The sequence below is a fragment of the Ambystoma mexicanum genome, chromosome 1q (assembly GCF_040938575.1).
Source record: "Ambystoma mexicanum isolate Mex_15411 chromosome 1q, UKY_AmexF1_1, whole genome shotgun sequence".
NCBI classification, from domain to species: Eukaryota; Metazoa; Chordata; class Amphibia; order Caudata; family Ambystomatidae; genus Ambystoma; species Ambystoma mexicanum.
In genome coordinates, this window is record NC_090922.1 from 73,946,490 (window position 1) to 75,099,922 (window position 1,153,433).

The window sequence follows — 1,153,433 nt, forward strand, 5'->3', positions numbered from 1 at the left end:
AAGTAACTTTGTACGTTGTAAGTGAAGCCACAAGATATGCATATGGAATTATTCACCGTATTCGCTGATATTTGAAAGGGCATTTGGCTTGTTATTCGGCAGCATCATCGTTGCTTAATTAACAGACAGCTCATGGAGCCTGAAAGACGGTTTTAACAGATGTTCCTCAATCGTGTGTTTTATGCTGAGGAATGATGAGACTAGTGTGACACTGCTCTTCGTCAAGAGGCGTGGTCAATGTTCACACATTCAAAAAGTCATGCAATGTAAGTGTTGATGATACAATCCAAACCTAGGCTGATATAAGCTGATTAGAAAAATCAGTGAATCTTGAAAAACGATAGTCCACCCAAACATTATCATTACACGTTTCTCTGACATTTTCATAAAATTCATGCGAGCAGATTTCCACTCACTTGTCATCGTGCATTTTGAGGGGCCAGCAGTCGAGAATCACAGTGGCTGGCAAGTGGCAACTGTGATTCATGATGGACTGCAATTAGTGGCCTGCTTCAGCATGCCTAATTGTGTACTTGGAATCCTAACAAAGCAAGTCGGGAGAAACCACGTCCCGCACAGCCAGTCTATAAACTGCGGGACAGAGTCCCCGATTATGGGACAATCCCGCAAATACGGGACAGTTGGCCACCCTATGTAGAGACGTATATGGTGGGGGCGGGGGAGTTCTGGAGAAGGAAACTTTAGGGGCTAGTGAAATGTGTTTTTGTATGAGTGGTTGTTAGGCCGGATGGCCTAATAAAATAAGGACGCGACACCGGAGTAAACTGGAACATCTGCTTTATTCAATGGCTAACTACGTACTAACTTTTCCCCTCATCGCTCCTCCCCCTCATCCACGTCATCCCTCACGTGGTCTCCCTCTCTGCCTCTTAAGGGGACATAGTCTGGTAACATCACCCCCAGACAAATTTCCTGATATCCGCCTCAGCACTCTTCAACTAGGTATGGTGGTCTTCTGGTGGTGCAATGGGGCCTTTCACACCTCTCACTGCCCCTCGGTGGTCCTGTTGTTTCCACTGGCTCTGCCACCCGTTGGTGGGTCTACTGGGGGAACCCACAAGTCATCTCTTGGCTCTTGCGGGTCAGGATCGGGTGGTGGAGACCTTTCATCTATTCTCTTAATGAAGTGCTTACATTGGGAACTATTCCTTGTGACTTCCCTGTCTGCATTCTCGGTCCTCATCATGGTGCCTTTGATAGCTACAATATTGAGCGGCCTCTGTGCAAACTGGGCGTCAGTCTTCGTGGTGGTTGCCTGCTGTACCAGAACTTAATCGCCCACTTGGAAGTCCTTGGGCATTGTCCTTCTCAAGTCTGTGTCCGCCCGCGCCTTCTCTTTCCTCTCGGTGTCCCTTCTTATGACGTCGGGATCTCCCTCCTGCTGAGTCGTTGGATGTCTTACGATGCAGGTGTGGACCAAGTATCGATCATTAGCTCTGCAGACGCCTTGTTGGTGGCTTCGTGGGGGGTGTTCCGGTAATCTCGGAGTAGCCGGCATAACGCTTGATGAGGGTCAGTGCACTCAATGCAAGCTCTCTTCTTAATGGAGGCCATAAACTGCTCGGCCATTCCATTGGCTTGTGGTCACCTAGGGGTAATCTTCTGGTGGGTGAACCCCATGTGTTTCGTGAAGGATGCAAACTCGTGACCACTGAATGGGGGTCCATTGTCATATTTGATCATTTTAGGGATACCCTATTCGCTCAGTACTTCGTCGAATGTCGCAGCTGCATGGGCAAATGCAGTGGTCACCACTTTGACGATAGGGAACCTTGAGTACTCCTAAATGAACAGTAGGGGGTACCCTCCAGATTCCATGGGCCCATAAAAGTCTACTGATACTCTATCCCATACCTTCTCTGGGATGTGCATTGACTGGAGTGGGACTGGGGCTTCTGCCTTTGCCGTGCATTGACATGCTAAGCAGTTTTTGCCCATCTATCAACCATCGAGTCTAAGAAAGGAATCCACACGTGACACAGCAGCTGTCGTTTCATGTTGTCGGAACCTCTGTGTCCCTCATGTGCCGTATTGATCACCTCTGCCCTGAGCGTCGCGGGAATGACTAGCTGACATCCTCTCAGTAGAACTGCATGGTCCTAAACAGCTAGTTCGGTGTGTATCCTTGCAAGCCTGTCCATCTCTTCTCTGCACACCCCCGGGTGGTTTAAAACAGCACGTTGATAATCTTTCCACTTGTTGTTTCCTGTTAGACTGATCGCTAACGTCATGGATTGGTCTGCGGCGGATATTGCTGCAACCATCTCAAGTGAAATTGCTGGTGGGAGTGCATTGGAGGCCAAGTAGTTAATATGTTCTGTATCACCTTCACTGGAGCTAGGCGTGCCCGTCGGGTGGCGTGACAGGTAATCCGCTGGGTTGTTGTCAACCCCAGGCCTGTGGATAATATCAAAGTTGTATTCTTGAAGTCTGATGCCCCAGCGCTCAATCCTGGGGAGCATCTTGGCACGTGAGTTCCCGAATAGGGACAGCAGAGCCTGATGGTCTGTTATTAGTGTGAATTTCTTCCCTATGACAAAGTTATGAAAGTGTTCACAGACTCATACTGCCGCCAGGCTCTCTTTATCTGCTTGTGAATATGCAGATTCGGGTGGGGCCAGGGCTCTGCTCGCGTAGGTGACAATGTGCCTGGGGTGCTCATCAGGACTGCTTGTTTGAGCCAGTATTGCTCCTAGCCCTACGGAGCTGGCATCCACGATAATTCCTTTGTGCCAGTCAGGATGGAAGTAGGCCAAACACTGTCTTCCGCCAGGGATGTGTTTATGGTGTTGAATGCCTCTTGACATTCTGTCGACCAGGTGAACACAGTGGGCCTCATTACAAGTCAGCCAGTCCGGAAACAACGGTGGCAGTAAATCCGCCACCACCGTTGTTTCCGGACCGGCTGATTCCAAGTCCTGCAGGCGGGAGGTGTCACTCAAACACCACCCGCCTGCAGGCGGACATAGAAACACTGACTCTGTCAGACGGAACCAGTGTTTCCATGGTCCCCATCAAGTCCTATGGGACTCCATGGGAATGGGGCTTAACAGAATTCCGCCTACAGAATTACCGGGTCACCGGGGTTGTAATGCCCCAGTCATTCTGGCAATCACAGAGGCGAATGGAATTACCGGTCTGGCGGCAGCCTGCTGGTTTTTCCGGCACGGCTACCACCGGACTCGTAATGAGGCCCAGTGTCTTTCTGCAACGAGCATCGTCATGGTTCCATAATGGATGCATAGTGTGAAATGTATCGAGCGCATTAGCCTGCCATCCCCAGAAACGACTGAATGTCTGCTACTTGCATTGGTTCGCAGATGTTTGAAATGGTGCTGACCTTGTCTGGGTCTGGCGTCATTCCTTCTGCGGAGAAGATGTGTCAGAAGAATTTTAACTTTTTTTCCTGCTGAAACGGCACTTGTCGATTTTAAGTGTCAGCCCTGCTTCTTGGACAGCAGTGCATGTCAGCAGTAGTGCGGCGTCATGATCCTCTCAGGACTTGCCGAAGACAAGGATGTCATTGCTATAGTTCAGTGCTCCCCTTACCAGCCTGATAAATTGTCTTGATAGCCTCCCGAAAAATTTCGCCAGCCGACGAAATACCAAAGTTAAGGCATCTGTATCAAAATAGGCCATCGTGTGTGGCAAAGTTGGTAATGCCCCTTGACTCAGGATGTAGTTCCATCTGGTGGTACCCCTGATTGAGGTCCAGTTTGGAGACCATCACAGCCTTAATGAGCTGGACAATCATGTCTTTGATTCGGGGTCCCGGGAGTCGTTCTCTCTGGATGGCGGTGTTAGCCATCCTCGTGTCTACGCACTGTTGCCGGTTCAATTATGCTGTTGTTGAGCAGCTGGTTGAGCTCTTTCGAGACTGCCTCTTGCAAGTGAAACCCCACTCTCCTGGGAAGTTGGGTAACGGGCCGGATGATGTTGTCGATATGCAGTTTAATGGGAGGTCCTCAGTCTTCCCATCCCTTTGCAGAGAAGTGGGAATTTCATCAGGATTGTCTCTTTTGTGATGAGTCTTCGATGTAGGGTTGAAGTTTATCATGCGTATGTCCTCCTTCTTGTCGCCTGATAGTGCGACTGACTGAATTACATTGCCTTCATGGAAATGAATATTAATGTGTCCTAGGCATGATGCGGTAAGGTAACTCAGCAGGCATCACACTTTTGTTGGGCTCTGGATTACGTGAATGACCGTGGCTACAGTAAGTCCATTTTGTATGAGTTGGCGCTTGAAATGTCCCATGGAGTGAAGGGGGAGGTTTGCGCCCCACTGCAAAATCTTTGAATTGGTTTTGGCAAGCATTGATCTTTCGGAAATTTGTAGGAATTCTTGTTCACTCATAATGTTGACGTGGCGCCAGAGTCGACCAGGAAACAAAATTGTCTATTGCCATTGTTGACGGCTATCCTGGGCGGCTCTCCTGCTTCCCTGTCGTCCAAAATGAGATTAATGTACTCATCTTGGAAGTATTGATCGTAGTCGTCTCCTCCGTATGGTGGTCCAAATTGTTGTTGTGCATTGTGACTACGATATGATTGCAGGGGTTGTTTGTATTCGTCCTCGAGGTGTGGTCCTTGGTCGTAGGATTCATAGTCTTGGGAGTAGTCTTCCAGGTGGTGCTCTTCTACGGCTCTTACGCTGCGCCTTGGTCCCAGTTGCTAGGATCTCGTCTGGTATGATGGGCTTTGAGGAGTTCGACTGTACATTCTGCTTTGTGGTTGTGGAGACATTCGCTAAGTGGGAAATGGCCTGCCTTCCCTGCAGACGGACTGGAAGTGTCCCTCTCTAGCACAGTTGCCGCATCTTTGTGAGATGGTGGACATGTCACTGAGTGCGGGAATGCCATCCCGCAGCGGTAGCACTGTCTTTGTGGTCTGGGACCACTTTGGTTGCCCCCTCTGTATGGTGTGCCTCCCCTGTCACCAGGTCACTAGTTTACAGGTCTGACCGCTGCAATGAGCTTGCTCTTGTCTTGCTTGCTGCTGGCGTTTCCTGTCATCGATGCCCCTTGTGTGTCCACTCTTTAAAAAATTCTGGCAAACTTGCTTACTTGATCTATTGAGAGTGGCCTTTTCAGTAGTTGCTTCTTCAGGGTATGGGATAGGCATCCCTCTATCCCCCGCAGCCTTATTGCTTTGTCCAATGAGAAAGCGTGGAACTGACAGTGTGCGCCTTTGACTCTCGGACAGGTGATGAATTCATTGACTGATTCTTCCCCCCTCTGTGTGCACTGATTGAACATGTAGCGTTCATAGTCACGCTTGGGTTCAATCAAGTCTCTTGTTTAGGGCAGTTATCAGCAACGTGAAATCTGGCTGTACTTCTTGGGAATTGTCTTGACGATTATCTTGATCTCGCTACCGACAATCTCCATCAGATTCAGTGACCTTTCTTCGCCGTCTGCTTTTATAAAGTGGTTAAAATCGTCCATCCATTCAACCCACCTCGGGCCTGTGTCTGCCTGTGGGGTCATGGCGAACGGGAGCGGCATGCGCCACAGGGTTGATGTGGACCTGGGAGGGGGGGTGGTGATACTCGATCACTCATGGTGACAGTTGAGGTATGTGTGGGCCTTTTGTTGTGAGCCTCTTAGCAATGGTCAACTGGCTGGCGTATGTGTGACGTATGCGTGAGGTTCCGTGTGGATTTTGCCATTGGTGAGCTGTGGGCACCGTGTGAGGCACTCGGCCCGTTGAAGTTTGCCACCTTTCTCCCTTTATTTTTTTCTTTTTACAGCGTCTTGGCTAGGTGGAGTGTGCTTGCAGGGTGACGCACAAACTTCCTTGGGCGTAGTTTCACAGTGGTATGGCTACAGTGCAAGGCGGACCGCTTTTCTGGCAGCAGGACGGCATGTGGCGGGTGGAGGAGGAATCACTTCTTGTATCGTGGGCTCAAGTGGCCTGTATGAGGAGGAGGCAATGCATGCGTAGCGTGGTGCTTCCAGGCCCTTTTGTTTTTTTGTGAAGGCCGATGCGCCATGATTGAGGAGTAAATGCTGCGTAGTATTGGTAGGAGCGCCAGTAATGGAGGGAGGAGGAGGAGGTACCCACATGCGGGCTCCGCGTGTGTTATCGTGCTCCTGTATGGGTGGAGAAGGACTACTGCTGCTGCACTGCCGTGCGATGAGGCGCTGGAGTCTGTGTGCTTCATACACAGCAGGGAGCATCTGGAACGTATCTCTTGACACAACGCAGGATCGGGTGTTGTGGTGCGCCGCAGGAACGCCAGCAAACGGGATGGAATATGCGCAGACAGCGCACTGGAGCAGGACGCTGGATGTGCGGTTGGCGCAGTGGGATCACCCACCAGCTTGGAGGAGAGACTCTTGTTCACAGGAGATTGCCTCGTCACTAGTTGTGAGGCCGAATGGCCTAATAAAATAAGGACAGGACACCGGAGTAAACCGGAACGTTTGCTTTATTCAGTGGCTAATTACATACTTCTATGGGCTCTCACCCGCTGAAAAGAAAATCGGGTGTTTTCACCCGCCTTGGTGACACAAAAGGTTGGTGGCTATGAAGAAGTGCAGCTACTCAGGACCACATAACTCTCAACCTTTTTAATCCCCTTGTTGGGTGAAAACAGACAATTTCATTTTGGGCTGGTGAGAGTCCATTAAAGTGAATTGAATTTTCCTATTGAATGTCATAGGGGTTAATGATGTTTTAAGAGGGAGAACATAAAAAGGAGCCACATTTTTGGCGGAAAAATAGAGCGTCTCCAGCCTAAATCAGGAGGGTCGGCATGTTGCCAGATGCCAGTCACAATTCTTGAGGGAGATGCTGACCCCCGCAGACCCTTCGTGAGCGTCACACCTGCAACAAATTTGACTAAATATGACACCCCGAAAACAGAAATGGATAAAATAATTAAGTCCATGTTGCTTTTCAGCTTCATTTATGCTGAAACCTAGAAATGCACATACATACAAAGGAGATTGATTACTCTCACCCTTTCCTACTTACAAACATCTCTCCATATTATTTACCCAGTCTTGCTTACTTTACCTGGTAACTTCTAGAGGCCGTTGACTGTTGAAATGTATTCCAAGATTAAAGATTCTGAACTGCGTGGCTTATGAAATGCAGATTCTTGTCTTTTGTATTTCTATGTAGTGTAAAATAGATCCTTGTTATTTTCAGATCCTTTCAATCTTTTTACTCAAAACATCTCACACTAAACTAACTACACTTTCCTCTAAAGGTTGTTACTAGCTCACTCAGATTCAAGAAGAGGAACAATTTTGAGTCTTGTCTACCCTTCGTTACAATAGTCCTCCCAAAAATGTATTTCAGGGTCGAAATTAAGATTCAATGAGCACGAGTGTCGGACATCACCCAGTAGGCAGCATCTACGCTGGGGAACTAGAAGTAAGTACAGCAAATCTACCTTCTACAGGAGAAGCAAACTTTAAAATGTTGCTCAATATGTATGATCCTTTGGGTTTAAATGTGTACTAGATGTGTCCTAATTCTTCTTTATTAACATTCTCAAATAGTTAAATGTAATGTTTGTAAGGCACCTGGGGAGCCAAAAGTAGCTCCTGGTAGCTGTTGGCTTCAAGCTAACCAGGGTCTCCTAGGCTAGAATCAGGAGCTGAATAGCTCCCAGCAATTTCAAACCCTGTATTTACAGCAGGACTGCCCTCTTCTTATTGACAAGGCTTTTGTTGCTCTATTAAATTTCATATTCATCTTTTATTGGTCGTGTTTTAAACTGTATTTGCACAACCTTGCTGTGTACTTCCTCTCCGAGATCCCCCCTGCATGCTCCTCTCTGCAATGTCTACTTTTCAAGGTTGAAAGCGAATAAGCACAAAGGTGATTCTCTGAGTTTCACTGTACTTAATTACACCACACACTCTAGTTGTCAAGATGCTGCCCACACCGTATGGGCCTTTATTCTAACTCCCACATGCATCGCTTTCCGACGATCCGCCTGAGGCTCGTGCTAGGCTCACACACACCCACAGTGTTATGACACTTTACCAAGTCTTTTCTGCAATCAATTTTTAGTATGACCTTTTTACAGTTAGTCTGAAGAGCAGCTTGCCAAAAGTTCAGTTTTTAAAGTATCAAATATAGTCTCTGTTCTTGCTACTAACTGTGAGAAACCTGAAGGTGTCTCCCCGACTAGTCCCCAGAGATCTGTCATCCTGGTGGCCAGGAAACGGCCATCGCTATTGGTTCCAGTTCCTAGGGGTGGACCAGTGAGGGAGGATCACCTGTAAGGGGGCTCCTCAGTGAGTGGAAGTGGGACACCAACGGGTTAGATGCGGTATCCCCTTTCTTATACCTATTCCCCATCCTACCCTGTAGGATACTCAAACATGCTACCCCCCTTTTCCGTCACAAACACTCACCCATCGTGAAAGACGCAGGACAAACACCAAAGCTATTTACCTGACATGTCCCAACGCCAGGGTCAGGCAATTGACCAGAATCACACACACCTGACGGCCCTTTCCCTTCCCCAGAGGGATAAAAGGTGGAGCACAATACGAGCAAGGCAGACCGCACAATGAGAGAGAACTCAACACAGCAGTTCAAGAGGAGGAGAAGGACAGCACAAACCGAGAGGATGACTGTCGGAATCTGTGGCAGTTTTGCTCACCTCTGTCTTGCGGCGTGTGCTGGAGTCCAGAGCTGGTACACTCCGAGGTATTCTTCAAGTCCTAGTGTCTCGAAGATGAGGGGCGAGCCTCTCCGGTAGCCAGAATGTCCGCTGATTAGGACACTGAACAAAATGACCCCAGGAACGACTGCCAGGTAGCAGGAAAAAACCCTTCCACAGAAAGTAAATACCTGCAGTTCCAATAGAGATCCAGACTTGAAGGAGATTAATTTTTCAAGGGTTGAACAAGATGAAGCAAGTCCAGGGAAAACAAGTCTAAGGAGAGTAGCAGAAGATCAATATCCAGGCAGACAGGCAACAAGCAAGGCAGTGGAGCGAGCAAAAGGAAGGCGGAGAGAGGAAGAGGGGGGCCAAGAGCGGAATTCAAGGAGGAGGAGGGCAAGGAAGGCAGAACAACGGGGAAACAATCTAGCGCTGAACTAGGCTCTGAGAATTCCTAGCGTTGAGACGCGAGGTCAGCAGTGTGAGCAGGTGTCACGCCTACCCTTCCCCCGTCCCTCAGCACCCACACGCCTCCTTTCAGTTCCCAGTCCCGCTCCCGCCCCGCCTAGCTCCTCGTTCCCTCCCAATACCTGTGTCCCTTCCCAACAGCAGCGGGATGTCACGGGAGGCAGAGGAAGGCAGTACCCATGGCGTCTGTGGTCACGGCCGATGCAGACCGCCACGCTCACTGGTTGGGACTTCCCGGTCACGTGATCACAAGCAATGTCGCTCGTCTGGGCTCGTGACGTTGCAGATGTGATCACGTGACCAATTAAGGAAGTAGCCAGTCTAAATAGCTGCCAACACCGCAGGACCACGCTTCTCAGCTGTAGCTTTCGGCATTGAGTGGCGTTACGTTCTTCGGTGTATTCCTGGATTTTTTTAACTTTGCTTACGGACTTTGGATTGTTTTTGGATTACCCTCCTGGAGTTGGCGCATTGGAAACTTTTGGTTACTTGGTTCATGAACTACTGCCTTGTCCCACGGATTGTTTTGGATTAACCCTTGAACTTTGGAACTCTGTACTCCTCACTTGGGAAGTTAAACACCTCTTCCCTGAAGGTGCAAGTAACATCACAGGTCCCTACAGGTACTGGATAATATCAGTCATCTTGCTGCTGTTGGGCTCCCCGTTCCCTGACACCCATTTTAGGGAGAGAGCACGAGGTGGGCTTTCCTTACTACATCTTTACAGGCTACTCTGGTAGGTGTCATTTAGTTCCTTATACTAGAGAGTTGTTTACCGTCATAGTTGTGCAATAGCCTTACTTGATTGCCTGATCCTTTGCAGCTGCCTATTTACCTGAGCCACCTGAGTTCCGGCTTCTGCACGTGTGGCCTCAATAACTGGCCAGGGATCGTCTTTGTTTACTCTCTCTGGCCGGTGCTTGGGGACGGAGGTATACATAGTCATCGCGGTAACTCATCTGAAGATTTTGACAGACTGAGAAGCCTCTATACTGCTTTGGCTATGGATGCCGCAGCTGGGGATCCGGTTGCTGCTCTGGTACAGGTTATCACAGTGTTGAGAGCTGATATGTCGGCCGCAACGGCTGCTACCCATCAGCGGCTAGATACGATACAGAGTGAGCGCCATGCCCTACCTGCTGATCCCAAGTTTGGAGATGCCCCTCCCCAGGCAAACCCTCCCAATCCTGCCCCGACACCGGCACCCGTGTTTGTTCCCACTCCGTTCCCTTTGGCATCTCCCGAAAAGTTCCAGGGTGACCCCCCCCCCCCCAAGTTCTGCACATTCCTGAATCAGTGCAAGCTCCATTTATTGTGTCGCCCACAGGCCTTTCCTGACTCCCCAGCAAAGGCTGCATTTACACTATCACCCTTGGGGGGGGTATAGCAGCGGCTTGGGCGAACCCTTTACTTGAGAATGACGATCCCATTTTGTATGACTTCGATTTACTCTTAACAGAAATGACCAGGGTGTTCGACACTAGGCACAAGGCCCAAGCACGGGACTTGAGTTATTGGAATTAAGTCAGGGGACGACAACGCTGGTTGAGTACATCACCCAAATCAATCAGCTGTCGGTAGAAACATCCTGGCCAGAGAACAAAAAGGCTGTGGTATTTTACTGAGGGCTTAACGATGCCATGAAAGACGCATTGGCGGTGGTGCCCTCTCTACCGGCTCAATATCCTGAACTCGTTGATCTGGCCTTGCAACTAGATGCCCGAAGGGCGGAGAGGAGACAGGAACTTTGAAAATCAGTGCCTTTCTCTTCCATCCCCTCTTCCAGTGAGTCCGTAGGGGAACCCATGCAAATAGGGGGGGTTTGCAGCCCCATCACAGCCACGGAAAGGGAACAACGCCACTCCTCGAATGCCTGCTTTTATTGTGGGCTCAATGGACATTATGTGAGGGAATACCCCAGGCGCCCGAGGCCCAAGCCAACGGTTTTTCATAAAGCCCGTCCCTAGACGAGGAGGGTCCAGGTTTCATGGTACCCATGCACATTGAAGCCATTCTAGTTTCCGTAGACAACACCAGTCACAAAGTAAAACTAGCCATCGATTCAGGGGCAACGGGGAACTATGTGGAGCATCACTCAATCTACCCCTCCAGAACAAGCGTCGACCAGAACCAGTCCAGGCCATCGATGGTTCGGATCTTGTATCTGGTCCAATCAAACAGCAACCAGCACCTCTCACACTTATTATTCAGGAGGTACATAGCGAGACCCTGTCCTTTGATCTGAGCTCCACTCCACAGTTTGGGCTTATTCTGGGTCTCCCCTGGTTACGCACCCATAATCTTGTTATCGATTGGTACCATGGAGGTTTGTTCTTCGAATCTGTCCACTGCCAGAACCATTGTCTCACGCTCTATGGCAAGGTCACATCTCCTTCACAAGTCCTGGGCGCTTTATCCCAGTTACAGATCAGTGATGAGCAGACTATGGACTGCGATCCACCAGGTCATGTCGTGGGGGTTACGGTTTCGACTATCCCGGCAGAATACAGTGACTTCTCTCACGTCTTTGACAAGAAGTGTGCTGAACATCTACCACCACACCGGTCTTACGACTGTCCCATTGACCTGATCCCTGGAACTTCTATACCATGTGGATGGATTTATTCCTTGTCACCCACGGATAGGTCACATCCGTCCTTCCCAGTCTCCAGCTGCTAGCCTGATCTTTTTTGTACCCAAAAGAGAAGGTGACTTGCGTCCCTGTGTGGATTACCGTCGTCTTAACCCGATAACATTCAAGACCAGGTACCCCATTCCTCATAACACCACTCCTTGACAATCTTACTCATGCCACTATCGTCACTAAACTGGATCTTAGAGGGGCATACAATCTGGTTCGTATAAAACAAGGTGACGAGTGGAAGACCACTTTCTGTACTAGGCATGGTCTATACGAGTACACCGTGATGCCCTTTGGCCTATGTAATGCCCCCGCAACATTCCAGAGGTTTATGAATGATGTATTTCATGACATCATAGAAACATATGTCATTGTGTATCTAGATGACATCTTGATATTTTCTCCAACACTTCGTCTCATATAGGCCATGTCCGAGAAGTAATTCAAAGACTCCAAACCCACGTGCTGTTTGCAAAACCTGAAAAGTGTCTTTTCCACACCACAGAAGTGGATTCTCTGGGTTATCACATAACTCTAAAGGTCTCTCTATGAACTCAGTCAAGGTTGGCACTGTTTTGAATTGGCCTGTTCCCACCACCGTTAAGGCTTTGCAGTCCTTCCTCGGATTTGCGAACTTTTACAGAAGTTTTATCGCAGGGTTCTCTTCCATAGCAGCCCCCTTAACCCGTCTGACCAGTCCGCAGGTACCCTATGTTTGGGCCCCAGAACAAGATGAGGCGTTTAATACATTAAAAACGGCCTCTACATCGGCTCCTATACTGCAACATCCTAACCCTAAACTGCCTTTCGTGGTAGAGGCCGATGCTTCTTCGTTCGCTTTAGGTGCAGTTCTTTCCCAGGCTCCACCCCGTCGATTTCCATTCCCACAAGTTTACACCAATAGAAGCACTAAACTGTCACAGAGAAGGAACTTGTGGCTGTTAAGGATGCATTTCAGACTTGAAGACACCCGGCCTCATTACACGGTAGGCGGTAGGGGATTACCGGCACTGGTAAGGGCACTGGTGCCGGCAATCCCCTACTACGAGTTCCCTTTGCGGGTCCTCCCTTAACGCCTGGTTTTTCCAGGCGTTAATGACAGGACCCGCAAAGGGACTCTAGAGCTAATAACGGTACCGCAAATTGCGGTACCGTTATTAGCGCCTTCCCCATTCCCATTGAGCCCTATGGGGGCTCAAATGGGAATGGGGAAGGGCCCTGGGGAATTACCGGCCCCGCCAACCTTGGAATGGGGCGATAATAGCTCCATTCACCAGGGCGGAGTCAGTAAGGTTTTGGAGCATGGTTACCTCCTAGGTGTAATGAGGCCCACCATCTGTTAGGGGACCGACACCAGATAACTGTCTACTCAGATCATCATAATTTACAGCATCTGGCCAACCTGAAGTGCCTTAACAGCCGTCAAGTACGTTGGCACCTGTTCTTTTCCACCTACGATTTCATCATAAGTCACCGTCCAGGTATAGGTCACGGCAAAGCAGATGCCCTGTCACGGCTGTCAGGGGGGTGGGGAGTCCCTTCCCGTATTCCCAGAGACTCTATTGGACAAAAAGAATGTTATCTGCTTATGTACCCCGCCCGTAGATCTGCTTGACTCTATACGTCACCCCTTCTCTGCACATCCCAACGATGCTGAAGAGTGGGCTTCAGTATTCCATGATGGTTTACCATTCATACAGAGCCGATTATACCTTCCCACACACTCGTATTCGAGCATTGGAATGGTCTCATGACACACCAATAAATGGCCATCCAGGGCAGGGACGGACCCTTAAGTTATTACAAAGATGGAGTTGGTGGCCTACCATACGCAAAGATGTGAACAATTATGTGTCTACCTGCTCAATATGTGCCCAATGTAAAAACAGGAAAGGTCGGCCTTTTAGGCCTGCTTCAACCCCTACCCATTCCACCACGCCCCTGGCACACAGTTACCATGGACTTTATTACTGACTTACCAAAGATTCAGGGCCACGACACTGTATGGGTTGTTATAGATGCATCCACCAAGATGGCTCACTTTGTCCCTTGTGTTGGCATTCCTTCAGCTCCGACTTTAACCAAGCTGTTCTTTCGTTCTGTCTTCTGTCTCTTTGGGTTACCTTCTGTCATGATTTCCGATTGGGGTTCCCAGTTCACTTCCCGATTTTGGTGCTCTCTCGCGAAGCTACTAGGAATTGATGCTCGGTTTTCCTCCTCATACCACCCTGAAACTGATGGCCAGACTGAGCGCGTCAACCAGTCCCTCGAGCAGTATCTTGTCTGCCTGTCCTTACAACATCAACAGACATGGTATCAAGTTCTACACATAGCAGAATTTGCCTACAATAATGCCCCACACTTGGCCACTGGGTTTTCCCCGTTCTATTCGCTCTATGGTAAACACCCCCGAATCCTGCCATTACCCGATTTTCAAAATGCCCTAAATCCCGCTGCTGCTGCCTGTAAGAGACGTTCTTCTGCCCCATGGTACAACATCAGTGACAAGGTATGGCTATCCACTCGACACCTACATATACATGGTTGTCGTAAAGTGCTCCCTCGTTTTGTGGGTCCCTACCGTGTTACGAGAGTCATTAATCCTGTTGCCTACCAACTGTCCTTGCCTCCTGTATGGCGCATACATCCCGTGTTCCATGCGTCCTTGTTAAAACCTTTTTTGCCCGTCACAAGGGCAATTCTGCCCCCCGTTCCCGCTGGTTCATGACTCTGCGATAGAATATGAGGTCAATGATGTCTTTGGGTCACTCATCAGTAGGGGAGTGCTTACTATCTCATAGACTGGGTTGGCTTCGGTCCGTAGGAGAGATCATGGGAACCCGCTGCCAATGTCCATGCTCCACTCTTGGTTTCTAGGTTCCATAGGCTGAACTCTGCCTGCCCACGTGGGTGTGCGTCCTTGGGCAGGGACTCTGTCACACCTATCCTTTCAGTTCCCAGTCCCGCTCCCGCCTAGCTCCTTGTTCCCTCCCAATACCTGTCCCTTCCCAACAGCAGCGGGATGTCACGGGAGGCAGAGGAAGGCAGTACCCATGGCGTCTGTGGTCCCGTTGGCACTGGGCAACGCCGGCTTACAACATTCACGGCCGATGCAGACCGCCGCGTTCACTGGTTGGGACTTCCCGGTCACATGAACGCAAGCAACGTCGCTCGTCTGGGCTCACGACGTTGCAGATGCGATCACGTGACCAATCAGGTGACCAATTAAGGAAATAGCCAGTATAAAGAGCTGCCGCCACCACAGGACCACGCTTCCCAGCTGTAGCTTTCGGCATTGAGTGGCGTTACGTTCTTCGGTGTGTAGTCCTGGATTTTTTTTACTTTACTTACGGACTTTGGATTGTTTTTGGATTACCCTCCTGGATTTGGCGCATTGGAAACCTTTGGTTACTTGGTTCATGAACTACTGCCTTGTCCCACGGATTGTTTTGGATTAACCCTTGAACTTTGGAACTCTGTACTCCTCACTTGGGAAGTTAAACACCTCTTCCCTGAAGGTGCAAGTAATATCACAGGTCCCTACAGGTACTGGATAATATCAGTCATCCTGCTGCTTTTGGGCTCCCTGTTCCCTGACACCCATCATAGGGAGAGAGCACGAGGTGGGCTTTCCTTACTACATCTTTACAGGCTCCTCTGGTAGGTGTCATTTAGTTCCTTATACTAGAGAGTTGTTTACCGTCATAGTTGTGCAATATCCTTACTTGACTGCCTGTTCCTTTGCAGCTGCCTCGTTACCTGAGCCACCTGAGTTCCTGCTTCTGCACCTGTGGCCTCAATAACTGGCCAGAAATCGTCTTTGTTTACTCTCTCTGGCCGGTGCTTGGTGACGGAGGTATACATAGTCATCGCGGTACCTCATCTGAAGATTTTGACAGCAGGGCTTACATTTTGGACGTCTCTGGATGGAAAGGAAAGCAAAGATGGCCGCAGTGGAATAATAAACCGAAAGATGGAACGTGCAGCAGCCATGTTTGAAAGGTTCACCTTCTGTATTCCACGGGAAGCAAGGCGCCAAGAAGAGAACAACGACCAAGGACAGGGAAACCTGACAGTTAACCCCCTCCAAAAATCAGCCCCTCACAGTTAACCAGGGTGCAAAAAATGAAATCGACGGAGAAGAGCAGGGGCATGGATGTTTGCCAATGGTTCCCAAGTCCTTTCACTAGGCGGATAGCCTTTCCACTCCACCAGATACAACAATCGGCCTCTGAGATATCTAGAATCACATATCCGGGAGACGTCAAGTTCTTGTTTTATATATATATATTTATTTAGCATTTATATAGCGCTACGAACCCTCCGGTATCTGAGCGCTGCTTATTACTACCCATGGTGTGTGGTGCTCATTTATCGACCTTGTAAGGATGAAAGGCTGAGTTTGGCCCTGCGGGCTTCAAACCTGCGTTAGCAGGCTCTGCACAGATGTCAAAACGAGCACTCTACTCGCTGTGCTATCGGATTTCAACAGTTCCTGATCCACAGTGACGACTCGTGAAGGAACTGGCAGAGAGGGGTCCCGTCACCTAAATAGGGTTTGAGAAGAGAGGTATGAAACACTGGATGTATCCTCTGCCAAGTAGATGGAAGTTGCAGGCGATAAGCGACAGGGTTAATCAGTCGTAGTATGAGAAAGGGACCAAAAAAGTGAGTAGATAATTTGGTAGGAGACAAATGTTTTGTCCGATATTTTGATGACAGCCACACTGAAGCATAATGTTTAGAATCCTGCAAGTTCCTTTCCAGGTGGAGTTTGGAATTCGTTTGAAGTGTGACAAGGTCCGTGATCCACTGGTCAGCCAAGGGTACTGAAGAAGACACTGGATTAACAGAAGGGAATACGCTTGGATGAAAACTATACAAATAGTGGAAAGGTGATGTTTTTAACAAAGAATGGATGGAATTATTATAGGCAAATTCTGCCACTGATAGAAGCATTGCCCAGTTGTCATGTACTTGAGAGGAAAAACATTGTAGGTACTGCTCTAAAGTTTGATTAACTCTCTCAGTGATGCCGTTTGTTTAGGGATGGTAACCAGTAGAAAGAGCCCTTTGAATACCAAAAGTATTGCAAACTTGAGTCCAGAATTTAGAAATGTACTTCCACCTTCTAGCGAAGCTGCTTCTAAAGGAAAACGAACACTCCTACCTGCTGCCACTGTTTATGAATTAGCACTGGGAGTTTCCCGAACTCGCGCTTCACGAACGCCCACTTCCAGGAGGGGGCGGAGCATTGTGCCACTCACATGACTGCTCACGTGACACTTCCTGACCTCAAAAACAGGGCCAGTGCAGTCGAGCGGCGCGGACTTCCACCTTCTAGCGAACCTGCTTCTAAAGGAAAACAAACACTCCTACCTGCTGCCACTGTTCGTGTATTAGCGCTGGGAGTTTCCCGAACTCGCGCTTCACGAACGCCCACTTCCAAGAGGGGGCGAAGCATTGTGCCACTCACGTGACTGCTCACGTGACACTTCCTGACCTCAAAAACAGGGCCAGTGCAGTCGAGCGGCGCGGACTTCCACCTTCTAGCGAAGCTGCTTCTAAAGGAAAACAAACACTCCTACCTGCTGCCACTGTTCGTGAATTAGCGCTGGGAGTTTCCCGAACTCGTGCTTCACGAACGCCCACTTCCAGGAGGGGGCGGAGCATTGTGCCACTCACGTGACACTTCCTGACCTCAAAAATAGGGCCAGTGCACCCTTGCTGCGTTACGCCCGTAAGGAGTAAAGCCCAGTGACTGTTAAGCGACTGTTAGGCACTGGTGGCTCCATCTTACTTGTGGCACGGCAAATTCACAGGTGATCCTGATAAGTGCTACATTAAACTGCAGTGTGAAGCTGAGTGATACTTGCAACTCCAGTGTGCCTGTGTGTGCATACGACTCACTCTCTTACAACAAGGAGCTTGTTGAGTTAAGGAGCAGAGTCCCAGTCTGCCCCAGTCCGCTTCTACCCTGCTCTCCCTGTCTGATCGCGCACCCTCTGGCTGAGCCACCGTGAACAATGACTCTATCGGCAGACGGCCCACAGACCCGGAAAAAAACTTCACAGCAACGGCGCTCGACAAATCCTTGGTCCATGATGAAAGCTGCAGTTGGGCCTAAGGTAAGCAAAGCGACTGGACGCGCGCTCATGGCTGCGAATGGGTTATTAACAGGGGCTACCAGCTCTCCAACGCCCCTAGCATTGTCGTCTCTTGAAGAGCGATGCGCCCTATCTGATGCCTTAACTCCACCCGTCCTGCTCACTGTTCCATCAAGCGCCTCAGCAGTCCAGTTGGACAATCCCTGCTCATCGAGTACCCCCGCCACCAATCTCAAATGTAATCCAGCTTCTAATGGCGAACACCCACTAAGCATGCTCGTTGGTGAAACGGACTTGTTAGCAAATAGAGCGGCTAAGGTGGATTCTCCGGTGCTTCGGTCTGATGTCAAAACATCTGCTACACCACGAACGATGCAACCGGTTGTAATGGCGCATGCGCCCTCTCAGAACAACAACTTTACGAATGCTGTTGGCCTTTCTATAGATAAAGGTCTCTTGTCACATTTAGTGACTGATGAAGAACTGTTAAAAATCTCGAATCTTGAAGTGGAAAATCGTTCGATGAACAATTTGATTTCTAAACAAGTTCAGAACAATAAACGACTATCTACGCCTACTGTGGGGTTGACTTGTCCCCTTACTGCCAAAGACATTCTGCTACAAGAGAAAAGCTCTTGTTATCTTCCGGTTCAGTCACGTGGCCCACAGATTGGCTTGGTCGATGCCGAAAATAAATTGAGGCCCCCTGCTAATATTCCATGCTCTTTGCCCACAATCAATCCAATTTGTTCCTAAATTGATTTCACCATACTAAAAACAGTAGGTCGAGCTGCTCTAGGAGCAGCACTTGAATGTACTGAACCTAACAACGATAGTGCTTTGGCATGTCAAGCACCAGATGTTGGTCGTTCTTCCATGTCGAGTGCAAATGAACAGTTCATTGATGCCAATCCATCCAGCACCCCTCAGCCGTCGGCACTAGAATCCAATCCACTCCCTATTCAATTCGATCGGAGTGCGATTGCCCGCGCTAGTCGCCTGCAAAGAGTCGCCGAGCTTAAGGCAAAACGCACTTCCATTATACCTCCTCTGTGCGAAAATTCCATACTGAATGCAAGTACTCCGCATCCTATGCTACCTCATTTTGGTGAAGAAGTTCATCCCACGAATTTTGCAAAAAAATGTTCCACCTTTAACCCGCATTACAATTTGGACAATTCAGCTGGCTCCTTGTCACTCCACGATTTTGTACCTCAACCGCTTGGCATCTCATCTGAAGCGCTCTCTCAGATACATAACAATGTCTTAGCTGCTTCTGCTGTTGCTTTAGCACCATTCACTAAAATCTTTGAATCATTGATAGGAACTATAAGTGATCAAGGTGCTGCTATCTCTAACTTAATTACAAAAATTGATAAACTTGAACACTTCTCGAGTTTCCTTCAAGTTCAAATGGCATCGAATGCTGAAAATGCGGTGAGATGGCAAGACCGGCTGAGCGATTTAGCTGCTCGTCATCATTGTCAAAACGACTCCCTAATGGAAGGTCTGTTGGACTCTGTGAAATGGATGTGAAAAAATACAATTATCCCCTCCCGGGGCGCCCGCAAGACATGAGCTAATTCACCAGGATCCTCTAATCCACAAGCTTTAGCTGTACCTGCGACAGCTGCAAATGAACCTTCACAGTCTGATCCAACAACGAGCCTTCCGGCTCCCTCTCATGACGCTCTGGATCCAAACTCGAACATGCAGGGTTTAGTCCCTCAAACAAGCAGTCTCGCAATAAATGCGATCCCGTCTCAAGGAAACGTACCGGTGCAAACTTCCACGTCAGTGGATTCATTCAACATATTTAAAGGTCCAGCAAAAACAATCACTACAAGTTTTAAAATCAAATTGAAAAAGTCTTCCGGAAAAACAAGCACAGCAACTTAATAAAAAAGTATTTCACCAAAACTAAAACAACAGAAGATGCAAAAATGTTTTATAAGAAACTTAACAACCCCAAAGAAGACAAGCTTGTTCACTCGACCAGTTCATATAACTACTGCGATAAGAACTACCAGCAATATACCATCAAGATCAATAGGTGCTATACTGAGTCCTTCAAGGATCTCGGCAAAACGCCAGCGTATAGCATCTAATGATTCCTCCATTGGAAATGGCACTCGTGATTCCTCTGTTGACTTATGTAATTTATCGACTTACTCAGCTGATCCTGAGAATTCCACCAATGCTTCTATTGAAGCCCAAGCCGTTAAATCAACTGGGTCATCAACGATGAGGAACCTAGCGGCAAACAAAACTTCGAGGATTTCGCAATCAAGACCCAATGTTCGACAATTTTCTCCTCTGACAAAGAGGGCTCCTCAGCAACCACTAAGTTCTAGGTTAAATCCTAAACACACGTCGAATCAGCTAAAATCGCGCTTGCCTCTAGTTCAGCAAGCTTCTGGACCTGTTAAACTTGAGTCTCAAACATGCAAGTGGAAACTTCGTCTCCAAAACATTCATTCAGATGGCAACGAAGTTAATCTAAATAGAGGAAATATTCTAAAACTGCTTGCATGTATACCACCATTGCGAGCCATTTCATCAGATGACATTAAAATCGTGGAATATATAACTGAAATGTCTTCCGACCAGGTTTTTCTCCATATTTCATCGGCGGCGGTAAAAAAACATGCTACTTCATGCAAACGAAGATCTCCTGCTTTATGGTTTCGATCTCACCCTCGAGCCACCTGCCACGAGATCTGTTCCATCTTCTAAGGTAAATCTTGACCATGAAGTAAGTCATGGAGCCGCCAAGCGATCGGCCCTGCTTCAGTCTCTAGTCTCATCTCCCGACATTTTAGATGTTGCCACGCATTGGTCATTTGAAAGAAGAGCCAATAATGCGAAAAGATTCCCAAATGGACCACGCAAATAGCAATGAGCCAACGTCAAACAACAAGAACTAATTCTACTGTCATGGAATACGAGAGAGATTCATGCATCTGTTTAACACATTCCACGAACCTCTGGAGAATGTGTTTGCTATATGCTTACAAGAAACGTGGCTACGGGATCCCCCTACTCGCGATGGATTCATTACACTGATAAACTCAGCTGGCAAGAACCCCAAAGGTCGACCTTTTGCAGGTCTGATAACACTTTTGAAAATCCAGAACTGTTGGTCGTTAGTAGTCTCCACGAATCCAAATCCTTTTGTGCAAAGCACTTTGATCAAACTTTCGTTGAGAGTCAGTTTCTAATCTTTTAATAAAAAAATGGATATTGGAATCCTGCTATGATTTCATCAACATCGTTCATCCAGTCAGTATTGAATGAAATCGACCACACCTTTTTAGAATATGACAATGTTTCTGTACTCATCTGTGGCGACCTCAATTGCAGTTGGTTTAAATACGATCCACTTACCAAGTCAAATGTTCGGCTTCCTGATCTCGAAGTCATTCTGAGAGGCCAAACTTGGGCAAAGGATCTCTTGGAACGCAATTGTCAGATGTTAAATGGAACAATAAAAGGTGACTCTCCCGCTAATCCGACGTGGCATAGTATGTCTCAAATAAATACTCTTGACTACATTTGGGCCTCAGCGGATTTTTTCGATAAAGCCTCTTCTCTTAAAGTGCGGCCGATGTCATCTAGCGATCATGATATGCTGCGGCTTGTTTCGTGTGAAGAGCATTGTAATACGCCGCTATTGCCCATCCAAGCCATAGTTTAAACGCACTCCAGATAGTAGAATATACGCCTATGCTGATGGACTACACTCAAATAATTTCCAATTCAAGAACTTTCGGGTCATTGCCGAAACACCTATATAGTTCTGAAATAGCATTGGCAAAAAAATTATTAAGGAAAGATCTTGGGCAAATCAAAAGAGAGCTGAGTGACCCGCGTTGTAAGGCAAGGAAGTTTAAGAACCAGCGGCAATTATATCGAAATTGGCTAAGATCACATTCAACCATCATCGATCAAGGGCGAGCAGAAACTATGCTAAAACTCCTAGCACAGAAAAACACCTGTGAAATCTGGGCCATCCTGAATAAGGGCCGCTCAAAATCTACCCCAGCAATCTCTAATGAAATTACAAGCGACAAATGGCGTGAATACTTTACCTTAATGTATGAAAAAGCTGCGTCTGAAGATCCCTCGCCGTCTAACGCGACAATTTCTACTTGGGATATTACACCTTCCTGTAAAGAGATTGAAATTGCAATCTCTAAGCTGAAAAATTCAAGAGCTGCTGGCCCAGACCAAATATCAAATCTCATGCTTAAAAAGCATAGTGTACATTGGGCCAAATTTATCCACAAGTTGTTTTTTCAGATTACAAATAGTAGGAAGCTTCCCTCCTCTTGGTCCAAGGCAATTGTAGTTCCTATATACAAGAAGGGCTGTCGGGCCGATCCCGCTAATTATCGCCCTATCGCCCTCCTTGATACTATTGGGAAAATGTTTGGATCTTTTTTGCGCCAACAGTTGGTGAATTGGGCACTTTCAGCTGGAAAACTTGACTGTCGCCAAACAGGCTTTACGAAAAATGTGGGGACTGATGTGAATCTGACAATTTTGTCACTCTTAAAGTTGTCAGCAATGGAGGCGAAAAAAAAAATCTTCTTTGCATTTGTCGATCTTCGACAAGCTTTTGACGCCATTAACAGGACCATACTATGGGCAAAATTACGCGTGTGGCACTGTCCAGATCATCTGTTAGAGCCCATCATCGCCCTGCACTCTAACACTTCCATTCAAATCAGAGTCAACTCACAAGGCGACCTCACAGATCCAATAAGAACATTTAAAGGCGTCAAACAAGGTTGTCCCCTTGCAGCAGATCTTTTTAAACTCTTTATAGCTGATTTACCAGAGTGGCTAAAGTCTGTCCACTGTTTTCCCGCCTAGCTTAACGGATCCTTTGTAAATCACCTGGTTTATGCTGACGACATAGTGTTGGTTGACCAAACACAAATTGGCCTCCAACATCTCCTTTCTCGCCTGCATGAGTTTCTAACTATTAACGAGCTGTGTTTAAAAGCAGAGAAAACAAAAATCATGTGCATCGGACGAACTATGTCAAGGAAAGACCGGTCTTTCCGATGGCACATAGAAAAAAAGTGCTAAATGTTGTCAAGTCAATCCGCTACCTAGGTGTAATGGTCAACGACTCGGTCTGCGAAGCTGCTTGGACTAGCGATTGGATGGCCAAAATAAAGATTTTGAGTCTCCAAGCTGCCAAAATTAACATTGACTACGGGAAATTTTCTATCACTCCCGTAGTAATGTTTTATCTTCAAAAAGTAATTCCAACAATCACCTTTGGCGCCAAAGCAGCCTTGAATGTCAATCATAACCTATGGTGCCAATGGTGAAATCTATCTACCTTGCGTAAAATACAACTTGGTTCTATCATCCCGGCATACAACATCTTCAAGCCGGGGAAAGAATCCGTCGATAATATCCTTATTCATGCATGGAAGTTCAAACTAAATTCAATTATGGTTGAAGCAGGTATATCGGAAGAAGAGCTAATCCAGCGCCCACAACACGCTAAGAAGAAGTTAGCAATATGGGACTGGATCACAACTTATAACAGCCGTCTAGCTCTCAAATCTACCTTGCCTACTTTCAGAAGTCTGGTTAAACTACACTGTCAACCAAAATATCTCACGAACTGTCCATCTCGTCATCATAGGGCACAATTTTTAAGGCTCCGACTGAACGCTTTAAATACTAACGAGATGCTTTGGATGCGTAAGAACAAAGAAACAGTTAATAATAACGGCCGATTTTGCAAAACAACAGAAGTCGAGTCTTTAAAGCACCTAGCAACCTTATGCCCAATGTTGACAGATCTCGTGAAGTGCATTTAAACGAATTCAAACCGCAATCCCATGTGTCTGATGATTGGTGGGATTATGCCGTAACAGGTCATAACATCAAGCTTTCCTGCAATCTAATTAATTTCTTTGATGAAGTCCTAAAGTTAGTCCCCAACGGAACGTCACGAGTAACTGAAAGACATGCCATCATAGTTTTGCCTTCCCCCGTGACTGTGTCACTTTACAGTATAACTTTCTCTGTTAAATCTGACTAAGGCTATTCTAGGGGGAGATGAAAATGTAAATGTATTTAATTTTTCTTTCTGAAATGTAACAAAAACATGATATGATATATATCAAGTTGAAGTTTTACAATAAAAAAGAAAAAAAAAAGAAATGTACTGACTTCCTCTGTCAAGAATGATGGTAGATGGAAGACCATGTAGACAAAATATGTAGTTAAGAAACACTTGAGCCATTTGTGTAGCCATGGGAAGTTTTGTTAGAGGAGAGAAATGAGCCATTCTGGTGAACAAGTCTATGGTAAACATGATGGTAGTGAATCCTCTTGAAGAGGGTAACTCTACTATAAAATCAGTGGCGTTGATTTGCCAGGGTTTGTCTGGAAGTAAAGGTTGATGTAGCAGTCCCAGCTTTTTCCCTGTACAGGATTTATTTTGGGCACAGATATTGCATGTTTTCACATATTCATTCACAGCTTTTCACATAGAAGGCCACCCAAATTGGCGTTGAAGATTTTCCACCGTAGTTCGAATACCTCTGTGTCCCGCAGGGAGGAAATCATGACCAAGTTGATTGGTTAGTCTTTGGGTATCCTTGGAAGGTAAGTACAATAGGGAACCCTTAAAAAGTTATCTATTTTGAGACAATTGACGCCATGTAGGTTGGGTTATGGTGTCATGCTCCACTGATTCCATAAACTGGTCTAGGTGGTCAATGAAAACCTTTCCATTAAACATTTTAGAAAATGGTTTGTCCACAGACATAAAGGGGGGGAGGCCTGGAAAGAGAATCTGCGACAATATTCTGTTCTTCCTTGTATATAGGTCAGATGGAATTGATACTGTGCAAAGAAATAGGCCCACCTAGCCTGTCTGTGGTTGCGACATTCCATGGACTGAAGAACCTGGAGGTTACGATGGTCAGTCCTAATCAATACCGGAAAGACAGAACCCAAAAGAAGATGTCATTCGAACGAGAAGGACCCTCATCCTCGTAGCGACAAGATTTTGTGCTAAAATCACCATGTTGATAATATTGACCACCATAGTACCAATCTACCCAACAATCCTCCTGAAGAAACGCCACGTTTCTGCGGTGGGGAAACACGAGTTGAGGAATTGTATTGTCTTGTTCTGCTTTACACTGCCAAGCCGAGTCCATGACGGGACCTCTCTTTCAAAGAAACATTTCAATTAAAGAGTCAATTGTACTCATAACGAAAATCAGAATCGAACAACCATTCAGGCCACAGCCAAATTTGTAATTTTCTTTTCGCAACCTTGACTTAGTGACAGCAATTAAGCATTTTTCAAGTTTCAGCCAACTTGCAACTTTCTCTGAAACCTAGCGAAAGCAACCAAGGATACTTCGAGCCTCAACTAATTTGCAACCTTTTCTTTTTGAAACCTGGATTATAATTTCAACACTTGGTGCAAACAACTAAGGACACTACAATATTGCAACTGACTGGATCTCATCACAGTATCATTGAAAATAAGCCAACCAGGATTCCATCATTGACCTAGTGAAATTTAACTAACGACAACACATTTTTGTATGGACAATTATTTAATTTCGACAAGACTTCATTTTGAATAAGATTCTTTCTTCTCATATGTGCTCTAACTATCGTTATTTGCAAACAATGTAAGGCTTGTTTGTCATATGTGTTCATACCTAAAGACTTGAAATTAAAAATAATATACCTTTTTTGAAACTTACTACTTGCGTCAATATTTAATTTTGAGAAGCGCGACAGGACGGCCTCTTTCCCTTTTAGGCCTGCAAAGAGAACCTGCGACAATATTCTGTTCTTCCTTGTATATAGGTCAGATGGAATTGATATTGTGCAAAGAAATAGGCCCACCTAGCCTGTCTGCGGTTGCGACATTCCATGGACTGAAGAACCTGGAGGTTACGATGGTCCGTCCTAATCAATACCGGAAAGACAGAACCCAAAAGAAGATGTCACCATTCCAAGAAGGCGTGGCGGATGGCAAGGAGCTCCTTCTCAAGGACTGAATCATTCTGTTCAAAATCCGTTAGGGTTCTGGAAAGCTAAGCAAGTGAGTGTTCCAGTCCATCAGAGTATAGTTGTTTGAGTACTGCTCCCAGGGTGGCTTCAGAGGCATCAGTCTCCAGAATAAACTGTTTACTGGTATCGGGTTGAATCAAAATCGTGCTTCAGTGAAAATACTTTTTAACTGGTGGAAGGCTGAGTCTTGATCTGCACACCAATGAAAAATAACCCTTTTATTTTTAGCAAGAGTGTAATTGGCAGGACAATGTTGGAAAATGTGGGTATACATTTCCTGTAGAAGTTTGCTAATCCCAAAAAGGATTGAATTTGTTTTACTGAAGTAGGCTATGGCCAGTCCATAATCCAGTATTGCTAATAACAAAACCCAAATAATGGATGACAGGAGAGCTAAACTGGCACTTTTCTGGTTTGGCTAATAGATGATGGGCACAGAGACTAGTAAGCACCTGTTTGACATGCTGCATTATTTCTTGTTTTCTTCTGGAGTAGTTCAGAATATCATCTAAATAGACAATTGCAAAGTGAAAAAGTATGCCGGCAAATACCCAATAAATAAAACGCTGAAAAACTGCAGTGGCATTCATGAGACCCAAGGGCATAACTAGATATTCATAGTACCCAAACGGTGTTCTGAAAGATATTCTCCACTCGTCCCCGGCTCGGATGCGCAGTAGGCCCATCTTAAATCTAATTTGGAGAAGATAACTGCGCCCTGAAGTACTTCCATTATGTCAGAAATCGGGGGTAGGGGATATTTATCCTTCACGGTAACTTGATTCAATCCCCTATAATCCAAACAAGGTCGGAGCTTGGGTGTTTGTTTTTTTTGGCACAAAAAATAACAGTGCACCGGCGGGTGATTTTAAAGGCCTGATCAATGGTGTTCTTTAAATTTACATCTAAGTACTCTCTTAAGGCATTTTTTCTGATGTTGATAGAATAAATATTCTTCCGAAGAGAATGATCGCACTGGGTATAGTCTCTATGGCACAATCCTCTGGACGATGAGGTGGAAGCTCCTTTTCCTGAGTAGAAGAAAAAAACATCCAGAAACTCATGATATTCCAAAGATATTTGCTGGATATGAGCACGGTTTTCAGGTGTGGGGACTCATCGAGAAGAGTAGATTTCACCAAAACATTGGCTTGCTCATGTAAACAGTGCATTACTCAAAACTCTGAACCCAGGAACAAAGAACAAGCAGCCCAATTTACATAAGGATTATGACTCCAGGGAAAAGAAAAGCCGAGCGGTTCATCACAGCCGGTGAGTCGAGGGGAGAACCGATATGAAACTGAATTGTGTTTGAACAAAAGTACTAAAACAGCTAATTGAAGAAAGTTAAAAAAACTGTTATCCTGACACAAGAGGGAAAAGTCAGCTATAGGGGAGTCGGGCACCATGCGGGTGCTTACTCTGGGCAAATACCCTATGGTTGAAACTACCGTTACCAGAAGGCCTTGGGAACGGCGCAATAGACTTAGGTCGAAGTGGTCATACTGTGGTCTAGTAAAATCCTCTGTACAGTCTAAAGTCTTTGACCGCCAAGTGAAGGTGAAGCTAAGGGAAGCGAATCCCGCATTATAAAGTTGGCAAGATTGAGCCTGATGGAGGGATGCCGATAAAGAAGGGATGAAGCAAAAAGTCCCAATTAACAGTGTGTTGACAGGAGTGAACTCGGCAGGCGATGACCACAGTGAACTGTACAAAAAGACATTAAGATTTGTGAGAGAAATGGCACAGAAGAGATTTTTATTTTTTTATTTTTTATTAGTTCCACAACAAACAAATAACATTGCACCGCAACATGGTTCATGGAAAAACACAGAAAAAAAAACATAAACCTAAACTATCCACACAATTACTGGCCTACCCCTCTTCTCCCGCCCCCCCCTCCCAGAATCTCGCAATCCACAACTGTCTGTTCCTTCTTCACTACCTAAGGAGCTGTCTGTTTCTAGTTCTTCTGGACTCAGGCTCGTTGGTGATGCCTGTTAGGAAAGATTTCATATTTGAATGTAATTTTCCCTCCATGTGGCAACCCCCAAACTTTTTGCTGCTGTTTTACACCCTGATGTAAACTTTGCCAGAGAAGCGCAGCCCTCCGCTGCACTCCTCTGGGCTTTCGCTCAATTCTTATGGGGAAACTGACATGCCCTTAAGACAGTCAGTACTGAGAGACTTTGTTTCCCTTAGTCCTTTCCTCATGTTGCAGCTTTTGTGCAACATGTAACAAGAGTGCAATGTAACTTACTTTACCGCACTCTTGGGTCTCTAGTCATTCCAGAGGCCCTAGAAACTCTCACTGGACTTATCATGAACTGTGCAGTTGTGTCACGGACAGGACTGCTGGCAGCTATCGTTTATCTTATGTTTTGAACCTTTTTTTGCCATGTTATCCGTGCTTACCGCGGTTTGGCACAAATAGGTGGCCTGGCTCCAAAATGGCCATGCCACGAGGTTCTTTGTCTTGTCCTTTGGCCATCTTGCCCCTTCACCTTCCCCAGGTCGAGCCGACCCGGGTCAGTCCTTATTTGGTCATGCACTTTCCCGCGAAACCCAACGCTTTTGCGGGCTTCTGCATGCCTTGTGCGTGTGCCTCCAGGATGTGGGCCTGGATGTCTGTTCCCAATACACATCCTGGGTGCCAGAGAGTCTGGAGTGTCCTGAATGCCTGGTACCACTGTGGTCCATGATTGGTCCACATATGGAGTGAGTGTTTGTGAGCAGATCTCCCATTGGGTCCTCTCTGTTTTGGCGCGAAGGGAACTTTGGATAAGAGGAGGCCGAGAACACCACTACCAGGTCGATCTCCTGAGTTCACACCGAACAAGGGATAAGGAGCCAAGTATCCTACAACAAGAAGCCAAGTCGAGGAACCGCTGGTGACCCGCTGGAAGGTTTGGCACTCTGAGCCCGCTGTCGTCCTGTGAGACCCCTCTGCATTTGATCGTCCTAGAAGGTCTGCGAAGGCGCTTCGACCCATTGGAATAGTGGGACCAACTATTCTCGGCACCTTCATCAAACCCTGCAAGTAAGCCTCTTCGGAAGTGTCCCTGGGAAAACCAGTGGGCTGACCAGCTTACACAGGACATTTGCTCTGTCACCGCCACTGTTTCGGGGAAGCCCTCGAAACTTGGCCTATTGCTAGCTCTGTGTCCACGGCACCCTCACACCAAATTTTGTACACTTGCCATTCCCAGGTCTGAAGTGAGACGAGTGCGCCCGGACCAGAGTAAACGCGGTTGCCCTGCTGTGGTAACGACCTGTGCACGTTCGCTGCATTTGTGACCCCCTCGACCCTGAATCCTGCTACCGCTGAATCTACACGGTGTCGAGACGTCCTGCTTGTCGCATCCGAACCTGCCAGCATTGTGAACCTAACTGGCGAAGTCTGGGTCTGCCTGCGTCGGGGACCGGTGAGTAGTCCATACCCCAACCAGTGGCCCCTAGCGCAGGAGCCCATTTCTTTTCTACCGCAGTTGCGAAATAGCGGATCCATCCCGCACTCTCACCCTGCCTCTGCCCGCAAGTGGAGGTTTTGCTTGAGTAGTGGGGACTTGTTCTTCATTGCTTCATCCACCTTTCTGAACTGTCCGAGACCCTTGAAGAGACCCTATTTTGTCCATTGGCACAAGCGCGTGCATGTACTATTGAGCACAAGGCTCCTCTCTTATTAGGGCTTGGACTGCCTCCTAGTTAGGTGTATTTCTGATGTCGAACTGGGTCTAACAATTACTTGCACTGCCTGTTTTCCTCCCCCTCTAGGTGGTCTACATATTTTGTGCTCCTAACTCCTTAGACCCCTCAGTCTTGTATATATATTGTACTGATTGTGATGTGTTGGTTTGCTATGGTCGATGTTACAAAGGCCTTGTAATAAATGTGTCTATATTTTTAATATAACACCTGTCTGGAGTAATTTGTAAGTGTCCTTGCTTTGTGTGCTCATTGAGGTCTTTCAGTCACCCTAACCCCTCTTGAGAGTTAGTCTTGACCGCCGCCATCGCTACCCTGATTGGTCTGGCTTGTCCAGAGGTTACCCTATTCCAAGAAACTAGGCTGGCCTTCTGAACCTCTGCCCCTCCAGGTCAGAGTTCAGAAATCCATCTTAACAATGCCACCAAGTGCAACCAGTCTGTCAGCGACACCGCTTCCTCCTCTCCGCCCCTATACACTGCTTCTCTCCAGGCCACTGTTTCTGCATCTGCCCATTTCAAAAGATCCTGCCACCAGGTTTCCACCCTTGGTCTCTCCCTTGCTTTCCATCCTATCGCTATTCTGTGCTTCGCCAGAATATAAGCCAAATCTTTGAGTTTGCTCACGTGCTTAAGTTCACGTGGTCTTGGAAATCCCCCCACCATGCACGCCCATAGAGAATCCACTTCTAATCTGATCCATTTGTCAGCCAGCCGGTTTGCCACCTTCCCACAGTATCTCGCTATTTCTGGGCACGCCCAGAACATGTGTACCATCCCGGCATCCTCCTCTCCGCATTTCCGGCATTTCTGCTCGGCTGCATTCGTAAACTTGGCAATTTTCTTGGGGGTCATGTATGCCCTGTGGATAATATATAGCTGGATCTGCTGTAGTCTAACATTCCTTGATACTTTCTTGTGATACCTCTGCATTCTTGCCCATAGTCCATCATTTATAGTCTCTCCCCTTCCTCTTCCCAGTCTCTCCTTATCTGGACCACCTCTTTGCCCACCTTAGACATCAATATTTCATAAATCCGGGAGATTTCATGGCCACCTTCTGACACTGCCTGAAATGTTTCTACGGCTGCGTCTGGCTGCTGAGCCAGCTCTATCTCAGACCATGCATTCTTCACTAGCCTCATCAGCCTAACATATGTGATATATTGCCCATTGTGTAAGCCTGTGTCCCTATAGTTGTTACTCCTGCTGGCTCCCAGTGTTCTCTGATGGTCCTCCTCAACTGCTCATCAACCCCTTTCAGTGTCACCAGGGGGGCCTGCGGGGAGCACGGCAGCGGGCACCTCATCATTCTGCAGGCTCTCTGCCATATCTTCCTTCCCAAGACCAACAGTGCCGCCCTCTTCCCCTTAGGGGGGTCAGTTACCCATATCCACTCGTTCAGGAAATAAGGTGTGCAGTCCGACTTTAGCAGTCTGGTCTCCGGTGTGGTGTCCTCCGAAAGCCATCTTGTCACGTATTGTAGCTGGCTAGCCAAGTAATATACCTCTTAATTGGGCAGTCTAATCCCTGCTTGGTCATATGGGTTTTGCAATTTCCATAGGGCTATTCTATTCCTGGAGTTGTGCCAGATAAACCCCCTACATATGCTTTGTACTTTGGCGAAAAAGCGTTTGGGGATCATATATGGGACATTTGCGAAATTATGCAACAGCCTGGGTAGCACTACCATCTTGAGCAGTGTACCCTTCCCATCATGGTCAGGGGCAGCCACGCCCACAATTCTACACTTCGTTCTATCCCATTTACTGCTTTCATAGTGTTATTTTTGTGTTCGTTCTCTGTTATGATGCACATCCACCCCCAAATATCAAAAGGTGTCTGGCCCACCCAATCTGTAGCACTGCTAGGTCCTGTTGGGGCAATCCCACATATTTACCTAGGGGGAACACGACAGACTTCCTCAGGTTAACCGTTAAGCCCGATTGCATCGCATAACATTCCAGCACCTCCAGGATATATTGTACATTTTCCTCTGGGAAAGCAGCATGTCGTCCGCGTATAGCAAAATCCGATGTCGGTCCCCTCCACTTTTTGATACCCACCTCACCGTAGTAGTGCCTCAGATATGCCGCCAAAGGTTCCAGCGCTAAGATAAACAGCATTGGAGACCAGGGGCAACCTTGCCTTGTGCCTCTGCCTAGTGTCCACTTTTCGGAGAAAATTGACCCGGTCCGGACCCAAGCAACCGGTTCGCTGTACAATAGTTTGACCCACCTGAGGTATGCTGGTCACATCCCACATTTCTCCAGGACTGCCATAAACCATGGCCATTTGACGCAATCAAAGGCCTTAACTGCGTCTAGTGAGACTATTGCTATCTCTTGCGAACTCCTCGGACTGGTCTATAACATGATGCAGCCGCCGTAGTTTATTGGGGATGCCCCTTTGGGGGACGTGCCCTGTCTGGTCATGATGTATTAAGGTGTTTATCATTGGTTTCAGTCTATTTGCCATTACCGCAGTGAGGATCTTGCTATCTTAGTTTAGCATCGACAGCGGTCTATAAGATCCGCAGTCGGTGTTTGGTTTGCCTGGTTTAAGAAGCGGGATGATAATCGCCCCCCTAAGGGTTCCTGGTAGCTTACCAGTGTCAAACGCTTCGTTTAACATGGCTAACATAGGCGGGAGTATGTCGGACACGTACATTTTATAAAATTCACTTGGGAGGCCATCTGCACCCGGGGCTTTACCAGTAGGCAGGGTCCGGATCACATGTTCCAGCTCTTCCAGAGTGAGTGGCGCATCTAATCTCTCTCTGTCTGCCTCTTCAAGTCTGGGCAGATTGATGTCTTCTAGTACATCCCATATATCTATTTCTTCTTCCTCAACCTTTTCTGCATATAGTTCCTGATAGTATCTAGCGAAGCATTCGTTCACCCCCTCTTGCGTATCCTCTATTGTGCCATCCCCTCTGTATCTCCCGGATCACCTGTGTCGGGGTCTTACTCTTACACAGCCAAGCTAGCTAGCAGTCTTCTGGGCTTATCCCCCTCTGCATGCTGTCTTTCTATGTATCTTCTGTAATTTAGGTTGTACAGCCTTTCCCAATGGGCTTTACATTTTTCTTGTAATTGTCGTATAACCTCTGTCCTCTCTGTGGAGTTCACCTCCTCCCGCCTTTTGTCCTCAATCTCCCTTTCCGTACATTGTAGCTCCTCCAGTATCCCGCCTTGTAGTCCTTTCGACTTCGAGATCGCTTCCCCTCTCACCACCACCTTAAATGCCTCCCATAATGTGTCGGGCAACTGCACGCTACCTGTATTTAACTCAGAGTACTCCTTTATGGACTGCCTCAAGTCTTCTCTAAACATGGTATCTTTCAGCGCTTGAGCCCTTAGCTTCCACGTTGATATCCTCGGTCTTGGTGGGGAAATCTGCCACGTCGCCACCAACGGCGCGTGGTCTGATAGAACTGCTGCCTTGCATTCCAGTGGCACAGAAGCGATTGTGTTGAAAATCGCAGTGAACCCGATGGAGGGAGACTAAAATTCGAGAGGGGTCTCAGCCTGGAAGAGGGGGATCCAGAGGTGGAAAAGACATCACCCATCGTGCAAGCAGAAAGTACATTTTGTTTATTCTTTATTTGGAACACATCAGATCCTCAGAGACAAGAGACTTTTTGTAGAAAAGAGGCTTAACCACCGAGGGCCCTGATAGTTGAAAGCAGAACTGTTAGCTCGTGCTGGGAAAGCTCGAGCGTGTGCTGTGCTCCAGAGTCCTACTGTCACTGCCGCCGGCGACTGGCGTTTGTGGCGAAGGTGGAAACAAGGACGCCATTAAAATGTTCCATTACGTTCCTCCTCACCTACCAGTCTCGGTCTAGTTGTTTTCAAGATGGCCGCCGCCGTTTGTATATCTCACTCGGCTGCCGGCGGCTCGGCGCGTTGCAACTGTGTTCTTTCCTCACCCTGTTGCTTGCGCTAGTATTCCTTCAGATAGTCTGCCTTGCTATCACGCCTTCCCTACTCTTCCTGTTTTTTCTCCTCCTCCCGGTCCCTATGGGCCCCCCCCCCTTCTTTGGATCCTGTGTGCCTTCTCCTGTGTTTTGTTCCCGTGCTGATTTTCTGCTGAGATTTCTTCGCTCTAGGATTCTCTGTCTCCCGGAGATTCCGTTCACTCTTGTCTTCCACCCCGAGGGGTACCCTCCTGTAATCCGCCCTATTCATTTCCCTTGATTTACGGAATCACGCCGACCTTACTATTTCCTGGATTTTCGGCGAAGGACCATTCAACCTACTACAGTGCCGACGACTTCCACAACCTTACGACTACATATGATCTAGGGTTTTTTGCCGTTCCAGTGGCTTTTTCCCCTCTGGCTGTCGCGGAGGGGAGTCACCGCGGGTTTTCTCTGTCTGGGAGTCACGGTGGCTTCTTTCCGAGGTAGACCATATCTTCTAAAAAAGAAGAAGCCGTACATTGGACTTACCCGCCGGAAGAAACTGGACTATTCAGGTGAGGAGGAAGAGGTTGGGGAGGGTTATCAATCGAGTGAAGACGAAGATATAGCTGATCACCTAGCAAGTCCCGTAGCCCATAGAGCCAGTCCTGATAGTTTGCAACGCCTGAAAGAAGTCATGGCTACGCCACAACAACTGCAAGAGCTGGTGACAGCTGTCCAAACCCTCAACGTAGAAGTCCAAACACTGAAAGCTGACAACGTGGCGCTCCAACAAAGAGTAGCTGCAAGAGAACAACAGACAACTGATTTACCCCCACTACCCCTGGTGTCAGGTAAATTCGACGGCTCGGAAAGAAAGGTTAAGGAATTCCTGGAAGCCTGTAATATTCATTTCACCTTCCGCAGAAATGCCTTTTCCACAGATCATTCCAAGGTGGGTTTCATGATCACGCACATGGCGGGAAACGCCTTGGCATGGGCTACTCCATTGGTATCCCTATCAGACCCAGTGTTGCAGGACTATGCGGCCTTTAAGGAACTACTGCGACACACCTTTTTGCGAACCGAATGCTCTCACGTGGCTAGCGAAGACTTGCTGGATGTACGTCAAGGGAGTACCGACTTACTATCCTATATCTCCACTTTCAAGAAACTCGCTGCAGAGGCAGGTTGGCAAGAGCAGGCCCAGTATGCCATATTCCGCCGGGGCTTGCGAGAAGATCTCAAGGATGAGCTTGCCCGGATCCCGCGCCCAGAAACCTTTTTAGATCTTCAAACTGCAGTTCTAAGAATAGATTTCCGCCTGATGGAACGAAGAAACGAAAGGAAAAAGGTTCGAGGTCCACATTCTTTCTTGGATATACCCCCCGCCTCCTCCTCACATGCATCGCGTCCCGCCAGAGATGAACCCATGCAGGTCGGAAGCACCAGATCTCCATTGACTGCCGAAGAAAAGAAGAGGAGACGTGAAGGGAACCTTTGTTTATATTGTGGAGCCGCCAACCATCTGTTGAGAGACTGTCCCGATGTGCCCCCAAGGAGATCGGGAAACGACCGCCCTCGATAATCAGTGGAACAGACTATCGAGGGGCTACACCTTGTTCCTACACTACACTTTCTGTGGCCTCATCTCAGATGAGTGAAGATGTGCGTCTCATGGTGATTGCCATAAAGCTCCGCTTCCGGAAGAGAGAGGTAGAGACGCAGGCTCTACTGGATTGTGGGGCGGCTGGAAACTTCCTTGACACCTTTTGGGCTGATAAGGTGGGTCTGCTAAGGATTGAAAAAAAGGAGGACCAAAAGGTTGAAGGAGTGGACGGTACACCCCTATGTTCAGGACTCATTACTCACACCACCGAGGAGATTCAGGTGTCCATTCACCAGCATTCTGAATTCATAAAGTTCGACATTATACGGGCGGCCCACTTCCCTGTCATCTTAGGAATTGGGTGGCTTAGGAAACACAACCCAACGGTGGATTGGTCTAAGAATCTACTAAGTTTCCATTCCGCTTTTTGCCTACGAGAATGTCTTCCAGAACCAACACTCGCAACTGTTAAGACCATGTCTGCTGTTGAAAGCAGTTCCATCCATTGCATACCGGAATGTCTTTCAGAATACAATGAAGTCTTTCAGGAGCAGACCCCCATCAAACTTCCTCCACATCGCCCAGAGGATTGTGGTATCAACCTAGTGCCACAAGCATTGGTCCCCTTTGGGAAGATGTATTCCCTCTCTGTATCGGAGAAGGCCGTACTCCGATGTTACCTTAATGATAATTTAGCAAATGGACTCATAAGACCTTCCAAATCCCCCGCTGGGGCCTCTCTGTTTTTCATACCCAAACGGGACACCAAGGAGCTGCGGCCCTGTATCGACTATCGGGGGTTAAACAGAGTGACCATAAAAGATCGATACCCTATGCCTATCATATCAGAGATTCTAGAGGCTGTCCAAGGTTCTGTTGTGTTTACTAAACTTGATCTACGGAATGCGTATCATCTACTCCGCATAAGAACAGGAGATGAGTGGAAGACGGCGTTTCGTACTCCCTATGGGTTGTTTGAGTACCAAGTCATGCCGTTTGGCCTAGTCAATGCACCATCCATTTTCCAGAGATTCATGGACCGATTGTTTTCCGACCTTCTGAACCTTAACACAGTGGTTTACCTGGATGACATTTTAGTCTTTTCACGGAGCCAGGAGGAACATACTCGACATGTAAAGGAAGTTCTGCACAGACTACAACATCACAGTCTTCTGGTAAAACCTGAGAAATGTGCATTTGCTCAATCCTCATTGTCTTACTTGGGATTCATCCTATCCGACAAAGGGGTTACTATGGACCCAAGGAAGGTAGATGTCATCTTGTCATGGCCGTCGCCTTCTTCAGTTAAGGATATTCAACGTTTTCTGGGGCTGGCGAATTTCTATAGGAAGTTCATTCCGAGTTTTTCCTTACTCACTCTTCCTATTACATCCCTTCTCAAGAAATCCACAGGTCCGTTCATCTGGTCAAATGAGGCTGAAGAAAGCTTCCTCAGCTTAAAACACAAGTTCTGTTCAGCTCCTATCTTGAAACAACCAGATCAATCACTACCCTTTATTCTGGAAACTGACGCTTCTGCAGCAGCCGTAGGTGCTGTTCTTCTTCAGAGAGTCAAGGACTTAGAACATCCGGTGGCTTACTTCTCAAAGACTTTAAATCCTAGCCAACGCAACTACTCAGTCATAGAGAAGGAATTACTTGCTATGAAGTTGGCTTGTGTGGAATGGAGGCATTTGCTCCAAGGGAGCCTACACCCGTTCCAGATACGAACAGACCATAAAAATCTGCAAATACTCAAGCAGCAAGAGTGTTATAACACCCGTCAGGCCAGATGGGCTCATTTTTTCGCCCAGTTTGATTTTGTCATCACATTCATCCCTGGCTCTCAAAATCTAGTTGCCGATGCTCTCTCCCGCAGAGACGATGTTAGCTTCCCGTACAGAAAGGAGTTTATGTTTCCTCGTACCCGGATCGTATCTACTGTGTCTAACTTCTTGGAAGAAGTACGAGGAGCCTGCCTCCAAGAACCTACTCTCAATATGGGAAATCAACCAGTCACCACTAAGGACGGGTTGCACTTTATCCGTGGAAGACTGTTTATTCCCTCCAATAATCTCAGAAGACGAGTCACTCAGTGGTGCCACGATTCCAAGACTGCAGGTCATCGAGGAGTACGAGGAACTCTGGAACTTCTCCGAAGAGCTTTCATCTGGCCCAACATGAAGGCCGACACTCAAGCCCATGTCCAATCCTGTTTGGTGTGTCTACAAAGCAAATATTCCACCTCGAAACCTATGGGGCTGCTACAACAGGAACCGGTTCCACCTGGTCCCTGGAAATGCATTTCTACGGATTTTATTGTGGAGTTACCGGTTTCCCGAGGCTGTTCCTGCATTATGGTAACCATGGACGCCTTCTCGAAACTTGCACATTTCTCTCCATTGACAAAGATCCCGTCCGCCTCGATCATGGCTGACGTATTCCTCAAGGACATATTTAGGTTACATGGGCTTCCTCAAAAGATAATTTCAGACAGGGGGTGCCAGTATACCTCCAGATTCTGGTCAGCATTGTGCAATTCATTGGGCGTTGAGAGAGCTCTTTCGTCGGGTTTTCACCCCCAAACAAATGGACAAACCGAGAGGTTAAACGGTACCTTAGAGCAATACTTAAGGTGTTTCATCAATAAACAGCAGGACAATTGGTTGGACCTGCTTCCCACAGCAGAGTTTGCATATAATAACGCTGTCCACACGGCTACAGGAATTAGCCCATTCTTTTGTACCTACGGATACAACCCGCAGTCCATAGTTCCGAGTTTCTGGGAGGAAACTAACATTCCTTCTTTGGAGAACACCCTTGTGCAGATCAAGGAGGCCCATGACACAGCCCGTCAGAGCCTTTCTAAGGCTAGCAGTCATTACAAAGAGCAAACCAACAAACACCGGAGTCAAGTTCCTGCCTGGGACAAGGGTTCAAAGGTCATGCTGTCCACCAAGTTCCTTCCTCGATGGGTTCGGCCTTCTAAGCTGTCACCCCGCTACATCGGACCTTTCGAGATAACTTCGAAGATAAATCCTGTGGCCTTCCGCCTAAAGTTGCCAGAGGGACTCAGACGGATTCATCCCGTGTTTCACTCATCTCTCTTACGCCCCTTTGTGCCAGATACTCGGAAACAAGCATCCCACAAGCTGTGGACTTTGCCAGTTCCAGCTTCTGATGAATATGAAGTATCTCAGATACGGGACTCCCGTTATCATCGGGGACGTCTTGAGTATCTCGTTCATTGGAAAGGGTATCCCTCCTCAGAAGACACCTGGGAACCGCAGTTCAATATTCACTCACCTCAACTGTTACACAAGTTCCACCGACTACATCCAGAAAGGCCGGGAGGGAGAAGCCTTCGGAGGAGGCATACTGTCACTGCCGCCGGCGACTGGCGTTTGTGGCGAAGGTGGAAACAAGGACGCCATTAAAATGTTCCATTACGTTCCTCCTCACCTACCAGACTCGGTCTAGTTGTTTTCAAGATGGCCGCCGCCGTTTGTATATCTCACTCGGCTGCCGGCGGCTCGGCGCGTTGCAACTGTGTTCTTTCCTCACCCTGTTGCTTGCGCTAGTATTCCATCAGATAGTCTGCCTTGCTATCACGCCTTCCCTACTCTTCCTGTTTTTTCTCCTCCTCCCGGTCCCTATGGGCCCCCCCCCTTCTTTGGATCCTGTGTGCCTTCTCCTGTGTTTTGTTCCCGTGCTGATTTTTTGCTGCGATTTCTTCGCTCTAGGATTCTCTGTCTCCCGGAGATTCCGTTCACTCTTGTCTTCCACCCCGAGGGGTACCCTCCTGTAATCCGCCCTATTCATTTCCCTTGATTTACGGAATCACGCCGACCTTACTATTTCCTGGATTTTCGGCGAAGGACCATTCAACCTACTACAGTGCCGACGACTTCCACAACCTTACGACTACATATGATCTAGGGTTTTTTTGCCGTTCCAGTGGCTTTTTCCCCTCTGGCTGTCGCGGAGGGGAGTCACCGCGGGTTTTCTCTGTCTGGGAGTCACGGTGGCTTCTTTCCGAGGTAGACCATATCTTCTAAAAAAGAAGAAGCCGTACATTGGACTTACCCGCCGGAAGAAACTGGACTATTCAGGTGAGGAGGAAGAGGTTGGGGAGGGTTATCAATCGAGTGAAGACGAAGATATAGCTGATCACCTAGCAAGTCCCGTAGCCCATAGAGCCAGTCCTGATACCTACCTTGTCACATGCTCAAAACCTGGGGAAGGGAGACAATGACTACTGCATCCAAACGTATTTGTGAACACTTCTTTCTTTCCTGTGAACCTTATCGTCATTGTTTATATTTAGCATGAGGATTGGCAATAGGTTTTTCTTAGTATAGGCCCTTTTATTTGACAAGACGCCACTGGGACTGCCTTATTAGATTTACATTTAGATTAGGCAATTTTCCAACCTGCATATACAGTTTAATAAACACCCTTGAACTGTGATCACTTGTGTCTGTCCTTACTGTTGCCACCATGAGTTCTTTACATATAGTGTCAGGAGTGGGATGTGACTCATTTGAAACTAATTGGGGAACCCTACAATTTCAGAAACTTGGAGAGCCTCTAACCCTTCCATCGTCACCAAGGAATCAGTAGGGCTTGATATATGCAGTAGTAGGGAAGCTATTATCCCTCTTGGGAAAAGAGGAATGATTCCTAAGGATTTGGTCCTGATACCCCCTTCCAGGGCGTTACACCCGATTGGCTCCTAAATCTGCCCTGGTGTGGAAATTCGGGATTAACGTCTTAGCAGCCATTATTGATCATGTCTTCTGGGGAGATGTGAAGGTTGTCTTACAAAACCACAGTGAGGTCCCTTTTGAAGTACGTGGGGGGGATCAAATTGCCCAGGGAATTTGAAAAAGAATGTTATTACCTCAGTTTAAAGAAAGTGAACCAGATAATACAGACAGAGGCAATTTAGGCTTTGTGGAAGCTGATAAATCTCCTAACATCGAAGAAAGAATGGGAGAAGAGCCCACCATCTTTCCCGACTTGGCCTTCGCCCAGAGAAATGAACCAGCTCTCGCTGAAGCTTTTCCACAAACAATCCCAGAGGGAGAAGGCTTAGAGAAGGGGAGTCCCTTTTTCTTTTAAAACAAGGATTACTTTACAGAAGAGAGACAACTACGGAATGTCAATTGGTAATACCCAAGAGCCACCGAAAGGTGGTACTGGAGATTGCGCATTCAAGTTTTACTGGCCAAGTATCTATGCTGATATCAAAACCTTCATCCAGACATGAAAAATCTTAAAAAAGACCAGCACACACATACCATTTATCTGCCCCTCTGACCCCGTTGCCAATCATAGAAATCCCCTTTTCAAGAATCGGTATGGACATAATTGGTCATTTAGAGACATCCTGATTAGGTAATAAATATGTCCTTGTGATTGTGGATTATGCAACCAGATATACAGAGGCCTTCCCAATGCAAAATAATACCACGCAACAGATCCTCAAACATCTTCTGTATTTATTTCTCAAAGAAATACTAACAGACCAGGGTTCAAACTTTATGAGTAAGCGTATGCCCAAAGTCAAAGAGCTACTCCACATTACCATCCTATGAACTTCTGTGTACCATCCTCAAACCGATGGCTTGTAGAAAGATTCAACAAGATCATGAAACTGATTTTACAAATTGGTAGACAAGGACAGGAAAGACTGGGATCGAATGATCCTGTGGGTACTATTTGCAGTGAGGAAAACCCCCAAGCTTCCACAGGTTTCTCTCCCTTCGAACTGCTCTATGGTAGAGAGCTCTGAGATGTACAGGACATGCTCCGGGAAACCTGGGAAGAACGAGAGGAGGCCCCATTCCCATCTTGCAAACAGTCACCAAAATGTGAGAACACTTGAAATTGGTTTGATCCTTGGTTTGCACACATATGAAAAAGACCCAGAGCCAACAAAAATCCACACATGACAAAAAAGGGACTTTAAGATCATTCTCCATAGGACAGAAAGTAATGGTCCTCTTACCCACCTCAGAAAACAACCTTTTCTCCAGGTGGTATGGACCTTATGAAATTGTAGAGGGAACAGGAACCTGTACTTATAAAGTAGCCCAGCCGACAGGAAATATAAAATCCAGTTGTATCACATAAACTTCTTGAAAGAGTGGAAAGAGAACCCGGCAGCCACCCATGCCAAAGTACTAGCCTGTCTGGTTCCCAAAGAGATAGATAGCTATGAATTAATCCCTCCCGAGCTATCTATCCAACAACAAGAAGATTTAAAAGACATAGTAGTCTCCTTTCCCGATGTATTCTAAGAAAAAAAAAACAGGAAGCGTGAAAGGCACATACCACTACATTAGAACACCTAAAGATAAAGTGGTTCGTTTAAAACTGTATCGACTCCCAGAAGGCCGTAAACAGATAGTGATTGAGGAAGTCAACAAAATGTTGAAAGCCAATATTGTTGAACCATCTTCAATCTTCAAACCCATGGTCCTCTCCTATCGGGTTGGTCACTAAACCTGACCGTTTCTGGAGATTATGCATAGACCTCCGTCAAGTTAATGCCATCTCAGACTTCGATGCATATCCCATGCCTTGCATCGATGCCCTTATTGATAAACTCAGAGCAGTCACCTTTCTATCGACCCTAGATTTAACCAAATGATACTGGCAAGCCCCTGTATACGTGCCAGATAAAGACAAAAAACACGTTTTCCACACCTCTAGACTATTTAAATTTAAAGTCCTGCCTTTTGGCTTACACACTGCGCCAGACACTTTTCAACACCTCATGAATAACATTTTACAACCCTACTCTGGTTTCTATGGACCTTACGTTGACGATATTTCATCATCGATAGTAAAACATGGGAGGATCATCTCTTCCATCTTTATATCATCATAAAAGTCCCCAGATACGCTGGCCTAACTGCAAATCCAGCTAAGTGCAGTTTTGCTCAGTCAGCCATAAAATACCTAGGCTTCTTCATAGGGAGTGGGAATGTTCAACCCCAACATGAGAAGGTAAAAGATGTCCTGTATACACCAAACCCTAAGACTAAAAGAGATCTTAGGGCTTTTCTCGGGTTAATAGGATATTACCGTATATTTATACCCAACATTTTCAGATAAAACAGCCAGGCTGACAAATAAGCTAAAGAATGCTGAACCCCAGAAACTTCATTGGAATGACAAGGATGAGATATGCTACAACACCTTGAAACAGACTCTGTGCCAGAACCCGATCATAAAGGTAGTCAACTTTTCTAAAGAGTTCATCTAACAAACAGATGCCTCCCTCACAGGATTAGGAGCAGTCCTATCCCAGGTTTATGATGGATTAGAACACCCCATGTTATTCACCAGCCGCAAACTGTTCCCACGCAAAAAAAATCCTCCATTTTGGAACTCGAGGCCTGGCCATCAAATGGGACATAACCCATCTTAGATACTACCTCTTAGGACGAAAAATGTAAACTCATCACAAATCACTCACCCCTAGTTTGCATTAGCCAACGCAAAGACTCCAACCCTAGGGTTATGCAATGGATTCTAGACCTACAACCCTATCTGTCTGCTATCCAGGAGTGGTGTGCCTCCAATGACATCTGCCTTAATGTCAGTAAGACAGAGATTCTCCTCATCGGCACACCTGCACCCTCCTTTCCTATCACTCTCTGGCCGACTTCCCTTGGCCCCCTTCCTGCTCCCACCTGTGAGGCCAAGAACCTCGGGGTCATCTTTGACTCCGCACTCTCCTTTTCTCCTCACATCTCTGACGTGTCTAAGAAGTCAAACTACCAACTGCACCTCCTCAGAGGTATTCTTCCTTTCTTCTCCTTCCCCCAGAAGCTTACTGTCTCTAGAGCTCTGTTTCTCTCCAGGTGGGACAACTGCAACATCTTTTTTCTAAATCTTCCTGCTTCTACTCTCCGTCCTCTGCAACTCCTCCAGAACAGGACTGCAAGACTTGTCCTTTGCCTCAAGCCCTGGGATCATATGGCTGCACTTCCTGTTGTTGTGGTTATCCCTTACTCAACACTTCCCATTTCTCCCCTCTCCCTTCCACTTTCCCCCTTCCCTCTCCCCTGCACTTGCGCATTCTCAATGTCACTGTGCCTAGTAAGATCATTGTTTTGTCTTCCCATGTATTCCCTTCCTTGCCTCGTCGCACTCTGAAACACTTGTGTATGAGCGCAATTCAAATAAAATATCATATTATATTGTTTCACGGTGGACACCCAAAAGGAAAAGATCAGGGAAATGTAGATTTTCTTTCCCGGTTCCCCTGTGAAACAAATGTGGCTAAATCGCATGGAGGAAGGGTATGTGAGAAACCTGAAGGTCTCTCCCTGACTAGTCCCCAGGGATCTGTCATCCAGTTGGCCAGGACACAACCAACGCTATTGGATCCAGTTCCTGGGGGTGGACCCGTGAGGGAGGATCCCCTGGATGGGAGGTCCTTGGGGAGTGGAAGTGGGACACTGACGGGTGAGACATGGTGTTTTGCTTTAAGTATACTGGAAAAGGCCTACAAGACACAAACATGACAGAATATATAGAAAGTTCTTATGTTGCATTTGATTCCTGCACAGGGGCCAGTCCAGTTTTAGAGCTACACCTTTTATATAAATGTAAACAGTAGCAAGTGTTTACCCATTACTATTGATTAACAAGTGTCAATTAGAATACCTCTTTAGCAGCACTCATTGATCTATCATCCTACTGAAACATTATTGGAGTAACTTTTTTTCCGTGGCATTGTACTACAGCTTTGAGCGCAAGGCATACATTAGTTTTCAAAACTTGATTAGCAGAGTTTTCCATTAAAAAATATTTTGATTAGCAAACAGACCCATTTGATTAGCAATTTTGTACTAATTGTTAATGTTACCAAAAGATATTTGTACCTATGGCATGAAATGAGCAACAATACAGCAGTTTTGCGCACCGCTGAAATAAGACATTAGTGAGAGGAGTCCGACCTTGCAAATTCTTTAAACTTCAGCTAGACCTGTAGGTCGGGTAACTTAGTTTATCTATTCAATCTAAGAGAAATGCACTCGACCCATAGCAACGGAGGACAACAAATTTAAAATGTGATTTCTGTAAAATGGTGCATGTCACTACAAACACACTATGTTTGACAGACTGCTGCCACTCAGAGGCCAGCCATGCACAGTGAAACTTGTATTTGATATTTACTGCAAAGTAAATGTTAAATAAAAGTTTCAAACATCACTTGTAAATGCTACTCGCCCTTCATAAAATCTACTCGACTGTGCGTGTGGATGAAAAGACTTTGCGAGCCGTAGATGTGTCTGTAAAATGTAAAAGGTTAGCTGCATGAATGGACACAATACATAGATATCATAAAAAGACGCTGAAAACAGTTTGGCCAGTTGTCTCCTGCAGGTGGTGATATATAATACAATCATAAAGCAAAGCGAGCTCTAGAGGCCAACTACAGTGTTTGGTATTGCAGTAGATCTCTAGATGTACAGACTGGATGCAACTATTGATCACTACTTTGCGTAAGGATTTAGTTTGCTTTGTGTGTTCATTGTGTAAGAGGAAAGAAAGAGACGAAGAGTGGATTGCGAAGCAGACAGAGAACTGGCCAAACTAGGTGGAATATTGTAGTTTGTGGTCATCTCACTTTCATGGTAACTGGTATATAGCAACAGGGTGATGCCAAGGAGTATGGGTTCGGGCATGGGTTGAGCACCCGTTGCAAGATGAATGCAACCTGCAAGTTAGAGAACTAGGTATACCATCAAAAGCATTTGATCATGTACATTTTCAAAAGTTCACTAGTCAACATGATGCATCTTACCCAACACAATGAAATACAGTTGACACTATGAAATTCAGATATGCTAACCTAAACTTCACTGTAAAGCATGGAGATGATGCAGTGTTTTACAGTATCAATACTGTAATTATGCATTATGTAACAACTTACATTTTAGGAATGGAATTGCATGACTGTCTTTTTAAAAGATATAAAGTTGACACATACTGGTCTTTGCTAAACAGGATATAGAACGCTTAATACAAGTATCATCCCGATTACTTCTGGTTTGCAATTATTTGAAAAAGAAATTCTTGCCTAGCACTCCCACACATACCTTTGGCACTTAAGAGTGGCTTAAGAGTGGAGGAGATGATTACTGCTGCACTTTCTCTCCATAAGCACTTGGCAGTGGAGTAACTTTGCTGAAAATGTTGGGCGGGACATGACATCTGAAAAAAAAGTGCCCCAGCCAAATGAATGGGGACAAAATCGTGTGCCATGAAAGTTTGGGGGGACAAACACCCCCCGCGCCCCCTAAAATTACGCCCATGGCACTTGGAGTGAACAGAGAAAACAGGGCGAAGAGTGCACTGAGGGCAAGAGAAGCATGCATGGCGAGCTGTGCTTTCATTGAAGAGGGTAATTTAAATAGCTAACTTTGCTATACAAGTTTTATTTGATTAGAAAACCAACAGAATTGCATAGCAAATTGCTATGCGACACTACTTATTTTATACCTTGGAGCGCTATAAGTATAGGATGTTCATATTAACCAATTAAAGAGTGACTTTGGGCATCATCACGAGTTGGGTGGTATCCCGGCAGTAAATGCGCCGGGATACTGCCCAACTCTATTAGTGTGACCGCAACTCAGTCTGGCATAATTTGCGCCGGATCTTGAGTTGTCGTGTGGCCGTAATTCCCCATTCCAATGGGGCTTTCTCAGCGCTATTAGCACTGGTGCAATTAGTTTCATGCTAATAGCGCCGAAAATGGGCCCGAAAGGGGAGGTTTTTACCTCCAGCAAAAAGCTGGAGGTAAACCTCTCACGTACCGCCCAAAATCGGGATTGGGAGGAGTGGTAATGTGGTGGTAATAGCATTACTGCCGCATGTTTACCGCTCTGCCCAACTCCTGATCGCCCCTTTCATCTGGGGGCACAGTATAGAAAGGTAAGGGATCACACCAGTGACATTCCTTGGACACAATTTTTTTCATTGGCATTAACTCTGGAGGGCATTTGGGATCTCAGCCTTGCAACATCAGGTGGCATCTTAACGAAAGCACCACAAGTCTGCACCTCAGCGACTCCATCAACCTACCAGTGCTGCTTGCCTTCTTTCTCGTGCACATAAAAGTTCAGAATATATTGTGCGTCCAAGATCACAAGGTGCAAATTGCTGCAGTTAAGGACAATGCAACCTCCCATCTTGTCACTATCATATCAATTGTATGTAGAATGCAACACCAAGTATAACATTTTGTCATACTTTTGCTGTAAAAAAGTTGGGGCCTGAGAGGTATTGCACTCCAGCCTAGAATTCATGTTTTTGGAGGATTCTTAAATTAAAGGTGCATTGGTACACTGTGCATTGCATGTTTACTTAGCCACTGTCATGTTCCATGACCAACTTGTTTAAGGCAATATAATAATTATAAAATCAAAAAGGACATATGTTTTAAAGTTTTATAAATGTTTATAATTATTGCTAATTTAACCCCTGAACTGCTGAGGGGTTTCCCTCACAGTGCTGGGGCCTTTTTTGGAAATTTTGGTATGTCAGCATTCAATCCTTTGTACATTTTTTGTTACAAGTGATGTGATATCCTGGCCAAATGTTCGCCAAATTTGCATTCTTTTCTTCCCGCATATAGGCGATCATAACGCGACCAAGGATTCCTAGTTTGCTGTAGAGGATAGTGGGTGGAGGGGTGGTGTTACAAAATAACAAATAAAGTGACCACATTTTGTGTTGTTTCAGAAAATGCCAATAAAATGATGTACAAAGAAGCCTGTGTTTAGAGCTAGGAACAAAATGTTTGCAGTTCTAAATTCACTGTTTTCCAAGCTTTCAAGAACAGGTACAGTGGAAAGATTCATTTTTTTGCTGTTCCTTTGTGTGCTTTGCCTCGCTCAGAGTGTGCTCTCATGCTCTGCCTTTTATCTGTGTGGGGAAGTTTAATGGAAGTTAGGTGTGAGTGATTGTCAGTAATTGCCTGACTAAGTCTGGCCTTAGTAGCGGGACATGTCAAGTACACTGCTCGGGTTTGAGTCTGTTTTCTCCCAGAATGGACTGTCTGTGTGAAAGTGTTTGAGAAGGGAATGGGGGTAAAGGTGCCACATATCCTACCTGGTAGGATGGGGTAAAGGTTTTAAGGGGGAGGGATACTGCATCTCACCATCTGTTGTTCCACCCCCCCGAAAACCCCTCACCCAGATGATCTTCTGACACTGGTCCACTCATAGGGTCTGGAAAACCTTCTGGTTTCTCACATACCCTTGCCCTATGCAATGTAGCCGCATCTGTATCACAGGGAAACTGGAAAAGAAAAAGAAAAAAAAGGAAAAGCAACGTTTTCCTAGTCTTTGCCTTTTCGGTGTTCCACAGTAAAACAGTAGGGTTGCAGGTCTAAGAACCATCGCATGACTCGAGGGTTAGAATCTTTTCGTTGGCTTATCCATACTAAAGGTGAGTGGTCTGTAGCAAGGGTGAACTTCCTCCCTAAAAGATAGTATTTTAGGTGGGCGATTGCCCATTTGATGGCAAGGGCCTCTAACTCCAATACGGAGTAGTTCTTTTCACGTGGGAAGAGTTTTCGACTAGTGAGTAGGATAGGGTGTTCTAATCCATCACAAATTTGCGATAAGACTGTTCCTGACCCTGTCAGAGAGGCATCAGTTTGTAACACAAACTCCTTTGAAAAGTCTACCACCTTTAGGATTGGGCTCTAGCACAAGGTTTGTTTTAAGTTGTTGTAACATATATCATTCTCATCAGGCCAATGAATCTTCTGGGGTTCAACATTCTTTAATTTGTTGGTTAAGCTAGCTCTTTTATCATAGAAATTAGGGATAAACCTATGGTAATAACCAATCAATCCCAGGAACGCCCTGAGGTCTCTCTTAGTCTTAGGTGTGGGGGTATCTAGGACGGCTTTGACTTTTTCTCATTGGGGCTGGAGACACTCACATTCCTTAAAAAGAAGCCACAGTATTTCACGGCTGATTGGGCCAGCGTACATTTGGATGGATTGGCAGTTAAACCGGCTTTTCTAAGGGTTCTCATAATAGTAAAGAGATGAAAAAAATGGTCTTCCCAAGTCTTACAGTAAATGACTGTCGTCAATATAAGCCCCACAGAAATTAGAGTAGGGCTGTAATATCCTGTCCATAAACTGTTGGAAAAGTGGCTGGGCCCCATGCAGGCTAAAAGGGAGGACTTTAAACTGGAACAGTCCCAGGGGCATCAGGAAAGCTGTTTTTTCCTTATCAGGTCCAGGTACGGGACCTTCCAATATCTTTTGGTTAAGTCTAGTGTCGATAGAAAGGTGGCACTTCTGGGTTTATCTATTAACTCATCCTTGCGCGGCATAGGATAGGCATCGAAGGTGGAGATGGCATTAACCTGCCTCAAGTATATGCAAAACGTCCAAGAATGATCATGTTTAGTTACCAATACAATAGGGGAGAACCATGGGCTGGAAGAAGGCTCGATAATATTTGCCTTCAGCATTACTTTCACTTCCTGTACCACTATTTGTTTTCAGGCTTCTGGGAGTCTGTAGGGTTTTAAATGGACCACCTTTCCCTTTGGTGTTCTGATATAATGGTAAGTACCATGTACTCTCCCTGTTTTTTTGCAGAATACATCAGGGAATGCTATGCCAGGTTATTTAAACCTTCTTGCTTCTGTCTGGATAGTTCTTGGGGAATAAGTTCATAATTGTCTATCTCCTCTGGTACTAAGCAAGACAATATCGAGGTTGAGGCAGCGGAAGGATTTTCTTTCCACTCCTTTAAGAGGTTTACATGGTAAAGGGTGGGTCTTTCACTTTTTATCAGGTTGAGCTATTTTATAGGTAGAGGTCCCTGTTTACTCTAGTACCTCATATGGACCATGCCACTTTGAGACAAGTTTATTTTCAGAGGTAGGTAAGAGGACTAATACCTTTTGTCCTACTGAAAAGGTTCTTAAATGTACTTTCTTGTCATAGGTGGACTTCTGTTGGGCTTGAGCTTTTTCCATGTGAGTGGAGACTAGATTTTGAACAAGGTTCATATGCTCTCGTAATTGGGTAGCCGTTTGTGAAAGGGGAATAGGTACCTCTTTGCTTTCTTCCCAGGTCTCCCGCAGCATGTTTAAGACCTCTCTTGGTTCTCTACCATGAAGTAGTTCAAAAGGAGAGAAACCGGTGGATGCCTAAGGGGTCTTTCTTACTGCAAATACGGCCCAAGGGATGATGCTATCTCAGTTCTTTCCATCCAGATCTACCAATTTTTGCAAAATCACCTTAATGGTTTTATTAAATCTCTCGACCAATCCGTCCGTTTGAGGGTGGTAAACTGAGGTTCTTAAGGTGGAGATATGTAGTCATTCCTTGACTTCACTCATCCATTTGCTCATAAAATTGGATTCCTGATCCGTTAGAATTTCTCTGGGGAAACCAACCCTAGAAAAGAATAGTAGAAGATGTTTTAAGAAATTTTGGGTTGTATTGTTCTGCATGGGGAACACCTCCGGGTATCTGATAGAGTAATCAACAATTACGAGGACATATTTATTACTCAGTCTAGAGGTTTCCAATGCCCAAATGATATCCATCCCAATTCGGGAGAAAGGGACTTCTTTGATTGTTAAGGAGTTTAGAGAGGCAGGTAAGGGAATATGTGCACTGGTCTTCTGGCATATTTCACATGTCTGGATGAAGTCCTTTATGTCCCCATGGATACCAGGCCAGTAGGATTTCCCACTGATGTGAACTTAGGTCTTAGATTGTCCTATATGTCCCCCTGTCAAATGAGAATGTGCAATCTCTAACACGATGTTACGATGGGTTTTGGGGATTACTAATTGAACTTTACTTAGGCCTCCTCTGGAGGTTTCCTTTCTAAACAGTAATCCCTGTTTCAGGAAGAAAAAAGGGCTCCCCTTTTCTTGTCCTTCTCGCTCAGGAATCATGTGCACGAAAGCCTCTGCGAGTGCTGGATCATTTCGCTGGCGAATGCTAAATCATGAAGGATGGTAGGTTCTTCTTCCCTCCTTGCCTCAGTGATGGGTGGTTTACCTCAGCCTCTCCAAAGTCTAAGTTACCTCTCTGTTTCCTCTGGTTCACTCTCTTCCTCCAAATATAGAAATAGAGCCTTCTCAAGAATTCCCTGTGCAATGTTGTCCCCACAACATATTTCAAATGGAGTTTTGCCATTATTCTGTAGGAGAACCTTTACGTCTCCCTGGAAGTTGGGATCAATGATGCCTGCTAGGACATTCAGACCAAACGTCCAGGTTAGGCCAGATTTTGGGGTCAGTCTTATATAACAACCCTCAGGGGGTATTAGGACTAAGTCTGTGGGAACCATCCCTCTTTTCCCTGGAGGAATACTAGTGTCTGCTATTAAAATGTCAAAGCCTATGGATTCTTTCGTGGTGGTAGAGGGATCTGAGGCTCAGTGACTACGTTTCTGGAATGTTAGGGTCCCCCACATCCCACTCCTTACACCACATGTAAGGAAGGCATGGTAACAAACAGTGAAGACAGACAGAAGTGATCCCAGTTCAAGGGTGTTCATTGAACTTCAGTGGGTTGGTTGAATGCCTATCTAACTTAAATCTAAGGATGGGAGCAACACCCTACTGATGAGGTTCAACCAGACCGAAACACGTGTCTGGGGTTACTGTTGGTACTCTTGTTCAGAGGAGAATTGTCTATCATTTCGGTGCTGGACTGCCGCAGGGAAGGACAAAGACTGATATGTTTGGGATATTTCTTCTCTGTGAAAGACAGTGAGCTAAAGACTCTGGGTAAGGCTCTTGTAACCGGGCCTCATGTCTGGCAGAAAGTCTCCCAGGACCCCCTTGTTTGCATTCTTCTGATGAAGGTAAGGGTGAGCTCCCTCAGAAGCCACCGTGGCCTCACAAGTCACAGCACTAGGGGGACCCTGAGGAGCAAGCCCCCAGAAGTCATGGAAAAAGCCTCCCTGGCACAAAAACCCCTGAAGACGAAGATGTCTGATTCTCAATGTAGATAAAGCTTGGAAAGAACTGCCTTCTCTGGTGGCTGAAGATAATGTCTTGATAGGTTGGGGGTTCCGTGGCTCTTGTGTATTCCTTAAACCCCAGTTGTATTAAGTGTTCCTTCTTATTCCGAAAAAGGATCTTGAACATCCAGGAAGTGGCATGGCAAGAAAACCAGCTTAGGGAGACTCCAGTAAATAACAATCTTCACGAGGCTAACTGGAGGACAGCCTGTGACAAGTTCAAACAGGCTGCAGGCACTGACTGTTACACGCGGATGCACGGGTAAACCGGCAGAAGGTACAGCAAGATTCTTGTAAAGGAATAGAAGACCGGTTGAGAGAAGCCAAAGAAAGACCGTTAGGGAACGGTGAACAGAGGTAGCAGATTACAGGAAAACTGTGAGGGCGGAGAGAACCGGGCTGCAAGCAGCCTGACGGAGCCGCAGGGGAGCGGTTGTCAGCTGAAAAGGAATGGAGAGGGCTAAACGCAGCTAGAAGAAAACCACCAAGAGGCGGACTGACAGGCAGAAGCTGTCGAAGAGGAAAAGAGAGAGAGTTATAGTTTGTTGACGGCGGCCGAAATAGAACTACAAGGGCAGAATATAATGCGCCGAGAGTGGGCAATCAAAGCCGTAAAGAGGCAATGAAAGAAATCCCCAATGGACAAACAAACTTGTGGGAGAAAAGTAGACAATGGGTGGAGCGGTACTTACCCAACACCAGTAAGACGGGAAACACGCCATAACAGAAAGAAACTCCACGTGTGAAAAAGTAAGAAAAAGCAGGACCGCCAGAGTACCGGAAAACAGAGTACATGGTAGCAACAATAGAACGCTAGAACTGCTGTGAACAGAGGTCCGGCAGCGTAATACCAGGAGACGGATACAATGCAGGGAAGCCAAGTCTCCGCCCACAGATAAAATGGCAGCAGCCATCTTGGTAGAACACTAGGCTATCAAAATGGCAACAAAAGACACCATGTTACGTGTACTTCCACCTCTGCCAACACTTCCAAGGGCGCAGCATGACAGTATGCCCCCTCCTATTCGGACTTCCTCCCGGCTTACCCAGATACAACTGGTGAAACCGTTGACCCAATCTGGGAGCATGTATATGCGATCTTGGTTTCCATGTTCTCTCAGCACTGGGGAAGCCTTTCCAATGGACCAGATATTGCAGAACTCCCCTTCTATATCTGAAGTCCACCAAAAGTGCCACCTCATTCTTTTGGTTCTTCGGTTTCTGAGGTGATGTGTCTTTGGAAAGTCTGTTTGAAGGGGTCTTCAACATGTGCCTTGAAAAGAGATGAATGGAAGACAGGGTGCACTCTTCTGAGACTGCGTGGCAGTTGTAGTTTAAAGGCCACCGAATTGATCCTGGATAGGATCTTGAATGGGCCTATGTAACAGGGGAAAACTTTCCTAGATGTGTCCAGCGTGGCAGGAACATGGTGGATAACCAGACCTGTGTTCCTAACTTCTACTCCGGGTTAGGTCCCCTTCGAAGATCTGCGTACTTCTTATATCCTTTGCGGCTTTCTTCCAGAGACTTGAGGGCATCCTTGTTTACCTGACTGAGATTAGTCAGATAGCTATCCACCGCGGGTGATCTGGACAGGGAGAATCCAGCCATGGTAGATGTTGATGATGGTACCATAAGTACATTTGAATGGACTCATGTTGATGGCTGTGTGATGAGCGTTGTTATAGGCAAATTCTCCCAAGGAGATTAAGTCAACCCAGTTATCCTGTTCCCTGTTGCAGAAGCAGTGTAGATATTGCTCGAGGGTGGTGTTCAAGCATTCAGTCTGGCCATTCGACTGCGGGTGATAACCCGAAGACAGAGCCCGTTGGACCCCCAGCTGTTCACATAAGAAGACCCAAAACTTTTAAGTAAATTGGGTACTGCGATCCGTCACTATGGTCTGCGGGATTCCATGTAACCACACAAAGTCTTTGAGGAATATGGTTGCGGTCTCAGAAGCAGAGGAAGTACCAGCTAGAGCCGGAAAGTGAGCCAACTTACTATAAGTATCTATGGTAACGAGTATGGCAGACTTCTCTTTAGAGAGGGGTACATCTACAATGAAGTTCAATGAGACATGTTCCCAAGGTCTAGAAGGTAAGTTTTCTTGTTGTAGAAGACCAAGGAGTTTGAGTCTTGATGTCTTATTAGCCGCACAAGTGGGACAGGAAGCGACATAGGTTCTGACATCTTGACACATCGAAGGCCAGCACAAATTTCTTGAGATGAGTTCCAAAGTACCCTTCTGGCCCTTATGACTTTCTAAGGGAAGGTCGTGACATCACTTTAATGCCTGTGCTTGTAGGGACTCTGTCGGAAGAAAGAGTGCTTGCCTATGGAACAGCAAACCTTCCTTCTCGTTGAGGTTGAAATGTTGGAGGTCTACTTCTCTGTTGTTTCTGGTACTGGCCTGAACCTCCTGCAAGGAGGTATTGATCGTGGATAAAAACTTCTTTCCTGGAAGCAGTCTTTCACCTCCTTGATATGTTCCTGTATCCTCACCCCAACTGCGAGACAAGGCATCAGCAACTAGATTTTGTGATCCAGGTATGTAGGTAATAACAAAATCAAAGTGGGAGAAGTAATATGCCCATCAGGCTTGCCTCGAGTTCTTGCACTCCATCTGCTGGAGTACTTTTAAGTTGCGGTGGTCGGTATGCACGATGAATGGATTAACCCCTCCTTGTAGCAGATGCCTCCACTCTTCGCAGGCTTGTCGTATCTCTAACAACTTCTTCTCCAGGACAGAATAGTTCCTCTCACTAGAGGTGAGAGTCCTAAAGAAGTATGCCACAGGATGTTCAAGGTGATCTGGGTTCATCTGTAAGAGGACAGCTCCCAAGGCTCCACCTGAGGCATCTGCTTCGAGTATGAACGGTTGAGTCTGGTCTGGTTGGATTTGGATGGGTGCAGAGGCAAACAATGTCTTGCGTTTATAGAATGCGTCCTGTGCTTCTGCCTTCCATTCAAATGTCACACCCTTCTTCAAAAGAGAGGTAATCGGTAATACTACCTCAGAAAAATTGTAGATAAAGCGACAATAAAAATGTGCTAGTCCTAGAAACCTTTGGATATCTTTAACTGTGGTAGGTTCTGGCCAGCGTAAAATAGCCTTGACCTTTTCTGGATCCATTCTCACCCCTTCATTGGACAGTATGAATCCCAGATAGGACACCTCTGTAGATTCAAACACACATTTCTCTGGTTTGGCATACAGTTGATTGTCCTACAGACGGAGTACTTCCATTACGTGTCTGCGATGTACTTCCAAGGTGGGGGAAAACACGTGGATATCGTCTAAATAGACTACAACTGAGGCATAGAGTAAATCTGCAAAGATCTTGTCCACGGACCTATGGAACACCGCTGGGGCATTGACCAGACCAAAGGGCATGACCTGGTATTCTGATTAAGACCCCTGTAATCTATACAGGGACGTAGCTCTGAGGACCCCTTTTTGGAAATAAAAAAAGAGATGCTCCCCCTGAGGATTTGGACTCCTTAATCCATTCTTCATATTAGCGTCAAGATACTCTTTCAGCACTTTCTAGCGAAAGGGGATACATTCTGCCAAAAGGTATATGGGCGTCACTCTTAAGATCGATACTGCAGTCCTCTGGTCGATGTGGGGGAAGCAGTCATGGGATCCTGTCCTTGAAAACCTCTGCAAAGGCTTGGTAGAACACTGGCACTGAAGATACAGTAGGCTGGGGTAAGGACACCAGACTACCCAACTTGGCCTCGGTATTCTGTTCCCTGATGTTATGTTCACTGCAATAGGTGGCATCAAATCTCAATTTGTTGGCCCCCCAGTCAATCAGAGGGTTATTTAGACGCAACCACGGTCTACCTAGTATAACCGGAAAATGGGCTGCTCTGATGACATCAAAGGTGAGGGTTTCAATGTGATTCCCCATCAGCACTTGGACAAGGTTGGACTCCATTACTATGGGCCCAAAAGACAAAGGTTTGCTGTCTACTCCTTGTACCGGAATAGGTCTTCTCTTTTCTTGCAGCGGGATGTGGTTCTCTTCTGCCCAGGTCACATCTATGAAGTTCTATACTGCTCCACAATCTAGCATGGTGAGGACTTCTAAAGTGGGACCGTAGGGATCGTGAAGGTAATCGGAAAACCCATCAGTCGGTTGTCTTCCTCATTTATTGGCTCGGTACTGTTGCAGGAGCTTGAATCGCCTTCCTCGTTAACTCCCCTGCATAGGACCAGGGCAACGAGTTTCCTTGACGTCTTGGAGCACCTCTGGGCAATTTCTCAGGATATGTTTTGAAGACCCGCAATACATACATAAGTTCATCTCATGGCATCTCTTCCACTCTTTAGGTGTCAATGGCCCTCTTGTAGCTCCGATCTGCATTGGTTCGTCTGTCGTGCCCTTCTCCTTGGGAGCAGGAGGTAAGTTCAGTAAGGGAGGGAGACTACAACCTCTCCTTCTCTCATAGCGTCTCTCGGACAGTCTGTACTCTATCAGCAGGGCTAATGTAACGAGCTCTTGGAACGTGTTTGGTCTCGCTATCTGCGCTAGCTCATCCTTTATCTCTTTGTGGAGCCCTCTACGAAATATAGTCTGTTGGGCAGAATCCGGCCAACCTACGTCTAGAGAAAGGTGTTGGAAGCAAGTTAAATATGATTGCACATCTTGAGTACCTTGTCGTATGTCCAGCATTGCTTCATAAAATGAATACTGACGTTCAAAATACGTCTTGAAATTCTGTACAAACAGATCAAAGTAATTCACGGAGGGTTCAGAGTTTGTGACTAAGGGTGTAGCCCAAGCCAGAGTGCTTCTGATTAGATTAGAAACCAAAAAACCTACTCTGGCTCTGCCTGTTTCATAGGTCTTGTGTTGAAAGGCGAAATATATCGAGCAGGCATCAAGGAACTCTCTCAACTGCTTTGGATTGCCTTCAAACTTGCCATATGGAAATGTCATGGGCAGTAGATCCCCCTCTGCTTTCATCTCTGGTCACAGCCTGATGACGGAGTGCTACGTTCTCTGCACGCAGGCTCTGTACCTCTACAGTCAGCCCCTAAATGACATTGCATAGTTCTTGGTATTGTTCTAGGGAGGCCATTGAATTTGTTTGCCGTTGTATGCTGTCAAGCCCAGGTGAACCCTCCCGGTCCTCCTCCTCACCTGTGTCTTCAACAGAGCTCTCTTTGACTTCAGATTCTCTCTTTCTGCGTGGTTTCCTCGGTTCCTTGACCTTCTTTTCCTTCTTCTGATTAAGGTAAGGGCGAGTGCCCTCGGAGGCCACCATGGCCTGACAAGTCACCCAGGTTTAGGGGAACCCTGAGGAGCAAGCCCCAGAAGTCAGAGAAAAAGCCTCCATGGCATAAAAAACCCTGAAGACGAAGATGTCTGATTCTCAATGTAGATAAAGCTTGGAAAGAACTGCCTTCTCTGGTAGCTGAAGATAATTTCTTGATAGGTTGAGGGTTCCATGGCTCTTGTGTATTCCTTAAACCCCAGTTGTAGGAAGTGTCCCTTCTTATTCCCAAAGAGGATCTTGAACATCCAGGAAGTGGCGTTGCAAGAAATCCACCTTAGGGAAACTCAAGTAAATAACAATTTTCACGAGGCTAACTGGAGTACAGCCTGTGACAAGTTCAAACAGGCTAAGGGTGCCGACTGTTACCCGCGGATGCAGCGGTACACTGGCAGAAGATACAGCAAGATTCTCGTAAAGGAATAGAAGACTGGTTGAGAGCAGCCAAACAAAGTCTGTTAGGGAACGGTAAATAGAGGTAGCAGATTAAAGGAAAACTGCGAGGGTAGAGAGAAACAGCTGCAAGCAGCCTGAAAGGAACCGCAAGGGAGCGGTTGTCACCTGAAAAGGAATCAAGACGGCTGAAAGCAGCTAGAAGAAAACCGCCAAGAGGCCGACTGACGGGCAGGAAAAAAGAGAGAGAGATGTAGAGTCGGTTGCGGGCAGCCGAAATGGAACTACAATGGCAGAATGCGCCGAGAGTGGCCAATCAAAGCCGCAAAGAGGTAACGAAAGAAAACCCCAAGGGACCAACAAACGTGTGGGAGAAACATAGACAATAGGTGGAACGGTACTTACCCAACACCAGTAAGAGGCAAAACAAGCTGTAACAGAAAGAAACTCCACTAGTGAAAAAGTAAGAAAAAAGCAGGACAGGCAGAGAACCGGCAAAACGGAGTACAATGTAGCAACAATAGAACGCTAGAACTGCTGCAAACAGAGGTGCAGCAGCGTAATACGAGAAGACGGATGCAACGCAGGGAAGCCAAGTCTCCGCCCACAGATAAACTTGCAGCAGCCATCTTGGTAGAATACTAGACCATCAAAATACAACACAAGACACCATGTTACGTGTACTTCCACCTCTACCAACACTTCCAAGGGCGCAGCATGACAGATACCTTACAAAGACCTTTGATTGAGCACATTCCCGTTGCCAAAACACTCTGTTAATGGTATTGTATATTTCCTTCTCAAGTTCAAACATTCATCAGCGGTTTAGCTTTACTCGCGTCTTTCATCCCATGTGTTTAACAATGTTCGTTTCAGCGCTCGTTATACAATGTTGCCACTTGCAACCTTGACTTCAACACAGACCGGTCTTGCATCAGTCTCCCATCAGTCTCCCCAACTCACCGGCTTTGTTGATCTCTTTGGCGCTTCTGTGACCTTGGAGCCAAGGACAATACCACCGCGGTTGCTGCTCCTCCCCGTCTTGCTCGGTTACGCGGGAGAGTCTCTGGTATCTCTGACAAACAATGCAAGATTCTTCAGTCTGGTTTCCTGGCCTTATGCTTTCTCAAAGGTTTCTTGGAAGTAACCGTTTCATGCCCAAAAGGTCAAGGGTATTTCCCTCCTTTGCGAACCCTTCTTGGTTTGCCGTATTTCTACCCTTGTTCAGCTGCAGACTCGAAACTGCTGTTCCTTTGTGTACTTTGTCTCGCTCAGAGTGTGCTCTCATGCTCTGCCTTTTATCCGCGTGGGGACGTTTAATGGCAGCCAGGTGTGAGTGATTGTCAGTAATTGCCTGACTTCGCCTGACCATAGTAGCGGGACATGTCAGGTATTCTGCTCGGGTATGAGTCTGTTTTCTTCTAGAACAGGCTGTCCATGTGAAAGTGTCTGAGAAAGGAACCGGGGGGTTACAGTTCCCACGTATCCTACCTGGTAGGATGGAGTAAAGGTGTTACAGGGGGAGGGCTGCCGCGTCTCGCCATCTGGTGTTCCACTGCCCGAAGACCCCTCACCCAGGTGATCCTCTCACAGCAGGGAAGATGTAATTGCCGTTTTATCTATATCTTCATATCTTAAAGCCTCCACCTTTATAGATGACAATAAATAGGGGTTGTAATTCTTGGGATAATCTTTAAGGGAAGAACATACCCTGACAAGGATGTCCCTATTCTGAATCTCTCCAGGGCTGTTGTCTAAAGAAGGAAACAGATTAACTCGGGAGTGGTATTCACAGTTTTTCTGCAAGGGAGCCAATTCCTGTTTTGTAGGAGAGGAAGCCCTAGAGGATTACTTTTCTCCCATATCTTTACTAGGGGTTAGGGTGTTATCCTCAAGGGAGGGTAGGATGACCGGGTTCTCTTCAGTTCACTGCATGAATAGCAGGAAATCCCGTCATGTTAGGATGTTAGAGAGGAAGAACGATTATCATCCCCTTTTCTTATAGTGGCTACATCAGACTCACTAACTTCAGGGTGTTCTTTTCCTTGGGAACCATTGAGGGGTGGTTTTGGGGGAAGATAGTAATTGTTTTCTGTACACAGAAGGGTAGTATCTGGCAGAAACGTCCACCCCTTCCCATTAGGGACTTAGCCTAGCTCCTGTGGAACTTGATGGTGAGGGGGCTAGTAGGTCCTCACAAATGAAGCTATCTCACAGATGTAATAGTGATATTATCCAAAGTGGAAATGAAAACATTTTGGGTTTGAGGCATTTCACATTCCATTTTCCTCAAGGGAAAAGAAATCTGTGGTCTTGGAGGAACCGGCTACCCTTACTTTCCCCCAGTGTACTGGACCTGCTCTCCTCACACAAATGAAAGCCAACACCTAAAGACATACTCTGAGCAAGGCGGAACACGAGTATGATCATAACATCTGAGACAAAGGCACAGCTACTGGAGCAGAGCAACAGACCAAGAGCTGAGAGCAGTGGGCCAAAAACCCCCAGGGGTTCCCTACTGGAGGTCTTTGCCACTGACATGCCGCCAAAGACATGTGGAGAAGGCCAGATCCCACAAGTGAAGATTGCATTGTGTTTCAAGGAAGCCATCGACCCTCCCGGGTGAACGGCAGAGTTAGGGAAGCGAGGCCAAACCTGTGATACTAAGCTTGACTCGTGAATTGGAAATGGCAAAACAAGAAAGAAGCGCACACAGCCGGTGAGTTTGCAAGCGACCTGAGAGATTGGTGTGTGTTAAACAGGTGAAGTAGCAAGTGAAGGCTGCACGCGTGTGGATGGGTTGCAAAGAAAGGCAGACCTGTGAATGAGCTTTGAAATAAAAGGCAGCTGTGTGATCAGCAATACTAAGTAACGGAGTGGTCCGGTGAAAGGAAGTAGCCCATTCAAAAGTCTCTGTGAAAGGTATATTGTGTGATGCTATGAAGCAAACAAACAGCAAAAGTGAATTAAGCAATAGTAAACCTTGAACTTTGAGTCAAAGTGGTCCTACGGTGGTCTGTAAAGAGAGCCACGCACATTCGAAAGTCTTCGACATCCTCAAGGGGTCCGAGCCTGATTGAGGGAGACCCGAAGTACAATAAGCTTGGGGAAGGGAACCCCCGGCAAACATGTGTTGAACTGTGATGTGAGAGGTCTGAGCCCGACAGAGGGGGACCTACGTGAACTGAGTGCTGTAAGGTTTGAGCCCGACAGAGGGGGACCTTTGTGAACTTTACATTGGAATTCAATTTTGAAAGTCAAGAAAGAGAGCTTAACGTGGAAGACCAGACGGGTCTCAATCCATGGTTTGGAACTGCTTAGAGTTGTTAGAAACCGAGCCAGAGAGTGTCATCCTGCCCACAAGGACAGCCTTACTCTGTGAGGTTTAACGTGAGGAGAGCTGGTTCAACTACCTTTATTGTTTTGACCACTGATTTTTCCTTTGCAGACATTTCTCCTTTTTACATTTTTTGTACGAGAGACAGGGCAAGTATTAGGTTTTTGTTATCATAGGCCATTTTGATTTGAAAGACTCCACTAGGACTGTTCTGTTTATCATTAGATGGTTGAGAGTACTCCCAACTTAGTTATAGGGCAACATAGGAGTTTCTCATACCCCAACATTTTCAATAAAGGTTTTACAAATGTTATCCATTGTGTCAGTGTCATACTTGTGATACCATGCCTTCCCTACACCTCACTCTTAAGCCAAATGTGATAGGGGATTTTCTTAAAGGATAAATGGTGACTCAAAAAATAGGAAATGTAAACCACAGCTGGTTTCAAGTAGTCTTACCAATAGGTGTAGTTCTGCCAGTTCCAAATAGTTCAACTCAAAAGGTTTGCCCTTGGAACCTTCTATACAGGGCTCTTGACGTAAGTTAATACAGTTCACAATGTCTCAGGGTCTCTAGGGATTCGCTTCCGCAAGCTTTGATCCTTCCAGTTCCAAACAAAAAGACACAGTTATGGTTAGGCCTCTCAGGCTTGCCTTCCCCAAGCCTAGGCCCCTCTTTATGAAGTTCAACAAACAAACAAAAAGTTCTTCTTGTCTGGATGTACCGTTCAATGTACAGTTCTATCATCGGGTAAGTATCAGAGACTTTTGAGAACGCCAGGCTCTTTGCTCCTCCCATGCATGACCTCTCTGATCTCTCAACCCGCTCCTTCTTTTCTGTGCTTGTGTGCTTGTCTTCCTCTTAGCTTATCAGGATGTACCTTTTACTGTACAGTTCAGTACCAGAGACTTTGGAGAACGCTGGGTACTTTGCTCCTCCCAGGCACGACCACTCTGACCTCTAACTCCTCTCCTTATTCTATGCCACCTTTTCCCCTTCTGTGCCTCTTTCACTCTGTCATTTTCCACTTCACTGTGCTTCCTGCACACCGCCTTTTTCTGTTGTGCACACGTGCACTTTCTTTCCACCTTTCGGTGCCTCTTTCCCACTTCCCTTTACTTTTTACTGTGCTCTCTTGCACCTTCAGTTTCTCACTGTGCTCTCTTGCACCTTCATTTGCCCTTTAACATGCCTCTTGCACTCTGTATTTCTTTTGGGTTGCTTGCACCCTCTTTTTCACTTTCGGGTTGCTTGCAGCCTCTCATGACTGTGTTTTCCTTCTCACTGTCTCTTTGTTGTCTCTCTTGGCTTCAGTTTCTCACTGTGCTCTCTTGCACCCTCATTTGCCCTTTAACGTGCCTCTTGCACTCTCTGCATTTCTTTCGGGTCGCTTGCACCCTCTCTTGACTGTCTGTTTTCCTTCTCACTGTCTCTCTTGGTTTCGGGTCGCTTGCACCCCTCCACTTACTTGTGGGTCACTCTCGCATTCACTCTTGGCTGTTTCCATGCCGCCAACCCACTTTGTTATCTTTCATTACTTCCGCGCCTCTAGCCCACCTTTTCTGTCATTCCGCTTTGCTTTCTTTCACCGCTTTCCAGCTTTCGCTTGCTTCTCTTTGCTTTTACCTTTCTCTTGCTTTGCTTTGCTTTCTTTCACCACACTCGCTTGCTTCCGTTCCACTTTCGTTCACCCCAGCTCTTTTTTCGACAACGCTCCTGCTGCCGCTCCAGCCACCAGCACATTACTGAGTTTTTTTCTGTCTCATTAAACTCAGCAACAGTAGCGCGGCACCGGCGAGCAGTTGAAATGGGTTTGTGTTGAGGTCAGGGGTCACCACCTGTCCCTCAGATACCCTTAGGACTGACACACGTCCCAAGGGAACAAACATTTCCCTGAACATCGCCAGCAGGATACAGGCGGATTCACTCCGGCTCCCTGGAGACACGGATCCCTAGCCACGCTGCAGCCCCTTACAAACACCGGGCCAGTGTCTCGGCACGCCATCCTTCTCTGGATCCTCCAGGCTTCTCTTCCTGCAGCTCCCTGCTCCTTGGCTCCTCTGGTCCAGTCAGCATCCTCAGCTCGCTCTCCAATTCTGGCAGAATACCCCTTTTATATTGCAGGAGACAGTCAATTGGAGTCAGGTGTGCACAGTTGGGGGAAAGTGCCTGACCTTGCCTGACTATTAGTGGGACAGTTCAAAGGTGTTAGATAGCAGGCCTCACTTCGTAGCCCAATGCTGTTTGTTCGTGTAATGATTATTTCTCCCAATTGCCTCTTCGTCGTCCCAGTACTTAGTGGAAATGCCCCATCCAGGCTGAGGCAGAGTGGGTTGGTGTACAATTAGGAAAGAAGGAATACCATGTTTTACCCTGGGGTATTCTCCCAATCCCCTGTGACCCTCCACTCAGGTGATACTCCCTCGCTTGTCCACCCCCAGGGTCAGGATCCAAAAGCGATGGCCCTTCCCTAGCCACCTGAATGGAAGATCCCAGGGAAGTAGATGGGGAGAATACCATCAGGTTTCTCACACACCATAGAACCTCACGTTGAACAGTATCGAAAGCAGTGCTAAAGTCTATGAATACCACACAGACAGTTTGGCTTAAAACCCACCAAGAATATTTAATAGTGGCTACCAGTGTTTATAGATTTACAAAGGTCCCAGAACCTTTATGAAAGCCAGTTTGAGTCATAGGTACGATGTTGATGATCATAGCTAGTTGTGGCTGTCTACCTTTCTCCCTGCAGATCGTCAGCTATACCAGTAGCTAGCTTATCGAAGCCCATGCAGGAAAAGGGTGCTTTGGTTAGAACGCTGTTCCCCCTGCTTTTCCTTTCTGGAAGCTAGCCCCACCCCTCCAGGTGGAAAGGAAGAGGAGGGCGGTGCATACATTATCCAGAAGGCTTGCCTTGGAGCAAAACCTATTGCGGGAAAAGGGCACTGCTGTTAGAATGCTGTTTGAAGCGCTGGTCAACATCGGCTAAATCTGTAACTCAGGATGGCATCAGAAGTGGCTTGAGCAGTGTGTCATGATGTGTAGCTGAATCATCCAGCGGCCAGGGAGGGTGTGGGTGAGTGAGCTATCGAGCACCACCTGATAAAACCTGCAGCTGTTGCTGCCAGAACTAGCAGCTACTCGCTTGTAGCTTGGGTTAGCATGTGCCACAGATGTGCTGCTATCTTGGGAATGGCTTCTTTTTGTGTGTATTATAAGTTTATATTCCTGATGCCTGGGGTGTGTATTAGCAGCATGGAAGGACGTTGAATCAATATTGGAAAGAGCACCCAGGCTTGGATGCACTATCAATGCCCTAGAGGTTGATTCGAGCAGACTTGTAGACCTTCTCGGACTCTGCTGGTTTGTAAGGACAAGGAAGTTACTAGCAGTCCGGGTGGGACCCAGCAGTGTCCTTGTGTCTGATCTCGCCTTGATCAATTAATTAATTGTGAGAGTCGAAGAAGAAGGCGCCACAAGGAAATCACTGGGTCTTTTACAAGAGGGTAAATAGGGGAGGAGTTGGACTCTGGCAGCCACCTGAATCAGTTGGGCATGCTCTGTCCTCCGCACTGATTAGTGACTCTTATAGTAATTTTTATACTTTTCAAAAGATGTTTTGACCTTTTGGTATTGAGCGGTTTTCTTTTTTTTTTTTACACGAGGATTTTTAAAGGACTACCACAGACTATGATGGACTAATGAGGATTTTTAGGACTAATATCCCTCTTTACGGAAGGAGGGCCCCAGTATATGTTTATAATTTGCATATTTTGCACTTCACCTCATATCTTATCTATTGTTCAACCGCACCAGTTTCACACTCATTTCCCCAGCTTGCATAGCAACTGTTCCTAGTGTAAGCAACCCATTGTACTGAATGGTATTGTTTCTCAGTGCTATATTGCCTTAATCCCTTGTTTCTATGTCGAAGAGGAAAGCCATGTCATCTTTATCACTGGAGACTCGGCAGAGGAAGATCTACAAAATGTTCAGCCCTATCAAGGATGTTAATGTCCTGATTACCGAAATTAGGGATTTGATTCAGGATATTGACCACCTAGATTCTAGCAGCAGGTCTGGAGAATGATTTGTCAAAACCTGTCCCTAGTTGTACCTATAATTGTTTTATAGAGGGTGACAACTGTAAAATTAGTGTACGTCCTGTGGGGGGGAAGGCAACTGTTGAGGTGGGTTTTCCCAATAGGGAGTCACATAGTAAAGGAGTAGTTGGTAACATTGATGATCCACTCAAGGCATTTGAAGTTGGCAAAAGGGATGGGCAAGAAGGGGGGAGACATTTTGTTTTGCCGGCTATAGTAGCCGGGGGAATGGAGGGCCAGGCGGGGGCAACATTGTGTAGCATTATTGAAGTATATCCCCCAGCAGGATACTCATTATCTGAAGGAGAAACCTGGATGTATTAACCTAGTTGATTTGACCTCCAGAATAATAAAATTCAAGTTGATGTTAATGTATCAATATCAGGTATGGAGGGTAGCCCCATAGATGAGCAAGTTGTTATTCTTGATCCTGCTATCCCATTGCATAATAGATATGCCCCGTGAGTCTGCAGGGCTTCTCTAAAGTTGAAGGAAGGAATAAACCGAAAAAACGAAGAAAAGATTGTGACCCCATTTTAGATGCACCTGGGAAAAAGAGTAGGGTAAAAGGTGCTGTGCCTGGGAAGTGCTCAAAATCAAAATGTGTTGGTAAAGAGGGGATTCCTGGAAAAGGAAGACTATCTATCCTTGACTTGGGGAATTTGCAGCTGTTTAGTGAATCCCCAGGCTTTACTCTGCAACAGGATGGTTTACAGGACCCTAAGGGTGACAAATTGGTACACATTTTAGTCCTACTACGAGAGCTGTGAGAAACCTGAAGGTGGCGCCTGACTAGTCCCTGGGGAGCTGTCATCCAGGTGGCCAGGACACGGCCATCGCTATTGCTATTGGATTCAGTTCTTGGGGGTGGACCAGCGAGCGAGGATCACCTGGATGAAGGGTCCTCGAGGAGTGGGAGTGGGACACCAACGGGTAAGACACGGTATCCCCTTTTTTTCTACACCTTTTCCCTGTCCTACCACGTAGGACGTTCAAAAACACTGCCCCCCCCCTTCCGATATAAACCCTTTTGCACGACACACCAGAGAACGGACTAACACCAGAGCTGTTTGCCTGACATGTCCCAATACAAGGGTCAGGCAAAGTCAGGCAATTGATCAGAATCACACACGCCTGACGGCCCTTTCCCTTCCCCACGTGGATAAAAGGCGGAGCAAGAGACCATAGTACGAGCAAGGCAGACCGCATGACATGTCAGCTAACCAGACCCGGCAGTTCAAGAGGAGGAGAAAGGCAGCGAATATCGAGAGGATGACAAGGAGAGACAAGACCTTGCCCCTTCCGATGAAGACCTGCGAAACCTCTGCAGAGGAGATTGTAAGACCGCAGACAATAGCCCAAGTGTGCTGCAGCAGATGTCAACGGTACACAGAGCATGTCGACGCTGATAAGCGGGAGCGAGGGAAACTCCAGTTACCTTGGTACCGGCCTTGACTCCAGTTACGAGGAAAGCCAAGCGGTTCATCACAGCTGGTGAGTCGAGGGGAGAGCCGATAAGAGTCAGGCTGTGGTGAATGAAAGTCGCAAAGTGGCAAATTGAACTAAGTTCAAAGAACTGTAAAAGTGTCAAGGGGAGTCCATCTGCAAAATGGACCGACACCACGTGGGTGTTGGTCTGAGAAACTCTGGTCAAGCCCCATCTGAGCGAAACTACAGATAGCAGAAGGCCGTAGGAGAGCCACCAAGTTAGGTCAAAGTGGTCATAAAGGAGGTCAAGCAAAATCCCAGTACAATCGAAAACCTTTGACCTAAAGGACTTTAAAGAAAACAAGGGAAGTGAATCCCGCCACATGTGAAAGTAAGGGAAGTAAATCCTGCAATCATTGAAACCAAAGTGACTGTAAAGTTGGCAAGAGTGAACCCGGAAGAGGGATGCTGATGAGAAGGGGGCAAAGTCTAAAGTCCCAGGAAACAGTGCGTTCAAAAAGGTGAACCCGGCAGAGGGATTTCCACTGGTAAACCTATCAGGCCCTCCGGACCAGGAACCCTCAAACCCCAAAGGCCTTGATATCGATAGGAACTGTTTGAAGGGTCGGCGACCAGAAGAGGAGGACCCAGGGTGAAGGCATCACCCAACGTGAACTGGGGAAACAAACTTTGATTTTGTTAAAGGAAGTTTTGTTTTGTTATTAAATACATCAGGGCCACGAAGGCAAGAGACTTTTAAGGGAAACAAGACTTGGCCATCGGCGATCCTGACAGCTGCAAGTGGAACTGTTGACTTGTGCTGGGAAAGTTTGAGTGTGTGCTGTGCTCCAAGCTCCCATTTTACCCTGTGCTCAAAACGTGCGGAAGGAAGTCCCAGGCTACCGCATCCCGACATATTATTTGCAAACACTTCTTTCTTTTCTTGAAAATCATCCCATGACCATTTTGTATTAGTTGTAAGGTTTGGCAATAGGTTTCTTAGTATAGGCCCTTTTTATTTTGACACAACACCACTATGACTGCCTTATTTTCATTTGATGGTCGACGCTTGCTCCCATCTTGGATTTTGGTTGGGATTAGGCATTTTTCCAACCTGCATACAGTTTAATAAACACCCTTGAACTGTGACCACTTGTGTCTGTCTTTATTGTTGTCACCATGAGTCCCTCACATAGCTGACATCCGAGATCAGGGCTTTGAATGATAGTATTAGTAATTTGGGAAAGAAGATGGACTATAGATCTAAAATCCATCACAAAAACCCTTTGGTGGGAGGTAAAAGTGTGAAAAATTCAAGTACCGAAGTTTGCTCTTGCCCAGCGCTTCATCCTGTCTCTCGGGCTGCGGTTGAAAATATGTCTACAATCCCTAATCAGGTAAATAATGTAAACAACCACAGTGCAATGATGACTCCTGTATCTCTGGAGGAAAAGCAATCTACCATTACTCTTAGGCCGATACTAGAAGTGATAGGCTCCCTCATACAACGGAATGCAAATTGTTATCGCCTACAAAATTCACTTAAGCCAATAAGGCCACCACAGGGCCAGTTGGGATCTGTGAGATCTGATGGAGAGGGGAAAGAATGGCCTTTTGTTTTGATGTATAATGTACCTAGACTCATTGTAGGCTCCTTTTGAAAACCAAGACTCCCTGAAAAACAAATGTATTTTTTGGATTTGGAATGTTAAAGTATACACCTTAATAATTCACAATGATATTGTAAAATGTATCAGGATGAGAGGGGCGGATGATCAAACTGATTGCATCCAATTGATTATAGAACGTATCCACCACAAGGAACATCAATATCATTGAGGTGTTATCTTCCGTAGAGGGATAGGGTGGATGGCAATAAGGAGAGGTTGGGACAGGAAGAAGGGGTTTTAAAGAGGTTCAAAAGCCTGTAAGCAGGTTGAACAGGGACAATGATTTGATAACGAGAACTTGTGTTGTGTCTGAAGAGGAAGGCGTGGACTGACCATTATGGGTTGGTGCAGAGGATGACATGACTGGCAAATTTACTTTGCCCTCATGGAACATAGTAGGCTTGTGTAGGCACCTGTCTATGGGGGTCATTCCGAGTTTGGAGGTAGCCATGGTGCTATTAGGTCCGGTGTCTCTGAATGGGGACTTACCGGGTCATTCCAACCTTGGAGGACCCGTAAGTCCCCATTCAGAAAATCATTCCCCATTCCCATTTGAGCCCCCATAGGGCTCAATGGGAATGGGGAAGGAACTAATAACGGGCCCACAAATTGCGGGCCCGTTACTAGCTCCCTGGTCCCTTAACGGGTCCCGCTAAGGACGGCTGGTCAGACCAGCCGTTCCTGGTGGGACCCGCTAAGGGACCTCAGAATGTGGCGGTAGGGGGTTAACGGCACCGGCATCCTTACCGGTGCCGTTAACCCCCCCCCCTACCGCCAGGGTCGGAATGACCCACTATGCCTAGTTGGGTTATGTCCATTAGGCATTTTCAGATTATTTCATTTCAAGAAACATGGGCAATGGGCTGTCATGATTCCTGCCCCTCATGTCCCCAGCCCTCCAAGATGTCCGGCTGGAGCCAGGCTACGATCACCTACATGGCCCTCCAGGGTCTCTCCATCCCTCCAAAGATCCACTTGGAGTCAGACTTGGCGCTTGTGGCACCAGACTCACTCACTCCCATAGGATAACATTGGGGATTAGACTTGTATTGCATTGTTGGGGACAAGATGGATGCCCCCACATATTTCGGTTCCCAGAACTGCATGTGCGGTCTAGTCTTTTGGGTGTGGTTCAGCCCAGAGACACTTGGGATATCCAGAGACAATTTAAGCCACACCTAGGCTGAGAAACATGGTTTGTGTTTTCTGCACCTGCAGCGTGACACTCACCGTGTTCGGATCAGTCTCCAATAGGCCTGCATCTTTCTTCTGCGCTCAGCTCCTGCAAGAACAAGAACACAGTTAGGAACAGCCTTACCTTGCGGCGCTTCTGCCCATCATTCATCACTCCTCCTGTTCTGCGGGCATCTTCGGCGTTGTCATTCCCATCCCGGCACGCCTATTCCTAAGGAAAAGGGAAAAGAACAGAAAAAAGGCATTAGTAAGCATTCTGCAAATCTTCGCTTATTTTTAAATACTGTACGAGCTTCAAACGCTTACCTGAATCCCAGCCGCTCTGGGGGAACTTTGTCTCCGGAACTTCTCATCCATCTGCAAGGGGAAAAGACACTCCAGGTTAGCGTGGAAACATCTAGAGGTGCTGCATACCACGCTTACCCACCGCATTTGTTCTTCATAACCGGCATCCACGCTGAAAACGTTGCAGCACCTAAAAGACACAGAAAAAGAACTCAGTTCAATGCAAATACGAAAGGGGTGCATCGCGCATCGCGCTCTCACTCACCTTAAGCGCTACTCATCTCAGCAGCACTCCGCCATCCCCGGACGCCGGCCATCATCTAAGGAAGGAAAGGAACGAAGTTAGAGAACTGTTCAAAAGACTCATTATACTTACCTGTCGGACTCTTGCCAGTGAAGTAACTAGGCAGCAACGAGCCTGCATCAGTCAACGCGCCCTGCGCTGAAAGCAGGACGGAGAGCACACTATCCAAGAAAACAAGGTGAGCTGTGGATCAAAGGGAAGGGTTGGATCCCGGGGAAGAAGAGGATCAAGCACCCAGAGACAATAGGGAGTTAAACTCTACCAATCCTGTGTTTCAGGCCCAGTCTCCAGTCGAATAGCCTACAGGGAAGGGTTCCAGGTCGTAAGAGGTCAGAACAGGCTGAGTGACGTCCCCGTGGATAGCAGGTAAGTGTTACAGAACGCAAAGCCTCTCATCAAAATCCACCTGGGCGTCATGGAAACATCAGAAACCGACCAGTTAGCCCACATGTTGGGGCAGCTATGTTCCGAAGTACATGCAGCCAGGCAGGAGACCAACACCTGAGGAGAGAGCTGATAGCCAAAGAATGCACTGATGATTTAAGCCGGCAACTTCTACAGTCACAAGCAGGGCATGCACCATTGCCGGGAAGCGTGCCCTCGATGCCAGCGCCATCAGCCAATCATGTTCAGATAACCCTTTCTGGGGCAGTTCCATTGGCCCCGCCCGAACGATTTACGGGGGATCCCAAGAGGTTTGCAACGTTCATGAACCAGTGCCGCCTGCACTTCCTTTGTAGGCCAGGGGCCTTTCCGAGTGACCAATCACAGGTCGCTTTTGTGCTATCCTACCTGAGTGGTAGAGTCGCGGACTGGTCTGTACCCGTTGTGGCCCAAGACGATCCTTTGCTGCATGACTTCAGGGGCTTTTAGCGGGAGATGGAAAAGCTGTTCGCCCGTCGTACTCATGGGCAGGCATTAGTCAACGAGCTTCTGTCCCTACGCCAAGGGAATCAAGACCTATTAACATACTTAGCCACGTTCAATAGACTCGTAATTGAAGCAGAATGGCCAGTGGAGAAGAGAACCACGTTATTTCATCAGGTGTTGCAGGGGGGAGCTCAAGGATGTTCTCCCACAGGTAGTGAACCCCCCCGAAAGACTGCTCAGAATTCATTGACCTTGTTGTTCAACTGGATCATAAGTTGCAGGACCGAAGAGCAGATCGAACCAGACCAGACCCTCGCCCTATGTATGTGCGTTCAAAGGACAATACTGCCCGAACAACGGAAGGTTCAGGAGGACCAATGCAAATCGGGGGGGTCAGATCCCCCTTGACTAAAGCGGAAAGGGATAAAAGGAGACCGCAGCAGTTATGTCTGTACTGTGGAAGGTCAGGTCATTTCCTTAAAGAGTGCCCTGTGAAGCCACCGTGGAGGACGGTAGGGGCCACGGACAAGGAAGATACCATCAAGGAATCAGAAAACTCCCTAGCCCGGCAAGTGTTGCGGGGGCCACTTGTCGAGCGAAGAAAGTGAACTACAGACCTCCCATTTTGCACTATCTGTGGTCTTGATCAATCACCAACAACCATCTCGGATGCACGCAATAAGAGCGTACATTGACAGTGGAGCCGTTGGGAATTACATCGACCAGGATCTTGCGGCAAAGATGGGGCTTCCGTTACACCTTAAATCAACCACTGACACTGTTACCACTGTCGATCGCACGGAAATAGCTTCTGGTCCAGTATTCCAATGAACTGCAGCTTTAACCCTTCTGTGCCAGTATGGACACCAAGAATCTATCGTTTTCGACCTCATTGAGGCACCGCAGTTCCGGTTGATTTTGGGAATGCCATGCAGGGCTGGACTGCCCCACCAGGACACAGCGACATCCCCCGGTAGGCCTCTGGGCATAGGGCCTCTTTGGCGGAAGGATACAAAATGAGTGATCGCGTGCGTCGCATGAATCTGCATGGGTGTATTGCATTGAATTGGCTGCCCAAACCCCTCACTGACCGAGGCGCGCTGGCTGCGCATTCCGTTTCTTCCTAGCAGGGCTGGGCATCTGAGCTGACATCTGAGCTGACTTGACTGACGACGCTGGCTTTTCAGCATGGGTGCAGAGTGGTACGGTTCGAGTGTTTTTTTTTTAAATAGGCATCTTCGAGTTCAGCTTTGTGAGGATTGCTACGATTAATGGTGTTCAAGTGAGGCAGAGCAGACGCTGTGATGGCGCGTGGGGCTCACTGTGTAAGCATGGTGGTTTTAACCTCACAGCCGCTTTGCATTCGGTGGGCAGAATAAAGCCCAAATACTGCAACATGTTCACCTGTGCAATGAGTCATGTGAAATATTGATCTGATTTTGTGGATACAGCTGCAAATTACGTTGGTGCACGATGGCTGCAGAGTAGTGAACTTTTCTAGGTCCCATGCTGCCCCCAATCTGGAAGCCGTATGGTAAATGAAATGAAATGGCATACATGCCAACATTCTGTGACCAAAAATCTGTAGGAATCTTAAAGTCTCAAAAATAGTCAGGCGAGGAGGTAATGATAGGAATAGGGCACGTCAGCAGCCCATTGTCATTGAATGAGCCCGCCGCGGGTGCATTCAATGACAATGAGGCGCCTGCCACGCCTTCTGCCATCACGCCAGCTCGGGCGAGCCCTTGAAAGACTCGCCGGAGTTGACGTGGTGGGGGTCTAATGGCGCCTTTTGTAAAAGGCACTCGCGGCGGAGGGGCGCCCTTCGCCCACCTCCGTGGGCGCCTTTTACATCAAAGGCCTGCATGCTGCGCCTTCTCCCGCTACGCCAGCTCGGGCAAGTCCTTGAAAGACTCCCCCGAGCTGGCGTGGTGGGGGGCTAATGGCGCCTTTGGCCAAAGGCACCCGCGGTGGAGGGGCGCTTTTAGCCCACCGCCGTGGGTACCTTTGATATTAAAAGCCTGCATGCTGCGCCTTCTCCCGCTATGCCAGCTCGGGGAAGTCCTTGAAAGACTCCCCCGAGTTGGTGTGGTGGGGGGCTAATGGTGCCTTTTGCCAAAGGCACCCGCGGCAGAGGGGTGATTTTAGCCCACCGCCGTGGGTGCCTTTGACATTAACAGCCTGCATGCCGCGCCTTCTCCCGCTACGCCAGCTCGGGGAAGTCCTTGAAAGACTCCCCCGAGTTGGCGTGGTGGGGGGCTAATGGCGCCTTTTGCCAAAGGCACCCGCGGCAGAGGGGCGCTTTTAGCCCACCGCCGTAGGTGCCTTTGACATTAACAGCCTGCATGCCATGCCTTCTCCCGCTACGCCAGCTCGGGGAAGTCCTTGAAAGACTCCCCCGAGCTGGCGTGGTGGGGGGGCTAATGGCGCCTTTTGCCAAAGGCACCCGCGGCAGAGGGGCGCTTTAGCCCACCGCCGTGGGTGCCTTTGACATTAAAAGCCTGCATGCCGCACATTCTCCCGGTACGCCAGCTCGGGGGAGCCCTTGAAAGACTCCCCCGAGCTGGTGTGGGCAAAACAAAAAAAAATGTAAAAAAGAAATTGGTATTTGGTGTCAAAAAATCAGTAGGCGGTAGGACTGCTTAAAACGCGGTATCCTACCGGCTAAATCGGTAGGGTTGGCAAGTATGAAATGGTTACATGGAGGGAAGCGGCTGGCCTGGACAGTGCACCGGGGAACCGCACGTGCCCTGCCAGCACAGCACCTACAGCCAGGACGGAAGTACCAGACTGGAGGGCGTCCTACGGAAAGCTGCAGAAAATGTCCCGCAAACCACCGGAACAGAACTGAGATGTGAAGTCCGACAGTTACTGTACAAACTTGAGAGCGTCCTTACCATTTTTATATGAGGCGACAGCTGGGTAAAAGAAGGCGTGTGCGACCGCACATTTGTTTCGTGAAGTGGAACTATTTCCTGTATTTTTACAGCAAGTTATTTTCTGATCATTTCGGCACCTTGCAATCAACATTGCACATGCAATTCTGCTCAGTGAGCGGTTGAAAGCACAGCACAAAGTTAACCTAATCTGCTGCAGTCTAAAGCTGTCTCGTTCTGCTTAGGTCTCGATCGGGCCTCTCTTAAAACAGAGGACGGGAGCTTGAAGGGAACCGAGGGTCCCCAGAAACAGCCACAGGCCCCTAAGCCAGGGGTCTGGGGCGTTGCTAGGGGGGGTAAGGTGGCTATAGCCCCTGATCTTTTGGTTGTAGCCCCGGATAGAATCTCAGGAGCTACAGCCAAAAGACTAGCTAGCCCCCAGTCCCAACAGTTCCGACATCAGCGTAGCCCCGGGTCTTTTCCAGACCTAGCAACTCCCCTGGGGGCATGGAGGCTGGACCCCTCCTACTCCTCCTCCTCGAGCATTGGCACGGCCTCCCCCGTGCGTTGCGTGATCTATTTGGTGTCCCCTTCACAACGTGTACCCCTTGCCAAATTGAACAGCTTTCAGAGGCCGGCATTTCACCCCCTTTGAAGCAGAAACAAGTGGAAAGCGTCACAAAGCAGAGAGAGCAATGGCCCTCCCTAGACGAACACTAGAGCGTGTAAAGCGGGAATGTACACACTACACGTAAACACTGAGCCACGTGCACTAATATTCCAGGACCAGTACACACATACAGTAATATCCACACTACACGCGCACACTGAGCAACGTGCATTCGCATAGCACAATAAACAAAGCGCACACACACCACTCACAGTGCAGTAAAGAAAGTCCAGCACACAGAGCACAACACACACACACAACACTCACTGAGCACAACACACGAATGTACAGTAAAGCACACGTACAGCACTTCCAGTACAGTAACAACAGCCATGCTCCGATACTGTGTAGCACACACCATACAACACTGTGATTCGAATCAGTGATATTTTCTCTCTCTGAAGTGCGATACTGGGATGTCGTTTGGCTTTCAACTTTGAAGTTACTCATTACTTTAAGATGAAGCTTGCCTGTCATCTACAGTAGTCAGGCTATGTTCTATGTTTAAAAACACATTTTAAGCCCTACATGTAAAATCCTATCCTTCGGTGGTGGGTAGCTCACGAGATACATGTCCGCCTTAACCATGAGACCAGTTTGCATTTAGCAAACCGAATCCTGCTTCAAGAACAATTTAGTCATTGCACTTCCTAGGTGGAAAAGGCTAGTACATTAAAGTGGGTTACTATCTGTTATTACAGCGCTTAGAAGAGGGAAGATGAAGCACTATATAAACGAGCATTAATATTTCTCTTACTCTTGGATATAACTATTTACAATTATTCAGCTTCACATAAAAGGCAGCAAAAAAAGTCATACATGTTTTCCATACGTTTGTAGTGAACAAACTGTTTGAAATTCGGAAGAAATAGTTCTTCATACCTCAATATAGTTGAAAACATGTAAAAACACAGTATGATTGGTCTAAGAAAATGAAAATATGCTGTTCATAATTAGAATCACAAATACAGAGTCCCTAGAGACACTGGTTTAAAAAATGGGTCTTTCATCTGACACAAATTTACTTCAGTAACCCAAGTTGAACAACGTTGTGATATCAATATTGCAATAAGTAGTTTATTGCTAAAAACCTGAGTAGCAAATCATATTTTATGGGCTGTTAATCAAGCAAGGGATTTCATTTAAAACACTGGATATATTTTGTATTTATTTATTGTAAACTAGCAAAAAGTAGCAGTATTCTGCACGGGTTCTGTAGACAGACATGATAACACTCATCAATTGTTGAAAATCAATGATCCTGTAGGTCGCTGTTCTGAGTTGATTATCGCTTAATGTGCTTTGCACTCTGAAGTAAACTGCACTGAGAATGGGAGCGTGTGGCTGGCTGACATGGAAGGGAGGCGAGAGTTGGTGTGCTGCAGCATACCGGAACCTTCTGTGTGCTCTCCCCACCTGTAGCATCACTCTGGTGTGTTGCAGTGCAGTGCAAATATCTCAGAAATTGTGCATCCTAGGGCCCTGAAACGTGGTTTTCGAGGCTTCTCATATTTGTTTCACGAGCCGAGACACTTAAAATGAGCTTTGCCTGGCTCTTCTACGTCCACATTGATGTGTTTTGCCGATTTCTGGCAACCATCTCTCACGTGAAGGGGTTGAAAGCCAGGGAAATGAGTGGGGTGTCCAAATGTCATGTAGCCAGTAATGTCTGGAGGGTCCTAACACGTAACTATGCAAAATTTTGTGCAGATTGGTGGAACGGTGTGGAATTGTATAAGGAACAAACAACCAGATTTTCTTCTTTATATATAGACAGAGTAAGCCATTTGAGCAAAGCCACACACAGTACAGCGCCACCCAGTAGCCATTGCTGGAAGTTCCCCTCCAGTTCAAAGCTTAATGGGCAAGTGACCATTGCTTCACTGTGAAGCATTTTATAAAGGATGTATTGATGTCTGACTCAGACCCATTGCTGGGTGCTTTGCTAACATTTACAAAGCCATGATGTAGTAGTAAATATAAATACAGGGGGCGTGGCTTGGGTCCATGGACTACGGACGTGTCCTTCCCGTGCTCCTGCCTAGATCCCGTCATCGATCCTCATAATGATGTCCAACCCGACTCTACAGCATAAATAATTATATGCCCGCCCGAAACAACCGATCCTGCACCCCCGACTGCGACGTGGGTAGAGAACCGGAGCTGGCTGCTCGAGAATGCGACCTCTGAAATCCGGCCCCTCCGAGACCAAGATGGCAGCCATGATTCGGAACTGAGCATCGGAAGGAGGAGGGGCTGCAAAGGGAGCACGGCAGCGCCCCGTGTCCCGGAGCGGGAGGCCCCAGTGGGGTCCGTGTCCCAGCTCCGGAATCTCCGAACCGGCACCCCTAGCCTCTCGGGTCCCTGCACCCACCCGGAGTTTGCTGCCGGCACCCAGCGCGCTTGAGGGAGGAGGGGCCGAAGGCCAGGATAGGCGTAGACTCTCGGCATGGGCCGTGTGAGCAGAGCGGGGTTGCGCACCGGCACCCCTGGAAGACCCGTGCACACTGTGGGGGCCGGCTCCTCACCTATCCGGAGCGCCCCAGCAGCAACACCAGCTGCCTCCCCTCCTAGCGTGCCCTGGATTTCCTCATCGGACAGCCCAACAAAGTGGCCCCTCACCTCTGGGACCACGGCTAACACACAGTAACCTATACGCAATTTGATCAGGCTCGAAGCCTTGCTCACCTTATTTGGCCCAAGCGCCTCTGCAGCAGCTGCTCGTTCGCCGCCCCAGAGCCACAGAACGGTCACAGGCTCGACACTGCTGCCTGCTCACATTAACACTCCCCACATCAACAAAGGGAGTCACAGCAACAAAGAAGTCCGCGCACATAAGCGCGCCTTGCACACCATGAGGTGAACACCCTGTTAACCTCATATACAACAGCAGGTTTTGGCAAACTCCTTTACATACGGACCATTCCTTTATTTTAACAGCTGCTAAGGAACTCTGCATTGTCGTGTGGCGCCAACTGGTCCTAGAGGTCGGCTACCCTTACCATCAGAGGCACACCTAATCCGAAGTCCCTTATTCTTAAGCTGCACATACCCGAGACACGGTGGTCCTCAAGCAGCCTGGATCCCTGCTACTAAGCCTCTACAGTAACCGGCAGGCCCCAGCGACCACACAAAGGCCACAGCCTGGACCTACAGAACGACACACGGCTCAGTGCAATACACCGGCTGGGGAGCTCGGCCCCCGCCTACGATCCCCCGTTGCACCAAGCGAGGACATATTATATACCCTGAAGGCTACATCCCTTCCCTTGGGGAACACACTGTATTGGGAAGCGCAGAAACGCTGTAACAAGCTCCCTGTACAAGGGTCGAAGCACCATGCCATATTGAAGAAGCAAAGCTAACCTGCAGACACCCCCCGTCCACTAACTGCCCCCCGCCTCAGCTTGCAGGAGAACCCAGTGCCAATACGCCAATGCACGCAAGAACCTTCTCTACAGCAACCACCTGTGCCACAGATAACACGGTGGAATAGAGGGGTGGGCTTGCTGTGCCACGGACGAAGCGATAAGGGACACTTGCCCTGGGCCACAAGACTGGGAGAGCGATCAAAGGCAAGAGCAAGCAATCCACGATGGAGGCGTTTGCCAAGACGCAGCAATCCTCAGCTGCATCGGCGCTGGTGGGTGCAAGTGGGCCCACGGGAAGCCCAACTGGAACTGAAAACCATCAGATCTTGCCAGCCATAACAGAACTAAAGGACTCCTGGGGGATGGCAATGGCGGACTTAAGGACCTTCTTGGAGGCTAAGATCGACGCAGTGGGGATAGATGTTAATTTGCTGCGACAAGATGTCAGGGCGCTGGCAGACGGAACAAGCAGCCTGGAGAGTGCTGTTAACACTAACACGACCACCAGCACAGATAATGCAAAGGAAGTCCACATATTAAAACAACAAGTAGCCAACCTGGAGAACCGTGCGGAGGAGGCGGAAGGGAGAGCGAGAAGGAACAACATTCGAGTGGTCGGTCTGCCGGAAGGAGAAGAAGGCCAAGACCCCACAGACTATGTGGAGAACATGATCCTGCAGGAAATAGGAGCTGACAAACTCTCACAAGGATTCACAGTGGAGCGTGCACATAGAGCCCTTACGAGAAAACCGAAACCCGGAGCACCTCCCTGTGCAATAATTGCCAAGATTCTGAATTATAAAGATCGTGAAAAGATATTGGAGTATTTCAGGAAAGGAGGAACGATAGACAGAGCTTCGGCTACCATCACAGCTTACCCGGATTATACAATGCTGGTCCAAAGGCAGAGATACAGCTATGTAGCGGTGAAGAGGCGGCTGCGCGCGGCCGGCATCAAATATATGCTCCTGTACCCTGTGAGACTGAAAGTGCTACACAAGAGTTGAATGTTCTTCTTTGACACCCCAGAGGAGGCTGGTGCATGGCTGGACCTACAGGGCTGCCCGGAACAGGAGGCTACACAAGTCCAAGGAGAAAAGATAAGTGACTGCGGCAACTCATGTGGACTAGCATGTCACGCTGTGGGGTATCCCGGCAGAGTCTTGGTAGGAACTTTAAAAGATGAGAAGGGATGGGTGATGCGGAAGCTAGATTTGGATATCCTAGATTTTATTGAGTGACATTGGACTGGAATATGGAGCTTTGATTATATAGACAAATTGGATAATAGCAAGTGATTGAATTGTGGCAAACAGGAGTGGCAGAACACAGTTACCTTACCCCCCAGATAGTAGTAGAAGTAGTAGGATAGCCATTAGGGCTACCTCACCCTGCTGAGCTTCGAGTACAGGCTATTGTCAGAAAGTGCTAGATGCAGGGGGCCTGAGATCCAGGGATGGAGCTGGGCAACTGTTAAGGGGGGTGAAGTTGGGGAAGGGAAGGGTGGCGGGAGGGAGGGAGGGAGGGAGGGGTGTTTGTAGTTAAGGGAAGTTTGAATTGGGGCACAAGCCTATATAGACAGAAATGTGAAGGGGAACTGGTCTGCACTGATGGCGGGGGGGATGGGAACTATAACAAGCCATGGGGGACCTTAAAATAATTACATGGAATGTCAGGGGCCTCAATAGTTATCTAAAAAGGAACAAGGTTATGTTGTACCTGCACAGACAAAAGATAGATATTGCACTGCTACAGGAGACTCACCTGACACGGGAAAAGCTGGGAATGGTGGGGAAGAAATGGAAAGGGGTCGTGGCCGGCTCGACATACTCTGCCTACGCTAGAGGAGTGCTCATCTGGGTGGCACCGCATGTCCTATTTCACTTGTTACAGGAAACTGCGGAAGCAGATGGGAGAATGGTCATGTTGAGGGGACCGGTGGAAAACAGGGAGATATGTATTGTGAACACCTATGCCCCCAATCAGAATACGGCAGCATACTTCAGAACCCTGAGTACTAATCTTGGCATGTGTATGGGGAATGCGGTGATCTGGGGTGGGGATTTTAACTGTGTACTGAACCCTAGGGTGGACAGATCAGATCGGAAATTTGATAGACCTGCCCCAGCGGCAAAAGCACTACAGACATTGCTAGACGACTTTGGTCTGGCAGATGTGTGGAGAATGAAACACCCCCAAGAAAAGCAGTATTCGCACTATCCTGCCCCGCAACAGTTACATACGTGGCTGGACTATGTCTTTGCTACGTCCGAAATAGTGGTGGAGATGGTACAGGCAGAATATAAGGCGAGGGTCCAGTCGGACCACTCGCCCCTAGTTATTGGCTGGCAATACTGCCCCCCAAGAGCGAGGATCCTGACATGGCGTCTCCGGGCAGAGGCACTTAAAGAACCCCATTTTAGGCAAGAAATAAGGGAGGAGATCATCAACTATTTTGAGGTGAATACGGGTAGCGTGGACTCAACGAGCACGCTATGGGAAGCCTTTAAGGTGGTGATGCGGGGCGTAGCCATTGCAAAATCTAAAAGCCTGCAAGGAGGAATCCTGGCCGATTTAGAGGACACTGAAAGGGGATTGGAAGAGGCGCAGAAGGGGAGAGATGATACTGTAAGAGACATGGAGGTGATACTTAAATTGCAACAGTCATGTGCAGAGTAATGGGATGGAGTGTGAAATCTTAACTATAAGAAATACATAGAGAGACAGCATGCGGGAGGAGATAAAACAGGAAGGCTTTTGGCATGGTTATACAAAAGCGAGATCCCCAGACCCACCATTAGGACGATAACAAGAGAAGATGGCAGTGTAGTCGACACCCAAGAGGGAGTGAATCAAGAGTTTGCAAATTACTACAGGGGAATATATGGGGATGGGGAGGGAAGCGGTCATGAAGAAATAATAGATACACTAGAAGACATAGGTTTGCCTAAAATAAGTGCTGAAGAACGAGAGGAGCTGGATGCACCGATTACCTTGGAGGAGTTAGAAGAAGTGGTGAGACAGCTACCTACTAGTAAGACCCCAGGGGCAGACGGGTTTCCAAGTGAGTTTTACAAAGTGTACAAAGCGGAAGTGCTCCCCCCGATGTTGGAGATGCTAAATGAAGCGTTTGAGATGGGACGGCTGCCAGAGTCGCTAAGAGAAGCGATAATAATACTGCTTCCCAAACCTAATAAGCCCGGACATAGCTGTGGTTCTTATAGACCATTGTCAATGCTGAACCAGGACAGCAAGATATTGACGGCTGTCTTGGCAAGCAGACTACGTAGAGTCATTGGCAAACTAATACACCCCGACCAGACGGGCTATGTCCCGAATAGGAATATAACTCATAACCACAGACGACTCCATCGGGTTGTTGAATGGGGGAGTAAGAATGAAGGTGAAATGGCAATAGTGTCCCTGGACGCTGTGAAGGCCTTTGATTCTGTCAAGCGGCCATGGCTGCTGGCAGCCCTGGCGGGCTATGGTATGGGCCTGGATACATAAGATGGGCAAAAATGCTATACAGTGAACCGCTGGCCAGAGTTAAAACAGGAGCAGTGATTTCTGAGAGATGGCAGCTAGGCAGAGGTACCAGACAAGGGTACCCATGGTCGCCTATGCTGTATATATTAGCTTTAGAGCCTCTGGCGACATACCTCAGACAACAGTATGATACCATGGGCATCGAGGTGGGAGCGGAGCGACATTTGATCTCCTTGTATGCGGATGATTTGCTGCTGTACCTGAGGCGCCCGGAGGAGAATCTCCAGTACATCCTAGAGGTTATGGAAAGGTATGCGGGGCTGTCTGGCATAGCGGTGAACCCTCAGAAATCTGTCATTTTCCCGCTAGGTAGTTATAAGGGGATCCCTGTCGAGCGGTTGCCGGTGCTGCAAGCTCCTTGGGCTGTTGGAACTTTTCGGTACCTCGGGATAGATGTGTACCATACGGTGGAAGATGAACATAGGCACAATACTGAGGTAGCCATAGTGAAAATAGAAAAGAGTATGACATTTTGGGTGAAGTTGCCTCTAGCAAAGTTCTTCACCAGACTGAACGGCATGTGCAGGGATTTTCTGTGGCAGGGTACCAGGCATAGGGTGGCACTATGGAAGTTGCAGAACTTTTATGAAAAAGGGGGAATAAAATTGCCCAACTATGAGGTCTATTACGTAGCGAGCCAACTGCAATATATCGCTAAATGGCTCTCGGATGAAGCAACCCCTGAATCCAGGTTGTTTAGAGCAGACTGTGCCCCATTTTATTTAAAAGAGATGATCTGGCTGCCCAAGACAGAAATGAAAGTGCGTCCTAAGATGATGATGCTTGGGTGGAGGATCTGGCGCCGAGCATGCTGGATGAGGGGGAACCCAGTCCCATGCTCTCCGCAGATACCGCTGGTTACGTTGGCTGGCGGAGATAAGCAGCTACGAAGCACAATTAGGAACCACTGGGAATCGGTGGGGTTGGTAACTATGGGAGATGTCTGGTAGGAGGGGGCTATCATAAATTTTGAAGAGCTAGGAGAAGAAGCGGGATTACATGTGGGTCAATATATTACATATCACAGAATGCTGCAGAAAATTAAGACAACTTGGCCTGAGACAGTATTGGAAGAAGAGCCAGATGTTACCGTAGATATGATATATGATATAACGGAAGGAGGGCATGAGATTTCTAGATTGTACGAAATGATGATGACCAAAGTTGGGAAAGACCCAACGCAACTGAGACTAGACTGGGAGGCGGAGGTTGGAGCCCCGATAGAGGACGGGATGTGGGAACGGGCCCTGGGGTACCATAAAAAGGTGTCAAGAAACGCTAGACTAAAAAAGATACAATTATATATTATGCACAGAGCATACATGACACCCCTGAGGATATCGAGGTTTGAAAATGCCGGCAGACAAACATGTCCCAAATGCAACGAAGAACGGGCTGATATGATACATATGTTCTGGTCCTGCCCGGTGATTGAGCGCTTCTGGAGCGAAGTAGCTGGGAAACTGGCGGAAAAGGGAGTCACTATGATCATAGATTCAGCTTGGGCCTGCTTACTGGGGGGGGGTTCCCCAGATCGCAGAAACTCAAGCACGTCAATAAACTGAAGGATTTAGCATATGTGCTCGCAAAAAAGAGGATCGCTATGGGATGGAAAAATTGTCATAGGCCACGAGTGGAGATGTGGTGGAAGGATCTGCAAAAGTGGGCGGAGGCGGAGATCATGGTATAGCAGGAGGCGGGGAACATAAGGGGTGAGGAGGAGGTCGGAGCCCTGATGGCATGGAAATCGTTGGTAGCGGAACTGTTTGGAAGGATACAAGTTTTGTCAGACTCCACTGAAAATGGGACCCCACCACGCGGTGCGGATAAGAAATGAATAAAATAAATAGGCTCGTAAAGGGGGGTGGGATAAGGAGAGCCGTGACTAAAATTGTGTAATGAACAATGTGAAACAGTACTATGGAGATTTGCACTGCAGTTTGGTTTGTATTGTTTGTTTGTTTGAATATGTAATAAAAATTGTTTAAAAAAAATATATATAAATGCATAAAACCGACTGGTGGTGGGAAAGGAGCTGGAAATGAAACAGTAAAGGGGAGAGTAGAGGACAGACTTCAAATACATTTTCAGTAATAGCAATACTCTTGGGGTAGAGGCCGTAGTTGATCGCGTTCGACCCTTAGTATCTCTCGTGGGAGGCAAGGTGGCTCCTAAGGGCAATCTTGAAGATAGTCATTGCCGGAACGTCCTAGAGTTCAGGGATATAGAGTTCCAGTGAGGTGTAGCCGGGAGGCGAATAGAATAAGCAGGTGACAGAACAGAGTGCAGGGTTATACGGTTAGGTTGAGGAGAGCTTGAGAATGTACAGTCCAGGGGGAGGGGGGAGTATAGAGTCAGCCAGGTTGGGCAAGTGCCAGCCCATGGATGGATTTAAACACAAGAATGATATTTCATTTATTGGTGTATTGCATACATTTGACTAGGAAGCGATTTAGCTTGGATAGCCACCCCACATCATGATGCTGCTCAGGGGTGAGTGGTGATGGGGGAGTTTTAGAGTTTGTTTTGTAAGGTTCAGTGACTTGATGGAGCAAAGCGAGTGAGGAGCGTCCTAGGTGCAGACTAGTGAAGCAATCCTGCCTGCTCAGGACCGGAGTGGCGGTGAGTGTTCTGGTGGAGTAAAAGGTTAGAGGTTTACCGATTTTTACAGATGTTTAGGAGGTTAAGACTGGCAGCAATTCCAGTGCAGGTGATGAAGAGCTCAGGCTTCAGTTTGTGGTGAAAGAGCCCCAGTTTCATGCTTTAGGGTATGGGCTAAGGGGGAAAGTATCACGGAGAACGGGGCATGGGACTGAGGACTGTCAGCAGAGGTGGACTGGCCTATAGGGAACTCTGGAGATTACCCAGTAGGCCTCTGCACGCTGTGCCTTTTTTGTGTTGTAGTTCCAAATTTTCCCCATAGGAAAAGGATTGGGCTTGGTAAAAATGTGTAATATGGGGCCACTTTGAACATTATTTCCAGGGCCTCTTTTTGTTCCCAGTCCAGCCCTGATGCCATGGTTGGTAGCTCACAATCCTCGAATCGATTGGCGAGCAAAAGAATTGGCCTTTCCCGAGACTTGCGCCCACACATTATCGCCAAGAGAAACAACCAATAGACACCAGAACCTCCACGCTTGCGACTGTGGCAATCGGCACCCTACCAAGTGAATCCCAGGACTTTCAAGATGTCTTTCAGAAAGAACAGGCTAATACCCTGCCACCGCATAGATCATACGATTGCCAAATCGACCTGATACCCGGCGCACAAATCCCTTGTGGGGGAATTTACGCACTCACGGAACCAGAAAACCAGCACCTGAAGGCCTATCTTGACCAATACCTGGCCAACGGGTTCATCCGTCCCTCGAAGTCTCCAGCAGCCAGTCCTCTATTCTTCGTACCAAAAAAGGAGGGGGACTTGAGAACGTGCATCGACTATCACGCACTGAACCAGATTACCGTAAAAAATTGCTACCCCCTGCCACTGATCCCTGAATTGCTTGATCAAGTCAAAGATGCCCAAATCTACACAAAACTAGACCTGAGAGGGGCATATCACCTTGTTCGCGTAAAACAGGGGGATGAATGGGAAACCGCTTTTCACACCAAATACGGCTTGTACGAATATCAAGTAATGCCCTTTGGCCTTTGCAACGCGCCTGCTGCATTTCAATACTTCATGAACGATGTCCTACGGGAATTGATTGATGTCTGTGCTCTAGTGTACATCGACAATATCCTAGTATATTCCACATCAAAGCAGGACCACGGTTAACGCGTCCGATCCATATTGGAGAAACTCTGTCAACACCAGCTCTACGCCAAGCTCGAAAAGTGCTCATTCCACGTCTCCGAGGTGGAATTCCTGGGCTTTATTCTCAGCCCGAATGGAATCCGAATGGATGTACACAAGGTAGATGCTATCCTGAACTGGCCATCCCCAAATTCATTCAAGGGCGTTCAAAGTATTCTGGGTTTTGCAAACTTCTACCGCCAGTTCATCCCAGGATTTTCGCAAATCGTACATCCCATCACGTCATTACTAAGGAAAAGCAACAAAAAGTTCCAGTGGACAACAGAAGCCGAGGAGGCTTTCCAGGAACTCAAAGCAAGATTCACATCTGCCCCAATCTTACGCCACCCTCGCCCTGATCTCCCATACCTGGTGGAAACGGACGCCTCAAGCATGGCTATGGGAGCCGTCCTCTCACAAAAGGACCCCGAAATGGGCCAGTTAGACCCTGTAGCCTTCTGGTTGCGTAAATTCACACCCCCTGAACTCAATTACGCTATCACAGACAAAGTGGCAAGCCGGTCAAGTGGCACAGCGAGTAGAGCGCTCGCTTTGACATCTGTGCAGAGCCTGTTAACGCAGGTTCGAATCCCGGCGGGGCCAAACTCAGCCTTTCATCCTTCCGAGGTCGATAAATGAGCACCACACACCGTGGGTAATAATAAGCAGCGCTCAGATACCTGAGGGTTCGTAGCGCTATATAAATGCCTAATTATTATTATTATTAAAGAACTCCTGGCCATTTAGTCAGCCTTTAAGGCATGGCGGCACTACCTCTTCGGCGCCAGACACACAATCACCGTAATAACTGACCACCGGAACCTCCAGTACCTAAAAACGGCAAAGGCCCAATCCTCACGACAACTATGTTGGGCTCTTTTTTTTGCTGAATATGACTACGTGATTACATTTCGACCGGGGGTGAAAAACAGAAAGGCTGATGCCCTTTCCCGTATGGGGGTGGAAGAGCAAGTGTATCAGACCCCTGACCCAATAGCAATCATCCCGAGTGACAAGCTCCTAGGAATCACAGCAACCATAACTCAGAAAGAATTACATGAAGAAATCCAAAACCTGATGAGTCCGGAGCAATTACAAGCGTGGAGTGCACAAGGAGAACATTACATGATAAAAGATCAGTTGCCCTACTTCAGGAATCGTTTATTCTTACCAAACCAAGAACTACGAGAACAAGTCATGTCCGGTTATCATGATTCCTTGATCGAGGGCCATCCCGGAATCGCTAAAACCCTAGCCAAGGTAAAACGAAATTAATGGTGGCCCACGTGGCATAAAGACATTATCCAATTCATCCTATCTGGTGGAGTGTGTGCTCAAAACAAGTCATCCAAGCAGAAACCGGCTGGGCTATTACAACCATTGGAAATCCCACCAGCACCCTGGCACACGTTGTCCCTCGATTTTATTACTGACTTACCACCCAGTTAAGGGTTTAACACTATTCTTGTGGTCGTGGACCTATTTTCAAAAATGGCACATTTCATTCCTCTTAAGGGGCTCCCAAATGCTTCCACTCTGGCTAAGGTATTTCTTGAAGGCATCGTACGGCTCCATGGGTTTCCTTCAGTTTTGGTCTCAGACCGGGGTACTCAATTCGTATCTAACTTCTGGAGAAAATGCTGCTCTATTGCCCAAATCGACATCCGGCTATCCACCAGTCACCATCCCCAAACGGATGGTCAAACTGAGAGGACAAATCAGGCGCTCGAGCAGTATCTGCGTGGCATGTTACACCAAGCTGAAGGAAGCTGGTTCGACCTATTATGGATAGCTGAATATGCTTATAATAATTCCCTACACACCAGCACTGGGCAGACACCCTTTTATACCATGTATGGCAGGCACCCACGTACTTCTGAGTTGGACGTTCCTACAACCCTGGAAATGCCAGCAGTCAAAACCTTGCACACAACCATTTCTCAAACCTTTAAAAGGGCAGTTGAACACCTACTTCAAGATAAGAATCGCCAAAAGAAGTTTTCTGATCAACACCGAGCAAAGGCCGGCAACTACCAAGTGGGAGACAAAGTCTGGCTGGCGTCTAAACACGTGTCCATTAAAGGAGGCCGAACTTTCCGTCCAAGATACCTGGGTCCATTCACCGTCACCTCCGTGATAAATCCTGTGGCGGTCAGACTAGCTTTGCCGTCAAACATGCAGATTCATCCTGTGTTCCACGTGTCTCTCCTTAAACCTGTTCAACCTGGGGCCCGGCTAGCAACGCCACCGCAGCCAGTAGTAGTCGCCGGGGAGCCAGAATTCGAAGTCAAGGACATCCTAGATTCAAAGTACGTCAGATCCAAATTATACTACTTAGTAGACTGGAAGGGGTATGGTCCACAAGACAGGACATGGGAGCCTTGTGAGAACATCCATGCACCTCGCTTGCTTAGACGATTTCATCAAAACCATCCAACCAAACCAGGACCAGACAGAAGAGCCACCTTGAGAGGGGCCTTGGGGGTGGGGGAGTGCTGTCATGATTCCTGCCCCTCATGTCCGCAGCCCTCCAAGATGTCAGGCTGGAGCCAGGCCACCATCACCTACATGGCCCTCAAGGGCCTCTCCATCCTTCCAAAGACCCACTTGGAGTCAGACTTGGCGCTTGTGGCACCAGACTCACTCACTCCCATAGGATAACATTGAGGATTGGACTTACAGTGCATTGATGGGGACAAGATGGATGCCCCCACATATTTCGGTTCCCAGAACTGCATGTGCGGTCTAGTCTTTTGGGTGACTATTTCAGCCACACCCAGGCTGAGAAACATGCTTTTTCTGCACCTGCAGCGTGACACTCACCGTGTTCGGATCGGTCTCCAGTAGGCCTGCATTTTTCTTCTGCGCTCAGCTCCTGCAAGAACAAGAACACCGTTAGGAACAGCCTTACCTTGCAGTGCTTCTGCCCATCATTCACCGCTCCTTCTGTTCTGCGGGCATCATCGGCGGTGTCATTCCCATCCCGGCCCGCCGCTTCCTAAGGAAAAGGGAAAAGAACAGAAAAAAGGCATTAGTAAGCATTCTGCAAATATTCGCTTATTTTTAAATACTGTACGAGCTTCAAACGCTTACCTGAATCCCAGCCGCTCTGGGGGCACTCTGTCTCTGGAACTTCTCATCCATCTGCAAGAGGGAAAAGACACTCCAGGTTAGCGTGGAAACATCTAGCGTGCCGCATACCGCGCTTACCCACCGCATTTGTTCTTCATAACCGGCATCCACGCTGAAAGCGTCACGGCACCTAAAAGACACAGAAAAAGAACTCAGTTCAATGCAAATACAAAAAGGGGGTGCATCGCGCGCTCACTCACCTTCAGCGCTACTCATCTCAGCAGCACGCCGCCATCCCCGGATGCCGGCCATCATCTAAGGAAGGAAAGGAACGAAGTTAGAGAACTGTTCAAAAGACTCATTATACTTACCTGTCGGACTCTTGCCAGTGAAGTAACTAGGAAGCAACGAGCCTGAATCAATCAACGCACCCCTGCGCTGAAAGCAGGACAGAGAGCACACTTTCCAAGAAAACAAGGTAAGCTGTGGATCAAAGGGAAGGGTTGGACCCCCGGGAAGAAGGGGTTCAAGCAAGGATAAAAAAGATATCTTGTATCAAAGACCCTGCAGCATTAATTGCTTGAAACTAACAATTGCAAAAAGGGACTATCATTGAACAATACCTAGAAATTGGGCCATGATACTCGTTTATTTACTGAACCAGTATCACATGTATGTCCTATTTGCACTCTTCTTTATGATTTAATCATTATAATGTAAAGAAATGAATATTAATCCAATGTTCTTTGTGTTTTTTGTTTTTTATTGTGTCAAAACACTTATGCACATTGTAATCTCTTTCTACAAAAAAAACGTTGCTTCCTAAATGTATTATGTGGATGTATTTGTATTTTGTTCTATTTTTTGGTTGAGATTATAACTTTGTTGACTTCCGATTATGTGTTCTGGTTTTCTTTAAATATATGTTTTTGATGTCCTCGGAGGTAGAAAGTGAATGTCTTGCACTTTTTCCTTAATTATATGAGTTACCTTTTATTTTATTTCTCAAACACTGGAAGCACCACCGTAATGTTTGTCCTTTGAAACACACAGCTACTTTATTATTTGGGTGGTTACATAAGAACAGCGGTAGATTCATACTTTAGGATTTCCACAATTTGGAAACCTCTCAGAGATATTAATTCATTATTTGAAACAAAAAGAAAAAAAGAAATAATATGAAAATAATTATTAGCAAGGGTACATTTTTCTGTTTAGATGTTCAAGCACACAGAGACAATAGGGAGTTAAACTCTACCAATCCTGTGTTTCAGGCCCAGTCTCCAGTCAAATAGCCTCCAGGGAAGGGTTCGAGGTTGTAAGAGGTCAGAACATGCTGAGTGACGTCTCCGTGGATACCAGGTGAGCGTTACATGGGCCCAGTGGACCTCTAGGGTTACCAGACCTATAGTGTGTCTGCCAGTAAAGGCTTAAGAGGAGAACCTAGTGGCGGACTGTTCGTCTGGATAGACTCAGGTGTGAACTGGAGGGTAGTAAGTTGTTTAGTGACATCCCAGATTTGCAACATTTGGTGACAATTGAGGAGGAGCAATGTATGTTGTGAGAAACCTGAGGGTATTCTCCCAAGCAGATCCAGGGAATCCCTTATGAGGTGGCCAGAGACAAGTTGGCCCTCTCTTATCCCAACCCTAGGGGTAGACGAGTGGGGAAGGATTACCTGGGTAGAGGAACCCGAGGTTATGCTCGGGGGAATACTCCAGGTGAGGCGCAGTATTTTACCCGGAGAAAGGGACAAGGAAGACAAGCTCCTTGAGAATTTGATAGGCTATGACAACTTGATCTCCCTTCCTCCCAAATAATTTTTCCTTTGTGAATCCCTTTCAAACTCAAACCCTGTAAAATTTCGAAAATCACAAACCCCAGAATCCCTGTTTCCTGGTGGTTTTCTACCAAAATACTCCCAGCCATTCTCCTTCCCGTTCCTATGATTATTATTTTACGCAACCCCCTTCTTCCAAATTTACCAAAACCCCTAGGACAAACAATATCATTCCTCATGACACCCCCACCTCTTTTCTGACAAAAATACTTTCACCCATTGCGAAAGACGACGGACAAACCCCAAAGCCATTTACCTGACATGTCCCAACGTAAGGGTCAGGCAAAGTCAGGCAATTGTCCAGAATCACACACACCTGATGCCCCTTTCCCTTCTCTATAGGAATAAAAGGTGGAGCACGAGAGCACAATACGAGCAAGGCAGACTGCACGACGAGAGAACTAACGCAGCACGGCAGTTCAAGAGGAGGAGAAAGACGGCATAAACCGATAGGGTGACAAGGGGAGAATCGACCTTGCCCTTTCCAAGCCAGGCGCATGAAACCTCCACAGAAGGAAACGTAAGACCGCAAACAGTAGCCAGCGTGTGTTGCAGCAGAGGTGAACGGTACACAAGGCCCTCCTCCACTGATAACCAAGCTGAGGGCAGAAACTTGCCATCGTGGTACCGGCCTTGACTCCAGGGAAAAGAAAAGCCGAGCGTTTCATCACAGCCGGGGAGTCGAGAGGAGAACTGATAAGAAACCGAACTGTGTTTGAACAAAAGTAGCAAAACGGCTAAATTTTTTTTTTTATTATTTATTTATTTTTTTTTTATTTTGTAATTTTATAGTTTGATTTACAAACTTTTTAAAACAAAAGAAAAACACTCTTCTCACAGATTTTACCACAGGATACAAAGCGCAATCACTTGTCGCAGACTCTATCATTGTCTTTTGTTTCCAACATCTCCTTCGACATCATCTTTCAAGATTTCATCCAAATAGTCAATTATTCGACATGTCAGCGGTACATTTTTCCCACTAAGGATATAAAACCACCAATCTTCCATGTTTGAGTTCTTCGGGGCGTATTTCCCTAGGTGTACTGTTCGTTGGCTTTTAAGGTCTGCACATTCGATTATTAAATGTTTGGTAGTTTCAACTTCGTCTTTACATACTCTACATAGGTTGTCACCTATATCCTTGGCGTGTATTCTGAATAATTGATCTTTTGTTCTGCAGGCGTTTAGACGCAATTTCATAAAGCTGTCGCGATGGTATCTTGATGGGAATTGTTTTATGTACGCCGGTATTAAGTCTAGCCCATTTGCAGCTGGACCTAGGTATAATGCAGATGTTAAGTTATTGTATCTTTCTGTGTTTAAAATCCATTGCCATTGTTTTATTTTTTTTTTTGCAGTTTCAGGGCGATTTATCAACGTGTCTAGGGTGATATCTGCACTAACTAGTATTTTTTTGACGCTTTCTTTCCAATCATTTATCAGAGAACGCGTGTGCTCACTATGGCAGTTTTTAAAGATTTCGTACGCTGGTTCTGGAGGGTTTAGATTAATTTTCCTTAGGAGTGAGATTGATTTCCATAGGACTGCTCCTTGCAGGGAGTCTAGTGCTAGCTCGTTTCGAATTTTGATTACCGAGATGTAAGTTGGTAGCCTCAAGACCTTTCTCCAAAATTTGCCTTCTAGGTACGGCCATATTCTGTGATGTAGATTCCAAGCGGATTCTGCGCCATACGTTAGTGCCGGTGTTACCTTTAGTTGGTAGAATTCCCGTACGGGTAGCATCGTAAATTTCCCGTATAGTCTATGCAATTTTGTGGCTTGTTGTGCAAATGTCAGGGTCCGCTGTATTAGGTCTTTTGACCATGCCCATTCTCTTATTGATGTGTTAAATAAGATGCCCAGATATCGTATTTCTTTTGTTTTTTCTATATTTTCCGCTGCAATTGACCATTTGAACTTGTTATTCCTTTTTCTTGCCGTCGAACCAATTGACATAATCTTGGTCTTTGCTGTATTGATTTGCAGTTTATTTTTGCGCATGTAATTGTCAAGCGCTGTTAGCAGCCTTTGCAGGCCAATCTGCGTTTGGTCGGCTAAGACTATATCGTCAGCGTATGTGACACTTCTTATTTGATGGCCATTTATTTTCGGAGGAAAGCAATTTACTTGGCTTAAAGCAGTTGGAATATCAGCGATAAAGAGCTTGAAGAGCAGCGCTGCTAGGGGGCACCCTTGTTTCACACCCGTGTTTGTCATAATGGGGGATGTCAGGTCTCCTTGTTGGTTCAGTCGTACCCTGATTGAGGTGTTTGTGTTCAGGGCAATTATAGGCTGTAAGATCTCTTCGGGGCAGCCCCAGCTCCTCAATTTCTTCCACAGTAACTCACGATTTATCAAGTCGAACGCTTGACGCATATCGACAAAAGCTAGGTGTATGTTTCTTTTTTGTTTTAGCGCTTCTAGTTTTAGTAAATTCAATATTACTAGGTTCACTTCAGTCCCCACTCCTTTGGTGAACCCAGTTTGCCGAAGGTCCAAGCGGTTCGATTTCGAGGCCCAATTTGCTAACTTCTGCTGCAGAAAGGATGCCATTATTTTACCAATCGTGTCTAGCAGCGCGATTGGTCGGTAGTTGGAGGGGTCTTCGCGTAAGCCTTTTTTATAGATTGGCACTATTATTGCCGTGGTCCAAGACTGAGGGACTTTTTTTGCCGTTGTGATGTGATTAAGTACAATCTCAATGAAGCGGGACCATTCTGTTTTATTCTTTTTTAGCATTATGTTACTAATTCCATCTGGTCCAGCCGCTCTAGAGTTTTTGAGTTTTGAGATTTTCATGTTTATGTCTTCAAGTTGCTCAGACGTATCCCACTTTACTTGAGTGATATAATTGTCACTGTTCGTGCATTCACTGTTGGTGAAGAATAGTTTTGAGAAGTGATCTACCCAAGTCGCCTCGGCTACCCCATTAGCCAGCTTTAAGTTCTGAAACGGGGCTTCGTTATTCAAAATCGCCCAGGTTTCACTTGCATTTTTTGTTACTATTAGTTTTAACATCAGAGCTCCTCTTTCCTGATCTCTCATTGAAGCAAGGGATTTTTTCCAATTATGATATTGTTGTTTCCTTTTTTTAATCAGCAGTATAGTTTGTGGGCCAAAGTTTTTCTTTAGTTTTCTTATATCTTTCCGTACCTCTTTTTTTTTATCGTTGGTCAGTGTACTCCACTTATGTTTGTGTTGTACGTTGTTACCTGTTTTCCTTCCTTTGGGTAAATGAAATTGCATCAGCAGAGGCATATAGTTTATCAGAGGTACTGCCTTGTCATTCTCCGATTGAAGTTTCGCAGTCATAGTTGAGATTTGTTTTTTATTTAATCTCAAGCGATTGCCAGCTTGATTTGTTTCAAGGGCACCAGTATGTATCCTGTCAGCGATGTACTGGTCTGTTTGCCAAAGCAGCACTAACGCGTCGTGATCACTTCTTGTCGTTATGTGCATGGAGAGATCAAGAACTTGGTCCCAGAGATTTGCAGAAACGGCTTATTGAAGAAAGTGCAAAGAACTGTTATATTGATTTGATAGGGGAAAACTAGCTACAGCGGAGGCAGGCACCACGCAGGTACTTTCTTGAGAAACTCTGGGCGAATATCCTATGGTTGAAACTACAGTTACCAGAAGGCCTTGGGAACGGTGCAAGAAACTTGGGTTAAAGTAGTCATACGGGGGTCTAGCAAAATCCTACATACAGTCGAAAGTCTTCGACCGGCAAGTGAAGGTGTAGCTAAGGGAAGCGAATCCCCCATTATAAAGTTGGAAAGAGTGAACCCGATGGAGGGATGCCGATAAAGAAGGGGCGAAACCAAACGTCCCGATTAACAGTGTGTTGACAGGAGTGATCCCAGCAGAGGGATGTCCAAAGTGAACTGTATGAAAAGACATTAAGATTCGTGAAATAGATGGCACAGATGAAATTGGGTTGGAAGCCATGGTGAACCCGGCGGAGGGAGGCTAACAATAAAAAAGGGTCTGAGACCGTAAGAGGGGGACCCAGGGGTGAAGAATTATCACCCAAACACAAGCAGGGAAGAACTTTGTACTTTCTGTTAACCTTACTTTTTTGGAGCCCATCAGACCCTCGGAAGCGAGAAGCTTGAATACCAAAGGGCCTGATATTGCTAGGAACCTTCTAGGGATCTGAGCCCGGGAGAGGGGGGTCCAGGGTTAAAAAAGGCAACACCCTACGTGCAAGCAGAAAGGAACTTTTATTTATTATTTTTGGAACAGATCAGATCCTCTGAGGCAAGAGACTTTTTGTAGAAAAGAGACTTCACTACCGAAGGCCCTGATAGTTGAAAGCGGATCTGTTAGCTTGTGCTGGGAAAGCTCTAGCGTGTGCTGTGCTCCAGAGTCCTACCTTGTCCCATGATCAAAACGTGGAGAAGGGTGACCCTGACGAGCGCATCCTCACTTGTTATTTGTGAACACTTTTTTCTTCCCTGTGAACCTTATTCCACACTCATTGTTTGTATTTAGCGTAAGGATTGGCAATAGGTTTTTCTTAGTACAGCACCCTTTTATTTGACAAGACGTCACTAGGACTGCCTTATTATTATTTAATGGTCGTAGCATGCTCCCATCTTAGATTTAGGTTAGGCTTTTTTCCAGCCAGCGCATACAGTTTAATAAACACCCTTGAACTGCGATCACTTGTGTTTGTCTTTACTGTTGCCACCATAAGTTAATTACAATGTCCATCTTTAATGCTTACAACAGGCCAAATTCCCTGTCTGGTATTCTAGAAATTCATGATTGGGTTCTGTTAGGATGGGGAATGGGCTCTGAATCTAGATTTATTGTTGTTGCTGGGGATTTTAATATGCAACTGGAACCACTCCAGGAACTTGAAGGTCTTTGGGACGAACAAGATGAGGCATGGGATATTCCATCAGTGTTGACCTTGTAGCCTAAGAAATCACATGGGGCATTGTGAGAAAGCTGACAGTATTCGTCCACCTACTCACCCAGGATCTTACATTTAGGTGGCCAGGGAAGGGCTATCGCTTTTGGATCCCGACTCTGCGGGTGGACAAGCGAGGGAGGATCACCCGAGTGGAGGGTCACGGGGGATTGGGAGGAGAATACCCAAGGGTGAAACATGGTATTCCCCCTTTCCCATTATACACCAATCCACTCCCCCTAGTCTTAATGGGGTATTTCCAATTGCACCCCATCTCCCCTTCCCCATTTCCAATAAGTACTGGGACGAAGAAGAGGTGATCAGGAGTGATGATGATTACCCATAGAAACAACATAGGGATACAAAGTGTGGCCTACCATGTAGCACCTTTGAATTGTCCCACTAATAGAGCCAGGCACTTTACTCCAACTCTGCGCACCTGGCTCCAGTTGACTCTACACTGGTATAAAAGGTGTGGTTCTGCCAGAAGCATTGAGGGAGCTGGGCATGCTGACTGGACCGAAGGAGCCAAGGTGCGGTAAGCGGCAGGAAGAGAAGCCTGGAGAGACTGTAGGGGAGTGGCGTGCCGAGACGCTGACACGCTGCGTTTGAGGGGCTGCAGGGTGGCTAAGGAGCTGTGTCTCCAGAAAGCCAGAGTGAGACAGACTGCGACCTGCGGGCCGAGTCCAGAAAGAAGCTCGTCCCCTTGGGACGTGTGCCAGTCACAAGGGTGTCTGAGGGGCAAGTGGTGAGACCCTGACCTTGACCCAGTGTATTCAGAGGAGACCGCTGCCAGCGCTACGCCACCCGTTGAGTTTTGTGAAAGTGAAGAGAGAAACTCGGGAGCGTGCGGGTGGCTGGAGCGGGAGTGGAAACAGACCAGATTTACAAGCAGCATGAAGGTAAAGAATGCACAAAGCAAGAGAGAAAGTAAAGAGAGCAGAAAGCGAAGTGTTTGCGGAAGTGTTCTGCTGTACCTGCTCCAGTTACCAGTGCCACGTACATCTATTATGGTGTGCCTCTCTGCTGTCTCTTGCTTGGAGCTTGGTGTATGCCCCTTTAAGAGGCTGGACATATAACCATTTCTGCTCCGCGAAGCGTATCCTGAAGTGTTTGCGGAAGTGTTCTGCTGTGTTCAGCAGTGGAAGCAAGTTTCTGCTCTTGGAAACATTTCTTATCCTGGTCCAATTTAAAATAACAGCTATGTGACCAAACTCTTTGAGGTGAGGAGTGTTTGCCTTTTTTATGCAATTGCCTTGCGTGGCAACTGTGGGTACATTCTACCTTTGAACCCAGCCCGACAAAGTCTCTTTCTTCAGTTTCATGCCAAACGCAGGGGGTGACTGCCGGCCGATATTTCCTTTGAGCCCTCATGCTTCATTGCTTGAAATTGAAACAGCCTGGAAACTTCTCTGAGTGTCATTAACTTCCGAGTTTTGTTTGGGGTGACTGCAGACGTATTCTGCCTTTGAGCCCGACTACGTTGCTGCTTAAGATATTGGCCCTCATTACGACCCTGGCGGAAAGTGACTGACCGGACCGCCACAGCGTAAATAGCGTTTCCGCCATTGCACGAAGGAGCAAAGTGCGGCCCATTCCGACCCATCGGGCACGAGCACCACGCCATGGCGGAAGTGCAAAGTCCGCGATGGCGGAAATGACCCCAAAACGGCCCACACCGCCGCCGTACGGCGCCCTAGGTGCAATACCGCCACCCATCTTAGCGGACACTGCAGTGAGCGCCAACCGGAAAGTACGGTGACCGTAAATATACGGAAACGGAAGTAAAAACATGGGCCCGGAACGGGAAACATCCCGCCGTACACCTATAAAACCACAAAATCCACACAACCACTAAAAACACTACCCTGAAACACACCCCAACCCGTCATCCACCCTAGGGAAACCAAGAAAAATGGGAAAAGTAGCGAAGAAAGCGTGCGACCGCAAGCGGCAGGTCCACTTCTCCCGTGAGGAACTCCCCGTGCTAACAGAGACCCTCCAGGAGAATGCTGCCGTCGTCTTCTCCACGCAAATGACCAGGACGGCACTTGCGAACAAGAAGGCCATATGGGCTCTGGTGGCACAGCGGGTAAGTGCGGTGGGGACCGCACCCCGCAACCCACAGCAATGCAGAAAGCGATGGGACGACCTGCGGATACGCGTCCGTAGCATACTTTCTGCCAACCGCAACATTGCCACAGCCACCGGGGGAGGTCCTGAATCACCCATCAAGTTGACCCCCTGGGAAGAAATCTGCGCCTCCACCATTGGAATGGAGACCATAGAGGGAGTCGGAGGGATGGAGAAAGGAGTGCAGACATCCGAAGATTCAGGTAGGTGGGCCAAATAAAACAAGCTAAATCCACAATGTCCAATCATGTGAAGTACCATGTGTCCACATAGTGCAACATAAACACATGTCCAGGAGAACGTCCACACACATCGGCCTGATAGCGCACTTTAAAACTCACAATAAATACATAAATAATTAAAAACCCCTAAAACACCCACTACACGTGCAGCAGGCACACCCTAACTGCAGGCTGCCAAACAACTGCACCCTCACTCCACACACAAATGAAAGCACCTCCAAGGCCCCGACCCAAATCACCCTCAGGTACCACCCCAATGCATGTGATACAATGCCATTCCAATTCCCACAGACCCATTAATAACCCTCGCCCTCCTTTACTCCACCACAGGGTCAGATCCAAACGACGAGCATCAGGACACCCCTACCAGCACACCTGCAAAGAGGGCCAAGACCAACGGCCAAAGACCCTCCACCTCAGCTGCACGCATCAAGACACGGCAGCAGCACAAATCAGGTGGCAGCACAGAGGAGGGAACATCAACAGGCACCCCAGCAGCCAGCATGCCCACAACACCACCACCACAGGTCCCCCCAACGGATGCCACAGAAGGCACTGCCTCTGGTGGCAGCAGCACCATAGGTGACACCCCATTGATGGCAGCATGCTCCGACACAGAAGACGGGGATGTCGAAGTCAGATCCATCCATGACCTGTCCCAATCCCCCTGTCTGTCCCATCCCGTACAACATGAGGATACCACGCAGGGGCACCCACAAGACGACGACTGGCCATCCCCCACAAGCCCTGTGGCAAGGCAACATGAGGTCACCAGCCCCTCTGTGACACCCCCGCAAATGGCCATGGCCCAGCAGAGGCAACAGTCCCTCGACCAGTTAATCGTGCAACAGCAGCAACTGGCCACGCTCCTCAAGGACCATGCCGATGAATGTGGGGGCACTAAGGCAGACATAGAAACATCAACTGAGACACTTAGGGCAGAAATGGAGAGGAGTACAGAGACACTAAGGGCACAAATGGAGAGTAGCACCGAGAGCCTGAGAGTCCAAATGGAGAGAAGCACCGAGAGCCTGAGGGGGGAACTGCATGCGACGTCCAAAGACGTATGTGCCGAACTTGCCGCAGTGCGCCGTGTGCTCACTGAGCTCTCACAAACCCTTAGGGACATGCATGGACGTGAGCAGGCAGAGACATCATCCGTTGCAAGTTCCGTCCAGGGCAGCCCCCAACGTAGATCCGGGAGGAACCTGCGCTCCACAGGCAGGGGTGCCCCTGATACCCGCAGAGGGGGCTTGCAATAGCGACTGCCCACTGACAATGAGCATCTTTGGACACTGGTGTTCGGGGGGGAGGTAGGAGGGTGGAGGGGGTGTCTTGGGCTCACTTGGGTGGCGGGTCGATAGGGTGTTCAACATGATATCACATATGCCATAAACAGTGCACGATCAACCAATGAGATGTGTGGACAATGATCTTTGTGTACTAGGCCATCATAGGCGTACAGTCCATATTGTGCATGTACCAGACACACACAGTGCCACGAGTACCGTGTCCATGTATCAGCCACCAGGCGTGAGTGCTAGAAGCATGCATCAATGAGATGCTGACGAATGTCACGGCCCTCCGGTGCCTCGCAGACTCCTTGAGGTGCTGCCACATCCCCACCCTCATCATGACCATCTTCAGGTGCTTGCAGTTCTGCGTCAGGGGGCATGGGCACATTTCTACGTACGCACATGTTGTGGAGCATGACACATGCCATGACCATCTTTGCAACCTTCTCATGGCGGTACAGGAGTGCCCCGCCAGACCTGCTGAGGCAGCGGAAACGAGTCTTCAGTAGGCCGAATGCCTGTTCAATGACTACACGGGTACGTGAGTGGGCATGGTTGTAGTCCTCCTCATGCTGGTCCCGTGGGTTCCGGACTGGTGTGAGGAGCCATCTCTTCAGTGGATATCCAGCATCACCTGTATGTGGACGATAAACGTATGATGTGGAATGCCATTGCTACGTACGCACCCCCCCCCCTTCCTGCCAGGTCATTGCCGAATCACATACCCCACATAATCATGCATGTAATGAGACTCACCGAGTAGCCAGGATCTGCTCCCTGCGTGTCGCTCCATGTAGCGTGGTATTGTAGAGTTCCTCAAGACCATAGAATCATGGGTTGATCCAGGGAATCGGGCACAACAATGTGTAATGATCCTGTTGGAGTCACACACCATTTGTACATTCAGGGAATGAAATTGTTTTCGGTTGCGGTACTGGGCCTCCATGGCATGTGGGACGACCAATTCCACATGGGTGCAGTCGATGGCACCAATGCAACCCGGTATGCCGGCAAGTGCATGGAATCCCACTTTTGTGTTGGTAATTTCCTGCTCCGAGCGTGGTAGAGAGATGTAGTCGTCTGCGTGCTGCAGGAGGGCATCGAGCACTTGCAATAGTGTCCGTGAGAACAGTGGCTGAGAAATGCCATGCAACTGTCCGACTGTGTGCTGGTAGGTGCCTGTGGCCAGGAAGTGTAGTACAGACACCACCTTCAGTAGGGGTGGGATGGGTGTACAGACACCACCTTGAGTAGGGGTGGGATGGCGGTTGGGCTATCTATCATGCTGACAAGGTCAGCCTGTGTCATGTCCACAATGGCGGTTGGGCTATCTATCATGCTGACAAGGTCAGCCTGTGTCATGTCCACAATGGCGGTTATGGTGTCCCGGTCCAAACGGTAGAGGGTGTGGATCTGCTCAGCAGTGAGGTTGAACGGATGTGCTCGGAGGCGTGGGATTGCGGGCTGCCTGCGTGGTGGTAGTGGCTGTGCTGGCGGCCCTTGCTGGCCCTGCCTTGGCCTCCTCCTCCTCCTGCGTCCCCTCCGTGCGGCCGGTTGTAGTTGGTGTTCGTCTTCTTCTTGGAGTTGGAGTACTTGCAGTGCTATCAGGTCCCCCAGGGCCAACATCGCGAGTCCTGCCGGTAGCATTTCGGAGTGGGTGTGGTTGTGGGAGGAGACTGGGTGTGCAATTTATGTGTCTTCAGGCTGTATGGCCTCCACCTGTGGTGATTCATTCCACCTGTGCAAGCTGCTCTCCCCTTTGGCCGAGCACGTCCCGCACACAACGCTGCAATTCGAGTAATGGCATCTTGCTATAGCAATCATGTATTTGTACCCGATGGCCGTGTAACATTTGTTGATATGTACATTCGGCTATGGTCCCATTGTTTCACATACAATCTTTGCAGTCGCGAACAGACTTGTGAAGGGTCAGTGGAACGTAGTACTCGAGTAACGGTGGCCCCTCATGCATCACTGTACCGAGTTGCACCGACGGGCGGGGCGTCCCATTTGTGGGTGAAGGCAGTTGCCATTTTCACACACAGCCGCACTGGATGGATTAATTTGTGATTTCAAACGCCCACAGATGCCTTTTCGACGTGATGTTGCAAATGAGGAATTCGAAGGGCGGCGCTTTCGGTTTTCAGCTAGCGGCGAGGAGATGCCCACAGGTCTGACTGCAAATATAACGTTCTATTGTTCAATGTCCTTGAGACAGGGGCCATGGCGAGGATGCAATGATTGATATGAATAGTTTGGGATGCGCAATAGCGACGTGGGCGATGAGGCCGGACGTTCCCAAATACATGTTACTTCACAACACTGGAATTATGGGCTGGGGCACTGTGGATTTTGCAGGCTGCATAACGCACAGACTCAATGGATATTTCTAATGTTATGTGAGTAAATATTCAGGCGTTTTTATACCGGGATGAGGGAATGATGAATGGATGCATGGGCAGATGATTTGATACAGAGTTTGCCATGTACAGGGCTTCTTGGAATCTATCCGCCTCCCCTGCGCTATGTGATGCAGGGCTGCCATAGTGGGACCATTGTCTATCTGGCCTTGTTGAGCCCTCCCTGTCTCGACGCGCCTTCAGACACTTGTGTCCATGCACGTTAACATTCCCATCTGATGGATTCTGTTATGACAGACGCATGCACAGGTACACTCGTTTGTGATGGTGTTTACACCTCGATATAGATGGTTATGAGTCGCAAGTGGTTTTGGGGTGGTGATGATCCTTTGGAGTGGGCTAGGATGCATATGGCTGTGGATTTAGTGTGATCATTGCAGTGAGTTGTTCGAATGTAGTTCTGATGGCCATTCTGTTCTTTTTCTTTTCTTTTGGTTGACAGGTATCTCCTCCCCTTTTGCCACTGCCATCTGTATGCCACTCCTGCAGATGGCTTTTACTCCCGACACCTGCTGCTTCGTGTTAATCAGTGGAGCAGCATTACGATCTTATGGGACGATCGCCAATGGGCCACATGCCCTTACGCAGTACTAGTGGCTCGGAGCAACATTTCGGCCTTTCAGCTGGACTAGTGCCTCCCCATTGGGACGGCCCTGCGGTTCTGTGCGCTTCCATGTTGCCTTTACGTACGTGAATGTGGCTCTGTGTACCATGATGGAACAGGGCGTCACACAAGTAGTAGCTGGTCATTTCTTGCGGATGCAGCCCACAATGGTGAAATGTGTTTTGGAGTTCATGGCCTAATGGCTGTATGGGCTTGGTGATTTTGTTGTGCATTAAATTTCTATTCTGATATGGGCCGTGTAGCGTTCTTCTTTGCGAGTGATGTGGCATATTCCTATTTGGGGAGCGATGTATTGTGAGGAGACCTGCATTGGGTTCCAGCTTCGGAGTTTAGTTGCGTGGTACTGTGCTGGGCGCGTTTGCCTACGAAGCCCAGTGAGGTCAGGGATGGGGGCTGCCAATATGACTGTTTGAATGTTGTCATGCTCAGGGGCGGGGGATTGGGTTTTGTGTGACAGATGCCGGTCAGCCAGGTGGACTGGTGGAATGATGTGATTTTCGGAATATTGCTGGTCACAGGTGCCTGTGTTTGCGTGCGTTTCTTGGGGGGGGGACTGTGGTCATGTCCATTGGAATGGCTTCTGTATTCGTGCCATCTGTGCCCTGCAGCTCCCATTGGCCCCTCTTGTGTATCTTTTGTTCGTTGGCATGCATGGGTGACTTGTACATTTCACTGGTTGCATTGTGACTTCATTGCACCTACGGGGAGTTGTACTTTGTGGGCAGGGAGCGGTGTACAGGCACTCAGTGGGGCCGTTTACGGTTGATTCGCGATGCCGTACTTCTCACCATGGCGGAATGGTACTTTCCGCCGTGCTTGATGGCGTTGGGTACATGTCCGCTAGGGTCGGAATTCGCGTACCCTTGCGCCATGGTGGTATTTACGGTTTGGCATGGCGCGCGCGCGCGTACTTGGTGCAGTTAGCGTTGGCGTTCACTACGGTGTCGCTAATGGCTTCGTACTTTGCGGTGACGGGTCATAGTCACACCGAGCGCTATTCGATGGCGGTATTGCATTTCCGCCATCGTTTTTCGATTTCCGCCAGGGTCGTAATGAGGGCCATTGTGTCTTCTCCGCTTATATAATTAGCCCGGGTGATTGTTGGCATATTCCGCCTTTGAGCCATTGCACCTTGCGGTTCATTCCGGCGTTGACTTCTGATTAGTGTCAACAGATTGTTGCCGGATTGTCAGATGCCAAATTTTACTCCGGGATTCGAGTTTGAATGTGCAGCTGCCTAACTCTGCTCCACTGCATTCTCCACTGGAACTCTTTGTATACTATTGTCACTTGTCTCTACTTGATTTTGTTGATAATCTTGTGCTCACTGTGTGTGGATTGATGCGATAGACCTGTGGAAAAGGAACGGTGCATTGACCATTTGGTAAAACAAAAAAGGAAAACGTGTGTAGTTCAACTTTCAAAAATGACTTAAAAGCTCCTGAAATGGACCATTACTCTTCAATTATATCTAGCTGTGACATAACACCACCTAACGCTTTAGGTTTACAAAGTCTTGAATCCAATCTTCATATCAACACACATATGACTGCTAAAAATCTAGCACTATGCTTTCCTTTGCCTTCCTTACTGCTGCCAATCGAACATCAAACAAGTGTGCCTGTGATTCCCTCCCATTTGGTGAAAAATACGTTAAATTCTAATGTGGAATACACCATTTTATCCTCAACCATGAAATGTCACATAGGCCACCTAGCTCAAAACCGAAAACCGAGATCTTGGAGGCTAAATGTCTCCGAAAACTTTGCGTGGGCAGCTAGCCCGATCCAATTGAATCAAAACAGTAACTTGGAAACAAATAAGCTCCAATCAAGTGATCTCATGCCTAATGAAATACGAGGAAACTTACTTCAAACACTTGATTTAATTGAAGGAAACTGTCAGGTACCTGGTTTGGCCTTGTGGTGTGGACGAGAGATCTTGCCCCCATAGTGTAGGCAAAGAAATCGCCCCACCATTGTCACTCTTTGAATGAGACACACATGCAGAGATCTATTAGTTGAGAGAGATGGACACCAGCTGGACCCAGGAAATGTTGGTTGAGAGATGAGGACACCAGCCGCACCGGAATACTGTAAAAAAGACAAGGATAATCAATAAAGGATACAGGGAAAATGTCTGACTATGCCAAGACTGTAGAAGATTGGCTAACCTGTATATGAGTGTCAAGGACCCCCAGTGGAGTAGCGGCAGGTAACCCCCCTCTAAGTGCAGGTCGGTTGTCTCTGAATAGACAGGAGGAATTCCTAAGAAATAACAAGAAACTATGATACAACCATCCAGGGGTAATGAGCTGTTATAGGCAAAGACAAAGAGACACTTACCACCTGCGCAGGTTTGGAGGATCAGTCCAGATACAGGACCCAGTGTGTGTTGCCCCAAGTAATCCTGCCCCGACAGCACGAGGACACCAAATACAGCAGTGGTCAGTAGTCTCTAGTCCCAAGGGACCACCTGTCGCGACGGAACAAGGACGCCTAAGGTCAATCAAGCGCCAGGGGTGGAAGTCCTTAGCGTTCCTGTGCTGAAATTAGGGCAACACACGTGGGGCGCACATCAGGTTCAGATAGAGGAGTGGCTCCAGGTGCTTGAGAGTAGCAACCAATGTCACTGGTAAACTGGTAGATCTTGTGGTCCAAGTCTGCTTGTAGAATGAAGCGCAATGATAACAAGTTGGGAAGGAATAGCGTGTCGTAGTAGGAGTCTCGGTCTGTTTACCACCCAAGGCTGAACAAGGACAAATTCGGCACGAAGTAGCTGGTCGTAATAGCAGTCCGGGTCTGTTTACCATGCAAGGTTGAACAAGGACAATTTCGGCACGAAGTAGCTGGTTGTAATAGCAGTCCGGGTCCGTTTACCATGCGAGGCTGAACAAGGACAAATTTGGCACAAAGTAACTGGTCATAATAGCAGTCTGGGTCTATTTACAGTGCAAGGCTGAACAAGGATAATGCCGGTATGAGTAGCGGGTCGTTCTTCGTCAGGTAGTCGTTGAGGGAAAGAAGGCAGTACAAAGGCACAAGGACAAGGGAAACCAGGAAACATGGTGGGGGTCAAAAACAGGAGCAAGGAAAAGGCAAGAACAGAGACTTCGTAGGGTCTTGAGAAATTCAAAATCAGAATCGACGTTCCCTGGGACGCTTAAGTATTCGTTCCGTGGGAACCAGTGAACCCGCCTCCAAAGCGTCATACATTGCATAGCAACCGCAATGGATGCCACAGTCGCCACAGCAATCTCCAAGCTGCTCGCTCACGGACTCGAGAGCGGTAGACTGCTTTCCTTCGGTAATGTGGGAAGACGACTGCTCTTGCAGCACGGGTGTTGGAGCCTCTGATATGTATGGTATTGCTTGGACTCCTGAATGTTCTATTGATAGCAGGAATCCTGACAGTACCCACCCCTAAAGATCACTTCACACCCCTGGAGGACCAGAATTTAGCCAACAAGGCCGGGGCATGAATGTTGTGTGTGGGTTCCCAGGTCCTGTCCTCCGGGCCATAACCTTTCCAATCAACCAAATATATCCACACACCTCTGCGAACCCGGTATACAAAATAACATTAACCTCATATTCGTCTGAACCCTGCGGGACGAGCAGAGGGGAGCAAACAGTCAACCGGGTGGAGGGGTGGAAAGGTTTCAGAAGGGAGACATGAAACACAGGGTGGATCTTCCATGATGGGGGTAGGTCCAGGCGCACAGCCACAGGATTGATGACGTCCGTGACCGGGTAGGGACCAACAAAACGGGGGAGCAAGGATGGATGACCTGGGATCCATAAGTTACGAGTGGATAGCCAGACCTTGGAACCCACAGTGTAGGAAGGTGCAGGACTTCTGTGGGCATCCGCGAAGGCCTTGTCATGGGTCTTAGCCTTATGCAGATGAGAAGCTGGGGGGCCGTGGTTTATGAGCATTTGAGGAAGACGTTTTGTCGCATAGCTCTCCTGCCTGATCCTTTAAATGACCCTAAATCCGGTACGCAGAAGGTGAAATACCGGCATAAAACACTGCAACAGGTGCCCTGGGTAAAGCAGCGACAGGCATCTGCCAGAAATTTGAGCCGCAACAAGTTTAAACGGCGGACAGCAGAGTGGAGGAGGAGCGATCCAAGATGGCGTGGACCACTGCGGAGAAGTGGAGGAGGAGATCCGGGGAAAATGCTCTATGCAGTCGTGAAGAGACAGGGCAACATGAAATCGGCCGCTGCAACATTCTACATCTGGTCCGCATCCGGTCGGGAGGCGAACAGTGAGAGCGCGGCTGCAGAGCTGTGAGCGGAGGTTGGAGTCGGGCCCCGGAGTATAAGGCGGGTCAGGTCCGGCACAGGCAGCGGTCCATGTAGTGGGACCGACAAGGCAGCTGGGAACCTGGGCTCCTGGTGGAGGAAAACAGAGGCTCGGACCTCTGCTGCGGCGGGCGGTCGACTTGTAACAGAGAACTGGGTGCTGTACTCCCACCCCCCCCCCCAGTTCCCCACGGAACCATAGCGTGGGGACAGTAAATAAAACTGTCGGAAACTCTGCCCAAGAACTCCCTAGCACGTAACGACCCCAGTGCGAGGAGGCAGCGGGCGGCAGACACGGCTCCCCCAGTGAGCTGCATTCGCACAGAAAGGGACCACCAGGAATGCTGAACGTCGGCTGAGGGCCCTAGTATCGAGACAACACCAACGCGCACTGGGCACACCGAAGGGCAAGCCAAGCCACGGCAACGAAGCGCTGACGACAATCCACGACGGGGGAAGCGCTAGGTTTGTTTGTTTGTTTGTTTATTTATTTATATAGCGCTCTTGACCCGGGGGTATATATGCGCTTTGAACATCAGGTTACAGGTAAAAGACAATAGTACAGTATTGATAGGGCATAGATAATAGTATTCAAACAATATACATAAAATTGGACATTCGGAGTGCATACATATGTGGTAGGACAGTTATTTGTTGGTTAACCAGGAAATGACCTTGGTTCTGAAAGGTTGGAAAGTAGGTGTGGATTTAATATCCAGTGGGATGGAATTCCAGAGTTGTGATGCCAAGGTTGGGAAGCTGGATCCTCCAGCTCTTTTGAGGGAGTATTTGGGAACTGTTAGTTGTAATGAGTTGGACGATCTGGTGGTTCTAGTGTTCTGTCTTAGTGTAAATTTGTTCGAGAGGTAGGGTGGGGCAAGATGATTGAGGGCTTTGTAAGTAAGGCATATGGTTTTCAAATCAATTTTCTGTTGGATGGACAACCATTTGCAGGCAGTTCTGGTGGCGGAAATGTGTTCCCTTCTAGGAATATTGAGGGCGGCACGGAGTGCGTTATTTTGTAAAATTTGCAATTTATTGATTACTGTTTTGTTGGCACCTACATAGAGGCTATTACAGTAATCCAGTTTAGATTGAATGAGTGCTCTGGCTAGGATGAGACAGTTGCTAGGGGAAATCAGTGGTCTGCAGGCCCTGATAAGTTTACCGGTGTAGGCAGTGGCTGAGGCGGTCATGTTGATTTGTTTAGCTAGGTTGATGTTCGTGTCTAGGTAGAAGCCGAGGGTTTTTACGCTCTTGGCAATGGGTATGGTGTTACCGTCAATAGTGAAGCTAGTGTAGCCGGGACAGAGTTTACTGATAGTGTTCGGTGAGCCGACAAGAAGCAATTCAGTCTTGTCATCATTCAGGCATAGGCCATGTGTGGCCATCCATGCCTGAATGATGGAAAAGACTTCATTGATCCATTTGGCGTCCTTGTTGTAGTTGCCTGATAAGGTGAGGAGTATCTGGGTGTCATCTGCGTAGTTAGTATAGGTGACACCCAGATTGTCCAGCTTGTCGAATAAGGGCTTGGTAAAAATATTGTAAAGGGTAGGTGAGACACAGGATCCTTGTGGGACACCGCAGGTGATGGGGATGGGGTCAGCCGCTGCTAGGGGGGAGAAGACCCGCATGGTTCTGTTGTCCAGGAAAGATTGGATCCATGTGACTGCAGAGTGGGAGAAGTGTGCTGCCAGAGATAAATGGTTGCACAGGATTTTATGGTCGACCAGGTCAAAGGCAGCGGAGAGGTCAAGGAGTAGAAGGATGGCAGCCTTGTTTTTGTCTTTGAGTTCGTCTATCTGGCATTTGAGATCAACAAGGGCCGTTTCTGTCCCGTGTTGTGGTCTAAAGCCAGATTGGCGAGTTCCTAGTAGGTGATTGGCCTCAAGGTAGTCCTGGATTTGTAAATAAGCCACTCTATCCAAGATTTTTAGTAGGAATGGGACGGTGGTAATGGGTCTGTAATTCGTGGGGATGTCAGGGTTGAGAGTAGTTTTTTTTAGTAGCGGTAGGACCCAGGACTGTTTCAGATTGCTGGGGACCATGTTGTTGGCGAAGGACAGGTTTATTAATTTGGTGATAAATGGGGAGAGATCCCTAGCTGCATCTTTTATGATCTGTGCGGGGCAGCTGTCCCCCTTGCAATTCGATGGTTTAAGAGATGCTATAATTTTCTGAACCTCCAATATGGATACCTTTTTGAAGGTGAAGCCTGAATTAGTGGCAGTAGGTGGAGGGGGCGTGGGGAAGGAGGTGGGATCGAGAGTGAGTTGTTGTCGTTTGTTGTTGATTTTAGTTTGGAGCCCTGAGATTTTGTTAGCTAGGGCATTCTGGATCCCTGTGCACCAGGGTTTATCCTTAGTGCAAGAGTCAGTGGGGGTAATGGGGTTTTCTAATTCCTTTAGTATGTTAAAGAGCTCCTTAGTACTGGAGCTTGCCTGGGAGATCCTAGTATTGAGAGATTCTTTCTTGGCCCGTATAATCTCATTTTTGTAGAGGGTGGAGATGTTGGTGAGATTGGTTCTGTTATTTATAGAAGGCACTGATTTCCAGAGTGCTTCAAGTTTGTTTTTTTGTTGACGCAGGGTTTTGAGCTCCGGGGTGAACCATGTGTTCAGGTGCGCTTTGGGTATTCCTTTGCGCAGTTTCAGTGGGGCAATGATGTCAATGGCTTTGGCCATGGACTCATTGTAGGCGTTGACCAGTTGGTTCAAGTCCATTGTGGCGGGTAGTGCGTTTAAAGTAGGGATCACCAGAGGTATTAGGGCTTCCGCTGTGATATTGCTCTTTTTCCTAGTAGGGCAGGCAGGTGCCATGATAGGCCTTTTATGTGCTGAGTTGCTGGTAAGAATGTCAAACGGGAGGAGGTGGTGGTCAGTCCAGATAAGTTGTGTGGGATCTTTCGTAGTAATGTTGCAGTTAAGGGTAGTTATCCAGTCAAGGATTCTGCCTTTCGAGTGGGTAGGTTTGGAGCAAAGTTGTTGGAGGCCATGCTCCTCTAATGCCATGGCCAGGGCAGTGGCTGGGGTGTCTAGGGGGTCGTTAAACCCAAGGTTAAAGTCTCCGAGTATAATCAATTGTGCTGATGGTTTGGAACTTTCAGCAACTAGTGAAGTGATGTCTTCCTCAAATGAGCCAGGAGGGCCCGGGGGTCGGTAAATTAAGTGCAGCGTAATAGTACTTTTAGGGGAGGTTTGAAATTTGACTGTAATGTGTTCACAGGATTTGAGTGGGGGAGCAGAGGATAGTCTGATGTCAAGCGTGGACTTAAAGATGATAGCTACGCCGCCACCTCGAGCGTTCGGTCTATCTGCTCTAAGGATGGTGTAGTTATCAGGTATGGCTAGGGTAAGAGATGGACCTGCAGCATCGTGCAGCCATGTTTCGGTTACCGCAAGGAAGTCCAGGTTGTTTGTTAGAATGATGTCAGCGACTTCTGAGGCATGGGCGACTAATGATCTGACATTTAGGAGAGCTCCTTTAAGACTGGGATGGATAGTGTTGATGGGTGTTACAGTGTGAGGGTTGATCTTATTGAGTGATTTGGTAGGGCCTTTGCTAGGTCTGTAGTGGGTTCTAGCGCCAAGTCTAGAATTCCGATCGGAGGGGATGAGGGTAGTGTTACGGGAGTTGGTTGGGTTAGCTAATGTAGAGGTGTTGTAGTCAATGGTAGGGCAAGATGCTCTCGTGTTGATGGGGTTCTGCTTATAGACAGCTAGGTGTGTGTTAGCTGCGACATGCGGAACGTGTGCATGTCTATGGGTGGGAAGGGCGGACTTGGTATCCGGGGGGAAGGCTGGTGTGGTGGGCAGGAATGGTGTAGGGCAGGTGATCGGGTGGTGTCTTGGGCAGGCGGGTCTGACTAAACCATTATTATAGGCTAGGTAACTGTTGCCAGTGCAGGGTATGTTACTTTGCATGACACAGAAAGGGAACATGATCGCAGTCAGGCAGAGTAGCATGCTGGGGCTAAGGTAAAGTACAGGGGAGTGGCGTGAAGGGGGCATAGGCGTTATAGGTAGGGCACAACACAATGCGAATGAGGTCTAGGCGACCATAGGGCACAACACAATGCAGGTGGGGTCTAGGCGACCATAGGGCACAACACAATGCAAGTGGGGTCTAGGCGACCATAGGGCACAACCCAATGCAGGTGGGGTCTAGGCGACCATAGGGCACAACACAATGCGAATGAGGTCTAGGCGACCATAGGGCACAACACAATGCAGGTGGGGTCTAGGCGACCATAGGGCACAACACAATGCAAGTGGGGTCTAGGCGACCATGGGGCACAACACAATGCAGGTGGGGTCTAGGCGACCATGGGGCACAACACAATGCAAGTGGGGTCTAGGCGACCATAGGGCACAACACAATGCAAGTATGGTCTAGGCGACCATAGGGCACAACACAATGCAAGTGGGGTCTGGGCGACCATAGGGCACAACACAATGCAAGTATGGTCTAAGCGACCATAGGGCACAACACAATGCAAGTGGGGTCTGGGTGACCATAGGGCACAACACAATGCAAGTGGGGTCTGGGCGACCATAGGGCACAACACAATGCAAGTGGGGTCTGGGCGACCATAGGGCACAACACAATGCAAGTGGGGTCTGGGCGACCATAGGGCACAACACAATGCAAGTGGGGTCTAGGCGACCATAGGGCACAACACAGTTGCGGTGGTACGTTAGCGACCATAGGGCACGGCCAAATAGCAGTCATGAGGCATGGAGCACTAAGGGCTAAGGATGCCTGTACTATTAAAGAGGTGGCAGCAGTAATGCATAGAGGCGGCGGCGTTGGAAGCATGAGCATATGTAGCAAACAGTTAAATAAACCGAGTTCAAATGTTTATGGGTGCGGAGTAGCAGAGGGCATACCAGAAAGCACAATAGTATAGACTGAGGGTATTCCCACTACTCACAAAAGATTAATGGTCCGTGGCCCCTGGCTCCTGATGCTCCAAACAGGCTCTCAACAGGCCTTAGAGTGGCCTTGGAGCTGGCCGCCGGCGTGATCCGCCTGCCGGCGGTTGCCGCTGATGTAAATGAGGCTCAGCCTCGGTTTCAGCCCGCGCTGCGCCCGGCATGGGCGAGTCAGGCGCCGTGTGGGGACAGGGTCAGGCAGGCCCTGTCCTGTTCCCCGCTTGTCGCGTGGTTCCTCTGCTGGGCTGGGGGTGCTGGGGGGGCTCCTGCCCTCGCCCCACGATGAGGAAGAGTGGAGTGAGGGGGTAAGCAGGCTCTCAACAGGCCTTAGAGTGGCCTTGGAGCTGGCCGCCGGCGTGATCCGCCTGCCGGCGGTTGCCGCTGATGTAAATGAGGCTCAGCCTCGGTTTCAGCCCGCGCTGCGCCCGGCATGGGCGAGTCAGGCGCCGTGTGGGGACAGGGTCAGGCAGGCCCTTTCCTGTTCCCCGCTTGTCGCGTGGTTCCTCTGCTGGGCTGGGGGTGCTGGGGGGGCTCCTGCCCTCGCCCCACGATGAGGAAGGTACTTGGAGAAGAGCCGCACGGTATGACTCGGATCCCCTGGAAGCACCGCCAATTAAGGAAGGAATCAGCACGCGCAATGCACCAACAGACAAGAAACTCTGCGACCCTAGCCATCTACCCGGATTATACGATACAAGTTCAGAGGAAGAGGGCACAATACAGACCCACGAAAGAGAGATTGCGACAACAGAACCTGAAATACATGCTCCTCTACCCGGTCAAAATGAAGATACTCTATAATGGTAAGTCCTGGTTCTTTGATACTCCTGAAGAAGTACATTCCTGGATGGATGATCATAACCTAGGCCGCCTACCAGATAAAAATATGAACAGACCAGGGAGGAATAACACGCAAAACTGAGGCACCTCCCTTACCAACTCACCTGATCGCCGGCGACACCAACTGAAAACATGGCAGGACCCGACTCCTTGACTCATCCAAGTTGGATAGATCAAGAATTGGCTAACCACGAGTAAACAAGAAGGCAAGCGCGCAGTAGATGCATGTGCCTACAGACACTCCCTGTCAACCCTGCGAGAGACAGACATCTCACCAAGTTGAAATGAAGGGCACATCAGTGTCCACCCACCGATACCCTCAACTTACGGGCAATGGTGGGGACGCCACGACGGAACCACATCGATGGGCAAAGAGTTTTTTGTTATTGTTTACAGTTGAAGCTACACTCACAGAACAAAAGAAACCGCTCAAGAATCACGACTTCCCATAAAAGGGGACCACACGCCAAGACCTCTCAACTGAGGAACAGGGAGGGGAGCATCCAGAGAATAACGCAAAATGGACTATATGAGAATTATGAATTCCACATCACCAGACAGGTGGCCAGGCACACAGCAAGAGGAAGCAAACAGAACCTCTCCAACCAGCCCACTTTGACGGCCCAATGGCAGGGAGAACTCAGAGAAGCTCAGAAAGACCACTCCAGATGGCCGGAACCCTGAGAATAGCCAGGTGGAATGTGCAAGGCTTGAATAATTATGTCAAGAGGATGTGAATCCTGTCTTACCTATGCAGGAAATCCATTCAGATTGCCCTACTACAGGAGACCCACCTTACACCGAACAAACAGAAGATCGTCCTCAGCAAATAGAAAGTGAAAAGGTTTGGCTCAGCGTACTCAAATTAAGGCAGAGGTGTGCTCATATGGGTGGCACCAGGGACGGCATTCCGATTACTCCACAGCTGCGCAGACAAGGAAGGGCGGGTCATTCTTGTACACAGGTTCATAGATAAAGTTTTGTATCATACACATATGCACCCAATCACAACGCAGCTGCTTTTTATCGCACACTATACCCTGTCTTTGCCCCATACAGGGATGCACATTGGATCTGGGGTGGAGATTTCAATTGTGTCCTAGACCCCACAATGGACAGATGAAATCACATGAAGGTGTCCCACTCACCCCCGACTCAGGCCTTATTATCATTAACCAGGAACCTGAACCTACAGGAGACGTGGAAATGGGGCTGAATCGCACCAGTCGTGAATACTCATTCTACTCTGGAGTACACAACTCCTACACAAGAACAGATTATATCTTCACGATAAGGTAACATCTTGGGAACGTGGTAGGGGCAACCTACGAAGGAAGAGCACTATCAGATCACTCCCCCATGATACTGCAATGGGTCCTTACAGATTGCCCAAAGCCCATCCCGACCTGGAAGCTCAGAGCGGAGGCACTGCGAGACACGGCCCTTAGGGAGGAGCTGAGATCCCAATCAGAACAGTACTTTGAATTAAATTCAGGCAGTGCAACAGACGCCAGGGTTTAGTGGGAAGCATACAAAGTGGTCATAAGGGGCGGGGCGATCGCCACGATGGGGGGCACCCAGAAAACCCTAGAAAACCAGATCTCTGCAACAGAGACAAAGATCAGAGACCTAGAACGGAGTACAAACCTAGGAGCAGACACTGAAAAGGCCCTCATGCAACTCCGACTACAATGCATGGAACAGTGGGAGAAACTGGGAGACTTTAGCTTTTGGAGATCCACTGAAAAGATACATGGTCAAGGAGATAAACCCTGCAGACTACTGGCCTGGCTGGTCAAAGATCTGGATGTAAAAGAAGAGATTGGAGAAATCATAGATGACATAGGACAACTGAAGAGGTCACAGAGTGAAATTAACCAAATTTTTGAGAACTTCTATGCCAAATTGAAATCCTCGTGACCCTCGAGGACATTGGGCTACCAACTCTCACTGCAGAGCAGCGAGACATGCTTGACAGCCCAATCACACTAGAGGAAATACAAGAGGTCATAACCTCATTGCCCACGGGCAAGTTGTCCGGCTGTGATGGACTACCCCCTGGATTCTACAAGGAATATGCAGACATACTGGTGCCACGGCTACTGAAAGTCCTGCAAGAGGCATATGAAAAGGGCACCTTGCCGAAGTCAATGGAGCAGGCACTCATAATACCCCTTTTGAAACCCCGCTGAGACCACACATTATGCAAATTCTCTCGACCCATAGAATTGATCAATCAAGACACGAAGATACTTACTGCAATCCTTGCAGATCGCCTAAAGAGAGTGGTCACCACATTAGTCCACCCGGACCAGACAGGCTATGTACCGGGGAGGGCCACAACCAACAACTTAAGACGCCTACAAGCGATCATTGCAGAAACAGACGCCAGAAACAGACAACTGTGCGGTAGCGGCCCTTGATGCTATAAATGCCTTCGACTCTGTAAAATGGGAGTGGTTATTTGCTACACTAGAACACTACGGGATAGGCCAGGGATTCATGAGATGGATCTGCATACTGTATACGACACCAACAGCCCGAGTGCGAACTGGGAACTGCGAACTGGGAAATACATTTCAGGCCCATTTCGATTGTCCCTCGATACCACTGGCAGCACTCAATGATACCACAATAGAACACCTCCAACAAAGTAGGAATCATTGGGAATGCAAGGGTATTATCACCATTGAAGAACTAGCTCCAGGAGGCGAGATACTAGGGTTTCAGGAACTGACAGAGTCTCACGAACTACATTGAGGCCAATACATAAACTATGCACGGCTAGTCAAACAGCTGAACATCAGATGGCCGACTGCGACGTGACGGAGGGAAGACACATGGTCTCTAGATTTACCAGACAATAGTGGAAGAACTCCCTAGAGATGAAAATAAGGGAAGGCAAAATTGGGAACGAATACTGGGAAAAGAATTAACGGATAAAGACTGGGAAAAAGCAAAGCTCTACCCAAAAAATGTATCAAGAAATGCCAGGTTAAAGCAGCTACAAGCAGCTATACTCCAACGGGTATATCTCACCACAGAGAAAATAGCTGGTTTCCCAGGTACTACCGTGCAAACGTGTCCGAAATGTGGGGCGGAAAACGCCAACATGGGACACATGTTTTGGCACTGCCCGAAAGTTCGATCCTACTGAGAGAAGATTCAGAAATGGTTAAGAGACAAAGGAGTAAAAGGGAAACCATGGACAATAGAAGCCTGTCTACTAGGCATTTATAACTTCCCAAGCAAAAACAAAGCAATGTCGAAAATGCTAAACCTAGCGTGGGCACTTGCCAAGAGATGAACAGCAATGGGCTGGAAGGCGACGGTAGAACCAAGCATGGTGGAAAGACCTGAAGAGGTGGACCATTGCAGAAACGGCAGTCTGGTAGGAGGCGCTGCGCACTGGAAGAAGCGAAAGCTCCCTTGACATAACAATGTGGAATTCAATACTGCAAGATATGTTTGTCTCCCCGATGATAAAGCTCCATGAATCAAACTCCCCTAAATATATTTGAGTGGCGAAAGAAGCATACAGCGCTAGAACAAAATCGCCACCAGACAAGTGCTGGTCTGAAAATCACCCAGAGCGTGAAAAGCTGGACGATGAATAACCTGTGACAATTGAAGTAGCATGTCAAAGTTAGGACTGGTTTCACTAACGTTGGGTTCGGGGGGAGGCGGGTGGGAAAGTTGAGGGACGCTAAGACATACTACAATGTTATGTTATTGTGATTCATTAAACTTGAAAACTAAAACATGTATAAAAAAAAATAAAGATGAGATGCTATGTCATCTCGTACTTTGGACAGGTCCCTAACACAGGCGTCAGCCGCTGGACTGGTTGGAGATGAGAGAGGATGCAATGGTATGGCACGTGGATGCTTGCCATACATAGCAAAAAAAGGGGAAGAACAAGTATCAACCCGAGTTATTGTACGCAAATTCGGCCATAGACCAGAGCGAGAGCCAGGTATCCTGATACTGTAGAATAAGACAGCGTAAGAACTGCTCAAGGGTAGTGTTGAGACGCCCAGTCTGACCGTCTGTCTGGGGGTGGTACGCGGACGAGAACCGATCTTCAATCCCCAGAGAACGTGTGAGAGCCCTCCAAAAACGTGACGTAAACTGGGAACCACAATCGGATACGATGATGTCTGGAAGGCCAAAGAACCGGAACACATTATGAAGAAAAAGGTCAGCTAAAACAGGAGCCGTAGGGAGCCCTTTACAAGGTACAAACAGGGCCAACTTAGTAAATGAGTCTACCACCACCCAGATAGAATAAAAACCTTCGTTCCTTGGTAGTTCCACGATGAAGTCCATAGTCAACATGACCCAGGGTTGACTCGGGATGGGTAAGGGATGCAAGAGGCCCACGGGTTTGGCCAGAATGTTCTTGCACTGGGCGCATACAGAACAGGACACAATGTATTCCGAAACATCCTTGCCCATGGACGGCCACCAGCACCAACGGTGTAAGAGTTCCACTGTCTTTCTGACCCCTGGGTGAGCCACACATTTAGAATCATGAACCCACTTAAGGGCTGTGACACGAGGGGAGCCCGCAGGCAGGTAAACGGAACTATGTTAGTAAGGGAGACCGTGATACACTTGAAGGTTGTAGTCCCGAATCTCTTGTGTATGTGTAAGAACCCAATCAGACAACACAGGGTGTAAACGGGTTTGCAAGTTACAGGCACAGACCACATGCTGGGGCAACAGTACGGGACCACCTGTCTTGGGACAGGCTGGGGTACCATGGAGACGCGACAATGCATCAGCTTTCGAATGCCTTGAACCCGGTCGGTATGTGATCACGAAGTGGTACATAGAGAAGAACTCATGCCACCGAGCATGGCGAGCTGTAGTACATTTTACTGACTGCAAGGCCAGGAGGTTCCGGTGATCTGTATACACCTGCACTGGCAATGCGGTTCCCAATAGATGATGTCTCCATATAAAAAACACACCCCGTACAGCCAAGAGATCCTTCTCGGTGATGGTGTAATTGGCTTCAAACAAGGTCAGTTTTCATGAATGAAAAGCCACCGGGTGTAGGACATCCATATCCTTGCATTTCTGCGACAAGATCGCCCCTACAACCGTGTCTGATGTATCTGCTTCAACTAAGTATGGTAAATCAGGATTTGGGTGGAGGAGGACCAGGCTCACATAAAAGCGGATTTCAATGTGTCAAAGTCATGCTGGGCGGCTTGTCCCCACACAAACAGCGTTATGGGACTCGTAAGAGACATCAGTGGGACAGCGATTCTAGAAAAAAGACTTGATGAAACGCCTGTAATAGTTGGCAAAGCCAAGAAAGGACTGCAAGGCCTTGATAGTGCCGGCCAATCCAGGATTGCTTGGACTTTCGAGGTGCTTATTTGTATTCCCTTGTCGGTGATGTCGTGGCCTAGAAACTCGACCTGGGTCACATGGAACACACATTTTTGCAACTTTGCATACAAATGGTTGTCCCTGAGACGCTGGAGAACATGGAATACATGCTCAACGTGGGATTCGTATAAGGGGTAATATATCAATATATCGTTAAGGTAGACAACAAAGAAACGGTCCAGCATGTCACGGAACACATCATTTATGAAATGCTGAAAGGTGGCTGCGGCGTTGCAGAGGCCAAATGGCATCAAACAGTAATCATAAAGACCATACTTTGTCTTAAAGGCTATTTTCCGTTCATCACCTCATGATGAACCAGGTTTTATGCACCTCTTAGGTCTAGCTTGGTAAATAGTCTAGCAGACCCCAACTGATCTAACAGGACTGAAATGAGAGGACTAGGGTATTGGTACCGAATTGTCACTGAGTTGAGGGCACGATAATCAATTCAGGGACGGAGATCCCCCTCCTTCTTAGGAACAAAGAACATGGGAGAAGCCCCCGGTGAACGTGAAGGACTTATAAAGCCGTTAGCCAGGGCCTTATCGATATACTCCTTCAAAACTGCGTCTTCTTTGACCGTTAAGGAGTAAATACGGCCGGAGGGAATCTTAGCCCTAGGGACGAGATCTATAGGGCAGTCATAAGCCCTATGTGGGGGCAGAATGTCGGCACCTTTGGCACTGAAAACGTCCGGGAAGGCATGGTACTCCTTGGGCAACACAACAGTGGTAAGTGCTCCTATAACGAGAGCAGTGTCCAACAATGAACGGCAAGGACTCTTGACTGAATCAGGAGTATCCATGCAGTGTTACTCACAATATTTAGATGAAAAGAAGACCTCCTCAGCCACCCAATCTATAACCGGGTTGTGCAGTTTCAACCAGGATTACCTTATTTTGTGGGGCGGCGAAGACCTCGAAACGTATGGATTCCCCATGACCCGTAACAGTTGTCATGTCCATGAATACCGTATGTTCGGTAACTAGACCAGAGACCAAAGTGGAACCATCCACAGCGTTCACAAGTCCAGGACATTCCTTTGTGAGCATAGGGATGTCTTTGTCATGAGCATATACCTGGTCAATGTAGTTCCCAGTGGCCCTGAGTCTAACACCACCTCCCCGAGCCACGAGGAGCCCGAAGGGAGACAAAAAGTGACCATGATCATGAGAGGACTGGAGCCCAAGGGCATGGAACTCGGTGATTGGGCTCCATCTATCAACGATCTTTCCCGTTTCCCGACATCTTGGGTTTTTCGGTACAGGCTTTCAGGAGATGTTCTGAGGAACTGCAATAGAAACAGAGATTGGTGGTCCGCCGCCTTTCTCTCTCGGCAGCGGTCAAAGGCCCCCGTATAGCACCGATTTGCATAGGCTCTGCGTTCCCCTGAGTGTTGGGGTGAGGTACTGTAACGACCAGAACCGGACCCCTCTTTTCTTCCTTTCTTTCAGCCCTGGTAGCATCGATCTGTAGCACAAGGTCTAACAGTTCATGAAAGGCTGTCGTATCCACTGGTACCGTGGCTAAAGTGTCCTTCAGATTGTCTGCTAGGCCCTTGTTGAACAAGGAGGCCTTCTTGTCCTCCGCCCAGCCGGTATCGGCTACGAGTTGATTGAACTTGGCAACGTAAGAAATAAGAGAAGCACCCCCTTGTTGTAAGCCAAGGAGTTTCAGTTACGTAGCTTGTGTCCTTTCTTTCAGTCCTGGTAGCATCGATCTGTAGTACAAGGTCTAACAGTTCATGAAAGGCTGTCGGATCCACTGGTACCGTGGCTAAGGTGTCCTTCAGGTTGTCTGCTAGGACCTTGTAGAACAAGGCCTTCTTGTCCTCCGGCCAGCCGGTTTCGGCTACGAGTTGATTAAACTTGGCAACGTAAGAAATAAGAGAAGCACCCCCTTGTTGTAAGCCAAGGAGTTTCAGTTACGTAGCTTGTGTCCTTTCTTTCAGTCCTGGTAGCATCGATCTGTAGTACAAGGTCTAACAGTTCATGAAAGGCTGTCAGATCCACTGGTACCGTGGCTAAGGTGTCCTTCAGGTTGTCTGCTAGGACCTTGTAGAACAAGGCCTTCTTGTCCTCCGGCCAGCCGGTTTCGGCTACGAGTTGATTGAACTTGGCAACGTAAGAAATAAGAGAAGCACCCCCTTGTTGTAAGCCAAGGAGTTTCAGTTACGTAGCTTGTGTCCTTTCTTTCAGTCCTGGTAGCATCGATCTGTAGTACAAGGTCTAACAGTTCATGAAAGGCTGTCATATCCACCGGTACCGTGGCTAAGGTGTCCTTCAGATTGTCTGCTAGGCCCTTGTAGAACAAGGAGGCCTTCTTGTCCTCCGTTCAGCCGGTTTCGGCTACGAGTTGATTGAACTTGGCAACGTAAGCAATAAGAGAAGCACCCCCTTGTTGTAAGCCAAGGAGTTCCAGTTATGTAGCTTGTGTCCTATAACGTGTGTCAAAGACACGACTCATAGCATCCAGAAAGGCATCACAGTCAAATAGCAGTGGGCTACCAGCCTTGAGTAAAGGGTTGGCCCAGGCTGCAGCGGTTCCCCCTAAATGGGACAACACAAAGTCCGCCTTCGTGGAGGCGTCAGGAAAGGCATTAGGGCGACACAGAAAGTGTAACCTACACTGGTTCAGGAAGGTGTGATACACCTTAGGGTCACCATGAAAGCGTTCTGGAGGTGCTAGAGGGAACTGGGAGGTCAGATAGACCAGGGGCGTAGGCGGGGATGGAACCGGGTCAGGTGCACCAGAAGCTGGCGCCTGTAATGGCACTGCTGCCCCCAACTGGGCACCTGCCTGTAAACCCTCAATCTGACCCTGCGTGGAAGCATGGGCTGAAGCCATTTCTGCACGGAGTTCGGCCATCATCTGCGTATGTGTCTGAGAAGCAGCATGGGCTGCGGCAATTTCCGTGCAGAGTTCTGCTACCATGTGCATCAAAGTAGCCAGGGTTTTGTTGGCGTCCATTCTCTATGGTAGGCTTCTGATTATGTCAGGTACCTGGTTTGGCCTTGTGGTGTGGACGAGAGATCTTGCCCCCATAGTGTAGGCCAAGAAATCTCCCAACAAATGTAACTCTCTGAATGAGACACACATGCAGAGAGATCTATTAGTTGAGAGAGATGGACATCAGCTGGACCCAGAAAACGTTGGTTGAGAGATGAGGACACCAGCTGCACCGGGATACTGTAACGAAGACAAGGATAATCAATAAAGGAAACAGGGAAAATGTCTGACTATGACAAGACTGTAGAAGATTGGCTAACCTGTGTATGAGTGTCAAGGACCCCCAGTGGAGTAGCGGCAGGAAACCCCCCCTCTAAGTGCAGGTCGGTTGTCTCTGAATGGACAGGAGGAATTCCTAAGAAATAACAAGAAACTATGATACAACCACCCAGGGCTAACACGCTGTTATAGGCAAAGACAAAGAGACACTTACCATCTGTGCAGGTTTGGAGGGGCAGTCCAGATACAGCACCCAGTGTGTTTTGCACCAAGTAATCCTGCCCTGACGGCATGAGTTTGCCTAGTACGGCAGTGGTCAGCAGTCTCTAGTCCCAAGGGACCACCTGTTAGGACGGAATGAGGACACCTAACGTCAATCAAGCGCCAGGGGTGGAAGTCCTTGAGTTCCTGCGCTGAAATTAGGGCAACACACATAGGGCGCGCATCGGGTTCAGATAGAGGAGTGGCTCCAGGTGCTTGAGAGGAGCGACCAATGTCACTGGTAAGCTGGTAGATCTCGTGGTCCAAGTCTGCTTCTAGAATGAAGCGCAATGATAACAAGTTGGCAAGGAATATCATGTCGTAGTAGGAGTCCGGGTCTGTTTACCATCTGAGGCTGAGCAAGGACAAATTCGGCACAAAGTAGCTGGTCGTAATAGCAGTCCGGGTCTGTTTACCATGTGAGGTTGATCAAGGACAATTTCGTCACGAAGTAGCTGGTCATAATAGCAGTCTGGGTCTGTTTACCATGCGAGACTGAACAAGTACAAATTCGGCACGAAGTAACTGGTCGTAATAGCAGTCTGGGTCTGTTTACCGTGCAAGGCTGAACAAGGATAATGCCGGTATGAGTAGCGGGTCGTTCTTCGTTCGGTAGTCGTTGAGGGCAAGAAGGCAGTGCAAAGGCACAAGGACAAGGGAAACCAGGAAACAAGGTGGGGGTCAAAAATGAGAGCAAGGAAAAGGCAAGAACAGAGACTTTGTAGGGTCTTGAGAAATTCAAAATCAGAATCGACGTTCCCTGGGACGCTTAAGTATCAGTTCCGTGGAACCAGTGAACCCGCCTCCAAAGTGTCATACATTGCATAGCAACCGCAATGGATGCCACAGTTGCCATGGCAATCTACAAGCTGCTCGCTCACGGACTCGAGAGCGGTAGACTTTGCTTTCCTTCGGTAATATGGGAAGACTACTGCTCTTGCAGCCTGGGTGTTAGAGCCTCTGATATGTCTGGTATTGCTTGGACTCCTGAATGTTCTCTTGATAGCAGGAATCCTGATAGTAACAGACCATATAGCCATACAAATTGTGTAGCTTCCCCCTGTGCGTTAACTTCACCTACCAGCTCTCAATTTATCAAAGTTCCAAGACCTGATCCGAAAAGGGGATGTGACAACACTTATATCTGCGATAAATCTATTTTGAAAACTATAAAGGCACACATCGAACAAGGACAAGATTCGACTCTTTCAGCTTTGAGTTTCGTCCTCAACTCATTGGTAAATGTGTTTGAATCTCTGAAGGATGAGGTTCATACATATTCTGGCACTGTCATGAAGCTGACCAAAGAAGTCAGCAGCTGCGAGTCTACTCTTGTTAGGCTGAATAGTGCCATAAATACCTAATTTAAAGAAATTGCGATGCAAATCTCTCAGAATGACAAAAATCAGATGGAAACCTTCACAAGCCTCGCTAACGATTTTTCTCAGTTTAAAAACCATAATGAGACAGTGTGGTCTGAAATTAAAATGATGATATCAGCTTTAAAAATACACGCAGCACAAGAAAGTGAACAGTTGCAAGTTCAAAGTCCTGAGACACATGGTCAAGATGATACTCCATTATCTGCATCGACCCTAGAAGAATACTTAAGGCTAGCCAAAATTTCTGATGACCAAGAGCTAAATTGCCCATCATTGCACAGTCATCCTGACCCGTGTAATTCCACCCAGCTCCCAAAGAATTGCCCACTTCACATTGTCCAGACAATGCTGATATTAAAATCATAAATAAAGGCGTGGATGCTCAGAATTCTCAAAACAAAGTTCCTATAAACTCAAAAAAAAATAATGCTCATACAAAGATCCTTGAAGCTAATCAAGTGGCTCAACCAACAATAGGTTTGCAAAGCAGAAAGCAAAAAAAGCGGGTAAAAGGAACTTTTTAAAGCCATTAGACAATGGGCCTCATTACAAGGTGGGCAGTAAGGGATTACCGGTACCGGTAAGGGCACCGGTACCGGTAATCCCTTACCGCCCTATTACGAGTTCCCTTTGCGGGTCCTCCCTTAACGCCTGGTTTTACCAGGCGTTAAGTACGGGACCCGCAAAGCGACTTTGGTGCTAATAACGGTACCGCAATTTGCGGTACCGTTATTAGCGCCTTCCCCATTCCCATTGAGCCCTGTGGGGGCTCAATGAGAATGGGGAAGAGCCCTGGTGAATGGGGAATTACCGCCCCCGCCAACCGTGGAATGGGGCGGTAATAGCTCCATTCACCAGGGCGGAGTTTCATAGAATTTATATGGGATCTGAATGCTCCGCAATGTAAAAAAGATGTGCCAAGAAAGTCTCATGCACATACCTTTTGATTAAACAACACATATGCACAACAAGCATCTAAATAAACAACTTCGAGAACTAAAAGCAGCTATGCAACTTGACCCACTTATTTGCATTGTTGAGAAATCTAAACTACATAACTCATATAAATATTGGTCCCGTGGGCATCGACATCTCCGTCACATTAAAGAAGGGCAAAACATCTTAAACTCCTACACACACAAGCAAACATTTTCTGGGCCCTAATAAATAATCAACAGGCCTCCTAAACTGTCCGTCAAACAAGCATTCTTTCTTCGACTATATGGGAAACCTATTTTAAAGACCAATTGGTCACATCTAGTACTCTTCAATCATACATAGATAATACTGTGACATGGACTCTTCATGTAGAGGAAGGTGAGGTCTTGAGTTTGATTGTACTATCCCCCAAATCCCAAGCTGCTGGTCCCAATGGTCTAACCAACAAGATGTTTAGATCTGACCATCACACTTGGGCCGGGATCCTCACCAACCTGTATAAGAAGATCATGCAGACCAAAGAAATACCCATTTCCTGGAAAAAGGCTATAATAATTCCAATCTATAAAAAGGGAGATAAATTAGATCCAGCAAATTATCGTCCGATTGCCTTAATGGACTGCGATAGTAAGATCTTCACACGACTGCTCCTTCAAGACTTAGTATGTGTTGACTGACGGCCCATTTTCCTATCTAAATTCCAGATAGGTTTCCGAAAAGGTTTGTCGATGATTCTGAATGGGTTGATTGTTAATACTCTGCACGCTCACAGTCTAAAAAAGCATTCTCTTCCAACATACATTGCTTTGATTGACTTATCCAAGGCTTTTGATCTGGGCAACAGATCTAAGCCATGGAACAAACTGAAATCATGGAACATTCCATCCAGACTCTTGCAGATAATTATTGCTCTCCAGTATCATACATCTATACAAGTAAGACTAAGGGCCTCATCACGAGTTGGGCGGTATCCGGATACCGCCCGTGCTAATAGGGTTACCACCACCCGGTTCGGCGCTATTAGTGCCGGATCAAGGGTTGGGCGGGAATGGATATTCCCCAAGTGGGTCCATAGGACTCAAATGGGGCATTTTTCGGCGCAATTAGCGCGCGCTAATTGCGCCCGAAAATTGGCATTTTTCCGGCGCATTTACCCGCAGCTTGGAGTTGGGGGTAAATGCTGCCAGACTCATGTTTGGGCAGACCCTTAAATGCAGCGGTAATATGTTTGTTTGTTTATGTTTATTATTTGTAATGCGTGCCTCACCCAAGGGTAGCAGGGCGCAGAAGAAACAAGAGGATTGTATAGCTTGGTTACAGGATCGCAATGAATGGAATCCAGCTGAGGTTACATTGCTGGACGACATCAAGAACAGTGAAGGTCAACGCAAAAAATTATAGTTACAAGAGATATACAATATATACAAGTTAAATGATATGTCTAAACATAGAGGATCAGTAAATGTACAGAGTTATACACAATTTACAGTAATTAGGTAGAGTGCGGCTGGAGGAGCGTTAAATATCATGTTCCTTAAGCCAAAGGATAGTGTTGGATCTGAATTGAGGGTATGGAAGGTCTTCCCTAATGGATGGTGGTAGGGAGTTTCAGAATTGTGCTGCTTTAACAGGGAAGCTGTTACCTCCGGACATAGTACGTTTGAATCTTAGCACCAGAAGGACGTTAGAATTGACCTTTCTGGAAGGGCGGCAAGATACTGGTCTGGTGAATCTCAATATCAGGTATTGAGGGGCAGCTTGGTGAAGGCATTTGTGAGTAAGGGAAACAGATTTAAGGAATATTTTATCTTTCATTGAGAGCCAATTGACAGATCTTCTGGTCTCTGAAATGTGGGCTTTCTTCGGGAGGCTTAGGGCAGCTCTTAAAGCATTAATTTGTAAAATCTGAATTTTATTTGTGATATATTTGTTGCTACCTACATAAAGTGCATTACAGTAGTCCAACTTGGACAGGATCAGAGCTCTTGCTAGGGTGATGCAGTTAGAAGGTGAAAGGAATGGTTTGGCTGCTCTAATGAGTTTGCATGTATAGGATGTGGCAGATGCCATAGCATTAACTTGTTTTTTGAAGGTAAGTGTAGAGTCTAAATAGAAGCCAAGGGTTTTGACCTCCTTAGCTACGATATTGTTGTCAATTACAAAGGAGGAGTAGTTATGGCCTAGTTTATTGAGGTTGGATGTGGTGCCTAAAATCCTTGTCATAATGCCCCGTCAACGGGATGAGGATCTGGGTGTCATCAGCATAGTTTGTATACTTGATACCCAGGCCATCTAGATTATCGAAAAGGGGCTTTGTAAAAATGTTGTACAAGGTAGGAGAGACACAGGAGCCCTGAGGCCGCAAGTGATGGGCATTGGGTCCGCAGCTGCTAGTGGGGAAAAGACTCACATAGTGCGGTTATTAAGAAAGAATTGGATCCATTCGGTAGCCTCTTGGGAAAAGTGAGCTGCCGATTGTAAGTGGTTACAAAGGATCTCATGCTCGACAAGGTCGAAATGCAGCTGAGAGATCAAGAAGCAGCAGTAGTGCTGTCTTACCTTCAGCTCTCAGCTCATCTATCTACGCCTTAAGATCTATGAGTATAGTCTCAGTTCCGTGCTGGGGTCTGAAGCCAGACTGACGGACTTCTAGAAGGTGGTGATCTGGTGAGGCTAGGTTTGGAGGTAGAAAGGAGTGAGTCCTTTTTGATACTAATCTTGGTTTGCAAGGAGGTGATTTTATTTGCTAGGGCATTCTGTATACCTGTGCACCAGTTTTTATCCTTGATGTATGAATCGGGTGTCTGTACAGGGGATTCTACCTCTTTCAGAATTACAAAAAGCTCTTTTGTGTTTGATTTGGCTTGAGATATTCTCAGGTTATAGGAGGTTTGTTTAGCCAGAATAATTTCTTTTTTGTACTGAGAGGCTAGTTTACTCAAATTTTTCTTATTGTTTTCTGAAGGGTCTGATCTCCAGATTTGTTCACAGCATCGTTTCTCCTGTCTGAGAGCCTTAAGATGGGCAGAAAACCAAGTATTCATGTGTTTACGAGGTTTACTCTCTCTCAGCTTCATAGGTGCTATGTCGTCGAGGGAAGAGAGCATTACTTTATCATACAAGTCTACCATAGTGGAGGGATCAGTGTGGTCCGGGATGGCATTAAGGGTGGGTAGGATCAAAGGTATAAGGTTTTCAGGAGTAATGTTTCTTTTGTTTCTGGTCGGGACGGCTGGAGCTATACTGTCAGGTTGCGGTGGTGGTGCCTCTAGTGAGAACAAGATCAAGTAATGGTCAGACCAGGGCTGTGGCATTATGGATGAGACCTGGATTGGGCAGTTATGCACAGCAATAGCGTTACCGCCGCATTAAGGGCTACCGCCCAACTCGTGATGAGGCTCTAAATCTATTGGGTGAATTGTCTTCAACTATTCAAACCGACAATGATGTTAGGCAAGGGTGTATACCTGCAACACTTCTCTTCAATTTATATCTCGCTGATTTGGCTCCCTTTTTATTAAATCATACCTTTGCTTCACCCTCGATTGGAAAAACTAAAATTCACATATTAGCTTATGCAGATGATATTACCCTTATTGACAACACTCCTTTAGGGCTTAATCATCTAATGTCAGCTTTGGGGGTATATGCAAGGATGAATGACTTGATAATTAACCCTACAAAATAGAACATCATCATTTTTGGAAAACCATCAAATACAAATCTAAAACCACGTTGGAGAGTGGATAAGCATGAGATTCTGACCGTGAAAAAGTTAAATATTTGGGTTTTTCTCTTAGAGCCAATCCTTCGTTACAGGCCTTAATATCTGAACTAGAGTGCAAAACCCATCAATATATATGTCAATTAAAAAAACATTTAGGCTCATACTGTCGATTTTCTTTGTTGCCCTTAATAAAGCTATACAAAGGCAAAATCATCCCTGCACTCTTATATGGGATAAAATGTACTCCATGTGCCTGCAATGTCAATTGGTATCGCCTCGAGGGACGGCTATGGAAACAAAAATTAACCCTACCTCAATCGCTACCCACCTCAAGGCTGAGATACGAACTGGGCCTACATTCTCTTTACTCTCAATTCTGATGGAACGTCCTGGTGCTTTATAGATTGATTCTTATGCCTCTCGACCAGTCCCTGTATTTAGATATGCTCAACCTCATCAATTCACGTAAGAATTCTTATCTATCTAATCTACAAGTTGATGTAGAAAAGATACTTGAACAATGTGAGTGCATGAGTCAGATTCTCATAGACAATCCTGACAAAGCCAAGCATGCTTTAATGCGGTCTGATTGGATTAAAACAAGAGCTACGTTTACTAATTTGAAAAACAACAAAACGTTTACTTTGTCTGAAAAATCTAGATTTGATAAATTTGATAAAAACAAATGAGACAAATATCTGGCACGAATTAGATCTTTCTGTCGGTGCCTGCAGTCTATGTGGAGAGGGATTTCTCCATGACATGAAACATATATTAGTAGCTTGTTCCTTCACGCTGGTCCTAAGACAAAACATTTTTTCAAACTTTGTGCATGATATTGCACAGATCTCAACTCAAGATTTCTGGCATAGGTTATCTGCAGGAAAGGAAATTTGCGCTGTCAATTGCACTACTAAAACTTCTGAATGAATTAAATTTGATCAGAATAACTTTGTAAATGAATTTGAAATAACGGTTTACATTTCTAGGTCTTTTAGATTTAGTTTTTGCTAATAGTTATGCTGTTTATATCTTAAACTGTTTGATTATATTTGTTTTATTGATTTATATAGTTCAATATTCTTCACGCTTGCATCTTGTATTGATTGCTATTTTATTTATTTCTTGTTTACTAGAGAGTTGTTAATTTTATATATTCAAAATGATGTAATGTGTAACAAGTAATTTTTTTGTGACTAAATGCACAATAAAAAACAAAACATTTAAAAAAGAGCAGAAAGCAGGAGAGAAAGCATGAAGAAAGATGTGCTAGTGGTGTGGAAGTAAAGAGAGATAAGAGGAAAATGAAATTTAGAGAATATAAGCAAAGAGAGTGTACAAGCAACCCGAAACAGGAAAGAGCGTGCGAGTGACCCGACAGACTGAAAAAATGAAAGTAAAAGCAAGAGAAAGCGAATAGAGGGTGCAAGCGACCCGAAAGCAGGAATAAAGGGTACGAGCAACCCAAATGTTGAAAAGGAAAAGTGCAAGCGGCACGACAAAGAGAAAGGAAGGTGCACGGGTGCACAACCAAAGGAACAGAGTGTGCAAGGGGCACAATAAAGATAAGAGGAGTGTGCAAGAAGCACAGCAAGATGAAAAGAGGGTGCAAGTGTGCACAATTGAAAAGGAGACTTGCATGAGGCACAGTGAAGTGGAAAAGAACAGAGTGAAAGAGGCACAGAAGGGAAAAGGAACCTGAAGAAAGGTACAGAGAATAAGGAGAGGGGTTAGAGGTCAGATTGGTCTTGCCTGGGAGGAGCAAAGAACCTGACGTTTTCGAAAGTCTCTGATACTACCACATGTAGGAACTGTACAGTGAAAGGAACATACTGACAGAAAGAACTTTGTTTGAAGACAATAGGGGCCTACACTTGGGGAAGGGAACCCTGAGCGGCCTGATAAGAACTGTGTATTTTTTTTTAAATTTATTTAAAACATTGTATTAGTTGATAAATCAACTTTTTCAATATTATCTTACATTAACAAAACAATTACAGCATCAAAACACATTTCATGGACAACTTAATCAGATTTGTAAAACTCAATAATTATTAACAATTTAAGAAAGACACTTAAGTTCATGATTATAGTCAATACAGTGACAGAGAGTCCGTATAAAATAAAATATAGGTAAAAGAATTTAAGGAATATAAAAACACACTTATATTTGTAGTGTTAAAACATCAAACACAGTAGATTTATACAATGTTTATCCATTTCCAACTACTCATATCGCCTAGGTAAATCCAAATAGTGCATAAGAGAGAGAAGTATTAAACATCAGGTAAAATATAATTCAAGAACACTCGCCAGAATACCAACAGTTACTGACCGATCACAGATTCAGTTTTAGAATAAAATTAACTGTCACATTTACCAGTGAGACAGAGGAAGCATTAAAGATCTCATGCCACAGTTGGTCTTTCATTAACAGAGGCCTTTCTTTAAAATATTTTAAAAAATAATCTTTTCTCAGGTCAGCCAAACCAATGCATTCTGAAATTAAATGGGCAGTCGTCTCGGGTTTGTTATCTAATTTACAGAATCTACATTCAGTTGACAAAACCTGATCATTAGCATATATTGCCTTTTGCGATTTTGTTGCTAAAAGATTAAAACAAAGAAGTAAGAAAGTATCAGCATAAGATCTGTCAGGAAATTGTTGAATATACATGTCATGACCACAGGTTAAGTTCTCATTTTAGTTCTAGGAGATACAGGTTCATATGGGAATTCATGTTGCCTTAGCTGGTTAATTGATTCTAATTCCCTCATGTTAATGGTTGGTTGGGGTTTCCTTAATGGCCGCTAGGTGGTGCCTCTGAGTCAGTTAGCTAGCGGGTCTAATTGTTTTCATTGCCGGCTATTTAAGCCCCGCCCATCAGGAGACTCGCGCTTCGCGTCGTTCGTCTGAGTACAGATGGAACGCTCGCCGCGTACCTCCGATTTCTGTCACAGTTAAAATATTCCTTGTCCACAGACATTTACCGTAGTTCCGTTGGTAACTAATTACTAGTTCTCAGTTCCTTTCCTGTATTCCCTGTGCAGCCGCCTCCGCTTCCGTCACAGTCCGTAGTTTGGAGTCCTGTCATAGCGGTCTCCTCACCTCACAGCCTGTTTGCTCCGCTTCAGTCACAGTCCGTAGTTTGGAGTCCTGTCAAAGCGGTCTCCTCACCTCACAGCCTGTTTGCTCCGCTTCAGTCACAGTCTGTAGTTTGGAGTCCTGTCATTGCGGTCTCCTCACCTCACAGCCTGTCAGTTTGCTGCTTCTCTCACGCAAGTACTCCTAGTGATATACAAATGTATTTACTTCGTTTTGTTGCCTTATCAAATACTTCAAATTGTGTATAATTGTTATTAGGCTACCTTACGCATTCTATGGTATTACGCTGTCATTAGCGGGTTCTTGCCAGATTGTGGAGTTTGCCTTGAAGGTGTGTTCTAGTCAGAGATAATAGTTTGTCACTGCTCTCCAGTCTGCATTGTCACACACGCCTCACACCACAGCAAAACTTTCCCTTTTTAGGTTATATTAGGATAGGGTTAACCTTCATTTTGAACATTCCTATTCCCAGTGAATATTGCCTGCCAATATTGAGCCTAGTAGCCTCTTCCCCTTTTCCAAATAATAAAATAAAAAGAAACATTCTCCTGTGTCCCATCTTCAGGACTTGCGCCCCTGTATGAACAGGATGGAGAGCTCAACATATTAAATACCAAGGTGAGCCTTTGCTGGTCCTATAGTTACAAGTTTGTTCTTCCTATTTAAGAAGAAAACTAAGGAAGGGAATATTGTTATTTTCTCCACAGAAATTCCGTGTTAGCTCCCAGGAAGGTAGAAGTCAGTTGGAGGTCCAGAAGGTCCCCGCAGAGTTCAGGTGAGCGTTACATTACAGAGGAATCACATTCAGCGCTTTACATAGAAAAGAACTGGCCTTGAACGCCTTATAATTTGAGCATCTATTTCCAGTATTAATCCAATCAGTCATATAGATCTTTAGTTTTGCTTTATTTGGGAATTGAATTAATAGATCTGGTTTAATGTCCGCCGCTGTTATGAGTGCTTCACAATGCAGTTCCCACTTTGTCACAGGCGTATTAACTCAATTTCTTAGCAAATTTTTTAAGACCGGGAACAGGTTTTTAGAAAGGTCCGAGGATAACTGAATTTTCCTATAAAGGGCTAACCTTGCCCACTGCACCACTGCCTCTAAAGATATCAGGCCCATTTCATAATGGATACATGCAATTGGCGTACTTACAAGAATAGGTAAAATCATTTTCCAATAGATTCCTTCTAATACATCCCACTGAATTGCTTTATCCATTATTTTAGTCTGGGCACCATACGTAATCATTGCGACTGCTTTTTGTAAGTAGTATGTTCGCGCAGGCAACAAGGAGAATGTTCCATACTTTCTCTGGAGAGCCTTAGCTTGGATTGCCACCATTCTCATTCTGAATAACAGTTCCTCTTTATATGGTTTCTCCAAAGTATGAGAGTTGACATTCACTCCCAGATATTTGTACAAACTTACATATACAAGGAGCTGATTAGCAAGAATCCAAGTAAATTTATTTTTGGATCTTTTGTTCATATGGTTAAATATTAAAACATTTGACTTTTTTTGCATTTATTTCTAGATTGTTTTGTTCATCAAATACAGACAGGGCTGTTACCTTTCTTTGCAGCCCAATAGGGGTCAAATCGAAAAGAATTAAATCATCTGCATAAAGTAGGTACTGAATATGGTAGGAGCCCAGTTTAGGAGAGAAGGTCCGGATATTCTTGAGCGCATTATAAAAATCACTAATATACAAGTTAAATAAAATAGCAGCAAAGGGACACCCTTGTTTCAGTCCTACATTTGTCTCAATAGAATCTGTTAAAAGACCTTTAGCTGAGAGTTTAATTCTTATCAATGTATTAGAGTAAAATTGATTAATTAAAAATATAATATACGAAGGACAGTTGGCAGCTAAAAGCTTATTCCATAAAATGTTTCTCTGTACTGAATCAAAAGCTTGTTTAAAATCCACAAATGTGACATATACCGGTTGTCTGTCTTTTATGGCTTGTGCTTTAATAGCTGAAATTATTAATAAATTTAAAGCTGTACCAATGCCCGCAACAAACCCCGATTGGTGTGGGCTTATTAGGTCTTCCTTAATAAGCCATTTAATAAAATCAATTATTAAAAGTCTTGCTAAGATTTTGCCAGGAGCATCTAAAAGCGCAATTGGGCGGTAGTTACAAGGATTGGTTCTATCACCCCGTTTAAAAATAGGGATTACTATGGCAGTCTGCCAGGAGGGCGGGATTATCTTGGTTTTAATTATAATCAGAAAAATTTGATTTAGAACCTCCGCCCATGCCTCTGGATGAGCTTTAAGGATGAAATTTGTGAGCATGTCTGGCCCTTGGACCCTTGACGAGCTGAGCTTTTTAATTATTACTAAAATATTGATGGAATCGAACTTGAATTGAGCCAGTTCAGCAAGCTCACAGTCAATCGTTAAGGGATTTGGATCTTGTATAAACCAGAGTTTTTGATAATGATCTTTCCAAGCCCTTTCATCGATACCATTTAATTGTGTAGATTTATAGACATTCCCAGACACAGAGTTAATCGTCCTCCAGATCTCAGAAGCAGATTTTGAATGTAAGGCTTTGAGCATTGTTTCAGCATCTCTCTGTTTCAAAATATGAACAATCTGTTTAATTTTATTCTGATAACCTGTTTTCAAAGAGATTTCTTGTGTGATGCTTGCATTTCTGGGTAGCTTTCGGAGGGCTCTCCGAAGTTCTTTTTTAAGATCATAGATGGTTGAATTCCATTTATATTTATGACTGAAAATTATATTGTTGCCTTTAGATGATTGGGCAATAATCTGAATACAATCATTATAAAATGTCAGAGAATTCCTTAGTTTATCTCCAGCCAAATGTACAACTTTTTGTTGTAAGCAAGAGATTTTGTTCATATTCCATCTAATTCGATTATGAGCATTATTTATTTCAAAATCACCACTAAAATTTGAAACCGGAGAGACCAAATGGGGAAACCGTAACACTTCAAGCAAATTGTGGTCACTAACTTGGGTAGTGATAACTTCAAAGGCAGACACACGGTTATTAGCATGATTTGAAATATACACATAGTCTAGCACTGAATGGGAGTTGGCTCTAGACCAAGTTGGATGGGGTGGAATATCTTTTATGTGTGAGCCATTCAAATATGCAAATTGTCTCATTTTCATTAAAAGAGACCACTTGTCAGCTCTAGGGCTTGATCTAAGAGAGGTATTTAACAAATTCATAATGAAATTCCCAGCAATAATGGTAAATGCATTGTTAGGGTCTAGCAAATTTTGGTCCAAAAGAGTCTCAATTTTAGTTATAAACAAAGATTCCTTAGGTGACAGAGGATTCCAATAAATATTCAAAACCATCACCATTGGGAAAAAAGGATGATTTCTATTTGAGGTGCAAATGATTACTGGTTGAATCCCTTGATCAGGAGACGCCAATTGGTCAATAGATAGCTGAGAATCTATACGAACTGCAATTAAGAGGCCCGCCGCCGGTCTGCCCTTGGCCGCCTTTGAGGCCGGAACAAGGGTAACCAAGTGGTCAGGCCAAACTGGGTTCTGTAGCATCCAAGTTTCTTGCAGCAGAACTATATCATATTTGTTAAGAAGCTTTGATTTGGATGATAGTAAATGGGAAAACCCCCGAGTATTCCAAGACACCATAGAACATTCGCGAGGTAAAGCTGAGGCAATGAGCTAGTGATTGGTAGCACCTCCCACCACACTCTTAGCTAGCCATGCCCATTTTGAGGGAACCAATTGATTAGGTATGGGCGGAACAGAGTTACAATTGCAGCACTTTTGTGAGTCACCCCAACCACTATCGGGGGATTATTACAGTCTGACGACAACAGCTGAGAATTCGCAATTACAGGTGTCGGTTGAGGGGCGAGAATTTCCAAAACTAAGCCTTTCTACAAAAGCAGATGTCTCTGCTGCCATACATAGTTCTTAATTATTACCGAAGGAATTATGATGTCGACAATGTCTTGATAAGCAGGCTTAGGGTATCTTAGGGTGTCTCTATCTTTAGAGTTGATGGGCCTCATTACGAGTTCGGTGGTAACCGAGGCGGTAAAACCGTCTGGTTACCGCCGGACTCGTATTACCATTCCGCCTCCGTGATTCCCAGAATTACCGGGGCATTAAAACCCCGGTTTTCCGGGAATCACGGAGGCAGAATGGTGTTAATCCCCATTCCCATTGGGTCCTATGGGACTCAATGGGAATGGGGATCATGGAAACACTGGCAGCCTCTCGTAATGCTGCCCGTGTTTCCTCGTCCGCCTGCAGGCAGGCGGTGTTAAACCCGCCAGGTCAAACCTGGCGGGAACATCACCCTCCCGCCTGCAGGAGTCGGGATCAGGCGGTCCGGAAACAACGGTGGCGGCGGGTTTACAGCCACTGTTATTTCCGGACCGCCTGTTTTGTAATGAGGCCCAATGTGTCTTAGGGTTGGAATAAGATGGAAAACTGCCAAAAGAGTGGATCTGCTTGGGAAAGGGTTCGAGAAGACTCTGTCTACCATAGTAATTCTTATTAATTCATCCTGCAAGTTTTCGGACAGATGGAATCACCCTTAGCTGGACGAGGGGTCAGTTCGGACCTAGACACACTCAAAGCAGACGTGGCAGCAATATGTTGAGAAGGCTCAATCGGACTGCTTCCAACAGAATTAGAGGCAGGAGATTTTATAAATGGTAATCTAGTGATTAAGTCATTTCGTTTTTGCTCAAGCGTTCTAAAGGCCAAGCCCAAGCCATCATAATCTAAGTTGACACAGAACTTAGGACTCGACGGAAGCGGGTTACAATTATTTTCCTGTAAACTTTGATGAATAGCTTCCTGCAAGTTTTAATTGTTGTGAGAATAAACTGATAGGTTCATCAACTCATCTTTAGAGACAGCATCATCTACTGGGTCGAGCACAGCGATTGGGCAATTTACATTTGCCGGTAAACGGTTCTCCCCTTTCAGTAACCTCTCTTTCGGAAGAGTTGATTTAGGTGACAAGGAGATCTCCTCTTGGTTAGGAGAAGGCTAATTCTTATCAGATACCAAATTTTGGCTCGAATCGAGCAGGGAGTTTGGATCAGATAGATTTGCTACAAAGGCTTTTGTTTTTTATTTTTTATTTTTTGGGGAATCTGAAGGTTTTTTGTTTTTTTTCTTTTTAAGGTGCTCAGGGGAAGGATTAGAATCCAATCCTCTATCAGAAATTCTTTTTCTATTTCTTTTTCTTCTCCGATTATTTTGTGAAGGGCGGCAGAAAACATCATATAATTGAATCTCAGGGCCAGATAGATCAGAGGAGGCGTCTTCAGTAGAGAGATTATTAGAAGGCACCTCGACATGTTCAGGGCCATTAACCACAACTACATCCAATTCTTTAGCCGTAGTAGATGGGGTAGTCACCATAATTTGCTCAGCTTCAGGAGAGGGCACTGGAGACATATTTTATACGACAGCATGACATGAGCATCGCTTTACATTATCTAACATATGCGGAAGATTGAGAGCCAGCCAATCCAATTTATTTGTCAGTAAAGTAATTGCATTTTCCTGAGCAGAGGCTCTGGCTTCAATTGTTTCAAATAATTTTGTGATTGTGAATATGGAAGTATTAATTGCAGTTAGCGCTGACTCCACTGCAAGGTTGTTAACTGCAGAAAAGCCAAAGGAAGGACGAGCAAGTGGTTTGGCAAATGAGAATATAGAGGAGCCATTTGAGGCGGTAGGAGATATTATATCGTCAGGGCAATCAGTTGGGAAAAGCTCCGGAGAGGTTGAAAGTCGAGTCCTTAAGAGGCAGACAGGATTCCTCAACCATAGGAACACGGGAGGGGCCCGTCTTTTCAGTCGAGTGAGCTAACGGAACATTAGAATTTAGAGGATTACTCTGTTGTTGAGATAAGGGAACCGCAGACAAAAATACGTGCTTGCTCACCGGCCTCTGACCAGACAAAACAGGAGAATATAGAGGCTCAGGAGTTGTTGGGTTTGATCTTTGCAGTAGCCGGTCATAAACCATCCCACCAAAAGAAGGACACCTCATTCCTGCTGATCTTCTCCTTATTCCACCTCTCGGAACCTACATCAGGTTGGCACCCAAATCAGGACTTGCTTGGAAGTTTGTCATTGATGTCCTGGCAGGGGGTGAACTACCCTGATATTAGAGGGTGTGTGAAGGTATTACTCCACAATCACGGGGAAGAGGCCTTTCAGATCCAGGCAGGGGATCGGATAGCCCAGGGGATACATGAAAGGATGATGTTACCTGTCCTCAAAGAAGAGGCTGAGAAAGATACCACTGAGAGAGGTGCTTTAGGCTTTGGGGAAGCTGATGCCCAACCTAGTTCTATCCAACCTCAACCCATCAGTGATGAAGGTTCTGACATACTTCCCAATTTGGCCTTTGCCCAGCAAAACAATTCCTTACTCACTAAAGCCCTCCTACAAGTTGTACCTGAGTCTGAGAGTCGAAAGGTAGGGCGGCCACTTGTGAAATATGTCTCACCACCACCAGCCCCTTTGAATCCATTACACATCATCGAAGTACCATTCTCGAGGATTGGAATGGATATTATTGGGCCCCTTGGAATATCCAAGTTAGGGAACAAACACGTGCTAGTAACACTTAACTATGTCACCCGTTACCCAGAGGCATTTCCCCTGTGCAATAATACCACCCTGCAGATACTAAAATATTTACTTTCCTTCTTCTCTCGAGTGGGCTTCCTAAAGAAATTCTAATGGACCAGGGTACCACCTTAATGAGTATGCTCATGGGGGGAGGTAAAAGAGCTACTTCATATAACCACCTTGAGGACGTTTGTTTACCATCCCCAAATGGATGGATTAGTTGAACGGTTTAACAAGACCCCTAAGACCATTCTTGGGAAGTTAGTGGACAAGCACAGAACCAACTGGGATCAGATGATTCAGTGGGTGTTGTTTGCCATAAGAAAAACACCTCAAGCCTGCACTGGTTTCTCACCCTTCGAATTACTGTATGGGCGAGAAGCCAGAGAGGTTTTAGACATTCTTCGAGAAACATGGGAGGAAAGGGAAGATGCTCCAATACCACTCTCCCAGACATACTCTCGGTTAAAAGAACATATGACAGCTGTTCGATGCCTGGTACAAAATCACCTTGGTGGAGTCCAAAACCAACAAAAGGTGTCTTATGACAAGAACGTCTCCCTTAGGTCCTTCTCCATTGAGTAAAAGGTCCCTTCCTCAAACAACATGCTTATTTCTAAATGGCATGAGCCATATGAGGTATTGGACAAGACAGGACCGTGTAATTGTAAGATCGCCCGTCCAGACCATCGCCAGAAGACGCAGAGCTACCATGTAAACTTGTTGAAAGAGTGGAAAGAGAGTCTAATGCCATGGTGGTATCTTGTTTGATACCAGAAGAGGTGAATAATAACACTAATTCCCTCTGATATTACTAAGACTCAACAACAAGTTCTCCTTGAGATGCTAGAACAATTCCCAGATGTTTTCGGTGAACAGCCTCGCAGGGTGAAAGGAATATAATATCATATCTGCACCCCTGCAGGCAAGGTATTACATCTTAAACCATATCGACTACGTGGGGCCCCTAGAAATATTGTCATGAAAGAGGTAGAGCAAATGCTCCAAGCCAACATAATTGAACCATCTACCAGTCTCTTGTCCTCTCCCATTGTAATATTGGAAAAACCAGACAAAAGTTGGAGGTTCTGTATAGACTTCCGAAAGGTGAACATCTCAGCCTTCGACGCCTACCCAATGCCTCGCATTGATGATCTTGTCGATAAATTGCCGTCTATTTGTCCATCTAGACTTAAACAAGGGTCATTGGCAAGTCCCACTAGACGGACCAGATAATGAAAAGACTGCTTTTGCCACCCTGATAGGTCTATATCAGTTTAAAGTCTTACCCTTCGGGTTGTCTGGTACTCCAGCAAATTTCCAAAGGTTGATGGATACAATTCTCCAGCCTTATTCGGAATTTTGCGGAGAATACATCGACAACATTGCAATCTACAGTCCAACCTGGGAAGACCATTTGTATCACATATACACTGTAGTAAGAGCCTTAAGAAAAGCGGGATTAACAGCCAACCCAAGAAAGTGCAAGTTGGCTCAACCTGCCATTAAATACCTAGAGTTTTTTGTCGGAAATGGCAGTGTTCAACCTCAAGAGGAAAAGAAGGTTAGAGCTGTCTTGGAATACCCTACGCCCAAACCTTCCCTAGGGCTAATTGGGTTTTATTGGAGATCCATGCCTAACTTTTCCAGTAAAACTGCCAGATTGACAGGCAAATTACGAAACGGTCAAGGTGAGCCCGCGTGATTCCCGAATACCTGAGCGTCGAAGTTGCTGGCGGTCCAGGATAGAGTTGGTAGCTGGTGTCCGTCCGGTCCTGTAGTGAGTGTGATATGGAAAACCACCTCCTAACCCCAAACCAGAAGAAAGCACCAGTGAGGGATAGGAAGCAGGTCCCCAGTACCATGTAAGAGGACTTCCCACAATTTGCGTGATATCAGACAGTAGTGCAAGGCACTGTAAGTGGGAAGTCAGAAATGTAGAGAGAAATATGATACTGAAGCGCTAGTATCAGAGCGAGTAAGAGGTGAGAAAAATAGCTGGCCAGCTAGCACAATCAAGGCAGAATTCCAAGGAGCAAGAGCAGGGCAGGAGCTCAGGAAGGAAGCACTGAGCAGAACTCAGCAGCGCGTCCACCTATGAGAAAGGTTGACACACGCTGGCTATAGTGTTTGTTGTAGCTATATACTGTGGCAATACCATGGCCACAGACCAAGCCGTCTCCACCGTGCATGTGCGGAAAGCAGCCGCTGGTCCTCTGAGCATGCGCGGGGCCTGCAACATGGCAGCCCCCACAGGACGAGGGGGCCGGAGCTGATTGCGCCTGCAGGTGCGATTGCGGAGCCACCACCTAGCCCACCACGGTAAGGAGACGTGGCGGGCGTACCAGGTGAGTCGGGTGACAGAAACGCAGAAACCCAGAAACTTAAATGGGATGAAGAACACAAAGTATGCTATCAGGCCCTACAACAAACACTATGTCAAAGCCCTATTATCAACGTAGCAGACTTTTCTAAAAACTTCATATTACAGACTGACGCTTCTTTGACTGGTTTAGGTGCAGTATTATATCAGAACCATGACAGGCTATAACATTGCATTTTATATGCTAGTCGAAAACTGTTTCCCAGGGAAAATAACTTAAGTGATCGAATGAGAAGCTTTAGCGATCAAGTGGGCTACTATACATCTCAATTATTACTTATTAGGCAGAAAGTTTAGATTGATCACCGACCACTCCCCCTTACTATGGATCAGTCAAAGGAAAGCGGATAAACCCAAGGGTTATGCAGTGTTTCTTGGACTTGCAACTCTATTGCTTCTCAGTGGAATATCGAAAGGGCCGAGAATAAGAAAATGTAGATTTCCTTTCAAGTGTCCCCTGTGAAGAAATTCAGTCCAAACCGCATATGGGAGAGGTCTGTGAGAAAACCGACGGTATTCACCCACCTACTCTCCCAGGATCTTCCATTCAGGTGGCCAGGGAAGGGCCATCGCTTTTGGGTCCCGACAAGTAAGGCAGGATCAACTGAGTGGAGGGTCAGGGGTGATTGGGAGGAGAATATCCAAGGGTGAGACTGGTATTTCCCATTTCCCAATTACACACCAATCCACTCTCCCTCAGTCTTAATGGGGTATTTCCAATCACACCCCATCTTCCCTCCCCATTTCCAATAAGTACTGGGACGAAAAAGAGGCAATCGGGAGCAATGAGGATTACCCATAGAAACAACATAGGAATACAAAGTGAGGCCTACCATGTAACACCTTTGAATTGTCCCATTAATAGAGTCAGGCAAGATCAGGCACTTCACTCCACCTGTGCACACCAGACTCCAATTGACACTTTACACCACTATAAAAGGTGTGGCTCCGCCAGAAGCATTGAGCGAGCTGGGGATGCTGACTGGACTAGAGGAGCCAAGGTGCAGGCAGCGGCAGGAAGTGAAGCCTGTAGAGTCCGGAGGAGAGCGGCGTGCCGAGATGCTGGCCCGATGTGTTTGAGGGGCTGCAGCGTGGATAAGGTGCTGTGTCTCCAGAGAGCCGGAGTGAGGCAGACTGCAACCTACTGGCCGAGTCCAGAGAGATGCTCGCTCCCTTGGGACGTGTGCCGGTCCCAAAGGTATCTGAGGGGCAGGTAGTGAGAACCTGACCTCGACCCAGTGTATCCTGAGGAGACAGCTAGCTAACACTGTGCTCCCAGTTGAATTTCGAGAAAGTGAAGAGAGAAATTCAGGAGCGTGCGGGTGGCTGGAGCGGGAGTGGAAACAGACAAGATTTACAAGCAGCACAAAGAGAAAGAAATCAGAAAGCAAGAGAGAAAGCATGAAGAAAGATGCGCTAGCGGCGTGGAAGTACAGAGAGAGACGCGAAAAGTGAACTATAAAGAATATAAGCAAAGAGAGGGTGCTAGTGACCAAAAGCCGGAAATGAGGGTACGAGCGACCCAAAGGTTGAAAGGGAAAAGTGCAAATGGCACGACAAAGAGAAAGGAAGGTGCACGGGCGTACAACCAAAGGAACAGAGTGTGCCATGGGCAATTAGCAACACAGTGTACTCACTGTTTTGCGGTCACAGCAGTAGGGATCAAAGCAGAAGGGCAATGAAGACTGCAAGAGAGTCCCGCAGGGCATTCAGCGGGCAGAAGTTTCTGGGCTCTGTGCACCCTGCCGACAGCACCCTCTGGAAATACTCAAGGGGAAAAAAACAGAAATGGCAAGACGAGTTGGTCTTGTCTGCAGATGGAAGCAGATTTGGTAGGTTAGAATGACAGTCTCTTGGATAGATACGTTTCTAGGTAAAAAATCCAAAGAATGTCCAATGGATAAAGGTAGCTCAAATCCAGGATGAAAGGTCAGGGTAGTATAAAATCGGACTAAGAAGGCTTGCAGAATAATAAGAAAAGAGAGGAACGAGATACAGAAGTAGAGAGGAGAATACAGAGCAGGGAAGAGGGAGTATGTAGAGAAAATAGCCAACAAAAGGTAAATAGAAGAAAGGAATTCAGGAAACTACAACTGAAGGAGAGAGTGCGATGAGACCGCACACAGATGGAAACAGGAAGGTATTTAATGCAGGAAAGGAACGGAAATGCAAGTTGCAAGGGCGAGAGTGTGCGAATGTAAATGGGCACAAATAGAAAAAGGAAGGGAAGAATAAATGTAACAAAATAGCAAGGAGCAAGCAGGAGGAGGAATGCGGAAGAGTGCACTGATAAACAAGGCTAGAAGAGAAACGGAAGGTGCACGTAGAACAGCGCACAAGTCGAACTAGGAAAACTGCTAGGAAAGAACAGAAGTTACATTTAGAGAGGCTGCTAGTAAGTAAGAAGCGTGGAAGGGAGCAAGGAATATAAGAAGGCAATAGCAATTTCACTAAGGAGCGAAGTAGCCACGCAACTTACCCTTCAATTTTTCTGCATTTGATGCAAAGGAACAGTGTGATTGCTTCTGTCTGCCATCTTGGAAAAGACTAGATGGAGAACCTGCTCTTCTGTAAATGGTATCAAGAAGGCGCCATCTTGGTATCCATTTAGTATAATGTGGATGATACTTTCTCCAGTTTGCCCACAGAGATCGGAACAAATTCCTAACAGGGGCATGATAAAGACGAGGAATGTGCAAGAGGCACAGCAAGATGAAAAGAGGGTGCAAGTGTGCACAATAGAAAAGGAGGCGTGTACGAGGCACAATGAAGTGGAAAAGAACAGAGTCAAAGAGGCACAGAAGGGAAAAGGTGCCAGAAGAAAGGTACAGAGAATAAGGAGTGGGGTTAGAGGTCAGAGTGGTTGCGCCTGGGAGGAGAAAAGAACACTGCGTTTTCGAAAGTCTGTGATACTACCCCATGTAAGAACTGTACAGTGAAAGGTATATCCTGACGAAAAGTTTGTTTGAAGACAATAGGGGCCTACACTTGGGGAAGGGAACCCTGAGAAGCCTAACAAGAACTGTGTAAGAGACATTGTTGAACTTTGTAAAGAAAGGCCCAGACTTGGGGAAGGGAACCCTGAGAGGCCTGACAAGAACCGTTTATTTTTGTTTGGAATCAGAGGATTCGGAGCTTGGGGAAGGGAACCCCAAGAGACCGTCAGATATTGTGAACTCTATTGATCTACTGAAAGAGCCCTACATGGAAGGTTCCAAAGGCAACCATTTTTAGTTGAACTATTTTGCACCGGCAGAACTAAACCTATTGGTAAGACTACCTGACTTCCATTCACATTTTGTCAAAGAGTGACGGCAAGCATAAGTTTAGACAAAGACAGATTTTGATTTTGGACTTTCAGACATCGACGGCCGTTAAACAACATCAATTGAGGGAACAATCCCTTTAGAGGTAAGGCCAATTAGGTATTAAACCAACCCCGGAACTTTATTAAATAAAGGTTTTTGAAACGGTTACCTGTCAGTCTGTGTCTCTCTTGATACCATGCCTATCTCACAGCATCCATTAATGTAATTGGAATGTTCCATGAGATGGAGTTAAGAGCCTATAATGGATGTTTCCTTAGCGATCAACCGGCAGCCAAAACTTATGAGGCGCCTACAGGTTCTTCATTGATTGATTATATTTTTATATCAGTAGGAGTATGGTCTAAGAGAGTCGAGTTTAATGTTCTGAATGAGTTTGATAGTGACCATAGACCAGTGACAGTAATGTTTAGGTCCGAGTGTCAGCCTGCTAGTGGCAATATGGGGATGGCATTAAATCTACCTGTGACAATACAGGGCCATGGTTGTAAGTGTATTAAATGTGCCAAATTAAATTGGAGCGACTTTAGACCACATTTATATGGGGCAATCCTCCCACATCTTCAGAAGGTGTGTTCAAGTGATACAAATGGAATGTAGGTTTATGAAGGAGCGGAGAAGTGGAGTGGATAAGTGGTCAGAGGTGGTCTTTCCTTGCTGTCTACTGCAGTGGAGGTGTGGCCAAGAGCGCAGTGCTTGTCATACCTTTTCACCCCTGGTCCTTGTTGGCAGCCTGGAGACACTGATCACGAGTTGCGGTTGCCATTTTTCCTTCCAAGATGGCGCCCGATGTTCCACCTGGAAGGTCACGCGACAATCTAGTCTCTGATTCATTCTTGGATAATGCGGATTCATGGGCAGACGCTGCCGGCGCTTGGTGTGTCTCAATGCTGGTATCCTGGTACCTAGCTCATCAATTACCTTCCTTCCTTGTTGTCCCTTGCCTCATTCCTCCTTCTTTCCTTCCTCCTGGCTCTCGTGTGCTTCCTCCTTGATCTCCTTTGTTCTGCCTTATACAGCCGTGCTCTATCGCTGTTGCTGCTGCTGGGTGACAGTGCAGGTTTTTTCCCTCTTGAGTGTTTTTCCAGTTTTTTGGCAGTCTTCCAAGAGTCCCCTTCCCAGAGTGTTCATCCCTCAGGCAGGGTGGCATCTGGGGACACTCGCCCCTTTCTACATGAGACCTGCACCAAACAGAAACCATGTAATGAGAAAAAGCTAAGTAAATCTACACGCAAGAAAACACAGGTGAGCCACTCTTCTGAAAGTTCAGACTCTGATAGTACTGCTGCAAGAGTTTAAAAACTCATTTGGACTGTGGAATGCAGAGCGGAGAAGTGGAGTGGCTAAGTGGTCCAAGGTGGTCTTTCCTTGCTGTCTACTGCTGTGGAGGTGTGGCCAAGAGCGGAGTACTGCTGCAAGAGTTTAAAAACTCATTTGGACTGCGGAACGCGGAGCAGAGAAGTGGAGTGGCGAAGTGGTCAGAAGTGGTCTGAGGGAGTCTGACGGAGTACGAGGGAGCAGGATGCATCTACGGGTATGTGCTCAACTTGACTGCGGCAGTGAGTGAGGGTAATGTTTTGTGGCAGGCGAGACGAAGGCTACTGTACTTCTCTATATGTGGATTGTGAACTGATCCTTTGCAATTATTTCCAGAGGCGATTGTGGGGCTGGTCCCTTTGAGCCTTCGACGCCACCTTTATTTACTTTTGGGTCTTTAAAGCTTGCTTGGTCCAATAGCTGGTAAACAGGGAGGTTCGGTCAAGATACAGCCGTGATTTCTGAAGATATGTAGTGTTGCAACGGGCACCTAGTAACTGTGGGACAGAAGTTATTTGAGCAGGGTACGCCACGGTCTTCAGCTTGGACAAAGGGTCAATAAAACTTGAGGAAACGGGGGGGGGGAGGTGTCTTGTGAATTGTTGGCATCATGACCTGGTGTACCGGTTTTAGGAGCCAGTCAATGGAATCACTGGTCAGTCCTACCACTCCATATGGCGGTATGTCAGATGTGGCCCCGGACTCAGTCAGAGGGGCTGGTCAGGAAGCTCCGGGGGTAGGGAATTGCTGCCTTCCTGGGATGTGAGGCACTGCACTTTGGGTACCGAGTGCGACAGTGAGCAGGGAGGAAGAGTCTCCCGACATAGCAACTAAAGAGTCGCAGGTAAAGGCAAAGGTGAAATCGAGAAAATGGTGTGCTTGGGTGCACGTCCTAAGCACGAAAAAGCTTCAATAAAAGCATCAAGTAGGTTTTTAGGTCATAGTTCATCTCCACATCCGTCCATGTGCTCCGTGGCGGGCAAAACAACAAATACGTTTTTTAAAGTTTCAGACGCCGTAAATAAAGTGGTTGGGGCAAAGACAACAGTGAGACTGGACAAATCTCATATGCATGAACTGCATGATCTGAGTTTAATTGAACAAATGGATTCAATGACGTGTGAAGTAGCAAGGTGCATTGGGAGCACAATAGTTAACCACACATGCAACCCCTCAGTGCAAGGTTCGCCTACGGACCTTATCACATTTTTGGAAAACAAAAAGAAAGAGGGGAGGGAGGTTAATGACTCTGGTGCGCATCAAACCTTCATTTTGGATGGGAATAGCAACATAGAGAAGTGGACGAGCATATTCTTCTTACATCCCCCACCCTGTCGGCTTTAAATATGTTCCTGAGCTCCTTCATCACGTTGTATGATATTATCTGGCATGAGGTGTGGGTACATTCCATTGTGCTGGCAAACATTAGTGCAACGGTGGAGGAGATGGCTGCATTGCAGTATCCGCTGCCACAAAATCCTCTTAATTCACTGGGAGAGATCATGTATAGGGCCGTTGAATGAGAAGGAAGCGGCACACACATCACCTCTGGGTGAAGTCTTGGAGTGTAACAAACAGTCTGCTACATCAAAAATGAAGAACTGGGGGCCAAAGGAAGGGTGTTGAATACGAAAAACCAAAAAAACTAAAATGTACTGATGAGGGAACGTTCACACACATACTTTTTTCGTAAATTGTTTTTTGGGGGCCTGACGGGTGGAAAGGGGGGGAATCAAGTTCAAAGAAACGTGGATTGTCGGTTGCCTTTGTTGGAAGATGTGTCAAGTTCCAAATGACCTTTGGTCCAGGGGCTGGCTCAGGAAAAGCCAATCAATGGAATAAATCAGGTTAGGGTGTGAAGAAAGGGAGGCTGAATGATGGGGTACAATTGACTATTATACCACAAACCGAGATTGTTGTGGATGAGTGCGTTTCAGGGAAAGAGAGGTTTACACGTTTAAAACCCCACAGGCATCTGCAGCTTCTCAAACAAGTTTAGAACTCTGGAGCCTTAATAGCTCAACTAGTAGCCCACACAACCCTCTACTAATTGAGAAAACGACCTCAGACAGGAGTGTGAGGACGGGGATCTCAGGGTACAGTGGTTCCACTGTTATGGTCGATTCCTTGATAGAAATAGGTGGGGGATCTATGGAAGAGTTAAAAACATCAGGGGGCTTTGGGGAAACAACCATAAAGGCAAGGATGGGTGCCAGTGAAAGTGGACGGTGGGTCGAAAAAGTGTTGGCCTCGTAGGTAGGAACCAACATGGTAGTTCAAGGGAAGGGAGAGAGTGTGAAGGGGTGGGTTTCAGGCTATAAAAAGTAGGGGACTACCCAGGCCATGGACGAAGCCTCTCAATGGAGGAGTTGAAAAGGGCGTACGTGTCAGCAGTACATCCTTTAAAGGAGTGGGGAAAGGCTGCACCAAGGGGGGCAGGGGTCTGGGAAAGAAAGGAGTCAACGAAACCAGCAGTTGAGAGAGGGGCATGTAGATTGGAAAAGCACAAACTTGAGTGACCCGTTGAATCCTATGTATAAACCAGTGTATGAAGGTGTCCACCAACCGGATCTCAGAGGGGTTGGGCTGGGGAGGTGAGGGGAAAGGGCAGAAAGTGGGTACTGTGAGAAAGCAAAGGGTGTCTAACCCGCAAGTCCCCAGGGATCTCTCTCTCAGGTGGCTAGGGCACGGCCATCGCCTTTGGGTCCAGACCCTGGAGGTGGACCAGTGCGTGAGGATCACCTTGGTCAGGGGTCTTTGGGGACTGTTGGTGAGGTAGCCGATGGCGAGACGAGGTATTCCTCCCTTTCCCTTACCCATGATCCCTCCTATTTCATAGGATTCTCTGATGTCCCAACACCCCCCTTTCTGCACAAACACTGGGCCGAGGAAGATGGCAACTGAGAGTAACAATACTAACTCTTACACATCCCATTGGACATGTCCCGCTAATTGGGTCAGGCAAAGTCAGGCACCTTACTCTAAGTACATACACCTGATGCCAATTTGCTCTCCTCACACGGATAAAAGGCAGAACATAGACACACACTCTGAGCAAGGTGGAACACGAGTAAGAGCAGAACTTCTGGGGTGAAGGCGAACCTACTGGAGCAGAGCAACCATGAAAGACACATGGAGAAGGCTGAATCCCAAACCAGAAGGCTGCATTGTGTTTTAAGGACGCCAGCGACCCTCCCAGGTGAACGGCAGAGTTGGGGAGGTGAGGTCAAGCCTGTGGTACTAACCTTGACACGTAAACTTGAAGACAATAAAGACAAGAAAGAAATGCACAGTTGGCGAGTTGGCAAGCGACCTGAGAGACCGTTATGTGCTAAAGAAAGATTGAAGTGGCAACATTATATTGCATAATTGAAGGCTGCACACGTGTGGATTAGACGCAAAGAAAGGCAGACTTGCGAATGAACCATGAAGTGATGATAGCTGTAAAGTCAGGGATACTGAGTAACAGAGTGGTCTGGTGAAAGGAAGGAGCCCACTCGAAGGTCTCAGTGAAAGATGAAAAGTTTGTAGCGATAAAGTGAATGAACTGTTAAAGCGAGGTGACTAAAAATGACCCTGAGAGAAGGGGAGAGTAAAAAGGTGAATGTTGAACTTTGATGCATAATACAGTGAACTACTCAGACCAGGAAGCACTGGGGCAAATAACAAAGGATTGTGAGTTGAAAGCTGAAAAGGCAAAGTGGTCCTGCAGAGGTCTGTAGAAAAGAGCCGCGTACATCAGGAAACGGTCCGAGCCCGACTGAGGGAGACTGTCAGTCTAGAAAAATGGACACCTCTCATATGTGACGGCAAATGTATTTTGATGGCCGTGGGCCAACCGTCTCATGCACGATATGACAGACATATAGGTTTCCGAGTTTGCCAAATGGACGGCCATTTTGATGTAACAAGGATCACCATTTTGTTTTCTAACCATTGCTCATTGCTTTCTGTTCTTATTGCTTCGCAGTACATTCTCTGCTTATACTGCTCGACTGTAAAACATTGTTGTCTGCATGTGAAAGGACAAGGCCGCAGGGACGCGAGGATAACAAGAGTTTGTTGAAACACAACGTAGGCAGCGCCAGGAAAGAATGCCCGGCTCCCTCCCGAATGTAGCCTTGAAGCAGAGCTGCAGGGCATTTAATCATTTCGCAGCTGCCACCCAGTCTCGTTATATGGTAGAATATGTTTAGAATAAAGCAGCTAAAGGCTTGAATTATGCTCTTTTTACAGCCCCCCTTTGCTGAGTCCTGTTAGAGCGTGTCGGCTCCCAGGACACGAATAGCACCTCATAGATAGCAAGGTCTGGAATGCGACTCTTCCCCCGTATGTAGCTCGCTTCCAAGAACAGAAGCACTGTGTTCTGTTCAACAACTGAAAGATGCCTCTGCACTTACAAATTGCATATTGTTACTAGAATAGATATTTGATGGTGTCATAATTGTCGAAAGTGTCCATCATCACACCGAGTTCAAAGAAACCCAATAAAGGAGGATGTTAAACATGTCATAGCTGATTGTATGATATGCATTTTGTATATATGTAACTGATGCACGTAATTCACTCTCTTGCGTCCCTCGAGGTCTAGAGATACACGTCGCAGGGCGTGAGACCGAGTCGGCCAACTGAGACTTTTTGCTTTGCAATAAACCCTAGCTTTGGGAATACAACCTCGTATCTGGCGTATCTATCGTGTGTGGTGACTCGCCTTGTTTCCATAGACGTAAGGGACCCCTAGGGGCCCCTTTCAAGACCGAAGGTGTAATAAGTTAGGGGAAGGGAACCCCTAACGGAGGTAAATTAAGCTTAGGGAAGGCAACCCCTACAAGTGTCTTGTTTGGCTGTGAAAGGTCTGAGCCCGGCTGGAACATATCGGTCCCCGCGGTGTGGGCGCGCTGCCCGTTCATACTCAGTCAGGCGGTGTGCGTCTCCCTTCCTCCAACGCTGGCGGTTGCCTTGGAGACGCGGGGCTTGCGTCTCTCGGCTCCGCACCAAGTCAGATGTCAGATCAGCTGATCACAGCACGTCGTTGTCCCGCCCCCCGGCAAGGCATTTATAAACGCTGCTTCTAATTAACGTTTCTCACTACTGTCATTGCATTCTTGATATTGTGTACCATGTCTACGGATTCCGACTCGACTACTCTACTTGCGTGCTCCTTTGTATTTGTTGAACTGGTCCTGGTTTCCGTACCGGTGATCCTAGGCTTCTTGCCCTTGAGACTTCCTCTCTCACCACAGCGTCCTGGGGACTACTTTCATCCGCTGCAGCTCCTTTATTTTGTACTGTTCAGAGGCATCAGCACGCTTCATCATTTCCTATCGTGCTTGACGTTCAAACGGGCCATCTATCTCCACAACGCCTTTTTCTTGAAATGGATACCTAGTCCTGTTTCTTCTTCAGGTGAGCCTTTAGTACTTTTGCCTACTCTATTTTCATGCACCATTTCACTGCTACTACCTGAGGGACATTTAGTTTGTTTCTACAATCCATTTTGGAACTTTCTTCTACTTTGCGAACCAAGTGGACCCATTGCTCTTCCCTTTCTAAATAGAGACTCCTCCTGCCTGGAACTGTATTTTTTGGAATCGTTGTGCACTTTGGACGCTATCCTGTTTAGTGCACTAGCCCGGCTCCATTTGCGTTCCGCTTGCCACCCGGGGTACTTCCCTGTACTAACCTACCCTCTTTGTTATTTTCTCCTGTCGTTGTGTTCTCAATGACTTTGCTCCCTTCCTGCCTTCACATAGGGTAATAGTACACTAGTGTGTTACATTCCTGCACCATCTTACTACTTAGGGGATAACTGGTTCTTTCCTTTTTTCCCTGTTTTCTCCTAGCTGTTGGCTAAATTGCTGAGATCCATTCCATACAATCCTTTTCCTGTCCAGGGTTATACAGGTAGAATATACCAAGGAAAGAATTGTACTTAATCTAGCTCTTTCAGTTGACTAACCTGTTTATTATTTTCCTTACAGTCTTGGCATAGCGGTGTGGGTATCCCCGCTCTTTTGAGTAATCGATCTCTCTGTCTGTCTCACTACACAGCAGAGGGGTATATTGCATAAAAAAGTTCCTCAAGTTGAGGAGGCCTGGTTCTGGGTGTATCCCTTTCGGGAAAACACCACAGCTTGGGCTGAACTATTGTCTGGAGCAGCTTCCCTCTTATATGCGGATTCGAGATCGAGCAACGCCCCGGCCAGTTCAGCTATCGGTGAGTTACACCGACTGAGGGAGACCAACGTGCACATTTTGGTGAACTTTTGCTGTAAGAGGTCTGAGCCCAACAGAGGGGAACCAAAGTGAACTTTTGTTTAAAAAGGTCTAAGCCTGACAGAGGGGGACCGGTGTGAACTTTTTGTCAAACTGTGTTTTAGAACTAGGAAATAGTGACTTTAACGTGGAACGCCAGGCGGGCCTCGATCCACGTTTTGAAATGCCTATTGTGTTAAGAGCCAGAGTGTGCCATCTTGCCTACAGGGTCCGCCTTACTCTGTGCTGTCCAACGTGGGGAGGAGCGCTGACTCAGCCACATTTATTCTTTATATTTAAACACTGACTTTCCTTTGCATACATATTCTCCTTTTCACATTTTTGCCCAAGGTATAGGGCAGGCATTAGGTATTTGTTAGTATAGGCCATTTTGATTTGACAGACACAACTATGACTGTTTTATTTATTATTTGATTTTCAAGACTACTCCCATCCTAGCTGTAGGGCAAAGTAGAAGTTTCTCCAACCCCACTGAAACTTTAATAAAGGTTTTACAAATTGTACCTTTTGTGTCAGTGTCATACTTATGATACCATGCCCCCCTTACAGTAACGAGAAACTCATGGAGCGTCCCAGGATGTCTAATACTTGGGAACCAGAAGAGGGAAGAGCTTGACTTCTTTCCAATAGAATGCAGTACATGGGGGAAGGGGGAGGGATGTCCACAGAGAAAATGGTCTACAACTTATGCTTAAACATGCATTTGGGAGGGAAAGAACTTATTCTTCAACAGAGACAATGTTCTTCTGATTTTAGCCCAGATATGGAACTTGGGAGCTATCTTTTCTACGGACATCACTAGGGTGGAATTCTCTGACAAAGCAAACTTTAACTGTTCAATTGTGCATTTTCACTCGAAACTGGTTTTGGATCTGGTACTCCCTAAAAGTGATAGACTGAAGCATCAGGGATTTGTGGTAACTTTTGTGAATGTGGGGAATGTAAAAAAATCGGATACATTGGAAAGACAGCGAAGGGGAAGTTGTGGATCAGGGAGGGTGTTTTTGGGGCCTCAGGGAATATTGATTGGCTATCCGTGATTACTGCCTTAAACCAGGGGCACTGACATAAGGGTCCAGGGAAATACCAGAGAGCGTAGCATTGTTGACCGTAGTGACACACACACCTCAAGGTGTCTCTCAATTGTAGTATGGAACATCAGTGGCCATGGTAAATTAGTGAATGATGAGAAAAAACGGAACTCCTGGATAAATACACAATAGTGTGCGTACAAGAAACGTGTGCCATGGAAGATTTGGCCTGGAAGGGGCATGTTTGCTACCAACAAGCGGCTATAAGATCGAATGCCGGTAGACCATTGGGAGGTTTGTGTACCTGTATTAAACAGGAGGTGGGGATAAAAAGCAGCCCTTTCTCGGTTAACCAAAGAGGGATCCCTAGGGGTGTTATTGGAGCTGGACTGGATTCTAGTATGTAACTACATCCTCTTGATTAAATTAACGTGAATTGGCTTCCTGTTTATGGAGACATTATGGATGTATTGGCAACCGTGAACGAACGGATAGAAAAGTTTAAAATGGAACTAAGTGATTCTAAGGTCTTAATGGTGGGTGACTTTAAGACCCATTGTCTGCTCCTTATGCATACCTACAAATGGAACAAGGCAATTATTGGAGGGACTTTTGGGAAGGCTGGGGATTAACAATATTAAATGGCCAAATGTCATGGGACATTTGGCCGGAACCTACATGGCATAGAAATGACCTTAGATCGTGGTTGGATTATGCGGTGGCCTCTGATACTCTAAGCTGTGAGGCTACCAGTTTGAAGATAATTAAGAGCCCAGTGAGTGACCACGATAAACTAAGTTTATATTTTAATTTAAAGATAACATTAATGACAAATTTTAAGAACATAATAGTAAATACCCAAAGGAATAGGTTGGGGTGGAGTCAAAAGGGCCTTGAGTATATGAATTGGCTTATGAGGAAATTCTGGGGTACTTCTACCCTTGGGACAAAAATTAAGGATCTGGGAGTGGAGAATTTTGCCCTATTTATTATGGGAAAAGTCGATGCTTGTAACAAGAGGACGGATAGTGATGGGTGCTCTCAACTGCATATGTATGTGGAGGAAATGTGGAGGAAATCCAAGTTAGAAGAAGGGAGCTATGTTTAAAGATCAGGAGAGAGAAAGATAGTAGGCTAAATAAGACAGACAAATTCGCCCTAATAAGAAAGGAAAAACAGGCATATAAAAATTGGCATTAATGCCATAGGTACCTGCTTCTTCAAAGGGATGGGGAAGTTATGCTGGAGGCGGTGCTTTAGAAACAATACAAAAATGTCTGGACCCTTGTCAATAAGGGGAAGGGGACGCCTGAGCAAATACCTTTAAACCCAATCGCGGAAGAGGATTGGGTGAGTCATTTTGCGAAATTATATAGTGGGACACCTGTGGGAAAAGAAAATGTACATAACACGGCCTGGGATCTTGATATCTCAGTGGAGAATGTGGAGGCCATTATAAAATCTGCATCTAATTCCCGTGACTCAGGCCCACATGGCCTGTGTAATGTGATGCTGAAACAGGATCCGTTATTGTGGGCCGAGGTATTCCATATATTCTTCCAAAATGGTATTACTACAAAATCCATACCAGCATCTTGGGCAGTATCTTTAATTGTCCCAATATATAAAAAGGGAAATCGTATGGAGCCAAGTAGCTAACAAACCCATAGCCCTGATATACATTGAAAGTAATAACTTTGCAAAATGTTTTCTATCCGAAATCGAGGCTTGGTGCAGAGAGAGTGGGATACTTTCACTGTTCCAAACGGACTTTAGGCGGGGAACGTGGACAGATACAAGTGGCCTTCTTATCCAATCGCTATTAAATAGTGCATGTAGACCAGATAGGGACCCTCTATATGTGGTCAGTATAGATTTAACTATACTGAAAAATTGTCCAGAGGTTGTTTTATGTCGGTACGCGTTCACTCAGCGATTTGTAGCATGTTTGGCTGCTTTCAGCTGACAGCTACAAATTTGAAATACGAGTGTTTCGAGTTGAATTTATATCAACATTGGTAGTACATAAGGCATTAGTTGTTTGAGCATTGGAATAATTCCGGCTCCTTGCTCGAGATTTAGAATTCTTTTGAATTCACTTTGTTTTCTGGTTGTGGGTCTGCCCGTCAAGAGCATATGACACTGGAAGTCAGTTGTAACATTTTTTAATTGGTTCTCCTGATGAAGACGTTGTTCCATTCATGTTCAAACGTCGAAACCGGTAGAGAAGAACATCCAGGGATGGGACTTGTTATTTTTTTGTTCAATATACCCACCCCGTGGAATAGAGCACATCTTGGACAATTATTGTGTCGATACACATTCAATGTGGATGAAATGAAATGATAAAGACTATTTGGGGCTAACTAATGAAGTGCTACTACATATATATTGCACCAATATTTTGGTTCAACTTTTACTGTGATTGAATGAGGTTGAGTGATATGAGTTGCGAATGATGGTGTGATTGTTGAGGAATGATGGTTGTGTCAGGTGTACTATGCTTGACTGCAATATTTGTGTAATTTAATGTGTACATTAATTGATGATGAATTCATTGTGGTAAATAATGTATCTTAATAAATACATTTTTGATACCTTTATAAATTATAAAACAACCTCTGGACAATTTTTCAGTATAGTTTGTTACCTAATACCCTGTTCCAGGGTGTGGGGTGTTCCTGCGTCTTTCAGCACGCAGTATAGATTTAAGCCTTGTGTTCGACAAGGTGAATAGAGCAAGGCTCTGGGCTAAACTGTTGAGTTGAGGAATACCAGTCTACATTTTAGATATCTTAATGCAAATGCACAGGGACTTGGTTATAAAGGTAAGATTACATTCAAAGGGAGCCATCTCAAAAGCTATACACACATACCGTGGATTGAGGCATGGGTGTGTTTTTGCTCCCTGTCTCTTCAATTTATATCTAGCGGATCTGTGGGACTTTTTGAAGACGGCGGCTTTTGTTGCCCCCAAATAAAATTAAGAGATATGCTTTTGAATTACGTGCGCAGATGATATTCTATTGTTGAATAGAATCCAGGTTGGATTGCAGAGGCTATAACCGCTATTTGAGGAATATGCAACTCAAAATTGTTTAACGGTTAACCCTAAAAAATCCAACATTATGTGCTACAAAGGAAGTAAATATAAAATGAGTAAGTTTCAATGGTCAATGGGCAGTTTGGGAATGCCAGTGGTAGCTTCCGTAAAATACTTGGGGTTTGGGCTGACAAGGCCAAGGGAACTCAAGATCCACAACAATGACATGTGGATCAAGGGGTGCCAACTTGCGGCACGGATATAGTTTATTGCAAAGAAATACTGCCAATTCACTTTGCAACCTCTTGTCCAAGTTTATAGATCAAAGGCGATTCCGGTGTTATCATACGGCTTGGCAATAATTGTTAAAACGGATACGCTAGAATTGAACAAACTTGAAGGTTTCATCTTGAGAAAGGCTTTAAGGTTACCGAAGTGTGTGCCCTTGATGATAGTTAATTTTGCATTGGGGCTGAATTCCCTGTTGGCAATAGTACATCTGAGGACAATCTTTTTGTATAGGAAATTACTGCTGGGGGGGAAAAACATTCTCTGTATGCTCTAATGGGAAGCCAAACGCCATAGAATGGGGAGGGGGGTGTCCTTCTTGAGTTCAAAGGGAAGTACAGGTCGATTATGGACTACTATGAGGTACCCCTAGTTCTATTGTTAGAGAATCCCGGCTTGGTAAAGAGAAAAGTTATGGAAAAAGATTGCATAATTGTAGGTGAAACAAGTGCCAAATTTCGATTGTACAGGGAAATAAGTATGGAATGTAAGAAGCGGGGAGTACTCCAAAAATACTTTGTTCAGTGCCCAGATAGCAGATACAGAAATGCCTTTACAAGGTTTAGATTTAATCTGCTCTTGAAGGAAGAGGTGTTTGCAATATGAGGTTTGAAGGAAACAGCCTTGTGTCGTTTCTGTCAATGCCTAGGGGAATCCCTAAAACATATAATGTTTTAGCGTTTAGCCCTACAGGAGGTTAGGATAAATCTGTTTGTCAAATTTGTATATGTTATTAATCCTCTAAATACTGAAAAGTTTTTGGGAAATACATCCTGCAAGGGTTGCCCTCAACGATCTTGATTATCGTAGTAAAGTACATGGAATTTACAAAGATCACATGAGTGAACTAGAGAAAGCTCGGTGCGACTGCGGGGTGGGGGTTATTCTCAAGGAAATAATAGTGAGAATTAAATGGTGAAGTTTTGGTGGTCAACTGATTATTTTACGGGTTTGTAATTGATTTGTCTATATATTTTATGAATGTATTGTGTTGTATAAGGTTTGTAACAGACCAGTTACAATAAATAAAAAGTATTTGAGGTCATTGGGCCTCATCATGACCCTGGCGGTAGCCGTGCCGGTAAATACCAGCACGGCTGCCGCTGGCATCATGAATTTAGAGGCAATGGGCAATTACCAGGGCATTCCAGCCGTGGCGGACCCGGTAATTGCCCATTGTCGGGTGCCGGTAATTATTACTCCCCTTTCCCATTGGACTCAATGGGAATGGGGAGGTTAGATGCACCGGCACCATTCATGAATGGTGCCGGTGGCATCCGTCGAGTTCTGCGAGCTGAAAGGCACCCGCTCGCCGAACTCCTAGTTTGCCGGTCCGGTAACAACGGTACCGGCAAGCTTACCGGTATTGTTGTTACCAGACTGGCAACCTCGTAATGAGGCCCATTGATTCTTTTGAAAGGTTGGTTGAGGGAATACTACCTTTTGTTACTCAAACCACAAGGCAAATAAGATGCAAGGCCCTGCAAAAAGTTGAATGGTACAATGGGGAGTGTGAATCAGCCAAGCGAGAAATAACAGATGTATTGGCACAGGGTGTGTTTGTAGATAGATCTATGCTACGACTGAAATGGTGTAAGTAAGAGTGGATTATTAAACGGAAGAAGGTAATGTTTCTCAAGTCTAATTGGGAGTCCTTCGCTGCTACCCATGATACTAAAGACCTATGTGGCTTTTTAGAAATTGGTCTTGGGTGTAGAAGTAAGAGGAGGCAGAGATATTCAGTGTTTTATAATGGCGGGGGAATGGTTAGAGCACTTCCCTGCCCTATAGGGCAGAAGAGGGGGAGGCAATTTTAGGCGGTACTGGTGCTTCCTCGGGTGAAAATGAGGAAGGGCGTTTGTTTAGCATTATAGATGTGGAAAATGCAATTGTTTCACAGAAGCCAGGGAAGGCAGCTGGTCCTGATATAGTGCTGATAGACATTTTTAAGGAAGAGCCATCTATTTAGGCACCGATCCACTGGAATCTATAAAGAGCCTGCCTTATTACTAACACTGTATCAGAATATTTGCAGTTGACAGAAATTGTGCCAATTTATAAAAAGGGAGGGAAGGAGAACCAGGGAAATTACCGCTCAATATCATGGTTAGATTGTTCTGGCAGATATTTCCAAAGGTGTTTTAGAGCATATTCACACCTGGGTAACAGAAAATGGGATTATTAGCACAATACTGGCAGGCTTCCGGAGTGGAAAGGGTACAGTTGACCAGAGTTTTCGCCCTTTCAACATCATTCAAAAATATATCGTCCTGAGGAAGATGAAACTGTATGCTATTTTTGTGGACCTCAGGATGGCATTTGACAGTATCCCAAGGGACCTCCTCTGGCATGTTCTGGAGAAAAAAAGATGCCCTGCGGATTAATATCGATCATACAAATACTGTACAGGGAGAATAAGGCTAATGTTAGAGTCCACCTAGGTGGAGAGGTAACCGAACAGTTTAATGTAATAAAGGAGTGAGACAAGGATATACGTTTTGACGCCACTTTTGTTTTGTATTTTCATAGAGGAGGTTATTGATGCTTTGCTTGTTGAGGGTAAAGACACCCCCCGCCCCCGAAATTGGCCCAGAGGAGGTACCCTGGACTCTTTTTTGCTGAGGATGCAGTCATTTTGTCTAGCACCCCACAGGCCTTGAGGTCAACGTTAGTGTCTTTTACGAATAAATGTGAACAGCTGGTTTGTTCTTGAATACATACAAAACGAAAACATTGGTCTTTAAACCCCGGTTTCAGAAAGTGTAACTTGAATGCTAATTTTGAGGGCACACCCTTGATCCAAGTACAGCTGTATGATTATCTTGGTATACGTTTTTTCGAGAGTGGGTCTTGGAGAAGCCAACTTGTCAAGTCTGCGACCACCTTAGAAAATCACGTTGGTGGGATATGTACCTTCTTAAACAGGCATGGGAGAGGTGCGATCTCGCCAGCTTTCGATATATATTAAAAAAAAACAGGCTGCACCTGCTGCCCTATATGCGGCAGAGATCTGGGGGTATGCAGATTCAAATCCACTGACTATTGCAGGAGTATTTTATGGCTCCCACAGAGAATGCCTAATGCTCTTTTACATCTTGAGTTTGATGCATGCCCAATTAATCTGCTGGCAGCATCAAAGCCCATAAGGTACTGAATTTGATTATGGCAGACTCTGGATCTGGGCATCTTTAGAGATGACCTGTCATATTTGTTAAAGCTTGAGGGGACTTCGAGCTTGCCGTGGGTGGCACATGTCAGGAAAGGGCTTTGTGATCTGAATGAGCAGGATGGACAAACCCTACAATGCTCAATAAGGTAAAGCCTAATAGTATTAAAATGAAATTACAAGATTCATTTTATGAAGAGAAAATGGTGGTTGCCTGTAGAATGTAAAAGTTGGCACCAGAATATGTGAGAATAAAGCCCAACTTTGGCTTTGAAAAATATTTGGATTTAATTGCTTCCCCGTATGATTAAACTTAGTATATAAACTTTACGGTTGGTACACTGAAGTTGGAGAAGTTTGCTATGTTATGGGCTCAGGGAACTCCGGCTGTTGCCAATTATGCAATAACTCTGAAGAATCTGCGACCCATTATTTTGGTTTTTTGTTCTCTAACTCGGGGCCTTAGACTCTAATACCTGAAGCCCTTTTTAGGATCCTCAGGTATTCAAACTATTAAACAGGTCTTGGAGTTATGTAAACATTCTGATGATTTAGGAAGAGTTTATAGAATGGCAAAATATATACATTGTGCTTAGCTCCTCAGACCAAAAACATAAGTATGGGTATTTAGACAAGTTTCTATGTTCTTAGGTTGAAACCGTCCTTGTTAATTTTGATACACTTGAAAAAGGGGGCTGCAAGTAAATAGTTATCCAATAGGACTCCACGGGAATCGGGACTCAGAAGCACTGGCACCATTGCTAACGGTGCCGGCGCTTCCATGACAACTCTGCCTTCCGGGGCAGCTGCGCCTGGCAGGCAGACTTGTAGTGTGGCGGCCCGGAAACGAGGGTGCCGGTAAGGTTTCTGGAGCGCCACACCCGTAATGAGGCCCTTTGTGTATTTTTGCCCTCCGAGAAACTTGACTTACCGATTGCCTTCAGATTGGTTGGTAGGCGCACCATACAACGGCTCGCAAAAAAAGGTTCAAAAGGGCTGCCTGTGGGAGGTTTATTGATTAGTGTTAAGAACTGCTTCAATTTGACTGATCTCAATGCACCCACCCACTGAACACCCTCTTGGCGGGCATCATCACATGGCTATCAGCAGATGGCCTGTGGCATTCTCTGCTCTATGTTAACATTTATGATCTCCTTAATCGTAATCCTAACTACCGACTCATGAATAAGGTTAAGTCACTCCTAGAGTCGCAACTGGGTTGGGACAAATCCATTATTCTGGGTGATTTTAATTCCAAGCTTCCTGCAACCACTGACTCTCATGGGGTTCTCCCCACTTCCACCCTTGTCACCTGGAGCAAGAGGCCTCTTGCTCGATAGTCTTGTGCATTATCTCAACAGAAGTAGGAGCACTTAACGTCATGATGGTATAAAGTCGTGACTCATGTCTCCAGCAAAAAGGGGTTCCACTGATTATAGCACCATTCAGAAACCAAAGTAACAGTACTCTCATTTAAGGAATTCAACCAACAAGGATCATTGCTCAATCTATGTTTGCTACCCGATTTAGTAGCAGGCACTGTAAAGTCTAATATCGTTATTTTTCAGATGAGAGAATGCATTATCCTTACTTGAGCACACGTGAATAGTGGACTTGCGACCAAACCACGCCTTCTTTTTATTCCTTTTGGATTTAGACATGTCCGACTGAGCCATTATAACTGTATCATAGATTAAATAAAATCGCTCTGTCTCCAGAGTTCCAACACTGTTGTCCCGAAAACTTCTGTTAGGAACAGGACCAGTGAGTTCCACCAATGGGATAGGCAGAGAGGTGGCAGCCTTGAAAGATCGGGCCAGTTCGATTTTTTCTTATGTTTGGTTTTGTTTAATAGCCTAGTTTGTTGTGAGCCTGTCCTTCGTGTACAGAATTGAAGGAGATATATCTTTCATGTTGTACTCAGCTGCGTTTACCTTTCAACCAACAAGGTCAGAGATAGTCAAACTGGCAACAGATGAAATACGTTCAGCAGACTGTGAAAAGTTGGAACTGTTGGCTTCCTGAACGATAGTCTGATTTGCTTGTTCCAAAGGGTTACATATAGACAGATGTGGAGCCAACAGCCCCTAAGACACAATTTCCTAGTAATGGTGTAACTGTACCAGGAATAAGTCGAACAGCATTTGTCAAAAGGTGATGGGGAGTTAATGGCTTGATTATTTAGCAAGATGGTGTGATCAGCAGAGAGTTTATACAAGTCCTGGAAAAGCTTAGTCAAAGGTAGTATCAAATATTCAAGGGTTTCCAATTGAATGCAGGAGGTGCTAACTAGATTCATGATTCGTGCTTAGATTAGCCCATTCCTCTAAACCATGTAGCCCTGCTTGAGTAGAGCCAGTTGAATTGTGTACTGGCATTAGAGGGGATTCCGGTTAAGGAGACTCAGTCCAGGTCCTTCACTAGAACCGAACGGGATAATGAAGGGGGCTGTACCACATCATTTAGCATCTGATTTGCAACATACACTGTCTTGTTGTGCTATGATTTATTGCCGCCAGGGCACTTGAACTTAGGGCGCTAACACATCAGATAACATTACCACAAGGTGGCGGTTGGTGATCCTTGCAGTTTGCAGATATTAATTTCACCAAATGTAGGCCAAGATCAATCGAAAGAAAAAAATAGATATGTTTTGATGCAGATTTTTTTGCGATTGGTCGATTTTAACATGTGTGTCCATCCCTCCTTTAACATCAATCCCCTTCAATCGTTTAGATAAATGGGTTTCTTTTAAGCATATGATATTGTATTCATGTCTCTTCGCATATGCTATTACTTGCCAGATGTTCCTGTTGTCATTAAGACCTCAAACATTCCAGGTCATCACTACCAGCTTAACACTTATCGCCTTACTGCAAATAACTTCTTTCCACTTTCCATTTTTACATCCGTCCATCCAGTTTGCGCACGCAAAGAATCTCTCCATATATTGCCAGCTTCTATGTCTACTGTAGTCATGCCCCGCCCTCATAGTAACACACAACCCTCTATCCACCTTACCCACACTGATTAACCCAAACTGTCAGTGATTTATCCCCATTAAATTCCCAATCAGCACCATCAGCACATCACTGCTCTCTTGCACTTTTCCAGCTTATTCCCACCCCCCCTCCCTCTTTCAGAGCCACCAGAGCGCCAGGGGACCACTCCGGTGGTGATAGTGTGCGGTACAAATATCCTTTAACATTAACATGAATTTAACACCATTTTGAAACTTTCAATTTCACAATGATGCGCAAATGAGGTGGCTCATGTCCTGGGCATCTCTCTACAGCTATGGGAAATCAGCTCATAAGTATTCTAACACAGTTGTCATCTGTTACGGGGGTTGGGGGAGAGCTGGTCATACACATTGCACCAGCCCCCCCCCCCCCCCCACCCGGGACACTATGGGACACCAGTGTCATGGAGGTCTTGTACCTCTGAGGATTGAGGGGTGGGGGCTGGTCATGGACATCGCACCAGCCCCCCCCCCCGCACCCCTGGAGGTCTGGCCCTGCCAGCTCATGCAGACCCTAACTGTCTTCCTGGCATAGGGCCCCATGGCAACCTGGCCTGGAGGCCCTGCTTACTCAGGGTGGGCCTGCAGGCCTCAATGAGAAACACACTCAGATCATTCCGTTGTGGAGTCTGCAGCCTTCTGTCGCACGTGCCTGCGGGTCTCCCTTTTCTTAAAAGGGCAATGCCTATGGAAGGAACACATCCCCTTAATAGGGAAACACAAAGGGGATGGTTCACTACACAACATCATCTAGCCGTATGTAAACCCAAAGGCAAGTCTCATGGATTGAATTCCTTAAGTATTCATATGTTGGGTTCTACAGGACTTAGCTTAGTTTTGCAGTGGCTATAGTAACTGTCCCATCTTGCCTGTTGGCGATCGGCCTTGAGTGTTGCTAGTTTTCAATGTGTCATCTGGCAAAGACTCTGCATACTGCACCGCTGTCTCAGGGCGAGTGTAGAGTAGCACCTTTCCATCCACTACAATACACAGTGTTGATGGAAATAGCAAAGCATATTCAATCATCTCATCTCTGAGCACTCGTTTCACAGAATCAAAGCGCTCATGAGCCTTCTGGACACCCAGGCTGTGATTGGGGAACAACCTGATAATCGTGTCTTCAAATTGCACCTCTCTCATTTCCCTGCTGCTCTTAAGATTGCATTGCGATCCTGGGTTTAATAGCTGCACTATGATAGGCCTCAGAGGAACACCTAGCTTAGGCTGTAGACTCATTGATCTATGTTCTCGCTCAATTATGATGTAATGATAATGATGTGTTATTTATATAGCGCCTTAATCCAAAGCACTTTACAGAGCACATATTTACATACAATATCACCCAACCGAAATTGGTACTATTTATCGACCTCGGAAGGATGAAAGGCTGAGTTGGCCTTGCCGGGATTCGAACCTGCGACCTGCAGATCATGCTCAGATCACAGCAGCGTGCGCTCGACCCGCTGAGCTATCTTACCGGCATCGGTAAGCCAGAAACTTTGAGAGGTGGGAGCAGCTGAGTAAACAGAGACTCCATGTATATACACTGACGATTTCCATGCCCTCTCCCAGGCCTACTATGCCTACGTTCTTCTTAGGCGATCTGCCTACAAAGTATTCAAGTTTCATCTGAAGTGCCTCCATTTCTACCTCCATGGTTTTGGCTTCCATATCTATCTATCTATCTATCTATCTATCTATCTATCTATCTATCTATCTATCTATTTATCTAAATTCTTGTATTGCGCCACTAACCAAAGGCCTCAGGGCGCACACAGGAGGAGAAAACAGATAACATGAAAAATTCAAGAGAAGGGGGAGAGAAAAAAAGCATAAAACACAAGAGAACCATGTACATCTAGTACTCACAATAAAACCGATGTAAGGGTACATACAGTGAGTTACGGGATTCAGTACACCAGCACTATGAAAGGAGGATAATTAACCTTAACCTTTGTCAAACAGGGAGGTTTTTAGTTGTTTCTTAAAAACATACAAGGAACCACTGTTAGCAAGGGGTTTAGGCATAGAATGCCATAAGGCCGGGGCCCAGGAATCAAAGTTTGTTCCTCCAGTTTTTTTTAAGATAAACAGGAGTTGAACCAAGATAGTATCGCTGCTTGAACGCAGAGAGCGACCAACCGATTTCTTTTTTATCCTAGCGGTAAGATATGGTAGAGCTTTACCATACAAGCATTTATACACAATGGTCAAGCCTTTATGTTGTAACCGCTGTTGGACTGGCAACCAATGTAAACTGCGCCTTGCATCAGAAACATGCATATTGCGCTTGAGTCCCATTACAGCTTGCACTGTACTGTTCTGTATTACCTGCAAAGTCTTAAGATTGGCCTGCGAGGCACCGATCAGAAGACTATTGCAGTAATCCAACTTGCAGTTCACAATCGCAGCTGCGATCAAAGCAAGATTTTCTTTGGACAAGTATGGACATATCTGCCATAAAAGCTGAATATAATAGTGACAGGAGCATTTGAGATAATTAGTCTGTCGAGTAAAAGACAATTGAGGGTCAAAAAAGACCCCTAAGGTTTCTACAGATTTTGATATAGGAAAAACATGTTGACCAATTAAGAAGTTGTCATATTTTGTATCCAGTTTCTTTAACCTGTGCTGGGTACCTAGAATCAACAGCTCAGTTTTGGCATTGTTAAGAGCCAGAGAGTTTAACGCCATCCATTTCTGAATTTCAGCAAAGATGTAGTTAATGTGCTCTAAATCTTTTAAATACTCACCGGTAAGTTTAATAACAAACTGCATATCGTCAGCATAGTTGGCGAAATAAATGCCCTTGGCTGACAGAAGGGCACAGAGAAGAGATGAATACATATTAAAAAGTAAGAGCGAAAGACATGAGCCCTGCAGGACACCACATTGTAATAAAGATGCCATAGACTGAGCATTGTCCTTAGTTACCTTCATATTTCGTGGACCCAAAAATGATTTAAACCCGGCTGATGCTTCAGACGAGCATTTACCACTTGTAATCAGTCTATCCGCCAAAAGTTGGTGATCGACTAAATCGAACGCGGCGGATAGGTCTAATAACAACAGCAAACCTGTATTACCTTCATCAATAAGACCAGCGATATAAGATTTTAAATCCAACAACGCAGTCTCAGTCCCATGGTTCGGTCGAAAACCGGACTGTTGGGTGGCTAATATATCGTATCCCTCGACGAAGGTTTGATATTGACAATTCACAATTGTGTCCAAAATTTTCAATATGAAGGGAACATTTGTGATAGGATGATAGTTCCCCGCCTCAGCAGGATCTAGGTTTTCCTTCTTGAGCAAGGGTGTAACTCAGGCCTCCTTTATGTTCTCGGGAACATATGACTCCTGGAAAGATCGATTAACAAAAGTAGTGATCCATGGAGCAAGAGTAAGGATATGTTCTTTAAATAAATAGGGTAGCTGGGAAAACAATTCCTTTGCAAGAGGTAGGTTTAAGTTTAGAAACAATATCAATAACTTCTTCTCTGGAGACTGTTTTAAAGGAAAATGTGGGGAAATCTCCAGCAGCATCCATATTCTCTTTAGTAAATGACATATGGTCAGAAATAAGTTTAACGTGAGTGCTAATATTGTTTTGATGGGTTAAAGTTTTATTTACAAAACTATTATGGATGTTTTGACACCATACACTGTCGGCCGGTGGCAACGATGTTGTGGTGCAACCCTTTAATTCCTGAAGAATACCAAAAAGCCCCTTGGAGCTAGATTTTGCTTTAGAAATCTGAGAGTTAAGGTGTGATTCTTTAGTCGAAAGAATAAGAGATTTGTAATGTCGGTGTAACGCTCACCTGATTCCCGTAGAGGCGCCGGACTTGACTGGGCGTATACCGTATCTTCAAAGGTGATGTGTAACACACGGCTGGCTCTTTGGGCTGGACCTCTGTGCACTGTATGTCTGACTCGAAGGGTAAGATGTTTGCAGATAGAAAATATGGGATTAATGAACTGGGTTATTGAATGTCTCTCTCTTCTTCCCTTTCTCTTCTCCTGTAGAACCCCAAAGGTTAACGCTCTCACCTTAGGTAAGTGAACGCTGTGCTCTCCATCTGCCTCGGGGCAGGGTGCTGTAACCAGTTTCTTCACTGGATAAGGGGAGCAGGCCTCTTGACTTCAGAGGACTGCTGTCCGTCGTTTACTGCACGAACGGTAAGTTTCGAGTAATTCTAATGTCTTTAGTAATGATGTCTCTTGTTTTGCAGGGTTCCGGCGATGGCGGATGACGGGCTGAAGTGAGTTGAAGATGGAGCCCGTGTGATGAATAGAAGCGCCTGGAAGCACGTAAGTAAGCGCTTGTTGCCTGCTTCACGATGCGCTCTAACTGTCTTTTTATTTAGCAGGTACAAGTTCGGAGCGGCTGCAGGGTGCCGGAATACCCACTGGGTTAGATGTGGAAAGGAGTAATGGCACGTGAGTATTAAAGTTCCCCAATGTCTTTAAACGCACCTTGTTTTATCTTTCAGATGGGGGATGCAGCGCCGAAGGCCTCCGGAGCGTGCGAAGAGTTGGTAAGCTTTTGTCTTTCAGAAGCCGGAATGCAGTGCGAAGACCTCCGGAGCGCACGAAGAGTAGGTAAGCCTTTGTCTTTCAGATGCCGGAATGCAGCGCGAGGCGTTGGTGACAGCCGATGGACCAGGTAAGTGAAGCGCTGTCACTGAAGACCGTAATGCTAACCTGTTCTTTCTTGTCTTTATAGGTGTTGCTGAAGACTGGATTCAGGATGGTAAGCCTTTTTCCTTAGGCCCAGGATCAGATGCAGAAGACACGATGAGCGTTCTGCTGCAGAGGATGCAGAATAACGCAAAGCAAGATTCATCCATCGGGTGTGGTTTAAATAGCCTCCTGTAGTGCTTAGGTGTCTCCTTCCACAGCCACGCCTAGGTAAGAAAAGAGTTCCTGCTTTCCAGAAGAGTTCCAGTGTTCTGAACCTAGGGAGTGGCTCCTGCCCCACCCAACAGGAAAAGTAGTTCCAAACAGAAGAGAATCAGAGGCTCAACTGGCAGGCAAGTAAGCAGCATGGTCTGCTGCAGGTAAGTCCACCCAAGCATTATGAGCCCGGCGCTTCCAGCGCTGGGACTGGGCATATTTATGAGCCTGGTGCCACTGGCGCCAGGACTGGGTCCAAAAGGTCCCAATTGGGACTGGTTGGCACTCGGAACCTGGGTTATGGATCTGCTTCCAAGGGAGTTGGGAAAACCCTGACCTTTTGGAAGCAGAGATCATGACAGTACCCCCCCTCAAGGCCCCTCCCAAACCGGGCTTCTCCGGGGGTTTTGGCTTGTCAGGAAATGTTCGGTGAAATCTTTTGATTAGGCGAGGAGCGTGGACATATTCAGCAGGTTCCCAGGATCTCTCTTGGGGGCCATAGCCTTTCCAGTCAATTAGGTAAAATAGTTTAGATTTGGAGATCTTGGAGTCCAGAATGCTTTTGACTTCAAACTCGAGTTCTCCATCAACTAGGATGGGTTTTGGAGATTTAGTTAGTCTGGTTTGAGGTTGCACGGGTTTTAAAAGAGAGACGTGGAAGACCGGATGTATCTTCATGTGCGGGGGCAAGTCCAACTTGACCGCTACTGGGTTTACTATGGTAGTGATGGAATAGGGACCAAGGTATCTTGGGTTGAATGTGCGTGGCCCTTTTAGAGGTAGATTTTTGGTGGATAACCAGACTTGATCCCCTACTTGATATTGAGGGGCTTCCTTCCGATGTTGATCTGCTCCTTTCTTGTATTGTTCTTTAGCCCTTTGAAGGTGAGAAACAGCTTCCTTAAAGGCTTGGGTGATTGTAGAATGCAGGTAGTCTACTGCTGGTGTTTCAAGATCTTGGAGGGGATCCAACTCCGAGGTTCGAGGGTGACTGCCGTATAAAAGAAAAAACAGGGTTTTCCCAGTTCCCGAATGGACAGAGTTATTGTAGGCATATTCGGCTATCCAAAGGATGTCTTTCCAAGTTTTTTCAGTTTGTTGCAGCATGCAGCGAAAATACTGTTCCAGAGTTTGATTGGTCCTCTCGGTTTGTCCGTCGGTCTGAGTGTGGTGACTGGTCGATAGTCTCACATCAATTTGAGCCGACCGACAGCAACTTCGCCAAAAATGAGAAATAAATTGACTACCTCGATCCGAAATTAGAACCGAAGGAAAACCGTGCAGTCGGACGATGTTTTCGAGAAATTCTCGGGCCAGAGTTGCTGCTGTTGGCAAGCCTTTGAGCGGAATGAAATGCGCCATCTTGGAGAATAAGTCCACGATTACTAGAATCGTATTGTATCCGGAGCATGGAGGTAGATCGGTGATGAAGTCCATAGAAAGCGTATGCCAAGGGCGAGGTGGGATGTCAATAGGGCGTAAGAGGCCTGCTGGTCTTTCCTTTTGACTCTTGTTTTGGGCGCATACTCCACAGGACATTATAAAGTCTCTGATATCTTTTTTCCAAGACGGCCACCAGAAGTAGCGCTTGATCTTTTCTGAGGTCTTGGCCATACCGGGATGTCCTTCCATTAAAGAATCGTGATAACAAGAGATTACTTTTTTCTGTAAATCTGTGCTGGGCAGGTATAATCGTTCTTGGAAATACAATAAGTTGTCCTTTACTGCAAAGTCCTTTCCCTGCAGATGCCAATTCTGTATGTCTGCTGGAGTTACAAGTTGCCTGGCTTTATCCTTAACTTCCTCTATGGATTGTGTGGCGATTACACCCAGAATTCTTTGTTCGGGAATGATTGGTACAGGTTTAGGGTTGATCAAGTGTTCTTCCACTCCCATCCGAGAAAGGGCATCAGCTTTACCGTTTTTTGTACCAGGTCGATAGGTAATTATGAAGTCAAACTCGGCAAAGAATAATGCCCAACGGAGTTGTCTAGAGGATTGGGCTTTTGCGGTTTTCAAATATTGCAGGTTTCGGTGATCCGTAATCACAGTAACGGTGTGTCGGGCCCCCAGCAGATAATGCCGCCAAGCCTTAAAGGCAGACTTGATAGCCAGAAGTTCCTTGTCAGTAATCGTGTAATTGATTTCAGGAGGCGAGAATTTGCGGGACCAAAATGCCACGGGATGCAACTGATTGGTTACCGGGTCCTTTTGTGATAGAACTGCCCCCATGGCAAGGCTTGAAGCATCAGTTTCCACGATGTAGGGGAGTTCGGGGCGAGGGTGTTTTAAGATTGGTGCAGAGATAAATTTAGTCTTCAAATCCTGGAAAGCTTGTTCCGCCTCGGTAGACCATTCAAAACGTTTGTTTTTCTTTAACAAGGCAGTGATGGGCTGGACTATTCGAGAAAATTCAGGGATAAACCTGCGGTAAAAGTTAGCGAAGCCTAACATGCTTTGCACACCTTTTACGGAGGATGGTGATGGCCATTTGAGAACCGCATCGACCTTCTTTGAATCCATACGCACTCCGCTAGGTGATAATATGAATCCCAAGAATTCAACTTCAGTCACGTTGAAAACACATTTTTCCAACTTAGCGAAAAGTTTGTGTTGACGCAATCTTTCAAGGACCATTTTCACGTGTTTCTGATGTTCAGATTCCGATGAAGAATAAACGAGGATGTCGTCAATGTAAACAACAACACTCACATCTATGAGCTCTCTGAGGACATCGTTCATAAAATATTGAAAGGCGGCCGGGGCATTGCAAAGTCCGAAGGGCATGACCTGATATTCAAATAGCCCATATTTGGTGCGGAAGGCCGTCTTCCATTCATCGCCCTCTTTTACTCGTACCAAGTGGTAGGCTCCTCTAAGATCCAGCTTTGTATATATGCATGCTTTTCTGACTTGGTCCAGGAGTTCAGGGATCAAAGGTAACGGATATCTATTCTTGACGGTGATCTGGTTCAGGGAGCGATAATCTATACAAGTTCTAAGGTCTCCTTCCTTTTTTGGAACGAAGAACAAAGCTGAAGAAGCAGGGGACTTGGAAGGACGAATAAACCCATTTGCCAGGTATTGATCCAGGTATTGTCGAAGGTGAAGGTTCTCAGGCTCGGTGAGGGCATAAATTCTACTACAAGGAGGAGTAGATCCAGGTATCAGGTCTATCTGGCAGTCATAAGACCTATGAGGAGGTAGAGAGTTAGCCTGATCCTTCCGGAAAACATCTTGGTATTCTAGGTATTCGGGAGGTAACTGGGGAGTCTCTGAAGAAATTGCTGCCAGTGCAACACCAGGTGGAGGGTGACAAGTAGAGACACATTCTGGAAACTGGACCGTTCTTGCTCGCCAATCGATCAGAGGATTGTGTTTCTCTAACCAAGGTATTCCTAGAATAATCTGAAACTGAGGAGCCTTGATCACATCGAACACGATCTTCTCATGGTGTCCATCTTGACTTACTAGCGTCACTTCTTGAGTGGTATGCGTTACTGGTCCGGAGGCTATCTCCGTTCCATCCACCGTAGTAATGACGTCCTTTACAGCCTTGGGACAAAGAGTTAGATTCATCCTCAAAACCATTTCATGATCCACATAATTGCCGATGGCACCGCTTTCGACGTAAGCTTCAATTGCATGTAATCGATCCGGATTATCAGGGCTAATGAGGACCATAGGTATCACGAAATGCGAGGTCACGGAACTGGTTTTCACGCTCGGCAAGAGGACCTCTATTCTTGTCGGGCGAGGTCGTTTCCCTGCTCAGAGTTTGTAACTTTGGTAACTGCAGCTCCTACTGCCTTCTTGGCAGGTTTCACCGGACAGTCTCGAAGAAAGTGCCCTGAGTTTCCGCAATAGAGGCATAATTGCAACTGTTTTCTCCTTTCCCGCTCCTTTTGTGTTAGAGGACCTTTCAGACCCCCTATTTGCATGGGTTCCCCGGAGTCTACTCCTTTGGAAGGAGTTGGCGGTTTGGAAAATACTCGAGCATCAAACTTGGAACGATCGGCCTTCCTGTTCTGCAGTCTGTGATCTATTTGAACGACTAAGTCTATATAGTCCGAACAATCTTGTGGGGGATTCACTACTTGGGCTAACACATCTTTGAGCTCTCCACGTAGACCTCTATAAAACAGCGTAATCCTTTTGTCCTCAGGCCATTGAGTTTCCACTATCAGTCTGTTGAAAGACGCAATATAAGCCAAAAGGTCTTGATTACCTTGTCGCAACGAAAGAAGCTCATTGTCCAAGGCCTGCCCCTGCGAATGTCTTGCGAACAGTTTTTCCATACTGAGCTGAAAAGCTTGAAAATCATGGAGGACCGGATCATCTTGATTTACTAGAGGGATCGACCAGTCTGCCGCATTGCCACTAAGGTACGAAAGCACGAAAGCTACTTTAGCTTGATCAGTTGGAAAGGCTGCTGGCCGGCATAAGAAATGCAACCGGCACTGATTGATAAATACTGCAAACCTCTTTGGGTCACCAGAAAATCGTTCGGGCGGAGCCAGAGGTACATTCCCAGGTAGGTTGATCTGCACTGGATTCATAGAGGATGTAGAAGGAAGATTTCCCCCAGATGCGGGTAACGGGGTCTGTCCGGCTTGTGACTGTAGCAATTGTCTAGCGAGATCATCCGTTCGCTCCTTGGAAATAATCAGTTCCCTTCTTAGAGCGTTCGTTTCCTGACGGGCTGCATGCACTTCTGCCCTTAGTTCCCCAAGTAACTGGGCTAGCTGGTCGGTATCCGAGGTTTCCATAGCGCCTGGACGGGAGTTTTGCGGTAGGCTTTGCGTTCTGTAACGCTCACCTGATTCCCGTAGAGGCGCCGGTCTTGACTGGGCGTATACCGTATCTTCAAAGGTGATGTGTAACACACGGCTGGCTCTTTGGGCTGGACCTCTGTGCACTGTATGTCTGACTCGAAGGGTAAGATGTCTGCAGATAGAAAATATGGGATTAATGAACTGGGTTATTGAATGTCTCTCTCTTCTTCCCTTTCTCTTCTCCTGTAGAACCCCAAAGGTTAACGCTCTCACCTTAGGTAAGTGAACGCCGTGCTCTCCATCTGCCTCGGGGCAGGGTGCTGTAACCAGTTTCTTCACTGGATAAGGGGAGCAGGCCTCTTGACTTCAGAGGACTGCTGTCCGTCGTTTACTGCACGAACGGTAAGTTTCGAGTAATTCTAATGTCTTTAAAAGTCTTTAGTAATGATGTCTCTTGTTTTGCAGGGTTCCGGCGATGGCGGATGACGGGCTGAAGTGAGTTGAAGATGGAGCCCGTGTGATGAATAGAAGCGCCTGGAAGCACGTAAGTAAGCGCTTGTTGCCTGCTTCACGATGCGCTCTAACTGTCTTTTTATTTAGCAGGTACAAGTTCGGAGCGGCTGCAGGGTGCCGGAATACCCGCTGGGTTAGATGTGGAAAGGAGTAATGGCACGTGAGTATTAAAGTTCCCCAATGTCTTTAAACGCACCTTGTTTTATCTTTCAGAGGCGGGATGCAGCGCCGAAGGCCTCCGGAGCGTGCGAAGAGTTGGTAAGCTTTTGTCTTTCAGAAGCCGGAATGCAGTGCGAAGACCTCCGGAGCGCACGAAGAGTAGGTAAGCCTTTGTCTTTCAGATGCCGGAATGCAGCGCGAGGCGTTGGTGACAGCCGATGGACCAGGTAAGTGAAGCGCTGTCACTGAAGACCATAATGCTAACCTGTTCTTTCTTGTCTTTATAGGTGTTGCTGAAGACTGGATTCAGGATGGTAAGCCTTTTTCCTTAGGCCCAGGATCAGATGCAGAAGACACGATGAGCGTTCTGCTGCAGAGGATGCAGAATAACGCAAAGCAAGATTCATCCATCGGGTGTGGTTTAAATAGCCTCCTGTAGTGCTTAGGTGTCTCCTTCCACAGCCACGCCTAGGTAAGAAAAGAGTTCCTGCTTTCCAGAAGAGTTCCAGTGTTCTGAACCTAGGGAGTGGCTCCTGCCCCACCCAACAGGAAAAGTAGTTCCAAACAGAAGAGAATCAGAGGCTCAACTGGCAGGCAAGTAAGCAGCATGGTCTGCTGCAGGTAAGTCCACCCAAGCATTATGAGCCCGGCGCTTCCAGCGCTGGGACTGGGCACATTTATGAGCCTGGTGCCACTGGCGCCAGGACTGGGTCCAAAAGGTCCCAATTGGGACTGGTTGGCACTCGGAACCTGGGTTATGGATCTGCTTCCAAGGGAGTTGGGAAAACCCTGACCTTTTGGAAGCAGAGATCATGACAGTCGGACAGCATGTTTATATGAGGTGAGGCTGATCTCAGATGGATGTTTATGCCACAATCGTTCCAGTTGGCGTTCTTTTGAGCGAACTTCAGTTATTTCTTCTGAAAACGCAGTATAAGATAAATGTTTTCCCTTTTTTATGGAAGATTTAAGAGGAACAAGTATTTCAAAAGCTTCATCAAGCGCAGATTTTATATTTGCATTTCGTTTCTCTGCATCTGTAGCTCTACCCGCTAGTTCAGTCATTCTGACTTGGCAGCTGTCCTTGAAAATACGCAGTCTATTTGAGAGGTTAGTCCATGTTTTCAGCACAATCATTTATTACTGAAACGTAGGCTGATAGACCTCGCAGTCTGTAGCTAGCGTATTGTCCTTCATCAATTTATCTAATGATAATTCACATGTGTATTGATAGGCAAAGTGTGGCATGTTAATACTTTTTTTTACTCAAGACTTGTTTGGCTAAGTTATTTCCACTATTGTGTAGTGTTCACCACCTGCCGATCTGCACACTTCCATATAACAGTGGCTCATAGACTTTAATCAATAACTGCTAGTGCCTCAGGTAATCGTTTTTCTTCTTAGGGCATTGTTAAACACTAGCTTATATAATAATTATAAATGTTCTTTTATAACGCGATTAATACCGAAGACCAGTTTCTAAGCACAATACCCGGATTCATACCTGTGTTGCTATGCGTTGTCTTCCTTCTAAGACAAACATCTTGCCCCTGAGCTCTGTACTTATTCACAGTAAAAGGCAAAACTAAAGTCAGCTCCTTCAACACCGACTGTGCCTTCCTTTGTATTCTCCGCTGGTCACCGGATCAATGTTACCTGAGAGAACTATTGGAATGAATCTTCACTAAACTTTCAATTTGTGTGGTAGGCCAGAATTAGGAGATGGACAAGCTGGCATAATTTTCAAAAAGGTTTATTTCCTCTGCAGATTCAAAAGACCTAATCTTTCCCAACTCTGAAATACTAAACCCTACTCTATACAAATGAAGGTAAAAAAGGGTGATTGTCAGTGTGTCAAGATGGTCAAACATAAATGAAGTCCTCGGTCTAGAAATCCTACTTTCTCTCCCTACTGCAAAAAAAAATATATAAAACAACCAAGACATACTTTTGGTCTTGCCCAAGGGAAAGGGGTGGGCACTGGCTTCTGACCCCACCACTCTTGTGTCTTTTTACCATAATCTCTTGCCTATGGTCACAGTCCAAATCATACAGTTCATGGATGACTGGAGTGTTGTCCAGGGGTTCCAGCCAGGTCTCTGGTTCTCCAATACTGTGATTTGGCTCTGCAGGTTGATGTCCGAACGAAAGGGAGGGATACAAAAAGCCCCAAACATCTTTGCCACTGGAGGTCATGGCCCCGTACCTCATGGTTCCTCAGACTCTTCCACACAACACATGTAAAACAAAGGTATTTGTGGGCATCTTGGCGGCTGCTGAAAAAAGGACAAAGGCGAGTTACCAATGCCTGGCTATACTGTGGACAAGCAGGGCACTACATCATGCTTGCCCAAAAAGACCAAAGAGAACAGTGACTTTATGAAAGGCTCATACTTAAAACGAGTGTTGTGGATGAGCCTAGTGCATGAGAAACCCCTCAACGGGAACCCTACTTATCCAATGACCTACCTGTCTCTAAAGGCCTGCCTGTCTATACCAGGTCAGGAAGTCCCAACAGTAACAGTCTTAATTGATTTTCAGTGCCACCAGTAATTATATAGACATCGTATAAGCCACTTCTTGGCCCTGACTTACAGAAAAAGAGCAAACCTTGACCCTTTCAAGCTGTTGATGGTACTGCCCTTGTCTCAGGACCAATCACACAACAAACAAAAGGCCTAACCCAAACTATACAAGCGGATCACCACAAAACCTTAACATGTGATCTTATAGCTGCACCCAAATTCTGTGTGATATTGGGAATACCTTAGTTACAATTGCATAAGCCCCTTATGGACTGGGCCCGGTGGACTCTTGACTTTAATTCTCCCTTTGCCTGGAGCACTGCCCTTCTGACTCCTCTTGACCCCATGTCAGGTCCTGTATTAGTTGGACATTTGGTAGGGGCAGTTGCTTCAGCAATACCTGAGAATTATCAGGGCTTCCTGGACGTCTTTGACAAATGTCAGGTACAACACCTTCCCACACGACTGTCCCATTGATTTTATTAGTGCAGCAGATATCCTGTGTGGGCCAGTTTATTCCTTGAGACCAAAAGAAGATGAAATGCTGAAGGAGTACATTGACAGAGCCCTATGTAACGGACACATTAGGCCGTCCCGCTCACCTACATCTAGCCCCCTCTCATTTCTGTCCAAAAAGGAGAGGGACTAAAGACTCTGCATTGATTACTGAAAGATCAACCAGATTAGCATAAACAAACAGGGACCCTACTCTCCTGATCTGTGTGCTACTTGAACAGCTGAAGCAGGTAGTCCTATTTATCAAATTGGACCTGGGAGGGAGGGCTTATAATTTGATCAGAGTATGGCCGGGGAATGAATGGAAAACTGCCGTTTGCACCAGAAACGGATTGCATGAATATACAGTGATGCCAATCGGCTTATGTAACGCCCTAGCGACTTTTTAAAAATGGATGAATCATATCTTCCACTATATCCTTGATTTGTATGTCATCGTATATCTCAATGATGTAGCTATTCCTCCTCATACTATACTCACATTTTGCAGGTCTCAGGGTTGCTCTGCAGACTCCAGCGACATTCCTGTTTTGCCAAGGTTGAAAAGTGCTCTTGTTTCATGCACAAGAAGTTGAGTTACTTAGGTTCATGTTATCCAACAAAGGGATGTCCAAAATGAAAGCGATCTTTGATTGGCCCGTTCACACAACTATTAAAGCCCTACAAATCTTTTGAGGTTTTTCTAATTTTTATTGTTGTTTTATTTAGGGTTTTTCTGCAATAGCCGCTCCTTTGACTAGACACCAGTTTGGCTGTACCATTCCACTGGTCTACCAAAGATAAAGAAGCCTTTGACACAAGAAAAAGCCTTTACCAATGCTCCGATGCTGCAACACCCCACCCAGAACTACCTTAGATCGTCGAAGCCAAAGTATCGTCTTTTGCTCTTGGGTCCAGGCTATCCAAGGAATGCCCTTCTTGGATTTTGCACCCTGTCTCATTCCATTCTCTTAAGTTCTCTGCTACAAGCTGAATTATACAGTGACGGAAAAAGAACTATTGGTGATAAACAATGCCTTTCAAGTCTGATAACACCACCTCTAATTTGCAAAGCAGCCCACAGCTGTTTATACAGATCACTGTCACATCCAAGACTTGGCTTCTTTGAAATATATGAACAGCCACAAACTCCTTTGGCATTTGTTCTTTACAGCCTTCGACTTCATTGTCAAACATCACCCTGGTTTACGACTCTGCAAAGCGGATTTCCTCTCCCGCTGTTCGGGCAGAGAAGTACTGCCTGCTCATCCCGACACGATATGCGTTTGCACTCCTCCATCAGACTTTATTGCCACTATTAAGGAATGGGTATCTTATCATTCTAATGAACTAACAGAATGCAATGTGGAATATTACGAAGGGCTGCCCTATCTTTAAGGGCACATATTCCTTTCAACCGCTTCCAGAAGACAAAAGGCTCTAGAATGGTCTCATGACAATAAAATAAAATGGTCACCCAGGTCAGAACAAGACGTCGGCCATCCTCCAACGTTGGTGCTGGTGGCCAAAAATGAAATGGGAATCTATGGACTACGTCATTTCATGTGCTGTATGTGCCAAGAGAAACAACTCCTGAGGTAAACCCCTGAGACTGCTTCAACCGATGCTGATCCCATGTAAACTGTGGTTTATGGTTACCATGGATTTCATCACGGATCACCCAAGGCTAAACTAAAAAGATACTACTAAGATTGACAGTTTTACCAAAATTGCTAGGTCTGTTCCGTGCTCTGGTCCTGCCTTCTGCTCATGTATTGGCCGACTTGCATTTCCGACACATGTTTTGCCTTTTTGGTCTTACCTCTGTTATCATATCTGGCTGAGGTTCTCACCTATGCACTTTTGTACCATCACTTTTCTAGGTTTGGTCTCATCCTTGGAACATTCTATTTCACCTTAATAGGACGGTATCTTTGAAGCAAACAACAGCTGTGGTTGTTAAACTAAGTTACACACGGAAGAGGTTTCAACTCGGGTGATTTCCTTTTTCACCCTATCCAGATAGGTATGTTATAATCTTCATTTCTTGACTTTTCTTGCCCTGCCTAGAATCTCTAAAATCAACTCCAAATGTATTTATCTTCTCTACATTTTCCATCCATCTTTGATCGAATATACAGTGCCAGCGCAAGGGATTCCTCTAGTAATATCAGTCAGCCAGAGCCCAATATGTATATACTGAGGGATAACCATACAGAAATGCAACTTTAATATACCTTGAGGATCATGTATGATAGAAACCAAGAGTGATTATTAGGAAGAATATCTGTAAACACTAAAGTACTATTTTACTTGACCAATATAGTTTGACAAGATAGCCTTTTAAGTTCATGTCTCAGTTGATGCACTTTCTATGTATTCTGTAATGATTTGACTGTAATACTTTAAATTGTCTTTCTCAATAGTCCCTTTTGGCCATTGTAGAAGGGGACATATCCTCGAAACGCGTCGCCTAAGAAAAAAAGATTTGTTTTCGCATTACTTCTGTACACATTTATTAACATTGGATTGTTTGCTTGTTTGCAAATGTATTTCCCTTTAAATGAATTATATATATGCTTTTCAAAAAGAAATGTGTGTGTGATTTAATCATTACTTTATGTACAGGTTGTACAATAATATACTGAATTACTAAAAGATGACTCAGTAATTGGCTTTTGTCCAACAATTGATAGTGTGCAGGGGACAGGAGGATTCCTATGTTGAATCTTCACTTCTTTCTTTGAGGTTCTCAGTTTACCTCCAAATTCTGGAGAGCTCTAACATCGTTTCTTGCATAGATGCATGCTTCTCATCGGCATACCACCCTGAAACATATGGGCAGACAGAAAGTGTCAACCAAATACTTGAGCAATTCATACATTGTTTATGTTCATACATTGTTTATGTTTACAACACCAGGATACTTGGCTAAACATGTGTACGGCAATGTTTGCGTACAACAATGCTCAACAACTAGCGACAGATTATTTCCTTTTCTTCGTGCTCTATGACGTATACCGACGATGCCGCCAAGCCCCAGATTATCAGCGTGGTGACTTTGTCTGGCTGTCAACTCACTATTTGAATATACCCAGCTTTCGCAAATTGCTACTTCACTTTGTGGGCCCCTATAAAGTGCCGAAGGTCATCAATCCAGTGACCCATCAGTGTGTCCTGCCACAACTTTTTCGTGTCCACCCAGTCTGCCACTCACCTTCCGGTTCATCTCCCTCGCACTCCAGTTGAGCTCCACAGATGAGGATGAAGTCCAGGCCATCCTGGATCCCTGTATTAGTAGAGGCTCTGTGCACTACTTTTTCGCCTGGAAGGGTGGTTAGGGGCCTGAGGGGAGAACTTGGGAGTCCTCAGAGTACATCCATGCCACATGTTTGTTTGCCCAATTCCATCAGGCTGAGGTGTGTTCCGTTTTCTGTGCCACTGTGGCTGCGCACCAAGACAGGTCTGCCATGGCAGGTCACAGACAGACTGCGTCAGTGATCATGTGACACATAGCACATACCAGTAAGTCCTCCTACGCTGGGATGCTTAAACACTGATGGTACCTTGCTCCAGCTCTCCTCAGTTGTTTCACAATTAGCACGGTTACCTGTCTTTTAGATTTGTGGACTGCATGAAAACCCGGGCTTCGTTTACATGGTTTTGCCTTTTGATTGCCCTTGGATTTAGTGACATTGGACTCTTGGGTCTTTGACTTTGGTTAATTGGAACTACTTCTTGATTTGTGCCCTGGACTTTGATGTTTTGGATTAAAGACTCCACTTCTGACTAGCTGTGCCCTCGTGCTGCATGGGATTTGATGCCTACTTTTCCCCACCTTTCTATCTGTGCCCTCGTGCCACCGGAGATTAGGTACCTACTTTTCCCCACCGATCACTAGATGCACTCCTCAAGCCGCCCGGGATTAAGAACCTCCTCTCTCCTCTTCCACACACCACAGGTAAATACTGTCTTGGGGAAAGGGCTGTTGCTTTTGTGGTCTTGTGCTAGTTCTGATTGTTTTCTTTTCCCTTCCAGCTATGCAGAGATCCTGGTGGTGCTTTTTCTTCTCTTGCTTTTTGCTCTATTGGTTGGCAAGAGAGTCTTGTACACTTCTTTCTTTGGCTGATCCATAGAAAGGAAGGCTGTTTCGTTCACCTAAGACCCCTGTCACAACATTTCCCTGAAGAGGATGAAATGAAGTTTGTGTTGGAAGCTGAGCCAGACATTGCTAAAGGGTTCTCACACATCTTAGTTCCTGCATACTCCATAAAGGTGTTAGACTCTCAGGGAAGGGATTGTGACTTAAAGTCTCTCTATGCGTTTTCCCTGTCCTCTATGGGGGAAGTCACCTCCAGAGAGATCCCACTTACCCTGTTCCCTCAGGGGTGTTGAGTGTAGAAGGCTCGCCTCCCTAGTCCCAAAAGGGGTGGCTCCCCCCTGGGGAGAGGTGACAAACTCCCTGGATTCGTCACACTTGCCAACCCCCTGCAGTTTGTGTCCTTCGGTGATCCTAATGCAGTGCATACCTTCCTTGGCGGCATTGCATACTCCGCCATCTGTCGGCTCTGGTAATCATTCACTGTAATGCAGCCATTTCGGAGACTAATTACGGTCATGGTTCCTCTGCTGATTTCAGCATTGTTTGGGGTTATTTCGCAAATCTCAATGGTCACAGCAAAGTACTATTTTCTCGCTCAGTGTACTCCAAGGCTCGGCCATATGTAGTGTACTCTGCATTGTCTATATATCTCCCCTCGCTGCAACCTGTTGCAGCAGATTTTCCAGGTTCAATAGTGCCATGCTCTCTTCTTGCAGTGCGATATGGGGATCAGAGCCTGTCATGTTCAGGAGCAACGCCAATGTCAAAGATCTTCCAGAGCAGAGGAATGTGTTGCATTGATTCACAGTATACCTTCAACGCTCTCTTCCCAAATACCTTCCTGAAACTTGAGGAGAACCATCTCCGGTTCCGGAAACACCTCAAAACCTTCCTCTTTGCTTCTGCTTTCTCTGCCTCTCTCCCCTGCTGAAATTCCTGGCTGAAACTGCACCGGTTACCTGGCCACCCTTTCTGATCTTGGGGCCAGGCCCAGCCTTTTGTACCCCTGGCCTGCCTACATGGCAACTCCCGCACCTGGGGACTGTTTTCTGTATCCCTACAGTCCCCGTATCAGCACTTATGTCTGCTCTTACCTTGCACTTGCCACCATCTGGCAGCTTTTATTTATCTTAATTATTCTTTGATCCCATGTACTGCACTTTCCCCTCTCCCTTCCCCCAGGCACTTTTCCCTTTCTCTCCCTACCCATGCACTTGCGCGATCTGAATGACACCTGGCCTAGTAGGATTGCTGTCTGTCTTCCCACTGTTTCCCCTCCCTTGCCTCGTCGCGCCTTGAAACACTTGTGTATAGGCGCGTTATAAATGCCTTATCATATCATATATCACTCAGCAGAGGATACAGTCACCCAATGAATTTGGTTAGATTCCAACTAAAAGGACCACTTAATCAGCTGAAAATGCTGCTGCCCGGAAGGGATCTTGCAGCTAAGGGTCCACCCTAGGCTCCCCTCCCCCACATTAAGTGGTCCTACTGGAAGTACACTTATAGTGAGATTTATGATAGCAATTCCCAATCCTTCTTGCTTGAGAGGCATTGTGACGTTTGTAAAACTGTCAAGTAAATCCTTGTGTCTCTCGATATAGGAATAAAGGTCTGGGGTTGGCAGTATGTTATCTCTAGGAGCAAACATTTAACATTTGTTTGGCATGTCATGATTGTGTTTGCAGTTATCCAATATGTATACATTTTCCACACAAGCATATGACTGCAGTCATGAAAACATTGGGAAAACAGGACCAGATAAGTGAGTAACATTGTGAAATAGGGTATTTATTTGGATTTCACATTCAGGGTGTCTTAAGGCATGTGTCTCATGCTTTGTAAACAATAAACAAAAGAGTAATTGCCCTATGATGCATATCGCAGACAACCCTCTTCCATAAGGCTTAGTCCAGTCTCTAGTAAGGAGGCCTTTAATGAAAAGAACATTTCACCCAGGTTCCCTTTCTTGTGAGACACTGAGTCTGGGCAATAAGTGCTTACAGGTTTTCGCAGGACCTACTGCAGGCTTCCCTTCCGGTGACAGGGTCGACATGTGGCTTTTCATGTCTGTCTGCCCAGATTTGGCAGAGATGGAGTTCCAACAGGTATAGGTCAATTTGCAAATCTGCTTATCTCACTCTGCAAAGAAAAGTCTTTAATACTGTGTGACAAGGTCAGGTTCTGGACACTGTCAAAAGGGGATGGGGACCCACCCAACCTGGGATGGGAGGATAACCAGGGTCTTTACCAACACCAGTCCTGTCCCTTAGGCATAGTGTGGGAGTTGGGAGAGCCCCAGTCTATGTCCCTTCTACCTGTGCCTGCATGTCTAAAATGAGGACAACCTTTTCTTGTCCCATGGCTGTACTGCACAATGCTGGCCAGTCTCTCTCTTGTCCTGTAGAACTTCAACAACTAGCATGCCGAGCAGTGAACGTGTGAGCAAACTACCGCACAAGGAGAGAGACAGCGAAGAGCTTCCGTGCCACCGAGAAACCCGCTCGATAGCCCTGCAGAGGAAATCTGCTACGTGACATGGACCAGCAAGAGAAAAATGCATCCAGAGTCAGTGAATATGCAGAGCACTCCACTCAGCTTGCAAGCAGTAGCAATGCACTTACCCACAAAGACAATACTCTTACCTGTGATGGGCCGCAGAGAGGATTCGGTTTCGCCGACCACAACCTGCCCACACCTGCTGCAACTGAGGGAGTTGATAACCCCACAGTACCAGATTTAGCCTTTGCACAATGTAATGACGCAATATTGATAGAGGCCTTCGCAAAGGACTATTCGGGAGGAACAGGGTCGTGACCATAACTGGCCTTTCTTCTTTAAGAAGGGGTTATTATACTGAGGGTGCAATGAGAAGGATGGTTATACCCAGGAGTCATTGACAGGTAGTTATGGAATTGGCCCACTCCCACCAGACGGCTGGCTACCAAGGTAGGCAAGACCCACAACCAGGTACTCCATACATTTTGTTTTTTGTAAATTGGATTTTATTAATTTCAAAAGAACATTGAAAAATAGAAATCAACATAAGGGCACAAGCCCTCTCTATGTGCTTGCAGCTCTGAAACCTTCATATGTGCGTGTCTCCCCTGCCCCTTCCCACCCACCAATCCTTTGAACCACATAGGAACTTGTGTATAAACCTTCGGGCCTAAAACAGAAAATCAAAACTTGTGGTGGTCGGGCACCTTTCCCCGCAGAGTCAACTTAAATCCTATAATTGCATGTGTCTTTGCTTGTGCCGAGCCGAAGTGTCTTTGTTATCTGGGTATTACTTCACCCCATCCCAAAATGGTTGCAAAATTGCTGCCATTCCACTTCCACATCTGCGCTAACACCGTGGATTGCCGCTGTATACTTTTCCAAGAGATAAATGTCCTTTGCTGCGTCCGCCCATTCCTATAGGCTGGGGAGTTCCTCTGCCTTCCAATGTCTGGCAAAGCATGCCCTGGCCGCCAATAGGAGAAAGTGAACGTTAGAGGGCAGGGGTGCCATTGCTCCTGCTGCTTATTATTTATTTTTTATTATTTATTTTATTGTGTTCTACAGTACCACAGTACTTTTAACACATATACACAATCCAATGTACATATATCCAACATTTATAAAATTACTGCAGCTTTCCTTAAAAATTCTAAAACATGTATGGTCAAGCTTAATTCATTACAGTTCAATATCCTCCTCCATAATTCATTCTCGGAGGAGAAAACCAAGCCTGTTGAAAAACAAGACCACAAGTCCTCCAGCTTAGGGCAAGTCACACACAAGTGTTTTAGCGTCTCAATGTTTTTGTTACAATGCCGACATAATCTCTGTTCTTGTGGAATTTCCACGCGGCGGCCCAATACTTCTTTTGTTTGTAACAGATTCAACCTTAGTCTTAGCACTTGTGCCCTAAAGGATCTCGACGGATGTTTTTCAAGGTAAGGAGCTGGAGTATTAAAACTTTTACATGACCAAAGAAAGTGACCCCCAAAGCATTTATACTCCATTATGTCGGTTCTCAAGTTAGACCATACATATCTACACCATCTTAACTTGGCGACCTTCGGTGTAAGCTCCAATTCCTCCATTGGAATATTTGCCTGTTGAAGCATCAATTGACAATTCAGAACCCAGTCCCCAAGAACCCTACAGCCACCCTGAACTCTTACCAGGTTTAACTGTTCATATATTGACGCCCCTGGAGGGTTCAGTATTTTTACCAACAACTGAAGCTTACCCCAATCCACCATAGTCTTTATAGGTAACAGACCTAATTCAAACAAAATCCCTGCTAAAGGAACTGACTGCGGGAGTTGAAGTAGGCCTTTCCATAATGCCCCCTCTAATTGTGACCAGTTAATCAGCTGACTCCGAGTTTGGGCCCCATAAATTAATTTTGGGATTAACTGTTGTTTGTATAACTTTAGGGCTGGTAAAAGAGAGTATCTACCGAATTTCCCATCGAAAATTCGGAGTTGTACACCTGCCCCTGCAAATTTTACCCTTAAGTCTTCCTGTAATTCAGGACCTGAGAGCTTGTCATAAATTACCAGCCCTAAGTATACGAATTTATTTACAACTTCTAACTTACCATTTTTCAAGTACCAGGGCATTATTTTACAACTTTTCCTGCCGCCCTTAAACACCAGAACCTTTGATTTTGCAGTGTTTAACCCTTTAAGTGCCAAGGACGAGGTATCTCGTCCTTGGAAGTGCACACGCAGTGCCAAGGACGAGATAGCTCGTCCTTTTCGGCACCTTGTTTTGAGCGATCCCTGCAAAGCAGAAAACGGAAAGCAATTCCACCGCAGCAGCCATTTTCGGCTGCTGCGTTGGAGAGAGAAGGTGAGTGCCCTTCTTGTTCCGCCTCGATCTCCGGCTGTATTTCAAGCCGGAGATGGTGGTTTTTTTTTGAACCACCATGGATCTGTTTGTGAGTTGGGGGGGAGGGGGGCTGCTTCAGGTAAGCAGCCCTCCCCCCCCCCGGCCCCCAAAGCATGGGGACACATGAAAATGAACCCTGGGGGCAGATGGCTGACCATCTGCCCCCAGGGAAATAATAAAAGAAAAAAAAATAATAATCCGAGGGATGGGGGGAGGTGGGAGGGGGTTTGGGGTCCTGGGGCCCACTAGGCCACCAGGGATTGAGCAGAAAGTGGTGTCCCTGGAAAGGGGACTTTCTCCCCTTTCCAAGGACACCACATATGAGGCATTGCTGGTCACGGATCGGCGCAGAGCGCTCGATCCGTGACCAGCAACCCACGAGACCACCATGGATCTCTTTGTGAGGTGGGGGGGAGGGGGCAGCTTCAAGTAAGCAGCCCTCTCCCCCCTCCCGACCCCAAAGCATGGGGGCACGTGCATGTGAACCCTGGGGCAGATGGCTGACCATCTGCCCCAAGGGAATGTAAAATAAAAAATAAAAATGAAATGATGGGAAACAGGGTTGGGGGTAGGGGTGGGGGCCACTAGCCACCATGGATTTTTTACTGAATGAAAGGGGGGGGTGTCCCTCCATGGGGGGGGTGCCCCCCCCAACCGAAGTAGAAAGGGGGCACCCCTTGTAACCCTCCCTGGGGGCAGATATCTGTTCCTAGGAAGGGGCATCTGACCCCAGGGAGGGATGCATGAGGTGGCCCCCCCCCTATCTGCCCCCAGGGAGGGTTGCATGAGGTGGGGCCCTCTATTTGGGGTGGGGGGGGGGTTGAGGGCCACCCCCCGTTGCGGTACATCATGCGCTGCCAATTTAGGGTGGCCCTCAGCCCCCCCTAAAAAGCAGCCTGTGATTTTGTATATTTTATTTTGTTTACCCAACTTGGCTTGGTGCAGATGGGCCCATTAGTGTGGCTATCTGCCCCCAGGGTGCCCAAACCCTACTGCCCCATCTATTGGGGGTCCAGCCCCACCTTTTGGGGTGGCCCTCTCCCCCCTCACCCCAAATGGAGGTGGGGTGTACCTCACGCAGCCGTTTGGAGGAGGCCCAGGGAGGCCTGCATGAGGTGTGTCCCCCAGCCATTGGGGGTGGGGTGGGGGGGGGCACCCCAAAAGCTGGGGCAGGACCCCCAATAGATGGGGCAGTAGGGTTTGGGCACCCTGGGGGCAGATAGCCACACTAATGGGCCCATCTGCACCAAGCAAAGTTGGGTAAACAAAAAAAAATATACAAAACCACAGGCTGCTTTTTAGGGGGGGCTGAGGGCCACCCTAAATTGGCAGCGCATGATGTACCGCAACAGGGGGTGGCCCTCAACCCCCCCCCACCCCAAATGGAGGGCCCCACCTCATGCAACCCTCCCTGGGGGCAGATATCTGCTCCTAGGAAGGGGCATCTGACCCCAGGGAGGGATGCATGAGGTGAGGCCCCCCCTATCTGCGCCCAGGGAGGGTTGCAAGAGGTGGGGCCCTCCATTTGGGGTGGGGGGGGGGTTGAGGGCCACCCCCCGTTGCGGTACATCATGCGCTGCCAATTTAGGGTGGCCCTCAGCCCCCCCTAAAAAGCAGCCTGTGGTTTTGTAATTTTTTTTTGTTTACCCAACTTTGCTTGGTGCAGATGGCCACATTAGTGTGGCTATCTGCCCCCAGGGTGCCCAAACCCTACTGCCCCATCTATTGGGGGTCTAGCCCCACCTTTTGGGGTGGCCCTCTCCCCCCTCACCCCAAATGGAGGTGGGGTGTACCTCACGCAGCCGTTTGGAGGAGGCCCAGGGAGGCCTGCATGAGGTGTGTCCCCCAGCCATTGGGGGTGGGGTGGGGGGGGCACCCCAAAAGCTGGGGCAGGACCCCCAATAGATGGGGCAGTAGGGTTTGGGCACCCTGGGGGCAGATAGCCACACTAATGGGCCCATCTGCACCAAGCAAAGTTGGGTAAACAAAATAAAATATACAAAACCACAGGCTGCTTTTTAGGGGGGGCTGAGGGCCACCCTAAATTGGCAGCGCATGATGTACCGCAACGGGGGGTGGCCCTCAACCCCCCCCCCACCCCAAATGGAGGGCCCCACCTCATGCAACCCTCCCTGGGCGCAGATAGGGGGGGCCTCACCTCATGCATCCCTCCCTGGGGTCAGATGTCCCTTCCTAGGAGCAGATATCTGCCCCCAGGGAGGGTTGCATGAGGTGGGGCCCTCCATTTGGGGTGGGGGGGGGTTGAGGGCCACCCCCCGTTGCGGTACATCATGCGCTGCCAATTTAGGGTGGCCCTCAGCCCCCCCTAAAAAGCAGCCTGTGATTTTGTATATTTTTTTTTGTTTACCCAACTTGGCTTGGTGCAGATGGGCCCATTAGTGTGGCTATCTGCCCCCAGGGTGCCCAAACCCTACTGCCCCATCTATTGGGGGTCCTGCCCCACCTTTTGGGGTGGCCCTCTCCCCCCTCACCCCAAATGGAGGTGGGGTGTACCTCACGCAGCCGTTTGGAGGAGGCCCAGGGAGGCCTGCATGAGGTGTGTCCCCCAGCCATTGGGGGTGGGGTGGGGGGGGCACCCCAAAAGCTGGGGCAGGACCCCCAATAGATGGGGCAGTAGGGTTTGGGCACCCTGGGGGCAGATAGCCACACTAATGGGCCCATCTGCACCAAGCCAAGTTGGGTAAACAAAAAAAAATATACAAAATCACAGGCTGCTTTTTAGGGGGGGCTGAGAGCCACCCTAAATTGGCAGCGCATGATATACCGCAGGGGGGGTGGCCCTCAACCCCCCCCCCACCCCAAATGGAGGGCCCCACCTCATGCAACCCTCCCTGGGGGCAGATATCTGCTCCTAGGAACGGACGCCTGAGCCCAGGGAGGAGTGCAGGACAACCCCCCCCCCCTATCTGCCCCCGGGGAGGGCTACATTTTGCTGGTGTGACCGTAGGTAACACATGTTCTTTGTTTTGTTTACAGCTTTTTCTACCCGAGCAGCTGCAACGTTATGTGAGTACTGTTTTTTATTATTCTATGGTTAGGGCCCACTGTCAGTGGGGTGGGTGAGACTGGGGCTGGATTGTTGGAGGTGTGGGTGGGAATGGCCCGTCTGGGCAGATCACCTCCAACTGTCCTGGAGTTGCGGCTGGGCTGCATTACAGCTTTTCCCTTCGGGGAGGTATTGGCACACTGCCGAGACTCCTTGGTGGGGAGAAGCTGTAACGCAGGGCAGCCAGGGCTCCAGCAAAGTCGGCGGTAATATCCCTGGCCTTGGGCACCCTTCTCCCATGTGGGTCTTTGCTGGTGGTTCTGGGTATTACATTCTGGGCCGATTTGCGTAAGTCAGACCTCTGTGGATTCCCACGGGTGTCCTCTTTTGGGAAATGCATGGGGTTCCCTGTTTCCCTTGCTGGCTGCGACACCCTAGGCCCAAATCTGTAGGTTGCCCACATGAACAAAATGGGCAGTGGCGAATGGCTTGGGGTTCCCAGTCGGTTACCCTTTTCCTTTTGCGCCCCCGGTAGGTGCACCCACACATGTGAGGTACCGTTTTCATCGGGACACGTGTGGGGACACGGGAAGGTAGGCCACGTGTTGTTGGCGGTGTGTTTCGGTGGGTGGCCAGAGCGAAATGTCTGAGAATTGTCTTCATTTCCGGCCAATTTCAGAGACATTTCCCTGTGTCCACTCACCGAAACACGTCGCCAACAGCAGATGTCATACCTTCTTGTGTTCCCACAGGTGTCCCGACGAAAAAGGTACCTCGCATGTGTGGGTGCACCTACCGGGGGCGCAAAAGGAAAAGGGTAACCCGCTGGTAACCCCAAGCCTTTCGCCACAGCACAATTTGTTCATGTGGGCAACCTACAGATTTGGGCCTAGGGTGTCCAAGCCAGCAAGGAAAACGGGGAACCCCATGCATTTCCCAAAAGAGGACACCCGTGGGAAAGCACAGAGGCCTGATTTGCGCGAAGCGGGCCAGAATTTATTACCCAGAACCCCTGACAAAGTGAACATTGTGTTTTTTCCCCACCAAATATCACACTTTGTCGGGGATTGTGGCTAATAAAAACTGGGGCAATTTGCGCAAGGCAGACCTCTGTGGATTCCCACGGGTGTCCTCTTTTGGGAAATGCATGGGGTTCCCTGTTTCCCTTGCTGGCTGCGACACCCTAGGCCCAAATCTGTAGGTTGCCCACATGAACAAAATGGGCAGTGGCGAATGGCTTGGGGTTCCCAGTCGGTTACCCTTTTCCTTTTGCGCCCCCGGTAGGTGCACCCACACATGTGAGGTACCGTTTTCATCGGGACACGTGTGGGGACACGGGAAGGTAGGCCACGTGTTGTTGGCGGTGTGTTTCGGTGGGTGGCCAGAGCGAAATGTCTGAGAATTGTCTTCATTTCCGGCCAATTTCAGAGACATTTCCCTGTGTCCACTCACCGAAACACGTCGCCAACAGCAGATGTCATACCTTCTTGTGTTCCCACAGGTGTCCCGACGAAAAAGGTACCTCGCATGTGTGGGTGCACCTACCGGGGGCGCAAAAGGAAAAGGGTAACGCGCTGGTAACCCCAAGCCTTTCGCCACAGCACAATTTGTTCATGTGGGCAACCTACAGATTTGGGCCTAGGGTGTCCAAGCCAGCAAGGAAAACGGGGAACCCCATGCATTTCCCAAAAGAGGACACCCGTGGGAAAGCACAGAGGTCTGATTTGCGCGAAGCGGGCCAGAATTTATTACCCAGAACCCCAGACAAAGTGAACATTGTGTTTTTTCCCCACCAAATATCACACTTTGTCGGGGATTGTGGCTAATAAAAACTGGGGCAATTTGCGCAAGGCAGACCTCTGCGGATTCCCACGGGTGTCCTCTTTTCGGAAATGCATGGGGCTCCCTGTTTTCCTCGGTGGCTTGGACACCCGAGGCCCATATCTGTATGTTGTGCCGGTCGGCAGAATGGCTGAGATTCCCCTCTGCAAACAGACTGGGGGTTGCTTGCGTTTTCGGCTTGCCCCTTGCCGGCCAGGTAGGTGCACCCACGCATGTGAGGTACCGTTTTCATCGGGACACCTGTGGGAACGCGGGACGGTAGGCCATGTGTTGTTGGGGGCGTGTTTCGATGGGTGCGTCGAGCGAAATGTGCGGAAAAAGCGTTTTTTCCCCCACATTTTGGACTTTGCAGGGGTGTCTGGGTAAAAAAACCTGGGGCGATGTGCGCAAATCACACCTCTGCGGATTCCCACGGGTGTCCTCTTTTCGGAAATGCATGGGGCTCCCTGTTTTCCTCGGTGGCTTGGACACCCGAGGCCCATATCTGTATGTTGTGCCGGTCGGCAGAATGGCTGAGATTCCCCTCTGCAAACAGACTGGGGGTTGCTTGCGTTTTCGGCTTGCCCCTTGCCGGCCAGGTAGGTGCACCCACGCATGTGAGGTACCGTTTTCATCGGGACACCTGTGGGAACGCGGGACGGTAGGCCATGTGTTGTTGGGGGCGTGTTTCGACGGGTGCGTCGAGCGAAATGTGCGGAAAAAGCGTTTTTTCCCCCACATTTCGGACTTTGCAGGGGTGTCTGGGTAAAAAAACCTGGGGCGATGTGCGCAAATCACACCTCTGCGGATTCCCACGGGTGTCCTCTTTTCGGAAATGCATGGGGCTCCCTATTTTCCTCGGTGGCTTGGACACCCGAGGCCCATATCTGTATGTTGTGCCGGTCGGCAGAATGGCTGAGATTCCCCTCTGCAAACAGACTGGGGGTTGCTTGCGTTTTCGGCTTGCCCCTTGCCGGCCAGGTAGGTGCACCCACGCATGTGAGGTACCGTTTTCATCGGGACACCTGTGGGAACGCGGGACGGTAGGCCATGTGTTGTTGGGGGCGTGTTTCGATGGGTGCGTCGAGCGAAATGTGCGGAAAAAGCGTTTTTTCCCCCACATTTCGGACTTTGCAGGGGTGTCTGGGTAAAAAAACCTGGGGCGATGTGCGCAAATCACACCTCTGCGGATTCCCACGGGTGTCTTCTTTTCGGAAATGCATGGGGCTCCCTGTTTTCCTCGGTGGCTTGGACACCCGAGGCCCATATCTGTATGTTGTGCCGGTCGGCAGAATGGCTGAGATTCCCCTCTGCAAACAGACTGGGGGTTGCTTGCGTTTTCGGCTTGCCCCTTGCCGGCCAGGTAGGTGCACCCACGCATGTGAGGTACCGTTTTCATCGGGACACCTGTGGGAACGCGGGACGGTAGGCCATGTGTTGTTGGGGGCGTGTTTCGATGGGTGTGTCGAGCGAAATGTGCGGAAAAAGCGTTTTTCCCCCCACATTTCGGACTTTGCAGGGGTGTCTGGGTAAATAAACCTGGGGCGATGTGCGCAAATCACACCTCTGCGGATTCCCACAGGTGTCCTCTTTTCGGAAATGCATGGGGCTCCCTGTTTTCCTCGGTGGCTTGGACACCCGAGGCCCATATCTGTATGTTGTGCCGGTCGGCAGAATGGCTGAGATTCCCCTCTGCAAACAGACTGGGGGTTGCTTGCGTTTTCGGCTTGCCCCTTGCCGGCCAGGTAGGTGCACCCACGCATGTGAGGTACCGTTTTCATCGGGACACCTGTGGGAACGCGGGACGGTAGGCCATGTGTTGTTGGGGGCGTGTTTCGATGGGTGCGTCGAGCGAAATGTGCGGAAAAAGCGTTTTTTCCCCCACATTTCGGACTTTGCAGGGGTGTCTGGGTAAATAAACCTGGGGCGATGTGCGCAAATCACACCTCTGCGGATTCCCACGGGTGTCCTCTTTTCGGAAATGCATGGGGCTCCCTGTTTTCCTCGGTGGCTTGGACACCCGAGGCCCATATCTGTATGTTGTGCCGGTCGGCAGAATGGCTGAGATTCCCCTCTGCAAACAGACTGGGGGTTGCTTGCGTTTTCGGCTTGCCCCTTGCCGGCCAGGTAGGTGCACCCACGCATGTGAGGTACCGTTTTCATCGGGACACCTGTGGGAACGCGGGACGGTAGGCCATGTGTTGTTGGGGGCGTGTTTCGATGGGTGAGTCGAGCGAAATGTGAGGAAAATGCGTATTTTTTCCCACATTTCGGACTTTGCGGGGGTGTCTGGGTAATAAATTCTGGGGCGATTTGGGCATATCATACCTCTGCGGATTCCCACGGGTGTCCTCTTTCCGGAAATGCATGGGGTTCCCTGTTTTCCTCGGTGGCTTGGACACCCGAGGCCCATATCTGTACATTGTGCCGGTCGGCAGAATGGCTGAGATTTCCCTCTGAAAAGAGACTTGGGGTTACTTGTGTTTTCGGCTTTCCCCTTGGCAGCCAGGTAGGTGCACCCACACATGTGAGGTACCATTTTCATCGGGACACCTGTGGGAACGCGGGACAGTAGGCCATGTGTTGTTGGGGGCGTGTTTCGATGGGTGAGTCGAGCGAAATGTGAGGAAAATGCATATTTTTTCCCACATTTCGGACTTTGCGTGGGTGTCTGGGTAATAAATTCTGGGGCGATTTGGGCATATCATACCTCTGCGGATTCCCACGGGTGTCCTCTTTTCGGAAATGCATGGGGTTCCCTGTTTTCCTCAGTGGCTTGGACACCCGAGGCCCATATCTGTATGATGTGAGAGTGTGACATTTCCGGTGTGAAAACAGACTTGGGGTTACTTGTGTTTTAGGCTTTCCCCTTGGCGGCCAGGTAGGTGCACCCACACATGTGAGTGAGGTACCGTTTTCATCGGGACACCTGTGGGAACGCGTGACGGTAGGCCATGTGTTGTTGGGGGCGTGTTTCGATGGGTGCGTCGAGCGAAATGTGCGGAAAAAGCGTTTTTTCCCCCACATTTTGGACTTTGCAGGGGTGTCTGGGTAAAAAAACCTGGGGCGATGTGCGCAAATCACACCTCTGCGGATTCCCACGGGTGTCCTCTTTTCGGAAATGCATGGGGCTCCCTGTTTTCCTCGGTGGCTTGGACACCCGAGGCCCATATCTGTATGTTGTGCCGGTCGGCAGAATGGCTGAGATTCCCCTCTGCAAACAGACTGGGGGTTGCTTGCGTTTTCGGCTTGCCCCTTGCCGGCCAGGTAGGTGCACCCACGCATGTGAGGTACCGTTTTCATCGGGACACCTGTGGGAACGCGGGACGGTAGGCCATGTGTTGTTGGGGGCGTGTTTCGATGGGTGAGTCGAGCGAAATGTGAGGAAAATGCATATTTTTTCCCACATTTCGGACTTTGCGGGGGTGTCTGGGTAATAAATTCTGGGGCGATTTGGGCATATCATACCTCTGCGGATTCCCACGGGTGTCCTCTTTTCGGAAACGCATGGGGTTCCCCTGTTTTCCTCGGTGGCTTGGACACCCTAGGCCCATATCTGTATGATGTGAGAGTGTGACATTTCCGGTGTGAAAACAGACTTGGGGTTACTTGTGTTTTAGGCTTTCCCCTTGGCGGCCAGGTAGGTGCACCCACACATGTGAGGTACCGTTTTCATCGGGACACCTGTGGGAACGCGTGACGGTAGGCCATGTGTTGTTGGGGGCGTGTTTCGATGGGTGCGTCGAGCGAAATGTGCGGAAAAAGTGTTTTTTTCCCCACATTTCGGACTTTGCAGGGGTGTCTGGGTAATAAATTCTGGGGCGATTTGGGCATATCATACCTCTGCGGATTCCCACGGGTGTCCTCTTTTCGGAAATGCATGGGGTTCCCTGTTTTCCTCGGTGGCTTGGACACCCGAGGCCCATATCTGTACATTGTGCCGGTCGGCAGAATGTCTGAGATTTCGCTCTGAAAACAGACTTGGGGTTACTTGTGTTTTAGGCTTTCCCCTTGGCGGCCAGGTAGGTGCACCCACACATGTGAGGTACTGTTTTCATCGGGACACCTGTGGGAACGCGGGACGGTAGGCCATGTGTTGTTGGGGGCGTGTTTCGATGGGTGAGTCGAGCGAAATGTGAGGAAAATGCGTATTTTTTCCCACATTTCGGACTTTGCGGGGGTGTCTGGGTAATAAATTCTGGGGCGATTTGGGCATATCATACCTCTGCGGATTCCCACGGGTGTCCTCTTTCCGGAAATGCATGGGGTTCCCTGTTTTCCTCGGTGGCTTGGACACCCGAGGCCCATATCTGTACATTGTGCCGGTCGGCAGAATGTCTGAGATTTCCCTCTGAAAACAGACTTGGGGTTACTTGTGTTTTAGGCTTTCCCCTTGGCGGCCAGGTAGGTGCACCCACACATGTGAGGTACCGTTTTCATCGGGACACCTGTGGGAACGCGGGACAGTAGGCCATGTGTTGTTGGGGGCGTGTTTCGATGGGTGAGTCGAGCGAAATGTGAGGAAAATGCGTATTTTTTCCCACATTTCGGACTTTGCGGGGGTGTCTGGGTAATAAATTCTGGGGCGATTTGGCCATATCATACCTCTGCGGATTCCCACGGTTGTCCTCTTTTCGGAAATGCATGGGGTTCCCTGTTTTCCTTGGTGGCTTGGACACCCGAGGCCCATATCTGTATGATGTGAGAGTGTGACATTTCCGGTGTGAAAACAGACTTGGGGTTACTTGTGTTTTAGGCTTTCACCTTGGCGGCCAGGTAGGTGCACCCACACATGTGAGGTACCATTTTCATCGGGACACCTGTGGGAACGCGTGACGGTAGGCCATGTGTTGTTGGGGGCGTGTTTCGATGGGTGCGTCGAGCGAAATGTGCGGAAAAAGCTTTTTTTCCCCACATTTCGGACTTTGCAGGGGTGTCTGGGTAATAAATTCTGGGGCGATTTGGGCATATCATACCTCTGCGGATTCCCACGGGTGTCCTCTTTTCGGAAATGCATGGGGTTCCCTGTTTTCCTCGGTGGCTTGGACACCCGAGGCCCATATCTGTACATTGTGCCGGTCGGCAGAATGTCTGAGATTTCCCTCTGAAAACAGACTTGGGGTTACTTGTGTTTTAGGCTTTCCCCTTGGCAGCCAGGTAGGTGCACCCACACATGTGAGGTACCGTTTTCATCGGGACACCTGTGGGAACGCGGGACGGTAGGCCATGTGTTGTTGGGGGCGTGTTTCGATGGGTGAGTCGAGCGAAATGTGAGGAAAATGCGTATTTTTTCCCACATTTCGGACTTTGCGGGGGTGTCTGGGTAATAAATTCTGGGGCGATTTGGGCATATCATACCTCTGCGGATTCCCACGGGTGTCCTCTTTCCGGAAATGCATGGGGTTCCCTGTTTTCCTTGGTGGCTTGGACACCCGAAGCCCATATCTGTATGATGTGAGAGTGTGACATTTCCGGTGTGAAAACAGACTTGGGGTTACTTGTGTTTTAGGCTTTCCCCTTGGCGGCCAGGTAGGTGCACCCACACATGTGAGGTACCGTTTTCATCGGGACACCTGTGGGAACGCGGGACGGTAGGCCATGTGTTGTTGGGGGCGTGTTTCGATGGGTGAGTCGAGCGAAATGTGAGGAAAATGCGTATTTTTTCCCACATTTCAGACTTTGCGGGGGTGTCTGGGTAATAAATTCTGGGGCGATTTGGGCATATCATACCTCTGCGGATTCCCACGGGTGTCCTCTTTCCGGAAATGCATGGGGTTCCCTGTTTTCCTCGGTGGCTTGGACACCCGAGGCCCATATCTGTACATTGTGCCGGTCGGCAGAATGTCTGAGATTTCCCTCTGAAAACAGACTTGGGGTTACTTGTGTTTTAGGCTTTCCCCTTGGCGGCCAGGTAGGTGCACCCACACATGTGAGGTACCGTTTTCATCGGGACACCTGTGGGAACGCGGGACAGTAGGCCATGTGTTGTTGGGGGCGTGTTTCGATGGGTGAGTCGAGCGAAATGTGAGGAAAATGCATATTTTTTCCCACATTTCGGACTTTGCGGGGGTGTCTGGGTAATAAATTCTGGGGCGATTTGGCCATATCATACCTCTGCGGATTCCCACGGTTGTCCTCTTTTCGGAAATGCATGGGGTTCCCTGTTTTCCTTGGTGGCTTGGACACCCGAGGCCCATATCTGTATGATGTGAGAGTGTGACATTTCCGGTGTGAAAACAGACTTGGGGTTACTTGTGTTTTAGGCTTTCCCCTTGGCGGCCAGGTAGGTGCACCCACGCATGTGAGGTACCGTTTTCATCGGGACACCTGTGGGAACGCGTGACGGTAGGCCATGTGTTGTTGGGGGCGTGTTTCGATGGGTGCGTCGAGCGAAATGTGCGGAAAAAGCGTTTTTTTCCCCACATTTCGGACTTTGCAGGGGTGTCTGGGTAATAAATTCTGGGGCGATTTGGGCATATCATACCTCTGCGGATTCCCACGGGTGTCCTCTTTTCGGAAATGCATGGGGTTCCCTGTTTTCCTCGGTGGCTTGGACACCCGAGGCCCATATCTGTACATTGTGCCGGTCGGCAGAATGTCTGAGATTTCGCTCTGAAAACAGACTTGGGGTTACTTGTGTTTTAGGCTTTCCCCTTGGCGGCCAGGTAGGTGCACCCACACATGTGAGGTACCGTTTTCATCGGGACACCTGTGGGAACGCGGGACGGTAGGCCATGTGTTGTTGGGGGCGTGTTTCGATGGGTGAGTCGAGCGAAATGTGAGGAAAATGCGTATTTTTTCCCACATTTCGGACTTTGCGGGGGTGTCTGGGTAATAAATTCTGGGGCGATTTGGGCATATCATACCTCTGCGGATTCCCACGGGTGTCCTCTTTCCGGAAATGCATGGGGTTCCCTGTTTTCCTCGGTGGCTTGGACACCCGAGGCCCATATCTGTACATTGTGCCGGTCGGCAGAATGTCTGAGATTTCCCTCTGAAAACAGACTTGGGGTTACTTGTGTTTTAGGCTTTCCCCTTGGCGGCCAGGTAGGTGCACCCACACATGTGAGGTACCGTTTTCATCGGGACACCTGTGGGAACGCGGCACAGTAGGCCATGTGTTGTTGGGGGCGTGTTTCGATGGGTGAGTCGAGCGAAATGTGAGGAAAATGCGTATTTTTTCCCACATTTCGGACTTTGCGGGGGTGTCTGGGTAATAAATTCTGGGGCGATTTGGCCATATCATACCTCTGCGGATTCCCACGATTGTCCTCTTTTCGGAAATGCATGGGGTTCCCTGTTTTCCTTGGTGGCTTGGACACCCGAGGCCCATATCTGTATGATGTGAGAGTGTGACATTTCCGGTGTGAAAACAGACTTGGGGTTACTTGTGTTTTAGGCTTTCCCCTTGGCGGCCAGGTAGGTGCACCCACACATGTGAGGTACCGTTTTCATCGGGACACCTGTGGGAACGCGTGACGGTAGGCCATGTGTTGTTGGGGGCGTGTTTCGATGGGTGCGTCGAGCGAAATGTGCGGAAAAAGCGTTTTTTTCCCCACATTTCGGACTTTGCAGGGGTGTCTGGGTAATAAATTCTGGGGCGATTTGGGCATATCATACCTCTGCGGATTCCCACGGGTGTCCTCTTTTCGGAAATGCATGGGGTTCCCTGTTTTCCTCGGTGGCTTGGACACCCGAGGCCCATATCTGTACATTGTGCCGGTCGGCAGAATGTCTGAGATTTCGCTCTGAAAACAGACTTGGGGTTACTTGTGTTTTAGGCTTTCCCCTTGGCAGCCAGGTAGGTGCACCCACACATGTGAGGTACCGTTTTCATCGGGACACCTGTGGGAACGCGGGGCGGTAGGCCATGTGTTGTTGGGGGCGTGTTTCGATGGGTGAGTCGAGCGAAATGTGAGGAAAATGCGTATTTTTTCCCACATTTCGGACTTTGCGGGGGTGTCCGGGTAATAAATTCTGGGGCGATTTGGGCATATCATACCTCTGCGGATTCCCACGGGTGTCCTCTTTCCGGAAATGCATGGGGTTCCCTGTTTTCCTTGGTGGCTTGGACACCCGAGGCCCATATCTGTATGATGTGAGAGTGTGACATTTCCGGTGTGAAAACAGACTTGGGGTTACTTGTGTTTTAGGCTTTCCCCTTGGCGGCCAGGTAGGTGCACCCACACATGTGAGGTACCGTTTTCATCGGGACACCTGTGGGAACGCGTGACGGTAGGCCATGTGTTGTTGGGGGCGTGTTTCGATGGGTGAGTCGAGCGAAATGTGAGGAAAATGCATATTTTTTCCCACATTTCGGACTTTGCGGGGGTGTCTGGGTAATAAATTCTGGGGCGATTTGGCCATATCATACCTCTGCGGATTCCCACGGGTGTCCTCTTTTCGGAAATGCATGGGGTTCCCTGTTTTCCTCGGTGGCTTGGACACCCGAGGCCCATATCTGTACATTGTGCCGGTCGGCAGAATGTCTGAGATTTCGCTCTGAAAACAGACTTGGGGTTACTTGTGTTTTAGGCTTTCCCCTTGGCAGCCAGGTAGGTGCACCCACACATGTGAGGTACCGTTTTCATCGGGACACCTGTGGGAACGCGGGGCGGTAGGCCATGTGTTGTTGGGGGCGTGTTTCGATGGGTGAGTCGAGCGAAATGTGAGGAAAATGCGTATTTTTTCCCACATTTCGGACTTTGCGGGGGTGTCCGGGTAATAAATTCTGGGGCGATTTGGGCATATCATACCTCTGCGGATTCCCACGGGTGTCCTCTTTCCGGAAATGCATGGGGTTCCCTGTTTTCCTTGGTGGCTTGGACACCCGAGGCCCATATCTGTATGATGTGAGAGTGTGACATTTCCGGTGTGAAAACAGACTTGGGGTTACTTGTGTTTTAGGCTTTCCCCTTGGCGGCCAGGTAGGTGCACCCACACATGTGAGGTACCGTTTTCATCGGGACACCTGTGGGAACGCGTGACGGTAGGCCATGTGTTGTTGGGGGCGTGTTTCGATGGGTGAGCCGAGCGAAATGTGTGGAAATTGCGTATTTTTTCCCACATTTCGGACTTTGCGGGGGTGTCTGGGTAATAAAATCTGGGGCAATTTGGGCATATCATACCTTTGCGGATTCCCACGGGTGTCCTCTTTTCGGAAATGCATGGAGTTCCCAGTTTTCCCCGGTGGCTTGGACACCCGAGGCCCATATCTGTATGATGTGAGAGTGTGACATTTCCGGTGTGAAAACAGACTTGGGGTTACTTGTGTTTTAGGTTTTCCCCTTGGCGGCCAGGTAGGTGCACCCACACATGTGAGGTACCGTTTTCATCGGGACACCTGTGGGAACGCGGGACGGTAGGCCATGTGTTGTGTTTGTGTGGTTTTCATAACGTTTTGACCCATTTGCTGGAGCCCTTTGTCTCACAACCCTTTCTTTTCCCAAATGTGACCTACATTTAGTCGCTGCTTTAGCCACCATACACTTTTGTAACCTGCACAAGTCACCTACCCTTGAAAAGGTCTGCCTGTGCTCTTTCAAAAAATGTATGGCTGCCATTCCTCACCACATTGGTTTTCCCAATTTACACATGCTAAGTGCGTCTGGTCAGGCCGTGAGCGTAAAACTCCTGTGTACCATGGCTCAGTGTTTGGCTTGTGGTATTGCTTGTTTTGTACAAACACTACAAAAATGGTATGCTCTCCTAACTGCAAGAGTCGGGGGAATGTAGCGGAGCATTGCTTTTCTCAAAATTCATAGAAGCCATTGCCGTACCAAGCCAACCATGTCCAACACATACCTTTTTTTTCAGTCATTTTCCCGCTTTTCCCCCATTCGATGGCAGTTTCCCCTACCTAGTTGTTGCCTGACCTATACAAATCACCCCTTCCTAAACTTGGAATTTTGTCTACTTTTCAGAAATATATGCCTTTCTGTCCTCCAATTTGGCTTTCCTGCCCTTTTCTCCCATTCCGTCCATGCATGTCCAATTGGCAAAAATGGCAAAAATCGCCTACCTCTCACAAAACGGTTGATATCCCCATCAAAAATTTTTTTTTTCCATTTCCACTCAACCTGTTCCTGAAAGCCAACACATTGGGGAACTCAGCACAGCAAACCATTTGTTCCTAGCTCTTACAAGGAAAAAACCACAGGCTTCTTTGTACATCATTTTATTGGCATTTTTTGAAAAAACCCAAAATTTTCGCACATTTTCCTTATTTTCTCTTACCCCCCTACAGCAACCTGGGATTCCTGGGTGGCGTTACGACCGCCTACATGTGGGAAAAAAAGGAGCCAAATTTGGCTGAGATATCTCATGTAACGAAAAAGTTACAAGCCATTGAATGGCCACATACCAAAATCACCAAAAAAGGCTCTGGCACTGGGGAGAAATACCCATGGCACTTAAAGGGTTAATGTTAAGTCTAGTTTCTCTAGAAACCCCTCCACGGCTACTAATGCTCTTTGGAGCCCAATAGCTGTGAGGTCACATATAACAATGTTGTCTGCATAAAGCAAGTATATGACAACCATAGCACCCAATCTTGGAGGGAAAGTTTTTACAAGTTCCATACAACCTCCTATTCCCAGTAAATACAGGCAAAAGAGAAAGGGTGCCAAAACACACCCCTGTCTTAAACCCCTATTTGTCTGTATCCAGGGGGAATAATTCCCTAATTCATCCAGCCTAACTCTAATCCTTGTATTTGTATGGAGAGCCACCAAAATACTCAACAGAGCTACCGGACACCCCCTATCATATAGTTTTTTCCACAAAAAAGCCCTATTAACCATGTCAAACGCTTTACTGATATCAAAAAAAGCGAAAAATACTGGCCGTGCTTGGACCTTTGCTTGGGGTGCTAATAAATCTAACACCATACAATTAGTGGATGTACTCAGCTCTTGCCGAAAACCTGACTGAAAAGCATCTAGGGAATCAGATTCCACCGCCCATTTTTGCAAAGCTTTTAGCAGCATTTTCGCGAATATTTTGTTTGAAGCATCCAACAAGGATATAGGTCTATAATAAAGTGGAGAAGACCTATCCCCGCCTTTAAAAATCAGGATTAAGGTTGCTGCTGACCAGGTAGAGGGGAACGAATTGTTAGCCAGAATATCCGAAAATAAGGCAGACAGTACCTGTGACCATACTACTAAGTTACCTTTATAGGTCAGATTAGAAAGACCGTCTGGTCCCGGTGCATTCGAGGACTTGCTTTTCTTTATCAAGTTCTTTATATCCTCCAAGTCCCATTCTAGGGCACCCTTCCAATCCGCCTCTACCCAGGTGACTGCTTGGTCCAAACCTTCCACCCTGTACAAATCAGTGAAATGTTTCACCCAACCAATGTCACTGACCGCATGTGCCTGAAGATAATCTTGTGTACCTTTTGGTTTAATTAGGTCCCAAAATATTCCTGGCCTATTCCCTAGCATACAAGCCAGCATTCTCTCGGCATCCTTAATGTATAGCAAAAACTTTCTACCTTTTACCCAGTTCCTGTGTGATTGTTTTAGAATCCGCACCTTTTCCATATAGCCTGGAGGTGCAGATTTCTTGACATACCTCACCTCTCGGTGTAGTTCCTTTTTATGTGCCTGGACTTCTACATCAAAAGAGTGGGAACCCTTCCTCCTTGCCACCATCTGGGTTAAGCCTCTATCTGTTGTTAACCTACCTAACAGCTCCCTCACAATCGTAGGGAATCCCTCCGCTGTACATAGACGGGCCATCTTATTTACTGGTAAGTTTGCAATTTCAGACAAGAATGCTGATGCAATCCTAGGAATCCACTTGACCTTGTTCTTTCCTGAATTTATTTCCACTCCCACAATGTCAGTTTCAACATGTTTTATCGGACTGAACAATTTAAATTCCAAAAGGGAATGATCACTCCATATCAGAGATTTTACTTCCAGGGATACTCCTCTTATGGCTAGATCATGGGAAGTGGAAATATAGTCTATTGTTGATTTCCACAACCCATTCTGCCATGTAAAAGCTGGCGGAATATCCATCTGTGTATTACCATTAATAATACTAAGGTTCCACACCTCAAATTCCTGGATAATCCTCATTCCTCTCTCCCGGGATTCCTTACAGACAAACTTTCTATTATTCTCTAAATACCAATTCTCTTCTAAGCATTTTGCATTAAAGTCTCCAACGATTATCACTGAAGCCCCATCATCCGGGAATTCACCCATTAATGTAAAAGAAATTGCTGTCAAGGCTTCTTCCAGTTTGTCTTTTAGGGGACTAAAATAAACATTTACCAAAAAACATTTGCTTACGAGACTCTCACCATCTTCCTGCCATTCTAAGAGTACAATCAGGATATCCGACCTGTCTACATCAATTACCTGCATGGAAAGTCCCAAAGAACGTTTAACTGCTGTTAATAGTCCACCAAATGGCCTACCATTTACTCCCTGTTGGGCCTTAACGTAGACTGTATTAAATCCATCTATCATAGGTGTGTGTAGCAAAAAGGTTTCCTGCAAACAGATTATATCAAAATTCGAGAAAAGTTCATGATTATTCATGATGTTCTTGAACCCTCTCGAATTCCATGTAATTAATGACCAATTAGACCATCATGTATGTTGAAAACACCCTTCCTCCCTTCCTTGATTTACCCCTCTACCAATAGGAGCTTGTGTATACCCTCTGGAACTATAGATCTCCTTGTTGTATCGTTCTCTTTCATTTTGTATCATACCCTTCTTTGCCTGATAAATGGGAGCCAGAGTTGACAATATTGAAGGCCCTGTGTCTGTAACTTCAAGGCCTAGCGCTAGGAAACGCTCCCTTTCCCCCATTATTATTTCCCTTGTTAGTTGTGACCTTAAATGAAGTCTTACAGTATCTAGACAATCATCGTAAACAAATTCTACTGTCTTAATGTCCCCTGACGATATCAATTTCAGATTTGGTATTTCCTGCATCAAGTCCAGGATATAGTGTCTATTTAAGGGATATCTATTTGAACTTTCGAACAGCCGATTCAAGAAAATACATAGCTCACCGTTATCTGGCATCTTTTTTTGCAAATTGGACGCTTGCCTCGAATTCCATTTTTTGGGCGATTTTATTCGCCCCGTACTTTCCCCCACCCCCTTCAATGAATCCAAAAACTTACTCTTTGGAATCCCCAAACCTACTTCCTCCATTAATCTTGGGGTCGGTAATGGCACTGTTAAGGAAACCCTAGGTGGAGGCAACTTCCCCAAGTCCGCCTTCACCACCACAGGTTTCGAAAAAATTGCATATAATTTAGGTGCCGTTGGTATTCCTGTTTCCGGGACTTCCACCAGAGGATTCACCAATCCCCTTCCTGCTATTATATGCGGTGGAACCAACAGTCTTTCCTCCAAATTACAACACTTGCCAGCTCCTCTACCTGCTCCAAATTCAATAATTTTTGGGGCTTCTAGATCCTTAATCTTCTCAATCTCTTCCTCTTCCATATCTACTGGATAAACAGATATATTACTTAGATCGAAAGAAGGACTATCCCCCTCCCGTACATTTTCCAACACAGATGAAACCCTATCGACTTCCTTGAACCTTATTAGTTCCTTAACTTTGCCCCCTTTCCTGTTTATAAAAAAGTCTTTCTTTCTCTGATCTAGTATGTCTCTATCAATCTGCATATGTTTGTCCACTGCCAACCTTAGATTACGGAGGAATTTCCGTGACCCTTTATTCTGTTGTGAGGGTGGAAGCTTACAGTTTTTGGATTTTTTTTCCTGTGAGTTCAGCTTGTTAGGACAACTTTTTTTTTTTACCTTTGGGCTACTACTCAACGTCTTCTTATCCTGAGCCTGTTCCTTCCCCAACATTGATACCGATGGGAGGACTATTCCGGATACCTCAGGTACCACCAAAAGGCTTTCTCCCTTTGACTCAGCATTCTCCCCCTGTGTTTTCGTATGTTTAACTTCCATTCTCTCGCCTTGTACAAACACAGCCCCTTCACTAACCATCTTTTTCGGGCTTGGGGTATTGAAGACTGAGGTTGCCATTATAAAGCCTTCCAATAGATGCACTTTGCTCAATACTTCCTTCATTGATTTCCTAAGCTCCCGGATTTCGTAGTTCAATGTGTCGTAGCCTCTGTCCATGGAGTCCATAATTCTAGAAAGGACTGGGAATGATAACTCATCTACTGGGGGTAGCTGGTCCTGTTGAGAGACTTCTTCTATCTCCTCAGCCTCTATTGCTTCATCCTCGAACACTGGGTCCCCCACTATAGAGTCATCATCCCCTAGTTTGACACCTTCACTAACCTGAATTTTTTGCGAGGTGGCCTCATCCCCACGGCCAGTTTCCCTCTCTTGCTTTTGGCTAAACTGGTACTGTGACAATTTCTCCTTATAACCCCATTCTTTAGGTTTAGGGACTGATGTTGTTGAAACCTTTCTTTTAGGGTCTCTTGGGCCTTGAACTTTCCTGGAAAATTCATGAGTCAACAGTGGGGCTAATATAGAAATATCTGATACTAAGTCTCGCTCCACCACCAGTGGTTCATCTACCAAAGAGTTCACCTTAGATTCAATGTTTAAAAAAGCCCGATTTATAACTCCCACCACCTCTGCCATTGAATCCACTTGATTGGTTTGCTCCGGCCCAATATCCCCAGGGCCCTCTATACCCAGAGGAGTGGAAATTCCCTGAGGGACTACCAAAGTGTCTACTACCATAGAGGAAACTGAGCCCTTGTTAACTACTTGAGTTACTTGAGAAGGATGTGGAAGAGAAATTACCACCTGTGGTGGAACTCTACCCCCCTGAACTATATATTCCTCTGGGATACTTCCCATACTTCTGAGTGTAACTCCCATTATGGGAACCCAGAAGAGTTACCAAACTTTGTGATTACTGGCCTACTCAGTCACTTGTATGACCATATGATAATCTCAATACTAAAAGAGGAATAACTTAACACGCTGCAGAACTAAAATGACAAATGCTGATAAAAGAATAAAAGCAATCCCATACAGGTATATAAAACGATCTGTTTAAAATTAATGATAAAATACTATATGGATTGTCTGCTTAATAGGTACCCCCAAAGAATAGTTACAGACACTATACCCTTATTTGACCTCTGCGCAATGTTTCACAACTTCAGCCCCGCCAGCTCCCAACAGCCGCACAACAGCCAGCGCCCTTTACCCCTCACGGGCTTAACGCTGCAAGGGTGGCTCGAGCGCAGCTTTGAATGGGCTGCCGGTCACGTGATCACCCACGTGGTCTGTGCAAACTCCGCCTCCACCAGGAAGCGGAACAGAGCAGGCAAGAGCCAAGCTCGCAGTGCCTGTAAGTAGTTGCGTTCAAAGGAGCACGAGAAGGAAGTCCGCTCCACACACAAACACACCCTGTTTGAGCAGCAAAGAATCCGCCGCTCGGGCGGCTCGAGCGCAGCTTTGAATGGGCTGCCGGTCACGTGATCACCCACGTGGTCTGTGCAAACTCCGCCTCCACCAGGAAGCGGAACAGAGCAGGCAAGAGCCAAGCTCGCAGTGCCTGTAAGTAGTTGAGTTCAAAAGGAGCATGAGAAGGAAGTCCGCTCCACACACAAACACACCCTGTTTGAGCAGCAAAGAATCCGCCGCTCGGGCGGATCGAGCGCAGCTTTGAATGGGCTGCCGGTCACGTGATCACCCACGTGGTCTGTGCAAACTCCGCCTCCACCAGGAAGCGGAACAGAGCAGGCAAGAGCCAAGCTCGCAGTGCCTGTAAGTAGTTGAGTTCAAAGGAGCACGAGAAGGAAGTCCGCTCCACACACAAACACACCCTGTTTGAGCAGCAAAGAATCCGCCGCTCGGGCGGCTCGAGCACAGCTTTGAATGGGCTGCCGGTCACATGATCACCCACGTGGTCTATGCAAACTCCGCCTCCACCAGGAAGCGGAACAGAGCAGGCAAGAGCCAAGCTTGCAGTGCCTGTAAGTAGTTGAGTTCAAAGGAGCACGAGAAGGAAGTCCGCTCCACACACAAACACACCCTGTTTGAGCAGCAAAGAATCCGCCGCTCGGGCGGCTCGAGCGCAGCTTTGAATGGGCTGCCGGTCACGTGATCACCCACGTGGTCTGTGCAAACTCCGCCTCCACCAGGAAGCGGAACAGAGCAGGCAAGAGCCAAGCTCGCAGTGCCTGTAAGTAGTTGAGTTCAAAGGAGCACGAGAAGGAAGTCCGCTCCACACACAAACACACCCTGTTTGAGCTGCTTATCCAGACCAAACAACACAAGCATAGGGTCCAACATCTTTGATCCACCCCAGAACCTCCTCCCAATACATTTGGACCTTCAGACAACCCCACCACATGTTTCCGCAGCCATGCCAGCATATGGGATTCCCAGTGGGACACATTTTAGATAACCGCACCGGGTCATATTGCCGCCATTGTAGTAGTTTCATGGAATTTATGTTGGCAGGATATAGATGTTTTATAAACCCTCATACACATGCGTTGCCATAGATGTCTATCCAATTCCCAGCCTATATCCCGCTCCCACTTCTGTCGGAGGCCCTCCACTACATTTCCCGTAGTTTCCAGCAAGGCGCTATAAAGTAGTGAGATGAGACCCCTCATCTCTGTGTGTCCGTCAAGAACCTTTTTGACTGGGGTGAGGTCTCTTTGTATCTTTGCCTTCCATTTCTCTGCTGTGAAAACTCCTTTCAGTCAGAGGTATAGAAGCGCAGGCAGCCTTCCTATCCCCAGACTAGTTTCCAGCTCCTGGAGGCCTATACTTTTCCCCTGCTACCACAGTTGACCAACTCTGGAGAGTCCTGCCTCAAACCATTTTTGGTATTTATCCAGCTCGGGTATCTCTTCCCGTACCGGGGGGGCAGATGTGACTCATTGGAGAGGGGCATGAGGTGATTTGCTGTGTCCTGGCTCCCTTGTTTAACACCTCCCAGTAAACCCCAAGAAACGGGTGTTCCCTAATTCTCCTCAGACCAGACCTCTAGGGATCCAGAGCCATTCCCCTACCATCGCCGGGCTCAGGTGTTGGTATTCCAGGGGAACCCATTGTTTCTCACAGTCCTCCCACAGGTGTGGGACAGCTGCTCTGAGCTGAGCCACCATATAGTAGAATGTTAGGTCTGGGAGCCCAACTGCCCCCTGGTCTTTTGGGAGTATCAGTGTGTTGTAACCCAATCTGGGTTTCTGGTTCTGCCAAAGGAACCGCATCATTTGAGATTCAGCTTTTCTCAAGAGTGTCTCCGGAGACCTGACGGGTAACATTTGAAACATGTGCAGGACCCTCGGTAGCAGGTTCCGTTTTAGGGCATTGAGCCTCCCCATCCATTAGATCTGTCCCTTTGCCCATTCTGCCATTTCATTGAACAGGGTGTCAAATAGAGGGGGGGTAATTGGCTGTGCCTAGGTCTTCTCCTGGCCCAACTATGGTAACCCCCAAATATCGTATGCTTTCTCGCTGGATTTCTAACCCCAAGGGCTTGAGTACTCTAACCTTTCTTTAGTATTCCCCTGCAAAGGGAAACACAACTGATTTGTCCTTGTTCACCTTGAATCCTGAGGAATATCCATATTCGTTCATTATTGCTAGGGGTGGTGGGGTTGAGTTCGGGGTTCACCAGGTGCAATAGGATGTCATCTGCATATAGCCCCACCTTGAATTCCCTGTCACTGACCCTTATCCATTACACCTGTGGGCCCCTTCTGAGCCATTTTGCCAACACCTCCATTGTAAGTGCAAACCAAAGTGGCGAGAAAGGGCAGCACTGCCTCGTGCCCCTCATCAGATTGATGGGCCGCAATAGTCTCCCATTGACCATCACCTGAGCCACCAGGGAATCGTACAATGCCAGTATCCCTTGAGGAACCGGTCAGCCATCCCGTACTTCTGCAAAACCCGATAAAGGAATTCCCAGTCAACCCGGTAAAAAGCTTTCTCAGCATCCAGGGAGATCAGCACTGGGATACCCTCTTTTTTCGCTGCAGCCTCCATCAGATATAGTGTTTTATAGCCCCCTGTTGTCCCTGGATAAACCTCACCTGTTCACAATGGACCAGTTTCGGCATGAGCCCCTCCATTCTCATGTCTAGAATCCTGGTGAAGATCTAAGCATCGACATTTAAAAGGGAGATCAGACGGTATGATTTACAATTGTTTGGGTCCCTTCCCGCCTTAGGTATAAGTTATTAGTGATCTCCCAAATGAGGGGGGTGCCTTCATCAAGGTCAGGGTGCTATTGAACAGTTTAGCCATGTGCTGGGACAAGCCTCCCGCAAATGCCTTGCAGAATCCTGCTGTGTAATCATTTTTGCCAGGGGCCTTCCCTACCTTAAAACCGCTAATAGCCCTCAGTGCTTCCTCCTGTGTGATCGGTTTCTCCAGGACCGTGACCTCACTTTCCTGGAGGGTTAGGAGGGAGACCTCCCTCAAATATCTGTCAAGTTACCCCTCCTCTACCTCCTTCTCTTTTCTGTACAATTGCTCATAGAATGTGGTAAATTCCTGGGTAACTTCACCTGTCGTAGAGTGTAATTGTCCCCCAGAGTCCACAACCTCGGAGACCCACCCGTCCGCTCTCAGACCCTTAAGCTGAGATGCCAACAGGGCATCCGCCTTGTCCCCCTTCTCATAGTAGCTTTGCTTAAAAACCTTTAGGCCTGAGACCACCTTCCCCACTTCAAGTTCCCTCATCTCACTTTGTTTCTCTCTTGCCATTCTCAGTTTGCTATCGTTCTTCTTCCCTCCCTTGGGTACCTCAGCTTCCAGCCTGCGTATCTCCCGCTCAGTTTCTCTGTTCGGTGGATCCTAACCCTCTTCTTCGAGGCACCCTGCCTTATCAGAAGGCTTATGGCTTTAGCTGCCTCCCAGACTGTACATAGGTCTACCTCTCCAGTGTAATTTATTTTGAAGTACTCCTCTATGGCCTCTCTCATTTCTTTGGCAAAGGCCAGGTCCTTTAGTAGGATATCATTTATAGCATCATAGTGATTCTCTAGGTCTAAGGCCCGTCAACAGTACACCCATGTTGACCATGTCATGGTCCGACTAGCTAATGGGACTGATTTCACTGGTCGTACTCTCTGGGCATGTTGTTGGTATTCCATCCTTGTTCGGGAACCATTGACCAGGGAAAGAAAGTAAAGCCTCTTATGGCTGGGTGGCATTCCCTCCAAACACCAATTAAACCCTGATCGGTCATGTATCTGAGGAGGCCCCCTTACCCTTGTGCGCCACCACCTCCCGGTGTACCCTGACCCCCACTGTGATCCATGAGCCGATCTGCCCATACGTTAAAAACCCCTCCCCCAACCAGAGGAGTCCCACCATTCGGGTATCTCTCCCATGACTCCCGGCAAGAACTGGGACTGGCCCATGTTCGGGCAGTACACTGTGGCGATGGTCATCATAAAGGAGGATACCCACTCCTCCCTTCTTGGTAGGCCCCGATGCCCAGAACATCTGCCCAACTTGCGCCCCTGGGATGCGCCTTTCCTCCCCCGAATCCGCCTCGTCTCTTGGACCAACAACACATCCAGATACTGTTTCAAAAAACTCCGTGCCCATCAATGGGCGCTTTGTGGGGGAATTCAGGCCCTTGACATTTAAGGTCCCCATCTTAAGTGCATCGGCTCGGACCCCTACGTCAAGTTGCCCCATTCTGAAAGTTACTCAAGTGTCCTGATCACACTATTCTCCTTGAGCTCCTGATATCTATCTGTTTCTGAACTGTCACCCTCCCCAAACCCACCCCCCACCCTTTGCCCCCTCCCCTACCTTCCTTTTCTGCTTCACGCCCCTTTCCCCTCTGCCCTTCCCCCGCCCAGTCCCCCCATCCTAGGACCCCTTGTTCCCTGAGAGACGCCCATCGTATGATGGGCCATCAGGGGTGACCAATGCTTCGCCCACCGTCTCCTTATATTCTCCCTTCCCCCCGTCTGCCTGTTCAAATTCAGTCACATTTCTCTGCCAGGGCCTCAGTCTTATTTCGCCATAGGCGGAGTGTTCAGCTTCTTATATTTCCTGACCCTTGGCATCGTTCTTTTTACACTGCGATTCCCTTCCTGACTTTGCTCAATCGATTGATCAATCCTTGGACTTTCTGTCCTACATCGGCAGCCGTTTCTCCCTTCTGGTCTCTTATCCCGAGAATGCTTAAGTTGTTGCAACACTTCCTGTCCTCGAGGTCGTCCAGTTTCAGCAACGTTATTTCTTCCCTAGACTCAAGGTCTGTCAGCCGTGCATCATACTTCATGTCTAGAAGGTCTACCTGCAGGTGGTTGTTTTCCATTTTATCTTCCAGTTTATCGACCCTACCCTTGAGGTCACATAGAGGCTTGGATGTCAGTCCGGATGGCCTTGATTTCCTGAAAGATATCTTTCAGATCGTCCCTGGTTAGAGCCGGAGCGCTTCTGCCCTCAGCCATGATGTCCTTTTTGTTTGGGGTGCCGCCTGGGCCCAATTGTCTCCTGAAACGCTGTAGGATCGCTATCCTGAAGTCAGGGCCCTTCTGATGTGAAGTATGACCTTGAGGTCTCTCCAGTGTGGCTAGGTGTTTTGGAGATACCCTGGGGTGGGTTTTGAGCCTGGTCCAGCTCTATCCATCCGTGCCGGATCCTGTGTTGAATCCTCTGCGTTCGCTGTATGTTCTGGCGCAGAGGGATTAAGTGATGCCTGTAAGGGGCTCTCACGCCACTCCCACCATGGTTGTTAGAGGGTATCCCCCCTTTTCCCCTGCACCAGCGTTCTTAGGTGGGCGTTGGCCCTCTGGACTGGTGTCAATGGGGAGTCCCCCAGTCTTCTGTGCCCTGGGGCTTGGCCTGCACTCCAGCTGCTCCCCAGATGTGTAACCCTAATTGGTCCTTTTCTGTGATGTGGCGCTGTTGGCCCTGTGGGTGGGGGGAGTCGGTTTTTGGTTGTTGGCGTGACCGTTGCACTCCTCGGGACACTCCCCGCCCTTGGGGCAATTTATGTCTGGTCCTCACCCAGGTGATGCGGGGTCTGCCTCGCTCCTTTGTTCACTGAAAAGTAGGGCCAGTCCCCCACCCCTTTTTACCACTTGGGCCGGGGGAGCTCCTCACCTCAGGTGCCATGCAAGTCTGGAGTTTCTGGCTGGCTCTGTGGTCCGGGTCCCTCAGCGATAGGATCTCGACTTATCTCTGCTGCTGGGCCCCCTCAACCCGCCCGATGCTCCTGCCTCGATGCTACTTGGGCCTGTCCAGGCCTGCCTGTCACCACCGCGTGATTGTCTTGATATGCTGACCTGTGATCGGGGTCATACCTTCCCTGTCACGCCGTGCTAGCGGGGTCCACTGAAAGGGCTTACGTTTCATGTAGCTCAGCAGGAAGTCCTCATGAGCAGAGCAGTGTTCCCAGCTAGCTCTGCCACCCACTCGATGTATACTGTGGGCTTTCTCCCCACCTACACCAGGCAATCATCCCAAATATTTACGTTGAGTGCCACACCCAGTTATGTGCCTTTAGTCCTCAGCTGACTCTGTGCTCGCTGCCACCCCGGTGCGCCAGAGGCGATTGGGGCCTTGATTCTATGCAGCCTCGTCCAGCCCTATCTCCCTCACGACTGCTTCCCCTCCCGGCTTCAGATGCTGCGAGGCGCAGCCACTTACTTATAGGATCACTGCTGGAGCCCTCCATTTCCCTGTCTGCCAAGGCTGGCTTTCAGGCTGCTCCAGGGGCTCGGCACAGGGATTCCAGCTCTTCAATTTCAGGGACAAGACTCCTGGTGCAGGCAGCTTGCAATCCGGCAGGCAGGCTCTTGGCAGCATACTTCTCTAATATGGTGGCGCCATCTTGGGATTGCTCCGCAGGGCAACACGGATCCTGGGTTATTGCATGGCTTCTAGATGAAACCGGATGTCGCTGTGTCGGCCACGCTTTCCTCATCGGTTTTGGCCCATAATCCTTCCTTCCCCGATGTTGGATGAAGGGATGGAAGCATTAAATCATGATTTGAGCCCAAGCTTCATGCGGAGGCCATCAGCAATGCATCCACATAGCTGGCGCTGCTAGCCACGCCCCCCGTACTCCATACATTTTATTGGCCCAGCATATACACCCATGTGATAAACTACGTGGCCACCTAAGAGATATGCCAGAAGACCTCAGCAGCCCCTGTACCCGGGCTCCTTTACAATCATTCCCCATAATTGAAGTGCCCTTTTCGTGCATAGCGATGGAAATCATGAGTCCTCTTGAACCCTCCAAATTGGGTAACAAATATATCTTTCTTATTTTTGACTATGTTACTTGATATCCTGAGGCCTTTCCACTAAGGAACAATAATAGTCAACAAATATTGAAACACATTATTCCTTTCCTCTTCCCTGAGGAGATCCTTACTCATCAAGACACTACTTTTGTGTCCCGACTCCTGTAAGAGGTCAAATAAATATTTAACATTAAGACCCTAAGCACCTCAGTCTACCGCCCCCAGGCCAACGGTCTACTATAATGCTTTAATCAGACCCTAAATCAAAAATGATGTAAGTTGATAGAAGCAGATGGGCGTAATTGGGACCTGATGAAACCCTGGGCCATTTCTATTGTCAGGAAAACCCCCTCATCTTCGCTGGGGATATTCTCCCTTCGAGCTCCTATACAGAAGGGAGCCCCGGGATACATTAGATATGGTCAGAGAGACATGGGAGGAAAAGGAAAAGAGGCTGCCCTACCAATATCCAAAACTGCCCACAAGCTTAAATCTCACATGCATGCAGTAGGAGAAATTGTTAACCAATGCCTTTCAAGAGTGCAAGAACATCAGAAAAAAAACTTGCATGACCGACAGGCAGTGGCAAGATCTTTTTCGGTAGGGGATTCAGTCTTGGTTCTCTTATCAACATCTGAGAACAAAATTATATCAAAATGGTATGGCCTATATAAAATCTCAGAGAAGACAGGATCCTTAAATGATCTAGTTTCCTAATCGGAGAGGCACCAGAAGATCCATGTTTATCATGTTAACCTCCTGAAAGCATGGAAGGTTGACCAATTGGAACAAAGTACTGTCACTATGGCAACTTTGTTGATAGGAGAACATGACCTTGGTTTAATTCCCAAGAACTTGAGTACCACCCATGATCTGTTAAATCAATTCCCTGAGGTCTTTTATGAAACACCTAGGAGGGTAAAAAATATCTTCCCTTGTATACGGACACCCCAGGGACAAAGCATACATCTAAAACCCTATCATATTCTGGAGGCATGTAGAAAGACCATTGAAGAAGAGATTACTAATATGTTAAAATTGGGTGTAATAGAGCCCTCCGATAGCCCTTGGTCCTCCCTAACAGTACTTGTCATCAAACCCGATGGGTTCTGGCAGTTCTGTATCGACTTCAGAAAGCTCAACTCATTCTCAGTCTTTTACAACTACCCCATGGCAAGGATTGACAAGCTGATTGAAAGGTTGGGGAGTGCCCAATAATATATATATATATATATTTTTAAAGCAATTTTATTGATTTATTCGAACAAAAACAATACAAACCAAACACTCAGTGCATGTACCATCAGTACAATTGTTCATCGATTTATTTCGGTCACTGCTCCCCTTATCCCTTCCTCCCTTACGAGCCTATTTGTTCCACGTACTCTGTATCTGCCTCGCGTGGTGGGGTCTCACGTTCCGTGGATCCTGTCAGGTCTTGTACCATTCCAAACAATTCTGCTATTAAAGATCTACATGCCATCAGGGTTCCTGCCTCCTCCTCTCCCCCTACATTGCTCGATGCCATCAGGGTTCCCGCCTCCTCCTCTCCCCCTACATTGCTCGCCTCTTGCCATACCATGGTTTCTGCCTCCGCCCATTTCTGTAACTCCTTCCACCACACCTCCACCCGTGGCTTGTGACATGTCTCCCACCCTATGGCAACACTCCTTTTTGTGAGCACATATGGTAGATCTTTCAATTTGATAACATGCTTAAGTTTCAGCGATCTGGGGTATCCCCCAAGCAAGCAGGCCCAAGCTGTATTTATAACCATCGTGACCCCCTTTTCCTCTAGTTTCTGTGCTACTTCACCCCAGAAACGCTCAATTACTGGGCATGACCAGAACATGTGTACCATGTCAGCCTTTTCTTCGTCGCATTTGGGACATGCTTGTCTCCCAGCATTTTCGAACCTAGATATCCTTTCGGGTGTCATATATGCCCTATGCGTGATATATAGCTGTATCTGTTTTAGTCTCGCATTCCTTGACACCTTCTTGTAGGATCCCAAAGCACGTCCCCACATCCCGTCCTCTAGCGGGGCACCCACTTCCGCTTCCCAGTCTAGTCTCAATTGTGTTAACTCCTTCCCGACCTTAGACATCATCATCTCGTACAGTATGGAGATCTCATGCCCCCCCTCTGTTATATCATATATCGTGTCTATAGTAGCATCTGGCTCTTCCTCCAGTACCGTCTCGGGCCATGTTCTCCTAATTCTCTTGCACCATTCTGTGATATGTAATATACTGGCCCGTGTGTAACCCCATTTCCTCCCCCAGCACTTCAAAATCTATGATAGTCCCCTCCCGCCAGATATCTCCCATTGTCACTACCCCCACCGACTCCCAGTGGTTCCTGATTATCATCCTCAGCTGCTTATCTCCCCCTGCCAGTGCAACTAGTGGCACCTGCAGGGAACATGGGAATGGGTTCTCCATCATCCGGCATGCTCGGCGCCACATCTCCCACCCAAGCTTCATTATTTTAGGGCGCCCTTCCATTTCTGTCTTGGGCAGCCAGATCATCTCTTTTAAAATAAAATGGGCACAATCATGTCCAAACAACCTGGATTCGGGGGTCAGTTCATCTGAGAGCCATTTGGCTATATATTGCAGTTGGCTCGCTACATAATAGACCTCATAGTTAGGCAGTTTTATTCCCCCTTTTTCATAAAAGTTCTGCAGCTTCCATAATGCCACTCTATTCCGGGTACCAATGCCCTAGGAAATCCCTACACATGCTATTTAGTTTGGTGAAAAATTTCTTGGGTATCTGATATGGAATATTCCCGAAATAATGCAGGAGCCTAGGTAGGACCACCATCTTAAGCATTCCCCCTCGTCCCATCATTGCTAGGGGCAACTTCACCCAGAATTTCATACACTTCTCGATTTTCTCAATGGCTGCCTCAGTATTATGCCTGTGCTCCTCCTCCACCGTGTGGTACACATCTAGTCCAAGATACCTGAATGTGCTGATCGCCCATGGTATTTGTAACACCGGTAACCATCCCACAGGGATTCCCTTATAACTGCCTAGCGGGAAAATACTAGATTTTTGAGGATTCACCCCTACACCAGACAGCCCCGCATATCTATCCATCACTTCCAGTATGTACTGGAGATTTTCCTCCGGGTGCCTCAAATACAGCAGCAAGTCATCGGCATATAAGGAGATCAGGTGTCGTTCTCCTCCCACCTCGATACCTATAGTGTCATATTGTTGTCTAAGGTATATTGCTAAGGGCTCCAGGGCTAGTATATAGAGCATTGGGGACCATGGGCACCCCTGTCTGGTGCCTCGACTAAGTTGCCATCTTTCAGATATCACTGATCCTGTTCTGACCCTGGCCAACGGTTCACTATATAGCATCTTCGCCCACCTTATGTATCCAGGCCCCATTCCATAGCCCGCCAGGGCAGCCAGCAGCCATGGCCACTTGACTGAATCAAAGGCCTTAACCGCGTCCAAGGACACAATTGCCATTTCGCCCTCGTTCTTGCTCCCCCACTCAACAACCCGTTGGAGTCGTCTATGATTAGGAGTTATATTTCTATTCGGGACATAGCCCGTCTGTTCAAGGTGTATTAGTTTACCAATAACTCTCCGCAGTCTGTCCGCCAGGACAGCCGTCAATATCTTGCTGTCCTGGTTCAACATCGACAAAGGTCTATAAGAGCCACAGCTATGCCCAGGCTTGTTGGGTTTAGGAAGCGGTATTATGATCGCTTCTCTGAGTGACTCCGGCAGCCGTCCCACCTCAAACGCTTCATTTAACATTTCTAACATTGAGGGGAGCACTTCCTCCTCATATACTTTATAAAATTCACTTGAGAACCCGTCTGCCCCAGGGTTCTTACTAGTAGGCAGCTGCCTCACCACTTCCTCTAACTCCTCCAAGGTAATCTGTGCATCCAGCTCCTCTCTTTCCTCCACACTTATCATAGGCAGTCCTATGTCCTCAAGTGTTTCTGTTATCTTCCCAAGACTACTTCCCTCCTCATCCCCATATAGTAACCTATAATAGTCTGCAAATTCCTGATTAACTCCTTCTTGGGTGTCAGCTACACTACCATCTTCTCTCGCTATCGTTCTAATCGTGGGTCTGGGAGTTTTCGCTCTTGTATAACCATGCCAAAAGCCTTCCTGTTTTATCCCCTCCCGCGTGCTGTCTCTCTATATATTTTTTATAGTTGAGGTTGCACAGTCTTTCCCATTGCACCGCACATTTCTGCTGCAGTTTCAGTATCAGCTCCATGTCTGCACCTCCTCCCTTCAATGCCTTTTCCAGTTCCCTTTCTGTTTCTTGTAGGTCAGCCAAGATCCCACCTTGTAGGCCTTTTGATTTTGCTATCGCTACCCCTCGCATCACCACCTTGAAGGCTTCCCATAATGTGCTCGCCGAGTCAACGCTACCCGCATTTGTCTCAAAGTAGTTTATAATCTCCTCCCTTATATCTTCCCTGAAAACGGGATCCTTAAGTGCCTCTGCCCGAAGGCGCCATGCCGATATCCTTGCCCTCGGGGAACAGTATTGACACCCGATGTCCAGGGGCGAGTGGTCCGAGAGGACCCTCGCTTTATATTCTGCCTGACTACTCTCTGTTACTACCTCCGACGTAGCAAAGACATAGTCCAGCCTCGTATGTAATTGCTGCGGGGCAGAGTAGTGTGAGTATTGCCTGTCTTGGGGGTGTCTCGTTCTCCACACATCTGCCAGACCGAAGTCGTCTAATAGTGCCTGCAATGCTTTAGCCGCTGGGGCAGGTCTATCAATCTTTTCATCTGATCTTTCCATCCTGGGGTTTAATACACAGTTAAAATCCCCACCCAAGATCACCGCACCACCCACGCATATGCTAAGGTTAGTGCACAGAGTTCTGAAATATGCTGCTGTATTTTGATTGGGGGCGTATGTATTTACAATGCTTATCTCCCTATTCTCCACCAATCCCCTCAATTTGACCAACCTCCCACCCGTTTCCGCCACGTCCTGCAACAGTTGAAACGGGACATGCGGCGCCACCCAGATGAGTACTCCTCTAGCATAAGCGGAGTACGTCAAGCCCACCACAACCCCTTTCCATTTCTTCACAACCATCTCTCCATCTTTTCCCGTGTCAGGTGTGTCTCCTGCAACAGTGCGATGTCTATCTTTTGTTCCTTTTCAGATAACTATTAAGTCCCCTGACATTCCACGTAATTATTTTAAGGTGCCCCATGGCCCATTAGAATCCCCTTCCCCCGGTGCAGTCCAGATCCCACTTCCGTCTCAGTCTATATAGGCTTGCTTCCCAATGCAAACTTCCCTTAACTACAAACACCCCAAACACCCCTTCCCCTCTCCCTCCCGCCTCCCTTCCCTTCCCTTCCCCAACTTCACCCTCCCCAACTGTTGCCCAGCTCCATCCCTGGATCTCAGGCACCCCCGCATCTAGCCCTTTCTGGTAAAACCCGTACTCGCGGCTTAGCAGAGTGAGGCCGCCCTATTGGCTGCCTTACTACTAAGTCTCGGGGGTAGGTAATTGCGATCCTGCTGCTCCTATTTGTTTAAAGTTGCTACGCCTAACACTCCCATTTTCATGTGCGTTTTTATACACTATATTCCAGTCCAACAGAGTCATAGAGTTCAAGGGCTATGCCATATCTATCAAGTAATTAAAGGCGCTATACTAGAATTCCCCACCCTCTTATCCTCGCAGGGTACATGACATAGTATATTCACTTATCGTGCTCCTGGGAATCTTGCTCCTCATTCCGTGCCGGGCAGTCCTGTAGATCCAACCACAACGCTGCTTCCTCTGGGGTATCAAAGAACAGCGCTCTGCCTTTGTGCAAAACTTTCAACTTCGCTGGGTACATCAGCATGTACCTGATATCCGCTGCACGCAGTCGTCTCTTAACCGCAACATAACTATATCACTGCCTTTGCACCAACATAGTATAGTCGGGGTATGCTGTAATTTTGGAGGAGGCTCTTTCTATCGTTCCGCCCTTACGAAAATACTCTAGAATCTTTTCCCTGTCTTTGTAATTCAAAATGTTCGCAATTATCAGCCGCGGTGGAGCTCCAGGCCATGGTTTTCTCATGAGGGCTCAATGTGCCCGCTCTACCGTGAACCCCTGGGAGAGTTTGTCCGCTCCTACTTCTTGCAGGATCATGTTCTCCACGTAGTCCGTGGGGTCCTGGCCTTCTTCTCCTACTGGCAGGCCAACCACCCGGATATTGTTCCGTCTCACCCGTCCTTCTGCTTCCTCCACTCTGTTTCAAGGTTAGCGACCTGTTTGAGCACATGGACCTCCTTCGCATTGTTCGTGCTTACATCAGTGTTGGTCTTTACTGTGTTTTCCAGACCGCTAGTTCATTCTGCCAGCGCTCTGACGTCCTGTCGCAGCAAGGTGGCTTCAATTCCTACGGCATCTATTTTGTTTTTCTAGGGCTGTCCTCAGTTCCGCCATCGCCGTGCCCCACTTAGCACTCAAGTCCGTTATGACCGCTAGGACTTGTTGGTTTTCTCCTTCAGGGGCGTCATCCCCTGATGCCTCCCCGTCTTTTGTGCTGGGGTTGAAGGGGTCCGCTGCGCCTTTGCGAAAGTGTCCATAGTGGGTTGCTTGCTCCTGGACTTCAGCCCTTTCACCGACATCCTGCAATCTCACTATGTCCTATATCAACTCTCCTGTATCACTGTAGCTTCCCCAATTCAGTTCAGTGTTTGGGTGTCCTCAGTGGGCTATACTGCAAGGCGGCATGCAAGGTCAATCTTGGAGTGGACTGTGTCCTCCCACGTCTCTCTTTTAAGCAGTGTTTTAGTAGCGTGTTTCCGGGGACCGTGCTCACGGTCCACTTATTCCACCTTCCTGGCAACGTTTCAACTTGGGGTCCCTGTCCTTTGTGCAGGTCCCAACCCCCGCCAAAGCTCACTATGCTGCATTCGTTTGTAAGTGGCTGATCATCAGCGCTCCTCGTGTGTTCATTTCGCACCATATTCCTCGTGGCACTACTTCTCAGTAGCGGTGCCCCTGTACAGTCCAGGGGTCTGCATCTACCGAGAACCTCAACAGTGGAAGGGGGTCCGCTCTTCGGCCTTTGTTATGGCAAGACAAGCTTCACAGTACTCCCCGATCCATTGTTAAATCCGTTCTGAGTGGCACCAATTTCCGACTGCATTCCAAATTAAACAGCGCACCGCGCCATGCTCCCTCAGTACCTTCCATTTTCATGCGTGGGCTCCTTTCCCATACTTCTCCAGCGTTGCATTTGCTGATACTGCAGGGACATCTATCAACTTATCTGGCTTTTGTTTGGACCAGGGAGTGTTTGTGTGTTGTTTATTTAGCATTGCACTTTTCGCTCTATCCCGTGTTGCAGTACCCAACGCTGCCACTGCGTCCTGGACCCGATGGTGTCTGCTGAGCCACTCAACTATCTGCGCTTCGCTCCCAGGGCATTCCTTCGACGTCTCACCTCATCCCTTCAATGTTGCACTTGGAACAGTGCTTGGGCACCAATGTACCTTCGAGCCCCAGGCCGTTCAACTCGTGCCACACGGTCAATATGTGGCTCTTCATGTCCTTCTGCAGGGGTCTGTCACAATGCACCTCTGTGTGCATCTCACAGGTCGCAGCTTGCCAGTTGACCTGCCAGGTCTATCTATCCCACAATGCGCATATCGCACCGTGCAGTGTCTGCTCCCGAGCGACTGCTTCTCGGTGACACTCCATCAGCATAGGGGCGGTCCGGCCAGCATTTGGATCAACGGCTCACTCCCGTGAACGATTGCCAGTCAGTTAACAAATGTCATATGGGGTCGCAATCCGTCCGAGGTCAGATGATCCTCGGAGACCCTGTCACAGCGTCTGCATCATGCTACTCCGCTCCCCGAGTTCCGCCGATTATTTGTTGCGGAGGCAGCCCTTTGTCCTGCGGGTCCCAGCCGCCGCTTTTATATCTGAGGCCGCACCTAATAAAAACAATCCTTCGCTTCCAGCGCTGTGTGCACTCGACGTAGGGCACGGCTGTATTAAGGCGTTGGGGCACTTCTTGCCGCATTCACTAGTTGCAACAGGCACTCGCGATCGATGTGCCTCCTCCGCTCACCAAGGTCCTCGGCTATGTTGGCCGGGGACCCCCGCTCTCTGCAGCCGGCCGGCCCGAGCAATATGGTGCCTGTTCTACTGCGCCAGCGATCTGCCACTACAGCCATCCACCGCAGATAGCTCTGCCATTACAAGGGTGTGCCCCTCGGGGTCCCTTTGTTCTCGGCCGCCTCCATTTTGATGTCCTTTTCGCGGCTGGCTCCGAGATACAAAGTATCAATGTGACTGTTCCACAGCTGTGAACATGCAGCCAGCCCGCTCGTGCTCACCTCCGTGCCTTCCCACGCCTTTTCATGCGTTTTAAAGCTGCAGTTGGTCGAAAAAACATGCGTTTTTTGTCGGATCAAGTCGCCGGATCTCGGAGCTCACAGGAATCACAGCCTATTCCATGGCTGCCAAGCCACGCCCCCCCCCCGGGGAGTGCCCAATATATTTCTATATTCCCTCCGATAAGGACAAGACTGCTTTTGCTACCTCTTAGGGGTTGTTTTAATTTACTGGGCCTCATCACAAGGTTGGCGCTCCGGTAAGAACGGCACCGGTAAGGCAATACCGGCATCCATTACCGGGCCGGTGTATCATGACCCTAGATGCTGTTGCTACCGGCATCGCCAAGAACCCGCTGTGGCCGTGCACCACCGTACCGGCACGCGCGCATATTGGGAGGCCTTAATACCGGCATGCCGCAAAGAAGGGGAGACCGTGAGTCACACGTACAAGTACATACCGGCATCGAGATGCCTGTAAGAAGGGACACCATGATGCCGGCAATACCGGCATCGCGGACCACCCGTAAACAGCAAACTGCTGTGTAACCAAGTGCCACAGGTGGACTCAATCAGCACAGGTGGAGGCAATGGAGTCAGGGTCAGCACAAAAGGAGCACACCCACACACCACACCCCCCTCCAAGGCAAAATGCTACCACTTGTACTTGCCATACTGGGCCTGGAGGACATGCCTGCACTGCTACTCCTTGAGCAGGCAGTACAACAGGAAACACAGAGGAGACGCCGGAGGAGAAGGAGGGTGAGACATGCCCAGCAAACCAGCAGTGCAGGCAGTCGCTCCCCGCAGACAGCCAACAATCCAACGTATAAGGTCCAATCCATTTGACTTAACCCCAGCACAGATCCACACCCTGTACCGCCTGGACAGAGACACCATCACCAACATAGTGGAATTAATACAGGACGACTTGGTCAGCCTGATCAACATCCGCACAGCCATCCCCCCTTTGCTGAAGGTGGCATCTGTGCTTCACTTCCTGGCCACAGGCACTTATCAACACACAGTGGGCCAAATGCATGGCATGTCCCAATCATGCTTCTCTGTTGTGTTAAACCAAGTGCTGGATGCACTACTGAAGCACACAAATGCCTACATATCCTAACTAAGGACACCACAGGAGGCAAATGCCACCAAAATAGCATTCCATGCACTGGCAGGCATGCCCAATGTAATTGGTGCCCTCGGCTGTACCTATGTAGAGCTGGTAGTCCCACTCCTCACTATCCCGCTACATGGAAGGAGACGTTGTACGAAGTGGCTGGCTGTTGGGTGAGTCTGCCCTCTGGGCCATGGGGGCAGATGGATTGGGGGGGAGGTACATGCATATTCTAGGGGAATGCCCTCTGGGCCATGGGGGCAGATGGCTTGGGAGGGAGGTACATGCATATGCTAGGGGAATGCCCTCTGTGCCATGGGGGCAGATGGATTGGGGGGAATGGTAGTTTCTTAAGTCATCCGCAGACACACAGCCCTCACATATGCATGCAAAATGCCCCTAGCCAAGACATACATTCCCTGGTGCTTTAAAATCCTAGGACCCTAGGTCGTTTATGTCACACAAGGCTCCCTCGATGGATTGGCATGCACTGTACAGGGCTGACAGTCATGTGGGTGTGGCTGCCAATGACGAGATAGTGCATATGACCTTGAATGATGTACAGGCTGAGCACACCTGTCAACTGAGCCTCATCCACACACATACCTCCTTCTGCTCCCATGTAGGTGATGCTGGATATCCCCTGAAGCCGTGGCTACTCACCCCTGTCACGAACCCGCAGAACGGGCACGAGGAGGACTTCAATCGTGCACATACACGTACACGTGTGGTCATTGAGCAGACGTTTGGCCTTTTGAAGGCACGGTTTCGCTGCATCAGCAGGTCGGGAGGGGCACTCATATACGGGCCTGAGAAGGTGGGCAAGATCATCACGGCATGTGTAATGCTACATAACATGTGCATCCGGCGGAACATACCCCTGCCACCTGACGTGGAGCTGCCACCACCTGGTGAAGTAGAAGGAGAGGAAGGAGTAGAAGTAGGACATAGGCCAGGACGTGAAACTCGTGAGGGTCGCGCAGTGCGCCAAATGGTCATAGACCAATCATTCTGATGTACTTTGATGCAGAGGGTGCCATGTGTTGTGAACTGTGGGCACTGGGTGTGTGGGCACATGTGCGCGAATCACCATGAAGCAATAAATTGACATGCAATAAATCAGCAATGTCCACTCATGTGATGTTTGTTACACAACTGGTGTATTTGTGAGGAATTAAGTACAACATGATACAACAATCCACGCCCCCACCACCCCTCCACCCACCCCCAACCTACTCCCATTCCCCCAAACACCCCAGTACTACACCCACCACCACCCCTCCACCCACCCCCAACCTACTCCCATTCCCCCAAACACCCCAGTACTACACACTACACCCACCACCAACCCTTCACCCACCCCCTAACACCCAAAGTCAACTATGGCATGACATGTGTCTGCCTGTATGCCCAAAGGGATTATGCAGGGTGGCCCTGCTACTGTTGAGCCCCCTTGGGAGTTGGGGGTTGGATCTCTGTGCGGCGCGAACTCCGCAGGGACATGCGCACAGGGCTTGTCTGCCTCGAGCCCGATGGCGTGGATGATGCGGATGACCCGGATGGTTGTGATCCAAGGGGCTGGGTTTGCCGTTGGTCCATGCGGTCAGCAATCCTGGTGAGGATCTGAGCCAAGGCATTGAAGCCATCACACACTTGCAGTGCATTTGAGTTAATGGCCTGGATAACGGACACGGTGCTGTCCTGGATAATACGGCCTGTTGTCTCCCCTTCAGCAAGGTACTGCTGCACATAGCCTTGCATCACCTCCTGCCGGGCCTCCATCCTGGAGAGACGTCCCTCAAGGTCCCGTATGGCAGTGTGGGTTATGGTTGGTGGGTGATGTGGTGGCACAGCATGGATCATGGGGCTGTGCATGGCTGGAGACCACTGTCCATGGCTGCCCTGGCCGGATGTGTCCCGCTGAGGTGTGTCCTGTGGGGTGGCCTGCGGGCTTGGTGTGTGCACTACAGGCTCTGAGTGGACAAGTCCTGCATCGCCCTCATTGTCCGGCACAGCTACCTCTTCAACACTATGATCAGCCGATGCAGCCATCTCCCCAATTGTGCTGGCAGCAGCAGAATGTGTGCCATCCTCCATGCCTGCTGTGTCCTCAGCCAGTGTGGATGGTGTGACCACGGATGCAGGTGCAGGTGTCAGCTCTTCCTGTGTACTTGTCTGTGGTGCTTTTTTTGCACCGGTTCTTGGCCCGCTTCCCGCATGGCCCATCCTTGGTCCACTTGAGGTTGATGGACCTGTGCCATCAGATTGCCTCCTAGGCATTTTGGCTGGTGTTGTGCATTGTGCACTCCCTTGCGCTTCATCACTGTCAGCATCCGTACCTGTGGGGGACAGAGAGTGGCAGGATATCAGTGATTGTTCCGCTTGCATTGTGCATGCATTAGTCATTGGACATGTGGCGCCATCTGATCAGTTGCATTTGTAGGGGACTGTGTACATGCAATGTTGAAGAGTGGATTCTGATAGCGTAGTCGTGTCCACATGTACACATTGTTGGGTGCAGTTGCACATTGATGTGTTTTGGGAGGGTCGTCCTGGGTGGCATATGCCCATGATATGTGTCTTGTGGGTGTATTCGTGTATGACCGCAACATGCACTGGGATGGGATGGTGGTAGACCCAGAATGCGTACCTGGATATGTGTAGGTGTGCATGATGGCCCATTTGTTGGCTGGTGTAGCAGCCACAATTGGGGGAGGGTGATTATGATGATTTTTACTGTTTCAGTAGGGACACTCACCTTCATCTGCCGATGTTGGCACGCCAAACTCTGCTTCACGACTCCTTCGATGGACTCCACATCTATGATGGAGCTGCAGGTCTCCTCCCATCTGGCCAATTTCAGTGGGGAGTGTGGTCCTCCTCCTGTTGCCAGCCCCTGACTCCGATTAGCTGACAATATGTGCCGGACTCTCAGCCTGAGGTCGTCCCAACGTTTTTTGCAATCACGCACTGTGCGTGCGGTGGTACCGACTGCACTTACTTTCTGGGCAACTTCTTCCCAGATGGCCTTTTTCCTGAGCTGGGCTGGACGCCTGAGGTCGTTGCAGAACACCACTTCTGCATTTGCCACAAGGGTGTCGGCCAACATGTTCAGCTCATCGTCTGTAAAACGTGGTTTGCGCAGCCTCTCCGGGTGGTCTTCGACATGTTCTCAGTGGTGGCCTGGGAGTTGGGGTGTAGAGGGTCCTGTAGGTGGAGGATGGCAATGGATTGTGTTTTTAAAGATGGCCACCATGGCATTTCCCGTTCCGGCGCGATGACGTTACTTCCGGGTCCGGTATTGACGTACTCATTATTTGCACTATGTTAATAACGGTAACGGTATTTAGGGGTTGCCGAGGGCGGAGCCGTTCTGTGCGTATTGGTCGATGCCGCTGTGTGGGGGTTTAGGGGTTGTTACCGGCATGCCGGTACAGCCGTAACCGGCATGCAGGGATGCGCGCGCCCGCGCACTCTTGATCGTCCGCTATGTGCGGGTTGGTGCCAAGCCGGACATGTTATTACCGCCATGCCGGTTCGGCAAGATTTTTAGCGCCAACCTTCTGATGAGGCCCACTGTCCTTCCTTTTATCTTCACGGTGCTCCAGCCACATTTTAGAGGCTTATCGATAAAGTACTGCAACCTTACTCTGCTTTTGAAGGCACCTATCTTGAGCACACTCATTCATAGTAATAGCAAGGAAGAACATGTATTACACCTACATGAAGTCACTAGGGCTTTCAGGAGAACTGGTCTCCGAGCCATTTTAAAAAGTGCCATCTCACTCAAAATACTGTAAAATAACTGGGCTATTTTGTGGCCAACGGTCTTGTTCAACCTCAGACTGAAAAACTAAAGGCAGTGACATTGATATCCCCCCCTATGACCACAAGGTAGCGTCAAGCTTTTCTGGGGTTGAACAGATATTATAGGAGATTAATCCTCAACTGCTCCAACCTTGCAGCCAACCTCACGGATAAGCTCAAAAATTCCTAACCAAATAAGCTTAGCTGGACCCGCCGGGACCAGAGGAGTTTTGATGTGCTAAAAGGCATACTTTGTAATTAACCGGTTTTGAAGAGGCCCGACTTCTACTACTAGGAAACTCTTTCCCAAAGAGCAGGCATATGCTACAGTAGATTTGAAGCCCTTGCGATCAAATGGGTCATCACCAGTCTTCCGGGTTCACACAGTGGTGCAGACCACTTTCCACACTGCAGCTCGATCCTTCTGTGTGTCCTTGTGCATAGACGTGTTGCTGCCGTACTCTCCTTCTCTTCTTTAACCCCTCTCAGTCTTCAGTTGGCTCCCTTCATTCTCCTGCTGTCCTGATTCTTAGGTCCTTCCTGGAAACATTCTTCCCTGTTCGGTGACTCCCGTCAGTTCCCCACCTCAGTTACTCATCTGTCAGCCTGGAAGTAATTGACTCCAGTCTGCATTCTGTTGCTTTCGAACATCGGATTCTAGCTTGTATTTTGCACCCAGTGTTCGGCCTCCTGTAGTTTGCCTGACAATACACCATTCTCAAGTCACACCTTAGAGGTTCATTACCTTAACTGAGTTTTTCGTCTCACCTGGTAAGACCTACCCTTGACAATACCCAGATCATAATTGTACCTATTGTGGCCACCACCCACTCATGATGACATGGAGCTCAGTACCATTTTGGCATTATTAAGAGGAGCCATTCTCCCTCAAAATTAATAATGTCTTGGTAAGCATGTGTGCCAATGTTTGCCTCTCAAATTTCCCATAGTTTATTGAACCACTCATCCTTTATGGGAAGGTGTGCCCTCTTCCACACAGACACCACAACCAAAAAAGATGTAGACTTCAATAGTAAGTTGTGCAAGTGAGATGGCTTGGGATATCTCCCCTCTGGTAGTATTCAGAATTTAAAAATAAAAAGTCCAACATTAAGGGTATATCTTCTAAGTGCCTGATGCTGGACAAAAAATAATTCCATTATATTACTGCATATCGGCTTCCCCATCATATGTGCCAATGTGTACCAATCTCATCACACCCACTCCAACAATGCAAACATGTTAAACAGTTTTTGCAGAAAATACTGCCATCCGTTAAATAATTGCATACCATGATGTTCAAAATGTGAGGGCACTGAAGTCTTAAATGCTTCTCTGCACAAAACTGACCAGAGTTCATCTGGTAAACATCTCTTCAGGTCATTTTCCCATTGTGCCGACACATGTAATGGGTGCTTCAAGCTTCCCTTTGCAAATTCTCTGTACATACAAGATAACAAACTGCTCATGTCCTATATGCATCCAGGATTTTCATTTTCCCTATTGAGAAAATCACCCCACCTCGAAGACAACGGAACACCTCCTCGAAGACAACAGAACACCTTAAAGCTGTAATTAAGGTCCACAAAAGGGAAATGCCCAGATCTTTTTCCAATTTTGGGAGGTCTCTGAAATCACCCTTCTCCCACATCTGCCCCGCCCAGACAAACCTCTACCTCATGCCACAGTTGAAATACAAGAGGCTCATGTAATATAATCTTGTACTGGGGCAAGCAGATGCAAAAGAGTTGAGAAGGCCAATTTGAGAGAAGGCACTTCTTTTGCCTTGTTCTCGATATATTCCATAAACTCTTCAACATTTTATTTAGCAGATCCCACAACCATTCAGCCAAAGTAACTGTCATGATTCCTGCCCCTCATGTCCCCAGCCCTCCAGGATGTCAGGCTGGAACCAGGCCACGATCACCTACATGGCCCCCAAGGGCCTCTCCATCCCTCCAAAGACCCACTTGGAGTCAGACTTGGCGCTCGTGGCACCAGACTCACTCCCATAGGATAACATTGGGGAATTGGACTTGTAGTGCATTGATGGGGACAAGAAGGATGCCCCCACATATTTTGGTTCCCAGAACTGCATGTGCAGTCTAGTCTTTTGGGTGTGGTTCAGCCCAGAGACACCTGGGATACCCAGAGACTATTTAAGCCGTGCACAGGCTGAGAACCATACTTTGTGTTTTCTGCACCTGCAGCGTAACACTCACCGTGTTTGGATCGGTCTCCAGTAGGCCTGCATCTTTCTTCTGCGCTCAACTCCTGCAAGAACAAGAACACCATTGGGAACAGCCTTACCTTGCGGCGCTTCTGCCCATCATTCATCGCTCCTTCTGTTCTGCGGGCATCTTCGGCGGTGTCATTCCCATCCCGGCACGCCGCTTCCTAAGAAAAAGGGAAAAGAACAGAAAAAAGGCATTATTAAGTATTTAGCAAATCTTCGCTTATTTTTAAAGACTGTACGAGCTTCAAACGCTTACCTGAATCCAAGGGCTCTGGGGGAACTCTGTCTCCAGAACTTCTCATCCATCTCCAGGTTAGCATGAAAACATCTAAAGGCGCCGCATACCGCGCTTACCCACCGCATTTGTTCTTCATAACCGGCATCCACGCTAAAAGCGTTGCAACACCTAAAAGACACAGAAAAAGAACTCGGTTCAATGCAAATACGAAAGGGGTGCATCGCGCTCTCACTCACCTTCAACGCTACTCAACGCAGCAGCACGCCCCCATCCCCGGACACCGGGCATCATCTAAGGAAGGAAAGGAACAAAGTTAGAGAACTGTTCAAAAGACTCCTTATACTTACTTGTCGGACTCTTGCCAGTGAAGTAACTAGGCAGCAACGAGTCTGCATCAATCAACGCGCCCCTGCGCTGAAAGCAGGACGGAGAGCACACTTTCCAAGAAAACAAGGTGAGCTGTGGATCAAAGGGAAGGGTTGGACCCCGGGGAAGAAGGAGTTCAAGCACACAGAGACAACAGGGAGTTAAACTCCATCAATCCTGTGTTTCAGGCCCAGTCTGCAGTCGAGTAGACTCCAGGGAAGGGTTTGAGGTCGTAAGAGGTCAGAACAGGCTGAGTGACGTCCCCGTGGATACCAGGTGAGCGTTACAGAACACAAAGCCTCACATCAAAATCCACCTGGGCGTCATGGAAATGTCAGAAACCAACTAGTTAGCTCACATGTTGGGGCAGCTACGTTCCGAAGTACATGCAGCAAGGCAGGAGACCAACACCCTGAGGAGAGAGCTGATAGAAGCCAAAGAACACACTGATGATTTAAGCCGGCAACTTCTCCAGTCCCAAGAGGGCATGCATCATTGCCGAGAAAGGTGCCCTCGATGCCAGCACGATCAGCCAATCCCGTATCCCGTTCAGATAACCCTTCCTGGGGCAGTTCCCATGGCCACGCCCGAAACGATTTACGGGGGATCCCAAGAGATTTGCAACATTCATGAACCAGTGCCGCCTGCACTTCCTTTGTAGACCAGGGGCCTTTCCGAATGACCAATCACGGGTCGCTTTTGTGCTATCCTACCCGAGTGGTAGCGCCGCGGACTGGTCTGTACCCTTTGTGGCCCAAGATGATCCTTTGCTGCATGACTTTAGGGGCTTTCAGCAGGAGATGGAAAAGCTGTTCGCCCGTCGTACTCATGGGCAGGCATTAGACAACGAGCTTCTGTCCCTACGCCAAGGGAATCAAGACCTATTAACATACATAGCCACGTTCAATAGACTCGTAGTTGAAGCAGAATGGCCAGTGGAGTCGAGAACCACGTTATTTCATCGGGGATTGCGGGGGGAGCTCAAGGATGTTCTCGCACAAGTAGTGAACCCCCCGAAAGACTGCTCAGAATTCATTGACCTTGTTGTTCAACTGGATCATAGGTTGCAGGACCGAAGAGCAGATCGAACCAGACCAGACCCTCGCCCTATGTATGTGCGTTCAAAGGACAATATTGCCCACACAACGGAAGGTTCAGAAGAACCAATGCAGGTCGGGGGGGTCAGATCCCCCTGTACTAAAGCAGAAAGGGATAAAAGGAGACAGCAGCAGTTATGTCTGTACTGTGGAAGGTCAGGTCATTTCCTTAATGAGTGCCCTGTGAAGCTACCGAAGAGGACGGTAGGGGCCACGGACAAGGAAGATACCATCAAGGAATCGGAAAACTCCCCAGCCCGGCAAGTGTAGGGGTCCACTTGTCGAGCGAAGAAAGTGAACTACAGACCTCCCATTTTGCACTATCTGTGGTCTTGATCAATCACCAACAACCATCTCGGATGCACGCAGTAACAGCGTACATTGACAGTGGAGCCGTTGGGAATTACATCGACCAGGATCTTGCGGCAAAGATGGGTCTTCCTTTACGCCCTAAATCAACCACCGACACTGTTACCACTGTCGACGGCACGGAAATAGCTTCTGGTCCAGTATCCCAATGCACTGCAGTTTTAACCCTTCTGTGCCTGGATGGGCACCAAGAATTTACGTTTTCGACCTCATTAAGGCACCAGAGTTCCGGTTGATTTTGGGAATGCCATGGTTGGTAGCTCACAATCCTCGAATCGATTGGCGAGCAAAAGAATTGGCCTTTCCCGAGACTTGCGCCCACACATGTTATCGCCAAGAGAAACAACCAATAGACACCAGAACCTCCACGCTTGCGACTGTGGCAATCGGCACCCTACCAAGTGAATACCAGGACTTTCAAGATGTCTTTCAGAAAGAACAGGCTAATACCCTGCCACCGCATAGACCATACGATTGCCAAATCGACCCGATACCCGACGCACAAATCCCTTGTGGGTGAATTTACGCACTCACGGAACCAGAAAACCAGCACCTGAAGGCCTATCTTGACCAATACCTGGCCAACGGGTTCATCCGTCCCTCGAAGTCTCCAGGAGCCAGTCCTCTATTCTTCGTACCGAAAAAGGAGGGGGACTTGAGAACGTCCATCGACTATCGCGCACTGAACCAGATTACCGTAAAAAAACGCTACCCCCTGCCACTGATCCCTGAATTGCTTGATCAAATCAAAGATGCCCAAATCTACACAAAACTAGACCTGAGGGGGGCATATCACCTTGTTCGCGTAAAACAGGGGGACGAATGGAAAACCGCTTTTCGCACCAAATACGGCTTGTACGAATATCAAGTAATGCCTTTTGGCCTTTGCAACGCGCCTGCAGCATTTCGATACTTCATGAATGATGTCCTACGGGAATTGATTGATGTCTGTGGTGTCTGTGCTCTAGTGTACATCGACGATATTCTAGTATATTCCATATCAAAGCAGGACCACGTTAAACACGTCCGATCCATATTAGAGAAACTCTGTCAACACCAGCTCTACGCCAAGCTCGAAAAGTGCTCATTCCACGTCTCCAAGGTGGAATTCCTGGACTTTATTCTCAGCCCGAATGGAATCCGAATGGATGTACACAAGGTAGATGCTATCCTGAACTGGCCATCCCCAAATTCATTCAAGGGGGTTCAAAGTATGCTGGGTTTTGCAAACTTCTACCGCCGGTTCATCCCAGGATTTTCGCATATCGTGCATCCCATCACGTCATTGCTAAAAAAAAGCAACAAAAAGTTCCAGTGGACAACAGAAGGCGAGGAAGCTTTCCAGAAACTCAAAGCAAGATTCACATCTGCCCCAATCTTACGCCACCCTCGCCCTGATCTCCCACACCTGGTGGAAACGGACGCCTCAAGCATGGCTATGGGAGCCGTCCTCTCACAAAAGGACCCCGAAACGGCCAGTTACACCCTGTTGCCTTCTGGTCGCATAAATTCATACCACCTGAACTCAATTACGCTATTACAGACAAAGAACTCCTGGCCATTAAGTCAGCCTTAAATAACTGACCACCGGAACCTCCAGTACCTAAAAACGGCAAAGGCCCAATCCTCACAACAACTACGTTGGGCTCTTTTTTTGCTGAATATGACTACGTGATTACATTTTGACCAGGGGTAAAAAACGGGAAGGCCGATGCCCTTTGCCGTATGGGGGTGGAAGAGCAAAGGTATCAGACCCCTGACCCAATAGCAATCATCCCGAGAGACAAGCTCCTAGGAATCACAGAAACCATAACTCTGAAAGAATTACATGAAGAAATCCAAAACCTGATGAGCCCGTAGCAATTACAAGCGTGGAGTGCACAAGGAGAACATTACATGATAAAAGATCAGTTGCCCTACTTCAGGAATCGTTTATTCTTACCAAACCAAGAACTACGAGAACAAGTCATGTCCGGTTATCATGATTCCTTGATCGAGGGCCACCCTGGAATTGCTAAAACCCTAGCCAAGGTAAAATGAAATTAATGGTGGCCCATGTGGCGTAAAGACATTATCCAATTCATCCTATCTTGTGGAGTGTGTGCTCAAAACAAGTAATCCAAGCAGAAACCGGCTGGGCTATTACAACCATTGGAAATCTCACCAGCACCCTGGCACACGTTGTCCCTTGATTTTATTACTGACTTACCACCCAGTCAAGGGTTTAACACTATTTTTTTGGTCGTGGACCTATTTTCAAAAATGGCACATTTCATTCCTCTTAAGGGGCTCCCAAATGCTTCCACTCTCGCAAAGGTATTTCTTGAAGGCATCGTACGGCTCCATGGGTTTCCTTCAGTTTTGGTCTCAGACCGAGGTACTCAATTTGTATTTAACTTCTGGAGAAAATGCTGCTCTATGGCCCAGATCGACATCCGGCTATCCACCAGTCACCATTCCCAAACGGATGGTCAAACTGAGAGGACAAATCAGACGCTCGAGCAGTATCTGCGTTGCATGTTACACCAAGCTGAAGGAAGCTGGTTCGACCTATTATGGATAGCTGAATATGCTTATAATAATTCCCTACACACAAGCACTGGGCAGCCACCCTTTTATACCATGTATGGCAGGCCCCCACATACTTCTGAGTTGGACGTTCCTACAACACTGGAAATGCCAAGAGTTAAAACCTTGCTCACAACCATTTCTCAAACCTTTAAAAGGGCAGCTGAACACCTACTTCAAGCTAAGAATCGCCAAAAGAAGTTTGCTGATCAACACCGAGCAAAGGCCCCCAACTACCAAGTGGGAGACAAAGTCTGGCTGGCGTCTAAACACGTGTCCATTAAAGGAACCCAAACTTTCCGTCCAAGATACCTGGGTCCATTCACCGTCACCTCCGTGATTAATCCTTTGGCGGTCAGACTAGCTTTGCCGTCAAACATGCAGATTCACCCTGTGTTCCACGTGTCTCTCCTTAAACCTGTTCAACCTGGGACCCGGGTAGCAACGCCACCGCAGCCAGTAGTAGTCGCCGGGGAGCCAGAATTCAAAGTCAAGGACATCCTGGATTCAAAGTATGTCAGATCCAAATTATACTACTTAGTAGACTGGAAGGGGTATGGTCCACAAGACAGGACATGGGAGCCTTGTGAGTACATCCATGCACCTCGCTTGCTTAGACGATTTCATCAAAATCATCCAAACAAACCAGGACCAGACAGAAGAGCCCCCTTGAGAGGGGCCTTGGTGGAGAGTGCTGTCATGATTCCTGCTCCTCATGTCCCCAGCCCTCCAAGATGTCAGGTTGGAGCCAGGCCACGATCACCTACATGGCCCGCAAGGGCCTATCCATCCCTCCAAAGACCCACTTGGAGTCAGACTTGGCGCTTGTGGCACCAGACTCACTCACTCACTCCCATAGGATAACATTGGGGAATTGGACTTGTAGTGCATTGATGGTGACAAGATGGAGGCCCCCACATATTTCGGTTCCCAGAACTGCATGTGCAGTCTAGTCGTTTGGGTGTGGTTCAGCCCAGAGACACCTGGGATACCCAGAGACTATTTGAGCCACGCCCAGGCTGAGAAACATGCTTTGTGTTTTCTGCACCTGCAGCGTGACACTCACTGTGTTCGGATCGGTCTCCAGTAGGCCTGCATCTTTCTTCTCCGCTCAACTCCTGCAAGAACAAGAACACTGTTGGGAACAGCCTTACCTTGCGGCGCTTCTGCCCATCATTCATCGCTCCTTCTGTTCTGCGGGCATCTTCGGCGGTGTCATTCCCATCCCGAACGCCGCTTCCTAAGAAAAAGGGAAAAGAACAGAAAAAAGGCATTAGTAAGCATTCAGCAAATCTTCGCTTATTTTTAAAGACTGTACGAGCTTCAAACGCTTACCTGAATCCACGCGCTCTGAGGGAACTATGTCTCCGGAACTTCTCATCCATCTGCAAGAAGGAAAAGACACTCCAGGTTAGGGTGAAAACATCTAGAGGCGCCGCATACCGCTCTTACTCACCGCATTTCTTCTTCATAACCGGCATCCACGCTGAAAACTTTGCGGCACCTAAAAGACACAGAAAAAGAACTCAGTTCAATACAAATACGAAAGGGTCGCATTGCGCATCGCGCTCTCACTCATCTTCAGCGCTACTCATCTCAGCAGCACGTCGCCATCCCCGGACGCCGGCTATCATCTAAGGAAGGAAAGGAACGAAGTTAGAGAACTGTTCAAAAGACTCATTATACTTACTTGGCGGACTCTTGCCAGTGAAGTAACTGGGCAGCAACGAGCCCGCATCAATCAACGCGCCCCTGCGCTGAAAGCAGGACGGAGAGCACACTTTCCAAGAAAACAAGGTGAGCTGTGGATCAAAGGGAAGGGTTGGACCCCGGGGAAGAAGGGGTTCAAGCACAAAGAGACAATAGGGAGTTAAACTCTACCAATCCTGTGTTTCACGCCCAGTTTCCAGTCGAGTAGACTCCAGGGAAGAGTTTGAGGTCGTAAGAGGTCAGAACAGGCTGAGTGATGTCCCCGTGGATACCAAATGAGCGTTACAGTAACCGAGGAGAAATGCCCCATTTTCTAAGGAAATCCATTGATTTTCTTGATTATGTAGGTCATCAACCAGAGAGACACAGCAAAAACAAAGAGGTATGGCTGGAAGGTTTAGAATGAATCTTAACCACTGGCATTGGTCCCAGGAGGATAGCTCAGTGGCAACGTGCTCGCCTTGGAAGCAAGACAACACGGAGCAACACAGGTTCGATCCCCAGGTCTGCGTTTAGAAACCTCTGGGTATTTAAGCACGTTGTAAATATGCAACTAAGACAACAACAAAACAACAAAATTCTGTAACAGCGCCTCGATGCCTCCAGGCTGTGTGAGCGCTTTAAAAATGCAAATAAATAAAATAATTACAGAAGGGGAAGACCATATGCAAATCAGGCTTGGTCCCACCCCAAAAGGGGCAGTCCAGCCCGAACTGCTAGGTCACATCCCATCTGCCCGATTCGTATGGAAGTGTTTTGATGCAGGGCTTTTATGGGCTGTAATAGTTCTTCAGGGCACTTCCAGTTCTCTAGTTTCAGCCATAATCTGAGCCTATTCACTCCATCAAAAGCCTGCATAAAGGCTAAGTGTAACTTCCCTTTGGCTTTGACGGCATTCAATTTCAGTAGTGATAAAATGAATAGGTTTAATTCTGTGCCAGTCCCTTTCATAAAACCCTGCCTGTCGGGGATCTATGTTGTCATTGTTGTCCGCCCATTCTGCTAAGCTTCTCTGCAGATCTAATGCAAACAACTTCCCTATTGTGTCGAGCAAGGCTATAGGCCGGTAATTTGTCGGCTCATCTCGCTTGCTTTTCTTGAATATTGGGACCGTGATGCTTTTTGCCCATGATTCCGGTATTTGTTTTTGTTTTACGATGTTTTGGAATATCATGTTAATCAACATGGTCCATTTTTCTGGATCTTTTTTGAGATGTAGATTTGTTAGCTCATCTGGGCCTGCCACTGATGAGTCTTTCAGCTTTTTTATCATCTGCTCGATTTGTTCTTCGTCCATTGGTTTCCAGGGATGTATCCTGTGTACTGATGAGTCTTTTGTTGTAGTGTCTAAACTACTAAACACTCTGGAGTAGTGATTCATCCACTCTATTTCTGAAACTCCACTTAGGAGACGACTCTGCTGGTTAAGAGTTTGGTTGTTAATTATAGCCCACATGTCTCTTGTTGTGGCTTGTGCTTGTGCTTGTGCACGCAGTATCCTTTCCCCTTGGTCTTGGTCTCTCGATTGTCTAAACCCAATGTGCCAGTTCTTGTAATATTGCAGCTTTCTTTTGATTTGAATGGTTTGAGTTTCACCACTGGCTGTTTTCTTTATTTTTCTGCATTCTTGTCTTAGTTGTTTCCTCTTGGCTACCACTTTTGTGCTTTGTTGATGTTTTGGTTCCAGTAGAGGCAGTTTCAATCCTGTGCTTTTAGTTTCATAGATCTTCAGAAGGAAGTCATACGAAAAGTCACAATTGTCGTGAGTTGTTTGGTTTTTGTGTCTGACAGTTCTGAGATATCCCTTTTTCTTAACCTCAGACGGTTGCCTCCATGATTTACTTCAAGAGCACAAGATTTGTCATTAGTCTTTGCTTTCCCCGATCAAGTGAGTCTCAAGATATTATTGTCATTAGCTTCTTGTGATAGTACCTCAAAACGTTCAACCTTATACAAGTAGTTCTTCAAGATACATATATAATCTATTGTTGATTTAAAAACTCCATTTGTCCAGGTTGCTTTGCCTGGGATATCGCCCTTCACTTGGCCGTTTAACATAAAAAGGTTGTTCTCGTTTGCCATCTGCACCCACTTTTCTGCATCAGACTCCGAGTCTCAGTAAATCGACAATTGGGAGTACCCGTTGGTTAGTACATTTGATGTTCAGGTCTCCACATAGGACTACATTCAAGTTAGTTTTTTTTTCTGTTTCATCTTTTATTTTATTGGAGATTTTATGCAGCAGCTTAGAGGTCCTAATTCTCACTGGATTCCAGTAAATGTTTATTATCAATGTTCTTCAATCTGGCATGGAATCCTGGTCTTTTGTTTCAGTTATTGCCCATTGCATGAAGCTGTTTGGGTTCCCTTTTTTATTATTGAGGTTCCATGTTTTTGTTTTACAAGCTATGTTTCATAATCTCACTACAACCACTCATCTACTTCTTCATTTGGGTGCTTATCCCGCACTACCACCAAAGGCAGCTTACCTGCAGCATTAGTACTTGTAAAATGCACCCACTCTTCCCTCAAGAATTCCTGGAAGGGACCGCCCATGATCAAAGTGTCATAGCACTGCCAGTGGCCTCTGTCCCTCTGAATACTGTGCAGATCCAGTGACATGAAAAGTAATTTAAGATCCAACCAATCTACCACCTTAATGTTACAGCCCAGAACTAAGTATTCTTTCCCAAATTCCAACAAAAGACAGTGTATCCTTGTATGAGTTTGATGAGGCGCAAAAACTAAAAATAAACATGTCTAAAGGATGTAGCTGCCTCCAAACATACATCCCAAAATAATTTTTCAAATGCTGCCCAATCATTTCAGCTGACCTGTCGCTAAGCTTATTTACCACTTCACTGCGGGAGAAAGATTCCAACTCAGGATCTAATATAACATTGCAATCACCCACAGCACTGTTCGGCCCTCTGCAAAACTCTCCACCAATACAAAGACACTGCTCAGGGAGGTGTGGCCTGGGTGGAAGCTGATGGAGTTGTGAGCCCCATGGGCTCCACAGCCCTGTAATAAAGCAAGCGACTTCCATGGAACTAGAATATTATTTTGCCATACTAACAACAGACTTCGATATCGGGGAGCCTCTGGACACAGTGGGCAAACTCTAGGAGAAATTGACCCGGGAGAAGTCTAGAAACGGCCCGTGAGCTCTTCAGGAATCCTTGAGGAGACTCAAAATGGCTGCGCTACATGAACTGACATAGTGAGGCTGGCTTCGAGACTTTGAAGAGGAGCCTGGTGTCGGACAGGATGGGGTCAGGGAAGAGGACGGCACTCACCTGGGGGTGGGGGGGCTGAGGTGGCCAAGCGGTCTAAGTGGAGACAGTTATGGGGGGGGATCGAGTTGGCACTCTGGTCCTCCATACCTGCATTGGGGTGGCTAAGAGTTGGAGGGTCAGTCCCTTCCCCCCTACATCTTAGAGTGGAAAGACAGAACCGCGGCTCTGTGTAGGGGATACAGCGGGTGACTGGGCTAGATGGCCGACAGCGGAGGAGGACAGATCGAGGGACTGTCAGCCTAAGGATAAGCTTCCTGGGTACCTGCAGAGTGTCGGGCGGGTAATGTGTACCAGGAGCGGGCCACATGCCTTGCTCCGGGATCTGTCCCGGAGCACTGGGAACATCGGAGCAGATCGAGGATCACCCAAGAAGGTGAGCAGGGAGAACAGAAAGGAAGACCCGCTCCTGCAGAGGACATACCGGTTGGGTTCTCCTGGGTGGTATATTTGCTTGGGAACTAAAGAGATCATCCAAAGCTCTCTCCCCCACCCACAGAGGCTTGTATGACACCGGCTCAGAAGGAGATGGCCCAGGGAGTGCAGGAATAACAGAGGTTGCAGCAGCCTTATGGGGAAGGACACCGGTCCTCTGAAACTTTTTGAGGCACTACATAACACCCACAGCTCATCAGCATTTGAGCTTCACCTGTTAAGAAGTGTGAGTGGGTTGAGTCGTTACCCCAGACCTGTGTATTATGGATAGATTAAAGATAAATTCTGAAGGGCAACAAACAAAAGGACAAATCTGTGACATCTATTAAAGATCTGCTTCAGCCAGCGAAGTCTATCCTGCCCAGGCCATTGCACCCAAACCAGGCATCAGGAGCCGAACTCAACTCGCAGCCAGCTACAAAAGGTGATATTGCTCACCTGCTCTACTCCATTCAGAGGGAAATAGTGGCCATTCTTCAAGATTTAAAGGGATCCTTCAAGGAACTTGCCAATAACATCCAACAGGCTGAACATAGGTTGGGCACCTCGAAAACGCCTTCGGTGATCATGCTAATAATCAAGATCAGCTGCAACAAAGAGTTGCACCGTTGGCGATGCATGAGGCCTTTTTGGAGGAGAAGATGGAGGACAGTCAGAATAGATCATAGAGGAACAGAGGCGTTGTTGGGGGGGAGGGGTTTATAGCCCCAGGTCTTTTGGTTGTAGTCCCAGATAGAATCTGAGGGGCTACAACCAAGGCTAGCTAGCCCCGAGTCCTGACATTAGCGTAGCCCTGGAACTTTTCCAGACCTCTCAACACCCCTGCGGAGTAACAATTTACAGGTACAAGGAATTTCACAGGAGGTTGTGGATCAGGAATTGGAGCCGTATGTCTGAGACCTTTTTATGGAGATACTAGGAGACGCCACAGAATCAAAAGGGCCTATACTAAAAAACCTATTGGTAATCCTTACAGCTAATTTTAAAAAAGAGTGTGGGATAATGTTCACAAGAAAATAAGTGTTAACAAATGTTAGGTCAGGATGTTATAGCAAGGTGTCTCTCTTCCCCACGTTTTTAGCATGGGACAAGGCAGTAACTTTGAGCACAGCACACTCCTGGGCCTCACCAGCACCAGTTTACAGTTTCTTTCAAAGTTGCCAGGACCTCCTGGGGCCAAGTCTCTTTCCTGCAAAGCCTTGCCTTAGAAGGCCTGTTGAACAATAAACAAAACAAAAGTTCCTTTCAGTAATCTTCACGTCGGGTGATTTCCCTTCACCCTTGAATCCCCCTCAGCAGGGCTCCAACCCGCCTTGCAACGTGGGCCTCCCTCGGGTTCACTACGGCCCTTCATTCAAAATATCAGCAACTTGTACCACTCAAGAGTCTCAATGTCTTTTTAAACAACCATTCACTGTGGACATCCCTCAGCCAGGTTTACATTTGTCGTCACAATGTTCACGGGTGTATCACTGTTCATCCCAATTAGCAGGCATCCCTCAGCCGGGTTCACATTTTCCAGTTTCCCAGTTCAATCAGTTTTCTCCATTGTATCAAAGACTTTCAGGTGTATGAGGGGTTTCGCTCGACCCTCTTAGGACCACTTTGACACTTCACACTAGCCTCTCCTAAGGCCTCTTGGTTTTTGTAGTTCCAACAAAATAACACAACCCCAAAAAGGCTTCAGAGTCCTTTGAATGAGCGTCCCCGTGACGCCTGACCACTATGCTTCTGAACCCTTTACAAGAGTTTCTTTAAAGTTCAATTACACATGTTCTTTGTTCTACAAGGTTGCCGCCTGCAACCTTGGGCCCAGCAAAGTGCAGTTTACCATCAGTCTTCTTCGACTCACTGTGCTGAACTGTTGGAGCTTCTTAACTCAGGAGTCACAGGTGGCACCAAAGCATTCACCTCCACGACTCTTGTTCTAGTGCGGGCGGATGGCGGGCATCTTGAACGCCCCACACAGGTTTCATCAGCTTCGCTCTGCCTCTCAGGGTCTCGCTCAGCCAGGTTCAGACCCCTCTACACTTTACACAGATCTTCCTCCGTCTGGCTCAGACCCCCACTTCAAGATTTGTCAAACGTGAAGTTCAATTAGAAGACTTCCCTCTGCCAGACTCGAGTCTCCTTTCAAAACTTCTGATTTTTCACAGATACATTTTTGGACTTCCTGTCCCAGAAGGCACTCTGAAGATTTTGCTACCACTTCACGGCTCCCCAAAATAGCAGTCCATGATTTTGGGAGCTGTGGGAGTCAAATGGGTGCTGTTCAAGTGAGGTCAGGGTCTCACCTCCTGCCCCTCATAGCCCTGGGCTTGCCTGTCTGGCCCCAGAGAAGGATTTCTGCTGTGGGTACCGCCAGGCAATCCTCAGATTTCCCTGGTCTTGCCTGCTTGAGGTTCAGCTCTCTCTCCACACTGCAGTCTCCTCTCAGGTAACACGGACAGTGTGTGGGCGGTTTTCTTCTCCTCCAGGTCTCCCAGGGTCTCTGCAGCTCACTAGGTTGTTCTCCTGCTCTCTGGCACTTTTCAGCATCCCCGACTCACTCACAATGCTGTTTCTGGCAGCTGCTTTTATACTACCAGCTGGAGTTGATTGGAGTCAGGTGTGTGGTTGTCCCTCACTGCCTGACTCTGCCTGACCTCATTATTGGGACAACATGGAGACTGCCCATAGGAATACATTGCTCATTGATTCCTTTGGGTAATCCTCATGAATCCCATCTACCTCTTCCCAGTCCTTGTGTATTTCAATAGGGGAATGGGATTATGGGAATTGTGGTGTTCTACAAGAAAAGGATAAAAAGGTTTGTGGATTTTTTACCAGATAAAGGGGTTTGAATGTAGGGTTGTTGAAAAGTGGGTTTTAAGAAAGTGGGGTAAAACTCATGTCGGATTTTAGGGGTGGTCTTTCTTTTCCCTGATGGTTTCACCTTTTCTTTACAGAAAGGTACTGTGTTATTATGGGATACTGTTTACAATATCCCATGACAACTGAGGGGATGTCGGTACGGTATTGGAACGGGAGGAATACCATGTCTCACCCGAGGACATGTCTCCCCTAGTCCCCAAGCACCCTTTGCCCAGGTCATCCTCCCTCACTTGTGCGCCCCCAGGGTTGGGATTCAAGAGCAATGGCCCTCCCCTGGCCACCTGAACAAAGGATCCCTGGGAATAACCGGGGAGAAACTCCTCAGGTTTCTCACAATGGGTACATTTTTTCCAAGACCAAAGAACAGATAGTGCAAAAGGCCAGATCGTAGCAGGGTATATCATTCTGTGGCAGTGCCCTTCCGCTGTTACAAGACTTGGCCCAGGGAACCATTCAGAGACGTCACCAGATGAAGCCATTGACAACATTGCTGTCAAGTAAAGTGGCCCAGTACCAATGGGGCTACCCATTTAGAATCATCTTCAAATATGATGGAGTACAACACCAGTTTACATCTTTTCAGGTAGCGATCAGCAGTAGGGGTAAAGGGGTAGACACTACAAAATGGAAATGGGGGACCTTCAGATTGTATCGCTGAACATCCAGGGGCTCAACTCCCAGAGAAAACGAAAGAGTATGTTAGCTAAATTGATAGATTTAAAAGCAGATATAGGGTTCCTTCAGGACACTCCTTTCTTACGAGAGGACTGGCTATGACTATGCTCTAAATGGTTCCCGCATCAATACTTTGCATCACCCCCAAATAAGAGGGCTGGAGTCACAATATTGCTCAATAAATCCTTGAATTTCCAGAATTTAGAGGAGGTTAAGGATAACTAGCTGAGGTTTTTGGGCATTCACATTTGGGTAGGGGAGAACGACTTCACTCTATTTTGAATATATGGCCAAATGAAAATGTAGAGGAATTTTATGCCTGGGTGTGCATAGCCCAATTCCAGAAAGGGGATTTAATTATTGGATGGGGTGGGGGGGATTTCAACATTGTACTTAATGGAGGGATGGATAGATCTGGGCTCAATAGGAGTCAGATTTTACCGGATCGTTTTCACTTAAGCAGGCGATGGTAGATTTAAAGCTTACAGACATCTTGAAATATTCACACCTGCACAAGAGGGATTACATGCATTTTTCACATGTTCATTGCAGTTTTTCAAGGATAGACTATTTCCTGGTTTCTCGTTCACTGCTACCGGCAATCGCGGCATCCAATATAGAACTTGTGGTGGTCTCGGACCATGCCCCGATAACAATTCAGATAGACACAGACTTTACACACCAGGAAAACCACTATATGGAAGGCAAATGACGCCCTACTAACCGAGACAGCTTAAAGCACCTTCATTTCAGAAAGGATCACCTTATAATTGCAGGAGAATGGTGTAGGGGACATCCCGATCATGATAATTTGGAATGACTTTAAGCCAACATTGAGGGGTACACTAATTAGTTTAGCTTCTGCGAGGAAGCGCTTACTAATGGCCCAAAGATTGGAAGTAGAAAAGAGAGTGGAAGGGTTAGATATGCAATACAAAAGGGATGGTTCAAGTAGGACATACAAACAACTACAGATAGCAAGAGCTGACCTGAGGCTCTATGGGAAACTGATATTTCCAACAAAATGCTTCAGACTAAACAATTTTACTTTAGCGCTTCTAACAAAGCATTGCACACTTTGGCATGCAAGCTGAAGGCACAACAAGCTAGTAACACCATATTAAGGCTTAGAGATGATGGGATGCATTTGCATGAAAGTGAACCCAGCTAAAATGACATTCCGACACAATATTATAAGATTTGTTTGGGGCGGATGATTTAGACAGCACGCAGAGAGACTTTATTCGGGCAGCGCATCTCCCTTTGATCCCTGAGATATACAGAAGTTGGAAGGTCCGATAACGCAAAAGAAGTGTCTCAGGTTATTTGCTCTCTTCCTAATAGCAAAGCCCTAGGTCCTGACAGTTTCTCGGGTCTCTGTTTTATAAGATGTTTTCTGAGAAGTCAACCCTACATTTGGTCACTGTTTTTAACAGCTTTATAGAAACCAGAGCATTTACTCCTACAATGAGCGAGTCTCTACTGACCCTCTTGCATAAACCGGGCAAGGATGCCACATAAAGCACGTCATATAGGTCCATCGCAGTACTTAAATACGACGCCCACATTTATTCCACGATTCTGGTTTACAACCTAGCAGGCATTCTCCCTGGAATTATTCAGAAAGCTCAAATAGGGGTCATCCCGGGTCAAAAGGCCCATGACAACACTCCAAGAGCCATAGATGTAATCGAATGGGCGAGATTAAGAAATCAGAAATTAGCAGTACTGTCTGTCGACGCAGAGAAAGCTTTCAACAGAATAGATTGGGTTTATTTTTGTGAAGTATTCCAAGGGTTTGGATTTGGACCCATCTTTATTAAAAAAGGGTGTTGGCCAACTTTGTTTGCCAGACTGCATGGATTAAATGTAATCTTATGATCTATGACACACTAGTGTTTACAATTGGTACTCATCAACAGTGCCCACTGTCCCCTCTCTTATTCGCATTATCTATGCTACCATTAGCTTGTAGAGTACGTTCATGGGCAGACATTAAAGGAATAGAAATTGATGGTTATCAAGACAAGATTGTACTTAATGCAGAGGATCTCCTCTGCTTTATGCATGATTCCCAGGCCACATTGTCCATTAATGTCTCATTGTTAAATTCATTCCACCGGGCATAAGTATTTGAGATTAATTTTACTAAAACAATTATAGTTAACATCTCAGAGCTTCAGGTAACAGTAAGTAGCTTGAAGACTGCTTTTTCATTTCAATGGACCTCCAAAAGCCTGAACTATTTAGGGCTTCACACACAAATATAGTTAGTTATATTCCAACACTATCCCTGGACTCATATCTACGTTGAAAAAAGACCAGATAAGGTGGGGGAAATCCAATATTTGATGGCAGGGAAGGGTAGCAGCTGTAAAAATTGCCTTGTTACCAAAGCTACTGTATATTTTTCAGGGTCTCCCCCATTTTAATCCTAGAAAAGATGAGGGATTTACAGAACCAGATTTTTATGTTCATTTGGGCTAAAAAAGGGTCAGAGGGTTTCTAGACATACACTAATGGCACCAAAGGCAAGTGGAGGCATTTCAGGTCCCATGACCCAAAGGTTATCTGTACACTGCACAACTGGACGCTCTCCTTGATAGTAAAGGGTCAGGGCAGGCCCCCAAAACACTGGATTGATATAGAATACTCAGTAACAGGCACACCATTACATGACTGGGGCTGCAGGTCACCAACAATACGAAAGAGGGCCTGAATTGTTCCCACCTACTAAGGTGACGTTAGAATACTGGGACAGGGCAGCACATTTAACGACCACTTTTCCATCCCATCTTACACGCATATGGAATACATTGGAATTCCTTCCAGGTCGGCAGACGGGGAGATTTGTATGGCGGAAGGAAAGTGGACTTGAAAGCCTGGCCCAGCTATTTTAAGGGGTAAATCCCTGACCTTTGACAAATGTAAGCAGATGTTTATGGTTGGTGATGCAGATAGCACGGCTACATTCAGCTTCTGCACTGGTTAGCCAATAGTAAAGTTGCAGGGCAAGCTAAAAGGGAAACCACAGGTTGAGGATTTGTTCGTGGGTATTTCCCCTGCACGTTAGGGTCAGCGCTATACAAAGCCCTTAATGCTAGCTGATTGAAACCTTATTTGGTCAAATGGGAGGAAAGCCTGGGATCCCAGATAGAAGACTTACTGTGGTATAACATATGGACGAGGGCCAGGAAGTCATCCAGATGTGTGCAGCTCAAAGAGAATGGATTTAAATTAATGTATAGACAGTGCCTCACCCCGGAGCGCCTCCATAAAATAAATCAGAGGACTTCCCCCAGCTGTTGGAGATGCAGATGTGAACCGGACGCACTATTTCATATCTGGTGGCTGTGTGTCCTTATTCAGTCTTAGTGGAAAGAGTTGAATAACCGGCCGACCAATTGGTGATATTATTGGGGAAGGAGGATTTTGATGGAAAATACAAATTAAGGGCAGAATCCTCAAAATTAACGACTCATTTGTTGGTGTCAGCGTGGGTGGTTGTAGCCCACAACTGGAAAACCCCCAATGTAACAGATATTCGGGAATGGTGGGCGAAAATCTGGTTCGTGGCTGCAATGAGCACAATTGAGGTGGCTCTGAGGGATGACATACCCAATTACCCCGTAGAATGGGGCCCATTCATTAATTTTGTAAGCAAGAATGATTACTCAGGGGTGCATCATAAACTACAAGATTTGTTTGTTTTTTTACAGTAAAATAAAACTGGAACCGTGTGAATTGTTAACACTGTAAACAGGAACGGGACTGGTATAATTTTACAGCAACATTGGTTTTGGAATTAGAATTGTTACTGCAATGGTTTGTTGTTTTGTCATTACTTAGGATATGAAGGTGCAATGGGTAACTGTATTCACATGATCTGAGATATTTATGTATATGTACCTGTACCATTACTTTCAATATAAAGTGAATGTCAAAAAGCAAAGACAATGCTCGTAAAGCCTGCCTGCAAACCACCTCGGATGCCCCCAAGTACCCTATAAATGTGAATAATGCAACCCGCATGACCTCAAAGCACTACATATGCAGTTTGCGTGTCCCACGAGGTTTGTCACATTAATCAGATCCGGTGGGTGAGTGCAAAGTGAAGGTGTGGATGGTTGGTTGAGAAGAAGCAGGTGTATGTTCGAAGTTGGGATAGAATTGGGCTATAGGTAACAAAAAGACAGTTAACCGGACCAAAATAGCAATGTTCATTGGTTCTGCAAGGTAACAGAAGCTACACAGTGAGTGCATAGTCCGTTGGTGGAATGCTCCCTATGCATGGAGCAGGGGTTTGGTAAAGGGCGGGCTCAGTGAAGTCCTGAGTTGAGCAAGGGTTCTGTTCCAAGGCCCTTTCCAGCACTTACAGGCTCAAACTGGGAGCTGCCCTTTTCTGCTTTTCAACCTTGGCTGCAGATACTCAGGCTGGATTCCGGGGGAGACTGAATAAGGAAGACAGTGTGTCACATGTTCTTCTGGGAGCCATTCACAATGCTCCAGGTGTCATCCACACTTGCAGGTACAGCCCAGGGTGTTGAAGGACCAGGGAGCTTCATTTTGCAGATAGCACTCTCAGATGGTGCAGCGTTCTCTGGCAAACCAGGACTTGTCCAATACAATGTCGAATGTGATCCTAAAGCTTTGTAGATATTGGCTAGTGTTGAAGTTGTTCTTTCTGCATCTAGTAAGGTTACACATTCCCTGGTATTATAAGTTTATTAGTGGGTGATATTTCTAATAATTTCTTTTTAGTTTAATTCCAAAACAGTGGTCTTGTGTGGGAAGGGAGATGTTCATAACAGATGTTTAAAGGTTTCCCTCCCTCGACCTCAGAGTTCCGACTTCTGGCTTTTTTTTCGCGCATTGTTTTGATCGTTTTGTTTTGGTTGTTTGTCTTTATTTATTGTTTGCATGCCCTGAGGTCGGTGGGCATGTGGCGCGATGGTACAAAAATTCGTAATAAATAAATGTGTTTTCTGAACCCCACGTGAGGAGGGCTAAAATCCACATTTGGAGTGGGAGACCCAAGACTGAATTTATATAGTCCATTTTTTGGGAGGTAAGGACACTATTGCACTTTTCAGCTAGGTTGGAGTACAGTATTTCCCCAACCTAACCAGTGCACAACTTAAAGGCTTGTCTTTCGCCTTGTTTTCTTGAAGTCTCCCCTGAGGCTGTAAAAATATTCAAGATTATCTCTTTACATTTGATAGGATGATTCATCCCTTTAACATTAAGGTATAAGATTTTTATCTCCAAAATCATTCAGGATGGCCTGAAGAACGCTGGGCTGAGATTGGCAACTTTGTGCTAAGACCCTGATGATAAATTCTGTGTGTAGGGTAGTCCAGGGTTGACCAATATTCCCAAACTGTCATTCTTTCTAGCTAAGCCAAAGTATCCAGCAGAGTATGTGTATTGCCTTATTTTGACCAATGAAAGATACATCGTGTTGTTTAAATGAAGAGTAGAGAAAGGAGAAAAGTAAGAAAAAACAGGAAGTGAAAAAAGGAATGCAAAATCCCACAAACTGCCCCCCATGAGACCCTGCTGGTAAGAGGCGGATGCATGGGGATGTCCAGCTGCCTCAGTCATCATTAGTACGTCCCATATGTCTGCACATCAGAATGCAAATTATAAAGAAACAGGGCTTCAATGAGTTTACCTCGTTTGGTTTCATGTTGGTGGGAAAAGTCAAGAATATTGACTGAAGCTTATCAGACATGCATAACTTGATTGTAGCAATGTGGTGTGTGAATCCTAAAGATCAGACTCGACAAAAACTGAAGTATGTAGTCTGCTAATCATTGGATATGGTTGAGAATTATCTTGCAATAATGTCAAGACACAAACTATAACAATGGTGTGGGAGGTAAGAACAAGAGACAGTTTAGTCATGCCTACCATTAATGAGATGTTTGTAGGGCTGGTGTTGATGTGCAAATTGTTCATGGTTACTCGCCTGGCAGATATGCCATGTTATACTCAGTTAATGTAGTCAGACTCCAAAATAAGGCATAACATAAGGTGATAAGAATGTGCATCAACAACAATACATCCTATGTAGTAATTCTTTTTTTAAAAATTCTTTTAATTTAGTTTGCACAGGTTACAATATTATACATCTAAGTTTACGTTGTGATATGTTCATTTTATGCACATAACCCAATATCCATGACGTATGTTCCCACTTGACCGGCTGGTCCACCATCTCATCCAGTGCTTTACACACTTCACCCCAGTATAAGGAGTGCCAGCAGTACCAAGGGCACACTCATAACTGTCTTATATACCAGCAGGGTCAGAACACTGCACACACGATACCTCCGCTGGTATCTAGCACAACTTCCTTACAATCATTCCTAGTCTTCGGGCGGGTGCCTATCTGGCAGGGGAATGTTAGCTTCCACAAACGACGTTGCTTCCCCCCGGAAATGTGAAGAAGTACGTTTTGTTTTTGAACTGCATGAGCAGCTTGGCTGGGTATAGCATAGCATAGGGTATTTTGCGCTCTCTCAGTAACTTCTTAACCCTGACAAAAGTTTGCCTCTCCTGCTGTACCGCCAGTGTGTAGTCCGGGAAGATGCGAATTACACTGCATCCCATCCTCAAATCTGGCTTTTCCCTTGCTGCTTTCAAGACCATGTCCCCGTCTCTGTAATTCATTAGCCGTGCTATTATCATCCGGGGGGAACGCTCCAGGCCTAGGTTTTGCCACTAGAGCTCTGTGCAGCCGTTGCACAACAAACATTTAAGACCAGCCCAGGTCCCCCAACAGGTCCTTCAATAGGCCTTCTACAGCCAGTTGCATGGGGCCCTTGAGGGCATCTTTAGGCACCTCTATGATGCAGATATTATTATGACGCAACCTCACTTCAAGGTCTTCGCATTTCATCTTGATGGCGCCTAGGTCTTTTGCCATGGTTGTCACTGTGCTCTGCAATGTCTCTATCACATCCTCCGCCGTGCTAATCCGTGTTTCCGTTTCTGTGATGCGTTGCATGGCTTTTTCCAACTGGGCACGGATCGTGGTTACACCGATGGTAATACCATCCAGTTTGTCGTTGATAGAAGCAAATCCTTGCTGCATAATGGTTACCACTCCTTGTAGGTCTGTAGGTGGTGACAGTGGGGTTACAGCTAGAAGTTCCTGCCCACTCGTCCCTCTCCGACATCTATCAGTTTAGCAGTTGGATTAGTAAATTTGTCCATTGTTCTGCTCTTTTTAGATGGTGCTCCTTTAGGCATTATACTGCACCTTCTGGTAACTTGATGTTGGTGGGTTCAGGGTGTTTTCCTCGTCCGGTAGTAGTTCCTCACCTTGTCAGCCCACTTATGCACAGAGGTTGTGTCCAGATTGCAGGCACAATTGCGTAATGATCCATGGGCCACTATCGGAGTCCTGGCACCCAGACCCCCCCACCCCAGTGATGACATTACGTTAAGTATTGTGTCTGACAGTTCGAGGCAGTAGATCAGAGTGTATCCCCCTCTCAGACTGTGGGTGCAAGGGGACCAAGCGGGGCTGCCATTCTTACTGGGTTTTCATGTCAATTCTGCGCAGGAGCCAAGTCCACCTCCAGAAATAGATGACTGCTGACTCGATTAGAGAGGATGAGCAGGAGTCGGCCTAGCATGGGAGCCCTGCCCTGTTCATGGTACTTCTGACAGCCAAATGTATCCGTGCCACCGGGTTTCATCTCCTGATTTTCCCAAAGGATGTAACTGAAATCGCTGTGGTGCATGTAACACGGCCCGCCTCCTTCTCTGAGGCCTAGAGTTAATCCACAGGACGTTCCCCCTCTCCTCGGTGCGTGGTCATTGCCCATGCCTTGGGCCACGGAGTTAGATATCCAGTTATCTCACATCAGCCCTGGGGCGAGAGCACAGAAAGGAATTCTATGGGGTGCCCACAGGTTGTGGCACGCCTTCCCTTCCCAGGCCTTGCGCGGGCTCACAGCACGTTCCTCCTCTCCACAGCCTGTGTTCACGGTTTATACCATGGGCCACTGATATAGCTGTTTATCTGACCCGTATCAATACAGGGGGGGGGGGGGGAGGTCCTCGAGGTATTCGCTTGTGAGATCTATGTGGATCCACCCCTTTCAGGGAAGTTCGTAACGTGTAAGCACTCAGGCGCCTACCTGCATTTGGGTGCCACATAATCCAGGCCGCCGTTGTCACCTTTCGTAGTTTCAGCCACTCCGGGGTGCCTGGGGGCACGCAATTATCACACCCGGCTTGTGATCAGTGGTCGAAGTGTACGAAAAGAGGTCGTGGAACTATGTTCCCTGTTGGCCTGCACCCACTCCCCACAAACCACATCACCATGCCCCTCCGACACACAATACAAACCCTCAAACATATGCACCTGCTGTTTAAGGGAATGTTCAGTGTAGTGCACTGAAAGTGCAAGTTTCAACTTCTTCCTACACTTTTATTAGAACACAAAACCATCCCGGAATGGTTTCATTTTAAAATAAAAGTATAGGAGCAGTAAAACAATTTAAACAAGTAGAAGAGCACCGCTCCCGCTCACTTCGACCACTTCTTGTGATATGCCTTGGTCCCTCAGGCTGGTACTGCAGTGTCGGTGGGCCAATATTGGTAGTACAGAGGTGTATATCACAGTGCCCAATAGTTCGAGCGCAGAGTATTCTATAGTTCCAGAGAGTCTGTTTGCTTACCGGCCGCCTGCCAAACGCCCCCCCCCCCCTGGTGTGGGGCCTATTGTGCCTTTGCAGTGAGTGACGGCTGCACTCTTCAAGTACAGCCCCGTGGTTCTGCACGCTCGCAGGGATCAGAGCCTCAACCGCTGGTTTCACGTGTGGCGCAGCAGCCAGCTCGGTTTCGGAGTGAATACCGAGTTCAGTTCCAAGTTGGCCCGCCGGGCAGGGAGGGTCCTGGGGGTTACACAGTGCTTGTCATGCATCATATATTGCACTGGGCCACAACAGTGTACCCCCCGCCCCCCAGTCCACTCAACTCCTTCGTAGTTGCTGGCTTGTCCCCTGACTCGATATGAGGTGGGGGACGCAGACACTGCACGCTCCAGCAATTGCTTGTGAGGCGGTGCACCGCTTAGGAGCCCCTCTCTCTTGTGCTTGGATTCTGCACCGGGCCTCCTCTGTCGCTTCTCAAGCGCCTGAGATCAGTCGTTAAGCCCGCCCACACAGGAGGCCTCCTCTGCCGTTGTAGCTGCCCTCTGTCCGCTTCAGGGTGTGCCAGCCCCCCTCATTTCTCTCGTGGGTCGATTTCGTGGCAAGCCTTGCCCATTAAGTGCCAAATTTTGCCAGTGGACTCTGTACGCCAACATAGCTCACACAGAGGCGACCATCCAGTCTCGCATGCAACAGCCCCCTTCCTATGTATTAATTGTAAACAAATATACTGTACACTAATGTATACAAGGCATAAATTAGTTTTTAAAAATTGATTAGAAGAGTTTGCTACTTAAATTATTTTTGATTAGCAAACAGGCTCATTTGATTAACAATTTTCTATTAATATTGTTAATGTCACCTGACGTTATTTGTACCCAAGACGCAAAATGAGCAACAATACAGCAGTTTTGCATACCACTGAAATAAGACATTAGTGGGAGGAGTCGGGCCTTGCAAATTCTTTAAACTTCAACTAGACCTGCAGGTCGCGTAACTTAGTTTACCTATTCAACCTAAGAGAAATGCATTCGACCCATAGCAACAGAGGACAACAAATGTAAAATTTTATTTCTTTAAAATGGTGCATGTCCCTACAAACTCACTTTATGTTTGGCACACTGCTGCCACCCAGAGGTCGGCCATGCACAGTGACACTTTTATTTGACATTTTTCTGCAAAGTAGATGTTAAATAAAAGTTTCAAACATCTCTTGCAATTTCTACTCGCCCTTTATAAAATCTACTTGACTATGTGAGTGGGCATTATAAAAGGTTAGCTGCATGAATGGACACAAATAAATAGATATGATAAAAAAGGCTCTGAAAACAGTTTGGCCAGCTTTGTCCTGCAGGTGGTAATATTGAATACAACCATAAAGCAAAGCATACTCTGGAGGCCAACTACAGTGATTGGTATTGCAGTAGATCTGTAGATGTACAGACTGGATGGAACTATTGATCATTACTTTGCGTAACCATCTAGTTTGCTTTGTGTATTCATTATGTAAGAGGTAAGAAAGGGACTAAGCAGAGTGGATTGTCTAGCAGCCATAGGAATATTGTAGTTTGTGGTCATCTCATTTTCAGGGTACCCGGTATAAAGCAACAGAGTGATAATACAGAATTTCAAGCGATATGGGTTTGCTCATGGGTTGAGCACCAGTTGCAAGATGTATGCAACCTGCAGGTTACAGAGCTAGGTTTGCCATCAAAAGCATTTCATAATGTACATTTTCAAACATGTTCACTTGTCAATATGATGCATCCTTCCCAACAAAATGAAATATAGTGGACACTATGAAATTTAGATTCACTAACCTAAACTTTACTGTAACGCATGGAGATGATGCAGTGCGTTACAGTATCAATACTGTAATTATGCATTATGTAACAACTTACATTTTAGGCAATGGAATTTTGTATGACTATTTCCATAAATATAAAGTTGACACATTATCATGATGCCTACCCCCGGGCATCCGGATCAAGCCCATCAGCCCCGGGAGCAGGCATCCAGATATTTAATAAAACTCCAGCAGCCCCGGCTGGGGGCTGTCTGGGTTCAGTCCTGGCACCTTAGGCGCCAGGCTCATAATAGAAATCAGTCCTGGCGCCAGGCTCATAGACTTGCAGACCATGCTTCACATGAATCCAAGCCAACATGAGGCTTGGATGGGACTATTTTACTACAGGGACTAATTTTTACTCGGGTGTGGTTCTAGGGACTTCTTACCTGGAACTACTTTGGAGGCTATTTAAACCACGCCCGAACAGCAGCACATGCTTCGCGTTATTCTGCATCCAGCAGCGTAACGCTCACCATGCCTGCAGTCAGCATCCAGTCTTCAGCCACGCCCGTCTCGAATCCAGAGCTCCTAGCAATAGAAGAAAGAAGAAGGAAAGGTTAGAAAACAGAACATTATTCTACACGCGTCGCATCGCGCGCCATACTCACCAGTCCTCACAGCATTTTTCGATCCGGCGCAGCCTCCATCATTTCTCTGCCGAATTCCACCATCTAGGGGACAAAAGAAACATAAGGTGAGCCGAGAGAGCCAACAAATACAACCTCTCCACCATAGACTTACCTGATTAACAACTGGAGGCATTATTCTCTAACAAACCGCAACTTCTTACGCCGCACCTGTAAGGAGAGAGAAACCAGCAATTTAAACACACCCATCTTTTGCCGGACAGTGTTGGGTAATACAGACTCTTACCTGAACACCATCAGCTGCCACAAGACAATCTTCCCTTGGACCCAGCTGCAACACAAGAAAGGAATGTACAAGAGTGAACATCGGACATATTGAACTCTTTTGAACTTTATACTTACGGGTTCTCGCCTGGAACCTCGGAGTCAATATTCATCTGGAACTCTTCCAACGCCTTCAAACCAGTGAAGTAACTGGTATCTATGCGCCCCTGCATTTCACGCAGGATGGAGAGCTCATCATTTACAAACATAAGGTGAGCCTATTGAAAGTGAATATCGGTGGTGATTAGTGGGGAGAACAGTGGGGCGCCATTACTAAAATCCACGAGTGGCTAAATCCCTTTCTCCACTTGCAGGAGAATACTTCTACGGGTCAAGCAGACAAGATTAGGCGGTCCAGTCCAGTCTGTCATCTCTGCACTACGCTTCACGTTGGAGGAGGTCGCAGCTGTCCGGGTCCAATCGACGCCCCTGTGGGAGCCAGGTGAGCGTAACACACATACGGGTCTTTGCCGGACAGGATACAGAAAGGTTAATAAATGTATCATCCCGATTACTTCTGGTTTGCAATTATTTGAGGAAAAAAAAAGAAATTCTTGCCTAGCACTCCCACACATGCCTTTCGCACTTGAGTGGAGGAGATGATTACTGCTGCACTTTCTCTCCATTAGCACTTGAAGTGAACAGAGAAAATAGGGTGAAGAGAGCACCATGGTCAAGAGAGGAATGCAGAGTGAGCTGTGCATTCATTGAAGAGGTCAACTTAAATAGCTAACTTTGCTGCACAAGTGTCCATTTGATTAGCAAACCTACAGAATTGCATAGCAAATTTCCATGCAACACTGCTTATTTTATGCCTTGGTATATAATAATCTAAGTTGATGCATGACTGTGTATTGTAATGTGTGCAAGAGTGGGTTATCAGTTTGTGTGTTAACATTTGGAAATCTCTGTCTTGCTAATATGCTCAACAGAACCAAGTCAAGTTAGATAAGACGATGCTGGACAAAAATACAAATGTGAAGCAGATGTCACAGAAATACATACTCTTTAACCTCTCATTGACTGGAGAGATGAATGATGGTCTTTATACCAATTTGTGAATTCAGATCAAGTAAGAACTGTAACTAAATCTATTGCAATGTAATACTTAGTGCGATTAACAGTTTATATTATGTTGAAGGAGTGTACTGAATATTTGGGGTATATCAGCAAGATTAGGACTGAATCCTACCAGATAGTAGTAGTACCTGTCATTTGTATAGCAGCTTTCATCATTGGTATGGTCCTAATGCATTGTAGTTTTGAACGCCCTCTGGGAACTGAAATTTAGGTATGGGAAATTTGTCAGAGGTGTTTAGAAAGAGTGTGTGCATTTTAGCCAAACAGAAGTTGGGTAGGGGTGGCCAGGTCCCTACGAGCTACCCATATCAAGCTGGCAAGTGTATGGGTGCTTTGAAGTTGACGAGAGAGTGCACGAGTAGTACATTTCTTGTCTTGGGGGATAGCTGGAATCTAATGACAAAGGTGTTGTGCAATATACTGTTTGAAATGGAGTGTTGCAGATGTGTGCGGTGAGTGGCCTTGCTTTTGGCTATCTCCCATAAGCATGGAGTGCAATACGTACCTACCTGCTGTTGCTTGTTTCTTGGATTCGAAGATGCATCAATGACTCTCTCCTTTCTTCTGCTGGAGATGGTTAGATTATTCTTACTGTCATTCGGTGAATGCATGGAAGTTCACTGCTGCCCCGGCCTGCCGAGGGTGTTGACTAGCTCAAGAGGGCAAGGTTTGTCAGGGTGCAACGTGGAATAGCCATGTCTTGAGAGCCCTTCTGACTGCCAAGTGGTCCTCTATGCGTCGGAAGTTAAGTGGCATTGAATTCCAGATGGTGGGGGCTTAAAGGCGGATCCTCCTATTCTGGATGATTTAAAGGAGACGATCACCAAGAGGATCGCTGTGCTTGAATGCAGGTTTCTGTTGGGTTTGTAGAGGGTGATTTTCTGTTGAAGGCATTCTGGGCCTGTCTTGTGGAGGGCAGCGTGAGTGATGCGCATGGCATTGAAGGCAGCACGTCGACCGACTGGGAGCTAGTGGAGGACACGGAGGGCGCAGATGATGTGCTCCCTGGGGCTGAGGGCATGAAGGAGCCTAGCTGCAGAGTTCTGGACCCTTTGGAGCTTTCTGAATTGATAAGCAGGAGTACCCAGGTAGAAGGAGTTGGCATAGTCTAAGCAGGAGAGGACAATGGACAAGATTGCAGTGACTCTGTGGGGGGTAGGAGAGGTAAGGGAAGACGCGGAAGTGTAGGTACCAGGATTAAGACAGTATTAATCTGGTGTGAGTGTGTCAGGTCAGTGTCCATGGTACAACCCAGGTTTTTAACTGCGGTGGATGCAGCAAGGGAGGAGGGGGGGTAGTGAGGAAGGCCAGGGGATGGGTTGGGGGAAGAGAGCTGTCTTTCCACAGAGCCCAATTTCTGTTTTTCCGGGTTTGGGGAGCAGGTGGTTGACTGTCAGCCAAATATCAATGTCAGTGAGGCAGGATACAAGGTCAGGGTGGGGGGTGGAGATGGACTTGGGGATCTTAAAGATGATTTGTGTGCTGTCTGCGTAGTTGTAGCAGGTGAGGTTGTGTGAGTGGAAAAGTGCGGGAAGTGGGCTTATGTAGAGGTTGAAGAGAAGTGATGGGCAAGCGCCTTGAGGACTCTGTTATTGACAGGGCGGGCGGACAAGGTGAAGGGAGGGAGGTGGGTGATTTGGTGTCTGTTGGTGAGGAATGAAGAGATCCGACCTATTGCTATGTCACTTATGCCAAGGGAGTGGAGCCTGTCAATAAGGCTGCTATGGTCGATAGCGTCAAAGGCTGCAGAGAGGCCGAGAAGTAGGAGTGCAGCGCAGCCCTCTGTGTCTGGAGTGTTTCTTTAGGTCATCCCATACGGACATTAGGGATGATTCAGTTCCATGAAGGGATCGAGGAGGAGATTGGCTTCTGTGAAAGTGCAAAGCTGGGAGTAGGTCGAACGGGTGTTAGGAATTGGTCTCTAGTTGGCCGGAAGGAACAAAAGGCGATTAGTAACTGAAATTGAGCTTAGAATGTTTCCAAGACTCTTCACACCTTGAATCAAGCCATCATCTTTTTGTTTTAAGTCGTGTAGACATTTCTTCAGGTCATCTTCCATTTTGAAGGGCCTATGAAGCCGTACCAAATGTTCATGGATACTATTCACAGCGAGAGAAAGGAATGTTTTCCTAATGTTGACAGTTTCTTGTGTGAAGTACTGAGTATTACAACTTTTATGCTTACCGAAGGTCATCAAGGGGGACATTTTCATAGCTGGTAGGCTTGCTTGTGTTTATTGGTAAGAAATAGGTCTACAAATAACAGCCCTAGGAAATTATGCATTCTGTGGCCATCGTAGCAGGAATTCTGTATGCTCTTTTTCTATTCCAAGATCTTCAAGGCTTAAATTTAGGGTAATCTTTGGCAGCCAGCCTTCCAAAAATTCCTCTTTGGTTCCCTCTTCTGTTTTCCAAGCCAGTGATAAGTGTTCTGTGGCTTTTTCAGTGTTGTCACAGGTATCGCTGAATATCTTTGAGATCCAGATCAATTAGGTCAGTGTTTTTGGTCAATTACATTTGTTCATTTATAGAGTTCCACTCTTTCATCACGTATTTGATGCTTAGAGCATTGTTAGTATCAGATTTGTCTTTTATTGGGGCAAAGGTATAGCATGTTTGACCCCAAATGGTTTCAAATTTGTGGTCTGTGCATCTGATCTTTTCACCATTTCTGCCATGTATGCTTCCAGTAAGTATCTTGAAGGGCAGAAAGTCAGACCCAAGAAGATTATAAACAGTTGCGGATAGTTGTCAAGGTATGCGCCTCTCCTATGCTGAACACCTGTATTCCTCAGTCTTGCTGCTTCGAGACCTCAGATCTGGCTGTGTTTCTCTATGGTGTCTATGTATTACTGAGGGTCAACCCTGACAGGCCCCAAGAGGTGAAGCTTCTTGGGTTCTATCTGGGAAGACTGTCCATACCACGGATCCACCTCCTCAGATTATCGTGGTGCAGGGACAATGGACGGTACTGAAAGAGAAGGAGATTTTAGGCCGCTGGATGCAGAATGACAGACAAACACGTTACTTCCCCCTGGTAATTTTCTTTTGACTGGGTGTTCCTCCCACATATTCCTCATCTTACGATATCTCGAAAATCTGTCTCCAGCTGCTTCGGAATTTTCTTTTCAGCAGAGGGCGCTGTGCATCGATGTCCCTTGAGGGCCTCTGTCTCGAGGATGATAGCATCCAAAGGTATATATGGAACGCGCAGCACACGTTGGGTTCAGTTCTGTTTTCTTGTGTCTTTCTTACAGTAGAACTACCTGCATTAATGTGGTTTAGACTATAGCAAACTCTGAAGGAGCGTACACTGCAATAATATCAAATTTATACTGTGAGGTAGGCTGCGAGGGGCGATGAGGAATACGTGGGAGGGCCATCCAGTCAAAAGAAAGTTACCAGGGGTAAGTAACGTGTTCTTCAAATGGATTGTGTCCTCCCACGTATTCTCATCTATGATAGACTCCCAAAGCAGTATTCGTAAGTAAGAATTTTGTTATTATCAAGGGTTGTTATGAATCGAATAAAGGACTGCTTTCCCAAAGCTTCCATCCTGATTTAAGGTGGAATCAAGTCAGTAATGCTTTGTAAAAGTGGGAATGGTAGACGAAGTGGCTGTCTCACAAATATTTTTTATTAGAACACCTCTTTGCAGAGCGGAAGTAGCTGCCATAACACTAGTGGAATGGGCTCTCAAGCCTTCTGGGGATATTTCTGAGGCCATTCTATAGCATTCAGTAGTAGCTAAAATAATCCATCTGGACAAGGTTTGTTTAGTTACAGCCTGTCCCAGTCTATGACCAGTGTATCCTATTAACAGTTGGTCATCTAGACGAAACCGACAACCTTGAAATGTAGAAATTCAGTGCCCTTCTTGGGTCAAGTCTGTGTAACCTTTCCTCTTCCTTGCCAGGATGAGGTGAGGGGTAAAAAGGTGTGTAATACTAACTTGTGTCCCAGATGAAAATCTGATATAATCTTAGGTAGGAATGAAGGTTTGACTTTAAGGACGACTTTTTCATTCCAAAAGGTGGTTTAGAAGATAGTGCCTGCAACTCACTCACCCTACGGGCTGATGTTAATGCTACTAACAAGATGGTTTTGAATGATAGTCTGAAGGGTCAAGAATGGAGTGGTTCAAATGGCACACATGAGAAACTTCAAAACAAGATTAAGGTCCCAAACAACCTGAACAGGGACTGGAGGGAAACACGTTAGTGAGCCCCTTTAGAAATTCTATCACCAAAGTTATTTTAAAATATGTTTCCTCAGACGAGCGCTTGAAGATGGTAAGCACAGCTAAATAAGCTTGAATGGTTCCAACTGGAGCCCCCGATTGGCCAAATGCAGCAGAAAAGACAACACCTTCAGTGTTTTGCATAGAAAAGGATCCACATTCTTATCCCTGCACCAGCTGCAGAATGTGTTCCAACGACAGCGGTACAAAGACTTAGCTTCTGGCCGAAAGCAAAATCACCATTACATCATCCGGGAGGTCCCAATCCTTGTACCTCAGCCTCTCAGAAACCATGCATGAAGGCCGAGTGTCTTGACCTCTGGATAGAGAACCCGACCCTCCTCTCGCGAGAGAAGGTCCTCTTTGTGGAAGACATATTGGAGAGCATATGTCCAGAAGATCCGGGTACCACATCCTCCTTGCCCAATCCGGGGCAATTAAGATCATGGATTTCCTCAACCTCCTGATCACGTGAGGAATGACGGGGACAGGAGGAGATGCGTACAAAGATGTTAACTCCCAGCCCACTATGAACACGTCCCCTAGAGCTCTTCTTGGAGGAAATTCCCTGGAGCAGTACAGTTCATATTTCCGGTTTACACTGGTCACAAACAGATCCACTTGAGGGGTTCCCCAAAAGGTGAAGATCTCTTGAAGGACTTCCTGAGCTAGTTCCCACTCGTGGGAGACTGCTCTGTCTGCTCACAGCGCCTGCCGGCATGTTCTCCTCTCTGGCTAGGTGAACTGTCGATAGAGAGATTCCTTCTTGTATTGCCCAGAACCAGAGCTGCATTGTCTCTCTACACAGTGGAAGTGACCTTACACCTCCTCTCTTGGTGATTTAGTACATGGCCACTGTATTGTCTGTCATTATCAGGACATTCCTTCCCTGTACTGAGGGCAAAAAAGCCTTCAGCGCAAGTCTGATTGCTTTCAGCTCCAAAAGATTGATGTGTAGTTTGGACTTCGATGGAGACCAACGACTGCAAATTGTCAGATTGTTGGCTCCCCAAACTGTGAGGGAGGCATCCGTCACTACCATTATCTCCGGCCATGGTTGCCAAAAAGTTTCTCCCTTCAGAACGTTGTCCTCGCTGGCCCACCACAGGAGATCCTGTGATACCCTGTTTGGAACCTTAAGTAAGACATGTTGCTGCGAATTGAGACCACTGTGTCCTGAGAGCCCCTTGAGGGGGATCTCATTCTCTGGCACCAGGAAAATACAGGATGCATGTGGCCGAGCAAAAGGGCGGCAGACATTGGGCATTCTGAAATTTGGTGACCATCTGCATAATGTCTTGATCCCTCACCTCAGGTGGTGAGGTCTTTCCCAAGGATGTAACCAGTACAGCCCCAATGAATGGGAGCTTTTGAGATGGCATCATATGGGACTTCTTGTAATTGAGCGAGAAGCCCAGTCTGTGGAGAGAGTGGCAGGTCACGCTGAGATGAACCAGGACTTGTTTGGGAGAATGCGCCCTGATCAGCCAATCATCCAGGTAGACGTGAATCCCCCCTCTACTGAGACTCGCTGCCACCACCGCCATCAGTTTGGTGAAAACATTTGAGCGGAGGTCAGTCCGAATGGCAGAACTCGAAGCGGATAGAGAACCACCAACGGTGAACCTCAGGTACTTTCTGTGCTTGAGATGGATTGGGTCATGAAAATAAGCAACCTGAAGGTCCAATGACACCATCCAATCCTGGAGTTGGAGGGCCTGAAGGATCTGAGAAAGTGTGACCATCCTGAACGTGTCTTTCCTAAGGAGCTTGTTCAAGTATCTCAAGTACAAGATGGGTCTCAGTCCTCCGTCCTTCTTGGGGATTAGGAAATATGGAGAAAACCATCCTTTGTCCCTCTCTGTTACAGGTACTGGCTCTATAGCACCTTTCTCTAGCAGGCTAAAAATTTCCTGCAAAAGAAACAGCTCTGGAACCTTTAACCAATGGCTTCCCAGTGGAAGATTCTGAGGTCCCCGAATGAAGGGGAGGCAATACCCTTGGGCTCAAGCATCTGAAGTAATACCCCGCCATTCTTTCAGATGCTGAGACAGTCTGCCTCCCACAGGGGTGTTTTGAGTCAAGACCTCAGAGAGGTTTTGAGGTGGCTGAAGCAGCGGCTGATGGTAAAGCTGCTGCTGCTTCGGCGTGCTTTGCACCTCTCCCTTGTCCACCACAAGCAAATCTTCTTTGGCCTCTTTGACAAGCCATTCCTCTTGATCTTCCATACAAGTAGTAGCAAAAGGATCTACCCCTCCAAAAAGTTCCACTGGGGTGAAAGGGCTGAGGCTGCCTAATAGCGGCACTCAGAGACTTGGCAGCTGCCTTTGAGGTCTGCAGCTTCTCAAGGCTTTCGGCAGCTTTGCTGCCAAAAAAGATGAGACCTGTTAAAAGGCATATTAAGGAGTCTAGACTGCACGTCCGGTGCAAATCCAGACTTCCTTAACCATGCAAACCTGCCTATCGCGGTGCTTGCCGCCATGTCTCTGCTGATACTGTCAGCAGAATCCAAAACCGACTGTAGGGATTCACACATGGCCTCTTTGCCATCTTTTACAATGGCCAAGAAGCTGTCTCTTCCTTCCCCTTCGGGGTGCACCACCAGGCTTTCTGGGGTAGGATGGATACTTAGACAAGTAGCTGGGGTCACTACTTGACGGCCTATATTTGTCACATTTTTATTGACTGCTGGGCTTGATTCAGGGGCCTCCCAGTTTGTACTTACTCTCTTTTGTAGTGCAACATGAAAAGGTAGGATTGGATCCCTTTGGGGAATGTTTGGTATAGGATATCTATGAAGTCATCCTAAATCAGTTACTCTGGTCATTAAATGCCACATGAGAGATAAAAAAAAATCCTTTCTAGGCAATGGTGTTGTCATAAATCACCAAGGTATCCTCTGAAAAGGATACAGTAACCAAAAAGGATACAATTGGTAGGGCTCTTCCGGATCCTTATTCACACGACTTGATAGTAGTGAAGTCAAATTAGACCTTCCAAATTATACCACTCTCTGACCGATGAAGCAGGCAGAGAGAGGGATTGCTGGAAAGGGCGTGGGAGCTTTATAGGAAGTCAGCCTAGGATAAATAAGGTATCATGAGAAACTGTCCCAATTCAACTAACTATAGAACAGCAATAACACTAATTAACAACACTGACCTGTAGGCTTAGAATTGAAGTCTCCACCAAAGTCTCTGAAGAAATCCAGGAGTTGAAACAACGAAAAGGAAGGGAAGGTTAGTAAGGGAGACTTATCCCAAACGGCACGAGGCTCACGCTAGATACCGGGTTGGTGCACCACAGGATAGCGTCCAAAGTACTGTGCACAATCACCTTCAAAAGAAATACTTCCTTTCCCACGTAGAAACAGAAATATGATAAAATGAGTCCACCTGTTATCTCACCACAGGTGCCAGGGTTTCACTCCAAAGCAAAGAATAGTATGCGTGTGGAATTACACGTTTCAACAGAGTTCAAAAGTCCGCGTGCAGGTTTACACGCGACAGAGTTCACGCAGCCGGGACAGCTACTCTTGCAAGCGGGAGGATTCACACGCAACACAAGAACACGCAACTAGGACCGCAGCGTGTAAAGAGTAGACCGCGTGCAATACGCAAACAGAAGTGCACGCAGTCAGGGCAGCCGTACCTGAAGAGTTCCAGAGTCCACGTGTGTATTACCCGCGAACAAAGTACACGCAGCCCAGGACAGGCACGCTTGGAAACAGCGTCCGCGTGGGATTTACACGCGACCAACTTCACATAGTCAGGAAAGCAGCATGCGAATAAATCAGGAACCCACGTATCAGAATACACGCAACTGAAGAGTATGCAGACAGTGCGGCCAACCTTTGACTTCCAGACAGCAGCTCCAGGAATTCGCGTGTGGAAGAAAACACGCCTAAGAAGCCAAGGAAGTAACCGAAGAAAATGCGAGGACGCAGATCAAGGGTTTCAGCTACCAAACGCCATATTGGTTCAATCAGAAGCAGCGAGCGACGTATCCACGCTGCTTATGAACGTACTGCCATAACACACATGACTAACCTGAATCACGTGAATTTAACGACGTGAATAATGCAGACGTCGTTTTCCCGGCAGTGCATCAAACAATCTCCATTTAGAATAGAACGGTCTAGCAGTTCTATGAGCATAACTCGTTCTGCGTGAATATGTCGTTCCAGGTCCAGAGGTAATATGTCCAGCATGCATGACCGGTGTAAACGATTTTTGAATTACTGGTAAAGGTGTTGGTGGCTTCGAGCCAGATGCCAATGGAGTTGTCACCAAATTTGATTTTTGAGTCAATGTCTTCGACAAAGACATCTTGGGCGTTGATGGCCCTGATGCGTCAACAGCGCCAATGACTTTGACTTGTTCCGTGGACTTTGTCCATCACGGATTATGATGGCTCAACGGATTTTTCAATTACTTTTCATTGTGTCGGGACCTCGACGGCATTCGTTGAGCTTCTGGCCTTCGCCTGGCTCGAGGGCGCGCAGGACTTGGCTCGAGCCCTTTCCTTACTGGCTTCAGAAGGCGCGGTAGGAGCATGGCCTACTTTCTTCGAGGGATTCCAACTCTCGAAAATGTTTAGCATTTTCTGCCTGAAATATTCCCATTCATCCTGGTTAGAGGCCTTAGTAGGGCAAGATATACTGCTCTCTGGAGAAGAGTCGGAGACGAGGAAGACAAAGTAGGCAATTTATGATACCTTTTCTCGATCAGGAGTGGTGAGAGCCACTCCGTGACCTGGACCTTTTAGTCTTCTTCCGTTGAGGAGAGTCTTCTCTCGCTTTGTCGGAGGAATGTTTTTTCGATGGGGTAGTTGAAGGGGATTTCTTGGGGAGTCTACCTACTTCCATATTCCCTTTATGCTCCTTCAGAGCTTTTCGGGTGATCTATTGACACTTCTGACAGGTCGAGGTCTTGTGCTCCACACCAAGATACCACAAGCATACCCAAAATGGGTCTGTCAGCAACATTTTAGCGTTGCAGTCTTATTTCTTAAACCCGGGCTTCGGGGTTGTCGGAGCCGAAGACATTATTCACAATCTCGGAGTAATAAATGAAGTGTGCCATAGTTCACGAAGCAAAAGCTTACTCAGAAAAACAGAACTGAAACCAACGGGCGCAGTGCATTCCATATATATCTTCAATGACATCATCCTCGAGACTGAGGCACTCGAGGGACATAAAGTCGACCACATCGACGCACAGTGCCCTCTGCCGAAACTTTTTGCTGAAGCTGGATATTGGAAAGATCATACATGAGTAATACGTGGGAGGACACAATCCATTCGAAGGAGTCCAGCTGAGATTACAGACTGGTGGTAGTCAGCAGCAGTAGAAGAAGGCAGGTTGAGGCTGGATACAGTAGGAGACCACAAGAAGAGGAGGGAGACAGGAGAAAGGCAGAAGCAATCCTCTCAACCAAGAGGACGGATGGACTGGGAAGGTAAGGCGAGCCAGGGGGAGAGGAACAGGACAGGAAGGAGCCCTGGTAGCTGGAAGCAGAAGGAAGGCAGGAAGAGGAACCAGGAGAAAAGGAACCAGCAGGAGACTGGCCAAAAACATAGCTGTAAAACCAGGATGTAAAAGCGCTTTATACATCTATCAATCATCAGTTATCAATTAGCAGTATTGATTTTATTTTCCGTGGCTATTCTGCTTCATTTTTTGAACATATCGAAATGATTAAGGACCTATTATCTGTTGCCCTTACTAATAATGTATTTCTTTTTAACAACACGTATTACAGACAGTTGATTGGAGTTGCTATGGGGGCAGGTTATGCCCCTGCATTAGCTAACATTTTCATGCACAATTTTGAGCAACAATTTGTTTTTTCTAACCATCACTTTACGCCACATATTCATATGTGGAAACGTTATATTGATGATGTACTTTTGGTTTGGAATGGTTCGATTGAGCACCTCAATAATTTTGTTGGCTATCTAAACTCTAACAACTGGGGCATCCAGTTTACACAAACATACAGCCCCACAAGCATAAATTTCTTAGATCTTACTATCAGTATCTCTGATAATCAGTTTGTAACCAAAACTTTTAGAAAAACTACGTCTGTAAATGCAATTCTGCATGCTACCAGTTGCCACAGGAAAACTGTAATCTCTAACATACCCAAAGGCGAATTCATTCGGGCAAGACGCAATTGTCTGTTACGGAAAGACTTCGACCAGGAGTGTTCATTGATACGCAACAGGTTTATAGCCAGAGGTTATGACGTACGCTCTGTAATAAAAGCAGAATCTGATGCACGGGCTATGAAGAGATGCGATCTACTTACTCCAAAAATAAGGCATGAGACTACCCATTCTCAGAAACTTAAATTTATTACGAGAATCAACTCAGATAGTTCGCTGCTTTACAATGTAATTAAACGGCATTGGCACATTTTACAACTTGATCGCGACATAACTCCTTGGGTGGACAACTCACCTAGTTTTATTTATACTAAGGCACACAACCTCAAAAATATTCTCTCTCCTTCTTTTATGTCAACTCCACCCAAGCAACATACCTGGCTACGTCAGCCCCCACGTTCTGGTTTTTACAAGTGTGGGGGTTGCTCTATGTGTACATATGCACTGGAAACTACCACCATTGAGTTTGGCATGTTAGGCACACATAAGATTCAGTCTTTTATTAACTGTAATTCAAAATTTTGTATTTATTGCATTAAGTGTGTCTGTGGACTCTTCTATATTGGTAGTACCATTCGCCCGCTGAAAATTCGTATCAGAGAACACCTGCATTCAATCACCCAACCTGATTCCAAATATCCGTTGGCTCTGCACTGGCATAGATCCCACCAAATGGATAATAAAACAAACATCCGTTTTGCCGGGATGATGAAGGTGACCCTTCCACAACGTGGAGGCAATCAGATTCTCAAACTGAGACAATTAGAAGCGCGCTTAATTTGCCAATACCGCACTGTAGAGTTTGGCCTGAACACAGACCATGAACTATCTGTATTCTTATGATGTTAAGCTACTAAATATAGCTATGTCATATGTGGTTTATTATGTTCTTTGTACATTATGTCAATAGACAGTGACCAGGTCTAGGGATGCTAATGGTAAACAGCCATCATTTACATGTTAATATTAAATTACTGTGTTATCTATCTGGATGGAGTGGGCTCCCTCCTCTTCATCTTCTAAATGCATATACTTGCGAGCATGGACGTGGGCGTGGTGTCCCATCTCACACTACTGACAACCACGGACAGTCCAAATAATTTTATTGATTACACGGTCCTTTCTTAGTTCTTCAATCCAGTCAATTTTATACCGCTTGTATAACCGGTATGCATGATTTATTGGAACCCACTTGGGCGCATTGATTCACATTATCTTTTACTCACACCAGTCCAACATGGCGCCTTCCATTTCCACTTACTTCTATGTAGATTGGCCCGAGCACGGGCGTCTTCGCTGTCGTTTCCCGGACAGCTCCGAGTTATACTCGGCTATGGAGGGTCTCCGGCTGGCTCCCTCTCCTCACTTAGCAGTGAACACACTGGTGAGTAAATTTGTACACGGCCCCTTCTTGTGCGCTTCTCTCGCTATCTCGGATGGACACAGAGATAGTTGCCTAATTGGCCATTTGACCTTTTTGCTAATTTCTTTTTCTTGACTTTTGCCGGTTCTGCATTTCCCGCCTCCTCCCGTGCTGCAGCAAGTTAAAAATTTACTGACAATTCATCCGTGCACTTGCAAATTAATGGTAGGTCCGCATCATTATTACTTTTCATTCCTTAAATTATTGTTAGGTGTGTTTTTTATTTCATCCAGACTTGGATATCAATTTTTAATTTTTATTTTTGTCTTTAGGGAGCCCCTGACCTATGTTAATAATTTTTTGTTAAAACGCTTATACTTCAAATTTAGGTAAGTGAGGGAATTACGACACATATACATTTAAAGGCTCACCTACAGATGCCATAACATCTCTAATTGTCATTGTAATAATTCCTTCAATCCTTTTCAGTAATTACAACTTGCCTAAGCCAAGACCAAGGTAAAATTCCATTGATCAGTGGCTTAACACATGTACTTTGGGCTGTCTACTACGAGCATCCATCCCCATTGAATAACTCTGTTGTCTTGTGTTTTTTTTCTCTCCACCGCCCCCCCCCTTCTTTTCTTTTGATCATGTTTATTATGTGATGTGGTTTTTCTTATCAAATTATGCACCTGCTGTGATTTTTGCTTTCTTCCAAAATTTGTTGCTATATGCAATCGGTGCATCTGCTTGTTACTTTCAATTATATACCCTAATTGTTGGTTTGGCAATTCCCAACTGCCTCTCTGCCCTGGGTTTTGGTTTATTTTTCTACTGACCTTTGGTCAACAAATGTTTGTATACTTATTGGTTATAACTCTGTACAAACAGCCTCAGTAGAAGAGCGTCCAGCTCGAAACACGTGTCAGGCTGCATTAAAACTATTCATATATAATTGCAACTGCTTATTTACTTTTTGTGAGTGCGCAGCTGGAGAGCAAAACCCCCCTTTTCTTCCACTTCCCTAAACCAGTGGGAACTTGGCAGGCTCCCACCCAAGCTCTCAGCCGCAGCCCTTTCACAGCCACATAATTTGCTGACTTATGCGCTGTACCCTGTTGGCTTTCTGCCACCCTTTTTCTCTGTAAAACCAGGATAGTAACATGTCCTGCGGGAGCATAAAGACGCACCAGAGTGGAAGTGTTGTGCGCTTTCATGCTAAAATTGGCATGCTACTCCTGGGACGCAGTTTCCATGGGGGCAGGGCACCCATGCGCAGATGTTGGAGGCAGGTCCTCCGCGCAGCCAAGAGGAAGCAGCAATGATAGCCCCAGTGGTGCACACGATGCCTGACTGGAACCCATGTCACGTGACAGACAACCTCCCTTTCCGAGGGCATGCAAGAGGTCAGGAGATGAGCCAGCGAGAGCGGAGGTGCCAGGCACGATGCAGGCGACTCAGCAAGTAAACTGGCTTGTGGCACTAATAAGCACATACATTTAATCAGCAGAGTATGTTCTCAGAAATGTGATGACTATAACTGAGCAGATCATCAAAAACTGTTCCACTATGGTGCTTAATCTCATGATAGTGGTTAGGTGTGGGGGGGGGGGTGGGGGCAGGAATAGGCACTGTTCCCGACTGCCAAATCATAGCTCAGAGGATTTTGGACCATAATGAACCAGCCAGCACGATAAATGAAATGTCTTCTCATTTTTAGAAAATCCATCTCTCGATTTCTTTCTTTGATTAGGTTTATTCATGTTCTTATACATCTACTTTTGGCTGCACTCTGATACTTGGAGCACAAGAAAAAAATAGGACAATTGCAAGTGAATAGGCTAGTAGCCCACAGTGATGAAACAATAGAGACAACCAGATATATCCAGATTTATTTGTGGTGCAGATATTCTATGACGAAGGCAAGCTCTGTCAGCTTGGATTTCTCACGGTTTTATGTGACCAGATGCAAAAGGCGATTGCCATCTGAAAGTGCCACACGCCAGCTGTTACACTGCTCTACATTTCTCCCCGATAGGTCGATTGGGCTCCTTGACCGCAAGTAATAAGTATGCTCTGTGAGAAATCTGAGGTCATCACTACTTTCCCAGGGGGAGCCTCTACTCATGTGGCCAGGGGACAGCAGCCGCTACCTGATCCTGACCCTTGGGGCGGCTACACGAGGGAGGATCACATAGGGAGGTGACCTTCAAGGGGATGATGCATCATCGAATGGAAAATGGTATCCCACTTTCCCTTTTACGGATACCCTTTTTGATCCCCATGCGAATGGTTATTGAAGGAGTGCAGCAGCCGTGATGGATGCACTGACTGACTCTTTTTTGAGTTCTAATATCAGTACATGGACTAGGTGGCTGTAATTTTTTTTTTTCAGCAGGAACAGAAACTGAAGGAGCACTGCAGCGCGTGTATCAATTTATGTTGCGTTTTAATATCAGCACTCACACAAGGTGATTTAACTTTCATTACTGTAGCAACTGAGAGCGCTCATGTGCCGAGCTAAACTTTAAGAGTGCCAACCACAAAACAATAACAGTGAGAGTGTCTCAATATTGAACGTGATCATCATGTTCACACCAGAATATGGCCAGAGGTAATAACCTGCCCCAACGAAGGACCTTCGAGTCCGTAATGCATTAGCATATATATCTAACTAATTGAATGTGGTTTATTTTGTTTCCAGGTACATCCACAGGGCATAGCTGAGGAGGAAAAATTATTGTATAGTACTGCCCTGATGTGCACTGGTTGGAATTGGTCAAGTGTTTTGTGATGGTCTTGGCTTGGAATTTTAAATAACATATATTGTAATATATGTGTTTTATCTTTTATATACCCATTTATATTGTATTTGTATGATGTACCTAAAAGGCTTTCTGCCGAATAAAGGTTGTTTTTGATGATAATGGTCTCAAATGACAATGCATTACTTACCGTGAAAGCATTTCTGATGGTTGTATCTGCTTAGATTCACATGCTGTGCATAGGTCCGACATCCAGTGGTCACTGCGGAGTATTGCATTTTGTTTTTCGTAGTCGAAAAGGGTACGTCGACAAGGCGTGTCTGTAACACTATCCCTATAGTGACGTGCGTTGTACCCACAATCCCTCACGCGTCGAGGTCCCTCTGTTTGTATTTTTCTGCCCTGAGGGAGCCTTCTATACGTGAGTGAGTACAGAAAAGAGAGAAATATAGGAAAGGATGTCTATGTTCCTTCCATCCGAGCGGGGAGGAAGGGTGGGCGCATGTGAATCTAAGCAGATACAACCATCAGAAATGCTTTTACGGTAAGTAATGCATTGTCTTCTGATGTTTGTTAATCTGCTTAGAATCACATGCTGTGCATAGACTAGCGAGCAGTACCCGGAGTTGGCGGTGGGTTATGAGAAGGAACAGTAGAGAAAAGATGTCTTAATACTGCCTGTCCCACCTGGGAGTCAGATCTAGAGTGTGCATCTAGACAGTAGTGTTTTGTAAAGGTGTGCACAGAACTCCAGGTAGCCGCTTTGCAGATGGAATCAAGGGGAACATTTGCAATGAATGCTATGGAAGCCCCAGTGCCTCGAGTGGAATGTGCTCTTGGCTTGAAGGGTAGTTCTCTCTTAGCAAGAGTGTAACAGAGAGTGATGCATTGTACAATCCATCTAGATATAGTGGACTTAGAGACTGCATCTCCTTCTCTTCCTGCTGCCACCGAGACAAAGAACTGATTAGTCTTTCTCAGTGTTCTGGTTCTTTCCATGTAAAACATGACAGCTCTGCGTACATCTAGTGTATGCAGACTTTTTTCTCCCAAGCTGGAAGGGTTTTGAAAGAACGTTGGTAGTTCTATAGATTGGTTTACATGAAATTTCGAGATGAATTTTGGTGCAAACCTTGGGTGTGTGCGAAGAACCACCTTATCCTTGTGAACTGTTACGAAGGGGTCTAGTACAGAAAGAGCCTGTAGTTCACTAAATCTCCTAATGGAGGTGAAAGCTATTAGGAAAGCAGTCTTAAGAGTGAGGTTTTTAAGAGTTGCCTTGTGCATGGGTTCGAAAGGAGTGCCCATGAGTCTGGAAAGTACCACGTTTAAGTCCCATCCGGGAGCTGGGTTAGCTATCGGGGGGTGTATTCTCTTTACTCCTTCCATGAAGGCCTTGATAACTGGTATCTTCCACCACGACACTTTAAGTTGGGAAGTGGTGTATGCAGAAAGTGCCGCTAGGTGGACTTTAATGCAATTAAACACTAGACCTGAATCCAGTAAAGTACAGAATAATGTTAGTGGCAGAGCAGTCAACCGGGTTGATGTTCTTACTTCTACACCAGATGACAAATCTTTTCCACTTGCTAGAATAGCAGTGGCGAGTATTAGGTTTTCTGGCTTCCCTGAGGATGTCCATACATCTTTGAGGGGGATGTAAATGTCCAAATTCTATGATCTCAGGAGCCAGGCTGCTAAGTTCATGGTCTGAGGGCATGGATGCAGTGTCCTGCCCTTGTCTTGTGACAGCATGTTGTACGGGCAGGGAAGTTTCATTGGGGGAGATAGGGACATCTCCATCAAGTGAGCGAACCATGGCTGCCGGGCCCACATTGGGGCCACTAGTATCATGGTAACCTGCTCTTGGTGCATCTTGTGCACCACTTTGTTGAGGAGGGGAGTCGGGGGAAAGGCGTAAACAAATTTCCCTGACCATTGCATCGACAGACCGTTCCCCTTGGACTGGTTTTGGGGGTACCTGGAGGCGTAACTTTGGCATTGTGAGTTCTCCAGGGTTGCGAATAGGTCTATTTCCAGGAAACCCCATTGCGTGAAGACGTCTAAGACAATGTCTTCGTGCAATTGCCATTCGTACTCTTTGGGCAGGGGGAAGTCTCTGCTGAGTTTGTCTGCTAGCAGATTGAGTTCCCCTGGTACATGTTGTGATAGTAGGAACATGTTGTGTTTGAGAGCCCACTTCCATATATTCTGGGACAGCTTGGACAGTCCTGGAGAGTGAGTGCCCCCTTGCTTGTTGAGGTAGTACATGGCTGTGGTGCTGTCTGTGAGCACCATCACTGTCTTTCCTTGTAAGTGTTCCTGAAAGGCTTTCAGTGCTTTGAACACCGCTAGTAGTTCCAGCAGGTTTATGTGCTTGGATGCTAAACTCGGAGTCCACACTCCGTGAGCAGTCTGATGGGATAGGTGAGCCCCCCATCCTGTAAGGGATGCGTCTGTGGTTAGAGTGGCTTCCACTGCGGGTGTGGCAAAAGTCTTCCCTAATAACAGGTTTTCCTTTGTCCACCACCGTAGCGAGAGAACCAAGGCCTGCGAGACCACCACTAGATCGTCCCATTGTCCGCTGGCCTGACACCACTGGCTGTAAAGCCACTCTTGCATTGGGCGCATGCGCAAGCGCGCGTGAGGTACCAAATAAATACATGACGCCATCATCCCTAGCAAGCGCATTGCTTTGCGTACCGTCACCTCTCGACCTGCCACGTAACAGGGGATCTGAAACAGCATGTTTTGGACCCTCTCGTTGGAGGGGAAGACGAGGCCGTCCCTTGTTCGAATTAGAGCCCCTAGGAATTGTTTGATTTGGCTGGGGTCTAAGCTGGACTTCTTTTCGTTGATGGAGAAGCCCAGTTGGGACAAAAGGTCTACGGTCTTTTGGGTATTGGAGAAGCATGTTTCGTAAGAATCCCCTGTTATTAGCCAGTCGTCGAGGTAAGGGTATACCGGGATGGATAACCTGCGCAGGTGGGCCGCTGCCACTGCCAGTACTTTCGTAAATACCCTTGGTGCAGATGCTATCCCGAAGGGTAGTACTCTGAACTGGTAGTGTTTGTTCTCTATTTTGAACCTGAGGTATTTTCTGTGCGCTGGCAACATTAAAATATGAAAGTATGCATCTTTCATGTCTAGTGTTGTCATGTAATCCCCCTGTGATAACAGTGGGATTACTTCCTGCAAGGTCACCATACGAAACCTTTGGGGTTTGACAAACTTGTTCGCTGGACGCAGATCTAATACAGGGCGCATGGTTAAATCCTTTTTGGGTACAAGGAAGTACACTGAATAAATACCTTCTGTTACCTGAGATAGGGGGACAGCCTCTATAGCTTCTTTTTTCAGTAGCTCCTCTACTTCTTGAAGAAGAATAGTGAGGTGTTCCGGTGTCATGCGTCGGTTCCGTGGGGGTCTGTATTTCGGGGAACCGTTGAATTCGATGCAGTATCCGTGGGCTATGGTGGATAATACCCAGCGGTCTGACGTTATTCCCTCCCATGCTGAAAGGAACGATGTTAGCCGGCCCCCGACCGGTGATGCATGGGAGGGGACCCGAATCTTCGGGTCATTTGTTGGTATTGGGCGTGGGGCCTTTGGGACTGGAGCCGCGCCCTCTTCCTTTGCCACGACGTTGGCCTCTTTGACTGAACTGGGTGCTTTGGTTCGAGGGCCAGTTGGTAGCAGAGTAAAATTGCTGTTGGCTTTGTTGCTGGCGTTGGCCACGAAAGGAGCGTCTATTGCCATAGCTGCGTCTGTTAGGTGGCCTAGAAATTTGGTCAAGAGTCTTGATGGTATCAAACTCCTTCTTCGCATGTTCTAGGGCCTCATCAACTGCTTTTCCAAACAGATGTGTTTGTTCTATGGGTTTATTTATCAGGGAAGCCTGTGTTTCCGGCTTAAAACCCGAATTGCGCAACCAGACATGGCGTTTGAGAAGTATTCCCTGAACCAGGGAACGGCCAGCTGTCTCTGCGGCATCTAAGGAGTTCTTTACGATGCCCTGGTTTACAAGAGTTCCCTCTGATATTATAGCTAGCAGGCGTGAACGCAGGGGTTCTGGTGCGTCCTCTGCTTCGCTGCGCAGCTTGCTCCACTGTGCATCTGCGTAGCTAGCTAGTAGGGAATTGTTATTTGCAATCCTGGTTGAGAAGGCGGCGGAGGTCGTGATTCTCTTCCCAAGTGCATAGAGCTTCTTGCCCTCTTTGTCAGGTGGTGCCTCACTAGTAGATAGTGGTACCCCCGCTCTTTTTCTTGTATTAGTCACTACAAGGGAGTCCGGAATAGAATGTCCCCTGATGTACAAAGGGTCAGAGGACGAAGGGCTGAAGAGCTTTTCTATCCGAGTGTTGACCCCTCTGACTAAGGCCGGATTGGAAAGGGAAGGAGTCATTCTTCTCCTTATAGAAGCCAGGAGCGGAATAGACTGACTGACCGGGGCTTTTTCTTTAGTAACTCTTTCTACAAAGTCTATGTCCGGAAGAGTCTCCCCTGTGTCTATTTCAAAATGCGCTGCTGCCTTGCGCAACAGTGCATTAAGTGAAGGTTGGTCATCTATGGGGGAGGTGTTTCCAATAGGTGAGTCCTTGGGAGGAGAGGGCTGAAAGACATCAGGGTCTGAGTGCACTGATGGGGATTGCCAAGGCTGCACTGATGGGGAGTGCCAGGGCTGTGAAGTAGCTGTATCCTCTTCAAAAGCTCCTGCACTAGTGTAAGGGTCTTCTTCAAACCTCTCTTCCTCATGTTCTTCCTCACCACCCAAACACTCCTCATCTTCCTGGAGGTATTGCTCCTCTTCAGTGAGGTCATATGCGTCTGTAGAAGGGGGAAACAGCCTAGGAATCTTGACCCTAGGGTCATCCTGGGTCCATTCTCTTGGTCTTTTGGGTGTGGGTGGGTTTTGGCTACCCAAAAACCTTTCCATTTTTTCCATACAAGAATGGAGTCTTTCAAGGGTCTCATGGGGAACCCCTGAATAGTCTAGAGGGGGGGAAATCAGTGTTTTCACCTTCAAAACGCTTAGAACGCTCCCACAACGTTGACGAAAGGTTTCCGTCGCCCTCAGAAAAGCCCTCCGGTAGTTCAGAAGTGCCCTTAGATGAAGGGGGCAGTTCCTGGCTACTTTTGTGCTTTTTCGGCGTTTCTATATCTTTCGGTGCGGTATTTGACGTCTGTTTCGTCGTCCGCTTACGTTTGTCCTCGGAAACAATTCTCGCCAGGCTCTCGACAACGAGTTCGTCAGTAGAGGGTTCTGGAGTCGACGTTGCCTGTGTTACGCGTTGTTTCTCGACAGCCGCTCTATGGAGCGTTACGTCGGATGTTTTTGAGGTAGCGCCCGTGTTAGATGAAAGCCCAATCGCTGGTCGCGGCTGCGTTTGCGGGTGGGGCTTGAGACCCTTACGGTCTGAGGTAGACGCCGGAGTGCCCTGCGTCCCCTTCGGCGCTGATGGATCCTTCGTCCTCGACGAAGAGCCGTGGGTTGTGTGCTTAGGCCTATGGGGTCTGTGTGCGTCCTTGTCGCCGGGGTGTTCATCCCCATAAGCAGGGCGTGAGCGGAGCCCGTCGGGGCCAGGGACGGACGTCGAGGAGCGCGAGCCCTCCTTCTGGGGGTTAATGACTTCCGTAACGGACGTCGAGTTATCACCCTCCTCGTCACTTTCTGTAACAGCGGCGGCGGGTGAGGAAACTGACTTCGACATAGCGTAGTCCGCCCACCTCTTAACTTTCCGTTCTTTAAGAGTTCTTGGTTTCAAGAGCTTACAGGCCGCGCAGCTGTCCTCTTTATGATCGAGGGGCAAGCAACGATTACAGAGCTTGTGTTTGTCCTTCCAAGTGTATTTGCCCCTACAGCGTGGGCAAAACTTAAAAGGTGTCCTCTCCATAGATGAGGCAATAAAAACTGGTGATAACAACCCCAAGGGAAAGAAAGGGGAGAAAGAAAGACATTCTCGACGAGAAGATAAAAGTTCGAACCCCCACTCTCCCTACTGTATGTTGGCCGGCGAGGCCTGGCCACGTGTTCGGCAGCGCCGAAGGATCTCCTCCGTCTCTTCCCCTCCGTCGAAAACTTGCTCGGCGGAGAAACAGCTTCACAGCTAACGTCGAGGGGAGGGATCTTTAACAATAAGTCTATATAAAGGACCGAGGTCCGTAGTAAGTGTTTAGCAATGTCTCTCTAGGAGCTCCGCGTAAGGCGACCATATAGCTGGGCGGAAAAAAACAATCTGAGGGACCTCGACGCGTGAGGGATTGTGGGTACAACGCACGTCACTATAGGGATAGTGTTACAGACACGCCTTGTCGACGTCCCCTTTTCGATTACGAAAAACAAAATGCAATACTCCGCAGTGACCACTGGATGTCGGACCTATGCACAGCATGTGATTCTAAGCAGATTAACAAACATCAGAAACTGGTTTATTTAAAAATACACTTTGGTTTTCAAACCACTAATGAATTATGTTCGATGCAGTGATTCCTGTGACTAATATTATCCAACTACTGCGTAAGCATGTGATGAATGTTTTCTAGCTTCTCAGGCTAGACAAAGGGAGTGCAGTCCTCGCTGTTGGCTTTCTAGCTGTTGTGTATATGTCAGGGCCCGGTGCAGAGCCTTTGATAGGATATGCACCCCATTCTAAATTAACCTTTAATAATAATCTGATGAGTGAAATTAGTAAGGATTCGTTAATTAGAGTGGTGCCCGCTCACCTTGGTTCTTTTTTTTTTTTTTTTTTTTAAACCTTTCTTTATTAAAGCACTTGGTTATGAAAACACAATCATTACACATTAGTTGGAAAAGCATCGGCATTGTTCATATAACATGTATAAACAGGTGATTGAGAATGTATATAAGGAGCAAGATAAAAAGTTAAACGACAAAGAGCACTACACACTGAACAATGCTACACGTCATTGTGGGAGAAACTCCCACCCTACGGGAGTCAGATACATTGAAGGGTCCCATGCACATAGTCTATCCTTAGTCTATGTGGTGTCATCCAGTTGCGTGCAAGATAGTCCCTAAAGGGCTGTCATATGTCTCTAGGGCAGTTCACCACCAGCTGCATAGCTGCCCAGTGTTCTTCCGTATCATTGGCCCATGTCACGGCTCGCAATCACTGGTCAGTAGTAGGCAAAGAAGGGCGTGACCAATGTAATCACAGACATCGCACTGCGAGTACCAAACCTAAACTCTCTAGTTTACGCACCCGTTCATTCTGACCAACTACGTGAAAAAGGCATTGCATGAAGTAGCATCCAACTGATAACCAGTCACGTCTGTAAGCATGGTACATACACCCCTCCAATGCTCATTCAGTTTGTGGCCATCCCACACCTTATGGTAATATCCCCCATCATCACCTGGATCATGTATGTGTGGAAACCTCACCTGTCTGAACAAAATTCCCCTCACAAAACATGCTCCCCAGTGTGTCAAATCCGAATCTATGATCACTGCGCCGCCCATAATGTCGACAATTAAATTGCCGTCCACCATTATGGCATGGCGATCACATAGATCACTGTGCCCTGCATCCCCCGCAACCACCTCCCACTTACCTTTTCGGCGGCACACCGTGAAGGGTGCCTCCATCTCTACCCGACACTGCGGTGTTGCAGGGTTGGTTTCGTTTTTTTTATTATTGTCCCTCGTTCCCATCTAATGGAAGCGGGAGACACCCCCGCAACCACTGAATCCCACTTACACCCCCACTCCCATTAGTCAGTGTAGCGTGGGGTCAGCATTTTATTACACCACAAAGGCACAGTAATGAAATGGGTGAAATTTTAGTATTGTTCCTCAAATCCCTCAAGCACCCAACGTTGCTTCCTATAGCATATCCACAATGGGAAAAATCAGAGAACAATTCCACAATGGGTAATTCTCATAAGGATGTGAACCACCATCCAACTTCCACACCATACACCAGGCCAAACGGGCAAGGATCATCAAAGTGGGGGCCACCACCAGGGACCTAACTTCCCACTTACCAGCAGGGTGTCTTTCCAGCCGGTATATCCTGAAGTCAGGGGCTGCGAACCCTCAGTGGGTATAAGGCAGCGTAAGGGTAGCCAATTTAAGGCACACCATCCATGAATGCCGCAGGAAAGAATTGATGGCAGCTTATAAGTCTGCAAAAAAAATGTGTCCCCGGCCATAGCGGTATATTCTGAAAGAAGTAAGGGAGCTAGGTAAAACTGTCTTTTCAATCAATCAGTGCTTTTTTCCCAGCTAAAGTTAGCGGCAGCTTTCCCCACGACATGCTGTGTAGTTGCTCCCTAGTAGTGCTGTGAGGTGCCTAGCTATCGTGATCCCCAGATACCATACTTCGGATGAGCTCAAGAGAACCCGAGCAAGTCAGGTGGTCTGTCCATAGCATCCGTTAGAGGGAACAGCTCAGACTTATTACAATCCATCCAGAGACCAGACATATCCCCAAAAATGGAGACATCTTGCATGATACCCTTAGGGTACACGACCTGTATGTGCAGGTTGTGTACATATAGTATAGTGTAATAAGCATACAGAGAAATTATCACCAGCTCACCGGAGAGCCGAATGCCTCTGTGCTTTATTCATTTTCTGCTAGTGTATGTACCATCAAGCCTGCCTTAATCTCAATTAGTGGTATGCAGCAGCTCCCAGCCGCTTGGCAAGCCGCTTGAGCAAGAAGCTGCCTGGTCTTTACCCCTCCCCTGATCTCCTTGTTGCCACTGGAGTATCCAAGAAACTGAGTTCCCTATCTCTGGGTCCTTTTCCTTTTTTTTTTTTTTTAACGGGGGCTGCAGGGGTTTCCCTCGCAACCCCCGCTCACTATACCACACAGTATAGTGAGCGGGGTGTTGCGGGGGACACCCACGCAGTCTTTTTTTTATACTTACCTATGATGCTACAACCAAAGGTTCGAACTTCTGGTGGTTCGAACCTTTGGTGGTAGCATTTTCCGGACTTTTAGTCCATGCAAACATTTGGATGCGGTCCGTTCGACCGCATCTGAGTAACGTTGCTCCAGACAACAGAGGTTTTCCTCACTAATTCGGATGTCCCGCCTTATGGTTCAGAGAACCCCAAACTCTGTGGCCATAGCAATCCCCAGAATATAAGCTTTGAATGCCTCCCAGAGGGTGCCCACTGAGGAAACCAACCCCTAATACTTTTCAAAATAAAGAAAAACATGCTCAGTAAGATTAGCTGCAAAAGCAACACCCGAGGCTTGAACTGTCAGTTAGCATAGACCTTTAGGAGCTCATCCAAATGTAAATAAATCAAAACAGGAGAGTGGTCTGAGTAGGTCTGGGGCAATATGGCTGCAGCAGAGATCCCCCCTCCAGAAGGGTATTAGAGACCAGTCAGAGGTCTATCCGAGAGAAAGAGTTGTGTACAGAAGAGTCAAATGCCCTGTCTTCTGTAAGGAACTCATGGTGACAACAGTAAAGACAGACACAAGTGATCACAGTTCAAGGGTGTTATTTTTTTTTAAAAAAAGAAAATTTAAATGTTATAGTTTAATTTTAAACTTTTCATTTGTTTCCGGTTTTGCAGAGTTTTCTTTTTAGTTCGTTGCATGTTTGTCCAGATTTAGTACTTCTTGCAAAAATTGGCATATTGTCAGAATGAGTTTGTTTGATCTGCCATTGAGCATCTCCGTCCATCTTTCATCTGTCTCCATCGTCTGTTCTCTAATCTTGTAGTAAGAACCAAATCTGGATCTTTGTTCAGAAAGATCGTGGCATTCCATTAGTAGGTCGAAGAGTGTTTCTGATTTCTGTGTGTCTAAGCAGAAACGGCAAAAATGTTCTGTTGGAGGGATTTGTCTCGTTTTTGCTAAATAGAAGCGTGTTGGTATTGTGTTCATCCGGATTTTCAGATATATTGCTCGCATTTTGGTGTCAGGAAAGATGGTCAGGTAGGCTGGGAGTTCATTGATTGATCTGATGTCTGTTTTACATTATATATTCAGACTGTATTTTGTTTTTTCTTCAGTGGTTTTTATCCAATCGTTTCTCATCAATTTTATCTTTGCGTGTTGAGGGCGCAGCGTAAGCATTTCGTGGGAGATTTCTTCCGTTGTCATAAATCGTTCGAGTCTTTCTTTCCACTTGTCAAGAATTGCGTTGTTCATTGTTCCATGGTGAGATCTTAGGATTTGGATTGCCGGTGTTTTCTCGTCCGTGAGCAGCTTACGGTATAGATCAAGATGTTTCCACAGGAGAATTGAGCTGATGGATTGTACTGCTACTTCGTGTCTGATTCTGGTCATAGGGAAGAAAGGTGGCAGTTGGAGGATTTTGCGCCAGAAGGAGGCTTCTAGTTTTGTCCAGTCGTAATCCGTGGCATTCATCATTGCTTCTGTTCCATAGACTATTGTTGGTATCACACAGTTTCGCTGTCCATTCTTTTTCGGATTTGGGTTGATTTATATGTATTCCCAGGTATTTAAATGTAGTTACTTCTTCTAGTTGGTTACCATTTAGATAGATTTTTAGTTGTTTTTCGGTTTTATTTGATATTCTGCTCAATTGCATGATTTTCGTCTTCTTTGTATTGATTGTATGTTTGTTGAGGTTCATGTATTGGTTTAGTTGTGAGAGACTGTTTTGGAGGCCTGATGGAGTCTTATCCAGCAGGATAATGTCGTCCACGTATGTCATGATTTTGACTGGTATTGAGTTGAACTTTGGGGGGTTGAGGGCATCGGGTTGGAGATGAATCTCAATGTCTGCGGTGAAGAGGTTGTATAATGTAGCTGCTAGAGGACATCCTTGTTTTAGTCCGTTTTCAGCAGAAATTTTCGGTGTTGTATGACCTTCTTTTGTGAGTCTTATTGTAATTGAGGTGTTTGAGTAGAGTTGTCTGATTGGTCCCAAGATGTCATTTGGACATTTCCATTTTTCAAGTTTGTTCCATAGTTTTTGTCGAGATATTCCATCGAAGGCCATGTGAAGGTCTATGAAGGCCGCGTAGATTCTTGTCTTGTTGTGAATTGCTTTGTGTTTTATCAGATTTAGTAGAAGTAGATTGATGTTTGTACCCATTGTACCCACGTTTGGGGTGAAGCCAGTTTGTCTTACTGAGAATCGTTGTGTGTCAGTCAGATGCCCATTGATTGAGTTTTTTAAGAAGGATGGATGCAAACAGCTTCCCCAGGGGGTCAAGTAGTGCAATTGGGTGGAAGTTTGTTGGATCATCTCTAGGTCCTTGTTTGTGAATAGGTGCCATGATGCCTACCCGAGCGGGCATCTAGACATTTAATAAAACCTCAGTAGCCCCAGCTAGGGGCTATCTGGGTTCAGTCCTGGCGCCTTAGGCGCCAGGCTCATAGTAGGAATCAGTCCTGGCGCCTTAGGCGCCAGGCTCATAGTAGGAATCAGTCCTGGCGCCTAAGGCGCCAGGCTCATAGTCATTACTTACCTCAGGCAGACCATGCTGCAAATGACTCCAATCCAACATGAAGCCTGAAAGGGACTATTTTTCTACAGGACTATTTTTTACTCGGGTGTGGTTCTAGGGACTTCTTACCTGGGACTACTTTTGAGGCTATTTAAACCACACCCGACCAGCAACACACGCTTAGCATTATTCTGCATCCAGCAGCGTAACACTCACCGTGCCTGCAGCCTGCATCCAGTCTTCTGCCACACCCGCCTCGAATCCGGAGCTCCTAAAACAAAGAGGAAAGAAAGGGACAAGGTTAGAAAACAAACTTATTTCTATTCCACACCTGATTCTGGATCCATCTTGTCTCCGGACCTGTAAAGAACATCATTTCTGCACGCGCCGCACCTCCAGCTGCAGCGCCGCGCCATACTCACCAGATTTCACAGCATCCTTCGGGTCGGCACTGCCTCCATCATTTCTTCGCCGAACTTCGGCACCTAGGAGACAAAAGAAAACCACAAGGTGAGCAGAGGGAACGAACAAATATAATTCTTACCACCATAGACTTACCTGATTTACCACCGGAGGCATCCTTTTGTAACTCTCCATATTTTCACGTGCCGTAACTGTAAAGAGACACAAAACAACACGTTTTCCTTGTGCAACATTTACCGGACAGCGCCGGGTAATACAGACTCTTACCTGAGCGCCACCAGCTGCCACAAGAGCATCTTTTCACGAGCCAGCTGCAAGACAAGAAAGGAAGGGGGGAACAAGAGTGAACATCGGACATATTGAACTCTATGAACTTAATACTTACTGGTCCTCACCAGGAACCTCAGAGTCAATACTCTCCGGAACTTTCCCGAGCCTTCAAACCAGTGAAGTAACTGGAATCGACGCGCCCCTGCAAATCCACGCAGGATGGAGAGCTCATCTTTCAAGAATATAAGGTGAGATTGCTGTGAGGGCATTTCGGAGGTGATTAGGACTGTGGGGGTGCCATCACTTGAATCCACAAGTGGCCAAATCCATCTCTCTACTTGCAGGAGAATATTTCTACGGCTTAAGCAGACAAGATTAGGAGGGCAGATCCAGTCAGTCATCGCTGCACTACGCATCATGTGGGTGGAGACCGCAGCTGTCCGGGTCCGACCGACGCCCCTGTGGGAGCCAGGTGAGCGTAACAATAGGCACAATGGTTGCAGTTTTCCACGATGAATGGTATCCGGTTGAGCTTGTTTATGAGTGTCATGATGTTACTCATAAGGTTGGCCCATGAGTGTGGATCTTTCTTAATCATCGCGTTTGAGGTCCCGTCAGGGCCTGGAGCACGGGATATATTGAGTTTTTGTATCATGTCTAAAATGTCTTGATGGCCGCAGATTACTGTCCACTTTGACTTCTGTGTCTGTGATTCTTTTTTGATTTCTGAGGGTCGGGCTTTGTATATATTTGTGTAGTGTTGGATCCATCGTTGTTCTGTCACATTTCCTGTCAGTTTTTGTTGATAGGCTGAGTTGTTGTTCAACAGGTTTCATAGGTCTCTGAGGTTGTGCGTTTTATACGTTTCTAGGATTGCTTCTGCTCTGCTGGTAGTAATGTCATGAAATGCGTTTTAATCCAGTTGTATTTTTGTTTAGCCGCTTTTATTTTGGTGAACAAGTCTTTGTCTTTCTTTTTCTTTAATTGTCGCACGGTGGTTCTCAGCGTTCTTTTCCTTTCAGTCAGCTCCTTGTTGTAAGAGTGTATGTGGATCTTATGGTTTGTTGGTTAATTTGCTTATAGTAGGGTTGAAGTAACCACTGATAGTATTTCTGTTCGTCAGGGAGAGTGGTTTGCACGAAATGGGTTGTGAGTGAATTTGTTGCTTGTTGAGTTATACGTAGTTTTCTGCCAGCTGTGCAGACTTCTAGTGGAGTAGGTCGGTTGGACTGAGGTTGTCGTAGAATATTTTGTCCGTGTATGACGAGCTGGTTGTGATCGCTCTTTGATGTTGTGATTATACTGGCTGTTTCTACTGTGCCTCTCAGTTCTTTTGAGAGGTAAATGTAGTCGATTATGGCGAACGATTTGCCTCGAGACCAGGTGGGTAGGAGCTTGTTTGTCGCATCCGTGGGGTAGTCGATGAGTGAGAGATTACGGATGTTGGTTTCTTTTGTCCATCTTTCAGCGCGGATTGTTAATTTTCCATTTGGAATGGGTTGTCCGTCTTTGTGCCATAGGTGGAAGTTTAGATCGCCGCATAGTATGAATTCAATTCTTGGATGCTTGATGATGAGGTTGTCCATTGTTAGGAAGACACCATCTAGGAAGGCTTCGTTATTGATTGCAGCGCGGTTCCAATAGAGGTTCATAATCAAGATTTTTCTTTCGTGTTGGGGGTTTGAGGAGTCAGGGTTTGGACCTCCTTTTATTTTTATGACAGTGTTTTGTATCCACGGGTTGATATTTGTGGTTTGAAGTATGGACCATGCGGGGTCGATCTTGATTAGCGTTAACAGACCTGATGATGGTCTTCCCTTTGGTCTTGTTGGTGGTGGATTGAGGAAAGCTAGGAAGCCATCGCAGCATGGCGTATCGGAGAGCCAGGTTTCTTGGAAACAGATGATCTGGTACGAATCGAATTCAGGTGATGGGTCGTTGAACAGATGGGAGCTTCCCCGTGTGTTCCACGAGCACAGGGTCCAGATGTTGGTTGGATCGGTTAATGGTTATGAGATGTTGCTCAACCTTGTTTCATCTGGGTAGTTTAGACTGTCTTCCGAAGCGTACTGTCGTCTGATCGGGCGATCGTTATTGTACCTCACCCTTGTTTCATCTTCATAGTTTATATTGTCTTCTGAAGCATACTGTCTTCTGAATTGGCGATAGTCATTGTGTCAGGGTCCGGCTTACTGAATTCCACAGGAGCTGATGCTGGCCCCAAAGACCCTCACCAGGAGTTCACCTCTCGACCCTTAAGTATAAGCTGAGCACCCCAAGAAAGAGAAAGGGGAATTTGGAGAAAATAACAACAGAGACACTGCAGCCCTGCAACCTTCTGGTAGGCTCTGGTATCTGTAGTAAACAAATACACTTGGTTACTTATATGTTAATATAAACTTCTTTTCTAATATTATTCTAAAACAAACTCTAGCTTCTTTACCTCTTAAATCTCAGTAAAAGACTTAGAGGCTAATTATCTGTGTGGAATATCTTGTAAATTATTATCTTGCTGGTGCATATAGTTTCAAGCCATTCAAGTCTCTTTAGAATCCTAAAGTAATGACGCTTGCAAGCACCTTACAGACTTAGATATTCTTCTTGCTTTTTTAAGTTCATTTAACTCTATAAAGTTTGAGTTTTAAATTCTTTTGTAAAATGCAGTCTTTCTCTGAAGTATTGAATTCCATTTGCATAAAGTTACATTAAAAAGAAACTCATTAACTTTCTTGAATGCTGCTTTCCTTCTGCCTGTGAATCGTTTTCTTTTTTACACATACAAACGTATAGATTCTTTCTTGACAAGCGTGTGCGATAAACACGTGAAATCACCAGACGTGAAGAATTGTCCTCGCGTTTAAAATACACACGCGCAAATTAACCAAACATGCGCGCGTGAAAATACGTGCATGCGCTAAAAAACAACTTGCGCTCTATCGCTACCGAACACACGCGGTTATACGAAAAGTAAATCACGTAAAAATAGTACACGCATTCAAAACTCGTGCTTAGTTAAAAATGGACTTGCGCACTATCGCAACCCAACACGCACTTTATCACGCAACGTCTCTCACGTTAAAGTTGTGCATGCGCTAAAATCCACTCGCGCATTATCGCTCTGAATACCCGCACGCTCCCATATAAACGCCAACAACGTCACGCGAACTCGCGCACGCGTTAAACAGTCTTTCTCAGTCTTTCTCAGTAAACTTTAAAACTTGTTAACTCTAAGTTTTCTTATGAAAAATGAAAGTTCACTGTGAAAATCTTAAAGCCTTTAAAAAAGAACGATCCCACCTGATGTCTTCTTGTTCACTCTGGCTCAGCCAACAATTTTCTTACTTCTTTGGTAAATCTTCTGAACTCTGACAAGGCCCTATTTAAGGAGCTTAACTAATGTACAACCAGCCACTGAATGTCTATGGATGAAAGGCAGTTTAGAATCTTGCTCACCTCACAAGAATCAAACCCATTGTCCTATCCACCAATCAGTCTTATTGGTTGGAGGAACAATGGTATGTTTGGTTTGCCTAAGTTTCTTTCTCTCCATCTTGACTTGGGCAAGCACAATGTCAATTCTATGTACAAACTCTTTCTGACTACTACTCAGCCATTTCTATGCACATACTCTTTCTGATTACTAAATCCAGCCAGCCCTGACACATTGTTATAGATGGTGTCAATATGTTCGGCTTCAGAATTATTATTAAGATGCTTCTTGGAATGACTAACGGACGCGGGTGTAAGGTCGTGGTGTGCGCCGTTATGTTCCTCCTTTCGTTGCTTCTTAGGGTGTTCATGTCTTTGGGTTGATGTAAAGGCGTTAGTTTCCTTTGTGATGGTTTCTTCCTTTTTCGGTTTTGTACCGGGCCTGCAGCTGAAGCCGAGTTTTTGTAATGTGTCTCTCGCTGTTAGAATTTGGTCCATGGTTGTTTTATTATATAGTTTGTGATATTTTGTTGTTAGATTTTTCATCTTCGAAGATGACTAGTTCAATATCTCTGGAGCGTAGTGGTTCAGGTTTGGGATTGCTTGAAAGAGTATTAAGATGTTCGCCCTATTCAGAACCGTTGGGATGGTCTATTGATGATGTTTTTTATCTGCAACGTGTAGCTTTCCGTTGACCGGAATGGGTTCAAGAATATTGGATGGGATGGATCTGTGGGTTCTCTTGGGTTTTTCGTATGGGATCTTTCTTGCACTGATCGGGTTATGACGTAGTTTGTTTCGATGTTACACCTTGTTTCATTGGCTAGTGAGGTTGAAGAGATTTCATCATATGTTGCCTGGTTGTTTGTGTCGTCTATTGAGTCGATCATTGATCTATCTGAGATTTCTTCACACGAGAATGTGTAGCTGACGGAGTGACTTGGTCGGTATTCGTCAATGATTATTAGACTTGAATCGTTCATTTATATTTTCCCTTTCGTTGGTTTTTGTGTTGGTGGGTCCTCGTGCGTTGTTAGGTCAAGTAGGTCGTCTGTTTCCAGGGTTTGTTCTTTGTGTATTATCGCGGTTGCGGCTGTCGGTTTTTTGCTTGTGTTTGTGACTTGCTCCGATGGTGTGATTTGGTTTGGTTGATTTTTAGGTGGTTTTTTTTTATATGGTGGGCTTTGGTGTTGACAGGTTTCGTAAAAATGCTCGGGAGTCTTTGTTTTTGCGTTTGTCTGGTTGGTTTTTTTGCAGATTCTTTGAGGGTTTTCTTTGCTGGGCCAAAAATCTGGAAGATGTCATTCGCGGTCGTGATTTCTAAGTCGTCTGTTGGCTTTGTTTTTTCTTTGCGGGCGCTCAGTGGGTTTGTAGTTTCGGTCAGTGAGGAAGCCGATGCTATGGGTGGTGTGGGTTTTTGTTGGTCAAGGTTCTATTTTTCTGGTATCATGCAGAGGGGTGTGTTTTCTTTTGAGATATTCTGTGGTGTAATCGTTTTTTGTTGTTGGCTTTTGAGCCATGCCATGAGTTCTTTGGTTAGTTGGGTTTTCTCTTCTCTGTCTCCTCGTGCTATCTCGAATAGTCTTTGTTGCCAGATGCGGGACTGTTCAGCTTCGGAATCTAAGCGTTTTTCTATCGTGTTTATGAAGTCTTCTGTGTGTACTTGTTTGGTATGTATCATTGCCAGTAGTGTTGCTTGGTCTCGTATGTTATCTTTTGTTGCTTCGTGTAGTTTGAGGAAGGGCATCATGTATTGAGAGACACTGCCAGAAGCAGGTTTTGCAATTCCAGCATTGCTGTTGGTAATCTCTGGTTTTGGTTGTCGTCATTCAGGGAACTTTGCTTTCCGGTGTTGGGTAGTTTGTACCGTTTCCCTGTGCTGGTGTGTGAAAGGATTCTTCAGCGTCGTACTCCAATTGCATTGTTTTTTGTTCCTTTTTTATTTTAAGGTGTGGTGGCTCTCTGTGTGGTCTTTGGTCCTTGCGATTCTCGCAGTTCTGTGAATTGGTGTTTTTAGGCAAAGGCGTAGAGGTGCAGGCTGGTGTTGTCAGATGTGTTGGTTCGCCGAAGATTTCTTGCCTTCTATACGCACTGTTCATGATGGATTCTATTTCGGTAATGTCCAAGGATAGGCGAGCTGCCTTGCCTGTTGCTGGGTTTGTGGGGAAGTTCAAGGGTTTTTTCAGTAGTTTTTGCGCTGTATGGGCTTGTCCCATAGTAATTTTGCTTGTTTCGCTTTCTCTTTTTTAGTCATCCCAGCTGTTAACGCTCCTGGAGTTTGTGTTGGGCTCGATTGTTTCAGTGATTCCTCATTTTTGGAGGTCACGATTTGATTCTGGGTGTTTGCTGTTTCTGCATTTGGAGATTCTGTTTTAGTATTGCCTCTGGAGGCTTCATTTGCGGCAGGCGCTGGTTGGTTCGTGTGGATTTTGGTAAGATTTGATTCTATAGGTATCTCGCTTTGTTTAGTTAGTTCTTTCGTCTCGTGTTGGGTTTTAATTTGTTTTGTTTCCTCGATAGTTCTGTTTTTTCTCCGCGTGAGCTTTAGGGGTTAATTGATGAGCTTGGTCATTATTTTCTGTTATTGACGGGTTTTCAGTTCAGTCCCAACTGGTTGTGATCTGTGGTTCTTGAGTGCTTGGCTTTTCTGGTCGAGGGAATGCATTACTTTGATTTGTTCGATCTGGGTGTTTGGTTTGATCCTGTTCCGGTTGTGATGGAGCTTCGCATGGGTTTTGTGAAGTAGTCTGTGCCAGTTCTGTAGGTTGATTATCTGATTCGTGCTCAGAGATGTGTATTTTTGAATTGTTTTGGAGAGATCGATTTTCAGTGACGTGTTTGCTTGTCTTTTTTTTTTTAAATGCTTGTTCCATCGTTGATTGAGAGGCGTCTATATAGAGCTTTCCTCTTAGTCTTGTGTTTGGGCCTGTTGTCTGTTTTTTTTGTTGCATTGGAGCAGATGGGAAGGCTCCTGCAGTCTCTTAGGCTTTCCCCAGTTCTTGTGGTGTGGCTGCTCCGATTTGTCTTTGGAGTAGGATATGTCTCTTGGTACAGCACTAGAATGGTTGGTGCTGAACAGGATCAAAGTCTCCTGTGGGGTGTTGGTTTCTCGCTGTTGCACTGAGCCTCTCCTGGATGCTCAGAGTGGTCTTGCCGAGAGATTTCTCTCTTGGTGCAGCACTAAGGTGTCAGTGCTGAGCAGAGTCAAAGGGGAGCGAGCCCCTGCAGTCTCCTGTGTTGTGTTCGCCTCTCAAGTGCACTGGGTGCAGCACCTGGAGGATAGTGATGAGCAGGATCAAAGGGGAGAGAGCCCCTGCAGTCTCCTGTGTAGTGGTTACTTCAGGTGTTCTTGCTTGCGTTGGAAGTATTTCTGTTGGTGCGGCACTAGGTGCTGGGCAGGATCAAAGGGGAGGAATCCCCTGCAGTCACCTGTGTTGTGGGAGCTTCTAATATTCTTGTGGCAGAAATGGTTTTCTTAGGGCGGCACCTTGAAGAAAGTGATGAGCAGGATCAAAGGGGAGAGAGCCCCAGCAGTCTCCTGTCTTATGTTAGCTTCGAATTTTCTTGTGGCGAGAGTGGTTATATTGGTGCAGCACCAGGAAGATGGTGATAAGCAGGATCAAAGGGGAGAGAGCCCCAGCAGCCTCCTGTCTTATATGAGGTTCGAATTATCTTGTGTTGAGGATAGTTTTCTTGATGCAGGACCCGAAGAATAGTGGTGAGCAGGATCAGAAGGGAGAGGGCCCCTGTATTCTCCTGTACAGTGGCTGCTTCAGATGTTGTTGCAGGGGAAGTATTTTTCTATGTGCGGCACTGTTAGGAAAGATTTCATAATTGTATGTAATTTTCCCTCCATGTGGCAACCCCCAAACTTTTTGCTGTTGTTTTACACCCTGATCTAGACTTTGCCAGAGAAGCGCAGTCTTCCGCCGCACTCCTCTGGGCTTTCACTCAATTCTTATGGGCAAACTGACATGCCCTTAAGACAGTCAGTACTGGGAGACTTCGTTTCCCTTAGACCTTTCCTCATGTTGCAGCTTTTGTGCAACATGAAACAAGAGTACACTGTAACTTACTTTACCACGCTCTTGGGTCTGTAGTCATTCCAAAAGGCCTTAGAAACTCTCGCTGGACTTATTATGAACTGTGCAAGTGTGTCAGCTATCATTTCTTTTGTGTTTTGAACCCTTTCTTGCCATGTTATCTGCGCTTACCGCGTTTGGCACGAGTAAGTGGCCTGGCTCCAAGATGGCCATGCCATGAGGTTCTTTGTCCTGTCTGCTGACCGTCTTGCCCCTTCACCTTCCCCCAGGTCGCACTGACCCGGGGCCGTCCTTATTTGGTCATGCACTTTCCCGCGAAACCCAACGCTTTCGCAGGCTTCTGCATGTCTTGTGTGTGCCTCCAGGATGTGGGCTGGAATGTTTGTTCCCAATACACATCCTGGGTGCCAGAGAGTCTAGAGTGTCCTGAATGCCTGGGACCACCGTGGTCCATGATAGGTCCACGTATGGTGTGAGTGTTTGTGAGCAGATCTCCCATTGGGTCCTCTCCGTTTTGGCACGAAGGGAACATTGGATAAGAGGAGGCTTAAAACACCACTACCATGTCGATCTCCTGAGTTCACACCGAACAAGGGATAAGGAACCAAGTATCCTGCAACAAGAAGCTGAGTCGAGGAACCGCTGGTGACCCGCTGAAGGTTTGGCACCCTGAACTGCTGTCGTCCTGCAAGACCCCTCTGCATCTGATCGTCCCAGAAGGTCTGCGAAGGTGCTTCGACCCATTGGAATAGTGGGATCAACTATTCCAGGCACCTTCATCAAACCCTGCAAGTAAGCCTCTTCGGAAGTGTCCCTGGGCCAACCAGCGGGCTGACCAGCTTACGCAGGACGCTTTGCTCTGTCACCGCCGCAGTTTCGGGGAAGCCCTCGAAACTTGGTCTACTGCTTGCTCTGTGTCCACGGCACCCTCACACCGAATTTCGTACATTTGGCATTCCCAGGTCTGAAGTGAGACGAGTGCACCCGGACCAGAGTGAACGCGGTTGCCGTGTTGCCCTGCTGTGGTAACAACCTGTGCACGTCCGCTGCATTTTAGACACCCTCGTCCCTGCATCCTGCTACGCAGAATCTACACGGTGTTGAGACGTCCTGAACATCGCAGCTGAACCTGCCAGCAACGTGAACTGAAGAAGTCTGGGTCTGCCTGCGTCGGGGACCGGTGAGAAGTCCATAGCCCAACCAGTGGCCCCTCGCACAGGAGCCCGTTTCTTTTCTACCGCTGTTGCGAAATAGCGACTCTATCCCGCACTCTCGCCCTGCCTCTGCCCACAAGTGGAGGCCTTGCTTGAGTAGTGCGGACTTGTTCTGCATCGCTTCATTCACCTTCCTGACCTGCCTGATATCCTTGTCCATTGGCACCAGCACATGCAGGTACTTTTGAGCATAAGGCTCCTCTCTTCGTAGGGCTCGGACTTCCTCCTAGTTAGGTGTATTTCAGATGTCGAACTGGGTCTAATGATTACTTGCACTGCCTGTTTTCCTCCCCATCTAGGTGGTTTACATATTACGTGCTCCTAACTCTTTATATCCCTCGGTCTTGTATATATATTGTATTGATTGTGATGTGTTGGTTTACTTTAGTATTATTGTGATTCTTTGCTATGGTCAATGTTACAAAGGCCTTGTAATAAATGTGTCTATATTTTTAATATAACATCTGTCTGGAGTAATTTGTAAGTGTCCTTGCTTTGTGTGCTCATTGCGGGCTTTCAGTCACCCTCACCGCTTTTGAGACTTATTCTTGACATCCGCCATCGCTACCCTGATTGGTCTGGCTTGTCCAGAGGTTACCCTGTTCCAAGAAACTAGGCTGGCCTTCTGAACCTCTGCCCCTCCAGGTCCGAGTTCAGAAATCCATCTTAACGGGCGCTAGGTGGTAAGTGCTGAATAGGATCAATAGGGGGAGAGGCCCCTACAATCTCCTGTTCTGTTGCCTTTGGGGTTCTTTGTTCAGCTCTCTGATTGTAACACTAGAGAGTTGATGCTGGGCAGTCTCTATTGTGGCACTGTTTGGGTAGGCACAGAACAGGTTTGAAAATAAGTTCTCTCTAGTAGCGATTGTTGACAGGTTGCTACTTGACAGTCTCTGTTGCAGCACTGTTGGAGTATTGATGTGGTGAATCTAAGGTAGGTGGGTCGGAGTTTCTTATGAGCAGTTTATGTTCTTAATGTAGCACTAATGCGATAGTGCTTGCGGTCTCCGTTTGATTTAGGCGTGCTTTAAGGATTGCAGCGGGGGCTTGCTGTTTGTTCACTGTGCTGTGTTGACAATGCAGTCCAGGGGGGCGCAGGTGTGCCGTGCAAGTTTGTTGATGTTGCACGGTCGATAGCAGGCTTGGATGCAGACTCGTAACTCGTATGTTTCAGTGGGTTCGTAGGAGCCGGGAAGTGGTTTTGAAGGCAGACAGCAGGGAGCGCGTTTACTGTGATGAGCAGTGGGAGGCGGGTGTTTTCTTGTAGGGGGGAGAGGGGGCAGTGAGAGACTTGCGAGTGTGTCGGGTTTTGGAGGCAGACAGCAAGGAACGTGTATGCTGCGGTAAGCAGTGGGAGGCAGGTGATTTCTTGTAGCGGGTAGAGGGGTCCGTGAGAGACTCGCAGGTAGGGATTAAGGGGCCTTGAAGCAGGCGAGGGGGTGGGTGCAGTATGTAGTGAGGGGGTGTTGATGTTTTGTAGAGGGCCTACTGAGGGGGGCGGAGGGGGGAGGGGAGTCTCGTTACTCAACCGCGGTGTCCATGAATGAGGGGCAGAGGTGCGCTGGGAGGGAGACAGTGGCACAGCAGGTGAAGCTGAGCACGCAGAGGAAGGAGTTGGTGTCTGAAGGAGAAAGGTAGACTGGGCAGCGTAGGGGGGGTTGGGACAGAGGGAGGATGGAAAAGGGGTGATGGCATTGTCACTCACCGCTGGGACAGAGGTTAGGTGGTGTACTAAGCAAGTCCAGCTGACAGATTTTTGTTGGTCCTTGGGAGCGGAGCGGCGCTGCGGAGCCTGCAGAGCCTAAAGACCAAAAGACTCTGCAGCAGACTCCGCGGCCGCTCCGCGGCTTCCTGGGTATTTTAAAGTTGAAAAGTAGTAGCAGTAGAAAGCGGACAAAGAGGTCTTCAGTACCTCTTGCAAACTGGAGCAAAAGCTGTAGAGTCTTTCACTGACAATGACCAAAAGACTCTGCTGCAAGGGTGTTATTGAACAATGAATCCTGGGTGGAAAAATGCCTAATCTATACCTAAATCTAAGATGGGAACACGCGTTGACCATCAAATGAAAAATAAGGCACTCCTAGTAGTGTTGTGTCAACTAAAAAGGGCCTATACTAAGGACCTATTGCCAAGCCTTACAACTAATACAAAAAAGGCTTTGGGATAATTTTCAAGGAAAGAAAGGAGTGTTTGCAATCATAAAAGTCAGCATGCGATTGTCAGTGGTTTCCCTTCCCAGCGTTTTCAGCACGGGACAAGGTGAGTCTCCTGGGCACAGCACACACTCTAGCTTTCCCCAGCACAAGCATACAGTTCGGCTCCAGCTATCAGGGTCTCCTGATGGGCAAAAGGTCTCTTTCCAATAAAAAGTCTCTCACCCCTCAAGGCCTGATAGTTCCAACAAACAAACACACAGTTCTGTTCTACGAAGACTTTGGGGGATGGTTTCACCCCAGAGTCCCCCTCTTCTGAGCGCTGACCCCTCACAGTCTTTCAACTACACTTCTACATATGCTTTTGGGTGACTGCTTGACCCCTGGATCCCCCTCTTCTTGACGCTGACCACCAAATAGCAATCAGGATTCTCTCCCCTTTGCTTTCTAACAGTGCAGGATTCACTTCCATTGCAGGCCCCCCTCTTCTGGGCACTGACCCTTTAAACAGTTCCTATCAATATCAAGGCCTTTGCGTCTGCAGGTTCCTGACCCGGAGGACCTGATAGGTTCACTGAGAAAAATAATAAACAAACAAGTTCTGCTTCGCGTATTTTGAGGGTGTTCGCTTTCCACCCCTGAATCTCCCTTGTTCGGGCTTGGACCCTATATGAGAAGCGGGACAGTGTACCCCTGTTTTACAGTGTCTCTTGGTTTCTCCCTCAGTCGGGCTTGGGTTCCAAACGACAAGCAGGGTTCACTCCCCTTGGCTTCTCAATGTCTTTTCAAACAGTTCATAGTGGACCCCCCCCTTGCCTTTGTCAACACACTTTCTCCAGACTTTAGACTTTGTCCCTTCTTATTAGCTCCCATCTTCTGGGTTCACTCTTTCAGACTTCACTTTCACTTTTAATGTTCATATGATTCACTTCTCTTTTACTTTCACCATGCAGGATTCACTTCCCTTACCTTTTCATGTTTGCAGATCAAAGTCTTGATTGTACAGGGATTTTGCTAGACCTCCTGAATGACCACTTTAACCTCTTTCGAAGGCTTCATACAGCCTCCTAGATTTGGTTTTATTCAAACGGGGATTGACCAGTTTTTCTTTGGAGTGACACCCACGTGGTGTTGGTTTCCTCTGCAGCTGGTCTCCCCTCAACACTTTTACAGTTCCTTGATTCCTTCATTCACCACAGCCCGGCTCTTATCAGCTCTCCCCTCGACTCACCGGCTGTGATGAACCGCTTGGCTTTCTTCGTAACTGGAGTCAAGGCCGGTACCACGGTAGCGGGAGTTTCCCTCGCTCCCGCTTATCAGCGTCAACACGCTCCGTGTACCGTTGACATCCGTTGCACGAAACTTGTGCTATTGTCGGTGGTCTTATGTCCTTTTCCACAAAGGTTCCGTGGGACTGGGACGAAAAGGGCAAGCTTACTTCTCTCCTCGCCACCTTCTCACTTCCTGACACCTTTCTCCGTCTCTTGAACTGCTGTGCCTTGTTAGCTGTGCCGTCATGCTGTCTGCTGTGCTCGTAGTGTGCTCTCACTCGACCTTTTATCCCTGTGGGGAAAAGGATGGCCCGTCAGGTGTGTGAGATTTAAGTCAATTGCCTGACCCTTTTATTATAAGTCTGTTGTGCAAATGTGTTTGTGTCGAAAAGGAGGGCTGGGGGGTTTTGGGTGGGGTTGGAGTGTCAAGTATCTTACGGGACGGGATAGGGAAGGTTTGTGAAATGGAGAATGACCGGGATGGAGAACAGAACATAGGGGATTGTGGGAATAGTAGTGTTCTGTCAGTAGATTGAGTGTTCGGGACAAAATAACTAGAGGAATGTGAAAATGAATGTCCAGGGTTATTTGGATGAGATGCAAGTGGATTAGAGATCTTAAGAGGATGGGTTTTGTACTGAGGGTTTATCGAATCTGGGTAGGAGAGATTTAATAGGAGGGGGAGGCAGATGTAATGTAACCCACGAAGGGCTCAGGGATCTCATCCTCTTCTTTCTCCTTGGGATAGTACCGTTCCTCACCTTGGATATTCTCACAAGCATAACCCCGGTCTCCCTCACCCAGGTGATCCTCCCCCACTGGGGGAACTGGATCCAACCGCGATGTCCGTGTTCTGGCCACCTGGATAAGGGATTCCTGGGCTCTACCTGGGAGAATACCTTCAGGTTTCTCATACTACCAGATGCAGAGCTCTCCAAGCATCTATTAAACTCAGGTCAGCCATACCCTCACTTATCCGGTGCGCTGCCCTGGAAAGCAATCTACGAGACCGTCCAGATCTAGCGAGACTCACATCTAAGATGGTGTTAAAGTCCCCCACCCCATAATATGGGCACCAATGGATAGAGGGCCAAAATATACAGTAGGTCAGTGTAGAACAAATGATCATCCACACTAGGACCATACACATTGAGCTAAATTACTTCCCTACAATCTAGCACACTGTACACCAGCACATACTGCCCCTGCAAGTCAGAGTGAACCCTCTTATGCTGAAAGGGCACAGAGCTATGAAGCAGAATCATTACCCCCACCACCCTTAGATTGTGTAGAATACATGGTGGAAAACCTATTACGGCCCCAATTCCTCACCAGCCCCTCACACCCAGTGGCCAAACGCTCATCTTGGTTCTTTATTGCCATTACTCCCTTCTACCACCCAGAGAAACAAATATGGAGCTCTTCCCTTGTGTTGTGCATATGTTTCCTAAAACTCACTACCATTCATACAAAAATGAAAGTACTGTGATGAGAAAGCTGCTTAGAGCAATGAAGATCACGGACAGCGAGAAGCACAGAACTGCTGATGGGTGCCCGGACATTCAAAAGGCACATCCAGCATGGGTGCGAGAGAGACTCCTCCCTGAAGGAGTCCCGAAGAGCCAAGACTGCTGAAGAGGAAGGAGAACGGGAGCGAGAGGACAAGACCGGGAGGACGACGCCCTTGTCACGCTGCCTGAGGCAACCTTCCATCAGAGCTTTGGCCTGTCTGTGGCTGGGGTGCAGTATCCCCAGATGTGAAGCCAGCTGCGGAAGTGGCTATACCCGAGAGGCCCGAAGTCGGGGGAAAGCCAAGCAGGAGGCGAGAGGCAAACAAAACCACCTCAGAGAAGTGAGATCCTGGTGGAGAAGCGACCGGGAACAAAGCAGCGAGGAAGCCACCAACCACTGAAGAAGCCCAAACGCCACAAACCGGATGGAGAGAAGCACGCCTCCCTGAACGCCGCACACCGAAGAAACAGGTACGCTGAGGGAGAGACTGGTGCTAGATGTACAGGAGGCTACAGGGAAGAGTGAACAAATAGGAATAATGGGGCAAAGGTCCCCAAAGGAGAAAGTGAGGCAAAGAATATGTAGAAAAGAGGGAAACCAAGACAATATAATGAAAATAGGCAGACATTTAATGTGAAGGCCACACCAAATATTATTGTGAATCAAGTTCTCAAGTGCGTCAAGGGAGACGTATGTAAAAGTCCTGGCAAGAGAACATACCATCCAGAGTGAAGATCACAAAGGAAAAGCCCTGGCAAGAGAGTATACCAGGCACAGTGAAATGTACAAATGTGTTGAATAAATGTCATGAAAGAAAGGGCTGGCAAGAGAGTATACTGGGCAAAACTATGTTTCCAAGAGTATCAAGTAAAGCACAAGAGAAAAGTCCTACCAGGGGAGTATACCACACAAAGCGAAGTTTGCAAGCACTGTTAAATTAAGTAGAAGACAAAAGACCTGGCAGAAGAGTATACCATGTGAAGTCAAGTTTCCCAACATACAAGTCACTTTTGTTGTCGTTATACAGAGACATTTAAGGAAAAATCATACCCTGAAGAACTGTTTTGTTGGTGAAGAGAAAACCTGGGGAAGGGAACACTCCCCTACACCTATGGATTGTATCCATTGAAACATTTGTGTTAAAGTTACGCCTTTCATTTTGAACTTTAAGACTTTGTGCACTACAGAAGCTAAAGACAGTGCCCTTTTCACCTTAGAGTTATGTTTTAAGTGTGAGGGCAAGAATAGGATTTCGGACACATGCCATTTTCATTTGGATATCTTTACAACGGACATACTCTTATTTTTTGTTGAGGTAGGGAAAACACCTCCTAGCATAGGGACAGCAATGCATTCCCCAAACCCTTATTTGTTAAATAAAAAAGAAACGTTTATAGCCAAAACTATGAGCTCTGTGTCCGCGTCTCATTCCTGGCTCTTGAGAGCTGGCTGAATCACAGAAGTATCAACTAGCAAAAGGGCCACTCATGCTTTGCAGGTTCTGGCACACCCACTTTCAGCCATTGAGGGTGCAGCATCACGTCGGGACAGCCCCACAGATTTGTAAACCATGCCAGCCAACAACTTTGGAATCCCCACACACCAACGAGTCTGCTGAATCTAGCAGAAAGCCCATTACCTTGCAGTCGCCTCAAAAGGACTGTGGCTGGGCGTTGCAAGTAGGAATCAAGTCAGATCAGACTAGATTGAGCAAGCTTAGACCGAGGCCAAGAACACTATTGCTCCCACTCTCCCAATCTGTCAATGTCCCTCCTACACCCTTGAGAGCGAAAATAAGGATTTCTCTGGTGTGGATGCACACAGAGCTGCAAATCACATCATTTGAGGTGCTGAAGCTTCTAAATCATAGTCTGAACTGCGCAGCTAAGGTCACATTGCTTAGGGCAGAAAAGAAAAAGGATATAGAACGGAAAAACAGAGGTCAAGGAATGGCCATCTTAGACCCTGGTAGGCTACTCCTCCATTTCCTTGCATTTTTGGTTTTGTTGATTCTTTGTGGTGCTTGCTCCACACAATTGCCAAAACCATTGTTACAGAAGAGAGGGAATATGGAATATCTGGTTGGCATAGCAATGGGCAATGCCATGGTATGAAACTGTCAAATCACTAAAATCTTTTTTCCAAACACTTCCTACCCAATAAGAAGTTATCTTACAATATTTGCTCCAATCAGCAGCTTTGTAAGACGCAAGTAGAGTGCTAACCTTTACATTTCTCAGCTGATCAGTGATTTCATATTGTGCTATTTTATTTAGCTATTTCAAGGGACATTTGGGCTATTATTTTGGGCTATTTTTGCCGACTCACTCTACCCCCACCCACCACACTCTCTCTACCCCCGTCCACCCCCCACTATGTGTGCTGGTTTCGTTTGGGCTACATTTGACTAGTCCTCAAAAGGCAGCTTTGTTCTTCATGTTTGCTTTATTCATGTTATTTGCATCTAACCAACTAGTAACACCCACCCAGCATCCTACCTCTCTCTTCCCCACCATGTCTACCCCCACCCACTCTACCCCCAGCCTACCTCCACTCCTTACCCCCACCCACACAACCCTTGCTACAACCCACACAGCTCACTGCCACTCTCTACCCCTTTTCATTCATCCTCTCACTTTATTTCTTACCCACTCACACTCCATCTGTCTTGCTCCTATTTCCTCTTGCTCATCGATGGCACCCTCTCTCAATCGTTTCCTCCCTTGCTCTATCTGCCTTCCTTCTCATCTCTTGCACACCCACACCACTTATCGCATCTCCTTAGAAACATTGCAAACCTCCTCGCACCCTGTTGACTATAAATGCAAAATGCAAAGAACAGCAGTAAACGACAAAACTATTGGCTTTCCCAATGCGTGTTTGCAGTGTTGCAGGTGTACATTTTATTGAGTAATAAATCTGACTAGTTGGCATCCTTTTTTAACAAACCCTAATAAACAAGTTTATTTTAACCCTCAGGATATGTGACGTTTCCAGAACACAACTCGGTCCACCCCTATACAATATCAGGAAATTTACCATTTGCCTTATATAGTACTTACCTTTTCATTGCTCTCCTTTTAGATCCGTCATCTGCAACATTATCTACATATGTTCTCTTGGATCAGCCAAAGGCTGTCTCCCTCTCCTAGGGGAAGATCATTCCCCCATCCCTAGTGCGTTTCTGGGGTTCGCAGGTGCCCATCCACTGTCATGCAATCAGACTAATGGGTTATATGTAAGAAACCGACAAATGGTGGATTCCTTCAGCTTTGATCATTGTAATAGGGGCTTTAATTATGCAATTTTAAAACTGAATTTATTTCCCGTAAAAGGATGAAGGACTAAGTTGGATCTGCTGGAATTTGTGCCTACAGGTTGGACACAAATCTCTGAAGCACTTACCTATGTGAGCTCTCTCAAATAGATAACTGTAGGTTGCTAGCTTTTAATTTACTTTTCCAGTGGATTGTATGCGTTTCGTTAGCCCCTTGATTTTACAAAGATGACATTTTATTCCATTGATATTTTACATGGACAACCTGGTGACTTTTTTTAAATAAATTAACTTTTTTTAAATCAAATTCACTGTTAAAACCTAAAATAAAGCTTAGAAAGCAAAGACAAGCCAGTTTCCTTTGGACTATAAACACATCTATTGGCTTTAATATAAATCATCCAAATATTTCAAAACAAATATTGCACATACATAGGTAAAATGCTAAAATGCTGAACTCATGATGCGGTCAACAACTTTTGTACATATACAACTTTCATGTATATACCCAGATTCAGGGTAGCTGTAATTAAACAGTTATTTGGCTGTAATTATACAGTTATTTACATAATTAAGGACGTGGACACAAAAATAGGTAATGGCTCATGAGAAAATTATAATTGGTTTGAAAAATGTGTTCCCTTGTGTTGTTGATAGAATTGCAGCGTGTGCTATAAGGGAGAGACCATTATACAACCAGGGTAACAGAAAGAAGGTTCCTCAGAGCATCCATTGCACATACATGTGCATTTGTTAATAATTCAATTAGTCCCACAGATGGTAAACAGAAATAAATGTACACAGTTGGGATGTTTGATAACCTGGGCAGGTTTCCAGGTTTGAAGGGCTAAACAAGGACGGCAGAGCCATCTCTTAATCTTATTAGTCTGTATATCCACTTTATCTAAAGCTTGCAGAGAACTGCAACTAGAACAAAGGTAACAGCACAACTAGGACAAAATAGGTTGAATGATTATGGGGAACAGAAAGGACCAAGCACTAGCATCATTAGATGATACACCTCATAGATGCAGAGCCACCCGCAACCATTGATCATTCAGGATTTGATACTGCTACTAGAAGATGGGACAAGATGTTCGATCATTCAGGAATATTAAGCAAATGTGAAAGGGTGCGAGCCCCCTCACAGTAACGATGAACGGCTGCGACGAGATGCAACATTTCACAGGTACCATCAGATGTGACATTACAGAACCTTCATCTAATGTGACAGGATAGCACACTACAAAACAAACAATTGTGAACGGACATGACAGATTGCAACATCTCACAGGCACCATCAGCATCTGGAACTGGATAGGACCTTCCACTGAACACAACACTCCGCAGAAACCAGATCTGACATTCCACATGGATCAGCTGTGCTAGGATCAGATATCCCATATGCAGCATCACTACTGGCAACATAACATCTCACAGGAACAATCGGCATGTGTGACAGGATCTGAATCAGTGGAAATCAGTATTGCCAATTAAATCTTTAACAGAAAACCCCTCATGTGCGCTTCATTGTTCTAAGCTGGAACCTTCCTCCTTGCAGACACTGTACACGCATATTTCCAATGCTTTAGCAACCATGAAACCTACAGCACAGCTCATAAGGTTGCAGCTAAGGGATCCGGAGCTGGGTGCAACGCAATACATTATATACTTTTCCACTTCTAAAGATCAGCTATAGTCCGATGTAACATGGGAGTTCTATTTAGTTACCTGCCCTGGAGTGGTCATTTTAAATGTTTAATATGCTGGAGTGGCTATTTTAAATGTTTAATATAATTGCAGAGAACCATATGTGAACCTTGGCATTCACAAAGGGTGGTATTTACGCCTCATGGAAGCACTTTTTTAAGAGTGTGAGCTCAGGCAAGGGGCTCTAATAAACTTTTCATATCAATTCACTGTGTAGCCCACTCGGTTACAGGTGGTCGCAGTAGGGGGGAATCACATTACTGGGAACACCAGTAAGCCTAGCCAAGATTTCATTTTATGTATTAAAAGAACATGTCTAGCAGTACTACTGTGATTTCTCCAAAGCATGACCATGGAGCGCTGTGCAGTCCCAAGGGCTTGTGGGAGTACATTGGCATAACGGCAGCGCTGGATCCGCTGGCCCCAGTATCCAATGCACGAGTACAAAGTTTGGAACAGCAATGAGGATACAACTTATTGAGTCGCTGTGTGAGACAACTCTTGGAAGATAAGTTTCCCTTCGCACAAGGGCTTTGTGCGAGACCTGGGAAGGAATACTTTGGCAGTGTTGAAAAGGCAGAAAGAGAGATGGCTGTATAGGGGCACCTGAGGGAATAATTTAGCCCAGGATCAAGCACAGGATAGAGTCACCAAGTGAATGTCAAGAACAGCACTAACACAGAGTCCGCTCCAGTGTCTTCCCACTTGCTGAACGTTGGGTTATCTGCAGCACGGCATCACAAAGGGGAATGCTCTAAGATATCAGACATGTATTACATATTTGGTCCAATAACACAAAGCAACCAGTAAGAGCTTAGCTATTATAGTCAGCCTTTTTTTTTTTACAAAACCATTATTTTCCTGACTGCCCTCAAAACTTCAATCACCATCCCCCAATTGGCATCCAGTACAGATCACCACACAAAATGCAGTCCAAGTGGAGGGGGGCTATGGTCATTTGGCATACAGGTGGAAATCTCGAACTGGGAAATTGGGAAATTGTTCTTACATGTTTCATGTCCAGTGCAGGCACACTATCCAACACAAAGGCTGGAGTAGGTGTCCGACATTAAAAGTGTGATGCAGCATAGGCGAGTAACAAGATGTAAAGTCAGTTTGTTTCCTCTTGGCTCCTTTCTACAGGTCCACACTGCAAACAGAACTGGGCTTCAGAAATACTTGCATTTTAGGGAGCACATGGGAGATACCAAGGCCGACATCCTGGATGGAAAAAAGACGCTGTGCATCTTGGCAAATACCTAGATGTACTAGTAATACATCATTTAATGATGCTCCGTTTTTTTTTTTTTAACCCTATATCCAACTACTGTTTGTAGCAATGAATACTCTTTCAGCACTACATGCTCCACACATTAAAGTTTCTCAAAGAAGCATGTGTACAGTACAGGACACCAGCTAACTAAGCAGATGAAACTGAAGTCATTGCAGGTTTTCGTTTCAACACTAGAAGGAAAAAACAATGACACAAGATTAACCTGGAGCTCGGAGGAAGCAAAAGGCACTTTTGCTGAAACTGCCTGATCCAGGAATGGAAGACAAACTGAAGTATCAGGTGTGCTAAATATCTCCTTTTCCACGGAAGCTTGTAGACGCGAGATGTCCTTCAATTACCGGAGTTCAACATCTTGGTAGCAGGAGTGTCCCATCTCAAATCAACTATCAAGCCAGTCATTCTTTACTTGCAGTCCATAAAGGTCCAGGTCATGTAAAATCACCCCCCAAGTTGTTTTGGTTACAGATTTTTGTCCTGCACCTTCAGCGATTAAATGGAATACCATTTGGGAAGCAACAATGCTGTGGATCCTCTATGGTTGGCGATGATCACCTGTTATCTGGCAAGACGCTCAATGTACTACGATCCTGAGATGGATTCTGCTGGACAAGAACGGCATTACGTACGTGCCTATTCTAACGCCGCTAAACCTGGCTCGTCAATTTGCTTCCTTAAGTTGATTCGGGCACACTTTGGACATGCAGTGGAGTTGTCATAAAAGCAGTCTCTGAAAGATCAAAAGACAACGACAGACTAGAAGTCACTTGTTTACATTTGGACAATCTGATTAAAGAAAACACATTCAGAATACTGAAGCAATATATCTATGGGGGTTATTTTGGTTAGAATATATGTAGAACAGAAAATAGCTCTTGAAGTACAAAGTACATTACCATACATCAAAATAATATTTTGGAAAAAGAAAAAAGAAAAATACATTCATATCACACACACAGAAGCCCACATATCTCAACTGGAATATACAAAGAACGTGCATTTAGACCGTTCAGAGTTGAGGATCAAAAATAGGAGCAACCTTTAAAGCCAAGAAGAGAGATTCAAGTTCTTTAGAGTGGCAGAAAAGACATTTTCCAAATGTGCATTACTTAAGTTTAAAAAGAAAGAAGAAAAAAAGACAAACTTGGCCTACAATTCCTGAATTTGTTCGACTCACAATTGTAACATTTGTAAATTTGCCGAAATAATGTATATGCCAACATTTAAGATTTAAAGAAACTATGGATCTTGAAATATGGCCAATCTGTAGGGAGATTGCAGTACTGGGTGATAGCTCACAGCTAAAGGGCTAGTTTTCACACGAGGCAGTCTGCACTTTGCCAGTTCAAACCTCGGAGCAGGCCCAACTTAACCTTTCATCCCATCAGGGTTATCAATCGTGGGCTCCGGTTATAAAGATAATTACATCAGGAGCAAAGGGGGCAAAGAAGAACATTAATGCCACTTATCATTCAAATGGGCTATTGATAACACTGGCCATTACAGGCTGGAGGTATCGGGCATACAGTGCGTTGTAAGAAAAAATAAAGTTTTTATTAGGTGAAGGGGACATTTTCAATAACATCACACTGAAAGAAATTAGAAGTATACAACAGAAACAATCCAGTAAAGGTTTCTTTTATTTAGATACTTACTGTCGATTTTTCGACACTGAGAAAGATAATGGATCTCTTTTCTCAAAATAAAAACATCCTGAGAATTGCTACGTATAGAGGATTTAGTGTACGCTGAAAGGCATTTTTAGCAAGTGAGCTGTAGAACGGACCACTCCAGATCAGTCAACTTTGAAAACCACTTAATGGCATTGGATCTCCATAAACAGGATTGCATCAGGAGTAAAGAGGCAATGATGAACATGTTTATTTTTGGTTCGCCATTTACAAGTCAAAACTATTGTATTAGAGTACAGATGAGGAGAAAAGGCCTATGAGGAGGGACACGGCTTGTTTGGTGATAAACCCACCCATTGAATGCCCATCGTCCTACTTTATTATTTTATTTGTGCATTTATAGCAGTGCACTGAGCCCCTAGGCATCTGGGCCCTAGTTACATGGGAAGGTATAGTCCAAGCAGGTGGTACATGACAAAAGTAGGTAAACAGATGAGTCTTTAGGGTTTTCCTGAAGAGTTGGTCTCAGAACGCAGGTGAAGCAGAAGGTTGTTCCAGAGATTGGCCACGACAGCAGGGAAGCTTGGGCCACCTGCTCGTTTCTGTCTAAATCTGACAGTAAGTAGTCGTTGGCTGTTCTAATCCTTATTGCCATTCCCACATAGTTCCTGCCCTAACCCGCCCAAAGCTGCCTGAGAGTTAATGACCGAGTTGTAAACGCGTTAGTGGTGTAATAAAAATGTCTTAACTAGGTCTGCTTTAAGTCACTCAATTTATAAGCACTATGCTTGTTCTTAACTGAAGTCCTGTTAAAAACAAGCATTAGCAAAGCCATCAGTTTTGGCCTGTGTATACAGATTAGGCATTTGCCAGGCACTGCCATAAGATAACCAGGTACTCGCACCATTTTCACCTCCTACCATCTTTCCATACCTTCACAAAAGCAAAATGTTTTGTTATTGCCTATTGCTTGTTGCACATGTGGGAAGGTTTCTAATATGTTGGTATTATGAGATCAAATCTGCTCCAAAATGTGATTTCATGAACAAAATACTATTTCTCTGTGCCTCCTAGCTATGGATATATGATATGATATGGCATTTATAATGCGCCTGTACACAAGTGTTTCTAGGCGTGACAAGACAAGGAGGGGGAAGCAGAGGGAGGAAAAAACAACAATCTTACTAGGCCTTGTGTGATTCAGATCGCGCAAGTGCAGGGAAGGGGATGGGGAGAAGTGACAAAGGGTGGGGGGGGTGTTGGAGAAGTACAGGTAATCAAAAAGTGCAGCCAGTGGTGGTAATCAGAAAGTGCAGCCAACACGGTGGCTCATAAGTGCAGAGAGAAGGGACTGTAGAGTTACAGATACAGACCACAATTGCTGGGGGAGCCAAGAGGCAGCGCAAGGTGCAGATGGACAGACAGGACCTGGGCCCAAGTTCAGATGGTGGCTAGGGGACCAGTGCGTGGAGCAGATGTGTCATCAGCAGGCGAGAGGAAGAGAGAAAGCGAAAGCGAAGAGGAAGGTCTTCAGTTGCTTCCTAAACCAGAGGTGGTTCTGCTCAAGTTTGAGAGAGGCAGGGAGGCTGTTCCAGAGGGAGGCCCGTAACCGAAGAAAGATCTGCCCCCAACTCTGTGCTTGGAAAAGCGACTGACCCTCAGTTAGATGTAGTGTGGTCCCAGGCTCCAGAAAGCCTTGTGGACAATGCAGAGGTCTTGAACTTGATCATTGCTGCCACTAGTAGCCAATGAAGAGATGTCAGGGCTGGAAAGATATGATTCCTGGGCTTAAAGCCAAGGATAAGTCTTGCAGTCCTGTTCTGGATAAGTTGTAGAGGACAGAGAGTAGAGGCAGGAAGATTTAGAAAGAGGCTGTTGCAGTAGTCCAGCCTAGAGAGGACCAGAGTTCTGGAGACAGTGAGCCTCTGGGGGAAAGTGAGGAAAGGAAGAATACCTGAGGAGGTGCAGCTGATAGTTAGACTTCTTAGAGACATCAGAGATGTGAGGATAGGAGAGGTCGGAGTCAAAGATGACTCCAAGGTTGTTAGCCTCACAGGTAAGAGTAGGAAGAGGGCCCCGAGAGAGGGGAAAGGAGGAAGCTGGTGTTCCAATGAGGAGGATCTCGTTCTTACTGGCATTAAGGCAAAAATCATTGACGCGCATCACTCCTGGACTGTGGACAGACAGGAATGAGAGAAGGAGTAGAGGCGGCCAAGGGGAGCCTGAAAGAGAGCTGGGTGTCATCCACATAACACTGAAAGGTGGAGCAGAGAGCAGTGATGCCGTGGGCAAGAGGTGCCAGGTATTGGTTGAACAGCCAGGGAGAAAGGTTAGACCCCTGGAGAACACCACAGGTAGAGAGAGATAGAAGAGAGGAAGGACCCCAGTTGGACCTCAGAGGGTTGATCAGTGAGAAAGGAGGTCAGCCAGGCCAGGGACGGATCAGTCATACCCAGGTTATCACAGAGGCGATAGACCAGGATGGCATGGTTGACTGTATCAAAAGCAGAAGAAAGATTGAGGAGAATGAGGACAGAAGGAAGGTCAGAATCAAGGTTAGAGAGCAGGTCTTCAAGGATGTTCAGGAGAGCAGTTTCAGTGCTTCTGGCCGCTCTGAAGCCAGACTGATGGTCATGGAGAAAACCAACAGATTCAGTGTGAAGGTTAAGCTGGGAGATTGCCAGCTTTTCCAGGTGTTTGTCCAGGAAAGGGGTGATGGAGATCAGACGATAATTAGCAGGAGAGGAGGGATCGGCAGAGGGCTACTTAAGGAGGGGGTACACAAGGGAGTGCTTCAGGGGCGAGGGGAAGGTTCCAGTGGCAAAAGAGTGATTGTAGAAATCGGCCAAGGCTGGAGCAAGGGTGTCATTGTAGTCCTTGATGGTTCTGGACGAACAGGGAAGAACCTGTTTTGACAAGACTTTTTAAAGACCGGCTCGTCTAGAAAGGTTGGCTGGGGTGAACAAGGGAAAGGAAGAGAAGGGAGGAGAGGTGGCCACAGGAAGGCCAGGAGCGGAGGAGGAGGGAGAGGGTGGACAGGATGTCTTAGTGATGAAATGAGAGGCCAAGGCCGTACAGAGGGCCTGGAAGGGAACAGGAGAGGTAGAGACTGCAGAAGGATTGGCCAGCTCCTTGTAGATTTTGAAGAGTTCGCCCAAGTTGTTGGATGTCATAGACACACAGGATTGGATGTGTGCTCTCTTCTTGGCTAGGACAGAGAGCCTGTACTGTCTTTGGAGCAGGCGGCAGGCCAGTTTGTTAGAGGGTGCATCTGTTGCTCTCTACTTCCTCTCTGCCGCCCTGCACTTGCGTTTAAGGGGGATGAGGTCTGAGTCGTACCAAGAGTTGCACTTAGATTTGGGCTTCAAGTGAATCCTCATGACAGGGGCAAGTACATCAAGAGTGTCCGAGATAGAAAGATGAAGGTTGAAAAGGGCTGTGTCAGGGTGTGAGTCAGCCAAAGGTGCAGAAGAAGGCGAGAAAGTGGCAGTGAAAGCATCCACTGACACACGGTTTATGGGTCGGATGACCGAGAAGGTAGGTGTCAGTGCTGGAGTCAGCTCGGCCTGAGGGGTAGAGAGAGAGAGAGAGATGGGAGGAAAGGAGAAAGTGATCACTCCAGGAGAGAGGAGTGGTCAGAGGGTTGGATAGGGGGAGTTCTGAGGAGATCAGAATATCCAGGGTGTGCCCTGAAGAGTGAGTCGGGCCAGAGGGAAGAATAGAGAGAGAGTTGCAAAGGTTGTGAAAGAGTCCTGAAGAAGGACAAGAAGCCTCCAAGTGGATGTAAAGGTCTCCAAGGAGGAAGAGGTAGAGGTGAGGAGGAGAGGTCTGCCCACTCAGAGTAAGGCGGCTACCTGGGCAGGCAGCGGTAGATAGTGGCCACAGTGAGAGAAAGGCCAGGAGAGAGAGAGTACCTGCAGACCAGGCATGCGCCTGCAGACCAGGAATTAAAAGGAGTAATCCTGCATAGGAATGATAGAAGCAGGGATCCACTCCGGGAATATCAAGGCTACACCCCGACCGGGACGGTTGGTTCTGAGCACAGAGAATATCTTGTAGCCATCAGGAAGGAGTGTTTCAAAGCTTGTGACAGAACTGGCCGTGAACCACATCTCGGTCAGACCAAGACCATCCACATTGAGTTCTTTCAGGAGACGGCAGATGTCAGAGGAGTGTTTGACAGCTGAGTGAGAGTTGAGAGTAGCAATGTGCAGCAGGTTGCCCCCTTTGAAGGACTTCAGTGGAGAGGTATAGGTCAGAGATACGCCCTGTAGAAGTGTTGAAAGTGCCCTAGAATGGGCAGAGGAGGAAGGAGGAGAGGGCAAGGTAGCCAAGGCAGAGGAGGACGGAGGGGAGGGCAAGGTAGCCAAAGAGGAGGAGATGGGTGCCAGAGAGGTGGCAGATGAAGAAGACAACAGGGTGGCCGGAGAAGCAGCTGTGGCAGCCGTAGAGGAGGCAGAGAAGCCAGAGAGGGGAAAGAAGGAACAGCAGGAGAAGAAAGGAAGTTGATAAGGCGTGGGAAGAGTCTATCAAAAAGGAGGAGGTTGGCCTGAAGGCCTTGGACCAAGACAGCACCATTTAGGTAAACATTAATGATGGCCTTGGAGGAGTGGAAGGGGGTGAAGAGGAAAAAGGAGAGAGAACAGAGACTATATGGGGGTCTATAGGCCTGGTGAGGAAACGACAAAGCGGATGTCGGTAAGGATCTGTCTGGAGGAAGCCCTGGTGTAGGTATCAGCGATACAAAGGCCTGTGTTGGAGACCAGGATTTCCCTTTTGAACTTCTTCCTGCCAGACTTCGTGAGAAGGATAGGATAGTCGATAGAATAGCAGTTAGAGAAGATAGGAAACATAGCACCATAGAGGGTGCAGAAGGGAGTGGGGTGGGAGGAGAGAGAGTGAGTGGGGTGGGAGGAGAGTGGAAGTGGGGGGGACACTAGGGAGGAGGTGGGGACACTGAAGGAGGGGGGTACATAATAGACAGAACAGTGTCGGAAACAGATGCAGTATATAGACAAGTCCGTTGCCAATGAAATATAGTAAAATGGACAAATCAGGGATGCAGGCAATACAATGTAAGCAAGCTACCAAAGAGAAAATAACGAAGGAATGAACGATCACTTAGGAAACCTAGAATAAGGAAGAAACAGCAGGGATGAAGGGACTAGAATCTGAGAAGAGAAACAACCATGGATAACAAGAAAGCCAAGGAACAGAAACAACTGAGTAGGAAACCTAGAGGAAAAGAATGAACACAGCAAATATGCAGGAAGTAATACCATGGAAAACAAAAACCCTAAAAAAACAGCAATAACCCGGGAGCCTACAGGAAAAAACAAAGAGCACAACAGGGATACAGGCAATAAAGTAACCAACAACCACGTAGAACAAACCTCAGAACAGTAAACAATAGGTCAGAGGAAGTGGCTAGGAAAGGAGAAGGGGGCTAGGAAGGGGAAGGTGAGGGCCTGCAAGGGGCGTGGGCGCACGCAGCCTGCAAGGGGCGTGGGCGCACGCAGCCAGGTGCGAGGGAGCACCCGCAAACGAGGGTTGCGAGTGGAAAACGCACAGGCCAGGGTGCGAGTGAACGCACATGGCCTAGAGCGCGAGGACCGCATTCGATCGAGGATTTCGATGGAATGTGCGCAGCTCCGGATGCGAGGTAAGGCATGCAGCCTAGGCTGCGAGGGAGCACACGCAATCTAGGATTGTGATGAAATACGCGCAGCTTTGGATGTGAGGGAACACACATGGCCTAGGATGCAACAGCGTGCAAGGAGCATGGGGAGTTAAGGGGGGGAAGGAGGTCTGGTCGCAGGGGGAACAGCAAGCGTGAAGGAAGAGAAATGGCACCAGGTCGTTGGTGTTGCGAGGAGTGCAGCAAGCTAACTATCCTCGCAACCTCTTACCTGGCGGCCACTGACAGGAGGTGAGGTCGTCGACACTCACTGTCTACGCTGGAACCCCATCGCTGCCAAATACCTGGATCGCTCAACAACGCATCCTTAACATTACTTTCTTTTTATTGTACACAGTTTAATAACAAACCTTCACAATTGCATCACATAATTACACACAAAAACAAAATACATTTCCAAATTAATCTCAAATATCAGTCTTTAAAAGTATTAAAAAACCCTTTGCACCCAGATACAATTTATTTTGCCCAGTTTCCTTTCAAAGGAAAATGCGTGTTACAAATTTCCAAATACAAATATTATAAGCGTAATAAACAGTTCATCCTGATTTCAACAATTCCAATTTGGGTAAGAATTTTAGCACAGCAAGGATGATTGAAACTGAATGTCCACACAAAATCCATAACCACAAATTTCCTGAAATTTCCTGAAAAGGCTAAAAACATTTCCCAAAATGTACAATCTGAAGGGCTATCAAAGCTGGCCAATCTAAAACCAGGTGTTGCACATTTTCAGTTTTCTTTACATTTTTACCGAATTTGTAAAATGCTTGTTCCCTAGGCAACTTACTCCTCCTGCACACAATTTCTCTCATTTGCGAAACATTAAAACAGAATCTCATAAAATTAGCCCTGTGGTTGTCATCAGGAAATCTCAACAAATAAGGTTCCACAGTACCAACTCTTAGACCTCATCCCCAATTGCAAATAAAGTGTATGCCTGCCCAATGCCTCCTCCATTTGTATCCAATCCTTCAAATTCACCACTGTTTTAACCTTAGAAAGATTAGATATTAGGGTTTAATTCGTCAGATCTAGCTCCGGAAGCCAACAACAGTCCTTGTATCAGAAATCCAGAGAACTTATTGGCAGCGGAATACAACTTCGGAAATCCAGAGAACTTGTTAGAAGCAGAATACAACTCTGCAAATAGGGTGTTTGGTAGGGGACCTAAAATGTTCCTATAAAAAGGGACAGCTGATTCCAAATCACCCTACTTTTAAAAGATTGCAGCCCCAGTTCGTGGTATATAGCAACACGTGGGACACATTTCGGAATATAGTATAATACTTTGCACCATACAAGAGCCTCATAATAATCAATCTCATCTAAAACCCAATACTTCGAATCCATAGATACATTTCAGTATGGCCTTACCAATATAGAACTTTAGTACAGGCATCAGGGAGAATGTAACAGATTTCTTGTTAATCATAATAATTTGGCCTGCTAACATAACCACTTTCCTTTTGATGTTCTCCCTATAATAATTCTTATTCAGACAAGCAGCAATAGGAAATCTCAAATAGATGAGATTATCCATGATATCTGGTCTTACCCTTTCAATTGACTATGTGAACTTACAGGGTTTTTTACTTTGAGAAAATCTTATCACTTTCGTTTTAGATGGAATTTTAATCAGCATGTACCCATAAACTGAACAAAGGCATTAATCAGGTGTTGAAGAGCACATGATTTTAATAGCTCCTATTTTAGGGGCAACAAAAGCTACTTGGCCAAAAAATAAAATCACCAATGTCAGAGGCATAAAGATTAAAAAGGCAGGGTGCAAATACACACGATTGCCTCAAACCAGATAGTGTATGTACTTTAACACACTCAAATGATTCAATTCCACCTGGACAGAAGAGCCGGAGTGTAGAAAGATCAATATATTAGGAGATCAAATGCTGAAGAGATCCAGGGAAACCATATAGATGTGGGTTGCTTTTTTTCTACGCTTATGCCTGCAAACAATTGACCAAAAACCCATTACACTCCATCCAAACTATACAGCGAAAAACCGGTTTGCTTTTTGTTTGGACGTGCACAAACCATCACCCATGACTCAATTTCTTTTAGGATTAATGACGCGAAAACCTTGCTAATAGCGTCTAGAAGCGTGATGGGGCGATGATTCTTAGGCTGGAATCTATTATCCTTTTTATAGATCGGAATCACAGTGGCAGACATCAGAGTCTTCGGCTTACCGATTATATGCATAAAAAATATAGATATTATCGAAGCTCAGTTTGCAGGGGCCTGTTTAAATATTTTGTTGGATAACCAATTCAGCCCCTGTAGAGTTACTTGCCCTATTAGTAAGAATGTAAATATCCTCAACCATAAAGGCAAGACTCCATGTTGAGTCTATGTAATACTACCTACATCCATAATTCCCCACTCACTTTCCTAAACAGGCCAGCAAACAATTCCACCCATACATCCTCCAAGATGGGATTCGTCTGACAAACCGAATGTTGATTTACTAGGGAATTGATAACAAACAAGATATTTGTTTCAGATTTTCCTGGCAATTATAGACAGCATAGCCTCCCCATCCCTTTGGAGAAGTACAATAGTGGTAGGATTTACATCAGTCATGTAACTATGTTTTTCTTGTCTTTTCAATCATTCAATACTATGTATATCCGCACCACTACGTCTATTTTCCCTGATGACTTTCCTACTTCATTTATTTTGATCCTGCACATCCTCAAAGCGTTGGTGAGCAGATGCAAGTGAATCTAGGGCACGTGACCTAAGCCCCACCTACCTTCTTAGCCCTGCATCTTCCTTTCTGCACTTAACTCTTAGATCAAGGGTGTCTCTCAACTGGGCATCCAAAGAAAAGGGCAATTCCTGTTTAGACCCGTTCAGGATGTGAGGAAACCAGGCCCGAACCCTTGCTCAGACAACAGGTAAGTACGCACCAACATGTGTTTTCTCCCTACTTCCCCACAGGCCATCCTATTACCAGGCAACGCGAAAAACATCGCCCCTCCTCTAAGGCATTGACTCCTCAATGCAGCAACCTCAGCCACATCTGCCTCAACCCCATCAGCAGCACCCCCCCACTGTCCACAACACAGAAGTTCATGCTCACCAACGTCCGTTCAGCTATCAGCCATGCAGCAGATATCGCCGACCACATCACTACACACAACCTTGATGCCATCTACATCATCGAGACCTGGCTGACACCCACCCCCACCCACATCCTAGACGTCCTTGTCCCGACGGCTACAGCATCCATTACAGAGACCAGCTGAACCAGACAGGCAGAGGCCTTGCAGTCATCCACAAGACCTTGTGGCCCTGCACCAGACGACGCTGACAACATTGGCTCCTTCAAAGTCCTCTCCTGCCACTTCCTGCTCTCCCCGATGGACAGTCACCTTCCACCTCATCTACAGACCACCCAAAACCTGCACTGCCTTCATGAGACACTTAAGCAACCTGGTCACCACCATGCCCCTCACATACACCAACATCTTCCTAGGCGACTTCAACCTCCCAGGCAACAAGGCCACCAAACTGATGAAGAAAGCTCTCCTCAACCTTCGACGCCCTCAGCCTCACTGCACTGCCTTCCCTCCACTACAACTCTCCTCTCCCGCCTGACTGGTCTGACCACCTGCTTGTGCCTTTCACACATCCTGCACACCACCCCAGTCAAGCCATCCCAGCAGAAACCCATCCGACAAACCTTCAGGTCTTTCAAGAACTTCCCGGTGGAAGGTCTCACGGAAGACATCGCCAACCTCCACCTCATATGGACTGAACACCCCCAACCATACTGCAACTCTACTGGAAGCACTCAACGCCACCCTCTCAGCCTTTATCGACCGACACGCGCATCTCAAACAATGCACTTGCAACCCACAACTGTCAGCACATTGATGCACACAAGACCTCAACCTCACCAAGAGAGTTATCAGGAAACGAGAAAACCTGGCACCGCTCTAGGACCACATCCTACCTGACACTCCTCAAGGAACTTCCGAGCGACCTGCCGACAACACAGCCAAGACCTATAAGAATACATAGCAGAAGCAGAAAAAAAGCAGAGCCCTCTTCAAAGCGGTCAAGCACCGCGTCAACCCGCTATCCGACCCTGGCATCACAGTCCATCAAAAGATCCATTGCCATCAACACCTTAATTGACAAAATCAGCAGGATTCGCCAGCACAGATACCAGCTCTGAATCCACAGACCCACCTGATGTCCCTCCTCGCAAAATCTCCACACCCTGGACAACATTCAAGACGATCTATAGAGGACCTGGTAGAAACCATGGCGACCCTCAAAGTCACTTCCTATACAGACATCCTGCAAGCATCCATTCTCACAACCCTCCCCTCTGAAACTCTCCTTCCTTACCTGAAGATCATCAACAGCTCCCTAACTCAAGGCCCCTTCCCATCCACCCTGAAGACAGGACAATCCTCCCTCTACTAAATAAACCCACTCTGGATCCCGACAACCTAGGCAACTATCGCCCCATCGCCCATATTCCCTTTCTAGGTAAGATCAACGAGAAAGCAGTGGCTGCACAACTGCAGCATCACATCGACATCAACAATCTCTTCCAAACCTACCAATCCTGGTTCAGACCCAGCTGCAGCACTAAGACGGCAACCATACAGGTAGTAGTCAATGCCCTCAACATCCTGGATGACGGCCACCCCTACCTCCTGGTTCTACTCAACCTCTTGCCCACTTTCAAAACAGTAGACCACCAGGCGCTCACGGACACCCTACATCGGTGCATTTGGATCAGTGACCTTGTCCTACACTGGTTCAAGTCATACCTCGCCAACTAATAGCAGTTTGCTCTGATGGATTCCTCTAGATCGTCAATGCTACCCATCACCTGTGGAGTCCCGCAAGGTTTCATCCTCTCCCCAGTGATCTTCAATCTATACATGAGTCGCTGGGAGCCCTCCTAGCCACACACAACATCCACCAATACGCCAAAGACACAGGTATACATCAAGATCAACTTAATCAATGACATCCACAGACTCAAAATCGGTCTCTCGCTGATCCAGTTTTGGATGCCCAGTGCATACTTGATATGATATGATGACATTTATAGCTCGCCTATACACAAGTGTTTCAAGGCGCGACAAGGCTAGGGAGGGTAACAAAGGGCTGACAAGACAACGATCTTACTAGGCCAAGTGACATTGAGATTGCGCAAGTGCAGGGGAGAGGGAAGGGAAAATGTGCCAGGGGAAGGGGAGGAGGAGCAAGTGCAAGACGTAGGATCAAAACATTGAAAAGCAGGTGGCAGTGCAGGGGTTAAGTGCAGACAAGTGTTAGATAAGTGAAGGTAGGGGGACTGTAGTGTTGCAGATACAGCCCCAAGTGCAGGGTTGCGAGGAGGCAGTGCAGGTGTGCAACTGGGAGGGCAGGGATCTGGACCCGTGGTTTAGAGGGTAGCCAGGTAACCAGTGCAGTATCAGACAGATCAGCAGGGAAGAGGAAGAGAGAAGGCAGAAGCAAAGAGGAAAGTCTTTAGCTGCTTCTGGAACCGTAGATGGTTCTGCTCAAGTTTCAGAGAGGCACGGAGGCTGTTCCAAAGGGAGGCGCCAGCCGAAGAGAGAGATCTGCCCCCAACTCGTTGCTTAAAAAAGCGACTGACCCTCAAGGAGTTGGAGGTGGAGGTGGAGGAGCAAAGAGCTTGAGTAGGAAGATATTTCCGAAGAGAAAGCTGGAGATATTTTGGTCCCAGGCCGCAGAAGGCCTTGTGGACAATGCAAAGGGTCTTGAGCTTGATCCTTGCAGCCAATGGGAGCCAATAAAGATAATTCAGTGCTGGAGAGATATGATCCCTGGGCTTGAAGCCAAAGACAAGTCTTGCAGTCCTGTTCTGGATGAGTTGCAGAGGACGGAGAGTAGAGGCGGGCATATTTAAAAAGAGGCTGTTACAGTAGTATAGCCTAGAGCATGGGTGCACAACATACGGCCCGCGGGCCAGTTGCGGCCCGCCATGCTGTTTTGTCCGGCCCGCGAGGCAAAAACACTTTCCTAATGGAGGGCGGCCCGCAAGCAGCATCGGCTGCCCTCCATTAGGAAAGTCTTTGTTGTCTTCCGGGCCGGACAAAACACTTTCCCTCATTGGCTCAGCACACACGCACCACGTCACTCCTACAAGCCACTTAGTGCGTGTGTGCTGCACCAATGGAGTGCCAGCACTACGGCTGGCGTGGCCAGTAAGGCTTGATGCCGGAAGGCATTTCAGCCTTGCTGGCCACGCCAGCCTTAGTACCACTCACCTCGCCAGCCTTCCAGCTTACCTGCCTTCCAGCACGTCCGGTAAGTGGTTTGTGTGTCGGGTCTGTTCTGCTGTATGTTTGTGTTGTGTATGTTGAGATGGGGGGACGGGGGACGTGTCGGATGTGTATGAATGTTTGTTTTTGAGTGTTTGTGTTGTGTATATTGAGATGGGGGTGGGGGGGCGTGTCGGATGTGTATGAGTGTTTGTTTTTGAGTGTTTGTGTTGTGTATATTGAGATGGGGGCGTGTCGGATGTGTATGAATGTTTGTTTTTGAGTGTGTGTTGTGTATATTGAGATGGGGTAGAGGGGCGTGTTGGATGTGTATGAATGTTTGTTTTTGAGTGTTAGTGTTGTGTATGTTGAGATGCATGTATGGGTGCATGCTTCAGAGTTTGAGTGCTGAGTTGGGGGTTTGGGTCTGTATGAGTGCATGCTTGAGAGTGTGTGCTGAGTTGAGGGGTGGGGGGTTTGGGTCTGTATGGGTGCATGTTTGAGAGTGTGCTGATTTGGGGGGTGGGGTGTTTGGGTCTGTATGGGTGCATGTTTGAGAGTGTGTGTGCGCTGAGTTGGGGTGGGGGGTTCGGGTCTGTATGGGTGCAAGGTATATGCTTGAGAGTGTGTGCTGAGTTGGGGGCGTGGGGGGTTCGTGTCTGTATGGGTGCATGTTTGAGAGTGTGTGTGCTGAGTTGGGGGGTGGGTGGTTTGGGTCTGTATGGGTGCATGCTTGAGAGTGTGTGCTGAGTTGGGGGTTCGGGTCTGTATGGGGGTAAGGTGTATGCTTGAGAGTGTGCGGAGTTGGGGGAGTGGGGGGTTCGGGTCTGTATGGGTGCATGTTTGAGAGTGTGTGTGCTGAGTTGGGGGGTGGGGGGTTCGGGTCTGTATGGGTGCAAGGTGTATGCTTGAGAGTGTGTGCTGAGGTGGGGGGGTTCGTGTCTGTATGGGTGTATGTTTGAGAGTGTGTGTGCTGAGTTGGGGGGTGGGGGTTTTGGGTCTGTATGGGTGCATGTTTGAGAGTGTGCTGATTTAGAGAGTGGGGGGTTTGGGTCTTTATGGGTGCATGCTTGAGAGTGTGTGTGCTGAGTTGGGGGGTGGGGGGGTTCGAGTCTGTATGGGTGCATGTTTGAGAGTGTGCTGATTTAGAGAGTGGGGGGTTCGGGTCTGTATAAGTGCATGCTTGAGAGTGAGTGTGCTGAGTTGGGGGGTGGGGGGGTTCGGGTGCATGCGTGAGAGAGTGTTTTGGGCATAGTGTTTGGTTGCGGGTGAGGGACAGAGGGCATAGTGTTTGTTTGGGGGGTGAGGGACAGGGGGCATAGTGTTTGCTTGGGGGGTGAGGGACAGGGGGCATAGTGTTTGGTTGGCTGTGGGAGCCATGGGGCATAGTGTTTGCTTGGGGGTGAGGTGGCCATGGGGCATAGTGTTTGGTTGGGGGTGAGGGACAGGGGGCATAGTGTTTCCTTGAGGCGTGGGGGCCATGGGGCATAGTGTTTGGTTGGGGGTGGGAGCCATGGGGCATAGTGTTTGGTTGGGAGTGAGGGGGCCATGGGGAATAGTGTTTGGTTGGGGGTGAGGGACAGGGGGCATAGTGTTTCCTTGAGGCGTGGGGGCCATGGGGCATAGTGTTTGGTTGGGGGTGGGAGCCATGGGGCATAGTGTTTGGTTGGGGGTGAGGGGGCCATGGGGCATAGTGTTTGGTTGGGGGTGGGAGCCATGGGTCATAGTGTTGCACTCAAAGAGTGAACTCAATAATAAAGCTAAAACAGGCACAGTTAGGAGATGTACATCCTTTGCTTTTTTGAGAAAACCTGACTCAACGAAGGCCATACTCCTCTTGGGCAACCCAAACAGCAAACTATAGCAGTCCAAAATAACTGAATGTCCAATCAAGGGTCAATAAAATATATATAATTTAATTAAACAGACGATATACAATAACTAAATCGAAATAAATGATAACAATGGAAAATGTATAGTACAAAATGTAAGTTTGAAATGCAATAAAAATCATTACCCCTCAAAAACATTCTTTTTCCATGTGTTTAATACAAATTGGGGGTTGAAAAAGCCTCCTGACATGTCCCGCCTACCGCCCCGCCCACTTTTACTTTTCGGCCCACTTTAGCCCTCATGTAAGGTACTTTCGGCCCTCTGTCAAAATCAGTTGTGCACCCCTGGCCTAGAGAGAACCAGAGCTCTGGAGACAGTGAGCTTCTGGGGGAAGGAGAGAAAAGGACGAATACCTCCGAGGAGGTACAGATGGTAGTTTGAATACTTAGAGACGTCAGAAATGTGAGAAGAGAAGGAGAGTGTGGAGCCCTGAGGTTCTTAGCCACACAGGTGGGAGCAGGAATAGGGCCAAGGGAGGCCGGCCAGAGAGTGGTGGGAAAGAGGGGTGCAGGTGTACCGATGAGGAGGATCTCAGTTTTACCGGCATTCAGGCAGAGATAATTGGCAGCGCACCACTCCTGGATTCCAAACAGACAATCCAGGATGAGAGAAGTTGAAGAGGCGGCAGAGTGGAGCCTGAAAGCGAGCTGGGTGTCATCCGCATAGCAATGGAAATTGGGGCAGAGAGCAGCAATGCGGTGGGCGAGAGGTGCCAGGTATTGGTTGAACAACCAGGGAGAAAGGTTAGACCCCTGGGAAACATCACAGGTGGCGTTAGAGGATCTGTGAGGGTCGGTCAGAGAGGAAAGAAGTCAGCCAGGCCAGAGCATGATCAGTAATACCCAGGTTATCACGGAGCCGGTTGAGCAGGATGGCATGATTGACCGTGTCAAAGGTAGAAGAGAGATCAAGTAGGATGAGGACAGAGGGGAGATTAGAATCAAGGTTAGAGAGCAGATCTTCAAGGATGGGGGGGGGGCTGCACTGACTATAGCAACCTATCGAGGCAATGTGATAAGGAGCAGCCACACCAAGGAGCGCACAAGCAGCAGGGAGGGCAGGAACTACCCTGACATGCAAAAACTGCAGAGTACGTTGCGCAGAGTGGCCAAAGCCATATAGAGGGAAGAGCACACTGGCACAGCTGTCACCGATAGCAGGGGGGAAGGAGAGTGGGAGCGAGGAGAGGAGCACATGCCCCCAACGTAGCGTTTTAAGGGGAGCAGCAAGAGGGGCAGATAGAGCGTTACCCACCGGGTGGGGGCGCTGCAATGGCAAAAGAGAATGGGAAGAAAATGCCAGTACAGGAAAGAATAAACACTTTTACTGTAACCCCCCAAAGGCCCCCTGACTAGTGACGCAGGTGTGAAGGACACTGGATTCAGTACACCACAGGCCTCTCCCACACAGTGAACTTTTGGCTGCTATCCAGGACTAAAGATTCTCGCTTGAGGGCAAAGTGGATGCAGTAGGGGAAGAGTTGAGCTTTCTGCGACACAACCTGTAGAAGATGTCCACTAGAGTGGGGGAAGCGGAGGAAAGTATTTCAGAGATATGGGACATAATGCAGCCAATGTAGAAGGATATTCAAGACTTGAAGAGCAGAACAAAGCTTTTAGAAGATAGGGTGGAGGACGCAGAGGGGAGGGCCTGTAGCAATTATATAAGGATACTGGGCCTCCCAGAAAAGATTGAAGGCCCTTCCATGGAGCTGTATCTTGAAGGATGGTTGACAGAGTGGATGGGGCCATCACAGTTCTCAGTGGCACGAGGCCACTGCATCCCGAGCAGAGGGGGAATCCCTATGGCCCATCCCAGACCAGTAATAGCCAAGTTGCTAAACTATTGAGATACAATACTACAGATATCACGGAAGAAAGGTCCTGTCATGGTAAATGGCTCTAGAGTAACAATGTACCCGGATTTCACGAGGGCAATGCAGAAGGCTAGACAGTCCTTTGAGGAAGTCAAGAAACAGCTAAGGGAGGTGGAAGTCAAATACGCCATGCTGTTCCCAGCAACTCTCAGAGTGGGGATATACATTAAAATTTCGAAATGTAAAATTACACATCTTTTTTTTCAAATGAGGGGGGGGGGGGGAGACCAATTAGCCCCCGTCCCCTCCCCCACCACACCTCTATATTTCTTAAAAATGTCCCCAAATTTGGAGAAATAACCGCAAAAAAGATGGTCACATTTCTCCTTACAAAATGTTTGGGAGGACTTTTTCTGCAGATACCCAGAGTGGTGGGTCCCAACGGTGTGCAGTTCATCCACGCCTTGCAGGCGGCCTGGTATTGGGCAGCCCAGGAAGTAATGGGCAGAAGGAAACAAGCATGAGAGGGGGTTAGGAAGCTGCCGGGATATGAGAGTGACCAGCTGGGGATCAAAACTGGCAACCAAGGAACTATGTGATCAGAAGAGGATGGAGCTTATTATTGAGGCCTGCAGATGGCCTGGGTATAAGTGACATAGTCGGAGCGGAGCTGGAGAACTGTGACGAGCACGCACCCCCTAATCGGCCACCTGTGGGTGAGGACGTTTATTATTTTGGCTTTTGTTATAGGGCGACAGATGCTTCAGGCTGGGGGGGAAGCGTAGCGAGGGATGCGGGATGTTCTACATTTGGTTACAGGTTTTCTCCGTGCACTCATCCGGGAAGGGCATACATTGTCAGGGCCGGGATGGAGGGGTCAGAGATGCTGTGCGCGAGATAGGAAAGGCGGAGGGGGATAGGTTGCAGAATAAGTCCTTCAATTGCATGTCATGAAATGTCAATGTGCTCTTAGATTAGTACAGCAGTGGGGGGTGTTTTGGAATATCAACCATCAGTGTCCTGCGCTAGATAAGCAAAGGTGGCAGCTGAGCAGTGGAGTAACGAAGTGATAGACCCCCTACTCCGGTAAGTATAAGTAAGTATATAGGGCTCAGAAAGAACCCTGCTCCACTTCAGGTCAAGCGCCACAAAATAAAGATAGTACAAGAGGTTGTTGGATTTTCATGAAGTATATTTAAACAGACAGTTGCCCTATAGAGACACGTGTTTCGGCGAATCACTCGCCTTTTTCAATCAGGGCTAATTGGTGAGAGATATAGTTCACTTGTTCAAATAGGGTGGTGAATTTCATGGGGTCAATCCCGCCTCACAAGAGGTGGTCTCCTTCACAAGCGTCGGCGTCTGACGCCATGAAATTCACCACCCTATTTGAACAAGTGAACTATATCTCTCACCAATTAGCCCCGATTGAAAAAGGCGAGTGATTCGCCGAAACACGTGTCTCTATAGGGCAACAGTCTGTTTAAATATACTTCATGAAAATCCAACAACCTCTTGTACTATCTTTATTTTGTGGCGCTTGACCTGAAGTGGAGCAGGGTTCTTTCTGAGCCCTATATACTTACTTTTGCTCTTAGATTAGATCAAACGGGGGCATAATGCAAGAGACTCAAATGCTGGGAATAGTGTGTAACATTTTGGGAAGAGCAAGATATTCAGAGGTGGAGCATGCAGGGTTTACACCAGGGGATCCAGGGGTGGCAATTCTAATCAGGAAATCGCTGCCCTTGGTGGTGCAGAAGGTGGAGAGGGGCCAGTACGATCCTTGTGAAAGGCGCACTATGGTGGGAAATGCTGTGTATTATGAATGTTTATGCCCCGAATCTGCAAGCGGAGACATTGAAGAGGGTGCAAGCCCTGTTGCCCAAGCATGGGGGGATGTCACGCTGGTGGGGGGGGGACTTAAATGACACAGTGTGTCCTACGATCGATAGGAAACCATATAGGGCGCTCGGGGGGGAGAAGGGGGAGTCACATCCTCCGTCAAAGCTTAATTCCTTTACAGAGACAACATGGTTGTGGGATGTATGGAGGGATATGCACCCTGGGGAGCAGGGCTTCTCCTTTTTCTCCAACCCACACTCGTCCTTCATAAGATATGATATGGCATTTATAACACACCTATACACAAGTGTTTCAAGGCGCGATGAGGCAAGGGAGGGGAAACAGCGGGAAGACAGAGACAGTGATCCTATTAGTGAAGGGGAGGGTGGAAGGGGAAGTGTGGGGGGAAGGGGAGGCGGCAGTGCAGTACATGGGATACCAGAAAAACAAAGACATATAATATATCAGATTGATAATATTTTTCTCCCGAGCACTATGGTGGGCAGGGTAACCAAGGCCAGGCTCCTCCCATGGGTTATCTCAGATCATGCCCCCTTATGTGTAACGTTACAGGGAGCTGAGATGCGTCAGAGGGGGAATGGTGGTTGAATGCATACCATCGGAAAGACGTGCGATTAGTGGAGGCTCTGAGGGAGAAATCCATAGCCTACTTTCAGAACAATCAGTACAAAAAAGAAGGTGGGTGAGGGCGCACTCCCGGTCCTGGTCAATTAAACCTGTTGCAAAAAATAGGTAGCTGGGTCACATCCCAAAATGGACAAATATTCACAGGGTTAGATCCCTTCTGCTGAAAATCAGGTACTCAGTATTAACAGGGTTAGATCCCTTGCTGCAAATCAGGTAGTCAGTATTAACAGGGTTAGATCCCTTGCTGCAAATCAGGTAGTCAGTAATAACAGGGTTAGATCCCTCAGCTGCAGTTCTGTGGTCTGTGGTTGTTCTCCTCCTAGCGCTTTCTTATCTCAAATAATCATCAGGGAGGCTGTTAAGCAGGTGTGTCTAATTAGACTCAAAGGATTCTGGTAGCTGTAGTGAAAAAAGTTTTTTTCTGTTCAGGTTGCCAGCAACCGACACCCCTCCAAAGCACAAGTCCTTCCCAAATTTGGGGGAGGGGAGAGAACCATCTTTATGATTCTCCAAAGTGGGGCACAGTCACCCCGTGGCGCTGCCTCTGGAGCCCGGGACTCCCATAGCATTCAGTACAAAAAAGAAGGTGGGTGAGGCGCGCACTCCCGGTCCTGGTCAATTAAACCTGTTGCAAAAAATAGGTAGCTGGGTCACATCCCAAAATGGACAAATATTCACAGGGTTAGATCCCTTCTGCTGAAAATCAGGTACTCAGTATTAACAGGGTTAGATCCCTTGCTGCAAATCAGGTAGTCAGTATTAACAGGGTTAGATCCCTTGCTGCAAATCAGGTAGTCAGTAATAACAGGGTTAGATCCCTCAGCTGCAGTTCTGTGGTCTGTGGTTGTTCTCCTCCTAGCGCTTTCTTATCTCAAATAATCATCAGGGAGGCTGTTAAGCAGGGGGATTTAATTTGGGGGAGGGGAGAGAACCATCTTTATGATTCTCCAAAGTGGATCTAACCCTGTTAATACTGAGTATCTGATTTTCAGCAGAAGGGATCTAACCCTGTGAATATTTGTCCATTTTGGGATGTGACCCAGCTACCTATTTTTTGCAACAGGTTTAATTGACCAGGACCGGGAGTGCGCGCCTCACCCAGCTTCTTTTTTGTACTGAATACTTTCAGAACAACATTGGGACGGTCGAGAGCCACTCCACACTCTGGGAGGCGTACAAAGCAGTGGTACGAGGAAGGGCAATGCAGGTGGTTAAACAACATTTTAGGGAGCACAGAGTAAAGCTCGATGTGCTGGAGCGGGAAGTAGAAGCTGCAGAGGCAAAGATGGTGCAGCATGGAACGGACGCGAACAGGAGGGCCCTCACCAAGGTGCAGCAGCAGTACAGATCAGTGGCCTGGGACGAGGCGAGGGCAGCTCAATGGGATAGGCAGGTAAGGTTTTTGACGTGGGTGACAAGTGCGACAGACTGCTGGCGTGGTTGGAAAGAAGGGATTAAGGGACGAGGTGGCTGAGGGGGATTAGAAGGGCAGATGGGTGCTCGATTCCAAGAGTGGAGATATAGCGGAGGCATTTGCGGCATATTACGCAGTTATATTGGGGCCAGTAATTGGGGACGTGCCCAGGATTGTGGGATATGTAAGAGACGGGGCTGCTGCAGGTGACCCCCGAGCAAAGGGAGACGCTGGACCCAGACCCCAACGGGGAGGAGATCCAATTAGCAATTAATCAACTCCAATCTGGGAAATCCATGGGTCCAAATGGATTCCCTGCGGAATTCTGGAAGATGGTAGGGCAGGAGCCGGTGTAGATAATGAAGGCCATGTTTGTGGAGAGAAGGGAGAGGGGGCATAATACCCAAGGACCTAAGGCAGGCGATGATGGCAGTATTTCACAACGAAGGCAAGCCGCCAGACCAATGTAGTGCATATCGCCCGATCTCCCCTATTAACAGGGAGGCGAAAATACTGCCGAAGGTCATAGCCAACAAACTATTAACAGTCATCAGGGCATTGATACACCCAGATCAATGCGGGTTTGTGCCAGGTAGGGCCACCAGGATGAATGTCAGATGCTTACACAATGCACTGAGTGTGGCTTCCTCCCTCAGTGGACCACATGCAGTGATGGCGATAGACTCGAAGAAGGTTTTCAACTCCGTGGGGAGGGAGTATTTGTGGGCAGTAATGAAGGGGTTCAGCCTTAGACCGAGGTTCATAAGCTGGGTTAAACTTTTATGTATCCATGCGGTGGCCATCGGTAGCATGAATTTAGTAAACCAGGACCCATGAAGGGAAAACTGTGACGCAGCAAGAATAAGCAGAATCTTGGCGCTGAAAGACCTGTAACGCTCACCTGGTTGCCACGGGGGCGCTGGTCTAGTCTGGATTGCTGTGGCCTCTTCTAGCGTGATGCGCAGGACCCGGAACACCGATTGGACAGGACCTCCAAATCATGCTTGCCTGGCCCGTAGGAATATCCTTCTGCAGATGAGAAAGGGGATTAACAGTCTGCAGAATAGTGTGCTAGCTCCCCCCTTTCCCCCTTCGTTCCTCTCTAACTTCCTCCAAACCCCGGTTTAAGCTCACCTTATGGTTTGGAAGGATGAACTCTCCATCCTGCTTCTGGTGCAGGGGCGCGCGTTCGTCCAGTTACTTCACTGGTTTTCAGAATGGCGCTGGCAAAATCCACTTGACTTTCCTGAGCGATGCGCCGTAAGTATGAAAGTTCAAGTGAGGCCCCCTTTATGTTGTCTTTCTAACCTGTGATCTGTCCTTTATTTCAGGTGCAGAATGAAGGCGATGCGTCGAGGGGTTAAACAGCCAAGGTGAGTAGTGATGAGGGTGATCCCTCTAAATGTCCTTATTCCCCAGAAATGTCTTGTCCTTTTCCCATAGGGGCCGGGGTACGGTACCTGCCAACGGGGCGGCGCCGACCCGAAATGTGGAAGAAAAGCCAGTAAGTATTATGGCTGTTAATCAGGCTTTCCTTCTGTGTTCCTTCTGCTCACCTTTTGTTTCTTCCTCTCTCCCCTAGGTGCAGAGATGTGGCGTCCGATGCTGACAGCCGCGATGGAGCCGGGAGATGTCTCGAGGACAGGTGAGTGAAGCGTGGCGCTGCAGCGAGCAACGCAAGGCTTTTAAATGGAAGTCTTTCTTCAGGGATGCTGGCGAGAAGATTCCGGATGCAGGTAAGAAGTTTGAAATAGTCCTTGGTTTTCACCTTTCTCTTCTCTTCCTTCCTTGCAGGTCTTCCAGGTTCGAGGCGGGCGTGGCTGGAGTCCAGGAGCAGACACGGTGAGCGTTAAGCTGCAGGAAGCAGAACAACGCGAAGCATGAGCTGCTGTCTGGGCGTGGCTTAAATAGCCTTCAAAGAAGTCCCAGGTATGTATCCTTCCCCAACTAGGTATGTATCCTTCCCTGGCCACGCCCGAGTGAAAAAATAGTCCCTATGAAAAAATAGTCCCTTTCAGGTCTCAGGGAGGCCTGAAGCGTGCAGCATGGGCTGCATCAGGTAAGTGCACAAAACACCTCCCTTTATGAGCCTGGCACCAAAGGCGCCAGGACTGAGTCCAAAGAGCCCCTATAAGGGGCCGCTGGGCTTTTACCCGAGGGCATGATGCCTGCTTCCGGGGGTGCTGGGCCTGGCCTGGTGCTCCGGGGGTAGGCATCATGACAGCACTCCCCCCCCAAGGCCCCTCCCAAGGTCGTTCCTTCTGGAGGTTTCGGTTTGTTTGGGAAATTCCAATGGAACCTTTTTACCAGCTGAGGTGCATGTACGTGATCACTGGGTTCCCAAGACCTTTCCTGAAGCCTGTACCCTTTCCAATCAATTAGATAGAAAAGTTTTGATTTTGAGATCTTAGAATCCAAAATGTTCTTCACCTCGAATTCAGGCTCCCCATCTATCTGAATCTGTTCTGGTGGCTTTGTTAATCTGGTTCCTGGGTGCACTGGTTTCAAAAGTGACACATGAAAAACGGGGTGAATCCGCATGTTAGCTGGTAGATCGAGCTTGACTGCCACTGGGTTGATTATAGCTTTGATCGAGTAAGGGCCTAAATACCTTGGATTAAAAGTTCGAGGCCCCTTGAGTGATAGGTGTTTGGTAGCCAACCATACTTGATCCCCTATTTGGTATGGAGGCGCCTCTCTTCGATGCAGATCTGCATTCTTTTTGTATTTCCCTTTCGCATGTTGCAAATGTGCAGTTGCATCCTTGAAGGCTTGAGTATTCGTAGAATGCAAATGGTCCACTGCGGGCATTTCAAGGCTCAGAGGTGAGTCCAAGTCTGAAGTACGAGGGTGATGTCCATATAGGGTATAAAAGGGGCTCTGACCAGTTCCAGAGTGTATCGAGTTATTGTATGCATATTCAGCCACCCATAAAATGTCCTTCAATTACCCTCCGATTGGTGCAACATACATCGTAGATATTGTTCAAGGGTCTGGTTCGTTCTCTCCGTCTGACCATCGGTCTGTGGGTGGTGGCTGGTCGAGAGTCTTACGTCGATTTGTGCCAGTTGACAACACTTTTTCCAAAAATGAGAAATAAACTGGCTTCCCCGATCGGAGACTAGTATGGATGGGAATCCATGCAAACGGATGATATTTTCGAGGAATTCCTTGGCAAGAACAAAGGCTGAAGGTAATCCTTCCAACGGAATAAAGTGGGTCATTTTGGAAAATAAATCCACCACGACCAGAATAGTATTGTAACCATTACAAGAGGGCAGGTCCGTGATAAAATCTAGTGACAGGGTGTGCCAAGGTGCTGGTGGAATGTCTAAGGGCTGAAGAAGACCGGCGGGTCTTGTCTTTTGACCTTTGTTTTGGGCACAAACTCCACAGGACATCACGAAAGATTTAATATCCTTTCGTCAGGAAGGCCACCAGAATTGTCGTTTAACCTTTTCCTCTGTTTTGGCAATGTCAGGATGTCCTTCCATCAGGGTATCATGATGACGGGAAATAACCAGTTCTTGCAATTCCTTTTCTGGCAAAAATAAGCGTCCTTGGAAGTAAGGTAAGCCATCCTTGACTGAAAAGTTAGACCCCCTTTTGATCCAATCCTGCAAGGCTGAAGAGTCCAGGAATTGTTTCACTCGTGCTTGAATGTCTTCAAGGGTTTGTAAAGTGGTTATCCCCAAAATTCTTTGTTCGGGAATTATCGGCACAGGTTCTGAGTTTGTGTCTATTTCTTCCATTCCAATTCGGGATAGAGCATCCGCCTTACCATTCTTATAGCCGGGGCGGTAGGTGATTACAAAATCGAACTCAGCAAAGAACAAAGCCCATCGGAGCTGTCGAGACGATTGAGCCTTGGCAGTTTTTAAATATTGTAAATTTCGGTGATCAGTGATCACGGTGATGGTATGCCTGGCGCCGAGGAGATAATGCCGCCAAGCCTTAAAGGCGGACTTAATGGCTAATAGTTCCTTATCGGTGATCGCATAATTTATCTCCGGCGGCGAGAACTTTCTGGACCAAAATGCTACGGGGTGCAGTTGGTTGGTTTCAGGGTCTCTCTGAGACAGGACAGCTCCCATGGCTAAGCTGGACGCGTCGGTTTCGACTATATATGGGAGATCGGGACGCGGGTGCTTCAAAATAGGTGCAGACGTGAACTTAGCTTTCAACTCCTGAAAGGCCTGTTCGGCTTCCTCGGTCCATTCAAAACGTTTATTTTTTCGCAAGAGTGCAGTGATGGGTTGCACCACACGTGAAAACTCCGGGATAAACCTGCGATAAAAGTTGGCAAAACCAAGCATGCTTTGGACACCTTTCACCGAACTAGGTGATGGCCATTTGAGGATGGCATCCACTTTCCGTGAATCCATTCGGATCCCTTTAGGTGTCAGGATGAATCCGAGAAACTTAACCTCGGTGGTATGGAAAACACATTTTTCCAGCTTGGCAAACAGTTTGTGCTGGCGCAGTTTCTCTAGGACGGCCCTGACATGCTTTCTGTGATCAGATTCCGAAGAGGAGTACACAAGAATGTCATCAATATACACGACAACACAGACATCGATGAGTTCCCAAAGGACATCTTTCATGAAAAATTGGAAGGCTGCAGGCGCGTTGCACAACCCGAAAGGCATCACCTGGTATTCGAATAGTCCATATTTTGTACAGAAGGCCGTTTTCCATTCGTCGCCTTCTTTTACTCGTACCAGATGATAAGCCCCCCGGAGATCTAACTTGGTGTATACGCAAGCGTCCTTCACCTGGTCAAGGAGTTCAGGGATCAGAGGCAGAGTGTAACGATTTTTAACAGTTATCTGGTTCAATGCGCGGTAATCGATACAAGTTCTAAGGTCGCCTTCTTTTTTAGGCACGAAGAACAAAGCTGAGGATGCCGGGGACTTTGACGGGCAAATGAAACCATTGGCGAGGTATTGATCTAAATATTGTCTCAAATGCAGATTCTCTGGTTCAGTAAGGGCGTAAATCCTGCTACAAGGGGGTTGTGCACCGGGCACCAGATCGATTTGGCAATCGTACGATCTGTGGGGAGGTAACGTGTTGGCCTGTTCCTTTTGGAAGACGTCCTGAAAGTCTTGGTACTCTGGAGGTAGTTGCACGGGGACAGAGGTTACTGATGCTAGATTAATCTTTGGATTTTCTGGGTAGCAGGTTTGTGTACAATCCGGGAAGATTATTCTCTTCGCTCGCCAATCAATTTGAGGATTATGTGTCTCTAACCAAGGGATTCCGAGAATAAGCTGAAACTGTGGAGCCTTGATTACATCAAACACAACTGCCTCCCGATGGCCATCCGGACCTACAAGTGTCACCTCAGCTGTGGAATGTGTTACCGGTCCAGAGGCAATTTCGGTTCCATCTACTGTGGTGATGACATCTTTGTTGGTTTTAGGACGCAGAGGGAGGTTTATCCTAGAGACCAATTCTCGATCCACATAGTTTCCTATAGCCCCGCTATCGATGTATGCCTTTATAGCATGCAACCGTTTAGGCTGTTCCGGATCTACGAGGACCATTGGCACAATGAAATGCGAGGTCTGAGAGTTAGTTTTCAAGCTCGGCAAGCGGACCCCTACGCTTGCCGGGCGTGGTCGTTTCCCGATACAGAGTTTCCATGGATTTTATCAGCGGCTCCTACCACCTTCTTGGGCGGCTTAACCGGGCAATCTCGTAGAAAGTGTCCAGAGGACCCACAATAAAGGCATAATTGCATCTGTCGTCTTCTTTCCCGTTCTTTTTGAGTTAGGGGTCCTTTAACCCCTCCGATTTGCATAGGCTTGTTAGGGAGAATTCTCTGTTTAGGCTGAATTTCCCTACCTAGTGAGTCCCCCAGCAGCTTTGCTGGATTTCTGGGGTTTAATTTTTTTCTCCTGCCAAGAGTGAGACTCTTTTACCCTCACTCTTGGACATGTTGAAGTGTGTTTTCTTGGTTAAACCTTGTGTTGAATGGGCTATGGGGTCTTTTACTCCATAGGGCCTCATGTATTTTTGTGATGTGGGTCACACAGCACCCTCTGTGCCGTGACCCAGGGGTGTCCTAGGGACTCCCCAACATAGACTCCATACCCTGGGACTGACTACTGTCTCCCAGGGCATGTAAAGTCACCAAAGACTTTGCTAGTCTTGAATCCTGAACAGAACCAGTACAAACCATCATATTGTGGACGTACTGGCTGGGGCAATTCGATTGCCCCAGGGTCTGTTAGTCGAGGGGGCACGTCTCCGTCCCCCCTGATCGAGTTTTGGCTGGTGGCAGTGGAAACTACTTTTTATATTCGACCGCGAATATTTCCCTATGGGATTTCCCATTGTTTTAGGCTAACACATTTAATTATTTATTTACGGTAGCCTTAAACATACCGCCGGTTTATATATTTATTTTTATAACTCCGGTTGGGACTTTTTGCCAAAACTTGATTCTAAAATGGCGTTGGTGTTCGCCTCTGTAACTCTGACCCAAAGTGGAGCCCTTTGTTCCACTTTTGGCGGGCTTCTCCACAGAAGCCCTCCAAAGTGGTGCCACTCTGTCTGGGGTACTTAGGAGGGGTGGAGGGGGATTTAGGCACCCTGGACTGAGTTACCTTGGTAACTCAAGTCGCACTCCGTCCTGATTGGCCCAAGTGGTGAGCCGCCCGGCTCACCACTTAGCATGTTTGAGTGACAGCTAGGCTGGGTGAATGGGGGTTTGCTGCATAAAAGCAGGGCTTTGGGGACTGGGACTTCAGAAGTCGCCACAGGACCAAGAATCCGACGAGGGAAGAGCTGAGCCGACCTGCTTCGACGACACCACCCGGTGGAGCCCTGCTGAACCGTCTCACCACTTTTTCCCGACGACCGAGGAGAACTCTTAACGGAGTGGCTCCTTCCCTTGACTGGTGGGGACAACCAGTTTTCGCCTTCTTTCCGTCCTTTTGAGGTATCTCGTGGCCGCCTTGCCTGTGCCAAGCACCCCGGCATCCGGAATACCACACTTTACCCCCATACCGCGAAAGTCGGTACCAACCCTTTAACCGGAGGACTCCGCGGCTGGTTTCTTCCCGGGCAGTGCTACGACCTTTCTCTTCTGCTCTTCAGCGAGATATTCTTCTCCCCTGACCGACGTCGAGCCTTGCTGTCGCTGCCTGGAACAACTGCCCCCGCTGGAGGATCCTTTCCGCTTAAGGTACTGTGTTCCGCCTGGCTTCCCTTGCTACCGACTGTACGGGGTAGATTTAGTCCCCGGCTTTCGAACCTGGGAGTGCCTGGGACACTTTGGCTAAACTTTCTGAGCCACTCTAAACTCTTTTTGACTCTTTGCAAGACTTTGAATCTCTAACTAACAGTGTGATCTTGGGCACATTTTCGCTCCGGCTACTCTAAGAGTGGGCCCTGCCTAGTGACTTTTGCTCACCTGTGACTTTATTCTTCTTTAAGCCTATTGCAAGTGTTCTGGACCTTAGAGTGGTGTGTCTAACCTATTTCTGCTTTTTCTCTCCCTTTCTTGGAAACTACTAGAGTGTCATCTAACGTTAAGCACTCACCTCTGTTTTAATTAAGTGGTGTTAACCTAGAGTTGTCTAGATAGGAGAAAGGATTGAATTTACTTTCAGTATAACTGTGTTGAAGTGCTTTTACTATATTTTTGCTAGAGTGTTTTTAACTTATGTGTATTTTAAATAAATAACTATATACTTTTGAAACCAAGCTCTGGTCAGTGTTTGCTTGTGCTATTGTGTTTTGGTACATATTGTGTATACTTTACATACTGCCTAACTCTTCTTGAGAGAAGTCTGACTGCTCAGCCACAGCTACCAGGTAAATCTGGGTGGTACAGACTGCTACCAAAGGGGTTTACTGCTCTACCTGTAGTCTTAAATCTTCTGCAGTGTTCCCCAAGGGAACTGCACAGGTTTCTGCCTAACACTGGTGTACAGCGGTGGGATTTGTATTGAGTATACATTTTATTGTGCTTTAGATACCTTAGTGCAACTAACCACAAAGCTTAGCACTGAAAAAGTAAAACCTCTAACATGTCAGTTATAGAAAGCTATAGTCAAGAGTCCCTTGCAGCCAAAACTGCTGATTGTTTAAGAATGCTCTGTAAACATAAGGATCTCCTGACTAAGGGCAAGAAAATGGAGCTGATTGAAAGATTGTTAGCTAACCAAAGTCTGGGTGATGGTTCAGAGGAGCCTACCACTCCAGCAACTGTAGATGACAGTATTGAAGTTAACATGGAGCAAAATGTTGATGTTTCTGAGGAAGAGTCAGAAGAGGAGGGTGAGGCTGTTGTAACTGTCCCCCCTAGGCCTCTGCCTGCTCTACCTGCTGTGCCTACTGGACCTTTACCAGGTCCCACATTTAGTCCTCAGTACTTTGAACTGGAGAAAATGAAGCTAGAATTGGAGTATAAGAAACTTAATGCTCAAACTGACAAAGAACTAAGGCTAAGGGAAATGGAGCTCAAGTATGACTTAGAAATGAAGAAATTATCTGTTGAGAATGTTTCTCTCTCTGGCTCCTCTAGAAGTTCCAGTCCTAAAAGACCCCGGATGCCTAAAGAATTGGTTGGTATGTATGAGCCTAAGTTGGATGTGTTGGATTGGTTGTCTCTGTTTGAATATAATCATGGGCTCCAGAACATCACAGGAAATGACTTACTCACCTGGTTGTTCTCTAGGCTTCCCCCTGTTGCAACTGATGTGGTAATGGAGATGGGGGAGGAGGATAGGAAGGACTATGAATGTGTGAAACTAGCTTTGATAGCTAGGTTTGGGAAGACCCCTTCCCAGTATCTTAAGAGGTTTAGGAGCCTCAAAAAGCATGATGGTACCCCTTGGGCTACCTGGGTGAATGAATGTTTGAAAAACTTAGAGGGATGGATTAAGGGTTACAAGGTGAACACTTATGAAGGTATGAAGAATTTGTTTATGTTGGAGACTATTTATGATGCCTGCTCTCCTGAGCTCAGACAACACTTGGCTGATTCCAGGGAATTAGATTCCCGGAAACTAGCTAAGGCTGCTGACTTGTGGGTTGCCAACAGGGCCACTCACAAGGATTCTGGGGTAACTCAGAAGAAGGATGGGGAGAAACAGCCTAAAAAAGACTCCAAAGAGAATTCTAATAATTCCTATCCCAAAGAGGGCCCCAAACCACAAAATAACCAGGGTAAGCCCCATGGGAAACCTAGTCAGGCTACTGTACCTTCTGGCCACAAGCCAGAAGGAGGTCAGAACAAGCCACCCTTCCAGAGAGCATTTGGACAATGCTATGTCTGTCAGGGTACTGACCATATCAAAGGAGATCCCAAGTGCAAGGGTAAACCTGCAGGGATCAGCACAGTCTCCTTAGCCTTCACTCCTGAGGATGAAGTACAGATGGCTAGTGCCCACTTTGAACTCTTTGCTGAAGAACCCTTGGGTCTTCAAGCAACTGTAAACTTAGAGCCTATGGGTCTGGTTAGTCCCCAGAATAGGGTTGTGTATAACTCCCTACCTGTTAACTCTAAGGTGTATTATGTGGACAGTGTTCTTGTCAATGGCCAGGATACTCCTGCCAGGAGAGACACTGGGGCCAGCAGAACAGTAGTGGATGAAAGCTTCTTTCAACCTGAGGATGTGGCCAAAGCACCCAAAGGTCCCACTAAAATGTCTGGAGGCCCTGTCCAAATGGTTCCTATTCTACCAGCCCTCATTCAGTGTAACAACATGACAGTGAGGATCCCTGTCAGTGTTCAGACTGAGGTACCTGGGAAGGTCCTGTTGGGGAATGACCTAAGAACTCTAGGAGTAGTGTCACATACCCCCAGGCCTCCCAGTATGGAGAAGCAGAACTTAACCAAATTGGCTAGACAGGCTACCTTGAAGGACCCTTCTAAGCCTGTGGGACCCTCTACTGAGAACCCCACTACAAGCCCTGGTGTTAGTAAGTTGACCTCTAACCCAGGCACATTTCAGGATAGTATGCTAGGAACATGGGCGCCCCAACCAAGCTCCATCATTGTTCCCCTAGTCTCAGAGTCTCTGACTCCCCCTGCTTCTGAGGAAGAGGTGGATAGACCAACTAGGCCCCTATCTGGACCTGAGAGAACTGGTAATTCTCAGTGCTGGTGGAAAACCAGAAAAGAAAAGTCTAAGGCCAAAAACCTTCGGACTGTTGGACCTTCTACTGAAGACCCCAACTCAAATCCTAATATTAGGGGGGGAACTCCTAAAATAGGTAAGGGTAGATCTAAGAGGAAGGGGAAGCAGGTACATTGCCTAACCCCAACCCCTCCAACCAAGAGGCCTAAGACCCAACCTGCTCCCACAAGAGAGGTGGTGAGGAACCTTGGAGGCCCCTCTAGATCTAAGGGAATCCTTTATAAGGACCCCTTCAAAAAGCCTAACATAGGTTCAGAAGTTGTACCAACTTCTGAGGGACTGGTCAACCAGATCCCCTATAACAAAAAGACTGATGTTCCTCAAAGGGTCTGTAGGTCCGTTAGCTTGCAAAAGAAAACCTTTGAGTTCTCCATTGAACATAGGTCAAGGTGTCACCATCAAAATGCTGATGGACTCTCTAGGATGTATATCATCGACTAGAGGTATGAGGTTCATCCAGGAGTGGATTAAATCCTCCTGTCCCTTAGTCTGGGGGGGGCGAGTGTTAGGGAGAATTCTCTGTTTAGGCTGAATTTCCCTACCTAGTGAGTCCCCCAGCAGCTTTGCTGGATTTCTGGGGTTTAATTTTTTTCTCCTGCCAAGAGTGAGACTCTTTTACCCTCACTCTTGGACATGTTGAAGTGTGTTTTCTTGGTTAAACCTTGTGTTGAATGGGCTATGGGGTCTTTTACTCCATAGGGCCTCATGTATTTTTGTGATGTGGGTCACACAGCACCCTCTGTGCCGTGACCCAGGGGTGTCCTAGGGACTCCCCAACATAGACTCCATACCCTGGGACTGACTACTGTCTCCCAGGGCATGTAAAGTCACCAAAGACTTTGCTAGTCTTGAATCCTGAACAGAACCAGTACAAACCATCATATTGTGGACGTACTGGCTGGGGCAATTCGATTGCCCCAGGGTCTGTTAGTCGAGGGGGCACGTCTCCGTCCCCCCTGATCGAGTTTTGGCTGGTGGCAGTGGAAACTACTTTTTATATTCGACCGCGAATATTTCCCTATGGGATTTCCCATTGTTTTAGGCTAACACATTTAATTATTTATTTACGGTAGCCTTAAACATACCGCCGGTTTATATATTTATTTTTATAACTCCGGTTGGGACTTTTTGCCAAAACTTGATTCTAAAATGGCGTTGGTGTTCGCCTCTGTAACTCTGACCCAAAGTGGAGCCCTTTGTTCCACTTTTGGCGGGCTTCTCCACAGAAGCCCTCCAAAGTGGTGCCACTCTGTCTGGGGTACTTAGGAGGGGTGGAGGGGGATTTAGGCACCCTGGACTGAGTTACCTTGGTAACTCAAGTCGCACTCCGTCCTGATTGGCCCAAGTGGTGAGCCGCCCGGCTCACCACTTAGCATGTTTGAGTGACAGCTAGGCTGGGTGAATGGGGGTTTGCTGCATAAAAGCAGGGCTTTGGGGACTGGGACTTCAGAAGTCGCCACAGGACCAAGAATCCGACGAGGGAAGAGCTGAGCCGACCTGCTTCGACGACACCACCCGGTGGAGCCCTGCTGAACCGTCTCACCACTTTTTCCCGACGACCGAGGAGAACTCTTAACGGAGTGGCTCCTTCCCTTGACTGGTGGGGACAACCAGTTTTCGCCTTCTTTCCGTCCTTTTGAGGTATCTCGTGGCCGCCTTGCCTGTGCCAAGCACCCCGGCATCCGGAATACCACACTTTACCCCCATACCGCGAAAGTCGGTACCAACCCTTTAACCGGAGGACTCCGCGGCTGGTTTCTTCCCGGGCAGTGCTACGACCTTTCTCTTCTGCTCTTCAGCGAGATATTCTTCTCCCCTGACCGACGTCGAGCCTTGCTGTCGCTGCCTGGAACAACTGCCCCCGCTGGAGGATCCTTTCCGCTTAAGGTACTGTGTTCCGCCTGGCTTCCCTTGCTACCGACTGTACGGGGTAGATTTAGTCCCCGGCTTTCGAACCTGGGAGTGCCTGGGACACTTTGGCTAAACTTTCTGAGCCACTCTAAACTCTTTTTGACTCTTTGCAAGACTTTGAATCTCTAACTAACAGTGTGATCTTGGGCACATTTTCGCTCCGGCTACTCTAAGAGTGGGCCCTGCCTAGTGACTTTTGCTCACCTGTGACTTTATTCTTCTTTAAGCCTATTGCAAGTGTTCTGGACCTTAGAGTGGTGTGTCTAACCTATTTCTGCTTTTTCTCTCCCTTTCTTGGAAACTACTAGAGTGTCATCTAACGTTAAGCACTCACCTCTGTTTTAATTAAGTGGTGTTAACCTAGAGTTGTCTAGATAGGAGAAAGGATTGAATTTACTTTCAGTATAACTGTGTTGAAGTGCTTTTACTATATTTTTGCTAGAGTGTTTTTAACTTATGTGTATTTTAAATAAATAACTATATACTTTTGAAACCAAGCTCTGGTCAGTGTTTGCTTGTGCTATTGTGTTTTGGTACATATTGTGTATACTTTACATACTGCCTAACTCTTCTTGAGAGAAGTCTGACTGCTCAGCCACAGCTACCAGGTAAATCTGGGTGGTACAGACTGCTACCAAAGGGGTTTACTGCTCTACCTGTAGTCTTAAATCTTCTGCAGTGTTCCCCAAGGGAACTGCACAGGTTTCTGCCTAACAAGGCTCCGAGCCATCAGCCCCCTTGGGGTTAGCGTGGGTCTTGGCCAACACCCGGGTTTCAAACTTGGACCGATCTGCTTTTCTGTTTTGCAGCCTGTGATCCAATTGGACCACTAAGTCTATATATTCAGTGCATTCTTGGGGCGGATTTACAACTTGTGCCAGGACATCTTGAAGTTCTCCGCGTAGACCTCGATAGAATAACGTGATTCTTTTATCCTCTGGCCAACCAGTTTCCACAATTAGTCTATTGAAGGTTGCAATGTAGGATAGAAGGTCTTGATTGCCCTGTCGCAGAGATAGAAGTTCGTCATCCAGAGCCTGTCCCTGGGAGTGTCGAGCAAATAACCTTTCCATGCTTGTTTGAAATCCTTCAAAATCATGAAGAATCGGGTCATCTTGAGTTACCAGTGGGACTGACCAATCGGCAGCACAGCCGCTGAGATATGACAACACAAAGGCTACCTTGGTCTGATCATTAGGGAAGGCCCCAGGTCTGCATAGGAAGTGCAAACGACACTGATTCATGAATACAGCGAATCGTTTGGGGTCCCCAGCAAAGCGTTCAGGTGGGGCCAGCGGCATGTTTCCAGGTAGATTAATCTGCACCGGGTTACTGGAAACCACAGGAGCGGGGTTCCCCCCGGAACCGGGTAAAGGAGTTTGTCCAGCTTGACCTTGCAAAAGCTGTCTAGCCAGGTCATCAGCTCTACCCTTTATTACAATCACTTCCCGCCTGAGGGCACTAGTCTCTTGACGAGCGGCGTGTACTTCGGCCCGTAATTCCCCCAGTAATTGGCCCAACTGGTCAGTTACGGAAGTTTCCATAGCGCCTGGGTGGGAATTTGTAGGAAGGCTTCGCGTTCTGTAACGCTCACCTGGTTCCCACGGGGGCGCTGGTCTAGTCTGGATTGCTGTGGCCTCTTCTAGCGTGATGCGCAGGACCCGGAACACCGATTGGACAGGACCTCCAAATCATGCTTGCCTGGCCCGTAGGAATATCCTTCTGCAGATGAGAAAGGGGATTAACAGTCTGCAGAATAGTGTGCTAGCTCCCCCCTTTCCCCCTTCGTTCCTCTCTAACTTCCTCCAAACCCCGGTTTAAGCTCACCTTACGGTTTGGAAGGATGAACTCTCCATCCTGCTTCTGGTGCAGGGGCGCGCGTTCATCCAGTTACTTCACTGGTTTTCAGAATGGCGCTGGCAAAATCCACTTGACTTTCCTGAGCGATGCGCCGTAAGTATGAAAGTTCAAGTGAGGCCCCCTTTATGTTGTCTTTCTAACCTGTGATCTGTCCTTTATTTCAGGTGCAGAATGAAGGCGATGCGTCGAGGGGTTAAACTGCCGAGGTGAGTAGTGATGAGGGCGATCCCTCTAAATGTCCTTATCATTCCCCAGAAATGTCTCTTGTCCTTTCCCCATAGGGGCCGGGGTACGGTACCTGCCAACAGGGCGGCGCCGACCCGAAATGTGGAAGAAAAGCTGGTAAGTATTATGGCTGTTAATCAGGCTTTCCTTCTGTGTTCCTTCTGCTCACCTTTTGTTTCTTCCTCTCTCCCCTAGGTGCAGAGATGTGGCGTCCGATGCTGACAGCCGCGATGGAGCCGGGAGATGTCTCGAGGACAGGTGAGTGAAGCGTGGCGCTGCAGCGAGCAAAGCAATGCTTTTAAATGGAAGTCTTTCTTCAGGGATGCTGGCGAGAAGATTCCGGATGCAGGTAAGAAGTTTGAAATAGTCCTTGGTTTTCACCTTTCTCTTCTCTTCCTTCCTTGCAGGTCTTCCAGGTTTGAGGCGGGCGTGGCTGGAGTCCAGGAGCAGGAGCAGACACGGTGAGCGTTAAGCTGCAGGAAGCAGAACAACGCGAAACATGAGCTGCTGTCTGGGCGTGGCTTAAATAGCCTTCAAAGAAGTCCCAGGTATGTATCCTTCCCCAACTAGGTATGTATCCTTCCCTGGCCACGCCCGAGTGAAAAAATAGTCCCTATGAAAAAATAGTCCCTTTCAGGTCTCAGGGAGGCCTGAAGCGTGCAGCATGGTCTGCATCAGGTAAGTGCACAAAACACCTCCCTTTATGAGCCTGGCGCCTATGGCGCCAGGACTGATGTCCAACATGAGCCTGGCACCAAAGGCGCCAGGACTGAGTCCAAAGAGCCCCTATAAGGGGCCGCTGGGCTTTTACCCGAGGGCATGATGCCTGCTTCCGGGGGTGCTGGGCCTGGCCTGGTGCTCCGGGGGTAGGCATCATGACAGACCAGGCTGTCTGGCCTGGAGTCAAGACTGAAGCAGCCAAGGTCAGCTATCTATTCTGGAAATGAGCGAATGTGTGGATGATGAAACATTCCTTGTTAAGTTGCAAAGAAAGAACACTAAGAGTGCCAAGTTTAATTCATTTAGAGCATTTAAAACTTGCAAAATGGACCAAATCGTGGTCCCCCGTCACATGAGCCAAGGATGAAAATAGAGTTCGTACTTGGAGTTCCAGAACACGATAGTCAGTGCTCTCCCTCTTGTGTATTCTAAATACAAGGATACTTTGCAATGCCAAGTTCAAAGACAATCTTCATGGCAGAAGGCATGGGCGATGCAATGTAATGCAATGCTGGGCTAATTGGGTGGGGTGGTAGTGTCATGCCCCATCTCCTTGCACGTGTTTCTTGGCTTATGTGCTGCTAAGTGAACGGAATGTTCCAGAGCTGGCACAAGCGTGCCAACCAATTTACAGTAGTTCATATAACGAAGGACCTTATAGTTTGAAGTCCAATGGGAAACTGTATCTAATGTTTCTGAAGATGACATGTGTTAGAGGTAGGCATACGTCATCCACCTGATAGTGGGCAGCCAATCACAATCCCAGTTCCTATATAAAGTATACCTAGATGTTCCCCTTAAGCCAACCTTAACCCTCAATAGGTTTTTCATTATTGCCACGTAGTACGACGTCACCTTTGACGTATTTTTGATATAAAAGCTATGATTTGTGTAAAGATCGCTGAGAGACTGAGAGTACGTCCATTGCTGTTCCCTGTAAAACTCCCTGTTTTAGATCATTGTTAATAAAACAGAACTTTGCCATCTTCCCGAGTTGGTTCGCTTATTTGGACTCATAGTTATTCTGTATGATCCCATCCATTACATATGCACATTCCTAAAGGGCCCAAAGCTCACAATTGTTGTGTGATTGGCTTAGCTGATATGTCTTTTTGAGCATAGAGTTTGATATGGTAGTGCAATGAGATTAGTGGAGGGCACAGTCAGCAACTCTGAGCATCAATGACAACGTTTCCGTAGGGGTGTCGTTCGGGTGGGTGGCTTGTGAGGATATGTACCGATGCACCGTTCAACAGGCCCTTAAATGGGCTCATGTCTCTGGAACACTACAGTGGACAGCAGATGGTCCTTAGTGGGAGTGGAGGAACACATCTAAGTGTAAGCTATAGGAAGCAAGCAGTCGTGGGTACCAAGTAGACAGTGGGGGAGAATAGTTCCCTAGTGAAATTCAGAGTAGGTATTCCAGAGAGGGCAGTCTCCAAGTGGACTGCCTAGGAACAGCATGCTACGAGGCCAAGGTGTGATATCTCGGAGCAGTCGTGGGAATTACATTGGACATCAGAGCGAAACCATGGTGGGCATCAATTGCATTGGGTACTAGGGGACCAAATCAGTAGGACAACAGGGGGTACAGCTTCACATGAGCCAAAATTACAGTGGAACACAATAGCAAAATCTGTACCTTCTTATTTCCAATTTTGTGTTCTGTACGGGAGAGGCAGTCTAACTTGCCTTCATGGACCCAAGCACGGCCTTCGACAAAGTTGATCGAACAAAGCTGTGCGCCGTGCTGGGGTCGCGGGGGTGCCCAGAAGAAATACTGACAGTGCTGCAAGTGATTCACACGGAAAATAAAGCCTGTGTCCGAACTGGTCTGGGGCGGGGAGAGGGGGGGGGGCAGCCTACACAGTGCTTTAATGTTGGGTTGGGGGTCCGACAAGGGTGTGTCCTAGCACCTATACCGTTTATACTTTACATAAATGGGCTCCTGAAGGCACACCAGCGCAGACTATCTGAGACTGGGCGGTAGGACCTTTCCGATTCTGGCCTATGCAGACGAAACGGTCCTTATGGCCAGAACCCCAAGGCTCTACAGTCGTTGATTGACATACTATGCTATTTTCATGAACGACCTGGGGTTAAAAATGTATGCCACCAAGCCAGCAGTGATGGGGTGTGCAGGGAGGAAGTGAACTGCGAAGATGCACCCGATGGTTTGCAATGGGGAACTCATCCCAAGAGTTAAAGAATTTGATTACTTAGGGGTCAGATTTTGAGAGGCGGTTACGGGTAATGCTCACCTTAAAAAACAGTCTTTGAAAATGAGCCAGCACATGGCAGGAATTTCTCGTTTTCTAATAAGGTGCAAGGGCCAGCCCCTCAAACCAGTCCTGAAGTTTTATGTGGTCCAAACAAAGGTGGTTACCTTATATGGAGCTCCTTTGTGGGGCCACACAAAGGCTGCAGGACTTCAGGGGAAAGTAAATAAGTTCCTCAAACAGCTTCTTGGCATTCCGGGCTCAACCCCTTGTGCATCAGTTCATCGGGAACTGGGGTTCGAGTTTTGGAAAGACCAATGGGCTGCGGCTCCAAGTATTTTTTTGGCTGTGCCTATGAGCACACGAGTATGCTTCTTTATGCCACTTTATTATTAGGAGTACTATGGTTAAAGAAAATGTGTCCAAAATCCAACGGTTGGCATATGTGCAGGAGTGTCTGTGCTCCAGCAACATCCTGGCCCGGTTCTCCTTGCCCCCCCCATGCAGTGTTGTCACCGATGCCATTGAGAACACACAAACAGGCACTGTATCGGTGGTTACGTGAAAAACAGGACAGCATGGCACGAGTAACCCCCTCTGCAAGTCATCATGTGCTGATAAGCAGGGTGTCCGAGATTCAGCCCTACCTTTTGTGGGGCTCGAAAAAGAAGGATAGATGGCTTATAACATGGTCAAGATATGATTGCCTATTGCTAAGGGCAACCCAGTTTGTGCAGCGGCTTGGGAAGACAGTAAGCATTTTATACCATTCTTTCCGGCTAATGGGGACATTAGAAGGTCCACTATTCTGCAAGTTGTCAAGTTTACTAACATTCAACACTATAGGGCGGCTTTACGCTTCCTTCTAACAGCATACTCTGAGCTGACCGCTTGGGCTCTTGTGTCCTACTTGAAAAAAGCTATGCATCTGAGAAAGGGGATTTTAAGGGAATTCTCAATGTTGTAATTTTTCTGAAAAATATGGTTTTAACATGTATGTGAAAAGTATTGTCAATGATTGTGCTGTTCACTTTTGTTTTTTGTGTGAAATGTACCGACTATAGTTAATTATTTTATCAGTACTGTAATGTTTGTGTTTGATGATGTTTAATCCAAATAAACTTTGAATTGATTGACAATGGGATACATGGGATCAGATCCCAGTGGGGCACCAAGGAGCCGTATAGTAGAATGACACTGACTCTGACATGCTCCATCTCTCGCTCTGAGGCCCACTCATTCTCTCACTCCGACCCTCAGTTTCTCAAGCTGATACATGGTGGAGTGGACTGTGTGCAACAATGATCTGGAAGTTGGCAGATGAATCAGATTGGGGAGAGGGGGGACAAATGGAGCACCCATCTTGCCTGCCTGCTGTTCCTGCTGATCCGGGATCAACAAAACGGAAGGTTTCGGTGATCGGTTCTGACTTCAACAGAAAACCAGCTCCCAAATGGATACATGCCCTTCCACAAAGGCTTCTCTTATAGCTAGCAGTTCCTTATTGACAACCGCTTAATTGATTTCATGGGCTTAAATGTATGGGAAAGGTAAGGCATGGATGATCCATCTGGGTCTGTTTGCTTGTTGTAGAACAGCCCCTGATAGCTTGATCAGAGACTTCTGCCTCCACATTATAAGGTTTTGAGTCAATGTGCTGTAGCACTGACAGTAAAGAAGCCTGCTTTAGTTGTTGAAAGGCCTGCTCAGCTTTCGTGCCCCATCCGAACTTAACATCCTTCTGCAGGAGTTGAGAAATGTCGGTGGTGAGAGGAGCATAGCACACTATAAAGGATAATAGTTAAAAAGAAAAAGCCAGGAATCATTCAATTGCCTTTATGTCATGGGGTGTCTACCAGACAGTGATGGCTTGTATCCTATGTGGGTCCCTATGGCTGCCTTGCATGCTGATAACTTATCCCAAGAAATGCATTCTGCTCTAACGAAAACCACTTTTTGGATTGTACATTGTTAGAAACCTGAAAGTTTCATTACTCCCTGGATTCACTTCTCAGGTGGCCAGGAAAAGGCCATCGCTCTTGGATCCTGACCCTGGGGATGGAGAAACCAGGGAGAATCACCTGGGTGGAGAGTCCTTGGGGATTGTGAGCGGCATACACAGAGGCGGGACATGGTATCTCCCTTTTCCTATTAACGAACAACCAAACCTTTTCCCATCCTTTATGGGTTATTGTAAATCAGCTCCCATCATTTCTGCCCTTTCACCACTTTAGTACTGGGATGAAGAAACTGCCTGCAATGAGTTGTGAAGGCCAGGCATGTCCCCTTAATCATGGGCAGATAAGGCCAATTGAGAAAGCACACCTGCAACCTGTTAAGAGGGCTGTAGGTGTATTAAATGGGAAGGAGAAAGCAACCCAGGGAGAAGCAGCAGGGAGCCCTGTGTGAGCAGCAGGGAACCTTGTGGAAGGAGAGGCGAGCCGCAGGAGGGAACTGCTGTGGGAAAGTCTGTTGTGTGCAGTATGCCGAGCTGCTGGGGACTGCAAGGAGAAGTGGTTTTAGGAAGCGTGGTGTGGGAGCTGGGGCTCCGTGGAGTGGACTGACGGCAAAGAAGGGAGCCATGTGGTGAGGCTGCCCCTTTCCCTTTCATCCAAAGTGCTCGCCCCCATGTGTCAAGAAGCCAACACAGGAGTGTCTAAGGAGCTTACTGCACACAACAGACTTTCCCACAGCAGTTCCCTCCTGCAGCTCGCCTCTCCTTCCACAAGGTTCCCTGCTGCTGACACATCAATGTTAGACATGAACTTACGTTTAAACGTGCATTGTTGAAGCACGGTCAGGAAGCGACAGAGCAGTTTTTTGTGTGTCCTTTGCCTCCAAATTAGTACACTCCTGATTTCAATTGTACTCTCTAGTAATTACAGAGAGACAGCATTAGACACCTTATCTCCATCGTGAAGAATATGATGTCGCGGTTACCATTACCACCCTTATGTGTCCTGATGAAAGCCCTATATGGTCCTATTGTGATATAAGGGACAACAGTCATCTATAAAAAAACTCCTAAGAACTGTCCCATATAAGGCTAGAAACAGAGCCATCCTGTCGACGACATACACATTTAAGATGGGCTGATGCCCTTAGTTTTGATGTACATACTGGCAATGAATACCAATATGTTTTTGTTTACAATGTAAAGTCACTGCTGCTATTACTAACATCACTTTGTTCATTTGATGTCATTTCTATGAACTACATGGTTTTTCCAACAGTATTGTGATTTCTCTCTAGGCTTAGTCCTGTGTTTTTTTTTTTTAGCAATTGAACATATCTAGTTCAATTTTTTATGTATGTGTTGAATAAAACTTTATATATAATCTAATTATGAGTTGACGCACATATCTTGTTATATTTGTTCCTAATACAAGATTGTAATTCACTTGTGCTTTATCTCAAGACATCACTAGCCCAAATAGTGTGACACTAATAGGTAGCTTGTCTCCCCTTGATGGCCTATATTTCTTAGTCCGGTCTGAATTAACTGGAGGAGTGGAACAGGGTCATTGCCATAAGGAGGTGACTGGGCCAGCGATAGCCAGGTTGAAAGGCATAGCCTTTTCTGTGATGGGACCCTAGTCAAGATTGTTCGTGAAATCATAGCCTTGGGCAGGTACAGCAGGGTTATTTGGCCCAAAGATATCAGCTACCCTGTCAACTAGAGCCCTATACTTTGCATGAGCATGGGCATAAGGGTGGGCTTGCTGCATCTCGATGTCTGGAGAAGTGTCCAACCCACTGGCATCGTGCAGTCCCTCTGCCATGGGAATCAGGTACGCCTGGTCGGTAAAATAATCTGTACCTCCAGCTCCCGAATAAATGGGGTCTATATCGCCCTGGTGTTGGTCATCGGCGCCGAAGATGTCCGCCATGCACCTGAAGAAGTAGGATTGAGATAACGGTACGAAAGACCGTTCAACGGCAGTCAGCGTTGATGGTTTAGCCATTGATGTCGAGAGTATGGTGATCAGCGCCAACAAGGTTCTGGGCTCCAGTGGCTCGCCAAGAATTATTGGAATCAGTGGTGGGCAGGCGGTCCCAGCATCAAAGGCCAACCAGATTTGCTCTGAGCCAAGCCTCAAGGCTTCCCGGACGCTGATAGTGTTGAGATTGGAGCTACACTGGGGCTGGAATCACTGGGCGCCCATGGAGCTACTGAGGCCTGCTGTCTCAGGGGCTCCCCTGCACCTACAGCAGCCTTTTTAAACATGGCTAACATGTGGGACTTGAAAGTCCTTCCATTCTTGCCTGGACGCCGGCCCTGCCGATGACTTGTCACGTTCCAAAGAGGAGTCGGAGTCACGTCAGCTAAACCTTTTCTTTTTTTATGTGAGGACGACGAGTGGCTTTGAGAGTGGGATCTCCTCTTGGCCTTGCGCCGATGTCTATCCTCCTCCTCAAGCACAGGGCCTTCCGTTTCGGCCTCGGTTGACCGCGCCAGTGACTTGGATGACAGTCGGCCCACCGTGAGCTTGCCTGCCCCCTCCCGTAGGGACTTCATGTTCATCTTGTTGCAAAATAGGCAATCCTCAGTGTCGTGACCAGTGCCAAGGCACGACACGCATATGTCATGCGGGTCGGTCACCAACATCTTGGAGCCGCAATCGGAGCAGTGCTTCAAGCATGGTCACTCGTAATAAAAGAATATGTGTCAAAAACGTTGCGTGAAATCAAGAGATCGAAGATCGAGAGCGTGCCTCAAGTCGAGCATCGAGTCAAGGCGGAACGACGATTGAGTCGAGGTCCACTATGTCCCCTGTCAAAGATTTTTCCGTCCAGCTTGAGCTGGAAGGGGATATATATCTGATGAGGATATCTAATCTGCAGGAGAAAAGCAGTCCATTGAATAAATATAACTAACTGTATAGATAAACCAAGTGGGTTGCTACTTATCCGGAATTGCCCTGATCATATTTTGTGTTTTATGTACATTGATACCTTGGTGGATCAGGGAATAACCAGGTGACCCTTTTTGAGTACAGTATTCCTGAAGGCGATCACATTCCTCGTCAGTGAGGGAACTGATCGGCCTGTGAGGAGGATTTAATCTCAATTAACTTTATTTCACAATCATAGTAATGATGTGGTGGCAATGATCTGGCTACAGGTTCAACAAATACTCAGCAAAACAGTGGCAAACAGGTGGTACTGACAGGCAATAGTTAACAGATTGCTTGTTTTTTAACTCCATGCACTGTGAATGCTCGACAGGTTGTAGGTGGCAACATTAGCAGGTAGACAACAGGTCTGGGTGTACTTTTTAGACCAGAATAGCACTATGTGGTTGGCCCAGTTTACAGCGGTTGTGTGAGGTGAGCCAGAGGAGACCCAATACTACTGGACAGGAAGGAGCTTCTGTGACTATAAATGTAATAGTCTCCTTGTTCTAATCGTTCAACTCTAGGGGATTTGATGTGGTATGTTGTGTTATTGGTCCTGAAGCAAGCAATGTTCCATCAATTACCTCAACAGTGGTGGCCACTCCCTAGCACATACAGGGATTGAATGATGCTGGAGGATTCCTGAATCAAAGTAATACCAGTGTCTCTTGAATCAAGAAAGGCTGCTGTAACCACTGTCTCATTGGGTTTGGTTCCCCAGCACACTTTGACCTTTAATGCAACTATTAAATGCACCACTGGCGCGACAAGGGCTATAATGGAGGGTTTTGCCATCCAAAAGCAAGCCTTTTGCTGCCTTTGCCTCATTCAGAATTATCAGTTTCCTGACGTCTTGGGTGGGCATATAGGGCAGTTTCCAATATTGTGTCCAGCTCTGGTACAATTCATACATAGGAGGTTGGTACGTCTTTTACGCTCCAGTTCAAATAAGAATCGCTCCCAACTACATACGTTCTACAAAACTTTCCATTGGGGTGGTGAGCAGTGTTCACCTTGGAGCATGAACAGGTTTCTTGGCCTCTTCATGTCATTTTTTTACCTCACTGCTCGGTCATACCTATTCCTGAAAAGATTATATTATTAGGATATCAGCAGTTCATTCTTAATTGCGTCATGTAATCAATGCCTTAACAGGGTTCGAGTTCATTCTGGCTGCAATGCATCAGGTACTATCTGGTGAAATAAAATGCTCCAATGAGGTCTTGGTTTCCCTGGCATATGTACACCAACTGATTCTGGGCTGCAGAGACCTGGTTTGGAGCCTGGAAAACCTCTAGGAAGGCCTTTTTAAATTTACAAAAGTTAGCCAACATCGGAATTGCTGATGTGTAGGGGGCAGCTTACAACTATTAATTTCCTGCAAGGAGTTCAAAATATAGGCAATTGTGGTTAGTCACTCATAACGTGAGAAGGTTGAAAAAGGAACTTTATCTTTCAGTGATTTCAAAACTCAGGTTGAGAATCTCCATTAAAAAACGTAACTATCAGGAGCCAGGCATGACTTCTAAAGAGGCTACGCTGCACAACTGAGGGTATCCTTCAAGATCTTGTTTTCCTTGTTTTACTCTTCTACTTCATGGTATAGTGCCTGGATTTCATCTTGTAGCCCCTTCCAGTGAACTTTCAGTTTTTGAAGTGAAGATCCCAACCTGTCAAAGTGTTTGCCCCACTGGTGCCGGGTGTCCCCAAGCCTCCGGACACAAAGCCGGAATTCAGAAATTGATTGGAAACTAGATCGCCATGACTGTGTAGGCTGATGCGCTGAACAAACCCAGAGCCAACACTAGGGCTGGATAGTGATCTGCCCCTCTCAACATAACGAGGCAACCCACTATTAAAGACGTGCAAGGAAAGTGCAAGTATTGAAGCAGCGGGCTCAGAGGTTCATTGGTTTTAAAATAGTGGAGGTTTGCAGAGCAGTTCGGGACCCCAGCATGGAGAATCCAAGAGAACCATTGATGGATAGGAAGAAACAGGGCACTTGGCAGGGTGTACAGGAAGACCAGATTAATAAAAGGAAGGCTGGCTAAGTAGTAGTACTAAAGGTGGTAGCCCTTAAAGGGAAACAAGGAGAGCATAAAGGAAAGGTCTGGCAGGATGCAAGCAACTAACGAGGATCCAGAAGAGGACCAAAGCAAGGTATAGGTGGGAAAGAAAACCGGATAAGGAAAAGGAAAACATGGCAAGAGCATACAACTCACAAAGATTCGACATACTTGCCGGTGCATCAGTGACTCCTTTAATAACGTGTTGCATGGAACTGAGGCAAAGCCTCATTTCCAGCATTGCCCTGGAGACACTTAAGAGTGCATCCTAATGTACATACTCCGTATTGTGCTTCTGGTCTATGGTGCATGTGTTGACAAGAAAATATAGGGGGTGCCCATTCCGCAGGGTTTCTAGGAACCTGAGCAGCTACTGCTAATGTGTTGGCCATGTGCATAGCCGTGCACCACCGGGTATAGCCACCAATATCCAGGTAACTGGGGCATATGGGGATGCGGACACAAAAGCGGCCATGGTGTCGACTGGTATGGAGAGAAAATTCTTTGTGAAGATCAGAGTGAGGAGGATTAGAGCAAGGAGGTTGGAGATTGAAACTCAAAGGAAGAGAAGCAAACAGAGGATGAAGAACTGTGATGTTGATGAGTGCTGGGGAAGGAAAGATCAAAAGGGACCAAGAGTTCCTCCAGGACATAACCCCAATAGGTGGAAGACTTTCGAAAGAACAGCAAGACTGGAAAAGTTACAGGGGACCAGGTCAGGCCCTTAGTAGGCCCAGAAAGCAGGGGGTTGTTCCAGTAGGGGTCAGGGAGTCTAGAGTTAGCCCAGAGGGGAGCTGGGGAGGAGCTACTGAAGAAAGAAGACAACTAGGGAATTGATACTACTACCTTTCTTCAGGCTGACCCCTATGCAGTCTTCGAGGGAACCCATAGAAGACTACAGGGCCTCAGAGACTGGGTTAGTACTAAACTACGGGCCGCAGTAAGCCCACAAAAAGGGCTGGTGAAGCAGCGCTTGGGTAAGCCTTAAGCCCACAAAGTGAGAGGGCTTGAGCCAATTTATCTGGAACTCTTGGATTAAAATGTGACTTTACAGGGACGTGTGCCGAGCTACCTGCAACCTGCAAATAACGCTTTGACAAACAAGGGGGGGGGGGGCAATAGACCTGCAAAAAAGAAAACCTGGAGACATGCTTTCTTGGTCCAAACCCCAAGACTAAAACCTCTCACTCATCAGAATTAGACCCCCCCCCCCACTCATTCAATTGAGGAAAACAAAAATCAAGAGGTTCACTAAGGAGCACCATAACACAACGTGGGCGACACCATGAGACCTCCCCAGCACAGTATCCCTCCAGATGACCTTCCTTCTCACATCCCAGTTCTATGCACACACCGCCATTCAGCACTGTTACATGTTCTGCATTAACTGCAAATGTTACTATTTCCTGCTACCTTACTTGGTATGCTAGTAATACAGGTATTGTAAGGGATGGTCCCCCTGTCACCAACAAATATATGGCTGTATCCTCTAGTGTTTTGCAGCTCTCCATTTCCTGAAGCTAGGCACACACTCAATAACCAATCTCTGAGAGAACAGTCTGTTTACCAGTTAAATATGTCCCTGACAGCAAGAGGTTGCCAATGGCAAAGGCCATGGCTAGGACCACGTTCCATTTCCTCAGAGGATAAAATCCAAAGAAAGCTGTAAAAAAAAAAAAAAAAAAAGGACATCACGGCCCAGGGTCAATGTATTCATAAGAATGCTTTTCAGAACAAATCCTAGTTGTTTGCGATGACTTGGGCCCACCTATGTTCTTGCATATAGGTCATACCTGGCTTGAGAGCAGCATAGTCCTTTAAAACTGGAGCCTGCAATCATTATTATGTTAGTCTTGGCTTAAGACTAACATTTTCATAGTTTTGCTAGATGAGGCTTGAGATCCTCCAAAGGCGAGGTGTTTAGCTGCCACGTACGTTGGCTTTCATTTCAAGATTGCTTTGTAGCAGGTGCATGCAGTTTTGAATATGATCTTTGAGGCAAGGAAAAGCCAGTGAAGCTTGCACAGGGTAGGAGAGATTCGAGTGATTTTGCGGGGTGCCTTTAAATAGGTGAGCTGCTGCATAATGGGCTGCCTTGAGTGGGGCCAGCCATGCAGCTAGAAGCCCGGTAAGGAGGGTGTATTTATTTATTTTAATTTGCTGCCTCAGAGAGCAGCAAGAAAGAGTAACAGTAAGGCGACAAAGACAGACTGATCAGACCTAGTTGAAAGAGGCCGTTAGTCAGCTGAGTTGAAGAGTAAAGTTTTTATACTTATCTAAAATGTTGTCAAGGATTGAGATGCTTTAATAGCAAGGGGTAACACATGCCATTCTCGCAGAGCATGGAAGTCAAAGCTAGACTCACCAAATCATTTTAGGCCAAAGTGGGGCTGGTTCATCTGAGGATTAACAGAGGAGTGCAGCTCTCGATAAGGTTGTTTCAATGACAGTCTTTTGGAGAGATAAAGGGGAGCACATATTCTGGCTTTTGAAAGTGAGAGACATTATTTTATGTCTTGTTCTCCGCTTAACTGGAAGCCATTGCAGTTCCTTCCTGAAAGCTGTGACATGATCACGTTTAGATAATCCAAACACTGCTCTCACCGCCCCATTTTGAGTAGTCTGTGTATGTATGAGATCACAAGGGCTTGGACCACCATGGAGAGGTCAAGCAGGAGGATGATGGGTTTGATTTTGCAGAGTGTGGAGATCTGCAACCGCACAGTTTGGACATTTTTGGGTATGTGCTTTTGGAAGGAAAGGCTACTGCCAAAAATGAAGCGATGGGATTGGGCAGAGCTGACAGCTATGGGGTGAATCCTTCCAGGTGCATGTTCTCCAACCATTAGTAAAAGAGTTGGTTGGTGGGAGGGCAGATAAGGACAGATTTAGTCTTCATGGGCTTCTGTTTGTAGTAGGCATCGGGATGGTAGTCAGGCATTTGAGGTGGCAAGTGATTTCTTGGGGGCCACTGACCTTAAAAAAGGTACAGTGGGGTGTCATCTGCGTACTGATGGCTGGCTATGTTGGGGTCATTTAGGCGAGTCCCCAAGTGTACCATGTGCAGATTGAAGATTAGGGGACGAGCATGGAATCTTGTGGGGACAGATACTGGGAGTTGGTTGGATCTGAATGAGCCCATCTATACGTCCTGGCGTCTGCTGAATAGGTAGGATTCAAACCAGTTTATGACAATTCTAGAGACACCCATCCTGTTTGCAAGGAGGGAGAAGTGTGTTAGGGAGTCTACTGGGTTGAAGGAAGCCGAGAGATCAAAGAGGCTGTGTCGGTTATTCCCAGTGCATCAAACAGCACTTAGATGGTTGCAGTCTCCGTGCTTTATTTGCAGCTGGTTGATTTTGGCAACTAGTTCAGTTGATACTTTCACGCTAAACTTCCAGATGAGAGGGATACTTGTGATTTATCTGTAGTTGGCTAGGCCTCTTAGTCAAACAAGGTATTTGAGACAGAGAAGTTGAATGAGGCCAATCTTCATAGCGTCTGAGCACAGAACTTTGCAGAGGGAGGTGTTCACAATACCAAGGGTGTCAGCGAATTGTTTAATGAGGGAGAATGAGAGAAATTGGTCCGTGTAAGCAGTAGGTTTAAGGGAAGCAAGTAATTGTAATAGTTAATTTTTACAGCGCTTATACACACGCTAAGTGCTTCAAAGAGCTTTAAGGTGTGAAGGGAGCAAGAAAATACAGTAGTCATTCTTAGGCCTTGAAATTTCCGAACGATCTGACAGAAAAATAACTAGCAACTAGGCCTGATGGCATTTCTACTAGTGCAAGTGCATGAGGTGTTTCAGGCACAACCAAGCTAGTGAGGGGATACAAAGGTGGGACAGATAAACTTACTAGGCCTAGTACATATAGGTCATGCAAGTGTGCAGACAGGTAGGAGAGGGAGGGGGGGTGACAGGTGTGCCCAGTCAGCAGGGCCCTGTGTTAAGTGCAGAGGGTTACCCCTCAGGGTTAAGTGCAGAGAGGTACCTCACTCCGGAACGTGTATTGAAAGCGCAGTCGTGCTGAGCATAGTGCAGAGACCCAGAGGCAAGTGCAAAGACTGGCGGGGGTGCCTGGGACCTGTGTGGCTCTGGGGGTGCACCAGGCGACCAGTCAGCAAAAACTAAACAGAGTTAGGGAGAGAGGAGGAGGGAAGCAGGAAAGAAAGGAAAGGAGGTTAGCAGGGGATATGGAGAGAGAAAGAAAGAGGAAGAGATGAGGAAGGTCTTGAGGAGTTTCCGAAACTTAAGGAGCTCCGGCTCAATGCGGAGAGAGGCAGGGAGGCTGTTCCAGAGGGTGGTGCCTGCAGAGGATAAAGATAAAGATCTACCCCCAAATCTCGGTTTTGAAAAACGGCTCACCCGCAAAGAGTGGGACGACAAGCAGAGGGCTCTGGAGGGTGAGTATTTAGAAAGGGAGCGTTGTAGATAGTGCAGGCCCTGGCCCCAGAAAGCCTTGTGGACTATGCAGAGGGTTTTGAAATTAATCCTTGCAGCCACGGGTAGCCAGTGGAGGGATTTCTGCACCGGAGAGATGGTGCCCCTGGGCTTCAGGCCAAGGATAAGTCCCTTGGTTCCGGTCTGGATGAGTTGTAGCAGAGAGAGAGTACAAGTAGGAAGATTGAGAAAGAGCTTGTCGCAATAGTCCAGCTTAGAGAGAACCAGGGCTCTGGAGACAGTGAGCCTGTGGGGGAAAGTGAGAAAGGGTAGAATACCTCTGAGGAGGTTCAACTGGTAATGGGTCTTTTTGGCGATGTCCGATGTGAGAAGAGGACAGAGTGGAGTTGAAGATGACCCTCACATGTTTTGCCTCACTGGCAGGTGGGTGTGCAGGGCAAGGGACGCCGGCCAGAGTGAAAGTAGGAAAGCAGGATCAGGGGTCCCAATGAAACTGATCTCTGTCTTACTGGCATTGAGGCAGAGATCGTTAACAGCACACCAAGACTGAATTGCGGACAGTCAGGAATGAGCAAGGAGGGGGAAGAGGCCGAGGGACACTGAAAGTTAGTGAATAAATAGATCCTGTGGGCCAGAGAGGCCATGTGGGGGTTGAAGAACCTGGGGGATATGTTAGATTCATGGGGGACACCACAAGTAGAGAGAGTGATAGGTGAGAGAAAGGACCCAAGTTCCTCCTGGGACGGACGGTCAAAGAGAAAAGAGGCAAGCCACGCCAGGGCCCGATCTGTGATGCCCGATCTGTGATGTTGGGGAGAATGAGGACAGAAGGAGAGTTAGAGTCAAGATTTGAGAGCAGGTCTTCACGGGTTTTCAGAAGAGCAGTTTCCGTGCCTCTGGATGCTCTAAAGCCAGGCTGATGGTAATGGAGACAACCAACAGATTGTGTGTGGAGGGTAAGCTGAGAGTTAGCCAACCTCTCCAGGAGTTTGCCCAAGAGAGGAGTGATCGAGATCAGGCGATAGTTTGCCGGAATAGAGGGGTCAGCAGAGGTTGTTTTGAGCAGAGGGTGCACAAGAGAATGCTTGAGAGAAGTGGGGAAAACTACAGTGGCAAAAGAGGTTACAGAGGTCGGCCAAGGCTGGAGCAAAAGAATCAATGTTGTCCTTGATGGTTTAGGGAGGTCATGGGTCACCCTGTTTGGAAGAGGCTTCTCAGGTGTGACAGGGCAGAGGGAGGAGAGAAAAAGGGGGGTGGGCCAAGGGGGGCCCAAGAGATGTGGGTGCAGGCGAAGGTGCGGGGGACAGAGAGGACGGGATACAAGATGTCCTGTGTTTTGGCAGTGAAATGAGCAGCCAGGGCCAAGCAAAGGGCCTGGGTGGGTGCAGTAGAGGAGGAAGCTGAAGTAGGATTAGCCAGTTCCTTGCAGACTTTGAAGAGTTCAGCCGTGTTGTTAGATGCATCGAAAATGCAGGCTTGAATATAGACTTTTTCTTGGAGCGGATGCAGAGTATATATTTTCTTTGAAGAAGGCCACAGGCCAGTTTGTCAGATGGTGAAGATCCCCATTTCCGTTCTGCTGCTCTGCACCTTCGTTTAAGGGCAGCCAGCTCGGCGTTGTACCAGGAATTGCACTTTTTGGGGGCAAGAATGTCAAGAGTGTTGGAAATGGAAAGGTGAAAGTTAGAGAGGGCTGTGTCAGGGTGGGCGTCAGCCGCAGGAGTCAAAGGAGGAGAGTAGGTGGAGGCGAAGGCAGCTACCATCACTCTTTTCATGGGTCGGATGACCTGGAAGGCGGGAGGAAATGAAGGGTGTGCCAGTGCTAAAGGAGAAGAGATCTTCAAGTGAGAAGAGAGAAGAGAAGGATCAGTCCAGGAGAGTGAGTTAGTACGAGGGATAGAGAGGTATGTCTGTGGAGATAAGAGCATCCAAGGTGTGGCCAGCGGTGTGCGTCTGGCGAGAAGGTAGGAGACAGAGAGTTGGATAGGTTGCAGAAAGGACCTGAAGAGTCAGAAGAATCAAGATGGATGTTAAGATCCCCAAGCAGGAGGAGGAGGAACAAAGGAGAGAGGAGGCCAAGTCAGTCCATTCAGAGAGGAAGAGGGTGAGCTGGCCTGGCGGCCAATAGAAGGTGGCCAGAGTAAGTGAGGAGAGAGAGCGAGCCTGCAAACCAGGCATTCAAAGCAAGAGTAGACCCGAGTGGGAATGATGGAAACAGGGATCCAGTCAGAAAACATCAGGACTACTCCACCTCCTAGCCTGTTGGGCCTGGGCTCAGAGAGGATCTTGTAGCCTTCAGGGATAAGTGTGTCAAAGCTTGTGACAGAGCTCTCTTTAAACCATATCTCGGTAAGGGCTAGGACATCAAGATCCAACAGTTCAAGGAGGTGGCAGTTATCCGAGTATTTGACAGCAGAGCAAGAGTTAAGCGTGGCAACATGGAGCAGATAGCTGTTTTTGAAAGATGTACGAGGGGGGGGTCCAAGGAATAGAGGTCACCCTAGTAAGCAGCGGGAGTGCCTGAGAGATAGAGTATGGTGGAGTCAGAGGAGCAAGGATGACCAGGCTGTCAGTGATGGGAGTGCAGGCAGATGAGCCAGGCCAGTAGTAAATGAAGAGTGCCAGAGTAGGAGGGGCCACAGGGGGCAAGGGAGCCTCATATGCAGCAGCAGTAGGTGGCAAGGGAACCAGAGTGGTGTAGGCAGACAAGGTTGTGAGTCCATTGTGCGTAGGCAAGGGGGCCTGGACAGTTGAAAGCGACAAGGGAGCAGTTGTGAGAGAGGTGGTGTGGTTAGTGGAAGGCAAGGAAGCCAAGGTGGGCAAACCTGGCAAGGGAGCCTGGCTGGCTGTAGAAACAGTTGTCCAGGGAAGCCGCAAAGAGGAAAGTGGAAAGTTGATAAGGTGAGGAAGAAGCCCATCAAAAAGTAGGAGATTGGGTTGAGGCCCTCGTACCAGGATGGTACCATTATGATAGATATTTATAATGACCCTGGAGGTGGAAAAGAGGGCAAGAAGGACCTCCCAGCGGGTGCCTCCATTAATGTGTGAGGAATGGTACGGAGAGAGCAGAGCGACCATATGAAGAGTCCCTAAGTCGGGAGAAGGAACGACAAAGAGGATGTTTGTGAGAGTCTCTCTGGCAGAAGCACTGACTTCGGTGTCAGCAATAGGCAGGCCTGGGTTGGAGCCTAGCGTGTCCTTCTTGAGTTCTTTCTGCAAGACATAGTGAGAGGTGAAGGCTAGGAAATAGAAAAGTTAGAAAAGATGGGAGAGATAGAAAGCGCCATAGTGAGGGGCACAGAGTGAGGTACACTTAACCAGGCAGAGCAGCTGAGGTACATGGGAGGACGTAGGCACACAAGGAGACAAAACAGGACTGGGAAGAACAATGGGAACTGAAGAAACTAAGGGAACAGAAAACAGACCAAGTGTGTCTGAGAAATCCTTTTGAGAGTATTAGGGCGGTCCTTGAGGTCAGGGCCTATGGAGAGGGATGGACAGGAGGGTGCCATCTGTTTTTGAGATATCAATGAGACCTCAGACCTTATCAGTTTTATTAATGAAGAAGGTATGGATTCTGTGCATTTCTCTTTTGGAGCCCTCACCTCAAGGACAATTCCCAGTCTCCCCCGACCGGGTGCACTTGGACCTCACCCTCCCTGTGACCATCTGTGCACTTGCGTGACCCATATGCACCGTGCCTGAAGATCGTCTGCCTGTTCTCCCTTGTCTTCACCCCTCAATTGCGCTGGTAAAACTGCAGAATCGCTGTCAGGCCTATTTGCTATATCTCAAACAGTTAAATGTATTTTACGCACTTACTCTCCCTGTGCAGACTATTATCGTCTCCGAATTTCAAGGGCTCTGAGCGACTGTTGTTTTTACCCCATGTTCCCCACCCACGTCGAACGCTTTGAAACACTTGCCTGTGTATAGGAGCTTTATAAATAAACAATACCATACCAATTGTGGGAGTGGCTCTATTACTCCAAATTAGGCATTACACCTTTTGGTGGAGGTGTAATAAGCAGACATAGCCTTGAAGATCATGCATCTGCATTGGGAGCAGAGGGATTTGAGGCATAATGGATCCTCTGGGCTGCAGGGTTTGCAATACCACTTTTCAAGGGCTCTGATAGCACATTTGTTGGCAGTAATCTTGGATGTGCATCGGGTGAGGATGGTCGGACCTCACTCTACTGGGTGTTCTGGTGGTACATTGGGGATGACCAGGCAGGGTTTGCAAATGATAGCCAATGTGGAATCATAGTTCAAGAACTGTCCTCTATGGATTCTTTTTTCATTGCAGAACTCAAAGAATGGCAGAATTATGTCATCATATGTAGTATTTTCTTATAATGGGACACCCTGCAGACCGCCCCATCTGATCATTAATATGCAACCAAACTTTACTATTAAAATGATGCAGGTGAAACCACTGCAAACCCTTTCAGGGATAGTGCAAGTACTATGAGGAGTACATTTCTAAGGCAATCGCGCTTCACAGAGGCAGAGGAAAGTAGCAAGGCAGAGAGGCCTGTGGATCCCTGGTCCAGAAAACATTTTCAATCTTCCAGCAAGCTGCTGCGTCTACACTGCTGATGAACAATTCTAGCAAGGAACTGGTGTTTGGCTTTATTTCTAGCTTTTCAATGTTCAGGTTGCTACAGTTGCAGATCAGTGTGCTCTAGATATAGCAGAGCAGCGGTGCTCTAAAGAACCTGTCACTTCCCCCCCCCCCTCCATCAGGTATTTTGTTTATCTCTGGCCTTAAAGAGACATAGAAAAGTGGACCTCTCTGGGACAGATTTTAGTACAGATGAGCACCATCACTTCAGTGCCCATTTATGACCGGGTTTCCATTTGACTTTCCTGTCTCTGTGGCCAGCCAGAAGAGTGATTCAGGGGGCAGGGTCCTCCACAAGGCAGGGGACGATGGACCCAGCAGAGGAATGGGGGAGAATTCCCAACACTCTCCCAAGGTCAACATCACTTAGAAGTCGCTAGTCAACCCACAGCTGCATACACACATCACCCATCAGGGATCTCAAAACCCTCCCCTATTTAATCAAAATTCACTAAGGACTGGTCCGTGAGATCTGTCAGGACCAGTAAATAAAGACTTGGGACCCGCAAATGGAATTTACAAGCCAACAAACTCACCAAACAACGCAGACACCATGAGAGATAGGAACTTGGGTTTAGCAAAACACCTACATTAATAAAACTGGAAATACTTGGCACAGCAACCGCATGCAGGGTTGTTTCTTCCACAGGCTGCTCTCCCAGGCCACCCAGAGAGCTACATGAAATACAAAATAGGTTGCCAAACTTGATTTAGTTTTAGGCCGGCCTCATCTGGACCAAGGCGAGGCAGAAAGCAACAGCTACTCCCCAGACCCCCTACAAATGGGAATCACATGTGCAGACCCCCCTGTTGGAGGTGAGAGGGAGGAGAAGGAGCCAGGTGATGGTGGTGAAAGTCTGGAGGAGGGATTAACATTAGGAGCAGGTGGTGAAGCGTTGGAGGATGTGGCTGTAGCAGAAGAAGGCAGAGCGTTTGAAGGTGTCTGCTACATCAGGAGACGACGATATTAGAAGATGGGGAGAGTCTGCAGGAGGTAGTTATATCATGAGAAGGTGGCAAGAGAAAGGAAACTAATGGCAGAAGGTGGTGCAGACACCAGTGAGGAGGTGGTAACAGCTGAAGGAGTCAGTGGTCAAATAACAGCAATAATGGGAATTAAGTAGGACGGGTTGGCCCAAGGCAGGTGACCGTAGTGGGATGACGTATGATACACAGGCACGAAGCTCTGAGTAGCAAGGAACTTCAGGAGACAGGACATGGGGTGCAACGCTGAAGGTGGAGAAGGGCCTGGGAAGTAGAGAGTGCTAGCAGACTTAACCGGCTCCAACTTCAACCCATTGAGAAGTCAGAGTTGGAACTTGAGCTGGTGGAGGCGACACACGTACATCATCCAGGAAATTAAAGGAGCAGATTTGGATTCAGACTTGGGGGTCGGGGGGGATTGAGGTCTTGTTGCTAGGTAGCCATTGGTACAAAACCTAGGAAAGCCTGCATGTAGCTACTTAGCAAGGAGCAGCAACCACCTTGGGAGGAGAGGTGGTGAGACGGTTTGTTTACCTTAAAGACTTCTGTTCACTACTTCGACGTTTGTGCTGACCAAACATCATACCTTAATTATGCTTTACCCACAGGACCATGGCTGTGATATCACCAAAGCCAACGAGACTGGTCTACAGAAAAGCTTCAACCTGGGACATCGGGAGTACCTCAAGGGAAAACTACAAGGACTACAAATGAAGCAGCCAGACTCGGGATGAAAAGATATGACCACATCCCCGCAGCACTATGTACAGTTTACTTTCTCCCCTTCAAGAAAAGAATATATTTCTAAAACCTCTGCCTCGCTCAATCGCATGAACCATGAAAAGGGCCCAGCTCCCTTCACAGGAAAATTCCAGCGTTACAAACCAGTCAGGACCCATGGAGTCCATGTTTCCTTATTATCCCTACTGGTTACAAAATTCGAACTCCCTAATGAAGCATTTCTGCAAGGAAGAAAACCACCTCACGTCAAGGAAACATCTCAAGACATGGCTTTTGAACTAGCTGAATTGTACAACAAGCAACAAAACTAAATTAAAAACACTCAATTACTCAACCCCTGTGCAGGAGCAATCAAGAGTACCCCTCTGGTTGCCAATTTCCCCACCAACGAGGCTGCAAACTCCAACGTAATCCTTGAAACCAAGGAATGACTTCACTACCACACCTGAACAAGTCTTTGAACCCTGAAACCACCCCCCTTCACCCCTCCTTGCAGTGTTAACATCACACTCACTCCCCATAAAACAGCCCACAAGGTCAAAAATAATAAACAGACGCCTACCCTATCAACTTGCTACCGACTCTCCAATTGCATCCATCTCGCCTCTCTTAACCCTGGTGATGCCCTTACAACTAACCTGCTGCATTTTATTTTAAATAAAGCCTGCAAACCACACTTCCTGAGTCGAGTCATTTCTGTCCAACGCCTGGCCTCCGTGAGAGTAGCAAGGAAAACATTTAATGTTCGAGAACGACTAACATTGTGCTTCGGAAAGTGCCCAGGCAGGCATCAACATAAGCCCGATTGGTCATCCCTTGTATCATTGTTAAACACGTTACATGGTGGGAACAACAGAACACATGATACCCAAGATACACAAGGACTGTAGTTCAACATTTAACTCACAAGAAGAGTTGCAAAAATACCCGAGTAACAGTTGGCTTTATAACAAAACAAAAAAAACACACAAAAAAAAGGGCAGCCAAGCTAGCTGAAAAGTGTATATCGGATTTAACTATAAAACATCAGTGAGTGGAAGTATTTGCAGAGTGTATCGGACCTCTGGATTTTAGGATGGCAAGGGTTGAAATGTGGGCTGAACGACTTCCTATTAAAAATCTACGGGTTTTGAATTTAAGGGAACTGTTGCCAATTTCAGATGGTTCTGCATGGTCAGTCTTCTTCCTGACAAGCACTGCTGTAGGTTAATGGGCCTTGCTGTTAGGTATTCCCTGGCCAGATGATCAAGACTAAGGAGCCCTCAGGCATGGATCACCCAGAAGGAGCTGGAATGGTTCCAGGGCACACAACCAGCCCATTGGGAACATTTCCATTGACATTATGTGCCCTCAGCTGAAGTGCTGATGGGAAGAGCGTTGACTGAGCCACAGGGAGGCCCCAGATTAACAGTGGTGAGCTGCAAGAAAACCTTGAGGGCTCATCCCAAGACTAGTGGTTACTAGGAAAAGCAACACCAGCGCTAGGTGCTGAGAAAAAGAAATAGACGCAGCACTTACCTTTGCAGCCTTCTCTTTCAGGAACTAGTGGAATTCAGGAAGAAAGTAAAAAATGTCCCAGAGAATGATGTGCTCATTGCAAGCGGAGCACAGGTTCCAGTTTCGGTCAGAATTGAGAGCCTCCAAGTCAACAGCACGTGTATCTACAACAGAGAACCTCCTCTAACACGACCTACAAATGGAAGATGTTATACTTGACATAGACCATGGAAAGGAACTGTCGAAGGCAAGCAGCATAGCCAATGAATTTGAGAAAAAAGGAAAAATGGTGAAAAAAGGCCAGCGTGCAAAAGACATCCAGCCCAGATGGTGCGGATGGAAGAACTAGTGACCAGAGGTTTTTGGGATGCTCCGATGGATTTGCACTAGCTCAATGGTTTCCTAAAAACTGTAGATCGTTTTTTTTGTGTAAAAGACTCATCCCATTCACAACGGAATGACATCTCAGGTAGGTAGGAAAGGTGACGGCAAGTAAGAGTATAGTTTTCCCCTACTCCTCCACCGTTACATTGATTCAGTTTTCTGCCCCTTAAAGAGAATAGTATGTTTTTGGATCATTGTTAGAGGATGACATAGGGTACTCCCCTTTTCCCTTGAAATACCAATTATTTAATGCTCCCGTGCGCATTGTTCCTCATCAGTGAGTGTTCCTCTGGATCACATGAAATACTCCAGATTGTAATCAAGAAGCTATATTGCAGGAGTCGCAAGATTTAGAAGCAATCTAGGAAACTTAAAAGAGCTTTGAATAGGGTCTGGCAAGAAGTATTTTAGGTGATTCCTTTTCTTACAACATCTATAGGGGTTTACTCTAGCTTTTTGGAATGTCATTATTCCAGCTGTGTCTGACCTGCTGTGCCATGGGGGCTCATTTAGAGCTTGACATTTCCCTTTCTCGGTGCCCTGAGGTTGTGATTGAAGAATTTGAAGTTGAAATGTCTGGCCCTGACTTCTAGTGTCAAAACACCTGTGCCTGACTTCATCAGCATTGAAATCCAGAATGTGTTCTTCACTGCCAAATCTCCTGCAATATGGTTTTTCACATTTAGATGTTCAAGCATCTGAAGTACCATTTGGCACAGATTCATGACATTTTTAAGCCCAAAAGTACACAATGTTTTTTCTGAGGGCATGTTGCGCTAATGAATGTGATCTTTTAAGAGGTCAGGTGGAAAAAACTTTAGATGAGACGGACGTTCTTTTAGTGGTTACTTACAAACCAGCTGGCCACCTGTGCCACTATCCATTGATTTTCTTAACTTAAATACTCAAAAAAGATGTTACTCCTTATTTCACAATGTTTATTTGACACCCATTGCAAACAGTGGACACATGTTTCGACCATTCAAGAAGGTATTCTTCAAGGCTGTAATACATTAACCATTAATAACAATTGCCATGAATCCATCACTGTTTTGATTGCAAACCGATATGACACCATCATTATGACATGATCCAAACATTATCCATGTTATTGCCATCAATTGAACGATAGCAGTTTTTTTTATATAAAAGAACACACAAGAAACATAACAGAAAAGAAAACAAGGGAGAATCGAGGGAAAACGGGAGAAGGGGGGGAACAGAAAAAATGTAAAAGTTAATACTTAATAAGTGAGAAACTTGTACTATTGGCTTCTTCACTTTGTGGTGGTGGTCACATAGATTGACGTCTAGCCATTGCATTATTGTTTAAAGTAACAAGCGAAAGGATAATGAATAACTAAGAATAGAATTTTCAATTTTTTCTGTTTCCCTGCTCCTTCTTTTCTGTTTTCTTGATGTGTTCCGGCTGCTCTGTTTTGGGCAGGGCTGGTCGGTGGGCTGTCTGCGTGAGTCTGTTACAGGCATCTCAGCACACCAGTTGTTTGGTGGTTTCAGCTTTCTCTTGGCTAGACCTTCGTAGCTTCTAGTTAAGCAGGGCTCTCCACACATGCTCTGTGTCTCCACACACTACCCGGGGGAGGATCCTGCTTCTCTCCAGCTCCACAGTAGTCTGCTCCCTCCTTTTCAATCCCGATTGGCGTTTTATCCTTCCCTCTGCACTTCCCACTGCCCAATAAATACTGTGTATACGGAGGGTCAGAAACCATGCCAGTCATTCCCACAGGCATTTTCAGGTAATCACACAATTTAGCCCCCATGTAGCCAACAAAGGTATTAGAAGCTTGGGACTAGTGAAAACCATGCATATCCCTTTCCAGTGATTCCCTATTCTGAAAAGGTGGTGTCACCCCAGTGGGATCCCACCTGCCCTGACCCCCAAGGGGGTGTCAAGCTTAGTGGACTCACTTCCCTAGTCCCAATGGGGGTGGCTCCCCCCTGGGGAGAGGGGACACATTCCTCGGATTCGTCACATGATCCTCATCTGAATCACTGTTTCACATACAGAAAGTCCAATCATGCCTGACCAGAATTACGCCCCCGAAATCAGCAGATCCCAATAGCAAGAAAGTGCCTCCTTCAGGCTCTCGTCCTAAGTGATTGCAGAGCAGGTCGCAACATCATATGCGAGTAATGAGTTCCCATCTGTGTTTCTAGCTTCTGCCGTAGAAACCCCCCCCACCCTCAGTGCCTCAAGTCACCCTCTCAAGTCTCCTTCTCTCTTCACACTGGTTATCAGCCCCCCACCCCCAAACCATTCTCCTTACCTTTTCTCCACCGGCATCCCTTGCTCTGGCTGACTGCCATGCCTGCATGGAAATAGTAAAGGGACACCGTCCCTTTACTATTTTCCATCAACGCAATCTTTGTGGTTCCTTTTTAAAGGGAGTAGGCTTACCCCTATCATGCAAAATCCACTTCCTTCAAAAGTGTACACTTCATAAAAGCCTAACCAGCCATTAGCATTCTGGTTGGAGACCCTGGGGTGCCAATAGCCATCTGCACCACGCTCCCAGTGGTTTTTTGTCCCAACTCAAATGTTATTTAAAAAAAAAAAAAAAGGTCATATACAACTCCAGTACCAGAATGGTTGCCTTTACCTACCTGTGGAAAACTGCCAAACACTCCTGGCATACACATGTATGGCTATCGAAAGGGAAGAGGACATCACCTTCTTTACAAAGCTCACACACAAAGCCTTTGGCCTGGCATCGCTGCAAAAGAAAAACACAAAACTAATTTCAAGAACGAGTCATTTGGATATTTCAGCCACTACACCATTTAATAGCCAGAATTTCATATTTGGCAACTGATGTTTTAACCTAGCTAAAGGGTGGCACAGGGGAAGCCTTGAGGGGGGGAATTGGACCTGGATCTATTATGGGAAGTTGGCCCAAGAAGCTTTCCCAGGCAATCACTAGCATGTTGTGCTTCAGCCCTTCATCAAACACAGGAACTCCTCCAGCGAGTTCCTGTCGGGAACCCCAGTGATAAGAAGGACACTAAAGCTCATGGCAGGAAAGATTTGTATTTATTTTTTTTACAATAAAAGAGCAGATTTACAGAAGAATCTAATGGAATATGTCAACACATGTTACAACATAAATAGGTTGAACAACCGTCAAAAGGAAAAAACACTTGGAGTCGATGTTAGCGGTAAGCATCCGCTAGTGGGACCTCTAGGTTAGGTCTCCACAAGCAAAGAATACGACTCTAAAATTCTGATTTACACAGACACGGTTAGTTCCAGGCTTGGCTGCTTGCCAATTTACCTCTCTGGATTACACAAAGAGTAGCTTGATGCAAGGAAGTGGGAAGGTGTCAAGGGCTGCAGAGACTCTTTTCAACCTGTTTTTGTAGTCTTACAGCAAAGTAAACAACCAGGAAGCAGCCTTAAAACGAAACACCAGCTGAACGAAAAATGCAGTTATCTTGTCAGCAGGCAGGTCTGCTGGACAGTAAAAAGGGGCAGGCTTTTTGGGCAAGTGTGGGAATTAGGAGGTGGATCTCTAGGAGAGCATGTCAGTGCATCAATGAGCTAAAGATAGCAGGAGGTGGTGGTGGTGATGCAAAGGAGCAGACAAGAGATGGAGAAGGGGAGTGGAAAGGAGGTGGTGAACAGGGGAAGAGGAGGAGGTTAAGAGCTGCCATAAGAGGAAGGAGGAAGAGCAAACTAAGGAGGAGGAAGTGGATAAGAGGAAATATGGAGGGTATTTATGTGTTGGGTATTTATAATGCGCCTATAGACAATGTGTTACAAGGCGCAACAAGACAGGTGGGGGAACAAGGATGACAGAAACAAAAACGGTCCTACTAGGCCGTGTGACATTCAGATCGTGGAAGTGCAGTAACAAGAGCTGCCGAGGGTAGGTGGGTGAAGTGCCGTTCAGGGCGAAAGGGCTTGTGAGAAGTGAGCGCAAGGGGAGGCCAAGTGGACAGAGCTAGGGGAATGCAGAGAGTGAAGGTGAAGGAAGGTCCACAAGCTAAGTGCGATGAATGGGCTGGAAGGGCTCACAGGATCAGGCCCAGCAGGCAAGTGCAGGCGGAAGGGGCACATAAGGGCAAGTGCAGGATGATGGGCAAGGGGAGGGTCACTGGAGAACAAGTGCAGGGGTAGACTGGATGAGGGGGGCCTGATGCCCTGTAAGAATCTTAAGGCACCAGTCAGCCAGTCAAGAGGAAGACAGGGACATTCGCAGAGGAGGGGTGAGAAGGAAGGAGGAAGAGAAAAGGAAGCTCTTGAGAAGCTTCTGGAACTTAAGGAGTTCCAGCTCATGTCTGAGGCTCAGGGAGGCCATTCCAGAGGGAGGCACCTGCGGAGGAGATAGCCCTTCCACTCTCTGCTTGGAATTTAGGAAGGGAGAGTTGGATGGCCCAGAAAGCCTTGTGGATGATGCAGAGGGTCTTGAACTTGATCCTTGCAGCAACCGGGAGCCAGTGGAGAGATTTAAGTGCTGGAGAGATGCGGTCCCGGGGCTTGAGGCCAATGATCAGTCTTGCAGCCCTATTCTGGATAAGTTGAAGGGGGTGAAGGGAGGAGCTAGGCAGATTGAGGAAGAGGCTGTTGCAGTAGTCCAGCCTGAAGAGGACCAGAGCTCTGGAGACATTGCTTTTCTGGGGGAAGATGAGGAAAGGGAGAATACGTCTGAGGAGATGAAGCTGAAAGTGGGCCTTCTTGGCAAGATCTGTGATGTAAGGAGAAAGAGGAGTCGAAGAAGACACAAAGGTATTTTGCCTCACAGGAGGGTGAGGGGAGGGGACCAAGGAGGAAAGCCTGAGAGTAGGAGGGGAAAGAGGGAGCAGCGGTCCCAATGAGAAGGATCTCAATCTTACTGGAACTAAGGCAGAGATTGTTAGCAGTGCACCATGCATGAGTAGCAGACAGGCAGTCAGGAAAGAGAGGAAGAGGGGGAGGCAGCGGAGGGAAGCTTGAAGGAGAGCTGCGTGTCATCAGCATAGCACTGGTAGTTAGGAGAGGAGGTGGAGATCAAATGGGCTAGAGGGGCCATTTAGATGTTGTAAAGCCAAGGCGAGAGGATAGAGCCCTGATGGACACCGCAAGTGGACAGGGAGATGGAGGAGACAAAAGGGCCCAGTTGAACCTGGGAAGGTTGGTCAGATAGGAAAGAGGTCAACCAGTTGAGAGCCAGGTCTGTGATGCCAAGGGTATCATGGAGCCGATTTATGAGGGTGGCATGATTGACTGTATCAAAGGCAAAGGAAAGGTCAAGAAGGATGAGAACAGAAGGCAAGTTGGAATCAAGATTACAGAGCAAGTCTTCACAGGTGCTCAGGAGTGCAGTTTCAGTGCCTTTGCAGCTCTGAAGTGTGAGAAACCAGAAGGTGTCTCACCCACTAGTCCCCGGGGATCTGTCATCCAGGTGGCCAGTACACAGCTATCGCTTTTGGATCTAGTTCCTGGGGGTGGACCAGTGTGGGAGGATCACCTGGGTGAGGGGTCTTCGGGGAGTGGGAAACCGGATGGTGAGACACGGTATCCCCTTCCTTTTAACACCTTTAATCCATCCTACTGGCAGGATACTCAGAAACTCCACTTTTACAACACAAACACTTCACACGGATATCCTGCAATGAGGGAAAACAGACGAACACCGGAGCCGTATACCGGACGTGTCCCAATACAATGGTCAGGCGACGTCAGGCAATTGCCTGACCATCACACACACCTGACTTCCATTACACTTCCCCACACGGACAAAAAGGCAGAGTGCGAGAGCACACTCTGAGCGAGGCAAGGCACACTAGCAAACAGCAGTTCCAGGATTGCAGTTTAACGAGACACAAAAGATGGCAAAACAGAGGATCGCAAGGAGAAAAGTTCCCTTGACCTTTTCGACAAACCATTCTTTTCGTGAAACCTCAAGAATAGAAAGCGTAAGACCAGAAAACCAGGCTGAGGAATCCTGCATTGTGTGTCAGAGGTACCCAGGGCCTCCCGCATCAGTAATCAAGACAGGGAGAATCACCAGCTACCATGATTCCGACCTTGGCTCCAAGAACAAAGCAGCACCAGTGAAATCAACACAGCCAGTGAGTTGGGGAGACCGATACAAGATTGCATGCAGCAACATTGTATGGCAAACGCTGAAACAAACATTGTTAAAAACGCATGTGATAAGAGGCGCAAGTGAAGTTGAACTGCTGATGAGTGATTGAACTTTAAAGCAAGCTACAATACCTTTGACAGAGTGGTACGGCAGCGAGTGGATGCTCAATCGAAGGACTCTGTAACGTACTCAGCTGAGAAGTGATAAAAGTAGATAAAGTTGATCCGAGCCCAGCAGAGGGAGAACAATTGAAAGAGAACGAATATATGTGAATCGAAGTGGTCCTGCAACGGGTCAAGGAAAATCCTGCGCACAGTCAAAAGTCTTCGATTTCGATGAAGTCGAGAAAGTTTAGAAAAGCACATGGATTTGGTCCGAGCCAGACAGCGGGAGAATTGAAAATCACCCAAGAAGTTGTACATGAGAATCCTATGGAGAAAATAACTTTTGAATGTTTGTCGCATCAGGCCCTCTGAAGTAAGAGACTTTGAATGGCAAAGAGACTTTGACACAGGAGGCACTGATACTGAGATTTGAACTGCATCCTCGTGCTAGAGAAGCCAGAGGCGGTGCTAAGCTTGAGTGTGCCGCCTTGTCCCGTCCTGAAAACGTGGGGAAGGGAAGCCAACGGCTTGAATAAGCGGACATGTCATTTCTTGAACACTTTTGTTTTGCATAACATTGTTTCCCACACTATTTTGTATTTAAAAGGATTGGCAATAGGTTTATTAGTAGGCGCCCTTTTATTTTGACAGACTGCACTAGGACAGCATTATTTTTTGATGGTCATAGCTTGCTCCCATCTTTAGATTTAGGATTAGATAGACCTTTTTCAAACACAATTGAAGTTCAATAAACACCCTTGAATTGTGATCTCTTGTGTCTGTCTTACTGTTTGATACCATGCCTTCCTTACAGAAGCCAGACTGATGGTCGTGGATACAACCAACTGATTCAGTGTGGTGGATAAGCTGGGAGATGGCCAGCTTCTCCAAGAGTTTGCCCGGGAAGGGGTAATAGAGATAGGGCGCTAGTTAGCCAGACAGGAAGGGTCGGCAGAAGGCTTGAGGCAAGGGTGCACAAGGGAGTGAGGGGAAGGATCCAGTTGCAAAGGAGTGATTGCAGAAATCGGCCATGGCTGGAGCAAGAGAGACTGTGTTGTCCTTGATAGTTCTAGAGGAGCAGGGGAGCGCCTGTTTGGATGAGACTTTCATAGAGCGGACTTGTCTAGTAACCTCATCATGTGATATGGGAGAGAAACAGGAGAGTAGGCGGGAAGGGTGCCAAGGGAGGCCTGAAAGCGCATGAGGGAGAAGGGAGTGAAGTAGATCAGAGTGAGGACAGGATGTCATGAGTTTTAGTGATGAAGTGAGAGGCCAGTGCGGTGCAGAGAGCCAGGGAAGGCAGAGGAGAAGTGGAGACTACAGTGGGATTGGCGAGTTGCTTGCAGATTTTGAAACGTTCAGCCATGTTGTTAGTGGCCCCAAAGATGCAGGCTTGGATATAGGCCCCCTTCTTTAAGCAGCTTGAGTCTGTAATGCCTTTGGAGCAGGTGGCAGGCCAGTTAGTCAGATGGTGCTCAAAACCTGCCACTTCCGCTCAGCAGCTCTGCACTTGCGTTTCAGAGAGGCCAGGTCGGAGTCATACCAGGGGTTGCGCTTGGAGACAGACTTCCTGCAGATCCTCCAGACAGGGGCAAGGATGTCAAGAGTGTTGGAGATGGAGAGTTGAAGGTTAGTAAGGGCTGTGTCAGAGTGCTCGTCGGAGGAAGGGGTTGCGGGCGGGGGGAATGAAAGTGGTGGCAAAAGCAGCAACTGACTCGCGTCGAAGGACTGAGATTGAGACTGGCAGTGCAGGCGGGGGCTTAGCCGGGGGACCCAGAAGGTCCTGGTCAGAGGACAGGAGAGTATGATCAGATCAGGAGAGGAGTAGTAAGAGTTGGAAAGATTAGCAGAGATGAGAGCATCCAAGCTGTGTCTGGCAGAGTGCATTAGAACGGAGAGAACAATGGAGAGGGAAAGAGTGTCACAGAGGTTGTGGAAGAGTCCAGAGGCTGCATCAGGGGAGTCAAGGTGAATATTGAGGTCTCAGAGGAGCAGAAGCTTCGAGGTGGAGGCCAGGAGAGAAGAGGTGAGACCACTCTGAGGAAGAGGGAGAGGGAGATTGGGTACAAGGAGCTACCAGTTGAAGGAGGTGGTGGAAGGTTACCAAAAAAAGAGAACCAATTGTGGTTCAAAAGAGAACGGTGGAGAAGAGAAGGATAGAATTAGAGGATCAGTGTGGTGAACCATTGAGGACGAAAAGAGCAATATTTGAGGAGGGTAGGTAAAAGCAGACCAGGTCAAAAGGAGAGACCAGAGAGGAAGGAGGTGCCAAAGCTGAGGGGCAAACCACTGGCACAGGGGTTGAGACCTGTGCTTTAGGAGACCCAGTGGCAAGGTCTGCGACAAGGAACATCAGGGTTGAGCCGGATAACTGCATGGCCCACTAATCTTTAGTAAGCTTGGACTCCTTTCCAGTGTATAGATGGTCCCAACCACCAAGGCTGATGGGGGCAGCTAAAAGCTCATGAGGACACTCCGACGAAAGCCAAGCAACTAACTTCAAGTGACAAGAAAGACGTGCAGGGGCACTCTACTCAAAAGACAAGTGACGTATCACCAGCTGACAGGCGGAGGGAGAGAGTGAAGGACCCACATACTACAGACCTATAGAAACCTTCAGTCACTTGTGACATTTTTGCTCCCCCACCATTTATTCTTCTTTTCCATCTAATACCTCAGTTTTTTTGTTGCTCAAATAAAACCCTTGAACCATGAAACCTTGACTGAGTAGTCTGAACGCCCCTGCCCGTCCTTAACATAACCTTTACACAATTAGTGCACTATCCTGCAAGCGGACTGGGATCCCCAGAGCCAGTGCACATTTTTCTGGGCATCAGAGTGCATAGTTATGCACTTCAAAGGGCCATGTGCCACTTCACTCAAGAGGTGCCTCTGGTCCACTCACAGTCATCAGGGGTCACCATGGATGCCATAGGGTGCTGCACCATTGCATAGGGATTGTCTGCATGCAGCGGTTGCAACCCAGTCTCAGGAATGGTGCTAACATCAAGCATCAAGACACTCATGTTTTGAAATGTCAGCCATTTAACTCTCCAGTTGAAGAATATTGGTACTACTCTATACTGCTCAACATGATTGTAGTGTGGGCTGCCTCCCACCTGTTATTGTCTGGCACTTATTATATAAGCAACCAGTGACTGAGTGCAACTCTTCCTCTTTTATTGGTTCTAAGCTGGCCATTTCTGAAACCCTGATCTTTGACTTTTACCTGGCCAATGATCTTCACATTTTTTGGTTTTCTACAATCCGACTTTTAAGCCCAGTGGTGCATTTTTCAACGTGTATTTTCCAGCCGATACAGTTTTCTTCATTGATTCACAGAAGGCAAAAAACTGGGGCGTCTGTGTGCTTGCAAATTGGAAAAGGCTGCGTGCATACCACCACTTGATAGACCGAGTATGACAAACTAATCTGGTAACAACAGAGCATGTTTAAACAATACTCTTCAAGCCAGTCTAAGAATTATTTTGCACATAATCCCATTCATTGACAACTGTGCTGTTTTAAGGTCCAAATGGACTCTTGGCAGATGGACAACTACTAAGATTACATTGTATTGTTTCATTTGTTCCCAGAATGGAGAAGGCACTGACCGTAAGAAACTAAAGCTTCCATGCACCTTGACCCACATTGAAAAGCTCTAATTATAGGGACCCAGCAAACCTAGGTAGTGTGATTGAATGGTCACTACAAAGGCTATGGAGACATGATGTTGTTCAAAATCAAAGATTTATTGGGGTGTTTCACTAATAATTTGGCTAGGGGATAACTCCGGAAATAGTTCAGAATGGCAATCTCTCCTGTTGTTCCGAGTGCTTTAGTTAAAGATTGATAGTCTTTTCAAAATCTCTCTGGGTCTCTCCAAGGCATCACTTAGTCTCTTGGTCAAGTGAACGTTCCCAGTCAATGGACAGATAGTGCACAGCTTGGTCCTCTCCTATTGCTGCATCGGTTGTTAGTCACATGGCTTAAAGTACTCCTTATTGGTGGACCAGGAAGTATGGGCCACCCACAATTCCAACCAAAAGTGAGGTTGTGGTGTAGGTGCCACGGATTATTTTATGATATGGCATTTATAAAGCGCCTGTACACAAGTGTTTCCAGGCGTGACAAGACAAGGAGGGGGAAACATAGGGAGGACAAAACAATTATCTTACTAGGCCCTGTGGTGTCACATTAAGATTGTGCAAGAACAGGGAAAAGGAAAGGGAGAAGTGCTGAGAGAGGTTGGGGGGGTGGGGGCGGTTGGAGGGAGAAGTGCAGGCAACTCAAAAGTGCAGCCAGCGTGTTGCTCAGTGCAGGTAAATCGAGAAGTGCAGCCTACGTGTGGTTCATAAGTGCAGAGAGAAGGGACTGTAGAGTTGCAGATACAGACCACAAGTGCTATTGACTGGGATCCTAGTTTAATAGCCCACCAACCCACTATCACTGGCCCCCTCCCTGTACCACACATGCGCTTATTCCTATGGGACATCTTTCTGGCTGCTGTCCTTACTCTATCCCAGGGGTCTGCAACCTGCGGCTCTCCACATATTTTATACTACAAATTCCAAGATCTGTCACCATTGACTTTGCTGGTCAGCGCTGATAGAAGTTGTAGTCTAAAACATTTGCTGATCCCTGTGTCTAGTCTCTGTTGGTCTTTTATAGAAGTCTTCTTCTCTCTAGCTCCTCCTTTTATCACTGCCCACACTGACCAGAGTATTCCCACCTCTGCTTTATCTCCTCTTCACGAGCAACCCCTCAGCAATTCTCACCTCACTTCCTCCTCTATATTCCCTTTCACCACCACTTGCTCAGCTTCTACTCCATCCACACCCTCCTTTGCGCCTTCTGTCACCACCTAATCCTTAGTTCTTACTCTCTCTACAACCTCCTATGCAGCTGCCATCACCTCCTCCACAGCTCATACTCTGGCCACCACCTCCTTTGCGCCTACTATCATCTTTAACCTCCCCTTTGGCTCCAAATTCGACAAGTGGAGCTGGCACTGCTGTGGAGCTGGCATTGCTTTAGCGCCAGCCGCCTTGCTGATCGTTTCCCTGCTTTGACGATGCTAATTGATGTTACCGTTTTGGTTGCATTGTAATTTCTACAAGTCTAGCAGGAAGGGCTTTCCAACCGCAGGCCAGGGCCAGGGCCAGGGCCAGGTCCAGTCTTAAAGGACCCAAATGTTTTATAACTTCACTAAACACAATCTGTAGTGTTCTGTAATGTTCTTAAAGGGCCAGGGCAGCTGTTACTGTGGCTAATCCCTGCCTCGGGTGTTGTGGGCATCCTCAGGTCTGCATTATAAAGCTAGTTGCAACTTCCAGCCACAATGATCACGAACACGGGGGACATTGCCAGAGTAATCTAGAGCCTACAAACCTGCACAAAAGTGTAGACCATAAAAAGCTACACACAATATCCTTGCTACCATGGCCATCCAATATGACATGATCAGGTGACCAGCAGTATCAGATGATGCAGTGAGATCCAGCATTAACAGGAGCAAACTTCCTTCCACGTGCAACATAGGGCATGATTGAAAAGTTAGTCGCATTTATCAAACAACGTTTGTACTACTACTTGCTCCATTAATATGACTATTTAAGGTAATGGGATTGAAATTTTCTAGTAAAAATAAATCTCTTGAAGGGAGTTAATGAGAGCCAATCTTGAAGTATGAGGGTACTATGACTCTTATGCTCAGAGTAAAGGCTTCAGAGGGTGGGGCGAAGGTGCTGTGTCAACAATCCAGCCAGTGTATAGTAAGGTTTTTAAGGACGTTGACCAAGTGACATTCTTCAATTGTAGTCGATAAAAAGGGAACAGAACTTTACAGCCCATTTAGCCCAGAGCCTATATTGATGATTTTCTGAAAGAAAATCTCATTTAGATCCTCGCAAAGCTGGGACAGGCGAGAGTTGGAGGAGTACACTCCAAAGCAGTGCTTGGGTTTGCCTAAAGTGGAGGGCATTATTTTGGTCATTTGCTGAATCAATCAAGGTTGCCAAAAATGACTTCTGTATTAGTAATAGCTTTTTGTTACCTATTTCAGATGACTTGTACCATACCATATGAATGGTATTTTTTAAAATAACGCCATCCCCACAACAATGGGAAGATTTGCACTGAGCATTTCATAGCCAGTGGGTACAATATCAGTAATTCCAAGGTTGGAGGGATTTGTTAAAGCTTTTATTAGCAAAAAGTAGTTGGCTAGCTAAACATAAATACCACGCTTTATACGTGGCCTAGTGTTATGCCTTTCAGTTCTAGCACTATAAAAGCAGATGTGAAAAACCAGAGGATGTTTCACAGCCTAGTCTGCGGGGATCCCGTACTCAGGTGGCCAGGAAAAGGCCATTGCTTTTGGAACCCGAGACCCTGGGGGTGAACAAGCGAGGGAGGATCACGTGGGTATGGGGTCCTTGGGTAGTGGAGGAGAAACACCTGATGGCAAGACATGGTATCTGCCTTGTTCCTTAACCCATCTAACCCCTATCCCTGCCTATTTTATAGGAAACTACAACTCCCAACATTCCTCCCCACTTCACATTTACAACACTACTGAGCTGAGGAAGATGAGGAATGAGGCCAGGCAGATTAACTCTACTGACTTGCAATGGCTCTGTCCCTTTAATGAGACCAGGCAGAGTCAGGCACATAATCCTAACTATACAAACCTGTCACCTGTTAACACTCCCTGTCAGGATAAAAGGTGGCACGCACAGGCACACTCTGAGCGAGACTGGGTACGAGAAAGAGCAGCTCATTCGGGGGTGATGTGAAGCAGGCTATGGAAGTTGGTAGGTCAAGGGAGTGATCGGCGGCGGCGAAGGCCGAGAGAGAGCCAGGAGAGAATTCCACACTTTCGGGGAGCCGTAAGCGTTCCGAGGCTGAGACTGAGTGAGTGGAAAGGAGAAACATTCAAGATGCTTCAGAGAGGCCTACTACCCTCCCGGGTGAACAAGAGAGTTGGGGAGGAGCAGAGGAGGCATTGGAAATGGCATTGACTGCTACATGAAAGATGCTGAAGAGTGAAGCCCAATTAACACGACTGGTGAGTTATCGGAGGCAAGAAAAGGCTGGTTTGTGTTAAAAGCAAAAAGTAACTGATCAAAAGTGGTTGTAGCGTGCCGATAAAACACGTAAATGGGAAGGACAATTGCTAAATGATGGAGAAAGTTTACAAGTAACAGAGTGGTCCTGCGTGGCGGAATCGCACATTCAACGTTTCTGTGAAATGTTCTGAGTTGAAGTGTATTAAACGGGAACCGAAGGCAAGAAAGTATCTGCGATCCAGAGCAAAAGTTGAATAAGTGAAAAGCAAAGTATGTGAACTTTGAAAGAGAATAAGAAACTACAAGTACCAAGAAGCATTGCGAGATGAGGAAGATTGTTGAATTGTGTAAGCAGAGGTCGAAGTGGTCATGCAGAGATTTAAAGCCTTGCAGTTTTCGAAAGTCTTCAACAGTGCAAAGATATAAAGACAAAACATGGGAAGGGAATCACCCCACAAAGAGAAAGACAGGCTCGACCCCGGTAGAGGGAAGCCTGTGTTGAACTGTAGCAGCGTGGACGTTAATGTGAAGGAAAGTGGGGAAGGGATTCCACCACAAAGAGAAAGACGGGCTTGAGCCCGGCGGAGGAAAACCTGTCTCGAACTGTGGCAGAGTGGATGTTAATGTGAAGGAAAGTGGGGAAGGGAATCCCACACAAAGAGAAAGACAGATTTGAGCCCGGAAGAGGGAAGTCTGTGCTGAACTGTGATAAAGTAAAAAGGTGAATGTGAAAAGTGAGGCAGCCTGGAGCCCAGCGGGTGGAGGCCTGTATTGGACTGTGGCAAAGTAAAAGTCACGAATAGAACTGTGTTTATGAGAAGACGGACGAAGCCTAAGACTGACAAAAGCTTGAAGACGAAGCCTGAACTGTTGAATTGTACCAGTATGCCAGAGTGTGCAAGACCGATATAACTGCACCATCCACCTTTCCTTTTTTAAGAAACTCTTGAGAACCTGTGCAGTTTAACATGGGGAAGGGAGTAGTTACCTAAGCCATTCTGACATTTCTTTTAAGACACTATTTCTTCCTTTTGTATTCTCTTAACACATTTGTCAATTGAGAAGGAGGGCAAGGTTTTTTTTTTTTAGAATAGGCCTTTTTATTTTGACTAGACTGACTTGGACTTGTTATATTTTGTTTAATGGTCGAGACTACTCTCATTCTAGAGTTAGGGCCAGTTAGGAATTCAAAAAACTCCAACCAAAACACCAAAATAAAGGTTTTCAAAACGTGTATCCATTGTTTGTGTCTACTATGGATACCATGCCTTCCTTAAACAGACGAGAACAATTGGATCTTCAAATAAATCATAATGGTTTTATCTTTTTGTGTGTTTGACTGTATGGCTGAAGCTGGATAATGGACTCTTAGGAAAACCAGTTCGGTAGGTTGGTTTCAACATGTAATATATAATATTACCCATTGTACTCCGGGAGGCTTGAAAACAACAAGCTATAAAGACTATCAGAACTAATAATGAATAATGCAATCCTTTATGCTTTCGGCAACTTGTGCTTTTCACAATCAGAAAGGTAATGGAAATACAAAACATGAAAAAGAACACCAGGAAAAGTATTTAGGGACATGCCCATTAAATGTGTCACAACTGAGCTAGGTGATCCTGCCCTGGGAATCACAGACAACAGAAATGTAACAATGCAGTTATTTGTGAAGGGTGCATTCCAATGAGGCTGAACAATGAGGCAGTCCATAGGACACAAGTGTCAGTAAAACATGCACTTGTGAAACTGGTGATGAGTTTAGGACACTGTTCTGGGAATGAGTCCAATCCACAGGCTCTGTGAGGAACAGTGCACAGGTTCAGGAAAAGGGGGTTGGGAGGTAACATGCCCGGCTCAACAAGGGGATGCAAATGCAATTTACAGGAGGCAGGATAAAAAGGTGCAGTTTCAGGAAAGGTACAAAACAGTACCACTTCTGAGCAAAAGGGTGGAGCTCCGGTGGAGGACAACAATCCAGTCTCCATGATTGTACAGGAGCACCCAAGATCAGTAAACTCGGTAAGGCTCAGAAGGCACAACAGGGGAACACAGGCTCCATAGGTGGAAAAGATGGCATAGGTTTAGAAAAGTAACAAAGGTGCAAAGGCCCAGGAATATGTCAAACCCACAGGGGTCTAGGAAGAGGATATAGGATATGGCTCAATAACACCAACAGTTCCAGGATGGGGGAGGAGTGACAGTTCCAAGGGGGTGGGGGAGGGGCAACATTTTCATCATGGGGTGGGAGAAGGGCAACAGTTCTAAGGGCATGTCGACAGTTCAAATGGTGGGGTGGACCCACAGTTCCAAAGGAGGCATGAAAACACATTTCAAAAGGGAAGGAACGTGCCAAACAGGGTTGAAGTAAACCACAGTTCCAGTTGGGGGACATTATTTCAAGAGGAGGAGAGGGGGGCACAGTTTCAAGTCAGGGAACACCAATTACAAAGGGGGTGGGAGAAATGACAGTTCCAAAAAGGGGGTTGAGTTACAATTCGAAGGGCAGTTCCTTAGACCTCCAAAGATAGAGTGGGGGGAGGGGAGCCTTATAATTTCATGGGGGCGAGGGGGGGAGTTGAAAGAGACCAACATGAAGGGTGGAGTGAGGTGGGAGAGACCCAACAGGTCCACTGAGAGGCAGCCTTCGGTGGCCGAGGGAGGGACGACTCCTGAAGGGGCAACAGGATTCTAAATGAGAAGAGTCATGGCTAGGGAATTATTTTGTGGAGCTGCCAAAATATTCCCACAAATAAGTAACAGAGCCTAGCGAGGGAGCCCAAAATAATTAAAGAATTGTTTTGGGAGGGGGGGATTTGCCCCACTGAGAAAACAGAAAAGTTACAGTAGTGTGTTGCAAAGCAGCCTTAGAATCTTTAGCATTGGTGTGCCCTGCCAAGCTCTGTACCGTACCTCCTCCTTGTGTCCCGCCCAACCGTCAATCCCCTTATCAAGTCACTCCGGAGAACTTATTACTGGGGATGGTTGGGGAAAAGGGGGAGGGGCATCTGGAGGAAAGGGCCTATGAACTAAGAGGACCAGTGTCACTACAGGGAGTAACGTTTCCGTACTCTTACATCCTGTCCACTTTCCTCCAGACTTATGGGAGATTCCAAAGCACCCTAGTCATAGAAATTGGTGGCTGTAAGCCTTAATGCAAAAAAAGGTTCCCGAGTACTGCCTGCCCAAAAACCCCATATTCCTAGAGCTCTGATCTAACAAGTAGTGCTTGCAGAATGAATGGGGTGTAGCCTATGTAGCTGCCTTACAAATTTCTACGATTCGCACATGTTTTTGTAAGGCCACGGAGGCTGCTTTTCCTCTCACCAAATGAGTGTGAAGTCCGTTCGGCATTAGTTCCTTTTGTAGGCTGTAATATTCCAAGATAGCGGAAACTATCCAGCAGGCTATCGAAGCCTTCAATGCCGGGGTTATTCCGCTCTGCAGTAGCATTTTAAGACTTGGACCACATCAAGCTTATGAAGAGCTTTTTTACGCCTCTCTAGAAGGCTCTGGAGAGAATACAGGCAGAAGTATTTGCTCATTAATGTGGAAGGCACGGACTAGGTTTGGTACATAGAACCACTTTGTCCTTATGGAAAATTAGGCTGGGATCCTGAATGCCGAGTGCCTGTAACTCTGGAGATCCTACGGGAAGATGTTATGGCCACAAAAAAGACAGTTTTCAGAATAACCCACTTCAGGTCTGCTGAGGCCATTGGCTCAAAAGGTTTAAACATGGGCGCTTAGTACAATATTCAGATCCCACAAAGTGTGCACTCATCTCTTTGGAGGGTACACTCTTGTGAGCCCGGAAAGTGCTGCTTTACCAATCCATCCACCATGAAGACCACCCTGTCTCCAATGTTCAAATAGGCCCCAATAGTGCAGACAGGCAAGTCTTGCATGAATCAACCAACATCCCAGATTCAGCCAGTTTAGTTATGAATGAGAGCATGTCATTCCGACATGCCTACACAGGGTCTAACCCGTTCTTCAGGCACCAGTGGCAGGAATACGTCCATTTACTGCAATATTGAGATAGTATGCTTCCTTTCCTGGACGCTTTAATAATGGTCATGTTTTTTTCTGACAGCCCTAGGTGACCATAGGTTAACTCCTCAGGGATCACACTGCAAAGGATGGAGAATGACGGTCGGGATGGTGAATCAACCAGACGCTGTGATAAAATGTCCACCCACTCCAGCAGGAGCCAGGGTGGCTGACTCATATTAAACAGATCTGAGATGCCGAACCTTTTGTTTTTATTAAACTTTATTGAGATTTTCAGTAACATAACAAAAACAGGGCTAAAAAGCCACAGTGCAAAACTCTTGATTAAGACAGTACATCTCAGAATTAACACTTTGGCAATCTAACTAAGTGTGTTCTACCTACAAACACCCCCCCACCTATCCTTCCTTCCCCCTCGCCCCTACCCCCCCCTACCAGATCTCCACTGTTTAGTCACATATCTGATCTCTTTCGATTTTCCGGTTGCAAATAATAACATTGCAGTTCCAGCTCGAGTATAGATTCTCCCACTGTCATTGCTCGGGGTGTCGTCCTCCACCAAGACCCATACCCCATCAGTGTTCCTTCAACCCTACTGAATATATTCCGTACAGACGTCTGACCATTCCGTTTCAATCGATCCGGGGACCCCATGAAGGGCCGCTGTTATGCGTTCCATCACATTTATATTACGGGCTACATTAATCCACTCCTTCTTCCCTGGCAGTTGAACTCCCTTCCAATTTGTAGCCAGGCACGCCCTTCCCGCCAGAAGGCGGCTGTGAACCATTCTCGGGAGCCTGATCCAACTCAAGACTTCGTCCCAGTAGGACTGGAACTCTTAGCATCCCCACCACAGATACCAGTAATCGGCTCTCGACACGCATTCATGCCAACACAACAGGCTCACATTTGGATACATTCTTGAGAGTTTAACCAGGTCATATTGCCATCTGTGCAATCGTTTGACGGCGTGCAGCTTATATTTGCAGGAAACTGAGGTCTTGAAGACCCCACAACACATCGTCAACCATGTTTGCGGGTCCAAATACAACCCCATGTCCATTTCCCATTTCATCCTCAACTTATCCACCGTCCCTCTCCTTGTGTCCACCAATACCCTGTACAGTGCCCCAATTGCTCCCCTTGACTCCGTTAGTGTATCCAGGAGTTTCTCGAAGGGCGCGAGTTCCCCCTGTATCTTACTCTGCCATGCTTCAGTTCCAAAATCGTGTTAAATCTCCCACCTTTCCACATTTGTACGATCCTTTCCAGGCCTGCCTCATACCATGCCTGGAACCTAGCAGGATCTGGGATTAGATCCCAAACTCCGGTACCCAGAGATGCCCCAAGGGTAAGGGCCAAGAGGTTACACCGCATATCCCCTTCCCCGGTCTCCAGATACTCCAAATAGTGCCCAGGATTGGGTGCTCACGTATCCTACGTAGTAACTTTGCCCTGGGCACCCAGAGCCACTCTCCCACCGTTGCAGGTCGTTGGTAATGATTATCCAGTCCCACCCATTGCAGGTCCCCCTGCCCTCTAAGATATGGAATCATGACCCTTACCCGAGTGGCCTTGTAGTATAGGTGTATATCTGGGAGCCCAACACCCCCGCTTTCCTTAGGAAGGCTCAGGACATTGCTAGAAACTCTGGATTTCTTCCCCTGCCACAGGAACCGTAAAAGGGTTCCCTTGGTCAACTTGAAATAGAGGTCGGGAATCTGAATTGGTAGCATCTGGAACAGATACAAGATCTTGGGAAGAACCACCATTTTAAGCGCATTCAGCCGTCCCATCCAGAATATGGTCGACTCCTTCCATTTTCTCAAATTATTCTCCAAGGCACTCATCAGGGGTGGAACGTTAGCATCATACAGACCCTCAAGACCTCTTGTTACATTGATACCAAGATACCACAAAGATCCCACGTTGACCTCCATGCCCAGTGGGGAAAAGCGCCGCAAATCATTGTCTTTTCTTCTATCTAGAGGAAACAGTACCGACTTGCCTTTATTCAAAGACTGCCATACACCCATAATTCCTCCATTTGCCTCTTCGCTGCGGGCACCGATGTCCAAGGGTTCACCAGGTGGTGGAACATATCATCTGCGTACAACCCCACTTTATATAACTGCTCACCAACCCCAATCCCTTCAATTCTATGGTCCTCTCTCAACATTTGGGCCAATGGTTCCAATGAGAGCACAAAAAGAGTCGGGGAGAGCGGGCACCCCGATCTTGTCCCTCTTTCCAGGTTGAACCAACACACGTATTCCCCGTTCACAGCCGCACATGCCCTTGATGAGGAGTAGAGTGCCATAATATGCATTATCATCCCTTACTTACACCGAACTTGATTAATGTTGCCTCTAAGAAGTCCCACTCCACTCGGTCAAAGGCCTTCTCTGCATCCATGGCCCTCCCAGCCCTGTGCCTCATTAATCAGATGTAGCGTCTTCTGCATGGTCTCCGCCCCTTGTCGCCCCCAATGGACCCCACCTGATCCGAATGGATCAGTCTCGGCAAGTGCCCTTCCAGCCTTGCGGCTATTACTCTGGCATACATTTTTGCATCTATATTTAGGAGAGAAATTGGACAGTAGGAGCCAAATGCCCAGGAGTCCCTGCCCTCCTTCGGTATCACTGCGATAAGAGCCCATGTAAGATTGTCCAGTGCTTTCCCTGATCAGGATATCATGAAATAATGTTGCCAGGAAGGGGAGCAGCACCAGGAGGAAGGACTTATAAAATCATGATGTAAACCCGTCATCTCCCGGGGCCATGCCTGACTTCAACCGCCCAATGGACATCCTAATTTCATTCCCTGCGATTGGAGTTTGAGTTTCTGACTCTGTTTTCGTGAGCAGGGGGAGTCGAGAGTCTTCCAGATATTTCCCGATCTCATTGCCCGCCATCCCTTCACTCCTATACAAACCCTCATAGTATGCGGCAAATGCCTCCAGTATCCCCTCTGCTGAATTCTCCAAGACCTTCCCCCACTCCCTCCACCGTTGCAACCTAACTTTCTGCTTGCTGTCCCCATAATCTAGCTGCCAGGAGGGCGTCCGCCTTGTCCTCTTTCTCATAGAACTTCTGTTTAAAGAATTGTAAGTGGCAGACTATCTTTCCTTCTTCAAGGAGTCTCAATTCCTCCCTCACACCTCTCGCCTCCTGAATGAGGTTCCCCCCTGCTGTCAGTGAACGAGTGTGCCCGCCTCCCCAGTGACCTTCTCCCCCCCTCCCCCGAGTCCCCTTTCAATGAGGGTTTGTTCCCTCTTCTTGCTAGCTCCTTCTTGGATCAATATCCCTCTCCAAGTAGCCTTCGCCGCATCCCAGACGATGCCCAGTCGGACATCCCCAGTATCATTGATCTCAAAATATTCTGTGATGCCCTTCTCCATCTCTTCCCTGAAGCATGGGTCCTCCCACAGAGACTCATTGCACCTCCACTTTGAGTCCCTAGGACTAAGGCCACTCCGTCCAATATCAACCAACACCATGTCATGGTCCGACCAACTAACAGGGTGGATTTCCCACCCCACTGCCGATTCCCACTGGTCCCTTGAGATGTATAGGTAGTCCATTCTTGTTAGAGTCCCGTGTGGTGTGGAATAGAAGGCGAATCCCCTGTCACGTGGATATAGGGGCCGCCATATATACTGCATCCCGTAGAGCTACATTGTCGTTCCCAGCTCCCTTCCGACCCGATTCTGGGGCTCATGTTCCCCGGGGTGCCCGGACTGTGTGTCCATGATGACATCGCTCCAGACATTAAAGTCTCTTCCCAGTATAAGGTGTCCCCCAGCCTCAGACATTTTTTCCAGGGTTCTCGGCAGGAACCTCCATTGACCCTGATTAGGGGCGTACACTGTGGCAGATGTGAACCTGATTTTTTTTTTTTTTTTTTTTAAATCAGACCAGAGATCAAAGCCACCCTCCCTCTCCATCAGACCATACCTTAGTAACCTCCATACAAAGTCGCCTGCGGGCCAGGATCCCAACCCCAGCCTTTCTGGTTATCCCCGATCCCCAGCATTCACCCCCAACCAGACCTCAGGGGATACTACGTTCGTCGCAACTCTGGAATTTTTTCTCCTAGAGAAATAGGACGTCCACCCAGATCTTCTAAATTCCCTCACAACCAGGGACCGCTTGGCTGGGGAGTCAAGTCCCTTCACATTCAGCATACACATCCTTAAGCTGTCCCCCCCTAATCCCCATTGAGTCAGCTATATAAGAGTCTTGTTTCCCAGCACGTTGTCCGCCAAGGAGTAGACCCTTCCCGTTGCGACATGTCAGAATATAAGTATGTGTGTATCATTGTCGGATCAAGAAGTTCCAAAACCCCTGTGCCCCCTTGGAGCCCCTTTCCTCCTTTCCTCCCTCCCTCCCTCCCCCCCTCCGGAGCACATCCCCTTCCAGTTAGTTTCACTAGAAGGGTGCCGAACAACCAAACAGGCCCGCAACCTGGGCCCCTGCTCATGACACCTCGATCCTAAGTGCCCCCACCCGTGCCCACTACTTCAATCAACGTTGAAATCTTACAACTGCTTACGGACCATGCGGTCCCTTCCATCCTGTAGTAGTAGAATGCAAAAATCTGGTCCCCCACTAAGACAACTCGCTCCCCCCATCTTAAGACAGGCCAACAGACCAGTCAGCCCCCTCAGTCAGTGACTGTGTGATGTCTGGCCTCAGCCAGCACTATGTTCAGGGCGTGCCCGCTGGGGAGTGCAATGTTCAGTCCTCAATCCGGCGACCCGCTTCCTTCTGGGGCCCTGGTTCCACCATTGTCGGTCAGCTCCACCTTCGCCTTGTGAGCCAGAGACCCCATTATCCCCCCCCCCAAGCAGCTCCCCTATTGCTCTGTTTATTTCCACCCCCGTGGCAAGTCTATACTTCAGGCCCTGCAACTCAAACGAAATAGATAACGGAAATACCCATCTATATCGAACCCCTTTTTCGTTGAGCCATTTTGTCAGGGGAAGACACATTCTTTTCTTTGTGAGGGTCAAGGAGGACAGGTCTTGGAAGATAGTCATTCTCGCCTCACCCAACATTACAGGACCTTTGGCCCTCGCCCTTTCCAGAATTTTAAGTTTGTCTGGATAATTGTGAAAGCGGGCCAGGACTGACCTCGAGCCCCTCCCTGAGCCCCCAGCTCTATGGATCCTCTTGATGTTCGTCTCATCAACAGAGTTATCTTCAAAGAGGAGCTTAGTAATGTTGTGTCTGCTCCTCCTAAGGGACCTTTCCGATTCATCTTCCGTCCCCGGTATCCCAAGCAAAAAAAGTGTAGGTTATTCCTCCATTCACGATTCTTGAAGTCATCCATCTTCACTATCATCTCCGCTTCTCTCCTCTCGATTTCTCCCATCCTTGCATCCATTTCAGTCTCCAGAGTGTCCACGGAGGATTGGTTATGTTCAACCGCCTGTAGTTTCTCCTCCATCTTGTCGATTCTCATATTGATCTTGTTGACCGCCCTCGTGCTCCTAATCTCGGTGAGAAGGAAGGCAACATCTCTTTTAGTCGCTGCAGAGTCCTCCCCCTCAGTCTCCATCTTCTGTGATTCCTTGCAATCTGTGGGACCGTACGCAAATTCGGCCAGCTTTGTTCCCATCTCCATGTAACATACTTTACCCCCTGCATCCTTTTCACCTGGGGGGACGATTTGTATGAACCCACACCCGTCGACAGGATCCCCCTCAAAAGGAGACCATCAGACTATATATCATCCAGGAAGCATGTCTCTCTGCCACTTGGGGGTAGGGGGCTTAAGGGTCACCGTCCCGCGTGTCAGGCCGGCACACGCCACATTCTTGGGGGCCCTCACCTTTCTAACATGCCTCTAGTTACAGGTCCAAAGCTGGGGACACACTCATGACCCGCTGGTTCTGTGCTGTTCCTCAGTTTTGGAGATCAGCGCCAAAGCCACTCCTGTGCCGGGCTCAGCTCACTGACACCACCAGTCCACCACACTGTTGTTCCACAACAGCGAGACCCTGCCAGGCCCCACCCTCTGGGGGGAGGCACACATCCCAAGACTGGGAGCCCACACCTCCCGTAGTACTCCTCCTAATATGTGCCCAGTAAGGGATCACCTGCAGGGCACCGGGGTTCTATGCGGCACCCCCTTCATCAAAGTCTGTTTCCAATCTCAGCCTGCTAGCCCGGGGCCTTCCACTGTGCCAAGAGGACAGCCCACCGGCCACAAGAGAGGCCCAGCTCACCGCCCCAACCTTCCAGCTCCTGCCGTTCAATCCGCAGCACAACCTCTTCACTTTAACCTCAGGAAGGCAGGCACGCACCCCTGCATTGAGGGCCACACCTCATGTGTGTTGCCTTGTAAGGCTGGAGCACAGTCCCGTTTCCAGGCCGTGGTGGTCATCCAAATGGGAGCACTCACAGAGCATGTCTGCCCCCTCCAGGCTACACCTATAATAAAAGGTACCTGCTTCGTATTTCCTCGGTCCGGCACCCTGCCCAGAGGGATTAGCTCCTCCTTGGGACGTTGCGCAACTCACGGTGCTATGTCACTACATCTGCAATCACGCAGGGCGAGGGCACCGATATCTGCCCCGGTATCCCGGCTCGCTTTGAGGTGCCCAAGTGTCCTCTCCACTCTGCTATTTTCCCTCACGCCAGACCACTCCACTTGCGGTAATGCAGGGGCGCTGGCATTAGCCCCGGCGTCCCGGGCCGCGGTGAAGCTCTGAGGTCTCCTCTCCGCCTCTCTATCTTCTATCATGCCAGACCTCTGCAAGCATTTCCACACAGGGGGGGGGGGGCTTAAGTGGGGGGCACACTAGCATTCCCGGGGCCCGGACAACAGAGGATCACGCTCAGGTGACCTCCATCCATGCCCCCTGGTGGCCAGTCCAATCAGAACCTTTAAAGCAAGAAAGGAACGACTAGGATCATATGGCAACCTTCTGACCTCTTGAGCTTTTGGAGTACCTTTGCCATTAGTGGAACGGGGCAGAAAGGCATACAGTTTGACCATCCCACAGAAGCAGAAAAGCGTCCGCCAGGGAATTCGCCCCTCCACGGCACAGACAGAAGACATTTCTTGTTCGTGGCCATCGCAAAGAGATCCACCAGTGGTATGCGCCACTTGCGGAATATTGGGACCAAGACCTTCATGCTCAACTCACATTTGTGTGGGGGTGTGTGTGTGATTTGACTCAATAAGTCTGCCCTGATGTTGTCTTCCCCCAGAAGATGACGGCCATCAGTGAAATGGTGTCACCCAGGCACCAATGCCATATCTCCAAATCCAGAGAGCAATGAGTGCAGAACCTTGTCCCCCTTGCTTGTTCAGGAAACATTGCAGTAGTAATGTCTGTATAAATTAAGATACGCTGTCCAGTCAGCCGGCAGGAATGCCTTTATGGCCAAAAAGATTGCTTTTAGCTCTAGAAGGTTTAATATGATTGTCTTGATCTTCAGATCCCCACAAACCCTGTACCTCCAGCTGTTCCAGAGCCAGCCCCACCCACATCCTGCTAGGGATGTGTCCCTCGCCATTGACTTGGATGGAGCTGGAGGTCAAAAACGAAATGGCAAGAATGAGGTCCTTTTCCTCCATCCACCATTCCAGGTCACTATGTAGTCTAACGGTCATGAGATGTGATTGCAGTTGAGTTTCCTGGCACCTTTGCAAGGCCAGATGTAGCAGAATCATTCGCGTGTGTAGTCTGGAGTTGCCAATTACCAGTATGCACGATGCCATGAGCCCCAGGAGTCTCTAGAACTGGACCGGTTATTGCAGGGAGCTTCTCAAGAACTCCTGGCAAAGTGACGTTATGTTGTGCAGTCTGTCTCTGGGTGGGAAAACCCGTCCTAATGCACAGTTCCATTTAATTCCAATGAACTGGAGAAATTGATTCTGTCCATGTTTACATTCAGGCCCAGCACAAAAGCCTGTTGAACACGAGGAGAAGGTGTGTGACCCTGTATCAGCCAGTCATCAACGAAGAGGTAGATATGCACTTCCTGCATACAAAAAAGATACATAAAGCATGCATCACCTTTGTAAAGACCGTTGGGGCAGAATCTATAACTAAGGGAAGTACTTTGTACTGAAAATGCTGATTCAGAATGGAGAACCGGAGATCGGTATGTGCATATATGCATCTTGCAGATGTAGAGCACACATTCAAACACCTTCTACCAGGGCAGAGAAGGTATGACTTGTGTGACTGTTAAGTAGTGAGTCGGAGACACCAGAGTATTTTGACAAATGATATTTATTTCTTAACAGTACTTCAAGTTGCAAAAAGGGAGGTTATGCAAAAATCTCAATTCGAAATTAACAGTGCCAACCAGGCTTCTCAGAATCCTTTTTTTAAAACGTGACCGTAATCATAGGTTCAGGTTTATCGCTAAGAAAACTTTGTTCGGGCCGTGCTGAGCGGTTTCCTACACACACTCGACTGAGCACCCCGTTAGAGAGAGTTCCGTCATATAAAGTTCCTCCTGTCTTCTGCCGTCCTTGAAGTGAAAGGAAAAACTCAAACTCCAGTATTTTTATCACCTTGTGAGCAGTCCATCTCGTTTTGACTGTGCTCTGCTCTGTGCATAGTGTTGCCTGCCGTCTCGATAAGGGTTCGTCCTGCGGAGTGCCCTTCTTCCTCTAATAAGCCCACCGGTGTTGTGAGCTGGTCTCTTCCCACTCGGAATCCACGCCGGCCGTCGCCTTCCACTCCTGCAAAATGAGACACACGTTGAGGTGTTTAGTGCAGCTTTAAACCCTTGGGCCACTCCTCCTCATCCCCAGCAATTAATCACAGGTGCTGCCTCTGGGCGCAGTACAGCCGATGCGAATTCCCCTCCTTCCTGCTTCACACACTCTGAATCAGATTTAGTTTTCACCCTTAACTGGGAGAGTCTATTCATATAAGGAAATGTGGATTCCCTCCTTCTTTCCCTGTTTTCTTTTCCCCGTTGTTGGCTTTTATTTAAAAATTGCATCTGTTGAGGCCTTCTGGGAGTTGTAGTCCGTGTCGTTACTGTAGCAATCAATTCGCCTGCTGTGATATGTGAGGTCTGCCCCTTTGTACCGTTTTGTTCTTTATCATTTCTCGATAACCTGTCCGCTGCTACAGGTTCTCTATCACATACTCCCCCCGAAGACCCATGCCGTTCGGGCATGTCCATTGCTCTGTATAAATAGTCCGCCACACATTGATACCTTCCAGGTTTGTGAACTGTTATGAAGTGATATGGTTGTAGAGTCAAGAACCACCGTAGTACTCTATGATTGGAGTCTTTTTGTGTTGCCAACCATTTCAGTGGTGCGTGATCTGTGAAGATGGTAAACCTCCTCCCCAACAGGTAGTATCTGAGGGACTCTACTGCCCATTTAATGGCCAGGCATTCTTTTTCAAGGGTTGAATACGGAAGCTTGTGTGGAAGGAGCTTCCTACTGATGAATGCAATGGGACACAGGTTTTGTTCGGTACCCTGTGAGAGTACCGCTCCCAAACCACATCCCGAGGCATCAGTTTGTAAGTAAAACTCTTGGCCGAAATCCGGACAATGGATAACTGGTTTGGAGGAAACCATTTGTATTAATGTCTGGAATGCCTGTTTTGCTTCATGAGGTATATGTAGGGGTCTATTTGTTTTTAATAAGTCTGTAAGTGGGGCTGCTATTGTAGAAAAATGAGGCAGGAATCTCCGGTAGTACCCTACAAATCCTAGGAAGGCTCTAATTTCTTTTCGGGTTTCAGGCATTTTTAGCTTTTGCAAGGATTGGATTTTATCTAACAGTGGGGTTACCATTCCGCCTCCTACTTCATACCCCAGATATTTTGTGGTATTGGCTGCCAATTTCGATTTTTTCGGGTTAATGTGTAACCCGGCTTCTTTCAATGCCATTATTACTTGGGTTAAATGTGCCAAATGTTCTTTCCATGTTTTGCTGAATATTACAATATCGTCTAAGTATGCAGCTGCATACTGATCATGAGGCCTCAGTATTTTGTCCATTAGGGTTTGGAAGGTTGCTGGGGCCCCATGTAGCCCAAAAGGCAAAACCGTAAATTGGAACAGACCCTGTGGTGTGGCAAATGCGGTTTTCTCTTGGTCGACTGGGTTGAGTGGAATCTGCCAATATCCTTTTGTTAAATCCAGTGTGCTTAGGTATGTGGCTGAACCTAGTTTTTCTATGAGCTCATCAATTCGGGGCATCGGATACGCCTCATACCGGGAAATAGCATTTAGTTGCCTAAAGTCCATGCAGAACCGGGTGGTGCCATCCGGTTTAGGAACTAATACTATAGGGGAACACCAGACGCTTTTTGAAGGCACAATGGTTCCTAATTCTAACATGTTCTCTATTTCCTTGGCAATCTCTCCCCTTTTTGCTTCCGGAATCCGGTATGGTCTGAGGCGTACTGTTTTTCCCTCCTCTGTAGGTATTGAATGCATAGCCAAATGGGTACGCCCTGGTATGCTAGAAAAGGTCTCGGATATCGGGTTTAGAGTAGAGAACAGCTCTGCTTTTTGGGACTCACTTAGTTGATCCCCCAACTGCACTTCTCGTATACCACAAGGATGTTTTGGAATTAATTGTTCTGGGACAGACGTGTCTGATAAGGTTGAACACAGCACACTTTGGGTTCCTTCCTTCCACAACTTGAGTAAATTGATGTGATAATTCTGATACTTGTTTTTACGTTCTGGTTGTTCCACCTCATGATTCACGGGTCCTAAGATTTTTGTTATCTGATACGGCCCGTGCCATTGAGCTAACATTTTGTTTGTGTGGGTCCGTAGTAGCACCAGGATCTTGTCCCCTATCTTCAGGGATCTAGGTCTGCTTCCCTGATCATAGTACTTCTCTTGTTTTTCTTGTGCTCTACCCAAGTTTTCATGAGCAAATTCCCTCAGTTTTCCCAGCTGTTCTCTTAGGTCCTGAACATATTTGGTGAGGGATGTTTCTTCTTGTTGCTCCCACTTATCTTTTAGGATCTGTAACACCGATTTAGGTTGTCTTCCGAATAACAGTTCGAAAGGGGAGTAACCTGTAGAGGACTGAGGGGTATCCCCGAGTATCATTAAAACCCATGGCAATACCCGATCCCATCCCAAACCGGTAGGGCTGGTGGCTCTTTTTATCATCTGTTTGATAGTCTTGTTGTACCTCTCCACTAACCCATCTGTCTGGGGGTGATACACTGAGGTTCTCAAGTGGTGTATACCCAGGGTTTTGCACACCTCTTTCATTACTACCGACATGAAATTACTCCCTTGGTCTGTCACTATCTCAAGGGGTATTCCCACTCTAGCAAAGAATGGTAATAGTACATCACACACTTGTCTGGCAGAGATACCTCTTAGAGGAAAAGCCTCGGGATATCTGGTGGCGTAGTCCACTATGACCAGGAGGAACCGAAATCCTCTACTGGAGGGTTCTAACGGACCGACTATGTCTATACCTATCCTTTGAAAGGGCTCCTTGATCAAAGGCATTCTTTGCAGGGGTACCCGAGCCGGGATATGATTGCTCGTTTTCTGACATATGACACATTCTTGGCAATATTTAGCTATTTCAGCATAAATCCCAGGCCCGTAGAAATTCTGTAACACCCTCTTTCCTGTCATATTTTCAGCTAAGTGACCCCCTGTAGTATGATCGTGTGCCAGTTGGATCAAGGTTTTCCGATATGACTGAGGAACCAACAGTTGCTCCTTCTCTTGGTTGTCTGTTCCTCGGGTTACTCTGTAATAAAGCCCTTGTTTTTCTTTGAAATAGGGAGTGGTAACTGGTGAGTCTTTTACGGTTAAAGCTTGTTCGCGAGCTCGCTTTAGAGTCTCGTCAAGACCAACTTCGGTCCTGAAGGATGGCAGATGGTCATCAACCCTCCAATCCATAACGGCAATATCTCTTCCCAGATGCCCATCCTGGTTATTTTCTTTTTTCTGTTTCTTGGTGAGTTTTCCCCTTGGATTCCTCCCTCTTATCTCGGTTTGTGAAAAGGGAGCTTCTTTTAACCATTTATCAAATTCGGGAATGTCTGTCCCTATTGGTACCGGTGCGGGTAGAGAGGGTATAATAGCCACTTTAACAGGTATTTCTTCTCCCTGTAGCCCTAACACAACGTCTTTTGTGGGATACCCTTTAACGTCCCCATGTACACATTTAATGTCAATAGTTCTCACCTGTCCGGGATCTTGTTCACTCACATGGCGTTGTATGGCTGTCTGCCGGCTTCCACTATCCATCATGGCTTGTTGAGGATGACCATCCACAGTAACTTCTATCACATAGGGAAGTCTTCTTCTGTTCCCCTGCGGTTGTAAGGTGCCTATTTCCATGGGTTCGGTTTTGTTTCTCTTTGCACAGAACCGGGCGATGTGACCCCATTCCCCGCATTCAAAGCATTGAGGCGCCCGACCTTTTGTTGGGTTGGTTCCGTTGGTTGCCTTAGGTTCCTGTTGGACTCGTGGCTCAGGTGCACTTCCCCGGTGGTTACTGCGTAAGGCGGGAAGATCATAGTAATGCTTTGCTGTTGGTGCTGCCACACTGCGAGGAATTCCAGCTTTTTGGTAGGCTGTGGCCACGTCTATGGCTTCGGACAATTTCAAACGGTGATGTTGCCTAACCCACCGTTGGATAGGACCTGGCAGTGCTTCAATAAGTTGCTCGAGCATTATCTTCTCCTTGATTTGCCCGATTTTGGCGGTATTGGTTTGCAACCATTTCTCCGTTAGATCTTGTATTCGGTAAAACAACTGTCTTGGGGTCTCGCCAGGTTTTAGTCTGGTTTCCCTAAACTGGAGCCTATAGGATTCCTCATCCATCCCTAGCCTCTCCAGTATTGACTTCTTGATGTCCATATACGGGGTATCCCCGTTCGGATTGGCCGCCTGATATGCCCCTTGCATTACTCCCGTGAGCAGGGGCGCCAAAAAGAAAGACCATCGGTCCTGGGGCCATTGTGCCGCTCGGGCTATGCGTTCAAAATTCACAAAGAAGAAACTGGGATCGTCTCCTGCTTGGTATTTTTGAAGCACTGTGGGTGGAATGGCTGGATGTGTCCTGTGCGCCGCTACTGATTCTCCCAGAATTCGCAGAGCTTCCCTGCCCTGCTCTTGGGCTGCTGTTTGTACCTGTAAAGCCTGTTGCAGGGCTTGTCGATCTGCTTGGGCTTGATGTCCTTGAACCTGTACCAGTTGTTGTAATTGCTGTTGTCCTTCCGCCAATGCTTTGATGACTGCTTCCATTATGTCAAAGTAGACGTGTCTCTACAGCATCCCACCGCTGCCACCACTGTTAAGTAGTGAGCCGGAGACACCAGAGTATTTTGACAAATGATATTTATTTCTTAACAGTACTTCAAGTTGCAAAAAGGGAGGTTATGCAAAAATCTCAATTCGAAATTAACAGTGCCAACCAGGCTTCTCAAAATCCTTTTTTTAAAACGTGACCGTAATCATAGGTTCAGGTTTACCTCTAAGAAAACTTCGTTCGGGCCGTGCTGAGCGGTTTCCTACACACACTCGACTGAGCACCCCGTTAGAGAGAGTTCCGTCATATAAAGTTCCTCCAGTCTTCTTGCCGTCCTTGAAGTGAAAGGAAAAACTCAAACTCCAGTATTTTTATCACCTTGTGAGCAGTCCATCTCGTTTTGACTGTGCTCTGCTCTGTGCATAGTGTTGCCTGCCGTCTCGATAAGGGTTCGTCCTGCAGAGTGCCCTTCTTCCTCTAATAAGCCCACCGGTGTTGTGAGCTGGTCTCTTCCCACTCGGAATCCACGCCGGCCGTCGCCTTCCACTCCTGCAAAATGAGACACACGTTGAGGTGTTTAGTGCAGCTTTAAACCCTTGGGCCACTCCTCCTCCTCCCCAGCAATTAATCACAGGTGCTGCCTCTGGGCGCAGTACAGCCGATGCTAATTCCCCTCCTTCCTGCTTCACACACTCTGAATCAGCGTTAGTTTTCACCCTTAATTGGGAGAGTCTATTCATATAAGGAAATGTGGATTCCCTCCTTCTTTCCCTGTTTTCTTTTCCCCGTTGTTGGCTTTTATTTAAAAATTGCATCTGTTGAGGCCTTCTGGGAGTTGTAGTCCGTGTCGTTACTGTAGCAATCATTTCGCCTGCTGTGATATGTGAGGTCTGCCCCTTTGTACCGTTTTGTTCTTTATCATTTCTCGATAACCTGTCCGCTGCTACAGGTTCTCTATCACAGTGACCATCTTGAATCTTTTGTTTGGGTGATGAAGGTTGAAGATCGACAGGTCGAGAATGGTCCTCCAACCCGCCTTCTCCTTCGCAAGCGTGAAGAAATGAGAAGAACAAGTTACTTTCTTACCTGGTAACGTTCTTTCGATGGGATGGTCCGACGACGTATTCCATATCTATGACATGTAATCACCACAGCTGTGCTGCTTCGGAAACTTTTTTCGGCGTCTGCGTCCTGCGTCGATGACGTCGATGCGCCGTCGGCGAGGGCCTCCTCCGACGTCCGACGTCATCCGATGTGATAAGTAGGACGCACGACGCCCGTAGCCTTAGTTGTAGTTTTTTCCCCCAGAACATGTGACACTAGTCAACTGCCAGTCAGACACAAAGCCTTGCGGAACGTAAGCTGCAATCGCAAAAGAAATTCTGCAGCGGGGAAGGCAGGGCGGGAGCGATATGGAATACGTCGTCGGACCATCCCATCGAAAGAACGTTACCAGGTAAGAAAGTAACTTGTTCTTCGAGGGGATTGGGTCCTCCGACGTATTCCATATCTATGACAGACTCCCAAAACAGTACCAGAGCAAGGAGGAGGGAAAGAATTTAGAATCAAAATTTAGAATAGCCAATCAAATAGCAGAGCAAAGGACCGCCTTGCCAAAGGCCAGATCCTGTGCACGGATGGAATCGAGGGAATAGTGACGTACAAATGTATGTACTGAAGCCCAGGTGGCTGCATCACAGATGTTGCGAATAGGAACACCCCTCTGCAGGGCAGTAGACGCAGCCATACCCCTGGTAGAATGGGCCCTCAAGCCAGCCGGTGGGTCCTTACCCGCCAAGCGGTAGCACTCCGAGATGGCCAAAATAATCCAGCGAGACAAAGTCTGTTTCGTCACAGCTTGCCCCAAACGCTTTCCAGCGTAACCAATAAAGAGTTGATCGTCCACTCTGACCCGGGACATGCGTGAAACATAAAAGCTTAAAGCTCTCCTAGGATCAAGCCTATGGAGCCTCTCCTCTTCCTTACCAGGATGCGGAGGAGGATAGAATGCCGGAAGAACAACCTTCTGGGCCAAATGAAATTCCGTCACTACCTTCGGTAGAAAAGAAGGACAAACTCTAAGGACAACCCTGTCCTTGTGAAATACAGTAAAGGGTGGCTTAACTGAAAGTGCCTGTAACTCACTCACTCTGCGAGCAGAAGTAACCGCAACTAAAAACACAGTTTTCAGAGTTAACAGCCTCAAAGGGCAAGAATGTAAAGGCTCAAACGGAGCACCCATAAGAAACTTAAGAACAAGGTTTAAATCCCAACCGGGCACCAGGAAAGGTGACGGAGGGAACACATTAGTGAGCCCTTTCAGAAACTGTGAAATTAAAGGGATTTTAAAGTAAGAACACTCTTCAGACGAGCGCTTAAAGATGGACAGCGCCGCCAGGTAACCTTTAATGGTACCCACTTGCAAGCCCCTGTGGGCCAAAGAAAGTAAAAAGGACAGAACCATGGGGATGTCACATGCAAAAGGATCCACATTCTGAACTCTGCACCAGTCGCAGAACTTACGCCAACGGCAACGGTACAGAGACTTCGTTGCTGGCCTTCGGGCCGAAAGCAACACCTCCATCACGTCTTCAGGGAGGTCCCAATCCCTATACCTCAACCTTTCAGAAGCCAAGCGTGAAGGTTGAGGGATCTGACCTCTGGATGGAGAACCTGACCCCCCTCCCGTGAGAGCAGATCGTCTCGGTAGGGAAGACGACGCGGAGGGCAGATGGACAAGTCGAGAAGGTCCGGGTACCACGTCCTCCGAGCCCACGCCGGAGCAATGAGGATCATCCGGGAACCGAACTTCCGTAACCTCCGCAGCACTTGCGGGATGACAGGGACTGGAGGAAACGCGTACAGCAGCGGGAACGACCACTCTACCACGAACGCGTCTCCTAAGGCTCCTTTTGGAGGAAATCCCCGCGAGCAAAACCTTTCGCACTTCCGGTTGACACTGGAGGCGAAGAGATCCACTCGAGGGGTCCCCCAAAGGGCGAAGATCTCCAGGAGAATCTCCTGAGCCAACTCCCACTTCTGAGAGATCGTGCTCTGCCTGCTCAGAGCGTCCGCGTCACGTTTTCGTCTCCGGCCAGATGAACTGCCGAGATCGAAACTTCCTGCTGGGTGGGCCAGAACTCGAGCTGCATCGCCTCCCTGCACAGAGGAAGTGACCCTGCCCCCCCCCTTTTTGTTGAGGTAGTGCATGGCCACTGTGTTGTACGTCAGGATCAGGACACTCTTTCCTCGCACAGTCGGCAGAAAAGCCTTCAGGGCTAGCCTGACGGCCCTCAGCTCCAACAGATTGATATGGAGTCTGGACTCCGACGGAGACCAACGACCGCTGACTGTCAGCCCGTTGGCATGAGCTCCCCATCCCGTGAGGGATGCGTCTGTCACGATCGTCACCTCCGGCCAGGGTAGCCAAAATGGAGCCCCCCCCCATCAGATTGCCTTCGTCGGCCCACCACCGAAGGTCCTGGGCGACAGAGGACGGCACCAGAACAGGGTCCGACATCCTGCCGGAGGACTGAGACTACTGGAGCTTGAGTGCCAATTGCAAAGATCTCATCCGCAACCTGGCCTCTGGCACCAGAAGAATGCAGGATGCCATGAGGCCGAGCAATCTCAAGAACTCGAACGCTGGGAGACTCTGGGCAAGCTGAAACTTGTGCACCATCTACTGAATGTGATGAGCCCTGACCTGGGGAGGAAAACACTGCCCCAGGGACGTGTCGAGCAGTGCTCCAATGTACTGGAGCCTCTGAGTTTGTGTCAAATGGGACTTCTTTAAGTTGAGGGAGAAGCCCAGCTTGTGGAGGGAGTGGCAGGTGACGGACAGATGATTCAGGTCTTGCTCGGGAGAGTGCGCCCTGATCAACCAATCGTCCAGGTAGGGGTAGACGTGAATCCCCCCTTGCCTGAGATGCGCTGCCACCACCACCATGAGCTTGGTGAAAAACCTCCGGGCGGAGGTCAATCCGAACGGCAGGACCCGAAACTGAAAGTGCGAGTCGCCAACCGCGAACCTCAGGTACTGCTTGTGCTTTGGAAGTATCGGCACATGAAAATAAGCGTCCTTGAAGTCGAGAGACACCAACAAGTCCTGAAGTTGAAGGGCCTGGAGGACTTGAGTAACCATCAAACTTTTAATCAAACAAAAGTTTGTTCAAACCGCGCAAGTCCATGATGGGTCTCAATCCCCCGTCTTTCTTGGAAAACAAAAAATAAGGGGAATACCATCCCTTATTCCTCTCCGCTACAGGCACCAGTTCTATGGTGCCTTTCTCCAGCAGGGATTGAATTTCCTGCGCAAGGAGCGGATCCGGACTCTTCAAAGAGATTCCCCGGCAGGATTGTCTTGAGGTCTCTTCCGGAAAGGAAGACAGTAGCCGTGGGTTATGATCTCCAGAACCCACACATCTGAAGTAATGGCGCGCCACCCTGCAAGATGCTGCGCCAGCCTTCCCCCAACTGGCGAACCATGGGACATGGCCTCATGACTGAGCTGAAGCGGCTGCGGCGTTGCCTGAGGGCAAAGAGGCAACTGCCCGAGCGGGCTTGACACCTCGAGTACCTTGTTTTCCACCTCTGGCACTCCTACGGTGGCCCCTTTGACTGGCAGCTCCTCTCGCTTTACCAAAGGATGAGTAATAACGAAAGGAACCTTCCCTCCATTGCTGTCCCCTAGGACAAAAAGGGGGAGGTTGTCGAACTGCAGCGCCCAACGACTTTGCTGCAGCTTTTGAGGTCTGCAACCTCTCAAAGCTCCCGTCAGCCTTGCTGCCAAAAAGATGTTCCCCGTCAAAGGGCATGTTGAGGAGCCGGGCCTGCACATCAGGAGCAAACCCCGACTACCGCAACCACGCAAACCTGCGTATTACGGTGCTCGCTGCCATGGACCGGCTGACGCAATCTGTCATGTCCAAACCCGAACGGCCTCACACATGGCATCCTTACCATCCTGAACGATGGCAAGGAAACCATCCCGTTCGTCCCCTTTGGGACTATGTTCAGCCGCTAAGGAAAGACAGTTCCACAGAGTGTGCGTGAAACGTGACAAGGCACATACGGAGTTGGCCGCCTGAAGCGCCATACCCCCTGAAGAAAACACTTTCTTCGCCCAGCCATCAAAACGCTTGTCGTCCCTTTCAGGAGGGATGGTAGGATACGACGCCTGCTTAGCCAGGGCCGTAGCCGCCTGCACCACCAAACTGGGGTGCTTGGACAAGTAGCAGGGGTCGCTACTGGCTGGGCGGTATTTTCGCGGCAAAGACTTGCCCACTGCCGGGAGACTCTCCAGAGCAGTCCAAGCCGCCACCACCCTCCTCTGTAGAGCCATATTAAACGGCAGTACCAGGTCAGTTGGTGCACCTAGGTCGAGGATATCCGTAAGGTCATCCTGAAGAAACTCCCCTGGTGGAGCAGACCATCCCAAGTACTCGGTGACCCTAGACACAAGTCGCCGGTACGAGGAGTCGGCATGAGTGCCAGGCTTAAGCCTACAAAACTCCACCTCCGGAGAGGTGTCCAGCCCACTGGCATCGTGCAGGGACTGCCTCAGGTCCTCAAATTGGCTATGGCCTGAGAGAATCTCGCCTGGCACCGTATCAGGAACCATGCCATCATCAGAGACCTCATCCAGCTCTGAAATAAACTCAAGATGGCGGGAAGAAGACACAGATTGTGAACCAGAGCCATGCTTGACCTTGGCCAGAGCCTTTCTAGGGGGTTCCACCGAGCCCCGGGGTACCCCCGTCGACACAGCCTCGAAAGGCGTTGAGTGAATCGGCATCGACGCCAAACGCGGCGCCGACAGCATCGATGGCGTCGACACAGGCCTTGAGGCCGGAGCCCCGAGCGTGTCCTTCGACAGCCTGGGCGCCAATGGCGGCGACGACTTCTTCAGAGGCAGGGCCTTGAAAGTGTCCGTCGACGACCTCGGCACCGCCGGCGTCGACGTCTTCCTCGAAGACATCACAGGTTCACACGGTCTCGAGCGCGTCGAGGACCGGGACCTGGACCGGGCATGAGGAGAACGATTCCCCTTGTCCGAGCGGGAACTCTCCCGCTAATCGTGCCAACCACCCGAGCCCGAAGGCGTGCGAGCGGTGTCTCTCGAACGATCAAGACTGACCCCACTCGGAGGCGCGGACGGACCGGTGCCCTGCGATTCGAGAATTGCTAACATTTTCTTCCCGAAGGAAGCCCATTCCTCCGGCGTCGCCTGCTTGGTAGGGTAAGCGACCCGCCGGCGGGCGGAGTCCTCAGAAGAGGACGGGGAAGGCGACCGATGACAGCGCTTCCGGGAGTGCCTCGAAGAGGCAGAGGAGTGGCGGGACCGACTCCGGGACCGAGACCCACTGGACTTCTGACGACGACGCGGAGAGTCGCCTCTTGAATCGTCCGTTGAAAGCCCCGCAGACCTCGACTTCCGTGGCTTAGACACCTTACCTACCGATAACAACTTCTTGCGCTCCCGCAAGGCTTTAGACGTGAGCGGCTGGCAGTCAACACAGTCAGTCATCCGTGTCATGGGCCTCTCCGAGGCACCAGAGGCAGGCGTCGTGCAAGTCCGTAACCGACATCTTGGACCCACAGTCCCTGCACTTCTTAAATCCCGGATGCGGGGTGGAAGACGAGGTAGACATCCTTCACGAAGAAGAAACTTCACCAAACGAACAGGTTCGAAGAACCGAGAGACAACAGAAACTCCAAAGAGTCGAGGCGTGCCGAGATCTCTGAAGCAAACATGTTCGTGGAAAAAACAGAACTGAGGCTACGGGCGTTGTGCATCCTACTTATAACATCCAGTGATGTCGGCCGTCGGAGGAGGTCCTCGAGGGTGGCGTATCGACGTCATCGACGCAGAAAGATTTTCTTAAGCAGCACAGCTGTGGTGATTACTGTCATAGATATGGAATACATCGGAGGACCCAATCCCCTCGAAAGGTTATTTCGCCACTGCGCCGAAATACCTTCATTTCTGCAATTGATAGAAAGAAGGAGAAAGTCTATGGCCACCCCTTATTCATTTGGCACTATACAATAAGTTCATACTGGTCTGTGCTGTTCTATTCATTGAGGCGCACACCGCTCTACGAGTATGTTGGAGGCGGGAGAAAAGGCAGGCAATCGAACTTACCATTCAGGCTCCAAAATACCGCTCACCACACTGCAAAGTCGGCGTCTCATCTCTTGCTATTCTGTCTGCCATTTTGTGATTGTTTTTATCAATGCGCGACTCATGTGCGACATGATTACGTAATGTTACAGAGTGATGTCACAAATAGGCTCTCATGTCGGGACTTTACTCGTGTCGGAAGCGGCCTCTCTCTCTACGTACGCATGAGAGTACGAACGTGAGGTGCGGCTTGACACGCCTCTACAGGTTCTTTCCTCTAATCTCGGCGGAGCAAGGTGGCAGCCGAGCTGAGTGAGTGAGGAGCGGAGGAGTGAGTGAGGAGCGGAATTCGGCCAGGTGGCCGATACGGCTTGGCTACGGGTCTTGGGTAGATCCACTGAGGTGCTGCCCTGGTCGCCCGGCGAGCACCGCGGTGGTGTGGAGCTGCAGTAGCGCAGCAGCGGAGCGGAGCTACAGAGCTGCGGGGTCACAGTCGAGCGGTGGGTGAGTTCCCTGAACATACTGGGGAACAGTGTGGGGGCCGGCCACACCAGGTAGTAGACCAGACAGGGGCGCAGAGTGTTTACGAGCTCGGGTCGACTTTGGGGGTGGGACCTCGAGGCCGTATTTTGGCTGGTCTGGTTGCAGACCACCCCGGTCGAGACTACAACTTACTGCCCCCCACGACTTTCTCAACGCCAGTTGTCTGGCACAGTTGTCTAGAGCCTGGTTGGCTGAGTGATTGCGGGTGGCCTTGAGCAACTTCCCACTGGCGAAATCTGGTTGTACTGGGCCTGTCTGCCCATAACTTTGGAGATGAATAGGGGTAGGTAGAATCACTGAACTTAGCCCATTGAGCCCATTGAGGCTAATTAGCCCAGTATAGCAATAATCAGTGTAACACTCTAACAGTGCTAAGTTAGGTGGACTTACCAGAATAGCTAGCCCTCTGCTATCAATCTAAGCGGATAATACCTGGAGACTGCGGTCTGAAGCCTTTGATCCAGAGCTAGCACAATAACAGTCTGCTAGTGGGAAAATAAAGTGGGTGATACCCTGCAAACTGTGAGTTGTCGTAGCGTGTGGTCCTGGTACTCGTAGATAGTCCACTCGAGACGTCACTAATGCAATCAGACAAGAATCTTAATTATCCTGTGTACAACCTAAGGAAGACCAAGTCAAGAGCAGTGGCTTGGGGTCCTGCCAACAAGAAGGCTGAGATGGATAACCTGATGCCTAAAATAAAAGCAAAAAAAAGCTCTCCGATCAAACAAGGTGTGATTACTTCCTTCTTCCCCCCTCGTGAAATAAACTCAACTACAATTGAAGAAGTTGCATTCGACCAACGGGACAATCCTACATCGAGTATATCTAATTTTGAAGACATTGACAATAACTCACTATTAGATCTATGCTTAAATATCCAGAGAAACATGACACCACAACCTGAAGTAAGATTCAATAATAGCAGTTGTCTATCGACAGGTAAACCTATGGACATAATTTCAGGGTCTTCCATGGTCAGAGATCGACCAGAGAGACTCTCCGCATATCCTAATTTGGCGTTAGCCTCAATGGAAGATGACCCTGATGAAGTATTAGACTGCATTGATAAATCTAGTACAGGGCTAGCCGAAATAGCGGAGATTCAGGCATCGGTAGCCTCGCTGCAGTTCGCACTTAAGATCTTGCTGAAAATGTCGGGGCGGATCCTAGCCAATATGGATATCCTCATCAGGGGAAATAAGGAGAGAACGATTTCGGTTGAAGATGTGGAGGCAAATCTATCTGAGGCAATCCATGCTACTAGTGAGATGGATAAGCAACAAAATTTGGAGATCAACGAGGAGTCAGACAGACCTGATCCATTCTTTTCCAAAAAACAGAAGCGTTTAGCAAGAAAAATAAACAAGGGCAAAAAAATCAATGTTACACAACTAACATCGACAGAGATGAATGAGAGGGGAATGACTACTAAGAAGAGTAGGAAAAGAGCCGCAAGAGCCAAGAAAAGAAAGGTAACTCGCGATGGATATTTGACCAGCTGGCTTCTCCCCGAACAGGGACCGACAGTGGACCATGAAGAAAGTGCAGAGATCGTGGAAGGGACGGAGGCGAGCCATGGCAGTGCAGTAGATACAGCCATGGTAATCAGTCAACCGACGGTACAGGAATATCTACCCCTTGAAGTAACAGGCACTTTGGTCAATAAGAACGAGAAGAAAGGCAGTCGAATTTGCCTTATTAAAAATCTATATCAGAGTAAAGTTAATAAATGGCTACCGCGATCAGAGTTTTTGACAAGATTATATTCTGTCCCTCAACTGCGGGTATTAATTTCAGATGACTTCCAATTCATTGAACCACTGAAAGGTCCGAATCCCAATGTCTCAGCCATCCATTGTAAATTTGCAGCCACGGCGGATCTATTAAGAAAGTATGAAGAGGAATTAAAATCTGTAGACGTGGAAGTGGATGTTGATTTAAATGAAATAGACCCCAGCTGCCGGGAGGAAGAGGTTGCCGTTGCTGTGGATACAGTACCCTGCCCCAAAATACAGTTGGATAAGAAAATAGAAGCGTCTGATGTCCAACAGGTCTTGAAATGGCTGGCCGACGCCCTTCCTGAGATCTTAAAGCAATCATGAGATCTAACTGTTGTATCTTGGAACTGTCGGGGTTTTATGCATTTACTCACACCAGAGGGCTCTACGAAACTGTTTGACAAATCTAGCTGTTTCTGCCTGCAAGAGACTTTGACATTGGACCCTTTGGTATTAGATGGGTACACGCTGTTTCATGCTGCTGCTAAAAGAGGTGACAAAGGCCGGCCTTTTGGTGGTCTGGTGACAGGAGTGGCCAATACCTTGGGCTCCAGGCAGATTGGTTCTAACTGAGGAAACAACTTACTCGCAGTTGAAGTGATACTTGAGGACATAGATTCTTTATTTTCTTTTTTGTTGGTAAATCTTTACAATCCACCTGGAGCTATACTAAGTGAACATTTACAAGACTCATTGCAGGATGTGCTGGCAAATTGGTCACCTATAGCTACTAATTTGGGAGTAATGGTTGTGGGCGATTTCAAATGCCATATGAGAGGACGGGTGTGTAAAATGCAAAATCCTAAATTGAAAGAGAAGAGCATTATGCTGCATAACAAAAAAGATATTGAGGGCAGTACCTGGGAATCCCTGTTTGAATTATGGGACATGATAATGCTTAATGGCAGAACAGCTAGTGATCACCCTGGACAATATACTTGGTCCAACGGTGCTGCTAACAGCACATTGGACTATATATATATATATATATATATATATATATATATATACGAAAACCCACAAAACACATATATATATATTAAAAAAAAAAAATTCGACCATTTGGCATTCGACCAAATGGTGTCGACCAAATTGCAGTCGACCAGTTGACTGGACACCAGTTATGCCCAACGTGTGGAGCGATCATGCCGCACTAAAATGTACAATGAGTATTCCACGAAAGCAACCCTCAATTAGCAATACGGGTATTGTAAAAGTCAATAAGACAGGAACCAGGATTTCCTGGTCAGATAAGAATATAGCACTTGCGGCAGAAACTCTGGGAATAGTAGTGCTTAAAGAGCTACATAAATTCAATGATATGTCCATCAATTCCATAGAAAACTGGATTAGTGCTTTTTCAGGTAAACATGCTGCGGCCCCTATGGGGTGTATGATAAGTAGTGTGGGGAATAAACTACCATTCGACAAAACAATCAGAGACATGAAGCGTAATCTTAGAGCCGAGCTTCGCAGAGTTAAGAAATTAATGGCCCCAGGGGAAGCCTACTATCGGACAATCAGAGTGATTAAAAATAGATATAGATCGGCCATTAAGGAGAAAAAAAGGGCGGACAAGGTTCAAACCTGGCAAAAATTAGTGAAGACTGTATGCGAAAAGAAGACCCGTAATATCTGGTCTCTCTTAAGCGAGGCTCAGGGTACACAGAGGGGGACATTGGTCAATCCTATTGAAGCGAGAGTGTGGGTCACATATCTAGAAAACAGAAACATGGTGGGTGAGGAAACAACAATATTGGGTAGGCCGCCTTGTGAGGCCCCATTTTCTGTAACGTACGAGCTCATTTTGAATAAAATCAAATAGTTAAAATCATCAAGAGCACCGGGACCCAACGGTCTGGCTAATGTTGTCATGAAAGTATACCCAGAGTTCTGGGCAAGTTTGCTAAACATCCTGTTTCAGAAAATATTAAAGACAGGTAAAATTCCCTGCTCATGGCAGACGGCAATATTAATCCCAGTTTTTAAAAAGGGCGATAGACTCGACCCAAGCAACTATAGGTTGCTTTCCATGCTTGATGCCACTGGAAAGATATTTGCCTCACTTTTGCTTAAGGAGTTACAATCCTGGGCAGAGGAGTACTGTCCAGATTCCAAAGTGGGTTTAGACAAGGTTACTCCACTGCCCACAACATCATGATTATGGACATTTTGCGAACCAGAGCCTTACGAACTGGAGCGGTCCCGCTCTACGCATTATATATAGACTTCACAGCGGCGTTTGATTCCATACCCCGCAGTCGGTTATGGAACAAACTGTATACAATGGGTTGTCCTGATGGCCTAATATACCATTTAAAACTCTTGCATTCAAATAATTCAGTTAAACTGAAATTAGATCAAGATGGCCATACAACTCAAAATGTTATACAAAACAGGGGTGTCAAGCAAGGATGCGTAACGGCTCCTTTAATTTACAATCTATATACCTACGACATCCCTGAAGCATTAAATAAGGTGAGAAATTGCCCGCCGAAAATTGGGAAAGCTAGCTGCCCAGTACTAGCATACGCCGATGACTTGGTGATATTTGATCACACCATCAGTGGGATGCGAAGATCTGCGGTCGCATTATGGGAATACGCTGAAGAGAATGGCCTAAGCATTAATCTAGGAAAAACAAAGATTATGAGATACACAAGAACAAAGGTCTCCCGCGTGCAACTCACAGTAGGGGCAGTGAATATTTCATATGTCCCTCGATATTGTTATTTAGGCATTGACTTTGAAAATACTGGGGATTATTTGGCATGCAAACAAACACGCTGTATTAAAGCTGCACAGTTGACTGCCTTATTTTATAGATTTACGATCAGCCATAGCGGCTTTACTCTATGGGGTATAAGGCAACTCTATATACAGGTGTTCGCCCCGGCGATAATATATGGCCTGGAAGCACTATTAGAGTCTGATCTTAGATGGCTACAGATATTAGAGGGTAAATTCTGGCGACGTGTGCTTGGTCTACCTCCCTCTATTCCGATGGCCATCCTCAGATTATAATTGGGTCTAATCTCCCTAAAGGCATTGGTGTTAAAGAAGCGAGCCGCGTTATATCTCAGAATAGCTCGAGACACAAGTAACGACATATTACTAGCGATACACCAAGAAATAATAAAGGAAGGAACAACCTCTTCAATTGTTGATCAGATGAATAATCTGTTCTCCGAAATAGGCTGGCAATCCAGAGATGGTAAATACTCAGATAAAGTAAACAGAGCATTGAGTAAACGTATTGATCTCTGGGATTGGCTGGAGAATTTTGGACATCTTAAGAGTTTGAGCAGCTACCAGTTTGTGCAATATAGACTATTTGAATTTAGGAAACCCCAGAGATACCTGAATATCTGTCCATCTACTAGGCTTAGACGATTCATATTACTGCTCCGCCTAGAACAACTACCTACCCTTAGCAATACGGGGAGAAAAGACAGCATGGCTGCCGAGGAACGCATCTGCCGATTATGTAAAGTGCATAAGCATTTGGAGACTGCAAAACATTTGCTGACTGAGTGTTCGGAGATGGTTGGCACTTTTACTCCCCTTCTTGGCAGTTATGTGCATGAAACTACATATATTGGGGAAGCTCTGTTTTGGCATTATTGCCTCAACTCCAACAGTCTACGTCTCCTAATAGCTCTGTATACTATTTGGTTGCAAATTGAAATAAGATTGGGTATAACTCTGTAGAGGAATAGGTTGTATGAAATAATTCTTATACAGATGGCATGAAATTTATATATATCTGTGAATAATGTGAATTATTTGTTTAATATAGTATTTTGTATTGCAATTCATGTATATTTAAAAAGAAAATTGTATTTGAAGTATGTTAGTATTTTTAACATGTTAGTTATGTTAAATGTGTGTAAAGTTTATAGTTTAAACTATAGCACAATAAAAAAAAAAAAATTAAATATTAAATGTGTCCTAGACGCGTCTGGAAAACGTCAATGATGGGCCCGCGTATCATGGCCTCGTTTTGACATATATGGAACTGGTACTAGCTATTCATTCATGCAATCATTTATATTTACAGTTTTAAGGGGCACAGATGAAACATAGACTTTGAATGTTCTGCCTTAAACACACTAATATGGCATAAAGGTACTGGTATTGGATATGACCTGTTGAGGCAATTATCTTGTGGCAGGGACATGCACCAACATTTCCTCATTTAGTCCAGTTTTGTTGGTATTTAGTCTGAAAATCCATCTTAGTTCTCTCAGTAAAAACATTGAAGCTAGATCACCTCCCCTTGTGGGTATTTTATCCAGTTCTTGAACTGTCCACCTGAGGGACTTTGCCCCGTGGTTCTTTCAGATGAAATGTTCGACAAAGGGTGCTGTCATTTTTTTTGTTCCCATACAGGATTTATGTTCTGTAATCTTTTTTTTTTTTAATCAGTCCGTTTGTCATGCCGATATACCTTAAATTACAAGGGCAGATGGACATATGCAACTTTTTGGAGTTGCAATTAGTAAAATCGCTCAGAACCCAATGTCGGTCCTTTGGCAGTCTCAACGTCTCATACCCCACCCTGGGTTTCTGATTCTGCCAAAGGAACAGTGTGATGCATAGTTTAGCATCTCTCAGGTGCGCCTCCGGGGCCCAGACTGGGAGCATTATGAAAGAGGTACAGTATTCCCGGGAGAAGGTTCATTTTTATTGCATTAAGCCTCACCCCATCCATGACAGCTGTCCTTTACTCCAGGTTGTCATTTCTGTGAACAATTCGTCAAAGAGGGGAGGGGTAGTTAGCTCCACCAAGTCCTCTCCTGGTCTAACTATGTTGACTCCCAGATATCCAATACTATCCAGCTGTAACTGTATTCCCAGGGGCCCGAGTGCCTCAGTCTGCCTGGAGTCCCTCCCGGCAATTGGAAAAATCACAGATTTGTCTTTATTGACTTTGAACCCCCGCAAACTGCCCATATTCCTCTATTACTTAGAGTGCCGCTGGGACAGAGCTGGTGGGATTCACCAAGTGTAATAGCACGTCATCCGCGTAGAGCCACAATTTGAACTCCCTTGCACCCATCTTGATGCCCTCTAACTGTGGGGCTCTCCTTAGCCATTCCGCCAACACTTCCACTGTTAGTGCAAATAGGAGGGGCAAAAGGGGGCAACCCTGCCTAGTCCCCCTCTGCAGTCTGAATGCCCTTGATAATCGCCCATTCACCGTCACCTTTGCCACTGATGCTACATAGAGCGCCTGTATACCTCTCACGATTTGATTCCCCCGGTCCGAATTTCTGCATGACTCCCTTCGAAAACCTCCAGTCTACCCAATCAAAAGCATTATCGGCGTTGAGGGCAACCAGGACCGGATTCCCCTCCCTCTCTGCTGCGGCCTCCATCAATTGGAAGGTCTTACGTAATGTGTCGGCACCCTGCCTCCCCTGAATGAATCCCACATGGTCTGAGAGGACCAGTTTGGGCATGAGATCCTCCAATCGCGTGGCTAGTATTCTGGTGAAAATCTTCGCATTGATGTTGAATAGTGAAATAGGGTGGTAGGATTTACAGCACTCCGTGTTTCTGCCCTCTTTTGGTATTATCGTTATTGGGGCCTTCCACAATGATGGGGGGGCACTCCCTGTGTCAAGAAAATGGTCAAATAGTTTTGATAGGTGTTGTGCGAGTGACCCTGCAAAACCTTTGTAAAACCCCACTGTATACCCATCTTCTCCCGGAGCCTTGCCCAGCTTCAAGCCCGGAGCCTTGCCCAGCTTCAAGCCCGCTATCGCCCTCAGCACTTCCTCCTGGGTGATCTGCCTCTCCATTCCCACCTTATCACTACCCTGAAGACACAGCAAGGGCACTTCCCCCGGTATCTATCTAATTCCTTGTCTGCTGCCTCCCCCCCCCTCTCACCCGTAGAGGCGTTCGTAGAAGGCTGCAAATTCCTGGGCCACATCTCCAGCGTGTGAACGCAGCTGCCCATCTGACCCCCGGATCCCAGCTACCCAGCTCTCCGCCCGTTGGACCCTCATTCTGGCTGCCAGCAAAGCATCAGACTTGTCCCCCTTCTCGTAATACTTTATCTTCAAAAATCGTAAACCAGCAATCACCTTTCCTTTGCCATCTCCCGGTCCGCCCCTATCTCCTCCTCCCCTTTACCGTCCATTCTCTCTAGCTTTTGGATCTCGCCCCAGAGTGTCTCCGCTCGTAGGGTTCCAATTTCTTTTTTGGCCGCTTCGTCCCATATGATGAGGCACTTCATGTCGCCTTTGCCGCATCCCAGATCATGCCCTGTACCACCTCCCCTGTATCATTTAGAGTCAAGAATTCTTCTATTGCCTCCCGCATCTCCTTCTCAAAAACCGGATCCTTCAATAGGTTGTCATTACAACGCCATAGGGATTCCCAGGGATTCAACCCTGCAAGTGCAAGTTCCATGACCGCCATGTCGTGATCCGACCAGCTCACTGGTGAATGGCCACTAGTGATGACCCTACTCACATGCCTCTTTCAAAAACCAGTAATCGATCCACGCTCGAGATCCATGGGCTGGCGAGAAAAAGGTATAGCTCCTCTCTGCGGGAAGGCCCTCCCTCCACACGCCCACGAGCCCCTGATCCCCCATATACTCCCCCCCTCGCCCCACATCCGACCCCACCACTTCCTGCCCTCCACTGTGATCCTTCGCCCGGTCTGCCCACATGTTGAAATCACCTCCTAATATCAACAGGCCCTCTGCCCAATTAAGTATCTCTCCCATGGCTTTCTGTAGGAACTGCATCTGTCCCGTGTTAGGGCTATACACCATTGCAATAGTTAGCTGCACCCTGTTCAGGGACCAAGTAACCACCTAGGCTCTCCTGTTCCCCCCTCTTCCAGACCAAAGGGTCAACCAACCGTACCCTCTGATTAAATAGGATGCCTACACCTCCCTTCTTGGTGGGTTTGGATGCCCAGAAGGCCTGTCCAACCTGTACCCCAGGGATACGCCTCACCTCCCCCTGGAGCAACCGTGTCTCCTGTACCAGCAGCACATCCAGATCTTTATTCTGAAACTCCCTCCCCAGCAGCGATCGCTTAGTGGGAGAGTTGAGGCCCTTAACGTTCAAAGTCCCCACCTTAAGCGCCTCCACCCGGCCCTCTGGTTCAACTCGTGCCATTGGGGTGGGCACAACCCTGGCCCCACTGATACCTTGGTTGCAATATGATGTTCCCCAACATTGTATTAACCTTAACCTCCCCCTCCCAGAGCCCCCCCTTCGCTCCCCCTCACCCCCTTGAAAAACTGGTCTACCCTCTGAGACGCTCACCATGCGATGGGCCACCATGGATGAGTGCTCTCCCAGCCCGTCATCTCAGTTACCCCCACACCTCCCCTCCTCACACATCGATCAAGTAACTTAACTGCCTAGTCTATCTTAGTTATATGGTCCCCCCCCCCCCCTCAAGAGTCTCCGGGCTTCTTCTGGGGAGGGGTATTGAGATTTTTGAACTTTCTGCTACCCAGCATTTTCTTCTTTACACTCTGCTGGCCCTCCGGTCTACGATGTTCCAATGGTGCAGTCGCTGACCCCTCCTGGTCTTCCGCAGGTTCCGCTCCCTTGACGACCTGAAGTGCCCCATGTCTGCTGGTCACTCAGTAATCTGCCCCGCCTTTCTCAAATGACAGCGCAAATGAGAAGGACCAACGGTATCTTATACCCTTTTCAGTCAACCATTGCTTGACGGGGCGGCAGTCTCTGCAGACCACTATCGATCTTGGGCCCTTCGCTCCCCTGCCACCCCCTTTGTGTGCCCTTTCCAGCTGTACCCCTTTCAGAGCGAAAAGCGGATTTATCAGTCCTTGCACCTTCCTTCCAACCTCCACCGCTGACTCTCCCTTCTGTTCACTGACCCCCAAAATGCATAGGTTGTTCCAATGCTCTCCATTTTCCAGAACATCCAGTTTCAAAATGGTCTCTCCCTCTCGCATTTCCAGGTCCGTTATACGCGCATCATATTTCATGTCCATGAGGTCAACCTGCAGGTGGTGGTTTTCCATCCCTTCCATCTCGTCTTCCAGCTTTTCCACAAGGCACTTTAGATTGCAGGTCTAAGCTTGGATGTCCGTCCGTATTGCCTTAATTTCTTGCAGTAGGTCTTTGAGAGTCTCTCTGGTTAGGACCAGTGCCAGTATGCTTCCCCCCCACACCATCGCAGCAGGGTCTGGGTGGTGCTTTTCCTCACCGTCTGTGGGGCCTCTCCGAAAGCGCTGAAGCGAATGCACTCCAATCCGCACCTCCACTCTGTATCTCAGTGGTCCCAGTTCCTCCTCCAGCGTGGCCCCAGGCGGTGTACCTCCAACTTCGGTGCCTCAGTTGGTTACCACCGGCTCCCCCTTGACTTTGCCCTACATCCCGGTCTGGTCCGTCTTTTCTCCAGGACTCCACGTCGCCTTCAAGCACCCACTTCACTGACTGTGATCTCACTTTTCTAGGCGACACCCGGCGGGTCTATGGTCCTGCTCGTCTCACTTTCCTTGGACAGTTACTCCTGGCCCCTGGACCCTCCACCTCTGAGCTCCCTGCGAGATCTCCAGATACCCAGCTTTGGGGCGTCACCTCTGGTCTCCACTACACTGTCCAGTCGTGCCAGTGTCTCCCCGTGCTTCCCAGTCCCTTTCTGTGTGAGCTGTTCCTCACTTCCCGGTGTAGTCCATGTGGGACCCTGGTGGGGCCAAGGGTCCAGCGACCTTCCCAGATGCGCTGCTCTCTCTCTCAGTTAATGCACCCCTGTATCTGCGTTGCTGTGGGCCGCCTTGTTTACCCTCGTCTCTCCTGCGGTTACTCCACGTATTGCTGCCAATAGGAGCCGAGGGATATTTTCACCGCTCTGGGCCCGGGCCTTTATGAGCAGGGGCCGTGGGCCTCCTTGTTTACCCTCCTCTCTCCTGCTGTTACTCTTATTGCTGTCAAAAGAAGTTGAGGGATATTTTCACCACTCTGGGCCCGGTACCTTAGGAGCCGGGGCCTATGGGTCCACTTTGCAACTCTTCCATGTCTCTCAGGGCACTGGAACATCGTGCTACCAGGCGGGGGAGGGCAGCCCTCTGTGCTTCCACTTCCCTTTCACCCCACATGCAGCTAAGAGTGAGACTATGCTCCCCGCATGTGAGATTTTCTCCCGATTCCTCCTCTGCCCTACGGCTCACCTGTTGCCTGGGGTCTGGTCCGCTCTCCACCGGATCTCCTCCTCTCACATTGCTCCACTCGTCTCCGACGCAGGCCTCACTGCCGCCCCTTCTCTCTTCCTCTGTGTCTCCTCTCGTTCCTACTGGTGATGATGCAGCCCCCGCTGTGTGGGCGCAGCGGGGAAAGCAGCCCCCACCAGCCCCAGGCGTTGGACCTCTGGGGCTTGCTCCTGGTCTCCTTGCGCTTCGGGGGAGGCACTGGGTCCCGACTCAGGATGTATGCCGGGTCCAGCACACCTCGCATGCCGGGTCCGCCACCGCCTGCCTGCGGCCCCCCTGCTCTTGGCCCCTCCGGTATAAGGCATCATAGGTCTCTGCCTCTTTCACGACTCTGGGGGGGGATCAGAAACAGCTTGTTGCAGCGATTTCCGCCATGGGCGGGGCGGGGGGTCATACAAGCGCCAGTATGACTGAGCTGAGACAGAGCGACAACTTCACACAGCCATTCCAGTCCGTGCCCCATGGCGGTCTCCAAAGGGGTTTGTTTTAACACCCTTACTTACTAAAGTTCCTGGGTTGGGGTAATGCCTGACTGGCCCCAGCCTTAAAGAGAATATTCCCTTAACTTATATTTCTAATGGCCGTCATTGTCGAATAGTTCAAAATAAAAGTGTCTAAACCTATGCTTGTACTTACTCTTTACACACAAATGTGCAAGTCTTTTCAAAAGGAAAATAGTGGTTCAACAAAAAGTGGGAACCCAAAGAAGGTTTCGAGTGGTCTTCTCAGCAGGTGAAGTTTGTTCCATGTCAAAAAATTGAGTTCAATCAAAGGGCTGTTTGTAAGACCTTCTCCACAGGGCCCTTGCAGTGATTTCAAATACCTTCAGTGTCTTAGGTCATTGGGGTTCCCTTCCCCAAGCTTCGACTTATTCAAGTTTCAAACACCACAAAAGAAATCTAACAGTTCCTTTTTAAGCTTCTCAGGGTTCCCTTCCCCACGCTTCAATCCTTTTAACACCATAAAGAAAACGAATAAGTCCAACTAGGTTGTGCCTCGTAGGGTTCCCTTCCCCAAGCTCAGGCCCCTTGAAGCTTTCAAAGCAAACTAAATAGATCACAATTCCTTTTAGGAATCTCAGGGTGCCCTTCCGCCAGATGTATGCCTCTTTATTTCTAAAATTAGTATCCAGCTTTTGGTAGGCCTCTCAGGGATCCCTCGCCCGGGCTTAGGCTCCTCAAGTTTCAGATACAAGTTCAACTGGTCAGGATGTACCTTTTCCCTTATATACTGCTTTTCTTACATACCATCCTCTCATGGGGTAGAATCAGGGGTTTTCGAATATATGCCAAACTTTTTGCTTTTCCTGAGCGTGTCCACTCTGATCCTCTGCCCCCTCATGAATTCTTACTATTGCTTTCCTTTATACTTTTTATCTTCAGGTACTTCCTGAACCCCTTTCATGTATTCCTTTCTCTTTGTCGTGAGCACTTGCACCGTCTTTTATTCCTTTCGTGCCTCTTGCACACTTTTTTCACTCTTCCGTGCACACATTCACTTGTTTACTTCTTTCCGGGTGGTCGCACCCTTCTCTTTTTCTCGGGTCTTTACTTATACTTCTACGGCGCTAATGTACCTTTTTTCCTTCCTTCTGAACCACTAGCGAGCTTTCTCCTTTTTTCTTACTTGGTTTCTTAAAACTGTCTTTGCTTTACGTTCCATGCCGATTTATAAATCTTGTTTTTTCTAACTTTCCCGCGTCAGCCACCCACACACTCCTGGGTTTCTCTCTCTCATGCAAAAAACAGGTAGCTTAGCGCTGGCGAGCGGTTTCTCCGATATGCTTTGGGTTGAGGTCAGGGTCTCACCACCTGCCTCTCAGACACTCTTGGGCCCGAAGGAACGAGCAATTGCACTGACACTGCCAGCAGGGTCCCAGCTGCCTCTCAAGAGACAAGGCTCCCCAGCCACGCTGCAGCCCTTAACACCGGGCAAGCGTCTCAGCACACTGCTCTCCTCCGGATACTTTTGCAGCTTGCAGCTTCATGGCTTCTCTGGTACAGTATTCTTTCCCAGCTTGCTCATTCATCTGTGCAAGACCACACCTTTTATAGTGAACAATCGAGTCAAGTGGAGTCAGGTGTACAGTGGTCACTTAAATGTCTGGACCTGCCTGACTATTAGTAGGATAGCCCGAGTTCTTTCTAGGGTAAGATTCCCTTATTCTCTCCCCCCCCCCCCCCATGTTATTCATATGGGTAAACTTTTTCTGATCTTAGTTTCCTCCTCCTCGTCTCAGTATTTGTTGGAAATGGGGAGGGGCAGATAGGGTGAGATGGTTACTGACATTTAAAGGCTAGATTATTACAGGGTGATTGGTAGAGGATGGGGGCGGGAGGACCTGGCCCTGTTTGGTAGAATTAAATCACTTTCTATGTTACACACCCGCAAGCAAGGGCCTGTATAACATTTCCTATGATCTGAACTGGGTAAAGACAAATAAGTGTTGGGATTGAGATTATGTCTTTGTTTTACCTTGCTTTCCCCTTTGCCTGGGGTTGCTCTGGGATTATCGGTTTGTCTCTCTTGGGTTAGGGATAATGGCACCTGCATAACCCATAAAGGCATCTGGGATCTCTTCACCTATCGTCCCGTTGGAATACAGCATCTCTTCTAGGGTATGCGCCCGAGGGCAACCCCAGCCTCCCCTACCCAGGTGATGCTCCCTCGCTTGTCCACCACAAGGTTTGGGATCCAAAAGCGATGGCCCTGCCCAGGTCACCTGAATAGAGGATTCTCAGGGTCACCATGGGAGAATACCCCTAGGTTTCTCACAATTTCTTTTGGAAAGAGAACTTCGGTCCTACACATGTCTTCATGGACATTCTCATTGTCGAGAGCGCTCAGTATGTGCACAAACCAAATGCAATAAGTCCATTGACATTGGGCTACGATCTCCCTGGGTTTGTCTTTCTTTTCAGTGTCCTCACGAGACACCAGGTTCGTATGCGTCACACTTTCCCCAGTCCGTGCTTGGGATGGTGGTGATGTAGACTGCTACTCAGCACCACTTGTGTGCTGTGAGGGAGTTGAGAGAAGATGTCAAGTGGCATTACACCCCCTGTTGAAAACGTTTCCAAGCAGACGACACTGGATGACTATCAAATGAGGAATCTGTCAGAGAATGGAATCCATTGAATAGCCACGCATGTCAGGGCCCTTCAGGAACTGTTTTAAAGGTTGCCATTACTGGCCCCTCTGAGTGGCCTGGGAGGGACCTTTGCCCAATGGCAGTCAAGCAAAAAGGATGTTGCAGCATTGTTTGAGTGTAAAACCTCCATGAAGCTGTTGTCGGGGGTGCCGGCCCGCAGTATGGTGAGCCCATGTAGACCTCACCCATTGGGGCCGTCCAAATCACCCATGGCTCAAAGGATGGGGTCTGTGGAAGGTGTGCCACAGTGCTCTCCGCCCGAGTGCAGATCACACATGTTTGTACAGGTAGTTGCAGCACAGTAGCAGCATGCAAAGTATGCATCCTCTTTGAGGGTTCACCCCACAGGGCTTTGCCTAGTGAGGAAGACGCATGACATCCCCCACACCCCACCCCTCACCAAATCTTTTTTATTCTGATATGGAAGTCTGTGTCGCCCTGAGGTTGTGGTCAATTGGTCTTACCCAAAGCAGTCGAGCGGACACAGGCGAAGGCCCCCTCATGCTCTGTGACAAGGTCACAGGGTACCCGTGCCTCCTTAGGTGTTGCCTTGCTTGTAGGAACTCTGTCCCTCCCATGGCCAGTGTTTTCACTGGTACAGGGGTCTCTTACTGCACCTGGAGTTAGGCTCCTTGTCCCGCCCATGCTCCGTCTGTGCAGGCTCAGGGTAACCTCACTGTGCTTTTCCAGATAGGAGATAACTCCCTCCCATGTCTGGTGCTCTCAACATGGTCAGAAGGTGCCATTTGCGACATCTTGCCTACAGGGAAACCCCCTTCCTGGACATGGTTCGGGCTAAGGCGATAGCCCCTTGTGGGTTCTCGGGCGTGGTGGGAGTCTGTCGGGAGAGGGTCTGTATGAGCCCTCCCATGCAGGCGGCGCCCTTAAAGAGTATCCCCTGCACAGGATGCCCTCTGAAACACTGTTTCACTTATCTTGACAAAGTCCTCCTCTTCACTGTCCAGCTGCTTGTCGAAGAGCTTCTCCCACTGTGCGCACCTGCTATGAAGAGCCCAACGCGAGAAGGATCGACACACGCCAGATGTGAACAAACCCTAAAAAAAAATGTGTGTGTGTCCGCAGAGCAAAAACTCTGGAGATACCTGCGACACCAGCAGAACCCGTTGGGCATTTACAGTGGAGGCATAAAAAGTGCTTAGAAAGGCAATCGGCGCAGCTGCTTAGTCGACGCTCTGTCCCCGTCCGACGCAGAGGAAGGGACTGACGGTTGGGCGAGGCATGCCGCAGTGGTACAGGGCGTGGCAGGTGTGAAAACCCTGAAGGTGTTTCCCTAGCTCGTCCCCGGGGATCTGTCATCAAGGTGGCCAGGACACGGCCATCGCTATTGGATCCAGTTCCTGGGGGTGGACCAGTGAGGGAGGATCACCTGGATGGGGTGGGAGGGTCCTTGAGGTGTGGGAGCTGGACACTGACGGGTAAGATGTGGTATCCCCTTTCTTTCAACACCTTTTCCCCATCCTACCACGTAGGACATTCAAACACACTGCCTCCCTCCTTTTCCGACACAAACACATTCGCACAACACACCAGAGAACGGCTTATCACCAGTGCCGTTTACCCAACATGTCCCAGTACAAGGGTCAGGCAAAGTCAGGCAATTGATCAGAACCGCACACACCGGATGGCCCTTCCGCTTCCCCTTCCCCACAGAGATAAAAGGAGGAGCGAAAGAGCTCAGTACGAGCACGGCAGATGGAACAACGGCACAGCTAACCAGTGACGGCAGTTCAAGAGAAGGAGAAAGGCGGTGGGAATTAAGAGTTTGGCGAGGAGAGAAGCGACCTTGCCCTTTTAGTCCCAAACCCACAAACCTTTGTGGTAGAGGACATAAGACTGCAAACAATAGCACAAGTGTCGGGACAAGTCTACGCCGATAAGCAGGAGCGAGGGAGATTCCTGCATCAGTGGTACCGGCCTTGACTCCGAAAGAAGGAAACCCAAGCGGTTCATCACAGCCAGTGAGTCGAAGGGGAAACCGATCAGAACCGGGCTGTGGTGAATGAGAGTCCCAAAGTGGAAAGTTTGAACTTCGTTCAAAGAACTGTAAAAAGTGGTAAGAGGGTGAGACCAGCTACAGTGGGAACCGGCACCACGTGGGTGCTAACTTGAGAGACTGTGGTCAATACCCATATGAGTGAAACTACAGCCGCCAAGATAGGTCAAAGTGGTTATACAGGAGGTCAAGCAAAATCCCTGTACAATCAAAAGTAGTTGATCTACAAATTGTTGAAAAGCAAGGGAAGCTAATCCCATAAGTATTGAACTGTGTATAAGAAAATTGTGAAGGTAAAGAGGGGTGAGCGCCCAGAAGAGGGGGGGGGGCCCAGGGGTGAGCCATTATCACCCTACTCGAGAGCCAGAAGTGAAAGCAAAAGTAAATAGTGAGACAGCAAGAGTGAACCCGAAGCAGGGATGCCAGTAAAGAGGGGTGAATTCTAAGGTCCCAAGAAACAGTGTTGACAAATGTGAACCCGGAAGAGGGATGTCCACGAGAACTGTTTAAAAAGACATTAAGATTTGTGAACATTGCAGGACAAGGGGAAGGGAAACGCCCCTTGTCATCTGAGATCTGAGCCCGGCAGAGGGAGATTCAGGGGTGGAAGGCCAACACCGGAAATATATGTAAAGCAGAACTTTATGTCTGTGTGTTGTTTTCTTTGGTAAACCTATCAGGCCCTCAGGACCAGGCACCCATAAATTCCAAAGGCCTTGATAGCGATAGGAACTGTTTGAAAGGCCAGCGCCCAGAAGAGGGGGATCCAGGGGTGAAACCATCACTCGGAAACATAAGTGAGGGGTTGACACCCAGAAGAAGCCATCACCCAACGTGAACTGAGGAAACTAACTTTGATTTTTGTTAAAGGAACTTTTGTTTTGTTATTAAATACGTCAGACCCACTAAGGCAAGAGACTTTCAAGGCAAACGAGACTTGGCCATAGCCGGTCCTGACAGCCGCAAGTGGAAATTGACTCGTGCTGGGAAAGCTTGAGTTTTGCTGTGCTCCAAGCTCCCATTTTACCCCATGATCAAAACGTGGGGAAGGGAGTCGCAGGCTACCGCATCCTGACATATTATTTGTGAGCACTTCTTTTCTTGAAAACCATCCCACACTCTTTTTTTGTATTAGTTGTATGGCTTGGCAATCGGTTTCTTAGTACAGGCCATTTTTATTTGACACAACACCACTAGGACTGCCTTATTTTTCATTTGATGGGTCGAAGCTTGCTCCCATCTCAGATTTAGGTTTAGATTAGGTGTTTTTCCACCCTGCTCTCATTGTTCATTGCCGGGTTATTCGCTGGTATGCTTCTCAGCTTTGCCCTGATGTGGTCTGCGGGGAAGGTTCTGCCTGAAAATACAGGAGGACTGTGTTCAAGACTGACCAACTGGGGTAAGTATCCTCCCTCCACCCCGTTTGATTTCAGACCCTCTGGCGCCCTCTCCTCACCTTGCGGTAGAATTAGGCGTGCTCTCCGTCCTGCCTTCTTTGCAGGGGCGCGTTGTCTTTCTTGGGCGAGTGCCGTCCAGTTACTTCACTGACGCCGGCCGGTTTGATATTGTTCAGGTAGGTCTTATTGCTGTTCTTTAGTTTTGTTGCTATCCTGCATGCCTTTCTTTGTTTAAAATGTCTCTTTTTCTCCCTTAGGTATGCGGCGCTCCAGCGCGGCGAACTGGCTTGGTTGAGCCCCGCTGGTAAATGATGGGGCATTAAGAACGCTATGATGCGGTAAGTAAGCGCTATGCGCAGCGCTGCAAAGTCTTGCCTTTGCTAACCTGTGTTTTCCTTCCTAGTAGGTCGCAGTGTTCTTCAGCGCGAGTGGAATGTCCGGAGTGGTGCCAGTCGAGAGGCGACCAGCCAGGTAAGACTTTTGAGCAGTTCGTAATTTGTAAATGCCTATACTGCTTTCTTTAATGTTGCCTCCATCTTCCTCTTTCAGGTCGTTCTGTCCGGGAGGCGTGCAGATTCGAGGAAGCTGTTCTCAGTAGCTGCACGTGTTTAAAGATGAAGACTGCAGATAAGATGCTGCTGCTAATGATGTTCCTTTCGTCTCCTTGCAGGTTCTGCTTCTCCGAGGTTCGAGGGAATAGCTGGACATGGTGAGCGTCACGTTGCAAGCTGCAAAGTAATGCGAAGCGTGTTGTCTTGCTCGGCTGTGGTTTAAATAGCCCTAACAAAATAGTCCAGATAAAGTAGTCCCTAGGCTACCACATCCAAAACACTAGACAGCATAGCTTGGTTCTTAGGTACCAAGCTTTGTGGATGCCTCCATGTTGGCTGACAATACAAAGTAGTTCCCAAGCACATTGTTTTTCATGGTGTATGAGCCTGGCGCCATAGGCGCAAGGACTGGCCCCTTGAGGGCTTTTGAAGAGGATGCCAGGCTCTAGAGGCCCGAGTCCTGACTCCACCTGGCCAATGGGTTTGCCAGAGGGGGTTTTGGGCGAGGGTCGTGACAGCACTCCCCCCTAAGGCCCCTCCCATGGTGTTCATTCTGTCTGTCCCAGGTTTGGTTGGGAAGTTCCGATGGAATTTCCGGATTAGACGTGGTGCATGGATATTCTCACTGGGCTCCCAGGATCTATATTGTGGTCCTAATCCTTCCCAATCGACGAGATAATATAGCTTGGTGCTAGAGTATTTAGAGTCCAAGATATCTTTGACTTCAAATTCTGGTTCTCCGTCAACAAGTATGGGCTTAGGTGGTGTCCCAATCCGTGTGCCGGGTTGCATTAGTTTCAGGAGGGACACATGGAATACTGGGTGGATGTGTAGATTAGGTAGTAAATCCAGTTTCACGGCTGCTGGGTTGATAATTGCCTTAATGGTATAGGGTCCTAAGAATCTGGGATGAAAGGTCCGGGTTCCCTTGATGGGTACGAATTTAGCGGCTAACCAAACTTTGTCTCCTACTTGATAATCAGGGGCCTTTTTCCAGTGTTGGTCGGCGAATCTCTTTTGTTTTTCTTTGGCATGAATAAGGTGTCCCTTTGCCCTTTTGAAAGCCTGAGTAATGGTTGTGTGTAGAGTCTTTACCGCTGGCATTTCCAAGCTGGCTGGAAGGTCTAGTTCAGAGGTACGTGGATGTCTGCCATAAAGGGTATAGAAGGGCGTTTGTCCCGTGCTTGAATGCAAAGAATTGTTATATGCATATTCGGCTATCCCTAGTAGGTCTTTCCAATTCCTTTGTTCGTGGTGCAGCATGCACGTAAATATTGCTCGAGTGTCTGATTGGTTCTCTCGGTTTGGCCGTCCGATTGGGGATGGTGACTGGTAGATAGCCGAACGTCGATCTGCGCCATTGCACAACATTTTTCCCAGAAGTTTGAAACAAACTGTCTGCCTCGATCAGAGACCAGAACCGAAGGGAAGCTATGTAGCTTAACCACGCCCTCCAGGAACACTTGCTAAAGTGGCTGCGTCTGGGAGGCCTTTGAGAGGAATAAAATGGGCCATCTTCGAGAATAAGTCCACAACTACAAGGATGGTGTTGAACCCTTGGCTTGGAGGTAGATCAGTGATGAAGTCAAGGGAAAGAGTGTGCCATGGAACTGGAGGAATGTCCAATGGTTGTAGGAGAACAGATGGTTTTTGTTTCTGTGATTTATTTGTGCGCAGACACTGCAGGACTGAAAATACTGAATGATGTCCTTACGCCAGGTAGGCCACCAAAAGTTCTTTCACCTTAGCTAGGGTTTTGGCGATCCCATGATGCCCTTTGATCAGTGAATCGTGATAGTTTGAAAAAATATGCTGTTGTAATTCCTTCTTGGGTACATATAGGCGATCCCTAAAAAAGGCTAGATGGTCCTTGATGGTATATTGTTCTCCTTGAGTTTGCCATGCGAGGTAGGCATCAGGATTAATTGACCGGTGGATTTCTTTTCGTAGTTCTGCTTGTTTTAAGGCTGTCATGATACCCAAGAGTTTGTCTTCAGGTATAATAAGTACTGGGTCTGGAGTTGTATATACTATTTCATCTCTGCCAATGCGAGATAAGGCATCCGCCTTTCCGTTTCTGACTCCTGGTCGAAATGTGATTACATAATCATATTCGGCGAAGAAAAGGGCCCACCGTAATTGGCGCGAGGACTGGGCCTTGGCTGTTTTGAGATATTGCAGGTTTCGGTGGTCTGATGACTGTAATGGTGTGTCTGGCCCCCAGAAGGTAGTGCCTCCAGGCTTTAAAGGCGGATTTGATAGCCAGGAGTTCCTTGTCCGTGATGGCATAATTAATCTCTGGAGGTGAGGACTTTTTCGACCAGAAGGCCACAGGATGTAGCTGGCCGGTTTCCGGGTCTCTCTGTGAAAGGACAGCCCCATTGCGAGACTGGACGCATCAGTTTCAACGACATAAAGGGAGGTCTGAACGAGGATGTCGCAGGATTGGAGCGGAGGTAAACCTTTGTTTAAGTTCCTGAAAGGCTTCTTCGGTCCAAGCAAACCTTTTATTGTTTTTTCATAATAGTACTGTGATTGAGTGCACAACCTGAGAGAAGTCTGGGATGAACCGGCGGTAGAAGTTCGCAAAGCCCAGTATGCTTTGTACCCCTTTCAGAGATGTCGGTGAAGGCCATTTCAGAATGACATCTACCTTGTGCACGTCCATTCTGATGCCTCCTGGAGTAAGGATAAAACCAAGAAATTCTACTTCAGTGACATGAAAAAAGCATTTTTCAAGCTTTGCAAACAAGCGATGTTGACGGAGCTTGGTGAGGACTGAACGAACGTGCCTGACATGATCTTGTTCCGAGGCGGAGTATACTAAGATGTCGTCTATGTACACTAAGGCGCACACATCAATTAACTCCCTTAAGACGTCATTCATGAAATACTGGAATGCCGCAGGAGCGTTGCATAACCCGAAGGGCATGACTTGATATTCAAACAAGCCGTACTTAATGCGGAAGGCGGTTTTCCATTCAGCTCCTTTTCTGACTCGGACCAGGTGGTACGCTCCTCGAAGGTCCAATTTGGTATAAATCTGGGCATCTTTAACTTGGTCTAGCATCTCAGGGATAAGTGGCACGGGGTAGCGGTTCTTCACGGTGATCTGGTTCAATGCGCGGTAGTCAATACAGGTTCTCAAGTCTCCTTCCTTTTTCGGTACGAAGAACAAAGGACTGGATCTGGGGGACTTCGAAGGAGGGATAAATCCGTTTGCAAGGTACTGGTCTAAATAGGATTTCAAATGAAGGTTTTCTGGTTCTGTGAGAGCGTAGATCCTGCCGCAAGGGATTTATGCACCAGGAACAAGGTCGATCTGACAGTCATAGGCCCGGTGCAGCAGCAATGTATTGGCTTGGTCCTTTCGGAAAACATCCTGGAAATCATGGTATGCACTTGGCAAGGTATTAGTTGCTCCCAGGTTTGATACGGTCGCTCCGGGAGTCATGGGGATACAGACGTCGGGTTTCTCCTCTTGGTAATAGCAGGCAGGGGAGCAGTCACCGGGGAAGGTTAATTTTCGTGCCCGCCAGTCTATCAAAGGGTTGTGAGCAACCAACCATGGCATCCCTAGTATTAGCCTGAACTGAGGTGCCTTGATGAGATCGAATGAAATAGACTCCCGATGTCCGTCCTGGCACAGCAAGGTTACCCTGGCTGTGCACTGGGTTACTGGTCCGGAAGCGATTTCTGTCCCATCCACGGTGGTTACCTTGTCCATAGTTGGCTTAGAACACAAAGGAAGCCCCATCTCTGCTGCCAGTTCTTGATCAATATAATTTCCAACTGCTCCGCTATCGATGTATGCTTCAACAGCATGCATTCTTGACTGTTGGTGGCTAATTAAGATCACTGGCATTGCAAAGTGCGAGGTCAGCAACTCTTTCTTCTCACTCAAAAAACTGACCTCTACGTTTGTCGAGCTTGGTAGTTTTCTGATTCCTTAGCTTCATCCTTCTCAGTGGCCTGACCCCGACTGTTCTTTTTGGGGGTTTTACTGGACAGTCCTTCAGAAAATGTCCTGGTTTCCCACAATACAAACAAAGCTGTTGTCTTTTTTTGTCCCGCTCTTGTTTTGTTAATAGAGGCCGTATCCCTCCAATCTGCATGGGTTCTACAGCATTTTCAGGTACACGGGGTGTGTTTTCCCTTGGTCGAACATACACAGTCCGAGGGTCCGTCTTAGACCTGTCTGCCTTTCGGTCCTGCAACCGGTGGTCTAGCTGAATGACCAGATTTATGAATTCTTCACAGTCTCTGGGTGGATCAACCACCTGGGCTAAGACGTCCTTTAATTCGCCTCGTAAGCCTCAATGGAATAACGTGGTTCTTTTGTTTCCTGGCCACCTAGCTTCAGCAACCAGTCTGTTGAAGGTGGAAATGTACGTTAACAAGTCCTGATTACCCTGTCGGAGGGACAAGAGTTCATTGTCTACTGCTTGTTTCTGGGTATGGCGAGCAAAAAGTGTTTCCATTTCTCTCTGGAACCCCCCAAAGTCATGCAATAGAGGATCGTCATGGGTTACCAACGGCACCGACCAATCTGCTGCACTACCACTCAGGTATAAGACAGAAGCTAACCGAGCTTGGTCATTTGGAAATGCTCCAGGCCTACAAAGAAAATTAAGGCGGCACTGATTGATGAATGCCACATACTTCCGTGGGTCGCCTGAGAACCTTTCTGGTGGTGCCAGGGGCACTGTTCCAGGTAACATGATCTGTACCGGAGTGGGTGGTATGGCGGGGTTTTGCATCGTTGGATTGCTTTCAGGTAGAGGCGTCTGTCCTGCCTGTGATTGCAAGTATTGCCTGCTAATCTCTTCAGTGCGTTCTCCGGAGAGACCTAATAGTGACCAAAGGGCATTAGTCTCTTGTCGGGCAGAATGAACCTCAGCACGAAGCTCTCCTAGTAATTGGGCCAATTGGTCCATTTCTGATGTCTCCATGGCGCCCAGGTGGATTTGTTGTGGTAGGCTTCGCGTTCTGTTACGCTCACCTGGTATCCACAGGGACGCCACCCAGCCGGGTTACTCGCTGGTATGCTTCTCAGCTTTGCCCTGATGTGGTCTGCAGGGAAGGTTCTGCCTGAAAATACAGGAGGACTGTGTTCAAGACTGACCGACTGGGGTAAGTATCCTCCCTCCACCCCTGTTTGATTTCAGTCCCTCTGGCGCCCTCTCCTCACCTTGTGGTAGAATTAGGCAGGCTCTCCTGTCCTGCCTTCTTTGCAGGGGCGCGTTGTCTTTCTTGGGCGAGTGCGGTCCAGTTACTTCACTGACGCCGGCCTGTTTGATATTGTTCAGGTAGGTCTTATTGCTGTTTTAAAATGTCTCTTTTCTCCCTTAGGTATGCGCAGCTTCAGCGCGGCGAACTAGCTTGGTTGAGCCCCGCTGGTAAATGATGTTGCATTAAGAGCGCTATGATGCGGTAAGTAAGCGCTATGCGCAGGGCTGCGAAGTCTTGCCTTTGCTAACCTGTGTTTTCTTTCCTTGTAGGTCGCGGTGTTCTTCAGCGCGAGTGGAATGTCCAGAGTGGTGCCAGCCGAGAGGCGACCAGCCAGGTAAGCCTTTTGAGCAGTTCGTAATTTGTAAATGTCTCTACTGCTTTCTTTAATGTTGCCCCTATTTTCCTCTTCCAGGTCGTTCTGTCCGGGAGACGTGCAGATTCGAGGAAGCTGTTCTCAGTAGCTGCGAGTGTTTGAAGATGAAGACTGCAGGTAAGATGCTGCTGCTAATGATGTTCCTTTTGTCTCCTTGCAGGTTCTGCTTCTCCGAGGTTCGAGGGAATAGCTGGACACGGTGAGCGTCACGTTGCAAGCTGCAAAATAATGCGAAGCATATTGTCTTGCTCGGGTGTGGTTTAAATAGCCCCAACAAAATAGTCCAGGTAAAGTAGTCCCTAGGCTACCACACCCAAAACGCTAGACTGCATAGCTTGGTTCCTAAGAACCAAGCTATGTGGATGCCTCCATGTTGGCTGACAATACAATAAAGTAGTTCCCAAGCACATTGTTTTTCATGGTGTATGAGCCTGGCCCCATGATGGCTTTTGAAGAGGATGCCATGCTCTAGAGGCCCGAGTCCAATGGGTTTGCCAGAGGGGGTTTGGGCGAGGGTCGTGACCGCTGCAATCACAATCTGTAAATCAATTGCATGAAGCTGAGCTCACAATCTGTGCCAATAATGGCCACTGTAAATCAATTGCATGAAGCTGAGCTCACAATCCATCTATCCCAGTAATGTTCATTGCAGATTGCTTGCAGTAAGCTGAACGCGAAAACCTATCGATGCAATTTTGGTCACAATACATCACTTTCATTAAAATGAGTGCACAACATATTTATGTCATTATGGTCACAATACATAACTTCCATGAAGCTGAGCCCAAAAATTGGATCCTTGCTAGTGGCTAGCTCCTATGCCCCAAAACATACATGTTATGCATTCACACTCACAGCCACATACTCCGACACTTTGCTTGAGTCCAAAAAAAGGGGGTGGGGGATTGATGTACACAATGGAAAGTGGAGTTATACGAGGTGAATAGATCTAAAGTAAAATGTATCTTTCCCATTTGAAAATGTACAGGATAAATAAGCATTTATGTGTAATAAGCCAGAGAACAGATTATGATACGTTGCAGGGTAGGTATAAAACGTGGACACCTTTTATACCCAACAATCTGCCTTAATAGATGTCTTGTAAGGCAAAATGCCAATATGAGATATTTTGCAGCTTGCGGATAGACATTCCTGTGGTTAAGTGTCTGCCTCAAAACTTTGCATCCTGGGTTCCAATTGCAGCGATGGAACAGTTATTTTTAGTGCAGCATACAAATTCAGGAAGAGCCAGCCCACACCAGAAGGAATAGAATACATGGGGCACGCCGGGTGCTACTTGGCCTGGTTGATAAGCAACCTGAGGAAGCACAGCTAATGGTCAAGTGTCGGCCCTGTGGGAGCAACTGTTTGGGAGGGGTGCACCAGGCACAGAAAAGCAGCAGGCGGGCGTGCAACCAACCCCTTTTGTCCCCTCCATCCCTGGCTCTGCCACTGCTGGGAGGCACAGGGAAGACCAACAGGCCCTTTGAGGCATTGTGGAAGAAGCCAATAGTTTCAAGCTGGTGGGTGTGGGGGGACTTGGCAAACAGTTTCAAGAACTGGAGGGTAAGACCCACAGGCCACTGTTTACGGCCAGGGGGAATGGGGATGGGTGAAGCGGACCACAAAAACACTTCCGGAGTGAAAACCGTTATGGGTGATGGGTGGGTATTAGAGACCAAGAGTGGAAATCAACAGCTCCACCCCGTTGTTAAGGGGCGGGGGACTGCACCAAATGGGGGAGAACAGACGACGCCAAAAGGGAAAGGACGAAAATCGGCAACTGAAAATGGGATGACGAGGCAGTCAGTTCCAAAGGGGGGGTGAGGGGAACCGGCAAGCAGCTCCAAAGGGTGGGCGAGGGGAACCGGCAAGCAGCTCCAAAGGGTGGGCGAGGGGAACCGGCAAGCAGCTCCAAAGGGTGAGCGAGGGGAACCTGCAGGCAGCAAGTGCCCAAAATAGGAAGGTGGGAAGGGAGAAAGAGGGAGAGAAAGAGGGTGGATAGAGGGAGGGAGAGAGAGGGAAGGAGAGAATGAGAGAAGGAGAGAGGGGGAAATAGAAATAATAATGTGGAGCTACAATAAGCAGTTGTTGGAGAAAGAAAAGAGGAGTTAGGAGAACATCCAGAAGGGATTAAGGAGGACCAAGAGGAAGAACAAAGACCTAGTCAGGCTAGGAAGATTCCCGGCACGCCTTGTTATCTGTAGGAAGATGCCAGAGGTGGGAAGAGGAACAGGCATATGGCAGGGAGTGTACCTCCGGTTCAAAGGAGAAGACAAAGATCCTGGGGGATGTAGTAAGCAGATCAAAGAGACTTGGTGCCTAGGTATTAAAGATGAATCTCCCCTGTGGCGCTCTGAAAATCAGGGGACCAGCTTACCCAGGAAGAATGGATGCAAGAGGAGGAGGTGGACACTCTTCATGAGCACATCTGGCTCGAAGCTCCCCCCCACACAAGGAGAGCCACTACAACCTACAGGCTAGGGATGAACCCGTCAGGTGACCTTACGTAGAGCACTGGTAACCCTAGAACCAGAGACTGAGAATGCAAGACTAGTTCTGGAAAGCTGCAATGACAGGGTTCAGGAATCCCTAGAAACATGCACTGGATACTAAGGGGAAACCCATTCCCAAACAACAAGAATGTTTGTTGGATCACTTCACTTCCCTAAGGGACACTTCTTTCCGTTAAGCTGCTAAAACAATACCCAAACCCAGGAGAGAATATCCATTCTGAATATTTTCTTAAATGGAGACCAATTTTATTTGTTTTGACCCTCCTTTGTACATGTACCCCCAATAACGTCTTGTTGATATGAGAAGTATCGTCTATCTGGTCATTTCATCCAGGGCTTCAGGGGCATTTTAAAGCCTTGAACCTGTATGGCACGACCCAGGGGAACAAGAGGATACAGATTGGCCCAGGGAACCAGGTGGGCCCCAAGAGAAACGGGAGGCTGAGCATAAAAGAGAACACTGGAAACAGGGCAGTGTGGGTTGTGCGGACAAAGTCAAAGGAGGTAGTGGTTGATGGAGACAAAAGAAGGTAGGTCAGCGCCGTACAGCATGGATTACTGTAAAGAGCATGTACAAAGGGAGGTATTCATTGGCGAGTGAAAATTATAGTTGGGTGTGGGTGCATGTTTGTTGAGTGAAGTGAGAACAGATTAAGGGTAAGAGTAGGGGGGGGGGTGTATGTGAGCGAGAGTCAGCCAGGTGAATGAGACTTAAATAAGGGTGACTGTGGGAAGACAAGTGGAGTGTAGAATGAGAGTGGAGGGCAGCTGAGGAGTGGAGGGGAGAGAAGTAGATTAGTGTGGAGAGTAGTAAAGAGCAAAGGCAAAGTATCAGGAGACAGAAGAATATTGGAGGTAGAGCAACAAGGAGGAGAGTGGGTGAAAGAAGAGTAGAATGAAGGGAAATTAAGGAAAGAACATCAAGGAGAGGATTACATAGTCGTGATCGTGCAAGGATAACTGAGATCTGTTACGCTCACCTGGCTCCCACAGGGGCGTCGGTCGAACCCGGACTGCTGCGGCCTCCACCCACGTGATGCGTAGTGCAGCGATGACTGACTGGATCTGCCCTCCTAATCTTGTCTGCTTGGCCCGTAGAAATATTCTCCTACAAGTGGAGAGATGGATTTAGCCACTTGTGGATTCAAGTGATAGCACCCCCACTGTCCTCCCCACTAATCACCTCTGAAGCGCCCTCTCAGCAATCTCATCTTATATTCTTGAAGGATGAGCCCTCCATCCTGCGAAGCACGCAGGGACGCGTTGATGACCAGTTACTTCACTGGCCTGAAGATATTGGAAGAGTTGTAGACGAATTCGGACTCCAAAAGGTCCTGGCGAAGAGCCGTAAGTATATAGTTCGTAAGAGTTCAGAATGTCTGGAATTCACTCCTGTCCAATTCCTCTTTTCTCTTGCAGCTTTGACCCAATAAGATTGACAGCTGAAAGCGCTCCGGTAAAAGTCTGTGTTACCCAACAATGTCCATTAAATAATGTGAAGGGTTAAGCTTGCTGCCTTCTCCTTTTCTTACAGGTGCGGCATAAGAAGATGTGGTGTGCTAATGAATTATACCACCGGCGGTAAAACAGGTAAGCATTTGGCGGCTAAAGAGATTGTCTGTCTGTTCTCTCTGCTCACCTTGTTGTTTCGTGTCCCCCTTAGGTGCCGGGATTCGGCGATGTAAAGATGGAGACAGCGCTGGATCGACGAGATGCTGCGTGGAACGGTGAGTATGGCGCGGCGTTGCTGCTGGCGTTTAAAACAAAGTCTTTCCTCTGGTTTGATGATGCAATGAATCCCGAATCAGGTAAGAAATCAGGTAATACTCTTGTTCTAACCTTTGCTTCTTTCCTTCTTTCTAGGTGCTCCAGGTTCGAGGCGGGCGTGGCAGAAGGCTGGATGCTGCTGCTGGCACGGTGAGCATTACGCTGCTGGATGCAGAATAACGCAAAGCGTGTGCTGCTCTTCGGGCGTGGTTCAAATAGCCTCCCCGACCACACCCGAGTAAGAAAATAGTCCCTAAGGTAAAGTAGTCCCTCCCAGGCCTCACATGGACTTGGATCTTCTTGCAGCATGGTCTGCATCAGGTAAGTGTGCACCTATGAGCCTGGCGCTCATAGGCCTATGGCGCCAGGACTGATGTCCCATATGAGCCTGGCGCCATAGGCGCCAGGACTGATCCCAGACAGCCCCTACCAGGGGTTGCTGGGTTTTCTCAAGGCGACATGATGCCTGCTCCCGGGGCTGATGGACGTTGTCTGGATGCCCGGGGGTATGCATCATGACAGATCTGGGTGAACGAAGGACACCTCTTATTAAGATATTTGTTTGTATAGGACACAGGTAAGCCTATATCTAGGAATTCCCAGAGGGAGCCAGATAGAGAAGGCGTTTGCCTTTAGGCCCTACCATTAGCCAGCCAGATCACAGTTGTTGGGAGTTATCAATCTCCAGTGACCACCTTGGGATTTGGGATGCCTGGTCTAGGGATAAAAAAGCCAACAGGAGCCGAGACAGAGAGACAGCCCTTAGTGAGAGCAGATTCAATTATTCAAATAAAACCTTTAAAACGCATTGAACCTTCTTCAAGAGTGGCGAGTTCTTGATGCCATCTGTGACGCACTACAGCAATAGAATGTGTCCTTATGAAATACAATACATTTTATCCTGTCCCTTCATTTTCCCATCAAACAAGAGACATGTTAAACATGCTGTCAATTTATTCTAAAAGAACACAGCGAAAAGAAAAACATCTTTTTAAATGTACTTTATGTATATACAGGAATGATATGCTCTTTTGATCACAAAAGAATATACAATAGATAAGAAATCAGAGTTGACGGGTAGCAGTGAGCTTCTTACAATGAGGTCAGTTCGAGTGCCATAATGACCAGGTTGTGGAGGGGAGTAAATTGAACAGTCACCAGGGACAGATTAAGGGCAATCAACATTACACATTTTAAGTGCTGTCAGCCGGTAGGGACAGCTTTGTTAGGGATGGGACCACGATGGATAAAGTGCTAGAGTGGAGGCAGAGAAAGTGAGGGATGGAGGTAAGTTAGAGGCAGGGGGGAAACTATTAGTAGAAAATTAGAGGTAGGTTAAGAGGGTAAGTCCGAGGCGAGGAGGTAGGCTTTTAGTATGATTTTTACCAAATTAATGTGGACTGTTTCTTGGATGTCCGGGGGAAGAGAATTCCATGCAAGTGGAGCGAGAAAGAGCGGAAGTGAGAGGAAGCACAGGGAGGGCAAAGTGCCACAAAGGTATTCAAGGAGCCAGAGCTGAGATTACGAGAAGGCTTGTATAGTTGGATAGAAGAGGATAGATACAGTGGGGTTTTAACATGTATAGATTTGGAACTCAAAGAGTCCTGGAAGCGAAGTTAATGATCTTATCGAGAGGACAGAAAGCATAGTTGGGGAGACCGAAGAGGATGCTGGCACAGTAGTCCAGTTTAGAGAAGACAAAAGTGGTTAAGAGATAATTGGCGGTGTTGAAAGGAAAGAGGAGCCTGATTTTCCTAATATTTAAGAGGTTGAGGCAAGTCACTGTTGCAGTTTTGGAGATGAAAGAGGAGGTGTGAGAAGGGTCATAGAGTACACGGAGGTTTCTAGATGAAGAAGAGTAGAGGAGAGTGTCGGTGGGAACTGGATCTGACCAACCCATCTCTCAAATAAGACAGACAGTTGTACGTAAACATTCTTTTCATCAGAGTCACTATTACTTAGTCTGTTCACAGTAATCAACCATTCCGGGCATATGAAATCCTCTACTCACACAAAAGTCTTGGCTTTTCCCTCTGTGTCCTTCCAGAAAAGGAGACTTTTGTCCTTTTATACTTTCCTCCCATTAATAAAACAAAGGCTGTCTGCTTCTCCGTTTCAAAATTCTCCCAGACATTCAACACCTATGCTCTACTGTGTCTCCCACCGGGAACTCAAATAAAAGCAGCAGCGGATTTTGTTCTTAAACCCAATCTTGCCCCTTAAACCAGCCCAACACTTTTTTCCAAAATACTTGTACTGTACCACCATTCCTCACATATTCCAGTAGGTTCCTCTCCCACCACACTCCATCCAGCACTGTGGATATACTCCTGAAACATCTGTGAAAGAGTGGCTGCCACCTATGTAGTAGCTTAAATTTACACAAATTCTACTGGCAGGATATAGATGCCTTAAAGGCCCTGGAACATAACCTTCAAAATGGATCAGTGTAGGGTCTCCCCATGTCCATTTCACAGAGTTCTCTCACCCTATGAACCCAGTAATATTCAAAGAACAAGGACACCTTAAAGGCAAGATATTAATATGCTTGTGCCCTCGAGTTCATCCAGTACTTTTTCAAAAGGAGTGAGATTCTGCCTAATATCTTACATCAATGTAGACGCTGTAAGGCTTGATCTGCACACCCCTCCTAGCTCCTCTTCCAACTGTGACAAAGATATGAACTTACCCTCTCCCCATAACTGACCCACTCTCTCCACCCACGCCTTCATAGCATGATAAACCACACAGTTCAGCTATGTCAACCTTGATCGATGGTACCCATAAAAAGGGATTTGGGGGGCGCAAGACTAGCACCCTGGTGCTTTTCTGCACCCTCCCAAGATACCATGTTATGTTATAGAGAGCTGGATGCGGACACCCCATTTATTGGCAGTCTTCTTGCTGAAACCCCCAACCAATCCCCAATTCCAGTAAGACCCACTGCTTCTTTTCTCAAGTCTAATAGGATCCCCCGTTTTGAAACTTTGTAATATTGTTCAAAGTAGGGGGGGAACACCCCTCCCCCAACCCCTCTCCTCCTTAGGTGGAACCTGAATATGCCATGCAACTCTAGCCTTCTAATGTTTCCATATAAATCTCAACAAGCCTCTTCTAATTTCTTCAAAAAAGCAATCTGGAATCTTAACCAGTAACATTTGAATGAGGAAGAGCACTCTCAAGAGTATATTCATTTTCATAGTGATCAGCATCCTCATCCAGGATCATTTAAGCTTTTAAAAGATTTTACATGCATTGGTCAAATGCCTTGGCCAAAAATAGGGCTAGCATATAGACAAATTCAGCCCACCCTGTGATTAAAATCAGAAACCTCTTCACAGAACCTCCATTGACCTTTGTTCGGCCATATGCAGACCCCCTCTCCCTCCAAGGTCATCCTCACATTGCTTATAGTCGCCACCACCAACAAGATTCTCCTCCGGAGGGCTCTTGGACTGCCACCATAAACTGCAAACTACTGATTTAACATGCCCACTCCTGGTGTGTGCATGCTTGAAGCCCAACAGGCATGAACCATGCTTTGTTCTTCACCTTCTCTATATGTGGTCTCCTGCACAAAGAGAACAAGCCTTACTCATTCTACAGAGAGCAACAATCTGAAGGAAAGTTTCAGCCCCTTAACATTCAACATGCCCACTCTTACCCCTCCAGCTAAACCTTTCACACTGAGGGTATTAGAAATCCTTTAAATTCCAAGTCCAAATGCTGACACCCTTCTGTTATAGAGCTAGGTTTGTACTATAAGCAATAAACAAACAATCTGATTCTATTTCAGATAGGCCTGTTCGTCCATGCGAAGATGTCCTAACAAACGATGGCCGTCAGACCCCATAACCACATTAAAGAATAGAAAATCCATTTGAAAATACATGGCAAATATCAACTCACTTTTCATCCTAAAAAAACCCTTGGAATCGAAACTTTCCCAGAAATTCCCCAGATCCTCCGGGGCCACCAGTCCATGCACAAAGTGAACCCTCCCCTCAGCCCCTTCCAATGCATCTTTACAAATGCCCAATCTTTACATATGCCCAATGCCTCCGGTTTCTCCACTTCCAGACCAAATTATTCTCTTCTCAACTGTTAAATTTTGATACTGCTCAAGAGCCCCAGGAGTATGATAGAAGCCAAAGATGTTCCCTTAATCTCTTTATTGGTGGTGGCATATTTAATTCCTCTTTTCTCCTTTCCATGCTCCACAATGGTTTTCAACTTTCCCCTTCTCCTCCACTCCTCCATTGAAAAAGTTACTGCGTTACCTAGGTGTTAGAGGGTGTCACAAATGTCCTCAAGAACACATCAACTCTCAAAGATAGTACCAGGGTTTTTTGTGAAATCTTGTAGAAAGGCTCCACTGAGGGCAGTCTTTCTCTCTCCCTCGCCTCCAGTGGGCTTTTCCCTATGTAGTTCAGGCATCCCTAAACCCCAAGATGGTTACTAGAGATCTGCAATCCCTACTATCTAACAGCAGACTGTTGGAATTGCTGTGATGAATCCAATGATGTCATCACTCCTTTCCCCGAGTTAGCCTCTCCCCATGTGGCCAGGGGACGGCAGCCCCTACTTGATCCTGACACTGGGGGCGGCTATATGAGGGTGGACCAACTGGGGGACAGGGGAAGGTAAGCTTCAGGCAGATAAGGTGGTCTCATTGGGGAAACCACACACATCCCTCTCCCTTCTAAAGATGTTCCATGAATCCCCCTGACCTTAATGGCATATTGTCATGTCCCGTCCAACCTCCTAGTAAAACTACTTTAGCTTCCCCCCCAAAATCCTAGTCTAGACCAGGTACTAAAACACTGACAAGGAAAAACGGCAGAGCAGTGATGATTACTGGGATCAAGTGCAACAGTCTATTTGTTGGAAAAGAAACAGCCGAGCCGGGAAGTTTAAATACAATCCAAACTCAGCTGAAGGATGTCATGGCAGTCACGGGAAGGAGAGGGCGCACAGAGAGCTGCAGACAAGGGTCTGCCTGCTGGGCGGGAGTACTGCTGAATACCACGCAGAGGAAGGGCGTGCTGTGGCAAACAGCAGACAAGCCGGCGCGACCATGCCGGCAAGATTGCGCTTGTCCAAGTGCACACCAAGCCAATTCAGCAGAGCCAACGAAGAAAAAAACGCAGAAGGCTACCGGTAAGCCCAGGGAAAGTGAGGGTTACTGAATTGCCAGTGTACCAATGACAGAGGTGAAATGAAAGGAAAGCAACGAGAACCAAGGGAAGCCCATAGCTATTCAAGAATGCGATATAAATAAATGGGAAGGTGGATGTGTCAAAAATGATACCGCTTCATGAAAACAAAGCAAGAAATAATGGTGGATGTATTAAACCGATGAAAGTATTTGTCAAGCAAATTGTTAATGGAGCAATAAAGTCATACCTGAAGGAATAGATAGTTGTGTAATAAAGTCCTTGCAGGGGAGTTAACCAGGTGAAGATAGGTTAAAGTGTTTCATATATAAAAATCCTAGCAGGAGAGTATACCAGGTGAAGTGTATAAACTGTTCAAAGGAAAAGCAATACATGAAATGTCAAGTGACGAGAGAAGAAGTTAAAGAAATGCAATAAGGTTTTGAAGTGTGAATTGTGAACTGTGAAGAAAGTGCTCGAAGGAAAGGAAAACCCCTGGAAGAAAATTGTCTTTGAAACTGGCAGTAAAGAGAAACCTTGGGGAAGGGAGCAAGTCCTGCAAGCTACGTGAACGCTCTGAGGGGAGAGAAAAGTCTTCTTGGAAACATGATGGTTCCTTTTGAAATTGGATGTTGAATGCAAAGAACCCAGGAAAGGAGGTTCTTTCAAGAACTGTGAACTTTGTAAGAAAACATTTTGTTGGATTTTGAACTAGTGTTGAACTTTGACTACTTCAGAATACTTTAAGAAGACCGGGAATATTAACCCTTTGCACCTTTAGTGGTTTAGAGTGTGAGAGCCAGAATAGGATTACGAACACAGGACTTACTTTATTTGGACATCTTGACATTGACAGACTCATTAGCTGTTGGTTGAGGTAGGGAAATTCCTCCTAGATTAGGGATAGTGAGGCATTTAATTTAAATAAAGGTTTGTAGCCATAAACATGTTTCCTCAGTGTCCATGTCTATTACCGGATTCTCACATTTCCTAAAGGCAAATGCCTTTACTAGCTGTCTTTCTCTGGGAAATCCTACGTAAATCATATCCAGGGGTCTCACACGAACAACAATGGTCTTCAGAATTGGAAATAAGTGACCTCCAATTTCCTAGGCTCCCCTTCTGCTTCCCTTTCATACCCTCTTACCCTTATCTTCTCCCCAGCTTATTCCCTTCCTCATACTCTCCTCCCTGTTCCTCGTCCCACTGTCGCTTTGCCATCTCTTTCCTCTGCCCCTGATACTCTTATCTATACTCCTTAATTCTACCCTGTTCTACTTCCCACTGCACTCCCCTTCTCCCGCATAACCCACCTTCCACCCTCCCAGTCTCCATCCCACTCACTAGCACTCACACCGCTAAACTCTTCCCTTGGTGTCACTCACCTTGCACACAATCACACCAAAGTATCACTCTCACCAAACAATACCCCACCTTGTACACTCTAATATTTTTATTTTATTGTGCATTTGTAAGGCGCTTATACATCAAGTGAATTGTGTTTCAAACTGCCCACAAGGCAACAGGGAGGGAACATGTGAATGAAAGGCAAATATAACAATGAAAGAGGCGGTCCTAGTAGGCCTTGTGAGCATTCAGAACGTGCAAATGCAGGGAAAGAGAAGGTATAAGGGAGGGGGAGGTAAGTGCTAGGAGTACCAACGAGGGAAGTGCTATGGAGTACGTTGCAAGTAGCTGTTAAGCGCCTGTCGGAGATCACTCAGTAAGACTGGTCAGCTGCCAATAAATAAGTGCAGGTCTGTGGAGCACAGGCCAATTGGCACCCAAGGCAAGTGCTCCTCTAGGGAAGCATTTTCCTCTACACTCCTCTGCCTCGTCCTTCCTGTGCCCGATACCCTGGTCCACCTTCTCCCTTGATCTCACCAGAACAACCCACACTGCCCCGAACCTTTTACAGTGTTTCTTACTCCTCCCTTCTCCTTCCATTGTTTCTGCCCTCAAATGGTTCCTCTTGCCAACCACTCGTTTCCCTTTCCCCAGAGGCGAGTTAGAGCCATCCAAAAGCATACAGCAGGGTTTAATCACACCTTCTTTTCATATGCGTATCTGCTGACATTTGGCAATGGCGACACGCTACAGTTATAGTCCATTTTACAGGTAAAGTTAATCCGGTGGATTTTCTGTTTGATGCAGTGTTCCTCTCTCCTGTGAGCCACTGTTTTGGATTTCCTCAGCTAAGAATCCTGGTATTTGTGGTCCTATGTAAAGAGAGAAAGCACTGGAAGACCTTTATGACTTCAGCCAGGGGTGTAAACTGTTACAGAGCACAGGTCAGATCTGTTGGTCTTCTATAAACCTATCTATAATTTTGTATATAATCATCTTTGTTCCTTTTTCATTTCAACTCCTTATAGACTTCCTAGTTTAGCTCTCGGTGTGGCTCTTCAAGCAATTTGTCTGTGAGTGAGTGGAAGAATACCATAAGAGACAACTGCTCAGAGCTCCTCTTTGGACTGATTATGTTGTTTTTGTCACCACTTGTAATTCTCCTTTGGGCTCTGTCTTGAATACATAATTCTCTTTTCAGACAAGTGCACGTACTCTCCTGCACAGTTCCATTTTACTACTCAATTAGAGGGCCCAGCAGGAGCAACAGGGATGGCCCCAGTTGACAGTGTGCCCCAGTACAATCACCACCTTCTCAAATCCAGCACCACCTTTCATGTACTCTGGGCCATTCCCACCCCAGGTCCTCCAGAGCTTCCCTGCAAGGGGCAGCTTTGCAGTGGACACTCACAAGGACCTTCTCCCAAAGCACCTCCAGAATCCAGAATTCAGCAGGTCCACAAGCCATTGGAACGGACAAGCACCTGCGGGATGCAAGGCTAAATTAAACAGCAGGACGGGGCACAGTTTCCCGCATTCCCTGGTGCAGTCTCCATCCACATCCACACCAGAGAGAACCCCGTGCCTTCCTCTCTTGCTCTGCACCACTAAGTGCAACAGCCCTCGGTCCCCTCCGGAGCTCTACCTAGCTGGTCCTCTGTATGGGAAAGCATACCTCTTGCGAAGCACCATCTGGCTCTATTCCCAGCGCTCCAAGGCTCAATGGCTTGTTAGTGCTCTCAGGAGTCTACTGCTGCTCGATTATGCACACCACACCAGGACTCTGTCCGGCCCCACTCATCTCAAAGCTCTGAAGCAGCAGAAAGACATAGAACCTTGGACGCTTATGCATAGGCCTTCAGAGGTTAACCATTTATGTCATTGAGGGTCTCTTTCTGCTGCCATGTCAGAGGACGACGGGGTTCACCACTATCTTGCCCACACCCCATGGTGGTTTCAACTGCTCAAAAAGGGGCTATGTAGTTAAACATTTGCCCATATTACATCCTTGTTCTCTTCTTTGCTAACCAGGGTAATAACTCATGTTGAGGAGGATGGACTACTGAGCTGATGAGTTGGTGGATAGACTTATTTTCTCCTGTAAGGCTGTTTGAAATTTAGCACCCAGCTGCTTATCCACACTAGTCACTGGTCAGGTCTCCAAATCTTCTTTACTTCAAACAAATGATTTACATTGGCATCAGCTGACCCGATCCAGGCTACATGTGGCATTCTGCAAAGTTCTTGCGTCTCGCCAACCATGTATAACATATTTACCAAGCCCCTATTTGACAAGTTGGACAGACTGGGTGTCACCTACACGAATTATGCGGATGACACCCAGATACTCATTCCCTTTTCAGGCAACTTTGATTCTGATACGGCCTTGGTAAATGAGATATACCTCCTCATTCAGGCATGTATGGCATCCCATGGCCTGTGCCTGAATTACGATAAAACAGATCTTGATTCTTGGATTTGTGGCCAACCTAAAAAACTCATCTCCAACTACTCGGCATTTAACATAGATGGCAACATAAAGTAGTCAAAGAGGTGAAAACATTAGGATTTTACCTTGATTCCACTTTAAACCTAAGGAAACAGGTAAGCTCCATGGCTTAATCTACCGCTTATACCTGTAAGCTCATCAGGGCATGCAGACCATTCCTAACAAATGTTAGCTGCATCATCCTCGCCAATGCCTTAATTCTGTCAAAGTTGGATTACTGCAACGCACTTTACCTAGGAGGCAACAAATATATAACTGACAGAATTCAAACGCTTCAGAATAATGCCCTCAGAACCGTCCTGAAAATACCCCACAAAGAACACATATCTAATATGAGAAGAGAACACCACTGGCTAAAGAGAAGTGACAGGATCTTACTAAAAACAGTCTCACTGACATAGAAATCTCTCAATAATGCAGCTCCTCCTTATCTAACCGAGAATGAGGAGAACCTCAACCCGTCCATCCAGAGTGGCTAACTCCAATTGCCTAGAGATACCCAGATTCAAGCGTGAAAAATCCAGTGGAAGCAGTTTCCCAGTAAAAGCAGCCCAAGCTTGGAATGCACTACCACCCAATCTCAGAGCTGACCAGTCCTACCTAAGCTTTAGGCGCAACACTCAACTGGCTGCGGTCTAGCGATGTATGATTTACCCAACTCAATTAACCCTAGTATCAACCTATGTAACCCTGCACTTCTACTCTGTACTTACTTGTATCTTCGCTATACACCTTTGTATTCCCTTGTATTCTCTGTACAGGGCCCCCTGCCCCACTGTATCTTTCTCACTATGTAACTAAGCTTTAAGTATACTTATTCCTTGCTGCGCCCAGTTACCTAAGGGTTTGGTGCACCATACAAAATCAATAAACAAACATCTGGCTCTAAGGGGATTGCTGCCTTCACTGCTTTGGATAGAGAGTACCAGGACCAGGATACCAGTCTTGATTGGAGGGGCTTAGGTATTAGCAAGGTATGGGTTCTATTATCCCTATGAAAGGCAGATGACTGACAATGTTGCATTGGCTTGTCTTATGTAGGTTGAGGCTCAATACATTTTGAAGCCAGGACTGAGGTCTAGGGGGAGTAGATCAAATTGTAATAATGGTTGCTTCGGCACCCTTTTCGGGTGGTTGCGGCACAGGTGCAGGAGACGAGGGTGGGTTTTGGGGTAAGTAGCCTAGTGCCAGTATATATAGCACATGAAACCGGTCTGGTACACTGAACTGCATTGAATACAGAGTTCAAGGGATTGTCAGTCATGACTGGGATGTCACTGACCATCTGACCGAAGGTTCCACCTTAGGGGAGGGACACTGTTCTATGATTTTGTCTCCAAATCTGTTGAGCTAGGTTTTTAGGGGTATGCACCAGCCCGATACCTCAAAAAAAGCTCTACAGCTTTTTTTCTGAACCTAGGGTCCAAAGAGTTTTCCCTATTTTTACTATCCTTATCTTGATATTAATGAGTGAGGAGTGCAGCCACCCTTACATGATGGGAGGGGGCACAGTGTACCTTGATCCCTGAGGGCAGGTGCACAGAGGCAACTAGTAGGGGGCACAATGTGGCTTAATCCCCTAGGGCTGGTGCACAGAGGCAACTCAATATTGGGCTTGTATGACCCTGCGGGTCTAAGAAAGATGAACAAGTTACTTGCCTGTGGTAACATTCTTTCGATTTGATGTTCCTCCCACGTATTCCTCATCTTGGGATATCTTCGTTTCCAGCTTCAGCTGCTTCGGAAAAAGAATTCTCTCGGCAGAGGGCACTGTGCGTCGATACGGTCGACCAGATGTCCCTCGCAGGCTTTAATCTCGGTTGATGTCATCTTCGAGAATATATACCACGGGCAGCGCCCGTTGGCTTCAGTTCTGTTTTTTACGCCACCCATATGCAGAATTACCGACATTAAGTGCCTTTAATTTATCAGACTCTAAAAGAGCATAAAGTTTAATGCCTGGAAATTCTACAGCAGGGTAGGTTGGGAGGGTCGATGAGGAATACGCGAGAGGAACATCCAAATCGAAAGAACCTTACCACACGTAAGTAACTTGTTCTTCGAATGGATTGTGTCCTCCCACATGTTCCTCATCTTATGATGGACTCCCAAAGCAGTATTACATTTTTGGAGGAGGGTGTATGAATTTTGAACGTTATTATTTGTCAAGAAAAGAGCATAGAACTGCCTTTTCCAAATCTGCCCTCATTGTTAGAAGTATCTAGACAATAATGTCTTGTTGAAGTGTGGATGGTTAATCAGGTAGCTGCCTTGCAGATATGCTTTATCGGAGCTCCCCTCTGAAGGGCTAAGGAAGTTACCATGCTCCTAGTGGAATGAGCCCTTAAGCCTTCTGGGGGATCTTTTAGAGCTAGCCTGTAACACTCAGAAATAGCCAGTATTATCCATCTGGATAAGGTTTGTTTGGTAAATGACAGATCTAGTTTATGTCCTGTGTACCCAATAAAGAGTTGGTCATGCTGAGGTAATTTTGCCATTCTTGAAATATAAAAGCTTGGAGCGCTCCTTGGGTCGAGTCTATGAAATCTTTCCTCTTCCTTGCCAGGATGAGGTGGTGGGTAGAAGGTTGGAAGCACAATTTTCTGTGCTAAACGGTAATCCTATACAATTTTAGGTAGGAATGAGGGTTCGACTTTAAGGACACCCTTATTCTTGTAAAAGGCGGTAAACCGAGGTTTACAGGATACGGCCTGCAACTCACTCACCCTGCGGGCAGATGTTAACGCATCTAACAAAATGGTTTTGAAAGTTAGCAACCTAATGGGCAGGAATGTAGTGGCTCAAAAGGAGCACACATGAAAAAATTAAAAACCAAATTAAGGTCCAAAGTTGGAACTTGGAAAGGTGTAGAAGGAAACACATGTGTGAGCCCCTTAAGAACTAGAGTTATTAAAAGGTATTTTGAAGTATGATGCCTCCTCTAAGGTGCACTTGAATATGGAAAGCGCTGCCAGATAACCCTTAATTGTTGCAATCTAGACCCCCAGATTTGCTCAATTTAACAAAAAGGATAATACCGTAGTTTATCACATTAAAAAAGGGTCCACATCCTTTTCCTTACACCAGCTGCAGAACTTGCTCCAACGGCGGCAGTATAAGGATTTTGTTGGTGGCCTTCTGGCCGAAAGCAAAATCTCCATTACATCATCCAGGAGGTCCCACTCCTTAGATCTCAACCTCTCAAAAACCATGTGTGGAGGGTGAGTGTCTTGACCTCTGGATGGAGAACCTGGCCCTTCTCTCGCGAGAGAAGGTCCTCTCTTTGGAAGACGCATTGGAGGACATACATGTCCAGAAGGTCCAGGTACCACGTCCTCATGGCCCAATCCGGGGCAATTAGGATCAGGGATTTCCCAAACTTTTGTCAACCTCCTGATTACGTGATTAATGACAGGCACTGGAGGAAACACATAAAGAAGTGGAAACTCCCAGTTCACCACAAACGCATCTCCTAGAGCTCCTCTTGGAGGACATTCCCTGGAGCAAAACAATTTGCCCATCCGGTTGACACTGGTGGTAAATAGATCCACTTGAGGGGTTCCTCAAAGGGTGAACATCTGTTGAAGGATGTCCTGAGCTAGTGTCCCACTCGTGGGAGACTGTGCTCTGCCTGCTCAGAGTGTCTGCCGCTATGTTCTCCTCACTGGCTAGGTGAACTGCTGACAGGGATATTCCTTCTTGAATTGCCTAGAACCAGAGCTGCATTGCCTTTCTGCACAGTGGTAGTAACTGTATACCTCCTTTCTTGTTGAGGTAATACATGGTCACTGTATTGTCTGTCATTATGAGGACATTCTTTCCCCGTACAGAGGGCAGAAAGGCCTTACGCGCTAGTCTGATTGCCCTCGGCTCCAAAAGGTTGATGTGTAGTTTGGACTCCTATGGAGACCAATGACCACCAACTGCCAGATCTTTGGCGTGGGCTCCCCACCCCGTGAGTGAGGCATACGTAACTACCGTTATCTCTGGCCATGGTTGCAAAAAAGGATCTCCCTTCAGAATGTTGTCGTTGCAGGCCCACCACAGGAGATCCTGTGTGACCTTGCTCGGAACCTGAAGTAGGTCTGACATTCTGCCTGAAAATTGAGACCATTGTGTCCTGAGAGCCCATTGAAGGGATATCATTCTCAGGTGAGCCTTTGGCACCAGGGAAATGCAGGATGCCATAAGGCCGAGCAACCTCAAAAAAGTCGAAGGCCGGAAGATGCTGGGAACTCTGGAATTTGGTGACCATCTGCAGAATGTGTTGAGCTCTCACCTCGGGTGGTGAGGCTTTTCCCAACGATGCATCCAGGACCGCGTCAATTAATTTGAGCTTTTGAGATGGTATCATGTGGGACTTCTTGTAATTGGGGGAGAAGCTAGGTCTGTGGAGAGAGTGGCAGGTTACGCAGAGATGTTCCAGGGCTTGTTCGGGTGAACGTGCCCTGATCAACCAATTGTCTAGGTAGGCGTGGACGTGAATCCCCCCTCCTCCCCCGAGACTCGCTGCCACCACCTCCATTAACTTGGTAAAAACCTTCAGGGTGGAGGTCAGCCCGAATGGCAGAACTCGAAACTGATAATGAGAACCGCCAACGGAGAACCTCAGGTACTTTCTGTGCTTGTGATGGATTGGCACATGAAAGTAAGCATCCTGAAGGTCCAATAACACCATCCAATCCTGAAGCTGCAGGGCCTGAATGATTTGAAAAAGTGTGACCCATCTTGTACTTGTCCTTCCCAAGGAACTTGTTTAAGTATCTCAAGTCCAAAGTGAGTCTCAGTCCTCTGTCCTTTTGGGGATCAGGAAATAGGGAGAGTACATTCCTTAGTTTCTCTCTACTACAGGTACTGGCTCTATAGCACCTTTCTGTAGCAGGCTCAACATTTCCTGCAACAGGAATGGATCTGGAACATTTAGAGAATGGCTTCCCGGTGGATGATCCGGAGGTCTCTGCATAAAGGGGAGGCAGTAACCTTGGGCTACTGTTTGCAGCGCCCATGCATCCGAAGTAATACCACGCCATTCTTTCAGAAGCTACGACAGGCTGCCTCCCACCGGAGTGTCATGAGTCAAGACTTCAGAGAGGTTTTGAGGTGGCTGAAGCAGCGGATGATGGTAAAGATGCTGCTGCTTGGGCGGGCTTTGCAATTCTCCCTCGTCCACCATGAGGGAATTTTCTTTGTCATCTTTGACCAGCTTGTCCTCTCGCTCTTCCAACTGAGCAATAGAAACTAAAGGACTTACCCCTCCAAGATGATCCGCTGGGGTGAAATGGCTGTGGCTGCCTGATGGCGTCACCTAGGGACTTGGCTGCTGCTTTTGAGGTCTGCAGCTTTTCAAGGCTTTTGTCAGCCTTAATTCCAAATAAATGGTAAGGAGTCTATTTTGTACGCCAGGTGCAAATCCTGTGATCAGCCGACATTGCTAAACAGTGCCAAAGGTTGAATGTACATTTTTCCAGTGCACATGTAGAATTAGCAGACTTTAATGCTATGCTTCCAGCAGAATAAAATTGTTTTGCCCAGGTATCAATACGTTTATCATCCCTATCTGGAGGGATAGTAGGGTACGCAGCTTGCTTAGAGGTGGACATAGCTGCATGGACCACTAAACATTCCGGTGTCGGATGTTTTGACAGATAGCTTGGATCGCTACTGGATGGCCTAGATTTCCTGATGAGGTTTCGATTAACTGCAGGACTAGATTCCGGAACCTCCCAGTTTGCCATTAATCTTTTTTGGAGTGCCAGAAGAAAGGGTAGTATCGGATCATTTTGTGGACCTTTGTTCAATTAGGTCAGTGAGATCATCCTGCTCAAATGGTGGAGCAGGTCTACTACATCCTAATAAATCTATAACACTAGACTTAAGACTTCTGTATCAGCTGGGTCTGGCTTCCCAAAGTCTAATTCTGGAGAAGTGTTATGATATGATATATAATATGATATGGCATTTATAACGTGCCTATACACAAGTATTTCAAGGCGCGACGAGGTAAGGGAGGGGGAACAGAGGGAAGACAGACGATCCTACAAGGTCAGGTGTCATTCAGATCGTGCAAGTGCATGGGAGGGGGAAGTGGGAAAGTGGGGTGGAGGGGGGGGAGGGTAGGGGACAGTGAAGTACATAATAGAATAAATAACAGTAAGTAAAAGTACTTTGCAAGGGCAGGGGTAAGTGCAGAAAAAAGGTGTCAGGTGCTGGTAGTGGGACTGTAGGTATACAAAAACAGTCCAAGTGCAAGGGTTGCCGGGAAGGCAGTGCAGATGTGCGACTGACGGGGGAGGGGACCTAGGCCAGAGATCAGAAGATGGCCAGGTAACCAACGCAGTTTCAGTTTCGGTCAGAAAGTCAGCAGGGGAGACTAGGAGAAAAAGCAGACGCAGAGAGAAAGGTTTTGATGTGCTTGCGGAAATGAGATGATTCTCCTTAAGTTTCAGGGAGGCTGTTCCAGAGGGAGGCCCCAGCCAAAGAAAGATCTACCGCCAACTCGTTGCTTGGAGAAGCGACTGACCCTGAGGGAGTTGGAGGCGGAAGAGCGAAGAGCTCGAGAAGGAAGATATTTAGGAAGAGAGAGTTGGAGGTATTGAAGCCCCAGGCCCCAGAAGGCCTTATGGACAATGCAGAGGGTTTTGAACTTAATCCTTGCAGCCACTGGGAGCCAGTGGAGAGATTTCAGTCCTGGAGAGATCCGATCCCTGGGCTTGAGGCCAAGGACAAGTCTCGCAGTCCTGTTCTGGATGAGTTGCAGAGGGTAGAAGCAGGCACATTTAAAAAGAGGCTGTTGCAGTAGTTCAGCCTGCAGAGAACCAGAGCTCCTGGGACAGTGAGCTTCTGGGGGAAGGAGAGGAAAGGAAGAATACCTCTGAGGAGGTGCAGCTGGTAGTGTGACTTCTTAGAGACGTCAGAGATGTGAGGAGAGAAGGAGAGTGTGTAGTTGAAGATGACCCCGAGGTTCTTAGCCTCGCAGGTGGGAGCAGTAAGAGGGCCGAGAGAGGCTGGCCAGAGAGTGTAAGGAAAGGCGGGAGCAGGTGTGCCAATGACGAGAATCTCAGTCTTGCTGGCATTAAGGCAGAGACAGTTGGTGGCGCACCACTCCTGGATGGCGGACAGACAGTCGGAGATGAGAGAGGGATAAGAGGTGGCTGAGTGTAGCCTGAAAATGAGATGAGTGTCATCCGCATAGCACTGGAGGTTGGGGCAGAGCTCAGCAATGCGGTAGGCAAGAAGTGCCAGGTATTGGTTGAACAGCCAGGGAGAGAGGTTAGACCCCTGGGGAACACCACAGGTAGAGAGAGAGAGATGTAGGAGAGGACGGACCCAAGTTGAACCTGGGAGGGTCGATCAGAGAGGAAAGAAGTCAGCCACGCCAGGACCTGACCTGTGATGCCCAGGTTTTCGCAGAGACGGTTGAGCAGGATGGCATGGGTGACCATGTCGAAGGCAGAGGAGAGATCAAGTAAGATGAGGACACAGGGGGTGTTGGAATCAAGGTTGGAGAGCAGTTCTTCACGGATGTTCAGGAGAGCAGTTTCCGTTCTTCTAGCAGCTCTGAAGCCATACTGATGATCATGGAGACAGCTAACAGATTCAGTGTGAAGATTGAGCTGGGAGATGGCCAACTTTTCCAAGAGTTTGCCCAGGAAAGAAGTGATGGAGATTGGCCGATAGTTAGCCGGGCAGGACGGGTCAGCAGAGGGTTTCTTAAGAAGATGATGCACAGGGGAGTGCTTCAGGGGGAAGGGAAGACTCCAGTGGCAAAGGAGTGGTTGCAGAAGTCCGCCAGAGCAGGAGCCAGGGAGTCAATGTGATCCTTGATGGTTTTGGACGAACAGGGATGGACCTGTTTTGATGAGACTTTCATAGATCTGACTTGTCTAGAAACCTCCTCAGGGGAGAACAGGGGAAAGGAAGAGAAGGAGGGAGGAGAGGTGGCTGAAGAAGGGCCAGAGGAAGAGCAGGGAGTAGGGGGAAGAAGGGGAGAGGAGGAGAGAGAGGACAGGATGTCCTGAGTTTTAGAGATGAAGTGAGAAGCCAGTGCTGTGCAGGGGGCCTGTGAAGGGGCAGGAGAGGTATAGTCTGCAGCAGGATTGGCCAGTTCCTTGCAGATTCTAAAGAGTTCAGCCGAGTTGCTAGATGCCGCAGAGAGGCGGGCTTGGATGTGAGCTCTCTTCTTGTTGAGGACAGAGAGCCGGTATTGCCTTTGGAGTAGGCGGCAGGCCAGTTTGTCAGAGGATGCACATGAAGCCCGCCATTTCCTCTCAGCCACCCTGCACTTGTATTTAAGGGCAACGAGGTCAGAGTCGTACCAGGAGTTGCATTTGGCTTTGGGTTTCAAGCGGATTCTCATGACAGAGGCAATAACATCAACAGTATCAGATATAGCAGAGTGGAGAATGAAAGGGCTGTGTCAGGGTGTGAGTCAGCCAAAGGGGGAGAGGTGAGAAAGCGGCGGTGAAAGCCTCAACTGCCACGCGTTTCATGGGTCGGATGACCGAGAAGATGGGTGGTAGTGATGGAGTTGGCTTGGCCTGAGGGGTAGAAAGGGTGAGCTGGGAGGTGAGGAGAAAGTGATCGCTCCAGGAGAGAGGAGTAGTGAGAGGGGTAGAAAGGGGAAGGTCTGAGGAGATCAGAGCATCCAGAGTGTGCCCTGCAGACTGAGTCGGGCCAGAGGGGAGAATAGAGAGTGAAAGAGAGTCGCAAAGGTCGCGAAAGAGTCCAGACAAAGGACAGGAAGCGTCCAGGTGGATGTTGAAGTCTCCAAGAAGGAGGAGTTGAGTGGTCAGGACCAGGAGGGAAGAGGAGATGTCTGCCCACTCAGAGGAAGGAGGAGAGCTGACCAAGTGGCCGATAGATAGTAGCCACAGTAAGGGAATGGCTAGGAGAGAGAGAGAGAGAGAGAGCCTGCAGACGAGGCATTCAAAAGAGGAGTAGGCCTGCGTAGGAATAACAGAAGCAGCAATCCACCTGGGGAAGATCAGGGCTACACTCCCTCCGGAACGGTTAGACCTGGGTGCGGAGAGGATCTTGTAGCCCTCAGGGAGGAGAGTATCAAAGCTCGTGACAGAGCTGGCCGTGAACCAAGTCTCGGTGAGACTGAGGACATCAAGGTCAAGTTCCTCCAGAAGGTGGCAGATGTCGGAGGAGTGTTTGACAGCTGAGCGAGAGTTAAGAGTGGCAATATGGAGATGATTGCCATCCTTGAAAGACTTCCAGGGAGGGGTACAAATCAGAGGTACGCCCTGCAGAGGTGTAGAAGAAGCCCAAGGGGGGGGAGGAAAGGGAAGGAGGAGAGGGCAAGGTAGTCAAGGAGGCGGCAGCAGGGGGAGACAAGGAAGCCATGGAGGGGGAGAGGGAACAGCAGGAGAAGAAATGAAATTGAGTTGCGGGAAGCGTCTATCGAAGCGGAGAAGGTTGGCCTGAGGGCATTGGACCAAGACGGTACCATTCAAATAAACATTAATGATGACCTTGGAAGAGAGGAAGGAGGCCAGGAGGGCCTCGCACCAGGTGCCACCATTAACGGGAGAGAAGGAGAAGGCAGAGAGCACATAGACCATATGTAGGGTCCTTCTCAGGGGTGGGCTGTTTAGTGGCCTTCCCTTCTTTAGGAGATTGACTCAGAGGGAGGCATTCATGATTTCAACGGGGGATGGCTGAGAGCCAACTTTGCGGCCCATTCCCGCAGCACCTTTAGGTGCATATCGCTTAGCAGAAACTACAGTACGCCATGCCATGGTCAACCCACAAATACCAGAGAGTCATTATGGGGGTCAACGATAGATATTTTGGATGTGCAGTTTCTGCAGTGTTTAAAATCAAAGACCTTTGTGGTACTGGGCATGATAATACATCAATAATCTGTCCTTTGGGACAAAGAAGTCCCTCTGATGCAGTGGGTGGAGCCCGCAGGAACAAGGAACTGATGTCACGAGACGTGATGTAACCTATATGTAGGCAATGGGAGCAGCATTTCCAAAGCCACAGAGAAGATTGGAGATGGTAGACGCTGAGGCACACTATGCCTGCTGCTGTGAAAAGTTTTTACGTTAACAGGAATCATTGCCTATTGAATAGCTAACATGAGGACTCTGTGGAAAGATGTAATCCATTATAAATAAACTATAGGAAGTTACAAACATACAGATGTGGTAGTAGGACATAGTAGCATGATGGCTTATGAAGACAAGAAATATGACAATAGGTAGAGACCAAATACATAAGCAGAGAAACAATAAAAATAAAATCTGTGATTGACCGTCTATAAAATATTAAGCATACAGACAGATAAGACCATATAACTTTATAGGATGGAGAAGGTTGTTTAAGGATGCACACGACTGACAGAGGAAGCCCTGCTTAAAAAGAAGACGGGCCTACCTCACAGTCAAGTTTAATGTGTTTGGCAAAGGTTGTGTGGATTTCAGTCAGTGAACAGCTGAGACGACCACTGTTTATGTCGATCAGGTCCTGCAATGAATACATCTCGTCGTTCTCCACAAAATGTTGGCGATCCTGCAACTTGAAAATTACAAAATCTACCATGAATATGGTATACGAAGATTACACATTGAAATAGTTACTTAAGCAGTTCCCTTAGCCACTTACCCTCAGCTAATTGGCGTAAAAGGCTCTCGTAGGGCATTTATTTATGAGAATGCATTAACTTTTGAAAAACTTTATGGGTTTAATTCTCAGAAGGAATTTGGTCTAACAAATGTGGGCTTTGGTTTCTTTTCATTTGTGACCAAAGATCGAGGTTTTCCTCCTGCAACAGGGACTAGAACTGGGCTTAATTCTTTAGAAGCAGTTTCCTCACTGCAGATGGTCTGGGGGAGTTTTCTAAGTAATAGACAAATGCTCAATCATTTCCTCCAAGTATTGCAGAGGAAATGTTGGAAGTTCAAAATAAGTAATTTGTAGCGGATTACTACTTAGACTCGGTTTATCAGCAATTTTTAGTAAGTGAAGAGGACGAATGTCCATGAATTTCTAGAATTAAGCTCCACCTAAGGGAGAAATATACTTTACAGAAGTGATTTCTTTTATTACCAGGCACAGTAACAAAGTTGCCAAAGAATTAGCACATTAGAAAAACACAGTTTGCCATTGATGCAACATCTTGTTTTTAGTTTATAAACGTCCTCGTCTCAGAGTAGCTCTGCTTTGATCTGTACAGTAGACCAAAGGATCAGCATGAGTGTGGAATAATACAATACGATCATCAGTAAGTTTATTTCAGGAATACATATGCCATTACACCATTTTAATACACAATCATCATAAAAAACCTCAAAACAAAATGTTTTTTTTTTAATAAAAAGAAAAGAGCCGGTGGAGCCCGGGAAACGTAGAAAGAAAACTGCAGCATTTACAAATACATCAATGTTGTATGTCTAACTGCGGCAGCTTTCGCAGTGAGTCTCCTGGGCTCTCCCGGGTCAGGGGAGACCAGGAGACACAAAGCGAAAGCCGCCGCAGTCAGAAATACAACACTGTTGTATTTATAATTTCCATGGTTTTATGACCACAGCAATCACAAATACAATGTTTTTGTATTTATAATTGCAGCGCCTTTGCTTTTTGCCTTTCATTTTACATTTTCTGTGCTTCCCTGGGCTTGGGGAGCACCGAAAACGTAAAATGAAAGTGAAGGCAGCCTCCTCCATGTACAGCTCGGCTCTGGCTGCAGTAAGCAGAAGCTCCCAGCAGGGGGGCTTTTGCTGCTTGTTTAGTGCCGAGAGGGCAGAACTTAACATGAGCAGGGGAGGCTGCCTGATGGGTGCTCCCATGTAAACGCTTTGAGCCTCGTTTGCGCCAAAGTTTACATAGGAACTTTCTTTAAAAAGATGTTTAATGTAGGTTTTTGATTATTGCCCATCTTTTGTGACAATAACATTTCAGAGTTAACTATTCCTTTAAAACTCAACACTTCTCAATTTTTATGGCAGCAAAGTGGGGCCAGCTGCACCACATAGCTGAAGTTTAGTGCATCTATATAGTCTGGAAACAAGCCCCAACCCACACCCTTCTGGCCCTATGCAAAAATATATTTTTCTTTTAATTATTTGAACTAGGACTAAAACAGGCCACTTCTGTTGGGCATCACAGCCATGCCACCATTCTCACTTTGGGCCACATCACTTCCCTCCCCTCTCTCAAACATATGACACTGAGTTGCATTAGAAAATAGTCTAACTCTCCTGCTGCCAAGCCAAATGGAGCTTGAAACAGGTTTTTACAAAGGCCCAAGGGATACTTTGTTGCCACCCACACACATATTTTGCTTTGTTTGCTCAGCTTCCCATCATTCTACAACCCTTGCTCCATTTGGCCTTTGGTTGCACATTTTCCAGTTCATACCTGCAGCAGCAATCGGGCTTCCATGGCCTCTTTGCAGGTGATAAAATACGGCTTCATCAGCAGAATATCCTGCCGTAATTTCTGAAATGAAAAAAGAAACACAAGATTAAAGTAGGGGGCAGAGCAGAACCAATGTTTTCAATAGTCATTTTCCAGGAAATGGGTGGGGGTCGGGAGGAATATGATGTGCATTCCATTTCTGCAAACACATAGTTTTTTTTTAAAGTAATGTGACAAAGGAGGTGAGCCATGACACTTAGATGGAACATATGTGGTATTGCAGATCTCTTTGGACCCTACCACAGCACAAAGCCAGTGTTTGGTGCAGTTCCTTGCATATGCCCAGGCCTTGGATAGAGGAAACTAGGAAATGTCACTTGTACCTCTTCATACCTTTACTTGTGCATTTTTCTAACATTCACTTTGCCATTACAGGGATGACCCCGAATATAGGCCTCAACACCCTCCCACCCCGCAACCCTTCTTTGTTAACACATATTCTTCCCCCTTCCTCCTCCGACTCCAACCCTAACCATACAGCTAACCATCATATACATTGCCACCTTGACAATGTGAAGAGACCGAATAAGTGAGACCAAGAAGTAAATGTCTGACGAAGTGAATGTAGATTAGGGAAGTGTAGAAGAACTTTTCTGGGCCAAGTAAAGGAGGCATACCGCTGAAGCCCTGCATTCAAAAATTGGTTTTGAAATATCAACAATTTGTTCTGTGCAAACTTTCTGGTGAGCAAACGCAACGGAGTAAACTGATCACACAAAATTGGGATGCAGAATGGTTGCACAGTTAAATGACATTGCGCAAGTACCACAGAGGTGGGAGTTAAGTCACATCTGGTGCCAGTTAGTTAGGACAAAAAACAGTAATGAAAAGAAAGTAAAATAGATGTGACAACGTTGGAACACTGAAACATAATGACACTATTGTGCCAACAAATGAAATACATGTTGCCCTTCCTCACTGGAAGAACAGGTACTTCAGATCTGGCACCCGAGAAAGGGGCAGCTGAAGTAGCTCCATATATAACTACTGGAGGGAGTGCCCCAACTGGCGTTGGCTAGGGCAGAAACACATTGATAACTAACATTGTGGTGCCGACGACAGAGTACACAATTCAATTATTTAGATATCATTTCTAAATGCCTTAGAGAGTGCAATGTTTGTGAAAGCTCAGGCCTCTCTGGGGTGGAAACCACCAGAAAAACAAATGTTTTTTTTTAAAGCATATTTTGGATTGCTCAATTATTTGAAATACAGTCTTGAGTTCTATATTACTTAGACGACAATAAAACACTATCAAGTATGCAAAAACAAAGGTGTTATATTTAAAAATCCCTACAAAGTTACTTTACACTGGTCTTGTATAATGGGACTGAAACGTTGTACATACCCTAAGTGAAAATGTGAAAATACAGTATATAAGGATAAAGGTATTAGTTAAAGACAGGGTACAGTAACTGTTTTCCCCATGTGACTTCTAATTCAGAAAAAGAAAACAAACAGAAAACCTGCAATCTTTTGCATAGTTCTAATTTTCAGTAGTCCCTGCGTAGTAAGGTGACATTTTAACAACTTTTGACACTCATGGTACAGCAACAGAGCAAGAATGATGCACAATTCTGATGCTCAATTATCCTTACGCAGTGTGATCAGGTACTACCTACTTGTACCACTCATAATGCAACAAGAGCAAGAAAAACAGTTCAAAAAGGGACACTAAGGAGTCTGTGATTCTAATACTCAGTGATCTAACTAAATAAACGGCAACATTCAACGGTCAACGCCTCAATTGGGCAGTCCTGAGGTAAGCCCACCCACTGCTAAGTTAAGTGTGGAGACGTTTCGGTGAGCTAGCGTTCCTTCCTTGCATTCATCAGGACAATGGTCTGCCAATGGACCCTGTGAAAACATGTATTGTCAGTTTTTTAAAAAAAATAGTAATGGATTACTACCAAGGGGCTTGAGCTTCGTGGAGCATTCCTGAATGTTCACTAACTTTGGGCTGTGTGTTGCATGTAGTCGGCGCTCAGTATCAGATATCGTTTTCAAAGTGCAATGGCTTCAAGGGGGGGCGGGGGGACCAAGCTCCCTTTGTAACTGGCAGACCTGCCACACACAAGTGTATGTCTAGTCGATGCTCGCGTTAACCTCTGCTACAGTCATAACACATGTATGTATATGTTCGTACCAACCCTGAGGTCAAATCCAGGGTCCTAATTTTAGGGGGAGCTGGGTCAGGACATTCTTGTTGGGAGAATTCCCATACAACAAATGTGGTGAAAACTCAGTCTTTCCCCAGCGTGGAATGTGACCTAGTTTATAAAACAGTATGATTGTAGTGATCGTTTTTAAATAAACTTCAAAAGTTCAGAAGTTCAAAACATTCAAAGGTTCAAAAAGTTCCTTATGGGGTCACCAGGAGGAGACACCTTACCCAGAAAATGGGGGGTGGGGGGGGAGCACTTTTCAGCACTGTTGAGATGAAGGTTTCTCTAATATAGCGTTCGTACGTTGCTTTGAATTTTAAAAAAAAAGATGTTTTACTTAGATTAGGGTGTGCATGGATACGTGTGAACTGGTTCTAAAAAGGTGAATAGATTTGAGACCAACCATGTATGCGCTGAATACTCGAGGAATAGTCTCTTGTATTATTGTGATTGAATTCTCTTTTAGTCATGCTTCAAAAAACATATCTGGTTCAAGAGTTTTTTATTGTGATTTTCCGACACACGTTTCGATCTTCCAGGTCATTTTCAAGGCTAATCAGTTTAGACAATTTATAATCATAAATTACCCATAGGTGTGATGTGTCAATAGTGGATCATGCCAAGAAGGTTACAAAGTTAACATGGCATAATATGGAAATAGTGTGTGTGTTGTAGGGTTGCAAGGAGGGGCACACAACACAACCAAACAGAGAGAGAGAGGAAGAGGGGAGAAGGGGAAAAGGTTTGGCAATCATACATTTTGTGCTTAGGTAGCAACTTGGAAAGTCGGAAATGGAGATCTTCTGCAAGGGCTTACCCATGAGATCAGGCAAGCTCCTGCAGCTTGTTCTGCGGTGAATGGGGGAGGCCTCAATGTACAATTATGGTGGGCAATCCACAACCAGGCTGGAGTGAGCCTGTAACCAATAAACATGAAAGGTGGTTGAGAATATGGCGCCAATGTAACATGGCAGGCTATATTATGGCATGGGTTCGACAGTAGTAAGTACAACATTGGAAGGAGGTAAGTAAAGTGCCAGTGCGGTCCCACTAGAGTCTGTGGGGCGTGAAGGTTGTGTAGGAGGGATTTGGAGGACTAATCCCTATTAGACTTGTGAAAACATGGGCGCGGTGGCCAATTTGGGCCAACACTGTGGTTTGAGAACAAGACAAGCCCAGATTAATGACCCTAGTTCCTTGTGCAACCATATGATTAGAGCCACGTAAGCCAATGTGTGGTATTGTGACCCTTCTTAAAGGCATCCACAAAGAAAACTGACTGCATCACCCTCTTGACAGCGAGGGTCAGAACTAAGAGGCTTGATGCAGACGCAACTAGATTTGTTACCAAATACAGTCAAGACAACCACAGACTACAAGAAATAATCAAGGGGCACAAACTCTGAATAAACCCAGACGTACAAGCATGGGTTCCGGAGGCCCCTTTGTTTTCGTTCCAAAAAATCACCAACACCCAAGAATATGCTAAGCTCTTCTTTCATGGCACTCGTATCCATAGCACGAGTCAACTGGCTGCAGTCTACCAGACTTAAAGGATTCCACAAATGCGGGACATGTACCATGTGTCCCTATGCTCACACAACTTTTGGCAACGACCGACACACAATTAGACAGCTGATCAATTGCAGGTCCAAATTTGTAGTTTATGTCATTGTATGTGGCTTGAGGTACATAGGCAGCACCATCAAAGAGCTTTGTAGCAGGATCAGAGCATCACAACCTACTGGGCTCACAAGAAACAAATGTATCTCTTTGACCAGCGTTGGTAGAATAAGCATCAGATGGAAGACAAAAGGGACATTTGTTTCTCTGGGATTGACATTGTAATGCCTAGTGAAAGAGGCGGTGACAGAGTTGCAACTCCACCAGCTAGAAGTGAGACCGATATGCAGATACAGATTGGTGACCACTGGCCTTAACAAGAAGCATTAATTCAATGTGTTTCTTTAAGTTATCTGTGATTTTTTATTTATTATTTATTTGTAATTAAACTTTTACAAAATTTCAAATACAATGTATTAAAAACACAAATGATAAAAACACACATAATTTCATATCAGTACAATTAAAACAGTTAAACAGTTAAAACAGTTGCACAGCATATGCCAAGTGCCACATCGGATGATAAAATCTAAACAAATTAGGAACATGGATACTAAAATACTGAACCAACTCCCACTACAATCCAAGACCTAGTACTAACCATAGGTCTACACCCCTCTAATTCACACCAGAATCCCAAATCAGTACACCATAAGCAATTCGGCCACCATCAGCATAAGTAAAAATGTCAACCCAGATTAAACTTCAACAACATCATAAATGTAATATTAAAACTAGTAATAATGCAGAACAGATCTGCATATTAAAAACCAAACCATCTGCCTATTAACTGAGGAGCCGATAACCATGTTGCCCTATCTGCCCTACTTCTTACATAGGTTAGTGTTACTGATTGTAAACAATCTTATTAATACCATAATTTTCTGGTAACAATTTGCAATTTCCATAACCTAAACAGAGCTAGGTGAACCCTTCCGTTCTTAGTGTTGAGACAATACGTTCAAAAAGAGTCCGTTTTAATAGACTCATAGCTATGTACTAGCCATCCAAGTGTGCTCATGATCGCTGATCCCAAGCCCAGGCATTCCGTAAATACATGTTTTGCAGTCTCCAGCACAACATCTCTCTTACAAATACGACATGTACGCTCCCGACGGGAAATTATAGGTTTAATCTGTGATATATTTGAAACTGTAACCATTCTTGCTGGATCTCTCTTACCTAACAAGTGTGTGCTTGAATGTTAAGATTATTACCCCCCCCAACCCACGCTATGCACAATATGTATATATGTCGTAAATGAGGTGCAACTATTTGCATCCACCTTACAAGGATTTCACGCCTCACATGCTCACCCACCATAACCCCACTTCTCAGCTCCAAGGCACATAATGTAACTGGCACGGGACTAGTCTGGATCACCGTTTATGCCGGCTTGCCACACCCAGCACGAGCAACTGTCTAATGCAGGGTAGCACTCTGCCAGCCAGGGGAGCATCCACTTCCCTTGAGATGATTCATGCCTATTTGCATTCATTTATATCCTCACTTGCCAACTACAGGGGTTCTCCTCCCTCGAGCTGTCCTTTGCATCAACTCATGCAATTGTATCTTGAGCTTCAATTACTCTGGTCCGACCTAAATAGGCTGTACATTGCCACAGCAGCCATCATTTTGCAAAACAGGCTTCTTCTTCTTCTCAATTATCGGAGGCGTGGGCGGACCCACGCAGGCGCTTCCCCATCCTAAAGGATGATGTGCACCAGACCCACCAATCAATACCTAGCACACAAACTCACAACTCCTCCCACCGCCCCTTCTGCCGCACAATATCCAACATCACACTGCTCCTCCTCCTGCCTCTCACCCAGTCACCTACCAGCAAAGCCCTCCCACTCAGCTCAGCCACACCCAGCGCAGTCAACCGAACCCTCATCAATTCTCTCTCTTCAACATGTCTCTCACACCTAAGCAAAAAATGTCCCACAGTCTCAGGCACCCCACACACCGCAGTCCCTCGACTCATGCTTCCCCACTCGAAACAGACAGTCATTCAGCCCCACATGCCCTATCCTCAACCGATTCAGCATCACCTCCTCCCCCTCCTCCATTCCAGACTCCCCGCATCCACCTTCACCGACACTTTCCCACGAACACCAAACATCCACCTGCCCTTCACCCCACTCACCCACCTCTCCTGCCACTCATCCATGACCCGTCTCACCATCACAGCCTTCACCTCATCCACACTCAAAGGCAACCTCACATCAACCGCTCCCCTCTTCATACCCTAACCCGCCGCCAGATCCACCAACTCATTACCCAAAATGCCACTTTGACTGGGGACCCACGCCAACTCCAAATCCATTCCTCCACGCACACACCGATCAATCTTCCTCCTGATATCCAAAATCACATCCTTCCTATCACCATCCCCTGCCACAATCGCCTGCAACCCACTCAATGAAACCGAGAACACCACCACCTTCTCATACCCCAACTCGCACACCCTATCAATCGCCAATGCAATCGCCACCAACTCAGCCGTACAATTAGACACATCATTCGTCAGTCGCCCAACTTTATACTCCCCAGTGCTTTCCAAATAATACGCCATACCCACTCTCCCAGATACAGGATCTTTCAAACCATCCGTGAACACCTTGCATCCTTCCTTCCCTGCCACATACGCCTGACCCAAAGCCTTGATCTCACCCCGCAAACCCCGCTTCTTCGACACCACACTTGCCAACTCTAAACACACCTTTGGAGACCCCATCATCCACAACGGCCATCTCACCAAATCCATACCCGTCACAGCCAACAACTCGCCTACACCTCACTTCACCCCTTTCTCCCACATATGAAACCCCAAAGTGCCCCCCTTCGTCCTCCACCGGTCCCTAAGGTAGTCAAACCTCCAATTATACTTCAAACATTCACGCACCGGATGAGCCACACTCTTCGCACTGCACTTCACCCACCACCTCATATTCAATGCATCCCTCCTCAACCCCAACGGCATCTCCCCCACAAGCACCTGCACCGCATTCACTGGAGAGGATCTCATCACACCCGAACACACCCTCAATGCCCTCGCCTGCACCCTATCCAACCGCAACTTCTGACTCGCTGTGAAACCCACTGCCACCTGACATCCAAAATCCATCACACGCAAAATCAACCCTTTATGCAACATTCGAAAACACTTCTGCTGCGCATCCCACTCTTTCCCAGACACCGCCCGCAACAAATTCAACCTACGTTTACACTTATCCACCACACCATCCACCTGCAAATTCCAGTTCAACTTCCTATCCAAAATCACCCCCAAGTACCGAAACTCTTCTACGCTCTTTACCCTCACACCTTTCAAAACCAAGTCCAACTCCTGCTGCACCCTTCTCCTCGAGAAAACCATACTCACACTTTTATCCACAGACACCGAAAAGCCCCATTTCCCACACCACTCCTCCATACGCACTATTGCAGCTTGTAGCCGGCTCTGTACCAACAACAAACTCCGCCCTCTTACCCATACCACACCATCATCTGCGAAGAAATCCACCTGACACCCGAATCAACCCATCCACCATCACATTAAACAGCATTGCACTAATCACACTCCCCTGCAGCGCCCCATTCTCCATCTTCCAAACCTCAGACATCACCCCCCTCACTCTCACCTGAAAGGTCCTATCAGCCAAAACGCCCTAATCCACCGAAACATCCTCCCCCCCTTCACACCCATCTCCAACAGTCTTATCAACAACCCGCTCTTCCATACCATATCATTCGCTTTCTCCAAATCCAAAAAGAATGCCCCCACCAACTCCCCATCACACAACGCCTCCTCCACACCAGTCACCAACCTTACTAACGGATCAGCTACCGACCGATTCCTCCTAAACCCACTCTGGAAATCACACAAACGCCCATTCGACTCCAAATAAAACCCCAATCGCTCAACCACCATCCGTTCCATAACCTTACACATCACAACAGTCAGCGCAATCGGCCTATACGACTTACACTCCGTAGGAACCTTGCCACCCTTCAAAATCGCCACCACAATCGCTCTCTTCCACAACTTCGGCAAAACTCCACTCTTCCAGATCTCATTGAACAGCGCCAATACCTCCAACTTACATTCCACTGGCAACTTCTCCAAAAATACATACATGACCCCATCCACCCCTGGGCTAGACCACTTCCCCTTCCGAATCGCCCCATCCAACTCCACCATAGAAAACGGAACCTCGTACTGCTCCTCCCAAGGCCCAACATCCGCCAACAACTCCCGCATCTCCTCCTCAACCACACCCATACCTAGTCTCACCGCTTCTGGAAAATTCCCTGAACTGTGCACCTCCGCAAAATACTCCCCCAACAAATTCGCCTTTTCCCCTTCCTCACTGACCACCTCTTCCCCTTTCAACAACAAAGACATACCACCCTGCGGCCTCATCAATCCGGACATCCGCTTGAACCGTTTCCAAACCTCACCCACACCTGAATCACTCCCCAGGGACCCACAATAGCCCCTCCAATATCCATGCTTTCTTTCCCTAATCACCCTCTGCACCACCGCCTTAGCCTTCTTATATGCCACCAGATCCACCAACATTCCCGATCTCACCGCCTTAGCCTTAGCTTTCTTCCGCGTCGCCACTGCTCTTGAACATTCCACCGACCACCAAGGAACCTCGACCTTCCCACCCTTCCCCTTCTCAATCTCCGGAATTGCTGCCACAGACGCTGCTCTCATTCCCTGCACCAGATGTTCATTCCCTTCATCCACCCCCCATCCCTTCCCAGAGGAACAATCAATTCCCGACACACTCCCTTATACACCTCCCAATCAGTCTTCCTAAAATTCAACCGACTCCCAGACATACGTGGCCTGATCCCTACCTCACCCCTCACAGTCACCAAAATAGCAGAATGGTCGCTCCCCATGTCCCCATCCTCACGCACCTCCCAATCACATTCTCCCGCAATCGCAGTAGACACCCAGGTCACATCCAAACACGACAACTTCCCAGTCCTCACATCCAACCGCATACCCGAACCATCGTTCAGCAATACCAGACTCAATTCATCCGCCATGTCCTCCAACAGTTCCCCATTCGCATCTGTCCGATCACTACCCCATAACGTGTTGGCACTGTTAAAACCGCCACACAAAACACAAGGTCCCACATGTTCCCTTATCACTCCAGACAGCACACCCACTTCCACCACCTCACACGGATTATAATAATTCAACACCAATACTTCCGATCCCCCTATCCGAATCCCCGCCCCAATCGCCTCCACTGCTCCATCCACCACAATCTCCCTTGCAACCAACCCCTTCCGAACTGCTAGAGCCACACCCCCCCCTCTCTCCTCCAACCTATCCTTACGAAACAACTCAAAACCCGGAATCACAAACCTCAGATCACCCCTTAACCACGTCTCCTGAATACAAACCACGTCAACATTCAATTCCCCACACAACACCGCTTTCAACTCCTGTCCATTCCTCAACAAACTCCTCGCATTCCACTGGAAAATCCTCATGCCGACACCCCACTCTGCTTCCGCACTTTAGCAACCATCCTAAACACATCCTGTTCCACCACATCCACAACACTCAAAAACCTCCTCCCCTCTTCCACCACTCCTTTCGTAAGATCCGACACACTGACAGACAAATTCCCCTGAACCAGCTCCAGCACACTCACTATGAAGCACATAAACTCAGTTTTCGGGACAACCACCATTTCTACGCCTTTCACCTCACCCACCACTTTCTTCCTTCCCACAGCCTCATCCACCACCGGCTCTTTCGCACTCACCTCACTCACTACCTGTACCGGTTTCACCTTTGCTACAGCCTCCGCATAAGACAAACCTTCCGCCGTCCTCACCTGCACTACCTCTCTCGCCACCCTGCGACTCTCACACCCCCTAAACACGGTAGAATGCCCCCCCCACAATTCACACACTTCTCCGGGGTCTCCACCTTGCATTCCTTAATATCGTGATCTCCACCACACCTCCCACAGTGTCCCTCATTCCTGCATACTCTCGCCAAATGTCCAAACTGCTGACACTTATAACATCTCAAAGGCAACGCTACATAAACTTTCACACGGAACCTCCGGTATCCCAACTCCACCACCTCTGGACACTTTGTCCTGGCAAACCTCACTGCCACAGTCGTAGACACCACATCCCCATGTGCATCTCTCCTCCCCAACCTCCGGGCCTCCACCACCCCCACATCCACCAGCTGCTCCTCCACCTCAGACATATTCACAGACACCGGCACTCCACACAGCACCCCCTTACACGACACACCACTTTGATCAAACACTCGCACCACATGCCTACCCAGACAACGCACCTCCAGAATCTTAGCCTTGCTACCAGAATCCGTCCCCTCCGCCAACAACCGTCCCCCAGCCATCACTAGCACCCGAGTAACATCCCCCACAGCCGCCTTCACCCATCTAGCAATTTCCAAAGGATTCACCCCCAGAAACGTCTTCTCTCGACTCTCAGGCTTCAACACCACCTTCCACACACTGTCACCCTGCATCTTCTCCTCCCCAGACCCACCGCTCTCTGAGGCTTCCAGCCCTTTCAAAACGCGCTTTTCCTGAGTCACCGTTCCAGAGTGGCCCTGGTCCAGCCCCCCTCCATCATCTCTCCGTGGAGACCTGCTACGATGGCGCTCTTCCCTTTCCCCTTTCCCCCCCTCCACAGGTGTAGACTTCACAGTCGGCGTTCTCTCCCTCTTCGCCTCCTCCTCCACCCCTCCCTTCTTTCCAACCTTCCCTTTCCCCTTACCCATTCTTACCGCCTCCTCCAAGCACACTCACTCCTTGTATCTGCCTCGAGAGCCCGCTCCACCTCCTCGAGCCCAGCACCCTCCTCCCAGTCACCGCTCCGCCCTGCCTGGGTCCGCCTCCTCTGCGTGTCTGTAAGCGCATGCGAGTTCAACTCCTCGCGTCTCCCGTCCATGGTAGAGTACTCTGATGACTAATCCACAAGCAGGATCTTGTAGAGCATGGGGTCTAGTTCCCATCTGAGAAATGGACCATAGCAACGCCCCGCCTACGCAAAACAGGCTACCTACACGCAGTGATTTTATGGGGATTTGACAACCAATCCCATGACCCCCTCGTGCTGACCTATAAACAGCCAGCAGCGTTACACATGGAGATACGTCAGGCTATTTAAAGAAGTTTCAAAATGGCCACCGACACTGTATCCAATGCAAGTGACCAGGACAGACATTGCAAACAGGTAAGGGCGTCTGCCCTGTAATTGTTATTAGCTCTACATGTAAACGTAGCAACTTACTTTGGACGGCGTGTCCTTCATTTATTTTCACTTATGCCACAAAGCTCACGTGGCTCAGGGGTAATGAGAAACAAGCACAACCATAGTTCTTATGAACGGGTGCTCTCGCTTACCCCCTTTTAAAAATGAACATGTTGTCTGTGCAGAACGTGGTTCCCATGCACTTGCGGAAGCCTTCCTTCACAGTCTCCAGGCCAGTGGAGTAACTTTCCTGAACATGCTGGGGGTGGGGGGTGGGGGGGGGGGATATGACATCTAAAGAAAAGGTGCCCCAGCCAAATGAATGGGGACAAAATGGTGTGCCATGAAGTTGGGTGAGACAAACACCCCTGTCCCCCCCGCACCCCCCTAAAATTACGCCCATGCTCCAGGCACTCATCCGTCACGGCTGCTGCGTTCTTATTTTCACATTGTTGCTGGCTAGGGCTGCCTCTTGCGCACGATCCAGAGTTTATTTAAACCTTCACTGGCATTACACAGACTACACACCCTTGCATGTCTAGCAGACGCTTATTTCAGTTTCACTTAATATTGTTTATGCACGCTGCTTGGCCACAATTTGCTCAATTGGAATATATATAATTCTCTTTCCTCCACGTCCAGGATGCCTTTAAGCAGGGTCACAATAGCACACATTGGCTTACGTAGCTCTAATCATATGGTTGCATAAGGGACTAGGGTCATTAATCCGGGCCTGGCTTGTGCTCAAACTAGTTTTGGCCAAGATTGGCAGCCACACCCATGTTATCACATAAGTCTAATAAGGACTAGTCCCTCCCAATCCCTTCTACACAACCTTCACGTCACACAGACTCTCGTGAGACCCCACTGGCACTTTACTTCACTCCTTCCAATGTTGAACTTACTACTGTCAAACCCAGGTCATAATAAAAACTGCCACGTTACATTGGCATCCTATTCCAACCACCGTTCATGGTTATTGGTTACAGGCTCACTCCGTGGATTACCCACCATAACTGTATATTGGGGCCTCCCCCATCCACCGCATAACAAGCTACAGGAGCATACCAGATCTCATGGGTAATATCTCCATGTCCAACTTTCCAAGTTGCTACCCAAGCACAAAATGAATTGCCAAATATTTTCCCCTTCTCCCCTCTTCCTCTCTCCCGGTTGGGTTGTTTGGTGTGTCCCTCCTTGCAACCCTGCAACACACACACTATTTCCATGTTATGCCATGTTAACTTTGTAACCATCTTGGCATGATGCACTACTGACACATCACACCTATGGGTGATTCATAATTGTAAATTGTCTAAACTGATTAGCCTTGAAAATGGCCTGGAAGGTCGAAACCCATGTCAGCAAATCACAATAAAATTTGGAAACCGAATATATGTTTTCTAGAGCATGACTAACAGAGGATTCAATCACAATGATACAAGAGACCATTTCTCGAGTATTCAGCACAAACCTGGTTGGTCTCAAATCCATTTGCCTATTAAACAAGGACATTGGGGCACTTCCGTAGGAGACCGTTTCCAGACGCAGCAGAATGTACAACATTCTAACTAACAAGCGCAGTGGTCCTGCATTTCTATTGCGCCCAATTCCCAGTTCATCGTCCTATGGCACTGGAGATCTGAGGGGATCATGAAAAAGACCAGCAGACATTGGACTCAGTCTACCAGGTGGTTAAGAGGTGGATGTCGGCAAATTGGCTATGCCTTAACGCTACCAAGACAGACCTAATGCTATATGGCCCTAGACAAGCCAGAGAAGCTGAGTCTTTTCTAAATCAGCTTTTTGGTTGGCGGCTGTCAGATCCCAGTAGTACACAAGGTGAATACCTTGGGCACTTACTTGGAAGCTAGTCTGGATAGTGGTGCACATATGGATGCAATTGTGAAAGGTATAAATTATCATCTGAAAGTGCTACGGCAAGTGGCTCCCCTGGTCTCTGAAGAAAACCACACAATGTTGGTCAGAGCCGTGAGTAGATTATTGTAACTCTTCTAGTGGGGGAGGGGTGGGAGGCAGGGAGGCAGATGTTCAAAAATTGCAGAAGATTCAGAATGCTGCTGTGATAAAAACATGAGCAGTGGTCTGCATCGCATTACTGACCCCTCACACCAGGCGTTGAAATCGCCCATTACAAAGAGATCACCAGACAGAGCCAACACCACATCAAGGGCCTTCGTAGTAAACTGGGTCTGGCCCTAGTTAGGAGGATATAGTGTCCCCAACACCACCTGCATCCCATCCAAGGAGCCCTGTACAACATGCAGGCACCCCTCGAACAACTTAATCAATGACACACCCTGTCAACCTTGTTGCTTATGCATCCATACCTCCCCCAACTCCCAGAAGCCAAGCAAACCTGCCCCATCCCTGCACCTTGAAGCTGTCTGGTCACCAGCTACCAATCGGGTATCCTGGACAAAAAGCACATCAAGCGCTGAATTAAGGAACTTGTGCACCAGTAGGGACCTCTTAGTGGTGGAATTTAGCCCCTGCACATGGTCGGTGCCTACCCTTAGGCACACCCCCCCTTCTTAGGCCCATCATCCTGCCCCCCCTTGTATTCGTAAAGTCATAACTCTGTGATCCGCAAGCCTCGCTCGCACATCAAGCAGTGCCATATCACAACACACATCCCCACCCTTTTGGGCAACGTGTGCTTCCCCATAACTGTTCAACTGGCACAAAAACAGCATCTTCAACTGCCACTCGCAACGCAAGAGAGAAACCGACGTAGAGACACCCTCCTTTCCACTGGGGGCCACCAGGTTCACGCAGGAGCTGTCCCTCCACAAGCCTCAAAATGGGAGCCCCTTGACCCCTCCCCCATACCCAAGAGTCAACCTCAGCACACGCCGAGCTAAACGACACTCAGTGCTAGGACAGAGGCTGTCCTAGGTTCTTCTGTGGGATGGCCAATTCAGCAGCATATATTTCCGCCCAGTCCGCCCTCTCCTCCTTCAGGTGGGGTGAGGGGCTGCAAACAGAGCTGGCTGCTCCATGGCACAAGTCAGACTCACCTGTCGCTCTTCACCCACAGCCGGGTATGACATCAAGTGATACATGGCTTGTCCGCTTCCTCTGCTGATGTTATCCGATAATCTATTGCATCCACCTCAATTTGCAGAGCAAAGGGGTCAGCCCATCGGTACCCGATGCCTTTTTCTGTAAGTCACTTTGTGAGCAGCCGACAGTCTCTCCTACTGGACACTGCCAGGTTGGACAGATCTTGGAAGACCTGCATGCATGAGCCTTGTTCTCCAGGCCCTGTCTCAGCTATGCTCGTGACAAGTCCTCTGCTTTGCCCTTGTATCTTGAGAATCTGCCAACAATAGATCTCTGCCACTGCCATATGGTTTGCCCCCTTTCCAGCTGCTCAACTCCCCCCCCCACCCACCTTCCGCCGAAAACAGGAGTTTAACTTCTCCAAGGAGCTGTTCACCACTTTGTAGTCAGAACCTGTTGGGTGTCCTGACCCACGTTTAAGCTATCATGCCACAACATTTGGTGCTGTGGGCTTAGAAAATTCAAGATGGCGGAAAACCCACATGTGCGCCGAAATCCAGGAAAGCTGCGCAGTTGTGCGCACACCAAAATGGTTGCCTCACTTGCCACCCACCAGTGCGAGAATGAAAGGCCGGGTTGCCATGAGGGAAATGGGTTGCCAAAGGAAAAACAGTAGCGCCGGTTAGCTTCAAAGCGCTTTAAAACCACCATTGGACTACCCGCACAGTAGTCTGAAACCATGGGGAATGGCAATGCTGATTGCCAAATGCAACCTAGAATTGTTGGGAATTCATTTTCTTAAATCCCAAAAATGGGTGCAGTACCAGTACTCACCACTATCCAAAAGCCGGCAGTTTAAAACCACCCTGTGTTTCTCTGAAGGCAAGCCAAAGTGCCTATTTCAAACATTGCAATATGTGCAAAATATTCACTGAACACCAGCAGACATTTGGTAGAATGGAGTTTTGTGTGCCTACAAAATCTGGGAAATGAAGAGCCCAGAACAATGCTTATAACAAAACTGGCTGAGCTATGGAGTCAGCAGTTTAAGTTGCACTGGATTTAAAGACACTAAAATCGAAAATGTTTAGATTAAATGAGTGACCTATGTTTGGTGTCACATGCCTTTGTAACTGTTGAAATGTCATAGTTTTGCACTTAGAATCAGCATTCTAGCTGCATATGTAAAAATGTTTAGTTTTATTTGAATGCAGGAACTGGGGAACAAAAACTGACATTTTATCTGAAACCTGGCTTAAGGAACTGAATTCTGCCTGGCAACTACCCCCATCAGGAGTGAAACTTGAGTCACAGCTGTGTTCCCAGGCCTAGCTGCCCTTTTGCTGCTCACACTAAGGATATGCCATCTATCTGATAATTGAATTACCTGTGCTCTGCAGGAAAGTGAACAAAGCCCTGTCCTGGCTCAGGCAAAGGTTTTATTGGCAGGAGTCGTAAATGGTCGTAAAAAGTGGCTTCCTCCTGAGGAAAGGGGAGGGGCACTGCCTGTGAGAGCAAGCTGGCTTGGCAGAACTGGAAAAACCAGAAATTCAACCTTGTGCTGAGGGTAAACCACACCCCTTTGGAGCCAGAACATAACTTTAAAAAGATGAATAACTCATAGAGCGGACATGTGAAAATTTTATAAATGATACCATAATTCTTGTGATTTTTCTGCCCACAGTTTAAGAGGTTTTTAGAACCGGTGGTATGTTCAGGGGGGTGTCAGCGGAAAAGTGGGGATAACTCTAAATGTATGCATGTTAAAAATCTGAAACTTCATCAGTTAATGTCCGTACTCCCTGCGCACATGTATGTAAAGTTGGGTCAATGTCAGAAATTGCAAAATCAGTTAAAAAGTGAAATATGTGCCAGTTCTGGATGCAAGCTCCCAGGAAGAGCAGAGTTTGAACAGGGTATACCTCCTGTAATGCATGATGGGTGCATATGATTTTAAAACAATATGTACCTCTGCAAACATGTATTTGTTTCAAATCTAGATTTGTGTGTAAGTTGACAGGAGGAGTGGACTTTCTGCAGGCTGTAAAATGACATCACTCTGACCCAACCTAGCTCCCCCAATCAAATGATAAATGGAAGTTTGACCAATTAGAAGCTGAGAGAGAGGTAGGGTCAGTGATGCTAGAACACACCCACATTCTAAACACATAAAAGCAGACAGACAGGACAGATAGGGACTTTTCAATTCCATCTGCAGCGGGACGCTCTGCCGGAAAAATCCATACTTACCTCCATCAAACCTCCAGAGAGCCAAACTAGAGACTTCAATCTATCCAGAACTAGAGACCCAGACCAGAGAACCAGAGAGAGCTGACCCAGATCACTGTGAAGTGCAGAGACCAGAGGCGAATTTAAAACCCTGACCAGATCCGTGATGAGGCCCATTTCACTCAAGAATATAGTGTGAGTACCTAGAAAACTGTGCAGAACCAATCTCCTAGTTAAAATAATATAATTCAATCCATTTTTAACCTAAGTAGAACTGCAGCTTAGCAATTGTGTTATCCTGCCATCATTTTTAAAGCTGAAAAAGTGTGCGTTTAAAATTTCAAATCTGAAAAACGACCTTTATTCAATCGCTCATATCTCCGCAACCGTTTGTGCTAGAGACTTGCAGTAACTTTTATTCGGAAGCTGAGATCCTAGGCTTTCCTAGGACCCCAAAACGATAGAGATAGTCCTTGTGGTTCCTCTGTAATAGCGCTCGGCGCATCCGCGAATTTTACCGCGATTTGCAAATTTCTTCACATGTAAAAACTGCTGCTGCTTGCCTTCCATTTGCCAGAAATTCGTTTAACCTGCTAACTATCCCTGCATCATTGCTAGTGTGAGCCTGGACTAATATTAACTAGATACCAATCACCCTGAACCTCTGAAAGGGAATTAAAAGTATTTTAGCATACTTTTCAATTCATTGCCAGCACATATCAAAGCAATTTGGGCCTGTGTTTTCAAACTTCTGTAGTCTAAGCTTGCTGGGGTGAACTGAATCACATTTGATTGCATTTCTGAGAACTGTGTGTTTTCCTTCCATTTCCTTGCATTGCATAAAAGGGGGGAGGGGATTGCCAGAGAAAAGTGATTACATTGTTTTGCTGAAATCATATCAAGTTGTTTTCTATACTGCATTTCATTCATTCAACCTTGCATTTCCTTGAACCTTATAAAGCATTCTCTACCACGTTATACTTCTGTACCTATTTACCAGTGTGCTACCTTATCCATTTCATGTCAACTCCTTATTGATTATAGAGAAGCGTGTTAGTGCCAGATTCTCCGTTGTTGATCTTTATCATATCAGATTAAGTGTGATATTCAATTATTAATTTACTATAAAGGGTGATATATATCTATTGTTTAAATTATCAAATAAACCTTTTAAACTTGCAAAACAGAACTACTTCTTGGCTCAGGGGGGTCAGGGGGATTCCAAGAGAGGGGTGTTATATAGGGGTAGTCATCCAGAACGCATGAACTGGACCTAAAGATATATCAATAAGGGTTTTCATTCAGTATTATAGATTAGGCGTTGACTTAGCTGTAGTGTTGAATTGAATCCCCTTACAAACCAATCACCAAAACCTTCGTATACTCCAACAGATGGAGTATATGAACGCATGACATGCTTACTGGGCTTATTATGTTTCCCAATTCGATTTCATACTTACTTACATACCTGTGAAAGAGAACACCCTAGCAGACGCCCTATCCCACAGTATCGATGAGACGTCCGAAGTCCAACACAGAGGCGAACTTCTGCGGGCAGGCAAAGCGATCATAGCAGCAGTCAACCTGTTCCTACAAGACATCCATGCAGGAGTACGTCCTACCCACCGCACACAAGGATTCTCTACTCGAGATAGGTCTCTATTTTAAGGTGCATGCTATATCTACCCACGAAGAATCTGCAGGACCAGGCCATTGCCTGGTGTCACGACCTTGGGTAAACATGTCCTCCAAACCAATCGGGTTATTACAGCAAGAAGGTATCCCTTCTAGACCGTGGACTCACGTCTCCACTGACTTTATTGTGGATCTTCCAAAGTCTGCCGGATTCACAGCCATAATGGTTACAGTCGACTCCCTCTCCAAGTTAGCCCATTTATCCCCGTTTCCCGGGCTGCCCTCTGCACCATATACAGCTTCAGTGTTTTTGAAATACATCGTTCGTTTGCATGGTCTTCCCATCACTATTGTGTCTGATCGGAGATCCCAGTTCAACTCTCCCTTTTGGGCCTCTTTATGCCAACACATGGGTATCCAGCGGGCTCTCTCTTCAGGGTACCACCCCAAAGCAATGGGCAGACGGAGAAGCTGAATGCTACTGTAGAACAATACTTGATGCATTTTTGTTGCCACAAACAAGACGAGTGGAGCAGGTTTCTTCATATGGCTGAGTTTACTTATAATAATACTTTCCATTCTGCTACAGGAATGAGTCCCTTTTTATGCACGTATGGATACCATCCTCGTCACCTTCCCCTTAATGTGCACACTGCATCCAAGTTACCTTCTATAGAACACTTAGTAGAGAACCTCAAAGAAACCCACAAACAAGCTATGGAGACCCTTGAAGAAAGCCAGAAAGAATACAAGAAGAGAGCAGATGCAGGAAGACTGCCAAACCCTTTGTGGACAAAAGGAACTCTGGTGTGGCTGTCCACAAGGTTTCTACCCAGATGGATCAGGAAGGGGAAATTCTCTCCCAGGTACATTGGTCCTTACCCGATTCAAGCTCAAGTTAATCCTGTGGCCTTTCGTCTCTGACTTCCGTTCAGTATGAAGAGAATGCACCCCGTGTTTCATACGTCTTTGTTGAAGACGTACAAGCCCGATCCCTTTCATCGGAAGGTTCCGAAGCCAGAAATCTCAGTTCCAACAGAGGAAGAAGAATACGAAGTGTCCCATCTTGTGGAGTCCAGATACTGGAAAGGAGTGCTGCAATACTTGGTGCATTGGAAAGGATTTTCAGAAGCCGAAAGCAGTTGGGAGCCAAGAAAAAACATTCACCCTCCTCTACTCATCGAACAAATTCCATAGACTCCACTGGGGAAATCCAGGGGGTTCTCCGAGAAAGAGGGGGTATACTGTCATGCCCTCCTGGAAAATATGGGATCGGGGGAGGCGCCATTAAAGTGTTCCAGCACGTTGTTGCCGTTTTCTCATTGAACGGTCTAGTTGTCTTCCGACATGGCCGCCTTCCACCTTATCTAGCCACAGAAACAGTATCTCAGTGCATTGCACCTTGGATTCTCCGTGCACTAACGCTTGTTGCTCGCATCTGTTTCCTGAAACTCTGCCCTCTCTCAGTGTGTTGACTGATGCTTTCTAACCTTCCTCGCAGAGTCTCTCTGCCGCAATCTCTCTTCTGCTCAGAGTTACTCCTTTTCGCTGAGTTTGGGCTGCCGTGATTTCCTCTCCCTTTTCTCTGCGGTGCTTTCACATAGCAGCTTTCCCCTTTCATCCTTATTATTCTACTACTTTTGTGTGCGCTCTGCACCACCTCTTATCCCGGCTCTCAGGAGGTTTCTTTTCACCACATGTTATCTTTACCCGGGTTCTCTCTGGTGTTCTTCCTGTCTTTTTTCCTTTATGCCCAATTTAGTTTCACTTGTACTGCTTAGTGGATCCTTCAGCTCTGTCTAGCCTTCCTATTAAGCTTCACTGCCATCTTTACTGACTGCAATTGTATTACCACCTGCAGTATATGCGGTTGATCTTCCATAAGGACTCTAACTCAAACCTACCTAGCTCCACTCGACATCACCACTACCAGTCCGGATCTTCTTCGCCATCTTTTACTGGACTCACAGGGTTTTTCATCCAGGAGGCTTTTCCCTGTTTCTGGGGCTAGCTCCCGGGGAGACCACGTTGCTGGGGATCTTCCTACCGACAATGTGGCATCCAGAGAAGAGAGACCTTACTTATGCCAAAAGAAGAACAAGAAGGGAAGGGACACGCATAAGACCCCCTGGAGAAAGAAGAATCTAGAAGAAAGTTCCACTGAAGGCACAGGTGAGGAGGAAGGGATGGAGGTTTCTTCAGATTCTGCCAACTGGCCTCTATGGCCATCTTTGGGTCGTGAAGACCACCAGCACTCCGCTCACCTCAGGTGCCAGTGGCCACTCCCTGGGGTGGGGGATTCTCTTTACGGGCTCACGGCGCACTCGGGTGCAGAGCGTCAGCTCTGAGTGTGACCTGCTGGGTATGCGCTCCTAGCCCACCACCTTGCAAAAATTAGCCACTCCCGGATGTGGATCGGTGTCCTCTTTTCTTCTATTACTGGCCTCCTACTCCTGCAGCACTGGCTCCCCACCCGGCCTGCCAACCTCTTAGTTTCTGCCTTGGCCTCCAGTCAGCAATCTGGAGAAATCACAGAGCTGCCGGCATGCCCCCTGCTTGAATGCGCTCCCTGCTTCGGTCAGGTCACATACGCCGGCAGGACAGGGGCGCCTGCTATGGCTCCAAGCACACCTGGGTACGTGGGGCACATCGCTGCACCTCCACCACTACTCTCGTTATGGGCGACTAGACACGCAGGCTCTCTTCTGCCGCAGCTCTAAGCGGCTGCTCCAGCTCGTATGCATCATCCACTATAGCACTGATATGGCACGCGGCAAGGTCATCTTTCCGTAGGGGCTGGGCAGACTGGTAGCGCACAGCCCAGTTTCAGACTGGGGCTCACACCACCCCGGCCTCCGCTTCGCGCCTCCTCGGGTTGGTGGGGCTCTGGCAGGCGCTGAAATCAGTCGATATAACTAGTGGGTTGTCCTACCCTCTATGAGTCAAAAAGAATGCAAAATAATTAAAATGCAAACTGGTTTTAGACCCTTTTGGATGCCCATACAGTTGGGGCAAACATTGTAGACAACAACATACTCGCTGTTGTTGAACACCAAACTCTTACTCATGTGAAAAGTGTCAGCTTTTTATTATTCATAGGCAAAATGTTAAGTATTTATGTATACACATGACAGTACATGATGACAATTTATAATGTGCAAACACATAGCTGTGTTGAAAATTCAATGTTGCATGTTCACAGATAACCTGAGGTGTAAAACAATCCACTTATATATTTAGCAGACAACTTGTTAGTAGGTGAGATGTGCCATATGGTTAGGTACAGAAAACACAGGGTGAAAATGCAATTAGGGGAGACGTTGATTGTAGGTCTCCTATGCCCGGCTAGAGTCTGACCTCATATCAGTCGATGCTGGCAAGCGAGAAGTATGGTTTGATGCCTGGGGGCTCCTCACTTCATCCAGATCACCCACACATGATTGCGGCGCCGGCTCGGGTATGGTCTTCCTCCTCACTTATGCTCCGGTGGGGTCAGGAGCATTCAAATCAGGTGGCCATATTGCTGCATGCCCTCTGGTGGTCGCGTTGACAATGGTAGTAATACAAAGTTATCAGAACCATGATCTGCCTTTAGAAGAAGAGCTGGTCCATGTGGAGCCAGGATGTCGCCATAAGTAAGAGTATGTCAAAATAGCTTACATCCATGCAGGGGTCACCAGAAGTCAAGAGCCGTCATCCCTGCATTAATTGAAGAGTGTGTGCACTTAAGCCACAGAGCAGTGATCAATATTGGGTTGAATACCAGTGGAAACATTTACTAATTGCCACACAAAGTATTGTACGTGATTAAATGCCCTGGTGATCAGATTACAATAAAACACAAACTTGCAGCAGAAACAAAGTAGTGTCAGCTCCCATAGAGCAAAATTTCATCAGGTAAAAAAATAAACAGAGGGATATTAGGTGGCCCATATTACTTATTGCGAGTCATAAGAATCAGCACACGTTTGGCAAAAGGCTGTTTAAATGCGCAACCAAAGCCTAGGTGTGCAAAATATGACCTAAATTGGGAACTTGTTTTTTGTGGGAAATTTAACACATTGGTGAAATGTTTAACTCATTGTGGGAAATACTTCATGATTAGGAGCTTGGGGAAAAAAAAAGCATTTGGCCGATAAGTGAACTGAAGAAACCAGGCAGACCATGATATGCCCAGAGATAAAGGTTACATGTGATTATGTGAAATCACAAAATAACAAATCCAATTGCAACTAATACCAAAATAACCAATTCCTTTTTCATTGTTTTGGGGGGGTCCCCCTAAAGCCCCCACCCCGTTTTTTCGTGTTCCTAATACTTTTCCCCACCCCCAAAATCATACCCGTTTCCACTCCCAACCCATTTTTTGTTTTTTTATCCCAAATTCGTCCTTTTGGAATTCGTTATTTTGGATTTGTTGTAATTGGATTAGTTATTTTGTGATTCCACATAATCACTGAATACCCAGATAAGCAACCTTTTCAAGTTGGCAAGCCTATAGTGGGGTCAAGATATTCTTTTTCTAAAAACAGCCTTGTGGCTCTTCACTACATCTCCATTTACTTTCACGCCTTTCTTCTTTATTTAATAAAGCATGATCAAACCGGTGTCACCTTCATTTCTAAAAACTCCCATATTCATTGGATTCGAGGGCTAATCCAGATGGGGAAAGAAAATTACAAAGGTTCACACAATTGTGAACTGGTAGTTATACCGAGATCGGAATTACATTGCAAGTCTTTTGGAGGTTATGGAATTGTTTTGTAAGACCCCCACGGGAGATGTCATATGCATATGCTTTGAGGAGTAAAGCGACTATGGCGGTTTCGAGCCCGGTTAAACCAGTGTTTTCGCAGTGGCAACCACCGAACTTCACCGTCCCAAACTGTATCCCAGCGTTGACGTCTCCTTTGTTGGGGATTCTCCCCACTAAACTCACTCTGACCCCTGGGCTCAAAAACTGTGTTGTGTCCGATCTTCGTCTGCAGTTGATCTCTCCGGCCAGTTAAAAGGCAGAACAATTGTAGCTTCAACCGCAAAAATCATGGACTTATTTTCAAAGCAGACATTTCCCACTTTAACCAATGTGATGAATCCTGAGATGTCATCACTTCTCCCCAGCAGGTAGCCCATTCCCATGAGGCCAGGGTGGTGCGGTTGCTACCCGATCGTCCCCCTACGGTTGGAACTCTGCGGGAAGATAAATCCCAATTCAAAAATACCCTATGAATCTATGCCTTGACCGAACAGAAAAACCAGAAACTCAAGGAATATATTGATGACAACCTTCAGAAGGGGCTCATGAGGAATTCCACATCCCCAGCTGGGATCCCTTTTTATCCCCAAAAAGGAAGACAACGAACTTGGATCATGTGTAGACCTCCGCCAACTCAATGCCATCACAATAAAGATTTGTTACCCACTTCACCTTATTCAGGTCTTACTGGATCAAGTCAAAGGTAGCCCTCTTCATACTAAGTTGGATTTAAAGGGTGCTTACAATTTGGTGCGGGTGGAAAAGGGTGAAGAATGGAAAAACCGCCTTCTGCATGAAGTTTGGACATTTTGAATATGTTATCATGCTCTTTGAGCTCGAAACCCACGAAGCAGTTTTTCAGTTCTTCCTTAACAATGTTTTCCAGGACCTTTTGGACGTGTCGGTTTTTGTCTATTTGGAGGATAACCTCATTTTTTCACCTCTGGTTCTTCATGTCAAAGAAGTACTACACAAAGGCTACAATACCATTGCTTGTATGCCAAACTGTCTAAATGTTTCCATCAGACCCAAGTTACCTATTTGGGGTACATCCTCACCCCAGATGGCAGAGAAATGGATAAAAAAAAAAAAACAGAGCCCAGCACTTCTAGATTGGCCTTCTCCACCTCCTCCTCCTCCTCCTCCTCCTTCCATTAAAGACCTACAGAGATTCCTAGGCTTTGCAAATTTTACTGAAGTTTCATACCCAACTATTCTGAGATCCTCTCAGCCCTCACTAAACTACTAAATTATGAATGGACTATGGAGACGGACCAAGCCTTTCAATCTCTAAACAATAGATTCACGATGGCTCCAGTACTCAAACTGCCCAATGCTTCTGTGCCTTATACACTGGAGACTGACGCTTCCAATTATTCTTTGGGTGCTGTGCTTTCTCAAACAAATCCCCCAACTAAAGAACATCACCCTCTTTCATATTTTTCACGTACATTCACCCCCGCTGAAGAAAAAAATTTAGTATCTTTGAAAAAACTATTACTGATCAAGGAATCATTCTTGAACTGGAGACATCTGCTGAGGGCGCACAACATACTATCACTGTATTTACTGACCATCGGAACCTAGGTTTCCCCAAAACAGCTAGATCCCCTTTTTTGCATCTGCCACATCCGCCTGCACTGATCACAACCAAGGGAAACGTTCCTCCTTCACTGTGCAGGTAAGCACTTTGGGCTGTGTGGTTCACCTTGGGCAGCAAGACCATTCGGAAATGGCTGCCGCCATTGTAGGCACTCATGTGCTTGCCTGTCTGAACTGAACCCGCCTCACGGATTGCTGATTGGCCTGTCCCTGCTTGCTTTGGGCCAACCGGGGACCATCGGGTGAACGCCAGGCCCCAGCTCCAAGGCCCACAACCAAGGCCCCTGTCTGACCTGTCCAGCCGTGGACACCGGGCCGCTTCGCTTTTACAGAGTGCTCTGCCACTTTTGATTTCTTCAATGGACTGAAAGGTAAGAGCAACTCCATGCTCTGTATTCCTAAATCCTTTTCTGGACAGCACACTTAGTTTGGTATCCGTGGCCGAGTCTGGCCCATACCTCATCTTGCAGCACTCGCTCACATCACACCACCCTTCTTCCACTATCTTGCTGTATGATTCACAGTGTGTGAGTAGTCCCTTTGCTTGACCACGCTCATCCTTTGTTGAGCACACTATCTGGCCCCTACCTTTGAACTGCACCAGAAATCTTCTCTCCCCGCAACAGTCTAAGCAGCTACTGGACTTACTCAGTCTCCGATCTGTGTGGATCCGCCTTCATCGCCTTGTGTGACTTGCCTGAACTATGACGGATTAGAGTTTCGTCCCCACAAGGTTTCACAGCTTTTGATCTGGAGGCCGCTCTCACCATTTACCTCCCTTTGATGTCCCACACCTACTTTGGACTGCTGAGTAGCGTTATGTTCTACTCAATTGCTCTATTTCTCTAACTGCTGGAATATCGAATCTAAATGTGTCCCATTCTGCCTTTATGCTGCATTTAAATTCTGTTGAATAACTGAATCTGGTGGTGCTTAAAACCTGCTTGCTCTACTTACATGTTGTATCATTATTTCTAATCCCTTCTCCTTTTCATCGGGCTTCTCAATATGCAGGGCCTAATTATTAAGTGTGTAACACAATTCTAGTTCCAGCTGTATGCATTGGTTGGCGGGCCCTTTAAATTAGCCACCCAAAGCAACCCTTGCCGTGGCAGCCCCCTCAGCCAAGGACCAGCTCCAGTGGTTTCTGGTGGCGTCCGCCGTAGTAGCACCTAGCCTGCTAGCCTGCCGCCGTCGACCTGCTGCGACTGATCAGGTAAGTCGAATCTGGGTGAGTTGTATTGTGCTGTACTCAAATACTTAGCCCACAACTTGGCGCGCACAACTTGGCCGCGTTCGCTCCCTTGCTTCTCTAGCCGTGTGCGCTGCCTCGCATCGTAGGTCCCTGCATTCTTTTCCATCCACTCCCCTTCTGCGTTTCCCTTCCTTCCTCTGACATCTCAGCCCTTCCCTCTTCGATCTATTGTGTACTATTCCGACACCGTCTCGTGCTCCACTGTTTTTCTGGCATTACTTTGCATTGCTTGCATTCTTCTTCTAGGTTCCTGTTGTGTTCTGTGCCTTGTTGACTGTACTGATTTTGTGTTTGCTCGCTATGGTTCTTGATACTATGTTGCTATCCACGGTTTGTGGCACCACATTGCAATTGCCTGCTTCTTCACTTCTAGGTTCCCTGCCGACATCTGTGTTTTGCTTTTGGTCCTGTATTGCATCTGCTTTCTTACTTCCAGGTTCCCTGTTGTGCTTTGCCTTGGTTCTGAACTGCATCTGCATTTTCTACTTCTAGTTTTCCTTTTGTGCTCTTTTCTTTATGATGGTTCTGTACTGTATCTGATTTGTAGGTCCGTTATTGTTCTTTGATGTGCCCCCCTCCCTTTTGTGTCCCCCCTGTGCCTCCCCCTCCTGTCTGCCCCCCCCCCCCCTGCACGACTTCCCCTCCCGCCTCCCCAGCCTGGACTCCCCTCTACCTACCCCCAGGCCCCCTCTTTCCTCCCCGCTCCCCCTATGGTGCTCTCTGTCTCATCTACCTTTTCTAACTGCTTTTCTATCGGCTATCCTATCCCTCTCAATAAGTCTGGCAAGAAGAAGCTCAAAAGGGACATCCTGGTCTCCAAATCAGACCTCCCCATCGCTGATAACTATACCAGTGCTTCCTCCAGACAGACCCTTACCGACATACTCTTTGTTGTTCACTATTCAGGCCTATTGAACCCCCATATGGTCTCTGTTCTCTCTCCTTTTACCTCTTCTCCCATTAATGGTGGCACCCGGTGGGAGGCCCTCCTAGCCCCTTCCACTCCTCTAACACCATCATTAATGTCTACTTAAATGGCACCGTTTTGGTCCAGGGCCCTAAGGCCAATCTCCTCCTCTTTGATAGATGCTTCCCACGCCTCATCAACTTCCTTTCCTCTCCCGCTATCCCTCCTTACCCCGCTCGGTCTCCTCTGCCGCCTCCTTCCTCTGCCACTTCTTCGGCACCCCTGCTGCTTCTCTGGCCACCCTGTTGCCTCTCTCCTCCACCACCCCTCTGGCACTCTCTTCTCCCTCTCTGACTAGCCTTCCTTCTCTTCCTTCCTCCTCTGCCCATCCTCGGGCACCTCCAACACTTCTCCAGGGTGTACCTCTGGCCTGTACCCCACCCCGGAAGTCCATCAAATGTGGCAACCTGCTCCACATCGCTACTCTCAACTCTCGTTCAGCTGTCAAACACTCTGACATCTGTCGTCTCCTGAAGGAGCTGGATTTGGATGTACTCCGTCTCGCCGAGACTTGGTTCACGGCCTGCTTTACGAGTTTCGACACTCTCCTTCCCGATGGCTACAAGATCCTCTCAGAACCCAGAATCAACCATCCCGGTGGAGGTGGAGCCTTGATTTTCCAAGAGTGGATCTCTGCTTCTATCATTCTAATGCAGTACTACTCCTCCTTTGAATGCCTGGTCTGCAGGCTCTCTATCTCTCCTGGCCTCTCACACACTGTGGCCACCATCTAAAGACCGCCTGGCCAGGTTGCCCTCTTCCTCTCCGTGTGGGCTGAACTCTCCTCCTCACTCGTTGCCTCTACCTCTCAACTTCTCCTCCGCAGACTTGAACATCCACCTGCATGCTACCAGCCCTTCTTCAGGACTCTTTCACAACCTGTGATTCTCTCTCCCCCTCTCTCCATTCTTCCCTCTGCAGGGCACACCCTGGATGTTCTAATCTCAGACCTCCCTTCTATAACCCTCTCACCACTCCTTTCTCTTGGAGTGATCACTTTCTCCCCACCTCTCTTTCCCGCAGGTCAGCTGACTCCAGCACTGCCACCTACCTTCTCTGTCATCCGACCCATGAAGCGTGTGTCAGTTGAGGCTTTTGCTGCTACTTTCTCCTCTCCTCCTGCACCTTTCGCTAACTCGCACCCTGACACAGCCCTCTCTAACCTTCATCTCTCTATCTCTTACACTCTGGATGTCCTTGCCCCGTCATAAGGATCCGCTTGAAGCCCAAATCCAAGTGCAACTCTTGATACGATTCTGACCTCGCCGCCCTTAAACGCAAGTGTAGGGCGGCAGAGAGGAAGGGGAGGGCATTGGGTGCACCCCCTGACAAACTGGCCTGCCATCTGCTCCAAAGGCAGTATAGACTCTGTCCCCTCTAAGGAGAGAGCCTACATCTAAGCCCACCTCTCTGCGGCATCTAACAACTCAGCTGAACTTTTCAAAATCTGCATGAGAAGGCCAATCCTGCTGCAGTCTCTACCTCTCCTGTTCCCTCAAAGGCCCTCTGCATGGCCTTGGCCTCATTTCACTACTAAAATTCAGGATATCCTGTACACCCCCTCATCCTCTACCTCCTCTACCAGTCCTGGCCTGTCCGATGCCGTCTCTCCTCCTCTTTTCCCCTGTTCACCCATGACGATGTTTCTAGACAAGTCTGATGTATGAAAGTCTCGTCAAAGCAGGCTCTCGCCTGCTCATTCAGAACAATCCAGGACCGCATCGACACCCTTGCTCCAGCCTTGGCCGACTTCTGCATTCACTCCTTTGCCACGGGAACTTTTCCCTCCCCCTTAAGCACTTTCTTGTGCATCCCCCTTCTAAAGAAGCCCTCAGCCGATCCTTCCTCTCCGGCTAACTATCGCCTGTTATCCATCACTCCTTTCCTGGGCAAACTCTTGGAAAAGCTGGCCATCTCCCAGCTTAATCTACATACTGAATCTGTTGGTTGCCTCCATGACCACCAGTCTGGCTTCAGAGCTGCCAGAAGCACGGAAACTGCTCTCCTGAACACCTGTGAAGACTTGCTCTCCAATCTTGACTATAATCTCCCTTCTGTCCTCATTCTCCTCGATCTATCCTCTGCTTTTGACACGGTCAATCATGTCATCCTGCTCAATCATCTCTGTGACAATCTTGGTATTACTGATCAGGCCCTGGACAGGTTAACCTCCTTTCTCATCGACCGACCCTCTCAGGTCCAACTGGGGTCTTTCCTCTCTTCTATCTCTACTTGTGTTGTTCCTCAGAGATCCAACCTCTCTCCCTGGTTCTTCAAGCACTACCTGGCACCTCTTGCCCACTGCATCGCTACTTTCTGCTTCAATTTTCAATGTTATGCAGAGGAAACTCTGCTCTCTTTCAGGCTCCCCTAAGCCACCTCCGCTTCTTTTCTTATACTAGACTGTCTGGCCGCAATTCAGAAATGGTGTGCTGCCCATTTTCTCTGCATTAATGCCAGCAAGACTGAGCTCCTCCTCATTGGGACACCCGCTCCCTCCTTTCCTCACTCTCTCTTGCCGGCCACTTCGAGCCCTCTTCCTGCTCCTTCCTGTGAGGCAAAGAACCTTGGTGTCATCTTCGACTCCACCATCTCCTTCTCTCCTCACATCTCTGACGTCTCTAAGAAGTCAGTCTGTCAGCTGCACCTCCTCAGAGGTATTCTTCCCTTTCTCACTTTCCCCCAGAAGCTCACCGTCTCCAGAGCTCTGGTCTGCCTTAGGTGCAACACTTCTCTCTGGTGCCCTGCAGGAGTGCCTGGTCGGGAATGTTCCGAAGCGTTGCCCCCACTGGATAATCTGGCTATGGTGGATACCCAGGCCACTCCCCCCTCCACCCCCCACTGGTCTGCTGAAGAGCTAAAGCCCCAGTGAGCAAACAGTGAGGTTGGGAGGGACCCGGTAGAACTCAGAGCCTCTGGTAAGATGTGCTAGGGGGTCTGGATGAAGACCTATGGGTAAGTAAGTCCAGGAATCAATATGTGTGTCCCATCTTTCCCCCCCACCTCCACCTTATATCTCCCTTAGGTATGCTGGCTGAGGCGCAAGCGGTTGTGCTCACCGTGTTTAGGTGAAGAAGGTGGGCTGAGGGTGTCAGGTAAGCATCCGACTCCAGTTGCTTCACTGCGAGTAGTAGTCCAGGCCAGCTGCGACACACTGGATGCTGAAGGTATGGAGGCAAGTCTGTGTACAGCACGGCCATGTCTTCCTGGAGTTTTTAGCAGCTTGAGGCGCGGAGCGCAACTTGTTTCGTATTGTTTGTTCTTGTCTGGTGGTGCGGTGAGCTTTAACAAGTCTCTTGCCCTCTTCCTTTCCACAGGTGCGGGTCTCGCGAAATGCTGTTCTAGATTGGCCGCAGCGCAAATAAGTGAAGCGGCTGATCGCTTCTTCAGGTAAGTTTGTTCTAAATAGAAAACTCGGGTGGGAATTGTCAGTAAATTTGAGACTGACTGTAGTTTTCTGTTTCCAGAGCTGCGATTGCTGCGGACCTCGATCGGCAACGGTTCCAAGTGAGTATCAAGATGGAGGCTGATGCAGAGCTCAGACAATGAAGTCTTCAGGTAAGTATGGCTGCAGGTACGTTTGGGCATGCACCAGTAAGCTACAGTCTCCGTGCACGTGAAAACAGGCGCGGTAAGCATTACACTGCTCTGGCAGGTAGCAGAAGCAATGCTAAGCATAGGGTGTGGTCCGGGGTGTGGTTTTATAGCCTCGGGCTGCACCCTGTCAACACTAGACCACCAGAGATGTCAGGTCGTCGGGTCTGCCAGGGGCCATCTTGAGTTCCACAACAGGTTCTGTCTTGGCGGCCATGTTGGTGTGGGTCAAAGCAGCTCCTAATAAACGCCTGCGCCAGCCAACCACACTGCATGTCCAGCCTCTTCCTACACTGCCTTGTGTCCTAATGCATATGCTTTGTGTTCTCACTGGGATCGTGACACTAGGTTGGACTATTGCAACAGCCGCTTTCTAAATCTTCCTGCCTCTACGCTTCGACCTTTACAACTCATCCAGAACAGAACTGCAAGACTTATCCTCGGCCTCAAGCCCAGGGATCATATCTCTTCAGCTCTGAAATCTCTTCACTGGCGCCCTGTGGCTGCAAGGATCAACTTCAAGACCTCGTTCTGGGGCCTTTGACCGCTCTACCTCCAACTTTCTCTTCCAAAACATCTTCCTTCTCGAGCTCTCAGGTCATCCACCTTCAACTCTCTGAGGCTCAACCGTATCTCCAAGCAGAGAGTTGGGGGCAGATCAATGTCCTTGGCTGGGGCCTTCCTCTGGAACAGTCTCCTTGCCCCTCTCAAACTTGAGCAAAACCACCTCCAGTTCCGGAAGCAACTCAATAGCTTCCTTTTCGCTTCCGCTTTCTCTCTTCCTCTCCCCTGCTGATGCACCTGGCTGCTCAGCACACTGGTCACCTGGTCACCCTCTGAAATCTTGCCAGGCTCCTGCATGTCCAGGTGCACTGCTTCCAGGCTCCCGAGCACTTAAGGGACTGTATCTGCAACCCTACAGTCCCTTCTCTCTGCACCTATGAGCCACCCATTGGCTGCACTTGTGAGTTAACTGCACTTCCCCCTTCCCCGCCCCCCTGGCACTTCTCCCCTTCCCCTTTCCCCCACTTGCGCGATCTGAATGACAAAAGGCCTAGTAAGATCGTTATTTTGTCTTTCCTTTGTTTCCCTCTCCTTGTATTGTCCCACCTATTAACACTTGTGTACAAGCGCGTTATAAATGCCACATCCCATCATATATCTGAAATTGCCATTCAATTGTTAGGCCTTTTGTACTTTTTCTTGTATTTTATCTCGATTATCTGGTCTGGTGCTCTCGTTACTGGCAGCTTGCCCCCACTTGTGTGTTCCCGTCTTGCTCCCTTGTAATGAGGCCCTCGTTTTTCCTCATTCCCCTTGTGGTACTGTTCCTCTAGTTGCCTGTGACTCTCTGTCACCGGACGGCTGCTAGGCTACCTGGTGAGTCCCACTTGCACTGTGCAATCTCCACCCCCACGCCTTGTAACCATGGTGCTCTCCATCTCCCCCATTTATTCCAATTGCTACTCTATTGCCTTTCCTACCCCTCCATCTAAGTTTGGAAGGAAAAAGTTTAAGAAGGCACTCCTGATCTCCAACCCAGAACCGCCCATCGCTGACATCTACGTCAATGCTTCCTCCAGGCAAACCATTACTGACACCCTCTTTACTGTCCGCTCTCCGGATATATGGATTCCTCATATGATTGGTATCCTCTCCCCTTTCTCTTCCTCTCCATAGTGGAACCACATGGGAAGTTCTCTTAGCATATTTCCCATCATCTAGGTGCATAATGAATTTCTACCAAAAATGTCACTATCATGGCCCAAGGCTCCCAATCCAATCTCCTTCTTGACAGGCGTCTTCCCTCCCTCCTTACCTCCCTCCTCCTGTCACTCTTCTTTCCACCATCCCCCGGGCCGCTTGCCCCCCCCCCACCGATGGTTGTACCCAGTCCCTGTACCCCACCACGGAAGACTTTTAATGGTGGCAATCTGCTTCACCACGCTACCCTCAACTCTCGCTCTGCCGTCAAACACTTTTCTGACATTGGTCACCTCCTTGAAGACCTTGACATACATCGCCTCGCTGTCACTGAGACGTAGTTCAATGCCAGCCCCATCACTGCTTTTGACACTCTCCTCCCTGAGGGTTACAATATTCTCTCCAATTCCAAGCCCATTCGGTCTGGAGAAGGTGTGGCTCTCGTCTTCCCTGAATGGGTCTCTGCTTAATATGATATATGGCATTTATAACACGCCTATACACAAGTGTTTCAAGGCACGACGAGGCATGGGAGGGGGAACAGAGGGGAGACAGACAACGATCCTACTAGGCCAGGTGTCATTCAGATCGTGCAAGTGCATGGGTAGGGGGAGGGGAAAAGTGCAGTACATGAGAAATGAATAACAATAAGTAAAAAAATGGCACGTTGGTGGCAAGTGCAAGGATAAGTGCAGACATCAGGTGGTGGTGGTGGGACTGTTAGGGATACAGAAAACAGTCCCAAGTGCAGGGGTTGCCAGGAAGGCAGTTTAGGGGTGCGACTGGCAGGGGGAGGGGACCTGGGCTCGAGATCAGATGGTGGCCTGGTAACCAGTGCAGAATCAGCTTCAGCCAGTAAAACAGCAGGGGAGAGGAGGAGAAAAAGCAGAAGCAAAAAGGTTTTGCGGTGCTTCCGGAACCAGAGATGGTTCTCCTCAAGTTTCAGGGAGGCAGGGAGGCTGTTCCAGAGGGAGGCCCCTGCCGAAAAAAGATTTACCACCAACTCGTTGCTTGGAGAAGGGACTGACCCTGAGGGAGTTGGAGGCGGATGAGCAAAGAGCTCGAGAAGGGAGATATTTAGGAAGTGAGAGTTGAAGGTATTGAGGCCCCAGGCCTCAGAAGGCCTTGTGGATAATGCAGAGGGTTTTGAATTTATCCTTGGCATCAAGCCCAGGGACCATCTCTCTCCCGCCCTTAATCTCTGCATTGGCTCCACGTGGCTGCAAAGATCAAGTTCCAGACCCTCTGCATTATCCACAAAGCCTTCTGGGGGCTGGGACCTCACTACGTCCAACTCTCACCTCCTAAATACCTCCCTGCTAGAGTCCTTCGGTCCTCTGGCTCCAACTCTCTGCAAGTCAAAAGCTTCTCTAAAGCGAGTGGGGGGGTGGATCTCTCTTCGACAGGAGCCTCCCTCTGGAATGGCTTTCCTGCCCCTCTCAGTCTTGAGCGGGATCTCCTTAAATTCCGGAAACTTCTCAAGACCTTCCCCTTTCCTCCTTCTCCCTCCCCTGCTCGTTCCTCCTGCCCCTATGTCTGGTTGCCTGCCTCCCTCATAAGCCTTACTGCGTCCGGGCCCTCTTTTGACCAGTCTCCCCCCTGCAAACCCACCAGCACTTGCCATTGGGTACCCTTCCGTGACCGATTGACTGACTTAATCTGGTTCACCCTACCTTGCATTATCTTACCCCTTCCCTTTTTGATATTTTATTTATATCGTGGTCGTACACAAGTGTTTCAGAGCGCAACAAGGCAAGGGAGGAGAGGGGAACAAGGGAGAACAAAAATAACTATCTTACTAGGCCCAGTGACATTGAGAACGCGCAAGTGCATTGGAGAGGGAAAGGGGAACAGTGCATGGAAACGGGGGAGAACTGGAAAGTGCGGAGCAAAGGAAAAACAGATAAAGAATAAAAAATATAAAAGGCAACAAACAGTGGTAGCTCAGCTAGCAAGTGGCAGGTGCTGGGTTTAAGGCAGCAGGCAGGGTATGTCTGATAAGTGCAGGAAGAAGAAAAGGGGGGCAGACTGTATGGGTACAGATTCAGACCCCAGTGCAAGGGGTGGGCCGGAGGCAGTGCAGGTGGGTGGCAGGGTAAGCAGGTACCTGGGCCCGGAAGACAGAGGTTAGGCCAGGTGCATGGTGGAGAGAGAGAGAGAGCAGATCAGCAGGGGAGAGGAGGGGCGAAGGCAGAAGCAAAGAGGAAGGCCCTAAATTGCTTCCGGAACCGGAGATGGTTCTCCTCAAGTTAAGATGGTTTTCCATGAGCATGTGCCCTCCTGGGCCTCCCTTGCACTTGCCCTTCCCCTGCCCCTGCCCCACCCTCCTGCACTTCTCCCTCCTCCATTCTCCCTGCACTTCCTGATATTGCACTTGCACGCTCCGAATGTCACCAGGCCTAGTAGGACCGTTACTGTTATCTTTCTCCATCTGTCCCCACCCCACCCTCCTTTTTTGTCTTTTGGCACCTGGAAACACTTTCTGATGTATAGGCGCCATACAAATGTTCAATAAATAAAACAAACAATAAATCAGCGACAAAACCACTGAATTCACTTCTTCGCTAGATTCGACTTCGTAGTGACCTTCAAACCGGGTCAATCGAACACTGAGGCAGATGCTCTCTCCAGAGCCTATCGATCTCCAGAGCCTACGGATCAGATTATGGAGCAACAGAAGGAGTTCCTTTCATCGACACTGTCAGGGGCAGACAGGTAAAAGGACAGACAAAACCGACAAAACCAGCAAAACCCAGGGGAACTGCAGGAGCTTTAACCCACCTAACTGACCTTAAACCTGCAAAAGCCTCTAAATCCATGTTGAAGGGCATACAGCCTTATAGAAGACTGATTTGCCCTCTGTGTAGGAAGAAAGCGCACTAGAACTACATTGCCCAGCATGCCTTGGGCATCCAGGACCCAAAGAGAGGCCGAACTGGGTAGGGCACGCCAACGTATGCGCAAGCCCCAATCGGATCACCATTAAGAAACAGTATCTGCTCCCACTTATCCCAGTCCTTCTAGATCAAGTCAGAGATGCGGTTATCTATGCTAAATTGGATCTTCGAGGCGCGTACCATCTGGTGCAGGTGCATGAAGGAGACAAATGGAAAAACGCCTTCCAAACCAAGTTCGGATTGTAGGAATATCAGGTTATGCCATTCGGTCTCTGTAACGCACCCGCTGCCTTCCAACATTTCTTGGATGAGGTCCTTCGAGAGTATTTAGACGTTTGCGCTGTCGTTTACATCGACAACATCCTAATCTACTCCCACAGCCTTCAGGAGCATGTCCAACATGTACGCGCGGTCCTGCAAAAACTAAGAGCATCGCCTCTATGCAAAGTTAGAAAAATGGGAATTCCACTATACCACCGTGAAGTTCCTTGGATATTATCTGACACCAACAAGCGTACAAATGGATTACAAGAAGGTGCAAGCCATTTTAGATTGGGCGCCCCTGGCTAATGTAAAAGACGTACAGTCCTTTCTGGCATTGCAATTTCTATAGACGCTTCGTTAAGAACTTCTATGAATTGGTTACACCAATCACAACGCTTCTCCGTAAAGGGTGTCAGTTTGTTTAGGATACCCTAGCTGAACAGGGGTTTCCACAGCTCAAGAAGATCTTCACTGATGCACCGGTACTGAAACACCTCGACTTGTCTCAACCTTTTGTGGTTGAAACAGATGCCTCTAGTTACGCTTTAGGAGCCATTCTGTCCCAGAGAGATATACAGACCGGGTTACTTCATCCAGTGGCATACTACTCAAGGAAATTACTCCCAGCCGAGGCAAATTACACAAAAGCATACCGAGAACTGGTGGTAATAAAGGCTGCCTTCGGCGAATGGTGGCATTACTTGATGGGGTCACGTCGCACTGTGACGGTAACAGATCATCGTAATCTCCAATTCATCAGTACTGCTAAGACATTAAGTTCACGCCAATTATGTTGGGCTTTGTTTTTTGCCGAGGTCGATTTCATTATTACATACAGAGTAATCGAAAGGCTGATATTTTTTCACGTTACCTTGAACCAACAGAAAAGGACCCTGAGACAAAACACCAGTCTGTTCTTCCCTTAGCACGTATTGTGGGCGCAATTATCGATTTATTCGAAGCCGTTCAGAAGGGATTAACTGCATAGATGTGCAATCAAGATCCACAACATAAAAACATCGCTGGGCTCCCCTATCATGCTCAGGCCTTGTACTTACCCACAAAACAGCTCCAGGAAAAGGCCATGTCATGGTGTCAATACTCGCCTCTAGTGGGTCATCTGGGTAGGTCGAAGACACAAGGACTAGTAGCCAGGCACTTTTGGTGGCCAACATGGCGACGCGATGTCCAGCAATATATAACTGCATGTGAAAAATGTGCCTGAAATAAAGCGGGCCATCAAAAGACTGCGGGGCTCCTCCGGCCTTTGCCGACACCTTCCACACCATGGCATACCGTCACCATGGATCTCATTGTAGATCTCCCAGTGGTGCAAGATTACACTTCAATATTGGCGATTGTGGATGCCTTTTCGAAAATGGCCCATTTTATTCCCTGTAAGGGAGTCCTGGCAGCCAGTAACATAGCTTAGCTGTTTCTACAACATGTGATCCATATTCATGGACTCCCATATCGTATCATTACCTACAGAGGTCCGCAGTTCACTTCCAGGTTCTGGCGAGAGTTTTGCAGGGTCATAGGGATGGATATACACCTATCGTCGGGTTATCATCCCGAAACAGACGGCCAAATCGAATGAGCGAAACAAGGACTCGAACAATATCTGCGCCGTTTTGCCACCAGCAGGGAATCAACATGGGTTCAACATACTTGGCTAGCCAAATTGACATATACCAATGCTATGCATATGTCCACAAAGCAATCGCCATTCTATTGCATGTATGGTCGGCATCCTCGGATACTTCCCATTGCCGTCTCATCCTCGGAGACAGTATTGCCCATGTTGGTAGGGCAACATATTTGTATTGAGCAGATATGGAAGGAGGCTCAGGGTAATCTCGCCCGTGCCAAGGCCTCATAAATAATACTCCAACAGACACTGTCGAGCTAGTCCATTATACCACGTTGGCGATTGTTAGGCAGAATCCTGGGCAATGCCCTTAGGGACCACTACGCACGATTAAGACTACAGGTGGTAGTACAATTTCACCTTGAGTACAAGCCTGTACTACACAGAGTGGTAGAAGTAGCGGAGCAGCCAGACTTATCTCAAGAGCAAATGAGCAGTAGTAGAGATTACACGAAGGACTACAATTACTGTGACTCAAGCAAACACTGACTCATGGTTTCTGGTTAAAAAAAGTAAAAGTACATTTAATTTTTGACCATCTGTTCACAAAACACTCCACTTCTATTACATTAAAACCACATTTCAAATACACTACACACAACCAATTCCCCTTGTGCAGAACAATTCAAGGTAAGTACCTTTGGATTTGACAGACCGGTGTTGTGAAACAAAGACGTTACCGGGGGTTGTTACGCGATCACTTTTTGACAGTAATGACAGTTCGGTCTTACGAAAGAGAAGCGTACCCACGAGAAGAAATGTTACCGTAGTCAAACACACTTAGCACATGAATTAACACAAGAGAGTTGGGGAAAAAAATCATAGGCAATACTTTTGTCAAGGCAGATAGAATCAGGAGACACTTTCTAGAACGTAGATAAAAGTCAATAGGCCTGCGCCAGGGTCAATGGGACAGGGGTCCTGCTGTCGAGGATCACAAGGTTAGAACAGTTCACGATTCGAGATTGCCAGGAGTACTTAGATATTGTCAAAAGGGAAGCAAAAGTTATAAGAGGGAAGGAAGATAAGGACAAGCCTTTGGTGAGGAGAAAAGGGGTTCACCAAAGTTCCTCGAAGTCGAACACAGTACATTATTCGTATGAAGAGCTGGTGCCACGGCAGTTGTTCCTGGTAGTTCCCGCAGACTCACGGTTCCTGAAGCTTCAGTCGTGGGGACAAGGAGGACGTCTGGAGCGATCTGCACTACCCAGGGATGAAGCCAGCAGCAGCAAAGCAACAGTGAATAAAAGGTGCGCTCCTTTAAAACAGGAGAGGCTCTTCAGATGGCTATCCAGACCACTACAGCTGTGTGCAGCGATTTCGACCAAGAAGAGGGTTCTCTGCCTGTGGAAGGTGAGCTGGTTGATCCCTTCAGGCTCAAGGGAAGAAGACTCCGGACTGGATCTTCTCTTGTCGTTGAAGGGTAGATAGCTCAGGACTGCAGCAGGGCTTCACTGGGACTCGGGAGTTGCAGCAGCTGTCTTCTTCTCCGCTTTTCTTCGGTTCTTTGCAGTTCCAGTGGCGACTGACTTCCAGCTCAAGAGTCCTGCCTTCTATGCCAAAATCCCCCATTCACACAGCCTGGCTGTCAATCACTCAGCAGGGGGATTGTCCGGCCCGGACAACCACCTCAGCCAATCAATACAAAGTGCGACTTGGGTCTCCAAGGAGACCCTGTGCAGCGGGTGACTAAACCCCTCCCTCACATTCAGCCCATCTAGACACCCAGACGCCAAAGGAGGTTGGCGAACAAAGGAGGCAAACCTGGTTTGCCGCACAAAGTAAAACACAAGAAGGACTTTAACAAAAAGAAATGGCGATAAAACCCAACCGGAGCCGAAATAAAAAGTATTTGGTCAAGCAGGTTTAAGTTTGAGGCTAATATAATAGCCTAAAACAGTACCACGTTTATATAATATAATCGCGGTGGAAATGTTAGGGTAGATACCACTGCCACAAGCCCAGTGTTAAGTGTTAAGAGAGCAAAATAAAGCTCAGAGAGGCACAGACAAAAAGGGGTAGGAATTAACCCTTTCCAGTACTCCATGTAAGATGGGGTGTACTGGGTCTGCAATTTAAAGTGACTATATAAAGTTAATGGCAACTTTAACTGTTTCTGGGGGACAGTAGTCAGCCCCAGAAAAATTGAGTCAGGGGGAAGTCTCAAAGACGACCCTGTGTCACTGCACTGAAGGTGCTATGTAACGCACACAAAAAGTGGGGCTCATGGAGTGGTGTAGCTCCAGAGCCCAAGATCACACAAACAGACATACACATGGCAAAACACATGTAAGAGTGGGAAAAATAAACCCCAGAAATCCAGCAAAGATGCTGAAGGACTCACTAGGTGAGGGAAATTGGCCATAAAGGAGAATTCTCCATAACAGCTATCGGGTATGGTTATCCACCCGGAACATACAGCTACATGGACCAAGGAAACTACAGCCACGTTACTTGGGCCCGTTCACCATTGAAAAGGTCATTAACCCTATCGCAGTCCGATTGGCATTGCCTCCCCACATGAAAACTCACCCTACCTTTCATACATCCTTACTGAAACCTGCCCCACATGCTGTCCATGCTAAGAAACCACCTCCTGTTCTAATGCAAGGAGAGCCAGAGTACGAAATTCGTGCTATTCTGAACGCCAAGAAACACAGGAATGGTCAAGTATACTACTTGGTTGATTGGGTGGTGTATGGACCCGAGGATCGCTCCTGGGAGCTTCTCATCATGTGCATGCCCCAAGATTGTTGCACACTTTTTATAGCAATTATTCTGATAGACCCATGCCACCTGCCTTCTGTGGGGGTGGCGGTGGGGGATGGGATGGGAATGCTGTAAGGGGCAGACAGGTAAAAGGACAGACAAAACCAGCAAAACCCAGGGGAACTGAACCCACCTAACGGACTTTAAACCTGCAAAAGCCTCCAAATCCATGTTGAAGGGCATACAGCCTTATAGAAGACTGCTTTGCCCTCTATCTAGGAAGAAAGCACACCGGTACTACATTGCCCAGCATGCCTTGGGCATCCAGGACCCAAAGAGGCCAACGCGCACGCCCCAAGGCACCGGGCTTTTGCTTGAGACTCTGAGCGACGAAGATGCACGCAGAGCAGCTCCAGCAAAATCACACACGAGGGGCCCAGCCCCACCTGAGCAGCAGCCCGGCCCCTCGCATTACTCAGATAAGCGCTGCAGGGTTCTGGGCTGCAAAGGGGATCCCGGGGAAAGTGCGGCTAAGACACTGCGTTCTGATACTTAACACTTACCTCCCTGGCGGCGTACTTACCCGGAACACGCTTAGCGTTTCGCCAACAGCTGAATTCACTCCATATTGCCTCCGAGTACTTGGGCGTTTCCCGTCTCGTGGAACCAAAACAAACCAGGCGCATGAGACGAAAATAAACGTCCTCAGTTGTGCCCCAGCCACGTGCAGCAGCGCACATGCTTATAGCATATTTATATTCGCATGGGCCTTGAGACAGAAAGCTACGTGCGGCGTGTTAATGCAACCTGGTACAATAAGCCACGTGCGGCAGTGCATATTTGTAGAACAAGAACAAGTGTATGTGTGTTACTGGGTTTGTGTTGAGTGTGGTATGAGGAACGAATGACCACAAACTCTGTGGAGATCAGCACACGCTAATGCTGTATTCTTTCTTTTAGCCTGAATATGCTCCATAAGCAACGGACGTGGCAAAGGACTTGACGGACGCTGCAGGAAACAACAAGGGACCATATCACAGGACCAGACTCAACTCCCAAAAAAGCTAAGTGTGCATACTTGCTCATGTAATCACACTAGTGGTATTGACTGGTCCTCGTGTATCCAAAAACGTATTTGTTACTGTGGTGTGCATGTATAGAGCTTGTAACGTGCATATGTAGAAAAGCTGTACAATGCCCAGCAGGGGCTGGACCTGAAGTGCGCAAGAATCTAACCCTTTCCTAAATTTCCACAGTCCTACCCATAACCTCTACCTAATCCGCTACCCGGTTACCCCAAAAAACCCATACCCATCCAACCATCGATACCCTAACCCTCCTTCCCTGCTTTGGTCAAGGAAGCTTGTGTAAGCTACGACTTGCAGCTCCCAAGACCATAGTCGTGGTGGTGGTTGGTTCGTGCGGTTTATGGTCATAATATCGAAACAAGAATGCATAAATACAAAAATGGTGAAAAAAAATGTCAAAAACAAATAAATCAAAAATATATACATATAACAGAAAAAGTCAATTATTCAGAAAAAAAAGGCAAAAAAAAAGTCGACCAACAATGCTGATATACCAATGTAAAGTGTCATCAATATTACCGTTTAAATGGGGAGGTTCCCCCCCTACAACCCCTCCTCAACCGACACCCCGCAGTCACCCCCCCCCCTCGCCCGCAACATATACCCAATGAAGGGTAGAAAGGGTTAAGCAAATAGGTGACAACCACGAGTAAAGAACCGTGCCTAAATACAGAGGAACAGATGCCGGTTGTGAGAAACCGTCATTACCCGACAGAACCAAACGTCAGAGCGGACTACAGTGAATTGAATACAGTTACTTCAGGCTAAAACAGGTTATATTAACATAACAAACATGTAACTAGATATCGAAATATCCTACTATAAATAAATGTGTGACAGGAATAGTAAACCAGTTTTTTTTCTTTCCGTTGTTTTAGACTAAAAAAATGACAGACAAGGTGGAGTATATAGCTTCACAAAAGGGAGGAAAACAGATGGTTTACAATGGATATATTTACTATAAAGAAGCAGAAAAAAAGGAACGCACATATTGGAAGTGCGCTGAATATGGCAAAACAAAATGTAGCACACGAGCAAAAATTGAGGCTTCTAATATAAAAATAAAAGGCAAGCACAACCATCTCCCGGATAAAACAACTATTATAATTAAAAAAACACTTCACGAGAACAAAAGGTAGTAGAAAACCAAGGTCAAGCAAGTGGTTCAATAATATCAACAGTATGTGACACGTTACAGTTGCACATATCGGCACAAATGCCTGGTGAAAAACTAATGCAGCGTACGGTAAACCGAAAAAAAACAAGAAAAAGAAAATCTCCCACCAGCACCGATGATATACAATGATGTAACAATACCAGAAGTGTTTAAATTAACCACAAAAGGAGGCAATTTTCCACCATGCAACCATAGAAATAAACAACGAAAAAATACTAATATTTTCAACTGCTACAAACTTCCAGCATCTGAGTCAAAGTCAACAATGGCAAAGTGACGCCACATTCAAAGTATGCCCCCAACCATTTCAGCAATTGTTTACTGTTCATGGAACAATAAATAACAGACTTATACCGCTTGATTATGTTTTGATGCCAAAGAAAAAGCGAAGAAACTTATAAAATCGTGTTTAACAAAATTAAAGACACTGTACCAGATTCACAACCCACAAATATAATCATGGATTTCGAAATAGCACAAATTAGAGCATTTTCTGCAATATATAAAGATACAAGGGTGTTTTTTTTCATTTTACTCAAAGCATTTGGAGGGAACTACAGAAACTGGGACTAAGCACAAAATATACAGAAGACAGTACTTATCAATATAACAATTTTTGTTCGGTTTGGCATTTGTTAGAAAGGATCAAGTTATAAATGTTTACGAACATTTAATTGACAGTGAATATTATAAAAATCATGAGGAGGAAAATTCGGACTTGTTAGATTACATGGAGAACACTTGGCTAGGACAATTAAAAAGGAGTGGAACAAGACACAGGCCCAAATTTAATGTAAAATTGGGGAATTGCTCCCAAGCAACATTAGAGGGGAAACCAAGAACAAACAATGCATTGGAAGGATGGCATAGCAGAATAAATAAAAATTTAAATACAAAAAACCCAAATTTATGGCATTTTTTAAAGGAGTTACAAAATGAACAAACACATCAAGAATTTCGACTCTCGCAAACAATTTCACTAGCAAACGCGGAAACAAAAAGGAAGAAATACAGAGACTACGAGCATAAACTTGAACAAATAGTACACGATTTTAACGAAGACAAAGAAAACTACCTAGATTCTGTAGCATTTCATTGAAAGTGTTAAAAGTACTTACGTTTTCGTAGAATCAGCGATCCAATATGGCAAAACACAAGCGTATTCACATACACCAACCAGACAAATCCATGAATCCCAAAGTCCAAAAAGCAATCCATAGGAAAATCACAAAAAAAATCCAAGAAAAATCCAAATCTGCAGTCCAAAACAGTTAAATCCAGCACAGAAGAAAAGGTGCAAATCCAAAAAGTCCCGAAAAAAAAACCCACAATCCAACATGAAAAGTGCATAGAAACGAAAAAAACCATAATATCCATGGAATCCGGAAGAAAAAAAAACCAGAGTCCAAAAAAAGTCCACTAAAAAAAAAAACAACAAATCCACTAAATCCTTGAACGGAGACACGGAGACCCGAACGCAATGGAAACGCTTTCAGAATGAACTTTAAAAATGGCAACCTACGCATACGTACACTCACGCTAATGTACGTACAAAATAATAACAAATAACAGCAAAATGTACATTTCCATTACAATAACGCCATCTAATGGAGAATAGTTATAATGAATGTTCAACGTAGAGAAAGCCTGCTACCAATTTAATATTTATTAGTAGTTATACTTAAAATAAAAAGTTTTTTTAACTACATAATTATTAAAATACTATATAATACTTTTTATTGATAATATGTTTCAATGTTAAGTCAAATATGCTTAATAAAATATATACAAATGCTTATATTCTTTATACCTTGCCTCCATTGTCACTAATGGTTTATTGTCATAATAATATCTGCATGTAATATTTTTCGAAAAAAAGATTTTTTGTATTTGTCTTTTTTTTCGAATAAATATTTTCGACATTATGACTTTCGAAAATATTACATTCGAAAAAATGACTGCACACCGGTTCGTGCCACTCCTGCGCCTTGGACCTGTGTACCGTGACAGACACAGGGAAAATCATTGGTGCTCTTCATTCTTTATTGATGCCTTATAAAGAAACTATTAGGAAGATCTACAAGCCCAAAAAGATCCAAACATTCCTCCAAGAAGAAGTCCACAACAAGGAAGAACAAGGATTGTTCTGGCACGATAACAAGATCTGGCTACCCACAAGGGAGAGCCAAAGAAAATTGTTATGATGGTGTCATGATTTGCCTCTAGTGGGTAATTTTGCCATCAGGAAAACTTTGGACAAAGTACAATGCTTTTCATGGTGGAAAACCATGAAAGAAGATACCACCGATTACAAAAATGGTTGCAGAGTTTGCACCAGGGCCAAAACTTTCAGACCACCACCCATAGGATTCCTAAGATCCCTCCCGATTCCTAAAGGTCCCCAGCAGTCCTGTTCTCTAGATTTCATCACAGACTTCTCTGCTGACAACGGAAACTCTACTATATTAACCATCATGGATTTGTTCACTAAATTAGCGCCTTTTGTGGCAATGAAGACAATGTCCTCTGCTCCTAGATTTTCTTGTTTTTTAAAAAATATAACTGATTTTCATTTTTAAACAATACATTTACACATTACTTGACGGACCCCCCCGCGCCCCGGTCCGAAATTGGTCCTTGGCACTGCTCTCTACTCCTAGGAGCATCTCCTCCTTAATCATGGAGAGTGTATGTGACATGTACGTGTCAAGAACCCTCAATGGCCCCTTCCCCTCTGGTTTTCAGGGGTCTGAGGTGGTGTGATGGGGAAACGATAGCGGCCAATACGGAACAAAATAGGAGGGAGGGGGATGAGTCTATTATCACACCAGACCATATAATGACAAGTTTAAGAGAGACGCGGGAACAAGTAAAAACCCAGACTACATGTCCCAGAATGCCCCACCAATCAACTATCACACCGGACAATACAAATTTAAGAGACACGAGAGAAAAGACAAACTACATATCCCAGAATGCCCCAACGGATACATAATCAAAACAAAAGCCAGAAAATGGGAATAGAAATCAGACGAGGAAGACGAAAAACCATGTTTCCATATAATGGGGGTTCCGGGCAGGCGGGGGTTAAATACAAGGCTAACTCCGTGAAGTTGAAGCTGGGAGGAGGTGAATTAGCCTCAGGTGTAAGGAGCCCAGGGCTGGGAACGCCCAATGCCAATTGCTGGGGAGGAGACTCACCGGGGTTAAAAGCATCAGAAAACAGCTCAACTTGTCTCTCGTTTTGCAGGAGTGGAAGGAGGCTGACAGAGTGGACTCGGAATGGTACAAGGACAGTACCCCATATCGGTTGGTGTATTAGAGGGAAAAGGAAATCTCACCGGAGTGTACCATACCGGACCTGTAGTCAAATCCGACTGCACAGCAGGTGAAGACGCCCGAGTCCCAATGGCGTAAAGAGGAAAGTTTGTTTATTTACTGAATTCCAGCCAGTGTGGAACGGCTGGCTCCGAGAACCTGCAGCAGAGCTTGAACAAGAAGGCTCTGAACCATTCAGGAGTTTTGAGTAAAAACGCTCGAGTCCTGAATATATAATACTTTAAGAAGAGGAGTCTTCATCCAGGGGTTTTCAAGGTACAAATGGCTGTTTCGAACAAAGAAGAGCTGCCATTCCTGTGTTCTCCAGGTTTTGAACTGCATTCATTTGTGGACAAGCAATATTGAAATCCTTGAGATTGTCTTTTTGAGCAACCTGGAAGACCCTTTATTTTGGTTTTTTCGCTATGAACTTTCAGTGAAGTTAATTGGCTAAGGAGAAGACCGGTTGCACCCAACCATTTAACCCTTGGTGAGCTGTAAGAATAAAATACTATTGGTTAACTTACCTTCTTGTCTCTGGCTCACTACTTTACAGGTGGTCACACCAGTCTTAAGAGGCGTATTCTCCTTGGGCACCATGACCCCCTGCGCCCACATTGTAAGAACTTCAGCACCCTCGACCAGTCTGTTAGGTAGCTTTGATGGTCGCCTTGCAGGGAGTAGGTTAACCATTCGAGAGCTGAAAAATTCCATATTTTTCCAACCCATTAATGTTCCATCAGGGGTTCCTTTGACTTTCACTTTTGTGCTAGTGCCAGCGCCCCGACCATCATCAGGATGACATATACTTTGCGCTCTGCTTTTGAGGTTAATTCTTCTAGTGCGCCATCTAAGCCTATCAGTGCCAAGCCTCTATTGCCTCATCCCTTTAACCCCAAGATACGTTCTATTGCCACCTGTATCACCCCCCCAGTACTCTTGTATACGGGGGCAATCCCACCATATGTGGCTCCATATGCCCTCCATCCCGCATTCCCTCCAGCAGTGCTTGGCTTCTCAGGGACACATTTTGTGGAGTTTTACTGGGGTTAAGTGCCACTGTAGGATCTATTTTACCCATATTTCCTGGATCTGGAGGGACTTCGTAAGCTTGGGTATGTTCGCCCATAGTTTTGCCCAGTCTGTTTCCTCTATTGGGTGTCTTAAAATCGCTTTCCACTGTTTCATTTATCTTCTTTGGCCCGGATCCTCCCACTTTTAATGTGTGCATATATTGTCGCTACTACCCGCCTGTCCCTGTGATCTGTGGTCAGATATTTCTCAAAGGAAGTTAAATTGCGCAACGCTGCTTCTTTCATAAAGGGGTGCTGGAGCCAGAGCCTTATTTGGGTATATCTAAATCACTTCCCTTCTCCCACCCCGAAGTCTGCCTTACATTGGTTGAAAGACTTTACCTCTGATCCCTCGAACAGGTCTCACATCTTTTGGCACCCTCCCTCCTGCCATTTACTAAAAGCCTTGCCTCTCCAACCCGGGGTAAACCGTGCGTTGCCAAAAATCGGTGTTAATGGGGACAGCTAGCTAGTAATGCGGGGGCGTTTATTTGTCGCAGGAATCTCCGACTAATGAGAGTATCTTGCTACTATACGTTTTGGACAATCTCTCTACCTTTGGCTTCCATAATACCTCCTCCAAATTCTCACCTACCACTGCCCGGTCCATTGGTGTCCAAATCTTGTCCCAATCACCCGTCTGCCAGTCTCTAATCACTCTTATTTGAGCAGCTAGTTAATACGCTTTAAAGTCTGGTTCCCCCAGGCCGCATCTATTTCTAGGCAACGTTATTACCCTTTTTGCTATCCTCGGTCTCCTGTTCCAAACAAATCTACTTGTGTGTTTTTGGATAGCTCTAAACAGGGAGGCAGGTACTTGCGTTGGGAGAGCCGAGAAATAGTATACCACCTGGGGAAGTATGACCATCTTTAGCACGTTTATTCTGCCTAGCCATGTTATGGACAAAGGACCCCAGTCTATCAGTTTGCTTTTAATGGATTCTAGCAGGGGTGGATAATTTGCCATGTCCAGGGGTGGATAATTTGCCATGTAAAGCTCTTCTGTTTTTTGCTAGTTTGATTCCTAGGTACGTTATAGCATTCGCGACCCATCTGTACGGGGAAACCCTCTTGAGTTCAAACTCTACTTCCTTTGGAACTGTCAAACTGTCAAAATGACTTGTGTGCATTTATTTTGAGTCCTGCAATGGCCCGAATTGTCGCATCTCATTCTCTATTGCCCTTAGGGAGGTCTCCAGGTGTGTTATTGATAGCAACATGTCCGCAGAGGCAACTATTTTATGTTCTCTTCCCCCAAATGGCACCCCTGCTATTTCCTTGTTGGCTCTTACCGATGCCAAGGGGGCTCCAAGTGTATTGTATAAATCAGGGGCAACCTTGTTTTGTGCCACACTGGACTTTAACTGGTTCCGTTAATAGGCAATTTATGGCTAATCGCAGCAGAGGGTGTTGGTAATTAGCTTTAACCTTAGCCAAAGTGTACCCGAAGCCCATATTTTTCATTGTTGTAAACAAGAACCACCACTCAACCCTATCAAAAGCTTTCTCAGCGTCCAGGGCTATGAGGAGAGCCGGAATTTCTTTCGTACTGGCCTTTTCTATGAGGTGCGCAATCCTACTGATGTTGTCGCTGGTTTGTGGGGCCCTGATGAAACCGGACTGGTCTGTGTGAACAATTTGTGGTAGGATTTGGTCAAATCTAATTGCTAGTGTCTTCGTGTACATTTTGGCAACAACATTAATTAAAGCGATTGGCCTGTATGCGCCGCACGCTGTTGTACCTTTTCCCTTTTTTCCGGTTCTGGGGACTTATTGGAGGGCAATGCTTTTATGGCCGCACAGATTTCCTCAATGGTTATGTCTTGTTCTAGGGATTCCCTCTCTTGCTTTGTTATACCGAGGAGACTAATATATTCTATGTATCCTTGTGCTTGTGGCAACGGGTTGTCAGAGCTGTAGTGCTTGGTGTAGTATCTGAAAAACTATTTTAATGTCATCCGCGTTAGTGCTCGTGTTATCCCCTCAACTTTTACTTTTAATATAGTTTTAGCCTTCTCCTCAACATCCTGGCTAGTAACCTATTTGGATTTGTTTGCTTTTGTGTAATACTTCTGTTTGAGGGATAATGGGGTGCTACGCCGCCCTAGTCTGCATTAGGTCTAGTTGGCCCCTCATTGTCCTATATTCCCTCCTTGTCTCCCCACTCGCCCCAGCTCCCATCCGAGTCATTATCTTCAAGCTTCCCCTCCAAGTTTGATTCTTCTAACCCCATTTCCCAGTCTCTACGTGTCCTGATGGTTATCATTTTCCCCCTTATTGTCGCATTAAGCGCGTCCCACCTTGTCTGCAGCGATGTATCCGCAGCTTTATTATCTTCAAAGCAGCCCACTATCCCTTCCGTGAACTCGTGTGTCAGCTTGTCATCCTTAAACAGGAACATGGGTATAACCATTTTCATAGGCCTGCAGGACCTTGGTTCCTTTTTAATGTTAGTCCTATGGGGGCATGGTCTGACAGTATTATTGTCCCCACACTTATCCCTTTCATCCGACCCAGATGTCCACACATAGTCTATCCTGCAGTGTGAGTGGTGGACGTGTGAATAGAAAGTGTACCCATCCTTATTGCAAATTTCTTTTTGGATAAATGCGTCCTGTCCTGTATTGGGAGTGTATAACTTGGCTACCGCCTACCCCTCCCGCTTCCTCTTCCTCTTTAGGGTTATCGCTAGGTATATCCCTTGGTCATCCCCGTCAGTTTCCGTGACTGTGATCAAGGTCATTCCTCAGGGCAAGCAGTACCCCCTGCCCCCATTTCTTGCTGGCGTGTGTTGATTGGTAGATTCGGCTGAAACCCCAAATCCTTATCCTGTCTGTCACGGGTGTGAAGGTGGGTTTACTGGAAAGCCATTACGTCAGGACGTTCCCTTTTCAGGAATCTTTCGATTTTTTTCCTTTTGACTGGAGAGTTTAACCCATTGACATTAAGGTATATGAGTGTGAGCTTGTTGTCAACTAGCCATTGTCATGTGGGTGTTCCTGTATTAGTTACCTCTTGGTGAACCATTGTCCAGACCCTCCTGCCTCTCCCTCCCTCCCTGAATGCTTCACCCCCAACTCCTCCTGTACCCCCCCACCGCCCGATTTACCTCTCTCCCCGTCTCCCATCTGGGTGGATTCAACCAGCTTCTAGCCCCCCTTGATTCGGTGTCCCGAGGATTGAACCCTTCACTTCTCTCAGATCAATCCTCAGCAGGTTCTCCCAAACCCATTCCAAGATCCACCCCCCCTCTTTCCTCCCCATGGGACCATCTATATAGACCCCGTTGTTTGCCCTCCCCAGGCTTCCCTCCCTCTCCCGGGACCATCTATATGGACTCTGTTGTTGTTTTCCCTCCCCAGGCTTAGGCTGTTAGTGTGTCCCTGTATCCCTTATTGCTGCTTGATCATTCTGAGTTATTTGCAGGATAAATTCCCCTCTTCTGTTGGTTTTCAGCAGTGGGGCCTTTTAGATGTGGCTGCTATCCCCCTTTCTTAGATAGTTGGGTCTCACGATCAACCATTCCCAAGATTTAAGACTGCCTTGATGCCTGCCTGAGGCATGCCCTGGAGTTTGGTCCTCATCTTCAATCCCCAGAAGTCTTACTCCCTCTACATAGGAAGTGATTCTGTGCTGCTTCCCCTGCCAGTCGAAGAGTAGGCCAAATGGGAATGTCCATCTGTAACGGATGTCTTGGACTCTTAGGACTGACAGGTAGGTTATCTGTTTTATCTTTCTTGCTTTTGGAGTATCCTTTCCTTAATTGTATATTCATTACGGGCTGCCAAGACATGCCTTGGCCTCGCCCCTGGGTCTTGCCTGCGGGGTCCCACCCTATGAATCCTGTCAATTTTTATTTCTGGGGTGTCTTCTGCTTCCAAGAGGTCTGCGAAAATGCTTCTGACCACTGCATCGAGATCCTTGTCCAGGACCTCCTTGGGGAGACATTTGAGTCAGATGTTCGATCTCCCGGATCTATTGTCCAGGTGTTCGGCATGGAGCTCGAGGTTGAGGGTCACCGTTCCAAGGCTCTCCAGCAGGGTGTCGGATCTCCTTGCCTCTTCCGTCAGCTCTTGAATCGCTCTTTAAGTATCCACCCTTTCTTCCATTATGTTTATATCTCGATTTATTACTTGCAAGCCCTCTGCTAAATCAGCTTGCAGTATGTCCATCTGTTTTTGTACTGTATCAGCTATTTTATCCCTGAAGTCTGTGAAGTACTGCCTTAGAAGCGTTTGTGTCGCTGGCTGGTCTTGATTGTTCTGCAGGAGGCTTTCTCCTTGTTCCGATTGGTCCTGTGTCATTTGTAACTCCCTGAGGAAGTTAGCTTCTCTGGCCCAGTTCTTTGGCAGTGCTCCTTCCTGGTTTTTCCTAACTCCCTTTAATGGGGTCGGTGGTTCTTTCCCCCTGGACTTCGACATGTTCAAGCAGAGGTATGTGGGCCTGCTTCGCTGGCCCCTTCCCTTAACCTTATCAGATGTATGCAGCTTCGGTCTTGGGGGTTCTCCCTCTTGTTCTTCCTTGACCTTGCTTAGGCCCTCCCCAGCTCCCCCTCCGTGCAGGGTCCAGATCCTTTGATCTATCGCAGCTTCTATTTATTTAGATTGTGTGCCCCATCGTCTGGGCTCCCGGAGGTGCTTCACTGGCATGGGATGCCAGTCAGGGATGTGGTGGTAAAGCCGGAGGGTTCTGCCCTCTGCGGTCTGGCGTTACAGCTTTCCCTTTTATTCCTACCGCCTTCAGTTTGCCGGTATTTCTGGGTGGCCCATCCCCCCTTCTGCTGGGGTGCTTGCGCGCCTTACTCCTGCTCTGCGATCCCGGATGAATGATTGTTTGGGGTGTACCTCCCTCTTCTGCGTTTAGCAGTTAGTGACTGGGCCAACTCCATGGCCTCTGAGCCCGTTCTACAGCCCCAGGCTGGTGCTGTGTGTCCTGCTAGGTTCGCGGGTCAACTCTTCAGCAAGATGCCTCCCTGCGGAGCGATCACAGTAATGGTGCGAGTGGGGAAGGAGAGGGAGGGATGCAGCTGTGCTCTCCTGCTCGGCGACAAAGCAGCATGGTGTCCTCCCCAGTTCGTCGTAGTTGTATCCCGGGGAGGTTTGTCCTGTGCCGGGCCTCTCCGGGTGCGTGTATGGACCTGTGCCGGGAGCCCCTCTCCCTCTCTGCCTGTCCCCTCACCTTGCTGTGCCTGGGGCGGGCTGCGTTACCTCCGGCCCTCCATCCTTCACACAGGCTGACTATGTCAGGGCTGCCGGTTGCTTCACTGTTGCTCTTCCTTGCCGCGCAGGGGGCTCTCTTGGATGGGCCCCTCTCCTCCCGTTTCTCTCGGTCCTCCTCCTTGTTGAGGTCCCGATGGCTCCTTCAGTGTGCTGGGAGTGTTCTGGTTTCCTCTTTTGTCCGGCACTGAATTGGTGAAGCTCCTCTTCAGGTCCCTGGCGTCGGGTACTGTCTCTGCAGTCCTAAGGTCCTTATTAGTCCACACCCCGCGAGAGGAACGTGGATGCAGCTCTGCTAAAGGCTTCCTCCACTCGCTACAATGCCTGGGGAGGGCATTGGTGGCTACTAATTAAGACTATGTTGGTCCCGAGGTTCGGGAGAGCATCGATTACGGTGCTCTCCACCCAGCAGCCATCTTGGAATCCAATTTTCTTGTTTTTTTATCCAACATGTTTACCAATATGGACTACCACGAACCTTGGTCACAGACCGCAGAACCCAATTTGTTTCATCCTTTTGTAAAGAAAAATGTAATTGACTCAACATTCAACATAGGTACTCTTCAGTTTACTACCCCAAAATCGATGGGTAAAGTGAACAAGCAAACCAAACCCTTGGCTACTACTTCAGATGTTATATCAAGGAAAAAGAAGGGAGGTGGGTGGATCTTCTACTTTTGGAATAATTTGCTTATAATGACTCCTATCATACCACTGTAGGTGATGAGCCTTTTCATGCTTCCTATGGTTACCACCCTCTGTCTTTTCCCATGCTTGCACCCTTTGCTTAGAAGGTGCCTTCTGGAAAATAACATTCATTCCATCACAGTAGGTTTACAGACAGGAAAGAGGTATTTGAAAAGCACTCAAGAAAACCCTTGTCACCAGGCAAATAAGAAGAGATTGCATTCTCCTCTGTATTAAGTGCATGACTTGGTTTGACTTTCTATTGATCATATCAAGCTTCCTGCTTGTACTATGAAATTCAGACCCAGATACATATTTTCTTTCCCTGCGTCACATTTCACTAATCCGGTTCTGGAATTGGAATTACCACTGCATTACAGAATACACCCAGTGTTACATGTCGCTCTCCTTAAGCCGGATCGTACCTTGCAGGTAAACACCATTACTCTGTCTTCCGCCCTCCCAGCTGTGGGTCCCCAAGAGGAGTATGGTGTTCAATATATAGTAGATTCCTGCCTTCGGGATGTTCACTTCAATACCTGGTCCATTGGAAAAGTTATGAGTGGAAGAACGTTCATGGGTACCTCATAGGCGGGTCATGGGTGCCCAGCTCGTTCGGCATTTTCATCAATTGCTCCCTGGGAAACCCATACAGAGGGCCCCTTAGCCCCATTGGGGTGGGCTTGGGCTGGGGGCCTGCTGTTATGGTCCGGGACGGGAGTCCACTTACCCGCTTCCCGAAACAGGGTTCACCTTTAAACAGGAGCATGTACCAGGATCTGCATTGCCGCAGTACTGTCTGCCGTGGCAACTCCGGGACTCCCGGGGGCCCCAATGACACGTGTCCCTTCTTCCTCGCACTACTGACTTGCAAATGTTCAGGGGTCCTTTCCTCTAATTCCACTGTTTGTGAGCGAAGTAGAGTACAAAGCCTCGAGAAGCCAGCTCCTCAGTGTTCTCACAACTGTTGCAGTAAATGGTGGCCAGAACTTGTGCATCTAGTATTTTTCCTAGCATCAGGTATTTATTTTAGGTGTTTAATTAAGGCCTGCATCACTCACAGGTGTTCTTGAGGCTAGGAGCCCTTCCTTCTTGGGGTAAGCAATTCACAACATTAAGGTGTGTGTTGGTTAGCTTCATTGTATTTTCTGTGCCTTTACTATCCCCTTGTATCTCCTCTGCAGCTCCCCGAAATGTATCATAGCAGATCCGCAGGGGGCATGTCAAGTACCACTCCTGCCCCAGTCAATGGGTTACGCAGAATGTTTCTCATTTTGTTGGAGATCGATTGGGAAAGGCGTCATAGCACCTGAACTTTTGAGGAAATCCACAGCCTTCGCACAAGTCTGGCAGATTTGACAGCTCACATATTTAATGTGATAATCATTTATTTGATGTACTTGTTTGGCTCTAAGCCCAAATAAAGTTTTGAATGACTGAAAAGTGGTTTCATACCATTCGCCTGTGTGTCCTATTCCATCTCTACCTTTCCTGTCACAGTCATGAAAACCAATCTGGGTGTTAATGCGACAGATCTTTTTACCCGGCCCCGCCCTCACTGTACCCACAGCCATGTCCTTTGGTGATTTCCACTCCCCTGCACATTTTGGATTTCACTTTTCCTCCAAGCACTGCTCGAACCACAGACATCAACTTGTAACGTGTGGTAGGTCAGAGGAAGGAGACACTTGTTTTTGTCATACTCAAGAAGTGGTTTATTAAAGTAAGAAATGTGCCTGTATATCCGTATTCTGTGGGTTTCCCTACCTAACAAAATTAACTAGTGTGCTGGTCACCAGTGGAGAAGTGAAAAATACAGACAGTCTGTCCTCCATCTCAAAGCTAATCTATTCTGGCTCTACCACCAAGCAAAAAGAAAAGTTCAGGAGGATTACTCCCTTCTCTTGGATAGGATGTTCAGCCCCAATAGGCGACTTTCAAATATTGTTTATACATTTGCAGTCTCAAATACAATTGATAGCGAATTGGTCTTTGGTTGACAGTGTTTTTATTTTGATAAAGGTAATTTGGGTGCTGCTTGGTGGTGACTTGTAACACTCAGACTGCCGAGTGTGTCACAATTTATGAAGAACAGAATTTTCAAGTCACCTTCTAGCGCACCTAAAGTTAACGCTAACTATAGGTTAAATGATGTTCCAAAAATCATGTTTGTTGTATCATGAGGCTTTTTTATTCCAAAAATGATCCTCCAAAAATTGTTCTTAAATAGTAGTGCCCTCTACACGTGTTTCACCAAATCTTTTGGCTCATCAGGAGGGATTTATAACAGAAAATTCAATTCAAATTCATTGATTAGATATAAACATGCCTTTAAAGTCTTTCGATTGAGACTTTCAAATAGTTCTTGGCCATTTCTTTGATTAACTCATTGTATTTTTGGTGCTCGCCCCTTTGGATTAGGTCTTCTTGAAGTGTCTCTGTAAGGTTCCCCCCCGCCCCCCAATACTTTTGAGGAACCCAAATGTCACTTCTCTGGGTCTCAACTTTTGGTATGCCATTGGTTCCATATCTCCTCAAACATGTTTTACACAAATCTTTTCTTGGTCTGCTAAGCTGACTTTCGCCTTGGACTGAATCAGGTATTACCAACCACGGAGGGGTTTGTTCCTCAATTTCTGTCTTGCAATCCTTAGGGAGACATGTTCCAGTAAAACTGTTAGGGTTATTCTGTTTCTTAATGATACTTATCCCCTCACTGGGACAAGTAGAATAAGCCCCGTGGTTATTCTCATGCTGAAAAATAAATAAATCTCTCTCATACCAGGCACATCGTCTTCAGTAGTAATCCCACAATAACCGATGTAGGAGGAGTATGTTCTTATTCAGCTTGTATGATCTCAGTGGGCTTCTTAATGCGATGGAAAAGGAGTTCCTCCCCTTAGAGGGTGGGGGGCGTATAACCCTGTGAGGTCCCGCTTGCCGCCACCTCGTGTAGCGGGCTCAACTCCCTAGCCTTGCAAGAACAGGCTCTTCCATGGGGAGAAGTGACTGAATCCACAGATTTGTCATAAAAAAGCATGTGGCTCCAAAGTTTGTGGTGTTCCATGGCATGGTGCAAAAGCCAAGCTGTAAAAGCCCTGCTTTTTCATGTGGCCTTCGCCTTCTAATGTTCTACGTTACTGCTGATCCCAATGCTCTGCTTGATCCAGTATACTTAGCCCGTCAATCACTGAAGCCTTGTCCTGGCACTACTACTCATTAATCCTGTCACGCTACACCCAAGGCCCGGCCCCCTACTATAAATCAATGACCCTACCAACTTCTCTGCACTCCAGTCATTGACTACCTCATTCAAGTTCTGTCACCAGACCATCCACCTTGGAAAACTTGGCACTGTGGGGTATCGGAGAACTAAGGAGGTAGCAACTGTGAAACCTCAGTTACTAATTGATCCCCTTGTCTCTTACCCAAGTCCCAGACATTCCACCATGTAGTTGCTTGCACCATGCTACACTGCCACACCTCATCAGGTGTTCATCTGAGGGAAAGAGCTTGCATCAGCAGCGTTCCGGGTTTCTGACCCTTCTGATGCACCACCTAATGATTCCAGAGAAAGCAGGCGAGGTGAGAGGGTCAATCATCAGTTCCTGTGCGAGATCAGTGAGTGGAGTCTGACAGTCAGTAAAGCTCCTGTAATCTGGTGCAAGAGGGAACCACTGTACAGAATCTGTAGATCCTTTCCCTCCCTATACTGTCAAATTACAAGTGCATGGAGCAGTGTTTGAGTTTGTACTAAGTCATTTATCACCTTAAGTATCGATGCCCAACAATAGTTGTTGGATTTACGGCAGACGCAAGCAGATGTCTCAGACTGGTCTATATAGTGTTAAGTGTGTGATTCTGGGAGTTGAAGTTACTCTCTTACCTGGTAACGTTCTTTCGATGGGATGGTCCGACAACGTATTCCATATCTATGACATGTAATCACCACAGCTGTGCTGCTTCAGAAAATCTTCGGCGTCTGCGTCGATGACGTCGATACGCCGCCCTCGAGGCCCTCCTCCGACGGCCGACGTCACTGGATGTTATAAGTAGGACGCACGACGCCCGCAGCCTCAGTTGTAGTTTTTTCCCAGAACGTGTGGCACCATTTTTCTGCCAGTCTGACACACAAAGCCTTGCAGAAACGTAAGCTGCAATCGCATAAGAAATTCTGTAGCGGGGAAGGCAGGGAGGGATCCATATGGAATACGTTGTCGGACCATCCCATCGAAAGAACGTTACCAGGTAAGAGAGTAACTTGTCCTTCAAGGGGATTGGGTCCTCCGACGTATTCCATATCTATGACAGACTCCCAAAGCAGTACCAATGCAAGGAGGTGGGAAAAGAATTTAGAAAACAGAAATTTAGAATGCTCAATCAAATTGCGGAGTAAAGGACCGCCTTGCCAAAGGCCAGATACTGCCCACGGATGGAATCGAGGGAGTAGTGACGTACAAAGGTATGTACCGAAGCCCAGGTGGCTGCATCACAGATGTCACGAATAGGAACACCCCTCTGTAGGGCGGTAGAGGCAGCCATACCCCTGGTAGAATGGGCCCGCAAGCCGACCGGTGGGTCCTTACCCGCCAAGCAGTAACACTCAGAGATAGCCAAAACAATCCAGCGAGACAAAGTCTGTTTCGTCACAGCTTGTCCCAAACGCTTTCCAGCGTAACCAATGAAGAGTTGATCGTCCACTTTGACCCGGGACATGCGTGAAATATAAAAGCTTAACGCTCTCCTAGGATCAAGCCTATGGAGTCTCTCCTCTTCCTTACCAGGATGTGGAGCAGGATAAAACGCCGTAAGAACAACCTTCTGGCCTAAATGAAATTCCGATACCACCTTCGGAAGAAAGGAAGGACAAACTCGAAGTACAACCCTGTCCTTATGAAACACAGTGAAGGGTGGCTTAACTGAAAGTGCCTGTAACTCACTCACTCTGCGAGCAGAAGTGACCGCAACCAAAAATACAGTTTTAAGAGTTAACAGTCTCAAAGGGCATGAATGCAAAGGCTCAAACGGAGCACCCATCAGAAACTTGAGAACAAGGTTCAAATGCCAACCGGGCACCTGGAAAGGTGACGGAGGGAACACATTAGTGAGCCCTTTCAGAAACTGAGAAATGAAAGGAATTTTAAAATAGCAACACTTTTCAGACAAGCACTTAAATATGGACAGCGCCGCCAGGTAACCTTTAACGGTACCCACTTGCAAGCCCCTGTGGGCCAAAGAAAGCAAAAAAGACAGAACCATGGGACTGTCACATGCAAAGGATCCACATTCTTAACCCTGCACCAGTCGCAGAATTTACGCCAATGGCAACGGTACAGGGACTTTGTTGCGGGCTGTCTGGCCGAGAGCAACACCTCCATCACGTCTTCAGGGAGGTCCCAATCCTTCTACCTCAACCTTTCAGAAACCAAGCATGAAGTTTGAGGGATCTGACCTCTGGATGGAGAACCTGACCCCCCCTCCCGTGAGACCAGATCGTCTCGGTAGGGAAAACTACGTGGAGGGCAGATGGACAAGTCGAGAAGGTCTGGGTACCACGTCCTCCGGGCCCACGCCGGAGCAATGAGGATCATCCGGGAACCGAACCTCCGTAACCTCTGCAGTACTTGCGGGATGACAGGGACTGGAGGAAACGCGTACAGCAGTGGGAATGACCACTCCACCACAAACGCGTCTCATAAGGCTCCTTTTGGAGGAAATTCCCGCGAGCAGAACCTCTCGCACTTCCGGTTGACACTGGAGGCGAAGAGATCCACTTGAGGGGTCCCCCAAAGGGCAAAGATCTCCAGGAGAATCTCCTGAGCCAACTCCCACTCGTGAGAGATCGCGCTCTGCCTGCTCAGAGCGTCCGCCGTCTCGTTGTCGTCTCCGGCCAGATGAACTGCCGAGATCGAAACTTCCTGCTGGATTGCCCAGAACCAGAGCTGAATTGCCTCCCTGCACAGAGGAAGTGACCCTGCCCCCCCTTTTTGTTGAAGTAGTGCATGACCACCATGTTGTCCATCAGGATCAGGACATCCTTCCCTCGCACAGTCGGCAGAAAAGCCTTCAGGGCTAACCCAACAGTCCTCAGCTCCAACAGATTGATATGGAGTCTTGACTCCGACAGAGACCAACGACCGCTGACTGTCAACTCGTTGGCATGAGCTCCCCATCCTGTGAGGGATGCGTCCGTCACGATCGTCACTTCCGGGCAGGGAAGCCAAAATGGAGCCCCCTTCATCAGATTGTCTTCGACGGCGCACCACAGAAGGTCTTCGGTGACCGAGGATGGCACCTGAACAGGGTCCGACAACCTGCCGGAGGACAGACCACTGGAGCTTGAGTGCCAATTGCAAAGATCTCATCCGCAACCTGGCCTATGGCACCAGAAGAATGCAGGATGCCATGAGGCCGAGCAATCTCAAGAAGTCTAACGCTGGGAGACTCTGGGCAAGCTGAAACTTGTGCACCATCTGCTGAATGTGATGAGCCCTCACCTGAGGAGGAAAACACTGCCCCAGGGACGTGTCGAGCACAGCTCCGATGTACTGGAGCCTGTGAGTTGGGGTCAAATGGGACTTCTTTAAGTTGAGGCAGAAGCCCAGCTTGTGGAGGGAGTGGCAGGTGACGGACAGATGATCCAGGACTTGCTCGGGAGAGCGCGCCATGATCAACCAATCGTCCAGGTAGGGGTAGACGTGAATCCCCCCTTTCCCGAGGTGCGCTGCCACCACTACCATGAGCTTGGTGAAGACCCTCGGGCGGAGGTCAATCCGAACGGCAGGACCTGAAAGTGCGAGTCGGCAACCGCGAACCTCAGGCACTTCTTGTGCTTTGGATGTATCGGCACATGAAAATAAGCGTCCTTGAGGTCGAGAGACACCAACCAGTCCTGAAGTTGAAGGGCATGGAGAACTTGAGAGTAACCATCTTGAACTTGTCCTTCCTGAGGAGTTTGTTCAAACAGTGCAAGTCCATGATGGGTCTCAAACCCTGTCTTTCTTGGAAATCAAAAAATAAGGGGAATACCATCCCTTGTTCCTCTCTGCTACAGCACCAGCTCTATGGCGCCGTTCTCCAGCAGGGATTGAATTTCCTGCGCAAGGAGCGGATCCCGACTCTTCAAAGAAAGATTCCCCGGTGGATCGTCTTGAGGCCTCTGCCGGAAAGGAAGACAGTAGCCGTGGGTTATGATCTCCAGAACCCATACATCTGAAGTAATGGCGCGCCACTCTGCAAGATGCTGCGCCAGCCTTCCCCCAACCGGCGAACCATAGGACATGGCCTCATGACTGAGCTGAAGCGCCTGCGGCGTTGCCTGAGGGCAAAGAGGCAACAGCCCGAGCGGCCTTGGCACCGCGAGTACCTTTTTTTTCCACCTCTGGCACTCCTACGGTGGCCCCTTTGACTACCAGCTCCTCTCGCTTTACTAAAGAATGAGTAATAACGAAAGGAACCTCCCCTCCATTGCTGTCCCCCAGGTCGAAAAGGCAGAGGTTGGCGAACTGCAGCGCCCAACGACTTCGCTGCAGCTTTGGAGGTCTGCAACCTCTCAAGGCTCTCGTCAGCCTTGCTGCCAAAAAGATGTTCCCCGTCAAAGGGCATGTTGAGGAGCCGGGCCTGCACATCAGGAGCAAACCCTGACTTCCGCAACCACGCAAACCTGCGTATCACGGTGCTCGCCGCCATGGACCGGGTGACGCAATCTGCCATGTCCAAACCCGACTGAACGGCCTCACACATGGTATCCTTGCCATCCTGAACCATGGCAAGGAAACCATCCCGTTCGTCCCCTTCGGGAATATGTTCTGCCGCCAAGGAAACAGTTCCACAGAGTGTGCGTGAAACGCGACAAGGCACATACGGAGTTGGCCGCCTGAAGCGCCATACCCCCTGAAGAAAATACTTTCTTCGCCCAGCCGTCAAAACGCTTGTCGTCCCCATCAGGAGAGGATATGACGCCTGCTTTGCCGGGGCCGTAGGCACCACCAAACTCTCCGGAGTGGGGTGCTTGGTCAAGTAGCAGGGGTCACTACTGGATGGGCGGTATTTTCACGGCAAAGACTTACCCATTGCCGGGAGACTCTCCGGAGCAGTCCAAGCCGCCGCCACCCTCCTCTGTAGAGCCATATGGAATGGCAGTACCGGGTCAATTGGTGGACCTTGGTCGAGGATATCCGTAAGGTCATCCTGAAGAAAGGCCCCTGGGGGAGCAGACCACCTCAAGTACTCGGTGACCCTGGACATAATTCGCCGGTACGAGGAGTCGGCATGAGTGACAGGCTCAGGCCTACAAAACTCCACCTCCGGAGAGGTGTCCAGCCCACTGGCATTGTGCAGGGACTGCCGCAGGTCCTCAATTTGACTATGGCCCGAGAGAATTTCGTCTGGCACTGTATCAGGAACCATGCCATCATCAGAGCCCTCATCCACCTCTGAAATAAACTCAAGATGGCGGTAAGAAGGCACATAATGTGGAACAAAGCCATGCTTGACCTTGGCCAGAGCCTTTCTAGGGGGTTCCCCCGTGCTCCGGGGTACCTCCCGACACCACAGCCTCGAAAGGCATCGAGGGCGTCGAGTGAAACGGCGTCGATGTTGAGCACGGCGCCGACCGCATCGACGGCTTCGACAATGGCCTCGAGGGCGGAGCCCATGACCGTGTCCTTCGACAGCCTGGGCGGCGATGGCGTGGACGACTTCCTCGGAGGCGGAGCCTCGAGAGAGTTTGTCGACGACCTTGGCACCAACGGCGTCAACATGTTCCTCGAAGACACCACAGGCGCACACGGTCTCGAGCGCGTAGAGGACCGGGACCTGGAACGGGCATGACGAGAACGATTCCCCTTGTCCAAGCGGGACCTCTCCCGCGAATCATGCCGACCACCCGAGCCCGAAGGCGGGCAAGCGGTGTCTCTCGACCGATCACAACCGACCCCACTCGGAGGCGCGGACAGACCAGTGCCCTGTGATCCGAGAATCGCTAACATTTTCTTCCCAAAGGAAGCCCATTCCTCCGGCATCACATGCTTGGTGGGATAAGCAACCCGCCAACGGCCGGGGTCCTCGGATGAGGATGTGGAAGGCGACCGATGACGGCACTTTCGGGAGTGCCTCGAAGAGGCAGTGGAGTGGCTGGACCGACTCCGGGACCGAGACCCACTGGACTTCCGACGATGATGCGGAGAGTCGCCCCTCAAATCGTCCGTCGAAAGCCCCGCAGACCTCGACTTCCGTGGCTTGGACACCTTACCTACCGACAACAACTTCTTGCGCTCCCGCAAGGCTTTGGATGTGAGCGACTGGCAGTCGACACAGTCATCCATGTCATGGGCCTCCCCGAGGCACCAGAGGCAGGCGTTGTGCGAGTCCTCACCGACATCTTGGACCCACAGTCCCCGCACTACTTAAAGCCCAGACGCGGGGTGGAAGACGAGGTAGACATCTTCACGAAGAATGTCTTCACAATACGAACAGGTTCGAAGAACCGAGAAAGAACAGAAACTCCAAAGAGTCGAGGCGCGCCGAGATCTCCGAAGCAAACACGTTTGTGGATAAAACGGAACTGAGGCTACGGGCGTCGTGCGTCCTACTTATAACATCCAGTGACGTCGGCCGTCGGAGGAGGTCCTCGAGGGCAGCGTATCGATGTCATCGACACAGGCGCAGAAGATTTTCCCAAGCAGCACAGCTGTGGTGATTACATGTCATAGATATGGAATATGTTGGAGGACCCAATCCCCTCGAAGTGTTGAATCACAGACTGCATTAGTTCTGCTTTGAGGTTGTGTAAACACATTGTTATTGGTTAAGGAATGTTCTGCATGGCGTATAGCAGCTTTGGAGGGGATTCCTTTAGTAAACTGCTAACAAGCAGCATGGTGTAGTGCTCAACTCTGCTCATGCAAAGTAAAAAAGATTCTAGGTTTAGTTGGAGTAATCCGCCCAGACCCTTATATCATGTACACACCTAGACACTTGAAGTGATCCTTCTGCATTCATGGGGGCAGGGTTAAATGATTTGCTCCTGCGCTCTGGATAGTGAACACTAGTGACTGGAACATGTTTATTCATGGGCAAGAGCTCCTCTTGTACACTTAAATAATGTCCATGACCTGGAGCAGTGAAAGCTGGAAGGTGATCTGATAATTTAGGAACTTGTCAACACTTAGCAATACCCTAGACTATTATTCCCAACATGGACAAAAGACATCTCCATAACAAATCCCCTCAGCCATTCTGCTAGGTTCTCTGTGACTAGGTCAAAAAGGTTTGGGTAAACAGCCATGTCTAGTGCAGCACCAAAGCAGAAACAGTCAGGACCTCTGGTTGTTTACTTTATATGGACCTTGAGGCACAAGTGAGTAATCAAATCCACAAACTCTGGGCCCTGACCGATTTTAGGAAACCCTTTCAGCATTATCTTTACACAATTGCAAACATTGCCTTTTTATTTTGAACAACAATATTGCCAGGGGGTCACAAATTGTATTGTTCATATCTAGGGCATTGGGGAGGTAGCTAGGGATTACACGGATCACTGTGTGGCATCATTCTGATGGTCTGGAATAAATCACTCTAATCTACGGGCTATAGCTTTAGCTAGTAATTTAGATAAGATTCAAGAGTGATTGGTCTGTATGAGGCCAGTAACTCTGGTACTAGGCCTTGCTTACAGATTGACGTGCATCTTGGGGCACACTTTTTGTAACAGTTACAACACAAGATGGAACCAATTCTGTAATGTTTCCAAAATTCCAGCATGAACCGGATTGGCCCTTGTGACTTTCCTGCCTGCAACTGTTGCATTGTTTTCTTCAGCCCTGTGATCCCCTTTGTTAGGAGCCATCGCTAGCGCTTCCCGACATCTGTTTCACAGGAATGCCCTTGACAAACTCTTCATTTGAGTCCACTTAAACTCCTATGGGACTTGTAAAGGTCCTTGCAATAGTAAGCAAAAACCCAAACAATCCTGTGATGTTTAACCCAGTACCTGCCTTATTGAACATTGTACCTGCCTTATTGATTTTAGATTTGTATCCTGGGATTATTGGTCATGGCTGGAGTACTTCACTGATCAAACAACAAGACTTGAGCCACAAACATTCTTACAGCCGTGGGGGGGGGGTGTGGGGGGTGTTAAACTGCTTCTGACCTAGTCATCCGAACTTGCTACTAAGGTCAGCCTTTCAACAAATAGAAGAACAGTCATGTGGGTCTCATCCAAATGGATCTACATTTCCCCCTTAATTTTGGCACAGTTGGACCATTAGATTGCTAACCTGAAACGTACTGACGCCATACATATCAATCCTCTGGAGAAATAAAAAAAAACATGATAATGTTTAACCAAGCCAGAACTACAGAACTACTGGGGTTACCTGGTTCGACAAATATCGAAGAGTTTTTTTTCTAGAGCACTGAGAGCCTTGGTGATGTCATCAAACATGAGGCAGTATTTTTCTCTAAAGATGGCTATGTATTACCACCATCATGTTTGTATCTAGCATATAATATTTGTACTGCAATAACCTGATGGTACAAGAGGACATGCACTAAATGCATCTTCAACATATCCAACAATTGTGCATGTAAATGCATGTGACTGCATGTTAGTCAGCGTGCATGTGTGTTAGGCAGAAACCTGTGCAGTTCCCTCTGGGACCACTGCAAAAGATTTAGGACTACAGGTGTTTGGCAGTAAACCCACTTGGTAGCAGTCTGTACCACACAGATTCACTTGGTAGCTGTGGCTGAGCAGTCAGACTTCCCTCAAGAAGAGGTAGGCAGTATACAGAGTATTCACAATAGGTCAAAAGAACACAATAGAACAAGTAAACAGTGACCAGGGCCTGGTGTAAAAGAGATAATTATTTATTTAAAACCACATCTAGAAAAACACACAGGCACTAATAGTAAGCAATTCAAAACACGGTCACTAAAAGATATACACTCCCTTAGAAGAATATTAGACAAGTCTTAAGTAAAGCCCCACTTATTTTCAGACAGCGGTGAGCGCTTAACGTAGATGGCACTCTAAAAATGTGTTTTTAAAAGGGAGAGAAAAACAGAATAAATTGAAACAGGTCCCAACATTTTTACAAGAACACAACAAGAGAGGAAGGCAAAGTAAAACCGTGAAGTTAGAGTTCAATAGGCTGGATCCACTTTAAGAGAATCAAAAAGAAATGTGTCCAAGGTCACACGGTTGCAGTGCACAAAAGTCTTGTAACGATTCAAAAAGGAGTTGGACCAAAGAAAGGGACCAGTTAGAGGATCAAGGCGGCCAGCCCAGTCCAGAAGGTAAAGGGGTTATTACCTTGTAGCAATCTTTAGAAAGGGAGGCCTGGCGGACACGGTACCTTAAAGTGGTGAGATTACTCCAGCGGGGGCAGTTGTTCCCGGCAGCGGATGCAAGGCGGTGCTTCGTCCGGGGGAAGAGAAGATCTCGTCGGGGAGGAAGACAGGAGTCCGTTGCACTGCCACGGAAGAAACCAGCCGCGGAGTTTCTCAGGTAAAAGGAGCGGTCCTGCAATTCGCGGTCCAGTGGTAAGCGGCTATCCGGTTGCCGGGGTGCTTGGCACGGGCAATTCGACCACAAGCCGGTCTGGGGTGTGAAGAGAAGAAGGTAAACTGGTTGTGCCCACCAGTCAGGGGAAGAAGCCTCTCCAGCCGGGAGATCTTCTCTGTTGTCGGGAAGTGGTGAGTTGGTTCCGCAGGGCTCCACCGGTGGTGTCGTCGTGGTAGGTCGGCTCAGCTTCTCCCTCGTCGGATTCTCAGGTCCTGTGGCGACTTCTGAAGTTCCAGTCCCCAAAGCCCTGCTTTTATGCAGCATACCCCCATTTACTCAGCCTAGCTGTCAATCAAACATGCTATCACCACTTGGGCCAATCACACAAGAGTGCGACTTGAGTTACCAAGGTAACTCAGTCCAGGGTGCCTAAACCCCCCCCCCCCCACACCCCCTGTGGTACCCAGACAGAGTGGCACCACTTTTGGAGGCTTCTGTGGAGAAGCCTGCCAAAAAGTGGAACAAAGGGCTCGACTTGGGTTGAGTCACAGAAGAGAACACAAACGCCATTTTAGAATCGAGTCCTGGGAAAAAATACCAACCGGCGAATTAATATTAAATAAATAAACCGACGGTATGTTCCAGGCTATGAGAATTAAATAATTAAAGTTGGTAGCCTCGAACAATGGGGAAATCCCATAGGGATATATTCGCGGTCGAATATAAAAAGTAGTATCCACTGCCACCAGCCAAAACTCGATCAGGGGGGACGGAGACGTGCCCCCTCGACTAACAGACCCCGGGGCAATCGAATTGCCTCGACCAGTACGTCCACAATATGATGGTTTGTACTGGTTTCTGTTAATAATTTGGGACTAGTAAAGCCAATGGTGACTTCACATACCCTGGGAGTCAGTAGTCAGTCCCAGGGTATGGAGTCTATGGTGGGGTGTCACTATGACACCTCTGTGTCACTGCACGGAGGGCGCTGTGTAACACACAGTAAAAACACATGAGACCCTATGGAGTAAAGGACCCCATAGCCCATAAAACACATTAACAGTCAAAGAAACACCATAAATCATGTCCAAGAGTGGGAGAAAAAGAGTCTCACTCTTAGCAGGAGAAAAAAACTTACTGCAGAAATCCAGCAAAGCTGCTGGGGGACTCACTAGGTTAGGAAATTCAGCCTAAAGATAGAATTCTCCCTAACACTGTGTTCTGCATATACAATGTAGCAGAACCCTCCACTGTAGATAGTTATGCTATCTACAATACCCAGTCCCCCTCTTGCACTGCAACCCATAGAATACAGCGGAGTTCCACAAAAAAATAAATCGGTCCTGCTGTCACTGCAGTCATCTCTGCATCTAAACACAACACACTACACGATATAATGTTTTAAACTAGTCAGCTCTGCTAGCAATTGAAGTCGAATGCAATGTAATGCTTTTTTTATTTTCACTAGTCTTCTGAAGGGCATTCATCCACCAGAGCTTCGAAGGCATAACAATGGCAGTAGGCTCTATACAAGTATCAAATAACAAAACAGATATCAAAGCATTTGACAACTATTGCAATTATGTGCCATGTACTGTCATGATATTCCAATCTCGCGCCATTTGGCAGCTATTTCTACAAGGTACCCATGCACAGCCGCTGGTATATACTACCATCATATGTCCAGGTATGCACATCACTTTCCAGGTATTTGTACCATCTGCCCAAATATTCGAATCACATGCCAGGCATTACCATCATTTGCCATGTATTGGCATGAAATGCGCACATGTTCCTCATAACATAGGCTAGGAATTTCCTTTGTTTGAACAGACTCAGATTTGCCATTTAGTGTGAGTGAATTATTGTCTTATGCTGGCAGGGAGGAGCAGTACAGTCCTGAGGAAAAGGCTGCAGGGCTGAGGAGCTATGGGGTGGGGTTTGGCAGAGCAGGAACCATACACTGATTTCCACAAAAAAGGCAAGCACAAGACAAGACTTCACTAGTCCTACTGGCCTTGCAAAGGTACCACTTTACTTCTGGCTCACCACTAGGCAAATCTATTGATCCCCCTACTCTCCAGTTTCCCTTCACCGTCAAACCTGAAAACACTTAAAAAATGGTTGAGTAGGAAGTATGCAGTGTTACGAATAACAAAAGGACTATAAATAAACCAGTTATAAATCAAATTGAAAACAGTGCTGCCATTTGTGCTCCAAAGAGGAAAACAATTGTTGCAAAAATAGTCCCCATTACGCATGTTTTATACATGTGAAAGTGGGTTAGATGTCATGATACCGAATATTGAAGACCTCACTGAAAAAAGAACGTTTTAAGAATTTTGTGCGACCTTCAATTGCTGGGTCAGGCTGGCCACACCAGTCAACCCCTACGCACGCTCATGTACGGGGCAAGGGGTATGGCCTGGTGGCAGAATTTGCAAGCAAAGGTATCCAGTATTTTTCCCGCTGTCAATACATCGCGGGCTAAAGACTGAATACCAAAAAGTGGGGTGCTCCCCAATGGCATTAAACATTCAGCAAGCTTCCAAGAGTTCCAATGGTCATTAGCTATTGGCTTGTGTACTTTTAGTCTGAGCTTGACTGCACCATATGAAAGGGAAGATCAGGCACACACCACCAGGAAGATGACTCCGTTAGTTAATTTCCCGCCTCATATGTGGGCTGCCAGCAGTTAGCAAAACTGAGTGACCCTTCATCCTTTGACAAATTGAATAACGTTACATTGGGTAAAACACCTATTCTTACAACACAAAGGAAGCGGAGGAGGAATCTGGCATGAGGCACTAGAAACAAACCATGAGATTATTAGTTTGACACATGCGTGTGATGTTTATATTGTTATGCTTATTACACTGTTGGGAAATATACTGTTTCCTATAGAGATCAGTAGGCCTCCACATCCTGGCAGGAGATCTGGCCTAGAGACTAGTTTAGCAACTATGGGCTTGAGTGATCTGGATATAAATTCAGACTGGAAGAGTCTGTGGTAATCAATATAAATCTTTATTGAAACAAAAACTTAATTGGCTGAATAATCTCTACAATTTTGTTTGATCATTCATTAGTGGGTATACCCTTTGTCCCAACCAACACACTACAGCAATTCAATATTCTTGTGGTGTGCACAAAGCGCATCTACAAGGTAGTGTATCATTACTGGGGAAGCCCCAACTCAAAGGTTAAAAAAACAATTTAATAAGGATCGTTTATAGCTTTCAAAGAAGCATTATCTTGAGGTGGGGTGGGGTGGGAGGGCCTGACTGACGGATTAGATTTTATAAATACTTAGGACTTTTATGAATACAACAACCTCATACATTTTATACAGACAAACAAAAGTAGGTTAAGTTCAGGAACCTTTAGATCTAATTACATACTTCTGTAACCTTACATGCGGCCAGAGGCAAGAAGAGTGCACACACAATCTCTCTCACCCCTTTAGCATCAATTTCATCAGCACTTAAGTACAGTTACTTACCCGGATCTCCACCAGCTCTTCCACGTGATTAAAAAGAAGGGGATTTGTTTCTCTGAGCTTTAAAACAGGTCTTGGCACCATGAGGGTGAGATAGCGCATACTGCAACGAGATACCTAGATCGGCAGAGAATAAGGACAAAACATTGTAAACACATGCTGCAAAAAAATAAATAAATAAACAAAACGAAAGCTTGCGAGGGTTGAAAGAAAAACTATTGCACGAGGTGCCGATATACCCAATTTAGAGCAGAAATAAAAAAACTATAAAGCCACCAATATGTTCTGACAATTCCAAAGTAAAAATATATAAACTTTGCCATTCTCAATAGGGACAAGTGACTATGTAGATTCATCGAAAGCTAGAAATAGGAGCACATTTTCTTTTTTAAAAGTGTTGCAAGCTGTTAGCCAGGGATATAAACGCACTTGCCTCTTCAATTCTCCACACATCCAGCACCTTATTTCTTACTCGCAACAATCAATTATGACTTGCAAATGGATAGTGACAACTACTAAATGTGAGGGCAGGGTTACAATATCCTCCATTGAGAAGTTGGACATCTGAAAAGAAGATTATTCTCATCTGTAATGCCAGTAGAACGTTGGCATCTTTGGTCCATCCAAAGTAGATTTTCACAGACCTGAAAAAGTGATTGAGCACTCAAGTATTATTTTGAAAACTACCATTGACCATGAAACCAATAGGAGGATACTAGATTAATATATGACCAACGTTCCCAGGCTGGAAAGGGGGATTTTTGAGGGTAAGGGTAGTCTAGTGAATAAATGGAATCATTGGATACAGCACAACAAAACCTGTGGCTTTCAGTAGGAAGGGAAGACGTTTTTAATGTATGCTGTGTCCATGCAGTCGGAGCACGGGACCCAGATCATGTAGATTCTCCTTGCCACAGACCCTCTAAAATCGGGACTGCCGTCGATTGAGTTCCAAAAAACTCCCAACCCAAGCATACAGATTGAACTAAGGGGTAGATCTCCCCATCAATCCCCATGTGGTATCAATGGCAGGGACGCACACTGTAGTCATGTTTCAAGTGTACATTTTGCTGCAAAATGCATAGAGGGACCCTTGCCATCTATACCAATCGTTTGACATTTGCCACCCAACTTACCAGTTTCTGTGGGAGTGGAAAATATCCCCCAACATTCTGTAACCAAAAGAAGTGATCTTAAATTAGCATCATGAAACATTGCAGGTCTAGCTAAATATCTAGATGAACATGATTTGGTGAATTTGATCAGATCATTCGACATAATCTCTTTCCAAGAAACGTGGGCCTATAATTCACATACACTGGAGGGGTATTGCAATTATATGGTATCTTCTACATGGTGAAAGCGTAAGATGGGACGACTTAGTGGGGGTTTACGTACATGGATAAAGGTAAACCTTATTGCTCAGATTAAATCATTGGTCACTAATTCCTTCGACCTTCAAGGGTTCCTCATGGACATACCGCACAGCATTACCCACTTAGTTTGCAACATCTATAACAGACCATATGGTCCAGGTGGCATGGATACCCTCCATAAATTGGAATGGTTGGTTGGGGAATGGGCACATGCAAGTAACATCAAACCGATCATGCTAATTTTCGGGGATATGAATTTACAATTCAAACCCTAATGTGAAATGAATGAACTCGTGGATGAAGATAATATATGGGATAATCCACACTTAACGGAGCCACCACAGAAAGAAATACTACAAACATGCCCTACCATGAGCACAGCTCTTTTTTAGAATGGGCGTCTATGCGTGCAATGGTCACCTATAACCTGAAATTACCCCATCTTCAACTTTCGATAGCAGGGATACAACTAGTGGTATTGATTATATATTAACTGATCTTGAAAGCTGGAAAAGTGCAAAATACTTGGAAGCCATCACGAGATGTGAAAGCTACCATAAACTATAGTATGTCTGACACTTGCCGTCCAGTCTTCAGGCAATATCACATAAGACCACTTCGGTATTGCGCGCCCCATAGAATAGGAGGCGGCTAAATTGAACGATTCTTTGCCATGGGCATAATCAGGAAAACCTTCCAGTCTAGTAAACAGTGTTGATCTCAACCAATGTTAACAATTGGACTACACTAGCTTCCGCCACCACACTTTCTACTGTTTCAGCTCCTTATTTCACCAAACCAGAGAAATTATCATGAGGCCTGCAGGTGGCTAGAGAAACCTGGTATGACGGGTACTGTAGGTATTCAAATGACAACTTATTGGGGGCCCTTAATTTTAATAACAGGGCTTGGGGGGGAATGAGGTGAACAGATCTAGAAACAAGCATAACACCTTGCTTAATGAGAAAAAACTAATATTTAAAAACACGTGAAACTTGGCAAGCCCTTAACAAGGCAGCAAACAAGAAAAATGCCAAGGAATTCTGGAGAATTGTCAGCGATGGAAAACGAACAAACAAAAATCCTATTCAAGCTGCGATCACTGAAGGTATCTGGTCAGGTCACTTTTCGGATCTTTACCTAGAAAATAGACCTGACTTTTCAGTATATAGAACCATCTAGCCTTGTTGGCATTAGCTCAGATTCAGTCCTGTTAGAACTCACAACAATTGGTGAGGTCTTCGGAGCAATAGGTAAACAGTGCTGAGGAAGAGCTCTGGGTCCTGACTCTATACTGGTAGACCTCTAAGAGTAAACCTGGAATATGGACACCCTATACCCATTATTGTTTAAGGTCATACTTAAGACAGGCCAAAGATGTTCCAATCTTTAAAAAGATTACCTGGTAATTATAGGCTGATTTCGTAACTGATGCCAACAGCAAAATATTTGGTAAAATCCTTCATATCAAATTGGAATTGTAGATAATTGAAACAGAATTGTGGGTAATTGAAACCAATGAGACATTTGCAGGCCTGTTTCACAAAAAGGACGAGTACTAAAGACCAGGTGTTCAGACTTGTTCCGGTTTGAAATAAAGAGTACAAGACTCACCTACTTTTTATAGACTTAAAGACTGCCTTTGATAGTGTACCAAGACCTGAACTCTGGCGAGCCCCCTCCAGTAAAAAGTCCCCTTACCACTGTTTAAAGCAATAATCGATTTATATGAAGACAAAGTGTCAATAGTCAGGTGGGGATTCGGTGGGGAAAGCACCACAACTTTACATATTAACAAGGGTGGAAGCAAGGCCTGTATTTTGGCACCCCCCGTTTAATTTGTTCTTTGATAGGGTCTTGACTGAATTTCCAACAAACACATCAGATGCCCCCTGTCTTGGTGGTGAGAAGATTGGTATTTTTTGCCGATGACGTGGCAATCATGTCTCAACAGTGGTCGAAGTTTATGAAAAGAAGTAGTGGAACTATGTTTCCTGCTGGCCTTCCCCCGCTATCCACAAACCCCTTCACCACATCCCCTTCCACACACCATACACCCCCCCAACACTTGCACCTGATGTTTAAGGGAACGTTCAGTGCAGTGCACTAAAGGAGCAAGCTTCAATTTCTTCCTACACTTTTATTTAAAACAAAACCATTCCGGAACGGTTTCTTTATAAAATAAAAGTATAGGAGCTGTAGAAGGTAATTTAAAAAAGTAGAGGAGCACCGCTCCCGACCGCTCCCGCTCACTTCGACCACTGTGTCTCGAACCCCATAATGCCTTCTAAAATTGATAGATGTTAAATTTCAAGAAGTCAATCCTAATAAAACAAATGTGATGAGTTGTGGCAGAAAATATGGGCCACGCTCACAAATGGATTTCGACATTGATGGTGTGAGAATAAAAGAGGTCCCCCGTTTTGATTGTCTGGGAGTTAGGATTTCACAGGACGGGACATGATTTGAACATACTAATAAGGCAAACCTGATGCTAGGGAGAAAGTGTAATCGTATGAGTTTTCTCAAAATCTTTTGTAAAAAAATCTATTACCAGCCTTCGAAATGTACAGAGCACAGGCATTGGCAGCTGCCCTTTATGGAACAGAGATACCAGCTTTATCGGTGACTGAACATTTTCTAAAAAGCCTACTGTGGCTTCCAAAAACACACCTAACATTCCATTACACATGGAACTTGGTCAGTGACCAGATTGCACCAAAACCTGTGCTCTTTTGGGAGCGCATCTGGTCCTCTGACTCCCATGCAAAATATGGGTCGGCCTTAAAAATAAATAAAAAGAACAGCCTTAAAATAGGTTGAATGTCCTCTCTCTTAAATAGCTCAGGCAAATCATTGCGTATTTATACTTCCTTAATTTAGAAGATCTTTGGAGTAACCTAGAGGTCATCAATAGCAGAAGACAAACGCGCTTAGTACCAAAGACCAGTGTAAGTGCATTACTGGAATTCAAACCAGTGTTGCCCCTGAGCTATCCTCCCGGCCCGATCATTGATGCTTACTCAGACTTTTTGATGGGTAAATATATATCTAAATGCTGCCACTCATCTATGAGCTATAATTACTTGTTCATTAAACAAAGTTACACTTTCAAAGACTCACCAAAAGTCTGTCCCAGAGAGATTTATACTTAAAATGCAATTGGGCACTCGGTCAAGGGTCGGTGGAACGGAATAACAACAATGTAGATAGATGCCCCTTTTGTACTGGCAAAGCCGAGTATTTGCAGCATTTTCTTTTTCTATGCCCATAATATGTCGACATCACACAGAAATTTAAACATTGGTTTACCAAACAGAGGCATTTAATCTTTTATCGGGTCAGATGATCTTTGTAAATGAGCAGGTTACATGGACATAACTTACGCGGTTTCGAATGACCTATATAAGGCATGGAGAAGAGAGGATTTCAACAATTCTTTCCTAATAGGTGTTACATAATAGTAGCCAAAATGCTTCAAATGTTTGCATCAAATCCAACTTATGTTCTATTTCTGTGAACAGTGAAGGAATTATACATCGGTACTTAAGAGTTTTTGTACCAGTATTAATGGAGTTGTAAATGTTTGTATTTAAAGTAATGAGTTTTTATATTTGTCCTATTATGAATATACTGTAATCAGTAATAAGGATTTGGCCATTGTTTTTATGTTCATGTTTTTACATATTGTTCCATACTTTTATCGTTATATAGGGAAATAAAACAAACTGAAAAAGAAACTATTTTTTAGCATGGTCCCTTCTTTCCGATGCGTTACATGACAAAGCCTACCCAAAAAGATAACGCACCAGAGATCAGTATATGGTGGTTTTTCTGAGCGCAACAAAAAGGCATTGTCTGGTTTAATTCCCAGTTAAATAAATAAAAAGATTTCAGGAAAAGTAGCCACTGTGTATCACAATTTTGGCCACTTCAAGTATTTGAAACCCGTGGGATTGAGCAGGCCAGGGAGAAAATATTGGCTGGGTGACAACAGAAGACAAGTGACTTGTTTATATTTTGAAGTAATGTAGCAGCCACTTCCTTTGACCAAGAAGCACCGCTGGAATAACTGAAGCAATGTGGTGCAGTACAGGGATTTTCATTTTAACCAACAATTGACAACACAGACTGTCTACACGTTTCAATAAGCAGGTTCATTGTGTAATGTAAAAAAAATGAAAAAATAGTCCAAGTGTGGCTGCGGACTCTCAAGTGGGTACCTTCCCAAAGAACAGGTCAATGGGCCGTGTTTCGTTCTCGTAGAGGGGTGCCTATGGACTATTTTTTCACTGTGTAATGTGCCACATCTACTTTGGGTCATGAACCCCGGATCCCTTCCTTCATCAGGTTAGGTAGTCTTATTTGTTCTGTGCTTCCACTTTGTAAACGAAAATAGCTATATTAGCAACTATAATGTGGTCCAAAATTATAAAAAAACGCATTGTTGCAAGAAGATCCATCGTTAAAAGAAAAGCTGAAAAAAAGCTGAAATGTGTTCACAATTAAGCAACCAGTGCAAAATGATTCTACATGCTTATGAATTTGGTCTGCCAGATTGTATTCCCCAACGGAGAACCATAACCTCAAACCCATATGGAACTTGGACCCATTACACTAGCAGCGAATATCACGCTCCACTGCGTGCCCAAATTTGACAATTCTAAATACATGCTTTACTTACTAGTCAATGGTCCTGCAATTATTCAAACAGTGTTTTTTGGATAGAATGCAGAAAGAATAAATATCAATTCATGGGTACATTTATTGTTTCCACAAACTGATATTGCGTCGACACAACTAGAAAGTATTTAATTAGTAAGCTACCTTGCAGCTTAACTAATCTTTGCACGGCTGTGAGAAACTTACCAGATATTACAATCTTAGCATTTATGTTGATCTCTCCAGCCAATTATTTGGCTTGTATCTGAACAAGAGGTCAAAAAGTTCAATATACATACTAGGGAACTACCCACAAGAGTAGTATTGGCGGTCAGATTTAAGGGTAAAGAGAAAGGGGAATTTGATGTCTAAGGTAGCATAGACCGGTTGTAAAATTTGGTCTAAAAATGGGAATTGGGTGGCAAGTCTGTATGGATACCAAGGAAACAAATGACTCCATTATGTTCAGGATGAGGTATTCTTTTGTGACCCAGTCACCAGTTCAAGATGCCCCCCAGATCAGACTTGTAGGAACTAACATAAATAAAGTACTAGCATGAACAATGCCAATTACTTGACTAAATAACCAGGATAAGGGTCAGAGAGTGGCTTGGCAACGTCCTTCAGTGAATCTTTCATGGTTCCCAATTTCAACCCTTAGAAGTTCCCTCGTTCTTTGCTTTGGGGACTTGTAGCGGTTATCTATTCCACCCGCTCTGTCCTGATATCTCGTCATAGTTTTGCTTGATTTTCTCACTTGGTTTCCTTCCATCACCACATTTTATGTCCTGTCCCTGCTCCACTCTCACTGTCCATTCTACTGTTTGTCCCTCTCAGATCTACTTTCAGTCCCACAATGCCTGGGCTTCTCCTTCCAGACAGCTCTTTATCCCAAACACGCTCAATAACCACCACTGTAGTTCTTTGTGGGCTTCATGGATTTCACTGCTCTATGGTACCTGTCAAGCGCTCTCCTGCATACACGTCCATACTGGAGGTTTGATATCCCCCCCCCACCCCACTCCCACTGTTGGACCTCTCCCTTCTTGAGATCTGTGTTGGTCACTCAGAGGGATTATTCTGATCACATTAGGTTTTCCCTGGACTTGGAGAGGCTTTCTCTGGCTTCCTTTATGATAGGGGGGGGCAATGCATGGGCATGTGTGTGTTGGTGGGGCACCAAGTCCTTGAGCCCTCTACGGGGTAAGTCCTCTGACAGAGTCACGTTGTTTTGGGTCCTCATTGGTACAAGTCGATAGCCAATCTGTGTCATTTTGTAGCGCATAGGGATCTTGTGAAGAACCTGCTCCTTTCCTTTCTTTGTTTCCCCTTCCATTGGGAAGTGCAATTCTATGTTGTCCAACTGTCGATTGTAGGTACTAAGGGGAAGTGAAGGGGGGGGGGGGGCGGGGAGGGGGTTGGCAATACAATCTGGAGAAACAGTCATGTGCCTGAAATACAGAATTGGTATCTTTCAGATTGTCCTACACCTCATCCCAACATTACATACATTTCCAAGAGATATTCCATATTGTATAGAATGAGCGCAATATTATGTATTTGAAACCTTGAGAAACCTGCACATTCTATACAAACAAAGGGCAAAACCTAGTTGGAGAATGCAAAGAATAACTAAATGCAATCTTTAAGGTGTGACAAGGCCAGTACACCTTTGTCTCATGCCATACATAGTTGTTAGAGCTTGGCAGTGTTTCTTTTTCATTTGCAGAGATTGCCAAGATAGAAGACAGTGGAGAAGCGAAACTCCAAACACCAAAGTCAGCTGATTATCCAGCAGAGTGGGAGAGCAAAGGCAGCGCAGCACTGAAGAGACCCAAGCACTACATAGTCGATGCCAAGCCATCCCATCATGGGTGAGATCATGCTGCAACCCTACGTGACTTTCAGAGAAACAGAGTGGGACCGCACAGAAGCATCAGACAGCCTCATACATAAGCTGACCACAAATGAATGTTGGGACAGACCTAGGTCAGCCCTGGAGAATTCACCTTACCGGGTGAACCCCAAAAACCAAACATTGATCGCACCGGCATTACCTTTGTTACACGGCACGCCCGCACGAAGAAAGTGGGCGGGTTTTAGCATCCTATTTAATGCCTTTTTCAGACGGAACACCTTCAAGGGCACGTCTGAACCTCCTTTTAAAGACGTTGCCTTGCACATACATCTCCCAGGAGGGGAAGCTAGAATAGGATTGTCAAAGCTGGCCAATCGGGACTGAGGGAGGAAAATGTAAGCAGGGGTCACGAAACAGGAAGTGTGGGTTATCAGGTTGAGGTCAGCAGTGAAGGTGGAACAAAAGACCAGCAAGAGGGAGGAGCGGCAGAGTGTGGAGGCATTTATTAGAGAAAGGCAAGCTTAGTGAGCGTGTATGTGGTAGCTGGATAGAAGTTGGAGAAAGGAGTGAATGTGAATTGAATGATGCTGGGTGAAAGATGGGAGTTTCTTCTATAATGGTGTGAGCGGAGGGGAGTAGCGTTACTAGTGGGGTAGAGTAGTAGTAGCCGGAGGAGAATAGTTAACATTAACATCAATAGGTGGAGGCAGGTGTAAGATCGAAGGAACGACGTTAGTGAGGAGAAGAGGTGGCAAGTAGAATAGAAGGGCACGGTGAGAGTGGGCATGACTGGTTTAAGGCGGTTCCAAAGGAGTAAGTGCAGGCGCTATCCCAACTCCCTGTAAAACACTAAGTGGGGCTAGAGTAGGGACAGCTAGGAAGTCCTAGAGGAAGTCAGCCTGCATTTAGGGAAACTACTACAGCGTAAAACCAGAGATTAGACAGTAGGGGTTACCGATCAGTCATACTAGCCAAGGCTTACCAACCCTTGGCTAGTGTGGGCATCCCAGGGAGGTTATTGGGGGTGGGTGGGTGAGGGCGGGGAAGAAAGAAAGATATGATTTAATACTGTAAACTGTCATAAAAAGAATAAAATACCCTTGAAACTTTCCTCAAGTGTTTCTGAACAATGGTCAGAGATCGATAGCCAGAGGAAAAGTACCAATTCTACCCTAATGGCATACAACTACACAAGACATTTGCGATATGCTGAAATCCTTGATCAAAAATAATGTTATGAAGTATTTCATGAAGCTGAAAAACGTACACTAGAAATATACAAGCCAAATTAACAGCAGGCATACAAAGGCCACTGCAAAAAAGATCCCACAGTTACTAATGTAATATTACAAACTACCGACAGAGGGAAGCTCAACTAAACAATTACGTGCCACAGATTCAGAGCCAATTCACATTGTCTTAACATCCCTCACATCTTCTGGTGTGAGGATTTACAGAACATATACAGAAGACCACCTAAAGCATCTTTGTACCTTCTCCAAAGTAATGTTTATTTCTTAATGACTTGGACTCGATGAATGCCATCGCAACACTGACTTCCTGCAGCTTCCAATATGAGAAACAAGACATGCCCAAAATTGCAAGCCCTCCTTCCTAACTAGCTTGTTCGAAGGAGGAAGAGAATAGCAAGCATCCTTATTCTAATCAAAATCTTTAAAATGATCCATTTGTTTGTAGGCCAAAATCGCCCAAGGCTGGTAACGGCTATAATCCATTTACAGGTAGCAACAGCAGGCTAGGAATCCACCATTTCATTGCTACTTCCAATAATATAAGGAATCAAACAATCTTTCTGGGTGAACAAATTAGCAAATTTCGTTTGACGACTAGCCCAACACTGATATGGTGGTTATCGAATCGGAAATGGGAAATGTGCCCCTAGCAATAGATGTCTCTGCTCAGACCATACGTCCATCCTTCCTTCCCCAAAGCGTGTTCATTAGCTCTTTGATCCCTTTCACATGGCGTTAACATGCATAAGATGTTAAAACACATTTATTGTTTTGGCTTTTGCAATTGATTGTGTTTAACATTTACAGGCATGGATTTGGGATGGCCGTATAAAGAACAGGGCCAGATCAAGGACATTACAAGCTGCCATTAACGCAAGCTGAGCGTGGGCAGCTGAGACAGACACCCGCAGCTTATGCAGCCTAAAAAATGCTTTTAATATCTCAGATCTAGGATGGTATAATCTGTGTAAAAACGGCTTGATGCCCACCCCTTCCCCCCCATACTTTCAAGCCCCACTATATGATGTTCAACAGAACAGTATAACCCCTAACAATCTGTTCACTACAGAGCCAAAGAACAAGCGTATTCCATTCCAAAATAGAATGCAGACGTACACATAAGAGACCATGCGTAGGAGGGCATCAAGTTCTTGATAGCTCATTTGCAGCACAAAGAGAATACTGAGCTGTGCCAAGACCCAGCAATAGTGTATCAGCCATGACCATGCAAAGAGGGCATCAACATTCTCATAAACATGTCAGTTATAAATGATGTAAGGAAGAGGCGATAACTTGAAGGCTATTCGCCCATTTCTCACTGTGAAGCATTTGAGCAACCAGCATGCTTTCCATTTACCTTCAGGGCGAATTAAGCAAACTGTACACCATGCTCATTGTTAGGCAGAAACCTGTGCAGTTCCCTTGGGGACCACTGCAAAAGATTTAGGACTACAGGTGTTGGCAGTAAACCCACTTGGTAGCAGTCTGCACCACCCAGGTTTACCTGGTAGCTGTGGATGAGCAGTCAGACTTCCCTCAAGAAGAGTTAGGCAGTATGCAAAGTATTCACAATAGGCACTCAGACACAATAGCACAAGCAAACACTGACCAGAGCTTTGGTATCAAGGTATACAATTATTTAAAAACACACTCATTGAAACACTCCAGCACTATTATTGTAATTCACTCTAAACACAGTTACTATTATTATATATACACTCCTTATTCCTTATCAGACAAGTCTTAGTTAACACAACTTATTTCCAGACAGATGTAAGCGCTTAACTATAGATGGCACTCCAATAAGTTAACGAACAAGAGAGGGAAAAAGGCAGAATGTAGGAAAATACACCACGCTAATACTTAGGAACTCTTAAGCAAGGCAGGGAAGTCAAAAGTTACTTGTGAGCCAAAGTCCATAGGCGGGGCCCACTCTTGGAGAGAGCGGGGCACAAATGCACCCAAGATCACACAATGACAACAGGCTTAACAAGTCTTGCAGGGAGTTCAGGAAGGTTTTAGTTCGGCTCAGAAAAGTTTAGCCAGGGTGTCCCAGGCTAACCCAGGGTCGAAAGCCGGGGGCTAAGTCTACTCCGTACAGTCGGTTGCAAGGGAAGTCAGGCGGAACACGGTACCTTATGTGGAAAGGATCCTCCAGCGGGAGCAGTTGTTCCTGGCAGCGGGTGCAAGTCGCGGCGTCGTCCAGAGGAAGAGAAGATCTCGACGTCGAGGAAAGATGAAGGTCGTGGCACTCCCAGGGAAGAAACCAGCCGCAGAGTTTTCCGGTTAAAGGTACTACCCTTTGATTTGCGGTAGTGGTAAAACGTGGTATCCCGGTTGCCGGGGTGCTTGGCACAGGCAAGGCGGCCACGAGATGCTCCAGGAAGCGAAAAAGGAAGCAGACTGGTTATCCCCACCAGTCGAAGGAAGAAGACTCTCTGGGCGGGAGATCTCCTCTGTTGTTGGGAAAAGCGGTGAGACGGTTCAGCAGGGCTCCACCGGTGGTGTCGTCGTAGCAGGTTGGCTCAGCTTCTCCCTCGTCGGATTCTTAGGTCCTGTGACGACTTCTAAAGTTCCATTCCCCAAAGCCCTGCTTTTATGCAGAAAACCCCCATTCACTCAGCCTAGCTGTCACTCAAACATGCTAAGTGGTGAGCCGGCCGGCTCACCACTTGGGCCAATCAGGACGGAGTGCGACTTGAGTTGCCTAGGCAACTCAGTCCAGGGTGCCTAAATCTCCCTCCACCCCTCCTAAGTACCCCAGACAGAGTGGCACCACTTTGGAGGGCTTCTGTGGAGAAGCCCGCCAAAATAGTGGAACAAAGGGCTCAACTAGGGTTGGAGTCACAGAAGCGAACACAAACACCATTTTAGAACAGAGTTCTGGCAAAAAATACCAACCGGAGAATTAATATTAAATAAATAAACCGGCGGTATGTTCGAGGCTATAGGAATGAAATAATTAAAGTTGGTAGCCTCGAATAATGGGAAATCCCATAGGGATATATTTGCGGTCGAATATAAAAAGTAGTATCCACTGCCACCAGCCAAAACTCGATCAGGGGGGACGGAGACGTGCCCCCTCGACTAACAGACCCCAGGGCAATCGAATTGCCCCGGCCAGTACATCCACAATATGATGGTTTGTACTGGTTCTGTTCAGAATTTGAGACTAGTAAAGTCAATGGTGACATTACCTGCCCTGGGGGACAGTGGTCGGTCCCAGGGTATGGAGCCAATACTGGGGGGGGTCACTACGACACCCCTGTGTTACTGCACTGAGGGTGCTGTGTAACACACATCACAAAAACACATGAAGCCCTATGGAGTAAAAGACCCCATAGCCCATTAAACACATCTAGAATCCAAGAGACACACTCAAATCATGTCCAAGAGTGAGGGTAAAAGAGACTCACTCTTGGCAGGAGAAAAAAACAAACTCCAGAAATTCAGCAAAGCTGCTGGGGGACTCACTAGGTTAGGAAATTCAGCCTAAACAGAGAATTCTCCCTAACACTCATCTTCAAGTTTCACACTTCATAACAGAGCTCAAGCTCTATGTACTCTTGAATGGCCATTCGAGCAAGGTCCCCTGTTGCAAAATGTAAACGTATCACAGATCCATATGCAGGCATAGTAAGTGGTTGTCTTTGCACAAGAAAAATTCTCATAGATCTCGCATTTTATGCTTTCAACGTTCAGCCCCTTTACAAACTCTTCACACAGACTTAATTCTTTCCACACCTCCTCTTGTCTTATTTGCAGTACTCTTTCTCCAGTCAGAGGAACGGAAAGTGAAAAAGCAACCAGACAGATGAAGAGGGCCATATGGAGGGTGAAAAGATAAGCGATACATAAGGGGAGGATCAAAGCAGGAGAAAGACTGCCCATTTAATAGAAACTATCTAGAACAATGGAAGACTAGAATGACCCGAGATCACAAAGATTAAAGACTAGGGTGAGGGCAAAGATGAGACCAAGTACATGGACCGGGTATGTAGCATGGTTGTCAAGGCCCACCCTCATTGCAACAGGACCAAACCTGCCATCCTGGCCAGAGCTATGCTGAATTTAGACCTTCCTGAAATTGAACTGCAAATACAGGTTATGCATAGCAACAAGATGGATTACTATGTCAAAAGTGACTACAAGAATGACAGTCACACAGGCTCTTATGGTGTGTGTCCAAAGCTTGAAAGTACAACCCACTGGTCAGACCATCGCTGTCCCATGCCAGGTGTGAAATAATAAACCAGTCGTCGTTTCTACGCTCACATCAAATTACATTCTGCCACTTTCAGTGCTGCATTTATAAACTGCACAGGAATATAAAAGGACATGTGCTAACCATGACAACATATAAAAACATGATTAGAGTGTTCAGATGGAGTATAGTTTCATGAAACAAGAGCGAGAAGGAAATAGTTTGGTAAGAAAAGCGGCAGTAGTTTGTGTGCATTACTTCACAGCCATTGCACCCAGCTAGAAAGCAACAGAGCTATGTACGAAAATGGATGAGAATAAAGCAATAGAATAACTGGGCGAGACAGGAGGCAAATGATATCTCCTCTCGTGGGGCCATGGTCACGTACATGTTGATTGTGTATAAAAGGTTGCTATGTGGAACGCTTTGGCAAAAGAGATAAATGAATACCAACAGACTATTTTTATTATCGTAAGAGAGCTTTGTTTGTTTCTGGCATGCTCCTTTCCGCCTATTAACCTTACACAGTCGATGAAATTAGTATGGTTTAGATGGGAAATAGCAGAATCTGCTATTTACAGTGCCATGGGGATACCCTATAAAAAGGGCAAACTTTGACATGGTCGCTGAAGTATACACAGAAATATCCCAAAAATGACAAAATATTTCACTCTGTTTTTGGGGACCCATGCCCTAGGTCCACATCTACATCTAGTGCAGTCAACCCGGCAGAGAACTTCTGACTACACCACTGGACGAGTGACTAGGAGGAGCAGGAGGATGAGGGATAAGAGAAGTGGTCAAGAACAAAGCAGTAGGAGGAGTGACAAAGGGGCAAGGGGTTAGCACTAGAATGAGAGGCTAGAATGGCAGACTACGACAAGACACTATAGTCAGACTAAGACCAGGGCAAGGAGGTGGGACTCTGATGAAGGACTAAGGTGATGGATCAAGAAGACAATGAAAGACTGACTGATTCAGACGCCATAAATTATAGGGCTCTGGCATTTTCTTTTGTTTACTTGTTCCTGTTCTGAGACATGCTGGCAGAAAGGCACACACAAAAATGGTGTGATGAAGCCAAATCCTGCCTATTGCATTGCTACTTTAACCAAATAGTCTGCTGGTCAATACCCTTTCCCTTCGCCCTTCTTTCTGTACCATTGTTTTGGCTGCAATGTGGTGCTGAAATGCCACCATATGTACCAATACAAAAAAGACAACCTGGATTATGCACCAGATTGTCATCCTGCTCTTCAAAACCAATAAAGTAGATCAAAAAGAGTCAATTTCCACTATGATTACTTTAGAAGTACGATGATTTCTCAAGACCAAAAAGGATTGCACGTTTAAGATTCCAAAATGATTTCTCAATCTGACCACCCCAATAAAAACCCTTATTCAAATTCACCTTCTTGCAATAGATGGCAGATTTCTAAAGCATAGCTCGAATGGTTTTAAATTAACCACCTATAAAAATGTGGCAATGTCAGAGAGGTGGGGTTTCTTTCTGATAAGAGCGTGTTGGCCACATGAGCATATCTTGCAAGTCCAGCTAGAGAAAAGAAAATTCACATATTTCACACTGTTTGTAAAACTGCACTATCCTTGTTTGACAAATTATTACCAAGGAGCATACTCAAAAATACGTATTTGAGTTCTAAGATACTACAACACAGAAGAATAACCCAGACCAAAAACCACAAAATAATTTAAAACATTAGTAAAGATGGAATCCATATTGATGGTGCATTAGAGATTCCATTGGGCACTACACAATACTCATAAGGCCTGCAGGCAGGTCTAAAAGCATTCGTATACTCATTGTAGGCTTTTATAAACTAGAAGTTGTAAGATCTATGCAAATCCAGTGACTGCCCCTACAAATACTAACCTATTACTTATCAAAGTAAAACATAACTATCTTAATTGGTCAGGCTATTCAATGCACGATTTGGACACAAATTAAAACTAGTACACCAGCAGGAGGTTTAAACATCAAACTGCTCTGGAAGGTAATCTTTGTATGTTTTTTCTTCAGTCAATGAAACTGTAAATAAAACCAAAATGAATCCCGGAACAGGTTCCATCTCAATCATTCAAATGTAGAGTTGTAGTTTGCAGTTAAGTCTCAGATTATCAGGGTTCTAAAGCACATCCAAAAACATATGGCATCTCAAGTGTCCATGTTGATATCTTAAGAATAAGTACCATAGTTTAAGAATCTCTTCAGAGGCAACTAGCTCTACCTCAGGGAGAAGTCAATTACAGATCACATACTCAATTTAACATACATATTTCATGTCAGTGAGAAAGGAATCCTAAACAATTAATGGGAAACTCATGGGGGCACTTTAATCAACACTGGATCCCTCAATCGATTGACTAAAACTAACTGTGCCACCCATAGTGTAGATATTCCCCTATTCACATATAGTCACCATGCCAGAACCCAACGGTCCCTTCAACAATGGATAAAAACCTCAGATAAGGGATCTGATTCACACTGCTCTCCAGATGTGAATGACGAAGACTCCCATAACCCCTGACAATGCTGTCTAGGGCTGACAGGAGTCATAATCGAAAATATCTGGATTACCAAAAGGGAAGGCCCTTTCCTTAGGGGGTTCACAGAGATGGCAACTTCCCCTTATCCCAGGTTCCATTCAACTCTACCCATAACACAACGTAAACAAAGGGGGAGCCTTCAACGTCTTGACAAAAGAAGCATTATACAACATAACATTAGCAAAGAACCTATACCAGTAGATTGACAAACCTCAACTGGTTAGCCACCTGAATATCAACACCTAACCATGCCCAACCCACACCTTCCTGCCTTCCTTTCTTTCTTTCTTGAAACAACTTAGCCCAAAATTAACTTTTAGAAGACCGTAATAAAGCGTAAGCGCAAGCTCAAGACTGTAGCAACATGAAGAAATACAAATAAATTATATTTTACTATTAGGACCTTCACTTTCAGTAATATTTAAAAATAACGTTTTGGTCTTAAAACACTTATTTAACCACAGTGCCTAAACAAAATGAAATTTTGTTCAGTGGAGTAACCTTTTAAACCCCTCTTACCAGTCCTAAGTCAAAATCAACAAAGCAGTGTGCTTAGATTAATACTCGGGCGACCTTCTGTACCTCTTCTCCCAGCTCCCGCTGTCGTCGGCATCCTGCTTCGGCTAGTCGGGCTGAGTAGCGTCTCTCCATGAGGCGTTGCAAGTTTCTTGCACACTTCGATGTTCTCTGGTTTCTCGTGGCCCGACGTTTCTTGGCAGTACTTCAAAAGTCGACTGCTCCAATTCACTGTCATGCCTGTCTGCAGTTCTCCCAGTGTCTCTCGGTCTTCAGCATTCAAACTTCATTCTCCTTTCCTCAAGGGAAGGCTTGACAAACGGTTTAGTCCTTCCTCTAACTTGTACTTCGGGTAACCAATAGGCAGTCTCCAACCACTAGATTGCATGTTTTGGTTCCCATAAGTATTCGTTATTACTCCAGCCTTCCTCCTTGTCTCAGAACTGAATTGATGATCACCATATAGAGTTCAGCATTACTCATCTTCTCAGTATTTTTAAGGTGGTTTGGTTTCCTCAACTCTACATAGATAGATGGAGGTGTGGGGGACCACAAGGCACTGAGCGGGGTGGATAGAAAGAGGGGAGTGAAAGGAAGGAGGGGAAAACTGTGCGATCCCAAGTTGATCATCCCCGGTCCCATGGAGGGGATCCCTCCCCATGAGATCCAGCCGCTGCCTACCACGTAATCGTCCAAAATGACAGTTCAAAATCCTGAATGCGTGCTTTGGCCAAATTTCGGCCATTCGAAAATTTGGAACGGCTGAAAGGTTTGACCAAATCACGCATTCAGTACTGGGGTCTGTATGGGTGTCCCCCGCACCCTTGCTCACTATATTGTGAGCGGGGGTGGCAGGGGGTGTCCACTGCAAACGGTCCTGAAAAAAAAAGAAAAGAAAAAAGGACCCTGCAGCGCTGGTTCCAAATCACAGAAGTGAAAGGGTATAGGCATTGCAGGGGCACAGCGAGTCAGCAGCAAAGTAAGTAGGGGCCTGGGGGTATGGGTGAATGTGTGGTGAGGGTGTGGGTAGGGGCGGGCCAAGTCAGAAAGGTCCAGGGGAGAAAAGACCGAAGGTTATTTCGGAAAATAATCTTGGGTCTTTTCTTCCTCGAACATTTCTAGCTCTGGCTTTCAACCCCGATCCGACTACCACCCCCAGGGGCACTATTGGGTAGTAGCTTCATAACAGGAAGGAGGAGATGGCGGGAGAGGGAGGCGGAAACCCAAACAGGTTACTGACAAGACCCAAGGATCCATTTGTTATGGTCTGCCATGCCTCCAGATGCAGAGAAATGGTTTCCCTTACTGGAATCACGTGGGACCATTCCAAACCATTATTTGGTGTTTTTATCCTAAGAGGATGTATTGGGCCCCTGAGGAGGCTGTTGAATGGGGAAAGAAAAACCAGACCGCTCGTTCTATGCTGTTTGCGTTGGGGGCTGCTAGGGGAGCAGTCCGGTTGCTGCGATTTATGATCCTGAAATCCGAGCAAACCTGCAAAGGATCTGGAACGAAAGTCTGACTTTTGTGGGTAAGAAGATTGCTGCTGGTACTTTTTGTGAGGACGGCCAGCGATTTTGCTGTCAAAGTACTCGCCCCGTTCTTGGCGAGTTCATCACCAGAGCTGTGGAAAAGCTCTTTACCCTCAAAGGGAAGGTCCAGAACCTTCTCTTGGACTTCCTTTATGAACTTGGTCGCATGGAGCCAAGCTTGATGGGGGACATTAACGCCAGTCATAAAACCACGTGCCAAGGTATCCATATGATGGGCTGCAGCTTCCAATAAATCTTGAGCTAGAACCCTGGCATTTGCTAGACCAGTCTTGAAATGGTCAAGTTTGTCATGGGGAATGAACGGTTGGAACTCAAGAGAGCTCATTCCACAGTTTTAGGTTGGCCACTACCAGGACCGCTTCTGTATTTGCCCGACCGAGTTGGAGGACTACGTTTGCAAACACTTTCTTTCCAACACCCTCTAAAATCTTGTCTTCCTTTTTATAAATGTATTTGTATTATTAGCATGTTACAATGTTTAACACATAGAACAGTCACATCCTTATTGGTACCTATAACTCCACATGACATCACCAAACCCATTTCCCAATACATCCCCCTTCTATCTACCTCTGCCTCCATTTCAGGTCGCTTTATCCATCTTCCCAGATACACCCATTCCCAGCCTCACTTCCGAGCCATTTATGGAACATCCCAAATCGTACTCCACTCCCCCTCTTGTCTGCCCTGTACTTTCACCATCTCCCCCTCCACTGCTAATCGCCCTAGGGTGGTCTTAAATATTGTGATGTCAGCTCAATTAGCATCTACCCCCAATCCATACTTGCATCCCCTTACTCAGTGCCTCACTGCTTATGCAGAATTTCCATCTCCATAAAGCCCCACTGCTAAGCGTCCCTTACCCACATCTGTATAGCCAGGCCAGGCCTGTGAGGTTTTTCCATGAGATTGAAATCCTTTTGGCCAAAATAAAAAAAAATGGTGCCATCTTTGTTAGAGTTTTATTCCTTTTCTTCCATGATATCAATCCTGCAAACCAACCGGCGAGCACTAGCTAACTGACCCTGGCTGTCACTGCTTCCCAGAAGGTGGTCATCTCTGGGCAATCCCACACCATATGCCAGAAACCTGCTGAGCTTTCCCCGCAGTGCGGACGACAACGATATATCTGTTGGCTAATAGCATGAAGTCTTGACAGGGTCATATATACCCTGTGTAGATAATTAAATTGCATCAACTGAAACCGTGCATTCCTCAACACTTCAACCTGTTCCCATATACGGGTCCTCGTTTTCTGATATTTCGTGCCCCACCTCCCTTTCCCATTTGGTCTCGTTTCCCAGGTTTCGCTGCAGTACTCCTGAAACCCCTTGTATAGTCCTGAGATGAATCCAGTCTCCTTAGCAGCGTCAACATCAATTGTAATGTTAAGTCTACCTCCGGGATATCTCCTCACATTGCAGCCATCCTCGTTACTCCTTTGATAAGACTTGAGACGCTGAAGAGGAAGATGCCAAAGATGTAGAGAGTAGGGTAGCCGCTGCTACCACAGTAGAAAGAAGGGGGCATGTGATTAGAAAACTGTCCTTCAAGCGTCAATCTTTTAGTTTAGGTGTTCGCCAGGGTGTGCTTTTTCTCACACCTTTCTTGCCTCAGCCAAGATATCCTTCTGAAGGAAAAGGCATGACGATCCAGTGCTTTTAAATTAAGGGCCCCCAACAAAACTCCCACCTGTGAGGTAGGAGGTGCTGGTGCTGGTTTGTCCAAATAAGACAAAAGATCAATCACACGGTCACGAAACACATAGATTGAGGAAGGCAGCTCCTCTCCCTCATGTGCATCCACCACACGCTTATTGGTGGGACTTTCAGCAGGAGGGGGCAAAATGCAGAGCATGTGGCACAAGCTCTGCTCCTTTGACTCAGGAGGTCGCTCTACCGGTGGTGTGGACGTGGTACTTTGAAGTAGGTCTTCATTGGGTCATCCTTTTTGTGGCACTTGGCCAAAGGCTCTGGATGAACCCAAGCATTCTCCCTTCCTCAGAGTTGGTAAGAGACTGGGATACTGCTCTGCTTCACAGTCTGAACCTTTTCCTTTGAGAAAAGAATTGCGCAGCTAAGCCCAAGCCTTGTGGCTTGTTGTTTTCCCCACAAGAGGGAACATATTAACCTGGAGTGCCTTACTACCAAGTGTGCCTTGTAAGGCCACTGAAGAGTAGAACTTCTCTCAGGTACAGATATTTTTTAACTTGGGAGATGCAATGTCCTTTATTCGCAATGAAGTCCAAGGTAGCCTTCAGTACAGGACTCTTAGCATGGGCACGCTAGTTCAGTAACCTTGGCTGAATTCCAGCACAAAACTAAATGGAACTCTCTGGGCAAACGTTTCCTCGGCAAGAAACGTAGCCTTATTCAGTGCCATTGGCCAAAATGCATTTGTTGCATCCAATGCATTGTATGAACCTCTTAGTTGTTGGCAACCCCGCAGTGGGGGGGTAATGTTTTCATAGAAATCAATTAGAATTGAAAACACTGCATTTTCAAGGAAGGGGAGACATCAAAGACAGTCACACCACTTTCCCCATCCTGCCGATAGCCTGAAAAGAAGCACTATTGTGACTGTTGGTGATGCACGACTGGAGAAGCACATCTGTAAAACATTTGTGCTGCATTTCTGGTATCACAAATTGTACTTGATAGCATGGAGAACATTCTGGTCTTGCCAGCGGTGCTAGTGTTTCCAACAAATTGGAATGGTGGGAGAGCAAGACAAACACAAACCTAATCAACCATGCAGAGTTAGAAATAAGTGGTCATGAAAAGAATAGTATACAACCCACTGATACACCACAGATGCTGTGTGTCTAGAACAGAAAGCCCCACCCACATATATTGCAGTAGGACAAATCTGCAGAACAGAGAACCACACAATTGACTTACCTTGCGTGGCTCAAAGTCCCAGTTATGGATGGCCCGGGCAGGGATTACAGCAAGGTCATTCCAGTGACAGTTGCTACAGTAATACTGGCCAGTATAATCACATTGCCTCGCTTCACTAGGGATCGCTCCTACAGTGGGGAAGTGAGAATAGGAGAACAAACAGGTACAGATTGGTAAATGGCAGAAGCAGGTGCAGTAAGAGACACCCGCATGCAATATAGAGCAGAAAAACAAAATCTCAAATGCTACCGTGCAAGTCTTCGAATCTAATGTTATCCTCCTTCACTCACAAATGATATGCTTCCTACTGATAACCTACTCAGTCGCTGTAGGGATTTATTTTATTTATTGTTCGCTTGTTAGGCGCTTATAGAGTAAGCACATTCTATTTCAAAGCGCCCACAGGCCAACAGGGAGGGGACAAGGGGATGAGGAACATTGAAATACATAATTAAAAAATATATAAAATACAGTAGGGGTGGGGAAGAGACAAACCTGATATGTCCTGTAAGTGTTCAGAATGTGCAAGTGCAGAAGGGAGGGGGAATACGGTAGGTACTGGGGTGCACATGGGTGAGGGACAGGTGAAGTGCAATGTATGTAAGTGCGAGCCTCCATGGTGGAGGGTGTGCCGAGGCAAGTGCTGAGGATAGACAGAAGCTGGGGAGATTTGGTAAGTCAGGGCACCGAGGATGCATAAGGGCCCTGGACAACAATCAAGCAACTGTGAGATTAGCAGAGGAGAGAGGGGTGGGGGGGGGGGGGGGAGAGAGGAGGTAAAGAGGAAAGTCTTGAGGAGCTTCCGGAATTTAAGAAAGTCCTGCTAAAGACTAAGAGGGAGGGGGAGGGTGTTCTAAAGAAGGGAGCCAGCTGAGGAAAGCAATCAACCTCCTGCCCTCTGTTAAGCTAAACGCTTTACACACAAAGATTTGGTGCCAGAGGAGCACAGAGATCTAGAGGGGGAATATTTGGTAAGAGAGTTGCAGATAGTGTGGTCCCCGGTGCCAGACAGCCTTGTGGATGGTACAGAGGGATTTGAATTTAATCAGTGAAGCAACCGGGAGCCAGTGATGACATTTTAGGGCAGGAGAGATGCAGTCTCTGGGCTTGAGAACAAGGTTAATTCTTGCTGCCCTATTCTGAATTAGCTGGAGGGGTTGCAGAGTAGAAGAAGGTGGATTCAGGAGGTGGCTAATGCAATAGTCAAGCCTAGCAAGAACCAGGGCTCCGGTAACATTGAGCAACTGGGGAAAGGCAAGAAAAGGTAGAACTCCTTTGAGAAGGAAGAGGTGAAAGTGGGACTTCTTGGCTATGTCCTGATTGTGAGGGGGGGGGAGGAGAGACAGGAGTCGAAGAGGACTTCAAGTTTTCTAGCTTCAGAAAAAGGAGCAGGGGGAGAGCCCACAGAGGAAAGCCAGAGTGAAGGGAAGAAGTCGGGAGCAGGGGTCCCAATGGGAAGGATCTTCGTTTTGCTGGCATTGAGGCAGAGATCATTGAAAATGCACCAGGCCTGGGTGGCAGATAGGCAATCAAGGATGATGAAAGGTGCAAGAGGGTCAGCAGGAAGTTTGAAGAAGAGTTGTGTGTCGTCTGCCTAACACTGGAATTTGGGGGAGAAGGAGAGATGAGGAGTGCCAGCTGAGTAAGGTAGATGTTAAAGAGCCAATGCGAGAGGATAGAGCCGTGGGGCACACTGCAGGCCGAGAAGGAGACAAGAAGGTGCCCAGGATGACTTGGGAGGAATGGTCAGTTAGAAAGGTAGTCAGCCAGTCCAGTGCCTGCTCTGCGATACCAAGGATGTCATGGAGCCTTTGTACGAGGATGGAGTGGTTGACTCTGTCAAAGGCAGAAGAGAGATCAAGGAGGAGGAGGACTGCTGGGGAGTTAGAATCCTGGGATGCTAGCAGTTCTTCACAGGTATTCAGAAGAGCAGTTTCCGTGCCTCTGGATGCTCAGAATCCAGATTGATGGTCATGGAGACCACCAACAAGTTAAGTGTGAGAGTTGAGTTGGGGGCAGGGCCAACTTCTCCAGCAGTTTCCCTAGGTGATGGAGATAGGGCGGTAGTTGGCTGGGCAGGTAGGGTCTGCTGACATTTTTTTAAGGAGGCGGCACACAGGGGAGTGCTCAAGGGAGGAAGGGAAAGAACCAGTGGCAAAGGAGTGGCTGCAGGGATCAGTGAGTGCAGGGTTAAGAGAGCCAATGTTGTCCTGAAAGGTTCTGGATGAGCAAGGGGAAACCGCTTTGGAAGAGACCTTTGGTGGGATAAGGGCGAAGGAGGAGAAAAAGGTAGGAGGAGGAGGGTGAGTGGCCAAGGAAGGAGAGGGGGTGAGGGATGGGTTGGGAGGGTGAGTAACAAGGCTGTTCAGGATGTCCAGAGCTTTGGTGGTGAAGTGAGTGGCCAGGGTGTAGCAGAGGGTCTGAGAAGAAATAGGGGAGGAGGAGACTGCAGAAGGGTTGGCTAGTTCCCTGCAGATTTTGAAAAGTTCTGCTGTGTTGTTGGAATGCGCCAGATACATGTGCCTGAATGTGGGCCCTTTTCTTGGTGGGAATAGAGAGTCTAATGCTTTTGGAGCAGGCGGCAGGCCAGTTTATCAGAGTTTGAGCCTGAAGTTTGCCGTTCTGCAGCTCTGCACTTTCGTTTCAGGGGTGCAAGTTCAGAGTCGTACCAGGTGACACTCGTTTCATCGGGTGGATGTTCGAGAACGAGGTTGGCAGCGCTTTTGGAGGTGCTGTCATTGGGCCACTGGGACCCAGGTGGGAGAAGAGAGTGGTCTGACGAGGAGAGAGGTGTGACCAGAGGAGATGAAAGAGGGAGGTCTGAGTGGATGAGGGCGCCAGAGTGTGCCCAGCAGAGTGGGTTGGACCAGAAGGGAGAATGGAGAGGTGCAGAGGTCAATGAAAAGAATGGATGCTGTGCCAAGGGAGTCCAATTGGATGTTAAAGTCAACCAAGAGGAGCAGGTTAGAAGAGGTTGAAAGTAAGGAGGAACAGAAATCGGCCCATTCAGAGAGCAAGAGGGAGGCAGCACCAGGAGGCCGGTAAATGGTAGCAATGGTCAGAGTGGAAGAGGGAGAGATTACCAACTTGCATACCAGGCTCTCAAAGGAAGGATAGAGCTGGATGGAAAAGGTGGAAGAAGGAACCCACTCAGGGAAGATTAAGGCAACCCCACCGCTAGCACAGTAAGGTTGTGACTTGCAAATTATCTTAAAGCAGTCAGGTAGGAGGGAGTCAAAAGCAGTGACCGAGCTTGCATTGAATCATGTCTCAGTAAGAGCAAGAATGTCAAGGCCAGTGTCTTCAAGAATGAGGCAGATGTCAGGCGGGCGTTAAGTGTCGCCAGGTGGAGACGGTCACTGCCTTTGAAGGTTTTCTGAGGTGGAATACAGGGGCGTGGTAGGGGGAGGCAGACGGAGTAGTAGGGGGAAAGGCAGGAGAAGGAAGAAAGTTAATGAGGGATGGCAGGATCCGGTCAAAGAGGAGGAGGTCGGCTTGAGGACCCTGAACAAGGATAGTGCCAGTATGGTAGACAATGATGCAGTGTGATGAGAAGAAACCCACCAAGTGGACTTCCCACTTGGTCCCACCATTAATGGGAGAGGAAGTGAAAGGGGACAGAGTAGAGATGAGAAGTCCATAGGTCTGGAGAGGGGACAGAAGATCACTTTGAACACATGCTGGATAGCTCATTAGTCCCTTTCTTAGACGCACTCTGCTAGCAGAGCAACAACAAACACAGTTGACTAATTATTGAACTACAGCAAAGACTGAATCATCTTAGGAACATGGCTTGCATGCTTCTTTTCATTTTAAATGCAAGTCCAAGGTCAAATGAAGGATGATAAATCCAAACCGCCACCGTCAATCAGCAGTAAGAGAGAAAACCGATAGACGCTCAACTCAAATGATGAAGATTGTGACAGTTGCCAATGTTGCAAGCACTTCACTGGAAAGAACAGACATCAGAACGGGTGGGCTGCCTAGGCTTCCAGAAAAGGCAACGCGGTTGAAGATAGTTTTGCTGCATAAGCAATAAAAACGAAATGCTAGAAGTGACGTACTACAGAAAGCAGTATGATCAATGGTGATGGTTTGTGAGTGATGTGGATTTGATGGCAAAAGAAGGTATATTGGGAAGAAATTAAATGAGTATATATTTAAAATGTGAATACACAACAAAATAATTCTGTTGGATTTAAACATTTTGTAAGGCAACATTTCAGCTACTTTATTCCTCTGAGTATTTTTGTTGAAATTATATATGTTCTTTAAAGTGGTGCTTTTGTTTGCATAGTTTATCGCTTTTGTTGCACTTCAAATGGGGACGATGTGCATCACTATCTTGTGTGTACATAGTTAGAATGCGTAGAAGTAATTCAGAAATGGGATATGGGACAAAGTTGGGAAGTGGAATATATGGGGAAAGTACTAAGCAGACAGGTTGTTGACTGGACATAGAGCAGGATAACTGTAAGGCGACAACTCAGGATTATTGTGGAAGGCCAATTACAATGTCACATGCAGTATAACCACATACAAGCAACATTCAACTAATATGAATGAATTACACAAAAAACAATTACACCCCCATACCTCCGGCCAAACCCCCGGTGTCCAGTCATAGTTTCGAAAAAATAGTTTCTACATGCAAAAGTTTCAACACAAAAGCATCGAAAAAAAAAGATTTGAATGCTTTTTTTTTCATTTTATAGGTTTGATTTTTTTTCGTATAGAAAATAAAGTTTGCTTTATAAAAAAAAAAAAAAACAGGGGGGTTGGTGAAGGAACCCCCATTGGAAAAAAAATGCATTAGAAACTTTTGTTTTCGATGCTTTTGTGTCGAAACTTTTCTATGTAGACACTTTGACTATCGAAACAGTCACTATAAACCCAAACCCCGCTCCCCACGGACGCACGCACACCGATCTGGTCTCACCTTATCAACTTTCCTCCATGAAATGGGAAGACTATCATTACCACCCTGTGCTGCCTTGACCTAGTAAGGCCAATGAATTCAAGTCTTTATTTAAGACTATATAGCCCTTTGGAAAGGTGTTGAAAAGGGGCTGGCGTGTGGAAAAATATGAATGTTTACTTCAGTGCTTACCATTATTTGGTTTACGATTACTGGGAAATTCAGGTGCATTTGGACTAGATTGTGCATGCAATTGGGTCTTGGAGAGAATGCTTCCTCAGTTTGTTCTGGGAATTAGGAATCTGTACCCCAGCCTGCAACGTGATTGCAGTGAATAGTTCATCTGGGGATACATCATTTGGTTTCCCAGTATGCAGTATTGTGACACAGTGAATGTGTTTGTGGACCGCTCTGGGAATTGTGAGGACTGCTCTGGGAATTGTGACGATGTCACAAGCGAGCGCAAGGGAATTAAGTGAAGTGGGGTGACAACGGGACCCCCAAGCACTTCATGATGCATTCCCTGAAGATTTACAATTAAGGGAGAAATCCCCCCCGGATCCTCATCCCTTCCCTAGCCATGTATGCGCACAAAATCCCCCTAGCACCCAAGGAGCATACAAGTGTGTTATGGAACCCATGAGGTGCCAGCAGTTGGACTCTCAAAGTCTGCGAGACGTGCAGAAGTTATTTTGATATTGGACACCTTCAAAGCCATGAATGCATGTGACCCATTTACCCCCAACTTCAGGGGGATGTGGGTTTCAGGAGATAGTAAAAAGTGGAACTGCAGTAAGTATACGTGATGGCCTCATCAGTGAACTAGCCAACGAAATTCAAAAAGGTGGACTGCCAGTTTATTCAACCCACCCCTGCGAGCGGTGAGGTGGGCTGTTCAATTCTCTAAGCTGGGTGGGCAGTTGGTTTGAGAATTTTAGTTCGCTTGTCCAATCAAAATGCCCACTCAAAACAAACACATTAACCCCAAACTCACAAGCCCCAATCCTGTGCATGAATATATGAAAGTGCCAGAGCCCCAATCCTGTGCAATGAATATATGAAAGTGCCAGAGCAATGAAGAGGTGAAGTGGGGATTGAGCTGGATGGGAAATGGGGAGAGAATGGGGGCAGAAGCAGTGGTGAGAGGGGAAGTGTGGCAGAGCAGCCTGGTGGGGGCAAAGAGAAGAAATGGACAGAAGGGGGAAAGTGGAGGTGAGGGTGACAAGGAGTTTGAGGAGAGAACCAAGGAAAGGATAGAGTAGAGGATGGGAGAGAAGGGAGGGACAGACAAGACTGGGGGAAGAAATAAAGGACTGGGAGTGACATTTTAGAACCTCTACCCCCAAGGACAATTCTGAAGTGGTTGATTGGAGGCCTAATATTGTAACAAAAGATCTTTGAGGCTGAAAGGCGAATGTACTTTGTGTCAAGTGTAAGAGGAGAGCAAATTACTCTGTGGGATCAAACCAGCTGCACAAATCTGCCAAATGCTAATCCTGTCATGAAGACCCAAGCTAACCAGGTTTGAGAGTCCAGATGGACCAACAGTAAGAGCAGAGGACTTCAGCTTTGGCCAAGAAATAAGTGTGGGAAAATAGAAATCTGAGAGACCGAATTTGCCCACCGAGGGTGCTGCTCTGAAGTAGGGAGAGGGAAGGACCGAGGACCACAACCCTTGAGAGACAGATTGGCAATTGAGACAACCCCAGCCAATAGGCTCTATGAAAACCCAATTGCTGTTTTAATTCCATAGAATAAAAAAAAAAATTGTAAATCCATTTATGTTTTTCGGTCATGTATTAATCCCTTGGCTGTACCAGAGTCAAGGCACTGTATGAACAGTCCAGCACCAAAATGCTAGTTATCTGCTCTCACTCATCTTCTCCCATGGCTTTCCGGCGGTTTGAGCAAGTCTTTGTTTCTTAGCCCAGCTATAGCGATTCACTCTACTCGCTCTGGTTCTGCTCTCGCTAACCAGTCTGTTTTTCTTCGGTCTCTTATACTCAACAAGGGTGTTCGCCTGGTCCTACTCCTTGCTGACAGGTTCAATCACACACATCCAGCAAGCACTCGTGTGGACTTCACTCCCTGGATCTTCTGGTTAAGGTTAGACAGCATTAATCAGATTCCGCCTCTCCTCGCTGCTATTGCATCTTGTGCCTTCACCACACAGTAGACAGCTTCTCCACAACAGGTTGACAAGGCTGCCCTTTTTTCTATGCAGGGCTACTCAAGTGGCCACAGCGCTGTTGACATGAACTTACCCCAGTCAGGGACAACAGATTACCGAAAGAGGTTCCCTGTCATTTTGGCATGGGGATTCATCACAATGCCCTTTGTGTAAATATACATTCTGAGGACACGCATCCATGATGTGCCTCTCAAACAAAAGCACTACCCAACGGAGGCCTGAAAACCTCTCAGCCCTAGTTCATGATATTCAGACTATCCTGCTTCTTGCTGGGAAGCAACTCAGGCAAACGTACTACGTGCTACCAATTCCTATCGGGTGGCATGCAGTTTTATTGTAGATTAGGTACAGTAGCAGATTTTCCTACTGGTTCCAGGCACCTACCCCTTCCTTGTAGGAGTGGTTAATGCAACCTTAAGAACGGCTCTCGATATCTAGGGATCTAGGGATCATGAAGACCCCAAAGAACAATTTTAATTGTTTTGACCGATTGCTGAACGTGTCAGAACGGGACATAGCAGCATCCTTTGGTTTGGTCTACTGTGACTACTTTTATAAGGAGGACTCTGGATCTTCGTACACATAAACTAAAGGTCTTATGTACTACTGACAATGGTGACTGATCCCAGTGATTCTTATCACTTTATGCTACAGTTTACACAATTATCTTTCGTATTTCCTTTTGTATACTTCAATTAATTGTATTGTACTATTTGAATAAAGTGTATACATACAAATATTTAAATTTAGCACCAAGGTATTTTGGTAAAGGAAATATTGATGAATAGCCCATGATGAGGAATAGACAGATCCACTTTCTAGCCCATTTGGAAGCTCGAAAACGGCTCCTCAAACTATGTGGCACAGACCAACAAGGTCAGGCAAATCTTTGGTCTAAATAAGATGGCAAAGTGTCCCTGTAAAACACACGGCCTGCTTCAGCCAACACTCAAATCTCACTCCTACAGGTTTCTTAGCATTGCAAGCAGTCCATATGAGAGCATTGTGGCATGTTTTAAAGTGGGAGCTAAACGAAGAATGGCAGCATCTGTACTTACTCAGCGAAACTGGTGCACGGCACTCAGCACAGCGATAATCTTGGCTGTCCAATCCAATTTCTGGGCAGATATTCAGCTCATATTCAGACTGGTGGCTGACCTTTGATCTCACACATGATTTAGTAATCAGGTTTAGGCACTTGCTATGGCAACGGTAGTAACACCCTGTGTAAGGAGAGGACAAAAGAGAAGAGGGGGAAGGTCAGGAGCAGTAAACACAGTATTCGTAGAGTTCTGCCATTCTACAGAGACATTATACTGTCACACCTTTCTTCACCACCCCCTCTACTTCTTGGAATACCTCTTCCACTGCTCATCTCAACCTTTGCTATCCACCCCCCTTTTCCTGGAAAGCTCATTCCACCCATCCTTTAATGGCCAACCACGCATTTGACAATCGGCAAGACCGTCTGTAAATTATGTTTTAGAAGAACACTCTTTGCCAACTTCTGCTTGGGAATGTACAATGACGACTGAGGGTTATTTGTTGCCACCCTCCACCTCAGCCCATGTCATCTAGTGTACTCAGAGAGAAGTTTCCTATTTTACTGGACACAGAATAGGTAAACAAAGCTGCCTGTGACTGATGGGGTGAAGCTCTCAGCTCAGTGTTCCTGGTATAATGTTAGCTAGCCTTTTATTGGTTAGGTGGCTCTGAACTGCGTCGAGGGGTGCAGGTCAGTAGGTGATAGTAGTGTCTGCCGAGAAACTGCAAGGGAGTAGCTATTTACTAGTGACTGTATGACTAAAAGATGACTGCACAAATGACTGATGACGGTTGACAAGACCAGGAAGCTGGAGCTTTCTGTGAGGAGAATGTGAAAGGACTGAGTAGTGAGCAGATGTATTTCAGGTTAGTGTTGATGTAAACAGAGTTCCTGACAGTGAAGTCCCATTTATAATTTCTCAGATTTCCCACCTTTGAAGAGTGGCAAATCCAAACACAATGATAGGAAAACTGACATTGTGTGTCATGACATAGTGAACTATGTCCCTGGAGAGGGGCTAACTAATGGGCGAGGCACTGAGGAAAGATTAAGACATGTATTGATAAGTGCCTGGTAGGTGTCAGATCACTCAGGCATCTAACAGGGTGGGAGCTGTATCTCTCGGTGTAGGTCAAGGCCTTGAACCTTTTCTTTGAAATCAGGTTGGAGGGTCTGGTTGGAAATTAATATTATGGGGGCAGGGGAGGGGGTCTGGTCTGGATTGATAGATGTTCCTTGGACATGGATCCTTTCTCAAACCGATACAGGAAGTTGGTCTAAATTTGAACTTACAGGTAGCATAGAAATCAGCAGAAGGTTCTAAAACTGTCTTTCATACCTTTGCAGTCTGAGAGCAGCAGGTCCATAGTCCTGGGGCTCCTTTAGATGGGGGACCTAACTTTTGAACAGAAGGTTAAATGAAAAACGTATCCAAAATCCTTCAGCGTAGGACATCATCTGGAGAAGAGCAGCTGGTGGAAGTGACTTTGTGAAGTGACTGTCATTAGTTATTAAATTGTTATACTCAGAAGTAGTGTGATTCAGTATGAAGTATTTTGAATAAGACAGGGAAGTAAAGGTGAACGACAGAAATTCCACTGTCAAGTGGCTGACTAGAGTGTTGGGACCCAAAAAAAGAAGAGCCAGGTGGAGTGGCACCCTTCCACACTGAAGCAATCCACATCAGAACACCACTTCTAGCACCTTAGGTTTAAGCTCCAGATTCAGAGCTACTCTCTGCAAACTTCCGATTGTGTTCTGAGGGCATGTGCATCTGTGCGGCACAGGCAGAATAGGCCCAGGAATTAGATTCTCCGACCAGGCTCCAGCACATGCACCTAAAGGATTGGTGTCTCCACAAAGGTAACAGAGAGTGATCGAGACGTTAGCACTCCAGCGGGTCACCTTTTATCACGCAGGTGCACAGGAGCAATGCTAAAGAAGTCCATCCTCTCAACCTCTGCCTTTCATCCAGCAAGAAATGTCTGCAAATTCGAAGAGAGAAGTCACAATCTAGTTCCACTGGGCAGGAGTGGGTCGAACCATAGGGTTGCACCACTTGGATTAACTGAAAAAATAATAATAGTCTACTACATTGCTAGGCAGGAGAAGTTCACAGGGAGTTTGTAGAGTTGCCATCTCTTAGGGAAGGTGTCCCTGTAAATAAGGGCAAAGTTAAATTTGTATAGGACCCAACATGTCCACCTTCTTTCTATTGGGGTTGGCAATAGTAAACTGTTAAGAGGCTTGGCTACCAGACTTCCAAATTGTCACAGCCCACAGAGTTCATAACCTTCTCCCCAAGGGATCTACATGCTACTGAGTTCAAGCAGGGACTCTGTGGCAGTTCATTAGCAGCCCATTTCTGGGAAAGGCAGGGCAGCTGTTTATCTCCTCTCAGCATAGTGCTCAGGAGCTGCAGGTAATTTGAAGTTGGAGGTATATTTTTGGGGACAACCCAATAGGAGACAGAGTGAGGGTAATTTCACTAAATGCTTGTTCTTTTTCTCCCATTATGTAGATGTTTGTCCGGAAAAAGAAACGGATGCGTTTATTTTATCCACTTCACCTTCCAACAAGGGGTTCCTTGTGCCTAAGAGTTATTCATATAAGGACAGGGGCGCCAGGGGGCCGGTGAATAGTGGGGTTCAAACAGCTCCTCCAGATGTTAGACTTGTGTAACCCAACAGTAAGAGTTTAATACAAAAGTCCCAACATTTGGCGTCAGGAGGAGGGCATAAACCATATAACAAAGGGGATTCTAGCACCCCCTCTCTGCTCAGGTTCTAACTGAAGAGTTACGTGGAGGTGAAATATATGGATGTATTGGCATTGTGCTGCTGGAGTCTGTACACCTCCACAAGTATCCGTCAAGTAACTGAGAAGAACATTGCCCAACAGGCATCAACACGGTCATAGGTCTATATTAGCGCCTTGTTATGAATGGCAAGGGTTCTTCCTTGTGAATGTTTTGATCACCGAACAGGGTTGCCTCTCGTAGCCCACAGAAAAGTACTTGCTAAGATTAAAAAAATGAACCTTGCTTGCCGCATTGGGACAGTTGGAAGCCAGGAGAAAGGAAGTGGATAGGATGGATTGCCATAGGATTATTACACTGGAGAGTCCAATTTATTTTCCTTTCTCATTGATTATGCACTGGTGAAGGCATGCCCATGGTTGGATGCTGCTCAGCAATCTGTTAAAAAGGCATATGAACTGAATTTGTACATATGTTCCAAGTATTTAAATTCATAAACTTGTGTCATTATTATTATCGTACCAAGAAAGTAAATACACCATTCACACACTCTGGAATCATATTTTTGATGCTTATGGTTGGTAACTAATATTTGTTGTTTGAGTTCTTCTGCCCGAAATTCAACAGGTGGAGTCACCGTTCCTGAACCTTCGGCAGGTCGCGCACAATCTCTGTATTTATCGTGTGACCAGGGTGGATAGAGATTGTGACTCAGCCCCAACTCCAATCACTTGTATCCATCAGGTGGTGCCATGGCTTGGTGTGGTATCTGGTGCAAAGAAACCCAAGGAGAGGTTGCACATTTAAATCATATTTCTCATCCCCAGACAGGCATCCAGATGATGTTTTTCAGTTGATGTAAACCAAACCAGTTCAGCAATCGGAATGGAATACAGCTTCAGTGGGCTTGCTTTAACACTTAAAAGAATAAAACACTGCCACAGTTGAGTCCAAGACTACACCAAAATCAAGTACAACACCTAGAAAAAAATAGTTTCAGGTGCCTCAAATAAGATGGTAAAGATTTTGGTAACTCAACATCAAGGAACTGTAACCAGTTTGTCACTTTCTGGAACAAGATGGCAAACAATGCTCCCTCTAGAACTACAAGGGTTCAAAATGCTAACCTGCCTATCTCTATTGGAAGTATCGAGCACAAAGCATTTCTCAAGTGGTGGAACTGTTCACAAAAGTGGAGAACGGAATTGGGGTTGGAGAGGAGGGGGGAGGAGGTACAATACCAAGTAGATTGCTCCCACCTGCTAGAGTTTAATTGACAGCAGGACTCATTAAGCTTATAAATATTTGTTTTATGTATGTCTCCAAGACTACCAATTGTGCTGAATTGGAGTACGGCCTGCACCATTCCAAGGCAAGCCAACCTCCAAGAGACTAAAGTGGTCCAGCCGCTACCCATAGTAAACGCCAAAGAGTTGGGCCAATGTCTCCTTTGGGCCCCTTGTTAAGGATTTCAATCGGGCGACACACACCTTGGTCTCAGCCTAGCATGTAGCGCACGGCTGTGATGCCTTTTTCTATATTTTATGCGGATTCAATTTGAGATGGTACACAACTCGTATCACACCCCCTTTTACGAATACCCCGGGTCACAATGGACCATGAACCAGGCTGGTTGGTGAAAATATTTGTTTATTTTTAAATTCAAAGTAAATCATACCATTTTTAATATGGGGCAGCAATCACCAATGGAGTGATAATGACAATGAAAATGGAAGCAATACACTTGATTAACCTTCTAGAAAAACATATACAAAGCACAAATGAATAGGAGCACTTTTTGAATTAGGATAGATAGCACCCAAGTTAAGGTTTCCCCCTGCAATGTTCCCTCAACCCACAATTAATCAGATTCTGAGTGGATAGAAAGAGGAAGCAGGTAGTCAGAAATAAGGGGGAGAAAACAATCAAAATCTGACCTACCCTCACAAAATGAAGGCCTAAAATAACACTTGAATTCTAACAAATAATTAATGTATGTTTAAATTATAATATACAGATGTTTTATCACAATAGCATGTATGTTATATCACTGGCAATCACAATGCAACGGATCAGCAAAAGGCATATCATTTGAAAATAAGTGGAACGTTTAGAGCATGGTGCAGCCAAATGACCCATTGGAAAAGTTGCAATTTACCCAATTCCCGTTTAAAATGTCAAAAACGATTTATTTAAAAAACAGGTGAAATACTCTGATTTGGAATGTGGTTTTTGGGCCAGGGGATAGATGTATATCACAGGGATATTACTGAAGTGAAAGGATGGTAGTAGTTTAAGATTTGGATGAGATTTTCAGGGTGGAATGGGGTTCAGTTTTAGCAAAATAGAGCAGTTAAAATGAAAACTTTGGTTTTAAAAGAAAGGCAAAGGTTACTTAAAATGAAATTATCTAGACTATATTGTTAAAAGAGGAACACAGTAAGCTCCAAGGTTTATTTGTGAGGTCAACCTTGTCCCCCAAGTCATCAACCCCAACAGTAAAATATATGGAAATTAGTTTGATTACTCCAAATATAACTAAGGGCTTATAATTTACACCAGACTACATTGAAACAAGATGGCACTAGCACTTAAACATTAAGGACAGGATACAAGGATAATTCTAACAGTTTCAACAAGTTACCAGGGTATAAATATGCCTACTTAGAGTGGAAAAAGGACAAAGGCAAGACAAGGTAGGCTATGTGTTTCTATGGGGTGGGGATTATACTCACAGTCCACTTTTTAGTTTTGGGATTTTTGGACAGTCAACAGGGTCTGGTCCCCACACGGCGGCGCGCCTGGCAAAAGTCAGCTGGGCATGGTCTGGTCACCGGGTAGCGAACAGCTGGACAATTCGGGTCACTGGAGGGCACAGGTACCGCTGGATGCAGTTAGCGGGCAAGCAGTTAGTGCGCCGCAAGCCGGTCTGATTTCAGGATGCAAAAGGTACCACCGCTTTCCCCTTTTTGTTAATGGGATATTAGTGGGTCCTTTCTGGATATTAGTGGGTCTTTCTTGGGTCAATGGCCTTGCTGGAGTAGGAATCAGCTATGCTTGGGTTTTGCAGTGGGATCTGGAGTAGGGTCAGCAATGCTTTGGCCTTGTAAGGTAAATCTGTAATTAGCAAGATGAATGGAGATCAGGAACGCCCGCGCAGGAAATTCAGGAGAGAGTGTGTCTAGAGGCCGGTCATGGACTCTTATTTATAATGCATAGTGACATCATAGAAGTATATGGCTGGGCAGGCTCAGCTAAACACACCTCTAACCCACTGGATTGGTCGGGGGTGCTAGTCCCCACCTCGCTCTCAGCTGGTAGGAACTAAAGGCCAGGATGACAGATTTATGTAAGTTTTACAATGTTCAAAAACCTCACACAGTTACTTTAGCTAAAATCCGATTTTGCCACAAATGGTACATTCTGTAACGCTCACCTGGTTCCCCCGGAGGCGCAGGTCTTGGTCTGGCGAGGATACTGTCTTCAGTGTTAGGCGCAGGGTTCGTTTTGCTCCCGGACTGGGCCCCCTTCCCACCGACAGTTTAAGCTGGAGAGTGAGATGTCTGCAAGGGTAAACCAAGGTATTAGTGTTTGGAAGGTTTGGAAAGTTCCTTGCCCCTCTCGCCCTTTCTTTCCCCGTGGAACTGGGTTGATATTGCGCTTACCTTATATAGGTAATTGCCGGGCTCTCCATCCTGCGTCCTGTGCAGGGGCGCTGGGTCCAGTTGCTTCACTGGATGCGAGCTCTGCCTCTTGATAGCAGAGGATTTGCTGAGAGCGAAGACGCTGTTAATGCACGAGCGTGCCTTGTAAGTAATAAAGTTCCTTTTAGATTGTTCTCTTCTCTTTCAAAAGTCTTAAGGTTTAAAGTCTATGTCTTTTCCCTTTTCAGATGCTGTGGCGATGAAGATTATCCTTCTAATGGCACGTAAGTAGAAAGACTGTTCTAGTGCTGTAGAATGCACCGTAATTTCTCTTTTGTCTTTGCAGGTGCCGAGGAGCCGCGCGAACAGATTGGAAGCAAACGTAACACAGGTGAGCAGTCTTGTAACTAAGCGTTACTAACCGAAGTATCTTGCCTTGCAGGTGCCGGAATGCAGCGCGAGCTGAGTTGGTATGAGCGTAACACAGGTAAGCAGGCTCTGTAGTTAAATATTACTGACCGATGTTCTTTCTCTTTGCAGATGTCGGATGCCGGAAGAGAAAGGCAGAAAAAGGCGCTTCGGATGCTGCCGTTGGATTAGGTAAGTAGATTCGCTGCCTTTGCTTTAGCCGAACCTGTGCCCTTATCTTGCAGGAGCTGCAGAAGACTGAAGAAGACTGAAGGTTGGATCCCAGCAGGTTATTTCGTGTTCACAGGATCTGGAGCTGGAGGTTTCCTGGAGCTGACACGGTGAGCGTCCTGCTGCAGATGCAGAATAACGCGAAGCACGTGAAACCAATCGGGTGTGATTTAAATAGCCTTCCGTAGTGCTTAGGCGTCTTCTTCCATGGCCCCAACCAGGTAAGAAAAGAGTTCCAGATTTCTAGAAGAGTTCCTGTGTTCTGCTTCCAGGGAGTGGCTCCTGCTCCACCCAGACAGAAAAGTAGTCCCAGGCAGAAAAGGATCAGGAGACCAGTTAGCTGGTAAGTAAGCAGCATGGTCTGCTACAGGTAGGTCCACCAAGCACTCTTACCTAATATGAGATATGAGCCCGGCGCTTCCAGTGCCGGGACCGGTCACCATCATGAGCCTGGCGCCACTGACGCCAGGACAAGGTCCAAAAGGTCCCAATCGGGACTGGCTGGTTCCTGGGATCAGAGTTATGGGCCTGCTTCCAAGGTCGTGGGGCAAGTCCTGACCCCTTGGAAGCAGGGATCATGACACATTCATACAGTTGAAGTCTCTTAGCAAATTACATAAACAGGTTACATATTGTATGCAGACCACTGGAGTACAACTCTGCAATCTGTGAGACATTGTTTTGTACGTTTAATAATCTTTGGTCATTTTCAGTGTGAAACGTTCGGCCTTAAATTCTGTAACTTTACACATGCGTACATACCATCATAGGACCTATTTCTGTTCAAACGTTCCATCATGTCCTTTCCCCATGATTCACATTCTGGCGTTCGTGTCCCATACATGCTATTGACAGCCAAGACCTCCTATTTGAAAGCCACAAAAATCACATTTAAACTGGTAAATTTTCATATTTTTGCAAAGTCCTGCTGCAAAGCTAAAAGTCTTTAAACTTTATCTATAAAATAGTCTCTGGAAACAAATGGGCGGTCCTTTGTCCTGCACTGGACCATTTTTTTCTTCTTCAGCTACCACCAACTGTCATTTCCTCTAGAGTAAGGTGGGGGTTTCCCAGCTTAATTGAAGGTTTATTGCCCCTTCTCCACTTCACACTTCCGTGTCCTGGAAATTCCATTGTAGAGGGCTCAGCCCAGACCAGATTCTGTCCAACCTGGTAATTATCATTTGAGTGTTAATATCTACTGAGAGGGCCCCTTTTGTTTCCGTCATCCTCTCAGCAGAATCTCGTTTTTGGCCGACATACCCCCCTGTAGCCAGTGAAGTTTGATTTAATTGTATTTATTTTTTTATCTGAATTGGAAGAAAACCTGTTGCATAGAACCATTTCATACATTGTATTTTCACAGTAAAATCCCCCCATCACATTGCTAGGCAGAAAGAAGTTTCTGTTCAACATAGTACTCTCAAACAAGCATTATTCTTCTTTAGTTTGCCAAGCCCATTTTTAAACATGTGGTGCAAGCTGCTAGCATTTTGCTTTCAAATTCGGGTTTTGACTTTCCATCTTGATTCCCACACAGTTTTTTAGCCATAGTTATTTTCTTGAAGGCAGTAGCTTATTTGATCCACCTATGCACCGAAATTGACATAGCCCAGAGCTGGAGTTTCTTTGAATTACTGATCATTGACACTTTGTAACTTAAAAAGTGAAGCTTTTCCTGTGCGGCGGAAAATGAAGTTTCTTTTTTGATTTTTCTCAGATTTGGTTTGACAGAGCCCGTCATTCAGGGGTCATACCTGGTTTTGCTGAAGCACAATGGAGATCTGAATGGGCATGGCAGGGCCTTATTAATAACAGTAGTTTGAGGAAGAACAGTTAAAAATAGCGTCAGAGCAGCATAATTTTAAGGTAAAATACCCCTTTTCAATGGGGACTTTGGGGCTGGCAGCAAAGCAGTGCTGCTTTTTCACTCCATTTCTTTTGTATATGTAAGAACACACTGGCAAGCTCCCTCAGTGTGCCCCCTTGTTCCATCCTGCCCAATATATGCTTGGCAAGATGGTGCAGCCATCTTTTTGTCGCTGCAAAACGCAGCTTTGAGGCCACGGTGCTCACAGGAGCCAGCACAGCCATTTTGCTGGTGACTGCAGATGTGCAGCTTGGTGATGTGGGGGGTGGGGGGGAGGGGGGAAGTACTGCTGAGTGGGTAAATATATCGCACACCCGCCTCGAAAAAAACCTCTCTGAAACATTTAACTGCATGGCATGAACAGGATCTATGACATCTGGTCCTGCTTTGAATTCTAAAGCCATCTCTGGCTGGAAACTTATTGAGTTGGAAAATAACCTAATTATTTGATAACAGACAGCACTTATAATTAACCAAAATGGACACCATGGTGCAGTTATCAAATCCAGATGTCCGATTCTCTAAATGCAACACATCCTGCGGAACCAACGTAGCACTTCTATGAAGCCCCTACAAGTGTCTCCCAGAGATTAAGACGCCCAGTGGAGTGCGCTGCTGTGAGAAGAACATGTTACTTACCCATAGTAACGTTCTTTCGACTGGATGTTCCTCCCACGTATTATCTTTTTTTTTTTTATAAAACATTTTATTTTCATTTAGTCATAACATAGACATGATAGGCCAAAACCTAAAGAGAGGCGCAAAAGAAAGAAAAGAGAGAGGAGAAAAAAGAGGCAGCTACATCAGATGAGGCCCACATGACCCACTCAGCAGTAGTAGTATATCATTACCGGTCACAGGGGACACACCTGCAATTCACAGTGTAAATATTCAAAAGGGCATCTCTCAAGGCCACACGCCTCAAGGCCCTCCCTCCTCCCATGCCGCCCATATTTTAGAGGCTTTGTTGGGGCAGCCTCTTGCATTATAGACCCGTCTTTCAAACATAGCACATGTGTCCATGTCTATCGCCCATTGCTCCATCGTCGGAGATTCGGGGACTCCCCATTTTTGTGCAATGTTCCGCTTCATCAGGGCCGTCGCCGTATGCAATAAGAGTTCTCCCCATTTATTCAGTTCATACTCCCCTGGCGCTCCCAGGATTAGGACCTTCGGGTCAAGTTCTATTGAAGTGGAGAGTATCCGGGTCAGTTCCCGACAACAGGCCCCCCAGAAAGTTCGGATGCGGGGACAGGACCACAGAATGTGAAAGAAGGTCCCCTCCTCGTTCCCACATCTAAGACAATTCGGGTTTGTTGCCCTCTTCCATCCAAACAGTGCAGTTCTAGGATAATACACTCTATGTAATATTTTAAGTTGCACTAGTCTGAGTCTCGAGGAGATGGCAGTTTCCCTGGGGTGCATTAGTACCCGTACCCAGTCCTCAGGGTCAATGTTCCCTACATCTGTTTCCCACTTGGCCTTTAAGCTGATCAATTCAGGAGTCGCAAAGGATGTAATGGCATTGTAAAGAATGGATGTGCATTTGGAGGGGATGTATTCAGGTAGAATGTTACGTTCTATAGGTGAGTACTCCGGTATGCTGTCGTCCAGCGCTATGTGGACTCTTAGGGCATGGGACATTTGCATATGGTGGTATCTTTCGGTGTCAGGGAGCCGAAACCTGTCTTGCAGGACCGCAAACGGGGCAAGATTCTCACCGCTAAGAACATCTCCCACTTTCTGTATCCCAGCTCTCACCCAGCACGGCCAAGGTTCGAACCTCGCCATTTCCCTCAGGTTGGCATTTCTCCATAGGGGTTGCGCCGCTGATATCTTGTTCCCCCATCCCACAAAGTTGTGAACTTGCCTCCAAGTGGTAGTGATCTGTGCCCTCATCATTAGTGGGGAGGATCTAGGGGGGGTGTCGTACAGTAGCTGTAGTGGATCGGTGTCATGCATGGTTGCCACCTCGGCCTTAATGTGGGGTAGTTCCCGGTCCCCATGCAGTAGGTCATTGACCACCACTAATTGTGAGGCCCAATAGTAGGTCTGGAGGCGGGGCACTCCGATCCCACCCTCCCAGATCGACCTCTGAAGTGTAGCCAGGGCTATGCGCGCTTGTCCACCACCCCACAAGAGCTCCCTAAGGAGAGTTTCCACCCGGCCAAATTCGGCCCCCGAGATCTGCACAGGGGCGTTCTGAAGGACGTAAAGGAATCGCGGAAGAGCCAACATTTTAAAAAGAGCGGCTCTACCCATGAGGGTCAGGGGAAGAAGCTTCCAGTGCTGTACATCATTAGAGAATCGATCCAGGATTGGTCTGAGGTTGTGCCTGCTATAATCAGTTAGGTTCGATGTGATCCAAATCCCAAGGTATCGGAAACCAAGTTGTTCTATTTGATAAGGGCATTCCTGTGGGTCGGGCTGTTCTCCTCCCTTCACTGGGAAGAAAACAGATTTCTTCCAGTTGATCCTCAGACCGCTAAATCTCCCATATCGGACAAGAATCTGGGTCACTATGGGGCAAGCTCGGGCAGGGTCTCCCAGGTATAACAGGAGGTCGTCCGCATATAAAGATATCCGGTCCTCATGTCCCTCTGGCCATCTGAATCCCATCCAGGATGTGCTCTGGCGAAGCCATATAGCCAATGGTTCTATCGCCAGGGCGAAGAGAAGGGGGGAGAGGGGGCACCCCTGCCGCGTGCCACGTCCCAGTCGAAAGGGGCGAGAGGTCCACCCATTCACCTTGACCTCCGCCCATATATTTGTATACAACAATTTCACCCACCCCATGAACTCCTCCCCAAAGCCCATACGTGCCATGATTTCCCAGAGGCCATCCCATCGGACCGAGTCGAAAGCCTTCTCAAAGTCAACTGCCAGAAGGGCAAGCGGAATGTCAATGGCGGGAGCCCTCTCTAGCGCTAAGTGGAGTCGACGCAGATTCATTCGGGTCGATTTGTGTGGCATGAAGCCACATTGGTCCGGGTGTATTAGGGTATCGGCCACTGATTGTAACCTATTGGCCAGGAGCTTGGCGAGGACCTTAGCCTCACCATTGATTAACGAGATCGGCCTATAGGAGGCACAGTGTTCCTGGGGCTTGTTCGGTTTGGGGATGACCACAATGGTGGCCTTGCACAGATCCTGCGGGAGAGCACCCTGTTCCCGGGCTGACAATAACATTTTATGGAGAGATGACGCTATGCTGACCCCTCCCAGTTTCTGCCACGTCTCCACCGGAAACCCGTTCGGGCCTGGCGTTTTCCCGGTCTGCAGCTGGGCTAGTGCGTCAGCCACCTCGGTCACTGAGAGATCAGAGTCCAGCCTCACCCTTTGTTGTACTGAGAGAGTCGGGAATGGGATGTCATTTAGAGGGGACGGGTCCAGCCGCGAGGTCGGAGCCCGATAAAGTGTTTCATAAAATTGGGCGAAAACCTCAGCTATCTCTGCATCCGACTGACACCTTTCACCCCCTGAGTTGACGATCTCACGAACACATCGTTGTCCCTCATCTCTCCTCTCCAACCAGGCTAGCATTCGGCCAGCTTTGTCTCCGTGCTCATAAATTCTGGCTCTGGAGTCCCAATGGGCTTGTTTAGCATTATCTAATAGGAGGTTTCGGAGCCGCTCGGTGGCTCGTTTAAGGGAGAGCTGGGTCTGCGGGGATGGGTCAAGGGTGTGCTTATTCTCGCATTGGGCCAGTTCACCCTCCACTTCTGTTACCTCCCGGAGCCTCTCTTGCCTATTATTTGCCACCCAGGAGATCAAGGCACCCCGCAAAACGGTCTTATAGGCCTCCCAAACCACCACTGGATCCTGTTCTCCGTTGTCATTAATTTCAAAATACTCGGTAGAGACTTCAGTGAGGTGATCAACAAGTTCGGGGAAACCCAGATAGTAAGTATTCAGTCTCCATGTCCTAGGGGGGGAAGCACCCCGCGTGCGGATCTCCACCAGCAGAGGCGAGTGGTCTGAGATGCCCCGGGGAAGGAATTCCGCCGCCGTTGCCTTATAGAGATCTGTATGTGGGACAAAGAGATAATCAATTCTGGAGAGGGAACCGTGGGCACCAGAGTGGAAGGAGTATCCCCTGACGTCCGGGTGCAGTTCCCGCCATACATCACCCAGGCCCAAGGCAGAGGCAAAGGTAGAGAGCTTTGTGGGAGTGTCCGGGTTGCGATGTCTGAGATGTGTACGATCAGTGGAATTGCACATGACATCATTAAAGTCTCCACCCAGAAACAGCTCGTCAGGTTGGTGTTTACCTATGAGGGCAGTCAATTCGTCCAGTAGCTCCCGCCCCAGTCCGGGCGGGGAGTACACCGAGACGAAGGCGACCCTTACGTTCCCGAGCGTACCCAGGATCAGCACATAGCGGCCCTGTGGGTCTTGCTCTAAGCACTGGAGGGTGAAAGGGACACGTTTATGTATAAGGATGAGAGTGCCCCTGGATCCCATTGTATATCCCGCATGGAAGGCAGCCCTGTAGTTTGTGCGTTGGAAATGCAAACATTTCGAACCCGCCAAGTGGGTTTCGGATAGCAGGGCCACATCGGGGGAGTGTCTACTAAGAATATGTTTAATCAAGCGCCTCTTGATCGCCGAGCCCATCCCATTTACGTTCCAGGTGAGCACCTTGAGAGACTTGGGATGTTCAGTCGGAGTCGACTGGGGTTGTAAAGGTGCCATCTAAGGACTCACACAAGAGATTGACCAGGTGTATTCCGAGGAGGGCATCCCCGTCAACCGTGGTATATCGCAGTATGTGCCATGAATGCCGAGTGATGTGCTGCCTGAACCATTTGTAGCCTCGTATTGCCGTGAACTTCAACTTCAACAAACCTCGGAGCTTGCGGAGACGCATTGCTCCCGGGGTAACAGTGAACCCATTGAAACTTTCCTTTCCCACCCCCACCCCATACTCCACCCCAACACGAAGTACCTGTCGCCCCAACATCACTGACCCTCAACAATGTAAGGTGACAGCCTTACAAACCCTGTACAGCTTAACACTAGAAAAAGTTAACGAATGGAGGGGGGGGGGGCCCCCGTTGCTTTCCCAACTTACAGCGGAAGAAGTGCCCCCGCAGACCGCACTATTAATGACCTGGAGAACTTGTAGCAGTGCTGTGGTACTCTCCCACACCCCCTGCAACATCAATTAGGGCGTGCTCCCGCTTGTGGGGGCAGACCCCTCCGTAGGTAGCAGTCCTGTTCAATCTCCGGCCGCCGCCGGTTGGTTCGGTGAGGGTGGTTGACCCGGATCTGGAGGATGTGGAGGATGTGCCGGTGGTGGTCTAGGATTTCTGTCCCTGTTGGGCCGGGGCGCCGACCAGTCCCCTTCTATGTGCTGCTCTGCCCAACGCCAGGCCTCCCTTGGGTCGTTGAAGTGGACTGTTGTACCCTTATGATATATTTTCAGCTGGGCCGGGAAGAGCAGGCCGTACTTGACTCCCATCGCTTGCAGCTGTCGCTTCAGCTTCTCAAAGGATTGCCTCGCTTTCTGGACCTCACGGGTATAGTCCGGAAAGAAGGCTATCTTGGACCCGTTGAATGTGGTCGTGCCCTTGGTTCGTGCGAGGTGCAGTAGCGCGTCTCGGTCCCGGTAGTTCAGTAGCTTTGCTATCACCGTTCGCGGTGGAGCACCGGGCACTGGTCTGCCAGTGGGCATTCGGTGTGCCCTCTCTATAGAGAAGAATTTAGAAAAGGATCGTTGGTCGAACAGGTCCATCAGCCATTGCTCCAAGAAAAGCTCCATACAGGGGCCTTCAGCGTTCTCGGGGATACCGAGGATGCGGATATTATTGCGCCTGGATCTGCCCTCCCCTTCTTCGACTTTGGCTTCCAGAGTTTTAAGTTTGGCGGTGACTCCTTGGAGCTGTTGTTGTATTACGTGCAACCCGTCCTCCGTGTTGGAGATGCGCTGCTCCGCCTCCCCGGTGCGTGCCGATAGTTTCTGCAGGTCATGTCGGAGGAGGGAGACGTCGAGACTGATTCCGTCCATCTTTTGCTCCATCGATGAGCGGGAGTCCGCTATAGCTGCCATAACATCCCTTAGGGAGAGCCCAGGTGTAGAGTCCTCTTCGACCGACGGCAGCAATGGAGTGTCAGGAGGTTGCGATGGGGGAACCGTATATTGGTCGATTCTGTTTTGCGTGGCCGGCCTTCTACTCTTGTCTTTCCCCATGTTCACTGCCTCACGGGCGCCCTCTTGCACACCGGTTCAGCCCCACCAGGACAGTTGCGCTGGGTTATGAGCGCTGCCCACACCTTCTGTGGATGCAGGCAGCCCCCCCGACCGAGGCGGGTGGGGGGAAAGGAAGGGCGTAGAGAGCGAACTCGTGTCAGTGGATGTGTTGGCCCGACCACCGGCGCTAGGGGGTTGTTATACCCCGTTGGGATGGAGGCCGCGTATCGGCGTATCCCCACCTTCTGTTATCAGATCCTCGGTGCTTGTAGTCCCAGGGGGGGGGGCAGGAGAGACCCGAGTGGCCCCTTCGACTGCAGCAGAAACCCCCAGCCGTCTCTCCAGGCGTTGCCCGGCGGCGCGCCCCAGGGCCGCCTTCTCCCTCAGCGTTATCACCCAATAACTCCCAGGGGTCGGGGGGGAAGCAAACAAAGCCTCGCGGAGGCGTGGGTTCCAAGATGGCTGCTCCCGGGGGGGAGTTGTGCCCGGTGCTCGTGCCGGCCTCTCAGGATGTCGGGTTTCGGGATTACCTGCGAATTTGGGGTCCCCCGATCAGGCGGGACAAGTCGGGACAAGTCTCGCGCAGGGACCCCCCAGCAACAGCAGGAGGCACTCACCGGCGGGGCCGCCTCGGCCGTGCACGGGACTCCCTCGCAGCGTTCAGCTGTCCGCTCCTTTCTTCGACCGGGCGGGCGGTTTCCCTCACAGGTTCCTTCCGGGGGCTCGCCTGCGCCTCCAACCCGCACAGGCACTCTGGCGCTTTGTCCCCGCCGGCTACGGGGATGCAGGGATGATCCGCTCACCCAGAGCGCACCCCGGCGGCCATCTTGTTTCCTCCGCGGGCCGCACCGGCGTTCCCCGCGTTCGCTGCTGCCTCCGTGGTTCCTGGGCGTTTCGGGCTGGAGCTCGCCCCAGATGCCCTCCAGGGTATCGGGCACTGGGGGGGCTTATCTTGGGGGTCTCCCAAGCACTGCAAACGGTCGAATCTACCAGGATGTTAGGCCGCGGTCGCGGGAGCTCCGAGAGCACACGTCTACTGCATCGCGCAGTTGGCCACGCCCCCCCCACGTATTATCTTTGATATTCGATATCCAGCTTCAGCTGCTTTGGGAAATAATCTTTTCAGCAGAGGGCGCTGTGCATTGATGCAGTCCACTTGATGTCCCTCGAGGGCCTCCGTTTCTAGGGTGATGACATCGAAAGTATATATAGCACACGCAGCGCCCGTTGGCTTGAGTTCTGTTTTTTTTTCTTTTCAGAAGAACCACCCGCATAAGCACGGGTTTGACTGTGCTAAACTTTGAAGGAGCGAAAGCTGTAATAGAATGGGAAATTCTACTGTGGGGTAGGCTGGGAGGGCAATGAAAAATATGTGGGAAGAACATCCAGTTGAAAGAACGTTACCATGGGTAAGTAATCGTTCTTAGAATGCATTGTGTCCTCCCACGTATTCCTCATCTTTGATAGACTCCCAAAGCACTGTTTGTTTTGGTGGAGGGAGTACGAATTTTCTCAATGGTTTCTATGAATCGTATGGAGAACAGCTTTTCCAAAGCTTCCATTCTGACCAAGGGAAGAATCAAGGTAGTAATGTTTCATGAAAGTGTGTTTAGTAGACCATGTAGCTGCCTCACAAATGTTTTTGATAGGAACACCTCTTTACAGAACCGAAGAGGTAGCCATGGCCCCTGGTGGAATGGGCCCTTAAGCCTTCTGGAGGATCTTTGACTTCCAGCCTGTAGCATTCTGAAATTGCTATAATGATCCATTTGGATAAGGTTTACTTTGTCACAGCCTGACCCAGTTTGTGAGCTGTATAGGCTATAAAAAGCTGATCATCTATACGAAGGTTGGAAAATCTAGAGATGTAGAAGCTTAGAGCTCCACGTGGATCTAATCAGTGTAGCATCTCTTCCTTGCACGGAGGAGGTGGAGGGTAGAAAGTGGGTCATATAATTCTCTGTCCTACATGAAAATCTGAAATGATTTTAGGAAAAAATGAAGGCTTAACCCTCAGGACGATCTTGTGGTAAATTGTAAAGGGGGGTTTAGATGATAGTGCCCGCAATTCACTCACTCTACAGGCTGAAGTTAGTGCTACCAAGAAATTTGGTTTTAAAGGTTAGCAACATGAATGTAGAGGTTCAAATGGTGCACACAAGAAATGTTAACACCAGATTATGGTCTCAGCCTGGAAAGAAGATGAGGAGAACACACTGGCGAGTCCCATCAGAAATTGTGTTAGCAGTGGGATCTTAAAATAAAGTTTCCTCAGACAAGCTTTTAAAGATGGATAGTGCCACCAAATAGCCTTTAATTGTTCTAACCTGGAGTCCCAGATTTGCTAGGTACAGTAGAAAAGATAACACCTCTGGTGTTTTGCATAGTAAAGGGTCTACATTCTTGTCCTTGCACCAGCTGCAAAATGTGTTCCAATGGCAACGGTACAAGGATTTTGTTGCTGGTCTTCTGGCTGAAAGCAAAATCTCCATTACGTCATCCGTGAGTTCCCAATCCTTGTATTTTAGCTTCTCAGAAAGCATATGTGAAGGCGGACTGTCTTGACTGCTGGATGGAGAACAAGATGCTCCTCTCACGAGAGAAGGTCCTCTCTTTGTGGAAGACTTATTGGGGGGGCAGATGGACATGTCCAGAAGGTCCGGGTACCACGTCCTCCTGGCCCAATCCGGGGTAATTAGGATCATGTACTGGCCCAATCTGGGGCAATTAGGATCATGCGTTTCCCGAACTTTCTTAACCTCCTGATCTGCACTGGCCAGTGGGCCAGATTATCTGAGCACATTATAGTTGCTTTGTTTCTCCTGTACCTAAAATATGCTGATTTGCCCATTAGCTTAGCAACCATAGGGATAGCTAAGGGATTTTCCCAGTACGCGCTTATGCCTAATATAAAAAGCCATCTTCACGTGTAGCAGCCACTGAATTTTGTGGCTGCCCTCAAGGAGATCACATAAGAGTGCATCTCGATATTTAGCCAAGCCAGGAATGCCCCATACTCTCAACCAATAATATACTGGCTTAATTTCAGCTGCATCACCAATGAAGGCAATATCACACTCCAGCCTCACTGCTGCGGTTGGAGTGATTTAGGGAAGGAGTAGAATACGCTTAAACACTTAAGGAACATGCTTGCGATCACTGTAAGCGGGGCAGAACTCGTATAACTCCAAATCTCAGACCCAAAGAGGGCCGAAGCCGTTGCCTGAGCACGATTATGATCCAATCCCTGCATACCTGGTTAGAAAACATGTGGAAGCCATAAGTGCCCCTGTGTTGGCTATCGTTAATGTGAAATTGACTCAGGGCTTTATTCAACTGGAATTAAAAAAGGTCCTATGTTACACCTCTCCTGAAAAAGAACACCTTGGACCCTAAGGTATACTCTGATTACCGCCCAATTGCAGGTCTATCCCGGCTAACCAAGATATTGGAGAAGATAGTTACGATCCAACTACAGGCTTTCTTGGAGGACCAGAGAATTTTGGATCGGTATCTATCAGGTTTTAGACCGGGCTATGAGACCGAGACAGCATTACTAACAGTCTGGGATGATATTCTTAAGGCAGCCGATGCGGGTAACATTAGTATGTTAGACCCATCGGCTTCCTTCGATACAGTAGATTTTGAAATACTTATATCGAGACTCTCTGCCATGGCTCAGGTTTCTAATGCTTCTTGGAAATGGTTTACTTCCTTTCTAAATGATAGATTCCAACAGGTCAAATTGGGGACTTTCATCTCAGACTTCTTGGCATATGGAGTCCCTCAGGGCTCCTTGCCGTCGCTGTTGCTTTTTAACATGAATATTCACCCACTGTTGGAAATTTTTGCAGAGTTCGGCCTATTGTATCACTCTTATGCCGACAGCACGCAGATTTGTGTGCGTTTAAATGAACCCATGGAAGCTATACAGAGAATACTTGCATGTGCCTGTAAAATGAAGAACTAGATGGTTGCTAATAAGCTTCAGCTATATCCAAACAAAACAGAGGTCATCCTGTTTGGTCCTAAGAACAAACTAACACAAGCTCTATCACATCTACCCTGTCCTGAGCTCTTCGAGACCTCTACATCTTTTGCTCCAAAAGTAAAACATCTTGTATGTCTTTGGCAGTCATATTTAAGTTGCAACCTATAAAACCGCTACTACCATTGATTGCACCAAAAGATCGGCCTTTGGTGGTCGGGGCTTTGGTTAGTTCAAGGCTCGACTATTATAATGCCTTGCTTATTGGAGCTCCAAAAAAAGCAAATCCAACGACTATAGTTAGCACAAAATTCAGCCGTTAGGATGATCTTTTCTTTACCAAGTCGCTCACATATTTCGCAACCTCGGAGGGATCTCCACTGGCTGCCTGTACAACAGAGGGTGTGGTTCAAGACCCTCTGTTGGGTATTCAAGTATATCCACAGGACCGCTCTGAGATACCTTGGCTCAAAGATCTTGGCCTACCACCCAGGAGGCTGCTTGCGTTCATCAAAACAACAGCTTTTGGTGGTCCCCCATTCAAATTCTGTCACATGGGATGATAAACGTTTTTCTCATGCAGGGTCAAGAGCATGGAATGCGCTACCCCAGGAACCTCGGGACATCGAGTCCCTACTGGAATTCAGAAAAGGATTGAAAACTCATCTCTTTACCTAAAATAGCTGCCTTTGCTCATTTCTGTATATGTACCATTCTGTTATCTGTGCCTAGATGCCATTGTTTTTGCCTTGTTTCCTACACAGGAAAATGCACATTACAAATCTCCAAATACATATACATGCATACATGATGGACTGCCAAAGCTGGTTTAATTGCCCTTCCCTCATGACTAAAACAGTACCTTTTCAGAGCCCCGCTGGTTTTCTCCAAAGTGGCCTTAGCCTTGAGTAGTTGGGCAGACAAGCTGGCACCAGGGGAGAAGCGTATACCCAGGTAATCATACCACTGTACCAGCTCCAGGACAACACCTCCCACCATAGCATTTAAATGTCTATCACCATGTTTCCTTGGACTGAAGATCATTTACTTGGTCTTGCTTGTGTTGATCTCCAACCCAAGCTCATTACATTTGCTTGTGAAGCAGGTCACTGCCTGTCGCAGCCCCATTGGGGGCGTGAGCAATAACACTGCTTTGTCTGCAGAAAATAGGGTGGGTACCTTGTCACTTCTCAGCCTTGGTGGATCTGACTTGGCCATAAGGAGTCCATCAATTATTGGCTCTATATAGATATAAAATAGCATGGGGGCCAAGACACATTCTTGCCACGCCCCCATGGTAGAGTTTTGGTCACATCCCCCTCCACACTCCAGCAAACAGCGGTACTATTTGAATACAAAAGCTGAATTGGGTTTAGGAGAATTTGAGGGATATTTGTAGCCTGCAGTTCCTCCACACAATAGCCCTCTAGAAACACTATCGAAGACTGTCTTCAGGTCCACCATCACTGCATACAGCCTAGTTTGTTTTTGTTAGCAGTAGATGTTTCTGAATAATTAGTTGGAACCTGAAGCTCTGGTCCACTGTGCTTATTCCAGCCTGAAAACCTGCTTGTAGGTGGTTTAGAGGGGAGGCATCAACCCGGGCCTGCAAGCGCTACAAAAGAGCTTTGGCAAATGTTTTACCAGCTGCATCAAGGAGGGAGATAGGGAGGTAATTTAGAGGTACAGCCCTATTCCCCTTCTTGAAGATTGGAACAATCACGGTGCTAGTCCATGTTTCCGGTATCTTGCTTGTGGCCAGAAAAGCATTAAAAAGTTTAATCAGCACCGGCGCCCAAATTACATGTTCACTCTTTAACAGGTTGATGGGAATATTGTCAGGGTCTGGAGCATTCCCAGCTTACTGTGACATGAGTATGCCTCATCTACCTCCTTTAAGGAGAGCACCTGGTTTGCATTCCCCCGGTTCATACTAATCAGGGGGAGTTCAGGCTCTTCCTGGCCATCTCCACGTGGGGACCGGCAGTGAGCCTCAAAGTGCTGGTGCCATATGTCAGGCGTAATACAAGACTGCATAGTCACATCGCACTTCAGATCTCCATCGGTAACAGACACCCAGAATTTGGTAGAATCACCTGCCTCAAACTCCAACATCAGGGCCCATTTCTCTTTTATGTGTGCGTGTTTCTTCCCTCTTAGAAGGATTTTCTATTCACTTCTCAGTTCACAGAGGTACACGCTATCTAAGCGTTCATTACCATTCAGGTAAGCAAAGTATTTATGTTTGCCATTTCTGCAGGCTATATCATACCATGGTTCTCCCATATTTGCACCCATGGGATTCAAAGATCTAGTGGTGGTAACAAACGGGTGGTTTTTTTTAATCAGTTTCCCAACTCCACCCAGGGTATTGCCATCCTCACAGTCCCGTTGCAATTATAAAAACAAGGTCCCAAACAGCTTTGCGTACTCGCAGTGCACATCATGGAATCCAAGATGGCACCCTGTGGCTTAGGAACATTTAAAAGAAATGGAGCCAATCAACACATGCAGATCTGGCTGACCGGTTACGGAGTTACCACCCTATACCACTCCTGTGCCTCAGCCTAAAATAAGGGACAAAGCATATGCAGACCTGCACTATAAAGCAAAACTGAGTCTGTTCCCCTGGCATCACAGCTTTGTGGACTGTCTTGGGAGCGTGTGCTTCTGCTGCGAAGTAAGAAGAAAGCTGTGACTGAACACTCCTTTGTGGGACAGGATGGTCAAGGCCAAGTGCTGCAGAATTGTACTCCTTGATACACAAATGTGAGGAAGGGGAATACTCCCTCTGTGTATCCTTGATGCAAAAAGGTGAGCCCATGAAGCACTAGGTGTAGGAGTCTTTGATCCTGAAAAGGTGCAATGTCTTAAACCATAGGAGTGGTGTAAATCCACCCAGAGATCCGGAAGAGTGAGAGGCAAACTTCAGGGACTTGAATCTTGAAAAAGGCTGATGTCTTGACCCTTAGAAGTAGGGGACAACCCGCCTGAGACCCAGAAGAATGGGGCGGCAAACCTAAGAAGTTAATTAAACCAGACCCTAAGAAAGGAGGGTGGCCCAGATCCCAAACAGGAGGCATTTCTATAAAGAGTTGTGAATATCCTGCTTCTGCAGTTGTTGGCATGTTGCTTGGTGCTACAGTCTGTTCTTGCTGTCCTTTGAAGTGAGGAGATGGTACGAAAACCCCCTCCAGGCGTGGAGTGCCACAGAGTCAGCTGCAGAGTCTTCTGCAGTTGTTGGTAGATTGTGGTGGTAGCCTTCTTGACCCGCCTCCCCTACAGCTCCCCTGACTGTTGTGTACTATGTGACCAGCTCGGAACGGACAAGATGGAGGCGAAGGTTAAGGCGCCAAGTGAGGATTCAAGGTGTGGCCGCCGCACATACGTCTACACTGTGGACAGCTGAGCCAGCTTTATTCCAAGATTTTGACTCAGCAAGGGAGGTGAGATCAGACCAGTTTTCCCCCCACCCCTCCAAAGGTTCTTAACAAGTCGATACCCTTGGAACTAATCAAGAGGGCATGGCATCCTTGTTAGATGTGACAGACGCTGAGATGTTGGAGGTGGGGGCTTGCTTCCTAATTTGTCCCAGAGGCCCAAGAGGGGTCGCAGTGTTGAGGGTTCAAGCGGGAATGTACCGGCCACTGAATTTTTGGCGGAAATAACAGCTGAGAAGGAGAATACCGCAAACACATCTCGTCCGTCCCCTGTGGTGCCAGTAGCTTTCTATAAAACACCTAGGGAGAAAATGGGTGCTGCAATCCAGTTTGATCGTGAAAAGCAATATGAGATGGTTTCCCTTGGGGAGCACCTGCTCCCAGGCAATGAACCTCAAGTGACCGCAAGACGCCCCCTGGGAATAGCCAAGGAGAAAGATCGGGAAGAAACCCCTAAATCAATGTTTAATTTCATGTTGGCATTGAAACTGTCGCACGACATTGCTCCTATTCAAGCGTCAAGCGTCCTTGAACAACAAAGCCCAATGGAAACTAAATAACCAAGCTACGCAGGTTTCAAATCAGTTGGGTCCCCCCCCCCCACCAGCCAAAAAAGGAAACCTACAATCTCTTCAACAGCTCCAACGATGGGGGTGGGGGGGAGAGATATATTGGAGGGTGAAGGGAGGCCCTATGTGGGCCCCAAGAGACTGAGGCTGAGGCTTCCTTGGCTGCTATCTTATCCCCAGTCGAGACAATAGGGGGAACAAACATTTCACCCAATTCAACATAGACTTCAACCGCGTTGAGTCTCAATGACTGTCTTTTCCTCTCACATGAGAGTTCAAAATTCTCAGGGATTGTGAGCATGGTCGGCCCAAATTCAAATCATGATTATGTCCGCGCTGACGATCTCACTGTCTCCGTTTATGAAACTGTATGAAGCAATCAATGAAGACTTTAAAGACCAAGCTACCCTTCTGGCAATGGTGCATTCGAAATTGATTTACCTGGAAGCATTCACATCAACAGTCCAAACTAGACTCAACTATGAAATGGAGCAATCAAGCAACTGGCAAAATCGGCTCTGTGATATAGCAAGAGCAGACCAGTCAGATGGAGGCTATTCTTGAATCACAGAAATGCATCAGAGTAATGACCAACTCTGTAACGCAACGGGGGCAAATAAGAAGCGTTATCTGTGATAATTAGTCAGTAAATGGGGAAGCGGGAAGCAAATTGAATCTACAGTCCGCAAAGGATCTGAAGCTGAGACCTCAAAAAAAGGCAAAGCGAATGCTGTCCAGGGATCGGATATAATAATTAATACGGAGGAGATCAGGGAGAGAGGCACAATACAGCAGAAACCTGAAGAGGTTAATCGAGAGCTTTCCATTGATACGTGTGATTCAGGGATCAAAGATTCAGCCTATACAGTTCCTACCCAGTAGTAGGCCCGTGGAGGATTCCAACATGGAATAGAAGTGATGGCACAACCTACAGGTGCTGGAACAAAGAAGGGAAATTCTAACTGTCCTGAGAGAATTTTTGCCATCTTTGAAAAAAAAGTCAAATTCAACACGATTGGAACCACCTATCCAGCAAAATAAAATCTAAAATTGTGGTTCTGGGTGGAAGGACCAAATCCAATGCTTATTGAACTTTCATATGGAAAATGAAGACTCCCCCGCCACCGGTTAGATCAGTGAGCAAGCCATGGCAAGATGGTTGTACAATGAGGACGGATCCCTCCCTGGGAAAAACAGGGGCATTTAACCCATCGGAAAACTCCCTGGTGAGGGAAGAAAGGATGTCAAGCTCCGAGAGAGAGTGTAATGAATCGGTTTCCGGCCTGGAATTCTCAGTCTATTCATTTGAATCAACCAATAAGGAGCTGGAAAGGAGGCCCAAAGGAAAACAGAGCAGCCGCCCCCAGGTAATAAGTCGGACTGGGTAGGGCCAACACTGAAAACTCGAGATGAGGTGTTTCAAACTTTGCCCCAAAAAAGAATGGCGTGGAAAAGAAAATGCACCATAAGGAGCCCTTGATTTTCCAGTCAGTATCGGCCAACAATGCAACAAGTAAAAAGAAGGCAGCAAAGTAAAGACTAATAAAACAAAGACAATAGCCATATCTTTGGAGCGCCGATCCCATGTGAACGATGGCCTGATACTGAACAGGACCAATGTAATGACCTTAATTGCATCACATACCCCTCCCTGCGCTCAATAACTTCGTAGGACATCTCAGTAGTGGAGTTTGTCAAGGAAACAAGTGGGTGGCAGCCTCAATGTTTTGGTCACTGGGATTTGAACTAACACAGGAACTAAACTGTCATTGGATCCTTTGGGAGCCTGAGCCCAGGTTAAGAGATGTGCAAAGGGATGATCCATCAACAAATCCTGAAAGATTAAAGGATGAGAAATCACTAGTAGGTACATCCAGTCAAGTAAATGCAGCTGAGACGAGGGCTCGAAAAAATCTTTTTTGTTCATTTAAATTTGTTTTATTAACTTTCACAACTGAAAGCCATGACATTTAACCACACATTATTCCACTTTTACCAGCATGCTCAGGCTCTTTCCCCCTATCACACCCCCCTACAGCCAGCTGCCACATTTTTAGTATAACACTGTAGGTTCAACCTTTATTCAGCCCTTCTAATTCCAGGGTCACTCTTGCTTCCGGCCGTAGGACCCTAGATCAGTGGGTCTATCCTTGGATGTTCTTATTCATCCCAGAACTTATGAAGCATTGTTCTCCAGGAGTCAAAGTCTTTACTATTTTCCCCCTGATCCAAGAGCACCGCTTCCTGCCAAACAGCAGTCTGCGCTAGTGTCAATTTTTGCAGATTCCTCCACCGTTGTCGGACATCAGAGCTAGTTCATTTTTTGAACTCCATTGCTATCCTGCACTCACTTGGCCAATGCATACCCTAGGTCTTTAAGTCTGCTCATATGTCTTAATTTCTTGGGCCTAGGAAAACCCCCCAACAAACAAGCTACGGGGAGTGCATGTTCAACACCACATCTGCCTTTGAAAATAAACCTGTCCCCTCATTCCAACATTGTGCCACCTAAGGACATGCCCAGAACATGTCAACCATACCTGCATTAACCAGTTTACATTTCGGGCAACATTTTTCTGCAGTTTTATTGATCCCTGACATTCTCTTAGGGGTCAGGTATGCCCAATGGGTCACGAACAACTGTTGCTACTGCAATTTCGCATTTATAGACACCGGTTTGTGGTACGAAAGCACCCTCTCCCACACTCTTTCCTCAAAAGACTCCTGAAGGTCCCCTTTCCAGCTTAATCTAGTGTTAATGGTCCAGTCAGTCTGTTGGCTCATAATTAGTTCATAGATCCTAGACACTGTGTGTCCCCCTTCTGATGTGTCATAGATTGTATCAATCCCTACCATTTCCTGAAACTCTTCTCCCCTAGAAGGCCACCTTAGGTTTATACTATGCAGGTGCAAAGCGTGTGTTAAGTGTTGGCCTACGTGTAGACCTGTTGCAGCAGCTAGCGTGTTCAACTCCTCAATTTTCCCTTTGTTCAGGAGGTCTCCTACTGTGGCCACTCCCACAGGCTCCCAGTGCTTCCGCACCATCAACCTCTGCTGTTGACTATCGGCATTCATTGCCACTAGAGGGACCTGGAGGGAGTATGGTGCATTTATTCCCATCAACCTACGGGCCCTACGCCACCTGCTTTTCCCTAATGTGAGGAGGAGGGGCGGGTCACACAAAACATGCCTCTTGTATCCAGTCTATCTCTTTCAGAAAGAATGGAGTGCATGCCGATTGCAACAAAGGGGTGTCCTGGGTCGGTTCATCCGACAGCCATCCTGCTACAAATTGCAGCTGGCTGGCAAAATAATACATTTCAAAGTTTGGGATCTGTATACCTCCTTGGTCGTACGCACCTTGCAGTCTAGTCAGGGTTAGTCTGCACCTACCATTACGCCATATAAAACTCCTACATAAATTATCAAGCTGCTTTTGGTTCCATGTGTTAAAATCGGGGCAATTATGGCCATGGTCGCAAAATATCATGGCAAAAAGGCAGAGGTTTCGCTGCCGCAATCCAAGTAAAGGATGTGGGGGACACCGCCGCAACCCCCGGACTCCTTAAATGGTATAATGGGGTACACCTTTACCAGGTCAAACCACAGCATTTCTGCTGCGATTATTTTTACAGGTGATATTTTTGCTGCGATTTTATCACTGCATACCGTTTGTAGAAACTCTTGGGTATGTGGAACGGAATATTCGTGAAGCAGTGGAGAAGCCTCGGGAGGGCTACCATCTTCCGAAGTGAAGCCCTGCCCATCAATGAAAGGGCAAGTTTCCCCCAAAAGTTCATAGATTTTAACAGCCCGCCAACTAACTTCAGTGTATTGTGTACATGTTCGTCCATGGGGTCATGGTATACCTCCACTCCCAGGTAGCAGAACCTGTCCTTTGCCCACTTAATTGGGAGCACAGGTAGCGATCTAGCGGTCTTACGGTCATATCCTGCCAACAGCAACAGACTACTTCTGTGTACTCACTTTAATACCTGAGAGTTCAGCATAGCGTTCTAATACTTAAGAGTATGTATTCTAAATTAGTCTCAGGTTGCTGTAGATATAGCAGCATGTCATTAGCATATAGGGATACCAGGTGCCACTTGCCTTGCACATTAATTCCTGCTTCTCTAAATTCCTTCTGGAAGCATGCCGCTAATGGCTCTAATGCTAGCACAAAAAGCATAGGCGACCAAGGGCATCGTTGTCTTGTGCATTTCATTAGGACCCATTGTTCCGATATTTGACTACCTGTTTTGACCCTGGCTACTATTCAATAATTTGACCATTTGATGTACTTGGGGCCTACTCCAAATCTCTTCAAAGTGGTTACCAACCTGGGCCATCTCACTGAATCAAACGCCTTGATTGCGTCAAGTGAAGCAACCGCATACTGGTCTGTGCTATCCTTGGTGCCTTCTATTATAGGATGCAACCTACGCAGGTTGCTTGTAATGCTTCTCCCCGGCACATATCCTGCTGGTCTGGGTGTATTAGTACAACCATTGAGGTTTTTAACCTATTCGCTAGCAGCCCAGTTAGTATCTTCCCTATCCTGATTCAGTAATGAGAGCAGCCTATAAGACCCTAGGTCCGTTTCTGGTTTATTAGGCTTAAGAAGGGGTATAATAATGGATCCCCTTAATGATGCCGGGAGGTCTTCAAGTCTGAAAGCCTCATTTAGCATGGCCAATAGTGGAGGTGCTAGTTCTGTAACATATTCTTTGTAAAAATCGCCAGGTAAGCCATCAATGCCTGGCGTTTTGCCTGTGGGGAGTTCACTAATCGTGGTTACCAATTCTTCTAGTGTTATGGGCGCCTCCAACAATTCGGCTGCCCTGGCGTCCAGGGTGGGAAGCTCCATTTGTGTGAGGGCTTCTACCATATCTGATACATCTACTACAGAGGTCTCGTCATATAGGGACTTTTAATATTCTGCAAAACTAATTTATCTCAGATTGTGTTACCCGTAATGTGCCATCGTTGCCTACCACTGATCTAATCATGTGGTGCTGTGTGTCACTCTTATACAACCAGGCAAGCAGTCTGTCCGATTTGTCTCCTTTGGCGTGTTGTTTATCTACATATTTTGAGTAACTTAGCTTACCTAGCCTCTCGCAGTTTTATACATTCATGTTTCAACCTATTGAATTCTGAAGGGAAGACCCCCGTTTCTCCCTCGAGTCGTTCCTCTTTTTCCAATGCGACTTCTGACCTCACCAACTCCTTTGTTATTGCAGCCTGCATCCCTCCTATCCTGGATATAGCCAATCCCCTCACCACCTTAAACCCTCCCATAATGTCCCAGCCGCCCTTATGCTGCTCGTTTTGTGTAAGAAGTAATCTACTATGCCCTCCCGAAGATGTTCTCTAAACGCGCTGTCTCTCGGGGCCTCCCCTGGCAGCCTCGACGTTGGGAATACAGGCTCTTGAAGGTACTACCCGCATTCTGATCAGCAGTGGTGCATGATCGGACAGTACATGTTTTTAGCAGATTAATTTTATTCGGTTTTATCTACTGCTTCGATTTTATCTACTGTGTAAAATCCTTTCTTGTGCTGTATTCTTGTTCATTACATTGGACTTTTAAATCTCTGCCGTGGTGCGATTTGAACCAGTGAAACCTTAGTGTTTCTTTGCATGCACTACCCGCCTCTAAAGACTACATTACCCATCTATATTGTAGTCTTTAGAGAGTATTTCATCCTAAACTCGGCATGAACGTGCCGGCGCGAAGGGGGCAAGCCAGTCTGTGCCAGTCCGTGGTGCTCTGTGGTCGAGGGGTCCATTCCTGTTCTGTTGGTGCCCAGACACAGGTAAGCCTCATGAGTCTTCCAGCCATCCTTGCGCCCCGATTGATAAGGAAAGAGTGGACTCTACGAGAAGAACCCGTTTTCCTGAAATGGCTGCAGCTTCCAGCACACATCCAGAATGCAAATTAACTAACCCCGAGAAAGGTGTATGTTAATGAAGGTTCTTTAGACGATATCAACATTGGAAACATCGTGGAGGCCTCCAACACACAGACAACGTCCATCGGATACAACATGTCTGACCAAAATAAACAAAGCAATAATACAAATAACATTGCTAATGTGACTCAGACTGTGACTTTACCGCCCACTGAAATTAAGGCCAACATCACCTACAAGCTTAAATGCTTACTACTTAATACACAGTCGCCATTGAAACATGCTTTAGAGGTTGCTTCATATATCTATGCAGAACATAGATATCTGTGCGGTAACTGAGACCTGGAATCATCTAGCTGTGGGTCCCTCCCCTGGATAGGCTATTCCACATGGGTATAATATACTCTGCTAAAACGGGTGTGAGGGTAAAGGTGGCGGAGTAGCCATCATTTTAAAGATTCTTTAGATGTATGGAGAACAGATGTTATAAGTATAGACAACTGCAACATTCTTTGTGTCAAAATTAGATTGCACGCTGAGAATACTGTGAACATCCTGCTCATCTATTGACCAACAATTTTAATAAAGGATTTTATTAATCGGCTATCTGATCTCCTCCTTTTTCCAAAGTTTTACTTCTTGGCGATTTTAATTATTAGCTTGGAGATATGAGCGACCCTCAAGCTAAATTACTGGATGGGGCCCTTTCACATTTGGGTTTTTCTCAATATATCTACGCACCCACTCATGTGAAGGGGAACACCCTCAGCTGGTTGCTGGGACTCAATATAACTCATACCAGTTTGTACCAGAGACGTCTTTATGGGAGGGCAAAGGGGGCACTTGCCCCAGGCCCCCACCTTGGAGGGGGGCCCACAAGGCTGCTGTATCTAAAGAAGTAATTTATATTGTTCACCAGACGTAAAATGCATTTTTTTGGCATGCAGCTGAGACTCTAAGCCCATTTTGTATTTGTTGTGTACAGGTACATTCTGCTCTGCTTTGTATTCACTGTGGCATTCATAGTTTGTGCAGTCACAAAGCACAACTCCTGTAGCATTCCTCCTGTAGTGGAAGGGGTTCTAGAGAGAAGACACTGGACCATACATCGCAGGCCTCTGGCAAGCATGTTTTTCTGGTACCATGTGTTAATATCCCCATAAAAATATTGCGATACAAAAATATCGCCATATTTTTGCGGCGATATTGACCCATGGACCCTGCGGGGGACAACCCCTGCATTATTTTAAAATGTGTGGGACCCCCTATCCCACAAAATATCCTCCCCAAAATTATAGCCTAAGGCGAGACAAACGCCCATATGTACGGTGATATTTTTGGTGGGGATATTTTGTAGGTATACCATTTTTCTTATTTGACACAAAAAACGGATTGTCCTTTTGTACAATTCAAAGGTTTTTCAGCACGTCTATAAAGAAGTTTCACAAGCCTGTGTTTCGGGTGTATTCAAAGCTTTTAAATGCAAAATAGAAACCCGGATAAAATCTATAAGGATCACATCATTAAAATAAATAAAGCTAGAATAATTCCCATTTTGCATAATATGCTTCCATTATTTTTTGTTTTTAGAAATTGTCATGTTGGATTATGTGAATTGTGTACTGTGCAGGTAAATTCTATCAAATGGGGTTATTTTAGTTCATGTTAAGAACTAGAAAAGAAAATGGTAAAGTGCAGACATTGCAGAGTGGGTGCAAATCCCAGTGTCTCCTCTTAACCAATGTGTGATCCTGGTCATCTCATTTAATCTCGTATTGCCTAACCTGTCAAAATGACCTGTTCCTAAAACTTTGGAAATTGTCTCTCTTCAGAGGGATTTTGTTCTCAGTGTATCATCTTCAAAAAAGCCTCACTCATGATTTCACTGGCTCTAGTGTTGCTTCCGCTATATTAATGAACTTTGGTATATAGCACACCAGAGCTAATTTGCTCTCTAATGGCAACACGTATTGATATCCATGCCCCTCTTCTAATCTCAGTATGCATGAATATGGACTCGTTCCTGTTAGCTTCTAATCTTCATCCACTAGCTAAGCTATGGTATCTGTATCTTTCTCCTTGCTTTCAATTGGTATCCCGTATGCATGCGCGAGCACGTTTGCATTCTTTTAGGCACCCAATTTGAGTCATCTGTCTATTCTGGATTATGTGCACCTTTTTCATACGATCTGTGTTATGCATTTAGACTATGGCCGCTCTACCTTCCTCGGGCCTGGTATTGATGAAGTGTGCTCTACCTATGCTAGAACACAAGTACCCTTGTCATTGACTTCTAATATTGGCCTTCAAATGCTACTTGTTTATCCTTCAGATTACAGCAAGAATTAACAGTGTAGTGGGACAGAAAGGGAGTACCCATGATTATTTTGATTGCTGCAAAGCAGCACATCAAGCAATGGGTTGTGAGTACGATGAGGGGGTCACAAACAGATATTTTTGATCTTTTAATTCCTTTGGTTCAGTGGAGGGGGCCCCCCAAAGGTGTCCGTGCCCTGGTCCCCAAAAGTGTTTAAGATGGCCCTGGTTTGTACTAGCCCTTGTCTGACCATTTTTTATCCACTTCGAGATTCCCTCTGAAAAAACTGTAATAAATAAAAACTCCACACCAGCATTATGCGTTGTAGAAACCATAAAAAGCTGTCCCCAGAAGCCCTAGATCCATGGATCCATGTGTTGCAGGAGAAAATTAACGATGAGTGTTCAGTCCATGAAATTACAGCCTGCTATCAGGATATTAGGCAGAAAGCTGTAAATACTATAGCACCCTGGCATAATAAAAAGGTAATCAAGAGAGAGACCAATAGTTGGTCCTCCAAAGACCTGCGAGAAATGAAGAGCAATAAAACCAAAGCCCTATACAAATGGAAGAATTTGCATTTGGACTGCGACAAAGAAACATAAAACCCACGTTAAAAATTATTTTTAAAAGGCTGTTATTATGGCTAAGAGAGGTGATCATGACGATCGTATTGCCAAAGCTCAGTCTCAGCCTAAGGAGCTTCTCAAAGTTTTCAGGGAGCTGGAAAGAACAAGAAATAACAATTGGTGCAATCTGGTGCAAGAGGCCATGGATGCAAAACTTAGTAAAATCAAAGATGGAATCTCACTATCCAATAAAATTGATATACAAAAAGAACAAAACTTTAATTTGCCAAATCCTAACATCTGGAAATCAGAAGAGTTTTTCTCTTTTAAACCTATAAGTGGAGCCGATCTCATGGTTATCTTAGAGAAACTTAAACTCTCAAATTGTAAGGGGCGATGTATGTCCCGCATTAGCTATTAAATCATGCTCGACTTCTACGATTACCATTCTTTGTAGATTTATAAATGCATCTTTTAGAGACTGCTCGGTGCAGGCTTGCATTAAGCAGTCGTGGGTTACACCGCTGCTGAAGAAATTAGCCTCACCCACTGATCCTCTAAACTACTGCCCTATTTCAAATTCACCATTTTTGTTGAAGATCTTAGATATTGTGGCTTACACACAAGTACTGGCCCACCTAAGATCTGTCAACATTTTGAACAAGAGGCAATCTGGCTTCAGAGAAATGCACGGGATTGAAACAGCCATGCTGGATTTAAAATCTAGGCTCCTCTGATATATGGACCAGGGAAAAACGAGTATGTTGATGCTGTTGGATCTCTCTGCCGCCTTCGACTTGGTGGACCACATTGCCTTGGTCGTCAGGTTGGAGGAGGTAGCGGGATTCATGTCGTCGGCAGCTCAATGGGTCAAATAGTTCTTAGGAGGACGTTTCTGGAGAGTGAGCAGTGACATAGCTAACACTATTTCGAAAGAACTAGCACAGGGAGTACCGCACCTATATTTTATAATATTTTTACAGTCCCGTTCCTGGACTTTTTTGGACACCAATGGCATTGAGTTTACGAATTATGCTGATGACACCCAATGTGACATCCCCCTCACTGGTGTCCTTTCAGAAGAGGAAACTAACATTAACAGGATTTATGATCTTATCCACAAGTGGATGTGTGCCAATGGTCTGTCGCTGAATATGAGCAAAACAGAGTTAATGCTAGTAGGGACAGAACCAAAAACTTGTAAACTGGAAGGTCAGTACACACAACTCCGAATTGGGGATTGCATTATAGAGGTCAAAAAGAAAGTAAAAACGCTAGGGGTCTTCTTGGATTACAACTTGAATATGAAGGCACAGCTGAGCAGCCTCGTTGCCCCCTCAGCATATTAGATTAAACTCATGTCTCATGCCCGAACTTTTCTCTCGAGAACAAGTTGCGAAACTCTTGCTCGCGCATTAACAAGCTCTAGAATAGGCTACTGTAGCAGCCTTTTTGTGGGTCTATCTAAATGAGAAACTAACAGACTGCAAGTCGTGCAGCATAAAATAGTCATTGCTGAACGTAAAAGAAGAGATCACATTTCAGATACCAGAAGAGCACTACACTGGCTTCCTATCAAGGAAAGAATCTGTTTCCGGCTAACAGTGATTACGTTCAACTGCATGAAAAACTCTGGCCCGTTTTACCTTAAGGATGTCCTGATCCCAAAAGCCAGTAATTACAGCCTGAGATCTATCAATTGCCCTCTGCTAAAAATCCCCCACTGTAGGTTAACACAGGTGAAAAATGGAGCCGCCTTCTCTGCTGCACCAGCCTTTTGGAATGGACTGCCTGTCAATCTTAGAGAAGAGATCTCCATTAGAGCATTCAGAAAAGGTTTAAAAACTCTTGTTTAATGAATGCTCATGCTGGTCTCCCTTATCTTGCCAACATTCTGGTTCTGCCCTTAAGCCTCCGCGTCAGCGGCTGCACTATATAAGTTATAAATAAATAAATACATTCGCTTTGTAGTCTGCGTATACTATTTCCCCCGTCGTCTCTACGCCCGTGAAGATGTAATCTAATCTCGTGTTAAGTCCTGGGGGGTTGCATAGTGAGAATATCCTCGAGTTTGCAGGTGGAGGCAACTACACAACTACTAGATCAAAGGCTTCTACTATTGCATTGAGTGCTCTAGCTAGTGGGGCCAGGTGCATGTACTTGGAGTCAAACCTGTCTACTGTAGGGTCGTTTGTACAATTAAAATCTCCACCCCAGATCATGGCACAGTGCCTATAAGGGCCTAATTCGGGGTACAGAGAGCGGAAAAAGAAGTCCAGGATTTTGTCTCGTCTTTATAGTTCAGGATCATTGCCATTATGGGACGCAGAGCTGCCCCTGGTGGAGGCTTACAGCCAAGGGACCTGTGTGCTCGTTCAACTGTGAATCCCCGAGTCAGGTTCCCTGCACCTACTTCTTGCAGTAACATGTTTTCTATAAAATGTGTAGGGTCCGCTCCTTCTCCCCCCACCCCCTCGGAAGGCCTACAATCCAGATATTGTTCCTCTGAGCTCTCCCTTCTGCATCTTCCACTTTCCCCTCCAAGTTCTTTATTTGTTGCTGCATTATTGATGTCATTAGAGCTGAGCAGTATTGGAGTCTACCTGTTTCTCTCGTGTCCCCGTTCTGTCCAACAGCGCCCGTACATCTTGGCGCAAGAGGTTAACATTGAGGCTTATTGCGTCAATTTTGTATTCTAAAGAGGCTTTTAGGTCTGCAATGGCCGCCAGGACTGGTTGATAATTCCCTGCGTGTTCAATGTTGTCAGCCTCCAGGTGTGCGGCAGTTGAGGTCTGCGTCATGGTGCCCCCTGCCTTCCCAAAGTTGTCCAGCGTGGGCCGTTTGGATTTCTGGCTTGGCACTTTGGACGGCATGTGTGAGATCCCAGGGAGCTACTGTGTCTGCGCAGGATATTATGTTACTGGACCACCTGTTATGCGTTAGGGCTGGCCTGGGTGCATGCAACGATGTCCCCTGTGGTTACTTGTATCTCGTGTGCTGTTTGTGCTTACTGTCTACTCCAGACCTGTTGTCACTGGGTCCCTTGTGTCAGTTCAGCTGATTGCCTCTATGGGTGTGCCCTTGTTGCTGGCTGAGACCCTATTAAACACATAATTCAGTCTATGGTCTCCTCCGCCTTATGCAGTATCTTTGCGGCCCTCAGGCGCTGCCCAGCTGTCCTGAGTGCAATGTGTCATTTGTTGTGTGTGAAGGAGGGAGAACAGAGATTACACTGTGCTGTCGGGCCGCTTCCCTCTGTGACTTGGAGCACGTCCCAGCTGTACGATCCACCCAGGTACACCCCAGAGAGGGGCAAAAGTCCTATTCTGCAGGGCAGGGGGAACTCACACACTGTTACCAGGCCATCATTTTTATTCTTGCATCACCCCTTTTCATTGCTGTACACTATGCGCAGCTAGTTTAAACGTTCTGGCACTGCAACGGGCGTAACATGGGATGTTGTTGAAGTAGAATGTGGGAGGAGGGTTACACTAACCTGCTGGGTCCACTGTCGTCCTCGCGCTGCTCAATTCGAACTTGAATTGACACAGCTGTGTCCATCAATGAGCTCAGATCACCCCAATCATCCCCCACCAGTGTTCCTTGAACGGGGCCATCCCCTTCCTTGCTTCTGGGCAGCTGTCTCAGAACTTCTCCCACTGTAAACGAGAGAGAATCAGCGGCCGTGTTTTTGACGCTGGGAATGTGCCATGCCCTGACCTCGATGTTTAATGCCAGCAGGCATTTAGTGAGTTCCCCGAGCAACTTCAACCTCAAATTGCTTGATGACCCCAGATTAATAACCTGAACCACAGCCAAATTGTCCGACCACAATGATACTTTTTTGTTCTCAAGGAACTCCCCCCACAACTTCAATGCTACTACAATGGGGAACAGTTCCAACAGCGTGATGTCCTCGTGATTCCCTTCATGTGCCACTCCACCGGCCACGGTTTGCTGCACCACCTGCCTCCCAGGATCACCCAAAACCGTGAGACCCTGATGAATCAGTGAATAGTTTGAGCCTCTAGCTGCTGGCCCAGCCCTCCCTTCAGATTGAGACCCCATTAGACACTGGCAAAAGAAATGTCCCACATCCGGAGATCCTCCTTTACCTCAGATCCCAACTGGACATGTTGGGAGGCATGCTGCAACCCCACGGTCTTCAGTTCTACACCTCTGGCATACCCTTTCCCTGCGGGTATTACTCTCCCCACGAAATTAAGGTTACCCGCCAGCGACTGCAGCTCCGTCAAGGTTGCTTTGTTCCTCCCATTCAAAACCTTTATCATGTCCTTCAATTTCTGCACCTTGTCCTGCATTCACCCTTGTCTGAATCGATTTAAATCCCCAAGAATGTCAGTGTAGTGGCTGGACCTACTGTCTTCCCTGAAGCCAATGGGACCGCCATGTGCGACATCAACCCCTGAAATGCCTCCATGAGTGCCCTGCACTCACCGGTCCCTTTTTTACCAATGAACAGAAAATCATCAAGATAATGCAACAACCCACCTTCCTTCATCTTTTCTCTTACAGTGTATTCCAGGAAGGTACTGAACGCTTCAAAATATGAGCATGAAATGGCACAGCCCATTGGCAAACTTGTCCACCTTCAACCCCAGCAAATGATGGCTGTCCTTGTGAATTGGCAATAGCCCGAACGCTGACTCACCGTCTGATTTTTCCATTAGGGCACCCCTCCCTGCCACTTTTACCATTTGTATAGCGTCATCCAAGGAGGCATACTGCACCCTACACAATTCCTCTGGTATGCCGTCATTCATAGATTGCCCCTCTAGAAAGGAGAGGTGGTGGATCAGGCGGAACTGGCCTTCCTCTTTTTTGGGCACCAACCCTAGTGGTGATACTACTAAATTGTCCATGGGAGGGAAAGAGAAGGGGCCCGCCACCCTACCTAGCTTGATCTCTTTCTCCACTTTCTGTTCCACCACCTCCGGGCCTTTTCAGTGCGGACCGAAGGTTGGTTGCCTCCTTAACCCCCTGGTCTCTTACCTCCGGGATCCTAAAGCCCCACCTGAACCCTTGCCACAACAACTTTGCATCCACCTTGTTGTGATATATATTAAGAAAAGGAGTCATGGCAAGGAGGTTAACTGGTGTGGGTAAGTTCCTTTTAATCCTACTCATGTCTTTCACAGGTTTGTCAAAATTGTCTCTCTCTTCCAATACCTCATTCTATCTTTGATTTCTCTTTAGGTTTGCTGCTGCTTTTAGGTTTTGCTTCGCCTGAAGTGGAGCAGCGAGCCCCGGAGCCCCCCACCCCCTTTGGGTGCCTGAATTTACATGCTTACCATAGGAGCAATCCCCTTCTGCAAACCTCCAGCAATCTTCTCGCTCTCCCTGGTGGGTTGCTGCACAATAGACCCAGGAGAAGGCCCGCAAAAGGATCCCCTACCTCGCTGCGCATAACCCCCTCTGCCTCTCCAAACCCGGGACTTCTCCCCTTGCTGTTTGTTCCCAGGTTCCCTGGAGGGCATCATCTTTATCAATGTACCCCCCCCCCCCGACATCGACCTCATCCCAAGACATCGCAGGCCACACTTGCATTTTTAGCCTGAAACCCTGATCATAATCCAGCCACCCTTCACCCCCATACTTCAGGTATAGGTCATGAATATATTGCTCATAAGCTACCATTGCTAAGGCATCCTGCGGATATTTTTCTAGCATCACAGACATGTACATTCTAAAAGCTTTGAGCCAGTTGTGAATAGTGTGCTCCACCTTAGCACTCTCCTTATCCCTTTTCTCTTTCTCTGACAATTCTTTCAAACCTCACCCCACAGGCACAATCCCCAACAAGTCAAAGATGTCCACACATTCCTTTCTCCATAGCCTCTCCTTGGTGACCCATGGAATGTGCCACACAAGTGTGTTGACTGCCGCTCGCACTGGTGCAAACCCTGGCATTGGCCTTCCATACTGGGTCACCTGCACCCAGGCTCCCCCTGCCCCCAAGTTAGTCGGGACCACTGGTGAAGGCTGTGCCTGGTTCTCCCCTCCTACATTGAGCACCGGGCCCCTGCCCCCACCAACCCTGCCCAATCTATGCCCCCGCTGGGGCCTTTGGTGCAGGCTGCTGGTCCTCCCCACTGACATTGAGAGCCCCGGGCCCTTGTCCCCACCATGCCTGTCCATTATGTGTCCCTGCTGAAGTAGCCACCTGAGACAGTTGACTGACCCCCCCCCCCCCCAGCTGGACCCGTGCTAGGCAAACCGACCGACAAAAATCCCCCTGGCAGAATCCCACCCCTTTGAGGCAGTTGAACAGCCCCCCCACCCCCACTGGAGACCAGGCCTGATACATTCCACTCACAGACCCCCCTGAGCCTTGGGCCATCCCTTGCTGAAATAATGCACCATTTGTATTTCCCATATTACCCAGCATACTGTCATTAGCACATACATGTGGCACTTGCCCATTTTTCCCCATGCTTGCATGCACTCCATGAACATACCTTTGACCATCTCAAGGGGTGTGTGTCCTTCCACAGCTACATCCACCGGTATAGTTCCAGGAGTGCTGGGTGTGCCCCCACGGTTCCCTGGAGCCTCAGCAGGTGTAGGAGCCGGTAAGGCTGTATCCTATTGCGCCCTCCCTTTCGCTCTAGGTTTCTTGGTGGCGATGGACTGCTCCTTGCTCGCCCTGGCCTTTGCAGTCATAGTCCTCTTCCTCTTCCCTGCCTGGAACTCTTCCTCCTCATGTTCCTCTTCTTCTTGAACCTCAATTTCCACCTGTGCCCCTTCACTGGCACTGTCCTGAAACATGAGTGGTGAGCCATTCACCTGACTGGGCCCGGGAAGCTCCTGTCCTGCTTGGGCCACCATTGTGGTCATCCAGTCGGGCCCATGGGTTGCTGCAGCTAGTCTTGCCATCTCTAAAAACGCCTCCAGTTCCATTTTTTATTGAGCCTGTTTGACTGCTGTTCTTGCTGCACCAAAGTTACTTAACCGGCTCCTGACGTTTCCCAGCTGCCTGTCCTCTGCTGTTGTGGCGTATGCTCTACGCCTTCTTTTCCACGCCTCGTTGTGCTGCTTTACTTCCCCTCCTTGGTGCCGGGTGCCTTGACTTAGCACCGTGCTTTTACACCTTCTCTGAGCCCCGGGAAAAGGCAGAGGGGATCCGGGTTTGCACCAGAGACCTGTTGCTCTGTAGTCAAATGCTCTACCAGCTGAGCAATATCCCGGACAAATGCTGCTCTGATGCGTTTGCTGCTGCGGGCACTCCGCTCACTTTTGGGAGTTTGTCTGCGTGTGTGAGCCGCAGCACAGCTGTCCCCCATGTTTTTCACCCGGGCAGTCCGGTCTGTGTGTTCACGGCCCTCCCCCTCTCCTGCTCCAGCCTCAGCTGGTTCTCCAGATAAGTGGCCGCGGCTTTCCCCGCCTCTTGCGCTCCTTATGTACTGGCCGTAGTTTTGTCCTCAGCCGCGCCCTGGACGCTTCTCTCCTGGCGTAGAATCACTCGCGCTGGATTCCCGCTCCTGCGCTCCTGCCCTGCCTTCTACAGCTCCAGCTGCAACGTTCAACTGCTGACACGGTGACGCCAGTCCGCACAGCTCTCCTGGCTCACTGTGGCGCTTCGCTGTAGCCGCTTGACTCCTCTGCCCGACCAGCTCCCGATCTCCTGCTCCTTGGTTCCACATGGACACTGGCTCCAGCCCCTCGGCCGTCCTGGTAAGCGTGCTATGGCATGGCCACTTCCCGGTTCTGCACTCCGGCTTTGCTGCTCCGACGCCGCTGCTCCTTCTCAGCTGGGCAAAACGAAATCCATAAAACGAAATCCCTCTCAGTGGCAGCAGCGATTTTAGATGGCTCACAACATGTCCCTCGCCTCTGAGCTGCATCTGGGCTCCCCTGCTCAGAGACGGGCTAGAAGAACCACTTTCGTACCAACAGTGGAATGAGGCGGGTCTCAGTATGGAGGGACAGTTATGGGTGGGGGGGGGGGGAACTTTCATGTCATTAAAGGATTTGGAGGAGGCCCTGGGCTTGGATAGCTTCTCGCCCTTTCGTTACCTGCAACTAAAGGGGGCCTTCACCTTAGACAGATGGGGGTGGGGAGGCTACGCTTAGGAGGGAATTAACTGACTCTGAAAAATTCTTGATTTCACACAAGGGATCCAAGGGAGCGATAACTAGACTCTATAAACTCCTTCTTATGGCGGCTCCAAGGGATCCTCCACCTGCACAGGTGCAATGGGGGGGAAGATCTGGGCGAGGATATGGATGTTGGGAGATGGACCATTATGTGCAGACAGGCCAATCGTTCAACTGCCTTGCTTCAAGTACCATCATCAGGCCCTGAAACTGCTGCACAGATGACACTAACCTCCACAGAGGATAGCCCGGATGAGGGAGGGATACGACCCACATTGTTGGAAGTGTCACATTGAAAGGGGGGACTATGTACACATGTGGTGGACGTGTCCAGTGGTACAGATGTAAGGGGAAGAGGTCCTGTCCTGGATAAAGGGGGAGGATGGGATAAGGAGGGCCCTATCCCCATGGCTTCTTTTTGGGAGAGAGAGAGAGCGGGCTGAGCAGCGGAAGGCGCTTGCAGGAGGAGCAGAGGCGGCATCCAGGCGAAAGGTCCATAAGCTCCGGGAGCACAAATCAGTGGAGCACAGGCCAGCACATTCAAACAGGTAGTGGGCCGATCAGTGCAGAGTGTATCACCTCCACAGGCGGCAGGTCACAAAGCCCCAACAGCAGGACTCTAGATAGGAGCAGCTGCAGCACTCCAGATGGAGCAGAGGAGGCGCAGGAACTCACCACTCAAGAGCCGCGCTCTGGAGACCGGATGATGGCCATCACAGCAGGCTGGAAGAGAAAGGGCCGAGACCTCGAAGACGGACCTTGCTGGAGGAGGGGTGGCCAGGAGGGAGCGGGACCCAGAGGAGATCACACCAGCCAGCCAACAGAAGCAGCAGGAATCAGACAGAGGCCGCAGGCGGGAGCTGTCACTGCAGGCTGGAGAGGATAACGAGCCGGGACCCCGAAGAGAGATCTTGCTGGAAGCCGGGTGGGAGCGGAGCCCTGAAGAGACCGCACCGGCCGACAGAAGCAGCAGAAATCAGATGGAAGCAGCGGGCGAGGGGACCGCAAGCCCGTCCAGGACCAGGGTGGGGAGGCCACACCGATGTCAACAGCCCAAGGTTGAAGGGGGAGACACGGTGGAGAGGCCCCCGGAGCACTCCACACAGAAGCCGGTCGAGGAGGCTGGGAAGAGGCGGCCACGGCATCCAAGCAAGGCGGCACAACGGGAGCAGGAGCGACTCCGACCACAGGAGGAAGGCAGCAGCAAGCAGACACCGAAGGAGCCTCGGAGCAGCCGGGAGAAGCCGAGGGCGTCCGCACAGGGACGGGAGCAGGAGGGCCCCACAGCCAAGAGGCGGCTGCTGAGCTGGATGGAGGGTTCGAACTTCCCCAGTGGGACCTCAAAGGTAAGAGCTTAAGAACGTAGAGTGGAGCAGTTAGAAATTGATGTAAATACTGATTTTAAAAGGTTTAATTCAGCCTGAATTCAGGGAGAAGTCAGGTCAGGCAGCAGAGCTTCTGCGCCCCCTGGTGGTCCTTTTGGACTGCTTTCGGATTATCCCTGTGTTTTGGCAATGTTGGAACATTTCTTTTGATTTCTATGACTTTGGATTTGGTTGGCGTCTTCTGGATTTGGCTCCTGGAACTGTTTGATTGGAATTGGTTATCCTTTGTAACATTGACTTTCTGGACACTGATCCTCCTCGTCCTTTGTGGGATTTACCTCAACACTGGAACTGCAATACTCACCATTAGAGGCGCCCTCGTGCCGTTTGGGGAAGGCTCTTTCCATCTCCCTGGGTCATTTCCTACGGCATGCTGTTCTTCTTTTGCACTAGATAGGTGGCAATTTCCTGTATCTCTCTAGTAACTTGCTTATAAGGTACTTGTACTGTACTGTAGAGTGGATTAACTTTTATTCCTTTCAGCTACCAAAGGGTCCCGGCACTGAAGTTCCCTGATTTCAATGACTAGTTGGAGAGTACAGATTATAACTCACTGGCCAGAACTTGGGGACATAGGTATTAGATCACCTGGGATATCGAAATAGAACCAGTTAGGACTTTGGTGAGCTGGCTAGACTCCAGTAATCAGCCCGGACGTCAGTCAGACACGTGGGTAGGTGCTGTTGGTGGTTTAGGATACAGTGCTAGCACTGAAGATTCGATGTGTACCCAGCTAGACCAAATTTCTTTTAGTTGGTTGTCGCTGTATATTAATGGCAGAGGTGTTGCGGTAAGTCAGGGGTTTCGGTGTGTATGGCTATGTGCGCTGCTAGACCGGAATAGCATGGCCATATCTGCATTCTAGGGTGAATTGATGGGTGGCCGTGCCTGTGGCCTGTGTCCACAAACGTGGTGTAAAGTATATGTACCGTATGCTTGGATGAGTTCGACTGCAGTGTTTTTTTTTTCTTAGTCCAATGAGATTGGTTGGTCTATTCGCTGTCTCCCTGTAACAAAGGCCTGGGCAATGGGAGAAGGGCACGAAGGGATGGGTGGGGTATTGGTGGATAGGAGAGGTGTTTGGGTCAGCGTTTCTGTGCGCCTTTCGAGCATGTAGAGTGCGAAAGGGGTTCAAGAGGGAGGAAAAAGCCAGCTTTTGAGGGCCTTTCTATTGTCAATATTGCAAATGTACAGTGGTAGGGAGTTCCAGATGATTTTCACTTTTACAGAGAAAGAGGATCCATAGACATAGACCCGACGCCATTGACGCAGGACACCCTCTGCCGAAAAATTTCAGAAGTAGCACAGCTGTGGACATTACATGTCAAATATGTGGAATACGTTGGAGGACACAATCCATTCAAAACAAGAATACCTTCAACTTAAAGTTACAGAAGTAAGTGCACAACGGTTCTCCAGTGAGGTGCCATTTGAGAACAAGAAACAATTCTATACATACAGTAAAGATCAAGATGGTTGTCTAAGATTACTGAATTTACAGTGTTAATGTACAGCATTTTCAAATGTTTGCAGATACTTTATACAGTTAGAACTATAGGGTAAAGCTATGGTACATGCATATGAAGGACAATCAATGGGAAAGGTTAGTGGTCTTTATCTCTGAGCCATTTAATGGTGTTAAATCTGAAGTTAAGAAAGGTTTGATCCGCCCTCAAGGAGGGGGGAGGGAGTTCCATAACTGCGCTGCTTTGACTGGGAAGCTGATTCCCCCCCTCCCCCACCAGCTTTAGTCATTTTAAACCTCGGTACTACTAAGCAATCTGAGTTAGCAGTCCTGGTGGGTCGGCTGGTAAGTCTTCTGTTAATTATCTCCATGAGATAGCGAGGGCAACATTTTTAAGTCATTTGTGAGTAAATGAGGCATTTGTGAGCAGGATTTTGTCGCCGATAGACAACCAATTGTTCTGTCTCCTTGCCTCAGAGATGTGTTCTCTTCTAGCAATGCCTTGTGCCGTTCTCAGGGCATTGTTCTGGAGAATTTGGATCTTATTAACAGTGCGTTTACTGGCACCCGAGTACAGTGAGTTGCACTAGTCCAACTTGGATAGAATTAAGGCTCTGGCAAGTACGGTGCAGCCATCCTTGGATAGAAAAGATTTACCAGCTCTGATCAGCTTACAGGTGTATGCCGAGGCCATAGCATTGACCTGTTTAACAAAAGTGAGGGTGGAGTCCAGGTAAAAACCGAGGGTTTTTACCTCTTTAGCAACTTTGATAAGGTTGCCATTGATGTTAAATGAGGCATATTTTGGGCCAAGTTTGTTAATGTTGAGAGCTGTCCCTAGAATGAGGAGCTCCGTTTTGTCATCATTCAATCATAGACCATGGGCGGCCATCCATGCTTGGATGAGGAGGTATATTTTATTTACTAAGGCCACATCTTTGTCATAATCCCCAGTAAGCGGCATGAGGATCTGGGTATCATTTGCATAAATAGTGTAGGTAACACCCAGATGGTCCAGATCATCAAATAGGGGCTTAGTAAGAGGGCTCTAGAGGGCCATCCAAGATGGCCGCCTTGGTCTGAGCTCCCGTAAATACCCCGCATTAATCCTGAGTAATCTTGCTGTTCCCGGTGGTTTCATTAAACTACGTTCCCGATTCCTGGCTTTTAGCGCTGCCTGCTACTAGCTCCCGAAAACTGGGGTCAAAACAACCGCCCCCTGCCCCAGAACAGTCAGTGCGGCCTCGGAGCCACGCTCTGGGTGGCTCACCGAGCGAGGCGCCAATCCGCCCCCCGCCCCCAGACGGAACCCGGCCGGCTGTATTCCGGGGCTCCTGGAAGTACCTGCGGCGGAGCAGGCGTGGATCACAAAGCGAAGACCAGCGGCTGGCGGATCAGTTGAAGTCCTCTCCTCCCCCCGTGATCCTGGGCTGGCAAGTGGAGTGGACCTCGCCGCCACCAACCAGAGGACGCCGCCGAGGGCCCGGACGGCTCGGTGGCAGACAAGCGGCTCCCCCCGCCCCACCTGCTGCGGATCCCTGCGGCCCGTTAGCGGAGCTGAGAACGGGAGCTCCGTGCAGGGCCCCGGGGCACTACGCTGGCCGGAGCAGCCCCCACTGAGGGAGTCCCTCGCTCGTCGAGGAGAAGGAGACCGCAACCGGCTGCGCGAGGAGGTAAGGAAGGGGTGGCAGCAGGCGCTACTCAGTGACACCGAGGCCGGCCCTCACACCCCCGTCCCTCGCGGTCAGACACAGCCGTGGGGCGCTGGCGCTGCTACAGCCAGATGGGAATTAACAGCGGCCACACTCAGCCTTACATGTAGGCTCGCCTCAGCACTATTACAGCGAGCTGAACCACGCACCTGTAGCAGTGCACACCCTGCATACCACTCCATCCCGAGAGACCTGCTCACTCACAGCACCAACACAGCAGCATTTAAAATAGAGGTGGCCGATCCTGTTATAAAGGAAACCCTACCCCTCCATTTTGCAATCACAAGACCCTTCTACATTTGATCGACCTCACAGGGAGCCCATAAACTGCCTCCTACGGGAAAAAACTCCCAGTGTCCATCGCCGCAAACGCCTGCCAGCAAACGACAGCCCACTGACCATTTACTAAGTCGCTCTCCCATCTGGGCGAGAAAGGAGCCATCAGGTGTCTGACCACACAGGTTGTGGGCTCACACCGCCTCTTGGCAAACTGAGTTCATCTTTGAAGGTGAAGCCACCACATCACTCGAAGTGCTGCTTTACAGGAAAGTCACCCTACCATGCAGCAGCATTTACACTCGCTTTGCTAGTCAGGAGACCCCCCGCCTCACCGGTGAGCTTCCAGAGTACCCTAGACAGAGCAGATTAATCGCGATGTGGAAAACTGACAAAACCCAAAAGAAATTGAACTTTGAGAGTGGCACAACTCCAAAAGTACCTCAACAGCAGGAGGACCAGATGTCCGTGCTAGGTGGTTCACGCCAGACGGTAGCAAGCGAAAACCCGTCCGAGATCAAAGAAATCCTTCATGAACTAAAAGCTGGCATAGGTAGTTTGAACAATAAGATGGACGGGCTAGCCTCCAAGGTTGATCTCCTTCAACATCGCATACACACCCACTCTGAGCGCCTGGACGAGGTTGAGCAGAGAGTATCCAATCTTGCTGACACTACAACAACCCTGTCAGGCAAAGTCACTCAACTAGAAACCCAAATGAAATCAACCCTAGCCAAGTGCGAAGACCTTGAAGGCCGCTCAAGAAGAAATAATATTCGCATAGTCGGAGTAAGAGAACATCAGACAAAGGCGAAAATGGAGGACTATGTAGAGTCCCTCTGCATTTCCCTTTTCGGCGCGACGCCTTATCTCAATTCTTCATCATAGAGAGGGCACACAGGATAACAGCAGCCAGACCAGCTCCTGGCCCTCCACCCAGGCCAATCATCGCAAGACTACTTAACTACAGGGACAGCAACACCATCCTGCGACTGGCCAGGGAAAAGGGGGATCTCCTCCATGAAGGAGATAAAATACACTTTTATCCTGACTTCTCTCCCACGGTACAATTGCAGAGGAAATCATTCACCGCCATAAAACAGAGACTCAGAGGCAACCAAATGGCCTACTCGATGCTTTTCCCGGCACGGCTCAGAGTACAGCAGGGCGAGAGGGTCCACTTCTTCCAGTCTCCTGATGAGGCAAAGATATTCCTAGACCAGATAGGCTGCCCAGATCAAAACCCCAATCGCCCCAGACCTCAGAGGGACAGAAATAACAGGAATCCACCATAACCCTCAATAATCAGTCCCACACAGCAGGTAATTGTCACCACCAAAAAACACCAGAACCAGAAACCACAAGAATCCACCATAACCAGAAGTGATCAGAACTAAGCAACTTGTTCAGTCACCTCAACGATGACACCGGAACAACCACAATGAATCCAAGGCGGGGCTGGGATACTTGGGAGGCCCCAAGTGCCCCTAGCACAGCAACTGTTTGGTTCACAAGTTGATTTAATGGGTTGGGATACACCCGGCGGCATGGCAACTCCATGGACCGCCATTTGTTCCTTTTTGTCAACAAGGGACCTCTGTGTGGGCCAGTTGGGGGTTGCCCACCCTAGGGAGAGAAATGGTACGGGCCAGTTGGGGATTGCCCGTGAACAGTACTCACCAAGGGAACTAGGAAAGTTTTGCGCCACCCGTTCCACGCCACCCTCCGACCATCCACCCCCCAGCTCACCAGCAACGCTGCTGCACCACCCAGCCAACGAACCTCCAGGTGCCGACCATAACGCCAGGCCAAACCCAACTATAACACCATCGATCACAGAAAACAAAAAGCGGATCAACATAGTCTTTAACTCGTTCCATTCAAGATCATAACCTGGAACATAAGAGGAGGCAATATCCCATCTAAAACCAGGAAAATCCTTCAACACCTAAGAAGACATGAAGTGGACGTAGCTATGCTCCAAGAAACTCACCTACTCCCAGGGAAAGATCACCAGTCGGCTAAGAGCTGGGGATGCCACAGATACTTATCCTCTTACTCATCTTTCTCCAGAGGAGTCGTGATCCTTATACACAGGAGGACCAGCTTCCGACTTGTTCACACGGCAAAAGACACCAAAGTGAGAACAGTCCTAGTAAGTGGCATCATAGCGGGCCAGAAAATTACCTTCGTCAACTACTATGCACCAAACATATACGGCCCGACAACTTCAGCTGGGTATTATCCCATCTCTCATCCCGAGACCCCGCAACCATAATTTGGGGGGGTGGGGGGGGAGAGACATGAACACAGTGCTAGACCCAGCGAGGGACAGATCTCAGTCTACCCCACAGCCCCTATCCAAAGCCTGCCTTCAAATAAAAGAAATCTGCAAAGCATTCGACCTGAAAGACGCATGGAGAGCATCCAAAGGGGAGTTGCGGGAATACACCTTTCACTCCGAGGTTCACAACACGAGCTCCAGGATCTCTTCACCTCAGCGAATGGCCCATGGACAAGTGGCCCGTGCGACGTCCAACCAAGAACTCTCTCCGACCACTCCCCAATAATTCTCAGTCTCAATCCATCCAACCCCAAACCCCCACTACAGCGGTGGCGTTTCAAGACCGGCTCTATGCGAGACGAGGTACTTGCCTTCGAACTGAGGGAGGAGATCTCCGTGTTCCTCGAAGCTAACACAGGGTTGGTTCCCTCCGCCAGCACACTCTGGGAAACACTAAAGTGCTTTATTAGAGGGGTCTGCCACGCCAAAGAAAACGGCATACTCAAACTCATTAGGCGCGAGCTGACGACCAGCGAAGAGAAGCTAAAACCGCTACAACTCCAGCACACAAACACAGCCAACCCAAGAATACCAGCCGCCCTGAAAAAGGAACTACAAAAATTCAACACTGCAGCAGATCGCGAAATCAAACTTTTAAACCGCAGCAGTCAGGTCAGACAGTATGGCGAAGGTCAAAAACCCAGCGCCCTCCTGGCAAACCTGATCAAGGCCGACAGCAAGCTGTCTCCAATAGAAGGGATTCGAACCAAGCAGGGAAAGTTAGTTCATACCGACGAAGGAATAGCGGAAGAATTCAGGCTCTTCTATCAAGATCTCTACAGCGCCAAACACAACGGAGACCCAAACGCTCCACTGGAGTACCTTGAAGACAAAGAGTTGTACTGGGTCGAACACCCCTTGCGTGAACCACTGAATGAGCTAATCACACAAGAAGAGATCATGGAGGCCATCAAGACCCTCCCTAACTCCAAAGCTCCTGGCCCGGATGGCTTAACGGGAGAATTCTACAAAGCCTTTGAAAACACCCTTGCCCCTCTCCTGGTGGTAGTATACGAAGAGGCACTGGAAAAGGGGAACCTTCCCCAATCCTCCTGCAAAGCCAACGTAATCCTTTTACACAAACCCGGCAAGCCACCAGAGGACTGCGCATCCTATCGACCCATCTCCCTGCTTAACCTCGGTAACAAAATACTCGCAAAGGTGCTCACTAACAGGTTGATGCCACTGATGCCCGCCCTGGTGCTGGCGGACCAAGCAGGTTCCATACCAGGCCGCAACACTACCTTCGGAATCAGGAGGCTGTTCAGCGTCATCGAAGCACTAGACCCCTCAAAACAAGCAATCGCGTCCTTCTTGACGCGGAAAAGGCATTCGACTCAGTGGAATGGCCATTCCTGTTCGCTGTACTCACCAGGATGGGTCTAGGTGCCCGCTTTATCAAACTCGTATCTCTATTGTACAACAAGCCACGATCTAACATCATTGTAGGCACAGCAAAATCGGCCCCCATAGAACTCCAAAGAGGCACCAGACAAGGCTGCCCGCTATCTGCACTGATCTTCGCCTTGGTAATGGAACCACTGGCCTCCAACCAAAGAGAACAACGACAACAAAGAGGACTCATCATAGGACCACACAAGCTCATTATATCCCTATATGCAGACGACGTAGTACTGTTCATATGCGACCCCGAAGACAATCTGAACCCGGTCATGAGGGAAGTTATTAAATTTGGAGAGGCCTCCAGACTGAAAATCAACCAATCAAAATCCATCATATTCCCGCTGACCCCAGCTACCAAGCCGTTTGCAGACGACTTCCAGCTCACATGGAAAACGTCCAAAGTCCGATACCTGGGGATCCAAATGTCACTGAACTACCATGAGGTGTTCCGAGATAACTACGAAGAGGTGGTCAAGTCCCTACAGGAAAAAGTGACACGTTGGAAGACCCTACCACTAACGCTCTGGGGAAAGCTGTTTTCCCCTTTTCCTTAAGTTCGTCGATCTGGGTTTTAAGATCAATCAGTGCCGTTTCAGTGCCGTGTTGGGGCCTGAAACCAGATTGTCAGATTTCCAGGAGCGGATTGGATTCTAAGAACTCCTGTATCTGTAAGTAGGCCACCAGGTCTAATATTTTAAGTAAGAATAGCACAGTTGTGATGGGCCTGTAGTTGGTGGATATGGATGGGTCTAGTGATTGTTTTTTGAGGAGGGGAAGGACCCAGGACTCTTAAGTTGCTGGGGATGGTACCAGATAGAAAAGAGCCATTAATTAGATTGGTTATGAAAGGTGAGAGGTCTCTCACCGCATCTTTGATGATTTGGGCTGGGCATTTGTCTCCCTGACAGTTTGAAGGTTTTAGAGATGGGATGATCTTTTCAACCTCAAGGATTGAAACTCTTGAGAAAATAAAGCGTTGAGACGGTTTAGTGGTATATGTGGGGGTATAGGCAGGTGTGTCTGAATTAGGAATATTTACTTTTTCTCAGCTATCTTATTCTGAAGAAGGGTAATTTTATTAGTTAAGACATTCTGTATGTTGGAACACCAGAGTTTGTCCTTCGCACAGTTATCTGTGGGGGCGATGGGGGCTTCCATCACTTTTAAAATGACAAAGAGTTCCTTAGTACTCGAGTTTGCTGAGAGAATCCGATTGTTATAGGTTTCTTATTTGCTATGTATTATTTCTTTCTTATATAAGGCTGAGATGTTAATGAGGTTGGTTTTGTTTTCGTTAGGTAGGTGTCTCCAGGTGACTTTGCATTTTCTTTTTTCAGCTCAAGGTGTTGAGGTGCAGAGAAAACCAAGAATTCAGGTGTTAATTAACGGGGCGATCACGTCTAATGCTTTAGTCATAGTAATATTGTATTCTTCTACTAATGTCGCAGGGTCAATAGTATCTGGCAAGGAGTTAAGGATGGGTATTATGAGTGGTACGAGTTTATCCGCCGTAATGGTATTTTTATTATTGGTGAGGGTCGGGGAAGTTACTAGGTTGTTTTTAGTGGTGCAGTTTTTAACTACAAGAGTGAAGGATAGGAGGGAATGGATGCCCATAGTTGGGGAGTTATGGAGGTGATTGAGGCATTGTAATTAAGTTCTGCCACCCAATCTGGCGTTCTGCCTTTATTGTGTGTGGGCAGTCTCACGCTTTGGATGAAGCCAAAATCGGTGAGCACATTGGAGAGTGCTTTGGCTTGCTGGTCACTTGGGCCGTTGAAGCTCAAGTTGAGATCCCCCAGTAGGAGATCTGGGGGTAGGAGATCTCCACAACTGGAAATCTGAAAGAGACATCTGCCCTGGGGTCTGGGGATTTCAGCTGTGGCGCTGTACCCATTGGGTATTATTTTTATAGGGCAGTCCCTGTCAAAGGGCTCATAAATTGTGTGTGGTGGCGGCCTGTAAAACCGTCTTGCTGCCAACTTGTGCTGTGATCAGCTGTCCGCTTGGCTTCGGGTCGGTTTCTAACCCCAATGCATCTTCAGCTGGCCAAGGTAGTATTTGATCTACAAAAAAGGTAGCAGGCGCCCCTGTCTTGAAAGAACAAGGCATGATAACCTGTTCAGTGGTTCACCTTCACAGATGGGAAATACCCATTTGCATATTAGTCTTTGTCCCGCCCACAAGGGCAGTCCAACACCGAAATGCTATGGCAATTCCTCTCTGAACAAGAGTACCATCAGCAACCCCATACACGTGTTTCAGCCTTGTTGGGCATCATCAGTGAGGTGAAGCTGAGCCTCTCTAAGCACAGTATTTGATCTACGTTAGTCCTCATGCCATATAGCTCCAAGTCGTCGGTGTGATCCCATTACCAATATTATCAATCACATGTGAACACCAATGTGCAAGCTGCCCTAGTGAAGAGCATTTGGTGATTGTATGGCAACGGTTCCTAAAATATTTAGTGTTTAAGGTGACACTTTCAGAATTACAGGCGACCAACTTCTCCAAGGCTCTGAATTCCAATCCTTTCTATGCTCGATTTCATCAATTATAGAATACGGCTTTCTGTTATCTTCTACGTTTTCCGGTGAAAATTCAGGTCTGTAAAAGTGTATAAGTCTACAAACGCGAGGAAGAGGCTATTGTTCGGTGTGACACACACACAAATACACAGACTCATCTCAGTTTAGCGCAACTTCGGGAAAGACAAGAACGATAAAAGTAGAGTCTGAGTTTCCAAAACTCTGTATTTAGAAGACTCATCAGACTGTGAATGGATGTGTTAAAAGCTTACCTGAATTATCATTTCAGTTTTAACTCAAGTTAGTTTCTCATGAGGGAAGAGGTTTAAGACATTACCCTGTAAGCAAAATGAAATCTCAAGTGAGGATTTGAGAATGAATTAGTCTAGCATTTTGCAGAAAAATTGAGGGTTCTTCACTTTGCATCTTCAAAGCACAATCTTCTAGCTATCAGGAAGAGGAAAGCATGTATTTAGAATTCATTGAGGTGTATTTGAATGTGGGAGGAGGTGTGTAAGCTATACAACTGACTTCTGTTTTCTTGTTCCTTCTAATCAATGCAGATCTCCACGCAGTTGAAGTGAAGAAGCGGAAATTGGTTCTTTTTTATTTTTATGTACTTCTCATTTCCCCAGGGGATATTTCAAATTCAGCTGTTACTTCTATCGGCTGCAGGTGGGACGCTCAGAATGAAAGGACAATGCAATTAATTCCGCCTGAGCAGTTTATGGATCCCACACAGATCACAATGAAATCTCTGGGAGAAAGTCAGAGTTAAGGGAGGAATTGAGGAGGGGTCACAAGGAGAATGTGAATTTAAATGAGAGTAGACGGATTAAGTGATAAAGTGACTCATATCCAGAAGATAACCAAGTCCCAACCTTTTGGTAGTAACGAGGAAGAATTGCCCCCTCCCTATTCTGGTCAGGGAAGGGCAAATTGATCCACAGGCAGTAGGTAAAGGAGTGTTGGGGGGGGGGGGGAGAGAGACACCTTATGCCAGTTCCATTGGCCTCTCCAGAACTGTTTGGAGGCAACCGACCCAGAGTTGAAGTAGTAAACAGGGATCAGGAAGTCAAGGTCCATGAACAGGTAAGGAGGGGTAGGGGTCCACTCTCCAAACAGGAGAAGGAGAGGAGACGTTCAAGCAATGTATTTTTATACTAGTGGAAAGGCCAGTGTACACAGGCTAATGCGCATAAAGGAAGACATTTTCACAATGAAAATATATTATGTGGTGCATTTTAACATAATTTATGCAAATAGAAAAGTAATTGTAAAGGCTCTTGCTCTTTTGTTAAGTAGAGAAGTAGTAACCTCAGAATCTGTAGAAACTTTAACACAGTACATATGGCCAATTGTTGTATCTGCTCCTCATTATCTTGCATTCCACTTACTGGTTGTTTTGGACCAAAATATAGAACGTTAAAGGATGTTAGAGTAATAAAATTCACGTGCAGCATGATTCGAAGTAAAGACAAGATCATAAAATAAACTAAATTGAAGTCAAATAATAAATACCACGAAATATTACGAGTACATTAAAAAAAAGTATTTAATTTTGTTAGAGAAATAGTGCATAATTAAATTAATTTCTGATTATATGTTTTTTTTTTTAAGTTATATATTATCTTAGTGTATGCAACTTGAAGTAAATGTTCAAGTGGTATCCCCGTCTTAGGCATTTTTGCTGCAGCAAATTGCATGGTATCAGTGCTGAAATACACATTTTGTTCGCCTGGAAGATGAACGTGAATTTCTTTTTTATAAATTTGTTTATTAGCATTTTGTCAAGTACAGTGGTTAAACAACATTAAGGTTGCAGAAGTGCAACATCATACAATGTAGTGCGATCAGCCAGCAAGCTTTTAACAGAAGAAACAACAGAACAGGGAAGGGGTCAACACATACCAAAGAAGGGAAACTAAACAGAAACAACCAAACCAACCAATTATGCAAAAGTATTAAAAAGTTAATTTTGTTCTTGGTCAGTATTGCAACTTGTCACATTTAAAGGACAAATATTTCAACCGATAGCACACTCAGAAAGAGGCGGTTATACAGTCGTATTATAAAAGACAAACATTACAGAAAGGGCTCGCACAAGTCTAGTCTCTCTGGATAATTCATGGTGGTTTAATATCGCCTTAAGGGTAAAGGACAGAGTCAACTAATGCGTTCCATGCTTCGAAAAGGAGCCCCACCTCCCCTCCATGTACATCTATAGCATGGCTCCATGCTGATGTTTCAGCTGCACACCAGCGCTGCATTTCATTCAGCCATATTTCATACTGTGGGCATCTAGTCGATTTCCAAGTCATGGCTATACACCTCTTACCCAATATGCAGGCTAGGCCCATGAGCCTAGAGACATGTTTGGCTTACTGGTTCTGGTGTACATACAAATAGACCCAGCAGGAATGCATATTAGGTATCTGGTAATCACTGCATTTTCACAAGTGTGTTTAATTTTAGTCCAAAACCTGTGTACCGGACCACATTTCCAAAACATGTGCATTAAATGGGCATCTACCTGTCCACATCGGGGGCAATTGGATGGTGTATTTTTGTTAAGTTTGGCCACTCTAGTTGGGGTCGAGTACGTGCGATGAAGGACATTAATCTGTAGTAATCGTAACCTCGCATTGCGCGACACATTTTTAATATGGCTGAGCGCCCACAGCCACTGTTTGTCTGGGATATCTACCCCCAGGTCTGTTTCCCATCTCGTGTTGAGCTTCGTGAGGTCAACAATCGTGCTTTCAATTAAGGCTTTGTACAATCTAGACACCAGTCTCCAGCCATTATCCAAATCATACATGAGTGAGGAGCGTTTGTGGTTGGGGCCGTGCTGGCCAGTCCGGCCAGTTGCGTCTAGCAAATTTAGTTATCTTCGTATATCTCAAAAACCGCCCTCTCGGGAATCCCTTCCTTTGAGTGAGGTCTGAAAATTCTCTATATATGCCCCTCTCGTACAGGTCTCCCCACATTGCCATTTAATTTTCCTCCCAACACTGTGCTACTTTTAACTCTTCAGGGTCCCACTGTGTATTGACTAGGATAGTATGAGGTGAATAGGGAGGTGTGAGCTTCAGGACTTTCTGCGTCCGTGACCAGACTTGTCTGCCTACCAACAATAATAGAGGATGGGTTACTTGCTCACAGGGTGCCAAAGTGCCCCGCGTAATTGCATAGGGTTGATCAAGGATCCCAGCAAGCTATGTTCTGTGTTGAGCTCATCGGCCAACCACTTGGTGATGAAGCGAAGATGAGCTGCCAGGTAGTAAGTAATATTCTAATTTAGGCAGCTGGATTCCACCTTGTTCAAAGGGGAGCGACAGTATGGTCTTTTAATTCTCGAAAGAAGGGGGCTGCAATATAATAAGCAACATTTGTGACTCCATATAGAAGGCGGAGTAATATGATCATCTTTGTAATGGCCGCTCTGCCCATAAGCGAGAGAGGTAGTCGGTACCAGAACACCATTGACTTTTTGACTCCCTCCACCCCTCTCAATGTTTTTAGGGTGTTTGTTCTGGGGTGTGTGCAACTTTGATGCCCAAGTATCTGAAGGATTCATGTTCCCACTTCATTCCCCTGTCTAGTGTAGAAGTTATCCTAGTGTTCTTCAGCCCAGCAAGGGGGAAAAGGCTCGATTTCGGTCTGTTAAATGTGATTCCAGATGACCGCGCAAAGTTGTCCAGTACTTCTAATACTATGGGCAGATTATAATGCGGTCGGCACAAATAAAGTAATACATCATCAGCATACAGTGAGAGTAAATGAGTGTTATTTCCTATATGTATCCCAGCTTCAAGTTAATCCTGCCTTAGGTATGCAGCTATAGGTTCTAGTGCCAGTATATAGAGCATTGGGGAGTGGGGACACTCTTGTCGGGTTCCCCTTTGAATAACCCATAGCTTGGATATGTGTCACCCCGTTCTAACTCTAGCAGTGGGGAAGTGTAGAGTATGTTGACCCATCTCGTAAAATATGTTCCGAAACCAAAACTCTTCAGCGCAGCTTCTATCCACTCCCAGTACACTGAATCAAAAGCGTTAATCGCAACTAATGATGCTATTATGTAATGTTCTGGATGCCCATTTGTCTGATCAATTATATGTTGTAGCCTGCGCAAGTTCAAAGTGGTGCTGTGTCCAGGCACATAGCCCGTTTGGTCTGAGTGTTTTAGCGTCGATATGCACTGCCGAAGTCTGGATGCGAGCATTGTCGTCAATTTACCATTGCAATTCAGCATAGCTAAGGCTCTATATGAATCGCTTATATCCGCTGGTTTCCCGGGTTTAAGGATGGGAACTATCCATGTTTCTCGCATAGTGCCCGGGAGTTTCCCTGTTTCAAAAGTTTCCACAGAGACCTTCAAACAGTGTCAGAGCTACTGTGCTTTGATATATTTTATAAAACTCAGCCAGGAGACCATCGCCTCCCGGTGTCTTCCCTGAGGCGGATACAGTAATCATGCCCTCAAGGTCCTGTAAGGTGAAGGGTTGGTCTAGAAGATCTCGGTTACTGGTGAGGAATGGAAGTGTAATTTCAGTGAAGGCCTCCGGTATGTCTTCAGTTGGTATGTGGGTGTTGTGGCTATATAGTGTGGTGTAATAAGTGGCAAATATGTCATTAACTGCAGTTTGTGCCTTCCAAGGTTCCCCACATTCATCTCGCAAGAGCGTGATTGGAGCTCTCGGATGTTCCTTGCAGCATAAACAGGCGAGGAGTCTTCCTGACTTGTCCCCTTTCACATATGTATGTGCCGTATGGGTGGTGCAATCAAACTTTGATAATCTTTCCCAAGTGGCTTGGTGGTCGCGCCTGTTCTCGAGCTGGGCCTGCCCGGTTGCTTGCTCTATAGGCTGTAGTGTTTCCAATTCCCTTATCCTGTTTTCCAGAATTTCCAACTCTGCCCACCAACTGTCTCCGACTCTTCCAGCCCTTGCAATAATCTCTCCCCTGGTGACCACTTTTAAGGTTTCCCAAACCGTTACCCATTTCTCAACGCTGTCAATGTTGTCTTACAGGAAGTGGTCTAGCGTGTCTCGAAGTTGTTCTTGAAAAGTTACATCTAATAATGCATCTGTAGGCAAGCGCCACGTCAGGACAGGGGTGCGTGGGGTCTTGCAATTCCAGGTCACAATAATTGGAGAGTGGTCCGATATAACGCAGCAATATATTCAGCGTTTGCAAAGTTCTGTAAGTGTTCAGTGCTTACAAAGATGTAGTCTAACCTCGTATGGAGGTCATGTGGTGAGGAGTAATAGGAGTATTCCTTCAAATCCGGGTGGATCTCCCGCCATACATCTGCCAAAGCTAGCTCAGTTAGAGCAGCATTAAGAGCTGTTACAGCTGGGGAGGATTGGTATCAAAGTGGTATGGACCTGTCACATGCAGTGTTGCGAACACCTAAAGTCTCCACCCCATATGAAGAAAGCATCTCTGTAGTGGGAAATACGGGCACAACGTTTGAATGTGCGCTGGTATAGCATGGTTCGGGAAATAATCGACTATGACCACCTCAACACTGCCTAAATACCCCTTAAGGATGACATATCGGCCCTCAGTATCTGTCGCAACTCACAAACTGAAATGGGAGCGAACCATTGACCCATGTGAGGACTCTTGCATACTTGAGTATGGGGCTCCGTGCACTGCGCCCCCCCCCCCAGCATTTCACTACAGTCTCTTGCGCTTTGACTATCAAGTGAGTTTCCTGCAAGAGGGCTATCGAAATCTTTTTTCGCTGAAGGTATGCCTTGGTTATTTCTACGTAAATATGTGCCAAGGCCCCCTACATTCCACGTGGCAATCTTAATTTGTGCCATATTTTATATATGTCTTTGTTACTAACAAGCACTGCTGCGCAGTATCCCAGGGCACTCTTGAATGTAGCAGTAAGGGTAGCATCATACATATTTCAAACATTAACCATTGTCACTCACTCCTTAGTATCATGTAGTGTACTGAACAATAGGTGTGAAGAATTGCATTGGTTGGATAAATCAAACCAAACTTAAACAAACAACCCCGTAACGTGGAATTCCAACTAAGCCCAACAGATGTGGTCTGTGCTCGGGCTTGTCGGTGCTTGCTTCCCAAAGCAGGCACCAGCCTGGAAATTCGACAAATGTCATCTGTCGATAGTCCATATGGATCGGGGTGGATCGCATCAGAGCTCAGTGGGCCTGGTCTCCAGCTTTGGCGCACTAGCTGCTGTTTCAACGGCTTTTGCTCATCCGTCGTAAGCTGCTATGCGGATATGGGTTGAACCTCTGGACAAATCAATAACTGCATTGTCAGTACTGTCCAAACAAGAGAGTACACTTCATTTTCGATGTCTGGGCGTCTCCTCACGTTGAGGTATGGTGTGGTGATATTCTTCAGTAATTGTATCTAAGTGGCTTCAGATCCTGTCTCTTGGTGCTTAGGATCTTCACATGTGTCAAGGTTGTTGTGCTCCAACCACATTGTTACTGCCCCTGGGCTCTCAAGGAACCTTGATCTCCCTTCATGAATTACTTTAAGTCTCGCAGGATACGTGAGCATATATCTAATCCACTTTTTCTGCAGCATGGCTTTGACAGAGATGAATCGATTCCATTGTTGTTGCACTAGGGGGGTATAGTCTGGATAGATGGCCACGTTTGAGCCACCACGTTGTATCCCTTCCACTATCCCTGGAGAACTGTAGTAGTACCTCTCGGTCTCGAAAGTTCAGTATGTTGGCTATGATCAGGCGAGGATGGGACCCAGGCGGGGGCCTTTTTTGTAGGGATCAATGATCACTTTCCACTGCAAATCCTTGTGATAATTTACCTGGGCCAACCTCCTGCAGGAACAGGTTTTCGATATAGGTTCTAGGGTCTCTGCCTTCTTCGTCTTCCGGTATGCCGAGAACCCTCCTGTAATTTCTGCGAGAGCGTCCCTCCGCATCCTCAGCTCTCTGCTCTAGGAAGCAATTTTTGGTTTCAAGGGTTTTCATCCGGCTGGCCAGGTCAGTGGTGGTGGCAGTGTTTTCTTTTAGGAGTTCCTCAGTGTTCATGACTCGCTCCGCCAGGGACTGCACATCCTGGCGTAATAACTGCACATCTATTTTGACCTCATCTATCTTGTGTTCTAGAGAGGTTCTAAGTGCTGCAATCGCTCCAAGAACCTTATCCTGTGGATCTGCGTGGGCTTCTTGATGAGCTACACCTGTACTGATCTCTGTCAAGGCCTGTGTCCTTCCGAGTCCTGCAAAGGAGTCCATGATGTTGACCTTCGGCTTACTCGTCGATGTAGGCAGGTCGTCTGTTTCAGTGGCTTGCTGGCTGTCGTGCCGCCTTTGCGCCTCAATATTGCAATCGCCGAGCTGCGCCTCCGATTACAGCTTCACTTCAAGTCAGCTCCCCTGGCCTGCACAAAATTGCTATGACCCAAGCTGTCTACAGGACGTTTTATCTGGTTTCGTAGCTCTCAATATGGTTCCACTCTGTACTGCCACTTTTTAGTTATTGTGGCGAACAGCGCACCTACCCAATCTACGTGTGCATAGTTAGATTGTGGTGACATGTCAGACACCCTGACCCGGCAGCCTGAAAGATCAATCCGTGTGCTATGGGACACACAGGCCTGCAGTCTAGCCCAGTTTCTGTAATGCCAAAGTGGGGTCCGTTAATCACCTTCTCAGTCCTCTTGATATGTTGTACTTAGGGGCCCTTGGCCAAGAGAAGCCCAGTGGTATGTGGAAGTGGTCAAAGTGGAATTTGTGCAGTTGGTTGCTTGGGCGGCACAAGGTAGGTGAAGTCTTCATTAGCCGGCTACATACGGGTGCAAGGGGCTAGCCCAGAACTAGGTGCAAGTGTACAAGGGCCTCTCAGTGGGCAGCACTCTGCATGCAGCCGTATGCTCATCACTGGGGAAGCAGCACAGTCACTTACCAGGTTCATTAATGGGGGCCCCGGCATAATCGTTCACGGGGAACGCGTAGTCAATGCTGGCAAGCATAATCCAGCGGCAGGGGCATAAGTAGCCAGCTATGCTGGTCTGCAAAGGGCTCAGGCACTGCTCAGGGAGGAGGAGGGGGGGGTCGGAGGGGATCTCATTGTTGCAGATATGTGCGCTGCCCTTTCATTCCGAGCTGCACTACAGGAAGGTGTTGCGCATTGTTTCTTCCATTAATATGCTCTCTGTAGTATGCATCGCGTAACCCAGTGAAGGCGGCGCAACCTCCAGCCTTGGAGAAGTCCGAGCTCTATCGTCCAGCTGTGCTCGTCCATAGCACAAGGGGAGCTGCCGTGCGTCGGTCGGGCTTCCGCTGCCAATACAGCCCAGGATCTGGTCACTGTGTGTCTGTCTTCTTGCTCAGCTCTCTGGACCCCGCAGGGCATTCCATAAAATCTCAGCCGACTTTTGTTGCCTCTGCAGAGTTAGCGATCACTGTCAACCGTCTCGGCGCAGCCCCCAATGTGCTGTCACTCAGTGCTTGATGGCCTCAGAACCTACTGCAATCTGCGCCTCTGCGTCGCAGCACCGGTCAGCCTCACTTTTCCATTCAAGCGATGTCAGGGTCCTTGGCGCCGCTTCAGGAAAGGCACAGGCTGCTCACTAGGGGTGTTGCAGTATTAGTTTTATGGCAGTACGATAACCTACTTGCCAAATGACAGTATATCATGGTTATAATGGTATCGCAGGTGAAGTTAACAAATCTTTTCTTTAAAAGGTCATAAATTGTCAGATTTATCATCGCAAAGAAAACCAGGCACCCAGGGCCAGAACTGGGCTTTTCAACATACTTTCCACTGAAATGCCACCCCTTGCTTCCACCAAACAACACAAACACACGTGTGGAGAGGAGGGTCAAAGCAAACTTAATAGCTTTTCTTAAGTGGTCATTTAGGCTTTTAGCTCTCCCACTGGCTACTGGTGAAGGTGAACATGTTGCCATCTTGATAATCTGCATGCTACAGATCAATGGAGGCTGATAGTAGTGTGTGCATTGTTTATTTTTTCTTCTTCTTTTTTTTTCTTCTCTCTCTCTCTCTCTCTCCCCCACCCAACCCCCCAGCAGGGAATACCCGACGAGATGAGTGAATTTCACAGTGTGACTTATTATATGTACATTCAATGATGGAACCAGGGAAATCCCCCCCATTGTCATAGGTTTATAAAACATTATCCATTATAAATATATAAAGCCCAAAGCCGCCAACCCAAAGTAAATCCTTTTCCTTCTTGGCACTGCATTTATTCTTCCTATTGCTAACATACTGATTTTGTGTCCGGCACGTGTGGTTTACGGAATGGCATTAAAAACTGCTACAACTGAAACTGCTTGTACCAAAAAAATGCGTTTTTGCATTTCAAGTTATTTAACTTACCATTAAGTCAATGCTTTTTAGCTAATTTACGAATACGCAGGCAGAAGTTTCCAGCTGTAGCAAGGTAGCATTTTGAAACTTGTCTCTGCACATATTTAGCTGATCCTACAGGAATATAAGGCCGCTGCAGAATTGGTCTTTCATGGCGCTCACTCGTTGATAACCTTGAATTAAAGAGTGACTAGTGGAAGTGTTATAATGCACATTTTGAGCAATGAGCTTGCTGCTCAGTCACAGGTCATCGCTTTGAAAATTGGCCTCGACTTGCATTTTTTTGGAACCACATGGCATGGGCACCATGATCCCTCACTGCAACAAAAAGTTTGTTTTGACAACTCTTTATCCCATTAAAGGGAGAAAAGTCACTCACTGATTTCTTTCTTGATTCTTGCAATACATGTTCATTTACCTTCTTAAAGATAGTGGCAAAAAACCAAACTTTGAAAATGACAGTTAAGTTAAAATACATATCGGCACAAATATGGCCTAGACCACCACCTCACCACAGCCCCATCATTACAGTTTTCCCCAGGTCTGAGTGCATTAGGACCCTTGTGATGCAAGTTCAGAGGGGGGGAATGCTTTCATGGGTGGTGTCACACATTGAGAATAGACCCAAGAAATATTTCACCCCCATTGCTCTGGATACTTCAAATTGAATGTAGAATCTGTCCTGCCTGCTTGCGTCCAGTGCCATATGCAGAAGGCAGGTAGGTGAAGGATCAAGCGAAGCAACAACTCTAGTGCCAATGTGCAAATCTACACAGAGGACAGTGGGGGGGCAGTTTATTTACTAGCAGAAAGCACTTATAGGCCCACTGTACACACAGTCTACAGCAGGGTCAGACTGGGGCATAAAATTGTCTCAGGCACCAACATAAAAGTGACCCACAGTTGCAAATGGGAATTCATTCATTTTGGAACACCGTTTGAATACTACCCAAGGGGGCGATTTTTGATAAAATGTGATGCAAATTGTACATTTAAAAGAATATTTATTCAGCAACAGTGGTCAAAACTATTAGCCGCATAGTGAAGTCACTAATCAAACTGGCCCACTTTGGCCAAAAAAAGTGCCCCACTTTAATCCAAAAAACTGGCCCACACAAGCAGTTTGCATTTTTGGTTTGCCCATGGGCCCGTTGCCCTAAAGGCCAGTTCATGCCTGGTCTACAGAGAAAGTTGTTTGTGGACATACATCAGAAGGGCATCCAGTTCATTCACCCTTTGAATTCTGGGATGTGTAGATCCCCATCTTTCAAATTGGTGGGAAAACTACAAATCCCAGAATTCTAAGCTAAAACAGAACAGGATGGCTATCCGATCTATGACCGTGAGAAACTTATGTTCCTTGAATCTAAACCTTGGGGAGAGTTATTAGATATGCATGTCTTCACTGGCCATCTTTTTTTTTTTTTACAATTTGCACAGCCAGAGCAAGAGCTGTTCCAATGTGCGTTTGCTCAGTCCAGTAGGCCCTTAACTTGCTGAACTAATGGCACATGATGCCGGACCAGGCTGAATCGATACATTTCTGCTCCTGCTGGCTGAGTGGTTGCCAAGCAATGTGCTCCTGGCTCCACTGTTTTGCAAGTCACTGAACATTTTATTACATTTGTTTACACGAACAAAAAGGAAAAAAATGCTCACTTTCAGTTCAGGCCCTCAGCTCACCCTCGTGATGTCCCTGTAGTCTTGCTAATTGCAAATTGAAAATCGGGACAATCACTATAGAAGATGTGACCTGTAAAGCAGAGCAGCAGGACTGTGAAAACGTTTAAAATCTGTATGCTGCCTTTCAAATAAATACTGCCTGAAACAAAATAACTTTCTTCTAGTTTGCCCATGAAATCCAGGTCTGGCAGAGTCTATGAACTGGAGTCTCCGGTATGCTGATAGGGCCAGTAAGTCAGCTCATCGTTACCAGCTTTGCATGGGGGACACAAAGGTTCAGGCACTGGGCAGATTTCAACACAATTTGCATAGTCGGCTGATCTTTGACCCGACTCTACTGATCACAGAGAAAGAGCGGTCACAGCAGCGAAGCTGCATTTACTAATGTGGCCTCACTTTCCTATGTTCTGGTCTGCCAAACAAGGCCCCCTTGGCAGACGGCACACCGAACAGTGCAAGACCAAGACTGCGGAGCACTTGCTTACTGCAGCCTTTCCAAATCAGATTGAAAAGCACACTTAACGGTTTAAACGGTATACCGGTATAAACAATGTGACGGTTATTATTGTTCAATTAAGTCGTTCACGGTATCTTTAACTGTATACCGTTATACCTTTAAATCCCTACTGCTCACTGAGGCAGACTCCGTTTGCTCCCAGGGTCCGATCCCTCCTGTCACGCCAGACACGGCAACAGCCATAAATGTACCCAACACCACCAGTTTTTGGCAGCAGGAGGTTATCAGGCAGACGCCTCCATAAAATGATGAAGTAAAAAGCTATTCGAACGCCGTAATCAGGATCTTCGTAGGATCAACGCTGGAGCTTGGCACAGACACAGGCTTACAGCATGAGCTCCAGGCCACGCCCCTGAACTTGAAGTCTTATTGTTGTATGTGTAAGGCAACAGCTCCCTCTAGCAGTGATAACAGGCGAAGTGGGCGGGACGGCTTTGGACAAACATACATCAGCACTTTTATTATATAGTATGATATGATGATTGTGGTAAGAGGGCACTTCCTGGGAAATTGTGGATCTATGTGATCACTGTGCCACCCATAACACCAACTTCCATTACGGCACAGTGATCACATAGTTCACTAGTTCCCTGCATCCCTGTACCCCACCAACCTACTTAGCTTTTTGGCGGCACACTTATCTGTGTGCCGCTGACTTCCCTCTATGCCTCCAATGTCCGTTCCCACACTGCACAGTCCTTTTTTTTTCTTTTAAACTTTCTTGCCCCCCTCCCCCCACTATCCTTCTAATGGAAGCGGGTGACACCTGCAACCCCGACTCCAATTACACTGACTAAGATGACTGGGGGACACCACCGCAACCCCTGCTGCCCTTAGTCCCATTTTGTTCGCCACAAATGGACAGTAATGGCAAAGTCAGCATTTTTTTGTCAGAATTTTGGTATTGCCCAGTCACTCCTAAAATAAGTCCTTTGAAGAGTGGCGACGACCTGCTGTACTCAGAGTATTCAGATTGCGAGTAGCACATATCACCATCAATGTATCTTTTTTTGAGGGCTCGCTGAAAAGGAAGGGTCAGGCGGCGATTGATTCAGAGGCCACTGGGAAATTCATGGATTGGGGGCTGGCTAACACATTAAGAATTCCTTCAGTTCAAAAAGAGAAGTTTGATCAGGTAAGAGCCGTAGAGTGTTCCCTTTTGGTCTCTGGTCTCATAACACATGAAACAACAAATATGACTGCAATCACAGCAGGTAACCATGGAGAGGAAAGATCTTTTGAACTTATGTACGCTCCTCAGTTGAAGATTATACTTGGTATGCCGTGGTTGACTTTTCATAATCCTAGAATTGATTGCAGTAGACAAGTAGTAGAATTTGATTCTGAATTTTGCACATGACTTTCAGGGGTTCCAGACTTTGGAGGTTCATGGGTTCCAGGAGGAAGCAGAAGTTAAGCGATTGGCAGAAGGGGGTGCACAGTCTTACTCATTTGGAGAAGCCTTGGGAGTTTTCCCTGAGATTTAGCAGTTCTGGGATGTTTTTGATAAGAGGTGGGAGCACTTCCTCCGCATAGGTCAATTTAATGCATGATTGATTTGGAGGCAGGGGCATTGCTGCCTTGCAGTAGAGTTTATGCACTCAAAGAAAAAGAAAATGATCGACTTAAGGAATACATTACAGAAAACCAGTCCCCCTACCTTTGACTTCAGTTATGTTAGACCTAATTCAAGGAGCTTCCATCTTCACCAAATTAGATCTCAGAGGAGCATCACTTGGTTAGAGTAAGAGGGCGAAAAGTGGAAGACAGGGTTTGGGCTATTTGAATACCAGTTCGTGCCTTTTGTACTTTGTAATGCTCCTGCAGCTTTTCAGTTCTTTATTAATGAAGTTCTTTGGGATTTTTGGGACATTTCTGTAGTCATGTATATATTGACAACATCCAGATTTTTTCTCACAATCTTGAAGGACACCAGGTACATGTTAAGAAGGCCATAGAAAGACTCAGAGAATCATCTGTTCACCAAGCCGGAGAAGAGCCAATTTCATACGGAGACTGGGGTTCCTGGGTTTTGTCATCTCACCTCAAGGATTGGAGATGGACACCAAGAAGGTTGAAGCGGTTTAAGGATTTCCAGTCTCCAGCTAGAGTTAAGGGGGTGCAACGTTTTCTGGGATGTGCACATTTTTATCGAAGATTTATCGAACGATTCTCCCAGATAATCACAGCAATCACTAGATTACTCAAGAAGGGAGATTTTGTTGTAGTCCAGAAGCAGAGAAAGCTTTTCAAGAGCTTAAGAATCGGTTCAGTACTGGCCCGATTCTACTTCACCCCGACCCTACGCAACCTGTTTTTGTTGAGATGTATGCCACAAATTTGGCATTGGAGGCTGTGTTGTTCCTAAGACTCGAATAAAAGGGACAATTGCATTCTGTTGACTAGTCTTCTAAAACGTTTTTTCCAGCAGAAGCTAATTACACCATCATGGACAGAGAACTTCTTGCTATCAAGTCAGCATTTATAGAGTGGCGACAAAATTTGATGGGGCAACGCATATGGTTACAGTGTTAACAGATCATTGCAACTTACTTCTTCTCAAGTCTCCCAAGACACTTACTCCAAGGCAGTTAGCCTGGGCTCAATTATTTGACGAATATGATTTTATTGTTGCCTTCAAACCTGCCAGATTAAATGGGAAAGCTGATGCTCTTTCACATCGATTCCTTGGGTGCGAAAAAGAACTTGAACTAGGTCCACAACTTTTGATTCCTAAGGAACGTTTTGTGTCCCCTAATGTTGTGGAAAGGGAAGGTTTACTACATGAAAATCAAAAAAGTAGGACTACTGTACAGATGGAGATTTGGATTTATCAGGATCCAGTCCGAAACATAAAAAATTGACTTCTTTATGTGTTATGTGAACTCCAAGTTATTCCTTCCTTCTGAGATGTTGCGATAGATTACTCAAGGAGTCGCACGAATCGATAACTAATCATCGTGGTTTCTGGAAGACTTTGTAACTGGTTCAAAGAGACTTTTGATGGGAGACCAGAGTTGACACTTTGAACTTTGTAAAAACATGCAAGGTCTGTACCCGCAATAAAAATGCATGCAATGAAGTGAAAAAGCCCTGTTCTGATGCAAAATTGACCTCTTATAGGGCTGATGACACTCATACATTATAATAATTCCCACGGTAAGGATTGGCTAGCAATCTCCCTTCACCTCTCACCAAGATGCCCACTGGCTGCTAATAGGACCAGAAGTTGGGAGATATTTATGATGTAGGCTGAGGGAGGAGAAAGATTTGTCATCTCAAAATGACATGTGGGATTTACCCTTTTTTTGGTTCTGAAAATCTAAAACAGCAGTTACGCTAATTCTTCTGATTACATAAATATGTATATTTTTGGATTCTACATGGCATGCTTTTCCTGGGTGGAGCCACCATTTTTCGCGGTATGCTGCTGCGCCAAAATATTTACAACTCTGACACTACATGCTTCCAACATTAATTTCACCGGCTATTAGTCTATCAATATTTCCAATTCCTCAGATTTATGAAAATGCCAGAATCATCATTTTGATCATAACTTTTTTATGTACATCCCAAAAATGTAGTTTTACATGGGCACAATTTGCTTTTTATCCCCTTTAAAATGCACCCGGGGTGAGCTTGATGGGAGACACAATGCACTTTTTATTCCAGAAAATGTATTCAATGCTTAATCAATGGCACTGCATAATAGAGGCTTCCAGTTTCAGATGGCACCATGTGACCAGCCACCTGCTCGAGCCAATGTTTATCCTACCCTCTCCTCCTGAGCTTCAAAGGGTCTTTGTTCAGAGCTAATGCACCATTATTGGGGAGCCTGACAGTCAAGGTCATTTCTGTAGGTTATCTGTAAATCCCATAATTTCAATCTACTTCTTTATATCTTCTCCTGGGTTCCTCAGCCAAAGGCGAGTTCAAATTTACAAAGGCACAGACCTTTCAGAAAAAAACTAGATGCCCCAGTCTTCAGAAAATCCAGCTTTAAAATCGACAAGATGTGCTTACATGTAACATTTTGGCATTATATCTAGGCCTGCTGTTTATAAATACAATCTTTCTTTTCTACTACAATAGAATAGAGGTGGATTCACCATTACTCTGGTGCCCACAGATTCGGCCAGTTATATAAGTACCAGTGTTCATTGCTACAAAAAACGAAATAGGCCTTTAACTATAAATGTTATTTTATGTTCTTCATGATGGCAATTTGTCATTCGACTATTTTCCAATGTAAGACATCATTCCTCCTTTTTAGCTTCCAAATTTACAGTAATTCAAATGTATTTATTTCCTTCCACATGCACTTTAGACAAAGTCAGCATCTGTAATGCCACATGGAATCATCAGCCGCAGTTAACAATATTCCAGTTCTAAGTCTCACTCTTTTTCCGGCTTAATGCCTGCACATTCTAACAAAAGGGAGGGAGGCCCATTCTCACTCATTCACTAGGCCTCATGTTGAAATCACTGTTTTGTACTGGCTTTTATATGTCAATGGAACTCCACACTTAGCCAGCTACACTCCCACAATGGGGCCTAGCATGGCCTCTCCATCTCGGTCGCTCTCGGGCTGTCTTTTGACCCCACATTACCCAGTCAAGTAGATTGGATTGAGGGGCTCAGTTTGGATCTACATTCTGGAGATCTTTTTGTTGGGTGTAAAGGTTCTTCTGTGCTCAAGTAATCACCCCGAAACAAATTGACAAGTGGAATGAGTGAATCAAGAGCTGGAAAAATACCTTCAATGCCATCTTCAGACTGGGAGTAGCTGGATAGATTTGGTTAGCAGAGTTTGCATATAACAATTCAGTGAAGGGTTCAACATCCATGTCCCCATTCTGTTGTAGTCAAGGTTTTCACCCATGTTTCCTTTGGGAATTGGTTGGGCAGGAGTCAGGTAACTCTGCGGTTGGGGGAGGATTGCAAGCCATGAAAGGGAGTTGAGAATGAGCTATTAGTGCTTTACAAGAGAGTACGCTTAATTACAAGCGGTCCGCTGATGAAACGCAACCACTGAAGGAGAGCGGGTTTGGTTATCCACAAAGTATTTAAAACTAAAGAGAAAAAATAAGTTTACCCCAAGATTTGTAGGGCCTTTGGAAATTGAAGAAGCCGTCAATCCAGTAGCAGTTAGGCTGAAATTGCTTCTGGTTTAAAAGGTCCATCTGACATTTCATGCAAGTCTATTGAAGCCACTGTGTAAATGGTACTAGAATTGGGAATCCTGTAGTTTGTGGTAGCGGTTCTGAGGAGTTTAAAGTGAGATATATTTTGTATTCTAGAAAAAGCAAGGGAAAGTTGCAATATTTGATTTATTGGGAGGGTTAAGGCCCAGAAGAGCGTTCTTGGAAATATGAACAGGATGTACACGCTCCATAGTTAGTAGCTACATTTCACAAAACTCACCCTGCTAAACCTGGCCCCAAGACAGGGCTTAAGAGAGGTGGTACTGTCAGGTCGACTCCAGTTAGACGCATTCCCAGGTTGAGGGGATGTTCTAGTTACGGGAGATCCTGGTTTTGGATGTAACAGGGCACTTACACTTAAGATAGGTGAATGTTTAATTTACAGGAGATTCTGGGATTTTTATTGATTAGTATTTTATCTGTTGGTTGACCTGAACCTGAACTAACGTTTTCAGAATCAGGAGTTCTGCCCAAGCCAAGATGGAGGTGGTGGAACAGGGAGCGGATTGTTGGGGGTCAGTACAAAGAGTCTGCATGCAGTGTTCTAAACCGCCTTTCATTCTAGGAATCATGTAGGCAGGTCCTGTTTCCAGTAACTCCCAGGTTTGTTATCTTCTAAATGTTTTCTCCAAGTGCGAGGAAGAAGCTCAGTGGGACATAGAAAAGAGGACTTTACTTCCTTCCAGTAGGAAACGCTGTGCTTTATCTATATTTTTTCTTTTGATATAACACCAAGAGGTATGGTGGGTTTAAAAAGGTTGGGGGAAAAAAAAACACTTTCACCTGAAATATGAAAATAGACAAGTCCATTTGAGCCAAGTCACACATTCCACAATGCCACCTAGTAGCCATCGCTGGCAGTTCACCTTCAGTTCTGATCCAAAGGCATTGTGGGTATGCAATGGAGCTCAAATGCAAAACTTTTTCTCCAGGAAATGTTCTTTGTCTAAGAGGGCAGTGCACCTTTATACATAGCTTAATCAACCCAAGACAGACATTTGCAAGGCTGCCAGGACAACTACATACCTGGCTTCACCCTTATTATTAGGGATCATCACACCAGTATAGTCCTGACAGCCCTGTGGTTGGAGCATTTGGCCATGTTTCCACAACAGGGTTTTTTCCCAAACCTTTTTAACCCCACTATAACATTCGGCATGGGCCTATCTGGCATGCCCATTCCGCCACAGCAGCCATTTCGGCGCTCGCTTTACGGCACGAAAGCCATTCCGGCGCAGTTATTTTGGCGCCAGGGATGTTGGGACGTGGCTGACATTTCAGCCACGTCTAAATGCCCTCATGCTAAATAAGATCACTGGACTGCCCTACAACAAACCTCACGACCTCCCGCTTGCGTTCTTTTAATTAAATGAGTTCAAAAAAATAAAAAACATACAGCCTTGAACCCTGGTCTGCCAGAGTTCAAGGCCCAGCATTTAACCACTAGGCCACAATGGCTTGGTGCTTCATGGGGCATACATTTCATAATTAGCCTATAATTTAATATATGTTCAATGATAAAAGGCTAGGTATGAAACCTGTAAAAAATATAAATTGTAGCATAATGGATAAGTGGTGCGTCTCAAACTCCTTAAGGCCAGGATCCTCCGATAGGAGTGTTCAGCATAAATGTGATTTTTTTAATTTCATTTTTTCGGTTTTATAATGTTGCCCAGAGACTGTGTAGACCTCTTTTTGAATAAATGTGCAGTCTAATGGGGAATGTGTGGTGTAAGGGTGTGCATGTCATAACAAAAGGGGGTACTGATAGTAGCAGTGTACATGGTGAAGCCCTAACAGGCTAGTTTTTTTAACACGAAAGGAGGGCGACACACAACTGTGTATGGTCTTCAAAAGAGCAGTGGGTGATCCCTTAACCAGAGATGAACATGAGTGCACAGTGACTGTGGAGCTACAGGGTAGGTCTGAAAGACACAAGGATAGATTGAGAATTTGTTTTATTTTGTTATCCCTGCCTACTCCCTAGCGTAGGGGCTTTCCTTAGATGGTGCTGGTGCAACGCTTACTTTTTTGTAAGCGTTGCACCAGCACCACCTAAGGAAAGCTCCTACGCTAGGAAGTAGGCTGGGATAGAAAAAACATTTTTCTCGATCTATCCTGTCTTTCAGACCTACCCTGTGTATCTCTACAGTCACTGTGCACCCATGTTCATCTCTGGTTAAGGGATCACTCAATGCTCTTTTGAAAACCATACACCGTTGTGTGTCGCCCTCCTTTCGTAAGAGTGTGCATTTCATCTGAGAGGGTGTGCATGCAATGTCTGTGTGTTTGATGTGAGCGCGTGTGTGTACATGGTGTGTAGTTAATTATGAGGGATAGTTGCATGCAGTTTATAATGTTCAAGTAAATAAATGCGTTTCATGTTTAATCAGTGTTCATTTCTGCAACAACAGTGTAATACATGTCCCATCCTGTTTTATAATGTTGCAGTAAATAAATCTTTTTCACGTTTAATCCATATTGCAAAATGCAAAGTGCCTGCAGGTTCATGCTGTGACAATTGTGACCTCTCATGCCAAAACATCCTCGCGCCGAGGAGTCTCTGCCCCAACTGGTTTGGTCCAACTGGGCTCGCACAAACAGAACCTGCGCGAAAAGGTCCCGCCATAACAGTGTGCACCTAAATGGCCATGCTGAAATTTCCTGTCCCAGTCTCCAAGTCCCTTGTTTTATGGCCGGTCTCTTGGTGACTGTTGTGATACACCGCATGACCCAAACTACCCGCATTTAAGCAGCACAGAAAAGGGTAAAAAATGATCGGCTGCAAAACATATGCAAGCTGGCACACATGACTATACGCACAGTAAGTGGCCACATATGTTAAAGTGAAATATACAAATCCCTTAGAAGTAAGTGCACAAGACAAAATAGCACTGGTCGTCTAAAAAAAGCAATGAACACCAGAAAAATAACCTGAGAGAGGAAATCTTTCAATAAATATGCTGGCAAAATATAAAAGGTGCTCACCTTTTAAACCCTACAATCTGTAGTGAAATATTCCATGGAAAACAAAATCCCAATATGAAACAAGTGCTTGTGGGTAAGCGTCTGCACTGTGAACATGACAACCTGAGTAAAATCCTGGTATCCAAATACAGGAGCAATCTTACCAACGTAAAAAAAAAAACAAGGGGTTGCATCTGCCCTCTGAAAAAAAGTTACGCTGTCCCCCCAAATGTGTCCTTTACTGGTGCCCTGCCATCAGGGGGAAATAACTGCACCAGTGTCCAGGATTGAAAACTATCGTCACATTGTGGGCAAATGCTCATGACTTACTGCTTGCCCTCTCATCATTTACCCTCCTCACCCGCATGTCTGTCTTTCAACAATACTCTGCTTTATAAAGCTAACTTCAAAAGTACACATAGCATAGTATCACTCAAATATATACATTGTTAGAGCTAGGTTAGGCAAAAGTGAACAATTGTGGCATTATTCTCCCCATCTTGACTGACTACTAATACCAGAATGCAATTCAGCAAAAGGTAAAACAATCGTCTCTGAGAGCAAGGACTGACAGTAGCACGGTTAAAAAAAAGGAAATAATTCAGATGCCCATTCGTTTGACCATCCATGCAGTAACCAGGACTGACCCTGCTTAACTTCAAAGTGTGGCTGACCCCGCTTAGCTTCAAAGCAAGAAAAGGGCCAACCCATTCCTCCAGGTTTGGCTCATTTATCAGACAACATGGCCTGAGGAGGCTGGCCCTTTCCTCACTTTGAAGCTAAGCATAGTCTGTCCTGGTTACTGCAGGAATGGGAGACCTGGATGGTGATTGAGTCACTGGCCATGGGTTTTTTCACCCCTGACTTCACTATAGTTATAAAAATATCTTAACATATCTGTAGTCCTTTGTAACGGCAGATATAGCCGCGAACATCGGCAAAACAGCCGGAACTCCCCCTCCACCCCCCCTCTAAGCCATCACCAAGTGCCCCCCTCATCTGTGCCAGCTCCCCCCACTCGCCAGATGGCATCCTTACCTCCCATTCCCTCTGCCTTTCACCCCAGGGCACACGCTGCTTCCGTGACACAGTTTGCTTTCAGATGTCGGCTATTCGCGGCTATAGCCGAGGCTACAGAAAGCTTTGTGTTGCAAACTCGGTCCCTGGACCCCCTCCAACTCCAAAATGTCACTCAGTGCTTTCTAGCCACCCCCCACCTCTTCCCTGATGGCATTTGTATGTTTTTTGACCTGCAAATAGATTTTTACTGCATTTAATTTTCCCATGACCTCAGCTATAGCCGTGAATATCTCTCGCATCGAGAGAAAAACAAGATGGCGGCCGTTTCATTTCTGAAAACCATGATCCTGCAATGCACCCTGGGAGTTAGAAGAACAAGTTACTTACCAACTGTAACATTCTTTCGATTGGATGTTCCTCCCACTTATTCCTCATCTTATGATCACTCGTATCCCAACTCTGCTGCTTCAGAATTTTTTTTCACCGAGGGCACTGTGTTCGAGGCCGCAGAGTCGTAGTCCCTCAAGGGCCGCCGTCAAAGCGCCACCCGCTGTATAAAGGGCTCGAGCAGCGCCCGTTACCTCAGTTCTGTTTTTACGGTGTTTATGGTCGCATCAGCTGATCAGGTCTTAAGTCCTCAGGCTCTTAAGGAAATTAGAGTGCAACAGGCGTAAATTGTACGGAGGGGTAGGTTGGGAGGGTCGATGAGGAATACGTGGGAGGAACATCAAAAAGAAAGAACGTTACTGTTGGTAAGTAACTTGTTCTTCGAATGGATTGTGTCCTCCCACGTATTCCTCATCTTATGATAGAATCCCATAGCAGTGGAAAATTTGGAGGTGGGAGTACTAGATATTTTAGTTATGAACTGAATGAAGGATAGCTTTTGCAAATAGCCCTCCTTGATATGAAGTGGAATCCAAGCAATAGTGCTGCACAAAAGTGTGCATTGATGACCAAGTGTCCGCAGCACAAATATCCTGCACCGGGACACCCCTCTGAAGAGCCGTGGAAGTTGCCATACCTCTAGTTGAATGAGCCCTTAACCCATCTGGAGGCTCTTTTCCAGGCAATTTATAGCATTCAGAGATTGCTAGAATTATCCATCTGGATAGAGTTTGTTTAGACACTCCAAGGCCCAATTTGTGTCAGTATATCCCACAAATAGTTGGCCACATTGTCGAAGATTTGCCAATCTGGAAATGTAGAAACTGAGAGCCCTTATTGGGTTCAGTCTATGCAATCGTTCCTCTTCCTTACTAGTGTGAGGAGGAGGATAAAAAGAAGGTAAGGTAATTTTATGTGACAGATGAAAATCAGAAACTATTTTAGGCAAGAAAGATAGTTTGACTTTTAGAATAACTTTGTCCTTATGGAAAATGGTGTGAGGAGGATTACAAGACAGTGCCTGCAACTCACTTACCTTGCGGGCTGATGTTATAGCCACCAACAGAATTGTTTTAAGAGTGAGAAGTCTTAATGGGCAAGAACGTAAAGGTTGAAAAGGGGCACACATGAGAAATTTAAGACTAGATTTAAATCCCAGATGGGCACCTGAAAAGGTGTCGGAGGGTATACATTTGTCAGCCCTTTCAAGAATTGAATGACTAAAGGCATTTTAAAATAGGACACCTCTTCCGAGGAGCGCTTAAAGATAGATAGCGCTGCCAAATATCCTTTTATAGTACCAACTTGGAGCCCCAAATTGGCTAAGTGTAAGAGAAAATAAAGTACTGTTGGAGTATTACAAAGGAATGGATCCACATTCTTATCCCTGCACCAGTTACTGAACTTGTTCCAACAACACTGATACAGGGATTTTGTTGCTGGCCTTCTGGCGAAAGCAAAATCTCCATTACGTCATTCACGAGGTCCCAATCCTTATATCTTAGCCTCTCAGAAACCATGCGTGAAGGCTGAGTGTCTTGACCTCTGGATGGAGAACCCGACCTTCCTCTTGCGAGAGAAGATCCTCTCTTTGTGGAAGACTTATTGGAGGGCAGATGGACATGTCCAGAAGGTCTGGGTACCATAAGCTCCTGGCCCAATCCGGGGCAATTAGGATCATGTTTTTCCGGAACTTTCTCAACCTCACGATTATTGAGGAATCACTGGGACAGGAGGAAATGCGTAAAGGAGTGGAAATACCCAGTCCACTACGAACACGACCCCTAGAGCTCCTCTTGGGGGAAATTCCATTGAGCAGTACAGTTCGCACTTCCGGTTGGCACCGGTCGCGGACAGATCCACTTGAGGGGTTCCCCAAAGGGTGAAGGACTTCCCGAGCTAGTTCCCATTCCTGGGAGACTGTGCTCTGCCTGCTCAGTGTCCGCCGCCGTGTTCAGCTTTCCGGCTAGGTGAACTGCCGATAGAGCGATTCCTTCTTGCATTGCCCAGAACCAGAGCTGTATTGCGCCTCTGCACAGTGGGAGTGATCCTACGCCTCCTCTTTTGTTGAGGTAGTACATGGCCACTGTGTTGTCCGTCATTATCAGGACATTCTTTCCATGTACAGAGGGCAGAAAAGCCTTCAGCGCTAGTCTGATTACCCTCAGCTCCAAAAGGTTGATGTCTAGTTAGGACTCTGATGGAGACCAACGACCGCTGATTGTCAGATCGTTGGTGTGGGCTCCCCACCCTGTGAGTGAGGTGTCTGTCACTACAGTTATCTCCGGCCATGGTTGCCAAAAAGGTTCCCACTTGAGGATATTCTCCTTGCAAGCCCACCATAGGAGATCTTGAGTCACTTTGGTCGAGACTTGCAGAAGATCTGACATCTCCCCAGAAAACTGGGACCATTGAGTCCTGAGGGCCCATTTTTCTGGCCTATGGCACCAGAAAAATGCAGGATGCCATGAGGCCTAGCAACCTTAGAAAGTCGAATTCCGGTAGATGTTGGGCAAGGCTTTCCCTGAGGAAGTGTCCAGGATTGCTCCGATGAATTGGAGTTTTTGGAATTGGAGTTTGTGGCTTCTTGTAATTGAGGGAGAAGCCCAGACTGTGTAAGAAGTGGCAGGTCAAGGCCAGATGTTCCTGGGCTGGTTCGGGTGAACTCCTCCCGATTAGCCAATCGTCCAGATAAGGGTAAACACAAATCCCCATTCTTCTGATACTCGCTGCCACCACCGCCATCAGTTTGGTGAAAACCCTCCCTTGGGACGGAGGTCAGCCCAAATGGTAGAACCCGAAACTGATAATGAGAACCACCAATTGCAAACCTCAGGTACTTCCTGTGCTTGAGATGGATTGGCACATGAAAGTAAGCATCCTGAAGATCCAATGACCTAGCCAATCTTGAAGCTGAAGAGCCTGAAGGATCTGAGAAAGGGTCAGGATTTTCAACTTGTCCTTCCTGAGGAATTTGTTCAAATTTCTTAAGTCCAAGATGGGTCTCAATCCTCCGTCCTTTTTGAGGATGAGAAAATAAGGGGAGTACCAACCCTTGTTCCTTTCCGCTACAGGTACATGTTCTATTGCACCTTTCTCTAGCAGGGTTAAAATCTCCTGCACAAGGAGCGGGTCAGAGTTGGCTCCAGGTCGATGAGCTTGAGGTCTTTGATGAAAAGGAAGAAAGTAACCATGGGTCACCATCTCTAGTGCCCAGGCATCTGATGTAATGCCCCACCATTCGTCCAGATACCGAGTGATTCTGCCTCCCACCGGGGTCTTGTGGGTGAAGACCTCAAAGCGGCTTTGCAGCGGCTGCAGCAGTGGCTGAGGAGTTATTAGCCGCTGCTGTGGCTGATCTAGCACCTCTTCCTTTTCCACCACAAAAGGGTTTTATTTGTTGGCCTCTCCGACTGGCCTGCTCCCTCCGTTTTCCAAAAGAGGAATAGAAGCAAAAAGGGCGACTCATCCAAGAAGATCAGCCAGCGTAAGAGTGTTGTTGAGGTTGCCTTATAGCGGCACTAAGTGATTTTGCTGCCGCTTTTGAGGTTTGCAGCTTCTCTAAGCTCTCGTCCGCCTTGCTGCCAAACAACCTCAAGCCGTCAAAGGGCATATTAAGTAATCTAGATTGCACATTTGGTGCAAAGCCAGATTTCCTTAGCCATGCAAACCTGCGTAGGACCGCGCTAGATGCCATGGACCTGCTTACGCTATCCGCAGTGTCCAGTCCTGACCGAAGGGCCTCTTTACCATCTTTTACTATAGCCAGGAAACCATCCCGTTCCTCACCTTCCGGGATGCGTTCAGCCGCTGATGACATGCAGAGCCACAGGGTATAAGTAAATCTTACAAATGTGCAAGTGACAGTCGATATAAGGGCCATGTTGCCTGAAGAAAAAAAACTTTCCGGGCCCAAGCATCAACTTTATCATCCCTGTCTGGTGGTATTGATGGGTAAGCTGATTGCCTAGTGGAGGTTGCAGCTTGAACCACTAAACTTTCAGGGGAGAGATGTTTAGATAAATATTCTGGATCTGATAAAGATGGCCTATATTTTGGTAGAAGTTTCTTGTTTACTGCTGAAATATAATCAGGAGTATTCCAATTTACCATCACCCTTTTTTCCAGTGCCTTATGGAATGGAAGAACAGGATCTTTTAAAGGACCTTCACTCAGGATGTCAGTCATGTCATCCTGGTCGAAATCTGGGGAAGCTGCCTTCCAACCCATAAAATCAATGGCCCTTCCCATAAGATTCCTATACCTAGGATCAGCATGATCTGTAGGTTCTGGTTTTTCAAACTCCACTTCAGATGAAGTGTCTAAGCCACTGGCATTTTGGAGACAGTCGTACAGATCTGTTATTTTAGAATTTGGGTCCACTAGCTCTTCAGGGACCTCTGTGGCTCCAAACCTAACTCCAGCTGAAGTGACATCCTCTTCAGAGGAGTGTTCTTCAAAAATGGATGACATGGATCTGAAACATTCCTGCCTAGGTTGAGGATGGAAAGCTTTTACAGGTAAAGAAGGTGGAATAGATCTAGGTATGGATAATGGCGTCGACTTGGGTCTTGGAATCAAAGAAGTCCTCGATAAAGGTGTCGATAAAGACGACGCTGGCTTTGATGCTGTCGAAGAAGCCTGTGATACAGCCAAAGGTGTCGACGCCATTTTCGTCGACGATTTTGATGCTATGGTCGTCGACTGTGTCGAGTCGAGTTTTGGTTTCAACTTCGATGTCGATTCCACTAACCCCGATTTATGCACCGGAGGTTTTGACTTAGTACGAGGCGTCGGGGAACTTTCCCTTGAAAACACTCGACTCATTTTCAACTCTCATGTGTTTAGATCTTGATTTTCCTCTAGAACTTGGGTAGAGGCATGATCACCAATCGGCAACTTCAAGGGGGTCTGGGCCGCTTGCTTGAATATTTTAAGCATCGAAGCCCTGAAGGCCTCTCATTTTTCTGGGGAAGCCTGCTTTGATGGATACATTATTCTCCTTTCAGAGGAGGACGAGGAGGAAGAAGACCTGTAACGTCACATTTTTGACTTTTTAGTCAAAGACTAGGAGGATTTCCCTGAGCGACTCTTTGATCTTGACCTCCTCGACTCATGACGAAATTTTCAACTGGATTCAACCGAATCCTTTTGTCTTTTTGAAGACTTCTAAGTCCCCCCACCCCCGCCAGCTTACCTCTACGTTCCCTAAGAGCCTTATTGGACATGGCCTGACAGGAACCGCACCCGTCAACCCGATGGTCTGGACTGAGCCACCAGAGGCAATTCCGATGGGGGTCCGTTATTGACATTTTCCTACCACACTTCTGACATTTTTTTAACCCTTTCTTGGGTGTGGTGGGAATAAATGATGAGGACATAGTTGAGGAAAAATCTGATGCGCCGTTCATAACACAAAGCAGTTGCAGGAAGAACGGAGGTTCTTCCGGAGCAGGTAAGCTGAAGCTGAATGATCCGGAGCGGGTAAGCAGAAGCAGGATGTTCCACAGTAGGTAAGCAGAAGCAGGATGATCCGGAGCAGGTAAGCAGAAGCAGGATGATCCGGAGCAGGTAAGCAGAAGCAGGATGATCCGGAGCAGGTAAGCAGAAGCAGGATGATCCAGAGCACGGCAAGTGTGTTGCCGATACAGCTCATAGTAAGCAACACAAAGCACTGGAAGAATCTTGGCTGTGGTTTATATAGCCAGCCACACCCAAACACTAGAGAGCTCATGATTATCATGCACTTCCTGTTTGGCAACAGGAAGTGGTAACCAGAAAGTTACTACAAACACTAGGAAGGAATGAAAGGAGGGATCTGCTATGGGTTCTTTGTGTGCCTATGGCAGGTCCGCCAAGCCTCCACCCATCTTGCCCCAACTACCTGCCCGATACCCATGACAGGCACAGAATAACCCCAAACCATGCATGGATCGAGAGTCAACGCTTCGTGCCCAAGTCGTTTCGGACATGGTCCAAATCCATCCAGCGGTTTAGGCTGTGCGTTTTGGCAAAAATTGACCTTTTTTGTCTATGGGAAAATGAATGGGCAGTAGGCTGCACTTTTGGAGAAAGAAATAACTTATTTGACGCTTAATAACAAATCTATATGCAACTTTGTAGTCTGGGGGGGGCATAGACATTTAATCACTTTTGGAATTTCGGCCACATCTGTTATTCGAATCAAAAGTTAGTAACAATGGAATTTTGAGTGGTCCCTATCCGACTCACCTTAACTATAGGGCGGCGACCACCGCCCGAATATTTTTATACATTATATTCTCAGTGAAAACACTTGGTTAAAAGGGACGTAATGGTTACAAGTAAAACCGAAAAACCCTAGAAATTCGCCAGTTATGGTAAGCTAAGCAACCATAACTCGCACCACCACCGTGCACTGCTAGGACTAACACCCAGGACATCAAAGATGAAATCACAAATGTCATTGCTTAGCTAACCATAACTGGCAAATTTCTGTGGGTTTTCGGTTTTACTTGTAACCATAATGTCCCTTTAATAAAGTTTGTCACTGAATTTCATGGGTTTTTACCAGTGCACCCTAAGTTGCTACAACTTCCCAGTATAATACTTGCCCTCAATATAGCAGCATTTTCGACCGAAGTAGAAAGTTTGACCTCAGAACTGTGCAATTCCCCACCACCTACCAACATTTTTAAACACTTCCATAAAGTGTTTGCAACTTTTACCACTGTGTTTATGCTCGCTGACGTTCGCGAACGTCTGACGTCATAGCAGACTTTCCGGCCAGTGGCACGTGACCACACGCGGCATAACGTGTTCGAGAAGGGGACAGCGTTTCACGAACAGTTAAAAACTGCGTTTGCATCCCACCAGCATCTTACAATCCATAAAAGAAGTTGTTGATCCATATCTTTCCAAGACAACAGTACCGTGTATATACTGCAACACACCTCTCTGCAGGGGGGAAGCAGATTTGAAGCGCTTACAAGGCTGTAATCAAGGAGCATGAGAAACACTGCCCCGTACCTTAAAACACACACCCAACTTCTTCCCCTGTCCACCTGCCCCTCTGCATCTGTGGTTGGTGTCCCTGCCCTTATTTCCCTCCCACACCTTCCTTCCTAACCTCTCCTGCAAAAAAATACAAAATAAACAAAATCAAAAAACACAATAAAAGGTTCCTTTAGGAACCACCTTTCACAGTTTAAAAATAGAAGTAAAAAAAATAAGATTAGAGTCCATCTACTTTACATTTTTCAGTAAAGTAGTTAGACTCAATAAGATACTCCAAAATTCCCATTAGCATTCTAAACTAATGCTAATGTAAATAATGGACAATTGTATGTTAGAAAAAAAGAAAAAAAACACAGAAACACATTTTTGTCTCAAATACTTTTCTCTAGCATACAATAAAGACCACAATCCATGGTCCTTTATAACTATCTGTGGCCTCTGCAGTCCCCTCTATAGGCCATGCATTATTAAAATCCTGGATTGCACGTGCACACCATTGCACAAAACAGACCTTCTACCCTTTTTACTGTTATGTTTGTAACACACTCTCATTGCCTGCTTTGAAACATCACACATATATCTACCAATCAGTTCCAAAAACTCTATATATATATATATATATATATATATATATATAACCCCATAAACATACTAAACTTCCACACAACTGCCACTTCGAAATGTTTTACAAATCTTTTGCATATGTATTTCCCTTGCTTATTCCAAGAAATTGTACACACTGCTGCTATAAATGCACATATGCATTCTGCAGTTAAAAAAAAGTGCATGAATGGAAAGAGGAGTAGGAATTGCCAAATGCGCATATGAGCCCAGAAAAAAGTGGCAAAGGATGCCAAAGCTGGAGGCTATTAGTTACCTGCTGGGGCACAGAAGTCCCAAGGGTGTGGTACACAGTCGCCAGGCAGTAGCCCCGCAAGGTGCAGACTAGATGTAGGTCCTGGAACCGGTGAGGTTCATGAGGCACCAGGCCACCAGTCTCAGTGGCAGTGGTGTAAGTTGGCGGGGAAGGGATTAAGTAAAACAGGAACACAAAAAGAGAATTTTCAGAAGTTTCGAGAACTTAATGAAGTCCAGCTCAAGTATAAGAGGCGCAAGAAGCGGTTAGAAAGAGATGCACCCAGCGAAGACAGACATGCTTCCCAATCAGTTTCAAAAAGCGTTTGACAAGCACAGTATAAGAGTTACTCTAGGTGGGCAGTATTTAGGGAAACAAAGTTGGACATATTGTATTCCTTGCAATTAGCAGGAGCCAATACGATCCCTGGGCTTGAGGCCAAGGATACGTCTTGCAGCCCCATTCTAGATTAGCCAAAAAGGGGCACAGACAACAAAGTAGGAGGTTAAGGAAGAGGCTGTTACAGTATTCCAGCCTACACATGACCAAAAGCTCTACATGCGTTGAGTTTCTGGGGAAAGTCAGGAACAAAACAATGCCTGTAGGGTGGTCAAGCTGAAAGCATGGGCTTTAAAACATATATATTTTAAAACTCCAAAATGTAAGTAGCAAAGGGGAGAGGACTTGAAGATGACCCCAAGGTTTTTGGCCTCACAGGATGGTTAGATTAAAGGGCCCAAAACAGAGGCCAGAGGGTATGAGAAAAACAGGGCACAAGCGTTGCAATAAGAACGATCACTGTTTTACTGGCATTCAGACAGACATTGTTAGCCGCACACAATGCCTCAATGGAGATCACACAATCAGTGGAGGAAAAAAACGTGGAGAACAAATTAGTTCAGGGAAGTTTAAGGAAAGCTGTGTGTAACACTGGAAATTAAAACAAAAGAAAGACATCAGGTGAGCCAGAGGGATAAAATAGATATGCAACAGCCACACTCATAGGAAAAAACTCTGGGATACTCTGCAAGTACATAGTGAGGTGGTGGAGTACAAACAGCCCAGTTGCAGCTGAGAAGGGCGGTTAGTGAGGAAAACAAACCAGCCAGTCCAGTGCCCGGTCCATGATGCTAATTGGTATCGTGTAACCGTTTAATGAGGATACAATTGTTGACCGTGTGAAAGGCGGAGGAGACATCAAGATGCACTGTCCTTAATTCTACTACAATCATGAATACCATACACACTTATAATCATTCCATCATATTACAAATACAGTATACTTTCCCTCTACAGTACCTATAATTGCTATACACATTGCTATAGTCTGTGTGGCCAGTGGCCACATTCTTGGGGGCATGGGCAAGAATCTGGTCACTGGCCACAACCCCTCAATATAATTAAACCATACAAGTACATTCCATATACTTTCAAATAACAAAACACACCCTCAACCACCTGCAATTGAAATTATGTCAACAGAAACCAAAATTAACCACAGACTCTGTGGCACCTGCAAACCCTTTTTTTTACCTATAAAAACAGCTCCATGTCTTTATTCCACTCCCCTACCCTTTACACGCCCTCTTTCAGCCATCAAATAACCCCAAATTTGTTTTCCAAATGGTTTGTTCACAGCGCTGTCCGTGGACTACCGCAATGTCTGGACTCGGCAGAACCTGCACCCACATTTTTTACCTATAAAGACAGCTGTATATCAACTATATTCTATCAGCACCCTTTCCAGACCCTCTTTCAACCACCAAATAACCCCAAATGTGTTTTGCAGACTTTTCCCCCACTGCACTATCCGCGGACACTGACTGCTGTCCGCACAACCAACATGGCGATTATGATGCACCTCACGCTTTTCACCACATCACGCCAGACCTGGATTGGTCCATTGGAGGGGTGTCCACGGACCGAATCGGGGAGTCCGTGGACCAGACCCAGATATCACTCATTCTTTTTTTGAAATCTACTTTTTGGACGTTTAAAAAAAAAAAAATAAAAGCTTCTTGATAGATTTATACCAAACTTACAAAAGCACGCTTTCAGGACCAAGGGGCAAATTTGGTGAAAATCCATCCATCGGGTTGGGCTGTAGGCGTGAGCAAGCCTTTTTTCCTTTGCGTCTGAGGATTTTGACACATTTTGGGACCCCCTATAACTTTAACCCACTTTACGAAACCGCACCGAACATCTCAGAATCAATTTGAGGGGGCCGTACACTTTTTTAGCAAATGTTTGTTAGAATTCGGCTGGTGGGGGTGAGGGGGTGGGTCAAAGTTATAAGCTGGCCAAAAAATGCTCTATGAATTGAGCAACTTAACCATAACTACAGGGCCGCTACTGCAGGCCCTGAGAGAGAGAGATAGATGAACAAGTTACTTACACCTGGTAACGTTCTTTTGACTGGATGTTCCTCCAATGTATTCCTCATCTTTGACATGTAATGTCCAGCTTCAGCTGCTTTGGACATTTCTTTTTGGCAGAGGGTGCTGTGCCTCGATGGTGTTGAGTCGATGTCCCTCTAAGGCCTCCGTTGAGGGTGATGTCATCGAAGGGTATATATAGCTTGCGCAGCGCCCGTTGGCCTCAGTTCTGTTTTTCCTCTCCTCTTGCAGCAGAGATGCCCATAAATACAAGCATGACAGTACTCAGCCTTGGTGGAACGGAAGCTGTAATAGGATGGGAAATTCTACAGAGGGGTAGGTTGGGTGGGCGATGAGGAATACGTGGGAGGAACATCCAGTCAAAAGAACGTTACCGTTACCAGGGGTAAGTAACTTGTTCTTCGAATGGATTGTTTCCTCCTACATATTACTAATCTTTGACAGACTCCCAAAGCAGTATTATGTTTAGAGGAGGGAGTAGAATAACAATTTAAAATTTTCGAGCAGAGCAAAGTACTGCTTTGCCAAACGTACCATCCTGAGCATGGGTAGCATCAAGACAGTAATGTTTTGTAGACGTGTGGATGGAAGACCATGTTGCAGCTTCACAGATGTTTCTAATTGGAACACCCCTTTGAAGGGCTGTAGATGTAGCCATAACCCTGGTGGAATGAGCTCTCAAACCTTCAGGAGGGTCGGAACCTGCTAGTCTGTAGCATTCTGAAATTGTGATAATTATCAATCTAGACAAGGTCTGTTTGGAAACAGCCTGACCTAGCTTGTGTCCTGTGTATCTGACAAAAAGTTGATAATCAACTCCCAATTTAGACATTCTAGAGATGTAAAAGCTTAGCGCTCTCCTAGGGTCCAACCTATGGCGTCTTTCCTCTTCCTTACCAGGATGAGGTGGAGCATAGAAGGAAGGCAGACCGATTTTCGGACTCAAATGAAAGTCCAAAACAAACGCCTTTTGGCAAAAAGGAGGGTTTGACCTCCAAAACAACCCTGTCCTTGTGGAAGACAGTAAAGGGTGGCTTGGATGAAAGTGCCTGCAACTCGCACACTCTACGGGCTGATGTTCAAGCTATCAATAGGATTGTTTTAAAGGTCATCAACCTTAGCAGACATGTGTGCAAAGGTTCAAATGGAGCACATATCAAGAATTTCAAAACCAGATTTAGTTCTCAAAACAGAACCTGGAAAGGAGATTAAGGGAACACATTAGTGAACCCCTTTAGGAACGAGTCATCAGTGGTATTTTGAAATAAGAGCATTCCTCTGATGAGCACTTAAAGATGGATAGTGCTGCCAAGTAGCCTTTGATGGTACCAATTTGATGGGCCAAATTAGCCAAGGATAGAAGAAAGGATAAAACATCCAGAGTCTTTCATAGAAAAGGATCAACATTCTTTTCCTTGCACCAGTTGTAAAACGTATTTTAACGGCACAAGGATTTTGTTGCTGGTCTTCTGACCGAGAGCAACACCTCCATCACGCCATCCGGGAGGTCCCAATCCTTGTATCTCTGTCTTTCAGAAACCAAGCGTGAAGGTTGAGAGTTTTGACCTCTGGATGAGGAACCTGACCCTCCTCTTGAGAGAGAAGGTCCTCTGTTTGTGGAAGACGCATCGGAGGACAGATGGACATGTCCAGAAGGTCTGGGTACCACGTTCTCCTGGCCCAATTAGGATCATGTGTTTACCGAACCTTCTCAACCTCCTGATTACATGCGGAATGCCGGCGATCGGAGGAAACACGTATAGGAGTGGAAACTCCCAGTCCACCACGAACGCGTCTCTTAGAGCTCCTCTTGGGGGAAATTCCCTGGAGCAGTACAGTTCCCACTTCCGGTTGACACCTGTCGTGAACAGATCCACTTGAGGGGTTCCCCAAAGGGTGAAGATCTCTTGAGGGACTTCCTGACCTAGTTCCCACTAGTGAGAGACTGCTCTGCCTGCTCAAAGCGTCCGCCACCGTGTTCTCCTCTCCGGCTAGGTGAACTGCCCATAGGGAGATTCCTTCTTGAATTGCCCAGTACCAGAGATGCATTGCCTCTCTGCACAGTGGTAGTGACCCTACGCCTACTCTCTTGTTGAGGTAGTGCATGGCCACTGTGTTGTCGTCATTATCAGGACATTCTTTCCCCAGACAGAGGGCAGGAAGGCCTTCAGTGCTAGTCCGATTGCCCTCAGCTCCAAAAGATTAATGTGTAGTTTGGACTCCGATGGAGACCAACTACCTCCGACCATCAGATCGTTGGCATGGGCGCCTCACCTCGTGAGTGAGGCATCTGTCACTATGATTATCTCCGGCCATGGTTGCCAAAAGGGTTCTCCTTTCAGGGTATTGTCCTCGCAGGCCCACCACAGACGATCCTGTGAGACCCTGGATGGGATCTGAAGTTGGTGTTACATTTTTTCCTGAAAACTGGGACCATCGAGTCCTTCGAGCCCATTGAAAGGATCTCATTCTCAAACAGGCCTCCGGCACCAGAAAAATGCAGGATGCCATGATGCTGAGCAACCTCAAAAAGTCAAAGGGCGGTAGATTCTGGGCACACTGAAATCTGGTAACCATCCGATGAATTTCTTGAGCCCTGAACTCGGGTGACGAGCTCTTTCCCAAGGATGTGGTTATTACAGCTCTGATGTACTGGAGCTTTTGGAAGGTGTCATGAAACTTCTTGTGATTGAGGGCGAAGCCCGTCTGTAAAGGGAGTGGCAGGTGACTGATTTTATCCAGAGCTTGGTCGGGAAAATGCGCCCTGATCAGTAAATCGTCCAGTTAGGGGTAGACGTGAATTCCCCCCTCTCGTGAGATTCGCTGCCACTACCGATATCAGTTTGATGAAAACCCTCAGGCCAGAGGTCAGCCCGAATGGCAGAACTCAAAACTGAAAATGAGAACCGCCAACCGCGAACCTCAGGTATTTTCTGTGCTTGAGATGGGCTGGCACATGAAAATAAGCATCCCGAAGGTCCAAAGACACCAACCAATCCTGGAATTGGAGGACCTGAAGGATCTGAGAAAGTGTGACCATCTTGAACTTGTCCTTCCTGAGAAACCTGTTCAAGTATCTCAAGCCCAAGATGGGTCTCACGCCTCCGTCCTTTTTCGGGGATCAAAAAATATGGGGAGTACCATCCCCTGTTCCTCTGCGCTACAGGTATTGGTTCTATAGCACTTTTCTCTAGCACGGTTAAGATTTCCTTGTCAAGGAGCGGATCCGGAATCCTCAAAGAGTGGTTTCCTGGTGGATTGTCCAGAGGTGGTCTTATAAAAGGAAGGCAGAAACTGTGGGCTATGGTTTCCAAAGCCCAAGCATCTGAAGTAATGTCTCAAGACCTCTGAGTGGTTTTGCGGTGGCTGCTGCAGAGGCCGATGGTAAGGAAGCTGCTGCTTGAGCTGGCTTTGCATTTCTACCTCGTCCAGCACGAGGAAATCTTCTTTGGCCCCTTTGACTGGCCATTCCGCTCGCCCTTCCAACTGAGGAGCAGTAGCGAAAAGATCTACCCCTCCAAGGTTGCCCACTAGGACGAAAAGGCCGAGGTTGCCTAATAGCAGGGCCTAAAAATTTGGCTGCCGTCTTTGAGGTCTGCAACTTCTCAAGGCTCTCATCGGTCTTGTTGCCAAAAAGATGAGACCCGTCAAAAGGCATGTTGAAAAGCCTAGATTGCACATCAGGTGCAAAACCTGGCTTCCACAACCATGCAAATCTGCGCAGGACAGTGCTGGTTGCCATCGATCTGCTGATGCTATCTGCAGAATCCAATTCTGATTGAAGAGGCTCACATGGCCCCTTTGCCGTCCTTAACAATAGCTAAGAAGACGTCCCTTTCTTCCCCTTCAGGAATGTGCTCTTTCGCCATGGAGATACAGTCCTACAGAGTGTACGAAAAGTTTGCGAGGGCACAACTGGAGTTGGCAGACTCCAGTGCCATGCTCCCGGCATAAAATCCCTTCCTCGCCCATCCATCAGGAGGGATGGTAGGGTACGCTGCCTGTTTTGAAGTAGCTTTAGCAGCCTGCACCACCAGACTCTCCGGAGTGGGGTGTTTCAACAGGTAGTCGGGGTCGCTACTGGAGGGGCAGTATTTTTTTGTTGGGTTCTTGACGACTGCCGGATTAGACTCTGGAGTCTCCCAGTTCCTGGCCACCCTTTTTTGAAGTGCCACATGAAAGGGCAAAATGGGATCAGTCCGAGGACCCTTGTCCAGAATGTCTGTTAGGTCGTCCTGGTCGTAGGGTAGTGAAGGCCTATTCCAGCCCAAATAATCAACCACCTTTGACCTAAGCAGACGATAGGAAGAATCAGCATGTTCCCCTGGTTCAGGCTTTCTGAACTCTAGCTCTGGGGAGGTGTCAACCCCACTTGCTGTTTGCAAGTTTTCATATAAATCTTGCATCCTGCTCTCCTCAGAGATAAAGCTCTCTGGTACATTGGGTGTACTGTATTGTAACCCATATGGTGCTCCCTCATTATCCGAATGTTCCTCCTCTTCAAGAATTTAAGTAAGGGACTTGGAAAAGTCCTTCGGGAGGGGAGCATAAACCTGGTCTGGTTTTGTAACCACAGGCTTCGACGTGGAAGTCGTCAACATTTTCTTTGTCAACGTCGATGTATGAGGCGCGCTGGGTGCCGATGTTGTGGCTGGCAAATGTGCAGTAAACACTTCGGCATCAATGTCGACATTGAGGACTTCGGGCCTGGCGGGCGTCGAAGTCTCTGCCGGCGTTGAAGATCTCGACTTTGACTTATCACCATGTTTCTTGTGATCTTTGGTCTTTTCAGACCGGGGCCTCTAGGGCTCTAGATGGGGATCAAGTCTTTTACCCAGGCTCGATGGTGCGCAGATTTTCAACCAGGTCCTTTCTGGCTTCATCCTAAGGTACAGTCGGAGCATGGCTATGTTTGTCACATATTTTAAACATCCGAACCCTGAATGCTTCCCATTCAGCTGTTGAATTTTTAGAAGGGCATGCAACCCTTTCTGGGAATCGTCAGATGAAGCCGAAGGGGACCATCAGTGCCTCCTCTTCGACTTTTTCGAAGACGAGGAGTGGTAGGAACAACTCCTCTGTTACGCTCACCTGGTTCCCACGGGGGCGTCGACCGGAACTGGGCCGCTGTTGTTTCCACCAGCGTGACGTGTAGCGCCGAGATGACTTGACTGGACTGGCCCGCTCAGCCTAGTTTGTCTGGCTCGCAAGAATATTCTTCTGCAAAGGAGAAGAGGAATTAACCACCCGTGGAATTGAGTGTCAACCCACCTTCCCAACTCCTGTTGTCTTCCCACAGATCACTCTTGAAGTCCCCTCCTTAGTCTCACCTGATGGTCTGGAAGGATGAGCTCTCCATCCTGCGTCGACCGCAGGGGCGCGTTGATGACCAGTTACTTCACTGGCGTAGAGGAATTGGTGAGTTCCAGTATTGACTCTAAAGTCCAATTGTTCATAAGAGTTCAAATGTTTGATCTTCACTCTGTCCGATTCCTTGCAGGTTGCCGATTAATCCACTCGAAGATTTCCAAATGGCACTTGGTAAGATTCAGGTAAGTCTATTGTGGTTTTCCCCTTAGGGGCCGGGGTACGGCGATGAAGCAGAGTTGACTGCGCCGACCCGAGATGAGGTGAGTACCTCCCGTGGTAAATCAGGTAAGTCCTTGGGGGTAGCTTGTATAGCCTTAGAGAGTCCCCTTGCTCAACTTGCTGTCTTTGTCTCCTTAGGTGTCGGAGGGCGGCCGCGAGATGGAGAGAGCGTGATGGAATGCTGAAGTACCGCCAAGCAGGTGAGTTCAGCGAGGCGCCGTAGGAATGCGAAGCGATGCTTCAAAGACTTCTGTCTTTCAGTTCCGTGGCGAAATGGATAAGGATTCAGGTAAGGATTAAAGTTAAAACTCCTGTTCTAACCTTTATCCTTCTTTTCTTCTTGTTTCAGGAGTCCCAGGACTGAAGCGGGTGTGGCTGAAGACTGGAGCTGCTGAAAACAAGGTGAGCGTTACGCTGCAGCAAGCAGAATAACGCGAAGCACGTGTGGCTGTCCGGGCGTGGTTTAAATAGCCTTGGAAGAAGACCCAGGTAAGTATTCTTCCACAGCCCCACCCAAGTAACAAAATAGTCCCTTCAGTAAAATAGTCCCTCCTAAGCCTCATTTGGCTTGAGTCTTCATGCAGCATGGTCTGCCTCAGGTGAGTATGCAGCATGGTCTGCTTCAGGTAAGTTATCAATAATGAGCCTGGCGCCCATGGCGCCAGGACTGACTATCTTTATGAGCCTGGCGCCATAGGCGCCAGGACTGCACCCAAACAGCCCCTTACTGGGGCTTTTGGGCATGCTCCAAGTGGCATGATGCCTGCTTCCGGGGCTGCTGGGCCTGGTCTGGTCTTCCGGGGGCAGGCATCATGACATCCTCGACCTAGAACGCTTGGCCTTCTTCATCCAAGGTGAGACCTCCCTTGACTTGTCGGTCCGGGGCCTAGCAGTTCAGGTAGGTGACTTTTTGGGAATTTTTCCTACCCCGAGTTTCCCCTTCCGTTCCCTCAAGGCCTTTCCTGTCATGGACTGACACTTGGAACACTCTGTGGTATCGTGGCTCTCCCCGAGGCACCACAGGCAGATGCAATGCGGGTCAGTAAGTGACATTTTCGAGCCACAATCTCTACATTTCTTAAAGCCGGACTTCGGCGTTGACAGAGTCGAAGACATATTTTCGATGATTTTTGTAATGTACATCACAGAAGAGGCATGCTGAATTTCACTCAAAGCAAGTGCTAATGCGGAAAAACGGGACAGCGCCCAAAGCCGGAAAAAGAATTCCGAAGCTGGACATGACATGTCAAAGATGAGGAATACATGAGAGGACACAATCCATTCGAAATATAAATATCTTATGTGCTATTAGGTGGCGTTGTGGAATGTGTGACTTGGCTCAAATGGACATATCTTCGCGGGTCACTCAGGTGGCGTTTTGGAACTATTCAATATTTCTGAGGGGAACTCTGATCTTTTGGAAGCCTACACTCATGGAATGTTAATGCGCATGCATGGCTAACAAAAGCTGTAAACCTAAGAACCTTGTGCTACGCAATAGTGGAACACTATTTAAATTTAATTCAGTGTGGTGGCTAACTCTGTGCACACTATTGTAGGGGAGTATGGACATGGGCACATTTATCCAACATCCCAAACCAGCGATGAAAATAAGTTGTGAAAGTCACTGAGAAAAGCGTTCTGCGATGAAGCAGGCAGCCTAATCTAGTAAAAGCTTCCTTGCACAGGCCCTATGAGACACCAGTAGCCAAGCTTTGATTAGACAACACACATACACATGCATTTTTATAAATAAACATAACCATGCGCCTCTTAGCCAGATCAGCATAATTTTGCTTTAGTCAGGAAAACCCATAGAAGGATTCTTTCTACTAAGGAGTACATGATCGCCATTTATTTTACATTAGCTGAATACATTACAGAGGCCTCAAGATTTAGTTAGCTGTTCTTGAAGCATGAACATCTCCCCATCATCCCATAGCAGAAAGGTGCAGTCAGACCCTCGCCGAAGGGCACAGATTCCCAGTTGCAACACTCACACAGCTACGGGCCAAATGCACCACTATGATTGATAAAAGCAAGGGGAGACGATAAATTCCCAGGGTTTAGTCGCAGTAGTGAGATCATGGAAGCGCAACAGAAAATGATACTAGACCCCAGGGTTTAAGGACAAGATACTGTGGCCCGATTGGTCAGACTACATCAGGTTTGCAGAGTTCCCATAGTCATGTCCCAAAGAAATATAACAACGTGTGTCCCTAGGCAGAACAATCAAACGTAGCTTAATGAAGGTCACAAGTTGCAGAGTGTTGAGCAGTAAAATATTAAGAAGCATGATCCCGGAGCTAAAACAATCGCAGCACAACACTGCCTCCCCTTCAGGATAAATTGGATCGGCAGCGCTCTCTCCTTAAAAGAAATAGTTGTACAGAACATCATTTTCTGCTGTGTAACCTCAAAACGGAAATTAGTTTAACAATATAGAGAGTCGCAAATAACCCACACTGCAAGAATGCAACAGTGATATAGACAACTTATCTTGCATAAGCACCTTTGCCTATATAATAGCATTACCTAGGAACTAATAAATTGGTATAGCAGCTCACACCCAAGTCATATCGCCTGAATGCAATAGTGAATAAAGACCATTTTACGGTAATGTACACTGCGTGAACACAAACACATTCTGCGCCGGTGTAAAAGAGAAGAGTTTGTAAGCGGTTAGGCCCCAGTGCGTAAGAGTCTGGCAAATGCAAACATGAGAAACAGGAAGGCAATTCCATCAAGTGAGTGGCAAAATGAAACGATAGTACACAGTTCTTAGTAATGTGATCAGTATTATGGTGCCAACCTCTTAGATCATTTAGGAAGAAACAAAAATGGTAACATTTTGTGTCACACTGTCACAGCTCACATTACGATTTGTCGAGAATTCTGTGCTTACTCACTCCACATCTACTCCTCCTGGAGTAGCCAATAGAAAACGAAATAGGCCTGTTACAGGTTTTAACACTCACCATCCAATCATGGAGGGTGAGAAGGAAGATTAGTTCACTGGATATGAGCCAACTATCATAGACGTCACTGTTACCACATGTTTAGAATAGTCCAATGAAGTTGTGCAATATATGGAAACATATACTGTAACTCACACCAGCCAATGACTGAAGAAACGTGTAACAAATTGTTGCCATTTGCTTTCTGTGAGCACATAAAACCATGCACTCGCTCAACCAGAATTTCAAGGTCTGCTAGAAATATCCCTAACCTTGGCAGTTACAATCATTTATGTTTTTCTCATAGCTCGTGCATCACATTTTTTGGCTCTTTGAATTTCTTTTATTAATACAAAATGGACTTGTCATACACTATTATTCTGAGCAAGACATTTACTTCATTTGGCAGACGCTGCTTTAAAGAAAACCGTAGCGTCTCACTCTTTTGCAATATATAGTTTCCACGAGCGACACTGCGCAGTGCTGGAGAGAAGTGTCTTTTTTACATAATCATTTATTTCTTTGGAATGCAAATACAGTAAAGAAGTGTGCGTTACCGCACGTAGAGCTGGGAATCCTAGAATTCGTCTCAGTTTAGCACAACTCAGGGAAAAGACAACGATTAAAGGACAGTGAGATTCCAAACCTCCATATTTACAAGAATCACCAGACTGTGTATGGATGTGCGAAAAACGTAACTTTATTATCGTTTCAGTTTTAACTCAAGTTAGTTTCTCATGAGGGAAGAATTTTAAGACATTCCCATGCAAGCAAAACGAAATCTCAATTGAGTATTGGAAAATGAATGACAGACAGTCTAGCAGCTTACAGAAAACATAAAGGTTCTGCACTTTGGATCTTCAGCGCCCAATCCTCTAGCTATCAGGAAGAGGAAAGCAGGTATTTAGAATACATTGAGATGTATTTGAATGTGGGAGGAGGTGTGCTAGCTATGACCGACGTATGTTTTCTTGTTCCTTCTCATCAATGCAGATCTCCACACAGTTGAAGTAAAGCAGTGGAAATCTGTTTTTTATTTTATCTACTTTACTTTCCCCTGCGGGTGTTTCGAATTCAGCTGTTACCTACCAGCTGCAGGCAGGACACACTTGTGGGTCAGGCAAGTTGAATCCTGACAACTAGGATTCTTTTGTATAGACGAGTTTCACAGACTGATACAGAACAGCACAGGCAGAGATGTGTAAGTGAAGGCATTGCCTTTGTGAGAGCAGGACTTGCCTGCTCATTCCTTCTCTTGAAGTAGTGAACAACAACTTACATGCACTTCACGCCCTTCCTTTACTTCTCGTTACTGTGGGGCAAAACAGACTCATCTCGTGTAGTTACCTGTACACAGCGAGGCAGTACTGATTAACAGTGTTGTGTCCAAGTACATGAGTAAAACTGTTGCCTTACCTGTGCACGTGTACCAGGTTTGGATCAGACCCCAGATAATGGCATTACATTTGTCACATGTTTGCTTGACACTTTTGCTTTTCTCCTTGTAGAAACGATGCTCCAGAAGGATCCGGATATTTGGTTCCTCTTCGCTCGGATCCTTTAATGAAGGCACACACAGAATAAACGCCAATTAGAACTGAAAAAGAGGGTAAATGAAGGACGAGTGGGGGGTGCAGTAGGAAAATGCTAAATAGCGAACAAAAGCAACAGAAAAAGAAAGGAGAAAAGGGAGATCAGGTAAGGAGAAACTCGAGGGGAGAAAACCGTAAAAGGGAAATGGAGAGCTGGGCGAAGGAAAAGGGGTTTAGTTTAGTTTATTTGTATAGCGCAGCCAAACCCTGGGGTAACTGGGCGTATTAAACTTGTAGCACAACATAGGTTACAATGTAGAATTGAGACAAGAAGGTTGCACATGCAGCGAAATTACAAGTGACAGTACTAAATACAAATAAATACAATAGGAGACCAGGTTACAGATGGTCCAAGTCAAGGGACAACACAGATGTTACAAGATGGAGGAGTTAGAGAGGGCATATAGCAAGCTATATGTATATAGGTGCCGAGGTGGCAGACTGTGCAGGAATAATATTACTGATTAGAAAGCAGGACCTTCACCTTGGCTCTGAATGACCAAAAGGTCATTTCGCAGCTAGCACAGGGAAACTCTCTCCCCCTGCTGTTTTCAGGTTAAATTTGGGAATGTTCAGTTGGTGCAGATATGGGGATCTGGTCGGTCTGGTGGTGCACTGTCTTGTAAATTTGTCTGATAAATATTGAGGTGCTGTCAGGGAGAGGCATTTATGCTTAATGACAAGTGTCCGCAATTTAATTCTGTCACGAATAGCAAGCCAGTGAGCTTCCTTTCTAAAGGAGATTAAAAAAATCTCCTTTAGAAAGGAGATAAAGGAGGGGTAGGAGAGCTTAAGAAAGAATGCGAGTACAAGAGAATGTATAAGATGGGAGAAGTGTATGAAGCGAGGGAAAATGGTTTGCAAATAAGGACACAAGCCAAGTGATGGGAGTTAGAAAGAGGGAACAAAAAAAACAAAACAAAAAAAAGAGGCTCGCATGAGACGGTGAGTAAACAGACAAGAAACTAAAGAGGTGAGAGTTCCAGCAAAAAAGACTGGGGCAAAGACTTTTGAAGAAAAACAGAAGGAAGGTGATTCAGAGAGAATAACTGAAGAGAAGATGCATGAAGAGACAAGAAAGAGGAAAGCAGAGAACAAAAGAAGAGCAGAACTGATGAAGACCAGGAATGGTAAGAGGAGTTTGGAGAGAACAAAAAGGAAAGAAAAAGTACAGCACTAGAGAACAGAGGGTAATAGAGAACAGAATAAGGGGCAGGAGTCAAAGGAGGATAAGAAAAGCCAGTAAGGGGGTGCACAAAAAGGCACATATGGAGTCAACAGAAAATAAGCAAGTAAAGAAGAGAAATAAAAGGACAAAAAGAAAAAGAAGAAAGCAAACTGAACAGAGCAGGAGGTGAGGCTAGTGATATATTTTATGGGTGAATAGAATGCAGTGGCATGTAAGAGGTTAAAGGCCAGTCGAGTGAACACATTTAAGTCACCAGTTCAGCCTGAAACACAACTTATTCTGTCCTTTCATGGCCGGTTTTTCAAAGGCATTGGCTTGTCTGGCAGTATCTGTTTGCCTCAGACTGGTGTGCACCTCAGGATGATGTGCTATCATCTGGTAATGAGCAACTCCTTAGTCCTGGTGTATGCAAGCTTTGGCTGTCCAGATGTTTTGGACTACAACTCCCATCAGTCCTAACCATAAAGGTGAATGTGAGGGATCATGGGAGTTGTAGCCAAACACGTCTGGAAAGCTAACATTAGGGGAGCTATAGGTTACAAACAGTCCATACCATGTGCCCATGTTTTTGTACTCGGGCATGCACTGATGCAGAGTATAATCAGCTCCTGCTAACGTTGTCAACTACATAGGCTGACATTATTTATCTCAAAGCCCCAACAAATGTCAATGTCACCAGGGCTTGAAATAGGCCAGGGCAGAGCGCCGGCAATCTCTAAAAACTGCTCGAGAGCCGAGGCGTTGCCGGAGCTCCTTCATGCCTAAGCAGCACATTCGATTTCTCCTGCGTGCACTTTAGGAGACTCACAGTAAGTGGTTGTGCTGAGTAATTGATGGTATCATTTCCCTAAATCCCAGAGCTTGCCAATGTCCTCAGCTTAAGGATATGAGGTTTTGGCTGTTTTGAGCTGTCCAAATGAGTGCATCGGACTCGGGGTTTGCAAACATTTTACTTTTAAAACATTTTTATTGAATTTTCTAAACCAATACTCTTCGCCCCCCCAAAATGATATCTTAACCAAAAATATCACACTGCTTCATGCTATCAATTCGTAGGAGAAAATTGAAAACTTGCCCTCAGGGAAGTCGCAAACTACGATCTGTACCTACTGTACCCCATTTCAACCATCTTATTAAACGTTAAATGTTTACAATCAACCCATTACATTTCAAAATTACCAACCGGAACATTAATACGTCCTCCCCCGTCCCCCCATTGCTGCCCACAGCCAAGCCCCGACACGCTGTGGGCACCTCCCTCCCCTGTACGTTTTCCCATCTCATGACAGTCCCCACAGGTTTCCATAGCCCCCCCACCCTCCCCACATAACCAGGTTCCCCATTTCACAGTAAATTGTCTCCACTCTTCCTCAAAGGTTCCCGTAATCTTCATGCACTATATATATGTATATATGCAAGTTTTGCCATGAAGTATATAACCCACACGTTATGTAGCCATTCCTGCTTGATGGGCGTTAGCTGATTTTTGCGCCACCACACGTAGCCCCGCCCTAAACATGGCTTCCCACTAGGAAATATATGCATTTCGCTCTCCTTCAGGGGAACCCCTAATAGCATCTGCAGTGGATTCAGTTCAAGCTGGACCCCCGTCACCTTGTTTATCCAGCTCAGTAAATCTGTATATGTGGACACGACCAACACACGTAGATTGAGGACCCCACTTCCCCACAACCCCTAGCGCACAACAGAGAAGATCCTGCATACATCTTCACTGGTGACCACAACTAGTCCCAGACTTCCTTGGGGTGGGCTACCCATCCTCCAAGTATGGTATGACCAGTATGTGCCAATGTCGTCCCTCATGTGCTCCAGGAGAATTTTAAGCTGGGCTGCCCTGCCTCTGATCCACCTCACCCCCACCATTTGACAACCCGCCACAATGGCATTTGGAGTCTTGGGGACGGATGCCTCTCTGTATCTTTTCGACTGCTTTCCTCTGCTCATAGTCACTGGGATCGGGCATCGATTCACATGAATCCTCCTTCTCCTGGCTGCCGTAGGCCAATCAGTCCTCACAGATCCACCGCTCGGCTATGTATTCTTGGAGCGTTCATATGGTTAGTGCCGGGAGGATAGCTCAGGGGCAACACATTTGTCTTGGAAGCAAGACAACGCATAGCAACACAGGTTTGAATGCCGGGCTTGCGCCTAGAAACTGACCTCTGGTATTAAGCGTGTTATAAAAAAACAATTATAATCACTACGAGGTTTTCTCCGATAGAGGTTTGGGGGGCCCAGGGCCTTTTAAACTCGAGAGAAGTGCCGCTGTCACAGTGCGTCCATCTTGTGCACGCCCCTGTTGGCCAGAACATTTGACTTTTAGGGTTAATGTTGAGAAACTGAACGTTGACCACTTAAGGTTAGATAGTTGCTACTCTAAAGGCTGCTTTCACAGAGCTTGTTGCAAAATGCAGGTGGACATTGATGCCTATGTATGTCTGCCCAAAGATACAAGAGATACAAGCTGCAAGTCTCAAAAGCAACGCTCTAAAGTGGTACAAATTCGGAACATACCGAAAACAAACATGCCTGCTACTGAGACCTAATAGGAAAGACCACATCACTGCAGCACTAAGAAAGCTTCACTGGCAACAGGTTAGGAAAATAATACATTTCAAAGTGATCTGCATTACCCACCATGCCCTGCGGGGGTTTTGAGGGGGGGGGGGGGGAAATCAAACCAAATGGAGACCTCCAAGATCCAGTAACAACATACTTCTAACAATACTGCTATATTTCAATCCTACTATTACTCTTAACAATCCTGCCCTTCTCCAACATCACAGCCAACCTCTGGAACTCATTACGAAAGGAAATTCGCACAATCCAGGACCACCCTAACCTTAAGGAAACACTAAACACCTGATTATTCCATAAACCTCAGCCTACCCAGTGCCCGCACATTAATATCCATCTCTAGTCATGGTCACCAGACCTAAATGCAACATGCTCACATACAGGCGTGGGCCTTCCCAATGAAGGGCCAACTCCAAAATGAAGCAAAGCATGAACTTTGACAAGCCAAGCAGTGACAAGACATCCCCCTCAGACGTAAATCGTACGCCCCACCTCCTGGCCAGGGGCCTGTGAACAGCTCAAACGACATCAACCCAATCCAAGAATGATCAATAGCAGCAGGTTTCCTCATCTGGACTGCAGATTAAGGTGCCAACTTTAAGGCATCATATCCAAAGTCGACTGCCAGAACACAAAGCTCCAGAACAAAATACAAGGTGGTTATCTTCTCAGGCGCACTACAAGAGATAAGCCCAGATATACAAGTTATTTACCCCTGGTAACATTCCTTTGACTGGATGTTCCTCCCACGTATTCCTCATCTTGGATATACACGTATCGTCATCTTTGCTGCTTCAGAAAAAATGTTTCCCACACCAGAGGGCACGGTGCTCGATGTCGTGGCGTTGATGGTCCTCGAGGGCTCCTGTATGGTGTCAACGTCATCAGCAGTACAAATAACTCCAGCTGTCCCCGTTGGCTTCAGTTCAGTTTTTTCGTTCCCATGAATCGAGTGATTGAACAGGCATACCCCCAAGACCGCAAGCTCTCAGAAAACGCAGTGTGTAAAGCAAGTAAATTGTACGGCGGGGTAGGATGGGAGGGACAATGAGGAATACGCAGAGGAACATCCAGTCGAAAGAAATGTTACCAGTGGTAAGTAACTTGTTCTTCGAATGGATAGTGTCCTCCCACATATTTCTCATCTTTGATAGACTCCCAAAGCAGTGACAATTTGGAGGAGGGAGTACCAATTTATCTAGTCATGAACTGTATGAAGAACAGCCTTTGCAAAAAGACCTCCTTTCGATGAGGTCGAGTCCAAACAGAAATGCTTTATGAACATATGCATAGACGACCAGGTGGCCGCTGCACAGATATCGTTTACCGGGACACCCCTTTGCAGAGCCACAGAAGTTGCCATGGCCCTTGTGGAATGGGCTCTTAGCCCATCTGGTGGTTCTTCACCTCCCAGTCTAACATTCTCCAATTGCTAAAATTATCCATCTGGACATAGTCCGTTTAGTTACTGTCAGGCCCAATTTGTGGCCAGTATACTCAATGAAGAGTTGATCGTCTTGTCTAAATATAGCACGTCTTGACATATAAAGATTAGAGCCCTTTTTGGGTCTAGCCTGTGAAGTCTTTCTTCTTCCTTTCCTGCATGGGGGGGGGGCAGAAGGGGGAGGATAAAAAGCAGGCAGTGTTAGCTTTCCATACAAATGAAAATCAGAGACTACCTAAGGCAGGAATGATGGTTTGACTTTAAGGATTATCCTTATTGAAAACAGTGTAAGGAGGTTTACAAGAAAGAGCCTGCAATTAACTCATCCTGCAGGCTGATGATAGAGCCACTAGAAGGACTGTTTAATGTAAGGAGCCTTAGAGGATATGAATGCGATATCTCGAATGGAATGCATGCAAGATATTTTAATACCAAACTTAAGTCCCAAACGGGCACATGAAAAGGGACTGGAGGGTACACGTTAGTGAGACCTTTTAGAAATTGCACAATCACTGGTATCTTTAAATAAGAGATCTCTTCAGAGGAGCTCTTGAAAATGGAAAGCACAGCAAGGTATCCTTTTATCGTTCCAATCTCCAGTCCCAGATTGTCTAAAGAAAGCACTATAGGTTTGCCACACTGGAATGGATCCACATTCTTATCTTTGTACCATTTACTGAACTTATTCCAAAGACACCGGTACAAAGATTTGGTTACTGGTCTTCTGGCCGAAAGCAAGATCTCCATTATATCATTCGGGAGGTCCCAATACTTAAATCTCAGCCTCTCAGAAACCATGCTTGAAGGTGGAGTGTTTTGACCTCACGATGGAGAACCCGACCTTCCTCCTGCGAGAGAAGATCCTCTCTTTGTGGAAGACGTATTGGAGGGCAGATGGACATGTCCAGAAGGTCTGGGTACCACTTCCTCCTGGCCCAATCCGGGGCAATTAGGATCATGTGCTTCCTGAACTTTCTCAACCTCCTGATCACGTGAGGAATGACGGGGACTGGAGGAAATGCGTAGAGAAGCAGCAATTCCCAGTCCACTACGAACGCGTATCCTAGAGCTCCTCTCAGAGGAAATTCCCTTGAGCAATACTGCTCGCACTTCCGATCTCGGTTGCAAACAGATCCACTTGAGGGGGTCCCCAAAGGGTGAAGATCACTTGAAGGACTTCCTGAGCTAGTTCCCACTCATGGGAGACTGTGCGCTGCCTGCTCAGAGCGTCTGCCACTGTATTCTGCTCTCCGGCTAGGTGAACTGCCGACAGAGGGATTCTTTCTTGAATTGCCCAAAACCAGAGCTGCATTGCCTCTCTGCACAGTGGTAGTGACCCTTCACCTCCCCTCTTTTTGAGGTAGTACATGGCCACTGTGTTGTCTGTCATTATCAGGATATTCTTTCCCTGTACAGAGGACAGAAAGGCCTTCAGCGCTAGTCTGATTGTCCTCAGCGACAAAAGGTTGATTTGTAGTTTGGACTCCGATGGAGACCAATGACCGCTGATTGTCAGATCGATGGCGTGGGCTCCCCGTCACTACCGTTATCTCTGGCCATGGATACCAAAAAGATTCTCCCTTGAGAATGTTGTCCTCGCAAGACCACCAACTATGGTCTTGAGCAACTCTGCTCGGAACTTGCAGTTGATCCGACATTCCCTGAAAATTGGGACCATTGAGTTCGGAGAGCCCATTGAAGGGATCTCATTCTCAATTGGGCCTCTGGCACCAGGAAAATGCAGGATGCCATGAGACCGAGCAACCTCAAAAAAATCAAAGGCCGGAAGATGTTGGGCATTCTGGAATTTTACTGCCATCTGCTGAATGTGTTGAGCTCTCACCTCGAGAGGCGAGGCTTTCCCTGAGGAAGTATCCAAGACCACTCCGATGAACTGGAGTCTTTGGAATGATATCATATGGGACTTCTTGTAATTGAGGGAGAGAAGCCCAGTCTGTGTAGGGAGTGGCAGGTGATGACGAGATGTTCCTGGGCTTGCTTGGGTGAATGGGCCCTGATCAACAAGTCGTCCAGGTAGGGGTAGATGTGAAACCCCTCTCCTGAGACTTGCTGCCACTACCGCCATCAGCTTGGTGAAAAACCCTCGGGCGGAGGTCAGCCCAAATGGCAGAACTTGAAACTGATAGTGAGAACTGCCAACCGCAGGTACTTCCTGTGCTAGAAACGAATTGGCACATGAAAGTAAGCATCCTAAAGGTCCAATGATACCAACCAGTCTTGAGTTGGAGAGCCTGGAGGATCTGACAAAGGGTTACCATCTTGAACTTGTCCTTCCTGAGGAATTTGTTCAAATTTCTTAAGTTCAAGATGGGTCCACTCCTCGGTCCTTCTTGGGAATGAGAAAGTGTTCCTCTCCGCTAAAGGTACATGTTCTATTGCACCTTTCTCTGGCATGGTTAAAATTTCCTGCACAAGGAGCAGAGCGGGAATTTTGACAGAGTTGGTTCCCGGTGGATGATCTGGAGGCCCTTTTTTGAAAAGGAAGGCAGTAACCTTGGGCTACCGTTTGCAGTGCCCAAGCATCTAAAGTAATGCCCCACCATTTGTTTAGATGCTGAGAGATTCTGCCTCCCACCAGGGTCTTGTGGTTCAAGGTTTCAAAGTGGCTTAGAGGCGGCTGCAGCAGCAGCTGAGGGTACAGTTGCCGCTGCTGGAGCGGATCTAGCACCCTTTCCTCGTCCACCACAAGGGAAACTTTTCTGTCCCCTTTGTCGAGCCTGTCCTCTTCCCCTTCCAAATGAGGAATAGAAACGAAAAGGACGACCTCTCCAGGAAGATGAGACTAAATAGGATTGCTGTTGAGGTGGACGTATGGAGGCGCAAAGTGACTAAGCCGCCGCATTGTAGGTCTGCAGCTTCTCCAGACTCTCATCCGCCTGACTGCCGAATAACCTCAAACCATCAAAGGGCCTATTAAGTAATCTGGCTTGCACATCTGGTGCAAAACCTGACTTCCTCAACCAAGCTAACCTGCGTAGTACAATGCTAGAAGCCATGGACCTGCTGGTACTGTCAGCAGTGTCCAGTCCTGACTGGAGACACTGTCCCATTGCCTCCTTTCCATCTTTCACTAAAGCCAGGAAGCCCTCTCTCTCCTCGCCTTCCGGAACGTGCCGAGCCGCCATGCTAACACAGTCCCACAGCGTGTAAGTAAATCTTGAAAGGGTACAAGTAACATTAGTTAATTTTAAGGCCATACAGCCTGAACACAAGCCAAGGCATCAACCCTCTTGTCGTCCCTATCCGGGGGAATAGAGGGGTAAGCAGACTGCCTGGTCGATGTGGCTGCCTGAACCACCAAGCTTTCATTTGTAGGGTGCTTGGTCAAATAGTCCGGATCAATGCTAGAAGGTCTACATTTTCTGGCAAAGTTCCTATTTACAGCAGGACCAGATTCTGGAGTTTTCCAGTTTGTCATGGCCTTCCTCCGAAAGGCTGCATGAAAGGCAATACTGGGTCTCTGAGGGCCCGGATTCAAAATATCCGTCATATCGTCTTGTTCATAGGTAGGCGAATTTCTCCTCCAGCCCATAAATTCAATGACCCTATTCATGATATTCTTGTATGCATGTTCAGCCAGATCAGATTGTCAAATTCGAGATCAGGCAAAGTGTCTATGCCACTAGCTGACTGTAGGCAATCAAAGATCCGATAGCTTGGATTCCTGATCAATAAGTACCTCAGGAACATTTTGGGTACTATAACCCGAACCAAATTGGGGAGAATCCTCCTCAGAGGCTTGCTCTTCCTCATAAATGGAGTCCATAGATTTGAAGAAGTCTTTTTGCGGTATAGGCTTATAGGCCTTCTCTGTATTGGACAGAGGCTTCCAAATGGTTGAAGTAACCTTCGAAGGCGCAGACCCTGGCTTTGACAATGGCGTTGTTGACGCTAATGGCGTGGACGCTGTCTTAGGCAATGGCGTTGATAAGGTGTTGACGAAGTTCTCGACACCAACGCCGATTTACTTGCTGTTGCCTTCCATTTATGCACCGATAGGCTTGTCTCTGTCAACAGTTTGCTCTTTTTAAGAGGTATCGGAGAAGGGCTATGTTCTCTAGACTATACCCTTGACGATTTCTCGCCGGACCTAGAGCGACTTGCCGATTTTACCTTGCCTTGGTAGTCTTTGACCTCCCTCTGTCTGCTGACGGCTCGATCGGGGCATGGTCTTTGCATAACTCCTTCGAGGGGGTTGAGGCCACATTCTCGAATATATGCAACATTGAACTCCTGAAAGCGTCACATTTTGGGGGGGGTGTCATTTTTGGTTTTGCACCCGATAACCTCTGTAGAGGAATCAGACAAAGAAGAAGAGGGAGACCTATGGTATCTCTTCTTCAAAGAAGGCGAAGACTGTCTTGATCGGCTCCTCGATAGAGACTTGACTTTTTGTGCCAGTCCGAGTCCCTAGACTCCCCGGACTTGTTATCCCTCTTCGAAGAGGTTTTTGAAGCACCCCCCCACCCGCTGCCAGTTTACATTGGCGCTCCCTGAGAGCTTTTCCTGTCACGGCCTGTCAGGACCTACAGTCATCAGTCCAATGTTCGAACCCAAGCACCACAGGCAGACGCGGTGGGGGTCAGTGATAGACAGCTTCTTCCCGCAGTCATGGCATTTTTTTTTTAAACACAGACTTTGGGGTATTAGGGTCGGAAGATGAAGACATTTTTGATGAAACTGAAGCGTGCCGTTGAACACTCGAAGCAAAGCTTTTCGGAAAAACGGAACTGAAGCCAACGGGCGGCTCAAGCTATTTTTACTGCTGATGACATAGACACCCTACGGCAGCCCTCAAGGAACATCAACGCCACGACATCGAGCACAGCACCCTCTGGTGTGGGAAATTCTTTTTCCGAAGTAGCAAAGCTGATGATACATATATCAAAGATGAGGAAGGAATATGTGTGAGGACACAATCCATTTGAAGGTACACTTTGTAGTAAACCCTGCTATCCTGAATGGGCTCCAAGACATGCCCTCCATAGCGTGCCCATCTGCTAAATCACCCTTTGGTGCCTTATTGCGACTTAACCTGTTAGACGCTCAGTGGTTGCCTGCCATTTTCCACACTGTTATGTGCTCACCTTAACTATTCTGGATGCCCCATCGTTACCAGTGCAGAGCTATACTGAAGAAGCGATTTCGCTCCACTTTAATTCACCCATGCAGTACCCCGATCAGTGTACTCCTGGATGACCGCTATTGTTATTTTGCATCACTGATTTTCCCACTGATGGCTATGCTAATTTATTACCCATTGCAAGCTCATTCCACTTTCAATTGGTACTCGCTGTTGTCTGATCCTGGATGTGCACTCCCTCCTCTGCTTAGCTCCTCTGTGCTTCAGGACCAAGCACTGCACATGATCTGCTGCCAGACATACCAGCCCACTCTAGGTTGCTTCAGGACCACTCAACACTATATAGGATTATCCATATTTAGAGGAATGAGGGAGCTGTAATTCTATTAAGGACACAAACAACTTAATTTCCCCAACTAGCTATTAGCATCCTGTAGTTTCCCCAAGAAGTCTGCAACACAGTAACTTTTCTAAACTTCAAAAATCTCCAGTGCAGTTCAGTGGCTTTGTGCCCCATGACCCTTAGATTACTTCTTTAGATTACTCCTCTTTTTTGTGATAACCCATAACGAACAAAACAAGGAAACAAAATCTGACCATCGTCCAGGGGTGAAGAAATAACCTCTAATGACACTACAACCACATGCAAATCCAACCAGACAAGCACCCAGAATTCCGCCAATCTATGACAAACAGCCACTGAATATCGGTTAGCTTAGGATCATCACCAGAGAGGCAACATCAGCCTTAGGCATGGCATAAAAGTGAGAACACACAACAGCAAATCAAGACAATCTGCATTGTGTAACCGTTTGAACCCATGTAGCATTGGGTGAGATAATACTTGCCTTTTTGTCTAATAGAATTAGAAGTCTCTTAAACTACCAAGTATGGACCATTATCATACTACCAAGTATGGGTCATTTATATTCCAAGGCAAGACAATGGGTTATTACGATCATTCAAAGCTTATCACCACCGTCACTCCATTCTGAAATGGCTGAAAGTAAAATTTCTTAAAGACCTAGTCACCCAACTAGTCAACCAGCTTCAAGATATCCTGGAGCCCTGAGGGTAGGGTACATGTCACAAGAGGCCCTGCTCCTCTTGGAACTGGTATAGGAAGCAGTTTCATTATTACAGGGTGTGGGCTTGTTCAGCTTGCAAATGTGGGAGGTTGCCCTGTACGCAGTATATAACATTTTTCAACTTTTGCATAGCCATGGTGATGATTGTTTTACAATCGCCTGTGCACAAAGTGAGAGATAAGGAGGGAAATGTCGGCTGTCACAGAGAAATTAATTTCCTTAGGCGATAGCCAGAGTAAGTGTACTCCCCTATTCATATTTCCTTTCCAGGCTCACATCATTATCTGTCATGCAGCAGTTGAAGATTTCCCATCTTCCAAGTCTTAGTCAGTTGGTGCACCGCTGCAAACTGTGGCACGGATCAAACAACTGGAGGTTGGAGCATATGGAAGCCTGGAACGGGTGGGCCATACTTGGTTCCACCCTGTAATTGGGCGAGAGTCCGATTCAAGCTGCTCTGATAGGGAACTTGATGTAAAGAGGTCTCAAGAGTGAGAATTCTGGGGGGAGTGGTTGCGCAGCAAATTAAACTTTAGTGTCAACTTGATGAAGCACTGAGCAGGGCCCTATGCAATCATAGCCTTCACTGGCGATAGCATGGAAGAATGCATTCTGGTCATGGAGGACAATATTTCAGTGTTCCACTATATTAACCACTTGGGGTGGGACACAACTCCGTATAGTGCCAGTTGGCAAGTACTTCTGGCACCATTACCTTCAGTGGAGCATCATAGTGGATATCAAGTACCCACCATACCTTTGCCATATGGTAGCAGATTGGAACGCCAGATATCTCAGCGGTTGAAGGTTGATGCCTATGGTTTTTGCAGAACTTTATGTAGCATGGAGCTCCACCAAAGAGATCCTTTTGCATGCAGGCTGAAAAACGTTGCAGGATGAGTCAGCTGGAGGCCAGATCTGTCAACCTTAGCTTCAGACCCATGACCCTGTCACACAACCCATGTAACAGTGTTGCTCCCTTAGTTATATCCACCAGGGCTGGGGGTAAATCTGGGCACCACCCCTTTGACTATGAAAGCTGCCCTGAAGCTGTTCACATGCAGACTTGACTTCAGGGAAGAATCGTCCTGGGTACAAGAGACCACTCTATTCTGTACCTCTGGTCTGCAGTTTCAAAAACCCTTGTTATTTTTCACAACCTGCTCAAGATATTTTGAACCCTTTAATTCAGAAGTGCGGTACCACCATTTGCATTGTATCCAGTCCTACTGACTGATCTGATCAGAGCAGGAGGGAGCAGGCCAGATCAGTATTAATACTAGGAAGAGGGCGACTATCTGCGACTACCTGGTTGAGGAGCATTCTAGTGCCCATCATGATCAGTCTTTACTCGGACATCCCTTTGGCGGTCGGCTTCAATCGAATCCTGCCTACGTGAGTGGACAAGACGGTGTGTTCTGCTACATGGCCTCGAAATTGCTTGCTTAAGCTTCTGGAGTGTCTAGTCTCTGGTGATCTGGACTAATGTTATCTGCAAAGCCGAACACATCATCCAGGCTACTGAAGTACCCAGAATGTGAGTAAAGACTGATCATGAAGGGCACAAGAATGATGCTCAACCAGGTAATCACACAGATTGTCATCCTCTGACGCCTTCTCTGTCCAGTTCTACTTACTGAACACAAAGCAAATTGTGGTATTCAGGTCTCCAGATAAGAATTGTACCAGGCCTTTTTACGCATTAAATTCTTGTAAATATGACAAGTGGATTTCTGGAACATCAACTCTTTTTTTCCGACCACTTAAGAATGTTTAGGGCCTCTAAGACTTTGTAGGTGCATTATAATTATACTTGACACAAGCACCGGACACTGAGGTTAACTCTATTTACAGAGAATCATGAAACATAGCAATTCTGAAGGGAAAAAGAATTCAATTCACCCTTACTCCATATAAAAATATCAATTTTATTTAAAGATCATTGTGTTAAGAAAGCGCAAAACAAACACTGATAAGACATTCACTTAATGCTAACACTCATCTGTCGTACAGCTGCAATTATATTACTAAGACACCCAAAAATTACATTTACTCGTAAATCGCTCTTGACCAACACACATTAAACAATAAAACCTCAAAGCAGTTCTACAAAAAGGTCAAATACAAGAATTCATAGAGCATAGTCCGTTTTTAGGTAGGAAGCCATGAGGTGGAGAGAGACCACCATATGCACTGTTCCGTGATTCTCTGTAAATAGAGTGAACCTCAGCGTCCGGTCCTTGTGTCAAGTATTATTTGGTTGTAACCAGGGTTGACCGGATTGCTCATTACCCTGGAGTTCCCCCTTTGGTATATTAGCCTTATAATTATACAGCATATTGTTTTAATTTAATTGACCCACTTAAAGTTCTACTTGTTTCATTATTCTTGAAATTGTACTACTTTTTGTAACACCTTTATTCATCATTTATCAATTATAACAGGTATAGTTAATCACAACCAATGGAAAGTTACAATACATGTGTATTTGGGGTGGTGGGCAGCATTATTAAGGGGGCACACTATCCACAGTTACAATTCATAGGGTGCTTAAGATATCCATATCAACCTCACCTCCCTCCTGCTCGTTATTGGGCTCACGCCCTCCCCTCTGCCACACATGCGCTTCTCATTGTCCTGTTGCATCACTCCTGTCTGCTGTGGCTAAGTATTCTCTCAAGCGAGACCAGATGTCCATCAATCTGGAGGCTGCATCCCAGCATATATCACTGACTGATCATGGCAGTAGATCAAGTCTTTCAGGCAGATTTCTGCCTTTGGAGCCTGTGTGTCCATTCCGCCCCCAGAACATAGCCACATTCCACCTAACAATCACTGTTGCCAGATTGAAAAATTGTTATTCCTCCTGCGTCTCTACCCAGAATAGATCCAACAACCAAAATGTAGGGTCTGCCTTCAAATTCACACCCATTATTCTGGACATTTTATTCCCGACATCTCTCCAAAAGTCCTGCACCCTCACAGCCGCCCCCCCCGGCCCCTCAAGCCAAGTGCATAAAATCTGCCCATTTCCTTGCACACCTCTTGCACTTGTCTGGGAGGTCTGAATTGTGCATGTGGGTTTTATGTGTTGTCTAATATGCCTGGTGCAGGTACTTGAAATTAATCACTTGTGCCCCTGGTTCAGAGATATTTTCTGTGTTTGCTAGTGTAGTGGTAAGTTTGGACTGGAAAAGTTATGTACTATACAGTATACGGTTGCATTATAAAATTGAGTAGGTACTGCACACTGCCATCTTTAAACAACTGTTCCTTGCTTGTGCAAGACTTTAGGGTTCACTGCACAAGTCTTTGCAATGAAGGCTCTTCGCCTAGTGTGTAGCTATGCTAGCCTACACATCTCTCGCTTCCGATGGGTGTAACTTTTGGCACATGTAAGTATGTTTATTAATTTTATTTTTTTATTATTGTTTATAGTTTGAAGACAAACTTTTACAATATATTTGATTCAACTTCAATTACAGTTCATTTTAGAAATGTAGACAATGATTGGTATTGATAGGGCATAAGATCAGCGAGATTCAAATTAAGACCTAAAATGATTACTGTATAAACATTTTCAGTACTAGAAAATAAGATGTTATAATGGATACGAGTCGTAGACTCGTCAAAAACAAGCTATTTGGGTTTTCTTATAAATTTAAACAATATTCAAAGTACATATTTTAGAATACATCCAACATAAAAGATGTGTTTACATAAAACAAAATTTAAGAGATTAAATTCTCGTACAGGATGCATTCAACAATTTTTGTACACAATACAGTCAACAATTTCATAAAATATTTAAACAGATGTACAACTGCAGATAAAACAGATATAGATAAATCATGACAATATACAAACATAAATTGAGAGATAGTTATTATCGTATATTCAATCAAGGACATAAAAACACCTTGTAGATTTTTGTACAAAATACACTCATCATAAAATATTTATACAGATATACAACTGCAGATAAAATAGGTATAGATAAAACATAACGATATACAAACAAAAAATGAGTAATAGTCGTCATCATATAATCAAGGACATAAAAACAGATTGTAGATTATAATACAAATGATTATCAAGTAACAAATTTCAATGAAAACTTTCCCAGAAAAGAAAGTAATTTTAAAAAGGTTTTAAGTTAGTTAGGAAGTAGATTTCATGGTTTTTGTGATAATTCTTTGTTGGTGGGAGAATTTTTTATGGTTCATTAATCAAGGATGGGTTTCAAACGGCGAGACAAAGTGAGTATTAGTGATTGGCTAGTGCCCCACATCAATCTACTCCATAACATTTCTCTTGCACAAGATGTAAACCCTAAATGAAAAGGGGCCCAAAATAACATTTCTTTTCATTTCAAAGTACAGACAGTACAAGGTTAAATGTTTTAAAGACTCCATTTGCTCTATATTAAATCAAAAACAACAGTTTTCTTTAGAATCTAGATGTGTAATGAGGTTCGAGGATTTAATTATTTCAAGTGTGGTGATATTGGTTCAGTCTGAAGCATAGGTAAACCTCATAAGCTTTGTTGTAAGGAAAAAGCTGTAAATACGACAATCTGGCTTTCCGTTTCGAAAGAAAGATTGCATATTCCTTATAATTCTTGTAGGATGCAATTGAGTCTAGTGCAACTCGCCAGTCGTATTCATGCAGCTTGTGATTTACATACGTGGGACGAGATAGAAGATCTTCTCGGTTTGTGTCAATCTTATCTAAAAGTGCAATCATTCTATCCTCAAAACTTACAATGTATAGGGCGTATGTTTTAGGCTCCTGCTTCCATAGGAAAAGGGGCTTTAGTAGACCAAAATCGTCATACTGTAAGCATGCCCACCCGTGTGTGAACCTTGGAGTATATTAAGCGCCACTAAATGCATCACTTTATGCTGTCCTTCCAGAGAACGCTGTTTGCATGTAAGAACGCAGCTGGTATCAAAGACTTGGATAGAGTGGTTTTGTTCCCCTCTTGTAACATTGTTTCCGTACGAATTCTTGCCCTGTATGGTGCACCCCTTCCTTTGAAATGCATGTGTTCATTTGTGTATAAGAACAGTGCTCCGAGATGGGGTGTGGGGGGTTCTCACTTGTGTGGAAGTCTTGTATTGTCATTGATTTTTGTCCTGATACTTGCTTTTTACTAATAAATTGTTCACCTATCCACCAAAACGTCAGTGCTAATTCTTTCCACAACACTGGCATGCTTGCTTCCACTCCCGATCTGTGAGTGTTGTCCCCAACATCCCTTCCCACCGATCCCTCGCTGCTGGCGAGTTAGGTTCCCTATCTTGTAGTGCTTCATGGTATAGGTTAGAGACTAGGTGTGAGCCAATGACCCCGGTAGAGAGCGCGCATGATCGAGGCCATCCTTGGTTCAATTGGGACGTTCCACATGCGTTTCCTCAGTGCTAGTTTTAGCCTATAATATAGGAATAAGGTCAACCCATTTTACCGGTCCTCCAGCTCTTAACTGTTCCAGGCTTATATTGGTTCCTAAATAGGTCCCCAGCTGTGTGATGCCCAAGCTGTCGAAATGTACATGCAGTTGCCTCTCCAAGGTGCTCGGAACCCCCGGGGCGTTATATAGTGACAGAGTTGGTGTATATGAGGAGTCAGCCGTGCAAATATTCTCCATCTGGTGTAATGCCCTCTTGCTTCTGTTTTAAGTGTATAGTTTAGGTGATCTCACTTTGAGATCACTGTGTGTATAATATATATGTCTATATATTAATTTTTATTGAGCATTTGTTAGGTGCCTATACAACAGAATGGTGTTTCGAGGCGCCACAAGACTAAGTGGGGAGGGAACAGGGGAGTAAATAACAGGAGCAAAACAGTAAACATACAATCGTGGTCCTACTAGGCTTTGTGAAATTATGGTCTCAGCCAAGTTGCGGAATATTGCTCAATTTCTGTCTTTCCGTAAACACCTAAAACCTTTTTGTTTTAAACTCTCTCCTGTGGATAAGCTCATCTCTCTCTCATACCTAGCACCTTGACTGGTCTTTGTTCGCGCTCTATCAAATACCCGTACAATCCTGAGCTAGGCAGCGAATTCTCCCTCTTTGGACCTCAATACCCGTACTGAAACCTGCATTTCTCCCCCAGACTGAACCCTTGCTCCCTTCAGGACCTTGCCTAAACCTTCACACACTCTCCCTGCCCAAGTGGCAGTGGTGGTGGTGTAGTACTGTTCCAAATGTACTCTTTCTTCTACTCCTCCTCTCCTCACAATTTCCCTCTTTCAAATACATGATCTCTGTCATGATCTCTGCTTCCAAAAAGGTCAGGGTTTTCCCAACTCCCTTGGAAGCAGATCCATAACCCAGGTTCTGAGTGCCAACCAGTCCCAATTGGGACCTTTTGGACCCAGTCCTGGCGCCAGTGGCACCAGGCTCATAAATATGCCCAGTCCCAGCGCTGGAAGCGCCGGGCTCATAATGCTTGGGTGGACTTACCTTCAGCAGACCAGGCTGCTTACTTGCCTGCCAGTTGAGCCTCTGATCCTCTTCTGTTTGGAACTACTTTTCCTGTTGGGTGGGGCTGGAGCCACTCCCTAGATTCAGAACACTGGAACTCTTCTGGAAGGCAGGAACTCTTTTCTTACCAGGAACTCTTTTCTTACTTAGGCGTGGCTGTGGAAGGAGACACCTAAGCACTACAGGAGGCTATTTAAACCACACCCGGTGGATGAATCTTGCTTTGCGTTATTCTGCAACCTCTGCAGCAGAACGCTCATCGTGTCTTCTGCATCCGGTCCTGGGCCTAAGGAAAAAGGCTTACCATCCTGAATCCAGTCTTCAGCAACACCTATAAAGACAAGAAAGAACAGGTTAGCATTCCGGCATCTGAAAGGCAAAGGCTTACCATTCTGAATCCAGTCTTCAGCAACACCTATAAAGACAAGAAAGAACAGGTTAGCATTCCGGCATCTGAAAGACAAAAGTTTACCAACTCTTCGGCGCTGCATCCCGCATCTGAAAGACAAAACAAGGTGCGTTTAAAGACATTGGGGAACTTTAATACTCACGTGCCATTACTCCTTTCCACATCTAATCCAGTGGATATTCCGGCACCCTGCAGCCGCTCCGAACTCGTACCTGCAAAATAAAAAGACAGTTAGAGCGCATAGTGAAGCAGGCAACAAGCGCTTACTTACGTGCTTCCAGGCGCTTCTATTCATCACACGGGCTCCATCTTCAACTCACTTCAGCCCGTCATCCGCCATCGCCGGAACCCTGCAAAACAAGAGACATCATTACTAAAGACTTTAAAGACATTTGAATGACTCGAAACTTACCGTTCGTGCAGTAAACGACGGACAGCAGTCCTCTGAAGTCAAGAGGCCTGCGCTACCTATCCAGTGAAGAAACTGGTTACAGCACCCTGCCCCGAGGCAGATGGAGAGCTCGGCATTCACTTACCTAAGGTGAGAGCGTTAACCTTTGGGGGTCTACAGGAGAGGAGAAGAGGAAAGAGATAGGGACACCCCAATAACCCCAGTTCATTAACCCCATATTTTCTATCTGCAGACATCTTACTCTACACGTCAGGCATACAGTGCACAGAGGTCCAGCCCAAAGAGCCAACCGGGTGCTACACATCACCTTTGAAGATACGGTAGTCGCCCAGTCAAGACCGGCGCCTCTGCGAGAATCAGGTGAGCGTTACAGAACGCAAAGCCTACCGCAAAACTCTCGCCCAGGCGCTATGGAAACCTTGGATACTGACCCCCTAGCCCGGTTACTTGGGGAACTAAGGGCAGAAGTGCATGCAGCTCGTCAGGAAACGAATGCTCTAAGAAGGGAACTAATTATTTCCAAGGAGACAACAGACAATCTTGCTAGACAAGTGCTACAGTCACAAGCCGGACAGACCCCGTTACCCGCATCAGGGGCAAATCTTCCTTCAACATCCTCTATGAATCCAGTGCAGATCAACCTACCTGGGAATGTACCTCTGGCTCCGCCCGAACGATTTTCTGGTGACCCAAAGAGGTTTGCAGTATTTATCAATCAGTGCCGGTTGCACTTCTTATGCCGGCCAGCAGCCTTTCCAACTGATCAAGCAAAAGTAGCTTTTGTACTTTCGTACCTTAGTGGCAATGCGGCAGACTGGTCGATCCCTCTAGTTAATCAAGATGATCCGGTTCTCCATGATTTTCAAGCCTTTCAGCTTAGTATGGAAAAACTGTTCGCAAGACATTCACAGGGGCAGGCCTTGGACAATGAGCTTCTTTCGTTGCGACAGGGTAATCAAGACCTTTTGGCTTATATTGCATCTTTCAATAGACTAATAGTGGAAACTCAATGGCCTGAGGACAAAAGGATTACGCTGTTTTATAGAGGTCTACGTGGAGAGCTCAAAGACGTTTTAGCCCAAGTAGTGAATCCCCCACAAGACTGTTCGGATTATATAGACTTGGTCGTTCAAATAGATCACAGGCTGCAGAACAGGAAGGCCTATCGTTCCAAGTTTGATGCTCGAGTATTTTCCAAACCGCCAACTCCTTCCAAAGGAGTAGACTCCGGGGAACCCATGCAAATAGGGGGTCTGAAAGGTCCTCTAACACAAAGGGAGCGGGAAAGGAGGAAACAGTTGCAATTATGCCTATATTGCGGAAACTCAGGGCACTTTCTTCGAGACTGTCCGGTGAAACCTGCCAAGAAGGCAGTAGGAGCTGCAGTTACCAAAGTTACAAACTCTGAGCAGGGAAACGACCTCGCCCGACAAGAATAGAGGTCCTCTTGCCGAGCGTGAAAACCAGTTCCGTGACCTCGCATTTCGTGATACCTATGGTCCTCATTAGCCCTGATAATCCGGATCGATTACATGCAATTGAAGCTTACGTCGACAGTGGTGCCATCGGCAATTATGTGGATCATGAAATGGTTTTGAGGATGAATCTAACTCTTTGTCCCAAGGCTGTAAAGGACGTCATTACTACGGTGGATGGTACGGAGATAGCCTCCGGGCCAGTAACGCATACCACTCAAGAGGTGACGCTAGTAAGTCAAGATGGACACCATGAGAAGATCGTGTTCGATGTGATCAAGGCCCCTCAGTTTCAGATTATTCTAGGAATACCTTGGTTAGAGAAACACAATCCTCTGATCGATTGGCGAGCAAGAACGGTCCAGTTTCCAGAATGTGTCTCTACTTGCCACCCTCCACCTGGTGTTGCACTGGCCGCAATTTCTTCAGAGACTCCCCAGTTACCTCCCGAATACCTAGAATACCAAGATGTTTTCGGGAAGGATCAGGCTAACTCTCTACCTCCTCATAGGTCTTATGACTGCCAGATAGACCTGATACCTGGATCTACTCCTCCTTGTAGTAGAATGTATGCCCTCACCGAGCCTGAGAACCTTCACCTTCGACAATACCTGGATCAATACCTGGCAAATGGGTTTATTCGTCCTTCCAAGTCCCCTGCTTCTTCAGCTTTGTTCTTCGTTCCAAAAAAGGAAGGAGACCTTAGAACTTGTATCGATTATCGCTCCCTGAACCAGATCACCGTTAAGAATAGATATCCGTTACCTTTGATCCCTGAACTCCTGGACCAAGTCAGAAAAGCATGCATATATACAAAGCTGGATCTTAGAGGAGCTTACCACTTGGTACGAGTAAAAGAGGGCGATGAATGGAAGACGGCCTTCCGCACCAAGTATGGGCTATTTGAATATCAGGTCATGCCCTTCGGACTTTGCAATGCCCCGGCCGCCTTTCAATATTTTATGAACGATGTCCTCAGAGAGCTCATAGATGTATGTGTTGTTGTTTACATTGACGACATCCTTGTTTATTCTTCATCGGAATCTGAACATCGGAAACACGTGAAAATGGTCCTCGAAAGATTGCGTCAACACAAACTTTTCGCTAAGTTGGAAAAATGTGTTTTCAACGTGACTGAAGTTGAATTCTTGGGATTCATATTATCACCTGGCGGAGTGCGTATGGATTCAAAGAAGGTCGATGCAGTTCTCAAATGGCCATCACCATCCTCCGTAAAAGGTGTGCAAAGCATGTTAGGCTTCGCTAACTTTTACCGCAGGTTTATCCCCGAATTCTCTCGAATAGTCCAGCCCATCACTGCCTTGTTAAAGAAAAACAAACGTTTTGAATGGTCTACCGAGGCGGAACAAGCTTTCCAGGATTTGAAGACTAAATTTATCTCTGCACCAATCTTAAAACACCCTCGCCCCGAACTCCCCTACATCGTGGAAACTGATGCTTCAAGCCTTGCCATGGGGGCAGTTCTATCACAAAAGGACCCGGTAACCAATTAGTTGCATCCCGTGGCATTTTGGTCCCGCAAATTCTCGCCTCCTGAAATCAATTACACGATTACTGACAAGGAACTTCTGGCTATCAAGTCTGCCTTTAAGGCTTGGCGGCATTATCTGCTGGGGGCCCGACACACCGTTACTGTGATTACGGATCACCGAAACCTGCAATATTTGAAGACCGCAAAAGCCCAATCCTCTAGACAACTCCGTTGGGCATTATTCTTTGCCGAGTTTGACTTCATAATTACCTATCGACCTGGTACAAAGAACGGTAAAGCCGATGCCCTTTCTCGGATGGGAGTGGAAGAACACTTGGTCAACCCTAAACCTGTACCAATCATTCCCGAACAAAGAATTCTGGGTGTAATCGCCACAGAATCCATAGAGGAAGTTAAGGATAAAGCCAGGCAACTTGTAACTCCAGCAGACATACAGAATTGGCATCTGCAGGGAAAGGACTTTGCAGTAAAGGACAACTTATTGTATTTCCAAGAACGATTATACCTACCCAGCACAGATTTACAGAAAAAAGTAATCTCTTGTTATCACGACTCTTTAATGGAAGGTCATCCCGGTATAGCCAAGACCTCAGAAAAGATCAAGCGCTACTTCTGGTGGCCGTCTTGGAAAAAAGATATCAGAGACTTTATAATGTCCTGTGGAGTATGCGCCCAAAACAAGAGTCAAAAGGAAAGACCAGCAGGCCTCTTACGCCCTATTGACATCCCACCTCGCCCTTGGCATACGCTTTCTATGGACTTCATCACCGATCTACCTCCATGCTCCGGATACAATACGATTCTAGTAATCGTGGACTTATTCTCCAAGATGGCGCATTTCATTCCGCTCAAAGGCTTGCCAACAGCAGCAACTCTGGCCCGAGAATTTCTCGAAAACATCGTCCGACTGCACGGTTTTCCTTCGGTTCTAATTTCGGATCGAGGTAGTCAATTTATTTCTCATTTTTGGCGAAGTTGCTGTCGGTCGGCTCAAATTGATGTGAGACTATAGACCAGTCACCACCCTCAGACCGACGGACAAACCGAGAGGACCAATCAAACTCTGGAACAGTATTTACGCTGCATGCTGCAACAAACTGAAAAAACTTGGAAAGATATCCTTTGGATAGCCGAGTATGCCTACAATAACTCTGTCCATTCGGGAACTGGGAAAACCCCGTTTTTTCTTTTGTACGGCAGTCACCCTCGAACCTCGGAGTTGGATCCCCTCCAAGATCTTGAAACACCAGCAGTAGACTACCTGCATTCTACAATCACCCAAGCCTTTAAGGAAGCTGTTTCTCACCTTCAAAGGGCTAAAGAACAATACAAGAAAGGAGCAGATCAACATCGGAAGGAAGCCCCTCACTATCAAGTAGGGGATCAAGTCTGGTTATCCACCAAATATCTATCTCTAAAGGGGCCACGCACATTCAACCCAAGATACCTTGGTCCCTATTCCATCACTACCATAGTAAACCCAGTAGCGGTCAAGTTGGACTTGCCCCCGCACATGAAGATACATCCGGTCTTCCACGTCTCTCTATTAAAACCCGTGCAACCTCAAACCCGACTAACCAAATTTCCAAAACCTATCCTAGTGGATGGAGAACTCGAGTTTGAAGTCAAAAGCATTCTGGACTCCAAGATCTCCAAATCTAAACTATTCTACCTAATTGACTGGAAAGGCTACGGCCCCCAAGAGAGATCCTGGGAACCTGCTGAATATGTCCACGCTCCTCGCCTAATCAAAAGATTTCACCGAACATTTCCTGACAAGCCAAAACCCCCGGAGAAGCCTGGTTTGGGAGGGGCCTTGAGGGGGGGGTACTGTCATGATCTCTGCTTCCAAAAGGTCAGGGTTTTCCCAACTCCCTTGGAAGCAGATCCATAACCCAGGTTCCGAGTGCCAACCAGTCCCAATTGGGACCTTTTGGACCCAGTCCTGGCGCCAGTGGCACCAGGCTCATAAATATGCCCAGTCCCAGCGCTGGAAGCGCCGGGCTCATAATGCTTGGGTGGACTTACCTTCAGCAGACCATGCTGCTTACTTGCCTGCCAGTTGAGCCTCTGATCCTCTTCTGTTTGGAACTACTTTTCCTGTTGGGTGGGGCTGGAGCCACTCCCTAGATTCAGAACACTGGAACTCTTCTGGAAGGCAGGAACTCTTTTCTTACCAGGAACTCTTTTCTTACTTAGGCGTGGCTGTGGAAGGAGACACCTAAGCACTACAGGAGGCTATTTAAACCACACCCGGTGGATGAATCTTGCTTTGCGTTATTCTGCAACCTCTGCAGCAGAACGCTCATCGTGTCTTCTGCATCCGGTCCTGGGCCTAAGGAAAAAGGCTTACCATCCTGAATCCAGTCTTCAGCAACACCTATAAAGACAAGAAAGAACAGGTTAGCATTCCGGCATCTGAAAGGCAAAGGCTTACCATTCTGAATCCAGTCTTCAGCAACACCTATAAAGACAAGAAAGAACAGGCTAGCATTCCGGCATCTGAAAGACAAAAGTTTACCAACTCTTCGGCGCTGCATCCCGCATCTGAAAGACAAAACAAGGTGCGTTTAAAGACATTGGGGAACTTTAATACTCACGTGCCATTACTCCTTTCCACATCTAATCCAGTGGATATTCCGGCACCCTGCAGCCGCTCCGAACTCGTACCTGCAAAATAAAAAGACAGTTAGAGCGCATAGTGAAGCAGGCAACAAGCGCTTACTTACGTGCTTCCAGGCGCTTCTATTCATCACACGGGCTCCATCTTCAACTCACTTCAGCCCGTCATCCGCCATCGCCGGAACCCTGCAAAACAAGAGACATCTTTACTAAAGACTTTAAAGACATTTGAATGACTCGAAACTTACCGTTCGTGCAGTAAACGACGGACAGCAGTCCTCTGAAGTCAAGAGGCCTGCGCTACCTATCCAGTGAAGAAACTGGTTACAGCACCCTGCCCCGAGGCAGATGGAGAGCTCGGCATTCACTTACCTAAGGTGAGAGCGTTAACCTTTGGGGGGTCTACAGGAGAGGAGAAGAGGAAAGAGATAGGGACACCCCAATAACCCCAGTTCATTAACCCCATATTTTCTATCTGCAGACATCTTACTCTACACGTCAGGCATACAGTGCACAGAGGTCCAGCCCAAAGAGCCAACCGGGTGCTACACATCACCTTTGAAGATACGGTAGTCGCCCAGTCAAGACCGGCGCCTCTGCGAGAATCAGGTGAGCGTTACAATCTCCGATTCTATGTCGTTTAACCGACAACAGTTTATTCAAAGAAATCGATATATATATATATATATATATATATATATATATATATATATTTCAATACATTTTTTTTATGAAAATGACTGAAAAAACACCAGTCAGCAAACCAACGCAATGCCCTATCGCCACAATAATGCCGCTTATGGTATTCATATATCTTTCCTTCGGCCACCTGCTCCTGCTGGTCAATTTATTGAACTTCTCTCCAAACTAACTGACTCCCTTCCTAGCCATTACCTCATCATCACAGAAGACTTTAACCTCCCCCTTCTCGCCACTCCTCTATCCGCTGACTTTAGCCCTCTTCTCCTTCATCAGTCGCTCTTCTGTCCACTCTGTGCCCACCCATTCAGATGCTAGCTCCCTTGACCTTAGTCTCATCTCCTTTCAATTCTCTGCCTCCAATATCTCCACCGCTCCTTCTGATCATTTCATTGTCTTTGCCTCAATCTCCACTCCTACTACCAACCCTCTCTCCACCTACTACTTCCGTTAAGAAGCACAAGTTTCCCTCCTCCAAATTCCCCATCTGCCTCTCTGACCTACACCACTCTCCTCCAATGCAAAATTCACTGTTGCATCCACTGATCAATCCTTCGCTAACTTTGAACCTGCTCTTAACGCTCCCTTCTCTCACTTCCCCCTCACTATATTCACTCCTAAACACTCCCCTCCATGGCCTTGGTTTACACCTTTCATCTGCACACTTAAAACAATGAGAAAAAAATCTTCATACTTGACAAAGATCTAGACACTCCTCAGATATCCAACTCTAACTGACTGCTCTTCAGAACTATTCCTCCGCTCTGGACTCTGCTAAATGGAGCTTCTCTCTCGTTTCGTCAAAATCCTCTCAAGCTAGGAGCCTCAAAAAATCTCTAAACTCAATTTCTTTACCTCCTAAACCCTTGTCCATCTCCTCTACTGCTATCATTCTTGCTCTCTATTTTGCTTAAAAAATGTCCAATGTTCAAAATACCCTTGCAAATTACCTTCCATTCCCCCCTCCCTCAACTGCTCACTTTTCTCCACCACCTCTGCTGTCCATCTTCCTTTGCCCCCCACTAACACAGATGACATTCTTGTGCTTCTCAGGGCCAACACTTCATGTCCCCCACCCGCCGCCCCAATCAACCCTCTATACCTGCACATAGTAAACTCATAGCTCCCAGTGTTGCTCCATATCTTGCTTCCCTCTCTTGACAGTGCCACTTTCCATCATCCTACAAGTCAGCTACTTTCATTCCCAATCATACGAAACCTGGCCTACATCCTACCTGTCAAATTCCATCCCATCTCTTGTAAACCCCACAATTCCAAAACCCTAGAGCATGCAGTTTTCTACAGACTTGCTGAGTTCCTGCACACACACAACCTTCAGGATCCTCTTCAATCTAGCTTCCAACCTCTGCACTCGGTCAGCTCTTCTCAATGTCAGCAACTACATCTTTTCCGCTCATCATGCCAGATGTTCATCTACTCTTATTGTTCTCGACCTTTCTGCTGCCCTAGATACAATCAACCATTTTGACCTATCAACACAATCTCTCCTAGCTATCAGGGGCAAGGCACTCATTTGTTTTGATTCATATGCCCCCCATCCCACCCCTCAACACTTCCAGGTGTCTTGGAACAGCCTTACCTCCCCACTCACCCTCTTTACCATTGGTGCTCCCATGGGTCTGCCTGGGACCACTTTGCTTCACTCTCTATACCTCTGCTCTTGGTACACGGATCTCTTCCTATGGCTTCTCCTATCAACTACTTGCTGACGACACTCAGCACATCTTCTCCCCAATCCCCCCTTATCCAACGAGCTACCGTGAAAAATGTCCGTCTCTCCCCCATCAAATGCAGGCTAGTATTTCACTCGCTCATGCTCAACTCCACGAAGACGGACATTCTCTACTTCCTATCCAAACGGGCTGTCTCTTCCTTTACGTCCTTGTCTATTCTGCTCTAACCACCTTCCCTAATCTAGTTGCTTCTCCTCGCAACATTGGTGTCGTCTTCGACCCAGCTCACAACTTCTCGTTCTTCATCTGCAAATCTGCCACTACGGCCAGACTTAATCTCAATGTCAGAAAAATAAGACATTGTCTCCCCTTTAACACGACTAAGCATCCAAGCTCCGCTTTAGTTCTCTCTCGATCCGACTACTGGACTTCCTAACTATGCTTTTTCACCTCTCAATAAAGTCCTGAACCTTGGTGTATGGACACTGTTCAACCTTCCCCGCTTTACCTCCAACACAGCAGCCCAATGTCAGTTAGGCTGGTTATCTATGAGACAAAGGGCAAATAATAAACTCATGCTCATCCTCATCCTCTTCAAAACTATACGCAGGCTTGCCCCACCCCACCTATCGGTCCATCTGCCTGCCTACTCTCCCTTTGGTTCCTACAATCATCCCCAGCTCACCTCCCTACCACTTGTGCTCCCTCTCGTTTCAGTTCTCTCCCCTCCTCGCTCCCTTACTATGGAAAGATCTTCCTTTCTGCACTATTCTGACTATACTATTTAAATTCAACCTCCTAGCGATCCTCCTTTCTGAAGAACCACTTTCATAGCATTCTATGCCACCAGATCTCCCACTTCTCCTCTCCCACTACCTCTCTACGACACCCCCACAGCACTTATCCCTCACCACATCACCTTACTTGACACTTCCTCCACTAACCTGTTCCTATATCATGCTCAACTGTTCTAGTCCCAGATTCATATTTCTACCTCCCCTGCATCATATGGCCTTACACTGGTACTCCGCTCTGTAAATTAATGTAAAAAAATAGCTTTCCCTGTAATTTCCATAAATAAATACTACAAAGTACCCTGACCTGGTACTCTTCGGTCTACCAACAGGTGTTTGGAAATGCTTAGGTAGCTGGGCCCCAGGGTATGCCTCCTCCACCAACCTTTAAGAGTCTTCCTAACCCAGGTCTCCCCTTCATATAGGTAACCAGTAATTTTACTGAAAACAAACATAACAGAGTGGTACATTTCACTGCAGCACATAACTGCGAAAAACACACACACACACAAAAAACACACATATATACATACATATATATAGGGTAGTGGGGTAAGGGGTTAAAATGAGTCGGGATGGGGTTGCATTATAAGGGGACACACCCCAAATTTAAAAAAAGAAGGGGGGGAAAAAGTGTTTTTTGGTGTTATGGCCGCGATGAAGTGTACCACTCTGTACTTGAGGTCGCTCAAATCACAAACTTCATATAACCTGCTTCTTGGTTGCTCTCCTTCCTCTTTAATCTGCTACACCCCCTTCTCATCATGCCCGCCATTATCCCATCCAACTGCCCCTGTTCCCTCTACACATCCCTCCCTCTGTGCCCATCTCTCCTCCCCCGCTCAGATCCCTCTCAACCTCTATCCAAGCAGTTTATTATTTTAGCCCCACTCTGTACGTTATCTGTAATCACACATTCAAACAGACTTCCGAGAGGTCTCTGGTCTTTGGTCCTGCAATCACTTGACTCCCATATCGACAACTGCAATGTTAGCACTCCCCGGTTAAGTCTGGAGAGCATGGGTCAAGTCCTAAAAATTAAAGTGGGGGCATAACAAATGCAATGAGATGTGACGTCGTCAGAAATTAGCACATCAAGGTGAAATATGTGCATTTCATTAAATTGGCTTTGCATAACCGCCCAAATTGAAATAGAATCAACACACACACACAAAACCAAGAGAGGATATTTTCTTCTAACAGTGTTTTTGAAAACTTTAAAAGGTGTGCATGTTTTAAATTCCAAGAACCAATACAAATATTATCCCTGGGACTTGCAGTACCGAAATGGGACATTTCCCTTTTAGTTATTCTTTATTTTTCATCAGGTTATATAGTGCAGTGGTGAAGTGTCCGGCCTGCAAACCTGACAACTGCATTTCGATCCCAGAGGTCGGGTTTAATTGACAAATTCAAAGAGGACATTCAATGTTTTCTCATTTTAGCTGGGGGGACTGAGTCCACCCTCTGAATGAAGTAGGTGGACTGAGCGTCCCCCCTCAACCCCCCCCTGCGTGTACACTCCACTTGAGCCCTGCTGGAGAGAGCTCTAAAGGGCGAAACAAGTTTTCTCATGAGTAATAAACGTGAGCATTGAAACTTATAACAACATGTTGGGATACGGAAAGGTGTTGACCTTAATTCATTTACGTTCCAATGGATGTTCTTTATTCTCATTTAAGAACTTTTTCATCTCCTCTTCACAAATTATCAAGTGGTTAGCGTGTAGTGAAACACTTCTCTTTTACTGATGTTCTACAGGGCACAAGGTGATCTACTCCTTCCCCGAGCTCAGTACGCATCATTACCACACAACAAGAATCCGGCAATTGCAGGAATCATAACCACCTACTTTTCATAGTTGCTTTGTGTGTGAATACTGGCCAATTCCTTTCTGGCAATGTATTGTTCCATCTACATCTTGCTAAACAATGTTAATGGCTGCATTATGCTCCCACCACTGCCGAACGCCTACTTTGTCAAAGGGCTCACACTTTCACATTCAAAGTTCATGAATTAATGTTCACAAGGTACCTTCAATTCCTGAAGCTTGAGTCGAAGGTGGATGAGTCTGACCACAGCATCCTTCTGCCTCTCTGAATGTTCTGGTAAGTCCAGGATTGCTTGCTTGCACTCCTCAATGGCCTGCCGCAGCTGCTGCACATCTGAGGTCAGGAAAAGACCCTGCAAGAAAAGGAAGTCACACCATTTCCCATCTCTCCATACCTCCCACAGATATGGAGACAGGACAAGAAAGTAAGCTGTAAACAGAAAAGTAGCAAGTCATGCCATATATAGATGCGCATTATTCCATGGAGGGGCAAGTCACAGTGAGATTAGAAACAGTGGATGCTGTGGACAGATATTGGTACTAGGTTCTGCTTATCACAGGTAGCAGTGGACGCCATTACTATATTAACATTCATGTAGATTTGTGTACAGTGCTTTCGCCTTATATAAACCCAAATAAATATATACAAAAGGACAGAGCAGAACACTAGGGTCTGTGGAACACAGAGGCAGCAGTAGCTGCCATGGATAGGCAGTGACACTGGGTTGTGTGCACTACAGAGATTGCTGTGGATAGGCAATGAGACTGGGTTATGTGGGCTACACAGGTGGCATCATGGGCATAGATGCAGAATTGTGCGACCGGGCAATTAACGCCAAGTCCTAGAAAACAATACAAATTGCCTTTTTTTTTTTTTTTTTTTTTTTTTTTTTACAGACTTTACTCTAGATACAAGTTTTTTGCTAATTGGGGGTTGCATCCCACAGATCCTCCTTTAGCCCCACACCTCTTCTTTCCCCCTTTTTTCCCGTCCATTTGTACTTACTCTTCCACACCACTGATATATTTATGGTCTGTATGGAAATCTGCCGGAAACTGGTCGAGAAAATGGGGTTCTCACTTTAATTTTTCTGACGGCAGGCCGTGGCAATGGCTGCCACAGACAGCTGGAACAGTGGACGCCGCGGACAGATGGAGTCAGCAGTGGATGCTGCACAAATGCAGGAGGCTGTATACACTGCATGACACAAATGGGTGCTACCGACTAGAGAGAGGTGCAATGGATGACAGACAGGTGACAGGGAATGCAATTGCCCAACAGGTTACTACTTGCCATGGACGAACAGGTAGTAGTTAATCCCACAGGCAGACAAGCTGTGTTAAAAGCTGTCACACTCACCTCAGGTCGTGAAAAATGGTCTTCGGCTAACCCCAGATCCATCACCCTTTCAGTGCAGTGAAACTCTGGCTCATAGTGAGAGGATGCCATTTCTAGATTGGGCAAGAAAAATATATTTGAGGTTATTCCATCCTCAACGATGTACAATTTAGAGACAGATTACCTTATACAGCACCTCGTAAATTATCACATCCCTTTACAGTGACAGGTGGAGCAAAAAAAAGATACACCCTAGGAGAATAGTCAGAGGAGGTGGGGAACGAGGAAGGATATAGGAGTGGAAGTTACAAGAAAGGCGGGAGGGGATTAGTTAAAGGAAGGAGGTACTTGTAGAGTAGGGCGGGAGGAAGGTCACTAAAGGATAACAGAGAAGACGAAATGTATAACAGAATCGGGAAAATCAAGGAGGAAAACAATGGAAGGGGCAGAGGATAGCTAATGGTGGAAGTAAAGGAGGAGGCAAAAACGCAGGGTGAAAGAGTGGAGAAGATGGCCAGGCCGAAGCAAAAGACAGTGAAGCAGTAAAGGAAAAAGAGGTGCAAGTAAGAGTGCAAAGGAAACGCATAAGCAAGGAGGTAAGGGTGTGGAAGAGGTAGAACGGAAGTTTATAAGAACGAAGAAAACAAAGATGGATGAAATACAGGAGAAGGAAGCAGGCAGATGAGGGAGTGAGGCAACCGGGTTGGTTTCTAATACAATCCAATACACAAGCACAACTGAAACCCAATAAACAATTTAGATATCCGCTCAAACACGCCAGTCACCGCTTCCGTATACTCAATAGGTTCAAATAGGACATTAATAGTTATTTCATGAAAATACACGCACACATGTTGAACCTTCTAGAAACGAAATACAAGGATTGTAAAAGTTAAGTGAACCTTCCCGCTAATTTATAAAAGCATAGTCTATTTGCTCTTAGTTCATAAAAGAGTCCCGAATGGAAAGGTCTGAACATGAGAAATAGATGCTTTGGTCTAACAATATTCGCACATTCGAAGGCTCCGTTTGATCAGTTCTGTTGGGGATATTTACTAAGTTCTTTAATTTTTGGTTTGGTTCGCCCTCTTGTGAGGTACTTGAGTTTTCTTTAAAAACTGCTTCATAGATGAAAAATTGTTTTTATTGGGTTGCTCTTATCCACAGGGTGTTTAAAAAGAAGATACATTAAAATGTATTCCTATTGGATACTTCTGTTTCTTTGCCCTAAGGAATAGTATCCGGTTGTTTCAGATTTTCTTAAGAGTTCAATTCTCCCGTATTTTATTCTCTTTCCTTCTATTCTGGTCTTTATCATTATTTTTTCAGAGTCCAGTTTAGAAATTTTAACAGTTCCCATTTTTTCTAGGGGGAATCATAGATCAGGATGTCCGGCGAGTTTCGAGTTGGTTCTTTACTAGTCTAAGGCTCTTCCTGATATTGAAGCCACAAAAAGCCTACCGGTTTCAGTGGCATATAGGCCACATTCATCAGGGCTTGGCAGACACTTTAACATTGATGTGTCCACGAGTGGGTGACTGGTCGGATCATGCCAGGGAATCCCACCTGCATTTGGGGGGAAAAAAAAGTGGGGGGGTGGAAGAGAAACGATGAGGGTTTGGTTACATAAAAATTGCACAGCGCGTAGTCATCAAAGCCTTTGACTAGGTCTGGCATACATTTTGGAGTCTTCTGTACGAACTTTGCTGGGGGCCATTTCAATGTGACCCCTTTAGTTGAGCACTATTTTTAACCACTTGTAAAAAGCGATTTATCTTGTTTGCCCCCTCTGGTAAAAGTTGAAATACTTTACGCTTTTTTCAGATTCCAGAGCATGACAAGTAATTCATGCTTTTTTTGGGGAAGTTCAGTATCCAATCTTCCCAACCACACGAATACCTGTGGGGACCACTTTAATTAGGTAGGACCATGTCTAAATTCTGCCACACGTCAGCACCTTTGTAATATACCAGTGTGAGGTTAACAAATGACTACAATGGTGCTCTCCCCTTCTGTCTCCCCCCCCCCAAAATGCAGGTGGGATTCCCTGGCATGATCCGACCAGTCACCCACTCGTGGACACATCAATGTTAAAGTGTCTGCCCAGCCCTGATGAATGTGGCCTATATGCCACTGAAACCACTAGGCTTTTTGTGGCTTCAATATCAGGAAGAGCCTTAGACTAGTAAAGAACCAACTCGAAACTCGCCAGACATCCCGATCTAGGATTCCCCCTAGAAAAAATGGGAACTGTTAAAATTTCTAAACTGGACTCTGAAAAATAATGATAAAGACCAGAATAGAAGGAAAGGGAATAAAATACGGGAGAATTGAACTCTTAAGAAAATCTGAAACAACCGGATACTATTTCTTAGGACAAAGAAACAGAAGTATCCAATAGGAATACATTTTAATGCATCTTCTTTTTAAACACCCTGTGGATAAGAGAAACCCAATAAAAAAATGTTTTCATCTATGAAGCAGTTTTTAAAGAAAACTCAAGTACCTCACAAGCGGGCGAACCAAACCAAAAATTAAAGAGCTTAGTAAATATCCCCAACAGAACTGATCAACCTGAGCCTTCGAAAGTGCGAATATATAAGGGTACACTCAGGTATGAGACCCTCCCCCTGGTCCTTTTGTGTCAAGTTGGTCTAACAATAAGCATAACTTTAGTCATACAAGTTGTGCTTAGTCAAAAGGAGTATTACCCCGCCGCAGTGGTGAGAAAGATACCATGGGCAGACCCTTTTTTTAAAACAAGCATTAGCAAATCCAATCGTTTTGACGTTTACTGTGGTTCTTTGCATTTTGCATTCATAGGCTCCAGGGTGCAAGGAGAACAGTCCAAAATTTCAAAGGAGGATGCAGCAAGGGATTTAGGTGTGCAAGAGAATGAGATGGAGTATAGAGCAAGGGAAGAAGCAATTGGGAGAGGGTGCAATCGATGAGAAAGAGGAAATATGAGCGATAAAGTTTGAAGGTCAGGCTAAGCAATAAGGTGAGAATGTGAGAGGAAGAATGGGTGGGGTGTAGAGAGAGAGGGTTGGGGGGATGTAGAGAGAATGGGGGTGGGAGGGTCGGTGGGTGATGGCAGTGCTTTGTGGGCAAACAAACATGAAAAAAGCAGCCTCCGGAGGACTTGTCAAAAGTAGCCCAAACAGAATCCAACTAGTACACGTAATTGGATAGAGAGTGGGTGTCGGGTGGGTGGTCGTAGAAATGCAGCCTCGGGGGGGGGGGGGGGGGGGGAGTAGCAGGGGGGGCAGACAAACCCCCACCCCTGGATTCCCTGTCCTAAGTAGCCCCAAAAAACTCAATTGTCCACGAAATAGCCCAAAGAACAAGTTAATTACCCGTGGTAACTTTCTTTTGACTGGATGTTCCTCACACGTATTCCTCATCTTTGATATATCCAGGTCTGCTTGCAGCTTGCTTCGGATTTTTTTTTTCATAGTTTGAGCTTTGTGCAACGTCGAGTCTTGGTCTTGGACAGCCTCCGTAGCGTCCCTCGTGACGTTGACACTGGTATATGAAGCACGTGCGCTGACCGTTACCTCAGTTCTAGTTTCTTCCTCCTTTAAATTGCATGCTGTGTCATAGGAAGGAGAAAATCTTGACGTTGCGAGAAAGGAAGGTGCAAGAGACAGAAATTGCAGGCAAGCAAGAGAAGATGCATGGGGGGCTGATGAGGAATATGTGGGAGGAACATCCAGTTGAAAGAACGTTATCACAGGTAAGTAACTTGTTCTTTGAATGGATTGTGTCCTGCCACATATTCCTAATCTTTGATAGACTCTCAAAGCAGTTTGTCTTAGGAGGTGGGTGCAAAGAACGTACTTATTTGTTTATATTATGGAGGACAGCTTTGCCAAATGTGGCTTCCTAATCCTGATAAAGAATCTACACAGTAAAATTTAATGAAAGTATGAAGGGCGACTAGGTTGCCGCACTGCAAACGTCCTGCACTGGGATACCACTTTTCAGAGCAGAGGAATCAGCCATCCCTCAAGTGGAATGTGCCCACAAATCTTCGGGCAAATCTTTGCCTGCCAAAGAGTAGCATTCTGTTATGCACATGACCATCCATCTAGTTTGTTTCCTTTGTGACCTCCAAGCCTAATCTTTGTCCATCTTAACAATGAAGAGCTGTTCAACTTAAACACTTGCCGTCCGTGTGATGTAGTAACATAGTACCCTTTTAGGGTCCAGACAATGAAGTCTCTTCTACTCTTATGATGGATGAGGAGGTGCATAAAAAGGTGGCAACACGATATTGCAAGGTGAGGAAGGAAAGATGATCAGACTCTTAGAACTACCTTGTCCTTGAAAAAGGATGTGAAAGGTGGTTTAGAAGACAGTGCTTGGAGATCCCCCTGCGGGCAGCTGTGATGGCTACTAAAAAGGCCCTTTTCATAGTGAGAATTCTTAAAAGGACCCGTATGTAAGGGCTCAAATGGAGCTCCCATAAGACATCTTAGTACTAGATTGAAGTCCCATGATGGCACAATGAAAGGAGTAGGTGGAAACAAATTATTTTGTTAGGCCCTTAAGAAATTGTACCGCAATGGGCACTTTGAAGTATGATCCCTCATCCGGAGAGCTCTTAAAGATGGAAAGTGCCGCTAAGTAGCCCTTCGCTGTGGCCACTTGCAGCGTAGCAAGAAAGATAGAACATGGGGAAGTTTACATGTAAAAGGATCAAGTTTATTTTCCCTGCACAAGCTGTGAAACATAGTCGAATAGCAGCGGTACATGGATTTAGTTGCTGGCTTCCTAGTTCAAAGTAACACCTCCATTATGTCTTCTGGAAGGTCCCAATCCTTATAGCACACCCTTTCAGATAGCAGGTGTGAAGATTGAGAGTCCCGATCTCTGGTTGAAGAATGCAGCCTCCCTCTTACGAGAGTAGATCTTCTCTTTGGGCCAGACGAATTGGAGGGCTGTTGGCCCTTTACAGAAGGTCTGGGTACTACATTCTCCTGGCCCAATCCGGAGGAATGAGATTATGGTTTTCCTGAACTTTCCAAGCCTCCTGATCATGTGAGAAATGGCGTGGACTGGTGGGAACACATACAGAAGTGGAAATTCCCAGTCCACCAGAAATGTGTCCTCTAGAGATCCTCTTTGCGGAAGTTCCCTGGAGCAGATCAGCTCACACTTCTGGTTGACACTGGTTGTGAGCAGATCCACTTGAGGGGATCCCCAAAGGGTGAAGATCTCCTGCTCTGCCTGCTCGTAGTGTCTGCCTCAGAGTTCTTTTCTGTGGCAAGATGAACTGCCAAAAGAGAGATTCCTTCTCTGACTGCCCAGAACCAGAGTTGCATTGCCTCTCTGCACAGGGGCAGCAACCTTATGCCCCCTCTTTTGGTGAGGAAGTGCATGGCCACTGTATTGTCCGTCATTTTCAGGAAACAGTTCCTCCGTATTGAGGACAGGAAGGCCATCAGCGCTATTCTGATAGCAGTCAGCTATAAAAGGTGGATATGGAGTCTGGACTCGGACCGAGACCAGTGTCCACTTATTGAAAGATCTCTCATGTGCGCTCCCCATCCTGTGAGGGAGGAGTCTGTCACAACGGTCATCTCCGGCCAGGGTTGTCTAAAGAGTTCTCCTCTCTTCACATTCTCTCGGCTGGCCCACCACAGGAGATCCTGTGCAATATTTGTTGGGACCTGAATAAGGTCTGTCATTCTGCCGGAGAATTGAGACCACTGGGATCTGAGAGCCCACTGAAGGGATCTCATTCTCAGATGCGCTTCTGGCACCAGAAAAATGTAGGATGCATAAGGCTGAGCAACCTTAGGAATTTGTAGGCCAAGAGGTGTTGGGCTTTACCAAGAGCTGAATCCAGGACTGCTCCAATAAATTGAAGCTTCTGTGACATTGTCAAGTGGTATTTCTTGAAGTTCAGGGATAAGCCCAGCTCGTGGAGGTAGTGGCAGTAGTAGCAGATGCAACTGTGAAGACTGTTTTCCGGTGAATAAGCCCTGATCAACCAGTTGTCTAGGTAAGGGTAGACCTGCTGCCACCACTGCCGAAACTGATAATGAAAACCACAAACCGCAAATCTCAGGTACTTTCTGTGCTTCTGATGGATTGGCACATGAAAGTAAGCACCCTGAAGGTCCAATGACACCAACCAATCCTGGAGTCGAAGGGCCTGAAGGATCTACGAAAGAGTTCGCACCTTCAACTTGTCCTTCCTGAGGAACTTGTTCAAGCATCTCAAGTCCAAGATGGGTCGCACTCCTCCGTCGTTCTTGGGACCCAGGAAGTAGGGAGAGTACCAACCCTGGTTCCTCTCCACCACAGGTACCAGCTCTATTGTACCTTTCTCCAACAGGATGAGCATCTCCTGTTGAAGGAGCAGATCTGGAACCAAGGCCGATCTGGCTTTCGGTGGGCAATCAGGAGGTTTCTTAAGAAATGGAAGGCAGCTACCGTTTGTAGAACCCATGCGTCTGAATTTATGCTTCGCCAAGTTCGGGGGTGATGTGACAGTCTGCCGCCTACCACAGACTTGTGGGTGGTGGAGTCATTTTGCTGCTCCACCTGCAGCTGAGGTTAACTGCGGGTGTTGCGTGGAGAGTTCTACCTCCTCTTCCTCTGCCTGGACGAGGAGCTCTCTGACCCCTTTGCGAGAACTATCCTCTTCCTCTAGAAACGGAGGAATAGAAACAAAGAGGACGTCCTCTCCATCCTGGACCTGAAGGTTGAGGGTGTCCGATTGCCGCCCCTAATGATTTAGCTGCAGCTCTAGAAGCTTGCAGCTTCTCCAGGCTGTTGTCAGCCTTTTCTCCAAACAGAAACTTTCCATCAAAAGGCATGTAAAGTAAACGTGTCCGCACATCTGCAGAAAAAAACAATTTTCTGTGCCATAACATGCACCTAAGAACAGTACTGGCAGCCATGGACCTACTTAATAAATCCACTGTATCCAGGCTGGACTGTAAAGACTGCCTCATAGCATCTTTTCCATCTTGCACTATGCTTAAAAAGCCTTCCCCTTCTGCTCCCTCCGGAATATGTTCTGCAAGGGCAGCTACACCCCAAAGGGTGTGTGTGTATTTAGCTAAGGCACTTCTAGCATTTTCCGATTTTAGTGCCATGCTTCCTGCACTAAACAATCTCTTTCTCAAAGAGTCAACTTTTCCATCTTCTTTGTCTGCAGGAGTAGAAGGATAAACTACAGACTTAGACAAAATTGTTGCTGCTTGAACAACCAGGCTCTCTGGTGCAGGATGCCCGTTCAGAAAAGGAGGGTCCACCGAATCTGGTCCATACTTTGTTAAACGTTTGTTTACAGGGTGAATGGAATCTGGCTTCAGACAATTTTCCATAACCCCTACCCTTAAGGCAGCATGAAAAGATAGTACAGCCTCCTTCACTGGACCACTGTCTAAAATATTAGTAAGGTCATCTGTCTCGATAGTAGCTGCGGGTTTAGACCACCCCCAGATATTCAGCCACTTTACAAATCACAGATCTATTTAAATGATCAGCATACCCAGTAATCTCGGTTCCCAAAATCAGTCTCAGGAGAGGTCTCCCAGCTGCTTGTCTATTTAAGGTTTCCAACTTGATCTTGCATCTTGGACTCTGGAAAAATAAGTTCTTCTGGAACAGGTGTTCCAAACTCAACCAAAACGGGCTTGATCCTCCTCTTCATCCTCCTCGAAGATGGAACCCATTTCCCAGATGAAATGGGGACAAGGAAGGGGATTACATGACTTGGTCTGTTCAACAACTCGTTTTACAGTCTTTGGCAGCACGGAATGCTCCGATGGTGTTGAAGGCGTCTAGCGTTGTGAACCTGACCTCTATCATCTCCGATGTTTGACATTTTCTCTCGGAGGGTGAGGGGGGCGCACAGGAGGGGGGCATCCCTCCATTTGGAGGACGACTTTCTTTTGGACAGGGATTTGGGAGAGGGCTTGCCTGCATCGAGTTTCCTCTTCTTTTCCCACAAGGCCTTGACAGTCATAGATTGTGGCCTATCTCCAAACACCACAGACAGACACAGCAAGGGTCTGTTATGGACATTTATGCCCCACAGTCTGCACACCGTTTTAAACCTATCTTCGGGGTCGAGGACATGTTCTAAGAATATCGAATCGACTTGATAGTAGGAACAAATGCAATTGAAATTACACTAAGGCGAGTAGCTCCGAAGCACGCAGCAATGCAGAAACAATGGAAGTGAGGTAATGGTCAGCACGTGCGCTTCATTTACCAGTGTCGACGTCACGAGGGACACTACAGAGGCCGTCAAAGACCAAGACTCGACGCTGCATGACTCTCGACCCTATGTAGAAAACAAATTCTCAAGCAAGCTGCAAGCAGACTTGGATAAATTAAAAGATGAGGAATAAGTGGGAGGACACAATCCATTTGTAATAGCCCAATATAAAATCACTGCAGCTGCAAAACGGGAAGCTTGGCACCACCTTACTTCTTACAAAGCTGCTGATTGGAGCAACAACTCAAAGAGAACATCTCATTGGGCAGTACGGAAGCGGAGGAAAAAGGATTAGTGCTTTGGCAGTTTCGTGCCATGGCATTGCCGGTGGCCAAACCAACCAGATATTCTTAGTTCAGATCTGCCATTCCCTCACTCACTCGCTGTATCAATGGTGTTGCCAGTTTTGTGATGCAATCACCACAAATATTCACCAAAACCAAAAGACAGGTGCTCAGAGAAATTGCTACAATACTGCCACCATCACAGTAAAACAAGAACACACAAGCAGTCTCAACTAGCTTTTAGGGAGTTTTCGGTAAAGGGAGGAAACAGATGACAGATTAACAAGGAGGTATCATTTCAACTGGCCTATTCTTCTATATTGAAAAGGACGATATTGAAAATAACAGCTCAAAGATGTAATGGATTAAAAAATGTAATAACTGTAGTCACAGACAGAGAAATATGCCAAAAGGAACTATAGCATAAAAAGGCCATTCACAGATCGTAAAATAGAACAATGTTTTTGGAAAATACAGATGTTTGTTCATGTTAAATAATGAAACCTTTTCAAATACAACAGTAGAGTGTGGTTTTATTCCCTGTATTCATTGTGAAAATGTTTAGTTGTTTGCAACTGCCTTAGTGAATAACCAGGCAATTGACTTTGGAGTACACCCAGGATAGTTACAATTATATATATGTATATACTGGCTATTCAGTTTTAACTTTTTTCCACTCACTGCAGTGCCACAAGCAGTCCAGTTTCTATTGGTAGCACCATTTCACCTGATATAGGACTCTCTCAACTGTCCATTTAACTTCCTCCATCAGCAAACGGTAGAATCTTAATGAACATTTGTTGGCCAGTTTTTATTCTTTTTGGGACTCTTCAATTCCGTGCTCCATTGTACACATGCGATTAGAACTTTGCAATTCAAGAGTTCACAATTTTTAATTTGAGCAAAAGTGGTAGTGGCAATAAGAAGGAAGTGGGAAGAGGTGGGAGGCAGCATGGGAAGGACCAGGGACACAGTTAATAGGAAAAGCTGGACATAGGGCCCTGGATAGAAGAGAAACATTGGGGTGGAGTAGGGCAAACAGAAATGAAGAGTAGTTAGACTGAGGTTGCAGAGGAGGATGAATGCAAATGAATAAGAAATGACAGATTGGAGGCAGAGGAAAATTAGCAATAAGGGGGGTGCCAGAAACAGACCCATGGGGAAGGGGTTAAAGATATAAAGAAGATGTATACTTTAGAGTGCAAAGGAGGCACACAAAGAAAGTGCTAGAAAAGCTTGAGAGATTTTGATTGGAGATAGAGAAAAGATGGGAGACCAAGTAAGAGGAATGAGGAGGTAGATGAGGAAAGGGAAGGGGAAAGAGAAAGGAAGAGATGAAAATGAATTGTAGCAGTATATTGGAGCAGAGGGAGGGAGAGAAGAAGAGGGGAGAAGGTGCATGGGGAAGGAAAAAGTGAGGAAAGCAGGTCAGAGCATGAGGAACAGGCAGGAGGTGATTGATGGATGGAGAGGAGAAAGGAATAAAAAGGTTCAGGAAATAAAGGGAAATTAATTGGGGGAGATTATATGGAAAGAATGACAAAGAAGGAAAAAGGTTAGCAGCCGAGTGGTGCGCTCCTAGGCCAGACTGTATTGTGGTCTGCAGTTTCCCCAACCCATGCCTCCAATGGTTCATACAAGGTAGGGAGCTTTTTTGCCTCAACAGCCTTGCATACCTTTTGGTAACGCCGGCTAGGGCAGTGCAGGCACTAGCCAGAGGTTATGGTGCTGGAGCATTGTTGCTGATAGAGGCCTCCAAAGGGTGCAGGCTCCGCCCCACCAGGTAATGTGCACTACCTGCATGCCGAAGGCAGTGAAGCTTGACACTATCCCAGGGCCTCGCATGGGCTGCTCTAAACTGGGTAATAACCAGAGAGGCATTGACGAGATACCCCTACCAGTTTCCTGCCTGAAGGAAGTGCGGTGGAAAGAATAGGTGTGGACCTCTGGGAAAGGTGGGTACTGTGATAAAGTCCTCTGCCTAGTTTGGCTGGTTCTGGGGACAGGGGGTGGTGACTCAGGGAGCATAGTGGGACCACAAACCAGTGGCTGTTGGGCACAGGGGCAGCATGGGGGGGATCCCCGTCTCTCCCACTGTTGGTCCCCATCACAGCACATAGCAGGGCATAAGACATGCATTACTTACCGTAAAAGCATTTCTGATGATTGCATCTGCTTAGAATCACATGCTGTGCATATAGTTCGACATCCAGTGGTCACCGCAGAGTATTGCATCTGGTCCTTTGTGGATCGAGAGGAGACGTCAGCATAGGCGTGTCTAACACTAACCCTATCGTGACGTGTAGTGTACCCAAAATCCCTCACGCGCCGAGGTCCCTCCGATTGTATTTTCTCTGCCGTGAGGGAGCCTATGACTAACGTGAGCGAGTACAGAAAAGAGAGAAAGTAGTAAGACGTCTATATTCCTTCCATCAGAGCGGGGAGGGTGCATTTGAATCTAAGCAGATAATCATCAGACATGCTTTTACGTTAAGTAATGCATGTCTTCTGATGCTTGTTAATCTGCTTATAATCACATGCTGTGCATAGACGCAAGCAGTATCCGGAGTTGGAGGTGGGATGTGAGAAGGAACAGTAGTGAAAAGATGTCTTAGTACTGCTTGTCCCACCTGAGAATCAGACCTAGAATGAGTGTCTAGGCAATAGTGTTTTGTAAAGGTGTGTACAGAACTCCAGGTTGCTGGACTCTAGGGGAACATTTGCAATGAATGCTATGGAAGCCCCAGTGCCCCGAGTAGAGTGTGCTCTAGGCTTTAAGAGCAGTTCTCTCTTAGCAAGAGAGAAACAGAGTGTGATGCATTTGACAATCCACCTAGAGATCGTAGATTTGGAAGACAGGAACTCCTTCTCTGCCTGCTGCCACTGAAACGAAAAACTAATGTGCGTCTTAGTGGTCGAGTTATTTCCATGTAAAACATGACTGCTCTGTGTACATCAAGTGTGTGCAGGCTTCTTTCTCCCATGTTTGAGGGGTTCGGAAAGAACGTTGGTAGTTCTATGGATTGGTTCACATGGAACTTTGAAAAGAATTTAGGCGTAAGCCTAGGGTGAGTGCGCAGAACCACCTTATCTCTGAACTGTTACAAAGGGGTCTAGAACTGAGAGCGCTTGTAGTTCACTTACTCTCCTAATGGAAGTAATAGCTATTAAAAAGGCAGTCTTGTAGGTGAGATCTTTGAGACTTGCTTTATGCATGGGCTCGAAGGGAGACCCCATAAGCCTAGTCAACACCACGTTCAGGTCCCATCCGGCAGCTTGGTTAGGAATGGGAGGGTGAATTCTCTTTATTCCCTCCATGAAAGCCTTATTAACTGGTATCTTCCATCACAACACCTTTTGTTGTGATGTAGTGTAGGCTGAAAGAGCAGCTAAGTGAACTTTTAGAGTGTTAAAGACCAGGCCTGAGTCCAGTAAATGAGTTAGGTACAAAACAATATGTGTACGAGAGCAATCAATGGGGTTGATGCTCTTAGAGTTGCACCAGATGACAAAACTCTTCCACTTACTGGAATAGCAATATCGAGTGTTAGGTTTTCTAGCCTGCCTTAGTATGTCCATACATCTCTGAGGGAGTTGCAGGTTCCCAAACCCTATGACTTCAGGAGCCAGGCCACTAAGTTCAATGTCTGCAGGCATGGGTGAAGTGTCTCCCCTTTGTCTTGCGACATGTTGTACGGGCAATGCAGTTTCATCGGAGGAGATTGAGACATTTCCATCAGATGAGCAAACCAGGGTTGGCGGGACCAAATGGGGGCCACCAATATCATTGTGACTGGTTCCTGGTGCATCTTGTGCACCATCTTGTAGAGAAGGGGAGTCGGGGGGGCTGCGGGGGGGGGGGCGAAGCGTAAACACATTTCCCTGACCATGTTATCCAGAGTTCGTTCCCCTTGGAGCAATTCTGAGGGTACCTGGAGACATAATCTTGGCATTGAGTGTTCACCAGAGCTGCGAACAAGTCGATCTCTGTAAAACCCCATTCCGTGAAAATGTTGGAGACTATGTCTTTGTGTAATCGCCATTCATACTCTATTGGTAGTGGGAAGTCTCTGCTGAGTACCTCTGCCAGAAGATTTAGTTCCCCTCGAACATCGAGACAGCAGGAACAGGTTGTGCTTGAGGGCCCACTTCCAAATGGTTTGGGACATTTTGGACAGTACTGCAGAGTGAGTGCGCACCTGTTTCTTCAGATAGTACATGGCTGTGGTGCTGTCTGTGAGGATCAGGACCGTCTTTCCCTGCAATGGAGTTTGAAAAGCTTTCAGCGCTTTGAACACCACTAGCAGTTCCAACAGGTGTATGTGGTTGGATGCTATTTCTGACGACCAAACTCCGTGCGCTGTCTGTTGAAGCAGGTGAGCTCCCCACCCTCTGAGAGATGCATCTGTAGTTAGAATGGCCTCCACTACGGGGGTGGTGAAGGATTTCCTTTTCAAGAGGTTCTCCCTCGACCACCACTGTAGTGAGAGAACGAGGGCTGGTGAGAACCACTAGATCGTCCCATTGTCCGCTGGCCTGACACCACTGGCTGTTGAGCCACGCCTGCATTGGGCACAAGCACGTGTGAGGAACCAAATAAATACAGGACGCCATCATTCCTGACAGTCGCATAGCCTTGCATACAGTCATCTCTCGAATGGCTACATATTGAGGGATTTGAAACAACATGTTTTGGACCCTCTCGTTGGAGGGGAAGAGGAGGCCGTCCCTTGTCCGAATTAGAGCCCCTAGGAACTGCTTGACCTGACTGGGGTTTAGGCTGGATTTCTTCTCGTTGATGGAGAACCCCAGACTGAATAATAGATCTGTTGTTCTTTGGGTATTTGACAGACAGGTTTCGTAAGAGTCTCCTTTGTAAATACCCTTGGTACGGAGGCTATGCCGAAGGGTAGTACCTTGAATTGATAGTGTTTGTCTTGTATCATGAATTGGAGGTATTTTCTGTGCGCCGGCAACATTGAAATATGAAAGTATGCATCTTTCATGTCCAGTGTTGCCATGTAATCCCCCTGTGAGAGCAGGGGAATTACTTCCTGCAGAGTGACCATGCAGAACTTTTGTGATTTTACAAATTTGTTTGCTGGGTGCAGATCAAATACAGGGGGCATGGTGAGATCCTTTTTGGGTGCAAGGAAGTACACTGAATAAATACCTTTGTTTATCGGTGAAAGAGGTACGACCTCTATGGCTTCTTTTTCTTGTAGTGTCTCGACTTCCTGAAGAAGGATACGCAGATGGTCTGGTGTCAGTCGTCTTGCACGTGGTGGTCTGAACTTTGGGGACTGGCTGAACTCTATACAGTACCCGTGGACCACGGTGTGGAGCACCCACTGGTCTGTAGTAATCCCCTCCCATGCCTGAAGGAATGATGTTACCTGGCCCCTGACCGGGGAAGCATGGGAGGGGACTTGGATCTTCGGGTCATTTTGAACCCGAGGCCGGGGAGCATCTGGGGTAGAGTTTGGGCCCCTTCCTTTACTACAACGCTGACCCCTTTGGGGATACAGGGTGGTGTATCTGCTGGTACCCTGTGGAGAGGACCAATTGTTTCCCGAAGTGTATTGGTTTTGAGGGAAGCGTTGGTCACGAAAAAGGCATCTGGACCCAGTTCCTCGCCTTGTGGAGGGTTTTTGTGTGATTTAATCTAGAGTCTTCAGGGTGTTGTGCTCCTTCTTTGCGGTCTCGAGAGCTTTGTCGACCGCTCTTTCCAAATAAATTGGATTCTTCCAAGGGTTTATTAATAAGTGACGCGTAAGTTTCTGGCTTGAACCCAGAGTTTCTTAGCCACACATGTCTCTTTAGGAGGGTGTACTGAGACAACGATCGACCCGCTGTCTCAGCGGAATCCAAAGTGTTCTTGAGTATACTTTGGTTTACTTGTCTGCCCTCGGTTACCGTGGACAGAAGAAGTCTGTAGCGGTTCAGGAACCTCCTGCAGGCCTTCCTGCCCTTTTCCTTGTAGTGGTCATCACCGGTGAGTCTGGGGTGGAGTGACCTCTGATATAAAGGGGATCAGAGGGGGAGGGCCGAAATACCTTCCCATTCTTGGATTAACTGCTCTTGTGAGGGCAACTATAGATAACGGTCTTCACCCGAAGCGGAAGCAAGGGCTGCAACGCATCAGCATTACTGACCGACGCGTACATGTACGCGTCGATCCCCTGTAGGCGTGGTGAGCGATCCGAACACTAGACCGCTGCAGTCAGTTCCCATTAACGCTTCCTCCATAGCGTCCACATTTTCCATGGCGGGCGCGCCATGACAGAAGGTAGTGGCAGGTGACGGACAGATGATCTAGGACTTGCTCGGGCGAGCGCACCCTGATCAACCAATCGTCCAGGTAGGGGTAGATGTGAATCCCCCCTTTCCTGAGATACCCTGCCACCACCACCATTAGCTTTGTGAAGACCCTCCGGGCTGAGGTCAATCCGAATGGCAGGACCTGAAACTGAAAATGCGAGTCGCCAACCGCAAACCTCAGGTACTTCTTGTGTTTGAGATGAATCGGCACATGAAAGTAAGCATCCTTGAGGTCGAGAGACACCAACCAATCCTGAAGTTGAAGGGCTTCGAGGACTTGAGACAGAGTAACCATCTTGAACTTGTCCTTCCTGAGGAGCTTGTTCAGCCCACGCAAGTCCATGAGGGGTCTCAATTCCCCAGTCTTTTTTCAGGATCAAAAAATAAGGGGAATACCATCCCTTGTTCCTCTCCGCTACAGGCACCAGTTCTATGGCGCCTTACTCCAGCAGGGATAGGATTTCCTGTGCAAGGAGCGGATCCAGACGCTTCAAAGAGAGCTTCCCCGGTGGATTGTCGCGAGGCTGCTGCCGGACGGGAAGACCGTAGCCGTGGGTTATGATCTCCAGAACCCACACATCTGCCCCCAACCGGCGAACTATGGGACATGGCCTCATGACTGAGCGGGCGTGGCAGTGCCTGAGGGCAAAGAGGCAACTGCCCGAGCGGCTTTGGCACCTAGAGTACCTTGCTTTCCACCTCTGGTACTCCTAAGGTGGCCCCTTTGACTGGCAGCTCCTCTCGATCTACCAAAGGAAGATTAGTACCGAAAAGAACCTCCCCTCCATTGCTGTCCCCTAGGACGAAACGGCAGAGGTTGACGCACTGCAGTGCTCAAAGACTTTGCTGCAGCTTTGGAGGTCTGCAACCTCTCAAGGCTCTCGTCAGCCTTGCTGCCAAACAGATGGACACCATCACAGGGCATGTTGAGAAGCCAAGATTGCACATCAGGAGCAAACCCCGATTTCAGCAACCACACAAACCTGCATATCACACTGCTCGCAGCCATGGACCGACTGACACAGTCTGCCGTGTCCAAACCCGACTGAACAGTTTCACACATGGCATCCTTGCCGTCCTGCAGGAGGGCTAGAAAACCATCCCGTTCCTCCCCTTCGGGAATATGCTCAGCCGCCAAAGATGCACAATTCCACAGAGTGTGAGTGAATCTTGCCAAGGCACAAACTGAGTTGGCTGCCTTCAAATCCATACCCCCAGATGAAAATACCTTCTTCGCCCAACCATTGCTTATCGTCCTTATCAGGAGGGACGATAGGGTGCGCAGCCTGCTTTGCGGGGGCCATAGCCGCCTGCACCACCAAACTCTCCGGAGTAGGGTGTGTCGACAAGTAGCAGGGGTCCCTATTGGCTGGACAGTATTTTTTCGGAAGCGACTTATTCACTGCCGGGAGACTCTCCAGAGCAGTCCAAACCGCCGCCTCCCTTCTTTGCAAAGCCATATGAAATCGCAACACCGGGTAAGTGGGTGGACCTTGGTCTAGGATGTCCATCAGATCATCCTGATCAAAATAAACAGGTGGAGCAGACCAACACAGGTATTCAGTCACCCTCGACATGAGAAGCCTATAAGAGGATTCAGCATGTGTCCCCGGCTCAGGCCTACCAAACTCCACCTCCGGAGAGGTGTCAAGACCACTGGCGTCATGCAGGGACTGACTGAGTTCCTCCAACTGACTGTGTCCAGACACAAGGTCATCAGGAACATCAGGAGGCACAACCATCTCCTGCTCAGACCCTTCCTCCACCTCTGAAATATAATCCAAAGGTTGGAACAAATCCAATTTGGGAGGAGGAACAGAATAGGGCTCAAAAACAGGCCTCACAGATTTACTGAGAGCCTTTCTCTGAGTTTCTACAGCCCTCCGGGGCACCTCCGGTAAATCCTCCACAAACTGCATCGAGGGCGCCGATGGATTTCAGCAGCGACCGAGGCACCGACGACGTCGACAACCTCTTCGAGGCTGGAGCCCCGAGAATGTCCCTCGATGGACACAGCATCGACGACTTCTTCGAGGGCAGCGCCTCGAGAGAGCCCCTCGATGGACATGGTGCCGATGGCGTCGACGCCTTCCTCGAAGGCTTCACAGGTTCCAACGGTCTCGATGGCGTCTAGGACCGGGACCGGGACCTGGCACGGCTATGATGATCTCCCTTGTCAGAATGGGACCTCGACGGCTCCTGATGACCGCCCGAAGGCGTGCGAGTGGTAGACCGAGCCCGTTCCTTTCCAGCTTCTTTCGAAGGCGTGGACGGAACTGTGGCTTGTGATTCGAAAATCGCCAACATCTGCCGGCGGAATGACTCCCATTCAACCAGCGACGAAGACTTGGTGGGACAAGTCAACCGTCTAGCGGAGTCCTCCTCCGACGAAGACGGGGAAGGCGACCAGTGACAGCGCTTCCTAGAATGCCTCGACGAGGCAAAGGAATGGCGGGAACCACTCCTAGACCGAGCCCTGGACTTTCGCCGACGCGTAGAGTCATCCCTTGAGTCATCGGTCGAAAGCCCAGCGGACTTCGACTTATGGGGCTTAGACACCCTACCGACCTTCAATTTCTTCTTCCGTTCCCGCAAGGCCTTAGACGTCAGGGACTGACACTCCTCGCTGTTGTCGGTCGCGTGGCTTTCGCCGAGACACCCAAGGCAGATGTTGTGCGGGTCCGTGATGGACATCTTCGAAGCGCAGTCCCGACACTTTTTAAAACCCGACTTCGGGGTAGCAGAAGAAGACGAAGACATTCTCACAGAAGAATCAAGCGCGCCGAGATTCCGAAGCAAACACGCTGCGGAAAAAAACGGAACTGAGGCTACGGGCCTATATGACATCGTTGACGTTGACCCTCGACGGAGGCTCTCGAGGAACAATGTATCAATGTCATTGACGCAGGACGCCCCCTGCCGAAATTTTCCGAAGCAGCACAGCTCTGGTCATTACGTGTCATAGATGTGGAATACATCGGAGGACACCATCGCCTCAAACTGTTTAGTGGGAGTGGTCTGGGGAAAATCTAGACACAAGGCATCAGGATCTGGTGAAGGATTTGGAGACTGCCAAGGCTGATGGTCACCCATATCCGGGTTTTCCCCCCAACCCCTCTGTGGGGTCATGCATATCCTCAGGGTCAATGAAATGATCATCATCTGAGTGTCTGTAGGAACTTCCTCCTCAGTGAGGTCGTAAGTGTACACATCCTCTTCATGAGAGGGATCAGAGAGTCTTGGAAATTTAGTCACAGGGGTCAAAGGGTCTTCTTCCCGTGGTCTTTTGGGGGGTGGATAGCTCTGGGCGGGTTACAAACCTGTCAAGCCTCTCCATACAGCTTTTCCCTAGCCCAAACAGAAGACCTATAGGGGTCTAGAGGTGGAAAGGGCTCTTGCACACGATCCTTGGACGCCAAACGTTGAGATTTGTGTCTCAACGCCGAAGAAATACCTTCTTCGCCTTCCGAAAACTCTTCCCGGGGAACAGACAGAGGTTGCATGTCCCTGTGCTTCTCCTTAGGCTTGGCGGAGGGTTCCGTTATTTCCTTCAGCCTATCTTTAGATTTCAACGAATCGTTGGGCTTCCCCGTGGGTGTCGTTGAATCCTTTGACTGTCGCTTCTGAGATTCCGCCGAAACAATTCTCGCAATGCTTTTGGTAACGTCCTCGGCAGTAGGGAGGTAGCCTGGGCATGCGGTTGTGTAGTCTTCAGCGGAACCCGGGCCTTGTCGGCAGATGCCTTCTTACGATGTGTCTCGACGGATCTTGGAATATTGGGGGTAGCGCCCTTCAATTTAGTGTGCCCGTTCGCTAGGCGCATCTGCTGTCGCGGGGAGGACTGTCGATCCTGGCAGTCGGCAGCCACGGCCAAAACTTCCAGTGTTCCTGTTGGTGCTGTGGACAACTTCGACGAAGACTGGCCGGGGGTTGTGTGTTTAGTGAGTTGAACGTGTTTGTCTTTGTCACCGGGGTGTACAGTCCCCATAGCAGTGCCTGAGCCGTGCTTGGCCGGGGATAGATGACGCGGATCGGGAGCACTCTGCTGAAGGGTCAACTACCTCAGAGTTGGAGGCCTCGTCACGGATCCCCTCGTCGCACTCAGCGGTTGCGGCAGCGGGAGAACTTGACTCGGCCTTTGACATCCCGTAGGCCACCCACTGCTTGACACGGCGCTCCTTCAATGTCTTCGGACGGAGGAGCTTGCAAGCCGCACAACCTTTTTCATCGTGATTGAGTGGCAAGCAACGATTACACCGTCGATGCTCATCTCTCCAAGGAAATTTGCCCTTGCAAATGGGGCAAAACTTAAATGGAGTACTCTCCATAGCTGAGGATGGGGAAAGTGACAAAGAACAGTGAGTAATGAGGGAGGAAAGGGAAAGGCTTTCTAAGATTTTACAGAAATGTCCACCCCAACCCCACTCTCCCTACTGTGTAGGCAGGCTGGACTGGATCACCGTCTGTCGAAGGTCCGTGGAGGTTTTGGCGGAGATCCGGAACAGCCGTCGATAGGAAGGGCGGTCAGGGTGATCTTAATAATATATTATATTCGACCAAAGGTCGATGGGACAATTAATGTCTCTGTAAGAGCTCCGCTTAAGGCGACCAGTATGCTAGGCGGAAAAAAAAACAATCTGAGGGACCTCAGCACGTGAGGGATTTTGGGTACACTACACGTCACGATAGGGATAGTGTTACAGACACGCCTATGCCGACGACCCCTTTCGATCCTCGAAAGACAAGATGCAAAACTCTGGTGACCACTGGATGTGGGACTATATGCCTTGCATGTGATTCTAAGCAGATTAGCAAGAATCAGAAGCATACTTCCACAATGCCAGGTAGTACTGGTAACCTTAACCCTCCCCAGCATCCCCCCCAGTGAGTTGGGGCCAAGCCCTCTAGGTCGTCTTGCCTCTGCACAGACCCGTAGTAAAACCATGCAGGACAGATATAGTAAACCGTCATCTAAACGGAGAGAATGTAAAGCCCACTATAGGCAGACCAAAATCGGTATCAGGTATTAATATCGCCACATATATGGTCGCCGTAAATAATATCGCCGGGAAAATGTCGTGGTGATATTATTTGGGTGACCATATATATGGCGACAGGGGCAAAAAAAATAAAATGTGCAGGTTGCGGGGGTATCCCCCGCATGTTCCATGTAATAATGGAACAGAAAAAAAATTTTCAGCGATATTTTTGCATGGCGATATTTTTGTGCCGACATTATTACATGGAACCCCAAAATCTACAGTGAAGTAGAACACTTCACTTTGATTGTAGTCCGTTTTATTAATCATTAGTAAACGTTTGTCCTGATCCGGTTACAAACACATCAACAGTATTTGGGAAGTCATCTCAAAGCCCTGAGAAAACACTTTGAATTCCAGAGACCCGCATGTGATAATTCACCATCTCCAGCAGAAAATGTCCTTGCCGGTGATGCAATGTTGCAATTTTCACTCAGATTAGCAATCTGCCCATTCAGAGGGCCTTATTACGAGGTTGGCGTGACCAGTGTCACGGGCGGGTTGCTGCCAACCCTGTAACACCGAATCCAGCGCCCATTTTCCTGGTGCCACTGGGACATTACAAGTCCCGGCAGCACAGGAAGTCAGGCGCCGGATTTTGAAAGCACCCAATCCCATGGAGGGGGAGACGGAAGCACCGGCACCATTGCTAACGGATTACTCATAAGGCACTCTCCATCACTTAGAACTGTCATAATGGGGAAGCACCGAAGCATCGGCTAATCATCTTGTTACCTTCATGCTGGGTCGATGTTTACGATCCTGTGATCCTTTCAAACTGGTACAACCAAGGTTTAAAATGAAAAACCTTGCAGGTTCCATGTTTGATTTTCAGGCGCAGTCTTCATTGGCTGAGCTTAAGCAAGCAAACTCCTTAGCCGATTTCAAAAAGGCTGTTAAGACGCTTTTGTTTAATATGAAACCAGACTAGTTATTTTTTTCAGGGCTCATTATGTGTCTCACCCTTGACATCCCTTGGATTCCCTTTGTATCGGCCTGTATGATTATGTTTTCAGTTATTGTCTGTGCAAGCGATTTGAGGCACATGGGTGATGTAGTGCTCTATACAAATTGAATCAAAGAGGCTGGGAGTGCACAGTGTGAGGAACTCATGGTGCAAAAGTAAAGACAGACAAGTGATCACAGTTCAAGGGTGTTCATTGAACAACGAATGCAGGGTGGAAAAATGCCTAATCTCAAACTACAGCTAGGATGGGAACAAGCGTCGACCATCAAATGAAAAATAAGGCAGTCCTAGTGGTGTTGTGTCAAATAATAAGGGCCTATACTAAGAAACCTATTGCCAAACCTTGAAACTAATAAACAAAGGGTGTGGGATAGCTTTAAAAAAAGAAAAAGAAGAAGTGTTCTCAAATCATAAGTCATGATGTGGTTGCCAGGGATCGATCTCCCTTCCCCACGTTTTTAGCATGGGACAAGGTGGGTCTCCTGAGCACAGCACACTCTAGCGTTCCCCAGCACCAGTCGACAGTTCTGCTCCAGCTATCAGGCTCTTCTGATGGGCAAAAAAGTCTCTTTCCAATAAAATGTCTCACGCTCTCGAGGGCCCGACAGTTCCAAAACAAACAAACAAACAAACACACATTTCTACAAACACCTTGGGTGAAGGCTTCACCTCTGGGTCCCGGTTTTTTGGGCACTTACCCCTCACAGTCTTTTTCAACTACTTCTACAAATGCTTTTGGGCGACTGCTGCACCCCTGGGTCTCCCTCTTTTGGGAACCGACCCTTTACAGTTCCTATCAATATCAAGGCCTTTGGGCTGTGGGTTCCTGACCCGAGGACCTGATAGGTTAACTGAGGAAAAATAATAAACAAAGTTTCTGCTTCACGTATTTTCAGGAGGTCAGCTCTCCATCCCTGGATCTCCCTTGGCCAGGCTCCAACCCTAAATGTCAAGTGGGACAGTGTACTTATCAGGTCTTCTTTAGCAGGGTTCACTGCCCTCCGCTTCTCAATGTCTTTCCAAACAGTGAATAGTGGACATCCCTCGCCTTTGTCAACACACTGTTTCTCTGGACATTAGACTTTGCCCCTTCTCGTTGGCTCCCCTCTCCTGGGTTCACTCTTGCAGACTTCACTACCCTTTTACTTTCACCATGTTAGCAGATCAAAGTCTTTCGATTGTACAGGGATTTTGCTAGACCTTCTGTATGACCACTTGACCTTTTTCGGCAGCTCTCCTACAGCCTCCTGGATTCTGTAGTTTTACTCAAACAGGGATCGACCAGAGGCTCTTGGAGTGACAGCCACATGGTGTTGGTTTCCTCTGCAGCTGGCCTCCCATCTTAGCACAACTTGCCACTTTGCGACTTTCATTCACCACAGCCCGGCTCTTATCGGTTCTCCCCTCGACTCATCACCTGTGATGAACCAATTGGCTTTCTTTGTAACTGGAGTCAAGGCCGGTACCCTGGTAGCAGGAGTTTCCCCTCGCTCCCGCTTATCAGCATCGACACGGTCCATGTACCGTTGACATCTGCTGCAAGACACTTGTGCTATTGTTTGCGGTTTTAGGCTCTCTTCCACGAAGGTTCCGCAGGGCTGGGCAGGGGGTTTGTCAAACTTAGAAGGATGAGACAAACGGGGATGACCTGGATGTCTTATCTTGAAATAAACAAGGGGGATTGTGGGAAAGGTAGTGTTTCATCTGAGAAGGTTTGGAGTGCGGAAAATAATAATCCGAGGGACGGAAAAACAAATGACTAGGAGTATTCGAGCAGGGACCATGAAAACAGATATTCTGAGAGGGATGGTTTCCGAGTGTACTGGGGTTTGGGACCTTAGGGGATTGGTTATGTATGGAGGGATTGTTGGATTGGAATACGGGAGATCTTTTAGGTGAAAATGAGACCTAGTTGGTGCAACCTATAAAAAGCTTCAGGAAGCGCATCTTTCTCGCCCCTTTCTTCAGCATAATACTGCATCTCACCTTGGATATTCCCCCACGCCTAACCCCAACCTCCCCTACCCAGGTGATCCTCCCCCACTTGTCCACCCCCAGGAACCGGATCCAACAGCAATTGCTGTGTCCTGGCCACCTGAATAAGGGCTTCCCGAGGCTTACCTGGGAGAATAACCTCAAGTTTCTCAAAACAGTGAAGATCGAGATTGTAGATATGAAGGCTCGGTTTCGGCCAGCCAAGCCCAAAGCCAGGCCAGTTGGGCCCAGAGTCAGCAACCAAACCCTCAACAAAAGCCCAGCCCAGGAAGAACAGAATAAAAACCAAAGGTCCCAGACAGTGAATATGGGTTGGAGGAGCAGGAGGCTCAAATTTGCAGTGGCTGGACACTGGAGTTAGGGGACACTGGAGGGACAATGGTGGTTGGAGAGATGGCAGCAGTGGAAAGTAGGAGGAAGTGGTGAGAGCGAAGACTGAAGGCAGAGGTGGTAAAACCAGGCATGATGGAGGAGGTGGCAACATCAAGGAGAGGGTGGTAGTAAAGAGGATGTGTTATCAGGGAGAGAAAGAAGGTAGTGGTACATAAGGTGTCAAAGAGGTATAGTACAGGTGTTAACATCTGAAGACCAATGCAGTACAGAGGATGTTGAGGTAGCAATCTTGGGTTGAGTGGAAGGTGGCACAGAGAAGGGGGCTGGCAATATTGGGTAGAGCAGATGGTGGTGCAGACATGGAGGACGGGGTAACATCAGGATGGAGGCTATAACTGTCAGGTTCCTTAATGATCTACAGAAATCACAACAACGAATATGGGGCCATGACGTCATTTGGAGTGTGATGGTGTGTAATGCTTTAGGAAACGTTTCCTTAACAGTAGGTACAGGAACAGGTGTTTAATCCAACTCAAGATGAACACTATGCAGAATTCCAAAGTGACAGAAGAGTAGGACAGGAAGGAAAGTTGAGAATATGCTAAATTGCCTTTCTTCTTTGCTCTGAAGACGAGTAGGTCCTGTGATGAAGAGCTCCAGTATTACACCATGAGCTCCACCTTAGTTTTACCCTAGTTTAAGTAATATTAGGTGGTTAGATTTAAAGGCTAGAGTTTATTCTTTCAAGAACTCAGAGGATATGCGTGGGACACAGCTGAAAATTACAGTGGGAGCTTTACCTTTATCCATGAAGAAAGACTAAGTGATGTGAGAAGGATTACTAATTTGAGATGTGTACTTGTGAAACGCTTCAGTTTGAAGCTCACTTCTTTTGACCCTCAAATATTTGTGGTCAGCATGGTATTCGACTCTGATTTTGAGATTTGTATTGCTTGCGTGTAAAGAAGTCTTATTTTGGGTCATACCGGGGTTGCGTGCCCATTTTGAAACTGAAGTCAGTGAGTAGAAGATTTTAACAAAAAGATAACCCAACTACAGGTTAATGGAATATCAAAGCCATGATGATGAAGGTTTACTTGAGCAACCCCCAGAGCTAGTGGAGGAAGATGAAGGTACTAACGGAGATTCAGATTATAGACTTAGAGGTTTTAAGTCTTAGTCCTCCAATGTGGACTCAATTACCTTTAGCCTCACCAGAACGTTTTGGGAGAAATAGAAGAAAGTTCAGTTTCTTAACCAATGTGAATTACATTTTCTGTGCAAACCAGAAGCATTTCCCTCAGATGCTTCCAAGTTTACATTAATTTTGTCTGATCTTTCTGGGGAAGCAGAAGGGTGGTCGATACTATGAGTGGGACAGAATAGTCCAGTCTTGAACAATTTAGAATTGTTTAAGACCGAATTTTGAAAGATGTTTTGACAGACCACTTGTGTCTCTAGAAGTATTTAGAAAGATTTTAGAGTTGCGTCAGGGATTTATTGAGTTACATTATGCACTTTCATTTCCTGATCTTAGAAAGTGGGTGGCCTGAGGAAAATAGCATACTTATTCTATCTAGGATTTAAGGATGAACTAAAAGATGCCCTGTCTGTGATCGTAGATTGACCCACTTCATGTAAGGCATTGATCAATTTAGTCATGCAGGTGGATTTGCGTAGAAGTGAGAGAAGGGCTAAACATAGCAGAGCGGGTGGAGAGATAATATTTTTAGAGGCCATCAAACCAGATTTGAGTGAGGAGGTGGAGAAGTTAGGCATAGAATGATTGAGCGTCAGAGTAATTCCCGACTACAACAGTTGACCCTTAGTAAACAAAGAACACCCCTTACCAAGGAAGAAAAGGAGAGACAGCGCCAGGGAAACCTGCGTTTATACTGCAGGAAGAGTGACCACTTTGTAGGCAATTGTCCAATCAGTCCGAAGAAAAACTACTTTCCAGACTCCAAGTCGAAACAAGTTGCAAACACCCTGCAGTCTACCGTGCCGCACATTACAGTAAACCTATCCTTGTTTGGAAAAGAAAGATTATTGGGAAAAGGACCAGTGTTAATTGACTCAGGTGCTCGGGGGAACTTGATGCATTGGGGAATCGCAAGATACTTGGGCATTCCTTTAGTGAAGGGTCTGGCAGAACAGGTGAGATCAGTGGACAGTACCCAACTTTCTTCGGGGCTTTTTACACAGGAACCATAATTAGACTGGACATTTCTGAGAGACATTGGGAGGAGAAAGTCTTTTAGGTAATTGATGCACCACAAATGAAGGTGATTTTGGGAAGGCCATGGCTGACACTACACAACCCCACAATAAATTGGGAAAAGAAGGTGGTGGAGGGCAACTCAGATTTTTGTACTGAACACTGTAGAAGCTTAGAGAATAAGAAAGATTTGTTCAATGAAGAATTCAAAGTAGCGCTTAGAATGGCGGAATGGGGGGAAAGGTTGTGGTAGTAGTGGGGGAGTTGCCGGAATGTTCCCTTGAATTTTGGGATGTGTTCGATGAAGTTGAAGCAGGAGAACTTCCTCCCCACTGTCCGTATGATTGCAAGATCAAGTTAGAGGCGGGAGCTCAAACTCGGTGCAGCAAATTCTATGTGTTGACAGAACGAACATTTAAAGGATTATCTCAAATACATGATGCAAAGGGATTCATTTTACATTCCCAGTCAGCAGCAACTCCTTTGTTTGTCGCTAAAAAGAAGATTCCTTGAGAACCTGTATCGATTTAAGAGCACTGAACAAAATTACCATTACTGCTCATTTATAGTTTGTTGATCAAATTCAAGGAGCCAGTATTTCTACTAAGCTGTATCTGAGAGGGGCCTATCATGTGGTTCGAGCAAGACAAGGGGGTTGAGTGGAAAACTGCATTCAGAACAAAATTCGGACTGTAAGAATCGCAAGTAATGTCCAGTTTTATTTTAATTTTTTATTTTCTATTGCATCGAAACAAATGAAAAAAATAACCAAAACACAAACACCACAGCATAGCACCGTTTCAAAAACAGCACTTTATACTAATACAAACCTTTTTTTCAAGTGACGGGATCAATATTCTTCCCCCTGCGCCAGCTGAGAACATGTGTTCCAACAGCAGCTGTACAGGGATTATGTTGATGGTGAAAGCAGCCCCTGATAACATCTTCCAGAAGGTCCCATTCTTTGTATCTTACCATTTCAGAAACCAGGAGTGAAGATTCAGAGTACTGATTTCTGGATGAAGGAGGTCACCTTCTTGCAAGAGCAAGTTCTCTCTTTGGGGCAGACTAACTGGAGGGCAGATGGCCATCCCTAGAAGGTCCGTGTACCATGTTCTCTTGACCTAATCTGGAGCAATAAGGATCATGGATTTCCCGAACTTCCGCAACCTCCTGATGACCTGAGGAATGAAGGGGACTGGTGGAACCTGGTACAGGTGTGGAAATTCCCAATCCACCAAAAACACGTCCCCTAGAGCTTTGAGGAAATTCCCTGGAGCAGAACAGGTTGCACTTCCTGTTGGCACTGGTTGCAAACAGATCCACTTGAGGAGTTCCCCAAAGGGCAAAGACTTCCAAAAGGACTTGCTGAAGCCAACTCCCATTCAAGGGAGATTGTGCTCTACCTGCATAGAGAATCCGCCGTTGTGTTTTCTTCTCGGCCAGATAAACTGCCAGTGGAGACAGTCCTTCTCGTAGTACTCAGAACCAGGGCTGCATTGCCTCCCTGCACAGAGGCAGTGACCCTACACACCCTCTCTTGTTGAGGTAGTACATGCCCACTGTATTGTCCATCATTATCAGAAAATGTATCCCCTGTACCGAAGGCAGAAAGGCCATCAGCACTAGTGTGATTGCACTTAGCTCTAATAGGTTGATATGAAGCCTGGACTCAGATGGAGGCCAGTGACCTCTGAATGAAAGGTCTTTCATGTGGGCTCCCCATCTTGTAAGGGAGGCGTCGGTCACAATTGTCATCTCCGGCTATGGTTGCCAAAAGGGTTCTCATTATATTCTCTCGGCAGGCCCACCACAGGAGATCCTGGGTGACCTTGCTCAGGACCTAAAGTATGCCCATCATTATGCTGGGGAATTGAGACCATTGGGATCTGAGGGTCCACTGAAGGGATCTCATTCTCAGATGGGCTTCTGGCACCATAGAAATGCAGGATGCCATGAGGCCGAGCAACCTTAGGACGTCAAAGCCAGAAGATTTTGGGCACTTAACATTTTTGTAACATCTGCGAGAGATGTTCAACTCAGGTGGAGAGGCACTCTCCCATCCCACAAAAGGATGGATCCAGGACCGTTCCAATAAATGGAGGCCTCTGTGACGGTGTCAAGTGGGACTTCTTGAAGTTCAGGGAGAATCCCAGCTTGTGGAGAAAGTGACAAGTGAGACTGAGGTGACAGACTGTTCCGGAGAACAAGCCCTGATCAACCAATTGTCCAGGTAGGGATAGATGTGAACCCCCTCCATCCTTAGACTTGCTGCCACAACTGCCATAAGCTGGGTGAAGCCCGAATTGCACAACCCGAAACTGGTAATGAGACCCACTAACTGCGAACGTCAAGCACTTTGTGTTTTTGATGATTGGGCACATGAAAGTAAGCATCCTGAAGGTCCAATGATGCCAACCAATCCTGGAGTTGAAGGGCCTGAAGGATCTGCGAAAGAGATCTTGAACCTTCCTGAGGAACTAGCTGTCATGAACTACAGAACACGCCCCTTTTGGACTTCCTGGTCCTTGTCTCAACTCGGCTTACACTCCCTTGTACTCCCAACATGGCCGTCCACTGTGAAACACGTTCCTCGCTCTACACCTTGGACGTAGCGTGTTCTATTAATAGACCACTCCTCCCGCAGCTCCGCGCGTCTCAATGCTATTGCGAAGTAGCGACCGGACGTGTGTGTTCCGTAGCTCGCGGTATTGTTTCCTTGCTACTTTCCAACCAACCCCATTCCTAGTCCCTTTCCTTCCTTTCTTGATTCCTGGACTCGTGTGCTAGTAGCGCACTCTGTAATTTCCCGGATTCCTGGATCTTTGCATCCCGGAACTTTGAACGCACGCTGGAGTCGGAAGAGACTCGTGCAGCCTTATTCAAGACTCGATCCGTCTGCAAGAAGGCATCGATCAAGAAATCCAGCAAAGATCGAACTTAGGTGAGAAGGGGGGGGGGGGGGGACTCCTTGACAGTTTGAGACGCCACCCGACCAAACTCGATATGGACATGGAAGCGGCCGTCAAGGACCGGATGCGTGGCATGCAAGAGCCATCAACCGAGGTGCAGAATCTAAAGGAGGAAAACGCCGCTCTCAAACAATTAGTTCTAACCCGTGATTCTGCCACAAAAGAAAGTGTGTTGCTGGGCAGCATAGTGGACAAATACGATGGGTCGGCAAAAACCCTTCGCGGATTCTTGGATTCATGTTTGGTCCACTTTACTTTTAAGCCCTAATAATTTTCAACTCCCAGGGCTAAGGTGGGGTTCATAATTTCCCACCTTTCAGGAAACGCCTTAACCTGGGCTACGCCGCCCCTCGTTAATTCCGGCGATGCTCTCCTAGATGACTATGATGGCTTCATACAAGCTCTTAAAACCATGTTTGACCGTCCAGAGCAGGTCTATAGTGCCCAGGAACGCCTGTTAGACTTTCAGCAAGGATCCCAGGATATGCTCACCTATGTTACCCGATTCAAGCAATTAGTCAAGGAAGCCGATTGGTCCCCTGAGGCGAGTTTTACCCTTTTCAGGAGAGGACTGAATGAGGAGATTAAGGATGAGTTGGCCAGAGTGGCTCACCCAAACTCATTCCAGGCACTAATGGACCTTGCCATGCAAATAGATTTCCGTATCCAGGAAAGGAAGGCAGAGAAGAAGAAATCCAGAGGTAATCCTCCGAAGCTCTCCTTTGAGAGTACAACCAAGATGGACACAAACCCAGGCTCAGTCTCTGAACCAGACATCATGCAGCCGGTGGAAGCAATCGACGGAAGACCCCTCACTTCAGGACCCATAAGCCTGCAGACAAATGAGATCCAGCTTTCCATAAACCATCCCCAAGAGCGGATTACATTCGACATCATTAAGTCCGCTCATTACCCCATGGTATTGGGTATGCCCTGGTTACAGAAGCACAATCCGTATATCAATTGGACAGCAGGATCACTATTCCTAGGCTCAGAGTTTTGTATGTCCCACTGTCTATTCCTGGATCCCTCCTCGACACCCCCTAAAGAACCACTAAGAGACCAGCAAACACCACTCATGGTTTCCAATATCATACAAGTCCCAGAGGCCTATCAGGGATATGCTGATGTATTTTCAACTGCCATAGTCCAGGCCTTACCCCCTCACAGACCTGAAGACTGTGCCATAGATAAAGATCCCTCAAGCACTGATTCCCTTCAGCAGAATATTCATCCTTTCCGAACCAGAGAAAAAGGCCCTCCGAGAATACCTGGATACCAACCTTGAAAACGGCACCATAAGACCCTCAAAATCTCCAGTGGGTGCTTTGTTGTTCTTTGTTCCCAATAAGGACACCAGGGAACTTAGACCTTGCCTCAACTATCGTGGCTTAAATCAATCCACCCTCAAAGATCGGTATCCACTGCCCCTGATCTCGGATATCCTGGAAGCTGCGAGAGGTGCCGTAATATTCACGAAGTTGGATCTCCGGGGTGCCTATCATTTGATCCGTGTCCAGGAAGGAGACGAATGGAAAACAGCCTTTAGAACACCCTTTGGTCACTATGAATATCTAGTCATGCCCCTTGGACTAGCTAATGCCCCCGCAGTTTTTCAACGTTTTATGGATAGGGTGTTTTCTGACATGTTATTCCTCTTCGTCATTGTTTATCTGGATGACATTGATCTTTTCCAAGGATCCTCTAAAGCATGAAGAACATGTAAATGCAGTATTACAACGACTCCATGAACACAAACTTTCAGCCAAACCCGAAAAATGCTTGTTTCACGTTACTTCTGTTCACTACCTAGGATTCATCCTTAGCCCAGAAGGAATTGGTATGGAGCCTTCAAAAGGTAAAGGCCATACTGGCATGGCCTGCTCCCACGTCCGTGAAACAAGTTCAATCCTTCCTGGGGCTTGCCAACTTCTACCAGAAGTTAATTTCTACCTTTTCTGAGATCGTTCAGCCGATCGTTGCCCTCTTGAAGAAAGACACCCCCTTTATCTGGTCTACACCGCAAGATAAGGCATTCCAACGTTTAAAGACAGAGTTCACGCAAGCCACCATCTTGGCCCAACCCGACATAAATCGGCCATTCCTAGTGGAAACGGATGCCTCTAACTACGCCATAGGAGGGTTCTTGAAGCAGGAACTTGAGGATAAACTGGAAAACCCCATTGCTTACCTCTCACAAGCCCTGACTCCCAGTGAGACACATTACTCCGTCCTGGAAAAGGAACTGTTAGCCATCTGCCAAGCCTTCACCGAATGGCGACATCTACTTCTGGGTGCTAGATATCCAGTTCAGGTCCGCACCGACCATCGGAATCTTCAAATTCTACAGTCGTTGGCGTGCAGGAACAGTCGTCAGGCGTGTTGGACCTACTTCTTTGCCCAGTACCAATTCCAAATCACTCATGTTCCCGGATCACAAAACCTGATTGCTGACGCCTTATCTCGACGTCCTGACTATGTAACTTCTGAAGACATGGCCTATCCTAAGATGTTTCCCCACACGATCTTTGTAGCTCAAGCAGTCCACCTCCTGGAAGACATTTGAGTGCAAACCCAATCCTCTGACCTCTGGAAGGATATTTCGAGGAAGAATCTGTGGAACCTAAGAGGTAAGGAAGGATATTTATTCAAGGACAATGCACTGGTCATTCCTACACAGAAATTACAACAAAGAAAAATAAACCTCTGTCATGACACCCTTCACTCCGGACATCTTGGCATGACCAACACCCTCCGTCTCATACAAAGACAGTTTTGGTGGCCTGGAATGAAGACCAACGTACAGCAGTACATCAAAGCTTGTACTATCTGCAGTCAAAATAAACATAGACCGGCGGGTCTTCTACTGCAACCTACACTGCCAACAAGGCCATGGGAATTCATTGCTACAGACTTCATTGTGGAATTACCACCGTCTCGAGGATACATGGCCATCATGGTTACCATGGACTTGTTCACTCATATGGCTCATTTTACACCTCTGTGTAAGCTACCATCCTCGTCCGAGCTTGCTGGAATCTTCCTGGAACACATATTCCGTTTACATGGACTTCCTTCCAAGATCATATCTGATCGAGGACCTCAATACGTCTCTCAATTCTGGAAACATCTGTCGCATTTTGGGAATCCAACGCGCCCTCTCATCTGGTTATCATCCCCAAACCAACGGGGCCACAGAACGTGCTAATCAGACCCTGGAGCAGTATCTTTGATGTTTCGCCACCAAGGTTCAGGATGACTGGTCGCTCCCGATACCCGTGGCTGAATTCACCTACAACAATTCCGATCATTCAGCACTTAAGACCAGTCCCTTTTATTGTAGCCAAGGTTTCCATCCATCGGTTCTACCCTCTGTTCTCCCTCATCCTACATCAGTACCTACTGTCGACTCCTGGATAGAAACCCTCATCAATGTACACTAGGAGGCCAAAGAAAACTTAGAGAGGGCCAGAACACAGACTAAGAGGTATGCGGATTCCAAAAGAAGACCAGGTCCTTCTTATGCAATTGGTGATCAAGTCTGGTTGTCCTCGAAATTACTACCCCGACATCTATGGCCAAAGAAGTTGGCCGCTCGGTACTATGGTCCATTTCCCATCAAGGAAATTATCAATCCAGTTTCATACTGGATCAGACTACCAGACTACTGGAAGAAATTTCACCCAGTATTTCACACATCCTTATTAAAACCCTACACCCAATCCTCCCGGAAATCCTGCCGACCTCCTCCTCTGCTGGTCGACAACCAATTGGAATATGAAGTATCCCGAATATGTGACTCCAGGTATAAACGAGGTCAGCTTCAGTACCTGGTTGAATGGAAAGGATATCCTCCTAGTGAAAGAACCTGGGAACCACTTTCTAATCTCAAGACCCCTCGACTCTTTAGAAGATTTCACCTTATACACCCGGGCAAACGCGGAGGAACAGGTCTTCGGAGGAGGCATGCTCTCATGAACTACAGAACACGCCCCTTTTGGACTTCCTGGTCCTTGTCTCAACGGGGCTTACACTCCCTTGCACTCCCAACATGGCCGTCCACTGTGAAACACCTTCCTCGCTCTACACCTTGGACGTAGCGTGTTCTATTAATAGACCGCGTCTCTGCGCGTCTGAATGCTATTGCGATGTAGCGACCTGACGTGTGCTCCGTTGCTCGCGGTATTGTTTTCCTTGCTACTTTCAAACCAACCCCATTCCTAGCCCCTTTCCTTCCTTTTTCTCTTGATTCCTGGACTCGTGTGCTAGTAATTTCCCAGATTCCTGGACCTTTGCATCCCGGAACTTTGAACGCACGCTGGAGTCGGAAGAGATGCGTGCAGCCTTATTCAAGACTCGATCATCCGTCCCCAAGAAGGCATCGATCAAGAAATCCAGCAAAGATCGAACTCAGGTGAGAAGGGGGGGAACTCCTTGACACTAGCTCAAACATCTCAAGCCCTTCTTAGGAGATTAGAAAATATGCAATGTACCATCCTTGATTCCTCTACACTGCAGGTGCTAACTTGATCACACCTTTCTCCAACAGGGTAAAAATGTCCTTTAAGTCGAGCGGATCCGGAGTCAATACAGAATGGCATCTGGGGCCTTGTCAGGAATGGGAGGCAGAAGCTGTGGGCCACTGTCTGCAGAGCCTAAGTATCCAAGGTTATGCTTCACCCACTCTCCAGATGCAAGCGTAGGTAGAGAGGGAAGCTTTACCTCCTTGGCCTCTCAAACCAGGAGGAGCTCTCCTTTGGCCCCTTTGAATATTGGCCCCTTCCCCTTGTGATGGATGAGTAAAAATGGGCAGACCTCTCGACCCTTCAGGGCTCTTGGTTTGGCTGACTAATAGCTGCTCCTAGCGATTTTGTTGCAACTTTGGAAGCGTGTGGCTTTTCTAAGCTTTCGTAAGCTTTTGATCGAATAAGTTGACAACCATCAAAAGGCATGCCCATCAAACGAGCATGAACGTCTGGTGCAAAACCGGACTAAGCCATGCACACCTTCTGGCCACTGTGCTGGCTGCCATTGCCCTGCTAACTGAATCGGCCAAGTCTAAACCAGACTGCAGTGACCGACACATGGCATCCTTGCCATTTTGCACCAGATTCAAAAAACGTCCTCTGGGATGTGTTCCACTGCTAAAGCGATAACACCCCACAATGTATGGATATACTTGGCCAAGGCACAAGAAGCATTTATCGACTTGAGGGCCGTACTACCTGCACTGAAAACTTGGGGGGAGTGGGGGAGGTGGGAAGGGTTATCAATCCTATTGTCATCCCTATCCTTTTGGACGGGAGGGTAGGCTGTAGCATTTGAGAAAGAGGTTGCTGGTGTAGGGTGCCTGGTTAAGAGATCAGGATCAATAGAGGCAGCTCTATATTTTTTGGGGCAATGTGGATTTGCCGCAGCTGTGGAGTCTGGCTTAAACCGGTTATCGAATACTCTTGTCTTCAGAGCCGTATGAAATGGCAATACAGCCTTTCTCAGTGGGCCACTGTCAAGGATGTCTGTGAAGTCGTTCCTTTCAATGATAGCCGTTGGCTTTCCCTACCCTAGGTACTCTCACGTTACTCATCACTGCCCTACAAGAAGGGTCAGAATGATCCAACACCTCTGGGTTGGCAAATTCAGTTTCAGGGGAAGTGTCGAATCCACTTGCCTCCTTCAAAGTCTCCACCAGATTCTTGATTCTTCACAGACTAACTATTCAGGTACATTAGGTGTACCATACTGCTAACCAAAAGGCACATCTTGTCCCTCCTCTTCAAAAATAGTCTCCATGGTTCTGAAGAAATCAGATTTGGGTATAGGCTTAAAAGTCTTCGAAGCCTCGACCACGGGTTTTGGAATCTTCAAAAGGTGCTGAAGTCAGTAACTGTGTCGATGGAGTTGACAGCTTCAACAAATGCTTCGACGGGGTCCTTGAGGGCCCAGGTACATGTACCCTCTCAGTAAACGTGGAGGGAGACTTGAACTTTGGCCCGTGTTCCCAAGAGGACTCCTTCGACACATGTCGAGGAGGCTTACTAATCGGGGGTCAAAGGCATGCGATAAGAGGAGTCAACAGGCTTCCTGGCGGTCTTGTCATACATGGTTGACTTGTCAGCGGGTGACGTGGACTTACTCGAGAAAGTGAGTGTTCTGTCAGGAGAGGAGGAAGAAGACCACGACGATCTGTGCCGTCGCTTCCTTGATTTTTTATAGGATGAAGAGTGTCGAGACCTCGAGCACATTTGGTGATTTAGGCGCTTCTTTTCTTGGGAAACATCCCTAGAATCATCCGAAGACTACCTTTTTGAGGGACTAACAGAAGGGGATTTTGAAGAGGACCTACCTGCCACAAGTTTCCCTTTCCTCTCTCTCAAGGCCTTCACTGTCACTGACTGACAGGAGCCGCAGTAATCAACTGTGTAGTCCACCCCCATGCACCAGAAACAGATTTAATGCGGGTCCAGTTATGGACATTTTCGTTCCACAGTCAGAGCACTGCTTGAGTCCAGTCTTCGGTGTTGATCTCATCGACCTTCGATTGGATAAACGCAGTTAGATTTCGCTGAGGTGAAGAACCGTCCAAAGCTTGCTAACATGCGGAAAAACATAACTAAAGGAAATGGTCACCACACGTGCTACTTATACCAGCCTCAACGTCATGGCTGAGGACAGGGCGGAGGCCATCGGGGTCCACGACTCGACGCCGCACGATATTATCAAAATAATTTCCGAAGCAAGCTGCAAGCAGACTTGAGTATCAAAGATGACTAATACGTGAGAGGGCACATCCCATTAGAAATGTCATTTTATGGATGTACAATTGTTTAGAAAGATCATTGTAAACGCATCCTTGGGAACAACTATTTTGTCAACCCCTTTGTCTTTCAGGTTACTACTTCTTCTGAACTGTTTGGAAGGAGCAGGGGAGGATTAGGAAAAAACTTTGAGGGGTAAGAGGGAGTTGTGGAACAGCGTTCAGGATGGGACAAATACTGCCTTCCCAGCATGGAGTGTGTATACGGGCTAGTCCTTAAGCGTGCGCTTAGAATGAGCAACAGGGCTTTTTACTGGGGCACAGCTCACCAACACAAATGCAAATATATGTGAGCTACACGTTATTGGAACTCAGAAAAATTACAAGAGAGGTACTGGATTCAATTGATTCAAGGTGTAGAAGCAGCTGGAACTGTGCCAAGGTTCAGGACTTCCTGAAGCTTCTCAACATCCAGGAAGATGTGCTCCATCACAGCTGTCCAAGAGCCTTCAGAAACTAATCCAGAATCTCTGTGGCCCCGAAGATGTCTGTGGAAATCTAGTGGATGGAGATGTGAGAAAAGGTGCAACTTTCAGGCTAGGGGGCCAGTGGATGGTGTCTGGGCTCTGACAGTAAAATCTTGCCAGGTCCTTGTCCAGACTGCAACTGGGACTTGGTCAAACATGTGTAGGAGGAGCGATCTCCTGTAACTTCAACTCGTTATCCGACTTCTGCCCCAGAAATAACTCCTCCCCCTTTGAGGATAGGAATATGCACACCTGGTTATCTATGGCCCCCACAACCTCAAACAGCTGCAATGTCTTTGTAAGCTAGCAAGTGGATATGTATTGTTAGTAGAAAAGCAAATCGCTTGGGAAGGTTAAACACTGGGTATCACCCTGCACCGTATGTCGCTCTTTCAAGGAACAGCTGTATTGGATTAGTGGTTATGCCTTCTGTAGATGCAACATTTTGGTTTTGCGGACAAGAACGAAATCTCACTTTGTATACTGACTGGCAGAGAGGAACCAGATGATAAAGTTGCATGTTGATTATGAAAAGGTTTGGTCAGAAAAGAATCCCCTAAGGTTTGAAGAGTTTTTAGAATTATTCTCACAGGTTAATAAGATATTAAACGAGAGGTACATATTTTAGAAGCTGTTTGAAAGGCACAAGTGATCCTTCCAGGTCTCTGACCGAACTGCCACACTGTGTACCCCCCTCCGACGATTATTTCTGTGTTGTAGAAACCTAAACAGAGACCTTATATAGCACTACGTGGTGTCTGATGCTGTTTTTTACCTTCCTAGCAAGAGCGATGTTGTGCCGCTGTGCCTGCCCAAGTACAGGAGACAATACAGCTATTAACACTGCCTCCAGAGGCAATAAAAGTTGGATTAATAATGAAGTATATTACTCCAGTATGATATGCCAAAATCTATATTAGGCGCAGGATGACTTCAGTTTAGGAGTAAACGCACTGATGAATGTTAAAATTTAAAAATTGTAATAAAGGGGAGAAGTAAAGGACTTACATGGCAAGGGTCTCGAATACATTTTGCTAATAAAAGTTGTTTGTGCTAAAGTGCAAAAAGAAGGATTTGACGAAGGGAAAAAAGAAATCATAGCAAATTAAATAATTAAATAGATCACAATGAATCTCCCCCCACAGGTGGATGATATCTATATGATGAATAAAGGTTAACCACCCAGCAATGTCCAGATCCATATTGCTTAAGTACTCCTTTCAGCAGACATTATAGGCAACCCTGATCAACTTTGGCAATGCCACCGCAGGATTTCCACTGGACTCATGGGAGCATGACCTCTGGATGGACCTTTGAAAGTGCTGATCAGTGAGGTTAGTGGGCCAAAGCCGAAGTGACCTGGCTAGATGAATAAACCAGCCTGGACTGGTACCAACAATGAAGCAGTTTAGGAGTGACTAGAAGAAGTTATGGGGTGGAGGTCCAAAGCCCCTCTGAGGTGATTGTCAGACTGGAAATGGTCATAGGACATCAGGATCAGAAACAGAACCAGAGAAGGAAGTGCCCATTAAATGAATGGATCCATTGTTTTGGCAGGAGTACCTCTGAAGGTGACTTAAGGCCTATGGGCAAATGGTGCTATACAAGAATATAATAGATAGACTACCTTATTTAAGTTTTCCTATGTTTTGATCTTCCCAGGTTCAGCAGTGGCCTATAAAAGTTAGGTGTCTGGAGGGCAGGTTAAATTAGAGGTGAGACTCCCGTTATTTCTGGGTTGCCATTTTTCTTGGTTTGCAAGACCATGAATAAAATATGGCTCTGTTGGTCTTCACCCAAAATGGATTTGTGAGCATGGTTTCTTCGACAATAGCAGCCCAAAGTCTATGCTGCCTTGACAAAGGGGCAAAGCATGACAAACAGTAAGATTCCTTTAAATAGTGCAGCCTTTTGGTGAAAATTGGATTTCTATAATGACCCCCATCTATTTCACATCTGTACATCTCGTCATTCTTGAGGAGGAAAGGACAGATCATGGAGAGTTTCTTTCTTGCTCAAGGGGGAGATCTAGCGTAGCCCCTCCCCTTACATTCAAGTAATGTTTACACCAAGTCTTGCGCATCAACAATGACTGCAGGAAATGATCCGCATCGGGCCATGCCGATTACGACTGCTTTCAACGCTCAACGAGCAGAGTACAATTTTTTAAACTGGTCAGTTGTTTCAGTATTTGCCATCACCTTCTTCCCTTGCCGGTTTTTTAATCTTCACTATTGTTTGCGCCGCTAACATTTCTCTAAGCTGCCTTGCTAGGGAGCCATCTGCTTTATTTCCTTTCATGTTATATCTCGGTCTTGGATTTAACAGGACGTTTTCCGCCCTTCTTGTCTGCAGTAGTTTTAGCTGGCCGCTGATACTTCTGTATTCTTTCCGAATCATATTACTGGAATTGGCCTCCATTTTCCTCATAATAGCCTCAAGCTCATCCACCAAGTCGGATTTCATTTGTTTCAGATGTTTATCTCTTGTTGCCTTTATCACCTTAAACTCCCCCCTTATTACCACTTTAAAGGCGTCCCATATGGAGTTCAGACACGTCCAGTGTCAAGTTATCCTAAAAAATACCTGTCATTTTATCCCCACAAGTCCCGGATTAGAACCTTATCTTTGAGGAGCTCCGTTAGGAATGCCCATTTCCAGAGCCCACCCAGGTTCGTTGGTAATCGCAGAGTCAGTATTGGGGGGGTGGGGGTGGGGGGCTGATCTGATAGATTTATGGAGCCTAGCTCCATCCCTTCCAGCCTTCCGCTCGCGCAGCAAACTGACCAACCAGCTTGAATCACAACTCATCTGCAAAGAGAGGACCCGCAAACAATCCTCTTGTCATGCACCCATCCCCTGGAACTCTGTCCCGGTGTCAGCTCGGAATGCCCAATAATCCTCCAATTTCGCAAATCTCCCAAAACATGGCTTTCAACAACACTTGATAAAGGACTAATTCAAATTGATGCGCATACTGACGCATAGACCTCACAGTACTGCACTACTGTTAAAAGATGGCAGCCCAAATGCTGGCTACCCACACTCTGTACAGCACTCTGCTGCTCTCAAGCTAGGTCAGCGCTTTAAACAATACATATTGGTGTTACCAAAACATAGTCAATGTGGGCAAAGGATCAAGCACATGCAAGTAAAAATGTATAACCCTCCCGAATTACCCTGCAGTGTTCTCCAGCTGTCTTTGAGAGTTAGGTGTTCCATTTTCTGCTTTAATATCTTAGATGGGGCCACCTGCCTATGATAGATCCTGGCGCTTCCATCTCTCTGCAGATATCAGGCCATATTAAGATCACCAATGAATTGTCACGATCCATGCCCCTGACCCCCTCAGGTATAACAGCCCCCCTGGCAGTAGTGGGGCTAAGGCCCTTCACACTGGCCCCAAGGGTCTTAAAACTCCATCAGAAATATACATGGAGTCAGTCCTAAAGCAATACCAATTTTGGACCTTAATCCAACATGGAGGCCTATTACACAGCTCAGTTCTTTAGAACCAAGCCATGCCGTCTAGTGTTTTGGGTGTGGCTGGGCATGGAACTACTTCGCCTGGAACTACTTTACCTAGGCTATTTAAACAACACCCAAACAGCAGAACACGCGTCGCGTTATTCTGCACTCCTGCAGCGTAACGCTCACCGTGTCCAGTTCCTGCTCATCTGCTTCTCCGGTGGCCCGATCCTGAAGCCCTAGATCCCGATTCCATTAATAACCTGGAAGAACAAGAACGGCATTAGCAAGCAAGAACACTTGCCTGTGAAGTAACCGGCCTTGAATCCATCCTGCGCTTCACTTACCTCGCCCATCTCCGGGTTTCACTGCAACCTGCAAGAAAGAAGGAATAAGGTGGGCATTAACAAAGCACTTACCTGGGCAAGCAGCGTTTCGATCGCTCATCACTCCGGAACATCACTGCAATCTGAACAAAGAGGAGAGAACACAGGTTAGCAATTAACACCAATTAACAGTGCAGCGCTCCGCGCATCAAAAACTCACTGTGGTCTTCGGCATCGGCGCGGAAACTCAACTCAGAGATCGCAACCATCCCTGCGAAAACAAAAAGATATTGTTAGGGAACAGCGAAGTGGAGCAAGATGCTGAGAAGACAGAGAAAACTGAGGTAAAGAAAGAGAATAAAGACGGAAAAGACATTATAACTCACCTGGAAGACCGTAAGCGGAGTCAGAGTCACAGCTGGTCTGGACCCGACCATAAGGGCACATGGACCGGTGAAGCAACTAGGTCCACGGAAAGCCCGCACCAACCACGCACCCCTGCACAGGGACGCAGGACGGAGAGTTCAACGCACAAAAACCTAATGTGAGCAATAACCCCAAGGGAGGGGATTTGGACCAGAGGGAGGTGGGAGTCCACCCATTACAGAACCAGTATCTTAACCCTCCATTCTCCTGTTATAGGTGCTACCCAACGTCTGGCACATAACCAAGCAGAGAGGGGTCCGGGATAGCGGTTGGACCTCCATCCAGTATCGTGTGGAGCTCCGTAGATACAAGGTGAGCATAACATGAATATCATGTCCTCTGTAACGAACATTTATAAATTGGAGGGTTGCTCCTTCCTGGGGACATATACAGCTCCTAATGTAAGCTTGTAGTTTCCTATTTGAACCTTAAACAAATAGATACAGTCTCCCAGGGCCTTCTTGCGTCCTGAGAAATTTCATATTTGGGCTATTTCGGCATGCTACGAGTACACACCCTGTTTTCCCCTTCTGCATTAGCCTGGAAGATATGGGGTAAAATCTAAACCTTATTCTACGTTTGTCTTGCTTTTTAATATGAATATCTTGCAGTAATACGATACCTGGTTTTCCCTTTGAAGAAAGGGTTCCACTTTCTTTCCCTTTTCTGGGGAGTTTGTGCCCTGTATGTTATATGTTATCAATCTGAATGTGTTTCCTTTGATCTTACCCTTAACACAGCCTTAACCGCCCTAATTCGATTGGGCTCCTTATCGGGAGTAGCCCCAGTATTGGCATATCCAAGCGCCGTCGTTCCTCTTCTTTGTGTGCCCTATAGTCTCCCCCTGGAACTGACCCAGCACCCTCCCCCTTCAGCCTCCGATAAACAACTCAACCCGGATCGAAGCATAGTTCCTACAGGCCCTGAGACTTCCGAACCCCAGTTACGACCCAATACCACCCCCGAGCAAACAGTTGAGGGTGGACTTAAACCCTCTCAAAGACTCCCAGGCGTCTTGGTCACACTCTCCAAACATCCCCAAGGACGTCCTCAGGGCCTACTTGTCTGATAAATGCCTCCCTGTTTGCCACCTTGCCCCCTTCTAGCCCATCTCCGGCAAAGTACCTTCGAAATGGATTACATTTTTTGGGAGCATATCACTATGGGACATAACTCTTCATGTGACCCTTTCTTTATTATCTCTCACGGGCGAGTCACCCTTTCTGTATTATCTCTCACTTACTCCTCCCTTGACAAACACCTGTCCCATTCCCACCGCCGCTTGCCCACTGCCCTCGTCATTTTGGCGATTGCTGTGCTTCGCCTTCTTCACAGATCTGCAGGATGTTTAATCCTGCTTCACATGTCGTGATGCTTCACTGTTTATTGTCCCACGTAAAGGGAATGTCCATCTATATCGGGATACGTTTATGATTAAGAGCTCTAATCACTGGACCCATGGCTCTACTCTTCTGGAGTGTCGATTGCACAAGGTCTTGAAAAAGTAGAATTTCTGCCCCATTGACCGTGATGTTGTCTGCCGCTCAGGCTGCTCTCAGAATGCTCTTTTTTTCAGGTCCCTGACCTGGTCACAGCGGTGTCATTTGGTGACGTGGTTTTGTCTTGACATACGTCTTTTGAAATTGTACATTAGCTAATGCTTCCTGATGTTTGGGGGTGTTTGATAAATCATGCTGGAAAGTTGCAAATCTAGGTTTTTGCAGCATAATTAAATATGTCCAATTGATGTTATTTTTTTAACTTTCAGATTACCAAATCCTAATGTGTTAAAATAACACATTGATCAATTTACTTAAAGGATGGAGCAGGGAAAACAAGAGGAAAAAAAAAGAAAAGAAAAAAGGCTGGAGTGTGGCTATGGGATCTTCCAATGAACAGTGGTAGAGTGCTGCAATGTTTTGGGTGGCGTCTGTATGATGATCATGGCCTAAATAGCAGTGATGTGGAGCAGGATATAGTACAACAATTGTGGTGGTGTTCTGCACAAGCATCGTTTAAAGCGAAGATCTACAAATGATGTGGGGTGTGTGATATTGTTAATGGACTCGTAGGCCCAGCCAAGCATATGCATTGGACTTACTTAAGATGGTACGCAAAACCAATTTACGCCAAGCTCGTAAGGGTTCTGGTGCCAGTAGCTGTGTGTGGCACTGCTGTTCCCCATCCAGTCGCCTGTCTTACGAGCTGCAGTGTGGGTGCAGTTATAAGTACCATGGTATTCCTTCCAATAAGTTTTATGGCAAGTGGTTCTCAATATGTATTCAATAACTAATTCGAACCTTTGATCTTTGACTAGAATGGATTAATTGAAGTTTATATATTTGAAAGTTAGGATTGAAACTGGAAGGCATGGTCATTGTGAAAACTGCAACACGTTTTAGTGATTTGTTCGATAATTCATATCTGTAGGACACAGAAATGAAGGTCACTTCTACACCCAATTTGAGTTGCTGCTGTGTAAGGTCAAATACATTTATTCTATTACACACCATTAAATACCAGCAACTGTGTCCCTATCCAAATTCTCTTTATTATTGTGCATAGACAAATACTTTGTGCACTGGTGAAGATGCAGGCTATTTCCCCGATTGGTTGCTTCATGAGGAAAAGAAGCACATTTCTTTGTTTGAAGCTTGAATGTATATTCGCATCACCATTATCGCTTCTGGAGCACTTACATATACCACAATATTTAAATCTGTACTTGTAGGTAAATAAATATGTTAGAAAAAGTCCAAAGCGAAGATTCTTTGGCATTCATGGACATCTGTGCAGCTTTTGACAAAGAACCATCCATTATGTTACCCTACTCTTAACCATGTAAAGAATGAAAACCTCAGTGCATTAGTCCCTCTTCATACAAATCAGACTGCTTTTGTTTGCTGTAGAAAAAACAAAACATACCGAAAAATAACTTTCCACACTGATGTTACATGTTTAAACAAGACAGGTATCAACACACCTCTGTCGAGTTTCAAGATAACTTGAAACTCATCTACTGACGACACTCCAAAAGCAGGTAGAACAACGTACCCAACTCTTTATTATGGAGATGGTGCTGCATTAATGTTATGCACAGCTGGAGCCTTGCAAACGGCAACTACACACCTTTCATGAGTGATCAATGACTTTGATGGTGCAAGGTCAAATGCTATACTTATGAAGGGTCTCCAAGAACCTCTGGTAAAGACTTTGCAGTTGGTACAGATCTGGCCAGAAGAAAATGTATTGGATTACCTTGGGATACACATTTCTGGTAAGGGGACAAACAGCCACCAAACTGAGGGCAAGGCCAATAGCAGAATTATCTGTTTATCGGTTTCTGCACAAAAAAAGTGAGTCTTTTCGTGACTGGCCTGCTCGCTCTATATAAAGCCAGAATAGATTCAACTGCACTTTACACCAGTGGCCTCTGGGTAATAAACACTGAAGAGCTTGAATATAAATAAAACCTTACACATCCATGACATAAAACAACCACACATGGCCCAATAAATTATATAAATATTTGCCTAGGTAATTCAGTTCATGGGAATTCGATAATTAAATGTTTTCATGTTTCCTTTGATTGTTGGCACAATCAGTCTTTTTTACCATCGCTATACAGGGCCTCATAATATCTGAAGTGCACAGCATGTTCAGCCTGACATAAACTCAAATATGCAGGTAGAGTGTTCATTGTATTCATTGTTAATTTATAATGCTTGCACATTTTGTACATTTGTAATTTATTGTTACCAGTCCGATAATTTTACTTTTGCTTTCACCCTATTCGCGTTATAGGTTAGATCCTCACCATTCAAACCCATTTCTTTATCACTGCTGCACTCTCCTTAAACATTGTGGTGATAATAGCAGAAACACCATCTGAACAAATGAGATTTAAATCAACGTATAAGAATGTCACTGGAGGATTTAAGATAATGTGAAGTCCCATTCGATTTTTTTTTATACACGACAAGTCTAGAGATTGAATCGCCAACTAGACTCTAATATAAGCAACTGATCATAATTCGGAAGGTGTAACATTTGTCTCCATAGAAATAGCCTCCAACTTGTCCAATGAATTGTGTTTAGGCAAGTTTAAAATCTCCAATCGATACAGTAACATGGGGTTAATCTTCCCTTTATAAAAAACTTACAAGAGGCAGCAGTGCGACTAGGCAAACATTTACATAGATTTTCTGCAGCTGAGCTGCCAAATGGATTGTCTTGGTGTGCAATCTCTCCATAATTAATTTTGGCTTCTTAGTGATCCCAGATGATTTCCCTGCATTTATTATTAATCGGTTATTACCGAGATAACTCCCTAATAGAACGAGTTAACCGACAGGTGTCGGGTCAAAAACCATGATGTCACCTACAAAGGCAAGAGCTCCAATCCTTAAATCTACAATTTTAGGCACAAAGCATTGAATACATCAAGCATGTCAGCTAAGTATAAATGAGAGCCGAAGCAGGAGTACGCAACCCTGTCTCAGTCCAAGGGTTGTTGGAATCACCCTAGTAACATTGGTCCACATGTTTATCCTTATTTGCACAGTCGTATTACAATGAAGAGCAATTATAATACTGAGCAGACTGTCTGGTATCTCCCATTTGTAAAGTTTATCCCCACAACCTTGTGCAGCCTACATAGTCAAATGCAGACACGAGGTCAACACAAGCCATGCAGAGTATGTTTCCCACACAAGATTGCTGTGCAATAAACTTGCTATAAGCCTGGCCAATGTACAACCAAGCCAAGATCTGAAACGAGTTTGAAACTTTGGTAGAATATTAAAGTTTCCTCAATCCACTGATCAAGGTCCTGCAGAACTATGATGCAAATATCTTGCTGCGTGAATCCAACAAAGCTATTGGTCTATAACCAGGTTTCTTCTGGGATCGAATTTTAACTGGATTTCTATTTGTGGATGTCCTATCCCATTAATTAGTGACCAAAGGTTCTTGGTATTGTTAGTTATCAGGGTAGGAACCATTACAGAACTATCCTTGAGATTTTTTGGCATTCAATAAAATGTCATCCAGTTTTTAAATTGAGTTCTTAGTTTCCGTTGAATTCATTAAAGCATGAAGCTTAACCTCGTGATCTTAAGTAAAAAGAAAGCTCATTTGATTCCATCCTAGACTTTATCACGCGAAAGCAACACATTTCCTTCATTTTGATTTTCACAAACAAGCATTGAACTGACAATTAAATTGAGCCATTTTAACTATGTATACAGATAAATGACATACATATGACAGATAGGGTTTGCTACGTTACCTGAAAAAGAAATCAGCATACTATTGCCATTGGTAAACCCATGTAAGATATCAAAAGGGTAGCTAAAATCAGATCTGTTAAATGATTCCTCAATTGTGAGAATGAAATGTAATACAGAACATGTATAAAACACAGTGTGGACTGAACTCCCCATTTAAAGCAACCAAAGGATAAGATATTTTCTGCTCCTAGCAAGCTTGGAGACATGCACATGGATCCCCAAACTGGTATTCAATCAGCACCTAGCTGCAAACGAAATACGGGCGGTAGAGCACTCATTCCATGGTGGAAGTGGGGTTGTGTTACTTTCGAAATGAAAGTAGCATTTTCGTTTTCTGTGTAATCACACTGAAGCTTTATAAAAGGGACAATTGGTGTTCCCAGAATAATGTGTGCAGTTACATTTTCAAGCTTCATTGCCGATTAGAGCAAAGCAGCAACCCAGCGTTACCCAATTCACATCTCTTATAACCAAACTAGCTGTCCCCGGCCACGCGTTGCTGTGGCTCAGTCTGGTTAAATGGAAAAAAAAGAAAAGAGAAAGCGCACGTTTCTAATATGTCATTTCACAATGGCTCTGGCGGTTCTCCAAGTTGAGGCAGTTTAATTTTCTCGGCGGCGCAACACATTCCTTTAGTTTCTCCATTAGATTTCAGAGCCTTGCAATAAGGACACACTTCAGTCATGGTGCCGATGAGAACATGCCTACTCAAACTATAATCATCAGCCGGGTTGTATTGGAATGCAAGGCGATTGTAATCGTGTGATTGCTGAGCACAGAGTCGTGTGGGACGCTGATCTGCTGTTTCTCGGTGACGTCTTTCAGCCACTCTTAGCCAGTCGCGTTCCTTCTCTTGAGAACGAAGCTGCAGAACATGATCGTCGTGCTCGCAACCGTGCATCCTGAAGTGTGGCCGCACGACGCTCTGCTGCTTTCTTGGCACATATTTGAGCCACGGAAACATTGAAATGGAAAATATTTAGTATAGCGTGTGTTGCTTTTATGTCCAACAAATGGCGCTATTTTTCAGAAAAAGTATGTTTTTACCTGTGGACATCTATGTATAGTAGGTATATAAGAACACACGCTTATTCGAAGGCAACGTTGTGTCAAAATTTCAAAGCAATCGGTGAAGAAATTTTGAACAAACATTTACATTTTTATTTATATAGATAGATAATACATGGCAGCCTGCGAGACCCATATGAAAGCTTGTAATGTTCTTATTACAGACCAGTTGTGACATCACTACTGAGTAATATGAAAATTACATCACTCTGCTCCGTAATCAGTTATTATGCTTCCGTTGCGATGTCACAATGCCTTCTGCTTGACCCAGCACACAGCACAGAATAATTCCAGATGTCAACGCAGTTCTTTAACCCGAGACAAGATTTTCAAATTCCTTTCTGGTAAAATTGCTTTCTGTGACACTTTGACAGCCACTAACTGATGAAGAACGGTTTATGTTTGTGTCTATTTTGTGCACTGCTAAAGGTTTACACATGTAAGCAATAATCTGCATGTTATTACTTATTCATTATTCAAAGCAAAAGACAAATACGCATTTAGATGCACTGCTTAAAGTACTTTTCTGCAACACATTAAAAGCTACGTATTAGGGTTTTTCCAACCCAAACAGATTCTACATCGATTATATATCTGCAACAGGAAGATCTCTTACATTACGTTAAGCTAGAGGCCAGGCGACGTTAAGCAAGAGGCCAGGTGTTAAGGGGGATAACCGTGTATTGCAAGGAATAAAACATGCCCTATCGTACATAAAAAGGAAATTCCAAGTCAAGACAGTACTGCGACCCTATAAATGGAAGAGGCGGAGGGTACATATTATATATTTACTTAGTTATCATCTACTTCATAAATGTTGGTCTTATTATAACTAAGAAAATATGGATCTGCGTGAAATGACAGAGGAAAAAAGTCAGAGTACCAAAAGTCCAATTTTATTTTTCTCTGTTTGTTCGCATATACAAATGTGGGGGGAGACCACCCACAGCCCACCCACCTTACGCCTTCTATGAACTTTACCCCCCCCTCGGACTTTTGGTACTCAAGACTTTTTTGCCACAGTAATTTCGTCCTATTACAAAAATATAATGAATGGATGTTAGGCAGAGTTTGTATGCAATATCCTTTGGGACCACTACACACACACACACACACACACACACACACACGCACACACACAACAGACTACAGGTGTAAGCAAAACCAACCTTTGGTATAAGTCTGTACTACACAGTTTTGGTAGCGAGCCGATCAGCCAGGCTTATCTCAAGGGGGAATGTGAGCTGTAAGGGTGTTACACAGAGGTCTACAATCACAGGTATTCAAATAAACTCTTACACTCAAGGTTTCTTGGTTAAACACTTATCAATTTAGTCAACAGTCCGTTATAAAACATTCACTAGAAGGAGGCAATATATATTATACACAAATATACTTCAGTACTGTAAACTTTAGGGTTCTGAGGCATTTAAACTACTTTGAAGGAGGAGCAAAAAGGCATAGGTTAATAAAAAAAAAGAAAAAAAATAAATAAAAAAAAGACTACAATTATACTGTAGACAGTGCAAATATTTTGAGTTCACCCGAAGAGTCGAGTCAATTCAATTCAATAGGCCTAGGCCAATGTCAATGGGCTAGAGTCTTGGATAGGATAAAGCCGTTCTGGTAGTTAAACGGAAAAGTCTTTGCCAAAGTAGTTTGTAATAGAAAGAAACATATGTTGGGTCACAAGCTGATTAGGCCTGCAAGTTTGGAAAGTTTCAAGCACTTTCACTGCAAGAGGTACTCTCAGTCAGGTTTTTCACAGTACCTTAGAATGAAGAAAAAGCAGCAGCTTAAGACTTCTGTTCCTGGCAGTTCCTGCACACAAGCTGGTGTCTCTCTCCCTGGTTATTCGGTTTCCTGCAGCACTATGAAGAAAATGCAGCCAGTGCCGAGATGAGTTTCCAGGTGACTTAGTGTCGAGTTGATTGGTCCCACCAATTCAAAAAGGGGAGAAGTCGTCCTTGCAGGGGCTTCTCTGTCGAGATTAACTTGGCGTTTCGGACCTGCAGCAGGGCTTCACCGGGCAAACCAAAGGTCCAGGAGTTGCAGCAGCCGTCCTCTTCCAGCTCGTCTTCGGTTCTTTCGTTCCAGTGGTCGACTCTCCCTTCCAAGCCAAGAGACTCGCCTTTTATCCAGTTTCCTCCCATTAATTCCAGCATAGCGTTCACTCACTCAGCAGGGTGGCTGTCCTTCCCGGACAGTCAGCCAGCCAATCATGCCAGAGTGCATTTTGGTCTCCTAGGAGACTAATCACAGGGAGTTTCGGGCCCCTCCCTCACTTCCTGCCCACCCCAGACACTCGGGAGACAGAGGCGGACTTCAGTCCTGAAGCCTGCCAAAGGCGTAGGAACAAAGGGACCAAACTTGGTTTGGCGCGCAGAGACAAACGCTAGAACGACCTTTCCAAAAAGAAATGGCGAAAAAAGAAGACCGGGACCCATTTCAACAAAGGGGGCTCAGACGCCATCTTGAAAAACATGGCTCCCGTGATTTAACGCTACCGGTGTTCGCGGTCGGGAAAAATCATGGTAGTTCATTATAAAACCACTGCCACCAGACATTTCGAGAGGAAAGGGTAACATTTGACTGCTACATGAGTTTCTAGACACAGGGGATACTAGGTAACTCCTCCAGCACTCTATTGCAAGATAGGGTGTGCTGGGTCTAGGAATTTGAAAAGACTATTAAAGTCAATTTCACTTTACTTTCTCTGGGAAACCGTAGTTTATCCCAGAGAAGGTATTTAAATCTTTGGGAAGTCTGAAAGACATCCCTGTACCACTGCACTGAGGGTGCTGTGTGACAAATGAAAAGATGATGCCTATGGAGTTGTCTACAACTTTGTAATCAAAGAACACCAGAGTAAAACACACATCAAAATACACGAGAGTGGGAAAAAAGGGTCACACTCTCTCCAAGTAAAAAAAAAATCAAGTCCTCAAAATCCAGCAAAGTTGCTGGGGGGGTCTCTAATGTGAAGGGAATTGGCACATTTTTGAGAATTCTCGCCAACAATGGAAATATCTGCCGAAAATGTAACTACCGAAAAACAATACGGAGGATTGATCCGTTTTGAACATTTTGAATGGTTTTTAACAAAAGTTTGCATTGCAACAAAAGTGAAGTTCAGTCCGAGCAGAAAAACTCAAATTCCCTATTCGGACTAAAACACTTCTGAAGCATGCATCAGTGACCCAATAACCCATGAAGAATCATGGTCCAAGCACTGCTCTACACAGAAGAGAGGCGGGAACACCTGCCCAGCAAACTAAGCAATAAAGCAATCGATGCTCCAACGAGCCTACATACTACGTGACATGCCATACAACCTTCTAGAAACACCCACACACCTCATCCTACTCAGAAGAGCCTAACACAATTAAGATTCGACAACCACTAATCTGGAACAGTCACCACGCACTCTTGCACATACACACCCATGCTACACTCAAGGGCAAAAGTGGGAAGGTGCCCTCCCCCCAGGGGACTTTGCCCTCTATGGGTAGCCATGCAAATGTCAGACGGGTTTTATCCTAATAAAATACTATATCCCCAGGTTGCCATGAATTAGGTCACTTACTAACAAACGCAAACAATGTGTGGTGTCAATGAAATTTTGAATACTCTGCTGCATCACCGTTCTGAGTCATTGCCTTATCATTTTGGTTTAGCAAAATATACCAATAATTTTCTGTCCATACAGCTACCAGCAGTGGCAGTCAATCGGTACAGAGAGTGAAGGGAACCTCTTTCCTGAGCCACAGTTTAGAAATCTCTAAAGGGGACTGTAAATGGGGTTTATAAAGTGTAAACGCTGGAGAACTGGAGGGCTCCATATCGTCCTCATGAAGCTCATGGGAGCGCAATTAAAGCATTTGCATACTTCCGAGATAAAAACAGGTCAGATGGCTCTGAGCACCACAGACACTTTTCAAACAGAACTCACCTGAGAGTTTTGCAGTCTCTTTGCACATACTGCTACCAAAATTCGCCTTTGCAGGCAGAAGGATCAGATTGGATTGTTACCACAGAGGAAAACCAAGCAGACGCTTTATAAAAACTAACCAACAGGTCAATCAACCTGGAGGCAGAAGAACAAAGAAACCAAGCAAATTGTTTTAAATACATTTCTACTTCAAAAGCAAACAAGGTGCTTCCAAGTGTAGTCACCACACATTGCAGAAGCAGAATGGCCAACAGCTGTTTTAAGACATCTGGAGCAAAGCCATATGGATATCAGTGCACAACCTCATACAACAGTTCATTCATGTTGAAATCAGATCAGACACAAAACTGAGCAAGCTTTACTCAGAGCCGAGACCTTAGCTTCGCCCCAACTTCATAGAGAACCCTTAGTACTAAATTCAATAGTATGGGAATAGATTTGAAGACACATAGAAAAAGATGTTCCTTGTACACAAGTTTCCGGTGTCCCCATTATTATTCTACATAAATTCATGTGCAGCTCTCGCCTGGCTTCCAGGTAAGCACAATGAATCTATGCAAGCAGAAGACTCAGATTGAAATAAACTTATAGCTGCTGGATGCTGGGTTTTGGCTCCTGTCCACTCAAGGCATAAGAGGACACTTTTTTTTTTTAAGCGATGACTTGGGTGGCATGTGCTACTAAAGTGAAAAAGCTACATTCTCACCCCAAAATGGAGGTATAATCTAAAAAGCATGTTCATCTACAAAGCAAAAATCATACTAGTGAAACATTTAGAGATCATAAAAGTATTTCTTCTCCCGTCAAGTCACCTATGACCAACCCATCCATGCCATCTTAAAAGAAAGGTCACGGATATCAACACAAACAGGGAACAAGTATGCCATTAGTTTGCTGCATTGTTTTGTTTACTCATCAGGAGGCCTAAGATACATTGTTGGCCACCTGCAGTAGAGAAGCAATTTAGGACAAACCGAGATCTAAATATTTTTAAAAAGAAAGAAATTGCCAAAGCTTAACTCTGTTCCAGAGCTACAAAGGAACTCAGAGTTCAACCTCGCGCAACAAGAACCTTTTCGGAAATTCTAACCCTGGACTACTGAAAAACTTTGTAATGCCTTCCTGGGGGGCATATGTCACATTAACTGAGTATTTGAAAATATTTATAAAAGAGGAATTAGTACACATTTAGTGCCTACTTCAACATAATGACCAAGGAGGTTAACGTTTGCCACTCCTGTGGAAGTTAGACTTGCTGTGTGCAGTTTGCTCGCTCCTGGTTCCCCAGTGGTAGCTCCTGCCTACTGAGTGATACCAGGCACACAGGAGCTGGTTTTGAACCTTGGAAATGTACAGAAAAGCCCATCTGTCTGAAGCCTATGTTGCATTGTCCTTACCACTTCTTAAATAATCTCCCTGATGCAATATTTCCAAGGGAAGATCAGCTAGCCACCACTTTTGGTCCCCGCTTTCCACAACAAACTTCTAATGGTTTGTACAGTGCTTGATGCCAAGCAGTTGGGCTTGAAACCGAGATTGCCTCTGCCTCATCAGGGTCTGGCAGATGTCACAGACTGCTACCAGTGGCTGTGTGTTGTGCCTGGTATTCTCTGGTGAATTCTCCCGTGACCCCTCCTCACCTCTTTCCTCTGGGGAGTTGGTCTGGGACTCAGATGTCTCTCTTCTCCGGGACTTCTTATCACCTGTGCACTTCTTAGTCTTGACCTTATCGCGCAGGTAAGGACGGGCTCCACCGGAGGCCACCTTGGCAGGATAGATATTCCCACCCAGGATAGGAACCCCAGCGAACCAGCCTCGAAAGCAGGGAAAAAGCTTTGTAGCACAAAAAAACCCTACTGTAATGTAGGTCCAGATGGTCTGCTGATGATAGTCCTTTTGGTAATCAATGATGTTCGAATCCTTGGTTTGGATGTATGAGTCCAAGGTAGTATACGGTAGGATCTATGCAGCTATTGGCCAAATGGCAATCCAGAAAGGAAAGGCAGATGGCAGTAAAGTAATCGAAGTAAGGAAAGACAGAATGTAGCGAAAGGAACTGTCAGAAACGAGATAAGCGAGAAAGGGAAATGCCAGAGCGGCTGTAGAGCGTGCAGAGGCACAGGAAAGTCAGGAATAGTCACAGAAAGAAAGTCCTCTGTTAAGAATACAGCGGCATACAAGTATGTTAGTGGCGAAGTTGATGAAAGACCGAGAGCGTACCATACAGGGAGGGTATCAGCCGATGAGGATCTCGGGTGAAAGCGAGTAGGAAAGGCAAAAGGAGGCATATGGAAGTGGAAAGGAAACAGCGAGCAGTCTGAATGGGAGGAATTCCGGGAGCCAGGAGTACCGCAGAAGGCAAAATCCACGAAGCACAGGATACAAGGAGAAACAGCGAGAGGTGCTGCAACGGGTATCAGGAAGAACAATACGACGAGATGTCGGCGCGTTGTTATAGTAATGCTGCAACGCAGCGGCCATGTTGGTAGAGGACTAGACCGCGTTCAGTGCTTTCCTGATGTCCATTAACAGAATGTGGTTTCGAACAAGAAGCACAATAGCTTTTCCATCTGTCCCACAATCGCCAAGGCTGCCGCATGACACTGTCCAACAAGCCTTTCCCTTCCACAGACACATGCAGCCTAACCAAGCAGGCCCCCCCCCCCCCGACTTTCATCACACTTCCCCCAGCACACTCTGAGCAAGGCAAAACACACGAAGAAGCAGCAATTCCACGATGGCAGTTTAAACCTAGGAGAAAGGCGGCAAGACCAGAGAGGGCTGGAAGGAGGGAACTACCCTTGACCTTTTCGGAGAACAACTGTGACTTTCAAGAGGTCTCTAGGAAAAGAAACATAAGACCAGGACTTGCAGCTGAAGAACGGTGCAGTGTGTGTAAAAGGTACACGGGCCCTCCCGCATTGATAGCCAAAGTGGGGAGAAGACATTGCCGCCATGGTACTGTCCTTGGCTCTGACAACAAAGCAGCACCAGTGAAGTCAGCACAGCCGGTGAGTCGGAAACACTGATAGCAGACCGCACTGCGTTTCCGCTCAAGGTTGCAAGCAGCAATATTGTATGAAGAAAGAGGAGGTGTATGTAATTGAACTTTATGAAACTGAAATAGGTACCAGATACAGAGTGGTTCGGCGCCACGTGGGTGCTCACTCGAAAGTCTCCGTTTGGTATCCAACTGAGCGTGTGAGAATTATTGAACTGTGAAATCAGGGTGGTCCTGCAGCGGGTCAAGTCAAATCCTGTGCACATTCAAGTCTGATTGCCAATGAACTGAAATAGGTCTGAGCTCGGCTGAGGGAGACTAATTGTATAAAGGGGGATCCGGAAGAAGGGGATCCGGGGTGAACCGGGAGTCACCCGAGAAGATATTGTTGTGGCACATGTGAACCCGACTGAGGGATGCCTGAAAACTAAAGTTGGTCTGGGCCCGGCTAATTGTGGAAAAAGTACCTGAGCCCGGAAGAGCGGAATCAAGTGTGAAGCGTGAATCGCCCGACTTGAATATTTGGAAAGGATCTTTTTTCGTTGGTTTATCAGGCCCTCTGAATCAAGAGACTTTGAATGTAGGAAATGTGGGCACAGAAGGCCCTGATGTTGGTAAAAGAAACAGTGTCCTCGTGCCAAAGAAGCCAAAGAGTGTGCTATGCTCGAGTGAAATGCCTTGTCCCGTGCTAAAAACGTGAGAAAGGGAGGCCAACGGCGGCCTGAACATCCCGACTATCATTTTGTAAACACTTCTTTCTTTTTCGTGAACATTACCCCACACTATTTGTAACTATCACGAAGGATTGCCAATAGTTTTTTTTTTTTAGTATAGGCCCTCTTTATTTGACAAGACTCAACTAAGGTTGTATTATTATTATTTGATGGTCGCAGCTTGCTCCCATCTTAGATTTAGGTTTGGATAGGTGTTTTTCACACCCTTGATAAAGTTCAATAAACAACCTGGAACAGTGGTTGTGTTCGTCTTACTGTGATACCATGCCTTCCTTACACCCCCTCACAACAGTTATCTTCCTCAATACAAGGGCCTGGGCTACACACTGGAGGGCAAGCTTATAAATTACTAATACACAACAAAATAAATAAGAGAATAATTTTTCTGACCAACTAGAAATGCTACAAGGAAGCACATTTACAGAAACGTAATTTAAATTAATCCTGTGCAGGCTTTGATTGCAAAGCCACACACATTATCCACCAGGTTGTAATGTGGACACTGGGAGGTTTGATGTGGAGTATTTGGACATATTGACAGGTGGAATGTAAGAGCTTTATTGTACCACACCAGTTCTATGTCACATGGATATCTTTTTGTGCCAATTACTTACAGGTCACAGTGACCACACCTCCGAGTTCTGCCTAGAGAAAGCAGAAGGCAGATACCTTAGTTTCAAGTGCACATCCACCTGAGAGCCGTTCCAGAGCCCAGCCCCCATACCCCCTTCAACAGCAGGTTTGAATAGCAGACTGCACCAGATTGATGACTGACCGAAGATGGACATTCAGGCGCAGGCCCCATTTAGGTGCGCACTATTATCCATACCAGGACCTCACCGTTTGCTTAAATATATTCCTAAGCACTAACAAATGCACTGCTTTGGATGACAGTATATTAAAGCCAAACACTACATGCTTAGTACATGGAGCAGTTACAACTCCATGCAGTGAACGCGTAGTGTTTGGCTTAAATATACAGTCAACCAAAGCACTGCATTTATTAGTGCTTAAGAATATATCCAAGCAAGGGATTTCCAAGATGGCCTCGCCCTGGTAACACTGCGGCTCTGAGCTCCTGACTCCACAAGGGATTAAAGCACATTTTAAGCAGATACAGTCCTCCCGGGAACCGAAAATTATACCCTACCTCGCCGGAACAAAGCAGCTATCCGATGAGCAGAGTTAGTCCACCCGGGGCACCCGACTCTGCAGGCTCCAGGGGCCGCGGACCTATGTAGCCCGCAGCAGCCTGTCTACACCGGACACAGCGGGATAGTTCGCCAGAGAAGACACCCCAGCAGAGCGGCTGTAGAACAGCGGGGGACGGCCCGTCACCCAACACGGGAAAGATACACCCAGAGAACAGCATTGCACCGGTGGCTACCCATGCAATCAACGAAGCAGCGCAATCCACACGGACCACAGTGACGGGGGGAACAGAGCGCCCGCCCCACAGGCAAGTGGAAGGGCCTACCGACTACCCCCAGAGACAGGGACGTCTGGCGATACGGAACGGTGGCAGGCGACTCCCACTAATGTGGTCAGGTCCGGAGGCGGGAATCAACTCCTCTGGCACTTTTACTGCTCACACTGGATTAAGGTGGGTCCTCCCCCGCGTTCCTCAACAGCCCTCCACCGAAGACTGGGAACCAGTACTACAGTAGCCTGAGCGCCGCGGAAGAGGGGACGGGAACGCCAGTCATTGTGGGGGTTCGGCCGGGGCCGCTCGGAGGAAGTACTCTGCACTACACCCCGCCACCCGGCACGAGCGGATTGCAGGTACGCACGCAAGACCCCCGGCTACCTTGGGACCGCTGGGCACCAGCTCCCCCGCCCCGACCAAGCAGTGTACGGACTTACAGGGGGGGGCGGGGCGGCAACCCACCAACGCGGCCCCCACCATATAGGCCTTCCACCCAGAGCCTCAACACGCGTAGGGGTGACCAGAGGAGAAACGGGCCTCCTGGGACAGAGCAGACCTCCAGGGAAGGTAACGCCATCCTCCTCAGCGTCTCAACTTCACAGATCCCCGGACAGGGAGGCTGCACGGAAGGGGGTACTCTGGTCCAACCAGCCAAGACCTTATACAGGAGCATAAGAGGCAAAGGTCCCTGGGCCCCGGGGCAAAGACACCCAACTCAACACCACCGGGGCAACCACCCCCCCCCCCTCTCCGCCCTCCAACAGGACAATCTGGCCAAGGAGGGGCGCAAGGAGCAAACAGCACCATACACATAACTTAAGCGGCAGGAGGCACATAACGGGGGCCCATCTCGACCCTCGACCAGCATGCCGGGATTAGAAAAACTCTGGGACAAGCACGTAATTCACGACAACCCAGGGAGGGGGCGGGGGATGTTGGAATACGCCCTCCAAGCCCATCAAGCAGCACCACTATAAGCAACCTTGGGAAAGGGCGCCCAAGCAATCTAGCTGAAAGCCCCCAACCACTCGAGGGCATGCCCCAAAGCCACAGGCCGGTAATCAGCACAGGCACGGGCTGGAGCTAACGGCAGGATAGATGTACACATAACCTAGGCCCGACATGCCAAGAAACAGGAATAAGGACACCCCGGCGGCCATAAAGAACGCAAGAAGGGCCTTTGGAAAAAAATATGGGCCAAGGAAACCGGCCAACCGGGGGCCAAACAAGTCATTGACTGGTCTGTGGAACAGGATGCATCCGCCAATCAGGAGGACCGGGATAGACCGGTCAACCACGCTTCTTTAAAGATATTCTTGGGGGAGATGGTGGAAAACAAATCACGGCGGCAGGACAGAAACAAATGAATACCCTGAGGAAAGACTTGGCGGAAGGTATACAAGAAATACGAAGGGACATAAACAAAATAGAGGAAAGAGTAGATACCAACAAGCGCGCCATACAGGAGCTCTCAGAGGATGCAAGGAAAGCGGACAACCTTCTGGAAACACTGGCAGCCGCTACTCACAACCTCGAGCTACAAACAGAAGACCTGGAAAACCGATCTAGGAGAGCCAACATCCGATTCAAGGGCCTACCGGAGGACATGCAGGACCAGGAACTAGCACAGGCCCTCAAGGGCGTCTTTGCTGACTTGTTGGAAGCGGAGGCTGGGCAGGAGATACAATTTGATCGGATATATAGGGTGGGCCCGAGAAGGCTGGAACCAGGAGCGAGACAAAGAGACGTCCTGCCGGCGTTCCACAACTACACCATCAAGGATCAAATTCTGGGAAAGGCAAGAAAGACATCCCAAATCACCTACAATGGAGTGGAAATCTTCCTGTACCAAGAGCTGTCACAAATAACTCTCACCAAAAGGAGGCAGATGGGCCCAGCCCTGGCCTATTTGAGAGCTCAGCAAACCAGATACCGATGGTCACACCCATTCGGGCTGAACATTAACTGGCAAGGTAAGCAGCACAAAATAACGACATGTGAGCAGGGTATGACTTTGCTCGGAATTAAGGGGAGGACCCCCACCCCCTCCAGCAAACAACAACCAAACAAGAGGAGGGAAAGGGAGATTAAGCTTTAAGTAGAGCACCTAGAGGAGAAGTTAAAGGCAGTGATGATATAAAAAGAGAATACACGACACTAAGAGGGTAGCTGGATCTCATCCAGACAAGGGCAGCGGAACGCAACTTATTGCGACTTTAAAAAAAGTACTACATCAAAGCCAATAGGTCGGACCGCCTCCTGGCTACAATGTTGAGGAGGGAGGAGAAAGTTAAAACAATCCTCAAAATTAGAGTAGAGGGAGGTAGGACCTCCACGAATAATAAGGTCATAGAAGAGTTTATAAAATTCTATAGTAAGTTGTACAGCTCCAATAACCCCTTACCAGCAAGGCAAAAGGCCCATCTGAACAAAATTAAGTTGCAACAAATAACACACGAAGAAGAGGCCCTGGAAGGGGAGATCATGACTGACGAGATTAGGGCAGCAATAAACTCACTTCCCATCAACAAATCCCCGGGCCCTGACCGCTTTGTAGCCAAGATTTATTAAAACCAAAAAAGAACTCTTGATTCCCCATCTCACCAAATTATTCAACCAAGTAGGTGTGTCAAAATCTCTACCACAAACAATGGAAGAGGCAAAGGTCAGCTTAATACCCAAAAAGGGCAAGGGCCCCACTGACTGCGGGTTGTACCGCCCTATTGCCTTAATAAATGTGGACGCAAACATTCATACAGAAATCCTAGCCAACAGGCTGGACCGGATTGCTCCCAATCTGATCCAGCCAGACCAATCGGGTTTCATTAGGGGGCGCCAGACCGGGGACAACGTTATAAGGTTAGAACACTTGATAGAGATGTCCCAAAAGAGAGAAATCCCTGCTCTCCTCGTCGCGATGGATGCAAGCTATAAGAGATAATAAAGACTTTGCAGGGATTCCCTTCGGGGAGTGGGGGCGACCACAAGGTAGCAGCTTTCGCGGACAACATGCTCATGACGATCTTCCATCCAGAGATCTCCATGAGAGCCTTGCAAACGGAACGTCTCCAATTTGGAGAGATGGCCGGCCTGAAAGTAAAAACGGAAATCCTTAGTCTTGCACTGCCGACAAATGCAGAACAAAACTCAAGCAGACATTACAATATAGATGGGTAGAAGACTTCATAACATACCTGGGGGTGAAACTGGCCAAAAAAGTAGGGGGACCGCTACCAGGTAAATTACCCACACCTGCTGGAGAAACTTAAAAACAAAATGGTCGACTGGGGTACACCAACAATATCCTGGATGGGGCGCATTAATGTTCCAAAAATGCTTTTTCTCCCCCGGCTGCTTTATTTCTTCACGGCCCTACTGATCCACATCACCCTGGCCTTTTTTAGTGCCCCAAACAAATTTGTCTGGAATAACAAATCCTAGAGAGTAGCCGCCAAAGTGATGATATCCCCAACGTCACAAGGGGCAGTGGGGGTACCGGACTTCAGGGCATACTACATGGCTGCCCAAACAAGGGTCATCGGGGACTGTCAAAAGGATGACCGGGGAAAAATCTGGAGACCCATGGATGGGGCGCTGGCAGGAGTTCCACTGGAAGAAGTATTATGGAAACCCAAGGGAGATAGACCTGCGCAAATGTACGCCAATGCAATACTACCTACGGTGGGAGAAGCGTGGGATCGGGCAGTGAAAGCAAATATCACCACATACCCCTCACCATATACCCCTCTGCTCCACAATCCACAATTTACTCCGGGGCACAATACACACGCATTTGAAGTCTGGCAATGAGGGGGATGCAAAGGGGTCTTATGTCCGAGGGGGACCAGATTAAATCCTTCGAAAAATGCAAGGAGGACTTTGGCCTTGGGGAAACACAGAGGTATCGATCTACTCAGTTGCGGCATTGGCTCCTACACCCATCTATGAAAGCAGCAGGGACCAGACGGCCAACCCCATTTTCGAGATGTACCTAAATGCAGACCCTGGGGACAGGGGAGTGGTGTCACAAATTTACAGACACATAAAGGAGGGTGAAGACCCACCAACAAGAGGATATATGAAGGGGTGGGAAAAGGCCACAGGGCACATGATAGTGGAACCCGAGTGGGTAAAACTGGGAGCAGGTCTCAAAATTAACAGGATCCCTACAAATTAGAGAGATCTGGCTGAAACTGATACTTCGATGGCATTTCACCCCGGTCAGACTGCACAGAATCTACCCGGGGGCCTCACAACTATGCTGGAGGGGAGGGTACATGGAGCCATATCTGGTGGGAATGCCCAAAGCTAGACCTCTACTGGGAAGGAATCCACAGGGCAATTGAGCAAGTGCTGAGGATGAAGGTAGGAGGGAACAGGGGATTAGCAACGATAGGTCTGAACGGAACGCTGAAGGCCATTGCCTCGAAACCCAAACACAAACTGTACGTCATTATGATGATGGCAGCACCGCTTGAACTGGCGCGCAAGTGGAAAGCCAGGGAGCCACCACAGGACCATGAGTGGGTAGCAAACATCTGGTCATTGGCAGCCATGGAATGGCTCACCTACTCGCTACAAGGGGAGCACAGTAGGTTCAGCACAGACTGGTCAGGCTTATTAAGATACTTGAGAGAAGGAGCGCACCGCGCTTGGACCCCCAGGTCCATGTCCCTAGTGGGCATGATAGATCCTCCAGGGGAGGACGAACTTTGAACTCCCACAGCAGCGACCGACCGCAGAGGAAGACGTGGTGGAGCACTTCACCCCACACAGAAGCAGCCACCATAGTGGATAAGACCCAACACACCTAAAGCTCCAGTGCAGATTGGTCCCTGCGCCCGGCTGGCCGCAGCCAACAAGGCACCCTAAATGGGACCTGCACCGAAACAACCATCTCCTAAAGGCAACATACCGATGACAGCAGGTAATATAGTTTAACCTGGTGCAATGTTGCAGTCTAGTGGCACCTGCAGACAGTGCAAGTAGCGCATACAAACATTTCCGAAATAACACTACCACTAGGTACAGTAATATAAAAAATGATATTCGACCCTACTATAAAGTGCTCTTCTACACTAGTGGTAAAGTAGACATCGTGGGGCTGAAAGCATTACCCGAGTGGTCAGGGAACAAAAGAAGCCTACAAATATTTAACCATATGCCATAAAAACATGCCTCAGAAATGTTATATTTGTGCAACCCAGGATGCACTGGGCAATTGGAAGCCAAACCATGTGCATCATTTAGAACTGAATAAACAATGTAAGTTTAACCAACTTATAAGGCCCATCTCAAGCTTGATGACTTGTTCCCTTTTAGTCCCCCACCCCCAAAATGACGAGACAAGGGGATGAAGCTTAAATAACTTGCCTTGGTTTTTCATCACCACCTTCTAAGAACTCTCATCCTAAGAAGGACTGCTTTGACAAATGTAATTTTGCTACCAGTTTCAGATGAACTAGTCACTCCTACTGGTGCAAATGTTCTTAGCTGCACTTTTAAACTATCAATCCACTATATTGTCCTTCAAAAATTCTTCATACTATTCAGTCTCTTTGACTGTGCAGTTTTCAACTGAAACCTGCTTTTCTTCCTCTTTGGCAGTGTATTATGATTGATTCCCAATTATATTTTATGGTTTCAAAATTGGTGATGGTGTGGCATGTTTTGTAAATGGTAGATTTTCATGCAAGCATCTTCCCTCCCCTAAATGTTCTCCTTTTGAATGTTGCAATTGGGATGTCAACTATGACAGTTTGCCATTTGTTTGCCTCCAGGTTAGGCCAAGGTCTTTCTAGATGAATTCTCACAATGAGTGTCCCAAACCCTTCTAGACAAAACTACTAATATATTTTCGGCTGGCTTCAATCTACTTAACAATATTTGTTTAGCCTTTTGCAAAATTTCAAGATCTCTACTTAGCTATACATTTACAAAGGAAGAAAGTGCATATGGACCAACCCATTCTCATGATTATCTCCTTGATTGTATGACTGCTCCCAACTTTCTTAATCTCTTGCTCTTTCCGCAATAGCGATTGATCTGATCATTTTTGTATTTCTTTTCAATTTTATATTCAGTGTTATCAGATTTGCCAACCCGTTGCTACAAGAAATACTGCCAATCTCCCCATATCTATGTTACACTAGGCACTTGATCTACTGCCTCTCAAGCAATAAATGAGAGAAATATATTGAAGACCTTTCTCAATGCCATTTCCAGATCACTCTCCATGCACCAATAGAGTGGAAAAGACAAAACAGAACCATAAGCCCTAGTATTCTCTGGAGAGTCTTGAAAATAGACTACAAGAAACAACGGAAACGGATTCAATCTATAGAGTCCTTAATCAGCTGTGACTAGCCAATCAAAAAGGAAAATAATTGCCACTACTAAATTAGATTATACCAAAAGCATCGTAAAAATTGGAGTCAGATTCCCAGACTCTTTGTGACAGTACATCACAGTCTCCAACCTTGCGCCATTCCAGCTGCAATTTTTTCCATTTAAAAAATTGAATAATATCAATTCCTTTGTTGTGGAAAAAATAAATCCAATTAAGAATGAGCTTTTAAATAATGTGCACCTGGATGTTTAATCATTTACCCCGCAAATAGTGCCAACCTGGAACTCTTTCCTTGTGAAGACTTTGCTTGCATTCTTAACTCCCTTAAACCGATGTTCTAGATAGCAAAGTTACCATTAAGTTTTGGATAGAGTAACTCTTATTTCTTGTTCTCTCGACTTTGATTGAGTCATCTCCAACAGAAGGAGTTCCTCCTTCGCACCTAAAAATGAGCATCATTACTTAAGAGCACATCCTTAGATTTTGAGGATGTCTCTTATTTTAGATTGATAATCAGTCCCCCTTACCTGGGGAAGGTGGTTGTGTGGCAGATGAAGGATCACATTAAACACCACCAGTTACTTCGCCCCTAACCAATCTGGGTTTTGGAGTAATTCCAGAGCACCAAACGGCTACTCTATTATTAGACAATATATTGAACACAATTGATTCTAGGAGAGGTTTGCCTACTGGACTTTATCGGCTACCCGCAACCATGAGGTACTGCTAGCCATCCTCACTTCACAGATGGGTTTTGAAGATACTTTATTTAAATATTTTTTAAATGAAGCTCCTTAGACAGAGGAGTGTCATTCTGAGTTCATCATGCTGCTGTCTAAACAAATAATACAGCAGAGTTTAACTCTGTGGGATAATATCACAAGGGTGGTATGGTTCGGCACTGGAAAAGTGTGTGCTGTGAACACTGTTTAACTGGTGGGGGTTTCCCATAAAAAAGTCCTGGAGGAAAAAAATGTTTCAAACAACTAGAAAATTCTAGGACTGCTGATTTTCTCCATAATTTGAATATATGGAACTGTGACCATATTATGGTTATATTTTATTTCTATTTTTTCTCTTCCTATTAGAGGTTATCCTCTACTGCTCTTCCCCCTTTTTAAGCACTGGGTTGTGGTTTTCCACCTTTTACATTTCTCTTGTTTTCTTCTGTCCTTTTCACACTATTTATGTGAAAATATGTGATTGAAAAATGATGAAAGAAATTTTGTTTTGGATCTTTCTCCATATGTGTTCATGATGTAATCGATTTTTTGAGTTACAATCCAATACTGATTATACTGTCTTTTTTGTTGATTGTTGTTTTATTATTCAGAGCACTAAAAAAGAATATATATAAAAATGTTATATCTTCTGTACTCCAGGACTCCCACTGCCGCAGGACCTTCTTTTTAATGCCGTCCTCCTTTTCACTGGCAGATGAGCAAAGGCTGCGTGATGTTTTAGAGCCACCAATAGAAGCAGAGCATAGAGAGATAGTTGAAGGGCAGCCAGAGGATGAGTCCCCATTATATTTGCTTCTGGTGCCGCTTCCTCCGGCAGTTGGTGCGGGATCTTTCCTCTGCCTTTTGCTGTGCAATCTGACACTGGAGCGCAGAAAGTGCCTTTGGTCCGGAGAAGGTTGAACAGAGGACTTGAAGTCCTGCTCGCCCTCCAGGGAGGCTTCCCGGGATGTCACATCCTCCTCCTCCAGAGTCTCCTCTCCCAGCACAGCAGCCGAGCACCTCTTGCCCAGCAGCTTCGTGGCGGCCTCATCCTGGCCCAGCTTGACTGTCATCCACAGCTTCGCACTACTGGCTGGGCACGAGCACTGCATGGTCCGGGGGGAGCCGCTCTACGGACTCCTCTCATTTCGAGTTAATTCACACACTGAAATTGTTGTGGTAGGTGGTCCTTTTACATATGAACCATGCATGAATATGTGAATATGGTCCCAACGAGGGGTTATATTGGGTACAAGTAAACCCCAGTTAATGTTGAGTACTCCACCTACTTAGCACATTAGGCGAGGTGTTGAGTGCATTTTTCTTTTTGCAGCAATGTTTGTTATGTTAGTCACCGTTTAAGTGATACATGTAAGTGGTTGGACGGAGGAGTGTATATTGTCCTACAAAGTTATACTCCGATGGATTATTTGTTTAGAAAGCAGTGTGACAATCTCGGAAGGACACTTTAAATAAGAAGTCACAGGTAAACCATCTGCCCCTTCTTACACAACACTCCTGTATTGCTTTAGGACGTCTCAGCCTACAGACTATATATGATTACAGATACAACTCAGCTGAGCACGGACAACACTTCCCTGCTATCAAGCCAGACGTGCACGGGGCACATAGAAACTGCAGAGTATGTGTCCCATTGAAGGTTAGAAATTAAATTTTAAGCATATAATGCTTAAGTAAATTCAGATAAAGACCCTTTTTAATTCTAGATTTACACCTGTATTTGTGACAGATATTTAATTTAGGATCCCACTTGAAGAGGATTTGAAAAAACATTTCTCTCCTCATGAAGGCCATTCCAACAAGAGCATTATCCTACCGCTCGAGAGGCCAAAAATGTGTTGCGTCGACAGGCCAAGAACATAGTAGTGCAATATAAGACGGTACTCAACCAGCCAAGTCAGTTAGGCAGTTAGATTCAGATAGCCCCAGTCGAGTGTTAGGGGCTAGAGATTTGTAGGAATACACCACGTTTTAAATTGGAATTGTTTGCACATGTAATGTACTGAACTTACTCCTGTCAGTCCAGAAATTCTTGATCGTAAGGCAATATACTTTCTTGGCCATAGACCAACCGCCTCATGTGTGTAGTAACAAGAAGGTATAGAAAAAGCTCAACCATAGTGCGGCCATTTTAGAGGTGACTGAAATCGCCATTTTGTTTTCTTTCTGTCTTCTAGAATGTTGCCTCTTTGCCTCATGTAAAACTGCTTTGCTGAAATATTATTCTGCTTCACTGGTGCACAATTCAAGGCTGCGAGCGGCATGTTGAAACATAACACAGTAAACTAGACAGAAATGCCCGGTCCCTCCCATGTATATCCTTGAAAGATGAGCAGTGAGGCATTTTAATCAGAACAGCAGGTGCCAGCTAGTCTGGGTAAGCACAGTAGAAACTCTGGAGTGAACATTAAATGACTTGAATTATGCTCTTCTTTGCGGGCCCCCTTCCCTGAGCCCGAGTACACTAATAGAAACGAGGAGATAGCAAGGCCTGGAATGTGTCTGTCCCTACGCACAGCTTGCTTGTAGAAACAGAAGCATTGTGTTCTTAAAAACACAGACAATGTCTCTGGGCTACAAAATTGCAAACTGTTACACAATGAATGTTTGAAGGTGTCAAACTCGTCACCATTGTCAATCATCGTGCCCAGTTCAAAGGAAATGCAATAGGGGCGGTAGAAGTTGTGACACCACTGATTACTAGATGCTTGTTTTGTATATATGCAACTGTTGTATGAATTTCGCTCTCTTGCGTCACCCGAGGTCTGGTAGACACAGGTTGCGGGGAGTAGGACCAGTTGGCCAACTGAGACTATTTGCTTTGCAATAAACCCTAGATTTTGGGAATACAACCTCATGTCTGGCGTATCAGTTCGTGTGTGGTGATTGTGCCTTGTTTCCACAAACGAGGGTCCCTCAGGTGCTCCTTCAAGATGGCGCCCGAATAGGGACCCTCCCCCACTTGTTCCATTGTGTACGTTGAGAGATAAGGAAGGCAGAAAGAATGGCGAGGGCGAGACGATCGAGCCGGGATCAAGAGGTGTTCGGGGCGCCCCTGCGTAAGCGATGAGATTCCTTTGCAGATCTGCACACATCGGATCGCTGATCGACGTGCCCGGCCAGAGAACAAGGAGGCGAGGGTCCCAAAACGAGGCAGAGTGAGCCAAGATACGCAGACACAACGTTATTGGTTGCGTCAGTATACGGACGAATTGTGTCTTGAAAAGACAAACCGATTGATCAGGGGAGTCGTGCCCCGATTCGTAAGTAATCCTGATATTGGTTGAGAGCTGATTTTGCAAAATGAAACACCCAGAGTAAGTTTGATTAGCCAAGGGTAAGGTTAAAACATGCCTAGGGTATTGTCCACCCTAGCAGGGTTTTTCCGCTGCAGCGGCCAATCTTTGGAAACTGGCCAGGTCGCGCCACCGGTGGGTACGCCGGCGTATGAGATGTATGGGAAGTATGGTGTGGGAGCGATAATGTTTTGTGAGATTTGGCATAAGCAAACCAGAAAGCAGGAAGATCTTCAGTGGCCGAATCATGGGAGTTTTGAGATGACAAGGATAGATAATTTGGAAAAGGTTTTAATAAAAAAGAAAACACGCCCTACAGCATTTGATGTCCTTACGGACTGGAGAAGGGAAGCAATGCTTCGGTTCAGAAGCAGAGAGAAACATGCGCGCAGGCATAAATCGAAGTTAGAAAGAGCGGAAGAAAAAGGAGGAGGAGTGGAGTAATAGTCTGAGAAGATTAAATAGACGCGACCAGTTGAGTATAGAAAAAATATATCCACAACGAGAATTGCATTCATCAGATGAATTGATAGAAAAATTATTGACTGATACGAAACAAAGCCCAAGGCGAGAGACTCAAAAGACAGTGTTAGTGGCTAATGCTCAACCCCCTCCTGTTGCTCAGCCCCTCCCATCTGTTCAGATCCTAGCACAGCCACAGACTGCACATGCAGTGCCTCCTGGTAGCCAATCAACATCACAACAGATACAGCCCGTTCCCATGATCCCATCCGCACCCCCCTCTCTAGAGATCGTTTCTGTCCCATCTGCCCCTCCCGTGATTGGGCCTGAAGCTGTTGAAACAGAAGAAGGGGCCGGACAGAGTGGATGTGTGAGAGTGACTCGGAGTGCGATTAGCAAGGAAAGAGAGAGTTGCAAGAACAGGCCGAAATGAATATAGATGCGAATGATGAAACAGCAGCGATGGCTTCAATATTTGACTTCAGGAGGAGCAACAAAAGACAGGTAGTGTTGGAATGCATGGGTGAATATTTAGTGGCTAGATGGAAACAGCTGATTGGGAAGTTACCGCCACAACGATTGTTAGATTTGAATGCATTGGCATGTTGTAGAGGGAGAGATGAAGAGATGAGGGAACATGTAGATCGGCTTTTTGAACTGAAGAATTAACTTGATAATGAGTATGCTGAAATGTTTGCCACACCTGGGTATAGGAGTAGAGATATTAGGAGAGAGAGAACTGAAGCGGTTGAGCCATATATACAGCGACGACATTTATCGTCCTCAAGACAGACAGGTGACCGACTAAGAGTGTGTATACGAGAGGCATTGAAATGGATGTCAGACCCTAGTATTCCCGCAATGGAGATACATGAGATATTTGAGGAGTATACCTTGCCCATGAAAGGAAAAGCATTCCAGATAATGGCTGAACATCTGATAGACAAAGATATAAGTGAGAAGAAAGCCAGCCCCCCCCCCCCCCCCACCCCAAAATAATAACAGTATATAAGAGGGCATTTGAAGGCGGAACAGGAGAATCAGCCTCATCACTTGACTTGGGAATACTACTACATATGAGGGGGGAGGAACAGTGAGTGCAGTATTTCCTATGAGAGAAGTCCCACCTACCTTTGTACCGAAAGTAGAGATTCCTGCAACAGGTACCGAAGCAGCGCAGGTAACGCCAGCCCATTATACCGCCCAATATGTACATGTCCACTTTTCCAGACAGGAAGTGAACAACATAAAACAGACGATTCCCGATATAAGAAAGAATCCCAGGGGATTTTATAAAGAAGTAGAGTCCTGCTTGCAATCATCTGTGCTTACCATGGGTGACATAGGTTTGATATTCCCAGTAATATTACCAGCAGATATATGGAAGCAAATAAGGAAAGTGGAAGATGCAACGGCCTATGGCGCCACATGGGCGGAATTAGTACTAGAAGATAGGAATAAAGAGGTGGGAGGGAAACTGGGGCAAAATATGGTGGCATTACCAGCACGAATAATACAGAAATTGAAAGAAATTGTTCCAGAGAAAAGAATTCAATGGGACAAACTGACTGCATGTGTCCAGGGCAAGGATGAACTAGTCACGGATTATTTTAATGGATTCCAGGAAGTTTTTACAGATTTTAGTGGACAGGATGCAAGTACAGAGGTGGGAAAAAGGCTATTTGTTGATAAATATGTGAGAGGGTTAATACTTCCCATTCAAAACTTAATAATGACATCGGAAAGTGCATGGCAAGCAAAAACATTGAGTGAAGTGCTACATATGGCTCAATATTACGAGAACAGAGTAAACGCCGAGAAAGAGGCGAAGGATAGGACAAATTTAAAGATGAGGGTGCTACTCCAGCAAGTAGCGGGACACAATAGAGGTAGAGGAAACGCCCAAGGTAGGGGTAATCCGAACATGCATGGAGGGCCCCTGGGATTGAATCAGTGTGCGTATTGCAGAGAGGAAGGTCACTGGCAAGCACAATACCCACATTTGCAAAATAGGAATGGGTATGTCCAGAGAAGACACCATAGAGGGCATCCAGGAGCAAATGGGCATAACAGGAATAACATACAGCAACACCAAAATAGTCAAGGGAATGGTGCCCAAAACCAGAATCAAACCTCTACTCAGAATCAGAGCCAGCAGAATATGCAAAATAGAAATAGAGGAAGGGGTGGGAATATTTTTGATACTCATGCGAATGGGTACATAACAGCAGCGATTACACATCGGATGTGTTGTTTCCCCCAATAGGACAGCCCAAGACAGGGGTTGAAACCGGTGTCTATTCCCGTGAATCAGAAAGGACCCTACGTAGAAATGAAAGTCGGGGATAGTGTTACTCACCACTCCGAATAGGTCAGAGATGCGGAGAACACGACCTTGGAGAGGTTGGTAGTATAGAATTCCGAATTCAGCCTTCCATCCCAGCTCCCCTGAGTACAAGACTCAGGCTTCCTCAAAGAGGGGCTCTTTTCCACAATGTACCTCTCTGCTGTTTCAGTAGAACAGACAGAGATGTCAATTGAATAAAAGAGCGGGGAGAACACACACCGCCAATACCAATGCTGCAAAAGAATACAAGATATTAGACAGTGTTGATGTGTTGATGTTATAAACAAGTGATTAGAACAGTAAATGATTGAACAACTACCTATATGAGTATTGGAGTGGAATTGCGTTTCGCCGGGATTATCTACAAAGAATAACACGAATGAGTGGAATAAATCTAAATCAGTATTGTTTCCCACTTTAGCTATAGTATTGATAACAACTGACCTGAGTAAAGAATATTGGAGTAGGAGGAGTCCAGGATAAGGAGTTCAGAATTCTGGAGACAACGACAGGAGAAAATAAGAAACAGGGAAGTTAGTATAGGTAAGTAACCCCGGACGGCACGAGGGACGCACTAGGGTCGAGTTGGTGCAGATCAGGAAAGCGTTCATATGCACTGAAGAATAATCTCACAGGAAAGTCGCTCAATGTCCCAGAATCCAACAGAAAACAATGTCCATGGAAGACAATAGATATGTACCTGAGTACACGATTATGGTTGAGTAGTTGTTGAGATGATCCGGATGAAAAAACAGCCAAAATAGATGTGCAGAGCGGCAACCAGGAAAGAACAGCAAGACACTGAAGAGAGCCGTATCCAGAAGCGTTCCGAGTCCAACAACCAGACGATCACAACAAACAAGGGAGGAGACGAAGCAATCCAATTTCAGGCAGAAGGTCAAAACCAGGAGTTCAGATAAGGATTCGTGTAGGGATACACGAGGAAGAAACAGATGAAACCGCGTGTAGCTGGTAACGCTAATTAGCAGCAACGAGCCCCTTGGAAGATGGTGGTTTTATAGTCGTCGTAAGAGGGGCGTGGCTTGCTGTACGTCTTCCACGTACAAGGCGTGTCAGGTGACCTGGAGTACGTCGACGTTTGTACAGACGCCATGGTAGCTTGTACCTGGACCATAGAGGAGCCTGTAACGAAGATGAATTCTGCAAGGATGCCGACGGGGAAGTCCGAAGTGTAACAGCATCCTCCCCCAAAGACACCGGCAACCCCCTGGCGGAATGGAAGCTCCTGAGAAGAACTGGACAATGCAAATTGGAGAGTGGCTCCCAAGTACGGTCCTCAGGCCCGTACCCCTTCCAATCCACGAGGTAGAACAACGTACCCCTAGACACCCTGCAGTCCAGGATACGCGAGACCTCATATTCCTCCTCACCATCCACCAAAATCGGCGAGTAGGCAGGCGGGTCCCAGGGATGAAAGGCTTGATCAAGGAGACGTGAAAGACTCGGTGTATGCGCCATGATTGCGGCAAAGAAAGCTTAACTGCCACGGGATTGATGACATCAGTAATGACATAGGGCCCCACAAATTTAGGCAGGAGTGAGCGTTTACCTGCAATTCGCAAATTGCGGGACGACAACCACACTTTCATGCCACTGCGATAGACTGGAGCAGGTGATCGATGCACATCGGCATACTTCTTGGCACGATCTTGAGCTCGGAGTAAATGGCAGCGTACATCCCGATGAATCTTATCGATATCTCTGATGCAATCCTTTGCTGCAGGATTAATGGCCGGTAATACCGGATCAAGTGGAAGTGCTCTAGGATGACCACCATAGAGGGCGAAAAAAGGAGAAACTCCAGTTGATGTATGCATAGAGTTGTTATATGCAAATTCTGCATAAGGCAAAGAAGTAAACCAAGACTGTTGGTACTGAAGGCATAAACAGCGTAGATACTGTTCGATGGTAGCATTAGTTCTCTCAGTTTGCCCATCCGTTTGCGGATGGTAAGCTGAGGAATACCTGTCTTCAATACCCAAAGAAGCTGTAAGAGCCTTCCAGAATCGTGACGTAAATTGGGTGCCACGATCGGAAACAATGACCGAGGGTAACCCAAAGAAACGAAACACATTCGTCAAGAACAGTTTTGCCAATTCAGGAGCTGCGGGTAAACCAGAACAAGGTATGAACAATGCGTATTTAGTGAAGTAATCAACGATTACCCAAATAGTGTCATAGCCCCTGAACGTCAGGATGTTCCACAATGAAATCCATAGACAGCATCTGCCAAGGTTTGTACGGCACAGGAAGAGGTTGTAACAATCCAACTGGTTTGGCTCTAGAAGTTTTACACTGAGTGCATATGGAACAAGTCAAAATGTAATCCTTTACATCACGAACCATAGAAGGCCACCAGGCCCAACGCCGTAAGGCTTCAAGAGTTTTTTGACTTCCTGGATGTGCAGCAATCAAGGAATCGTGAGACCACTGAAGAACTAAGTCTCTAGCTTGACCTGATGGTATATAGACGCGCCCTTGAATGAATGGCATACCCTGAATGATTTCCAGATTGAGGTCACTGATCTCTTTTGGATGTTTTGAAACCCATTCAAGGATAATTGAACGCAAAGAGGGCTGAACCGAACAACCACAAACAACCTTGTTTGGTAGAAGAGGAAGAGCTTCGACCTGTTGAGACTGGCCATCCGCATGTAAACGCGAGAGAGTATCAGCCGGAACTTGAGCTTTAGCAGGACGGTATGTAATAACAAATTGATAGTGTGAAAAGAATAAATGCCACCGCGCCTGTCTAGCAGTAAGACATTTCATAGACTTGAAGGCTAAGAGACTGCGGTGATCAGAGTATACAGTTACAAGGTGTTTAGCCCCCAAAAGATGATGCCTCCATTCCAAGAATGCGTCTCTGATGGCTAAAAGTTTGCGTTCTGTGATGGAATAATTATTTTCGTAAGCTGTCAATTTACGAGAAAAATAGGCAACAGGATGAATCTCTCCCGAATGCGGACAGGTTTGAGACAATACCGCCCCAATGGCATAACCTGAAGCATCAGCTTCCACAAAAAAAGGAAGCTCGGGATCAGGATGTTTGAGGACAGGAGCGGAAGTGAAGGCTGATTTTAATTGATCAAAGGCTCCCTGAGCTTCTGAAGACCATACAAATGGTACTTTGACACTTGTCAGAGAGGTAAGTGGTGCAGATATTTCAGAAAACCCATTGATGAAGCGTCTATAGAAGTTTGCAAATCCCAGGAATGATTGTAATGATTTGACTGAATTAGGCAAAGGCCATTCCAAAATCGCACTTATTTTGGATTGACTCATGCGCACACCATTGTTAGTAAGATCATATCCCAGAAATTCCACTTCTGAGGCATGAAATATGCACTTTTCGGCTTTAACGAACAATCTATGTTCTCTCAGACGTTGGAGTACTATCTTGACGTGTTTTTCGTGGTCTTCCTGGTTTTGAGAATAAATCAAAATGTCATCCAGGTAGACAACAAATTGATCAAGAATGTCGTAAAACAGATCGTTCATGAAAGCTTGAAAGGTGGCCGGGGCATTACATAAGCCAAAGGGCATGACAAGATATTCAAATAGGCCATAACGTGTTTTAAATGCGGTCTTCCATTCATCCCCCTCTCTCATGCGGACGAGATTGTAAGCTCCTCTAAGATCGAGCTTTGTGAATATTTTGGAAGAACCCAACTGATCAAGAAGGACAGAAATCAGAGGAAGAGGATACTGGTTTTTAATGGTTGCTGCATTCAAAGCACGATAATCTATACAAGGACGTAGATCCCCTTCCTTCTTAGGGACAAAGAAAAGTGGTGATGAAATGGGTGCTTTGGAAGAACGAATAAATCCCATGGACAAAGCCTTGTCTATGTAATCTTTAAGAACTTCATCTTCTTTGAGAGTGAGAGAGTACACTCTGCCAGATGGTATTTTTACTCCCGGAATTAGGTCTATTGGACAATCATAAGCTCTATGTGGAGGTAGAGTCTCCGCCATGCCTTTGTCAAAAATATCTGAATAATCTGTATATTGCGAAGGTATCACAGAGGATACGTTTTTAGAGACAGCTCCGATATGCATAGTAGGTGAAACTAGCGCCCTGACTGGACTGTCATGGGAAATACCGAGTAATGTAGTACATCGAGTATTGCACATATTGGAAGGGAACTGAATCTGAGATGTTGACCAGTCGATGGCAGGATTATGAAGTTTCAACCATGGAATACCCAGAATGACTTTGTAAGCTGGTGCTTTAATGATATCAAATGATATGTCTTCAGTATGGCCTTCGTCAGTACTCATATGGAGTGGAACTGTTTGGTGTGTTACCATTCCAGAGACAAGAAGTGAACCATCCACTGCGTTAACTGTTTCAGGGATAGTATTGTGAACTAATGGTATTTTTGACATGGTGGCAAAACGTTGATCAACATAATTACCTGTTGCACCTGAATCGATCACAGCTGTAGTCTGGAATGAAAGACCATGATCTAAAGAAAATGTAACAGGTAGGCGAACTAGATGACTCGGATTCTGTACTGTAGAGTCCAAGGGTGAGTTTCCCGACATAGGGGCTCTGTCTACTGTCGGGATTTGGCGTTTCCCGCCTTTCTTTTAGGTTTTTTGGTACACTCAGGTAACAAGTGATCAGAGGCCCCACAATACATGCAGAGATTGTGTGATCGACGATATTCTCGTTGAGCAGAGGTAAGAGGTCCCCTAATCACCCCAATCTGAATAGGCTCAGGAGCAGGAAATGATGAAGATGAGGCCTCTGCTGCAACCGAGCTGAACAATGCTGTTTTCTTTTCGCCGCGTCTTTCAGACTTACGAGCATCAATCTGAAGGACTAAATCTAGTAGTTCCCCGAATGCTGCGGGAACTACAGGAACAGTGGAGGAAATGTCCTTTAGATCATCTGATAGGCCTCGATAGAAGACAGCCGTCTTCTTTTCTTCAGGCCAGTCGGTCTCTGCTGCCAACTGATTGAATCGAGCCAAATAAACCAATAAAGAATTGTTTCCTTGTCTATGTTTTAAGAGTTCAAGATCAGTAGCTTGAGTGGTATAACGTGTATCAAATACTTTACTCATCATAGCAAGAAGGGCATCACAATTGTACAGGACATGACTATTAGATTCCAACAACGGGTTAGCCCATGCGGCTGCAGTGCCTCCCAAATGAGACAAAATAAAAGCCGCTTTTGTTGTAGATGTGGGAAATGAGGTGGGCCGACACAGAAAATGTAATTTGCATTGATTGATGAAAGTTCTGTATTGTTTAGGATCTCCTAGGAAGCGTTCAGGAGGAGCTAGCGGGAACTGGTTTGTAAGCATGATCGGATTTGATTCCTGCTGTGGAGGTGGAAACCCTGAACCGGATGCTGTAGCTCCGGCACCAGCCATCTGTGACGCTGGTGTGGTAACCAAAGACTGAATGGCGTCCATGCGTTGGCGCAGTGCTTCTTGTGCATTAGTTAAGTCGGTACGTAGATCCGTGACCATTTGCACGATTTGATTCAAAGCATCACTGGCCTCTGTGGACATTTTTTAAGGCTGCTAATTCTGTTACTCACCACTCCGAATAGGTCAGAGATGCGGAGAACACGACCTTGGAGATGTTGGTAGTATAGAATTCCGAATTCAGCCTTCCATCCCAGCTCCCCTGAGTACAAGACTCAGGCTTCCTCAAAGAGGGGCTCTTTTCCACAATGTACCTCTCTGCTGTTTCAGTAGAACAGACAGAGATGTCAATTGAATAAAAGAGCGGGGAGAAGACACACCGCCAATACCAATGCTGCAAAAGAATACAAGATATTAGACAGTGTTGATGTGTTGATGTTATAAACAAGTGATTAGAACAGTAAATGATTGAACAACTACCTATATGAGTATTGGAGTGGAATTGCGTTTCCCCGGGATCATCTACAAAGAATAACACGAATGAGTGGAATAAATCTAAATCAGTATTGTTTCCCACTTTAGCTATAGTATTGATAACAACTGACCTGAGTAAAGAATATTGGAGTAGGAGGAGTCCAGGATAAGGAGTTCAGAATTCTGGAGACAACGACAGGCGAAAATAACAAACAGGGAAGTTAGTATAGGTAAGTAACCCCGGCCGGCACGAGGGACGCACTAGGGTCGAGTTGGTGGAGATCAGGAAAGCGTTCATATGCACTGAAGAATAATCTCACAGGAAAGTCGCTCAATGTCCCAGAATCCAACAGAAAACAATGTCCATGGAAGACAATAGATATGTACCTGAGTACACGATTATGGTTGAGTAGTTGTTGAGATGATCCGGATGAAAAAACAGCCAAAATAGATGTGCAGAGCGGCAACCAGGAAAGAACCGCAAGACACTGAAGAGAGCCGTATCCAGAAGCGTTCCGAGTCCAACAACCAGACGATCACAACAAACAAGGGAGGAGACGAAGCAATCCAATTTCAGGCAGAAGGTCAAAACCAGGAGTTCAGATAAGGATCCGTGTAGGGATACACGAAGAAGAAACGGATGAAACCACGTGTAGCTGGTAACGCTAATTAGCAGCAACGAGCCCCTTGGAAGACGGTGGTTTTATAGTCGTCATAAGAGGGGCGTGGCTTGCTGTACGTCTTCCACGTACAAGGCGTGTCAGGTGACCTGGAGTATGTCGACGTTTGTACAGACGGCATGGTAGCTTGTACCTGGACCATAGAGGAGCCTGTAATGAAGATGAATTCAGCAAGGATGCCGACGGGGAAGTCCGAAGTGTAACAATAGTGAGCACAGATTCCTCGTGGATACAGGGGCACAAAAGTGTTCGATAGACCATCACTTGGTTCCAGAGATACCGCTGTCAGGGCAAATAAATATTTCAGTAGGGTTCGCAGGTACCCCAGTGATTAATCCAGTGACCCAACCAATAGCAGTAACATTAGGCCCATTCACTGAATACTGTCCATTCCTTTTAACAGAAAACTGTGGGGAGAATCTGTTGGGATTGAATTTATTGAAAAAACTAAGTGCAGTAATCCACTGTACGCCAGATGGAGTATTTATGACAATTTCTCCACAGGATGTGCCAGTATCTGAATTTTTCTCTAAACCTTTGACAGGGGAATTAAGTGAAGTGCCAACTTGTATATGGGCGGTAAATGACAATGGTGTGGGATGCTTGAAGATAGAGCCAGTGGAAATTACACTAAAAGGAGGAGGAACATTACCACATATTCCGCAGTACAAAATCTCAGCGGAAGGAGAAAAAGGATTGAAAAGTATTGTGTCTGATTTGGTAAAACTGGGAGTGATTGAAGAAATTACAGGCAGCACGTATAACAGTCCCATTCTCCCGGTGTATAAGAAAGGCGGTAATGAGGTACCGTACCGTTTCATAATGGATCTGCGTGCATTAAACACGGTAGTAATTCCTCAATTTCCGTTAGTCCCAGATGTTACCACAATTTTGACCATGATCCCTGCTTCAGCAGAATACTTTAGCGTTATTGATTTGAAGAATGCTTTCTTCAGTATTCCAGTGCACCAAGAAAGTAGATATTTGTTCGCCTTCACATTAGGAGGACGGTCATTCACATTTACGTGCATTCCACAAGGCTACACAGAAAGTCAGAGTATTTACAACAGAGCATTGAAACAACAACTAGACATGTTAGAGTTACCAACAGGTTGTGTATTGTTACAATATATAGACGACTTTTTGATCGCTGCAGATACAGAAGAGATTTGTAAAGAGGGTACTGTTTTGTTGTGAACATGTTTGGCAGCACATGGCCACAAAGCTATCTTAAAGAGGTTTCAGTATTGTCGAAAGGAGGTGGCTTATTTGGGTGTCCTACTTTCGAAAGAAGAGAGAAGACTAACGCCAGAGCGAACAGAGAGCATTTCTGGTATGCCTATTCCAAAAACACAGAAAGGAGTCAGCTATAATGGGCATGGCTTCCTATTGTCGGCAGTGGATAGTGAATTTCGCTCAAATTGTGAAGCCAATGGTGGAGTTGACAAAGAAGGATGCTGTGATGCCTTTGCAGTGGAGTGAAGAATGTCAGAGAGCATTTGGGTTGCTCAAAACTGCGTTGTGTTCTGCTCCAGTTTTGGGCACACCAAATTATGAAATTTATTTTAGACTGTTTGTGCATGAGAATGACGGTTGCGCGCTGGCTGTTCTAACACAGGAACAAGGTGGAAGAAATAGGCCGTGCGGCTATTTTTCTTCTGCGCTGGACCCTGTTGCACGCGCATTACCACAATGTTTGCGAGATGTTGCAGCGGCTGCTGCGTCAGTGAAACAAACGGAAAGGATGGTACGGGGGCACACTTTAATTTTGATGGTGCCACATGCCATAGACGTTCTATTAAATAGAACACAGACGCAACACCTCACCTCTGCTAGGTTGACTAGATATGAAATTATCCTGTTTGTGCCACACATCCAAATTATGAGGTATAGCGCTTTGAATCCTGCCGAATTAATGCCACTGCCCATGGAAAAACTTGATGAAAAGGAATCACCTCCCCATAATTGTTTAATAGTTACTGAGGAAGAAACAAAGGAGAGAATTGATTTGACAGACACCCCACAAAAAGAGCCAGATGGAGAGTTGTTTTCTGAAGGCTCCTGTTTTAAATTGCCGGATGGCACATCAACTGCTGCCTATGCTATCACCACATTAAAAAGTATTGTGGAAAGTAAAATAATCCCCTACAACTCTGCACAAGCAGCGAAGATAATAGCCTTGACCAGAGCTTGTGAGATTTCTGAAAATTTGAGTGGAAACATATATACTGACAGTCAATACGCCTTCGGCGTGGTTCATAAATTTGGCCGACTTTGGGCTGAGAGAGGTTTTTTAACATCACATCGGGCTAGAATACAACATGGCCCTTTGATTGTTTCACAATCCTGTCTGCAAATGCGGTACAAACTGCCACTGACCTGAATGCCAGAATGTTTACAGTACAGTCGGAGGAAGTGCCCTGCATGATAGAGAATGGAATTGCCACAGTCAAAGAAATGCAGGCGGAAGCCACTGCAGATGAAATACAAGGGTGGGCTGAGGGCTCTGCTGAATTAGATCTGGAGGGTTGTTGGGTAGACAAGAAGAGTAGGAACTGGATGCTGCCCAATTCCTATGCAACTGCAATAGTCACAATGACCCATAGCCCTACTCACATTTGTGCCAAAAAGTGGGAGAATGCGCATATAAAGAAAAATGCTGAGAGGTTGGTGCAAAATTGTATTACGTGTCTAAAACGCAATGTGGGGAAGGGAACGGTGACTCCAACAGGCAGTTTTTGTCCTCCCTCTATGCCGTTTGAGGTAATCCATTTTGATTTCATAGAAATGGAGAGATGCCAAAACGTGAAGTATGTCCTAGTGGTCATATGTGCATTTAGCAAATGGGTAGAAGCATATCCATTAAAAGACTGCACTGCTATGAGCACGGCGAAAGTAATGTTAAAAGAATACTTTTCCCTTTTTGGCTTGCCCAGTGTCATGTGGTCAGATAACGGTCCACATTCTGTGGGCACAGTAATACTACAGATTTGTGCAGGTCTACAGATTGAAAAGCGATTCCATTGTTCTAGGCACCCCATGTCTGCCGGTCTTATTGAACGCCATAACGGCATCTTAAAATCTAAGATTAGCAAGATATGTGCAGGCAACAAGTTAAGCTAGGTAGATGCTATTGTGCATGCGCACGTCTGTGCAGGCGAGAACTGGGCTCTCCCCGTATGAAATTGTCATGGGGAGACCAGCGAATGTTTGGTGTGCACCTCAGCCGAAGAGGCTGAGGGAATTGGAATATCCTGTATCTATTGTAATCTGTTAATGCAAACATTGTGTTTGATTCATCAGCAGGTGCAGGAGGCATTGCCAATAAGATACACTGGCCCGGGACATGCACTGGAGCCAGGAAACTGGTGTTACGCTCACCTGGACCCCACAGGGGTGTCGATCGGACCCGGACAGCTGCGGTCTCCGTCAACGTGATGCGTAGTGCAGAGATGACTGTCTGGACTGGCCCGCCTAGTCTTGTCTGCTGGACCCGAAGAAGTATTTTCCTGCAAGTGGAGACAGGGATTAGCCACCTGTGGGTTTTAGTGATGGCCTCCCAACTGTTCTTGCTCTCCCCCACTAATCACCTCCGATATCCCCTTAGTAACCTCACCTTATGTTTGTAAAAGATGAGCTCTCCATCCTGCGTGTCTTGCAGGGGCGGGTAGATACCAATTACTTCACTAATTTGAAGGTGTTGGGAGAGTTCCGGTAAGCATTGACTCTGAAGTCCCAGGCGGGATTGGTAAGTATCAAGTTCAAAGAGTTCAATGTGCCCGATGTTCACTCTTGTCCCCTTCCTTCCTTAAGTTGCAACCGAGTTCGTGAGAAGAAGGTCTCGTAGCTGCTGCTGGCGTTCAGGTAAGAGTCTGTTACCCAACGCTGTCCGGTAACTATTGCATGCGTTAACGTGTTGTTTTTCTCCCTCTTTACAGATGCCGCATATGAAGATATGGAGAATAATACCGCCGGTGGTAATTCAGGTAAGTATATGGTGGTAAGAAGTATTTGTGGATTCCTTTGGCTCACCTTGTTATTCTTGTGCCCCTAGGTGCCGGAGTACGGCGAAGAAATGATGGACTGTGCCAGATCGAAAGATGCTGTGAGAACTGGCGAGTATGGCGCCGTGCTGGAGCTGGCGAAGCGACGCGTGCAGGACTGATGTACTTTCCAGGTCGGGAGATGAAATGGATCCGGAATCAGGTGAGGAATTTGAAATAAGTTCGTTTTCTAACCTTGTCCTTTTCTTCCTCTTTATTCTAGGAGCTCCGGATTCGAGGCGGGCGTGGCAGAAGACTGGATGCTGCCTGCAGGCATGCGGGCGTGGCAGAAGACTGGATGCTGGCTGCAGGCATGGTGAGAGTCACGCTGCTGGATGCAGAATAACACGAAGCATGTGCTGCTGTTCGGGCATGGTTTAAATAGCCTCCAAAGTAGTCCCAGGAAAGAAGTTCCCCAGGACCACACCCGAGTAAAAAATAGTCCCTGTAGTAAAATAGTCCCATCCAGGCCTCACGTTGGCTTGGATTTATTTGCAGCATGGTCTGCATGAGGTAAGTAATGTCTATGAGCCTGGCGCCTATGGCACCAGGAGTGATTTTTATTATGATCCTGGTGCCTATGGCGCCAGGACTGAACCCAGACAGCCCCTAGCTGGGGCTGCTGGGGTTTTTGTAAATGTCTGGATGCCTGCTCCCGGGGCTGATGGGCTTGATCCGGATGCCCGGGGGTAGGCATCATGACAACTGGGTGCTAATCAAACATTTTGAGCGAAAGACATCATTAGCACCCAGATGGCGTGGGCCCTATCTGATCCTCCCAACTACGCAGACGGCAATTCGGGTGGATGGGCGGAAGGCGTGGATACACGCCAAGAAGGTCCCACCACCGCTTGAAAGACTGACTCATCGAGACGACCAGAAAGAGACAGCGGTCCCAGCAATGAAAGAAACGATTGCCAGTTCTTTGTCACAAAAACTGCCTGATCCTGAAACAAAGCCTGAAGAGATTGCTGTGAAAGAGGAAGGACAAAGAACGCCCCAACATTGTCCAGCAGATCCTGCATCACTGCTGGCCGACACCAAGCGTGTATCGCTTTGGCGCCCACCATCTATTGCCACACCACAGCCTGAAACGAAATTTGCATCATCACGTGGGCGCCCGCCATCATCTGTCAGAGTGCCACAGGCAGACTCCGAGTTTGAGTCTGGAAGTGCATCCGCACTGTTCGTTGATCACAAGATACCACGAGCAAGGCGATACAATTTGCGGCCCAGGAAAAAGGAGTAATCAAGCCTGCATTCCTGTTGATTTTCTTTTTGTTGCCTCTGTTTCCTATTCTCGGGCGAAGTAGGAACCGGAGGCCTAGAGGAGAGCGTCGTGAGGGTTGTGCAAATCGGACAGCCCAATAATCGAGACTCCTCGGTGCTAACACAAAATCCATGTGTCCTGAACCCGTACAGACAAACGGGGCGCACATGGTACGAAGGCAATTAATAACCGCTCTGGAGTTCTTTTGAGCAAATGTGCAGACGCACAGAGAGCTTGCCCAATGTGTAGCGATCCAGGCTGCTAAGAACTGGCAGGAATGACTGTTGACATTATCGAACTTATCGACATTCCAACGAATGCAACAACGAGAGACATTCACGACGAACACTGCAGAGGAAGGAGGACTACGAGAGAAAATGCCGGAACCAGCTTTTGCCTCCTCCTGCACCACTGCTGATAATGAATCAAACATAGAAACTGAAAGATTACACAAAAAGAGTTATCGGAAAAACTGTATGCTAATTCTAACAATAATAATGTGCGTAATGAGCATAATAGCCCCAGTAACGACAGCACTGGTATTATGGTACCTGCATGAAATGCACCCCTTAGAAATTCTATTGGCCATAAGAAACAACTCCACCACTGAAAGCCCTGTTCATGCAATTACTTACACTCTGTCCCCAATGGACGAAAGACATGGAGAAGGTTATGGGAACAACACGTTACTGCAAATAATGAACACGACACATTCAATTTTGAAAAAGAATAACTGTTGGGTGTGTGCTCATTTGCCACAGCATAGTGGCAAAGGAATAGGTTGGTACGTGCAGCCACTAACTTTAAGTTCTGCATGCAGTGCATCTCCGAGTACATTATATTACAGAAAATGGAATAAAAGTGAAACGGGTCAATTAGATAGCACAAACATGAATGAATGAATGAATTTGAGGAGATAATTATGAGACCCATAGGTTGCTCCATATTTCATAGAGCACAAATGATAATGCCAAAAGCTACGCCCAAACCAAATGCCACAGGATAGATCGTTTGAATCATCAGTGATCATATTTCGTATGAGATCAGAGGAAAATAAAGATGCAGTGCCTCCCTCCTATACAGTAAACTACAGCCAACATTCTGTTCCTTTCTGTTTAAAGAAGGAAGGTTCTTATTCAGTAGGGACATTCACTAGATGTAAGAATACAGCGATTTTTACAAAGGAAGTAGATCCAGTATATGTAGGTGACCCTGTATATTTTATATGTGGAAAAAGAGCGTATCCTTGGTTGCCTAGAAACTGGGGAGATAGTTATTTAGGACTTTTGTTCCCAGGAGTGTTTCTTTTAAAAACAACGGATATAGTCAAACTATCTAGATCCAGGCCACGAAGGAGTAATCAGGATGGATTAATAGTAGAAGACGTAGCAAAATCATTTGTACCATTTCTGGCCCAAGCAATAAACTCCTATAATATACGACAACTATCCAGAATCTTAGAAAAAACAATAAAAATGGAACAACAGATATATTGTACAACATGACATTATGACATTAGAGGAGAAAGGAATTCGATTAATGACACTTCAGAACAGGATGGCTCTTGATGTAGTCCTGGTTGATCGCGGCGGTGTTTGCAAAATCGTGGGATCAGCATGCTGTGTATTTGTAAACAATTCCTCTCCTACGATTTCTGAAGCGATAAGAAAGCTGCATGTCTTAAGCTCTGAACTCCATACCGAAGAAAGAGATTGGGATATAGGCTCTTGGTTTTGGGAGTTATTATATTCATGGGGATGGAAACTATTTGCGATCCTAGTAGCAGTACTAGGAATATTCATGACATGTTGTTGCATACACTGCTTACCTGTAATATGCACTGAAATTAGTGAAGGGTGTGTGCAGATGATAGGAAAAAGAGCACTATTAAATCGAGTACCCATGGTAATGAGGAAACAAAGACAGTCAAAGAATTTATGTCTATCAACGTAGATGACAATGAGGAGGAAACTAAAAATGCATGAGATTCAGAATCAGAATCTGAATCAGATACTTGGTCATAAGAGGATGCAATGTACGGATGAGACGTTTGGCATATGGCCAAAAGGAGGGTTTTGTCAGTCCAGAAATTCTCGATCGTAAGGCAATATACTTTCTTGGCCGTAGACCAACCACCTCATCTGTGTAGTAACAAGAAGGTATAGAAAAAGCTAAACCATAGTGCGGCCATTTTAGAGGCGACTGAAATCGCCATTTTGTTTTCTTTCTGTCTTCTCAAACGTTGCCTTTTTGCCTCATGTAAAACTGCTTTGCTGAAATATTATTCTGCTTCACTGGTGCACAATGCAAGGCCGCGAGCGGCATGTTGAAACATAACACAGTAAACTAGACAGAAATGCCCGGTCCCTCCCGCATATATCCTTGAAGGATGAGCAGCAAGGCATTTTAATGAGAACAGCAGGTGCCAGCTAGTCTGGGCAAGCACAGAAGAAACTCTGGAGTGAACATTACATGACTTGAATTATGCTCTTCTTTGCAGCCCCACTTCCCTGAGCCCGGTAGAGCCCTGGAGAGCAAGTTGACTCCCCAGTACACGAATAGAAACGAGGAGATAGCAAGGCCTGGAATGTGTCTCTCCCTACGCACAGCTTGCTTGTAGAACAATGTCTGTCGGCTTACAAAATTGCAAACTGTTACACAATGAATGTTTGAAAGTGTCAAACTCGTCACCATTGTCAATCATCGTGCCCAGTTCAAAGGAAATGCAATAGGGGCGGTAGAAGTTGTGAAACTACTGATTACTAGATGCTTGTTTTGTATATATGCAACTGTTGTACGAATTTTGCTCTCTTGCGTCCCCCGAGGTCTGGTAGACACGTCGCAGGGCGTGGGACCAGTTGGCCAACTGAGACCATTTGCTTTGCAATAAATCCTAGATTTTGGGAATACAACCTTGTGTCTGGCATATCAGTTTGTGTGTGGTGATTGTGCCTTGTTTCCACAAATAAGTCCCTCAGGGGCCCCTTCACTCCGGTGTAATATTGTGTTTTTTGTCGTGACGTACCAATTTCTGCAATTGAATTTGTGACACAGGTTCTGTATATAATACATTTACTCGAAGTTATGTAGAGAAAAGTTGAATGGGTCTATAGGTATCTCTCCCTGTTCCATTTCGTGTTTGATTTATTGTGCACATTCCACTCCACCCGTAGCACTTTGACAGAAAAGAGGAATGGTTTGTGTCACAAAGCTTTAGTACTAACCGTTAGGAGGTAGGTTGTTGATGGTACCTGAAGGTCTCTGGTCATCCTGGCTACCGATTTCCCGTTTGTTGAAAGGATTGAGGTGGGCCTGACGAAAGCGAACCAGTTTCTCATCATATTCCATATCAGGGCAACCTGCAGATGCAGACCAAAAAAACAAACAAAAAAAAAAGAAAGTGAGAGGGGCGACAGTAGTTTGAACATCAATTTTGGAGGCAAGCATTGGGAAGAAGCCAAGGAACGCTGTGACATGAAAGTTGAACAGGCCACCAGGGGCATGCAGAAAGAAAAAACGAGTGGAGGAAAACCTCTGGGAGAGGTCCCGTTTACACAAAAGAGGATATGCCTTCACTGAAAGGTTTTTGAGCCATATAGGTGAATAGTATTTTCAAAAAGGGATTCCTGTGAAACATTCAAAAGGGTCAAAGAAAAGTGGTGTTAAAGATAAAGGGCCTGCTTATCAAGGTGTGTAAAGTGCCCATGTGTGCACAGTAACATACCAGCAAATCTGGTTGCCCTTCAAAAAGTGTGAAGTTGGATGTTCGGAAAGATGGCTCAATTTAGGGTCTCACTTGAAACAGCTTTGGGAGTGTAATCCAAGTTTAGTAGACATTCATCTGAAGACTGGAGGATTTTGGTTTATTGGGAAAGTGATGTGGATTAAAGAGGGGTCCACTCTCGAAGGGAGGGCAAGTTGAGAGGTATGCAGGAAATTGCCCTCATCCTGAAAAGCATGGGACTCCCAAACAGACACTGAAGCATACCTGTTTTCAGAAAAGGTACATAAGGTTTCTGCTCCCCTTAAGTAATGCAAAGTGTAAATAAACAAATAAAGGAACTAATCCTTCAGTACCTACACAGAGGCTAAATTAATGATAGATCAGGCCTAAAAACAAGAACTACAGCATGAACACAACAGCACTTCTGGGGCACTGTAGTATCTGAACTAGTAACAGCAAAAAGAAATGGGCTGCGTTTATGAAATGGGCCCAAGAGTGTGGAAAAATTGTACTATTGGCATGTGAGTGATTGATGTTTTCCACAAGAGGGAAAACAACACATGCAGTAATCCACCCCACAAGCATGTACCAGGTTGAGCCACCTCCCCAATTCAAAAAGACCACAAATAACAGAAAAGTGTCAAACTTGGGGAAGATGCCCCCTCACTTGGGTACACAGCAAACAGGCCGGGAGCGCCCCATGCCAGAAAACTGGAAGAAATCAATAGTTTGGCAAAAATACTATTTTATTAACAATACTCAAACAAAACAGAGATGGTCGTGGACATCGGGCGACCTCCAGTTTCTTCTCCTTCAAACACAGACTTGCCACAAAGTTTTACAGTGATACTAGGCAACTCTGCCTGAGACCACCTACAAAAAGGATACATGGGGAACAGGTCATCAGGGCGAGTTATGAGTGGTTGTTGCAACACTTAAGGTGAACATGGATGGGGATTGGTCTGGGGTAGCATCTCAGCCTTGGCAGGTTGGACGGTTACCAGCACATGAGCAACAATTGAAGGTGACGAGAATGGCCCCAAGAAGCTGCACATCTCAAAGTTAACATTCCCTAGGCCTGGAGCCAGGACACTTGGCTTTCAACTTATCGTTATATTGCATCTTTCATCCAAAGAGATGGATGGGAATTAAGGTCTCATCGGTTCTTGTCCGGCTATAATGAATAGGCCTTCTCTGCCAGCTGCAAGACACATGTGTTTTACAGTGGGTGTCATTATTGTCCTGACCTCTGGAGACTTGTTCAAGCTACTTTGTCTTCAGTGCCAGGTGCGAGCGGATGAGAATTCGACCTTCCCACAACATTGGTTTCCTTGTTAATTTAGATAAAGTTATGTCTGCCGTCTGGGATATGTCTTTTGTCTGCATTTTTCCAACATCGGCTCCAACCAGTTCTTCTCCGCTAACCTTAACAATCTATGTGCTCGCTATGTGCGCTGCTCGCGCTTGGCTCTTCTGCTGACTCAGCAAAACAAGGTCTCTATGCTGTTTTATGGTGTTTCAATATCTCCCATTCACTCAACGGGGCTGTGTCCTCCATCTTGGTTTACATGGCCACCCATTTCAGTTGCGTTCGGCAATTAGCAAATATTTATATATATTCCTGTGCGACTTGCGTTTCAGCATAGGAAAGAGTACATGTTTTCTACCTTAGTGATTGTAAGAGTGTTCGGGTTTAAGTGCAGTTTGACCCGTTTGTGTATCTTCGTGTTTGGATGCATATGTGCTTAGTTTCTAAATGCAACTAAGTGTGTTGGCCCTAGCCTTGACATCATTTGTCTCGTTCGTAATTACAGCTCATCCAGGAGTTCCATCTTCTGCAGGTTTATTGCTTGGGTGAGGTCTGTAGGGTTGACTCAAAGAATGGCATCTCTGACACCGGAGATATAACAGTGGTGAGGGGGTAGATGCTATGAGCAAAGTGCATTGTTCGGGTCTATACTGTCGAAACAGAGGGAGGGCCGAAGCAATGATGGACACATTCATTTACCTCTCTTCAAGAGATTGAGGCATGCAAAGTAGAGAGCATGTACAAGAAAGGCTCCCCATTTGAGTCATAAAAAAGGAGCCGGGAAAGACATATGCACTGTTGCTCCCCAGCAGGCATTTAATGCAATGCATTGAAACTGCATGCAAAGCAGGAATGGACAAGACATGTTTTTAAAAAGTTTGGTCCAGAGACTTTAATAACTAGATGGGTGATTGGTTGCTGTAGCAGAAACATTGGTCCAAAGGGTGTATCAGAGGATCCACTTTTCGTAGAGTGCGGGACAGGTACTTGCTGCTCTAACAGGACTTGTGGCAGCTTCACTGTAAATAAAATATAGACGGTTGTTGCAGGAAGTTTTTGCTTACAATGGGCAGAGATGGTTTTTGAGTGAAGTTGAGCAGATGTCAGCAGGGCTTTAGATAATTGTTAAGTGTATTTTTTGAAGGGGAGCAAAATAGATTTTTTTAACTCTTTAAAAAAAGAAAAACACAAATATAGTAATTCCATTGGACATTTTTAAGAAGTAGTAAAAGCATTTTAACTTGACGAAATAAATTACAATCCAACTTCTTGCCCCTAGCAATTCATACAAATTAAATTACCTTTTCAGATCAGGCTGTAATAAAATAAGGGCTCCTTCCGGTGGCACTGCTCTACTGTTAACAAACATATCTGTGAAACTGTGAAGGTGAAAGCACAGGGTTGAGGTTTCTTTAGGTTTATAGTTTTCTTTTTTTACTCCAGATTTTTTGCTGGGAGGATTTGCCAGATGTTTGGAACCTTAAGGGACAGGTCCATCACTTTCAATAGGGCTGTATGCTGGTTTGCAGCAGTTGTGAGGATGATCAGTAAGAATACAATTGTTGTGGTAGTAAGGCTTCAATGTTTGGCCATGGATCTGTCAGCATTCTAGAATACTACGGATCATGTAGTGCTGTTGCAGTACTGGCAGGACCTGATGAGTGGCTAGTAAAAGGGACAATTTGTTATACACATTTTTAGTCTTCACTGCAGGACCTATCAAGTAGTCGTGGGCACCTGCAGGTCATGTGCTGTTAAAGCCCCTTTTAGGGTTCAGAGATTGAGGAAGGGAGTAGTTTCTTACCTGTAACTCCATTTCTCCAGCGTTGGTATCTTTACTGGATTCACATGTTGTGAATATTTCCCAGTCGTCAGGCTGGGAAACCTTGGTAACTTTAACTTTATCATTTTGCTATGGAAAACTACGACACTTTAGTGTCCTATCAACATCCTTTTGGGTGTTTGACGCTCCACCAATAGGACGCCTGGTATAAATAGCCCCGCCACCTACGGCTCCCTTCAGATTTTAACCTCCAAAGTAGCGGGAACCCATAACCAGGTTTGCCTGCAGGGGCGGCCGGCGGACGCATGTGAATCCATGAAAAATACCAACGCTGGGGAAATTGAGTTACAGGTAAGAAACTACTCCCTTCTCCAGCATTGGATCTTTCATGGATGCACATGCTGTGAATAGATTACATAGCAGTACAACCAATGAATGCGGGGTGTAATAGGCAAACCAAAAAACAGCACTTAATCACATACATGAGACAACAACCCATCAAGTGAATAAACACAAACGAAAAACCCTGGGGCCTACCTTATTGGGTTGTATACTAAACAGTGTTTCTAATAACATCTTTTGAAACCATTGCATTAAACCAAACTTAAGAAGGTGATTTATTAAAGAAATCAACATTCAGGCAAAGTAGGTCACAAGAACCAAAATTAATATTTATTCTTGATGTTGAAATTGTGGTTGGCCCAACGCGTTTCGAGTGGTACAACACTCTTCATCAGGGGCAAATCAAAAATTCTAAGGAAAGATATGTACAAAATTTACATTAGAGTGAAATTTTCCATTAACAACAATTTAGCAAAACAAGTAGTTTCTATAAACTTCAACTGGTATACAGGCTAATTGAATGAGCATAATAAACAGTAGATATCCAAAGTTCTGGGTACATTGACGCAACAAATTAACATGTTTTAACTGGACAGCTAGCATAACATTTCTATTAGAATAAAAGCAGTAGATCAGTGTCATGGGATTACTTTATAGACTGTGCTGTGCACAAGGGTGACTATATGATCATGGAATAGATATAACCAGTGTAGACTAAAGAGTAACAGCAGATAGAAGTAGCTCTAACCTGTGAATTTAGTAAAATATCTTCAAGCGAAGAGGTAGTAGGTCCAGGGAGAGTATCCCAGGTAATCGATGAGACAGTACAAGATGAGTATTGTCAACGGACTCATCTGTAAAAGAGTGAGCATCAGAAGCTAGTAAGAGGGTGCAGGAAGAGAAAACTAAGGCTAAAAAAATAATAATCAACTTACAACTGATGGCGATCTATCTGGACACTGAATAATACGTATAGCCATGGTATAGTTCCCAAGGTTCTTAGTGGTCCAAGGAGGTGGCTTGAAAAACTCAGATTGTAGCCAATATCTTTTTCAAATGTTCAGCAGGTATCCACGAGCCAAACGGATCACTTCCAACACAGAAAAGCTACAAACAGAATTTGACACTATGAGATCGAGATTTCTGGAAAGGGGATTTCCAGAACAAGTAGTGACGCAAGCCATCACCAGAACGGAATCTCAACCTCGGGACAGGTTACTGAATAAACAACCAACACAGACTAAATCCAACTTGATTTACACATTGAGATACTCGGCACAGAGTTTCCAGGTCAAAAAGATCATCACTAAAAATTGGGACCTTATTAAATCAGATCCCAACCATAACCGTCTCTTTCGATCTCCTCCAATGTTAGCGTATAAAAGAGGAAGGAATTTCAGAGATACGCTAATAAAAGCAGAAAGACCTAAAACTTCCACTCAGAGGACACTTACTAAGACAAAAAACGGCACTTTCCCCTGCCTAAATTGCCAACATTGTTAGAACATCATAAAAGGTAATCACATTAGGCATCCTAATAACGGCAAGAAGATTCCTTTGAAAAGCTATGCAACTTGTGATTCTAAAAATGCAGTCTATACCATCAAATGCCCTTGTGGCAAATACTACGTGGGGAAGACCAGTAGAAAAGTTAAGGAAAGATGGACCGAGCATAAGTCACAGATCAGAACCAAAAATCTCAAATCACCTGTGTTCCGGCATTTTAGGGACAACAATCGCAGTTATGGGGAATCCCCGACCATAACGCCGCCGACGAAGCAGTTGACCTCGTTGAATGCGCCTTAGGAGTACTCCTCAAAGGCTTCCCAGCTTTCAAGTGGCACAATGAAATTGTAGAGGAAACCCATCTGGAAAGTCCTTGCTTGGAGATGGCCTGCTAATAACGGCCCATATGCCACAAACAGTTGCTTTGACTTCCTGAAGTCCTGAGTGCGATTCATATAAAACTTTAAAGACCTCTTAATGTCCAGAGAATGCAGGGCCCAAAACGAGGATTAAGCAATAGAGGAGAATTTGTGAAAAGCCGTTGGCACTTTGGGGATAAAGTGCGGGTTAGTGGCCAGGATAACCTTGTCCTTCAGAAATCTCAAGTAGGGAGGGTCAATGAGCAGCGCCTGCAACTCCGACATCCACCTGGCCGAAGTAATTGCTACCAGAAAAGCCACCTTCCAGGACAGGAGCTTCAGGGGAGTCGTGGACATGGGTTCAAAAGGTGGTTTCATCAAAGCCGAAAGGACCACATTAAGGCTCCACACCGGTGCAAACTTAATTGGAGGAAAAGTCCTAAACAATCCTTTCAGGAAATGTTTCACTAACCGATCACAGAACAAAGGAGCAGCATGGGGCCTCCTCGTGAACCGAGAGATTGCAGCCAAATGAACCTTAATGGGTCGCAATGCTAGGGCCCCCCCTTTGCCAAGTGCAACAGGTACGGGAGAACCTGAGCCGGAGAAACGTTCAAAGGTTCAACCCCAGGATGACCCTTACACCATCCACAGAATCTCGTCCATTTATGTCCATAAGAGAGATTTGTGGAAGGTGCCCTCGCTGCCTCCAAAATCCATAGACATTCTTGGGAAATACCTAAATGACCGAACTCTGAGCCATGCCGCCAGGCTGAGAGACCCCCGGATCGTGATGCCACACCTTGCCCTCGTCCTGAGACAGGAGATCCGGAGCCGCTCCCAACCGTATCGGCTCTTCCAGTGACATTTGAAGGAGATCCGAGAACCACGTATGCAGGGACCAGAACAGGGCCACCAGAATCACCCGACACTGGTACCTCCGAATCCACTGGATGGTCCGCCGAATGAGCGGGAACGGGGGAAACGCATACACGAACCGGCCCGTTCATGGGAATGAAAACGCGTCCCCCAGAGACTCGGGATGAGCCCCTCTGCTGGCGAACTCCAGACACTGCTTGTTTTCTATTGTAGCAAAAAGACCCAACGGAGGATGCCCCCATCGCCGGAAGATCCTTGAAACCTGCTGCTACTTCAGCCTCCACTTGTGCAGCTGGCTGGTGTCCCTGCTGAGTGCATCTGCCTGAACATTCAGGACCCCGGGCAGAAGGAAGGCGACAATGTTGATCTCTTGAGCTAGCGCCCAATGCCAAATGTCCTGCGCCTCCTTCGACAGGACCTGGGAATGTGTGCCCCCGTTTCCTTAAATAAAGCATTGTGGTGGTATTGGCCGTCAACACCCTCACCACCGATCCGTGGAAGAAACGACTTCAGGGCCCAGTGCACCGCCCTCAACTCGAGCACACTTATGTGGAACAAAATCCTGTGAATCGTCGAGGTGCGCCCCCCCCCCCCCCCCAGCCTGCCTGGGAAGCGTCTGCCACAATCATATACTGGAACTTCGGCTCAATCAACGGCATGCCCCTCACAAGATTGGTCTTGCACGCCCACCAGCAAAGGGCGTCCAACAAACTTTGGTTGACCACCAACTTATCTGACCACAATCCATGACTCTGCGCCCATCTGTCCGCGAGGAACTCTTGCAGAGATCTCATGGAGACAATTGGGCAGAAGAGGGATACACAAAGCCATGGCTCCCAACAGTGACATGTAACCTCGGACCGACACCACTGTGCCTCCTTCCACTCGCCTGCTTTTACCCGCTTTTTATTTTTTACACGCTCGCTGGAGGGTTTCACCAGATTTTGGCGGGTGAGAAACTGCACCCCCAGGAACACCAACTCCCTGGACGGCGTCAAAAATAATTTTTCAAAGTTGAAGGCGAATCCCAGCCGTTGCAAAAGCCGCATGGTTGCCACAAGACTGTCTCATGCCCTTTCCGGCGATGAACCCCTCCCCGACCAGTCGTCCAGGTAGGGGTACACATGATGACCTTCTCGCCGGAGGAACGCCGCCACTGGCGCCAGACACTTCGTCAACGGCCTTGGGGATGACTTCAAACCAAATAGTAGGACCAGAAACTGGTAGTGTTCCTCTCAGACCACAAACCACAGGAACTTGCGGTGCCGTCGCTGCATAGGGATGTGAAAATAGGCGTCCTGCAGATGCAGCGAAGCCAGGAACTCGCCCGGTTGCACCGACCGGATGACCTCTTGATGGGTGAGCATCTTGAACTTCAGGCGTTGCAGAGTCTTGTTCAACGACCAAAGATTCAGAATGGGTCTCCACTTGCTATTGGGCTTCTTCACCACGAAGTACCGGGAATATACCCCTTGGCCTTGCTGTGCAACCGGAACTGGTTCTATTGCCCCTTTCTCCAGTATGAGAACCACCTCCTGCTGCAGGATTGTAAGATTCGGCTGCAGTACATACACCGGCAGAATAGGAACCAGGGGACACCAGAACTCCGAGTGGCCAAGGCTCATCGTGTCCAATACCCAGCAATCCAATGTTATTTTTCTCCACTCATCGACGTGCATAGCGACCCTGCACACCAGTAGATTGTCCATATGGCAGTCATTGTTGAGGTTTAGCTTGCCTCTCCTTAGACGTAGCGGGCGGCAAACCCCCGGCCTTTCTGCGCCAACTGGGCTGACCTACGATATCCTTGAGAGGAGTAGCTGGAACCATGATCCCTGGTGGAGGCAAACCGGGCATTCCCTGAAGCACCCCGGAAGGGCCGAAAGGAGCAAAAAGAGCACCCACTCTGTAAGGAACCTAAGGATTTAGCAGTTTCTGCATCCTCCTTCATCCCTTTTAGGGCTTCATCGCTTCTCACCAAACAAGTGCTCGCCTTCACAGGGCATGTCGACCTTATACTGCACCTCCAGGCGAAAGTCAGTGCATTTCAACTAGGCCTGTCATCGAAGCACAACCCCATTGTTATTTTGTTTAAACCTCGACTCCGTCAGGTCCACATCAATATTGATGCTGTGGTTGGAGGCCTCCTCCTCCTCCTCCTCCTCCTCACGCACCAACAGCATTGCTTCCTTTCAGTGTTGCTCCGGCAGATGTTCCAGAATTGGGGCCAGCCGATGCCACATTTCACGATCATATCTGGCCATGATCGCCAAGGAATTTACAGCTTTTACCATTGTCGCCCCGACCGACAAGACCTTCTTTCCAAAGACGTCCTGCGGCCTGGCCTCACTGTCCGGAGGTGTAATGCACTTATGTTGACTTCTGGCCTGCCTGCTGGCAGCCGCCGACACCACAGACTTGGGTGTGGGCTGTGACACCAAGCACTTAGGGGTAGACTCCGGAGCCTTGAACTTCTTTTCAAGGTGACCTTTCACCGCCGGCTCTGAAAACGGGTGGCGCATTGTGCGCAGTCCCTCCTGCCACACGTGGTCGAGAACAGGCACCGAGAAAACCGCCTTCCTCTGTTTGCCCATATGATCGAAGAGGAAGCAGTGCTAACGTTCTTGTTCAGGTGCCAATCCAAACTCCAGACATGCTTTCAACATCATGGCGTGGAACGCCCCAATATCATCCAGTGGCGAGGGTTGCGCCGAACTCCGAGGTTGCTCCACATCCATGTCCGTGTCCCGCGTGTCATGCCTAGTCGGTGACGACGAAACAGTAGACAGTGTCCCATGGAACACTCTCAGGGTCAGATTCCGGTAGCTTGCCTTCTTCTGGATGAGACGGTGGATGGCCTAACCCCACCGGCAACGGCAACCGTGCCGGAGGAGACTTCCTAGGCGCTCCACCAGGCACATCGACCACTGGCACCGCCAGACTCACAGGAGGAGGAGGCAACCTCGCATCCAGCTGCCCCAACAATCATTGAAGCGTAGACAGTACTTGTAACGACAGAAGAGACTGCGGGTTAACCAGCGGATAACCGGGCGGACCAGCCCCCATTCCATTAGACGTAGGCCCCACACTTTGTAGGCCCAAAGCCGATGGGCCAAACACCTGACCCTGGTCTTCCTCCATTTCCGAAGAAACCGAAAAAGTAGCCGGATCCTGATGCAGAATGTTGTCAGGAAGGAGAGACTCAAAGGCGGCGGACTGCCACACCCCATTCGTCGACAAAGGCACCGGCCCACTATCTGTCACTGTCGTGGGCACCGCCGACAACACAACCGTCAACGACAGGACTGTAGACTGCAGCACCACCATCAACGACAGAGCAACCATCGAAGATGTCGTCGGAATCACATCCCTCGGCGTCTATTTTACCGCAGGTCTGGCTTTTTTGGAAGAACCAGACCGGTGCTTCGAAGACTCCCGGCTGGACGAAGAGCGGTGATGGTCCCTGGACGACAAGTGTTTCGACAAAGACTCCTTCGACTTGACCAATCCCTTCTCCGACACGGTAGATTTCTCGGGCCTACCACCAGACCCTTTGAAGGGTCCGACTGACCATGCTTGGACGAAGAGCCACTCGCTCCCTTCGAAAGCTGCTGCCTCGACGAAGACTTACTGCCTTTCCCCACCTCTGACGCTGGCAAAGCAGGACGATGTTTCTTCGCCGGAGGTTCGGCCAACGCCACTGTTGTTCCGCGGACTTCACTGCATGCTCCGAAGACTAGCTTCCCTGGGCCTACCCCACCTCAGAAGCCTGGCACGTGCCCTCATTGAGCCAACAAATAAGCTGTTGATTGCGGTCCTTCAAAGTCTTCTGCGAAAACCCCCGACATATCTTGCAGGCCTCCGCCGAGTGGTGTGGGTAGAGACAGTAAAGGCAGTCCATATGGCCATAGCCTTCGTACACCTTCTTCAAGCCGCAAGTAGCACAAGGCAGAAAAAGACTTCTTCAGAGCCCCAGAAGCCATCCTAGCTCTCGATATCAAAGGCATGTGCAAAAAACATGAACAACATGAGGTGATCCCAACAGTTTGGAGATGGTTGAAATATGAAGGGAAGCCGCGGGGCGGGCTATTTATACCAGGCGTCCTATTGGTGGGGTTGTCACGCCTTCTGTACATTCAAATGCACCCCCTATTGGTTCCCACCCGATTCCAACCACCACCCATCCTGTTTCCGCGACAACACACACACACTCTGACACAGGGACATCAGCTCGCCCTCTCACATATCATAGCAGAACACGATATGGCAGGCCTGGTGTTTATCGCCCCTCCTGGTACTGGCAGTTGAAGTGGAGACTCCTATTTGGTTACAGCACCCGATACGGAAACCTGCACATCACGGATCACGTGACTCTCCCCGGCACCGTCCACAGACCACGTGACTCTCCCCGGCACCATCCACAGTAACCAGCACGTCACGGATCACGTGACGTCCCACCACGTATCAACGCTTCCGTGCTGTGGATCGTGCGACTCCTGCTATTGTTAAATACGCATGGAAACACGGAAGACATTGCTTCACAGCTGTTTCCTTCCCGGATTGCGTGACGCTTCGTCTTGAATCTGCTCTATGCATTCATTGTTGCCAAGACCACGGACTTTGTACTACGGATTGTTTTGCCTACATCCTGAATCTGCACTTGGTATTCTGAACTCATTGTTATCAGACCACGGACTTGTATTACGGATTGTTTTTGCCTACGACCTGCATCTGCATTGTCTCCTCGTTGCCAGACCACGGACTCGTATCGGATTATTCTACGGATTACGTTTTGACCATTGGCCTTACGCTAGGTGTTCACCTGCGGTGCTTCCCTTGATTCCATCCAGCCACTACTGGGGCTCAGCACCGTCATCGTACTCTACTGGGAGGGGCTCGTCATTGCAATTGCCCAGTGCCTAGCCTTCCTCTGTAATTCAGGGTGACACTTCCATACACATAGGTAAGCACTATTTAGGTAAACTATTCTTTGCTCTTGAATTGTCATATCCACCCTGTACTTAAACATATATTGCCTTACAGCGGTCAAGGGATTGTTCTGGCTGTTCCCGAATCCAGGTCCGACAGACTTCCACACCTGTGACCTCAAAGACCACTCAGGCAGTATTTTTGGTGTTGCCTGTGGGGTACTTGGGGACGGAGGTATCCATATACTGCACGACCATCAAGTCCGTAACAGGGGTGTCAAACACCCAAAAAGGAAGTTGATAGGACACTAAAGTGTCAAAGGTTTCCATAGGAAAACAATAAGTTGAAGTTTAAAGATGTAAAGGCAGGCGCCCTGTTACCAGTCTTTAGCTTCTCCTCCTAACGCACGTTTTCATGACTTCATCAATCTTCAGGCAGGTCTGCATTTCTTTTTCAGGTGTGGCAAGTTAATTAGCTCTCAGGATTCTGGTACTTGTATTTTTCGCACTTGATTTTGCTGGCAGGTGACTGGAAACAACTCCCTCCATAGCACAAATCTTCCCCTTGATGGGGGGGGGGGGGGGAGAAAGCCATGGTTGTGGCTCTCTAATATAAGGCATGATGGCCCTGCTGCTGCTGCCTTTTGAGCCCGGGACTCCAGGAAAAATGTTTAAAGATGTAAAGGCAGGCGCCCTGTTACCAGTCTTTAGCTTCTCCTCCTAACGCACTTTTTCATGACTTCATCAATTTTTTGACAGATTGGAGTTTGAAAACATAAAGAGCTGACATGTACACTTTCTTGCAATGAGTGAAAGAGAGGTCATGGTCTATATGAATCCCAGGTCAATGCTAGATTGCTTTGGATTAGCACTTTTAGGAGCTTCAGGATGTGCTGTTGCCCATATTCAGAGCCAAACAGATACAGATCAGGGTGCTGCATTCTGCGCAGGAGTTATTGGGAGATCACTGAATACAAATGCAATTGAAATTTCTTAAACAAACAGTTACACTATTTTTTGCAGCAAGAACTCTCATGTCTCCATATTCCTGGGCAGCTTAATCTACTTCAAATGCTCTTTAAAAAGACAACTCTGACTCGCACAGTGCGCCTTTATCTGGACTGAATTGTGTACTGGTATTGTGGTACTGAGGCATAGATGCTGCACAATGCTCCTATATCCCGACTTGTACCATTCACTGCTGATCCACTAGTGATGCATCAGAATTCTTGGAATGTACTGCTTTCCTTAATTGCATCATGTTCTAGCTTTCAAACACTTAACCACAAGCGTCTCACATTGTAACTCTGTTAGGACTGCCACATGTACAAGTATGACAGTAATGAAATGGCCACAAAATGTGGACTTTAGCCATTAGTTGATGATATTTCGCTTTTGGTGAAAAAGAAATGGTGTACTGTGTGTATGCAGAGTACTGGCATTCATGCTAGGGGGGTAAGTGACGAGTGACATGTGTACCAGGCTAATGGCTTTGAACTTGACATTTTGGATGTTAACGATTTTTCGTTCAAGATTTTCACAGCCTGCTGAATCTTATCAGATTGCACGTTGTGTGGGGGGTGTAGCGTGCGTTTGTGGCTGACTAACAGTTATATAAAGCAATGCTTGTTTAACGGTCAAGATGCGCTTGCTATGTAAAGCCAGATGCAAAATGTAATATTTGCCCTTTACACGATCCGTGGACAGAAGTCAATGCTCCCCCAGCATGCATGGAGTCATAGGCGGTGTCCCAGCACCCGTCCTATCCAAGTTCTATGGTTATAACAAGAGCAGGATACGCTAAGCACTTTAGTCGTCAGTCCAGGCAATATAAGCAAACTATTTCAATGCAGGAAAAGGAAGATGTTTACCACCATGCTGTATGCACCCCCCGCCGCCCCATTTAATGTTTAGCAGCAGTCTGGAGGGAGGCAGTAAACATAGTGAGCTGGAATATCGTTGGCTTCAAAAAGAAGTTAATAGATGTTGACTGGGTCCAATGGCTAAGTGCGCACGATGTGGTATGCTTGCAGGCGACAGATGCATGATGATAGATCTTTGGAAAATTATGTGCAGTAGCACTTTTTGGGCCTGTGTATGCGCAGTATGGGATTACCATAATAAAGTCTTGGACCAAATGACCGGAAAGGCTCAAAGAATACAGCAAAGTACTACTTTATCATCAGTTCAATAAAGTATGGCAAGCTGGTGAACAACGAATTTGTAGTCCACACACTCCCAATGCAGATTGTTTACACAAAGGCTTTATACCTCAAAGTGCATCAGCTATGAAGTCATCCTACGTGGTAAATAATACAATGATCTGGTTTATGGATTAGTTAGGGGACATATCTACGAGAGTCTATATATAGATAGAAGTTACTTTATTGGCTGCTCCTCTCTGCTAGGCAAGCCTCGAACTACCCTCTAACTACATATAACACAGATTATAGCAGTATAACAGTAGCGGATTGGCTCATGCAGCATTGTAGGCTCATCATTGCATAGGCCCTCATGATAGGTTGGCATTCTCTCCCAACGTTGGAGACTCTGCTCACTAGCAGCACGTAAGCAAAATTAAACTCTGATGCAGAGAACAACCTCAGACTACTACCCACTTAACCAATTAGTCCATCAGCTCTCATCGGTCAGGCCTTCAGCTAAGGCGGCTTCGTTGTAGTTGACCTTGAGGGCTGTTCTCTTCTGACTTTTAAGGGAGTTTAGGTACACCACTGTCTTCGTCTGGATCTCAAGGAATTAGCCATGTTTGAGTTTTGAATCGTGTGTTAGGGGGCCATGATTTTGTCCATGCCACCCTCTTATTTAGTGCTATGTGATTAAGTCATCTCGGGTGCCATTACTCCTTTTGGCCTCTGGAGACTTGGTTGCTCTACCTCACATTAGCTTTTCTGCATCTTTTATCATCAGTATTTGGCACTCGTAAATGTTCGGTCATTTAATCTAAGAGAAATATGTCCCGCATAAATTGATTATCCTGGTTACCTCCTCCTTGTACCCTTCAGTAGCTTCTCACTGTGGCATCCAAGATCTTTATCCAGCAGCATATTCTTTGTTCATGCATGCATTTGCATTTCCACCCTCTGTCAGATCTGGTCCCTCTCCTTCCAGCTCTTCCCTATCATTGAGAGCAGACGTCCATATTTTCAACATGGCCGCTTCAACCGTGTTATGTTGCCTACTGCAGCAAGCTCCTATATGGCTCATCTACCTTGCATTTCTGTGACTATACATTCACTACTCATCTTCTAATTTATGGTTTCTTCTTACTTGTATGGATGTTTACTCTTGTTTCTTCAGTTACGTCTTTATTCTTAAGTAGTCTTATATTGTTTCAGTGCATCATTGTACCTTCTCCTTATGACATCACTTTGCATTTGTCAGATCTTCTTTACAATTCTTTGATATTCAGTGGTGCCTGAAAGTCTCCAGCTGCCACCTCAGTGCAAGGGTACATTCGATACAGTTGTCCAAGTGTGCATAATGTCTCTCATACACTCAATGTGGTATTAGGACGATGCCCAGTGTTATGCAGAGTGTCTTCCGGTTATTCATCGAGTATGACAGAGGTGGGCGGCGGAGTCCATCAGTGACATAAACGTCTGCTACTCTACATTCCCTCCTCTGGTCGAGTCCTCAACCACTTATTCTTCCTCAATGCTCTTCATTCTTCTTCCAAAGAATGATTTCTTCAGGACCCATATCTTAGTCCCAGACTCAGGTCACCTGCGTTCTTGATGTGTTCATTCACGCTCCAGGTCATGTGGCAGCACTCTCCAGTTGGTTGACAGAACACCAAACGCCCTACATAGCTCTTACGATGCTTAGGTTAACAGAACGGTATTTCTGAGGGTCCTAGAAGACTTTCTTTCAGGTGCTCACAGGTAGTATTTTCGGTCTGTGTGTGCTCATCAGTCACAGTATTTACATCAATCATTATCTTCATTCCAATTGCTTTCTTTGCGGGCTTCTTGCATTGTCCAATGAATATTCTTATAAGGCAGAATCCCAGCAACACCAACACTATTGCTCCAAATAAATTGAAGGCATTTGCCAGCCAAGTTGGAACCCATGAAAACAGACACAAAAAACAATCTTCATCCCAAGTCTCGTCTACTTCATCCACCATTTTCGTATGCAGAGTTGACAGTATAGTTATTGCTTCGGTCAGGGTTCCATTTTTTCCGTCATGGGCAGATAAGTATGTATAGCAAAAAAGGCCCGATTTTGGCACGCATCCCTCCTTCCATTGCTGTAATTAAGTCCAGGACATGCCTGTTCCGGAAGCCCATGAGCCAGATTCTACTCTGATCGCATTAAATCTTTTTATTGTCGTGTTGAAAGTTTGTAGCAGCTCCCACCAAGTGATATGTAACCACTTGGTGTTTACTGCAGTCTGAATTCCTGGCATGAACATAGCTGTAAATATCACTGCTGTTCTGCTGAACAACTTCTGTTTATCTGGAAAATCATAATAGGCATCCATGGATTTTGGCTGAAAGATAGTTCTCCCTCTTCGGTCGTGTGATGTTAAGCGATCTCTTCTTACTCGGGTGTGCATCCATTTTTGGAACGTGCAGGTGACTTTGTGCTACTACTGAGGCTGGTATGCTTATCAGTACCAATGAACAAACTCCTCCCCATTTTTGTGGCAATTTCATGTATGCTGTTGTTCCACAGGCCCAGTAGTGGTCCATCAGGACTGCAGTTCCTCCATTCATTCCTAGTATGTCAAAAACTCGGCCACACTTGAGGTTTTCTCCAACTTTTACTGTGCCATCATTTCTGAAGCATAAGGATGCATCCTTCAGAGGTAGTATCTGCAATGGTCCCCCCTCATCAGCGGCCCATGTTAACAACCATACAATCTTAGGCCATTGACCCTTGCATCCCCTTTCTGCATTCACAACTACTTCCCCATTGTCCCATCAATATGATTGCCTTGCAAACGATCAATCCATCAGCCCATCCTTCAGGACTAAGGACTGTTCCTTTAATTAGTAGTTGACCTCTTTCCCAGCATTTTATTATTCGGTTCATTGTCTCTTGCTTTGCTCTTGACTTCTTATATTGCACATAATGGTCTTCTCTTTGGGGCGTCGCTTTATTCACCTACACTATGGATGCTGTCCTGCCTTGCAATTGTCCTCTGGTTAAGCAAAGTGCAAGGTGCATCAGGTAATGTGCCTTTTTACTGATACTTTTGTTGCTATGAATATTCTAGATGTTCCCAAAGCATACGGTATAAGGGAACGTACATAGCAGCTTTCGTCTGATGTTTTTCTTCCCACTTTCTTCATGTGTTTTTTTTTTTTAATGGGCTGAATTGTCAAGATATGAATTCATACCTTCATCGTCTTCCCAAACATCGCTTTTAGATCAGACAATTTGTTCAGAAATATCACTCATGCCCTTGAAAGCCATAGAAAGGGATGTCTCATTCTCAGGTATTTCACTTGAATTATAAAACAATCTCTCACAAAATATAAAGAGCATAAGAAAATACAAAACACATAAGGCAAAATGTAGTTGTAAGAAGTATTGCCATTGTATTCGAATGTCACATGATCTCTTTCGGAGTAGCTGGTCTTCTTGTTAGTGTGCATTTTATATAATGGAAAAATTCCCATTTTTTGATTTGCTGCATTCACCTTTAGTTATTGTTCAAATTTGTACTTTTTATAACAAACTGGATTATTATAGCAATAATAGCTCAAATGATAGGACTGTTTTTAGGATTTACCGAAAATACAGCTACGGGTCATCGCACTAGAGCAGGATAGGTCCGCAATATGTAAACAACAGCAAGCAAGAATGCATACAACGTATCAGGCAACATAGAATGTGTTATGCAATTTCCGTGTCATGTTTTTCAATGTCCAATCGACTTTTAATTGAACTGAGAAAGTTCTGGAACAGTTGCAAGTCCATTCATTCCCTATTAGACTTAGGAAATGCCCGTTTTGTTCCAGATAGTTTTTTTAGTCCATCGATTCTTTATCCTTGCCCTTGGTAGCCGATCTGGTCAGCATGCACAGAACTTAGTTTCTTGCTTCACTGTCACCGGGGGTTGGGTCTCTCCTTTGTAGAGCTTCACATCATTCAGGTGCAGCCAGGCTCTTCTCCCTTGAGATTTTAACAGTGGTAGGGTTAACCACATCAACTAAATATGATCCTTTGAAACTGGCTTTATTCCAGGTTCTAACAAAGCTCTTCATGAGCACCTGGTCCCCTGGATACAAAATAGACAGTTTGAGCAAGTCAATAAAGTCAGTTGATCGACTGCCTTTCTCAATCTTCTTCAACCCTTTCCTTGGATTGTTGATCTGTTGAGAAATAAGAAACACTAGCAGTCATATTGGTTAAATAATCATGCATCTCATCACTTAATGTTTTTGCTACACTGTGAGCATCAGTTTTTACTTGAGTGAGAAGAACAAGAGGTTCTCTCATGCAGCATCCAGTCACCAACTCAAGAGGAGTTAGGTGGTGATCTGGGCCAGGCTGGTTTCTCAGAGCAAATAGAGCAAGAGGTAGGCAATGTAGCCATCACTTCTTCAGAGTCATTTTAATTTTAGCTATCCTTTCCTTGAGAAGTCTGTTTAACCTCTCACAGACACCATTCGCATGTGTGTGACAAGTGGCGGAAAACCTATGCTTTATACCTAATAAAAACTATCTGCTCAAATAACGTATTTACAAAATGCGGGTCATTATCAGACTGCAGGAATTTGCACACGCCCCATCTAGGAAATCCCTCACGAACTAGAAACTTAGCAGCACATGTGGCATCAGGGTGTGTGCATAGACCTGATTTGATCCATCTGGAAAAGGGACGTACTACTACCGCATGCACCTGTATCCTTTGCATACTTGTAGCATATCCACATAATCTATATGTATTTGCTGAAATGGACCATTGGGCCTACGGAGTTCTCCTCTCACTGTTGACATGGTGTGCCCTGCTGTACATTTATTGCACAAACTGCAATTTACATTAAACTGTGCCACATGTACATTTATTGTGAACCAGTCTTGTGCGATAGTTGCATCAAGACTCTCTCTGGTGGTGTGCGTAGGGTAGTGAAACTGCTCCAGCGCCACCTTCAACAATGCTTGAGACATAACTGGCTTTCCAGTGCCATCCTGTCTCCATAAAGCATCAGTTGGGGATAAAGAACACCCAGTCTTTTCCACAGGTCCTGCTCTTCCTGTGGCGATCGATCTTGCAGCTCAATTAACCAACCGTACAATGGATAACATTAAATCCTTCCTGCATCAGCATGCATCGCTCTGATCATTGCTTAACATCGAATTCAAAATCAGAAATATTTGGTAAATATGCTGCTCTTTTTGCCTCTACGTCTGCGCCTTTGTTTGGGCGAGAAATTAAGTCTGCCCCTTTAGTATGGGTGGCACACTTAAACACGGCGATAGCCAATGGAAACTTTAGTACTTTAATGAGCTTGCTCAATAGAGACGCAGGTTGTAGTGGAGTGAATTCTGTGCAGAGGAAAATCCTCCTTTTCCAATGCGACAACCCTGCGTGTATGGTTGTCGTCACGTAGGCAGAGTCAGAACACACCGTCACTTCCCCCTCTTCTATGAAGCGCAGCGGTAAGCACCACTCCTTCTGCAGTTTATGCTGAACAATGTGAAGCAAATCTTACGCTAGTCACTACTTCAAATTCACCCTTCTTTTTTAATTTCACTACTGCCGTCATAGTAGGCCTTTCACAAGTTATTTGGTCAATTTTTGAAGAACCATCAATAACAAGATTTCCCCCCCCACCCGCTGCCCCTCCGAGAGCATTTTCTGCAACATGGGGAATAGCATCATAAAATTCAGTATACGTTGTGCAGTCGTGTACATAGTCATCTTTTCCTACTGTCGCTGGATTCACAATTATATATCAAACAATTTTGACTGCTGGTTTTGAAATAATCACTTCGTATACAGACGCTCTTTGTGTAGTCAATGTACTTTTCGGTTTCTCCAAAATAGCAAATAGGGAGTGCTCGACAAATAATGTTATTGAGCATCCCATTGTAATACTAGTAGCTTTTTGAATTGCAAAAGTGGCAGCTGCTAAAGCTTGTTCGCAAAGATAATGTCCTTTCATTACTGGGTCACTATAATAGGCTGGTGGTTTGTGTCCATGTCCTAATGACTTCTGTGTAAGTACGGCTGTCATCACTTCTCCATTTGAATTCAAGACTAAATAAAACTGGTATTCCTAACACTGGGGCTGTGCAAATAGTCGTTTTTAATTCTTTAATTCTTCAAATCCTTCATCATATTGTCTTCCCATACTATTTTACGTTTACTTATCTGGACTTCCGTGTGTCAATTTAAGAGTGGTCGAATACATGTGCTGTAGTCAAAAACCCAGGCCCTACAATAATTGCATAGACCTAGAAACTGTTGCATTTCCCTTACTGTCTCAGGTTTTGGAGTTCATTGCTTCAGCTCTTATCTGTGTCACTTTTCTCCCCTCTTGAGAGATGACCTGCCTATGTACAGGACCTCTTCCTGACAATATTGTAGTTTCTTTGTCTATCTTATATCCTTTTTCTGCTAGTATTGTCATTCGTCGAACTGAGTCCTCCCTACAGATTTCCTCTGTCTCACTGCACACCAAAATGTCAACCACATACTGAATTATCGCGATCTTGAGTTGTACATTGCCCATGTCCTTCTCAAGGACTATTAAAGATTGATGAGGACTCACAGTAGAAATGAGGCAATCTTGTGTGTTTTAGTCGCAGATTTCTATACGAAAAGGAAGTCAAATCCTGCGAGTCTTCATGATGGGGAATTGAAAAGAAGGCTTTCTGTAAATCGAGGACGATAAAATATTTGGCTTTAGCTAGGATGTTCCATAATATTGTCGCAGGCTTCGGGACCAAACGAAACTCTGCTTCAAAAATATTGTTTAGAGAATGAGGGTGAACACATGTGGAAGTCTCTCACAAATAAAAACTCATCTGACTTTTGGAAAATCAAACGATGATCGCAATACACAAAAAGCAGTGCAATCTAATATCGTAACAGAAGATCAGTGGATAACTCACTTTTACAAACTATACGAAAAAAGAGTTGAAACAAAAACCGTCTATGCCAACTATAGAGAGATGGACCATCGAATTTGAACGGAGCGGAATATATTAAGCAACATCAAGAAAATGTGCTCATTAAGGGCCCCTGGACCAGACGGTATGTCCAACTACAACCTGAAACAGAATGCAGAAGAATGGGGCGAGTTTTGCTATCTTCCGTTTGCAAATATAATCCTTCAACAATCTAGTCCATCTTCATGGAAGAAGGCAATAATTGTGCCCATTTTTAAGAAAGGCAACAGAGCTAATCCGATGGACTATTGTCCGATCGCACTGCTCGAAGTTATAGGTAAAATATATGCTTAACAATTACAGCAACAACTTATGAAGTGGATAACATCCACTTAACACTTTGAGCTTCGACAATTCAGCTTTGTCTGCGGTGTGGGATGCAGACTAAACTTATTACTACCCAAGATCAAGAAAATGGAAACAATAAGGAAAGGCGCCAAAATGTACCTCGCGTTCATAGACCTATCACATGCATTCGATAGTGTCGATCGACAACTTCTATGGACGAAAATGATAGAGTGAAATTGCCCGCCAAGTTTAATAATGGCAATAAAAGAACTACACTCGAACACAGAAATCCAAGTCATACTTGATAGATCCGGAAGTCTATCTAAGCGTATAAGAACATACCGGGCGTCAAAGAATGGATGCCCTCTGGCATCGATAATATTCAACTTGTTCTTAATCAGACATTGGGGAAATATTCGAAAACCTGACATCTTTTCCTCCAAAAATTCATGGTTCACACGTGAGTTGGCTACTGTATGCAGCTGATCTCGTCCTGCTGTACGTAACTCCAATAGGGCTGCAGGGGAAGCTACATTTTTCTCAAACAATATGTTGCAGAAAATGGGCTGAGTATCAACCCAAATAAATCGGAAATACTAATTATTCAAGACCTGAGAAGAAATACAGCAAGGAGAGGAAACTCCACTGGTATTTTGAAAAACAGCTTGTCAATTGTGTTACCCATGTAAGATATCTAGGCATGACAATCAGCTCTACCCTAAACGAGGCTCCCTGGCTGGCAAATATAAAAAGCTAATGTAAGCAGCTGGCCGAACAAGCTGCAGCACTGAACAAAACGTTTGGTAAATTTACACTAAAACCAGTACTAAATTTTATAATCAAAAAGCAGTACCAGCTATGATTCACGGAGGAGTGCACGCCTTGGGATGCCCACCTAGCACCTGGTCTTTATTGGAAAATATTTCTTGGACCAAAGTTCTGTGGTTGATAAAAGGCACAGCGACATGATGCATTCGGTAGGAGTTGGGTCTATTATCATTAATGCCAGAGTTACATGGAACTCTGATAATATACTGCAAAGTGATTATGCAGAACGGCCCTCCTCAATTTAAGATATTTGAGAAACAAAACAGTGGACCAAGGGATGGCATTCCGACGGCGTGGGTGGAACGTTGTGAGGGCATCTTAAGTGACCTATCCACTGACAAAAACACACTTGAAAATAACCTTGACCTAGTTAAGAAAAAAACTATGGGAACCGGACTGGATAGACACAAGCGAATCGAGATTGAAACAAAAAAGCATGAAAAATATGCCTACAGAGTCTAGAGCATTAAATAAAACTCTGGACTATCTACTCAAATTTCCAGACAAATTTGAAAGAAATCTGCTCTTGAAAATGCGCTTGAATCAATTCAAGAAAAAAGTAGCAAGTCGGTGGCAGAAAGACACAGAAAAAGACCCGACGTGCAGGCTGTGCAATGAACATGAGGAATCCTTAAAACACTTGATATTATTTTGTCCTGCAAGAAAGGACCAAACATATGGCGAAAACAGCCTCTGACTATTCAACTAGGAGTGTGGAACAATGGTGGCAAAGATGCTTTTGTGAATCAAATAGCAAATTTATTTGTGCCTTAACTTTCTTTTTAGAGACAATGGAACTGTGCCAAGGCAAAATCGACAATAAGATCAGGAAAAAATAATCAGTGAACTGAACGCCAGACATTGAAGGAATACACTGTTCCTTCTCCTGACTTGCCAGGCACCTTGTCTTTTACTCCCTTTGATAGGATTCCCACTATTAGCTTCTGCATCTGTTTTCCATTTCTTTTAATTACCTCTGTACAAAACGTATGTAATTTTGTGTTTTGTCCCTTTTTTTTAAAAAAAAAAAAAAAAAAGAAGGTTTGTAGTAAACCGTATGAAAATAATAATAAAAATTAAGCCCAACGAACCAAGGTATGGGAAAGCAGAATGCACTCCCGAGAGGAGCCTATGACAATGCACAGACAGCAAAAGAGGAAAACAACAAAACCACATCTGTCCAAAATTTTTTTTTTTTACTTTATTAGGTGCGTGGTGGAAAAATTGAGAGTGCAGGCAGTTAGACGTCCCGCCCCCCAGTTGATTTTCTTCACTGGGTACTGTGAGAAACCTGAAGTTATTCTCCAGACTAGCTCCCAGAAATCCCTTATTCAGGTAGCCAAAGAACTAGCCCTCTCTTAACCCAACCTAGAGACATACGAGTGGGGGAGGATCACCTGTATAGGGGAACCCGGGGTTTCGCTCGCGTGAGGCGCAGTATGTTACAGAAGAAAGGTATGAGGAAGACGAGGCCCTTAAAGATCCAACAAACATTGCTAACTTGACCTCCCTTCCTCTCAAAGAATCAGCCCTATCGGAATCTCCTTCCAAACACAAACTCCAGAATCCATTGCGCCCAAGGGTTTTCAACCAAAACACTGTCAGTCAATCTCTTTCCCATCCCTCCGAATTATACTTCCCCATACTCCCAACCGGTTCAGATAAAACACTACCATCTCATAACCCCTCTTGTTCAATTCCGGATAATAATCCTGATCAGTCCCATTTGCTTCCCAAACCCTCCCTTTTTGACACAAACACCTTTCTACCCCACAGCCGACAGTAGAATGACCATTAAGCTGTTTACCTGACATGTCCCGACACTAGGGTCAGGCGATTGACCAGAATCACACACACCCAACGGCCCTTTCCCTTCCCCATTGGGATAAAAGACGAAGCACACGAGCAAGGCAGAGCACACAGTGAGACAGCTATCCATGCCTGGCAGTTCAAAAGGTATGCGAATATCGAGAGGCTGACAAGGAGAGACACGACCTTGCCATTTTTGACACAGAGCTGCGAAACCTCAGCAGAGGGAATCGTAGGACCGAGGACAATAGCCCAAGTGTGCTGCAGCAGATGTCAACGGTATACAGAGTGTGTCAACGCTGATAAGCGGGAGCGAGGGAAACTCCTGCTACAGTGGTACCAGCCTTGACTCCAGTTACGAGGAAAGCCAAGCAGTTCATGACAGCTGATGAGTCGATAAGAGCCGGGCTGTGGTCAATGAAAGTCGCAAAGTGGCAAGGTGGCAAGGTGAACCAAGTTCAAAGAACTGTGAAAGTGTTAAGGGGAGACCAGCTGCAGAGGGACTGGCACCATGTGGGTTCTGCACTGAGAAACTCTGGTTGAATCCCCCAGCTAAGTAAAACTACAGTTGCTAGAAGGCCATAGGAAAGCCGCCAAGTTAGGTCAAAGTGGTCTAAAAGGAGGTTAAGCAAAATCCCTGTACAGTCGAAAGCCTTTGACCTTAAGAACTTTAAAGAAAACAAGTGAAGTGAATCCCACCATATCCATAAGCAAGGGAAGTGAATCCCACCATCATTGAAAGCCAAGTGAATGTGAAGTTGGCAAGAGCGAACCCGGAAGAGGGATGCTGGCGAAAAGGGGACAAAGTTTAAAGTCCCAGGAAACAGTGTGTTGACAAAGTGAACCCGGCTGAGGGATATCCACTGGAACCATTTCAAAAGACATTGAAGCAGAAAACATTGCAAGACAAGGGGAAGAGAAGTGCCCGTCGTCATCTAGGATCAGAGCCTGGCAGAGGGAGACCCAGGGGTGGAAGACCAACACCAGAAATATACGTAAAGCAGAACTATGTTTGTTTGTTGGTATTCTTTATAAACCTATCAGGTTTTCGGGACCAGGAACCACGCAAGCCCCAAAGGCCTTCATATCTATAGGAACTGTTTGAAGGGTCAGTGCCAAGAAGAGGTGGACCCAGGGGTAAAGCTCTCGCCCAACGTGAACTGTGGAAACTAACTTTCATTTTGTTAAAGGAACTTTTGTTCTGTTATTGGATACATCAGGCCCACGAAGGCAAGAGACTTTCAAGGGAAACAAGACTTGGCCATCGACGGTCCTGATGGCTGCAAGTGGAACTGTTGAATCGTGCAGGTAGAGCACAAGTGTGTGCTGTGCTCCAAGCTCCCATCTTACCCTGTGCTCAAAACGTGGGAAAAGGAGTCCGAGGCTACTGCATCCTGACACATTATTTGCGAAAACTTCTTTCTTTTCTTGAGAATCATCCCACATCTTTTTGGTATTAGTTGTAAGGTGCTGGCAATAGGTTTCTTTGCAAAAGGCCCTTTTTATTTGGCAGGACACCACTGGGACTGCCTTATTTTCTTTTGATGGTTGATGCTTGCTTGCATCTTAGATTTAGGTTAGGTGTTTTTCCAACCTGCATACAGTTTAATAAACACCCTTGAACTGTGATCACTTGTGTCTGTCTTTACTGTTGCCACCATGAGTTCCTCACAGTAAACAGCCGTGTTACATGGAAATTCTGATGGCACTAATACCCAATGCTTTATCTAAGTGGGAATGGTCTCATATGCCTTCTCTAGACATAGGATACTGTTTTGCAGATGGCAATATTGCTCCTGGTTTAAGCTTGATCTTCACTGCAACTGATCCACTCAATAGACCCACATCACATTAGACCCACATCACATTGACTATTAGTCCACAAGATGCTTGGCACCCAAGTATTCCTGAAAGAATGACTGTTTCTTTTCTACCAATGCCATTCTCTGTGGTATTTCTATATTCTCAATTCTCATCCAATAAGTAAGACTTTAAAAACACAAATTCATCATCGGAATAGTAATCTCTAAACAAGTCTCTGTCAAACCTGTCCGTCTGTTACCTTCCTTAAGGGCGATCACTGTTCTCCCCTCATCTGTCTCATGAACAAGTGGTACAACGTACTTTCATCAACCGTCCTTGTTTGATATTTAACAAAACAATTTCAACCAAAAAACAAATCGAAAAAGATATAGGGGGTGAGGGGGCGTTGAGGAGGAACCTGTAAAGCTCTGGATTCCCAGTGATGACTCGGACATCAGTTGATGTTCCAGTTGTTCCTTTATTGAAATTCTAGTACATCTTTTAGGTTTATCTTGTCAAGTTCATCTGAGCTCTAGGCAACATACACTGGCATCCTCTCAGGTAGGCTACATATCTCCAACTGACTCACTCAGAACACTCAACCATACATCAACTTTCTCAAAGGCTACATTCCATGTCATTCACCCAACATGCCATTCACTACTGCAAAGGTAAACATGGAAACCAGGTCACTACAGAACCCCCCCCCCAAAAATGCAAAATAAACAATTCCAATGACTTTTTTCATTGAAAAAGATTAATTAAAAAAACAATCGAAAAAAAAAGACTGTTGATGCAAGGACATACACCCGAACAACTACCCTCTCTTGATTTACTGCTGCTACTTCCAGGTCTATGAGAATAACCTGCCACTACTCATCGTCCATAGCTCTTTCTGGTCTAAACAAGAACTCATCAGATATTCTCAATATTTTCCTGGTCCGTCCAGGAAGCCAGGACAACAAAATATTTACTCCAAACAAAAATATTTCTGGTTCTAAAAGGAAGTCATCGTAATGGTTTCTGCCCTGTAAAGGCGAATATAAATTCTCTCACGTTCATGTAATGTATCCCTGGAGTTGAACATAGTATCCCTTTATCAGTAAAGGATATAGTCAGGTTAAGTTTTGTCATCAAGTCACATCCTAATATGTTAATTGGTGTCTGTCAAGAGTACAGTAGTGGCATTGACACGTTATGTTCACCTATTGAAAGTGGTCATTTGTCAGTAAAGGGAACCAAACTTGTAGACCCAGAGAATCCCTGCACATTCATGGTGATGCCAGACATTGGGTATTTCCCCGAACACAGGAACAAGTTGCTCCCATGTCAACAAGGAACGAAAATGTCTTGCTTCCTATCATTATCCGGACCCTTGGTTCCTTTTGTAGGTCTGGTGTCACAGATAGTACTGAACACATTCAAGTCGCTCTGTAGACCGCCCTATTGTGGGCATAAATTCATCCCTGTACTCATAAAAGGATCCCCTCCCACTACTGTTACACTCCCTATATCCTGGGTGTGGAAGCCTGTGGGACTCCTGTGTTTACTTTCCATTGTGACACTGTTTGTTGCTGTACCAGTGAGTACTGTGGTTGTTGGGCTTTTGTCTGATGTGTGTGCATGGGGGCATGCTGTGGTTACCCTTGTGGTGTCTGCATTTTCTGTGGAACATGCTGTGCTTGCTGTATTTGAGGCACGTTTGTCCGATACTGCGCGTGATCTTGGGCATATATTCCTGTGATTCTGTATTATGAAGAAAAGCCTGCCCCCCACCCCCTCTTGGAGCTTGTCAGTTCTGTTGCATGCCTTCTTCTCTACGTCTACATGTTCGGGCTATATGTCCTGTTCTCCCACAATTCCAGCATTGCTGTGGCTGTCCCCCAATAAATCCTCCGCCTCCTTTAGGGTTTTGAAATCCTCCTTGCCCTCTAGGTACATTCCCTCTACCTCTAGGCCAAATGTTGAATCCAGTTTCATCCATATGGTGCACTACATTGCTTTGCTGCACTGACTGTGCTTTGGGTGTGGTCACACCTTCACCACTCATCAATACTGCTCCTTCTATAGCGAATTTTGATCGTTTTTTTCTGAACTAACTTAGCTTCCTCCCACTTTCTGTTCTCAGCTTCCTTATTTTTCTCTTGTAACAAATAGACAATGGTGTACTTCTGGCCATGGCTTTGCTTCCTTCCCTACCGGTTTCTTCATTTGCCGCTGCAATAGCTCAGGCAGTCCAAGACAAAATATGATAAAATAATGCCATTGTTTTATCCAAATGTTCTCTCATTTCGCGACGCCCTCATTCTTTAATCTCTTGAATAAAGGCAACAGGATCTTCATCCTTTACCATTTTCCTAGTCATAATCGCACCCATGTCTGATGTGTCAGGATATTGTACTCCAAGCGCCCTCCATATATCTGCCCTGCAATTATTAAATGGCGCTCCATCATGTGTGTTCTGTGCGGTTACACTCGCATACCCTGCTCGTCTCCAAATGTCGTCAGCTGTCTCCCCTAGAATGGCTTCCAGTAGGCCTTTTATGTTGACCACTGCCAACGTCATTCCCGCTGTCATTCTCTTCAACTCATCTATTTTCCCGCACCTGCATTCAAACTAGGTAAATTTACTTTTTAGATTGTCCTTGTCCATTTGTGCCCATGGAATATATTGTGGTCGTCCTCCCCCTTTCTCTAATAACAGGAATTGTTTAAATCCTGGTCCAAAAAATCATACCACCCCTACACTTCGCATCTTCCAGGTGGGGCTAGTTTCGGCCGTTCGTCTTCTTCCTGGCAGTGACCTTAACCTGCTTACATAATGCAGCGACATATCCCCTGCACTGCGCCATCATCCTGGTGGTCGTTCAGAATACGGTGTTGGCTCTGCCATTTTCAATTTAGGGTCTTCTAAATCTGACCAATTCATCCCCCTCTCCATGTTCAGTCCATGGAAAAGCTGCATGCACCTTCTCTTTGCACTTTATCATTCTACTCCCCCTCTTCATCTCTTCATCTGACATTATACCACAACTAGTAGGACTATCATCTTGTTCCTCATCATCAAGATCTAGTCTACTTATGGACAGCATTCTATGCTCATCCAGCAACGTGTTATCTGCTTCATTTCCTGTTTCCTTTGGTGGAGATCCTGCGTTGCTCCCCATAGCCTCGTAGCCACTCTTTTCTCTCATGTGTCTATATAGATCCCCAATCCTTTTCCCTATGCCTTCTGTCTCATGCTCGTCAGCTCCGGCCTGTATTCCCAGTATCCCTTGCAGTTGCATGAAACTTCCTTGCATAGATGTAAAAGGGGAGTGGCTTAACTGTCAAGAGGTTTTTCTTTTTTGTTTTTTACTTGTTTATTTTAAACCAGCACACAGATGACAATTAGGTTAGAGACATTAGACTTCCAATCACCTCCAGTTCAATACTCAAGTATCCCCTTGACCCCTCCTTCCCTTCCCTCCCACTCAGCTGCTGTCGGGGTACAGCGCTGCAAGGACCAGGACTGGCTCCCTGCCCTCAGATTGAAGGGCCCTTGCCACGAGGCGTGGAATGTCCCAGAGTTTTAGCCACGATAGGATCATTAGGGGGGCCCTCCAGAGATTTCCAGGTGCGTGCCACTGTGATCTTAGCGGCAAGGAGGAGTTGGGTTAAGAGGGCCGCCTTCCTGCCAGATCTCAGGTAAATACTTGGGATTGGGACTCCCAGTAGGATAGGTTCTGGCTCCAATGGTATCGCCATCTGAGTGATGTCTGCTATAGTAGCCATACATGGGACCAAAACTCCTTTATCATTGGGCATGACCACCACATGTGCAGGTAGGATCCTGGGAGGCCACCAGAATAAGGGGTCCAGAGCTTGGTTGAAGTGGTGTAATCGGAGCAGAGGGTAGTACCATCATAGTAGTAGTTTATGTGCGCACTCCCGGTTGGTAATACAGAAGGACGAGTGTGTCCTTGACCAAATGTCCACCCAGGTCTGGTCCTCTATCGGGTGCCCCAGGTCCGCCTCCCACTGTGACATATAGGAGGCCCTAGCGGTGAGAAAGTCTACCTGTAATAACCTATAGAGGGCTGAGATTCTCCCCCGAGCCAGTGGGTCTGCGACTGTAAGCTCAAGTGGGCTAAGCGCTTGTGTAGCCGCCAAGCGGGTCAAAGGATGGGAGCACCAATGTCTTAGTTGTGAATATCAGTTTCTGCTAGTCGGAAAGCACTCTTGCATTGCTCGAAGGTGCACAGTTGGTTCTCTACACTTACGAGCCCAATCCCATGCTCTTAAGGTGTGTTTAGTGGAGGACAAGATGACTGGCCATGTCCTGCGCAGGGGAGCAGGGAGGTGCGGCAGCAAGCGTAGGGGAAGGGGCAAGCAAGACTGTTCAATCTCTGCACATTTCGGGTGCGCTGAGACGATGGCCCAGGCCCGAGTGTGGGCTATCTCTGCTGCCATCTGGTATTTCTGGAGGTCGGCAACTCCTAAGCCTCCTAGCCTGGGAATGCTTGTCATGGTCCTCTGGGGGATCCGCAACTTTTTACCCCTCCAGATAAAGTGAAATACTTTCCTTTGCAGGTGCTGGAGCGAGGGCCGCGGGACTGTGGTGGGAGGGATGTGCAAGCGTAAAGAAATCATGGAAGGAGATTCATTTTACAAGCCGCGATACGACCCAGGAGTGAGATCTCTTGCGAGAGCCATCGGTCGAGGTCCCTCTCCAAGTCCTTGAAGAGTGAGGGGAAGTTTGCCCGGTAGGTGTCTTCCGGGCAGGTGGGGATTTGGACCCCCAGGTAGGGAATAGATTTCTCGCTCAGTTGAATCGAGCAGAGGGATCTGAAGGACTCCCAATCCCCTGGTTCCAGCCAAATCCCGAAAGCTGCCGATTTCCCAAAGTTGATGGGAAAACCTGATACCCTCCCAAACCTATGGATCTCCGCCAGGGTAGACCCCAGTGAAGCAGAAGTGTCTGCTATGGATAGCAACACATCATCCGCATAAAGTGCGATCTTGTGTTGGGAGGGGCCTACTTGGAAGCCTTTGACCCAGGGGTTAAGACGGATTCACTGGGCGAGAGGTTCCATGACTAGGGCGAAGAGTAGGGGGGAGGGGGAGAGGGCTCATCCCTGTCTGGGTCCACAGGTCAGTGGGATTGGATCAGACAAGAGGCCATTGACGCCAAGAAGGGTTTTCGGGGCTTGGTAGTTAGCTAATATCAATCTTTGGAGGGTGGGCCCAAAGTGGAAGGACTCAAGAGTGAGTCGCAGGAATGCCCAGTCCACTTTATCGAATGCCTTGGTTGCGTCTAGGGCCAGCAAGGCTAACCTCTGCGAGACCTGATTTGCGACGTCTATAAAGTTGAGGACCCTGCAGATGTTATCTGCAGTCGATCTATGCATTATGAATCCCATCTGGTCTGGGTCTATGATGTCAGATAGGACTCCTGCCAATCGGTTTGCTAGGACCTTCAAATATATATTAGCATCAAAGTTCAACAGCAGGATGGGCCTATAGGAGGTGTTATCCTTGGGGTCTTTTCCCGGTTTGAGGCGAGGACTGATCGATTCCTGCATCGAGGGGGTGATGGTCCCTGAAGTAGCAAAGGATTTGAAAAAAAGAGTTGTCAAGTGAGACCAGCAGTTGGGGCCAGAAGATTTTATAGAATCGGGTCGTATACCCGTCCTACCCTGGGGCCCTGGGTTTTAGACTCATGAGGGCTGCGTCGACCTCACTTGTAATAGGAGCCTCCAGGTTCTCTCTCGTTGCGCCTGAGAGGCGAGGGAGGGCAGCACCCCGTAGGTAGCTTTGTTCCTCCTCAAGCGACCACGGGGATGCCGACATGGTGTCTGTGAGGTGGGCAACTGCTAGTTGTGGCTTGTCTCGATCAGCAAATTGGACTCTGCCTTGGGGGTCGCGCAGGCCTAGAATGGTATTTCGCTTCTTAGCCTTGACAAGTTTCTCCACCAGATGTTTGTTCGCCTTATTACTTTTGGCAAAGTAGCCTTGCTTCATCTAAGCTAGTAGCTGGCCCTTGTCCTCGGTGTAGTGTGCCTCGAGGCTCTTCCGAGTTACCTGTAGGACCCGGTGGGTTCTCAGGGTCCTGCCTTTGGCCTTACAAACTGCCTCTGCATCATGGACTTTGTCTTTCAGAGCCTGGCAGACCTGCCGCCCGAGTTTGTGAAAGGCTGCTCCTGGGGCAATTACTGCTCCTCTCACCACAGCTTTCATTGCGTCCCAGGTATTAGCCGGGGAGATATCCTTGTTTCGGTTTTCCGTAAAGAAATTCTTGATTGATTTAGCTATGGAGTCCCTCAGCGACATGTCCCCAAGAATAGGGTCATATAGGGTCCATCTACGTCTTGGGGGAGGGTCAAGATCATGGGCCCGGAGTATCAAGGTGACTGGGGCGTGATCAGAGAGCACCCTAGGTCCAATGGTTACGTCGTCCACAAAGGTCAAGACTTGGGGGGCGGAGTGGGAGGCCAGTAGGTCAATTCGGGAATGAGTTCTGTAGACGTATGAGTAGAAGGAATAGTCTTGATCATCAGAGTGAAGCACCCTCCATGTATCCACCACATCAAGGGTTCTGAACAGTTGGAGTAGGCTCGCTGCCAACTTGAAGTCTTTGCGAGTGGGAGGATGCAATTTGTCTTTAAGCGGGTCCGGGACTCCATTGAAATCTCCCCCAATAATAGTTTGGCCCTCAATGAAATGCAGGAGGGCTTCTTCTAGGGCTGCATAGAACTCTTCTTGATTGTCATTCGGAACGTAGATCGAGATGGAGGGAGCAGAGCTGACCATAGATCAGGCATTTGACTGCCACGAAACGACCCTCGGGACAGAGCAATGTATCCAAGATTTGCGGCCTGAGGCCCTTTGCCAAAAGAACAGCAGTACCCCCTTATTTGGTGCCATTGGAGGCCAGGAATTGCAATGGGAAGAATCTGTCGCAGAGCCGGGGGAAGTCTGCAGGAATCAAGTGCATATCTTGGAGGAAAACAACTGAGGCTTCCTCATTCTACAAGTGTCGCAGCGTGGATTTCCATTTAGGGGGTGGGAGTGGGGGAGTTCAAACCCCTGACGTTTAGTGTAAGGAATTTCAATTTTCGGTGTGGAGGTGGTGTCTCCTGGGCTCATGCAGGCTCCCGGAACAAAGCTAGCGGAGGCGGGTGGGGGTGCAGTTCAGACATCATCTGGAGGCTTAGTGAAGATGTGGTCATCATGTGGCTGGGTTATTGACCACCTCCAACGGGAGGGTAAACTTGTAGCGGTTCGGGAGGCTGATTTTTTTGGTACGTTGACTCCCATGGCCAACGGGGCCATACCTGTTCTTCCAGCCAACAGGGCTAGGATGGTAAAAAGAAACTGAGTTCGCCTCCAAGAGGAATTTGATGGCATACGCCTGTGAGGAGGGTATGCGCCGCTGAGGGCCGGCAGCATCATTGTTGTCGCTTCAAGTTCCACTGTCAATCATCTCAGAAGGCGAGTCGCAGCAGCTCTACTTCATATTTCGGCGCCTCTGCAACTTCGACCAGGCAGGGTGCCTCTGCTTAGGGGGAGACCCGTTTAGCTCCTACAGAGGGCGGTGCGGACTGGAGCAGGGTGAGCCCCTAGGAGAATCTGGGTGCAGGATCGTTGCGGCATCCTCCAGATGACTGATTCTGCATTAGATTCCCTGGTAGGAAAACTGCAAAGCTGTGGGGAACAGCCATCAGTATCGGACTTGATGGTCTTGCAGAAACAGGGTTAAGGGCTGAAGGGTTCTCTCCTCTTCTGTAATGTCACTAGGGAAAGGTCCCGATAGAACTGGAGCAGAGCGCCTTGGAAGGTTAACTCATCTCGGGAATGGCCCCTGCTGGGGGAGCCCGATTCTACCCCTCGTCTCGGGTGCAGCCTGTGGGTGCGACCCAAAATGAGTTGGACCTTATCCATATGCGGGAGCAGAGATTGAAAGAAATCACCCACATACTCGGCTAAGTCTTTATCCGGCACTGTAGAGGGGACCCCACTAATCCGGAGGTTGTTGTGGCCGGCTCGGTTTTCCAGGTCCTCCCGTTTAAACTCAAGCACCTCGCTCCTGTCCTGCAGGGCCTGGATTGAACGTTGCATTTCCATTAACTTTGCGGTGTGTCCCTGGGATAGGTCTTCAACCTCTCTAAGTCTTTGTTCCGCTTCCGTGATCCATCCGCTCCAGCTTCGAAGTGAGCTCCGACATGCAGGATCTAAACTCTGCTTTAATATCTAACATAAAAGACCGGAGGTCTTCTTTAGTTGCCAACATCCCCTTCTATTCTGGGATCTTCTGAGGCGTGAGAGGTTGGGGGGGGGGGTGGGGTGGAATTCAGATTTTTTTCCCCTTTTATCCGCCGAAAGCAACATGGTAGAAATGTCTGAGCTCTTAGGCGGTTTGAGCTGTTTAGCCATTGCTCTCGGATTCAGTTTTGAGGACCCTTATGACCACTCAGGGAGCACCCACGAAGGTGAAGGGGGTCCAGGGGGAGACTGTCACTAGTCCACCGGGTGAGGTTTGTGGCTTTCGTTCCGCCCTGCGTAGAGGAGACTGGCAGGAGGTATAAGAAGCTGAGCTTTTCAGAATTGCACCGCGAGTGGGGCGGGAGCTTAGGTGATTGAGAAGGCCCCAGGCGAGATCTCCGCAGGGTAGGGGAGGAAACCAGGATAGGATTCGTCAATCGTTGAAAGCAAGACTTGGGTCACCTTGATACCTGTCCTTCAAGGCCGAAGGGTTCTGGTGGACTTGGCTGACGATGGCAGAGTTATCCAGAGGGGGGCCTCCCCCTACCGCTGACCAGCAGGGGATGGAGGAGTTACTACCTCCCCAGGTAGGCTGGGGTTGAGCCTCGGTTACAGGCGATGTCAGGGAGATGGGCCGGGGTGCCCTAGGAAGTGGCAGATGAGGCTGGCCGGGGCCCACCAGGAAGTGGCAGACGATGCAGACATCACAGAGGACTGAGCCTGGTAGGGGAAGCCCGCCAAGTTACAGGGGATGGTGGGGAGGGGCCTCCTTAGGGCTGTAATGAGGCTAGCTGAAGTTACCTCTGGCTTGTGGAGTGTCGGGAGGCCACCGGAGAAACGCGGCGGCGGGAGAGATCCAAGAGACAGCTGAGGAGTAAGAGGTCGGACTACCAGAAGGCTCCAGCCGGTAGTAGATGAGGCTGCCAATAGTGCCATAAGACTGCTGCTGAGACCTAGGAGCCAGGGTCTGACCAGTTGGGCCCACCGGGATGTTGTATGCAGCTCCGGGTATAGGAGCTGCGTGGGGCTGCTGGCGCACGTATGACTGTCTCAAGCTGGGGCTGGTGATGTTCGTTGGGAGGGCTCCTCCTCCATGAGGCACGTCCGGAGGTCACCGTTGCAGGAGGGAGCCAGCGCCAGCCACCCCTGAAGCAACCTGCACCCCCTCGGGCTCAGAGGACGACCCTGCTGGGAAGCAGGGGGCCGCCCACGGAGTAGTACTCCGTGCGGGGCCGCGGAAGAGCAGGAGGCCGCCCCAGGCACTGGCGGGATCGATGCTGGGCAGGATCCCCCTCCAAGCCAGGCAGGAGTGTGACCTCGCGTAGATGGTTTGTGGATGTGTCTGCGGGCGGGCAGAAGGGCCGGGACGGCTCCAATATGGCACATTAAGAGATGGAGTCCCGATCCTTCGCGCTGGGCCCCCCACTTCACTCCTGGGCCAAGATCCTTCACGCAGGGGTCTCGCCTCACTCGTGGGCGGCGGGTGCAGCTCCACCGCCACGTCCCCTCGGCCCTTCTGCCATTTTGAATTCGGAGCAGCGGACGGGGCGCCAAGTTCATCGGCTCTGCATCGGGGCTCTGAGATGAATCGGGAGTCCATTCTATTTTTGGAGGACTCTCCCCACCTTCCGACAGCTGCCGCTATGGTCTCAGCTCTAAATAGACAGCAGAAAGCTCAAAGTTGGACGTGTGCCTCGGGTCCCGAATGGAGGCCATCAGAGAAGCGACCACATAGCTGGCGCTCCTGGCTACCCCCCCCCCAGGTTTTTCATTTATATATTTAATTAATCACACTTCAACAATTATTTTGGCCAGCACATCAACCGCTGCCATATCCAAACAACCAATTTCTCTGAGACAATTTCCAAACCTATACAATAATATCCATTCATATTTCTTCATTTGTGGTTTTTGTCAATTCGCATTATGCTGTTGTGATAATTTTAAGAATTTTTTTCCTATTTTATTTCCAAATATTATCCATCGTAGGTTTGATTGGCGCCCATTGCTTACTTTTCTAGGGCCTAATAATGTATCAACGTATTACTACCGTTCGTATCATTTTTAAGCTTTCAACTTATTTCATCAACCTCAATACAAAAACACGTCAAATATTTCTTACTGATTTTTCAAAATCCCCAAAACCTGTGTGCACACTTTTTCTACAATCGTCTTGTCCCATCCTTTCATCTCTATTTTACTCCATTTAGGATTATATTGCGCACCCCTCTCTTGGCTGTAGCCACAGGAATCCCTTAAATAATACTCAGTTCCGGAGTGTGGTGCGGTCCCGTCTTCCTCCTTGAGGAAAGGTATCGAAGTTCTCCTTTTCCCTAACAAATCCAGTTACGTTCTCCCACTACATAAAAACAATACGGCCCCTCCTCTTTTATTCGCCACTTTCAAGGTTTCTCCTTACATCCGTTATTCAGCTTGAGGCCTTCGGTAGCGACTCTTAGCCAATCGACCAGTTCACCTTCAGTTTACAGGGCATCTGCCAGGACAGGAATTTCTTCAAAGGGGCACCTGCCAACCGCCTCAGATCACACGTGTTTGTAGCGCCGCTCTGCAGGATACTACCCGGTCTTCCAGCCAATGGTGGAAGATCTAGAGAGTCAGAGGGTCTTGATCAGAACCATCTACACTGCTACCAAATGTGCAGTAGCGCTTTTTTTGGGCGTGTCTATGCGCAGGATGGGATTACCATAATACCGAAATGACCAGACAGCTAAAAAGATATGGCAAAGTATCACTTTATGATCAGTTCGATAAAGTAGGGCAATCTGGCGACCAACGAATTTGTAGTCCACACACACTCAATGCAGATTGGTTACACAAAGGCTTTATACCTCAAAGTACGTCAGCTAGGACGTCATCCTATGTGGCAAATAATAAAACCTATTGGGTTTGGGGATTGGTAAGGGGAACAGATCTACCTATAGCAAGTAGAACTTACTTTATTGGCTGCTCCTCTCTGGTAGGCAAGCCTCAAACTTCCTTCTGGCCACATAGAAGAACAGTAACGGATTGGCTCATACAACATTGTATGCTCATCGTTGCATAGGCCCTCATGATAGGTTGGCGTCCACTTGGCAGCCTCTCCCAACCTTGGACACTCTGCTCACGTGCAGCACGTAAGCAAACAAAACCCGGTGCAGAGAACAACTTCAGACTACCCACTTGCCCAATTAGTCCATCATCTCTCATCAGTCAGGGATTTGCTGGAGGAAAAGAAGATACTGAAGTGCGAATTTCGTCAGCAGTGGATCTTGCAATTCCAGGAGATCTTCTGGGTCACTGAGGTGCAAGCTCAAGTCAGGCTTTCGTCTAATGGGGAGATACACTCTGGGGTATTTTTTACCCAGGGTGAAATTGCGGCACTTATCAGATTTTTAAAGAAAGGTAAAGCTGCAGGCCCAGATGGACTGAGACCTGAAGCATTTAGCGCATCGGTAGACTGGTGGGCCCTGGTCCTGTTACGGACCTTTAACTCCATTGATGAAACCCTTGTGAGACCACAATAATGGAGAATAAGCTTAATTATCCCACAGTTTAAAAAGGATAGCATCAGTAGACTGGTGGGCCCTGGTCCTGTTACGGACCTTTAACTCCATTGATGAAACCCTTGTGAGACCACAATAATGGAGAATAAGCTTAATTATCCCACAGTTTAAAAAGGATAACATATTGGACACACACTGCTACCGTCCAATAGCATTGCTGGATATTTCAAATAAGTTATTTGCAGGCTGCTTGGTGTTCAGTATACTTTCCCCCCCCCCCAACATGCTACAAATCTGACAGTTGGCATGTGGGTAAGTTCCATGGTGTATAAAATATACCTTTCAGAAGTTTTCTTTTTTTAAGCAGTCTGCAATGCTTACTCCTGCCATATGTCTCTTTGTGTCGTAGTTCTGCCATATTTCATGACTCCTAAACTTTCTACCCCATCAGCATTCTAGCTGACATTAGCATCACTCACTTTTTAAGTCATGCGAGTGACACAATACAGTACTTTTGTAGTAATGCGGGTGACAGGAAATGGTGCAAGTCTCTTCAATAGTGTCCGCAATGACGCCTGTCACATTGTGGCAAATCTTCAGTTCCCATGGAAGTTGATGAATGTATGCCATCTCAACAGTAAGAAGCTTCAGCCCCACACGTATGGCACTGATGTTGAGGTCGCTGCTGCGAACTCAAAGTAGCTGGAACCGATTTACTGGATTCATGATTTTCTCCACTTTATGTGGTTTGCTCCAGAGTTGGAAACAAAGACAATTTGTTCACACTATCTCCTACAGGAAAGACTAGCAATATTATCTTCAAAGAAGCATTGGGTTTAGCTTATTAAATAAACTCCAGACTAGGACTGAAGTAGGAATTACTGTGCGAAGCACAGGTACACCTGCTAGTCCCAAATAGACAAGCGGGTTTCCGTAGAGGTTTCTCAACAATTGACTGATATTTTATACTAAACATGTTGGTGGAGAAATATATTGGTAGTGTGAGAAACCTGAAGGTGTCTCCCTGCCTTAACCTCGAGGATCTGTCATCCAGGTGGCCAGGACACGGCCATCGCTATTGGATCTAGTTCCTGGGGGTGGACCAGTGAGAGGATCACCTGGGAGTGGGAGACCGATAGGGGAGATGCAGTTTCCCGCTTCCTGTGATGCCCTTACCCCCATCCTCTCTCGTAGGACATTCCAAAATACTGCCCCCACTTCCCACCGCGAACATTCGCCCAACACAACTAGAGCTGTTTACCTGACATGTCCCAATTCCAGGGTCAGGCAAAGTAAGGCAATTGATCAGAATCACACACCCGACGGTCCTTTTCCTTCCCCACACTGATAAAAGGTGGAACCAAAGAGCACAGTACGAGAAAGGCGAGCACAGCAGACAGCACACCGAGACGGCTACCACGCGGCAATTCAAGAGAGGGGAAAAAAGTTGGCAGGAACTTCTCGTGGAGGGGAATCTTAGACTGTGAACAATAGCACAAGTGTCCTGCTGCAAATGTAAACGGTACACAGGACATGCCTATGATAAGGCAGAGGAGGCTCCTGGGACCGTGGTCCCGGCCTCGACCAGCTGAAAGGCAAGCTGTTCATCACAGCGGGTGAGTCGAGGGGAGAATCCATAAGACTGGCCTCTGTGGAGTGAGAATCACAAAGTGGCACTTTTTTAATGAAAGCAGATGAACTTTGAATGAACTGGGAAGTGTTAGAGGGGAAACCAGCTACCAAGGAAGACCGGCATCACGTGGGTGCTAAACTCAAGAGACTCTGGTTGCGATCCCCCTCTGAGTAAAAACTACAGAGCCCAGAAAGCCATAGGGAGGCCGACAAAGGAACTCAAAGTGGTTATACCTGAGAGTCAAGCAAAAGCCCTGTACAATCGAAAAGACTTATCCGTAAACTGACTAAAAGCAAGGGAAGTGCGTCCCAAATTGTGAATGAAGGAAAGGGACATGAATCCCATAAGTAGGGAAACTAGTAGAACACTTTCAAAAAGGCAATAGTGAACCCCAAGGAGGAATGCCGGAGGAGAGGGACGAAGTCTCAAGGTCCCGAGCAACAGTGTTAAAGTGAACCCAGAAAAGGGAGGTCCATTGAACTGTTTGACAAAGACATTAGGAAAATAAGAAGGGTGCGAGCCCGGACTAGGGAGATCCAGGGGTGAAGCAGTCACCCAAGGGCTGGCAGTCGAGAGAGGTCCAAGCCCAAACGAGGGAGATCCAAGGAGTAAAGCCATCACCCAAAGATTAAGGAAAAAAGAAGAGATCCAAAGAACCACAACTGAGAAAGGGTCAGCCCGGAAGAGGGGGACCCAAGGTTGAAGCCAGCACCCTATCTGAACTTTGGATTACAATTGAGAAGGGTCAGCCTAGAAGAGGGGGATCCAAGGGTGAACCCATCACCCAGCGAATATTGGGAACAAACTTCTCATTTGTTAAAGAAATGTTTGTTTTTGTTGGTTATCTGAACACTGCAGGCCCGAAGGCACGAGACTTGACCCTCGACGGTCCTGAGAATTGCCAGTGGAACCGTGTTGTGCTAGAGAAGCCCGAGACTGTACTGTGCTCCACCAGTTCCACCTTATCATGTGCTCGAAATGTGGGGAATGAAGACCCAGGCAAACTCATCCTGACATTATTTACACAACACTTTTCTGTTCTTAAGAAATAGCCCACACCCATTTTTGTATTAGCTGTGAGGCTTAGCAATAGGTTTCTTAGTATAGGCCTTTTTTGCTTTGACACAACATCACTAGGACTTCCTTATTTTACTTTTGATGATTAACATTTGCTCCAATCTTAGAGTTATGTTTAGATTAGGTGTTTTTCCAATCTGCATATCACATTTCATTGCTCAATAAACACCCTTGAACTGTGATCACTTGTGTCGGTCTTACTTGTTGTCATCGTGAGTTTCTCACAGTAGAAGGAAGGGTCGTCTTTATGTCGCTTTTCTTTATCTTACAAAGGCTTTTGACTCGATAGACCGAAATCTTCTGTGGATAAAGCTTAAAGGGACTGGTGTACCTCTAAAACTCCTCCAGTTAATTATGTTGCTTCATGGAAACAGCTTCTGGTGAAGTTGCAAACTCACTTATTCTGGTGAGTTTGCAACTAACGAAGGGGTAAAGCAGGGCTGCCCTCTGGCTCCTTTGTGGTTTGCTCTCCTTCTTCTGGATTTTAACCTCAGGCAGCAACTCGGGGTCTGATTTCCCCCCAAATCTTCTAAACTGTGTGAAGAATCAGTGACTGATCGTATGCAGGTGATACATTCCTGATAGACCTTACTCCAGGTGGTCGACAGTGGAATTTGGAATATACATATTTCTCGGATCTCGGTCTTCAGCTAAATTGGTACTAAAATAAACCACAAATGAATGTAAATAGTTGCTTAAAAGACCCCTAGGGGTGGTGAATGAATACAAATATCTGGGTCTTTTTTTTTTTTTGGAGAACAAAAGGGGTGCTTGGAGTCATAAAAGTCGGAATGCAAGCGTGGCACTATGGGCTTAAAGGAACTTCTACTCTTGTATAATAATTTTGGTGGGGAACGTTTGGACTAGTGCTTGCAGGTTCTCAGGTTCAAAACTAATACGGCCATGCTTTGTCGAACAGAGATTTGGGGTGCAGCACCCTGTTGGTACCTAAATACAATTTTCAACTCTTGTTTGCAGAGGATTACAGGCCTACCAACTAGAACTCCCAGTGATGCTTTAAGAAACGAATTGGGGATAGACATCTTATCCTTACAAAGCCAAAAGGAGGCTTTTATAGGGTTTTTTGAATGTGCAAGTAATTGCCCCGATAAACTCTAATGCAACGCATGCTCAGCGTGACTCCATGGTCAACTCCAGTAAAGGTTCCAAGAGTTGGTATAACCATGGAATCCAGTTAATGAATGTCTGGAAGCGGAGGGATGACTGGGCCCTGGGCGATTCATCATGCAGTTAGCATAGATTTCGACGCAAAAAGAGAGCTGCAGAACTAGAATGTAATGCTCTCTGAGAGAAGAGTACTTTTAAACTCATTGAGACATTACTCTCCATCCCTCAGATGAGTGACAGTATTCCCTGCTGTGCTTAAAAGCAAAACCCCTGAATCCAGAAGACTTATTTTATTGGCCCAGTTAAATTACAATGATTTAGTTAAGTGATGATTGGCCCAATTATAAGATAGCACAGCGTGTAGAGCTCTCGTTTTGACATCCATGCAGAGCCCGCCGATGCAGGTTCGAATCCCGGCAGGGCCAAACTCAGACTTTCATCCTTCCGAGGTCGATAAATGAGCACCACACACCGTGGGTAATAATAAGCAGCAGATGCCTGAGGGTTCATAGCGCTATATAAATGCTAAATTATTAAATGTGCTTCCTTTGAAATCAAGAGCCCCCTGGCTGGCCCGGGGAAAGATCTGCCCCTGTGGCGTCGGGCAACGAGGAGACTTATGGCATTTCTTATTGGACTGTACATTTTTGACTATATTTAAAGGATCCAGTGTCTAAGGCCCACTCTTATCAAAAATCTATTATGGACACAAAGGGATGCTATGGATTTTATCAAACTGTGATGATGTGAAGTTTTCAACTTAAACAGCCCATTTTATGAACAACGCGTTGGGGGTGGTTAATAGACATAGGTGGGAAGGAGTGTAATGTTTCTGGTATGATGTTTTTAACATTTTATACTGCATTTTTTTCTGGAGACAGATATATGAAAACATGTTACAATCCGTTAAAATACAGCATATTTCCGAAATAAAAATGTTTCTCTTAAACTTGAAAAAAAAATTCAAACCACTTACTTCCTGACCTACAGTATGTACATTATTCCAATACTAAAATATACATTGTGACGGCGCCATGGATATCTGCCACCATTTCTGGTGCATCCGAATATTTAAGTACTGAGACAGACACAGGTCTGCAGTGCACCGCTTTCCTGACTTCCATCAGAGTACTGAAACACCCATGGATGGAGCTCCCTCAATGTACGTATTTCCTTACCTACATTGTTCCAGTACCAAGACGTTCATAGCGCTCTGCAATTCACCACTATCACGACCCACAGTATGCATTTGTATACTAGTACTGAAGCTTCCCCAGTGTTCTCTCAGATTGCACCACTGTTCTGATTTACAATAAACACCGTTATCTCAGTAATAAACACTTTGCAAAGCTCTCAGTGCACCCCTCTCCTGCACTGTTTTTTTCAGTATTGAGAACCGCACAGACCGATCCCCGTTGTCACAGCCCTGTACTAGAATATCTGGCTAGTGAGATCACCGAAGAGCTCTTCCCTGACTTCCAACATGCACTAATACATCTGCGGCAGAGATCTGTAATATTCAGGTTCATATGCAGGAATTTAAAATGGACCGCCTTGGACTATAAACGTTTTGAGGAGGATCAGGAGAGTAACACGAATTTGTGCAATTCTCATCCGTCTGTAACTGCTTCCAGGTTATTCAGTTTGAATGTGCTAAGAAAATAAATGTTTCTGCATCTTCACAGTATTATAACAAGCATTGGCAAAGCCAATAGTTTGGGCTGTTTTGTAGGCATGGATAGGTATTGCTAAGCACTGTGGTAATGGTACTACCTAGCCTTAAATCTGCAACAGCTGAAAAATGGTGTGGCTACCCCAGCATATGGTAGCAGAGCATGCTTAATCCAATTAACAAGGCAAATCTTGTAGCTTTGACAATTTTTGTTGTTAACGGGACTTCAGATGCTTGTTTTTAATAGGACTTCACCCTAGCACATGAGGGAAGCCGTCAATAAGAACTCAATAGGCACGGTTTACAATGCCTCAATCTATATGTCTAAGTTAGTTGTGGGGAAAGCTTAGGCAGGCAGGGGTCCCTACCAGCTTAGTGAAAATGCTCACCCTATTGCATACAAATATCTCTGCAAGAGTGAGATTAGGTAGCGTCTACAATCTCTCTGGTTACCACTTAAGTGGGACTTAAACAAATCCACTGAGGCTTGGTATGATAACCTTTGACAGGATAACCTTTGCAGATCATGTGGTGCTGTTCGACCTCACTCCTCTTGGGCTACAGCGGAAGCTGTCTCTGTTTCACATGTATTCTATGGAAAACAACCTTAAAGTGAACGGGACAAAAAAAATAAAAAAATATCAAGGGTATTCATATTTTCAACCAAGAGAGCTCCAAAAACGATGTTGTGGCTTGTGGGAGATGAGCGAGTATCTGGCTTGACCTACCTGGGATATGAAGTCCTAAACTCCTAATCCAAGATAGGAGGGGTTAAACTATCTCAGCGCTAAATATGGCCCCTTACTTTCCAAAATGAGAAGAGTATGCGCAGCCATTTACCTTTTCGCGGACTAGGCTAATACAGTTCTATCAAATGCAAGTGGAGCCAACGATACTGTACGGGGTGGACTTAAACTAAAACTACCTGGGGACAAACCCCAATTCATTCCAAGGTAAGCTATGGAAAGAGACCCTGAGGCTATCACTATCAGATACAAAATCATTCATTCGACACGAGTTTGGTCTAATTTACTCGAGTACGAAGCGTTGTGGAGGACAATTATGAGCTATGCACAATTAATAAACCCTCCGAGCCACTCCCTATATGAAAAACGGGGAATAGCACAAACTAGTAACTTGGGTAGATCAATAAGTACTCTGAAGCAATAGACGAGGAACAAATTGGCTTGTCAAATGTAGAGCTGATCATAAAATCAAGCAAAAGTTTTTTTTTAAAAGCTGTTTGTTTGATTGGCGGATAACATCAGGAGGACATAGCAAAGCACACTCTCTACAAGGAATATGCTAACTTGACATATGGGGAACAGGTTTCAAGGTACATTCTCATTTTTCCATGCCCAAGAAGGAGGTTACTATACCTCTGTTTCCGTCAAAATCAACTGCCCATGCTTGAAAGAGTTGGTAGCTGGAATGGTGGGAGAGAATGTCTAAATGTGGTATGGTAGATCTGAAAGAAACGACTAAACATCTGGTCATGGGCTGCAATGCCTTAAGGGAAGAGTGTAAAAAATCCTTAGACATGCTGTTTGGAAATGAAGCATTGTGGGTCAGTTTGATGGGTGGACAAGTGCAGAGTCGCATCCTGGCTATGTAAATTCCTATACAAAATTTTGGGAAAACTTGGAAGGATCATAGACGAAGATAAACCATTCGCACTGGTTCACCCTACATTCGCACTGGTTCACCCTACATTTGTACAATAGACTTACTGATTTTCCTTTCCTAATTTTTATTAGACTAAATGTGATGGAAAACTTGTGTACATTATCTGTTTAACTTTCTTTTAAATTATACTGTTTTGTGTAAGAGTTATCTGTTTTCAGATGGGAGTCAAAACGCATTAAAATAAATGTGAGTCAGTAAAAAAAAAAAAAATATTTTTTTTTGAAAAAGACAAATAGGACTTCAGATGCAAGGACACATACTGCTTATAAAACAAGTGGCATGGTAAAATAAGTGGTTATGGTATTACACTAGTAGCAAATTTAGAGCTGTAGTTAAACCGTTTACTAACCGAAGACTGCTTTGCAACTACACTTGTGGTCAATTAGATGGAGGGTTTGAAAAAGGCAATGTACAACCACTTTCGAGCTGCAATGAGATATAGAATAGGCCATGTCAGCTAAAAAGCCACACATTCAAAAAAACATCATTTGAGGTTCACCTCCAGAGCAGAGCCACACAGTAATGGACTGTGGGTATGCAAATTAGCAGAAAGGCTTGCTTTTTGTTTCATATGAGTAAAGTGTGTTATGACACTGCTATTTTACATGCTGCTTTTGTCAACCCACGACTGACAGCTCTCAGGGATACAACAACCATCACATAACACTTGCAGGCCCTTCACCAAACACTGATATTACTGCTTGATAAAGCAAGCTCAAGGGAGGTCTCAGTTTGATGGAATAGTCAGAAAATGGCCATAAATACTAACAGCATCCTCAGGCAGGTAGTCCCTCCCTACATTGCATCTCTCATCTTTACTTCCCATGACAATAGAATCAGCACCACCTAATAACCAAAACTAAATAAAATAAATGAAATAGAAAACAAAGTATGGACTTGCTTCTAATTCCATTCAGCAACTTGAGAACGGTTGTGAAAAAGTGAACCGGAAAAAATACCAGATGCGTGGAATACCTGACACTTCTGATAGCAACAGAAGATAGCTGCTAAGGATCCTATTAAGGGGCTTCACACTACAAAGCCAAAGCAAAACACTAGTCGAAATGTGTTTTGATTAATGGGAATACCCAAATGAATATGCCTGAATACCATGATATGCAGACATGTGAAAGACGACATGAACGCACGTACTTTTTTTTTTTTTTTAAATAAAAAGGTGGCACACAACGCAATCAATGGCTGATGTGTGACTGATGAGTGCTCAGCGGGCACATTACTGTAGTGTCCAAAATTAAAAAGGGCACATTCAGAACAGTAGATAAATCACTTGACTGGAAATGAAGTAGGGATTGGGAAATGAAATAGGGATTGGTTACATCCATATTGTAAATGCATGCACTTTCTAAACAAAAAGGGGGCAGATAAAAGTGAATATTTAGGTGTTAAAGAACTGTATTTAATGTTCCTCAGAAACAGTTTTTGCTATTTGGACTTCTACATCGCTAATTACACATTTATCATGAAGTTAACAGAGCTTTTTATAGGGCCCATCGAGTGAGAGCAAATTATTGTAATGACCTGCAGTTTGATGATTCTGTAATGGCCCTTTGAGGAGCGGTTGGGTTTGACACCCGCGGCAGCCACTGCTTCCACACCCAGCAGGGCCGAGCCAGCTTCCAAGAACGAGATAAAACTAGCACCATTGCATTGGCATAATAACAAAATGTGTTAAGAGACCAGCAAAGTTACAGTGTGGGCGAGCGACATGTGAACGTGGTTTCCAAAAAAAAGAGCAGAGTGTAAAGCTGGTTGTCCGACTCAAGACTGCAGGTTCTGGCAAGATCGGTATGTTTTATGGTTTTGAAATAGTCGCAGTCTTAATTCCGCACATTTTGTATGATATTGTTGACAATATTTCTCAGTGCTTATTTGTTGTTCCTGAACATAATGTCCTAGTCCCGGTGTTCAACTCCTCTGCATTTGACGGCTGTGCCCATTTGGAAATGTGCTTCAAGACACACATGCATTGCCACCCAAGGCAAATTGAAAAACAACTGTATGTACCGACACTAAATAAGTCCTTTTGTGAAATGCATCAGGCCATCTCTGCTGCCTGGCCTAACCTTGCAGTAGGTATACCATCACCGGCCAAGTTTGGAGAAAAAGCACTTTTGAGAAGTTCAGTTTTCTCAATTTCTTTAATTCAAATGAATACCAACAACACAGATTGTTTCTAAATAAAGTGGCTGAACGCACACTTTGTTTAGACATTTGTATTATACCAGTAGCCATGATCACCTGTAATTAAGCGATTAACTCTCAGAATGCTGCTTTGAAATAATACTCGTCGGCCGTTCACAGAACAACATCTGATCCCGCTTCATAAAGCAGCTCAAAGAGATCCCAGTGGTATATGTTTTGGGCGGGGAGGGACAGGTATGGGGTAGAAATGGTCATAGGGATCAGCATGGCTATGGGGAGTCAATGGGTGGGTAAATGGCCAAACAATACCCACAGGCTGTGTCCCACCTCCATACGTCATCTCGCTCCTCACCTCCACGTCCACTCTTCCTCGTTCCACGTTCCAACACTTATCAATGAGGTGTCCCACCTCTTTACAGGAACCCTCTTTCTACTTCTAATTTCTTCAGGCCCCGCCCCCTCCACCTCCCACCTCCGAGCATAACAGCCCTCCTTCCCCAAGATCCAACAGTTCATTTTTTACCCCTATCCCCAATTAGCAAACCCAGGCGGCGAGGGGGGGGAGAAGGCGGCACGGGGGAATTCGTTGTCATTTGCTGCCGTCTCGAGGGTCCCTGGCTGAGCAGGGACCTGCTTGGATTGGCCAGCGTTCTCCAGGGCGGTCCACGTTGAGTACAGCAGGGTGCCCGGTCGCTCCGACGCCCGCCCCAGTCAAGAGCGGGGTCTGAGGGGTGTCGCAGGGCAGCTCGCCCTCCAGGTCTGCATGGCCCGGGGTGGTCCTGCCTCGGGCACAGTGTGTGGCCTTTTCCTCTTTGCTGGCATAATTGTGTGCACCTGGCCTCCCGGGCATGGTTTGGAGTGCCTAGCGACCGGTCCTTTCCTGCTGATACTGGAATATTGGAGTGCGGGGGCCTCTGGTTGTTCTGCGTTTACCTTCCTCCTCTGTGGCTGCTCCTCTGTGCTTGCGGGCCTCGGCTTTTGGTGCCAACGCCATGGGGAAGCGCTCTTCCAAATCTCGACATGTGGAGCCTCGCTCTCCTTCACTTTCCTATTCCTCTTCTTCCTGTTCCCCTCCCCCTCTAAGAGGCAGAGGGGGGTAGGGTGCCAGAGGACCGGCTGCTGCATGTTTTTCGGAGAGCCCTACAGGAGGGGATTCGCCTCATTGTAGCAGGAGGGGGGTCCCTTCCTCTTCTTCATGCTCGGACACCTCTTCCTGGAGCCTGGGCAATTCCCCGAGGTCGACTGGATTTCAAGGGTAAGTACCTGGGCAAGTACCTGTACCTGGACATGGAGGCCACGGTGGATGTTCTTCTTCAGGTGCCCATTATATGGGGTTTCCGGACTCTGAACCCCTGTCTACTCTGGCTGGAGGGGTTCAGCCCCCTCCGCCCCAGTTGAAGTGCACTCTCAAGAAGGGTCTCCCGCTTCTCTCTGAAATTAAGACTAAGATTTTGAGGGAGTGGGTTGATCTGGACAAGTCAGCATCCACCAGGTACCTTGCCAAGCTGTATCCCTTGCAGGGGGAGGACATGGCCCTGCCGCAGGTGGTTCTGGTGGATGACATTCCCAGTCTGCTGGAAAGGTCGTCCTTGGCCTCAGACGATTCTCTTCTGGACCCCACAGAATAATTGTGGAAGGATTATGGAAGATCACATTTGGCCTTGCAGTCTGCCACTTTTGCCTCATAGTCAGCGGAAACTGCCCTTGAGAAGTCTGCCATGAAGGCAGCAGGGGAGGTGGGAGGGCAGCCGCCATGTCCATGAGTTCCATCGTGGGGGATGTCAGCAAGTTCTTACAAGGGATTGGAAGATGCCCGACAGAAGTCTACTGCCACGAAAATTCCCTTTGAAGGACGGATGCTGTTTGGGGATTCCCTGGAGGACAAGGTCCATAAGGTCTTCAAGGTGGACAAACATGCTGGCCAGCTGCGTAGGAAGTCTGCCCCTGTTCACAGGGGTTCTGCTGGAGTAGCTCCTCCCCCACGGGCTCGCCCCCACCCTAGTGGTCGGGCTCAGACTGTGCGAAAGTGGCGCTCGGGTCCGGTCTCCACCCCCCTCACCAGCATTAGTCCTGACGCCAGGCCCGTCGGGGCCACCTGACATTCTTTTGGAAGCAATGGTCCTGGCTCCTAGGGGATTCCTGGGTCAATCATATGGTGAGACGGGGTACAAGTTGGAATTGGTCTCCCCTCCGGTTCCATCTGGTCTGATCCGGACACCCCGGCCCAGGTGCCCTGTCAAGAGGTTGGCCATGCGGCAGCCCTTCCGGGAACTTTGCTCCAATAGGGTCTGTTGGCAGGTGCCTCGATTGGAGAGGGGTCTGGGTGGTTTAAGCCATTGTCGTCCTGGTGCTAAGACCTTCGGGGGTCCTTCCGTCGGATTATAGACCTCAGTCTTGAACCGGCACATTCTGACTCGGAGGTTCAAAATGGAGTGTCTTCAGTGGGTCCTTACTCTGGTGAAGGGCTCAGATTTCCTGGTTTCCCTGGATCTTCAGGGCGCCTACCTGCACGTTCCCATTTGGTCTGCCCATCAGACATTTCTCAGGTTTGCAGTGGGCAAGGATCATTTCCAGTTCCGGACCTTGCCCTTCGGTCTGAAGTCGGCTCCCCGGGTCTTCACCAATGTTCTGGGGCCGGTCATCGCTGCTCTGCAAATCCGGGGGATTCAGGTGCCCCCGTGCCTCGATGACTGGCTCCTGAAGACTTGGTCGAGGAATCTTGTGCTACGACACCTGGAGTCTACTTGTGCCCTGCTGACGTTGCTGGGTTTCTCATAAACCGCACAAAGTCTCGCTTGGAGCCCTCGCAGAATCTTCAGTTCATTGGGGCCAGATTTGTGACTGCTGGGGGGCGTGTAGTTCTTCATCTTGTCAGAGCTCAGACTGCAGGACTGCCTGGTGCATCTTCTGGTTCGTGAGTCGGCCCCGGCCAGGGACTGTATTCAGGCTCAGGGGTACATGGCGGTGTGTGTCTTCCTTGTTCCCTGGGCGAGACTTCACTTATGTCGACCATTGTTTCATATCCACAGGTTCGGAAAGAATCGTCTCAGAACTTCGACGCTCCTATCCCTGTGGGTCTCTCCCTCAGTGACCAGCTTCATTGGTGGCTGCACCTGCCCAATCTTTTGGCGGGGTTCCCACATTGTCCACCCTCTCGAATCATTGTTACCACAGACACCAGCCTGGTGGAGGTGGGGCGCGGTGGCCCTGGGTCGGGAGCTGCAGGAGAAGTAGTCCCGGGGGACGCGGCCAGGTCCACCAACTGGAGGGAGCTCTTGGGGGCCTTCAGGGCTCTGCAGTCCTTTTGCCCGGTCTTGAAGGGGCAGGCTGGTCTCCTGTACTCAGACAATATTGCCACTATGGCATGTGGTGGCGGATCGCCTCAGCCTTGTGTTCCCCTCGGGGGAGTGGGTGCTGCGGGAGGGGTCTTTCGGAGGATCTGCAGGGTTCTGGGGACTCCCTGGGTGGATTTGTTTACCTCTCCCCCGTCTGCAGAGGTCCCCCGGTTTTTCTCCCATTTCCCCTCTCCGCGGGTGTGGGGGGCAGAGGCTCTGGCCGCCACATGGCCGCCGGGGCTCCTATATGCCTTTCCACCCCTCCCTCTCATTCAGATGCTGTTGCTGCGCATCTGGGACTCAAAGGCGGTGGTAATCTTTGTTGCTTCGCTTTAGCCTTGCAGGTGCTGGTTCCCCCTTCTCCTGGACTTGGCTGTGTCCCCCATGTTGCCTCTCGCTGGGACTCTGGATCCGGTGGTGGGCGCCTTAGGGGTGAAGGGTCCCAAAAGCTTGTTCTGGGGGCTTGGAGACTGAAAGGGCGTGCCAGGTTTCTGGGGGGGTGGGGGGGCTCTCTGACAAATGGTTTCTCACATTAACAGGGACCAACGTCCTTCTACCTTGAGGGCCTATGAGAGGCACAGGGGGCACTTCATGTCCTGGTGTCTGAATCATGGCGGTTCCTCCTCCTTTGGTTCTGGGGCTCCTGTGTTGCAGTTTCTTCAGGATGGGATTAACTTGGGTCTCTCTGTCTCCAAAGTGAAGAATCGAGAAGTAAGGCCCTTATATGGGTAGTTGCGCACACATTATTATTGGTTCACTCGAAGAGTAATTATGATGTAGGGGGGGGTCCTTAGCAGCAGTAGCAGAACGTAGAAGGGTAACTTCTCGGCACCCCTTCTGTACAATAAGCAAAAGGTAAGGTAACGCCTGGCGTGTAGTTGTTCTTTGCTTTTATCAATTAAAAATACTTACTGTATAACCCAGTAGAATGTGGCATTGTGAAAACTCTTTTGTACCAAACTAACCTCAGATCACTGTTTGGTTGGGCTAGCGCAGATTGGCAGGCATTACCTTATCTCTCCGTCTCCACCCTGAGGGCTCAGTGGGCTTACGATCCGCGCCTTTGGGGATCCAGCTATGGGTGGTCACTCCTTGGTGGGTCGCCTTCTCCAGAGTTTTTCCTCTTACGTTGAAAGTGGTTTTCCAGGTGGCTATCACTTTGGCGGTTGGGGGGAGCTTGGTGCCCTCTCCTGTGAGGCACCCTACCTGGTGGTTTCCCCCGATGCGTTGTTTCATAAGTGCCAACCGTCCTTTAGTCCAAAGGTGGTTTCTAGGTTTTATCTTGCCCAGGAGATTGTTCAAAGTGGGCGGGTCCCCTAGTGCCTTCTGGCAATCCTATTCTCAACTCCCCCCTTACCGCCCGCTACTCTAAGCAATCCTCTGTCCTCGTCCTCCTTGACCTCTCTGCGGCATTTGACACTGTCGATCACCCTTTACTTCTCAACACTCTTTCTTCCTTTGGTCTCAAAGGCTCTGTTCTCAACTGGCTCTCCTCCTACCTCTTCGACCGTTCTTTTGCTATCTCTTGGGGCGGACATACCTCCCCTACTCTACCCTGGACTTTGGTGTTCCCCAAGGCTCTGTACTTGGCCCTTTCCTTTTTTCACTCTACACTTCCCTTCTTGCCCCCCTGCCCCACCCCATCATCTCTTCCTTCTGTATTTCTCACCATTTCTACGCTGATGACTCCCAGCTCGTTCTCTCCTTCTCTTCTTTCTCTCCCTCTATACTGATAAGACTGAAGTCTTATTCCTTCCCTCCAACACGCTTTCCCCTCCTTTTATTCTCTTTCACCCTACTAATGTCCCTATCTCTGCCCGCAATCTAGGCCTTCCACCTCGACTCCACCCTCTCCTTTACCCACCACATTTCTCTTACCTCCCACGCCCGTCGCTTCCACCTCTTCAATGTCGGCAAAATCCGTTCCTTCCTCTCCTTCCAAGCCGCCATACTCTTAATCTCTTCCCTCATCTTCGCCAGTCTTTTCTACTGCCCCCCTCTCCTGTATGGACTCCCCGTCTCTCATCTTGCCCCCCTAAAATCCCTCTAGCACTCTGCCATCCGCACCTTTTGCCTTCTCTCTCATCATGACTCCATTTCCTCTTCGCTTTCTTATCTTGGCTGGCTTCCTTTTGATTCCCAACTTAAATTTAACTTCCTCTGTCTCGGTTTTAAATCTCTTCATGATCTCCTACCTTTCCTCTACTTTCGTTCTACTTCCCCCTCGCCTCCCTCGATCTCTTACTACTCTGTTAAGCCGCCTCTTCTCGTTTCTGATCCCTTCAGCTCCTTGCCCCCCTACACAAACTCTCTACCTCTCTCTATCCGCTCTATTTCCTCTTACTCCTCTTTCCGCGCCTCCTTGAAATCTCATCTTCTTCATCCCCCATCCTGACTTCCCTCATTACTTCCCTCTTGCTCTTCTTCTGTTCTATTTCTCATCTTTTGACCTAGGTAACTTGTTCTACATACTGTTTTTTGATGGTTTGTCTCATGTTTTGCAATTATGCTTCTATTTTTATATTTATTGTATTCTTTTTGTTCTAATGTAAAGCGCTTTGGCGTAAAGCGCTATATAAAATTAATAAATACAAATACAAATCCTCAGGTGCATCTGCTCCAAGCCCCATCCCAAAACAGTTGAATACACAAGCCGTAAAATGGGATTCGGAAAAGTGGGAGTTTTGATCTAAAAATATGGAACTGGTTACGCTCCGCAATTAAAATGTTTGAGCAGAATTGATTTTTGATTGAGAAAACAGTCAAATGCCTATAAAATAGGTCAAGAAGGATTCATCAAGGCCTATTGGTGCTTTCCATGTCCCACCCCAACAAAACCATAAAATTACTACGTCTTACCTGTTCACCTCTCATGACTAGAAGAATAAAGCACTATTTAACATGACTAAGGTTTGGTTGCATTAGCACTTAGCAGCAGTTGAGGTGCTAATGCACGTGTTCACTCTATTAATCTGCTATGCTGCAACCAGAGGTCAAATGATAGTGGGTGTGGGGGGGTGTTACGTTGACAAGTATGTTCCGGGGTCGGGGGTGTGGCGGTTGGGGACGGGCGGGAGGCAGGGAGGGAAGTGATGCAGGGCCTAAGGGAGGGCCAGTACTTGTTTGTAGCTGGTGGAATAAAGACATGTTTGGCTCCGTCTAATTCTTGGTGCGCAGCGTGGTGCGCGATACCGGCACAGGCCGTCTCTCACTTGGGACAAGTTTACATTGGCGACAAGGATCACACGCTGTGAGCGCGAACGTACCCAGGTGGCACAGGGCGCACGGGCACGGCAGGAGCCAAAGGGCTGAATTTTGCCTGGACCGGAGCGGTTACGCCGGTTTCCACCTACATCAGGAAAGGCCCTCAGAGGTCGGGAAGGACCCGAGGCCCTGGAGGTGACTCACCACAAGCAACATTCAGCGGTGAGTGGAGGAGGAGGAACAATCAGGCGGTGCTTGCGCTGTGAGGAGGCCTTCTTGTGCATAATTCTCTCCCAGTCAGACCTGCCATCACTCCACGGTGCTCGTGCCTTGACAGGTGGCCGTGTGAGGAACTCAGGAGGTCAGCAGAATTTAAAGAGACAGTGCTCCACAAGTGACTAGAAATGTGTACCGAGGACATACCTCAGGCAGTCAACCAGGATATACAGATAAGGGGTCAGGAGGCTCCAAATGCTGCAGCTCCGTATAGGCTTCCTGATTCCCTAGCTGTTCAGCTGCCTGCAGTTTTCGATGCCTCAGACACAAACAATATGGGGCCATGGTGGGCTAAATGGATCAGGGACTTTGATTTATACATGGGGGCCACAGGGACCATAGATGAAGAAAGGCAAAAATGCCTACTCAAATTGCCGGTGGGACCGGCAACAAGGGACATCATTGAAGAAATGCCAGCAACGTCTATTGACTCCACTCAGGACTCAAAAGGTTATCGGCTTACTTTACACTGCATACCAATGTAAACTATGAGCGCCATTTATTTCACAGCACGAAGCAAGCAACATCTCCCATAAAGTGTCTAGGACAATTTGAAGGCACATGCAACTAAAGTCACAGGAAAAGAAAATACTTATACATGTACGTGCTACGGAGAGTGAAAGCGAATGCATAATCAGCTTGAAGACAGCCGTCGACATGTGCTATACAAACTAATGGTGCACAAGTATATTGACCCTGTGCACATGATTAAAGAACTGCATACGACCCCATTCAAAGGAATAGGAAAACGACGAAACAGATCGATTAGACTACACAAAGACAAAGACGTCCCGCCAGTTGCACAACACTAATGGGGCATACAATATTAGGGGTGTAACGGTATAACGGTATACCATTCTAGATACCGTGAACAGCTTAATTGAACTATAATAGCAGTCACGTTGTTTATACCGGTATACCGTTTTAGGGCCTGCAGCTATTACGTGAGCTTTTCAATCTGATTTGAAAAGGCTGCAGTAAGCAAGTGCTGCGCATTCTGGATCTTGCTCTGTGGGATGTGGCGTTTGGCAGACAAGAGCATAGGGAAAGTGAGGCCACATTAGTAAATGCAGCTTTGATGCTGTGACGGCTCTTTCTCTGTGATCAGTAGAGTTGGGTTAAAGATCAGCCGATTTGTAGTTTTCCCAACAATTTGAAAGATTGGGAACTACACATCCCAGAATTCAAAGGGGGAATGAACTGGATGCCCTATTGATGCATGTCCACAAAAAATGTTAGCTCTGCAGACTGTATGAACACTAGGCCTATCAGTGCTTTGTGCTAGTATATAAACTGCCCCCCCCCCACCACACTGTGCTCCATGTAGATTTACACATTGGCACTAGAGTTGCTGCTTCGCTTGATCCTTCATCTGCCTTCTGCATATGGCACTGGACTCAAGCAGGCAGGACAGATTTGACATTCAATTTGAAGTGTCCAGAGCAATGGGGGTGAGATATTTCTCAGGTCTATCCTCAATTTGTGACACCACCCAAGAAAGCATTCCACCGTCTTGTGCGGAAAATGGTAATGATGGGGCTGTGGTGATGTGGTGGTCTAGGCCATATTTGTGCCGATATGTATTTTAACTGTCATTTTCAAAATGTTTTTTGTGCCACGATCTTTAAGAAGGTAAATGAACATGTATTGCAAGAATCAAGAAAGAAATCAACAGCGCCCACTGAATGCTGTCCTGTTAGGATTACATGGTCAGTGTTGACTCCAACATCAGACCTTTATAATACACCAGGCAGATGGTAAACAAGCTATACAGATTTGATCAATATGCAACCTTTTGGTGAGTGTGTGTTGGCTATGACATTCTGACAAAAGAAACACAATGACATGGGCTTTCAGATCTCACATGAGTGACTTTTCTCCCATTAATGGGATAAAACGTTATCAAAACAAACTTTTATGATTGATCGCAGCGAGGGGTCATGATGCCCATGCCATGTGCTTCCAAAATAATGCAGGTCGAGGCCGATTTTCAAAGCGATGACCTGTGACTGAGCAGCAAGCTATTTGCTAAAAATGTGCATTTTAACACTTCCACTAGTCACTCTTTCATTCAAGGCGATCAACGAGTGAGCGCCATGAAAGACAAAATCTGCAGCCGCCTTAGATTCCTGGAGGATCAGCTAAAAATGTGCAGAGACAAGTTTCAAAATGCTGACAATTTATGACCTTTAAGAAAATATTTGTTAAGATTAGTTAACTCAGCCTGCTATACCGCGATAACCATGATATACCGCCATTTGGCAAGAAGGTTATCATACTGCCATAAAACCAATATTGTGACACCCCTATACCATGTTCAACGGAAGGTAGAGGAGGAACTGTACAAGTTACTGGAACAGGACATATTAGAACCGGCTACGGGACCCACAACATGGGCATCAGCCATCGCCCCCAAGAAGGGATCAGACGCCATGCGCCTGGATATGAGAAGACCCAGCAAGGCCATTAAAAGACAGACACATGGCACTGCATATCACGGACATGATAAATCTGTTAAACGGCGCCGAAGTCTTCTCAAAAATAGATTTGCAAAAAGGATACCACCAACTTGTGTTGAGCCAGAATACTGAACATCACCACTTTTGTATCCTCCGCCGCCGAAATCTTTCAGGTGGAAATTCATAATGTCATAAAACACATATCCAACTATATAAATTACAGTGATGACATTCTAGTGTTTGGGACTGATGTAGGCAAGCATGACGAGACTTGTCCAGGGTGTGCATGTGTGATGCTGGAAATGCATTGGAGGGACAGAGCCTCCATGTCCTTGTCATGTACTCATTTTATCATGCGTGTTCTGTGTTCATGTGGGACTCCTGGCAGTGCAGCTCTTCCTCTTTTTGGTCTTGGTGAACAGACCCTTGGGATACCCTTATGGCACCCATAGGTGGGGGGGGGGTGCAACCCTGTACCCCTAGTGTATGTTTTTAGGCACCTGTGTGTGGCCCACAGAGCAGGGTATGGGCTGGTGGCAGCTCCATGCTGAATTTGACAGGTGCTTTGAGTATCCTCCATTTTGGGATACCCAGGCCCTGCCATTGGAATCTGTTGATTCCTGATAGGAGACATGATGGCCCCTGTGGCATCTTGCTTTCTATTATATGTTAACTTGTTTTCCCAATGTCCTGGGAAAGCCTGACTCTGTCCCTTCCCCTGACTGGCTGTTGGCCGGAAGTTTCATATATGATATTGTGGGAAAGTCCAGGCCAGACTGACTAGAGCCTTCTCAATGACTATGTTGTGGGTACGCCCTTGGGTTGGGACCTTGGTGAATGGAGTGTGTGACCAATATATATTTTTATATTATGGGTGTCTGGTTTCTGGTGTGTGACACAATGACTGAGACAGTCCTGCCCGAAACTGGTATGAATGCAGTGTGGAGTGAGAGACAGAACAGTCTATCTGGGGACCTCACACTTACTGGAATTGTTCAGAAGCTGAAGTCGAAACTTGATGCTTACCTTGAAGCCCAGCTGGAAGAGAAAAATTGCTGCTGCTTTACTTCACCAATCTAAAAGCTGTTGTGTCTCCAAGAACAGATCTAAAAGAGGACCTGGCTAGGAGACCTCTTCCCGAGCTATGAGGGAACATCGTCTAAACCAGTCGTCGAAAGGCTGCCGACCGGAGATGGGGACCGCCAAGGAATCTGAAGCGAAGCGCCCGGACCTTGAAGTCCATCGCCATCGATGACCATCTTCGCCGACCGGAGCCGCAACGCTCCATTGCCTAAGACATTTGAATCAAGTACTCCCTTGCTCATCACCGTCGACCGCTTTGTCCAGCCAGAGAAAATCAAGGTCACCACCGAACCGAGGAGAATCTGTCGGTCGGTTTCCCCACCACCTGAAGTCATCAAAGACACTGACGAAGATACGAAAGCCAGTCGTGGTCGAGTCCTGATCCCCAACGCCAAACGCTGATGACCCAACGCCCGTGCTGGGCTTACGTTCTTCAGCACGGGCGTTCTTCAGTGACTCTTTGCGGCAATGAAATATCATCATTGAGGTGTGCCGCATGCCTCATCTTCGCAGGACGTCCACGATCGATTGTTGATAAGCACAGCAAGGACCAAAGCTGCTGCTTCGACGTTATTCACCTTTTCTTCAAGGGATCTTGACGATCCGTGGCTCGTGCCTTAAAGGGAGTTCACTCAAGAAGGATCTGTCGACGACCTGATGTCGAACTCTGCTAATCCAGGTACATTGGGGTAGTAGAACCTTTTTAGAAGGGAACAAATCTCTGCTAAACAAAATATGGACTGGGCTTGTCAATATATATATTTACAGGAAGCCCAGGTTGGGGGGAGGGGAGGGGGAGGGGATCATCTCATCACACAGAACTGTGTTTTGGGTAGGGACAAAGTGTTTAACCAATTGTTTAACCACTTGTTTCCCTCCTATGTCTGGTGTTGGTTCATATTGCTATTAGACTTGTATGTCATTGCAACTGACAGCAGTTGATACATTTTAAAGGAGTCAAGGGTGAATTGTGGTACCACATAGATATTGTACATATTTATCATTATAGTATTGGCTGAGCACAAAGTGTGGTATTGTGTGTGTGTATATAAAATTAATCTTATGTATATAAAGAACTGTGTTATCACTAACAGTGTGTGGACATTCCTTTGTGGGGGCTTGGGGACTACAATCTACTTAAAGGATAGATCCAGGATTTTTTTTTATTGTCCCTACGGTTCGGCCATGTGTTTTTAAGCATAAATCGGTAGATCGTAGAAAACTTTCCTATGGACCTTACCCGACTTTTCGTCCATTAACGCACTCGAAATCAGCCGCCATTTTATGATAATCCTATCATTTCCCCCCCATCGCCCTGGCTCACCTGCTTTTGCGGCACTAAATCAAATCCCCCGCCCCTGAGCCTGACATCAGCAGACGCGTACCGCCCATTTCCCAACGCCAAAGCACGTTTCGTGTCAACAATCGCTGTGCCTGAGCTAATGAAGTGTCGCCATGGAAATGGCAGGACGCCTCTTTCCTCAATAAGTATAAACACACTGTTTCACAACACACAGCAGCAGATTTTCGATTCCATTCCTCTCTCTGTGTTACTTTGAGTATTCTGTGACTCGTTTCTGTGCTCTGGTCAGCTACCTTCGCCGCTTCTAGGCCTTGTGAACACCTGTACCATCTCTGTAAATTATTTTACTTTCTTTACCACACAATGGCTACAATAACACCGTATATGTACGAGCCCGAGTACACCGAGGAAGAACTACTGGAAAGGCAAGCACGCGAAAACGATGGGGATTCGGACGGCAGTTGGGAGGACCAGTCAACGGATGAAGAGCCTGGACCATGTCGCATGGACGGCGTCTCCACCTGGTGCACGTGCAATCGGTGCGAGCTAATGCCAACTGAGGAGGAGAACTGCTGCTGCCGTGAAAATTCCGGGTGCTTGGCCTACATTTCAGAAGGCGAGCCAAGTCCGCAATGCATCACCGAGCTGCCAGAGTTCAGGGAAGCCTGCCTCTCACGGACCGTGTTGAGGATGATGATGGTGCTTATGCACGAACTTCGTGGCACTGTTCGTCCGCGTAATCCGAGTAACGAGTAAGTATACTCTCGTTTTGATGTCAGTGATGCCACTACTATGTCATGGTCGTCTCCCACATATAAAATTACATCTACATATCATTCGAATGCATGTAAACTGGTTCCATATTGTGCATTTTCTAGATAGAATTTTTTTCAAAGCAGAATGACATTTTTTACCTGAATCGACAGTGATAAGAAAGTTTTGTCATTTTAATACAGTTTGCATCTTTCATTTTCACAGGTGGTACAGGCTGGTGGCCTATCGTTGCTTCACTTGGTGGCTTCACGGGAGGCTCGGACATCGCGTTCGGAGAGTAATACCTGCCTGTGCGGTACTTGCCATTAGACAACATTTCCCCAGCGACAGTGGACAATACCGCGGATTTTCCCTGGATGTGCTGCAACCGGAACTTTACAATGTGTAATGTTTATTATTTATGTTCAATTGAAATTAAGATCTAAAATAAAACCCAACATATATTTTAACAATGGTTGTTTGGATTTTTTAAATGAATCTAGTGTGTCTCCATTGAATAGTCTTCCTGTGCCTTGTCTTGTCACACCACATGTCTCCGGCCAGCATCCTCCCTCACGCTGGCCGCCCACCTTCAATCCACATAACGTTGAACCCATATGCAGCAGACATACATATGTTATTTTGCGGGTTGGCATCAAGCCTCCCGGCCTTGCCTCCTCCCCCAAAAATACTTACCACACCACTTTGTTCAAGCGTTGGCAATAAAAGGCCGTTGGATTTTATTGATACAAAACATGGTTATAGGTAAATAATCAATATGGTTTAACATAATAAATCATCCTTTTGGGCACCGGGTACAGAGATGACCCCCGCCTTGCCACCACAGGCCAGCCTGCTGCTGACTAACTGCCTAGGCATCCAGGGTCTCCAGGGTGAACTGCACCCATATATTCTCCTGGGAGGGTGAGGTATTTATAAACTCACCCCCCTGCCTTCCAAGTATTAGATCCTGCAGCCTGCCTCTTACATGCAGTTAGATGGCCTCTCCTTGGTGAGGCCCTGCGGCAAACGAGTCTTGTCTGCACGACCACCGCCCCAATCCACCCCCCCCGCCCTATCAAAGGCAGTTCGCACCGGGGTACTTGTGCTGGCAAGTGGAGCTGTCAGGGAGCGATAAAGGCCAAGAGGTGCCAAAGACCATGTACACTTCAAAGTGGTCCATAGAGCATGGGTTGTTGTTCCCATGTCTACCCCCAGACCCCGTGTCTCCTGCCAAGCATCCCCCCTCGCGCTGGACGGCCCCCTGCAATCCACATAAGTGTGTCTCCATTCACGAGTCTTCCTGTGTCTTGTCTGCACGACCACCGCCCCAATCCACCCCCCCGCCCTATCAAAGGCAGTTCGCACCGGGGTACTTGTGCTGGCAAGTGGAGCTGTCAGGGAGCGATAAAGGCCAAGAGGTGCCAAAGACCATGTACACTTCAAAGTGGTCCATAGAGCATGGGTTGTTGTTCCCATGTCTACCGCCAGACCCCGTGTCTCCTGCCAAGCATCCCCCCTCACGCTGGACGGCCCCCTGCAATCCACATAAGTGTGTCTCCATTCACGAGTCTTCCTGTGTCTTGTCTGCACGACCACCGCCCCAATCCACCCCCCCGCCCTATCAAAGGCAGTTCGCACCGGGGTACTTGTGCTGGCAAGTGGAGCCGTCAGGGAGCGATAAAGGCCAAGAGGTGCCAAAGACCATGTACACTTCAAAGTGGTCCATAGAGCATGGGTTGTTGTTCCCATGTCTACCCCCAGACCCCGTGTCTCCTGCCAAGCATCCCCCCTCACGCTGGACGGCCCCCTGCAAACCGCATAATGCCACGACATATACACGTCATTCATTCACAAACAAACCCGTTTCGAATTCTTTATAACCCACTTCATATTTCTAATGAGAACTACTTTGCGCTTTGCTAGTCAACCCGTGAAGGTGCTGGTTATCTGCTCTTCGTCTCTGTGAACTTCCGTGACCACTCCGAGGAAACTCGTCAGTTTGCAACCTGTGAACTGCTCCCTGTTCTACGACAAGAAACTACTCTGATCCCTGCATCTAACTGTTTGTTCGTCAAGGTAAGGCCATGTACCATAATCATTTTGCGTGCAATTTCTTTTCGTTCAAGACAGTACATGCAAGTAACTAGTCACATGTTCTGAGTTTAGTCAAATTATTTTTCTATTTTTTTAAAGTTATTCAAATACTTATCCGCATGTGAATAACGTGTATAGTTCCAAGAACCAAAACGAACCTTGCGTTGAACCTTTTATGTGTCATTTAATTTTTTAACACATTGGTATTCATAGAGAATTGTTGATCTTTACTTTTCAGAACTTTCCACAATGCCTGCCTGTTCCATTGGCGGTTGCCCTTCAAAGACCCATAATAAATCTGAAGGTATTATAATGCATGTTTTCCCTAAGACAATAGATCAGATAAGAGAATGGGTCCGATATTGCGGATATCCACCGTCTGAGCTTGAAAGTAGAGTCCTAGAAGTCTTTGCGGACAAGAGGGGTGATCGATACCGCATCTGCAGCAGGCACTTTAGCTCAGACATGTACTCCACATCATTGCTAATAAAGAAGAACACACCGCGAGCGAGGCGAAAATTGCTCGCAACCGCTATTCCCACTCTATTCGTCCACATCCCTCCACTGGTGAGTCAAGTTTATGTATTTATCTCTCGGCCTTGCGGTAGTGTGTAGCATTAGCTAACAATAATTTCCCCATTTATGTATCCACTCAATATGAAGGCGGAAGATTCTCCATCCGTGTCGTTATTGCAGTCATCAGCCACTTCAAGCGCCTATCGGGTAATCTTACTTGGCTATTCTGCCACTGACTTGTTTTATGCATGTAAATCAATAGTTTTAATTTATCGTGTAATTATTTTGCCTAATGGTACACCCTTGTACTCGTCCTCTAGTCTTTGTTTTCAGTTATAATTATTGTTATCCAAAATAATGCAAGTACTGTCTTTCAGGGAGATGCTGAGGAGTCCAACGTGTTGACGACTACCGTTGATGTCACTCAGATGCTCGAGGTACGTTTCAGGACAGTTCCATCGATGGAGATCATCAGATCTTGCATTCTTGTAGCGTGATTGTTACACACAATGTTTCTTTCGTTTTTAGCCATTGATATGTCCTTCTGTCGTCGCCCTCCTATGTGTCTTCTTTTTTCAATATTGTGTTCATTACTAATGAAAGTCCTATGTTTCAGGGAGTCGATGGAGCATTAGTCCAAGAAGAAGGGGGAGCGTGCAGTTACGGTTCGGCGCAACAGCTTGCAGAAGTGTGCACCGCAGTTACATCGTCCCTTGATGTTCTTATGCATTTCGAGGTATGGATACTGACAGTTCGATCAAGCGAAATCATATGACGTGATTACATCCGCTATACTTCCTTCTTTATTGACGCAAGTACTATGTTTCAGGGAGATGACGGAGCTTCTTCTACAAGAACATCACCCCTAGTAGTTGATGCAGATCTCTGGGTGGTGACACTTCCAACGATCGAGCAAATCGAATCAAATTTACATATCCATTATTTATTTTAGACAACTGATCGTTTGTGCAGGTCTATTTAGATGAGCCGTTCACGCCTGCACAAAGTTTCTGTTCTTTTTATCAAAATAGAAAACCATACTAATGCAATTACTGTGTTTCAGGGAGTCACTGAAGCATCATCCTCAATAATATCATCAATGGAAGTCTATGAGGAGCCCGAGGTATGGATCTTGACAGTTCCATCTAACTAGATCAACAATGCGTGAATAATTGTCGTTTGAATGTTCTACACAAAGCGTCCATTCGTGTTTTGCTTTTGAGATGTACGTGGGTATTGGTCCCCAAGTACATTTTGTGTTTTCGATATTATTATACATACTAATGAAAGTTCTATGTTTCAGGGAGTCGATGGAGCGTCACTGCGTGATGGATGTGCTTATCAGGAAAATATAGTCGTTGCAGCGCAAGAGGAAGTGGAGACATGCACACACGAGTCGGAGCAACAGCGTACGGATGTTGAAGTTCGAGGCAAGAAAGTTTCAAAGAAAAGAAAGCAAAAGAAGGTTAGTGTCCTGGTCACTATATTATGTTGTTTTTCACTGTTAATAGTTCAATACTGTAAGTTGTGTTTAAACTGAACATCCCTTTTCCAATCTGTCCTCTAGTTGCGAGTGGGTGTACGAACTAGATCTACACAGACAGTGAAGCGAACGAGAGATGTTGCTTGTCAAACCTTTTGGCAGGGACTTGAGACTGGAGATGCATCGTGCCAATGGGAAGAATATGAAGTGATTGACAACGGAGCTATACCACCACCAGCCATTGATAGTGGATGTCCTCCTGGTAGTTCGGATGCAGTCGGAGATCAATTCACAGAATCCACACCCGCGAAAACTAAGACCGCGAGAAAGTTGAAGAAATTGTTTTATTCACCCATCGTCGGAGAAGGAACAGATGTTGCAATGGAAGAGAATGAAGTGGACGACAATGAAACACCATCAATATCACTGAACATAGCGGAAGACGATATCAGAGATTCTACCTTCATGTGAGTGACATGTCCTCAACGTTACAGGCCGAACCAGCTGGGATGCAGAGTGACAGTATAAGGAAAGAGGCCAAATTCATTGTATTCGATAGTTGTTTGATTGATATTATTATTCGGATGAAATGTGGGCATTCGGTTGGTGGGGAAGTATGTGGGGAGTCATTGATTAATGTGACTCGTGCAATTCGAGGCACTAACCTTAAAATACATGCCACCTGTACAAAATATCATCCTTTCTCATGGTCTGCACAACCTATGCTGGGACAACTGCCAGCAGGCAATCTACTTTGTGCAGCGGCTGCACTTTTTAGTGGTTCAAGTTTTAAAAAATTAGAGTCTTTCTTTCAGTTTGTGGGAATCCATTTCATTGCGAAAACTCAGTTCTACAAATACCAAACCGATTATCTATTTCCAGCCATTAGCGAAGCTTGGAGAATGGAAAAAATGTCTATTGATAGTACATTCGCGGGCAAACGGTTCAGGCTAGCCGGTGATGGACAGTGCGACAGCCCAGGATTTTCAGCCAAGTACTGCACCTACCACTTTCAGGACATGGAAAGTAAGAAAATTGTGAGTTCGGTGGTCGTGCAGGTGTCACAAAGTACATCCTCAGTGGCCATGGAGAAAGTTGGCTTTGTAACATCATTGCAAGAACTACAATCGCGGGGAATGGTGATCGACCTGATAGCCACGGACAGACACGTTTCAATTGCCAAGACAATGAGAGAACAGTACAAAAATATAAATCACCAATTTGACGTTTGGCATCTTGCAAAAACAATCAATAAAAAATTGTCAGCTGCAGGTAAAAAAAAAGAAACGCAAGGTATTTCACAGTGGTCCAAGTCAATCAGCAACCATCTTTGGTGGAGCTCAAAAACATGTGGAGGGTCGTTGGAAATCCTACTGGAAAAATGGCGGTCAGTAATGCCACACTGTACAAACGTTCACCGATGGAACACGAACCAACATTTCCACAATTGTGAACATGGCCATTTGTCCACAGAGGAGGCACGGAAGAAGAAGTGGTTGATTCCTTCATCACCCACTCACAAAGCCATTGAAAAGATTGTATTTGATAAAACTATAACAAAAGCTTTGAGGGGACTCACGGAATTCTGCCACACAGGAGATTTGGAGGTGTTCCACAATATGTGCCTAAAGTACAGGCCAAAACGATTGCATTTTGGCATGGAGGGCATGATAAATCGGACTCTTCTAGCGGTCTTGACACATAACCATAATGTTGGCCGTCAACAAAGTAGGACGACCGGAACTTTAGGGACGCTTCGCTACAATAAGGCCTTCACTAAAAGAAGTAAACAATGGGTGATCAAACCAGTGTTTGAGGATATGCAATATGAGTTTATTGAAAGACTTATTGTTGACGTCCTAGATAGGCACATAAATGGAGTTATGAACGAACCTGTGCAGGGGACAACTGCATTGCCACCCAACATTGCCTGTGTTCCATGTCCACCTAAAGAAGAGCTCATTGAGAAATACACATCACGGTTTAAATGATTGTAATTTGATTGTCTGTTCTCTCGAGTCTCCTCATGTTGCAGGACCATTGAATATGTGTATCTATGTATTGTGTAAATAAAAGTGATTGCTCAGTGTACATGCAATGTGTCTCTCCACCGTTGCCCCTCCCTTCACTGTGCAGTTGTGCGAACCACCCGGGTGTCACCTGTGACTTTGCTCTGGAGTCTCCTCATGTCGCAGGCCCATTGAATATGTGTAGCTATGTATTGTGTAAATAAAAGTGATTGCTCAGTGTACATGCAATGTGTCTCTCCAACCTTGTTCATTTGCGCATTAAATTAAACCAAACAGTAATATAAATCATTTTTCAAAAAATATAGAATGTCTCCGTATTTATGGTTCTGTTGGGCTGCAAAGCACGCAGACAAAATGCAAAGATGGAGTGTAAATTTCAAGTCCTGTGAGATGGCCTTAAACTGAATGTAGCTAACTAGGAATGTGTGCTCGTTCAAAGTGAAGGTCAGCTGCTTTGTTTTTTTCTCGGGTGCCAGAATGGCCCACGACTCAGTATAAGGTTCTATTGTTATTTGACCTTGACAGGCCGGGACCACGTAAGAAACGATAATGAATATAATTTCAGAAACGAAAGCCATTTCATGTTCGTTCATTAGAAGAAATAACGTCGCCATAGAAGGAGTGGTATTTCGGGGCTGCCCTACGCACAGACACAATGGAAAATGCAAATATAATGTAAGTAACTCTTTAGATGAGTTTATACCGCAATTTAATTAATATACAGTAGCTTACCGCGCACTAGAACCGTCTCCTTTTACGGAAGCACCTCAAAACCTACCTCTTTGCTTCTGCTTTCTCTCCCCCTCTCCCCTGCTACAACTGGTCCACTGTCTGCGATCTCGGTCCTGGGCCCTTCCACTCTCCACCTGCACTCCCTGTCAACCCCTGCACTGGGGGACTGTCTCAGTATCCTACAGCCCCCCCTTGACGTATAAAACCCAGTTGCACTGTCCTAGCTATGAAATAATTTCCCGACCTAATATATAAAATGAATAATTTTAATAAAGATCTGATGGTGAGACTAATTTCATTTTTTATGTTTTTCAAACAGGTACTTCATCCATTACTGTCTGTGTCACGAGTACCAGACACCGGCGGATGGCTTCTATAATCGCCAATTGCTTATCCGCGTGAACAACGTTAGCACCCTGACCATTTTGTGGGACGATCGCCAAGTACAAGTATGCCCTTACGCGGTACTAACGGCTAGATGCAACATACAGACCGTTGTGGTGGCCTAGTGCCTCGTTGTTGGAACAGCCATGCGATTATCAGTGCGACCGAAGAGCTTATTTTATCGTAAACCAACACCCTGTGTACTGCACACGAACATCGCTTGCCTCAAGACGAACTATTTTGGATCGAGAGCAAAGAAAAATGCAAATCGCTGAATATTCTCTAAAAATTTGATGTCCAATAAATGTACTTTGCCAAATGTACAATCTTGCAGTTTGCTTTTAAACCACAGTTTCATATTCCGAATTGTGGCGCGCTGTGTTGTGAGCTGATCTGTGTTGATTTCCGGGTTCTGTGTGGAGTCGCGTAGAAGACGCCTGGGCGCGTTTGCCTACGCAGCACAGTCACATCACGGATAGAGGCGGGGAATATGAATGTTTTGATAAAGTCTGTTTCAGGGGCGGGGGATTTGATTTAGTGCCGCAAAAGCAGGTGAGCCAGGGCGATGGGGGGAAATGATAGGATTATCAGAAAATGGCGGCTGATTTCGAGTGCGTTAATGGACGAAAAGTCGGGTAAGGTCCATAGGAAAGTTTTCTACGATCTACCGATTTATGCTTAAAAACACATGGCCGAACCGTAGGGACAATAAAAAAAAAGTCCCGGAACTCTCCTTTAAGAACCATCCTGCATCACCTCCTCAGAGCTTAAGCCTTGATTGTTGGTCCATTGCTACCGCATAGAGAATCTTGGCTGGGGTGCTCTGTGCTTCTATTCTGCCATATAGAGGGCAGGAGTACAAAACCCCCCCTCCAGTCTTAACAGCATGGCATTGGAGGAGACCAATCTCACCCACAACCAAGAAAAAGTGTGAATTCCAAAAGGGCACATTGAAATCTTTCCTCCACATTCTCAGAAAAAGGCATGAGTCCAGACCCGGACATGGCCACAGCACTCAATGAGACACTGCAGCCAACCAGCGTTTCCAAGTCGAGGTAATTCCTGGGCCTTGCCAGTTACTGTACGCAGTACATGAAGGACTACGCCACAGTCAGTGAACCACTTTGGGCGCTGACCAAACAAAACGCTGTGTTCAGCTGGTCTGAAGAGTGTAAACAGGCCTTTGCAATGATTCGAGATGCAGTGGCTCATGCCAAGAATATATCCTATTTTGACGCTAGTCGTAAGTCAGAATTGACAGTGGACGCAAGCCCAGTCGGGCTGAGAGCAATCCTAGCTCAAATCGACCCGGATGATCCCAGTCGCACCCCCATTGTTGCTTACACCAGCCGAAGCCTTGCAACTACGGAGCAGGCCTACGCTCAAGCGGAGAAGGAAAGACTTGCAGTAGTGTGGGCGTGCAAACACTTCCATATTTTTCTTTATGGAAAGCCGTTTAAAGTAGTGACAGACCATCAGGCTCTAGTGTTCCTTTATGGCAAACCACAGGCCAAAATGCCACCCCGAATTGCCAGGTGGGGACTCGGGGTACAAGATTACTCATTTGAGATAGATCACCGGCCTGGCAAGGAAGAGCACCTGGCTGACTTCTTGTCCCGTCACCCGAGAAGTGGGAGTGCCCCTGAGTCATCTGTAGCAGACTGCTATCTCCGGTATCTCATCCGGCAAGCAATACCCAAGGGCATTGATCCAGCTCACCTCGCTCAGGAAATGTAGGCGGACACAGCATGCCAGATAGTGTGCGAGGGACTCAGGTCTGGACAATGGAGCAAAGCCAAAGAGAGGGGTTGCCTCGAGTCAGGAGGGAGGTGGACAGGCTCCTACAGGTGAAGGAGGAACTAGCCCTTCCCGAGGACAACATACTGTTGAAAGGACACAAAATGGTGATTCCAGCCACTCTGAAAAGGAGGATGTTAGAACTCGCTCATGAAGTGCACTGAGGTGTTGTCTCCAAAAGGTGCAAGATGCGCCAAAGAGTGTGGTTCCCCCAATTGGATTGCTTGGTGGAGGAGATCCTGAGCGAGTGTCCCACCTGCTGTCTCATCACACCAAATCGACACCCTGAACCGTTATGCATGTCAGAGCTACCAGTGGGAGTATGGGAAGCAGTCGCAGCCTACTTCTTTAGACCCATCGAAAAAGGGGGGAAATACATGTTGGCCATCATGGACGAATACTCCCAGTACCCGGAAGACCAGCTTGTGTCCTCGACAGCGGCCCATCACGTCATCCCAGTAATGGACCGCATCTTTACTGCATATGGTATTCCCCGAAAGGTAAAAACAGACAATGGACCCCCCCATCACTGGCCTAGACTTTGCACGGTTCAGTGAGTGCATGGGACTCCATCACCAGAAAATCATGCCACTGTGGCCAAAGGCGAATGGCATGATTGAACGATTTATGGCAAACCTCAAACGGGCACTGCATGTGGCCCGACTCACGAGTCAACCATAGGAACAAGTGCTTCACCAATAGTTAAGAGATTACAGAAGCACACCTCATAGATCCACATGGAAAAGTCTTGCAGAAATAAGGTTTGGGAGGGGCGTGCGTACCAGGCTACTGCAGCATGGACCCCAAGATGGTGAGCGGCAGGCTGATACAGAGCTGAAAGAACAAGACCAATCTGCAAAACACAGAATGAAGGAGTACGCAGACGTGGGAAGGAAAGCCAGAGTCCAAGCTGGAGGTAGGAGAAGTGGTGACAGTGAAGCAACCACAGACACACAAACACACCACAGTGTTCAAAGATGAACCACTAATCATGACGGAAAAGAAGGGCTCAATGATTACGGCCCAAGGCGACCATGGACCCACCACCCCAAACTCCTCGCACTTTAAAAGGTTTCCCCTGACCAGCCGCAGGAGGTTAAGTGGAAGAGTGGAGATGTGGGATGAATATCTCTCAGCAAGCCTTATCAAGGAGATTGAGAAGACTCTGACGTTTATGGTATGGTGGACAGAGGCAGAAGAGAGGAAAGGTGGTCGCCGGGAATGGCAAACACAGACCTCAAACAGGGAGGAATAAGCCTTGACGCCTCATTGACGAAACTAGCTCTCAAGTTCATGTTGGACCTGTGTTGGGTAACTGTTTAATTTGGGGTGGGATGTCACGTTTACAGTTGTGTTCCGGGGCATGAGGCGAGGACGGAAGTGACGGTGGGAGGGAGGGGACAAGGTCGTACGTGCAGGAAGCAGGTAAATAAAGACGTGTTGAAGAGCATTCCGGTGCCGTCTTATTTGCTGCGCTGCGTGCAACCCAGTCCAGGCTGTCCCTCACTGGGGACCGCCACTACAATGCACAGGATAAAACTAATCAGGAGGTAGTGCAGAAGTGAAAGGGGGGGAATTTGGAGCCTCCTCCCCTCCCCATCCTCTGGGAGTGGAAGGGGAAATTAAGAGGAAATTGCCAGCATCCAGGGATATTTTTGGATACAATACACACAAAGAGCGAGGTCTCAAGTTTCCCATGGTCATGTGTGAGAAGATCAGCCAGTCCTGTTTTTTACCCTTGGATTCTAGTTCTAGTTCCCCCCCCTTTTCCATTTGAAAGGGAAGAAAACTACAAGTCCCGGAATGCCAAGCAAAAACATGACTGGATGGCCTAATCACGCATGGCCACTGAAAGAAGGGGAGCTCTGCTATAAGGTGAACTCAGCATGATACGAATGCTCCTGTTCATGTACAGTAAAATGGAGAGTACCGATATATTATTTTTTTTGGAACTATAAGCCAATAAAACCAGGAGCAGGTTACAGGTGTGCCCTGTCCTCATGTCACACTTTCAACAAGGCTCTTGTACTGTACGCATATTTAGGGAACCTGGCCTTGGTGGTGTTGCACATTTTGTATCGTTACTATATGGCGGTATTAAGACGAGCTGAATGCAGCTGTTCTTTGTAGTCTACTGTATTCAGCTGTTTCGGTGGAATGGGGGTGAGGGTTCAAGCGTATAAGTGGGTAGAAGAATTTATATCTGGCGAAATGTGGAGCGGTGGAATATAGCATGCTCTCTTTTCTTTCCCCCGGTCACCTAAAGTCACCTGCACATCGCCGGCTGTCGCAGCTGGGCAGGGCCTGGGCCCCTCCTCGCAGCCGCACCTTCAAGATTCGGCGGCATGGAGGCTCCTGCTCAGACAGAGAATCCCTACAGCTCAGTTCATGCTGTAGCACAGCTGTCAGCCGGTTACCGCAGCGACGCTAACCCAGTCACAGTCCAGCTTGATGCCATGATGGGCAGGCAATCGGAGAAAGGGCGTGGTTTGTGTCAGAGACTATGTCTTAGGCAGCCATTAAGGGCCAGGAACACAAACTGCGTTGAACATGATGTAACGCTTTAGAGCGCCGACATGATTGGTCAGGAGCTCGACGGCTTCCGTCTGTTGCGTGCGTGCAGAAAAAGGAAATATGTTGAATGGTGAACCGCATAAGTAAATTGACTTCGGTCGTTAAGCAAAATGAATAATAGAAAACACAATGTGTTCCTTATATTGTAGAAACATCTCTCATGCTACCGAGTATATATAATGTTTTAGTAGAAAATAATACGTCATTAGGCCCCCTCTTTGAAAACACCAGAAAAATCAGAATGTCTGTAGTCGTGGTATATGACCATACCGAGGTTGTAAAGCGGCGCTAACTACAATTAAAGATGGCCACTTTGAACTTTGGTAGGTTCAGAGAGCATTGGCGGCTACCATGTATGGAAAAAGAAAGTGTCAAACCTCTATGGTAGTCTGGGGAGCGGAAGACGCTGCATGTAAACAGGCGTCACAACTCCAAGCCTGTATGAATATTTAGTGCAGAACAACTGTGAAAAACCTCCAGAAATAAACGGATTACTTACAAGTAATCTTTATTACTCCCCGTCCGATTTTTCCTCGTCACAGTACTTGTGAGAAGTCCCAAATTTCCCATCAGAAATCCATTACATCTTTTTAATATTACATCCATGCTCCACCCCTCTCTACTTAAAGCATAGCACTCACAGCCACCACAATGCATTAGTCCTGGCCTTTTTCCCTCCGCAGAGGGCGGGAGAAGCGGGTCACAAGTATACTGTGATCAGCAGTGGTGGAAATGGAAAGAATTTGAAGGGGGATCCCACAAGGGTGGGGGTGGAGTTTGGTGGCGGAGTTCCGAGGAGGTTGAGCTCAGAGGGGGCAGAGCTGGCAATTGAACTCTGCTCAAAGGAAATATTCAAAATAATAGTTTAAAAATGTGCAATTTCTTTCATGCTGCTTCTTTCCAGTAACTACACCGGCAAAATATAAAAGGTGCTCACCTTTTAAACCCAGCAATCTATAGTGCAACATTCCCTGGAAAACAAAACATCAAAATTTGAGACATGGCGTTTGATGACAATTTTGTGTGGTTTTGTGGGTAAGCGTCAACACTGAGAACGGTATCAATCACAGTAAAATTGCTGCGGTGGAGCGCAAGGAGTTCATGCACCTGCTGTAGAGGTCGGTGTTAACCTGCAACTCACAGGCTGCATCTGCGCTAAAATAGCTCATGGGATTCCTGCACTCATGGGATTCCTGCATTCCACTTGTGTACGAGCGCGATACAAATAAACTATCATAAACTGTCATGTCAAGCGTATTGTAAACAGGGCTTGAGATAGCGCCATGAGTTCTGCCCCTCTACCACCACTTCCCCCTGCAGAAAATAAAAGGCTCTTTGCCTACAGCTCATGAAATGAAAACTTAAGTATCAGACCGATACTTAATTTTGCATGACAGTGAGCTGTATGCAATGCGCCCTTTATTTGCTATCCGGAAAGAGCGGTGCGCCGGGCCATACACAATACAAGAACAGCCGGGAACTCAATTGACACAAACAAACACTCTCAGCAACTGAACCCCCTGCTGTTTTTGTATTGTGTGTGGCCCGGCGCGGCGTAATTCTTTAATATGCGCGGGGCAGAACAATTCTCCCTGCCCCTCGGTTCACTGAACCAAGGGACATTGAGAAAAGGTTTTCAGAGCCCCCGCCACCCGGAGGGGGGAGCCGAAAAATCTCACACAGGGCATTGTGTGGGATCTTCTCCAGGGCTGAGGCAGAGGCAAGCTGGATCCCGAGATCCAGCTAGAGATCTGATGCTGGATCTTGGATCTGGTGAGAGCCGGCCAGTTGGCCAGCGCTGGTGACCAGGAAGAATAGGAACAGGAGTAATGAAGATTACTGGTAAGTAACCGGCTCATTACCTCCATATCATACGTCTCCACTCACACGCTTTTGGAGGTTGTCATCCGCCCTGTAAACAGTTCACTCACCATCCAAGCCGCCTACACGCCCGTTCACTTAAATTGGCTCTCTGTTGCCAAATAAAAAATCAGGTGTTTTCACCTGCCCAGAGGACGGAAAAGAGAGCTATGTCCATGTCCCTCTGCCACATCGAAGTACTTATTCGTGAAGCATACCAAATATAGCAGTGAAAAAAAAAGGTCCATGAAGAAAAATAAAAACACAAACCACCAGTGTGCTGCTCCAACACCCTGTCACTAATTTATTACCAGCGACAATGAATCTCCTTTGAACATGTGTACCAGTGTTCAGCACCCCCTCCCTCCTGCCCTCCAAAGGAGGTCTACAAGACTACAAGTTGATGCAATAGTGGTTGGTGAAAGTATTCAAATTAGCTAGGTTGCTGCCCTGCAAGTCTCCTGAATAGGCACGCCCTGCGCTTCTGCCAAGGGCACCACCATTCAGGGCCAGCCTTAGCCCTGACAGTGCCCTAGGCTAGCAAAGTTTGGCACCCCCGCCCTCCTGTGCAAGCGTGCTTTTTACATAAATGGGGTGGTGTCACCCTCTGGCTTGGGAGGGCTCAAGCCTCCCACTTTGAACAGGCTGCAGGTAAAGGTGGATGTCTGCCTTGATGTCCGAGTGCCAAGCCCTGGCTCTGATGGGAACGGGGTTCTACCAAGATCCTGTCAGATTTCTTACCTGGGAGAGCAGACTATTAACATTTAAACATTCATAAACGTGGCAGCAGCAGCAAACATGCAGAGGACAAAAGCCTGTCCAGGTGATATCAATATCATAAATGCCAACCTTCCCGATTTAGGCGGGAAACTCAGGATTTTAAAATATTGCTTTTTTCATGTTCTCCCACCTAAAATAATTGTAACCCCAATGTATTCCGATTGGAAAAGATATGTCTCCCGATTTCCCTGATGAAATCTCCCTCCCGGGTGCGTAGGAATGTTGGCATGTAATATACCCTATGATGATGATCTATCAAAACTGTCATCCTCCCTCCCCTCACACCCAAATGAGAAATTGGACTGGCTTCACCAGTGCACCAGCTCAGTGAAGCTCTTTAAGGCTCCTTTGTACTGGCGTGGCAGTTGCGCCCAGTGGTTGAATTGATTGGGAACAGTCAGGAGCGGTGTTTCACTACTTATATTTTTTACTGTTAACAGCTCCACTACTTTTTGCAACCCTTTTCACCATTCCAGAACTGTTCTTTGTGACGTTAAAGCACACTTCTCCATTTTACCACCGGATATCAGTTACAGCTAAACTGAAATATGTTTCAACTCAATTGACTATCAACCAGCATGACTGCAACCCTTGAAAAATATGTTTCACTTTGCTTCCTTCCTTCCTATTCTGACCCCCCGCCTCCACAGAGTCACAGTTTCACTACTTTTTTTGTACACTTCTATCGCTGGTTGCACTCTATTTAAAAGAAACTATGCTAGCACCAGTATGGGAAGCTTTTCTGTTCCGAGGACTTGAGCACACCCAGGAAACTCCCAGGTCTGTTCCCAAGGCCAGCTTCAGGAGATCTCCCATGAAACTGAATGCAGAAAAAGCCAGTATCGCATCCTGTTAAAAAGATGTCCAAATTAGCATACATGTCTTGCAATGTAAAGCCATGTTTTCGTTAGGGTGGGTTTTGTAACCAATGAAAACAGCAGAGACCAACTTCCGAGACTCAATCAAAAGGATTTCTTGCTGAATCACTATCACAAACATGTTTCAAATTTAAAATAGGGGGCATTCTTTGTAAGAATGCCCCCTATTTTAAATTTGAAACATGCATTTTGCATAAAAAATGTCAGGCTTGGGTTCCATGAAGATATGGGACTCGGCTCCACCCTCCCCCTCCTCCTCCAAGGAGAAGGGGGATCCCAGAGTATTTTCTTTTGGGCAGTGGCACCCGATTTAAGTGCAAAGCTACCCGCTCCAGCATAGGTGTGGGGAGCTTTTCACTTTGATAGGGCATCACTACCATGCTAGCTCGGGGGAAGTCTTTCAAAGGCAGCCCCATGTTGGCGTGGCAGCAGCGCCCTATTAAATGGAAAGCTTCGCTCTCCAGGATAGGAGCGGGGAGCTTTTCATTTAAAGAAGTTCTCTCAGAAATGTTATCGGCCCAATGTATAGGGCATGTATTTTTGAGCATATATCGATCGATCATACATTTATTTCCAATTCATCTTACCTTCAGTTTTCTAACATATACATATGCGAAACTCGTAGGTCGGAAACTGCCATCTTGAGATAATTGTACCCATTGATTTATCGCCCTAACATCAAAGGCCCTTGCAGCAGTAAATCTGATCACCCGGACCTCAAGCTCAGATCATTAGACGCGTACGCCCCTTGTCACAACGGGGGAACCAATCAGGTAAGTACTGCCCCAGCAAACTTCCCCCCAAACTTCCCTCAGAAGAGAAGTATCACTCCACCTCCCAATCTGAACTTTCTCCCCAGATATCCCCCAAACCAGAACTTCCAAAATAATCCGGGCCATTCCGACCTTGGAGGGCCCGGTAATTCCCTTTCCCGGGACCCGGACCCGGTACATCCCCATTCCATTTGAACCCACATAGGGCTCAATGGGAATGGGGAGGATGCGGCCCGTTGTTAGCATCCTGGTCTGCTTGCGGGTCCCGCTAAGGACGCCTGGTTTTACCAGACGTCCTTAGCGGGACCACAAGCAGACCTCGTAATGAGGCGGTAGAGGGTTAATGGTGACGACAGCTCTTCCGGCGCCGTTAACCCTCTACCACCTGGGTTGTTATGAGGCCCATTTTTTATTATGTCACTTCTGTTATTCATTGCTATTGATGTTGGTGTTAGTGTTACTACAACTGGAATGCATCTAAGCACTCAAACTAATATCTTGGGTGCATTCAAGAGGAACAGAAAAGGTACAAGTGATGCAAAAGTTAAAAAAGCAGAGTTTTGATCATTTTTCTGAACATGAGAAGATCATGTATGCCACAGAAACTGTCTGGTAGCGTATTGAAATGTCTGGCAGCCACAACCAGACAGGCACCGACTAAACCTCCTGATCATTTTAACCTGGGGATCTGCGGTGTATGGCCAAGATTGGATTTTAGCGTACAGTTGGGGTTGTGCCATTTTGAGATATATAAAGGGAAATTTCCACATAGCGCTTTATGAATGATAGCGGGACGTTCAAAAATGATCCTTGAATTTACTGAGAGCCAGTGGAGTCCCCTAAGTGATGCCAATATTGAGTGTTAGTGACTATGCGCACTGTGGTGTTTTGTAAGATTTGAAGTTGTTTAATCACATGCTTGTGTGTGCCCACATATGGCACATTGCATTAGTCAATGTTTGATCCAATATTGGCGCGTGCAATAGCTGAGCAGCATGTTTCAGGAAGTAGTGGGCACGGTTGTCTCAGCATCATGTGATAATAGCTGGCTGGGCTAACTATAGCATTGGTCTGAAGTAGCGTAGAAAGAGTGGAGTGTAATATGACTCCATATGCTTTTTTACTTTTGTTGAATTGAGATTTTAGTACCTGCAGACATTATATACGGGTGTTTGTGTAAAGCCATATTAATGGATTGTGCACTCAGTAATTCAGTCTTTTTAGGGATTAATTCTATCCAATTGCTCATATTGAGCTTCGAACCTTTTTAAAGATATATTCTATCCCATGTATATTGGATCGTAGATCTTTCCCAAGACTACAGACAATGTGTGTCATCTTCATAGTTCTGAACAATCCCTCCCAGTTCTAATAATACATTTTGAAAAGGTTTTAATTGTATGTTAAAGAGTGATGGTGACAGAGGTACACCGCAAATTGTGATTTCAGAATCGGATAGGCTATCCCTATCTTTACTCTGGAGGAACTTTTGGAGAGAAAAAAGTTGATCCAAGAAATAGCTTTATATGAGGCCTCTATGACCTCATGTATTCATTGAATCAGGGGAGAGTGATTTAAAGTGTCAAACACAGAAATAAGCTATAAAAGCCTGAAAAGTCTGGTGTCCCTCTATCCACGATTTGAGACAGATTATCCTTATTGTCCATCAAAGCAAGTTCAGTGTCTACCCGCCAGGCAAAACCCAGACTTTAAGTCACCCAGTGAGTTAGAATTTTCTATACAATTCTGTAATTGCATGGTAGCTGCTCTACCTAAGGTTTTTAGCAAGATGGGCACATTTGTTTTAAGATGATAACTAGTGCAGTCCTTAGGATATAAAGTGGTGTTTTTCAGAAGTAGAATAACCCATGAGTGGCGGCATGTGGGATACAGACTTCCCCAAAGGTGGTATTAATGAGTTATCGATAACTGCCTGCGGTGCTGGACCAGCTACAAGACACAGAATTGTGTGCACCCGTCGGACAACTAACAAACACATGCCAAGGGTACATTGACAGCGGGATTAAAGGAGCGAATAATCGTGACAGCGGTCAACAGCCCATATTCTCCCAAAGGATAAGGAATTACATATTTAGAATGAGTGGGAACACATGAGATATACTTGTCTTCACGGATGCTGCTGCACAACCTTAATGACTGGTGGAATTGCTGATAAATAAATGAAGGCGCACGCTACCTGACTGCGCTGAAGTTGGGAATTCACCATCATGAAAAACAATTGCAAAAGGACTTTGAGAATTTTAGAATCTTTGGTTATTGTTCATTGAGTTAAATAGCACATAGTTGATATATTAATCTGCAAAAGTAGCATTGGATGCTCTGGGATACAAGTAGAGTCAATGTAAATCCCCCAAAGAAGTTCATATTAAGAGTTGAACGTGAAGGACGGAGTGAAACATGTTGGGTCCTCTTAGATAGCACCCACATTAGTGTGGTTATAGTTAATAAGGGCATAATAAAGCCTAACAGTAATTTAGTGGAGTAAAGAATCCAGCAGCTCCCGTTGTAAATGTGAAAACCTCTTGTGGACATTGGTATGTTTTTTTAAGGGTGACCATGGGGTTCATTATGTGAGCAATTGCAATGTTGAATGTTACAGAGTGAAATAAATAATTGGCAAATGTTATTTTTGCACTAAGCCACTTCATGGGATGCACTTGTCACTTTAAATGATTTAAAACAATATGAAGGTAAAAGATAACAAAGTTGTATATGTTTTGTGATAACATGGAGGTATAGCACAGAGTTATTTGGGTTGGCTTCTCCCCTTGTGTGTGGGTAAAAAAAAAAAACGTTCTTGCCTGTGGAGTTGAATGACCTAAACATGAGAGTCTTTTTGCCATAAACAGTATAGGAAGAGGTACTAACTAGTATGTGTATATTAGAAGTATGTCCAGGAAGGTCCCTCTTCCATAAATTAACCCTGGTGTCCCCCTTAGTTTGATGGATTTTGATTTGATTTAAATATTTCTAATGCGCTAAATCGCCCATAGGCCCCAGAGCACACAATAAACCGAGACAGGACAAACAACACAATTTACGCCCCTCCAGTATTTATTAATGAGGCAGATTGGTCAGGGTCAAGATTAAACAAGTGGGTCTTAACTCCCTTCTTGGCCTCTGTGATAGACTTAGCCTGCCTCAGATGAGTGGAAAGTTCATTCCAGGGAGCCTGGACATCAAATCCAGTTCCACCAAAGCCTGAGCATTTAAATCTAGGCTGTGTGAGCTTTGTTGTGTCATTGGATTGTAAAATAGATTTGGCTATTAATGAGGGACATGATAACTGGGATTCTAGTCGCTGCACAGTTCTTAATAATTGGGGAAAGACATGGGTCATTGGAAAGGCTGAATGATTCAAATTACTTATAATACATCTGGTCTCTTGTAGAGATATAGGCAAAACATTAAATTGATGGGGACTGCTTTGAATGAATGGGTCGATTTTGCATCCTCTATATCAATTCCTGAATTTGAATGGGGTATGGTAATAAGAAGATTAAACCTTGACCTGATTTTATCAGTTATTTCACAAAAAACATTGAATGGAATTGCAACATTCAGAAGAGGAATCAGTGCTAACTGGTGAGAGGCAAGTTGTATTTAGGGGCTGCAGAATGTTAAACAACTTGTCAGGATGTGGTATAGGTGACTGAGAAGAATGCAAACCGCTGTGTGGAGATGGCAGTCACCACTGTGCCCCATGCCATCATGACTCAGGCAGGAGAGTGAAGAAGAGCGGCGCAAATGCAGCACTGAGATGGGAGAAGCAGCGGGAACCTGGCTGCCCTCTGGGGGAAGGAAGACGAGACGCCTCACACGGTCCCCAGAGGATATATTGCAATGATATTATTTGTTAAATTCTCAATATTACTTCTTTTACACAGACATTTCCTTCTGAATTTGTTCAATCACTTTTGGCCAAGACGTATATCACAGCAAGTTTGTTATATTCTTATACAAACAATTTGAGTACTGATTTTTAAAAATAAATAACAAGTAGAAAATGAATGGGTGAGAGTGGGATATTTTTCAGTATATGTAAAATAATGGGAAAATGAGGGTAAAATGCTTCAAATTCTCAAAGGTATCTAATCTTACACAAACAATGCCTATCTTTGACCAGTTAGAATTTCTAGATTTTCCTTACATATACCGAATTTGTGTTGGTCTTGTCAATCCCTTAATGCTAATTGTTTACATATGATCTTTGAATCACCAGCTGGCTGGGGCTGCAAGATCTTTCCCCCTGCCTGCCTGCCTTTCCATTTCATGAATCGCTGCTGAGCTGGTGAGCTCTTGAGCTTAATTGAATTTGTTTCGTATTTGTGTGTGCAAAGATGGCCACTGCCGCGTAGGCAGTGAATCTGCCTTGTTGTGCCTGGAAGAGCTGCATCCCGATTGGTGTTCCTGTATTCATCTGGCCAATAGGGGAAGCCGGCAGGCTCAGCCGCCCCCCTCCACAAGGCCCACACTCCAGGCTCCTGTCTGGAGCTGTAAGAAGCACCTCTCCATGCACCCCTCCCACCCCCGGCATCACTCCCACCTGCTCTCATACTGTTGTGGAACTTGGGCTGTCTACAATCTTAATTTCAGATTCAAATTTCCCTGGTAAGTATTCATGGTTCTCCGTGGTACCCCTCCTTATTGGGCACTGCAATTCTTCTTCCTTCACTCCCTACCCCTTGGTGTGCACCACCAGTCAGACTGCAACAGCTCTCTTAATGCCCTACTTCAACGAATGATCTAAATTACAAATAACTATTGACCTTTTCTACTCTCTGGTTTGCCTCGAACTTGCTTCCACCACCTTTTTTGTACTGTTTCTAGTGCTTTTTACTAAAATCGAATTTAGGTGTGCATCAATCTGTGCATCCACCATTTTGTACTGTTCTAGTGCTTCAGCTAAAATCAGATTTAGGTTTGCATCTATCTGTGCATCCACCATTTTGTACTGTTTGGTGCTTTTGGCTAAATTCGAATTTCAATGTGCATCAATGTTCCATCTAAGCTGTGCGCATGTGCCCATGCCCAGGTTCCTTCTGGGTGCCGCTCAGAAGAGTTTTAGCAGCGCACACAGACAATTCCAAATGTCTCAAGAATTAATAAAGACAAGCCACAGAAGTTACCTGCCATTTTCTTCCTCTCTTAATAGAGCTAAATCATACAAGCTATGCATTAAATTCTGGTGGAGCCTATTTACATTACCCTACTGTGCCTAGCATGACCGTAAAAACCTAAAAGCAGAATACACCCTCCCTCAAGAAATTAATGACGAATATGAAAAAGTAGCTCCATGAACATAAGATCTAAGATATGCCTGCACACAACCAAATACCCTTCCCCACCCAGCCATGACTTCTGTAATTGACTCTGCCACACTTATACCTTATGACTAACCTCTGCCCCAGGCCATATCTAGACATTACCAGACAACCTTGGGGGTCATTACGAGTCGGGCGGTAAGGGATACCAGGCACCGGTAAGGAGACCGGTGCTGGTAATCCCTTACCGCCCGATTCCGAGGTCCCTTGGAGGGAACCATAAGGAACGTGTGGTCAGACCACACATTCCTTACGGGTCCCGCTAAGGGACCAGGGCGCTAATAACGGGCTTGCAAGTCGCGAGCCCGTTATTAGCGTCCTCCCCATTCCCATTGAGCCCTATGGGGGCTGAAATGGGAATGGGGAATGGTCTGTTCAATGGGGACTTACCGGTCCCACCAGAGTCGGACTACACCGGTAAGTCCCCATTGAACGAGACCGGACACGGGCACAGTATCGGAGGCAGCCATGGAGCTAATAGCTCCATGGATACCACCCATCTCGTAATGAGGCCCCTTGCCTCTGCCTGCCTTGGATACAATCTGTGAGGGGTCAGAAATGTGAGGTGGACAACTTTGTGAAGGTTTTTCAAAAGATGCCATTTTATTAACTCAAAAGGTTTTTATAAATGCCTCACTATCCCTATCCTGAAAAGGATTTCCCTGCCTAAAGTAAACTAAAAGAAACACTCTAACAAAAGGTTTCTGTCCCTCACACATGAACATACAGAACATCAACAAGAAAATATATGGTGGCTCAACAACAACAAATGTAACATGAGCTGCTTTTCCTAATAACCTGGGGGAATTCCCCTTCCCGATATTCAACCAGGTCTTTCTTTAAATGTTCAAAAAGGTTAAGGAAATCCTTTAACATCACAAAGAGTTGCACTTCAGTTCTTCTCCAAATCCAACTTGACAACACAAAGCTCCAACTTGGTTTCCAAATATGGTTCACAAATTTCACAATTGTTTAACAACACATTGCTCTTCCAATTATGATTAAGGTCACTAACAATGAACAGTTCAAAATGTCATTAACTTTGAAATAAATGTCTTTGTTATGATATTTTGGCACCACTTCAACTTCCTCAACAGCGTTACCCCACCACAGTACTTTATGATATTTTAGCTGGTTTATTCTCATGTCAGGTTTACCACTTATACAACACTTTGTGCTGGTGCACTCTTGCCAGAAAGAACAAATAGTTACCAATGCTTTTGGTCTGGTATACTCTCCTGCCAGCCAGGACAAACCACTACAGTTCACTGCACGGGTGTACTGCCCTGCCCAAACAGAACCACTTTGGTACAAAGTTCCAAGACATGGAATACTCCCTTGCGAGGCCCAACTATTATCTCTAACCACATCTGTGTTAAGGGTCAACTTCAAAAAGGTTTTAACAATGGCTCGTGCTTCACAGGAATTGGTTTTAGAGTTCTCTTCAGGGAAAACAAGAATCAAACTGCTGCTATTCACTACACCTAAGTGTTTGCCACACGCAAGACAGGCAATGCTTCCTTCCTCCTGAACGTATTCTATCAGAAGGGCAGCCCTCTTGCAAACCTAAGTGTTTGCCACACGCAAGACAGGCAATGCTTCCTTCCTCCTGAACGTATTCTATCAGAAGGGCAGCCCTCTTGCAAATTCGGTTACACCTTTGTATTAGTAACCAAATGATGATTATAACTCTTCCTCTTTTTCACACTTCGTTGGCTTTGGTAATGCGGATTTAAGACATTCTCTGCCTCTAGACAACATTCCTCATACACTCTGTTATGGTTAATAATTTGGTAACCCTGGTTGGTTGTCAATTACCTGAGTGCACGTCTCGTTTGGTTTTGGCAATTGTGGTTTGGGTTCCCCTCCTGAGGCAATGTTCCTTTATATGATTGTCCGTTATTATTATTACCCACTATACAGCATTCACCTCCTTTAGATGGTAACTTTGAAGTCTTTGCCCGCCAACTGCTTTGGTTCACATCAGCACAGGTGTGAACGACTGGCAAAGCAAGGAAAGAAAGTAGCAAGAGACCGGAACGTGATCCGTAGCCAGAAAAGGAAAGAATAGAATGCGAATCACGAGGAGCGCAAGCAGAGTCACAAAGGACGTAACAGAGAGCGTGTTAAGTAGGCCAAAGGGACAGGAGTGTACCGGAGAAGACACACTTGCGCGTTCTCACCCGAACAGAAGAGCTGCAACACGAGGTTCCGCGTCCTCAGCTGTGGGAAATAAACTAGCAGTGGCCAATGTTGGAAACAGCTAGACTGCGTGCTATGCTTCTAAAATATACATGCTGGCAAGTCCTAGGAGTCTTCCAATAATCCCAAATCCTCCAGGGACGACGAGTCATGACAGATAGATACCAGGGCAGAGGCCTCATTGATTCATGGAAATCCTTCAAGATTTAAAGGTCGCCACTTTACCATTACTGGGCTGGGGAATAAGCAGAAATATCAAGTGTTAATTGTCCTGATACCCAAGTATATAATTGGTTTTGACATTTTGAAGGGGTTTACTTTGGGACTAGGAGCTGACTTTGCCCACAAAGCGTGTATGTATGAAGCAATAACGTATTCCTGGGGGACATAAGGCCATTTCGGACACCATTAAGGGATATGTAGAAGCAGGAGTGTTGCGCCAGTTACTACCACTTGGAATAACCCGGTCTGGCCTGTGAAAATGGGGGATAGGAGCTGAAGAATGACTGTGGGGTATAGAGAATTAAACAAATATACTCCTCCTTTAGTCCCTGCGGTACCAGGCGCTATCACTTTGAATGAGAATGTAAAAAAGTTTGAGGGAGAACTTGGTATGCCATATTAGACTTAGCAAATGCCTTTTTCACTGTGCCAATTGCTGAGGAGTGCCAAGAGCAGTTTTCATTTTCTTGGAATTGCATCATTATAACTTCACAAGCTTGCCTGTGGGGTACTTGCACAGCCCAACCATTTGTCACCGGCTGGTGGCAGAACATTTGGACAAAACACCATACAAACCTGATATGCAGATTTCACATTACATTGATGACATTTTGATTCAGGGCAAAGTGTGCGAAATCAGTTAGAAGTAATCATTGATGGGTTGAAGAAGGAAGTATTGGAGATTAACCCTTACAAAATTAAAGGGCCAGCTGAGACTGTGGTATTTCTGGGAATTCAGTGGCATAATGGGCATTAAGAGATGGTGCTGAAAGCCCAACAAAAGATACTTGAGTTTACCACGCCTGTGAACAAGAAACAAGCTCAGCACTTCATATGGCTGTTTGGCTTTTGGAGACAGCATATACTCTTTTAGGGCAAATATTTACTCCACTCTACAAAGTGATGCAAAAGAAGTATGAGTTTGAGTGGGGAGAGGAACAACAGAGATTGTTTGACTTGGCAAAATAAACTGTGCAGTGTGTGCTTGATTTTTGGCCTTTGAAGTCAGGAGACGTGGAGTTGAATGTGTCGGTACAAGAAAATGATGCTAACTGGAGCTGGTGGCAAAATCAAGCCAGAAAACGGGTTGCCTTTGGATTTTGGAGTCGCAAAGTACCTGAGGCTGCTGATAGATGAACTCGGTTTGAGACGCAATTGCTAGCATACTTTTGGGTTCTGTTGATAATAAGCAGATGGCGGTGGGTCAGGATGTATTGATGAGGCCCGAAATCCAGATTATGCAGTGGGGTTTGAGTTCTCCTAAAACACACAGGCTCAGACAAGCCCAAGAAGCCAGTATGATCAAGTGGAAATGGTATATCCAAGACAGCGCAAAATAGGGAAAAGATGGGGTTGCCAAACTACATCAGCAGGTGGTTAGTGTACCACCAATAGACTATATAATGCAGGAAGTAACCGAAGTGCATGAGTTTCCGGTAAAATGGGGAGTACCTTATGGGGATTTGATGGTAGAACAGAGAGAACATGCCTGGTTCACTGACGGCTCAATCCGCTATGTAGGAACTGAGCGTTGTTGGAAAGCTATGTCGTATAATCCCAAGACAAAAAAGATCCTTACCACGTCAGGTAAAGGAAGGAGCATCCAGGTTGCAGAACTTTATGCAGTATATCAAGCTTTGAAACAAGAAATACCTGGTCAATGTCACTTGTACACAGATTCATAATCAGATGCTAATGGGCTAGCAGCATGGCTGCCGACCTGGCAGTTGAATGGGTCAAAAATGAATTCTAAAGAATTGTGGGGAAAAGAACTATGGCAAGATATCTGGGAAATGCTATCACAAAGTGAAGTAACAGTGTATCATGTGGATGCACATTGTACTACTGACTCATTAGAAAGCTGGTTCAATTCTGTTGCAGAAGAACACACCAATATTTCCTCCGTGGACACAGAGGCTCAGGAGGGCGATTTGGAGGGTTTGGCAAAGTGGGCACACCAGAAATGTGGGCACATGAGAGAGAAGGCTACTTGCTGGTGGGCACAAACTCGGGGGATTAGCATCCCTTTAGAGGTAGTGAAAACCGTAATTTTGCAATGTCCTGTGTGTCAACATCAGTAGCCTAGACCCACTCCTCATATTGTCAGGGCCCTTTATGAAGAAGTAAGATGCCTGGTCAAAGCTGGCAGATTGATTACATTGGACTTCTACCAATCATTAAAGGTTGTCAGTATCCATGTACAATGGTGGACACATATTCTGGATATCTGATTGTACTACCATGTGAGAGAGCCACACAACTGAACAGCATTACATTATTAGATCAGATTATGTTGTATTACGATGTGCCCTTACAAATTCAGAGTGACAATAGCTCACATTTTAAAGGCAAGTTGATTCAGGAATATTGTCAGGAAAAGAACATTGAGTGGCTCCATCATGTACCAAATCACCCCCAAGCGGCGGGTATGATTGTCATGATTCACTGTCTTTGCCCCTTTTGGTCCGCCTGGAGAGCTGGGCGTCGCTTTGCGGCATCCATTTTTCCTCCGCACATGGCCGCCGCCTCTATTACGAGACTGGAATGCAACAGTCTAGGCTTTTTGGAAACTCCTTCGACATCATCATATAAGCGCTGCGAGACCATGTGTTGTTGCGTCTCAACGTTTGGTCGTTAGCCTTTCAGCCGTACTCAGTGCTTCTGTTTCTTCCGCTCCTCTCTGTTCCTTCCTTGCAGCTCTGTCCTCGGACCGCGCCACCTTCCTCCTTGTGCTTCCTGGCTACATTGCACTCTTGCTGTGTTGCCGCTTGCCTTACCTTGCTTCCTGGCTCCACTGCTCTCTAAGCTGTGTTGCCGCTTGCCTTATTCGGGCTCATGGCTGCATTACCTTCCTGGCTGCGTGGCCGCAAGCCTCGTTGGCACTTTCTTGCTTCGCTGCCCTCTTGGCCGCGATACTGTGAACATCACCCTTTCTGCAACTACGGACCTCCCCTGTTTGCAGACTTTGTTCTACTCCTTCCTGGCTGCCAATGGGTGGAAATACTCCTGGACTCCTTCCTTCCTGGAATTGATTGCAACTAGAAAGTACAATAAGAACACCTCAGAATTGATCATTGTAGGATTCCTGGATTCTGGGCGGTTTCCCCGGGTGCTAGCCTGCCTGGTCTTCTGAGCCAGCAGGGTGGCGTCGGGGAGGCTCGCTCCTTTCTACACGAAACTCGGACTATGAAGAAAAAAGAGAAACCAACCACCAAGAAGAAATCAATCAAGACCAAACAGGTGAGCCAAGAGTTACAAACCTCTAAATCCGACACTGATTGAGCGAATAAATGGTTTGTTGAAAGAACAATTGCGCAAATCAGGCAATGGCAGCCTGGCATGATTGTGTGTTTGATGCTGTGCAGGTTTTGAATAATAGACCATTCACTGAGAATGAGACACACTTGATTCAAATGGTAACACCTGCATTACAGATGCAACCTAATTCAGTTGGAGAGACTCTGGTATACTAGGAGATAATGCCAGGTGCTTTAGCCTCATACCGAGCAACCCCAGAATCTGCAGAGGTAGACTTGCATTAACATCAAGAGATCAGGTTAGAACAAATAGGTATAATAGTAATTGAAACTGGGATTGGAGTACAGATTCCACCAGAACACATGGGATTGATTGCCCCTAGATCTAGATTGGCATTGAAGGGCATCCACGTACTGGGATGAGTAATAAATGCTTATTATCAAGGAAAAATTAAAGTCATTTTAAAGAACAGTGGAGACCAAGTGCTACCTATTCAAAAGGGAGATAGGATAGTCCAACTGATTGTCATACCTGTTAAATTGTCCGTGATCAGAAAGGGGGAGCACCCTATGGTGTTAACTACTCGTGGGGATTGGGGTTTTGGCTCATCAGAAAGCATGGTACCGGATGCTAAGGTGTGGGTAGAAAAACCAAGTAGCCCACCCATACCTGCGGATGTCATAGCATCAGGCAAGGACCAAGTAGTTTTGGTAATGGAGACTGGCAAAGAGAAATGGGACTATGTGCCAGCAGACAAATGCTATTTAAGAGAATGATTATCAACATTGATATGTCTTTTCTGAGTTTGCCCTATAGAACCTGTGCCTGGCTGGTGTAATTGTGACACTAAAAGGACTCAGTTCGGGAGGGTTAAGCAGTACACTACGACAAGGTGTCGTATTTGCGCAGCCGACCAATGTAAGTCTGATGATGATGAGAAATGATGTCCAGAGGCTGCCTGATGCGACGTCAGCGCACCAACCACAACAGCCATGAAGAACCGGATTCATATAGCGTTGAGAATATGCGAGGTACCAGCTCAAGAAACCATAATGCCTGCTGGACAGGGGATAGCACGGCAGAGCTATTTGCAGATGATTACCCAAACAGAGAGCATGTGGGCATATCTCACACAGAAGGTTCTGAACATTTCATATTTCTGTTTGACTGACATGCACAATGCAGGAGACTTGGTAACCACTTATTTAGTAGGGGTGCCACCACCTGCTTCAATTTTGAGACAGATTTTTGAAGTTTTGCACAGTGATTCTTTAGTGGAGGATTCCGATGGGTGACAATCATTCTACATTTACAAATATTGAAGTGTTCGCCAAGAAACAAACCAAAAGTGGAGAAACCTTACTCAGCTAGTGAAAAACAATGTCACCCAAGGCAACGTTAGCTATCGTATGATCTGTGAACCAAAAGGGGTTGGCAAATGTCAACAGCTGAACATAACCAAAGAGAAAAACTAAGCTGTGTTTGAGAAGCATATGAACTAGTAGCTACCTAGGATAAGGCGCTAGTCATGAAATAACCGTATGAACACAGTTATCAAAATGAGTTTTATTATATAGTGATTAATAATTGTGCTTGATCAGCCGACATGTGTTTCAACCTCTTGTCATTTTCTAGGCTACAATTGCGCTGAATAATTAATGTTCAAAATTGGTATTACATCACATAAATTTGTTAACAAAACATATGCATGATTAAATATTCATCATGCCCATTATCAAAATTTAGAATAAGAATACATTCAATATTTCCAACAAAATGAGTTCTCCACAGTAGTCATGCCATAATCAAAGCCCAAGTCAATTCACCAAAATAAAAAAGCCAATCAGATTTGTATCATCACATTTTAAATCCTGTTGGTTGGTTACCATTGACAATTAGAAATTAGGATTCATAAACCAAGCCCTTAGATGGGGAAAACACATGAATAAACATCAAAAAAATAATACAAATGTAAAAAAGGGGGAAATGAACAAAAGCAAGACAAAAAGAAAGAAAGATGAAAAACATAAATTAGTAACCAATAAATGATCACTATATACTCGTAATCAATGGTCTCATTCTCATAAAACATCATATACTTGTTGCTTCCAATGAGTCATTTAGAAGTAAGATGTATGCATATTTCTAATTTACTTTAGAACATCATTCTCCTTTGGTAAGGACATTGTTTTAAAAGAAAACTGTTTAAAAAAATAAATACAATACAAAATAAAATAGAAAACGTTTCTTTTAAAACAATTGTTGTTCTGAAGTAAATTAGAAATATGTATACATATCACTTCTAAATGACTCATTGGAGGCAACAAGGCAACAAGTATATGATGTTTCATGAGAAATAGAGCCTTGAAAACAACGATAGTTCACAACACATGTCGGCTGATCAAGCGAAATTAATAAATACTGTATAATAAATCTAATTAAGATATCTGTGCTCATACAGTTATTTCATGACTAGAGCATTAGCATAGGGAGTTACTCGTTCATATGTACATTTGTCAGAGACAAGGTGGAAAGTCTCTGCTCCTAACGGGTTTGCAGCTGTCAAATTTAACAATTAGGTAGACACCTATATATTATAAGACCCAAGCGCGAAGTCATCCAATTAGCCCTCAACCCAGTCACTTTTGTGTTTGAGAAGCAGTTCTGTTCACACGCTCCAAGCACATGTACCAATGTCAATAACACCATGTTTTGTAATCATACGGTTGTAGCTGCTAGCCACATGAACCATGTGAAACATCCAACAGGATGGCTTTTTTCATGTGGCAACACTACATACACTTATATTCCGGCTAATATTTCCGGAGGACCATGTGCTTTAATGCGGCTTGGTTTAATGATGTTTCCTTTGCAATCAGCATTACATCTAATGAGAAGATCAAGTTTTGAATCTATAGTGCTATCCCTAGACCGTGATTGAAATGTGCAACTGTTGTCAGAAGCAGAGGTTTTAGCTGTTGAATATTCATTGGTGGGAGTTTGGGGATTAGCTGCTGGGGGCTGTAAGGAAGGCATGGTATCAAAGTAAGGCAGACACACAGTTCAAGGGAATCTATTGAACATTATCAAGGGAGTGATAAACACCTATCTAAGACAAAATCTAAGATGGGAGCAAGCTACTACCATCAAATAATAATAATAATGGAGTCCTAGTGGAGTCTTGTCAAAATATAAGGGCCTATACTAAAAAACAAGGACACCGTTCCATTACCAACATCAGTGCCTTCTGGGCCCAAATCTCTGGTGTTATCAAAGTCTCTTGATTAAGAGGGCCTGATATACCAAAAACAAACAAAAGGTCAATATAAGCTCCACAGAAATTGGAGCAGGGCTGTAATATTTTGTGCATAAGTCATTGGAAATTGGCTGGAGTGCTGTTTAACCCAAAAGGGAGGACTTTGAATTGGAATAGTCCCAGGGGCGTTGAGAAAGCTGTCTTTTTCTTATCAGGCCCATATCCTGGGACCTGCCAGTACCCTTTCATCAAATCTAGGGTGGATAGAAAAGAGGCGTTTCCGAGTTCATCAATTAGATCAATTAGATCACTGATGCGTGGCATGGGATATGCATTGAAGTCGGAAATGGCATTAACTTGGCGGAAATCTATGTAAAACCTCCAGGAATGGCCAGGTTTGGTGACCAGTACGATAGAGGAGGACCGTGACCTTGAAGGGCTCAATAATATTTACTCTTAACATCTTATTCGCTTTCTCAATAATTATCTGTTTACGGGCTTCCGGGATTCTATACAGTTTTATATGCACCACTTTTCCCTTAGGTGTTCTAATCTAGTGATAGGTGCCTTTTAGTCTTGGTTTCTCCGAGAATACATCGGGAAACAATGTGATTCAATCTTTTAAATCTTCTTGTTGTTGAATAGATAGCTCTGGAGATATTAATTCAAAGCTGTCTATCTCTTCTGGTACCAAACAGCATAGTAGAGTGGCATGGGTGGCAGCGGGATATCCTTTCAATCTTTTAAGGCATTTACATGATATAGATGGACCTTCTGTTTCCTATCAGGTTAGGCTACTTTTTAAGTATAGGTTCCTGTCCATTCCAGTATTTCATATGGCCCATGCCACTTAGAGACAAGCTTGTTTTCCGAGGTGGTTAAGGGGACTAGTACTTGTTGTCCTATGGAAAATGACCTTAAGCTCACCTTTTTGTTGTAAATGGATTTTTGTTGGATTTGGGCTTTTTCCCTATAAGTATATACTAGATCTCAAACAAGTCTCATATGCTCTCACAATCTCCCAGCGGTTTGCGAGAGGGGAATGGGTGCCTCTTCTTGTTCTTCCCAGGTCTCTTGGAGCATATCCAGGACATCTCTAGGTTCTCTACCATAGAGTAGTTGAAAAGGAGAGAATCCAGTAGATGCCTCAGGGGATTTCCTTACTGCAAATAGTACCCAGGGGATCATTCAGTTCCAGTCCACCCTGTCTTTATCTACCAACTGTCTTAGGATCATTTTAAGCGTTGTATTGAATCTCTCTACTAAACCATCTGTTTGGGGATGTACACAGAAGTTCGTAAGGTGGTAATATGGAGTAGCTCTTAGACTTCAGCCATGATATTGCTCATAACATTTGAACGTTGATCTGTCAGGATTTCCTTAGGAAAGTCAACCCTGGAAAAATACGGTAGGAGGTGCTTTAGAATTTGCTGGGTGGAATTGTTCCACATAGGCAATGCCTCGAGGTATCTGGTTGCGTAGTCAACAATCACGAGGACATATTTGTTGCCCAGTCTAGATGTTTCTAGAGGTCCAATGCTGTCCATCCTGATTCTTGAAAAAGGGACTTCTATGATTGGTAAAAGATTCAGAGGGGCAGACAGTGGGATGTGAGTGCTGGTTTTTTGACATATTTTGCACGTCTGAATATAAGTTTTATATCAACGTGGATACCTGGCCAGTAAAACTTCCCACTGATACATACCTGGGTTTTGGATTGTCCTAGGTGCCCCTTGGTCAGATGGAAATGCAAATTCTCTAGTACGATCTTTCGGCGGGTTTTGGGGATTACTAATTGTCTTTTTCCAAAGTCTTCTATAGATGTTTCTTTTCTATATAGCAACCCCTGCTTTAAGAAGAAAAAAGGGCTCCCTTTTTCTATACCTTCTCCTTCTGGAATAGCTTATAAAAAAGCTTCAGCGGGGGCTGGATCGTTTTGTTGGGCGAAGGCTGGGTCGGGATAGATGGTAGGCTCTTCTCCCTTTCTCCCTTCGATGTTAGAAGGTTTATCAGCTTCCCCAAAGCCTAAGGTACCTCTTTCTGTTTTGTCTCATTCAGTTTTTTTAAAATGGGGAAATAGAGCTTTTTCCAGAATTCCTTCGGCAATTTGGTTTCCACGATGTACTTCAAATGGGATTTCACCATGATTCTGTAAGAGATCCTTTATGTCTCCCCAGAAGTCAGGATCGATGATGCCTGCTAGAATGTCTATACCAAACTTCCAAGCCAGGCCAGATTTTGGGGCCAAGTCTGTGGGAATCAGTCCGCTTTTCCCAGGAGGGATAGTAGCTTCTCTACTGCTACAGATATATAGGCCTATTGATTCTTTCATGGCAACAGAGGGGTTGGAGGCTCTGTGACGAAGTTTCTGGAAATGTAGGGTTCCCCAATTTGTTTCAATTGAGTCACATCCCACCCCTGACACCATATGTAAGGAAGACATGGCATCACAGTAAGACAGACACAAGTGACCACAGTTCAAGTGTGTTTATTGAACCTTATCAAGGGTGTGATAAATGCCTATCTAAACCTAAATCTAAGATGAGAGCAAGCTACAACCATCTAAATAATAATAATGCAGTCCTAGCGGAGTCTCGTTAAAATAAAAGGGCCTATACTAAAAAACGTATTGCGAATCCTTACCGCTAATTCATAAATAGCAATAGGACAAGGCGGTTCACTGAAGCATGGCACACTCTTGGGCTTCTTTGGCACAAGGACACAGTTCCATTACCAACACCAGGACCTTCTGTGCCCAAGTCTCTTGTGTCATCAAAGTCTCTTGATTCAGAGGGCCTGGTCTACCAAAAACAAACAAAAGGCTCTTTCAAAGATGCGTAAGTCAGGTGAGTCACTCTTCACCCTGGTTCCTCTTCTTCCAGGCTCAGATCATCTTTTACCCAACTGGTCTCCATCAGCCGGGCTCCGACTAGTCACAGTTCAATTAGTTGGCATCCATCAGTTGGGTTCACATTAGCCACAGCAATACCTTTTATCGGGTGACTGACGGTTCACCCTGGATCCCCCTCTTCCGGGCTCAGAACCCCTTTTCACAATCACAGTTCATATTAGCTATCAAAGACTTTCGATTGTGCACAGGGTTTGGCTTGAGCCGTTGCAGGCCCACTTTGATTTCCCAGTTCACAATTTACACTGTCAGTTGGATACCTAACAGAGACCTTTCAAATGAGCACCCGCATGGCGCCATACCACTCTGTATTTGGTATCCACTTTAGTTTCAAATATTCAGTCACTCCTTGTATATTCAATTATATTTGCGTCACTCATCATATACCCCTTAAACTTTTTTCTTTGCAGATTTCTTCATATAATGTTGCCACTTGCAACCTTGGTTCTAACACAGACCGGTCGTCTATCAGTATCCAGGCTCACCGGCTGTGTTAACCTTATTGGAGTGGCTTTGGTTTTGGAGCCAAGGACAGATTATAGCGGCAATCACTCCTCCCCACCTCAGCAACTGATGTGGGAAAGCCCTGCGTACCTTCGACACAGAATGCACGTTTCTTCAGCTTTAATTCCCAGTCTTATGTTTCCTTGAGGGCTTGGGAAAGTAATGGATTTCTTCCTCTGAAAAGGTTAAGGGTAATTCCCTCCTTGCAACCCCTTCTGGTCTCGCCGTCTTTCTCCTCATATTAAACCGCCATCTCGGAACTGCTGCTTCCTCTTGTGTTTTGCCTTGTTCTGAGTGTGATTTCGTGCTCTGCCTTTTATCCATGTGTGGAAGAGTAATAGAAGTCAGGTGTGTGTAATTATCAGTAATTGCCTGAATCGGCCTGACCCATGTGTTGGGACTTGTCAGGTATACGGCTCTGGTGTTAGTCCGTTGTTGGTCAAGGTAAACTGTCAGTGAGAAAGTGTTTGTGTCAAAAAAGCACAGGGGATTGAGCTTCTAGGTATCCTACCTGGTAGGATGGGGTGTTACAGGGAAGGGGATACCGCATCTCACCGTTCCGTGTCCCACTTCCACTCTCCGAAGACCCCTCACTCAGGTGATCCTCCTGCACTAGTCCAACCCCAGGAACTGGTTCCAATAGCGATGGTCATATCCTGCCCACCTGGATGACAGATCCCCGCGGACTAGCGGTTGAGACACCTTCAGGTTTCTCATAGGGCTAAAAATAATTAATTAAGCTAGAATGTTTCATTTTAAAAGGACTCAGCCATACCCCTCAAGCTTTAGAGGAACTGCTTTTATATAACCAAACTATCAGAAAGGCACCTTGCAAAATCGAGCTGTTATTGATTATTTGTTGCTAAAACATAACCGGGGTGGTAACCTATTTGAAGTCATGTGCTGCTTTAAGTTAAGTGACCATTCCCAGTCCATTGAAAATCACATTCAAAGTTTGAAAGACTTAATGGAACATGCAACCCAATATCATACTAGAAATTGTTGGCATTGGTTGTTTTCTTGGATTCCAGATTTTGGAGGACCTCTGCGTTATGCCTTTGCCTGTATTTGTGTGATTGTTGTCATCATAAATGTTTGTTGCTGCTGCATTCAATATATTTCCAACTTTGGTATGATGTTTCATTGGTTTCAAAAGCCGACTTTAGTGGCACTGAGTTATGGAAGTCAAATGTCCAAGGGTGGATTGTAATGCTTTTGACTAAAACATGGCGCCTGTGTGCAGTGCATTTTGGGTGCGCCCACAGCCAAAATTGACATTTGCTCCAGGCCTCAGTGGAAGCTACACTTGTTGCAAACTCTTCTTGTTTTATTCCACTGGTAAACATGTTTTAAGCGCTATCTGTTGCTTATGTTATTTTGCATTGCTCCAAGGAAACAGCATGCATGCATAGGCTGGTACCTGATAACGTTATCATGGAATTTTTTAAAGCCGAAGAGAAATTATGTAGTTGTTTTTGCTGCTTTCTTGAGAAAGGGAAGAGTTTTGCCTCTTGAGGTTAATGTGAGTCACTGTGGTCGGGGCCCATGAGGACTATCAACAGGTAGAGACTTGGAAAGCCAGAAAGTTCTGGAAAATGCCATCCCACATTTGCAGATGGGATGGTTTAAAATGAGGTGCACAAGAGCTGTCAGCCCGTTGATGCCAGGATCTCTCTGCCTGACTGTTTGTGAGCTTTTCAGGGACTGCTTGTGAGATAAGGGTGTACCTTGCAGCTGTGTCAATGGTGATGCAGTTTATCTAGATTTCTTTTATTCATTTATTATTCTTGCTGCATTTATTCATTTTTGTATGCTTTTGGTGAATAAAGAGGCTGTATATCATACATTTTACAGCCTAGCTGAGAGAGAGTGTGAGTGTGAGTGCGTGTGTTGTGTGTGTGCGCAAATACTTGTCCTCCAGCATCTTAAGTTTTTTCATTCCGTGTACTGGGGAGAAAAATAGGAATATATCCATGACCTCTGTGTAAAGCAAAACATAGCCCCAGAGAAAAAGAAAACAGGGCCGAACGGTGGGTAGACCAAAGAGGGCAGAAAATGATGGGTGGGCAATTGAGAACAGTGAATTAGAATCAAGAGAGATGCGGCCAAGGCTTAAAAGCTGCCAAATTAACAAACCCTACTCTGAAACATTGTTGATGGCAGGGAACCAGCATAGCCCCATGAGCCTTGGTTCACAATGAAGAATTACCTTTACTACCGGGTCACACAGAATCCAACAGGACAAAAACATATCCAATTGCACACACCATCTTCACATAGGAAGTTCGTTCTCTAAATGGCTCATGATCACATAGGGAGTGGGCACTTGGGGGCCAAGAAGACCCAACAAGCTATTCTGAAAAGATTCTATGGGCTGTGAATGTTTGCAGAGGGCACCTGTTTCTGTCGACAATGTCCGATCTGTCCGTTGGAGAGCCCCCAGTATATACCAAAAGAACCACTCCAATGCATACCCCTCATATAAGTCCTTTACAAACAATCAGGTTTGACATAATGGTCCCCTGAAACGCTCAAGCCAGTTATATTGCTATATCCTAGTCCTAGTGGACTAGGAAATCCAGTACCCAGAAGCCTTCTCTGCAAGAGGAACGACTGCCAAACAAGTATGCATCCATCTGATCCCTTTATTTGCCCATCTGAACATACCAGCAGAAATGGTAACAGACTGGGGCACCAACATTATATCAACAAATATTACAGGCCTGTTCACTTCTACAGATATAACAGATGAGAACTTCAGTGTATCACCTGCACAAAGATAGTTCAGTAGAGTGCTATAAGCAGATGATAGAGCAGATGATTCGCTGTCTGTCCCCAAGGAAAGAACTGGGACAGGGTATTGCCCTTAATTCTTATTGCCCCAAAAGACACCCCTCAGCCATCCACAGGATTCTCAACCTTTAAGCTGATCAAGGAAGACTGGGGAAAAAAAGAAGTGGAACCGAGACACCTCTGTCAGAATTCATAAAAAGAACTATGTGAATACATCACCATATTACAAGAACTTGCACACACAAGCAGCGAGAGGGCCCAACAACAGCAGGAGCAATATTACAACTGGGGGACTTGAATGTGACAATTCCATCCAGAGCACCATGTACTTGTGCTACTCCCAATAACTGAAAACAAAATGCTAGCACAGTGGAGGGGTCCATACACCATCATCAAGGGACTCACTCCAATCACTTATAGGGTCACACAGCCTGATCGACAACAACCAGAGCAGACCTGCCATATAAACCTCATAAGGAAGTGGCAAGGGCCAACACCATCTCGTGGCTACTAATTCCAGAACAATGGAAATACGCCGAAATGTTCCCAGTTCGCAATCCTGTTGGAACACAGGCTGTATTTTATGGAGCGGGGCTTTCGGAAGAGCAGAAGAACGAAAGAGAGAGAGACTGAGCCCATATCAGGGGGTGTTTTTCCACCTGCCTAGAAGGGAACAAGGCATTGAACTCTTCATCAACACTCACCTGAGTTACCGGTCAGAAGATGGATCGTACAATAGGAAGTCGAAAACATGTTACATCTGGGAATAATTAAACCCCCATGAAGCCACTGGTGCTCTCCCATAGTGCTGGTCCCTAAGCCAGTTCTGTACCACACATTCCTGCATGGCCTTCAGACAACACAACAAGTTGCCTACCTATGAAGCATGCCCCAGATTTTGCACCTCCTCAAGGACTATATAATTTCATGGTACTACCTTTTTGACTACATGGGCATTGGCTGCTTTCCAAACACTTATGGAGACCCTGCTGGCCACCCACCAGGAGTATGCGGCAACCTACCTAGGCAATATTGTTGTCTTCAGCAATAGCTGGAATGTACACATGAAATACATGGTCTGCATGGAAACCACCCTAAGGAGGAACTGGCCCTAAGATCAATCCATGAAATACCAAACTGGCAGCAGGCACAGACCAATTATCTAGGGCAAATGGTAGGAAACAAAACCATCACACCCCAAATCGACATAGCCAAGGCAATACAACCAACAAATCCTGTTTCCCTCCACTACAAAGGAGATAAGGGCTTTCCTTGGTTTTGTGGGATACTATCGCTCATTTTCCCCATTTTGCCACCCTTACCACATCACTCAAAGAGCACCGGAGAGCCACCTCCTACCCTGCAGGAAATATACCTGACAAAGACCTGAAACAGCAGTCAATGCATTCTGCTCCCTGAGGAACTAATCTCCAATAATCTTATTGTCTCGTGCCCCGACCACAGCCTACCTTTCACCCTTCAGACAGACGCTTCAGGCGTAGATCTGGGGGTGGTGCTGTCAAAAGAATACAAGAACGTATACTACCCAGTGGTGTACGTAAACCAGAAACTGCTCCACCCATGAGCACCATTATTCAGTGATTGAGAAGGAACATCTAGTCATCAAGTGGGACACTTCAGTACTACATCTTGGCCTGGCATTTCATATTGATGATGGGCCACTCGCCCTTGGCCTGGCTTGCAGCCAATAAAGACTCCTACCACTGTCTGCTACAGTGGTTTCTAGTCCACCAATCTTTTTCCTTTACTACAGCCCGGCCATCTGCAGGCCAATACAGGTTACTTCTCCAGATATCATGCTCTGCCCAAATGTCAGTGCTTCTGAAGGAGGTTTTCTTATGATACCGGGTGGAGAACTGAGCAGAACACAAGCCCCTGCAAAGAGATGGTGGTCACCACCACGCCTGGAGCCATTACAAGGTGTGGTGACTCGGGCATGAGTGGGGAGAAGAGCGGTGCGAACATCAGCACCGCCAAAATGGGAGGAATAGCGGCAATGTAGCCTCACCCCTGGAGAAAGAAGAAAAACAAGGCGCCTCCTGCTGTTGCTGCTGCATTCCTGTGCCAGATTTCAGGAAGCAGGTGAGCGAATGGATGCTGGATGATGCAGGGACACAGAGGGTGGAGCACCCAAGCCCGACACCTGATGAACCCGCTCCTCTCCTTCTCTTACCATCAACAGGCTGGGGGGGGTAGAAGGCCACATACACGGACAGACTGGATTGGTTGCACAGGAGAGACCCAGCCAAAAGAGGAGGGAACAGCAAAGGCATACACAACAAATAGACTGGGAGATCGAGGATGGCAAGAGGCTATTCAGACCGTATTTCCAAAAATATTTATTTTCAAATATATAGCTAGTTTAGCGGTACAGAACCGACATAGGTTTACAAAAACAGTACATATAGCCATAACAACTCCTACTCCATTCAATGTACTCCATCAAACATACTCACTCACTCATTCATACATGTATGGTGCTTCTCCACATTACGTTTTGGGTCAGTCTCGTAACATACGTGACCATCTGACAAATATTTCACATTTATTTTTACCCCCCCCCTTCATATACAAGTATGTCTATCTGTTCTGCAACAGATGTTGTAGTCGACACATGTTTCAGTCGGATTTGCTGGGCTTAAGACTATGGCCTTTGGTTTTCGAAACCTTCTTCAGGACAGAAGATGAGGGCTCGTTATGCCTCACTTCTGTGGAACTGGAGTTGGAAACATCATCTATAACGTAAAAAATGAAAACCTATTGCCACCGATGTTCTTGCCATCCTTGTTTCCTCTGATTAAAGGCAAAAACAACTGTGCATGTTACTCTTATATTGTTACATGGATTTTTACTCATCTCCAACAGAAATGTTGGAGGTGGTTCAAAACTATGGAAGAGATACTAAATGCTTGGGTGACCCGATTACTTCTTGACTGAGCCTGTCAAACAAAGGCAAAGCAAAATGACAGTCCTACCCTTTAATTGTTGGCCCCCGGCCAATTAATACAGTCACAGGCGCCCCCCCTTATAATAGCGGGATACATATTCACAATAATCACTCATCTTCTGCTGTGCACTCTGATTATGGAATGTGCCCCCTTGTTTCCTTTGTGATCATTCACCGGGTACCTAAGGATGGAAAACCAACATCAGGGGGGTGCGTCCTAGCTCATCAAAGGTTATTCCTCACACAGGTGTGCCACATTCTCTGGCACAAGGACAATGACTCTGGTTTAACGTAATTGTCCTCCTATAACAAACAGTGCAGTTACTATATTGTTGTCGTCATCTTGGTAGGACTACAGGACTAACATGTTTATATTAGGTTACACAGTGGAATATCACACGCTCAGACCTGACCTGGCATTTGCTTTCGTTACAGGTTCCTGTCTTTTACTGAAAATAGGATTGAGCACTGGTAATATATCCCACGAGGATCTGTAGGCCATTGTTCTTTTCTCTTGCTAAAGTGGACGATTGGTAACATCTTTTGGTGTGTAATCACATAATGTTGATGTATTTCCACATGATTAGAGCATAGACTTAACAGCTGTTTTTCTAAGTTACAGTTCATTTCCCTGCCTCCCTTTGTCGTTTCCATTATTACAATATTTGTCCTTCTCCATTTATGCAAAATAATGTTTTATTACCCCACCGCGGCTGTGGGGTACAGGTAAACCCTCTCATGAATGGATGTTTTTTGCATGAATGGGATTCACTTCCATGGTTATGGCTCATTAGACATGAGATTGTTTTTCACTTCTTTGGTGGTCACATTCAGCTTGCTCTCGGTATTTTATGGTTATCTCTTGAGTATGTTTCATATTTTGTTCCCATAGCATTGCCAATTTTAACATGTGTTCTATTTAAGGTGTATTGAACAATATTTTGATTTTAGAGAGTACATAAGATTGATGTGTCTTTATCTATTCCTTTTAGTCCGAATTGCTCTTGAAGAAGGGGTATGGGTCCCCGAAACGCGTCAGCCTCTCTCGGATTTATAACCATCTTTCGATATTTTTGATGTTATTAAATATTTTTGTTGAATAACATCTATCTTTATTTCTTTAAATTGTGTACTAATGTTTGTACAAGCTAATCTAGAGAGTCTTAGTGAATGGTATTAAAGTTTTGGCTGGTTGTTCAACATCATATAGTGTGCAAAAAAAATAAAGTATGTTAAATATGGTTAAACATTGCTGCACAAGCGAGAAGTAATAATCAGGTATTATGTTGATTGTATGCTGGGCGGGAGGAAAGGGAACATCAAATAAGTGGCAAGGGGCAGAGGATGGGATGTGAGGTGTGAAGAGTGGATGTCCATGGAGACATGTGAACAGAGATGAGAACAAAACGCAAAGCTCTGGCTCTGGCTCTTACGAGAGGGGAATTCGCAGATGTTCAACAGTAGAGAAGGGTGCCTGGAGACCTCACCTTCTTAAATTGTGATAAGATATGGGGGGGGCAGCAGAGCCTACCTTTTGGTTTTGCCACACATGGTGGGGCTTTGGCACCACCTTAAAGCCAAAACAATGCTCTAGAAAGAAGGGAAAGGGTGTTGAGAAGTAGAATATTTGGTGGGCTTGACAAGAGGAAAGACTATTAGCAAGTACTTTCTGCAACATAGTTTATTATTTACGCTGTCCTGCCTCTCACCATGCTTTCTTCTGCCAACATCTCTCAAAGGAGACACGAATAGACAAAAGAAAACTGGAGGGCCCTCTAATTTATGGAGTCTGGATCACAGTCATCATCTCTTGTCCCAGACCCTCATCCTAGACCTAGTCATCATTTTGGTCACTCATCCTAGTCTCTGGTCCTAGGCTATCATATCAGTCCCTTATGCCCCTTCTTACTCCCTCATCCTAGTCTCTCTCTTCCCTTTCTTCTGAATCAATTATTCTATTCCCTCATTTAAGTCCCTCTGCCTTATTCTATCTAGTCCCTTCTCTAGTCCCTCATCCTAGCCCCTCCTCCTAACATCTCACCCTAATCCCTCATCCTTGTCCAAGTTACTTAGTTGTCTATCACTGTTTTCCTAGTGCTTCATCCTTTCTCACCCTAGTCCCTTATCCTCGTCTTTTGTTCCAGTCCCTCTTCCTAGTTCCTTATCTTAGTTCCTCATCCAAGTGCCTCATTCAGTCCCGGTCCCTTATCCTAATCTCTCATTTAAGTTTCTTGTCTTAGTTCTGACCTATGTCAGGCCTCACAGTGCTATCCTGTTCCTTACGGCATTTGACATGGCACTTCTAGGAGCACTGCCACCATAGAAGCTTCATTACCCAACGACCCCCGGGGTCGGCCACACCGTCCCATCAACCATGTGATCAATGGAGTACTACACAATCACGTCAAAAGGACCATCCATAAAAACAGAAGTGCTTCTCGATGCCTGCATTCTGCACTTCCATTGTTGGATTATCGTTTGTTGTGGTTTTTATGGGTTTTGACCTCTGCCTGTTGTTTTCCTGATTTGCTGTTTGGATCTCCCGTTTTGCTCTGGTGACTATTTTCTGGATTCCCTGGCTTGGTCTGTGTTCCCCTACAGACTGTTTTCTCCACTTCCTCAGAGCAAACTGTTTGGGTTTGTTGTAGCTTTGATGTTCTACTGAACAATCTTATATTGGATGCCAGCTTCAGAGGTGACTCTTGGAGACTTCTTCAAGGATTGTAAGGTCTTCTCTGGTGTGGATGGCTTCCCACCAGTGTGCATAGATTGCACCCTCGTGCCGTTCGAGTCAGGCCGCTAAGACTTCATTTTTTCTTTTCCTCTTTTTCTGGGGGAATAGGTATTATGGACTATGGACTATGGTTTACTAGTGGTTTCCACCGCAGGTTTCTGGGAACAACAGTGCAGTCTACAGGTAATGTGTTGGTAAGGTGGGGGATTTTAATTGTCCTGTTAACTAAAACCCATTCTTAAACCACTGCTCCCTTTCCTATCCTTTCTAGCTTGGTAGAGTACCTTTCTGCTTGATTCTCTCTCACATGTGCTATACACAGTGTCTGAGGGGTGATCTGGAGGACTTTCTGTCACCCTGCCAGCATACTTTGGCCAAATTCACAACAGCATTATCCATGTCCATACACTCACATCCCTGGTCTCTTCTCTCTAATTTTGCATCCTGTTCCTAGTCCTATTTGTAGCCCCTTCTGCTAGACTCTCGTCTTAGTCCGAGTCTCTCATCCTAGTTACATTCTCTTATCCTAGTCCCAATTTGTTCTCTTATCCTAGTCCCAATTTGAGTCTCTCATCCTAGCATCTTTCATCCAAGTTTTGTTTCCCAGTCTCTCCTTCTACAACTGAAGTCCTAGGGGGTCATTCTGAGTTTGGAGGTAGCCATCCAAACCCAGGTCCGGGTTCTCTGAATGGGGACTTACCGGGTCATTCCAACCTTGGAGGACCCGGTAAATCCCCATTCAGGAAACCATTCCCCATTCCCATCTGAGCCCCCATTGGGCTCAATGGGAATGGGGAAAGAGCAAATAACGGGCCCGCTAAAAGCGGGCCCGTTATTTGCTCCCTGGTCCCTTAACGGGACCCGCTAAGGGACCTTGGAATGTGGCGGTAGGGGGTTAACGGCACCGGCATCCATACCGGTGCCGTTAACCCCCTACCACCAGAGTCGTAATGACCCCCCTAGTCTGTCTTCCTAGTCTCAGATTCTAGTCCTTCATCCTAATCGATTGTGTATGTCCCTCATCTTGACCATTCCTCCATGTCCAAATTCTTTGAGCTAGCCCTAGTCTCTTGAGTTAGCCCTAATCCCTCATTTTAGTCCTAGTCCTTCATCCTCATTCTAGTCTCATGTCTTCATCATACTCTCTTGTCCTAGAGTCTCGACCTAGCCCCTCTTCCTGGTCTTTCAACCTAGTATGTTGTCAAGTCCTTCAACCTCTCTTATCCAGATTGAGGTACTCATCCAAGACTCTCAAAATAGTCTTTTGCCTCACATTCCAGTCCCTCCTCATAAAATCCCAACCCTCATCCTAGTTTCTCGTCCTAATTGTAGACTCACATCGAAGTGTCTTGTTTTAGTCTCCCATCCTAGTGTCTTTTTTATTTCCTAATGCTAGTCCCTCATCCTAGTTACTAGTATCTCATCCTAGAACTAGTATGTTGTCCTGGTCCCTCATCCCAGTCCTTGTCCTTGTCCTCCTCCTAGTCCTTTGTTCTAGTCCTTGTCTCTCATTCTAATTCCTATTCTGAGTCCTAGCCCCTCAGCCTGGTCCTATCCTCTCATCCTAATCCCTTGTCCTAGTCCCAGTCTCTCTTCATATTCCCTCTGCCTAGTCCCTCATTTTAGCTCCCCAACCTAGTCCCTAATTCTCATCTCTCATCCTAGGATATCATCCTAATCCATCTATCCTATTCCTAGCACCTTGTCCCTTGCCCTATACCTAATCTGATTCCAAGTACCCTACCCTAGTTCCAGTACCTCACCCTTGTACCTCATTCTATTCCCTGGTCATAGATCCTCTTTCTAATGTAGTCCCTTGTCCCCATCCTAGTCCCTCATGTTAGGTATAGTTTATCATCTGTATCTCTTATCCAATGTATCCAAGTTTCTTGTCTTCATTCTATTCCCTTGCTCTAGCCCTGATCCTAGTCCCTTGTCCTAACCCCTTGTCCTAATTTTTCATCCCAATCCTTCGTCCTAGTCCGTCATTCATGTCCCATTCCTGTCATAATCCTAGTCTCTCTTCCTAGTCCCAGTTCCATATGCAACTAGTTCCCCATACTCCTAGTCACTCATTTCCCCCCGAAATCCCTCCTACTGCTTCCAGTCTCTAATTCTAGTATTGCATAGTTTCTCATTGTAGTCTTGGTCTCGCATGCTAGTCTCTCATCCTAATCCCTCATTCTAATCTCTTATCCTAGCCCCTCATTCCAGTCCTTGTCATACTCCTAGTCTCTAATGTTAGTTCTTCATACTAGACTCTTATCCTAGTACATTATACTAGAACCTTATCCTTTAACTTAATCCTAGTAACTCATCCTAGCCCTAGTCTCTCATCCTAGTCTCAGTCTCTCTTCGTAGAACCTCATTTTAGTCCCTCATCATAACAACTCATCCTAATCCTTCATACTGATCCTTGATCCTAGTCTCTCATCCTAGTCCTTCATCCTAGTTCTAGTCTCTCATGTTATTCCCTCACACTAGTCCCTCATCCTAGAACCTTATCCTACACCCTTGTCCTAGTACCTCATCCATGTCCTAGTGTGTTATCCTAGTCCCAGTCGCTCTTCCCATTTCCTCATCCTAGCTCCTTGTCCTAGCCCCAAATCCTAGTCCCTCGCCCTAGTCTCTCATCCTAGTTCAACATCTGAATCCCTTGTCCTTGTGTTTTATCCTAGTCCCTCATTAAATTGCCTCATCAAAGTCCTCATGCCTCATCCTATACCCTCATCCTAGTCCTAGTCCTTCCTCTCAGTTCAAATCCCTCACCCTAGTCCTAATACTTCGTCCTTGTCTCTTGTCCTAGTCCCTTACCCTATTCCCTGGTCCTAGTCCTGATATAGTCCCTTGTCCTAGTCATAGTCTCCCATTGTTATCTCCTGTCCTAGTCTCTTATCCACATCATATTCTCTTGTTCTAGTCCCTGATCATAGTCCTTCATGCTAATACCTCATCCCAAACCCTTATCATAGCCCTTCATTGAAGTTCCCCATCCCTGTCCTAATCCCATATCCTAATTATAGCCTTCTTTCCTGGTTCCTCCTCCATGTCCCTCATCCTAATTCTAGTCTCCCAACTCAGCCCCTCACCCTAGTACCTTGTTCTAGAACCTTATACAAGATTCTCATCGTAGTTCAAATCACTCATCCTAGTCCTATTCTCCCGTTTTTGCCTCTAATCCTAGTCCCTGATTATACTCCCTTTCTTAGTATATCATCCATCCTTATCGCTGTCAATTGTCCTCATCATAGTCTCTGCGCCCAGTCCCTCAATCTAGTCCCAATTCTCTTGTCCTGCTGGTCCCTTCTTCTCCTCTTCCTTCTAGTCCATTCTCCTCCTCTTAGACTGTCTTTCTAGTCCTTTGTCCTCATCCTAGTTGCTTATTCTAGTATCTCATCCTAGTCCTCCTCATAGTCCTTTGATCTTATCCTTGTCTCCTATCCTACTCTAGTGTCCCAGTCATCACCCTTGTCCCTTGTCAGTTGTCTTAGTTCATCACTTCACATCTTAGTCCCTTGTCCTAGAACCTTTGTTCAATTCCCTCGTCTTTTGTCCCTTATCTCTCATCCCTAGTTCCTCATCCTAATCTCTCATTCTAGTCCTTGGCACTCCTCGTAGTCCCTTGCTCCTTGTCCCAGTATCTCATTCTAATCCTCATCGCTCATTTTAGTCCTAGTCTTTGGTCCCGGTCCTAGTGTCTCATTCTAGTATTTTCTCAGTCACAGTTTCTCTGGCACCGTCTGCTCTGTCTCTTTCTCCCATCATCTTCTCTATTGCTTCATCTTTTTTTTCTTTTTCCCTTCACATGTCCGTGTATGTCTGTCTCTCAATCTCTTTTGCTTGCTTTCTCTTTTTCTCACTTTTCCTCCCTCTCACTGGCGAACGTGATTGCCGGTTGTGGTGGAAATGGTGCAAGAGCAAGGAAATGATCAAAAGTGTTCATGGGAAGCTAGTACTTGGGCTAGCTACTAAAAGCATAAATGTGGTGTAATCCTCATTATTACCTGGCGCACCGAACTTTCATTGTAATTTAAGCACCGTTTGCTGCTTTTCCGAGCCTTGCCTTATGGTAAGCCTGGTCACGTTGCACTGCATCTTCGTCTTTCCGATGCGGCTACCATGGAAAGGGAGAAGGGACTACATGTAGTCCCTTCTCCCTTTCCATGGCGGCCATTTTTTTGTTTACCTTTTTTTCCCTTCTCTATAAAGGCTGCCACGGAAGGGACTACGTGTGGTCCCTTCTCCCCTTTCATGGCAGGCATTTTCTTTGTTTACTACGGCCGCCACGGAAAGAGAAAACGGATAGAGTGTTCCTGTCGTGGTGGCCACTTTGTTTACAGTTTTTTTTCGGCTGTGAAATGCAAAACGTCTCGGAGCCGAAAAAAAAACCCATTAGTACAATGGTCTAACGGGACGGGGTAGTAATGGCAATAGTACCCCACCTGCGGGCCATTACCTCATAAGGTAAGCTTATTGCCTAAATACTTTTACTCTGTTTGGCTAAAAGAACCACCCTCTAATCCTGCATGTGCAGCATTTGGTATTTTGATATTTCGAATCTGCAGCCCTTGCATGGTTGTCAGGTTTCAGGTATGCATGGAGCTTATGCTTTGGTATGAAGCGGGGAATCTCGCAGGCGAGTACGGGGTAGAGCAGCTGTTCAAGTTATCCTGGCGATAAATGGTAAGGCATTAATGCTGCTAAAATGCTTCTCAGAAATGGGCAGATGATTTCACATCATTGGATCTTCCTTGCGTCAGTTATATCTGTCATACTTACATGAATATTGATGCCCTCTTTGCTTGGAGCCGGCTGGTAAACTGGCGCTGGCTCTTGGCACAGTGCAATATTCTCACTGTGGTGCAAAGGACCATTATCAAGTAGTACATCCGGCCCTTCACATGTCTCATGTAGGTCTGTGTTCTATTTGGGAATGATGCAATCCTGCTTCTTGTCCCTGAGGTACCCATATTGTTAGAGGCTACAGTGTTCTTTTGGACATTGCTTACGGCCCTGGGGGATTGTGGCTGAAAGGTGTGTTTTAACAGTATTGACGAGTCTAGGCCTGATGCTGCAGACAGCAAAATCATTGTATGACCCTCCAGAGCTGGCTGTACAAGCTTCAGACGCCTTGCCTCAGCTGCAGGTGTAAGATCTTAATAGTCACATAACACAGGACCTTCAGCTCGCATGATCTGTGCGCTGAGCCTGCTCTTCTTGGCAGTGACCCAAAGCCATGCCCATACATGTAAAATGCAATGGACATCTGCAAAAGCCAGAACTATTGGTTGCAATGGGGAGGGGAGCACCTGGAGCAAAGCAGCAAGAAACCAAGGATTATCTATCAGAGGAAAAGGGCAGGTTGGATGGAGAGATCAGCAGAAGGCCGCTTGTTGTCATGATGAGCAGAAAGGAGGGGTCAGGAGACCTACTTATATTCCCACAGTGGTCGGTGGGGTGGCATTGGCAGCAGAAGAGCAAAGCGGTATTAGAAGAGGGAAGGAAAGTTGGGAAGGCAGGTGACCACCAGTGGTGAGAGAAGAGGTATTGCATCAGCATTGTCTTTTAGTTATTAACAATGAAGCATGGGTTCCATTGTCTAGTCATTCCCTCCTAACGGGGGTGGGGGAGGGCGGGTGCCCCAATATCTCCAATGTAAGCAATCCACTACATGTCAGACCTGATAAGCCTCCTTTATTCATGCCAATGGCAGCTCCCCATGCCCCCAGGCTACCCTGCGCCACTTACCGTAACCTGACTGGGCATCGCCCAGTCTATTAAGCAGGGATGGGGAAGGCGGCCGTGTTCAGGCCCTGAGATCGAGGCTTGGGGATGGGCATGTATCTGGGAGAGGGCACGTGGGTGTCTGGCACGCTGGGTGCACCAATACATTAGAAGCCAGCATATGTCCCACACTACCTTGTCTTGACATTTGGTGTCCTCATCAACTTCTAAACTCTCCCTTTACAACCCAACCCAAGATGGCAGTCCGTCTGTTAGAATGGCCTCCTTCAGTACCAGAAACCCGGCCGTGCCTTTTTCAGTTCCTGCTGAAAAGAGCGACTCTGCTGTTCTGACGTTATCTTTGCAGTCCTGCACAAAGGCATTGCTAGGGTGGTCCTGAGGGGGCTATAGCCCGGATCTTTCGGCTGTAGCCCCGGATAGAAGCTCAAGGGCTACAACCAAAAGGCTAGCCATCCCCGACATTAGCTTAGCCGCAGATCTTTTCCCCAGACCTAGCAACACCCGTGGTCCTGCACACACCTTGGAAATGTTAGTCTCCTTCCTAGACTGTTTTTCCTACTTCAGGAAATGCTCTTTCAGTGCCTTCTGGAAGCTCTGCAGGTGACTTGGGAATTCCATATACGTCTGTAGCACTCTGCGTGAGCACCCCTCCCAATGCGGGGAGCGTGGGCTGTAGCCGCCAGGGCAAGCCCAGCGCTATTAGTCTCTCAGCTATGCTCAACTTGCCTGGCCCCCTCTCCCTAGAGAGGCGGTCTTCCAACTGTGGGGCTGGCCCCCCTAGGAAGGGCTCTTTAAAAAGCAGGTAAAGTGACTGCTTTCAATAGAAAATATAGGCAGATATGGTGTCTGGGGGGAGAGGGGGGGCGGCAGCCCTATTTCTACTCCAGGGGGGGCTCAGCAGTAATATTTTTACTCCAGGGGGCTCAGCATTAAAAGGTTTGAATACCACTGCCCTAGAAGCACATAGGGCCTCATACGACTTTGGCGGTACCTCTGAGCTGGGGGGAAATCCACAGAAAATTCGCGCTCATACCGCCGGCGGGAAATCCGCCGGCGGGATTAGCGCGAAATTTCCCCATTGAGCCCAATGGGGAATGGGGCATTCCCGAATGGGCTCAATGGGGAATGGGGATTAACATTACCGCCAAACTCATGATCCGGCGCTATTAGTGCCGGCGAGTTCGACTGTAGGGCAGATAGCGCCGGCGCTAATAGCGCCGGCGTTACCGCCCAAGTCGTGATGAGGCCCTATGTATGGATTGGCATGGCCATGCAGGGGGTCCATGCGGCCCTTCAGTCGGGGCATTGGCCGTGGCCTTCCTCCGCTTTCTCCATGACCCCAATCTCTTCCGGGTTACATGTATTCATGTGCTGTGCCCCCCCCTTCCATACTAGTACCCCCACCCACACCTCCCGGTGTGTGCGTCTCTTTTTTGGTGTACATGTTGCCTGGGGTAAAACTAGAATAAAATGCCACAGGGTTCGGGGGAGGGGATGAGAGCGGGCAGACTAACCATTACATTCTGGTACAGGGACTTACTTCAGAGACTGAAGGGGAGGGGCAAACGTACCAGTGTGGGGGCATCTAACTTCTTTACGCATTCTATGGAGACTGTGTTGTTGCAGCTTCATTGTTACAAGCGGTTAACTTTCTCCTTCGCGTCTGAAACCACACACTTAAGGACTGCTGAGAGAATGCGCGGTCTGCGTCCCCTCTCCACTCCCAATCGCTATCCTGACATGCAAGTACCAACCCCCGTCGCGATTTAAATCGCCTAAAAATGCATGCGTAAGAATGCAGGTGCTAACAATGAAATGCTTTACATTAATAACTGCCGGGCCTTTGTTAACTGTGCAGCCAAAGGCACTGTTTATTGTCTGTGTCCTGTCCGGCCACGGCTCTGCAGGTCATCCGGGTCAAGTCAACATAACCCAAGATTTCGGGGCTGGGGGCTAAAGCCCAATCTTCCCACTGCTTCAGCCGGGTCTGGTAATGGCCCGCCACCTTACTTCACTCAGGCCCTTAATGCAGCGGGGCATTGCTGCCATATTATTCCATGGGAGCATTGGTGGCCCCAGAGCCTGCCTCCCTCACAGCCAAGGCCCCAACTTCCCTTCTAGGAAGCGCCATGTTGTGCACCCGCAGCAGTCACTCTGGAGGCCTGCTGACAGCCTTGTTCTTCTGCCTACCCGCTGTTGCATGATGCCAGGGACGTCTCGATCTCTCTGTCATGCACTGCTGTGCCCAGTTGCCACTCCCAGCGGGCCACCCCGCTCGCCCGCTTCTGCTTTCCCTCCTTACTGTCTTCTCTGCCCTCCCTGGACTACCCGCTCGCCCGCTTCCGGTGTCTGCCGCTCTGTCTCCCTGCACGCGTTCGCCTCTCCATGTTTAGTGCCTGGTGCCCACCTACACACACAACATTCACTTGTCCGTCCTTTCTGTTGCTGCCCGCCTGCGTCAAGGCATTGTGTGGCTGCCTGTCCTATTTGTTTTCTCCTCTTGTTTTCCTGACCCATCACACGCTGACTCTTCCCTTCACATTTTCCTTTCAAAGGCGTTTTGGTCATTATCATAGGGGGTTACAGCCCAACTTGTATGGGATGGCAGTCGTATTATTGGCCCTTACTTCCTCATTAAGCGCCCTTGGCTTTGCCTCGGCCCTTAACTTGGGAGCAGGCTGACAGCACGCATTTTAAAGCTTCCTCTTAGGAGGATAGCTCAGGGGCAACGTGCTTGCCTTGGAAGCAAGACGACACAGGTTCGATCCCCGAGTCCGAGCTGAGAAACCTCTGGGTATTAAGTGCGTTATAAATAACCTATCATATCATGTTTTCTGCTCTTCAGACAGAAAGTGTGGAACCTATGCTCTGGCCAGAGTACAAACCCACGTTCCCTGCTTCTCCTTTAGTCTTCTCACAGCGCCCGGCTCTCAAGCCAATCAGCAAGTCTGGAATGGGGCTCGAACCGCCTGTAAATGCGGCATATCTTAAGCAATAACCACCCATTCCACGGGCATGAATGGATGCTAATGGCCTTGGCCCGAGTTATAGGCCCGAGAGTAGCGAGGGCCTTCAACGAGGGTCCCTGGTGCTGTTACCACCTAACCCCAATGTATTTTCATTGAATGAATGGAACGCCTCACTGCGTGCTGTTCCTTGAAAGAAAATACTTTATTTAGAAGGCCGCCATGGATCAGGAAGGCGGGGCTCCATACGGAGCCCCTCTTCCATTTCCATGGCAGCTAGGATGGAGATGGAGCGGCACCATTAGCGGCAGTGACAGGCGCGACCGCAGCTGATGAAAAAAGGTAAGTGGGGGCAGGAGGGCCTGGAAATTTAACATGAAGGGAAGGGAGTGTGGGGGCGGAGGGAGATGGCAGAAGGGGAATCAGCTGTCAGGTTGCATTGCACGCAGGCTTGGATCGTGGGATTCAGTCCGCGATCCAATCAACCTGATTGGTTGCTGCCCCGGGCACTAATTAATGATGTGCACACACACTGGGCACTGGTAAAGGAGAGAGGACAGAGCTGTGTCACAGGAAGCCCAAGGTGAGGCTGCTCTATATTCCTCTGCATGATAGCATTTGGGGCCCTTAGCATCAGGCTGTAGCATTTGCTAGTTGACCTTGGCCCTCACTAAGGGCCCTTGCCTTTGGGTCAGGACCACTAACTTGGTCGACTGTCACCTACAGGTACAACGTCCTTTCATCGCGGGACGAAAACCCATCACATTTTAATGGGGCGGGGGTTTAAAAATTATATATATGTGGTGTGGGTGTTTGGGAATAAATAGAAAATGAAAGGTAATGGGGGGTATTCCCTCTAAAATAATTGTAAAAAAATTTGATGGGATTTTTCGCTAAAAAATTGGCAGTAAAAATTCCTGCGAAAAAACCTCCTGCGATGAAATGACATGGAACCCACCTACCACACAATAGAGCCCTCTGGCAAAGGCCTAATGCTTCATTAAGCAACACAACACAATACCTCTAATAAGGTTAGATCTTAGAAAGACAACATGTGCAGACGAAGCGGGGGTGGGGGGTGGGGAGCGATGTTGTTCTCCCCGTTTTCTCGCTTTGTGTAGTTCCTGCTGAACCCCTTGCTTTCTCCTGTCAGAGCATAGTTAAGTGCCTGCTTGTTGGGGCTCGTCTCCCATGTTCGTAGTTCCTTGTGGCCACTGCCGGGGATTTTAAGTTAAATCATAATATTGATGGTGGCCATAATGTACAGCCCTTCCTACTGAACCCTGCATGGTATGCTGGCATTGGACCGTGGAGGAGGAATTGCAAGGGAAGCTTACTTGAATGACAGGGGCTTGTAAATCAGAGGCGCCCCCCCTGCCAACACTCTTCTCCCCTCACTAAGATTCATGAGAGCCCAGGATCCAGTAGGCAGCATTGCATATAATGACGTGTATTGAGCAGATGCATCGAGAAGACCATTGGTACCCATCCTGCCAAGCTTTGCTAGGTGTGGCGGAAAAGGTCTCAGCGTTTAGCACCATTCTGGTCCTTCTTCAAAGCCTGCCCAGCAGCCATTTGTCCCCTGTTCCGCCATTTTGGCTCAGGACCAATGAGATCTTCCTACTACATCTCTATTGAGTTCACGTAACATTAGTCTGCATTCGTCCGTAACTATGCAGGCTGGGTGGCCGATGTAAATAAACGCACTATTTAAGTCGTGAATTTCCGCAGCCTTTTAAATTACTGAGTAACATTGAACCCTGTCAGCCCTTTCCTTGTAAGGCCAGAAGATGGTGCGGGTTCCAAGTCCAGGCCGCCTTGGCTTTGTCTCCGCAAGGCGCTTCATTTTATAAGGAGGATTACACTTTGGGTGGCTTAGAAATTGCTGCTCAGCAGGGAGTCTGCCACCGTGTGCCAGGAGGCGAGCTCTCTTTTCCCTATGGTTACAAGGATGGGGGGGTTAGCCTGGAAACGTGATAGGTGGGAAATCTTAAGAGTCTAGAGAAGGCGGCAGCAGAGTCAGTATTTTTTGTGACCGTTGTGGGTCATCAGTGCCTCAGTCTCTTGGTGGTAGTTGTAGCTGCTGCCTTCCCTCTTCCTTTCAAAAAAACTGGGGCCTACCTCTTTCTACTCAGGGGTGGCCTGGGAATACTTTTCAAAGTGGTCCCATATTGCACGTGTTCAGCTAGCCCAACCCTTTTCCTATGGGAACATTTGGAAATACCACACAAAAGAGGCCCTGGGTGCGGAGGCCTACCAGGAAATCTCCAGAGTTCCCCACAGGCCCTACCAGGAAATTTCCAGAGTTCCCCACAGGCCCTAGCAGGAATTCTCAGAGTTCCCCACAGGCCCTACAGGCCAGTCCGCCCCTGTTTCTACGCCACTCTCTCGCGCTGAAGAGCGCAGTCTCCGCCACATGAGCTGGCCTGGTGGTCTTACAAGTTTGTCTTTAATCGGCAACGTTGGGTTCTTTACCCAGTGCTGCTTGTGGAGCTAGTTTTTGGTTTCAGGTTCTTGTTTAATGAATAAACACATCATTTGTGAGTGACACATCTTCCTACTTCTGGGAGAAAGGTTTGGAGGCTTGCAAATGGCCTCTGAATTTGTAGCTAAGTTGTTGCCAATTGAAGGAGATATGGGAACCCTGGAAAGTGTGGCTCAGTGTAGCCAAGTGTAGTCAAAGTTCACAGTGCAAAGGGGGTGAGGTTCTTAAGCTCCAGTTACAGTACAGGTGCTGAACTCAGAGTAATAATCAACTTGCTGACACGACTAATCGCAATGGAGAAGAAAAAAGCCACTGGGTAGGAAAAGGCCAATGGGACAAAAATAGCAAGGAGGGAAATTATGATAATAATTGGTTATTTATAATGTGCTTAATACCCAGAGATGTCAAAGTGCAGACCCGGGGATCGAATCTGTGTTGCTGCGTGTAATCTTGCTTCCAAGACGAGCACGTTGCACCGGAGCTATCCTGCCGAGAGTGAGACATCATGATGGCTGCAGAAACAAAATGGGATGCAAACAAAAAGGCAGCAATGGAAAAGAAAAGGCATTTAGGGTGCAAAGAGGAACATGATGTGAAAAAATACAACCATTTCCTGGTTTTGTCCATTGCCTACTTTCCCACATTCGCTTTTGTGAGCCAATCTCTGCAGCCACGCTTCATTTTGATCACCAACTGTTCGCCATATTTGGGAAGTGCCATGTTTTCAGGGTTAGGCTTTATTAAAGAGTGTGTGACAAACACTGCAGTTGGTTTGCAAAATGGTGCTTGCTCAGACTGCCAAAAGGCTGTGACCTATGGGCTTGCCCGTTCTAAAGTGGAGGGAACTGCTTTTATTCGCAGTGCGAAAATTCAAAGTTGATGCAATGAAAAAGAAACCAGTCCATTCGTTCAAAGCAATATTAAACACCATGGAAGTTATGCAGGCTTTATTGATACACTGGAAGAGAACGGTCATGGGCCGCCGCTGCGCTAACGAAGCTCTGCACGGCAACCTCTGGCAGCCAAAGAGCCTTCAACGTTGAAGATGTCCTCCAGTTTTGCAGAGCAAGCAAATTTCCTGTAGAAAGGAATAATCAGATAAGAAACTTCCAGAGTGCCACCAACTGGGCAGCGGAATATTTTTATTAAAGTATCCCCAATCGAAAATAACAAAATGGCAGAAACAAGAAAAGATTCTGGACAATCTATTTGTTCGAGGCTAAAAAATAAAAGTCCCGGGCTGAAGAGTTGAGAATGGCGCTAAGTTCGTAAAAATGGAATGTTGCAACTCTTGCCACGCCAAACCATAGGCGGTATGAAGCTATGGTCTAGTTTTCAGCTAAATGAGTAGCGACGACAAAGGACTTCTTGGACCTGATAGCTGATGATATATCCTGTTGAGTTAAGAAATGCCTGAGACACTAACGACATGAGTTGGTCTTCACTTGCCGCCTTGGGCCTCGGACTCCTCCTCGTCGTCTTCATACATTTCGCCTTCTTCTTCGGCAGTGGCGTCCTGGTACTGCTGGTACTCGGACACGAGATCGTTCATGTTGCTCTCTGCCTCGGTGAACTCCATCTCGTCCATGCCCTCCCCTGTGTACCAGTGCAAGAAGGCTTTGCGTCGGAACATGGCAGTGAATTGCTCCGAGATGCGCTTGAACAGTTCCTGGATGGCTGTGCTGTTGCCAATGAAGGTGGAAGACATTTTGAGGCCCCTGGGGGGGATGTCACAAACGGCCACCTTCACGTTGTTGGGGATCCATTCCACAAAGTAGCTGCTGTTTTTACTCTGGATGGCCAGCATCTGTTCATCAACTTCCTTCATGGACATGCGTCCCCGGAAGACAGTGGCTACGGTGAGGTAGCGGCCATGACGAGGATCGCAAGCGGCCATCATGTTCTTGGCATCAAACATCTGTTGAGTGAGTTCGGGAACAGTCAGGGCTCTGTATTGTTGGCTTCCGCGTGCAGTGAGGGGGGCAAAGCCGGGCATAAAGAAGTGAAGACGGGGGAATGGGACCATGTTGACTGCCAGCTTCCTCAGATCAGCATTGAGTTGACCTGGGAACCTCAAGGAGGTGGTGACTCCGCTCATTGTGGCAGACACAAGGTGGTTGAGGTCCCCGTAGGTAGGGGTGGCCAGTTTGAGGGTTCGGAAACAGATGTCATACAAGGCTTCATTGTCAATGCAGTAGGTCTCATCTGTGTTTTCAACAAGTTGGTGAATCGAGAGTGTGGCGTTGTAGGGCTCCACCACGGTGTCGGACACCTTTGGCGAGGGCACGACGCTAAACGTGTTCATGATACGGTCGGGGTACTCTTCTCGGACTTTACTGATCAGGAGGGTGCCCATTCCGGAGCCAGTGCCCCCGCCAAGGGAATGGGTCAGCTGAAATCCTTGAAGGCAGTCGCAGTTCTCACACTCCTTTCTCACCACATCCAGGACGGAGTCCACCAGCTCTGCGCCCTCGGTGTAGTGGCCTTTTGCCCAGTTGTTACCAGCACCGCTCTGTCCTGTAAAGCGAACAACAAGTAACAGACAGTGTTAGGTTTTAAATCACTTAAAGGGGCCTCAGCAGAGCAATTGGGGACAAAAGTGGACGGGCAGTGTTATTTGGATGAAGTGTGCTGGTCTAAGGGGAGGGCACAGTACGCAGATCTCCAGGCCTTTTAGGGAATGATGAGGCTGCCAGAATGATTCTCATGGAGCAAAGATGTGTTGGCTACAAACCTACTCACCTACTCTACATAGTTATGTGTAAGACACTGATTCCTTTTCTAGGAGCTGACCGCAGTGTGCATCGCTGTGGAGATAGGCACTTATTGAATACACTGAAGCTGCACACACGAGAGCAGGGGCGTTGCTAGGTCTGGAAAAGATCCGGGGCTACGCTAATGCTGGGACTGTCGGGACTCGGGGCTAGCTAGACTTTTGCTTATAGCCCGTGAGCTTCTATCCGGGGCTACAACCAAAAGACCCGGGGCTATATCCCCCACCCTTGCATTCCCCTAGCAATGCATCTGCACAAGGTTTCCTGTACATTTGATGAGCCTGACGCACCATGTGGTGCATGTGAGATGGTGCACGTGCAATAGCAGAGGTCTCTTTGTACTTCTGGTAGGTCACACCTTATGATCAAATGTCCTTTTTGTTTTTGGAACCTCACACGTGGAAAAGGGTGTTATGGGGCTTTGTTCATGCAGGAGGGGCACAGCAGCGCAGCGGAATTCATCATAGAATGGGTGCAAGTGGTTTCTGGATGTGTGTGTAAGGGGGGAGTGTACAAGCTTCATCAATTTCATAAATACATAATTCAGGAAATTGACCATCTGTGTATGTGCATCTCCAGGAGAGCAAAATCCAGACATTTTCTAATTTGGACCACACCTCCCATGGTCCCTCACCGTCCATCATGCTAGCTAGGGCTGATGAGAGTTGTAGTCCAAGACATCTGGAGACCACATGCAAGTGTCTCTGCAAGTCATAAGCAGGAGCGCCAAGAAACCCTTCAGCCGCCAGACACTTCTGTTTTTCAGCAGGAAGCGGGTGTAGAATGTTCACCTCGTCCCATTGGCTGGTAGCCTTTCTCTGTTGCTGTGTAATGGCAATAATAGTTGTTCCCACTCGGGTTCTAGATAAAGTTTGTAGCAGTACTGCTATTATTGGCAAAGTCAATGGTTCTAATTTTATCAACCTTGGGAAGGTATGAGGCTGGGTTTGCTCGGCTGGCCTCCTTCAAACCTTTGCCAGGGCAAAACAAAGATCATGGCAGCGGGCTGGGGTGTTGCTAGGTCTGCAAAGGATCTGGGGCTATGCTAATGTCGGGGCTGTTGGGACTCGGGGCTAGCGAGTCCATTGGTTGTAGCCTCTGAGCCTCTATCTGGGGCTACAACCAAAAGAGCCGAGGCTATAGCCCCCCCAACACCCCTCTAACGACAGCTCGGGTAGCAGGTGTTCAAACCACTGAATTAATAACTGGAAAGGCCTTTGAGGCCAGAATACGATTTTAAACATGTGTGCAAGCTTTAAAAAGGTGTCCTTGTAACCGCCTAACCCCATCCCAGCCACAGATCAGATAATAAAGAAGGCCAGAAGACAATTATGGAAAGCTGGGTTGCTCTACATAAAACATTTCAGTGAGAAGAATTATAAAGAAACACAAAGCAATGAATACAGGTTTGCTTGGCCTAAATCAGCGCCTAAGTGTGGACTAGGAGAAGGACATTTTGATGTGAAGGGAAGCGGGTTATGCAGGAAGCGGCTGGGACATGCATGTCAAGGCTGCAGAGCTGAGAGGAGTCATGCAAGGTTATCCAGGAGGGCTGGAGCATTGCGCACGGTGATGCCTTGGCGCGAGGGACCAAGCAATGGAGCGGGGGTTGGACAGCTCGAGCTGCCCCACTGCTTAAGGCTTCGAGTGAATGGAATCAGCCCCTTCTTCCCCTCCGGGGGGCGGGGGGGATCTTGCGGGATCATCCATTTAAACCCTCTGAGTTTCCGATGCCCGCCCCAGGCGGGCCAATCTTTTTGATGCCGGTTGGTGGTCAATTTCTTTGTGAAATGCATGGTAACGGTGGGAGGTGTTTACCGCCCCTTTTGCCAATCTGCCTCATGTTCCGGCCATTGTGCCTAGACATACCATGTCCTGCTCTGCATGACTGCCTTACCGCCAGGCTGGATTGTCATGCTGGGGGTAATGCTTAGGATTCCTATGCAATCTGCCTGAAATGACCACCTTGTAAAAGGTGCCTTTGGGGGCATGGGCGATCTGTGGTGTAATCCCACGTCGTCAGTATTCCAGGCACTATGGTGGTGCATGTTATGGTGTGTGTCCATGCCGTTCTCTGTAATTCCTCTGCATTGCAAAGGTTCATGAGGTCCATTATCACTGTTTATCGCCTCCTATTCTTCATGTTGAAGTTAGGTTCCTTGTTTATTTTTTTTTCATGAAAATGGTATTGTGCATGGGTACCCCCAGGGGTGTTGCTAGGTCTGGAAAAGACCTGAGGATATAGTCCCCCTAACCTCCAACCCTCTCCTAGAGACTCTTCTGGGTGCCCCAGAAGCATGTTACTTATTTGTATACAGCACTCATTAAGCACATGCAGGCAGTGGAGACCGGTGTGGGATGTAATGTATTTGGGGAAGACTAGGTGTTAAGGTTGGCGTTCTTCTGGATGTGGGGCCATTCAGGTGCAGAAACTCTGTGCAAGGAATTAGAAAGCTCTGCCCTCCAGGCAACCTCGTGTACAGCATGTGATGTAAGCCTTTCATTGTGGTTGGCCTCAGAGGTCCTCAGTGTATTCATTATTTCATACAGTAATAGAGGCGATCACGGAGAAACTTCGGACCACTGCTGCCGAGTGCCCAGTGGACCATACAACGGATCTTAACATGTGTCCTCTTCTGGTATAATGATAATAATAATTTGGCATTTATATAGCGCTACGAACCCTCGGGTATCTGAGCGCTGCTTATTATTACCCACGGTGTGTGGTGCTCATTTATCGACCACAGAAGGATGAAAGACTGAGTTTGGCCCCCGCCATGCACGGATGTCAAAGCGAGCGCTCTACTCGCTGTGCCACTTGACCAGTATGGCAACTAAGGCAGGGTGGCCTGGAAAGGGGAGACATGAGTGTCCCTCTCTGTGCCCTTACTAACCCAGTCACCTAATCCTGACAGGAGGCCTCGACAGGCTCGGCTCACGTTGCAATGGGAGAAGGGTGAAACCCACTTCTAATGTCTGGGAAATAGAGCGATCGGGCAAATCTCTTCTTAGAATCTTTCCATGGCAGTGGCATGCCAGGGAGACTGTTTTTATGAGAGGGGGAAAGATTATTAACCAGAAAGAAAGCCTAGAGGTTTCAACACCCGCGCAGGCAAAGTGCGGGTTCTCAGTGCACTGGCCAGAAGTGTGGAGACCGGGCTTGCTCTTCAGCCTCCATTGGGGGAACTTCTCTTTCCTTGTTCTTGTGGATATCAATTTGAGGAAGTTGGAAAAGCACACATGTGCTTGGCTGCTTCGGTGGAGTCACCGCCTCATTTGATAACAGAGCAGGCATGGATGTAGAAGGGGGCGTGTGTCAATAACATGTGTCTTGAACGTGGTGCATGTGATGGAAGGAGTGCATATGAAATCATGCATAAGTAGGAGTGTGTGTATGGGGGGGCTCTATCTGTGCATGATTTGATTGTGAAGACTAATGGGGTACACTGTCGGGGAGTGTGAGTGGCCGATGATAGCGCATGCGGGGGCATGAGTGGAGGCTGGCGCTGCATGTCAGAGCATGCGGCATATACATTATGGTGAGGAACTAGAAGTCGAGCACTATTATGCCGTGCCTGGTCACATGGTTGAGCTTCTGGTAGAGCACCAAGCTCCTCCAAGCAGATGAGGGTTGGGGTGCCCAGGGTGCTGCTGTTTCATCTCATGTATTTGTGTTGGGATTATGGAGTTTCTGAAATCCTTTGGGACCCAGATCAGAAGTCCATGTTCTGTGAGACATTACTCAGTCCCTTGCCTCCTTTCATCTCATGCTGTCTAGATCCAGCTACTCCAGGGGAAATTTCTCATTTCCCTGCACGCACAGCAGGGAAAGGCACCCTGTTGCCTAAGTGCCCTGCAGAGAAAAAACCCCAAACAGTGTCAGGCTGGGATGACAGAGGGCCTGGCACCAGAGACAAAATTGCCCACGTTCACAAACTGCGATTCAGGGCTTATCCTGCCAGTCTGAGTGGTATTGTGGTGGGTGAGGAAGGTTAGCTCTGGGGCTCCACGTTTGTCTTGGAAGCAAGAAAACACAGGTTCAAATCCTGATCCGGGGCTTAGAAACCACTTGCTGGCATAAAGCACGTCATTTATCAGTTACAACAAAAAATTAACCCTATGAAAGCTATTATTGTCTGCATGGGCAAATCAAGTAAGAGTGAGAATGCTAACACATGGTACTGCGAGGGAAATCACATTAAAATACAACCAGCATTCAAATATTTAGGTTATTGTTTTTCTGGTACAGGTTCAATTTCCTTAATGAAAGCTCAGTTGAATGCAAAAATCGAAGTTGCTTTGAGACAAATGCGTCTTATCGAAAAGAAATTTGGCAAGTTTACAATGAAACCTCTGAAGGAATACGATACCATGAAATTGATTCCGAGGCTTTTATATGGTATGGAATTGTTTGCCTCAGATTTTATGGAGTACCTAAAGTTGCTTGAGGTTAGATAGACTATGGAGAGGTATTTTATTTTTCTTACCAAAATGTATCCCTATGGAAGTCGTCAGATATGAATTTGGGCTACAATCTCTGCACTCACTTGTGCTTGGGAAAAGACTCCTCTTATGGAGGAAATGTATTATGCCTCGGGGCAAGGATTTATATGTCTCTGCTGCTAATACCACATCTTGTTTGTTTATGAAGAATGTGCACATTGAAGGTGAAAACTGGCTCAAGAGTATGAGTATTGCACGATGCACTTTATTGAACAAACCCAACCAGATCAAAGCAATTAATAGAGGTAATGATTGGCCTGACACCCTAAGTGTGGTATCTAATTCAGACACATTCTGCATGGAAATGAATCCATGCGCTGTCGATTGAATGTGATGTAGACAAATCAAATCAGGAATATAAGAATGAAAATGGGGGAAGGCTGGCAATGGTGTGGATTTTGTAAAAAAAGAGGGGGTGGGGGAAACACTTCAACATTTGTTGCTTATTTGTCCTGCTCTTATGGGTCAACGCATAATGTATTTTGCTCAATTTGTGAATTCTATTTCCTGTGTCAATCGAGAATGGCTCTGGCACAGAATGAGGCACAAAAACTCAGTAGCCTTAATATTACGAGTCACAGGCTTTCTGAGAAATATCTGTGATCTCTCCTAGTATGACGGTTAGTACTGTTTTTTTTATTGTTTAACATGCGATATCGGTATTTTTCTTTCTCCTCTTTTATGAATGTAATTGATGAATGTATATTGCAATGAGTATGTGTACGTTTTTAGGACAGATTAATTATTTATGCAAGTATGTTGTGTATCTTGATATGTCTTTTGTATTATATTGCAAAGGTTTATTACAATATTGGTATTTTTCACCTTTCTCTTATGAATGTAATTGTCGATTGTATATTCTAATGTGAAAGTGTACGTTTTTAGATGGATTGTTATGTTATGTTATTTCATTTATAAGGCGCCAAAGCCCGAAGGATTGATTATTTATGCGAGCATGTTGTGTTTTTTTCTTGATATGTCTTTTGTATTATATTGTAAAGGTTTATTACAAACCAAAACAATTAAATAAATAAATAAAGCGCGTTATAAAAGGACAATTATAATTATGTCCCGGGGAAATCTGTGGATACCATCTGCAATGTGCATTAGCCCGGGCTTGCACTTTGGGTACTACCCTATAGTAAATCAAAGCCTGCCTCCGTATATTGATTCAAGAAAACAAGCTACCAGAGGTAATTCGTATAAAGGGTGACTGCTGTGGTGCGCATGGCACACCTGGGAGCGGAGACAGAAGCTCTGTATCACATCTGTGCTACCGGAATTCGTCATTGTTCCAGTCTAATGTGTGTGCACCTTTCCCACTGACCACAAATGCTACCTACCTCGTGAGAGGGTTGTGACCTTGCTGGTCTTACAGCTAGCAGGGAGGAGGCCCTATACTGAATGCTTAAGAATGGCTGTGGGTCAGCTGGGAAAATGGCTCAGCGGATTAGGCGCGCCCTGCTGGGATCTGTGCTTCATCTGCAGGTTGCGGGTCCAGATCTACTCAGCCTTCTCTCCTTCCGAGGTCGATAAACTGAATACCAATTTTGATTGGGTAATAATAATGTATGTAAATATGTTCTATGTAAAGCGCTTTGGATCAAAGAGCTATACAAATATCAAATGATTATTATTACAGGCGTGAGGAGACACATATCTTGTTACAATGTTATTTTGAACTCGGTGGAGTTTTGTTCTTGCTTTTAACACAACAGCTGTAGTTGTACAGACCCCGTTCAGCTCCAGGGGGCTTCTTGGCATTATAAATGAAGATGAGGGGTTCCCAGCGCAATGGCACTCACTGTATCGCCCTGAGGGAGATAAAGGGCTGCCGGGATTTGAACCTGTGACCATGAAGTCAACCACAGAGCCATGCACGGGGTGCTGTAGATCACTGAGCCAGAGGCTCCTGGGGGAGGGGTTTGGGGCGGGGCTTCTGGGGTGCAGGAAATGAGTTGAAGTTCTTCGTGTATAGGATCCATACTGTTCCCCTTGGACTGTAAACAGTAGGAGGTTGTTGTATATCCTGCCTGGTGGATGCATGGAGAACCGGGAGAGTGCTCTACTTTAAGCCATCAGCATCAAGCCATTAAAGCGTGTATGTGTCTATTTATTTGGATATGTGTATAGCGCACGCAACCCTGAGGCATCTGGACGCAGCAGGACGCGTTGCCAGCAGAAGCTCTTTCCCCTCGGAAAGGGGGATGCTTTGGTCCCAGAGGCCCCAGAAAGAACCCCGTAGAAACCAAGCATGCACTACTGCGCGCGCTGCTGATAGGTAGAAACCCGAGCATGCGCTACTGCGCGGTAGAAACCCGAGCATGTGCTACTGCGCGCTGCTGATAGATAGAAACCCGAGCATGCACTACTGCGCGCGCTGCTGATAGGTAGAAACCCGAGCATGTGCTACTGCGCGCTGCTGATAGATAGAAACCCGAGCATGCGCTACTGCGCGCTGCTGATAGGTAGAAACCCGAGCATGTGCTACTGCGCGCTGCTGATAGATAGAAACCCGAGCATGCGCTACTGCGCGGTAGAAACCCGAGCATGTGCTACTGCGCGCTGCTGATAGATAGAAACCCGAGCATGTGCTACTGCGCGCTGCTGATAGGTAGAAACCCGAGCATGTGCTACTGCGCGCTGCTGATAGATAGAAACCCGAGCATGCGCTACTGCGCGGTAGAAACCCGAGCATGTGCTACTGCGCGCTGCTGATAGATAGAAACCCGAGCATGTGCTACTGCGCGCTGCTGATAGATAGAAACCCGAGCATGCGCTACTGCGCGCGCTGCTGATAGGTACCGAAGATGAAGTTGTCTGGTCTGAAAAGATGTCCAAATGCTCCGGAGCGGACGCTGTCCATGGTCCCCGGTTCCAGGTCCACCAGTATCGCTCGAGGGACATATTTGTGAGCTGAGGAGAAAAAAAAACATGTGTTTTTCTTGGTATGTTTTTAATAAACACTCTAGGCAGTGAGAACCAGAATATTCAAGCCTACAAGGACGTTTGCATGTAGGAGGACGAGCAGTGCGCTATGAGCCCCCACTCACTCTCCTCCCAGCTCATCCGTTCTCTTTCACCTTCGCTCACTCCGTTTCCTCTTTCCCTTCAACCATCCACCAACCTCCACCAGCCCCTTGGCAGATCCCAACAGTATATGCTGCTCACGGCGGGGATGGATTGGACAGTACGTGTTTGATTAGAGTGGGGATGGATTGAAGCTGCGAGGGAACGCGGCCACCGGGGGCGCGTATGGGGCCATCTCAGGCCACAGCATCACGCCGACAGTTCAGGAGTGCCTGTTCCCAGCCAGGCAGCTTTGCGTTGCTCCTGTGACAGGGTAGGCCGCCCCTTTCAGCGGGAGAAGGGGGTGGGGGGTGGTGGGGACGGAGGACGTTCGGCAGGCGCAGAGCCTCTCGGAACCGCCTCTTCCAGGAAAGGCCGGAAGTAGTATTGTAGGGCAGGAACCTCTGACCGGAAGTGCGCGCGGGTGGCAGCGTCTTACGTGTATGAACAGCACTGGTACTACTGTGCGCCAGGGCACAGGGGGCGGGGGCTAGAGGGGGGTGGGTTCTGCATTCTGACAGAGGCATGGTGCACCTCTGTGAGGCAGGAACAGGGAGGCTGAACTCCACTGTGGAGCAAGACGTATTGAAAAGCCACTGTGTGGGGTGGGCTGTTGGGCAGCAGCTGTCAACCAGCCCCTCCAATCAGAACACAGCGCACACAACCGTGAATGATGGGTCATTAGTGACTTAATGGTTTTGTGCCTACATTCATTCTAGCTCTGTCATTAAGGACCGTTTCTGGAAGCATAACAGTGCAGCCCCAGCTCTCTCCGCATGTGAGGCAGAAAGGGCCTGATTCACGGAAGTATTTTATAATGGCGCAATCCCATAGGAAAACGTTCTGTGAATCAGGCCCTTTGTGGGCAGCTGGCTCAGCGCATGTAGTGGGCAAGGGGTAAGCTAGTGGCAGGGACGGCCAGTCACTGCCGTGTCTCCAGAGGTGCCGCGGGCAGGACTTACAGGAGGCCTCGTTGTAGTAGACGCTGATCCTCTCCAGCTGCAGGTCCGAGTCTCCCACATAGTTTCCGCTGGGGTCTATTCCGTGCTCGTCGCTGATCACCTCCCAGAACTGCAGAAGAGACACAAGAAGGGTAGAAGGTCACGTGGTGTGTGGCACAGGAAGGACCGCTGAGTGGGTGGGCTGGGCATCTCTGCCACCCAGGGCCAAAGCGGGCATCACATGCACGATCAACACTTACAACGGGGACACTAAGCCAGGTCCTTGCCTGGACCATCGCATTGTGTTATAAAGACAGCATTCGGTTTTATCATGTTATGGTTTAAAACTTTTATTTCAATTAAATTGTGCATGACAAAATGTACATTCTAAAAAGAAATTCATACATGTCAACAAATCAGATACAATTGTCCGATGGTACTTACACCATCCTCAAGTTTACACAAATGTGAGAGTTTTCTGACACCAAAAAGATGTTAGCCCTCGCGTAATGGCTGATCCCTTTCCAGATTGTACATAAAGTCAGAATGATCGAGCTCTCTAAAGCATTCAGCGATCGGATCCAGAAGCTTTCGGACGAGAATGCATGGAATCTCTTACGAAGCGCCCCATACAGTGTATCCTGAACTCCGTCGCCTTAATGATAAACTTGCTACAGCAGTCTCCAACACGGGTCCTCAACAGCGAAATCCACCACAGGCTTTCACAACAGCCGCACAAAACATATTTCCGTACCCCGAATCTAAGTGGGAGTTACGTACGCTGTGAGTGCATATGCTGAAAACCTGGTGCGGATCGAACTCGGAAATGCTACAGTCAAGGTGGGATGATAGCATCACACGTTATGCAGAAGCTCATGCAAACACAACTGGTCACGTGTGCGGTCCACATTGTTGTGACAGGGACCTGACCCTCTCAAGAAGGCATGGGGGCACTCTCCCTCCCATCCCATCCCGGGGTGGGAAGCCTAGCAGGGTTTTCATCAGAGCCAGTCCTAACCCAGAGGCCGGGTGTGGGAGTTCGGCGGGCACCAGTCCCTGTCCCTTCTACTTGTGCCCGTTTGCATGAATTGAGTACCACCTTGTCTTGCCCCCATGCCTCTATTGCAACACACTGGCCAGTTTCTTTTTTGTCCCAGAGGACTTCAGCACCCAGCATGCCTGGTGGTGTAGCAATGTGCGAGCATAAAACTAAAGGCGGTGGAACAAACCGGCAACCTGAGTGCCCTATGTCACCTGGACTCAGACAGTTATATTACCCACAGCCAGGCCAAGGAGCGGTCAATCCATCAAGCCAGCAATTCTGACATGCCGCGTGTGAGGCAAACAGTAACAGGGCTCATATCTCTGGATACCGCAGAGCAGTCCATCTACTCGGGCGAGGCTCCAGAGGCTGGGATGCAAACTAGAACATTGACTGTATTCCTAGTGTGCCGCCATTCCCAATTGCTGGTGGGCCCACCTACGAAGAGGGGGCAGAGCTAAATCCCCTTATATGTGTCTCTGTACCTGTAACCTAGCCCCTAGCGAGACCAGAGCCAGCGATCAGCCCGGGGAACCCGCAAAAGCAAAGAGCAAGTGCAGGGGAAAGGAGCTGGGGAAAAAGGGGCACAGGAAACATGCAGGAGTGCGGCCCAGAGAGGAGAAGGAGGACCAAAAGACAAAGTGGAGGAAGGGCGGTGTACAGGAGCATGAATACGGATTGCTGACGGAGCAGGCAAGGCGAGCCATTGGTGGGTGGGAGAAAGTGAAACTTGGGTGTAAGTGTGCATGCAAGGTGTGTGAGTGAGATTCATTGAGGGAGAGCAGGTGAATGAGAGTGATTGAAAGGTGGGGAGAGTGAAAGCGGTGACTGAGGGAGTAGGTGTGGTGGGACTGTTGAGTATCAGTGTGGAGGTGGGTGATTAGCAGTGGAGAGCAGAGTAGAGTAGGAGCAGCGGGAGAACATCAGATGGCCAGAAGGGAAGAGTGAGTGGGAGGAAGAAAGGCGGAAGACTAGAAAGAGGGAAGAGAAAGGGTAGAAGCAGTGGATGTGTACCAAAGGGGTGAAAGGGAAGGATGAAGCAGGACCAGCGTGTCTGGCAGGCCCCTAATCCTGTACTAAGTTGCATTGTGGGACTGCGGTTAGGACTCATCTAGACTGTTCCCAGAGGGTGGCAGATAGAAAGGGGGTTTGCCCTGAGGCCACTCCAAACAGCCAGGCAGACTTTGAGGCAATAGGGCTTACCGATCTCTAGAGACCATCCTGGGGTTGAGGGACACATAGGCTAGGCTAGGCTAGGCTGGGAACCCCCCTCCTAGACGAGGGAAGGGGACAGCCCTTAGCAAGGCCCTTTTTGGAGTCTTTAATACTAACCCTTGCGCCGTCTTCGACAGTTGCTATGTTCTTTTGGCCGTCTCTGACAGTGTGCTTTACACACTTCCTTAATATAACATACAGGGTTTCAACCATAGCATGCATTGTTTAACAGGACCAAGGGCAAAGGTATTTTTGTTGGCACACACACACAATAACAGGTTCTAGAACGGCATCTGGAATGTTGCACCATCTCTAAATGCCAAGCCAGCGGCGTTGGACTTGCTCCAAAGGTCTACAAATACAGAAGGGAGACCCACCGTGGGTTTCAAAGCAAGTGCCACGGATAATGGTCCCATGAAGCTCTGGGCAGCTGCAATCAGACCAAGGGATCGGTCAGAGCCCAACTTCTTTCTAGTCAGGTGCTTATGTGGGCCGGCCTTACCAAAAAGGGACTAGCTGAACAATCAAGCAGGGCAGTCTGCTTGTTTGTTTATTTATTTGTATGGCGCTCCAAACCCAAGGGTATCTGGGAGCAAGACAGTTACAAGTATACTTTAAGCTTGGAGAATCACAGTCCATGGCAAATCACAGAAGGTATGGTTCTGGAGAATGGAGCTTGTGATACCGCTGATACAGGATACTCCTGTGCAAACGGGTTAACTTTTGTGTTAAAGAGTAGTAGGCTGTGCAACCCAGCACTCCCTGGCCCTGAGGAAGGACTGCTTAATGCTGCTAGCCCTTGTGCTGAAACTGATAAGCTACATTCTCAGCTGGCTCTGCAGATGTATAGGTGTATGCGGTTAGACCCGCACTACAGAGCACAGTTATAACCTGCTAGCCCTGGTGCTGAAGAATGACAGTCACAGGCTGCTAGCCCTGGTGCTGAAGAATGACAGTCACAGGATGCTAGCCCTGGTGCTGAAGAATGACAGTCACAGGCTGCTAGCCCTGGTGCTGAAGAATGACAGCCACACGCTGCTAGCCCAGGCGCTGAAGAATGACAGTCACAGGCTGCTAGCCCTGGTGCTGAAGAATGACAGTCACAGCCTGCTAGCCCTGTGCTGAAGAATGACAGTCACAGCCTGCTAGCCCTGGTGCTGAAGAATGACAGTCACAGGCTGCTAGCCCTGGTGCTGAAGAATGAGTCACAGCCTGCTAGCCCTGGAGCTGAAGAATGACAGTCACAGGCTGCTAGCCCAGGTGCTGAAGAATGACAGTCACAGGCTGCTAGCCTTGGTGCTGAAGAATGTGTCACAGGCTGCTAGCCCAGGTGCTGAAGAATGACAGCCACAGGCTGCTAGCCCTGGTGCTGAAGAATGAGTCACAGCCTGCTAGCCCTGCTAGCCCTGGTGCTGAAGAATGACACTCACAGGCTGCTAGCCCTGGTGCTGAAGGATGACAGTCACAGGCTGCTAGCCCTGGTGCTGAAGAATGAGTCACAGCCTGCTAGCCCTGGAGCTGAAGAATGATAGTCACAGGCTGCTAGCCCTGGTGCCGAAGAATGACAGTCACAGGCTGCTAGCCCTGGTGCTGAAGAATGACAGTCACAGGCTGCTAGCCCTGGTGCTGAAGAATGAGTCACAGCCTGCTAGCCCTGGAGCTGAAGAATGGCAGTCACAGGCTGCTAGCCCTGGTGCTGAAGAATGACAGCCACAGGCTGCTAGCCCAGGTGCTGAAGAATGACAGTCACAGGCTGCTAGCCCTGGTGCTGAAGAATGACAGTCACAGCCTGCTAGCCCTGTGCTGAAGAATGACAGTCACAGCCTGCTAGCCCTGGTGCTGAAGAATGACAGTCACAGGCTGCTAGCCCTGGTGCTGAAGAATGAGTCACAGCCTGCTAACCCTGGAGCTGAAGAATGACAGTCACAGGCTGCTAGCCCAGGTGCTGAAGAATGACAGTCACAGGCTGCTAGCCCTGGTGCTGAAGAATGAGTCACAGCCTGCTAGCCCTGGAGCTGAAGAATGTGTCACAGGCTGCTAGCCCAGGTGCTGAAGAATGACAGCCACAGGCTGCTAGCCCTGGTGCTGAAGAATGAGTCACAGCCTGCTAGCCCTGGTGCTGAAGAATGACACTCACAGGCTGCTAGCCCTGGTGCTGAAGAATGAGTCACAGCCTGCTAGCCCTGCTAGCCCTGGTGCTGAAGAATGACACTCACAGGCTGCTAGCCCTGGTGCTGAAGAATGACAGTCACAGGCTGCTAGCCCTGTATATGCTGCTAGCCCAGGGCTGAGGAAGTATAGTTATATGATGCTAGCCATGGTACTCTAGAAAGAGAATGACATGCTACTAGCCCTGGTGTGGAATACGCATATGTATGTTCTGCTGTTGCAGGAGAAGCTAAACTGCACCGTGGTAGTCCAAGTGCTGCAGAAGGAGCGTTACGTGCTGCAGGCCCAAGTGCTAAAGATGCAGTTATCTGCGAGGCTCTTGGGTTTCTCGTATTTATTTCTTCAGCATTTCCGTCTATATCTATATTTATTTTTTAGTCATTTTCTATGTATTTTCCGCATTTATATTTGCAGTGTAAAAAATAAGTTGCAACACGTGCTTTCCCCATGTATTCAGATGAAACATGTAGCGCTTTGATGCCTGTAATGGGAAGCTCCTGGAGCTGTGTTCCTCCACTTCACATTAGAAACACGCAGCTGCTCCTTCTGCTGACAGGATACCCAAGTCTGCAACCCTTCAAACAACTGCAAAGGGAAATCCATCACGTCTTGCCTCTGATTTGTGTTACTTTGCACGGCCGACCTGCAAGGCAAATTGACAACGCAACGCATTAATCACGACATGTGTATTTCTGCATTTTTCCTTTTCTTTCAAATACATACTGAAAGGAAACAACGTGATTTATGTCCGTATTTATATGCAAAAAACAGTAAAAACGGACAGCTAGGGGCAATGGTTATATGCTGCGAGTTCTGTTAGTCAAGTAGGTATTTATATGCTGCCCGCATTTGCACTGAAGAAGGATGCTTATATTCTGCTAGCCCTGGTGCTGAAGAAACATGTTTTTATGCTGCTAGCTCAGGTGCCGGAGAAGCCTACATATATGCTGCTAGCCCTTGCCCTATAGAAGGATACTTATATTCTGCTAGTCTTGGTGCTGAAGAAGAATACATGCTGCTATCCTTGTGGTGAAGAAACATGTTTACATGCTGCTAGCCCTGGGGCTGAAGCATCGTTAAATGGTGCACTGGTGCCGAAGAAGCCTAGGCATAGGCTGCCCACCCTTGCACTGAAGACGGATGCTTGTATTCTGCTAGCCCTGGTGCTGAAGAAACATGTTTTTATGCTGCTAGCTCAGGTGCTGAAGAAGCCAATATATATGCTGCTAGCCCTTGCACGGAAGAAGGATGCTTGTATTCTGCTAGCCCTGGTGCTGAAGAAACATGTTTTTATGCTGCTAGCTCAGGTGCTGAAGAAGCCAATATATATGCTGCTAGCCCTTGCACGGAAGAAGGATGCTTATATGCTGCTAGCCCGGGTGCCGGAATAGCCTAGATACATGCCAAGGGAATACTAGCGTTGCTCAATGAGTGGTATTTACATGCTAAATTGCTGCCACCGGTGCTGAAGAGCGGGAAGTATTTGCTGCTGGCCATGGTGCTGAAGATTGATAGTTATAGGCTAAGGAGCTGCCCATGTTGCTGAAGTATTGTAGTTACATGCTAGGTTGCTAGCCCTGGTGCTGCTGCTGTTGCAAATGAGATCGGTTAGTGCACTCATGCATCCTTTGCTGCGATCTGTGTGCTACCTGAAGGTCGTAGGTATGAACACGGGTAGTTTTACTCAGACTATGATCCTTTCGAGGTTGATAAAATTAATACCATTGAGTTGGGTAATTGTTATCAGACCCAGAAGTGATCTACATTTTAGCGTGTTCTATATAAATGTGGTAATTTTTTATTATTGCTACTTGTATGTTCTAGGGCTACCTGTGTTGGCCAATGAAGAGAGTTTAAGTGAAAGCGCTAGCCAAGGTGCTGAAGAAACATAGTTCAAAGAAGCTGGCCACTGTGCTGCAGAGGGATGGCATTTGCTAGGAACGTGAAGCAAGATAGCTTTACAAAGAAATTGCTTCTCCTCAGGTCCCGAGGCGAGGAAACAAAATGTGCCGCCTTCCCACCCCCCCCTCCCACCCTCTGAACTGGGTGGCAGGAGGCCACATTTTGTCTCCTCACTCAGTTGTTCTGCTGAATACAGTGCCGCTGCCAAACCAGCAAAGGCGCTGTATTTAATTAAGCGATTAACTCCCCGCTCCCATGCTGGAGTGAGAAGTTAATCACTTCAATGGGGTGCTGATGCTACAACAGCATGGGGCAACCTTTCAAAGGCGGCCCCATGCTGGTTTAGTATCAGCGCTCTATTGTAACAAAAACCACCCTGCTCTCATGCTGGAACGCCCCATACCAGAACGAGAGCGGGGCTCATGTTTTTACAATACGGCGCTTTCTGTGCCTTCACCCACCACGCCAGCTGGAAGGAGCCCTTGAAAGACTCCTAGGAGCTGGTGTGTCAGACAGGCTAATGTGGCGCCCGAGGCGGCAAATGCCCAAAGCCGGCTCTGCTTCTTCTACCACACAACAAGGCAGCACATTCCACTGCGGTTTGATCAAGTCAGATAACCCTAACGGGGTGCCATGTATGGAAAACTCGTATTCACAGGTGGAAAAGTGTGTTAATAGGCGAGTCCGCAGAGCGCAGGAGAGGCAACGGAAACGCGTTCACAGTTGTTACAAGCTGTCGGCAGCGCGCTAGAGCTTAAGTAACATATTAGCGGCCACGCCATGTGAAACATAACGTCTTTGACACCCAGATGTGTCCGTGATGGAGGCTATCCTGCATGCCTATTGTTGCCACATAAAAGATGTCATAAATGATTCCGACATGCGTTTCGTGCTGAAAGAAACCACAAGGCCTAGCAGTAGGTGCACGAAGAACACACAAGGGGTCCTTCTATAAGCTGGTAAGATAGCTCACCATGTTAAGTCCTCGCTGCTGAGATGTGCGTGTGATCTGCAGGTCGCATGGTTGAATCCTGGCAAGGCCAATTTATCTTGACATCCTTCGGAGGTTGTTAAACACACCATTTCCGTTGGGTACATTTAACTGCATATACACATCATCTATATTAATAGCAAATGATTGCTATTGAATAGACAGAGAAAACAGGAACACATCCGCTAAATATCTGTTTTAATAGGCAGCGTCAATAGTTTCTGACTTCCGGCCAATGTACATTTCTGTAGGTGGTGACTGCTGAATGTCTGTTTGACTGTATGTATTCAACAACATGGCAATGTGCCACACTTAGAACACTAGCCGGCGCCGTATCTATATAGGAATGTGAAAGCTAGCATGTGCCACACCTAGACGTAACCTTGAACATTAGCCGGCGTCGCACCTAGATAGGTTTAAAATGTCAGCATGTGCCACACTTAGAATTGTGATTGCTAGAATTTGCCCAATTAACCAATCCACTAACGATTTCACCCCTCTGCATATACCTCTCAAACCAAACACAACCACAAACCTATAACACAACAATCCGCACAAACTTCACTACATTGCAACAACAAAACAAACCACATAGACTCGCACAACAGCACACGACGACTACTGACCAGAAAACACCCCAAGCCCAGTCAACAGAGTTCCGGGTTGAGGCCGCCAGCAGCACATCACTGCTCTCTTGCACTTTTCCAGCTTCCTCCCACTAACTCCCCCCCTGCCCCCTCCATTTTCAGAGCTGCCAGAGCACCAGGGGACCACACCGGTGGTGAAAGTGCACGTTAGAAATATCCTTTAACATTAACCTTAACATGTCTGCTTACAGCAAAGTGCATGATATGAGCATGGCACTAGCGGGGAAAGTGTGTGTTAATACCTTCTATCTAGTAATGCATTGGGATTGCATGGGGCACAAGACAAGTCCAGCATATGGCCCATAGGTGTTCGAATGGCTCACGCGGCCCCAGCCCATAATTCGGATCCATTTAAGGTAGTTTGCAGTAATCGTGTTTAATGCCTTGCATGAATTCCAGTAATGTGCTTGATCCACCAGCCAAGTCAAGTGACTCACCAAGCTCCGGCGGTCATTATAAAACATACATGTGTCCCTGCAACCGCGCACGCCGGCAAGTGTGTAAAAAAGAGCCCCCCGATGCGATGAGCGGGTGCAAGATTTGGGTACACTGCCCCCCCCCCAAACCCCCAACTAGCAAGTGGGTCATACTCGGAGGAAACCGTAAGAAAAGAGCAAAGAGATGCGACCCACTTTTGACGACTTGGGATGTTTGAGCCCCGCCGTTCCCAGGTGGTGGTGTGTGTGCTTTTCATTCGCCGCCTGCATTATACGTAGGGCAGGTTGTATTTTGAACTCCCCATATTTTCCCTTTAGTTTCCGTCTCCCACATTATATATACACACACGTGACAAGTCATTCATAATGTCTGTGTGATGGGCAGCACAGTCGCATGATAGCTGTGTAAGGGGGGCCCCGGGGGGAACGCGAAGCGTTTCCCCCCGGGGAGTATTTTGGCGCTGCACTCGGCCAGCGAGTGGCCGCGGGGTGTAGAGCGCCTGTTCCCGGGGTACTTAAGGGCTCAGGGAAGGTTCGGGAGGCAGGCGACGGTTAGGACTTGTCGATTGCACAGGTCCCGTTGCCTGCTCCCGAGCCTTCCCTGTGTCCTTGGGCCTAGCTGTCGGTTAGTGCAGGTGAGGTAGGGGATTGAGGAAGCTTTGAGGAAGGTAGGTAATTTATATAAAAAAAAAAAAAAAAAAAAATTAAGTGTTTGGGTAGCAGGGTAGGAGGGGTGCCGTAGATAAGACACCCCTCTCGGCTTACCGGCATTTTAAGTTTCTGGGTCCTTCAGGTGGGCGGCCTGCGAGCGGGGGAAAGGCTTGTGGGACTCCGTGTCAGCCGAGTTTCATTTCGGTCGACGTTTGGGCTAAAGCGGGAGCGGAGCCTCAGCTGATCTGCAGAGGCGGGTACGCGGGGAATATTGGTGCTCCGCCTGCTCCGCTCCGTTTCGTTTCCGCGTGCGTGGGCGTTTCTTCATCAACGCTCGCGCTTATAAGGGGCTGGGCGGCGGTTTTAAAGGAGCCGCGCCCGAGTGTTTGTGGGGAGTGCGGTGCGCTCCGGACACAGCCAGGTGGCAGTGTTTTGCGTGTGAGCAAGTGCTAACAAGGGCTTACTGTTGGGAGCTTTTGCAGGGCGCCTGCTTCTGTAATAGGGTTGGGGAAGGGGAGGGCAGGGTTATAAGTGGTAGTGGGGCAGGGGGAATAATAAAATAAAAAAAAAAAAAAAAAAAAATTTTTGGTTAATTTATTAATTTTCAATTTATCAGTAAGGAAGCAAGAATTTAAAAAAAAAAAATATATATACAGTTAAGGCAGGTGAGTTTAAATTGGTGGCCTGTTATTAATTGTCTCTACAAGGGAGGCTATTTTCAAGGTCTCACACTAGGTGCGTGGGTGGTTTTGGGGTTAATTTTGGGGGCGCTTTGCTCCTTTTGAGTTTCTGAGGTTACAAGGTGGTAAGGGCTAGTCCACGGGTAGGTCCCGGCTCGGGGGCATAGATTATTTGGGGCGATTTTTGAGGGTTGTATTGGCTGGGCACACACATTTTAGTGTGCACAATGACAGGCCGGGGGGCGAGCAAGAAGGGGCTGGTGGATGCCGGGTCCTTGAAGAAGGCCCTGGAAATCATTAGCAGGGCAACTAAAGCCCAATTGGAAAGTGCGGTAGGTGAAGTTACGGGAGAAGAAGGGAGCGGTGGGGGTCGGCCGCAGCGCAGAGCGGCGGCAGACGGGGCATTGGCGGCGGTGGTAGCTTGCACCGCTACGGCAGGAAAAGGGGAGATTTGGGAATCTAGGGGCAGGAAGATGAGGAGGGAGATAGACAAGAGGGCAGAAGGGGGTTTAATGAGTTCAGGGGGTCAGCCAGAAAGGGAGGAAGGGTATGATAGCCCCAGGGTAGAGGGGAGTTCCCGGGAGGGTACAGACCGAGGGAACAACAGTGGGGCAGGGGTGGAGGACAGGTTGGTGTGGCAGGGCAGAGAGGAAGAGGGGGAAAATACCTGCAGAAGAGTGCGGGTGGGAGAAGGAGGGAGAGGTCCCCGTCACTTGAGGAGGGTAGGGTGGGGCGCGGAACGGCCCCCCCGGGTAGGAGGAGTGGGGGCGGAGGGCGCTGCGCAGCCCCCGCTGTGCAGATGGAGGTTGAGGGTTTTGGTACGGCCCCTCCTCAGTCGACGCAAGGAGAGCCTAGAGGGCACAGCACGGCCCCTAGCAACGAGGATGTCAGGGTGGAGGTCAGAACGCCTCGCCCAAGAGAAGAGGACCAGGCAGAGGTTCCCACAGCCCCGCCGAGAAGACGTCAGAGGAGTGGCGGGGCGGGCGCCCCGGGCTCGGAGGAAGATCTGCAAGTCATCTCGGGCAGGAGCCCGCACCCTCGATGGTATTTAAGGGGTGATGAAGTTGGTTGGGATGAATATGGGGGGCAATGGGAATTTGAGGATTACGGGGCGGAAAGGGGAAGGGCGGAGGAGAGAAGAAGTTCAAGGTGGGACGGGGAAAGGGAAGTACAAGGGGGTCGGGGCGAAACGGGGCGAGGAAATTATTGGCTGGGCGATTGTGCTGACATGTTTTGTCCCCGCAGCAGGAGCCCTCTGAGAATGGAGAGGAGGAGCAGCGGTGTGGAGGCCAGGCCGCAGATGGCAGGCGTGGAAAGAGGTGAGAGGGAAAGGGAATGGTCATCTGCATGGCAGAGAGGGGTCACAAATAGGGGGTTGGGGGATGACCGGGGTGGTCTACAAGGTGTGATGAAGGAAGTAGGGGTACAGGCTTTTGGAGCTGAAGGGGTTGGAAAGAACATTTGCTCAGTGGAGGTCCAAACGGACAAGGTGGTGGAGCCAGTGGGGCTCGAGGTGCAGGCGGGAAAAGATAAAGAGGTGGAGGTAAAGGGAAAGGAGAAGAAATTGCCATACATGGGGATAACAAAGCCATTGGGGGCACATTTGATGGCAGCAACCAGGGAGAAGATACAGGGAGGTGAGTTTGTGGATGTCTTCAAGTTGCTGCATAGGGAGGTGAGAGCGAAAGAGGGGTCTAAGGAGGAAGAGAGAGAGTTGGCTTCACGCCCGAGGGTCCCGGTGACCATTGAGAACTGGACGTCGGCCTTTATCATTTATGCCAGCGTGTATTGCGAAAAATTCCCGGAGCGTTGCGTGGCTCTGTTGAAATACATGGATGTAATAAGGAAGGCCTTCACGAGCTTTGGGGGCTTTGCTTGGGTAAGGTATGACGAGGAATTTAGAGCAAGAATGGCGGAGGACAGTCAGGCGGTCTGGGGGGAGATAGATATGGATCTTTGGCTGCAATGGATGGCCCCAACGAGGCCAGCCCCGACATTACACACGGCGAGCGGGCTGCCAGTGCCTTTCCGGCCCTTTCTTGGTCGCCCCGCCCAGGAAGGGGCGGGGGGAGGAGGCAGGGGCCAATCCTCAGCAGCATGCTGGGGGTACAATAAGGAGAGCTGCGCAAGAACCATGTGTAGGTTCAAGCATGAGTGCAGCAAGTGTGGGGGGAAACACCCTCTCACGCAGTGTTTTCAACAAGGAGATAGAGGAAGGGGGAGAGGGGCAGGAAGAGGGGTTGGGGGGAAAAGCTTTTACTCCAATTAAAGTGGAGGTGCTGGAGGATTGGTTGCAATTCTACCCGGATAGGGAAGGTGCTAAGATTTTGAGGGAGGGTTTTGGGCAGGGGTTTAGATTAGGTTACCAGGGTCCAAGGGTGCGGAGATGGGCGGAAAATCTGAAATCAGCAAGAGAGAACATGGAAGTGGTAAGGCAAAAATTGAGCAAGGAATTGGCAGCGGGCAGGATGGTGGGGCCGTTTGATGAAGTACCGGGTGACCTAGTAATATCTCCACTGGGGGTGGTGCCCAAGAAAGCACCAGGAGAGTTCAGACTGATTCATCACTTGTCTTGGCCGGAGGGTATGTCAGTTAATGACTTCATTGCCCCGGAAGAGTGTGGGGTGGTGTATGCGAGTGTAGACCAGGCGGTGGAGCTAATACGGAAAGAAGGGCGAGGGGCCTTCATGGCCAAGTGCGATATCAAAGCGGCGTTTAGATTATTGCCAGTGCACCCAGAGGATTTTTGGTTGTTGGGGTTGCAATTTGAGGACCGTATTTACATAGACAAAGCATTGCCTATGGGTTGTGCAATCTCCTGTGCACTGTTTGAACGATTTAGCTCTTTCTTACAGTGGGTTTTCTCATTCAGCTCAGGGTGGGAGAGTGTGTTGCACTATTTGGATGACTTTCTGTTTATTAGCGGGGCAAAAAGGGAAGAGGAGTGCAGAAGAATGCTAAAGTTGTTCCAAGATTTGATGGAGGAGCTGGGGGTACCATTAGCCGAAGACAAGACAGAAGGGCCGGCAGTGGTGTTAACATTCCTGGGAATTGAGTTGGATTCAGTGGCCATGACCTCACGCTTGCCGCACGACAAGGTGAGCAAATTGGTGGTACTGTTGGAAAAGACAGTGGGGGCCAAGAAAATGATGCTGGTGGAGATGCAGAGATTGGTGGGACATCTGAATTTTGCATGTAAGGTGGTGGCCCCGGGGAGGACGTTTTGCAGAAATATGGCAAGGGCCATGGCGGGAGCAAAGTGCCCACATCACAGGATAAGAATATCGGGGGCAGTGCGGGAGGATTGCAGGATTTGGTTGCGTTTTTTGGAGAGTTTCAATGGAACGTCTATGTGGTTGCAGGGAGATCCAGTGACTTGGGAAGTTCAGATTCTCTCGGATGCAGCAGGGGCGGGTGGATTTGGAGTGTTTTGGGGAGGAAAATGGTGTGCCGAAAAATGGCCGGAGAGATGGTTGAAGGAAGGGAGGAGCATAGCGTTCTTGGAGTTTTTTCCATTACTAGTTGCATTGGAGTTGTGGGGGAAGGAGCTACGGAATAAGAAGGTGAATTTCAATGTAGACAACGAGTGCGTGGTCCATGTGGTGAACAGGCAGTCAGCGAGGGATCAGAGGGTGGCAAGGTTGATGAGAGAATTTGTCCTGCGTTGCATGGAATGGAATGTGGTGTTTAAAGCAACACATGTGCCAGGGAAGGATAATGGCATCGCTGATGCATTATCTCGTTTTCAATGGCAGAGATTCCGTGGATTGGCTCCAGAGGCAGATCGGGAGGGGCGGCAGATTCCGAAGGAGCTGTGGAAGATAGGAGGATGAGAGCGCTGGCACTGGTGGAGGGTTCATTGGCCGCGGCATCCAAGAAGTCATACAGGAGGGCCTGGGAGGAGTTTATTAAAGGAGGAGCTAGTAGTTGGAGGGGTAGATGGGATGCGGAAGAGCGGAGGAGGGATGACGTGATTAACTTCATATTGAGGTGCATTGACAGGGGCTGGTCAAGGGCAACGATAACAGGAAAACTAGCAGGGATATCCTTTTATGGAAAATGGTTTTGGGGTTTTCAGCCAAGTGGGGGGGGAGATGGCAAGTAGGATGTTGGAAGGATGGGCAAGGGAGAGTAAGAGGGACAAAGATAGGAGGAGGCCGATATCGGCGGAATTACTGCAGAGTTTGATTGGGGTTTTGGGGGGAGTTTGCTGGTCGGCATGGGAGATGGAATTGTTTGCAGCTTGTTTTACATGGTTATTTTTTGGGGCCTTTAGGGTTTCTGAGTTGGTAGGGGGAAAAGGGGGGCTAGGGGGGCTGCAGTGGGATGATGTGCAGATTACAGAGGAAGGTCTAGACATCAAGATTAAAAAGTCAAAGACGGATCAGAAGGGAAAGGGCTCTTGGGTCCGGCTGGGTCGAGGGAGCGAGGGCCTATGCCCAATTAAGGTGGGCAAGGTATGGAAGGAGCGCTGTGGGTTTAACTCTGGTTTGGTTTTCCAGCATGCGGATAGATCCCCGGTTTCAGCAGCGCAGGTTTTGGGAGTATTGCGTAAGGCGCTGTGCAGGGTAGGAGAAAAGGGGGAGGAGTTTGGGACTCATTCTTTTAGGATGGGCGCGGCATCTGAGGGTAGCAGGCTGGGCTTTTCTGAAGAACGGGTCAAAAGCTTGGGGCGTTGGAGATCGGGAAAATACAAGGGTCACGTTAGGGATTTTGGGAAAAGGGATTACTGAAGACAGTTAGTGGAGGACTGGGGGGCGAGGTGTTTTTTGTTGTAATAAGATGACTTGTCAGTAATTTGTGTAATTTTTGTTTCAGATGCTGCGCAAAGAAAGGGGGAGTTGGCGCAAGTTTGGATTGTTGGACATTCAATTGTGAAGTGGGCTGGCAAAGAGGCGGAGAAAAGGGTGTTTGGTAGACAGCTGGGGTGCAGTTATAAAGAAGTGGTGGTGAGGTGGCATGGTTTGGGGGGCCTGAGATGGGATCAGCTGCTGCCCATATTGGCAGGAATGAGAGAGCGATATGGAGTTCCTCACGTGGTGATGCTGCATGCTGGGGAGAATGACCTGGTTAGGGATACGGGGGTGGCTCTGCTGAGAAAGATGAAGAGGGACTTAGGTTGGGTTAGGGATATGTGGCCTCAAGCGGTGGTGGTGTGGACTAAGTTGTTGCCAAGAAGAGTTTGGAGGGGTGCAAGGAATGAGGGAGCGATAGAGCGGGCTAGGAAGGGGATAAACAGAGAAATGGAGAAATTTTGTGCGTCAATGAAAGTGAGGGTCATGGACCATAAGGAGATAACATACGAGGGGTTTCTTGTTTTTAGAGGGGATGGGGTACACTTGTCCATATACGGGAACAGTTACTACCTGGCGGATTTGAGTTCGTGGCTGGGAGACTGGGTGAAAAGTTTGAGGTAGAAAGAGGGGGGGGGGTTTGGGGCAGAAAGAACTCCTCGGGGGAGGGTTTTTCTGGTGCCGGGGGCATGGCCCCTTTTGATGTGGGGGGGGGGAGCACAATGGGGGAATGACACGGGAAAGGAGGGGGTGGCGCTGCTTGCACAAGCAGGTCACCCCGGTGGATCAGGTATTGAGCCTGGAGGGGCATGGCCCCTGGGGAAAAAGCGGGACGCCTGGAAAAGGGGCAAGGATTCGGTAGGATCCAAGGGATCATTAGGGAGGAAATGGGTTATTTAATTATTTAATTGTTGGGGGAAAATGGGAAATGTTGAAGTTATTTAATTGATTGTTTAAATAAGCCATTTAGTTTGTTAGGCCATGGAGCCAGTTATGCGTTATGATTGTAAGCTTTGGCCTGTCACATTAAAGCGACCTTTTCCACTTTTAAATGAGTCTGGGTTTTTGTGCAGTAAGCCAAAAGGGGGGCCCCGGGGGGAACGCGAAGCGTTTCCCCCCGGGGAGTATTTTGGCGCTGCACTCGGCCAGCGAGTGGCCGCGGGGTGTAGAGCGCCTGTTCCCGGGGTACTTAAGGGCTCAGGGAAGGTTCGGGAGGCAGGCGACGGTTAGGACTTGTCGATTGTCCCGCCCTCCCACCCCTTCATTTTGTTTAGGGAATTTATTTATATGGGGGGGTCGTGTGGTAGTGGATGATGAGGAAGAGGGGGGGGGGGGGTTTAGGGTTTTGGGGTCGGTTAAGAGGGCAGGGTTGGTAGCTTGGTGTGACAGGTCAGGGCATCGGGGAAGTTATGTGTAATATTGTTGCTGATGTGGCAGGTCAGGCTGGCTGCAGGTCCCAGGTAAGAGGAGTTTGGTGTAGAGGGGAGTTTCAAGGGGTCAAAGGTGTCCGGGGTGCCGGGGGCATGGCCCCTTTTGATGTGGGGGGGGGAAGCACAATGGGGGAATGACACGGGAAAGGAGGGGGTGGCGCTGCTTGCACAAGCAGGTCACCCCGGTGGATCAGGTATTGAGCCTGGAGGGGCATGGCCCCTGGGGAAAAAGCGGGACGCCTGGAAAAGGGGCAAGGATTCGGTAGGATCCAAGGGATCATTAGGGAGGAAATGGGTTATTTAATTATTTAATTGTTGGGGGAAAATGGGAAATGTTGAAGTTATTTAATTGATTGTTTAAATAAGCCATTTAGTTTGTTAGGCCATGGAGCCAGTTATGCGTTATGATTGTAAGCTTTGGCCTGTCACATTAAAGCGACCTTTTCCACTTTTAAATGAGTCTGGGTTTTTGTGCAGTAAGCCAAAATGTATTCATTTGATTTTTTTGGTTAAATAAACATTCTGCCTTGCATTCTGATAGTCGGTGATGTGACATACCCCGCTCTGCTGTGCGGGTGATTTGCCGGTATTTCTTCATGGTGGATTTGTGTGCGATTCGTCTAATGAAAGTTTTTGAAAAACAATGCGATTCTTCTGGGAAATGTTCCCTATTTCTGATGCCGGATCCCGGCGCTCCTGGCTCACACCGCCCAGTGCTCGCAGTCTCGAGGGCGGTGGGTGAGGTCTGGGAGGCGGAGCTGGCCATGGTGCTGAAGCACAGGGCGCTGTTTCCTGAAGGCACCTCTCCACGGTGCTGAGGAGCAGTGCGGCGGCGCACCCGAATGTAGTCACCGCGGTGAAACGTGCGCCCCCAAACAATGACTGGGGCGATTTCTCAACGAGCTCCTTCAGGTGGACACGCCACAATATCCAGGCGCCACATGGACAGGAGAGCTTTGTGGCAGGGACAGGTAAGGACGCGCTGACAAGGAAGTAAGCCGCAAGGTGGAAAGAGCTGCTCCGAGTCCGAGGTGAGAACCGGGGCCGCAGGGGAGAGGCGACACACAAGCGGGAGTTGGAAAGGGCAAGGCGATGCTTGTGTGGCGGGTAGAGGCACGGACCTACAGAGCTGGGGTGAGAAATAAGAAACGGGAATGGGAGCTGGGCAGGCTCTGTTGATAGAGACGGGCCAGCGAACGGGAGGTTGAGAGGAGAGAACAGTGAATGAGGCAGAGTGAGAAAAAGAGGCACAGCTGGGGAGTGCAGTGTCTTAAGTGGCACTGCTAAATGAGCTGGGCCTCATCAAGGCGGCAGGGCCTCATTAAGGGGGCAGGGCTTAATGGCGGGGTTCGCCTGTTGGCCTGTTAGGCCCCACCCCCTCGGCGAGCCCGGCACACTAGCGAGAGCTTCAGGCTTTAGAAAATAAATCCTTGTCATGTAGTGGCCGGGGCTGCCAAGGAGACTAGTGAGCCCCGGCAGGTCCCTGCCTCAAAATGAGATTTCGGAGCCTGCCGGGGCTCAGCCCCGTCTGGCCCCGGCCCACTTAAAGCCCAGGGGGGAGTGACATGACGGGCTGGCGCAGCAGTAAGCAGGCGGTGGTGGAATACGATTTGAGGGACGTGAATGGGGTAAGAGGAGGGACTCCAGGTGAAAGGTAAGTTGCACTAGTGGCTGTTTGGTTCATGTTTTGGGTAGTTAGAGATCACTTTTGCTCTCTCTCTCCCAGAGGTGTTGAAGGCATATCTAAGAGGGGCCCGGTGTCAATCACCTGCTCCACAATGCAGAGAGCCGCCCTCCCCTCCTTGGCCCACTTCACCTGCCTGTGGCTTGTGTCAATGCCACTTTTTCCATTCTCAGGACCAGATCCTTTTTATCTAAACATAATATGAATGGATTCTTTTGATAAGGCTGGTCTTTAGCCGAACCTTGGGAGTGGAGGTCCAGGTGGCTTACTGCAACCTAAATAGCAGTGCTCTGTTATACCACAAAATATTTGCAAACAGAACTGATCCGGAAACCACCAATGGAAGAGTCTTTCATGGACAGCAATGGTGAAAAATAAAACATAAACTAAATTGTATGAAGGTAAAATAATTCCTGCATTAATATATATTGTCGAAATACATCGATCCTCATTACGACCCAGGCGGTAAGGGATTACCGGTAAGGGCACCGGTACCGGTAATCCCTTATTGTCCTACTACGAGTTCCCTTTGTGGGTCCTCCCTTAACGCCTGGTTTTACCAGGCGTTAAGGCCAGTACCCGCAAAGGGACCTTAGAGCTAATAACGGTACTGCAATTTGCGGTACCGTTATTAGCGCCTTCCCCATTCCCATTGTTCCCTACGGGGGCTCAAATGGGGAAGGGCCCTGGTGAATGGGGAATTACCGCCCCCGCCAACCTTGGAATGGGGCGGTAATAGCTCCATTCACCAGGGCGGAGTCGGTGAGGTTTTGGAGTCAGCCATGTTGCTAATAGTGCCATGGTTACCTCCAACCTCGTAATGACCCCCATCGGGCCTCATGATAAGTCAGGCGATAAGGGGTTAATGGCGCCGGTAAAGGTGCCGGCGTCGTCAACCCTGTACCGCCTGATTACGAGCTCCCCTCGCGGGACCCGCTCTGCACGTCTGCTTTTACCAGACGTGCAGAGCGGGTCCCGCGAGGGGAAGAGGGAGCAAACAACAGGCCGCTCATAATCGGTCCGTTGTTTGCTCCCTCTCCCATTCCCATTCAGCCCTAAGGGGCTGAAATGGGAATGGGGAAGGTCCGGGCCCGGGTTCCTGAAGGGAGGAATTACCAGGCCCTCCGAACTTGGAATGGCCCGGTAATTCCCCATTCTGGGAACCAGGACCAGGACCCGATTTTAGCGACATGGCTACCGCCAAAGTCGTAATGACAGCCAATGTCTCTTTCGGGATGAGGGAGACCACGCGGGAAAGGACTTTTGCACTCTGGCACTTACTATATAGGATGCATGTGATATAATATGAGATTTTATAATTTGGAAGGATACCCTTGGAGAAAGAAAGTATTAATATAAAATGGTTAAATAATGAAATTGAGGGATTTATGCTTTGTATGTATTTTATTCATGTCTGTTTTGCTCTTGTGCTGTATTCTCCCATTTGCTGCTTTCTTAACGTTTTAGAATGCAATGAGCTGCTTGTTTCTTCCTTTAAATATTATAATTGTTTCGTCTTTTCTTGTCTAAGGTTAACTTGTAAATCACAAACACAATTTAATTTTTAAAAAAAAAAACACGTTTAAGGCTAGCCCAGAACTAGTTATATTTCAACAAAGTACGGGAGGATTACTCAGGGGCAATGCGCTCACCTTGGAAGCAACACAGGTTCGACCCCTGGGCCAGCGCTTAGAAACCTCTAGGCATTAAGCGAGTTATAAATAACCATTTACTTGGTATCACAACCGTGCACTGCAGACACGGTCTGAGGCCTCTTCTACCAACCACAGACATTCCTTGCCCCGGATCCTGGAAGCATCCCACTTCTACTCCTCATGGAAAAGGCCATCAGCCTGACCTCGTGCATGCAGTAAGTTTATCATGAAACTACAACTACCAGCATGCCTTGTGGAAAGGGTCACTCCGCTCTTTTCCAGACTCAGACTCATAACGGTGCACATATTCTAGCCCCTTGGTCCATCCGCTATGGGTTTAGTTAAAAAGTAATTTCATAGAGTCATTGAAAAGTATTATATCTATAGATCCAGGTGAAATATTTAAACATGTTTATTGACCTTTGCAAAATGATATGTAGGGCCCTGCATTGGAGAACAGGCCCCTGTAGGCCTGCAGGTTTTATTTTTCTGGGATAAATTGTCTGACTTGTCCACTTACGGAATAATAGAATGTTTGTATGTAGGGCTAAATGGCCAGGCCTGCCTTCATAAGCACTCTGCATGCCCTTCCCTGAAGTCCTGTTGAAAACAAGCATTGGCAAAGCAAACAGTTCTGGCTTGTGTATAAGTATTAGGCATTTGCCAGGCACTGCTATAATATGCCCAGTTACTCGCGCCATGTTGCACCTGTTACCATCGATTCGTGGTAACACCACTAGGACAGAGCCTGGCAAGTGCATTTCCCATGCCTGCACAAAAGCCCAAACTGTTGGCATTGCCATTGTTTTTTTCTTCCAAAATCACCCCAAGGGCTTTCATCATCTGCCGATCCTCCACTTCACCATCAGTGTAATTCCATTCCCCTCGATTCCCCCCCAAGATTTGCACATACAAACCTATCATGAAGATTCCCCACCCTGTCCACGACCCTCCACATCTCTCCGCTTTTGATATCGATATGCTATGATAGGTTATTTATAACACACTTAATACTCAGAGGTTTCTAAGCACGGACTCAGGGATCCAACCTGTGTTGCTCCGTGTCGCTTTGCTTCCAAGGCGAGCACGTTGCCCCAGAGCTATCCTACCGAGAATAAGCTGGTTACATCAGCGTCCACCCTCACCAGCGCATGGGAACCCCACAGTTTGGAGCATTTAACTGAATTGCCTTTCACAACTGTGCAAATGCCAAATAAGAGAGACTGCCGTTTCTATTCACTCATTTGTAGTTGATGTATGAGGCGCCCTCCGTGAACGAAGTCCCTCTGTGGCATTACAAGAGGCAGGGAGGTTGAGGACGAACAGAGTCACAGCCATGTCACATTCAGATCAGATAGGTTCCGGGGGAGTGGGGCGGGAAAGGGAGAAGTGCAGGGCACTCGCAGGAACCCACAATGACCAAAGCATGGAATAAGTGCCGATCAACACGAAGAGCCGGGCCGCTCACTAGAATAGTCCAGCGCAAGAACGGGCCAGGCTTTAGAGTAAACAGAGAAGGGCCAATGGAAGGTACAATGCAGCGAGGCACCCATATAGCCTCATAACGCAGGGGGCCAGTGAAGAGGGGCTAGCCCTGGGCTGGCTTCAGAGGGAGGAGTGCAGGGTGGGGGGGGGGCAGCCAGAAGGCTGGAAGAGAGAGGCAGAGGGTGGACCCAGCTAAGAGCTAACGTGCTCCATGGAGAGATTTGAGTCCTTTCCTGAAGCCGAGGTGGCTTTCTTCTTCTTCGAAGGTGGCTGGGAGAGTCTTCCATTGGATCGAAAGGCTCTACCATCGAGCCTGAACACAAGGCACCTGGAGGAAGAGTATCTCAGGTGCCTGGCCGGGTAGTACTTGGACATCATGCACTGAAGGTATACTGGGCCACACCCCTAATAAGCCTGGTTGATGATGCAATGGGCTTTGAAGGTCACATAGGCCTCGGCGGGGAGCCAGTGAAGGGATTTCAGAGCTGGAGGGCATTGCTCTTTATAGAACTGGTTGAGCAAGGGAAGACTGGTCCACGGACACCTCCATTTCTTTAAAGTGAACACAATGTCGGAGGAAGTAGCCTGCGTGAAGCAAGCAGAAGTCCTCTTGGGGTGGACAGAGAAAGAGGAAGTAGGGTTTTTAGATTGCGAAGCTCTAGAGGCCTTAATGAATGCCCACTTTTCCAAGAATAAGGCATACCGCCTAGCTGCAAGCGTGTGACATGTCTGACAATGACCAGATGTAACCTGACGCAGTTCGCAGTGGTACCGGCTCCTTTACGCAAACCCACCTGAGTGGAGAGGATGCTTTCCTACTCTGACCAATTTTGCATTCACCCCAAAATAATTTTTCCAACGAGTGTGGGTGATGCGTCCAATAGGGACTAGGGCTGACAGCTGGCTGGTCAATTCTTGTCAATTAGGATATCAGGCCATCTGCTGGTAATTGCTGCCATTCATGCAATTGAGTTAGAGTCTACCGGAAGTTTCTGCTAATGTAATTTATTGCGTTTCGTGGTCCGACATGCAATCTCTTGAAGAAAACGGACTTAAGACATACACCTTTTCCCAAAGGAACTTCTATCCGCTCCCCAGATCCCGGCATATGCAGCTCGTCTGTTTAAATGTGTTCACATGAACTGGTATGATCTGGACAGACTATCCAGGTAAGAGAATTAAATACGCTGGAGGATCATTCTCCAGACCCCACCAGCTGCACCCACCTTTCTCTTCGACTGGGAACTGTTATTAAGACAATTCTAATAAGGATCACCTTTTCCCAGGCATCCCAACCCTATACACCTATAAGATGGTATGCAGCGACCTCTCCGTGTGCACAGAACACAAGTGGCCTGTAGCTGGGCCTGGCTTAAAGGTTTTGAACTGCAACCTGTTAGAGGGCAGTCAGGATTCCAAATGGGGATGCTGTGAAATAGAGGCGCTAGGCGCAATTCTTATTATTGCGCCAATATTGCGGTCATGGTCATCGTCACCTAAATTTAACACGCATTGGCAGTTCTCATCGGCCTTCCCAGACATCTTCACAAGCGCCATATGTGCTGACTCTGTCACTAGAGATTTGCCACAAAATGTCCATGCCCTATCTAGCACTCCTGAAAATGCGCCCCAAAGGATCCCCTCCTCACCATGTCCCCTGAGAATCCGCCTAGAAGACCAAGGGCTTTCCTCCAATAGGGGCTGCCTCTCGGAATCCTGGCAACCTCCAGTCCCTCGGACAGAACATTCTGGAGAAAGGCAGAAGCGCGCGACGTGTTGCTGCACCTGCTACACATGGAACTGGTCGTCTACTCTCTTACACGAGTCATATGGGGCAAGTCCTACGCCCTCTTCTGTTGCAGATCTGGGGGACAGTTCAGCTCCAGTTTTTTTCTTCGTGAAGCTCCTTTGCGGGGCTCTTCTCTTTCTCTCTCGTCATCGCCATCCCACCGTGTAGTTCAAAAAAGGGACTACAACCGAGCCTCGCGAACTGCCTGCTTCCGCGTTCACAGCGATGTCCAAGCAGTGCCACACAACAGGCAAAGAGTGCCCTCTTCGTTGCCAATTGTTCTCAGCGCGAGTCCAGCGCTCGATAAAACGCAAAGCATTTTGCTTAACCCCCATGGCCGCTTCCCTTCCCTTCACTTCCGCTCTCTTGGTTCTCTATCCGGTTCTCTCCTACTGGGGCACGGACGGCCGCCCATTTCCAGTCTTAGAGTTCAAACTGTTGCATTGTTTTCGTCTTTCTATTTGCTACGTCACCAATCACATTTTGTTAGACACAGCCTTAAAGTTTTCCTCTTTTCTAGTGAGTGGGTGGTCGTTAAGACGTCTTATGAACTTTGTGCCAACGCGACTTTTCGCCGCCTTTGCTCGCTGTTATGTACGCCTTACGTCCCGCTACCCGGTGATGTAAGGCACCCTGAATTAAAGCCCCGCCCCCGCTCCGCGAGGGCAGTTCCGGGCTCTGCACAGCACAGACAGGTGTCCGTGTCCCTCGTTCAGCGCGCGCTGCGCAGCAGGGCCTTCATGACCACAGCCCAACCTTATCTCCTTCCCGCCGACGCATCGGCTGGGAAGCAGAATACAACACTGGCGACGAGTGAACGGATCGCGTGACACACGCGACGCCCACACAACCAGGCTTCGACATGGGAAACATTTTTGGGAGCACGGTGGGGGGCCCATCCCCCACCAGAAAAAAAAAACCCTTTTTTATCTTTCCATTTTTCCCTCAATCCGCCCCCATCAACCATCAGGGGCCTGTCCAACCACGCTGGACACTATCAACCACAGAAGGACACCACGTGAAGACACAGCAGAAGCCTCGTGTTTGCCTCCTGCCACCCTACACTGGTGCCAAGCTGCAATTCTACAAGCTGCCAAAGACACATTGGAGAAGAGGAATCTACCAGAATCTGAGGTGAGGGGAACTCAGCACAAGCCTGCCCACATCGGCCATCACATCTACTCACAATGGCAACTGGTCTGACTACTCCTAGGCCCAGCACGTCTTCAAGACTCGCAGCCACCCTATCTCCCACACACGCGGTCGCAGGGAGGAACAACAATGGCGTTCGGTCCTTTTGAACCTTACACTGATCCTTCGTCAGTTGGCCCCCGGTGGCAGTTGTGGATACAAAAATTAGAGATGGCATGGATTGTAAGGATGTCACCACGCCTAAGAAAATGAGGTTGCACCTTCTACTCAATGTGGGTGACGAAGTGTTGCGCATATTCAACTCGCTTGTAATCGCAGATGGCTCGGACGTCTACCAGCAATCCAAAGACGCTCTCACAGCCCACTTCATGCCTCAACTAAACCTGGCCTATGAAACGTTCATTTTCTGGACCACCATCCAGCTGGAAGACGAGACACTTGACGCTTACCATACAAAGCTCAGGAAACTCAGAAACTGCGCAGGATGGTGTTAAGTGAAAAGGGCATCTCCCTAGCCAAGATCCTATAATACGGACGCCACAGGGAGCTATCGCATGTCAGGGCAGCGCACATGAGCAATACCCTGCAGAAACTCCAATCGACGGCGGCATTGATAGCACAAATCACGAACCGCCAACAGCCGAGAGACGAGCCCGGTGGCACCAACACCACACCCGGGTGGCAATCGAGAATTCCAGGACCGCATGAATGTGGTTGGTGCGGAGGAACATGCCACGGGAGACGAAATTGCCCAGCTCAAGGCACCACGTGCGGGGCATGCGGCCGAAAGGACCACTATGCAAAGGTCTGCAAATCGTCAGGCTCACCCCAACAACCCAAAACACATCAAGACAAGAGCCCCGTGAAAAAAAAAGAAACAAGCCAGTGCCCGCCGGGTTGAAATGACCAACTCATCGACCGAGGAGGAAGGCAATGGTGGTGACGAGTCACAAAAGGAAGCAGAAAACGCATGATGGAAGAAGGGGAGAAAGGTATACCTGGTATCAGCACTCGACCACAGAGGCACAACGCCCACGAAAAAACAGAGGAGACGTAGATGCCAAGTGACCATTCAAGGCCAAGAAACCCAGATGACGATAGACACTGGGGCATCAGCTAACGTCATGCCCATGACCACGTTCAAGAAACTGCGCCCCCACCAGTCCTAAAACAGACAGACACACTACTATTCGCCTATGGGTGTGAGACCCCTCTACCAATTGTGGGATGCTTTCGAACATCACTCAGCAGAGGCGACAGAACAGTGCAATCAAAAATATATGTCGTAAACGCAGGCATTGAATGCTCTTGAGTGGTGACGCGGCAGAAGACCTGGGACTCATAAGTTTCATATGTGACGTAGCTGCCCAAACGGACATCACCAGCCTCCTCGATAAAAATACCCAAGCCTCCTCAAAGGCATTGGATGCCTAAAAGGGAAGGCCATCAAAATGCACATCGATGGATCCGTACAACCTCGAGCAGTGCGCCACAGACGAACAGCATTCCACATAAGAGATCAAGTCGAGAAGGAGCTGCGGGCACTCGAGAAAGTGGGCATCATCGAAGAAGTAGCGGGACCAACACTGTGGGTGTCGCCCATCGTTGTAACCAAGAAACCAAAACAACCCTGAAAGGTGAGAATCTGCATAGACATGTGCCTCCCCAATGCAGCAATTAAACGGGAGTGACACATCACCCCCACACTCGACGAGATCATAACGGATCTCACCAGATCAAACTTCTTCTCCAAAGTCGACCTCAATGCTGGATATCACCAACTGAAACTCCACCGGGATTCTAGATACATTACAACATTTTCCACGCACCTAGGCCTGTGCCGCTACAAATGACTCAGCTTCGGCATCTCATCAGCAGCCGAAGTCTTCCAGCAGGCAATCCAGGAGGTGATACGTGGCATCCCGGGGGTACTCAACATCAGCGACGACATTCTCATACACGCCAGTGAGAGGGAAGAGCATATACGTCGCCTTGACTTGTTAATCAGCAGGCTAGTGAGCGCAGGCCTAACGATCCACAAAGACAAATGCGAATTCCTGAAGGAGGAGATCTCATTTTTCAGGTATGTGTTTAACAGTGCAGGAATATCAGCTGACCCGCAAAAAGTGGCAGACATACGGGCGGCCTCTCCTCTGACCACACCAACCGAGGTACGAAGTTTTCTAGGGATGGCAACATACTGTGGGAGATTCATCCCCAACCTGGCTACCATGTCCGAGCCACTGAGAGAACTCACCAAGGCCAGCACAAAATGGGCCTGGAGACCCACCTGCCAGGAAGCATTAGAACAAACAAGTATCTCTTTCGGCCGACACCACCATGGCTTATTACGATCCCACACTGTCAACCGAGCTATACGTCGACGCCAGCCCTGTTGGCCTTGGGGCGATCCTAGTCCAAGTGGCTTACACTGGAGAATCGATGCCAATCGCTTATACGTCCCGCGCCCTGACCCTGACAGAGCAACAGTACTCACACATAGAAAAGGAGGCCATTGCAGTACTGTGGGGATGTCGCCATTTTCACTGGTACCTTTACGGCCGCAAGTTCAAGGCATACACAGACCACAAACCCCTCATTCCCATATTCACAGGCTCCTCATCACACCCTCCTGCCAGAATAGGGAAGTGGCTGATACATCTACAGCAATACGAATTCGATTTGGCATACCAACCGGGCAGCAGCAACCCAGCGGATTTCCTTTCCAGGCACCCGAGAGCAGCCACGCCAGGGGAAGTACACGTGGCCGAAGAAACCGAGGAACACATCTGCCACATCGTCCGCGCAATGAAGCCCAAATCGGTCGGCATCGAAGACATTGTGGAGGTGACCCAAACTGACCCCATGTTGTGACCTGGTCAAAGACTCGATCATCTCAGGCGAGTGGAGATCCTTCCTTCAGAACGTACATAATCGCACAGCTGAGGCCAAAGAGTTTCTCGCAGGAATGTTCACAATAAGGCAAGACCTGTCCATCACCGAGGACGGACTTATACTAAGAGGGACTTGAATAGTCACCCCCCCAAGTCTACAGAACAGAATCATAGCGCTGGCGCACGAGGGCCACCAAGGCAGAGTAAGGACCAAAGCCAGAATCAGACACCGTGTATGGTTCCCCCATATCGACGACAAAGTGGAACAACTTATCACAACATGCCTTCCATGTCAAATCACGAGTGCACCACCCGATCCGGAACCAATACAGGTGGCAGAGCGAGGATACTCGAGATGGGACGCCATTAGTATCGACTTTTGCAAAATCCAAGAGGGCACGTACCTGTTAGTAGCCGTGGATGACCACTCAAGATACCCAGAAGTTGAGATTGTATCATCCACAGCAGCAGAGATGGTGATACCGGCTCTGGAAAAGATGTTCGCCACCCATGGCCTCCCGCGATGCATCCACAGCGACAATGGGCTCCACTTCCAAGGGGAAGAACTCAAAAGGTGCCTAGCCGATCTCAACATTCAATACCACCACATCATGCCGAGATGGTCACAAGCCAACGGAGATGTAGAGAGATTTATGCGCACCATAAACAAAGTACTACGCCTATCCCAAGCTAATTCATGCCCCTGGAGGGTGGACTTATACAGGTTCCTAAGAAACTACAGGGTGACACCCCACAGCACCACGGGTCTACCCCCAGCAGACGTCATGTATGGAACCATCATAAACTCATCCATCCCACACCACCCGAGCAGGGGTGCAGACACCTACGACGAGGAGCGCACCCACTGAAGAAGAACTGCGGCGAACTAACGCATGAGCATCAAGAGACACGCCAGGCAGTCCAAACACTGGGTTGGTGATCACGTAATTGTGGTGCGAAACGCATCCAAATCAAAGCTGGACACCCAGTACGACTGTGTCCCATGGACCATCACCCAGAGGCGTGGTACCATGATAACAGCCACAAGGGGCCAACAACAGATCACCAGGAACGCCTCATGGTTCAAGCAGGTGCCACGACAACTGTGGACCGATGGAGACCAACAACCCTCGGAAGAGACAGATATGCAAATCGAGGATGCGTACCATCATCCGGGAGGGGAAGCGGCCATGAACTGTGGAACGGATGAGCTGCCGAGCGAACCAGAGGAGGCCCACTCGAATAACGAAGGTGAGCCGCAACTGAATATGAGTCAGGGGACAGCCCCCAGAGGTGGGCGGTATGCCCTTAAAACTGCACCTAAACCTCCAGAAAGACCAAAAGACTAAGAGTGGTAGTACCACAACATATAGCGCTATTGGAACACACCGTTTTATCACAGTTTAGGCACAGGCCAGGTTGTTTAATGTTTTGTTTGGAAAAAAGGAGGAATGTTATGTACGCTTTACGTCCCGCTACGTGGTGACGTAAGGCATCCTGAATAAAAGCCCTGCCCCCACTCTGCGAGGACAGTTCCGGGCTCTTCACAGCACAGACAGGTGTCCGTGTCCTTCATTCAGCGCGCGCTGCGCAGCAGGGCCTTCATGACCACAGCCCTGCCTTATTTCCTTCCCGCCGACGCATCAGCTGGGAAGTTGAATACAACACTCGCTACACCTGTTGGGCCATTACGGATTTGTCCCTTGTCAGTTAGCTTGGTGTGTTAAGCCTCCTTGGCAGAGATTCCTGGGCAACCTGGAGTTACAGCCCCAAGAAGGCTGGCTGCCTCCTCCGCCCCTCCTTCTGAGGTTCAGAAAACAAATAGCAGTTTGTTAAAGGCAGATGAAGCCAGCAGACAAGGAGACCAGCGATACCAGCGCCCACTGCACATTGTGTTAAGTGTGTCTACAATGAGGGGGGATATAATCCCTCGTGGCTCCGGGCCAGACAAAGACATGGAAGCGCCTGGCGAGACGAGCGGATCTGTCTAATTGCCGATTGGGAAGTCTGCCCCCTCTCCCCAAGGCCTTGTCTGCCTTCACATTACAGGAGCAGTATAAACCCCTCTTCGGCGCGGCCTGTAGGCGCGACAGGTCTGGCGCTGGCATCTTTTGGCACCAGCATGATTCGGCGCCGAAGCGAGATTTTTTAATTAAAAAAAATAGAAAAACAGATGCTATCTCGTCCCTGGCCTGCAGGGATGCGAGCCCGAAGAGCTAACCACTGGTCTATGGAGATTTTTACAGTTTCAGTTGCACCAGTTACTTACATTAACATGGGCCATTAGGAACGCTTGCATAGCTTAATATAAGTCTGAGCAGTCACCCAGCCTTGCAGGCAGGGTTCGCGACAGGCCTAATTCAATATTTTTTTATTTATTTTATTAAAAGTGCACTGTGAAAAGTGCAATGTTAATTAAAAATGTGCCGAAGTGGCCGCGCTGAAAAGGAAACGCCAAACCAGCTCCTGCGGTGAAACGTCCACGCCGAACTGGCGGCGCCAAAATGTCCTGCTCTGTACTGGATACTGCTCTGCCCCCCACCTCAGAGTTACATCTACAGGTGCAGCAGTATTCGTCTCCCTCCCAGCACCAACCAATCTGCACCCCTCCCAGGGAAGGGTCAGATACACCAGCTGGGCCGCCACCCCCATTCTAAGAGCTGCTGTGGGGGTACATTAGCCACAGGACACCCCTGTCCGCGCTTCAGCTCGGGCCTAACAAATGCACAGCTGCAGAGAGCCTCCGTACGTGTAATCATGGGCGACTCTTTCAACCAGTCCTGGTTTTGCAGCCAACAGCAGTGTGCATTCTGCGCAGGCTTGGACCGGCCTATTAGAGAATAGGGGAACGCTGACGTCCATTCCTAGGGAGACACTAGTCCAGGCCTAGTTTTAACCTTGCATTTTGGGACTTGTGGTCTTCGCTTTATAATTTTTTTTAATTTTAATTTGATTTCGTTGATACACAACGGGTTTATAATAGGGAAATCCAGGACAAGAATGCCAAATTAAACCGAGGACGTCTCCCGAATGGAATGAATAATGTTTCCATGTATGCAATGCCAGACGTGATGACTTAATTGACTTTGTAGCTGGTATTTCTGGCCAATGTTACCGGCTTGAAATAAACGGAGAAACTGCGTCTTGCAAATGTGAGAGACACTTTTATTTCGGTGGCAAGGTCTTTTTTGTGTTCCATTCCGAACTTGATTCTGGCACTGTTCCTGTTGTGAGTAAAGAGCTACAAATCCTGGCGGGCAAAATGCGGTAGCAAAAAAGCTAGGAACTACAGAATAGTAAGTTATTTATGGAGCCTTTTATCCTAAGCATGTTATATACAATATTATTTATTAACCAATCGAAATTGGTACTCACTTTATCGACCTCAGAAGGATTAGAGGCTGAGCTGACGTTGGTGGGATTTCAAACTGCCATCTGCAGATCAAACAGATAACAACAACAAGTACTTAACCTGCTGAGCTATCTTACCTGCTAATGTGCGATTTATGACAGGGAGCAATTGGTAGTTATGTAAATCTGTTTCATAATCTCTGGCAGTAGCCACATTGGAGGAACACTACACTGATGAGAGTAACATATGCATATAGTAGCCGCCTGAATCGTGAGAACTCTGTGTCTTGGGTTCAAAATTGCAATAGAGAAAGACATTCCCCTGGAGCAAAGGCTTGCCATTTGAACTAATTTGCATACCCAGAATGCACTGCCCATCAAGCTCTGAGCTGGAGGTGACCTTCCAGCGATGGTTATGGCGTGGTGCTCTGATGTGTGTGACTTGCTGGGAATGGCTCATTCTGCTTTCACATTTGAGGTGGACGATTCTTTTCCCCCAAGCCTTTTAAACCTGCCATAACTTTGCTGGTGTTTGTGCAAACAAGAGTAAAGCTAGAGACTAATTAAGGGTAGGTGTGTACATGCAGGAAATTAGCTGGCGGCCATTCCCCACAGTCAAAGTCTGCCTGCCTGGATGCATTGGTTTGAGCTCCTTCTCTGCTCCCTCTCAGCACCGTATCCCTCCGCCGCAGGGATTTCTCGCTCCGCCCCCACGGGGACTGAGCGGAAACATTGTGTTGCTGAAACAATCTGTGCCCACAGCCTGTAATCAGGCAGGCGCAGCTGGCCCCCTGGAGACAGGGTGATTAGCCAGCCCAGGGCGCCCTCTCCAGCAGCAGGTGCTTCAATTACAGGCTTTGGGGAGAAGGGGACGCGGGGGCGGGGGTGACGAGGAGCGGGCGCGGGCCTCTCGTGTATACGGGGCTAAGGCCGAGGCTACTGAGGAGGTGTTACCTCCTGAACAGAGTAAAGGGCACAGATACAACATATTTGATGTGGGGTAAACTAGCCATGTTCTCTTATGAAGCATGCACTGGCCCTAAACTTACTGGAGTATTTGCACAAAAAAGTGATTTTTATTCATGAATTCAATGTGTCTTCTCAAGAGCAACGCCTTCCTTCATCATTTAAATAAAAGCAAGCACACTGAAAATATAAATGAACAAACTCATTCTCTTTCTGTATTATCCTGATCGAAAACAACAAACGTATTCCCTTGCTTCATTCGTATGTAAACAATCAGAACAAACCAAACAAGCTTTGGCAATGCCAACAGTTTGGGCTGTTATGCAGGCTTGGGTAAGGCACTTGCCAGGTACCTCCGTAGAGGTATAAACTGGCCATTGATGGTAGTAGGTGCAAAATGGTTGCGAGTGCCCGGGCACATAATAGCAGTGCCTGGCAAATGCCTAATACTCATAGACAAGCCAAAACTGTTGGCTTTCCCAATGCTTGTTTTTAACAGGATTTAGTGAAGGGCACATCGAGTGGCTGAAGGCAGACCTGGTCGGGACATGTTTATTACACGGGTAGCAGGCTTACGGCACAATTAAGTCATTAACTTCCAGAACACTGTTTTGAAAAAAAACACTGGAAGGCAGTTTGAGCGCACAGTTTGATGGTAAAGCTTGAGTAAAGCGGGCACAAAGAGCACTATGAGGAGGTGTTTTGGGTGGGGAGGGGCAGGAAGTGGGTGGGAATGGCCATAGGGACTAGCATGGCCGTGGGCAGTCAATGGGTGGGCCAATAACCAAACAACACCTAGAAGCTGTGTGCCCCTCCTCATCCGCCATTATTCATTATCTGTGCTCTAATGCAATACTTTCAGTTTATAGGTGTCGCTAGGGACACCTAACAATAGGCCAAACAAGTTTTTTTTTACAAGATCCATTGCTCCTTCGTGACGATGGGTGAAAGGGCTGCCTGCAGGGGTTGGTGCCACAGATTATGAAACAAAAGGAAAGGTGGGTGCAGCAAAGTGAATGCTAGCAATGCGCCGCCTCTCCCTTTGAACTCTTAAAAATATGACACCATTTCTCCCTTTTGCTTCCCGATCAAGTAGTTAAGCCCCGCCCTGTGAGACCCCTGTACTTTCTCGTCCCCCTGAAGTCCCTGGTTGGTGCAGCATCGCCCAGGAGGGTGGGTGTGTTCGGACATCGTTAATCCCCCGTTGTACTGCATCTGCCCGAGGTACCAGCACACAGGATGGGCAGATAGGATCAGCCAACTTGCTTTTTAAAATGCAAAACTCATATACAATATGGACCGTAGATGTGTCATAGTAAACACCAGGTGCTCTTATCAACTAATGGTCCTGCTCATCCAACATGGAAATACACACACACGCACGCACGCACGCGCCAGTATACACTAATTCTGAGCGACGACCCGTGCGTTTGCCCGCACTGAAGCCTCGATTGAATGGGTGTGATATTTAACACAACAGCAGGTTGCTGACTCCCCCTTCCCCCGCCCCTTCTATACCGCTGACCCCCATCCGCCTCCCACCGTGCCTTTGTGAAACACACAAAGCTGTGCCTGTCTCGGGGTTGGAGGTTTGCGGATGGGGGGGATGGGGCGGCACTGAGCTGGGCAGAGGAGGGGGGGGGGGGCTAAGGGGCAGATTGCGACTCGCCTGAGGGGAGAACCTAATGGCTGGAGAGGCCCCCCCCCCAAGACGCATGATGTCACCCTGGCCCCCCCGCTACCGCCATGAGTCACCTGCAGCGTGGCGGACCCCGGGGGCGGTGATTACCAACTGTCACATCGCGCCTCCCGCTCCCCCCAAGCTTCCCGTAAACCGATTGGCAGACAAGCAGATGACGTCTGAGCAGCGAGAGGCAAGGTGTGGCTTTCACGGACACAATACATCTATGCCCCCCCTGCAGCATGGCGGATAAGAGGCCACGCCCATCCCACACCCCTGCAGACAACAACTGAAGCACAAAGGGGGTTACCTCTTCTTCCTTGCATTCCCTCCTCAACCCCCACAAAAACGCAAAAAAAGGTGGCAGGCGCCCCTCTCTAGAAAGAACATGGCATGATAACCTCTTCTTTGTTTTTTTTCCCACTTTGAGAGTCCGCAGCCATCGGTTTTTGCTCATCAGACTTTCCACAAAGGAAGGGCCATTTTCATATCAGTCTTTGTCCCGCCCAGGGGCAGTCCAGCACAGAAATGCTAGGCAATTCCTCTCTGAACAAGAGCACCAACAGCAACCCCAGAGTACCAACAGCAACCCCAAACACGCGTTTCAGCCTTGTTGGGCCTCATCAGTGAGGTGGAGCTGTGCCTCTCTGAGCACAGTGAGCAGGGAGTCCACGTCTGGGTTCCTCCAGGTAACTTAGGGTGACCAACCCCAAGTTCCTTGTAAAAATACAAAAAAAGGTGGCAGGCGCCCCTCTCTAGAAAGAACATGGCATGATAACCTCTTCTTTGGTTTTTTTTCCCACTTTGAGAGTCCGCAGCCATCGTTTTTTGCTCATTAGACTTTCCACAAAGGAGGGGCCATTTTCATATCAGTCTTTGTGCCGCCCACATGGGCAGTCCAGCACCGAAATGCCATGGCAATTCCTCTCTGAACAAGAGTACCAACAGCAACACCAGACACGCGTTTCAGCCTTGTTGGGCCTCATCAGTGAGGTGAAGCTGAGCCTCGCTGAGCACAGTGAGCAGGGAGTCCACGTCTGGGTTCCTCCAGGTAACTTAGGGTAACCAACCCCAAGTTCCTTCCAAAAATACAAAAAAGGTAGCAGGCGCCCCTCCACAAAAACGCCCCTAGAGTCAGACGCCTCTTCATGTAGCATCACCTCAGAAGGGCCTCAAACAAATACTTGCCAAATTATTAATTATAATTGGCAATTTAAAATGTGCGTAATACCCAGAGGTTTCTAAGCGCGGACCCGGGGACCGAACCTAAGTCGAGCACGTTGCCCCTGAGCAATCCTCCCGAGACCCAGTGGTAGATGCCAGTTTCTGGGTCATACTGTAACAACCCACCAACAGGCGAAGTGATCTTTAGAGCTTCCATCACTTCCTACTCGATAATGTTTTCCACAAGTAGCGCCAAGAAGCCGCCCCAATGAGACAAACCCTGCTTTACGAGACCCAGTTGCACTAGGTGACGCAACAACACAAGCGCATTTGTGCCAGCATCTGGTACTTTCATGGTCCTCACAACTCTGCTGAGGTCTGCCAGAGCCAAGGACATACAGTCAGACACAAGACCTGATGTCAGGCATGGAGAGAGGGCGGACGCTGCCCTTATGTGTTTTTAAGGCATTTTTAAAAAAACGACCCTTTTCTACACACACTTGAAGTCTGCAGCTACGCGTCTGGGACTCGAACCTGGGTCGCGCGACTGAAGCGACATGCTTAGCCACAACACCAGATGTGGTCTGAAGCAAGACACCATTAAATGCCTCCTATGTTCACTTCTGTGACGTCGCTTCCCAATGCGTGCGTCACAGTCCCCCCACTTTTTAGTCTGGGCTATTAGGTCACAGTCCCCACACTTTTTAGTCTGGGCTATTAGGTGTCACTTGCATATAAGCCGAAACTACTGCATTGGAGTACAGCTGGGGAGGGACGACATATGAGGAGGGACACACAGCCTGGAGGTGTTGTTTGATTATGTCCAAAGTCGTGGGTTACAGCCAGTCAGAGCTTCTAGCACACTTCAGTTTAGTTCGCTATTCTTAAATTATACGTGCATCCTTATAGCGGGGTGGTTGCCTATGCTAAGGCTCATGTCGGCTACAAGACTCGACCTCTAAGTCTCCAAAACAAAGTATAGTTCCAAATTGTCGACCCATGCACTTGCGCCAATGTCACACACAGTTCAGGGATTCACAACAATTCGAGATTTCCACCTCCTGGTTTTCTAACTATGTTATTCATTTAAGCACGTTTGTGCGTAGTACAGCCGACACGTGCTTCAATCTTCGGAAGGGAGTCTGACAAGGGGTTCCCTTTAAAATAGAAAACAGAACAAAGATATGGAAACACCACTTTGATGGGATGTCAAAACAAGAAGTTTGCAGATTTTTTCGAAAATAAGCAAACATGGAATTGTATACTACCTAAGAACTACTATTTGGGAATAAAGCAAACACGCACATTAATAACATTTCTAATAAAGAGGGTGGAATGGAGTTTTGATGTGATTGGTTATTTATAACACACTTAATACCCAGAGGATTCTAAGCGTGGATCCGGGATCGAACCTGTGTTGCTTTGTGTCGTCTTGCTTCCAAGGCGAGCATGTTGCCCCTGAGCTATCCTCCCAAGCTATCCGTTGCTTGTGTGCCCACCGATTGACTGCCCATGCTAATCCCTATGACCATTCCCACCCAGTTCCTGCCCCTCCCTGTCCCCGTCCAAAACACCCCCTCATGGGAAAGCTTTGAGCTCACTTTAGTCAAGCCTTACCATCAAACGTTGCACTCAAAGTACTTGCCAGTGTTTTTTCTAAGCAGACTTCTGAGAGTTAAAGACTTAATTGGAGTTGTAAATCCACTACTGGTGTAATAAAAATGTCTTAATCAGGTCTGCCTTCAGCCACTTGATTTATAAGCACGATGTGTCTCCTCAACTGATGTCCTGTTACAAACGAGGATTGGCAAAGCCAACAGTTTTGGCATGCGTATAAGTATTAGGCATTTGCCAGGCGCTACTATTAGATGCCCAGGTACACGCAACGTTTTGCACATTATACCCTCAATGGCCAGTTAATACCACTACAGCTGTGCCAGGCAAGTGCCTTTTCCATACCTACACAAAAACACAAACTGTCGGCATTGCCAATGCTTCTTTAGTTAGGATTCGAGCCCTGGATGTGTCTATGAACGAGTGTGAGTGATGGCGCCGGGGTGTCATGCCAACGAATCAGGCCCATTGCCTTCTGAAAAAGGGCACTTATTACCACCGAGAACAGAATTTCATGTCTGCAACAAAGGGAGCAGCTGACATCCAGTGGAGAGCGAACACAGCGAGCAGCTTCGGACACATCCGAGCCGACATGACCCATTCCATGAGGGAGATGCTAGTCCAGTCCTGGTTTTCACTTTGCATTTTGGGTCTTGTAGATTTGGGTTTATAATGGGGAACCCAGGAATATGGGTCATTTGAGAAAGACGTGTGTCCAGAAGAATAGTTGACTATTTAAAAAAGCAAGAACATCAAAATACCCAGTGGTCTAGCTGCCCCCTCCCCACATTGCTGACCCCCGATGTACCCGGGGACCAAGCCAGTATCTTGCAGCTGGAAGGCAGCAGACACTGAAGCTCTCTGAAAGGGCCCTGTGTGGGCAGGGGGCCCTGGCCGCATCCCGTCTCCCAGGGCCTTGCTATGAATATGGGGACAACAGTAAAACAGGGGGTATTTGAAATAAACCTACGAGATGGGTACACAGAAAGTGCTGCACGTGGCAAATCACCCATATGACCCCGTACAGCACTTTGAGTATAATCCTTGCAGTGAAGATCCCACGTGAGCTAAACTCACAACGAGGTGGCATTTTAACAACTATCAGTATTTAAAATACTATGCGTTTACTGTTACCACCATACTCACAATTACCCCCTTGGTGCGACAGACTGTGAGATGCATTTTAATTATTACTGCGAACAATTCTCAGAATATAAGGCCGCAATGCCCTATATTGGACCTGAATGAAATGCCAACTTGGGCTTTCACTTTGGGCATTGGGAATATGCAGGCTAAGCATTGTATCTCCCCCCTTCTCCTGTGTGCTGTGGTACAGGCCACTAAGCCCCAAGGTAAGTGGCTATGATCCCAGCCCTCAGGTGGGGGATTGGGGGTACCCGGACCACATGGGCAGAATAGAATTGTGCCCCATTGCTCTCCTCCCGCGATTTTCTCTACCTTGGTCAGACCAGTGGATCCCTCTTGCAGCCCTTCCAAGGGTCCCTTGCCGCTACAAAGGTATGGGCGAGTAATGTCCAGCGATGCCCCTCGCCGCCCTCATCAGCAACGGGGCCAATGAGGTCCAGACAACAGCCACGCATCAGGCATTTCCCAGAAGGGAGGGGGAGCCAGAATAGCAACACATGACAAGCAAGACATGGCCACTGGTGCCATCAGAGACAGGCAGAAGTGGGCCCTGACTGAGACATTATGGAGCAGGAATCCGTATTACAAGAGACTGGCAGGAGTAGTGATTGATCCCAGAAGGCAGCATTGCTAGCACAAGAGACAGGCAAGAATGTACAATGATGTCATAGGAGACAGCTCAGGGGAGGATAGATTTTCCAGGAGCCGGTCAGGAGTAGGTGCTAAACTCAGAAGAAACAGCAGGGAGCAGGCACCTGTGTCAGGAGAGACAGGCGGGAGTGCAATGATCTGGGAAGGCAGAGGTACACAATGTCACAAGAGACAGACATGAGAAGTAACTGATGCCACAAGGGACAGTTTAGAGAAATCACCCGGCAGGAGAAGGCCCTGATTTCAAGAGGAAACAGGCACAGTAGACAGGCAAATGTTGGTATACAAGAGATAGGCGACTACACCCTGATGTCACAAGACGGGTAGGTAGGAATAGGCAGAAGTGACTGAGGCTAAGGATGATGTCGGGGCTACGTACGCCTTAAGAGACAGACGGAAGGCCGACAGGGCTATAAGCTAAGCACTAATGCCAGCGGCTCACTGGGCCAGATGTTCCCCGGGTCTCAGAGAAGTAGGTGTGTCTTATTAATGTAACAGATCTACTTCCTGAGACCGGACTTCGAACCCCGGTCCTCCAGACCCCAGTCGAGTGATTTACCCACTAGACCGCTGAAACATCTAGTTAACATGATTGTGAACATTCCTGCTAGGATTGCACTCTGCAGAAAATATTCCAGCACCGCTTTGCAAAGGTGTGCGTCATTTCTGATTAGCTTGCAACAATTCAGAAAACGCCCCTCCTTTCTTTAATAATTGATAAAATCCTGACATGGCAAGGACGGGGATGCAAGATGCAGCCAGTGAAAAGATAGTGCCCGGAAGATGCCAGCTTCTGTCGTCTTTTCTGTTGCGTTGTTGCTATGTTGTGTCCATAGCAGGGCCGCGCTGGCTTCTGGGGCGCCTGCAGCCGGGCTAAGGCTGTGCTGTACGGTTCCCGCCCCGCGGAGGCGCCGAGCTCACTCGCGGCTTTGTTCTCAGGCCTCTGCTGCAGTCTCGGGGTGTGGCGCCGCTGCCACTGCGCCAAAGCGCAAGACAGAGCCTTAATCCTGCTAGGCCCACCCCAGACCCTCCTTGCAAGGGCCTGGAGGGGGGGCGGGGCAGCTACTCCACGGCCCTGGGCGTGAGGCAGGACTTGGCTGGGTGCCAGGCGACAGGGCCCAGGCATTGTAGAAGATGCAGGGGCAGAACACGGCAGAGGGGGGCGAAACAACGGCAGGGCATTTCAGAATGCTTGCAAAAGGAGCAACATTAGGTGGTCTGTGTGTGGATGGCGAGACATGAGAGAAGGCCCTGTTACTGGAGGGAATGTGGGGGCCAGAAGGCAGGCCATAGCAACAGAGAAGGTGGGCTGCACGTCAATAGGAGGAATACAGGGCAGGGCAGATCACTGGAGAAGGCGGGTGTGGCAGCAACAGACAAGCCCTAATATGGCAGAAGGTGGTCGCCACTTACATTATGGACAACAGGAGGGCGGTTACAACAAATAGGATGTGTGGCCTACATGTGACTGGTGGATACTAGAAATAAGCTACACCAATGCAGGTGGGTGGCCTGTATGGGACTGGTGGATACTAGAAGTAAGCTACACCAATGCAGGTGGGTGGCCTGTATGGGACTGGTGGATACTAGAAGTAAACTACACCAATGCAGGTTGGTGGCCTGTATGGCACTGGTGGATACTAGGAGTAAGCTACACCAATGCAGGTGGGTGGCCTGTACGGGACTGGTGGATACTACAAGTAAGCTACACCAATGCAGGTGGGTGGCCTGTACGGGACTGGTGGATACTAGAAGTAAGCTACACCAATGCAGGTGGGTGGCCTGTACGGGACTGGTGGATACTAGAAGTAAGCTACACCAATGTAGGTGGGTGGCCTGTACGGGACTGGTGGATACTAGAAGTAAGCTACACCAATGCAGGTGGGTGGTCTCTATGATACTGGTGAATACGACAAGTAAGCTACACCAATGTAGGTGGGTGGCCTGCATGGCACTGGTGGATACTAGAAGTAAGCTACACCAATGTAGGTGGGTGGCCTGTATAGGACTGGTCAGTAAATAGATGGCTACTGGATAGAGAGAAAGGGCATAGCATTGTCGATGGGTGGTCTCTATGTGAATGGTGGTTCGCATAAGGCAAGGCACGGCATTCTGACTCTATGGTCTGCACATGTAATGGTGTATCGTAGATTTAGGTCATATCACTGGGAATGGGTGGCGTGCAGGGGACTGGTGGATATCAGGACATAGGGCACATCATTGGAGATGGGCATTATGTTTGTGAATGGTGGATACTAGATGTAGGCATAACATTGGGGTTGGGTGGTCTGTATGTAATTGGTGGGTATCAAAACATAGGGAGATGGGTGATCTGTTCGTGAATGGTGGATACTAGATATACACCATAGCATTGGGAACGAGTATGTGAACGGCAGATAACAGGAGACATGGCATGGATTTGTGGATTTCTTTTCTGTGTGTGAATGGTGGATACTAGATATAGGCCGAAGCCTTGAGGATGGATGGTTTGCAAGTGACTGGTGGATATCAGTAGATAAGGTGAATAAATCACTGTGGATCACTAGTCTGTGCATTATGGTGGATATTAGATATATCCATAACATTAGGGATGGGTAGTCTCCATGTGACCAGTGGATAGTAGGGTGATCTGTATATGACTGTATGTTACCGGTGGATAGTAGGTGTAGGCCATAACATTGGGGTTGGGTGGCGGTATGTGAACGGTGGATAGTAGATGTAGGCCATAACATTGGGGTTGGGTGGTCTTTATGTGACCAGTGGATACTAGGTGTAAGCCATAACCTTGCTGTTGGGTGGTCTGTATTTGACCGGTGGATACTAGATGTAGGCCATAACATTGGGGTTGGGTTGTCTTTATGTTACCAGTGGATGTTAGATGTAGGCCATAACATTGGGGTTGGGTGGTCTGTATGTGACCGGTGGATATTAGATGTAGGCCATAACATTGGTGTTGGGCGGTCTGTATGTGACCGGTGGAAACTAGATGTAGGCCATAACATTGGGGTTGGGTGGTCTTTATGTTACCAGTGGATGTTAGATGTAGGCCATAACCTTGGGGTTGGTTGGTCTGTTTGTGACCGGTGGATACTAGATGTAGGCCATTGCATTGGAGATGAGTGAACTGTATATGAATGGGAGATACTAAGAGACGTGGTAAGGCATTGGAGATCACTAGTCTGTGTGTGAAAGGTGGATACTACACATAGACCATGGCACTGGGGAAGGGTATGTGACTGGTGGATATTGGAGATACGTCTTAACATTGGAGATGGGTGGTCTGTACGTGAACGGTGGGCGCAGGCACAAGCCAAAGCATTGGGATGGGTGGTTTCTATGTGAATGGCAGATGCCAGGAGATAGGCCAGAGCAATCGGGGGTGGGAGGATCTGTACATGACTGGTAACTACAGTAAGGCCATACCACTGGCAATGCCAGGCATGTATGGGACTGGTGGATAGAGAGTTAAGCCATAGCATTGGCGATGGGTGTTCTGCACGTGAATAGCGGTTACCGATGTGGGTCATACCATTGGCGATGGGTGGTCTGCATGTGAATAGCGGTTACCGATGTGGGTCATACCAGTGGCGATGAGTGGTCTGTATGTGAATAGCGGTTACCGATGTGGGTCATACCATTGGCGATGGGTGGTCTGCATGTGAATAGCGGTTACCGATGTGGGTCATACCAGTGGCGATGAGTGGCCTGTATGTGAATAGCGGTTACCGATGTGGGTCATACCATTGGCGATGGGTGGTCTGTATGTGAATAGCGGTTACCGATGTGGGCCATACCATTGGCGATGAGTGGTTTCCACGTGAATAGCGGTTGCCAATGTGGGCCATGCCATTGGCGATGGGTGTTCTGCACGTGAATAGCGGTTACCGATGTGGGTCATACCATTGGCGATGGATGGTCTGCATGTGAATAGCGGTTACCGATGTGGGTCATACCAGTGGCGATGAGTGGTCTGTATGTGAATAGCGGTTGGCGATGGGTGGTCTGTATGTGAATAGCGGTTACCGATGTGGGTCATACCATTGGCGATGGGTGGTCTGTATGTGAATACTGGTTACCGATGTGGGCCATGCCATTGGCGATGGGTGATCTTTATGGGAATGCTGTGCACCAGTAGGTATTGAAAGCACGGTGGATGGGCGGCCAATATGTGAATGGTGGGTAGCAGGAGACAGACCACTCAATCGTAGAGGGTGGTCTGCGTTTGAATGTTGGACATGAGGCGATGGGTGGTCAGTGGGTGAATAGAGGGCACCAGGAGACAAGGCGCGGCATTGTGGGTAGTGAGGGCACCCATTAGATGAGGCATAGCCATGAAGAGTGTGTTCTCTGGGTGAACTCCGCTAGGAAAAGGACACGGTACACGAGAACGCAGGCTGAACCTGGTGGCGGTAACAAGCCACAGGACACATCGTTGGACAACGGTGGGGTCGCGGAAACAGACGGTTCGATGGTGTGACTTGTAGGGGGTATTGACTCGCCAGCATCTGGGGTACCAGGCGCTGGGGTCCCCCGGCAGTGTGCTTTTCATGCAAGGAGGACGGTTGAATTGGTCACTCTCGGGCAGAAGCAGGGAGGATTCTGTGTAAGGAGGAGCCCTGTCCACTCAGATCACTGCGGCGGCAAAGACATGTCTGCACAAGCAGGCACTGCCATACGCCTGGCATCTGCACCACAGCAGCCCGCGGCCTCCGGGGGCGGGCCCGCTCACCGAGAAGTGTACAGCGCCAACCTCCACAGCGCAGCCAGACACAACCCCACAGGACCGTGCTTTGAGTGGAGGGGCACGCAGGGGGGGGGGTGGGCAGCCGGGCGTCGCCGCAGACGCACCCAATCCTTACGGGGTTTCTCAAATCGGCATGCACAGAGCACCACCGAGACAAAGCAAGGGCCACGCCCAGCGGAGCAGCCAAGGGGGCGCGGCCGCTGCCGTCCCCACCGTGCCCCGCATACCCCAGGTCAGCATCGTATTTGAACCGCACAAGACCCTTAGCATAACCGAGCGCCACGGGGGGCCCCAGCAACGCGAATCATCGAACACCAGGTGACAGCGGCGCTCTACCTTACTCCACCCCAGAAGCACAGACCCCCTTGTTCTCCGCATCCGGACCACAGCCTGAATTCCAGAGATGGCGTATAATGTTCAACCACAGAGATGTGAAATCAGCCCCCGCCCGCGTGCCTTACTGACCGACTTGGGAACCCCATGTGTCCCCCGGGCGATCCTTAATGAGCCCCAGAACCCCAAGGATCCGCAATCCACCCCCAGAACACTGCATCCTTAACGCACCTCAGGAGCCGCGCGACCATGAACCCTAGGACCCCACGATTCACCAGCTGTGCCCAGAACGGGGCGATTTACCCCAAGCCCCTGGACCTCAAAATCCTTTCATAGACAGGGATCCCTGCCCCCACACCCCAGAGGGGTCACCAGCCAGACGCAGAACCGCCGCCTTCAAGAAACCAGAGATTGATGAGTACCAGAACCTCCCCCTGCCCCCCCACACACACACCTGACGTTTTCACGTACATGGCTGGCATGTCTCACACCTGTAGTTTTTTTTTTTTGCATGCATCGTCTAAACCCAAGCCGCGCATTTCTCATTAGTAAGCAGCAAGTGTCGCCGCTTAAGCAGTGCACGCTCCACGCCTTCGGTACTGCCATTTCTGGCCTCCACAGGACTGCAAGTCTCGGCCCTATATCACCCCATGACTCGCACTGGAGCACTGCATGGCTGGATCCTTCAACACTGCACGTCTCACTCCCTGGCATTGCATTTCTCGCCCCCACAGCACCGTGTGTGCATCCCCTATAGCACTGCATGTCAGGCCTCGGCTACACTGCATGTTTCGAGCCTAGAGCACTGCATGTCTCCCCATATATCACTGCACGTCAGGTCTCTACTACACTGCATGTCTCGCTCCCTAGCAGTCCATGTCTGGCCTCTACAGCACTGCATGTCTCAACCCAACAGCACTGCAGGTCTCTTTCTAGCACTGCATGTGACGTCTCGCCAGTCGCCCCTATAGCGCTGCATGTCTCATTCCTCTAGCAACGCACGCCTAGCTCCCTAGCGGTCGATGCCAGGCCTCTACAACTCTGCGTGTCTCATCCCAACAGCACTGCAGGTCTCTCTCTAGCACTGCGTGTCTCATCCCAACAGCACTGCATGTCTCACCCCAACAGCACTGCACGTCTCTCTCTAGCACTGCATTTCTCCCCCTCGGCAGCACTGCATGTGACGTCTCGCCAGTCGCCCCTATAGCGCTGCATGTCTCATTCCTCTAGCACCGCACGCCTCTCTCCCTAGCAGTCCATTGCAGGCCTCTACAACACTGCATGTCTTATCCCAACAGCACTGTATGTCTCTCTAGCACTGCATGTCTCACCCCAACAGCACTGCACGTCTCTCTCTATCACTGCATGTCTCACCCCAACAGCACCGCAGGTCTCTCTCTAGCAGTGCATGTGACGTCTCGCCAGTCGCCCCTATAGCGCTGCATGTCTCATTCCTCTAGCACCGCACGCATCTCTCCCTAGCAGTCCATGCCAGGCCTCTACAACACTGCATGCCCCCCCCCCAACAGCACTGCAGGTCTCTCTCTAGCACTGCATGTCTCCCCCTCGACAGCACTGCATGTGACGTCTCGCCAGTCGCCCCTATAGCGCTGCATGTCTCATTCCTCTAGCACCGCACGCCTCTCTCCCTAGCAGTCTATGCCAGGCCTCTACAACACTGCATGTCTGATCCCAACAGCACTGTATGTCTCTCTCTCTCTAGCACTGCATGTCTCACCCCAACCGCACTGCAGGTCTCTTTCTAGCACTGCATGCACGTCTCGCCCCTATAGCGCTGCATGTCTCATTCCTCTAGCACCGCACGCCTCTCCCTAGCAGTCTATGCCATGCAGTCTACAACACTGCATGGCTCACCCCGACAGCACCGCAGGTCTCTCTCTCTAGCACTGCATGTGACGCCCGCCAGTCGCCCCTATAGCGCCGCATGTCTCGCTCCCTAGCACTGCACGCCTCATTCTCCACCCCTGCAGCTTTACCTTGGCCCCGATCTGGTTGCCGCACTGGCCGGCCTGGATGTGCACGATCTCCCTCATTGTGCCTGGGCGGTGGGGGGTAGGTGCGTCTTGGGTGCTATGCGGTGCAGAAGGTGGGCTGCTCCCCTCCCATTGTCTTATATACTCGGCTGGGTCTGCAAGGGCGCATGACGTCTCGCACTCTCTCGGCCAATCAGAGGCGGCCTGCCGTGAAAGGCTGCCGCATCTCTGCAGCATCAGCACCGGGAGCCGGGCGCGTGCAGGGCGTTGTCTCCGCTTAGTGCGCGTGCCTGACTTTGCGCGTGGCCCGCAGGTCTCCTGTCACAGACAGCACCTTTCTCAGCATCACAAAGCCATCGACACTAAAGAAGGACGACTGCGCGGCAGCTTCTTCTCACAGGAGCTTGTCCGAGAGGACAATGGACGACAGGCCTGTGTGCACGAGCCTCTCCGCATGCGCGGAGCAACACGCCCACTGGCCGCGTCTTACATGGGCCTGTCCCCACTGGAAACCATGGACTGTCCTGTGCACGAGCCTTTCGAGAGACAGACGAAGGAAGCCATGGCAGCCGGTCCTAGAAACGGACAAAATAACGGCCGCAGCTAAACACGCAACAACTGTGAGGAAAAACAAAAACGACGAAGCCATTGGTCGTAGCGGGAGGGGCTAGCTTGATTTCACATGTAATTCAGAATAGACATACGCGCCCTTAATATGTTCTGTGTAAGCAGAGAGCTATGGGGTAGAGGAGAGGGTAGGAAGAAAGATATGATATGATATGGCATTTATAACGCGCCTATACACAAGTGTTTCAAGAGATGGGAAGATACAAAGAGGGTGAACCACGATACCAGATCAAGTTATATTTCTAGAAAAGGATAGGCGTTGCCATACACCCAGCTATGCACATCACGTGCTATTCATACCCAGGGCCGGGGGTGGGGGGGGGGCACACTTCCCCAGGCCTCACTATCTGCAATAGCCTTGCAAGGGGCCCTGTTGTCACCCCCTTGCAGGCACACTGTATCAGTGAAACCTAATACTGAATGTATCCATGCTTTGGATGGACTACATTCAAAGGTAGGTGTTAACTTGCTGGTGCCATCAGGTTACTGTCCACTCCCTCTGCTTTAATACCTCTCATAACCACCCATCAGGGGCATGACGGGGCAGGGTGGCTTCAAAAGGAGCTTAACTTCGACTCTCATTGGGCCCCTTTCTCTGCTGTGGTATGCACACAGAGACAGGGGAGTAGACTTTTGGTTTTCCTGGGGAGAGGGATAAGGGGACCCGGTGGGCAACATTTCAGGACATCCCACTGTAAGCATAGGGACTTTCGCACAGATGGCCTTTCCCGGGCGGGCGGTGGACGTGGAGCACCTGCATACTCAGCGCCCCTGCACAGAGATCACCCCGCTGCCTCATGGAGACTCTGCAGCTTGCTTGAAGGACCTAAAGTGCCCACTTCCTGCATGATCTCTGGCATTATTCTCGTCCATCCCCCACCAATCTGAAGACCGTAACCAGTTTTCAGAAGGAAGTGTACCTAGGGTAGTTATTTTGTAGGAATTTCCTATGTGTTTCATGGCCCGCCGTGCTATGCAATTTCGATTTTCCTGCGCGCTTAAAAGACTAGGGGCCTCATTACGAGTTTGGAGGCAGCCATGCCCTTAATAAGGGCATGGCTGCCTCCAAACTCGGGCCTGGGTCCGTGGTCCCTGAATGGAGAAATACCGGGCCATTCCGACTTTGGAGGGCCCGGTATTTCCCCATTCAGGGAACCCAGACCCGGACCTTCCCCATTCCCATTCAAGCCTCCATAGGGCTCAATAGGAATGGGGAGGGAGCTAACAACGGGTCCGTTAATAACAGGCCTGTTAGCTCCCTGGTCCCCTCGCGGGACCTGCAAAGGACGTCTGGTCTGACCAGACGTCCAGAGCGGGTCCTGCGAGGGGACCTCGTAATAGGGCAGAATGGGTTTAACGGCGCCGGCACCTTTACCGGCGCCGTTAAACCCATTCCGCCCGGCTCGCATTGAGGCCCTATCAGTTGGGTTTACAGATTTGTACAAATGTATTATTTCATACACACTATTGCTTTGAAATAAACCCAGGGTGATTTGGAATGATTGTGGAATTTTGGATTTCAGACTCCCTCCACTTAAAGGCCTTTATTGGGGAAGCTGGACAGAAAGAATTGGGATGATTTGAGAATTTTGGATTTCAATCCCCCTCCACTTAAAGGCCTGTGTTGGGGAAGCTGGACAGAAAAAATTGGGATGATTGTGGAATTATGGATATCATGCCCCCCTCCCCCCCACTTAAAGGCATGTGTTGGGGAAGCTGGACCAATCCGCGATTACCCAATTAAATTACAGTCTATAGATTTCAGTGCATACTTGGAATGAGCTTTGTTAATTTCGAATTTTAACAAAAATCACCCTGCAGTGTTCTGCCAAGGGAAATGAATTAAATAAATATTTTTAGTTAAATAGGCTAAGGATCTATACCATTTTGCACCTCCCTAGCAGTCGACAGCTTGACTCAGATCTCAGAAATCTCCTCGGGTGTTTCCTTGCAGCTGTCGGATGGTCATTTTCATCAGTCCTCTCTTTCTCATAGTGCATCCACTTTTTATACCAATGATGACACCATCACGATTTCAATATTGGGTGATGCCTGCAAGAATTCCCACAACCAGGATTGGACAGTCACCCTTCTCTCTCCTCCCAAATCTAGCCTCTCTTATAGGGCCTTTAAGGAGTGGTTTAGGAGTCTTGAGCAGGCATATGGCAATTCCCATTTGAAATCCCCTTTTGTTTTCATGTCAACCTTTGTCAAAAATCTAGCTATGTGTCAAAAACATTGTGATTTACTAGTAGCTGTCATAATAATAAAACAACAGTCAGATCTGTACCTTGATGCATGGCCGTTTGGCAATTTTCTGCCGTTTTTACAAAAAGCATAATAGTCAGGAACATGTAATTTACTCCCCACATTCCTAATTTTACACTCCCACAGTACACCAATACTCAAATTCGGGAAATGTTAAGTGTAGCCAGAAACACATTTTAGCTGGTCATTACAATTCCCTAAGTCGCAGGTGGATGAGTTTTATTTCAACAAAAGATCGCCTGGATCTAAAAAGTGAAACAAAAATGAAGGCAGTACGACTTATGGTTGCTAAGAAAAATGCCGACATAAAAATAGTTCTTTTACATTAATAGAACATTTTTATGTTATGCAAATTGTAGCTCTGTGGTCTCCAAGCCATTTGCCATTTTGGGGCAGCCTGTGACCAGATTTTTTTGTCTCTGTTGTTTGAAGTGTAAGCTGCAGATCATAAATACTTGGGATGCACGGCCAACACAGAGATCACCCGCTGCAGACATCTGACATCCTGTCCACTTATCTGAAGGGGACCATCATTTCGATCTGGAAGGCTTCCATATTCCTATATTTTTTTCCCAATGTTCAGCCTTGACTGCTGCCCCTGTTTTCACACGTCCCCCGCTAAATGTCGGTAATGCACTGGCTGGCCACCTGCCCTGCACAGAAATGAGCTTTCAGAGACACCAAGTCTAGGGTTTGTTTTCAACACCCTTAGCAGCCACACTGTTTTGCAGTGGGGGAGTCCTTTGTGAAGTTTGTCCAACAACAAGCAAAAGGGCCTGCCTCGGGCCAACAGGAAATTGTCATGTGACCCATGGAAATAAAGTGGGCTTTTCTTTTTAAATGTTGCTGGTTTTTTGCACGTGATGCATAATACACGTTACATCCTGTCAACACACACTATGTCATTTGCCTGACATCTTAATGTTAGCAGGGGAACATTGTCTTGCTTTAAACTGCAAGCGCCCATGTAAAGTCATTTTGGTGTTAGTGTTTGAAATTCCTGCTTTCCACGTGAAAGAGGCCTTTTAATTTCTTCTGCCTCTGTGAATTAAAATGCTGGTTTTCCTTCTGTAATGACAGGTAGGCCTTTTTCACATTGCCCTTCCTTGTGTTATTTGCAGAAATCCCACAGTCTGCCTTAATAGGCCCATTTTCAGTGTGAAGGTTTTGTTGTGAAGGCTGGCAGGTCACTTTTTCCAGTGGGCCCTTCAGTTTTGTTAGTTTGGGGCCTTTGATTAAACTCTGCAGAATGAATGATGCTAACATTTAGGCATTTATAATACTTTTACCGAAGCACTTTACATAAAACACTCAAATGCAATTATTATTCCCAGGGACCAAAATGAATACTCTTTTGCCAACCTCAGAAGGATAAAAAGTTGAGTAGTCTTTGTTAGTATTGAAACAGTAACTTTCACATCATATATAGATTCCAGCAGTGAGCACGTAAACCACTGAGCTATTTTACCAGCTATTTCGCCTTCAATATACATACAACTGCATTTGGTAATGCATTGTAACTGGGTTTACATTTCTAATGAATATAAAATGTATTATTACAGTGCTTAGAAGGAATATGTCATGACCCACCAGTAAATGTGATAATAGCAATGTTATATATTTGTTTTTAAAGGACTGGAAGGGGCAGCAGAGGGTAGTGAGGAGGCATTCTCTATTTTTCATAACATCACTGGATATCACATTGTCCACCTCTCACACAATTAACATTTTTGATTAAAGACAATTATTGCCCGCTCATTCAAATTGATTACATGGGTAGATATAGGAGTGTCACGGTATTAGTTTTATGATGGTACGATAACCTTCTTGCCAAATGACGGTATATCATGGTTATCACGGTATAGCAGGTGGAGTTGACTAACCTTAACAAATATTTTCTAAAAGGTCATAAATTGTCAGATTTATCATCACAAAAAAAAACAGACACCCAGGGACAGAATTGGGGTTTTCAACATACTTTCCACTGAAATGCCACCCCTTGCTTCCACCAAACACAAACACACGTGTGGAGAGGAGGAGGGGGGGGAGCCCTGTGGCGACTGGCAAAGCAAACTGAATTGCTTTTCTTAAGTGGTAATTTAGGCTTGGGCCAAAAGGTGTTAAGTAATCACAGACATGTTACCCTTTGGTATGGCAGCAGGGAATACCCACAGAGATTAGTGAATTTCACAGTGTGACTTATTATATGTAAATTCAATGATAGAACCAGGGAAATCCCCCATTGTCATATGTTTAGAGAACATTATCCATTATAAATATATAAACCCCAAAGCCGCCAACCCAAAGTAAACCCTTTTGGTTCTTGACACTGTATCTATTCTTCCTATTGCTAACATATTGATTTTGTGTCAGGCACGTGTGGTTTATGGAATAGCATTAAGAACTGCTCCAACTGAAACTACTTGGCAGATGGCACATCCAACAGTGCAAGACCAAGACTGCGCAGGACTTGCTTACTGCAGCCTTTCCAAATCAGATTGAAAAGCACACTTAACGGTATAAACGGTATAACGGTATAAACAATGTGACGGTTATTATTGTTCAATTAAGTGGTTCACGGTATCTTTAACGGTATACCGTTATACCGTTACATCCCTAGGTAGATACATTCCTTTTGTGTCTATAAAAGGGCGTGAACTCAAGCATCATGTACAACTCAAACATACTTTACATTTTCTGGTCTAATGTTTGCTTTTGTTCCACTACATATTGCAGCTAATGGGTAATACATGCTTATATTCTCCTTATAATCTTCATATTCCATACTTTCCATAAGTAATTTGTTACTAAACATTGTATGCAAGTATGATCTATGCAAAGTTCAGATCCTGTCATTCCAGAATGGGCCTCTAGCAAATTAGGGACCGTCTGTGCACTCACATCAGAAGTGTCCTTGGCTTTCTGACAAACCACTCCATCCTTAATTAAAAGTCAGCCCAGTATCTCATAGCTCCACTCTTCACAAATGAATATCGAGGCCAAATTCAGGCTGAACTTTAAGAATGCTTATAGGGTTTAGAGGTATAATAGAGAACTTCTGTAGATACAGCTGGAATGAAAATGTTCCCAGCCAAGCTGCTTATACCTGCAATAGCATTTAGGTTGCAAGCCCAGAAAAGGAGGGATCACTTTGAAGCACTGCCCTTGAGCAAACAAAGTTCCAGGACAGCGTTCTTCTTAGTACCAGGACAGCGTTCCTCTCAGTTCCAGGACAGCGCTCCTCAACAATATTCTAGAACCCTAGTGTGAAAGGTCTCAATTAGGCAGGCTTTCATACTGCGGCAAGGCTCTCAACCCCAACTGAAGGAGTGTCAGGGTGTTGCAACAACATCATAACGAATCACCCCAGCCGTTTTAACTTTTTTGCAGGCCAGTTGTTGACACAGCCTCATAAATGCTTCAGAAGCCACCCAAAAGGGGTGTGAGTCCGCAAATGCTGCCTGCACCTAAGCTGCACGTTCAGGGGCTCTTCAGTAGGGATAGATGTCAGTGGTTCAAACCATTGTCCTTTGTCAGAGGATCACAAATCCCGTACCGTTTAAGCTAAGCACTCGGCACTACGGCTAAGGGCACAATGACACGGCGAGGGCACAAGCTCAAGAACAGACTGTTACCATTGGCTTATGCAAGAACTGCTGCCGCCAGCACCCTTGATAGCAGCTGCAGGTTCTTGCAGCTCTACCCGCTACAAATGGGATCTTGTCACCCGTAGGGCCATGAACGAGATATCTGTGGGCCAGACTCTGCGCGCAATGCGAGCGACGCATCTGTTCTAACCATGGGACATAAACCGGGGTTTACATTCTGACGCAGTTCACTGCCACCCTATCCTTGCACCAGTCACACAAAGTGCATTCATAAAACATTGAACTGGCCCTTGATCCTGACTAAGAGTATAGGTGTGCAGGAGACTGTGGGACCATTCTCTGACCACTATTTATCCTCTTCAGGCAGTTGGGGGCTTCTGTGGAAAATAGGACTGCGCAGGAAGTGAGAGAAGCAACTAGGGCTTAGGGAGAATGATGCCTGCTGACATTGGTCTGAAGGTCCAGCCGTGGGCATTCATTTTCCTTTGCAGAGAGTTCATAAACACCGTCTGGAAGAGAAATCCGCATTGATAATTCCTGAATCTGGTATGCACGAGCGTCCGGTTTATACATTTCTTCCTCAGTCCCTCCACAGTCCAGATACATCATTTACTATGGAAGGCAACTAGTACCAGGCAGATGCACCCAACTCAAGGAGCTCAGGTAAATGAATGCACTAAACCCCCCTGTTTATATGAACAAACAGCATTGCATTTAGTGATTATGAATTGACGTTAATCAACCTGCACAATCAAAAACCTAACTACATGGAAACATGCTACTCTTATTCCCATATACAAACAGGGCAATAAGGAAAATCCGATCAACTATAGGCCTATTGCCCTGCTTGATCCACTGGGAAAAATGTTTGGCACAATTTTGCTGATGGACTTATGCGCCTGGGCCAGAATAAGAAACCGATTTGCGATAAGACAAACAGCTTTGTGCGGAGAGTAGGGACGAACATAAATCTGATCATGTTGAATCTTATCAAACAAGAAGCCATGGTAAAGAAAACTGCTGTGAGGGCAGCATTTGTCGACTTACATCTGGCCTTGGACGAATTGAACCGCCAATTGTTATCGGAAAAACTAAAAAAATGGCAAGGCCCTACCCCTATACTTGAACCCATCAAACTGCTCTATTCGAACACAAAGATATGGGTAAGACTAACCAAAGAAGGAGTTCAAACTCCCTAGATTGAGACCTGGAACGGCCTGAAGCAGGGCTGCACGCTGGCTGCAACCCTCTTCAATCTCTATACTGCTGACTTTGAAGATGACATGATCTCAACCATTCTAAATTCCCCAATACTAAATTCCACTACGTTACCAGTGATGATGTATGCAGATGATATTGTCCTACTTGACAAAACTCAGCAGGGACTTCAAACTAGTTTTGACCTGATGGGAGCCTATATGGAAAGGAACGAACTTAAAGTCAACATTGCCAAAACGAAAAGTATGTCAGTGACAAGGCCATGTCTGAAAAACCAAAGACTCTGTCTCTTTACATAATAAGAACATCACTAGTTGTAGTAACGACATTCAAATAACCTGGGCATTTTGATCAATCAATCCCCAGACGAAAAAGAATAGGCAGACCACTTGCAGACAAAAATCCAGTCACTTGCACGACAAGGAAGCACGCTTCATGGAAATTTTGGGAAATTCTCATTTAATCCAATCTTAGCCTTCTACAGAAACTAAGTGGTACCATGTATAACTTACGGAAGTAAAACATTGATCAAACTTACACCCACGACATGGCCAAAAATTGAAGCCATTTTTTGGAGGAAAATCATGATGTTACCAAATTCCTTCACTATCGTCAGAATACGATTTGAGATCGCCACAAAACCCCTGGCCTCAATTGTTCTTTGGAAGAAAATGTACTTGTTCCGCAAAGTGATGAGTGAAGATTGAATACCATCTATAGAGATCTTGAGGACAAAATCTAATGCAATATGTACCAAAGCACTGTCTGAATGGAAGGCGCATATGACTGTAATCATAAAAATGTTAATAAACCGCCCTCAAGAAGCGAGGTGGAAATTCATGTGGATTGATTGGATACATACGCTGAATGAAAAATCAAAGTACCATGAGAATTTAAATATCTGGAACCTTTATCTGAAATTACAGCTGAACACTCTACCCACAAGATCCAGACAAGCAAGAATAAAACAATTAGATGTCTCACAGCAGTGTTGCAGATTATGCAAAAATACAGAAATATTGAGACAATCTACCACATTATCATGGAGTGCCCTGAGTTACAAACAGAGCGGACTCTCTGCAGAAACTACTTTAAGATTGAAGACACAACAATGGGTGTTGAAACAAGATGGGCACACATCCTTTTAGGCCATGACAAGAACTTGATGTATATTATTATCCAATTTTGGATCAAAATTATGAGAAGTAATGAGATTCTCATAAAGAAAAACATCAATTAATGTGTAATGATTTTATATGCAAAAAGGAAATAACAAAATGTCACAAAATGAAAAGTTTCTTTGTAAACTATAACATTTCTAATTAAATAATTAAATAAATAAATAAATTATGCGGCACACCAATACAGTGTATGCTCCCTTCCCTACTTTAAATCCTCTGTGGGAGAATGAAGGAATATATCCAGAAAAGAGTGACATGGTGCCGAACAAAACCAAGACGATTTTGTTCCATGAGTGACTTTTTTCTCCAGACCTCTACCAGTGCCAGGGCTGTTACAAGGTGTGGTGGGGCCAGGGACAAACGTTTTGGTGAGGCTTACTTACGATTTTTTGCACTGGGCCAGCAGCGGTGCTGCCACAAACTGGAGACGTGAGAACAATCTTCCCTTGAGTTTATGTGTGGAGGAAGCCTAAATACAGTTTATCATGCCTGCAAATCGACAACAGCAAAGCTATGTTTCTCTGCTGAAGAAAGAATGCCAGACTAACGTTTGTATCATATGCATGAATATATATAGGATGGCATGACGGTGTGTGGTGCGTGACACCAGCATTAAAGAGCACCCTGCCCCTGTGTGCGAATTAAAACACACATCATACACAGTGACAGAGGCTTAAATGTTTGCACCAATTATGCGGGACCAACAGAGCACTGTGACAGAACCCACAGCAAACAAGGGGTGCTTCAGAGGGGTCTCACCCCCGAGATAATTTTGAAACATTGGGTTAAAATGGTTCATTTTACAGCACTTTCTTTGACAAATTGAGTAAAAAGACATACAGTTTGCAATTGGTTTTGTTTGGTAGCACATGGAAGAACCCAATAGATGCAAGTCACCAACCACACACAGGAGCATTTTCCAATGCATTTCATGCTGCCTTTACCCACAACATATGCCAGTATAAATATATTTTAATTCTGGCTGTTCCCATACATGTCCATGCAGGCTGCACCCTTGCATGCCAGTATTACCATATAAGGACTCCCAGACCATAAAAAATGCCATGCCACAGAAAGTATATCCAGACTGGCCGTGCACCATAAGTGTTATTACTGGCTAGGCTGACCTACATTCAATGTAGGTCAGTCTAGCCACATGATAACACTTATGTTTGCTTTATCCCTTGATGCATGGTCCTGTGCACCAATGGTAAAGCAAAAGAGAAGGCCATGCCCCCAGCAGCCCTTCCCCTAAATTTAGAGGTCTGTGGGGGGCTGCTAAATTTAGGGATGGGAGCTGGCACACATACTCGCATACAATACTTTCATCCACCAGTCACAGAACTCCTTGCATGCATGCATAGAAAAACACACCATTGACAGAAACATAAACAGCAAGATACACAGGTACATACAACACATATACATACACATTTAATGAAAAAAACAACACTTACTCACCCACACACCCATGGCAGGACTGGGTTGCTCTCCATTCACACTGAGGAGGCCTGACAGAAGGACATTCCTGTCAATCAGTGTGTCTACGCTCTCAGCACAATAATGGGAGGCGGTGGAGCTCACTTCTGAGCCCTGCCGTCTAATTATTTTGCTGTTTGTTGTGAGCCAAATGGCTCTGCATGCATTACAAAAAAATCATTGCAGGTGGCGCAGCCTGCTGAGAGCAGGCAGCACAGTCCCCCGTGTGAATAAAGAATTTGAGTGGACTGTCTAGCCTTCTACTCTGGGGAGGGCACTGCGAGGCCCCTCCTGAACACGCGGCCCAGGGCAGTTTGCCTCACCCGATCCCCCTCTTGATAGCCTGGCGAGTGCCATAGCAGTGTCAAATGCGGCTAGCTTCGTTTGAGTAGATCACATTCTACCTCCTCCTTGGTACCTATCCAGCTCAGGACCCATAACTGCATTCAAATCTACAACCCTACCATCCCACCCCCTGCCCACACACAACAACACTTCTGGTGCAGCTTCAAAATGAATGCTTGTATATTAGTTAGGAAATCATGTTTCAATAGCGGTGGGGTGCATCAAGATTTGGACCGTTGTCTCCTGTTCGATCATAGATGTCAATTCACCAAAATGCCATGGGGAGCGGAAGTGATGTCACACACCCGATGAAATCACAGAAAGCGCAATCAAATGCCAATTGACTACAATGAAGTTCAAAGGAATAATGCTTCATGACCGTTGAGTGATGGCGTGTGAAAAAACTAAAAACTATGACAAGGGTGCATTTGGTAACAAACGAGTGTACCCTTACTGTTTATGTTTGAAAAAGCAGAGATTTGGGGTGGACAGATATTTTATTCTAAGACTGTCCACATATGTGTTTGCAAAAAGATGAGGTTTCTTAATTATTGAAATCCTATAATAAGCCACTATGTAAAAATTACCACCCACTGTTATAAAACAAATATTTATTTTGTAGGTGCTAGAAAGGTTAAATTAAAAGTGAATATCATAGCAGAAAAACTAATGATCAACAAGTAGAATCATATGTTCTCAACAATTGATATAACAAAAAGTCAACATAGTACATACAATTGGGTGCAGTTTACAAAGATATTCAAAATTACAAAGGAGTTTTATAGAAAGCACATGCAACAAAAACAAAAGCAAAAAAGAGACAATGCTTGTTAGTTAAATCACTAACATGGATGCTTTAGTTATCCCTAATGTAGCAAAAACTTTTTTACTCAAAGAAGCAGTAAATGCCGCAGAGTCATTAAACACAAGATATCTTATCCTTGCATTTGGTAACACTGTTTAGAATTGGGCATACTCTGCTCAATATTGTCACCCTTTACTGCCTCTGGCAATAACTGGGAGTAACTTGATTTAGTATCCCTGCTTGACTCAACTTCAAAAGAAATCGGCATCAAATGACTATACGTGATATCAAGCATTTGGGTCCCATCCTTATTATTTCAAAATTGCTGCAGAAAAGAAATTGTGAGCAATTTGGGGATCTACACGATTGAAGGCAGGTGTTCCCTGACGATGGATCTTTGATCAGACATGCATCAGACGTTCTGTTCTGCCTTCTCATCTGGCAATCGAAGACACTTTGGCCTGGCATCTGATTAAACTATTTTGAGAAGTAACAAGGACATTGTGTGACATCTGTTCGGAACAACAACGATAATTTTGGTTTGATTGCTACTAGGGAGCACCCAGTACTGAAACAGAGCTTCCTGGGTTTCATTTGAGTTTATCGTTGTTATGGTGTGCAGGAGACACCCATCTGGCCGCTGTGGGCCGGCCGCTGTTAAGGCCGTTTCCTAAGGCAGTGACGTTGGGGTTAGGGAGGCAGGCGTTAAGGAAGGGGTTTTAAGTTCTGTAGTAAGAGTTAATAAAGACGGACGTGAGTGTAGCAGCTCCGGTGTCCGTGTCTTTATTATATCAGCACTCGTGTGAGCATACTGATTGAGAGCCCCGAAAGAAGCTATTACGCCAACCAACTTCACATACCACACATCAAAAGTGCCACAGCAGGAGGGATTGGTTTTCCTCACATAGCTCCCAAGCTCTCGAACGACCTGCCCATTGCCCTAAGGGCTGAGACCTCCATTGCTGCTTTCCGCAAAGGCCTCAAAACCCTTCTATTCAACTAACCCACCCTCCCCCTCACCTGTTTTCTGCATACTCCTCTACCACCTTAACCATGTATGTATTATCTTCCTCTCTCTCATGTAACTAAGCTTTTGTCTGTACCCAGCAACGTTTTCATATTGTCTGTAACAGCGCCACGATGCCTCCGGGCTGTTGTGCGCTTTATACATGTTAATAAATAATATATAAAATAAATGGTCCGGGGTGGCCATCTCCCAAGTTCACAATGACGATGAGGTTATTCAAGGGCCCGCGCAGGGCTGAGCGGAGGACCCACCGGAGTGGTGCGCTGCTGCCGTGAGGCCTGGATGATGCCGTCGAGCGTTTGATACGCGCATCGGTACACCTCGCAATCATAGGCCCGCCTTCTTCTTCTCTCCTTCCCCTCCCCAAACAGCCAGCCTGGCCGCAACGGCACATGTGAGGCCGCTGAGCAACGTCTGGGACGGCAAGGGCCCAGGGGGAGGTACATTATCAAAAAACCCGATGCGGGTGTCTGGCAGCACAACAAGAGCTGTAGGAACCACCCCAGAGACCTGCCACGACACCAGAGGCCAATAGACACACCCTGGTGATAGTGAAGGCCAGGGGGGAGGCACATCAGCTCAAAATTGAAGGCAAGAGGGGCAGGAGCCACCCTAGAGGCCCACCACAACGACAGTGAGTCACAGAGCAGCAATAAATACACAAGACCCAGGGTCCAAGCCAGGGTCTGTGGTCTGAGTAATTGTACCACCCAACAGAAGGGAAGCAGGCCTCAACCCACGGAAAAGGCTCAACAAGGGGCCCACCACTGCGTCACGCCATGTCTGATCAGGAGGCGTCCTCCACATCAGCGGATGGTGCACCAGGAGGCGCTGCCGTACTGTGCAAACAGCAGGGGGTGCGTCACAAGTACTCCACCTGCCCCAACCCTTCGATCTAAGAGACACAACCAACCTAGGGCCCTGTTGGGTCATATGGCTAAGAGACTTTAAATTCTATGTAGAGGCCATAGGGCTCACCGACGACGCCCGCTTGAAGATCACACTGTCCATGGCGATGGGGCCAGTGGTCCGAGACATCACAGGGGAGTTGCTCGATCTAGACACGCATCATACGGCGATCTGCATGGCAAGTTATCAAAATATTTTGCACCTCACACCAACATAGATTATGACAGACACGTCTTTCATACCACGCGACAGGAAAAAGGCGAATCCCTTGACAATTTCGCTATGCGACTCCGCATCAAACTTAATCTTGTGAAGTACTTGTTATGTATGCATGGAATGCTGATGTGAGGTAGTGGAATGTTTGGTGATAGTGGAATGTTTGGTGATGAATGTCGTGTCAAGGTTCCAGCTAATGGCAGTTGAGCCTGGGTGATGGGACCCAGTGGTTCTGTGCTTAACAGCTTGTTGTAACTTGTAATAAAGCTTCTGTTAAGAAGCTACAGAAGACTACAGAAGTTACATTATTTCACTGGCGACGAGGAAACTAAGAAGTGGCACACAAGAAGAAGAAGAGAGATTTGCTGAGGGGGGAGCAGCAGAAAAGGAGAGGAAGAACCACTGCCCCCAGAGAACAAAAAGTCCCATCACCCGGGGGGAGAAGAAGGGGGAAGCACCTGCGCAGATATATGGGGCAGAGAATTGAAGCAAAAGCAGAGGCAAAACGAAGGGGGGAAGTGAAGTGAAGCCCCAGAAGGGAATCCCCAAAAGTGAAGCAGGCCCCCAAAAGTAGAAGTTTCAAAATGCATGGGGAAGTGTAGTGAAGGAGCCCCAGCGCTGCCCAAGGAAAAGTGTGGAAGAAGCACCCACAAGGGAAAGGAAGGAGTGGCTTAGCCCAGCATCCATGTGGGGATGAGAAGCAAAGGCAGTCCCACCGCAGGCCCCTTTACCATGCTCCGAAAATTTCACGAAATTTCGTTTTGGGCACTGTTAGGGAGAATTCTCTTCTAAGGCTAATTTCCCTTACCTATAGATTCCCCCAGCAGCTTTGCTGGATTTGAAGGTAATCATTTTCCTCCTGCTAAGAGCGAGACCCTTTTTTCCCACTCTTAGACAGATTGCTAGTGTGTGTTTTAGGCTATCTTGTGTGCTTATGGTCTATGGGGTTTTTCTCACCCTCATAGGAATCATCTTTTCAACATGTGTGTTACACAGCACCCTCTGTGCCGTAACGCAGGGGTGTCGTAGCGACCCCCAAACATAGACTCCATACCCTGGGGCTGACTACTGTCTCCCAGGGCATGTAAAGTTACCATTGACTTTACTAGTCAATAGTTATGAACAGAACCAGTACAACCCATCTTACTATGGAAGTACTGGGAGGGGTTAATAGTTTTTCCCTGGTGTTCATTGTCGAGGGGGTACCGTAAGTCCCTCTCTCCTAAATTTCTGGCTGGTGGCAATGGTTACTACCGTAAATATTCGACCGCAAATATTTCCCTATGGGATTTTCCCATTGTTTGAGGCTACCACTTTTACTGACAGCCTTTAACATACCGCCGGTTTATTTTAATATTAACTTCACTCTGGTAGGTTTTTATTGCCAGAACTTTAATAATATTTCTTTCTCGTGTCTTTCTCTGAAATCCTAACCCAGGTCGGGGATCCTTTGTTCGTCCTTTTGGCGGGCTTCTGCACAGAAGCCCTCCTTTCGGCGCCACTGAGTCTGGGGTAGACAGGATGTGTGGGAGTGGGAATAGGCACCCTGGGCAGGGTTACCTAGGCAACCCAAGTCGCACTCTGCCCTGATAGGCTGGAGGCTTATCCCACCAGGATAGCCACCCCACTGTGTGAGTGACAGCTAGGCTGTATGAATGGGGGACTTGCTGCATAAAGGAAGGGTCCTGAGGACAGGAGGACAAGACGTCGCCACTGGAACTAAGAAGCTAAAGAGGAGAGAAGCCAAAGACATCTGCAACGACTGAACCACCGGTGAAGCCCTGCTGCAGATCCTCACCACTTTTCTCCAACGACTCGAGAAGATCTTCACCTGCAAGAGTCTTCTTCTCTTGAGCTGGTGGGGTCAACCAGTTCACCAATCGCCTTCCAGGATCTGCCTTGGTCGAATCGCCAGTGCCAAGCACTAGGAGACCGGATAGCCAGGCACCCGTCCACCACGACCGCGATTTAAAGGAGCGTACTTGTTATTCTGTTTTGGCAGCACCGCGGCTGGTTTCATCCTTGGGCAGTGCAGTAACTCGAATCTTCCTCCACGACGAGAGCCTCTCTTCCTCTGCTGGATCTCCCGAACTGCAGGAACTGCCAGGAACTACGGCCACCGCAGGAGCCTCTTCCACGTTCAAGGTACATTGTTCCGCCAGGCCTCCCATTTCGTTGGGTATTGCTAAAGATGTTTTAAATCCTTTACCTACCTTCTGGGCTGGCCGCCTTTTCATCTAACATTATCTTTCTATGTCCTGCAACCGCCTTTTCAATCGTTTAACAAAGACTTGACTGCAGCTACTAGAACATTTTGAACCTAGGCACTTTGCCTTGTACCACTGACTCTGCACAAGCCTCTTGAATCTGGCTAAATCTGTTACAACTGCCTTGTCTAGATTGTTTCGCATCAAGAAATGTGTTGGTGCACCTAAAACTCTTATAACCACCTTTCCTACCCCTTTATATATTGCTGAAGTGTCATTTTGCTCGGTTTTCACCAAAGTACTGGTGATGCTAAAGTGTTGCCTTGCTTAACTTGTTCACAATCCAATTGGGAAGTGTTGCTGGTGTGATTTAGGAGTCTAAACCTGTATGACTTGTTCTTTCCCTCCCTCTGAAGAAATTGTTCGAGTGCCATTTCTGCTTAGTTAACACTGCCGTTTTGCTCAGTTTTCACTCTTGCTCAAACCTGTCTACAATTTAAATAGGGAGTTGTGTATACTTTTCCTGACTGTTTTAACTTATTTTAATAATAGTTATTTGTGTGTGAACATCAGAGTGTGTAAAATAAAAATATATATTCTTTTTGATATGAAGCTTTGGTCAGTGTTTCCTTGTTCCATAGTATTGGAGTCCTATTGTGTAAACCCTGAATACTGCTCAACTCCCTCTTGAGATACGTCTGACTGCTTAGCCACAGCGACCAACTAAATCTTTGTGTTACAGACTGACACCAAAGGGGATTTATTGCATATACCTGTAGTCTTAATCTTCTGTAGTGCTCCCTAAGGGAACTGCACAGGATTCTGCCTAACAGGCACAATGTAAAGTGAAGGAAAGAAGTCTGTCACCAACGTTGAACTAAGGTTTTGGCAAGTGGGATGAAAAGTAAATAAATAATTGGCGGAAGTCTATTGAGTGCCATAAAAAAAGTATTCTTTTAAAGGGAATGACACCTGTTGCTTTCTAAAAGGATCATTTGCTTTGGTGTAATGGTGGCTGGCAGAAACGAAGGACGGTTGGGGCGCAAGAGTTCTGCACCCGTCCGTGTCTCACAGAAGAGTGGTGACGTAAGTTTTCTGTTGAGGGAGTAAGCAATGAAAAGAATATTCTGTTCTTCCTTTCACAGCGGAGAAGCTCCGTGGAACGTGGAGAAGTAATGTGCGTAGTAAACGTATGGCGTGCACTACACTTGTGCTAATTGGATATTTTAAAAAAAGAGAACCCTTTGCCGTAAGCGACGCAAGGGTAAGAAGTTCTCTGATGTGAGCGCATGAACTCTATGGAAAGACTGTATCTGGGTACCGTGTTTATCAGGTGTCAACGCAGAGAGTGAAGTGAAGGTAGGAGCATTGTGAAGTTCCTCGAGCCGACGCGGGATACAGAGCGGGTGTTTCATGCTGGGCTGTGAAGCAAGGAGTATTTGGGTATGACAGTGCTGGTCTGTATGCATAGCTTTGTACACGTGTACTGCTTCTAGGAAACATGAAGCACTAAGGAACAGTGTGCAGAACTTCAACGTGATGTTCGGCATTACTACGAATTTAGGCACAAAGGAGAAGTTTACAGTTGTGCTGTGTATCCTTTATTTATTAGCAATGGTAATGATTGAAGTAATAATATTGTTACGATGAAACAATAGAACATGGTGAAATGGGTGAAGCATGATAGGACGGGTGGTGAGGAACAGGAGAATGATTGGATTTAGATGCAATACCGTATACCTCTTAATAGGATTTTCAGCTTAGAGGTGCAACGCACCAAAGGACTTTTAGAGATATAATATAATGAGACAAGTAGTATGCCCAAGTGAAGAGTGAAGACAGAATGTGAGTGAAAATATAGAAATGACGCTTTAAGGATTTGCAGAGTTAAAGGCAATAGTTGCATGTTAACGCTATGTGTTATGGTGTTAAAAGTTAAGTGGATTGAGAAGAGAAGTGGTGTGAAGTTTGTGAAGTATGAGTCAAGTTTGTGTAGGGATAGCATCCCAATATAGGAAGGTAGCGCCTTTCCTGTTAAGTGAAGCATGGGGATTGCGTCCCAATATAGGAAGTGTAGGGATAGCATCCCAGTATAGGAAGTGTAGGGATAGCGTCTCGGTATAGGAAGGTAGAACCTCTCCTGTGAAGTGAAGTGTAGGGATAGCCTCCCCAATATAGGAAGGAAGTGCCTTTCCTGTTAAGTGAAGCATAGGGATAGCGTCCCAGTATAGGAAGTGTAGGGATAGCGTTCCAGTATAGGAAGGTAGCGCCTTCCACTTGAAGTGAAGTGTGAAGTTGTGAGGTTATAGCATCCCTTGATGTCTTACTGGAGATGTATGTAGGGAATGGAGGGAAGTGCCTCTTTCCTTAGTGTATCTCGTACCAATTTAGTACCACGTTAGCAGAGCACTGTAAGGAAGACCGTGATTGTATAGAGGGGAGAGGACACCCTCCGAGTATGGGTGTGGAGTGAAGTGGAAGGGGAGGACGCTCTCCAGAATTTCAAGAGTTGCATCTCTCATTAAAAAGATGCACAGCTAGTGTGTTCCCGAGTGCGTGTTCCCTGGCCATGTGTGTGTGTGTGTGTGTGTGTGTGTGTGTGTGTGTGTGTGTATACAGAGGGAGATGTGTTATGATGTGCTTCAGGTGTTGTTGGAAAGGAGAGAGACGTGTTTTGAAGTGCTTGTTATGTATGCATGGAATGCTGATGTGAGGTAGTGGAATGTTTGGTGATAGTGGAATGTTTGGTGATGAATGTAGTGTCAAGGGTCCAGCTTATGTCAGTTGAGCCTGGGTGATGGGACCCAGTGGTTCTGTGCTTAATAGCTTGTTCTAACTTGTAATAAATCGTATGTTGAGAAGCTACAGAAGACTACAGAAGTTACATTATTTCACTTAAATACTGCGAATTTCACCGTTACTCCAATGAAGAAGTCCTGTGGTCTCAGGTGATCACTGGCTGTGCGTCGCAATCCTTCAGGAAATAGCTAATGCAGAAGCAAAGGTCACTGGAGGAGTTTCTCGCACTAGCTCGGATGGAGGCGGCTGTTGAATCCCAGCTCGACAGCCTGGGCAAAATCACCATCCAGCACAAATTGACATACCCTGACATCATAAATAAACTGTCCTCAATACCTAATCAGGATGGAAAGCGCTAGGAAGCCATGTGCTTCAGGTGCGGTTATGAATATCCACACATTGGCGAATGCCCCGCCGTGGAGCAACAGTGTGCTGCTTGCAGAGGAATGGACCACTTCAGAGCCGTTTGCAAAAATGCACCGGCCCCTACGCTCAGCAGGCAAAGACTCCAAGAGCAAAGGAGGAGCACTCAACTGAGCCTGCCAGGCAACAGGCCGGAAGGTGAACCGAGGAGTCAAAGGTGGGAGGACCGAGAACGCTGAAGCACATATACCCAAGAGGAAAGGTGGCCACCAGAGGGATCCAGACGCAGTGGGAGGAGACGATTTGTCCGCTATATAGAGAGGAGATCCCCATCAAGCAGCGAGTCTCCATCGTCAGGCGAGATCAACGGATGAAGGGCTATGTATGGGCACTCAATAATGACACCGCCGCCCAACACAGCCCTGTTCTCAGGCTACAAGTCAATGATACCCCGCTGGAATTCCTCATCGACACAGGGGCTACCGTCCATATTATCAGTGAGGAGGCATACAACTCCCTTGCTAGGCCTCCAAGGCAGAAAAAGGAGACAGTAGACATTTATCCATACGGGGTGACCAACCCACTACCCTGCAAGTGCACCATCACAGCCTGGTGCTGTAACGCTCACCTGGTATCCACGGGGATGTCACTCAGCCTGTTCTGACCTCTTACGACCTCAAACCCTTCCCTGGAGGCTATTCGACTGGAGACTGGGCCTGAAACATAGGATTGGTAGTGTTTTACTCCCTATTGTCTCTGTGTGCTTGAAACCCTTCTTCCCCGGGGTCCAACCCTTCCCTTTGATCCACAGCTCACCTTGTTTTCTTGGGTAGGGTGCTCTCCGTCCTGCTTTCAGCGCAGGGGCGCGTTGATTGATGTGGGCTCGTTGCTGCCTAGTTACTTCACTGGCAAGAGTCCGACAGGTAGGTATAATGAGTCTTTTGAACAGTTCTCTAACTTCGTTCCTTTACTTCCTTAGATGATGGCTGGCGTTCGGGGATGGCGGCGTGTTGCTGAGATGAGTAGCGCTGAAGGTGAGTGCGAGCGCGATGCACGATGCACCCCTTTCATATTTGCATTGAACTGAGTTCTTTTTCTGTGTCTTTTAGGTGCCGCAACGTTTTCAGCGTGGATGCCGGTTATGAAGAACAAATGCGGTGGGTAAGCGCGGTATGCAGCACCTCTAGATGTTTCCACACTAACCTGGAGTGTCTGTTCCCTCTTGCAGATGGATGAGAGGTTCTGGAGACTGGATGTAAGCGTTTGAAGCTCGTACAGTATTTAAAAATAAGCGAAGATTTGCAGAATGCTTACTAATGCCTTTTTTCTGTTCTTTTCCCTTTTCCTTAGGAAGCGGCGTGCCGGGATGGGAATGACACTGCCGAAGATGCCCGCAGAACAGAAGGAAGGATGAATAATGGGCAGAAGCGCCACAAGATAAGGCTGTTCCTAAAGGTGTTCTTGTTCTTGCAGGAGCTGAGCGCAGAAGAAAGATGCATGCCTACTGGAGACCGATCCAAACACGGTGAGTGTCACGCTGCAGGTGCAGAAAACACAAAGCATGTTTCACAGCCTGGGTGTGGCTTAAATAGTCTCTGGGTATCCCAGGTGTCTCTGGGCTGAACCACACCAAAAAGACTAGACCGCACATGCAGTTCTGGGAACCGAAATATGTGGGGGCATCCATCTTGTCCCCATCAATGCACTACAAGTCCAATCCACAATGTTATCCTATGGGAGTGAGTGAGTCTGCCAAGTCTGACTCCAAGTGGGTCTTTGGAGGGATGGAGAGGCCCTTGAGGGCCATGTAGGTGATCGTGGCCTGGCTCCAGCCTGACATCTTGGAGGGCTGGGGACATGAGGGGCAGGAATCATGACAGCACTCCCCCCCAAGGCCCCTCTCAAGGTGGCTCTTCTGTCTGGTCCTGGTTTGGTTGGATGGTTTTGATGAAATCGTCTAAGCAAGCGAGCTGCATGGATGTACTCACAAGGCTCCCATGTCCTGTCTTGTGGACCATATCCCTTCCAGTCTACTAAGTAGTATAATTTGGATCTGACGTACTTTGAATCTAGGATGTCCTTGACTTCGAATTTTGGCTCCCCGGCGACTACTACTGGCTGCGGTGGCGTTGCTACCCGGGTCCCAGGTTGAACAGGTTTAAGGAGAGACACGTGGAACACAGGATGAATCTGCATGTTTGACGGCAAAGCTAGTCTGACCGCCACAGGATTTATCACGGAGGTGACGGTGAATGGACCCAGGTATCTTGGACGGAAAGTTCGGGCTCCTTTAATGGACACGTGTTTAGACGGCAGCCAGACTTTGTCTCCCACTTGGTAGTTGGGGGCCTTTGCTCGGTGTTGATCAGCAAACTTCTTTTGGCGATTCTTAGCTTGAAGTAGGTATTCAGCTGCCCTTTTAAAGGTTTGAGAAATGGTCGTGTGCAAGGTTTTGACTGCTGGCATTTCCAGGGTTGTAGGAACGTCCCACTCAGAAGTACGTGGGTGCCTGCCATACATGGTATAAAAGGGTGTCTGCCTAGTTCTGGTGTGTAGGGAATTATTATAAGCATATTCAGCTATCCATAATAGGTTGAACCAGCTTCCTTCAGCTTGGTGTAACATGCAATGCAGATAACGCTCGAGCGCCTGGTTTGTCCTCTCAGTTTGACCATCCATTTTGGGATGGTGACTAGTGGATAGCCAGATGTCGATCTGGGCCATAGAGCAGCATTTTCTCCAGAAGTTAGATACGAATTGAGTACCTCGGTCTGAGACCAAAACTGAAGGAAACCCATGGAGCCGTACGATGCCTTCAAGAAATACCTTTGCCAGAGTGGAAGCATTTGGGAGCCCCTTAAGAGGAATTAAATGTGTCATTTTTGAAAATAGGTCCACGACCACAAGAATAGTGTTAAACCCTTGACTGGGTGATAAGCCAGTAATAAAATCGAGGGACAACGTGTGCCAGGGTGCTGGTGGGATTTCCAATGATTGTAATAGCCCAGCCAGTTTCTGCTTGGATGACTCGTTTTGAGCACACACTCCACAAGATAGGATGAATTGGATCATGTCTTTATGCCACGTGGGCCACCAATAATTTTGTTTTACCTTGGCTAGGGCTTTAGCAATTCCGGGGTGGCCCTCGATCAAGGAATCATGATAACCGGACATGACTTGTTCTCGTAGTTCTTGGTTTGGTAAGAATAAACGATTCCTGAAGTAGGGCAACTGATCTTTTATCATGTAATGTTCTCCTTGTGCACTCCACGCTTGTAATTGCTCCGACTCATCAGGTTTTGGATTTCTTCATGTAATTCTTTCTGAGTTATGGTTGCTGTGATTCCTAGGAGCTTGTCACTCGGGGTGATTGCTATTGGGTCAGGGGTCTGATACCCTTGCTCTTCCACCCCCATACGGGAAAGGGCATCGGCCTTCCCGTTTTTCACCCCTGGTCGAAATGTAATCACGTAGTCATATTCAGCAAAAAAAGAGCCCAACGTAGTTGTCATGAGGATTGGGCCTTTGCCGTTTTTAGGTACTGGAGGTTCGGGTGGTCAGTTATTACGGTGATTGTGTGTCTGGCGCTCAAGAGGTAGTGCCGCCATGCCTTAAATGCTGACTTAATGGCCAGGAGTTCTTTGTCTGTGATAGCGTAATTGAATTCAGGGGTGTGAATTTACACAACCAGAAGGCAACAGGGTGTAACTGGTCCGTTTCGGGGTCCTTTTGTGAGAGGACAGCTCCCATAGCCATGCTTGAGGCGTCCGTTTCCACCAGGTATGGCAGGTCAGGACGAGGGTTGCGTAAGATTGGGGCAGATGTGAATCTTGCTTTGAGTTCCTGGAAAGCCTCCTCAGCTTCTGTTGTCCACTGGGACTTTTTGTTGCTTTTCCTTAGTAATGACCTGATGGGATGCACGATTTGCGAAAATCCTGGGATGAACCGGCAGTAGAAGTTTGCAAAACCCAGCATACTTTGAACCCCCTTGAATTAATTTGGGGATGGCCAGTCCAGGATAGCATCTACCTTGTGTACATCCATTTGGATTCCATTCGGGCTGAGAATAAAGCCCAGGAATTCCACCTCAGAGATGTGGAATGAGCACTTTTTGAGCTTGGCGTAGAGCTGGTGTTGACGGAGTTTCTCCAATACGTATCGGACGTGTTTAACGTGGTCCTGCTTTCATGCAGAATATACTAGGATATCGTCGATGTACACTAGAGCACAGACATCAATCAATTCCCGTAGGACATTGTTCATTAAGTATTGAAATGCAGCAGGTGCGCTGCAAAGGCCAAAGGGCATTACTTGATATTCGTACAAGCCGTATTTGGTGCAAAAAGCGGTTTTCCAATCGTCCCCCTGTTTTACGCGAACAAGGTGATATGCCCCCCACAGGTCTAGTTTTGTGTAGATTTGGGCATCTTTGACTGGATCAAGCAATTCAGGGATCAGTGGCAGGGGATAGCGATTTTTAACGGTAATCTGGTTCACTTCGCAATAGTCGATGCACATTCCCCATGTCCCCCTCCTTTTTCGGTACGAAGAATAGAGGACTGGCTGCTGTAGACTTTGAGGGACGGATGAACCCGTTGGCCAGGTATTGGTCAAGATAGGCCTTCAGGTGCTGGTATTCTGGTTCCGTGAGTGCGTCAATTCACCCGCAAGGGATTTGTGCGCCGGGTATCAGGTCGATTTGGCAATCGTATGGTCTATGCGGTGGCAGGGTATTAGCCGGTTCTTTCTGAAAGATATCTTGACAGTCCTGGTATTCACTTAGTAGGGGGGTGCCGATTGCCACAGTCGCAAGCGTGGAGGTTCTGGTGTCTATTGGTTGTTTCTCTTGGCGATAACATGTGTGGGTGGAAGTCTCGGGAAAGGCCAATTCTTTTGCTCGCCAATCGATTCGAGGATTGTGAGCTTCCAACCATGGCATTCCCAAAATCAACCGGAATGTGGTGCCTTAATGAGGTTGAAAACAATAGATTCTTGGTGTCCATCCTGGCACAGAAGGGTTAAAGCTGCAGTGCATTGGGATACTGGACCAGAAGCTATTTCCGTGCCGTCGACAGTGGTAACAGTGTCAGTGGTTGATTTAGGGCATAACGGAAGCCCCATCTTTGCCGCAAGATCCTGGTCGATGTAATTCCCAACGGCTCCACTGTCTATGTACGCTCTTACTGCGTGCATCCGAGATGGTTGTTGGTGATTGATCAAGACCACAGATAGTGCAAAATGGGGGGTCTGTAGTTCACTTTGTTCGCTCGACAAATGGACCCCTGCACTTGCTGGGCTGGGGAGCTTTTACCGATTCCTTGATGGTATCTTCCTTGTCCGTGGCCCCTACGTCCTCCTCGGTGGCTTCACAGGGCACTCTTTAAGGAAATTACCTTACCTTCCACAGTACAGACATAACTGCTGCTGTCTCCTTTTATCCCTTTCCGCTTTAGTCAAGGGGGATCTGACCTCCCCCGATTTGCTTTGGTTCTCCTGAACCTTCCGTTGTTCGGGCAGTATTGTCCTTTGAACGCACATACATAGGGCGAGGGTCCGGTCTAGTTTGATCTGCTCTTCGGTCCTGCAACCTATAATCCAGTTGAACAACAAGGTCAATGAATTCTGAGCAGTCTTTCGGGGGGTTCACTACTTGTGCGAGAACATCCTTGAACTCCCTCCCGCAATCCCCAATAAAATAACATGGTTCTCTTCTCCACTGGCCATTCTGCTTCAACTACGAGTCTATTGAACGTGGCTATGTATGTTAATAGGTCTTGATTCCCTTGGCGTAGGGACAGAAGTTCGTTGTCTAATGCCTGCCCATGAGTACGATGGGCAAACAGCTTTTCCATCTCTTGCTGAAAGCCCCTGAAGTCATGCAGCAAAGGATCATCTTGGGCCACAAAGGGTACAAACTAGTCCGCGGCGCTACCACTCAGGTAGGATAGCACAAAAGCGACCCGTGATTGGTCATTCGGAAAGGCCCCTGGCCTACAAAGGAAGTGCAGGCGGCACTGGTTCATGAACGTTGCAAACCTCTTGGCATCCCCCGTAAATCGTTCGGGCGGGGCCAAGGGAACTGCCCCAGGAAGGGTTATCTGAATGGGATTGGCTGATGGCGCTGGCATCGAGGGCACTCTTCCCGGCAATGGTGCATGCCCTGCTTGTGACTGGAGAAGTTGCCGGCTTAAATCATCAGTGTGTTCTTTGGCTACTATCAGCTCTCTCCTCAGGGTGTTGGTCTCCTGCCTGGCTGCATGCACTTCGGAACGTAGCTGCCCCAACATGTGGGCTAACTGGTCGGTTTCTGACATTTCCATGACGCCCAGGTGGATTTTGATGTGAGGCTTTGCGTTCTGTAACGTTCACCTGGTATCCACGGGGATGTCACTCAGCCTGTTCTGACCTCTTACGACCTCAAACCCTTCCCTGGAGGCTATTCGACTGGAGACTGGGCCTGAAACACAGGATTGGTAGAGTTTAACTTCCTATTGTCTCTGTGTGCTTGAACCCCTTCTTCCTCAGATCCAACCCTTCCCTTTGATCCACAGCTCACCTTGTTTTCTTGGATAGTGTGCTCTCCGTCCTGCTTTCAGCGCAGGGGCGCGTTGATTGATGCGGGCTCGTTGCTGCCTAGTTACTTCACTGGCAAGAGTCCGACAGGTAAGTATAATGAGTCTTTTGAAAAATTCTCTAACTTCGTTCCTTTCCTTCCTTAGATGATGGCCGGTGTCCGGGGATGGCGGCATGCTGCTGAGATGAGTAGCACTGAAGGTGAGTGAGAGCGCGATGCACTCCTTTCGTATTTGCATTGAACGGAGTTCTTTTTCTGTGTATTTTAGGTGCCGCGACGTTTTCAGCGTGGATGCCGGTGGTGAAGAAAAAATGCAGTGGGTAAGCGCGGTATGCAGCGCCTCTAGATGTTTCCACGCTAGCCTGGAGTGTCTTTTCCCTCTTGCAGATGGATGAGAAGTTCCAGAGACAGAGTTCCCCCAGAGCGGTTGGGATTCAGGTAAGCGTTTGAAGCTCGTACAGTATTTAAAAATAAGCAAAGATTTGCAGAATGCTTACTAATGCCTTTTTTCTGTTCTTTTCCCTTTTCCTTAGGAAACGGCGTGCCGGGATGGGAATGACACCGCCGAAGATTCCCGCAGAACAGAAGGAGCGATGAATGATGGGCAGAAGCGCTGCAAGGTAAGGCTGTTCCTAACGATGTTCTTGTTCTTGCAGGAGCTGAGCGCAGAAGAAAGATGCAGGCCTACTGGAGACCGGTCCGAACACAGTGAGTGTCACGCTGCAGGTGCAGAAAACGCAAAGCATGTTTCTCAGCCTGGGTGTGGCTTAAATAGTCTCTGGGTATCCCAGGTGTCTCTGGGCTGAACCACACCCAAAAGACTACACCGCACATGCAGTTCTGGGAACCGAAATATGTGGGGGCATCCATCTTGTCCCCATCAATGCACTACAAGTCCAATCCACAATGTTATCCTATGGGAGTGAGTGAGTCTGGTGCAACAAGCACCATGTCTGACTCCAAGTGGGTCTTTGGAGGGAAGGAGAGGCCCTTGAGGGCCAAGTAGGTGATCATGGCCTGGCTCCAGCCTGACATCTTGGAGGGCTGGGGACATGAGGGGCAGGAATCATGACAGGTGCACCCATAAGACGCATGCAGCAAAGATCCCGTTGCATGTATTAAAGACTGAGGCCAGCAGTGGCTGCATACTCAGCTTCAGGACAGCTGTCGATATGGGCCTAGTCCACATCTTATATCAGCTGATGGCCCACAAGTACTTTGCCAGGCCGGAAGTGGTGGAAGCAGCTTTTCCGAAGCTATTTAAAGGCCTGGGGAAGATGAAGCACAGTAAAATACAATTACACATTATCCCAGCGGTTCACACAGTAGCTCAACACTATCGTGGCATACTGGTTAACATACAGAGGCAAGTCAAGGAAGAGTTAGACAAACTCATCCAACTACAGGTGATCAAACCAGTCACTGGTCCAACGCCTGGGTGTCGCCCATAGTCCCCGTGCCTACAAAGTCCCCGGACGGGTCCATATGCCTGCGCGTAGACATGCAGAGGGCCAATGAATCGATTGGAAGGGAGCGACACCATGCGCCGATGATCACCGACATGTTTCACCTACTTCATGGAGCAAAGGTATTTTACAAGCTTGATCTCACGAAAGGGTACCATCAGATCGAGATTGTGCCCGAGTCACGATACATCACAACATTCGTGACTCACCTGGGACTTTTTCAATACATGAGACTCAGTTTCAGCATCTCGTCGGCAGCTGAGATATTTCAAGAAGAAATACACAAGGTCATATGACACGTACCCAACTGCCTAAACTACTCAGACGACGTCCTAGTATTCGGGAAGAGAAAGGAGGAACACAATGTAGCGTTGCACAGAGTGTGTGCCGCACTGGAGGTGGTGGGCCTCACGCTAAACAAGGCAAAGTGCAAATTTGGAAAAGGGTTGCTGCGGTTTTTCAGACACATATTCTCCAATCCAGACAAAGTGGCAACCCTCAATACTGCACAACCTCCCAAAAACATGCCAAAACTATGAACCTTCCTGGGTTTGGCGAGCTACTGCTCGAGATACCTCAAGGACTATGCCACCGTTAGCAACCCTCTGCGGTTGCTCACCCGCAAAGACCAACCGTTCGAGTGGTCCGATGACTGCCAAAGAGCGTTTGAGACTATCCGCAACATACATCACCAGGGCGGAGGACATGGCGTATTTTGATGCACATAGGAAGACCGAGGTGATTGTGGACGCAAGTCCCGTGGGGCTGGGAGCCATTCTGACTCAAAAGGACCCAGCCGACCCATCCAACATATTCATTGTTGCCTACTCCAGCAGGAGCCTCACTGCCACCGAACAGGCATACTCCCAGGTGGAGAAAGAGAGCCTAGCAGTGGTGTGGGCCAGTGAGTATTTCCATCTATTCCTGCACGGAAAGGCATTCATGGGTGTAGCTGACCATCAAGCCCTCTTGACGCTTTATGGGGATCCCAAGGCCAGGATGCCACCCAGGTTCGCTAGATGGGGGCTGCACCTCCAGGACTACAAGTTCGATATCAAACATCGGCCAGGCAAAGAAGATAACCCGGCGCACTATCTGTCCTGTCACCCCACCGGCCCTGCTCGAGCAGGCCATCCATTGCTATCAATTACGTGGTCCATCACCTACAGCCACTTCCAGTAGGATGGACTGATCTCATTGCCCAGTCGGAGCAGGATCCAGCCCTTCGCATTGTCAGACACTGCATGCAATCGGAAAGATGGGCCATCTGAAACAGCAAGCCAAGATCGAGAACAAAACCGTCCAGGACGCCATTCGATGCTTGGACCAGGTCAAGGATGAACTGTTCATAGTGGATGACCATGTCGTCTTGAAGGGGTTCAAGATGGTTATTACAGAGGCTCTATGAGAGAAGACAGTCTGGCTGGCGCATGCCGGCCACCGGGGTGTGGTATCAACGAAGCGCCTGCTACGTCAAAAAGTGTGGTCCCCAGATTGGACGCGTTGGTGGAAGAAATTATAGGGGGATGCACGATGTGTGTGCAAGTGCCCCTGCACCCTCACCCAAATCCGTTACAGATGTCCCCACTCCCTGAACACGTGTGGGATGAACTATCGTTGGACTTCTTTGGCCCTCTCCGCAGTGGTGCCTATGTCCTTGTGCTGATAGATTAACATTCTCGTTTTCCTGAGGCTCAGCTGGTCAAGAGCACAGATGCCACGTGCGTGATCCCAGTGCTGGACTGCATGCTGTCCACATATGGAGTCCCGAGAGTCATAAAGTCCAACAATGGCCTGCATTTCACCAGCCAGGACTTTCAGAACATGGGCTTTCAGCACAGGAAGGTAACCCCACAGTGGCCTCACGCAAATGGCATAATTGAGAGGTTTATGGCAAGCATTAAGAGGACCTTACAGATAGCCACGATTTTCAACAAGCCCTTCGAGCAGGCCCTCTATCAGCTGCTGAGGGAATACCAACACACCCCTGACAGCAAAACAGGGGTTTGCGCTGCTGATTTGGTGTTCAGGAGACCCGTCAAGGCAAGGTTACCGGAAGGTCCGAACCTGGCACCACCAACCGCGCTAGAACAGCAAGCTAGAGACAAGGACCTGGAGGAAAAGAGCAAGATGAAGTACAGAGGCGATGCTCGGAGGCAGGCCCACAAATCCACCCTGGAACCTGGAGATCAAGTGTTGATACGCCAACCGAGGAGTCGGAAAGAAGATGCCACATTTTCACCAGAACTTCTGACAGTGACGCAAAGGAAGGGCACCATGATCACTGCCCGTGAGGAGGGACAGTCGTCGGTGATGTGAAACGTGTCGCACTTTAAGAAGGCTATGATCCCGCTAAAGCCTGAGTGGGAGCACATCGAGGACAGCTCGGATGAGAGATTTTCGGATGGACCCTACCTTGGTGATGGGGAATCGTCAGATGAAGATGGTAGCCGTGGAGGTGAATCCTCGCCCCCCGGCGACGCCTCACATTCCTGTGAGGCCACAGAGGTGTTGCATGAAGCCCCAAAGACTGATCAAGGAAATGAGGTAACAAACAGTGAGTGAACCATTGCTCTAAAAAGGGGGGAGATGTCATGGTGTGCAGGAGACACCCATCTGGCCCCACCACATCATTGTGTGAGCCGGCCGCTGTTACAGCCGTTTCCTAAGGTAGTGACTTTGGGGTTAGGGAGGCAGGTGTTAAGGAAGGGGTTTTCAGTTCCATAGTAAGAGTTAATAAAGACGGACGTGTGTGTGTAGCAGCCCTGGTGTCCGTGTCTTTATTATATCAGCCCTTGTATGAGCATAGTGACTGAGGGATGGTCCAGGGTGGCCATCTCCCAAGTTCACAATCGTCATTTCCTCCCCGACCCTCTGTTTTGTGGACGGGGAATTCTGGTGTTGCTCCACTTATATAACATTTAAGATTAGGTAATATGTGAATTATTGAATGTAGTGCTGCCCATTCTTGTTATAAATGCAAGAAATGCTGTCACATGACTTTTGAGTGATGACATCACATACATAGACATCACAGATGCGGCATCAGCATGGGGCACTAGCCTCTTATGACATCGCAACCACATACGGCCAGTTGCTGACACAGTATGCGAGTACAGCCGCATAAGGTCAATCGTGGCCCTCGTATGTCAGTTATGATCCTCACATGCGAGTAATCGTGATGATATTCAAGACCCAGCTATCCAGCACGTGGCGCTTCCATTGTACGCCAAGTGCAGCGTCATATGCCCAAGTAATACCATTTATTCCAGGTAAATCCTTGTGTGTCAGTGCATATAAATGATGGTAAGGTACAACCTAACAGATCCAAGGGCTGCCAGCATTCAAGTACTGTCTCCAATGCCCATTACTGGTATCTTCTGCCAGTTCATTTGTAATATTCCTGGTATGGTCATCAGATGTACAGGGCAGCATTAAATATGAAGGCACGACCATCATATGCCAAGTGCAACCTCAAATGCTCAAAAAGATAGGCTAATTGTTCACAAAATTACAAAGGAGTGTGGTAGCCCCTTCACTGAGACAAACATGGCTCAAATACCCTGTTCTATGGAATTTCTTCCACTCTGGAGGGTCTACAACCACGTTTTAGCTCACTGCACCCATCACAGAGGAGAAATCATAATTTGCATATTAGTCTTTGTCCCACCCACAAGGGCAGACCAGCACGAAATGCTAGGCAAATCTCCTCTGAACAAGAGTACCAATAGCAACTGAGCAAGGGGTCCACGTCTGGATTACCCTGGGTTATTTAGGGTGAACCCCCAAGTGTTACAAAGTTACAAAGGAGTGTGGCAGCCTCTCTGCTGGGAACAAACCTGGGTCAAATACCCTGCTCTATGGAATTTCATCCACACAGGTGGGTCTACAACCACGTTTTAGCTCACTGCACCCTTCACAGAGGAGAAATATCCATTTGCATATCAGTCTTTGTCCCACCCACAAGGGCAGTCCAGCACCAAAGTGCTGGTAAAATCTCTTCTGAATAAGAGTACCCTCAGCAACCCCACACACGTGTTTCGACACAGTCAGCCTCATCAGTGAGGTAAAGATGAGCCGCTCTGAGGCATTCTCTATTTTTCATAACATCACTGGATACCCCATTGTCCACCTCTCACACAATTAACATTTTTGATTAAAGACAATTATTGCATGCTCATTCAAATTGATTACATGGGTAGATACATTCCTTTTGTGTATATAAAAGGGTGTGAACTCAAGCATCATCTACAACTCAAACATACTTAAAGTTTTCTGGTCTAATGTCTGCTTTTGTTCCACTACATATCCCAGCTAATGGGTAATACATGCTTATATTCTCCGTATAATCTTCATATTCCATACTTTCCATAAGTAATTTATTACTAAACATTGTATGTTTAGTAACAAATGACTTATGGAATTGTACTGCCATCCTACACCAGTCCATGCCTGATATTCCTGATCTAGCCACCATATGTACAATCTAGCATGTATGTATCCGTAAGGGCATCTTCTGTCTGAAATGCATACATGTTGCCCTTCCATTTCATGCCTCATAAGCTAGGCGCAGCCATCACAGGACACAGCCTCACATGTCCAGGTGCTGCCAACCTACAGCCTTAGCAGGTCTTCACTGCTCCCCAGACGCTCTGTGACCGCCGGGATACAGCTCTTGGGTTTCCTGCTGTACCCCCGCAGCTGCCAGCTCGACGAAATGCAGTGTGTTAACTGCAGGGAGGTGAATTAACGACAGGTTCATAAGTAATCCAATAATGCTATAGTTTATAATTAATATAGGCATTGGGAGAAGGGATATCCTGCTTCCTGCTCGTGGGCGGGATGCATTATTAAGTCCTGGGCAGATTCCTGCCACTTAAAATTCATTTGCTAAAAGTGGATACTTGTTCCTTCTCAGATGTGCAATGGCTATTAGGCTTTTAGCTTGCCTCCGTGCAAGTCATTTTTCTGGAGTGAGTTTTAATATTTTATATTCTTAGCAATCTCAGTTGTTTATCTGTCTCTATTTTTTCATGGGTATGATTCATCATACGCAATAATTATTAATGATTTAAATGCTGAATCACCTATCAGCCTTGACTATGAAGAAGGGTCGGAATGGCCCCTCGGCCTTTCAGCCTGTGGCCGAGCCGAAATCGTCCCTGGGGAGTGGGGGCCGGTTTGGAGAAAAAAAATTGAATTTTTTTTTTTCTTCACAAAGCCTTTCATCCTTCTTAGGTCGATAAATGAGTACCACCACAGGTTGGGTGATATTATATGCATATGTGTTCTATAAAAAAGAGCTTAAGCGTAAATGCTACACAATAACATATCATTTGGACTTGGAAGTTTGCTTGCATTCACAGTCATTTGGTAATATGGGCCTATACACACAGATATTAATGATACATATGGTGATCCATTCTTGTATGAAATATATATCACTTTACAGTGATATCGTAACCATATTTTTCATAGTGTACTTAGGAACAATGCCATTTGATGCCTTTCCTGTTTTGTCAAGGGGTGAACGGTCGTGTTTCATTGCTTCCCAGGATGTCACTTTGGGGTGTGGTCAAATCACATCACTTCCGGTGATGTCATCAGAGGTCAAGGGTCGTGAGACGAGGGGTGGGCCACTTTTTTTTGGGTGACCGGGCCTATTTCTTGTCCCAGTCCGACCCTGCTATGAAGACGTCTCTCCTGGATAATTTCTGCCATTCTATCAGGCTTTAATTTCATCCTCAATCCCCTTCAAAGGCGGCAGCACCTGGAGCCTCTAGCCCAGGGGTCACAAGGGGTCTGTGCCAGTTGGTATCCCTCGCAGCCACCAAATGACACCCTTGCCCGCTCCAGTCACTCTGGAAGGTATTGCTCTTATGGGCCACAATGTGTTTTCTTTATTTGGTAGGTTAAAATCTTTCTCACCGTCATTTCCAACACCTTGGCCTTCTGGCAAACCCTTTGTGTATGACCCGCCCAGATATGTAGAACCATTTCCCAGCAGGCATGTCTCGTGGAGCAGTGCTACGCCTGGGATGCAGTGTCTTATAAACTGGGTGACTGTTTCCCGCCTATTTTATTGCAAAGGCAATTTCATGTGATGCAGAGGTTCTCCACTCCGTTTCTCAACTATTGCGGAATTAATAGTGTGTTTATTTATTTATGTCTTGTGTTTACACTTTAAAATAAACTTTAACACAGCTTTTACCCACTTGCAAAATTCATTTTACAAAACATACCGTTATTATTATTATTATTATATTATTATTGTTATTATTATACCTAATATACTTAAATATACATCTTCAATTCATATTGTATACAATGTTTTCTTGCATAGGCACAGTATTTAAAATACTAGATTCAACAGTCTTCATGTAATTAGGATAAAAATTAGCATAAAATTCATAAATATACCGTTTCACCCAAAGCATTGTAGATATACATTAAAATATGAATTACCGTAACTGACAGAGGGATCGAGTTACCAGCCATTAGTCACACCGAAAAGTTATTTTTGCCATCGTCTTCTTCCCTAACCAGAAATCCAATGAGCTTCGTTTTCCTGGAATCAAGTGCTCCGTTACAGGATATTAGCCAATGTTTCATCGTTTCAGGGATCTCTCTCTGTTTGGATATCCGACAATACTTGTTTTTATTGTTGATCCTTTTTATTGGGCTCCATCTCTGTAATGAGCCCAGTAAATTTAATAATTTATTGTTAAGTTGTGTTTAGTTCAAAGAATGTATACAACTGTTATAATGTTTGGTACATTTTCCATAAAATTCAATTCAATGCAATTCACATTATATTAACATTTCAGATATCAATACGCATATCTACATACATATACAATCCAATATAATCCAGTACAATTCATGAGCCCAGTAAATTTTAATCGGAACCTCATAAAGATGCACCCTTTTTTCTGACTTGTAAATCTTGTTACATACAATTTTGTAGGCTTATATTTTCTCGGTAAGATGACTAGTTCATTATATGGGTTGTATCTTGCCAATCGGTTCACACTCTCTGCTCAATCTACTAGCTCCATTTTGCACATGACACATGTTGGATTTTCGGTTAACAACCAAGTCAATACTCTCCAAAATGTGGACGCGTTCATCTACAAATTTATTTAAGGATCTGTCACATTTTTTCCACTACCGATGCAGACATGCTCAGCTCTTCGAATAATGAACCTGATGGCAGGTTCAAAATGTTGTGCTATATTCTTAGTTTAGCCATCTTAACCTACGTTTCCCATCATAGGATTCCCAGTTCATATCTAACAGCTATCAGAGGGTCTGGTAGGCCCAGCAGGCCTTTGCAAAATGTCCCCTGTAATCTCCCAAGCACCTTCCCATCCACCTTTTAGAGTTCTAGGCCGTATAATATCGAAGGCATTATCTTGCCCATTAAGAATCGAATAATGGGCAATAAAGAACATTTACAATATTTGAAGAAGATTTTCTATGCCTGCCAGTTTAGGGGGGGGGCAGCCTGGAGCCCACCCTGGCTGTTATATAACCACTCCTCTCTTTACTATGCACTGAAAAGCCCAGATATGTCATATTCTGTACTATCTTCATTTTTTCCCTTGCTACATACCAGTTTTGCTTTCCTTTTCGACGGGTCCTTGATCAGTTAAAATGGCTGATTTATTGGCGTTTAATTTAAGATAGTTCTCTCTTATATAAATCTATGTTGCTTCAAGGTGGCGTGGTAGCCCTATCAAAGTTTTAGCCAAAAATATTATATTGTTGGCATTCAGCTGGCCAGTTCTTGGCGGATAACCCGACTAACAGAGAGGCTTTCTAATATATCTGATAGAATAGATATAGAAAAAACAGATGAGGTGCCAATACGCAGCTCTACCCAACTCACTATTGGAGCCCCCAAATTGCCAGTGCTGTCAAGTCTAATTTGCACTTTAACGGAGAATCTAACTCCAGCAGCATTTTCAATAGCCCATCTGGGATCCCCCATTGCTAGTTTGTTCCATAATCTCTTACAGTCCACCATATCAAATGTGCTAGCCAGATCTAAACTTCCCATGCACAGTGTTGTAGTATTTGTCTTTTGCGCTTGATCTTTTAGGGCTTGTATAATGAAGCCATTTAGGCTTGTCACACAACATTTTCTAAACCCTGTTTGACGCCTTAGTGGTTTGTTAATTGACCGTGCCCACTCCTCTAGATCTTGTAAAACAATTGATGCAAATACTTTGGATGAGGAGTCTAATAAATCGATGGTTCTATAATTACCTGGCTTCTGGGGTCTTCTTTCTGAAGCGTGGGGGACAATATAGCACCCTCTTCAAGACTGGGGCCTTCACAATGTACAAGGGAACTTGGTCAGAAATAATCCCAAGGAAGAAAAAGTAATCCAAAAAAGCAGCATACACCAAGCAAGAAGTAACACAAATGTATTGGTCCCAAACAACTGGGATGCATGGTTCAGACAGCTCAGCGGAACTGAACTGAATGAAATGAGCTCTCAACGCTGCCCACTGCGTCTGAAAATTGTATTCACAAAATGCAGAATTACCATTCATTAGTACCCGGCGATCCGTGCGTCCACGGGTTATATTAACGTGATTGGCTCGTTTCCCAGCCATACCACGTAACAATCCCGTGGACGCATGTACGTGCCTGCGTTTGTTCACGGCGGGGGGCGTGGCAGCCCCTTAGACAATGAAGAGGCTCGAAACAGGGCAATGCCCACTCCGAGCCTCCCCAAGGCTGGAGGCTGCCTTTGTCCCCCGCCGGAGACTCAGGCACGTTTTTTTCCCCTCCAAGCCCCTCACATGCAAACTATCCCCTTCCAACCTCCCAACCCCACTTACCTTCTTTTTTCTTTTTCTCGGGAACGAATGCGCTGGGAACACTTCTGTTCCCAGCGTGCCCGCTCCCGATGGCCGCCATGGAAAGGGAAAACGGACTACATTTTCCCTTTCGCAGCGGCCATTTTATTATACTTTTTTTTTCAGCGTTTGCGCAGGCGTTTCGGAACAGAAGAAAATACCATTGGTACCCCGGTCTAACGGGCTGGGGTACTAATGGCAATAAGATCCCCGGTGGTGGGCCAATACCACCGATGGTCGGCCCTATAACTAGGGGCCCCGGGGGCATTACCTGGGGCAGTATTGGCCCGCCGCCTCGGGTCTTATTGCCACAACATTGTAGTTACATTTTTAGGTCAGATCACAGGGACTGATTGGTGGAACTACGTCAGGCCTCTATGGAATGTGTACCTTACGTGACCCTTATTGGGTAAACCATTTCTTGGACCAAAATCACATTATCACCCCCATGACGTCACAAACCTTCCCACACCACCCCATAATTACGTGATTGTGCTGGTCAGTCAAAAAACACTTATTTGCCATTGGTTGGCAATGCCTACTATGCAAATGGAAAAACTGCTGCATACTAATTGGACAGAACCTCTTGAGATAGCAAGGGTCGAGAAATTCACACCAAGTCTGATCAATGATGTGCTTCGCGCACATCAGCGAGGATGCTTTACAATGTTGCACTCGAGGGACACTGGCACCTCTTGTTAGGGAGAATTCTCAATAATGTGCTAATTTCCCTTACCCTTTGAGACCCCAGCAACTTTGCTGGATTTCTAGGATTTTTATTTTTTACCTGGAAAGAGTGTGAGACTTTTTTCCCACTGTTTCATGTATTTTGATGTGTGTTTTACTTTTGTGTTCTGTGGATATGGAGGTTTTATACAAACTCCATAGGCATCATCCTTTTCTTGTGTGTCACACAGAACCTTCAGTGCAGTGGCACAGGGATGTCTTTCAGACTTCTATAGGTTTAAACACCTTCTCTGGGACTGAATACTGTCTCTCAGAGCATGTACAGTTAAATTGACTTTGCTAGTCTTTTTAAATTCATAGACCCAGCACACACTATCTTCGTATAGAGTGCTGGAGGGGTTGCCTAGCACCCCCTGTCTCTAAACACTCATGTAACAGTCAAATGGTACCCTTTCCTCTGGAAAAGGCTGGTGGCAGTGGTTCTAGAATAGACTACCATGATTTTTGCCGACCGAGAACACCGGTAGCTGAAAATCGGGTCAGCCATGTTTTTCGATATAAGTGGTTTGCCACACAATGATTGCGCCACACAAGAGTTTCAGAAAAAATATAATTCTTTGTATTTAGTGATTTGTTCACATGGAAAAGTATATATCAATGAACAAATTAAAGAGTTTTCCATTTAGAGTCACAATGTCCTCTGGTTGAGATTTCCATTTAGAGTCACAATGCCCTCTGGTTTACACGTGTTTCGGCTTCTCAAGAGCCTTTTTCAAAACAAACAATTAGGGCAATAAAACATATCATTCTTGGTCATGTTCATATTCTTGCTCCATTTTCTTTCACACAACGTCCTGGGATAATACCTGTGTCAGTTTCCTTCCAAGCTCCTCGCGTCGGCCTCGTGCTACAATGAGTCATGAGCGAGAAGCCGAAACATGTGCAAACCAGAGGGCATTGTGACTCTAAATGGAAAACTTTAATTTGTTCATTGATATATACTTTTCCATGTGAACAAATCACTAAATACAAAGAATTATATTTTTTTATGAAACTCTTGTGTGGCGCAATCATTGTGTGGCAAACCACTTATTCTGCTTCACAAGCCTAGGAAGTAGGGGATTGGTTCCTCCAACAATTGCCACACGGATGCGAGGCGGCCGAAAGGTTTTAAATATTTAAGGTCGCCAACAGAAGAAGTTGTACCCACACCCATCCCCAAAAAAAACTCTCAATGTTTTTCAATATGGTGGTCAAGACCCCTCTGTAAAGACAGACTCCGGTCATCTTTTTAGGCATTTCTTTTAGGAAAGTTCCTTCTTGTGGTTAACTCTGCGTGCCAAACCAGGTTTGGTCCCTTTGTTCGATGCCCTTTGGTGAGCTTCAGTGCTGTAGCCCTCCTCTGTTGTTGAGTGTCTGGGGTGGACAGGATGTGAGGGAGGTGCCCGAAGCTCCCTGTGCTTAGTCTCCTAGGAGCCCTGAATACACTCTGGCATGATTGGCTGGCTGGCTGACTGTCCGGCAAGGACAGCCACCCTGCTGGGTGAGTGACAGCGCGGCTGGAATGAATGGGAGAAAACTGTTAAAGCAGGCCTCTGGGACTTGGAAGGCAGAGTCGACCACTGGAACGAAAGAACCAAAGTCGAGCTGAAGGAAGATGATTGCTGCAACTCCTGGACCGTTTGTTTGCCCAGTGCAGCCATGCTGCAGGTCCAAATTGCCTGAAACTCCCTCGACAGAGAAGCCCCTTTAAGGACGACTTCTTCCCTTGAGCTGGTGGGAACAACCAACTCACAAGCAACATGGACACCGTCTCCATACTGGTCGAATTTTCATCAGAGTCCTGTTGAAAACCAGATAGCCAGTGAGAAGGATACTAGTTTGTGGACTCTAAGGCACTCACACCTTAAAACTGACATTTAGCCAAGCTTGTGGCTTCTTCCCTGAGCAGTGCAGGAACCTCCCAACGTCCTCCTTCTTGTCCCCACGACTGCAGCTCAGGAACAGTGAGATCTGCAGGAACAGCCAGGAACAACTGCCTCATCTACAACTTTTCTTCTTCAATAAGGTACTGTGCAAACGCGGTGTGGAAATCCTTTCTGCTGCGGTGAAAGTTTGGGAAACTTTCCCAACTTTGGAGTCTTGTTTGCTCCTAACCCGACATATAACTCTTTTTCTGGCAAACTACTTCTAAGAACATTGGCAAAGACTTAACCATTTACTACCAGAACTGTGCTATCCTATCCAAGACACTGAACCATTGACTTTGGCCCAGGCCTATTGAAGTGAATTGCCTCTTGTAGTGAACTGAAACTATTTGCCCTGCCTCTGAAAGTAATTGTGTTTTGATTCTTATAACCTTTGTCTTTGTACCCCTTTTGAAAGTTACTGAAGTGCCATTTTGCTCCCACTTGAGGGGAGCCTAACTTGCTCAGAAACTTATTGGTTGTGTACTGTAGTATATTATAGTGTGATATTGAGTTGCTTCTTGCTAGTGGAATGTTTTCTAACTAAATGTGTAAATAAATGTATATTCTTTTACCAAGAAACCCTAAGTGTTTGTTTGAACTACTGTGATTGCAAGTCCTTTATGTAATATCTTGTACTGCTCACATCCCTCTTGAGATAAGCCTGGCTGCTCCGCCACTGCTACCACATAACTGTGTAGTACAGGCTTGTACCAAAGGTGAAATTGTGCTTACACCTGTAGTCTTAATTGAGTGCAGTGTTCCCAAAGGGTACTGTATGTAATTCTGCCTAACACCTCTCCCCACTGATTGGCTCCCTGTTGCGAGCCCCACAACCCCTAACCCAGCGCTCAAGTTTCCCAGCTCCAGTCTAAAAAAATATCACACCGTGGCTGGATTTTAATTAACTGTATTTGATTTCTATTTCTCTGCCAATTCTTCTTTGAGACCCAGGTGACTATGCCATTGGCCTCGGAATTAGCTCTTAGAGCGACTTCGATGGGACTGCATTCTCCTGGGCAACTTCAGTCTTGCAACATTTCTGCACACTGTTTCTGCTGAATGTTCCAAAAATCCATACTGCTGCCACACAAAGCCTGCAGCCCTTTTATTATGAGATGTCTGCAAAAATGCTTTCCTAACTTGGGTCTACAAAAAGATGGCCTCTCTCCTGTTCACAGATTGCTAAAAAAAAGTCCCCTTACTATGTTACACGTTAGGGCACCTTACACCCCCACCCGGTGCTGCCGCTGTGTGAACTGCCCCTTTACTACAACAAATCACCCACCTCCCTCCATTGTGTTCCCACATATGTCTCCTATGTCGTACCACACAACACTATGCAACCTGTGCCCTGTTCAATAACATCCCCACTCCCTATGTCACCCACCCCATCTCTCTCGACTTCACCACGTTACTTGCACAACTGGTACATTCACCCTCCCACCCCCCTGGCAGCGTAGAATCAGGACCCTTACAACACTGCCACTAATCGCAATATTAGTAAATAGAAGATATTCAAACAAAAAGCAGGATCTCTTTTCAACACCAGATTTGGCATATTAACTGGACCTGCTTCTCTAGTTCTTTCACTTTTTTTATAACCTATATCTTCTCTATTGAACTTACACTGCCAGGCTTTCAAAGAAATAATGTTTAATGGGAGGGCTGTCTTAGTGGGAGTGCCGAATTTCCCTGAAAGATATGTACTCCACTTTTTGGGATAGGATGGCTAATGGTGGAGAATTATACATGTTTTTTTCCATCATTCCCATTCAGACATTTTCAAAGCGATTAAATCGAATTGATAATGCCACCATCCTTTGGCTGTCCCTTTCATTCAATTTAAATCTATACAATTTCAGCCAATTATTATGTCTCTGTTTTACTTGTTTAATTTCACAATCGTTATCGTCTCATGTCCCATTAAGGCTTCCCTTTATATAGCTGTGTTTGGGCACCCCTGCTTCGGGATGCAATAGAGGAACCACTGGCATTCCAGTTATGGTATGAGGTGGGACTCTGTAGGGCAGGCCAACTATGAGTTGGGGAGGCTTTTATGTCCCTGGGTGACCTTGAAGAGGCTCTGGGCTTGAGGGGACTTTCGCCTTTTCACTTTCTACAATTAAAAGGGGTCTTGACAGAGGAGAGGTGGGGAAAAACCTCAGAAGGGACTTAACGGACTTTGAGAAATTTGTGATATTGCAGAAAGAATCTAAAGGGCGGATAGCAAGACTATATAAATTGATTCTGTTGGCAGCTCCGAGAGATCCCACGACCGCGAGAACCAAGTGGGGTTGAGATCTGGGTATGGATATTGGAGACAAGTTGTGGCTCTTGATGTGCAAACGGGCCCATCAATCTACCAGATCGCTCCAGTACAGGCACCAGGCCCTAAAGATCCTGCACAGATGGCATTACCCCCCGACGATTATAGCACGAATGAGAGAGGGATATGACCCGCGCTGCTGGAAATGTTGCCAGGAGAAGGGCGACTATATACATATGTGGTGGTGCTGCCCTAGGGTGAAGGAATACAGGAAAGACGTCCTCTCCTGGATTAAAGTGGTAGATGGGATTATAAGGCACCTCTCCAAATGGATCGCTCTCTTTGGGGTGATAGTTGGTGCGGATGATGAGGAGGAGCAGGGTCACATGCTTCACACTATGTTGGTAGCTGCTAGCTGCTGCCTGGCCCAGCTCTGGAAATCTCCACGCATGCCTGTTGAAAGTGAGTGGATGACAAAGGTCCACACCATTCACGACAACATGGAATATCTCACCAACCTTTTGGCGGAATCTAGGGTTAACATTGAAGCGGTCTGGCTCCCCTTCTTTGAGAAATATGGGCGGCCGGACCAGAAGGACTTAGAATACGATGAGGTTGTGGTCGCGGGTGGGGGAGCCCCCACAGTGGAGGCATGGCCCCAGTGAGGGGTATTTTCAGGGGTGGGGAGAGCCTGAAATAGGGAAATGTGACTTTTCTGTTCAGATGTGCCGTGTGGCGGAACCCGGACTCACGCCAAGAGTACCAACGAACTGTCCTGACTTTGGGTTGAACTTTGGATTGGGAAAGCATAGCATGGGGGGCAGGGGACGAGAGGGTTACTAAAAGGAATGTTATGTAAGATTTCAATGCTGTTTGATGTTGAATGATTAAAATGTTAATAAACGTAATTTTCAAAACAGGGAATGACTTGCCCCATATATTTTAAACATAAGACCAATCAGAGGTAGACTTGGAACCATGTACATTATATTTTTCACAATAGAGGAGGACTCGGATCATTAAATGTACCATTATGACATCAAAAGCAATTCCGCGGAAGGCAGATCAGAACGGCAAAACCCAAGGTAGGGCCATCAACAAAACTCCAGGAATGGGCAATTCTATGACCAGGAGGAGACCACTTAGTTCAGCACCAGGTGGAGGGTAACAACAACCAAGAGAGGACTACAAAACACCAAGGAGCAACAATGGCTTAACAAACAATTGCAAGCACAGGACCGGGCAGCATAACCGGGTGGGGTACACATCCTGCAGGGATCAATTCAGGGGGATCAGTGACATAGTCCAGGGCATAAACAGTGGGGAACCTAGGAGAGGTGCTGTAGCATATCCCAGGAAGGTAAACAAAAGGTCGAGAACCAGACAAACTACAGGAAGGGAAGACCATATTGACCATTCGTTGGGGATGGTAGAGTGAGAAGGGTCAGCAAAGTAATTCACACCAACACAGGTGGCGGGGGAGGGGCTGGGAGTGGGGGGTGCAGATCCTATCCACGCTAGATGTCCCAGAGAGTTAGGCGAATCCAGGAGCATGACAAGAGACTGCGGCTTGACGGGTGTGATGGCAAGAGGAAAAGGAGCCCATGACAGTAAGCCCTTCAGTGAAGGACAGGCCTGGGGATACCCCCAGATCAGGGCACTGGCTTTCATAGAAACGTAATGTCCCTGCTTCTCAAGTCCTGTACCGCAGTCCACCGCCTAGACCTGCAATCTGTCACAGCAGCACTTCCTGTTGGGAGCTGAAGGTATTTAGGGCATTGGGAAGCAACAGAGCCCACGTAGTATTATTTTGAAGCATAGCAAGGAATAGAAACAGTTTATCACATTGCAAAACAAACGGACACCATGTCCCCCTCTGAACCCCCAGCAGCACACTGCCCTCAGCCCTGACACTTGAACATGTATAGCACACATCCTGGCAATGAGAAGGAAACTGAATCTTAAAAGGTGATGTCATGGACCTTGGCTAGCCTTGACTAGTCTTGGAGAGGTGCCTTGCCACTCGTCCGAGCTGAGTCTCCGCTAAATTCCTCTTCCATATTTTAATTCGCCCATCATCATTCTCCGATGCACCAGCTATGCCGATCACACGGCCAGAAACCTTCTGCAAATGTTCAGGCGCAGGGGGGGGGCATGGGCGTAATTTTAGAGGGGGACAAGGGTGTTTGTCCCCCCCCAACTTGTGTGGCTCACCATTTTGTCCCATTCATTTGGCAGGGGAGCCCTTTCATTTTGATGCCATGTCCCCCCCCCAACATTTTCAGCAAAGTTACTCCACTGAGGGGGGGAGGGGTAACCTTGGGCTTCCTGCTGCCCTCCTGACATGCCAGCACTTTTCCAGTGCGCATGTCCTCTGAACATCTTCTCATTGTCTTTGGATGCCCTTGCCTTGCTGTACTTCCCAGGGCCGAAGGCATCGCAATGCCAAGTAAGCCGTCTATCAAGCCAGCCGCCTAATACCGCGCTGACCTCAAAATAATGCGCCATTGGCTCTAGCAACTGTGGTGTCATGCTAGCGTACCTGCAGCCCTGATGGAGGCAGCCTCGTAATGCATTCAGCGCTAAATCGAGTGCCTCTATATCTACTGCCTGATTCATAGAATTATTTGCGCATAAAACGCAGGTTTGCGCACCATTCTGCCCGAAAATCCCCATACCTCAAACAGGGATTTTCGGCAGAATGGCGCACAAATCTTCGTTTTACGCGCAAATAATTCCATGAATCAGGGTGCTAATGTCCCTACTTTAAGAGAACCCAGCGCAAACCTAAACCCATCGGGACATAGCATAGAACAAAGCAACACAGGTTTGGGGCCTAATTCCCAGCAGCCTTTTATAATGGCGCAATCCCATAGGAATACGTTCCGTGAATCAGGCCCATGACCGTCACACAGTGTGCAGGCATCATAAAGAGAAATCAAGTCTTGCCAGCGGATGGGGGCAGATTCCTAGCCCTGGGGCAGCTGTGGAATGCTCCAGTATGTACGTCATCATCTAGTAGTGAGAGACTACAGCATATTTCTTACACTATCCGGGGGCAGTCAGCAGTCTGTCCTGTGCTTAAGATCATAGGTTTCAACAAATAGCTTAATTTTTCTATTACAAAAGTTCATTAAAATGATTTTTTTTATAGACAAACCACCACCGTGCTTGACTTTTCACCCACGTGACTCAATAAAAAAAAACATAGTGCCATGAGTTAACGTTGCTAACTGTCTAGGCACTGGAATCGCATCAGATTCCTGTTTTCACAGCACTGTTTTATTACAAGTTCTTTTTGCTCACCATGCCGTGTTTCTGTCTTTTTAATGGTGTTCAGTGCAAGACTTTCCCCAGGAGCTTTATAGTCAGGCTTCCTGGTTCTGTTTAGTTTATCTTCAGATGGAAACCTTGATGAGAGCCTTGCTGAGTCATCCTTTGGCAGGTGGTTTTCTTGAATGCACGCTATGTCAGCTCTCATGCTCCTCACAAACCTCAACAGACAGATCAGGGGTATTAAGTCCCCTCATAGTATGAGTTACAACATTGAATTCCTGGCTTGCTCAGCTGCGTTTCTTTGGCTGCCTCCCTTACATTGTGCCTCCTCCTTATATAAAATAGAATTTGAATTTGGGGACTGGCTCCCACTCCCCCAGCATCACAAGGCTTTTCATTCCTTCCCCTTCTACACTGTGAAGTAACAGTGGATATCAATACAAAATCCAACATTAACTTTTAAAACTGCTCTTTGAAACTGTTGGACCCATAGTTCCCAGCGAAGCGCAGCTCTGGGGCCAAACGGCTGGAAAGGCTTCATAAAGGTTCCCTGTGTTGTGTCCAGCCATGTGCAGGAGTCTGGTTTTGTTCTTGCGGTGACACGGCAGGGTCCGACGCCATGAGGAGGGTTTATGCTGGTGCTGGGTGCGCTGGGCGTGCAGAGCAGCACTTGTGCGGGCCCTGGGCGTGTGCCGCGCGTGGATGAGGCCGCCTCACTTGTGGGGCTGGTCTCACAAGGTGTGGCACTTTCACCTGCTGATGTGCGTGTGCTGGCACGCTCAGTTGCTGGAGTGTCTCTGGCACGTATGCAGGCCCATTGTGTGGGTAGGAGGAGATAGGGGCTGCCCCTGCATAACCCTGAGGTGGCTGGTGGGCTAAGGGAGGCACTGCTGGTCAGGCTCTTGGGAGCGCCCGGCGTAATGTCTTTGATGTGGAGGGGATTCGTGACAGCGGCTTCGCTGCTGTGCTGGCGTGTGCAATAGCGCTCTCCGGCACCCAGGTGGCGTGTTTGATGGGCGCTTCTCTGCGGGTGAGTCTGCGGGCCCGTGGACGCCTGGGGTGCACTCGGGACCCGGAGCCGTGTCAAAGAGCGGGACCTGGGGGCGGGCGGTGTTGGGGCCGTCACGCCACTCCTCATCGCCAATGTGATGCTACGGTGTGCAGACTGGGCTTCACAGGCTGCGGCACCTGTCGCAGGCAATGAGTGACATGTACACACAGTGTCTGACTCGCAGCGGCAATCCCTTCGCAGGCTTTCTGACTCCCATTTATTTATCTGGGTCACGTGGTCCCTAGCGGCCACACCTCCTGTCACGTGATCATCACACCTGGAAGACCGTCCTCTGGAACTAGCCACTTACCATCTTGAAAATAGGTAAGACGTGCTTACAGCTGTACTGTCTGATTATTATGGGCGCCCCAGAACATCTGAAGCTTCCTCCACAGCTGCAACTCTTAGTTCCTTATTATCCCATGCAAGCCCTAACCCGAACGGGAAGGCCCATCTATAGCTTATTCCTTTTTACCTCAATTTCTCAGTTACTGCCGCATCATCATTCTTTTTTACAAAGTGATGGACGCCAGATCCTGAAAAATTGCCACTGTGTGACCCTGCAATGTGATTTCAGATGTTTCTGTTCCTCAGAGTTGGGGGTAAATGAATGCAGGTGTGTAAAAACCCACAGGTGCACCCATTCCACTCTGGAAGGGTACATAAGGCCCGCACCTTCCTGTAGAATATATTTATGGGGCAACAATGAATTCAGGGATTTTCGTCCCCCTCAATCAAGAGCGCCGCACCAATTGATAATTTAACCATGTTCTTGACTAACTCTGCCTTTGAAACAAATAACACCACAGTACTTCCTCACCCCTCCTACACTATGGAAGCCAAGAACCAGGACGGTGTGCATAAAGGATATCATTATGTTTTTCTTTAATCAATACACAAAATCCTTATTCACACAGTGATTAGTGCAAAGTAGCACGCCAATCCACTCTTCGGCACAAAGCTATTCTTTCCTGGCAATGCTCTCACTACTAATACGTTAAAATGACCATTTGTTTTTCCAACCAAAATCACATAAGATCTAAACACAACAACATGTACAGTTCTCCATTTCTATTCTCTATTTCCCCTTGGTCCCATAGAAAGAGAACACAGGTCTAATGACTACTTCAGATAATTGGGTCGCTCACAAGAATACCCCCAATGTGAAGAGAATTAATGCAGCACCCTAGAACATGACCGGACAATTTTGTTATAGAGTGTACTATGTATAAGGCTTAACTTACATTTAACGCTTTTCAGTTGGGCCAATGAAATTGACATGCGCAGAGCTTTTCTCTAACATCACTACACACTTTCCATTTCTGGCAATTGTCTAACACAACACACATTTAATGACATAGAAGGTTATTACACTTTTGGCGGTATCCCGCTGGTAATTCTGGTGTGATACTGGCAAACAGTATTACCGTTCCCAATGCTTGGCATCCTGAAATTACCAGGCTACTACAGGTGGCAGGAATGCCAGGAAATCCCCAATCCATTGGATTCCATGGGGGGATTTGCTTGTATTTCCAGCACTGCTAATGCCAATGCTGGAAATACAGGCTGTTTTATGCCGGTGGGGGCCTGATTTACCGCCAGCTCTTTGCTGGAGGTAAGTCAGATTATTCCCATCGGCATACTTGTATTTGTCTGGAAAAGTGCAGGTATACGGAAATACCAGCACTTTTATTCTGGACCGGCAGAGTTGTAATGGCCCCTATACTCTTCTTAGCGGATAATGAAAACCTTTCTTTTAAAACTCTTTATTTGATTTAGGTGACAGTCAACTTTCCAAATATTTGATTGCAATATAGAAATTTAAAATGTATTTGCAATTTTCAGATATTTGTTTCTTGTCAATTTTTGTACATTTTTGATTTGTGATCCTGTACATGTGCACATTTCAGGTTAACAGTAATAGAAAAATACGAAGCAGAAGAGAAAAACATTGATGACAAAAACCAGTTTGCAATTAGTAGTTAAAGATTTTATGCAATGTTGATCCAGTTACGTTCTTTACCAAGATTGTGCGTATATGATTAAAAAGCATCTATAGCTAGATCAGGAATATCTCTATAGTGACGATATCTTGATCTTCACTTGGTTTATTTGTGCATAACTAAAATTGTTGCAAGTATCTGGTGATACTGTGAATAGTTGTTTATTAGCATTTCTAACTGAGAGCACTTTTTGTGCATCTCTTTCACAAATCTATGACTTCTCATTTTTCTATCATTTAGCTCCAGGTTTCTTACTATATTAGTTCTCCAATATTGATCTTTTTTAAATCTTATTATTGATAAACTACGTGATATACTCTGTGCATTCAGCATAATCATCCAAACCGTGATTTTTGTGGAAGCACTCCTTTCTCGTGCATTTCAGGACATCACAATCTAGCATTATGTGTTTTAGTGTCTCTTCATCCTTGTTGCAGTATCTACACATTTTATCTGCAATTTATCCCCTATTCTATAGTGCTGTTCTCGATTTGGCCGGCAAAAGATCAAATCTAAACATCATCATTTTGGTTCTATATTGTATGTCTGGATGTTTTCTACAGTATTCTGGAATAGTTTTTCCATTCCTTATATGTATATTCTGGGTTTTAAACACTTTATATTTCTCACATTCTGTTATTGTTTTTATCCAGTTCTTTTCCCCAGATTTGTAATTTTGCCCGGTTGGGGTTTCCTTTCAAAAGATCTTCGCAAACGTCTGCACTTTTCAAGATGTCTTGACAATTTCTTTTCCCTCTATTAATCATGTCATCTTCATTTTCCCTGAAAGCTTCAGATATGATGGCTATAACTGTATTTTTATGTTTTTCTATGGGCTTTCATTTTGCATATTGCATTAACATATGTCATTTTACTACAGCTTCCAGGGTACAATTCTTCGTGCTACCAAACCAATGTATAGGATTGCCATTGTAGGCTCATCGCAGGCACTGGATAATCTCGAGGCTGTGAAAACCAAGACCACACAACAAGCTGTGCCCCAACTTGCCCCCCAACTCAAGTAGTCTCTCAAAAGGAATCAACAGCCAAAGAACTGTCCTTCACTTTTTTTAAATATAAAATTAAGAATTGTATTTTTTGTAAACTAGCATGACCAGCCAGCTAGTACTTATCTGACCTCATAGCATTGCATCTTCCCTTTTCCTTCGCAGACATTTTTACATTTTTTAGAAACCCTTTGGTACATCCATACGGCAAATTGTCCAAACAAAAATGTGGGTCTCAAACATCAAGAGTAACGTAACATGGGTGCAAGTCTTACTGTTAAGCAAAGCAATTTTCAGAATTGAGGTATAGGGCCCGTTGCTGAGAACTGAAAATGTATTCCTTTAATGGTTCCTGTTGGTAGATTTAGAAAGCATGCAAAGTCCCACAAAAACAATACAAAAGTGAGATATGTCACCAATTCATTTACAATTAGTAGCTGAACTAAGGCACGTTAAGACAATTTGAAAACATTTTCACCAACATCCTCCACACAACTACAAAGACTAGAAAATAAGCATTCAATGCAACCAGTCAAAAGAGAACATTGCATCTTTTCAAAAGACTATTGCATTTGTATATTGCCAGAGTAGTTGCTTCTAGTGCATGCAAAGATTTAACAAAAATGATAAAAGCCCATTAGATTATTGACTAATACAGTTCAGAAAAACAAACAAGCTCATTACATGAAAGACATCCCAATATTGCACAATATTGTGAGGCAGTTTTGTGCATTTTCCGCAGGGACAAGCTTACATTACCTGTGTTACGACTGCTGGCCTCACATCCATGAGCTAGGACGATGCCCTTGTGGACAGAAACTAGGTCCGTCTGAGGAAAAGAGCACTAGAAGCACATCTTTTCTGATCTAGTCACAGTCTTTGCTCTCATCCACTTTTTCTTCCACTTATGTATTCACACAATCCACTGGTGAAGCCTACTCCGTTACATATTTAAGGCACACACTCCTTTTCAAAGCATGTATTGCTTGTTCCTTTGATTATTCTTAACTCAGCAGACAAACCCATTTCTCTTCAGTGGCACTTCTCATTCAACATATACAATTCACTTGCCTGCTTTCAGCAAACTTGCAGGAATAGACGTTTATCTGATTTTGTGATATTTGTACTTGAAATGCATTCTCTAATTTGTTTTCATACGGTGGCGCTTGATCGGGTCATTCCAATCATTTGTTGTTACTTATATACAATGGTTTTCATTTGTCAAAGGGATTCTGCTTCTTACTTATGGCCAGCAACAGTGGAGTAACTTTGCTGAAAATGTTTGGGCGGGGGGGCATGACAACTGAAGGAAAGGGGAGGGGTGAAGGGAGGGCGGATGGTAGCTCTGAGAGATCGTTTCAGCCCAATTGTAAAAAAAAATTGGTCGAATGGTAGATTTGACCGAATGCAGTCACCACCATTAGTTCGAAGCCGAAGATACCGAACATGAAGAGCAGTGGTTGCAGGGTGGCCCCCCTAGCACATGTTCGGTATTTTTGGCTTCGGCGGTTGCGGGGGTGTCCCCCACTTCCTCAGCATTGGTGGCAGGGAATCCAACTAAAAAAAGAAGAAGAAAAGGGACGCTGCAGCATTAGATCTGACCTGCGTTAAAGGGATGGATCTGACGCTGCAGGTTACAGGAGAGGCAGCGGATGGAGAAAAGGTAGGTGGGGGGGTTTATGGGTGTACTGGCAGTTTGAGGGGACATGTTTCGTTTTTTTTTGGACCGCAGTAAAAACGTATTTGCAGCGAAAATGACCACGGTTAATTCCGCCGTGATTTTGTACTTCGGTCAAACCACCTAAATCCCTGAGGGATAATACTAAACTACTACACCACAAGAGTCCATTGCTGACGCTCTGTTATAACTTTCATAAAACTGGTGGCGTAGCTTTAAAATTCAATTGGGCCCCCACACATCTTCAGCCAGCCTGCCATGCACCCAGTGACACAACATAACATTCACAAACTTAATTCCACTAGAACATACAAACAATGCATTATTTATCATTCACATTCATTCAGACACAAAAGGCAACACACACATGATTGCACACGCTCTCACTCACACACAGATGCACCCAGCACCTCCATTGACATACACTGTGCGCACACAACATTTATATGTACATTTACAATACACATGGAAACAGTGGCGCAACGTCACTGAGCACACCAGACTTTATCACCCAATGATACCTGAAATGTTGGGGGTACGTTGCCCCGAACTAGCTGAACTATAAAGCCATGGCCGAAAGGACCAGATTCACTGGAACGTCAGCAATTTGCCTGATTTTTCCTTTAATTCAAAGGCAGAAACCATTGGTTAATGCAGTGCATTGGGTGACCAAGTATAATTGGCATAGATTTTTAAATGCCATATATATCTCCAAACTTGGGTTCTGCACAGCACCTTATATGTCTACGTGCTGATAGAATTCTTTTCTATAAGATTCTGACTGATTAAAATTAAGGTATGTTTTCCTGTGTTCAAATGGCTCCAAGCAGTGGAGTATCGAGTGGGAGAGTCGCAAGGGGGTTGTCAAGCTGACCCCCCGTAGCTCTTTTAAGAGCCAGACCAGGACATTTGTCATTGGGACACCTCTCCCATTCGGCAACTCAAAGAGGGTGCCCAACGGCAAAAGTGTCCCACTGACAGGACAATGTGTGCTGAGCAATTCCTGCTCAGCACGCTCATTGTCCTGGCAGCAGAACACCTTACCCGTTCCGAAGGGTAGAGGTGTCCCACTGCCAGGACAATGTCCCAAGGCGCTCCGGGCAGCAGAGGGTCCTCGGGTTGCTCTGTATCAACAGAGTATTACAATGTGAGCCATTAGGCACTGACGGGAGGAAGGGGGTTACTATTAGCAGGGACATTTGTCCCTTTAGAAATGGGAATGGGAGGGAGTGATCAGAAGTGTGAAGGGTGCATAATGTTGCATGCTTTATGAAATAATGACTTTGGCTTTAAAACCCAAGGGGGATTTGTTAGGCTCACATTAATCTGCATGATGGTATTGTGCATTTGCATGCAGAATGGGGAGAGTGAAACTAAAGCCATACTCACATTGCTCAACATATTTCTATGACAATGTATATAGTGTATGGTTAGTTTACTATGAAAGGCTAGTTTATTATGTAATGTAGTTTGCTTCTAATGCATTGCTATAAATAATGATATGTTATATCTATTATATAAATAATAAACACATGAAATGTAAAGCAAAACCTTAATAAATGTCTATATCAACTAAGCCTGGAAAGAAGTGCACGGTCGCTTAAATTGTCCACATCCCAGTTTCACCATTTAACCAAGTGTGTGATCCTGAGCAAATTATTGAATCACATTTTGCCTCATCTGCAGCTCTGTAAGTGATTCTGATTCACTTCAAAGCATATGTTGATGTATCATGCTATTATAATGGAAAAGGCTAATGACTATAGAGTTGCAAGACTTATCACAATAGTTCAATTTAGGTACTTTGCACCACAAAGTTATTTGTCACTTGGCTTATTTATGGCAACTTATTCTAAATTCAGTTATACAAAGGTAGCGGGCGCCCCTCTCTCGCAAGAACAGACATGATAACCTGTTCAGTGGTTATTAACCACTTGAGAGTTCGCAGCCACTGCTTTTACTCACTGTGCCTTTCACAGATGGGAAATATCCATTTGCATATCAGTCTTTGTCCTGCCCAGGGGCAGTCCAGCACCGAAATACAATGGCAACTCCAATCTGAACGAGAGTACCACCAGCAACCCCATACACGTGTTTCACCCTTGTTGGGGATCATCAGTGAGGTGAAGCTGATGCCTCTCTAAGCACAGTGAGAGGGAGACCACGTCTGGTTGCCCCCAGGAGACCTAGGGTTACCAATCCCAGGTTCCTTAAAAAATAGTTATACAAAGGTAGCGGGCGCCCCTCTCTCGCAAGAACAGACATGATAACCTGTTCAGTGGTTATTAACCACTTGAGAGTTCGCAGCCACTGCTTTTACTCACTGTGCCTTTCACAGATGGGAAATATCCATTTGCATATCAGTCTTTGTCCTGCCCAGGGGCAGTCCAGCACCGAAATACAATGGCAACTCCAATCTGAACGAGAGTACCACCAGCAACCCCATACACGTGTTTCACCCTTGTTGGGGATCATCAGTGAGGTGAAGCTGATGCCTCTCTAAGCACAGTGAGAGGGAGACCACGTCTGGTTGCCCCCAGGAGACCTAGGGTTACCAATCCCAGGTTCCTTAAAAAATAGTTATACAAAGGTAGCGGGCGCCCCTCTCTCGCAAGAACAGACATGATAACCTGTTCAGTGGTTATTAACCACTTGAGAGTTCGCAGCCACTGCTTTTACTCACTGTGCCTTTCACAGATGGGAAATATCCATTTGCATATCAGTCTTTGTCCTGCCCAGGGGCAGTCCAGCACCGAAATACAATGGCAACTCCAATCTGAACGAGAGTACCACCAGCAACCCCATACACGTGTTTCACCCTTGTTGGGGATCATCAGTGAGGTGAAGCTGATGCCTCTCTAAGCACAGTGAGAGGGAGACCACGTCTGGTTGCCCCCAGGAGACCTAGGGTTACCAATCCCAGGTTCCTTAAAAAATAGTTATACAAAGGTAGCGGGCGCCCCTCTCTCGCAAGAACAGACATGATAACCTGTTCAGTGGTTATTAACCACTTGAGAGTTCGCAGCCACTGCTTTTACTCACTGTGCCTTTCACAGATGGGAAATATCCATTTGCATATCAGTCTTTGTCCTGCCCAGGGGCAGTCCAGCACCGAAATACAATGGCAACTCCAATCTGAACGAGAGTACCACCAGCAACCCCATACACGTGTTTCACCCTTGTTGGGGATCATCAGTGAGGTGAAGCTGATGCCTCTCTAAGCACAGTGAGAGGGAGACCACGTCTGGTTGCCCCCAGGAGACCTAGGGTTACCAATCCCAGGTTCCTTAAAAAATAGTTATACAAAGGTAGCGGGCGCCCCTCTCTCGCAAGAACAGACATGATAACCTGTTCAGTGGTTATTAACCACTTGAGAGTTCGCAGCCACTGCTTTTACTCACTGTGCCTTTCACAGATGGGAAATATCCATTTGCATATCAGTCTTTGTCCTGCCCAGGGGCAGTCCAGCACCGAAATACAATGGCAACTCCAATCTGAACGAGAGTACCACCAGCAACCCCATACACGTGTTTCACCCTTGTTGGGGATCATCAGTGAGGTGAAGCTGATGCCTCTCTAACTCTCAAGTGGTTAATAACCACTGAACAGGTTATCATGTCTGTTCTTGCGAGAGAGGGGCGCCCGCTACCTTTGTAAAACTATTTGTTAAGGAACCTGGGATTGGTAACCCTAGGTCTCCTGGGGGCAACCAGACGTGGTCTCCCTCTCACTGTGCTTAGAGAGGCATCAGCTTCACCTCACTGATGATCCCCAACAAGGGTGAAACACGTGTATGGGGTTGCTGGTGGTACTCTCGTTCAGATTGGAATTGCCATTGTATTTCGGTGCTGGACTGCCCCTGGGCAGGACAAAGACTGATATGCAAATGGATATTTCCCATCTGTGAAAGGCACAGTGAGTAAAAGCAGTGGCTGCGAACTCTCAAGTGGTTAATAACCACTGAACAGGTTATCATGTCTGTTCTTGCGAGAGAGGGGCGCCCGCTACCTTTGTAAAACTATTTGTTAAGGAACCTGGGATTGGTAACCCTAGGTCTCCTGGGGGCAACCAGACGTGGTCTCCCTCTCACTGTGCTTAGAGAGGCATCAGCTTCACCTCACTGATGATCCCCAACAAGGGTGAAACACGTGTATGGGGTTGCTGGTGGTACTCTCGTTCAGATTGGAATTGCCATTGTATTTCGGTGCTGGACTGCCCCTGGGCAGGACAAAGACTGATATGCAAATGGATATTTCCCATCTGTGAAAGGCACAGTGAGTAAAAGCAGTGGCTGCGAACTCTCAAGTGGTTAATAACCACTGAACAGGTTATCATGTCTGTTCTTGCGAGAGAGGGGCGCCCGCTACCTTTGTAAAACTATTTGTTAAGGAACCTGGGATTGGTAACCCTAGGTCTCCTGGGGGCAACCAGACGTGGTCTCCCTCTCACTGTGCTTAGAGAGGCATCAGCTTCACCTCACTGATGATCCCCAACAAGGGTGAAACACGTGTATGGGGTTGCTGGTGGTACTCTCGTTCAGATTGGAATTGCCATTGTATTTCGGTGCTGGACTGCCCCTGGGCAGGACAAAGACTGATATGCAAATGGATATTTCCCATCTGTGAAAGGCACAGTGAGTAAAAGCAGTGGCTGCAAACTCTCAAGTGGTTAATAACCACTGAACAGGTTATCATGTCTGTTCTTGCGAGAGAGGGGCGCCCGCTACCTTTGTAAAACTATTTGTTAAGGAACCTGGGATTGGTAACCCTAGGTCTCCTGGGGGCAACCAGACGTGGTCTCCCTCTCACTGTGCTTAGAGAGGCATCAGCTTCACCTCACTGATGATCCCCAACAAGGGTGAAACACGTGTATGGGGTTGCTGGTGGTACTCTCGTTCAGATTGGAATTGCCATTGTATTTCGGTGCTGGACTGCCCCTGGGCAGGACAAAGACTGATATGCAAATGGATATTTCCCATCTGTGAAAGGCACAGTGAGTAAAAGCAGTGGCTGCGAACTCTCAAGTGGTTAATAACCACTGAACAGGTTATCATGTCTGTTCTTGCGAGAGAGGGGCGCCCGCTACCTTTGTAAAACTATTTGTTAAGGAACCTGGGATTGGTAACCCTAGGTCTCCTGGGGGCAACCAGACGTGGTCTCCCTCTCACTGTGCTTAGAGAGGCATCAGCTTCACCTCACTGATGATCCCCAACAAGGGTGAAACACGTGTATGGGGTTGCTGGTGGTACTCTCGTTCAGATTGGAATTGCCATTGTATTTCGGTGCTGGACTGCCCCTGGGCAGGACAAAGACTGATATGCAAATGGATATTTCCCATCTGTGAAAGGCACAGTGAGTAAAAGCAGTGGCTGCGAACTCTCAAGTGGTTAATAACCACTGAACAGGTTATCATGTCTGTTCTTGCGAGAGAGGGGCGCCCGCTACCTTTGTAAAATTATTCTAAATTCACTTCCATGGTTCCTTCAAGTATCAAAGACTGATGATGCGCCTTGCAATGTCCTTTTCTGTGAAGTCCCTTCTGTTGGTGCAATCCATATGCTAACTAGGAAGTTTGCATGTATTTTGCCTCAGAGGGCTTGGACAGAGCTCCCCAACAAACATACACAGACACAATAAAAAACATTTTCTTTTTTAAGTACCCCTGCTCTGCTTTCTATTGCCACCCGGGCCACGTCTCACGTTACACCAGCCTAACCTCTTCGCACTCACACCTCCAGACAGAAACCAGGAAGCTGATTGAGCTTCCTAGCTCCTGTCTGTTTGTCACACGAACATGAAGCCGGAAAGCGATGCTCTGTGCCACTGGCGCCCGGAACTGCTGCTGCTAGCATGACAGCACAGGAGCCAGGCCCAGCAACACCCAGTTCAGCACCCTGTCTGCTGACTTTGAGCCAGGGCAGCCAGGTTGAGGGACTGAGCCACGCAGGGCATCCCAGCCCTGAATGTGTTGCAGCGCAGCTTCCAGGCATCTTTGCATTATGTAATGAGACGGGCTTGCGCTGTCCAATTACATAATTGATGATTGCGGCCCCCCTGCCCTCCCTCCAAAAGATGGGGTGGACAAAAAGGCATGCCACAGAAGTTGGGGGGGGACAAAACCCCTTGTCCCCCCTATAATTACGCCCATGGCCAGCAAAAAATCAATCAATTATTACAGTTTGCAATTCCTATTCTATTGAAACAAAAAGGATAAAGCACACCAAACACACAAGTTCGACTTTTAGCTGCATCGGATCAGAAAAAGCACATTTGGCAAAAAGGAAAGCAGTACGAGAAGAAAGCAAATTATAGGTGTAAGGCAGTTACTGCACTTAGCTGATGTTGCGGGTGCTTGCCGCCACTTAAACAGCAGATTGGTCTGTAAAAAGATACAAAAAAGATTGCTCATCTTCCCTACATTCAACTTCATTCCTACCTCTCTCTAAATCACCAGTTTGATTTCATCATTTTCTCACTTAACTCCATTGTTGTCCACTACAAAATTAATCGATGCGTGCAATTTTCTAATTAGAAAAACTAAGAGGCACATCAAACATAAAAAAAAGGTACAGACAAATGCAACAGATGGCTCACATTTTGCAAAATGGAAATCAGCACGAAAACAAAATGTAGGTATTTTATGGAAAGCAACTTCTTCAAAAACATACAAGATTTCACAAGGCTGTGAGAACAAACAACCAACAAGTTGCACCCCTGCGCATCCATACTCAAAAACGCTCCAAATTAATTGCCAACCAAACAAAAGAGAAATCATATTGTTTTTTGTACTTATCTAACCACGCACCGTGCTTTCCCTTCTCAACAATATTTTAGGCTGAGAGCCTGTAACCCATGGTCCAGCTGTAGGTCAAGGGGTCTCAAACATAGAGATCATATTGCAGCATGGGTGCAATTCTTTTTTTTTTTTTTTAAACTTTGTTTTATCAGCATTTTCATAATATAACAAACTGGCATGAAACATTTACAGCAGAAAATTATACTTATGGCAGGCCCAATAACCCCCCCCGACCCCCTCCCCCCGCGGACCCACCCCCCCAAACAAACTTAGTCCCATTTACGCCTACTTCTTTTAAGGAGACGCGTAGAAAGCTCAATGTATCCGGAGCTTGAGAAAGAGCCTGAGCGTTGACTGCATGTGTGGCTGCATAACGTCCGCCGTCCCCCGGGGCGAAGGGCCCGTTCCTTCCATGTCACCACCCTGTGGATCAGTGAACCTCCCATCCCCAGGTCTGCTGTACCCCGTACCAGTTTGCTTGGAATGTGCCCAGATCATTGTTCATCATTGCCGTGAGTTTATCCATCAGGAACATGTTTTTAACCTTTTTTAGCCAGTCCTCCTTTGAGGGGGTCTCCGGGCTCTTCCATTTCTGGGCCAGGGCCCCCCTCCCCGCCCTCAGCATTGTTTCCCACATTCTTGGGTATCTGGCTATGTCCGCGTCCTCAGGGGGGAGGCCCAGTAGCATTGTTAGAGGGTTTAAGGGGAGTAGTTCCTCCGAAACTTCAGCAATCCAGCCTCTAACCTCCACCCAATACGCCTGTGCTTTCGGGCAGTGCCACCACATGTGCCCTCTTGTACCGACTTGGTCCCAACCCCTCGGGCATGCGGGGGACACTCCCGTAAACATCTTTGACAACTTCGCGGGATCTCTATGCCACCCCTGAAGGATCTTGAGGTTGTGTTCCATGTCTGCTGTAAATAGGTTCCCATGGAAGGCTATTTTAAATATCCTTGCCCAGGCGTCTTCAGAGATCTTCTCCCCCGCCAAGTCATTCTAAAAAGTACAGAATCTCCCCCTTTCCCCCAGGTTAACAGTGTTCAGTATTCTATACATCCCTGATACCGCGCCCTTCCTGGTGGTCGTTGTGTCCAGTAATTTCTCAAAGGGGGTCAGCTGTCTTTTCAAATTCTGGCCCCAGGATTGGTCGCATAGGATTCCCTTCAAGCAGAGATATTCAAATATGGTGAGGCACCTGCCCCAGGGCCTCTCTCAAATCCTCATAAGGCAGAAACTCTCCTTCCCTAAACATTTGCCTTGCCCACTCCAACCCCGAGTCGGACCAGGACTGTGCGTTGTGGAACCCCCTGCTTCCCAGTTTGAGGGGGTGACCCCAGAGCGAGGACATCAGTGACGGCCATGACGTTAAGTGAGCCGTCTGGGGGCTTTCCTTCCAGATCGTCCGGAGGGCTCCCAAAGTTGGGTGAGATTTAAGTCTATTCGGGATGAATTTGCTTGGGGCCCAAAGGAGGTCCCGAACCTTAAGCGGGTGAGCATCCATATCCTCCAAGTACGACCAATATGTGCCCATCCCCTCTTTCATGTGTTCCAGAAGTACGCACAGCTGGGCAGCGCGGATGTAGAGTTGAAAGTCTGGCAGCCCAAACCCTCCCTCCTCCCTCGGTAGGGTCAAGGTAGCCTTTGCGGTTTTCGGGGTCCTACCCTGCCATATAAATTCACGCACCGCGTTCTGAAGGACCCTGAAGGTTTGGTCGGGGACGTTAGTCGGGAGGGCGGCAAAGAGGTAAAGTAAGCACGGGAGTATGTTCATCTTCACCGCCATCATACGACCGTACCATGACAGAATCATTGCCCCCCACCTCCTAACATCTGCAGTGACCCTCGACACAACGGGATCGTAATTGGCCTGACCACTTTTCGCTTTATGTAAAAATAATGGCATCCGCGTTGGCCTGACGAAGATGCAGGGATGCGTTGGAATACAGCTTCTTCCCATACGCCTCCAAGATCTTCTCCTCCTTGCCTAGCAGAGCCGCAGAGGAAGAGGCTGAGGATGACTAAAGCTTGAGTATAGTGATGCAGCAGCAATCACCGAAGAGTGCAGCTGAGGGTGGGCTGATAGCAAGAGTGTATCCCCCTCAAACTGCCTGTACTTGGCGTCCAGGTGTCGATTGACTGGCTGGACTGAGTGGGGCTTGGGCCAGCCCTTCTTGGCCAATGTGACAACGTCCTTCTGCATCGGAATCCCCGTTCTTGCTGCAGGAACGTAACGTGAGTACTTCGGCGATGACCCCCTCTGATGGTTGCTCGACCTCAGGTTGACGAAGGCGCAAGTACTCTGCCAGCCCTGCAAGACGTTCGTGGAAGGCTTTGGCTGAGGACGGTGTGTTGGGGTCCTGCTCCTCATCTGTGTCCTCCTGAAGGTCTGGTTGGACCGGTACCGATGGAGGGGTACTGGGAGCCGAAGGCTGCGGTGTGGAGACCAGAGCTGGAGGCTGGTACGGAACCGCCTGCACCTTCGGTTGGGGGACCGGAGCGGGCAGCAGAGGCTGAACAGGGGCCAGGGGCGCCTGTACTGGGGCCTGCGGCACCAGAGCCATTGGCGGGTGCACGTCCCTAATGGCGTCCCTGAGGATGACCATCATCCGAGGAGATTTCATGAGCCCGAGGAACCTTTCAAAGAATCTGTCCTCACAGGCCAGAGGGGTGATAGGCGATAATGATGGGGTAGCGGGCAGCTGCTGGAGCTGTTGCATAACCTACCAATACGGACACAGCGAAAACCTGCCTTGCGCAAAGGAAGGGTAGGCTGTAGGCCACGTAATTGGTTGACAAAAGTCCCAACTTGGCATACGTTCCTCCACCTGCTCACTGTCATGGTGCGGTATCAGGCGGATGTAAGAATTGTCTGGCACGGCGGCCATTTTGTTGAGCTCCCTTCCACATGCCTGCATCGTGTTGCTTGACACATCCAGGACTCTTGAGTGTGGATCATGAGGCCTACCTTGTTCCTCAGGCCGAGGCATGGTAGGTGTTTCGACCTCGGCGGATCTGGCAGTAGAACTGCGTAAAGGCGCCCCCTCGGACATGGTGCCGGTATTAGGGCGTGGTATCTTGGGTAACAACCCAGTAAAAGAACCTCCGGTCCCTCAACACTGTCACTGGGAGGATCAACTGACCCTCCAGCCTGCCGGCCGGTAGCTAATATAGCCTTGGTACTCATGCTGGTATGAGGACCGGAGCGGCCCCACCCGCACGGGCGAGTCCTTGGGAAGGAGTCTCCCTTGCTGGGTACGCTGGAAAAGAGCGGCCCTATCTTGGGCTTGGATCGTTGATAGACGAAGTCCTTTAGGTCCTCTGGAGGCGATCCCTGAAAGAGCTCCCTCCACCTGGCTAGTATGTTCTTCATAGACCTCGAGGAGAGCCCATCGCACGCGGTACAAGCTTGCCAGCCATGGTCTGGGCCGAGGCAATGTACGCAAAGAGGGTGTGGGGGTCTTTAGTTGGAAAGAGCACATCGCAGGATGGGCACCTGCTGAACCCAGTAGAAGTCGACATGCGCCGGGGAGGCGCATTACGCCTGAGGACTGCGTACCTGAATGATAAAAAGACAAAAAGACAGAAGAGAAGAAGTATCCACATGTGGAATTATTTACATGGCCGAAGCCAAACCCAGGAGCGCTGGTGAAGTCGGCCCGTTCCCGTCGACACGGAAAAGGGGACTGGGGTGTTGCGCCGGAGGGTGGAGTCAGGGGCAGCGCATGCTCCCAGGGCCACACCCCTCTAATTTTAAATTTAAAGGGGAAGAAGGTTTTTTCTGGTGAAAAAGGTTCTCTCTCCCGTCCCTTGGAAGGGACGCCCTTGCAGTGTGGAGGAAAGGGGACTGCGAGGTCGGGTTGAGAGTTGGAGTCTGAGTGGTGGAGTTTAAGGATGATTTGGGTATTGTCGGCGTAGTTGTAGCACAAGATATCGTGAAGGCAGATGATTCCAGGGAGAGTGAACATACAGAGGTTAAATAGGAGAGCTGATAGACATGCGCCTTGCGGAAGTCCTGTATTAACTGGGCGAGCAGCCGAGACAAAAGGGGAGAGGAGGGTTATTTGTTTTCTGTTGTTGAGGAAGGAAGCAATCCATTTGAGAGCAGTTGCACGGATTCCTAGGGAGTGGAGGTGGTCAAGGAGGATTGAGTGGTTAATCGTGTGGAAGGCTGCAGACAGGTCGAGGAGAATTAGTGCAGTGCATCCTGCAGAGTCTGTAGTGATCTTGAGATCGTCCCAGATTGAGGCTAGAGTGGTTTCCATTCCATGTCGTGGTCTGAAGCCTGATTCGGCGGGGTCAAGGAGGTTGTTGGATTCGACAAAGGCATTTAGTTGGGAGTATGCTGTTCAGTCAATGGGTTTCGCAAGGATCTGGTGTTTTTTTGGTCACGGGGGTCAAGGGATGTTTTTTAAGAAGATGCTTGACATGTGCAATTTTGAAGGCATCAGGAAAGATTCAAGAGTTTAGGGAGTCATTTAGGATGGTTTTTGCATGCTCACCTGCACAGGTGGAAGAGAATATTTCTTTGAGGACTGAGGCGGGGCAGGAGTAAAGGGTGGAACCAGAGGGTTTGCGAGCAGATAGAAGGTCAAGAAATTCTTCTCTGGAGATTGGTTTGAAGGAGTCAAAGGTGGGTAGGTGGGGGTTGCAGCGGCGGGGGGTGGGTGTCGGACTGGTCGGTAGTTGGGGCGGGGAGAGGAGGGACAGTTTGTTGTTAAGGGAAGTCGTTCTGTCGAGAGAGTCGCAGAGCGATTGTGATGGGGTAGATTGGGAAGAGGTGCAAGTGGGTTTAACAAATTCAGATATGATTCTGTGGAGTTCTTTGTTGCGGTTTTTACAGTTGAGAATCCGATTGTTGTAGTGGGCTTTTTTGGCTTTCCGGATTCCTGCTTTGTATTTGCGATGGTACAAGGTTAAAGTGGATCTGCTGAGACTGTTGTTTTCTGCTCGCCATTTGCGTTCCAGGGAATTATTATGTTTTTTGGTGTTCCTCAGTTCAGGAGTAAACCATTTGGGAAATGGTCCGAGGCGTGAGGAAGAAGGGCACGAGGGGGTGAGCGGAATTAGGGAATCATTGATCCATGAAACGAAGGAGTTGATGGTTAAAGATCTGTCTAGAGGTGGTGCTGTGGGAGGGTCTGAGAAGTAGGGCTTCGGCTAGGTCAGGGGTGAGGCGGGATGGGGTAGGCGCAGGGGCAGGGGTGAGGATGGAGAAAGGGACAACAAAGTGGTCAGACCAGATGAGTGGTAAGTGGGGGGGTAGATGTATCAGGTCATCAGAGCTGAAGATAGCATCTAGGGTGTGCCCTTTAGAATGGGTTGGACTGTGCATGTGAAGGGAGAGGTTGAGCGCATCAAGACTGTCGACCAGTGAATGGGTCATGGGGTTGGTGGGGATGTCCAACCAGATGTTGAAGTCTCCTAGGCGAGTCAGGGAGGGGTGATTTACTTGAATAGTGGCTACAGAGCCACAGAGATTAATTGTGAAATGTCTGTCGTAACCAGGAGGTCTATAAATGATTAAGAAGCTGTGGGAGAAAGTCAGAGGTAGTGAGAATTTAACAAGGAGGGATTTGCATGATTGAATGTATATCTGAGAATCATGGGGTGAGACTGAGAAATGAGATTTGAAAAGGACTGCCACGCTGCCTCCTCTTGAGGGTCTGTTGAGCGGGATGAGGGAGTAGCCGGGGGGGAATGCTTCATGTGCAACAGGGGCAAAGTCGTCCTAGAACCAGGTTGCAGGGATAAAGACTCGGTCAGGTTTGTCAGAGGAGAGGAGGTCGAAGATGCTGTGTCTGTTTTTCGCTACAGAGAAGGCATTAAAAAGGATGCACTTGACTTCGGAGTGGGGTGTGATCATGGAGGGTGTTGGGTTGTGAGTGGGAGGTGTGTGGGGGTTGGTAGAGGGTGGCGGGAGGGGTGGGATGCTCAAGGTCAGCAAGGCAGGGAGATGAGAGGTGGTGGGAAGGTAGGGTGTCAGCGGGCTCTGGGTGACGGAGGGTGTAGGCAAGTCTGTGGTGGCTGTGAAGAGAAGGTGGGCGGAGGAGGATATGTCAGGAGGCAGAGTACAACACAGTAAACCTTCAGCGCGCTATCCAGATGTGACACAGTTTTAAGAGGCGGGTACAACACAATGATCTTTGAGCGCACTATCTAGATGTGACACAGTTTAAAGCGGTGGAATGGAACACATTAGAATGTCTAGAAATCTTTGAGCGCACTATGTAGATGTGACACAGTTCTAAGGGGTAAAATAGAACTCAGTAAGGTAGCCTTCAGCACACTATCTCTATGTGATTCAGGGTTAGAAGGTAGAATTCAACTCAGTGGACTTTTGGCATTCCGATTAGATGTGACAGTCTTAAGTGGCAGGGTTCAGCACAGTACTCTTTGAGTGCACTATGTAGATGTGGCACAGTGTTAAGGGGTCGGGAATAACACAATAATCAAGATGTGACACAGTCTTAAGAGGCAGTGTGTAGCATAAAGGGTTATTCAGTACATTGTCGAGATTTGCTAGGCTAAGAGGGTGGTATGCAGCACAATATCGCTTGGGCACAATATCTAGATGTGGCACAGTCTTAAGAGACGGAGTACAACCCAGTAAACTTTCAGTGCACTCTCTAGATGTGATGCAGTCTTAAGAGGCAGAGAACAACATGATAAACTTTCAGCGCGCTATCCGCTATTAAGGGGCGGTGTACAACACAATGGTATTTGTGCCTACTATCTAGATGTGACAGTCTAAAACGGTAGAATGATACACATTAAACTTTCTAGATATCATTGGGTGCTCTATGTAGATGCGACACAGTCCAAAGCGGTAGAATGATACACATTAAACTTTCTAGGAATGTTTGATCGCACTATGTAGATGTGACATAGTCTAAAGCGGTAGAATGATACACATTAAACTTTATAGAAATGTTTGAGCGCACTATGTAGCTGTGACACGGTCTAAAGCGATAGAATGATACACATTACACTTTCTAGGAATGTTTGATCGCACTATGTAGATGTGACATAGTCTAAAGCGGTAGAATGATACACATTAAACTTTCTAGGAATGTTTGATCGCACTATGTAGATGTGACATAGTCTAAAGCGGTAGAATGATACACATTAAACTTTCTAGAAATCTTTGAGCACACTATGTAGATGTGACACAGTCCTAAGGGGTAAATAAAAATCAGTAAGTTAACTTTCAGCGCATTATCTCGATGTGACTCCGGGTTAGAAGGTAGAATTCAACTCAGTAGACTTTCCGCGTTCTAACTAGATGTGACACAGTCTTTAGAGGCAGAGTGGAGAATAGGGGTTATTAAGTGCATTGTCTAGATTTGTTGGCTAAGAGGGTAGTATGTAGCACAATTTCTCTTGCGCACAATATAGTGAAGTTAATAGGTGATCTGCCCTTACCTTGACTAACAAACAATTAGATTCAGCAAGCAGGGGAGTTAGTAGCAGGAGAACAGGTAGCGCAATCACAAGTTCACTCCCAGTGCTCAGAGATGTTCTCCGATTAAATAACAAGGGATTCATAAAGGCTTACAAAAGTGGGTGTTAATGTGAATGTGTGACATGTTTCTGGCGGGGTCTGCAAGAGGGGAGCCTGGAGACACTGGGTCTGGGGAGGCCATGTGAATGATGGCCCCTGTGCGGAAGATACCTTTGAAGTGTACATGGTGTTTGGCACCTTGGCCATTCCCACCCTGCCAGCCCCCTTGGGAGGGCACGGCCAAAGGCGTGAACTGCCATTGATAGTGGAGGGGGGATGGATGGGCATGAGGTCTGCAGAAAAGGCCCGGGAACACTGCTGAAGGGAGACACACGTATGTGGATTGCAGGGGCGGGGCCTGCGAGAGGGGAGCCTGGAGACACTGGGTGTGGGGAGGCCATGTCAACAATGGCGGCTGTGAGGAAGATACCTTTGAAGTGTACATGGTGTTTGGCACCTTGGCCGTTTATAATGGAGGGGGGATGGATTATTGCAGAGGAGCTGAGCGTAAAAGGGTACCAACCATTCTTTCACGTCCCTCATAGACAAGTGAGCGTGTCCTTGATTCACTGAAAAATTGAAACAACTATTCATAAAAGCTCTTTTGTATTTTATTTTGTTGCTGATGTTGATGGCACAAATATACTACACATTGCACACTTCGGGTTGCAGCACAGTGTGGGAAAATCCCCTGTACTGTCCGCTGTCACTGGAGAAATCGGCACGAATGGCTCCAACGACACAGAGGGGTATTACTCATTGAACTCTGTATCCAAGACTCCCATGAAGCCACCATGTAAAGGAACGATAGGCCACCAGCCTGTACCACCTGTGGAAGATAAACATACATACTGTATTCAAATGAACTTGATAAGTGTACAATCCTTACTTGAAAACGCATCCTGTACCTTATGGCATAGTTGCCCGTACAAATGTTACTTCATGGATCAATAAACTTGGGCTTTAAAGTGTAGACACATTACAAAAGTGAACCCCCATGCAATCCCTAACATTTGGGGCACAGAGAAATATTGTTTCTTAGTTGAAATTGAAAGACACATAAGATGATCAGTATGATTTTCCCATAGCGCGAGAGATGTATTGAATTGCCAGACTACATCCATTTGGCAGTGATAGATCAAAGTTACGACAACAGAGGAGACAAACAAGAAATGTTAGTGGCATCGGTGGTCAAAGTGACATCACATCTAGACTACACTTACTCGTTACTTGGATTGCGAGGGCGAACTGTTGCCCGAAGTTCGTGCATAAGCACCATCATAATCCTCAACACAGACCTTGTGAGGCAGGCTGCCCTGAAGTCATGCAGCTCGGTAACGCATAGCGAAGGTGTGTCTTCTTCCGATATGTAGGTCAGCCATCCAAAGTTTTCTCTGCAGCAGCAGTTCTCCTCCTCGGTTGGCATGACTTTGCATCGAATGCAGGTACACCAGGTGGAAAGGTCTTCCATGCGACTAGGCTCTGGCTCAGGATCCAGTGATTCAACTTCCCAACTGTCATCCGATGCCCCATCATTTCCGCGTCTTTCTCTCTCAACTAATTCCGCCTCGGAATACTCCGGCTCGTACTGATAGGGCTGTATTGTTGCCATTATACGACAAAATTAGAAGTGATAGTAATGCTAGTACAAGTATCTGTTCGCATGACCTCCGAAGATAGCTGAACAGAGCAGAAATGAGTCACAAGCTATACAAAATAAGCAGTGAAACAACTGAAAAAGCAACTCTGATGTTGTCTGATGAGAAGTGGTCTGTTTGTACTTATTGGGGAAAGAGGCGTCCTGCCAGTTCCATGGAGACACATCATTAGCTGGTGCACAGAGAACATTGACACGAGACGTGCATTCGCGTTGTGAAATGGGCCGTACGCGTCTAGTGATGTCAGCTTCAGGGGCGGGTGATATGATTTAGTGCAGCGAGGGCAGTTTAACTTAGGGCAATGCAGCAACGGATAAGATTAGCACAAGATGGTTGTGCCCCGCTCGTTAATTTCACATGTGTAAAAGTGAGGAAAACTAAGGTAAGGTGCATAGGAAATGTCTTTACGATCGATCACAGTTTGCTTAAAACCAAATGCCCAAAAGCTCGGGACAATAAAACCTTTGAGCGCACTATTCCTTTAATGACATTTTTTTGGCTTCCTTAGGCGAGCTGTAAAGACAAATATACCAAGCAAAGATGGAGGATTCAAATCTAGAGATTGTATTGCAGTATCCATTCCCATCGCAGGTACAAGATTCTCATGAGACTGTGAACACATAAGAACAACAAGCTGTGCCTCTATGCAAGTGCATGCAAAGATTTGAATAAAATAATAAAAGCCCATTGGATTATTGACTAATACAGTTCAGAAAAACAAACAGGCTCATTACATGCAAAGACATCCCAATATTTCCCAATAGTGAGAGACAGTTTTGTGCATTTTCAGTAGGGACAACAAGCTTACATTATCTGTGTTATGACTGCTGGCCTCACATTCAAGAGCTAGGATGATGCATTGTTGACAGAAACTAGGTCCGTCTGAGGCAAAGAGCACGGCAAGCACATCCTTTCTGATCTATTCACAGTCTTTGCGCTCATCCACTTTTTCTTCCTTTTATGTATCCACACAATCCACTGGTGAAGCCTTCGCCACTAAACTCCTTTTCAAAGCAGGTATTGCTTGTTCCTTTGACCATTCTTAACTCAGCAGATATACCCATTTCTGTAGAGTTGCATTTCTCATTCAACATATACAATTCACTTTCCTGCTTTGAATAAACTTGCAGCAATAGGTGTTTATTTGATTTCGTGATATCTGTACTTGAAACACATTCTCCAATTTGTTTTCATACGATGGCGCTTGATCATGCCATTCAAAACCATGTGTTGTAACTTATATACAACGGTTTTCATTACTCAAAGGGATTCTGCATCTTAATTATTGCCAGCACAAAACCAATAGATGATTGCAGTTTCCAATTCCTTTTCTATTGAAACAAAAAGGAGAAAGCACACAAACACACATACTCTACTTCTAGCTGCATCGGATCAGAAAAAGCACATGTGGCAAAAAGGAAAGCAGTACAAGAAGAAAGCAAACTATAGGTGTACAGCAGTCACTGCACTTAGCTTATGTTGCGGGTGCTTGCCGCCACTTAAACGACAGATTGGTCTGTAAAAAGACTGCCCATGTTCCCCGCTTTCAACTTCATTCCCACCTCTCCCTAAATCAATGGGTTGGTTTCATCATCTTCTCACTCAACTCCATTGTTTACCATGAAAAAGCTAATCGATGCGTGCAATTCTCTAATTAGGAAAAATAAGAGGAACACCAAACATACTAAACATGCAATAGATGGCTCACATTTTGCAAAATGGAAAGCAGCACGAAAACAAAATGTAGGTATCTTATGGAAAGCAACTTCTTCAAAAACATACAAGATTTCACAAGGTTGTGAGAACAAACGACCAACAAGTTGTGCCTCTACGCCTCCTGACTCAAAAACGTTGCCACGTATTTGGCAACCAAACAAAAGAGAAATCATATTGTTTTGTGTACTTATCTAACCACGCACCGCCGCTTTCCCTTCTCAACAATATTTCAGGCTGAGAGACTGTAACCCATGGTGCAGGTGTAGGACAAGTGGTCTCAAACATGGAGATCATATTCCAGCATGGGTCCATTTCTTAAAATTAGCAAACAAAACTTCAGCATAGCATTTTTAGACCTGTCGTCGTGACAAGATTCTCACGAGGATGTGGACACAAAGACCAACAAGTTGTGCCCTGACCACCCCAACTTAAATACTATCCTAAGAAATCATTTGACAACCAAAGGAAAGAGGAATTGTATTGTATTTTGTACTCATCTAACCACATTGCCTATAATTCTTGGACTAGCTGTATGACAAGTATTCTAATCTGAAATTGTAGGTGCAAACAAGGAGACCGAATTGCAGCATGGGTGCAATTCTTCCTGCTACCAAACCAATGTATAGGATTGCCATTGTAGGCTCATCGCAGGCACTGGATAATCTCGAGGCTGTGAAAACAAAGACCAACAAGCTGTGCCCCAACTTGCCAACCAACTCAACTAGTCTCTCACAAGGAATCAACAACCAAAGAACTGCCCATCACGTTTTTAAAATATAAAATTAAGAATTGTACTTTTTGTAAACTAGAATAACCATCCAGCTAGTACTTATATGACCACATAGCATTGCATCTACCCTTTCCCTTCGCAGAATTTTTTTTTTTTATAAACCCTTTGGTACATCCATACGGCAAATTGTCCAAATAAAAATAGGGGTCTCAAACATCAAGAGTAACGCAACATGGGTGCAAGTCTTACTGTTAAGCGAAGCAATTTTCAGAATTGAGATATGGGGCCCATCGCTGATAACTGAAAATGTATTCCTTTAAAGGTTCCTGTTGGTAGATATAAAAAGCATGCACAGTCCCACAAAAACAATACAAAAGTGAGAAATGTCACCAATTCATTTACAATTAGTAGCTCTACTAAGGCACTTCAAGACAATTTGAAACATATTCACCAACATCCTCAACACAATTACAAAAACTAGAAAACAAGCATCCCAATGCAGCCAGTCAAAAGAGAACATTGCATCTTTTCAAAAGACTATTGCATTTGTATATTGCCAGAGTAGTTGCTTCAAGTGCATGCAAAGATTTAAATAAAATAATAAAAGCCCATTGGATTATTGACTAATACAGTTCAGAAAAAAACAAGCTCATTACATGCAAAGACATCCCAATACTGCACAATAGTGTGAGACAGTTGTGTGCATTTTCCGTAGGGACAAGCTTACATTACCTGTTTTATGACTGCTGGCCTCACATCCATGAGCTAGGACGATACCCTTTTAGACAGAAACTAGGTCCGTCTGAGGAAAAGAGCACTAGAAGCACATATTTTCTGATCTATTCAGAGTCTTCGCTCTCATCCACTTTTTCTTCCACTTATATATTCACACAATCCACTGCTGAAGCCTTCTCCGCTACATGCTTAAGGCACAAACTCCTTCTCAAAGCAGGTATTGCTTGTTCCTTCGATCAGTCTTAACTTAACCCATTTGTCAGGCTCAGTTCTTACCTCAATTCTTACCTCTTTACTTCTGGGCTCCTTTTCTGGGTAGAGGTAAGGCCTGTCCTTCCAGGTAGCCACCGTACCACCTGGTTAGAAAATAACAGGTAAGCACCTTAGCTACCCGAGAGCCAGGTGTCAGAACTCAGGGAAATAAACCCCTTTAGGGGGGAAAAACCCTTGGTGTGAACGGTCACTCCAGAAGATGCAAAGAACCAAATCCGTCTTCAAATGTCTTCCTTTTCCAGCAGCGGTCTTGGAGAATCCAGGAAGACAGCAGGTAAATTGTCCAAGGGCACCAAAATGAAAGGAAAGCTTTTGGCTAATAACAAACAAAACAGAAAAGCAAGGTGGAAGGAGGGGATTCCTAAAAAGGTAGGAGGAGAGGGAGGTAGAGTGAGGGTCCAGGAGTTCAAATGAAAAGGGAAAAGGCAGATAGTAGCGAGGGAAGGCAGTGCGACCCACGGGAAGCGCGAGGAAGGAAGGGGTCTGGGACATTCGGGCTGACAAGCAGCGCAAGAGCGAGGAAGAATCTCACGAAGGCACACTAGCGTTCTGCAAACAAATGCAACGCAAGGAGCCTTCCGTGACGGTTCTATTTATTTCCGGATACCAAAGGATGCCGGATACACAGACGCAATGACGTCACTGTGTTGCGTTGGCGTCCGGGCACCATCTTGGATCGGGGCACATTTCTGAAGCGTCTCCGAAAGGAAATATGATCAGCGAGACGCCAGGCATGTGAAAGCATAACGCCATTTCTCTTGAGTGGCACTTCTCATTCAACATATAATATTCACTTGCATGCTTGCCGCAAACTTTTAGCAATAGGCGTTTATCTGATTTTGTGATATCTGTACTTGAAATGTGTTCTCCAATTTGTTTTCACACAGTGGCGCTTGATCGGGCCATTCCAATCATTCGTTCTTACTTATATACAACGGATTTCATTTCTCAAAGGGATTCTGCTTCTTACTTATGGCCAGCACAAAAACCATTAGATGATTGCAGTTTGCAATTCCTATTCTATTGAAATAAAAAGGGAGAAAGCACACCGGACAAACACGTTCTAAATCTAGCTGCATCGGATCAGAAAAAATACATTTGGCAAAAAGGAAAGAAGAAAGCATGTTATAGCTGTAAGGCAGTCACTGCACTTAGCTGATGTTGCGGGTGCTTGCCGCCACTTAAACGTCAGATTGGTCTGTAAAAAGACACAAAAAAGATTGCCCATCTTCCCCACTTACAACTTCATTCCCACGTCTCTCTAAATCAACAGTTTGATTTAATAATTTTCTCACTCAACTCCATTGTTGTCCACGACAAAACTAATCGATGTGTGTAATTCTCTAATTAGAAAAACTAAGAGGCACACCAAACATACAAAAGAGGTACAGACAAATGCAATAGATGGCTCACATTTTGCAAAATGGAAAGCAGCCCGAAAACAAAATGTTGATATTTTATGGAAAGCAACTTCTTCGAAAAAAACAAGATTTCACTAGGCTGTGAGAACAAACGATTAACAAGTTGTGCCCCTGTTTTGCTTTGGTTTTTGCCCTATAGGAGACCACGAACTCTTACGTTCCCCAAACCCTCTAGCAAGAATGAGTGATTGGACTCAGACAAGCAAGAAAATCACACACAAATGGTTTGGATAACAGTAACAAATGGCTCATTATAGAACCTTTATTCCAACAGAATAAGTATAAATGATATTAGCATATATCACACACATATACAATTAGATATATAGAAAGATAGGTATAAGGTTCGATCACTGTTATAAAAGTCACAGAAGACAGCTTTATCTCGACCAATACGACACTGCTAAGTCCCACGAGCAGGTAGGCAGAGAGATCACTCTTTCTAACGGTCTGAGCCAGAGCGTCCTCTCTCTCAGGAAGACTGCATCAGCCGGGGTTTCAGTTCCATCTAACTTTCTCCAAAAAATGCCTTCCCTTTATGGGGGCATCTCCCCACCTCCTTTCCAGTTGCGATTACCCTCGGCCGATGAGCAACACACAAGTGGAAGGGGTCAGAGAGTGGAAAAATCCAGATAGAAGTGGAAAACCCCAGTGCCCCTCTTCTTCGCATTCATTCGCAGACCCTTATCATGCACCTGCAGGACGCTCCGACTCCCTCCCTGTATTGTCCTCCAATAGACAATACAACATCTATTCTCCAAAGCAGGTTAATTCGGCAAAAATATTTATGATCCGTTCGACCGTGCTCTGGTTTCGCTACTGAAGCATTTGTTTATTATTCAGCAAGGCCCGCGGAAACGCAAGCTCTTGCTACTGTGATGGGAGATGAGTGTCCAAAATGGATGCACACCGCTGCCATCTTTTTTTAGCTTGCATTTTGCACAAGCATTACAGCCTCTAAGCCTCCCAACTCAAAAACGCTTCTAAGTAATTTGCAACCAAACAAGAGAGATCATACTGTTTTTTGTACTTATCTAACCGTGCACCGTCGCTTTCCCTTCTCGACAATATTTTAGGCTGAGAGCCTGTAACCCATGGTCCAGCTGTAGGACAAGTGGTCTCAAACATGGAGATCATATTCCAGCATGGGTCCAATTCTTAAAATTATCAAACTAAACTTCAGAGTAGCATTTTTAGACCTGTTGTTGTGACAAGATTCTCATGAGGATGTGAATACAAAGACCAACAAGTTGTGCCCTGACAACCCCAACACAAATACTATCCTAAGAAATCAATTGACAACCAAAGGAAAGAGAAATTGTATTGTATTTTGTACTCATCTAACCACATTGCCTGTAATCCTTGGACTAGCTGTATGAAAAGTATTCTAATCAAAAATTGTAGGTGCAAACCTGGAGACCGAATTGTAGCATGGATGCAATTCTTCCTGCTACCAAACCAATGTATAGGATTGCCATTGTAGGCTCATCGCAGGCACTGGATAATCTCGAGGCTGTGAAAACAAAGACCAACAAGCTGTGCTCCAACTTGCCACCCAACTCAACTAGTCTCTCACAAGGAATCAACAAACTAAGAACTGTCCATCACTTTTTTAAAATATAAAATTAAGAATTGCATTTTTTGTAAACTAGAATAACCAGCCAGCTAGTACTTATCTGACCACATAGCATTGCATCTTCCCTTCCCCGTAGCAGAATTTTATTTTTTTACAAACCCTTTGGTACATACATACGGCAAATTGTCCAAACAAAAATGGGGGTCTCAAACATCAAGAGTAACGCAACATGGGTGCAAGTCTTACTGACCCCTTAAGTGCCAGGCTATTATTGAAGTATATGTAGAAAGGACGCGTATACTCATAAAGGGTGCACTTAAAGGGTTTTAAGCAAAGCAATTTTCAGAATTGAGGTATAGGGCCCATCGCTGAGAACTGAAAATGTATTCTTTTAAAGGTTCCTGTTGGTAGATAAAAAATGCATGCACAGACCCACAAAAACAATACAAAAGTGAGAAATGTCACCAATTCATTGACAATCATTAGCTCTACTAAGGCACTTCAAGACAATTTGAAACATTTTTACCGACATCCTCAACACAATTACAAAAACTAGAAAACAAGCATTCCAATGCAGCCAGTCAAAACAGAAAATTGCATATTTTCAAAAGAGTATTGCATTTGTATATTGCCAGAGTAGTTGCTTCAAGTGCATGCAAAGATTTAAATAAAATAATAAAAGCCCATTGGATTATTGACTAATACAGTTCAGAAAAACACACAAGCTCATTACATGCAAAGACATCCCAATACTGCACAATAGTGTGAGACAGTTGTGTGCATTTTCCGTAGGGACAAGCTTACATTACCCGTTTTATGACTGCTGGCCTCACATCCATGAGCTAGGACGATACCCTTCTAGGCTTTTTTGCTGTGAAGAGGTATGGCCTGTCCTTCCAGGTAGCCACCGTACCACCTGGTTACAAAATAACAGGTAAGCACCTTAGCTACCCCGAGAGCCAGATCTCAGGGAAATAAACCCCTTGACGGGGGAAAAACCCTCGGTGTGAACGGTCACTGCAGATGATGCAAAGAACCAAATCCGTCTTTAAATGTCTTCCTTTTCCAGCAGCGGGCTTGCAGAATCCAGGAAGACAGCAGGTAAATTGTCCAAGGGCACCAAAATGAAAGGAAAGCTTTTGGCTAATAACAAACAAAACATAAAAGCAAGGTGGAAGGAGGGGATTCCTAAAAAAGTAGGAGGAGAGGGAGAGAGAGGTAGGGTGAGGGTCCAGGAGTTCAAATGAAAAGGGAAAAGGCAGATAGTAGCGAGGGAAGGCAGTGCGACCCACGGGAAGTGCGAGGAAGGAAGGGGTCCAGGACATTCGGCTGACAAGCAGCGCAAGAGCGAGGAAGAATCTCACAAAGGCACACTAGCGTTCTGCAAACAATTGCAACGCAAGGAGCCTTCCGTGACGGTTCTATTTATTTCCGGATACCAAAGGATGCCGGATACACAGACGCAATGACGTCACTGTGTTGCGTCGGCGTCCGGGCACCATCTTGAATCGGGGCACATTTCTGAAGCGTCTGCAAAAGGAAATATGATCAGAGAGACGCCAGACATGTGAAAGCATAACACCATTTCTCTTGAGTGACACTTTTCATTCAACATATACAATTCACCTGCCTGTTTTCCGCAAACTTGTAGCAATAGGCGTATATCTGATTTTGTGATATGTGTACTTGAAATGTATTCTCCAATTTGTTTTCACACAGTGGTGCTTGATCGGGCCATTCCAATCATTTGTTCTTACTTATGTACAACGGATTTCATTTCTCAAAGGGATTCTGTTTCTTACTTATGGCCAGCACAAAAACCAATAGATGATTGCAGTTTGTAATTCCTATTCTATTGAAACAAAAAGGGAGAAAGCACATCAAACAGACACGTTCTAAATCTAGCTGCAGAGGATCAGAAAAAATAAGTTTGGCAAAAAGGAAAGAAGAAAGCATGTTATAGCTGTAAGGCAGTCACTGCACTTAGCTGATGTTGCGAGTGCTTGCCGCCACTTAAACGTCAGATTGGTCTGTAAAAAGACACAAAAAAGATTGCCCATGTTCCCCACTTTCAACTTCATTCCCACGTCTCTCTAAATCAACAGTTTGATTTCATAATTTTCTCACTGAACTCCATTGTTGTCCACGACAAAACTAATCGATGTGTGTAATTCTCTAATTAGAAAAACAAAGAGGCACACCAAACATACAAAAGAGGTACAGACAAATGCAATAGATGGCTCACATTTTGCAAAATGGAAAGCAGCCCGAAAACAAAGTGTTGATATTTTATGGAAAGCAACTTCTTCAAAAACAAACAAGATTTCACTAGGCTGTGAGAACAAACGATTAACAAGTTGTGCCCCTGTTTTGCTTTGGTTTTTGCCCTATAGGAGACCACATACTCTTACGTTCCCCAAACCCTCTAGCAAAAATGAGTCATTGGACTCAGAAAAGCAAGAAAATCACACACAAACAGTTTGGATAACAATAACAAATGGCTCATTATAGACCCTTTATTCCAACAGAATAAGTATAAATGATATTAGCATATATCACACACATATACAATTAGATATATAGAAAGATAGGTATAAGGTTACATCACTGTTATGAAAGTCGCAGAAGACAGCTTCATCTCGACCAATACGACACTGCTTAGTCCCACGAGCAGGTAGTCAGAGAGATCACTCTTTCTAACGGTCTGAGGCAGAGCGTGCTCTCTCTCAGCAAGACTGCATCCCCCAGGGTTCCAGTTCTATCTAACTTTCTCTAAAAAATGCATTCCCTTTATGGGGGCATCTCCCCACCTCCTTTCCAGTTGCTATTACCCTCGGCCGAAGAGCAACACACAAATGGAAGGGGTCAGAGAGTGAAAAAATCCAGCTGGAAGTAGAAAAATCCAGCTGGAATTGGAAAACCCCAGTGCCCCTCTTCTTCGCATTCATTGGCGGACCCTTATCATACACCTGCAGGACGCTCCGACTCCCTCCCTGTATTCATCCTTCAATAGACAATACAACATCTATTCTCCAAAGCAGGTCAATTCGGCAAAAATATTTATGATCCGTTCGACCGTGCTCTGGTTTCGCTACTGAAGCATTTGTTTATTATTCTGCAAGGCCCGCGGAAACGCAAGCTCTTGCCACTGTGATGGGAGATGAGTGTCCAAAATGGCTGCACAACGCCGCCATCTTATTTTAGCTTTCATTTTGCACAAGCATTACAGCCTCTAAGCCTCCCAACTCAAAAACGCTCCCAAGTAATTGGCAACCAAACAAGAGAGATCATACTGTTTTTTGCACTTATCTAACCACGCATCGTCGCTTTCCTTTCTCGAGAATAATTTAGGCTGAGAGCCTGTAACCCATGGTCCAGCTGTAGGACAAGTGGTCTCAAACATGGAGATCATATTGCAGCACGGGTGCAATTCTTAACATTAGGAAACAAAACTTCAGCATAGCACATTTAGACCTGTTGTCAGGATAACATGCTCACGAGGCTGTGAACACAAAGACCAACAAATTGTGCCCTGACCACCCCAACTCAAAATAAAATACTATCCCCAAACAATCAATTGACACCCAAAGAATTCCTCTTCACATTTTCTTTACATAAAGCGATAAGCGGTTTGGTTTTTGGACTTATCCAATCCAAACAAGCAGCATTTGCCATCCCTCTGAAATATTTCAGGCCGAGAGCAGGCAACCAATGGGACCAGGTGCACAAGAATTACTTCAAGCCAAGATGATCATATTGCAGCAGTGGTGCAATTCTTAGTGTTACCAAACAAAATGTCATGAATCCCTCCGCAGGCCCATCCCAGGAACCAAATTCTCACAAGTCTGCGAACACATAGACCAACAAGGTGTGCCCCGATCCCGTCTACTCAAATATTATCCCAAGCAATTAATTAACCAAAGAATTCCTCTTCAATTTGTTTTTATTACATAAAGAGAGGAATGGCTTGGGTTTTTGTACTTATCCAATCCAAACAAGCAGCATTGCTATCCGTCCTCACAAATATTTCAGGCCGACAGCATGCATCCGTGGTCCAGGTGTACAACAAGTATTTCAAGCAAAGATGCAGATCTCAAGCATAGAGGTCATATTGCAGCAGTGGTGCAATTCTTAATGTTACCAAACAAAATGTCAGGAATCCGTCTGCAGGCCCATTGCAGGGACCAGATTCTCACAAGGCTGCGAACACAAAAGATCAGAAAGTTGTACCGCCATTCCCCCTACTCAAATACCATCCCAAGCAACCAATTGGCATCCAAAGAATAACTTACAAAGAGAACTTGTATTGTTTTTCTACTTAGCCAAACAAGCAGCATCACCTTCACTTCTCAGAAATGTTAGTCCGAGAGACTGTAACGCCTGGTCGAGCTGTATGATAAGTATTCCAAGCAAATCTGTAAGACCCAAACCTAGAATTCGTAGCACAGCACGGGTGCAATTCTTACTGTTACCAATGAAATGTTCAGGCCAATCGCAGGAATAAGATTTTCACAAGGCTGTGAACACAAGAAGAAGTTGTACCCTGTACCCTGACCATACCCCCCCTCGAAATCAAGTACTCCCCCGAGAAATGAATTGACAAATAGAATCCCTCATCACTTTTTTCACAGCGAGAAATTGTATTGTGTATGTACTTATCTAACCATGTTGCTTTCCCTTAAATTACATTTATTAGGCTGCCTAGGCCAGTTGTTATGACAAATATACCAAGCAAAGAGGGAGGATTCAAACCTAGAGATCGTATTGCAGCATCAAGGCCCATTGCAGGCACAAGATTCTCACGAGGCTGTGAACACATAAGAACAACAAGCTGTGCCTCTGTGCAAGTCCATGCAAATATTTAAATAAAATAATAAAAGCCCATTGGATTATTGACTAATACAGTTCAGAAAAACAAAGAGGCTCATTACATGCAAAGACATCCCAATATTTCACAATAGTGTGAGACAGTTTTGTGCATTTTCAGTAGGGACAACAAGCTTACATATCCTCTGTAACGACTGCTGGCCTCACATTCAAGAGCTAGGACGATACCTTATTGACATAAACTAGGTCCGTCTGAGGCAAAGAGCATGGCAAGCACATCTTTTCTGATCTATTCACAGTCTTCGTTCTCATCCACTTTTTCTTCCATTTATGTATCCACACAATCCACTGGTGAAGCCTTCTCCACTAAACTCCTTTTCAAAGCAGGTATTGCTTGCTCCTTTGACCATTCTTAACTCAGCAGACATACCCATTTCTGTAGAGTGCCATTTCTCATTCAACATATACAATTCACTTGCCTGCTTTCAGCAAACTTGCAGCAATAGGTGTTTATTTGATTTTGTTTGATTTTGTGATATCTGTACTTGAAACGCATTCTCCAATTTGTTTTCATACGATGGCGCTTCATCATGCCATTCGAAACCATGTGTTGTAACTTATATACAACGGTTTTGATTACTCAAAGGGATTCTGCTTCTTAATTATGGCCAGCACAAAAAACAATAGATGATTGCAGTTTGCAATTCCTATTCTATTGAAACAAAAAGGGAGAAAGCACACCAAACACACATACTCTGCCTCTAGCTGCATCGGATCAGAAAAAGCACATCTGGCAAGAAGGAAAGCAGTATAAGAAGAAAGCAAACTATAGGTGTACGGCAGTCACTGCACTTAGCTTATGTTGCGGGTGCTTGCCGCCACTTAAACGACAGATTGGTCTGTAAAAAGACATAAAAAAGACTGCCCATGTTCCCCGCTTTCAACTTCATTCCCACCTCTTCCTAAATCAACGGGTTGGTTTCATCATCTTCTCACTCAACTAAATTGTTTTCCATGACAAAACGAATTGATGCGTGCAATTTTCTAATTAGGAAAACTAAGAGGAACATCAAACATACTACAAATGCAATAGATGGCTTACATTTCGCAAAATGGAAAGCAGCACGAAAACAAAATGTAGCTATTTAATGGAAAGCAACTTCTTCAAAACCATACAAGATTTCACAAGGCTGAGAGAACAAACGACCAACATGTTGCGCCCATACGCCTCCCAACTCAAAAACATTCCCACGTATTTGGCAACCAAACAAAAGAGAAATCATATTGTTTTGTGTACTTATCTAACCATGCACCGCCGCTTTCCCTTCTCGACAATATTTCAGGCTGAGAGACTGTAACCCATGGTGCAGGTGTAGGACAAGTGGTCTCAAACATGGAGATCATATTCCAGCATGGGTCCAATTCTTAAAATTAGCAAACAAAACTTCAGCGTAGCATTTTTAGACCTGTCGTCGTGACAAGATTCTCATGAGGATGTGAACACAAAGACCAACAAGTTGTGCCCTGACAACCCCAACTCAAATACTATCCTAAGAAATCAATTGACAACCAAAGGAAAGAGAAATTGTATTGTATTTTGTACTCATCTAAACACATTGCCTGTAAAACTTGGACTAGCTGTATGACAAGTATTCTAATCAAAACTTTTAGGTGCAAACCTGGAGACTGAATTGCAGCATGGGTGCAATTCTTCCTGCTACCAAACCAATGTATAGGATTGCCATTGTAGGCTCATCGCAGGCACTGGGATAATCTCGAGGCTGTGAAAACAAAGACCAAGAAGCAGTGCCCCAACTTGCCACCCAACTCAACTAGTCTCTCACAAGGAATCAACAACCGAAGAACTGTCCATCACTTTTTTAAAATATAAAATTAAGAATTGTATTTTTTGTAAACTAGAATAACCAGCCAGCTGGTACTTATCTGACCACATAGCATTGCATCTTCCCTTCCCCTTCGCAGAATTCTTTTTTTTTTTTTTTACAAACCCCTTGGTACATACATACAGCAAATTGTCCAAACAAAAATGGGGGTCTCAAACAATCGAGAGTAACGCAACATGGGTGCAAGTCTTACTGTTAAGCAAAGCAATTTTCAGAATTGTCGTATAGGGCCCATCGATGAGAACTGAAAATGTATTCCTTTAAAGGTTCCTGTTGGTAGATATAAAAAGCATGCACAGTCCCACAAAAACAATACAAAAGTGAGAAATGTCACCAATTCATTTACAATTAGTAGCTCTACTAAGGCACTTCAAGACAATTTGAAACATTTTCACCAATATCCTCAACACAATTACAAAATCTAGAAAACAAGCATTCCAATGCAGCCAGTCAAAAGAGAACATTGCATCTTTTCAAAAGACTATTGCATTTGTATATTGCCAGAGAGGTTGCTTCAAGTGCATGCAAACATTTAAATAAAATAATAAAAGCCCATTGGATTATTGACTAATACAGTTCAGAAAAACAAATAAGCTCATTACATGCAAAGACATCCCAATACTGCACAATAGTGTGAGACAGTTTTGTGCATTTTCCGTAGGGACAAGCTTACATTACCTGTTTTATGACTGCTGGCCTCACATCCATGAGCTAGGACGATACCCTTTTAGACAGAAACTAGGTCCGTCTGAGGAAAGGAGCACTAGAAGCACATATTTTCTGATTTATTCACAGTCTTCGCTCTCATCCACTTTTTCTTCCACTTATATATTCACACAATCCACTGCTGAAGCCTTCTCCGCTACATGCTTAAGGCACAAACTCCTTCTCAAAGCAGGTATTGCTTGTTCCTTCGATTAGTCTTAACTCAGGAGACAAACCCATTTGTCAGGCTCAGTTCTTACCTCTTTACTTCTGGGCTCCTTTGCTGGGAAGAGGTAAGGCCTGTCCTTCCAGGTAGCCACCGTACCACCTGGTTACAAAATAACAGGTAAGCACCTTAGCTACCCCGAGAGCCAGGTCTCAGAGCACAGGGAAATAAACCCCTTGAGGGGTGAAAAACTCTTGGTGTGAGCGGTCACTCCAGATGATGCAAAGAACCAAATCCGTCTTCAAAGGTCTTCCTTTTCCAGTAGCGGTCTTGCACAATCCAGGAAGAGAGCAGGTAAATTGTTCAAGGGCACCAAAACGAAAGGAAAGCTTTTGGCTAATAACAAACGAAACAGAAAAGCAAGGTGGAAGCAGCGAAGTCCTAAAAAGGTAAGAGGAGAGGGAGGTAGAGTGAGGGTCCAGGAGTTCAAATGAAAAGGGAAAAGGCAGATAGTAGCAAGGGAAGGCAGTGCGACCCACGTGAAGCGCGAGGAAGGAAGGGGTGCAGGACATTCGGGCTGACAAGCAGCGCAAGAGCGAGGACTAATCTCACGAAGGCATAGTAGCGTTCTGCAAACAATTGCAACGCAAGGAGCCTTCCGTGCCGGTTCTATTTATTTCCGGCTACCAAAGGATGCCGGATACGCAGACGCGGTGATGTCACTGTATTGCGTCGGAGTCCGGGCACCATCTTGGATCGGAGCACATTTCTGAAGAGTCTCCGAAAGGAAATATGATCAGAGAGACGCCAGGCATGTGAAAGCATAACACCATTTCTCTTGAGTGGCACTTCTCATTCAACATATACCATTCACTTGCCTGCTTGCCGCAAACTTGTAGCAATAGGCGTTTATCTGATTTTGTGATATCTGTACTTGAAATGTATTCTCCAATTTGTTTTCACACAGTGGCGTTTGATCGGGCCATTCCAATCATTTGTTCTTACTTATATACAACGGATTTCATTTCTCAAAGGGATTCTGCTTCTTACTTATGGCCAGCACAAAAACCATTAGATGATTGCAGTTTGCAATTCCTATTCTATTGAAACAAAAAGGGAGAAAGCACACCAAACAAACACGTTCTAAATCTAGCTGCATCGGATCAGAAAAAATACATTTGGCAAAAAGGAAAGAAGAAAGCACATTATAGCTGTAAGGCAGTCACTGCACTTAGCTGATGTTGCGGGTGCTTGCCGCCACTTAAACGTCAGATTGGTCTGTAAAAAGACACAGAAAAGATTGCCCATCTTCCCCACTTTCAACTTCATTCCCACGTCTCTCTAAATCAACAGTTTGATTTAATGATTTTCTCACTCAACTCCATTGTTGTGCACGACAAAACTAATCGATGTGTGTAATTCTCTAATTAGAAAAACTAAGAGGCACACCAAACATACAAAAGAGGTACAGACAAATGCAATAGATGGCTCACATTTTGCAAAATGGAAAGCAGCCTTAAAAAAAGATGTTGATATTTTATGGAAAGCAACTTCTTCAAAAACAAACAAGATTTCACTAGGCTGTGAGAACAAACGATTAACAAGTTGTGCCCCTGTTTTGCTTTGGTTTTTGCTTTATAGGAGACCACATACTCTTACGTTCCCCAAACCCTCTAGCAAAAATGAGTGATTGTACTCAGACAAGCAAGAAAATCACACACAAACGGTTTGGATAACAATAACAAATGGCTCATTATAGGCCCTTTATTCCAAATGAATAAGTATAAATGATATTAGCATATATCACAACCAATTAGATATATAGAAAGATAGATAAATGGTTACATCACTGTTATAAAAGTCACAGAAGACAGCTTCATCTCGACCAATACGACACTGCTTAGTCCCACGAGCAGGTAGGCAGAGAGATCACTCTTTCTAACGGGAGTCTGAGGCGGAGCGTCCTCCCTCTCGGCGAGACTGCATCACCCGGGGTTCCAGTTCCATCTAACTTTCTCCTCAAAAAAGACTTTCCTTTATGGGGGCATCTACCCACCTCCTTCGCATTTGCGATTACCCTTAGCCGAAGAGCAACACACAAGTGGAAGGCGGTAGTGAGTGGAAAAATCCAGCTAGAAGTGGAAAAACCCATCACCCCTCTTCTTCGCATTCATTCCCGGACCTTTATCATGCACCTGCAGGATGCTCCGACTCCCTCCCTGTATTTGTCCTTCAATGGACAATACCACATTATATTCTCCAAAGCAAGTTCATTCACCAACAATATTTATGATCCGTTCAAACTGCTCTGTTTTCTTGCTACTGTGATGGGAGATGAGTGTCCAAAATGGCTGCACACTGCCGCCATCTCATTTTAGCTTGCATTTTGCACAAGCATTACAGCCCCTAAGCCTCCCAACCCAAAAACACTCCCAAGTAATTGGCAACCAAACAAGAGAAATCATATTGTTTTGTGTACTTATCTAACCACGCACAGTCGCTTTCCCTTCTCGACAATATTTTAGGCTGCCTTAGTCCAGCTGTTATGACAAATATACCAAGCAAAGATGGACAATTCAAATCAAACCTAGAGATCGTATTGCAGCATCCAAGCCCATCCCAGGCACAAGATTCTCATGAGGCTGTGAACATAAGAACAACAAGCTGCGCCTCTACTTGTCCCCAACTCAAATACTATCCCATGTAATCAATTGACAACCAAAGGAAAGAGGAATTGTATTGTACTTTGTACTCATCTAACCACATTACCTGTAATTCTTTGACTAGCTGTATGACAAGTATTCCAATCAAAAATGGTAGGTGCAAACCTGTAGACCGAATTGCAGAATGGGTACAAGTCTTACTGCAAAAGAAATGTTCAGGCCAATCGGAGGAACATGATTTTCACAAGGCTGTGAACACACAACCAAAACAAGTTGTACTCTGACCACCTCCTCCAAATCAAGTAATCCTCCCCCCAAAATATCAATTGACAGATTATCACTTTTTATCAAATAGAGAAATCGTATTGTTCATGTACTTCTCTAACCACAGAAGTGTTGCATTCCTTTCAATGACATTTTTTAGGCCGATAGCTATATGGTAGGTCTTCCAAGGAACATTTTAGGCGCAAACCATCTTGCTGATGCCCAAGAAATGTTCAGGATTGCCATTTAAGGATCATCGCAGGCACTAGATAATCAACACAACACGAAGGCCAACAGGTTGAGCTCCAACTTCCCCACAACTCAAGTACTCTCACAAGAAAATAATTAACAACTCAAGAATTTCTTGTGCTATAATCTTAATATTTGCCTCTTTGGTACGCTAGGATAACCAGCCAGAAAATATCTGACCACAATGCATTGCAGCGTCCCTTTCCCTTCACAAAAATATGCTAGGACGAGACTTCAACCCATGCTGCAAGTTAACAAAATAAAAATCTAAGTCCTACTGGTGGAGATCGTAGCGCACCATAGGTGCAAGTCTTACGATAAAGCAAAGCAATTTAAAGTTTCCTTTTGGTAGATATAGAAGCATGCCCAGTCACATAAAAATAATACATAAATCAGGACATTTACTAATTCATTTTCAATTCGCAGCTCCTGTTACAGGACTTGAGAAAATCTATATCCCAAAATAATCAACGTGTATGTAAAAATACTGTCAACAAACATTCTCACCCAAACCAGACTGCATCTTTTTGAAACACTAAGCCCCTGATTCATGGAATTATTTGCGAGTAAATGGCAGATTTACGCGCCATTCTGCCTGAAAACCCCCATACTTCAAACAGGGATTTTCGGGCAGAATGGCGCGCAAATCTGCGTTTTACGTGAAGATAATTCCATGAATCAGGCTGTACAACTGCACAGGAAATCAAACAGGCACGCAACTTGCAAGTCCCTCCAACCGTGGCACAATAGTGCGACCATTCCATGCATTTCCAATATGGACAATAAGCTTGCATTGCCCGGGTTATGACTGCTATTCTCTACGTCATAAACTGTGAACAGAATCCTGGCCGGTTGACGCAAAGGGCCTCATTACACGTATGGCGGAGAACCATGGCGCTATTAGCGCCATGGTTCATGCCGGTAAAATACCGGCACCGCCTTGGCGGAAAGGGGAATTACCGCCCCATTCCAAGGTTGGCGGGGCGGTAATTTCCCCTTCCACCATTGCCCTTCCCCATTCCCATTTTTGCCCCATAGGGCATAATGGGAATGGGGAAGGCGCTAATTACGGTACAGCAAATTGCGTTACCGTAATTAGCTCCCTGGGTCCCTTTGCGGGTTGGTTTTTAACGCCTGCAAAAAGCAGGCGTTAAATTCCCCAACTCGCAAAGGGACCTCGTAGTAAGGCGGTAAGGATTTACCGGTACCGGTAAAATACCGGTACCGGTAAATCCTTACCGCCATCCGTGTAATGAGGCCCAAAGAGCTACAAACAGATCTTTTCCACATCATTAGCAGCTCTGATCGACTTGTATTTCTATGTATCCACACGATCCTGTGGTGAGGCATTCTCAATGACGGGCACAGGGCAAAAACGTGTTGAAACAGGTTCTGCTCTGCCCTTTTATAATGCTGTAGAGTCGCATTTTTAATTAAGTATAGTCACTTCTTGGCTTTCATCAAACTTTTTCCTGGTTATTTGATTCAGTATAATCCGTACTTGAAGTGCACCTTTCTTTTCGCATCCAGTTGCCAAGGATCAATTATATTTGCAGAACTAGTCATATTATTTGATTATTGTATGTCACTCAAACGTTATGCACAACATGATGCTGCTCTTCAGAGCGAACTACAAAGTGTGTAACGCCAAAGAGGCCTCCTTTCACAAACACCATAGCAACTACATTAGCAGATATATGTAACCAATTAATGCAGGATTTATGCGAAGGGGAAAGAATCACTAAACTTTGCATAAGTGCCAAGTGCTCACTGCCACATTTTTAACAACGGTTTGTCTGTGAATAACATTGAGACATCCAATGTGCACTATTACACATCATTTCCAGTCAAGGGTATCCATTTCTCGCAGAGATTCTGGGGCTGATTCATGGAATTATTTGCGCCGAAAAACAGGGATTTGTGCGCCATTCTGCCCGCAAATCCCCATTTGTTAAACAGAATGGCGCACAAATCCCTGTTTTTCGGCGCAAATAATTCCATGAATCAGCCCCCGTTTCTGACTTCACTATCTGCCAGCACAAAGCCAATTGAAAAAAGGGGGCAAGCACACCCAACACACCTGTTCTACTTTCAACTGTAGTGTATAAGAGAAAGGTCCTATCTGGGTGTATGCAACCCACGCTTGAAATATTTTGATGCAGCCGTTTGGGGCTTTTTTACCCACCTTCAACCCCTTGTAGACGGTCTGCTTATGTACACCGAAAAAGGCGCTTGACACGTAATCCAGTGTGAAACTTCCTCTCCAGAAAACCCAGAGAGGGAACAGGGCTTAAAAAAGGAGGTCTGGGGAGGAGGTACACGATCAGCCCAAGTGGAGAGAGCGGGGGCGGCAAACAGTCTGGAAAGTCATAGGGGGCACGTGTGACAAGGAAGCACTGGTGGTTTCTGGGATGCCCTCCGGTCAAGACAAGCAGATACACAGAGGTCAGAGGAGAGGGGAATGTGCACGAGATAGATGGATGTCCCCAGAGGCAGCTGGTAGGCATGGAAGGGGACGAGGCATTGAAAAAATAAAACCAATTTCATAACGAACAGCGCAACGGGAGGTGCAAAATAGACACATTTTGCAAAGACACAGTAAGACCTGCAAGCAAGACTATGGCGGCCAGTGCACGTCTGATTTTTATGGAGTGTAAAGGGACTCGTCCTCATTTTCCGCTTCAAATGTAGATACTATGGCTTCCTCAGGGCCCAACTAGCCTCTCACAGAATATCTACTACAAGAACCTCTTCGGAACCTACCTTTTCATCAGGAGGTTGGCAGGATACACATTTTGTGGGTATCACAACAGTGCAAGGGTGCTGCATCGGGGATCAAAACAAAATGGTGTTTTGTCATTCGAGGCAACATTTACTGGTAGACACAGTGATAAGCAGATCTCGGCACTGCAATATCGTTTTCAGTGTGGACATCTTTGGTGCAATTGAGGATCATTGGTAGATGCAGCTATTAAATTGCCACTCCGACACCGGCAACCACATCAATAGCAAAATAAAACAATCTGAAGGAATTAATCTGTGGAGGATCATGGGTATCTGTGTGCATAAGGATATCATTACAGTAACATCTGCAGACACTTTGAAAACTCCTGACCAACCAATGCATAGCACAATAATTAACACGCCTCAGAATCCCTAATACGAAAAAACTAAGGTTGAGGGCCTGGGGTGCTGCTAAGGAAGGGGAGGAAATGAGTAGACCATACAGTGCATTAAAGAAAAGTAATTGGCAAAGGCATCAGCAGAGGATAAAGTGAAAGCGTAGAGTCGAAGTGAGGAGCAACCATGATGAATGGCTTGACAATCACAAGAAAAGATGAAGGGGTTTTGTGTGACTTTGCAGAATCCAGAGCTGCCGGGGCACGGAGTCAGCCTCGTGGGAAGTAAGGAAATGAGGGTGGGGTTTATGCAGAGGGTGCAGGTTGAGGCACCCTAGTAACCTCTGCTGTTTTAGGAGGGGGTGGGAGGTTCAATCTATGGCTGTGGGCATGAGTAATGGGGGACTTAATGGGGAAACGAGTAAAAGTGTTGAAATTGCTCTCCAGACATACCCATTCAATGGAGTCAGCCAGAGGTGAAATCAGAGCTTGAAGAATAGCCCTGAAAAGGCCCAGACAGCAGACCACTGCCAGGTTTCAATTTTAGGGGAGGGAAAGTTGAGAGCATTCAGTGTCATTGTTCAGAGGCAGAAGAGTGTTGGTCAGCAGGCTTTGGGAGCAGGGGGAAGCTATCCTAGTATGGTCAGAAAGTAGAGTCCAGCCAGAGCTGGTAGACCTTGACTGGTTTTAAAGAGCTTTGAGGAGGTGGCTAAGATCATGGTAGAAAGACAGGGCAGAGTTTGCCAGAAGAGGGACGGGGGTCTATGGGGGTAGGATCGGCTAGATGTGTTGACCAATGAGCGAGGCGCCCTCTAAAAAGTTTGAATACAACTGCTTTACACAATGAAGCGCCTGCTCCCCTGCCTCCACACCAGACCATTTACCATCTACCCTCATGTGCACAGTGCATCTTCATTATATGTCTTACTTCATGTCTCTCCCCTCTTCTTTCCAATATTCTGCCAATTCTTTAAAAACCTTATTTGGAACCAGCTTGTCCTTCAAATTACTGATACTCCATCTTATCCTTCTAAACTTTTCCAAAATGCTCTTTATTCCCAGCTATCTCGCAATATTGACTTCCAGCGCACACCTTTCAGCTTCACCTAGGTTTTACCCTGCTCACTTCAACGAATCTGCTCTTTTACATGTCTTCTATCCAGAATAAGAGGTATTTATTGTACGCTTTCCCACCATAGAGGTCAATGGGACACCCTTCAGTTTGCTATTTTATTTAACCTTTCCTGACCTTGAGGCAAGTGAAGGCTGTTTGCTCTCTTAACTTACAACGCTCATCTGTTTTGGGGCACATGTTAGCCCCTATGGACATCAGTGCAGGAGAACATTTCTCTGTTTTTGCTGCACAAATATGTGAATCGCGGTAGGGACACTGGCCCTCATTACGACCCTGGCGGAAAGTGACTGACCGGACCGCCACAGCGTAAATAGCGTTTCCGCCATTGCACGAAGGAGCAAAGTGCGGCCCATTCCGACCCATCGGGCACGAGCACCACGGCATGGCGGAAGTGCAAAGTCCGCGATGGCGGAAATGACCCCAAAACGGCCCACACCGCCGCCGTACGGCGCCCTAGGTGCAATACCGCCACCCATCACAGCGGACACCGCAGTGTGCGCCTACCGGAAAGTACGGTGACCGGAAATATACGGAAACGGAAGTTAAAACATGGGCCCGGAACGGGAAACATCCCGCCGTACACCTATAAAACCACTAAAACCACACAACCACTAAAATCACTACCCTGAAACACACCCCAACCCGTCATCCACCCTAGCGAAACCAAGAAAAATGGGAAAAGTAGCGAAGAAAGCGTGCGACCGCAAGCGGCAGGTCCACTTCTCCCGTGAGGAACTCACCGTGCTAACAGAGACCCTCCAGGAGAATGCTGCCGTCGTCTTCTGCACGCAAATGACCAGGACGGCACTTGCAAACAAGAAGGCCATATGGGCTCTGGTGGCACAGCGGGTAAGTGCGGTGGGGACCGCACCCCGCACCCCACAGCAATGCCGTAAGCGATGGGACGACCTGCGGATACGCGTCCGCAGCATACTCTCTGCCAACCGCAACATTGCCACAGCCACCGGGGGAGGTCCTGAATCACCCATCAAGTTGACCCCCTGGGAAGAAATCTGTGCCTCCACCATCGGAATGGAGAGCATAGAGGGAGTCGGAGGGATGGAGAAAGGAGTGCAGACATCCGAAGATTCAGGTAGGTGGGCCAAATAAAACAATGCCAAATCCACAAAGTCCATCCATGTGAAGTACCATGCGTCCACATAGTGCAACAGAAACACATGTCCAGGAGAACGTCCACACACATCGGCCTGATAGCGCACGTCAAAACCCACAATAAATACATAAATAATTAAAAACCCCTAAAACACGCACTACACGTGCAGCAGGCACACCCTAACTGCAGGCTGCCAAACAACTGCACCCTCACTCCACACACAAATGAAAGCACCTCCAAGGCCCCGACCCAAATCACCCTCAGGTACCACCCCAATGCATGTGATACAATGCCATTCCAATTCCCACAGACCCATCAATAACCCTCGCCCTCCTTTACTCCACCACAGGGTCCGATCCAAACGACGAGCTTCAGGACACCCCTACCAGCACACCTGCAAAGAGGGCCAAGACCAACGGCCAAAGACCCTCCACCTCAGCTGCACGCATCAAGACACGGCAGCAGCACAAATCAGGTGGCAGCACAGAGGAGGGAACATCAACAGGCACCCCAGCAGCCAGCATGCCCACAACACCACCACCACAGGTCCCCCCAACGGATGCCACAGAAGGCACTGCCTCTGGTGGCAGCAGCACCATAGGTGACACCCCATTGATGGCAGCATGCTCCGACACAGAAGACGGGGATGTCGAAGTCAGATCCATCCATGACCTGTCCCAATCCCCCTGTCTGTCCCATCCCGTACAACATGAGGATACCACGCAGGGGCACCCACAAGACGACGACTGGCCATCCCCCACAAGCCCTGTGGCAAGGCAACATGAGGACAACAGCCCCTCTGTGACACCCCCGCAAATGGCCATGGCCCAGCAGAGGCAACAGTCCCTCGACCAGTTAATCGTGCAACAGCAGCAACTGGCCACGCTCCTCAAGGACCATGCCGATGAATGTGGGGGCACTAAGGCAGACATAGAAACATCAACTGAGACACTTAGGGCAGAAATGGAGAGAGGTACAGAGACACTAAGGGCACAAATGGAGAGTAGCACCGAGAGCCTGGGAGTCCAAATGGAGAGATGCACCGAGAGCCTGAGGGGGGAACTGCATGCGACGTCCAAGGACGTATGTGCCGAACTTGCCGCAGTGCGCCGTGTGCTCACTGAGCTCTCGCAAACCCTTAGGGACATGCATGGACGTGAGCAGGCAGAGACATCATCCGTTGCAAGTTCCGTCCAGGGCAGCCCCCAACGTAGATCTGGGAGGAACCTGCGCTCCACAGGCAGGGGTGCCCCTGATACCCGCAGAGGGGGCTTGCAATAGCGACTGCCCACTGACAATGAGCATCTTTGGACACTGGTGTTCGGGGGGGAGGTAGGAGGGTGGAGGGGGTGTGTTGGGCTCACTTGGGTGGCGGGTCGATAGGGTGTACAACATGATATCACATATGCCATAAACAGTGCACGATCAACCAATGAGATGTGTGGACATTGATCTTTGTGTACTAGGCCATCATAGGCGTACAGTCCATATTGTGCATGTCCCAGACACACACAGTGCCACGAGTCCCGTGTCCATGTATCAGCCACCAGGCGTGAGTGCTAGAAGCATACATCAATGAGATGCTGACGAATGTCACGGCCCTCCGGTGCCTCGCAGACTCCATGAGGTGCTGCCACATCCCCACCCTCATCATGACCATCATCAGGTGCTTGCAGTTCTGCGTCAGGGGGCATGGGCACATTTCTACGTACGCACATGTTGTGGAGCATGACACATGCCATCACCATCTTTGCAACCTTCTCATGGCGGTACAGTCGTGCCCCGCCAGACCTGCTGAGGCAGCGGAAACGACCCTTCAGTAGGCCGAATGCCTGTTCAATGACTACACGGGTACGTGAGTGGGCATGGTTGTAGTCCTCCTCATGCTGGTCCCGTGGGTTCCGGACTGGTGTGAGGAGCCATCTCTTCAGTGGATATCCAGCATCACCTGTATGTGGACGAGAAACGTATGATGTGGAATGCCATTGCTACGTACGCACACCCCCCCCCCTTCCTGCCAGGTCATTGCCGAATCACATAGCCCACATTATCATGCATGTAATGAGACTCACCGAGTAGCCAGGATCTGTTCCCTGCGTGTCGCTCCATGTAGCGTGGTATTGTAGAGTTCCTCAAGACCATAGAATCATGGGTTGATCCAGGGAATCTGGCACAACAATGTGTAATGATCCTGTTGGAGTCACACACCATTTGTACATTCAGGGAATGAAATTGTTTTCGGTTGCGGTACTGGGCCTCCATGGCATGTGGGACGACCAATTCCACATGGGTGCAGTCGATGGCACCAATGCAACCCGGTATGCCGGCAAGTGCATGGAATCCCACTTTTGTGTTCGTAATTTCCTGCTCCGAGCGTGGTAGGGAGATGTAGTCGTCTGCGTGCTGCAGGAGGGCATCGAGCACTTGCAATAGTGTCCGTGAGAACAGTGGCTGAGAAATGCCATGCAACTGTCCGACTGTGTGCTGGTAGGTGCCTGTGGCCAGGAAGTGGAGTACAGACACCACCTTCAGTAGGGGTGGGATGGCGGTTGGGCTATCTATCATGCTGACAAGGTCAGCCTGTGTCATGTCCACAATGGCGGCTATGGTGTCCCGGTCCAGACGGTAGAGGGTGTGGATCTGCTCATCAGTGAGGTTGAACGGATGTGCTCGGAGGCGTGGGATTGCGGGCTGCCTGCGTGGTGGTAGTGGCTGTGCTGGCGGCCCTTGCTGGCCCTGCCTTGGCCTCCTCCTCCTCCTGCGTCTCCTCCGTGCGGCCGGTTGTAGTTGGTGTTCGTCTTCTTCTTGGAGTTGGAGTACTTGCAGTGCTATCAGGTCCCCCAGGGCCAACATCGCGAGTCCTGCCGGTAGCATTTCGGTGTGGTTGTGGGAGGAGACTGGCTGTGCAATTTATGTGTTTTCAGGCTGTATGGCCTCCACCTGTGGTGATTCATTCCACCTGTGCAAACTGCTCTCCCCTTTGGCCGAGCACGTCCCGCGCACAACGCTGCAATTCGGGGAATGGCATCTTGCTATTGCAATCATGTATTTGTACCCGATGGCCGTGTAACATTGGTTGACATGTTCATTCTGCTGTGGTCCCATTGTTTCACATACTATCTGTGCAGTCGCGAACAGACTTGTGAAGGGTCAGTGGAACGTAGTACTCGAGTAACGGTGGGCCCTCATGCATCACTGTACCGAGTTGCAACGACGGGCGGGGCGTCCCATTTGTGGGTGAAGGCAGTTGCCATTTTCACACACAGCCGCACTCGATGGATTAATTAGTGATTTCAAACGGCCACAGATGCCTTTTCGACGTGATGTTGCAAATGAGGAATTCGAAGGGCGGCGCTTTCGGTTTTAAGCTAGCGGCGAGGAAATGCCCACAGGTCTGACTGCAAATATAACGTTCTATTGTTCAATGTCCTTGAGACAGGGGCCATGGCGAGGATGCAATGATTGATATGAATAGTGTGGGATGCGCAATGGCGACGTGGGCGATGAGGCCGGACGTTCCCAAATACATGTTACTTCACTACACTGGAATTACGGGCTGGGGCACTGTGGATTTTGCAGGCTGCATAACGCACAGACTCAATGGATATTTCTAATGTTATGTGAGTAAATATTCAGGCGTTTTGATCCCGGGATGAGGAAATGATGAATGGATGCATGGGCAGGTGATTTGATACAGAGTTTGCCATGTACAGGGCTTCTTGGGATCTATCCGCCTCCCCTACGCTATGTGATGCAGGGCTGCCATAGTGGGACCATCGTCTATCTGGCCTTGTTGAGCCCTCCCTGTCTCGACGCGCCCTCAGACACTTGTGTCCATGCACGTTAACATTCCCATCTGATGGATTCTGTTTTCACAGACGCACAGGTACACTCGTTTGTGATGGTGTTTGCACCTCGATATAGATGGTTATGAGTCGCAAGTGGTTTTGGGGTGGTGATGATCCTTTGGAGTGGGCTAGCATGCATATGGCTGTGGATTTAGTGTGATCATTGAAGTGAGTTGTTCGAATGTAGTTCTGATGGCCATTCTGTTCTTTTTCTTTTCTTTTGGTTGACAGGTATCTCCTCCCCTTTTGCCACTGCCATCTGTATGCCACTCCTGCAGATGGGTTTTACTCCCGACACCTGCTGCTTCGTGTTAATCAGTGGAGCAGCATTACGATCTTATGGGACGATCGCCAATGGGCCACATGCCCTTACGCAGTACTGGTGGCTCGGAGCAACATTTCGGCCTTTCAGCTGGACTAGTGCCTCCCCATTGGGACGGCCCTGCGGTTCTGTGCGCTTCCATGTTGCCTTTTCGTACGTGAATGTGGCTCTGTGTACCATGAGGGAACAGGGCGTCACACAAGTAGTGGCTGGTCATTTCTTGCGGATGCAGCCCACAATGGTGAAAAGTGTTTTGGAGTTCATGGCCTGATGGCTGTATGGGCTTGGTGATTTTGATGTGCATTAAATTTCTATTCTGATTTGGCCCGTGTAGCGTTCTTCTTTGCAAGTGATGTGGCATATGCCGATTTGGGGGGCGATGTATTGTGAGGAGATCTGCATTGGGTTCCAGCTTCGGAGTTTAGTTGCGTGGTACTGTACTGGGCGCGTTTGCCTACGAAGCCCGTGAGGTCAGGGATGGGGGCTGCCAATATGACAGTTTGAATGTTGTCATGCTCAAGGGCGGGGGATTGGGTTTTGTGTAACAGATGCCGGTCAGCCAGGTGGACTGGTGGAATGATGTGATTCTCGGAATATTGCTGGTCACAGGTGCCTGTGTTTGCGTGCGTTTCTTGGTGGGGGACTGTGGTCATGTCCATTGGGATGGCTTCTGTATTCGTGCCATCTGTGCCCTGCAGCTCCCATTGGCCCTTGTTGTGTTTCTTTTGTTCGTTGGCATGCATGGGTGACTTGTACATTTCAATGGTTGCATTGTGACTTCATTGCACCTACGGGGAGTTGGACTTTGTGGGCAGGGAGCGGTGTACAGGCACTCAGTGGGGCCGTTTACGGTTGGTTCGCGATGCCGTACTTCTCACCATGGCGGTATGGTACATTCCGCCATGCTTGATGGCGTTAGGTACATGTCCGCTAGGGTCGGAATTGGCGTACCCTTGCGCCATGGTGGTGTTTGCGGTTTGGCATGGCGCGCGCGCGCGTGCTTGGTGCAGTTAGCGTTGGCGTTCACTACGGTGTCGCTAATGGCTTCGTACTTTGCGGTGACGGGTCATAGTCGCACCGAGCGCTATTCGATGGCGGTATTGCATTTCCGCCATCGTTTTCCGAATTCCGCCAGGGTCGTAATGAGGGCCACTGTCTCCATGTAACTTTGTGGTTAGTTGCATGGTAAATCCAGTATGGCTGGTGATAGCAGATACTTTTCTGGCATTTCCTTTGTAGTCTTCTACACTTTTGCACTTTAATGTTTAATGCGCATGTACCATATTCTCTAAAATGGCTGTGCCATGAGATACTCGCCTGTCTTTGGCCATCTTGTAGTTTCAATGTATGTTAAAGCCCTTTCCAAATGGAAGCTTTAGTTTCTGTGGGTGAAGCGAGAGAGGTATGGGGGTGGGGTTAGAGACCCAAGCTAGGTGTGCCTGTTGATGCACAGATGCAGTGGCATAGGGCTGTGCCCAGAACTACACAGCCAGTCTGAATGGCACAGATCCTGGCAGCTGGGAGGGGGCAGGGGGGGTTCAACTCCAGTCCAGATCCTGGATCGTTGTTGGCCGTCGTGGGAGAAAAAAACCCTACGAAGGAGCATCCTGCAAGACCTGAAACTCATTGCTGGCAGCCTTTCTTCACTTGCCCAGCAAAGCCCTGCCTCTCTTGCAGATGTCACTTGGACCTTCATTGGTGCTTCGACCCTGGACTGGTGGGAACAGACAGCCCCGACCTCTGCTCAAATATCCAGCCAATGGAAGAGCACTGAACAGTCTCAGAAGCATGCAGTGGCTACCCGGAGGTCTGCGTTGGCTACTTTTGTTTGTTCACTGTCCTGTGTTTTTCATTGATGAGTTTCCACTATACTTATTCGGTGATGTGTGCTTAACCGAACCCTTCATCATTCTCACTCTAAGCAGGGATCGAACTAAGGACTCAGTTAGCAGGAGCTATAAGCAGTTCCTGGATGTTTCAAGTGAACCAGTAAGCAAGATCTACTTCTGAGGAACGAGGGGCTATTATATTGCCTGTCGCAAGAGCAATTCCAAGAGAAGACGTAAACTTATCAGGAGACATGTTATGCTTCAAATATCTCCCAATTGTGCCCGAATGCTCATTCATACACATTCTCAACCCGGGTTAACTTCACAAAGGTTTGTTTGTATGGCACCAAATTATGTGGGGAGACAAATGTAGCTGTTGGTATAAAGTTAAGCAGGAGCTAACCAGAGCCGAGCATTTTCAAACCTTAAGCCTTGCCGTGTTCTGCAAAACATCCATGTTCTTCATGTCTGTCCACAGGGACGATTCTGAAAAGCCACCCTTGTTCATTTGGATTTGAACCGTTCTCTGATCGTCTCTCACGATATGCCTGGCTTCAAGCTTTTGTTTGCATTTTGTTCCTGACCCAGCAGCTCCTCCTGTGCTCTCTTTATGCTTCATTATCCCTCACAGATCGGTTCTTGGTCATCAACTATACCCTTCGCATTGGTCCTTTCTTATCCATACACAGATTACCACATTTTATTCCCTTCCTTCACTGATAAACTTCACATTTCTATCTTGGGAGGTCTCTACATTTAGTTCTATTGTTTTCTTGTAATTCATAAAAAACAATGATTTGCTGCTACCCCTTGCCTTCACACCTGCCTCCTCCCCCACACAAACAGCACTGAATGTGTACCCGTTTTCTTTCTTAACATAAACTGTGCATCTTTTATTTTGTTTTCTATACAATCCACCAGTTTCAAGACTTATTTTTGTGTTTAATTATATATACACAGAAGGAACAATGCTCTTTTGATCACAATAGCGTCTAATAGATAATCAGATTGACCGCAAGTTGCACACTTCTTATAATGGGTCGAGTTCGAGGGCCATTCTGACATGGTTGTGGAGGGGAGTAAATGGAACAGTCACTGGGGACAATACATTAAGTGGCATACATAGATGATTAAAGACAACCAAAGCGCAGGTAGGAGGTACTTTCAGCTGTGCTCAGGACATGACCATGATAGGTTAAGGGCTAGAATGGAGGCAGAAAAGAGAGAGGCAGGTTAGAGGTGAGGACATTGTAGTTTCGTTTGGAACAAATCTGTGTGGACAGTTTTTCTGTTGTCCGGGGAAGAGCATTCCATGCAAATGGAGCAAGAAGCAAGAGGAAGACCACGGAGGGTGAGGACCCACAAAGGTAGTCAAGGAGGCAGAGCCGAGATTACAAGACTTATAGCATTGGACAGATACAGTGCCACTTTACTGTGGATAGATTTGTGAACCAGGAGAAATTTAAATATGGCCCAGTTTTGCATCATCAGCCAACCAACCTGATGACAGTACGAGGAGTATGAGGAAATAGGAGTGAAGAGGGGGGAGTTCAAAGAGAGTCCCGGTAGCTAAATTAATGATCTTGTCTAGAGGACAGAAAACAGTTGGGGAGACCAAACATGATCCTGGCAGTTTAGAGAAGTGATTAAGAGATGCTTGATGGTGTTGAAAGGAAGTAGGTGCCTGAAAGTAGAGATGGTGCGAGAAGGGTCATAGATGACGCTGAGGTGTCTAGCTAAGAAAAGTCAGGGAGGGTGGGTGCCAGGTGGGAACTGTATAGGCAAAGGAAGTGATGAGAGCTTTTGGCAACAAGAATAGCACCTCTGTTTTGGTAGAGTTTAACATCGGAGTGTGAGAAGCCATCCAATACGACAGTTTGAAATGTTCGAGAGATCAGACGAGAGTTCAGGAAAAAAGGGAATCATCCGCAAAGAGTTGGGTACGAGAACCCAAAGGAGGCTAGTGCCCCAGGAGCAGAAGTGTAGTTACAAGGTGGTGTTGCTCCAGGAGACAGAATTGGCAAAGTAGGATTCAATCCAGGCACAGGCTTGATTGTGAATCCCAAGAAGAGTATTAAGGAGATGAGGGTGATCAAGTGTCAAAGGCAGCAGACAGGTCAAGGAGAATTAAGACCGGATAGGTGTGCGTGCGTAGCAGAGCTGAAGTTTGTCACTTCCGTGGAATGACAGGAGCAGAAACCTGTTTGTAGGGGTCTCACAGGTTGTGCATGTCTAATAAATTGGTAAGACGGTTGAACAACCCTTCAGAGTACCGAGTAGTGCGCAAGGAGAGACAGATCGAAAGTTGGTCAATAGGTTCAGGTCAGCCCCTTGCTTTTTTATGAGGGATGACTGCGGCCGTTTTCAAAACACTGAAAGCAAGGACAGGTTGAAGCGTTCAGCAAGGTGAGGGCCACTTTAGGGGCGATAGGCACGACTAGCCGAGGAGCAAGAGGGTCTGATGGGACACAAGAGGAGCTAGCCTTCAATAGAGAGCACTTCACCAGTATTAGTGACTACAGTGGGAAGATAACAGCAGAGTGTACAATGTAGGCACGGGTAGGGGGAAGGTCAGGAGTGTCTCTAATTTTGGAAATTTGCTATGTCACTAGTTGTGAGAGTAGTTGACAGTCAGACTTGGGAGGAGTGAGTTTAGGGTGCCCTTTAGGTGGCGAGGATGGTCAGAGTGAGTCAATGAGGGCTAGGTAGAATTCTCTTTTAGCTCCATCAAGAGTGCACTTTGAGTGTCCAGGGAAGAGGTAGAGTTGCAGGTCCTCATGCAAGTGGGTACACCTCCATCAGCGCAGAAACCGATGCACGCCTGTGCTAAGAGCATGTGAATGGGGTGACCCCCACTTCAGGATGCGGATACTGAGGTGAAAGTAAGCAGTGGGAAGTGAGAGAATGAGTCATAGGCCCTCATTACGACCCTTGCGGAAATTGACTGACCGGACCGCAACAGCGTAAATAGCGTTTCCGCCATTGCACGAAGGAGCAAAGTGCGGCTAATTACGACCCATCGGGCACGAGCATTACGCCATGGCGGAATCCGAAAGGCTGCGATGGCGGAAATGACCCCAAAACGGCCCTTACCGCCGCCGTACGCTGCACCAGGTGCAATACCGCCACCCATCTTAGCGGTCACCGTAATGAGCGGGCACCGTAATGAGCGGGCACCGCAAATTACGGGCACCGTAAATATACGGAAACGGAAGTAAAAGCATGTGGCCGGAACGGGAAACAGCACGCCGCACAACTATAAAATCCGAATCCCAACACAACCATTAAAAATCCGACCCTGACACACATCCCAACCCGTTAGCAACCCCAGTTAAAAAAATAAATATGGGAAAGGTAGCCAAGAAAGCGTGTGATCGCAAGCGGCAGGTCCACTTCTCCCGAGAGGAACTGACCGTGCTGACCGAGACCCTGCAGGAAAATGCCGCCGTCGTCTTCTCCAGTCAAATGACCAGGACGGCCCTTGCCAACAAGAAGGCCATATGGGCCCTTGTGGCACAGCGCGTAAGTGCGGTGGGGACAACACCCCGCACGCCACAGCAATGTCGCAAGCGGTGGGACGACCTGCGGATCCGCGTACGCAGCATACTTTCTGCGAACAGGAACATCGCCACAGCTACCGGGGGGGGATCAGAGTCGCCCATCAAGTTGACCCCCTGGGAGGAGATCTGCGCCTCCACCATAGGAATGGAGAGCATAGAGGGAGTCGGAGGGATGGAGAAAGGAGTGCCGACATCCGGAGAATCAGGTAGGTTTGCCAAGAGAAACAATGCGAAATCCACAAACCACGAACATGTGCAGTACCATGTGACCCCATAGTGCAATACATACTTAGCCCTGACAGCGCCCTCTAAAAGTCAGAATGAATAAACAAATTAATCAAGATGCCATAAACAACCCCTACATGTGCAGCATGCACCCCCTAACTGCAGGCAGCCAAATGAATGCATCCTCAATCCACACGAAAATGAGACCACCTCCAAGGCCCAGTCCCATATCAGCCTCATGTACCACCCCAATGCATTTGATACGTTGCCATTCCAAATCCGACAGACCCATAACTAACGCTCGCCCCTCTTTACTCCACCACAGGGTCCGATACCAACGACGAGCTGCAGGACACCCCTACCAGCACGCCTGCAAAGAGGGCCAGGACCAACGTCCCAAGAGCCTCCACCTCAGGTGCAAGGATCAAGACACGGCAGCAGCAGGAATCAAGTGCCAGCACACTGGAGGGGACTGCAACAGGCACCCCAGCAGCCAGCAAGTCCACAACCCCAGCACCACAGGTCCCCCCAAAGAACGTATCTGATGGCACTGCCTCTGGTGGTAGCAGCACCATAGGTGACACAGCTGTCATGCCAGCATGCTCCGACACGGAAAACAGTGCTGGCGACGTAGGTACCATCCATGACCTTTCCCAATCCCCCTGCATGTTCCATCCCCTACACCATGACGAAACCACGCAGGGGCACCCTGAAGACGACGACTGGCCAACCCCCACAAGTCCTGTGCCAAGGCAACATGTGTTGAGCAGCCCCCCTGTCACACCACCGCAAATGTCCATGGCCCAGCAGAGGCAACAGTCCCTCGACCTGCTGATCGAGCAACAGCAGGAAGCGTCCACGCTACTCAAGGACCATGCAAATGAATGCGGGGGTTCCAGGGCAGCCATGGAAACATCCACCGAGACACTCAGGGCACAAATAGAGAAAAGTAGTGAGAGCCTCAGGGGAGAAATGGAGAGAAGCACCGAGAGCCTGAGAGCACAAATGGAGAAAAGCACCGAGAGCCTGAGGGGGGAACTGCATGCGACGTCCAAAGACGTTTGTGCTGAACTTGCTGCTGTGCGCCGTGTGCTCTCGGAGCTCTCACAAACCCTCAGAGACATGCATGGACGCGAGCAGGCAGAGACGTCATCCGTGGCAAGTTCCGTCCAGGGCAGCCCCCAACGCAGATCTGGCAGGAACCTGCGCTCCACGGGCAGGGGTGCCCCTGATACCCGTAGAGGGGGCTTGCAATAGCGTCTACCCACGGGCAGCATGCATATCTGGACACTGGTGTTGGGGGGGGAGGAAGTAGGGTGGAGGGGGTGTGTTGGGCTTCACTGGGTGGCGGGTCCATAGGGTGTATGAATCAAATCACATTAACAATACAGCACTTCATTATCATCCAATGACATGTGTGGACATTGATATTTGCGTACGAGGCCTTCATAGGCGTACAGTCCACTATGTGCCTGTACTACACACACACAGTGCCACAGGTCCCCTTTCCGTGTAATAGGCACCATGCGTGGTTGCTAGAAGCATGCATCTATGATGCTCTGTCGGATTGCACGTGCATCCTGTGCCTCATGGACTCCCTGGGGTGCCTCCACATCCCCACCCTCATCATCATCATCTTCAGGTGCATGCAGTACAGCGTCAGGGGGCATGGGCACATTCCTACGTATGCACATGTTGTGCAGCATGACACATGCCATGACCATCTTAGAAACCCTCTCATGGCTGTACATGAGTGCCCCGCCAGACCTGCTGAGGCTGCGGAAACGAGCCTTCAGTAGGCCGAATGCCTGTTCAATGACCACACGGCTACGTGAGTGGGCATGGTTGTAGTCCTCCTCATGCTGGTTCTGTGGGTTCCGGATTGGTGTAAGGAGCCATCTCTTCAGTGGATACCCGGCATCACCTGTATGGGACGAATAAAGGGTGTCAGTGGAATGATAGTGCTAAGTAGCCCCCCCCCCCTCCTGCAAGGTCATTGACGCATCAAATGGGCCACGATGTCATGCATGGAATGAGACTCACCGAGTAGCCAGGATCTGTGCCCTGCGTGTCGCTCCATGTAGCGTGGTATTCTTGTGTTCCTCAGGACCATAGAATCATGGGTAGATCCTGGAAATCTGGCACAACAATGCGTAAAGATCTTGTTGGAGTCACACACCATTTGCACATTGATTGAATGAAATTGTTTCCGGTTGCGGTACTGGACCTCCATGGCATGTGGGACAACCAATTCAACATGGGTGCAGTCGATGGCACCAATGCAACCCGGGATGCCGCCAAGTGCATGGAATCCCACCTTTGCGTTGGTAATCTCCTGGTACGTGCGTGGTAGTGTGATGTGGTCGTCGGCGTGCTTCAGGAGGGCATCGTGCACTTGGGAGAGTGTCCGTGAGAACAGTGGCTGTGAAATGCCATGCAACTGTCCCACTGTGTGCTGGTAGGTGCCTGTGGCCAGGAAGTGGAGTACAGACACCACCTTCAGTAGGGGTGGGATGGCGGTTGGGCTATCTATCATGCTCACGAGGTCAGCATGTGTCATGTCCACAATGGCGATTATGGTGTCCCGGTCCAAACGGTAGAGGGTGTGGATCTGCTCAGCAGTGAGGTTGAACGGATCAGCTCGGAGGCGTGGGATTGCGGGCCGCCTGCGTGGTGGTAGTGGCAGTGCTTGTGGGCCTTGCTGACCCTGCCTTGCCCTCCTCCTCCTCCTTCTCCTCCGTCTCCCCTGTGCGCCCGGTTGTTGTACCTGTTGTTGTTCGTCGTCTTCTTGTAGTTGTAGCACTTGCAGTGCTATCTGGTGCCCCAGGCCCAACATCGCTAGTCCTGCCGGTAGCATTTTGGAGTGGGAGTGGTTGTGGGAGGGGTTTGGGTCTGCTATATATGTGCTGTCGGCCTGTATGGCCTCCACCTGTGCTGATTGAATGAATCTGTGGCAGATGCAATCCCTTCTGGCCGAGCACGTCCCGCACGTAAGGCTGCATTTGGCCGCATGGCATCTTGGGATTGGAATCATGCATCAAATCCCGATGGCAGTGTGATGTACTTTGACTGATTTTCATGCTATGCTCCCATTGTTACACATGCTATGATTGCAGCCGCTTACATACCTGTGAAGAGTCAGTGGTATGTAGGGCTCGATCGATGGCCGACCCTCATGCAGCACAGTATCGTACTTCACCGACGGGCGTGGCGTCCCATTTGTGATTGCAGCCAGTTAGCATTATGACACACAGCCGCACTACATTGATGTAATTGTGAATGCAAGCGTTCACAGAAGCCTTTTCGACGTAATGTTGCAAGTGAGGAATTCGAAGGCCAGGATTTTTGGTTGCGAAGTAGCGGTGAGGAGACGCCCACAGGTCTGCCTGGAAATGTAACGTTCTATTGTTGAATGTCCTTGGGACAGGGCCCATAACGAGCAAGCAATGAATGACATGAATTGAATGGGATGCGCAATAGCGTAGTGGACGATAAGGCAGGACGTTCCCAAGTCCATCTAGCTTCACGACACTACAGATCCGGCCAGGAGCACAGTGGTTTTTGCAGACTGCATTACGCACAGACGCGATGGAAGTTTCACATATTATGTGAGTGAATGTTCATGCGTTTTCATTGCGGGATGAGGGAATGATGAATGGATGCATGGACAGATGATTCCATTTAGGGTCTGCCATGTACATGTGTTTTTTGATTCAATCCCCTTCCCCTGCGCTATGTGATGCAAGGCTGCCATAGTGGGACTTACGTCTATCTGCCCTTGTCGGATCCTCCCTGTCTCGACGCGCCTTCATACACTTGTGTCTAGGCACGTTACTAATCCCATGTCATGGGTTCTATCTTGACGGACGCATGCACAGTAACCGACGTTGCCAATGGTGTATTAACCTCGATTGGTTTCGTTATGTATCGATACTGATTTAGGGGTGTGTATATTCCTTTGGAGTGGGCTAGCATGCATATGGGTGTGGATTTGGTGTGTTGAATGAAGATAGTGATGCATCATGTGTCATGTAGTGCAATCGGTTAATTTGTGTTTCATTTTGGTGACAGGTATCTCCTGCCCTATTGCAGATGCCATCTGTACGCCACTCCTCCAGATGGTTTTTACTCTCGACACCTGCAGCTTCGGGTGAATCAGTGGAGCAGCATTACGATCTTATGGGACGATCGCCAATGGGCCACATGCCCTTACGCTGTTCTGGTGGCTAGGTGCAACATTTCGGCCTTTCAGCTGGACTAGTGCCTGCCTCATGGGACGGACCTGCGGTTCTTGCCGCTTCCATGTTGCCTTTTGGAACGTTGATGTTGGCCCTGTGTGCCATGATGGTACAGGGCGTCACACAAGTGGAAGCTGGTCAATTATTGCAGATGCAGCCCTCGGTGATGATGGATGTTTTGGTGTTATTTTACAAATTGCTGTGAGGCCTTTGTCATTTGGATGTGCATTTAAATTGTATTCCGATATTTGGCGTGTTGCGTTATTCTTTGCAGGTGATGTGGCGATTTTCGATTTGTGGCGGTATGTATTGCGAGATGATCTGCATTGTGTTCCGCCTTCTGAGTTGAGTTGTGTGGTACAGTACTGGCCGCTTTTGCCTACGTAGCACAGTGTGGTCACGGATAGGGGCTGCCATTGTGACTGTTTACATGATGTGCTGTTCAGGGGCGGGGGATTGGCTTTTGGCCGACTGGTGCCTGTCAGCCAGGTCGATTGATGGTATGATGGGATGTTCAGAATGTGGCTGGTCACAGGTGCCTGTGTTTGCGTGCGTTTGTTGGAGGGGGACTGGGGTCATGTCCATTGGAATGGCTTCTGTATTCATGCCATCTGTGCCCTGCAGCTCCCATCGGCCCCTCTTGGGATGTGCCTGGCTGCTCAGTCACTCTGCCAACTTGTGTGGTACATGCTTCTGCTGATGGTTGGTTTGTTTACTGGCAAGAGTACAGGTCTGGTGCAATCCCCCTCAGGATGCTGTTTTGGATGTTGCCTTGCGCTGGTGGCAAGCGATGGGGGACTACTGTTGTTTTGTGTCATGTGTTCTTGATTTCCATTTTGATGTCTTGTACCTTCACATGCCTGTGCTGCATCAGTACGGCTATGGTGAAATGCCGTACATGGATGCCCACTCACGGGGCGCTTCGAACACCTGCATGCATTTCTACGTTGGCATGCATGGGTGAATTGTAGATTTCACTGGTTGCATGGTGTGAGTACATTGCGCCTGCCAGGAGTTGTGCAATGTGGCCAGGGAGTGGAGTACAGGCACTCAGTGGGCCATTTACGGTTGGTTCACGATGCCGTATTTCTCGCCATGGCGGAATGGTCCATTCCGCCATGCCTGATGGCGTTAGGTACATGTCCGCTAGGGTCGGAATTGGCGTACCGTTGCACCATGGTGGTGTTTGCGGTTTGGCATGGTGCGCGCGCGCGTGCTTAGTGCAGTTAGCGTTGGCGTTCACTACGGTGTCGCTAATGGCTTCGTACTTTGCGGTGACGGGTCATAGTCGCACCGAGCGCTTTTCGATGGCGGTATTGCATTTCCGCCATCGTTTTCCCCTTTCCGCCAGGGTCGTAATGAGGGCCATAGTAGGGATTGGAAGCTGGAGATGGCAGTGTTGGTGGAAGAGGTATCAGATGTGAAGGAGCAGTGAGAACTGCAAGTCGGAAAGGGGGGTGGCTGTTTATATTTCCTTTTAGTAATAGGTAAAGCAAGTGGTGAAGAAAGGTGATGGTGGAAACGTTGGGAGTGTTCAGATATGGATGGTCGAACAGTATTAGTGGCCGAGTGAGAGAGGTGGAGATGACTAAGATTATAAATTACCCCTGCAGAGTGTGGTATCTAAGAAAAGATTGAAGTTCAGATTAGGCAAGTGGTTGGAGAGGGAAGTCACCAAGAGAATTAGGTGATTTTTAGTAGAAATAGCCCAAGAACAAAGAAAGATCCAGGGGGGCCCGGAGGGCGATATATGGAGAGGTGAGACAGAGCAATAGAGGTGAATTCAAGGGGTAGGACGACATGTATTGGAGATTTGAAAGCCATTGGGTGGGTCGGTGCGGTGTCCGACACCCCCACCTCTGCCAGTCAAGGGGAGTGAACAAAATAATAGTTTGCAGTCATGATCCAGGATTCAGAGAGAGCAAGGTTGAGAGGAAGGAGAGAGAACTGGAGTGAAAGCAGCCAGTGATGTTGCATATTGACTGAGCATTCAAGAGTTCAGTAATGAAAAGAACAGAAGTTGAGTTTCAGAGAGGCGAGGGGGGGATAGGTGTTTTAAGAGGAGGTATGGTTAACTGCATCTTTGTTGGAAGGGTGAAGAGAAACGGAGTAGTTACTTTTCTCAACCCCTGTCCCCCATGCCGCTGGAACTGGTGCCTGGTCCCCTAGAAGTTCTACAGGTTTGAGGCACTCCACGACCAGTCCACCCTCTGGCACCCTCGCAGGACTAGCCTGAATGCGGTCCACCCGGTCCTTTGCACTAGTTTCCCTTTCCTCTTGCCACCCCTGGCTCCACTACTTGCGCAGACCCTACCTCCTGCACTTCTCCCACCCCGCACTTTTGTCACTGCACCCGAAGTCAGAATGCCACGACAGTAACTGTTTTTTCATGCCCAGTCCCCTCATTCTGTCTTGTGGTAGCTGCACCACTTGTGTATAGGCAGCATACAAATGTTGAATTAAAAAATATATGCAAACCTGACTGCACTCACACTGGCACAGATATCCTCCAAACTCCATCTGCCCGTTACCCAGGCTGACATTTAATTGCATTCCTAGGACTGGGCCCTAATTTTGCAATGCGCTGTCTTCCATTTCACACTAGTCTACCTTCGACCGAGTAAGAACCATCAAGTGCACCTTCATGGCCACACCATGGCAGATAGATTTCGATGTTGGACAGTGCAAGTGATTTTTATATAACAACCCTTTCTCCTCACCCCCCTAACATCCGCTACTGCAGCAAGTAGGCAAAACTTCCCACTTCAAGATGGAAGAGAAGGCTGAATGGCAGCATTAGCCCTTTCCGAATGTCGTTTTAAACTGGAGCAGTTCCTTCCCACATACATACGCCCAAAATAGCTGCAGGAGAGCACGAAAGCGGTCTCCAGTGACCGATGGAGGACAGGATCCGGCATAAGCAAATGGTACTGTATTCCTTTTTTGGGCCATCACCCCATTTATTTATTTTTTAAAGAAATAAGTCCTTGCATCAACAGTAGAAGGGACTCGGATTGACACAATATTTATTTACCGCAGTTCCCAAAATTCAGTGCACTCGGACGCTTTGATACAATAAGTGCAGACCAGCTCAAGACAAAGAGGGTGGGGGGCTGGTTGTTCCAGAGGAAGCCAGACAAGGAAAAGGAAGAGATACACGCTCTCAGCCAGAGGATTGGAGGGATCTGGAAGTAGAGTATTGGATGAGAGCAAGTTGCAGACAAGTATGGTCCCGTCCCACAGGTAGCCTTATGGATGAAGCATAGCGAATTAAATGTGATCCTTGCAACAACCAGGATTTTTAGGGCTGGAGAGATATGTCCCTGGGCTAATTTGGTGTACTCTGATAACTCAAACTAATCCAATGCTGATAACGTTACCCTACCTCCATGAAACGTTTCCATTAGCCACGGCCCATCACTAATCTCCATTCAGTTGACTGGTGTGAGGTTAAAAGCACCCACCAAGGTGCTAGGGATACAACCCTGTAGTATTTTACTAATGTAAATTATGCTTTACCTTTGCGGCCCACAGCATAGTATCGCAAACGGAGTCCACTCCATTTCCTATTTAAAAAAGTACTTAGTGACAATTTAGCATTAAATGACTTGATGTTTTAGCTCCCAGTGCTGAAATCAAAAAGATGTATGTACTGGCAAGGTACAATGCGGCAGTTTTCTATGGAAAGGGCTACCGAACGTTTCTGAGGTTACAACCAACAAATCTAATTTCGAAACTACTTTTTATTATATCATTAATGTGGTATCTATCCGGCTTCGTAGCCAAGCAGGATGGACTGAAAACGAATATCAGCGCGCAGATGACTGCTGCTAGAACGTTTTACCCCCGTTAATTCATCCATAGGAAGTTTGAGACATGCCCTCAGTTCCCCGACCACCTAGAACAAACCATTAGAACTCCCGCAACTATCCATTTTAAACACGATAGCAAAGTTGATATTTCACCAGCTGTTGGAACCAAGATAAAAGAGCTGTTTCGTTTAAGTAGAACATGGTTGGACCATTTTACATTAATTCAGCAGCAACAAACATACGACATCCAAACACCCCCTTCCAAAAACGACACCATTAAAAGAACTGAGTTCAGTTTTGTTTTATTTTTCAGTTTATTAGAAAAGTACCGATTTTAAGTGCAAAACATCAATTATGTACAGTACAAATACTTACTTGATAAACATTTGCTAATGGCCAGCAGATGGAAAACTGTTCAACTCGCCCATCTCAAGTGTAGTTTCAAGGTTATGTGGTAAAAACACCAGCCAAGCGATGATAACGTAGCACGGATGTAACCAACACCCAACTTGCAATCAGGGTAATTTATTGAACGTGGCACGCGTTTGTCGCGGAGGCCCAAAAACTGCAAATTAATGTTCTCCCATAGCAAGCACCAAAATCTATGGCAAGGGACATATTGAAAACCATCGATGTGGAAGGTTAACCACCCCAGTACCTCTCCAAGTCTCCGTCAGCCAATCGCCCACCGAACATCGTAATGGGGCTGCAAAAAAAGGAGCATTTTGGGACCAATTTACATTTTTGTTATGTCGCCATGCAATTCACAGCATGAAGTGCGAGTGTGGGACAAGGGTTTTGACGAACTATAAAAGAAAACACATTTACCACCATTACAAAATAGGGCCCCATAGGGGCTGGTGCTACACAATTCTGGAGCTAGTCCAGGTGGGATTACGGCCAAGAATCTTTCGGGACCGGAGGTGGAGCGAGACGGTGCCATACAAAGTAGAGGGGACGTGCACTCGAAACATGAGAATTCCCCCACCAACCAAGGGCCAGTTCAGTGAGTCAAGACTTAGAAAGTTTCAGTGACGAGGCACACATCGCGATCAATGTCCACGGTGTCCCATCTGGGTGGTCGTAAAAAAACTGGTTGTCCACGGAGCCTTCCATCTGTGCAAAGTTGAGAAGCATCCGAGGCCGACACTGCATCGAGGACGGCCGGTAGGTGCTGTCGGGTTTCTGGCACCCATGGAAGATATTAGTCCGAACTCGACCTGTGCTGCCTTACTTAACCTCCGCCCCCCACCACTTCAAATAGCACGAATGCGGCAGTCTAAAAGAGGTTTTCAAATCACCCCCCACCCCTCCCAGGTGGAATCTTTACAACCAAACGATTCAGCCAATCCAAAACCACCTTCCAATCAGGTGGAGAACTGTAACACAAAAGTGACCGGCAGTATCGCCAAGTCATATCCAAGGAAACGTCTACTGTCCCGGGGGTTCCTGAAATGGGACCACGTTAGCCCACATTTTCAAAAAACAGCGCCGCCCCAGTCGAAACATACTGCGCCAGATTATGAAAGGCTCCTGCAACACGCCAATACAAACAAAAAATCCAACCAGACCGGTCGCCATTTTATGATACAGCCAACGCCCGTCCATGCCCACCATAGGATTACAAAATAAATATCGCCTTGCCATCCAGTAAGCATCAAGACGTTCAACGCGAGCTGAAAACATGAAAACCGAAATGCCGCCTTCGGAAACTTACATCGCCAGTAACGTACTTCCGCCATTTTAGGACGCTGCATCAATTATATGAAATGAAACGCCCAACCGCAATTTTAGTATACAGCCTACGCACGGCCGCCACTTTAAGACCCTCCACTCGTCATCTTTGTCGAGATGTGCAAGGCGTCACACTCTGAAATAAGACACAGACGCGGAGCCTTCATTCAACACATCCTTTATTCTCCACACGATACCCAGAAGTGCTTACCCCACGTCATATCCCGTCCCTCCCCTTCCTGCTGCCCCGTGTTCCTTCCCACGTGACTAGGGAGTCGTGTGACGACATCACCCCCCCCCCCCGATACTAAACATTAAGTTCGTTATCAGGGCATCTCCTCAATGAGACGCGGTGGTCGACGTCGAGATCTCTGAGGTCTCCAGTTATTTCTTTCGCTCGATTCCTGAGGTAGCCAACGGGGCTCATCAGTGTCGGAATCTTCTTGGTCTCCTTCATAGGGTGCATCCCGCACCAGAGTGTCCCTTGGCATGTGATCTTCGACTAGGGGTATGATCCCTGGCATTTTCTTGAAGTGAGAGCTGTTTCTTGTCACCGTGTGTGTTGTTCCCTCAGCCGTGATGAGAGAGCCTTTCCTCTGTGTGATGGTGAGGGGCTCTTCATTGAACGATGTCATGTTTTTGCGATGTTGTGGCTGTCTCGCAACAACGATGTCTCCCGGCTCCAAACTATTCTCCTCGGCCCTCCTTTTCTTATCTGCCGTGGTTTTCATATTCATTTTCTGGGACGCGTCTTGTTGTCTCATTTCAGCGTCTCCTTTGTACCGTTCTTCCTCCAGTTCTATGTGCGGTAGTCTAGTTCGCACATTTCTACCAAACATGACTTCTGACCGTGACTTGCCAGTGGTACTGTGCGGGGTATTGCGGTAGTCTCTCATTAACTTGCACAGTAATTTTTCCAGTGGTTCTCCAGTCAGGCGAGCTATCTGCGTGGTGCGTTTAATGCTTCCCATGAATCGTTCAACTGTGCCGTTCGCTTGAGGCCACAACGGTGTTACTTTTCTGTGGTGGAAACCCATGTATTCTGCGAAGGTTTTGAAATCTTGTCCGGTGAATGGGGGTCCATTATCTGACTTCACTACTTTTGGAATTCCGTATATGGCAAACATTCTGTCCAATGCAGGGATAGTGTGATATGCTGCTGTTGACGGTACAATTTGTGCATCTGGGAATCTCGAATATTCATCGATGGCCACAAAGACATATTCACCCCCTTCCAGAGGACCATAGTGATCGATGGCAATTTCTTCCCATGTTCCGTTTGGCAATTCAGTCATTCTGAGCGGTTCAGGTCTAGTTTGAGGGTTAAGAACCACGCACGTGGGACAGTTTTTGAGCAGTTCTTCCACTTGTGTGTCCATTTGGGGAAACCATACCCTTTGTCGCAACATCCTTTTTGTGGACATTATTCCCCGGTGTCCTTCATGTGCAAGTTCAAGGACCCTTTTTCTTAATGACCGAGGAATCACTAGTTTTGTCCCTTTCAGTAAGAGTCCTTCTGTTTCCGCAAGTTCTTCCTTTACTGTGAGCAGACAGGTGATGTCTTGCTTGGTTTCTTCTTCTGCACCTTCTTTGAGTTGCTTTGCCTGTTTCCAGTGCCCTGTCTCAAGACATCTCATAATGACCTGCATTGCAGGGTCCGAGTTGGTTTCTCTGGCTATTTGTTCCATGTCCAAACCTTGTGGTGTACTTTCTTGGACCACATACATGATGTATTGATCTGCAATGGATGGATCGGAGTTGCAATCTTGACTGGGATGACGCAAAAGGAAGTCTGCAGGATTTTGTTCTTTTCCTGGTCGATGAATGATGTTGAATTGATAGTCTTGTAGCCTTAAAGCCCATCGAGCTATTCTGGGAGGCATCTTGGCCTGAGCATTTCCATAGATGAATAATAGTGCCTGGTGATCGGTGACTATAGTGAAAGGTTTCCCATATAGGAAAAGATGAAAGTGCTCGCATGCCCACACGACCGCCAAACCTTCCCTCTCTGCTTGTGAATATGCTTGTTCAGTTTTTGAGAGGCTGCGACAGGCATAGGATACTATGTGTATGGCCTGGCCATCTTTGTGATCTAGTTGAGTCAGAATGGCTCCTAGGCCAACTGGACTAGCATCCACTATTAATTCTGTGTGTTTCTGTGGGTCAAAGTATGCCATATTTTTGGCATCAGCGATGCGATCCTTGATGATTTGGAACTCCTGTCGGCATTCATCCGTCCATCGGAAATCGGCGTTAAGTTTGGTGAGGGCTCTCAAGGGTGCACTGACGGATGCAAAGTCCTTAATGTATCTCGTGCAATAGCTTGCCAGACCTAGAAACGATCGCAGATCGGTGGCGGAGGTCGGTGGTGGTGTGTTTGTGAGTGCTCTGACCTTCTCAGGATCCGGTGTCATTCCATTTTTGGAGAAGATGTGGCCGAAGAATCGCAGGGTTGGTTTTCTAAATTCACATTTGTCCTTGTTCAAGGTGAGGTGTGCTTCCTCCAGTGCCATGCACACACGCATAAGGGTGTCATCGTGCTGTTCTTGATTTTGTCCAAAAACTAGGATGTCATCACTATAGTTTAAGCAATTTGGTACGTGTTTTATTATGTTATGAATTTCCGACTGAAATATTTCTGCCGCTGAAGAAACTCCAAAACTGAGCCGCTTGTATCTGTAGAGGCCCAGGTGAGTAGCAAAAGTGGTGATGTATCTGGACCTTTTGTGAAGTTCTAGTTGATGGTACCCTTTATTGAGGTCCAGTTTTGAAAACACTATGGCTCCATTGAGTAGATGCACCATATCAGTTATCCTAGGAGATTGGTGACGTTCTCTCAAAATTGCTTCATTAGGTCTTCGCATGTCCACGCAAATGCGAATGTCAGCGGAGTCTCTTTTCGGGACTGGTACAATGGGGGATACCCAAGGAGTGGGGCTTTCAGCAGGTTAAATTATGTCCGCTTCTAAGAGTTTCATTAATTCGGTTTCCACTTGTTTTTGTATATTGATGGGAATGCCACGGTAGTGCTGCGCTACCGGAGGAATGTTGTTGTCTATATGTAGTTCAATTTGTCTGTCCTTCAATTTTCCGAGTCCTCTGAACAGTGCAGGGAAAATCTTGTCAATGTTGGCGGTGGGGTCCAGGTGTTTGTGCATCATGAGTCTATATAGAACATGAATTAGACCCATGTCGACCGCAGATTTGTAGCTGAGAATACATCCACTGTCAGTGGCAGCTTCAAGAACATGCATGGGTATTTCCTTCACGTGATCTTTGTATCGACATGATGCCGTGAAGAAGCCTTTACATGGTAGCGGCGTCTTGGAGCCATATGGAAAAATGAGTGCTCTAGCTGGTTGCAAACGTGGGGCATTTGGCATGTTGTTGTACACTTCCTCACTCACCACGTTTACTGTGGCTCCTGTGTCCACCAGAAATTCGGCAGCCACTTGGTTGACATTGATGATGAGAGTAGGGCTATTTTCTTTTGCCGTGGGGTTTCCAAGTGCATATAGATAGCCTTTTGTCCGTGGTTCTCCTCTATGTGGATTTGATTCCTTCTTGGGTTTGTCCTCTGAGGAGGTGCTAGAGATGCTGTCAGAATGTGATTGTTCTACCAGACACCTGACATATCTCCGGGGACGTCTTCTCCGTCCGGAGGATGAAGATTTGTTGTCATGCCATTCATGTGTGGTCTTTGATTGTCTTCTATCTGACGTTTCTTCTCGTTGTCGGCGGCGTGGTGTGTCATTATGTTAGTGTGACTCACGATTGGGACTCATACGCCTCAATTCTCTTTCTGGTGTGGAGCGTCTATTTCTTCCACTTCCTCGCACTTTGCTGCGATAGATGAAGCACACAGCTTTGTAATGATTTTCTCCCCCGCAGGCAGAACAAATTTGACCCATGGCAGGGCAGGTGCCTTCATGAGGATATTCATGTCCACAGCGATAACAAAATGGATCTGTGTTTCCTCTGGTGGTGCTTTCAAGTTTGTGTAGATTTTCATGCTTCCCGTGAATGATGGTGATGCCATCAAGACCTTCCACCTGTGCTGTTAGCGCCACCTCGGATCAAGCCAGGCGTAGAATCTCTTCCAGGTTTCGAGGCTTTTGTAGAAGTCGTTTTCTGAAATCACTGCTTTCACACCCTACAATTATCTGTGAGCGAAAGGCTTCCTCATTAGAGTAGTTGTTAAAATCGCAGTGTTTCATCTTTATTCTTAATCTCATCACAAATGCATCCATTGTTTCACCTTTTAGTTGTTTAGTGGTGTGAAAAATGTGACGCTCATAGTCCACATTTGTGTGTGGCGTGAAGTAATTGGTTAGGGTTGTCTTTAATTTGGTGTAAGTGTCTATGTCATCTTCAGGAATTTCATCTAGAATGTCTCTCACATTTGATCCTATGGCATGGGTGAGCAAACAGTGCTTCCTTTCATCTTCCAAAGGCCCTACCGCCTTGAGACACACTTCGAAATCCCTCACCCAATTTTTCCACCTTGGTCCCAGTGTGCTGGTGTCGCTCAGGTCAAAATTGGGGGGCAGTTGTGATATCAGGCCGTCCGTCATGCTTGTGCGTGTTGTTTTGGCGGGAGTTACTTGAACTGTAAGTGATTCCTCAGACGAGTCATCAAGCATGACAGACGATGTATAACTGCGCACTCACTAAGTGTAGTGGATGACAGATTACTACGTTACACTTGAAAACCTGAAGATGGTGGATGTTCCGTGTGACGTGAAGGTGTTTGTACAGGGAGCCGATGTGCTTGATTCGATCGTACCTGTGTGAGCGTGGGGAGCCGATGCGCTCCACCCACTGATGTCACTGCCTTTTGGCGGGAAAACGCTGTGAGGAGCCGACACGCTCCACTCACACGCTTCAGCGCGAGGAGCCGATGCGCTCCACTCACGGGCCAAATCCCTTTCACGGAAGGGAGACGTCGCGGGGAGCCGATGCGCTCCACCCGCGAAATTCCTGCACGCAGTTGGTGAGGGAAAACGCTGTGAGGAGCCGACCCGCTCCACTCACGCGCTTCTGTGTGAGGAGCCGACGCGCTTCCCTCACGGATGAAATTTGCCACTCAGGAGCGGTCGCAAGGAGCCGATGCGCTCCACTTGCGCAACACACGTGACAATTGCAGGGAGCCGCCGCGCTCCACCCGCTGATCTACCCGTCGCCGTTGACGGATGCTTGCGAGACCTCGCTCAGACTTCTGGGGAGAGTCTCAGCCGGCGGGGAGTATATTCACTCCCACCCGCCTTGCGACGTACGCTGTCGTGTGTCTTCTGCGTGAGTTCCTCGTCGCCAGTGTCGAGATGTGCAAGGCGTCACACTCTGAAATAAGACACAGACGCGGATCCTTCATTCAACACATCCTTTATTCTCCACACGATACCCAGAAGTGCTTACCCCACGTCATATCCCGTCCCTCCCCTTCCTGCTGCCCCGTGTTCCTTCCCACGTGACTAGGGAGTCGTGTGACGACATCACAATCTTATGAACGTACAACGCCCATCATGCGATTCCCCTTTTTAAAAAGCCGCCTTCTGACAACCTACACTGCCGTATATCAGTAACGCCCGACTGCCATCTTATGTTACAGCCTACGTACAGCCGCCATTTTATGGCCACGGATAACCCTCATCTTAGAATCACACTTTAAAAAAATAAAGCAGTGTCATACCATTAAGTAACCCACCTTGCAAACGCTACCCCAATCTCAACTTCGATTTAAAACATTCCACTGCCAGCTAAGCTTAAATATGAAAACCGACTGAGTTGTATGATAAAGCACCTTCTTCGGTTGAACATCAGGGCACCTCTGGCCCCAAGACATTGGCTCTCTGGGAAACGAGTTCATCCCAGTGATTCAGTCCCATAAGTTACAACGTGAAACAACCAGCCCCTTAGCATTATCAGCACTATGAGCAAAAACAGACCACTTGAAATCGAGAGGTTAACAAGAAAGCTCCACCGACTCAATGCTAAAACGACCTTTCTTTAATACGAACAGTCCCGAAGACGACATGCGATAGCTCGATGGGACGCGCAAATGCCTTACCACCTTACTCACCTAAAAGTCCTGCGCGAATGAATCGCATTGATTGTTCAGTTCAGCGTCTTGTATATATTTGATAGTATCCGTTCGCGAACGAAACATGAAATATAGTCCCGAAGGGGATAGGATAACCTTACTTACCACGCCCACCACTTCCATTGGGTGTAGGGTGATCGGCCGGGGGCTGCCTCTTTGGCTAGCAAGTGATATCAACTTGACGTCCCTATTATTGCGACGTATTATTCTTTCTGTTGACGCAGGGGTACGTGAGTCAGGGCGTGACTGTTGCCAGGTGCGCTTATTATTTGAGAAACGGCCCATAGCAACAGCCCGCCCACTCTCCTTCACGTGACGTTGTCATTGTGATTTTTCCGGAGCAATGACACGGTTTTGGTCTCCTGGAAGTGATGAGGGTTCGGTTATCTGTGCTGGGTGTGGCTGAGCTGAGTGGGAGGCTTTGCTGGGAGGTGACTGGGTGAGAGGCAGGAGGAGGAACAGTGTGATGTTGGATTTTGTGAGGCAGATGGGCGGTGGGAGGAGTTGTGAGTCAATGTGAGACAAGTATTGATTGGTGGGTCTGGTGCACATCATCCTTTAGGATGGGGAAGTGCCTGCATGGGTCTGCCCACGCAAGAAGAAGGAACACTTTCAGTGACACTGAGGAACACTTTCAGTGACAGTGAGCGGGATTGGTTGTTGGTGCAAGTTGGCATTTTCTTTGGGATATCGTGAACGTTATGTTCCTGCAAGACACCAAGTTGAGACGGGGAGCGGAGAATTACATTTACTTTAAAAATCAGGTTCAGCTTGGGTTGGGAGGGACGGTTGGGGTGTAGTGGTTTTGGTCTGGACGGAGGGATAGAGACACAGTGCTGTGGGTCTGGAGGGGGGGATGAGGACACAGTGGTGTGGGTCTAGGGTGACCAGATTTCCAAAACGAAAAACCGGGACGACCAACAACATAAAAGAGGGACTACCCTGTTTCAACCCACCAATTACCGCCCCTCCCCCAACACGTCCCACAACCACCACACAATCATATTTCCAGCACTTCTGCTTTCTATAAACTGTATATGATCTAATTTGTGCAGATTTGTCTGTGAATTTTGGCATGTTAATTCAAAACAAGCGTTTGCTCTAATTGATATAACATGGCTTGCTGTACACTTATTTCCAAGCCAGTCTCTGTGGCACAGTTATAAGTTTTGTGGCTTGTACCTGAAAGGTTGGGGGTTCAAGCCGCTCCTCCAACTTCAAAATTCGTAAAGTGTTTGTGAAAAGAAATTACAATTTTAATTGCCCTAGCTGCCCAACCCTGCAAACTCCGTACAGGGTTTCTAAAATGAAAAAACTCCCGGGACGGTTGATTTCCCCAGACTGTCCCGGGAAAACCGGGACGTCTGGTCACCCTATGTGGGTCTGGAGAGTGGGGTAGGGACACAGTGGTGTGGGTCTGGAGGGAGGGATGGGGACACAGTGGTGTGGGTCTGGAGGGAGTGTTAAGGATTTAAATCAGGCTACACACACTTTGGTCCCGGCCTAGTATGTAGAGCACAACTGAGATTCTTTTCTCCTTATTTTATGCAGATTCAATTTGAGATTGTATACAACTCGTATCACACCCCCTTTTCAAATTCCCCGGGTCACAATGGACCATGAACCAGGCTAGTTGGTAAAATGCAATATTTATTTATTTTAAAATTTAAAAGAAATCATACAATTTTTAATATAGGGCATCAATCACCAATGGGGTGATAATTACAATGAGGATGTAAGCAATACACTGGTTTAACCTTATAGTGGAACCTATACAAACCACCAGAGAATAGGAACACTTCTTGATTTAGAAAAGATAGCACTCCAGTTACGATTTTCCCCTGCAATGTTCCTTCAACGCCCAAATAATCAATTCTGAATGGCTAGAAAGACACAGCAGGTAATCGGGAATAAAAGGCATGAAACAGAATCAAAATCCAACCTTCCCTCACCAAATAAGAGTGGAAAACAGATTTTAAACCCCTTGCATTGGTATGAAATGACGCTCGGAAATGGACAAATAATTAATGTACGGTTAAAACTTTAAGGTAAATTAAAGCAACAATGCATAGACACTAACAATCACAAGCAGTAGATTACCAAGAGCATATCATTGGAAAATGAATGGAAAGTTTAAAACAGGTTGCAGCCAAATTACACATGTAACAGTTGCATTTTCTTGATTCCCGTTTGGAGGGATAGATAGGGACACAGTGGTTTGGGTCTGGAGGGAGGGATAGGGACACAGTGGTGTGGGTCTGGAGGGAGGGTTGGGGTACAGTGGTGCACCCTTGTCAGCAGGGAAGCCCCAAGTGGTAGCAGCCGGGAGCAGAGGGAAACCTGACTGCTCTCGAGAGGCGCCTCCCCGGGCAGACAGGGGCCTGGCACGCCAGGCAAGGGCCCTGAGCCATGGCGCAGCACGTGTACTCGACAGGCGGGAGTCAAGGTTCCAGCCGCCCACATCTGTGGGCGAGCGATGGCTGGGTCCGCTGGCGCAGCGGGTGACCTTCCCTCTTGCCCAGGTACCTGGTGCTCGGCCCTGTGCGGCCAGACTGGGCTTTGAAGACTCTAGCGGTCCCACCGACCCCCTGCCTGTGCTGTCTCTGGCCCGCCTCGCAATCTATCCTCTAGGCCTCCGCCCCAAAAGGTGAGCAGAGGGGGTCGGGGGAACGATGAGTGGATCATGCCGGGTGGACCGGTGGCGGAGCCTCCTGCCTCCACCCCCTGGGAAGCGCCGTGCTACTGCAGCGGTGGGCAGGTTTCCTGGGCTGAGCGCCTGGATTATTATTCTTTTTTTAAACCACAATGGTCTCGGCAGAGCTAGACAGGGCGCTGGGCTGTCCCGCCACAGGCGGCGCTACCTCCTCCCGGCCTCTCCTGCACCAGCAGGGTCAGGCTGACGTCTCGAACTAAAAACAAGTTGCCTATGACTCTTGGTGGTGGATCACTCGCCTTGCATGTCGATGAAGAACGCAGCTAGCTGCGAGAATATGAGTGAATTGCAGGACACATTGATCAACACTTCCAACACACCATACATCCCCAGGGGCGTGGCTCGGGCTGTTGCCGGGATCCTGTTCCCTTCGTCCCCCTAAGGTCAGACCCCGATCAGCACTGTCGCAGGATCCCTGGATCTGGCTCGCAGGTTCATTGCCGATGCGTCCCGGCCTCCCGAGTTTCCCCGCTTCAGCCGTGTTTCAGGAGTGCTGGGTGGCGGGCGTGCCCTTTATGAGGTGGCAGCGGGCCTTAAAGCCTGGCGCACCTTCACCCTTCCCCGGGGCACCTGGCCATGCTTTGTGGCTGTCTGTGGTGTCCCGTAGCTGCCGGCACAGGATGGCCATGGAGAGCGGGCCTCGCGACCATGTGGGCTTTGGCCGCAGATCGGGACAGGGCACACTCTGCTGCGGCAGAGGCATCGGGCTGGGGCAACCCCATTGTACAGGCCTGAGTCCAGCTGCCCGATCTTTGTGCTCCCCAACTATGGCCTCAGATCAGACTTGGCGACCCGCTGAATTTAAGCATATTACTAAGCGGAGGAAAAGAAATTAACCAGGATTCCCTCAAACGGCCAGTGAAGAGGGAAAAGCCTAGCACTGAATCCCTGGTTAGCGGCAGGCGTGGGAAATGTGGCGTACAGAAGACCAACTCCCCGGCATCGTTCATGGGGCTCAAGTCCTTCTGATCGAGTCTCACACTGCGGACGGTGTTAGGCCGGTAGCGGCTTCTGGCATGCCGGGATCAGGTCTTCTTGGAGTCCGGTTACTTGGGAATGCATCCCAAAGCATGTGGTAAACTCCATCAAGGCTAAATACAGCTCAGAGACGGATGGCTAACAAGTACCGTAAGGGAACATTGAAAAGAACTTTGAAGAGAGTTCAAGAGGGCGTGAAACTGTTGAGAGGTAAACTGGCGGGGTCCATGCAGTCTGCCAGCAGGATTCAACACGGCAGGCAGGTTGGTCGCCTGGAACGGTGGATGATCTCGCGGGACTGCAGCCCGGGCAGACTCGGCCCACGCAGGGCGTATTTACTCTCTGGCAGGCATCGCGACCGGCTGGGAAGGCCTCAGGGGGCAGGTGGTTCTCTGCTCTGGTAGAGAGTGTTACAGCACCGACAGCAGTTTTGCTGTATCCGCGGGGCCAAGGGAGATTGGCCGCTGCGTGCCCTTCTCTGGCAACCATCCTTGCCCCTCTTGCGGGTCACCAGACCAGCAACGGGAGACAGGGCTCCCAATGTGACTGTGGCGGACTGCCCTCAGAGCGCCCCGACCGCATCATGCCGCAAGGCAGGGAGGCCCACAAAGGGCACCAGGGGTCTGAGGTGATGTCGTTTAACTACCCGACCTGTCTTGAAACACGGGCCAAGGAGTCTTAACATGTGCGCGAGTCAGAGGGCCAAATGAAACTATTTGGTGCAAAGAAGGTGAGGGCGGGCGCATGCCGATTGCAGTGGCATCCCGCCACGGTGGGCGCCCCACCGTCTCGTCCGCTCTGTCAGGGAGATGGAGCATGAGCCTGTGTGATAGGACCCGAACGATGGTGAACTAGGCCTGGTGGAGGTCCGTAGCGGTCCTGGTGTGTAAATCGGTCGTCTGATCTGGTTATAGTGGTAAAAGACTAATCGAACCATCTAGTAGCTGGTTACCTCAGGAGTTTCTCTCAGGATAACTGGCACACGGAAACCCCAGTTTTATCTGGTAAAGCGAATGATTGGAGGTCTTGGGGCCGATATGATCTCAACCTATTCTCAAACTTTAAATGGGTAAGAAGCCCGGCTCACTAGCGTGGAGCCAGGCATTGAATCCAAGTGGCCAGTGGGCAACCTTTGCTAAGCAGAACTGGCGCTGCGTGATGAACCGAATGCTGGGTTAAGGCACCCGATGCTCATCAGACCCCAGAAAAGATGTTGGTTGATATAGACAGCAGGGCGGTGGCCATGGAAGTCAGAATCTGCTAAGGAGCCTTGGGGAGAGTAATCTTTTCTTTGTGAAGGGCAGGGCACCCTGAAATGGGTTCACCCTGAGAGAGGGGCCTGAGCCTTGGAAAGCGTCACGGTTCCGGCGGTGTGCAGTGATCTCTCGCTGGTCCTTGAAAATCCAGGAGAGATGGTGTAAATCTTGCGCCGGGCCGTACCCATATCCGCAGCAGGTCTCCAAGGTGAACAGCCTCTGGCATGTTGGGACAATGTAGGTAAGGGAAGTTGTTAAGTCAGATCCGTAACATCAGTATAAGGATTGGCTCTAAGGGCTGGGTTGGTCAGGCTTGGGCACAAAGCAGGGCTGGGTGCGCCCCGTGGCCGGATGAGGCGTCTCAGCCCCCACCCCGCACTCTCCCCGGGGCGGTGCCGACTCTGGATGCCAGCAGGGTCCTGCATGTGGATCACCCCAGCTGCGGTGGTCGCCTCTCTCTGTTCCCCTTCCAGGGTTCGGGGCCGATGTTCTTCCTCGGCCGACGCCAAGTAGCTGATTTAGACCTGGTGCGGACCAGGGGAATCTGACTGTTTAATTAAAACAGCATTGCGAAGGCCTGCGGTGGGTGTTGACGCAATGTAATTTCTGGCCAGCGCTCTGAATGTCAAAGTGAAGAAATTCAATGAAGCGTGGGTAAACGCAGGAGTATCTATGACTCTTAAGGTAGCCAAATGGCATGTCATCTAATTAGTGATGCTCATGAATGGACGAACAAGATTCCAACTGTTCCTACCTACTATCTAGCGAAACCACAGCCAAGGGAACGGGCTTGGCAGAATGAGCTGGGAAATAAGACCTAATTGCGAGGTATGAAAAACCACTCAAGTGAAAAACCACTACTCTTATTATTTTTTCATGTACCCGGTGAGGTGGGGGCAAGCCCCGTGGGGGCTCTCACTTCTAGCTCCAAGCGTCCAGTGCCCACCGTGCGCGACCTGCTCTAGGGACAGTGGCAGTTGAGGAGTTTGACTGGGCGCTACACCTGTCAAACAATAATGCAGGTGTCCTAAGGCGAACTCAGGGAGGACAGAAACCTCCTGCAGAGCAGAAGGGCAAAAGCTTGCTTGATCTTCATTTTTCAGTATGAATACAGACTGTGAAAGCTGGGCCTCACGATCCTTCTGACTTTTTGGGTTTCAATCAGGAGGTGTCAGAAAAGTTACCACAGGGATATCTGGCTTGTGTCGGCCAAGCGTTCATAGCGACGTCGCTTTGTGATCCTTCGATGTCGGCTCTTCCTATCATTGTGAAGCCGAATTCACCAAGCATTGGATTGGTCACCTGCTAATAGGGAACGTGAGGTGGGTTTAGACCGTCGTGAGACAGGTTAGTTTTACTCTACTGATGATGTGTTGTTGCAATAGTAATTCTGCTCAGTACAAGAGTGTTAGGCAGAATCACATGCAGTACCCTTTGGGAACACTACATGCAGTTAAGACTACAAGTGTTAGTACAATTTCACCTTTGCTACAAGCCTGTACTACACAGTTATGTGGTAGCAGTGGCTGAGCAGCCAGACTTATCTCAAGAGTTTAGTGAGCAGTAGAACAAGTTACACAAAGGACCAACAAATACATTGATTCAAATATACACTTATTCAAGGTTACTTGGTAAAAGAATATATATTTATTTACACAGTTAGTTTGAAAACATTACACTAGCAAGAGCAGCTCAATATCACACACTAATAAACCACAATTACACAACCAAGTAAATGAACAAGTTCAGCTTCCCTGAAGTGGGAGCAAAATGACACTTCAGATACTTAATAAAGGGGTAAAAAGACAAGGTTATAGGAATCAAAAGCACAAATACTTGAATAGGCAGGGCAAAGGGTTTCAGTAAATTACAACCAGCAATTCAGTTCATAGGCCTGGGCCAAAGTCAATGGTTCAGAGTCTTTGTATAGGATAGCACAGTTCTGGTAGTAAACGGTTAAGTCTTTGCCACAGAGTTTAGAAGAATTTGGCTAGGCGAAAAGTCTGACAAATGCTTAGGGAAGGACAAGCCTTCGAAGTTGAGAAAGTTTCCACGAACTTTCGCAATGGCCGAAAAGATTTCCAGACTGCGTTTGCACAGTAAGTACCTTTGTATAGAAGAAGAGCTGTAGCTGACACAGTTGTTCCTGGTAGTTCAAGCAGATCTCGCTGTTCCTGAGCTTCAGTCGTGGGGACAAGAAAGAGGACGTCGGGAGGTTCCTGCACTGCCCAGAGATGAAGCCAAAAGCTTAGCAAGACATCGGCGTAAGGTGTGATTGCCTTAAAGTCCACTAGCTGGTTTCCTTCCCTCTGGCTATCCGGTTTTCAACAGCAGTCTGATGAAAATTCGACCAGATGGGGATGGTGTCCAGGTGGCTTGCGAGTTGGTTGTTCCCACCAAAATCAAGGGAAGAAGTTAACCTTGAAGGGCTTCTCTGTCGATGGAGTTTCAGGCAATTCGGACCTACAGCAGGGCTTCACCGGTCGTCCAGGAGTTGCAGCAGTCCTCTTCCTTCAGCTTGTCTTCGGTTCTTTCGTTCCAGTGGTCGACTCTGCTTTCACAGAGACCTGCTTTTAAACAGTTTCCCCCCATTCGTTCCAGGGTGGCTGTCCTTGCCGGACAGCCAGCCAGCCAATCACGCCAGAGTGCATTCAGGTCTCGTAGGAGACTAAGAATGGCGTTTCGGGCACCTCCCTCACATCCTGTCCACCCCAAACACCATGGCGCCAGAAGAGGGTTTCAGCACTGAAGCCAGCCAAAGGCCAATGAACAAAGGGACCAAATCTGGTTTGGTGCACAGAGACAAAAACAAGAAGGACCTTTCCTAAAAGAAATGGCGAAAAAAGTCGACCAGAGACTGTTTTTACAGATAGGTCTTGGCCGCCATATTAAAAAACATAGCTGACCCGATTTTTAGCTACCGTTGTTCGCGGTCGGGAAAAATCATGATAGTTGGATCTAAACCACTGCCACCAGCCATTTAAAGTAGGAAAGGGTAACATTTGACTGTTACATGAGTGCTTTGACTCAGGGGAAGCTAGGGAACCCCTCCAGCACTCCATAGGAAGATAGTGTGTGCTGGGTCAGTACATTTAAAGACACTAGTAAAGTCAATTTAACTTGACATGCTCTGGGAGACAGTAGTCAGTCCCAGAGAAGGTATTTAAACCTTGGGAACTCTGAAAGACATCCCTTTGTCACCACACTGAAGGTGCTGTGTGACACACAGAAAAAGATAATGCTTATGGAGTTGTTTTAAAACTTCATAACCAAAGAACACAAAAGTAAAACACATTGAAAATGAAAAGTTCAAAGACCCAAAATATAGCAAAAGAGCTGGAGGGCTGTAAGGTAGAGGGAATTTAGCACTTGTGTGAGAATTCTCCCAAACAAAGAGGAACCGCAGGTTCAGACATTTGGTGTATGTGCTTGGCTGAGGAGCCAATGAGGCGAAGCTACCATCTGTGGGATTATGATTGAATGCCTCTAAGTCAGAACCCCCCCCCCCCATAAACCGTAACGATATCACAGCGCTGTCAAGCCTCGGTTGGCCTAGCAATCTATTGAAAGTCATTCTCTGAGCCAAGCTTTTGTCGCAAGGCACTGTCAAGGGTCTCTATCCTTCCTCCTGCATGGCCGCGGGGCGTGCAGGAAACTCCCACTTACCCTAGGGGCAGACCCGCGGGGGTTTGTGGGCTGGGCGGGGAGCGCTCTTCTCGCCTTTCCTGGTCAGCTTGGTGGACCAGATGGCCTCAGCCCCGGGCCTTCCAGCTGATGCCTTAAGCCCCCGGACATGGTTAGGGAAGAGAGGATTTAAGCCACCCCAGGGTGCGGGGGGTGGTACCTTAAGCCTGTGCCCCTGGACGGTGGGGTTGGTGCAGGCAAGGTCGCCGGGCCATCTGGCCCGGGGAGTAGGCCAAGATGGCCTGAGTTGTGGCTGGCACCTGCATTTGTCTCCGGTCGGGTTCCATAAACCCCCACTATGTGGGGGCTTAATAGTCGGCGTGGAAGTGCCACCCTGCGGCCTCCAGGGCGGCCATGGCGCAGTTACCGGCCTCAGTTCCATGGCATTCTTGGGTTGCTCCCAGTCCTCGGTCCAGTGCCACCCGTGTGTGGTCAAGCCCAGGGCGGGGTGCGTGTGTCAAGAGGTGCTGTGAGCAGGTCCCTTTCCTCCACCTGGGGGTAAATGTGCTTGCAGTGGCCGTCCCTGAGTTCCACAGTGTTTGTGGGTTAGTCCTGAAGGGAAAGGCTCTAATGTGGTGGGAGAAGCTCTAAGGCGGCCTGGCCAGAGCTCCAGGGAGATGGCCGGGGTGCTGCCCCTGGCCTTTGGCGCCTGTCTCGTACCAGGTTTCGAAAGTCCCAGAGCCCAGTGGTGGTCATGGGGAGCCTCGCTGGGGTCCCCATCGCTCCCCACAGGGAACAGCTCTATCGGGGCCCTGCTAAAGCTCCTGGGTTGCTTGAGGGAGGGTGGGAGCTGGCCCCTGGCCTTGGGCATCTGTCTCACATTTGGGTTGACTGTCCTGAAGCCCGGTGGCGGTCGTGGGCAGCCCCGTCCCTCCCCGGAGGGAAAAGCTCTAATGTGGCGGGAGAATCTTTATGGCGGCCCGGCCAGAGCTCCAGGGTGGCAGGGGCTGCTGCCCCCTCTGGCCTTGGGCGCCAGCCTTGTGCGTGTGGGTCGAGAGCTCCCAAGCCCGCTGGTGGTCGCCGGAAGCCCCGGTGACGTCCCCATCCCTCCCCGTAGAGAGAATCTCTAAAAGGGCCCTGCTAAAGCGCCAGGCTGGCTGGGGGGGTGCTGGTCCGTCCCCCCCAGCCTTGGGCGCTTGTCTCACGTGTGGGTCGACTGTCCCTCCCCGGAGCGATAAGCTCGAAGGCGGGTGAGAAACCTCTTACATGGAGGGGGAAAAAGCTCTAAGGTGGCCTGGCCAGAGCTCGAGGATGACCATTGGTGCTGACCCATGCCCTTGGGCACCTGCCAGTCCTTTGTCAGGCAGGGGCCAAAGGCCCTTCCCGTCCAGGCCCATTGGAATGCATTGCCCTAGCAGATGGCCTCTCTCCGAGTGTTGTCGTTGGCTATAGGAATGACTGCAAGGACCAGATGGCCGGGCTGCTCTGGAAGTCCTGATAGGCGTCAATTTGAAATTTTTCTCCCGTTGGGTCTATAAGGAGCCAGGACGCTTTTGTCGAGAGGTCCCACTCTGTTACTCTGGGTACACAGATTACAAGAAAGCTTAGTCACCCTCTGGATTACCATAGATGGGGTGAGAGGGACCTTTCTGTGCTCCTCTTGGTTCTCGCTGCCCTGACCCAGGCTCTGTGGCAAAACCACTGCACCTCCCCAGGCCGGCCGTGGGGCGTGCTGCATGCGATGCCCCAGCAGAGACTAGCCTGCTGGGGGCACTCTCCCAAGCACTCCATGGGATCTATTTGGCGCACTTGGTCAGTCTAGGATTGGTCTACTTGGCCAGCCTCGACTGTTGTTTCAAGCAATTTCCTTCCACCCACCTTGGGACTGTGTCAAGGGTATGCCCCCCTCGTCGAGGGCCACCATGTGTGGGTGGCTCTCCCCTCCGAGCAGAGCAAAGGCCGAGCAGCTCCCCAGTGGTCAGAACAGAGTGGACGGGGTCCCCCTGCAAGCCATGACGTGGCCCCCTCCTCCACCAAGCACGTTTCTCCAGAAGTTCGGAACGCACGTTCCGTAAGGGGTGCTGACCCCTTCTGTTGCCACACAGGTGGTGGCATACTGGTGAGCCCCCTACCGCCTCAAGTTGTGCCTGGGCCCGGCCTCTCACTCCCACCCACCCCGTGGCATGGCGGAGCAGGCCGGGCCACCGGTGCCCGTGTGACCGACCTGTCCACCCGACACGCATGCGTTGGGGCATGCTCTTTGACGCTCGGGTCCCGCAGACGGCCGCAGAGGGTGCAAAGGTCTGCTCCGAGATGGTCACAAGGCTCACCCGTTACCACTCTCCAGCAGGTGCGGCTACCTGGTTGATCCTGCCAGTAGCATATGCTTGTCTCAAAGATTAAGCCATGCACATGCAAGTACACACAGCCGGTACAGTGAAACTGCAAATGGCTCATTAAATCAGTTATGGTTCCTTTGATCACTCCATCTGTTACTTGGATAACTGATAATTCTAGAGCTAATACATGCCGACGAACGCAGACCTCCCGGGATGCGTCAACTTTCGCTGGTACTTTCTGTGCCTACCATGGTGACCACGGGTAATGAGGAATCAGGGTTCTATTCCTTAGAGGGAGCCTAAGAAACAGCTACCACAGCCAAGGAAGGCAGCATGCGCGCAAATTACCCACTCCCGACTCTGGGAGGTAGTGATGAAAAATAACGATACAGGACTATTTCGAGGCACTGTAATTGGAATGAGTACACTTTAAATCCTTTAACGAGTACCCATTGGAGGGCAAGTCTGGTGCCAGCAGCTGCAGTAATTCCATCTCCAATAGCATATATTAAAGTTGCTGCAGTTAAAAAGCTCGTAGGTGATCGAGCTGGCGGTAATGGAATAGAACTCTGGTTCTATTTTGTTGGTTTGCAGAACTGGGGCCATGATTAATAGGGACTGCCGGTGGCATTCGTATTGTGCCGCTGCAGAGGAGATTCCTGGATCGGCGCTAGACGAACCAAAGTGAATGCATTATCCAAGAATGTTTTCATTAATCAAGAACAAAAGTCTGAGTTTCGAAGGCGATCCGACACCGTCATAGTTCCAACCATAAACTATGCCGACTAGAGATCTGGCGGCGTTATTCCCATGACCCACTGAGCAGTTTCCGGGAAACCAAAGTCTTTGGGTTCCGAGGGGAGTATGGTTGCAAAGCTGAAACTTAAAGGAATTGATGGAAGGACACCACCAGGAGTGGAGCCTGTGGCTTAATTTGACTCCGCACCGGAAACCTCACCCGGCCCGAACACGGAAAGGATTGATAGATTGATAGCTCTTTCTCAATTCTGTGGGTGGTGGTGCATGCCCGTTCTTAGTTGGTGGAGCGATTTGTCTGGTTAATTCCGATAACGAACAAAACTCCTCCATGCTAACTAGTTAAGCGACCCCCCTCCACCCAGAGGTCGGCGTTCAACTTCTTAGAGGGACAAGTGGCGTTCAGCCACACGAGATCGAGCAATAACAGGTCTGTGATGCCCTTAGATGTCCGGGGCTGCACACGCGCTACACTGAATGGATCAGCGTCTGTCTACCCTTTGCCGACAGGTGCGGCTAACCTGCTGAACCCAGTTTGTACTAGGGATTGCACTTATTTCCCATGAACGAGGAATTTCCTTTAGGTGCGGGTCATAAGCTTGTGTTGATTAAGTCCCTGCCCTTTGTACACACCACACGTCGCTATTACTGATTTGGATGGTTTAGTGAGGTCCTCGGATCGGCCCCGCCGGGGTCGGCAACAGCCCTGGCGGAGTGGCGAGAAGACAATCAAACTTGGCTATCTAGAGGAAGTAAAAGTCGGACGGGTCAAGTTAACCTGCCAGGGACATCCCCCCACCGGAAAGATGGAGCCCCAAGCAGTCCCCATCCTCTCCTCACTGAGCTGGCCCCTGAGCCGCTAGGCAGGGCGGGCTCCTCCACCCTGACCCACCATCGGGCGGGTGTTGGTGAGCGCTCCCCGGTTGGCAGGGAAGTCCCGAGGGGGAGCAGCCGGGAGCTGAGCCAAGCCCGGCTATTCTCGAGGGACGCCTTCCCTGAGCCATGATGCAGGCGGGTGTCGAGGTTCCGGGCGCCCACATTAGTGGGAGAGCGAACGCCAGTCCCGCCGGCGCAGTGGGCGATCTTCCCTCTTGCCCAGATACCTGGAGCTCGGCCTCATACGGCCGGGGTGGGCTTTGAAGACTCTAGCGATCCCACCGACCCACCCCCTGCCTGTGCTGTCTCTGGGCCGCCTCTTCGTACGGCCCCCGAAAGGGGAGCAGCGGAGGGGGTTGGGGAAAGATTAGCGGAATTTGGCAGGCGGCAGAGTGGCCTGCATCCCTGTGGGAACCCCTGCCGCTGTGCTGCTGCAGGCGGCGGGCAGGCTTCCTGGGTTGAGCGCCTGGATTTATTTAGAAACCCTGATGGTCTTATCCGACTTCCAAGTGGGGAAGCTAGACGGGGCGCTGGACTGACTCGCTGCGGCGGGCAGCACAGGCGGCCTTGCCTCCCCCCCTGGCCTCTTGTCTTAGCTAATTTTTGTCCCATTTTTCTTCCTCAATTTCTTATGAAGCTTTTTTTTAAATGTTATTTTTATTGGCATTTTAAAGTTTTGAACATTAACATTAGCAATCCCCTTCCTTGACGACCTCCACCCTCCCCCCTGAATCACTGCACTGCATATCTTCTGAGGCGAATTTACAGGGTATAACGGGTCATAGTCTATAGTATATCCAATAGCCTGTCTATGAGGACACCATTGTTCACGGTAGTCTTTGTGCAAGACGTTCAGGATGGCGTCCCTCTCGTTCTTGAATTTAGCGTAATCCCCCTGTATAGTGTATGTTACCCATTCCAGTGAAGTGTAATGCCACATTTTTGCTATCCATTCCCGTTCACTGGGGATTGTGGTTTGTTTCTACTTTTACGCAATTAGGGAGAGGGCCGCCACGCTTAGGACCATATATGATTTCCTCTGTGGTTTAGTCAGGAGTGCGTCCAGCACGTCACTCAGGCCCAGCATATCTTCTCCATATTATCTCCATATTTGGGGACCAAAGATGGCTTTCATTTCTTCGTAGGCCACTTCCCAGAACGGTTTTAGGATGGCGAAGGACCACCAGACATAGAGCCACATCCCTACGTCTTCATCTGTGATACTGAGGGGTATATTTTATGTACCTTCTCCGGTGTTAGGTGCCACTGCACCAGTATCCTGGTCCACATTTCCCTGATCTGCATGCCTCTCATCAATGTGGGGATTCGCTGCCACACTTCCCACCACTGTTCTTCGGAGATTCATATAGGGCCACTTGACCTGTGCCTCTGGCATGGTGAATAATTTGTATATTTTACTAATCATTTGTCTATCACCGGAATTTGTGAGCAAGTACCTTTCTAGCGGAGTGAATTCTCTGGTGGTGGATTGTTTCATATCTCGAGAAGAGAGCCAGTGCCGCAGTTGAGCATAGCAGTACCTATCCTCCTCCCGCAAACCCATGGTTTGTTTGCAAAGCTGGAATGACTTAACCTCCTGTCCCTCCATTATGTCCCTTGCGCGAATGCTGACCACCTCTTCCCACCTGCCATATGCTCCTTTTTCCAGCCCTGGGGTAAACTGTGGGTTGCAGAATAGTGGACTGAACGGATATGGGTAGGACGTGATCTTTGCTTTTTTAACCATAGCATACTATGTATCACCCACCACTGCTGTAATTTGGCTTCTGTACATGTTGGGGGGCCTGTCTGCTCTTGGGCACCACAGGACCTCGTCCAGGGGCCTTCCCACGACTGCCCTATCCATCCTTTGCCAGATGCTGTCAGGATTCCCATTGTACCATTCTCGGATGACCCTCAGTTGGGCTGCTCGTTAGTTCGGAACTCCCATTCCCACCCCCGTGGGAGTGACTATAATCCTCCAGGCCCCCCCCCCTCGGTCTTTGCCTTTGCCAGATGTAGTTACATACTGGTTTATTCAGGGTTTTGAAGAATTTTTGGGCGACCGGCAGGGGGGGAGCCTGAAAGTAATATAGCGCTCTGGGGAGAATTATCATTTTAATGACATTGATGCGGCCCATCCATGATATGTTAAGGAGCCTCCTCTCTCCCAGCCAGGTCTTGATAGTTTCCAACAGGTGGGGATAGTTTGTTTGGTACATATCCTCTAGGGTACTGGTTATTGTCACACCCAGATATCAAAGGGATCCCCCTGCTCTTGCGAATTGCCCTGTATCTGATGTTTCTGAGGGTGTGCCTTCTTGTAGCACCATTAGTTCCGATTTTTGGTTGTTGGTCTTCAGGCCTGCCACTCTGCCAAATTCCCCTAGGAGTGCCGTTAACCTCGGGAGGTAAGTGTCCATGTCTGTTAGCACGACCTTGGGGTCGTCGGCAAAGGCCATTACCTTATGGTCTTCCCCGCCGAATGTAATGCCTTTTGTTCTCCTCTCCTGTCTAATTCTAGCTAGTAAGGGTTCGAGAAAGATCGCGTACAGGACTGCTAACATGGGGCAGCCCTGCTTAGTACTGTCAGATCTAAGGTCTAAAAGTCTGATTCTTCGTGATCATCACTAAAGACAACTTCCACCTCCTCCTCACCTGTTTCTTCTGAAGAGGAATAGCACAGGCATCTTGGTCTTCTACGTTCCTTCTGCCTTTTTTTGTAGAGAAACAGCCTCCCCCAGATAGAAGCCACTCTGCTGCCTTGATTTACAAGGGAGGCAGAGGACCCCTTCCCGAGGGCGCCTGTAAGAGGAAAAAAGCCAAAGCTTCAAAAAAACCTCTGGGGATGTCCCTTTTCAGTTCCTTCCAGTCTTCGGGTTCTAGTTCGTGGTATCCCGTGATCTGAGAATACGTCCTTGTTAAGACGGATTTCTGAACTCTGTCCTGGTGGCGCAGAAATTCAGAAGGCCAACCTAATTACTTGGAACAGGGTAACCTCTGGACGAGCCAGACCAATCAAGGTAGCGATCGCGGCGGTCAAGACTAGGTCTCAAGAGGGGTGAGGGTGACTGAAAGCCCGCAATGAGCACATAAAGCAAGATCACTTACAAACTACTCCAAACAGTTGTTATATCAAAAATATATACACATTTATTTTAAGGCCTTTAAAACAATGTCCGTAGCGAGAAAATCACAGTATCACAATATTAAACCAACACATACCATATCAACACAATATATATACAAATACGACAGTCGCAAGCGTTATATGCACGAAATGTGTAGTCCACCTGCAAAGGAAGGAAAACAGGCAGTGCGATACAATGCTTTAGACTCAGTTCGCCTTCAGAGGCACCTAACTAGATGGAAGTCCGAGCCCTGCGAAGAGTGGAGCCTTGTGCTCAAAAGTACCTGCACACGCTGGTGCCAACGGGCAAAAGGGGAGTCTCTTCTAAGGAAATCAGGCAGTTCAGTTCAGTGCACAAATGAAGGAGAACAAGTTCCGCGACTCAAGCGCAGCCTCCACAGGGAGCAGAAGCAGAGCGCGAGTACGGACAAAAGGGGGCTGTTTTTACACAGCGGGGAAAAGCAATGGGCTACTGCAGGAGGGCGACCAGATCCTAGCTATACTACTCACCGGTCCCCGATGCAAGCAAACCCAGGCTTCTCCACGTTAGTTTCAGCAGCTTGCAGGTTCAGAAGAGCCGGGAATGCCTCGTCGTCGTGTAGAGAAAAAAGACATCCCAATTGAAGAAACCTGCACAGTTTTGTCACCACAGCAGGGCAACGGAGCGGCCGTGTGTATCTGAGCCAAATGTACACTACTCACTTCAGACTTGGGAACGCCAAGTGTACGAAGCGTGTGAGAGTGACCAGGACTCGAAATACAACACAACCTGGCGGCGGTTACAGAGCAGGACTCCCGTGTAAGCTGGTCAGTCAACTGGATGGCCCAGAGACGCTTCCGAAGGCTTACTGGCAGGAGATGATGAAGTCGCCGAGAATAGCTGTTCCTGCTATTCCAAAGGTCGAAGCACCAGTACAGGCCTTCTGGTTCGATCAAAGGAGGAAAGGGTTTCACCGGATGACAGCAGTGCAAAGGAGGAGTCCTTCACGGGTCACCAGCGATTCCTCGGTCCAGCCTCTTGGTTGCAGGATACTTGGCTCCTGTATTCCTTCGTTCGTGAGAACTCAGGAGATCGACATGGTAGTGGTGTTTCCAGCCCCCTCTTATCCACAGTTCCCTTCGCGCCAAAACGGAGGGGAGCCAATGGGAGATCCGCTCATTAACACTCACACCATACGTGGACCAATCACGGACCCCGGTGGTCCCAGGCATTCACACCACCCTAGACTCTCTGGCACCCAGGATGTGTATTGGGACCAGACATCCCAGCCCACATCCTGGAGGCACACAACAGACATGTAGAAGCCCGCGAACGCATCTGTGTTTCGCAGGAAAGTAAATGCCCAAATAAGGAAGGCCCCGGGTCGGCTCGACCTGGGGAAGGTGAAGGGAGCAAGACGGTCAGCGGACAGGACAAAGGAGCCTCTGGTCTGGCCATTTTGGGAGCCAGGCCACCATTTTGGGTTAAGCGCAGAAAACGCGCTTAGAACGCCAAAAGGAGCTCAAAATACAAAGAAACGATCGCTGCCACCATTCCCGTCCCTGAATCACTTGCACCGATCAAATACAATCCTAAACGAGTATCTAGGGCCTGTAGAAGGCTAGAGACCCAAGAGAGCTGTAACTTAGCTTACAGTGCCCTTTTGTGTCATGTTGCACTAAAGCCGCAACATGATAAAAGAAACTACGGGAAACAGCGTTCCCCGGTACTGACTGTCTTAAGGGCATGTCAGTTTCCCCATAAGAAAAGGAGCGAAAGCCCAGAGGAGTGCGGCAGAAGGCTGCACTTCTCTGGCAAAGTCAAGAACAAGGTGAAAAACAACAGCAAAAAGTTTAGGGGTTGCCACATGGAAGGAAAATTACCTACAATTACGAAATCTTTCCTAACACTCGCCCCTCCCAGACTATGGACAGGGGGAACTAATCCACTCCTGGATGAGTCTCTTGTTCAGGTCGGTTAAACATTCTGGACAACCCATCAGCATTGCTATGTTGGACACCTGGCCTATGCTCAATAGTGAAGTCGAAGCCTTGTATACTTGTGGACCACCTAAGCAACTTTGGATTCTCCCCCTTCATGTTCATTAGCCACTTTAACGGCTTATGGTCAGTTTGCACAGTGAAGTGGGTCCCATAGAGGTAGGGCCTCAGCTTCCTTAGGGCCCACACAACAGAGAAACATTCTTTCTCTACCGTGGACCATCTGAGCTCTCTGTCCTTAAACTGGCGACTAATAAAACCGATAGGGTGTTCCTTACCCTTCTCATCTACTTGTGATAGTACAGCTCCTATCCCAGTGTCAGAGGCGTCCGTCTGCACGATAAAAGGTCTTTGATAATCAGGGGCCCTGAGGACAGGGGCCTGGCACAAGGAGTCTTTTAAGCCATTGAAGGCCTTCTCACACTCGTCGGTCCAAGTTACCTTCTTGGGTTTCTTCGGAGTTGTGAGGGCAGTCAGAGGGGCAGCTATGGTGCCATAGTCTGCCACAAAATTGCAGTAATACCCTGTGAGTCCTAAGAAGGCTCTCACTTGGGTTTGCGTAGAGGGGGTAGGCCAGTCTTGTACTGCTTGTACTTTACTGGGTAGAGGCTGTATCCTCCCTCCACCTACTTCATGTCCAAGGTAAACCACTGAGCCTTGTCCAATCTGGCATTTACTAGCCTTTATGGTCAAGTGTGCTTTCTGAAGAGCCTGGAGCACAATCCCGAGGTGTTTCACATGGTCTTCCCAGGTGGCACTGAAAACTGCTATATCGTCCAGATATGCAAGACAGAATTCGTCCAACCCATTCAACACATGATTCACAAGCCTCTGGAAAGTGGCAGGTGCATTCTTCAACCCGAACGGCATTGCCTGGAATTGGTAAAGGCCGTCTGGAGTAGAAAATGCTGTCTTCTCCTTGGCATGTTCTGCTAAAGCTATTTGCCAATAGCCAGCAGTGAGGTCAAACGTGCTGAGGTACTTGGAGGCACCCAAAGTATCCACCAGCTCATCTGTTCGAGGCAAGGGGTGTGCATCTGTCTTGGTGACAGCATTCAGAGCCCTGTAATCCACGCAGAACCTCAATTCAGAAGTGCCTGCCTTTGGAACCAAAACCACAGGGCTGGACCAAGGACTACTAGAGGGTTCAATCACCCCAAGGTCTAACATCTTGTTGACCTCGGTCTTAATATAAGACCGTACTTTGTCTGACATCCTGCATCCCCTACTTTTGGTAGGTACACTGTCTCCTAAGTCAATGTTATGTTTGCACCAAGGTGTCAAACCAGGCGACTGTGAAAACAGGGGGGAAAACTGCCTAAGCAAACTTTTCACCTCAGCCTGCTGATCAGAAGTCAGGTGAGGGGCCACTCGGACACCCTCAAAGGAACTATCTGAAGGACCGCTTTGGAACAGGTCGGGGAGAGGTTCAGACTCCTCTTCCTCAACGTCTGACGCCAGTAGCAGTGCTGCGATTTCGACTCTTGGGACGAAAGCCTTCAGCCTATTCACGTGAAACACTTTTGGAGCCTGTCCAGGCCTTCCAAGGTCCACTAAATAGTTAACCTCACCCAGGGGCTCCACCACTGTGTAAGGGCCTGACCATTTGTCCTGTAAAGCTTGAGGCCTTATGGGATTCATGATCAGGACTTGCTGACCAGGTGTAAAGTTGATGAGGGAAGCTTTCTGGTCGTACCAATGTTTCACCAGCGCTTGCCCTGCCTTCAATTTATCACTAGCCAAGCCCATCAGAAGTACCATCCGTTTTCTGAGCCCTAGCACATAATCAACTACGTTGGTAGTAACAGGGGGAGTGGGCATCTCCCATCCCTCTTTGACGATGGCTAAGGGTCCCCGTACGGGATGACCGAACAGAAGTTCGAAGGGGCTGAAGCCAACCCCCTCCTGTGGTACCTCTCGGTAGGCAAACAGTAAGCATGGTAAAAGAAGATCCCATTTTCTTCTCTGAGGCTCCTCCAGAGCCCCAATCATGCTCTTTAACGTTCTGTTGAAACGTTCCACCAGACCATTGGTCTGGGGGTGGTATGCAGAAGAGAACTTGTAGGTGACCCCACATTCTTTCCACATAGCCTGCATATACTTCGACATAAAGTTGCTGCCACGATCTGACACAACTTCTTTAGGGAAGCCAACCCTAGTAAATATGCCGAGTAAAGCTTTTGCAACTGACTTGGCAGTTACAGTTTTCAATGGGATGGCCTCAGGATACCTGGTTGCATGGTCGACCAGCACCAGGATAAACCTATTGCCCGAGGATGTTTGCGGGTCAAGGGGACCAACGATGTCGATCCCTACCCTTTCAAATGGTACCCCCACAACTGGGAGTGGTACCAACGGAGCATGGATTGTCGCGCCAACCTTACCAGACAACTGGCAGGAGGCACAACTCCTGCAGTGACTTTCTACTTGCACCCCCATCTTGGGCCAGTAGAAGTGCATGGATAACCTTTGCTTGGTCCTCTTCATACCAAGGTGACCAGCAAGGGGAACCTCATGCACCAACTGCAGGAGGAAGGGCCTAAGAGCAAGGGGAACCACCAACCTCCTATGGTCTCCTTCTGTAGACTCTGTGGGCTCACTATACAGGAGTCCACCTTCCCAATAAATCCTATGCGTCCCAGGAGGTTCACCCTCAAGCTGGGAGCAGGCCTGTCTCCTTAGGCCTTCCAGAGATGGGCACTCACGTTGGCCTTTACTGAATTCGTCCCTATCAGGACCTCCTTCAACTAACAAGTCTTTTAGTTCAGGATGATCGTTGGGGTCAAATACTTCAGGCATCGCCACCTCCTCGTCAGGCCCGGGCGATTGACCAACTCCCTCCATCGCAGTGGTAGGCGAGCTCGGGGGAATATTCTCTTTCCCTCGTCGTGACTTGTTGACTCCTTTCGCCTTGGGTTTCCCCTTCGGCTGGGGCAGCGTATTGGACTTGGCCAATGCTGCCCGTGCTTGAGACCGTGTGTAGGGTCTTTCGGCAGTGTCTCCTACGAGCCCTAAAGCTCTGAGATCATTACCTAACAAGACCTTTCCCGGGACGTTTCTCTGAATGCTCACTGGAATCCTGACTGCTGTACCATTTAAAGTAAGATTTACAGGTATTACGGGAAACATGCGGAGGGGGCCGTCAGCCAACTTAGTGGGCATCAGAGTAGCTCTGGCAACTTCCTCTGAGTCTACCAAGGTAGAATCCACTACAGTGCGACTGCACCCACTATCCCTAAGAGCTGGAGTATCCACTCCATTGATCAGCACACTGTCTTTAAAGTAGTGCTTGGTATTATCCGGAATCCTAGCATAAGCCTCTGCGACTTTAGGCTCCCAGGAACCCAGGGACACTAAAACTACCTCAGCCTCTATCCCGCTGGGAAATGAGTCTGAGGAGAAGGATGCTCCTGTAATCTCTTCTTCCTCGTAGGAGGAGAAGGCCAGATTAGCGGAGTGGACCCCCAAAGGTCTAACCTTACAACGGGGATCCCCCTTCACGTGGTCAGTTGCTCCACAAGCAAAACAAGATCCATTGGGTCTGTTTACATAGGAAGGCTTATTGTAACCAGAGTTTTGTTTCGGAGGCTGACCTCCACTACCCTGTGAGTTCTCTTGTGTCCTACCCTTATTTTTCTTTTTGTGGCCCTTATGGGAAGAAGATTTAGCAGGTTCTCCACCCTCCATATCTTTGGACTTTTTTCCTTCCTCCTGCTTACCAGGATGAGTTTTGTCCTTATGGGACACTCGATGTGACACCCATAAGTCTGCTGCAATGGCCAGCTTCTTAGGATCTATCTCCTTCGAATCGGCCAAATGCTGCTTAAGCTCTGGGGAAGAAGAAGCAAAAATGTGTACCAGCATGACAAGATTTATCATGCCTTCGAAGGTAGAAACCTTATAACCTTCGACCCAGCCAGTTAAGTTTTTCAAGGATTCAGTGACATAAGATACCCAAGTACCACCTTCCTTTTTCTTATACTCTCTGAAACGTTTCAAATATTGGGCCGGAGTCTTCCCAAACTTTAAAATGAGAGTTTGCTTTAACATTGCGAAATCAGCTCGCTCAGCCTTCGACATTTCCATAATGGCACTACAGCCAGAATGGGGCAGTCTGCTGAGTAACCAGGCAATCTTATCAGCATTGTCAACTTGTTGAACTTCGCATGCATACTCAAACGCATTCAGCCAGTCCATAATGTCATTCCTTTCCTCATACACACTGAGCAGATCTTTCGGAAACCGTGGATGAGAGGAGGCCCCAGACCCATGTCCAGGACCCTTGGACCCATTTGCAACCTGAAGCTTGGCCAGTTCCAACTGGTGATCCCTGTCTTTCTGTTTTTCTGCCTGTTCGATTTTTAGTTTGGCTATGCTGAATTCAAGCTCCTGCTGCCTAAACCGCAGCTCTTGCTTCTTGAATTCAAGCATAGCCTCCCCATCAGCACTGGCAGAGGAAACATTAGACATCACATCCTCCCTGTCCTCGTGGTCGCGATGGATCAGTGCAGCGGCAGAACCGTCGGTTCTACCAGTGAGAGCATCCCCACCACCTTCTGCACTGTCCTCAGAAGTTATAGCGTCAAGCTGCGCTTCTTGCCACGCCACGATTCTTTGGATCATTTCCAATTTAGTGCCTTGAGAGGAAACACCTCTCTCCGCACACATCTTCTTCAATGTTTCTGATTTGGAAGCATTTAAAGTTAACAAGGTATTTGTTTCCATACTGTTAGATAGGACTATGGCCTTTTTAAAGTTATAATACAACAATTCACTACGTGTCCTGGTTGGAATAACCTGAAATGCCTTAGTTCGAGCGCAACACTGGATACCTTCAGTCGTATCCCACCGCTGTACACCAATTTGTTAAGACGGATTTCTGAACTCTCTCCTGGTGGCGCAGAAGTTCAGAAGGCCAACCTAATTACTTGGAACAGGGTAACCTCTGGACGAGCCAGACCAATCAAGGTAGCAATCGCGGCGGTCAAGACTAGGTCTCAAGAGGGGTGAGGGTGACTGAAAGCCCGCAACGAGCACATAAAGCAAGATCACTTACAAACTACTCCAAACAGTTGTTATATCAAAAATATATACACATTTATTTTAAGGCCTTTAAAACAATGTCCGTAGCGAGAAAATCACAGTATCACAATATTAAACCAACACATACCATATCCACACAATATATATACAAATACGACAGTCGCAAGCGTTATATGCACGAAATGTGTAGTCCACCTGCAAGGGAAGGAAAACAGGCAGTGCGATACAATGCTTTAGACTCAGTTCGCCTTCAGAGGCACCTAACTAGATGGAAGTCCGAGCCCTGCGAAGAGTGGAGCCTTGTACTCAAAAGTACCTGCACACGCTGGTGCCAACGGGCAAAAGGGGAGTCTCTTCTAAGGAAATCAGGCAGTTCAGTTCAGTGCACAAATGAAGGAGAATAAGTTCCGCGACTCAAGCGCAGCCTCCACAGGGAGCAGAAGCAGAGCGCGAGTACGGACAAAAGGGTGCTGTTTTTACACAGCGGGGAAAAGCAATGGGCTACTGCAGGAGGGCGACCAGATCCTAGCTATACTACTCACCGGTCCCCGATGCAAGCAGACCCAGGCTTCTCCACGTTAGTTTCAGCAGCTGGCAGGTTCAGAAGAGCCGGGAATGCCTCGTCGTCGTGTAGAGAAAAAAGACGTCCCAATCGAAGAAACCTGCACAGTTTTGTCACCACAGCAGGGCAACGGAGCGGCCGTGTGTATCTGAGCCAAATGTACACTACCCACTTCGGACTTGGGAACGCCAAGTGTACGAAGCGTGTGAGAGTGACCAGGACTCGAAATACAACACAACCTGGCGGCGGTTACAGAGCAGGACTCCCGTGTAAGCTGGTCAGTCAACTGGATGGCCCAGAGACGCTTCCGAAGGTTTACTGGCAGGAGATGATGAAGTCGCCGAGAATAGCTCTTCCTGCTATTCCAAAGGTCGAAGCACCAGTACAGGCCTTCTGGTTCGATCAAAGGAGGAAAGGGTTTCACCGGACGACAGCAGTGCAAAGGAGGAGTCCTTCAGCGGGTCACCAGCGATTCCTCGGTCCAGCCTCTTGGTTGCAGGATACTTGGCTCCTGTATTCCTTCGTTCGTGAGAACTCAGGAGATCGACATGGTAGTGGTGTTTCCAGCCCCCTCTTATCCACGGTTCCCTTCGCGCCAAAACGGAGGGGAGCCAATGGGAGATCCGCTCATTAACACTCACACCATACGTGGACCAATCACGGACCACGGTGGTCCCAGGCATTCACACCACCCTAGACTCTCTGGCACCCAGGATGTGTATTGGGACCAGACATCCCAGCCCACATCCTGGAGGCACACAACAGACATGTAGAAGCCCGCAAACGCATCTGTGTTTCGCGGGAAAGTACATGCCCAAATAAGGAAGGCCCCGGGTCGGCTCGACCTGGGGAAGGTGAAGGGAGCAAGACGGTCAGCGGACAGGACAAAGGAGTCTTTGGTCTGGCCATTTTGGGAGCCTTGCCACCATTCTGGGTTAAGCGCAGAAAACGCGCTTAGAACACCAAAAGGAGCTCAAAATACAAAGAAACGATCGCTGCCACCATTCCCGTCCCTGAATCACTTGCACCGATCAAATACAATCCTAAACGAGTAACTAGGGCCTGTAGAAGGCTAGAGACCCAAGAGAGCTGTAACTTAGCTTACAGTGCCCTCTTGTGTCATGTTGCACTAAAGCCGCAACATGATAAAAGAAACTACGGGAAACAGCGTTCCCCGGTACTGACTGTCTTAAGGGCATGTCAGTTTCCCCATAAGAAAAGAGCAAAAGCCCAGAGGAGTGTGGCAGAAGGCTGCACTTCTCTGGCAAAGTCAAGAACAAGGTGAAAAACAACAGCAAAAACTTTAGGGGTTGCCACATGGAAGGAAAATTACCTACAATTACGAAATCTTTCCTAACAGTCCTCAAGAGGGTGGAAGGATGAGGAAATTCCCACTCGATCCATAAGTATGAAAACTGACACCCTGATGAAGGTAAGCACAGGCGGACTAATGGGAAGTGGAAAAGTCTGTAACCAGTAACAGGGAAGGGGTTAAGAGGAGGACCGCCATGACAGAAAGCACACAGCAGGAGGAGGAAAGGGAGAGGAGTAGCGAGAAGCGCTGAAAAGAAGCGCCGGGGCTGGACTCGGAAGAGGGGTTGGAGCCGTGAGCGCGGCTACCCAAAGAGGAAGCGTGGAGAAAGCAGTAGGCAGACAGCTGAGAGACTCCTTGAGTCAAAAGAGAAATGACAAGCATGTAAACCCGAAAGTACCGGAGAAACAGAAAGGGTTGCAACACAAAGACGCTAAGGTAGGAAGCATTATTAAAGGGAAGGCTAACAACAGAAGACGGACAAGAGAGGAAACGAAAAGACTAGACCGTAGCTCACGTCTGCCATCCAGACAAACAGAGAAGAAGGACAAATAAACAGGTAGAACCACAAACCAGGAAGAGGACAGAACAGATAACATAGAAAAAGGACAACATGGAAACCCAGCCCGTAGAGGGAGTGAATAGTACAGAGAAGTGCATGAGTCCAGGTGGCGCTCCTAAGGCCGGCGGAACCGCCAAGCACTCCACAGTCTCCAATTAGGCAGGTGCATGACAGTATGCCTCCTCCTTAGGGGCGGCCCACCTGGTTTACCCTGATGACTGTGGTGAAAGTGCCAAACCAGAATGGGTGCATGGAGATGTGAAACGGGTTCCCAGGAATCCTCAGTATGAGAATACCCTTTTCAATGGACTGGGTATTCTAAACGTCCTCTTCTGTATCAGGAGTCCATGATCTTGGCTACCTCATATTCCTCGGGTGTTTGGTGTGCCGGGGCATGGGTCCTGGGTCGGGTACGTCCATAAGGATCGACATGATGTGCTTTGAGAAGGGAGGAATGAAACACAGGATGTATGCGGTTCATGTGTGCGGGCAATTGAAGGCGATACGCCACAGGATTGACGCGCTTCAGTATTGTGAAGGGACCCGGATATCTAGGAGATAATTTAGTGGGTCGTAGCCATTGTGGAAGATATTTGGTGGAAAGCCAAACCTTGGTGCCTTTTGTCCACATCGGTGATGGTTGGCGGTGTGGATTGCTCTGCGTGCTGTACCCGAGTTGGCTGTCTTGTAGGCCTTCTTTAGAGGTTCTGTGAGCTTCAGTGATATTAGAAAGGATAGCGTCTAATGAGGGAACAAGGAAAGCAGTACTGTTCTTAGGTAGCAAAAACAAGGATGGTAACCATAGGAGCAAAAAAAGCGACTGAGCTTGGTAGCGTTATGCTTGGAGTTGTTGTAAGAAAACTCAGCCAGATGTAGTAAAGCTACCCAGTTATCTTGTTGTTGGCTTACATAACAGCGGAGGTACTGCTCCCATGAAGAGTTCAGTCATTCTGTCTGCCTGTTGGTCTGGGGGTGGTATCCCGATGACATGGCTTGTTCGATTCCCACCTTGTCACAGAAAGCTTTCCAGAAGTGTAACGTGTATTGACTGCCCCGATCAGAGAAGATCTTCTCAGGTATCCCATGCAGACGAAAAACGTCCTTAGTGAAGACTGATGCCATCTCGGCCACAGACGGAACTCCTGGAAGAGGAGAAAAGTGTGCCATTTTGGTGAAAGTGTCCACAGTTACCATAATACAAGTGCATCCCTCGGATCAAGGTATTTCCACAATGAAATCCATGCTAATGATGCTCCAAGGTCTTGTTGGTATCTTGTCTTGCTGTAATAAACCCACTGGTCGTTGTGTATTGTATTTGGCCTGATTGCAGACTGGGCAAGACCTAACGTACTGTGTAACATCCATCCGTTGATTAGGCCACCAGAAATGTCTCTTAAGCAGTTCCAAGGTCTTCTGCACTCCTCTATGACCGGCCAGTTGGTCATCATGACACCATTTTAGAGCACGCCGTCTTGTGGCGTGATTAGGCAGAAATAGACAGTGATTTATGAAAAGTAGTCTGTCTCGTCTGTAGACGACGTCTCCAGTATTGGTTTTGTATGTGTTGTTTGAAACAGTGGCGTCTTTAACCTCCTGTAGGAAGGTGGACAACTGACTCACAATTCTGTTGCAAGGGAAAAACAGTTCTGGTGGGTGTTCAGAGGATATGCCCAGAATGGGAATCCGTGAGAGGGCGTCTGCCAGTATGTTCTTGGAGCCAGGTATGTATGTAACCGTGAAATCGTATTGAGCAAAAAAGTGTAACCACCTGGCCTGACGTGAATTTATGCATTCCACCTGTTCGCTAACCCTCAGGTTTTTGTGGTCGGTTTGCAGTGACAAAGGATGTGAAGCTCCCTGGAGAAGATGGTGCCATTCTTCACAGGCGGTCTTCACAGCCAACAATTCCTTTTCGATGACAGCGTAGTTGGCTTGGCTAGGTGTGAGTGTCTTTGACACATAGGCTGTAGGGTGTTCTATCCCTTTGAATTCCTGGAGTAGGACTGCTCCTATAGCAGCGGCCGACGCGTCAGCCTCCACAATGAAAGGTCGGTTTTGATCCGGTTGACGTAACACCGGGGCTGAGCAAAGCAGATGCTTTAAACGCAGGAAAGCTTGGTCTGCTGCTTCTGACCAGGAGAAAGGAGCCTTGGTTTTCTTAAGTAAAGAAGTTATAGGAAGCACAGTCTCAGAAAATCCATTGATGAATTTACGGTAAAAGTTGGCCAGGCCTAAAAATCTTTGGACTTCCTTTACCGAAATGGGAGAAGGCCATTCAAGGATGGCTTCGACCTTCCGTGGATCCATTTCGACGCCAGCCTTGGAAAGGATGAACCCCAAGTAGGGTACCGTAGATGCCTGAAACACGCATTTCTCTGGATTCACCAGTAGGTGGTGGTCATTGAGTCGTTGTAATACTCGACGGAGATCTTGTTGATGGGTTTCATGTGAAGGTGAATAGACCAGGATATCATCGAGATAGATGATGGCACAATGATGCAAAAGGTCCGGAAATACACGGTCCATGAACCTTTGAAAGATGGATGGAGCATTGACCAGCCCAAAGGGCATGACTCGGTCCTTGAAGTGTCCGTACGGGGTGCGGAAGGCAGTCTTCCATTCATCCCCCGCACGGACACGTAACAAATGATATGCCCTTCTCAAGTCCAGCTTTGTGAATACAACCGCTCCTTGCACCGCCTCGAGTATGTCCTTTATGAGGGGGATAGGATACCTATCACGGATGGTAACTCGATTGAGTCCTCTGTAGTCGATACAAGGTCTGAGTTCCTGGGTGTCCTTTTTTGGGACGAAAACAGTGAAGCTCCGGCAGGAGAACAAGAGTGTTGAATCGGACCGTTAAGTAGGTTGGAGTCTAGATATTTTCTAAGTTCTTCTTTTTCCTTCAAAGAGAGCGAGATCATGCAGCCAAAGGGAACAAGAGCATCTGGTAGAAGGTCTATGGCACAATCCTCTGGGCGATGAGGTGGTAAGTCTTGAGGATCCTTGTCCATAAATACTTTGCTGAACTCACACAAGTTGGTCGGAACGTTGTGTATTCCCAATGTGGTCCGAGGATTGGAAAAGTCTGTTAAGGCCTTTACCGTCGAATAACGTATATTCGAGAGACATGACTTACGGCAATGTTCGGAAGTAAAGGCCATCTGGTTTTTTGTCCAGTCAATGGATGGGTTGTGTCTTCGTAACCATGATACCACCAGGATGATCGGGAAGTGCGCTGCCCTGATTAAGTCGAACTGAATAACTTCATTGTGTTGTAGCACCGTCATGGTTAGTGCTGCTGTAGTGTGGGTTATGGGTCCAGACTTAAAGGTCTACCTACAACCCCTTCAACCTTCTGGTCCTCATCCTTTTCCAGGAGAATAATCTCCACTCTTGTTGGCCCACACAGTGTCCATAAAACACCCTGCTGATCTACAGTCTACTAGGGCCAAGACATCTATTGTTTGGGGTTCCTTGTGTACCTGTACCGCGACTACCATTAACCGATTAGCATCAGTAGACACTGAGGAGGAGACTGACATTGTGGCATAGGGACCAGAATAATCGCCTCGGAAACTTGTCCCTGTTAGTTCCGAGGTTTGTCGTTTCCCGGACAGCGAGGAGGAACTTCCGGGCAGTCTCTAAGCATGTGTTTCTCTGATCCACAATACATACAGAGATTGTTTTCTTTACGCCTTTTACGTTCGTCTGTTGTGAATGGTCCTCGGGTGGTTCCTATTTGCATAGGTTCATCTTTAGGTGTTCGAGGTGAAGGAGGAATGGGTAGGGAAGAGTCAGGAAGGTATGGTGTGGTTCGCCTCTTCTCCTTTCTGAACGCCTCTCAGGTAAGCAGAAATCGATCTGTAGCGTCGCTGATAGCAGTTCACTCAACGTGGACAATCTTGGAGAACGGGCCAACTCATCCTTCAGTTCTTCTCTGAGGCCCCGTCTAACGATGGTGTATTGTGCGTTTTGGGCCAACCAGTCTCGGCTGCTACCCATTTGAACTGGCTAATTTAAGATAACAGGTCTGTTGACCCCTGGCGTATGCCCAGTAGCTCCTCACTAGCTACTTGAGCCGACCCCTGCCTCTCAAAAGTTTCCTTAAATAGGGCAGTGAAAGCAGCATAATCCTGAAGAAGGGGCTAGTTCCGGTTACCAATGGGGTAGCCCAAGGTAGTGCGTTTACGGTCCAGTTAGAGATCAAAAACCCAATGCCGGCTTGATCGGAAGCATATGCTTGAGGTCGAAACGTAAATGTATAATGCATGCCTCCATGAATTCTTTGAACTTCCTAGGGGAGCCATCGAACTTCCCTGAAGCCAGGGGCATAGGTGGGGGTTCGATGCGTTGTTGATCCCTGTTGGTCATCATCTGACGCAGAGTAACGGTTTCTGTTTTAAGGGTTTGTACTTCCTGAGTAAGACCCTGAACTGCATTCACCATCTCCTGTATCTGTTCAGCAGTGGCCATTGTAGATATTGGGCGTTGCAATCTGTCAGATCTAAGGTCTAACAAGTCCGATTCTTCGTGAACGTCACTAAAGACAACTTCCCCCTCCTCCTCATATGTTTCTTCTGAAGAGGAATAGCGCAGGCGTCTTGGTCTTCTACGTTCCTTCTGCCTTTTTTTGTAGAGATACGGCCTCACCCGGATAGAAGCCACTCTGCTGCCTTGATTTACAAGGTGCGGCAGAGGACCCCTTCCCGAAGGCGCCTGTAAGAGGAAAAAAGCCAAAGCCTAAAAAAACCTCTGGGGATGTTCCTTTTCAGTTCCTTCCAGTATTCGGGTTCTGGTTCGTGGTATCCCGTGATCTGAGAATACGTCCTCAAGAGGGTGGAAGGATAAGGAAATTCCCACTCGATCCGTAAGCATGAAAACTGACACCCTGATGATGGTAAGCACAGGCGGACTAAAGGGAAGTGGATAAGTCTGTAACCAGTAACAGGGAAGGGGTTAAGAGGAGGTCCGCAATGGCAGAAAGCACATGGCAGGAGGAGGAAAGGGAGAGGAGTAGCGAGAAGCGCTGAAAAGAAGTGCCGGGTCTGGACACGGAAGAGGGATTGGAGCCGCGAGCGCGGATAGCCAAAGAGGAAGCGTGGAGAACGTAGTAGGCAGACAGCTGAGAGACTCCTTGGGCCTCATTACGAGTTGGGCGATAAGGGATTACCAGGACCGGTAAGGGCACCGGTGCCGGTAATCCCTTACTGCCCTACTACGAGTTCCCTTTGCGGGTCCTCCCTTAACGCCTGGTTTACCAGGCGTTAAGGACAGGACCCGCAAAGGGACTTTAGAGCTAATAACGGTACCGCAGTTTGCAGTACCGTTTTTAGCGCCTTCCCCATTCCCATTGAGCCCTATTGGGGCTTAAATGGGAATGGGGAAGGGCCCTGGTGAATGGGGAATTACCAGCCCGCCAACCTTGGAATGGGGCGGTAATAGCTCCATTCACCAGGGCGGGGTCGGTAAGGATTTGGAGGAAGCCATGGCGCTAATAGCGCCATGGTTACCTCCAACCTCGTAATTAGGCCCCTTGAGGCAAAAGAGAAACGACAAGCGTGTAAACCTGAAAGTACCGGAGAAACAGAAAGGGTTGCAATGCAAAGACGCTAAGGTAGGAAGCGTTATTAAAGGGAAGGCTAACAACAGAAGACGGACAAGAGAGGAAACGAAAAGACTAGACCGTAGCTCACGTCTGCCATCCAGACGGACAGAGAAGAAGGACAAATAAACAGGTAGAACCGCAAACCAGGAAGAGAAACGAACAGAGAACATAGAAAAAGGACTATGTGGAAACTCAGCCCGTAGAGGGAGTGAATAGTACAGAGAAGTGCATGAGTCCAGGTGGCGCTCCTAAGGCCGGTGGAATCGCCAAGCACTCAACAGTCTCCAAGTAGGCAGGTGCATGACAAGTACCCTTAGTGACCCTTATCGCCTGGGAGACATGCCCATTGACAGCTAGCCTGATGAGTGGTGCTCCATAGTTAGCTTTGACCAGGTGGAGAAAGCCCAGGCCAAACCCCATAACCTCCATGGTAGTAAACAAGAATGACCATTCGACTCGGTCGAATGCCTTCTCAGCATCTAGCGCTAATACCCCCGCCCTCAGGCCCGCCCTGTTTGACTTCTGTATCAGGTGGGATATTCACCTAATGTTGTCAAATGTTTGTCTCCCCTTGACAAATCCAGCTTGATCCAGGTGGATCAGTTTGGGGATTACTTTATCCATTTTAGATGTTTGAATTTTTGTAAAGATTTTGCCGTCGAGGTTTATTAGGGCAATAGGGTGGTAGGAGCTACAGATGGTTTGTTTCTTGTTTGACTTAGGGAAGAGGATTACATTGGCCTCCTCCATGGACTGGGAGATGCGGCCCATATCGGAGAAGGAGTTGAACAGGGATGTCATTAACTGGACTAATGTCTTGAGTGCTTTATAGAATGTGGCGGGGTACCGTCCGGGCTCTGGGCTTTATTATCTCATCCTGGCTATCCCCTGTGGGGGGTAATGCCATCTATGGATCAGTTTCAGGGCCTGGTGGCAGTATTGGGGTGCAGCTGTGGAGCGATTGGCCTTTCTACAGATCTTGGTCCATCTCCTATCAGTGATGGGGGTGTCTAGGTCTTTTTCCCATTGTACCTGGGAGGGTGGGGGATCCCACGGGGCAGAGAACAGCAAAAGGTTTTAAAGCCGCGATATCACACCTTTAGTCCCCTTATATGTGATTAGAAATTTCTCAAAGTCTGTTAAGTCTGTCCTAAGAGTATCTCCCCATCTATTTTCGGTAAGGGCACCCTTGAGCTGCAAGTATCGGAAGGGAGAGAGGTTGGTGAGGCCCAGGGCGTCCTTCAGATCTCCCAGGGATATAAATACCCCATCGACCCAAAGGTGCCCCGCCCTGCTAAGACCTGCCTCATACCATTGTTGGAAGGCTAACGGTTTGTTGATTCTATCCCAGAGTGGGGGAGCCCATATGCAGCTTAGAGGCGAGGGCCATGTTGTGAGCCATCTAAGATAACTCCCCTCTTTCCATATGGACCATAGCACCCCCAGGACTGGGTGATTCAAAATTCTTCTTGGCATGCGTGCCTTGGGGACCCACAACGACTCGTCCAATGTGACCGGGGAGAAAAGCACATTGTCCAATACTACCCACTGTTTCTTTGGGCCCGTCACCAGGTGGTCGACGAGAATTCGCAGTTGTGACGCCTTATAATATGTGTCTAGGTCTGGGAAGTTAACTCCACCCTCATCTTTGGGCCTTATCAATGTGTCGTAGGCGTTTCTGTGGGATTTTCCTGCCCAGAGGTAGCAGAGAAGGGCCGCTTGACCTCTAAAAGGAACGGCTTCAGTATCTGGGTCGGTAGCATTTGAAATAAGTACAGGAACGTAGGGAAGATCACCATTTTAATGGAATTGAGGCGTGCCATCCATGAGAGGCCAGAGTTGGTCCATCCCTCCACGTCTTGTTTAATCGCCGACCACAGGGGAGGGTAATTTGCGTTGAAAAGATCTGCCAGGTCTGGTGGTATCTGGATTCCCAGGTGACAGAGTCCCCCCGCTTGTTTACAGAACGGAAGGTCCTCAATATATTGCCTCTCTACCTGATCGAGCTGACCCGCTACAAATGCGACTGACTTTTCCAAGTTTACCTTGTAGCCCGCGAGGGTCCCATATCGTTCCAGGCTATTCAGTACCTCGGGGACCGATTGGGGTGGGTTGGAGAGATATAGCAGCACGTCATCGGCAAATAGGCTTATCTTATAGTTGATTTCTCCTATTTTAATACCCTGGATTTTGTCGTTCCCCCTAATCGCTATGGCCCAGGGTTCCATTACCAGTGCGTATATAGGGGGAGATAATGGGCACCCCTGCCTCGTGCCCATTTCCAGTGGAAGGGCTTCCGATTCACCACCATTTACTACCACTCTTGCAGAAGGGTTAGAGTAAAGGGCAGTCATCTACCCTCGCCATTTAGGCCCCATCCCCAGGGATGACAAAACCCCCTCCATAAAGGCCCAACCCACCCTGTAGATCGCCTTCTCCGTGTCTAGGGATAGGAGAAGAGCACCCTCCGTTCTAACTCCTTTTGAGCTCAGTATATGTATAGTTTTGAGCATCCTGTCGGCCCCCTGTATGTTCAATACAAAGCCGACTTGATCTGGGTGGATCAGTCGGGGGAGACACTTTTCTAGGCGTGTTGCCAGTATCCTGGTAAAGATCTTCGCATCTGTGTTCAGGAGTGAGATGGGCCTATAAGAGCCGCATTCAGCCGGGTCCTTGCCGGGTTTTGGTATCACCGTGATCATGGCCTGTAGGAATGTTGGTGGAATGGTTTCCGGGGTCTTAATTTGGTTAAATAGCTTGGTTAGCAGTTGTATCAGCACCGATTGATATTGTTTGTAAAAGTCAGCTGTATATCCATCCCCCCCTAGGGTCTTAACCACCTTCAACCGTTTAATAGCCCCCTCCACCTCTTCCTCTGATATTTCCCTTTCCAATGCCTCCCTCTCTGGGTCTGTGAGCTTGGGCAGGGAGTGGTCCTCGAGATATCTTCGGATCTCATCCAGGGACTCACCATTTTGTTTAGTGTAGAGTGCCTTATAAAACCCTGCAAATGAGTCGGCTATGTGTTCGGTTTTTGTCTGGATGTTGCTCACCCCATCCCTGACCCCCTCTATTCGTCTGCCAGCCCTGTTTCCCCCCAGCCTGTGTGCCAAGAGGGTCCCAACCTTGTCTCCCTTCTCGTAATAACTCTGCTTTGTGGATCTCATTTTTTTGACCACCTCTCCAATTAAGACTGTGTGTAGGGCCTGTCTTTTTTCTCTCATTTCACCCAGAAGGTTTTCACGGTCTACGTCGCCCTTAGTAAGCTGTGCCCTCATTACCCGTAGGTCCTCGCAGAGTTTGGATTCTATTAGCGCTCTCTCCCGTTTCCTCCTCAAGCTCTCTGCTATAAGTAGACCCCGGAAGGTGGCCTTTGCCGATTCCCAAACTGTGGCCATTGGGATCCCCCTGTGTCGTTTGTTACAAAGAAGGCTTCTATTTCTTCCCGTAGGAATTCTTTGAACACCTGGTCTCTCATGAGGGTGTTGTTACAGCGCCACCTATATGACTTCGGGGCGCACTGTAGTCGCCATTCCATAACGAGAAGCTCATGGTCCGACCAGGTCACTGACTCAACCGTGGGGTTTCCAATCTCCCCTCCTCCTTCCTCTGATACCAATAATGAGTCAATTCTGTTATATGTTTGGTGTGGTGGGGAGAAGAACGTGTATCCCCCAGGAGTTTGTATGTACACAAAGGAGAACAGGTGCACAACCTTTAGTCTGTTTGATTGCTCATCTGTCTAAACGAAGATGGTTAGTAATAACCCATACCTATTAGTCCTGAAAAAATGGACTTGGTGTGTCACTCAAATTTATACATTAAATCATTTTAATTTGCATATTCAGAATTGATAAAACATTGTTAAAACAACTTGTTTTAAAACACACTGTGTAACCCAAGATTATGACCCACATGGTGGGTATAACACCAATCTAATGGGATGAAATATACCACAACAATAATAACATTAGAAAATCACAGACATATGAAGATTAACATCAACTATATATTAAACAAAGTGTCTATTAACAACATATCCCGACATGTTTCAGTTCTTCAGGCTTCCAAATGCTAGAACTTTCTTCAGGGGAGAGAACCTTTTTGCATAAGTTTTCACCACCATGTGATCCTGAGTCAAGGGGTAAGGTAATCCAACAATGGGGTCACCTTTATAAACGATAGTAAGTGCTATTCGATAAGTGTCCTTAGCGCTACTACGACTCTGCCCCCCTCCTATAGTGTGTTTCTTGTAGGAAGAGGACTAGCAGTTTTTGTTTGCGGAACATATTGCTTGTGAGAGAAAGCTTGTTCTGTGAGTTTAGGCCCTTAACGTTAAGCGTACCAATACGTCCTTCAACCATGATCGTCACTACCCTTGTCCTGTGAAATTTCAGTGTGTTCCCCCTGTATCATCTTTTCGCTTGACCCGCAGTTCCATGGAGTGGTGTCCCCATTACCTTCCCTCCCCCTCCCTATCCCTTGTCCCCTTAACGTTAAGCGTACCAATCCGTCCTTCAATCATGATCGTCACTACCCTTGTCCTGTGAAATTTCAGTGTGTTCCCCCTGTATCATCTTTTCGCTTGACCTGCAGTTCCATGGCGTGGTGTCCCCATTACCTTTGTCCCTCCCCCTCCCTATCCCTTGTCCCCTGTCTCCCTTACCCATTTTGTAAGGCGTTCGTGTCCGTTGCCCGACAGACATCGTGGTTAGTAAACGAACCACCAGGGCTCCTACCCTGGCCCCGGGAGAATTGGTGATGTGGAACGTTCCCTCCCACCTTCCATTCAAAAGCTATTCCCGATTTTGGTTAAGATCTAAGTCCCAGTGGTGGACCCCCTCCGATGTTCCCCTCCATATGCCCACACCTTGCAATGTGTCCCACCAACTGTGAGCTTCACAGCACATTGGCTTTTGGTGTGAGTCGGAGAGGATCTTTTCAGTCTTGGAGATTGAGTGCAAATACCCTCGGAGACACAACACCCTTCAGGCCTTTCATCGGGTGGGCCCCAAACTTTGTGTTGTGCCCATTAAACAGAAACCTCGGCAACAGTGGCAACACCCACGGGCAACATATTGTTCCCCCCAACCTGGAGGACCCCCTGGGGATTGTGTAAGCAACTGCATTACAGAAAATAACATTGTGGTTTTTCCATTATGATCATGTGGGTCCACCGCGACCCGCCGGAGGATGCCTAGTTTTCTGGAATTTCCCAGTGCCCTTCACCTTGTGCTTCCCTTGAGTCAGGTCAGGGCCCTGTGGGTCTCGGCTAGGGTTCCTGTCAGTCCCACTCTGTTCTCTGGATGTTCCTGGGGGATCCCCAACTAGCTCATCAATGGCTCTTTGGATATCTTCTTCTGTCAAGAGCTGGTGGCTCTCGCCGTGCCATTCAAACGGTAAATAGAATGGGTGCCCCCAGCGATATCGGAGCCCTTTCTCCTGTAGCCATCTGGTGATTGCCACACATTTATTCCTCATCTGCAGCATGAGGGCGGACGGGTCTTGGTAGATTGCCACCCTGGAGTTGTCGTATTGTATGTCTCTTAGAGTCCTCTCCCTTTCCGGTATCCTTGCTTTGTCTCTGTAGTAGTGAAATCTCGCCAGCACTGAGCATGGACCCCTTCCACCCGCACCCGCTCGACGGACCCTGGCAATCAGGACCGTCTACCCAGAATCAGTTCCCAGGATGATCCTGACGATATCCTGTACCTTGCCCCTTAGGCCCGCCTGGGTCTCCCCCTCCACTTCCGTCAGGCCGAAGATCCGCAGGATTCTTCTCCGTTCACGGTTTTCCATATTGTCAACCTTGAGACGGAGCTCCCCCTCCCGGCGCTGTAAACCTCGCCTCCATCTGCGTTTCCAGGAGGACGGTAGACACCTGGTTATTTTCCACCTCCTCCATTCGGTCCTCCAGCGTGGAGACTTTGGCGGTGAGGTCGGCCAGCTTGGCACGCATGTCTGTTCTCATCCCCCTAATTTCATCAAGGATCGTCTGGATGTTATTCTGCATGGTGTTCATGTCAGGTGCCGGGACGGAAGAGGTTCCAGACTCCATCGCTAGGTCTCGGGTGTGAATTGGTATTTCGCTAGGGTTTCTTCCCAACTCATGGGCTGCTTCTCCCCCTAGATCCCTGTGGTTTCTTAGTGCCCCCAGTGGTATCTCCCCGGAACCAGAGCCTACCCCCTTGCCTCTGCCTCAGCCCGTGTGTTATATTGCGTGGTAGGCAAGTCCTTGTGGTTTATTTCACTTGTTGAGGATTCCCATAGACCAAAGGGCCCAGCTTTACAATCTCCAGTGCACTTTGCTCCTTCAATTCTTGAGTTCTAGTCTGCACCCAAGGGGTTCTCCGGTGCCTTTTATATCAGTCTGTTTAGGTCCCCAGGCGGTTACCTGCTTACACCTCTGGGTTCGGTGTCGGAGTTCTCTTCCTATTTTGGCACTCCTCTGCCTGTGCCTCCCAGGTGTGGTAAGGGGGGGCAGTGACCCAGGGGGGGTGGCCTGCGTCACTATTTCTGTTGGTTGTTGGTACTCACGGCTGGGCCACTATGGGTCTGAGGGTCAAGTTGTGGGATCGCCGGGATGATGGCCCCCAGGGTGTTCACTCAGGTCCAGCAGTCTGTGTTGGTGTCCAGGGCTGTCTCCCAGGAGCGAGGGTGGGGCGGTGGAGCGAGTAGCCCCTTCACAGGGGTGTGATGTGTGTCCCTTCACTGGGGGGGGGCAGGCTTCAACAGATCCCGCTTCCGAGGGTGCTCACCTCGGACAGTCCTCCTTACGGGGCTTTAACGGGCTGTGGAGGGGCCTAGGCGCGCTCCAGCATCGGCCCGGGCCTGTAAGGGGGCAGCCTGAGGAGAGCCGCAGCAGCCGCTGGTTGCCCCCTGCCGTTGTGCCACAGCTCCACCTGTCGCTCTCCCCCGGGGCCGCTCCACCCAGACAGCCGCATTGTCCAAATGTCCCGGGCAACCCCTCCAGATGTCCGCCGGTGTTGGGCCCAAGCCGGGAGGAGGGGAGAGGAGGGGGGTGGCCCATGTGTGCTCCCGCGACAGCCCGGGCAGGTCAAAAGATCTGCTGGTGGTGGCGAAAGGAGTGAGGTGACACTGTTAGAGCTCCCTTAGTAGTAGTGGGGGCCCAGGCGTGCCTCAAGCTACACAGCGTCTCGGCCCGCTCCTCCCCTCTGTGCCGCACTGGACATGGAGAGCAGGCAGGTCACCTCTGCACAGCGGCCTGTGGTCAGGGTCCCCAGGGGAGCTCCGGCTCCTCTACTGAATATCCCGGCAAGGCTGCAGAAGGCCAGGCCAGCGAGCTGGCTGCTGCGCGGGACTCCCCGGCTGCAGGATGAAAGGCAGCTCTGCGTCCCCCAGCTCGCGGATGGGGGAGGGGAAGCACCAGAGTTCTCAGGCGAATATCTCCGGATCAGGAGCACCTCCAAGTCTCAGTCGGGTGTCCATGGATTCCCTGTAAGTTCCGAAAAGCGGATTCTCCTTGGTTAGAGAGGGCAAGGTTCCTTTTTTTTATGTTACTCCGCACTTATCCCTGGGCCATATGGGGAGCTGATAGATCAGGTAGCCATCTTGCATGCGCCCCCTGGTGGCCTCCTTCCAGGTTTTGTTTAACATGTACATGCAACCTCTTATCAAGCTTATCTGCTCTCACGGCTTCCAATGTTATTCTTAACAGATGACACAGATCCTGGTCCATTTAGATCTCTCTCTCTTTTGTTGAGACAGCAACCAGATTTAGGCCCTGCCTCAAAGCTGTGAGTGCATGCATGTGTAATAGCTGGCTCAAGTTTAACAGGGAGGAAACTGAGGTGTTGGTGGTCTACTGTATTTTAGACCCCCTCTTTTTGGCCATCTTTAGTGGTAAATATATTAGGTTTTCTGTCTGCGGAATCTCAGATAAGTCCAGTATGTCAAAGGGGCTATCTTCAACTGAAAACCCCTTAGTAAGGTTCTTTGTTTACTCATTTCCCAGTTACGTGCCCCTGTGGTGTCCTCACTTGTTATGTCCTCCATGGACCACTGCCACGCCCTATTTCTGGCACAACCTGTCTACCTCTTATGGCACCTTGAGATCCTGCAGAACTCTGCAGCCCGAGTAGCGTCTTACACACCTAGTTGTGCTCACATTACTCCAATTGTGCACCATCTTCATTGGCTACCCATGGCCAAGCCCATTCAGGTCAAGGCCTAATGCCTATTTCAACATGCCTTTTATGGAACTGGGGCAGAATATCTACAGGCCAAATTCTGTCTGTAAATTCCTGCTCGGCCACTCCGCTTGGCCTGCTCGGCCATTCCTGCTCGGCCACTCCGCCTGATGTTAAATGCTGACAAAACTGCCTTGTACATACACATCCATTATACATCCATATAAAAGTGCTGAGTGCAAAATGCGTTATAAAGTCAACGCAGAACCATATTACTCCACCGAGGCAAATCGTAAGTATTGGAAATGCCTGACTAAAGTGCAAAGAGTATAACAGATTCAAAAAGTGCCAGATGCGCTTCAGAAAAGTCTCGAGTCTATCTGAGTTCCTTCCACTCTAATCACATTTTTAATTTTAGGCAGTGTGAGTTGCTTTTCATGTTATTCTAACGGACTGTCCTATAAATCCATATTTCGAGTTACATTTTTTAACTTGGAAATGTTCTTTCTGAGATCTTTAGTTGTCTATAGTTTACCCGTACTTGTTCACACTACAGCGCCCTTAAGCAAAGCAAATAATTTATAGATCCATAATTGCATCACAAACCTCCGGCACTGTGTATCAGCGTGCCCCTGGTGAAGGTGTGAAGTTGTGATATCTGGTGAGCCCTTACAGGAAATATTATGACAAAATATTGTTAACATTTGCAATAATAAAGTTTACTTTTTCTGTTATCAATTTCTTGCAGCTTTTTATGTGCAGTTATGGGAACTGTTTTTCCACAAATGTGTCACTATTCTGGCGGCTTTTTCTTCCAATCCCCCCAGGTAAAGCAGGTTCACTCCATATGGCTCCACCACTCGATCTTTGGTTTTAAAAAGGCAATTGCCTAGAATCCCATCCATTGTCAAATTCACCTACATTAGCACAATATTGCATTAATTCAACCTCTGCAACCTCACAGGTCTCTCAAATCTAGCTGTACCCTGCTTCAAATTGCACTGTGTGGTATTCAGGTTGCATTGATAGGCCCCTCTCCCACTATACAGATCTCTCAGATCTAGCTGTATCCTCCTTTAAATTAAAATTAAATTGCACTGTCTGGTATTCAGGTAGCATTGATTTGCCTCTCTCCCACTATACAGGTCTCTCAGATCTAGATGTACCCTGCTTCAAATTGCACTGTCTGGTATTCAGGTTGCATTGATAGGCCTCTCTCCCACTATAAAGGTCTCTCAGATCTAGCTGTACCCTGCTTCAAATTGCGCTGTCTGGTATTCCGTTTGCATTGATAGGCCTCTCTCCCATTATACAGAGCTCTCAGATCTAGCTGTACACTGCTTCAAATTGCGCTGTCTGATATTCAGGTTGCATTGATAGGCCTCCTTTCCTGTAGCTCTCTGGCCGGCCTCTCTTGGCCCTCTTCCTGATCCCAACTGCAAGGCTACAAACCTGGTGGGTCATCTTCGACTCCACACTCTTTCTCCTCTCACATCGCTGACAACTCTAAGAAGTGACACTACCAGCTGCACCTCCTCAGAGGTATTCTTCCTTTCCTCTCCTTCCCCCAGAAGCTCACTGTCTCCAGAGCTCTGGTTCTCTCCAGGCTGGATTACTGCAACAGCCTCTTTCTAAATCTGCCTGCTTCTACTCTATGCCCTCTGCAACTCATCCAGAACAGGACTGCGAGACTTGTCCTTGGCCTCAAGCCCAGGGATCGTATCTCTCCAGGACTGAAATAGCTGCACTGGCTCCCTGTGGCTGCGAGGATTAAGTTCAAAACCCTCTGCATCGTCCAAAAGGCCTTCTGGGGCCTCAATACCTTCAACTCTCTCTTCCTAAATATCTTCCCTCTCGAACTCTTCGCTCATCCGCCTCCAACTGCCTCCGGGTCAGTCGCTTCTCCAAGCAACGAGTTGGTGGTAGATCACCCTGTTCGGCTGGGGCCTCCCTCTGGAACAGCCTCCCTGCCCCCCTGAAACTTGAGGAGAACCATCTTTGGTTCTGGAAGCACCTAAAAACCGTCCTCTTTGCTTCTGCTTTCTCCCCACCCTCTCCTGCTGAAGTCCTGGCTGACAATGAGACTGCACAGGTTCCTGGCCACCCATCTGAACTCTGGCCCTATCCCTGCCAGTTGCACGCTTGCGCTGCCTCCCTGGAAACCCTTCACCGGGGGGACTGTTGTCTGTATTTCTACAGTCCCCTAACCAGTACTTATGTCTGCACTCACCCTGCACTTACCACCAGCTGGCCGTTCTTTATTTATTTTATGTGATTATTATCCCATGTACTGCACTCCCCCCCCACGCTTTTCTTTCCCCCTTCCGTTGTACTTGCACAATCTGAATGACACCTGGACTAGTAAATCGTTGTCTGTCTTCCCTCTGCTCCCCCTCCCTTGCCTAGTCGCGCATTGAAACACCTCTGTATAGGCACGTTATAAATGTCATATATCATATCATATCATATCATATCATTGATAGGCCTTTCTCCCACTATACATGTCTCTCAGATCTAGCTGTATCCTTCTTTAAATTTCACTGTCTGGCATTCAGGTTGCATTGATAGGCCTTTCTCCCACTATACAGGTCTCTCCGAGCTAGCAGTATAGATCTCTCAGGTATAGCTGTATCCTTCTTTTAATTGCACTGTCTGGTATTCAGCTTTCATTCATAGGCCTCTCTCCCACTATATAGGTCTCTCCGGTCTAGCAGTGACCTATCTCAAATTATCTGATACTCAGGTCGCATTGGTAGGCATTGTCAATTAAACCCATCAGGACAATCCTGTAGTTACTAGCTATACCCCTCTTAACACCAGCGAACCTCTTCCAGGGAGACCCACACTAAGGACAGCCACTTGAATACCCCGACGATATAACCCTAGCAAACCTCCCTTACCTCACCCCAGACAACAACTGAACTAACCAATAATATTAGCTGAGAAGACCCCAAACAGACTGATCCCAAACTTCTACCGAACAAACCCTGACACCCAGTACCACACCACAAACAGCCGGACTGTCAGGGTGCAGGCCTTGTGGTTGTGTGGTAATGGGCCTGGTGCATGCTACAGACATGGCCCACAAACAAACACCAACAAGAAACACCTACAAAAACGAATCCAGCCTTACAGAAGGCTTTTGTGCCCCCTCTGCAGGAAAAAGAACCTGCAAACTACACTACCCAGAAGACCCTGGCCCAGGAACTACAAATCTCCACCCACGTTGGGTGGGTCGCGCTCGTGCATGCGTGCGCACAAAAGCAAGGGGCTTGTGCTTGAACATCCGAGTGAAACGGACGTGCAAACCAGAGCTCCGAGGAAGGGGGCGCAGACGAGGGGCCACACCTCAGCCAACCTTCATCCAGGCCCCTCACAAGTCAGAGATAAGTACCGCAAGCGTAGGGGAGCCAGGGCACACGCTGGGAAGGCTGCGCCTACTACAGCGAAGCCGCGCTGAGGAGACAATCAGCAGGGAGCCTCCCATGCGAACCCGGGCATACGCAGGGGGCACCGCCCATACTCTTGAGTCCCCCTGCTCTAGAGAAGATAAGTCCAGTACGCAGTAGCGGTCCTACCCGTATCTAAATACCACGCAAGGGGGATCCAAAGGCGCAGTGACCCCGCAAGCAATGCATATCACTACCATGCATAATTAGCCATATGCGCCCTATAAGGAAGCCGTGACTTGTAATATGGCGTGACTTGTATTGAAGTCGCACCGCGCCACGTGCGGCTAGCAGCACACCCAAAACTCAATCTACGTGTGCCTTTTTTTAGCACGTGAATGAATAGTAACTGCGGAGCCACGTGCGGCATTAGCCCGCATAATAGTGTAAAACCCATTTCAGGGGGTATGTAAACTAATATGCACCCAGCCTGAGTCACGTGGGTCTGGATGGGGAAGTGCCACTAACCCACTGATTGCACCGTGTTGTGTGTGTGAGGAAACACCCAAAAGGTAATAACTCAAAACTCTCTTTGCAGCATTTAACTGCTCCGTATACCGGACCTGAGAGTGCGCAGACAGGAGGCCAGCACTCAAACCCAGATATAAGTTTTTATTGTTTTCTTTAACTCACTGTTAAGACTGGAATCTTATGAACATGCAATAAGTATAATTGTGAAATGAACATGTGTATTTGTTAGTATTGTATTTACCCATATTCCCCTTGCCTGTCCAACTCCCCTCTCCTCACCCTCTTTCTTGTTACCCTGAAACCAGTTCCTGTCCAACCAACGATTCCCTAACCCTCTTTCCCCGCCGGGGTCTCGGAGGTCTGTGTAAGTTGTAACTTGCAGGCACCCAGACCGCGGAGGGGGTGGAAACCGAAGCCCTGACAAAAGCACAAGCCCAAGTGTAACAGGCAACCGAGTGGTGCAAGCCAACCAACCATGGAGGAACTTACTAAGGTCTTACAGGACCTACAGGTGGAGCTCGCTGCCACCAGGGAAGATTACGCAGTTTTGGCCACACAAGTGCGAAGTTTAACTGCACAAGCAGCCCCCCTCCCTGCGGAACCCTCACTCCCTATGCCTGTACAAGTCCAGGTCACCCCTGAACCCGTAGCACTCTTAGCTCCACCGGAAAGGTATGCGGGCGACCCTCAGAAATACCAGACATTCATGAACCAATGCCAACTTCATTTTCTTACTAAGCCAGCAGCATTCAGAACCATTCAAGCCAGAACCGCTTTCGTAATTTCTTATCTTACTGGGGATGCAGCAGCTTGGGCAAATCCCTTAGTCCATAGGGATGACGGGGTGCTGTACGACTGGGATGAATTCCAGTTAGAGTTCGGTAAAATATTCAACCAAAAGGCAGCTGCCATGTGCAAGGACAGAGAGTTGCTTACTTTACGTCAAGGTAGCAAAGAGTTGGTGACATATGTCATTCAGTTTAATAGGCTTGTAGCGGAAGCCGAGTGGCCACATGAGAAGCGAATGTCCCTCTTTTACCAGGGGTTACGTGACAAGCTAAAGGATCTCATAGCCCAAATAGACCCGCAGCCTCGGGATTGCCCCGCAATGATTGATCTGACGTTAAGACTGGATCATAGGCAAGCTGAACGTCGGGGAGACAAAAGGCGTGGGGATTCACGACCCATAGCCAGGTTAGACCGCTTTGTAATTTCCCGTCCTACCACTTCTGTGGAAAAATCAACAGGAGATGAGCCAATGCAGTTAGGGTCGGTTCGCGGTCCGCTTACCAAACAGGAGAAAGAACGCATACGTAAATAGTGACTGTGTTTATACTGTGGCGCCCCGGGTCACTTTGTAAAAGAGTGTCCTACTAAGCCTAAGCCGCAGGGAAACGCCTCGGCTCGGCAGTAGAAGGGGTGGTACAGTCGAGCCAGGTGGTGGAGATAACCCCAGCTCTTGGTTTCAGCAACTACACTCTGCATGTTACATTGTCATCTTTGTTGAGTTTTCTGGATCAAAAGGTCAGGGTCACGCTACTCTTGGACTCTGGGGCCACAGGCAATTTTATTGATATTGCGTATGCTACCAAGCTGGGGCTACCTTTGTGTGGAAAACCAACTCAAGAATCCGTCAAGGCAGTTGATGGTACCACGTTATTCTCAGGGCCCATCACCCAAAGTACACAAGTTGTGACATTGCGCTGTCAGCAGAATCATCTGGAAGATATCCAGTTTGATCTGATAGCTGCACCGCAATTTGGGATTATTTTGGGTGTCCCTTGGTTTTACAAACATAATCCTGATGTAGTATGGTCAGAAAGCAAGGTGTGTTTTCCATCAAAATTCTGTCTAGAACACTGCATAATGTCAGAAGTAGAACCGTGTATAGCCATAGTAGAACCTGTGGACATGAGCGCTCTGCCCGCTGAGTATATGTAATACAGGGATGTATTCAGCAAACAAGCCGCAGAAACCCTGCCACCTCATCGGTCGTTTGACTGCCGAATTGGCTTAGAGCCTGGGGCAGTCTTGCCCTGGAGTGGGTGTATGCGCTTACAGAAGATGATACAAAACATCTGAAGGAATATATTGACAACAATCTGAGGAGCGGATTCATCAGACACTCAAACTCCCCGGTCTCCTCGCCTCTCTTCTTCATACCAAAGAAGACCGGAGATCTAAGAACGTGCATTGATTATCGCGGAATTAACCGTATTACGATCAAAAATCGGTACCCTCTACCATTAATTCCGGTCTTACTAGATCAAGTGCGCAAAGCGACTATTTACACGAAATTGGACCTCCGGGGGGCATATCATCTGGTACGAGTACCGGCTGGGGATGAATGGAAAACAGCGTTCCAGACTAAGTTTGGCCTGTACGAGTATCAGGTGATGCCTTTTGGTCTGTGCAATGCCCCAGCTGCCTTCCAGCACTTCTTGGATGAAGTGCTGCATGACTATCTCGATATCTTCGTGGTCGTGTACATCGACGATATCTTGATTTACTCGCAAGATATACACAAACATGTAAAACACGTCAAGGCAGTGCTCCAGCGTTTGCGAGAGCACAGTTTGTTTGCTTAACTGGAGAAATGTGAATTTCACTGCAATACCGTAGAGTTTTTGGGGTACTTTTTGACCCCGTCAGGGGTACAGATGGACCAGCAAATGGTACAAGCAATCCTAGACTGGCCAGCGCCCAAGTCGGTGAAGGAAGTGCAATCCTTCTTAGGATTTGCTAACTTCTATCGGCGGTTTATCCGAAACTTCTCAGAGTTGGTGACCCCTATCACTTCTTTATTTAAAAAAGGACAATCCTATTTTGGAGTGAATCCGCCGAACAAGGCTTTCAGCAGTTAAAACAGGCCTATACATCTGCCCTGGTGTTAAAACACCCAGATCTGACTCTGCCCTTCGTGGTAGAAACAGATCCCTCCAGCTACGCAATAGGCGCAGTCCTTTCACAACGGGATTTGCAAACAGGGCTGCTCCATCCCATAGCTTATTACTCACGAAAATTACTTCCGGCAGAAGCTAATTACACCATAGCTGATCGGGAGTTACTACCAGTGAAGGTGGCCTTCGAGGAATGGAGACATTATCTCATGGGGGCTCGTCATACCGTGACCGTGATAACTAATCATCGGAACCTGCAGTTCATTAGAACAGCTAAAACACTCAGTCCACGCCAATTACATTGGGCATTATTCTTTGCCAATTATGATTTCCTCTTTACCTACCGGCCAGGATCTGATAATAAGAAAGTGGATATTTTATCCCGATATCCTGATTCTGATGATAAGGGGGCTATAGAAAGTTGGCCTATTGTGCCTCCACCGCAAATAATAGGGGTAGTGGGACGACCTAATATTTTTGAAGATGTACAAGCAGCTATGACTGCGCAAGATTTACAAGAATGGTGTGTTAAAGGATCACAACATTCTTTAGTGAATGGTCTCCCCTGTTATGGTAAGGCATTATATTTGCCCACGGAAGCGCTTCAAAATGAAGTTATGCAATGGTGCCACAATGCTACTACCGCAGGCCATCCAGGTGTAACCAAAACCCAGCGGAATGTAGCTTGGCACTTTTGGTGGCCTACATTGCTTCGCGATGTACGCCAATACGTGGCAAAATATAACATTTGTGTGAGGCAAAAAAACAGCCATCAAAAACCAGCAGGGTTACTACAACCCTTACCGACTCCCCCGACTCCGTGGCACACTGTTACTATGGACTTAATTGTGGACTTACCACCTGTCCAAAAATTCACTTCTATTCTAGTAGTGGTTGACTCACTCACAAAAATGGGTCACTTTGTTCCATGTAAGGGTGCACCCACAGCTGGGGAGTTAGCAGAATTGTTTTTACAAAACGTAGTGCAGTTACATGGCATTCCAACACGAGTAATCACAGATCGTGGTCCACAATTTACCTCTCGCTTTTGGCGCGCCTTTTGCCAACTGATCGGTATGGAAGTACATTTATCCTCGGGGTACCATCCAGAAACCGATGGGCAAACCGAGAGGTTAAACCAAGGCTTGGAACAGTATCTGCGCTGCTATACTACAGACACCGAGACATCTTGGGTGCAGTATGTTTGGTTAGCAGAAATCGCATACAATAATGCTCTTCATAGTTCCACAAAACATACTAATTTTTTTGGGGTTTACGGCTTCCATCCTAGGATTTTGCCCACAGCTCCTAGTCCGTCCCTGGAAGATTTACCCACACTAAGGGGGCATCATATTTACGTTCAACAAGTCTGGTCTAGTATACAAAAGAATTTGGATGCTGCAAAACAATCATATAAACATTACGCCGATTTAAAAAGTCCTCCATATAAGCAGGGGGCTCGTGTTTGGTTATCTACATGCAATATTCGAATGTCTGGTCCACGTAAGCTACAACCACGTTTTTTGGGTCCTTTTACCACCTCTGCAGTAATTAACCCAGTGGCAGTGAAGCTAGCCTTACCAAAACAAATGAAGATTCACCCAACTTTCCATGTTTCCTTATTAAAACCAGCGCCTCCCACTGTCCCTACTGAAAAGCCACCCCCTATACTGGTTCAGGGACACCCAGAATATGAGGTTAAGGCTATTCTAAATTCCCAGCAATGCAAAGATGGTTTGTACTATTTTATTGATTGGGTGGGATATGGTCCTGAGGACCGATCTTGGGAGCCGGCCCACAATGTGCATGCACCCAGGTTAATCAAAGCATTCCATCAAAATTTCCCGAACAAGCCTAAACCCAGAGCCTTCTGTGCGGGGAGGAGTACTGTCAGGGGGCAGGCCTTGGGGTTGTGTGGTAAAGGGCCCGGTGCAGGCTACAGACATGGCCCACAAACAAACACCAACAAGAAACACCTACAAAAATGAATCCAGCCTTAGAGAAGGCTTTTGTGCCCCCTCTGCAGGAAAAAGAACCTGCAAACTACACTACCCAGAGGACCGTGGGCCAGGAACTACAAATCTCCACCCCCGTTGGGTGGGGCACGCTCGCGCATGCGTGCGCACAAAAGCACGGGGCGCAGCGACCCCGTGAGCAATGCATATCATTACCATGCATAATTAGCCATGTGCGCCCTCTAAGGAAGCCGCGACTTGTAATACGGCGTGACTTGTATTGAAGTCACACCGCGCCACTTGCGGCTAGCAGCACACCTAAAACTCAATCTACGTGTGCCTTTTTTTAGCACGTGAATGAATAGTAACTGCGGAGCCACGTGCGGCATTAGCCCGCATAATAGTGTAAAACCCATTTCAGGGGGCATGTAAACTAATACGCACCCAGCCTGAGTCACGTGGGTCTGCATGGGGAAGTGTCACTAACCCACTGATTGCACCGGTTGTGTGTGAGGAAACACCCTCAAGGTAATAACTCAAAACTCTCTTTGCAGCATTTAACTGCTCCGGATACCGCACCTGAGAGTGTGCAGGCGGGAGGCCAGCACTCAAACCCAGAGATAAGTTTTTTTTTGTTTTCTTTAACTCACTGTTAAGACTGGAATCTTATGAACATGCAATAAGTATAATTGTGAAATGAACATGTGTATTTTTTAGTATTGTATTTACCCATATTCCCCTTGCCTGTCAAACTCCCCTCTCCTCACCCTCTTTCCGGTTACCCTGAAACCAGTTCCTGTCCAACCAACGATTCCCTAACCCTCTTTCCCCGCCGGGGTCTCGGAGGTCTGTGTAAGTTGTAACTTGCAAGCACCCAGACCGCGGAGGGGGTGGTTGGTTCGTGCTACTCCTGCGCCTGGAAACCGAAGCCCTGACACGGACCAAAGCAAAACAACTCTGCATCAACAAACACAAATAAAGATCAACAAAAACGCTCAAGCTCAAAATGCCATGCCAGGACCAAAGGAAAGACAAAGATCAGAAAGAACAAACACAACCGACTACCACTGAAGCCTCACAACTGTGCAACACACCCCCACAGACAGGAACGACAATCAAACCAATGCTGAGACAAGAGAGAAATCACTATACCTAACTCCATACCTCGCAAATAACCAGCCACCAGAACAACCAACACAAGAGCTGACAACAGGCAACCAGACTTTTTTTTAATTTTTTTTTTATTTGTTTTTGGTTTATGAGAAAACCTTTACAAAAGAAGACTATTAAAAATTCAGATTTCGTACAAGAAGAAGTTTTTCCTGCATATTTAAGAATACAGAAAGTGAAAGAATAAAGCAAAAGGGTGAAATAACAAGGTAAAATAAAGGCTCAGAAACCAGGGATTTAACTAAGCAGACTGATCCCCTTGACTGGAGGGTTCAATAACTTGGCTAGTCTATTGATGGTTCCTTAAGTTAGTTAGCTTCTCCAAGATTTTTACAATCTCAGCAGTTAGCATGACTTCTTGGCCAGAGATCAGTCTGCCCCAAAATGCATCCTGAACTAGGCTATCCTCTCTGGTTACAAATCTCCCCAGCGATGATACCCTGATCGCCCATGTGCCTTTGCAATCCAGCAGCAGGTGTTTGAGGGATTGTAATTTCGGAGAGGCACAGCTCTTGCAAAAGCTTATTGCCTTCTCGCGCTGGTTTCTTTGGTCCAGTATTTCACCCGTGTGGGCTATATTCAGTCTGAGCCTGAGAAAGTTGTTTCTGATTCTTTGGTCCGGGAATTCTTCCAGGTAGTGCGGGATGGTGCCAAGCTTTCTGTCCGCTGTCAGGAATAGGTTTGGAGGGTTAAGCCTTCTGATTCCCTCAATCGTTTTGATCCAGTCCTCCATTTCTAATGTTTTTTTAACTTTCTTAGGATTTTGTATGAGAGTTTCTCTTGTTAATTCCAGCCTATATAAAATGCAGCCAATCTTTTCTTCCAAGCCGAGGAGTTTTTTTGATTTAGACTTTTTTAGATGTTGGTTTACATCGAAGAAAAGAGTGGATACACTGGCTGTAATTATGTTACGATAGAGGGACAGTAACTTCCACTCCGCGCGGCAGCTTAAAGAGGTCAGACCCAACTCAAATCTCAGACTAGCGAGAGGAGTGCACAAAGGGAGATGAAGAGAAGATTTCCACAAAGAGTCCTCAATTTTACTCCAGTTGTAGTTCCACAAAAGAGGCTTTGCCTCAAGGCCATAAAGAAGGACCGGGACAACTTTACCTATGTAGAACTTCTTGAGTGGAATTATAGAGAATTTGCAGAATCTTCCGTTCAGATTTTTCATTTGTGCAATCATTTTTGATTTCTTCCCAAGAATGGAGTGTATCACTTTGTTTGAGGTTGGGTGAGCAAGGATTTCACATCCCAGGTATGTTAACTCGTCCACCCGTGGAATTGCTTTACTGTCCAAAACCCAGTTTCTTGAGGTCACCTTTTTTTGCATGTTTGAAAATGAGGACTTTAGCTTTAGAAGGGTTAATTATGAGGCCGTTCAGTTTAGCATAATCATTAAGTTTGGATAGGAGTTGTTGCAACCCTATCGCTGAGCCATCCAGTAGCACCAGGTCATCCCCATAGGCTAACCAATGGAGTTTTCTTCCATTGATTCTCGGGCAGATTAATGATGCAGAGGCTAAGAAATCTCCAGTGTCTGAAAGAAACAGATTAAAGAATAATGGTGCACCCAAGCAACCTTTTCGTACTCCCTTCAGGACTTGGATTGTTTCAGATAGATTGCCTGGTTCGTCCAATCTCACTCTGCTGGTAATGTTCTTGTGGAGTTCTATGAGCATTGCAAGAAGGGGTGCCGGAATCCCCCAATTATTTAGTTTCTGCCAAAGGAGGGATCTGGCTACGAGGTCGAACGCTTTTGAAAAATCAACCCATGCCCCGTATAGTGGAGAACCTTCTTTCTCATTTGCACTTTCGCTCAACAGGTTCAGGACAAGTCCATTAAGACTGGTAGAAAGGCCTTTCCTGAAACCAGTCTGCTGAGGGGGAAGGATGTGTCTAGAGTCCACCCATTAAGTAAGTTCTTTCAATATTAATCTCATAAAGATTTTGCTATGTCCAAAAGGGCAATGGGTCGATAACACGCTGGGTTTCGCCTATCACCCCTCTTGAAAAATGGAATAATAAGTGCGCTCTTCCATGATGGTGGGAAGACTTTATTCTTTAAAATTTCTTGAAATAAATGGAAGAGTAATTTAGCCCATAACTTTGGTTGGTTTTTAAGCACCTGATAAGTGAGGTCATTCGGACCTGCTGCCTTAGAGACAGAGGAAGATGTAATAAGGTCCTCAATTTCTTCCTCAGAGAATGTCAGCGACCAGGTTACGTTTGGGTGAGGATGATCTCTGTATTCAGTTGCTTCAAAGTTTTTGGACAAATATTCCACCCACTTGTGCTCAGGGACTAAATTGCAGAGAGAGCTATTTTGGCCGGTTTCCAGTTGGTTTAATGCCGCCCAAAAGTTCCTGCAATTATTTGCATTGAGGAGGAAAAGCATTCTCTCCCTGTCTTCTTGGCGTTTTTGATGCTTGTGATTCTTTGTCCAATTCCGATATGTTTGTTTAGCCTTTTTTGAGCTTTTGTGTACAGCTGGGCGGATCTTCTGCTTCATTTTGTTTTATGTGGCGTTATGTTTGGCGCAGGATTCTCTTCTTGTTGAATGTTTCCTCATCGAAATTGTGAATGTGCGTCTGTTTCCCTGCAATCTTTCCTTCATTTGGCTGGCAGGTGGACCACACAAATTTCCCAAATTTTTCTGGGTGCATTTCATTTACCCATATAGCAGGAGGAACTGCCTCCAGAAGTTTATTTGACTTATTCCCCCCATTTCTATATTTGGCCACTTTTAGTTTACCTTTGTGACCCTCCAATTCCTGTGTGGTATATAGGTTGGAGGCTCTCTGAATTTTGGGGAAGAGGAGTTCCAGCCTGGCGTGATCACTCCCCCCTTCCCAATCCAGAGTAAGGCTGGGACAAAGTAGGGTAAAAGAAGATGAAATGAAGATGTAGTCTAAAGTTGATTGCAGAGCCCCTTGACACCAGTTTGGTCCAGCCACTTCCACAGACCTATTGTTTTCATTTATCATGTCCAGGTCCCATGACTGGAAAAAATCCCACCATTGCTTGCCTTTCCGTATAGTACTTTGTTTGGTTTGGCCAGACCTCGCATTCCCTGAATTAATACAATCAGTATTCAGGTCCCCTGCAATGATGATCTGTGCTCCCTCATATTTGCTCTTAGCCGTTGACAGTAGGGAGTGTAGGGATTCTATGAAATCTTGGAGTTTTGACCTAACAGGGTTCCAGTAGATGTTAACCAGGATTAGGGTAAGCCGAGAATCATTCAGTCCTATCTCTGCTTTGCAGGCTTGAATGCCCATTGAATGCCCACCATGTTTTTGCATAGCGGAACAATTTCTTTGACAGTAGAGTTTTTGGTTGCTATTAAAAAGCCTCCTGCTGGTCTCCCTTTAAGTTTTTGTGAGGCCTTGAGATTTTGTATTGTAAAGCCTTCTATTTCAATGGGATTAACCAGCCATGTTTCCTGAAGCAGCATGATGTCATTCTGTTGTAAAAGATTTTTTTTCAGCTGCTTTTTTCTCAAGAAACTCGGCCCTCTGGTGTTCCAGGAAGTTAATCCGAGACCCCTTTGTCAAAAGGCTGTTCTGCTCCTCGCATAGTTTCAGGAAGATTTGTGTGACAATTTCTGGGATTTTTGCTAACAGGTTCTCATTTATTTTGGGCCCGGGTGAGACCTTGCTTTGGGGCTCTGTTATCACTCTGGTGGTGCCCATAGAAGTGGATGTATCCTCTACTCCTATCTGTTTAGGGCCCGGGCGATTGCCATACCTTCCTTCCTCCTCTGATTCAAATACCCGAAGACCTTCCTTAGCCAGATCATGTTTGTTAGTGATGAGGTCCTGTTGCGCCTTTCTTGAAGTGAGGGCTATTTCCACAAAGAATTTATCTTCTCTAATCGGAAATGAAAGGTACTCGATGTCTTCTGAGGCAAAGAGAAACACATTGTAGTTCTTTTTAATCTCTGCAAGTAGAACTCACAAAAATGCGAGTGATCTGCTAAGTGATTTTTCCTTATTTTGTTTTTCTAGTCTCAGCCATACTTTTGGAATGGTAAAATTAGGCATCACAGTTTCTTCTTTTCTTATCGGAGAGCAGTACTGTTTTCTTTCCATTTTCTCTCTGCTATCATCCTGAGGACGTATTTCAAGATTTATGAATTTCCCTAATCCATTCCGACAATCTACTTCATTAAGTGTGGCTCTTGATGGTATCGCTTCTTGGGCAGCTACTGTTTTCCCCATCGGTTTTAAGAAAATTGGCGCTAATTTTACAGCAACTTGTTTTTCCTCCAATTTACCCACATTTGCTTTTACCTTATTCGATTTTTGTTTCAGAAATATTGGGGCAATTTTGATGTTTGTATGCTAATTTTTGATTTTTGTTGTTAAGGGCTGCAGATGGGGATGTTGTAGGATCCGTTTGCATACCAAAGGTTGAAGTTTGAATTTTGATGACACTGGAACCTTCCTTGCAATTTAGGCCTGTCTTTTTCTTCCCTTTTTTCCCCCGGTACACGCTTATTGGCTTGTGAGGTAAGCGAATTTGTGGTCTGAGAGGAATTGAAAAGAGGCAGAGCAGCTATGCTAGTTTCCGCTGTCTTTTCACCAGACGGAGTAGTCAGGTTTTTCAGAAATGTGTTCTTTCCTGTTTTTCTAGGAACGTTATTTCTCTGGTTTTTTGATTACTTCGTATTTTTGTCATGTAGAGTATAGAGAATGATCTCTTTAGACCTGCCCCCTTTTTTTCCTTTTTTTCCACTTTTTGCTTTTGGTTTTCAAGGGTTCTTCTGGGCTCTGGTTCCCACTGCCGGTCAATTGGTCTTGTGTATTGTCTCCGTGAGTTTTTTGGGCACTATCACCAGTGTCTTCAATGATGTCAATGTCGACATTTGCCAGTCTTCGAAATTCTTCCAGAATAGAGTCTGAAAGCGGAGTGTCGTCAAAACAATCTTTTGCGCCCTCCCCTGTTGGGATCTCGTTCTGGTTTTGGGAGTTTGTATTTCCAGAGGGAGCTTCTTTAACAGCTCTTGAGTTGTGACACTGCTTTTTGCTCCCTCTTTCAGTAAATTATGAATTTGGGCAATATCTAACCCTTGTTTGACTCCCTCAATTTGAGTTTCTTTCAGAATTGGGATCAAAATGGCATTCGTGATGTTATTTGTGGCGACCAGTGCTGATTCATTCTTCGAGATTTCATGTGACATCTCCAAGAGGAGACCCGCTTGTGTTTGTACCTCTGTTTTGAGAAGGTCAAATACTGAGACCAAAGAGTTTAAAACAAAGCTCAAAACTGCCAAAGTACTTTCTCCTGGTGGGGGAGATCCCTCAGAAAAGATTGCTGTTGGATCTTCCAGTTGGTCTTGATGGATTGGCGAGCTCGCCCTATTATCTTGAATGGTATTTACAGGAGTTTGATTATTTTCTTCACTCTCTATTGATGGGGTATTTTCCAAATTCGTATGATCATGGGGGGGTGGCTGCCAGATGGAATCGATAATGTCGACCAGGTTGTTGGCACTCTTGTTTCTTTTTCTACAAAAGTGGTCATTGATTCTGCTCTGAATCTTTCGTGTCGTCAGGGTATACTCCAGTCCTCATTTCCAACCTTTCTGGATATGGAGATTTGGAAACAACCCCTCGGGGGTTTGCTGACTCTCTATATTGCTGAGAGCGTAGTTGGTAGTACATACCGGCTGAGCTATAACAGGGTCAGAAGTGGTAGATACCCCCTGCCCAGCCTCGCTCTCTGCCTCCAGATATGACCCATCCTGTCCAGCCATCTCTTCCTCAAGAGGTGAACTTTGTAATCTCATTGCAGGCCTCTGTTAGGGAGAATTCTCTGTTACGGCTGAATTTCCTAACCTAGTGAGTCCCCCAGCAGTGTTGCTGGATTTTTGGGGTTTATTTTTTTCTCCTGCCAAGAGTGAGACTCTTTTACCCTCACTCTTGGGCATGATTTGAGTGTGTTTCTTTGAATCTAGATGTGTTTAATGGGCTATGGGCTCTTTTACTCCATAGGGCTTCATGTGTTTTTGTGATGTGTGTTACACAGCACCCTCCGTGCAGTAACACAGGGGTTTCATAGTGACTCCCCAGTATAGACTCCATACCCTGAGACTGACTACTGTCTCCCAGGACATGTAAAGTCACCATTGACTTTACTAGTCTTAAATTCTGAACAGAACCAGTACAAACCATCATATTGTGGACGTACTGGCTGGGGCAATTCGATTGCACGTCTCCGTCCCCCCTGATCGAGTTTTGGCTGGTGGCAGTGGATACTACTTTTTATATTCAACCGCAAATATTTTCCTGTGGGATTTCCCATTGTTTTAGGCTACTATCTTTATTTAATTATTTACGGTAGCCTCGAACATACCGCCGGTTTATTTAATTAATATTAATTCTCCGGTTGGTATTTTTTGCCAAAACTTGATTCTAAAATGGCGTTTGTGTTCTCTTCTGTGACTCCAACCCATGTCGAGCCCTTTGTTCCACATTTTGGCGGACTTCTCCACAGAAGCCCTCAAAAGTGGTGCCACTCTGTCTGGGGTACTTAGGAGGGGTGGAGGGAAATTTAGGCACCCTGGACTGAGTTGCCTAGGCAACTCAAGTTGCACTCCATCCTGATTGGCCCAAGTGGTGAGCCGGCCGGCTCACGACTTAACATGTTTGAGTGAATGGGGGTTTGCTGCATAAAAGCAGGGCTTTGGAGACTGGAACTTCAGAAGTCGCCACAGGACCTAAGAATCCGATGAGGGAGAAGCTGAGCCGACCTGCCACGACACCACCACCGGTGGAGCCCTGCTGGACTGCCTCACCACTTTTCCCAACGACAGAGGAGATCTCCCGCCGGAGAATCTTCTTCCTTTGACTGGTGGGGATAACAAGTTTCACCGTCTTTTCACCTTCCCGACATACCTCGTGGCCGCCTTGCCTGTGCCAAGCACCCCGGCAACCGGGATACCACGTTTTACCACGACCGCGAAACAAAGGTACCACCTTTAACCGGAAAACTCTGCGGCTGGTTTCTTCCCTGGTAGTGCAACGACCTTCATCTTTCCTCCAAGTCGAGATCTTCTCTTCCCCTGGACGATGACGCAACTTGCACCCACTACAAGGAACAACTGCCACCGCTGGAGGATCCTTCCCACTTAAGGTACCGTGTCCCGCCTGGCTTCCCTTGCTACCGACTGTGCGGGGTAGATTTAGCCCCCGGCTTTCGAACCTGGGTTAGCCTGGGACACCCTGGCTAAACTTTCCTAAGCCTCTCTAAACTCTTTTTAAACCCTCTGCAAGACTTTCTAAGCCTAGTGTAACTTTGTGATCTTGGGCGCATTTGTACTCTGCTCTCTCTAAGAGTGGGCCCAGCCTTTGGACTTTGGCTCACCAGTGACTTTTACTCTTCTGCCTTGCTAACAGTGTTCCTGAATCTTAGAGTGGTGTACCTTTCCATATTCTGTCTTTTTCCCTCCCTTTCTCACAAATTTATTGGAGTGCCATCTAGTTAAGCGCTCACCTCTGTATGAAAATAAGTGGTGTTTTACAGTGACTTATCTGATAAGGAAAAAGGGGTGTATATATGACAATAGTAACTGTGTTTAGAATATTTTACAATAAGAGTGCTGGAGTGTTTCAAACAGTGTGTTTTTAAATAAATAATTATATACTTTGATACCAAAGCTCTGGTCAGTGTTTGCTTGTATTATTGTATCTGAGTGCCTATTGTGTATACTTTGCATACTGCCTAACTCTTCTTGAGGGAAGTCTGACTGCTCAGCCACAGCTACCAGGTAAATCTGGGTGGTACAGACTGCTACCAAGTGGGTTTACTGCCAACACCTGTAGTCTTAAATCTTTTGCAGTGGTCCCTAAGGGAACTGCACAGGTTTCTGCGTAACAGCCTCGAACAAGAACAATGCTTATTACAGTTAGTGGAGAAGCTTTTGGATTTATTTACCTTTCTGGTGCAGTCCCAGTGCGCCAAACAGTCGCTCAACAGTCCCTGGGCTTTACTCCTGCCGGGCTTAACGCCGCAAGGGTGGTAGCCTTCCTCCTTTAAAGCGGCCCGTAGTCATGTGACCGGGTCACGTGTCCCTCTCGCCCCGCCTCCTCCAGGAAGCGCAATGTTGCGACACCGGCAAGAGCCCAATGTAGCTTGCAGTGCCAGGCACACAGAAAACAGCCTCTGCACAGTCAGGAGAGTTCACTTTGCAGAGCACGTAGCACACAGTGCGGGTGGCAGCCTTCCTCCTTTAAAGCGGCCCATAGTCACGTGACCGGGTCACGTGTCCCTCTCGCCCCGCCTCCTCCAGGAAGCACGATGTTGCGACGCCGGCAAGAGCCCAATGTAGCTCGCAGTGCCAGGCACACAGAAAACAGCCTCTGCACAGTCAGGAGAGTTCACCTTGCAGAGCACGTAGCACACAGTGTGGGCGGCAGCCTTCCTCCTTTAAAGCGGCCCGTAGTCACGTGACCGGGTCACGTGTCCCTCTCGCCCCGCCTCCTCCAGGAAGTGGGATGTTGCGACGCCGGCAAGAGCCCAATGTAGCTCGCAGTGCCAGGCACACAGAAAACAGCCTCTGCACAGTCAGGAGAGTTCACCTTGCAGAGCACGTAGCACAGGCAACCAAACACAACCACGCAGGAGAACGGACAACGTCAGTAACAACAAGAGCTCAACCGATGCAATAACACCCTGCATCACAAAAACTAGAGGAACTTCCACCAAACAACCACGAAATTCGGACGAAGAACCCGATGAAAACAAAAACCCAAGACTGAACCTGGAAGAACTGTTCGTCAACATAGACGCACCCGTACAAACACCTTCACTGAGATCGACCTGGAAGAAAACCTTAACACCGATCACAGGACAACACCGACAGCAAAGCACAAACCAAATCACACCTTTAAACTCCACTGCAACCTAATAAACGAAAGATCCATGTCAAAACACTCAATAGAGATCTTTGACCTTCTGTGCGACAACAGCATCGGCATCCTATTCATCACAGAAACATGGCTGGACGACAACTACAAAATCACGCTTCAAAGCTGCCTCCCCACCAACTTCAAATGCCTTCAGGTAAACAGGAAAAACAAAAAAGGAGGAGGCCTCGCAATAGCATTCAAAGGACACCTGAAAATTAAAACAGACAAACCTCTCAACATCATCAACTGCGAAACCATGGTCATGCACCTATCAGCAAACCCAAAAACTAACATCACATTCATTCTGGCAACCGACATACGATCTAACCTTCGTTGACAACTTCATAGAAACCATCACCAACTTAGCCATCAAGCATGAACATCTAATAATCTTGGGGGATTTCAACATCTGGTTTGAAGAAAAACACACCAACTCCAAAAACTCACAAATAGGACAGCTAACAACCATGAAACTACGACAATTGGTCAAAGGGGCAACACACTCAGCAGGACACACCCTCAACACAATCTTCACCAAGGAAAAAATCATCAGCATGGCACCACCAATACAAATACCTTGGAGCGACAATCTCATCATTCCATTTGTGACCACACTACCAACCCAAGTTCACATCCAGCCCCCCAAGCTCACAACCATCACAAAAAGGAACTGGAAAAACGTCAAAGCAAGCAACCTAATGGGACAACTGGAGATGACAAACTACAGAACTAGAGCTGGCTGACCTAGACAGGAAAGCTGAACTATTCCACAAATGGATCGCTGATACAAAAGAAAATATTGCCCTGGAAAAAGCATTCACCCCCTCAGAAAAAAGGGCCAACGCAAAATGGTTCACCCCGCTACTAATCACCATGAAAAAGGGCAACAAAAAGATGGAATTTGAATGGGGAATAGAATGCAATCAAGACAAGAAAATAATGTTCCAGAAACAAATCCGCACCTACAAGAAGGAAATGCAGAAGGCGAAGAGAAGGCATTATGATGACAGAATCACCAATGCCAGCAACACACATAAAGAAATGGTCAACATCATTAAAAAAATGAGAAACCCACCTGGCTGTGACAACACTCCAACCCCCTGAGAAAAACTCTGCAACGACTTGGCCAACCATTTCAAGAACAAAATCAACGACATCCGACAAATCATACAAAACAGACCAACCAACCATAACACTCAACTAACTGGATCTAAAGAAGAGCCACAGCACAAACTCCGAAACTTTCCTGAAATTTCAGCAGAGGCTTTTGGCAAGCTGGTTAAATCCAGCAAGATCACTTATGGATCCCTGCCCCTGCGATATCTACAAATCAATCCTTGCGCAAGGAACGCCATTAGAATACTACAGACACTTCCTAAATCTCTCGCAACAGGAACAGTACCAATATCCTTCACAGCAGCATACATCAAACCACTTCTAAAAATCACAAGTAGCGAGGTCGAAGACTTCTCCAACTACAGACCAATTTCAAACATTCCCTACCCGGCAAAACTCCTAGAAACGTATGTATACAAATTAACCCAAGAACATGTTAAAAAACACCATCTGCTAGACCAAGCACAAATCGGTTTCAGACCCGCAAGAGGAACAGAATCAGCACTACTATCCATCTGGGACGACGTAAAAACAAACGCAGACTCCAACACAACCTCTGCTTTGATTTTGCTCGACCTCTCCGCAGCCTTCGACACAGTTAGCCATGACACCTTAACCAAAAGACTGGAAGGCATAGGCATAACAAACATGGCACTACGCTGGATTAAATCATTCCTAGCAGGCAGAACAGAAACTGTATGGCTAAAACCCTTCAAATCTACTCCACAAGTTAATGACTGTGAAGTACCACAAGGACACTCACTATCACTGCTATACTTCAACATCTACCAGATTCCAATAATCAGAATCGTCAAAAAATACCACATTACAATACGCAGATGATATTCAAATCTACAAAAGCGAAGACACTCAAGCCAATCACTCAACCCTAATCGAGTGTCTAAAAGAAGCCTTTAACTGGATGAGCACCAACAACTTGAAGATCAACCCAGGAAAGACAGAAATCATGATTATATTCAATAACCAAGAGAACACATACATTCCGTGGCCGACGGAAATGGGAACAGCTTCTACTCCATCTAAGGTAGTAAAAAATCTGGGAGTGGTGATGGACAACACCCTAACTTTAGAACCACAAATAAATGCAATAGTCAAGAAATGCTTCTTCCTCCTTCACACAACAAGAATAATCCTACCTTTCCTCTCGTTCACCCACAAAACACTCAAAATCGTTGCCCTCATCATGTCAAGAATCGACGACGCAAACAGTCTCTATCTCGGGATGCCAGAATACCTAATGAAGAAACTACAACGCATCCAAAATTCAGCAGCCAGACTTCTCAAACTATCCAGAAGAGACCACTTCACCCCAGTGCTAAAAATACTACACTGGCTCCCAATCAAACATTGCATCACCTTCAAAACAATGTGCATCACAAACAGGGCAATCAGCGGACAAGGAACAGAATTTCTACAAAAGAAAATAACAATCTACAACCCAACGAGACTTCTCAGATCAAGCAACAAAATCTGCCTGGAACAAAAACCGTACCTCAAGAAAAAACTAGGAGGCTCCTCCTTCTCCCACCTAGCTGCAAAAACCTGGAACAACATCCCGAAAGGAATAAGAAACATCAAAGACCACCTACAATTCACAAAACTACTAAAAACCTGGCTCTTCAACACTGCAATTTCAAACTGAAAAACTAAACGATCAAACAGGAGACAAAAAGAACAGGATTACAGATTTTAGAATGACACTGACAAACACCAAGATTTGACCAAGTAAACCCCCACAATTGCAAGAGAGACGACGCTAGATCACATAGGACGCAAGTATCATCTCTTAAAGACAGAATCAGCTCCCCTGGCAAACCCCCACTACAAGCTCACCCGTTCCTTAAATGCTACCAGATACCATACTTGAACTGAGTTGAGTGGATGTTGGCAGCTGCCACACTTGAACTGAGTTGTGGACATTGACATGGACTAGGCCAGGATGGACTTGTGAGTGATGGCAGGTGCTGCGCATGCACGCATTAGCTGGTGTCGCATCTGGTTGGGATTGTGAATGTTGGCATGTGCTGCGCTTGGATGTAGTTGTGAATGGTGCCATGTTCCGCAACCGGATGGAATCATGGTTGTTGGCACGTGCCGCACTTGGATGGAGTTGTGAACACTGGCCGGTGATGCGACTGGATGGGATTGTGAATGTCGGTATGTGCTGCACTTGGACGGAGTTGTGGATGTTGGCATGTACCACACTCGGATGGGGTTGTGATCATTTTCAGGTGCCACGCTTGGATGGAATTGTGGTTGTTGGCACGTGCCGCACTTGGATAGAATTCTGGATGTTGGCAGGTGCCTCACCTGGACGCAATCAAGGACGTTGGCCGATGTTGCATATGGATGGCATCGTGGATGTCGTGTGCCACACCTGGATGGAGTAGTGGGTGTTGGCATGTGCCACACCTGGACATGGTCGTGGGCATTAGCCGGGGTCGCGTCTGGATGGGATTGTGGGTATCGGCATGTGCCACACTTGGATGGAACTGTGATTGTTAGCCTTTGCCTAAGTAACCAATCCACTAACAATTTCACCCCTATGCATATACCTCTCAAACTCTAACCAAACACAACCATATGTCTATAACACAACAATCTGCACAAACCTCACTATACTGCAACAACAAAACAAACCACACATAGACTCGCACAACAGCACACGACAGCTACTGACTTGAAAATGCCCCAAGCCCAGCCAACGGAGTTACCGGGTTGAGGCTGCCAACAGCACATCACTGCTCCCTTGCACTTTTCCAGCTCATTCCCACTAACTCACCCCCCTCCCTTTTTTTCAGAGCCGCTAGAGCGGCAGGGGACCTCTCCGGTGCTGATGGAGCGTGGTCCGAATATCCTTTAACATTAATGTGTTATTTGTTTTTAACCCCTTAACTGCCAGTGGTTCCCCGTGCCCCCTCTGACCGCCTCGCCCCAAACACTTTTTGGGTGGTTTCGTTATGTCACCATTCAATCCCTTGTATGTTTTTTGTTACATGTGATATCTGGGCCAAATTTGGCCCCCTTTCTTCCTACCTGTAGGTGGTCATAACTCCACCAAGGAATCCTAGCTTTCTGTATGGGGTTGAGAGAAAATTACCAAAAAGGGAGCACATGAGAAAATTCCAATAAAATGATGTACAAAGACGCCTTTTGTTTTTTCCTTGTAAGAGCTAGGGACAAATGGTTTGCTGTGCTGCTGAATTTGACATTTTCCAGGCTTTCAAGAGCAGGTTGAGTGCAAACCAATATATATATATTTTTATAAGGTTACCATCAATTTTGTGAATGGTAGCCGATTTTACCCTTTTTCGCAATAGTCCATACGTGCATGGAATGGAAGAGGAGGGTAGGAAAGCTGAATTAAAATACAGAAAGGCACACATTTCTGAAAAGTAGACACAATTTTAGGATAGGAATTTGCGCAGGTCGGGCAACAACTATGTAGGGAAAATTCCTATAGTTTGGGTAAAAATTGGAAAATTGACCAATAATAATGGTATGTTCTGGACATGGTTGGACCTGTAAGGTAATGGCTTCTGTTAATATTGAGAAAAGCAATGCCCCGCTACATTCCCATGACTCTTCCAGTTAGGAAAACACACATTTTTTGTATTGTTTCACAAAAGAAGTAATTCCACAAGCCAAACACTGAGCTATGGTGCACAGGATTTTTATGCTGATGGCCTAAACTGATGTACTTAGCATGTGTAAATAAGGAAAACAAATGTGAGGAATGGCAAGCATACAATTTCTGAAAGAGCACAATCAGACCGTTTGAAGGGTAGTTGATTTGTGCGGGTTAAAAAAGCGTAGAGTGCCTAAATCAGCAACTAAATATAGGTCATATTTGGGAAATGAAAGGGTTGGGTAACAAAGTGCAGTAGCAAATGTATGAAAACGTCATGAAAACCAAGAGAAAACAAATTTCCTACCTTCCCACAGGTGTCCCAATGAAAACAGTACCTGACATGTGGGGGTGCACTTACCTCGGCGCAAGGGCAAAAGGCTAAACCACTGGTAACCCCAAGTGTTTCGGCAGCGCAGCTTTGATTACTGACAAGCCCCAGCAAAGTCCAAAATGTAGGTGGAAAAACAATTTTCAGACATTTCCCACCTCCAATCCACCGAAACACAATGCCAACAACACATGTCGTACCTTCCCGTGTCCCCACAGGTGTCCTGATGAAAACTACCTCACATGTGTGGGTGCACCTACCTGGGCGCAAAGGGAAAAGGCTAAACCACTGGTAAGTGTTTCGGGAGAGAAAACTCCTGTGGGAATCCACAGAGGTCTGACTTGCCCGAATCGCACTAGAATTTATTACCCAAAAGCCTGGCAAAGTCTGAAATATAAGGAAAAAAACACAATTTACAGACATTTCCCACCTGGAAACTACTGAAACATACTGCCAACAACACATGTCCTACCTTCCCACATTCCCCCAGGTGTCTGGATGAAAACAGATGTGTGGGTGCACCTACCTGGGTGAAAAAAGTGTCGACTGTCCCCAAGTCCAACAGCAGTCCTAAGGAGCCCCGGCAGGGTCCTCATCCGTTCCCTGAGGGACATTCTGTAATGCTGCCTAGCCAGAGCTCCCGGATGGTCGGGGGTGATGTCCATGGCCTTGGACGACTCTACCATGTGTGTCTACCATCCTCAAGTGCAGCAGTACTCCCTGGGAGCCCCGGCAGGGTCCCCAACCTTTCCCAGAGGGAGAAGCTGTAACACAGGCCAGCCAGAGCTCCAGGACTATTACAGATAGAGATGAGGGATTCAGTTACGCCCATGGTGATGTATTCTCTTTCATTCTCTTTAATTCACTATATTTTCTGTGATTTATTTCTGTGTTATCACTTGTTGCTTATGTATGCTTAACTATGAATAAATAGCCGTATAAGTGCTCATTATTTTGCTAACTGCATGTCTGGTTGTGAGTTATTATTCTGTCTACCTGCGTTCAAAGTATTTGCTCTGCTCTGTCCGTGCACTCTTGGCGAGCAATACATTTTGCTAAAAGTGTTATTTTGCACATTATCAGAAAAACTACATTCGGCACAAGTTGATAATCAACAGGGGAGCAAGAGGTCCCCTCTTCGAATGGGAACTTGCCTACTGACACTGAAGCAGCTATTTCCCATTAGAGAAACAGCCCTCCGACCTGGAGAGGCAGAAAGGTCCTCTTGTCTAATGGGAACTAGCCCACTCACACTGAAGCAGCTATTTCCCATTAGAGAAACGGCCCTCTGACCTTGAGAGGCAGAAAGGTCCCCTCGACTAATGGGAACTAGCCCACTCACACTGAAGCAGCTATTTCCTATTAGAGAAACATCCCTCCGAACTGGAGAGGCAGAAAGGTCCTCTCGTCTAATGGGAACTAGCCCACTCACACTGAAGCAGCTATTTTCCTTTAGAGGAACGTCCTTACGACCTGGAGAGGCAGAAAGGTCATCTGGTCTAATGGGAACTAGCCTATTCACACTAAAGCAGCTATTTATTTAACATTAGAGAAACAGCCCTCTGACCTGGAGATGCAGAAAGGTCCTCTCGTCTAATGGGAACTAGCCCACTCACACTGAAGCAGCTATTTCCCATTAGAGAAACGGCCCTGTGACCTGGAGAGGCAGAAAGGTCCCTTCGTCAAATGGGACCTAGCCCACTAATACTGAAGCAGCTATTACCCTCCGACCTGGAGAGACAGAAAGGTCTCCTCGTCTAATAGGATCTAGCCCACTTACACTAAAGCAGCTATTTTCCTTTGGAGAAATGGCCCTCTGACCTGGAGAGGCAGCAAGGTCCTCTCGTCTAATGGGAACTAGCCCACTCACACTGAAGCAGCAATTTATTTCCCATTAGAGAAGCTGCCCTCCGACCTGGAGAGGCAGAAAGGTCCTCTTGTCTAATGGTAACCAGCCCACTCACACTGAAGCAGCTATTTCCCATTACAGAAACGGCCCTCCGATCTTAAAACCCATCATTATGCAGGACTTGACCACTAGGGGTAAAAAGGGCCATTTCTCTAATCGGAACTAGCCTTCTCAATGTGAGTAAGCTAAAACCCATTATTATGCAGGACTTGACCACTAGGGGTAAAAAAAGCAATTTCTGTAATGGGAACTAGCCTTCTCAATGTGAGTAAGCTAAACCCCATTATTATGCAGGACCTGACCACTAGGGGAGCAAAAAGGGAAATTTCTCTAATGGGAACCAGCCTTCTCAGTGTGAGTAAGCTAAACCCCATTATTATGCAGGACTAGGCCACTCTGGGCACAAAGGGCAATTTCTCTAATGGGAACTAGCCTACTCACACTGAAGCAGCTATTTCCATCTGAGAAATGGCCCTAACAACCAATGGTCAATTTCTTGGATGGGAACTAGTATCAACTGATGCGGAATATCATACAACAGCAGGAGCGCAACGTCATTGAGCTGACCGGGCTGAAGGTTTCCTTCCCCTCCCCGTTGTTAAGGATTTCAATCAGGCAATACACCCGGGTCTCGCCTAGCGTGTAATGCACCAATGAAATACTTATTTATTGTATCTATAGGTTCAATATTCTGAGTGATATACCACTCATATCACACCCTTATCAAAATACCCCCAGGTTACACTGGACCAGGAATCAGGCTGGATTGGATTGGCCCTCCTGGTCACTGAACACTCTAGATCAGTGGAATGGCGAGATTCAGCAGGCAAGCATGAATGGTAGCAAGACAGACTGGATTAGAATTATTTCCCTTATTAAGTTTTTGGATGGCTTCAGGATATGGGCCTAGCTGAAAGGAGTTCAGAAAATGCTGAGGCCTTGGCTTTTCAAAGAATTCTGGAATCGGGACAAGATGAAGAATTCTGAAACAGGGCATCACGCAGAAATCAGGGTGGAGTTAGGAATCAGTGTGTGTCTGTGTGTTGTGAGGTTCCCTTACTTATCATGCCAAGTGACATCACTAGGTTTATGGTAGGGGCAGACTTACAATCCACACCCACAATGCTGTGATAGGTCAAAGGCACTTGCTTTTTTCTGTTTTGAAGACAGAAAGGGCTCTCATATTCATGATGCGCCTTGGGAAACACCTACAGCAGTGGTCTTCAAACTTTTTTGGCTTGGGCAACCCTGAGCAAAATTTGGGCACGCCGGGCCCCCCAAATGTGCCAGATTAACTTTTGTGCTCCATCACTGCACTCTACACCCAGTACAGACCATAGCCTCTCCCCACCCTGCTCCCACCACTATCCCAGTGCTCCCGCCAATGCTGCTCCCAGCACAGTCCCATAACACAATCATACACGCATCCATACACATATTTGAATAAAAAATAAATCCCCATTAATGTACCTTCTGCAGCGGCCTGCGCGTGGTTGCTAAAATGCCCTGCTCCAGCTTGCTCTGCCCGTATGTGCGAGGAGGGCAGGAGCACCCTCTCGCACATACATACATGCAGTGCCCCAGTCAACATTTCCAATGAGCTATGCAAGGCTGGCGAAGCAAAACACCCCCTGCGTTGCATGGCTCAGTGATCATATGCGGCTGGGTAACTGAACTGTCAAAGGCAAACAGTGTTTCCCGTTGACAGATCAGCCAGACCAGGAGCACTCCCTCAGCTGGAAAAAGCAGCTGAGGGAGTGCTCAGTGTTTCACTGGGCTGGCTCGTCGGCTCCTCCATAATGGGTAAGGGTGCCAGTGGGTGGACGCCCCCTCACCCATTATGGATGAGTCACCAGACTTGGACTGGCCTATAGGGCAATAGGGCGATGACCGTACAATAAACTGCAAAATGCTAGTGTAGGCCAGTCAAAATGGGCCACTTTTTTGGGCAATGTGGGCGAGTTTGAGGAGTTACTTCACTATGCGGCTAGTAGTTTTGACCATTATTGCTGAATAAACATTCTTTAAATACCACAATTTGTTTACATTTGAACAAAAAACACCCCCATGGGTACTATTCAAACAGTCAGTGACGAAAGGACTGAATATCCATTTGCAACCGCTGGCCACTTTTTCATTGGTGCCTAAGGCCGTTTTATGGTCGGACCATGTGAGCTGCATTTCATGCTGGGCTCTCGCACCCCCCACGCCCCTGGGATGCGCCCCGGGTGCACACCACATTTTGAAGACCTCTGACCTACAGTGATTTTGACCAAAATGTAACTTTCCCACAAATACAAATCTCTATACTTAAAATCGGACACATGCATTACATATTTTATGGGTTACATTTACATCCAACTCCCACGTCAGTGAGAGCTGGTTTTGTCTTTCTGTGGAATTTTGCCAATTTTAATCATAAAGGTTTGGCCTAACAATTCCTAATTCGGTACATATCTGTGCAATCACCCCTAGAACACGGGTATACAATATTAGATTTGCAGCATTAATAGTCTTGGCGCAATTAGTGTTTCTTTATAACTTTTGTTTCTTATGCAGTACCAGGTTCAATCACGTCTTCAAAGAAAGAGCATAAAATTAGATTTACAATACCCAACTTGTAGATTTATCTTCCTTCATGTGGCAAAGTTAAAGGTGTTTAAAGCTTAATTACAAATAGGCATTTAACCACTGTGACAAGAAGGTAGGCAGATGGTTCAGTTGAAAAAAAATGTTGTCTTTATTTGGCTCACCAACCAAAGTCCAAATTTAAATGAGATATAAGGTCATAAAGAAAAAAAAATGCATAGAGAATTCTCTCTAATTCTTCTGTCTCCTGCTGTTTCTTTGTCCTGGTTCTTTGCAGGGAACGAAGTAAGGACCTCTGGATAGTCTTCTCCTTTTAGTCCTCGAATGCCCATAAGCCTCCTGCATCTCCGCTCTCCACTTCTGGTTGGTTCTGCAACGAAACGAAGAATGAACACACATCTCTTCCATTGACTCTGGTTTATATACCCCCGTGCACCTCAGCCAATCAGGAAATGTTTTACTTCCCATGTTATAAATACCCCTTCAAGCCCCGCCCCCTTCCTCTTGAGACTTTGTGGAGGAGACTGCTGTTGGGTCCCGTCCTGCCTTTGCTGAGCCCCAGTGACCCAGGTAAGTGTGTTTGTTTGTTGGTGTCTCTAGGAGGCTGCCAGCCTTGTATGTTTTTAATAGTGGGTGGTTTGATTGAGGTTCCTTCTTAGCCACGGTTTCTTTGTCCTTTGCTAGTGTGGCTGCTGACTCGCGTGAGCGCGGCGGCGCTGCCGACTTGTGTAAACCCGGCTTTTCATTATCTTCCTGTATTGTGGCTGCCGACTCATGCGAGCATGGCGTTTCACTAGTTTCCTGCAGTGGGGCTGCCGACTCATGCGAGCGTGGCTCCCGCAGCGGGGCTGCCGACTGATGCGAGTGCTAGTTCCTTGGAGTAAAACAATATCTTGGGTTCGAGTCACGACCCCGCAATGTTCCAAGTTGGTGTATATCCGTTTGTTCTTGGTGTTCAGGCTTCCGGTTTGCACTTGAGACTGGATTATCCCATGAGAGGGTTTCACTTGTTCCTTTACTATTGACCTCGGGACATAAGGGCACAGGTAAATGGGACTCAGTGTTTTGGTTTTCTTCCAGACTATTACACATGCCCCCCGAAGGATTGAACCGTTCGGGTCGATCAATACATCTTGACAGATAGTCCAGAATTAACTGAAATACAGAGGGTTTGTGCTTTGTCTAAAAACAATATTCCTGTAATGTGAGGAACCACATTACAGGAGGAGGGTTTCTGTCAGTGGACTGGCGATTTCTGAAAATAGAGGAATGAACCTCCTGTAATAACCAAGAAACCCCAAAAAGGCTCTTACTTGTTTCCTGTTGCTAGGCATTGGAAGCATCATAATAGCCTCTACTTTGTCCATTTGTGGTCTGATAACTCTGTTTCCTACTAGATACCCCAGTGTCACGATTCCTGCCCCCAGCATATCAGGCTGGAGCCAGGTCACGGCCACCTAGTCGGCCCCTAAGGGCCTCTCCATCTCCCCAGATACCTACTTGGACTCAGACCTGGCGCCTTTGGCACCAAGCTCACACACAGTCCTGCGATCCACTTAGTATTGGACTTGCAATATATTATGGGGCAATGGATGCCCCCATGTAATTAATTTCCTTGAACTGGATGAGCGGTCTAGTCTTTCGGGTGTGGCTCAGCCCAGGGATACCTGGGATACCTACAGACTATTTAAAGCACACCCGGCCTGAGAAACATGCTTTGTGTTTCTCTGCACCTGCAGCGTGACACTCACCGTGCTTGGATCTCCTGAAGAGGCCCACTTCTTTCTTCAGCGCCAGCGCACCTGCAAGACTAAGAACTTTGTTGCCAATACTCACCTCGAAGAGCAACCAACTTCTGTCCAGCTCTTCCCAGTCTTGCGGATTCCTATGGCAGAGTCATCTCCATCTTGCCACGCCGTGCCCTACCAAAGGTGAGAAGAACAGAAGAAAAACGTTAGTAAGCATTCTGCTATACTTAGCTCTCTCAAAATTTGCAAATAGAGTTTAATCCTTACCTGAACTCCCGTCGATCAGACAACTTCTGCTCCGGAGTATCCCGCCGATCTGAAAAAGGGGAAAAGACACATCAGGTTAGCGCAAAACATTTAAGAGGCGCCGCACATCGTGCTTTCTCACCGCAGCTCATCTCCTCAGCTCGCTTCCATGCTGGGTTACTGCGGCACCTAAAAGGACACGGAAAAGACGAACATTGGTTAGTGCTAAAGAAGCCAATAAGCATCACGCTCCGCATTCCTACTTACTTTAGCAGCGCATCACCATCCTCAAGACCTTCATCACCTAAGGAAAGAAAGACACAGTATTAAAGGGACTAGAGCCATCAGAACCTTTGTAAGACGCATTCCAATTACCGGTCAGGCTTAAGCTGCAGCAAACCCTGTCCGCCGGGCCCGTGCCAGTGAAGCAACTAGGCACCCTCCAGCCCGCATCACCCAACAGACCCCTGCATCGAAGGCAGGACGGAGAGCGCCCCACATCAAAAAACAAGGTGAGGAGAGGTTCGGGAGAAGGTTGGGACCCAGGGAAGAAAAGGGGGGCCAGACAAGCAAGACCAATAGGGAATTGACCTCTGATAATACTGTGTTTCAGGCCCAGTGCTTGGTTCAGCAAGTCCAGGGAAGGGTTCGAAGTGGTCAAAGGCTGGACCGGCTGAGTCGCGTCCCCGTGGATATCAGGTGAGCCTGGTCTGGTTGGCTCCTAGTAGGGTTTTCTTGGGATTTATTTTCAACCCGGCTAATTCCAGTGCTTTGATCACAGCAGTGAGATGCTCCAGATGCTCCTTCCAGGTTCGGATGTACACTACTATGTCATCTAAGTAGGCTGAACTATAGTGACAGTGTGGAGCTAGTATTCTATTCATCAATGCTTGAAACGTTGCTGGTGCCACATGTAAGCCGAACGGTAGTACCGTAAATTGGTAGAGTACTGAAGGGGTTGAGAAGGCTGTTTTTATTTTATCCTCTGACCTCAAAAGAATCTGCCAGTACCCTTTTGTCAAATCTATGGTACTGATGAACCGGGCGGAACCTAACTGTTCAATGAGTTCCTCTATGTGAAGCATTGGGTAAGCTTGGAATGTTGAGATCGAATTCAGCTTCCTATAATCCATGCAAAACCGGATACTTCCATTGGGCTTTGGAACCAGTACAATCGGGGATGACCAACGGCTACATGAAGGTTCTATTACTCCTAGCCTCAACATTTCCTCTACTTGAGCTTGCACAGAGGTCCTTTTAGACTCAGGAAGGCGATATGGACGTATCCTCACAATTTGTCCCGGTTCTGTTTCTATTTTGTGTTCTACCAAGGATGTTCGTCCCGGAAAAAATGAGAATACATTCCTTAGCGTACTAAGTTGGTCTTCCAGTTCCTTTTTTCCTCTGAGGTTAATTGGGAACCCCACTTGACTGCACTGAAGGCTGGTTCCTGTTCTTCCCGAGAAGCCACCTGGATGTTGGCGGTACATTCTTCAGGTTCTTTCCATTCTTTAAGTAGATTTTTGTGGTAGTTCTGGGTTTTCTCTCTGCGATCTGGTTGCTCTACCAAATAATTCACTGGACCCAAAACTGCTGTTATTTTATATGGTCCTCTCCACTGGGCCAACATCTTGTTATGACTTGTGGGTCATAGCACTAGCACTTTGTCCCCTATTTTAAAGCTGCGGACCCTGGTCTTCATGTTATATTTTTCCTGTGCCACCTGCAACCTTCCTAGGTTTTCATGGGCCAGCTCTCTCAATTTAGACAAATTATTCCTCAGTTCTATTACGTAGTCTATCAGGGTGGTGGCTTCCTCTTCCTCTTCCCATTCCTCTCTGGCAACGTCTAAAACAGTTCTCGGACGGTGCCCAAACAATAATTCAAATGGGGAAAACCCTGTTGATGACTGCGTGGTCTCTCAGCATCATAAGCACCCATGTAACAGCTCTGTCCCAGTCCTTTCCTGTAGGGGCCGTTACTTTTTTCAGCATTAGCTTGATTGTCTTGTTGTAGCGCTCTACCAAGCCATCAGTTTGGGGATGATATATTGAGGTGCGTATTTGTTTAATTTGCAGCTGTTGACAGACTCTGCGCATTACTCCTGATGTGAAATTCCGGTCTTGATCAGTCACTATCTCCGATGGAATCCCCACTCTGGCAAAGAAGGGTACCAGTTGGTTGCATACTTGTACTTCACTTGTCCCCCTCATGGGAAAAACTTCCGGATATCTTGTGGCATAGTCTACTATTACCAAAAGATACTGGTATCCGTGACTACTGGGCTCCAACGGACCCACCAAATCCATGCCAATCTGGAAGAAGGGTTCCCTGATTAATGGCATTGGTCTTAATGGTGCACAAAGAGGTTTGACTGGGTTTGTCTTCTGACAGATTGAGCACTCTTCGCAGTATTTTGCCACCTCTCTGTATACCCCTGGCCAATAGAACCTCTTTAGAATCGAATCTTGGGTTTTCTCTCGGGCCATATGTCCTCCTGTCCGGTTATCATGAGCAAGTCCAATTATGGAGGGTCTGAAACTGGTAGGTACCAGCAATTGTTCCAACTCTGATTCATTTGTTTTCTTTGTAATTCTATATAGAAGCCCTCTTACCCATTTGAACCTGGGGTAATCTTGTGTGTTGTTGGACTCATTCCCAGCTTGTTCCTGGACATACTTTAAGGTCAGATCAGTTAGGGTTTCACTTCTGAATGACACTCTTTTATCCTTGGGAACCCAGTCCACTAACCCACTGAACCTTTCCAGCCTTCTCCTTTTCTTAGCCCGTATTTCCCTCCTTGTTTTCTTGGGTTCCCTCTCTCTTTCTTCCTTAATATACATGAGGTAAAATGGGGCCTTTTTTAACCACTCCGTGTCCGTGACACAGTCCTTAAAGCTAGATATGTCCGTTCCGAGTAACACTGGGCTGGTTTGTGTGGCATTATGGCAACCTCCATAGGTGTACTAACCCAGTTAACCTCTATAGTAACCTGTTTGGAAGGGTCAGTTTTGGTATCCACGAGTGGGGTATGGGATGCAAAGAACAGTTTAGACAGTCATAAACATTTTGGAAAGCAAATAAATTGCAGAAGGATGTGTAACAACAAAGATTAGAGAACAATATAATAAGAATTTCAGGTGCAGGCGGGCGTATGTCACAAGACCACTTGGGACAGAGAAAATCGAGCAGAACCAAAGCTGTGTATTGCTACAGAGCAAGCCCAAATGCACTCCACAGGGAAAGAAGTCCCTATATAAAGGTAAATAGCTCAACTTGATTGGCGCCGTATAGGCAGATTTCTGGGTACTGGAGTACCTAGTTGTATTCAAACACTTAATATTAAAAGGTAAATAGAAATTACTCATAAGCTAAAGGACATAACGTCTAAAACTTCAGTGGAGAATGTACATATACATCAGAGCCAAGATTATAGAAGCAACTCTTGAATTTTTAATCTGTCAAATCCAACGAGTTATTAGAAGCGATAGGATCAAATTTACACAGTGTCCTCTATTAATCCATAGAGAATATATTGGTTCATGTAACATACAGTGTACAGAACCTTTATCAAGCATAGAAAATGCCTTTCAACAACTGGCATTGTCTAAATCAGCAACAAATATTAAACAAATGTATCACTTCACACATCTAGAATCAATGGTTCAAAACAACATCAACTTCCAGTGGAAAAGTCCCCTTTTTTTAGAATGTTAGACAAAGGATGACCAACGCGTTTCGGTTCAGAGAACCATCTTCAGGGTATAGACTTCCACTGTTCCTATTTCACACCAATATTCATAACATGGACCCTGTAGGGTAATAAAGAAAGAGCACTATTCAGTCTAATGTCTTATATATCATGGAGTCTGTTAGGGTGATAGAGTGGATATAATACACTAACCTTGCTGATACGGAAGCGAGGCGTCCAGTCAAAGAGCAGCCTTCTGGTGGACAAGCCACAGGACAGGGAGGAGATGGGATGCGGCCAATAAGGAATCTAAAATTAAGATCAAAGAGGACCCATATATCAAAAGCAGATACCAACCTCGCAGGGACAGTCTACTAGTTGGTACGGAAAACTGGAGCGAGAGACCGAGCATGTTGAAAAAATGCCATGTACACGGCAGAGCCGCGCCATGGGCAGTGATGTTTGTAAGCTGGATCCAGCATAACCAGGAGGCTGCATTACAACCTCACAGGCATACGCGTGTCCATCATACAAAAGAGGGCAGAATTGCAAGTCCGGTGAAACCCGGTGGAAATGTAGCTAAACCATCTCGGAATGACAGAGCATGTTAAAAACATGGCATGTACACGGCGGTGCCGCGCCATGGGCAGTGATGTTTGTTAGCTGGATCCAGCGTAACCAGGAGGCTGTAAAAACCTCACATGCATACGCACGTCCATCCGAAAAAGGGGGCGGAATAGCAAAACCGGAGAAGCCCGGTGGAAATGTAGCTACATTATCATGGAATACGGGTAAGAGTAACAAGCAACGTGCGCGCTGCTAAAATCTTACCTCTGTGTGCGAAAATCTCAGAGGAATCTGGGCGCTACACAACGCGCGTTCAGACTGGAGAACGGCATTATGCGTCGTCCTGGCAACCCGCGCATGCACGCGGTTCGCCAGGGTGACGTCCATCTTGGAGTGGGCAAGGGGAGGAGCTAGGAAACCACGGCAGCGTGGCAAACACTAAGAGGGAGAAATAACTCCAAGGAGAAAATAACTCCAGAAGCATACGATCTATGAAAGCACAGCAGGGGGGCACAGGCGCAACCCATGAGGGATCGCAATGTGCTCACATGGGGCGTGTAAAAGGAATGGCAAGGTCGCAAATGCGAATGGCAGCACAATCGCAGCTCAAAAAGGACTGCGGGATGCCCCCATGGCGCTTGAGGGTAAGTACGGGCAGCCACAACAGATGGCCACCGCGTGAGCAATGGAATTCAAGAGTGGGTAAAAAGTGGTAAAAGGACAAATTACCCGAAAAGTGCAGGAAAATCCTGCAGGTCATCAAAGGGACATAGTCCAAAGGGGCATAGGGTTCTGACACAAGAGAAAGCACAGTGCCAACGTGACACAACCCAGGGCACATAAGAGGGTGGCTGGAAGCGCCACTAGAATGGCAAAAGGACTCAAGGGGCACTGCATGTGAGAAGCAAGTGAAAGGTAGTCTATTAGTCTATGTGCGATATGAAGGGCTACAGGTACTGGAAACAAATGGGTACATTGTAGTGATGAATCAAGCATACCTTCACATGGATCAATTAACACAGAGAAAAAATTTATAAAACATGAGTTCCACCATAGTAGACTGAACATGAAGGTTAGCAAGAAAGGTACATACTGACAGTGGACATGCTGGAGAAAATACTGTCGAGAAAAACATTAGTCACACATGTATGGATCAACAAGGCTCAAGTCTCTTGGAGTTACACAAAACACATAAGATCGAACTCAGTGTTCATGCCACGTGGGCTGAGTGAGTCCAAAAGTTCAATCCATAGGATTTCTCGTTGTAACAGTTTCCGCTGAACATCCCCACCCCTACTTCCCATTGTCACTTGCTCCAAGATGACACATTTCAGTTGTGCAGTGGTGTGACGTGCTTCTAGAAAATGTAAAGAGACTGGGGACCTTAAACTTTTTGTACAGATATTGGATTTATGTTCAGACCACCTTGTTTTCACTTTTCTGGTGGTCATACCTACGTAGTACAGGCCGCAAGGGCATCTCAATGCATAAATTACATTTTGGGCGTCACACGTGCAGGAATGTCTGAGTGAGATAGGTTTGCCAGAATGAGGGTGTGGTATACTGTTGCCTTTTATAATATTACTGCAGTGCTGGCAGTTGTAGCATGGAATAGTTCCCTTAAACAAATTCTGAGTGCCGGTAGATGGTACTTCCGCTTTGACCAAACGCTTGCGCAACGACCTACTATTCCTGTAGGCGAAGGTAGGAAGTTCCTGAAAAAGTTGCTGTTACTGAGGGTCCATTCCTAGCATTGCCCAATTCTTTTTGATGATCCTCTTAATCTTCATGCTCTGCAAAGAGTAGGTGGTAACGTAAACTAGCGGCTCTCCTGGTTTAGGGGGCTTAGGAGTCAACAGTGTCTCTCGGTCTGTGCCTCTTACTTTCTCCGCCACATCTGTTATTCTTGACTGATTGTAGCCTCTAGACCTGAATTTGTACTCCAGTAGTAATGATTTACGTTCATATTCGATGTTCTCCGAAATAATCCTTCTGTAGCGTAGAAATTGGCTGAACGGCACACTGTCAACTGTTCTCTTAGGGTGGAAGCTTCTAGCGAGCAACAGGCTGTTTCTGTCTGTTTTTTGTGTGAAAATCCTGTTCTCTAGATAGGTGTTAGCTACATATATTTCAACATCCAAAAAGTGGATAGAGATGCCACTTGTCTCGGTAGTGAATTTGATCCGTGGATGCATTGAATTCATCATTTCATGGAAGTTGTGTAATTCGTCTTCTGGCCCGGACCAGATTCCGAAAATATCGTCAATATATCTGACGTAGAGGGGAAGATGTCTCATCCACCTAGGAGAAGTGAGAATATTTTCAAGTTCGAGGTAATACATATAGGCATTGGCATAGCAGGGTTTCATTGCTGCCCCCATGCTTGTACCGGATGTTTGGAGAAAAAAACACTCCTGGAATTTGAAAAAATGATTCATCAGTACCAACTTGCATTGATCAGATTGCAACAACAACCATTCAATTTCTTCTAGGCCTGCTTCATGCACGATGCTTGTATAAAGCGATGCGACGTCCATACTAAACATGACATCTCTCCCTGGACAAACTGTACATTTTTCAATTTGTGCGAGAAGTGCATAGTATGCTTGACATATGTTGTGGTTTCCTGGACTAAAGGTTGTAGAATCTTGTCCAGGTACTGAGCCAATGGTTCCAGGAGGCTATCTGTAGCCGCTATAATAGGGCGTCCTGGAGGGTTAGTTAGTCTCTTATTTATTTTGGGTAGTATATACATAACAGGTATAATAGGGTGTTTGTTTTCAAGGAAGAGTCATGTTTTCTCTGAGATAACATCATTGGCTTCTGCTTCATCAAGTACTACCTTAATAAGTGATCGTACTGCTTCAGTTGGATTCTTGGGTACTTCCATGTAGGTCTCTAGGTCGTTCAGTTGGCGTTCAATTTCATCAATGTAATCTCGTTTATTCATTAGTACAAGGGATCCCCCTTTGTCGGCTGGTTTAAAAATAATATCTTGATTGTCAAGCAAGTGTTTTAATGTCTGGCGTTCTCTTACTGTAAAGTTGTCTTGTGTGTTGGTTTGAAACTGAATTCTCTTGAACTCCTGTAGTACAGTCTTCTCGAAGGTAGATAGGATGTGGTTCTGTACCGGTGGATTGAAGGAACTCTTGGGATTGAGTTCTAAGAATCTGTGTGGTGCTTTGGTGGTAGAGTCCTCCTCCAATGAGTCAACACCTTCAATTTCAACTTACGCATCAGTTTGAAAAAATCTATTTTTTCACGAAGGAGAGTACTGTTGTTCTTAGGGACAAATGATAGGCCTTTTTTCAAGACATGTAGTTCCGTTTTGGATAACTGATACGATGCGCTAATTCCTCAATAGTGAGGAGTATAAGATCAAGTGAGCACTTGTTAAGGATTTGATGCCAAAGTTTGTCAAAGGTCGGGTTCTCTTTGCAGAGTGTTGGCTCTAGGTTGACACGTAGGCCCCTTGGTATCCTCTTGGCCGTATAGTATTGAACCAAGATTGTGCTCACTTGATCTTATACTCCTCACTATTGAAGAATTAGCACACTCACTACAAAATCTGAATGAGGATATAGAAGGACTCAAAACTTCACTCAGTAAGGGTGTGACTAATGTTTTTCTCAACAGTATTTTCTCCAGCATGTCCACCGTCAATATGTACCTTTCTTGCTAACCTTCATGTTCAGTCTACTATGGTGGAACTCATGTTTTATCAATTTTTTCTCTGTGTTAATTGATTCATGTGAAAGTATGCTTGATTCATCACTACAATGTACCCATTTGTTTCCAGTACATGTAACCCTTCATATCGCACATGGGGTAATAGACTGTCTTTCACTCACTTCTCACATGCAGTGCCCCTTGAGTCCTTTTGCCATTCTAGTGGCGCTTCCGGCCACCCTCTTATGTGCCCTGGGTTGTGTCACGTTGGCACTGTACTTAGTCTTGTGTTGGACCCTATGCCCCTTTGGACTATGTCCCTGTGATGACCTGCAGGATTTTCCTGCACTTTTCGGGTAATTTGTCCTTTTACCATTTTTTACCCGCTCTTGAATTCCATTGCGAGCTGCGGTTGTGCTGCCATGCGCGCTCGCGACCTTGCCATTCCTTTTACACGCACCTTGTGAGCACCTTGCGGTCCCTCGTGGGTTGCGCCTGTGCCCCCCTGCTGTGCTTTCATACATCGTTTGCTTCTGGAGTTATTTTCTCCTTGGAGGTCTTTCTCCCTCTTAGTGTTTGCCGCGTTGCTGTGGTTTCCTAGCTCCTCCCCTTGCCCACTCCAAGATGGACGTCGCCCTGGTGAACCGCGCGCATGCGCGGGTTGCCAGGATGATGCATAACGCTGTTCTCCAGTCTGAACGCGCGTTGTGTAGCGGCCAGACTCCTCAGAGATTTTCGCACACAGAGGTAAGATTTTAGCAGCGCACACGTTGCTTGTTACTCTTACCCGTATTCCATGATAATGTAGCTAAATTTCCACCGGGCTTCTCCGGTTTTGCTATTCCGCCCCCTTTTTCGGATGGACGCACATATGCCTGTGAGGTTGTTACAGCCTCCTGGTTACGCTGGATCCAGCTAAAAAACATCACTGCCCATGGCGCAGCTCCGCCGTGTACATGCCATGTTTTTAACATGCTCTGTCGTTCCGAGATGATTTAGCTACATTTCCACCGGGTTTCGCCGGACTTGCAATTCAGCCCTCTTTTGTATGATGGACACGCGTATGCCTGTGAGGTTGTAATACAGCCTCCTGGTTACGCTGGATCCAGCTTACAAACATCACTGCCCATGGCGCGGCTCCGCCGTGTACATGGCATTTTTTCAACATGCTCTGTCTCTCGCTCCAGTTTTCCGTACCAACTAGTAGACTGTCCCTGCGAGGTTGGTATCTGCTTTTGATATATGGGTCCTCTTTGATCTTAATTTTAGATTCCCTGTTGGCCGCATCCCATCTCCTCCCTGTCCTGTGGCTTGTCCACCAGAAGGCTGCTCTTTGACTCGATGCCTCGCTTCCATATCAGCAAGGTTAGTGTATTATATCCACTCTATCACCCTAACAGACTCCATGATATATAAGACATTAGACTGAATAGTGCTCTTTCTTTATTACCCTACAGGGTCCATGTTATGAATATTGGTGTGAAATAGGAACAGTGAAAGTCTATACCCAGAAGATGGTTCTCTGAACCGAAACGCGTTGGTCATCCTTTGTCTAACATTCTAAAAAAAGGGGACTTTTCCACTGGAAGTTGATGTTGTTTTGAACCATTGATTCTAGATGTGTGAAGTGATACATTTGTTTAATATTTGTCGCTGATTTACACAATGCCAGTTGTTGTAAGGCGTTTTCTATGCTTGATAAAGGTTCTGTACACTGTATGTTACATGGACCAATATATTCCCTATGGATTAATAGAAGACACTGTGTAAATATGATCCTATCGCTTCTAATAACTCGTTGGATTTGACAGATTAAAAATTCAAGAGTTGCTTCTATAATCTTGGCTCTGATGTATATGTACATTCTCCACTGAAGTTTTAGACGTTATGTCCTTTAGCTTATGAGTAATTTCTATTTACCTTTTAATATTAAGTGTTTGAATACAACTAGGTACTCCAGTACCCAGAAATCCGCCTATACGGTGCCAATCAAGTTGAGCTATTTACCTTTATATAGGGACTTCTTTCCCTGTGGAGTGCATTTGGGCTTGCTCTTTAGCAATACACAGCTTTGGTTCTGCTTAAGTTTTTGTATCCCCATGCACACATTTTAATGGAATTACACAGTTCCCCCTGTTGCCCGATACACTTACTTCTGGTCGGATGGCGGTCTTTTCGCTTCCGCTGTCAAGAAGACCTTGTCTGGGAACTCCATCGACTCGGACCTCCTCCATGTACGGCTCCCGTCTTCTTTGGAACTCTCGACTCTGGGTACAACCGATTTCCATTGGTTCTACCTTAGGTTTTCTTGGGCAGAACTGGGCAATGTGCCCCCATTCCCCACAATCAAAACATTGAGGCTGTCTGTTATTGTTGGGCCATACCCCTGTTTTGGGTTCCATTCTTGGAGGCTTAATCTCTGCCGTTCCTGCTGGTTTGAGATGGATATTTCTGGTTCCTTCCAGCTGCATTACCCTTGCTCCTCCTGCCTTTTGGAAGGCTGGGGCAATGTCAATAGCTTCGCTGAGGGTAGGCCGATGGTGTTGCCGTACCCACTTTTGCATGGCACTTGAGAGGGCATCTATAAATTGTTCTAGTTTTACCTTCTCCACTATTCCCTGTATAGTGCAGTTGGCAGGTTTTAACCATTTGTCCGTCAAATTATGAACCCGATAATACAGCTGCCTCAGGGTCTCGCCATTGCAGAGTTTGCTTTCTTAGAGTTCTTGGCGGTATGCCTCCTCGTCTACTCCCATCCTTTCAAGGATGTTTTTTTTTTTATATCCTCATAGGATGTATCCCCATTCGGATATGCCACCTGGTAGGCTCCTTGCATGGATCCGGTCAGTAAGGGAGCTATAAAGTGGCCCCATTTCTCGGCTAGCCACTGGGAGTTCCTGACAACCTGCTCAAAGTTAGTAAAAAAATATCCGGGATCATCCCCCGGTTGAAACTTCTGCAGCACACTAGAAGGGGCAGGTGATGACCCTCTGTGTGACACCACCGCTTCCGTGACTTTTTTTTATAGTATCCTGGGTTGCTGCTTGCAATTGTAGTGCTTGCTGTATTGCTTGGCGGTCCGCCTGGGCTTGATGACTATGTACCTGTACTAACTGCTGTAATTGTTGTTGTCCGTCTGCCAGCGCCTTAATGATTGCTTCCATGGCGTGTTTTGAATCCCACCGCTGCCACCAAAATGTGTGACAAGAAGGTAGGCAGAGGGTTCAGTGGAAAAAAATGTTGTCTTTATTTGGCTCACCAACCAAAGTCCAAATTTAAATGAGATGTAAGGTCATAAAGAAAAAAAAATGCATAGAGAATTCTCTCTAATTCTTCTGTCTCCTGCTTTTTCATTTTACTGGTTCTTTACAGGGAACAAAGTAAGGACCTCTGGATAGTCTTCTCCTTTTAGTCCTCGTATGCCCATAAGCCTCCTGCATCTCCGCTCTCCACTTCTGGTTGGCTCTGCAATGAAACGAAGAATGAACACACATCTCTTCCATTGACTCTGGTTTATTGTCATGATCTCTGCTTCCAAAAGGTCAGGGTTTTCCCAACTCCCTTGGAAGCAGATCCATAACCCAGGTTCCGAGTGCCAACCAGTCCCAATTGGGACCTTTTGGACCCAGTCCTGGCGCCAGTGGCACCAGGCTCATAAATATGCCCAGTCCCAGCGCTGGAAGCGCCGGGCTCATAATTCTTGGGTGGACTTACCTGCAGCAGACCATGCTGCTTACTTGCCTGCCAGTTGAGCCTCTGATCCTCTTCTGTTTGGAACTACTTTTGCTGTTGGGTGGGGCAGGAGCCACTCCCTAGATTCAGAACACTGGAACTCTTCTGGAAAGCAGGAACTCTTTTCTTACCTAGGCGTGGCTGTGGAAGGAGACACCTAAGCACTACAGGAGGCTATTTAAACCACACCCGATGGATGAATCTTGCTTTGCGTTATTCTGCATCCTCTGCAGCAGAACGCTCATCGTGTCTTCTGCATCTGATCCTGGGCCTAAGGAAAAAGGCTTACCATCCTGAATCCAGTCCTCAGCAACACCTATAAAGACAAGAAAGAACAGGTTAGCATTACGGTCTTCAGTGACAGCTCTTCACTTACCTGGTCCATCGGCTGTCACCAATGCCTCGCGCTGCATTCCGGCATCTGAAAGACAAAGGCTTACCTACTCTTCGTGCGCTCCGGAGGTCTTCACACTGCATTCCGGCATCTGAAAGACAAAAGCTTACCAACTCTTCGCACGCTCCGGAGGCCTTCGGCGCTGCATCCCGCATCTGAAAGACAAAACAAGGTGCGTTTAAAGACATTGGGGAACTTTAATACTCACGTGCCATTACTCCTTTCCACATCTAACCCAGTGGGTATTCCGGCACCCTGCAGCCGCTCCGAACTTGTACCTGCAAAATAAAAAGACAGTTAGAGCGCATCGTGAAGCGGGCAACAAGCGCTTACTTACGTGCTTCCAGGCGCTTCTATTCATCACACGGGCTCCATCTTCAACTCACTTCAGCCCGTCATCCGCCATCACCGGAACCCTGCAAAACAAGAAACATCATTACTAAAGACTTTAAAGACATTAGAATTACTCGAAACTTACCGTTCGTGCAGTAAACGACAGACAGCAGTCCTCTGAAGTCAAGAGGCCTGCTCCCCTTATCCAGTGAAGAAACTGGTTACAGCACCCTGCCCCGAGGCAGATGGAGAGCACGGCGTTCACTTACCTAAGGTGAGAGCGTTAACCTTTGGGGTTCTACAGGAGAAGAGAAAGGGAAGAAGAGAGAGACATTAAATAACCCAGTTCCTTAATCCCATATTTTCTATCTGCAGACATCTTACCCTTCTAGTCAGACATACAGTGCACAGAGGTCCAGCCCAAAGAGCCAGCCGTGTGTTACACATCACCTTTGAAGATACGGTATACGCCCAGTCAAGACCGGCACCTCTACGGGAATCAGGTGAGCGTTACAGAACGCAAAGCCTACCACAAAACTCCCGTCCAGGCGCTATGGAAACCTCGGATACCGACCAGCTAGCCCAGTTACTTGGGGAACTAAGGGCAGAAGTGCATGCAGCCCGTCAGGAAACGAACGCTCTAAGAAGGGAACTGATTATTTCCAAGGAGCGAACAGATGATCTCGCTAGACAATTGCTACAGTCACAAGCCGGACAGGCCCCGTTAACCGCATCTGGGGGAAATCTTCCTTCTACATCCTCTATGAATCCAGTGAAGATCAACCTACCTGGGAATGTACCTCTGGCTCCGCCCGAACGATTTTCTGGTGACCCAAAGAGGTTTGCAGTATTTATCAATCAGTGCCGGTTGCATTTCTTATGCCGGCCAGCAGCCTTTCCAACTGATCAAGCTAAAGTAGCTTTCGTGCTTTCGTACCTTAGTGGCAATGCGGCAGACTGGTCGATCCCTCTAGTAAATCAAGATGATCCGGTCCTCCATGATTTTCAAGCTTTTCAGCTCAGTATGGAAAAACTGTTCGCAAGACATTCACAGGGGCAGGCCTTGGACAATGAGCTTCTTTCGTTGTGACAAGGTAATCAAGACCTTTTGGCTTATATTGCATATTTCAACCTACTGATAGTGGAAACTCAATGGCCTGAGGACAAAAGGATTACGCTGTTTTATAGAGGTCTACGTGGAGAGCTCAAAGATGTGTTAGCCCAAGTAGTGAATCCCCCACAAGATTGTTCGGACTATATAGACTTAGTCGTTCAAATAGATCACAGACTGCAGAACAGGAAGGCCGATCGTTCCAAGTTTGATGCTCGAGTATTTTCCAAACCGCCAACTCCTTCCAAAGGAGTAGACTCCGGGGAACCCATGCAAATAGGGGGTCTGAAAGGTCCTCTAACACAAAAGGAGCGGGAAAGGAGAAAACAGTTGCAATTATGCCTCTATTGCGGAAACTCAGGGCACTTTCTTCGAGACTGTCCGGTGAAACCTGCCAAGAAGGCAGTAGGAGCTGCAGTTACCAAAGTTACAAACTCTGAGCAGGGAAACGACCTCGCCCGACAAGAATAAAGGTCCTCTTGCCGAGCGTGAAAACCAGTTCTGTGACCTCGCATTTCGTGATACCTATGGTCCTCATTAGCCCTGATAATCCGGATCGATTACATGCAATTGAAGCTTACGTCGACAGCGGTGCCATCGGCAATTATGTGGATCATGAAATGGTTTTGAGGATGAATCTAACTCTTTGTCCCAAGGCTGTAAAGGACGTCATTACTACGGTGGATGGTACGGAGATAGCCTCCGGGCCAGTAACGCATACCACTCAAGAGGTGACGCTAGTAAGTCAAGATGGACACCATGAGAAGATCGTGTTCGATGTGATCAAGGCCCCTCAGTTTCAGATTATTCTAGGAATACCTTGGTTAGAGAAACACAATCCTCTGATCGATTGGCGAGCAAGAACGGTCCAGTTTCCAGAATGTGTCTCTACTTGTCACCCTCCACCTGGTGTTGCACTGGCAGCAATTTCTTCAGAGACTCCCCAGTTACCTCCCGAATACCTAGAATACCAAGATGTTTTCCGGAAGGATCAGGCTAACTCTCTACCTCCTCATAGGTCTTATGACTGCCAGATAGACCTGATACCTGGATCTACTCCTCCTTGTAGTAGAATTTATGCCCTCACCGAGCCTGAGAACCTTCACCTTCGACAATACCTGGATCAATACCTGGCAAATGGGTTTATTCGTCCTTCCAAGTCCCCTGCTTCTTCAGCTTTGTTCTTCGTTCCAAAAAAGGAAGGAGACCTTAGAACTTGTATAGATTATCGCTCCCTGAACCAGATCACCGTTAAGAATAGATATCCGTTACCTGTGATCCCTGAACTCCTGGACCAAGTCAGAAAAGCATGCATGTATACAAAGCTGGATCTTAGAGGAGCTTACCACTTGGTACGAGTAAAAGAGGGCGATGAATGGAAGACGGCCTTCCGCACCAAGTATGGGCTATTTGAATATCAGGTCATGCCCTTCGGACTTTGCAATGCCCCGGCCGCCTTTCAATATTTTATGAACGATGTCCTCAGAGAGCTCATAGATGTGTGTGTTGTTGTTTACATTGACGACATCCTCGTTTATTCTTCATCGGAATCTGAACATCGGAAACACGTGAAAATGGTCCTCGAAAGATTGCGTCAACACAAACTTTTCGCTAAGTTGGAAAAATGTGTTTTCAACGTGACTGAAGTTGAATTCTTGGGATTCATATTATCACCTGGCGGAGTGCGTATGGATTCAAAGAAGGTCGATGCAGTTCTCAAATGGCCATCACCATCCTCCGTAAAAGGTGTGCAAAGCATGTTAGGCTTCGCTAACTTTTACCGCAGGTTTATCCCCGAATTCTCTCGAATAGTCCAGCCCATCACTGCCTTGTTAAAGAAAAACAAACGTTTTGAATGGTCTACCGAGGCGGAACAAGCTTTCCAGGATTTGAAGACTAAATTTATCTCTGCACCAATCTTAAAACACCCTCGCCCCGAACTCCCCTACATCGTGGAAACTGATGCTTCAAGCCTTGCCATGGGGGCAGTTCTATCACAAAAGGACCCGGTAACCAATCAGTTGCATCCCGTGGCATTTTGGTCCCGCAAATTCTCGCCTCCTGAAATCAATTACACGATTACTGACAAGGAACTTCTGGCTATCAAGTCTGCCTTTAAGGCTTGGCGGCATTATCTGCTGGGGGCCCGACACACCGTTACTGTGATTACGGATCACCGAAACCTGCAATATTTGAAAACCGCGAAAGCCCAATCCTCTAGACAACTCCGTTGGGCATTATTCTTTGCCGAGTTTGACTTCATAATTACCTATCGACCTGGTACAAAGAACGGTAAAGCTGATGCCCTTTCTCAGATGGGAGTGGAAGAACACTTGATCAACCCTAAACCTGTACCAATCATTCCCGAACAAAGAATTCTGGGTGTAATCGCCACAGAATCCATAGAGGAAGTTAAGGATAAAGCCAGGCAACTTGTAACTCCAGCAGACATACAGAATTGGCATCTGCAGGGAAAGGACTTTGCAGTAAAGGACAACTTATTGTATTTCCAAGAACGATTATACCTACCCAGCACAGATTTACAGAAAAAAGTAATCTCTTGTTATCACGATTCTTTAATGGAAGGACATCCCGGTATGGCCAAGACCTCAGAAAAGATCAAGCGCTACTTCTGGTGGCCGTCTTGGAAAAAAGATATCAGAGACTTTATAATGTCCTGTGGAGTATGCGCCCAAAACAAGAGTTAAAAGGAAAGACCAGCAGGCCTCTTACGCCCTATTGACATCCCACCTCGCCCTTGGCATACGCTTTCTATGGACTTCATCACCGATCTACCTCCATGCTCCGGATACAATACGATTCTAGTAATCGTGGACTTATTCTCCAAGATGGCGCATTTCATTCCGCTCAAAGGCTTGCCAACAGCAGCAACTCTGGCCCGAGAATTTCTCGAAAACATCGTCCGACTGCACAGTTTTCCTTCGGTTCTAATTTCGGATCGAGGTAGTCAATTTATTTCTCATTTTTGGCGAAGTTGCTGTCGGTCGGCTCAAATTGATGTGAGACTATCGACCAGTCACCACCCTCAGACCGACGGACAAACCGAGAGGACCAATCAAACTCTGGAACAGTATTTACGCTGCATGCTGCAACAAACTGAAAAAACTTGGAAAGACATCCTTTGGATAGCCGAATATGCCTACAATAACTCTGTCCATTCGGGAACTGGGAAAACCCCGTTTTTTCTTTTGTACAGCAGTCACCCTCGAACCTCGGAGTTGGATCCCCTCCAAGATCTTGAAACACCAGCAGTAGACTACCTGCATTCTACAATCACCCAAGCCTTTAAGGAAGCTGTTTCTCACCTTCAAAGGGCTAAAGAACAATACAAGAAAGGAGCAGATCAACATCGGAAGGAAGCCCCTCAATATCAAGTAGGGGATCAAGTCTGGTTATCCACCAAATATATACCTCTAAAAGGGCCACGCACATTCAACCCAAGATACCTTGGTCCCTATTCCATCACTACCATAGTAAACCCAGTAGTGGTCAAGTTGGACTTGCCCCCACACATGAAGATACATCCGGTCTTCCACGTCTCTCTATTAAAACCCGTGCAACCTCAAACCCGACTAACTACATCTCCAAAACCTATCCTAGTTGATGGAGAACTCGAGTTTGAAGTCAAAAGCATTCTGGACTCCAAGATCTCCAAATCTAAACTATTTTACCTAATTGACTGGAAAGGCTACGGCCCCCAAGAGAGATCCTGGGAACCTGCTGAATATGTCCACGCTCCTCGCCTAATCAAAAGATTTCACCGAACATTTCCCGACAAGCCAAAACCCCCGGAGAAGCCCGGTTTGGGAGGGGCCTTGAGGGGGGGTACTGTCATGATCTCTGCTTCCAAAAGGTCAGGGTTTTCCCAACTCCCTTGGAAGCAGAACCATAACCCAGGTTCCGAGTGCCAACCAGTCCCAATTGGGACCTTTTGGACCCAGTCCTGGCGCCAGTGGCACCAGGCTCATAAATATGCCCAGTCCCAGCCCTGGAAGCGCCAGGCTCATAATGCTTGGGTGGACTTACCTGCAGCAGACCATGCTGCTTACTTGCCTGCCAGTTGAGCCTCTGATCCTCTTCTGTTTGGAACTACTTTTCCTGTTGGGTGGGGCAGGAGCCACTCCCTAGATTTAGAACACTGGAACTCTTCTGGAAAGCAGGAACTCTTTTCTTACCTAGGCGTGGCTGTGGAAGGAGACACCTAAGCACTACAGGAGGCTATTTAAACCACACCCGATGGATGAATCTTGCTTTGCGTTATTCTGCATCCTCTGCAGCAGAACGCTCATCGTGTCTTCTGCATCTGATCCTGGGCCTAAGGAAAAAGGCTTACCATCCTGAATCCAGTCTTCAGCAACACCTATAAAGACAAGAAAGAACAGGTTAGCATTACGGTCTTCAGTGACAGCTCTTCACTTACCTGGTCCATCGGCTGTCACCAACGCCTCGCGCTGCATTCCGGCATCTGAAAGACAAAGGCTTACCTACTCTTCGCACGCTCCGGAGGCCTTCGGCGCTGCATCCCGCATCTGAAAGACAAAACAAGGTGCGTTTAAAGACATTGGGGAACTTTAATACTCACGTGCCATTACTCCTTTCCACATCTAACCCAGTGGGTATTCCGGCACCCTGCAGCCGCTCCGAATTTGTACCTGCAAAATAAAAAGACAGTTAGAGCGCATCGTGAAGCGGGCAACAAGCGCTTACTTACGTGCTTCCAGGCGCTTCTATTCATCACACGGCTCCATCTTCAACTCACTTCAGCCCGTCATCCGCCATCGCCGGAACCCTGCAAAACAAGAAACATCATTACTAAAGACTTTAAAGACATTAGAATTACTCGAAACTTACTGTTCGTGCAGTAAACGACGGACAACAGTCCTCTGAAGTCAAGAGGCCTGCTCCCCTTATCCAGTGAAGAAACTGGTTACAGCACCCTGCCCCGAGGCAGATGGAGAGCACGGCGTTCACTTACCTATGGTGAGAGCGTTAACCTTTGGGGTTCTACAGGAGAAGAGAAAGGGAAGAAGAGAGAGACATTCAATAACCCAGTTCCTTAATCCCATATTTTCTATCTGCAGACATCTTACCCTTCTAGTCAGACATACAGTGCACAGAGGTCCAGCCCAAAGAGCCAGCTGTGTGTTACACATCACCTTTGAAGATACGGTATACGCCCAGTCAAGACCGGCGCCTCTACGGGAATCAGGTGAGCGTTACATTTATATACCCCCTGTGCACATCAGCCAATCAGGAACTGTTTTACTTCCCATGTTATAAATACCCCTCCAAGCCCCGCCACCTTCCTCTTGAGACATTGTGGAGGAGACTGCTGTTGGGTCCCGTCATGCCTTTGCTGAGCCCCAGTGACCCAGGTAAGTGTGTACGTTTGTGGGTGTCTCTAGCAGGCTGCCAACCTTGTATGTTTTTAATAGTGGGTGGATTGATTGAGGTTCCTTCTTAGCCACGGTTTCTCTGTCCTTTTCTAGCGTGGCTGCTGACTCGCGTGAGCGCGGCGGTGCTGCTGACTTGTGTAAGCCTGGCCTTTCATTATCTTCCTGTATTGTGGCTGCCGACTCATACGAGCACAGCATTTCACTAGTTTCCCGCAGCGGGGCTGCCGACTTATGCGAGCGCGGCTCCCACAGCAGGGCTGCCAACTCATGCGAGTGCTCATTCCTCAGCGTAAAACAATCTCTTGGGTTCGAGTCACGACCCCACCATGTTGCAAGTTGGTGTATATCTGTTTGCTCCTGGTGTTCAGGCTTCGGTTTGGCACTTGAGACTAGATTATCCCATGAGGGGGTTTCACTTGTTCCTTTACTATTGACCTCGGGACATAAGGGCACAGGTAAATGGGACTCAGTGTTTTGGTTTTCTTCCGTACTATTACAACCACCAAATGTTTTTAGCAGTTTTTTGTAACTTTTCTTTCAACTGGCAACAGCTGTCACATTCCTTTGATCAGTGTGGGGGTCCTCCTCCTTGAGAGGGAAGTTTCCTGCCCCTCCTCTGTGGGGATGAGTATTCAAGCCTGCTATTGTCTTTGGCTGGGACCACAGACGAAAGTCTGATGAGGTCCTTTGTTCAGAGTATGCAATACCTCCCTACAGCAATTAAGCCTTTCCTGCCAGTAGTGAGGTGTCAACCATTCCCAAGCTGAGGCTGTCAGCTCAGAATTAAATAGGTAATTCACTCAAGACTGGGTTTTAACTTTAAGTTACCTACATCTTTCATTAAAACATATAAATGACTATAGTTCATAGGTGGATCTTAACATTAGCAATCCTTTGACATTTCTTACAGAATTAGGCCTTTCAACGAACATTCTTTAAACAGGCGATTTTGCACTTTCTTCCTGAGAAAGGACATTTAAACTGAGTCCTTTACATCAGAGTTTCCTCTGCATCACACACATTTTATTCAGCACCAATTCTTCCCTTGAGTGCTGGGATTTCTTTGCAGTCTGTATGTATGTATCCAGCCTTTGCTTGGAGTTCTCTCTGCACAGCTGAAATTGTTACATGTTGCCATTTTTAGCCCCATTTTTCCCATGGAACTTAAAACAAATATTGCTGGGCTGGTTTTTCATGAGATACATTTCTTATCTGCTGTCAGTCAGTGAGTCCCGGCTCCTCTGAGCCACACAGGATGATCTGTAATTTCAGTACCCTTTTAATTTCAATGATTCACTGGAAATGAATGGATCTAGTCCAAAACAGCACTTTGAAGGTTGGAAAGCTACATTTTAAAAGGCATTTTCGGTTTTTAGCACACCTCTGCTGTTTCGCTCCATGTTGAATGTGGCAAAGCCCACTGGCATGCTCCTGCAGTGAGGAGTCTGTTTTCACCCCCACTTTGACTGTGTGTGACAGGGGTGCAGCCTTTCCTTGGTTGTGACCCAAACGCGGTTTTGCAGAATTTGGCGCACAGGAGCCAGCGCATCCATTTTGGGCTGTTTCTTTCCCCATTTGTAAGTTATGCAGTGGGGTACATTGGCATGGGTCAAAATATCCCACACCCCCGAAATGTTAGCTGCGGGCTCAGGGTTTCCATGCCCCTTAACAGTTCAAAGGATCAGGAACATGCTTCTGGGCGTATTTTGTTTTTTCTCAGACAAATCTTCTATTTTGTCGGCTCATCAAGCACTACCCGTTTCCCAGAGTCGCAGCCCCCCTGAGACACACAGGCTACTTAATGAACTTGACAACACGTTTCTTTTGTCATCAGCAGCAGAGCCTTTCCTATGCATAATGGTGAATTCCAACTGAAAGACCACCCGTCACATTGCAACTCGGTGGCAGTTAAAGCGAGCAACACAATCGTGCACCCTTTGAACTTGTGTTCATACCCATAATGTCAAATAGCTTCATATGTTAAAAAGTAAAGTTTGCTTTGATGTCCTTAGGTGAATGGTATTAAAACCGTACATAACATCTCGCTGGAGGTTTGTGACGAATCTCCAAACCTAAGTGAGTTTATGACACAACTTATTTTATTGAGTCTTAAAGCGCTGAAAATAAAGTGGGTAAATAGATATTTTGCCTTTTGCATCCTATAGTTTTCCATTCAGGATGTGGAAAATGAAGGTACGCTGATATTATTTTGGCCCAACAAGCTGCTTAAGCACATATAAGGATTTACATGTTGTCAAGATGCTTTACTATGCAATTTTATGGATTTTGCAAGTAAACTCTATAGGACAGTATTATTGTAGGTCTTGACACCCAAAACTTAAATATTTCTTCCAAGTGAAGTGTGGAAGAAGGTGGCCATGCCCAAATTGCAGAGTGGGTTAAAATCCCTGCTTCGTTGTTTAGTGTAAGTATTTGATCCAAGGCAAATAATGTAATCTCACGCTGACCTCAACTGCAAAAATTGGTGTGCTTATAAGTGATTACGTTTACACCCTTACAATAGGGCAGTTTTAATAAGTGTAGGGACAAATTGTGGTACCCTGGTGCTCCTGTGCTAGTGGCCCCAATACTTTCACCTAGAATTGCATAATTGCTGCACTTTGCCCCCACCAGTCTTGTATAACTTGATTTGACAGGCAGTCTCACCATCCAGTCAGTGCACCAGAGATTCTAGTATGGTGGATTAACTGTGGTAGAACCAACATTACATGTTCTCCTCTGTTGATCCCAGCCACTGAAGTTGCTTGGGCTGTCCAGAGTACTGCTGCACACTCTGCTATGTCCTATTATGCTAGCTATGATTTGAGTCTTTCATTACACACCATTTGCCATTTTCACACTTTCTAGGACCTTCAGGGTCTGCAAGAAGTGGGTGTTTTCAGACTCAAATGAGAGAGTTAACTGATTGTAACATTGAAGCTGCACTAGAATTGTCTCATTACAATGAGTAATGAAGTTAGATGCCACTACACCAGTATGTTTTTCATTCCCCCACCATCTCTGAAGTTAGGGCCTCTCCCAACATTTGACGGGTTAGCCCCTGCCTAAATCTTACCCTAGGTGCACCCCAGGATGTGTGCACTTGCACGTTGTTAGGCAGAGAGGTGAGTGAAGCCTTTCCCCGAAACTAGCACTGTTAAAGTTTTACTGTGTGTGTTCAGAACAATGTCCTTGAACAAACGCATTTAAACCTTAAAGCTGATACTTTCAAGAAAGACTTCCATCACCTCTATGTATAACATTGCACTTTAAAATATACTATTCGATAGTTGGTCCCCACACCAGACTGTTGGGGGTAGCACAGTGGGGGCAGAGCCTCAAAGCTTGCCCCACCTATTTTCCAAAGTGGCCCTTGCCATCACCAATTAGCCCCCCCACCAAAATATAGGTTTCATTGCACCGCTGTTCAACACCACCATTCAAAGGACTTAAATATGGGGACTGCATAGCTTACTTGTGGTCCTCACCCCCACGGGAATTGTGTTTCTATCATTTTACACTCTACGTGTGTAACAGAGCACACACATATCCTGTGCTCTTTACTAGCCACATGCAGCAAGTTTCAGCACAGCGCTACATATATCATATCATGTCAGTCCCGTATGCCTTTTTAACAGGATTTCATTTACAGGCTTCTCACCGAAGGGTTAAACCTTGCCCTTAGCAAACTTCTTTTCCAAAAAGTGGTTAGGATCCAAAGAAAACTCCCTTTAATGTGCAGCCCTAGATGATAGTGTGAAAATGAAAGTAGTTTGCAAGCAGCCAGATGGACAGAAGTTCACATGAGAAAAAGAAATCCTGCTGTGCGAACAAGTGTGCCTTGCAGTGCATGGCATCCAAAGCCCTGGGTAAGCCTGCTCTACCCCACATTCTCTCCCAAACTACAGCGGGCTGAGGAGCACATTCCACCATGACTGGAATCCAGTGGTTCTACAATTCATCTTCCGGACAATGTTAAATGGTAAACCACTTTCTGCTGCAGGCGGGGACCAGGCTCGGACTGGCATATAGGGCAACAGGGTAGACCCACCCACACACCGATGCTTAGAGCCATGAAAATGAAAATAGAGTGTGGCCACGCGGATAGACCCTGACCTCCAACAGCTCTGTCACTGAGAATGGCTGATTATCTTCTTTCACTACAGGTCCGCTTATTATAAGTGTCTTTGGGCTTCTTTTTGGCCAAAGTCACTAATAATTTTTGCAGGTTGCTTGTTGCGGTTTTTGTCCGCTTATTACCCACATTAAGCGCGTATTGCTGCGCTTGTTCAGTTTAAGCGGACTGTAGAGACGGTCCTTCTGGGTCTCATCAAGTTCTTTGGCATCTGTGGACCCCGGTACTGAGACTGGGACAAAGGAGGAACGGACACCCGGCTACTGGTTCACAGTCATCTTTAATACAAGTTCACAAAGATACACTGGAAGGCACACAGGGCTCCTGTAATCAGCTTGCCTTTTATAGGCCTTTTCAATGACGCAATACTTTCATGCAAATTTAGGATTCATATCTGATTGGTTCCACTTAGCCAGAAATAAACCCCTTCTTGTCTCTGATTGGATGGCTTCTCTGTCACTCACAAAGCCCACATTAGCTCACCTTGGCAAGCACTGGTTGACTGACACATAGACTGATAAGCCTATTTTAGACCCAGCTCTTTAAAATCCTGCCAAGAACCAGTCATCTACTTCTCAAGGTCCTGCCAATTTTCAGTCACTGTCTCATACTGTGAAAAAACACATATAAACTCAATTATGCTTGCCAAGCACCACAGCAGATCCATATTAATTGGTAACTTCCCTTCCTCTATATGATCTACTATCAATCATGTCTGCTTTCTCTGCCAACATTTCTAAATATACCGCCCCAGCCGTGCTGATCTTACAATGAACTACTGCCAACAAATATTCACCATCAGCATGATTCAGCTCTTTTGACACCTGATCCCAAAGCCATTTTGTATTTTGGCATCCATTTTAGAATCTCAGTCCATTCAGCCTTGCTTACCAAACAGTAAATCAGTTTTTACTTTTGAGCATATCTCAGCTTCTATCCAGTTTCCAGAATACATTTTTAGATGTTCATAATATGTGAGTAATACCAGAGACACCCTCCACTTCCTGAGTCGTTCTGACCCTAAAGAATTTGTCGCCCACATGCACCCTTTATCTTAAAATAAAAGCGCTATGATCCTGATTTTTACAAGATTGGAACCATTGATCAGCCTATCATGTTATCTGTGTTCAGGTTGAGGGGGGCAGAGGTCTAGTACCCTTATACACTCCGCCGTCTGGTCAGTATTTAGACAAATGTTCAATACACAATCACTACTCCCAGTGTTCGCCCTCCCCCATGTACAGTGGACCTATACATCCCACATCCCTATATCAGTCACTCCCCTCAGTGTGGTGATTTATTATTATTATTATTATTATTATTATTATTATTATTATCATTATTATTATTATCTCAATCATGGAAGGTATAATAATAACATTTCTATGGAATAAACAGTGTCTTCAATCATTTTTGACTCTCTTAATCTAAAACATATATGCATCTCCTTTTACCAAAAGATCACTGCAACGTTTTGCCCTCCTCACTTTTATGCATATATCCTCAGAGAATAATTTTATTTGTTCCTGTCTGGATCCCACCCCCATTACCCAAATAAATGTAAACATAACATATGCAAGAGGTGATTTCCTAATGGCCACCACAAGAATCAAGAGAAATCATTCCTTGTTGGAACCCACCAGCCCATTATTCTCCTATTCTGTCTACGTGCAACTTTTAGTGTTTACATCCACTGTTCCCCTGTCTTCCACACCACATTTCCTTGTTTCCTGCACTATCTCCATAAACATTTTCTTCCATCGACACAACTTCCATCCGATTCGTCTTGTTTTAGCTTATTACGCATCCACGGACCTTCGTTATACTTAGCCCATTTGTTTACTTGTCCTTTGGGCTGCTTTGCAGCAAGTCTTAGCAAGTCTTACAGGTCTCTAAAATGCATAGGCCAGTTCATTTGATTTTCATTGTTTTGTACATCACAGAGTACTTGAACTCTCAATCATTTTCATTCCAATAGTCAGAAAAGGGGGGGGCATTTGATTGTTTTTGGGGAACACAAGGATGGGGGAGTTTCATAGGGACACCATTTATTTAAAAAACAATGTGGCTGCAACTAGGCATCTTGCTGGGTCCCTCAATCTTTTCTCCCTGCTCGCAGGATCGGTTGCCGTCAATCACCTGGTGGGTAGGTATCTCCCGTCCATCTGTAATATAAAACTGAATGGGTTTCTTTAAATAAATAAGTGTATCTTTATCATCAATACTGCCTCCTCAACCCCAAACCTTAAAATATGTATGTGTTTCTTTTAAACACTCCTGCCCCTTGAACAATTTCTATTGCATTTTTTCCTTCTCTAATATAATAGGATGGCTGCTTCTTTCTCTCTTTTCGCACATCTTGGTGTCACTTTATACTTAACACATACTGGCTGATTCCGGGGCTTGGCTACGATCTGAAGGTATAAAATAAATAAATGTTTTACTTTTTCTGGCATTGCCCTATTTTTCATCGGCCTCTTTTTCGTCAATATTAATAGTAAAGGAAACATTTTTTTCCTCTGTGGTTGGCACTATTCACCGCACAGATTTTATACAGTCTCCTTATTTATGATGATATAATAAAAAAACAAGACAAACATGATGAATTCAAAAACATTTGTTAAAATAAAGGATGCGTTTTCTTCAATCGTCCCCTTCTTTCTTCTTGGCGCATCTGTAGCTGAAGAAGTCGGTGGTACCGGTTCCTGCTCCCTGTAGAAAACCGAACTAGAGGTACAGTCATGTTTTAGCTGACAAAGCAATCAATTTATTTCCTCGGGGTAGACTTTTGCTCTTTCCTTTTTGATCAAAATATCTTTACTGAGATCATCCCTTTGATATCCTCAGCCCAGTGAAATGTAGGTTGCTCTTCTGTAATGTTAAACATATTGTTGGTGCACTTTTTAAACCAATCTGTCATTCTGTCAAAATCAGGTCTGTCTTTCTGTAGTTTCTTCTACTATGCTGAAAACTTCTCTGTACTTTTGAAGTCTTCCTCCTGATAGTGTGGGCCCACAGTCTTGTTCTTTCTTTGCTGTGTTTATTCTGTTGAGACATAATTAACATTTTTCATCATCCTACCTGCACTAATTTTACCTACCCGTGTTATTTGGAACCCAGCACTGTTCTTATTAAATGCATGCAAGTATAACATATAGGCATACATAATTTTGCCTGTCCTCAAGATGTTATGCAATTTGCCAAATATACGCATTCGGCATTTCTCTGTTGGCAGAATTACAAAAAGGTTACTCACCTTCTGTCCAAAGTCTTCTTCATACTCTTCGTTAGATATGGCCATACTTGTATATCTATGCTATTCTATGCTGACACCTGTTTGCACCTCTCTTGGGAAAATGCTATCTATTTAAAAGACTGTATCCCTTACTGCCTTTTTTCTGTGCTCACCTGGATCCTTTTACTCCCAATAATGATCAATAAAGTTTGTTCACACACTTACTGTGTCAACTGATACTTACCTTTGTATTTTCTACTTGTCCACTAATATTTACCTTTGTCATTATATAATGTTCCTTCCCATTATATTGCTATACTCTGCTAAGGATATGCAGAGATTCCTCCCATACTCAAAAACAACACTAATTTTCATCTGTAAAACATAAATCAACATCATCATATACATACAAACAATGTTTTGGTTACTTACTCTCATATGTTCTTTTGTACAGTTCTAATAAAGGTTTTCGCATATTTGTTAGATCAATCTTGGCCATCCATACCCCTTTGGCCTTGCATAAATCATATTATTTATTTTCAGCAAAATACACTAATCAATTATAACTAGCACCACCCATTGTGCTTATTGCTTGCAAATCTGGATATTGTATCCAGACTTTCCTTTATCACCGTTGTCTCATAATGTTACTCTTTGTTCCTTTATTTACACCTTCTATCAACTTGTGTTTTTGCTGCTTTAATGTCCATTCATTCTTTCATTATTTATTTATTTATTTATTTAGTTATTTCACACCCTAAATCGGTGCCACTCTTAGCTTTGAACCTCTTACTTCTGCGCTTTTATCCTTATTTATTTATAATTACCCTACATTAATTAGTCTAACTATAACACAAACCTCTCATTTCTTTTCTCATATTTATATATATATATATATATATATATATATATATATATATATATATATATATATATATATGTATGTATATATATATATATATATATATATATATATATATATATATATATATATTTTAATTTGTATTTTTGTTTTTGGTAGCAAAAATTAATTTACACCATTACAAAAAATCATCAACAAAATTCATAACATAATCAAAACGTTCTTTGTAAAAAAAAACACATTGTAGAACATAATAAAAACCACTTATACATCAAAACATGTAATACACAAAGCTAAAATTCATTAAACACACATTTAGGTGTTTTACAATGTGAAATACATTTCAATTTCAACTCATTCTAAAAGAAAAAACTCATCAATCTAATAAAATTTTTCATATGTATTCCAAAACCTATCAACCCATGGGCAACATTAAGACAAGGAAATAACGCTCCATAAGTGAACCAGACTCCATGATGCCAAATGTATTCCAATTGATGGTATAATGCTTTTTAGATACCATTGGGCCATCTGAGGCCTTCCCGATAAACATAGATTTATTTAATGGCGAAAGTGCTCCTCAATCATCATCACAAGTCTCACAGTTGCTAGCATGATAGAATTAGAATGGCCCCACGTGCAGCGCAACCAAACTAAGTGGCACTCAAAGGTTGAGTTTGAAACCAGAAAGGGTCCCATACAATGTAGCCTTTGTTGGTCAAAGTAAGTGCAATACATAAACAAGTGTTCCAAAGTTTCAAGCTCGCCAGGGGTCAGACAAAACTGGCAGCGATCCCACTGCCCCAGTTCCTTGTAACCAGACCAATTCCTGATACGAGATCCCATGTGGATAAGATCCAGACGGAATCTCATATATGTCCATCTTGCATTTTTGTCAGGAAAGCATAGAACATAGGGCAAGCGGGGAAAAACTGCATGCCTGAATTTTGCATAGGTACTAAATGAAGAATAACCTGAAATCAAGTCAGAATTATGGGCCCATGCATTCCTGAAGAATCTAGTTTTGGCTTTCCATGGAGAGTCAATTAAGTCCTGCTGCGACATATTCAAAGATCTTAGAAAGGCAAATATTCGTGATTTAAATTCGATGATAGATGCCGGACGGTCTTCTATAAGCATTGACCTAAAGTCCTCATAAAGGGAATTGGCTGGGGGCGAAATCATTTTACCAAATGAATTTACCATACGCCAATCATATTTATCTGCCAAGGGATATAATCCCAATTCATGTAAAATAATTGCATTAGGTAGATAACCAGGTAGTCCTAAAACCCTCTTCCACAATTTGCCTTGCAGAAGATTTAATGATGGCCCCATCTTCAACAAACATGCATCCAGGGAGTAAAGTAGGATAGGCTCTACTTTCAAGGTATAGTAGTGAAGCAGCATAAGAGAGTATCCATAGTACCTAGAAAAAATAATTCGCATCTGGGCAGACAGATGGTTAAGCTTGGTGTTCAATTCTGTACGCCACTTGCCGACAGACATACCACTTGATATATGGTAACCCAGATAAGTAATCTCTTCCCTTATCATGATTGGATGTGAATTTACGACATAATTGAACCTGGGCATTTTCTTCTTAGTTGTAAAGGCTATAATATGGGATTTAGCTGGATTGATTGTCATATTATTCAAAACACAGTAACCATGAAAAATGTTTAATTTCTTTTGAAGCCCAAGGGTACCTTATCAAATAGGATGACATCATCGGCGAATGCCAACCAGTGGAGACGCAACTTGTCCAAGGTTACCAGAAAGGTGTTGGTTCCCTGCCATATTTTCTCGATGTCGGCCAGGTATAGATTAAATAATGCCGCGGCCAAATTGCAGTCCTGCTTCAGACCAATTCCCGTTGGGATGTTGTCAGATAACAGACCCTCTGAGTTAATACGGACCCAATATGAAGTATTTTGGTGAAGAGCCGCTATTATCGCCACCAGCTCAGCAGGGATACCATAGGACAACATCTTCTGCCAGAGACGATTGCGCAAAACATTGTCAAATGCAGCTGATAGATCTAGAGATGCCATATAGATCGTACCATTTGACTTTGTGCGCGATGCTGACAGAAGGTGGGCAAGAATCGACGCATTTAACTGCGTGCCCATTGCCCGCCGAAAGCCGACCTGCGCTTTTGAAAGAATACTGGAGGCACTGACATGGGCTTCCAAGTCACACAAGACAAGCCGTGAAATTTTATTTGCTGCTGTATCTATTAAGGCATTTGGCCTGAAATTTACAGGGTCGCTTAAAGCGCCCTTTTTGTGAATTGGAATTACAAGTGCCATCAGCCATGACTCAGGAATTTTGCCAGATTGGTATATTAGCTGGTAGCGAGAGAGCAGGTAGCCGGCCCAAAAATTGGGGTCATCCTTGAAGACACAAGGTGGCAACCCATCAGGCCCAGCTGCTTTTGAAAATTTCAGCTGAGAAATTGCCCATATTATGTCTTTAATTTCCCAAGGGCAGACACAGGGAAACTTCAACTGCAAGTTAACTAACTCCAGCTTTCTGTGGAAGACCGGCAGATCATATTTTTGAAGGAAAAAATTCTTCCATTCAAAACCAGATATGGTTGCCACCATACGTTTGTCTACCTTGCCTGTGGGATTTCTTAAGATAGACCATAGATCCCTGTTTTTTTTTTGCAGAGCAAATCAATCATGTGTTGATTAGCAAGATTGTGGGCAGCCTGGCAGAGCATCTTCAACTGCAGCTTAAAACGAGCAACAATAAGTTTTTTTCTCTGATATAGTTTGGCAAGCTAATAAGCATGCGTCTTATCTTACGAAGCTCGCTATTTTTTTTGCTTTTGAGTTTTGCAACCAGTGCCAAATATGGGTGAGCAACCTGTGGTGAGTTCGTAACCAGGGAATCCTTAGATAAACTAACCAGATGCGTATGAATCATCGTCAGGTTTATTTCATTGATTTATTCCACGTTACCCATAGATAAGTGGTCATCGTGGATCACTAGGAGGTCCCTATTCACCAGGAACACCAATTTCCGGCAGATGGAAGGGTGCCATTTGACAGACAGGGTATGCCTGTCGCTTTCCACCATAACGGCAGAAACTGAAGATTCATATGGATCAATCCCCAAATGTAGGCAAGTAAGCAGCATACGATGATCGCTCACTCCCATATTCAAAACTGAAATGGGGTTGAGCAAACCAGAACATACCCTTGATGCAAACAAGTAATCAATGAGAGACGATGCAGTCCCGCGCTGCCAAGAGGTTTTAATAGAGTGTGTCGCACGTTGGATCGGATAAGTGCCCCATGCTTCAAAGAAGTTTACCCATCGATTTCCTCTCTGGAAAGCTTGTTGAACATATGGTGAGGGGTGAAGGGAGGGCCGAGCGGTACCATTCAGCTCCAAGTATGAGTTCAAGTCGCCTCCAATCACAATTTCATGATTAGGGCAAGAAAGAGAAGCATGGCCTGAGATTCGATTTAGTTCATATAGAACCGAGTCCAGGGACACAGCGCTCAGATTGCAATAAATAGACAACAGGAGCAGTGTGTGGACTTTGCAGTGATTAAGGATCAATTCCACCAGTATACATGACTCAGATTTGTCTAAAATACGTGGCGCCACCTTCAGGCCATTGTTAATAAGGATAGCAATACCACCAGATGGGCGGCCAGATTGAGCACGTTGTGCCGGAACACTAAAACCTGTGTATCCGTCTAACACAATATTATCTAACGCCATCGTTTCCTGCAACAATAAAATGTCGGGTTTGTGATGACTCCCGACCCGTCCATGCCATGCCCTGAGATTGCTCACACCACAACAATTCCAGGAGGTGACAATAATACCGGACAGTTATGATTCCAAGGTTGCAGTCTTCATGGATACATCCACTTTAATCAAGGGCTCAAACCAACAGAGGCCACTTAAGGCTTGCCTAAGCGAGGCCAATTGTAGGAATAATTGATTGGCATGAAACTCGAAAGGGGCCAATACTGGACTTTCTGCACGTTCTATTGGGGGTGTTGGTGCGAAGTCCAGAAATGCCCAAGCACTCTCCATGTCCGCAAGCAGACATGGAGCGAGGTCCAGAGTATCAAAATCATCTGTAAAGTCCAATATCATTTTAGTTATTATTTGAGATTGGACTCTACACAACACTCTATGGTTATTATGGGTGGCTAATTTTACCCAATCTAAGTCCTTTGACGATAGATTTCTTAGTGAAGGAATCTGAAAAAATGAATTCATCAAGGACCTATTGATCCGTACAGGGCCATTGATGTCTGAGTTACTGACCCAACCGAGTATTAATTTCATGTCCTTAGGAGTTTCCGAAAAAGGCAACTTGTCAGCAGAAGACTCCGCTAAGTGGGTCTTTCGAGCTGAGTCTTCCTCAGTAGGGACATTCCGCGGCGGGGCCAATGGTGCCCGCGCATCCGCTGGACTAGAGTCGATCACCTCCTGCTCTTCACTTTCCAGTAAAACGGTTGCCTGTACTACTGGCTCGACGACCTGGCCCGCAGGGTTCAGTGCCGAGGGCAGGAGCACACTCGCCATTTGTGGAGAGATTACCCCTTTTGTTTCTACAATGGCCCGAGTAACCACTTTTTTAGTTTCAATGTTGGGAAAGAAGCAGTGAAGTTGAGGTTGTGACTTGGCAGATAGTGCCCTAAGGGGAGTGTGGGTAGAAACCTGCACGTTGCTACTTTTCAGAGCTTTAATCTGGAGATGTTTTTTGCTTTCCTCATTATGATGCCAGCTCATCCTGATTTGCACCTATTTTGGTACTCAATATTGAACTGGATTCTGTTGGCGCCTGGGGATAAGTGTCTGAGGTTGCTTTTTTTGCCACTTTCTTCTGCATGGCCTTGGTGAGATTTAAGCATTTTTGTGCTCTGAGGAAGGACTTCCTCGCCTTGCCAGAGATAAAATACCTTCCCTCTTGCAATGCTTGGCCCTCCTCTAGCTCGCATGGCAACGGAGGACCCACGGATTGAAGTGTGGTCTGAACATCGATGATATCCGTCAATGCTGTGGGACTATCTGGTGTATGGTCAATCCTATTGGCATGCTCCGTTCCTCCGCATGGATAAACTGTGGGATCCAAAGGTTGTTACTTCACAGCCATCTTAAAAAGTAGTTGTTCTACCTGTAGGAGACGATCATGGTGGAGTTTAGCTACTTCCAGCAGATCGATGGCCTCAGAGTCGCAGAGCTATAACCCAGCCCTATTATCCCCTTGCAATGCTTGCGAGTATGATCTTTGTGACAAATAGGCGTTCAAGTTCCCATTTTCCATTTGAGAACCTTGTGATCGTGAGGGACTACAGGGCAGAGCAGGAGTCAAGGTGGAAGCAACGCTTGCCAGCATTTTTTCAAATTGGGCAAAGTAGTAGGCTTTTGATTGTTCTTCCGCCAGAATAAAGCCTTTCAATCTCGCCATCTTTTCTTTCATAAAGGCAAGAGAGCCCTGCATTTCCCTTAATGAACAGTGGGTTAGCTCGTGGCCTTTGTCCAAAAGGTTAAGTATACGCGAAATTACTGGGAAATTAAAGGGATCATTTGGAAGAGTACCGGAGGACAAATCCTCCGGAGTTGAAGATGACCGCACTTCTCCTTTAGGGGCGGTATGATCAACATCATCATTCCCCAGGGAAAAGGCATCCAATCCAACTGGAAGAAAAGTCCCAGATAAATGAGCATGGTCAACATGAAAGTTGTTATAGCCAGATGACAATCCCCCTCCCAAGCCCCTCACCTGAGTGGCTGGGAGGTCCCTTCCACGGTCACAGAGCTTTTTACAGCTTTTTTCATCAGGAAGATGGAAATTAACTTGTTCCCGAAAGGGAAACGCCCTAGCGGCAGGTGAAGAGGGGCCCAATAAGAGCCACACTCGTTTGCCTAATTCACTCATGATTGTAGGCGCCAGCATCGAAGTATCTGAGACATGGGGGAAGCCTTCGTGTTCATGCATTGGGGTACAGTTTATGTCATGAACATGGGAAGCCTCACAAACCACCTCCCCATCATTTTCGTTGGCTTCTTGGACAGAAAAGGTTGGAAGGTTTAGGTCCAGTAGGGGGACAGTTGTAGGGACCTCCTTGTGTGGAGCTGACTCTTCCACTTTAAGACCCTCAGATACCTCTTCTTGATCTGGCACAGCAGCCAGCACATCAGACGATATTGACATAGATAATAAAGACTTTTTGTTAGATGGTAACAAGGGTAGAGTGCTATTATGTGGTTTATTCCCTGCGTGCTTCACAGGGGCCTTAGGTGGAATACCTGACTTAGTGCCACTTCTCAAGGCGCGGCTCATGATCAGCACCTGGGGCAGCCTCTAATAGGTAGAAACTAGTAAAGATGTACCCTTGATGTTTGGAAAAAAGAAGGACTCAGCCTTCCACTACTGACACGTAGTACCACTTAAACAAGGAGACCACCTCCCCTCACTCTCAAACTTGGTAAACGGTCCTATATATGCTTGCAGAATATAAATGAAGGGTGAGCAAAACAAGACAGAGAACCACAAACTCAGTAATGAAAATAAGTAACTATTTACGTCACACAAGGCAGGAGAGTCAAATGAACAGCACAATATTAACAAATGCTCATACCACACGACCTACAAGTAATTGAAAATCCCTCAAATGTGTATATTTTTATTTTTATTTTGTTCCCCTACTCTTTTCAATAGACCCATGTCATAAGGGCCTGTGGTTCACAAGACATTTGGCACTCTCTCCAAGTCTTCCTGAAAATATATCGACCGCTACTGCATTTTCGCCATACGCTATATTTCCCTTTTCTCTTTCCGTGTGTGATGCTCCTAAAAAACACCACTTCCTCATCTATTTAGTCTTCTCTAAATATGTAATTATCAGTGACGCCAATCAGCCTAGACCCTTCTTTGAGAACTATCACTGTCCTCCATGGTCTACCCTCATTGTCCATTCTTTCGAGCATTTCCATTTCCCCTCATACTATGGCTGCCTTTAATTCTTTAGGGATTGTCCATAGGTATCCGTGATCTGAACAAGAATTCATCAGGTATTCTCACCGTTCTCTCCACCAGGCCAGATAGCTATGTTAATGGACTGTTCACCCCATAAATAGAAAAACCTCCAACTCAACTGAAACATCTCGCAAAGCCACTTGCCCTGTGAGTGCCAGTATAAATTTGCCACATTTAAATAGTATATTCCAAAAGTGGAACACACTATGCCTTGGTCAATAAATAAAATCATCATGTTAAGTCTTGTCATTAAATCCCTTCCCAAAATATTGACTGGTGCCTGTCGCAAATATAACATAGGATCAGTCATGTCACACTCTCATATAGAGACTGATAATTCATCAATAAAAAAGAAACTCAACTTTTGGCTTCAAAGAACCCTTAATCATTTATGGCAATTCCCATTATTGGATACTTTCCTCCTTTGTTCATGGATGTGCAGTCCCAGTGTCTAATGATAAAGCAAAGGTTTTGCCTTCTACCGTCACATTAACCCTTGGCTGATCTTGGGGATCTAATATCACTGATAATTCTGAACACATCATGTCATCCTGTGAGCTATCCTATGTCCTATTATGGGTGCATGGGTATCCCTGTTCCTGTGAAAGGATTTCCTCCAACCACAGTGGCACCTCCTATACCTGTTGCACTTTCAGCGCTTGTGTTTGATACAATTATCCGATCCTGGGCGAATCCTTTTCTAGCTTGTGAGCTCTATTCTGGAGGATGAGCTGCCCCCCTCTTGAAAATTGACCATTTTGTACATATCCTTGGCTCCTACATTTGCGTGCAATGTGCCCTGTCATTCCACATGTTCCAACATATAGGAGGGTTTCGTCTAAATCAAATCAAATCCCCCTTGCACATTCTGACTCCCATTCTGCATATTCTGAACACCATTTTGTTTATTCTGAAAACCACCTTTTCCTCTATTTCCCATTCCTCTTCCTTGTAGCACAAATCCATTCCCTTCTTGGCCCATCAGGCGCTGTTTATTCACCTGTGATGTACCCATGCTTACTATATCCCCAGTCCTTCCGCACTTGTCAATTCTGCCCTTTCTATAGCATAGTTTGACATTTTTTTCTGAACTAACTTGGATTCCTCAATTTTCCTAGCATTGTCTTTCTTCTTATACTTCTCCTGTAAGTAGTTATGCGACCCCCAGCACTATTTATTTGAACACAGCCAATGACACTTAGGGGATTCGTATAGATGGACAAGCGTTAATTATCTAACGTATTTCTGTAATAGTTAGAGTATGTTCCCATATAGGACATTATGTTTCAAATATGATATTTCTATTTTTTGTCATTACTTAATGTTTATTTTGGTGTTTTTTCTGATTACCTAACATATCATACCCATGCCCAACCCCTCAATCTCTGTCCCTATCTTACAATTCATTTTTACAATCACACATGTATTTTTACCTGTCTATCTTTATTGTGACAACGTTTGTAATGTGATTATAATTTTTGTACACAAGGTGGATAATCTTTGAACTATGTATTGTCCAGTTCTGAAGGAGGCTACATGCCAAAACACGTGTCAATCTACTGGACACTTGTCATGATCTAACATTTGAATTTTTAAAAACGAATTACTCACAGTGTATTGGAAACTTGTTATGATCAAATATGAACTTCTTGGAACAAATTACTATGACCAGTGGATGAAACTGGGTACTGGACGAGTGATTAAAACTACGTATGTAAACTGGAGCAGACAGTGTGGTGGCATTTGTTTATATTGAATCAATTGAGAGTATAGTGGGTTAACGCTTTTGCCCACATGCGCTGTGACAGGTGCTAGCAATTAGACTAATCAACTAAAAAGTGGACTCCTTATTCTTACAAGTCAGGCCAATCAGGGTTTGTGCTTCTATTAAAAATATTTTTTGACCTAATGTTTTCTTTTTATGTTCTACCTTTCAGGTAATCACCAAAGAGTACAATTTGAGTACCTCGCACAGTCAAAATACTAGCACATGAATCTGGTACTGCGGCACAACCTAAGAAGGCATTTGAGCTATTTACCAGCCATTGGTGGATGAAATAGTGAGTAGTCCACCGTTTGAATCCACTACTAAGGAATTGCGATCAAGGCTAGAGTCCTTGAATTTGGGACCTTGGGTATATTTTTAACCCTAGCATTCCTTTTGGTTTCAGACTCTTGCTTAACCATCTGTGAATTGGCAGAATTTGGAAGGGACTACAACCATTTAGTCTGTACTTCCTCCTATAATTATATACTGGGGGAACGCACAACTATGTAACTATTATTAAAGTTACCCTGACAAAAATGGTGCCTGTAAATAAAAGAGGCTGACCAGAATATAGATTGAAGGTAATAGGTTTTACTATTTTTATAGATGATGTCTCTGACTCCACCCACTTTTGAAGCAAGACACACCTGGCATAGAGCTTATGTCCTGATAAAGGTTGAACCAACTCAAGGGCTACAGTTGTAAAGCCTGATCTCATCAAGCGAAACACGTGTCAACGCTTTGTATAGCATTTATGGCTTATACTGATAGACACACCTGTATGGAAGAAAGGGTGTTAGAACATTGTGTTACTTGTTTCTGATAGATGGGAATATTAATGAAAATACCATGTATTGACTTAGACAGAGAGATCGGAGGTATGAATGCGTATAAACTGTGGAGCAAATGAAAGTGAGATTATCCCAATTTGGACTAAAATTATGATGTATTTTGATTTGTATAATGAAATAAAAGTATTTCTGTGAAGAATTAACAAAGAACATTTTTTTGGGTCATTCTCTATCTATTGGTCCATATTCTCATTGTATACTGTATCTTAACCTGGATGGCCATATATTATTTCCAGGTACACTTTATAATTTGAATCCATAACATCTCAGACAGAAAATATTGAGCGCACCCATCAGTGGTTTGCACAACCCTGTGCCTTTTTCACTGCTCTCTGTCTATCTCTGGGGTGGTGCAAATCACCTCCCCTAAATAAATAATATAATTTCTTGATTTTATCTCAACTTTTTACAACTCATTGTGGCTCTTCAACACTTTCATTTAAAACAGACACATAACAAACAGTCAGACTAGTCGACTCTTCACATTAATCCTCAGCACTCTTCGCTTTATCTCTGCCCCTAAATATACCTTGATCATAAGGTGTAACTCATTATCTAACAGAGATCTATACTCTGCACAGCCTAGTTTACTCCGACTGGAGTGTAAAATGACATCTTCTGAAATTCTCTTGAACCAGGATTCCTTGGGCTTATATCCTTATCTCTTATCTATATACACAAAAAACACCACTCATGAGTTTTATTACACTATTTTCTAAGTCCCCCGTTACTTTTTAAATCACTGATTACTTTTTAAACTACTGATTACTTACTGATTACTTTTTTAAACTACTCTGTTACTTTTCCCTTAATATATACATAACATGTTATTTTTTCCTTCTTTCCCTCTGTCCCTTACAATACATACCATAATCCACAGATGCCAAGTGCATCATCATTTATGCTGACAGCCATGGGGAGACCTCCTCTGACAAAATGGGGGCACACTGCAGATTAATTTTACTTACCCTGCCATTTTCCCCAGGCATCTTCCCAACTCTGTCAGCATGCTGGGTTCTTGTCCCTAGAAAGATATTTAGTGTCCCTTCAAAGTAGTCGCCATGTGTAGAGACGGTTCTTCTGGGTCTCAAGAAGCTCTTTGGCATCTGTGGACCTCGGTACTGAGACTGGGACACAGTCATCTTTAATACAAGTTCAGAAAGATACACTGGAAGGCACACAGAGCTGCTGTAATTAGCTTGACATTTATAGGCATTTCCAATGACGCAATACTTTCACGTAAATTCAGGATTCATATCTGATTGGTCCACTTAGCCAGAAATAAACCCCTTCTTGTCTCTGATTGGGTGGCTTATCTGTCACTCACAAAGCCCACATTAGCTCACCTTGGCAAGCATTGGTTGACTTACACATAGACTGATAAGCTTATTTTAGACCCAGCTGAACACAATTAAACATCTTTAAAATCCTGCCAAGAACCTGTCCTTATCTACTTTTTGTCCTGCCAATTTTCAGCCAGTGTCTCATACCGTGAAAAAACACATATACACTCAATTATGCTTGCCAAGTACTGCAGCTGATCCATATTTATTGGTAACTTCCCTGCCTCTATCTGATCTACTATGAATCATGTCTGCTTTCTCTGCCAAAATGTCTAAATATACAGTCCCAGACAGGCTTATCTTACAGTTAACTACTGCCAAGGAATATTCACCATCAGCATGATTCAGCTCTCTTTGATCCCAAAGCCATTTTGTATTTTGGCATGCATTTTAGAATCTGTCTATTCAGCATTGCTTACCAAACAGTAAATCTGTTTTTACTTTTGAGCATATCTCAGCTTCTATCCACTTTCCAGAATAAATTTTTAGATATTCATGTTATGTGAGTAACACCGGAGACACCCTCCACTTCCTGAGTCATTCTGACCCTAAACAATGTGTCACCCACATGCACCTTTTGCCTTCAAATAAAAGCACTATGATCCTGTTTTTTACAATACTGGAACCATAGATCAGCCTATCATGTTATCTGTGCTCAGATTAAGGGGGAAGGAGGTCTAGTACCCTTATACAGGACAAAAACAGCAACAAGCAGATTCTACAGGAGCATGATTTCGTGTTTTGCACCTTTCGACAGTCCATGGACAGGACCCTGCTTAGCCTTGGAATACCCTTGGAGACTACATGCACCCCATCTCTTCCTGCTTAAGGCCATCAGCACTTTAATGCATGGCAGTGGGGTGCGCTGCATTAGGGCTCTCAGACCCCACCTCAGAGAAAGTCCTCTAGTTTTACCAACTTTTGTAGCTCCTTTACAGTCCATCGCATTATGTCACCGAAGTTCAAATGTACAAACGTTCTCAAAATTTGTATTGCTGTCGTTGCTGGCGAATATCTAGTGCTGATGTTTATTATAAAATGTTCCTATGCTAAGGTCTAACCTACAATCATCTGATTTGAATGGCTGTTGTGACATCACCCAGAGATGATGGATGTCCACAGCGTGGCTTGAGACTTTGGTGATGTTTAGGTCTTCACAAATGAGAAATGAGAAAATGAGCCCATTTGCTAACCATTTTGTTTGTAAATGTGGGCTTCCACTCCCCCTTATCGACTCCCCATTGTGAGAAGCCAGAAGGTGTCTCACCCACTAGTCCCCAGGGATATGTCATCCAGGTGGCCAGGACACGGCCATTGCTTTTGGATCTATTTCCTGGGGGTGGACCATTGCGGGAGGATCATCTGGGTGAGGGCTCTTCGGGGAGTGGGATTGAGCCACTGGATGGTGAGACTCAGTATCCCCTTCTTTGTAACACCTTTACCCCATCCTGCCAAGTAGGATATTTAGGAACTCCAACCACCCACCCCCCTTTACAACACAAACACTTTCTCACGGACAGCCCGCTATCAGAGAAAACGGACTAACACCCGAGCCGGATACCTGATGGGTCCCAATACAAAGGTCAGGCAATTACTGACCATCACACACACCTGACTTCCACTGAGCCTCCCCACAGGGATAAAAGGCAGAGCACAAGAGCACACTCTGAGCGAGGTAAAGTACACGAGGAAACAGCAGTTCCAAGATGGCAGTTTAACAAGAGGAGATAGATGGCGAAACAGAAGGGTATTGCAAGGAGGGAAATTCCCTTCACCTTTTTGACAAGGAACCATTGCCTTCATGAGCCCACGAGATTGGAACACGTAAGACCAGAAAAAAACAGCTGAAGAATCCTGCCTTGTGTGTTGGAGTTAGCTGAGGCCCTCCTGTGTCAGGAATCAAGGCGGGAAGAATTACCTGTCGTGGTACTGTCCTTGGCTCCAAGAACAAAACAGCGTCAGCAAAGTCAAAACAGCCCGTGAGTTGGGGAGACCAATACAAGACCGATCTGTAGTGAAGCTAAGGTTGCAAATGGGAACATTGGATGGCGAGCACTGGAACGAACATTGATTGAAATATGTGTTATAAAAGACGCAAGTAAAGGTGAACTGCTGATGAGTGATTACTTTGAAATAAAGATACAATACCTTTGACAGAGTGGTCCAGCACCACGTGTGTGCTTAATCGAAGGTCTCTGTAAGGTATACAGCTGAAAAGTGAAAGAGTTGTAGAGAATTGTAAATCAAAGTGGTCCTGCGACGGGTAAAGCAAAACGCTGCGCACAATCGGAAGTCTTCGATGTTGATACAGTAAAGAACATTTGTGGCAAAGTTTGTCCGAGCTCGGCAGAGGGAGATCAATCGAAAGCTTTGTGTTGAAGTGAGTTGTAGGCAAATGGAAGGGGATGCGAGGTGAAGTGAAAATCACCCAAGAAGGTTTTGTGTTGAAGTGGGTTTGAGCCAGGTGGGGGGGATCTGGGGTGGACAGAAAATCACCCGAGAATGTGTACGTGTGAAGCCCTAAGGAGGAAGGAACTTTGTTGTATGTTGTATTGCATCAGGCCCTCTGGAAAAGAGACTTTGAATGGCAAATAGACTTTGGCATAGAAGACCATGATGTTGAAGTTTTGAACTGCATGCTCGTGCTCGAGAAGCCAGAGACTGTGCTAACCTCGAGAGAGTCGCCTTGTCCCATGCTGAAAACGTGGGCAAGGGAAGTCAACGGCTTGAATATCGTGACATATCATTTCTTGAACACTTTTCTTTTGTATAACATTGTTTCCCACACTATTTGTATTTAGAGTGAAGGATTGGCAATAGGTTTATTAGTATAGGCCCTTTAGATAGGCGTTTTTCAAACCTAATTAAAGTTCAATAAATATCCTTGAACAGTGCTCACTTGTGCCTGTCTTACTGTTTGATACCATGCCTTCCTTACACAGCCCCACAGACACATGTATAAACCTTGTAGGTTCTGATCAGATTGACTCCCAGGTGCCCAAGGCGGACCCGTTGGATGGTATGGGGTATAGTATTGGCCTGTCTGCACACAGCAGACCGCCTCAATGCCATGTGATAGATTTGTGCATAACATGCGAAGAGCACAGCAGACAGACTTGCTGATGGCTCTTTGTGTGATAAATACATAGCAGATTCACTAATGTAATGGCTCTGTGTATCATCAACTATAGGCACAGACTCGCTGACCTGACAACTCTGTGTTTCAAATGTAAAAGGGGCACACTTGACAGGCTCACTGACATATGAGGAGTCTGTCCATCACGTGATAAGCCCACTGGTGACAGTGTAGCTAAAATGTGAGGGCTTTGTGTACTACCTGTGATAGGCATGGAGCAGACAGACTTGCTGACATGAGATAGCTTTGTGTATAATGTGTGATAGGCACATAACTGACAGACTCACTCGCATATGATGGCCTTGTATAGAAAATGTGACAGGCAGAGAGCCGACATATTCCCTGACATGTGAGGGCTAAGTGTATCTCCCATGATAGGCGCCCAGCACACATTGTCACTGACATGTGATCACTCTGAGTATCACCTGTGATAGGCACATAGTAGACAGCCTCACTTGCTTGGGATGGCTCTGTGTATAAAGTGTGATTGGCACATAGCCAACAGATGCACTGATATGTGATGTCTGTGTATAACATGTGTCAGGCACAAAGCTGACATGTGATAGCTATGTGTATAGACTGTGACAAGCACATAAGTGCAGACCCTCTGTTATATGATGGCTCTGTGTATCAGCTTTATTAGCTACTGTGAGAAACGTGAGGGCGCCCTCACATATAATTCCCTTGGAACCGCTTTTCAGGTGGCCAGGGAAAGGCCAGCCCTCTTGGATCTCAACCATGAGGGCAGAGACGCGAGGGGGGGTACCTGGGTAGAGAATCCTTGGGGATTGCAGATGAGACGTCCTCAGGTGAGACACAGTATTCCAAACTCCCTTCTCTCAAAGAATCCCCTATCCCAAACACAATATTGTTACCCCTATCCCATTGACAAAGAAAATGATGCCAGTCTACAGGCAGCAGGAGAATGGGGGAAAAGGAGAGGGGTTAAAATTGGGGTACCCTTAAGAGGGGCATGGTATCCCCCTTTGCCTAAAAATGACCTACCTAACCCGCCCCCAACCTTTATGGGCTACTACAAGACTGCTCCCCTCATTTCCCCACATTTGACTGTGAAATGTTCTGGGACGAGGAAGAGGAGACAGAGTAGTAAACACTATACCTTCCTTTTACCACTGTGGTACTGGGACGAAGAAGATGCCTGTAGAGAGTCAGGCATGTCCCTTTAATCATGGTCAGGCAAACCTAAGTAAAGACATACCTGCAACCTGCTAACTGGTTGCAAGTGTATAAAATGAGGGTCTGAGAAGCACAACAGGGAGGCTGCGTGAGAGAGAGACTAGCAGAAGAACCCTTATGTATGGAGGCAGCTGTGGTGGGACGAGCTTAGGAGCCAGGTCATCGGCATCGACCCTGAAAGAGTTGTGTGGCCTAAGGCAGGTGGGCCATGTCATGGAACAGGTGTGGGAGACTCCAATGCAAAGTGTGAGCAGCAGGCGCTGTGGGAAAAGGAGAGAGAGAGAGAGAGAGAGAGAGAGAGAGAGAGACACACCCCTGAGTGCAGGGAAAACTGCCCGGCAGGCAAGAAGGGCTTGCATCAGAAGGCTCGCTGGCTTCACGTGCAGGGAGAAGCTGCGAGGGCCATCGGAGGGAGCTGCCATTAGCCGGTGAGTGTCAGAGGGAACACTTGGGCACCGGGGCGCTCCGAACAGACCAGAATTGTTAACGGTCTTTGAAACAAATACAATGTATGCATATTGAATCCCGAACCGAGCAGAAACTTGAACCTACGTATAACAAGTGCATTATAAATACCGAACTGCATGAAAACTTACAATTGAGCATAATGAATGCATTGTAATTACAGAACTGAATGGAAACTTCAAATTAAACCTCACAAATGCATTTTAAACACCGAACCGAATGAAAAGGTGAAATCATACATAACAGAAGTATATTGAATACCGAACTGAATGAAACCCCTAAATTAGATATCTTGAATACTGAGTGCTTTAAAAACTTTATTAACAAAGCACACCTAGAAGAACAATTAATGTGCCCATGTGAAAATAAACTATGGGAAAAGGGCATAACAGTGAAAGAGTGCCACAGAAGGAGGGATAGGAATAAAACCCCACAAAGGTGAACTTTTATGTTAAATGTTAAAGGTATTTGTACTGCGCACCGTCACCAACAGAGTTGGTCCCCAGATGCTCGGGCGAATCTGCAAAAAAAAAAAGTTGGGTTGGGGGGGCAGTTAGTAGAGTGGAGAGGGACTAGGAAAGTGAGAGAGTGGTGTCCTGTTGGCAGCTTCAGTTCGGTTTTCACCGTGTGCCGAGCTTGGGTGCGGATATCGGATCGCTGTGAGACCTCTTGTGCTGTTGTTGTGACTTACGTGTTGATTGTTTGTTGTTGCAATGTGGTGAAGTGCGTGCAGTTTGCTGTGTGAGAGAGGTGGTTTATTAATGAATGTAATGCGGCAAGGCCACAGACTGGCGAGAGGTGTTTGACACATGGTGACAGAATCAAAACGTTAACAAGGAGAAGCCAAAAAAGTGTCAATTTGCACATAAAGCCAAGAGGCCAACAAAGTGGAATTAAGTGAAAGTTACTTGGTACACAGGTGCAGGAGCTGAAGAACCTGTGTGGCCTAGAACCTAGGGATCCTGGTTGCGTGACCTGTGATCGGTGGATCCCGTGGTCTGACAATTGCGCCTAGACCAGTGAGCCCTGAATGAATTGGGAAACAAACCAAAGAGAAACATTGTGAATAAACTGGTGAAGCCAATCAGAAGGAGGACTAAAGCTGACCTTTAGTTTTGTTGCACTTTTGAAAAGACTAATATAAACTTGGCCCAGATGAAGTCTTGGGGAAGTGTACCCCGAGACTTGAGGAACTGTACATGTTACCTTGAAGACAACGCCTCAAGACCTCTTTACTTTGTGAACTGTTTTGCTTGGAATTTGGGCAAGTGAACCCCCGAGGATTATTTGGAACTGTGTTGCTTGAGACTTTTTGTGGAACTTTCTTGCACTTGGCAAAGGGAAACTGAAAGAAAGCAGAGAGGTGGAAGAATCTCAGACTTTGAGTCAAGCACTGTTTATTCTGTTAGTAACATCCCTACACATTGTTTTGTTTTAGTTTAGGTTTTGGACACAGACAGACTTTTAAGTTCAACTCTTTGACTCAGACTTTCCTTAGCTTTGTTCAGGTAGGGAAATCCCACCTTCGTATATGAAAAGTAAGGGCTTCAACCATCCTGTCATTTAAGTTAATAAATATCTTTTGTATGAACTTTAAGTCTGTTGTCTGTGTCTTGCTTCATGATGCCTTCACAGTACATATTAGACAGACCCACTGATCTCTCTCTGCGTAGCCCATGTGATAGGCACAAAGCACACAGAATCACTAACATGTGATGGCTCTGTGTTTAACATGCGATAGACACATAGCAGACAGACTCACTGATACATAATGCACTGCTTCTGTGCATCACCTGTGACACACATAACAGAGAATCTTGCTGATGTGGTATGATACTGTAATAATGTGTGATTGGCACATAGCCGACATACTCATTGACGTGATGGTTCCGTGTATAACACGTGACAGGTGCAGAGCAGCCATACTTGCAGACATGTGATGTCTCTGTGTATCTCCCATAATAGACGCACAGCAGACAGACTCAGTGACCTGATAGCTTGGTTTATCACCTGTGATGGGCACATAGCAGACAGACACTATTCTATGTGATGACCCTGTGTGCCACCTGTGATAGGCATATTGGTGACAGTCTCACTAATGTGATGGCTCTGTGTATAATGTGTGCATACTGTCAGGGCACAGGAGCAAGACTCTGACATGGAGGGGTCATTGTGGTGGTTATAGACTTTTATTGAAGTGTGAAAAGGAAAAGAAAACCCTACCTTGCCCTAACTCTAAGAGGGGGTTCCCTGCCTCAACTGAAATACTAATGTCCCAATGTAGAAAGCAAAAGTCCAAATGTCAAGATCCTACTCTGTATCTCACATTCTAAGTTTAAACTAAATGAAAGTGGGTCTTTTCTAGCCCAAGGAGAATGACTCCCTTCCCCAGGGCAAAAGACAATTCTGGGATAGTCCAATCATGAACTATTGGGGAATGCCTCCCTTCCCCGTCTTAGATCAGGTCTCTTACAAAGTTCAAACAATGGTTGGGGAAACTCTGTTTCCTGGTTGGCCCTACTCGGGTTTCCTTTCTGTCTCTGGGTCCCTGGCCCTGATGGGCAGGCCTGGTTTCCTCTCATCAGGGACTGCAATGAAGAATAGTCTAGATGTACTTCCCCCAAGCTGTGGTGGGTCCCTGACCCTGGTTGGCAGATTCCCTCCACCAGATACTGTGATGAAGAAGGGAAATTAATCCGAGCTCATGTCGTAGGATTTGCATGGGGAAGCTTTTTGGTAGGGATAGTAAAGCTTTCCAAAACTTGCTCTCCAATGTTATCCATTTCGGTTGGTCTTGCAGTGTTCTGCTAGCTGCACCATATAATATGGTAGGCAGAACCTTTTGAGTGTAGTATGTAATAAATGGAATGTCCGTAAATTGCCCACATTTTCTTTGTATATTTTTGACTTGAGAGCACAAGTTAGTTATTTTGTATCTCAGTTCTTCTATGTACAGGAGGTCAGCTTTGCTATTATTCATGTTGACTCCTTGATACTTTGTTTGGTCTACAATCTCTTCTTGCCTACCACCAATGGTCTTAGTTCTATTTTGCTTTCTTCTAGTTGTTTCCCCTTCTCCTATCACCATTATGTTTGATTTGTCTGGGTTTATTTTTAAATGGTTTTGTTCTGCATGGATTTCTAATTCCTGCAATTTTCACTGCAGCCCTATTGGAGCATGATCTATTATTATTAGTTCATCAGCATATAATATGTAATTTATTGGTGTTTGAATTATCTTGTGTGGGAAGGATCTTGTCTTATTGAGGTGTTTAATTACATCTTTTTATATGTCGCGCTGTGAATCACTTGTGTACGAGCGCAATAGAAATAAAATATCAATATCAATATCAATATAGAAATTGAAGAGGGTCAAGGCTAGTAAACACCCCTGTTTCTATCCTAAATTGGTTTGGATGGCCCTGGTTAATTGTTTCTCTGTGTTCAGTTTAACTTCATTTGAGGTACCTGTATAGAACTGTTGTATGAAGGTTAATAGCGGGTCTGATAGCACAGCGAGTAGAGCGCTTGCTATGACATCAGTGCAGAGCCTGCTGAAGCAGGTTCGAATCCCGGCAGGGCCAAACTCAGCCTTTCATCTTTCCGAGGTCGATAAATGAGCACCACACGCCTACACGTGGGATCGTAGTGCTAAATTATTATTTATTTTATTAATAAATGTTCAGGGCATTTAGCTTGTTTTAGTTTGTCCCACATTTTGTAGCGGGAGACAGTATCAAATGCCTGTTTGTAATCAATATAGGCCATGTATATTGGTTTCTTTTTGTTGATGGCTTGTTGTTAAAGGGCTTGCATGATTAAGAGGTTTGGAGTTGTCCCCACACCAGATAGAAAGCCTGCTTGGTTTTTAACTTTCATATTTTTTTCCTTAAGCCATTTTTCAAATTCTATTAACAGGAATCTGGCATATATTTTGCCCGCAGAGTCTATCAAAGCTAGGGGTCTATAATTATTAGGATTGAACTTTTCTCCCTTTTTAAACACAGGGACTATTTTTGATTTTTTTCATGAGTCTGGTATTTTGCCTGTTCGATTTATTTGTTCGTAAATGTTAAGTAATATTAAGGCCCATTTTTTAGGTAATTTTCAATTACGGCATTAGAAATGCCGTCAGGCCGAGGGCCCCTCAATGTACTCAGTTTTTTAATGGCCAATTTTATGTCTACAAAATCAATTCCCAAATGTTGTATCTCTGGAAGAGGCTTAATTTCCTTTTCTGATATGGGTTTTTCGCATTGGAATAAGCTTGAGAAATGTTCTACCCCACCGTCTTCGCCCACGCTGTTGAGTATGTGGGGGGCATTATTCTCATTCACTCCTTCTTTCAGCAATTGCCAGATAAGAGCACTCAATTTTGTTGCTAAGATTTTTATCATTTGTTCATTTTCATTTTGTCTTTTCTGATTTTTGTGACACCTCATGAAATACATATATCTCATCATTATTCTCGCCTTTGCTCTCTCATCGTCTTCTACATTTTTAGAGTGTATATTTCTAATGTCTCTTCTCCTTTCCTTCTTCTTTACTTTTACTTCTGGATCGAACTTTCGAGGCATTACTTCTTGCATCTGCTTATTTGCATTTGTTACCATGTTGAGGTTAGTTATCACATTGACATATTCCTTTTGCTTATTTTGACTGAGGTGTTTTAATAACTGATAAAGCTTTTTATTAGACCATTTTATTCTGTGAAGACCTTGATTGACACCTATCTGATGGTTATACTCTTCTTTGTGACAGCGGGGAGATGGATCACACATGATGGTTAGCATGTTATGATCACTTTATTCAGTGTATAGTACTTGACATTTTTTTACTATGTGGATGTAATTCTTAGAAACAAAGACATTGGGCCTCATTATAAGGCTGGCGCTCCCGTAATGAAGGGGGCCGGTATGGGACTGGCCCCCTTCATTCCAGGAGTGCCGATTACGAGCATTCCATCGCGGGACCCGGATTGCACGCCTGGTAAAACCAGGCGTGCTTTCTGGGTCCCGCGAGGGGAAGAGGGAGGCAATAACGGGCCAGATGTAATCTGCCCGTTATTACCTCCCTCCCCATTCCCATTGAGCCCTATGGGGGCTCAAATGGGAATGGGGATGGGTTCCTGCAAGGAGGAATTACCGGATCCTCCTATGTCAGAGTAACCCGGTAAATCCTCATTGCAGGAACCCGGTAATGGAGCCCGGAACGGAGGCAGCCATGGAGCTAATAGCTCCATGGCTACCTCCATTCTCGTAATGAGGCCCATAGTCTATTATCGAATCTGTTGTTGCATTTTTTTATGTGGTCGTTGGTGGAACATCGCACTCTACACATCCATTGAGCATGACCATGTCTCTATCATCCATTAGCCTCATCCATTTCTCTGCTCTAGCGCATCTCATTTTTTTTGCTGTTTCCTATACATTTGGCATTGCGGTGTTCTGCAATTATTATCATGCCTATTGTGGGATCAGCATTGATTTGTCTAGCGCTCGAGTAATTAGCTTTAGAAATTGTTTCTCAGGTATGGCTGCTGGATTCCAATATACATTTATTAGTACCATGGCCGGGGCCATTGGGTGATCTGTCATGCCTAATTCGTATTTTATTATTTGCAGACCTGGATAATTACAGTCCCATTGAATACAGTTGCCAGGAGAGGTCATTTTCAGGGAACTGATTAATCCCATCATATGTCTTCCCTTGTTACATTTAATTTGGTAGTTGGGCCATTTTGGTGGTTTTCGTAGCCACGTTTCCTGTAATATTATTTCATACTTATTTAGTAACTTGGCACTTTCTGTTTGTCCTAAACGCGTATGGTCTCTGGTGTTCCAGATCGCAATACCCACTGGCTTTTTGTCATTCTGTAGACACTATCTGGATTTTCTATGTTTTGTTTCCTTTCTCACATTTTCATGCCAACTCCACTTGGTTGGTTGTTTTACAGGTGTTGGGTCTTCCTGATCTTTGTGGTAGACATCTCTTTCTAAGTTGCCTACTAGTCCCTGGCATTTTATTATTAGGGGGCTGCATATTATTTTCTGTCATTTCTATTTGATTTGTATTCTACTTGTCTATCATCTTGACGTTAATCTTGTTGCACTTCTATTTCAAGTCTGATGTGGCTTATCTGTGTGTGTTCATTCCACATCAAATTTGTCACTATTAATGTAACGCTCACCTGATTCCCGCAGAGGCGCCGGTCTTGACTGGGTGAATGCCGTATCTTCAAAGGTGATGTGTAACACACGGTTGGCTCTTTGGGCTGGACCTCTGTGCACTGTATGTCTGACTCGAAGAGTAAGATGTCTGCAGATAGAAAATATGGGATTAATGAACTGGGGTTATTGGGTGCCTCTCTCCTCTTCCCTTTCTCTTCTCCTGTAGAACCCCAAAGGTTAACGCCCTCACCTTAGGTAAGTGAACGCTGAGCTCTCCATCTGCCTCGGGGCAGGGTGCCGTAACCAGTTTCTTCACTGGATAAGGGTGCAGGCCTCTTGACCTCAGAGGACTGCTGTCCGTCGTTAACTGCACGAACGGTAAGTTCTGGGCACTTCAAATGTCTTAAAAGTCTTTTGTAATGATATCTCTTGTTTTGCAGGGTTCCGGCGATGGCGGATGGCAGGCTGATGAGAGTTGAGGATCGAACCCGCGTGAGGAATAGAAGCGCCTGGAAGCACGTAAGTAAGCGCTTGTAGCCTGCTTCACGATGCGCACTAACTGTCCCTTTTATCTTGCAGGTACAAGTTCGGAGCTTTAGAGAAGCTGAAGGGTGCTGGAATACCCACTGGATTCGGCGTGGGAAGGAGTAATGGCACGTGAGTAATAAAGTTGCCCAATGTCTTTAAACGCACCTTCTTTTGTCTTTCAGATGCGGGATGCAGCGCCGAAGGCCTCCGGAGCGTGCGAAGAGCTGGTAAGCTTTTGTCTTTCAGATGCCGGAATGCAGTGCGAAGACCTCCGGAGCATGCGAAGAGTAGGTAAGCCTTTGTCTTTCAGATGCCGGAATGCAGCGCGAGGCCTTGGTGACAGCCGATGGACCAGGTAAGAGATGCGCTGCCACTGAAGACCGTAGTGCTAACCTGTTCTTTCTTTGTCTTTACAGGTGCTGCTGAAGACTGGATTCCAGGATGGTAAGCCTTTGTTCCCTTAGGCCCAGGATCAGAAGCAGAAGACACGATGAGCGTTCTGCTGCAGAGAATGCAGAATAACGCAAAGCAAGATTCATCCATCGGGTGTGGTTTAAATAGCCTCCTGTAGTGCTTAGGTGTCTCCTTCCACAGCCACGCCTAGGTAAGAAAAGAGTTCCTGCTTTCCAGAAGAGTTCCAGTGTTCTGAACCTAGGGAGTGGCTCCTGCCCCACCCAACAGGAAAAGTAGTCCCAAACAGAAGAGGATCAGGGGTTCAACTGGCAGGTAAGTAAGCAGCATGGTCTGCTGCAGGTAAGTCCACCCAAGCATTATGAGCCCGGCGCTTCTAGCGCTGGGACTGGGCATCTTTATGAGCCTGGTGCCACTGGCGCCAGGACAGGGTCCAAAAGATCCCAATTGGGACTGGCTGGCACTCGGAACCGGGGTTATGGGTCTGCTTCCAAGGGAGTCGGGCAAGTCCTGATCTTTTGGAAGCAGAGATCATGACAGCACCCCCCCTCAAGGCTCCTCCCAAACCGGGCTTCTCTGGGGGTTTGGGCTTGTTAGAAAATGTTCGATGAAATCTTTTGATTAGACGAGGCGCGTGGACATATTCTGCAGGTTCCCAGGATCTTTCTTGGGGACCGTAGCCTTTCCAGTCAATCAGGTAAAATAGTTTAGATTTGGAGATCTTGGAATCCAGGATGCTTTTGACTTCAAACTCGAGTTCTCCATCAACTAGAATAGGTTTTGGAGATGTAGTTAGTCGGGTTTGAGGTTGCACGGGTTTTAATATAGAGACGTGGAAGAGCGGATGTATCTTCATGTGAGGGGGCAAGTCCAACTTGACCGCTACTGGATTTACTATGGTAGTGATGGAATAGGGACCAAGGTATCTTGGGTTGAATGTGCGTGGTCCTTTTAGAGGTAGATATTTGGTGGATAACCAGACTTGATCTCCTACTTGATATTGGGGGGCTTCCTTCCGATGTTGGTCTGCTCCTTTCTTGTATTGTTCTTTAGCCCTTTGAAGGTGAGAAACGGCTTCCTTAAAGGCTTGGGTGATTGTAGAATGCAGGTGGTCTACTGCTGGTGTTCCAAGATCTTGGAGTGGATCCAACTCCGAGGTTCGAGGGTGACTACCGTATAAAAGAAAAAACGGGGTCTTCCCAGTTCCCGAGTGGACAGAGTTATTGTAGGCATATTCGGCTATCCAAAGGATATCTTTCCAAGTTTTTTCAGTTTGTTGTAGCATGCAGCGCAAATACTGTTCCAGAGTTTGATTGGTCCTCTCGGTTTGTCCGTCGGTTTGAGGGTGGTGGCTGGTCGAAAGTCTCACATCAATTTGAGCCGACCGACAGCAACTTCGCCAAAAATGAGAAATAAATTGACTACCTCGATCCGAAATTAGAACTGAAGGAAAACCGTGCAGTCGGACGATGTTTTCGAGAAATTCTCGGGCCAGAGTTGCTGCTGTTGGTAAGCCTTTGAGTGGAATGAAATGCGCCATCTTGGAGAATAGGTCCACGATTACTAGGATCGTATTGTATCCGGAGCATGGAGGTAGATCGGTGATGAAGTCCATAGAAAGCGTATGCCAAGGGCGAGGCGGGATGTCAATAGGGCGTAAGAGGCCGGCTGTTTTTCCTTTTGATTCTTGTTTTGGGCGCATACTCCACAGGACATTATAAAGTCTCTGATATCTTTTTTCCAAGACGGCCACCAGAAGTAGCGCTTGATCTTTTCCGAGGTCTTGGTCATACCGGGATGTCCTTCCATTAAAGAATCGTGATAACAAGAGATTACCTTTTTCTGTAAATCTGTGCTGGGCAGGTATAACCGTTCTTGGAAATATAATAGGTTGTCCTTCACCGTAAAGTCCTTTCCCTGCAGATGCCAATTCTGTATGTCTGCTGGAGTTACCAGTAGCCTGGCTTTATCCTTAACTTCCTCTATGGATTGTGTGGCGATTACACCTAGAATTCTTTGTTCGGGAATGATAGGTACAGGTTTAGGATTGATCAAATGTTCTTCCACTCCCATCCGAGAAAGGGCATCAGCTTTACCGTTTTTTGTACCAGGTCGATAGGTAATTATGAAGTCAAACTCGGCAAAAAATAGTGCCCACCGGAGTTGCCTAGAGGATTGAGCTTTTGCGGTTTTCAAATATTGCAGGTTTCGGTGATCTGTAATCACAGTAACGGTGTGTCGGGCCCCCAGAAGATAATGCCGCCAAGCCTTAAAGGCGGACTTGATAGCTAGAAGTTCCTTATCAGTAATAGTGTAATTGATTTCAGGAGGCGAGAATTTGCGGGACCAAAATGCCACGGGATGCAACTGATTGGTTACTGGGTCCTTTTGTGATAGAACTGCCCCCATGGCAAGGCTCGAAGCATCAGTTTCAACGATGTAGGGGAGTTCTGGGCGAGGATGTTTTAAGATCGGTGCAGAGATAAATCTAGTCTTCAAATTCTGGAAAGCTTGTGCCGCCTCGGTAGACCATTCAAAACGTTTGTTTTTCTTTAACAAGGCGGTGATGGGCTGGACTATTCGAGAGAATTCGGGGATAAAACTGCGGTAAAAGTTAGCGAAGCCTAACATGCTTTGAACACCTTTTACGGAGGATGGCAATGGCCATTTGAGAGTTGCATCGACCTTCTTGAATTCATACGCACTCCGCTAGGTGATAATATGAATCCCAAGAATTCAACTTTAGTCACGTTGAAAACACATTTTTCCAACTTAGCGAAAAGTTTGTGTTGACGCAATCTCTCGAGGACCATTTTCACGTGTTTCCGATGTTCAGTTTCCGATGAAGAATAAACGAGGATGTCGTCAATGTAAACAACAACACACACATCTATGAGCTCTCTGAGGACATCGTTCATAAAATATTGAAAGGCGGCCGGGGCATTGCAAAGTCCGAAGGGCATGACCTGATATTCAAATAGCCCATACTTGGTGCGGAAGGCCGTCTTCCATTCATCGCCCTCTTTTACTCGTACCAAGTGGTAGGCTCCTCTAAGATCCAGCTTTGTATATATGCATGCCTTTCTGACTTGGTCCAGGAGTTCAGGGATCAAAGGTAACGGATATCTATTCTTAACTGTGATCTGGTTCAGGGCGCGATAATCTATACAAGTTCTAAGGTCCCCTTCTTTTTTTGGAACGAAGAACAAAGCTGAGGAAGCAGGGGACTTGGAAGGACGAATAAACCCATTCGCTAGGTATTGATCCAGGTATTGTCGGAGGTGAAGATTCTCAGGCTCGGTGAGGGCATAAATTCTACTACAAGGAGGAGTAGATCCAGGTATCAGGTCTATCTGGCAGTCATAAGACCTATGAGGAGGTAGAGAGTTAGCCTGATCCTTCCGGAAAACATCTTGGAATTCTAGGTAGTCAGGAGGTAACTGGGGAGCCTCCGAGGAAATTGCTGCCAGTGCAACACCAGGTCGAGGGTGACAAGTAGAGACACATTCTGGAAACTGAACCGTTCTTGCTCGCCAATCGATCTGAGGATTGTGCTTCTCTAACCAAGGAATTCCTAGAATAATCTGGAACTGAGGGGCCTTGATCACATCGAACACGATCTTCTCATGGTGTCCATCTTGACTTACTAGCGTCACTTCTTGGGTGGTATGCGTTACTGGTCCGGAGGCTATCTCCGTACCATCCACCGTAGTAATGACGTCCTTTACAGCCTTTGGACAAAGAGTCAGATTCATCCTCAAAACCATTTCATGATCCACATAATTGCCGATGGCACCGCTGTCGACATAAGCTTCAATCGCATGTAATCGATCCGGATGTTCAGGGCTAATGAGGACCATAGGTATCACGAAATGCGAGGTCACGGAACTGGTTTTAACGCTCGGCAAGAGGACCTCTATTCTTGTCGGGCGAGGTCGTTTCCCTGCTCAGAGTTTGTGACCCTGGTAACTGCAGCTCCTACTGCCTTCTTGGCTGGTTTCACCGGACAGTCTCGAAGAAAGTGCCCCGAGTTTCCGCAATAGAGGCATAATTGCAGCTGTTTTCTCCTTTCCCGCTCCTTTTGTGTTAGTGGTCCTTTCAGGCCCCCTATTTGCATGGGTTCCCCGGAGTCTACTCCTTTGGTAGGAGTTGGTGGTTTGGAAAATACTCGAGCATCAAACTTGGAACGATCGGCCTTCCTGTTCTGCAGTCTGTGGTCAATTTGAACGACTAAGTCAATATAGTCCGAACAGTCTTGCGGGGGATTGACTACTTGGGCTAACACATCTTTGAGCTCTCCACGTAGACCTCTATAAAACAGCGTAATCCTTTTGTCCTCAGGCCATCGAGTTTCCACTATCAGTCTGTTGAAAGACGCAATATAAGCCAAAAGGTCTTGATTACCCTGTCGCAATGAAAGGAGCTCATTGTCCAAGGCCTGCCCCTGTGAATGTCTTGCAAACAGTTTTTCCATACTGAGCTGAAAAGCTTGAAAATCATGGAGAACCGGATCATCTTGATTAACTAGAGGGATCGACCAGTCTGCCGCATTGCCACTAAGGTACGAAAGCACGAAAGCTACCTTAGCTTGATCAGTTGGAAAGGCTGCTGGCCGGCATAAGAAGTGCAACCGGCACTGATTAATAAATACTGCAAACCTCTTTGGGTCACCAGAAAATCGTTCGGGCGTAGCCAGAGGTACATTCCCAGGTAGGTTGATCTGCACTGGGTTCGTAGAGGATGTTGAAGGAAGATTTGCCCCTGATGCGGGTAACGGAGTTTGTCCGGCTTGTGACTGTAGCAATTGTCTAGCGAGATTGTCTGTTCGCTCCTTGGAAATAATCAGTTCCCTTCTTAGAGCATTTGTTTCCTGACGGGCTGCATGCACTTCTGCTCTTAGTTCCCCAAGTAACTGGGCTAGCTGGTCGGTATCCGAGGTTTCCATAGCGCCTGGGTGGGAGTTTTGCGGTAGGCTTTGCGTTCTGTAACGCTCACCTGATTCCCGCAGAGGCGCCGGTCTTGACTGGGTGAATGCCGTATCTTCAAAGGTGATGTGTAACACACGGTTGGCTCTTTGGGCTGGACCTCTGTGCACTGTATGTCTGACTCGAAGAGTAAGATGTCTGCAGATAGAAAATATGGGATTAATGAACTGGGGTTATTGGGTGCCTCTCTCCTCTTCCCTTTCTCTTCTCCTGTAGAACCCCAAAGGTTAACGCCCTCACCTTAGGTAAGTGAACGCCGAGCTCTCCATCTGCCTCGGGGCAGGGTGCCGTAACCAGTTTCTTCACTGGATAAGGGTGCAGGCCTCTTGACCTCAGAGGACTGCTGTCCGTCGTTAACTGCACGAACGGTAAGTTCTGGGCACTTCAAATGTCTTAAAAGTCTTTTGTAACGATATCTCTTGTTTTGCAGGGTTCCGGCGATGGCGGATGGCGGGCTGATGAGAGTTCAGG

General features: G+C 47.0%; 2 protein-coding genes across 6 annotated transcripts; both read right to left on the reverse strand.

Annotated features, from left to right (window-relative positions):
• Positions 1-175,672: 175,672 nt before the first annotated feature.
• Positions 175,673-817,176, reverse strand: DEF8 (differentially expressed in FDCP 8 homolog). 5 transcript variants are annotated; one of them, XM_069635559.1, is made up of 12 exons: positions 816,960-817,175; positions 746,648-746,782; positions 663,032-663,123; positions 661,875-662,024; positions 632,130-632,271; positions 539,659-539,823; positions 531,492-531,619; positions 510,605-510,718; positions 442,617-442,697; positions 440,634-440,774; positions 357,677-357,786; positions 175,673-175,703 (listed from the first exon to the last, which is right to left on the reverse strand). In XM_069635559.1, the coding sequence occupies exons 2-12, from the start codon at positions 746,769-746,771 to the stop codon at positions 175,688-175,690; spliced, it is 1,263 nt and encodes a 420-aa protein (XP_069491660.1). In that variant the 5' UTR covers positions 746,772-746,782; positions 816,960-817,175; the 3' UTR covers positions 175,673-175,687. The 5 variants fall into 5 exon arrangements, with proteins under 5 accessions (XP_069491660.1, XP_069491659.1, XP_069491657.1 ...); XM_069635558.1 differs by lacking the exon at positions 175,673-175,703 and adding an exon at positions 294,489-297,864 and having other exon boundaries at positions 746,675-746,782; XM_069635556.1 differs by lacking the exon at positions 175,673-175,703 and adding an exon at positions 294,489-297,864.
• Positions 817,177-860,047: 42,871 nt separating this feature from the next.
• Positions 860,048-914,782, reverse strand: TUBB3 (tubulin beta 3 class III). Its single transcript, XM_069635561.1, has 4 exons — positions 914,491-914,782; positions 870,249-870,357; positions 869,023-869,133; positions 860,048-861,457 (listed from the first exon to the last, which is right to left on the reverse strand). Exons 1-4 carry the CDS (start codon positions 914,722-914,724, stop codon positions 860,382-860,384), a joined length of 1,530 nt encoding a protein of 509 aa, XP_069491662.1. The 5' UTR covers positions 914,725-914,782; the 3' UTR covers positions 860,048-860,381.
• Positions 914,783-1,153,433: the final 238,651 nt, after the last annotated feature.

Excerpts from the sequence above, each read along its gene's own strand:
- DEF8 (XM_069635556.1), bottom strand. The coding sequence starts at position 746,771 with ATGGAATATGATGAGAAACTGGTTCGCTTTCGTCAGGCCCACCTCAAT. Across the intron at positions 357,787-440,633 it reads ACATTAAACTTGACTGTGAG|CGATGCCAGGCCAAAGGCTT; the intron begins GTAGGCCCGTCT and ends TTTCTTTTGCAG. Across the intron at positions 297,865-357,676 it reads TGTTTGGCAGTTTTCCACAG|AGACTGCTTTTATGACAACT; the intron begins GTAGGTAAAGGC and ends TTGATCTTTCAG.
- TUBB3 (XM_069635561.1), bottom strand. The coding sequence starts at position 914,724 with ATGCTGCAGAGATGCGGCAGCCTTTCACGGCAGGCCGCCTCTGATTGG. Across the intron at positions 870,358-914,490 it reads GCAACCAGATCGGGGCCAAG|TTCTGGGAGGTGATCAGCGA; the intron begins GTAAAGCTGCAG and ends TCTCTTCTGCAG. Across the intron at positions 869,134-870,248 it reads CTACTACAACGAGGCCTCCT|CTCACAAATATGTCCCTCGA; the intron begins GTAAGTCCTGCC and ends TTTTCTCCTCAG.